Source organism: Cervus elaphus, chromosome 32 (genome assembly GCF_910594005.1).
Source record: "Cervus elaphus chromosome 32, mCerEla1.1, whole genome shotgun sequence".
NCBI lineage: Eukaryota > Metazoa > Chordata > Mammalia > Artiodactyla > Cervidae > Cervus > Cervus elaphus.
Window position 1 is genome coordinate 50,130,197 of NC_057846.1, and position 1,153,433 is coordinate 51,283,629.

At 42.1% G+C, this 1,153,433-nt stretch overlaps 3 protein-coding genes and 2 long non-coding RNA genes across 9 annotated transcripts; 3 read left to right on the forward strand and 2 right to left on the reverse strand.

Annotated features, from left to right (window-relative positions):
• The first annotated feature begins 7,862 nt into the window (after positions 1-7,862).
• ZNF385D (zinc finger protein 385D) lies at positions 7,863-938,980 on the forward strand. Of its 4 annotated transcripts, XM_043893476.1 has the most exons (10): positions 8,318-8,379; positions 69,261-69,300; positions 216,470-216,688; positions 684,408-684,550; positions 793,514-793,624; positions 840,687-840,849; positions 915,907-916,140; positions 931,753-931,931; positions 932,901-933,002; positions 935,993-938,980. In XM_043893476.1, the coding sequence occupies exons 3-10, from the start codon at positions 216,670-216,672 to the stop codon at positions 936,209-936,211; spliced, it is 1,170 nt and encodes a 389-aa protein (XP_043749411.1). In that variant the 5' UTR covers positions 8,318-8,379; positions 69,261-69,300; positions 216,470-216,669; the 3' UTR covers positions 936,212-938,980. The 4 variants fall into 4 exon arrangements, with proteins under 4 accessions (XP_043749410.1, XP_043749411.1, XP_043749413.1 ...); XM_043893475.1 differs by lacking the exon at positions 69,261-69,300 and having other exon boundaries at positions 7,863-8,379; XM_043893478.1 differs by lacking the exons at positions 8,318-8,379; positions 69,261-69,300; positions 216,470-216,688 and adding an exon at positions 596,195-596,344.
• Positions 290,330-312,959, forward strand: LOC122687820. The gene is made up of 3 exons (XR_006339239.1): positions 290,330-290,550; positions 304,611-304,680; positions 312,734-312,959. It is a non-coding gene; the product is annotated as an uncharacterized LOC122687820 (long non-coding RNA).
• Positions 938,981-993,895: 54,915 nt separating the features above from the next.
• On the reverse strand, positions 993,896-994,346 carry LOC122687856 (cytochrome c oxidase subunit 5B, mitochondrial). Its single transcript, XM_043893571.1, has one exon. It carries the CDS (start codon positions 994,317-994,319, stop codon positions 993,930-993,932), a length of 390 nt encoding a protein of 129 aa, XP_043749506.1. The 5' UTR covers positions 994,320-994,346; the 3' UTR covers positions 993,896-993,929.
• Positions 994,347-1,035,634: 41,288 nt separating this feature from the next.
• Positions 1,035,635-1,040,866, forward strand: LOC122687978. Its single transcript, XR_006339284.1, has 4 exons — positions 1,035,635-1,036,536; positions 1,037,423-1,037,596; positions 1,039,104-1,039,257; positions 1,039,412-1,040,866. It is a non-coding gene; the product is annotated as an uncharacterized LOC122687978 (long non-coding RNA).
• Positions 1,040,867-1,044,270: 3,404 nt separating this feature from the next.
• On the reverse strand, positions 1,044,271-1,147,075 carry LOC122688122. 2 transcript variants are annotated; one of them, XM_043893965.1, is made up of 3 exons: positions 1,146,907-1,147,075; positions 1,075,541-1,075,705; positions 1,044,271-1,044,858 (listed from the first exon to the last, which is right to left on the reverse strand). In XM_043893965.1, the coding sequence occupies exons 2-3, from the start codon at positions 1,075,586-1,075,588 to the stop codon at positions 1,044,292-1,044,294; spliced, it is 615 nt and encodes a 204-aa protein (XP_043749900.1). In that variant the 5' UTR covers positions 1,075,589-1,075,705; positions 1,146,907-1,147,075; the 3' UTR covers positions 1,044,271-1,044,291. The 2 variants fall into 2 exon arrangements, 1 of the variants encoding a protein (XP_043749900.1); XR_006339340.1 differs by lacking the exon at positions 1,044,271-1,044,858 and adding an exon at positions 1,061,738-1,061,791.
• Positions 1,147,076-1,153,433: the final 6,358 nt, after the last annotated feature.

Below are 1,153,433 nucleotides of genomic sequence, written 5' to 3' on the forward strand. Positions count from 1 at the left end.
AACACTCCCAGGAACTCACAGATACACTCTGTATGTATATGTATTACTTAACATGTATTCAGAAACAATTTCTGTTGGCCGTGGGTTCCTCCTCAATATCCAAGATCTAATTACTTGGAACCTTTGTTTTTTCTGCTATAATTTAATAAATATTTTCATTAGCCATTCCAGAGTTTTACTAGTAATGGAAAAGGACTTTGTTTCTTATCTTTAAAAAAATACACTAATAGTGACCCCTTTCTCATACCTTACGAGGTTTTCTCTGAGGATTTTTTTTTTTCTGATCGCCTGGTTCTATTAAAATAGACATTTTGGTGCCAAGGTATTTCACATCTGAATCAAATGGAAGGGAATTTGTATTAAAGATTTATCCTGAAAACCTGTTTAAAACCAACCTGATCCACATATCAGCCCTGCAGAGTTCAAGTGCTGAATCATTTGGTTAGAGACAGTCTGCAAGGATGTTAGGAGACAGCGGTCATGGTCTCTAGAGAGCTGGGAAAGAGACTTGCTCCAGGTTATTCCAGAGGACAATTGCTCCAGGAGAAGATGTTCTAGGAGCACTTGGGGCCTGGATTCTAAAATTTGAGCATGTGTCAGCATCACGTGGAGGGCTTGTTAAAGCAGACTGCTGGAACCCACGTGGAAAAGTCCTGCTTCGGTAGGTGGGGGTGAGGCCAGAGGTGATGAGTGCCCAGGTGATGCTGGCGCTGTGGTCCAGTGACAGCGCTTGGAAAACCACTGCTTAGAGAGAGAAACACCCTCCCGAAAAATGGGTTAGCGCTTGGAGAACCACCGCTTAGAGGGAGAAACACCCTCCCGAAAAATGGGTTAGCCTAGGGCAGGAACAAGAAGCAAGTATCTTGCCACTTTCTTCGATTTCAACCATGCATACCTTGATTCTCCTAAAACATGACTCTGTTTACACTCTCAATTTGCTCAAAAATTTCACTCTTCCTTCTCTTCTAATTACAGTCACAACAATTAACCAGAAATTGCAAACCATCCACAATGTCCCCCCGCCCTTTCCTTTGTGTTCTTGATGAGCCGGCCCATTTGCTGGCCCTCAAAAAATTCTAAGCCTCCGTCTCCTACACATTTGTTCACCCTGCTTGTACTCCCTGGAGTGCATTCTTACCCTCCTCATTCTTTTTGCCTTTCTAAGTCCAGCCTAGTGTTGAAGACTCAGTTAAATTCCTTCTCCTCCATTAAATATTTTTCAGATTAAATAACTTCTTACCCTAAACTTATCACAAACTTCTTTTTAAATAACTTTGTTATTTTTATTTTGCAAAACATTTCATTTCCACCTACTGTAGTTAGGAAAAGACCCTCAAATACTTTGATAGCATTTACTTTTCTGGTAGTCTTTTTAATCCTCAGATCTACCCTATAAGATAGACACTATCAATATATTCATTTTACAGACAATTTACCTATGTGTATGTAGTTCACTATACAGTTGACGCTTCAACAAATTAGGGCCTAGGGAAACCTCCTGTCTAGGAAGTAGAAAATCTAAATATAACCAATAACTGGCCCTCCACATACAGTTCCAGATCCAAAGATTCAACCAGCCACAGACAGTGTAGTCCTGCAGTATTTACTATTGAAAAATATCTGACTATAAGAGGACCAGGGCAGCTCAAATCTGTTGTTTATGGGTCAAGTGTGCTTCTAAATTCAAGTTATATGACACTGAATATGTGATTTAAGCACACTTGTGTTCTCCCAAAGTTCTTCACAGTACTTTGCAAATAATAGTTCATTAAAATAATTGCTGCACTCAAGACAGTCCTCTTTGGGTTGCTATAAAGCAGAGACGATTAAATATTAAAATACATAAGAAAGTTAGTTCTACAGGCTTCTGTGAACTAAATTCTGATTACCAGGAGTAACCAATTGGTTCAAGGGTACTTGGTTCTCTGTCCTCAGATCAGGATGATTCTGCAGGGCCATTGTGGTCCAGGGCTCCTGTAGAATTGACTGAGGCCTTTGTTGAGACTGCATTGATGTCAACTTCTCCCTTCAGACTTCCCATCTTCCTTTAGACTGTCTCAAGTCCTGATCTTAAGGAGACCCCCGTTAAACTTCCTGCACATGGATTTTCATGTCTCCAGAGTCTGCTTCCTGAAGAACCCAGCCTAAGACAGAAAGAGAAGGGTATGACGTCAGAGGGAAGGCGTTCAGTTCTTTACCACCGAAAATGATGTTTGTGGTGGGTTTGTCGTATAGAGCCTTTATCATGTGGATGTATGTTCCCTCTATGCCCGCTTTCTGGAGTTTTTTTTTTTTTTTTTTTAATCATAAATGGGTGTTGGATTTTTTTCAAAAGCTTTTTCTACAACTATTGAGATGATCATGTGGTTTTCATCTGTTAATTTGTTAATATGGTGTATCACATTGATTGATTTGTGTATATTGAAGAATCCTTGTATCCCTGAGATATCCCACTTGATCTTGGTGTATGATCCTTTCAATATGCTGTTGGATTCAGTTTTCTAGTATTTTGTTGAGTATTTTTGCATCTGTGTTCATCAGTGATATTAGCCTGTAAATATCTTTTCTGTAATATCTTTGTCTGGTTTTGGTATAAGGGTGATGGTGGCCTCACACAATGAATTTGGGAGTGTATATGTATAGAGTGGAAATCATATATGATTTATCATCATATTGGAGTTTATCACGTATCATCTCAGGGAACTGACTTAATCTCTTGGAGCCTATTTTCTCATCTCTGAAGAGTGATTTTATTCTGATTTTAAACAGCCCTACCACAGCATTGGACCCAATGCAGGAGACCGTGGGGCCTGGAGGCCTAGGACTGGTTGAATCAATGCAAGTGCTAATCTAACCCCTAATAAGATGTGCTTCTTATTCTTTATGTTGATACACTTGGTCTAGATTTGTGTTGAAGTTTCCTCTTAAAGAAGCCATATGGATTCCAAGTTACTCAGTGTTTCCTGGAGTGAGATTGCATGGCAGCCTGGGATTCGCAAATCTTCACCTTGGACAATGATGGTTATGTAACAGCCCTGGCCCCTGTGTCTGGGCAGCTTCCAAAGCCCAGAGACTCACTCTTAGTTCAGTCCCAGCACTGGCTCTAGCCTGCCCTGCTAACAGCCTCCCTGAGCCCAGCCTTCTCTTTCTAGGATCCGATTTAATTGTTATGGCACTTTATTATAAACCACCATTTTAGAAAGTGTTGGACTCAGTGGACATGAGTTTGAGCCAGCTGCGGGAATTGGTGATGGACAGGGAAGTCTGGCCTGCTGCCGTCCATGGGGTCACAAAGAGTCGGACACAACTGAGCGCCTGAACTGAACTGGACTAAATGGAATTTGATCTCCAAGATTCTGAACTCTTAGAAAAGCCTCCGATCCTGAATCTTTCCTAAAACTTGTGTGCATGCTCAGTCACTCAGCTGTGTCTGATTCTCTGCGACCCCATGGACCAAAACCCTCCAGTCTCCTCTGACCATGGAATTCCCCAGGCAAGAATACTGCAGTGGGTTGCCATTTCCATCTCCATTTCTTTAGCTTAACTCGCATTAAATAGGATCTTCATTTTGGTGACCTTAAATTCTCAGTGTCTCCCCCAAACCTCTATCCATCACTCACTTTTGTGCATTTATAGCATTTTCAGCTCAACCTCTATCTTCAGCTCCCATGCTGTGAGTTGACCCTAAACACTAGCTCCCTGGTATCTAGTACTTAAGTATGTCCCAGGCATCACACGCTTTACAACAGGAGTTTACAAAGAGTGGTTCTGCAGACCAGGAGCCACGGCATCACTGCAAAACTTGTTATTAGGAATACAAATTCCCAAAACCCACCCAAGATCTAACAGATCAATAACTCTCAGGGTGGGGATCAGCAAACTATGTTTTGAAAAATACTCAGGTGATTTGAGGGTACTTGCTTTAATCTGAAAACCACTGCTTTACCCACAGTAGCTTATTTTATTACAAAAGCCCAACACTAAAGGGTGTTGTTTAGTTGTTAAGTCATATCCGCCTCTTTGCGACCCCATGGACTATATAGCCTGTCAGGATCCTCTGACCATGGGATTCTCCAGGCAAGAATACTGGAGTGGGTCGCCGTTTCCTTCTCCAGGGAGTCTTCCTGACTCAGGGATAGAACTCACATCTCCTGCTTTGGCAGGTGCATTACTTACCACTGAGCCACCTGGGAAGCCTGAGACGAGGGTTACATAGCCTTGTTCCATTTTACGATGAAAAAGTAAATAAAGGCTGACAGGATAACCGTGCACAGTCTCACGCAGCGCCGGTGGCAGTGTGGCCAGTGAAGCCCAGGGCTGGAAGCTTTGAGAGTCCCTCCTCTCCAGATCTGCTCCGCGAAACCCCCACTTGGCTGACCCCCCCATCAGTCACTCTGCCGGTGACTAACTCAGGGAAACCATGCCGCTTGCTTTCTTTGGGCACTAAGGTCTTTGAATACTGCTGGGAGAGTAACCAATGAAAACGCTGATTGTATTTCACTATAATAAATGTATATTTTTACCCCAGAGTCTATACGCGTGTGGTGGGATCACTTCGTGGGTTTTCTTTACATCTCCTGGACTTACCACAATCTCTCTGCTACAACTTGTTCCAAATGCTTCCTCCGATGTCCTAGCTCACAGCATTATTTCTGGCCGATCACAGGGTCTCAGTAGAAGGCTCATCTCTGTTCTCTTGGACGACACAGGGGCAAGATAATGAAAGCCTTTCTCACTTCTTGCCGAGGCACTGTAAAATCTTGATACGTCTTGTTCCCACCTTCGTTCTTGTTTCTGAGGAACAGGTGACCCTTTTCTCTGCTGAGATTGCTCTCCTACACTCCTGGCTCACTCGAGGCTTCTCCTTCCAGCTATTGCTCAATCAGTTCTTCCTTTCTCTCCCCTGGAACTCCTCTCCCTCACCTGTGGTCCCTTAACCCCATCCACAGAGTTTGTTTGGACTTTCTTTTGCTACAGAGGAATAGCCTTTCTCAATTCTGTTACTAGCCCTCTACCCCCAATTTCTCTTTTTCATCTTCAGCTGATAGAGTATCCTTTAAAGAAATTGGACTAACATCCTTCTTTAATTCCTTTGCCACTCAGGATACCTTTCTAGTACAAAAATTCTCTTGAGTGTAATCAATGAACTCTTTTAAACCCCATCACTTCCTAAAACAAAATCAAAAGTTTTCCCAATGTGTATTAATATTTCCCCTTTAAGCTATCCGGGCCATCTGTTACCTGTATTCATCTCTGTCACAAAGCGTTGCCCTGACTTGGTGTCTACAACATTGGAATAGCAGAACCCACATAGCCATCTCTTCCCATATTTTGAGTTGCGATTTGGTTGTACTCTTCTTTTTCCCACTGAATTATTAATTTATTCATTCAATGAACATTTCTAGAGCCTGTTGTTGTTATTCTCTAAGTCGTGTCCGGCTCTTTGCGGCCCCATGGATTGCAGCACGCCAGGCTTCCCTGTCTTTCACCATTTCCTGGAGTTTGCTCAAGTTCATGTCCATTGAGTCAGTGATGCTATCTAACCATCTCATCCTCTGCCGCCCTCTTCTCCTCCTGCCTTCAATCTTTCCCAGCATCAGGGTTTTTCTAACGAGTCAGTTCTTCACATCAAGTGGCCAAAGTATTGGAGCTTCAGCTTTAGCATCAGTCCTTCCAAAGAATATTCAGGGCTGATGTTCTTTAGGATGGACTGGTTGGATCTCCTTGCAGCCCAAGGCTTCCTGTGTGCCAGAGAGTTAGGTGTTGGGGCTGTAACAGTGAGAGTGATGCGTATGCCCCTGCCCTCTCAGGCCCTACAGGAGAGAGCAAAAACTGTCAGTGAGAAAGCACAGAAGCGTCCTCCCCAGGCCTCACAAGTCCTCTATGCAGAGCTCGGCCCATCCCTTGTGAACCCACATTTTACAGGTGACGACCTGAGGGAACAGGGGAGGTCACAGAGCTCCAGGCTTCTCTCCTGAGCACTTTGATTCTTTCTCTCCTCCACCTCGGAAACTGCACTTCTCCCAATCATTTTCCGTCCTAGACACATCCCAGGTTTCTCAAACATGGGAGCCAGCACAAGCTCTTGTCCACAGCCTGTTTCCCCAGAGCAAGGCTTGAGTTTCTAACTGTGTGTAAGCACCCCTGCCTGAACATCTGCCTGAGGCTCTGACTAGAAGTGTCGGCAGAGTTCAGCTGATGGCGGTGGTGGTTTAGTCTCTCAGTCATGTCTGACTCTATGCGACCCCATGGACTGTAACCTGCCAGGCTTCTCTGTCCATGGGATTTCCCAGGCAAGAAGACTGGAGTGCGTTGCCATTTCCTTCTCCAGGGGAATCTTCCCAACCCAGGGATCGAACCCGGGTCTCCTGCACTGCAGACAGTTTCCTTAACTGATCGTTCATTGCCAAAAAAACAAAACATAAAAATAAAACCAAACAACTGGAGGTTCCCTTCTTGATGACTCAATTCTTTTTATTTTTTAAGATTTTTTTTCATGTGGATCATCTTAAAAGCCTTTATCGAATTTGTTACAGTATTGCTTCTGTTTCATGTGTTGGTTTCCTGGCTGCAAGTCACGTGTGTTCTGAGCTCCCCACCCGGCTTGGACCTGCAGTCTGTGCCCTGGAAGGGGTGGTGTTAACACTGGACTGCCAGGGAAGGCCCATTGACATCTCAGTTCAGTGTCCTGAATTTTTCAGTCCAGACGCAGAACCACAGAGAGCTCTTGAACAAATCACACAATGGCTGCAGCCTGGTAAGGCTGTCTCAGAAATGTCTCCTTTGAAACCAAACCTCTGTCTTTCACTTCCCGCCAGTGTTATCACCAGTCCTTCCTCAGGACCCCTTACCGATGGCTTCCACTGCCTCCTGTTCTTTCTACAGCTCTGCCATCGTCTGATTCTAGGTCTTATCAACTCGTTATATCAGATCAGTCTTCTAGACTAACCCTCGAAGGATGTTTCTTGGCATTTTCTTTCTAAGCGATGGTGTGTTTGTGGGGTGGTCACTGCTGGCTCTCCTGGTGGCGCAGACAGTGAAGAATCTGCCTGCAGTGTGGAGACCTGGGTTCGATCCCTGGGTTGGGAACATCCCCTGGAAGAGAGGATGGCAACCCACTCCAGCATTCTTGCCTGGAGAATCCCATGGACAGAGGAGCCAAAAACAGTCTGACGCGGCTGAGCAACTAAGCAGAAAACTGCTGGCTGGTTTTTAGAGCTTCTCTTGAGAAGAGAGAGTTGCAAGTTACAGTCTTCCTGGACACATTCACCAGTACTAGTAATTATTAAGGATAATAATGAGAGCCTCCACCTGTAGAGCGTTTCATCTTTTTGCACCATTTGGCTTCCACAGCATCCTAAAATCCCAGGGCAAACACTGCGTGCTTTAGCGACCTGTGATTCCAAGTCACCTTACAAACAGTGGCTCAGCTGAGATCAGAAAGCCGGTTCATTTTATTCCTCCCCGTTTTGTCACTTAAAACATGGCCCTTGGATCAGCAGCCTCTGCCTCATAATTAAACACGCAGAACCTCAAGCCCCATTCCAGTTCAGTGGGATCTGGATTTGGACTTTAGCAGGACTCCTGGGTGATTCCCCCGCACAGTGAAGTTTGGGAAGTACCCCTCTAGGTCCTGGACCTGGACAACCAAGGATGCGTTTTCACACTCTCTGCCTGGAGTGAGGGAGGGGAGGCAGGGGGCCAGGAGACTGGGAGCGGAGGAGAGTCTCGGGAGGACGTGTGCCCCTCAGAGGGATGAGCAGGCAGGATTTATGGAGACAGACGGGGTTCCCTGCGGATCTGCAGTAGCTTCACCCCGTCACTTCGTGTCTGCGCTGAGGGTGGAGGTTAACGACTGAGAGAGCGGGGGAGTGTGGCGGGCTGGGGAGAGGGGAGTGGTCCTCAGGTACCTGCAGGCCACCCGGAGGATAGAGGACCCGAGCGCGCGGGAGGAGAGGCGCGCTCGGCGCCGCGCGGGAGCTCGTCCCCACTGTCTCGTTCCTGGATGCGTCCCTCCGCCCCGCGCTCGCCTCCACTCCACGAGCCGCTCACTCGCTGACAGCCAGCCCCGGCCTCCCGCGCGTTCCTGGCTTCCCCGCGGCTCCCTCGCTCGCTCCCGGGCCCCGGGGCGCACCTGGGCCGGGCCGCGCCGGGGAGAGGCGCGCTGACCGCACCTGCCGCCCGCGCCCGGGGCCACTCGCCCGGCGCGCCGGGCCGTCCCCCGCCGCCGTGCGCCCGGGGGACCCCACCCCCGGCGGCCGCCCCCACCCCCGATGCCTGGGCCGGGGCGCAGGGCTGCGGCCGGCAGGAAGATGAAGGGTTCCGCGGGAGGAAGAAGAGAGAAGCCGCTGGGCTCGCCCCCGGCGCCGCCCGGCCCCGGTAAGTTGAGCGCCCGAGCGGCGGCTGGGGAGTTGGCGGGGGGCGAGGCCGGGCGCGGGGGTGCGAGGCCGCCCCCGCGGGGTGTATTTGCACGCGGTCGCCTGCCTGCCGGGGACCCCCGCCGCCACCCCGCCCCCGCGCCGGCAGTCCCCGCGGAGAGGCGACGCGAACGGGGAGTGCGGGGCTCCAGGGTCTCCGGACACAGAGGCTGCCGAGGACCAGGGCGTCGGGGGCAGCGGAGGGGCGCAGGGGCAGCCTGGCCCGGCCATCGGGCGCCGGCGGGCTCGCCGGGCTGGACGCCGCCGCCCGTCTCCAGCGGGGCGAGCGCGGGGCGCGCTCCCTCCTCGGGCAAGCGGCGAACTTGGTGGGATAAGAGAGCAGCAGGCTGGCTGCCCCTCCGCTGTCTGCCTTTCCCCGTAAGACGCTGTTGAGCTGCAGGAAGTCTCTCTCCAGGGGCAAGGTTTCGACTTTTAGAGGGGTTGGGGGCCGAGGTCATATGGGCGCCCCTGGATGGCATCCACCTCCGGGGCCCCCGGACCCGGTTAGAAGTGAGCGCGGGGGGTCGGCGGTACCCTGCGACTCCTTGCCTTTTGGGAGAAGTTTTCTTGCGCGTGCAAACTGGGGTCCAGAGGGAAAAGAGCTGCGCCCGGGAAGGAGTCCCCCGCGGTGAAAGCCCGGTTCCGGATCTGAGACCCTTAGGTTTAGACCTGGCCGCGTCGCGCGACTTTCTGGAGGAAAGGCCGTGTCCTCCTTCAGCCTGAGCTCGGCTGCATAGGGAGGGACGTGCCCTTCCTGCATGTTAGCCTCTCCAAGACCTGGAACCCTAAACCGACTTCCGAGACCGCCTTCTGTGTGCGGGTGTGACTGACGGACCCTCGAGCTGGCGCTTTTCTAGGACATTCCGTGCTGCTTTCTGGAAATGCGATGAGGAAATGTTTCTTCTTCTGAGGCAGTTTGCTAGTTGGTCTGTTAAACGTGACTTTCACTGTCCGCTTCAGTCTGGTTCGCCGTGTCCCCTGCGATCCTCTGAACAGTGTACGTCCCTCTGGGTTTTCGTGCCACCCCCTGCCTGGTCCTGGATAATTCAGGCCCTGGTCTCTGGCCTCCAAGCATGAAAGGCAAATGTGGGTCATTTCGAATTACGGAGATTGATGCAGCCCAGCATGGCTGGGTTCTGTTGCAGTTTCTTCTCCTCTCCTTGGTGTTCCTCAGAAATGAACTTGCACCCTTTTGGAATGCAGCTAAAATATAGACTGGGGGATGAACACATATCTTGAGTTAATGTATCATCTTAGATTTAAATAAATGAAGTTTGGAAACTCTCTGGCATAGGAGAAAGTGACTTGAGCCAGAAGTTAGGACTTCTGGACTATTTTGCTCTGTGACAAAGTGGCCGAAGGCCCTTTGGGGTCACTTAATAGTAATAGTGACATCAACTTTCGCAGCAGTAGTAATGACATCTAACATTATTCCTCACTCACTGTACACCAGGCTGTGTATTCAAGGCTTTATTGCGGCTGCAAATATCCCAAGAAGGCAGCACCTTTTCCATCTTCACTTTGTTGGGTAAGGAAAAGCAGGCTTCAGAGATAAATTTGGGAAAGGTCCAGAGTCAGTGTTTGGGAGCCGAAGACCACTGGACTCCAGAGTAGTTCCATTACCAGGACCTCTTTGAGACTCCTTTGAAAAGTGGGAGGACAACCTCTACATTCCAAGTCCCCTGAAAAGTTACTCAGGTGATGACAATATCAGGGACTGATTCATCCACAGCTATTTCAAATGTATTTTTATTGTAACAGGTGTGAAGCTTGTGACTTGAAATCACAGAGAGACAACTGCGTGGCATATATTTAATTGCACCTGCCAGCTCTAGAGAGAGCTAAATGACGTGCTCTTGGTATTTGCCGTGATGACAGTCCTTCCTTGAGCCCTGTTATTATCAATCAGTTATAGAGCTGTATTATAGCCCTTCTATTAGAAGTATGTGATTTAATACAACATCAAGCATATCTTTGAATGAATCTGTAGCATTATCCTGTGGTCTACCTGGACATTCTCATATTTCAGTCAGCTTATAATTAATGCTCAGATCCTAACAGGATGTTGAATTTAAGAGACACTAACAGCTTGTTTTAAAGTTTCGTCTTTATTTCCAGCAGTATTTCCAAAACAATTACACCCCCTGCTGTGATTTGCTATTTACTAGGTGTATCAAAAGTTTAATAATGAAACATGTTTGCAATTCAACAAAACACAGTGTTTCATCTATAATAACAACTCTGGCTAAAAGATTCACGTCTAATTTAGGGTTGTTTTATTTGAAATTTAATTAAGACGTTGAGTTTCTTATTGCACTGCAAAGCGTATGCAGGTAGCTGAGTACACATCTTAGTTATTTCTTGTCGTCTCCAGCTTTATAAACTCATTGCCTGTGACTTCTTCAGATCAGTTTTGTCAATGCCTGTCTAGAGATTTTGAGTTCTGTTTTGTTTTTTAAACTAAGAGCAAGAGCACCAAATAAGATGTGTTTGTCATGTTTCTTCACAAGCTGTTGTTATGCTTGTTTGGGGAATAGTGATAAATCACAGATCTGATTTGGCTGTACATATGCAATTTTCAAATAAAAGTGTATCAATCCGTTGGGACACTGTGCCATTAATATTTCAGAAGTGGGAGCGGCTTTGGGAAGGAGAGGATCTCTGGGGAAGATCTTTTACTGTGTTTCATTGCATTTGCATGGTATCTTAATCTTTTCAAGTAAACTGACATTGCAGTGTACCAGTAAACTAATGGTTATTGCCATAGCTTCTCTATTGTTTGAGAGTTAAATTGTATTTTCTAGTAGTAACTTAACATCACATGATATATACATTGTTGTCTTTTGATATAGTTGAAGTCTTAAACACATATTTTGCCTACTGAAAATAATACATTTCTGAATATGTAAGCATTTTATCAGGAGTATAAAAATAGAACTGTAATAACTTGCCTAGAGGTTTTGTTTGTTTTTGAAATAATGAGGTTGTTATAGAGGCTAGCATATTTAACCTTAGAAGTAAAATATTGAAACTAACTATAAACTTGAATTGTTGAATTGCAAAATATTTTATGACAGTGGGAGTCTTTCAAATGAGTTAACCTTATAATTGCATGAACATGTCCTCCTGTGTTTTTAAAAGTCAATATTTGCATAGTAAGACTAATCAGTTTTTATATTATCAGGCGATTTGAACAATCAGATATCTGAAAAGTGACTTAAACTCCATAAGCATCAGAGTCACACTGACATCACAGTTTGAAGAAACTAATATTGGGGAAGGATATGTAATTTTGAATGTTTCAAGAGCTGAGAACTCAAGGTGGATGACACTTCTTAGTTTTTTGACAAGGGCTCTAAAGTGAGAGTTTGAATAAAATGAAGTCTGTAGGTTGACAACCAAGCAAGCACTTAAATAACCTCTTAGGAAACCTAGATCAGCTCAAATCGAGTGCAGGCTGAGAATTCTTAAATATAATTAATCTTTTGAACCAGTGAATAACACATTGTAGATCAATTTAAAAATTCCAGTACATTAAAAATGTATTAATTTATATCTTCTAGGGCCTACTAAAATTAGCAATCACTCCCTTTCTGGAATAACCCAGCCTTAACTTTAAAAGAAAAATTGCAATGAGAAAGAAATTTGAGGATACTGAGAGGCTGAGGTGAATCAGATTCCTTCACCATCTTTATTCCATTTTAAATGCAATTTTTAATCCCACCTAGGTAATTCTAGACCACTTTTAGAATTCTGTCTAGGCTGAAGCCTCTCTTACTCCTAACCTGCTGATGGACAGGGAGAGGATGCTGGAACACAGTCCTAGATTGGAAGAGGGACATCTAGACAACTTAATGGCTTTATTGCATTACCTATAGTGTCATCCAAATAAGCAAGCAGGCAGCACTTCTATATCGGTATTTTAAGTGAGAAGTTTGCCGTGAAGGTGTCCTTGCTTTCCTTCCCTGCAGTTATGTAGCCCATCTTCAAGCAGTACTCATCTTGGAATATCCTGAGTTTAACCCAATCTGTCTCCTTGAGAAGAAAATATATTACAGTTTAGCATTAGAGAAGTCTATTTGAGGAGTTTCCTAAGAGTTCCTCATAACATGGGGTCAGATGTTCTCAATTTAGTTTTCGTGTGATCTTGTCATGTGTTCTTTTTTTTTATATCTAAAGAGGTATTCACCACTATTTTATAATGTATTATTAAAATTATTAGAGATTTCTTTCTCCTTTAATAATTTCTCATCTACCCTCAAGAAATGAAAGAAAAGTGAGTGAATGTTCTTATAATATCTTTATTTCCACTTAAACAGAGGGATACACACAAAACTCTAGAAGGCATCTTGAAAAATTGAGATTTTAAATTGCATTTTGTTGAGAACAACTTCTGAGAGTTTAGCCTGGGTACCAAATCTATCCAGATCAACAAGAATTTAAAGAACAGAGATTTAAGCTGCTGGATTGATTTTCAGGTGGTTACATATTTTACACTCATAGTAAAATGTGACATTAAACTCACAGAGACAAAATAGTCGATTAACAAGTAACATTTAAGGGCGTGAACTCAAGGAATAGAATGCCTGGGTTTATCTCCTTGTCTGTTCCTTAAAAGCTGTGGGAATTTAATGAGCTTTTTGTACAGCTCTTGGACTCCACGTCCTCATCTATAAAATGGTGATAATAAACAGTTTATCACACACACACAAAAAAAAACAAAAAAAACCCCAAAAACAAACAAAAAAACCAGTTTATCACATAGGTGGATTGAAGGCTTAATGAGATGTGTGTGTGTGTGTGTGTGTGTGTGTGTGTGTGTATACACACATATATGGTGCTTTAATATTTGAATTACATATAAAGTGCTTCAAATAGTGTCCAGTACAGAGTGAATTTCCCACTGATGTCAATTGTTTTGAATCATCTTCATATATGTTTCCTGTGACTCCTGAACCAAATGTCCACCAACTTGGTAGCTTAAAACATCAGAAATGTATTCTCTCCCAGTTCTGGAGGTCAGAAGCCAGGAATCTGTGTCTCTGGGTCCAGATCAAGGTGTCAGCAAGGCTGTCAGGATGCTCGGGGGGAAGCTGTACCTTGAGCCGCAGGCGCTCCGTGGTCTGCGGTCCCCTCGCCCCCCTCGGCCTCTGCCTTCCCACCACCTTCCCCTCTCTCTGCTTTTCTCTAAGGAAGCTCAAGGACTGCATGTAGGGCCTACGCTGATCCAGGATGATTCCCCATTTTAAGATCCTTAGCTTAATCACATCTGCAAAGACCCTTTTCCCCAAAAACGTGATATTTTCCAGTTTCAGGGATTATGGCTTGAAGTAACCGAGAGGAGTACACGGTATTTTGCCTACAACAGTCATCTTCCTCCTATTTTTTTATGGTGGTAGATGTATGATAAGACAGCAGAACTGACATAACTAAATTGTGGAAAGTGCAGAAAGGCCCGGAGATTTCATATTGTGACGGGCATGTACACACGGCTGTATTTGACTTGGATCACCAGCAAGGACCCAGTGAATAGCACAGGGAACTCTGCTCAGCGTCATGTGGCAGCCTGGATGGGAGGGGCGTTTGGGGGAGAACGGATACATGTATATGTCTGGCTGAGTCCCTTTGCTGTTCACTGAAACTACCACAACATTGTCAATGGGCTGTCAGTTCAGTTCAGTCACTCAGTTGTGTCCGACCCTTTCCGACCCCATGACTCGCAGCACGCCAGGCCTCCCTGTCCATCATCAACTCCTGGAGTCCACCCAAACCCATGTCCATCGAGGTGGTGATGCCATCCAACCATCTCATCCTCTGTCGTCCCCTTCTCCTCCCGCCCTCAATCTTTCCCAGCATCAGGGTCTTTTCAGATGAGTCAGTTCTTTGCATCGTCTGGCCAAAGTATTGGAGTTTCAGCTTCAGCACCAGTCCTTCCAATGAACACCCAGAACTTATCTCCTTCAGGATGGACTGGTTGGATCTCCTCACAGTCCAAGGGACTCTCAGGAGTCTTCTCCAACACCACAGTTCAAAGTCATCAACTATATATAATCAGCTATACACCAATACAAAATAAAAAGTTAAAAAAATTAAAGTATATTGTCTTAATTAATGTTTAAATTTAGACATTATTCTGGACCACAGAGTTCAAGGCGTTTGCTTCTCTTCTGTTTGTTGCGTTTTCACATAATGCAGTCAGTAGCTGTCTAACGAGTGATCACCATGTGTTTATAGAATGCCCGTGCTGGGGATATAGCCAACAGCGGCAGGAAAAGCGGGAGCCGGAGCTCCCGGGATGTCTGTAAGGAGCGGGTCCCCCTGGAGCCTTCCAGGCACAGACCCTCCCCGTAGCCTCTGCTGTTCTCCTCTGAAGTGCCCAGATGACGGTATCTCAATGACGTTTTCAGATGCTGAAAGCCACAACCGAATGGAAGAACTGAGCTACCTGATGATCTGGAGCGCATGGTCCCCACCCTGCTGGCACCTAAGGACTGATCGCCATCAATGAGAGAGCTGTGCTTGAGCCCATCATGAACCCTGGGATGCCCCCCTTTCACCTGGCTTTTAAAAGTCTTTGCCAAAATCCTCCGAGGAGTTCCGAGGGGATTTAGTGGGGCACAGCCCCCCGTTCTCCTTGCCTGGCCCTGCAGTAAATCTTTCTCTACTCCAGACTCCCACGTTTCCATTTGTTTTGTCTCAAAGTTCCTTGCACACAGGAACTTGCATTTGGTAGCGTGTCTAGTGTATAAATAACGCTATTCTACGCAACTGTTCAACTACACAACACTACACAACATTGTTCTACAAAATCAGTCCTGAATATTCATTGGAAGGACTGATGCTGAAGCTGAAGCTCCAATACTTTGGCCACCTGATGCAAAGAACTGACTCATTTGCAAAGACCCTGATGCTGGGGAAGATTGAGGGCAGGAGGAGAAGGGGACAACAGAGGATGAGATGGTTGGATGGCATCGCTGGCGTGATGGACATGCGTTTGAGCAAGCTCTGGGAGTTGGTGATGGGCAGGGAGGCCTGGCGTGCTGCAGTCCATGGGGTCACAAAGAGTCGGACACAACTGAGCGGCTGAACTGAACTGAACTGATTCTATACAACTGGGCTTCCCTGGTGGCTCAGATGGTAAAGAATCTGCCTGCCATGCGGGAGACCCAGGTTCAATCTCTGGGTCAGGATGATCCCCAGGAGAAGGGGATGGCATCCCACTCGAGTATTCTTTTCTTGCCTGGAGAATTCCATGGACAGAGGAGCCTGGAGGGTTACAGTCCATGGGTCACAAAGAGTCAAATGACTGAGCGACTTCACTTTTACTTCACGCTTTCTAGACAAATACTACCTTTTAGTGAGTACTTTTATTAAGTATAGTTGGCTCTTTGTGTTAGACCTTGAACTTTTGGGAGCAAAGAATTACTATTAAAGTCACTCTGGACATAAGCAGCTGAGCCAAGGACTAGCATACACACGGCCAGGAAGGGACAGCTTTTGCTCTCTGCTCCTCTGGTTGTGTTATATATGCCTTGAAATAAAATAGAGAATCAGGAGCCAATTTAACAAAAGAGATAAAAGTAAAAATTTAGAGAAAGAAACAGAATGTCATCAGTCACATAACATAATTAAGTAGAAATATCAATTACTAAAGTGTGGTGAATTGGACTTTTGGTTTAACTGAGAATTAAGAACTTTTCCTTGGAATTGTTTACTTCTAACAGGCATTAGTTTTAGGCCTTAGTGAACAGACACTTTATTATTGTTATTATTATTTTTTGGCTGTGTGTCACAGCCTGGGGGATTTTTGATCTTAGTTCCGTAACCAGAGATCACACATGTGCAGTGGAGGTGTGGAGTCTTATCCACCAGACCAGCAGGGAAGTCCTTTATTTATTCTTTACCTTTCCCCCACTTTTTTAGTGGTGAAATCCATGCAATGTGAAATTGACCATCGTAGCCATTTTTGAGCGTGCAGAGCTGCGGTGTTGAGTACATGCACATAGTTGTGCAATCCCCCCCCCAACCCCACATACATCTCCAGAGTTCTTCTCTTCTTGTGAAACGAGCGCTCTCTCTATACCCCTCAGCCAGCAGCTCCTCATTCCTATTCCCTCCTGCCCCCAGTCGCCTCCGTTCTGTCTGTGATTTCAGCCACTCTAAGTACTTCACAGGGGGTGGTGCCGGGTTTGTCTCTTTGTAGCCGGCTTATTTCACTTAGCATAGTGTCCTCCAGGCTCATCCAGGTGGTAGCATGTGTCAGAACTACCTTCCTTTTAAGGAAGCAAACATTCCATTGTGTGTGTAGACTGCCTTTCGCGGGGACTAGCCCTTTATTTCTCTGCGCTGCGTTTTGCTTACGTAGGCCTCTGTCGCTGGATGCTTGTGTGGCTTCCTTGCTTAACGTGCTGTGGGTGGTGCGCATACACAGGTGTGGAGACGTTGCTTTGAGACTGCGTTCAGGGCCTTTGGAGTATATCCTGAGGTGGGATTGCCGGGTCGTGTGGTCATCCTACTTTAAGTTTTTTGAGGACCCACCAGAACGTTTTCCTCGGTGGCGCTACCATTTTACATTCCGAGTACACACGGGTTCCAGTTTCTCCAAGCCCTGCCCACACGCCTGCTCTGTACCTGGCTTATCCAGAAGCCCGTATCAAAGCCTATTAAGGCATGAGGTGATGTCTCACAGTAGTCTGAATGTGCGTTTCTCTGATGACTCGTAGGTGGAACATCTTTTTATGTCCTTCCTGACCATTTACATATCTTCTTTGGAGCAATGTCTGTTCAAGTCATTTGCTTACATTTGAGTTGAGTCGTTTGGTTTTCTGGTTGGTGGCTCAGTGGTAAAGAATCTGCCTGCCAATGCCCGAGAAGTAGGTTCTATCCATGGGTCGGGAAGATCCCCTGGAGAAGGAAATGGCAGCCCACTCCAATATCCTTTTCTGGGAAGTCCCCATGGACAGAGGAGCCTGGTGGGCTACAGTCCATGGGGTCATAAAAAGTTGGACATGAGTAACAACATGAACAACAACAATGCATTCTGGAACTTATCTCCTGATTAGGCATAAAATTTGAAAACATTCCCCATTCTGTGTGTTGCCTTTTCACTCTGGTGATGTGTCTTTTGATGGACAAGTAAAAAAAATTCAGGAAGTCCAATTTGTCTGTTTTTTTCTTTTGCTTGTTGTCTGTGCCTTTGATGTCATATTGGAGAAACCATTGCCTTTTTTTTTTTAAACCTTTTTTGTTAAAGGGCTTAAGATGTTTTAAAAGCAATGTAAAATGTTGTTAAATTAAAAAGACACTAGGATGAGAATGAATAAACTGCAATTATAGACTAAAGTATGAGTGATCTACCAAACATGATGTTGACTAACAAAGGCCAGAAACCCTCCCAAAGCATGATTCCATTCTGTAACATTCAAAACGAAGCAAAACGAACTTAATGACACATCATAGTTATTGGTGAGGGAGGGGGTAAGGTGCTAAAGCGTTGTTTCCTGATCTGGGTGATGATTACATGGGTCTATTCACTTGTAAAAATTCATCAGTTTGAATATACAATTTATGCACGTCTCTGTATTTGAGTTACACTTCAAAGAATTTAGAAATCAATTAATCACTTGCAAGCTCCTGATAAGAAGAAATTTCCTTAAGACAAAAGATATAGAAGGATACTCCAACCCATGCTCAGAGTATCTGCTGGGAGGATGTGGTTCATAAATTTGACCCCTGTTTTTAAACAACCATCAGACCTACGGAAGCAGATATTGTCAGAATTCTGCCGTTCGGGAAAGACAGACCATTTCTCCTACTGAGGCCGAAGATGGTTTTTGCGGTGAGTCCCACTGGAGTGAAGTGAATGGTATGGTGAACTTCCTTGTTCTTTACCTAGGTGGGGCTTTCTTAGGAATCTTTCTTACAAAACACAGAGCAGTTTAGTGACTGGGATGCCTTCTGGTCTGGCTTAACTTCAGACTTTTCAATTTCCAGCAGGATGGCACAGCCTTGTACCCTTTAGACAATGCTTTATAAATTTTGCTCTTTGAATGACACTCTGACTGTGCTTGCTTGCCAGTGAGGTGAGCCCATTCCTTTGACAAATTCCCCATGCCGATATTCTTTGCTATGAGTTGAAAGTTGGAACCAGCTGGACTCTTTAGGGAACCTGAGTAAATGGATCCTTTTGAGGAATGGTAAGGGTATCTTTGGGGTAGGAATTGTGGGCAAGTCCATATTTGCCTAAAGAATTAGTAAGCCAGGTGCAGTGAGTGAACTTGGATTTCTCTTGATAATTCAGTTCTTTATAGATCACTCTGAGCATCAGAAATTGAGAGAATAATAAATATGATATATAATAAATATAATCCCATTATGGTGGAGGCTGTGTTTTATCAATCTTTCTACCTCAGGAAATGTTTGTCAGTGCCTTGAGTAAAGTAGGTGTCCCCAAACATTTGTTGAATGAATAAACAATTGCGTTCTACCATGTGATAGCTCTAGAGTTTGAAATGGAAACCCACTCCAGTAGTCTTGCCTGGAATCCGTGGACAGAGGTGCTTAGAGGGCTAGTCCATGTGGTCGCAGAGTTGATACGCCTGAGTGTGCACATACACACACACACACGCATACTCACACACATGGTAGACATAGAACTTGTAGAAAATTGAGCTAAACAGCCTAAAGATACACTAAAAATTGCCTTAACGACACCAGTGTGGTTTCCCAGATTTTTATGTTTTATCAATGTCTCTCTCTTAAATAAAGGAGTCAGAGCTCAGTTACTATGTAATTGATGACTTTTTAGTAGGTTGAGTGAAGTTTTTTAGCATTTCATAAAGAAGAGTTTGACCTGAGGAAATTGCTTTCAAAAGACCGTTTTTTCAGTTCCCATGAACTTTGTGAGCACTTCGTATTTATAAAAATTCCTTTTTAATTAGTGGCATGATTCTTAATTATTTATTAATTATAAATTATGTCTGATGCCACTGTGTCCTTCTTTGATTCTTCATAAATAAAAAAACCAGGACAAGTTAACCTGAAGAGATGATACTGGAAAAAAAATTTTTTCTCTTTTTGTATCATAAATTAGAACATGTCTTCTTAATTTAAATTTTCAAAGTTAAAGAGAAACTACTCAGAATTCTGAAGAAGTTAGGAGAAATAATACCTTTCTTAAAAGATGGCCTACTTTAACAAGAGTAAAATTTTCCTAATTAGGATATTTTAACATGCTTGAGAAAATTTAAGAAAAAGGAAATAATATTCAGGACAAGAAAGGTCATCGTTACAAATGATGAGGTTCACATTTCTATGTCCATTTAGAGCAAGTTTTTTCATCTTTTTTTCTCTTCTAATGCACATATTAAAATGTTACATTGAAATAATGTTTCACAAGGTACAAAGATGACATGTGAAATTTCTCATTGGTTTCTTCTCATAATTAGGTAAGTGTTACCGTTAGCCATATTTACCATTTTTTAAAAGATAAGAACATGAAAGAAAGGCCTTGTGGTTTTATGCAGGGCCAAATGACTCAGAGGTGGTAAGGCTGGGTCGTGAACTAGCCGGGTCTGCCTCCAAGCCTGAGCTTGCTGGTCCCAGTGGAAAGCTTCCTTCTCCGTCACATGCCCAGGGAAACCGCTTCGGAGGAGTCTGTCGTACCCTGGGACGATTGACTGGGGGACAGTCATCGTGTGTGAATGGAGTGGAGATGAGAACAATCGGTAAACGGCAGTACTAAAGGAGCACAACGGAACTTTAATTTGGAAATTGCTCCGAAATGTGCTCCACAATAGGCTTATGACCACACTCAGTTTCAATGCAGAGATAAACTCATTTTATGCAAATGCTAAAGAGACTTTGAGAGTCATTTGCTGCACCTTGATGTGGTCCTTAAGGAATATTGTCAGGTCCATTAATAAGTTTCTCAATTGATTAGGCTAATTTGGTACTCCAAAAGGCATCTCTCTATAAATTAATGCTGCCTGTTACATTCTGATTACAACAAGTTGCTAACTTGCCGTGCCCACGTGTGAAGGTTGTGTTTCTGCATTCTGCTTTCCCTGCCACTGGCTTTCCCCTTGGTCTTGCCATGTGAGAACGGTGAATCATCTTGTCCATTAGCTGAGTCTGGAAAGTCTGTGTTACTCAATGAATTTGTTTTAACCCCATCCCTGTGATAATTTGAAACCTGGCAATTTAACTACTTTCCCAAATGTGTTTGTAATAAAAAAATAAAACAAAACGAAAAACTAGTTTTGTTTAGAGCAGCAAAAGGCTGCAATTTGTTTTTATCTTTCTACATCAAATGCACTATTTTAATCATTGACATCATATGTTTCAGAATAATAAAAGATTTAAGGTAAGAAGAGCTAGTGATCTCTAGAGGGGTGGCATAATCAAATAATATTAGAAGGCTCTCAGTTTTTCTAACCTGAAGGAAACAGAAATGGGCCAAGTGAGTGATTGATCCCCCTGCTTAGCAGAGTCTCCTAGGAATGCATGGTTACTTGTTTCTCTTTCAGGAATTCCCACTCAAAGAGAGTCAGATGTTAAAGTGGAAGTGTTCTTTATTTCTAACAGTGAAAATGCTAAGTGAATAGAGGGACCTGGCGGCTATCTAGACCGTACCTCCCAATGCAGCATGCCTCCCACACGCCCTCCAGTAAACAGGGATGACTAGCGCATTGGTATCTGTTCCATTGTGAAATAAGTTTTGAGATTTCATGTCATTGCTTTGTCATTAGAATAAATAGCAGTAAATCTGGGGAGCTGGCTTTCACTTGAGGAGTCAATAAATAGAGTCTAGTAAATGAGGATGGTAAAGTTATAGAAATTTGGTGGATTGCTGTAACGAAGATAGAGAATGTGGGGAAGTGTGATCTGCGGGAGGCTGCCATGTGACGTGCTGTACTTCTTGTGTCTGAAACTAGACTTGTGGTACTGATTCCATGAATACGGCTGTGTGTGTGTGTGTGTGTGTGTGTGTGTGTGTGATGTGTGTCTACAAACTAAAGTAGTTTAGAAGTCATTGAAAGGTTAATTTGAGGATGGCTTGGCATTCCTTTATGGAAAATAGTAAAAAAGGTTTGGTCCAAAATAATAAAATCATCAGGCCTGGGTTTTGAAGAAAGAAATCATGCTTTTAAAATAGTCAGGCAAAGTCTGGGCTTCCCAAGTAACTCAGTGGTGGAGAATCTGCCTGCAATGCAGATAACCTGGGTTTGATCCCTGGGCTGGGAAGATGCCCTGGAGAAGGAAATGGCCACCCATTCCAGTATTCTTGCCTGGGAAATCCCGTGGACAGAGGGGCCTGGTGGGCTACAGTCCATGGGGTGGCAAAGAGTCAGACACGACAGCGACTCACACACACACAGAGCAAAGGTTGATTTGACTCTTGCTTTGTTGGTTCCCGGAATTTTTCAGAAAATGAAACAGGCTGTGGGAGTTCAGCTGTGAAGACTTGCCGGGATAACCCTGGGGATAGCCCCGCAAAGGAGACATTTCTGCAGGTGGTCAGGTGCTGGGACTTTAACAATCACGGTCATCCCAGACTCTCTTTTGTCATTCTGCTTGTCCTTCTTTTGCCTTCCATTCAAGTAAAAAAAAATGGTCCCATAAGCAATTTTGAGAACTGAAACCTACCTTAAAAATGCCCTTTTCTTGAAAACTATACTGCCTTTAATACATGCAGCTAATCATCTCTTATAACCCATGAAAACAAATAAGTCATATGGCCAAGCATCATCAATGATATGATACATTGGTTTGCTTACACATGACTCATGACTAATTTCCATAGCAGGGAGAGATTTGCTGTCTCTCTAGGGCATCATCTCCTGTCATTTCTCCTGGAATTCCCGCTGTCATCTCATACTGAGTTGATCGTTTCCTTCCAGAATTCAGCTTTGCTTTTTTCTGACCTGACTCTTTGAATACCAGTACTGGTTTCTCAGAGTTTAACTATTTCTGTGCATTTAAACAGCAGATACCAACCTTGACTTAGGCTGCTTTGCAATGATTTCTTTATTACTGTCATACGTTAAGGATCATGGGAACCAAGCAAAGGTCTTGAAGTTAATTAGTATTGTTACATTTATTTTTCATACCTCATGATTCCTAAGACAAAAACTAAATTCCATCAATATGCCCAGGGTAGCAGAATATCTGCAAATATTCAGGAAAATTTAGCTTTATTTTTGAGGAAAATACAAAAGCTGTCTATTTTATTTTTCCTTCCTTTAAAAGGCTAATACCAGCTCATTTTTAAGGATGTATTGGAAGAAAAAAATCTTGGAAGTTGCATGTTAACATTTCTGTGTATGTTTAAGTGAGTTGAATCAGTTGCAGTCTCTTTGTAGCATTGCCCAATGAGAGTAAACTAAAAATGACCACTTTGAGAAGTCATTCCACAATTATATTTTTATGTTGTTCCCAATTGCTAAGTCAAAATGGCCAACCATAGTTTTAGACTTTTCTCATCCAGGGAGCCAAAGCATCACATTTTTTTTTTGTTGAATGATAGAAAGGGGTCATCTGCTTGCATTTTTTTGGGTGTGGGCCTGAATTTTAACCAGCTGGCTTGGAGGGTGATGCCATCGAGTCATTCAGTCATATGGCTGATTCTAGTAACCGAAGAGATGAGTGTTTGCTTGGCCTTTTAAAATTTCACTGCAGCTGGACATCCGTCTCCGCTGCCGTTCGTCTATGCTCCCACCCCCCTTTCACGTAGTGCCTGCCTGACGTGGTCCTTCATGTCAAGTCTCCCGTCCAGTGCTGCTCCTGCATTCAGAATGTGATCTGGGTTCAGCTTCTCGGACGAAATAGAGACCCGTAGACAAGCGCATCTTCCAGCATTCTTTCTCTCATCTCCCACCACAGCTTGACTCGCAACCATCCAGATCACATCTCTATCACAGGAGGATTTCCACCCCGACCCTCGCTCACCTATTTCATGTCACACTTCCTCCCGGTGCCTCTGAGACCCTTCATCCATCCCCCACTCTCTCTCTTAAACCTTACTGTCTCTTTCCATCTGCCCTTCCTCCAGACCTGCTCACCTCTTCTTGTTATGAAGAATAGCTTCCTTTGAGCAGCTGTCCTAAATCTCCCTTTGGCATCATGGTCAGACTTCGAAAGGGCAGCCTCCATGCCTTCCCTTCATTTTCTCACCTTGATTTGTCATGCTTCTGAGACACTTTTCAATGATCACGCATGAACTTTGTGTCAAGTCCAAAGGTCTTCTTGGTATCATTTCTTCTTGAACATGCTGAAATATTTGATGCCACTGGCTGTCCCTGTTTTTCATTCAGCAGAGCTGATTGAGTACCCAATACTGTATAAGGTTACAGATTACAAATCTTAAAAATATAGATGAGATTCAACATTTTATTTCCAGGAACTCAAAGCTAACTGAAAGAGGAGGCAAGAAACCACTTAGAATATGGCATATCCAATGCAATCGTGGTTTAATCGATTTCCTAGTATTTTGTCTTTTCTTTCCAATTGTCTGGAAGGATTGCAGTTCTCCACCCCCTTGAAGTTAGGTTATGACATGTTACCTGCTGTGGCTGAGAACATGTGAATGGAAGTCATGTGTCCCTCTCTGGCAGAAGACATTAAAAGCTGGTAGGTGGTAGGTTAGGTTCATGGAGACCAAAGGTGTTTTGGATGGTAGAGGCTTTGGTAGCTGCGATCCTGAGCCAGGATACGTTGGAATGGAGGCTTGCTGACCTAGGATGAACACGTTTTATGAGCAAGAGGTCGGTCTTTGCCTCTTTGAGACACTGAGGTTTTGGGATTTTTGTTACTGCAGCGTAGCACGGCATATTCTAACTGATGCTGTGCTGTAGGTAATATAAGTACTATGAAAATGCAGCTTTACTCGGTGGCCCAAAGTCACCTTAAAACTGACCATATTAAAAAAAAGTTACTAAGAACATGAAAGTAATTTTTAGGCAGTAAGTGAATTTAGTTTGACTTGCATCTAAATAAAAGGTAATAGAGGGTCAGTGAGAAAATTAATCCATAACCAACTACATATATTTCTTCACATACTTGTTATTGTAATTCAGGGCTGCTCTGAAGTTGGTATTTCCTCCTTTATAAAACTTCTTGAAACTTATAAAACATTTCGAGTTCATTTAGCAATTTGGGGATAATGATATGCTTTGGTCTATTTTTCTTCCTATCTGAAGGCTTCATTGTGTTAAGACTGGAAAAGTACTGTGTAATTATGTGTGTGAACTTCTTGATAATCTCAATGATGGAATTTTCTTTTTATGTGCTAGTGCTTATTCCTGCACTTTTCATATAATTAATATTCTCACAATAATGTGGGTCCTATTCTGACTCGCTGTCTCACTCCTTGCACATACCAAAGAACGCATTGTCTGGAGAGTAAATGTTTTGCTCACCTAATGGTAGACTCTGATTTTATTACCCCTCTTGTCTCTTGTTCTTGATATTTTATATCATTTTTCCTCTCTTTTAAATATTTTACCAAAGACTTGCTTTGTAATATGTACAATTATATGTAATTGAAGATAACCTTGAACTGACTAGACTCAGAAATAATATCCCAATGGAATAGCCTTATCTTTGATTTGTGCCTGTAGATGTTATATATTCCTCTGTCCTTATATATTAAGGAATTAAGCTATAGCAATCCTCTGTCTGTCTGTCTGTCTATCCATCCAGCCAACTTTTTTGTCTGTATATCCACTCATCCATGTATCCATTCCAGAAAAGTTGGACATGACATAGTGAATAAACAACAATCTATTTATCCATCTATCTATCCACCTATTTGTCTAAACTTATTTTGATTCTTGCAACCATATCTTTACATTTTGCTGAGCTCTTAGCTTTATAATTGTCTGGGAAACAGAATTCTAGCATAGAAGGCCTTGTTGTTGTTGTTCTGACTCTGTGATCTCGTGGACGGCAGCACACCAGGCCTCCCTGTCCTTCACCATCTCCTGGAGCTTGTCAAACTCATGTCCATTGAGTTGGTGATGCCAATCAACCATCCAACCATCTCATCCTCTGTTGTCCTCTTCTCCTCCTGCCCTCAATCTTTCCCAGCATCAGGGTCTTTTCAAATGAGTTGGCTGTTCGCATCAGGTGCTCAAAGTATTGGAACTTTAGCATCCGTCCTTCCAATGAATGTTCAGAGTTGATTTCCTTTAGGATGGACTGATTGGATCTCCTTGCAGTCCAAGGGACTCTCAAGAGTCTTCTCCAACACCACAGTTTAAAGCATCAATTCTTTGGTGCTCAGCCTTCTTTATGGTCCTACTCTCACATCCATACTGGGTAAGTATTATGACAGGAGTCTCCGTGGCCACAAGGAAAGTACACTGTTGTGTTCGGCCTCTCTTATGTTCGTCTCCTCTGCCTTATCTATGTACTGCTCCACCTCCAAGTGCCCCGCATAAAGCTCTGTCTTTAAGAAATAAAGCGGATTCTGTAAATCACACAAAGATAACACTCAAAACAGCAATATATGTGATCTTTTGCGTACCATATTCATCAAACTATACCTCCTGTGCAGTGGCTATTTCACACGTAGACCATCTTACACGTGCTCAATAATCAAGAAAAACAGGATATCTGTGATGTATACCACAGACACTTCTGTTACACAGCATTTTCCCGATTCAATCTCTCAATTTCCACCTTCAGCTAGTTTTTGGAATGCAGAGTAATTCAATCTCAGACTGATTAGAACATGCACAAGCACTCTACACAGAACATATATATCCACAGATGAAAACTTATAATTTTTCCACTACATTTTTATTACATGTTTGTTTTTGGAAAAGAAGTAGCCTACAGGTAGAAAATATAAATAATATTGAAAGGATAATACTGAGCATTTATTGAGATATATGTCCATTTGTGGTAGTATAGTTTTTCATATGTCATAGCTTCTGTACTTTGTGATAGGAAATATATTTTTTAACAGGCTTTATGCTTAAATTTGTGATATATGGTCATATACAGAGGGTACTAAACATTTTTTGTTGTTGTTCCTTGGGTTGAGGACTAATGAATGATCTTTTCTCAAAATCTATAAATGATACAAAGTCCTTATACATTTTGTTCATTGTTCAGTCACAGTTGTATTCGACTCTTTGTGACCCCATGGCTGCAGCATGCCAGGCCTCCCTGTCCTTCACCATCTCCCGGAGCTTGCTCAAACTCATGTCCATTGAGTCAGTGATGCCATCCAACCATCTCATCCTCTGTCATCCCCTTCTCCTCCTGGCTTCAATCTTTCCCAGCTTCAGAGACTTTTGGGTCAGTTCTTCAAATCAGATGGCCAAAGTATTGGAGCTTCAGCATCAGTCCTTCCAATGTATATTCAGGACTGATTTCCTTCAAGATGCACTGGTTGGATCTCCTTGCAGTCCAAGGGACTCTCAAGAATCTTCTCCAACACCACAGTTCAAAAGCATCAATTCTTCAGTGCTCAGCCTCTGTTATGGTCCAACTCTCACATCCATAAATGACTACTGGTCAGTCAATCCATAGCTTTGACTACACAGACCTCTGTCAGCAAAGTAATATCTCTGCTTTTTAATATGCTTTCTAGGTTGGTCATAGCTTTTCTTCCAAGGAGCAAGCATCTTTTAATTTCATGGCTGCAGTCACTAACCACAGTGATTTCGGAGCCCAAGGAAATCAAGTCTCTCACTGTTTCCATTGTTTTCCTGTCTATATGCCATGAAGTGATGGGACCGGATGCCATGATCTTCATTATTTGAATGCTGAGTTTTAAGCCAGCTTTTTCACTTTCCACTTTCACTTTCATCAAGAGGTTCTTTAGTTCCTCTTACATTTTCTGCCATAAGGGTGGTGTCATCTGCATATCTGAGGTTATTGATATTTCTCCTGGCAATCTTGATTCCTACTTCTGCTTCATCCAGCCTGGCATTTCTCATGATGTACTCTGCATATAAGTTAGATAAGCAGGGTAACAATATACAGCCTTGATATACTCCTTTCCCGATTTGGAACCAGTCTGTTGTTCCATGTCCAGTTCTAACTGTTGCTTCTTGATCTGCATACATATTTCACAGGAGGCAGATCAGGTGGTCTGGTATTCCCATCTCTTTAAGAATTTTCCACAGTTTGCTGTGATTCACATAAAGGTTTTAGCATAGTCAATGAAGCAGATGTAGATGTTTTTCTGGAATTCTCTTGCCTTTTCTGTGATCCAACAGACATTGACAATTTGATGCCTTTTCTAAACCCAGCTTGAACATCTTTAAGTTCTTGGTTCACATACTCTTGAAGCCTAGCCTAGTGAATTTTGAGCATTACTTTGCTAGCATTTGAGATGAGTGCAATTGTGTGGTAGTTTGAACAATTGAGCATTGCCTTTCTTTGGGATTGGAATGAATACATAATACATTTTACCTTTCCTTGAGATTGAAATGAATACCTAATACGTTTTAGCTTGCTTTATATTTGGTTTTGACTTTCTTGAGGGTTTTGAAAATTTTTCCTGGAAATTTTTAAAATGAAGGATCTTTTTCTTCATCAGATTACTAATACTGTCTAGCGTTTTCCTAATTTCTTATAATCCATTTCCTAGTCCATCTGTGTTTTCATGAGACTCACTGACTTCTTGGTCTTAGTTGCTTTCTAGACCTCTTAAACTGCTGCCACTCTGAGATTTTATTTCTTTTTTGTACACTCTATTTTCTATTCCTTATATCCTGTATCATCATTTGCCTGCTCCTTACTATCATTTTATTGGAATATTTAACAACTTAGAAATGATGTATATGAAGTAAAATACACCTGAGTCTTTGCAAGCCTTGACAACATATATCTAAAATTTAAAACTGTGTTGTTAGAACTCTATTTCAGTTTTAAAACATGAAACAAAATATATATGTCATTAGAAATAACAAATGTATGTTTTTTTCTAAAATACATTCACTTAATGAAAATATTACAGTATACATACACATACTTAATCATAAATTCATAGATGCAACTTTTTTTGCAGGACAATTGGAGACTACATAAAGAACCTCAACATACAACATGATGGGGTTCATAAAGTAGCTAAAATATATCTGTTGACATTGAACTACACTGACTGTATTGTAAGGAAAGGAATCACCAATGAGTAGATTACAGCTTCCTTTCAATTTTATGCTTGTGTGTGTAATAAAAGGGGTATAGACCGTGCTGGTCAGCACAACTTTGTGTCAAGAGGGTGATGTTCTGTTTTCTGGGTTTTGTTCAGTTTGGTAGCCCTTAGTCACATGTGGCTACTGATCATCTGAAATGAGGTTAGTGTGACCCAGGGGCTTGATTTTTAACCTTGTTAATTTCAATGAGCACAATACCACATATAACTGCATAGCTATAGAAGACTATTATATTGCAAGATGTTAATGGTGATTGTTTCTTTCAGAAAATCATTGATTATAGGTTTTCCTTATTACTTTTATGTTCTCATCTATAGTTTTTAAGTGATATTTATAATGAAAACAATAAAGGTTTATTTTGACGAAAACGTGTCTGATGGATATCTAGATCATTAAGGTTTTAATAACATATTAAAAATGCCCATTTCCTTAATATCAACATTTCTGTTGTATTTCAGAAATAATTGAATTTTTCTAAATGATTTGCCTCTGCCTCTTGGGCCAAACAGTACAGAGATTGCGACTGTTACTGAGTCCAAGCCTGTACTGCTCGCTGCAGAATGATGAATGCAATTGTGTAGGAGTTTGAACATTCAAAAGGCCAATAAAATGAGCGATGAGCTGTTGGGGCAAAGAATAGTGACTTTATTTGGAAAGCAGGCAGACCTAGAAGATGGTGGGCTGGTGTCCCATAGAACCACCTTCCCCGAGTTAGAGTTCAGGTTTCTTGTGTAGTGAAAGGGTTGGTGGTGAGGTTGGTTATTGCAAACTTCTTGGTACAGGAATCCTTGTTCTTGCGGCTGCCCTTGTAGGTCAGGTGACCATGTTCCTGTAAATCTCCAACAAGACAAATGTTATTCTGTGTTCTACAACCCTTTATCTCTGTGTCAGTGTTCCCCAACTTTTTTGCCACCAGGCAGCAGTTTCTTGGAAGACCATTTTTTCACAGACCAGGGGGATGTGCGCGATGGGGAGCAGGTGTAAATACAGATGAAGCTTTGCTTGCTCTCTGGCCCTCAACGCCTTCTGCGCGGCCCAGTTCCCAACAGGCCATGGACCATGGCCCAGTGGGTGCGGACCCCTGCTCTGCATGAATGGAGTGTCCCCTTAAGGGTCAGAGCCTGGAGGATGGGCTTTCCCATACATTTCAGGCTATTGGCAACTCTCTTAACTTCAAGCAAAGACAATAGAATACAAGGGTTAAAGTAAAAGGAACGGGTTTGATATGAGTCAGCGTTGGTCTTCCCTGCTACACTGCAGTAAATCAGAGAAGAGTGATTGTGTCTCGTATGTGCGTGGCTGAGCCACTGACCTGGACTGATGCTGCTTGGGCGTGGGTATGGTCCAGGAGGCCGGTGGAGCTCAGCCCAGGGGTGTTGAGCAAAGAGCCTCTGTCTCCACCATCACTGCAGCACAGATGAGCGCATCTGCGTGGAGAGAGACCCCTGCACTGGGTGAGGAGACCCCAGCAGCAAGCGGCCTTGGCGGGACTGAAGGCTCGTGGGGTGGGTAAGACCAGACCTCCACGCTGGGGAAGAGCTGGAGATGGTGGGAGTGCGTGTAGCAAAGGCAGCCCCCATGGCTGCTCCCTGAACAGAGAAAATCACAGAGGAATCTATAAGCTCACTATTGATTTGTGAGATTTTTCAAATAAAGAACAATCGCAGGAGATGACAGCCAAGTCTCCAGGGGCTGGCACACACAGCAGGAAGCATCCTCCTTTTCTTTCTACCTCATCTTCAGTAGGATAAGAAGTTTTCTAGGGTGGGGGTGGGGGGCAAGAGTCGTGACATCAAATGAGTCTTCCTGTTAAAAGAGGAAAGCTTTTCACCAAATATGAGGCTGAAAATGGATATGAGAGACTCTTGATAACTAAAAAGGACTCACAGATTATAGAATTAGGCTGAAATGTTGTTAGGGAAGCCTGTTACCTTATGGAAAAGGAGACTTCAACAGCAAATATTTGGTAGCAGTTTTTAGAAAACCTTGTTTACCCCTGAACTTTTACTGACTGGATATCTGGACTGAATGAGTGGTTCAGATTTTATTACAGTTTGAAATTTCATCCTTAAGATCTGAGACATTGTTACATAACTTTTTAAAATATTTTTTTTATGTTGAACAATTTTTGTCCATATTGAATTTGTTACAACATTGCTTCTCTTTCATGTTTTGTTTTTTGGCTGCAAGGCAAGTGGGATCTTATGCCCCCAAGCAGGGATCGAATCTGCATCCCTGCATTGGAAGGCAAAGTCCTAACCACCGGACTGCCAGGGATGTCCCGATAAATATTTAGTGACAGAAAATTGTATAGAACTGGTTCATGGCTGTGTCCTCATCAAGTCAAGATGAAGCTACTCCTCTAAAAATTTGTTAGGAAGTAGTTATATTGCAGGAATCAAAGGTCCAAAGATGGTTTAATTTGGTATCCAAGGATCTTAAGACAGTGCTCCCATCTGGGCTGTGAATTACGCTTCTCGCCTTGGAAAACACAAGCCTTGGTGACACCATGTCACACGCAGAGGTAGGATCGCATGTCATTGTGAACACGGGGGCTCTGCCAACTTCAGTGGACACAAGCTGTCACCAACGCTTAGCAACACTTTGGTGAACTCTGGTCATCTACATGCATGCATGCTAAGTCGCTTCAGTTGTATCTGACTCTTTGTGACCCTAAGGACTGTAGCCTGCCAGCCTCCTCTGTGTATGGGATTCTCCAGGGAAAAAGACTGGAGTGGGTTGCCGTGCCCCCCTCCTGGGGATCTTCCCGACCCAGGGATTGAACCTGTGTCTCTTAGGTCTCCTGAATTGGCAGGCATGTTCTTACCACTAGTGGCACCTGGGAAGCCCCTAATCATCTATATAGTTAAATATTTTCATAAGCTTTTTTGATGAGGAATAAAAGGAAATTTCATCATGGATTTTTAAGCGGGAAACTGGTAACTTTTGTCCCATTTTTTTCTACTTCAGTTGTTATTTTATATATGCCAGGAAAAGTAGGGATCATAAATTTCCACCTATTTGAGGTTATTACATACAGATTTCTCAGCCTTGCAGGGAGAAAGCAAGTCTGTGATATCCATTGTGCTGTGAATGGTTTCTTTCTTGCTTCTGTGGAAAGGTCTGTGGCTGGATCAGAGAAGGAAACTCGCACAGATTCCTTTTCTTTGGCTGTGTGAATAATATGAGGTAATGATACAAAATATATGTAAAAGAAAGCCCCACGTAAGGATCAGAGAGAAGAGGACAAGCGATTCTTTCTCTTCCATTTGGCACCATTTTCATTCCATATTGGGAGGAAAACTAGCTTAAATTTCCCCCTCACACTTAACCTGATTTTTGAATAGCTTTTTTTTTTCCTTTGGTAGAGAGGGAAGCAGTTTAGATCTTTGGGTCATGAATTCTGTGAAGTCCATAATTTTACCCTTAGTTGGGATCTGTTTTGAAGCTATGAATTAATCTTAAATGGGCTTTGTGCGATGGCTATTTATTTCTTAGACTATTATCATTTCTCACTGTTGGCCTGGTCACATGGGATTGGATTTTCATCTTACTTTCATCCTCTGAAGTTCTTGGATGTATTTGTGTTTGAAGCAACTTAGATAAGGCAAGATAAAGCAAGCATAAAGCAGCTTGCTATGTAGACATCTAATTCAGAAATTTGAAATACAGCATCAAGTCAATGACCCTTACCATATTTTTCAGCCAGTTTGGCCAACTGATTTAGCAATTATGCTTGTTAACTTTCAGTAATTATATTTCTTGTGTCTAAGCATGTCTAGTCTTTGAACAAACTGCTCATTTATGAAACATGGAATCTTCTGGAAAGTTCTAAAAAAGAGAGCTCAAGAAGAGTCCAAGGATAAACCATAGGCGAGTGTGATAATGCTGTGCTTTGTAGGTGAGGAGTTTGGTAGACCCTCGGGGACTTTAGAGAGTAGTGTATTCATTTAACAAAAGTAAAGTTGCTGTTTTTGTGTCAGCTAAATAGGTCTGGATACTTTACATTCCTTTTATATAACCTGGGTGGTTATTTTATCAGGCTAATTACTTTTTTAATTAAACTTTTTTACTTTGAGATAATTGTAGCTACACGTGCACTTGGAAGAAATAATACTAATTACTTTTGCTGATGACAGCATGGCATTGTGGGTAAAGTAGGTGCTGAATCTGAGAGAAAGAGGTCTATTGAACCTGATCTGACACCTCCTGTTTATGGGTTCTTGTGCAGCCACACTGAGGATGAAACATGAGGGATAATTTAGAGCTCTCAGCACGATTTCAGATGCATGCGGGGTGTAGAGTGCATCAGCTACTCATTAAGCCATGGTTATTAATTATAGTATCTTTGAAATGTTGTGATGAATTACAGATTTTTGGTTTGGTTGTTCTTTTTTTTTTTTTTTTTTAACCATGGTAGAGCACATCTCCAGCATGGCAAAAAACAGTGGAAAATATCCAATAGTCATACATTTAAATGGGTGCTCTTTCAAGAAATGGATCCATTTCCATAAAGGAAGCTGTAATTACATATGGATGCTGAAGCTAAAGCTTCAGTACTTTGGTCACCTGATGCGAAAAGTTGACTTATTGAAAAAGACCCTGATGCTGGGAAAGATTGAAGGCAAGAGGAGAAGGGGATGACAGAGGATGAGATGGTGGGATGGCATCACCAACTCAATGGACTCAAAACTCATTTTGAGCAAACTCTGGGCAATAGTGAAGGACAGGGAAGCCTGGCATGCTGCAGTCCATGAGGTCACAGAGTCAGACACATCTTAGTGACTGAACAAAAATGATTACATATGGAAAAACTCAAAATGTTTTTCTTCTTTATAAGACATAGTATCTCTAAGAGATTACTCCTTGAGTATGTGGTTATCTTCTCCCCTAATTTACTAGTTCTGTGAAGATAATCACTAATGAGTATTTTACACAGTATATTCTCCACAAATATTAGTTGAATTGAGGTTTGCCAAGCCCTAAATCAATAGCTTATGCAAATAGATTTGTCTTGGTCTGGTGCTCTGAGTGCATATAGTTTGGACTTTGATTAATTATAAGGAGTATTTTTCTTGGTCAACATTTTATTAAGATTTTATCCACACTTGAGTTCAAGGGTGAGTACTTAAATACATGAGTAATGCTACCTAAAGTATTAGCTGCACATGTACATAAATTACCGAGATATTTCCCAACCACACATCTCTTTCTCTTTTAAAACACAAACAACGGAATTTTAAGTGAAAATATGTAAAATAATGTAAAGTAGAGACACAATTATAAATTAAAATGGACATAAATATGTTGAAATTGTGTGTGTGTGTGCAAGTACATGTGTGTGTTTCATAGTCTTAGCCATGAGTAAAAAAAATATAATTTGCAAGTTAACAGCTTGACTTCAAGTCACGGGTAACATGCCGCACTGGACATTCAGATCTTAAGCGCTGTGAATGCAGTGGATAAGAGAATTTTAGTAGATTCTACTGAACATTGTATGGTTTTACCCTACACAATTGAACTGAACTCAAGTGTATACACTTCTGACTAGTGTACAAGTTTTATTTCACATTTTACATAGTTGCGTTATTATTATTTTTGTCACTCATTTAGAAATCTTTTGTGTTTCATAATGTTATGGGTGGTTACATCTTATGAATTAGTTAGTGTCCTACTCTACAATTCAGAAAGTTAAAAGGAAAATATAGCCATGCCTAGAAAGTTACAGAAGTCAGTGGCTCTGAATACACGGTTGCCTTCATTTCATTATCACAGTGTGGTTAGACTCGACTGAAAATATTACTTTGGAAACTTCACGAGAACGCCAGTGTCCTCTCGATTTACAGTTTAGTGCACTTACTATCTTTCACCAACGCCTGATCATATGTGGGTTCCATTTTTTAAGATGAGGGATGCCAGAAACAGTAAAACATTGAGTTTGGTCCCAGAAATGTCAAACCTCATAAAAAGTGTTTTACAAAATGTGTTCAGTTGTGTTATCTTGTTTGTCTTTCACCTTTGAAGGGTTTCCCTTGTGGCTCAGCTGGTAAAGAATCCACCTGCAATGCGGGAGACCTGGGTTCGATCCCTGGGTTGGGAAGGTCCCCTGGAGAAGGGAAAGGCTACCCACTCCAGTGTTCTGGCCTGGAGAATTCCATGGACTATATAGTCCATGGGGTCACAAAAAGTTGGACACGACTGAGCGACCTTCACTTCACTTTGAAGGGCAAATGCTCAGGGTAAAGTTAGGTAATAATGGTAGATGTCACTGGCCTACTATGAATCACTCAGAGGATGGAAAGGCCACTGGGACCCCAACCTTCTGGCTCCACGCTGAGCAGTCTTTCTGATAAATCCGTTTTTCCAGACAGGGCCTCCTAGTAGCACTGTTTGTTCACACTGACAGTGAACATGGTGTCTGGGCAGCCCAGATTGTAATTACCCTGATCAGCGTGAGGTTCTTCTGTGGTTGCTGGTATTCAGTCCCAGAGCACTTGTCACTTCCTCCTGCGTGGACGCCCTGCATTCTTGAAGCCTTAAATGCATGTTAGACTCCATTCTAGTTCTCTGCCTACTAAAATTAGCAAATACCATTTGTATGCCCTTGAAAAGTTTACAGTCTGGAGGAGGAGTCACAACTTCTGAATTTTAAGCAAGAATTAATCTAAAAGAAGATGAACTAGATGAGGGAGATAGTGAGATCGACCAATTGCTTGAGTCGTACATGTGACAGTGAGCTCTAGTTGGCATCATTTGCTTTCTGAAAAATACCAGAGAAGATAATTTTATGCAGTGGTGCATGTGATAACTATATGAGACTTGCCTGCATTGGTTTGCTAGGGCTGCCATAACAAAGTACCACAGTCTGAGTGGCTTAAATAAAACGAGTAAATTTTCTCTTAGTTCTGTTATAGAAACCAGAAGTCCAGGGTCCAGGTGTTGGCGGGCGTGGTTTCTTCGAAGTCCTTTCCCCTGGCTTGCAGATGCCAGTGTTCTCCCCTTCTTCACACGGCCTTCCCTCTGTGTGCTAACGTCCTCTGCTTAGAAGGACACTAGTAACGTTGGATTAGGGCCCCCCCCGCAGGACCTCATTTTACCTTAATTACTTCCAAAAGTCTCTTTCTCCTAATATAATCCCTTTCTGAGGCAGTGGGGGTTAAATCTTCAACAGACGAAGGGGGCAGAGAGTAGCTTACCCCCTAATGATGTCTTTCTGACAGTGGGTTTCTATCAGTTTTTTAAACAGCCATTAAATAACTAGCTGCCTGTTTTCTCTCATTAATGTGGCTCCATAAAAATACCACTTGGTGAAGAACATGTTGTATTTTATTCATGCTCTCGGTGTAGACCTTGTTAGATTTTGTACATGCTGCAGTTGTCACAGAAATTCCAGAAGTGGAGGTACTGCAATTTCCTCTGGAACTTATTCCTACTTTAGGTGAAAGGAGACATAGCAATCATGTTATAGGCAAGCCCTCGATTTATATGTTCCATTTTATCCAATCTAGCTATTTGAGTGGTGGGTGAGTTTATAAAAATCAGAAGCTTAGAATATTCTTGACTTATGTGCACAATTTGAGTCTGTCATTTGAGAGACTATCTACTCTGATATGAATGTGGTTTTAGAAATATTTGTTTCTAAGATTTCATGGAGCTTCCTCCGTTTGCGTCCTTTTGTGAATTCTGTGTTGCTATGGCACATGTAAAATTCCATGGTCTTATTTTGTAGACTCACCGCTAGTTAACTTAACCTTGCCAATGACGTTACCGAATGGGAGGACCTCGTTTCACTTGGCTTCCGGCTCAGCTTTTCATTTTGTTGAACAGTGACAGTCTAAACTATGCTACGCCTGATCGTTTTGCAACTGTGTAATGTCAGTGACTCTTTCCCAAAGTCAGCTTAGCACCAGCTTTTCTGTTTCTCCTTTCAGGGCTACAGACCAAGTAGAGTTTATTATAATGATTTTAGAAGAGACGTTTTGACTTCAATTCAGAACTGCATGAATTAAAACTTGGGGTTATAAATAAGTCTTTCTTCCCTCTAGTGATTTGACCTAAAAATAGCTGTGTTTCAGTACTAACAATGATATATTTTCCTATATTATATTAATCGTTTTCCCTGATCTATTTTTTAATCTACAATTAGTTAAATGCATCATTCAAATATGAGTGTTTTTTAAAAAAGTATGTATTGGAGTACAATTAATGTGCAATATTGTGTTAGCTTCAGGTGTGAAGCTAAGTGATTGAGTTATATATATACACACACATATATATCTGCTCTTTTCTTTTCCTATGCAGGCCGTTACAGAACGCTGAACACGGCTCCCTGAGATCTACAGTAGGGCCTTGTTGGTTATCTATTTTATACACAATATTGTGCATACGTCAGCATCAAGCTTCTAGTTTATCTCTCATCGCCTTTCCCCCGACAACCATAAATTTGTTTTCTACATCTATGACTCCACTTCTGTTCTGTAAATAAGTTTATTTGTAGCATTGTTTAGATTCCACGTATAAGGACTATCATGTGATATTTATTGTTGTCTGGCTTACTTATTCGCAGTAGGACAGTGTATCTCTAGGGCCATCCACGCTGCTACAAACCGCGCGACTTCATTCTTTTTTACGGCCACATGTATACATATACACTCCGTATCTGCTTTACCCATTCATCTGTCGATGGACGTTGAGGCTCCGTCCATGTCCTGGCTGTTGTGGACGGTGCTGCAGTCGACCCTGGGGTGCGTGTATCCTTTTGAATTACGTTTTTCCTCAGATATTTGCTCAGAAGTGGGACTGCTGGATCGTATGATAGTTCTACTTTTAGGTTTTTAGGGAACCTCCATGATGTTCTCCATAATGGTTGTACCAATAATAATAATTTGTAACTCACACAAGTTTTCTCGGGGTAAAAGGAGATAATGAATATATTTGATGCCTAGAAAAGGCTCTATAAATGTAAAATGCTATGATTGGTATTAGTACCTTCAGAGTAGAGAGAAGGAAGCTATTTCTTAGTATAGTTCTTCAAATAAACTAGGTTCTGTCTTCTTCTGACAGTGAAGTCATTATTTCTATTTCAGACAAATATTTTTGGAGAAAGTAATGAGAATTTCTTTGAGGCAAAAATGGATCCTATTTTTTGAGCCAAGGAAAATGGCAGACGTGAATTTATAGAGAGCCCTGTCTTATAAATTAAGCCATTCTGTGAGTGAAAAGGCTAATGGGAGTGGGGAATACTGAAATGAATTCTGGTATGCACGAGAAGGCCAGGGAGGCCGGCAGGCGTTCCGTTTCCACTTCTAGCCCACGGCCACTGGGTTCCGTGGGAAGCAGACTCTGGGAGGAGGTTAGTTTGCAAGGGGTTTATTGGGGACCAGCATGTATGTGGAGGAGAAAAGGAGATACAGGCGTATAAAGGGTTCATCCACGCCACGGACTCTGGAACTGGGAGGGCCCCGTAGACGTGTCCCGACTAGTGCAAGAGTCCAACCTTTCTGTCCCCACACTGACCAGTCACTGGATACTGGCTGTCCCAGAGGGGGCATGGCCTTGGGCAAGGTGACCCTCTTTACCTGAGTAAGACAGCATGAGAGGTAGCACAGGTGTGTGTCAGCCAGTCGCCTTTCTAGAAGCTGAGAAACGAGTCTTTCAGTCCTGCAGGGAGATCTGGATGGAACAGCACAGGCCTCACAGCGTAGCTACTCTCCTAGGCCTAACTGGCTGATTTCCCCCATAGATAAGTTATATTAAGTGTCTATTTATATAGTTATAGTCTGTCTTTTCACAGACTGAAAACCCTACGACAGGAGAATAGGAATAAGCCTGTTTTGCATATCTTCATTGGCTGAAATGACGCTTGGAACATCGTTGTCACTAGAAGTCATTAAAAAGGAGTCCAAAATGTTTGTTTAATGAACAAATTTGAAGCCTTCATATTGTAAAAATAAGGATTTTACTTCATGTGTTATGAGCCTGGTAATTACATAGCTTGTAATCATTGGACATGTAGGTGCTTTTATGTTTGAAGTCCAGACAAAGAAATTCATTATTATAAGGCTAATGGAGGAGAGCTTTCTGCTCTGTATCTAGTATGATCTGTTAGTGAAAATATCTGGACAGTAAAATAATTGGGTTAATAGAGAACAACAGTTACAATAGCCACAGTAATGCCATCAGTCACTATTAACATAGTTTGCATTTATTACTATGATTGTTGTTGTTATTACCACTACAGTTAATAGCACATTATGTGGTCACTGTCTTCTGAATTACCACCTTTCGAACATGTTATACCAGGGCTTGTGGTGATTGTATTAATACACAATAATAACACCTTGCGGGAACTTAGAGCTACTGCTTTTTAAAACAAGGTCCCTGGATCACTATAACAGAATCACACGGAAACCAAAGCATCTCACAGCTACATTTTCCAAAATCTCCTTGATCACTCTAAAACACAGTAAAGTTTTAAATCAGCTGGTTGGTTGGTAAATTGACTGTTGTTATTCAGTCGCTCAGCTGTGTCTGCCTCTTTGCAGCCTCATGGGCTGCAGCATGCCAGGCTTCCCTGTCCTTCACTATCTCCCAGAGTTTGCTCAAACTCATATCCACTGAGTCGGTGATGCCATCCAACCATCTCATCCTCTGTTGTCCCCTTTTCCCACCTTCAATCTTTCCCAGCATCAGAGTCTTTTCCAGTGAGTTGACTCTTTGCATCGGGGGGCCAAAGTACTGGAGCTTCAGCTTAGGCATCAGTCCTTCCAAGGTAAATTGATACCTAGACCATAAATCTGAAAGAAGGGCAACATAACCGTCATTTATTCATCACCTGTTTTGTGCCAGGACCGTATTAAGTGCTGTTGCCTGTTGTTGTTTAGTTGCTAAGTCGTGTCTGACTCCTTGTGACCCCGTAGGCTGTAGCCTGCCAGGTTCTTCTGTTCATGGGCTCTCCCAGGCAAGAATATTGTATTGGGTTGCCATTTCCTTCTCCAGGGGATCTTCTGGACCCAGAGACTGAACCTGCGTCTCCTGCATTTGTGGGCTGTGCAACCCCATAGACGGCAGCCCACCAGGCTCCGCCGTCCCTGGGGTTCTCCAGGCAAGAACACTGGAGTGGGGTGCCATTGCCTTCTCCAACTTTGTATCAACCCAAACTGATAAAGGGTGAAGGGTAGACACTATTATCCTTGCTTCAGAAATGGGCCTGAGCTGGGAGGAGCTAGGAGGCCTGTTGTTAGGAGTGAGCGGAGATGACATCCAGTCCACCTCTGACTCCAAAGCTCCTTTTCATATAAACATTCAGCAAAACTCAGTAGACAAAATAGAGGACTTTGGTTTTCCTCTTCCCAAGAACAGACTATAGTCGGTGCAATAAGGTCACTGCAGAGACGAATCTCTCTAGGGAAGGCGTCATGAGGAAGGAGAGATCAGTTGGATCTCAAATGGGTAGGCAGTGTATAGCAGGAGAGAAATAGAAAGGATCTTCTCAGTTGTTCAACTTAAAAACAAAAAAAACAAAAAAAAACTAGAGGTGGTTAAATGTCATGCACACTCCATGTTCTTGCAACTCAAAGTGTGGTCCGTACACCTGCAATGTCTGCATCTGCCTGTGACTTGTTAGAAGAGCAGAGTCTCACACCCCACTCCCGGCCTGCTGACTCAGAATCTGCACCTCAGTCAGACCCCTGGGTGAGGTAATACAGCTTGGGAAGCGCGGCTCTGGAGGACACTATGGATTGGTATTGCTGGGACTGAAAGGGTAAGTGAATTGTCAGCAAATAGACATCTGAGCCAGATCATGGAGTCCCTCTTCTTCAAGACTGAAGTGCTGTAATTTTAACTGGCTAATTCCCTATCATTATCCCAAAAGACAGAAATTAAGTGAGTTAGGAGAGCAAATGTTCTTTATCGAGAAGATCATGTAAAGGACACAGCAAGAACAGGAATTACTAGGACTGTGGTTCTCAGACCAGCAGTGGCATCACAGAGAACTTGTTATGCACCTTCCTGGGCCCCGCCCACCCCTGCGGCTTCCCAAACTGGAGGAGTGGGGCCAGCGGTCTGGTGTCAGCAAGCTCACTAGATGATTTTGACATAGTGCATTCAACACCGCTCTACCAGGGGCATGAAATGGGACATTATTGCCTCATGAGAGGAACAATAGTAAAATGTCCTAAGTGTTCTGCTTAATATCCTTAGATGCAAACACAGGAGCTGACTTTGGTTTAGTTCAGTTGCTCAGTGGTGTTCGACTCTTTGTGACCCTGTGGACGGCAGCGCACCAGGCTTCCCAGTCCATCACCAACTCCTGCAGCTTGCTCAAACCCATGTCCATCGAGTCAGTGATGCCATCCAACCATCTCATCCTCTGTTGACCCCTTCTCCTCCCACCTTCAATCTTTCCCAGCATCAGGTCTTTTCAAACAAGTCAGCTCTTCACATCAGGTGGCCAAAGTATTGGAGTTTCAGCTTCAGCATCACTCCTTCCAATGAACACCCAGGACTGATTTCCTTTAGATGGACTGGTTGGATCTCCTTGCAGTCCAAGGGACTCTCAAGAGTCTTCTCCAACACCACAGTTCAAAAGTATCAATTCTTAAATGCTCAGCTTTCTTTATAGTCCAACTCTCACATCCATGCATGACTACTGGAAAAACCATAGCCTTGACTAGACGGACCTTTGGTGGCAAAGTAATGTCTCTGCTTTTTAATATGCTATCTAGGTTGGTCATAACTTTTCTTCCACGAAGCAAATGTCTTTGAATTTCATGGCTTCAGTCACCATCTGCAATGATTTTGGAGCCCAAGAAAATAAAGTCTCTCACTGTTTCCATTGTTTCCCTGTCTATTTGCCATGAAGTGGTGGGACTGGATGCCGTGATCTTAGTTTTCTGAATGTTGAGCTTTAAGCCAACTTTTTCACTCTCCTCTTTCACTTTCATCAAAGGGCTCTTTAGTTCTGCTTCACTTTGACTTTGGTTAGACTGGATCAGAATTTATTAAGGGGTAGAGTTTATTTGAATACCTGGGGAACTGTAGCCTCTCTGAACTGACACAAAAACAGGGAAAGAAACCATGTCCGCATAAAAGGGCTGCTATCTGTCATAACGTCCATCAGATTGAGATTATTTTATAAAATTGAGAAATTCTCTTTTCATACCTTTCAAGACGTCATAACTTTTCTCTTGGAAAAATAATATATATATATATATTATATTTCAAGCAACTGAGCAAAATGTCATTAAATATAAATGGTTTTTCAATTCAAGAAGAGATTGCATGTGCCTGGTTACCTCCATCCTCCCAAGTGGATTTAAAGTACAATAAAGGAATGCTTAAAAAAATAACTCCAAGTACCTGTTAGGAAATTAGAAACAACTCTAGGTATTTCAAGCACAGAGGGAATAAATACAGAATAAAACAGAAGTTTACAAAATAATTGGAAGGACTTGAAGAGAAAAATATCAGGAATACAAAGCGACTAGTTCTTTAGGTCAGGCTTCCCTGGTGGCTCGGTGGTGAAGAAGTTACCTGCCAATGCAGGAGACGGGGGTGGAACCGTGGGTTCGATCCCTGGGTTGGGGAGATTCCCTGAAAGAAAGAAATGATACCCACTGCAGTCTTCTTGCCTGGAAATTCCCGTGGACAGAGGAGCCGGGCGGCTCCAGTCTATGGGGTCACAGAGGAGTCAGACACGACTTAGCGACTAAACCACAGCAGTTCTTTAGGTCCCACAACAGTGAATGCGATGGAGAGGTCAGGAGAGCGCTGCACGGGGTCACGGCCACAGCTGCTCTCAACCCCCAAGCCAAAAAAAAAAAAAAGTATTAGAGAGATATTGGAGGGCTCAGAGAATTGAAGAGATCACCAGCAGTGAGGGGAAGGAAACAGCAGAAACGAGAGGTGTCGAGGAGCAGAGGCCCTGCCGGGGCAGGTGACAGGGACACTCAGGGTGCTCCGGGCCCCGCCCGGGCCCTGTGGTCAGCGTCTGCGTCCTGCTGCCCCAGCGGCTCCCCCCGTAACTTGTTAGTGCCTGGCGCGTCTGTGTGTCCCTGCAGTGCCCAAGTCCTGGGCAGCGATCGGACGGACAGAGCCGAAGTCACGGGCTCCGTTCTAGATCCAGAGAAGAAAGGATGCATCTGGGCGCCTTTGGTTTCCGCAGTGAGAAACTCCCGAGGAGTAGATAGTAGATACGCCAGAATAAGTGCTGGGTGTATTGTTGTTTTGTTTTACAGTTTAGTGAATGGTTTTAAAGATACTGATTTTCCCCCTCCACCTTTATTAAGTTCCAGTTGACAAATACAAATTCTGTATACATTAGGTGTACAGATTGATGTTTCAATATCCCTTGGGAAGTAATCATTGCAGTTGAGCTAATTAACATATGCTTTGCTTCCCATATTTACCATTTTCATTCTTTTTGTGTGTGTGTGATAAGGACTCTTGAGTTTTACCCTCTTAGCAAATATGAAGTGGAGGACCCAGTATTGTTAACTGTGTTCTCACTGCTCAAACAGGGAGATCTCTAGAGCTCTTCATCTTGTGTGAGTGAAACTTTGTATCCTTGATGGATGTCTCCCCATTTCCTCCTCCCTCCAGACAAACACTGACAAGTAAAAAGTGTCTGAGTCCCAAATGAAGACATAAAAGTATCTCTGTGTTTCAGCTGACTTGATCATAGGTATAGAAAACTCTAGAAGACTTAAGAAAATTATTTAAAGCCAATAAACAAATTCAGTAAACTTATAGTTTACGAGATTAGTATATGAAAATCCTTTGTTTCTATACACAATGGACTATTCAAAAAGGAAATACAGAAAAGAACAATCCCATTTGCAATAGCTAGAAAAATAAATTATAAAATACAAATAAAGAAGTGAAAGACTTGTACTGGTGATTTTATTGATAGGTCATTGAATTGCGTCTTTATACCAAATAGAAATACAAGGCAAGCCATGTGTATTTTAAAATTTCTATTAGCCACATTTAATAAAGAAATAAAAAGAGATGGTTAGTAATTCATTTAGCCAAATATGTCCAAAATGTATTATTGCAACATGTAATCAATATATAATTGTTAATGATATATATGATCTTTTGTTCTTATGATGTCTTTGAAATCAGATGTATATTTTGTACTGAACAGCATTTCTCAATTTGGACTAGTCATATTTCAAATTCTCAATAGGTATGTGGAGTTAGTTGTTACTATTAGACTGAAATTTTAGATTACTAGGCATCTTCAATTATGATTTGGAATATTCGGGAGACTTCAGACAGGTGTTTCTTAGACAAGTTCTTAAAAACGTTTAGAGCATATGACTCAATTATAACCCAATGAAGACATTTCTGCAAGGGTTAGGGTGTGATATGTTCTGTATTCTTTGTTTGTTATTGATCTAAATTAATTCATGGTAAATCATGTTGAACACTACAGAAAATGTGAGCACTGCTTTTCTTTTATCTTTCTTGCTTAAAAGTCTCCAGCACCTGTCTGTTATATATGGGTTAAAATCTGTCCCACTCCAGAGATTTACCTTTCAGGTAGATGTCATAGAAATCTGTCAAGAAGTAAGGCAGAAATTATGGGTTATATATGAGTTTCTAATGGATTTGTTCAGGCGGAAGGAAAGGCAGACAATTTTACATGCCGGAAGAGAAGTCTGGAGACTTGGATTTGTAAAATTTACCAGTAAATACTTCACAGGATTTGATTGTGGGTCTACTAAAGGAGATAGCAAAACCAAAGGCAGGACTGAGGTTTTAGCTGGAGAAACTGGTAAAACGAAATTATCATTAGTCATAATTTGTTTAATCCTTTAATTCATTCATTAATTAAATAAAGGTTTATGAAATCTTTACAATTCTAGAAGCTGGGGCCATTACCATAATTAGGAGTCATAGCTCAAATATATGGAGCACTTATTATGTGTCTGAAATCAATATATGTGCTTTACACAAAATAGTGTTGTTTTAAGGGTTATATGGTATTAGTACATTAGGACATAATGGCTGATAAGTGTAAGAGCTCAGAGTATAACTTAGGAAGTTTGCTTCCATCAGTAGCTGTGAGCTTGATACTTGTAATCACCATGCTTTATAGGCTTTAAAATATATGATTGTATTTCTGTATAATGTTGACTTTTGTTGCACTTACCTCTTAAAATAAATAATAATTGAGGAGGAAGAAAAATGCCACTTTGCCATCCAGATAGTGAACATATATTTTTGGTTTATTTTGGGTGTGTGGTGGTACTTTTTTAAATAGAATTTTCAATGGAGCCTTTGAAAATGGCTGATGAAGTAGAGAGGGAAGGAGCATTAGCACGTAACTGATGAATCAAACTTGGAAACTGTTCCTGGAACACAGAAGACAGCAACAGATGGTATGGAGAAGTGGTGAGAGAGCCGGGAGGAGACACTCAGAGAACCAGAGATTCATAGCCGAGAACTAACAAAGGGGAATATTGAACAGTGTTGAAAGCTGCAGAAATTTTTATTATAGTTGAGACCTAGCAGGTGGTTAGTGACCTTTTTAGTAATGTTTCAGTATGATGAGTCCAGAAACCAGAGTATAGATGTCTAGGTAGTGAGCAAATAGAGCAGATGAGCTTTCATTCCCGAAACCTTGGCACGGAAAATGGATCTTAGAAGGGCATCGTGTATTTAGCATCATTTTTGGAGAGAGACATTTATTTATATCTGACAATAAATGGAAAAGGTCAGTAGAAAAGTGACATATTCATACATGTATTGAGTATATTAAGATCTTACAACTCAAATTTCTATCCCCCATGCTTTATTGCATGTCTTTATTCTGCAGTAGCCCCTTGGGAGTAGAGACATCCTTAAATCGTCTTTGGCTGTTCAGCACACTGGGGGCTTTCCTGGTGGCTCAGTGGTAAAGAACCCACCTGTCAAAGCAGGAGATGTGGGTTTTATTCCTGAACTGGGAAGGTCCCCTGGAGAAGGAAATGGCAACCCACTCCAGTATTCTTGCCTGGGAAATCCCATGGTCAGAGGGGCCTGGCATGTTGCAGTCCCTGGGGTTGCAAAAGGGTCAGACACAACTCATGGACTAAACAACAACTCAACACCACCACATGGCACATACCGCAGTATTTGCTTGGCCAAAAAGTGATGTCTTGTGGAAAAATTCAAATGAACATTTTGGCCAGTGCAATATATGGCACAGAGTATATTTTTGATAAACATTAGTTAAACTAAAAACATCAGACCCTGTTTACAAAGAAATTCAGAGAATAATATAATCAAGAGTGAGCTAAGCCTATATAATCATGAGTAATTTCCAATATTCAAATATTCTAGCTCTGTGCATTGCCTACTTCAATGTCTTTGTTCTATGTTATCAAGCTTTTATAGTCCTTAGTTACTGGGCTTCAGCAAAAACTACTCAGCTTTATAAATGGCAGAAAAATAACAAAACAGGGAGTGGCAGTTAACAAGCAAGTGTGTGTAAGGAAAGTTATGACCAACCTAGACAGCATATTAAAAAGCAGAGACATTACTTTGCCAACAAAGGTCCTTCTAGTCAAGGCTATGGTTTTTCCAGGAGTCACATATGGATGTGAGACTTGGACTATAAAGAAAGCTGAGCACCGAAGAATTGATGCTTTTGAACTGTGGTGTTGGAGAAGACTCTTGAGAGTCCCTTGGAAAGCAAGGATACCCAACTAGTCCATCCGAAAGGAGATCAGTCCTGAATATTCATTGGAAGGACTGATGCTGAAGCTGAAACTCCAATACTTTGGCCACCTGATGCCAAGAGCTTACTCATTTGAAAAGACCCTGATGCTTGGAAAGATTGAAGGCGGGAGGAGAAGGGGACAACAGAGGATGAGATTGTTGGCTGGCATCACCGACTCAAAGGACATGAATTTGGGTAAACTCCAGAAGTTGTTGATGGACAGGGAGGCCTGACATGGTACAGGCCATGGGGTCAGAAAGAGTAGGACATGACTGAGCAACTGAACTGAACACAGATGTTGAATCACTAAGCAGTTATATAATTCTGTTATTAAAATTAAGATTTTCTCCCATTTGTTTTTCTCTCTTTAATTACTAAACTAGAAATTTCTACAGAAGAGCTTCCCTCATGGTCCAGTGTTAAGACTCCATGCTCATAATGCAGGGGCCATGGGTTCAATCCCTGGTTGGGAAGTAAGATCCCACATCACAGCCTGAAAAATTAATTTTTCTATAGAAACCATATATTCACCAAAGGTTTTTTTTTTTTTTTTTTTTTTGCAGAAAATAGGATGTTCAAACTGTCATTTGCTTTAATCATGTTTTATACTGTCTGTAAAATTAGGCATGCACTAAATGGTAATTAAGATAATTACTTAAAAAGAACCTGTGACATCCTCTTTGGTGTTAATAGTGAGCTTTTGCCTACCTTCTCCAGGTTTTCAACTTACTAGAAAACTATGTCAACCAAATTTTAATAAGAAGTTTCCAGGCTTTCAGCATTTTATTGGAGGCTCTGAGATAAACAATGTGTGGCTCATGCGGGGTCCTTCCTTACCCGCCCTTTGAAATGCTGTGGATCCCAACAGGTGTATCAGTAAAAGGAAAAGGGATGAAGGAGGCTGAGGAGAGAGACTCTCTTCATTATTCCTGCTGCTTAATTCCCGTCACCACATCAGTCTCACCTTAAAATCAATGAATTTTTTTTTTCTTTTTGTATGCATGGCTTGACTTGCAGGATCTTAAGTTCCCCAACCAGGAATCAAACCCTCTCACCCTGCAGCGTAAGCACAGAATGCTAACCACTGGACCGTCAGGGAAGTCTCCAAATGAACAAAAATTTTATGTCCACTTCAGGTCTGTCCGTTTTTCCGTAACCACTGAGTGAATTGGTCATTTGGTGGAGGTTTGTAACACCAAGCAAGCATCTTGACTCTATTTGTTCTGATCAACTGTGAAACTATCCATTCTTTCTATGGGCACACAGCCACATTAGAAAAAAAAGGTCACAGAAAAAGTTAAGCTTTATTTCCAAATGTTGAAGGGATTCAGAAAGCATCGTTAGAATGATTTATAAAGTGTTCGTAAATGTTTAATTCTTAATAACTTTCCACTCTTTAGCAGCAGGCAAATGAATGGGCTTTTAAGACTCTTTATTTGAATTATTATAGGCAAAGAAAGCTACTAGGGTTGTTCATTAAAGGTGCATAAAATATGCCCTCCCCACTCATGTTGAGGTTTTTCCCACAGGAAAGTAAAGCGCTGTTTGCACAATGGTTTCAAGGCTGCCACTCATCACCGTTACGTCCGTAATAAACCATTTCAGGCACACGTGGCCTTTCCCCTGAGCGCGTGGGTCTTACATATGCAACCTCAGTGTTTCAAGATTACAAACCATTTGTGTTAAGATTTGGGCTAAAACATGGCTCTGTTTTTAGGAATTCTGTAATAAAAGAGTTTCTTTTTCATAATAAGAATAAACACAGAAGCAATTTTAGTCTAGTTTGGAATTTAACCTTACCAGTTGTACACATGAACTTTGCTATGTAGTGGAATACTTGATGATATGCTGCGGAAAATAGCCATCTTACATGATGAGATAAAAATACCTAATTTCCTCTGTAGGACGCCACCTTAACTTTTGAAAATAGAAACTTAGAGATTTCCTCAGCAAAAGTCACGGCAAATATAAAAAGTTTGTGTGTAATTAAGACCCCCCAAAAATTTAAGTCACACACTGATTTGGAGTTACTGTTGAATAAGCCAGCACCGTAAAACTTGGATACAGTTGGGTGGCTTTTGACTTCCAACAGATAAAATCAGGTGGGGCGTTACGCAGCTTTCAGTACTGTTTCACTTGTTATGCTAGGAGGACAACTCCACTTCAAATAGTTTACTTAAAAGTCTGTATTATATTATAGTGGACTGTACCTTTTAAAAAATGTGTAGTTTCTGGATTTTATTCCTTATTGTAGCTTTGTAGTTCATGTTACCAATTTTACTGAGTAAACCTTATCTAGTGAGGAACTGCTTTGTCTGGGTTCCTGTGGAGATGAATATTAGTCATCTTCATTCATATGACTTAATTTAGACCAGTAATTTAGCATTTTTAATCCACAGCAATGCCAGATAGCTTTTAAAATAGAAGTGAATTGTTTTAGTTGACTCTGAATACTGAGTACATATGCATCGTAAAAAATTTTAAAAAGCCCAAAGTGAAAATATGCAGGAAACTTTTAACATTTATTGTTGCCCTTTCCAGTATCTAGAAATCTGCTTGAGTCATAGAAGCAGCCTAATATTTGCTGAATGGTTATTTAACAAAAATGTGTGGTCATTATAGAAAGTTTGATTGATTAATGCAGAAAATAATTATGAAGGAAATAAAATGTATGAAAATTCTAATTCCCATATGGTGGACTAGATAATTGAGATACATCTTCCTAGGACAAATATAAAACTGGAAGAAATCTGAGGGATTAAAAATTAATCAGAGAATGAAAGAATTATGAAACTAGAAGCTGACAGCACAGGGAAGGCAGGGGGGCAAGTCCAGCCCTGGGACCCCTTTTTCTCAAGAAACACCTGAAGACGCCCAAAGAGGAAGATAAAGAGAGGAGAGGTAAACACAGCTTTAAACAAAAAGACGTGGTTACGGTAACAAAAATTGGGGCCCCAGGACTTGATTTGAGTCCTCAGGACTGGTTCCTAGAAGTAAAGGCAAACCCCAAATTGACTAGTCCCTATATGTGCTAAGACCAGAGTTGAATCATCTCAGTCTCTGATGGGACTAAGTTGATCTAGGATGGTTAGTATTGTTGTCACTGGCCAGATATAAAAGTCAACTCTTTTTTTTTTCTTTTTTTCATTTATTTTTATTAGTTGGAGGCTAATTACTTTACAATATTGTAGTGGTTTTTGTCATACATTGACATGAGTCAGCCATGGATTTACATGTATTCCCCATCCCGATCCCCCCTCCCACCTCCCTCTCCACCTGATTCCTCTGGGTCTTCCCAGATGGTAACATCCTATTAGACTTCAAATAATGGTTATAATTTTCCATAACCTTCATCCATCCTAAAAGTAGCTGGATGTGTGAAATCACAGACAGTGTGATCAACAGCCCAAAGGAAGCAGAGCCAATGGAAGTCCAGATAAGTGTCATTCAGTACAGCCCTGAAACAATTCAGCCTGTTTCAGGACTTCTAAAAGGACACTTGGAACATTGTTTAGAATGTATCCAGAATGAAGCACAAGGAGAAAAAATAGATACTGAAGAGAAAAAAGAGAATAATAAGCCTGTGAACACAGAAAATGGATCTACAAATATCCCTGTAGTTGGAGGTCTCAGTGGGCTAGGTGTGACAGAATACAGCAGAAGCAGTACTTGAAGAAATATTGGCTCAGAATCTCCCCAAATGTATGAAATACATTAAGCTACAGATTTAAGCAGCACAATAAAACCTAACTAAGAAGCACAAAGGAAGACTTATGGATACACATTGTAATAAACCTGCTAAAAATTGAATAGAAGCAGAAATATCTTAAAATCAAGCAGTTAAAAGACTGTTTTTAAGGGAGCAATAATAAACATTCAGCTGACTTCTCAACAGTGAAATTGAAAGCAATGAAATGTCTTTAATGTAAAAAAAAACCCAACCTAGAATGACATTCCTGAGAAAATTTTTCCATTATTGTCAAATAATGACATTTTTAGATAAGCACGTTGAAAGATTTTATCACCAGAACACTCATACTTAAAAAAAATATGAGGGAGTGTTTTTCAGGCAGGAGTAAAATGATACTGGGTACAGAATTATTGGAGATACATGAGAAATACACATGAGATAAAGGAGAAATGGGCAGCAATAATAAAGTGTGAGTAAATTCAGTTGACTTTTTGAAGCAATAATGTATTCAGGATTTCAAAATATAACACATACTTTAAAGTATGATTCTCAAGAGAATGAAAACATCCAAAATATTTGCAAAAGACATGTCTGATAAAGGGCAAGTCTCCAAAACATGCAAAGAACTCTTAAAATTCAACAATAAAAACAAAAGCAAATCATTCTGTGAAAAAATGACTCAAAGCCCTGATCGACACCACACCAGTGAAGACATTTGTATGTTCAGTCGCTCAGTCATGTCCAACTCTTTTTGACCCTACAGACTCCTCTGTCCATGGGATTTTCCAGGCAAGAATACTGGAGTGGGTTGCCATTTCCTATTCCAGGGGATCTTCCCAACCCAGAGATAGAACCCAGGTCTCCTGATTCTCCTACATTGTAGGCAGATTGTTACCAGCTGAGCCATCGGGGAAGCCCCAGTTATTCTTAATAGCAAGCTCTTATCTAAAGGTCTTATCTTATTTGCATATTTTTTCCCTTTCTAGAAGGCATCTTCTGTTGTGGAAAGAACCGTGTCTGAAATTTTGTGATATGATTAAAATTCCCATGAGCACTAATGACAGGGCTGTATAGGTATATGTTATATAACTTAATTTCATGAAATAAGAGTAGTAAGCTCTTATTCATGTTATAATTGTGTGTTGTTATTAAAGTAAGTGACATTTTAAAAGGTTTTTTTGCTTCATTCACATTATATGCAGAACACTAGTTAGAATTTCAGTAAGCTGTTTAGAATAATTCCTAAAATAAACCTAGGTAATTATAAGAGCATTTGAGAAATAAATACTTCTTATAAATTATTCATTTTGATTAGTGAGTTTTCATGGACAGTCCTACATAGCCAGGACTTGAACGTCACCCATACTACATAACCAAGTGAGCCCTTTGATTTTAAAGGATGGCATGAAATAAAATCTAATAAACGGCCAGCATTACTGAAGTCTAGAATAAAGACACTGGATTATTTGTCACAGGAATACTTAATGAATAGTTTGCTCTTTAATCAGCTTCTAGTGAAGGTGGTACACAGAGTTTAAGCCTCAATAAACCTCGGATGCAAACACAAAGCAATGATAAACACAGTAAACCGAAGAAATGCTATAGAGAGAGATAAGACATAAATGTGACATGTGTAGCAACACAGTAAGGTAGTTATGGCTCCAGATCAGAGAAGAGACAGACATTGGACAAACATTGGGTTGTCTGGCCTCTGCATCTGAATATGAGAGGGGCTGTCTAGAGTTGAACCTTTGGGGTTTTAGGGACAAAAGGTGTGAAGTGGAGGCTTGCTATCCAAAGCAAGACCGTGGCTGGGGCTCTGCATTTATTTACTCAGTGATTCTTTCAGCGAAGACACAAGCCCCTGGCACGCATCAGGCGTCATTATCATGCGGGGTGTGTGTTTGTGCAGAGGCATCAAAGCGAAAAGATGCCCAGAGGCGAACTAGGAGAACCTGGGTGGGAGGGAGACGGAGAAGAGAGCCTCCCAAAGAACAGTTGAGACATTTCACCGGCTGATCTGCTGTATCGCAGCAGAAAGGAGTTGTGGCCAATGCTCTGGGACTAGGATTTCAGCTAAGCATCTCAGGGATGGAGACAAGGTCAAAAGTGTTAAAAGAATAAGAGTGAAGGGACATACCTACGGCTGATTCGTGTTGATGTTTGACAGAAAACAACACAGTTCCGTCAAGCAATTATCCTTCAAATAGAAAATGAATTTTAAAAAAGAATAACAGTGAAGTCAGGCAGAAGCAATATAAGAAGAGTTCCTATAAAAATGAATCAATAAGTTTGGGAAGTAAACCATACTGTCATTGGCAAAAAGCCCATAGGTGGAATAAACACTAGCCTACGTTTAATTTAAAGGAGAATCAGCCAATTTACCAGACAGACAGACAGGGGGACAGGCACAGAAAAGCGGTTAAGAGACACAGGGGCAGTTTATGGTTTATAATCCGTGCTGACCGACGCTGTGGCTGGTAGCCACTCCTGAGCATTTGGAGCGTGTCTAGTCCGTGAATACCGTGTGTTATCCCTTATTCTTGCGCTCAGTCCTCGGTCGTGTCCTCCTTGTGGCCCCTGGACTGTCGTGTCGGTCCGCCAGGCTCCTCTGTCCATGGAATTCTCCAGGCGAGGAGGCCAGGGTGGGTTGCCACTTTCTGCTCCTGGGCACCTCCCCGACCCAGGGATCAAACCCGTGTCTCTGCCGTCTCCTGAACTGGCCGGTGGATTCCTGACCACTAGCGCCCCCTAGCACGAATGAACCTATCTACAGAACGGGATCAGAGGCGCAGACGGACAGACAGGAACAGACGCGCAGACAGAACAGGGACAGACGCGCGGACGGACAGACAGTACAGGAACAGACGTGCAGAGGGACAGACAGAACAGGAACAGACGCGCGGACGAACAGACGCGCGGACGGACAGACAAACAGACGCGCAGACGGACAGAACAGGAACAGACGCGCGGACAGAACAGGAACAGACGCGCGGACGGACAGACAGGAACAGACGCGCGGATGGACAGACAGAAACAGATGCGTGGACGGACAGACAGGAACAGACGCGCGGACAGACAGGAACAGACGTGCATACAGACAGAACAGACTTGTTGCCAAGCGGTAGGGCAATCGGGGAGAGAAGAACTGGGAATCTGAGATGAGCCGATGGGAACTGTTGCATATGGGATGGAGAAAGAAGGAGGTCCCACTGTATAGCACTGGGAACCATATTCGATATCCTGTGATAAACCATCGTGGACAAGAATGTGAAATACAGAATGTATATATGTGTTTAATGAGTCACTTTTACAGCAGAGACCAGCACAACATTGTAAATCGACTATACTTCCATAAAAAAATGAAATGAATGTATCTAGTCCCAATTGTATTATAAAATACATACCATATTCCAAAACATATTGTTAATAACCTTTATATTGATTATATGTTGAAATTATAATATTTTGGGCATGCTGGCTTAAAGCATCCTATTAAAGTTAACACCATCTGTTTCTCTTTTACTATTTAACATTACCGCATGAGAAAAATATTAAATTCTGGCTTGCATTACATCTTTCATGCACAGTGTTGGTCGATATAATATTGAAACTCATGGCAACAGTTTCAGGAGATGATATCACAAGGAATGGTGGAGAAAATATTTGAAGAGCTGTTAGCAAATTATTTTTCTACAGTTGGAAAAAGATTGGGGTCGACACATCAAAATGCACCTCAGGCCATGCTCGGGATAAATGAAGCAAGGGCATATTCAGGGAGTCTGTGACACTGAAGAGCCTCGAGTACAGAAGAATAATCTGAAACCTGCTAACCGTGCACACAGGTTACCTAGGAAGAGACGGCTGGATCAACAGTACATTTCTCTGGAGGACACAGATGATGGAGTAACAAATTCATAAGCCAAAATAATATTGTCAATCTAAAAATGTTATACAAGACTTAACTATTATTCAGGGATAAGGGGAAAAGCATAAGGAAAAAAGATATTGTCAAATAAAGAACATGAAAACATCAAATTACTTTACCATCCAGAGATCCTCGCTAAGTGTTCTTGAGGGTTGTGTAGGCAGCATGGACAGTGGGCCAGAGGAAGACATGGTTCATGAGAAACATGGAGCATAGAAAGTGATAAAATATTAATGTCTTTAATTCATTTTAATTGAGATGTAATTGCCCAAATTTGGAAAACTCAGCAGTGGCCACAGGACTAGAAAGGGTCAGTTTTCATTCCAATCCCTAAGAAAGGCAATCCCAAAGAATGCTCAAAATACCGCACAACTGCACTCATCTCACACGCTAGTAAAGTAATGCTCAAAATTCTCCAGGCCAGGCTTCAGCAATACGTGAACTGTGAACTTCCAGATGTTCAAGCTGGTTTTAGAAAAGGCAGAGAAACCAGAGATCAAATTGCCAATATCCACTGGATCATCAAAAAAGCAAGAGAGTTCAAGAAAAACATCTATGTTTGCTTTATTGACTATGCCAAAGCCTTCTGTGTGGATCACAATAAACTGTGTAAAATTCTGAAAGAGATGGGAATACCAGACCACCTGACCTGCCTCTTGAGAAACCTGTATGCAGGTCAGGAAGCAACAGTTAGAACTGGACATGGAACAACAGACTGGTTCCAAATAGGAAAAGGAGTACGTCAAGGCTGTATATTGTCACCCTGCTTATTTAACTTATATGCAGAGTACATCATGAGAAACGCTGGGCTGGATGAAGAACAAGCTGGAATCAAGATTGCCAGGAGAAATATAAATAACCTCAGATATGCAGATAATACCACACTTATGGCAGAAAGTGAAGAGGAACTAAAAAGCCTCTTGATGAAAGTGAAGGAGGAGAGTGAAAAAGTTGGCTTAAAGCTTAACATTCAGAAAACTAAGATCATGGCATCTGGTCCCATTACCTCATGGAAAATAGATGGGGAGATAGTGGAAACAGTGTCAGACTTTATTTTTTGCGGGGGACTCCAAAATCACTGCAAATGGTGACTGCAGCCATGAAATTAAAAGACTCTTGTTCCTTGGAAGGAAAGTTATGACCAACCTAGACAGCATATTAAAAAGCAGAGACATTACTTTGCCAACAAAGGTCCGTCTGGTCAAGGCTATGGTTTTTACAGGGGTCATGTATGGATGTGAGAGTTGGACTGTGAAGAAAGCTGAGGGCCAAAGAATTGATGCTTTTGAACTGTGGTACTGGAGAAGACTCTTGAGAGTCCCTTGAACTGCAAGGAGATCCAACCAGTCCATCCTAAAGGAGATCAGTCCTGGGTGTTCATTGGAAGGACTGATGCTGAAACTGAAACTCCAATACTTTGGCTACCTGATGTGAAGAGTTGACTCATTGGAAAAGACCCTGATGCTGGGAGGGATTGGGGGCAGGAGGAGAAGGGGACGACAGAGGATGAGGTGGCTGGATGGCATCACCGACTCGATGGACATGAGTTTGAGTAAACTCCGGGAGTTGGTGATGGACAGGGAGGCCTGGGGTGCTGCGATTCACGGGGTCGCAAAGAGTCGGACACGACTGAGCGACTGAACTGAACTGAACTGAATTGACCTATGACATTATATTCATTTCATGATGATACAACATTTGTACATATTGTGAAATGATCACCATAATAACTCTAGGAAGGGCCTTCCCTGGCGGTCCAGTGGCTAAGGCTCTGAGCTCCCAGTGCAGGGGGACTGGGTTTGGTCAGGGAACCAGATACCGTGGGCTGCACCCAAGACCAAGCGCAGCCAAGTAAAAGTTTTAAAAAGTCTAGATAAGATCCGTCACTGCCCACAGTTACGCTTTTTCTTGCGATGGGAGTTTTCAGATCTACTCCCTCGGCACCTTTCAAGTATAAAACACAGTGTTGTCAGCGATCGTCACTGTGCCCCAAGGACGTTTCCTGGGCAGCTGTTTCCAAACTGAAGTTGCATTTCTTCTTTTCTATTCAATTAAAAAGAAAATTAAAGGCAGGTAAAGTTGAGTAAAAGTAATAATGTGAGTCAGAAAGATGTTCAATGTGTAGTTAGTGTACATGTGGGGTAACACCCAGAATATAGAAATACTGAATTATTTAACTGCATTGGACTCATTTATAACCAACAATATGAGTTATGAAATTAAGAATAATCCCTAAAAAATAGACATGTAGTAGAGTTTCCAAAGTAGAAAATAAGAAAAAAAGGATTCTACAGAAACGTATCAATCCAACAGAAGCATGAAGTGAGAGACGGAAAAAAAAAGGGAAAATCGATAGAGTTAGCAAGAAGCATGAAAAACATAATGCACATATTTTAAAGTCCAAGTGGATTGTTAATCACCTAGTATGTAAGTCTATTAAACACTTATTAAAAGTCAGAAATTATCAGATGAAAAGGAGTAAAAGACACAGATAATGGAAAACAAACGAAAAGGAAGAGAAAAGAAATAAATGGAGAACAGTGCTCACCACACACCAGCAATTCAATAAATGTTCCTTGTGTTTTCAGGGTTTTCTCCCAGATGATGGATGCTTTCATATTAAAATGATTAGGTTCTTTATTTTATCCCGTAACCTGCTGAAACAGAGACACCATGAAGAGAAATGCCTGAGGACAGCAATGTTCTTTTCTGTCCAAGGACAGCATTTACACAGCATGGGGGCAGAGGCGGCCCATCACTTGTGCACATCTTCACTGAACCAGCTCCTCTACCCCGGCCGAGAGCCCGGTTTAAACACGCAGCAACGTGGGTGGACCCAGACGTCGTCATGCCAAGTGAAGTAATTCAGACAGAGAAAGGCCAGTATCATGTGATACCACGCACACGTCAGATCTAATTTAAAGATGGATACAAAGGAACGTATGCGCAAAACAGAAACAGACGCGCAGATTTCAGAGACTAATCTGTGGTCACCAAAGGGGAAACGTGGAGGGTGGGGGGTAAATCAGGAGTGTGGGATGAACACAGACACACTACTATATATGAAATAATTAAGGAGAATTTACTGTATAGCAGAAGGAACTCCACTCAATATGCTCTCATAACCTCTATGGAGAAAGAATCTGAAGAGGAATGGGCAGATGTATGTGAGTAACTGAATCGCTCTGCTGTGCCCATGAAAGCAGCATGACGCTGTCCATCAGGCACTCTTCAATTAGCGCGGCAACATCCGTCAGCCTCTCCCCATCTGCCAGGCAGTGGGCAGTCCGCCTCGGGCGAGCAAGCGAAGGCGGCGTGGAGCACTCTGTGGAGGGAAGGACCTCTTCACTGGGTAGCTGGGTCTCTCTGCAGCTTCACTGGGTAGCTGGGTCTCTCTGCAGCTTCACTGGGTAGCTGTCTCTCTGCAGCTTCGTGTTAGGCTTGGGGGAATTCTTGGAGACGCTGGTCCGAAGCACAGACGTGTGTCTCTGTGTATTTGTCAACGTGCTGGCCCCTCACTGTCTCCGTGTTCTGGAAGGCCTCTGCCAGCACGCCAGGGCTGATGAACTCACGTGGACCTGTGGCGCTCCAAGAGAAAACCAAGAGGCAAGCTTTGATTTTTTTTTTTTTTTTGGTTTCCCCTACTGATAATTTCACTTTGGAAATTAGGTTTCTCTTCTTCCAAGTAATTGTCATCTGAAAGACTCTTCTCTCACCCAATCTCTTTGCTGGTGAAGCAGTCCTTACATTATTCAACTTGTGAGGTTTAACACTCTGACAACCAGTTTGCAAATTGACTTTTGCGGCCCATTGTCATTAGACTTGCAAATTAGGGTGGATGAGTGTTAAAAAGAAACTCTCAGATATTCTCCAAACCTCATTTAGCCAATGATTTCTGCACTTTCCTCATTCTTTTTTTTTTTTTTAAAACAAGAAGTTAAAATAGGTTTCAAAAATAAGCCATCTGGATCTCACTTCCATCTCCTGTCCCTCTAGGGAAGGTGTTAATGACCCAAAGCAAAGACCTGGAACCTTGTAAATGGCTCAGGAGTTTACCATGAGGTGATTTTCTATTTTCTGATACCCCAGCTGCTTTTTATCAATTGCTTTCAGTCTTATGATAAATTCAGACATAGGTGTGAATAAATGGTATAAAATACTTCATATGTATTGTTCTCTTTTTTCTCCCTCAGGCAAACTCTCCATAAAAGTTAAATAATAAAAACCCATGTGCAATGTTTCATTTAAATTTTATGATATTTTTATGCGATATGATAAAATCATATGACTGTGTGTGGCTGCTATTATAACAAGCCCAAACCTTGATTTCAGGTGGTCCTTTTGTGTTTAGTAACCAAGATGCCCTGGATATGGCTCTGGGACCAGCCCATCCTTAACACTGAGGAATAATTTCAGATTATGCTTCAGAGGCAGAGGATGAGACGGTTAGATAGCATCACTGACTCACTGGACATGAATCTGGGCAAACTCTGGGCGATACTGGAGGACGGAGGAGCCTGACTTGGCTGCAGTCCGTGGGGTTGCAAAGTCGGACACTACGTAACAACAGCAGCAGCAGCAAATGTTTTAGAGTAGGATGCCATTTGTTACAAGCAGAGTGTCTTTTAGTGAGGACTCTCAGAAGAGGCTAGCAACATTTGAATCTCAGTTCTACTACTCCTTGTAACTAGTGTGATTTGGGGCAATTGACTTGACTCTCCTCAACCTTAATTCTCCGTTTGCTGAAATGGACGGGAGCAGCATCATCCCCGTCATCAACATCATCATCGTTTCTAGAGTCACTGTGAGGACAAAATGAGGTAGTTCTTGTAGCACAGTTAACTCAGTAACTTGCCGCTTTTCAGGACAGGAATGTTTAATAAAAGGCATTTCCTCTCAAGTAGCCAAGTAACATCAGTCCTTCCTTTTTGCCACTTTATTGTAGCAAATGCAATACTTTGTCACTTTCCTCTTCCCAGTGTTCCTAAATGCTTCTGAGTATCCCTAAAGAATTTTTCTTGATCCTGTAAAGCAGCAAGCATGTGCCAAAGGTCTGTAGGAGCATGGTTGATTTCCAGCACTGTGTTACTCTGAAGTGTGCAGCAGAGATTCAGCTTCACATACGCACATGTTCCTTCTCTTTCAGATTCTTTCCCCGCACAGGTTATCACAGAATGTTGAGGAGAGTCCCGTGGTCTACACACTCAGTCCTTGTTGGTTATGTTATGTGTAGAGTGTGTGCATTTTAGTCCTAAGGGCCTGATGCTGTCTCTTGTTTGTAAAACCCCAGTCCACCTGGGTGGATCAGGACCACTTGGCACTCACGCCTCATTCTTGGCTTGTTGGCTTTTTTTCCTTGGCCCTATCCTCTGCTTCACCCTCTTCTATCTTGCCCTGCATGGAGATTCAGACCACTCTTTTTAGTGTCCAAAGCATAGAGGAGAACAGAATTTCAACTCCTCACGAGAAACAAGGAGGAGTGAAACCGCAGGCACAGAAGGCCTAGGAGAGGGCGGGAGCTGGGCCCTGGGCTGCAGGCGCTGCGGGGGGTTCTGGCCGCGGAGCGACCCCATCTGGGGCACGGAGCCCCCCTTCCCCGAGCACAGGTGTGTCTCCCACAGTGCTCGGCTCCTCCAGCCGTTTCTCCAGGGCTTGGGGGAGGGAGCGGCCCTCTCACCTCCCAGGTTCAAGGTGACCCCCCAATCAGCATTACCGATGCAGACAGGAGATGTGCCCGTGACAGACGTGCCCACTCGGGTAAGACAGAGATAGGACCCTTAGGGTCTGAGTGTCCGTGGCCTTTCCCCTTGTCACGTGATGAAGGGAGAGCCAAACTTGAGTCCAGACTCACCGAGGCGCATTTTCAGAACTAGGCGGGGAGGGGAGGGCAGGAGAGGAGGGGCGCGGGTGGGCCTTCCTTGGAGCTGGGCCGCCAGGGCCTGAGGGGAGGGGAACGCGACGGGTGGGCTGTTCCTGAGAAGGGAGGTCACAGGGCACTGGGAGGTGTGGAGCTTTGGGCAGAGAGATGGGTGAGGATGGTACTGGGAGCGGCGCCTTGGCCGGGTGGTGACTGCCTCTGGGCCGCCTCTCAGTGATGCCAAACGCTCCGTTTCTTTGTACCCCAGTGCTCAATCGAGTCTTGGAGATAAGAGTTTAGGGTGAAGCAAAAAAGGGTAGCTTTATTACTTTGCCAGGCAAAGGGGGACACCATGGGCTAATGCCCTCAAAACTGTGTCCCCACTTGGAGAGGAAACTGTAAAGGTTCAAAGAGGGCGTGGTCAGCTCATGGGCGTTCTTCTGATGGGGTGAGGGGGTCAGCATCGTCAGCCCTCTGGTCCCAGCCAGTCTGGGCTCTACACGCCTGTGGCCAGTGTGCCCTTAACGTGCCCCACTTGGAGGGGGTTTCAGCATCTGCAGAGCGGCTCAAAGGTGTGTGTGTCCTGTGATGGGGACCCGGGCCCCGCCCCACGGCTGCGCGCTTGTCTCTCTTGACTGTTTCTCCCTGGTGCTCTGTATCCCCTCCCTTCCCTAGTTAGCAACTGCTTGAATCTGCCGGTTGGAATCCAGGGAAGGTCATGGAGGCTGAATGAAGGCTGTTTCCTGTCCTCAGAAGAGTAAGGGACACAGAAATGCTTTGTGCCCAGGAGCCCCATAGCATCCTGATCTGTATCATCAACCGCATTTTCAGTTAAAAACTACTAGGCTTTAGAGGATGGGGTGGGGGAAGGGGGGATTCTTTTTTGATCCCTCATGATACCGAGACTGGCCTTAAGAGAGGGCAAGGTGGTCCAGTTTTATTAGACTACATGTATCACTCTATATATAAAGATTCTATTAGAGTACATGTATCGATCTATATAAAAAGATTCACAGTGCAATTTTCCAGAGCTTGTCATTTAGGAGAGATTTTTTTTTACTTTGTTGTTGTGTAGCTAAAGGATTCAAGGATTCAAGGGCCTATTCCACTTGCCCCCTTTCCCACTAAAAGTAGAACCAAAGTACGTTTGAGACCCCGACATCCTAACTGTATTTAAAAGTGCTCCAAGCTAGAGTTTCTAAACTGTTTATTTTTCATTCCAACCTTTAAAAAATTCTGGAAAAATTTTCTAGAAAAAGAAACCTCAAGGTCAGAAAACCTGGACTTTTTTCCCTTCAGAATTTATTATATATATATTTTATATATATATATAAATTATAAAATTATATATATAAATTATATACACATTTATTATAGTCGCAATCATAATTAGCAATTGTGAAGCTGTCTGTGGCATGCACAGAACCTTGCATTTTCGTTTAGTTAATCCTCACCACAAATCTACAACATGCTATCAGCGTTACAACTCTGATCTTCATTTTACTGTAGAAGGAGCTGGTGCACAGAGAGATTCAGTGACTTGCCCAGGGTCACACACCTGGTACGTGGCAGAGGTCAGATTCCAACCCAGGCAATGTGAGATGTCTGCTTTTACTCACTGTGTTTTACTGTCTGGATAAAGACCACTTTGTCAGTTGCATGCCCAGAATAGATAACAGTGATAAGCAATCAAAGGGGAGGCATTATTGAAGAGGAGGCACTTGGGATGAGTGGAGATTAAGGCGTGTAGAGGCCAGGAAGAGACCTCTGTGACAGAATGCTTCTGCTACAGCTCTGTAAAGCAGCTATGCCTTTCTTCTTCAGTCACTCACTCATGTCCACCTCTGTGACCCCAGGGATGGTAGCCCGCCAGGCTGCTCTGTCCATGGGACTTCCCAGGCAGGGATACTGGAGTGGGTTGACGTGCCCTTCTCTAGGGTATCTTCCCAACCCAGGGATCGAACTCACGCCTCTTGCTTGGCAGGCAGATTCTTTACCACTGAAACACCAGAGAAGCCCAAAAGCAACTATACTCTGATAAAAATTAATTTAAAAGAAGCAAAAAAACCCCCAAATGCTGTTTCCATATCTTATAATTCCTTTTCCAAATGAACTTTGGTGTTAGCGAGTCAAATTCCATTAAAACATGCTGTTGGGATTTTGATTGGGATTGTACTTAATATATAGATAATATGGGAGAACAGAAATCTTTAGAATGTTGAGACTACTCATTGGATCATAAAATGTTTTTCCATTTTACTTTCATCTTTGGTGTCAGCAGATTGGTGTATTTCTTCACCTAAGTTGGGCACGTTTCTGTTATTTATCCCTGGTTTTATTTGTGTTGCTACTATGAATGGACTTCCATTATGTTATAAATCCTATTCTTGGTATACAGAAGAGTCTTTGCATCAGGTGTATTTATTTCACAGATGGACACCTTACTGAAATATCTTATTAGCTCTAGATGGTTGGGGGCAATGATTTGTATTGATCACCTAGTGCGTTGCCTGACTCACTATATAAGGACACAGCGAAGGTTACCTGTTACACTTTTTATGATTAAGCAACAGATTCAGCTTATTATTTTGTGTATGATTTTGCATCTCTATCCATAAATGATATTTTTGTAGATGTTTGCCTTAGCATTTCTTTAAGAATCTGTTTTTCACCATCTTTAAGAATAAAGCACTACCTAGTGCTTCCTCCCTTGAAAAGAAGACATTAATTGTATTTATTAACAGCTAAATTCCACATTCAGTCACCCCCCCTATCCTGACCCCTCTCAGTTTTGTATCTTGAGGTTTCAGGTCTAGATGACGATTGTAGCTAAATGAGTGAGCATTTTCAGCGGTCAGGAAGTCAGCAGAAGCCAAGGGTGGTACTGGGGGCCTAGCAGATCCAGTTTGTCACCCACTTTCTGCTCTGTTCTCCACTCGGATCTTCTTGTTCTGTTGAATCTTGTGGGCCCTTGTGAGCATCCGAGATAATGGAAGAACTTTTCTCGGCTCTGAGCCTTGTAACCAGCAACAGAGAGCCCGAGCAAGGGGCAGAAACGGGTCCGTCCCAGGGACAGCATGACCCGCAGAAAATGAAGGCCCCGGGGTGGGGATGATTGGTACTGATGCCAGACGTTCGTGCCAGTTCTCCTGCAAGCCACATAGAGGTTGGGCAGCTTTCTCCTGCCCTAATAGCACAGGAGGACTTGGGGATCCAAAGGATTCCCCGGCCAAGGCCTCTTACACAGGTCCTGGCCCTGTGGGTAGAGACTGCAACTTCCACCATCCTCAGGAGGATTGTCCTGCAGGTCCCGTCAGAGAAGAAAGCCCATTTACGGTGCTCCAGCAATGAGGAGGGAAGAAGGGGCTGCTGGAGGAGGCAGGCGACACCCTGATTAAAAGGAATCAAAAGTGCTTCTGTGAAGACTGTCTGGAACTTAAAGCATATTTTCGAACTTAGTAATTCAGGAGAAATGCTGAAGAAGAAAACCACTGAATGATTGGAGAGATGGAATAGCCGAACACAAGATAGTATGTGAGGAAGTGTTTGTAAGAAACTTGGAGGGTCATGCAATAGGTGTTTTATGCAAAGAATAGTATTCTTTGTTTCCAGTGGGACAGAAAATAACATTGAAAGGGCTGCATTGGTGGAAAAGCTTGGGATAAGCTGTAAAGTGCCTCATGTCTGAAATTAAGGAAGAAAACTTATAAAATTCTGCAAAGTCCACTGAAGTTTCCCCCAAAGGTCACACTCACTGTGGTGCTTGTTTACAGTACTGAGATATAAAGAAGAGTGAAACAGTGTCCAGATTTCAGAGGGAAACCTCCTCCAGCGTAGCATGACTATATTCAGTCAAGGTTGTTTTTGTTATTTAGTTGCTAAGTCTTGTCTAACTCTTTTGTGACCTTATGGCCTGTAGCCCGCCAGGTCCTTCTGTCCATGGGATTTCCCAGGCAAGAATAATGGAGTGGGTTGCTATTTCCTTCTCCAAGCGATCTTCCCAACTCAGGGATCCAACCCAGAAATCCCACCCGGGTCTCCTGCATTGCAGTCAGATTCTTTACTACTGAGCCACCAGGGAACATATATGTATTTCTGAAAAACAGATCAAGTTATCAACAAAGATTATGGTTGCTTGGTTGGCTTTTGAGGGTTTTATTTGGGTTTTGCTTTTTTTTTAATACTATAATTTTTCTACCATGGACATTGTCTGAAAGTGAACCTGACAGTTGCTCAGTCCTGAGTCTTTGTGACCCCGTGGACTGTAGCCTGCCAGGCTCCTGTGTGCATAGAGTTCTCCAGGCAAGAATATTGGAAAGTGACCCTTCTCCAGGGGATCTTCCCAACCCAGGGATCAAACCCAGGTCTCCCGCCTTGCAGGCGGATTGTTTACCATGTGACCCACCAGGGAAGCCCAAGAATACTGGAGTGGGTAGCCTATCCCTTCTCCAGAGGATCTTCCCAACTCAGGACTTGAACCGGGGTCTCTTGCATTTCAGGCAGATTCTTTATCAGCTCAGCTACCAGGGAAGCTCTGGACGTTGTCTGCTTAACCAGGAAAGGATAACTTTTGGAAAAATAAGACAAAGATTAACTATCTTTCAAGTCCAATTTTCAGTTCAATTCAGTCGCTCAGTCGCGTCCGACTCTTTGCAACCCCATGAATCGCAGCACGCCAGGCCTCCCTGTCTATCACCAACTCCCGGAGTTTACTCAAACTCATATCCATTGAGTCGGTGATGCCATCCAACCATCTCATCCTCTGTCATCCCCTTCTCCTCCCACCTTCAATCTTTCCCAGCACTAGGGTCTTTTCCGATGAGTCAGTTCTTTGCATCAGGTGGCCAAAGTACTGGAGTTTCAGCTTCAACATCAGTCCTTCCAATGAATATTCAGGATTGACTTCCTTTAGGATGGACTGGTTGGATCTCCTTGCAGTCCAAGGGACTCTCAAGAGTCTTCTCCAACACCACAGTTCAAAAGCATCAGTTTTTCGGCGCTCAGCTTTCTTCACAGTCCAACTCTCACATCCATACATGACCACTGGAAAAACAATAGCCTTGACTAGACAGATCTTTGTTGGCTAAGTAATGTCTCTGCTTTTTAATATGCTGTCTAGATTGGTCATAACTTTCCTTCCAAGGAGTAAGTGTCTTCTAATTTCATGGCTTCAGTTACCATCTGCAGTGATTTTGGAGCCCCCTAACAATAAAGTCTGACACTGTTTCCACTGTTTCCCCATCTACTTCCCATGAAGTGATGGGACTGGATTCTATCATCTTAGTTTTCTGATTGTTGAGCTTTAAGCCAACTTTTTCACTCTCCTCTTTCACTTTCATCAAGAGACTCTTCAGTTCTTCTTCACTTTGCACCATAGAGGTGGTGTCATCTGCATATCTGAGGTTATTGATGTTTCCCCGGCAATCTTGATTCCAGCTTGTGTCTCATCCAGCCAAGTGTTTCTCATGGAAGCAACGTCTGATGCTGTAAAGAGCAATATTGCATAGGAACCTGGAATGTTAGGCCCATGAATCAAGGCAGATTGGAAGTGGTCAGACAGGAGATGGCAAGAGTGAATGTCGACATTTTAGAAATCAGTGAACTAAAAGGGAGTGGAATGGATGAATTTAACTCAGATGACCATTATATCTACTACTGTGGACAGGAATCCCTTAGAAGAAATGGAGTAGCCATCATGGTCAACAAAAGAATCTGAAATGCAGTACTTGGATGCAGTCTCAAAAATGACAGAATGATCTCTGTTCATTTCCGAGGGAAACCATTCAATATCATGGTAATCCAAGTTCATGTCCTGACCAGTAATGCTGAGAAAGCTGAAGTTGAATGGTTCTATAAAGACCTACAAGACCTTTTAGAATGAACACCCAAAACAGATGTCCTTTTCATTATAGGGGACTGGAATGGAAAAGTAGGAAGTCCAACTTTACTTGTACATTTTAATTTTCTCTTGCCTTAAAATATGAATTTTAATTCACGATGTGAAGTGGTGCTTAGAACTGACAGAGCAAAATAGCACATACACTCGACTCTGCAACTTTTAGCAGCTTCAGGCTTGTCCAGCACCCTCTAAGTATGGACCTACATACAACAGGAAAGACTACCTTTTTAAGTCATTATTGTTATTAATTTTTAAGAGTCCTCTTTAGCTTTTAGCACACAGGTTAGGAGATGGGCGGAGATGTTTTCCCCGGGATGTTGGTGTGTAGGCCGTTGGGTCCCACGTGAAGCACACACGTACTCTTCCAGAAAACAGTTGAGTGTATGTGCACTGAACTGTCAGAGTCCCCCACAACAGGACCCTGGGTGGGGGTTCCTTGGCCTTGTTAAAGGCAGTTTTAATGATAACATATCTTGAAATGATAAACAGTAAGGTAAATGTTTTCTGTTAAAATTCGTGGGACCAGCAAGAGAGGCACTCAAAGGAAAATGTATGAATAAAATACTATCATTTAAAAAATCTGCTAGAAATTTAAATCACTTTAAGGCCAGCTCCTTGATGACCGCATTAAGGAAAGCTGTCTGCAGTATCAGCCCTGTGCTTCTCATGGCCTTTTCATTCCCATTTTGTCCTTGTCCTTTTGAATTAGAGAATTTTGCAGAGGACGGCATCCCATGACTTATTGGGAGCACAGCTTTGCATAGGAGGAGATTGTGAGTCAGGGATTCAGAAACCAGAGCTATGAGCTCACTGAAATCTGGGCTTCCTTGATGTTGTAAGGAAAACATGTGCATTTGTGTTTAATTACTAATTTTCTTTCAGTGGAATTCTTGGGGCTTTTATCGTACTCCCAAAGAGATCTACAAAAGAAAATGCTACTTCCAGCCCCTGACTGCATCTGTTGAGGTGTTCCTTGTTCCTGCTGTTTGAAGTATCTCTTTCCTCTTGTCCACAATAGTCATTTGTCAGCTTCCCCACCTCCCAATGTTTTGGAATTGTTTTCTTTTATTAAAATCATTTATCTTAATTTTATCCAAAATTTAGGATTTCTAGCAAGTTCCTTTTATATAAACCTACTTTAATATTGCACATTATTCTCTAGATGTTATTTTTTTTTAATTTTGTTCATTTATTTAAGCCGAGTTGTGTCTTTACTGGCGTACAGGCTTTTTTTAGTTGCGGTGAGTGGGACCCCTCTCTAGTTGGGGGGCACGGACTTCTCCTTGCAGTGGCTTCTCGTTGTTGAGTAAGGGCTCTAGGGTGTGCGGGCTTCTTGGCTGTGGCTCCCAGGTTCTAGCACACAGGCTCAGTAGTTGCAGCTCTTGGGGGCTTAGTTGCTCTGCGTCCTGTGGGATCTTCCCGGCCCGGGGATCAAACCTGCGTCTCCTGCATTAGCAGGTGCATTCTTTACCACTGAGCCACCAGGGAAGCCTGTCAAGCTGTTATTTGCTGTGACCTTTTTAGATATGAACAACCATTCAAAAGAGCTTTCTGAATTTGTACTTATTTAATGGATGTTAATTTCACTGATGAATGTTCCAGATAAGTATTCAACAAAACTTTGTTCAGGTCTTTACGTCTAGTAAAGATGAGGTTAAAAGGTAGTTTGAGCCTTTTATATCATCCATATCACTTTCAGAAATGGTTTATCATCTCTTGTTCTCCATTGCATTTATAGAAGGCAGCTGCATGAAAGTTACAAATTTAGCTTTTTTCTTTGTGCTAATTTTTGACATATTTTCTGAAATGGAACAATTTCTAAAAGCCTGCAGTGTAGGCATTTTAGGTAACCTCTTCAGTCATTAATAGGGAAAATATTCATGCTTTTAAAAAGCAAAGTATTCTTTTCTGTAATAAAAATGTCTTCTAGAGGACTTAACCTCTGCATATTTCTTCTCTGACTACAGCTACCGAATTTCCATCCCCTTTTTCCTAACGATATTTCTCTTTCTCCTCACCGCAACCTCCAGTTCCTACTCGTCGTCTTTTTGCACAGTCCTTCTTCCGTTCACAGGCAGCACATGACTACTTCCATGATGTTCAGTCCAGAGGCTGTGATTCCTCTCTTTCAAAAATGTGGGATTTCCTGGAATCATTCCCTTTTAGTTTTGTGTTGTATAGGGCTTCCCAGATAACTCAGTGGTAAAGAACCTGCCTGCCAATGCCGGAGTCACAGGAGACGCAGGTTCGATCCTTGGGTCAGGAAGCTACCCTGGAGGAGAAAATGGCAACTCACTCCAGTATTCTTGCCTAAAAAATCCCATATTTGTGTTGCTGATACTCCATTTTGGATAATTCCCACCACTGAATATTTGTTTCTCTGCTTGCTGTCTCCAAAATTTTGCTGAAAATGTCAGGAAGAGGGCCAATTTATTCACCCACCTGCTCACTTAGTGCTAATTCACCCTGGCGCCTCTCTCCATCAGAAACACTTGCATTCAACTTGAATTCATCTCCTGGTTTCTTCTTCCCAGCTCTAGCTCCATCATTTTCCATTTACCTCAGGTTCCTGACCTAACTCTCTTTGCTCTGGAGACAACTTGTCTGACTCTTGATTAATTTATCAAGGTTATCCGAGGCTTGTGTTCTTCCTGGTTCTCCTTTCCACACCAAATTGTCCCTGCATCTTCACCCATTTTCTCAGTCTTGCCTCTTATATTTGATAGAGAATTTTTGTCCCACTTCGAGCTTGCTCTCCACTTGGGCACTCAGTCCAATCTTATCCGCTTCTTTTTGCCCCAGTCTTTACCTTTCTCATGATCATGGCTTTGTACATTTCCCTTTGTTACCCAGTCCTTCCAGCGCCTGTCTGATTATGTGGCGCTGACTCGATTCTTGCCTGGAGGAGAGCAGGTGATGCAGGCCTGGTCCATCATCAGATGGCTGTGACTGTTGGTTTAGAGTTGGAGCCACTCAGACTTAACTAGAGCAAGCCTTCTCCACGGGGGTGATAGCGCTCCCAGGGAGGGGAGAGTCGGTTATTGGGGGATGGGAAAGTCTTCACCGGGACCATGGTTTGTGGCCCTCCAGAGCTCAACCCTGTTGCAACATGACCTGACAGAGATCTTGGTCCTTATTTCCTGACAAGGGAGGATGCAGGAAAAAGTATTTTAAAAGTTTCTTTAGGGGGAGGGTCATGTAAGAAGCTTGAGAAACATAGTTACAGTGATTGAAAGAGAGACGCTCTTTGCTTTTCTGCAGGACTAGGATCTGAACAAAAGACCTAGGTTTGAATTTCTGCAGCCGACAGCAGAGCCAGGATGAGGACGCAGACCTGAGGACGAGTGGGACCGGCTGGGTCCTGACCGCATCCTATATGCTTCCAAATCCAGTTGTTGCTCCAGGAGAAACCAATGATAGGCTGCTGAGTTATGTGTGCAAATTGCTATTTTTGCTTAAGCCATTGGGTGGTTTTAACTTTATTTTCTCATTGAAGTTTAGTTGACTTACAATTGTACAGCAAAGTAATTCAGGTATGCACATATTTATATCTATTTTTATCAGCTTCTTTTCCCTTCTAGGTTATTACAAAATCCTCAGTAGAGCTCCCTGTGCTACACGGTAGGTCCTTGTTGCTTACTTTTGTATAATAATGTGTAGGTGTTACCCCAGCTTCCTCCTTTATCCCTCTTGCTTCCCTTCCGGTAACCATGAGTTTGCTTCCCATGTCTGTGTGTCTGTTATTTTAATTTTTAATCACTGTCCACTGTAACAACCCTTAACAATATTCTGACTCTGCCGGTACTTATACATACTCCTCCACTACCCATCTTCTCTCTCAATTTTATCATAAATTATACATTCATACCTTGTCATCTTTGCTTGAGTTTTTTTTCTTAGCCATAATGTTCTTGAGTTTCTACATTATAAACTTTTTTTAAGACATATTAAGTAGGGCATGTATACCATGGTCCTCAGTGAATCTCTCCTGCATCTTACTATAGTAGAAATTTATCCATAAGTTAATCTTAGTATTTCTATGCTATATTTTTGAAATGTTGACATGTTTATGTCTTAGTGAGATGGTGAGATTTTGGAGCATCAGTGAACACTTATTCAGTTTTGTATCTTGAGGTTCTCGTAGAGTGCTTTCAAAATAAGAACTGCTCAAGAAAATGGATTTGATTGCATTTTCACTAGCAAATTAATGTGCATACCTAATTTTTCCTCAACATTTCTGAAGAGAAGAGAGAAGCCGATGATCAGAATAATATCTATACAAATCTAAGAATTAAAACCTAGCCCAAAGGGAAGAGACCCAGGTTTCCAATCAGTGATGAATTAACTGGGTTCCTGCACACTTAGGCAGTTTTGCCACTCGAGTGAGTGGGGTGTGAGTGGGGTGGGAAGGCGCAGTGCTCCCAGACAGTGGTCGGTCCTGGGAAGAGGGTCTCCATCAAGCTCTGCAGTCCCCCAGGGATGCCCTGTTGCAAAATGCATCAATAGAGGCTAATTTGTGTCAGAGCTACTAACATCCTTCATCAGATGAAAGGCAAGTATGCCGCTTGACAGAATTGTAGGTGTGTATAGCAGAGCGGCCGGGAATACTGATTTCCTAGCCTGACTGGGATTATAATAGTAAAAACTGACATGTTTCATTGTAGCAAAGCTGATTTTCTGAAGCTTTAAAAAATACTAGATTTGTACCATATTACGAGACAGCGAAGCTTTGATATTGTCTTCTTCTCCTCCTCTCTTTTCATCGTATCTTCAACCAGACTGTTTTTCCAGCTTTATTAAGATTAATTGATATATAACATTATGTAGGTTTAAGGTGTAAGATGTAGTGATTTCGTATATGTATTTATTGCAGAATGCACCACAATAAGGATAGTTAACACATCTGTCACCTCACACAGTTAGCTTTTTCTGGTGTGGCAAGCACTGTATAAATCTACTCTTTTTCAATCAGAATTAATATTGCAAGTTTCTACATGCAGACTAAGTACAACATTCTGTGGAGTTTATACATTTAGGGTTTTTTCCCTTTGATCTTACTTCTATCTCTGCCTTTACCTAGGTTGGACTTAAAAGCAAAATTTAGGTGAAAGAAGAAATAGTTAGATATGTATTTACTATTCTTAAAAATAAAAACAAAAACAAAGGAAAACTTGTCTTGCCAGAAATAAAAACATATTATGAACTTATATTTACTCTTAAAGTGACAGAATATTAGAAATATTAACACAGACAGCAGCATAATACGGAGTTGTTTGAACACCTGATGTCAAGGAGAGGAAAAGCATTACACTCACACAAAAGCAAGTTGTCTTTTTGTTTTTCACTATGTGTAATTTCCTTCAAGTTGACCTGAATATTTAATATAAAATGAAAGCATTAATATTCATGTAATCACTTATATCTGGATACAGTAAGGGTTTGCTGAGCATGAAATCACTGTGTGATACTATAAAGACTGATAGTTTTGACTTCATGAAAGTTAACAACTCTTCAACATTAAAAGTTTCACAGATAAATAATTGTATTTAACTAGTATGAAAAATAGAATAAAAACCTTTAATATAAAAATGTACTTATAAATCAATAAGAAAGCTGTTAATTGAAGATGAACAACATTTACATTAGTACAAAATGGAAGTGAAACTATGAAAGAATTGTTGAAGTCCAACAATCTTAAAAGTGAAACAGAAGAAAACAGCATATATAATCCTCACTTGCAGATTTAAGAGCATTAGAAAAAATGTTCCTAATGGTGACATTAAAACGTAAATGACTGGTAGAAGCAGTCATGTTTCCTCTCAAGTAAGCAATTGATAATAAATATCAAAATATTTAAAGGTGTTTATTTTCACTTTCTTTGAGTCAGTGATTCAGCTTCTAGCAATTTGCTGTAAGCACTAATCATTGATGCGGCTATGGGTTAGTTGCAGTAATATATGTGTGTATATATATATATATATCAGTGAAACCATGGGATAGCACAGAAGTTCAAAAATTTGATAATGAATCAAACACATTACCGTGAAATATAAACACTAAATTATGCTTTCCAAAGTGTTAGTGTGGAACAGTGATGAGAGGTTAGCATGTAAACCACTTACCGTGTGCCAGGCCCTCTGCTAGGTTAGACTTTGGTGTAGTACCTCATAGCATTTTCACTGCCATCCAGGAAGGAATTTTTCTGTTTTAAGCACAGAAAAATAAAACTCATGTGTGCTAAGTCACTTCAGTCGTTTCTGACTCTCTGTGACCCCATGGACTGTCGCCCGCCAGGCTCCTCTGTCCTTGGGATTCTCCAGACAGGAATACTGGGGTGGGTTGCCATGTCCTCCTCCAGGGGATCTTCCCGACCCAGGGATTGAACTCGCGTCTCTAATGTCTCCTGCATTGGCAGGTGGGTTCTTTACCTCTAGCACCACCTTTGAAGCCCAAAACAAAGCTCAGAGAAGTTAAATTACTTGCCTTTTTTCACAAGCTTGTAATTATGAAGCTTGGATATAAATCCGGGAAGTTGTGTCTCGAGGCTACTTGCAGTGACTACTTTAACTTCTGTACCAGACTGTCACCAGAACGGTCAGTGAGCACAGTCCAAAAAGGTGAACGCACACGTGACACTATGCTTAATGCTGTGTGAAGTCCCAACGAGCTGGCGTGCTTGTTGGGGATCTTAGCTCTCCTCGGAGCGGCCTCTTCCCGTGCAAGTGAACCCTGACCTCTCAGGGAGGCACTGTCTCTTGACGGGATAGGGCTGCGAGCCCGCATGCCTTTACTGGGGATTGGCTGCTTTCTCCTACTTGTTTTGGGTCTTGTGACGTCTGTTGCTGCTGGGGATGTAAAATCCCACCCTTCGGACAATGGTACCTTCCCCCTGGGGATTTCCTGACTGGTTCAGAATAAGGTGCCAAGATGCGTGGCAGGGAGAATGGAAAATGGAAGTGTGGTAAGAGTCACTTTTGAAAGGCTAAAATAGATTAATTGATTACCATTAGGAGAGAGACGATAACTATTTCCGAAGACCGACTAACCTTGAGATTTACCGAAAGAAGGACGTTTAATTATGTCCCTTGACTTTGGTCAACACAGTTGTCAACTCTTGCCACTGACCTTTTCGTGATTTGAAAATGCAAGAAAGCTATCTGGATGCATTTTAGTTTATCTTATACCTTGCCGTGGTTTATCTGGGAGCCTGTTTTTTACGTTAAACATCACTTGTATATCTTAACTCTTAAATAAAACATACGTTTGCCCTCATGATTACATTAATACTCTCTCTGTAAAGAGCCTAGACCAAAATAGCTCCCTGTCCTTATCTTCACCTTTAGCAGTGAGAGACTGGGACAAGGTCACGCCCTCTCAAATCCAAGAAGTGTTTTATTTAGACTTGCTTTTCTCCTTCCTTGGGATGTGTTATTATAGGAAGGATTACCACATGAATAATTTAAAGTTTTAAATGTACAGGGCAGAGATAAGTAAATAATTACAAGCAAAAACTCATTTTTATTTAAAGTAAAAGCAGCTGCAGAAGAGAATTTAAGACGGTTCTGACTTTCTCAAGAAAGGACAGGCGCCCTGCTACATCTTAGCACACTTACTCAAAATGGTGAGTAGCCTGGGGATTCAACAAAAGGGCTGCTTTTCGTTTTTTGTTTCGAATCCATTAGTGGAATATTTTGGCACCCCTAGAGCTGCACAGTGTGGTTTTCTGGGTTATTATTTCCTTTCTGGCAGTATTTTAATACAAGTACAGAAAATGGAAAAATTATCTTTATAGCCTCCATTTTATTGCAGAAGCAGTGCAGGGATTAATCAATTTTCAGCTGGAAAAAATTCCCTAAATTATTAAGCAAACTTTTAAAATTTATTAATCTGCAGAAGGATTTTGGCTATCTTTGTTTTCTCTGTTGCTGAGAGAAAATCGGAAACTTACATGAAAAGTGGATTCACCCCAAGCTCATATTCTGCACGGTGGCATTTTTGCAAGCCCTGTTAAAATCCCCACTTTTTGATTTTCCAGCATGACCTCTTTTTGTCACTGCTTTGGTTTTTTAGAACATTTCTAGTCTGACCTAAGTTTTCCTCTTAATGAACTTCTGGGATCCATGCATTCCAGTCTCCGTGCCTTTTTCCATGCTACCTCTGTTGGGCTCCTGAGCTGTTTCCCTGCCCATCTGAACACTGCCCAGTGAGTAGTAATCGAAGGTCAGGGACCTTTCTACCTTGTCCATCACTAAGCTTCCTTCTTCCTTCACTAGAAATCATTTAATGGAATTCAAGGCAATGGTGCCGTCTTAGGCAAGTTGCAATTTTAAAATAACTTTTAATCATTTTTGTTTAAGGATGTAGTGTTTAAAAAGCAATTTATTTAGCAAGGATGGCAACTTAAGCTATGTTTGGGAATTTATATGAAGAAAACATGGCATTTACATGAAGAAAAGGAAAGCCGATCTCTTGTTTTTATTTCTTGAATTGTAAAATTTCATTCAGAGAGGTGACTAAATAACCTGAAATAGGGAATAAAAGACAATTTGGAATAAATTCCTTTCAATATAATAATTGTTTCAGAGCTTTTTTTATACCTAAAAGTAGATTTTCTTTGTTCTTTAAATAATGTGCAGTCTTTCGGAAGTTGCAGGAAGCCTTAAGATCACCAGAGAGCTCTTTAATTACTATCACAGAGCTTTAAACTATGTTCTCTCCTGTTCTGTTCCCCTGACCTAAGAGGAAATGAAGCTTTAATGAGGCCAGGGTATAGTATGGTATGGAATTTGATTATACATGGAAGAAAATCTGATTCAACTATTTAAAAAATTAAGGGTTATTTCAATTTTATTTGGCTTTAAAGAGCCTCATTTATCTTTCATAATTTTCCCCTTAGAAACACATTTCTAGTTTGTGATGTTATGAACCTTTCATGCAAAAAAGCTGTGTAACTTCTTTGCATGTGTCTTATGTATTTTCCTTAAGAATTGCCTAGTTTAAACTACCTTAAGCAAACAGTTTTTTTAAAAAAGCAAAGAGTAATTCTAGATATGCTGAGAACATGATTTTTAAGCAAACAAATAAGTACCTTACTTTTGACCTCTAGGTCAACACACACACACGCACGCACACACACACACACACACACACCTATTCCTTGAGAAGCTGAAGAGACTTTGTGTTATGATTTCTGTCAACATACTGCATGTGTTACACGCATGTGGTTGGAAGAAAGCTCATCTCCACATTCACGCAGATACACACATACACACAGTGCTTGCATATTCTGCAAATAATCACATCCTTTCCCATATCTTCAGTTCTCATCTCCAGATGATTGCCCTTCAGCCATTGCTGTCATGAAGGTTTCCCAAATCTAAATCTGCAGTCCAGTTGGGCTCCCCAGATTCAGTGCTGTGATCCAAAGCTCTTTATTAGCTACATCATTAAGTTTAATGTCTTTACTGTGGCATTGAAGCTTTTTCTGCATTGTAACTCCAATCCATCTTTATAGATTCATCTTCATTCTTCTTCAGCCTTATTGAATTAAACTGACTCTCAAGCACAACTTGCTGCCCCAGAAGGACTTTCTCAGGCACTTAATTTATCTCTCACTTACTTCCCTGTTCCCTTCTTCAGGGCTCAACTCCCATGCTCAGAAACCATAGGTCTATCCCTGTATTTTAAACCCTGGGCTCTGGAGGAATAAATGGGGTTGGTTCAGTTCCTTTATTTGACTTTCAGCCGCCAATGGGATTATCATCTTTCCTCCTTGGAGCTCTAATGCATATTTATACAGAACCTCTGAAGGCACTTCAAACAGACTTGTATTTATTTTTGGAGTTATGTTTTCCCCTGATCAAAGTGAACATACCTCGATTTCAGGGGTAGTTCTTCTGCAGTAAAATATCTAACATTTTGACTGTCATCTTTATGTGTTAACTTGCTCTTCTCTAGTTTTATAAATCCAGTAAGTCCATCCTAGAAAACAAGTCCATTCTTCCCACACCCCTACAAGCACTTACTAACAAATCTCATCTCTCTGATCATCTGAAATATTACAGGCCCAGTCAACTTACACGGCAGCCATAGCTGCCCAGGAACCTGCTGAGGTTAAAACGCTGTTCCCCCACCTCGGTGAAGATGCTGGTCCTCCGCCTGCTGAAGCAGCAGCATCCCAGTCAGCCCAGCATCAGTACCGTCCTTCTGCTCCCTCCACACAGACGGGCAGTTTCTTCTTTACTTGGTTCAGAGGGTAGTTATTTAATGCAGCTATAGTTTCTTCTCTGTTATCCCAGAGACCTTAGTGGAGAGATAAAACTGAAGATTTGAAGACAGATCAGTCTCGGTAAATAAGAATATCGACTTAATAATATGCCGTTCTCCTGGAGGAACTTTGATATATAGAATGTGTTCCAGTCCTGAAACAGGACAGCAGGCACTGAAGAAAGAAGGTTTTTTTTTTTTTTTTTAATCACAAGAAGGAGAAAAGTTGGCCGTACTTTATATCCATAAATAAAAGATTCAGACTTACCACTTGCCAGGAAACTGGGAAAGACGACTACTCTCTGCCAAATTCACATACATGAAAATTGCTTTAAAATTTTAGATACCATACCAAAGGCACAATTTTTGAAGAAATAATTGAGAAGCTGGACTTCATTAAAACTGAAAATGTGTATTTTGCAAGAGACAATGTCAAGAGAAAGTGAAGACAAAGCACAGACTGGGAGAAAACATTTGCAAAATACATGTCTGATCAAGAACCCTTATCCAAAGCATACAAATAATTCTAAAGACTCAGCAATAAGAAAATAATCCGATTAAAAAAATGGTCCAAAGACCTTAACAGACACCACACCAAAGAAGGTATACAGATGACAAACATATTAAAGGAAGCTCCTCATATTATGTCATCAGCCGCAATGAGATATCACTGCACATTGTTAGGATGGCTAGGACCCGGAACTCTTGCAGCATCAGATGCCGCTGAGGATGCCGAATAACAGGAGCTCTCCGTTGGTGGGAATGCAAAATGCTGCATCCTCTTTGGAAGACAAAGTTCGGCAGTTTTATATAAAACTAAGTGGATTCCTTATCAACTGAGCACCAGGGAAACCTGAAACGTGGAGAAACCTTAAATGCATGACAAGTGAAAGAGGCCATTCTGGAAAGTCTGTATTGTGTCTGACTCCAACTTATGACATTCTGGAAAACGGCGAAACTGTGGGGATAGTAAAAATCCAGTGGTTAGCATGGTTGGAGAAGGGCATGGAGAACAGGCAGACCAAAGAGGATTTTTAAGGTACCAAAAAAAAAAAAAAATACTTTGATACTGAGATGATGGATACGTGCCATAATGCCTTTGTCGAAATCCATAGATTATGCAACACCAAGAGGGAGCCCTAAGGTAAACTGTGGACCTTGGGTGATCATGTTGTCAGTGTGGGTTCGTCAGGTGCAACCAATGTCCCGCTCTGGTGAGGGATTTTGATACTAGGGGAAACTGTACATGTGTCAGGGCAGGGAGTGTAAGGAGAATTTTCGTACCTTCTCCTCAATTTTACTCTGAACCTAAAACTGCTTTTAAAAAAAATGATGTCTTAAAAAAGTCCTTAATGAAGTAACCACGGGCAATATATCCAAACTTCTACCTCATCCTCACCCTCCTCACTAAATAAGAATGACTCAGATTAAGAATGAGAAAATACGAAGGAGTCATGGGGAGCTCTGACTGTTATAGTTTCGTTACTCTGCTTTTACCAGGGAAAAGACTGCAGACTTTTTCAAAATATTTGGGACAGAATTGGTCTCCTCAAGTAAGAGAGCTAGCTAACAAGAATAAGTTTGAAATCTTTATTCATTCTAGCAGAACCATGCTAGAAAAATTACTGCTAGGTAGGAAATGAGTACTAAATATATTGTTTAGAAATTGTGTTTGGAAATTTCCCCTCCTTTTAAGAGTCAGGAAGAAGATTGTAACAGCAGAAAAAGGGACCGTGACAAAACCAAAGAGAGGACCCGTACCTACCTACTGGTGTGGCAGTTAGTCACTGGTTTTTCTTGGATATTTTCAGCTCTTTTTCCAAGCAGGTGGTGGAAATGTACTTCTAAGCCCACTTGAAGTTAGGTGTGGTCATGTGACTTGTTTTGTCCAATGACATATAAGCAACATACATGCATTGCTTCTGGTGTGTCCACTCACTGCAGTGTCTTCCCTGTGGGGTGATGCCTAGTGATGCTCCAGGGGGAAGAGGTTCTCTCCACCTGAGATTCCCTGTGAAGATGACAGGAGGCAGTTCAGTTCAGTTCAGTTCAGTCGCTCAGTCGTCGTCCGACTCTTTGAGACCCCATGAATCGCAGCACTCCAGGCCTCCCTGTCCATCACCAACTCCCAGAGTCCACCCAAACCCATGTCCATTGAGTCGGTGATGCCATCCAACCATCTCATCCTCTGTCGTCCCCTTCTCCTCCTGCCCTCAATCTTTCCCAGCATCAGGGTCTCTTCCAATGAGTCAGCTCTTCACATCAGGTGGCCAAAGTACTGGAGTTTCAGCTTCAGCATCAGTCCTTCCAATGAACACCCAGGACTGACCTCCTTTAGGATGGACTGGTTGGGTCTCCTTGCAGTCCAAGGGACTCTCAAGAGTCTTCTCCAACACCACAGTTCAAAAGCATCAATTCTTTGGTGCTCAGCTTTCTTTATAGTCCAACTCTTACATCTGTACATGACCACTGGAAAAACCATAGCCTTTACTAGATGGACCCTGTCGGCAGGACGTAGAGCCTGGTGCTAACTGTAATGTGAGCGCATGGTGTGAACAAAAGGCTTACAGTCAAAACCCGAGCCGGTGGGCAAACTAAGAACTGCTAAGTCCAATATTTAAGCAGAAATTGAATGTTTTTATAAAGGAGAAAATCATTGAGAGTATCAGTAGAGTGTATGAGACAGTATCTGAAACACCAGTGCAGAGAGTAGCACAATACTCTAGGAGCAGATAAATGATAACAGTTTAGGAGAAAAGAATCATATGCATATTTAGAAAACATATGGTTTTTTCTTAATAAAATCTAATAAACCCAGTAATTCATGAATAGAGAGGTTGCAAAGAATAAGTGGTTAAAAAAAGGTGAACAGAAGCTTCCAGAGAGGAGAGCTGAGATTAAAAGAGAGCTGGATGAGATTGGAAAAGACTATTTGGAGATTAAAAATGCAAACGTGAAATGGAAATCTTTATTGAATATACTAATGAACAATGCTGACACTATAGAAAAAGAGAAAGAATATTGAACTAATGATAATATTTTCGTTATAAAAATAAATAGCATAAATAAACTAATGATTTTACTGAAACAAAGATGACTTAAATTCGATGACTCTTGGGGCAGATTTTAATTGAAAAGCAGGGTAACACAGTAGCAGTGGAAACTAAAATACCTGGCTACTTAAAAATAAATCATAGTTCTTACATGTCTGATTATGTGAAGAGAGAGAATAGGAAATATTCAAAATAACAATAATCAAAATATTTTAGACATAAATATGAAAAATTTGAAAAGAAGACCTTAAATGTGGTTGGAAACCTCATCGTGGTAATCATTGCTCAAGAAAAGATACATTATCAAAATTGGTGCAGAAGTAATAAGCATGTTTGTACAATTAATCTTGAGAGGTACTAAAAATTCATCATAAGATTATCTCCATGAGAGTCCTGGCCTCAGATGGATTCAAAGGTTATTTCAAAAAATTTCTTGCACATAAACAGGAAAGTCTTTAGTGCATGTTAGAGTGTTCATACAGCATCGAAATTAATAGCAGAAAACTAACAAAAAAGAACGTTGCACATCAATGTCTGCTAAAATAAGTGTATTCAGGAATCTTAAATAAGATGCAAATAATTTGAATTCAGCAGGAAATAAATGAGGAACAAAGTGAATTTGACTTTTAAAATATTATATCTATTAAATCACAGAGTATAATGTTGTTTGCTACATTCAAAACACATTTCTGATAAAAAGTCATGCTTAGTAGAAAAATCCATGATAGAAACATTCATTTGAGAAGAAAAGCCTGCTCTTGGCAATGTTATTGGAAAGTATATTGGAAGATCTATGCAACAAAAAGGAAATAGAGGCCAGTGGCAAGAAAAAAAAAAAAAAGTTGTCAAAAAGGAAACGGGAGTTCCCTGGTGGTCCAGTGGTTAAGAATCCTCCTGCCAATGCAGGGGGCACAAGTTCGATCCCTGATCTGGGAAAAACCCACATGCTGCAGAGCAACCAAGCCCATGGGGGACAACTACTGATCCAGTGCGCTGGGGCCCAAGAACCCCAACTACTGAGTGGAAGCACTGCTGCTGCGAAGCCCACACGCTTAGAGCCGGCGCTCTGCGGCAGAAGCCACCGCAGTGAGGAGCCCACCCACCACGGCAGAGGGGCCCCCGCCGGCGCTCTGCGGCAGAAGCCACCGCAGTGAGGAGCCCACCCACCACGGCAGAGGGGCCCCCGCCCACCGCAGCCGGAGAAACCCGCACCAGTGAAGACCCAGCGCAGCCAGAAGGAGAATGAATAAATAGAGCTTTGAAAAAGGAGACAAACTGATTTTTAATTGAAGTTATGTAGTTTTCAACATTAAAAGTGCACCATTAAATTATATATAATCTAAAAAAAATAAAATCAATGGTGGAATTTAATGATAGCCCCATGGTTTAGTAGGTAAACTGTAAAACTCTTTTGTGACAGAACAGATAAAAACACCACATAAACTCTGCTTTTAAGATCACTCTATTGATCAAAGTCAAACCAAATCTTCATAAACTGTAAGGGATGAGTCAAGGATTGAAAGAGCCGGAGAGCCAGCAGCTGTCCTGGGTGCACCAGAAGATCTGTGGCGGTTAGAATCTTTGCATTTAATTGGTCGTATGTGTGAACAGGGAGCCGGGGCAGGGGACAAAACCCGATCATGTGCAAGGTGGTGACGCCCGAAACTTGGCCTCTGTGCCCTGGGGCAGAATCGAACCTCAGAGACAGAGCTTTGGGTGAAGTGGAAAAGAATAGCTCTATTGCTTTGTCCATCAAAGAGGCTTGTATCTGAAACCCTGTGTCCCAGCCGGGAAAGATCTGATGAGGAGTTTTAAGGCAGCGGTTCAGAGGCCGGGTTGCTGATGAGGATGAGGGTGTGCGCGCAGTCTGCACTCCTTTAACCTGGCCTTGCGTGCTCTCCTGAGAGCTAAGTGAGTCGCTCAGTCGTGTCCGGCTCTTTGTGACCCCGTGGACTGTTGCCCGCCAGGCTCCTCAGCCCGTGGAATTCTCCAGGCAAGAATACTGGAGTGGGGAGGCATTTATCAAACTGTGGCCTTCTTTGGAATCAAGAATGTGACATCTTCCATTTGTTGGCGGTTTTAGCTTCCCTGGTGTCTCAGACGGTAAAATCATCTGCTTGCAATTCTGGAGACCCGGGTTCAGTTCCTGGGTTGGAAAGATCCCCTGGAGAAGGAAATGGCAACCCACTCCAGTATTCTTGCCTGGAGAATTCTATGGATGGAGGAATCTCATAGGCTACAGTCCACGGGGTTGCAAAGAGTCAGAGACGACTGAGCGACTTTGCTTCTCTTTCACGTTTAGCTTTATAAAGAGCACCACATACTGTTAGGTGCGTCCGCATCCCTTGAGGTGGAACAGGAGCTGCCTCAAGGCTGCACGCCTGTTTCCTGGCCGCCCTTCCCTGGTCTTGGCCTCCTCTCCCCGCCCTGATTAGCTGCTGTGTGAAAGTCTTCCACGGAGCCCCACTGGCCCTGCTCGTCTCGCTGGGAGATGGGGAGATCCGGCGGGCAGTCCGCCTGCGCAGGCCGCCGAGGGAGTGCACTGAGCCGGCTGTGAGGGAGGGTGGGAGAGGGGTCTTTGCCCCGCACCCTGTGTGGGCCGTGATCTTATCACTGCTGCGGACGGGAGTGCGCGTGGCGGCTTTGGGCTGGTGGAGCAAATCCTGACAACTATCAAAGAACTATTAGTATGCACTAATCGTGTTCTCTTAGAATACAATTCAATTAACAATGTTAACGAAAAGGTTAACTGTCGCCTTTCACATTTGAAAATCAGAGAATTCATTAAAATTTTATGCCTTTTTGTGAAAACTCTTACAAAATCAGGAGTGGAAGAAAGCTTCCTATCATAGCTGCTACAAGACATTTAGCTAGTTCCCTTAACTAGAGAAATAAGATGAAAATGTAAATATTCCACTTAAAATAACACAAGTATTAAGTAAAAATAATTTAATGGAAGACATGTGAAGCCTTTGTGGACAAAATATTTGAACTTGTCTAGCTCAGATGGTAAAGAATCCGCCTGCAATGCAGGAGACCTGGTTTGATCCCTGGGTGGGGAAGATCCCCTGGAGACAGAAATGGCAGCCCCACTCTAGTATTCTTGCCTGGAAAATCCCATGGACAGAGGAGCCTGGTGGGCTACAGTCCATGGGGTTGCAAAGAGTCAGACATGTCCAACTAAGAGCTGGACATGAGCAGCTCAGCATAGAGCGCACACAGTACTTGATAAGATGTTGTGTGTGTGCTCAGCAGTGTCCAATGCTTGGCAACCATGGGTTTTTCCTGGCGAGAATACTGGAGTGGATTGCCATTTCTTCTTCTGGGGGATCTTTCCACCAAGGGATTCAGTCTGTGTCTCCTGTGTCTCCTGCACTGGCATGTGGATTCTTTACCACTGAGCGACCTGGGGAGATGTTAGAAAAACGTAAACCAGCAGGGATAGATCCATGAGCAAGGCTAAAATGATAACAGCTGTATAACTCTCCAAATTAATTTACACCCTCAATGGAATCCAATCAAAAGGCCAACAGAGATGTGCTGTCTGAATTGAAAATTTTATTCTGAATGTTAATGGGAGAGCAAAGGACAAAAAAATTTATCCAGAACCATTTAGAAATCCAAACTGTTATCATAAAGCTAGTGTTTACTCTGGGAACAGATCTAAGCACACATGTAAAGTGCACACATCACAAGGGAACATTCAGGGCAGTTAGTGTGAGCAGGGTGGTGCCAGAAGCCGGGAATGAGTGGGGTGTCCTAGAATTGTGCCCCCAAATGGTAGAAGCGCAAGTTAAAGTCATGCTGAGAAACCAATTCCCACACAGAAGTTGGAGTCGGGAATTGAAAACCTTTGACAGCATTAAGTGTTGGTGAGTACATGGACCTTTCCCCAGACACGTGGTGGTAGTGAAGATCAGTAAAGCACTTTGGGGGGTGAAAAATTTTGAAAAATTTAAAATTTAAAAAATTTTTTAAAAAATTTACTGTATCTTGAACTTGTCAAGATACAGTAAAATTGAAAATCTACATTCCCTATGTTCTGGGACTGTGAATTTATTGTACAGTTTATTAAAGCTCTCCTACTACACAGGTAAGGAGACAGGAGCAACGATGTTCATATCAGTGTTGTCTGTAAAATGTGAGCATGTGGACAGCATAAATGTCCACATGCAGGAGAATGAGTATTTAATAAAGTGTGCACTCTGGACAAATACTGGTGCATACAGTAGTGAAACAAACTGAAGAGTCTGCATGCATCCACACAGAAAGACTCTCAAAAGCACTATATAGAGCAAAGAAAAACGAATGGCAGAGAATACTTGCAGCGTGATACAATTATCTAAGTTTTAAAAACTGCAAGAAAATACATCTGCTAAATAAAGTACATTCCTTTATATACTGGCATAGAACACAATGCCAAGTTCATAGGCAGTGTCTTGAGATGATAAACCCTAAATTCATATTAATGGCAAGCTCTGGAAACAAGGATAAAGAGTGGCTTAGTGGAGAGGATTCAACTATATTTTCTGTATTTCACTTATTAAGCACACTGGTAAATGCATAGGTTTTTTCCTCTACTTTTGTATGTCTAAACTGTTTTATACAACAAATAATAATTTCTTTTTATTGGTATAATAGAATGCTTTCCTTGTGTTGTTTTTCAGAGTATGGTTTGTTCATACTCATAAGATCTATGCCACGTCTGGAGTAGAGTCCTTCTTTGGGTAGGAAATATTCCCATCATGTGAGTCCCTCAAGTCCTATAGTAAAATAGAGACCTAAAGAGTTTTTCAGGTATTAAAAAGAATGAAATCATGCCATGTGAAGCAAAATGGATGGACCCTGAGATGATCATACTAAGTCAGACAAAGACAAATATTATATGGTATCACGTGGTATCACTTACATGTGGAATCTAAAGTATGACACAAATTATTACATATGAAACAGAAAGAGACTTACAGATAGAAAACACACTTGTGGTTGCTGAGGGGGAGGGAGGGTAGGAGAGGGAAGGACTGACAGTTTGGGATTAACAGATGCAAACTCTGATATGAGGGATGGGCAACAAGGTCCTAATGTGTAGCACAGGGAGCTATGTGCAGTATCATGTGAGAAACCATAATGGGAGAGGATGTAAAAAAGTATTTGTGTATGTGTAACTGAATTACTTTGCCCACAGCAGAAAGTAACACAACATTGTAAATCAATTGAAGTCCACTGTCAAAATAGTTCTTTTTAAATTGAAATCAACTATATTTCAACCATACTTCAATTAAAAAAAAGAATGTTATTTTGGCAATGGAATTCTTCAATTTTGCTTTTTTGTTTTTTGTTAGTTATTATCGATACATAATAATCATCACATGAATTATAATCTTAAGAGAATGTATGGTCATTTCCACAGCAAATTGTGTAGGTGTTATTCATTTTATTGGTTATTAAATTCACCATCAGCCTGTTTAATTTCCACAGACCCAGTGAACCCTGAAAGCAATTTAAGAAGAGATGCCAGTTCATTATTGATAGAAGCATATTCTTCTCCTGACACAAGCTCACAAAATTTGAATTATGGTGGAAACTGCTCTATGATACATTTTAATCTTAAAAGGGCCTTGGCTCTGAGGTCTCTGTCCCCTCCACCAAATCATGTTGTCTTAAAATTAAATGGAGTTGAATGTATGTTGCTAGTCTTTATTTGAGAACAGTCTAACGTAATACAGTTTTAATTGCCGGAGTTTGGGAGAAAAATAAAATGAAAGATCCTGAGTCCATGCCCAAGAACTTTCAGGAAATTTTAAATAGAGTTTAAAATGGATTTCCTGTTTCTTGGAGCCTTGTGTTGTTTTGATGTTATGAAAATTGAATCCCCCAAATGGAAATGTAATCATTTATGATCTTTCATTTTGTTTTGCATTTAAAAAAAATTAGCACGGGTTCCAGAATTCCGCTGGAGACACACTGATATGACGCATTAGGAGGAGAGAGGGCTCCCTTCTCCCCACTCTGCACACACTGCTTTAAGTCCCGTCAGCTTCCCCCTCCAGAACTCGATTGAATGGCTCCTTGCATAGTGACCTTTAAGTCACCAAATCGGGTGACCTTTCCCAAGTCTTTATTCTCTTTGACTACTGTGTCTGAAATTCTGAACAACCTTTAAAAAAGTCCATCTTTAATAGCTTATATGTTCCTTAACTTGACATTATTTGACTTAATTTTTTTAAAGCATGGAAAAGTATACACCTATTTTAATAAATCCAGTGACAGAGACACAGCTGGGAAGAAGCTCAGAAATATCCTCCTTCCAATCCTGTACCTCCACCAACCCATCCCCCAAAAGTGGTCAATATGAATATGAACTTGTTAAATGTTCTCCGTGCTTAAAGCTATCGAAAGGTATTTGTAGCTGCACAGATCGATTTTTGGTTTGGTTTCACTATTTATAAATATCGGACAGAAACATACATTTTGCACATTTAAGCATGCTTTTGAAATGCAAAGGCAATTGTGTGTCATGTGCTTCTAGACGGATATGAAAACTCTTATAAAACTAAGAATAGAGGAAATCTTGCCATCATAGCTCCTATGAGACAAACTAGTTGCCTTAGCTAGAGAAATAAAAAAAAAGTGTAAATATTCCATTTAAAATAAAAAGAGAAATATTAAGTAACTAAGAGAAAGTTTAGTGAAAGACAAGTGAAGCTTTTATGGACAAAATATTTGAAGTGTTTGAAAAGATATCAGTAAAGATATAAACCAACAAGGATAGAACTGTATATATATATACTCATACATCCAGGGATAGATCTGTATTGATGTGTATGTATGTAATTGTATGTATGCATAGACATCCTTTTCAATTTTATACAGAACATGTCCACTTGTACATTCTCCTATGTGTGTTTCCTGTTTCAAAGAAGGATATGAGAAGGGGAAGGGAGCGTTAGGTCACCAAGTGCCCCAGTCCACTCGGCAACTCCAAGTTCATTGGCCCTTTGCAGAGCCCTCCTCTGGTTAGGAAGTTTGCAGATCAAGGACGTTGCCCTTTAGAGGCCATGTCTGTCCCTCTAGACTCTGCTCTGGGTCCGCAGGCTCCTGGGGTCCCTCCAGGGTCGCTTGTGCCCCAGACCGCCCTCCCAAACAGGGCAGCCAAGAGACAGCTTTCCTCACTAGCGGAGGGTGGAGGAGGCGAATGCTCAGGGCTGTGTCATCCTGGCGTCTAGACATGCGTGTAGCAGGCCTGACTCGAGGGGCTCAGGCTGGGAGTAAAGGTGGATGAGCCTGGACTGGGAGCCGGAGACCAGCTGTCTCCCCAGCCACCGTCTAGAGCAACCGCCGGACATGTGCAAAGAGTCTAAGTCTGAAGCTATCCCTTCAGGCCCTTAGCAGTTTCTATTTGTCAAGATGGGAGAATCCAAGCAGTTTAGTAGTTCACTAGTTCCCGATGGAACAGAAATACGATCTACGACATAAATAACTGGTGGTGGGGGGTGGGGGGTAAGGAGCCCCACTAATACCTGTCTCCCAGGCTCTGCCCGCGTGAGGATGCTGCTGTCTCTGCTTCCCTCTGCACGGGGACTCTGGAGACCCTCCACGGACTCTGCCCTGAGATTTCCGTTCCTGGATCACCTCCTCTCCTTCAACTCTGCCTTGCTTTCACGGATAGACCGTAGCACAGGCGGCCCTCGGGGCAGTCGGTCACCGTGACTGGGGCCCGCGTGTTGGCGGAGGTCACACGGGGGCTTCTGCGGCAGCGATGGAGGGGCCCCCCCGTTCGGAAGGCTCCGCACTCGGTCAGGAGTGTAGGGGGCTCCGCCTCCATGTTCAGGACGAGCCCGCGTTTCCATCCGCCGGCCTCCCTCCGGCCACGGCCAGCAGAGTTGGGAGGCCGCGTCTGGCCCCCCTGAGAATCTTACACCCAAACATGCTGGGGATGTTTTCAGAACAGTTTTGCTCTAATTTACCCAACCTCTGAAAAAGACTGCCAATTTTAGCCTAGGAATTTTTACAGCTCATAATTCAAGGGTAGAGAAGGAATTTATGGTTGTCTATGGCGTGTGAGTCCAAACACATGTTACTGTTATTACCAGCAGGATGATTTTTCCTTTAATAGGAACACCAGAGTTTCCCCACTAATAATAACAGAAATTAATGGGCCACAAGCAAACATTTTCAAACCAATTATTGCCCTATAGTGAAGATATATGTAAGTGTGTATATAAATATAATAGTTAGACAGAAATAGACAGTTATTCCTCTGGCCCGATAACTGAACCCAGCTATCTAATCTTCCCATTTCTTTTGTTTATTATGTTGAATGCTTCTTTTAAACACAAAAGATATCTAGCACTGCTAATAGACTAAGGATTTAGTATTAGTAACTTTGTAATAAAATAAAAAATGCACCAGATTCTTACTGTCTTGATATTTTAATTATTTATTTTGAATTCTTACAACAATCTAGAATTTCGCATCTTTTTTTTTTTTTTTTTCCCAGTTGGGAAACTGGAGGCTTAAAGATGTTCTATAGCACAGCCGTGGACACACAGCTGGAAATTGCCAGCACAAGTATTCAAACCCTACTCTCGCAGATCCTGACTTTCATGTTTTCTTTTATTTGATCTAGTTTAGCCTTGCAGTGTTAAATTAAATCAATGTATCCATTTAGCTAGCTTGTCAGGCTCATGAGGAAATGGAAATAGGGGCTTCCCTGGTGGTCCAGTGGTTGAGACTCTGCGCGTCCACTGCAGGGGACGTGGGTTCGCTCCCTGGCTGGGAAACTAACATCCTGCATGCCAGGCGGCACAGTCAAGGAAAGAAAAGGAAAAAGAAACCGAAGATAACATAGGCCTTATTTTTTAAAAAAGGAAGAAATGGAAATATATTCCTTAATAATAGAATAAGGAATAGATTCGCAGGCAAATTTTCCTAGCAGGAGAGATCCTGGTGGACCATGTAGAAATGTCACTTCATGCAGGAGGCTGCCTGAGGAGAGAAGAAATTGTACAGAGGCACCAACAGGAGGTAGTTGTGGGAAATGAAAACTGTTTCCACTTCTTAACAGAGCCACTTTTCTAGGGTATCCTGCCATGACATTCCTCTTCTTGGTCCAGGGGAAGTACGCAGTGAAGCATCAAGGTTATCTTGACGATGACCTCAAGGCATCCAGAGTATATATATATTTAATGCTTCTTCCAGATACACAAGAGAATATAATAAATTAGGGGAAAAAACTCTCAATAAGTATTATCGTCTAAGAAATGTCTGAAGAAAAATAATTACTGAAGAAAGATTTTTAAATAGGTAAAATGAACAAATATGTAAGGAACACAGCTGCACCCTTAGACCGGTGTTTGTAAACTTGAATTATCTGAAACAGGTCGCTGAGCCTCACCCCGAGCCTCCTTTTTTGTTTTGTTTTATTTTTTTTTAGTTTCTACTGGGGTGGTTTTGATTTACAACGTTGTGTGAATTTCAGATGTACAGCAAAGGGATTCAGTTCCGCATATACATACGTCCAGGCTGCCCTGATGACTCAGACGGTAAAGAGTCCGCCTGCCATGCAGGAGACTGGGGTTCAATCCCTGGGTAGGAAGGTCCCCTGGAGAAGGGAACAGCAACCCACTCCAGTAATCTGGCCTGGAGAATCCCATGGACAGAGGAGCCTGGTGGGCTACAGTCCCTGGGGTTGAAAAGAGTCAGAGGTGACTGAGCAAGCGACACTTTCACTTTTCATACCCACTCTTTTTCGGATTCTTTTTCCAGGTAGGTTATTCTGGAATATTGAGTAGACGTCTCTGTGCTCCACAGCAGGCTCTTGATGCCTGTCTATTTTATATATAGTGATGATGTATCCGTCAATCCCTAACTCCTAATTTGTCCTTCACTTCCCCTTCCCCTTTGGTAAATCATAAGTTTGTTTTTAAAATCTACGAGTCTCATCTTGTTCTGTAAATAAGTTCCTTTGTATGATTTTTTTGTATTGCACATTTAAGTGATATCATATGATACTTGTCTTTCTCTTTCTTCACTCAGTACGATCATCTCTAGGTCCATCCATGTTGCTGAAAATGGCTGTATTTCCTTCTTTCATTACGGTGGAATGATATTCTATTGTGTGTATATACCATATATACCACATCTTGTTTATCCACTGATCTGTTGATGGACATTTACGTTGCTTCATGTCCTGGCTACTGTAAATAGTGCTGAAATGAACATTGGGATGCATGCATCATTTTGAATTATGGTTTTCTCTGGATATATGCCTAGGAGTGGAATTGGATCATATAGTGGATCATATTGTAGTTCTGTTTTTAGTTTTTAAAGGAATCTCCATACTGTTCTCTGTAGTGGTTATTCCGTCTTACATTCCCACCAACGGTGGAGGAGGGTTCCCTTTTCTCGACACCTTGCCTAGCATTTGCTTTTTGTAGACTTTTTGATGATGGTCAAAAATTCAACACCCAAGGTTTCTGATTCAGTGGTTCTGAAGTGGTGCCTGTGCATTTTCTAGTGTAGAAAGATCCCAGGTGATACTGATGGTGAAGTGGATTCTGCTGGTTTGGGACCAGCCCTGAGAACCTTGGTCACCATGGAGAAATGAGGCTATGGAATGCCTGAGGGGAATCTCCAGACAAACATTCATTTTGTGGAAAAGATAATGTGTGGAATCAGAACTGTATCTGACCACGTCTACCACCATGGAGCGCATGTCCCGCTTATCCTGAGCCTAGATGTTATGCTAGGCATAACCCTGAACACTCCCACAATTCGTTTGTAAGAACGGTTACTGGGAGGGTGTCACTGAGCAAAGAGCAGTCTGTTGTGTTGGCTCAAGAAAAAGTATCAGGTTAGTTACTAGAAAGAGATTGTCTGAAGTTTCTACGTTAAAAGAAATATGTATAACATTAATATCTTATGGAGAGACAAGGAAAAAGACCAAATTAGGAACTCATGTTGACCTCCACGGAGGTGATCCATGGACACGGTTGGAATTTAATCAGAAATAGTAAAGCGCCCAGTGTATTTCTGCTCCCTGTTGCCCTAACAGTGACTCTGGCTTTCCAGGATAATGAAATTGTAATGACACATGCAATGAAGAATGTAATAACTAGAATCCTCTTTGGGAAATTTCTGTAGAGACTTGTTGGAGGGATTTATAATGGACAGATGATGATAAGATGGTATTTGAGTTGTACATTAAAGAGTAAAGTTTAGCATACACAGTTGAGAGAATTTCTTGATACAACTAACTGATCACTTCTCCAAGTAAATGTTCAAAGCAGTGGAGCTGATAAATCACATAGTTGCATTTATACATTATTCATATGTTGGGGACAAGTAACCAGGCTGGGGAAAACACAAAAACACATTCTCTTGGAGATTCAGAACTGAAAAATTACTGCAGATGCTACTTAGAATCATCTCTCGATTTCAGTGTTTCTGTAGACTTTTGGTTCTAGGGAACAAGGAAAGTAGAACAGGGAGTCAATAGCAAAAAATGTCAGGAATGGAATGTGTCTCTAGCATATCCTTCTTGATGTCTGGCCATCAAATACAGAAAAAGTTTTGCCATAGAAATTATGGCAATATTCTACTTGTATATGACCCCTTTCCTTATCTTTGAATTGGCCATGTAAAGCTATAATCAAATCCAAATTTTTCATTTGACATTTATTCAGGCAAGTTACTTTCAAGTAAAGGTCTACAGAATTTTCCAGGTAGTCCCCCTATGGGGCAGTTATCGTTAAGGATGAACTAACAAAAATATATCCAAATTAAAGCATACAACCTGTTCATTCATACATAGACATTAAGTACAACACTTAATTCCAGACTATAGTCAAAATATTTAAATAAATGTGAGATGAAAACATAAGAACTACAATATATATCATTTTGTTTTATATTTTAAAGTAATAATGACCAAAGTTTCTAAATGTGTGTTAGGGCTCAGAAGGTAAACTTTCCTTATTCCTTTCTTTAAAAACAAGAGCAACAAGAACAACAAAAAAAAAATTCAAAAGCATATTTTAATATAATTTTCATTTTATATTATAATTGATTTACAAAATTGTATTAGTTTCAGGTGTATAATAGAGTAATTCAGTTCATATATATATAATATGTGTATATATATATATAAATGTATGTATATATATGTATATATATACATATATCCATTCTTTTTCACTCTTTTTCCATATAGATTATTACAGAATGCTGCGTAGAGTTCTCTGCGCTATATAGTAGGTCCTTTTTGATTTTTTTATATTTAGTAGCATGTATATTGGAGAAGGCAATGGCACCCACTCCAGTACTCTTGCCTGGAAAATCCCATGGATGGAGGAGCCTGGTGGGCTGCAGTCCATGGGGTCGCTAAGAGTCGGACACGACTGAGCCACTTCACTTTCACTTTTCACTTTCCTGCATTGGAGAAGGAAATGGCAACCCACTCCAGTGTTCTTGCCTGGAGAATCCCAGGGACGGGGGAGCCTGGTGGGCTGCCGTCTATGGGGTCGCACAGAGTCAGACATGACTTAGCAGCAGCAGCAGCGTGTATATATTAATCACAAACTTCAGTTTATCCCATGTAAGAGATATCACATGATATTTGTCCTTGTCTGGCTTACTTCACCTAGTAGGACAGTCTCTAAGTCTGTCCACATTGCTGCAAGTGGCATTATCTTGTTCTTTTTAATGGCTGATTAATATTCCATTGCATATGTGTACCACATCTTTTATATCCATTCACAGCATATTGTAACTGTGCTGCAGAATTAGTCGATGACTTATTTTTTTGGCCCGCAGTGTGTTACCGCAGGCTGTTAGCTCCCTACCAGGGAGAACACCCCTGCCTCTGCATGGAGGTGCCGAATCTGAGTCATGGACTGCTAGGGAAGTCCCAGAATCAGTCAATTTGAAACTGTCTTAATCCATTGGGGCTGCTGTAACGAAAATAACATGAGCTGGGTGGTTTAATTAGCATTTATTTCTCACAGTTTCAGAGGCTGAGAGGTCTAGGCTCACAGCACTGCCAGACTGGGCATCTGATGAGAGCCTGCTTCCTTGTTCAGGAGAGGCTGGCTTCTCTCTGTAACCTCACATGGCAGAAGGGATGAGGAGCTTCTGAGTCTTCGCTCATCCCGATCATCGGGGCTCCACCCACATGACCTAATCCCCTCCCAAAGGTCCCACCCCCTGATACCATCATATTGGAGGCTAAGGTCTCAGTCTATGAATTTGGGGGGACACAAATATTCAATCTAAAGCAGAAACTGACATTATGAGTTCATCCAAAACTCGAGGAAAAATCCAATATCCAATATTCTCATGGAGATAATGGAACAAAGTATGATTATCTTATGTGAAGATTAACCAATCTTTAATCAATTTCATATCCATCATGGTTTATATACCAAAATATGAGAATGATAATGGAGGAAAATAAATTTCCTGATCAGTTTTACATGTGAAAGTTGAAATAAATATGTATGTAAACAAAATACTAAAATTTAATTTTCCATATTAAGATAACTGTATACAAGCAATAGGGTTTATTCTAAGAATGCAGAAAACTTTCAATATTATAAAATCTAATAAAGCATTCTATCATTCAGTAGAAAGTATTCCTAATAAAGTTAAAAAGAGCAAAGATCCCATTATCACAAACTCCCCAATATTTAAAACAGCTCAAAAGGTTCTTGATAAGGCAATAAGACAGTAAAAAAGTATAATCATTTTAGCTATTACAATGAATAACATAAAATCATCATTATTTGCAAATAACATATTAATCAACTAAAATCTGTAGGTAATAAAGTTCAGTAGTGTACTTAATTATAAAAGCTAGATAGAGATGGTAGGATATAAAATTGGATAGAAAATTATTCATTTAATATTTTACTATGAAATTAATGTACCTTGAAATAAGATTATCAAGAAATATGTAGGACCCAAATGATTTTAAAAACACACAAAGGGGTAGGTAATAAGCTTTGATGAAAATTTTATATAACAGTATAACATTTTTCTGCAAATCTACGTACATTTTTAGCAAATCACCGTATTTCAATTTGGGGGGATTCTTTTCAAAATTAACTTAAGTTTGTTTGAAAAAAGAAATCAGAATAGTGAAGACCATTCTGACGAAGCGTAGGGCGAGGGAAGGAGGGGCAAAAGTGAGGATTTATTAGCAAAACATGAAATAAAGTTAAAATCCTCAAAACACCGATGACTTGAATTCAACAACTGAATACTGAGTATGCATAAAGGTTAGATGTCAGACTGAATCCAGCTTGCCATGATCTGATATTTAATATGGATGGACCATTGCCACCAACAAACATAGCTGCGTCTTGTTTTTGCCCTTCCCCCTTCCAGATCGGTCACTGGGGATTGATTGGGGTTTCAGGTTGGTGTCAGGATCAGACATTGTTGATGCCGCAGCAAGGCTCCATGGGCTTTGCCCTGATCCGGACCACCAGAGGAATGCTAAGAATAGCACCCAGCGTCACCAGCAGATCCCTGAAGAAGCATAAGAAGAAGAGGAAAGCTAAAAGAAAGACAGGAGGAGGAGGTGCAAAACAGAATGAGAAGGGGAAAGAGAAAGGGAGAGGAGGAAAAAGACAGAGGAAGGAGCAAGAGAAAAAAAGGAGGGAGAAGAGATGGAGGGAAGGAAGGTGACAAAATTAACTGTCAATATGGAGAGAACTGTGCAGGTGAATAACAGAAAAAAAGACCCTAGAAACTACTAAAGTTAAGAATATGATACAGGTGTTATATGAGAAATTAATCAGCAAAGTCATCACTTTGCCTATAAAAGTCCATAGAGTCAAAGCTATGGTTTTTCCAGTAGTCATGCACAGATGTGAGAACTGGACTGTATAGAAGGCTGAGCACCAAAGAACTGATGCTTTTGAACTGTGGTGTCGGAGAAGAGCCTTGAGAGTCCCTTGGACTGCAAGGAGATCCAACCAGTCAATTCTAAAGGAAATCGACCATGAATATTCATTGGAACGACTGATGCTGAAGCTGAAGCTCTAATACTTTGGCCACCTGATGTGAAGAACTGACTCCTTGGAAAAGACCCTGATGTTGGGAAAGATTGAAGGCAGGAGGAGAAGGGGGACAGCAGGGGATGAGATGATTGGATGGCATCACCAACTCGATGGACATACGTTTGAGTAAACTCCAGGAGATTGTGAAGGACAGGGAAGCCTGGCGTGCTGCCATCCATAGAGTCTCAAAGAGTCGGACATGACTGAGTGATTGAATAACAACAAAAAATAATTAATACTTTGGAGGCAGCATTTGGTTACTATATCAAATTGCACAAAGTGTAAAACATTTGAAAGTTTGCAAAATAAATGACAAAAATCAGAAATTTTAGTATTTGAAGTCATCTTATAAATTAAAGGGAAATGATTAAAACTCCCAACAGAAAAAGTGGGCAAAGGACGATAGTATGTGACTTGTGAAATACAAATATAGTCAGTATCCACATACATGAAAAATATTTGCACTCAGTAGTAAAAAAGTAATACATAATGAAGCATACATGAGTGATCATTTGTTAAGTTAGATGTTAATAGGATGAATACATCCAGAAATACCAATTTTGGTAAGGATGCAAGGAAAAGGGCTTTCATGCACTCTTGCTATTGGTATCTTTCTGAAAGGCAGTTGGGAAGTATGTGTCTATGCTTCACTTTGATGTTATTTCCCTTTTAGGAATTTATCCAAAGGCCATAATTCCAAGGGCATGCAAATATATATATTATATATATATATATAGGTTAGTGGAAATGATTAAAAAAATCTTGACAAATCCATTCAATGTAATACTATGGAACCATTAAAAGCTCTCATCGTTTTCAAGACTTGAAATGCCCAGAATATATTTATAAAGAGTTTGGAAGTAAATTTAAAACTTTCACACAGCATATATGCTATAGTTTCACTTAGTATTCTGTACATTGCTATTTTTATTTAAGAATACACCTTAGAAGCTTTTTCACTGACAGAGCTTTAATTAACTTTGCTTCTTTTTTAGTCTGATGCATCTTTGACAAATCTTCTCGTAACTAATGCAGCCTCTTGTCCCGCTGGGGCGGTCACGATGGGCGTCTGGGGCTGGCCTGAGGCCGCTGGAAAGCCTGCTGGTGTCTGTCCGAGGCAAAGACGGGCTTAGACGTGTGTGTGTGCTGGTAATGGTACTGTTACTGACTGGGGCTCTTGGACTCCTTAACCAGTAGGAATTGAGAAGAAGCCAGAGGAGGAATCCAGGCAAGGCGTTGTGGGGGCCCCGCAGCAGCTGGGCAGGTAAGAACAGACAACAAGCTTCCGTGGCTGGGGGCAGGGGGCGAGCTGGCTCCTTGCCTGGGCTGAGGGTAGGGTGTGTCCAGGGGCCGCCGGAGGGGTATCTTAGGTGGTCCTCCCGCCCCTTTGGGTGTGGGGTGCCCCGGGTGTGCGTAGTACTCTGCTTTTGCTCCTGGCTCTTCAGAAATGTCAGCTGAGTTTTTTTCCATCTTTGCCCTATCTTGTCTATAATTTGTGCCAACTGTACGTAGTAATTTTCAGTCCCTGACGGTCTCTTTGCATTTTGTTGCTGGAGGAGACGTTGGTCCAGGTGCAAGCACTGCAGCAAATGGTCCCGGGTCCCGGGTCCCGGGTCGCAGCCCGCCTGGATATCATCTGTTATGACCGCACGATGACAACTTCACTGTGCTTACCTCTAAGGCTCCCGCTGCCTCTCAAAGGTGGTGATTCTCCCGTGTCCTGTCCTTGCCTCTCCGTCTCCGTTAGCTCTCCCTGCATTCCCTTCAGCCCTGGGGACGAGAGCGGAGCAGACCAGGAGTGGGCCACGTGCCCTCCAACCCGCAGGGACGAAGGGGCTTGGCTGTTGGCACGCGTTCTCCCCCCAGCATCAGATCAGCTGCTCCAACCAGGGAGCTAGTCCTCCACACGCACCTGGCTGTGACTCCTCCTCGCGTCCTTTGCTCACAGTCTATATGCCCTTAAAACTGTTTACTGAGAGCCTTCAGAAACAGTTCCAAACTTCGAAAGCCCCTGTGCGGGGGATTGGGGAAGCTGTGGAGTGAAGTCTCATGGCCGCTTAAGTATCTGACATTCAGCAGGAGCACTTTAAACAGGGATTTTAATAGATCCCTTAGAGAACTTTATTCAAAGTGTCCCAAAATAGAAGCAACGGATATTCACTTTTATTAAATTATTGAGAAGGAATGTTATTATTTTTAAAATTGCATGCTTTGTTGTCATAATACATTATGCATTGTAAGATAGATGATGAATATATTTTAAAAGATTTTTTTCTTTGGATTTTTGAATAGGCAATGCTGTCAGGAAAGAAAGAAAATGAAGGCCCCTCCCTTTTGAATCCCCTTTGATTATAACTTTTTTTGATGTACTGATCAGGTGATTTCAGTGCATCCAAAGTTGAAAACCTGAAAAAAGAGTTGCCTTTTAATTCTTCCTTCTAAGCCTCATGGCACTCCTGAAAATTCAGCTGTGTTCCCTAATGAAAGGACAGAGTGCTTGGAACCTTCCGTTAACAAGAATTTTTCTATTCTCCTCTTTTGTGACAGAGGTGAATCATGAGAAAATGAGTACATATTTAAACTCACACGCATGTATGCTTACAGTATGTATATGTGTATGTGTGTGTGAGACAGAGAGAGAGGGGGAGAGAATCAACTTTTCAGGGAACGTTCTGGAACAGCTTATTGATATTGAGTTTCTGTACCCATTAGATCCGCATTTTCGATGATCACTGATGTATACTTTTGTGATGAGGCAGGGGTACTGATAACAATACCAGCAAAAATACTTCATTTATAGGAAACATATTATTTGTGTGCATGAGACTCTGCTATTCAATTTTTAAATGATATTGATTGGGATGATTGAAACAAAATGAGTATTTCCAGATAATTTAAGAATTCAAACTCCTCTTACTATGAGTATTTTTTAGAAACAAGATTTTGTTGTTTTGTTCCTTATGTTTTGTACAAGAACACAGGTGTTATTATATTATATATCATAGAAGAGTCAGGGAAAAAATCAATTAACTGATCTTAAAGTTAGACCCAAAATGTGTTTCCCAGATTCTATATGCAAGTTGATAAATAATAATGCTGAAAGTGCCTTACACATCATAAAAAAAAATCAATACAGTGAATCAAGAAAGATTAGAATGTTACCTCTACACTCCTCTAGTTTTCTACGGTTTTCTATGTCATCAGTGTTTTATAGTTTTCTATGTGTAGTTTCTTATTTCAAACCTTCTCAGTTTGTCCTTACTTTATCTGTTTACAAAGAAATGAATTTAAAAAGAAATGCCTCCGGGAAGTATTAACACCTCTTTGATTTCTAGATGATCTGGTCACTTCAATTTCTGTGTAGCTTCTGTTTGCTGTGATATGATTTGAGATAAGATTTACAGTAAATACCTCTTCAAAGATTAAACGAGGCCAGTAACACTAGACGGGCTTCCCAGGTAGCTCAGTGGTAAGAAATCTGCCTGCCAATACCGGAGATGTGGGTTCCATCCCTGGGTTGGGAAGATCCCCTGGAGAGGGAAATGGCAACCCACTCCAGAATTCTTGCCTGGAGAATCCTATGGACAGAGGAGCCTGGTGGGCTACAGTCCATGGGGGTCTCACAAAAGAGTTGGACATGACTTAGCAACTAAACAACAAAAACACCACCCTGAATATGCATTTTAGGGATGCTTTGTCATTTGGATGAGAGCAAATTACCATATAAACTGACAACCAATCTTTGCATGAAAGCAAAGCAGATATCACTTTCCAATTAGAAAATCTCTCCCTTTTTTATTCTCAGTTTCTCTGTAGGGAAAACAATGATACAAAATAAACTATCAAATTTCAGATCTAGCCAGTATTTTTCCACCAGCTAAATGGAAAATAAATATCTTTCATTTGTGATAGTCAAGTGTCTCTGCTTAGCTATGTGAAACTGAATATAGAGAGGGGTGGGTTGGAGGATGAAGTCTGGCTGAGTCTCTTATCACCAAAAACATTTCTGCGTATTTAGAAGCACTCACAAGGAAGTCTTAAGAACTTGCTAGCCAATGCAGGGGACGTACAGGGTGCGAGTTGGATCCCTGGGTTGGGAAGATCCCCTGGAGGAGGGCATGGCAACCCACTCCAGTATTCTTGCCTGGAGAGTCCCAGGGACAGAGGAGCCTGGGGCTACAGTCCATGGGGTCGCACAGAGTTGGACACGACTGAGCGACTTAGCACACACAGCAGGCGCAGGTAGTCTATGGAAAGATACCTTCTCTAAAGACACTGATCTCACATTATCATCAAGCTGATGATTCAGTTGGTTTGCCAAGGACACACCACCTCTAATCACTGTTGAAAACTTACTTTTTGTATCTTTTGAGTTTGTGTGAGGCCGGTTTCCAATGGATTATTCAGCAACATTTAATTCATTATTCAGCAGTCTAAACATTTGTTCCACAACCTTTTCTCCTCTTTGCTTACTTTGCTCTGCGTCTTGTTCCTTCCACCTTTACTTCTTTGTCCCACTTTTTTCTCTCTGCCCTTTTAATGCAATAAAATATTCTTTTATTTAAACTGATTTTGCTCTGTCAAAATAGACTCTCTCAGAAAAAAGATTTTCTTTTTTAAGCCTGCCAGATTCATATGCTTCTCCTCAGCCCTGACATTCTTAAATTATGACTGAATCTTCTCTCATTTCTCTCCATAAGAATGGAAGATTCATGCATAGAGCAAGAATGTTCTCATGGGGAGTGGCTCTGTCTGCCCATTGTGGTTGGTTCTTACTTGCTTTTTTCTTATTTTGGTGGTGGTTTAGTCGATAAGTTTTGTCCGACTCTTTGCGACCCCATGAACTGTAGCCCACCAGGCTCCTCTGTCCTTGGGATTCTCCAGGAAAGAATACTGGAGTGCATTGCCGTTTCCTTCTCCAGGGGATCGTCCCAACCCAGGGGTCAAACCCGCGTCTCCTGCATTGCAGATTCTTAACTGACTGAGCCACCAGGGAAGTCCCTTTTCTTATTTTACATGTAATGAAAAGGCTTTTGGTTATGCCTGTGAGATTCAAATCAGTCAGAGTGTCTAGAGGCTCTGGAAGGGTCACTCTTCTTTGTGGTCTGCCATACAATTTAGAATCCACGCATGGCGTACAAAAGGTTTGGGACCCTTAAAAGATACCTGTGCCTATTGATAATCCTTAATAGGGAATATTCCTTTTTACTGATGGATGCTGTAGTATGTCAGTGTAAGAGGATGTCTGATGTTAGTTTTCCTGTTGTCTGGAAACGATAGCTAAGTATCCACCCATAATAGAGAGAGCAGACGCATCGTGAATGGACTCATTGAAGGGCATTAGACCCAGTGATAGGAGCCCGACCTTCTCTCCCTGCCCACTTCCCAAAGATCCAGATTAATTCAAGGGTCAGAAGTGACTGGAAATATATTATTCGTGTTAAGAGATTTCTCTTCCTTTTTTTTTTGTGGGGAGAAATGGATGGAAGATGGTACCTGCCCACCAAATCCAGGGACTGCAGGAGAATTTTGATAGCAGCTCACATTTATTGAATGTTTACACACTCCGTGCTGGGGGTGGAGTAAGTACTTCACACTTACTGCAAAGTCCTCCAAGGCAGAAACCGCGATTACCTCCTATTTATAGATGAGGAAGTTGAGGAACAGACACATATTTTGCTCAGCTGTATACACAGCTATCACTTGTCAGATTCTGGCTTCAACCCCGTCCTTCCTGGATCCAGATAATTTACATATGAGAAGTTACATGGCCCTTCACTCCTAGGGATTACGGTGAGAAAGAAAGACTAGGACTCTGTTCCCTGATTGGAATCTGCTTTTACATAGCACTTGTAGGTATGAGCTCTGTGCTTATTTACAGAGGAGTGAAAGAATTAGAAAGAAACTCAGAGTGGGTGGAGTGCATTTCCGCTCTTTGTTCCAGTGGCCTGCACAGCGTTCTTGGGCATTACATGGACACCGTGGTAAGTCCAAAGTCCAGGCTGGTGTTTCTAATAACCTACCCAGAAGCAGTGCCTCTTGGGCAAGGGGCCCACAGAGTCGTGGTCATGGCTGATGCCTGTGCAGGAGCAGGTGGAGGGAGGGTGTGCAAAAGTTCACACCCAGGCCATTGCCATGCCTGGCGTAGAAGGGCTTCCCAGAGAACCAGGACCTCGCAGGAAAGGGACCATTTAGTTTCCTGGCCAAAGGAGAGAATTGTGAACCAAGAGAAGATTATAATTGCATCTTCATTTAAAAATTTTTTAAGGTTAGTCTTATTTAAAAATTTTATTTTGCATTGGAGTATAGTCCATGGGATTGCAAGAGTCAGACGCAGCTCAGCCACTAAACAACAATAACAAAATAGTTGTTTTACGGTGCTGTGTTAGTTTCAGGGCACAGCAAAGTGATGATGTTATACATACACTCTGGCCACCTGATGTGAAGAGCTGACTCATTGGAAAAGACCCTGATGCTGGGAAAGATTGAAGGCGGGAGGAGAAGGGGATGGCAGAGGATGAGATGGTTGGATGGCATCACCGACTCGATGGGCATGAGTTTGAGTAAACTCTGGGAGTTGGTGATGGACAGGGAGGCCTGGCGTGCTGCAGTCCATGGGGTCACAAAGAGTCGGACACGACTGAGCAACTGAACTGAACTCTTCCATGTATTATTCTTCTTCAGATTCTTTTCCCGCTTAGGTTATTACAGAAGAGTGAGTAGGCGTCCCTGTGTTATACGGGAGGTCTTTGTTGATTCTCTCTTTTAAACACAGTAGTGTGTGTATGTCAATTTTAAACTTCTAATTTATCCCTCCCCTCTACTTTTCCCCTTTGGTAATGAATACATTTTTTTCTTTAAGTCTGTGAGTGTGTTTCTGTTTTGTTTTTTTTTTGGTTTGTTTGTATGTTTGTTTGTTTCTGTTTTTTAAATGATTCATTTGTATCATTTTTCTAGATTCTACATATAAGTGATATCATATGATATTTGTCTTTCTGTATCTAGCTTGCTTCACATAGTACGACAATCTCTAGGTGAACACATATTGCCACAAATGGCATTATTTCATTCATTTTAATGGCTGAGTAATGTCCTATTGTATATATATACCACATCTTCGTTGTCCATTCATCAGCTGATGAACGCTTAGGTTATTTTCACGTCCTGACTACTGTAAATAGTGCTGTAGTGAACTCTGGGATGCATGCATCTTTTTGAAGAATCGTTTTCTCCAGGTACATGCCCAGGAGTGGGATTGCTGGGTCATATCCCATTCTTCTCTGTGTCAATTTCTCTTTCTCCTCTGATGTTCCCGGATCCATAGCCCTGCCTTTGCTCTCGTCAGTCCTAGTTTTGCTACCTTCACATGCCCTTCTTCCCCCAGCTCTGTTTTCATTTTATTTTTTACTTCTGTTTTGGGCAGTTTTAAGATAGTTTTATTGTGGGAAAAAACCAAAATCTGGTGCCAAGAATTAGAATTTTGATCTGTCTCATGCTTTGTAAGAATAGAAAAAATAAGCACAGGTAATTGCAATGCAATGATATATGATATTATGTTTAAATAATTTGTGCTTATATTTTTTTCTTTTTCATGATCAACTATGTGAATGAAAGTGAACACATAGTTGAAATAACTGTGATCTCTTGTTACTTCTGATCATTGACTCATAGCATCTATTTTTGGGTCCGAAGTTGTAGAACAGGAAAAGAGCTGAGGTTTTACCCTTTATTTTATGATCCCATTCTATGTTTCTTGCCCTGACATAGTGATAATTTTTGGTTTCCATGAGAGTTCCCTCCATAATGAGCAAAGGCCAGTTATCTCATCTAATGAAGAAAGAATGAATGTGTCACCAATTGTAAAACACACAGTAAAGAGAAGATCACATATCTTTACTGTGATTTTTTTCCACAACATTTCCCAAGTGTATTTTCTTATTTAATCCATAAAATAACACTGACATAAGCAAGGGGTATGCCATCATCATTAGTTTTTAAAAATAATATTTGTCTTGGTATCTTTGAATGGTTCAGTTGAGCTTCCACGGCTGAAATGTTGGTAGAACTGGGTCTGAAATGTTGGTCTTATGATTCTTGGTTCAAGTAGGTGTCTGCTAAAATCTTCTATGTCTGTGTAGGATTCCAATGCCAAGAAGAGCATTGTCAAAGTGTTTACTGAGGTATAAATCGTAAGAGTGGTTGTCATAAATTATAGAGTCTAGGACAATTAAAGTACATACTTCTGGGAAGGTGACTCTTTCCTACTTAAATTCTGAACTGATGCAAAGCATTGACTCCTAACATTTCTCCCTGATATCCCAGAAGCATGGACATGCTCAGTATGAACAACGTTGGATTCATCCATGAAGAAACAAATTTCCATCTTTGTTTTGCCAGTGCCCATCAAAACTGTCACCATTTCCATTTCCCTAATTTTTAAAAAAAGTAATATGCAAATTCAGTGAATATTGTCCACGTTAGCATTCTGCTTGGAGGAACTTTTGATATCACATAAGGCTGTGAATTTTCTGTCAATTTTAAAGTTGATCAAAATATGATTATTGCCTTTTCCCAACTTCAAACATTCATACTATCCAAGGTGGAATAGGATATTTTCTTAGATAAGAGTATTCATCTGGCTTTCAAGTTTTTGAAGCAACAGAAGTCTCAGTCCTAGGATTGGTAGAGAGATGTTGTATTTTGAACCTCAGCACAAGGGAAATGTGTCTCTAAAACACCTCACTCTTACCTTGATAAATACAGTGCAAACCTCCAGGAACCATTGTGCTCTGCAATTACCTTGATTAAAGAAGAATAAAAAAGGTTCCACTGCAATCAGAGGGCTCCCAGACTGTGTCACCAGCCTATACCTCCCTGCACCTAGCCTGCAGGTGTGGGGTGAAGTAGGCGACGGGTTATGCCCTCCTGACAGTCTTTGATTAATATCTTTTTTTCATTCTGCAAGAGCTAATCAAATTTGTAATTTGCTAATCAGGGTGTTTTTTGTTTTTTTTTTTTGATTAATCCCGTAGTAATTATTTAAGGAAATAGAATACAATGTTAAATGTCCCTCACTGAAAGTACATTTTCACTACTATTGATGAAGTGTTTATCTTTTCTATATAGTCTCATTAGGTATTTGTGAGAAAGAATATTCTCAAGGAATTGAGAAATGACAATGGGATGATAATAAAACCCAACTGACAAATGTGGCTTATTTGATTTGATATTTAGGTTGTGGTGACCAAGGGTTCATGGGATTCGGGCTCAATTGAAGGACCTTTCAATAAGCAGGACTGGGTCTGTCTTGTTCTCTGATCAGTTGACCTCTGGTGTATACCCTTATCTGCTTCCTTACCCAGTCAAATCTGGTTGTAGTTTGTTTTGATGATCATAAATGTTTTCAATTCTTTTTAGATTTTCAGTAGCTTTGTCATTTTGAAGTCTGGTTAAAATATACTTGACTATTTCAGTATTTTAATGAAGGAGAATAAGAAAAAAAGCTTTAATACAGTTTTTATCTCTTATTGGAGTACAGTTGATTAGTAATGTTGTGTTAGTTTCAGGTGTATGGCAAGGTGATTCACTTATATATATACACATATCTATTCTCTTTCAAGTTCCTTTCCCATTTAGGCTATTACAAAATACTATAAAAAGACTTAAGAAAATTTGAAGGTAACTTTGTTGGAATCCGAGCAACATTTTTTCTTTCTACTAGATGATTAAGCTGAAAAGATTAAGTGCAGAGAGTTTCATTCATACAAACTTCACTTCCACATTTTTTTCAAATTAGAAAACCTTTGCTATCATTAACTGGAGATATTTTCATGTTCAGTCAGTCAAACTGTTAGAAAGCCAAAGGGACTTAACAACTTGATTGCAATGCACTCTTGGTCAACCTTGGTGAAACAGTTCACACATAAATGAAGTTAAGATGGTGAGGCATTAAAAATCATAAGTGATTTATAGGAGGTTGAATTATCCATGTTTCCTTAGGGGCCTATACTGGAAATTTGAAATGGTCTTTAATAAACTTATTGTCTCAATCATTATTTCCAGTCCTATGGTTTTCTATGAATCATTAATTTGTCCTCCATATAAAGTTTTATGAGATATTACATTGTCCTCGTGATTCTATTATGATGAAAAATGGTATCTTCTCCATAATATCCATTTAAAAAGACAAAAATGTTTGATTCTGATGTTGGTATCTGGGAAGACAAAGACAAGAATATCTTTATCATGTATTCTTTTTCTTTCTCCTATGTGCTGTAGCCTGATGGAGTGCACAAGTTTTGTTGAGAAGAAGAAGATAAAATTGAATAAAAAAATCTATTTTAGATATGCACATTCCAGGGTAAAGGGATAAATTTAAGGAGATTCTGAAGTTAGAATCAGTGAATTTGAAATGCTAGGTAATAGAAATATCATGAATATGCTAACTAAACTCATTCTCTAGGGAATATTATCCAAAAGCAAAGAATATACTTGGCCAATGGTAGCATTTGATGGTGACTAAGGTCTCTCTCTTTCCTTTCTGTAGGAAAAAAACATGTACTTAAGTGAAAAACTGCCCTGTCCACAACACATCCTTCCGGCTTACCTGATTCTGACTTGGTGGGAGCTATTCTCCAATTCTGTAACTTGTAGATAAGCTCTGCTGATACAAGAGAGGTTCGGGTAGTATGTTATTGGTGTTAGAAAAGATACAGATATTTAAGATGTGATCAAGATGTCATAGATGAGCTTACTCATCACAAAGCCAGATGAGTAAAAAGGTAATTCACCTGTGGTCCATAGAAAACAAATACACCAGGTCCTCAAAACAGTGAGTCTTTTGACAATTATCCAAGAAGGAAATATGAAGCAAAGTTTTGTGATTAGGGGATCATGGTGATGGCACTGTGGTAGATATCAGAATACCCTATCTAAATTCAATCACAGGCTTCAGAAGACTGCTTCTATCCATAAAAACTTTGGTCACTGCTTCCTGAGTACCCAGGAAAGACACTTAGGCAAGGATGGCCGTGAGAGTGGTGTGATCATGAAGTCTTGGTCAGTAGTGTGTATTTACTGAGTGCGTTTTGAGTACTGTCCTAGGAGATGAGGGATTTAGAATTAAACTCTAAGACAGATACTCTTCCCTCAAGGGCCTTACATCCCCAGGGGGAAGGAAAGAAAGAAAGATGAAAAATAAGATAACTTCAGCTTCTGAAAATATAAAATATGGTAAAATGGTTCAGCCTGACTGGCGGTTTGATGGGTAGGGTTGGGGAGGACAAACGTGTGAAAAAAAGCTTAAATGTTGAGGAGGAAGCAGACTGGGGAAGGTCTGAGGGAAAAGTGTTTGAAGATGAAAGGTTAAGTGCATGATTTTGAGGTGGGAATGAAGTTGTTATGTTTCAGGAAATGCAAACCTAGCATGTGGCCGGAAGGATCTCAAGGGCTTTGGGGGAAAGTGGTGATGGATTCAGAGATGCAGGCTGGGACCAGCGGAGTGGGGCCTTGAAAGGCATGGCTGGAAATTTTTGTTTTGTTGTAAGGATAATTTCTTTTTGTCTGTGCAATCAGCTATATTTTTCTTGTTTTTATCTTGAAATTGTCTGAGAAAGTCTATGAACATTTTAAAGGAAATGTTTGCATGACAGAAAGACATTTTTGAATAAAAGGAAATGGCCAGATAGAAGGATTGTTTGGAAAATGAACCCAAATTACTCTTCTCCAGTATCTTTAAAAATTTTACCTCTTCCTTTTCTTTCTCTCTTTCCTCCTCAATCATCCTTCCCTCTTGTAAAAGGAAACTGTTACTGTGGTTCCTTGACAATGATAGCCCAAAATACAACACTCAGTGTGTTACAAAGCGTGTTTCTAATACTTAATATCAGTGGATATAAATAAATGAATGAGCAGGAGACTGATTAGATGGATAGATGGCAGGATCTCTGGTTCTAGACAGAGAAGGTGTGCGGGGAAGAATGTCAAGGGGAGGTACTTCAGTAAAAAGACATCTAAGAGTATTCAGTTCAGTTCAGTTCAGTTGCTCAGTCGTGTCCAACTCTTTGCGACTCCATGGACTGCAGCACGCCAGGCCTCCCTGTCCATCACCAACTCCCAGAGCTTACTCAAACTCATGCCCATCGAGTCAGTGATGCCATTCAACCATCTCATCCTCTGTCATCCCCTTCTCCTTCTGCCCTCAATCTTTCCCAGTATCAGGGTCTTTTCCAATGAGTCAGTTCTTCGCTTCAGGTGGCCAAAGTATTGGAGTTTCAGCTTCAGCATCAGTCCTTCCAATGAATATTCAGGACTGATTTCCTGTAGGATCGACTGGTTGGATCTCTTTGAGGTCCAAGGGACTCTCAAGAGTCTTCTCCAACACCACAGTTCAGAACATCAATTCTTAACCATTTTATTAGGTTGGCCAAAACGTTCGTTCAGGTTTTCCCATAACATTGCAGGAAAACCTCAGCCAAGTATTGGCCAACCCAGCACATTTCAGTATCACCTGTACTGTTGGCCCTGTGGGTGGTCCATGCCAAATGTATTTTATGTTATACAATGAAATGTATCGGAACACAGTCCTGCCCATTTGTTTACATGTTGCCCACAATTTCTTCTGTGCTAAAATGGCATGGGGTGAGTCCTTACAACAGGGGCCTTCTGACCTGAAAAGCGTAAACTATTTCTTATTTAGCTCTTTGAAGTAAAATATGCCAGTGTCGGTTCAAACAAAGCACAGGCAGCCACACTAGCTTGCATATTACACACAGAGATGTGCGCAGTAATGCTTTCATGTACTGAGTATGACATTTGTAGTGAAACTGAATGGAAGAAAATAAATCAGTTATTTCAGTCACATAATTTTCAAACGGTCTCAGTCAGATCAGAAGGTAAATAATTCTTTATTTCGAGGAGCAAGGCTGCTTTGCACCGTTGCTGAGTGCCCTGGGGTGGGTTTGGTGGTCCTGGTGCTGGAAAGCTGAGGCTGCCATTCCTGAAGTCACACTGGTTACTATTTCTATTTTTTATTGTTTCATGTCCCCAAGCTGAATAATGCATTTTTGTTAGTAATTATTTAGCATACCCTGAAACGGCAAAATAAATTTACATGATAATTTGTCTCTTGTAGTGTATACCCCCACTATAATTGAAAAGGCGGAGAAATAATATTAGCTTTATTTCACTTATAGGGATTCCAAGACTCAAAAAAACAAAATATTAAGAAATCATGTTTGTTTTATTTTTTTACTACAAGTGGGTATACGTTCAATATTTATCCTGTTCCATCAATGCTTTTTACTGCCTTCTATTTTGTTTCACATAAAATATGAAAAGTATGCTTTGCACAAGTATTTTTTATCAGTTTAATTACTTAGAGCTTAATTTGTTTTTAATAATTTAATAGATGAAATCAAAATAGAGCATTTGATTGTACATGTTCCCTAATCTGGGAGTGCATTAGGGAAAGCAATTAATCATTTGCACAGAATCTTTTAAAGTGACAAATAAATTAAAGTGTAATTAAAATAAAAGTAATGGTGTTTTAATAAAGTTAAAAGGAATTTTTTCTTAATCTTCCTGTTATTGTTCATCTGGGGTTGTGAGCCTGTCTTTCCTACTGAGAGGTATTGGTTTGACTATTGATCTTGTTTTCAATGAAACTCTAATTTTTGAAAGTAGGAAAATCAAACCTTTTAAAATAAGACAGATTTATAATCACTGTTAACTTTGAAAATTCTTCTTGACCTTTTGTTTCTTAAAATAAAAATGGTATCTAAATACACAGTTTTGAAAATCATATTCTGTGGTAAAATATATTGAAAAACAGACTTCAGTTAGGATTAGGAATTAAGAGATTGATTCTTTTAGATTATGACAATGAATCTGAGGATATAAACATAAAGAACTTTTGCTTAAAGTGGTCCAGACCATGGGTTGCTACTTACCCTTTAAATTTTGAACCATTGAGTTAGTTGGGACACATGGTAGCTACTTCCCAAATACTTTTTCCATGGTCATTCATTGTAAGTTTGGCTCTCGTTTTGAGTCCTCTGGAGAAACCCATGACTTAGCTTAGTTCATTTATGGAAGTATTTGAATAAGAACATTATCTTCTTTATGTTTTACAAATTAAAACTCAGAAGTAGCTTATTGCTTTAAATGATGCATGTAAACTCTGGATGTTTAGAATATTGTGTCAAAGCATTGGCATTATAGTTGTTATTACATAACTTTGGTAGAAAAATGTGTGTGTTTTGTTTAGTTTTGTGAATAGGATGACACTGCCTTTCCCAGAAAAAATAAACCCACTCTGCTCAGGTATTTGTGCTTTGGCATGTACTCAAATGCTTACTCCTGAATAAAAATTGAACAGCCTTTATCACATTATGATAATGTTGAGAGCAGTGGCCAAGAAGAGTGTTCCTTTGGGACATGAAATATAAATACATATCAGATTATAGAAATAGCACTTTTGCAGCTGGACTAGAAAATTTCCATCTCATACCTCTGCTTCCCTATTCAGTTGAGTCCTTGACTGGCAAACTCTCCTAAGACTCTTACCATGACCTGTCTAATTTCTAATTGTGGTTTCTTGGGCTTCTCGGTTCTTTTCCCAGGTATTATTATTAATTAGAGTCACCCCAGTAGCCTCTTCAGTGCAATGGTTCAATGCAAGATGGCAGTCAGCAAGCCAATACTTGTGAACAATTCTAATCAACACACCTCTTCTTCTACCTCCTGATTTTGTTTAAGCTCTAGTTCCTAGGGGAAAAAGGAGTTGCTGTTATTAACAAATCATTCTAATTAAGAGGAGGACGTTAAGAAGTATGAGCTTGAGTGAAGATGAGTATCTTGCTTTTCTTATTTCCTGTAAGACGTGCCATTTTGGAGAGATGAGAATGATAAGTTTCATGACTGCTGTGAACTCCCAGATCCAGCTGTCTTCCAAATAAAACAGGCGGTGACAGGTATTAAGGACCAAGTGGACAGAGCACTTTTGTAAATTGCTGAATTCTGAGAATAACAAATGTGTGGAGGGAAACCTCAGGCATTGACAAAATCCAGAGCTATAAGATTTATTTGAGTGAATTTAAGCTAGCTCACTCATTTTACAGATGGAAAAACTGAGGCCAGGCTGGGCTGTAAAATTAGCTTTGTCCTGAAACAGAAGAGACAGCATATCAAGATCGAAAGAAACAAGTTTTGGAGCTGTGTAGATCTGGATTCAGATCATAACTTACTTATTAGTTATTTGATGCTGAGGCAAATGGCTTGACCTCTGTGTGACCTTCTTCTCCACCTGTCGAAGTGGTACCTACTACACAGAGGCTAAAATGAGAATGCACAGGTTGAAACAGTGAAGTGCCTAATACGCAGTAGGTATTGGCTCAGGGAAGTTTTCCCCTCTTGAAGAGGCCCAAGAATGTTGATGAACAAGTCATTTGTTTTTGATTGTGCCTTCTATTTATGCCCATAATTCTATCACTTGGTGAGTTTAGACTGCTGACTCACAGGCCTCATGCCATAATCCTTCCATGACAAAAATTGATTTGATGGTGATATGTTAGGTTGATGGTGACAAGGTCAGTTGAGTTCGATTTGCTTTCCTCTCTAATCAACTCTATTCCTCTGGTATGTGGAGACCTTAAGAAAACTGGAGAGTTTTAAATGCTTCACCTGTACAAATGTTTATTATTCAGATATAGAAAAGTTCATTAAGCTCATTTGCCAGTAATGTTTCACAAAAAGATTTTGTAATTTCATGATGAAAGCGTAAATGTTTTGATTCATTTAAAAGTGATCCTACCATTGGCTTTTTAATGCTTAAATGTTCTAAGCTTGGATAGCACCTCCTCCAACAAGTCTTTGCTAATCATCTTATCTAACTAGGTCAGCTTTGGCTGTGGTGTTTCTCTTTCTATGGTGAATACCACATTTTGTAGCTCCATTTGTCAACACTGGGTCTTCCCTCATAGCTCAGCTGATAAAGAACCCACCTGCAATGCAGGAGACACCGATTTGATTCCTGGGTTGGGAAGATCTCCTGGAGAAGGGATAGGCTACCCACTCCGGTATTCTTGGGTTTCCCTGGTGGCTCAGCTGATAAAGAGTCCTCCTGCAATGCGGGAGACCTGAGTTCAATCTCTGGGTTCGGAAGGTCCCCTGGAGAAGGGAAAGGCTCCCCCCTCCAGTATTCTGGCCTGGAGAATTCCATGGACTGTAGAGTCCAGGGGGTCGCAAAGAGTCGGACAGGACTGAATGGCTTTCACTTTCACTTGTCAACACCTTCTTCCTTCAATAGTCTGTAAAATTCCATGAGAATTGGGGTCAGGTCTGTTTCACTCCTCATTCTCTCCAAAGCACCTAGTTTTATTCATGGCATATAAAAATCCACGTTGAAAAAAAAAAAAACTGTCCATTTTCTGCGAAGTTTGGAATAGAAGGTGACAGGGACAACCTGAGGCAACTGCAGACCCTGGTCTGGAAGGAGCTCAGTGCAGTTGTTTGAATGCTTTTCCCTTCTCCTGGGATGGAGACTGGAATTTTGGAGAGCTGAATGTTCATTTCGGATAATGAAACTTCCCCCCCGCCCCTTGCGGTGCAATTCATTGCTGGGTGTACCTTCATTCACTAGGTCATCCAGCAAATATTCATCAAACAGATCAGTAGACCTAAGAAAGCAATGGGGAAGTGAACATCCATCAAGTAAACATATACATGAATATATTACTACACATGGTGATAAATCTAATGAAGAAAAGTGAAAAGTGAGTGTTAGTTGTTCAGTTGTGTCTGACTCTCTGTGACCCTGTGGACTGTAGCCCACCGGGCTCCTCTGTCCATGGGGTTCTCCAGGCAAGGATACTGGAGTGGGTTGCCATGCCCTTATCCTGGGTCTTCCTGACCCAGGGATCGAACCTGGGTCTCCTGCATTAGGCAGGAGGATTCTTTATCGTCTGAGCCACCAGGGAAGCCCCCATAATGAAGAAAGCAAACGGAAAACCTAATTCAAACAGTGGAGAGGCAAGTTTCTTGGAAGCTCCTTCTTAGGAAGAGACCTTCGGGCCTGAGCCCCGCCGTGTCCCCTGCAGTAGCTGCTCTGCTCCGATCCCGGGGGTCAGGACACGCTTGCACACACGTGTCGCTGGCCCCTGCTGCGTGAGCAGGGCTCTGTCAGTGACTTGCTGTGCTCCCCTCTCCCGGTGGGATGGCTGTCCTCCCTGACACCCGCTCCTCCTCCCTGAGGCCCGGCCGCCCTCCTCCCTGCGGATCCCTCAGCCAAGGGGAAGCAGAGTTTCCTGCTCAGCCGCTCCAGGTTCCCTGTCTGTCCCAGATTCACTGATGCACACGTTCACGCTCCTTCCCACTCCTGCTCTTGCACACTTCCTGGGTTCCTGTCGGGACGCGGCCTGCTTGTACCTTACACGTGACTTGACTTTTGACTGGAGTTGATTTCCCTGTCTCCAGCCTCCCCCTTTCTTTCTTTCTTTCCCTGGCTGGGCTGGGTCTTCACTGTAGGCTCCTCCTCAAGGCGTACAGGCTTCTTGAGTTGTGGTGCACAGATTTTGTTGCCGTGGGTCATTCGGGATCTTAGTTCCCCAGCCAGGGATTGAACCCACGTCCCCTTCATTGGAAGGTAGATTCTTTACCGCTGGACCATCAGGAGAGTCCCTTCTTCCCCTTGAGTCTGTCTCCTTTTCTGTCTCCCTTCTCATGCCATTCATGCCCGTCTGGGTTCCATGTTGCTGTATCCACCTTTCAGATGATTGATGATTGTGGAATATGGCAGCTAGACATACTTAGATTTTTTTTTTTTTTTTGGACTCTTCAGTCATAGTTTCTCAACTTCAGCATTTTTGACATTTGATGTCTGATCATTCTGTGTTATCGGGCTGCCCTGAGCACTGTTGGATATTACGCAGCATCCCTGGCCTGTACCCTAGGCTCCAGGGGTACCCCTCACCCAGCGGCAACAATCAAAAATGTGTCCACATGTTGTTGTCAAATGTCCTCTGGCCTCAGACATTTCCCGGTTGAGAACCAAGCAACCAAGCTTTCAAGTAGTCAAGGGTTATGTTACTTATGCCTGTACCCTTTCCTTCACTCATTCATATTTCCTGAGTACCGAATTGGTGTCAGAAGCTATTCATGGCAATGGGAATATGGCTGTAGTCAACTCAGACAAAACTTCTGCCTCAAGCTCACATTTTTTTTAAGTGGGAAAATAGAATCAGTATGAAAGTAATATGTACTTTTCATGAAGTGAAAGGTACAATAAAGTACAATAAAGCTAGGAGATAGAACACTATTTTAAAGAATGTGGTTGAAGACAGTCTCTGAAGAGAGAACTTTTGAGCAGATTGATTCCATGAAAAATATATTTAATATAATTATGAAGCAATAGCATGATAACATGAATGTAAATGAAGTAAAATACATAATAACGAAAATAACAGTTGAGCTATTTCAAATCCTGAAAGATGATACTGTGAAAGTGCTGCACTCGATATGTCAGCAAATTTGGAAAACTCAGCAGTGGCCACAGGAATGGAAAATATCAGTTTTCATTCCAATCCCTAAGAAAGGCAATCCCAAAGAATGCTCAAACTACTGCACAATTGCACTCATCTCACATGCTAGTAAAGTACTGCTCAAAATTCTCCAAGCCAGGCTTCAGCAATATGTGAACTGTGAACTTCCAGATGTTCAAGCTGGTTTTAGAAAAGGCAGAGAAACCAGAGATCAAATTGCCAACATCCGCTGGATCATCGAAAAAGCAAGAGAGTTCCAGAAAAACATCTATTTCTGCTTTACTGACTATGCCAAAGCCTTTGACTGTGTGGATCACAATAAACTGTGTAAAATTCTGAAAGAGATGGGAATACCAGACCACCTGACCTGTCTCTTGAGAAACCTGTATGCAGGTCAGGAAGCAACAGTTACAACTGGACGTGGAACAACAGAATGGTTCCAAATAGGAAAAGGAGTATGTCAAGCTGTAGATTGTCACCCTGCTTATTTAACTTATATGCAGAGTACATCATGAGAAACGCTGGGCTGGAGGAAGCACAAGCTGGAATCAAGATTGCCAGGAGAAATATCAAAAACCTCAGATATGCAGATGACACCACCCTTATGGCAGAAAGGGAAGAGGAACTAAAGAGCCTCTTGATGAAGGTGAAAGAGGAGAGTGAAAAAGTTGGCTTAACACTCAACATTCAGAAAACTAAGATCATGGCATCTGGTCCCATCACTTCATGGCAAATAGATGGGGAAACAGTGGAAACAGTGTCAGACTTTATTTTTTGGGGCTCCAAAATCACTGCAGATGGTGATTGCAGCCATGAAATTAAAAGACGCTTACTCCTTGGAAGGAAAGTTATGACCAACCTAGACAGCATATTAAAAAGCAGAGACATTACTTTGCCAACAAAGGTCCATCTAGTCAAGGCTATGGTTTTTCCAGTGGTCATGTATGGATGTGAGAGTTGGACTATAAAGAAAGCTGAGTGCTGAAGAATTTCTGCTTTTGAACTGTGGTGTTGGAGAAGACTCTTGAGAGTCCCTTGGACTGCAAGGAGATCCAACCAGTCCATCCTAAAGGAGATCAATCCTGGGTGTTCACTGGAAGGGCTGATGCTGAAGCTGAAACTCCAGTACTTTGGCCACGTGATGCGAAGAGTTGACTCATTTGAAAAGACCTGACGCTGGGAAAGATTGAAGGCAGGAGGAGAAGGGGATGACAGAGGATGAGATGGTTGGATGGCATCACTGACTTGATGTACATCGGTTTGGGTAAACTCCGGGAGTTGGTGATGGACAGGGAGGCCTGGCGTGCTGCGGTTCATGGGATTGCAAAGAGTCGGACACGACTGTGTGACTGAACTGAACTGAACTGAGCATAATAACTAGTTTTCTTAAACATATTGCCTGACTAAAACTTATTTTTATAGAAAAACCTATAAAAAACATTCTTCCAAATTGAAAATGTAGCTATAATGTTTGATTTTGATAAATTAAACATTCAGTGTTTAACATTAAAACCATAACCAAAAATTTATAGCTGGAGTAGCATTTTTATATGGGATAAAAGAGAAGATACTTCTTATGTTAGAGTAAAAATGCTTCCTTTTTGAGAACATACAGATTTATAACCATTTTATTAATGAAGCCATGTTCAGTATTAAGTAGAAACCTCAAAATACCTAACTACCCAATTCCTACCTGTTTTATTCATCTTAGAGGAGATTGCAAAGTGATTTACAGCCAATCAAAACCAATTCTACTGTAATTTTATTGAATACAATAATCACAGCTTTTTATTAGAATATATTGAATTTTTCTTAAATTTGGTATTAGCCCAGAAAGCCTGAGTCAAATGTGTTTGACTAACTTACAACTGAGAGGGAAACATATTCAAAATAATCCGATTAATTGGATTTTGACATCATTAATTGTACATACTCGGTACCTCTTTCATACATTGAATTTTTGTTTTCTTTATTACTGATTTCTATCCCAACAATCCTTTTCTCTTTTATGTCGATTTTGAAGTTCTTGAAAGTAGGGAAGCACCAAGTTGGTAATTCACTTTTCTAGAGCCTGAGAGAGGAAAACTTTTCCTAATAAAACTATGATTTTCATTTTTTTTTCGTGTTACTGTATTGACATTTCCAGGGATAGTCAACACAGCAAAGAGTGGTAAACATGTCAGGACTTACCACAGATCAAGGCCGTGGTACCAGTTCTACTAGTTGGGTTCTTGGATAACTAACCAATAACCAGTTGGTTATTGGATTCTTCATACCAAGTGCAAATAATTTTTTTATTATGACTTTTGTTTTAAGAGCAGTTTTAAGTTTACAGGAAAAATGAAGAGCAGATTCGGAGATTTCCCACATACCTCCTGCCAGCCTCCTTCATCATCAGCATCCCCGGCAGGCTGGGTGATGGGTTGTGACGAGGGAACCTCCGCTGACACATCACAATTACCCAAAGTCCGTAGTTTATGTCGTGGCTCATTCTTGGTTTTGGCCATGTATGGGTTCAGACAAATGTATAACGACATGTATGCATTACTGTGATACCATGTAGACTATTTCAGCGCTCTAAAATTCCTCTGATTCCACTTAAGAATTCCTCCTATGCAGCAGTAAAGCTTAGTACTTTTATTAAATCTCAAACCTTAAGTACATACATCTTTTTATTATCCTAGTGACAAAATAGGAAGTATGCATGCAGTACTTTTGCGCCTATGAATCCAGTAACCACCTTTGACAGAACAATTCTACTGCTAAAATTTTATCTTATGTTATTGAAAAGTTTACAAAGGGATATATCCAATAATATTTATTTATCCAAACAGTAGAAAAAAGAAATGCCCTAAATGCTAAAGTATTTAGACAGATTATATCATATCTAAAGGATGAAACACACCCAGAAGGAAAACAGTGATGTACCTTGCTATTTATTGATTTCCACATTACATGAAAGAAGGAGAAAGTATAAGTTTAAAAAAGCAGCATTTTAATATTCCATGTGTGGGTGAAAATCTTACATGAATATAAAATTAGCGTGAGCATTGACTTGCCTAATGGTGCTGGAGATTACGAAGTTTGTTTTTGATTATCAAATTTTTTTAAAGTTTATGCAATAAATGAAATGCACTTGTATATTCAGGAAGTAAAACATACTTTACAGTGAAATGTATAAGGAAATGGAAAAGTAAATAACCTTAATACAAGCCCAGAAGGGACTTGCTAGGTCAAGGAAAATGCGTAGATTAGATAGTCCTGTTGGAGATCATCAAACACTTCAGGAGACAGCTGTCAGTGGAAGGGGCAACCAGTCTGACATAAATGTCTCCTGTCTACACTGAGAAGTAAAATTAAATATGTGCATATAGATTGCCCAGTTTAATAAGCAGATTATTCATTTCTTTTTAATTTGCATAATTATGGTTGTTAGTAAGACTCAGAAGTTTTAAAATATTTATTACTCATTTTCATTCCTTTCCTAACAAATTGTTTAGGCATGTTTCACACTGCATTGACTCTATGAGAGATTCTCTCTCTGTAAGTGATCATAAGAGAAATGTTTATGGTAAGGTCCTCAAATGCTTTGTAGGTTATATGTGTTAATATTTACCCCAGTTATGTGATTTTGGTCTATGGTGTTTTTAAAAAACATACAGAAAAAATAGCTTTTAGGTAGCCATAACTACCAAAATTTCTTTTTTTTTTTTTTAACTTTAGGAAAAGATTTTTAAAAATTTGGTATATTAGGTAAGAGGGGAACTCATTTTACTTTAATTTCCTAGTCGTCAAAGCAGCACGGATTGAATACTGTTTTCTTTTCCTACCAACCTGCAACGCTTCCCTTACCAAGTTCGTGCTTTCTCTAGACTGTCTGTGTTTCTGCAGTTGGGTTTCCTTACGCCAGCACTGTGCTGTTTCAGTAATCACACTTCTAATGTGTCCTGATGCAGTATTTTCTTGGCTATTATTTTCCAGTTACTCTTTTAGACCAAACTTTGAATGAATGAGAAAAATCCCTAAGTAACTAACTTCACTTGAGATTTCAAATTAAGTTGCGTTAAACCTGTAAAATTTCATACCAGAAAATGAATTTTGTCACCAATGAGTATCTTTATATCTTGAGGAGGTGGTAAGTCTTACCTTTAGGCAGAACTTTATTTATCATCCTCACCATAAAGGAGATCTATTATTAATGCACTGATAGAAAACTCCTCAGGTTTTATAACTGAACGTATGCTGGATTATAAGAAAATGCTTTTAGAGTTTACAGTGGCTGTGATTTTGAAGTCAAAGCTGAAACTCAAACCTGGCAAACTTGCCAGCCTAGTTACTCTCCAGATTACCTGCAACCATGCAGTTTTAGTGACAATAAATTCTGTAAGAATTTACACAGCAGTGTCTTTGTCTTAATTCCTTCCTACTCCATCATCAAGATTCAACAATTATTTCCAACAGCTTAATAGACAGCCCTTCTCAGGCGTCTCCCCAGCACCAAAAGCTAACATTTCCCTCAAATGTGCTTTTGTGTGACGAGTGTTCTGTCTCAGTTATTGTCATCACAGTCTTTCCGTCCTCTCCTGGTTCGGGGATGGATATTTGTCCAGAAGGCCTTTCTTCTCTTTCTCTAACTTCCCACCAGTCTTCTTCCTCTTCAGTCCAGTTTCACACTGGGCCACCAACATCCTCTTAAGACTAAGAGTTTACGTGTTATGCTGGGATTTAAGACAGTCACTTGCTACTTCTGATGCCTAGAGATAAAGAGTAACCTCTTATTATTTGAGCTTGGGTGAGGATGAGATGATTGGGTGGTATCACTGACTCAAGGGACGTGAGTTTGAGCAAACTCCCTGGGATGGTGAAAGAGAGGGAAACCTGGCTTGCTGCAGTCCGTGGGGTCGCCAAGAGAGGACGCGACTGAGCGATTAAACAACAACAGTAATTAAAGCCTAGAGGAGGAGAACTTTGTACAATTTTGATCAATATCAGACTGATTTTGCTTAAAGGTGTTGGTGATTACAAAAATCTTTTTTTTTGCTTATCAATATTTTTAAGTTTATACAGTGAATGAACGCTGGTTCACTGTCATTGAAACTGCTCAGTTAGAGGTAATCAGGAGAGCAATTGGGCTGACTCGTTCACCGAGTTTGAATTTCAACTTTTACTTCAGCATCATAGCAATCGTAAATTATAAAAGCACTTTCTTTTTAGCCAGCCCAAACTCTTGGTTTTTATTTCTATGTTTTCAACTCAGAAACGCACCTGTGCTTCAGCCACACCAACTTGTTCAACTTAATCAAGCATGCCAAACATTTTACTGCCTACGTGCAAACGCTGTTTCTTTTTCCTGTGATGCCCTTCTTTAATTTTTCTATCTCTGTTGGATGCACATGAGTCATTCTTCAATATTGAGGGGCTAGCTTCTGCTGTCTTCCTCGGCTACCCAGACGGTGTTAGTTAAGTGAGGTGATGTGTAAAGTACTTATCACAGCGCTTAGTTCCTAATAATCACTAAATAAATGGCAATTACTTAAAATGTTTTTAAAAAGTAAAATATAATTGATTTTTGATTTACAATATTGTGTTAGTTTCAGGTGTATAGTTAAGTGATTCAGTTATATATATCATGTTGGATCCCTGGGTCAGGAATATCCTCTGGAGAAGGATATGGCTACCCACTCCAATATCCTTGCCTGGGAAACCCCATGGACAGAGGAGTCAGGTGGGTTATAGTACATGGGGTTGCAAAGAGTCAGATATGACTGAGCAACTGAACAAAACAGATACATATGTGTGTGTGTATACACACACACACACACACACACACACACTAGTAGTTAGTAGGTAGTTTAGCTGCTTAGTCGTGTCCAACTCCATGGACTGTTGCCTATCAGGCTCCTCTGTCCAAGGAATTCTCAAGGCAAGAATACTGTAGTGGGCTGCCATTTCCTTCTCCAATATATACACTTACATAGGGAGAGAGAGAGTGTGTGTCTTTTTTTACATTTTCTTCCATTACAGGTTATTACAAGATATTGAGTATAGTTCCCTGTGCGACAGAGTAGATCCTTGTTGGTTACCTGTTTTTTTATGTATGTGTTTTAATCCCGAGCTCCTGAGTTTTTCCCTTCTCCCTCCCTTTCCCTTTGGTAACCATAAGTTTATTTTCTGTTACTACTTTTGATAACATCGGTTTTCTTATCTCTGCCCCATGGATTCCGTTTACACCTGTATCATATCAGTTTGTGATACAATGAGACACGTAATCACATCTATCCCGCCTTAAGACTTGGATTTATAAGAGGGTACCATCTGCATCTTAAGTTTCTTCCCTTTGGGTTTATTTCCCCACAGCCTGGTGACTACTTACTCTTTTCTGATTAAATGAATGAATATCAAACAATTTCCAATTTGAGGAAAACTCATTTTGTTATGAAATCTAGTCATCAGTGTTCTTCCTTCCAATTTACCTTTACAAGGGTAGACTAAAACGTGTGCTTACAATTGCTTAAAACTTCCTCAATTTTTTTTTTTTTTTGATTCTGAAGCAAAGAATATCACAGTCTAAAGTTCACAGTCAAATCTCGGAAAACAAGCCTTTAGTTTTGGAAATGTATCAATCTCTCTTTTTCCTCCCTGAGTTCTTTATTCTTGTTTCATTGATTTGAATTAGGTTGCATTTCCATTGCAGTTTTTAAATAACGTTTATTGAATATTTAATAGGTGCCAAATACTAAGCTCAGCTCTTTGCAAGCATTATCCACTCAGCGTTGGCCACAGTCCGATGAAGTAAATCTCACAAACTCTATTTTGCAAGGAAGACATTGCACTTTAAAGTGGCCATGTGAATTTCCCAGGTTCATACCATATCCAAGTGACAGACGTGGATCTAAACATGGTACCCATGGAATCTCAGCCCAAACCCTGAGCCACTGTTCTGTTCACTTCCCTGTAGAAGGAGGCCCAAGGCCCTGGTTCTCAAAGGAGACAGCAGGCGATCTTGTCCTTGGCGGGACCTTTGGCAGGGTCTGGGCGTATTTTTGGTTCCTACAATGGAGAGCAGGGTGCTGCTTATAGCTCGTGGGCAGAGGCCAGGGGTCCTAATCAGGGACAGGACCCAGAGAGCCCTCCACAACCAAGTATCATCTCGTCCAAAGTATCATCTTGTCCAAAGACTTGTACCTAAGTCTAGAAACCTTGGTCTAAATTAAAGGCAGAGAAACTTCTATAAATGAGGCAGAGACTCACTCAGAGATTCCCAAATAAAGAAATGATTAGAGAAAGGTTTGCACACAATCAAGGCTTGATGTATCTAGTAGTTGCTTTCTTTTTGTGGAATACAGCTGTTTGTTTATCAGTTGCTGAGTTGCATTGAACTCTTTATGACCTCATGGACTGTAGCATGCCAGGCTCCCCTGTCTTTCACCATCTCCTGGAGTTTGCTCAGATTCATGTCCACTGAGTCACTGATGCCATCCAGCCATCTCATCCTCATCCTTCTCCTTTTGTCTTCCGTCTTTCCCAGCATCAGAATCTTTTCCAGTCAGTCGGATCTTCTTATCAGATGGCCAAAGTTTCGGGACTTCTACTTCAGCATCAGTCCTTCCAGTGAATATTCAGGGTTGATTTCCTTTAGGATGGACTGATTGGATCTCCTTGCAGTTCAAGGGACTCTCAAGAGTCTTCTTCAACACCACAGTTTGAAAGCAACAATTCTTCAGTGCTCAGCCTTCTTTATGGTCCAACTCTCACATCTATACATGACTACAGGAGAAACCATAGCTTTGACTGTATGGACTTCTTTGGCAAAGTGATGTCTCTGCTTTTTAATATGCTTGTCTAGATTGGTCAGGTCCGTACCAGTTCTGTCCTTTATTGTGCCCATCTTTGCATGAAATGTTCTCTTGCTTGCTAACAGAAGCAGAAGATATTAAGAAGAGGTGGCAAGAATATACAAAAGAACTAACAAAAGAGATCTTCATGACTCAGATAACCACGATGGTGTGATCACTCACCTAGAATCAGACATTGTGGAATGCAAAGTCAAGTAGGCCTTAGGAACCATCACTATAAATAAAGCTAGTGGAGGTGATGGGATTCCAGTTGAACTATTTCAAAACCTACAAGATGATGCTGTGAAAGTGCTGAACTCAATGTGCCAGCAAATTTGGAAAATTGAGTACTGGCCATAGGACTGGAAAATGTCAGTTTTCATTCCAGTCCTGAAGAAAGGCAATGTCAAAGAATGTTCAAACTACTGTACAATTGCACTCATCTCACATGCTAGTAAAGTAATGCCCAAAATTCTCCAAGCCAGGCTTCAACAGTACATGAACCGTGAACTTTCAGCTGTTCAAGCTGGATTTAGAAAAGGCAGAGGAACCAGAGATCAAATTGCCAGCATCTGTTAAATCATTGAAAAAGCAAGAGAGTTCCAGGAAAACATCTACTTCTGCTTTATTGACTATGACAAAGCCTTTGACTGTGTGGATCACAGCAAACTGTGGAAATTTCTTCAAGAGATGGGAATACCAGACCACATGACCTGCCTCCTGAGAAATCTGTATGCAGGTCAGGAAGCAACAGTTACAACTGGACATGAAACAACAGACTGGTTCCAAATCGGGAAAGGAGTATAACAGCTGTATATTGTCACCCTGCTTATTTAACTTATGTGCAGAGTACATCATGAGAAATGCTGGGCTGGAGGAAGCACAAGCTGGAATCAAGAGTGCCCGGAGAAATATCAATAACCTCAGATATGCAGATGACACCGCCCTTATGGCAGAAAGCTAAGAACTAAAAAGCCTCTTGATGAAAGTGAAAGAGGAGAGTGAAAAAGTTGGCTTAAAACTCAACATACAGGAAGCCAAGATCATGGCATCTGGTCCCATCACTTCATGGGAAATAGAAGGGGAGACAGTGGAAGCAGTAATGACTTTATTTTTTTGGGCTCCAAAATCACTGCAGATGGTGATTGCAGCCATGAAATTAAAAGATGCTTGCTTCTTGGAAGGAAAGTTATAACCAACCTAGACAGCATACTAAAAAGCAGAGACATTACTTTGCCAACAAATGTCCGTCTAGTCAAAGCTATGGTTTTTCCAGTAGTTATGTATGGATGTGAGAGTTGGACTCTAAAGAAAGCAGAACACTGAAGAATTGATGCTTTTGAACTGTGGTTTTGGAGAAGACTCTCGAGAGTTCCTTGGACTGCAAGGAGATCCAACCAGTCCATCCTAGAGGAGATCAGTCCTGGGTGTTCATTGGAAGGACGGATGCTGAAGCTGAAACTCCAATATTTTGGCCACCTGATTGGAAGAACTGACTCATTGGAAAAGACCCTGATGCTGGGAAAGATTGAAGGAAGGAGGAGAGGGGATGACAGAGGATGAGATGGTTGGCTGTCATCACTGACTAATTGGATATGAGTTGGAGTAGGCTTTGGGAGTTGGTGATGAACAGGGAAGCCTGGTGTGATTCGGTCCATGGAGTCGCAAAGAGTCCGACACGATTGAGTGACCAAACTGAACTGAACTGAGGTTGGTCATAACTTTTCTTCCAAAGAGCAAGTGTTTTCTAATTTCATGAGTGCAGTCACAATCTGCAGTGATTTTGCATACATCTAATAACAAGGGATTGTTGATGGTAGGGTTCTTATTTCTCTTATAAAACTTAAAACAAGAAATGCTCATCTTAAGTTACTCAGTGAAGAACAGTCTCAGTTGACACTTCTGTAAGGATGATATTTAAGCAGGGACACTAATTTTACATATCTACTTCATGCTCTCACACTTTCAGGGGTAATGAACTGTGGTCTTGATTATTTCAGCAAAATCTTTTATCTTTGGTGAATTTTTCTTCATTTGAATTAACATTGAAGTTGCAAGTAGTTCAGTAGTCTAATGCATTTTGTGGCTGAATATTTGCAGTTTGCCGAGACAAGAGTGATTACTTGGCCTTGCCCTCATCTCAAGGTTTATGCACTGAGGGTCTTCAGATAGCCAGATGAGAATGGAAATCCACTTTGCTTATGTGCTCGGTAGATTCTCAAACCCTAGTAAAGTTCTTGATGAGGTTTTGGATTCCACAGATGAAAGTTTTTTTGGCAAGAAGGATTTAATTAAAAAACCATTGACATACCCACAGGTTCAGTCTTACTCTGCACTGTCAGAATATTTTGCCTTATGCTCAGTCGGTCAGTGTTCATGCTGTATTTTTTTAGACTTTTTTGAACTATAGTTGATCTACAGTGTTGTGTTAATGACTGCTGGACAGCAACATGATTCATTTATACATACATATGCATCAGTTCAGTTTAGTCACTCAGTCATGTCTGACTCTTTGCGACCCCATGGACTGCAGCATACCAGGCCTCCCTGTCCGTCGCCAGCTCCCAGAGCTTACTCAAACTCATGCCCATCACACCATTGATGCCATCCAACCATTTCATCCTCTGCCATCCCCTTCTCCTCCCACCTTCAATCTTCCCAGCATCAGGGTCTTTTCCAATGAGTCAGTTCTTCACATCAGGTGGCCAAGGTATTGGAGTTTCAGCTTTAGCATCAGTCCTTCCAATGACTATTCATGACTGAGTTCTTTTAGGGTGGACTGGGTGGATCTCCTTGCACTCCAAGGGACTCTCAAGAGTCTTCTCCAACACCACCATTCAAAAGCATCAATTCTTCGGCACTCAGCTTTCTTTATAGTCCAACTCTCACATCCATACATGACTACTGGAAAAACCATAGCTTTGACTAGACAACAAACCATACCTTTGTTAGTAAAGTGATGCCTCTGCTTTTTAATATGCTATCTAGGTGGGTCATAGCTTTTCTTCCAAGGAGCAAGCGTCTTTTAATTTCATGGTTGCAGTCATCATCTGCAGTGATTTTGGAGCTCAAGAAAATAAAGTCTGTCACTGTTCCCATTGTTTCCACATCTATCTGCCATGAAGTGATGGGACCAGATATGCATCCTTTTTAAAAGTATCCCTTTGCATGATGGTTTATCACAGGATGTTGCATACAGTTCTCTGTGCTATCCAGTAGGACCTTGTTGCTGATGCATTCTCTATACAATAGGTTACAGCTATGCAATGGTCTTTATTTTGCAGCCAAGGCTGGTTTCATGCATGCATGACCTGTCCAGCAGCTCAGGCTCTCTGCTTTGTTTAAGCCTCTTCTCATAGTCTGGATGATCTTAACTTTGGAACCACAGGCCCATGTTTTCACTTTGCGCTCGGTCTCCAAATTAGATAGGCGATTCTTCTGCAGCAAATATAGTCTGTTTATATATTGTCTGGTTGAGCGAGCAGAGTATTAAGGGCCAGATTCAGTCTCCTAACGAATCAGTTAAAAGCAGAATCATTCCAATCTGAGAAAATGACACTTTTTTTTTCCAGAAAAAAATAAGAGAAGGGTAGCCTAGGGAGGGCAATGATCAGGAATATACCTGTGTGCAAAAGATCAGCATCTCATAATGTCATTTGCAGCAGTGTGGATGGCCCTGGAGATGATCATACTAGATGATAAGTCAGACAGAGGAAGACAAATACCCTGTGATACCACTTACATGTGGGATCTAAAATAAAAAGATGCAAATGCATTTGTTTCCAAAACAGAAAGATATACATAGATATACATAGACCAAACACAGTTACTGAAGGGGAAAAGCTGGGGAGAGGGATAAATTAGGAGGTTGGCATTAAATAGATACTGTATATATTGTATACACTACTATGTATAAAATAAATAACTGACAAGGACCCATTTTATAACAGGGAGCTATACTCAATATTTTGTAGCAATCTGTAAGGGAAGAGAATCTCTATGATATATACCTGAAACTAATACAATATTGAAAATCAACTAAACTTCAGTTAAAAAAATCATCACTCTGTTTGTTGAAATCTTTATTGATAAATCTGTTTTAACAACACTATTAAAACAAAAATAAAACATTTTCAAGGCTTTTTGCAGTTAAAAACAAAAACAAGGATACAGGCCACTCAGGGAATATTTGATCTTTCTCCATAAAGATATTTTTGATTTTTTCTTGTGTCTTATACGATTGGACAGCACTGTGATTTGCTATATATAAATAAAATTCAGGGAAATAACTTTATTGCATCCTTGCCTTGCTCCTTCCCAAATGACAAATTCAAGAGTGAGTAACTGTAAATACTTAGAAAATAGGCTTCATTTAACTGTGACAGAGTTTTGTTTCTTGGCAGAAGCAAGTTTCCATTTAATACACTTGTTTTGGGTAGTTTGGCTGATGTCTCCGTGAGAAGAAAATGTGGTGCCCAGTTACCCCAGGGGTGCTCGATAGCCCCGTCGACACGTGCTGGAGAGGCTTCTCTGCAGAAGGGAAGCGCTGACGTGGCATGTGCAGCCCTCTCACGTTTCAGGGGGACTCTTGTGGACCTAAATATAAATACAGGCAATGCTATTTTAGCTTCCAACATTGAAAAGTTTGAAGCTCAGCATAATCTCAGATAATGCACATTTGAACGTTTCTCGGAACTTTGAAAGTGTTTGTCAAAAATTATTGCTGTTGCTCTTCAGTTATTTATGAATTTATCAATCGTGTATCAGTCTCTCTCCCTAGTAATTCCCAGCACAAAAAATCAACCTGCTGACCTCAGCCTTCAGAAGGAGCACCGCATAATAAGGCGTGCGCTGTGTCCTTCTAGTCACACACTTTAAAAACAGTATTTCACATTATTAGATCCCTTAAAGACAGGTCGGAATTTCGATGGTGGAGTGTCCTGGGGGTAGAAAAGTACTAGCTCAATGCTTAGGAGACGCTCCCGCTGTCATGGTGATGGGACTCCTTTTGAGTTTCTGAGAAGTCACTCAATGAACATGTTTCCCTTTATTTAGCGCCTATTATTTTTCGGACACTGTACTAACTGCCTAAGCTTTGTTATCGCCGTTGCTCCTGTGGAGGATGGGACTCTGGGTTTTGCTATGTGACAGGCAGCCCCACACTTCCTGGCATGAGACAGCAGGCGCTGTATTCTACTTACAGGCTGGAAGGTGAGGGACTAAGATGGGGCTTCAGAAGGGACGTGGCTTGTCTGTTCCACACGTCTGGGGGCACGAGTGGGAGACTCAGATGGCTGGGGGCGCGCGGAATGTCTGGAGTAGGACGACCAGGGCTAGTGATCTTGAGACAGAAGAACGGAGCTGGAAGACTAACACTCCCGGATCTCACAGTGCGTCACAAAGCAGCCGTCAACGCAGCATGGTCCTGGCATAAAACCAGATACGTACATTCATGGAGCAAAACAGTGAGCCCTGCAATAAACCCACACATCTGTGGTAAGGGTATCCAGCATACACGATGGGGAAAGGATTGTTTCTTTAATAAAGAGCAGAAATGGAGACACAGATGTAGAGAACAAAGGCATGATTGCCAAGGGGGCAGGGGAGGGGGCGTGGGAGAGTGGGCTTGACAGATACACAACAGTACAAAAAAAAAAAAAAAATGTAAAGCTGAGAATATATTCAACAGAAAAAAAAAAAAACCCGTAACTGATGAGGACCCACTGTGCCCACAGGGGACGCTAGGCAGTGCCCTCTGGTGATCTACATAAGAAGGAAATCCAAAGAAGACGGAGATTTGTGTGTGTAATGGATCCACCTCGGAACAGCAGAAGCTGACCCAACACTCCAAAGCAAGTACACTCCAAAAAAGCAGAGACGAAAGGGTTCTTGGAAAACTGCATATCCAGATGCAAAGCAATGAAATAGGGCCCTTATCTTACCCTACAGGCAAAAATTAGGATGAATTAAAGAGTTAAATAAAAGGCTTGAAATCATCAAACCTCTAGGAGGAAACAAAGGAAGCAGCTTTTTAGCAATGATGTGTGTGTGGGGGGTGGTGGTGCAGGGATTATGACGGCAAAAGCCAGGTGACAAAAGCAAAAGTGAACAAGGGGGGTTACTTGAACTCAAAAGCTTCTGGAAGGTCTACTTCTAAGTGGCTTTACTGCTCACAGGAGGGCTAGCTGGGCTGGAACATCAGCCAGAGAACTTACAGACAACCTCCGCTCTAGGCGGAGGCTCTCTCTGGCTGATGGATCCCTTCCAAGAAGGGGCACCCAAGAGAGACAGGTGTGGCTTTGTGACTCTGCTGACATCTCCTGCAGAGACGGGTGTCACTTCTGGGGTGAAGGGCTCCCAGCACTCACAGCCTCGCTTCAGGTGAGGGGACCTCACTGCCCCTCTTCATGGGAGGTCTGGCGAGAGTCTGCTGTCTCCCTTGAAAGCCTCCAGAGCGAGGAATTCATTCCCGTTGAGGAGCTGAAGAAGGGGAGATTAAGGAGGTGGAATAATTTGCCCAGGTTCATTGTGCAAGTAAGTGAGAAAACCAGGATGTAAACCCCACAGGTTGGGTCTGCTGAAGCGTAACGCCAGCCAGTTTAGAGAGGCTTCTCTGTCACACAGAGGGAGATAAGTCAGAAAGAAAAAAATAGATCTTGTATATTAATGCAGGTGTGTGGAATCTGGGGTGTCCCAGGTGGCACTACTGGGAAAGAATCTGCCTGCCAGTGCAAGAGACGCACAGACACAGGTTCAAAACCTGGGTCAGGAAGATCCCAGGAGGAGGGCGTGGCAGCCCACGCCAGCATTCTCGCCTGGAGAATCCCAGGGACAGAGGAGCCTGGCGGGCTACAGTCCACGGAGTCGGCCGTGACTGAAGCCACTTACCCCCCGTGCATGTGGAATCTAGAAAAGCGGTACAGATGAACCTATTTGTAAAGCAGAAATAGGGACATAACCATAGTTGAGCACAAACACGTGGACACGAGAGGAGAAAGGAGGGTGGGGTGGACTGGTAAGCTGGGCTGGCGCATATACGTGTTAATACTACGTGTGAAATAGCGAACTAATGAGCACCCAAAAGGCTAGTGCTTGGGTGACCTCAGTGGGAGGGAGATGCAAAACAGAGGCCGTATGTGTGAATCACTGGTTCACTTGGCTGTCCACGGGAAGCTAACACAACAGTGTAAAGCAAATATACCCCAAGATTCTTGCTTAGTTAGGGACTTCTATTTCCATTATACATCCTAGTCCTAACTGTTTGCAATTATTCCTGTCATTTTAATTTTCTGCCTCCATCTTTGGCACTTCATGAAAGGCAAGGCCTGTGTTCTTTTTCTTCCTTATCTCCCCAAAGCTGAAATTAAGAGCTCAATAAATATTTATTGAACCCAGGAAGGAATGAAATTTTAATGTCATCAAGCTTGGTTGGAACTTACACTGATTGGTCCTGTAGAGGACGTGTGGTCATTATGCCTTTCGCAGGGGATTGGTGATTGTTAGATTTCTCTTCCATTAGCAAAGCGAATGATTGACTAGAGTCACCTTGATTACATTGGAATACTAAATGCTGAGACCTGCCTGATTCTGGAAAACAGTCTTCAGAGAACAAGTTTGTGTAGTTAATGAACCGTTGCATTAGCCTAATACAGGACTACCAAACTGTTGTCACATTTTTTGCAGACTTAAAACTTTATTATATGGTTTTGTTAACTTATTTATATAGAGAATAGAGTGAAATGTTTCTTTTGATGCATATACTCTTAAATACGGGGGAATTCTGCCTTACAATTTATCCTATCAGAACATAGTGAGAATTTTCATATACAAATGAAATTTGTATACAGATTTCATACAAATTGTACACAAACTGAATTTCAAATTGTATAAAAATTGAAAAACAAACAAGTCAGCTTAATTTGGGTGACTTTCAGGAGCAGCACTGGTTTCCAAAACATCTCTAACCAGTCTTCATCAAAATATGCGTTTTCAAGAGCTCATGTTTTTCATTGACACAGTTGTAGGTGAAGGTTGCATGGAGCTTAGATGAGTCACCAGCAGCAGTTTTTCATTTAATTAAAAATCTAGCTTAAGTTTTGTTGTATTTACGTTGAACGTACACACTTACGTGTTTAGACTTAATTTAGGAAAGATGTTTCTGGTTTTACTACTGACCAAAAATATATTTTTCCAGTAATCAGTCAGCTTAATATATTTAAAAAAATTAGCACTCTAAAGGACACAGTTAACAAACAAAACAGGAAATAGAGCTGTATTTTATGACCTGAGATAATTGAATGAAGTAACCAAAGGGTTCAACTTCCTGATATTTAGAAATTTAAAATCTAATAGAAAAGACAAATGAAATTCTGAGTGTGTATTAAATAAAACTTTAGGAATATAAGTATATAAATAAAATTGTGAGTGTATGTGCATGAAGTCGGATATGTTTAAAAATTGAACAATGAGTGTTGTGTATGTGCATGTAATTGACAGAAAACATCCGTGGTATATGCCCCAAACATATCTACTCAGATAATGTTAGTTCTGAAACAGTTTTGAGGAGTTAAGGCTAATAATTAGAATCCCAAGATTTCTAAAGAAGCGCAGACATTATGTATCAGAAAAAGTGAAAAAAGGCTGGGGAATAGGAGTGTTAAAACAAATTGAGTGAATTAATTCGTAGAGTATCTCTCAAAGTCATTTCTGAAAGGATGTCCGTTTTTCAGATCTTCGTGGTGGAACTAAAAACATGCGATTCTCTTCCCTGCCCCCCTTTCATCGGAGGCTAGGAAAAGAAAAACTCCTTGAAGTTTGAATGGTTTAGCCTTCATGTCAAGCTGTACAGATACTAACCTCAAACCTTAATATCATGAAGTTAACAGCAGTCCTGAGCTTTTCAATTAGTTTCATAACAAAATCAGTACTGGGATTTGGCTTTAAAGAAAACCTCTTTCAAGTTCATCAGTGTGGTTCAGAGTATGTGCTCAGCTATGAATTGTTTCCTTTGGCAAAACTGGTTGTGCAGTTTTGGATGGCCACCTACAAGTTAGTCATTTAATCCCTGTTTTCCAGTATTGAGAAAGGTGATTTTTTAACACCCAGGGTAGGCAACCATGCTTAGGAGTGGACAAAGGAAGGGAAAAAAAACATGACCCTTTTGTATGGAAACCAAGGACTGAAAAACAAGTTTGCTGTTACCTCTAGAAAGGCATAAATCCTATTGAGAGAGATTCTGGAGAAGGACAGAGACTTGAAAAGAAATATGTTTTGTTTTGTGTGAACCATTAAAATAATGGTCATCAGATGCATGGATAAAACTTTACATTTAAAACACTCTTTCATCATCCAGGGTTTCGTGGATCTGATCCCAGCATCTATTATGATGTTGAAATTCACTGCCCAAATACTGCATCAGAGAGTAAAAGCAGGGGTGGGCTGCCTCTGATACTGTCCCTGTCCCCGAGATTGGTTGGAATGGAGACTTCGCCCTTCATTGGGAGCCCAGATTGAGCCATGGCACTTATATCCAAACCACTTTGCAGATTTTCCTGGAAATGATTTAGAGTGATTATTAGTTGATTAGAGTGGTTCGTCATGACAACTTCAATCACATTTCCTTCCAATTTGTGGCAGACTTGGAAAATTTATCATCCTTCTGATAAGGCAGGTGCATCTAAATATTTTCCCCACAGACTGAAAAAAAAAGAAAAGATTAAGAAAGAGAAACTGATCAGTTTGTTAAACCACTGTCTTCTCTGCAGTTTTCTCTAAGCCCTTCAAAGTTTCTGTACAGTGCCTATCCAACTATTGTATACTGTGGACGGCTGCGGAATCTGAAACAAATTTGCCGTTTAAAAATTGAAATGCTTTCACCTGACTTTAAAATGCTGAGTAAGGAGGATAGAAGCAAACCTGCTCTCCAGCTCTCCGATTTTTTTCTGATTTTTTTTTTTTTTTGCTTATTCTGTCCTTGCAAAGTCAAAAAGCTGAGTCATATCACACTGCTTCTAAATCCGAGGGAACACACTGGTTTATGTGGAATTTGCTGCAATGAAACCAACAGTCTGCTTGCCTTGGAAAATAGAAATCACAGCTGGAGCAGCCCCAGGACACTTGTGTCATGTGGAAGGAATGCTGAAGCCAGGATGCTGGTGAAAAAAAAATCAAGATATAAAACCACCTCTCTTTTTACTGTGACACCTCTTTTAATCAAAACTTTTATGTTAAGAACAACCTAAAAAGAATAGCCTAAAAGTGACTAAAATTAATCTATTGATTGTTTTGCCTTCTTCGCAACCTCTGGAACCTCACAGTTTCTTGAATGCAGTATACAGGAGAGCTTTAGTCAGCTCAGCGGGTGAAAAAACAGATATTAACTTCTCACACTTTGAAGGCTGGCAAGGCCAAGGTCAAGGCGCTGGCATACGCGGTGTCTGTGCCGCCTGCTTCCTGGCTTGCGGACGCCGGCTTCTTCGCGTGTCCCACGTTTGGAGAGCAGATGAGGAAGTCATCATTGTCTGCTTCATCCCATCATGACAGCCCTGTCCTTATGACCTCACTGACTCCCCGAGGCCCCTCCTCCTCATACCCTCACTGTGGGGGTGAGGATCTCAGCAGGGGTGGGAACCTTTAGTCCATAGCACAGTATTTCTAGCTTGCCATTGAATTCAAACTTATAGAACATAGAACTATCCACTTGGAAATCATTTCCTCATTTCTTTGGCAATTTTGATGCAAGTGCAGACAACTTAAAAAAAATAATAAGGCAGACCATTTTGCATCTGGGATATGCCAAGGTCACAGTTCCTCAAGCATAAATTTTAGAAATCACAGCTGGTATTGAGACCTTGGAAGACTCAGTGATCTGATGTTTATTCATCTGGGTACATGCCAAGCCAAGTTGTATAGCAGAAGGGTGAAAACATTTATCCAAAAAAAATTTTTACCAAAAAAGAAGAAACAGCTGCAAGTAGAATGTTCCTAGTGCCTTCTATTATTTTTAAATATACCTGCGAGGCATGAAATACTTGCACTGGAAAGTTCCATGAAATATTAAATTCAGTGTATAGACTGTGAAGTTACAGAGTCAAGTCATTTGTATTTAAGGGATATTAAACACAGTTTGAAACCCTGTTTTAAACATATCAATTGTACTTTGAGAACTGATGTGCCTGGAGGGATGTGAAATATTAATCATTCTAAACCTCTCTTTTTAGATGTGATGATCCTGATTCAAGGTACTTAAGGGGTTCACTTTGATTGGAGTATTTGTTAAGAGGCAAAAGATGAAGAATTTCTACATCCTGGATTGATAATGAGAATATGCTTCATATTTATTACACTCTACTTTTCAGTTTTTTGTATTTTCAATGTCTTTTCATGTTCAGTTGTCTGGTATTACTTTGCTTCAAAGTTAAGTAAGAAATATCTCTTGAAACTCTCCAAATACTAACACAATTTCAAGATAAATGGCTTCACAAATCTTAGGCGGTTATAACAAAGTAACACATAGTGGCAAACTGCGGGTATTCTGAACCCTGGAGCAAAAAGTTTAATAATGGCTCACTTATTCAATTTTTTCCCTTAGGAAGGTGCTTGCACAGGGTACTAACACTTTTTGGAACCGTAGATTTTGTAGAGGTTCATTTGCTAAAGGAAAATGAAAAAATTCTCAAGAGATTTTTCAGTAACTTCCTTCTGGTGGAAGAGTGCTAAGTCAAGGAAGAGATTTACTAAATGAAAGACTGGCTATAGTCATGGACTGTAAATTTCTTGTTATCATTGTTAGAAATAAATAATGGATACATTCCAAATAGTGGATGGAGTGCTGGACTCCAGGCTTGCCAGGATTAAAGTTTGAACGTCTTCTGTTAAACCCAGACCATACTCTTCACCTGCCCCATTGTTATGCAATGCAAGTGTGTGTGCTGGACACACAGCGAGGACACGCAATAAGGATATGTCAAAGTTCGGAGCAGAGAAAAGTTTGTTGCAGGGCCATGCAAGAAGTTGGCTGGCTCATGCCCCAAAGAACCCCAAACTCCTCAAAGGGTGTCAGCAAAGCAGTTTTAAAGGCGAGGCGAGGAAGGGGCATGGTTGATGGCTGCAAATGTCTCAGTGTTGGAATCTTCTGTTCTTGCAGCTTTCCACACAGATCACATCACCACCTTCCTGTAAATCGCCAATGAAGCAAATGCTATTCTCTCTTCTACAACTTTTTATCTCTATGTGACTGGACTGTTAAAGATAGAGTCCTGAGAATATGCTATCCTGTATTTTCTGTGCTATAAGCTACTCTTTTACAAAAGATGCAAAGCTAGCATGACTAAGTGGAGAAAGGGACTAGATCTAATATGGAGTCAGGTTTGTTCTTTGCTGTTACATAATTATTTTGCCAGGCTCAAAACCTGACAGTTGCCGTTTCCTCTTCCCTTTCAAACTACCAAGTCAGCCACTGTGCTCAGGACTGTTCTCGCCTTTCAAGCCCCCTGGAACATTTTGTCTTTCATCCCCATGCCCCTAAATGGTGGCGGCAAGGATTCATGTCATTTCCAGTGTCATAGCAGTAGGCTGATTCCTCTCCCTGTTTACTGACTCAACCTACCGTTCAATACACACCTTTTAACACCTCATTCTTTAGCTCAGAAACCTTCAGGGACTCCCTATTGGTAAGGAGATAACTAGGTGTATTTTTAGTTTGGAATTCAGGGCCTTCTTATGGTTGCTTTCTTACCATAACATCAAAATATTCACATCTAACCCTTGACAACTCCCTGTTCCTCCCACTGAAATATTGAGCTTCAGGGCTTTGGTATTAGTGTGGCCATGGGGTTGAGAGCTACAGGCAGCATTTGGCATATTTGACCACGTTAACTGACTTCTTAATGCTTCTCTTTGATGGTCTAGGGAGGCGCAGGCCACCTCGATGAACCCAAACAGGGTGGCACACACCCCAATATTTCCAGTGACAAGGAACCCTTTGGATGATAATTTCCAAGACTGGATGATCGAAATGGATTGGATGATGCAGACTTGCAGAGTAGGCTGTTGCTTAGTCAGGTCTGAAGGAAGTCTTTTGTGTATTTCCACGCAGTAATGCTGTAAACCCAAGTTTATCCACTGAAGAAATTCAAGTCACAGATGCGGATCTTAAGACTGATGGAAGTGGACGGACACACCCATTGCTGCAGTTTTTCATTGCCCAGCAATTGACTATTGACTTTGCTATTGTAAGCGACTGGGGTTCTTGGCTTCCTTAATCAATAGGTATTGGTAAGAGGCCAGACAAAAATTTCAGCCAAGGCTTTCCTGGGGCTCCTGCTGCCCAGGGGGAGGAGAGCAAGTACCAGGCGATCTTGCTTTCTTGTCCCTCAAGGTGTGGAGGGCTGGGTCCTCACACGGAGCGCGTGCACGGCTGTGTCCGGGGTCAGGCAGAGGCGTGTGCCTTAGGTGATCTGCCCCTTTGGTGGTGCTGAGTTTAAGGGGCATTCATGATATCCTGCTTTTGCTCCTGACTTCTGTTTTTGCTCCCAGTTCTTCAGAAGTGGCTTATTGATCTTTTTGTATCTCGTTGTCCATCATTTGTCCCAACTGTGCATGCATGCAGTTTTGTTTAGTCCCTTATGGATTCTTTGAATTTTGCTGCTCAAGGAGCCATTTGTCTGCTGTAGTCACCACAGGCAAGGGTCTCAGGTCCCAGCCTGTCTCAGTATGAGCTGAGAATATATTGTCAGGTGGCAGAGACACTTGACTTTCACATGTTTTTTCTTAGTTCCTCTGATATTCTGGCCACCCTGTAGAGTGTTCTTTCTCTTCTTATACAATTACCAACTTTCTTCTATTTTTTTCTCCATCTCCAAGTTGGTTTCTTCTATGGAATCATTTTGGTAACTCAGACTGGAATAATTTGCTGAAGCTACACAGACATTATCATTTGTTTGTGGCAGGGTATTTCTGAGTATTAATTAATAAAAGGGAGGTCCTTCTTATCAGCTGAAAGTATTTTCTTTATTTGCAACCCCAGACACGCCCCGCCCCTGCACCCTGCTTAAAGAATTCAGCAAAAGTCTCCAAGTACTTGTCTGGTCAAAAATCACTGCGGAGGCACAGACTTTAAAACACTTAAGTATATTCTTAGCACTTAAGCATGAATGTTGATGGTTTGGGTGTAAGACAGAAAGAAATGGTAGACATTTGGAACCTAAACTTTCCTTTTTTCAGTCTGGCTGATAATCCACAGACTGGAGAAGGGGAGAGGGATCACATAGACAAGACTGTAATTGGAAACTCCGCTCGTTTTCCCTCGTGACTGACTCTCCTTTGAAGGTAGCTGGCTTGTTACCTTGTGCTCATAAGGACATGTGAGGCTGACGCGTGCCTTCAGATTTTTCTCAGCAGCCTTCTTTGGGGACAACTCTCTTCCAATGACCAAGTGCTTTAGTAGGATCTGTTTCAAACTGTCAGTAGCAAAGGACTGGTTATGTATGTTTTTAAAGTTTTTATTTCCAACTGGCTGCAGATTGATACTTTTACAAAACAGAATAAAAATGAATGGCTATAAAATGAAAGAAATAATACCAAAGTATTAAAAAGTTGAGTCCAATATCTTCCAAGAATCAGTAGTCATAATATTATCCCGTCAAATTACTAGAGAGGTCTTTATTTTATTTTTATGGTTTTTTAAAATATTTTTAACATTGTGGGAAAAGAGACATAATGTAAAACATACTATTTTATGGATACATGCATATGTATGACTGAGTCTCTTTGGTTTCCACCTGAAACCATCACAACATTGTTAATTGGCTATACTCCAATATAAAAATAAAAGGTTTTTTTTCTTTTTTTTTTTTTAAAGAAAGAGATCACAGTATAACCACTACTGCCGCTCTTTCTGAGCAGAAAGCAAAGTCACATAACGTGAAACTGTTTTAGGGTAATTCAGCGCGCCGTCCGGTGGCGCGGTGCGGCGCCCCATCACCGTCTCCTGCGTCGGTCACCTCCCTAAACTGAGACCTGCCCGCCGAACGCTGACTCCACGCCCCCTCCGCAGCCCCGCGCCGCGATGGAAGCTTCGGAGCAGTCACTTGCAGTGTCTGAACCGACTTCATCTTGACAAGCAGCGTCCAGACCAGCATGCTCCTGCGGACCACGCTGTTCCAGGGGGTCCCTGCGGTCCAGCGTGGAGCGGGGAGGCAGGAGCCAAAAGGCTGTCCTCTGCCGAGTCGTCCCTCCGCGGTGCGGGGGCCCGCAGGCTGGTGCTCACACTCCTGGGAGCAGTGAGCGATCCCGCAGGCGCTCTGCTCATTCATTCAACCCTTAATCATGAATTAATGGGCAGCCCAGTCAATACCTAATCGTGAATTAATGTCTTCCTAGGATATTTATCATATTATGGTCTTCAAAATTGCTTAAAGATATTAATCTTTATTCTTCTCTGTTTTTGCTTTATTCCACCCCCCAAGATCTTAAAATTCTTGCGGTTAAACAGTAAATTTTATTTTCCTTGCATTTCCCACATTTTCCAGTACCTCATCTTCCATAACTGCTAAGAATCATTTATTTGTTTTGATTAAGCAAAAAAGCCAATCAACTCTGAAGAACACGTAACACATTTGAAATTGTGCAGATAAAATATAACAGCCCTTTGGGTTATTTTTGGTATTCTGGATTGTTTCCTGCCCACCCAGGAGTAGAATATTTAGTTAGGCTGGTAGGGAAATGTGGAGTCAAGAGGGACCTTGACTTTTCTACACTTTAGCTTGTTTCCTCATCTGTAAAGTAAACCTAAGAACCCTGCTAGGCTGTCTTCAAGGTGAGATAAATTGCTAATTATATAGCACCTAAAACACAGTACACATTTTCAGCCAAGACGCATTAGTTGTCCTCTCTGAGCAGTATTGCTTTAAACGCTCTGCTCTTCCTGAAACCAGGAGGCGACATAGGACTGTTAGTAAAATTACTTTTCTAAACATTGATTGCATGCATACAAATATAGCTGCTTAATGGAATAAAATAGTTCTTAAACTCTAGATTCTAGCTTTAAGGGAGAGACAAAACTACTTAATGATACTGAGAATATACACTTTCTCCCTTTCTTTTTAGTGCCAGTTTTATGATACGTTCCATACATATATATTCCCCAAGGAATCTTGTGTCCCTAAAGAAACCATTTTCAGGAGATATAAGTATCAATTTTGCTGTTGGGGACACCAGGAATGTGGACCACCTTCCCCAGAGGATCACTTCAGAGGATCGTTAGTGGAGACTTGCATCGTTCACGTAGCCAAGATCTCCGTGTCTTACAGTGTGATTTTCCATTATGACTTGTTTTTTGTGAATAATGGAACTTGCTTGCCACTTGTGAGTTTGTAATTCTCTTTCAAGGCTGTAGTGGTGACAGGGAAATTGTGTTTGTGTTCATTTCTTAGCTTCAAATTTGCTCTCAGCGCAAACAGAACACAAGACCACGGACGGTGACTTCTTTCTGTCATTTTCCTCTATTTGCATTAGTTCTTGCTGTTCCGTTGTCAGCCCTGAGCTTGCTAATTCAGAGGTGTGTCTTGAAGGCTAGAAAGTATATATAAATGAGGCTTCTTAAGCAAGCCAGGTACTCATCTAGGTATAGCCTGGGATATTTTTCACTCCTTTTAAATTGCCTAGTCCCAGGGTAAGTGTCCCCTTGTCCATATTAGAACAGAGAGTCCAGTTACATACTGAGAGTTCCTTTTCCCTTGCAAACCTCTCACTGACTTCAGCAATGCAAGCCCATTGCTGTGACTCTACAACCCTATGGCTTCTCTCGTGTTTTTGAACTCTGACTTGTAAAATTTCCTACGCTGAAAATTGTTTCTTCCTCTGCTAATGACCCGTGATTTATCCCTTTGGCTGAGGGAGCAACTCATTTTTATAGGAGTTGGCAGAATCTGGAGGTTGGGGAAATTAGAATCTAAGTGTTTGTGTAATAGATTCGTATCATGGAAACACAAAATGTTTATTTTCTAAGCGGGAGCAGCCTGGTTCTCTCTCAGGGGACGAGCCCACAGCTTTAGGACATTTTATTACTCTATTTAGTGATTACTGCGTGGTCTGCATGATCACCTTATGACCTATACTTCAAAATACACTTATACAGTGTATAGCTAAACTTTCAATCAGCTACATGAATGATTTCCTGGCAGTATTGTTAACACACACAGCTTCTAGGAGAAATTCTGGATTTCTGCTCTTTTAAACAGAATTTTGAAATAAGTTTAGATTTGTAGAAGAGTTGTGTAGTCAAAACAGAAAGTTTCTATGTAGGCTCCACGCACCTGACAAAATGTGAACATTTTACATAATGATATGTTTTTCAAATCATATATTTCAAATCAAATGCTTTTGTAAGACATCAAAAATTAGTATAGTACTACTAACTAAATCATAGACTTGATTCAGATCTTACTTATCTTTTTTTCCCAATGGTATCCATTTATGTCCCAGGATCTGGTCCAAGATACTGTGTTGTATTTCATTGTGATGTCTCTTTAATCTCTTCCAATCTGCAAAAGTTCTTCTATCTTTTCTTATCCTCATGACCTTGACATTTTTCAAGAGGACTGGTCAGGAATTTTGTAGACTGTCCCTTGATTTGCATTTGGTGTTTTCTCCCGACCACACTGGCGTTATTGATTTGGGGGAAGAATGCTACAGAAGCCCAGTTGCCCTTTGTTCCCTTCAATGCAGGGTTTACATAAGGTCAGCACAGCTTGTTACTGGGGATGATTCTTGGTCGTCAGGTTAAGCTGCTGTCTGCCGGCTCTCTCCTCTAAGCTTCCCTCTCCCTCCCCGCTTCTCTGCTCGGTGGTTTGAGGGTGCATCACTAAGTCTAGCTTGCACTCTGGGGCAGGAATATTAACCCATACCTGCAGGGGAACAGCAAAGAATTAATAGACAAATGTTAAAGACACCATAGTACTTAATATACTTTAAGGATAAGCAAATATTTTGTTCCTTCTTCAAGTTTTGGCACTATTTTTATCACCTATGCATGGATTTTGCCTGCATCAATTACTCCTAAGATGTTCCAGTCATGTGATTTTTCTACTTCTCTCCTTCCTTTTACATGTTTCTTTTGAAAATTTTCTTTAGGAAAGATCCAGTCCTTCGGCGTTTACTTATGAATTCAATCACTTACTAAGATAAGTATGGGCCTTTGGCGGCTTCCCTGGTGACTCAGTGGTGAAGAAAACCACCTGCTAACACAGGAGACTTGGGTTCGATCCCTGGATCGGGAAGATCCCCTGGAGAAGGAAATGGCAACCCACTCCAGAATTATTGCCTGGAGAATCCTGTGGACAGAGGAGCCTGGCGGGCTACCGTCCACGGGGTCACAAAGAGCCGGACACGGCTGAGCGACTGAGCACATATACTAATGCCCACATGTGTGTAACATCACTATTTATCTGTTATAATAAGCACAGTTTTTATATTTATATATCCAAGTCAGTTGAGCAGCACAGGGTTCGTCCCAGGCTTCCTTCTTTGCTTACTTGTGAGTTTTCTTTCTGACTATGTGAAACATGGCTCCACTAACTACAATGTATGTATTTATTTAGCCCTAAACTATGTGAAAAGAAGTTTCAGGATTCTGAATCCATATAGTAATTACGTACAGTTCATTTTATGTTTAGCCTTGAAGTGTTTACTCAAAACGTCATTTCCCAGAATGACTTAGGTCTGCTCTTTCTTCCCCAGCCCCTGCTGGGCGGTCAGGTTAGAGGACTGCAGCACATCTAGATTCATTTTAACAACTTGCGTTCTGTCCTAGGATTGACTGCGGTCAGTTCATTTTGCTTTTTAAAATTGCATATCAGATTCACTCTTTGTGACATACAGTTGCGTGGGGTTTGGCGAATTGATAGTCATGTATCCACCACTGGGATCGCATATAGAACGTTTCCATCACCTTAAAACTTCCTTGCTGTGGCCATTATATTGTCAACACCCCTCTCCCAACTGCTGTGAGCTCCTGATCTGTTTCCACTGTAATTTTGCCTTTTTAGAATGCCCTGTAAATGATGGCATGCAGTACCCTTCTGGGTTTGGCTTCTTTTACTCAACAAAATGTATTTAATATGCACCCATGTTGTTAGATGAATAAATAAGAGTAGGATTGCTAGGGGACTCAGTGGTAAAGAATCTGCCTGCCAAATGTAGGAGACATCAGAGTTGTGGATTCGATCCCTGGATCAGGAAGAACCCCTGGAGTAGGAAATGGCAACCTACTCCAGTACTCTTGCCTGGAACACTCCATGGACAGAGGAGCCTGATGGGCTACAACCCATGGGGCTGCAAAGAACTGGACACCTTTGAGCAACTGAGCATGCACACACACATGGTAAATATATGTCTAACTTTATCGAAAATAAAAACAAAACACCAAGTTGGTTTGAAAGCAGTTGTACAGTGAGAGGTCTAGTCATTTGCAGCGTTGGCATCCAGTCCCATCACTTCATGGCAAATAGATGGGGAAACAGTGGAAACAGTGCCAGACTTTTATTTTCTTGGGCTCCAAAATCACTGCAGACGGTGACTGCAGCCATGAAACTAAAAGATGCTTGCTCCTTGGAAGAAAACACGATGACAGACCTAGACAACATATTAAAAAGCAAAAACTTAATTTTGCCAACAAAGGTCTGTATATAGTCAAAGCTATGGTTTTTCCAGTAGTCATGTATGGATGTGAGAGTTGGACCATAAAGAAGGCTGAACACTGAAGAATTGATGCTTTTGAATTGTGGTGTTGGAGAAGACTCTTGAGAGTCCCTTGAACTGCAAGGAGATCCAACCAGTCCATCCTAAAGGAAAGCAACCCTGAATATTTACTGGAAGAACTGATGCTAAAGCTGAAGCTCCAACACTTTGACCACCTGATGTGAAGAGCCAACTCATTGGAGAAGACCCGGATGCTGGGAATGATTGAAAGTAGGAGGGGAAGGGGACGACAGAGGCTGAGATGGTTCAGTGGCATCACCGACTCAATGGACATGGGTTTGAGCAAGCTCTGGGAGATGGTGAAGGACAGGGAAGCCTGGTGAGCTGCAGTCCGTGGGGTCACAAAGAGTCGGACACGACTGAGCAACCGAACAACAACAAAAGCAGGATGTTATGTTGTCAGCTTTACTTGGTTGTTTTTAGCCATTCTAACAGGTGTGTAATTGTATCTCATTGTAGTTTAAATTTGCATTTTTCTAAGAACTAATGACAGTGTTAATTTTATTCTAATTTGTCATTAATTTATCATCTTTGATTATGTGTCTGCTCAGATTGCATTTTTTTCAAATGTAAATGGTCTGTTTTGTTACTGAAAACCTACTGAATTTTAAATGTTCTTTATATATTCTGGATACCAATCCTTTACCTGTATATAATTTGCAAATGTTTTCTTGTAGTCTGTAGCTTATTTTCCATTCTCTTAACAGTATCACTCATAAGCTTTCACAAAAAGTGTTTAATTCTGACAGAGTCCAATTTATTATTTTTTATTATGGATCAGGCTTTTTTTGATGTCTTATCTAAAAGCTCAAGGTCACAAAGACTTATTTAGAATATTTGTCTCTCTCCTTAGAAGAAGCATTTTACAATAAATATTACTATGATAAGATAGAATAAGTCTTATATTCAGCATATTCAAGAGTTATCTGTCCATTGTGTCTGGGATTGCAAATGATGGGCATTGCCTTGTAAAATATGTAGCAACCACTATGTAGTTTTTCTTGAGAAAGAAGTTATCTTAAGTATTCCTCACTTCAGCCTCAATTAAGGTAAAACAATAGGAATGAATTTTTGCCTCCCTTCCGGGAAAGGATGGATGTTGAATGTAATATCCTTTCCTAAGCCAAAGAAATCAAGTGAATTTGTTAAGGGCCAAAGGGCTGCAGGCTTAGAGATAATAAATCCCAAACCTGCAGCTGGCATGTCCAAATGTATGCGAGTGTGTAAACATGCAAAATAAATCTTGTCCATGGTTTTGAAACTTTGTTGGGGATGGGCCAAAACTGAATCACTCAAACAACAAATAAGTCCAAGTAAAAAGATGAACAAAGAGACCACAGACAGAGTAGCTGAGACCAACGCCAAGAAAGAACAGACAAGGAGATGAGATATGAGAAAAAAAATTGGCTTCAGGAAGGATGAGTGAATGGGGACAGTGCCCTCTGGAACATGGAGAGTGGTGAAGCGTTAGCCTACTGATGCAGGAGACCCGAGAAACGCGGATTCCATCTTTGGGTCGGGAAGATCCCCTGCAGTAGGAAATGGCAGCCTACTCCAATATTCTCACCTGGAAAATCCCATGGTCAGAGGAGCCTGTTGGGCTACAGTCATGGGGTTGCAGAGTCGGACAGGACTGAGTACAGCACCCCCAGAACACCAAGGCCCTGCCAGCTTCCCCACCAGACCGAGCTCTCTTTCACTTTTCACGTTGTGGTTGATGTTCTGAATCCATTAGTTGGCACTTACTTTGAGGAATGAGCAGTTAGGCCAGTTGAGTGTCTCAGATGATAGCAATGTGAGTTTATTCATTTAATCATCCTCTAAACACATACTGCATATCTGCTACTTATAAACTCCTCATTGGGTGTTCGGGGTTCAAAGTGTATACATTTACTTAATTGAACAGGCATTCACAGATGACATAATCTATGTATAGAATTGGTGGAATGTATTTATAATCTAATAGAAACAGTGGTTGAGGAAGCAAACTAATTATGCTTAGCTTTGATATATGATGGAAGCATGCACTTAAAATGGAAGTATTACAGACAAGGAAATGACTAGATCCATGGAGGCCAAGTTGGGGGGTGGTGGTCAAGGAAGGTTTCTGGGAGGAGGTGGCAGGTATGCTGAAGTTGATAGAATTCTCCCTACAGCGCAGTCTGGAGATGGACAGTCTAGTATTTACTGCTTAGGTGTGGTTCAAACAGGATCCTCAGGAACTGAATGGAAATTCAGAAGGATAGGAGAAAGAAGGAAGAGAAGGAAGCGGGGAGGGAAAGAAAGGCAGAGAAAACAAAGGGAAAACAAGGGAACAAATGAAAAGAAAAGTGAAAGTCACTCACTTTGTCTGACTTTTTTTTTTTTTCCTTTTTTGGGGGGGACACTTAATCTGCAAACTGTCCAACTCTTTGCAACCCCGTAGACTCTACAGTTCATGGAATTCTCCAGGCCAGAATACTGGAGTGGGTAACTTTTCCCTTCTGCAGGGGATCTTTCCAACCCAGGGATTGAATCCAGGTCTCCCGCATTGCGGGCGGATTCTTTAGCAGCTGAGCAATCAGGGAAGCCCTAAATGGAAAGAAATACATTGCAATTTGAAGATTATTGGATTTGCCAGAAGTTCATTCTGGTTTGTCCATAAGAGGCTATGGAAAAACCTGAACGAACTTTTTGACCAACCTAACTCTGAGTTTCTGGAGTGTGGAAGATGTTAATCTCTTTTTCATACTTTTCTATATTTTTTTCCATTTTTCTGCCAATGTATATATTTATTTTTGAATTAGGAAAATACTAAAAGTAATTTCTTTAAAATTTCACCCATAAAAGTGAGAAAAGGCAGCTGAATCCTTTTAAGATAGCAGAGCAAAGGAGAATGCTTATTCTTAGGATGGAGATCATGGAGAATGTCTGGAGTCTAGCAGCACCCAGGCAGTTGGCACTGTTCCTCAAAAAATCATAGACCTACATGCAAGAACACTATGGCTACACATGCAGCCATGAACTTCACAGCTATGCCAACCCTCAAATTCATTTTCATGGTGAGGGAGACGATAGAATATTTTGATCTATTGAAATACTTACTAAATTAGAGACCATAATTTAAGAGAGTTAAAGATATATGAATGATGCAATATGATTTGAATGGCTATTAAAATTCCTCGCTAAAGGACTAGTGTTGACAGAGAAATTAAAAGGCAATAAACGTTTCCACTTTGGACTTCAAAGAGCCTGAAACTGGACAAAGTAAGTGGCATTCTGCAAATCACTTGGTACATTTGAAAATCAGGAAGTTTGCCAAATGCTTAATGCTGTATAATTTGGACCAGACATCACTGTTCAAGCTCCGTTCCCCCACCCCCGCCTTGGGTCAGTCTTCCCTGTACTTCTTGATGATAAATGTGTGTGTGTGGTGTGTCTGTGTGTATTTGATGCACAATCTACAATTTTTAAACAACAAAATTATGTAGTGAGCAAAACTTAAAGTGCCCTTAAAAATCTAGCAGTTGTGAATCAGGCTATTTTCTCTCGTTTGATACACTCTCCTGCTTCTTTCCTTTACTATATGTCAGTGTTGACGTTTGGTGCTTTTTTGTTGTATTTTTTCATCTCAGGGTATGGAAAGTAATGTTAGTAGCTTTTTTCTTTTTAATGCAGAGAAAAGTAAAGGCATGTGAAATGTATGTAAAATTGAATATAATAAACCATGACACTTTGAGCAGAAGAGATGATGACAACAGGAAAATCAAATTATTCAAATGGAATGACCAAGTGTACTTCTCAAATGACTTAAAGATGTTTGAGGTAACTGGTTGTAAACTGTTGTTGCTCTTTTGGGTCCAAGTGGTTTACCATTGGAAGTTGAATGCCTTTAGAAAAATATAGAGTTGTAATGTTGTGAAGATAAATATTAATTGTTTATCATTTCAAAAAACTGGAAATATAGAAATGTACTGAGAATAATGTGAAAATTTGCCATCATTCTAATACCATTATTAATGATACCACTAATAATTTATTGAGCACTTAAGACCACCAGACACTGTTTCACATATTCTCCATGGATTACCTTATTTAATTCTTCCAATAAACTCATGGGCATTAAGTAACTATTATATACCTCACTTATATGTTAGGAAACTGAAAAAAAAAAAAGTCAATTGCTTAAGATGGCTCAACTGAATTGATAAAGATAATTCAAATTCTAAAGAAATGAATTCCAGAATTACAGTTACTGGAACTTACCCTAGCCCCCTCCACTCTTATCATCTTTACATTCCCTTCTAAGATTCACTTTGCATACATATGTATATTTTTAAATGTGGCATAGTAATATATATATATATATATATAGTTGCTATTCAGTCACTAAGTCATGTCTGACTCTTTGCGACCCATGGATTGCAGCATACCAGGCTTCCCTGTCCTTCACCACCTCCCAGAATTTGCGCAAACTCATGTCCATTGAATCAGTGATACTGTCCAACCATCTCATCTTCTGTCACCCTCTTCTCCTTCTGCCTTCAGTCTTTCCCAGCATCAGGGTCTTTTCCAATTTGTCAGCTATTTGCATCAGGTAGCCAGAGTATTGGAGCTTCAGCTTCAGCATCAGTCCTTCCAGTGAATATTCAGGGTTGATGTCCTTTAGGATGGACTGGTTTGATCTCTTGCAGTCCAAGGGACTCTCAGGAGTCTTTTCCAGCACTGCAATTCAAAAGAATCAATTCTTTGGTGCTCAGCTTTCTTTATGGTCAAGCTCTTACAACTGTACATGACTACTGAAAAGACCATAGCCTTGACGATTAGGACCTTTGTTGACAAAGTGATGTCTCTGCTTTTAAAGACATTGTTTGGGTTTGTCATAACTTTCCTACCAAGAAGGAAGTGTCTTTTAATTCCATGGCTGCAGTCACCATCTTCAGTGATTTTAGAGGCCAAGAAGAGGAAATCTGTCACTGTTTCCATTGTTTCCCCATGTATTTGCCATGAAGTCATGGGACTGGATGCCATATCTTAGCTTTTTTAATATTGTTTTAAGCCCACTTTTTCACACTGCTCTTTCACCATCATCAAGAGGCTCTTTAATTCCTCTTTACTTTCTGCCATTAGAGTGGTATCATCTGCACTTCTGAGGTTGTTGATGTTTCTCCTGGCAATCTTGACTCCAGCTTGTAACTCACCCAGCCTGGCATTTCACGTGATGCACTCTGGGTACAAGTTAAATAAATGGGGTGACAAAAACAACTTTGTCATACTCCTTTCTTAATCCTGAACCAGTCAGTTGTTCTATACGAGGAGCATAGCTGTTGCTCCTTGACCTGCATACAGGTTTCTCAGGAGACAGGCAAGATCATCTGATATTCCCATCTCTTTAAGAATTTTCCACAATTTGTTATCATCCACACAGTCAAAGGTTTCAGTGTAGTCAGTGAAACAGAGGTAGATGCTTTTCTGAAATTCCCTTGGTTTCTCTGTGATCCAGAGAAATGTTGGCAATTTGATTTCTGGATCCCCTGCCTTTTCCAGCTCAGACATCTGGAAGCTCTCGATTCGTGGAATGGTGAAGCCTAGCAGGCAGGATCTCAAGCATATGTACAATATTATGTATCTATTCATCCCAAACTCCTAATTTATCCCCCCCCCAATCCATCCCCTTTGGTAATTATGAATTCTTTTCTATGTCAGTGAGTAGGTTTATATTTTGTAAATAAGTTGATTTGTATTAATTTTTTAGATTTCACAGACAAGTGGTATTGTATGATATTCGTCTTTCTCTTTCAGACTTAACTTCACTTAGTATGATAATCTCTAGGTCCATGCATGTTGCTGCAAGTGAAAATATTTCATTCAGTTTTTATGGCTGACTAGTTTCCCATTGTGTGTGTGGATATGTTCTTCATCCATTCTTCTGTTGATAGACATTTAGGTTGCTTCCATATTTTGGCTATTGTGAATAGTGCTTTAGTGAACACTGGGATGCAAGTATTTTTTCAAAGTAGAGTTTTCCTTTTTTCCAGATATATGCTTTGGAGTGGGATTGCTGAGTCATATGGTAAATAACTCTGTTTTTAGTTTTTAATGAACCTCCTGACTGCAACCCATTTAATTGCTTACAAATATCAGAATAAAAGTAAAAGAGAAAGATTTAGGGAAAGAGAGGTTCAAGAAATATTCCAGTAAGTAGGAAAGTAACTAAGCCATTTCACACTAAAAGTCAAAATAAGAGAAAATTTTAGGAAGGCCTCTGCCTCCTGAGGACTGTATGTGTGACATTCACTGGAACAGTTTCAGTGAAGTGAGTTGTGCAGAAGCCTTGGGGTTAAGAAACTAATTTTGAGGTTATGCACACAACATTTTAAAAATCAACTTTTTTGAAGTATGAATTGCATGCAGTCATATGCACCAATTCTATGTGCATCTCAATGAGTTTTGATGAGTTTATACGTACCACCATAATCAAGAGAGAGAATATTTTCATTACTCCAAAAAGTTCTCTTATGATCCTTCTCAATTCAATTCCCAAAAGTGTCGCCCCAGGCAACCACTTGCTTGCTTTCCTTCACTATGGATTACATCTGTCTTTTCCAGAATTTCTTCTAAGGATGGTCATATAGTGGTAAAGACAGTAATTTTTTGTGGCTGGCTTTCTGCACTCAGCATGATTTTGAGATTCGTTCATATTGTTGTGTGTGTCAGTAATCTGTTTTCTATTATTGCTGAGCATGTAGCATACGGGTTTGAGCAGGGTTGTTGGTGAGGTCAGATACAGGCCATAAAAGACAAATGCAAACACATTTCTTGCTTTTTTTTTTTTTTTTTGAGACAGCAGAAATCTCAGAGTGTTTACAAGCAGAAAAAAGGGCTCAGTAGGGAAACTAAGTAGTACTAAAAGGAAAGGATTTAAGTGTCCCCAGAAGATTAAAACAATTACTCAAGATTTAAATAAATAGAGAAATAGATAAGTAAAGAAAATATTCTCAAAGGGCCATGGGTTATTAAAGGGAAAAGACTATGAAATAAGAGTATAAATGGGAAATCTACTCTTAGAATTAGGCAAGCAAGCAATGCCCCCCCCCCAAAAAAAAAAAAGCCAGGAAAAACCATTTGTTGAACAAGACTGAAAAAGAACTTCTAGTTAAAGAAAAGTTTCAGGATGTCAATATGTTAGGAACTGTGGCAGAGAGGAGATCATGGAGAAAACGTACACCAATGGCCTGTGTGTTTTTCCAAATTTTGCTTCTGTATTAACGCGCTTTTGGCTGCGCTGGGTCTTTGTTGCTGCCTGGAGGCTCCTTCAGTTGCCACAAGCCGGGGCCGCTCTCCAGCTGCGGAGCTGGGACTTTTCATTGCAGTGGCTTCTCTCGTGGAGCGCAGGCTCGAGAATAGGGCTCGGTGGTTATCTTGCAGAGACTTCGTTCCTCTGTGGTGTGTGGAATCTTCCCAGACCAGGAATTGAACCTGTGTCCCCTGCATGCGCAGGCAGATTCTTAACCAGTGGACCACCAGGGAAGTCCCAATGCCCTGACTCTTTTAAGAAAGTGAAGGCACTCTCTGACTGTGAGAAATATAGGCTTGCAGTTGAAAATTTGAGGAAAAGGGATAATGCTATTTTATTAACACAGCACATAGAATTAGCGGGTGACTTCTTAGTATCATCAGCCCATTTCTTGTGTATGTGCCTAGCAACATTTGGAAAGTAGAGAGGCGATCATCATAGATGATCTTGTCTTTGAAAACTGTTCAAGGAATGGGGTATGAGATCGAGAAAATGAAGAATCTAATTGTGTCTTAGGAAGCATCATTTAAAACCTAATTTGGGGACCTACATTGATAAGGAAGAAAAGTCCAAGAAACTGATGAAAGCTGAGAATAAGAAGGGAAATGGAGTGAGGGGAAAAGGAAGAACCATGGAGAGTCAGAAAACATCCAGTTTGTCAAATGTTGAGTGACTTGAATGGTCCGTAAGTTAGACACCAGTATGTCCTCTTTGGGTCCTTAGACAGTTGATACTTTTCTCGGTTGGACTGGAAATTTCTGACAGCCCTCTGGGCTAAGTGATTGGAACCACACATAATTCCTCAGAAACTCGGGGCTTCCTCGCATTCAGTACCCTCCCTTTTCTTGGGGGCTCCCAGGATGCCCTGTCCATCCAGTGCTTCTCATGCCCTCTGTGAGGTCCGTGCAGTTCCCGCTTTACCACTTGACCTAAATCCAGTAATGAATACTCTTAAGATGAACATTTAAAATCATCAGAATGTCTACAAACAGTAAATGCTGGGGAGTGTGTGAGGAAAAGAGAGCCCTATTATACTTTGAGTGGGAATGTAAATGGCTGCAAACATTATGGAAAACAGTATGGAGGTTCCTTAATAAACTAAAATTAGAACTTCCATGTGACCCAGTCATCCCACTGCTGAGCACACGCTGGGAGAAAACCACAATTTGAAATGATACATGCACCCCTATGTTCATTGCAGCACTATTCCTGGCAGCCAAGATATGGAAAGGAGGACGTCAAGACTGTGTATTGTCACCTGCTCATTAACTTATATGCAGAGTACATCATGAGAAACGCTGGGCTGGATGAAACACAAGCTGGAATCAAGATTCCTGGGGGAAATATCAATAACCTCAGATATGCAGATGGCACCACCCTTATGGAAGAAAGCAAAGAAGAACTAAAGAGCCTCTTCATGAAAGTGAAAGAGGAGTGAAAAAGCTGGCTTAAAGCTCAACATTCAGAAAACTAAGATCATGGCATCCAGTCCCATCACTTTATGGCAAATAGATGGGGAAACAGTGGAAACATTGGCTGACTTTATTTTTCTGGGCTCCAAAATCACTGAAGATGGTGACTGCAGCCATGAAATTAAAATACACTTGCTCCTTGGAAGAAAAGCTATGACCAACCTAAACAGTATATTAAAAAGCAGAGATATTACTTTGCCAACAAAGGACCGTCTAGTCAAAACTGTGGTTTTTCCAGTAGTCATGTATGGATGTGAGAGTTGGACTATAAAGAAAGCTGAGTGCTAAAGAATTGATGCTTTTGAGCTGTGGTGTTGGAGAAGACTCTTGAGAGTCCCTTGGACTCCAAGGAGATCCAACTAGTCCATCCTAAAGGAAATCAATCCTGAGTGTTCATTGGAAGGGCTGATGCTGAAGCTGAAACTCCAGTACTTTGGCCACCTGATGTGAAGAACTGACTCACTGGAAAAGACTCTGATGCTGGGAAAGATTGAAGGTGGGAGAAGGGGACGACAGAGGACGAGATGGTTGGATGGCATCACCGACTCAATGGACATGAGTTTGTATAAACTCCTGGAGTTGGTGATGGACAGGGAGGCCTGGTGAGCTGCAGTCCATAGGGTCGGAAAGATCGGACACAACTGAGCAACTGAACTGAAGATATGGATAAAACCTAAATGACTATCAGCAGAGGAATTGATAAAGATGTGATACATATATACAATGGAATATTACTCAGGAATTCATAAAAAAGAATGAAATGGTGCTATTTGATGCAACATGGAGGGACCTAGAAAATATTTGACTAAATGAAGTAAGTCAGATGGAGAAAGACAAATGTTATATGGCATTTATGTATATAATTTAGAAAAATATATACAAATGAGCTTATTTAAAAAACAGAAAGACTCACAGACTTCTAAAAGAAATATATAGTTACCAAAGGGCAATCTTGGGGGAGAGATAAATTAGAAGTTTGGGATTAACATATACACACCACTGTATATAAAATAGATAACCAACAAGGCCCTACTGTAAAATGCAGGGAACTCTAGTCAATATTCTGTAATAACTTATATGGAAAGAAAATATGGAAAAGAATGAATGTATGTATATTCATTATACCTACATTAAGTATAAGGAGCAGAAAATGATGAATATTGAAAACAGCTATGAGCCCCATCCATTTCCTCATAAATTACCGGTGTTAAAGCTTCCGGAGCTTTCATGCACGTATATGTATTGAGTGCTGGTCTTATGCAAAGCACGTTCTGATCAGCGGGTCTGGGTGAGGGGCCCGAGGCTCTGCATTCCCAGCCAGCTGCCAGAATATGCTGATGCGTCACAGTCACACCTCAGATAGCAAGGATCTAGCCTGTGCTTCTTCATCTTGGCCTTCGCAAGCAGAGATATGTCAAGGGAGAATGTGCTCAAAGATATGATTAGACATGTGGGGAGATTGAATGGAGTTTATATTAAGGTCACTGGGCCTGTCAGCATCTCACTATTCAGAAGGAAAACCAACACAGATGCTAACTCATGCCATATAGGAAAATGACAGATGATGCGGAAGAGGGAAACGCAAGACAAGCGAAGAGGGTAAAAAACGTGATGAAACATAAAAAGATGACTGACACGTACGTGGACAGGAGGCTATAAATCGATGACCGAGACTGCAAGAGAGGCAGCTGTCGAAAGCTTGCTGTGGGGAATAAAGTCACAGCAAAACATCGTATACACAAATGAGATTCATGTTCTGCTCAGTAACTTTAATAACAAATTGCTAAACAAACATAAAGTAATTATGCCACGTGTTGCCAAGGATACTGTTTTCACAGTTTAACAATGTTTTCTCACCTGCAGATCAGAGAACAAAACAGCTGAGCTTTGCAAGGGAACTTTTGAAGGCTGGATAAAACGATCATCTTCTAGGAATCAGGGGATCCTCAGCTATTTTCTGCTGAGCTGTTTGCTCGCGCCTTGCAGCTTTCTCCGGTGATGTCCCTTTCCATTGTGTGTTTCTGAGTCGAAGATTTCGGTGGCCTGTCATGCTGAGGCTCCATGCTTCTACGCACCTTGATCCCTGCTGGCAGCTTGCTTATAATTTTCATGTCCAGCTGTGGTAAAAGCAAACACTCCTGAGAAACAAACTGAGGGTTTTTTCTTTTCTATAGGATAAAATTTGGAAAGGGGGCCATCCATATAAAATGAGCAGTACTTAGAAAATTTTTCACTTCTATTTCCTTTGGAGAGATAAGATTCTTTTCCACTTATGGTTTCATTTTACATTGGCTCCCGGTGGGGAGGTACAATACCAGTACATTTGGAAGTGGTTGGCAGGGTTTTAATTTCAGTGGGAGTCAGTGGTAGGTCAAGGCACTGGGCGTGGTTGGGAGAAGCCTCCCCTTGCTCTTTCAGATACAGAATCAGCTACAGAGAGGGGGTGTGTGTGTAAAAGTTGTTACAGCCACGCTGAGCACACCGAATGCGTTAGCATGACGGGCAAAGATCATCTGACTGATGTTAGCAAGATCACATTTGCATTAGTTTCACAAAGAGATGCTTTCTACATTTGAGATGCGTGTGAAAATTTGCTATTACTCTGTCTTAGGTGGGGTTCCCTCAGAGTTAGATCCGTGATAAGGATAAGTTAAACGGTTTCTTTGGGTGTTGAGCCCAGAAAGTACCAATGGAGAAATAGAAAAGGGGAGCAGGCAGGGAAAGGCAAGCCTTCAGGCTGTGGGATCCTGCGGCGCCATGGGGGGCAAATGCTGCCTGCAGCCCCTGAGGGGAACCGGGAAGCTCACATCTCACAGACCTCACGTCGCTCCCGTTTCTAACCCACACCGAGGGGCTGGGGGACGCGGCACTCACATGGCGGCTCCGTAAACGCGTGGCTGCAAGCTGATTCTGTCAGTGCTCACTCAGTCCTGTCCAACTCTGTGACTCCACGGGCCGCACCTGCCAGGCTCCTCTGCCCATGGAATTCTTCAGGCGAGAATCCTCGAGTGGGTTGCCGTGACCTCCTCCAGGGGAGCTTCTAGACCCAGGAATCGAACCCCTGTCTCCTTCGTCTCCTGCGGCGGCAGGCGGATTGCTCACCACTGAGCTACCAGGGGAACTTTGAGTGGAGAGGAGCGTCTACTTCTCTGGCACCACTGGCCATGTGGGTGCAGGATGGGCTTGGGGTGCAAGAGAGCCTCAGGCAGGAGCTTCCGCTGTGGTCCAGTGGCTAAGACTCTGTGCTCAAAATGCAGGGGGTCTGGGTTTGATCCCTGGTCAGGGAACAAGATGCCACAGCTAAGTCTGTAAGCTGCAGCTCAAGATCCCACATGTCGCAGCGGAGATGGATAGACCTTGCATGCCACAGCTAAGGCCTGGCATGGCCAAATAAATAAATACTAAAAAAAAAGCACTGACTACAAAGAGAAGCTCAAAGAAATGTACTTGTTGGTCCCTGGATACGGGGCTGGTACCCAGTGAAGGAGTAAGAAGGATAGGTAGGGCACCAACAGTGTCCGTATCTATTACATCCTGTAATATTGAATTCCAGTTTAGTGTCTTTTCCTCCAAGCATATGCTGCTTCACATGAATTAGTTTTGAATGTAAGAAGGCAAGTAAAGGGAGCAAATGATCACTATGTGAAGTCATGAGTTTAGGGATATGAAAGTGTGACAAAAATTTTCAAAACATAATTTTAGCTGTGATTGTAAGTCGGGGCTTCCCAGGTGATGCAGGGGTAAAGAATCCACCTGCCAATGCAGGAGACCCAAGAGACAACGGGTTCGGTCCCTGGGTCAGGAAGATGCCCTGGAGAAGGGAAATGGCAACCCACTCCAGTATTCTTGTGTGGAGAATCCCATGGACAGAGGAGCCTAGAGGGCTACAGTCCATGGGTCACAAAGAGTTGGACATGACTGAGTGACTGAACACACACATGCACACACATAATTGTAAATAGACATCCATCATCCATTAGACATCTACCAGACATTGTTTTCCTGGATAATAAGATATACTAAGGAACATGGTGTATTTTCAGGAATCAGATATCCTGACGATTCAATTTATTCTTTGAGAACAGAAGACAGAGAAATAGGTATTCCAATTTGGTGATGAACAGAGTTTAGAGTCAAAGTGTATGAACAGAGGTCACTGGTGGCTTCCAGGGTGGGTCTCTGGTGCCTTGCGGTGGGAGATGTGCTCAGTCGATGGGGTTGGGCTGGTGACTTGATAGGTCCTAAACCTACTGACCAGATTCTCCCAAGCTTCACATGTCTGTGGGCAGTAATGAGATCTTGTTACATGGAAGGCTTAACTTTGACTGGATCTTGCCATCACTTGTTTACGGTGGTCTGCCGCATCTGTTGGCCTCTGCTGCAGTGGTTTTGTTGTTATTTTTAAATTCCCAGCATGGGTATCGCTGTGTCTCCACTGTGTCTTCCGTAAGTCTGCGGCCATCTGATTTCCTCTGGCAGGCACTGAGCTGTGTTTAACTCACTTTGGAGGTTGGGTACCATGGATTCAGGCCCAAAGGGCTGACAACACATTTAAAGTGTCTCGATGATACACCAGTGTAGAGAGGTAGAATGGTGAACACATGCCTTGATTAAAGATACTTAAATTTAAATATTTTAAACACTCACTCAAATGAAATATATGCCTGGGATATGCTTAGCTGGTCAGTGGCAGGTTTGTGACCATGACTACACTGAAGAATAAAAAAATAAATAAATAAAATCTCCAGTTTAATGATGTCTTTTTTTATGGTTGAAATAGTAGTCCCCTCCTCTGAAATCTACCTAGGTTGAATTTATTTATTTTTTTGTCTTATTGTCTCAATATGAATGTCCTTTCTCCTCTATCTTCTGCTGAGGGTCAAATTCATAACCAGTTTATCTTTGATTGCTTCAAGATAAGTCAGTGCTTGCATATACTTCAAATGGGCAGGATTTTATTCAACTTTAAAATTCATACCTCCTTTGTATAGCTATTTGTGTGTTTATTCTATGAACCGAGTATCAGATGCTGGGGATAGTCAGTGTATAACAGTGAATAAAATAGGCAAGGTCTTTGAATTTATATGGTTTCACTCCAATAAAGCTGGCTTATGGTAACAAAACAAACAAGCAAACCCCACATAAACAAAAATCAGTCAGTTAAACTATTAAGATGCTTTGGTTTATAAGAAGCTATGTAGCGTCCCTGGGTTGGGAAGATCCCCTGGAGAAGGGAAAGGCTACCCACTCCAGGATTCTGGCCTGGAGAATGCCATGGACTGTATAGTCCATGGGGTCACAAAGAGTTGGACACGACTGAGCGGCTTTTACTTTTACTTTATTTAGCATCTCATAATTTTATAAACAATAATGATTTTTCCAAAATCATCAAGCTACACGTACTCAGTTTAACATTCAAAGTTTTCATTTGCCTTATTTTCTATTGAAACATTTTTAGATACCTTTGTTTCTTTGTCTTGTGCATTTGACTTGTTTAAGATTATTAAAGTATATTTAGAGTGTAGTCCAGGGGCTAGTAAGTAGTATGATTTCCATAAACAATATTTAATGTACTTGATGATAAATGTATTATGTTCTGCTAGTAGTCAGGGAACCTGCCACATCATTTCCCATCATCCCCATTTAACTTTCCTAAAATTCCTGTGATAAACTACTAATATCATCCCCAATTTACAGGTAAGGCACAGGAAAATTAAATAATGTACCCAAGGCCACACCATTCAGCAAGTAAGTGTATGTGCAGCAACACATAAAGAATTGTTTCATTTCAGAGCCTACATTCTTAAACACTATACCTAGTAGCACATTTTAGGTCACTTTGCCAAAAGCCATAATTACACTATGAAAATGACCAATAATTTCTACAGCAAAGAATCCCGATATAGAAAACATAGAGAAAAAAAGCAGAGCATATTAAATTTCTCATTAGTTGTCTTATCTGTTAAACATTTATAATTAAAGTCTAAATATTACTTCCTAAAATTGAAAAAAAAATAAAAGCACCTGCACCATCAAAAAATAAAGAATATTGAAGTAGGGCTAATGAGAAGCCAGAGAACTGAAATATAATGATCGTAAATCTCATATTCAAAAATTTAAGTGATATTATACTAGAAATTACAGATTAGTGAAAAGGAAGACAGGAAGTGAAGTCACTCAGTCATGTCCGACTCCTGTGATTTCTCTTTAAAAGTGGGAGAGATGGCACATCTATGCTACTGAACCAGACGTGGAGCTGCTTACTGTATGTGCAGCAAAGCCAGTCTCGTGACCTGCGTTGAAGTGAAGAAAGCAGTGTCTGTTGCAAGGCCAACCAAGGAGAATGGGCGGTTCAAGCTCAAAAGCCTCAAGCTCCGCAGTGGCTCTCGGGGAAAGATTTGTAAAGACAGTGTCAGGAGCAGGGTCGCAGGGTGTCCGAGCAGTTGGAACATGGTTCTCTGATGGCTGATGGTGAGGTTACGGGGTGATGTTTCCGGAACCTCCATCCCCAACCTGGTTCCAGCTAGTCTGAACTCTTCTATGCTGGTGGGCAGCACGCAGTTCACCTCTCCCTGGGTGGGGCTTTAGTATCTGCAGAATGACCCCTGGACGTGGGTTAGAATGTCATCTACTGCCCTTGAGAAGGAACTGAAGACCCTTGACTTTGTTTTATGGCTAAACTATCATTCCTTCCTCCTGCTTGACAGTTTTCCTTTGTGTCTGAATTTTCTCACTTCTCTGAATAAATTTGTTCTTTGGATCTTCGGGGAAAGTTTAGGAGGCTGAACGTTTTCTACAAACAAGAGCGGGGGATGCAGTGTGAGGGATTTCTACCCAGGAAGGTCCCTGCAGGGTCCTGCTTGGTTTCTGCAAGCTGAACTGAATTGGGGAAAAGGGTGATTGCATAAAAGATGACCTGAGGGATAATTATCAGATGATTAAAACAAAGCCACACAAAAAGGACAAAGTATGCTATATTAACTGAGTTATGTAATATTAACAGTGAGGACTTAGATGAGCACAATCTGGATCATAGAAAAGGCAAGGGAATTAAAAAAAATCTACTTCTGCTTCATTGACTATGCAAAAGCCTTTGGGTGGATCAAAACTGGAATATTCTAGAAGAGATGGGAATACCAGACCACCTTACCTGCCTCCTGAGACACCTGTATGCAAGACGAGAAGGAACAGTTAGAACTGGACATGGAGCAACAGACTGGTTCCAAATAGGAAAAGGAGTATGTCAAGGCTGTATACTGTCACCCTGCTTACTTAACTTATATGCAGAGTGCATCATATGTGGTGCTGGGCTGGGTGACTCAGAAGCTGGAATCAGAATTGCCAGGAGAAATATCAATATCCTTAGATATGCAGATGATACTACTTTAAGAGCTTCTTGATGAGGGTGAAAGAGGAGAGTGAAAAAGCTGGCTTAAAACTCAACATTGAAAAAACAAAGATCATGGCATCTGATCCCTTCACTTCACGGCAAATAGTTGGGAGGAAAGTGGAAACAGTGACTTGGGCTCTAAAATCACTGTGGACAGTGACTGCAGCCATGACATTAAAAGATGCTTGCTCCTTGGAAGGAAAGCTATGGCAAACCTAGACAGCATGTTAAAAAGCAGAGACATCACTTTGTCGACAAAGTTTCGCATAGTCAAAGCTATGGTTTTTCCAGTGGTCATGTATGGATATGAGAGTTGGACCATAAAGAAGGCTGAGAGCTGAAGAATTGATGCCTTTCCTTTGAAGTCTGGTGTTGGCAAAGACTCTTGAGAGTCCCTTGAACTTCAAGGAGATCAAACCAGTCCATCCTAAAGGAGATCAACCCTGAATATTCATTGGAAGGACTGATGCTGAAGCTGAAGCTCCAATATTTTGGCCCCCTGATGTGAAAAGCCAACTCATTTGAAAGAAAAAAAACAAAACCCTGATGCTGGAAAAGATTGAAGGCAAGAAAAGAGGGTGACAGAGGATGAGTTGGATAAATGGCATCACTGACTCAATGGACATGAGTCTGAGTAAACTTAGGGAGATAGTGAAGGACAGGGAAGCCTGCCATGCTGCAGTTCATGGGATCACAAAGAGTTGGACTCAACTTAGCAACTAAACAGCAATCAGCAGACGAGGCTTTACTAGTCTCAAGATCTTCCTTGTCATTGTAAAAGGTCTCTTTTTATTTTAGCAGCAATGCAGAGCAATTATCCCGTCCTCTAAAATTTCAAATACCTTGCCTGTGCTTAGTCGCTCAGTCATGCCCACCTCTTTGCGACCCCAGGGACTGCAGCCCCCCAGGCTCCTCTGTCCTTGGGGATTCTCCAGGCGAGAATACTGGAGTGGGTTGCCATGTCCTCCTCCAGGGGATCTTCCCAACCCAGGGATTGAACCCAGGTCTCCCGCGTTGCAGGCGGGTTCCTTACTTACTGAGCCACCAAGGAAGCCCTTCCCTTGCCTAGTAATAAATAAAACTCACATTTTATTAGTCATTTAATTTTCAAAAGCACTTTGACACCTATTCTTTCATTTGGTTTTTTTGCAGCAATGCATTGTTAATCCCGTTTTATAGATGGACATTCTAAGACTTAGAGCAGCAAGTGCTTTATCCAAGTACGTACAGCCAATCTCTGTGGTCTCTGATTATGCAAGCCCAGTACGATTCCAGCGAGACTAAAAACAAGTTCAAAATGAAACTGGCTGCTTCACTTCTTGCTGTCATTGTCTGTATTGACATGCATGAAGAAATGATCTTTACCTTTGAGGGCCCTTAATTTGAATACATTTGACCTCATAACTTTGAATATCTTTATGATATTTTTCTAAATAAGTGGACACACATCCTGTTCATTCATCAAGCTGTCATCCTTCTGACTTTTCTTTTAAATTTGAGGTTGGCTGGTGAAGACTGTATGGCTTTTATGGTCAGCAGAATTGAGGGTGGTTAATGAAAACTTTGGTATAAATAGTTCTGAAACAGTTCCTAGGAAGGCTATGGCTTCCCTGTGTGTTCACTGAGGGCGTTCACAACTATACTCAGCCATAGAGACATTTCTTTCATGGATGTCTTAGAGCCTTTCATGAATAAAGAAGACAAAGTTTAAACTGAATCAATCATTCAAAGATGAATTTAATTTATATGTAGAGTCAATTTGTTTCAAACTTTGCAGTACTTTTTGTTCATATATTTTGTAATTTAGTTCTTGTCAGCCATGCAGACTACACAGCATTCGGATGTCTCTATTGAGAAGTTAAAAAGAACGAATGAGTTGTCTTTTTTATTAAAAGGATCAAAACACACAGCTCCAAAGAAATCTTTTTTTTCTCAGAAGGCCTGAAGTGATTAGAAATCTCAACAAAATAAAGCAAAATGAAATTAAACCATCATTTATCAAAATTGCCTCTGTGAATTTGAAACTTTGTGAAAATTTTCAGCTTTAAGAACACTCAACACAATCCTTACCAAACTTTAATGTGCATGTTGATTACCATATTTATGAATGAAGTGCTGTGATGTTTGGGGTTTGCTTCAAAATACATGAGATTGGGAGTAAGGAACTGAATAGCAGTATAAATCCTACATGATTTTCCATGAATTTATAATTGCTAAAGCTGGACAAGGAATGCATAAAGTTTGTCATAATAATTTTACTACTTCTATTAAAAAAAGTAAAAATAAGAAAAATGTTTATCATTCCAATATTCTACTTATTAAGTGCATAAAAACTAGTCCATCCTAAAGGAGATCAGTCCTGGGTGTTCATTGGAAGGGCTGTGTTGAAGCTGAAACTCCAATACTTTGGCCACCTGATGTGAAGAGCTGACTCATTTGAAAAGACCCTGATGCTGGGAAAGATTGAGGGCAGGAGGAGAAGGGGACGACAGAGAATGAGATGGTTGGATGGCATCACCAACTCTATGGACTTGAGTTTGAGTGAACTCCAGGAGTTGGTGATGGACAGGGAGGCCTGCGGTTCATGGGGCCACAAAGAGTTGGACACGACTGAGTGACTGAACTGAAACTGAATATATATTTGTATATCTATATTTATACATTTGTGTATGCACGTGTCTGGGTATGCATGCATGTGTATGTTCCTCCGTCTGTGTGTTTGTATATATTATACACATACATGTTGCTTACAACTAGAAAGCATGACATAAATATTTTTGATCTGATTACATGATATTGCTGCAATGTTCTGGGAGAAATTGATCTACCATATGTAGAGATGAAAGAAGATTTTTATGTTTCTGTTCTCTGGAGATTATTTTAATTGTCTACATGAGAATCATTTTTTTTTTCTGAAGGAAAAATGGAAGATAATGCATTTTCCAAGTAATGTCTCTATGGATTATAAGTAAACCATACCTATGGTAGTGGGATAAACGTTAATAAAAATTAAATTCTATAAACAACAACAAAAAACATCCAAGTCACTATAATAGCATTGTAGAAATAATACTTAGTGAAAGTGTTGATGGTGGTGGTGGTTTGCGATGGGAATGGAATGGTTAAGGACTTCAGGGATCTAACAGTGAATGAGTCTGTAAGAGATCTCATGATTGAGAGATAAAATGGAATTCCTTACAGAGGCAACCACACACGGGAAGACCCAGAAGTATGAAAAGTAATCGTGCATTTGCAAAATTCTAAGATTAATATGACTTGGAACTAGCCTTTGTATTAAAAAAATTATTTTTACAAATCTAGAAAAGGGGAGAGATCCAGATGATCAAAGACTTTTTACCTACGGGAGATGGATTCCTTTGGTGGTTTTATGTTGAAAGGCAGTGTTTCCAGTTGAATTATTTGCAATTATTGCTATAAAATTTTGATTGAAATTGAGATTAGAATCAGAAATAACTGTTAGGAAATAATTATAACTGTTCATGTATCTGTTAAGGCAGTGACAGTAGTGAATACATTGAAAGATACTTAGAATATGGAACTAATGCATTGTATTGAATATAGTGAGAAAAGAAGAAAAAGGTATTTAAAAAATTGATCTTTGATTTCTAACTTGGGAAAAGTAATATAGAGTTCAGGCCCACAGTCGTTGATCTACAGTTTCAAAATCTATAGATCTCTGAAACCAAAGATTTCAGATTTTTTGTTTGTTACAAAAACTCTTTTAGTGGGAAGCCATTTCTTCAATTGATCCAAGACTATTAAAAAAATACTCATGTATTCCACTTAGTGTATTCATATGCTTGATGCAGAAATAGTAATGTGTTGAATTATGAGTTTCTGTGCTAGAGAGAGCTGAGAGTGTTGTATGTAACACATGATGTATCTACTTCATTATCACTTGTATATGTTACGTATCTGATGTATATTATCATTATAAAATCCAAAATACTCTGTATACCAAAATATATCTAGTCCTAAAGATTTCTAATAGGAGTTATGGATATGTAGTACTATTTAATAAGATGCCATTTGTTGATAAGATACCATCAAGTCTTTTAAAAGTTAAAATTGCTGTATAAAATTCAAGCATGACTTTCCTGGGCATTACTTGAAGAATAGGTTATAAAATGGATTATGTCAGGGCAAAATGATCAGTGATTGAGTCACATATGGACTATGAAGAATATACTTTGAATGTTCCTATTTCTAGATCTGTGGCTGACTTGTTTATATTGCCCTGGCTAGAATACAGATGAAAACACTGCCAGGAGCAGTGTAGACAGAGACAAAATGTTAGCGATGACTCGCAGAGCGTGAGAGAGCTCTCTCGTGAACCTCGTGTTTCAGATGCTTCTTTGTAGGAAATGTCCACCGAATTTACTGCAAGTGTCAAAGAAGTTTAAAAATTGATATTAAAATTAAAATTAAAAATTGAAGGATAGTTGCTTTACAATATTGTGTTGGTTTCTACTAGCAGTTCAGTTCAGTGGCTCAGTTGTGTCTGACTCTTTGCGACCCCATGGACTGCAGCATGCCAGGCCTCCCTGTCCATCACCAACTCCTGGAGCTTGCTCAGCCTCACGTCCATCGAGTTGGTTTCTGCTATACATCAACATGAATCAGCCATGTGTAAACACGTCTCTCTCTCTTGAACCTCCCTCCCCCCTCCTCCCATCCCACCCTTCGAGGTTACTACAGAGCCCAGTTTGAGTTCCCGGAGTCATTCAGCAGATTTCCGTTGACCATCTATTTGCACGTGGTCGTCTATGTTTCCATGCTACTCTCTCCATTCGTCCCACCCTCTCCCTCCCCTCCCCACCCTCATATCCACAAGGCTGTTCTCTAGGACTGGGTCTCCATTGCTACCCTGAAAATAGCTTCATCAGTACTATCTTTATAGATTCTGGGAGTGTTGTATATTAGTCCAGTTCATAACACCACAGACAAACATAACCTCAAATGGGTCAAAGTCCTAAATTTAAGATCAGAAGCTATGAAACTCTTAGAGGAAAATATAGGGAGAACACTGTATGACATCAGTCACAAGATCCTCTATGACCTGCTCCTCGAGTAATGGAAATAAAAATAAGAACGAACAAGTGGGGCCTAATTAAACTTAGCTTTTGCACAGCAAAGGAGACTATGCTGTTCTGTGCTTAGTCACTCAGTCGTGTCTGGCGCTTTACGACCCCATGGACTATACAGTCCATGGAATTCTCCAGGCTGAATACTGGAGTGGGTAGCCTTTCCCTTCTCCAGGGGATCTTCCCGACCCAGGAATCGAACCAAGGGCTCCTGCATTGCAGGTGGATTCTTTTCCAGCTGAGCTATCAGGGAAGCCCAACATACAGACGGCTAGTAAACACAAGAAACACATGAAAAGCTGAACAATGTTGCTCATTATTAGTTGGTACCTCTTAATCCCCTCCTGGAGAAGGCAATGGGAGCCCACTCCAGTATTCTTGCCTGGAGAATCCCATGGGCAGAGGACCCTGGAGGGCTGCAGTCCATGGGGTTGCAAGAGTTGGACACCATAGAGAGACTATCACAACACCCCCTACCCCTGTCTGACCCCCTCCCTCCCCTCTCCCCACTAGTTAGCACTAGTTTATTCTCTGTATCTGTGAGTCTGCTGCTTTTTTTGTTGTATTCACTACTTGGGTTAAAATTTTGGATTCCACAGATATGGCACTATCTTTCTTGATGATTGGATCCCCAAGGGGTGGCTCCCAGGTTCTTGAGAAATAGCTCTACCTGGGTTGTAAAACTGACCAGAGGCTGGAAGATTTACATTTCAAAGGAGACATGCTCTAAGGAAAGTGACCTTGGGGCCTATAGTCAGAAAGAAACTTGTCCGGAGTTCAGCTCAACTGAGGGGAACATTAGTCTTCTTGGTTATCAGGAATCATCTTCAAGATGAATTTTTTAGTGGAAAAAAGTGAGGCTTCTAGTACTGACTGACCAAATAATTCAGTTGAGTCCTTGCATTAAGGACAAACAAATTCTGGGCAAAAATCTACATTTAAAAAAATCTCGAAAGCAGTAAAGAACTAGCACATCAGTAAAATCTTAGAATGTTGAAAGTCAGCAACTATTATAGAAATATAAAATTTTAATCATTTGTTTCTAGTGAAAAAAGAAAGCAATGGAATGAATCCTGGGAGAAAATATGGGCAAATATTAAATTTTGAGGTGGAGAGCACTTTTTAACATTGAAGCAATAAATCATAATAATTTGATCACTTAAGGTTTGACTATATAAATACAAAATGTTTCTGAACCATAAAAGTATAAAAAAAAAAGGCAAATGACATCTCTGGGAAAATATTTTAATAAACAGGAAATTTAGATAACAACATTGCTGTTATCTGAAAAGCTCTTGGTTATGCATACAAGTAAAACATTCCAAGCAAAACACAGGCAAATAATGTGAACAGGCAGTTCAGAAAAGAAGAGCCATAAATGACAGAGAAGCAAGAAAAAAGCTAGCTTCCCTTTAAATCAAACCATTCCAAATTAAAGCAAAATCCCACTTATAAATGTGTTATAATGTGTTAAATGTGTTATAAATGTGTTCTCCATATACTCAACATGGAAGAAGCAGTGGTAATATTTTTGCATTCATGGGATAGCTCAGTATTGTAAATTGGTGCACGCTGTTAGTAAACAGATTGGCAATATGTTTGTGTTCTTGACCTAGTGTTTTTTCTAAGACTCTACCCTTGGGAAATAGCAATCATGGGTGTAGGTACTTGTGAAATAACCTAAACAACTAATAGTCAAGGAATTTTAAAATCAATAATTAAGCATTTATTTTGTTTGACCATTAAATAGTTAGAATTATGTTAAAACTATTTAACCTTACCTGGCGTGAACTTATGTATGAACTATAGCACATAAACCAAAATACGTTTATTTAAATTTTCTTCCCTATATAGTTTTAATGGTCTTAAATAAGCATCTTTAGACTTATTGTAAAAAATATTAAGAAAAAGCTGTTTCAAAACTTCAATATTTTTCCCTTCCTCAGGGAACTTTCTATAATCATTCGTTCCCAGGACATTTTCTTCTTTCGCTGAAAATTACCAGACATAATTATATATGAGTATAAACAAAATAATTCACCTGCCAATGCAGGAGACATGAAATGATATGGGTTCAGTCCCTGGGTCAGGAAGATCCCCTGGAGGAGGACATAGCAACCCACTCCACTATTCTTGCCTGGAGAATCCCTTGGGCAGAGCAGCCTGGAAGGCTGCAGTCTATAGGGTCTCAAAGAGTCAGATACGACTGAAGCAACTTAGTATACATACACACACATACAAATATAATGTATGTTATATGCACACATATATGTGTATTTATATTTGTGTATTTGTGTGTGTTTTGTTTCTCAGAGATATTGTTTCATTCCAGACTACCCCAATAAAAGAAGACCACCCCAATAAAAGAAGTCGCACAATTTTTTGGGGGGTTTCCCAGTCCATATAGAAGTTATGTTTACACTAAACTGTGGTCTATTAAGTATGCAAAGTATGTCTTAAGAAACACAGTGAAATCTCCTTAATTAAACAATACTTTATCACTAAAAATACTATCATATGAGCCTTCAGTGAATCAAGATCAGTCACAGATCTCTGATCCCAGATCACCATAGCAATTATAACAATAATGAAAAAGTTTGGAATATTGCAAGAATTACCAAGATGTGACAGAGACATGAAGTGAGCAAATGTTGTTGGAAAAGTATTGCTTGACTTGTTCGATGCACAGCTGCCACAAACCTTCAATTTGTTGAAAATGCAGTATCTATGAAGAACAGTAAAGTAAAACGCAATAAAATGAGGTATGTCTGTATATACACACAGAGAGACAGACATATATAGACAATCCCGGACATATGCCTTCATTTATATCAATACTGGTTGGATTACACTGCTTCCCGAATTAAGTCGTGATTTTATGGTGTAAACATAAGTAACCTGTAATTTATAACTTATTTTTTATTTACATTTGAATTTAGAATCAAGACTCAATAAATACTTGTTAATTGGTTCTTAGGAACATGAGTGAGTTGTTTGAATCCTTCCAAAGATTTATTCTCAAATGACAGAGCTCCAGTTCAACCAGCAAAGACAGTTGTCCCAGTTGTATGTCTATCTTATTCGTGTTTTCTTCACAGGATGAAAGAATCATGGGCTGTCTGGTTTCACAGCAGCAAAGCAGTGCTCCCCTGACCCTCCTCTCATCGGTCATCATCATGTACTTTAATCTCTAAAATTATGTCTTTCCGAAAGCATCGATAATTACTTACTGTCAGATTACAGTGGGAAGTTATTAAGCATTCCACAGTTTTTTTTTTTTAAGATATACAAAAGGAGGAAACAGACAGTCTCCAGGTACCACAAAACGTTTTCAAACAGCTTGGCTCATGGTTCTGTGGTAAACTACAGCATCTTCAGTGCTTTCCCTTTGGGGACGTGCGTCTGTTTTGTTTACACCTGACCTACTAGTACCTAGTAGAGTGTCTGGCAAACAATAGTCAATTCCTAAATAATGTTCTTCATTGAAAGAAATTTTGCAGACTGCAAATTTTATGCCTGGATGAAATGGGGTACAGGTTAACTTGTCACATAAGACCGTTTGAAATTCCTTGTGGTCTGGACACTACCTCCATCTCTTTTTCCGCCCTGGAGGCAGGGTTCCCCTCAGTTGCTGCTTTGTAGCTACCTTTAACCAAGATCAGGGCTTCCCTGGCGGCTCAGCGGGTAAAGCATCTGCCTGAATGCGGGAGGCCTGGGTTCCATCCCTGGGTTGGGAAGATCCCCTGGAGAAGGGAACAGCTACCCACTCCAGTATTCTGGCCTGGAGAATTCCATGGGGGTCACTAAGAGTTGGACACAACTGAGTGACTTTCACTTAATGCAAGATCACTTCCCAGCTGCCGTGGGTCACTGCCAACTGCCTTAACTTAAGCAGTGGTTCAAAGAAGGGCCTCTCCCTTTGGTGAAGTTTCTGGGAGTTATAGCTGCCTCCATAATGAGCCTAAAAGGAAAGCCTGTCCTCCACTTGAAATATGCATGCGTCTGTGTGGTCAGGTTTTGGTACTCCCCTTGGAAAATACATTTTCCCAGCTGTCGGATACTCAGATAATTGATTGATTGACCCAACATAACTGATCTACAAAGAAGGAACCCTGTCTGTAGGTCTGTTTCTGTTTTGTAAATAATTTCATGTGTATCATTCTTTTTTAGATTCCATATATGAGCAATGGACTTTGCTTTTGACTTTCAGAAAATGCCTTTCTCTGTCTGACTTACTTAGCAGGACAGTCTCTAGATTCATCCATGTTGCTGCACATGGCATTACTTCTTCCCAGGGAGGGAGTCCTGGGGGCGGATCGTTAGGGAGTCTGGCATCCTGTGTACACGCAGCAATGAGGTGGATAGCTAAGGGAGAACTCCTGTGTAGCTGGGGGACCTCTGCTTCGTCTTATTTAACAGCCTAAGTGGGAGACGAATCTGAAAAGGGATAGATGCGTGTGAGTGAGTGACTGAATCACTTTGCCATGCAACTGAAGGTCACACGGCGTTGTTGATCACCTGTGCGTGCACGCTAGGTCACTGACTCTCTGTCCGCCCTGGACTGTAGCCCGCCCGGCCCCTCTGTCATGGGCTTCTCCGGTCTAGAACTGAGGGGTGGGTGGCCATGCCCTCCTCCCAGGGATCTTCCCATCCCAGGGGTCGAACGCGCATCTCCTGCATCTCCCGCGTTGGCAGGCGGGTTCTTTACCCTAGTGCCGCCTGGGAAGCCCACCAATAATCCCCTGTAAAGCTATATAAAATAAAAGCTTAACGAAAGAAGAAACCCCGCCTGTACCGGTGTTCACGTCGTTTAAATGTCACGTCTCTGAGCGAGAATTCTTAGCTCAGATGATGGAGCGTGCCCACAGTTGGTGGAGGGTTCGCCGCGGTGGGTGAGGACTGCCGGGCGGTGCTCGGCTCTGTTCCTACGATCCCCGCGTTTCACCGTCGCAGCGGTCCTGGGCCCAGGTCTGCCTCCTCTGTCTGTAACATGAGAAGGGCCTGCAGGGCCCGCGGAGCTCCGGGGGGCCCACCCGGCGTCGCTGACTTCACACACGCAGCGCGCGGCGGGGTGTCCTCTCAGCCCCCCGCAGCCGGCGTGACCGAGCGCCTCACCCACGTCTCCGCACATCGGAGTTTCTTTGGCCCATTTTCCTGTAATTTGAAACTATCAGCTCTAGGAGTCCCAGAAACCGGAGAAGGAGCCAGTCATGTCTAATTATTCAGTGCTTAAATCAAATAGATAACTGTGACATAAGCAGGTGTTATGTACTGTACAGGTAAAATGCTCTCAAGAAAAACATGTCCAAAGATGTCTTTAACATATGTGACATTTAAAGTTAGATGGCTTATAAAAATTCAGCAGTGACTACACTGTCACTACAGTGGTTTTCAACAAATGTGCTAGAACTGACATTTCAGACAGGTGTCATATTATGGTACAGACATTCCTTTAGGTGGCCAAAATAAAAATGTCTAACATGAGCGGGACGTTTCCTAGACTTCAAAGCACTCTGATTCAATATCCTTGACTATAGTGAAATGGTAACATCAAAATCCCCCAAAATATTTAACGTACTTGACAACCAGTGCAAGAAGGGTCTCCTCACGTTTGGGTGAGGAAACTGAGGCTCACAAGTGTGAATTTACTTCTCAGAAGTCTCAGCGTTCACAGCACCAGACCTCGGGGTGCAGTCATCTTATCTGGGGTTCATGTGGTCACATGATTTCAGGGACATGGATGTTCTTAAAGGGATTTTTAAAGTTTAATTTTTGAAATTGTATTCACAAATAAAATTCCTCAAAAACAGGGCTTTGAACTTTTTATTGAAGTATGATTAATTTGCAATGTTAGGTTAATTTCAGCTGTGGAGCAAAGTGATTCAGATGTGTGTGTGTGTGACTTCCCTGGTGGTTGAGATGCTAAAGAACCCGCCTGCAGAGCAGGAGACCCGGGTTCAATCCCTGGGTCGGGAAGATCCCCTGGAGAAGGGAATGGCAACGCACTCCAGTATTCTCACCTGGGGAATTCCATGGACGGAGGAGCCTGGTGGGCTACAGTCTATGGGGTCACAGAGTCGGACACGACTGGGCGACCAAGCACACACACATGTATGTAGGTATGTATGTACGTGTATGTATGTGTGTGTGCATGTGTATGTATGTATGTATGTAATGAGGCTTCCTAGGCAGCTCAGTGATGAAGGAATGAATCTGCCTGCCAGCTCAGGAAACAGGAGGCATGGGTTCCATCCTTCTGTCAGGAACATCCCCTGGATCAGGAAACAGCCTCCCACTCCAGTGTTCTTGTCTGGAAAATTTCATGGATGGAGGAACCTGAGGGGCTGCCGTCCATGAGGTCGCCAAGAGTGGGACACCACTGAGCAGCGGGGCATGCACGCATTTATGTATGTTCACTTTCATGTTCTTTTCTCTTATAGACGATTAAAAACATTGACAGCTCCCTGGCTATACAGGTCTGTGCCGTTTATCTGCTTTATAGTAATGTATGTGTTAATTCCACATCCCTAACCTACCCCTCCCACTGCTTTCACTTTCAGTAACCACAAGTTGTTTTCTACACCTGTGAGTCTTTTTCTGTTTTGTTTATATGTTCATTTGTATCTCTCTTTTTAAAGCGTTGTCATATAAGTGTTATCAAATGCTGTTTATCTTTGTCTGACTTCTCTTAGTCTTAATCTCTAGGTCCGTCCCTGTTGCTGTAATGGTATTAGTTTATTCTTTTTTATGGCTGGGTAATTTCCAGCGTGTATTTGTACCACATCTTTATCCATTCATCAGCCTGTGGACATTTAGATTGCTTCCATAGGTTAGGTACTGTGAACAGTGTTGCTAGGAACACTGGGGTACCTGTATCTTTTCTTGGTTTTCTACTTTAATAGAAAAAAAAATTCCCTGTAGCAGTGGTTTTTTGCCTTCTAGTTTGGCCCTGTATTCTTCATCTCTCCTCTCCGATTGGAACATTCATGAGGACAGGAACGCTGTAGCCTATCTGCGTCTCCCACAGCACTGTCTCTGGGTGGAGTAGGGATGAAATAAACTTGTGTTGGATGGCAACTTCAGGTGAAGACATTAGAATTTGTGATTGATCATGAGAACTGGCCTAACAAAGTGTCTCAATTTGAGTGCTTAAATAACAGAAATGTATTGCTTCACGCTTCTGGAGGCTAGAGGTCTGGGCTTCAGACGTCAGCAAGGCCGCTTCCTGCTGAGAGCTGTGAGTAGGATGTGGGCCATGCCGCATGTGCAGGGTCTGGTGGGCTCGGGGACGATGTTTGCCATCCGGTGGCCTATGTAAGCATCAGCCAGGTCTCTGCCTTCATCTTCACGCTGTGTTTCCCTGACTGTGTGCCTCAGGCCACACTGCCTCTGTTACATTAGAGGCTGTGCTAATCATGCTTTTTTCTCTTCTCTATTTTGTGATGACACCTTGGGCCATTGCTAACCCTGGAGAGACCACCCCCGGCCCCTCACCTACACCCAGGGTTGCAGCCAGTAGCTGGCTGGCCTGCCAGCACATCTTGGATACACAGCAATGCAGCCCGAGGCCGTGCTCTGATCCACCCCCCTCCCTGGCTTTTCCCCACAGGAGGTGATATCCCTCTGTCCTAACCACAGCGGGGCAGGCGTCAGACATCTAGGGGGCCCTCTGCACCCTGGAGCCTGGAGCTACAGCATTCACACTAGCCAAGCCCACTCTTGGTCATCCTATGCCCTCCCTTGCTGCTCCTTCCCAGCAAAGCGCAGGGAAGGCTCTGGCCCCCCGTCACTGTCTGCCTCCTGACCTACACGGGACTTCTCCTGGGACTCTGTGTGGGTTGTAGCTCTTGCTTCTTCTGAGCTGTGAGTAGAAACTTTATCCCCCTTGGCAGTCATCCTCTGGTTCCGTTCCCTTCAGTCGCTCAGCCGTGTCTGACTCCTTATGACCCCATGGACTGCAGTACACCAGGCTTTCCTGTCCATCACCAACTCCCGGAGCTCACCCAAACTCATGGCCGTTGAGTCGGTGATGCCATCCAACCATCTCATCCTCTATCGTCCCCTTCTCCTCCTGCCTTCAGTCTTTCCCAGCATCAGGGTCTTTTCACATAAGTCAGCTCTTCCCATCAGGTGGCCAAGTATTGGAGTTTCAGCTTCAGCATCAGTCCTTCCAATGAACACCCAGGACTGATCTCCTTTAGGATGGACTGGTTGGATCTCCTTGCAGTCCAAGGGACTCTCAAGAGTCTTCTCCAACACAACAGTTCAAAAGCATCAATTCTTCGGTGCTCAGCTTTCTTCACAGTCCAACTCTCACATCCATACATGACCACTGGAAAAACCATAGCCTTGACTAGACAGACTTTTGTTGGCAAAGTAATGTCTCTGCTTTTTAATATGCTGTCTATGTTGGTCATAACTTTCCTTCCAAGGAGTAAGTGTCTTTTAATTTCATGGCTGCAATCGCCATCTGCAGTGATTTTGGAGCCCCCAAAAATGAAGTCAGCCACTGTTTCTACTGTTTCCCCATCTATTTGCCATGAAGTGATGGGAATAGGTGCCATGATCTTAGTTTTCAGAATGTTGAGTTTTAAGCCAACTTTTCACTCTCCTCTTTCACTTTCATCAAGAGGCTTTTTTTTAGCTCCTCTTCACTCTCTGCCAGAGGGTGGTGTCATCTGCATATCTGAGGTTATTGATATTTCTCCCTGCAATCTTGATTCCAGCTTGTGCTTCATCCATCCCAGCGTCTCTCATGATGTACTCTGCATATAAGTTAAATAAGCAGGGTGACAATATACAGCCTTGACGTACTCCTTTTCCTATTTGGAACCAGTCTGTTGTTCCATGTCCAGTTCTAACTGTTGCTTCCTGACCTGCATACAGGTTTCTCAGGAGGCAGGTCAGGTGGTCTGGTATTCCCATCTCTTGAAGAATCCTCTGGTTGACTGACCTCAAATCCCACCTGCAGTAGTTCAGATTCCTAGTCTATTGCAATGTGACTTCATCTTAATTACCTCTGCAATGACCTTATTCCAAACAAGGCCACACTCTGCCATCCAGAGAGTTAGGACTTCTAATTAGGAATGTTGGGGACACAGTTTAAGTCATACTAGAGGTCGGTTGCATGTATTTATTTGTAAATTTTTGTTTTAAAGAATTCTGAAAGCTTTTTAACATAACATTGTAGAATATAGCATGCTATGACAAGTATATAGAGTATGAATTGGGGAGAAAAATCCAGGATTGGAAAAGAGGAGCAGAGCGTAGCTTAAATGTGGCAGAGAGCTAGAGAGGTGACTGAAAACCAGTGTCTGGGCGGATACTGAAGAATTACCAGCAACACTGCCTGTGCAACATCTGGTGAATTTTCTCCACCCAGTTTCAGAATCTCTGCTCTAATTTGGGCTTCCCTGGTGGCTCAGTGGTAAAGAATCTGCCTGCAATGCAGGAGACCCGGGTTTGATCCCTGGGCTGGGAAGATCCCCTGGAGAAGGACATGGCAGCCCTTTCCGGTATTCTTGCCTGGAGAACTCCATGGACAGAGGAGCCTTGTGGGCTCCTTGCCAGGAGCTGGAAATGCCTGAGTCAGGAAGCAGTAGCAGAGAGTGGTGTGTACTCTTGCAAAATGTCTCGGCAGCAGGACTTCCCCACTGGCCCAGTGCTTAAGAATCTGCCTTGCAATGCAGGGGACACCCGTTTGATCCCTCGTCTGGAAAGATCCCACATGCTGCGGGGCTAAGCCTGCGAGCTGCAACTCCTGACCCCTGCAGCCTGGAGCCCAGGCTCTGCAACAAGAGAAGCCGCCACGGTGAGAAGCCCACACACCACAACCAGAGAGCAGTCCCTGCTCTCTGCAACTAGAGAAAGTCCCCGCAGCAATGAAGACCCTGCACAACCCGAAATAAATAAAAGATGGCAGTAACTCTCTAACTGGTCTCTCCTGCTCTTTACAATGCATTGTCTTTTAATTTTTGCCTTTCACTTCTAGATTCCTTGACCAGGGATTGAACCCATGCCCCATGCATTGAAAGCATGAAGTGTCAAGCCCTGGACCCGCAGGGAAGTCCCAGGGATGTTCCCACTTTTGAGGTTCCCATGGTCCTTGGTCCACAAAGGTGCTGGTGTGAACAAGACTGCATGGCAATCTGAGATCTAAATTGTAAACTGAGTGTTTATGGGACTATGGACATTACAATACTTTAAATCAAGTGGTTAAGCTGGGCACCTCAAAGTATTCTTTAAATGCAAGAAGACAGTGTGGCTAAAAGAGAGTGATCAAAGGTCGATTCAACTTAAATATCTAAACTCTTTCAGAAGAAAGGGTCTAACCTGAAGGGCTGAGCAGGGTAAATGAGTTATACGGGATGAACGGAGAGAAGAGAGGGCCACCAGAAGGAATGTATTTGCTCTGGGACAGAGAACATTGTGGGGCCGCAGAAGCGGAACGGGCAGCCTCGCCTTGGGCTGGAGAAAGGTCCTGTGACCTACAGAGCTTTGCAGTCGTCACCTGTGGCAGATGTAACCTGAGTTTGATGGATTAACCAATCCATCAGTAGTTGAAAAATCTGACTCAAAAATCTAATTCCTCTTGCTCTAATTCTGCCATAACTAAGCAGCATGTGCTTGATAAGTTGGCTTCCCATTGTGAATCTTCCTAGGAGAATACTCACTCAGGCCACAGAGATATAAGCTTTTGACATTTGGGATTTTAATCAGTCTCTTCTGATTTTACATCATGTAGTCTGAGATTTCTCAACTTTGGTGTGCTGGTGAGACCCCCCTTCTCACCAAGTACCAGAGTGTGGTCCATGGGAAATTTGTCTCCTGAAACTTTTGGAATCATAGCGACCTAATAAACAGTATGGCTCCAGCACCAGTGCCTCGACACTTTCTTGGAGCATTCATCCCTTTCTACCTTGTGTTAATATTTCGAGAGGTGTGGTGAAATAACTTTGCCTGCTAACTTTGAATGTTGAATCTAAGACTTGTTCATCCTGATGTCTGCAGTGCATACCCAGTGCTTTGTTAGTGGCAGGCCATTAATTAATTTGTTTTCCCAATTAGGAGCCAATATGAATGTGAAATGCGCACAATATTCTACTTCCAGAGGGAAATCCTATCTGGTCGTGGGACAACACAATCAACTTTTGCTTTAGAGCAACAGACTTCAGCCCAAGGAACATATGCTCTTTGGCTTGTTCTTGTCCTGCCCATGGCTTCCCTTGTGACCCAGCTGGTAAAGAATCCGCCTGCAGTGCAGGAGACCTGGGTTCAATCCCTGGGTTGGGAAGACCCCCTGGAGAAGGGCAAGGCTCCCCACTCCAGTATTCTTGGGCTTCCCTTGTGACCCAGCTGGTAAAGAATCTTCCTGCAGTGGAGACCTGGGTTCAATCCCTGGGTTGGGAAGACCCCCTGGAGAAGGGCAAGGCTCCCCACTCCAGTATTCTTGGGCTTCCCTTGTGACCCAGCTGGTAAAGAATCTTCCTGCAGTGGAGACCTGGGTTCAATCCCTGGGTTGGGAAGACCCCCTGGAGAAGGGAAAGGCTACCCACTCCAGTATTCTGACCTGAAGAATTCCACAGACTGTATAGTCCATGGGGTCACAAAGAATCAGACACAACTGAGAGACTTTCACTTTCGTGAGCTAAAGAAGGTTTTAACATTTTCAAAAGCTTGTAGATTCAAACAAACAAGTAAAAACAAGCAAGAGAGAGGAATATGAAACGGAAACTGCACGTGGCTCACGAAGCCTAAAGCATTTCCCATCTATGGCCTTTCATGGAAAACATTTGTCAGGTCCTGTGCTAGATCACCAAGACAAAGCTGTCACATTATTGTGGTTTATCAATAGAGTGTCATGTGACCAATTTCCTGTAATTATATTTGTTCCTTGAGAAATGTCCTTTCCATATGAAATAAATTTTCCGAAAAGATTGTGATTTGCAAACTTCTACTGATTACTTGCATTGAATTCAGTGGAGGCTAAAAAAAAAGGTATTTTAGTTAGCATCTTACTACCTCTAAATAAATGCAACCTAACCATTATGTTTACACAATCTTTCCTTGGTTCCAAATGAACAATTTTATGTTCTTTTCATTCTAGTTAATGTAATTAATTTGGATGTGCATCTTAGCCTAGTATCTTGCAATTAAGTATTACTTAGTTATTTGTTCTCAGAAAGTCTATAAATAAGAGAACAATTAAATACTTTTAGTATAAATAGTTCTAGGCTCATTATAGCTACGCTATTAGTTTTGCCCTAATTTTACTTTTATAATTATAAAAAACAAGCATGTACATTACTTAACCCTAAGATGAGCCCTTGTTTCTCTTTACATTTTATCACCTAAATCATTATTATATTGCCATTAGGAGTGGCCTTTTTGACTTATTTAGAATACTCATTCAAAAGGGGAAACATATTAAGGCTGATTTCTTTAATGATGAGGGAACCAGGTCTGACATTTTAGACACATATTAGTTCCGAGAAAAGAGAGTCTCTTAAGGGAAACATCACTAATGTGTTTCCAAAAGGTCAAGGATTTATTACCTTATAACAGATGGATTGGAGCCACTTGATCTGAGTTAATCCATTTCTTTTTTTCCCTCCGAACTTCTTGATTTAAAAATCGTTACAGGAAGATGTAAGCTCATGGGAACATAGTGAGATGGGATGGAGAAAGGGAGACAGAGACATTCCGTGTTGTTTTGTGGAGCGGAGACTGACAGGCGGGGAGCAGGGCGGAGGGGTGGCAGGCAAGGGGAGGGTGTGGTGTTCGACGGCCCAGCCGTCTCCTCTGTGCCCGTGTCCCCCTCTTCCCCTGCGCTTTGCTGCCCACTGGGCGTAACTGAACGCACGTCTGCTGGGCGCTTCTTAAATGTGCAGAAGAAAGTACAGGTTTATGGGGAAGGAAGGAAGCTGTAGGGATGCTGCAAAAACGTTACTTCTCTGTTGTCTCCACTTGTATAAAATTATCAGCTGTGGGGCTAATAATCACCTCACGTCTAAAGGGGATTTGCAGGAGAAGATTGCTGGATGAAATTCACATTTTTTGGATGGCTTAGCTATCTGCTGCTAGAGCCAGGGTTCATTTAGCTGAATTAGAAACATAGCAAACTAGATTTAGAAAGTAAGAGGGAGATGAAAGAATTTAGTGGAAGTACATAGAGTGACCCTGAAGACTCGGGTACAGGAAGCTGTGTAAAGTCTCAACAAAGTGTGCCCCCAACATATAAGTCACTCAGGGACCACTGGCAGCTTTCCCGCCCCGTTCCAGGCTCTGCCCCGGTCCTGCACCGTCCTCCTGTCTTCTTACCCTCCCCTGATCGTCCTGCCCCCAGGAAGCGTTCTACTCTCTTTGTGGATCTGATTTCTCAGTACTGTATCCAGCAAGATCACACACAGTTATTCCTCCTCCACAGTGCTTCCTAGGTCAGCCACCCGAATGAAACCCTAAGTCTTACCTCTGAGCCTGACTCCAGTCTTGTCTCTGAGCCTAACTCACCACTTTAGAGAACAAGGTTGCCCGTGTTTGGGTCAGCTGCTCACCTGTGACACAGAGGAATTGCAGTCTCTGGGGTAAAGTTACATTACCCACTGACCACGCGGCGGGTTCAGGGAACCATATGATCTGCAAAGGTGGAAGACCCAGGTGAGAAGAGTGACCACTGGCATTTATGTGTTCAGGACATGTATTTGGTTGTCCAATCATTGTGAACAGTGAGAAACATTCATTCATTCACTGGGTGCTCTACGGAACTCCTATTATGTTCTAGAAATAGAATGATGATTAAGACCTAATCCTTTCTTTTAAGGAATTTCTAATGCACTGGTACGGACAAACAACTCTGTAAACACTTTCCTTCTATTGAAATCAGTTCTTCATCTGGGTAAGCACAAAACACCCATAAGAGGAGTTTTGGGGGGACTTACCTATTTCCTGGAAAAGCAAGTAAGAGATAAACTATCTATTAAAGGATAGTAGAAGTTAGTCAGATGGATAAGTTGAGGAAAACCATAGAGGGTGGATATAAAATCCAGAGTCTGAGCCCATTAGTTTAAGATAAGTTGTCAAAAAGAACAATCTGTGAAAAAGCCAGTTCACCAAAAAAGCTTTCCAAACTTGCGTGTTATCAAAACTCGTTTTAAGAGATATCATCCTTTCAGCACCACTGATGTGAATGCATTATGGTTATGGGCTCCTATTTAGTGAGTTTTATAATTTGGCTGAATTGAGCATTTGATGAAGCTAATGTTTAGTAACTTTGTAATTCAGTGTATTGACCCTGGGTGTATTGGCCTGCTTCCAAGTAAATAGGTTCAGAGCGTGAAGGGACAAATGCTTGTTCCTTTTGGTCAGGGCAGTGCAGCTAGAACATCAAGTGTGAATTGAACAGAGGGAACTGCTTTGGGGAGTGCAGCGGTGGGGGGGGGGGGGAGAATTATCTCATAGTATTTATCTATATCCATTTCATCCCAATGGGATGGAGGCTTCTTGAGATTAAGATATGCTTTCTTAACCTAAATCAGCTTGTTTTTGGTGTGGTATTTTAGGATACACACATGTTCTTCTCATACAACTTTATGGGCTCTTTGGGTGTTAAGTAAGTATGTTTTAACTGGGTAAGCCCATATGCTCATTAATGTTAAGTATAATTAGACTTTTCTAAGTCCTCATTCACTTGTGGATGCCTCTCTCGCTTTAGAGATGTAAGTGTAGCGTTATTACATACATTTTATTATTTTTTCATGCTTTCTGAAATAGAACTACTCCTGTTAAAACAGTAGCTGCTGAAGATATTAATGTAAAAGCAGACGTGTTTAACATTTGGAGAGACAACTTACTGATTACTGAGGCAGCTCCTTGAGTGTTAAGCACAGTGGTGCAATGGCCACACCGTAACTCCTTCTACAGAAATGTTTCCTAGGGGTTGGCTGATAAAAACGGCTCAGCATTAGCTCTTCAGTTTTCTTTCACTCAAGACATCTGAGTAGAGGGCCAAATATGATCCAGAGTGTGACACTCTTAATTGAATATAACATGATGTAATCATGGATGAAGGAGCTGTCAAGGAATCTAGAGATTAAGATCAGAAATGACATATGTCCCATTTCCCTGGTAAACAGTTGACCTTCTGAATTGAATATCTGTGCTAATACCCTGTCACTGGTGAGGCTGAATATATAATTGCCTTATAATTTCCACGTGTATATCCTGAGTTGACTTTTATGTGTGTTATTTGTACTGTTGCTTAGTTAAGTGAAAAAAAAATTAGAGAGAGAGAAATGTTTGTTTTCTTAAAGACTGAACCACAAATGAACACCAAGTAAATCAGTTTACTTAAGGGGATGATGGTAGGTCCACTGGTAAGTTGATTTTTTGCCAGAGTTCTCAAAAAATAGAAAAAAGGAATAAGATTATTTTATGAATACTTATAATAAATAGTCATAGAAAAATATAAAAAATTGTCAGTACACAGGGAGGAAAATGGTTTGCTTATAGTTCATATTTTCCACCCCTAGCCAGCTTTATTATAAAACTGTACTAATACCAGTAACATAATACCAGACATAGAACAGAGGGATTTAGAAGCATTAACAATGTAATGCATGTAATGTTTTTACTAAATCTGAATTCCTCTGAGCATTGGTAAGCTCTAGAGTTGACTCATCTCCTATTGCATTCACCAGTCCCTTTATTTAGCTTCTACTAGTAAGTTTATTATAGCAGCTTATTTCGTTTTTATTTATAGGACAAAACTTGCGTGGGAGCATTTGTGGCATGTCTCTAAGAAGCTTTCTCTGTGGTAACTTGAAGCTTTCCGAGGGAGCGGATCGTATCTGCTCTTGTTTTGTAGCTCTCCCAAGATATATATAGCGCAAGGCTGTGTTCACACCATGCCTTCAGTGATATTATGGGCTGCCTGAAGGGACCTGAGCAGCGGGCGCTTTTACGGCCCGCACGTCTCCTCTGTAGCACCGCTGTCTATACTCCGGGTGGCCATCACAAAGACTGAGATGCAGGACATTGACAGTCTCATAAATTGGGGGTCACCTCGGAATCTGCAAGTGGAACTGTAAACTAGCCCCAGACATCATAGAACTGACAACAGAGAGTCCCTGAGATCCCATCCCAGCCCATCACTGACTCTCTAGGAGCCTTTTCAGCTTTAGGGACCATGGTCCAATTTTATTCTTTTGTGGGTTTTACCACCTTATAAATTATGGAGACTGTTGAGCACTTGTCATCTGATGGCTGACGATACCTGTCAGAAAGCTGTCCCACACAGGAGATAAACTCAAGGTCCCAGAATCCTGGCTGACCCAGACACTGCTTCCTGGGAGGGCCGAGGAGAGTATGTGACCCTTTTCTGTCATCGCTTTGAAAAGCCTTCCACCTCTTTCTGAGACAAAGGAGACGTGGCTGAATCGTTCCTAAAGATGACCCACCAACTTTTTCCAAAGACCTTTCACAAGATGACAGTATCAGAAGTCAGAACAGTGCTTCCAATAAAGTCTATTGATGGGCTTTCTTGTATGTTGGAATTTCTTATGTGTTGTATTTTCAGTGAGTGAATCTTTCCACCAGGACTTCTCTGATGGTGCAGAGGTGAAGAATCCATCTGCCAGTGCAAGAGATGCAGGTTCAATGTCTGAGTTTGGAAGATCCCCTGGAGGAGGAAATGGCAACCCACTCCAGTGTTTTTACCTGGGAAATCCCATGGACAGAGGAGCCTAGAGGACTATATCGTCCATGAGTTTGCAAAAGAGTCAGACACGACTTCACGACTTAACAACAACACTCCTTCTATACCCCAGTAAAGTGGTTAACTGTTGTTGTTTATATTACCTAACATAAAATAAAATCAGGAGAGAAGATGAGCATCAGTATGAAGTCTTTCTTGGTTCCCAGTTTCCTGACTCAAATAGGAAAGAAAGACTTATGGTGCAAATGCCATCAACAGAACATTTAGATAAATTTTGTAAAGCCTCATTTAGTATCCCAGGTTGTTTAACACACCCACTTGTTGTTGTTGTTTATTTGTGACGTTTTGTATTTGTTTTTTCTCCAGTTAGTAACTGATTTTCTTTACACGTAAGTGCAACAGGAAAATGTGAAAATAACTCTACTTTGTCAAAGTTAGCAAATTAGGATGACTTTTATATTTCTTTTATCGTGACAGCACTTACACCTTTTCCTTTTTCATGTATAGGTAAAGACTTTGATGGCTAGAAAAGTACAAAAAAAAACCCCGCACTATTTACATGTTATTTAAACTTTAAGAATTAAAACAGGAATGAAACAAGATGTGTTTTTCAAGCATCTTCCTGCTGTTGACTCTCTCATCTCACTGATTGAAATGGAAGGAAAAATGAGCCGATCTCATCCCGTCCCTTCTCTTGTCAAACTCCCGTGTGATGTCTCCAGGTTGCGAGCCCTAGGGTCACGGTGGTCAGACGTGAGTTCTGGCGCTTTCAGCTTCCTCTCTGACAACTTCTAGTTACATGATCTTGACCTTTCTGTGACCTCCTGGAACACAGTCTCCACCTATAAAATCAGAAAAACACTTGGTACCTGTTCCTTAGGGTTTTATTGATGATTAAATACACCAAGGCAGGGAAAATTTTTAGAGAGTTTTTAGTATATGATAAATACCCACAATGCAAAATACTCACTGTTATTGTGACTATGTGAGCCTCTTTCCATGAAACTTCCCATCTTGCCCTGCTTCCTATTGAAACTATGATTGGTAAATTCTGCTTGCACACCACATATCTGCATCTCTGTCATTACCTCTGTGTTCATCCTCTTTACTTCTTGGCCTTGCTGTCAGCCATGCCCATTTCAGTCAGAACTCTGGCTTTGAAATCTGCCTTACCAATATTTAATACGTATATGACTATGTATTTAATAATGCATATGTATTATGTATTACATACATATTGCAATATTTAATATCAATACTGTATATATGTCAATCCCAAAGACACAAGGTTGATCCCTGGGTCACGAAGATCCCCTGGAGAAGGAAATCGCAACCCACTCCAGTATTCTTGCCTAAAAAATCCCATGCACAGAAGAGCCGGTGGGCTGCAGTCCACAGGCTCACGAAGACTCAATGAGCACGACAGTGGGATGTGGTTTCTGGGAGGAGCACTGTCCCTCCCAGACGGTAAAAGTGTGGACGTGCTGACTCTCTCTGTTTCCTTTTCATTGCCCATCGTATGCTTGCACACCGACGCTAAACGTGCAGTCCACAATCTCATCCTTTGACTCGATGGAACGTGCCAACGGCCCCTTAAACTCCGGCTGCCTCGGTGCCTAGCATCTTCCTCCTTTGTGGAGACAAACACTCTTTCTTGGGTAGCTCTTGTGGTCAGCTGTGTTTTTGATCAGTGTTGTTACCGGTGCTGCTAGTTTAAGGAGGCACTGAATCAAACATTCAAATCGTGTTATTTAAAATGTCTGCATTTCCTTGCACACACTTCTCTAGTTTCGTAAGCTGTAATCTGCATTGAGTGGACAGTTAGAGCTCAGTGAAGCAAAGGGACGGAAGTGTGGAGGGATGTGAAAATAACACGGCAAAAAGAACGTGCAGATGGGGTTTGGAGACTGTGTCTTTTATGTTTTTGTTCCCCACACATCAGAACTAAGAAATTCTGGGAACTTAAGAAATTTCGGATGAGAAGAAAGGCATTTGAGATCTGGTCAAGAAAGAATGATGCATGTGATGGTCAATGATCAAGGGATGCATTAAAGAGCAGTAGGTGGTGTAGAATTCAGAATTTTGCAGACGGTAAAAAGTAGATTTAATGAGATTTACAGCAGCAACGAAGTTGCTACACTGTCTTTTCATCAATTAATATATAGCCTATGGACAATGCATTACATTTTAAAACCACTGTTTTCTATTTAAAAGAAACAGTGAAATCTAAATTAAGCAACTTAGTGATGGGGCAAGTTCTCTTATATGAAGACTGAGAAAAAGTTATTTGTTGAGTTGTTTACTTTTTCTATTACATGTGCTTGCCTGCCACGTACATATTTTAATAATAGTAATACTAATATGGGGCTATTTATTTTGTACTACCGTGAAATACAAGAGAGGAAAACAATGTAAATATTCTAAAAGGAGATTTTAAGAATGCTAACGCTGTGTTTTTGTTGAGAGAAGTTTTTAAAAAAACTTCCTAGCTTTACAAATACTTGCTACTCAATAATACAGCAAAACCTAACTTTTCTCTCCTTTTCAACACCTATTTTCTGGAAGTTTCTTCACACAAACAAGGACTCAACAGTTGTCTCCTGTGTTTACAAGACAGACCTGTCTTTTTCACAATAAGGTTAGCACCAGGTCATCAGTTATCCGGAAGCTGTCTCCCACTGAATGTACTTTCACAAATCAAGCTTCATATGTCTTTGCCGCAAATATCAACGGTCGCTTCAACACCACAAATTAAGAATACCATTCATTGCCCTCTTCTTTCTAAATGTGAAATTGGTAGACGTCCATCCTCTATTTTTTTTAATTTATTTTTTAATTTTTATTTTATTTTTAAACTTAAACTTAATATTACCTTTGAAATTTACCAGATGAACTTGTCAACTCCAGTTATTAGAGGACTTTTTTTCATTTTGGTTCCCTTTTCTGTATCATTGCTTAAATTTTCATATCTCTTTATGATTCTAAACACAATTTCTGCGTCTGTTCCCCAGCCTTTAATTTGGATTTTTTAAACATTTTACTTTCTTTGTACTTTGTGTGTGAGTAATTCATGAATACATCCTTGTCGAATAGCAACACCTACTATAGAGGGTAAAAAATAAAAGAGGATATTCATTTTCCAACATGACAGAGTGGTTTGCGTCAAGCCAACCCTCTCTTCAAACACAACTATGTAAAATGACATAAAATAACAGCAGATGGCTCTTCAAAATCTGAACACAAAAGGGAAGGCAAGATGCCAGAGAAGAGGAGACCAAAAAGAAGTGAGATCAGTATTTTAAGCAGCTTTTGTTCCCCAGCTTCCTTGTCGCTCCCCAGGCTTCTGTCTAATCCTACACTGTGGGGGTCGTGAGTCATAGAGGCTGAGCAGGATGAAAGGACAGCAAGCGTGCGGTTCTGAAGGAGCTCTGACAGAGGCACCGAGCTGGGGAGACCAACACGGACTTCGTGGTCTCGGGAGATCTCCCCAACTTCCATTGGAGACTCCGGAAGCCTCATACCCTAGGAGGAAGGGCCAAAAGCCCAGACGAAACATCCCACGCTCTGATTGAATCAAGAGGATCTGCCTCAGTTCTAGAAGAAGGTCAGAAGAAACACAGTCTTCCCTGATGGAAGGCAAATATCTTCTGCAATCCTTGAAAATTTTTTATACACATTTTTCCATCATTCAATAAAAATGTATTAAGCACATCAGGAAAATTTACCCAAATCCAAGAGAAAAAGTGGGTCTATAGACCAGAGATATTCAGGTATTAGAAATCTGAAATATAACTGAAATTAACATGTTGACAAAATAATGCTATGATGTAGAATTTCACCAGAGGACTGGAATCTATAAAAATAAGCCAAACTCAAATTTTAGAACTGAAATACATAATCTTTAATTAAGAGCTCATTAGGTAAATTGACCAATTAATCAAAGCTGAAGAGAGGTCTCTTGAACCATTATATATCTCAGGAGAGACATCTGGAATGAAACACTGGTAGGAAACAAAATTGTTAAAATGCAGGAATAAAAAAGATGAAGATAAGTGATTTGTTAAGAAAAGTTCCCACATTGGTGTAAGTATAGTCCCAGAAGAGGAGAGAGTCTCCAGTAGAAATAATATAGATGAAGAGCGTAAGTTGCTCATGTTTGGATTATAGATCTCTGAATGTGAAAAGCAGAACTGTAAACTTTTAGTAGAAAACATGAGAGTGTCTCTGCAAACTGGGTCAGCATAAGTGTTCTTGTGCATTCCACCAGAAGCATAATCCATTAAAGACACTGGTAAATTCCACTATATTAAGATTTAAAAGTTTCACTCTGCAACGGCCCTGTTAAGAGAATGAAAAGACACTAGACTTAAAGGGAGAGAGTATTTGCAGAACTCACAGCCAACATTTTTTTTTTTTTTTTTATTAGTTGGAGGCTAATTACTTCACAACATTTCAGTGGGTTTTGTCATACGCTGATATGAATCAGCCATAGAGTTACACGTATTCCACATCCCGATCCCCGCTCCCACCTCCCTCTCCACCCGATTCCTCTGGGTCTTCCCAGTGCACCAGGCCCGAGCACTTGTCTCATGCATCCCACCTGGGCTGGTGACCTGTTTCACCATAGATAGCATACATGCTGTTCTTTCGAAACATCCCACCCTCACCTTCTCCCACAGAGTTCAAAAGTCTGTTCTGTATTTCTGTGTCTCTTTTTCTGTTATGCATATAGGGTTATCGTTACCATCTTTCTAGATTCCATATATATGTGTTAGTATGCTGTAATGTTCTTTATCTTTCTGGCTTACTTCACTCTGTATAATGGGCTCCAGTTTCATCCATCTCATTAGGACTGATTCAAATGAATTCTTTTTAATGGCTGAGTAATATTCCATGGTGTATATGTACCACAGCTTCCTTATCCATTCGTCTGCTGATGGGCATCTAGGTTGCTTCCATGTCCTGGCTATTATAAACAGTGCTGTGATGAACATTGGGGTGCATGTGTCTCTTTCAGATCTGGTTTCCTCAGTGTGTATGCCCAGGAGTGGGATTGCTGGGTCATATGGCAGTTCTATTTCCAGTTTTTTAAGAAATCTCCACACTGTTCTCCATAGTGGCTGTACTAGTTTGCATTCCCACCAACAGTGTAAGAGGGTTCCCTTTTCTCCACACCCTCTCCAGCATTTCTTGCTTGTAGACTTTTGGATAGCAGCCATCCTGACTGGCGTGTAATGGTACCTCATTGTGGTTTTGATTTGCATTTCTCTAATAATGAGTGATGTTGAGCATCTTTTCATGTGTTTGTTAGCCATCTGTAAGTCTTCTTTGGAGAAATGTCTGTTTAGTTCTTTGGCCCATTTTTTGATTGGATTTTTTTGATTTACTTTTCTGGAATTGAGCTGCAGGAGTTGCTTGTATATTTTTGAGATTAATCCTTTGTCTGTTTCTTCATTTGCTATTATTTTCTCCCAATCTGAGGGCTGTCTTTTCACCTTGCTTATAGTTTCCTTTGTAGTGCAAAAGCAAAAGCTTTTGCACAGCCAACATTTTGGAGGCAGGAGATGAGGGCCCAGTGCAAGATAAAAATGCAAGGGCTCTTGTTCAAAAAACAGGAAAAATGGGTCATTTGGTTTGCTAAGACGGAAAATTTGTCCCTGTCTTTCATAGTTTCTTTCTCAGTCTTCACAGTATTTTTTTTTTATTTTTTTTTTAAAGACTTGGTTTTCAGAGCAGTTTTAGATTCCTAGCAAAATTGTGAGAGAGGTACGGAGACTTCTGTCTACTCCCTGCCTCCACAAAGGCAAGGCCTCCCCTGTTACCAGGACACCCCACCTGAGTGCTGCATTGTTATAATTGTGGACCAGCACTGATGCGTCATAATCACTGAAGTGCATGGTTTACCTTAGGGTGTACCTGGTGATGTACGGTCTTTGAGTCGGGGAAACATCTGAAGACGTGTATCCATCACACTTCATCACACAGAGTGTTTTCTGCGCCCCCAAAGCCTCCCTGTGATGCTCTGTCATTTCTCCACTCCTCCGCCAACTCCTGGCCATCACTGAGCTTTTTACCTGGCTCCAAAGTGTTGCCTTATAGCTGGGATCACACAGTATGTACCCTTCTCGGTTTAGTTTTTTTCACTTAGTAATCTGCATCAGAGTTTCTTCCGTGTATCTTCCTGGATTGAGAGTTCATTTCCTTTTATTGCTGAATAATATTTTGTTGTCTGCATGTACCACCATCTGTTTATTTATGCATTCACCCACTGAAGGACATATTGATTGCTTCCAAGTTTTAGAGATCATGAGTGAAGCTGCCGTAGACATCATTTGCAGATTTTTATGTGGATATAAGGTTTTGACTCCTTTGGGTGGATACTAAGGAGCTTGATTGTTGGATTATATGGTAAAAGTGAGTTTAATTAAGAAAAAAATCCAAAACAAAAATAAACACAAACACCTGTCAAATAATTTTTCAAAGGGGCTGCACAGTTTTGCGGTCCCCCAGCAATGAGTGAGAGCTCCCATGACCCCACAGCCTCTCCCGCGTTTGACGTCATCGGTACTCTAGACTGGCCATCCTGATAGGTAGGCGGTGATGTTTCACTGTTTGAATCTGCGTTGCTTGATGCCACTGATGGAGCTTCTTTTCATGTGCTTATTTGTCATCTGTCTTCTTCGGTGAGGTTTCTTTTAAAGACTTGGGACCATTTTTTAATCAGATTATGTTATTAACTTGGAATTTTAAGAGTTGTGCATGTGGATATATGTGCTTCCCTGGTGGTGCTAGTGGTAAAGAACCCACCTGCCAATGCAGGAGACAAGAGAGACACAGGTTCGATCCCTGGGTTGGGAAGATATCCTGGAAGAGGGCATGGCCACCCACTCCAGTGTTCTTGCCTGGAGAATCCCGTGGACAGAGGAGTCTGGTGGGCTGCCGTCCATAGGGTCTTAAAGGGTCACATATATATATGGCGTGTGTGTGTGTGTGTGTGTGTGTGTGTATGTATTTCTCTTTCATTACTTTTACTTATTTTAGCAATAATTGAAGGACTTGTATATAAACAGTGGGATTATTGGCAATGATTAACATTAGTCAGGCTTATCATTCAGAAGAGGATATTATGTTTCTGTGCATTTTGAATAATACTCCTTTCTCAGAAGCATTTCTTGCAAATATTTTTTTTTTCCCAGTCTGTGTCTTGTCTTTTCATTCTCCTGAATTTCACAGAACAGAAATTTTTAATTTTAATGAAGCCTTGCTTATCAACGCTTTCTTTCATAAATTGTGCCTTTGGCATTATAGCTGGAAGTCGTTTTCATGTATGTGGGTTTGACGGGGTGACGGAGAGAAGTCTTCTTTCCCAGTTTTCTGGCGAGTGACACTTTTGATGCTCTTCTTTATGGATGTAGGGTGTGGTAAACCTTCTCCTTCTTGAGGTTAAGAACAGCTCTTCCTCCCAGCACCTGTTGTCCTGTTTCAGCACCTGGACAACAGTCCATATTGAAAGTTCCTCCAGGAGAATGGCGTATTCTCGAGTTGGTATTCTTTTTTAAATTTTGTACTCTGTTTAGTTTTTGCGGCGCTGTGTCTTCGTGGCTTCCTGGGCTGCTCTCTAGTTGAAAGACACGGGCTTCTCGCTGCAGCGGCCTCTCTCGTCGCAGGGCGTGGGCTCTAGGCCTGTGGGCGCCCGTGACTGCAGCGCGCAGCGTCAGTAGCCGTGGCTCCGGCTCCAGGCCGCAGGCCCAGCAGCTGTGGCCCACAGGCCTAGTCGCTCCAAGGCATGTGGGATCTTCCCCAGCCAGGGATCAAACCCGTGTCTCCTGCATTACTGGCAGGCAGATTCTTTACCACTGAGCCTCTAAGGAAGCCCCAAGTTGATACTCTACTTTACCAAGACTGATCTGTCTTTCTATCTTCAGTTTTTTCTGTTTATCAGTATTTCTAAGACAATGGACAGGAAACTAGAGCTTCATTAAGTATGTTAGCTGCTCAGTTGTGTCCGACTCTGTGACCCCATGGACTGCAGCCCCCAGGCTCCTTGGTCCATGGGATTCTCCAGGCAAGAACACTGGAGTGGGTTGCCATGCCCTCCTCCAGGGGATTGTCCCAACCCAGAGATCGAACCCAGTCTCCTGCACTGAGGGTGGACGCCTTACTGTCTGAGCCACACGGGAACCTTCTGAACCCAGTAAGAAGAAACCGCGCATGTGCACCGAGGTAGGAGGAGGAGGCTACTGAGGGTGGGCGGATCAGGAGGCTCTGCTGCAGCGGGTGGGAAAGCAGCAGCTCGCCTGGGAGGAAAGCCCTGGAGTGCCCCGCGGGCTGCTGTGGCTGCCGTGAGTGGGGCGGGCGCTGTTGTCGCTCAGTCGCTCAGTTGTGTCCGACTCTCTGCGACCCCACGGGCTGCAGCACACCAGGCCTTCCTGTCCCTCACCATCTCCCGGAGCTTGCTCAAACTCATGTCCATTGAGTCAGTGATGCCATCCAACCACCTCATCTTCTGTTGCCCACGTTTCCTCCCACCCAACATCTTTCCCATCATCAGGGTCCTTTCCAGTGAGTCAGCTCTTCGAATCAGGAGGCCAAAGTATTGGAGTTTCAGCTTCAGCATCAGTCCTTCCAGTGAAAATTCAGAGCTAATTTCCTTTAGGATGGACTAAAGGACAATCCTAAAGGAAACCAACCACCCTTGCTGCCCAAGGGACTCTCAAGAGTCTTCACCACAATTTGAAAGCATCAATTCTTCAGCACTCAGCCTTCTTTATGGTCCAACTCTCACATCTGTACATGACATAAAAGCGGGATAAAAATCCTCTGAGCTCCACGTATCCTTCCCTTGACATCACAATGTTTTTATTTGTTATAATGTCTTGTGCCCTCAGGGACTGTTGAGTGGGTATAGGGGAGTCAGTTCCCACTTTCCCATGCCCACCACTCCAATCTGTGACAGTGGGGTGACATTCAACGGATGGTATTCTTGGCTGGGTACCCGGATCAGGGACCAGTGATAGTCAGAGAACACACAAGGGCCCTGGGAGACCAGAGCAGGGATGGCCCCACGGCCCCTGCCCAGGGCACACTGACCCCACGCCCAGCCCGGCCCTGCCATGCCCAGGCCCCCACCGGGGTATGAGGAAGCGTGCATCCCTCTCCTGCCAAAACGGTCCAGTGGCTGCTCTTGGCAGATGGTGGGTCAGCTGCAGGGTGGGGTCCAGGAGGAGCGTTGGGGAGGGCCTGGGAAGCCACAGAGAGAGGCATGGGCAGCCGGGGAGCCACCCTGGGGGGACATGAAGGCCCCCAACCCTGGACATCACGGTCCCCCTGGAGTTCACTTGCAAAACGTCGATTCTGAGATAGAATCTGTGTTATTAAGAATTTCAAGACAGGACATTAAACTCTAAAAACAGGGCCCTTCTGAGCATGAGGCTCCATGGGATTGTACAGGTCAAATGCCCTCGAGGCTAGACCTGCAAACAAAAGCCTTGCTTCTGGAGTATATATCTCTATCTATCTATTTATCTGTATCTCTCTATTTCTCTCTATCTCTCTACCTTCCTACCTACTTGTCATCAGTAAAATAGAGTTGAAATGAAAATGTGGTGAGTCTTGGTAATTACATCTGAACATTTGTCAAAGGTTAGCAGAGCTTGTCCTTGGTGCTGGTTTTCCCCTCCCAACAGTGGACTTATTTTGTTTTCGTGTTTAGAGACAGAATATATTGGTTGGTATGTAAGTTCCACCGTGCTTGACATGCTTGTTATGTCATCCACTGTTCCCCCATCCAGTCTTTCACTGAGGTGAGGCCTCAAACCTATAGAATTCATGATAAATGTAAATAAAGAGAGCATCTTCTATATTAAGATATATATTTTTATAGTAAATATAAAAAGAAACGCATAGAAAGATGCTCAACATCGTTAGCCATTAGGGAAATTTTAACTAAGATGATGTTGTGATTTCACTAAACATTTATCCAAATGGAAAAACAAAGCAAAGCAGACAATACCAGCTGCCGATGAAGATTTGGAGCAGTTGGAACTCTCATAAATTGCTGGTAGGAATTCAACACGGTGTAATTTCTTTAGCGACAATATGCAGTTTCTTATAAAGTTAAGCATACCTTTGCTGCAGTATTGCTCCTGGGTAATTAAAGACTTGGTGAAAACTTGTAGTCACACAAAAGCCTGTACATGAGTCTTTCTTAAAGCTCAATTTATAATCTCAAAACTTGGGAAAGCCCAAAGTCCTTCAAGAGGTAAGTAGATAAACAAACTGTGGACCCCTCATACCATGGAATACTTCTCAGTGATAAAAAGGAACAGTTATTGATACACGCAGGTGACTTGGAAGAATCTCGAAAGTAGTAACTGGAATTAAAAATTCAGTCTCAGAACACACATTTTTTTGTTGTTGTTCCTTTAATATTACATTCTTTAAAGAGAAAATCGGTGACAAAGACCAGATCAGTGGTTTCCAGCAATAAAAAGGGTGTGACTCAAAGAGCTTCACAAGGGAGTGTTTTAGGTGATGAAAGTGTTTTCTATGTGGATTATAGTGGTGGTTACAAAAATCTACATTGTTGGCCTAATTAATGAAATTTTACACAAATGAAATTCAACTTTACTGTATGTTAATTAAGATCTAAATGATATCAATGGATTAAAAACAAAGATATAAATGGAAAAGTAAGATATGTTCAGTAACTCTTTTTAGGATAACTGGCTAGCTATTTGAGGAAAAGTGTCAATTTAATCCCTAAAAATGTCAATTTAAGTCCTATTTTGCACTATTAATGCATTTCATATGAAATTAAATTACAACTCAAAAAAAACTTAGAGTAAAATATAGTTGCCTATTGCCTAAAATCTGGAGGGAATCATAAAAAAGTACCTTCATGTAGGACTACAGTAAAATAATATTTCAACCTTGTCAAATATAGCTCAAGCAAAATTGAAATTAAATTTCAAAATTGTCAACCATGTCCTAATAATTATAGTCATTGAGAAACAGATTATAAAATTGCTTTTTTAGAAAAATTAAGGCTCCCAAATTAATATGCATATGTGGTTAAAGTGGAGATATATGTATTTCACAAAGAGGAAGTTCTACTGTTAAAAAATGTATGCAGAAGTGCTACATCTCTTAATAAGACCAAAACAAAAATATTTATAGCTATGTGTTACCACTTTATACTCATTCCACTAGCGCTATTAAAGGCAAAATATGATATACAATGCTAACAGGAGTTCAATGAGACTGGCATTTTCATCCCTTCATACAGTGTAGTAATGGCTATAATAATTTTGAAAGCCATTTAACAACACAGGTGAAAACCTAAGTGGTTCATAATCTTTGCAACAATACTTCCATCTTTGAGTCTCTGATTTAAAAAAATTATTCAGAAAGTTTTAACAGAGACAATATAAATGCCTGAAAATTTTTTATCCCGGACTTATTTTAAAAAGTGAAAAAAATTGAAAGAGCCTAAATTTCTAACAGAATATTGCATGTGTGCATGCTAAATCACTTCAGTCATGTCCTACTCTTTGCAACCCTATAGACTACAGCCTGCCAGGTTCCTCTGTCCATTGCATCCTGGACAAGAATACTGGAGTGGGCTGCCATTCCCTTCTCCAAAAGACCTTCCCAAACTGGGAATTGAACCCACATCTCTTATGTCTCCTGCACTGGCAGGCGGGTTCTTCACCACTGGTGCCGCCTGGGTTCCATGGAGCCCCAGCGCAAAAATTTTGTGATGAAAGGGTCAAATAAGTTAAGAGATTCCTGTATGGCATATTTGTAAAGTCACGATAAAATTTCTGTACTAAGGATTATAAGATGTCTGTCCTGCAGGAAATAATTCTAAATATGTTTTAACTCAGATTTTTTTCAAATTGATTTTCTTTTAAATCTCATGTTTCCCATGTATAGTATCTGCTAATATCTTTAAAGAATTTCAGTAAAATACATGTTAGTATAATTGCATTAAGGTTTTAATGTTTTCCTTTGTTTCAACACTGATTTGAATGTATTGCTTTGTAATAAAAAAATACACAAGAAAAAATGAGTAAGTTCAAATTACTACCCTCAGAAAGTTTATAATCTACTGGAGAAAAAAGGTCATTTATAATTAATAAAGGCTACATTATGAAAGGGTTATGTTAGCTTTATGAATGAGCTTCTAAGTGAGCAAAGTGATGGGAAAATTAATTCTGCCTAGAGAGGAAGAGTTGGAAGAAGGCATTAAGTAAAGAACTTCCCCCAGCTGGTTGAGATACGACCTATTCATAAGAAATCATTATTAGTTTTCTAACAGTTTCAGTTTTAGCCATGATAGCTACTAATTTCCTGTGAAAATGGTGATATAAGCAGTTTCTACTACCTTACCTGAGATTAAACCTTTATTTTATTATTATTTTTTGCACTGTAAAATTATGACATTTATTCTCTTATTCATTATTTTTCCAAATCTTTGATTTTACAACACGAGGAATGAAATCCTGACTCATTTCCACAGATGTCCTTCTCCCAACTTTACTTAGTTCTGTTTAGATGAATGGAAATGTGAACTCTAGAGTCGTACTGAAATAAACTTGGGTTTTGGTCTTAAGCAGTGGTGATAGTGGTTTAGCTGCTATGTCGTGTCTGACTCTTTTGACCCCGTGGACTGCATGCAGCCTGCCAGGCTCTTCTGTCCATGGGATTTCCCAGGCAAGAAAACTGGAGTGGGTTGCCATTTTCCTCTCCTGGGGATCTTCCCAGGGATCAAACCTGTATCTCCCGCATTGCAGGCGGACTCTTCACCTCTGAGCCGCCAGGGAAGCCTAGTGTTAAGTAGAGCTCTGTCAAGAGCCTAGTTCTTTTTCTTGGTCAAATTAAACACTCAGTTGCAATTGGATCACAATGGTGACAACCTAGCAACATCTTTACAAGGTGTCCACTTCAGTGAGGCGTCAATGAATGAAAGCTATGCGCCGTACCATGGTCATCAAGAACCGTATTAATACTCTTTAAATTGCCAGTGACCTAAACCTATGTCAGTTACCTGAGCAGGAAGAAAAAGGGGGATTTATCAACACTTACAAATGGGAAGGTTCTGAGTCACTGGGTGGAGGGAAGTGTTAGGCAGGGCTTGAACTTCCTCCCTCTTTCTGTTTCTTATTTCCTCATGACTCTACTGAACTTCAGTGTTTATCAGTCTCGGGGCAACAAGTTCTTTCAAAACTTGGCACCATGAGCCAATAAACACTTAATATCACATGTTTTCTGCAGTTTGGAATTCGGAAGCAGCTTAGCTGGATGATTCTGGCTCAGGGTTTCTCATAGGCTTCAACCAAGATGTTGACCATGACATTGGTTGTCTCTTGATGGCCACTGGGACTGGAGAATCCACTGACAAGATGGTTCACTCACATGGCTGATGGGATGTGCTGGCTCTTGAGAGGAGGCCTCCGTTCTTTACCGCGGGCGTGTGCCGGCTAAGTCGCTTCAGTCCTGTCCTCTTTGTGGCCCACTGGGTCATAGCCCATCAGGCTCCTCTACCCATGGGGTTCCCCGGAAGAGCAGGTTGCCACACTCTGCTCCTGGGGATCTTCCAGACCCAGGGGTTGAACCCTTGTCTCTGACGTCTGCTGAGCTGACAGGCAGCTTCTTTACCACTAGCGCCACCTGGGAAGCCCAGACCTTTTCAAAAGGGGACTTGAGTGTCCCAAGGTGACAGCTGGAATGTCTCCAAATAGATGGGCCAGAGGGTGCAAAAGGCAGAAGCTTTATAATCTTACCTCTGGAGTGACACACCATTCTGTCTGCTTTATTTCCTTTTTGTGAAATGTGTTAGCTTATTCATTGTGAGAGGGGGCTATACAACCGCATGAACATCAAGAAGGAGGGACACTGGGAACCGTCTTGGGATCTGGCCGCACAGATTCATTTTCTCAGGCTACCAAGAATTTCTTCACTCAGAGGAGGTGATGGTGTTGATAGCCAACTCTGGCATCACAGCTTGCAAACTGGAATAAAGAAAAGAGCTCTCAGCATCTGAACATTCAGTATTGCAGAAGGTCTCTGATTGGCCCAGTGTTGGGTCACATGTCCTCCCATGGAAGAACTCACCATGAGCCTCTTGTCCTGGGGTCACCTCCTCACCCTGAGATCGGGGCAGGGTCTGTGATCGGTAGCTTCACCTGACTCATATAAGTCTGGGGAGAGGAGAGGAATAAGATCTATCTTTCTAGGGTTGCTGTGTAAAAAAATTTACATCTTCTTTATCATTATCATCCTACCCTTGTCTATATGGGATAAAGTTCTCTATGGGAAGAATCTTCCTTCGTTAATTGGATCTGGACACTGCCACTGATTTTTTTAGAGATTGGCACTTCAGGGTATTCTCTAGGTGTCAAAAGTAAGATATTGGGTATGTTTTCCTTGTGTTTCTCATAAAGTATAATTTTAAAAGGCTTGCATTACTAATGACTGGGTCATTTTACCTCTTCACTGAAATCTTTTAAATTCTACTCTTAAAAATTTCTTTAGACTGTGCACCCAAAGCATTTATTCATTAATTACTGTTTTGCAAGCACTACACATTTCATTAGTCTCTTGATTTTTTGGAAAGTGATTTTGTTTATCAGCTCAAAGGCTTAAACAATAAACAATAAAGAGCTGTATAAAAACAAAATGCTCACGTCTTTCCCAATAGTAGCACAGAACTATTTTGTGGTATATATGTGTGTGTGTGTGCACTGCTTATCAATATCACCCAAATTAATATTCTATTAACACAATCTAGGAAACACAGTTCTAGTTTCAGTTTCTTTATAGAGTTACTAGAGTAGTAGAAAGGATAATGAGCAGACCTATTATATTTCAATCTTTAGAGGGCATTTGAAAAAATTATTTTTTATTAAGATAAAAAAATTTCTAGATGAGTCATCTTTAAACATTTTTCTTGTATAATCTATGAAAAATTTTTGAAAAAATAATCCTCTCACAAATTTTTACCTTGATGTCAAATGTTTTTCATCATAACTTAAAATTTATTTTTTAAAAAGTTGAATCAGAGATTCACAGAACTGACTTCATTATAAATATTTTCCATGGCATACTCTACATTGGTCTCATACATATACTATTTTTAGTTATTCATTTAGTAAATCAGTATTTGTAATGTAATAGCATACACAAACCCAACACCCAGAAGGAAACAGGCTTGAATTGACATTTAACTATATATTTTCCTCCTGCTATTCCATTCCCCTGGGTCACCTACCCTGAATTCTGTGTTCATTGCTTTCTAACTTTCTGTTTTATTTAGTTTATTGCATTTGTATGTGTTCTGAAGATATATATCTTATATATTTGTTATATATATATAATTTTAAATGTTTTTGTTTTATAAAAAAAGGCTTAAGATTATATATAATTTTTTGGAATTTAATATTTCATTCAATGTTATTTTGGTAAGATTCATCCATATTTGTGAATGTCTTTTTATTATTTAGAGAGAAATATTTTATCAAAATCTATAACATATGTAAAATACATGTACCCCAAAAATGTGCAGATCATAGGTACAACTGGATGAATTGAAATAAACACACCTGCACAATTAAAAAAAAAAGCAAAATGCTGATATTCTGCCATAATATCTCCAGCTCTAGAATATGCTCAAGGGGCATCTCCAAGTGATTGTGTTAGGCAAGACAGTCCTCCATAGTCAATATAATACTCTATTTAAAATATACTTAACCAGACCAATAGTAATTATCTAGCCCAATTAACAGTATAGAAAGCAATTTCTGCTTTGCATTCCCTGAAGAAATAAAGACACCACTGCACTTAATTCCCTGTGATAAATCACAACTGAAATAATAAATGCTGCAATTTCATTAAAATTGGGCATATTTATTAGAGATGAATCACAAGGGTCTTGTAATCAGAGAAAAACACTTGTCTGAATAAGAATTTTAGGTATTTTTTGAGCATTTTAAAGTACATTTTAGAATTTCACAGAACATCCTTTGTAAACAGTAATTGTAAAGTGTTAGGTCATGCTATTGTTATTTTAAATTAGCTTGAATTACATTCCAAACTAAAAGAATGGAAAGCTCTCTCTGTGGAGAGGGAAAAGTGCTTATCTCTATCATATTTCTTAGTTTGTCTGGATAGGTATGCTTAAAGGGCAGCAAATTTATGGAGATATCGTAGAGGAGCATGAGGTAGTTGGTGGACATCAACTGCATCACTTCATTTTACCTCGATGTCAGGTTCTTCCGGCTAGTTCTAAAGGGCTTGTTCCACACTGCTGTGGTGCTGTTTATACCCTTGTCCCATTGGGGGTTGTGGAATTAACAGTGGCTTCCCGAATTTGTGACTGTTAGGCATTAAGTTCTGTGACCACAGCAAAACCCTTAACACATGTATTTGGAGAAATTCCCTCTAGATAATTGAAAAAGAGCTTTTCACTTCTTAAAAATGAAATGGAGTTTACCAACATATGAACTAAATAAAAAAATAAATTAGTAGCAGAAAAGATCTGTACTAGAAAAAATCTAACTCCTATGCCTTTGCCAACATAAGAAATACAGAGCATGAGAGTTGTGAGTTAGGTTGCATTCGGGGCAAAATGAAGAATATAACTGGGGAGATGGTGTCTTAGAAAGCTCTGAGAAACCACTCCAAAGAGGCGGGGTGAAGGTCAGTATATATGTGACTTTGGTGAAGGGGGAGTATGTGCAATCAGTGGGCCTTAGGGACCATCACTACAAACAAAGCTGGTGGAGGTGATAGAATTCCAGCTGAGCTATTTCAAATCCTAAAAGATGATGCTGTGAAAGTGCTGCACTCAATATGCCAGCAAATCTGGAAAACTCAGCACAAGACTGGAAAAGGTCAGTTTTCATTCCAGTCCCAAAGAAAGGCAATTCCAAAGAATGTTCAAACTACTGCACAACTTTACTCATCTCACACGCTAGCAAAGTATTGCTCAAAATTTTCTAAGCCAAGCTTCAACAGTACGTGAACCGTGAACTTCCAGATATTCAAGCTGGATTTAAAAAAGGCAGAGGAACCAGAGATCAAATTGCCAACATCTTTTGGGTCATCAAAAAAGCAAGAGAGTTCCAGAAAAATGTCAACTTTTGCATTCTTAACTATGCCAAAACCTTTGATTGTGTGGATCACAACAAACTGTGGAAAATTCTTAAAAAGATGGGAATACCAGACCACCTGACCTGCCTCCTGAGAAATCTATGTGAAGGTCAAGAAGCAACAGTTAGAACTGGACATGAAACAACAGACTGGTTCCAAATAGGAAAAGGAGTATGTCAAGGCTGTATATCGTCACCCTGCTTATTTAACTTATAGGCAGAGTACATCATGAGAAATGCTGGGATGGATGAAGCACAAGCTAGAATCAAGATTGCTGGGGGAAATATCAATAACCTCAGAGACGCAGATGACACCACCCATATAGCAAAAAGCAAAGAAGAACTAAAGAGCCTCATGATGAAAGTGAAAAAGGAGAGTGAAAAATTTGGCTCAAAAGTCAACGTTCAGAAAACTAAGATCATGGCATCTGGTCCCATCACTTCATGGCAAGTAGATGGGGAAACAGTGGCATACTTCTTTATTTTTTGGCTCCAAAATCACTGCAGATGGTGACTGTAGCCATGAAATTAAGAGACTCTTATTCCTTGGAATAGAAACTGTGACCAACCTAGACAGCATATTAAAAAGCAAAGACATTACTTTACCAACAAACGTCCGTCTAGTCAAGGCTATGGTTTTTCCAGTGGTCATGTATGGATGTGAGAGTTGGGCCATAAAGAAAGCTGAGCATTGAAGAATTGATGTTTTGAACTGTGTTGTTGGAGAAGACTCTTGAGAGTCCATTGGACTGCAAGGAGATCCACCCAGTCCATCCTAAAGGAAATCAGTCCTGAATATTCATTGGAAGGACTGATGCTGAAGCTGAAACTCCAACACTTTGGCCATCTAATGTGAAGATCTGACTCATTGGAAAAGACCCAGATGCTAGGAAAGATTGAAGGCACGAGGAGAAGAGGACGACAGAGGATGAGATGGTTGGATGGCATCACCGATTTGATAGGCATGAGTTTGAACAAGCTCCGGGAGTTAGTGAGGGACAGGGAGGCCTGGTGTGCTGCAGTCCATGGGGTCACAAAGAGTCGGACTCAACTGAGCGACTGAACTGAACTCTGCTAATCATGAGAAACAGTTGTCACACTGAAGGATTTTAGTGCTTTTCTAGATATGAGGAGATACAAGGATCAGGCTCATTAGATCAGCTTGAAAATATCTAACTCTCAAATACCTGTCCTGCGGTTTCTTTCCAGCGCGCAGAGTCCTCACTCCTGGTCTTTACCCCGAACTCCCTTCAGGGGATGTGGGAGGCCTCAGCTACAGCACTGTGTAGTTTAATCCTTACAGAGGTGGCGGGCAAGTGCCAATGGAAGCACCAATTTGTCGCTGACACCTGGTAAATGCAGCTACCATCACAGAGGGCACAATCAGAATAATACTAACACAGTCTGCAGCGGGTGGGCTGTTTTGTGGACAGAATGTCAGTCTGAGCTTCAAATGTCCCATCTTGTAGATTTGTTTTTCAGCTTTGATGTATTTTAATATTATTAATATATTTGCCCACAAGTAATTGTTTTAGAAATTACTCCTCAGCAGCAATATAAAATCTCAAACTGTGATGGTAACACTTACCAAGAATACTGTTTTTATTGCTTCATTATACCCACTGGGCCATTTTTATTGTTGAATTTAATGGGTAAGTGTTCATTTTCCAAACAATGCAAACATGTCAGGGCAAAAGCATGCTGGAATTAATAAAGAAGAACAGATGGCATTTAAGGGGCAACTTATACATGGCTCTGTAAGTAGAACTCACTTTCTGGGATAAACAAATATCATTTGGAAGGCAGTGTTTGTGCCTAATGAAAAAGGAGATACTTTCAACAGGACATAAGACATGTAAAATCATCCACTTAGGTCCCCTCTTTCCCTATTAAATCCTGCTTTTCTAAATGCTGCATGAAGCAACTTTGAGCTACTTAAATTTGGCTTATTATCATTATTTAAAGAGAGACACATGAGATAAGTCTAAAAATGTAAAATTTCTGACGGTGAGGAGGAGGCTAAAGACCTATTCCTCTGATGCCTTTCTTCACATTATGTGAATCAGTTTACTGAAGCGAATCTACAAACCCATCCAAATCTGCCCAGTGTTATCACAGCGCTGTCTCGCCTGCCTTCCCTCTGAGTTCCCCAGCTCCTGACACTGCTTCTTTCAGTACTAATCTCCCACTTCTCTACTGAAGTTAGTGGATTAACAGTGCTTTGTTAGTTTCTGGTCTTTAGCAAAGTGATTGATTCAAATAAGTTTTTATATACACAAATATATATATATATATACATATATATTTATATTAATATGTTTTCCAGATTCTTCTCCATTATAAGTTATTACCAGATATTGAATGCGTTTCCCTGTGTTATGGAGTAGGACCTTGTTGTTTATCTATTTTATATATAGTGCTGCATATATGGTAATCCCAAACTCCAAATGTATCCCCCTTCCCGTTTGGTGACCCTAAGTTTGTTTTCTGTGTGTGAACCTGTTTCTGCTTCGTACATAAGTTCATTGTATCTTGTTTTAGATTCCACATATAAAGGATGTGTATGGTATTCTCTTTCTCTGACTCCTTTCACTTGATATGGCAATTTCTAGGTTCATCCATGTTGCTACAAATAGCATTATTTCATTTTTTATGACCGAGTAATAATCCATTGTGCATATGTACTACATCTTCTTTATCCAGTCGTCTGTTGATGGACATTTATGTATAACTTCCCTCTTTAAACAAAATTTGAATATTATGAATTGGCCTGGGTCTAATAAATTGTTATTCAGAATATCTAAATATTCCTCATGATAGGAAATTTGTCCCCTCATATTTCATTCCTAATTCCATTTTCCCTACAAAATGAATTTAAAATGTCTGTAGAATTTAAAAAGTATGCCTACGTGTATGTATGTATGTCTCTGTGTGTGTGTATTTAGAAAGGGTGAAGAGGGAAAAATTAGTCACAGCAGGGAAGCTTTAATATTTAAAAAAATAGATTTTTGTAAATTAATTTTAGTCTTAAATGGGCTTCCCTTGTGGCTCAGCTGGTAAACAGTCCACCTGCAATGCAGAAAACCTGGGTTCAATCCCTGGGTTGGGAAGATCCCCTGGAGAGGAAAGACTACCCACTCCAGTATTCTGGCCTGGAGAATTCCATGGGCTGAGTCCATGGTAGAGTCCATGGGGTCACAAAGAGTTGGACACAACTGAGCGACTTTCACTTTTTATAATTTAAATAGTTCTAAACCACCAAAAATGTTCTATTAGTTAGTATGAGCTTGAAAAATAGATATGTGTTAACAGTAAACTGAAAAACATATGGTGTTGATTAGTGCCTGTCTTATTTTAATAGATCTCAATTAAATAAATGACTGCAGATAACAGTTAAAAGTTGTTGCTAGAGAAAGGTACTGAACCAAGGAATGAAGACATTTCAGAGGAAAATGAACATATATTTTCTTAAGAATTTACACATGTATTTTCACAAGTGAGGGGATTTTAGACTAGAATCTTCAGGTTTGTTACAGTCTAACTAGAAGATGGGACTCCCCAGGTGGCGCTAGTTGTAAAGAACCTGCCTCCCAATGTAGGAGACGTAAGAGACGTGAGTTGGATCCCTGGGTTGGGAAGATGCCCTGGAGGCGGGCATGGCATCCCCTTCCAGTATTCTTGCCTGGAGAATCCCATGGACAGAGGAACCTGCTGGGCTACCGTCCACAGGGTCACAAAGAGTCAGACACGACTGAAGTGACTTAGCATGTATGCATGCAACTAGAAGGTATCATTGGACTCTCATCCTAGGGCCAGGACCAGAGTTCCAAACCCAGCTCTGCCTCAACTTCTTCACCTGTAAGTCTGGGTTAATGATAGGATATGCCTCTTTGGTGACGTTTTGAGGATTCAATGAATGCATATTTGTAAACTGTTTCAACAGTGTATGACACCTAGTAAATGCTATAGTAAGTGCTTCTAAATTATTAGTTTATAAACCCTGACATTTTCATTAGTGGTATTCATTTTAAGAAAACATTAATTGTGAACACATTTCAAGCATGGTATTGTTGCTAATTACTCTGGGCACTTGTTGTGAACAGGGTGACTTTATGACTATGGGAGTGTAGTCCGTCCAGAAGCAGCATGAAATGGAGAGAGACGCCAGGATTTCAGCAGGAAATTAGTGCCTGAGATCAAAAGCATATCAAGTTTCTGTGACTAGCTCATCCTTCCCTTACAGACACATCTTCTGATGCAGCAAAGCCTGGTCAAAATCAAAAGGTCGCTTGCTGGTCATGTCCTCAGGACGGGGCCCTTATATGACCTAAGAGTTTTAGAATATCAAGACATTGAAGCCTGCAGCATCTCTCACCAGAGATGGTCATGCGTGCGTGCTCATTTGTGATGAACTCTTTGCAAACCCGTGGACCGTAGCCCACCAGGCTCCTCTGTCCATGGGATTCTCCAGGCAAAAATACTGGAGTGGGTTGCCATTTTCTGCTCCAGGGGATCTTCCCAACCCAGGGACTGAATCCACGTCTCCTGTGTCTCCTGCATTGGCAGGCAGATTCTTTACAACTAAGCCACCTGCGAAGCCCCAAAGATGGTCATGCCAAGGGCTAATTGTCATCCATAGGACTGGTATCCCCTGGATAGTGTTTTAATAAATCCAAGTAACAAGGCCTAGCGAACTCTTTCACCTGCTTTCCTGGTTGACCAATTCCTTGAAGTCAGTATTTCTTCAAAAGTCTGGTTATCTTTTCAAGCCACATTTGAAGTTTCCTCTGAACTTTCGTTGGCCCGGGAGCGTTCTTTCTCTCCACAGTAACTTTGCAAAGCTCTTTTCTGACCCATCATGTATTTATGTCAAAGCTTAAATTCTTCAGAGGCTTTTCCTATTTTCTAGTGCCTAAAAAAGAAGGCTCACTTTCTAAAGCCTGTTTGAGGTTGAGTAAACTTGCTTAGTTAAGCAATAGCAATGTGAAACCAAACTGAATTTTGAAATGTTTAAAAAGAATGTGAATATTTGACCAGGAAAGTCTCAAGTTATGCCTGTTTTCAACTTAGCAAAGTATCCTTATTAAAAGTTGCATTAAAGTAAGCCAGCGGGACTTTGGTACAAAATATATACTCTTTTGTGCCATTTTCTATCGTTGCCCTGCCTTTAGGCAATAAAGTTTGTTCTCAGAAGACGATCGCCAGTCATCATTCCTGAGCGTATTGCCAACACCGCAATGCTAACATCTCCCTTTCCGGTGGGACAGGGATCTTTTCTCCAAAAGATGGATCTCAGTGGTTTGCATCATATTTATATATATGTGAACTGTTTTGAGAAAAAGATTTCTGATATGCAAGCTTTTTGCACACAGAATTGTCTAGTTTGCACTAAAAGCCTGCAATAAAAGTTGTTTGACTGATAAGCATCATTGAGTTAGAAATGATTATGACGTTGAGAATACTCTATCTAAACATTTGTCGACAGTGCCATTTCATTTGGCTTAAATGCTCTCTTAGTATTCTCTTTCTCTTCTGATTCATCATTGATCTGTACATAATTCCTCCAAATTAATGATTTTAAAGCTTCTACAGTTTTTCCGTTTTCATTCTTGGCTCTTTGGATCAGAAGAAAAGTAGATCACGCTCATCTGGTGAATCATAAACATAATGACTGAAGGAGACAGTAAGTGATATTCAGTGTACAGCAGCACGTCACCTGATTTTGGAATTACTGGGTGGAAAGCCATGTTTTTTAAGACATTTTTGATTTAAACATACCTCAAAAATTAGAGCAAATCTGGGTAAAACTTTCTAAGTAGTCACATAGCAGTTAATGTTAAAACTGAAGATACGTAGAATGTATAGAATCACAAATCTATAAAATCTTGGGGTGTGAAGGAGCTTCATGGCAATATGGTATAGTTTCACATTTTTGATTTTGGGGCTTTCAAACTTTGCTTGAGAAGTTTAATTCTGAGATGTGTTAATAAAATACAACAGTCTTATCAATTAATATACACGTTGCTGAAGATTTGAGATCTGGCATCATTTTAAAGGAAAATTACATGGATGGTGTGATCACTCTCTTCGAGCCAGACATCCTGGAAGGCATTAGGAAGCATCACTCTGAACAAAGCTAGTGGAGGTGATGGAATTCCAGTTGAGCTATTTCAAATCCTAAAAGATGATGCTGTGAAAGTGCTGCACTCAATATGTCAGCAAATCTGGAAAACTCAAGAGTGGCCACAGGACTGGAAAAGGTCCATTTTCATTCCAATCCCAAAGAAAGGCAATGCCAAAGAATGCTCAAAGTACTTCACAATTGCACTCATCTCACATGATAGCAAAGTAATGCTCAAAATTCTCCAAGCCAGGTTGCAACAGTACATGAACTGTGAACTTCCAAATGTGCAAGCTGGTTTTAGAAAAGGCAGAGAAAACAGAGATCAAATTGCCAAGATCTGCTGGATCATTGAAAAAACAAGAGAGTTCCAGAAAAACATCTATTTCTGCTTTATTGACTATGCCAAAGCCTTTGATTGTGTGGATCACAACAAACTGTGGAAAATACTGAAGGAGATGGGAACAGCAGACCACCTTACCTGTCTCTTGAGAAACCTGTATGCGGTCAGGAAGCAACAGTTAGAACTGGACATGGAACAACAGACTGGTTCCAAATAGGAAAAGGAGCACGTCAAGTCTGTATATTGTCACCCTACTTATTTAACTTCTATGGAGAGTACATCATGAGAAATGCCGTGCTGGAGGAAGCACAAGCTGGAATCAAGATTGCCAGGGGAAATATCAATAACCTCAGATATGCAGATGACACCACCCTTAGGGCAGAAAGTGAAGAGGGACTAAAAAGCCTCTTGATGAAAGTGAAAGAGGAGAGTGAAAAAGTTGGCTTAAAACTCAACATTCAGAAAACTAAGATCATGGCATCTGGTCCCATCACTTCATGGCAAATAGATGGGGAAACAGTAGAAACTGTGGCTGACTTTATTTTTTGGGGCTCCAAAATCACTGCAGATGGTAACTGAAGCCATGAAATTAAAAGACCCTTGCTCCTTGGAAGGAAAGTTATGACCAACCTAGACAGTATATTAAAAAGCAAATACATTACTTTGCCACCAAAGGTCCATCTAAGTCTATGGTTTTTTCAGTGGTCATGTATGGATGACCATGTATGGAAAAAAAAAAAAAAAAAAGAAAGCTGAGCACAGAAGAATTGATGCTTTTGATCTGTGGTGTTGGAGAAGACTCTTGAGAGTCCCTTGGACTGCAAAGAGGTCCAACCAGTCCATCCTAAAGGAGATCAGTCCTGGGTGTTCATTGGAAGGATTGATGCTGAATCTGAAACTCCAATCCTTTGGCCACCTGATGTGAAGAACTGACTCATTGGAAAAGACCCTGATGCTGGAAAGATTGAAGGCAGAAAGAGAAGGGGACGACAGAGGATGAGATGGTTGGATGGCATCACCGACTCAATGGACATGAGTTTGAGCAAGCTCCGGGAGTTGGTGATGGACAGGGAGGCCTGGCGTGCTGCGATTCATGGGGTTGCAAAGAGTTGGACATGACTGAGGGACTGAACTGAACTGAAGCAAGAAAATGTCTTTAAAAATGGCTTACCGAGCCCTAAAATCCAAACAAATACTAGATTTTAAAAAAAATATCTTGAGGACAAAGCTCTGTGTTGCTTCCTGAGCAGTGGTAGCAGCATGCCAGGACAATGAAGAGTGGCCCCCCCGCCGCCCAAGCAGAGTGAAGCTTGTGTGTAGCACCTGAGACGCAGCGCCAGCAGAAATCAGTTAGCTAATTTAAAAATCCAGCCAAGGGCCTTCGTTTTTAAATGGGGAAATACGATATGTTGCCTACATTTTTCATACGGTAAAGTCATGTTTTATTGTTCTTTCATTGATAGAAATAGAAGCTGAATACCACCTTCTATTTAATGACATTATTTTATCTGTTTTAAGATTGTGATTAAGGTTCTTCCTAGTCTTCTTTTTGGATCTAAGAAACCAAATTTCTTCTAATTTAAATTTATAATCTACTGTCTACTATTTAATGATCTGTCACATTTCTTCTTAGACCTGTATTCATTTCTATTATGTATCTACTTAGAGTTTAAATATGAATATAATGCGTTTGAAAAACATGAGTATAAGGAAATTGTCACTAAACTCTTTAACATATAAAAAACTCTATCATATAGTCATTTTCTGTCTCAAATTTATCATCCTTTATTACCTTTTTGTTTATAGTTATTGTTATAATTCAACAATGTCATTTTCAGTTTGGATTGTTTCACAGGGTCTAGAATTAGTCTAGACTGATTTCAGTCTGTGAACTTAATGAACCATCCTCTCGCTTTCATTCAGATGATAAAAAAAATACGTTAAACGGTACTGTAGTGAAACATGGCTAGTGCACAGTTTATGTGTTTTTTTCAACAGGTTTCCACTGTTTTGTAAGTCAGATCTGATCTATTGATCAGTGTATCCAGTACATAAAATGAGTCTTTGTCTTATGTGGAAATATGCACAGCTCTTGGGTTGCTGCAGTGATGTGTTGAGCATGTAAAGCCAGATCCAGGGTCTGAAGGAACGGGTGCGTGATTGATTAGTGATGTCGGCCAGGGGTGTTCATCACGAGTTGTAGCTCTTCATGGGAGAAATAATTTTTTTTCTATCTGTTTTACCCTAATATGCTTTGTCTACTTGAAGTTAGGCGTACAGCTGGGATGTTTTAAACCATATCAGAAAACAAACAACCAGCAAAAACTTAAACTATTTTTGAAAAGCTTAGGTGATAAGTTGTCATGGAAATGTTCCTTGATGAACAAATACATTTCCTTGGAAATTTGGGTCAATCCTCAGTTTTACTATTAATACCAAAGAGTTCACTGGCGTATTAATTTTTTCTTGCTGCATGACATTATACATTATCACAGCAAAGTTAATGGGTAAAAACAACACACATTTATTATCTCACAGCTTCTAAATATCGAGAGTCCAGACATAGCTTATCTGGGTGGTCTGGATCGTCTGCCAGCTTGCAGCGGATGAGCAAAAAGTGAAAAGTTAAAGTGTCATCTGAGTAGACAGCTATAGCGCAGTGACTCAGAGTCAGATTACTCAGTAACATACCAGTTACTTTTTCGTGGGTTAGAAGTTTTGGAGCAAAATGGTTCTAAACAAAACACGTCCTCTGAGAGCATAGGGCAGTGGGTGTATGAAGTACTGGCTAAGAAACCTGATGAAGGGAAGCTGTGGCGGACCTTTCCGTTCCTTTCAGGCTTCTAGAATTTGGTACCAAGACATCTGCCTGTGCTGTGGTCACATCTAAGGTCTGGCTGGGGAGGGAACCCCTTTCTTACCCACACGGTGGTTGGTAACATTCAGCTGCTTATGATGGTCTCAGTTCTTTCTTGGCTCCTGGCCAGAGAATACCCTACCCTCCCTGTCTGGGGGGCCTCTGCATAGGGAAGCTCAGAACGTGTCAGCTTGCTCTTTTAAAGCCAGTGAGGGTGAGTCTGTCCCCACGAAGTAGGCATTAGAGCCTTTGTGGCTGTGGTTCAGTCGCTCAGTCATGTCTGACTCTTTGCGACCCCGTGGACCGCAGCACGCCAGGCCTCCCTGTCCATCACCAGCTCCCGGAGTTTACTCAAACTCATGTCCATCACGTCAGTGATGCCATCCAGCCATCTCCTCCTGTGTCATCCCCTTCCCCTCCTGCCTCCAATCTTTCCCAGCATCAGGGTCTTTTCCAGTGACTCGGCTCTTTGCATCAGGTGGCCAAAGTATTGGAGTTTCAGCTTCAGCATCAGTCCTTCCAATGAATATTCAGGACTGATTTCCTTTAGGATGGACTGGTTGGATCTCCTTGCAGTCCAAGGGATTCTCAAGAGTCTTATCCAGCATTACAATTCAAAAGCATCAATTGTTCAGCACTCAGCCTTCTTTTAAAATTTTTTTTAAGTGGAGGATAATTGCTTTACAATATTGTGTTGGCTTTTGCCTTCTTTGTGGTCCAATCTCACATCTGTACATGTCTTATGTAACACGCATAAGATGTGACATACATGTACAGTCTTAAATAACATAATCATACCTCTGTAAGCATGTCCATCTTTCCCATATTCTATTTATGGAAGCAAGTTACAGGTTCTCCAGGGGAGCCAGCTCTGCAAAGTTCTGATGACCATGAAGTGGAAATACTAGGGACAATCATACAGCGTGTCTGCCACAGCTGGAATGAATACATTTTTCAGGGAGCTTTCTCTTGATATGGGAAAATATTCTCAAGCAACCTGAAGGTACTCTGTATCATCAATAGTACCTACTCTACTCCTCTGCGACTGAGAGTGGGGAAAATGTGAAAGCAAACACAGAACTTAGAGTGATCATGCGTTCTTACGAATGCTTCTGGAAAAGTCTAGATACAGGGGCCATCAGGAGTAAATGTATCTGTTAGAGAAAGACTAGGCAGGGACAAAACTAAATCACTAAATATCACTAAAATATCACCGAAATCACTGAAATATCAAAATATATTTTGAGAAGTCAGAGTTCATGGGAAAAGTAGAGGAAATCTTGGGACTGTAAGCACCGAGGTTGAGAGAGAATGCAACACTGTTTCTTAAAATAAGGAAACAACTCAGTCATCCAGTACTCAATTGGCAATCCCAAATCTTAATCACAATAAACATCACAGTTCTGCTCTTCCTTGGCATGTGATCAACTATTGAAAGTCATCCCAAACTCAGTATAGCCCACACTGTCCCCCTCCTCACACTCCATGGAGAACTAGGGTATTTGCTTGTGGGATCTGCTAACATTTAAGTGCCTACAAGAGTGCTGGACACAGAGGAGATGCTTTCAAACTATGTCTTTTCAACCACTTTTCAGTGATTCTCAGGCTTCCCAGCTCCTTCTTTGACCTAACTTTTCACCAAAACAATAGAAGCCAAAACAATCTCTAATTTAGGTCTTGAGAAGTTTTTCTGGGGCAAGCCACTTTTAGGTTTTATATAAACTCTTTTAGTTGCAAAGTAGGGTACAGATGAAACCACAAAGAATTTGGGCACTTCCTCCAGAGAATGGGGCTAATATTTACAGTAGCTTTGTAAAAAATATGGCCTGAGCACTCAAGAGCGCGTGATTCATTCTCAAGCTCCCTGCTAGGGGAACAGGGACATTGCTGGCATAGATTCCAGGGGGCAGTGTTTTGTCAAGGAGGCCCTGAGGAGGTGACTGATTCAAGGAGAGATTCCCCAAAAGGAAAACAGATCAGAACACAGAAAACTGTTTGCAGCTTGTTTATAAAAATAATAATAATAATACTGCATTTTTTTCACAGGACTTTGAAATTTTGAGGGATAACAATAATTAAACTGAAATGTAAGATTTATCTGACCTACTATTGAATACATGTTCTAATTGAAGAATGCCTTTTGAAAAAAAGAATTGCCTTCATTTTTTTTTTTCTTTTGAAAGTTTAGATTATGAACTCCTGTTTCGTATCAGAGATATATTAGCCATGATTTTTTATGATGAGTCTCTTAAAGAGTAAGGTAAAATTTTCTTTATCTGAGGTTTGAAAATAGAAATTATGATTCTGAGTTTACAGTATTAAAAGTGTGCTGCTTAGATAAGGGAAGGGAATACAATTAAAAGTTTTATTCTGCATTTATTCCTGACACTCCTGATTTAAGTTTGTATGTGAATCTTGGACTATTTAGGAAGAGTTTTGTCATCTTTTGATGACATCTGACTGTCAGACATCTGACTGATGACATTGACAATAATCTGACTGAGACCAACAAATTTAGTTTGATACCACGCTATAATAAAAATTAGTTGAAATACCCCATTAATCTTGATTCGTCTCATGTCTTCTATTATTCTCCTATTATAAAAGTAAGATGGGCTTCCCTGGTGGCTCAGATGGTAAAGAATCTGCCTGAAATGCAGGAGACCCAGGTTTGATCCTGGGTCCAGAAGATCCCCTGGAGGAGGAAATGGCTACCCACTCCAGTATTCTTGCCTAGAGAATGTCATGAACAGGGGAGCCTGGTGGGCTACAGTCCATGGGGTCGCAAAGAGTCAGACATGACTGAGCCACTAACACTGCTACTACTATAAAAGTAGGATATTACTAATTTATATAAACTCGATTTTAAAGTTTCAAAGTGATATTTATATTTAAGTCAGAAGTTCACATAATAAACAATTGCTGCTTATCAATTAAAAAGAAAAAAACTTATGATAATATAGGGCTTCCCTGATGGTTCAGTTGGTAAAGAATCTGCCTGCAATGCCAGAGATCCCGGTTTGATTCCTGGGTCAGTAAGATCCACTGGAGAAAGGATAGGCTACTCACCCCAGTATTCTTGGGCTTTCTTTGTGGCTCAGCTGGTAGAGAATCCATCTGCAGTGCAGGAGACCTGGGCTCGATCCCTGAGGTGGGAAGATGCCCTGGAGAAGGGAAAGGCTACCCACTCCAGTATTCTGGCCTGGAGAATTCCATGGACTGTATAGTCCATGGGATCACAACAAGTCGGACACGACTGAGCGACTTTCACGTGATGCTATGTGGTGATGGATTTAGTTTGTCAGCTTTTCTGTGACTTTCCTCTAATTTATCTTAATTGTCTTACTTTTGTAGTTATATTTCAATCAATTAATGCAGAATTCATTAGATATACTATATATACATGCCACCAAAGCTGAACATTGTCTGTAAAAATGTTCTATGCATATAAAATACATATAATGTTCTGCAGACATAGAGAACAGACTTTTAGGCCCGGAGGGGAGGGGAGGAGGGAGATGTGTGGAGAGACTAACGTGGACCTTTACAAGCCCACATGTGAAACAGAGAGCCAATGGGAGTTTGCTCTATGACTCAGGAACTCAAACAGGGGCTCTGGGACAGTCTAGAGGGGTGGGGTGGGGAGGGAGATGGGAAGGAGTTTCAGGAGGGAGGGGACATTTCTGTACCTATGACTGATTCTTGTTGGTGTTTGACAGAAAGCAACAAAATTCTGTAAAGCAATTATCCTTCAATTAAATAAACTGGCCCAAAAAAAGCCCATTATATATATATATAAACATATACAAAGATATGTATGTATCACATATTTACAAAATTACAGTGAAATCGGCTCAGTCGTGTCCGACTTTTTGCGACCCTATGGACTGCAGCCCACCAGGCTCCTCTGTCCTTGGGGTTCTCCAGGCAGGAACACTGGGGTGGGTAGCCAGTCCCTCCTCCAGGGCATCTTCGGAACCCAAGGATCGAACCTGGGTCTCCTGCATTGCCAAGAGGATTCTTTACTGCTGAGCCAGCAGGGAAGCCCCAAAATTACAATAATGCTATTTTTATACCTAGTGTTATGGGAGTCTCCTAGCACTGTTAGTTTTAATTTTAAATTCACACTGCACTCTAGTGGGGAGTGAGATCAACGCAAAGTTTTTCTTATGTTGTTGCTTTTTAGCACTGATTATGGATTATTTATACTTTTAAAAGTGAAATGCAAAAGAGTGCTATGACCTATCATATTCTCAAAGGCGAGATAGTATAAATATAATTTATATATTCTATATAATATATATTTAATATTTAACTCTGGAGTTAAATATTTACTCCTAGAGTTTGAGCAAGCTCCACAAGATGGTGAAGGACAGGAAGGCCTGGTGTGCTGGCTGCAGCCCACGGGGTCGCAAAGAGTCGGACACAACTGAGCAACTGAACAACGACAACAGTATTTAACCACTATAATAAAATACGGTTTTTTCCTCTACGTTGCTCAAAAGTAATAGAGGAAAATTCACGAATGCAACATTTGATTTATCATGGTGTATTTGAGATATTTTATATATATATATATATATATATATATATATATATATATATATATATATATGTATAAACAGATATAATTTACACCGTAAAATCCTAATACAAGGAAATATGAAATAAAAGATAATCCCTCCTTTTTTTCTAACTAGAAGACAAAAGAATGGCCAATTTTCTTTCATGATTTTGAAAACTGACGGTTAGATTTTAAAATATTGGCTTGTAAATTTTCTTTTTTGATCTTAGTTTAATTCAGCATGTTTCTTTAAGCTCTGCAGAGGAAACTTTGGCAACAAGATCTTTGAAAGCACTAGAGCTAGAACCACTTTTCAAATATCTAGTAATTTTCTCATTTTTTCCTAAGTGATTTTAAATTAAATTAGTGCTCTTAAAATTCATTTTTGATGTTGTCTCCAGAAGTTTTATTCCAAGTAATTAGTATCCAATCACATAAGTGTAGTACATATTTTTTTTCTAACTATTTCAGTCCATAAATTCTTATTTGTGATCTCCACAAACTTTTTCTATTTTTTAAGATTACATTTGAAAGGTTTCTTGAAAATGTTACCCTACAGTTGTAGCTGTGAGATCGTATCCTCATGAACAATGACTAGATCTTTATTGTATTCTCTGCTTCTTTTCTGCGGAGCCAATAGAGAAAAGTTGCATAAAAACTAAACTCTGTAAGAAGTTTTACTACTCATACAAAGTACAGCTTTCCTTTAGTGAAATGGTCTGAATCGATGTGTCCTCCCCAGACATTATTTTTTTCATAATAAACTGAAAAAATTCCTCATAGTGGACTCTTTAAAGAGTTCAGTATCAGTAGATTCCTCTCTTCAGAGAGAGAGTTTTGAGAACACATTTTGTCTTGCATTTGGGCAACATTTAGACTCATTTAGACTTTGACTTTTATTTTCTCAGTGAAACTGACTTTGAAAGAAACAGCTAAAATGTATCACTTGCCACCCTCTGTGTAGAAACTATTAAAACTCAAAGGAATGAACTTATAATTTCTATTTTTTTTTTTACTAAATATTTGGCTGTCATCCACCTTAGCTAGTCTTTTTTCAACTGTATCACCATAAAATAGCTATAGTTCAAATGTTTATTTTGTTTTTATTAGATGAAAAATGATTGTTAGATATGCTGTCAGGTCAAGATTTATAAAGGAATTTTCTGTTTGTTTCTTTAGTATTGATTATGCCACTATTTATGGCACAATTTTGTGTTAAATATGTTCTACAATTATAAGTCCCTACCTACCTCATTAAATAATATTCTAAGGAAAGAGAAGCCCTTGCAAAAACAAGAATATTTTAGTTTATTTTATTGTGCTGCTTACATTTCTATGCCTTTATAGGTCATGGTTTATTGTGCTCTGAACTGCCTGTTGACCAATGCTTTTTATTGTCATTTGATTGTCAGTGCAAATTATTGTAGAATCTTAAGGTTCCTTGCTGTTTTGACAAGGGGGAAAATCCAAGAACAAAGGATAAATCCAATCTTGGGCAAAACAGCGGAACTTGACTTTTTAACTTTGAAGTAAGATATCAAAATTCTGTATAAGGAAAATTTTCCATTTGATAAAGTTAGGTTTAGTTTTAAGCCAATAGACATTCCTTTTATTTTGTATTAATGCTTGTTGATTGTTGTGGTAGAGTTAAATACGAAACAAAAATGAAGTTTATGAGACCAGTTGAATAACACTGTGTGTGTATGTGTGTGTGTGTGTGTGTGTGTGAGAGAGAGAGAAAGTGGCTCATCCTTCAATTTTATTGGAACCAATCATTATAAGATACAAGGGCTCAGTGGAGGTTTGTTAGATTTTTTGTTAATGGGTTGGCAGGTTAGTTATTTTGTCAGCAAATTTGATTGAGAGGAAATGGCTTGGAGCCATGGTGCATATTAGATTTCACTGTTCTCTGCACTGCATTTACCTCCAAGTCACATGCAGGGCACCTGGAGAAACCAGAGGTGGTAAGCCTTTCCACTTTATGTCTGTATATGGCGGCTGAGAAATAAGAGCATGTACTTTTAAGCCAGTTTGAAGCACAGAGTCAAGGGCCAGGCCCCCACCAGGCAGTGACCTTGCCGCTCATTCTCCCATCACACAGTTTACTGTTCCTGCTGCGGAGATGAATGAGCAAAGAATGAAGAGAAGGGAAGCTTCTGTCTTAGTTCTTTCCCTCCCAAGAAATGTCTGTTGTATTAGTCAAGAAGAGAAATAAAGAATAGTCCCAAACTAGTAGCTTTTCTTTTTTTTTCAATTTAAATAAACTTTTTATTTTAGAGTATCTTTAGATTAGCAGAAAAGTTATCAAGTTAGTTGAGTTCCATAAACCCCACCTACGTATTTTGCTCTACTGTTAACAGATAAGTCTGGTTCATTTGTCCCCAATAATAGAGTAGTAATATTGCTGACACTCTATACTTTATTTGGACTTTATTAGGGTTTTTTCTCTCTTCCCCCCACCCCAGATAAGGAAATGGCAACCCACTCCAGTACCAGTATTCTTCCCTGGAAAGTCCCGTGGACAAAGGAGCCTGGTGGGCCACAGTTCACGGGGTCGCAAAGAGGTGGACATGGCTGAGAAACTGAGCACAGAGTTTTTTTAAACAAATGTTTTTCTTTTTTCCAGCATCCCATCCAGGACGCCACTTTTTAAAATTTTCCTATTGTGTAGTCAATTGGTTTTGTAAAACTTTTGTTGAAATATATTTGATTCACGATGTGTTAATTTCAGGCGTACAGCAAAGTGATTCAATTATATATACATATACACGTGCATATATAGATATAGATTCTTTTCCATTATAGGTTATTACACGGTATTGAGTAGAGTTCCTTGTGCTATACAGTAGGTCCTTTCTTTATTATCTAATTTATATATTGTAGTATATTTATTTTAAACTCAATTCCTAATTTAGAATTATTTTAAGTGATTTATAAATAAAGAGTAGAATATGTATTCAATAGTTACTTTAATTACTATCTTAAGGTCAGAGATACTGCAATTGTCAGCTGATTTTTCTCTTAGACTTGAGTATACATGCCTTATATTTGCCCAAAAATAATGTATTCTGATATAATCCTTAGATCTGTCACACTTTTTTTTGCACCCTATGAAGCTATCTTAGATGTTCAGAACATCTTATGTAGTTGAGGTACAAACTGTACATCTTTAGATACTGAATCACTTTTAGCTTTTTTGTATATGTAAGATATGTCCATCCAAATGTAAGTGATTTTACTTACTTGACAAGGAATATTAAAATATGAGAATTTTATTTAGTTGTAGAAATCAAGAAGGAAATCTCCAATGCATTAATGGTATCCCCAAATCACTGTGGATGGTGACTGCAGCCTTGAAATTAAAAGATGCTTGCCCCATGGAAGAAAAGCTATGAAAAACCTAGACTGCCTATAAAAATGCAGAGACATCACTTTGCCGACAAGGGTCCAGATAGTCTTAGCTATGGTTTTACCAGTAGTCATTCATGGATGTGAGATTGGACCATAAAGAAAGCTGAGCACCAAAGAATTGATGCTTTCAAAATGTGGTGCTGGCAAAGACTCTTGAGCGTCCCTTGGACTGCAAGGAGATCAAACCAGTCAGTCCTAAAGGAAATCAACCCTGAATATTCATTGGAAGGACTGATGCCGAAGCTGAAGCTCCAATACTTTGGCTACCTGATGCGAAGAACTGACTCAATGGAAAAGACCCTGATGCTGGGAAAGACTGAAGGCAGGAGGAGAAGGGGACGACAGAAGATGACGGGATTGCATGGCATCATCAACTCAATGGGCCTGAGTTTGAGCCTGGGAGTTGGCGATGCACAGGGATGCCTGATATGCTGCAGTTTTGGGGTTACAAAAGTTCAGACAGGACTTAGCAATTGAACAACAGTGTATCCTTTAATGGAGCAAACAGTTCCTTTTCCCTATCATGCAAGCTCCCTTTTCTTTAATTCCCACCATAAATTTGAAAGGTAGGGAAGCTGAAACAGGTACCCTCTCTTTTGGAAAGTTTGCTTGCTTTTTATGACATTTCTTTTAGGAAGGCATACATTATTTTATTACTTGATTTTGGTTATTGAAAGAAATTTCAAGATGAATTTTGATTTTACGAAATAAAAGATGAAAAGTGAAAACAGCATTTATTATTTGTTTTCAGCAGCTGTGAAAGGTGAAACACCCCCTTTACCAAGTCCAAGCTCACTCTGTTCACCACAGGACAGGACGGTGAATCCTTGAGATGGAACGTTGAGGCAAAGAATGTAGCTTTACTGGAAAGCCTGCTGACTGAGAAGATGGCAGACTAACATCTCAAAATAACCATCTTGTCGGGGGCTGGATGCCAGATTCGTTTATGGATCAGAGATGAGGGAGGTGAGGGAGCAAAGTAAAAAAGACCATTTAACTCTTGCAAGCATTTCCTAGAATGGCAAGCCTCAGGCAGGTAGATGTGTTACTTTCTTTTTCTTACAGTCATTTCACAGGTGGTGTGAATGGAATGTCTACTGACATATCAATAAACAAGCATGTCATAGTTATCTTTGATTCCATCCCCCCAAACGTCAGTTTCTGAGCCATGCTGACAAACCACACTCCCTACACAAGGAATCAAGGATGGCACAGTCATCAGTGATTTCAGGCCTGTGAGCTAAACAAAGGCACTTCAGTTTAAGGATAAGGCCCAGGAGGCCCAGGAGGCAGGCCTTTATGTGTGATTATACTAACAAAAGCAGCAACCACAGGGGTTCAAGTCAAAGAAACAGATTCAGCACGAAATCAAAATTAACCCTTCCCGGTAACATTAGGATTTACTAAAGCACATGGTAAGTAAGAGCTTGTGATATGGAGATAAATAAAATTGAATAGTGATCCCAAAGGTACCCTTTTTAGGTGCGTGACCCCAGGTGAATTCTTCACGCATTGTAAACCTCAGCTTCCTCAGTTTGAAACAGGAAAGACTATAGTTCTTCATTGTTTCCTTTTCCGTTCTTATGATGTTTGTCATTTAAAGTGACATTTTACTTGGTATTTGGCCTGGCAAAAGCAAAGTGAAACCCTTGCCATTTTGATCTCCAGTGGCCTCCGCCTGCAGTGGCTTGGAGCGGGGCTTGGGTTCCCAGCCAGAGACTGGGCTGGTTCACAGCAGTGAAAAAGCACCAGGTCCGAGCTGCTAGACCTGTGGTCAGTGACAAGGGCCCTGGCCCTTCAGCTTTGCAGAGAAGGATTCCAGCAAAATTGGAAAGTAGTGAAGCAAGCACAGTATTTAGTAGCAGGAAAAGAGAACCATACATGTAGATACACTCACCGGTAGGAGTTGCGCCCTAATGGCAGCTTGAATTCCTTTTCCTTTTCGGGTTTCCGCTGGCCAATCGTTTTTATGTGCCCGGCTCACAGTCCGTGTTGGTGTGTCTCAGGAGCCAGGAGAAAAGGTGTCTGGGGGGGGGGGGGGGGGGGGGGGGGCGCGGAACAGCCCTTGGTGTAACTCCCCTTCGGCCTGCAAGGAGTCTTTTCTGCACATGTGTGGTCAGGGAAGACTCCTGACTTTGGAAATGAGGACTCCGTGGACTGCGCAGGGCCCGGCCTCCTCCCTTAGTTGTCTTGCTATTCTAGTCTTGGAGTTTCCGTCCACAGGGAATGAATCTCCAATTGCTTTACCCTGGTGGTGGGGTGGGGGGGTGCTCACCTACCCCCTACCTCAATTTGCATACCATGAAAGATATAAAGATATAATGTACAGTCTGAAAGCAACCTACTAAAATGGGAAGAAGTGGAAATTTTGAATTGTAAGTGTCTCTGTGTGTGTGTTAGTCACTCGGTCATGTCTGACTCTCCGTGACCCCATGAACTGTAGCCAACCAATCTCCTCTGTCCGTGGGATTCTCCAGGCAGGAATACTGCAGTGGGTTCCCGTTCCCTTCTCCAGGGGGCCTTCCCAACCCAGAGATCGAACCCTGGTCTCCCACATCACAGACGGATTTTTACCATCTGAGTCACCAGGGAAGTGTCCAAGACAATGCTTATTTGCTACTGAATTTAGTAATATAAGGGAATCGAAGAATTATTTTATTTTTAATATTTTATTGATTTTTAATTGAAGTACAGTTGATTTACAATGTTGTGTTAGTTTCAGTTGTACAGAAAAGTAATTTAGTTACATGATACACACACACACACGTATATGTGTCCTTTTTCAGGCTCCCTTTTGTTATAGATTATTACAAACATGGAATTTAGTGCCCTGCACTATACAGTAGGGCCTTGTGGTTTATCTATTTTATATGCAGTGGTGTGTATATCTGTGCATTCCAGTCTCCTAATTTACCCCTCTCATATTTCCCCTTTGATAACCATGAGATTGTTTTCTGTGTCTGTGAGTCCATTTCTATCTTGTAAATGAGTTTGTTTGTATCGTATTTTTTTTTAGCTTTCACATATAAGTTATATGATTTTTGTCTTTCTCACCTTCCTTTAGTTAGTACTGTCATCTCTGGGTCCATCCATGTTGCTGCAAACGGCAGCATTTCATTGCATTTTATGGCTAAGAAGTATATACAGTGGTACATCTATCTACATACATGTGTGTATTTATTCATTCGTTGATGGATATTTTCATTGTTTCCATGTCTTGGCAATTGTAAATAATGCTCCTACACTGTTGGAACTGTGAATTAATGCAGCCCTAGTGGGCTTCCCTGGTGGTTCAGAGGTTAAAGCGTCTGCCTGCAATACGGGAGACCCAGGTTCGATCCCTGGGTCGGGAAGATCCCCTGGAGAAGGAAATGGCAACCCACTCCAGTATTCTTGCCTGGAGAATCCCATGGATGGGGGAGCCTGCTAGGCTACAGTCCACGGGGTCGCAAAGAGTCGGACACGACTGAGAGACTTCACTTCACTCACTAGTGGAGAACAATATGGAAGTTTCTTTAATGGGAATTTTCTGTCTGGCTCAGGAAACGCAAGCAGGGGCTCTGTGTCAACCTAGAGGGGTGGGATGGGGAGGGAGATGGGAGGGAGCTCCAGAAGGGAGGGGATGCATGTACACCTATGGCTGATTCATGTTGAGGTTTGACAGAAAGCAGCAAAATTCTGTAAAGCAATTATCATTCAATAAAAAATAAATTAATTTTAAAAATAGAGTTATCATATGATCCAACAATCCTACTCCTGGACATATATCCAGAAAAGATGAAAACTCTAGTTAAAAAAAAAATACAAATAACCTAATGTTCATAGGAATCCAGGAACCTTTATTGGCTTGTTCATAGCTTTCTTTGTATCCTAGATTCCACATGTGTCCAAGATGGAGAGTGTGAGGCTGAGTTTTCAGCTGATGGCTTTGAAGAGAAACCAGAAAAAGAAAAGAAACAAACCAATTTCACTTTGTGCAACGTGTGTAACATTCAGCTGAATTCGACTGCTCAAGCCCAAATCCACTACAATGGCAAATCACATCAAAAGAGATTAAAGCAGCTCAGCAACGGGATGGTGAAAAACGACAATGGTAAGTGTTTCTGAAGCTATATTTTCAATTTTATATCATCAAGTTCTTTATGTACCTGCAGATGTGGAAAGAAAAGAATAGACTAAGCTCTATTTTTAAAACCAGGAAAACAGTAAATAAAAGTTTTATCAGCATAGTATGCTGAAAGAATTTCTCACAGCTCTTTGAAGGACAAGGGGAAATTCTGTTGTCTATGCGTAAATGTATTACAATTGGGATTGTGACCTACCAGGACATTTATGATAATTAGAAAAAGTTGACATTAGATTTTGTTGATATTTGGCTTTAATTATTTGAAAATTAACATTCTTCTATATTTTATATAAAACAATTGTTTTTATGTTTGTTTTATGCATGTTGGGGCCTCATTTGGTTAGTAAGATTGCGATTTGTTTTAAAAAATACATACTTTTCATGTCGAAGTTTTAACCAATAAAATGTGATCTTTTGGTATGTACAGATTCTTTAAATTTGCTGGTGAAAATTCATGGTTTGCTTAATCACTTTAGACTACTTTTAAAAGTATAAGCTGAATTTAGGAGTAAGCAGATTTTAGAAAGAGCGCATATGTATTCTTGAAACAAATGGAAGATTATTAATAAAAGCAGGGACAGGTGAGGGAAGGGAGGATAGAATCCTGCACCAGGACTTAGGGGGGCTAAACTAACAGTAACGCCAAAGAGTTAACAGTATTGCGGCCTGGTTGGAGGTTTCATTGATAAGATATGTTTTATCTCAGTTTTATTAACCTTTAAATACGAGACTGGATTTTGATCTGTTGTAATATTTGATATTGAAGGCAAATATAATTTTGTAGAGTTGACTTTAATTGCACAATGTGACAGTTGTGAGTTAAGTTTTATTTGGGGCAATATGAGGACTCAGCCCGAGAGACGGCAACTCAGTAGCTCCGAGAAACTGCTCCAGTGAGGTAGGGGAAAGATGGTGTGTACGTGATTTTGGTGAAGGGGGAGTATATGCAGTCAAATGCATACTTCTTTGCAGAACGTTTCCGCTTGTCTCATGAAGCTTCTGCAAGTCAGGAGAAACAGTCGTCACCATGAAAGGTTTTAGTGCGTTTCTAGATATAAGGAGATACAGTAACTGGGCTCCTAGAATCAGCTCCTGAGAATATCTAGATGCCTGAAGACCTGTCCTGCCGGTTTCCTAGGAGCACAGAGGGCCTCATCTCTGCGCTCCACCCTGAACGCCGTCCCGGGTGTTGGAGGTCAGCAGCTGCAGCACAGATTTCATCCTTGTAGAGGTAGGTGGCGGGCACCCATGGAAAATGCCAGCTTGTGGTTGACAGTAGTTTGCTTCAAGGCCACCGAAATGAGAAAAAAAAAAAAAAGTATATTTTTTAAATGGAAAGTATTTCTACCTTCCTTTGTATTTTTAGTATGAATGAGCTGGAATATTCTAATAGGAAGGACCGTGTGCTTCTCTTTCTTTTGTATGACAAAAGGTTAATTACGGATCTTACTGGTCAAAGAGATATAAAAAAAATAATCATCGCGAAGTAAATAAGAACTACTCAATTTCATAGCTCAAAGACGAGCTAGTGAGACCATGGACTTATTAAGTCATATTTAGAAATACAGATTTCATGACCTCCATTTTGAATCTCCTAAGGAAAATCTTTTCCCTATCATTACCATTAAGGTGAAATCATGTGAAGTGCAGCATGATTCCGTTTCAAGTTGCTTTTCGTTCAGTTGGTGTTGGTGTGAAGCCCAATCCAGGTTTGTGTCCATTGACATTGAGTTAAATTGCAGAGACAGAGTTTTGGGTGAAGTTAGAACAGCTTTATTGCTTTCCAGGCAGAGGGGACCACAGTGGGCTAATGACCTCAGAACTGTGTGTGGGACCTTGGAGGGGATAGTGGGGAGTTCACAGTACTGGTCCAGAGAGAGTGTGATGGGCTCGTGGACCTTCTTCTGATGGGTCAGTGGTGAGCTAAATGGGAATCGGCATCATCAACCCTCGTGTCCCAGCTGGTGTGAGGTCTGTGTGCTTCTGGGTTAACTTCTCCCCACTGCTGGGGGTTTCAGGATCTTCACAGCAGCTCAGAGATACTGTTATGTGTATCCCTCGAAGGAGAACAAGGACCCTGCCCCAAGGCTGCACTGTTATATCTTGAGGCTCCTCTTGTCTCTGCATCCCCTCCCTTCCCTAATTAGCAAATGTTTGGACCTGCCACTCTGGGAAGGTCTTGGAGGCTAAAAGAAGCCTGTTTCCTATAATCGAGAAATGCAAGCTTTTGTGCCCAGGAGACCCACAGGGGCCTGCTGGATTTCACTGGTGGGAATGGTGTCAGCTTCAGGGTTTTACCTCACTTACCTTGGAATTTACAATCCTCTTTGGAGAAGTAATAAGCTACATCATAGAAAGAAACTCAAGAGTTTAGAAACTCAAGTCATAGCTAATCTCAGATGAAATTTAGGATGGTCAACAACTTTCAAATCATAGGACTGAGTTATTTCCATTACCATCCTCTTACAGATGTGGAAATTGAGGATAATGTTAATTAAATCCTGTACTGAAGGTCGCCCAACTCTTAAATGGTCAAACTAGGAGTCAAATTCCAGTCTTATTTACTATGTAGCTGCATCCTATAGTATACTGTCTCCCCAGAATGAATATGCCATAGAAATGGTGACTTTATTTATTGAAGGAGAAAAATTATTTTAAGAGAATATAAAAAAATTAATTTTATGTTATGATTCTATCATATTCCCAACAATGCAATGATCAATATGGTGCTTAACAAATTTCATTGCTACATTTTCTTTGCATATTATTTTCCAAAGTTTCTTTTTTTAGCATCAAATTAGTAAAAGTTGTGAAAATGATTACGAATTAATGGGAGACCTTGGTTTGGGTTATCTTAGTTTGATTCAAAATCATACATCAGAGGAGCCCTCACCTCTGATGACAGGTGGATTTAACTACAGGTGGATCTAACTACAGGCAATCAACTCTCAAATTAAGTTGTTATTTTATGTTGCTATAGGAACATATTCTTTCTTTTATGTATCCCTCTGTCTTTGCACACTAGAAATGTACTTTTTTGACCTTTTGGGAATAAGGAGGGAGCCCAGTTCTGAGCGTCATGTGATTAATTGTCCTTACTTTACTCACACAGTGACCAAACTAGTATTAGGAATTCTCAGGAATAATGGATCATGTAAATTTTTAGTTGAGCATTATCATCTTTAGTTTATCCAGAGAAAGAAATGGGACTAGAAGGAAATAGCCTTCTCCTTGAAGATGCACACGCATGGAATGGCTGCTCATCATCTCATTTCAGATTTCAAACTTGAAATCAGTGTGGGAGTGCCAAAAAAGCAGGAAGACATTAGACATATTTGCCTGGATGCATCCAACCTTATCCATAGCTTACTTTTAGAGATGCAAATAAATAAGTAATAGTTGCGGCTGTTAAGTTGCTAAGTCATGTCTGACTCTCTGTGACCCCACGGACTGCAGCATGCCAGGCCCCTCTGTCTTCCACATTCTCCTGGAGTTTGCTCAAGTTAATGTCCACTGAGACATGGGCCTAGTTTTTATTATTTATTTGAGGTTGTCTAACTGGAAAAAATTAGTAACACTGGTCTGAATGACTGTAGAACATTGTATAGTTACATGCCTATAGGTGTATTCTAATATATCCTAGAATGAATAAGAGGGACATCACCCTATCTAAAATATGGTTTCTGTGTTTCTGAGCAAAATGTGACATTTCTCATGTCATCTGACTTATTACCTAAAATGGCCTTCTGAAGACTGCAGTGAAGAGATATACCACATGTGCTGGTTAGGTAGGAGCCCCTGGTCCCACAGGTGAGACCTGACTTCACTTTCTGACAGCTGCTGCCGTCTTGATGGGAGTTGCGTTATCAAGGACACGTGTCCACTCATGCCCGTATGTTGTCCTGAGTCCCCAGGTCCCTCCTGAGACACAGAGCGCTGCCTGCTGAGCTCCCCAAGCACCGCCTTCAGGTGAAGGGGGCTCTTCTGAATTTGTTCCTTCCTTGGAGCAAAACCTCCCAACTTCTTGGCCCAAAAGTCCATTCCAGCTTCAGCTTTACTGATAACATGGCTGCGATTCTAAGTCCAGCCCGCCTTCCCCAGGGCTGCTTCCCTCCTGCCTCTCACTTCCTGATCACTAATCCATGCTCGCCCACGAGGAGCCTGCCTCCTGGGAATTCACCTAAGACGTCACCAGTGCTTCCCATATATTCATAAGTAATATGCGTAATATGCTTCACTGTGCAGAAGCAACAGCGTTTAATACTTCCCCCCCATGTGTATTTTCCATTTAAGCCTGCATTTAAGCTTTGTTATCAGCAATGCCGAGGGAACAACAAAAAGTGAACTAGTATTTATTATTGTTCCACTTATTTTATACACATCATCTATTGCACCCAATCAGTCTTTCTGCAAAGCAATTGTTATTACATCTGTTTTACAAGTATGTTAGCCAGGGAGATCAAAGGGACAGAGAGACTTGCCAAATAGCTCTGTCTGTTAAGTCTGTCATATTTACATGATCACAATACTCTCATCTCCACAATGTAAGTAGACTTACATTCTACTGTCAACAAAATTATGCCAGATATCTGGTATTTTCTTATGGGATTGAGTTTATGTCATTTTTAAAGCACTTAACTTATTACAGGAAAACTGATGTTTCCTTAAATTTTCTTCACCAACATAACTACGGAGGACTTTTTGTGCAGTGTAATTTATTACTACTTACTTTCTGTTGTTCTAGGAGTACATTTATGTTTACGTTTGCACACTTTTTGAAGATGAGGTGAGATACAGAAGTGGCAGGAGGGTATTATGTAATTAAAAATTGCTTAAATATCTAGAGTTTAACTTATTTCAGAGATTGCATTCTTCACACTTTCATGAAAACTATAAACCAGAGAAATCCCAATACAAGCTGCATGCATGCCTTACTTTCTATTTGGAAAAGGTCTTTGATTTTATACTTATGAGCAATGTATGTTTTGCAAATAATGATTATTTTCTGATAATGTCCTGTCTGGGCTGTTCATAAATATACAAAAATAAAACAAAAATCATCAAGAATCCCACAAAGGTAATTACTTCTAATCTTTTTGTCACCATTCTACCAGGTATGCAAGTAGATATGAATAAGCAATATTATATGTACAATATTACATGCATTATAGTATTGTAGTGTTTATAGATGATCGCCTTTTTATGACTACATATTTTTAATTACCATAAAGAAATTAATTAGGTGGTTGAGATTTCTAATTTATGTTAAGGTTTTGCTCACATTTGTCATTTGGCTTTCCAACTCTGTGATATACTCTATAGTGGAAAAGCCTTAACATCATCATGAAGTATGAAATGAAAAGTTAAAATGAAGCATCCTGAGGAGTTTTATCAGAAGACAGGAATTTGAACATCAGCATAAAAATGCTTCTTTGATTCACAAGAGCATTTTGGAATACATATCGCAAAGGGCACAACTGTCAGGGTGTTCAAAGCATCTATGGCCAGCTAATGTCGTTCAGTCTCAGGGCTCACCATGGTTAAACCCTTGCTAATGCTCGTTGAAAGATTGAGTAATAAGTTGACCGATTGTGGCAGCTTTATTTTATAAACACTGTGTTTGTCATATTCGAGTTATTTTATTAAGCCTGGTTGTCTAGTTTTATTGGGCTGAAACTGCTATCGAATAATTCAGTTTTGTCTACAATGTTCTGGACCCTTCGGGGCTCATTGTTTTGTGGTACGTAAATTGTGAGCATCATCACCCTTATCTATCCCCTTAGCATTAAATTTTCTTTTATTTAACAAAGAGGCTAAATAAGATTGTACTTTCTAGCTTTCACTGATCTATTCTCTTTTCTCTTTCCATTGATTATCCTAGATGAGGTTTAAAGTGTCAGTAGATTTTCAGTTTACAAAGAGCTTCCCTCTCTTGAAACATTGGTAGTTAATTAAAATAGCTTCGTATAGTTTTCTGATACACCATGTCTTAAGAGATATATATATATACATGTTGCTGTGTGTTAAAGGTTTCATTTACATATAAGTTTGTCTCATCTTTTAATGTCCAAGTACCATTCACGCTTCTGTAGAATGTCAAATGTCAGTAAACGCATTAGAATTTGCCAGTACCTTTGTGGGCCCATAGTGTTCCCTTTCGTTTAATAATGAGCACTGCTTCATTAACGCCGCTGCGTCTACTTTGGTGTATGACATACCGCAACGTGGCAATAGGAACACTGCTTTGTTCACACGTCTCTCTTATCGACCATGTCCTTTAGAAGGTTCAGCCAAGGGGAGGCAGTAAAAAAATGCTGATGCTAAATTGACCAACGTTACGTGACAAATTATTTTGTTCTTACTTTAGTCGTCTAAGTTTCTTTTTATCTCTGAGGGATAAAAATATGGGAAAAAGTGACAAACGCTAACTGGACCATATCCAAATTTTGACTAGGTCTCTGGCTTTGGTTACTGATTTTTTGTCTCCCTAAAAATAGGGATACATTGTTAATTAATTCAATGGAAACATACCTCCTTGCTAATACTTTAATAGTTTAGATCAGACAGTTAATCCTCTTAGAAGCATTATTCTTTGTGTACTCTGTTGCTTTCTGTCTCATTATTTTAATTGAATATGAAGGGAATGTCGCATTTTAATCATAACTCTGCCAACATCTTTAATTACAGGCCTGTTGCCATTTTTTGTTTGGTTTTGAAATTTTTGTTGCCAAGAAAGGCACGGTTTTTTTCCTTCTCGATTGAGTTGGTGGTAGTGTATTCTTGGTTATCAAAATATTCATAGCTTTGGGACTTTGAAAAGGTGAATATTCATGATGTGTGATAAAGCATGATACATAACTGTGTGATCCTAATTATGTGGAAATGGATGCTTAGTTGTGTAAATACATAAACGAGACCCAGAAGGACGCATCAGAGGTAAACTGCTTGTTATGATGGCTAACGTTGCTTTTTGCTTCTTGTGTTTTTGGTTTCCTGTTAGGCACATGTTAACTTTTAAGAAATAAATGTTATTTAATGTTTTAGAACCTTTTTAAGGGTTTGTTCTAATAAAATATTCTAATAAAAATCTCTATTGAAAAACCTTAAAAAAGAGAGAAAAAACACATTGATTATTCCAAAAGGGGTAGATTTCTAGTAACAAGCTGCTTGCTTGACCTGGACTTGATAAGTCCATTGAAGGAAACCATCTTTTTCAATACAGAGATCTCTTTATCCAATCTGTGTCCTGAAGAAACCCTTCTTTACTGGGCTAGTGAGGACGTTTTACAAGCTGAGGTTAATAATCTAGGCTAACCCCTGTCTGGAGACCCTGGCACTGTGCCCAAGAAAGGTTACTCAAGCTCTTCATGACCTCTGTTTATATGAGAAAACAGATGAAATGACCACCAAGGGAAAGTTGAAGAGAGAAACGGATGAATTAAATGCACACCATTTAGCTTGAGAACAGGGTTTATTTGAGATAGAAGAGATTTCACTTGTGATTCTCTGTGTCTGTGTGGGGTGTATATTTGGGGATGTTAGAAGAATTGCAAGAATTGAGAGCTTGTAGCGGTGGTGGTATAAACTGGGGGTGCAGAGTAATTTTTGGCCCATCTGAACTTCACTGTTTAACAGGGGTACAGCCCCCTCTTCTGTCCTCACCTTTTGCCTCTTTCTGTCAATAACCACATCCAACAGCGACTTCTTCCCGTCACAGTGTTTCTCTACCCCCAATCTTTGAAAAAATAAGCATTTTCCTGCTTCTCTAGGTTTGAAAGCAAGTTTTGCCACTTTTGTTCTATTTCATTTATATTTCCTCTAAAAGCAGTTTGCCACACGGTAACAGTGTTAGTAGGTACTGGAGATGGGATGCTTTCAGGTATGAATTTCGCTTTCTTGAAAAAGTTGTCTTGCATTTGGAGGTCAACCCCATAACTGGCTTCATAGTTTCTAAAGCTCCACCCCAGGCTTCATCTGTTTGTCTGTGTTTCTTGAGAACACGCAGCAGTGGTGTGAGCAGGTGTGTGTGTGTTTGTGTGTGAAGGTACACTAGGGGTGGGGCAAATTGAGAGAGCAGCGCGTTACCATTTGTAAAACAGATCGCTAACGGGAAGCTGCCATACAACCCAGGGAGCTCAGCTCGGTGGGCTGCGGTGACCTGGAGGGACAGGGTGGGAATGGAGGGGAGGGAGACCCCGGAGGGAGGGGATCAATGCATACTTGTAGCTGATTCACGTCGTTTTACAGCAGAAACTAACGGGACACTGAAAAGCAATGGTACTCCAATTAAAAATGAATAAGTAATAAAAATAAAAATGAAGGTACAATAGATTAATCATTAAGTAGATCTTTAAAATATGAATTTTAAGTGTTTAAATAAGAGACTTTAATATAATTTTCATAAATAGAAGCTCAGATACATATATTTCTTCTCCTTGTTTTCAAAATTGCAATGATACAACACAAAAAATTTGGGAACAAATGTAAATATATCCATAGCAGCATTGCATACTTGAGAATGGTAAAACAGTGATGAATTTCTGGAAAGTATAAAGGAAATAATGGCTTCCCTAATAGCTCAGTTGGTGAAGAATCTGCTTGCAATGCAGGAGACTTTGGTCTGATTCCTGGGTTGGGAAGATCCCCTGGAGAAGGAAAAGGCTGCCCAGTCCAGTGTTCTGGCCTGGAGAATTCCATGGACTGTATGGGGTCACAAAGAGTCCATGGGGTTGCAAAGAATTTCTGGAAAATATAAAGGAACTAAGGTGAAAATGAGGCAAAACAATAAAACTAAATGCAAACCAGAAAATACAGAGGTAGGGGGAAAGGGTCCTATTTCGTAGTTTCCAGCAAAATTTCAGACTGTCTCTAATTTTGACCTGAGGTAGCCTTAGATGTAGGGCTCACCATTTGATGAACATCATGATGACTTTACGTACACTGATTTGCAGTTAGAAGCTGGGACATAACTGACCTGCCCAGCCTAATCCTGGAAAAGTGAACAGCAAATGAGTCTAGGGACTAGAAGCCAGAAAGGTCAGAAAGTGAATGATTTGCTGGAGAGCGTGGATGAGAGGGGTAGAGGAAATAGATGTGTCTGGTAAGAAGTTTTAATTTGTTGCCTTTGTAAGTGTGCTATAATATCTTCTGACATCTCACCTATAGAAGCTTCAGTAAAGGCAGCTTCACTTACTGACATTTAATGTAAGATTAGAATCCTTCCGGGGGTCTAAAATGTGTGCCAAGACTATATCCAAGTTGAGAAAGATACTATCTTGCAGATAGAAGGACAGAGGAAGTATAATGCATGCACTGCTCATTTGCAAACCCTTTTATCAGGTACAATGTTGAAATCAAAGATGTGAACAAGATATACTTACTGGTCACTTAAAATTTGCCAACTTTGAGAAAATGCATGAATTTCAAGTCAAGGTTTTACTTCAGAGAAGATAGGTAATGAAAAGACACATGTGCTTTTATTTCAAGATTTTCAGTGATTCAATAGCAGTATGTAATACAGAGGATTGTGTGAACTCATCGGTGAGTAAGAGGTGAAGGACTGTGGTTTCAAAAGTAGAAGAATAAAAGCAGAATTAATATAAGAGTATTTAACTTCCTTGATATGTCCCCTGTGGTAAGATTCTGCACTTCCAATGCAGAAGGCACAGGTTCAATCCCTGCTTGGGGGTCTAAGATCCCACATGCTCTGCAGTGCAGCTTAAACAAATAAATAAAGGTTCTTCTAGAAAACAATCATGGGGAAGTATAAAAAATTACAAAAAAAGAATGTTTAACTTCCTTAGCACATATTAAGCAAACACATGCATAGGTAATAGTAATTCTGATCAATAATTAATATTTTCAAATTCCAGAGAATATTAGTCTTCTAACAAAGACAATTGGCACAAAATATGTCATTCTCAGGAAGAATAAAATAGTGAATATAGCCTGCATGGGGAATTGGCAAGGTTCTCCGTTAGAACCCTGTTTGCATGCTATGTATTTGGAATAGAGTGGTTGATGTTAAGAAATTGAACAGAGGAACAACTGATCAGAGCTTAACAAAAATGGTAACTTCATCTACATACACATTCAATTTGTACTCCTACAACATGGGTTTTATCCTCACTGGTAGCATAGATAACAGTTGAGGGAATTATAAAATAGGCAAAAGAAAGAAGAAAGGGGGAAGCAAACTTAATGTTTAATTTTGGTAGGACGAAGAGAAAGAGTATCTTAAGGAAGTAATGAAGGTGTCAGAAATACAAACCGTGGGTTACCTTTGTTGTGCATTTAATAATATTTCCAGTATTATTTTCAGTGCAGTCCAAAGGACCAATGAGATTGCCAATTGTGCTAATGATGTATTGATATCCTCTTCATATTTTCCATAGTGAGGGCTAAACATTAAAAATAAAAAGACTTTATTTTATGTTTTCAATTCACAGCTTTTCTCCCTGAAAATAAGTCCATGTGGGCTGGGGCTTAGGCCAATCTGAGAACCAGTCTTCTCTTTAAAGACAACGTTACTGAGATACTTTTGACATATATAAGTTTTATATATTATGGTATACAATGTAATGCTTTTATATATCTGTATAAACTGTGAAAAGATTACCATGATCAAGCTAAATGACTTTTTCATCACTTCTACAGTTATCCTGGAGTGTGTGTGTCGAGAGGATTTAAGAGTTATTTTCTTAAGGGATTTCATGTGTATACTACAGTGTTGTCAGCTACAGTCACCGTGCTGTGTTAGACGTCCAGAATTTGCCATCCCAGATAACTAAATCTTTGTACCCTTTCACTGACGTCTCCCCACTCCCCCCACCACCACCCCCCAGCCCCTGGAAACCACATCCTGCTCTGTGCTCTCACGAGCTCTGCTGTTTCCATCCCACATGTAAGTGAAGTCTGCAGTAGCTACCTGTGTCTGGCTTATTCTACTTAGCACTGTATCCTCCAGCTTCATCCATTTTGTCTCAAATACCAGGGTTTTCTTCTTTTTGCAGACTGAATAATTTCAAAGTGTGTGTGTGTATGTATGTAAATATGTATAGACACACAGTTTATCCTTGAACCATGTGGCTGTTAGGGGTGCTGACTCCCAAGGTACTTGAAAATCCTGACTAGATAGCTAAAAAATAACTAATATCCTTGTATAATCCTACATATCTGTTATTCTACAGCTGTGGATTCAACCAACTGCAGATCCAGTAGAATCTATTTACTGAACAAAAAAAAATCCATGTATAAGTGGATCCACTCCAGTTCAAAACCATGTTATTCAAGGGTTAACTTGTACACACACATGCCACATTTTCTTTACCCATTCATATGTGCACAGACACTTAATATGTTTCCATTTCTCGCCTGTTATGAATAATGCTGCAGTGAACATGCAGTGAATTTGTTTGAGATACTGATTCCTTCCCTTTGGCTCTATACCCAGAGGTGAAACTGCTGGATCGTAGGATTGTTGTTGTTTAGTTGTTATGTCATGTTCAACTCTCTGTGACCCCATGGAGTGCAGCCCTCCACGCTCCTCTGTCCATGGGATTTCCCAGGCAAGAATACTGGAGTGGGTTGCCATTTCCTTCTCCAGGGGATCTTCCTGATTCAGGGATTGAACCTCAGTCTCCTGCATTACAGGTGGATTCCTTACCACTGAGCCACCTGGGAAGCCCGGATCATAGAGTCGATGATGGAGACCCATCGTGGAGACCTCCATGGAGATCCATTATAATCAAATCATTAAAAGTTAAAGAGACAATTTTGAAAGCAGAAAATGTGACTTGTTACATACAAGGTTTCAGCAGAAACCTTGAAGGCAAGAATGTTGTGAGAGGATATATGCAAAGTGCTTAAAGGGAAAAAAACATTGCCAACCAAGCCACTAAACCTGGAAAGAGTATCCTTCAAAAGTGGAGAGGAGACAAAGGTCTTCTCAGACAAATAAAAGCTGAGGGAGCTCATCACCACTAGAACTGCCTGACAAGAAATGCTAAATATAGCTCTTGAAGTTGGATCAAAAAGTATACTAACTCAGCGAGACAAGAGCATAAGCAAGCATGAAACTCATTGGCAACACTCATATATAGACAAAACCAGGTTAGACTCTACTACCTTAACAGGGGTGGGTAATCATTTTTAATCCTCATTTAAAAGTTGAAAGAGAAAAGTGTTCAAAATAACTGTCGTTACATACTGTTAGTGAATGCACAACATAAACAGATGTAAACTTCGAATGAGCTTTTCCCCTCAATGCTCCCAGAGGTTTGGCTTTAGTGCCCTGGAGATAAACCTTCCCAAGAGGCTCAGTGTTCAGTCAGATTGTCTCCCATGGGACCAGCCCCAGCTCACTTCTCACATGATCACATAGGCTGGCATTTTCACATGAGTGCCGCTCAGATGAAGGCTACTTTAGTTCTATTTATTTAGACTTTATTCTGGATGCTCCGCTTAGCATATTAAATATATTTTAAAAACTAATATGTGGGTTCAGAGCAAGCTTGGTAAGTCATGCCTTCACCACAGTCCCTATCCTTCTGTAATTAAATGTGTTATCAGATTAAGTCGGTTGGTGCCTTGAAGGAAGACATTAACAATATTTACATTTTACTTAATAATCAATGTTGAATACTGCAAAGTTTGTCTTCTATGGAAAGATTTCTTGTTCAGAACCTAGAGAGAAGAGAATTGAAGAGAATTCTCTTCAAAGAGGATTCATTGTTGACTTAAGAAAAAAATCCTTTGCCCATTTCATATTTCTAGGGAGGCTGTTCCAAGAATCTACCACTTAATTTCTATAAGTAAAATCTGGTATGAACATACTCTTTTTCACTGAGGCATATTTATGTAAATAAAGCAATAAAACTATGTATGTGTATGTTTGTCTATAATATACACACTCAAACACAAATAAGTAACAACTACTGTGTAGCTTGGAGACATGTGTAAGGCCCTGTTTGAACTTGTAAGGAAAGATAGAAATATGGCTGTTTTATAAGGAGGATATTCATAAACTAAGACTTATTTTTGCTGTCTCTACTATCTTTCCAGTTCCTTCTAATTATTTATGGCATTATTTTGTTAACTTTGCCTGTTCAATAAGCTTCTGGGAAGAAGGAAATGAGACAATGTAGGTGGAAGTATTCCAACAATATGGGCTTCCCTGGTAGCTCAGATGGTAAAGAATCTGCCTGCAGGAGACCTGGGATGAACCCCTGGGTGGGAAGATCTCCTAGAGAAAGGAATGGCAACCCACTCTAGTATTTTTGCCTGGAGCCTTCCGTGGACAGAGGAGTCTGAGCGGCTACAGTCTACGAGGTCGCAAAGAGTCGGACACAACTGAGCGACTTTCACTTTTTTCACTTTCATTCGAACAATCTCTTTTTCATCCAAAGATGTGAATTTTAATTCATTTTTTTCCTCCGAAGTGACTCTGAATTATTTGAACCTAGAGGGCTCCAAGAATTTAATAGGAATTTAACTCCATATTAAACCTAAGCTAAAAGTCGAGGGGATACACTGTGAGGATGTGAGGTTTCTGGAACGCTTCTTACACACGGGTTGCCTGACACTCTGCTGTGCTTTGCTCTGATACCATCAAAACCAAAAGATAGAAGACTTAGGGACAGCAAGAGGAGGAGCAGTCGGGCAAGCATATTTTTTTTTTTTATATGTGTCCTTAGATGGGAGGAGAAAGTGGGCAGTGATCACTGTGGGGAGGAGCGGGACAGAGACAGAACCCTAGAACTGGCTGGTAAAAGGTGTAAATGAGGTGAAGACTTCGCCTGCATCTGCGGTCCCGGCTCACGTAGCCAAATGGGCGGCGACTTGTATTTGGGGCACTGTCTCTTAGTGCGGCCAGTTAGCCACCTGAATACTTGGGAGAAGTGCAGTTCTTTGGAGCTTCCCCCAAGGTTCTTGAACCAGAAATACTGAGGATAGCCAAGGAATCTGTGTCTTAATGAGTTCTTTAGGCACTTCTGTTGCAGGCTGTTTAAGAATCACTACCCCGTGTAATACATATCATCTCAGAAGCAATAATTTTAAAATTCAATAATAATGTATGTCATGTATTTAGTACAAACGGGCAGTAAATTTTCAGTACAATAAGCTGTGGCTATAATGATGGTTAGTACTTGTTAAACACTGTAATTTGCTGGAAGGAAAGTCCAGGTTAGGAAACTAACATGTATAGTCACAGATTTTAGTGTTTATAGTGTCCTTAGAAAAATGGTCCTGGGACCCCTCAGCTGACCTGTACACAGATCCCATGGGAAGTGAGAAGGGCTTGTGTGCGTGTGTGATCCAGTTGTGTCCAACTATTTGCAACCCCATGGACTGTAGCCCGCCAGGCTCTTCTGTCCATGGGATTCTCCAGGGAATACTGGAGTGGGTTGCCATTTTCTTCTCTAGGGCTCATCCCGACCCAGGGATCGAACCAGGGTGTCCTGCATTGGCAGGGGGATTCTTTACCATGGAGCCACTGGGGAAGCCCTCGGAGGGCCTGAGTTTCAATAACTAAAGTCAGCTCTCAGCTGGTGATGTTGCAGTTGGTCCTCTGACCACAGTGTGAGTGGCTAGGCTCTGGCCCACGGCCCCTTTTACTTCTCTCCTTGGCAGTCCTGCACAGCCCCTGAAACCGTCTGAAGCAGGGGTTTGAGTGTTCGTGGAAAAGCCAATGACAGAAGCTGGGAGCAAGTCGGGGCTGTCTGAGTGCGTGGGCTCCCCTCCCTTGCATTGTGGCATCTGTCCGTCTGTCTTTAGGAAGCCATTCAGCGCTTCTCAGAAAAGAGGGTTTGGAAAGCAACCATACATTGCTAAAATGTTTATGGTCACTTTCTATTAATTTCACACCTTCAGAGGGAGACAGTGGTAACTTTGGATTAGACAAAGCGAGGCCATTGCACAGGACAAGCCGTACCTGTGGGATCTGCACACTCCTACCACACAGACTGTACTGTGCAGGGCCATCTAGAAGAGTCCGCACCCCTGCTCTGCTTCGTAAAGCTTTCACTTTGATTTTATTTTGAACATTAAAGCATTTTCTTTTCTGCAACTAAATTTAGTTTTAATCGCACACTTGTATACATAGATCTTGGTGTGTGACTACAAGGATGCTGCCAAGGGAGGTTTTTCAGTAACCTACATTGTTTCACTGGTCTGCCCAGGTGCTGCTAGTGGTCAAGGTCCTGCCTGCCAGTCATAAGAGATGCAGGTTTGATCCTGGGGTTGGGAAGATCCCCTGGGAAAGGGAACGGCTGCACACTCCAGTATCCTCGCCTGGAGAATCTCATGGACAGAGGAGCCTGGTGGGCTATATTGTCTGTAGGGTCGCAAAGAGGTGGACATGACTGAAGCAACTTAGCGTGCGCGCATCCTTCTGCAGTTTAGAGAGTTTTCCAAGAAATGATTGAAAATATGGTCTCCACTTTAATAAAGGAAGCTAGGTGGTGTTGAGTAAGTGGTTCTGTCCTTTAAGCAACACAGTTAAGTGCTTAAATGTGTGGCATGACAGAGCGGTAATAGTGCGGCTTGTTTAAGTGGAGCCCATTTAAGCGGAAGGCTTTTTACTGCTCTGACTCTGCTCTTCTAGGGCTGGTGAACTTGTCCCTAATTGGATTTGATCCCTCCATCATGCATGGCTGAAGACAAATTTTAAAAGCACACATTTTAACTCAGTAGAGTTTCCTTGAATTATGCAGTTTTATATTAAGGTCGTTACACAAATTTTACACACCTTGAATTCTGTGCAAGCACCTCAGTCTAAAACGTTATTGAATCAAAAGAATAAGCTATAGTAAAGCTATATTTTTATGATTAACAGTCCTAAAAACAGTAATTGCAGAGATGAAATATTTACCCTGTGTTGGCCTCAGAAACCTTGTTTTAAATACCCATTCCTGCAGTCAGCTTCTTCTGAGTTGAAGCAGGCATTGCCGACAGCTCTTGGCTTCCATTTTCCCAATCCTAAGCTCAGTAAAAGAGAACACCTTTTTTTAGTTACTACAGAAGAAAGCCTCACTTATCACTGAATTCTATGGTAAATGCAGGGAAAGTAGGTAGTAGGTTTTAGAGTCAGCCCTGACTCTCTTATTGAGGAAGAAATATTTCCTGGATGGAGGTACATGGAAAATTACAAAGTCCTTCTAAGGTATTACAGAAATTTCAAAGATAATAAATATTAACCAAGTTCTTGTATAGACCAAGAATAAAATCTTATTTTTTCCCAAAATTTTCTATGGAAAATCACATAATCTTTGCAAACTCAAAAGGGGCACTTTGGCCTGTAATAAATTTTAAAAGTGCTTCTAAGAAAAATAGAGTCATAGCATCAGTTTTATATATTTACCTTGTGGGCAGGGTTTGACTGATTATTGGGGTTTCAAAATAATTTGAGCTTACTCTAAGAAAAATTTTGAACTTGGAAACATTTTATTGCCTGTTGTTCTTTTATGAGTTTGTATCTTAATATTTAGCACTTAAAGTGATTTTTTTTTTTTTTTTAGTTATTAACAAACTCTTTACTGGTGGATAGCCTTGGTTTTCAATTTCATGTTATTCTTTTAAAAAGAAAAAAATTATTTTATCATGATCTATTTCATCTTAATCCCTTTGAAAATTCCATCCAAAGCTTTTTTTTTAAATTTTTAAAAGGTTTTTTTTTGTTTGTTTTTAATTTTTAATTGTGAGATAATTGCTTTACAATGCTGTTTTGGTTTCTGCCACATGGCAACACGAACCAGCCACAGGTGTTCATATTCCCCTCTCCTGAACCTCTGTCTCACCCATCCCACCCCTCCAGGCTGTCATAGAGCATCAGATTGAGCTCTTCTGTCATAAAGCAAATTCCCAGGTGGCACTAGTGGTAAAGAATCTGCCTGCCAATGCAGAAGATGCAAGGGATGTGGGTTCGATCCCTGGAGGAGGAAAAAGGCAACCCACTCCAGTATTCTTGCCTGAAAATTTCCACAGACAAAAGGAGCCCAGCAGGCTACAGTCCATGGGATCACAAATAGTTGGACACAACTGAGTGTGCATGCGCGCACACACACACAGACACACACACATGTATTTTACATATGGTCATGTGTGTGTTTCCATGCTATTCTCTCACATCTCCCACCCTCTCCTTCCCCCACTGTGCCAGCAAGTCTATTCTCTGTGTCTCTGTAACTGTACTGAAAATAGGTTCATCAATATCATTTTTCTAGATCCCACAAATATGCATTAATGGACAGCTATGAGTAAAAGAATGAAATTAGGACACTTTCTAATACCATACACAAAAATAAACTAAAAACTTAAAGACCTAAATGTAAGGCCAGAAACTATATATATACAATTTTTAGAGAAAATCATAGACAGAACACTCTTTGACATAAATTGCAGTAAGATCCTCTACGACCCACCTCCTAGAGTAATGGAAATAAAAAAAAACAAAAACAAAAACAAATGGGACCAATTAAAAGCTTTTGCACAGCAAATGAAACCATAAACAAGATGAAAAGACAACCCTCAGAATGGGAGGAAATAATTGCAAATGAATCAACTGACAAAGGATTAATCCCCAAAATACACAAGCAGCTTATGCAGCTCAATATCAGAAAAGCAAACAACCCAATCAAACAATGGACAAAAGACCTAGACGTTTCTCCAAAGAAGACATTGTGGTTGTTGTTCAGTTGCCAGTTGTGTTCAGCTCTTTGCAAACCCATGGACTGCAGCACACCAGGCCTCCCTGTCCCTCACCGTCTCCTAAAGTTTGCCCAAGTTCTTGTCCATTGCATCGGTGATGCCGTTCAGCCATCTCATCCTCTGACACCCTCTTCTCCTTCTGCCCTCAATCTTTCCCAGCATTAGGGACTTTTCCAATAAGTCAGTTCTTCACATCCGATGACCAAAATACTGGACTTGCAGCTTCATCATCAGTCCTTCCAATGAGTATCCTGGGTTAAGATTGTCTGGTTTGATCTCCTTGCTGTTCAAGGGACTCTCAGGAGTCTTCTCCAGCACCACAGTTTGAAGACATCAATTCTTTGGTGTTCTGCCTTCTTTATGGTCCAGCATGCACAACCAGTATGTGACGACTGTGAAGACCACACCCTTGACTATACAGACCTCTGTCAGCAGAGTAGTGTCTCTGCTTTTCAACACACTGCCTAGGTTTGTCGTAGCTTTCCTGCTAAAAGGCAAACATCTTCTGATTTCACGGCTGCTGTCACCGTCTGCAGTGATTCTGAGCCCAAGAAGAGGAGCTCTGTCACTGCTTCCACCTCTTCCCCTTCTACTTGCCATCAAGTGATGGGACTGATGCCATGATCTTTAGATTTTTTCCATATTTAGTCTTAAGCTGGCTCTTTCAATCTCCTCCTTCACCCTCATCAAGAGGCTCTTTAGTTCCTCTTTGCTTTCTGTCATTAGAGCAGTATCACCCTCATATCTGAGGTTGTTGATGTTTCTCCCGCCTATCTTGATTATGGCTTGTCACTCATCCAGCCCGGCATTTCTCACGATGTGCTCAGTGTATAGGTTAAACAGACAGGGTGACAGCAGACAGCCCTGCCGTACTCCTTTCTCAATCTTGAACCAATCAGTTGTTCCATACAGGGTTCTAACTGTTTCTTGACCCACATACAGGTTTTTCTGGAGACAGGTAAGATGGTCTGGTATTCCCATCTCTCTAAGAGCTTTCCATGGTTTATTATGATCCACACAGTCAAAGGCTTTGGCGTAGTCGATGAAACAGAGGTAGATGTTTTTCTGAAGTCCCCTGGCTTTCTCTATGATCCAGTGAATGTTGGCAATTTGATCTCTGGTTCCTCTTCCTTTTCTAAACCCAGCTTGGACATCTGGAAGTTCTTGGTTTGCCTAATGCTGAAGCCTAGCATGCAAGATTTTAAGCATGACCTTCCTAGCACGGGAGATGAGTGCAATTATCCCATGGTCAGCACATTCTTTAGTACTACCCTTCTTGGGAATTGGGATGAGGATTGACCTTTTCTAGTCCTGTGGCCACTGCTGGGTCTTCCAGATTTGCTGACATAATGAATGCAACACATTGATGGCATCATCCTTTAGGGTTTTGAATAGTTCTGCTGGAATTCCGTGACATTCAATAGCTTTTTAAACAGCAGTACTCCCTAAGGCCCACTTGACTTTGCACTCCAGAATGTCTGGTTCTGTGTGGCTGACCACACCATCACAGTCATCTGGTTCATCTGGATCTTTCTTATACAGTTCTGTGTATTCTTTCCATCTATTTTTGATCTCTTCTACGTCTACTAGCTCTCTCCTGTTTATATCCTTTATTGTGCCCATCTTTGGGCAAAATGTTCCCTTGATATCTCCAGTTTTCCTCAAGAAATCTCTAGTCTTTCCTCTTTATTGTTTTCTTCTAGCTCATTAAAGAAGGCTTTATTGTCTCTCCGTGCTATTTTTGGAAATCTGCATTTAGTTGGATATAGATTTCCCTTGACGCACAGATGACCAATAAGCACTTGAAAAAATGCTTAACATCACTTATTATTAGAAAAATGAAAATTAAACCTACAATGAGATGTCACTTCATACCAGTCCGAATGACCATCATCAAAAAATCTACAAACAATAAATTCTGGAGAGAGTGTGGAGGAGAGAGGACCCTTTTGCAGAGTTGGTGGGAATGTGAGCTGATTCAGCCACTATGGCGAACAACATGGAGATTAAAAAAAAACAAACAAACCTAGAAATAAAGCTACCATACAATCCAGCAAGCCCACTATGGGGCAGATACCCTGAGACAATCATAACTGAAAGAGACACATGTACCCCAGTGTTCACTGCAGGACTATTTACAATAGCTAGGACATGGAAGCGCCCTAGATGTTCATCAACAGAAGCATGGATAAAGAAGCTGTGATACAAAGGAACAGATTGGAGTCAGTTCTAATGAGGTGGATGAACCTGTTATACAGGTTTAAGTAAGTCAGAAAGAGAAAAACAAAACTTTTATTCAGAGTACTTGAAAAGCAAATTTGTTTGCTATTATTAATAGTATAAAATACTTTACTCTCAATAACAGCATTTTTGTTTGCCTTGTTATTGACCCGAGTTTCTCTTAGAATGGGAGCTTTTAAAAACCATGTATTTTAAGAAACTGTTAATTTTATGACGTATCCTAACAGTGGCATGGTAGCATTTTAAAGAATGTGTGTGTTCAGTTGCTCATTTGTTTCTGACTCCTTGGGACCCTGTGGACTATAGCCTGCCAGTCTCGTCTGTCCATGGAGTTATCCAGGCAAGAAAACTGGAGTGGGTTGCCTTTTCCTTCTATAAAGGGGATCTTCCCAACTCAGGGGCTCAACATGTGTCTCTTGAGTCTCTTGCATTGGCTGGCACATTTTTTACCACTGTGCCACCTGAGAAGCCCAATGTAAAGAGTAATTATATAAAAAATACTTTTTTAAAGACTTGGGAACATGTATACCAAATAAAATCACATTTCCCACGAGAGCAATCATTTTCTTTTTTTTGAAACACAAAGACACACACATACACAAAACACAAACACATGCATATCCTATGTTGACTTTGGGGAGAGGAGAAGGAGGGACATTTTTATAGTAGCCTCCTGCTACCGCAGTGTACTTGTTATTGTTCTTAATATGGGGCTGTGTTATCAGAAATTTTAGTGGCAAATGTAAAAAAAAAAAAAAAACCCTCAAATTGACAACTTAAAAATTGAGTTTATTGACTCACTAATGAAAAGTTGTGAGTGGAGATCAGAGAGGGGACTGTGGCTGGGTTGAAGCCTGGCTTCTGCTGTCAGACGTTCCTGGTTCCACTGCTTACTAACTCTGTGCAGTTTTGCTCACTTATTGCTAAATATTGTGAGCAGTATTTAGCAATAAGTATTAATAACACTGGGCTGGAAGAAGCAAAAGCTGGAATCAAGATTGCTGGGAGAAATGTCAATAACCTCAGATATGCAGATAACACCACGCTTATGGCAGAAAGTGAAGAGGAACTAAAAAGCCTCTTGATGAAAGTGAAAGAGGAGAGTGAAAAAGTTGGCTTAAAGCTTAACATTCAGAAAACTAAGATCATGGCATTCAGTCCCATCACTTCATGGGAAATAGATGGGGAAACAGTGGAAACAGTGTCAGACTTAATTTTTTTGGGCTCCAAAATCACTGCAGATGGTGACTGCAGCCATGAAATTAAAAGACGCTTACTCCTTGGAAGGAAAGTTATGACCAACCTAGATAGCATATTAAAAAGCAGAGATATTACTTTGCCAACAAAAGGTCCGTCTAGTCAAGGCTATGGTTTTTCCAGTAGTCATGTATGAATGTGAGAGTTGGACTATAAAGAAAGCTGAGTGCCGAAAAATTGATGCTTTTGAACTGTGGTGTTGGAGAAGACTCTTGAGAGTCCCTTGGACTGCAAGGAGATCCAACCAGTCCATCCTAAAGGATATCAGTCCTGGGTGTTCATTGGAAGGACTGATGCTGAAGCTGAAACTGCAATACTTTGGCCACCTCTTGCGAAGAGCTGACTCATTGGAAAAGACTCTGATGCTGGGAGGGATTGGGGGCAGGAGGAGAAGGGGATGACAGAGGATGAGATGGCTGGATGGCATCACCGACTCGATGGACATGAGTTTGAGTACACTCCGGGAGTTGGTGATGGACAGGGAGGCCTGGCGTGCTGCGATTCATGGGATCGCAAAGAGTCAGAAGAGACTGAGCGACTGAGCTGAACTGAACTGATTGCTAAGTAAGCAATACTTACTCAGCCTCAGTCTCACTGTGTGAAGTGTGCAGAGTGTCGTGTGAGCAGAATGAGACGTGATGCCTAGAGAGCATGCAGCGTTACCATACACTTTCCTTTTCTAAGTCCTTTCTCTGCCCTTTAACCAACGTTTTCCCATTTTCCCCAAATCCCAGCCCCTGGCATCCATCACTCTACTCTCTATTTCTGTGAGTGTGACTTTTTTAGGTTCTACATGTAAGTGAGACAATACCTAGAGTATTTGTCTATCTGTGACTTATTTCATTTGGCAGAATGCCTTCCCTGTCCACTCATATTTTCACAAAAGGCAGGATTCCCTTCTTTTTATGGCTGAATAATATTCCATTGGTTATAAATACAGTTGATCCTTGAACAGCATAGGAGTTAGGAGTGCCAACCCTCCATGTAATTGAAAATCCATAATTTCTTACAGATTGTATTTAATTGAGTCAATTTTTCTATCTAATAGTCTGTCTTTATTGGTTTGCTTAAACTATTTACATACACTTAATGAAATTATTGCTATGTTGGCATTGATAAATTTATCATCGGATTACGTGTTTTCTATTTGTTCTCTCTGATTTTTCTTTCTCTGTTTTCCCTGTCCTGCTTTCCTGTAAATTATTGAATGTTCTGTTCATTTTCTTATATGGGTCACTCATGGGTCTGCTCAGACGTTCACACCCAGAGTGAGGAATCCTTTCCACCAGCACTTTCATCTCGCGTCGTCCTCCTTTTATTCTGGAGTTGGGATGGGAGAGTTTTTGCTCTCCTTTATTTACTGCATTGTCGTGGTGAGGTTGATCACTTCCTCTACGCCCCACCTTCTCTGCAGCTGAGAAGGCTGGCTCAGCAGCATTACTGCGGGGTAGGGGCGGCCAGAAGGACCTTTCCTTGAGTGCTGAGGCCTCCAACCAGCCTGCCTCCTTTTCTCCTTCAGTCTTCTGGTGCCTGCTCTATGTCTTTCCTCAGGGGTTTTACTTGTACTGAGCAGGAGCGATGGGGTAGAATGTGCCCCTTCTTGCCTCAAACTGGAAATGTGATCTGTAGAAAACTCTTAATCATTTGTATTATTTTAATGTGACCATTGTACTGTACACACCCCACTAGAGTCTGTGATGAGCATTCAGCTTCACAGTCAGGTTGAACTGCTTTCGTAAATCCCAGTCTCCATGTTATAGAGTAGTATATTAAGGAAACTCTATTTATGGGGATGAAGAAAAGAAGATGTTGATGATATGAATTATGTCCCAAAGCCAAAATACTATTTAAAACTACCAACCTTTGTTCATTCCTGCCAGGAAAGGAGTATTTGAGGGCTTTTTATTTTTAAAAATCATTTATGTAAAACTAGCTAGTGTTTTATTAAAAGAGGAGTTAACTGCACTTTCAGCTAATAAGCCATTTAGGAGGTTTTATAAAGATCTAGAATTTTATTCCTTGGGGGAACAGTGATGGTTTTCTATTCTACTTCTTCATTTTAAAAAGGAATAATTTAAGACGACTTCACAGTATTTACACAGTCTGAATCTATTGTGTTATATTTTCATAAGATAACAGAATTTTCAGGAATGACTTGGACGAGTTAATCTCTTCCTTATGTGTTGAAATATTTTTAATATTTTATACAAAGTACATTTTCTGGAATGAGTAGGAAGAAATCACTACTAATATACTATAAATATACTTTTACTGACTTTTAGATCAGTTACTGTTAAAGACCTATGGCTACATTATTGTATTTTTTAAGTATTAATATCTCCAGGGTGCTCAATCCTTAGGCAATGAGTTTCTGCAATGTCAATAAGTTGAAGACCTTTCATTCCCATTCCTATTCAGTGATGTCTCTGCAACTCAACCACAGCAATGTGGTTTTTAATTAAAAAAAATTTTTTTTTTTTTTTAATTGCCTTGGCTGTGCCTCTCAGCATGCAGGGCGCTTAGTTCCCTGACCAGGGACCAGAGGTTGAGCCAGCGCCCCCTGCAGTGGCCGCCTGGAGTCCTAACCACGGGACCTGCAGGGTCATTTTGCAGCCCTGTTGTTACAGCATGTGTTTAATTGGACACTGGCTGCATATTGGACACTGTATATTGAGGTGCATTTAGAAATACTTTTGGGTTAAACAACCTCTTGCGTTGATCTACCGTCTACCCCCCGAAGCTCTCCCTCAGCTTGTTCTTAGTTCTTTCCTTGTCTGGCTTAAATCACACTATTCCCTTTCACCCCCTTGCATGTTCCCTGAAGCACGCCCCTCGGGTTTCCGTCTCTGCCGAGCCCCTCTCCGCTGCAGCCCTGCACCCCGGCGGGGGTACCCCGGACACAGAGACCCGGGCTGGCTTGCTTCCTGCTGAAGTCAGCATCAGTGACGCCCCGTGAGTTCTGCAAGCTCCCGGGAGTCCGACAGTGTTGCCCTGGTGTGTTTCTCCTGATCCACTCGATGCCTCCCCTACTTCCCCACACTCCTCAGACCTGCCCAGCGTTTGGCTCTCTGTCCATGAACTCGCTTCCTCTTTTGCCATGAAAACAGAAGCCACCAGCCAGAGCCCCCACGAGCTCCCCCAGGCGTCCTCCTGCCGCCCCCGCCCCGCCCATTCCCCCTTCTCTGGACGAACATCCTTTCTCTCGTCCCCCTCCATCCCTCTCCCTCATGCCATAGGTCCTGTTTCTCCTGGTCCATCCCGCAGTGGTTTACCCCAGTATCTCCCGACACGACCTTTTTCCTTCTCAGCTGGAGGTTCCGCATCACATCCCAACCTCCCATTTTTCTTCCATCTTAAAATTCTTCTCGTCACCTCGTTTTCCCCTCTACCTTACACCCCACTTCCCCTTTGTAGAAAAGCAGTTTGCATGAGCGATCTCCAATTTCTCTCCCACTTTTTTTTCTTTCCTTCACCTTGTCACCAAAACTGTGCTCTTGGAGGTCACCGGCGACGTCACGCTGGTGATGGTCAGCTCTAGTCCTCATTCATCTGGAGGCGGATTGCTGCCTTCTCAGTGAGAGGTGACCTGCGCTAGGCCTCTGCCCGTCTGCCCCTTCTCCTGCTAGAACTTTCTGGACACGTCTTCTCCGTCTATCTGCTGGCTCCTCTCCTCTCTGACCTTGGAATGTCAGAGGGACCATTGTTCCGTCCATTTGATTTCCTTGGTGATTTCATCCAGTGTCCCGACGTCAAGTTTTCTCTAAACATGAGTAACTCCCAACTTGTGTTTCTTCGCCTGGATTGCTCCCCTAAGCTCATATAGCTATGTGAGACTCGTCGGGACGATTGCTCCTTAACGCCTGTGTCAGTGTGTGATCAGCCCCACCAGTCAATCAGCCTCTCACCTGGAGCGTGGCCAGAGGAGCCCCTGTCGTCCCCTTTAAGACCTGCTCCCCTCAGCTTCACGGCCGTTTTCTGTTAGTTTTTATCCTCGCCTATCCTCCTGTTCTATCTTGTTTCATCCCATTGTAGCCATTCTATGCTATTCTAATAATCTGCAGCAGTCTACCCTCAACCAGTCAGACGGAATCTTGCTATCAAAGCAGAATTCAGATCGTGTTCCTCCTCTGCTCCGGATCCTCCAGTGCCTTTTAGCTGGGCTTGGGATAAAAGCGAAGTCCACATGGGGACCTTCAACATCCGTCTAACCTGACGCCCTCTGTCTTACGCGTCTCCTGTTCCTTCCCCTTCGGTTACAGCGAGCACCCCTCCCAGCCTGCTCTGCCTCAGATCACAGACTAAGCTGGATTTCACCCCAGGGCCTTTGCACTCACTGTTCCCTCTGTCTAAACCACTCTTACCTAGAAGCACATGACTCACATTCTTCCCAGATTAGCTCTTTACTGAAATGTCGTCATTTCACTCGACCTTTCTTCAGGCTTTCTGTGTCCATATGGAGGTGTTGTGACACCTCCATACACAAACCTTCTTTTCCTCTTCCCTCCATATGACCTGTTATTCAAAAAATCATTTATTGTACTTGTTGGTTTTATCTGTTTTCTATCTTCCCCACTTGAACCTAAGTTCCATGAAAGCAAGGAATTTTGTCAGTGTAGTTTACTGTTGTATCTTCAATACCTAGAAAAGACTCTGGCGTATACTGGATACTCAAGAATGTTTATAGAGTGGTTAGAGTGAATTAGAATGTTTATAGAATGGTTAGAATGAATTAATTTTTCAGGCAGGAAGAGAATCCATGTAATATAATTGTTACAACTTTATTTGGGAGAATACTATTTGGGAAATGAGATATACAACTAGTTAGTTACTCCATAAAATCCAGAATCAAGCATAGTAGAAAAAAGAAGATATTTCTCTAGGGTAACAATCAAGTCCTGGTAAGTCTTTAGGGATTATGTTTTGCAGGTCATTGATCTCTTCTTTCTTTATAAGTGCAGGTCACACCATTCGACAGCTTTCTCTAAGTCTTTGAGTCCGTGGACAGGTTGACCAGAGGTGTCTGCGGCTGGCTCTCCATCTGTGCACTGGAAATCCTCTGCGTGTGGTTCACACGCCTCCTCTTACCAGGCAGGCTCACCAGCTCAAAGCCTTTTCCTTTCTCATCTGAGCAGGTTCCCATTTTAAGATTCGTTAATCAATACTTTTTCCCATTTACATCGTATTAAGAGGCAATTTAAAAGTTTAATCAAAGACTTCAGCAATCGGTGCTGGTTACGCATGCCGAATTAAATCTGGGGGCTGCAGACTGCACACTGATTCATGGATGAGGTCCTCAGTGCTGGGAAGTGAAGGGAAGCAGGGTTTCTCTCTGTGCTGTGGGGGAGTATTGATCTATTTGCCTTTGTGCTTTAGTGCTCGCCTGGTCAATTATTTACAGATCGCCCAGACGGGGATGTTCAGGAGCCTCTGAAAGAGGCAGAGTGAATTTCCTGTGCTTAGAGGCTGTGTTAATGATGAGGTTATAATACGAAAGCATGTGGTTGTAAAGAAACAGATTCGCCCCAGTGGCTGATGACCAGGGGGCTTAACCAGGGTTTCTCTATTTTATTTTTAATTAATTTTTATTGGAGTGTAGTTGATTTACAAGGGTGTGTTAGTGTCTGCTACGCAGCAAAGTGAATCGGGTACACATACACATCTGTCCACTCTTAGTTTTAGATTCTTTCCCTTATAGGCCCTTACAGCGCGCTGAGTAGAATCCCCTGCGCCGCCCAGCCGGCCCCGGGGAGTTCTCTATTATACGTGCAGTGGGTGTATATGCCAGGCCCAATCCCAAACTCTCTCTCCCCCCACCCCGTACCCTCTGCATCATGTTTGCTTTCTACGTCTGTGACTCTGCTTCTGTTTTGCAAATAAGTTCATTTGTATCATTTTTTTAGATTCCACATATACGTGATGTTATATGGTATTTGTCCCTCTCTGTCATGACTTATTTCACTCAATATGACAGTCTCTAGGTTCATCCAATTTTTTATTTATTTTATATAGTTCCCTGTCATATACAAAAAAGGTCACTTTAAATAAAAACAATTTTGATATAAAGCATCTCTGCATCTCTGTGCTCTATTTTCAGTGGCCTTCCACATGTTGAACATGGCCCCATCAGAAGGAAAACACAAAGTTGGCGGTTCATTTTGCCCTGTGGGTGTAAAAATAGATGGTGTCAAAGCTCCCTTCTACCTTTAAGAGTCACTGCTGCTAATATGGCACTCATTTTGTAATACATATTTTTCAAGAGCCTGTTTGAGTCAAGTCCTATATAGTGTCCTAGGAATATAAAAAGTGAATAAGAAACCATTTTAAAACTTCTTTTTCTAAGGAATTAATTATGAGTATTATACGAGATAAATATTAGTGCTGTGAACTGGATTATAGTAATATTCACAAAATGTAGATGAAGAAGTTGACAGTTTAGCTTTCCTTTGAATGATGTATGCAGCATCATACCTCTGGAAAGAGGTGGAAATAGAATTCAAGCTATGCTGGCCTGCATTCAGAAATAGACCATCTGTGTGCTGTGCTGTAGGCTGGGAGCTGGGTCGTACCCCCACCGAATCCAGCCGCTGACACCCCACCCCCCAGTGTGACTGTGTGTGGAGACTTGGCCGGTACAGAGGTGGGTAAGGTTAAATGAGGTCATTGCAGGCAGGGCCCTCACCCAGCAGGACTGATGCCTTCTCAAGAGAAGGAAGAGGCCGCAGAGACACGGCACCCGAAGGCCATTTGAGGGCACGGTGACGACGCGGCCGCCTGCCAGGGGGACTGCCCAGGGGGAGCCAGCCCTCTGGCGGCCTGTCTTGGACTTCTGGCCTCCAGACCTGGAGAAACGCTGCTGAAGTCAAGCTGTCTGCGATCACTAGTTACGGCGGCCTGGGCGACTAAGATGTCATACCTTGTCCCAGGGGTCTGAAGCCTCTTTTGAAACTTGCCACAGGGCTCTGTGTACAATAGATACGGAATAAATACTGACTAATAGAGGCCCATCAAAGATACCCTAAACCAATTCAGCAGAGAGATCCCAACCAATCCTATGACAGCAAGCCCACTGGACTGATGACAAGCGGCCTACTGTAGAATCTAAGGCCCATCAAAAACACCCTAAACCAATTCAGCAGAGAGAGCCCGACCAATCCTATGACAGCAAACCCACTGGACTTATGATAAGCGGCCTACTGTCGAATCCATTGCGACAAGAGACGCCCGCCATCCAGACCTGCTTGGTGGCTGAAGGACTTCTAAGAGGTCTCTGGAAGCAGAGTGAATGACCAGAGGCTGTTGAAGGACTCCCAGTGGCTCGAAGGTGAGAAACGACTCTGAATATATAGAAGATAGGGAGCCTGCCGTGGGAGCAGAACTCATTTTAAAACAAGAGAAGCGATCAGTAAAATGTGATTAACACAAAATATTTGTGTGTGTACATTCACAAGCATACTCCACGCCCCTGAATAGTTTCTAAACAGACATATTTCCTGGCTTCCCTGGTGACTCAGTTGGTAAGAATCTGCCTGCCAATTCAGGAGACACGGGTTCGATCCCTGGTCTGGGAAGACCCCACGTGCCGCGGAGCAACCAAGCCCGAGCGCCACAGCTCCCGGGCCTGCGCCTTAGAGCCTGGGACCCGCGGCTGCGGAGCCCGCCCGCTCTGCAGCCTGCGCTCCGCGCCAAGGGAACGCCGCCGCTCCCCACGACTGGAGACAGCCCGCCCCGCAAGAAGGCCCAGCACAGCCGTAGATAAGTAAATAAATGATATTTTAAAAATATTAAAAAAAAAATGTTTTCGGATGAAAATGGAGGTCAGCTACTCTAGGATGAGTTCCAGTTCGGATGCCAGGAAGGACGATTTTTAATGCGGATTTATTCAAACTGGGGAAAGGCCAGTGCCTTCATTTTGTGTTTGTTTAGTATTTTCCCTGACAGTTTTACAGCAATGAAGATGTTGACTTGCATCCGTAATCCATGTTGAGTAGCTGACTAGGTATTCATCTTACGTTACGTTCCAAGCAAATCCTTTCTGAAGGCAGAGCCAGTGGCAGCCTTCATCTGACAGGTGGCGTTCTTGGCAGCCCACGTGGACAGCTCAGTGGTGGGCTCTGAAGCGCCTCTAGAACAGTTAATCTGGACTCGATTCTTCTCTTATGTAACAGAATTAATGTTCTGTTTTTTTTTTTTTTTTTTAGAATTAGATTATCTGTGAAGAAGTAATGCAAATAACAGGTGACAGTTTCCTGTACACGATGAACAACTAAAAGGAGTTTCCATTTGCTTGATGATGTTGTAAGATTTTAACTGTCCAAAAACTTTTATCCAAAAAGCTGCCGTGGACAGTGCACGCGGAGTGCTCATATTTCTACATTTGGAATGAACCAAGAAACTGTGTTAAGACAGTGCTCACGGCATGTTCTTAGACCTGTGAAATTCTAAACCTGGAACTGCGACTATTAGCTGAGGGTGTGCTAAGTCAGGTCAAGGATCTCAGGCTTCAGAGGTACTGTACCTGTCGGATCTTTGCTTGCCCTAACAGTTAGAGGCTGCACTTCTACTCCAGTACTGATGAATGTTTTAACCTCCCGATGACATCCTTGGAGAAAATGCTTCGTTTCTTAATTCAAAATACCAGCTGCTCCAATGGCATCATTTACATGTGTGCTATCATTTAGAGATGTTTTATGTATAAGACACCCTTTGGAGAGGCACAGTCTGTGCAACTGTATGTAGCAACCTTCCTCTGCCTCCCTCCACCCTCGTAACCACAGTCCTTTACTCCAAGCACCACGTCTGTATTTCTTCTTGTATTTCCCTTTCCTAAGATTTGTTGCCTCTTGCTCCATGAAGGAATTTATCAATTATAGCAAAACAATTTATTATTTGGAGGGATTACCTACCTGAGGTTCTTTACTCTCTGCTAGTCATTTGAGATTACTAAACTCAGGGAAAGAATAGCATTATAGTTTATAAGACCATAGTTCATAATACCATAAGTAATGTGTAGCACATTTATTTTGCTCTACAATGATTGAAAGTGTGTGTCTAAATATCTGGTGACATTTATTATAAATTTAATTTTCTTAATGAAGAAAACAACATTGCTTTTAATTTCATGGTGGTCCTGTTACTTGTCACAGCCTTTATTTAAAGAAAATTCTTTTTCAGTTCAGTTCAGTTCACTCGCTCAGTTGTGTCCGACTCTTTGCGACCCCATGGACTGCAGCATGCCAGGCCTCCCTGTCCATCACAGGCTTCGTTTAAGCAAAATTCATTTTGCTCATCTTTTTAAGGTGATGTATTTATTCTTCATGCTATTTATGTAATATCCATGAGAGGGCAGTAGAGGACCTGGTTCTGATGTTAAAAAATTGTGCCACATGAAATTTATGAAATTCTTTTCATAAAAGTCCCAGCCTTTGAGTTACTATTTAGATTGTATTAAAGCAGTTGCCAGCTTTGTCAGCTAAATGCTGTGGTATGGAAAAGTGAAGCTTTTTTAGTGTATTCTTTTATTGGCAGTAGTAGACATCATTTCAGGTAAATTTTATTCATTAATAATGCTCAATGTTTTTGTTACTATTTTGATCAAGTTAGAGGTTTATGGCCATTAAACTTATATATAAATAAATATCTAAAATATTCAATTTGGGTCTTTTTTTAACTGAGAAAGTATCAAGTGTTTGTAAAAAAAAAAAAAAATCCAGCTGGATAAATTAGTGCGAATTCAGATGCTTTTCTATTTGTCCTGTTGCTTTGTTGTTTGATACTGATTTTGGATGTGTGAGAAGCCTGTGCCTGCCGCCTTCCTCCTGAAGCCAGCAAGATAAGCATTTTCTTAATTTCAGAGTCATCATTCGTATAACCACCCCCCACATTTAAGTTGGCTCGTAGCTAATATCCCCACATATCAAGTTAACTCTGTCACAAGAAACCCAGTCTGCAAGCTGCTTATCTGGGCGGGACCATTGTGAAGCCGTATGACTCAAAGGATGGCTTATGAATGGTAACACGGTTCCGATTTAATCTCCGGGAGAGCACAGACCTCACAGCGTCAGAAGCATGTTTCTGCTTCTAATAACGTAAGCCATTGTCAGTGCCGTGTGGTAGGGTCTTCTGTTCATAACTGCTTAGATATCATGGCAGTGGACCTACCCAATGGGGGCTCCTAAAGTCTAGCTTCGGAGAGCCTGGGTTTGGAGTCATCAACTTGAAATTCGTCCATGCCAGAGATGGAGAGGGCTTCCCTGGTGGCTCAGATGGTAAGGAATCTGTCCCCAACGCGCGAGACCTGGGTTCCATCCCCGGGTTGGGAAGATCCCCTGGAGGAGAGCCTGGCAACCCACTCCAGTGTTCTTGCCTGGAGAATCCTATGGACAGAGGAGCCTGGTGGGCTGCAGTCCATGGGGTCAGACAGGACTGAGTCATGGAGAAGTGATTTGGGGCAATTTATGTCACTTTCCTGAGACATTTTCCTGAACTGTTTAAAAAGAACAATAATTTTGTCTATTATATAGGGATGAGTATGATGGGTAAATGGCCTAGTAATGTGACCAGCACTTAGGAACAACTCAGTAAATGCTTATATTTATTAGTTTTAGTGTTTCATATAGTTTATGTAAAAAGGTTATTAGAAATAGCTTTATTTTTGAAGGCAATAGTCACTATATTACGAGGCCCCATGGAAGGAATGTGTTTCTAAGTTTAGCACTATCATGCCTTATGTTATGTTGGCAATTAATTGGCTATACTAATGATCACTTTGAATCTACTTGCTGTCATGGTTTTGACTTTGCATTAGTTGTTAGAAAGCTTACATTCAAAAAACTCCCTTGTTTCTAGCAAATTTGATTTTGTACTCCTACTTTTTTTTTATATCTATTCCTTTCTGTACATTTCCACCTATTTTCTGTTTTCTTAATCCTCTTTTATTATTTTTTATTATGAATATTTTTTTGCAAGAGGCCTTAAATTTCTTCTTGGACTAGTTTTGAAATGCAATCATCATGCAGACAAATGAACAACATGGATTTGAGTGTTTCTTGAGGAGAAAGTGGTCCTCGAGGAGATCCATCTAGTCAAAGCTGTGGTTTTTGCAGTAGTCATGTATGGATGTGAGAGTTGGACCATAAAGAAAGCTGAGCGCTGAAGGATTGATGCTTTTGAACTGTGGTGTTAGAGAAGATTCTTGAGAGTCCCTTGGACTACAAGGAGATCAAACCAGTCCATCCTAAAGGAAATCAACCCCAAATATTCATTGGAAGGACTGATGCTGAAGCTGAAGCTCCAATACTTTGGCTACCTGATGTGAAGAACTGACTCAATGGAAAAGCCCTGATGCTGGGAAAGATTGAAGGCAGGAGGAGAAGGGGATGACAGAGGATGAGATGGTTGGGTGGCATCACCAACTCAATGGTCATGAGTTTAGTGAACTCCAGGAGGTGGTGATGGACAGGGAGGCCAAGTGTACTGCAGTCCTTGGGGTCTCAAAGAGTCAGAAACGACTAAGCAACTGAACTGACTGACTGACTGAGGAGCAAACTATAATTTATTGAAAGGAAGGTAGCATGTATCAACACTAATCATTGAATATTTCACTCTATGGGTTCTACTAACTTTGACCTCAGTAAAAGTATTATTTGACATTAAACACCAAACGTAGATATGAAAGAAGCCTATGTGTATATAACTCATGTAGGAGAAAATGCAAAGGAAAGTTTGTAATTTGAGAGAGTGGTTCTCCCAGCTCTCTCACTCTGAATATCAATTTATGATACAAACTCAGTAGTTCACAAGGATCATCATTCTATCCTGATGTGGTTGAAATCATATTTATGTGTAGATGCTAAATTCTCAATGTCCATCCTCTATATGGACACAGGAAAATACAGAAATTAATCCTGCTTCTGAGATGGGAAAGTTTACCCCAAAGAGACTCTTTTTAACTGTCTGGTGTTAGCCTGGAAGCAGTCAGGACTACAACATTGGAAAGCTTTAGACACGGACATCAACTTGCTTTTCAGTGTCATGAAGATTGTATGTTGTCAAACATCTGAGTTTTATAATTAGAAAAAATTAAATGTTAAGTTTTCTTGTCCAAACCAGTATATAAAAGTATGTGTAGTCTATAGAATTTTAATTACATTTTAAACATATAGAAATAGCACAAATAAAATAAAATACCAACATTGGGGGAAAAAAGATCATATGTTGTGAAGATAATTTTATTTTGAAAAGGCAAAGCCTTTTGCCTTCGGAGGGTGTAACCCTGCCCCTGGTGGTTTTTCCTTTTAATTACTCAAATCAGTCAAGTGCTTCAGAGGTGATATGGCTGATGCTGCAGTGCACCTATTTTTCCTTAAATTAGGAAACCTACGACCAGATTACACTACATGCTTGCAGCAAAGCTAATTAAGCTCTCCCAGTTCTCACTGTGGTTCAGTGGGAGCTGATGTTTCCAGAACGGGCCGAGTCTCCTTAGCTTTCTTGGAAGTTGTTGGCCACCAACCCCTTTCTCTCTGTCCTTGTTAGTGTGGCTGCCATGGCGCGGCGGCATCTCGTCCTTTGAAATATGTTGGAGATGGTTATTCTTCCTCCATTCATAGCAGAGTGAAAGATGAGAGGCAGCAACCATCTGGTACAAAATATCGCGGGCTCAGGTGTCAGAGAGGATATTTCAGGACATCTGAGGACACCTAGGCTCTGCTTTTGCTTTGTGCAGAAACATTTCTTCATGTTCATTTTTTCCTACATTGGAAATCACTTGATTTCCAAGTTTACCCGTTTTTTTAGAAACTCCATGAGGGTGGAGTCTGTGCTTCCCTCTCATCTCTGCAGTGTTTAGCATTCTCCCCTAGGTGTTACAAATATCGCTGATGCCCTGAACAGATCCATTAGGTTCTCAACTTCCACCAGTGACTTCCTGTCAGTGGCTTGTCTGATGGATTCCTCTGGCTGTGGGAGAATACACCCTAAGCAGTCTAGAGGTGCCAGCGAGTTAACACCCCAGGGTAACTGATGGGAGTTGGTAGGAAAATAGCCCAGTTTCTCAGCCCAGAGCTGGGAGCACTCGGATACATTCTGCACACTGACTGCTGGGCCTCCGGGGACCGAGCCCGGGGTCCTCACATGAGTGATCCACTCACGCATCCATCCTCTGGGGGCTTCCTGTCTTTACCTCTTCTTTTCCCCAGCCTCCTGGAGTTCCCTTATATCAAGTAAATTACTTGCACTCAAGTCTCTCTTTCAGAATCTGTTTTTGGGGAAACACAAAGTAACAGGTTGTGTACGCCAGGATCACCGTATGCACCTGGTGAGTGATGGCTGGATGGGCTGGTGCTTGGAGACGGGTGAACGGATGCCTGGGTGGGTGGCTAGATGTGCATAGCATCTGCCTTTCTCTTGGTTATCAAGTATTCTTATCTTAAAGAAAAATTTAGCTAGGTAATAGCCAATTAGCTGAGGTACCAATCTAAACATTTTATTTCTCTTTCCTCAAAGTTATCTGTTTGCTTTCATATGATATCAACATAAGATAACTTGATAGCTAGGTAAGATGTTCGTTGTCACAGTAACTGAGGTCAAACAGGCATTGTCCTTCATATGTAGACAGGCCAATGTTGTTATTTTGCATGGATGTCTATCGAGAACTGATACTGAACTTCCAGTTGAATTCAGCACAAAGTATCAATCTGTCAAGATGTCATGTTCAGTTTTAAGCATAACACCTGCAATGTTATTGCTGTGGTGAGCAGGTATTGATGAACAAAAGAAAGTGTCACTGTTATTTCCATACATACTGTGTTTTATTTTTGAACTTGAATGGCATCATTTCTGAAAGTTTTCTCTAATGAAAAATTGAAGGATTATTATATTGCAGACTTATTCTATAAGTCATATGCTCTGTAATCTATGAATCTTGGAAAGCACTACCATTATCAAGTTAATGTTTTCAGAAAACCCTATACAATAATTTTATATGTGGAAAAACTCCAGTTCTTATATGTTCACTGTGAGTAAAATTGAAACATAACATTTTAATGTAAAGTAAACAATACATGCCTTGTTATACATTAAAATAACCTTTTAGTGTTAAATTGTTGATCATCCTAGCTGCTGAATGGACTTGAACTTCAAGAACAACATATGAAAAGTGTGAGTTATTTTTCAGTGTTATAACAATACTACCTGTATTTCTAGATGAGCTTATCACAAAACATTTTTTGCAGAAACTTTCTTAATCTCTCCAATACTATGTCATAACTATAATATAGCCTTGCAACTTGATTCCAGAAATTTTGTAACTTTTATGATTTTATATTAACAATAGTGAAAGTGAAGTCATTCAGTCATGTCTGTCTCTTTGCAACCACATGGACTGTAGCCTACCAGGCTCCTCAGTCCATGTAATTTTCCAGGCGAGTACTGGAGTGGGTTGCCATTTCCTTCTCCAGAAGATCTTCCTGACCCAGGGATTGAACCCAGGTCTTCCACATTGCAGGCAGACGCTTTACTGTCTGAGCCACTGTAATTATTCTGAGAGTTATTATTGAAGTTTTTATTTCTTTAGATATTTCTTTAGTTCCCTTATGCTTTTTTCCCCATTTTATTGGAGTATAACTGCTTTCCAATGTTGTATTCGTTTCTGATGTACAACAGAGTGAATCAGCCACGTGTGTGCGTGTGAGCCCTCCAGGCCCCGCCCCTCAAGGCCCCGCCCCCATGTCACCCTCCATCCCCCCTTCAGGCCCCGCCCCTCAAGGCTCCTCCCCTCCAGGCTTTCCCCTCCAGTCCCTCCCCTCCAGGCCCTGCCCCCAGGCCCCGCCCCTCCAGGCCCCCGCCCCCTCCAGGCCCCTCCCACCAGGCCCCTCCCCTCCAGGCCCCTCCCCTTCAGGCCCCGCCCCTCCATGCCTCTCCCCTCCAGGCCCCACCCTCCCGGCCCCTCCCCTTCTGGCCCCACCCCCACGTCACCCTCCATCCCCCCTTCAGGCCCCTCCCCTCCAGGCTCCTCCCCTCCACCCCCTCCCCTCCAGGCCCCCTCCAGGTCCCTTCCTTCCAGGCCCCGCCCCTCCAGGCCATCACAGAGCACCGAGCTGGGCTCCTCGTGCTAACAGCAGCTTCCCCGAGCTGTCTGCTTACACATGCAGGATACACATGTCAGTGTTACTGGTAGTGATGTGGTTGTGGGTGAAACTAGAGTCTGTCATACAGAATGAAGTATTCCTTCATAGTTTTGACACTTTCTCAACTAACCATTTTTCACTCATCCTGGATCCAAGCATTAAAATATAATTTGAAAAATTGAAAATGTTTTTTCAGTCATGGTTATCCTTTAGCGTACCGCACAGAATAGGAATATCAAACACATGAAGTATTTACACGGCGCTGCTGTTCCTGCTATTGATATGTCTATTATTGATGGCAGACATCAATAATCAATCAGGAGTGTTCATTCCTGCTAAGAGAACATTCTTCAAATCCTTCTCCGTTAGTGCCTCCTGAAAGCAGCTACCAATGAGACCAAGTTCACAAAACAGATTAGTTATATTTGCTCTTTCAAATATACAAAGAATATAATTTATTACAACTCCATGTTTATATGCAACTCTGAAATTGTATATTCACATACATGCACATACATACATATTTGGCCTGTGTACCGCATACAACTACTTACATTTAATATTTGCAAATACTCATTTGAATTCATAAATATTTACCTTTCTATCAATATAAATATTTAACATATATAAATTTTTATCTATGGATAATGTTTTCTAGAGAGAAACAAATATGCAGCAAACAATCATTCTCACTTGGCCTTTAGCAGTGATTTGAAATTTGCACACTTTCCTTTCACTCAGTTGCTAACAAATTTAATTTGAAGTGCTTGTAAAGAATGCGATTCCTGTTTTCTCATTCCCCTTATTAAATATGCATCAATACTGTTAATAATTATAACATTGATATCATCATATTTATCACTCCTCAGTTGGAGCCTGTGAAGGGCGCATGAACAGTCTAACCAAGGCCTTGCCTGGGATTGGTCACTCTTGATATGAGGCGTGGACTCTAGTATTTCCATTTAATTCTTTTGACCTAGATTAGTCGAGTAGAACTACACACTTTAATCCTGAATAGTAGATATGATCTCTGTGGATATACTCATTCTTGGTTAACAACCCACTTTTTTACCTTGCGTCAGCAGAGCAGACTCCGGGTGACTCTGTAGCACCAGGCATCCTTCCGTTTGTCTCTGGCATCATGCGGTCAGCCTCCTGTCACCCCGCATCCCCGACCTGGAGACACACGCCTCGTATCTGGCAGTAAGACCAGACTTCTGACCCCCTGGTTCTTGGGTTGCTCACTGTCTGTGTCAGCCTCTCTACCCTTACTGACAGTAACGTCCCACACATTAGACCTTTTATTTTCTTTTTTACTTATATACACGTTTATCATAGACTTCATTTTTTCCAAGGTCTTCTATCATTATAAGTTAGCTATATCTATCAATTAATTTGAACGAAGGTGTTAATACAGTAAGTCCCCTACCTAAGAAACTCCAAGTTGCAAACTTTCAAAGACGTGAAAATGTGTTCACCTGCCCAGTCACCTAAGTTTGTTCACATGTCTGGTGTACATTGTCACGTGCGTGCATCCTCTATAAGCTATAAAGGCAGTTGTGTTAGTTGGGCACCTAGGCTAAGTTTGTGGAATGTATGAACAAATTGGACTTGGGAACACGCTGTCAGAATGGAACTAGTTTGTAGGGTAGGGTACGTTCTGTATTTCAGTCTGAATAGCTGCCTTTCTCACCTTATCCCAAGAGATCAACAACCAGAGAAATTTGACCAGCTGCATATAAAGGAATGCAAGTGAAAGTGATATTTGAAAACAGGGGTCCCCAACCCAGGACGTGGTCACGCAGCAGGAGGTGAGTCCCGGGCCAGCGAGCAAAGCGTCCTCTGACTTAGGGCTGCTCCCGTTGCTCGCATCCCCATGGTCCGTGGAAAAGCTGTTTTCCACGAAACTGGTCCCTGGTGCCAAAAAAGCTGGGGACTGCTATTCTGAAGTACTAGGACCTTTCCTGAAGCCTGTCAGAAGATTGGCTGCTTTCCTATGTGATCTTGATGCTGAATTGTAAAGACAGAGGTTTAGAAATAGCAATCATGCAGGATTAAACCAATTAGGCAGTAGCAAATAGGCAGCACTGGGAATGCCAAGCCCCTGCCCCACCCCATGCTTCCTAGCTGAGCGAAGACAGAGGCTCGCCGTCTGTCCAAGTTCAGAGCACCAAGTGGCTTCCTCCAGCCCAGGGTTACTGGCACTGATGGGAAAGTGACTTGTCCCTCTGGCCCTAAGGCTCCCGCATTCTTGCACGAGACAGAAATCAATGGGGCTGGCCGAGGCCGCACAGTGGGTTCGTTGGAGAAGAGAATGTAATTCCGCGCGTCCTCGGCATCTTCTCTTTCACTGCCGTGGGTGTTGGATCACGCCATCAGTGATTCATCTCTGGATGCACTCAGAAGGACTTGAACTTGGTAGAAAATTGCTTCTATATGTTTTCCCCAGGGGAAAAGTGACAGTCCAGCCCCTGAGTAAAACAAAGCCTTAGCCCAGAGTGGAGCCTACATTTCTTGATATTGCATCAAAGCTGTTGCCCTTTTTTAACAATGGGATTCATATCTCTTGATTCTCTCTGCATAGCCTTCTCAAAATACCACTTAGGTTCATTGTTCCGAGCTGCATCAACGTACTGTCCAACCCTCGTTATAAAGAGTAAAAATAAAGCTAAATCTGAAAGCATAATGTATTAATGAAGTAAAATATATGCATAGATGTTTTATGTAAATTGATAATATTTGAAAAATATAATTTTGTTTATCAGCAGGAAATCAATGAGTGTTTCTTTATTGTAGTAAAGTCCTTGGTCACCACTGCCATTCTGTTCGTGTTCTGTAAAATTTTGTGCTATATAGTGTTTTTCTGCATTATTTCTTCTGGTTCCTGATGGTGAGAGGAAAGTGATCAGTCTAAAATTATTGATTCCTGAAAAGATTTCTTATGGCTATCCATGAATTATTTTAATTTCCCAGGCAATAAAATTCAGAAGTCATTCTTCTTATAACTTATACAAAAAGAGAGACTTCATTCTGTAGCTGGAGCTCATCTGATGCAAGGGTAATAAATAGTACCCCATTGAACCCCACTAACCCTCGTTGTTGCTTTGTTGTTGTTAGTCACAAAGTCATATCTGCCTCTGTGTGACCCCATGGATGGCAGCCCACCAGGCTCCTCTGTCCATGGAATTCTCCAGACAAGAATACTGGAGTGGGTAGCCATTCCCTTCTACAAGGGGCCTTTCCAACTAGGCAGGGATTGAACCCAGGTCTCCTACATCACAGGCAGATTCTTAACTGTCTGAGCCACCAGGGAAACCCTAATAACACCCTGTCATTATGGTGTAATAAATAATATGCTTCCCATGGGGCAGTGGTAAAGATTCAGCCTACAATGCAGGAGACGTGGCAGGAGCTATGGGTTCAATCCCTGGGTGGAGAAGATCCCCTGAAGAAGGAAATGGCAACCCACCCCAGTCTTCTTGCCTGGAGATTTCCATGGACAGAGGAGCCTGGTGGGCTACAGTCCATGGGGTCACAAAAGAGTTGGATGTGACTGAGTGACTGAGCACACTTGCAAATAAGGCAGGAGGTCCTCACATGCTGCCCACCCAGGTCCTCTCTGATGGGCTGGGCAGAGCCTGGGACGTGCTAGCGTTTATTCCCTGCAGCTGCAGCCTGGACCACATCTCAGTTTCCTCATCTGTCAAGTGGGAACAGTGATTGCCCCTACCTCACATGAGTGTTGTGTGCAAGACACAATGTGTTGAGTGCTGGGTTTGTTACTTGGAAAATTTGGTTCTTTTTGATGATTATTTCTCTACTAAGCCAATGCTTTTACCAGTGGTTTTCAAGGCAGACTAGCTCATGGAGTATTTTGTAGCTGCAAAGACCTGGATCTTATTCCAGTCCTATTAAATTAGAATTTCTTGGAACAAAGTATGAGGATCTTTAATTTTCATAGAATTCCAGGGGTAGTTTATCCTATAAAGAATGACTAAGCATGTGACAGAGACACTATTTCATTTGCTAAAACTTATTTGATTATTAGACTGCAAGGATATCAAACCAGTCAATCCTAAAAGAAATCAATGCTAAATATTCATTGGAAGGACTGATGTTGGAGCTGAAGCTCCAATGCGTTGGCCACCTGATGCAAAGAGCCGATTCATTAGAAAAGGCCCTGATGCTGGGAAAGATTGAAGGCAGACGGAGAAGGGGATACAGAAGATGAGATGGTTGGATGGCATCACCGACTCGATGGACATGAGTTTGAGTAAACTCTGGGAGTTGGTGATGGACAGGGAAGCCTGGCGTGCTGCAATCTATCGGGTCTCGAGTTGGACATGAGTGAGCAACTGACCAACAAATTTGATTATGTACAGTAACACAAACATTATTGATGATTACTTAAAGCAACATAATAGCAACAGATTCATGTTGTTAGATCAGTTCTCATGTTTAGGACTGAAATAACTACTAGTCTCTGAGGAAACAAAAGAAGCAATACATAGTAATCACTGTGTTTCATCATCTTATATATGCTAAAATGCTGTTTGGTCCTTGTATTCACAACAGAAAAAGTGTCATTCTAATGATGCTGTTCCATGATTCTGATGTACAGAAGATCCTAATCTCTTCTGTCCACATTCCCCTAGCCCTGCCAGATGCAAATGAATGAATGAATGAGCATTACCTAAGAGTAGATAGTAAAACTGAATACTTACCCTAGTTAGCAAATCTCTTTATTAAGAGGGTTTCATTTCTTTTTACTGTGCAGAGTTCAGTGTTAAACAGGTCAGCAACTGTAATTTTCTGGATCCCTTTGATTCTCTGATAGTACTAGGTTGGTATACAGGTGTCATGGCAAGTATCATCAGACATTAGTAGAACATGGGCCATCCTTCAGAACTCTCTTTAGGTACCGCAGCCCTCACTGGGTTCCCTGGAGAAAATCTTTTAGTTAATGCACTCACGTTCATAGAACCTCTGCTTTTGATTTCAGACTTTATACTTTCAGGCAGTGTGCCTTGTGGCAGAGAATGTGATTCATACTTGCTAGAGGGTATAGTTTATCTCCCGTAACAATTCTTTATTTTCTAGTGCTTTTGATTGGAACCATTTTTCTTTCTAGTGTGGGTAGAAAGAGACTAACAACTTTGGGATCATTTTTATGCTGCTGTTTCATGTTGTAGATTTTATATAGTGTGCCCTAGAAATTCATAATTCTAAAAAATGAAGCAAGGGAAACACCACTAAGAAATGCACATCCCAACAGGAACTGCCTGCCAAACTCGGGGGGTTGTAAAGTACTGACTGAAACATTTACAGTCAGGGAAATAGAAGAAATCGCTGCGTTAAAAAAAAATGAGTCTGAGCATCATAATACTACCTGCAGAAGAACAGCATTATTCTTCCCCTAAAGCAGGGCAATGACAAGAATCAACAAAGTAGATTACAGTGAACAAATCATAAAACATCTCCTTTTCTCAAGCGCTCTTGGATGGCAGGAGGCACACTCGGTGAATTTTAGTGCACGTGAAAGCCGAGAGTGATCACCCACTACCGAGCATGCCGTGTGTAAGGAGAGGGACCGTTTCTGCCGTCCAGTCACCAGAATCCGTCATGGTAGTGATGACAGTTGCCTTGGCAGAAATGCATTTTCCACAAGAGCTGGACCAATTGGTTTCCAACTTGAAAAATGTATGGATACCTTTCAGACGAGAAAAAGAAAGACTCTCACAGGCTTCCACCCCTCTGCAAGGTAGGCAGATTATTTTTATAGTGTGATTTTTATATTTCACATATTCTTATATTTTTACACATTTTTATTTATACACATGTATTATATATATATATCTTAATATATAATTATAAATGAAAACTTTCCTAATGTTGCTAGATTTTATATAATTAAAGTAAAAATGGATTTACTGTTAAATTCAAATAAAATTTGAAAGCCATACAATTCAGGTTAATCATGCTCCTTTAATAGGATGGATGTTAGTGGTTTCTCAAAATGAGATTACCCCTTCATAAAGTGTGAAATTACCCCTCACAACTGCTCTAAGTTACAGCTTGCTGTTCTGACACGAGCCACACGAAGACTCAATCCTGCTCTTGGTTCCTGGCTGGGCTGCCATGAGATTTTTATCTCATCAATGGTGTTGCTTGATCTTACATAGGACCCACATGACCACAGGCATCGACCTAAACGTGGGTGCTGAAGTTGCAGAACAGCATCTGTTTTAATTTTCTGGGTCACTCAGATGATCCAAAATGCTGTGTTGGTTTCCCAGATCATCAAAATGAAGAAGTAAATTGTTGAAGAGAATGTCTCTGTACCCTGAGAACACGTCCTCAGACTCAATTTGGGAAACAAAGAAGTGAACTAAAAACGCAAGCAATCAAAATCTCCGAGTCGTCAACATCTCCTTTAGGGCAGCCCAGGGCAGTCTGGCAGAGTTGAGGGGTATGTGGGACAAGTATGTATTTTGTAACCATATGATGTAATCATATGCAGATGGTGATTGCAGCCATGAAATTAAATAATGCTTACTCCTTGGAAGGAAAGTTATGACCAACCTAGATAGCATATTAAAAAGCAGAGGCATTACTTTGCCAACAAAGGTCCGTCTAGTCAAGGCTATGGTTTTTCCAGTGGTCATGTATGGATGTGAGAGTTGAACTGTGAAGAAAGCTGAGAGCCAGAAAATTGATGCTTTTGAGCTGTGGTGCTGGAAAAGACTCTTGAGAGTCCCTTGGACTGCAAGGAGATCCAACCAGTCCATCCTAAAGGAGATGAGTCCTGGGTGTTCATTGGAAGGACTGATGTTGAAGCTGAAACGCCAGTACTTTGGCCACCTCATGCAAAGAGCTGACTCATTGGAAAAGACCCTGATGCTGGGAAAGATTGAGGGCAGGAGGAGAAGGGGACGACAGAGGATGAGATGGCTGGATGGCATCACCAACTCGAAGGACATGGGTTTAAGTAAACTCTGGGAGTTGGTGATGGACAGGGAGGCCTGGCGTGCTGTGGTTCATGGGGTCGCAAAGAGTCAGACACGACTGAGAGACTGAACTGAACTGAACCAGATGATTTAATTCTTACTTTTCCCTAAATATTTATTGAACACTTCCTGTCCTGTGCCAGGCAAAAGGGTAGACACTGGTGAGCTAATGATAACTTAGATGGGGCCCTTGTCCTCAGAAATCTCAGAGTTTATTGGGACGGACAGACATATATTTTGAAAAATAGCCCCGGTGCGATTCATCAGTCCTGTCACAATGACCCCAGAAGTATCGCTATGTACAAAGTGCTGTGAGCAAATGTAGAAAAGCACATGATTGGTTTTTATTTTTTTGTTTGTTTTTTAAATCTTAGAACTAGCAGGGCATTGGAGAGCAGTCAGAACACCCTCTTAGTTTAAAGATGAGTTAACATCGTTTTCCTTTTACCTCAGTTTTCCGTTCGTCAGTGTACATTTTCTCATCTCTGCCTGTACCTCAATGACCAGTGATACCCAAGAAGTCACCTACTTTCCTGGGAGGTTCTCAGTGTTCAAGAGCCATCCTCCTGGGGTTTTAAAATACATTTTGAGTAAACACATTGAAGCTCAGTAACATAGGAGATGAAGAGTTAGCTAAGCATCACCATTAAATAGAAAACTCTTGACTCAAACTGCCATGATCTGGATCTAACTTACTATCTGAGCGGACTTGGACACACGACTTCATTCTGTTTTGGTTTCTGCACCTTTCCAATAGGAATAAAAATAACTGGGCGATGTATAGTAACTAGAAGAATGAAATGGAATTGTAAATGTAAAGCACTTAGTGTAGTATCTGGCAAATACCAGGTGCTTCAGTAAAGAGTGGTCAAGAATCTGCCTGCCAATGCGGGACACACAGGGGATGAGGGTTCTATCCCTCCACTGGGAAGATTCCCTGGAGCAGGAAAGGCAACCCACTCCAGTATTCTTGCTGGGAAACCGCATGGATAGAGGAGCCTGGTGGGCTACAGTCCATGGGGTCGCAAAGAGTCAGACATGACTGAGATACTAAACAACAGGAAGTGCTGGCAGCCCTCAACATACAAAGGGGCCCCACAGGCTGCCATGTAAAGGTGCATATAAACATCTAAAGGTGCCCCACGGGCAAGAACGCAGACCTGGTCATCTTAACTACCGTCCTGGGGTATTTTGAGTTCTAAAGGAGAACTTATGGTGGATGATGCTTTTCTTTCATAGCAGGAGTACACCTTCCCATATAAACGCTTTTTAAATTTTATTCTATTTAGGGAAAAAAAAAACTGACATCGTACATTAAAAATAGGATACTAAATCCCATGAAACTTGATTTCCATAGAAGCTCAGCTCATCCACTAACTCATTCTGTTCCTTAGAGTAAATCATTTTGCCTCTCTAGGCTTTAGCTTGCTCATTTGTAAAATTTAGAAGTCTACAGTCACCAGATGATTTAAACTGTGTCCTTGGGTTCTTTCTAAGATTTCCAAGAAGTGGGCTTTTATTTATTTATTTATTTTTGATAATTGATTTCATCTTCTTTTGGAGCCACAATTTATGGGCATAAGAACACTGCTGACTTGGTGTTATTTGTTAGAGAATCCTTTCTGTGGTTTGTAATCGAACTGAAACTTTGCACTGAAACTTTGCAAAACTTACATATCCTGTTTTTTTTTTTTTATATAGAAGCTATAGTTGGAAAAATCAAATGTGTCAGTTTCTATTCTGAGGTTGCCAGTCTTTGCACATTATAAATAGAACTTAAAGGAAAATGGTTTCATGTGGGAGCAGTAATGTGCTATTTTTTCGTCGTTCAGATTAGATTTTAAACCCTGTCTCTGCTGCTTACTACCAGGCTGACAGTGGACATGCTATTTCACCTCTTTGAGGACAATTCACGCATAGACTGGCACATGGAACCTGCTCAGGAAACAGACATGTCTCTACTTTGCTTTTTTTTACCAGCATCTTTCATACACACTCACAGAAGTCTCTTCATATATCTTATTGTTTTGTTTATTGCTATAAATTAAGCCTCTTTATTCATTTACCAGCATCTTACATACACACTCACAGAAGTCCAGATAGATCTCTTCATATATCTTATTGTTTTGTGCATTGCTATAAATTAAGCCTCTTTATTCATTTACCAGCATCTTACATACACACTCACAGAAGTCCAGATAGATCTCTTCATATATCTTATTGTTTTGTGCATTGCTATAAATTAAGCCTTTTTTATTCATTTATTTTACTTTTTAACTCCTAAATGTATTTTGAGTACTGCTAAAAAACACAGCTGTTGTTCAGTCTCTCAGCTGGGTCTGACTCTGCAACCCAATGGACTGCAACACGCCAGGCTTCCTTGTTCATCACCACCTCTCAGAACTTGCTTAAACTCATGTCCATTGAGTCAGAGATGCCATCCAACCATCTCATCCTCTGTCGTCCCCTTCTCCTCCTGCCTTCAATCTTTCCTAGCATCAGCATCATGAGTCAGCTCTTCCATCAGGTGGTCAAAGTATTAGAGTTTCAGTTTCAACATCAGCCCTTCCAATGATCAGCCCTTCCAATGAATATTCAGGACTGACTTCCTTTAGGATGGACTGGTTGGATCTCCATGCACTTCAAGGGGCTCTCAAGAGTTTTCTCTACCACCACAGTCCAAAAGCACCAATCAAAAAAGACAGTAGATTATTGATGTTTCTACAAATTGTTGTCCAAATGAAACCTGATTATTTATGAGCAATAGGATTCAACAAAATTCTCATTTTCTCTAAGTTTCTATTAACATCAAGCTAATGCTCCTCAGAAACCATAGCATTAAAAGCTTTCGGGGTGGCCCATTTATAACAGGCCGTATGAATTGCACTGAGACTGGAGTATGTGAATTCAATACAAGGTTATGTGACATCACATTTAACAGTTTATTTTTTCCTAACATGTCTAGTTCAACACTCAGAGTCTTATCATTCCTGAAAATATCTTAAAAAACTGACATTTCATATTGGAACTTTTTGATAAAGGGCACTCTCGATTCTTTGACTTAGCATTTTAAGAATTCTACAACCAGACCCCGGTTTTTTAATTCATTTTGAGAATGTATTTATTCTACATGTTGGCGGTGCTGGGGCATTGTCGCTGTGCTGGCTTCTCATTGGCTGCGGTGAGTGAGGAATGCTCTAGTTGCGGTGTGCCGGCTTCTCATTGGCTGCGGTGAGTGAGGACTATGCTAGTTGCGATGTGCCGGCTTCTCATTGGCTGCGGTGAGTGAGGACTGCTCTAGTTGTGGTGTGCCGGCTTCTCATTGGCTGCGGTGAGTGAAGACTGCTCTAGTTGCGGGGTGCCGGCTTCTCACTGCAGTGGCTTCTCTTGTTGCAGACAAGGGCTCCAGAGCGTGGGCTCAGCGGTCTGTGCAGAGGTTTAATTGCCCTGCAGCTTGTGAGATCTTCCCGGACAAGAATCGAATCCGCACTTCCTGCACTGGCAGGCAACTGCTTTGCCACTGAGCCATGTTCATTCTAGTCCTTCCACTCATTGCGAGGTAAACCCGGGACCTCTGGCCTTTCCAGGGACCCGTTCAGGACACGCTGACCTTCACGAGTGTCTGGTCCTGGGTGTCCTTCCAGTCCAGCATCAGGTGGTATCCCTCCTATGCTTTAAGGTCTATCGCACGTTCAGTGTTTTGCATCAAGTCCAGGATCACTGCTCACCTTGCCATCTACTCTGGGCACACCTGAAAGATGATTGCCATTTCTGCTCTGGTAGGTCTATCCCTGAAATTATCTTGTCAGTCTTTTTAAGCACTTGTCCTCTACTCATACTTTCCCTATAAACCCCACTCTCTCTGGAAAAATCCACTCATCGCCAAGGAGTGAGAGCATAGGGCCTGCCTCTCAAAGGGAGGGGCGTCAGAGAGTCGTGGGCCCACCTGAGAAACTCCACGGACCTCAGCGTCAGGTTTTTCTTCTTCCGGGTCTCCCTCCTGTTCTGTGTCCCGGACAGCACGGGGGAGCTAGAAAATTCCGAAGAGATCGTGCCGGGCAAGGATGTCTTCTTTGTTTTAATTATTTTCATTTTATATTGGAGTATAGTTGAGTAACAGTGTTGTGTTAGCTTCCCTAGTACAGCAAACTGACTCAGTTATATGTATCCATGTAGCTTTTCTTTTCCATTATCTTCCCATTTAAGTGACGACAGGAGGTCTTCTCAGTTTCGCTTTAGGCAAAAAGCCTGCGGCTTTAATCTGAAGAGGGCAGGATAACGAGGAAAAGCAAAATTCCTCCTCGGCATTTTTGAGTAGTTAAATTCATCGTCTGTGTAGTTAGCATTGGTCAGCATTATTCTCTGATGGGAGTGTTTTTTTTTTTTTCTTTTTTCTTTTTTTAGAATCCTGTAGGTCTCTTCTTCTTCTTTTTTTAATTAGATTTTGGTTTTAATTGATCAGTTTTTGTTTTTCTATTTTTCTAAGAAAGCTTATGATAATTCAAGAACCCATGTTTCGTCCATCACAAGTCTCAAACATCCCTCAAATGTGTATTTTTTGGCTCTATATTATTTACCAGTTCTCAATTGATTTCTCCTTGAGGGATGGTTGAATCTTTTACCATCCACTCTATTTCCAATTCTCCACTTTCAAAACTAACCTCAAACTTTCAGTTTTTATTAGTAAAGTCATATTCTTTAATCACATAGGGAAGCAGCCTCAAAATGAATTCCACACAAAAAGTTCAATGTGGCATTAGTAGATATAATATGGTGAATACCAGCTCCATGATTTAAGAATTTTGAAATACACTATACAATGTTTGTGAAATCAACAATTGCCTATTTCCTAATTAATTAGTTTTAAAAATTTATTTATACTGAATTAATTTTTTGGATAGTAAAGATGTTAAGTAATGCCAAGTAATAGAATCTTTTTTTCTTTCCAAACCAGATAAAATGAAGAATAGTTTTTTTGTCATTTGTTTGTTTTAAAATTTTTGGCCACACCACATCGCAAATGGGATTTTGGTTCAATGACCAGGGGTTCAGGCTGTGCCCCTTCAGTAGAAGTGTGAGGTCTTAACCACTGTACCACCAGGGAAACTCCCAAAAGTTTTGTTTTTTTAAGTAGTTATTCAGCAATAGCAACAAAACTAAAATAAAGATGTTTCATTTCATGCCATAGATTTTCATATGCTACACTCTGGAAAAGTCAGAGAGTGTAGAAAATGCTGCGTATTAGAGAAGCATTTCTAAAGGGAGGAATTTTATCCCAGGCTCACAGCATGCTGAATTCCATACTAGTCAGGAGGCAGATGAATAACTCGAGAGCGTCACCCCCATAGAAGTGGGATATACTGTTGGGTATACTTGCCAGAACCAAACTAGGTAGAAAATATTTAAGAAAATTCTCAGAGAAAAGATCAGTACACATGCCATCTGATGGAAGAGGAAAAAAAATAAATAAAAAATGATGGCACACAAAATAATCCCTTGAATAAAGATTCAAATGGATGTGGAGAATTAAGACATGGAGTGGTCCAGAAAAAAATAAAGCAATAATATAAAATCATTTAATTTCAAGGATAAAGAAAGACTTTCCAAGCATCTGGAAAGAGATGATGCCTTGGCAGACTTGAAGGTGTGCCTTCAAGAAGAAATGTGCATGTCAGCCATGAGGAGTGTAGGAGCTGAGAACATACAGTTACACTGTCTTCAAGATCTGCTGTAGCATTTGATCTGAAAGCCCATATTTCCTGGTGTAGAAATAGAAACTGCTGAGCCTGTGGAGATGCTCGGTTCTAGCCCTTTCTCCCCAGCCCAGGACTCCTGGATGGGCGGTTGTAGGACCAGGGCTCCCCGCTGGGTGGCTGAAATTTCTGGGAACCTCACCTTATCTGAAGCTCTTCCATCCTTTCCTCACCTTTCATGGGTGTCAGATCTGTGTCTTCGTCTGGAAATTTTTCCTTGCCATATTTCTCTTTCTCTCTCACGAGAGTTATCTCCAATAAATGTCTGGCACTTCTAAGTCTGTCTCCTTATCCTTTTTTTGGAGGATTCATTTGATACAGGGCCTTTATATTTCTATTGAACAAAATTATAATACAGAGACAGTAGTGGAATATCTACACATTTATGAATTTTTTAAAAATGTAAAGCTTAAGGACAAAATACCTAGCCAAGTTATTGCCCAAGTGTAAAAGCAAGGTGCATGCATATTAAATATTCCACAGCCCAAAGAACCATGAGACTTTTTGGAAAAGCAATACTACTTGACAATGCAATACAAACAATCAAAATGTGAATGAGATAATTATTTGAAAGGAAAGTGATCAATAGAATCTTTCATGTCAAGACTTTACAGTAATAACTTCATATATAAAGATATATATTTAAATACAAAGGAACTTGGGTAACGCAAGAGCAATAAACATTTTATTTAAAAAACTGTTAACAAAATGCTCTCCTGTGATCCCAAATACTACACATCCAGGATTCAAAGATTACTTCCACTTTTTTAATCACTATCTACTGAAATCATACTTGTTCTTCAGGAGTTAGCACAAATAGAACCTGTTTTAAACCTTTTAAAAAGCAATCTGTACTTAATATTAGATATAATGATATTTGGAGAAAGAGGCAAATAGCAGAGTACTTTGAATTCATGCTTCTCTAGCTGGGCAGCAATCAAAGAACAAAGTACTATTATGTATTTTAATTCATATTTTTTATGTGCCTACAGATACAGATTTTCTCTAAGTTTCTAATGTTTGGCTTCTACATAACAAAGTCTCTGACAAATGTCCTTAAAAATCTATAATTGTGGTTTTGCTTCATTATTTTAGGCTAAGAATAAGGACAAACATTACTAATAGAATTTTGCAAATCCCTTATTTTCTTGAGATTCAGTGTAGAGATGCCTTCCAGAGGAGTCTTTGTGCTTTTTATCTGTTCTTTCTCCCTGAAGAATACATTTTAATAAACAGAAAGCTTCAAGCTAATTGAAAACAAAATTTAAAAGAAAGAAATCATGGAGTAGTTAAATCTCTTCCTTTAAAAAATACGTAGATTTTCTTTTTTCTTTTTCATGAGCAGATGTTAAGTTGGTAAGTTGGTTTTCACATGAGAAATTTTCTTGCTAAACTGTAAGTATCTTGAATACCAGGATTCTAAGATCATCTACTGAATTCTTGGACCTAGAATAGAATGGACCCTTGATGACTCCTGGATGACTGTGTACATAAGTGATTGAGCTTCCCCTAAGGTTTAAGAGGCAAAGCCAAAATTGTATTTCTGTTATGTAACATCTATTATGTTCATTCATATTAATATTTCCTAAAGAATTGCATATATAAAATATTTGCTCTTAATTTTAAGAAACCTTTCCAAGATTTTGGCTTCACTAAACCCACTTATTGATATTTTTATCAATAAAGAGGACCAAATTGTGTCTTCACATTTTTCTTATATTGGGTTTTTTGTAATACTAAATTTTAATATGTTTAATAATTTTAACTTTACTTAAGCATTAATAACATTCCAAATAATTATTTAATTACATCTAATTTTTAGATAATTTCAAGAATAGATGAATGATAAGAAACTTAGTTGTCATGATAAAGAACTTAAATGATTCCTGGGAGTTTTTGTGCTTTCTTTTTTCTCCCAGCTAATGCATCTTGTATCATCCATCCTTCAGGAGAAGATGAAAACACAGAGAAACATCAACATCAGAAATTATTAGGTATGACAGGGGACCAGCTAGCAATAAACACACAGAACTGCGGAGAGCATAGTAAAACCAGATATATGAATAGGATCACGGGGACTTAAGGCAGTAAGTCCCCTACATATGCACCTTGGACCTTCAAGCTGTGAACTTTCAAGGATGTGAGCGTTTATGCTTCCAGTCGTGTAAGTCAAAGTGTCGGGCACGTACTGTCCTGTGCGTGCACCCTCTACATGCGATTGTGCTTTTGTGTGCCTTCCTGGGTAGAGCGCACTAGTGCAGTATTGTCATCTCACGCCCGTGTTGTCTAGGAGCAAGCGGAAAGGCAGCAGTGATGTGGCTGGCACCGCTAACAAGGGCCAGCTTTTGTACAGTACTGGCATTTCAGGGCAATATACTGTAAGAGTAAAAATGTTTTCTGATTTTTATGTTTGTTTTTTATGTATTCTTTGTGCAAAATGTATTATAAATCTAGTTCAGTACAGTATTATAGCCGATTGTTAGTTGGGTGTGCACGCGTGCCTCCAACTCTTTGTAACCCCATAGACTGTAGTCCACCAGGCTCCTCTGTCCATGAATATCCCAGGCAAGAACACTGCAGTGGGTTGCCATTTCCTCCTGCTGGACTTATGAACAGATTGGACTTACGAACACGCTCTTGGAATGGGACTCCTGGCTGTGTAGGGGACTTACTGTAGTGCACGATGGATGGAAAAGGATCTAGAAGATTCCCCACACCATAGACTAAGACGCGCGCTTCCCTGGGGGGCGCGGCCACGACTGTCCTGGTGGCCCTCTTCTGAGGCCGCGGGGCTGCTCTAGAGGGTGGCAGCAGAACCAGCCACAGGAGGTGCGTGCCAATGCTGGTCTGTGCTGAGCTGGGCTGGCCCTGGAAAGCCGTGTGGTGGCAGGAACCGGACGTTGCATCAACGAGAGGAGCTTCCGGGCTCCTCCTGCAGGAGCAGCGCAGGACCAGAAGGGAAACCCATCCCTCCTCCGGCCTCCCTCAGTCCTGGAAAGCTGAGCACTGTGTGAACTAGCAAAGGAGATATGTTTACAGGGCCCCCCTCCACTGCAGGGCAGAAGGCAATGAAGTGTGGATTTGCAGTGGTTGCTGGCATTTGGCAACTCCCACAATTAAATAGTTTGGTTTTTAGCAACATCAGCCATCAGGTTACAGAAAATCAAATAACGTTTCCTGGTTCCCACTAGCTCCCTGCTCCTCAGGCTGTGACTTGAGCTGAGAGCTTGTTATTTTTATTCTGTAAGTGCTCAAGGGCTCGTAGAAACATCTGTCCTCCACCACAGTCCTCGCATCCTCATCACTGCCGCAGCGGTCACGTGCAGCAGCCACTGGGGCTCTCCAGGCACTCGTGGAAGTTGGCACTTTGTCACAATCCCCCCCAGGTGCCGCTTTGATTAACGGTGATGTGTCCACCTGCTCCGGGCTCCTAGAACTCCACGTGCTGTTAGAGGGGAGCTCAGCTCTGCAATCAAGCCCAAGGTTGCCACCGAACCTCCCGAAGCCCATCTTTGAAGATCTGTTACCTGCGACCACTCCCAGGGCAGAAAATCACATACTGATTTGAGCAGAAAAAGTATCAGTTAGTAATGATTAATGAGGGCTGACCCTGATGCTGGGAGGGATTGGGGGGCAGGAGGAGAAGGGGACGACAGAGGATGAGATGGCTGGATGGTATCACTGACTCGATGGACATGAGTTTGGGTAAACTCTGGGAGTTGGTGATGGACAGGGAGGCCTGGTGTTCATGGGGTCGCAAAGAGTCGGACACGGCTGAGCAACTGAACTGAACTGAAAAAAGGGGAAGAACATGTGCAGGGAACATCCCCTCCCCCTCGGGTTGAGTGCAGCCAAAGAATCATCAGGAAGGGGAAGGACCCCTTTCCCAGGACTGAAATCCAGACCGCATTGGAGACAGGGCACCTGAGATGCACTGGACAGTGAATGTTCCCGAGGTCGTGAGCCCCTTGGGGGAGCGGGGAGGGGAGCTGGCCCCAGACCGCTCCTACATGCCGAGGAGCTTGCGGGAGCTGCTAGGAGTGGACGTGGATGTTGTATCAGCCTCTCCTCCTGCAAGGGTCTCCCCCGCAGCGCACCAGACCCTGGCTTCCACTTCCGGGTCCCTTTCGCGCCCTGCTGGTGAAGCTTAACTTCATGCCAGGGGCAAAGCAGAGCAGGCCTGGGGATTCAGACGGTAAAGTGTCCGCCTGCGATGCAGGAGACCTGGGTTCAGCCCCTGGGAAGACCCCCCGGAGGAGGGCATGGCCACCCACTCCAGTGTTCATGCCTGAAGAATTCCACGGACAGAGGAGCCCGGCGGGCTACAGTCCATGGGGTCACAGAGAGTCAGACAGGACTGAGCGCCTAACACTTTCACTGACAGATGAGAAATATTCAGTGGGTCCATCAACAGTATTACAGAGCAGGCAATGAAGGGTGGGCTTAAAGTAGAAAGGTAAAAACTATAGGCCATCACAGAACACTGTGTGATTATAGGCCATCCTATAGCCATTAGGATTATATTTGTGGATAATTTTACTGACCAAGTTTGAACACATCCTCTAATATGGTATGGAGAATGGAGAATAGTCAGCTATGTTTTTTTTTTTTTAAATGAGCGAAGAAATTTATATATTAGTATTGAAGCCCTATAGGAGTAATATAGTAGTAATAATAACAGCAATAATTATAATAGAAACAAAAAAAGAGAATCTTTGACGAAAACTGAGCCTATTTAATGCACTGGTGGCCCACCCAACATGACATTATAACAGATATATACAGAATAAAAGGAAAACTGGATAATTCTAAAATTGATAAATTTGCCTCCGAAGCTACGTGAAGGAAGTTTCCATTATTTTGTGCAGTGTCATTCTCATGCTACATTTTGATTTAGCTGTTTTACTCCTTCCCACATCTCAGAAATAGTAAGAAATATACAAATGAATTGTTTTAATCATTTAAGAAAATCTGTTCAGAAGTTCTTTGCTACAATTAGAAGAAAGTGTTGTTTAGCATGGCTTTTCTTTGAAAATTGTAAATATAGTGATCTAGAAAATTAACTCATACCACAGTTAGTTGTATAAAAAGAATATGCATCTCTGTAGGTTCTTTTTACTGATCTAATCTTAAAGTAAAAAAAAAAATAGTACAATGTAAACTTTCAAATTTCACATTATAGTTCATTACAAGATATGGAACAGAGTTCCCTATGTTTTACATTATGACTTTGAGGCTTTATTTATTTTATACATAGTACTGTGTGTGTCTGTTAATCCCAAACTCCTAATCTATCCCTTCCTGCACTTCCTCTTTGGTAGCCATAATTTTGTTTTCTTTGTGAGTCTTTGTTTTTGTTTTGTACATAAGTTATATCTGTAATTTTTAATATTTCACATGTAAGTGATATCATATGATATCTTTTTCTGTCTGACTTCATCTCTATGTCCATCCATGTCACTGCAAATAGCGTTACTTCATTCTTTTCATGGCTGAGTGATATTCCACTCTGTGTGTATACATACATATATATAAATATACATACACACACACACACACACACACACACACCACATCTTCTCTATTCATGCCTTGGCTATTGTGAATTGCACTGCTATGAATACTGGGATACATGCATCTTTACAAATAAGAGGTTCTCCCCAGACATGTGCCCGGGAGTGGGATTGCTGGATCACATGCTAACTCTGTTTTCTTAGTTTTTTGAAGACCCTCCATACTGTTCTCCGTAGTGGCTACACCAGTTTACATTCCCACCAACAATGTAGGAAGGTTCCCTTTTCTCCACCATCTCCCCAGCATTTATTACTTGTAGACTTTTTGATAACCAACCCAACACATCATTTCATTATTGCATTCCTGCTGTAAGACCTTTTCAGTCAAATCCATGTTACTGGCAGACTAGCAGGAATGTTGATTAAAGGAAATAGGAGAGACAAGGGCCATTCATATCATTCAAAAATAGCATTCTTCTAAAGTTTTTAACTAATCACTCCTGTACTGTGTTATTTAGTTTTTCTTGTTTTAACATTGTCTCACTGTTCTAATTTCTCATTATCAATAAATCTTTAATTTCTGTTATAATAGAATAAATCATAACAGCACTCTGTTACCTATTTTATCAAATAGGATTAAGTGTGGTCTAAGTGACAAGACTCAAAATTAAAAGTTTTTTAAAATTGATGTTTATTTCTGACTCATGTGAGTAGGAGGACCTCATGCAGGTTGGTATAATGGCTCAGAAATCACCAGGGATTCTCTCTTGTTGAGCCATCATCCTCAACAACTAAATTTTTCCTCGAGGTCCAAGAACAACTCCCTAGCTCCAGCCATCGTGTTACATTTCAGCAAACAGAACAGAAGCCAAGGAAGGAGAAAGCATCCTCCTTACACTCCTGCAGTTCACACACCCAACTTCCACTTACTTCCTTGGGCCAGACCACAGGCAGGAGCATGGCTGTTTGCAAGGGAGACCGGGTAAGATCATCTTTTCAGTGTCTTCTCAGCAGCCATATGTTTAGCTGAAAAGATGAGGGGGTTGCAGGAAATGGGTACTGGCAGACATTTAGCAGCCTCTGTCACGTGTGTATTTTACAGACGGTGGCCATAGCAAGTGAGAAAATAATACATTGTTTAATTGTGCTATCTAAATTGAAATACAAAGACATTTTCAAGAGTAATCTGTGATACTGAAGTAACCATTGCCATCCAAAGAATATCTCAGAAGCATATGCTCTGTTGATAAACATCCTCCTAACATTATCGTTCCAAAACACTGATTTGGCTGGTTACATTAAAAATATGAAAGGAAGTAAAAAAGTAACCATAAAGCAAGTCACTGTCTTTGGGAGGAAACTAGGGCAAGAAACAGAGAGTAACTTGAAGGGAATGTAAGGTCCTGTCTTCGCTGTGGTAATACTATTTGCTGTAATATGTGAGTCTAACAATGTCAGTGTATCTGTAGAATGATAGTTTGCGCTAAAGTAGTGGATGGCAACTTTTCTGCAAAGGGCCAGATAGGAAAATATGTGAGGGTCTTCTGACCACATAGTCTATATGTCACAACTACTCAGCTTTGCTATTTTAGTTTGAAAGCAACCAAGGATAATTCATGCATGTTTATGGTCCAGTAAAGTTTTACTCACTAAGGCAGATAGCTGTCAGGAGTTGGCCCTGACTTAATGTGAGTGTTTCCAGCCAACAAGAAGCTAAGACACTCAGTCTTCTAGATCATCAGTCTGCTAGGAGCACGCAGGCTGGCTCTGTGCCTAGGGGCAAGAGAAACTGGTCTGGTGAATGGCTAGCTCATCTCTGCCTCAGTCATTATTATAGCAATGCTTAGCTTTTATGTTATTTCAAAGTTTTAAAAGCACATGTACTTATCTCTATATTTCACTAGAAAGCTGTGAATTATGTAATTTGAATATTAGATCAGTCTTTAGGAGGTAGAGGTTAAGTAGCTTGACCAAAGGAATGAGCTATGAACTGTGAGAATGAGTTAAACTCATGTTACCAAACCGGTTCTGCAGCATCTTAAATTAGAGAATGCACTTGAACTAAAGGAAGATAGGTTAATTTGCACACGTTTTTTGGACACAAACACTTTTCGAGAAACAATATAATTGTATTCAAATCTTTAGTCTTGAGGTTTTCCAGATTCAGCTTTGTGGATCTCATCCTTGCCTGTCTGTCCACATTATTTTGAAGCTGTACCCTACATAGGAAAGTTATTTCCTAAATCCTTCTTCCAATTTATTACATGTACTCCCACAGCCTGCCACTACTTATGATCCAGGTTCCTGACAGCTATGCCTGAGACGTAGCTGGAAAACACACTGATTGCCCTCTCCTGCCGCCACTAGAGATTTCCATCTTGAAGATTATGTCAGCAAGGTGACCGGGCATCCCTGCCGTCGCCGCACACTTCCTTGCCTTGCTAAACACTGTGGCTTCTGTGATTTTCTTTCCCAAGTGCTGCAACGCAGCCCCCGCCCCCCCATCTGTGAATGTGGAGACGAAACATCTCAATGCCAGATCCACACATCTTCTGACAGGAGCAAAAGTAATAAACAAATAAGGATTCATGTGTGCTTGATGGGAGCACTCACAGTTGGATCCTTTTCTCAGGTTTTGAGTCTTGTCAACATCATGATCGCCACATGATGACCCCCCTCCTGGTCCTGTTGCCAAATGTGTCTCCTTATTCAGGTTTTTGATTTGCCAACATTTTCCGAAAAATATAGACACCCAGCTGCTGGAAACTCTTCCTATGACATAACAGCCATGTCATTTACAACTTTTGATAGAGAGCTATGGCATGATTTCTTTGAAAGGGGGTTTGCTAAACATTCTGGGCCTTGTATAGCCAGCCGGACGTCTCAGATGATGAGCCTAGAAAATTCTCCCTTGATTGAAGCATTCATGAAAAGGAGTCCAGGGAAACTATAAACGAATGTTCTTAAATTTGAGGAGTAGTTAAGATGGTTCGTCCTCACTGTGGAGGTCTAACTAAAGGACTTGGTCTTATCTGGTCAGCCCTGTTTCATTCTTTGCCATCCTCTCTGTGTACACATCCATCCCTGCCCACCTCCACTCGCTGCCAGGACTCAGGCGTCATAACTGGAGTCAGTGAACATCTTCTGTGGAGAAAGTTATCTCACTAGGAAAACGGAGAAACAGTAACATTTTACTGACGCCTCCATGAACTGAGCGATGCTTCCGACGCATTCTAGTCCTTCCTTCTTTTGTCATTGTTGTTGTTTTTGGATTTGGTTCCTTAGATATTCTGTAGGTACTTAGAACTGCTCTTTGGAATATCTGCTGAGAATTACTTTATGAAAGGATTGCTCGTGGTAAAGAAGAGCAGATGTATGTCAGAAAACATAAAATGTCCGTTTGAGTCTTTGCACAGGGGGAGGAAGGGGTGAACGGAAAGTTTTGTGGTTTACGTGTGGGACCCTCGGTGAGGCTTTGCTCAATAGAAGACAGCCAACTTTTGGAGCAGTCTGTTAACAAGGAACCTTCCCTATTTCAGTCATGGCTGAACAGACAAATTCACTTTCAGCACAGATGGTGTATTCAGGTGAATACCAATATTGAACAATTTTATCTCCTCTGTTGAGTCTAGGATTGTTTGAAAATTGTTCCACTTCTAATACCAAAGATGCTCTTTTGAGGGTAGTCAGGGAAAAAGACAAACTTAAGAAAAAAGTTTCATGGGAAGAGAATCTACTCCAGGTGAACTTAAATTTTATCAGTGCAGCATACAATGATGAAGCAGAGAAACAGAAGTCTCATACAATTTTCACAGAAAGCAGACACTCATTCTAAACTATTGCATGTGAAGATGGTGATGTCAGTGAGAATTAAAAGAGAAAATGGGAAATGCAGTTTGAATCTAAAGCTCAGATAAAAATATGGGGTAGATAAGAGGTGTCTATGTAGATAATATTCAGATCCAAGGGAAGGGAACAAAACTTCCTTGGAAAGAGTGTGCCTGAAAGAAAGAGAACCCAGGATTAAGCCCTGGGCATGTCCAACCTACAGCAGTCTGAAAGAGAAAGACAGACTCACCAAAGAATGGTCATTCTGGAGGAGGAAACACAAGGGCATGGAGCATTACAAAATTTAAAAATATGTATTTGTTCAAGAGAGAGAGGAAAAGTGAAAGGGGATGATGAGGGCAGAGGAGCAACAGTTGGATTTGGCAACACCTGTCAGAGCGCTTTGCATGGTGACGAGAACAGAATTCCGGGACTTCCCTTGTGGTCCAGTGCTTACGACTCTGAGCCCCTGCTGCAGAGCGCAGAGGTTCAATCCCTGCTCAAGGAATGAAGGTCCCGCATGCTGTGTGGAGTGGCCAAAAAAAAAAGCAGAGTTCAGATTGGAGTGCACAGATGAGTGAGTGGGGTGAGGAAAGCGTGGTGATCCATGTGGTTTCAAATATATTGACTCTGGAGGGGGATCGTGAAAGAACCTGGAAAAGAGAAAAAGTGTAAGAGATCAGGGCGTGCATCTGCGTTGATGGGGATGATCCAGTGGTGGGCATGGGATCGACCATCCAGGAGAGAGAGCCTTCAATCTCCAGTGGTTTCAGCTCTAGTGTCATGCCAGAATCACTTTGGAATTTTAAAAAATTTTGATGGTTGGGCCAATCCCAGATCATGTTTATCAAAATCTCTGGGAGTGGGGTCTTGGAATTGGTATTTTAAAAATTCCCCACATAATTCAATGCATAGTTAGTGTTGAGGACCAGTAGACTCACTCAGTGGTTCCTCAAACTTGACCAGATTTCAGAAGGACCCTCAGCGCTTCTGATTCAGGTTCCTAAGTCATGCTGATGCTGCGGGTCTGAGGAACACATTTTGAGACCAGTAGAGCAACAGGACTGATGTGCCACATATAAGGTCGTGAAAGGGACATGGTCCAGAGGATAAGTGGGAAGAGGCGCCCTCGATGGTCAGAGGCACGCTCTTTCCTTTCTTTTCCTGTGTTCCTTTCTGCATTTTCTCAATTCTCTGATTAAATGTTTTCTTTGACTAAAGTTGTCCTACAAAAAAAGGCAGGTGGAGGACTTGGGGGTGGTCCCTCCTGGGGAGACCTCGTAAGGTCCTGCTCAATTGTAGTAGTAATACCAGGCAGTCCCTATTTAGGTTTGAATTGGGAATTTTAAAAGGGGAAACAGTCTGCTTGTATAATTTTCACTTATAGCACTCAGAAGTGACCAATATGTAAGATTCAACTACCATTTATTAGTAATCTTCCAGTATTAGGCAGTGGACCAAATCCTTTTTGTGTAGCTCCATCCATAGGAAAATGGAGAGCTGGCTTCTCTACTAAGAGCTGCTGCTGCTGCTAAGTCGCTTCAGTCGTGTCTGAATCTGTGCGAAACCGTAGATAGTAGCTCATCAGGCTCCACCATCCCCAGGATTCTCCGGGCAAGAACACTGGAGGGGGTTGCCATTTCCTTCTCCAATGCATGAAAGTGAAAAGTGAAAGAGCTAGATGATAGCAATGGATGAGATTACAGCTATTGAAACATTTCAAAGGCTGTTTATGGTGACTATGTATCTAATTATTCTTGCATTGACATAGTCAATGCCTTCACTCTCTCTGATCATTTTGGGATCAGCTTGTCTTTGCCTTTTCTCTTCAGAGCAAAGGAGCTGGAGCAGGCAGGCAAATCACACAGCTGTTGACACTTGTTTCTGTAAACCCTTTGGAAATTTCACTCGATGTCTTAATCTTGTAGGTACACAGAAACAGAAAGAAAATTATTCTAGGGAAATATTAATGTCTACCCAGAGTCACTTAGGCCACCAGAATACTCAGGAACTAAATTTGAAGATCCCTTGAAATGTATGTGTGTGCGTGCTGAGTCACTTCAATCATGTCTGACTCTTTGTGACCCCATGGACTGTCCTCCATCCATAGAATTTCCCAGGCAAGAATACTGGAGTGGGTTGCCATGCTCTCCTCCATGGGATCTTCCCTACCAGGGATTGAACCGACATCTCCTGTGTCTCCTGCATTGGCAGGTGGATTCTTTACCACTAAGCCACTTGGGAAGCCTTGGAAACATGCTGGGATCATTAAAAATCAATGTCTACGATAAGCAGAAAAAAATTAAGGTAATAGGTTTTAATAAGTATATTCCTTTCAACATACAATAAGCTGCCCCTTTAAAGGATGCAAAGCCATTTGTTAATTATATGAAATAATCTTGCTCATAAAAAGTTGCTTCTTGAAAAGATAAATGCTTCTTCTTCTAAAAAGGGGTGTATTGCCTTGGAGAAGTCTATGGGATTGGCATTTACCCTCTTTCTGCACTTTTTAATGACACTAAAACTGAGCTTCCAAATGTATCCCTTAATTCAGTGAGCACTTCCTTATCCCTACCGTGCAAGCTCCTCTTCCTGTAATTCCTCCTACAAACTTGAAATGGAGGGAAGTTAATACAGGCATCCCCCGCTTTTCAAAATGTGGCTGCTTTATACAACTTTGTTTCTAGGAAGGTTTACATTATTAGTTGGTTTTGCTAACTGAAAGACATTTGAAAAGGACTTTTGCTTTTACAAAAAAAAAAAAGAGCAAAAACTAGCATTCAGCATTTGTTTTGCCGCAGCTGTGATAGACGCAGCACCCCAGAGTCCAAGCTGGCTCTGCTCAGCAAGAGATAGGCCAGTGAATCCCAGAGGCGAGGTGTTAAAAGAAGGAATGCGGCTTTACTCAGAATGCCAGCTGCCCAAGAAGATGGCAGACTAACATCTCAAAATAGCCGTCTTGTTGGGGGTCTGGATGCCAGGTTCTTTTATGGATCAGAGATGTGGGGAGGTGAGGAGAAAAGGAAAAAGGCCATTTAATCCTGCAAGCACCTCCTAGAATGGCAAGCCTCAGGCAGGGGGGGGTGTTAATTTCTTCCTTCCTGCCCTCCGCAGGAGGACAGGGCTCTGAACAAAGGCTGTTTCCCTTAACAGGAAAAGGGGCAGGATTCTCCCGGGCAGGCCATTCTGTGTGATTGTAACAACAGAAGCGGCCAAAGAAACAGATCTATCGTGGGAGAGTCAAAATAGCCTCCTCCCGGTTACACCCCGCCCCTGAGCGTGGCACCACCTCCAAATCCTTCCCCGCCCTCCGGAACCACACTCAGCCCCGCAGCATCCGGTTCCGGGCTGCGAGCTGTGCCGGGCCGGGCCGTCTCTGCCTGACCTCAGGTTATGTCCTGCGTGTGTTAGCACGTGTGTTCTCGGGTCGTGCGTTTTCACTTTATCCCAATTTTCCACTTAGGAAAGCTCCCACGGGAACACTCTTCACTCAGATAGCAGGGAGACCTCTACTGCGCTCCTTTTACTGGTGAAGAAAAGTCAAAAGCCCAAACTCGGTAACTGTCTTATCATAGGTGCCACGCGTGGGACGAGGATCATGCTTTTCATTCTTTACCAGATTTTCTCCTCAAGAAAGGTCGCTGAGTTTGGCTTTTTATGCTTCTTAAAAATAAGGCAATTATCAAGTTCCAGGAAAGACTGCGTTTCTGGAAAGTGAAACGCCTATGCCCTGAGGAGTGAAGCGCTAACAAGGGGAAGTCTGGGCGGTTTGCTCCTGTCCCCGCAAGCTCCTCCAGAGGAGACAGGCTCCTTTCCCTGCCCTCACCCCCGTCTCCTCTTTATATGAAGCTAACTTTAAACAGAGGTCATTTAGAGGATGAGAAGCAGGGACCTGAAAGGGGGTGTGATGGGGTTTGTCTCCAAACTGTGATTTTAACGAATAAATTGGGACATGAAGGTGACCCAAGGTCTGGATTTTGACCAGAGCCTGCCTTTGTTTTCAGCAGTTGTATTCCCCGGGTGCTCAGCTTACCAAGCCCACTGTCTCTGCCCTGAGGGAAGCTGCTTTTTCTTAATGACTGGAGAGCCTTCTGGTTCAATGGTGATTTGAGGTGCTAGGAGCTAGAAGTCTGCACTTTTGAAAAGAAGGAAAGTGCCTGGAAACCAAAGGAGAAGCGAAACGGCTTCTCTGTGGACTGACAGCAGAAGTGTTTAACGTGGCCCACGTCTTCCAGGGAACCTCAGTTAGAGTCAAAACTGCACAGCCTTAGGCGGCTTCCTGATTCTAGGGCCCTCGGAATCAAATCCGGACCTTTCCTTTAGTCTCACTTTCCTTGGTTCCTCCATCCCACCCTTCCGCCAGTCTTTAGTCTTTTCATCACCACATCCAAGCTCGTACTGCTTGCTGCACAACCTGGACACAGGTGTTGGGCAAAGAAGAGAGACGATTGGAAAAGCCCTCAGACCAGGAGGATGGTGGCCCAGTGTCCCACAGAACCGTCTCGCTTGGGTTTGGCTGTAGTTTCTTTTACAGAATAAAGAAGAGGAGGTAAAGAGGTGAAGGTTTTTTTAAAAGCCAAGGTGTTGTTGAAGATTTTTCTGGGTTCTGGCCAGACTCGAGAGGGAATGTGTTAAATTCTTCCTCGCTGTGACCGTTCACAGGAGGGCCTGTTCAGGATGTTTCCTGTGAGCTAAACAAAGGTATTTTAGCTTAATGCTTATTACCTGGGAGGCAGAGTTGCCTGAAATGGGCCATTATGTATACTTGAAGCTATAGACAACACCCCTTTAGTGATTAACCCGTAGCAAATGCAATGGATTACAAAGATTAAAATAACAGAAATGGATCTAATATGGAGCCAGATTTGTTCTTCCTGTTACATTTTCTACTTGTCTGACTTTTCTCATATCTTTCTGTTTCCTTCCTTCCTTCTTTCATTCTAACTTCCATTCCTTTCCTTATTTTGTTCAATTTTGCATACTTTATATAACTATATCATAGATTTTAAAAGCATTTACTTAAAAATTTTTTTACTCTGCAACTGAACCAATAGAGGGCCATTTGAGAAGTATAAAGCTTAAGTACCAACTCCTCAGCAAGGAGCCGGGCTTCTTGAGTTCTAGTGATCTTTCAGGCATTCTTTAGAGGATACTTGATTCTGCTGGAAGGGACAGAGGACGCCTCTTATTTGAACAGAATCTTGAGTAGTTTATTAAAATGGTCATGTTCCTTTTTATTTTTCAATCCAGAAATAACTTCTGGGGAATATATACAGTTGGTCCTCTGTGTCCATGGCTTCACCTCCAACTAGCCACCACTGTCCAATCTGTGAATACAGAGGACTGACCGTACTGGACCATTTTCTACAGGGGACTTGAGTTTGTGTGGCTTTTGATATCTGGGGTGGGGGTGGGGTGTGTTGGAACTGGGATTACTCCTCTGTAGATAGTAAGCGATACATGTAATGCCAAAATATAGTCACTGTATTCTGTAATACATGGTTTTTCCCCATGTTAAGTTAAGGAATTTCCTCGTGCAATTAAGAAATGCTCCCCCTTTTCAGACCCCTTACCACAGGTAGCTTCAATCACTTTCTAGAACACTAAATTGAGATAAAAGTCTGATTTACACTCCCATGATTCAGTTTTCCCAATATTTCAATTTGTCATCATCACAAAGATGTAGAAATGAAAATAATAATATGACAACTTACCTCTAGTGTGTGTTACGGGTATAAATTATTATCCTTCTCAAGAAAAACACTTTACATCATATTTTTCCTCTGAATTTGATAGCTTCCTACAGCTTTGCAGGGCCCGGGCATTGCAGGTTACTTGTAAGGGGTCTGAGATGAGGCCGTCATTAAATGTGCCACCTGGGAATAGGAGTGGCAGAGGGAAAGCAACATGAGGCTGTGGATTCAGCATTTAACCGCCCAGCCAGAGGAAGAACGTAGATCTAGAGACTTTACTGACCTTCCTTGATTCCCTGGATAAAAGATAAGTTCCACGCTTCAGCTTCTGCATCTGCCTACCAAAGGGAATGTGAGCTCACTCAGAAATAGCCAGGGATATTTTTAAAATACATTGAAATCTTGAGCTAGTGTTTGTTCTCCGGAAAGTAAGAGACATATAGAGGAGCAAGTAAAATTAACCTGAAAGGTTGCTCCAGAGTACGGTGGGAGAATCATGATGGCAGGTTTGTGATAGGATTTAATAATTAAAGTTATGATTGGGAGACTAACTAAAGAGCCTCTTGATGAAAGTGAAAGAGGAGAGTGAAAAAGTTGGCTTAAATCTCAACATTCAGAAAACTAAGATTATGGCATCTGGTCCCATCACTTCATGGCAAATAGGTGGGGAAACAATGGAAACAGTGAGAGACTTTATTTTTGGGGGGCTCCAAAATCACTGCAGATGGTGGCTGCGGCCATGAAATAAGATGCTTGCTCCTTGGAAGAAGAGTTTGACCAAACTAGACAGCATATTAAAAAGCAGAGACATTACTTTGCCAACAAAGGTCCATCTGTTCAAAGCTATTGTTTTTTGAGTAGTCATGTATGGATGTGAGAGTTGGACTATAAAGAAAGCTGAGCACTGAAGAATTGATGCTTTTGAACTGTGGTGTTGGAGGAGACTCTTGAGAGTCCCATGGACTGCAGGGAGATCCAACCAGTCCATCCTAAAGGGAATCAGTCCTGAATATTCATTGGAAGCACTGATGCTGAAGCTGAAACTCCAATACTTTGGCCACCTGATGCAAAGAGCTGACTCATTGGAAAAGACCCTGCTGCTGGGAAAGATTGAAGGCAGGAGGAGAAGGGGACGACAGAGCATGAGATGGTTGGATGGCATCACTGACTCAATGGGCATGAGTTTGGGTGAACTCCGGGAGTTGGTGATGGACAAGGAGGCCTGGCGTGCTGCAGTCTATGGGGTTGCAAGTAGTCGGACAGCACTGAGCGACTGAACTGAACTGAACTGAGAGACTGATGCCAAAGGTCTTCCTAAGCCACTGTTTCCTCTAATGTGATGCTGGACAAACTGTTTCTCAGGTTTGTATCTAAACTATTGCTTCTTTGAGAAAAGAATGTGGCTGCCCACTGTTTAGGTAGGTGCCATATGCCTCAAATATTTCTGACATTCTACATTGGATAGGAGTTTGATTAAGCTGATGTAGAAATATGAAGAATGGCTTGGAAATGGAATATTATTTACCTGTCAAATATTATAGATTGAGTTATTTTAGTAAGAGAGGAAGGAAAGTTGCAAAGAAATATGCATTGTTTAACCCTGTGTGAGGCCAACATTTAGCATCCAGGGTTGAGCTACTTTATCAATGTCATACTGCCTTTCTCTTTCAGAGGGTTCATTCTGTGGACATTTGTTACTCTGTTAATACATTTGGTAAATAAATAGGTGGAATATTCTAAATTTTGCCCAACTATAAGGAGTGCTGAATTCATTTTTTTTTTCTCAAATAGGATAACTCTTATACTACTCATAAAACTATCTGTTAAGTGTGTCAATATACTAAATGCTTTCTGAAGACTTATGAAGAGAGAACTTAATTAAAGTGATTGAATTGAATCTAGTTGAAATTGTTGTTACAACATAATTTTATTAATTTCTTTAGTCTATATGTATTTTATTGAAGTAGAGTCATTTTGCAATATTATATTAGTTCCACGTGTGCAGCATGTTGCTTGAATATGTTTTTATAGATTATACTCCATTTAAAGTCATTAAAAAGTAGTGGCTATATCTCCCTGTGCTGCACCATATCTCCTTGTGGCTTATTTATTCCATCCATAATAGTTGTATCTCTTAATCCTACACCCCTGCCTTGCCTCTCCTCCTTCCTTCCCCCACTGCTTCCCACCAGTTCGTTTTCTGTATCTGTGAGTCTGTTTCCATTTTGTTATTTACATTTCTTTCTTTTATTCTTTAGATTTTACATATAGGTATATAGAGGATTTGTCTTTCTTCATGTGGCCAAGCATAATTCCCTCTAATTCCATCCACATTGTTTCAAGTCAAAGAATTTCATTCTTCTTATGACCAAGCATACTCCATTGTATATATATATGATATATGTATGTATATATATATCTTTATCCATTCATCTGTTGATCGACAGTTGGGTTGCTTTCATATCTTGGCTATGGTAAATGGTGCTTCTGTGAATATTGGGTGCATATATCATTTCAAATTAATGTTTTCCCTTTTTTCTTTCTTTTTGTATATATACCCAGGAGTGGAATCGCTGGATCATATGGTAGTTTTATTTTTAGTTTCTCCATAGGATATACTGCTTGTCCTGTTTCTTTAAAAAAAAATAATAATAATTTCAGCTGTACCATTTAAAAATAAGTGAACCCCTTTCTTTATTCAGGACATAAATTGTGCTTTAAATAGGTAAAACCACAGATTTTTTCTTTCAAAAAATGTGAATAGATAATGTTTATAAAATATAAGCTTACTTATCTTTAAAGTTCCAAGTGAGACATTTGTGGGAAGTCTATCACATCAGGAATGAAATATCTATGTTTGCAATTCTAGGAAAATGCCGTCAACGTGAGGACACAGTTCAGAACTCGGGCAATTCGTGGCACACAAACATAAAGCCGTCAGACCAGCAGAACAGTGAAGGTCGCACTTGCCCGAGCCGATCCTTCTATCTGGGTGCAGCCGGGAGCTTAGCACCCGCTGCATCAGATGGCAGCCACAGAAGCCTGCAGGGGCCCCGGGGGCAGAGCAAGCTGCCTGCCTTTAGTGGGGTTGCTGCGATTGCCGGCTTGTCCAGTGTCTCAGGGGACACGGCAGGAAGAGAGGGCCCTCTGGAGGAGTCCCAGTTTATCAACCCTGTGGTGTGTCTACTGCCCTTACACCTAGAAAGCTGGTCTGGAATCCTGGGGCTTCAACTTCGTGCCTCCTTAAGGGAAGATTATGGAAAGAGGGAGTTCTTGTGGAAACATTACATTTCTCCTTAGAGACCGAAACTTCGAGTAGATCACCATTCTGAAGCACTGCTTGTTTGTGCCATTCTTTGGTTCCAAACTCCTCAGTTTTCTAGACTTGAGACCCAGGTGTTCAGAACGCCATCTCTGTTGTTTCCCTTACCTTTGTATCCCCTGAGTACTGTATGATCTGGCCCCTTGGAGGTCTTGTCATTTCCTGAGTATGTTGTTTTTCCTCCTCCCACCTCAAAGCTGACACTGGTTCTTGCATACTCAATAAACATCCCTTTCCTTCATATATTCTTTCTTTACTATAGTAACCTTGATTTGTTGGCCAGCGACTAGAGATCCTATATTGTGAACATGTGTAGACCCTTATGCCATATTTAAGAAAGTATCCGTATTAGCGTGAGCCAGCCATTTTAATCTCATGTTTCTTTTGACTTAATACTGATCAATGAGATATAAGGAGAGGTCAGCTAGGGAGAATTTATTAAAACATTGCGTTTTCTAATACAAGACACCAGCCTCTAATCTTGCACTTTATACCTTCTTACTAGATGAACACAGATATAATTTCTGGAGACATGGCAGCCCTTTTGTGACAATGAAACACAAAATATAAAAACAAAATATTAAATTGAGGTTAACGGACAGTAGATTAGAGCCTGGGTATGTGATGATACAGGTACCAGTTCTGACATACCTTCTTTCTATATTTATTATTTTAGCTTTCCATGCCATTTTGACCTAAGCTACTATTAATAGACTCTGTTACTTGTAGTTGGAAGCATTTCTTCACATTGTGCATCTGCCAACACTTCTATAGTATCCTTCCTCACATACCAGCTTTAGAAATTCAATCATCTTTAGTATAAGAGTTCAATTAAAGTTCAACCAGGAGTACGTAGAATGAAAAATTTATTTTATAGATTAGATCTTAACCATATATGGAATGCAATGAGGAAAAGATTATGCAAAAGAAAAATCAAAGAAAAATCACCACACAGAACTGGTAGGAAAGTAGGTGCCTCCAGGGCTTCCCAGGTGGCGCTAGTGGTAAAGAATCCACCTGCCAATGCAGGAGATGTAAGAGACGCGGATTCGATCCTGGTTGGGGAAGATCCCCTGGAGGAGGGCATGGCAACCCACTCCAGGATTCTTGCCTGGAGAATCCCGGGGACAGAGGAGCCTTGTGGGCTACAGTCCGTGGGGTCGCAAAGAGTCAGACACGACTGAAGCGACTTAGCTGCTCACGGGTGCATCCAACTGGTGGAGCAGATCTTCCAAACAGCACAATGAAAGTTAGAGTTCCAGAGTGAGTAAGGAATGGGCGGGAGGGAGGAAGCAGAGAAATGCTTGGCTCTTGGACCGCCACGCACAGATACCAGGTCAGAGGATGCATTCTGGCTTTCTGTTTCGGTTTGCTTGTTTGCCATTCTGTGGGGCTTACAGGATTTCAGTTCCATGACCAGGGATCAGACCTGTGCCCTTGTCAGTGAAAGGGCAGAATCCTGACCACTGGGCTGCCAAGTGCCAAAGAGGGGACAGGATTTGAAGTTCCACTAAAGTATAGAGCTGGAACTAAACTGCCAAAGAGCACTGTACTTCCTGTGAAGACACAATGTCACTAGGTGCAAAAAAATGAGTGGAATTAGCTCTAAGATGTCTAGAAATTATAAAACTGTGTGAAAAACCCTCTAAAGCAGCTATGTTCAAATTGTTAAAGCAGAGGAGAGGAAGATAAGCCACAATTAAAGAATATAACCTTGTGCAATCAATGGATTTTATATTTTATTGCATTTCAATTAATTGTTATTTTTGTTTCTCAGTAGTCATAGGTGGCCAGTGGTTGTTACTGTATTAGAGATGTCTTGGATGATTTTGTATTCCTAAATAGTTGCAGAATAATCACTTCTTTGCTTCTTTCACTTTTGTCATTTGAAGTTCTGGGAGGAAGACATCTTTTCCCATTAAAAAGTTGATTTGTTTACATAATAATAGACATCATTTTGAAAATTGAAGTGCAGCATCTCTGATGTTGACTCTGGTATTATGAGTCATAAGAAAGAGAGAAAATGGAACCTGTACTTCTGTTTTGATATTGCTCAGAGGAAGATTTTCTAAGGCTTTTCCAAAGCTGTTGCCAACTCAGAAACTGCATTATACAAATCTGTACTGACTTCATTATCTGTTACCTGTTATTGCCCTGTTGAACTAAAATAAACTGTTGTGTTATATGACCTATAAAATGGTATTAAGCATTTTATTACTTGCTTGCTGTCAACTTGAATGTAAGACAGTTATTAAAGATTACGTGGAGAAGATTTAGAGGACTACAAATGTTATTTTACAGAGCTGACAGGTTGCTCTTAATGTTTCCAGTCATAAAAGACAAGAAACTGGATAAATCTGAAGCCAGTGATATAAACTCAACAGGCAATGTGATGAACAGATCACAGACAAGAGCAATCTTCTGTTCCATATTCTCTTTTATTTTTCTAATGCCTACGCCGTTACTTTAACAGCTTCTCACTGATGTAAATTGGAAAGCAGGAACATTAAAAGAGTAATTTCACAGAGAAGAAAGGATGCCTCTGTATAGTTGCATTCGATGCCTAAGTGTGGTCTAGACTTCCATCATCCACTGCTGAATTTATGGATGTTAGAAAGTAGAGAAACTAACAGAAACGCGGTGCCTCTGACTCTAGGCGTCACTGATTCTGTGGCACTTCCAGGAGAGGTGAAACGTATTTAGCAATCTGGCTTGGGTTTCCAAAGAGATGTTTGTTCAGTTTCCTGTTCCTCAAACACAGGTCCTGCATCCAACTAGAGAACGTGAGCTAAACATAAACAGGCAAGTGCACCTCACTTACCTTCTCAGGTGTCGCTAACTGAATTTCTTCTGATCTAGTTACTGCTTGAGGCAAAGCTGTCCCACCTTTCAGCGCCAATTGGCGCATAGGTACAAGATCATCACCCAGCATCTTTTCACCTTTTTCTTTTTCCCTTGGAAGTAACGAAGACTATATCATTTTAGTCTTTTCTTTCATCTTTGATTTGTTCAAAACTACAGTCATATAATAAATGGTCCATTTTTTCTCCTGCCTGGAAATATCATTTAACCCTAGCCCAGTTTCTTGAATGGGCTGAGGATTGTACACCAGGAAAACAGATTTTCTTCCCCCACCCCCCCACCCCCCGCATCACTCCTTTCAATCTTTCTCTGTTGGCTGTCCCTTCCCTGCACTGAAGGCATCTCAGCAAGATACAGTAGCTCTCTGGTCACTTTCAATTATAAAAACAATCTTTTATTTTTGGTAATCCTCACTTTCAGGGATAAACAATCCTTAGGTGATCTGATTTAGAAATTGAGCCTCAGATACTATTCACATTCCTTCAGTCCACTGAGCTTTGGCATTTTTGGCAAGACTGTGATCTGTCTTTTACTCTTTATCCCTTTCCCGTCTGACTTTTCCAGAATCAATGCACCAAGTATAGAGATTAAAAGCAAAAGGCCCAAACGTCTTTTATTCCTGGGACACCTTGTGGCTGCTGGTGCCCTTCATCGTGACAGGTGTTTTCCTGCTTGTTCTCTATGGCAGTGTGTTTTATGGTCTCTGGGAACACACCCGCTTTGCCCATCAGCACACGCCCAGGTTTCTGGTCTCGTGTATGTGCCTGCTTGGAGCAATACCTGCAGCAGCCTACCCTTTGGTTATGCTCACACCTACTCTTTTCCGCAACAAACTGATCTGTGTCCTTGGCCCAAGCAAGCAGCCCTGCTGGGCTGGGTCCCATCACGTTGGCTGACACCTGCATGCTGTCGTACACCCGCCTGGCATCCCTTCCACACCGACACAAGCATGCAGCCCATGATCTCTTGTTGCCCCTACTCTTTGCCTTTGGGGAATGTTCCAGATGCTTTTCGCCTTCAGAACTTTCTGCCGGGCCAGCTTCATCTTTCATTCTAGTAGAGACAAGCTCCCCCAAGCACTGTGTAGACATCTGTAGGTGGATGTCATTTGATTGTTCCTGCAGCTTTGCAGGCATCTGTCTAGCTGGGGTCTGGGTGTTTATTTTGCCTTCTAAAAGGTCCCACTTTCCTTTTAGTACGTCTCCCGGCAGATCTCTCCAAGTCTTATGAGGAGGGCAAGAGAAAAGCCAAACGATTTCCTTATGTACTGACCCTAGAACCCTAAATAAGTTCCTCTTCTGTATATATTCATCTTAACATTTAAATTTCCATTTACATCTTACTTTATATTCATATTATTCATGTGTGTATGATATCTGTACTAATTGAATAAAGATCAGATAAGGCCCGAAAGGCCAGTCTGCTCACCTCTTAGGGAACCTTGTGGGGTTTGTCTGGAGTTGGGAGGGACTTCTGTCTGTTTTTCTCACATTTGAGTGAGATACGGGGCAAAGCCACTGATATGCCTTTGTCAATTACATTTCTCCTTTTCCCTGCCTTTTAAGATGACCCACTGCAAACATTAGGAAAGCCCCTTTTAGTATTTTTGCGTTTTGTGTTTATAATAAAAATAGAAACAAGCATCAAGTGTTGAAGTTTTAAGACATGAAGCAAACAGTTGAATGTTTTACAGGTTTTATCTCCTTGTGATCACAATAATTTTAGGAGGTAGGTGTTAAGTTCCCTAATATATGTATATGAAAATCAAAGCTGGAGGAAAAAAAAATCAAAGCTGGGAAATGTGAACTAATTTATGGTAAGGATTTATAGGCAGTAAGTAGCTTAACCTGGATTTCAGCTCATATTTCTAAGATTCTAGAGGCCATGATCTTAATTCCAACACTATCCCATCAAAACATGATTGGTGCTTGCCTAGGAGAATTACCCTATTGATACACTTGCATTAAGGATACATAACACTATTAAAGAAATTCATATGATAATCAACAATGGCTCTACTTTTTAATAGCTCTTGAAATTGTCCTTGAGTTACCATGCAAATTGCCACAAAATCTCTGACCCTCTGTCCTCATCTAATTAAATCTCCTATTGCACTTGGCTTAGAGAAAAAATCTTTTCCCACTCCCCTCTGACAAGATTAACCCTGCCTTGTCTGAAGACCCTGAAATGACCTCCCGTAAGACTCGGTGCTGAGTGTCCTCACCAGCCCTCTCTCCGTCCAGACCCACAACTGGGCTCAGACCCCCAGAGCCCCCTGGGATGAGTGCAGAGTGGGGCACCGGGGAGGTGCACTGTGCTCTAACGTGTCACAGCTGGGGTCCCCAGGAAACCCATTCTGGGCTGGAGATTTGGTTACAGGAGGCTTCTTGGGGCCTGCCCTGAGGATGGCTAACTCTTGGGCAGAGGAAACGCTGGGTGGTTTTGCAGTCACAGCCAAGGCCTCAGCCTCCTGTGGGGCGCGTGGGAGCTGGGACGCTCTTCAGAAGTGTCCTGATCTGGAGTCAGGGAGCTGGACATCTAAGCGAAACATGATGCTGGCTGCCCCAGAAAGGGGGTGTGGGGTCAGGGAGGGCAGTTTTCTTCAGCTGAGCCTAATCCCAGGAGAAGGTCGAGCTCAGGGCTGTTGGCGGTGGCTGGCCCAGCAGCTGGACACAGTTCCTTCAGCCTTGAAAGGGCATCTGAACATAGACTTGCCTACAGATACATGATCCTTCCACTACTATTTTCAGTCTGACCACTTTGAGGGACTGTATAAATGTTCATGGGCTTTAGTGGGCTTTCCAAATATTATACCCTTTTTACCTAGAAGTAGAAAGAATGTACATATGATGCAGGTTTTTTTTTTTTTAATCATTGTGGACATATGATGTAAAATTTACATCATTGTGGACATATGATGGACTGTTTAATCTTCACAGTAAATTAGTGTGGGAGATAATATCATTCTCATTATGTAGGCGAAAAAATGGAGGTTCAGAGAGGTTAAATAAATTATCCATAACTGCGTATCAGTAACTGCTTCAAGAATACCATCTTTTAGTGAAAAAACAGGTATATGTCTGTGTTAGTTATACACTGTTGGGTAAGAAGTCACCCCCAAACTGTGGATAAATAAAGTCATCTTCTTATGTCATTTTGTGTGGGTCGTGGGAGTGGCTTAGTTGGGTGATCCTGGTTCAGGGTTCCTCCCTGGCTTGGTGCTGAGACATTCAGGGACAGCGTGGAGGCTATTAATAGCATCATGACAACGGGAAAGGAGTGATGATAAATGGAGGGCAGTCACTGACAGGCTCGACCAGGGCTGGAGGACCCGCTCTGACTGTTGGCTGGCGGCCGCGCTTACTTGCACATGGACGCCCCCGAAGCGCCCCTTGTGATCTCGCCATGTGGCAGCTGCGAGGAGCCGGAGGAGCTGCAGGGTTTCCAGGGACCTGGTCTTGCGGGTCGCACACAGCACGTTAGGGGCAGGGGGGACGGACTGTGCTTTGGGGTGGGAGGCAGGTGAGTAACGGAGAGCTTGTAGACATCTTTTAAAACCACCATGACGTTAAATATGTTAAAGTAAATGTATACTTTATTTTCAAAATTTTCACCGCAAATCGGGCCCCTTATAATTGAACCTATTTTCTTATTTTCTATTGAAGTGTAGTTGATTTACAATATTATGCTAGTTTCTGATGTACAACCAAGTGATCCAGCTATACATAGAGTCTTTTCATGGTCTTTTCCATCATGGTTTATTATAGGATATTAAATACAGTTCTTTGTGCTATCCAGTAGGACCTTGTTGATTATCTGTTTTATATATAATGGTTTGCATCACTGACTCAACGGACATGAGTTTGGGTAAACTCCAGGTGTTGGTGATGGACAGGGAGGCCTGGCATGCTGCGGTTTATGGACTCACAAAGAGTCGGACACAACTGAACTGAACTGAAGTGTATCTCCTAATCCCAAGCTCTTAATTTATCCCTCCTCTGCCCCCTTCCCTCTTTGGTAACTATAAATTTATTCTTTATGTCCATTGGGTTACAAAGAGTCAGACACGACAGAAGCAACTTAGCACACACACTATATAAGCCAAGGGAGACTTGAGAACAAGAGAATGATGTGGCCTAATGCAGCGGTCCCCAACCTTTTTGGCCCCAGGGACCAGTTTCATGGGAGGCCATTTTTCCATGGACCAGGAGGTGGAGGCGGGATGCTTTCAGGATGATTCCCTTAAGTGTGCACGACCCAGGTCTCTTGCATGCAGACTTCATGGTAGGGTTTGTGCCCCTCTGAGAGTCCAGGGCCCCCCCGATCTGACGGATGGAGCTCGGGTGGTACGTGAGCAACGGGAGCAGCTGTCAGCTCGGATGAAACGTCACTCACTCACCCACCGCCTGCTGCGCCTCCCCTTCCTAACTGGCGACAGACCAGCTCCAGTCTGTGGACCAGGGATTGGAGACCCTGGTTTCATGTGTATTGAAACCAGACTCTAGCTTCTCTTTGGAGAATGAACTCTAGCTGGGTAGGAGGTCTAGCAGGACTCCCAGCTGGAAGATGGCTGCAGGCTACAGAGATGACAGTGTCTCAGAATCAGTGGGATCATGACAGCAGGTTGAGTGGTCAGACTGAGGTTTGTACTGGAGAGAAATAAAGGGTGAAGGGTAACCCGAGGCTCTGACCTCATGACATCATTCAGTTAATACAGAAATGACTGCCATTCTCTATAGTTTATGCTCACGGCTGGAATGTTTTCAGACACCGTGGTCTCCTTGAAGAAATTTCAGAAAACAGCACAAAGAACTGTATTTAATATCCTATAATAAACCATGATGGAAAAGACCATGAAAAGACTCTATGTATAGCTGGATCACTTGGTTGTACATCAGAAACTAGCATAATATTGTAAATCAACTACACTTCAATAGAAAATAAAATAGGTTCAATTATTTTGAGAAACCATTCTTTACAACTATCAAATTATTAAACTAACTTTTCCCATTACCCAAGCCTTAGCCACATTAATACTGCACTCATTGAATGGAAATCAATAAAGCCATTAAATACCCATGATTTTAGTTCATATAAATTTATATAAAACTATTTAATAAATATATCACTACTTAATTCTAATATGGTATGAAGTGAAGTTTGTTATCAATGTTAAATTTCTTTTGATAGCTTTTTCTGTATTGTAGGAGCCAAAATAATGAAGCAATTAGAAGTGGACCTCAAAATGCTCTTCTTTAATTAATAGTCAGTCTTTTTGTAAACTTTCTCAAGTGGATAGCTTTTCTTACTAGATTTTCTCTTATTTTCTGATTGAACAGTACTAACCAAATACTAATCTACTGTGTTATGTTATGTATCTACCTTTAGTTTAAATATTCCAAACTTTATTTCATCATGCTCTAAGATCAGTAGTTTCCCTGGATGTTAAAATGTTTCAAATGAAAGTGAAATTCTTTGTTCAAATAAGTTTTCAAAATATAAATGAAGCTAAAACATGAAATTTCTTAGAATTTTCTAGAGCATGCAGCATATCACTGTGCATTTTCTCTGTCTGAGAGGAAATACAATTTACAAAATTAAAACTTATTGATCAAGTAATGGTTTAATTTTCCCTTTAGTAAAAGGCTTGCCTACCCTTTCCCCCTCAATAATATCACTCTATTTACTTAGTTATGGAATATAGAGTATATGTTAATAATAGAGTGAAGTTCTCTTTGAATTTAGTCAGTATCATTCACTTTTCCAATAAATATTTGTTGAACACTTATTATGGGTGTTTGTGGCCAGGGATATAGCAGTGAATGAACAACATTTACAACATCTATGATCTTGAGAATTTATAAATGGTCTCCAAATGGAGTCCCCATTCCTGTTGGAAGAGCAAAAGACCTTCCCAGAAACTGATCAGTGGTTTTTAGGGGCTGCAGCCCCAGATTGTCAGCTCTGTGCAAAACCATCTCTGAACTGACATCCCCGAGAAAAGGCTAGCAAATGGTTCTTGCCCAGCCCGCCCCCACAGCCCTCCCACAAAGGACATTTCTCTGGCTTTGCGCAAGAAAGGGACGCCATGACCTTTCTCTTACTTCAGTGCCTTGTTTGATGGAGGAAAGTCTTCCCAGCACCTACGGCAGGTTAATGCCCATGTTCAGAAAAAAAGCGCTTCTTTTTGGTGGCTCAGCTGGTAAAGAATCCACCTGCAATGCAGGAGACCTGCGTTCGATCCCTGGGTGGGGAAGATCCCCTGGAGGAGGGAGAGGCGACCCACTCGCGACCCACTCCAGTGTTCTGGCCTGGAGAATTCCCTGGACTGTATAGTCCACGGGGTCACAAAGAGTCGGACTTGACTGAGCAACTCTCACTTTCTCTTTCTTTTTAGAAAACAAACAGCCCTCAGCCCCTGGTTCCTGCTCACAGCCCCACTCGCACCTACACACCCCGTGTGTGTCTCATCTCCCTCTGTCCTTCCCTTCCTCCCGCCTTTCCCCTTCTCTTACGCACACGCATGCACGCACGCACACGCACACGCACGCACACGCACTCCTGTTACGTAAGTGAGACGTTCTGTTGTTGTTCATGAACGTTCAGTGCTGGCTGGCAGGGCGGTCACCTCCGAGGAGCGCAGAGCGCGCTTGGAGACTGACTTCTGAGGCGTTCGCTCCTGAGCCACGGCAGCGAGTGACGTCCTGGCAGCTTGCCTGTCCCCTCGGTGAGGGGTTACATGGGTGTTCTTTTCCTTCTCCTTGAATTAGAGCTAGCAGGAGGTTTAGGAGCGATTAAGCTGAAACTCCTGTGGGCTCAACGATATTCCTGCAGATCCGCATCCCTGAAAGAGATGTTCTAAGGCAAGGGCTGGCCTTCAGGGGAGACACCGAACTTCCTGCCCTGGAGGTGGGCAGTGGTCCAGTGGTCGCCTGGCAACAGTCACCAGGCAACCCACAGGGCCTCAACCCAACGCACAAAGGAAAGGAGGCATGAAGGTTACGATTTCAGGCTGGCTTTCGGAAGTTCATAAAACATACCATAGATGTGAAGGTCTGCAATGAAATATTTTAAAACAAAGTGTTTAGAAATGTAAAGAAAACACATGGAACAGTCCCATTTGCCGTGTGTCGTCACTCAAATTGTTTCATGATGAGAACTCTCGGACGAGCGTGCAGGCCTGAGATACTATGGCAGCGCTCACCTGCTTCCCCCAGAAGCTCTCTGCCTCGGGTGCCCCGGCCCGTCAGGGGTGGGACCACAGCCTCACTGCCTGGCACATCCATCATCCCACCCGGACAGGAGACCGCCGTAGGTCGTGTGGAGGGGAGGGAGCCAAACCGTTCTGCCAGGTCAGGAGTTCAGGAGAGTTGCTGCCTGAGTCTTGAGTCCTGAGGGCTCAGGTCACAGGGGACTGTTGATAATCCAAGGCAGCTGCTTGAAAGGAGCCTGTATCAGTTCTCCACCCATTTCTTATCCTTCAGTTAAGCCTCATGGACTCTTGTCTCTTTTTGAAATGAAAAGTGTGCAGTCTAATACAGTTTGTCTTGACTGACGAGAAAGTGGATGATACGGCGCCATAGGTTGAATTCTCAAAACATGGATTACAGGAATGTAAGAAAGCAGCTGTCTTTCAACCAAAGTACAGTTCTGTTCCGACTCCGTCAGCCCCTGTGGTGCTGTCTAAGGGTCCTGCATAATCCACGGTTGATTTTAGCTTGGTCTCCTCCCCTCCCCTGCCTTCCCTCTCTTCCTACCTTCCTTCGCCTTTTCATTCATTTTCAATTATACTGTTTGAGTGGAATAAACAAGAATATGGCCAAAATGCCAGGCTTGGCAGAGGGAAACCGTGAGGTTAATGCATTTTTTGTTCCACCAGTCTTAATTTCAGCTGATATAATGATTTGCCAATCTGGTGTTTCCAGGCTGTGGCGATTCGATAAGGTAAATTGGGTTTAAAAAATGCTTTGGAGCAATTTGCATTTGCTTTTAAGTAATGAAAGTGAAAGAGGAGAGTGAAAAAGTTGGCTTAAAGCTCAACATTCAGAAAACTAAGATCGTGGCATCTGGTCCCATCACTTCATGGGAAATAGATGGGGAAACAGTGGAAACAGTGTCAGTTTATTTTGGGGGGCTCCAAAATCACTGCAGATGGTGACTGCAGCCATGAAATTAAAAGATGCTTACTCCTTGGAAGCAAAGTTATGACCAACCTAGATAGCATATTAAAAAGCAGAGACATTACTTTGCCAACAAAGGTCTGTCTAGTCAAGGCTATGGTTTTTCCAGTGGTCATGTATGGATGTGAGAGTTGGACTGTGAAGAAAGCTGAGCACCGAAGAATTGATGCTTTTGAACTGTGGTGTTGGAGAAGACTCTTGAGAGTCCCTTGGACTGCAAGGAGATCCAACCCGTCCATCCTAAAGGAGATCAGTCTTGGGTGTTCATTGGGAGGACTGATGCTGAAGCTGAAACTCCAATACTTTGGCCACCTCATGCGAAGAGTTGACTTATTGGAAAAGACACTGATGCTGGGGGGGACTGGGGGCAGGAGGAGAAGGGGATGACAAAGGATGAGATGGTTGGTTGGCATCACCGACTTGATGGACATGAGTTTGAGTCAACTCCGGGAGTTGGTGATGGACAAGGAGGCCTGGCGTGCTGCGATTCATGGGGTCGCAAAGAGTCGGACACGACTGAGTGACTGAACTGAACTGAACTGAATGAGATGGTAGTATTAGTTGATATAATAAAAACAAAATACTGATTTTCCTATTCCAAGTCCTTTTCCAAAGCAGTTGATGATGTGGTCTAACATATCATTTTGAATGGTTTGCTGTGTCCCAGGAACAATGCTGGTCACTTGATTATGTGATTTACTGCATAGAAACTGTGAGATAGGTATTAATCCTATCTCATAAGCAGTAGGTGGGAAGAACATGTCTTTAAATGCTAAACACCGGGGGACATCCCTGGTGGTTCAGTGGTTGAGACGCCACACTTACTGCAGGAGGCCCAGTTTGGATCCCTGGTTGGATTACGATCCCTCATGCCATGCCGTGTGGCCAAAACAACCAACCAACCAAGCCATTTTAAGTATGAAATACACACTGGATTTCAAAGTCTTGGCACCAAAAAAAAGTAAGACATTTTATGACTATTTTATAAAGATTCCATGTTGAAATGATACTGTTTTTGACATGTTGGGTAAAATGAAATTTGTAACTCGAGTTTAAAAAAGAAAGAATGAGCTTCAGTTGAGAGAATTTAATGAACCCGCCTAGTGTCATGCAGCTGATGAATGGCTTGGCTGGAATTCAGCCAGGTCTGTGTATCTCTGGGACTTCCCAGGTGGTGCTAAGGGTAAAGGACTTGCCTGCTAATGCAGCAGACATGAGAGACTCAGGTTCAATCCCTGGGTCAGGAAGATCCCCTGGAGGAGGGCAAGGCAACCCACTCCAGTGTTCTTACCTGGAGAATCCCATGGACAGAGGAGCCTGCTGGGCTACAGTCGATAGGGTTGCCAGGAGTCGGACACGACTGAAGCAGCTTAGCCTGCATGCAGGCACACACACACTGTAAATGTCTAGAGCCTGAGATGTCACCGCAAATACCTTGCCCAGCATCACACACCAAATTCTCAGAGGTGGTTGGCTAAATTATTGGATTCAGTGCATCATTGCTCTGTGTTTTACTTCCCATCTCTGCCTCAGCTTCATGGTGAGTAGAGCAACCTTACTCGTTTGTCTTTCTGTCCTGAGTGGCTGTTTCCCACTCTGCCTGGGTCCCACCAGGAGACCCGTGGAGCTGGTCTGAATGGAGCCTGCAAGCTGTAGATGAGCCCAGCCAACCCACTGAGATGAGCTGATTCCCATCTATTCAAACGTGAGCTTGAGAAGGAAATGACAGCTATTGTACCCCCTGAGCTTGTGTGTGTGTGTGTGTGTGTGTGTGTGTGTGTGTATGTGTGTGTTGTGTAGTTGATTTAGAATGTTGTGTTAGTTGCAGGTATAAGCAAAGTGAGTCAGTTATGTCTATCAATCTAGCTATATGTATAATCTATCTATCCTTTTTCAGATCCTTTTCCCTTATAGGTTACTCCAAAATATAAGTCCTTGTTGTTTATCTATTTTATATATAGCAGTGTCCCAAACTCCTAATTTTTCCTCCACTGCCTCCCCTTTGATGTGTTTTCTATGTCAGTGGGTCTGTTTCTGATTTGTATATACATTGTTTTCTTTCATTTTTTCAGATCCACATATCAGCAATATCATATGATGTTTGTCTTTGCTTGCTTCACTTTGTATGATAATCTCTAGGTCCATCCATGTTATGGCAGCTGGCCTTATTTCATTCTTTTCACCAGCTGGATAATATTCCAATTGTATGTATATATCACATCTTCTTTTTAAAAAATGTTTATTCATTGAGTTATTTGGCTGAGTCAGGTCTTAGTTGCGGCTCGCAGGATCTTTCGTTGTAGCCCTCAGATGCCCTCGTTGCAGCAGGCAGATGCCCTAGTTGCAGCAGGTGGACTCTCTCGTCACAGCACGCAGGCTCAGTAATTGCATGGGTTTAGTTGCCACATTGCGTGTGGGATCTTAGTTCCCCAACCAGGGATTGAACCCACATCCCCTGCATTGCAAGGTAGATTCTTCACTACTGGAATGTCAGGGGAGTCTCCCATATCATCTTTATTCATTCAGTCCACTGAGTTTTCTTTGGTTTTGTACACAGCATTATCATGGCAAAACGTGACATGCTGTAGAACAGGAATTTGAATTAAGACTTTCAAAATGCACTGGCTAAATTTGGTCTGTAGATGTGAGCATTTGATTGTTTTGTTTTGGCCAGAATTTTTTAAACTTCATTCTAATCTGGATGGCCTCCAGAGGGCAGGTACCTTGCAGTGTACCATGGTTCCCAAAACTCAGACCAATTCTACCTGGGATGTATTTCCCCTACTTACGTTCTCATGTACGGGCCCTAGATGGAATTTCAGCTTGTGCTCTTTGCCATAGTCTGTAATGGAGAGCTCCTAAACTCACAACTCGTGTATTTTATCTCTCTTTATTGGAGTCAGAAAACTGGATACGCTGTGAAAGGAGGAAATAGTCACCATTTTGGGTTGTTTTTGTGTGGTTAATATAACAGTGTATTACATGATGGGCTTCGCTGATAGCTCAGTTGGTAAAGAATCCACCTGCAATGTAGGAGACTCTGGTGTGATTCCTGGGTCAGGAAGATATGCTGGAGAAGGGATGGCTTACCCACTCCAGTATTCTTTGGCTTTCCTTGTGGCTCAGCTGGTAAAGAATCTGCCTGCAATGTGGGAGACCTGGGTTTCATCCCCTGGAGATCCCTTGGAGAAGGGAAAGGCTACCCACTTCCATATTGTGGCCTGGAGAATTCCATGGACTGTATAGTCCATGGGGTTGCAAAGAGTTGGAGAAATGCTCACAAGTTTGGGTTGTTTTTATGTAGTTTATATAAATGTATGTTATATTATACTATATTATATTACATTGTAATGAACTAATAGAATTTCTGGATTTTATATAGACATAGTTTATTAAATATATAATATTCAATAGAATAATAGAATTTTAGAATTAGATTTGACCCGAGAATTTGTCATTAAAATTTGCTTAGTTACTTGGAAAAATTATGTGGCTTATATCTATCTAATGATTTAATCAAAAGTCAGAAGTCTTACTAATGGCATAGAGAAATCAGGTGAACTGTTAATTGTAGCCCAGTTATAACTTATACTTCAAATTCTTTAATTTTGTTTTCATGAGAATTAATATGAATTTTAGTAATTGTTCTTATCCCCCCAAAGTTTTATAATCTAATATGTACTTATATTTCCCAATTACCTGTTGGATCTCATATAATATCATCTATTGTAAAATTTTCCTTAGTTCAACATTTCCTTTGTTTTTATGAGATAAGCCTTAAAACTTTTCCATAAAATAAATTACTTATCCCAGTAAAATTTAATTTAGAAAAGTACCTGTTATTGACTCTTTTACAACTGCTCCAAATAAAATTCTGACTTGAGGACAACTCAACTCTACCCATAACAAGTGGAATATAACTTGTCTTGAATGAATTAATCAACAGATGATGGATTTCTTCAGTATTAAAAGTAACTAATTCAGTAAATCTCAAGGTATTTGCCATTGCTTATGTGAATGAAAATGAGAGAAGAAAGCGTCACTGGAAGAAGAGCAGGAAATTGCTTTCCTTCCTTGGTAGTTCTCTGAGCAATGCAGATGGAAAGGTAGGGGGAAATGGCTGGGGTCGTCCATGTTGATTAAATGCCAGCAAACTACCTTAAAAGGAATTTGATTCAATCCACAGCATCCTTTTTATATGAACATATGTAGTAACGGACTGTCAAGGCATTCTTTTTTTTTTAGAGAGTATCTCAATGGATTATTCTAGAACACAAAGATAGGAAAAGTAGTCCTGAAAATATATGGTTAATGAAATGGCAGCAAAAGTGAGCAGTTTTAGAAAAGTTTTATCTGGTCTGCAAAAATGTGTGTTGGTGCTTTGAGTTGCAACCCAAGTGGATATTTTCCTTTGACTTTTTCCTCTTGGTGGCCATTTGTTTATTCCACTTAGCAGGTCCCCTGCTGCCCGCCCCACTGTCGGTTTGGTTGGAACAGTTGTGCTGAGCTACTATCATCAATTTTCCTCCCAGTTGAATCTGCCAAGGCTGACAATTATTATCCTAACAAGTGCTTGTTCAGTAATGTTCAGTCATTCAGATTGCCTTCCTCATTATTTTTCTTCCCTGGAGGCAGTTGATATGAACAGTCTCCAACTCTTCACCTGGGGCTCAGAGATAGAGAAATTTGTTTAGATCTCAGTGATAATTCTATCTCTGATTAATGGCAAAGAGATTTGAGTGTCATTTCTCAAAAGCAGTTGGGGTCTCAAGTGGCCACATGCAGACAGCCTGGGTATGACTTCAGTGTCTCCAGGCTTCACTGGCTTGAGGGAAAGTTCTGGGAACCAAGATACAAGGGTAGGGGGAAATGGAGAAGCAGGATACTCTGAATAATTCTCAAAAGTGATTACAGCAGTTTCTATGTAAAAATCATTTTTAAATATCACCTCACCTCAGCAATAGAAATGATAATGAAACGTGTGGAGAACTTCCCACACTGTGTGCTGGCGTCTGAATGAGAAGTTTTTCGAAGAGTTCATCTCTGAATCTCTGAATAATTTTGCAGCAGCTAGAAATGGAGTGAAAATTGAAAAGGAGGTAGAAGCTTGTTGCATTCTCTTCCCAGGGTGACAGTGGAAGTGTTCCAAAAACCGGGGAAGATGACATTTGGTTCTGTGTTCTGAATTGCATCTCCATCCCCATTTCTCAATAATCTCTCTCCTTTAATTATCTCCTTTTTCTCTACTAAAAGAGGTGTGTGTGTGTGTGTGTGTCTATACAATGTATTAAATCACACAAAACCAACAGTCTCTTTCCTAGTATTTCTTTTTTTTTAAAAAAAGTGAAGCCTTCATTTTATTTATTTTTTCCATTTATTTTTATTAGTTGGAGGCTAATTACTTTACAATATTGTAGTGGTTTTTGTCATACATTGACATGAATCAGCCATGGATTTACATGTATTTCCTGTCCCGATCCCCCCTCCCACCTCCCTTTCCACCCGATCCCTCTGGGTCTTCCCAGTGCACCAGGCCCGAGCGCTTGTCTCATGCATCCAACCTGGGCTGGTGATCTGTTTCACCCTAGATAATGTACATGTTTCAATGCTGTTCTCTCGAAACATCCCACCCTCGCCTTCTCCCACAGAATCCAAAAGTCTGTTCTGTACATCTGTGTCTCTTTTTCTGTTTTGCATATAGGGTTATCGTTACCATCTTTCTAAATTCCATATATATGCGTTAGTATACTGTATTGGTCTTTATCTTTCTGGCTTACTTCACTCTGTATAATGGGCTCCAGTTTCATCCATCTCATTAGAACTGATTCTTTCCTAGTATTTCTTTCCTTCCCTCTCAACTCCCCTCTCCCCCACCCCCCGCCCAATTTGGCATCACAATTCTAATCCCCTTTACAGTAAATCATGACAAGGAGCTTTCCACACTCAGCATCTCTTTCCATCATCACAAGGACTAGTTCAATTCCTCTCTGACTCTCATTCCTCACAGTTGGCCAATGCCTCTGTGTTTTATATTTTTAAAGACTATTTTTATTAGAGCAACTATAGGTTCATAGCAAAATTGAGAGGAAGTTATAGAGTTCCCAAATACTTCCTGCTCCTAGTATGCATTTGGAATGTATAACCCAAAAAGCTTTCTGCTTTGTCCCTTCTAAAATGAATGGCAGTGACTTCTGTTCTCTGAATGGTAGTCAGCCACAGTGGACTCCTTGGTTTGAAGCCTTGTTCTGCTCTGGGACACTGCGGACTACAGCATGTTAATAGAGTTAGGAAACTGGAGAACCACAGCCAACCCAGTTGTGAGAATCAGGATTTTAATTTAGTTCCTTGATTTGATGATTGCAAGCTCACATCTCTTGCATGATGTGGTGTTTTAAAAAAAAATAGTGTTTGACCCAAGTCTGTGATCTTTCATAGACTCAGACAAGTCAAGTCTGAGACAGGAGAGTTCATTTTCATTCTGAAGCTATACAGATGTCTGGATGTTCCTTCTTAAATTGGGTCTTTATAGTAACTTCTAAGGATGCATATATTGACTTCTGGACAATGTCTTTTTTTAGTGAAAAGATTTAGACTTTTGATTCTTTACAAGAGTGAAGTTCTGGAAGACAAACTATGCCTCTTTATGGGCTTTTCCAGCAGAGAAATATTAACACATCACTGGGGTTTCATAGCAGTATTAAGAATTGGACCCGAATGACTCACGCTCAAGGAAATAGCTTGTTATGAAAGGATTACATAAACCTTTATAGTCTCTTTTCTGTAGAACAATAATTTAAGACCCTCAACTAACTCTATTTTAGTAACACAAAGAAAAACTTTTTTAAAAACTCTATCATGACTAGATAACAACCTTACTGTATTGCAAAGAAAGACACTCATGATGACCGCAGGTTAATAATAATGACAAATTTTTAACATAGATAGCATGGGAGACAGTAAGTACCCTGTGGACACTAACCATTTAATTCAGCAGCTCTAAAACGGATGGCCCATCCTCAGACAGAGAACTGAGGTTTGCAGTTGTTGTGTTGTTTAGTCGCCGAGTTGTGTCCAGCACTTTTTGTGGTCACATGGGCTGTAGCCTGCCAGGGTCCGTGGGGTTTCCCAGGCAAGAATACTGGAATAGGTTGTCATTGCCTTCTGCAGGGTATCTTGCTAACCCAGGGATAGAAACCACATTGCCTGCATTGGCAGGCGGATTATTTCCCACTGAACCGCTGGGGAAGCCCGAGGTTTTTAGCGAAGTAAATTGTCCACAGTCTCATGACCCTCAAACAGTGAAATATGAGTTTGGGTCCAGCCAGTGGGGTTCCTTATAGAATGCGCAAACTGGAAGTATCTAAGGCCAATTCTTGTTCAGTATTTTTACCCAATCCAATAAATCTTTTGCTAGTACCTCTGAGAGGTGGTGATCTAACCTCTACTTAACACCAGCAAATGTGGGAGACATGGAGTCATGTTTCTCCTATTTAAACATATTTCTATAAGAAACTGAAATACAGCTGAAAGTTTATATTTACTGCTTTTAGTTCTGCCAGCAAAGACTATATTTTGTTTCCCACAAGGAATTCTTCAGTATTGGAAGACAGACATTTTAACCTCAAGGAAATGTTAATTTTCCCAGCTGAATATCCTGTTTCTTCAACCTTCCCACAAAGGTTATGGCTTCTCATTTATAAGTCTGAATTCAGTGGACATCTCCTTTTCAGTACTCTCATAACATGCGTGTTGAGCCCCTAAAATGATATTCTGGTCTCCTACCAGGAACCCCCAGAGGCTAGATACAGTGAAGAGCCCAAGGACAAGGAAGCCAGCTGATGTGATCAGTGTGAATTAGTCTCCCAGTCTCAGAAAAGAGTGGGAAACTTGGAGGGAACTGGAGGAGCCAATGGAATATATCCAGCAAAAGCTCAATTCCTGAAACAGTATACTCTAGTAAATGCTTTTTAAAGCCAAAGTCATTTAGTAGTCTATTTAGTCTCCCTATGAATCTTGGAATATAATTACCTTAGATTTGAAGAAAAATTAGCATAAGTCCCCTTTTCATGTTGTGTGTTAGGTTGAACCACATGAAAGCATACAGCTTACTGCCTGTGCTTTCATGGGATTCACAGTTATATGCTAAGCCTGACTGATGGGACTGGGATTCAAGGTATACTTTGAATTATAAAGGGGGCAGAGGGGGGGCGATTGGTTCCCTGGTGGCTCAGATGTAAAGAATATGCCTGCAATGCAGGAGACCTGGGTTCAGTGCTTGGCTGGGGAAGATGCTCTGGAGAAGAGAATGGCTACCCACTCCAGTATTTTTGCCTGGAAAATCCCATGGACAGAGGAGCCTGGCACATTATATAGTCCACGGGGTTGCAAAGAGTTGGACATGACTGAGTGACTAACAGACTTTTGAACTAAAGGAGAATGATGGAAAATTTGCCTGGAATGGTAGACTGGAAACAGGTAGCTAAGGACAATGGATGCCATGATAAGAAGTTCTAAACTTAATATATACAAGTTAAAAAGCTTTTGGGGATGTTAAAACTAGGGTGTGATGCTATCAGGCCCAGTGTTAGGAAGGTGACATTTTCTGTGGTTAGCATTCCACCTGCCTCTGACAAAGTGAAAAGTGAAAGTAAAGTCGTTCAGTCGTGTCCGACTCTTTGCGACTCCATGGACTGTAGCCCACCAGGCTCCTCCATCCATGGGATTTTCCAGGCAAGAGTACTGGGGTGGGTTGCCATTTCCTTCTCCAGGGGATCTTCCCGACCCAAGGCTCGAACACAGGTTTCCCGCATTGCAGGCAGACGCTTTACCGTCTGAGCCACCAGGGAAGTTGCCTGCTTGTTACCTGTCTTATATTCTTTCTGTTGCTTGGGTTGTGGCCAAATAGAAAGCTTGTATTGTTATTAATCATTTTAGACAGCTCCATTCATGATTCACAGCAGTTGTATTGACATCCTTGGAGGTTTTTGGCTATGTTTGGCAATAGCTCTGCTCTTTGGTCCATTTCTGGCACATCTCCACGTTCTGCATAGGGATCTTCTATAATCATTTTGTTAGCATCATTGTGAGAGCCCAAAACCTCCATAGACCTCTACATAAATTGTGAGACATTGTTGAAATGAAAGATAAAATAATTTGATTATAATTTGGAGTCTTCATCCATAGGATCATGCCTGATCATATGTATTATAACTGTTGTTATGATAGAACCGATAATGATAATATCCGTCACTGCAGGGTACATTTAAGAAACATACTTAACTTTAGAGTCTTGGACATACATTTATTTGCTTAACGTGTTGGTATCTAATGACGCTTATCATTTATTAATAAGATATGAAGTTCTTGATGTCACAATATTAACTATTTCTTTTTCGGTTGCAGCCAAAAGAATTAGGATTAAATTCCCATGTATGGCTAGTTTCACCAAACTTTTGATTGATTAAGCTCTCAGGTAAGTAAATAAAAATGTGTTTGGAACCCTGCTTTAGTGGTATAAGATTCACTTCCGTCTCTAAATTATGATGATAATGACAACAATGACAACACTACTAACATCTGCTGATGTTAATTGTGCTCCCGGCTCCATTCCAGCTGATCTATGTGTCTTATCTCACTTAGTCCTTGAGAACAACTATGTGGAACAGGTGCTACCATTATCCCTGTTTCAATGATGAAGAAACTGAGGTGACGAGCAGTTGGGTAGCAAGTCCAAGGGCGGGCAGATAGGAAGGATTCGAAGGAAGGCTGTTAGATTCCAGGGATCATGAATGTAGCCAATAATTTATAAAGCCTCCCCAGTGATTCAAGAAGCCTACCACTGATGCAGTCTGTCTCATTTGGATGTTTGTATTCAGTTGAGAAAACATCTTTCGTGTGCATTAGTCATCCTGTTGTCTTTATACATCCCAGTTCAGCACTAGGCTATTGGTTGTTGTTTAGTAGCCAAGTCATGTCTGACTCTTTCATGACCCCATGAACTGTAGCGCACCAGGCTCCTCTGTCCTTGGGATTTCCCAGGCAAGAATACTGGAGCAGGTTGTCATTTCCTTCTTCAGGGAATCTTTCCAACCCAGGTATCAAACCCATATCTGCATTGGCAGGCAGATTCTTTACTGCTCAGCCAGTGGAGAAGTCCCTTGCTATTGGGTAGTGCTTAAGAAATCCAGGGAAATTCAACTCCCTATTCTATACACCCTGATGTTTGTAGCAGTACTACTTTTTTTTTTCTTTCTTATTCGAGTATTTCCCACTATTCCCTTCCCAGGGTTTGTGACTTTCTCACAATACTTGTGTCATCTGATATGATGTTCTTGCTTTTCCTCCTGGATCACTTCATATACAGAAGACTTGTTCCAGTGACTACTCTCATTGGACCCACACTTGGTGGTCTGAGTTTGCAGGATGCTTTAGAATGTAGTCTTTTGGTTGATTAACCATGCTCTGCTCTGGAGAAAAATGATTATTATCTGCATTCTTCTGTCGTTTATTCTTAAGAACAGTTGAGTACTTTCTCCTCCTACATCCATTCCCTTTTACTTCCGTGGTCCTCATTTGGTTCAGTTCCTAGGGTTTATCTGAATCCTTTTCTCTAACCCCTGAACACCACTGAATTTCATACGCGTTGTTTTACATGCTCAAGGTGGAGGCGAGGCTCGTGCCAGAATGTCCTTGTGGGCACCCTACATGGGCTGGCAGCATATCTTTTTACTCCTCGGTGTCAAAGACTGGGGAAGTGGATCCGTTTTATCGGACTCTTTCATTTCTGCTTCTGCTCTCGTGGATCTCCCATGCCTTTTCGCTGGAACAGTTTGTGGTCGCTGTCTCTAGTCACCCATCCTTGAGCCGCCGGGATACTGCTGTCTCCACTGCCTGGGGCTCCTGACCGCTGCCGCAGAGCTCCTGGGTGCGGATCCGCTTCCTTTAACTGCGAGGCGGCCTTCGTGTTGTTGCCTCCATTCTGAGCCTGAGCCACATAGATCAGTGGATCAGACTGATCCATGCAGATCCACGTAGATCCTAGACTGAGCCACAGTCTCTCGTTTCGCTCAGACGCCCATTGAGATACTCCTGGCGTACTGCTTCTTCACTGAAGACCCTTCGGTGAGGTGGGAGTTTGGAGGAATGCCTCCCTTAGGCTGATCCGGCCCCTTCTCTTCTTTCTCCTCTCCTTCTGCCACGTTTTCCCTTTTAGTGCAGCTTGTCAAAGACAGTGACTTCAGCAAATACTCGTGGCTTAGCCGGCAGTATTTCAAAACAAGGAAAACACTTTTAATACTTGTTTTAAAAATGCTGTTTTCCAGAAACCACTTTTTTATGCCTGTTTGGTCATGCTCTGGGTTTAAATGATAAGTAATCAGTTTTTCTCTTTAATTGAAAGGGTATTATGCTTGGCTTTAGTGCAGCATTTTGCTTAACAATCCAAATACCTTTTAAAAAATGAGGTAGAGAAATTTTGCTAGATGAGCGCTGGGAACAAAGCTAACAGTTCTGTGTCTCATGGGAATTTAAATGGCACTTCCTTGGCCCGATGAAGACCGGGTTGGGAAGTTTTGTCTGTTCTTCCAGTGTTTCTTCTTACTCTGCTAGTTGTTGTGAACCTGATAGCTTTTTAATGGAGACCAGGCTAAATGACATAAGTAACACACTTTATCCAGAGCACTTTCTGTTCACTATACAGTTCACTGATACCCAGATGTGGCTAACATTAAATTACTCAGTGTTCAGTGATTCTTCTTGCACATGCAGCAGTGTTATAAATCAGTAAATCTGCAGTGTTGACTTTACGTGCAAATCTTTTGGGTAACCTAAAAACAATGTAAAATGATTAAGTGGTACCATTTAAAAATCTTTCCTATGAAACATCTGTTTAAAAGTATTTGACACCTGAATCTTGAAATATTCTCATTCCAAAGAGTAAATTCAACACATCTCTGCACTTAGTCTAGATATGTTCATTCTATTATCATATAGTTTTCTTTCTGCCAAGAAAATCAAATAAAACTTTAAAATGTGCAATATTTTATTGTCCTGATTATCACTTTTACCACATTTCATGCTACTTTTAAAAATATTTATTGATTTATTTTTGAATGAAAACATTTATGATAATTATAGTATTATTGAAAATAACATGCCAGTAAGATAGATGGTGTGCATTAGCATTCTGTGATACCACTTATGAGATCATTTGATAGCTCCAACATGTATTCATTTTTGTTGCACAATGTGTTAAGTTCATGATATATATTCAATGTTTTTATAGTACACTGTATTCAGTACAGTACTGAATACAGTACTGACTTCTTTCTTCCTCATTTTAAATGTCTTTCTGTCAATAAATTTTAACCATGTAAATTCCCTTTTTTGAGATTCAATTCATGATAATTATGATAGGAATTTAATGTATTACCGTGATAAAATGACCAACCGCCTGGTTTGTCCAGGACTGTTAGGTTCTCTGGGAGCAGGACTTTCAGTTTTAAAACTGGGATTACCTGCCCTAGGAAAATCATTTCAGTTTGTTTGGACTCAAACGTTTCCTAGGATGTAGCATTTTGGGTTAAAATTATGAAAGTTCTAGGTGAACCAGGATGACCAACAGCCCTACATCCTGATTATTACTCTAGTTTTAAGCTAGAGCATTTTTCATCATGAGTTCTTTCTATCAAAGTAAATATCAAAGGTAACCTGGTGTAACCTAATACAAACTGCTCAAATAACTTTTTAGGGAAATTTTTTTTTTATGTTCTTAATTTTTGTTTTTAACTTCTGCTTGGTCACAAATTATTCAAGGATGTTATTCCTGGGTATAATCACTTAGCTTTCATGATGCTAGTCTTGTAGAGATTTCAGTTTGCCTTAGGCTGTCAGGGTGTGTTTCTCCCAGGGGAGTGACACTCTGAACTTTGACAGATAACATCACCTCTGCTTATCTGGGAAATGTGAAGTCTTAAAAAAAAAAACCAAACATAGTCCATCCATATTCCTCCCAGGATTTCAGTGCTTCCCTGTGTCTTCAACAGATCACACTGTTTTTCTCCCCCCCGGGACCTCACCATATGCAATTGCAGTATTTGGATTAGAACTAAATATTCTGGATTTCACCTCGGTTCTCGCCGCTTGGTGTGGGGGCTGAGAGCAAGCGTTTCAGGACTGGGTTGTGTAGCTCTAACGTTGCTCTTTTCTTTGCTAAACCACGGGACACTGAAAATGTTACCTCACCACTCCATGCCTCCGTGTTAGTGAGCACAAGTTCACGTGTCTGACACATGGTGAAGCCAAGCCAACCTAGATGCTGGCGTTTGGGGCAGAGAACGTTTATTACAGGGCCTGACGAGACTGAACTCCTCAACGGGTTTCAGCGAAGCACTTTTACAGGCATGATGAGGGAGGGCAGGGTGAGTTGTTGCAGACTCCTGGGTGTGGGAGTCCTTCGTTCTTGTAGCTATCCACAGAGGTCACGTCATGATGTTCCTGTGAATCTCCAATAAGATGACTATTATTATCTGTTCTACAACTTTTTATCTTAATATAAAAGGTGGGTGGTTAGTCACCCAGAACCAGACTTTCTGGAGTGCAAAGTCAAGTGGGCCTTAAGAAGCACTGCTATTAATAAAGCTAGTGGATGCAATGAAATGCCAGCAGAACTATTCAGATCCCTAAAGGATGATGCCATCAAGGTTTTTCATTCATCATGTCAGCAAATGTGGAAGACCCAGCAGGGGCCACAGGACTGGAAAAGGTCAGTCCTCATCCCAATTCCCAAGAAGGGTGATACCAAAGAATGTGCTGACCATGGGATAATTGCACTCATCTCCCATGCTAAGAAGGTCACACTATGTGCTAGGCTTCAACATTACGCAAACCAAGAACTTCCAGGTGTCCAAGCTGAGTTTAGAAAAGGAAGAGGAACTAGAGAGCAAATTGCCAACATTCACTGGATCATAGAGAAAGCTAGGGGATTTCAGAAAAACATCCATCTCTGTTTCATTGACTACACTAACGCCTTTGGCTGTGTGGATCATGGCAAGCCGTGGAAAGCTCTTAAAGAGATGGAAATACCAGACCATCTTACCTGTCTCCTGAGAAACCTGTATGCGAATCAAGAAGCAACACTTAGAACCCATTATGGAACAACTGATTGGTTCAAGATCCAGAAAGGGGTGTCAGGGCTGTCTGCTGCCACCCTGTCTGTTTAATCTATATGCTGAACACATCATGAGAAATGCTGGGCAAAATGCTGGATGAATGACAAGCTGGAATCAAGATAGGCAGGAGAAACATCAACAACCTCAGATATGCAGATGATACCACTCTAATGACAGGAAGCAAAGAGGAACTAAAGAGCCTCTTGATGAGAGTGAAGGAGGAGAGTGAAAGAGCCGGCTTAAGATGAAATATTAAAAAACTAAGACCATGGCATCAGCCCCCTTACTCATGGCAGATAGAAGGGAAAAGGTGGAAGCAGTGACAGAGCTCCTCTTCTTGGGCTCAGAATCACTGCAGACAGTGGGCAGCCATGAAACCAGGAGATGATTGCTTCTTGGTATGAAAGTGATGACAAACCTAGACAGAGTGTTGAAGACCAGAGACACTACTCTGCCGACCAAGGTCCATATAGTCAAAGCTGCAGTCTTCCCAGTGGTCACGTACGGTTATGAGAGCTGGACAGTAAAGAAGGCAGAGCGCTGAAGAACTGATGCCTTTGAATTGTGGTGCTGGAGAAGACTCCTGAGAGTCTCTTGAACTGCAAGGAGATCAAACCAGTCACTCTTAAGGGAGATCAACCCCAAATATTCACTGGAGGGACTGATGCTGAAGCTGATGCTTCAGTATTTTGATCATCTGATTTGAACAGACAGCTCATTGGAAAATTCCCTGATGCTGGAAAAGATTGAGGACAGAAGGAGAAGAGGGCATCAGAGGATGAGATGGCTGGATCGCATCACCAAGGCATTGAACATGAACTTGGGGCAAGCTTCGGGAGATGGTGAGGGACAGGGAGGCCTGGCATGCGAAAGTCCATGGGGTCGCAAAGAGCTGGACACAGCCAAGCAACTAGACAACAACAACAACATAAAAGGAAATGTGTTATACCTTTAAAGGTCAAGCCCTGAGAATAGGCTATCCTCTATATTTCAAGCTATAGGCAATATTATTTTGCAAAAGATGCCGGACCAGCGTGACTAAGCACAGGGAATAGAGCCCAAGAGTTAAAGTTCATGAAATAGGCCTAATGTGGAGTCAGGTTTCTTTTTCCCTGTTACATCTGGACTCTCAGATGCTTAACTAGTGTACTAATAGGATCTAAAATCATGGCATCCGGTCCCATGACTTCATGGCAAATAGATGGGGAAGCAATGGAAACAGTGGCAGACTTTCTTATCTTGGGCTCCAAAATCACTGCAGATGGTGACTGCAGCCATGAAATTAAAAGATGCTTGCTCCTTGGAAGAAAAGTTATGACCAACCTAGACAGCATATTAAAAAGCAGAGACAACTTTGTCAACAAAAGTCCGTCTAGTCAAGCCTATGGTTTTTCCAATAGTCATGTAATGATGTGAGAGTTGGACTATAAAGAAATCTGAGCACTGAAAAATTGATGCTTTTGAACTGTGGTGTTGAAGAAGACTCTTGAGAGTCCCTTGGACTGCAAGGAGATCCAACCAGTCCATCCTAAAGGAAATCAGTCCTGAATATTCATTGGAAGGATTGATGCTGAAACTGAAACTCAATACTTTGGCCACCTGATGCAAAGAGCTGACTCGTTCCTGTTAGAAAAACGCCGCAGGAGGAAAAAAGCCGCCTCTAAGGACTGGTGGTAAAGGCCTTTATTGAGCGGTCGCTCTCGGGCAGAACTCCCGGGGGCGGGTGAGTGAGGAGACAAAGGGAGTCTGCGAGGTATGAGGGGTGGGGAGGGGTTTTATAGCCAGGGCCGGCGTCCAAGCCAGGTCTTTTCATATAAGGAAGAAAGTGCGGGCTACAGTGGCGGTCAGTGTCCGAGGGCTCCTGGTCGGTACCTGATTGGGCCAGGCTGCAGGGGGTCGGTCCCCAGAAGTTTAGCCAGCCTCCGGAATTTGCCTTGTGGCACTTTCCCGGGGCATGCCCCGACCTTTCAGTTCCCTGATTCTGGGAAAGATTGAGGGCAGGAGGAGAAGGGGATGACAGAGAATGAGATGGTTAGATGGCATCACCGACTCAATGGACATGGGTTTGGGTGGACTCTGGGCATTGGTGATGGACATGGAAGCCTGGAATGCTGCAGTCCATGGGGTCATAAAGAGTTGGACATGACTGAGCGACTGAACTGAACTGAACTGAACTGAACCACTTACCTGAGTGCTCTTACCTTCACCCCTGATTTTACTGTACTGGTTAATTTGGTACATCTTTGTTAAAAATCTAAGCATCTAGATCTAGGAAAATAATCTCTTTAATCAATTCTGATGAGTGCTTGGACCTTCCATGTACTCAGCTGCATGATGTTCTTCCAAGTTCTTACATAGGATTTTTGTTAAATTGTTCCTTTCAGCACTATGGATTCATATGACTTGCAGAATGTTGGTATCTAAGATGGAATAAAGTAATTTCTACTGAAATTTGGGCTTCCCAGGTGGCGCTAGTGGTAAAGAACTCATCTGCCAATGCAAGAGATGCAGGTTCGATTCCTGGGTTCAGAAGATCCCCTGGAGGAGGGCATGGCAACCCACTCCAGTATTCTTGCCTGAATAATCCCAAGGGCAGAGGGACCTGGTAGCCTACAGTCTGTGGGTTGCAAAGAGTTGATACCACTGTACCCATTTAGCACTAAAGAAATTCACCAAATCTGTAAGATGCATTTCTTAACTTTCAAACCATTTTTAGAATGTCTTTTGTTTATTTCAATCAACTTCTCTTCATTTGCCTTTGGCCTGAATCAGCTTTGTAATTTATCTAAACACACAAAAGGAAGAAACATTGTCAAAATGACTCCATTTTATTCTCAGTGAAAATGTGTTTTGATGCAAAACTTTAATTTGAAAGGAGAAATCAGATGTCATTTCTCAGTGTGATCCTTTTTAGTGTCTTTTGCCGCTGGGTTTTCAAATGTTAATATAAAAGTGACAAGTGCATGATAGTAACATTGTGAGGAGGCTTCCTCCTGCCCTGATTTTGAGTTTAGAGCATATGGTCTGTAAGTCAGCCCCGCCACTCGGAGGCCCTGAGAGTCAGTGAGTCCAGGTGGTTCCTGCCCGGGCTCAGCTGCCACACTGGGTCCTCCTGTTCTCACTTTCCCCCATCCACACGGCCTCCTTCTGCTACTCCTCTGCCAGCGTTGTTCCAATTCAACCATGTGAACTGCAAGTTTCATGATAGCGTGTCCTAGACAAAGCATGGGTAGGGAAGATAAAAACAAGAAAAGCCTCAGTGAGGGGAACCACCCTTATAGAATGGACTGAAATGCATGCCTTTTTGAGGCATGGTGGACTGTGCACTTTTATTTTATCTTTGTTTCTCTCCTCCAGGTTCCCTGTTCTTATCTTCAGCTCTTTGTCTCTTCCCTGATCCTCACAGTATGATGCTTTGTTGCCTCCCATATGAAAGAAGCTCACAAACCAGCCACAGTGGCCTTCTGACCCTTAAAAGTCATTCCCTTTCTTTTCCTGGTAACTATTTGGCCTGTGTTATTTGAGAGAACAGATGCTATTTCTGAATAAAAGAGCATGAATACAATTTTAAATGTTTTTGTTGCTATTTTTATTTTCCAGTTAGTTTTCAATTACTTTTTCATTCTTAAAAATAATCTACTACATAATGTTGAGTGTGCTTAATACTTATTATTTTCTTTTTAGAACCATAGATTTCTGATAAGGTCCAAGGTATGCTGTCTTAGTGTGCGTGTTGTTTATTTATTGATCTTAAGAACTTTTGATGTGTCATTTCTTTTTTTTTTTAATTGAATTTTTTGAGGTGGTTGTAGGTACAAAGAGCTGAGTTAGTATCATAGAGTGATGTGTTAATTTTTGATAATATTAGTTTTCTCTGAAGTTCTGAGAAGCTGAAAGTAAAAAGTTCATGCTGTAACCCCAAGTTGAGAAAATCAGAATTGGGGGAGGGGCTAGTTATAAAACCAGTATTGAAGTCAATAAATCACTACAGAATTGGGAGTGCAAAACTCAATAATTAATGTGTGAAATGCTTATGAGTTAAAAACAGAGTTGATAATAATAATAGCTACCATTCTTTAGAAGATTAACCATGTGCTCATCTCTGTATTTATATATTTTATGTGGATTATCCTATATAGATACTGTATTAATAACCCTCTGAGTATTATAGTTCTACACACCTTATTTACAGGGGAGAAAACTGAAGTATGGAGGAATTAAGCTGCCTTAATTGCAGAACTAGTCAGTGACTAAAACCTTATTGACACTCAATTAGTTCTGCCTTTCAGTCTGGTGCTATTAACTGAACACAGAGTCCTTATTCTAGACCTGTCTCTGCCCCACACATGTCATGGAGAAACTGAGGCAAAGAGAGATTTCGTGCGTGTTTGTTCATTTGTTCACAGAACAAATTGGAGTGGGGTTCCCAGGCATATCTGTACATTAGAACCAGCTGAAAGAAAGTGAAATTTAAAGTGAAGTCGCTAAGTCTTTTCCGACTCTTTGCGACCCCGTGGACTGTAGCCTGACAGGTTCCTCTGTCCATGGGATTTCCCAGGCAAGAACACTGGAGTGGGTTGCCATTTCCTCCTCCAGGGGATCTTCCCAACCCAGGGATCGAACCCAGGTCTCCTGCAATGCAGGCAGACTCTTTACCCTCTGAGCCACAGGAAGCTAAGGAACCAGCTGAGGCTTCTTTTAAATATTCCAAGTTCAGTCTACACCCTAGTGTGTGTGCATGCATGCATGCCAGGTTGCGTCAGTCGTGTCCAGTTCTCTAAGACTCTACGGACTATGGCCCACCAGGCTCCTCCGTCCTTGCAATTCTCCAGGCAAGAATACTGGACTGGGTTGCCTTGTCCTCCTCCAGGAGATCTTCCCAACCCAGGGATCTACTGGGGTTAAATGACAATTTCAGGAGGACACAACATTGGTAATTTGGGGGATGAGATTTCAATTTGCATATGACTGAACTGAACTGAACTGATGGGAAGCATTTAGTTAGAGGAAGTGCTTGAAAGGGGCTCACTGTACTCATTCACAAGCCATTTTCCTTATTAGGCACTCCCCCCACCCCCCATTGGTTGGCGATTCCCAAAAGAATCTGCTTCAACTCATCACATGGAGAACTTGATTATGGACCTAGCCTTGAACTGAGAACGTAATTCACTGGATCCTCCCACAGAGTACATGAGAAAACTGAAGTGGAGAGAACGAAGGCAACCTGTTTAAAGTCACAGATTGGTTAGTGGTGGAGCCAGGATTCAAAGCGCAAGTCAGCTTGACTCAGAACTCAGGACAGTGGAATCTGGGTGTACTATTCTATTTTAAGGTCACTTGTTGTTTGCGTCCATCCTTAGAAGACCTGGGAGCCCGTCAGCATTGTGGGCTCCTGACATTTCAGTCTGCTGACGCTGCCTCTCCCTAAGCTTTGGGATTTGGAGCATCTGTATTTAGCGTGAGTCTGGTTGCTCCCATGTTGAGAGTCTTAACCATGCTAACTGCTATGCTTAGAGCCTTGTCTATATTTAGGTTCCAGCTGTTCCTGCTGATGAAACTGCTGGGGCACAGAAACTATCTCCATTTTGAGTTCCCCATTTTGAGTTTTTGTTTTTTTTTTCCAACTGAAAAAAAACCAAAGAGATCTTCCACCATCATCCTTGAAACCCACGCATCAGGCACTGCCCCTCCGACAGGGTCTGTTGTCAGGGGAGATCTCGCTGGGTGTCCTTTTGTGATATTCTTAGCTCCCAGTCATAGCTCTGTAACGCCACACCACTTTAAGAATTCCTTATCTTACATTGTGTGACAAATCATGGAATAGTTACATAGAATCTAGACTCTCCTAAGCACCCATGAATGGAGATTCTTAGTCATTGTTCAGTCACTCAGTTGTGTCTGATTCTTTGTGGCCCCATAGACTGCAGCACGCCAGGCCTCCCTGTCCATCACCAACTCCCAGAGTCCACCCAAACCCATGTCCATTGAGTCGGTGATGCCATCCAACCATCTCATTCTCTGTCGTCCCCTTCTCTTCCTGCCCTCAATCTTTCCCAGCATCAGGGTCTTTTCCAATAAGTCATTTCTTTGCATCAGGTGGCCAAAGTGTTGGAGCTTCAGCTTCAGCATCAGTCCTTCCAATGAATATTCAGGACTGATTTCCTTTAGGATGGACTGGTTGGATCTCCTTGCAGTCCAAGGGACTCTTGAGAGTCTTCTCCAACACCACAGTTCAAAAGCATCAATTCTTCGGCGCTCAGCTTTCTTTATAGTCAGTCCCACTCTCACATCTATTACATGACCACTGGAAAAACCATAGCCTCGACTATACAGGCCTTTGTTTGCAAAGTGATGTCTCTGCTTTTTAATACACTATCTAGGTTTGTCATAGCTTTTTTCCCCAAGGAGCAAGCGCCTTTTAATTTCATGGCTGCAGTCACCATCTGCAGTAATTTTGCAGCCCAAGAAAAGAAAGTCTGTCATTGTTTCCATTGTTTCCCCATCTATTTGCTGTGAAGTAATGGGACCAGATGCCATGATCTTCATTTTTTGAATGTTGAGTTTTAAGCCAGCTTTTTCACTCTCCTCTTTCACTTTCATCAAGAGGCTCTTTAGTTCCACTTCGCTTTCTGCCATAAAGGTGGTGTCATCTGCGTCTCTGAGGTTATTGATATTTCTCCCAGCAATCTTGATTCCAGCTTGTGCCTCATTCAGTCTGGCATTTAGCATGATGTACTCTGCATGTAAGTTAAATAAGCAGGGTGACAATATACAGCCTTGACATACTCCTTTCCTGATTTGGAACCAGTTTGTTGTTCCATGTCTAGTTCTAACTGTTACTTCTTGACCTGCATACAGGTTTCTCAGGAGGCAGGTCAGGTGGTCTGGTATTCCCATCTCTTGAAGACTTTTCCACAGTTTGTTGTGATCCACACAGTTAAAGGCTTTAATGTAGTCGATGAAGCAGATGTTTATCTGGAACTCTCTTGCTTTTTCGATGATCTAACAGATGTTGGCAATTTGAACTCTGGTTCCTCTGCCTTTTCTAAATTCAGCTTGTATATCTGTAAGTTTTCAGTTCATGTACCGTTGAAGCCTGGCTTGGAGGATTTTGCACTTGGCCTTGCCAGTATGTGAAATGAGTACAATTGTGCAGTAGTTTGAGCATTCTTTGGCATTGCCCTTCTTTCATGTTGGAATGGAAGCTGACTTTTTCCAATCCTATGGCTGCTGCTGAGTTTTCCAAATTTGCTGGCATATTGAGTACAGCACTTTCAGAGCATCTTTTAGGCTATGAAATAGCTCAGCTGGAATTCCATCACCTCCACTAGCTGTGTTTGTAATGATGCTTCCTAAGGCCCACTTAACTTCGCATTCCAGAATGTCTGGCTCTAGGTGAGTGATCACACCATCGTGGTTATCTGGGTCGTGAAGATCTTTTTTTAATACAGTTCTTCTGTGTGTTCCTGCCACCTTTTCTTAATATCTTCTGCTTCTGTTTGTTCTGTAACATTTCTGTCCTTTATTGTGTCCATCTTTGCATGAAATGTTCCCTTGGTATCTCTAAATTTCTTGAAGAGATCTCTAGTCTTTCCCATTCTATTTATTGTTTTCCCCTATATCTTGGGATTGTTCACTTAAGATTGCTTTCTTATCCCTCCTTAGATTCTTAGAGCAGAATATGAATTGAATATTATTTGTATTGCCTTTTGGTAATTTTATACATTTCATTTTAAAATCAACAGAGTTGCTAATTTTAACTTAATTAGTAGAACATTTATAAAATACTTATACAGTCATTTAATTGCAAATATTATTTTCTGGTTCATTTTCTGTCCTAGCACTTGAGACATGGAAAATTCATAAACACATTGAATGAACACGTGAATTTGGTTTACCAAGTCCAGAAGTAGTAGACAGAGAAGGCAGCCTGATGCTCTGCTTTGTGTCTTGAAATTCTTAATGCTTTGTAAAAAGGGCCTCCCATTTTCACTTTCCCTGGTCGCCACAGATTGTGTATAGGAGTGCAGGTTTGTGGAGCCAGTCCTGAATGGAGGGAGTGTATGAAAGCATAGCCTCAGGCACCGAAATCCTGGGTTTGCCAGAAAATGCCTTGGGTTTTTCCATGCCAGAGTATGGAAACCTGAATGAAATTTTTGGCCAACCCAATAAGTGGCACTGGTAGGGGGTGTGGGGAGTGGGATTCGTGGACTCCTGTGTAAATGTATTGGTCACAGAGACCTAAAAAAAATTTTTTTTTTTAATTCTATAGAATTTAAGACATACATAAAAGGATTTCCTATAGAATTAGGTTGAATAATTATGCTTTATATAACCCTGCCTACAGTTCTCATGTACATAATTGTGATTCATAAAACACAACTTCATTTAGTACCTCCATTTAATTTGTAAATGCTAAAAGTTTAGCCATTAATACGTGAGGGGGGTCAGACAGTCAAGTCATCAGTGACATAATTGAAGCCCTTTCCGGAACTTATCTGAATGAATTAAAATGAGCTTTCCTGTCCTTGTCCATAGGGGTAAAAACATGTGAAAATGTAACAGTAATTTTAAAAGAATACATATTTGAACTTAATTAAATTCTTATTCAAAAACAAGTTGCAAATGCCTCGCTCTGGAGAGTCTCAGATCAGATACAGGACCTGTGTCACAGGACCTCGGCTTGTTACCCACCTGTGGGCAGGAGATGAGAGACTGCAACAGAGGTTCCTGCATGAAGCCAGGCTCCTACAGGCGTGTCTCCTCAGTAAAAGAGGATTTAAATAGCTCTACCTGTGAAACTGCAAGTGGCAAGCAGTTTTTCTATCTATCAGGCCTGTAAGTGAACGTGTGGATAGAGAGAGGGCTGTGGAAGTTACACTTCAGACCTGGGCTCAGTAGGTAAAGGGTTCAAATTTACACAGCTTATGAATTATGAATGCAATTTCAAAAATGAACATTTTAAACACCACCGAATTCTGTGAAACAATGGATCACTCTGTAAAGGCAAAGATCAAATATCTTTAGGACACGCCCACAACCCAGGACACGCAGGATTCTAATGGCATCGAGACTAAGGATAAGACACGATGGACACTCGGGAATAGACCACAGGGAGGGAGAGCAAGCAAACACGGGGCGAGGAGGACTCACGCTTGAAAACTGGATAGAAGGGGATCTTCTCAAAGAAACCAAAAGACTGATTTCTAAAATCATTTGAGGGATAGAGAAGAACTAGCAAATGTCACAGAAGAGAAAGTGAAAATCAACTAGAGAATTATAAACTAATCAGATATAATTACAAGCAAAAATGTAGTACAGACAGTTAAAACTCAATAGGTACATTAATAGGCAGATTTCATCATTTAAAAATTATTTATTTATTTATTTTTGGCTGTGTTGGGTCTTTGTTGTTGCATAGGCTTATATATAAATATATATATCCTTCATTATGCATAATTATGCATAGTTTTAAATAGAGTGATTGATAGTGCAAAATATCTTAAAAAGAAAATCAAAATGAAGAGAGCATTTAAAAAGAAGCCAGCAGAAAAGACAGTTTTACCTCCAAAAAATTAATTTGATTACTTGAATTTATATCAAGCAGAAGTTAGTGAAATATCTTCAGAGTACTAATGGAAAATATATATCATAAAATTCTATACCCAGTTTAATAGCATTTAACAGGTAATTTGAAATGAAGACAGGATAAAATCTGAATTTTCCCTTCATAGACTCTGCTGAAAGAAATACCAAAGTTGTAGTTCAGAAAGAAATTGAATCTGTAACAAACAAGTTAGATGCAAAGAGAAATTCAGTTCAAACATATAGGTGAATGTATTAATAAATCCAAATATAGATGGTTAAAGAATAAAATCATATTAATTTTGATAGAGTAAGGCATGCTAAAATATCAGAAGGCCATAAGATGAAGAAGGGTGGAGAAATGTTATAACTTTAGACTTTGTTGCCAAGTGTGGAGCTTAATGTTTAAATGTAACTGCTAAAGGCATTAAAAATAGTGAATTAATTAACTACAAATGAGTATAGAAGGGAAAGGTGAATAAATTAAAATCTATAAATCTAATAGATTATCAGAAAGGGATAAAAGGGGAAAAGCAATGATTAACTTCAAACAAATGGTAAAAATAAACCTAAATCAATCAAACTAAATATGAACATACTACTTTTCCAGGTATAGTACAGAAATTATTGACAAAATTGGAAACAAAAATAGTAGAAATTTGAGTTCTTTACAAAGGATACAGTGAAAATGTAATGACAGAAAAATTGAAACAGAGCTGGAGAGAGATCTGCTAAAAGGAAGAACAGGTATGTTATCCTAATAGAAGACAAAATGGACTTTAACAAAAGTGTCACCCTAAAAAAGGAAAAGAGCTCCAGAAAAACATATACTTTTGCTTTATTGACTACACCAAAGCCTTTGACAGTGTGGATCACAACAAACTGTAGAAAGTTCTTAAAGAGGTGGGAGTACCAGAACGCCTGACCTGCCTCCTGAGAAATCTGTGTGCAGGTCAAGAAGCAACAGTTAGAACTGGACATGAAACAACAGAGTGGTTCCAAATCAGGAAAGGAGTACATCAAGGCTGTATATTGTCATCCTGCTTATTTAACTTATATGCAGAGTACATCATGAGAAGCGCTGGGCTGAAAGAAGCACAAGCTGGAATCAAGATTGCCGGGGGAAGTATCAATAACCTCAGATATGCAGATGACACCACTCCTATGGCAGAAAGTGAAGAGGAACTAAAGAGCCTCTTGATGAAGGTGAAAGAGGAGAGTGAAAAAGTTGGCTTAAAGCTCAACATTCAGAAAACTAAGATCATGGCATCTGGTCCCATCACTTCATGGGAGATAGATGGGGAGACAATGGAAACAGTGGCTGAGTATTTTTTGGGGGCTCCAAAATCACTGCAGATGGTGACTGCAGCCATGAAATGAAAAAAAAAAAAAAAATGTTTGCCCCTTGGAAGTAAATGTTAACCTGTATTAAATCTGAGTGGCAGTTTCACTGGATATTTTATATACATCTTTGCACTATTAAGTCTTTGAAATATTTTTTAGTAACATTTTAAAAAGTTCAGTGGCTTTTGCATGTTAAAAATTAGGAATCTATTGTTCCAATTAAGTCATTTGAGCTATGTTAGAGTTTTATTATGTGTGTGTATACATGTGTGTATGTATATATATAAATTTATGCATTCAGTAAATATTTGTTAAATGCCTACTGTTTTCCAGCTGTGAAGGCAGGTTAGGAGTTTAGCATGTGAGGATGAATGTCAGAAGACTGGGTTTGGTTATCCCACTGTTGTTTAGTTGCTCACTAGTTTCCGAGTCTTTTGTGATCCCATGCCCGCCAGGCTCCTCTGTCCATGGGATTTCCCAGGCAAGAACACTGGAGCAGGTTTATCATCTCTTCCTCCAGAGGATCTTCCCAACCCAGAGATCACGCTTGGGTCCTGCACTGGCAGGTGGATTCTTTACCACTGGGCCAGCAGGGAAGCCCAACTTATCCTGTAGAAATCTAAAAATCTCCAGCTTTTTAACACAAAAGGTTATTTTGAATTGATGCAAAGCTCATTGCAAAGTCATATGTTCTTAGTGTGATGTGGGCATAAGCAGCCTCTACAATTTCTGGAACACAAGCTTTTGGTCTTTGTGGAAGGAAAAATGAGAAGATGAAAAAATCATAGGCCAGTTCTTATATGTTTTTACCCCTGAAAATTCTCAGTCACCCTTGTCTTCCACTGATGAAAGAAATTCCAATGGCCCTGCCTAAGCTCAAATAGGCAGCAGGTGTCGAGAAGAACTAGAAAGATCTGCTTAGCTCGATGTGCAAGAAACACCATTTTTCTGCCATCATGGAACTAGCAGTCAAGTATAATACCTAGATCAGATTCCTTAATCTCGTTACTGTTGACATTTTGTATTAGATAATTCTTTGTTGTGGGGGTGGGGTGTCTTCTGCATTGTAGAATGTTTAGAGACAGTGACATCTCCCAGGTATGAAACCCCAAATATCTCCAGACATTGTCTTGCTCTCTGGATACTGGGGCAGGGGGCGGGGGTTGTTCCCAGTTGAGAAACACTGTTCTAAAAGAGATCAAAGAAATATTTTGTAGAACAGGTGGTAAATCTGTGAGATTTCATAAGAGGAAGTAGCAAGTGATGAAAATATAAGTAAATTTGTCTCCAAATGTATGTTGCTTCATTTATAGTCCTTCTTAACAATATGAGAAAATCTCCCTTATCTGTTTTATTTGTTCCCCGAAGGATGACAATCCTAGACTCCTATCATTTGGCCATTGTTTCCCATGTCAGTGGAAAAGATCCCTTTCGACAGGTATTTGGGCACATCAATCAAGGTGCCATCCAGAAATGGTGTTTCCTAGAGCCCTGGCAAAGGGGTACAAATATCAAAAGCGCAAGACTTGATAAGAACCACAACTTCTTTATCCATTCACCCGTCAGTGGGCATCCTGGCTGCTTCTTTGTCCTAGCTGTTGTGAATAATGGTGCAGTGAACACTGGGGCGCACGTGTCTCAATTATGGTTTCCTCAAGGTATATGTGCAGTATCGGGATTGCTGGGTCCTATGGTGGTCTTTATCCCTAGTTCTTAAAGGAATCTTCATACTGTTCTCCACAGTGGCTGGGGTGGGAGTTGGGGGTGGGGTTCAAGAGGGAGGGGCCGTATGTATACCGACGGCTGATTCATGCTGATGTATGGCAGACACCAACGCAATATTGTAAAGCAATTATCCTCCACTTAAAAATAAATGAAGTTAAAAAAGGCACAAGGCTGAATTCAAGAGGTAATCATGGGAAGCCAGGAAATGGTGGTCAGTTATTGGAGGTAATGCTGAAAGAACATACGAGGATGGTGAAAACAAGAAAAAGACGGAGAACCAGGGGCCAGATGGTCTCTGCAGTGAAGCCCTTGAAGGCAGAAACGGACGAGACGTATTGATGTCTGTATTCAGTCCTGGGCGAAGATGTGTACGTGCAAAGGCCCCTGATTGATGGATGGGCAGGAAAGGTACAGAGAGTCACCATTGATAAACACATTGGTAAAAACCAAATGGTTGGAGATGAATCCCAGGGAGGGGTTCGGCTATCTAAGGAGGGTGGAGACAAGGTTATTCAGCATGAGTGCTGCAGAGAAAGAGAGAAAGATAATCAGGCGAAAGTTGAGACAAGCCTAGGTGTTTTCTGTCAAGTTGCCTTAGGTGTCAATGATATGAAAGAGTTCATATCTTTTTACCTTATGGAGCAGGAAAATTACAGTGCAATGTGTGTGCTTGCAATTTATTCAGTTATTATCAATATTTATGTGCTAATTCATGGTATAATAAATTGAAGAAACTTTCCCATAAAATGAATCCACTGACATTTTGTGTAATGCTGGACACTAAACCTATTTGCTTTAAATTAAATCCTTTAATTAGCGAGTAATTCTTTAGCATCTTTCTCTATAAATTATTTTCCTAGATAAATTTAGCAAATAGATCCATCCTATGCCGACAGCTATGTTTAATGTTTACAAAAAAAGAATAATATATGCTTATTATAAATAATTCAAGCAATAAAGACATATATAAAATGAGCGTTCTCTCTTCTGCCACTAATTCAGTTCCCGAACTTTTGTAAGAACCACTTTAAACTGTAAACACTTCTCAGATTATTTTTTAGTCTTTACCTTTTTTTAAAATTTGTGTAAAGTTTGTTTCCAAAGAGTTACTTTTGTCAACCATTTACTAATTTCTATTTTTATTGCATTCTGTATTTGTTTTGTGAATATTTACATAGAAGCCCCATTATTAACAAATATACTGTTAATCACTATTCTCAGCAGCTTTGTCTGCTCTTTATTATTTCTTGTACATCTGTCTTCATTTTTCCCTTCAATTCATTTTTTGATTTGCATACACATGTCATATTTCTTATGCAAACTGGTAAGCCACTATGAAGAACAGTGTGGAGATTCCTTAAAAAACTGGGAGCAGAACTGCCATACAACCCAGTCATCCCACTGCTGGGCCTATAGCCTGAGAAAACCAGAATTGAAAGAGACACATGTTGCCCAGTGTTCACTGCAGCAGTGTTTGCAATAGCTAAGACGTGGAAGCAACCGGGATGTCCATCAGCAGAGGAATGGAGAAGGAAGTAGTGGTTTGTATACACAACAGAATATTACTCAGCCATAAAAAGGAGCAAGTGTGAGTCAGTTCTAAGCAGGTGAATGAACCTGTAGCCTATTATACAGAGTGAAGTAAGTCAGAAAGAGAAAGACACATACTGCATATTAACACACACACACATATATATATATAGAATTTAGAAAGATGGTACCAAGACCCTACATTCAGGGCAGCAAAGGAGACACAGATTTAAAGAACAGAATTTTGGACTCAGTGGGACGGGTGAGGGTGGGATGATTTGAGAGAATAGCATTGAAATATGTACATTACCACATGTGAAATAGATGACCTGTGTAAGCTAGATGCATGAAGCAGGGCACCCAAAGCCAGTGCTCTGGGACAACCAGAGGAATGGGGTGGGGAGGGAGGAGGGAGGGGATTCAGGATGGGGAGGGCGAATGTATACCTGTGGCTGAGACATGCTGGTGTGTGGCAGAAACCATCACAATACTGTAAAGTAATTATCCTCCTACTAAAAGTAATTGAGTTTTAAAAGTTCCAGGGATTGTAATTCTGAATATTTCGGAGAGTGGATGTATGTTTGCTATTCATTCGCCCACTCGAGTACCAATCTTTGCAACCCCCGTGGACTTCAGTACACCTAGCCCCCTGTCCCTCACCATCTCCCAAAGTTTGCCCAAGTTCATGTTTATTGCATTGGTGATGCTGTCCAGCCGTCTCATCCTCTGATGCCCTCTTCTTCTTCTGTCTATCCCAGAATCAGGGACTTTTCCAATGAGTCATCTGTTCCCATCAGATGACCAAAATACTGGAGCTTCAGCTTCAGCATCAGTCCTTCCAGGGAACATTCAGGTTTGATCTCCCTTAAGCTTGACTAGTTTGACCTCCTTGCTGTCCAAGGGACTTTCAGGAGTCTTCTCTAGCACCTCAGTTTGAAGGTATCAATTCTTTGGTGTTCTGCCTTCGTTATGGCCAAGTTCTCACAACCGTCTGTGACCACAGGTAATTTATCTTTTGTTTTGGTTTTGTTTTATTAGCATCTCTTGTTACAAACAAGTTTGGTTCATATTATTTCTAGGTAGCCTTTCTGCCTTCTCACTGGTGGCTCGTAGGAGTCCTTTTTTTATCCTTGGAGATCACACTGTTCAGAAGTGAGGGGTGTGGGGATGCACGGACACCTCTGTATTCTGGGTTTGAGTGTCTTTTCTTGCTTTAAACTTCTGAAAGTGAAAGTCTCAGTCACTCCGTCGTGTCTGACTCTTTGTGACCCCATGGACTGTAGCCCACCAGGCTCCTCTGTCCATGGAATTCTCCAGGCAAGGATACTGGAGTGGGTTGCCATTTTCTTTTCAAGGGGATCTTTCTGATCCAGGGATGGAACCTGCATCTCTTGCAGGCAGACTCTTTACCAGCTGAGCCACCTGGGAAGCCCTTCAAACTTCTAGAACTCTGGTTTAATCTGTTGCCAATGGTAATTTATACTTCTGTTGAGTTTTCTTCTCTTTCTTTCTCCTTCCCATTTGCCCTCCCCCAGCCTGCTTTAAATTTCAGCAGCCATGCTTTTAATTTCTGGGAAAAAGTAAACTGGGATTTTGGTTTTGGATTTGTCTTTTAAAGAACAGGTCTATTTTGGGTGCTATAGTAACATCTTGCAAACCTTTGAAGATACAAATCATACACTTGTTTTTCTCCAAGATTTCTTCTCACTCCTGATTTAGCCCCATTTTTCAGAGTTAGTCCTTGTTTTTAGTCTTTCCTGCCAGTGGTTTTCTGCCAGCATTTGTTGCTTTGGACAGTTTGCTTAGATATGTAACTAAGTGGTGACTGACCAGAGCTGCTGATGGAGGCTGTTAGCTCAGTGCTCTTGAACATCCTGTGGTTAGCTATAGGATGCTGCCGGAAACCTGAGTCCAATTGTCTTATGTGTTATGTGACTGTGGACCACCTGTGTTCTAAAGAAGGGGGTCTCTTCTGCTAGTCCAAATGCTCCCTGGAGTCTGACCCAGCTTCATCCTCCAGCCTCTTCATCCACTGTGTGTTTCCTAAGGAACTGCTCACTTTATTTAGCAACATGTACTTAACAGGCTTTGCAGGTGGATAAGTGGTAAAGAATCCACCTGCCAACGCAAGAGACACAAGAAATGTGGGTTTGATCCCTGAGTGGGAGAAGATCCCCTGGAGGAGGGCATGGCAACCCACTCCAGTATTCTTGCCTGGAGAATCCCATGGACAGAAGAGCCTGGCGGGCTGCAGTCCATAGGGTCTCAAAGAGTTGGACATGACTGAAGTGACTTGGCACACACACGTGCAACTGACTTAATACCATTTGCTCTGGTTTCTCAGTAATCATCATACTTGGAAATTCTTGCAAGGAAGACTATCTAAACTCATTAACAAATGTAGTAGAACTTTTGTATATGCTGTGTGTTATAACTAAGGCAGTTATTAAAACTTTAAGTTCAAAGACATTTAAGCAAGTGTTTTTTTGAGGTTTGTACTTCATGTATCTTGAAGCCTATATACTTTTTCAATAGTCAAGCATAATTGTAGCTCTTAAACACTGATCCTATTTTAACCTGTGCTGATTATACATTTCTTAGCTCTTTTGGGTTTTACTTTAGGTTTGAGCTTATATACTTTAAAACTTCCATAAATTCCTCAAATTTGTGTTCTGTTAATGCTCCTCCTCTACTTTTCATGGCTAATATTGATTTATGTTTAATTTACCATTTTTTTTCCTATTATTCTAATGAGATTTGGGGAGATAGAAAACACTCAATACCGTTGTCAAGTCAACAGTCTCTGACTAGGAGCCTGCAATCATTTTTGATTGAGAAAGTCTCAATTTTCTGTATGTGTTTTTAATAAATATAGTCTACTGCCAATACTTACATATAGACAGAACTGACCTGGAGAATGTTCTGAAGTCTGTGATCTAACGTGGTGGGTGGACACCCCTGGTGGAATCAAGATGCTTCAAAAGACAAGAATAAGCCGTTTACTTCCTTGCTGAGTGAGCGTGAAAGTGATGCCCACTCTGGAAACTGTCCCCCAAGCTGCCGTGTTATACAATATCCCCATCTCATGATAGCCATGTTCAATCCTGCTTTGATATGAGGCTGTTCTTATTAGATTGCAATCTAGGGGCCACAATTTATTCACTGTTATTCCCAACTGTGGGGCATTTTCTAAAGCACGTGCATTTACTGGAGGAAAGAGTGAGAGAGAATGTGGAAGCAGAGAGGGGGTGAGGGAGGCAGAGGGGGACAGAGAGAGAAAGGGATTGGATGAGGAAACTTTCATAACTGAATGCAAATAAGCTCTTAGTGTTAAAACACATTTGTAGAATATACTGTAACACAGGAGTAGCCAAATCTTTGATTGATTAATAGGATCAATACTTTGGATAAAGTTTAGAAAGTGCTGTGCATTTCAGTCTCACCCTATGAATGTTAAGAGTTCGGGCAGTAACTGGTTAAGATGACAGGGAGGAGGTGGACCATGTACCCTTCTAAGAACATGGTGTTGAAAAAAGGCGCTTCTTCTCCCCAGAAAAATGCAAGTGAAATGGTGTCAATCATTTCAGAAAGGGGGTGGGATCTCTGGATTCAAAATCCTTGTTGTAGAAAGTTTGACAATATCATGCACATGTATTGATTGTTTCATGTATCTTGAACTATTAATACCTGAAAGAAATAAAAGATACAAAGAGAGGGAGGAGGAAGAAAGCCACTACCTGCTGGGGTCCTTTTTAAAATGGTTTATTTATATGTGATGTAAAATACAAGGTTTTTTTGTGTAGCATAATCAGAAGTCTTGAAGACCTGAATTTCAGCTCTGCACCTTAGCAAAGATGTGATCTTGGGTAAAATTGCTGCATCCTTGCATGTCTCAATAGCTCCCTCCTTAAAATGGAATCAGGATCATTTCCTACCTTCTACAAGACATTATTGTCTGCATTAAATGACTGTTTTCTAGATTTGATTTTTGTATCAATTGATGTTTATAACCATATTTATTTACTTTCCTAATTTACTATTAGTTAGATTTCATCCAGGACTTTATTGTATGCATCAAAAATTTAAAATTTCTAAGAAATATCAAATTATAGTGTTTTGTGGATTAAATCTGATGGTAGAAAGGGATAGAGTCTTCTTGTCTTGAACTCATCAGTGTCAGTTGGGTAATAGTCCAGTATTGGGTCTATTCTTGGGCGGTTTGCTTCTATTTTAATGACAGACATATTTGGTAAGAGCCAATTAAACTCTGATGAAGTTTACACATGTGTGTTGTTTTCTAAGAATAAATATACTGTTCTTCAATATTTCAGGTGCTTTAAAATAGCCATCTTGTCATACTTTGTATTTATTTCCATGAAAAGCTTTCTACTAGGGACTTTTTTGCTTACATGTACTTAAATATTTTGGAAACAGTGAATGGTGGAATTTACTCGTAAATTATTGCAGTTATGTGCAAAAATAAATCAAGCTCTAAGTAATTATTTATTATGCTTCTGGGACCAATTTAGGGAAGATTCATTAACAAAACTTGTAGGAAGCCATGTATCATGTCTCCAATGAGTTATATTAGTAGTGAAACATTTTCAGTTATAATCTGGTGAAATATTCTGTCTAGGATTCTGCCGTGTACCTTTCATTCTTAATAGATAATATTTTCACTGGGGGTGGATACAGGAGAAAGGAAGGAGTGGAAAAAAAAATCAGACAAGATTTATTGAAATAGTTCTGCTTCCACTATTTTGCCTATTCCAAAGATAAACAATGTTTGTCCAAATAATTATTCTTATAGAAGCATAGACATTGTTCGGTTCTCATGAGGAGAGCGTGATGCACGTGGAAAAAAAGTCCAGCTGGTTTTCTTCTTCTTGTGCGATGCATGAATTCATAGAATCCAGTCTGGCTGCAAGATATTTTTGTGGTAATCGGTCAATGGGAGCCTCGTGTCAGTCTAGACCCCATCAGAGAGACTTAGACTGTGGATTTCTAGGCTTGAAATGTGTTTATCACAACTACCTCATATTGTACTCCCAGCCTCTAGACAGGCAGGGATGCAGATCTGAGTCTAAGCAGAGCAAACGCAGCAGATATCCTTTCTTTCCCCTCAGGAAACTCAAGGGCTGCTTTAGAAGTGAACTGATACTGGGAGTAAACACTCATGCCTGGTGTGAATGACCTCAGAGAGACAGCAGTGCGTGGCCCCGGAGAGTTCCTAGTTCACTGCCCAGGAGTGGAACCTGGGTGGCCTGGGTGAAAACCAGGGGCCCTAGCTGTTAGAACACCAGGGGCTAGAGGTTAGAAGAAAAGTTCCCCGGCTCTTGTTTCAAGCAGGCAGGAACTGCAGAGATAGGGCCAGAGTTTATTGTTAGAGACAGCACAGTACGTGGGAGAGCACAGCGAGAAACAGTTTGTGTATTTAAGACAGAAGTAAGGCAGAAATACACACCCAGAGAGAAAGGGTGCAGGCATTCTCTCTCATGGAGAGGAGCCCAGGAGAGAGGTGATTCAAAGCCCTCATATAGGACAGTTCTGCTGGATCTTTTTGGTTGCTGTTTTCCAGTCGTGTCCAAGCCTTTGTGACCTCATGGAATTAGCATGCCAAGCTCCTCTGTCCTCCACTATCTCCCCAAATTTTCTCAGATTCATGCCCTTTGAGCCACTGATGCTATCTAACCATCTCATCCTCTGCCAATGCCTTCTCCTTTTGCCTTCAGTCTTTCCCAGCATCAGGGTCTTTCCCAATATGTCGCCTCTTCACGTCAGGTGGCCAAAGTATTGAAGCTTCAGCTTCAACATCAGGTGAATATTCAGATTAAACTGGTTTGATCTCCTTGCTGTCCAAGGGACTCTCAAGAGTCTTCTCCAACACTACAATTTGAAAGCATCAATTCTTCAGCGCTCAGCCTTCTTTATGGTCCAACTCTCACATCTGTACATGACTACTGGAAAAGGGTCTTTTTTACCTTTGACTAATTATCTTGTTTCTTTTCTCACATCTGACCTGTTCTAGGATACCCCCCAACATGCATGCACAGAGTTTTGCTGCGATGGAGTCCACTGCAGAAGCCTGGGGGATATGTCCACACTTATTATGGGGTGGCGCCCCTTCCCTTTTGGACTCCCAAGAAGCCCTCTTGAGCCTGTGCAGAGAGGGACATTCTCCTTGACCTCAGGCGTAGTCATCTTATCCCTTTAGTTCCGCAGAGTTCAGCTTCTCCTCCAGCTTTGTCCTTGGCGTGCACGGGTGAGAACAAAGCTTCAGTCTCCCTCCCCTTGACAAAGACCAACTTCTGGCCCAGGAGCCCGTCTATCTCCTGCCTCACTGGCGTTTCTTTCCTCGCCAAGGCAGAGAGAATTATGTTGGCAAATTCTGTGTATGCAACTCTTGTGGATTTTGCTCTGTCCCAAAGCTAACTATGTAAATACTCTTTGTCTTGTGACATAGGGGGATTATGTGCATACGGCAAGAACAGCCAAAATGGCTCTGGGTCTTTCTTCCCTACCTTTTATTATTCTGATCTCCATGGGTACCCTACTTTTATCATACATACTACTTTTTAGAATGAGTAAATTTTCTTCACATTTTATTCACTGTCATCTTTTAATCTTGAAGTCTCTTAGAGGTTTTTTGTTTGTTCTCTTTTGCTCATTTGTCTTCATGCAATAGGCTACTAAGGGCAAATGCAATCAGGAAGATGACGAGACTCGTTGTAAGACTTCGATCCCACGTCAGAAGGGACGTTGTTCCTCCATTCTCCTGCTTCTCCTTGATTCTTTTTGTCTCCATTCTACTGTTTCTATTCCTACTGTTACTTCTATTTATATCCTATTCCCTTATAATTTTTATTTTGCTTGTTTTGTCATATTTTGATATTATACTATTTACAAAGCCATAGATTCAGTGGAATCAAAATCTACATATGTGCTGTCCTTAGTCACTCAGTCGTGTCTGACTCTTTGCGACCCCGTGGACTGTAGCCCACCCGGCTCCTCTGTCCTTGGGATTCTCCAGGCAAGAATACTGGAGGGGGTTGCCATGCCCTCCTCCAGGGGATCTTCCCCAGCCCAGGAATCGAACCCAGGTCTCCCGTATTGCAGGCGGATTCTTTACCATCTGAGCCACCAGGGAAGCCCCCAGAAATCTGTATACCCATTACCAAACTTAAGAAATAAAACATAACAATACAACCATTTGCAGAAGGAAGCAGACAGAGAAAGACAGATACATATGGTTTCACTTTTTGGTGGAAACTAAAAAATGATAAAAATTAACTGATTTACAGAACAGAAACAGGCTTACAGACATAGAAAACAAGCTTAGGGTCACCAAAGGGGAAAGGGCAGGGGGATGGGTAAACCAGAAGTCTGGGATGAGCAGGTACACACTACACATAGGAGAGGCGACAAAGAAGGACCTACTGTGTGGCCCAGGGAGCTATGCTCAATGCCTTGTCGGAGGATCCGGAAAAGGGCACGTGTAGAACTGACCCACTCTGCCCTGCACCGGGAGGTAACACAGCATCGTAAATCCACTCCACTCCGATCACAGAAGGGAAGAAGTGCCCGTGCAGTGGGTGACCCTCAGGGCCACTTTAAAATGCCCCTTCTCTTCTTTAGCCACAAGTAGCCACGATCTAGATTTTGGCATTTAAAAACCCCATATTTTACTATTTCATTTTATATTTAAACTTTCTGCAAATTGTATATTTGCCATAACCTTCTGCAACTTGGGCTTCCCTTGTGGCTCAGCTGGTAAAGAATCTGCCTGCAATATGGGAGACCTGGGTTTGATCCCTGGGTTGGGAAGATCCCCTGGAGAAGGGAACAGCTACCCACTCCAGTATTCCAGCCTGGAGAATTCCACGGACTATATAGTCCCTGGGGTCACAAAGAGTTGGACACGACTGAGGGACTTTCACTTTCACTTTCTGCAACTTAATTTCTCCTTGAAATTATTTTTTTAATGAATCATTTTTATTGTATTATTTTCTATTGTGTGGATAAACTACAATTTGTTTTTCATTCTCTAGTTAGTAGATATGGATATTTACAATTCTTCCTATTCCATACATTACTGGAATAAACATTTCACATATATTTTAACACACTGTACACACAATAAGAATTCTGAGGATTGTTTGACTTAGGGTAACTGGGTTTTTAACTTTTATTTTATATTTTTAGCTGATTTACAATGTTATATTAGTTTCAGGTGTACAACAAAGTGACTCAGTTATACATGTATCTATTTTTTTTCCATTCTTTTCCCATTCAGGTTATTACAGAATATTGAGCAGAGTTTCCTGTGCTACACAGTGAGTCCTTAAATAGATATTCCATAGTATTCTCCAAACCAGTCTGACCAAGTTCCCTCTTCTCAGTGTATGAGGATTTGATTCCTTCACATTTTCCCTTAGTATTAATATTTGTATAACTTTGTAATATTTTGATTTCTGTATTTTCTGTTGTTTATTATTTTCTTCCTTCTAACCTTTTAAAATGTATTGTGGCTTTAATTCTGTTCTATGCTAGGCATCTCTCTCAATTTTCAGACTTCTAACAAAAAAATTTAAATTTATAATTTTTATCATGCACACTGATGTAGCTCATCATTACTTGTCTTGATTTGCAGCAATTTTATAATTATTCAGTTTTAAGCAGTTCCTGATTTTCATTCTTGTTACTGAAAGTGTGTGCAAAAATTTCCACTCACCTTTTAGTCGTTTTTGTTGCATTTTTCTTTGTATGGAACCAAACGTGCTTTCCAGCTTGATTGCATTGTGGTTAGAAAAACAAAATCTGTATGAAAGTGATTCTATCTGTTGAGCTTTGGTTTGTGATCTAAAAAGTATTTTCCCCAAAACCCAGACCAATAAAAGCAAGTTTTCATGTCATCTCCCTTTGTGTCCAGGTGAATATTCTCCAGTCTACCTCATACTGAAAACAGTGCTCTGAAGGCCTGAATTTTATGAGGAGTCTCGGCTCCAATGCCTCTCTAAGTAAAGCTAGTTTTTGAAAAATAAATAATGATATGCAAACTACATATCCACAAAAAATGCAAAACGGAACCCTGCTTCTCACCAAACACCAGAATGAACTCCAGATTCATCAAAGATTCAACAGTAAAGAGAAAAACTCTACAATGAAGACTAGAAGAAAAGATGCTTCAGTTTCTTTATAATCCGGATGCAGGAAAGCCTACATAAGACTCAAAATTCAGATGTGATAAAAGATTGATAAATTTAACCCTATAAAATTATAAAAGGAAATATTTTGTGTGAACAAAAAGAAAACTCTGTAAACTAAGAACAGTGTAAATGACAAACTGGGAGAAAGTGTCATGAGTCTGTTATATATATGTGTATATATAAGGGTTCTCATTGCAGTTTATGTGTGATATTTTTATCTGATAAAGGGTGAACAGCCCCAACATGTAAACTCCTAAAGAAACAGAAGATTACTGAAAACCCAATAGAAGAGTAGATAAAATATCTGGGAGGTTCAGATTAAACTTATACATATAGTCTTACAAATACAAATGATGATTATTAAACTTTATTAGTAAATTTAAAATGTAGACTAAAACTACACTGAACTATCATTTCTCACCTTTCAGACTGGCAAGAATTCAAAAATCAAGAAGTGCATACCATTGATGAAACTATGAAGAATTTCTACCCTCATACATTGCTGATAGGCATACACAACCTCTCTGGAGAAGAATTTGTTCAGTTCAGTTCAGTTCAGTCGCTCAGTCATGTCCGACTCTTTGTGACCCCATGAATCGCAGCACACCAGGCCTCCCTGTCCATCACCAACTCCCAGAGTTTGCCCAAACTCATGTCCATCGAGTTGGTGATGCCATCCAGCCATCTCATCCTCTGTCGTCCCCTTCTCCTCCTGCCCCCAGTCCCTCCCAGCATCAGGGTCTTTTCCAATGAGTCAACTCTTCACATCAGGTGGCCGAAGTATTGGAGCTTCAGCTTCAGCATCAGTCCTTCCAATGAACACCCAGGACTGATTTCCTTTAGGATGGACTGGTTGGATCTCCTTGCAGTCCAAGGGACTCTCAAGAGTCTTCTCCAACACCATAGTTCAAAAGCATCAATTTTTATTTATCAAAACTACATAAACATTTCCCATTGAACTTGCAGTAGGTGCCATTTATGGCTATATACGCAGACAAGAAACCTCTACATAACCCAAATACCTTATGTACAAGGTGATTCATGCAGTGTTATTTGTAATAGCATAATTTTGAAAACAACCCAAATAAATATCTATAAAAGCCTGATTTGAATCAACTGTGGTAGACCTACACAAAAGGCTTATTTCTCAGATGTAAAATTGAAGTTGATCTCTATGAACATTTATGGAGTGATTTCTAGAATATATTGATTAGTGAAAAAAATCAAGATGTGGTATAATGTTGCTCATTCTGCATACAGAAGCATGGTCAAGATAAACAGAAAAGTCTGGACAACGGTTGTCAATAGGAGTGGGTGAAAGCAGGACAGAAGGGGTACGGATGAGAAGGAAACCTCGCTGGTATACCTTTGACACAGTGTTTTTATTAAACAGTCTACCCTTTCAAACCATTGTTAGTAAATGAGGATTTTTAAAGTTAAAATTGAGTCTAAATCTATGTCTAATTTTCAAAAGCAACTTCACACATCACCTGAGCCCAAGGTCTAGATGTCTTTCTTGTGGATTTTTTTAAAACCCAATCCACTGGGACTTCCCTGGTGGTCAGGTGTCTAGGCTCCGCATGTCCAATGCTGTGGGCCAGGGTTCGGTCCCTGGCCAGGGAACTGAATCCTACATGAGGCCGCTAAGGGTTCACAGGTCAGAATGAAGATCCTGCGTGCCTTGTTTAAGGCCCAGTGCAGTCAAAATAAATAAGCAGATGTTTAAAAGCCCCGTTCCCACCAGCTCTGTGAGTGCTGCCGCAGTCTCTAACGCTGCTCCGTCTTCCCCCTTGGTTTTTCTTGTTACTTTTGGTATTTTAACTTACTTAGTGAGTAAACAACAACAACAACTTACATTTACATAATTAAAAGGACGTTTGTCGTATTTTATCTGATATTTTTATGTTTTTGCAAAAGATAATTTTTAAGCAAACCAAGTTTGCTGTGGTGCCAGAAGTAAACGGCCTTTTTTCTTGATGCTCTATTTTCCTCTTCTTCTTCCCTCTGTCCCAGCTCTCTCTTCATTCTGTTAATATCTTTCTAATCTTATTGATGGGCTTCTCTGGTGGCTTAGTTGGTAAAGAATCTGCCTGCAATGCAGGAGACCCAAGTTGGATTCCTGGGTCGGGAAGATCTCCTGGAGAAGGAAGTGGCTGCCCACTCCAGTACTCTTGCCTGGAGAATCCCATGGATGGAGGAGCCTGGTGGGCTGCAGTCCATGGGGCCGCAAAGAGTCAGACATGGCTGAGTGTTTTATTTCTCATTTTCCATCTGAAATTTAATATCCTTCCTCTTGTATTTATCCCTATTCAACATTTGCTATAGTCAAAAAAGTATAATTATCCAGTCAATTTTATATAATCATAAAAGATCATGTTAAATTATCTCTGAAAATATCTGTATATTCCTAGAGCTGTGAATATGAAATAGTGTGCCACAAGCTTTTCATTAAGTAAAAAACATAGAGACACATCCTTGATTTCCTTGAGACTACAGAATACGGAAACCATTTGCAACGGACTTTTCTGAAATAGAGTCTGTCACAGAAGCACTGCTTAGCTCCTTTCCCTTCTCCTCTCAGAAGTTAACCTGGACATAAACGTTACTAAATTGTGTTACATTCTCCTCTGCTTAGAAAAATGGATCTCATTATCACCTCACACCAGTCAGAATGGCCATCATCAAAAAGTCTACAAACAATTAATGCTGGAGAGGGTGTGGAGTCAAGGGAACCCTCTCGCACTGTTGGTGGGAACGTAAACTGATGCAGCCACTATTGAAGATGGTATGGAGATTCCTTTAAAAACTAGGAATAGAACCACCATGTGGCCCAGCAGTCCCACTCCTAGGCGTACACCCTGAGGGAACCAGGCTTGAGAAGGACACGTGTGCCCCAGTGTTGCCTGCAGCACTACTCACAATAGCTAGGACCTGGAGGCAGCCCAGGTGCCCATCGGCAGATGGATGGACAAGGAAGCTGTGGTACATGTGAACAATGGAGTATTACTCAGCCGCAGAAAGGAATGCATCTGAGTCAGTTCTAATGAGGTGGATGAACCTAGAGCCTGTTATACAGAGTGATGTATGTCAGAAAGATAAATATCGTATACTAATGCACATATACGGACTCTAGAAAGATGGTACTGAGGGATTTATTTGCAAGGCAGCAGTGGAGAAACAGACTTAGAGACCAGACTTATGGACACGGGGAGAGGGGAGGAGAGGGTGAGATGTATGGAGGGAGTAACGTGGAAACTTACTTTACCATAGGTAAAATAGATGGCCAACGGGGATTTTCTGTACATCTCAGATAGCTCAGACAGGGGCTCTGTGACAATCTGGAAGGGTGGGGTGGGGAGGCAGATGGGAGGGACGTTCAAGAGGGAGGGGACATGTGTACTTATGACTGAATCATATTGAGGTTTGACAGAAAACAGCAAAATTCTGTAAAGCAATTATCCTTCAATTAAAAAATAAAAGAGTTTTTAAAAAAGTGTATCTAAAGATTTAGCATGATCCAAGCGCAGACCATCCTGGAATTAGAACCAGAAGGCGTGTCTCTTGGACTGTATTAATACATAAAAGGGCTATTCTTTTCTATACATTTACAGTCAGAGCTCAAAAAGGCACATTCAAGAGGGGGAAAAGCTTTGAAAACTTTAAATATCTGTGAATAGTCAGTTATTAGAGGAAGAGATAGACCCCAAAATAATAGTCTTTTGTGTATTTCCGTTTCTGCTTTTGCATACTCTAAGGCTCATTCCCATTTCTACAAATGTCTCTTGGAACAAAGGCTTGGACATTTTTGGTAAAATAGCAGCACTTTGATATTTCACATTTAGTGTTCTAAAAATTTTCTAATGGATCCTTCTTTATGTTAGATTTTCAGAGGGCTTTACAGAGGACTATTCCTTAAGTGGGGACATGGGGAGGGATGTTGAACTGCGAGTGTTGAAACTCATATTTTATGCAAATAATGTATTGTTTTCAAAGCTTCAGCAATTAGTTTAACGAGTGGACACTCACTAACACACCCTTACTTCCCAAGTGTATTTTTATCTCATTAATATAAATATGTATAACATACACTATCAATAATATCCCTGCAGAAGAAACAGTATGAAAAGAAAAGGGAATAGAGAGAATGAGACTCTGGCAGAAAAAAGGAAAAAATGGAAAAAAGAAAATAATATAATGTTTTTAAGTTTTTGACAGCAATGTTTTAAAATCTAAAACATCATACAAAGTAGCGCTAGCTTTTTGCACTGCTACTAGACCCCAGAGATCAGTGAAGAGTGACTATGTACTAAATAGCTTAGCTACTTCACTTCCAAACTTGGTGTTCAATTCCCACATGCACAAGCATGTTTCTTGTGTTTTAGTTATTTCTTCCAGTTTTACTGAGATATCATTGACATGCAGCATTGTGTGTTTAAGGTGTGCGGCGTGATGACTTGATTTACGTGTACCGTGCAGTGATTGCCACAATGGGTTAAGTGAACATCTGTCATCTTGAAAGCTGAAGGTGTTAGTCACTCAGTCATGTCCACCTCTTTGCAACCCCATGGACTGTAGCCAACCAGGCTCCTCTGTCCATGGGATTTTCCAGGCCAGAATACTGGAGTGCAGACATTCCCTTCTCCAGGGGATCTTTCAATCCAGGAATTGATCTTGGTCTCCCGCATTGCAGGACAGACTCTTTATCATCTGAGCCACTAAGGAAGCCAAAAAAAAAAGTGTTTTTCCTTGTGATGATGTATTTGCATTTCTTAGTTTTTCTCTCAGCTTTTCTCTCTTTCAAGTGATTAGAGTTTTGTTTGAAATCCCAATAGGATAGTTTAATTTGCTTTACCTTTTAAGGAAATGGGCAAATTATATCTTTGTATTGTATTTTGTATCTTTTGACACTTTGTGTATCAAAAGTAAAAACATATTGATAGGAATTCTTAATTTGGGGTCTTTGGGGAGACTCCAGTAGTTTTTTGTTGATGTTTTTGCTGTTGTTTGGTGTCTGTATGGGTGTGGATGTCTGTGTAGTAAGATTTTTTTTTAATTGCATCTTTATTTTTAGTGCCTCTAAGGGAAACACAGCATTTCTTTCAATTATGAGTGCAGACGACAAAGCGTAGTATATGCAATTCCTATGACTTTGCCACCAATAGACATAATAGAAACCTATTGTTGCAGATACCTTGATGTATTTTTATACATATCACCACCTTGAAATAATGATCCTTACTAGACCTTCCAAGACATCTGTTATTAATATTTAATGTGTTTAAAAATAAGAACATATATGGTCCTCTCACATTTAAAAATATTTTGATAATGGAATTTTATTCTTAAAAGCAGCATTATTAGCAATGCCAAAGGGGCCCATCGCGTGTGCTCATACACATACACACTCACACACACTCTGAAGAGTCCTTATGTTGATTTATACCATTATAGTAAAGCAGAAATTTCCTTTTGGATTGTGTGCTCCTTGAGAGAGAATAATACTGACTTCATTTCCTAGGTTCTCTGAGTTTAGGTTTTTAAAAGGCCTTGCCAGACTCCCTAGTCCTGCTGTTGATAAACATTCTCATTTTGAGTTTTATTTCAGCATTGCAGCCCGTACACATTAGTCAGGCTCCCTGAGAGGCAGAATTCCCCTTGCAGTCTCGTTGATGTTTTTATCTATAAAAAGCCAAGGGCATTAAACTGCATTAAAATACCACATAGAGAAAAAAATATTTTCCAAGAGTTTTACTGACAAACGATTTCTCTGAAATTAGCTTGGTGTCTTCACTATTGCTGCTTCCGCCTGAAAGGACACCGAAAGCAAAGCAGAGCTGTGTCCTCTCCTTCCCGCCGTGTCTGACCTTAACACTGCCTGCGAAGCGCTTCAGGCGTGGCCGGCTCTGCGACCCCGTGGACTGCAGCCGCCAGGCTCCTCTGTCCGTGGGCTTCTCCAGGCAAGAGCACTGCAGTGGGCTGCCATGCCCCCCCAGCGGGTCTTCCCAACCCCAGGAATCAAACTCTCGTCTCTCTCTATGTGTATCATCTTCTGCACTGGCAAGCGGGTTCATTACCACCAGCGCCACCTGGGAAGTCCTTACAGTGGGCAACTTTTAATACAGTCTAAGCCCAGGAAACTAGAAAATGTATATTGCTGGTTAATTTCAATAGTTCGTGAGGACAGTTCTTCAAAACGAATAGAAACAGCTCAACCATCATCAACATTCTCGGACCTCCTGTCTTCTATCAATATCCCTATCATAGTCTTTAACTTCATTGTATGATTGGAAGGCAGAAGCACAGTCTATAGAGTCAACCTGAGTAATATTCAAATCTGATACTACAGTTACTTTTAATCTTGAGCTTAACTAATATCTCTTACACATTGTTCTTGTTTATAAAATGAAAATTATAGCAGCTATATGACATGACTTTTTAAAAAGTCAATGAAATTATATACACGTGTGTGTATACATAATATGTGTGTGTGTGTGTTCAGTGTTTTATAAAGATCCTGGCATAGAGTAAGTGTACACAGTGAGTACAAGATAAAGGCCCGACATTGCTATTATCACTTCTAAATCCTTGACTTCAACCTAATTCTCTTTCAGGAGCTAGAATTCTACTTTTCCAGCTACCCATGAGGAGAAGAATGAGAGCATCTTAACATCATTGAAACTAGGTCTAACCCTGTACTGTTTTTCTCTCTAAGGCAGCTTTCTTGCCTCCTCATTTATGGTAAGAGCATGAGCATTTTGACAAGGGTTTCAAGCCTGCACGTTGGGAGTGATCTCCATTTATTAACCAAGTGTGTGACAGGACACACACACACCATGTGTGTAGATCTGTATGTAGGTAGTGACCTAACAAAACCAAGGTTCACCAGCCAGAGATGAGCCGAAATCATGTCCAGTCAAAGTAAGGTTTATCTAACGTGAAGTCAAGTGGGCCTTAGAAAGCATCATTACGAACAAAGCTAGTGAATGTGATGGAATTCCAGTTGAACTATTTCAAATCCTGAAAGATGATGGTGTGCTGCACTCAATATGCCAGCAAATTTGGAAAACTCAGCAGTGGCCACGGGACTGGAAAAGGTCGGTTTTCATTCCAATCCCTAAGAAAGGCAATCCCAAAGAATGCTCAAACTACCACACAATTGCATTCATCTCACACACTAATAAGGTAATGCTCAAAATTCTCCAAGCCAGGCTTCAGCAATATGTGAACCATGAACTTCCAGATGTTCAAGCTGGCTTTAGAAAAGGCAGAGGAACCAGAGATCAAATTGCCAATATCTGCTAGATCATCGAAAAAGCAAGAGAGTTCCAGAAAAACATCTATTTCTGCTTTATTGACTATGCCAAAGCCTTTGACTGTGTGGATCACAATAAACTGTGGAAAATTCTGAAAGAGATGGGAATACCAGACCACCTGACCTGCCTCTTGAGAAACCTGTATGCAGGTCAGGAAGCAACAGTTAGAACTGGGCATGGAACAACAGACTGTTTCCAAATAGGAAAAGGAGTACGTCAAGGCTGTATGTTGTCACCCTGCTTATTTAACTTATATGCAGAGTACATCATGAGAAACGCTGGGCTGGAAGAAGCACAAGCTGGAATCAAGACTGCCAGGAGAAATATCTATAACCTCAGATATGCAGATGACACCACCCTTATGGCAGAGAGTGAAAAGGAACTAAAAAGCCTCTTGATGAAAGTGAAAGAGGAGAGTGAAAAAGTTGGCTTAAAGCTTAACATTCAGAAAACTCAGATCATGGCATCTGGTCCCATCACCTCCTGGGAAATGGATGGGTAAACAGTGGAAACAGTGTCAGACTTTATTTTTTGGGCTCCAAAATCACTGCAGATGGTGACTGCAGCCATGAAATTAAAAGACACTTACTCCTTGGAAGGAAAGTTATGACCAACCTAGATAGCATATTAAAAAGCAGAGACATTACTTTGCCAACTAAGGTCCATCTAGTCAAGGCTATGGTTTTTCCAGTGGTCATGTATGGATGTGAGAGTTGGACTGTGAATTGCGCTGAAGAATTGATGCTTTTGAACTGTGGTGTTGGAGAAGACTCTTGAGAGTCCCTTGGACTGCAAGGAGATCCAACCAGTTCATCCTAAAGAAAATCAGTCCTGAGTGTTCATTGGAAGGACTGATGCTGACGCTGAAACTCCAGTACTTTGGCCACCTCATGCGAAGAGTTGACTCATTGGAAAAGACCCTGATGCTGGGAGGGATTGGGGGCAGGAGGAGAAGGGGACGACAGAGGATGAGATGGCTGGATGACATCACCGACTCAATGGGCATGAATTTGAGTAAACTCTGGGAGTTGGTGATGGACAGGGAGGCCTGGCGTGCTGTGGTCCATGGGGTCACAAAGACTCGGACACGACTGAGCGACTGAACTGAACTGAACATGGGAAACCGCACTCTGGGCCAACACCTGGAAGTCCCGGTAGGAGTGTACATGGAGGGGCTTTCACGGGTCTGGATTCTGGTGCATGGTTCTTAGCAGGACCTAGGAATAGCACCCAACTCCAGACTGACTTCAGGGAGGAGACAAGATGGGACAGGGCTGCCTCGGGCATTGGTGAAAAGCAGAAAATACACCAAAAGAGGCGTTGCTCGTCATCCTGCAGCAGTGATTAATCTTGGGATTAACAGGGAGCCGTTTTGCATGTGGTCCTATTAATGTCCCGCTGGAAACAATTGTTTTTGTTTCCGTAGAACTTCGCATTCTGATTACCAGCAGCACTGTTTTATTTTCTCTCACTACACTTCTTTTAGAGCAAAGTAATACCACTACAGGTCTTGATTCAGTTTTTAAAGTATTCCATAACACCTCACCAAGAGCATTATTGATTAATGATGAATAAATGTGCAATTTAGTCAAACACTGAAAAACTGATTGAAATCCAGAGTCACCATGTTTTTATGGGAAGTGCTAATTAACTTCATTGATGAGGCTTTTCACTATTTGGGGGATTCTGAAGGTCCATCAGACCATAAGAGGATCCATTCTCTAGGAGCTCATAATCTAAAGAGACAAGAGAGGTAAATAGTAATTCCACTATGATGGAATAGATGATGACATAATGTCACATGCCCAGACAAATGTTGTCTAAGCAAGTCAGGAAAAACTTCTCAAATATTGTAATAATTAAATTGGGACTTGGAGTTTTATTGAATTCTATTAAAGGAAAAGCAATGCTTAAGAAGACTGAGGGCTAGAGGTAGTTATGAATGTGAAAGTGTCGCCCACATGTTTTGTTTTCAATAAGTAATGGTTTTCTCCCAAAGCACCCCAGTGGAAATTGAAAAACAAATCAGTAACAGACTTTCAAAAAATCTGGCACATTGATAAGAAACTTTAAAAAGACATATTAGTAATTAGGATTGGCAACGATGCAGTGAAACAAGCAAGCTCAGAAATTGCAGAGAACAAATTGCTGTAACATTCCTGGTAGGTGATTGGACAGTTTGCATTATGGGCTTTAGAGACATTCAGATACTTTGGCGTGGTGACTTCACTTCTTGGAGTTTATAGAAGAAACCAATCAACCCTACATGCAAAGGCTTATACATGAAGATTTTATCACAAGTCATTTATATAGCTAAGAGACTAGGAACAATCTAAATATTTGTCAAGACAGATAAAAGGTAAATAAATACATTATGGCACAGCCATGAACTTGGACACTTTGCAGTCATTAGAAAACATGTTTGTGAAGAACACTTAATGATACAGGCAACGTGCTCATAATACCGTAAGACTTCAATAGACTATAATAGCATGCCCTTTAGCCTCAGAGAGACCCAAGTTCTTAGCATATCTTTGCTAACTATCCATATAGCTTGGGAAAAGTGGCTTAAGTTATCTGAGCTTTAGCCTCTTCATCTACAAAATGGGTAAAATAATAGTACTCCCTCCATCCAGCTGCTGTGAAGGTTGATTAGAATGACATTTAAAGAGTTTAGTGCCTGACACCGTAATAAGGGCTGAATAAATGACATGATGGATGATAATGATGATCTCTTTCTTCTGTCTCATAGAAACGGCGACACTGCCTTCTGCTGCAGTTGGCTGTCATTTGCATGTCTTCTATCACATTTAGTGTGAACTTGTTTGGGTCATAGCCCTAGTGTTCCTTGTATTTTCTGTGCAGAGCAAACAGGAAGGGCTTCAGATGCCCACAGTTATTAGAAAAGTTCTAGAGGCTTTTCTGATCTTTGACTTTTGCTGGACCTCTGACTTGTATAAAACTAGGTATTATGTTATTTATTAAGCAATATTTATAGCACTGCTGGGTTGGGGTGGAGTGAAAAATAATAGCCAATAACCTATATAATGATGAGTGCCGGGTGTTACATACTTGTACACAGAGTAACTGATTTAATTCTCATAGCAAATACATGAGACAGGACAGTTAATACTGTCATTCCACAGATGAGCATACTGGAGGGATGAGATCATTTGCCCAGTATCACACAGATAATTAGAGGATCAGTCAAGATGCAAGCCCATGTGTCCTGGCCCTGAAATCCATGATTCATCAACACACCAAAGTGAACCGTAAAAGCCACTCAGGCAGACACTGTATCAGACACATGACTAGCAAACCTCCGCGTCCTACCCTTGCGATTGGGACACAGTCAAATCAGTGAATCTTGCTGGAAGCTTGACTGGCCGAAGTAAAGAGGGTGGACCCTGCGCATCCAGATCCAGACGGTTGCCTGCAGCGTTTCTGTTAATCAGTCCACAGCTGGCCTTTACCCTCTGGGCTTTTAGGCCAAATACCTGTGTGGGGGCAGCGCTGTGATAGAGTTTGTCTTTGTAATAGATGTCGTGCTGGAGCATCCATGTTTCTGGGGGGAATGGTATCTGAGAGCCACGTGGCCCATCATTTCTAAATCTTGGAAACAATCCACCTAAAACGATAAGATGGCTTCCAAATTATTTTTCTTATTTTCGCTGTATAAATGCTACGGTTTTATCTCCCCTTGCTCCGAATGTTTGCTAACACAACAAATGTGGTTTTTGTCTCACTTCATACTTAGAAAATTCACGGCTTTGTGATGGCATGTGGCTGCAGATCTCGAAGCTGAGAGCGTGATTTTGGCTCTTGTTTTCTGTTGCTCGACTGAATAGTTTATTGCAAATACAATTTTAAAATCCCTTAGAAGCATGAAGCAGTTGTTGCCAGAAGTACAACCGCTTTCCAGTCTAAAACGCCAGTGTTTCACTGTGTCTTGCAACATTTTAATTACTTTGCTTATGGAAAGAAGCAGAGGCATAAAATACCGAAGGCAAAGGAAAAGTCTCCCTCACCATAATTACTTTTTGCAAAGGCTTACTTACATTTTCATAATTATCCAAATGTTTTTGTACAGGAAATTTTACATTTTAAATGGAAAATTATACCTCCATAAATGCCACTGCAAATTAGCAGCTTTAATGTAGCATTCGAATTCTTGGTACAGTGCACTGTTGATTCTATCGTCAGATCACCCACTGGCTGTTTAGAAAGACAGATTTGCGGCAGCAAACTTACATTTGAGTTATCGCCAGAAGATTTGTTGTCCTTTAATGTAGCAATCTGCTTTCAAAGCAAGTCCAAGCTGTACGAACTATTTGTCAATAGTTTTAAGGCGCTCAGAATTCCCCCATGTGGGTAGCAGTAGGTGTTTCAGCTCAAAATCTTTATTTCCATTGAGGATATAGAGATTGACTGAGTTCCATGAAAAGAAAAGAAGGAAAGTGTTCAATAAGATTCTTGGACACGGCCTCCCCGGGGGCTCAGCAGGAAAGAATCCACGCGCCAATGCAGGGGACGCAGGTTGGATCCCTGGGCTGGGAAGATGCCACATGCTGGGGGCAGCTCAGCCTGGGAACCACAAGGACGGAGGCCAAGTGCTGCAACGACTGAACCCCGTGTGCCCAGGGCCCATGCTCTGCAAGAAGGGAGCTCACCGCGGCGAGCAGCTCAGCTCAGCCTTGAAGGGCGGCCCCTGCGCCCACACCCAGAGAAGCCCCCGCACGGCCAAACACTGCAGTCAGTAAATGAAAGGAAGAAAGGTCCCTGGACCTACATTTGAGTCAGTTGGTAAATTGGTATATTACCCCTAGTATAGTATAGTATAGCACTCCAACTCTGTGACTCCACGGACTGTAACCCACCAGGCTCTTCTGTCCATGGGCTTTTCCAGGTGAGAATATGGAGTGGGCTGCCATTTCCTTCTCCAGGGGATCTTCCTGACCCAGGGATCGAACCTGCATCTCCTTCATTGCAGGCAGATTCTTTACCGCTGAGCTACCAGGGAAACCCTAAGTTTACACAAAAATATTAATAATTATACATTAATAAATAGAATAGAAATACATATTGGTTCCCAAAATTAATGTCAAGGAATAGAAATGATGAAAAATTAAAATAAAGATAAATTCTAATCTCAATACCAATAAAAAAGTACAGTTAACATTTTGAACTCTTACTTGGAATTAGGTAAGTTCATGCTCTGGTGATGTACCGAATGGAATGTGGTGTCTAATGTCAAATTTGTGAAGAATTCCTTTTAGCTTCTAATTAATCACTGGTGTTGACAAAACCTTTGTTGGATATAATTATGAGAAGTAAATACCACACTTGTTCCACTGGCAGTAGATTCCCTAAGATGACAGACTAATTTAAGTAGAAAATCAGGAATTTTAGATTAGGGATTCTTCAAAGAAAATAAGCACGCTATAACAGTTATTCAAAGGTGACACATCCCTGCAAATTCTTAAGGAAGATCATGGATGAAAATTATTTAAAATAATAGCAGAATGTTGCGTTTGGAGCCAGGATAAAATGTACCAAACTTTGCACCTTCCCATATAAGACTTGACTTCCCTTAAAGCTGAAAATGAAGAAAATGAGTGAGAAATTGTTGTGATGTGGTCCTAGAAATGTATACAGAAAGCTTTGCTGTAAATCAAGCACACACATGAAAGCTCCAGGGAGACTGGATGAAGAAATAAATTCCCACTCAACAACTTGACATATACCATCAGCAGAAATGAGAAAATGGCAAAGGTTGTGCCAAGAGAGATCCTAAGTTATCACGAGGCTGATTTGGGGTTATCTGAACCAATTAAAGCATTTAATGAGATTAAAATGAAGAGATCATTCAAAGGTAATTAGTTGCATACTTAGAGACTGGATAGTTTGTCTGTGTCTGTGTGTATGGATGTGGATGTATTTAATGCAAAGAAAATATGATCTCCTAAGAACATTCACCCAGTGCTTCTAAGGAACTGAAGAAACTAGCTTTCTGTATGTAGGATTGTGTAAAAAAAAATTGAAGCATATATCATCATTTATTCAAATATTAGTTCCAAATCCAAAATACCTTTGGAAAGACAGAACGATCATCATTTGCTAATAATTATCTTCTGCATGTCTAAACCAAAAGGTAATCCACAAGTAACTGGTTTCCAAGCATTGCATCAGAGCATTATGTCAGAAAACCATGATGTATTGCCATGTGATTATCATTTGGAAAGTGGCGAGCACGTTGAACAGATGCATTCTGGGAGACCTAAGCCTCATCTAAATCAGAAATGAAATACGTTGGGAGAGCTCCTGTATAGTCGGTTGAACCATATGGAATGACTGACTTGTGACCTACAGAAAGAGCAATTTTACATGGTTCAATCCAAGAGTGGTTTTGTGTTTTATGACACTACTCTTCTCTTCAGCATAACCGTATGAGTTATCTATTGCTGTGCATTAGATTATCCTGAAATTTAATAATTTAAAACCGAATATGTTTGCCATGCCCCAGTTTCTATGAGTCAGGAATACAAAAGTGGCTTCATTGAGAGCTTCTACTTCAAGACGTCCTGTGAGGTTACTGTCAGGATACTGGGCGTGGTTACAGTTGTCTGAAGGCTTGGCTGATGCTGGGAGATCCATTCCCAAGATGACTTACTCACATGCCGGATGCGTTAGTGTTGGCTTTGGTCAGGAGGTCTCAGCTCTTTGCCACGTGGCCTGTCTACAAGGCTGCTCTAGGAGTGGTGTTCCCAAAACACAGCGGCTGGCTTACCCAGAGCAAGATGGCCCAGGGAAAGAAAGGAAGTCACAGTGCTTCTTATGACTCAGTCTGGGAATTCAGGCACCAACGTTTCTGCCATATTTTATTCATTATAAGTGAATCACTAAGTCCAGCCAAAAATCAAGTAGGGGAGAATTAGGCTCTGCCTTTCAAAGAGAGAAATATTAAAGAATTTGTGGACAGATTTTTAAACCACCACAACAGCATAGGTTATTCTCCATGCAAACATATATGATTGATACTCAACGCTCTTTCCAAGTTCCTCTGTTCTAAGGCTTGACACGCATTTTCCACCCTAGTGTTCTTCATCTCCAATTACGTATCTCCTCTTCATCTGGAACCTTCTCTCTTCTTTCTTTCTCTTCTAAGCTCTTCAGCTGAGATGGAGTATCTGAAAAGTAGTAGTTGTTTCAAGGGCCTAAGAGAGACAATTTTTATTGAACTTTCTGGGTTAGAAAGTACATGTTTTATTGGAGTGGAACAAGAGTGTTATTCCTTCTCTATTTCAAACCTCAAAATCACACATTTTGAAAAGGGATGCGCCAACAGTCTGTTACAGGACAGCCTCCTTATTGTTGACCAGAGGTAACTCAGTTGTTCAGCTTAGTTACTAACTAAATGTCAAGTGTTGGGTAAGAGTTCAGTCTCCAGACCTCGGTGGGGGGTCCTTAATGCTATGGTAGAGTTGCCCTAAGGTGTTATTTAATTGTAAAAATATTGTATGGTCATGATTAATAGTGATCTGTGAAATTTAAAGTATATAGTGTGTATGCATGTGTGTGGAGTCACTTCAGTCCTGTCTGACTCTTTGTGACCCCGTGGACTGTAGCCCGCCAGGCTCTTCTGTCCAAGGGATTGTCTAGGCAAGAATACTGGAGTGGATTTCCATGCCCTCCTCCAGAGGATCTTTCCAACCCGGGGATCAAACCGATGTCTCTTATGTCTCCTGCATTGGCAGGCAGGTTCTTTACCACTAGCACCACCTGGGAAGCTCATGTATTTAATGGGCTCATGTATATAAAGAGGGGCTAATGTTTGTATCCAATTTTTATAATTTTTAAATTTATTTTTAATTGGAGGCTAATTGTTCTTTGGTAGGAAGTTATGACAAAGCTAGACAGCATATTAAATGGCAAAGACATAGCATTGTGACAAAGATCCATGCAGTCGAAGCTATGGTTTTTCCAGTAGCCATGTACTGCTACTACATGACATGATGTGAGGGTTGTACCATAAAGAAGGTTAAGTGCTGAAGAACTGATGCTTTTGAACTGTGGTTTTGGAGAAGACTCTTGAAAGTCTGTTGGACTGCAAAGAGATCAAACCAGTCCATCCTAAAGGAAATGAACCCTGACTATTCATTGGAAGGACTGATAATGAAGCTCCAACACCTTGGCCACCTGATGCAAAGAGCTGACTCATTGGAAAAGACCCTGATGCTGGGCAAGATTGAAGGCGGGAGGAGAAGGGGACGACAGAGGATGAGATGGTTGGATGGCATCACCGACTCAATGGGCATGAATTTGAGCAGTTCCGGAAGTGGGGTACAGAGGAGCCTGGTGCTCCTGTGGGGTCACCAAGGGTTGGACGTGACCGGTGGTCAGACAGCTGCCTTACAGCGCCGTGCGGGCCTCCGCGGCCCCGCGTGTGCATCCCTCCCTGGCGCACGCGAGGCCCCTCCCGCTGGGTCCTCCCCCCACCCACCCTAGCCGCCCTCCGAGGTTACACAGGCACCAGCTCCAGCTCCTGTGATGTCCAGCAACTTCCCATTAACCATCTATTCCATGTTCATAATTTCTGACCCTCGTTCAGAAACATTCTTCTGGCGAATGAATGATCGACTGTGTGTCATTTGGTCAAGGCGACCCCTGGGAGAGAAGCTTGGCGTGCGCTAGAGGCCGTGAGAGGTCTTGTCTGTGTTCCTCTGAGTCATCGTGTCCACGGCCGGCTCCTGGAGCGGGTCTACCTAGATTCTTGGAAGCTGGATCCAGAGCATATAAGCTCTTAAACCTAAAACTGTGATTTCGATGCTAATGTGAAGCGAATGTGCTTCTTTCTTCATAGATTGCATGTTCTCCTAGGCTGTGTTTGTGGAGAGGGCGGTTGTGTAGGATCCTTTTGTGGTGATGCTGAGCGCCTTTCGAGAGCTGTCACATGGCATCTAACCTTACTCCCCAGGAAGACTTTTAAAGCATCAACTTGCCAATTTGTGACTTTCTTACTGATTACATTCACAGGGAACCATTTAGAGGCATAATTAGTGGAAATGCCTTATACTCACAAAAGAGTAATCGGATAAAACGGTATATGGAAAGTTTTACCTAATATCCATCCTGGACTAGAGACAAAGGCAAAATCTGATTGTAAACATATGTGTCAGATCAGAGACAAACTCTCTAATCCCAGAAAAAGTTTAGCATGAGTTTTAGTCACACCAGGACAAACACATCATACTCTGTGTTTGCCAATGATGGCATAGTTCCTGGGTTATTTTCCTTTCTCTTTCCAGGAAAAAAAAAAAAAAAAAGCAAAGGCAAATTATGTACCATATATAGACTACGAGAAGATTAGCTCTAATTTAAATCCTGCTAGTAACAGAAAACACAGGTTTTTTTTAGTACTTACTCTGTGACAGGTACTTGATTAGGGAATGACGATGCACAGTGAAGAAGGGGACCTTGCTTTCCAGGATATTCATATCTAGAATCAAGAGACCCTAATCAGAAGAATATAAAGCAGTGAAAGAGGCTCTAAATGCATTTGGGACATCTTACTTGTGGAAATGATTAAAAACCAAGCAAGTCAGAAAACATAGAGGAAAACAAATAATTTGAGTCTTCATCTGGGAAAAAAGACTGGAAATACTTTTCTTTATTATTTGTTTATACATTCTATAGTGGTGACATTGTTAATATCTGGTATTTCAGACTCTTGTCTTTGCCTGCATTAACTGCTAAAGAAGGAAGAACTGGCAGACAGTTTGCCTGTTTGTCGGCAGCATCCATTGTGCTCATTGCTACAAAGATAAACAAGGCTAGGCAGAAAACAGGCAGCAGACCTAAACAGACGTTCCTCCGAGGAGCACAGATGACCAGTAAGCATGGGAAGATGCTCAACGTCGTGAGAGACACGTTAGAGAAATTGTCACAGAAATGCAAATCAGAACTACAGTGAGGTATCAGCTGGCACTGATCAGAATGGTCTATCATTTAAAAAAGAAAAAGAAAACTACAAACGATAGATTCCGGAGAGGATGTAGAGAAAGGGAACCCTACTGGCTACGCTGTCGGTGAGAATGTAAACGGATACAGCCATCATGCAGAGCAGTAGGGAGATTCCGTAACAAACTGGGAATAAAGCTATCACGTGGCAGGGCTCTCCCACTCCTGGGCGTGTACCCTGCTGCTGCTAAGTCGCCTCAGGCGTGTCCGACTCTGTGCGACCCCACAGACGGCAGCCCACCACGCTCCGCCGTCCCTGGGATTCTCCAGGCAAGAGTACTGGAGTGGGGTGCCGTTGCCTTCTCCAGATATACCCTGAGAAAACCACAATTCAAGAAGACATGCACCACAGTGTCCACCACAGCACTATTTACAAGAGCCAGGAGTCTCATCCTTGGCATATGCCAAGAGTGTCCCAAGGAGAAAGCCAATGTACAGAAAATTTAGTTTACCTTGATAAGATTTCCTTCTTTCTGAGAGCTGGACCTTCAAAACTGGCTACTTCAGCAGTTCTCACGTTGCTTCAAAATTTTACCTATTTTTTATTTTTAGCAGGATTACTGGTCTCTTAGAAAATACCCCAACATCGTTGGAAGTGGAAGTTCTGGGCTTGAAGTTTTCTTTTTCCTATAGTTTACAATAAATATTCACATGGTAATAAGGTAAAGCTGTTGCCAACATTTAAGTCAGTAAATTAGGGAGAAGCAATTTGTCTTTACATTATGGACTTTTAAGAAATTTGAGTAAAATAAACCAGATGTGATTTCCTTGCCCCACACTGAAGTAGATCAAAAGAGGCCAACAGTGAAAAATGAAAAACTGAAATGACTAACCATTACAGTAGTTTCAGGGCTGGACTTTCACAAAGACTCATTGCTCACAAGTCAAAGATAAAAATTTTCTTTGTAGAGCATGTGATGGGCAGTGCTTTCAACAAATAGTTGACCTTATTTTTTTCCCATTCTGTAAATATTTTTACCTGTTTATATGTGCTTTTAAGGTGTGTATCCATAGTTGTCTGCTCTGAAACACGCAGGCAGACTCATACATTCAGATACGTGTGCAAGCATGCTCATTCTAAAACATGGGAAGGAGACGTGCTCGTTGGCACCAGTGGGTTTGAGTGTGACACCATTCATTAGAGTAACGGGTGTAGTGAGGAGCCCCGATAATGCAGCGTGCGCTGCAGCCCTGACCCAGTCCGGAAGCGCCGGGAGACTGGGCCGGGAGCCGCAGGTGCGTCTTCACTGATGTGAAGTTCACTTTTCTGCCTTGTTATGGGAGATGAAGTTGAAGTCAGTTCCTTAAGTTTGAAACGTCAATATGCTTTTGAAATGTGCTGCTCATCGAGTTTGTTTTCCAAATAAAACTCCAGCTTTAGAAACTGTGCCAGGTGCTCAGGGATGCTCTGCAATTCATTCACGTCGGTGATATAATTCTACCTAAAGTCCTGTGCTATAAATTATTGACTCCATCAAATCCACCGAGGTAGAACTGTACTACTCAATGTGGGGCAAATAGGAAAGTGTGAGTCTCTATTCCTACTGCTGAAATTCTAAATGAGACTGCAAAATTTACTCTGGAAAGACAGATTCTAAAAGAAGGAAAAAAGGATGAACACTTGAATAACTCTCCACCTTCCCTCCATCAAAGTACCACTTGTTTTTATATAATTTGAAACGGACAGAAAATTGACAAGAGCAGTACAAGGACCTCACAGATAGACTTGACCCAGATTCATGAATGACTGGCGTTTTGCCCACTTGCTTTATTGTTAACCCTCCTCCTTGCCTCCTCCCTGCCTTCCTTCCACGTTTCCGAGCCTTTGGAGGGTTGCTGGAAACCTTCTGCTCCTTGACCCCTAAACACTTAGAGAAATGATACTCTTTTACAACAGAACAGTTATAAAAATCAGGAATATTGTTGTAATATTCAATATTTCACTCCTAAATACTTCAGTGCGTCTTTCCTAAGAGAAATGATATTCTCTTATGACAGAACAGTTATAAAAATCGGGAATATTGCTATAATATTCAGTATTACAAAATCCATGGTTCATATTCCAGCCTGTCAGTGAGTCCAGCAGTGTCCTCTGTAACTATTTATCCCCATCCAGGACCAAATCTAGGACCGTGCCCTGCATCCGTTTCTAGATTCTTTACACTTTTATTGTACATCTGCTCTGCAACCTTCATTAATCTTTCTTTCCTTGACATTTGTGGAGAATGCGAGCCAGTCGCTCTGAAGGACGCTCCTCAGCTTGTGTTTCTGACGTGAACCTTGGTTGCTCTATGAGCCCTGGTAGAATACGGCTAGAAAAAGGCATCAGTTAGGCACATTACTTCACTTTGAATCCTTGCCACAACTTTTCAATCTTATTGTCTTTAAACCCATTTTTCAGATAGGGAAACTTAGGATCAGAGATGAATAATCACCCACGTTGCCCAGGCTGTCAGCTTGCAGCCCTGTGGTGGGAAGTGACCTCTCTTTAGGTCAAAGACCTCTGCACATTGTCCACACTCTTCCTTTTTCTTCCTAACATTCCTACCAGTGTTTGTTGTTGCTGCTGTTTTTGTTTGTTTTTGTCACATCGCATGGCTGGCTTATAGGATCTGAGTTCCCCCACCGGGGACTGAACCCTGGCAACTGCGGTCAAAGCCCCGAATCCAAACCCCTGGACCCCTCATATTCTCCCTGCCTATGGTCCCTCTGAGCACAGATTGTTCCATCTTCTGAGAGTATTCCTTCCCGGTTCTAGTGTCGACTTTGGAATTCATTATACAGAAATCTATTAAGAGTAAACCATAGCTGAATGGAATGAAATAAGCCTAACCACTAACATTATTTTTATCTGCTTGATACATGAACATGTGAATCTTCCTAAATTCAGTAGCGTCTAAGGATGTTTCAGTCTCACATTGCTTGTCTCCAGGTATAGTCTGTAATAAGAGAAGAAATTACCTTTGAACATGAAACAAGGTATTTCATTGCTTCAGATTCTTTGAAATTGGCTTTTCTTCTAATTTTCTTTTTTTTGAGGGACCAACTGTAGAGCAAGTACTTGAGAAGAATTCTCAGAAGAAAGTGTTTATGAAGAGCCCCAGGGATTTTTTTTTTTTTTTCCCATTTGTGAAAATGTTTTCGTTTTTTTGCAGACTAAATTATACCAACTCCAGGTTTTGGTGAATGAAAGATACAAAAAGAGATAGAAAATTATGCTTCATATTTGAAAGAGTTTAAGCATGCTAATATTGCACATTGGTACTTTTGGTACCAATGGTACTTTTACCCTGGCTAATGATACTTGATTCATTCTTTACTCAAGATAACAAATTGACATGTGGGCCAACTAGACTAGCAAACAAAATTGATACATTGTACCTAGAATATTATATAACATCAATAGCAGTAACCATTCTAAAATTGCTCAGCTTGTCATATTTCTGTTCTGAATTTGTCCTTTTATTTTGATTAGCATCATCGCCAGAACTATCATTTTATTTATATTTTATTGCTTTTAGTGTATATCTTTGGCATCCTTGATATATGCACCTTTTCTAATTACCAAAAAGGAGAAATACATAGAATCACATAGAGTGATCTCTTTTATACACATTGTGTTATACCTCAAAGACAGATGAATGGAGACATTATTTGACCACCAGGGTCAGAGAATTATTAAAAAGAATTTCTAGAAGTGGAATTTTGGTTGGTATAGAGTTTCAGAATGTAGACTCAACTTAGAGAGTTTTATCCTATGTTCAGATGTTTAGGCAACAAGGATATTGATTTGGATACAGATGGAAGCAGTGACTGGAAACATTGATAGAACTCTTCCCCTCCCGATCCTTACTAGGGCTTCCAAGGTGGCGCAGTGTAAAGAGTCGCCTGCCAGTGCAGGAGATGCAAGAGATGGGGGTTCGATCCCTGGGTTGGGAAGATTTTCTGGAGGAGGAAATGGCAACCCACTCCAGCATTCTCGCCTGGAGAATCCAGGGACAGAAGAGCCAGGTGGGCCTTAGTCTATGGGCTCGCACGGAGCTGGACACGGCTGAGTGACTGACCACACACACCGTTAGCTACTTTTCCATAAACTGCAATGGCTCAATCACCGATTCTAGTCTGAGAGGCTGTCTTAAGTACTGCTCGCCCTCCTGGGCCAACATGGAGCCAACGCCATCCCAGGGATGAAGGTGACCTTCTGACCCCGTGATAAACATCTTCTTCCAGAGACTCATGGTAACAGAGTTGTGAGTGTCACCACCCAGCCTGCCCAAGCTTTAACAGCCAGAAAAGCAAGTGAACATCTTCAAGGATTTCTAGATCTGTCCTACTGAATCTCTTGGGAGAGGACTACTGTGGCTAGTTTTTTAACATATTATTTTATTAAAATATAATATTAGAGTTAACTTACAATGCTGTATTAGTTTCAGGTGTATAGCAAAGGATTCAGTTTTATATATACATATATCATATATAGACGCTATTTTTCACATTCTTTTCCATTACAAGATATTGAATATAGTTCCCTATGCTATATAGTAGGTCCTTGTTGTTTATCTATTTTAAAAAGCACTGGAGCATAGTTGATTTGCAATATTGTGGTCATTTTGTTTTTTTAACCTGGGATGGGACTACTGAATAAAATATACTTCCCTCCTGGGGAAAGAGACTACTTTTTAACAAAGAATTGCCTAAAATACAATTCATAGTTATAAGACATGATCACGGGGGAAAAAAAAGTTTTGTTTTCAAATAATTAAAAAAATGAATCATTATCCTATCCCCACACACATTAGACTAACAGTGACTCTAAGGCATCTTTGCAAAATCAAAATCAATTTAACTTTGTTTAATGAGATATTTCCCCAGTACATATTAATTTTTCTTCATCAGGAAACACACTTTTAGAACCACAAAACTATGAGAATATATGCAAAGCACAAAAGGTAGAACATCAAGAAACAAAATGATCATCAGACACAAAAAAATATACATTCCCACGGAGGGCCAGACATGTCACTGGCTAACGGGAAGGGCCAGTAACCAGCATCAATATTCTGCCAGATTTCCCATATGAGAGCTGAACTACTGGACTCTATCACAAAGAAACCAGTACTTCCAAGGTTTATGTTCTTAAGAAACAGCTAAGGAACCCAATTTTATGTACCATTTACTTAAAATCCAAACTCGATCTCTTTCTGGACACCGCCTTGCTTACCTTTGAAATCCCTGTTCATCTGCATCCCTTTTTGTCTGCCACCAGGATTTAATCAAATGCATGCCATCTCTTTCCGGCAATAGCCTCTTTTTTTTTTTTTGGTTTTATTTTCATGTTTGTTTTTTTTTTAATTTATTTTTTATTTATTTATTTATTTTTTATTAGTTGGAGGCTAATTACTTCACAACATTTCAGTGGGTTTTGTCATACACTGATATGAATCAGCCATAGATTTACATGTATTCCCCATCCCGATCCCCCCTCCCACCTCCCTCTCCACCCGATTCCTCTGGGTCTTCCCAGTGCACCAGGCCCGAGCACTTGTCTCATGCATCCCACCTGGGCTGGTGATCTGTTTCACCATAGATAATATACATGCTGTTCTTTTGAAACATCCCACCCTCACCTTCTCCCACAGAGTTCAAAAGTCTGTTCTGTATTTCTGTGTCTCTCTGTTTTGCATATAGGGTTATTGTTACCATCTTTCTAAATTCCATATATATGTGTTAGTATGCTGTAATGTTCTTTATCTTTCTGGCTTACTTCACTCTGTATAATGGGCTCCAGTTTCATCCATCTCATTAGGACTGATTCAAATGAATTCTTTTTAATGGCTGAGTAATATTCCATGGTGTATATGTACCACAGCTTCCTTATCCATTCATCTGCTGATGGGCATCTAGGTTGCTTCCATGTCCTGGCTATTATAAACAGTGCTGCGATGAATATTGGGGTGCACGTGTTTCTTTCAGGTCTGGTTTCCTCAGTGTGTATGCCCAGAAGTGGTATTGCTGGGTCATATGGCAGTTCTATTTCCAGTTTTTTAAGGAATCTCCACACTGTTTTCCATAGTGGCTGTACTAGTTTGCATTCCCACCAACAGTGTAAGAGGGTTCCCTTTTCTCCACAGCCTCTCCAGCATTTCTTGCTTGTAGACTTTTGGATAGCAGCCATCCTGACTGGTGTGTAATGGTACCTCATTGTGATTTTGATTTGCATTTCTCTAATAATGAGTGATGTTGAGCATCTTTTCATGTGTTTGTTACCCATCTGTATGTCTTCTTTGGAGAAATGTCTGTTTAGTTCTTTGGCCCATTTTTTGATTGGGTCATTTACTTTTCTGGAATTGAGCTGCAGGAGTTGCTTGTATATTTTTGAGATTAATCCTTTGTCTGTTTCTTCATTTGCTATCATTTTCTCCCAATCTGAGGGCTGTCTTTTCACCTTACTTATAGTTTCCTTTGTAGTGCAAAAGCTTTTAAGTTTCATTAGGTACCATTTGTTTAGTTTTGCTTTTATTTCCAATATTCTGGGAGATGGGTCATAGAGGATCTTGCTGTGATTCATGTCGGAGAGTGTTTTGCCTATGTTCTCCTCTAGGAGTTTTATAGTTTCTGGTCTTACATTTAGATCTTTAATCCATTTTGAGTTTATTTTTGTGTATGGTGTTAGAAAGTGTTCTAGTTTCATTCTTTTACAAGTGGTTGACCAGTTTTCCCAGCACCACTTGTTAAAGAGGTTGTCTTTTTTCCATTGTATATCCTTGCCTCCTTTGTCAAAGATAAGTTGTCCATAGGTTTGTGGATTTATCTCTGGGCTTTCTATTCTGTTCCATTGATCTATATTTCTGTCTTTATGCCAGTACCATACTGTCTTGATGACTGTGGCTTTGTAGTAGAGTCTGAAGTCAGGCAGGTTGATTCCTCCAGTTCCATTCTTCTTTCTCAAGATTACTTTGGCTATTCGAGGTTTTTTGTATTTCCATACAAATTGTGAAATTATTTGGTCTAGTTCTGTGAAAAATACCGTTGGTAGCTTGATAGGGATTGCATTGAATCTATAGATTGCTTTGGGTAGAATAGCCATTTTGACAATATTGATTCTTCCAATCCATGAACATGGTATGTTTCTCCATCTGTTTGTGTCCTCTTTGATTTCTTTCATCAGTGTTTTATAGTTTTCTATGTATAGGTCTTTTGTTTCTTTAGGTAGATATACTCCTAAGTATTTTATTCTTTTTGTTGCAATGGTGAATGGTATTGTTTCCTTAATTTCTCTTTCTGTTTTTTCATTGTTAGTATATAGCAATGCAAGGGATTTCTGTGTGTTAATTTTATATCCTGCAACTTTACTATATTCATTGATTAGCTCTAGTAATTTTCTGGTAGAGTCTTTAGGGTTTTCTATGTAGAGAGTCATGTCATCTGCAAACAGTGAGAGTTTCACTTCTTCTTTTCCTATCTGGATTCCTTTTACTTCTTTTTCTGCTCTGATTGCTGGGGCCAAAACTTCCAAAACTATGTTGAATAGTAGTGGTGAGAGTGGGCACCCTTGTCTTGTTCCTGATTTCAGGGGAAATGCTTTCAATTTTTCACCATTGAGGGTGATGCTTGCTGTGGGTTTGTCATATATAGCTTTTATTATGTTGAGGTATGTTCCTTCTATTCCTGCTTTCTGGAGAGTTTTAATCATAAATGAGTGTTGAATTTTGTCAAAGGCTTTCTCTGCATCTATTGAGATAATCATATGGTTTTTATCTTTCAATTTGTTAATGTGGTGTATTACATTGATTGCTTTGCAGATATTAAAGAATCCTTGCATTCCTGGGATAAAGCCCACTTGGTCATGGTGTATGATTTTTTTAATATGTTGTTGGATTCTGTTTGCTAGAATTTTGTTAAGGATTTTTGCATCTATGTTCATAGCCTCTTAAGCATTTGTACTTGATTTTACTTGCCCGTCATCTGTTCTCCCCACTTCAGTGAGAAGGATTTTGGGGGTTGTTTTTTTTGTTTGTTTGTTTTCTACTGAGCCTTTTGTTTTCATGTTCTTTTCCATTATGGTTTATTACACGATATTGAACAGAGTGCCCTGTGCTAAGCAGCAGGGCCTTGTTGTTCTCCTGCTCTACATGTAATAGTTTGCATTCGCTGACCCCCAACTCCCAGCTCTTCCCTCCCCACTTCTCCCTCGCCCTTGGGAACCACCAGTCAGTTCTCTATGTGAATCTACTTCTCCTTTATAGACAAGTTCACTTATGTCATATTTTAGATTCCACATATAAGTGATATCATATGGTATTTGTCTGATTCGCTTCTAATGTGATAATCTCTGGGTCCATCCACATAGCTGCAGACGACATTGTTTGATTCTTTTTAATGGCTAATTTGCCGTCGCGCATCTTCTTTGAGAAGGATCTTTGAAACAGTCCGTGGACCATGTCTCACCCTCATTCTTCCTTGTCTTCACTGACCTGGCCCCCAGGACCAGGATGACCTCCTGGCTTCCCAGCTCATCTCTCTGGGGGTGACCCCTCACTCTTACTCTCATCCTTTGGTCTCATTTGTCTCCTTTGAATTTCTCATAAGTGCAACGGTCCTTTTCATTTCCGAGTCCTGCAAATACTCCTCCTCTTTCAAAACTGTGCCCCCTTCAGTGCACAATGCTCTCCCATTAAATAATGGGTTTGTTGTATCCTTCAGAACTAATGACTCCAACAAAGACTTCGCTGCCCCCAAATAGCTTCAGAAACCCCTGCTAAAAAAGCAGTCACAGCCAACTGTTTCTATGCTGTAGTATCGGTCGCAATTTTCATCTAAGACTTAACTGGCTGATTCATTATGGAATGTTTGTCTCTCTAACAATTAAATAAAGACAGGGATACTGTTTTTCATCAGTAAATCCACGCAGCTTAAAACTGAGCAGCTCAATGCAGGAGCAAAAGTTTGGGTGAATGGATGGATGGGTGTTTGGTGGTTGGGTAAATGAATGAGTAAATTTTCTATTACTTTCGTTATTCAACAATAATTTCAAAGGTGAACTCTCTTTACCTCTCTTTATCCAAGTCAAGTTACTGCAGAAATATAACCTTTCTAGAGTCTGGAACTATAACCTGAAGCTGTCCTCTCTCTCACTATCTCCATTTGCATCTCTCCTGTATTCCAGTGTAAGGAGGACTTACTTTCTGCTGCTTTCACTGACTTTGATTTCCTATTCCACTTCTGAATTTGGAGTAATGTTTTGGGGGAGAAGTCATGTTTTCATTTATTACCCACTGTCTGGAAGCTGCAATCAACTCACTTCCAAAATACTAGGAAATGAATTATTCATCAATTTGAATATAACAGTGTAATGATACAGTGTCTGCAGCCCTACTTTAGAAATCTTACAGTTCTATTCAAATAAAAGACATTATAGTTCAAATGCAAAATAAACTCTTTTAATTTATATTTTAGTTTCTTCTAAGGAACTTCCCTGGTGGCTCAGATAGTAAAGCATCTGCCTGCAATGCAGGAGACCTGGGTTCAATCCACGGGTCGGGAAGATCCCCTGGAGAAGGGAATGGCACCCCACTCCAGTATTCTTGCCTGGAAAATCCCATGGATGGAGGAGCCTGGTAGGCTACAGTCCATGGGGTAGCAAAGAGTCGGACACGACTGAGGAACTTCACTCACTTTCTTCTAAGGAAGCTTTTGCAGCATTGCCATCATTTGTTTCATTGCATCTGAATCATTTCTACAGTTACTTAGTATTTATAATTAAACTGACTTCTTTTTTGAAAGGATTTTTGACAAAAAAAACCTATTGTAAACCAAAAAGAGGAGAAAAAAATGCTAACTTTAAATTTTATGAATTTTTGTATTCTGGAAATGTGATGTGAAACTGGCCTAACTGATGACGGGAAAAATCCCTTACGTAAGCTCATGTTCATGCATTCATTTAATAGCTAGGTACTAAGGCCTTTCAGAGAGGGCAATGGCACCCTACTCCAGTACTCTTGCCTGGAAAAATCCCATGGCTGGAGGAGCCTGGTAGGCTGCAGTCCATGGGGTTGCTAAGAGTTGGACACGACTGAGCGACTTCACTTTCACTTTTCACTTTCATGCATTGGAGAAGGAAATGGCAACCCACTCCAGTGTTCTTGCCTGGAGAATCCCAGGGACGGGGGAACCTGGTGGGCTGCCATCTGTGGGGTCACACAGAGTCAGACACGACTGAAGTGACTTAGCAGCAAGGCCTTTGCCTCGGGCCTGGGGTAGCTTCTCTCGGCTGCCACTGAAAATGGGCTCCAAAATCACTGCAGATGGTGACTGCAGCCATGAAATTAAAAGACACTTGCTCCTTGGAAGGAAAGTTACGACCAACCTGGACAGCATGTTAAAAAGCAGAGACATCACTTTGTCAACAAAGGTCCGTCTAGTTAAGGCTATGGTTTTTCCAGTGGTCATGTATGGATGTGAGAGTTGGCCAGTGAAGAAAGCTGAGCACCGAAGAACTGATGCTTTTGAACTGTGGTGTTGGAGAAGACTCTTGAGAGTCCCTTGGACTGCAAGGAGATACAACCAGTCCATCCTAAAGGAGATCAGTCCTGGGTGTTCATTGGAAGGACTGATGCTGAAGCTGAAGCTCCAATACTTTGGCCACCTGATGAGAAGAGTTGACTCATTGGAAAAGACCCTGATGCTGGGAGGGATTGGGGGCAGGAGGAGAAGGGGACGACAGAGGATGAGATGGCTGGATGGCATCACAGACTCCATGGACATGAGTTTGAGTAAACTTCAGGAGTTGGTGATGGACAGGGAGGCCTGGCGTGCTAAGGTTCGTGGGGTCGCAAAGAGTCGGACAGGACTGAGCAACTGAACTGAACTGAGACCTTTCCCATGTGGGCACAGCCCACCAGGGACTGGCAAACGTGAACGGCAAATGGCAGAGGACACTTGGACTCTCTGCAGAGACTTACACACAGACACTGTGTAAGTCGGGCGCCCCTTCTGGGTCAGAGCCTCTGCTTCATCCTAGAGTGAAGGAAGCAGCAGATAAGCTTCCTTTTCAGGGTCATCCTCCCCCGGGCTGTCGCACTGGCCCAAGTCTCCCTTTCCCAGTGCCCATCAGGGGCCAACCCCATCTTCTGTGGGGGGACACACAGACGCCGTGAGCAGCCCCGTCCTCCGCGGGGGGACGCGCCGTGAGCAGCCCCGTCCTCCGCGGGGGTCACACAGTGACCTGCCCCATCCTCCGCGGGGGGACACGCCGTGAGCAGCCCCGTCCTCCGCGGGGGTCACACAGTGACCTGCCCCGTCCTCCGCGGGGGGACACGCCGTGAGCCCCACACCAGCCTGCGGGGCTGAGGACTTCACCCCCCATGACTCAGCTCAGGGCAGGAACCTCGGATGGCTGTTTCCAGGGCCCTGAACACACCACACTGAAATGAGTCCCTTAATTGCCTGCGCTCTGAGCTGGAGGCGAAGAAGGGAGATTAAATTTTGACTCTCTCACTCTTTCATCAGCAACACTGTGATATTTATAACTTTATGAATTATTTTCTCTTATCATTTTGGCCTGACTGGTGGAGGAAAAAAAAAAAATCTTGAAGAGCAACTGCATTCCTTTAACTGGTTTTGGCGTGTTCATTTGTTTCTGACTATTCATTTTGTCCTATTTGGAATATGTTTTTCCTACCCATTGGAAGCACTAAGCTTAATTCTAATTTGAAATTTAAATAAATTTCTGAGTGATGAGAAGCACAGAAAGCCCACTTTGTTAAAACTAAATTTCCGACCTAGATATCATATGCTATTTGTGATCATGTAAGAGCAAACGCGTTTTTTTAACTGAACCGTTGGTGGCAAAAATCTCTTTAAAAGTGGTTTTATTATGCACATGAAATACAAACAGCAAATACCAGGAATCTGTATTTTATGCTGTAATCCCAGGAGGCGCTATCTTGTAATGTTGTTTTATGAAATCTCAAGGCTTTAAATGGAGAACATTATGGTTTCCATTTTTTTCCCCTTATAGGGAACATAGCACAGTGTTTCATTTACTTTCCATGGTTTCTTTTTCTTGGGTTATTTGTAATGAAAAAAAATACTGGCACATTGTTGTAGTAAGAGAGAAAAATAATATTATAAACATATATGTTTTATATTTATTGCATTTTCCAGTTGTTAAACCTCAAGTCATCTTTTCATGGCTTAATATTTACTTGGATTTTTATTTCAAATGTGAAACTTTTATAATAATTTAGAAATAAAGGTGATCAAGTTATTAGATAATTTGGTAACAGACTCAGCTTCTACCATGAGATTATATTAATATTACAGGTGAAAATGTTCATTTTCATTGACTAAGAGGAATTGATTTTTTATTAGATATACAGCTCCTTGTCACTGACAATAATGATAATAGCAATAAAAAAGAGCTGCCAAGGCGACACTATATAAATAATGTCCCATTTATTCTCAGAGCAAGTTTACTGAGAAAGCCTGTAATTCCCATTTTAGAGATGAAGGTATTGAGGATTTGAGACATGAAATTTACTCAAGTCCTGTAACTGCAAGGGCTTCTCTGGTGGCTCAGACGGTGAAGAATCCACCTACAACACAAGAGAGCCAGGCTCAATCCCTGGGTCGGAAGAGCCCCTGGAGAAGGGACTGGCTGCCACTCCAGTCTAATTGCTGGAGAATTCTATGGGCAGAGAAGCCTGTCAGGCTACAGTCAATGGGGTCACAGTCAGACACGGCTGAGCCACCAGCAGGCGGAGTCTTCACTTTCTTTCCCTTTGACTTCCACTGCAACTGGAAAGGAATGAAGTCTGAGCCAAGGTCTGTCTGACAGCAGAGCCCGTGGTCCCGACCTCCAGAGTCACTGCCCAGCCACAAAGTACAGGTCTTCTGATTGTGATCAGCTAACGGATGATTTTGCCAATCCTTTGCTTAAGTCGGTATTCTTAGGAAAGATGAAGCATGATCCAGAAGGCTTAGCTGCATTCAATCTGAAAACCGCTAGGGAGACACGGAGTTTTCAGAGAAGAGATGAGCTGTCTTCGTGTTCCTTGTGCATTTCAGTGACTTAGAACAGTTTTATTAAAAAAGGCCGCCCCCACGGCTACCGTGCTCCCCCCACCTCCTCACCCCTGCATGTGTGCGTCAGCCCGTTGCAAGCTCGTGGAGCAGCGCTCAGGCACCTCACTGGTGATCTGGCGAGTAAGTGCGGATTTAAACAGAGTTGTCTCTTCAAGCACTGTCTGCCCCCTGTATCCCCAAATTGGTGCTCAATTAATCCAGTGACTATTTATTTTGGGGGCCTTATTACCAGTGGAGTGACGGTCCGGAGAGCTGGTGTGTGGCTTCAGAATGGAGAGTTGGAGGGGAGAATGCCAAAGCAGAGTGCGGAGCGGGCAGACTAAGATGCGTCCTCTGTGAGCAGCATCTAGGCTGGGAGGGAAAATCCACGGGGGAGGAAACAGGATGGAAATGAGGGGAAGCCAGATGGTGATGTTCGGAGGCGGAGGGCTGGAGACAAAGCCTGCGGTGATCCCCTAAGGCAAGCAGCTCAGTTTCAGCAACCTCTTTATTTGGCCATGCCATGCTGCATGGACCATCTTAGTTTTCTGACCAGGGTCAGACTTGGTCCAGGCAGTGAAAGCGCTGCGTCCTAACCACTGGACCGCTGGAGAAGTCCCCGTGTCATCACCGTCTTAGCACATCCTCTGGACCTGGGTAGGCCAGGGCCATGTGAGATTATGGAGGCAGAAAAGAGCACAATTTTACCTGGACGACTGTTGAGTAGGAGTGTAGCAGAGAGCTTTTCCTCCTCCAGGAATGTCCTCCTCTTCAGACCTGGAGGAGAGCTATACTAACCCTCAAGGACACCGTTGTTCAGAAGATAGGAATGTTCAGGAAGCTTAGTAATGAGGCAGGCACTGGAGTGTTGGGATCAGGACAAAATAAACTTGTCTTGGGCTCATTTCGAGGACAAAGCTGTCAAATAGAAGCGGGTTTTCAGGGAAGAGCAGAGTTAGAAAGCACAGTTGCTGAGTTTAGGGTGCTTGCAGGCTGTAACGCAGGAAGCAATTAGAGTGTCACGGCTAAGAAATACGGGATTTCCAGAGAGGACGAACCTTGAGTCAAAGTGAAACTGGATCACAGTACAGAAGGCTTTCTGTTTGAGACCCGCTTACACTGGAGGGCTAGCACTGGCCCCCGCATCCATCTTTCGGAAAGCGGGCTCATGTCGCGATCATGTTGAGAGACCAAGCTTAGCATAGCACGCCCTCAGATGAGCAGAACCCTGAACCTCTCTTGCACGTGTTTATTACAAGTGGAAGTTGCCTCCATCACTGGAAACAGGTTCCTCAGACATGTTAGTTGTTTTAACCGTGTCACTCTCTTGATCAGAAACTCTGTCCTAACTACTAAAAAGCTAAGTAAAGTGGAAAGAGTTTAGTTATATCTGGGTAACTTAGTTGTCTCCCTTTTAAACGTTTATAGTTAGATCAATATAGAGGGTCCTTCTGTCTTTCCCATACCCGAACTTCGTCATTTTCGAAGTTGCTTCCATTTTCTTTTTGTTACTATAATACAATTTAAAAGTGGACAAGAATATCACGTTTGTAAAAATAACTCCAAATGATAGGGTCGGACAAAATCAATACTATTCTTAGGGTAAAAGTTCAAACAACTTTATAAAAATATAGAGGCAATTCCCCTCACCCTCCTAGTCCATTAATTATTAGGAAATTAAATAAATTCAATCAGCTTTTATCTTGAATCTATCACTATTTATATTTACTCTAAAAGCAATGGTTTCATGAAATCCAGATTGATAGGAATGTTTGGTAATTTTATGATGTGTTTAAGGTGACATACTATGTCAGCTCACACTTTCCTTCTGCATCTGGGAAATCAGGCTTTAGTAAGTCAGTCAAGCTGGATCATCACTGTGTATTTCAGTGTTTTAATAACCTTCTAGAAATATTATTGTGCTGTGGTTTACACACACCCTGTAACTTTTATATATGCAGTGATGATTATTAAAAGATCTAAATCTTTTGGACCCATTGATGTTTTCAGAGCTGCTATATTTTTCATGAGCCCTGGCAATCTGCTACCTATTTAACGATGACTTTAAACTGTTCCCACCATTTGCTTTAATTTATCTGTGACAAATTGGCCCTAATAAAGGCTATATCATTTAAATAAATGGGACACTTCATCACCGCCTTGAAACAGTTTCTGCCACCCATCATGTTATCAGCACAGATGACAAGTAACAAAATTAACCGAGTTGGTACTTAGCTGTCGTGTAATCCGCCCGCCATCTGGTAGGTTATCAGAGCTCTGATGTCTGTGTTTTGACCTGTTTGCTACTTGCTTTGATTTCAACAGATAAAAATGTTAGATAGTCTAATACTCTTTATTTGAAAAAACATTGCTGATTATTGACTTTTAAATTTTTCTCATTTACATAAAAGTTTCAATGGTTCAAATTAGACTTTTTGGCTGTAACTAGATGGCACTAGCTCATGAATTCCAATGCTAACTCTTAGAACAACAAAAAGGAATAAATATATCAACAAATATTGGTGAATGCCACATATTACTATTGCTTTGTTTGAATAAAGACAACAAAGCACTGTTAATAAAATTTGTTTCCTGCTTAAGTACACTTTTAAAAAAATAGAATGGAATGTACTTTAGTAAAAAATTAACCTGTTTTAGATATAGCCATGCTGACAAAAATTCTGCCTTTATATAACAGTACATGAAAGGAAAATATAAAATATATCAGTATCTATTGCATAATTTTTAAATAGGCACATGTGACCAGAAATATATTTAATAACACAATGCTGGAAGGGTAAGTCAGGAGTACTCTGGATTTGTTCACCATCAGTAATATCATCTAAAATTATTCTGAATGTTCTAGCCAATTCAACTAAAAAAAAGAGAGAAAAGAAGTATAAGTGTTACAAAAAGGAACATGCATTGAATAATAATATGATTACCAAAATACTACTAGGGATATTATAAATTCAAATAAGATGATTGGTTATAGAATAAATATCAAGAAATCCACAATACTCTCTGTAAGTACTCCAAACAGTTTCAATTATATTTTATAGAAAGAGAGTATGCTTCCTATTCTTAGTGGAGACCTGCCTTCTGGCATGACTGGGTGATTCCACCAGGCTTTCTTAGTTGTCCAATGTCCAGCCCTCTTGGAAGAACTTTGGATGCCTCATCTCTGAATCATGTTGGAGTTGGAGACCAGCATCTGGCTTGTGGCTAAGACTTGGGCTGAATAAACTTAGGTGCTTATCTATTTGTGAAGATCCTTTGAAGATATCCTCTTCTCTGAATTATGGAAGTGTTAATTTTCTGTATCATTCCCAGATCACCTAGTGTGTGCTAACACAGAACTGACTTGTAGTAGATTTCTATTAATGATAAAGTTAACCCTCCAACTAGCAAAACTGGAAGAGTGGATCCAGAATATTCAATTCTGTAAAATGTGACTTAACGAAATCACTAGTATGAGCCTGTTCTCAGGCTGACTGACTAGGAATTTTTGAATAGATGGAAAATTTTAGACGAATTTAAGTTCTTATTTGGTTGGCACCAATTAGTGATGCCTGCTTGTCTTGATGTAAGTATTGATAAAGGTGATTATAGATCAAGTGGACACCATCAGAGCCACAGGAATCAACTGTTTAGTTGATGCATGCTGGCTAGACTTGGGAAGGTGGGTATGGAAGAAAGTTGTGGGTGAGAATCTCTCTCTCCATCTCCCTCTCCCTTTTTCCATCCTCCTCGTTCTCCCCTTCATGTCCTATCCCACACCCACAACAAGAGAGAACCTTTAATCTGCTCTTGGTGGAGAGCCTCCTTTAGCACTGTTTCTCTACAGCTATTTTGAGAGCAGAGACGGGATAAGAAGTCAGCCATCCAAATGTGTGTTACTGTGCTGTGTGTTATTAGGAGAAGAAAGGATTTCATGTAGTCACTTTCCTCTGTTTGAGTAAAACCTGGGTATAGCTTTCCACTGTGACACTCCACTCAGTGGCATCGAACTCAGGTTTGGCTCTTAGCTCAAGAATTCAATATTGAGAGATAATGCTGAGTAAGAGGAAAGATAGCTGTCTTGAGGAAGCCAGCAATCCTGGGGAGAAGGTGGGCTTATGCTCCGAAGAACCAACTCTCCCTTGCCAATCAGGGGGCAGGGGCTTTTAAAGGGGAGGTTCAGGGGTTAATGTGGAGCTGAGGCTACATGCACAACAGAACAGACAGCTCTGACAATCATCTCAGAATTGGTCATGATTATCTGATCAGCGTCATCCTGATTGTTTTTGTACAGTTCATCTTTAATTCCAAGTTTGACCTATTTCCATTTCCTTGAGGCCATTCTTGGAATTGCATAAGATGGAGCCACATATGTCTGCTCATTATGTTGTTAACTTCTTCCACTTGCTGGGAGTTTCAGTATCTGCAAAACAGCTCTAAGGATATGACTCAGAGCACTTTCTATAGTGTTTGAGGAGGAAATAAAGGTCCTCTATTTTGTTTAATGACTAAACCATTATTATTTTGACTATTTCCCTTTATTTTTTTCATGTTCTTACTTCTTTTATTAACTTTATTCTTTGGCTAAAGTTTTTCAGCAGATAAGAAGTGGAGAGAGGACGTGAGGGTGTCTGTCCTGGGAGGGCCCCATAGGCCCTGCTCCATGACGGTAATAGGACACGAAACCCTCACCTGATGATAATAAACTAGCTTGAGTTTTCATGATAAAAATTTTTTAAGGTCATAGTTCCCAAATAGTGCACACAGGTGGTTCAGAGCACTTCAATAAGTTCACATGAGTGTCACCAGATAGAATCTAACTTTTTAAAAAAATCCACACAGCCTGATCAGACACTGTATACACCACTGGATAGAGGCTGCTCACAGTTACAACCCTAGATCACATAATCACTTTTCTGATGTCATAGTTTTGCAAAATTTAGTTTTTTGGCAGTTGCTGTGATTAAAAGCAACTACAATACAGAAGTCAGGGACAAACAGGAAATTATCATGGAGATGCTCTGTTGATCTTTTTTTCCAAAAGTTTGTGAAAATATTTCAGACAAATAGGCATGTGATCCCATTATTCAGTAATTATAGGAATTTAATAATGAAGTGATGGGACTGGATGCCATGATCTTAGTTTTCTGAATGTTGAGCTTTAAGCCAACATTTTCACTCTCCTCTTTCACTTTCATCAAGAGGCTCTTTAGTTCTTTTTCACTTTCTGCCATAAGGGTGGTGTCATCTGCATATCTGAGGTTATTCATATTTCTCCCAGCAGTCTTGATTCCAGCTTGTGCTTCACCCAGTCCATCATTTCTTATCAGGTACTCTGCATTTAAGTTAAATAAGCAGGGTGAAAATATACAGCCTTGATGTACTCCTTTCCTGATTTGGAAACAGTCTGTTGTTTCATGTCCAGTTATAACTGTTGCTTCCTGACCTGCATACAGGCTTCTCAAGAGGCAGATCAGGTGGTCTGGTATTCCCATCTCTTTCAGAATTTTCCAGTTTATTGTGATCCACACAGTCAAAGGCTTTGGCATAGTCAATAAAACAGAAATATATGTTTTTTTCTAGAAATCTCTTGCTTTTCCGATGATCCAGTGGATGTTGGCAATTTGATCTCTGGTTCCTCTGCCTTTCTAAATGCAGCTTGAACATCTGGAAGTTCACGGTTCACGTATTGCTGAAGCCTGGCTTGGAGAACTTCGAGCATTACTTTACTAGCGTGTGAGATGAGTGCAATTATGCAGTAGTTTGAGCATTCTTTGGCTTTGCCTTTCTTTGGGATTGGAATGAAAACTGACCTTTTCCAGTCCTGCAGCCACTGCTGAGTTTTCCAAATTTGCTGGCATATTGCGTGCAGCACTTTCAGAGCATCATCTTTCAGGATTTGAAATAGCTCAGCTGGAATCCCATCACCTCCACTAGCTTTGTTCATTGTGATGCTTCCTAAGGCCCACTTGACTTCACATTCCAGGATGTCTGGCTCCAGGTGAGTGATCACACCATCGTGATTATCTGGGTCATGAAGATCTTTTTTGTACAGTTCTGTGTATTCTTGCCACCTCTTCTTAATATCTTCTGCTTCTGTTAGGTTCATACCATTTCTGTCCTTTATTGAGCCCATCTTTGCATGACATGTTCCCTTGGTATTTCTAATTTTGTTGAAGAGATCTCTAGTCTTTCCCATTCTATTGTTTTCCTCTTTGCATTGATCATGGAGGAAGGTTTTCTTATCTCTCCTTTCTATTCTTTGGAACTCTGCATTCGAATGGGAATATCTTTCCTTTTCTCCTTTGCTTTTCACTTCTCTTCTTTTCACAGCTATTTGTAAGGCCTCCTCAGACAGCCATTTTGCCTTTTTGCATTTCTTTTTCTTTGGGATGCTCTTGATCTCTGCCTCCTGTACAATGTCACAAATCTCCATCCATAGTTCATCAGGTACTCTGCCTACCAGATCTAGTCCCTAAATCTATTTCTCACTTCCACTTTATAATCATAAGGGATTTGATGTATGTCATACCTGAATGATCTAGTGGTTTTCCCTACTTTTTTCCATTTAAGTCTGAATTTTGCAATAAGGAGTTCATGATCTGAGCCACAGTCAGCTCCCAGTCTTGTTTTTGCTGACTGTATAGAGCTTCTCCTGCTTTGGCTGCAAAGAATAAAATCATTCTGATTTTGGTATTGACCACCTGGTGATGTCCATCTGTAGAGTCTTCTCTTGTGTTGTTGGAACCATCACTTCATGGCAAATAGATGGGGAAAAAGTGGGAACAGTGGCAGACTTTGTTTTGGGGGGCTTCAAAATTGCTGCAGATGGTGACTGAAGCCATGATATTAAGAGACACTCCTTGGAAGAAAAGTTATGTCAAGCCTAGACAGCATATTAAAAAGCAGAGACATTACTTTGCCAACACAGGTCCATCTAGTTTAGGCTATGGTTTTTCCAGCAGTCATGTGTGGATGTGAGAGTTGGACTATAAAGAAAGCTGAGCGCCAAAGAATTGATGCTTTTGAACTATGGTGTTGAGAAGACTCTTGAGAGTCCCTTGGACTGCAAGGAGACCCACCAGTTAATCGTAAAGGAAATCCTGAATTTTCATTGAAAGTCTTGAATATTCATTGGAAGGACTGATGTTGAAGCTGAAATTCCAATATTTTGGCCACCTGATGCAAAGAACTGCCTCATTTGAAAAGACCCTGATGCTGGGAAAGACTGAAGGTGGGAGGAGAAGGGGACGACAGAGGATGAGATGGTTGGAGGGCATCACTGACTCAATGGACATGAGTTTGAGTAAACTCTGGGAGTTGGTGATGGACACGGAGGCCTGGCGTGCTGCAGTCCATGGGGTCACAAAGAGTCAGACATGACTAAGTGACTGAACTGAATAATGAAGTAAAAATAATGTTTCATTTTCCTTAGTATCTATTATTTAGCTATTGGCTATTAACTTGTTAGGACATATATGTTTATTAAGTTCTTTGGACCCAACTGCTTAGTATATAGGACTCACATATTTCTTTTGACGTGGGAATATCATGTAAAAATTAAAAAACACTAAAATTAGCACAAAATGAAAAAGTTTGGAAACGTCTGAGTGGAGGAGTTACTCTAATTGCTCTTTCGATCTCTGTGAGTCAGTGAAATAACTGAAAAACCTCCGTTATGAGAATGTATCAAAAACTGCAATTTTGAGCAAAGTGATCCCTATGTGGTTATTTGAAGCAAAAAAAAAAAAAAAAGAAGAAGAAGAAAAGAAAAAAGAAATGTATTACTTAAAGACAAATTGCAACTGCTATGGATCTTTCTGGGAGGAAGAAATATTTCTGTATCTTTCAAATTTTTCTACCTGGTCTAAAAATTAACATAACATAGGACAGATTAACCAGAAAAATCATATAAAAATGTAATAACTGATATCCATGGGTGAGACTCAGAAAAACTGGGTAACTTACCCAAATCCTTGAAACCATCACTTTTAATGCTATCTTCTACTTAAGACAAAGAAGGTGTCAAGGACAGTGTTTTGGGACTTCAAAGGGTAGGAAGGAATTGACATGAGATGGAAAAGCAGATGCTTGGTAAATAAATGTTTGCTGGATTAGCAGAGACAGTGGGATACAGGAGTTTTAACAAAGAGACTTTGGTAGGCTTCTCCCTGCACATCTGGTTCCTACTGCGGTTCCCCAGGGTGACAGCTCCCTTCCTGGAGTGGGGCCTCTGTTAACACTCTTGGGTATTTAGTAGGGGAAGGACAATGTTTCTTCATGAACTTTTGAGTCTTGAATGTTTTCTGCTCAAATGATCAGCATACAAAAAAGACCTTCAGAGTGGAAAGTTTTGTTCTTTTAAGGTCAAACATCAGCCAATAAACCATGTTAAATTTGAATATTCAGTCTTTGAAATTTTCATTATAATTTCAAGATCCTTGTCATAGCAAACAAACTAAAGAGAAGAGAATTTTATTTACACAGCAAAGCAACAAGAGCGTTGTGACTTGAGATTCTGGGTTTTGATGACACGGAGGCGTCCCAGGTGGCTCAGTGGTAAAGAACTTGCCTGCCAATCCAGGAGGCACAGGTTCCACCCCTGGGCGAGGAGGATCCTCTGGAGGGGGAAAGAGCATCCCCATCCAGTATTCTTTCCCGGGAAATCCCATGCATATTGGAGCCTGATGGGCTATAGTCCATGGAGTCACAAAGACGCGGACCTGAATGAGCACACACATGATATAAGTCGTGGCTTCATTACTTTCTAAATGAGGAGGGAGAGTGGCTCTTACCTTGTAATTACAGACGCAAAGCTCTCGTCTGATTTTACCTTCAGGAATTCAGTCACCATGCAGTGCTCAATCGCTCAGTCATGCCTGGCTCTTTGTGACCCCTCTGACTGTAGCCAGCCAGGCTGCTCTGCCGTGGGATTTTCCTAGCAAGAACAGTGGGGCCTCCTCCTAGAATAGAGGTAACTCAAGAGTACCCTTCTGCTCTCGTTTCCAGTTCAGGTGCAGCTCGTAGTTGTCCGTCGTATCACAAACGTAGCTCAGTAAAGCCAGTTGTAACGGCCTCGTTGCTTGTGAAGACTTATTTTGGTGTGTGCTGGTTCCCTGCTGCTGCGTGTGGGCCTCCTCTAGCTGTGCTGAGCAGGGTTTCTATGGGTTGGTGCGTGGGTTTCTGGTTGCAGCGTCTTCCTTTGCTGTGGAGCACGGTCTCTTGTTGTGGGCTTCAGTAGTTGCCGTGTGTGGGTTCAGTGGGTGCAGCCTCTGGGCTCTAGAATGCTGTCTCGGTAGTCGTGGGGCAGGGCTTAGTCGCCCTGTGGCCATGGGATCAGGAGTCGTGGGGCAGGGCTTAGTCGCCCTGTGGCCGTTCGGTCAGTAGTCGTGGGGAAGGGCTTAGTCGCCCTGGGGCTGTGGGGTCAGTAGTCGTGGGACAGGGCTTAGTCGCCCTGTGGCCATGGGATCAGTAGTCGTGGGGCAGGGCTTAGTCGCTCTGTGGCCATGCAGTCAGTAGTCGTGGGGCAGGGTTTAGTTGCTCTGGGGCTGTGGGGTCAGTAGTCGTGGGGCAGGGCTTAGTCATCCTGGGGCCGTGGGGTCAGTAGTCGTGGGGCAGGGCTTAGTTGACCTGGGGCCGTGGGGTCAGTAGTCATGGGGCAGGGCTTAGTCATCCTGGGGCCGTGGTGTCAGTAGTTGTGGGGCAGGGCTTAGTCACCCTGGGGCTGTGGGGTCAGTAGTCGTGGGGCAGGGCTTAGTCATCCTGGGGCCGTGGTGTCAGTAGTTGTGGGGCAGGGCTTAGTCACCCTGGGGCTGTGGGGTCAGTAGTCGTGGGGCAGGGCTTAGTCATCCTGGGGCCGTGGGGTCAGTAGTCGTGGGGCAGGGTTTAGTTGCTCTGTGGCAGTGGGGTCAGTAGTCGTGGGCAGGGCTTAGTCATCCTGGGGCCGTGGTGTCAGTAGTCGTGGGGCAGGGTTTAGTTGCTCTGTGGCAGTGGGGTCAGTAGTCGTGGGCAGGGCTTAGTCATCCTGGGGCCGTGGTGTCAGTAGTCGTGGGGCAGGGCTTAGTCACCCTGGGGCTGTGGGGTCAGTAGTCATGGGGCAGGGTTTAGTTGCTCTGTGGCAGTGGGGTCAGTAGTCGTGGGGCAGGGCTTAGTCATCCTGGGGCCGTGGGGTCAGTAGTCGTGGGGCAGGGTTTAGTTGCTCTGTGGCAGTGGGGTCAGTAGTCGTGGGCAGGGCTTAGTCATCCTGGGGCCGTGGTGTCAGTAGTCGTGGGGCAGGGCTTAGTCACCCTGGGGCTGTGGGGTCAGTAGTCGTGGGGCAGGGTTTAGTTGCTCTGTGGCAGTGGGGTCAGTAGTCGTGGGGCAGGGCTTAGTCATCCTGGGGCCGTGGGGTCAGTAGTCGTGGGGCAGGGTTTAGTTGCTCTGTGGCCGTGGGGTCAGTAGTCATGGGGCAGGGCTTAGTCATCCTGGGGCCGTGGGGTCAGTAGTCATGGGGCAGGGCTTAGTCGCCCTGGGGCCGTGGGGTCAGTAGTCATGGGGCAGGGCTTAGTCATCCTGGGGCCGTGGTGTCAGTAGTTGTGGGGCAGGGCTTAGTCACCCTGGGGCTGTGGGGTCAGTAGTCATGGGGCAGGGTTTAGTTGCTCTGTGGCAGTGGGGTCAGTAGTCATGGGGCAGGGCTTAGTCATTCTGGGGCCGTGGTGTCAGTAGTTGTGGGGCAAGGCTTAGTCACCCTGGGGCCGTGGTGTCAGTAGTTGTGGGGCAGGGCTTAGTCACCCTGGGGCTGTGGGGTCAGTAGTCGTGGGGCAGGGTTTAGTTGCTCTGTGGCAGTGGGGTCAGTAGTCATGGGGCAGGGCTTAGTCATTCTGGGGCCGTGGTGTCAGTAGTTGTGGGGCAAGGCTTAGTCACCCTGGGGCTGTGGGGTCAGTAGTCATGGGGCAGGGCTTAGTCATCCTGGGGCCGTGGTGTCAGTAGTTGTGGGGCAGGGCTTAGTCACCCTGGGGCTGTGGGGTCAGTAGTCATGGGGCAGGGCTTAGTCATCCTGGGGCCGTGGTGTCAGTAGTTGTGGGGCAGGGCTTAGTCACCCTGGGGCTGTGGGGTCAGTAGTTGTGGGGCAGGGCTTAGTCACCCTGGGGCTGTGGGGTCAGTAGTTGTGGGGCAGGGCTTAGTCGCCCTGGGGCCGTGGGGTCAGTAGTCATGGGGCAGGGCTTAGTCGCCCTGGGGCCATGGTGTCAGTAGTTGTGGGGCAGGGCTTAGTCGCCCTGGGGCCGTGGGGTCTTCCCAGGCTGGGGACTGAACCAGGGTCCCCTGCACTGCAGGTGGATTCTCAACCATCAGACCGCCAGTGAAGCCCCAAAGTTTCATTTTAAGACGAATCTCCGGCAGAGCTTTTTCTTGCAGACTACATGTGCCTTCATCATGTGTGTGTGTGTGTCTGTGCACATTCACTATTTTAATAGAAATCACAAGTTCTAATTGCCTTTAATATCAAAATACTGCAGAGATATCTTTGTGAAAGCCTAAATAAATTGCTTTCAGTCCTCATACTCATTTGAGTTAAGAGACAATTTAGAGGCAAGAATGACTGGGCATATTATTTGCTAAAATTAAATGAAATTGCAAAAAATTCTCTGTATCCCTTGGATATTTAGAAAATACAGGATTGTGGCAAAGCAAAAATATGAGTCCCTGTCATTTTCTTGGAACCTATATGGTTTGTAAAGATTCACTGATAACCAAAGCTATTTCATAGATTGCATTTTAGCCACTTGGTGAAATGTCTTAAAAAAAGGTTTTACTTGGAGGTTACTATTTAATCTTGCTGAAGCTATATTTATTCAGGAGGCTCCAAGTGTGAACATAGTCATGAAAGGTGAGTTACAGGATCATGATGTCAGAAAAAATTAGAACAGAACTCAGAGTCCCTCAATTTCAGTTTTTTTCCAGATGTTTTACCACCCCTAGAAAAGTAAATAATTACCCAGTGAGCTTCATGTGACTTCTGAGAGGAAAATAATGTAAATTCTGAGCCTCTCGTTGGTAACTGCTACTGCTTGAAATGTGCGTTTCCCACATGACCTTTACAGGCTTTTATTACATTTCATTAGACTGAGATGGAGGGAAGGAGACACTTGAGGGAAATTCAGACAGTAGCAGAGATAACATTGCAGGGTATTCAGGTTTGCTAATTGTGGTAGTTTGTAAGCTAATGAAGAACGTCTAAGTTAGAAAATACAGAAGTTGGCCACTTGTAGTCTTATTTTCATGCTGGCTGAATGTGTCCACTGGGTGCAGAGGAAGAGGATGTGTCTAACACAACATGGGGTATCTCTGGAGGCCTCAGAAATGAGCTCCTGAATCATGACATTTTTCATGTGTCCTAGCAGTCCTATCTCTGGCATCTAAATGTCTTTCCTTGACTTAGGCTGATCTATGAAAATGCAAGATAAATGGATATGCTTATTCTTAGAACTTTTTGGAAAACATCATAGAGGATAATAAGAATTGTTTCTGAACTCAAGTTTGGCTGCTTGTGGCTCAAAAAGTCAATACATAAGACACAAGTGTTAGTTGGAAAAGGAAATGCTACTTTAATTGGGAACACCTATCTGGGGAGAAGAAGGACTCATGTCCCCAAACCAACTCCAAAGAGTCTGTGTAGCCATGAAAGGTTTTATAGGGATAAAGGGGAAGCAGGCTCAGACAATCATTGAAGTAGTGGGTCACATTCTTCATCAACCCCCATTGCATACAGACCTGCTGACTTCTCCTGACCTTTCTTTGGATGCTTTATTGTCTGCATAGTCTGTCTGCAAATTTGCTAAGGAAGAAGCAGGGGATAGGGTTAGTCATTGTTTAACTACTTAATTATTCATTCTTACTCCTTTTAATCTGGGAAGGGAATCAACAGGATAGGCAAAGCATTATATACATTCAGGAAATAGGTTTAATGTTACCTAGTAATCTTATTTTTATGTTTGAAGTCTGAGGGAGAAACGGAGATGGATAAACAGAAAAAGGGCAAAAGAGCTGCTCACAGACTAGGTCCATCTTATTATACTATTATACTGCAAAACGTCGATACCTGAGATACCAAGGGAACATTTCATGCAAAGATGGGCACAATGAAGGACAGAAAAGGTATGGACCTAACAGAAGCAGAAGATATTAAGAAGACGTGGCAAGAATACATAGAAGAACTGTACAAAAAAGATCTTCATGACCCAGATAATGACAATGGTGTGATCAGTCACCTAGAGCTGGACATCCTGGAATGCGAAGTCAAGTGGGCCTTAGGAGGCATCATTATGAACACACCTAGTGGAGGTGATGGAATTGCAGTTGAGCTGTTTCAAATCCTAAAAGATGTTGCTGCTAAAGTGCTGCACTCAATATGCTAGCAACTTTGGAAAACTCAGCAGTGGCCACAGGACTGGAAAAGGTCAGTTTTCATTCCAATCCTAAAGAAAGGCAATGCCAAAGAATGTTCAAACTACTGTACAATTATACTCATCTCATACCCTAGCAAAGTAGTGCTCAAAATTCTCCAAGTTAGGTTTCAACAGTACGTAAATTGAGAACTTCCAGATGTTCAAGCTGGTTTTAGAAAAGACAGAGGAACCAGAGATCAAATTGCCAACATCTGTTGGCTCATAGAAAAAGCAAGAGAGTTCCAGAGAAACATCTATTTCTGCTATATTGACTAAGCCAAAGTTTTTGACTTTGTGGATCACAACAAACTGTGGAAAATTCTTAAAGAGATGGAAATACCAGACCACCTGACTTGCCTCCTAAGAAATCTGTATGCAGGCCAAGAAAAAACAGTTAGAACCGACATGGAACAGCAAGCTGGTTCCAAATCAGTCCAAGTTTGAGCAAACTCCAGGAGTTGGTGATGGACAGGGATGCCGGGCATGCTGCAGTCCATGGGGTAGCAAAAGTTGGACTCAAATGAATGACTGAACTGAACTGAGTTGCCCTCAAGAATTAATTTACACTTGTATTAATTATATCAGTAATTAATCAATGAGAAGGAAATGGCAACCCACTCCAGTATTCTTGCCTGGAGAATCCCATGGAGGGAGGAGCCTGGTAGGCTACAGTCCATGGGGTAACAAAGAGATGGTGAGCTACTTCACTCAATTAATCAATACATAACATCTATTGAGTGCTTCAGCCCAGTGTCTTGATTTGAATTATTTTGCTTGATCATCACAGTCACCTCTGATTTTTCCCACATTTCAGCATCTCGGAAATCAGATTGTATCTTAAAGTGAGTGTAAATGATTTTGCTTTATGGTGTACTTATGCTGTGTTTTTAATGCCATCCCCCAATAAAGCCTTTTATTAAGTCCATGATGTGTCTTAAAAATATGTGATATCTTAGACCAAAGAAATAGGATGTTAGAGAGTAAAGCAAGGAGCAGGAGGTCTTGGAGGTGGGGAGGCTGCCACGTAAGGGAACACACAGATCAGTGAAAAAAAAAGAACCCGCTGAGCATTTTGCTCAGGGGGTCACGTCATAAGTTTTAAGTCCTAGGAGGGGAGGAGGCACCACCACCCTCCTTTCCTATCCGAGGGCTGAAAGCAACTTTATGGGACAGGAAGCAAGGAAATCCCTGGTTGGTTAAAACAAGTCCCTTTCTTTGCTCAAAAAATTTTTAGGTTTAGCCCAAAGAGGGTCCAACTTATTGAGGCCCCTCAGAGTTCAAGGTTCTTCAACAGCCTCCATTGGTTAGAGCTAGCTTTAGGGAAGCGTAGCCTTCAGATTTTTCTTTCTTTGTTTTACTTTTGGCTGCGCTGCGTCTTCACTGCTGCCTGGCTTTCTCTAGCTGTGGCCAGCGGGGGCTGCTCTCTGCTTGGGGCACACAGGCCTGGCTTTCTCTAGCTGTGACCAGCGGGGGCTGATCTCTGCTTGGGGCACACAGGCCTGGCTTTCTCTAGCTGTGACCAGCGGGGGCTGATCTCTGCTTGGGGTGCACGGGCTTCTCGTGGTGGTTTCTGTTGGTGCAAAGCACCAGCTCCAGGGAGCGCGGGCTCCGGGTGCCGCGGTGCATGGGCTTGGCGACTGTGGGTCCCCGGAAGCAGGATCTTCCCAGACCAGGGTTCAGACCTGTGTCTCCTGCATCGGCAGATAGATTCTTAACCACTGGGCCACAAAGCAAGTCCTAGCATTCAGTATTGATGTCTCTGAGGCAAGCGCTACAGAAGTGAAGAGAAGGCAGTCATCTAGCATCATTGGAGATCAATAGCTTTCAGTTACAGTCACGCTGCAAAGGGCCACCCTGATAAATATGCTGATATAATTAAGAAATGAGAAGAGTCAACCCAATGAGCAAACAGACGAGCAGCGTGATGGGTTGAGTGATCATGTGCTACACAAAGCACTAGTAATTATCATAGTGTGATAATGACAAAATAAGTTAAATATTAATTAGTGGAATGCATTAGAAAGTTCAGAATCAGACACAAGTTTATATGAAAATTAATTATAATTTTGACAGCAAAATTTTAAATCAGTAGATAGAGTGCTTTTCTCAAATGGTATCAGAACAAAACCTAATTATATTGAAAATTAAAAAATAATGATTGGCTATGCGCTTCATACGAAACATGACTGAAACGCTGGTTCAAAAGCAACAAATAAAATAAGATTCTGAAATTAAATATTGACAAATATATAATCTGGCTTCGGAAAGGCATTTTTAAGCCAATGATTGAAGAGGCAAAGGAAAAGATTGTTAAATCATACAGTAGTAGAAACATAAGAGATAGATACATGATAGGTAAGTAGGTAGATCAATAAGTAGATAGTTGTAGAGATACATCATTACAACTGCCCCAAAATTCATGGAAATGGTGATTTGAAAATAATTTGAAACAATTTATAGTTGCTTTGAATATTATTTAAAAAATTACATTGCAACATTGTGTAAATATATCTCTTCACCATTATAAACACTGCTCTACAGGTTAAAAAAACTGTATGACAGAGCTCTAATGGCAAAAGAAGTAAATTTATTAAAGAGAGGTCAGTATAAGGCAAATTTGCCAACATTTATAAATAAGCAATTCAAAATTATTAAAGAGATGGGAATACCAGACCACCTTACCTGCCTCCTGAGAAACCTGTACGCAGGTCAGGAAGCAACAGTTAGAACTGGACATGGAATAACAGACTGGTTCCAAATCAGGAAAGGAGTACATCAAGGCTGTATATTGTCACCCTGCTTATTTAACTTATATGCAGAGCACATCATGAGAAATGCCAGGCTGGGTGAAGCACAAGCTGGAATCAAGATTGCCAGGAGAAATACCAATAACCTCAGATATGCAGATGACACCACCCTTATGGCAGAAAATGAAGAAGAACTAAAGAACCTCTTGATGAAAGTGAAAGAGGAGAGTGAAAATGTTGGCTTAAAGCTCAACATTCAGAAAACTAAGATCATGGCATCTGGTACCATCACTTCATGGCAAATAGATGGGGAAACAATGGAAACAGTGAGAGACTTTATTTTCTTGGACTCTAAAACCACTGCAGATGGTGACTGCAGCCATGAAATTAAAAGATGCTTGCTCCTTGGAAGAAAAGCTATGACCAACCTAGACAGCATATTAAAAAGCAGAGACATTACTTTGCCAACAAGGGTTCATCTAGTCAAAGGTATGGTTTTTCCAGTGGTCATGTATGGATGTGAGAGTTGAACTATAAAGAAAGCTGAACACTGAAGAATTGATGCTTTTGAACTGTGGTGTTGGAGAAGACTCTTGAGAGTCCCTTGGACTGTAAGGAGATCCAACCAGTCCATCCTAAAGGAGATCAGTCCTGGGTTTTCATTGGAAGGACTGATGCTGAAGCTGAAACTCCAACACTTTGGCCACCTGATGCAAAGAACTGACTCATTGGAAAAGACCCTGATGCTGGGAGGGATTGGGGGCAGGAGGAGAAGGGGACGACAGAGGATGAGATGGCTGGATGGCATCACCGACTCAATGGACATGAGTTTGAGTAAACTCCGGGATTTAGTGATGGACAGGGGGAGCTGGCGTGATGCAGTCCATGCGGCTGCAGAGTTGGACACAATGAGCAACTGAACTGAACTGAATTCTAAAATACATTTAAGTGCTAAACCTATTATTTTGTATCTGTCTACTTGACATGTGTAGAATTACAAAATTATAAAATTCTTTGTGGGCTATAGTCCATAGGTTGCAAAGAGTCCGACATGACTGAAGTGAGTGGGCACACAGCACATTTTGAAACAAGTGGAACATGAGCTGTTACAAAGTTTCATGAGGACATAGTGAAATAGTCACATCACCTTTGGCCCCCAAATTTGATTTTGAAAAATGTGTGCTAAGGATTGGATCGTAGAGATTTACAAAAATACTCCTCGGGAATACTCAAACATGTGTTGTCAGGAGGGTCAAATGGGCCTCAAATCACATATCCAAGACAGACAAGTGCTTAAAGAATCATAGTAGATCTACCTATTGCGATATTATTTGGCCTCTTTAAAAATTACTTTCATAGAAGACTCTTTACAAAGTTAAAATATCATTCTTAATATAGTTTAACAAAGCCAACTTTTAGGAAATTCTATTTAAAATATATGTAAGAGAAAATACAAAAAAAAAAAATCAAAGCAAATATCTTCAGATACAGATAAATTCAGTTTAAACTTTGAGATGCCTGGAATGCAATAGGTGAGTGAGTAGGCTGAATTCTATACTGGTTTTCTTGGTACCTGATACAAAAATTGATAAGTATAAAAATATTTATGTATACAAATAATGTTAAAAAATGAATAAACTATACATTATTCAGTTTCTCTAATTGTTTCATCTTAAGTAAAGAATGGAAATGGTTAAGTTAAAAGAGAAAAGTTGGAAAATCAAGGAACTGGTCAGTCCATCCTCAAAAGAAGTGATATTAATTTTGTGGTTCACCAGTGTATGACTTTGGAGAAATATATAAATACATTTGGTGAACCAATCCATGAACTGACCAGGGGTCAGCTCAATGAGCTAATTTGCCATGTGAATATACACACTGCATTAAGTAAAATTAGGAGGTGATTACTGGGTTCATCTTAAACTCATATGACTGTGAACTGATTTCTTAATTCTTGGGCAGCTATGAAATTTAGCAGCATAATGAATATTGGGAATTCATCCTTAGTAATATGAGTTCCTTAAAGAAGAAATGAAGCATAGTTCCTAGTGATTTGGGAATGAGCACAGAGTGCCTGGTCATAAATGTGATCAGTGCACATAGGTAAACATCTTTTCTTCTAAGATAGCTCACCAAGTTTAGCAAAGAGACGCTATAGGTTAATATGAGAATTCTAGTTAAGGATTTGATTAAGATGGTACATCCATTGGGCCTGGGATCATTGAGCAAACACACACGCTATTGCAAGTATAAAATATGTATTTGAAGATGCCTATTTGCTATCATGTAAAATTGTTCATTCAGGAAAACCAACATTTGTGCAACCTACTTTATGTCCTGTCTTTGACGGAAGCAGAATAATTTAATCTTGACAGCTTTCTAATTAGATGTCTATTTTATAGAAGTTGAAATTGAGTTTTTAAGTGAGTTGACAGTTCACACAGTTAATAAATAGAAGAACCAGGCTTAAAATTTCTACTCTTCAATGCAGAATTCCTAAAACAAATATGAATCTTACCATAAACATGCATTGACGTGCTTAAATGGCCACATTCATAGAATAGCCAGATTATAAAAATTCTTTTGAAGTCCCGACAACATTGAAGGATAGAAGTATAGTCATAAACTCTATTGAGTCAGATACCAGTTTTCTGTCCTAGCCAGTGCTTACCTAGCAGGAAAATCTCTCTCTTTCTCTCTGTACATTAGCCTGTGTACATGTGTACATTTGTATACAGAGTCAGTGAATGTATGCATTCAGTAGTTGGGAAATCTTAACATGATTATCTATATTTTCTAACAGTTTACCTATATATGAGTTAAAAATAAATAAGAATTTAATTCCTATGTATAGTACACTTGCTAATATTTTCTGTATACAAGAGCTTTCCCAAACTCACTGTGAATTAATAAACTCTACTTAGCTGTGAAATGAAGATGAGGATTTTGCTCTTCAAAGTACTTTCCATATGTATCTAAATTTCTAAAATTCTAGTTATCAGTGAGTTTACTCATTTACTCTGAAAATAAATGTGTTCAGAAGATATTATAAGATAATCATCTGAATGTGACTTTCAAATAATTTCCTAGAGGTAGCTTGGAGCCATGCCCCCCCACCACCCCATAAAGCTTAATGAGCATTTTCTCATCAATGATGGGAGTTGAGAAATTTCACATTTCTAAATGACTCTTTAAACCAGTTGTTCTCCCACTCTGCAGCTGAGCAGCTTTGAAAATACAATGCGCAAAGCTACAGATTAACAGTACTTAGATGTCCGGAGTTGATGTGATTTCAGGCTGCTTGAATTAACTCTCTCTGACAAGCCTTCCCTTGCAAACCGCCAACAGCAAAGTGCCGCTTTGTCTGCAGTTAGAAACCAGGCTCCGGTTCCTGGGAGTCTTCACATTGTTTCTCATATATTGGTGCTGGGACAAGTCGAACCAACCCCCATGAAAGCCTGCCTGCCCAAAGGGGATCTACCCAATTGCCAGTGGTTTATTCAGCTTTGACAGTTCTCAGTGTGATCCTAACAGCCTTTGGTAAAACAAGAAGACAGGGGAAAAGCTCCAGAGATTCCTCCTATTCATTTCTGTGATAGTTTTCTTGCCACAGGAGACTTAAGAAGATTTGTACAGCCTGCTCTCTTTTCATTAATAGCAAGTGCAATGCTGTTGGGTAAGTTAATGCATAAGACTATAAAAAAAGCAGGGTGCTATATATAAATTTTTCTTCCATTAAAAAAAAAGTCTTTTTACTTGAGTATGAAACAGCTGAAAACATAAAGAAATAGTAAATATACTTTTGTGTTTTCTAAATCATAGACTTGGTGTCTGACTTGGTTCTGTTTGTTGAATGCAATCCCACGGTTCACGGGGTTTTTGGTACGAACATGTGAAAATTATTGTTATTGAGCTGGCAAGGAAACCTGATTTTATTTTCAGCACAGTCATAGTTCTTGTCTTGGAATGTAACAATATTTAATGTTTTCTTTGTATCCATATGTGAGAAAATGCATCGGCATTTTCAAGCTTAGTTTGGCTATTGCATTCAACCGCCAGAACTCAATTACTGTTTGTGTAGCATCCTTCTTTCCTTCTTTGCTAGAAAAAGAATATCTGGTTGGTAAAATCTCTGACTCTAGTTAAGAAAAATATGTACATTTATCTTGGGTACAGCACAGTATACTAAACTATGAATGTGTTTACATATATATATATGTATATGTATGAAGAAGGTACTTTCCTTATAATTTCAACAGTGATATAATTTGTTGGATTGCATGCTACTCTTCATTTCTCTTTTAGAATTTGTCTACCTTTTATCATGTGGATTAATTTCTGAATTAAAGGATTGATGAAATACAAAATATATGTTATAAATAGTATATATATCATTTGCATACTTGTAGTTATTACTGCACAAGTTATTAACACTTTAAAGTTTAGCATTTGATAATTTGGAGCACAGAGAAAGAGATAAGGAAAAAGAATGAGTCACATAAAAAAGAGTTATTTATTTCAAGATAGAATAGACAGAACCAAAATGTGGAATGGGTAGACTAAACTAATTATTTCCTGATTTTTAGGTCTTGAGAAATAAAACACTAAATTCAGCCTAAAGTTAAGACTTTTTTCTGGCTTATCTGATACAATCTTTATTATTAGAAATGTATTTTTATGTGAAATATTGTGACAGATATGTGAGTATTACGTATTGAGAAGAGTCCAATATGAACTTCGAAGGGTTAAGTTGTAATGTCTCACGAGGAGAAATAAATGACGACTTTAAAATAAGACAGATGAACTTGACATTCAGCTTTGGGGGGAATCCTCGTGTTTTATAGAAGCGGCAGAACTGCATGTATTATATACCCATGATTAGAAGCATCTCAAATAATGACTTGATTAAAGAACTGCAGATAGAAGTGTTCTTTCCTTTCTCCGCATCCTTAAATTTTTTTCCCCTGACAGTTTGTGATGGTGCGTTGACATTTTGAAATATCAAAGCAGAGAATAACCATTGATACAGCTGTCTGACTTACCGTGGTTCCTTATTATAGCAATCATGTTACCACGGGCCATACTTCTGTCAACAGCACTTCATCACAGACGCCCCAATTGCCCATATATGCATGGAAGCTTGGAGCATTGCCTGCCAACGAGGTAATAAATCAAGAAGCAAATGATGTGGCTGCTTCTGCAGTGCTTAGATTTTCCTGTGTTCTCACGGCCATGTGCTCTGATCCAAAGTTAGTAAGTCCCCAAACAATGCACTTGCTGGCAGATGAGTCCCAGCATTCTGTTTGTATCATATTTTATAGCATAGGGGGATGACTCACTAGAAATTAGAAAGTGGAGCAAAATTTTTACGTGCCCTTTACTGGCACATGCTTTTAGGAAAGGAAACTGAAACAATTATTATTTGCTTATTCTCATTTGACTACTCACAGAAAGCATTATTTTATTTCAGATACAGGCTGCTAGAGTACCAAGTGGGTATGAATTCTCTGAAAATGATAATTTATTAGTGTATCAATATTTGTACATATATACATGTATGTTGTACACATTTTCTTAATTAACAAAAGAGAAGACTTAGTCGAGTAGAATTTCCCCAAATCAAAGACAGTAATTGTATATAACCTGATGGTATCTAATTATGCCACTTAGTAAAAGTACCTGAGTCTACAAAAGAGAAAGAAGCATAATATACATTTTTTATTTCATATTTCTTACCAATCATAGAGCTTATAGATTTAGTTGTAGAATGAAGTGGGCCATGATAAATAAAGGCAATTAAAAATAATAGCATTAAAAGTGAAAAAAGACTACAGAACTCATGCAGCCTAACCACTCTGTGTCTGTGTAGACCATTCTTTTCTTCTCTTCTTCTAGTCAAGCAGGAAGTTTTATTATCCTGACTCTTGATTTAGCTTTGTACATAATTCTACTTTATGTCCAAGGGCATCACCTTTTTGCCATAGAGTATATTGCTGTTTTCATAAAAATGAACTTTCAACAAAATTGGCATTATCAAGATGGTAACATGTAGGCCATATTAGCAAGCTCACATGGCTAAGAAAATCAGACCTTGAGGACCCAATATTTTGTTTCCTGAAGCTTCTCTTTTAATCACCAAACAACCGAGACAATAGTCAGGTCTTTTATTTAATAGTTTGTTCTTAAAATAGTAAAACATAGTATTTTCCTTAAAAGGAAATATGTTAATTTTCCACTGGCTGAAATTACACTTTTGAAGGCAATTTGCTTTTGTTTTCTTATTGATCATCATCAATTGTTTGTTTCAAGCCCCTTAGGTATCATATCCTTTGTCTTTCAGCCATTGATAAAATACTAATTATCTAAACGTGCTTGGATGGATCTCTTGTGATGGGTCTCTATTTGAAGTAAGTTCTTATAAAGTTGATAATGTTTTTGCAGTATTCAACTAAATAGAAGCTTTTCTATATCATCACAGTTTGTTTATGATTTCCCTTGCTGTGTCAAAACTTGTGATGTGATTAGGTCCCATTAATTTATTTTTGGTTTTTACTTGTTTTTACCTTGGGAGATTGACCTAAGTAAACATTGCAATGATTATGTCGGAGGATGTTTGTTGTCTTCTAGAAGTTTTATGATGCCATGTTATGTTTAAGCCTTTAATCTGTTTTGAGTTTATTTTTGTGCACGGTCTGAGGGAGTGTTCCAACTTCATTGGTTTACCTGAGGCTGTCCAGGTTTGCTGAAGAGACTCTCTTTTCTCCATTCCCGGCTCCTTTGTTGAGGATTAAAGGCTTCATTATTCTTACCCGCCAAATGCTCTTTAACAAGTTCCTTGCTCTAAAGCTGTCTTTCCTCACCTGTAATTCAGAGGCAGGCATACTTGTCTGATAGTGTTGTTACTCACTGGAGTTTCGGTTGGTAAATAGAAGGGTTTCCCCACTCTGCATCCCGGCGATGACAGCGCAGAGTGACTGCGCCTCTCTGGTTTTCCGAGTAGATTTCCACGTCTTGTTCAGCTGTCAGCCTGGAAAACCAGTGCAGTGCAAAGCCTGCCCCTTCGGAATGTCAGTCAGCACTGCTGGTAACCAAAGTACAGACGCCAGAAAGCTCAAAATACGGGCCCTGACCTCGGAGACCTCCCTTAGATGACGACCCGATGAGTTTGAAATAATTAAAAATAACACACACACGTATACATTTCAAAATGATGCCTCAAAATAGAATGAAAATAATTGAGAAGGGCTGACATTGGATAAGGAGTCATAAAAGAAGTGAACTTGATCTCGGTTGGAGGAACGGACTTTGTACTGCATCCAGGGGAAGGATGGACATTTCACACCAGGGTGTTGGGATGGGCGTTGATTTCGAGGCAAAGCGCACTTAGATCACAGTGAGGAAGAGGAAGCGCGGTCAGCAGTGGATGGGTTTAGTGTGTTACGGGTGAGGGGTAGCAGGTGTGACCGACGTGGCGGGGTCTGACACATGAGAGGGGAAGAACGTGGCCAAACCATAGACGTGCCTGCAGTGTGGCCGAGGGGTGCTGTGAGGCAGCAGGGCTGAAACTCACTCATCACCTGGGCGGTGATGGTGCAGGGCTGTCTCACAAAGGACCGGTTCCCGGGCGGGCAGGCCGGGGCCGACTGCGGACGTCCCCTGCTGCTTCCTGGGTCTCCGCTCTCCTCGCGGTCCGGGGGCCTCGAGCACATTCTTTCAGGCTCCTTCCTGACACACTCGGGTGGTAGCAGACCGCACAGACCCCAGGCACCTTCATCGGCACTTTGTTTTCAACTTAAATGAGTGCATTAAAAAGCACTCATTACATAAATAAAACTGCACTGGAAAATGAAGCTGTCTATAAGATTCTGTGCATTGGGGTTTTGTTATGCTGAGTATTCCCTGAAGCAAATTTTAAAACTTCGACCATTTTTACTTGGGGTTTTGGCACTGTGTTAATATTTTTGTAGATTAAGAGTCTGGCATACAGAAACATTTGGACACTTGTTGCAAAGAAAAGAGATTTCTTTTGATCATATCCTTTTCTATTTTTGCTTGAGATTTTGGTGATTTAAAAATGCTTTGTTAGAGAATACTTTGAGCTGTGTACATAGTCTATATTGAATGTATTTTAGGAGAATGCTGGGATGATAAGAACTTAATATATGTATGAAAAATGAAAATTACTGATGAATATTTCACCCATCAAAAGGAAAACACTAATTGCTTTCCTGTTGGCGTTAAACTGTGAGAACACTTTTAGGAAAAATTTTCCCTTTAATTCCAACAAAAAGAATGTAATAATAATAATAATAATAATGTCCTTTGTGGTTTTATTCCTCAACATAAATGTAAAGATAAATGCATCTTTGAAATTCAAACAATCATGAGAAATTCGATATAGTTGAAGATGCTCCATCATCAATAACACAAAACATCTTTTAAGTTTCTTGATTAGATTCTATAAAGACTTATTAGTGTGGCTAAAATTCCCCTCCATAAACAATTATTAATACAATGTCAAACAGGTTCTTAGGTGAACTCAATTACGATGGCACAATGGGACAAATAACTGTAAAAGTCATTGGCATTATTGTTCTCTGAAGGTCAAAGGCACTGGAGTGGAGAATGGTGAAATTAGATGACAGGGCAGAATAAGAGGCGGTGATTGAAGATGTTCTGGATCACAGACCTTTATTGTACTTTGATTTTTTTAAAGCTTACTTTATTTTGGGTCTTTCATCTGTGAAAAAAAATTAGTATATGCTGTACTACTTTGATTGAAGTATTTGAACTTTTATGAACACACATTTTTTCTCCCATTTGAAGAAGTATTTTTTCTTTCTTGTAGCACTCCAGCTGTGAGGCTAACTTCTATTAGTTATAATGTAAATCTCTCTGATCCAGAGTAGTGCTTTTCTCTCTGCTTATTACAATATTTCACTACAAACTTTTGTATTCATAAATATTTCACATCCAAGAACGTAAACAGTTGAAATGCTAATAGGGCTTAGGCACCTGGAAGGAGAATGTTTAAATCTGGCAATTCAACTATTCCTCATCTTTGATTTTTAAGCAAAGCCAAGAAAGTTTATAGATGTTGATTTCATTTTTTAACGTAGTAAAATGGGTTGCATATTTCAGGTATTACCTTAGTTTTTTAGTTTGTAAGAACTTGGCTTTTAGTGAGGAGAAGAGACCTGGATCATGGATTAATATTTATTTACCTTGTGTCCAAAACCATGCTGATACCTGAGCATACATTGCGTAAAATGAGATAAACTACGTGACTTCATGCTTTCAGTCGAGTGGAGGAAGCAGACCTTCAACAGGCACATGTGTAAGTGATCAAACCCGCACATCGTGGTCAGTGCCAGGAAGGGAGACATACTGGTTCCCCGGGAAAGCAGTGGGAGACAACACTTCAGACTGATCGCTTCCCAGACAGGGTCAGTCACAGGGAGGGAATTAGAGTCTTGGTCAAAAGCTTCTCCACCCGAACCAGGGCTGGTAGCCCCAAACGTTATACATCTCGACTCAGTTCTGCTTTTACAAAGTTCAGGATGTTTCGGCTCGTCATGCGGAGCGGTGATTGGAATAAGCCTTGATGTGTTATTCAGGAGTCACGTTCATCCTCTCTCCCAGCTTCATGCCGCCTTCTCTGGCCCTCTCTTCCTGGCCGAGCGTGCTCCGGGCTCCCGCACCTGAAGCCCGGGGTGACCGCGCCCCCTCTGTGTCTCGCCTTCTCTCTGGGCCTCCTCACTCAGGTTAGCTGACCCCCTGCTCTGTCCGGCCCTTCCTGTGTCCGCCGATTCCCCTGCCCCTTCCCACAGGCTAGTCCTCGTGCGTGGCTTGCAGCTACCGTTGGTCTCTCCAGGATCCCTCATCAGCCCCCTATTCTGCATTTAGACCCAACCCCTCAAACTCAGCCTTCGAGGTCCTTTCACACCTAATTCAACTCCGTCAGCCAGCTTCTGTGGACACTGTTGTGACACTTTCCGAAATATCACAGGGTGTGCGGTCAGGTCCCTTCATGTCGAGGACCAGCAAGAGCGCCGGCGAGGCGTGTCCAGCTCAAGAGGAGGCGGCAGAGCGGAGCTGACACTCAAGTCCCCTGCTCTTCAACCCACTCGAATTTTGCTTTCCTGGGGCTGATGATGCAGGGAACCTGAGTCAGCCCACACAGTCTTCAGTCGATGTGGTAAGACAGTGTTGATCACTCAGTCATTTCTGACTTTCTTACCCCATGGACTGTAGCCCACCAGGCTCCTCTGTCCACGGGATTCTCCAGGCAAGAGTACTGGAATGGGGTGCCATTTCCTCCTCCAGAGGATCTTCCTGACCCAGGGATCGAACTTGAGTCACCTGCACTGCAGGCAGATTCTTTAGTTCTGAGCCATCAGGAAAGCGCATTTGGTGCTAAGAAAAGTCATCACCGAATACACCAGCAGCGCTTAACCTGCCCGAGAAAGTAGGCCGATAGCAAATTGAACTGATCAACAAAATTCTCACATGGACCCACTGTGAAATGAACTCTCAGCAGACAGGGCTGGAAACACCAGCAGGCGTTAGAAGCCGAGTCCTGGGATGACGGCTGTGCTGTCTCAGCCGCTCAGTCGTGTCTGAGTCTTTGTGACCCCGTGGATGGTAGCCCGCCAGGCTCCTCTGTCCATGGGATTCTCCAGGCAGCAATACTGGAGGGGGTTGCCATGCCCTCCAATAGGGAAACTTCCCAACCCAGGAATCGAACCCAGATCTCCCACATTGCAGGTGGATTCTTTACCTTCTGAACCCCCTGTAATGACGACCTAAGTTCAAACCCACTTTCTGGCTTTGGGAACTCAGGGAAGTGCTTCATACGCAGGCCCTGGGTTCTTCATCATATGGGATTATTCCCTAATCCCAGGGTTATGTTGAGGAAGAAACGAGTTAATAAAATACTTCAAACAATATGCGTTGCTTAGTAAGTTTTATGTAAGTGTTCACTGTATAAAATAAATGAATCTGTGTTTTATGAAAGCAGTGTTCTCATGAAGATTACTTTAAGGCGTGTGTAGGGCTGAAAATCGACTTATTAATCACTAACACTGACATGTCTGCTTTCCATGATCAGAGGGCAGAGACTCCTCCCACACCTTTTCCTTCTGAACAATTTATTACTAGATAATTGCACATTTAACTACATAAATCATCTCTAAGGAGGACTTATTAGACAAATCAGGTAAATTAATTGTAGTGTAGGTTTAAGGACCATCCTTAATAATGACAATACAGCTAAGAACAAAACTGTACCAAATAGCATGGACAGTGAAGTAAAAGCAGTTTTTATTCAACTTCTTCCTCACGTCATTTATGCCGTAGTAATATTTGCACAATCGAGCTTCAGTATTTAAGTGGAGAAGAGAATTATTTGGTAAATTAAAAAAAAATGGAGAAACAATGTGTATAAACCAAATTAATTATATTTAACAGATTTGTTTACTCATTTGCTTGCAAACCAAGTTCATCTGTTAGTACAGTCAAGCTGCCAGCCAAAGCAGCCTTCCTCCGGGCTGAAATTGCTTAATTATCTCTTAACTGGGGCCGTTTGGTCCCCAAATCTGAACTGACTATATCACTAGGAGCCCCTCATGCTGTGTTATCAACCTGGAGCCAACTTGTGATCAAAATATTTTAATGTCATTACGATAGAGTCAGTAAATAGTTTAGGTCTTAGAAGTAAAAGCTACGTCTATTCCCTGAATATGTGATTACAAGAAGGGGGTATCTGGTAAAAAAAAGCTTTTTCCAGTTCTTTACTTGATGCTGAATATTTAAGAATGTGTTATAAATCTTAGTATAAATAATTGATGATGGATGCTAGTCATTTACAAAGTGGCAACATAGATTTTTTGGAACTCATTGTCAGGCTGGTCTATTTCTCTTTCTTGGTTCTTGTCTTGTCACAAGAAAAATTTGGAGTGATGGACTAAAGGGTGTAAAAGTTACAGCTCAGTTCACCTCAAGCAGGCAGACCTTTCATTAGATAGACACTCCCGAGACACGGGAGCAGCCGGAGCCCAAGGGAGTCCTCCTCATCCTTCCTGTTGATCTGTCTTGGCGTCCCCCTTTCATACTTCCAGTCTCCTCCTTTTGGTTATGACATGTGCAAAGTAATGCTTACACCCACCGCAAATCAATGGAAAGGAATGCAAATAGGCACATGCTCAAGGCCGATTGACAATTGTAAATTACATGACAGCAGGCTGTGTTGTTTGTGTATTCCCATAATTCAGCCTGTCGTAGTTAGAGGTAGATTATTCATGAGCCCTTAGGGTCTCCTAAATGCCTGAGGTTCCGTGGAGAAGACCCTGAGGTTATTTTGTGTCCACTGTGTGCCCAGGGCCTGTGTGGTTGTATCAGTGAGCCCTCCTGGGTGTGTCTGGGATGGGGTTTAGAGATCAGCCTGCATCCCGTTACACCAGGCCTCCCCTTGTTGCTCATGTCTAGCTTCCTACCTGGCATCATCATCAAATCATCTCTAACCAACTCCTTATTTGGAGGAGTTATACAAAGCAGAGAGAGTATTTCAACCAGACGCAGCCCCTGATAGTCTAGGTTTTGTAACTTTGGTGGTGGTGGTTTAGTCGCTAAGTTGTGTCCAACTCTTGTGACCCACGGTACTAGCAAGACAGAATATTCATTCTAGAAAGTCAGGCAGACTCTTTTTCCTCTTCAAATTTTTATTTTTTATCAGAATATAGTTAATTAACAATGTTGTATTCGTTTCAAGTGTATAGCAGAGTGATACAGTTATACACATGCTTGTATCTATTCTTTTTCAAATTCTTTTCTCATTTAGGTTGTTACGGAATGTTGAGCAGAGTTCTCTGTGATATGCAGTAGGTCCTTGTTGGTTATCTATTTTGAGTAGAGCCGTGTGTACATACGGATCCTGAAGTCCCTAAATATCCCTTCCCCCCACCCTTCCTACCCTAAGTTTGTTTCTGTTTTCTAAATAAGCTCGTTTGTATCATTTCTTTTTAGAGTCCACCTATATGTGATAAACGACCTTTCTCTTCTCTGTCTGAGTTACTTTGCTCACTGCGACAGTCTCTAGTCCATGGCGGGCAGATTCTTAGGGCCGTGTTATTGCCACGCTGGGAGCCCAGTGCCTCCAGAGCAGGCAGTGTGCTACGTCACTTCAGTCGTGTCTGACTCTGTGACCCCACGGACTATAGCCCTCCAGGCTCCTCCGTCCATGGGATTCTCCAGGCAAGAACACTGGAGTGGGTTGCCATTCCCTCCTCCAGGAGGGTCTTGCTGACCCAAGGATCAAAGGCGTGTCTCTTATTTCTCCTGCATTGGCAGCCAGGTTCTTTACCACTAGTGCCATATTCTGGTCCAAATCTGGTTCTGCAGATTCTCTTATAATTTTTAAGAGAATAACAGCATTTCTCAACAGTAGCTACATAATTAATCACTGACAGCTCTGTGGGTAAGGATGAGATTTGTTAGAAAATCAGTGTTTTTCAGGAAAGAGGAACCACTGGATCTGAGGATTCTGAGCTGATCGCAGGACGTTTGGGTGAAGAAGAGATGAGGGATCCGTACAGTGTCTTCAGGGAACCCCGCTTATGTATTCCTCCACAGTTTAGCTGGGAACAACAAGTGCTCACACTTGGGTGACATGGCAGCAAAGGTCTAAGGCCCCTGGAATCAGAGTACCGGTAGCCTTGGGACTGAATAATAAACAGTGCAATCAGACTGATGTTTGAAAACAGTTCATTCTTTCTCTTGTGCCAAAATGCAGATTAAGGACTATTTATCAGAGCCCAGCTAATTTCTTTTGCATCTTTATCAGGAAAATATCTATAGAAAAGTAGAGATTTTATATGTGTATTATCGTGGTAAAGAATACACCTGCCAATGCAGGAGATGTAAGAGACAGGGGTTCGATCCCTGGGTTGGGAAGATCCCCTGGAGAAGGAAATGACTACCCACTCGTCTTCTTGCCTGGAGAACCCCATGGACAGAGGAGCCTGGGGGCTAAGTCCTGGGGTCGAAAAGAGTCAGACACGATTGGAGTGACTCAGCGTGCACTCAACTCATTGTGTTATGTAGCTGAGAGTATTTTCCCAGGTGAATTTTCAATTGTATTTTTTAAGCACTAATGAACGTAACTTTGTTTCTGGGCCCCCTATGCTGTTCTACAGCTATTCTTTACAGTTTTGATTTTAATGTCTTTTTGGCTGGGCTGGGTCCTCATCGCTGTGCAGGCTTGTCTCTAGTTTCAGCGACAGGGGTATTCTCCAGGTTCGGCACAGGCTTCCCATTGCTGTGACTTCTTTGCTGTCAGAGGGCGTGGGCTCAGTACTTGTGGCTCGTGGGCTCAGGTGCCCTGCAGCACATGGGATCGAACCCCTGAACCCTGCACAGGCAGGCGGATTCTTAACCACTAGGCCACCAGGGAAGTCCCCGTTCCACCACTATTAATCTACCTCCTACTAGTGTCAATTCTATATACTCTAAATTACTGAACCGTTATAATAACACTTGTTATCAGATAGGGCAAATCTATTCATTTTGTTCATCTGCAAAATGGTCTTGAGTATTCTTTGCCCTTTTCTCTTCCACACAATTTTATCATCATCTCAAATTCCACACAGTACTTTCTGAGATTTAGATTAAATTTGAAGTAAATTTATAGTTTCATTGTAAGGGAATTCACGATTTATGACATAGAGTGCCCTTCCTTATTTAGGCCTCGTTTGATGTCTTTTAATACTCTTTTCCCTGAACAAGGTACTGCAGAGTTTTCATTATGGAGTTGTTGATAAGTTATTTATATTGAAGTTGCTCTTGTAATGCCATCTTTCGTAGTTTATTTTCAGCTCTTTACTGTTGCCATAGAGGAACAGACTGGTTTTTATGCTGATTGTGAGTCTAGCTGCACTGCTGAATGCTACTAGTATTTTTAATAATGTATAGATTCTTGTGGTTTTCTAAAGTTCATTTACAAGCAGTGAGCTTTATATATATATATTTTTTCTTTTGCAAACCTTTGAGCTTTTTAAGTTACTGTTCTCACCAGTGTTATTGCCCCAAATGCGATGTTCATGCCGACTACACATGGTGCAGATACTTAAATCATTGCTGGAAAGGTTTCCCCGCTAAATATGATGATGCCTCAATGTTACCTTCAGTGACTATATTAATGCCTAGCTCATCGTTGAGATTTAATAAATGTCTGTAAAGGAGTGAGCTTGAAATTGGTTACGTTTCTTAGGAGTATCATATTTCATTTTGAATTATTCTATTTCTGATTAGTTTGTTTGCCTATTTGTGTTACTTTAAGATGTGATAACTAAAATTTTTCCTCCTAAATTTTATGCTTCTGTAAGAACCTGTTGTCCTGTCTTGTATTTCCTTTGGTATCCCATTGATCAGCATTTATTCCTACATCCATGAACAAATGGAAATAATGTCTTAGACTGATTGTTACTACCTGATAATCCTTGCCTAGAATAATTGTGCATGTGAGCACAAAAGTGACATTCAAAAGGAAAAGAAGTTCTAAATATTAACACAGATTATATATACAGGTTCTCAAACTCACATTTGATTAGTCATTTTTTACTCTTATGCAGCTTAAAATTGTAGAAGGATTTGTAAAAGAAATAAAAATGGCTGGGGTACAGATTTTATTTTGACATGAGCATATCCTGAAAACACTTTGGACCACTCATCAATTAGCTTTGAGAACATGCACGTGTGTGCACGCTCAGTTGCTAAGTCATGGCCAACTTTTTGTGACCCTGTGGACTGCAGCCCACCAGGCTCCTCTGTCCCTGGGCTTCTCCAGGCAGGAACACTGGAGGGGGTTGCCGTTTCCTTTTCCCAGGGACCTTCCCGACCCAGGGGTGGAAAGCACATCTCCTGTATCTCCCGTACTCACAGGTGGATTTTACCACTGAATCACCAGGGGAGTTTGAGTACATAGACAAATATAACAGCTATGGTTCATAATTTTAAAGTTAACTTATGCTCAGTCTAAAAAAACCTGGAAGGAATAAAAAGTGCAGTCACTATCACGTAATAAAACCTGTAACACTGAGAATCAACTACTCTCAAGTTCTTGGTGATTTTTCTGTCTTTTCTTTATTCTTAGGATTATTCAGCAGGTGCATTTTGGTATACCATTAAGCATGCTCCTAAATCAGTGCAACATTTTAACTGATGCACAGCAGTTGACTATACAATTAAGTCCCCTGCAAACAAACCTTCAAGCCGCAAACTTTCGAAGATGCGAACGTGTGTTCCGCCGACGTCAAGCGCGAGTGACCCCGTAGCGGGCCCTGTGTCTCCGGTTGCCAAGGGTCCATCAGCGCTACTGCCTCCCGCGCCCATCCCTCCTCCAGGGAGTGAGGCTCCGTGCCTGCTCGCTGGATGCCTGCCCCTGGATGCCAGCGGGTGCCCTCTGCTACTGCACTTTTTGTACTATAAGATTAACAATGTTTTCTTTATTTTTTTGTATTTGTTGTTATGTCTTATGACTCAGCTGGTAAAGAATCCGCCTGCAATGCGGGAGACCCGAGTTCAATCCCTGGGTTGGGAAGATCCCCTGGAGAAGGGAAAGGCTCCCCTCTGCAGTATTCTGGCCTGGAGAATTCCATGGACTGTATAGTCCATGGGGTCGCAAAGAGTCGGACATGACTGAGTGACTTTGATTTCACTTTTTATTTGTAGGAACCGTATTAAAAATCCATTATTGCTCTATAGCCAATTGTGTTAGTTGGGTGCCTAGACTAACTTTGTTGGACTTAAGAACCAACTGGACTCACCCATGGAGAAGGAAATGGCAACCCACTCCAGTGTTCTTGCCTGGAGAATCCCAGGGACGGGGGAGCCTGCTGGGCTGCCGTCTATGGGGCCGCACAGAGTCGGACACGACTGAAGCGACTTAGCAGCAGCAGCAGCAGCAGGACTCACCGATGAGCTCTCAGAACAGCCCTGATTTGTAGGGACTCACTGTACACAGACTGACGACTGTGGGCCTGCAGCCGGAAGGGCCCACAGACTGTTCTTGCACAGTCCATCAGCAAAAAACGGAACTTAGATGTTTTTAAATATGTGCGAATATCAACATAATAGGAAGAACATAACGTGTTATAGCATGAACACTTATAGAACTCCACTTTGAGTTTCCGTAAGTAGCCTCTTCTTGGCGCACAGCCGTGCTTGGTGGTCTGCGTCCTGTCTGCAGGGGCCTTCCCGCCACCAGGACGGAGCTGGGGGGTCGTGACAGAGCCCTGCTGGACTCCCAGGGTGAAATCCCTATCAGTCATCCTTTACAGCAGAATTTGCCAACCCTGGATGCAGGCTCACAGGGCGTTATGTAAGCCGTCCCCATTGTGTTTAGCAGTGACTGGCTTCAGTCACTTTTTTCAATCTTATTTTATTGAGGTATAGTTGGCTTACAATGTTGTGTTAATTATTGTTGTACAGTACCATGCTTCGTTATGCATACATATATATGCATTATTATCCATATTCCTTTCCTTCTGGCTTGTCACAGGATATTGACTACAGTTCCCGTGCCATGCAGGAGGCCCTTGCTGTTTATCCGTTCGATACTAGCTCGCATCTGCTAATCTCAAACCCCCACTCCACCCCAGCCCCTCCCCGAGGACAGGTTCCTGCCATCCACTCTCACCCTCCCACGCTTCAGTTCTAGCTTTTCCCTCTGTCTGAAGCCCCCTCTCCCCTTGTCTCCTTCAAGGTGAACTCTTTATCCCTAAAGAGGATAAAGATGCCGTCCCCACATCAAGAGGCAATGTAAACCCCTCAAAGCCCAGTATTCCGAAGGCTATATATTTCATTCTGTCATCAGTGGTGGCCATGTTAGTATGATAATAATTTCTTTCTGTTGAGTGTTTACTGTATGCCCGAGTTTATGCTAAGCCCTTTACATCTATGTTGTTTAACTCTCTTGACAGCTCCGTAGGTTATGTCCAGGTTCCATTATCATTTTCTGTATTTGACCACAGGCTTAGGCAAATTAATCTGCCCCACATTACACAGCTAGGAAATAGAGGAGGAGCTTCCAAATGGCCACTTCAGGCTGCACCTTTCAGAACGCATTTTAATTGAAATCGCCGGTTCTGCAGCTAGGGTACCCACCTCCAGAGTGCCAGGCAGCATGGACATTGCAACTTTGGATTCCTGGTGCCAAGCCTGGTTCCTGAGAGTGGTTGACAGTCACCCACGCTTGCTGAATAATGAATGAATGAGGACTGACTCCTGACATTACTCCTCAACATTCTCTAAATCCCTTGGCAATTTTACAATGAAACAGAGACAAGATATGAGGGACAGCTATTCGAGCACATGTTATTATAAAAGACCATGTTCCTGATACCATTTAACACATTATGAAACCATCTGATAGCAGTGAAGAGATTTTTAAATTAAGGCTGTCTTTATTTGATAGAAGTAGGAAGGATGTGAATATTTCCTCTTAGATATTGGGATCTAGAGTAAGCATTTGAAATAACCTTGGAGCTAATAAATAGCAAAGGCTGGGCCTGATGATAATGACATTGATTAATATCACAAGATCTTCTGGTCAAGAGTCATTGCAAGCTGGCAATTTAGCTTAAATGATTAAAAATTAAAGGAAGATAAAATGACTTAACCATTACACTCTTTAGCCAATAAAAAGAAAAATATTGTAGAATTATAAAGTGATATTGGAATAAAGAGGAAGAGAGGGAAAATGTCAAAAGAAATGAATAGTTTTTTATCTATTGTATCAGGTATGCTGATGACTAAAGTTATTGACAGAACTGTCAAAATGACAATTATGAGTGTTTCACATGTATTCTCCAATTTGAGAAATAAAAATATTTCTGTCTTTCAGACAAACCACCTACAATTTCCTGAAATATCAAGGAAAAAACTTTTAGAATCACAAACTCTACTGAAAAAGTCACTGATTCTGATCACTACATTCTTAAATAAAAGTGCCAATATAATTGCAACATTAGTAATAATTTCTTCCAATATCCAAATATCACACAATGAAAGACTGAGTAGATAAATTTTTGTAGAACTTTTAATAATTATTGTGAATTAATTGAAGTTGCTTTTGCAGAAAATTTTTACTTGGAAAGACTAACAGTTGAGTGTTCAAATTAAAAATAAACTTAGCACTATACATCCTATATTGGAAAAACGTATGCCTAAATATATATGACTGAGTATATGCAAGCATATTATTGGTGGTTAAAAGTTACTTTTGGGTTTAGGCTTATATGTATTTTTTTGTTATTCTTTTGCTAATTCTAATCTGTAAAGTGTGAAATAGGTATTATTTGATTAAATGTAGTATTTTAAATATAAACATACAATTAAAACTATGATCAGGAGCAGCCAAGGACAGAATCAAAACCCAAAAGAACATTAAATAAATGATGTGGAAGATGAGTTTGAAGAGCTGACAAAAAATAAAGTGGGGTTGAATTCAAATACTACCAAAATGTGTACACAATATTTGTTACTTAAGTTGATGACCTCTAATCAGTAAAGCCTTTATTACTATCCAAATAGTCTACACTTTTAATTCTTTTATTACAGATTTAAATTTTTTTTTTCCTTCAAGGAGTGAAACATTACCTGACTACAGAGTTTTAACGTTTCAATGTATATTAAGCTTTGGTGTGGCCTAGAATAACCGAGATTCATGGACATTGAGAAAGAACCATTTCTGATAATAAAGTAAGAAATTTGAAAAAAAAAGCCCAGTATGTACTTGGTTATCTCTTTTGGTTTTAGGTTAGAATCTGACGGAACCAGGTTAGCTTTTAAGCTGCCACCAGCTGGTATAAGAAAAACATAGCCATGGTAGTTCAGCCAGAAAATCTCATCTTAAAATCATCCCTTGGTGTGTATATTAAAACTCATACCGGAGGGACACCATTTTTCCAAATAGCCCTGTTTACCAAGTCCCGTGAAGGTCAGGAAGTGTGAGCGGCGTCTTGCTTTGCGCGGCCTCAACACAGCCCGCGTTCCTCTGCCTTCCCAGAGCCCTCCTCAGCGGGCCCCTGGTCCTTCGTGTACAGGTGTGTGCGGCACGTTTGCTGTCTGTTTCCATCTTCTCCTTTTATTGTGTGTGTGTGTGTGTGTTCAGTCACTCAGTTGTGTCCGGCTCTTTGCGACCCCATGGCCTGCAGCCCGCCAGGCTCCTCTGTCCACGGGATTCTCCAGACAAGAGTACTGGAGTGGGTTGCCCTTTCTTCCTCCAGGGGAGCGTCCCAACCCAGGGATGGAAGTGACTTCTCCCGCGTCTCCTGCATTGCAGGCGGATTCCTTACCCCTGAGCCACTGTGCAAGGCCACTCATTCCTTGGAGGGGCGTTGATTTCAGTTCTCCTGAATGAACCAGTTGCTTTACTGTGACCACTCATGTAAACCACTGATTCAGACAGTGTGTAGGGAAAAACTCTGGCTTATTCATTTTACCTCTTAATAGAAAACGGAACACTTAAAACAAGAACGTGGAAAGAATGAAAAGGAGGGCAGTAGGCTGATGCTGAAGAGAAGCGTGACAAGTGGCTCAAGTTACAGAAAGCTGCTCCATGCTTGCGCTCAGAATATCCTTGCATTGTTTTCCCCTAGCAAATACCTGCAATAATGCTGACACCAATCTTAAAAAAAGAAATGGAACCTCAACCCGAGGTGCCTTTTGGGAAACGAAAAGCAGAGTGTCAACACTTCTAGAGTGGGTGGAATTTTAATGACCTATACACCCTTTCTCTGAGATTCTGAAAGTATTTATCTTATATTCAGATAACTAGAGTACTGTCAAGGCAACAACCTCAGGTTCCTGGGTGCTAAGAAAAATATGCTATATAAATGGAATGACAGAGATATACATAGGGTGTTGAGAAGCATACAATCATCTGTGTTTTTACCAATTCTTCAGGTAATTTTCACTCTGGTTTTCTATTGAGTTTGGTTGTGTTGATTCCCATGAACTGGGCCTCAAACTTCTCACCGTGTTTGTGATATATGCACACATACTAATTTGAAAATGCTTTTTATTGCCATTTTTTGCCATTCATTTTTTAATGTTCAAAGCTATTCATGCTAAGTCTCAGGATAATTTATCACAACATTGTTAGATTTGATAGAAACTCTTCATGAAAGGACTTTATCTTCCTTTGAATACAAGCGAACCAAAGGGCATCTAATATATTTTAAATAAACCTCTTTTGTTTTAAAGATGCTATAGAGTTATAATTTTATATCTCCTTTTCTTTTTAGCAAAAATACAGTTTTTATTGTAACTTCCAATACAATGGAATGATGTAATGTAAATAGATGCCTCTCATCAAAATCTTTGGTTTCTAGAAATATTCCTAATTTAAATAATTATGTATCTTGACTTCATGCCAATTAAGTTTGCTCATCTAGGGACTGAATTTTAATGAGGTCTTTGAATGAGTTTTCATTGATATGATCTTTTGGCCGGGACACAATCAAATGAGAAAAGGTTTAATCTCATATATTTTCGTTTCTTCAATATTTGAAAAAGACAGATAAGGCCCTTCTCCCTGCTCCCCGCCCCCCAGGAAACATCAAATAGAAGCAATGAGCAGAAGACGGGCTTAAGTACATTCAAAGATCATTTACTTCCTAACACTTGAAGTCAACAGGATTCATCTAAAAAATACAGTATAAAGTGTTCAGCTACCCTCTTTTAGAAAATTAAAGTAAGAAACACAGTGGCCAAACTTGGTCTTGCTTGAATTAGCTAGTTTTAGGGAGGCTGTCCACTAAAATCTGGAGCTGGCTTCATTAAAATCAACAATACCAAACCAGCAGATGCATCACTTGCAGTGTTAAACTGTAGGCTACATGTGTCTCCCTGTGACTAGACAAAGCATAGATCCCCGGAGGAAGAGGATTTTATTAACTAAATGCCTAACAGCTGCCTTGCAAGCCTGAGCCTAGATAAAGTAAACAGGCTGCATATCCCGTGCGCCCTGCATGAAAGGCCACACAATGCGGGCTGATCACTTCAGGGCTCCTGTTACCGTGCCTGTGAATAAGAGTAACCAACCAACAAATCCTCGCCTAATTTTAACAACTACTGACGAGGAAATCGAAACAGATGGATCGTTATGACGTGTGGGTTTATGATGAATTAGCATTGTGATCAAAGGCTGGGAGGAGGTGGAATTGCTAATCCCCACCAAGGAAGAGTTCTCATCTCTCTCTAGAAAGCCAAACATTTGGTCCTTTCATCCCAAATTGACAGAAACATGATAAACTTTATATGAGCAAAAAGAACAGCAAACAACTTTGGATTTACAATTTAATGAGGACAAGATTTTTGATGTAGAAGCTTCCTAAAGATAAACAAAATAAACAACTGATATGAGTAACTGGAGAAATCCACCTTTTTTGATAGGGATGAGAGGAACCATCACTTTAAGGATGGCAATAATGCCTGGAACATGGGTGTCATTTAGTAAATGCTTTGGAATGAATTAGCATTATGAAATGTAGAAATTCATGCAGTTGGCTCCTTCTAACATGAGGTTGGGTAAATGGAGTATGCTGACTTTGTCCAGTGTGTTTCATACAATAGTGGACATGGAAACCGAGGAGATAGTTATATGTGTAGAAGATAGAGGTGCAAGAATTGTACTGTGATGGTCAAGGTCAATACATACTGCAGCCCTGGGTGGTATTTTTCCTCCCCCAGGCCTTCCTCTCGCATAATTCTGGTCGATACTGTGTAATATAGTAAGCTGGATTTTTTCCTGTGTAAGTTCCAGAGGAGTGGGGAGAGTTCCATCAGTTTGTGTTTCCCACTGATGTACAGTTAGACACCTGTCTCTGGCTTTCGTTCACTAGCAGTGACCCCCGGGATCGCCTGGAATGGGACATGACTCCTGGATCAAAGCCTGACTGTTTCATTTCCCCTGCACATATTCAGACTTACCTGTCCACCAGTGGGAAGCCCACTTTACCCTTTAACATCAAGAGGACCTAAGATATCCATGTCTTGTCTCTCTAGACACCACGACGTGCTGAGAGTGTGAGCAACGTGCTCATGCCCAGTCATGTCCGACTCTGTGACCCCGTGGACTATGGCCTGCCAGGCTCCTCTGTCCCTGGGGTTCTCCAGGCAGGAACACTGGAGCAGGTTGCCGCTTCCTCCTCCAGGGGATCTTTCTGCCCCAGGGATCGAACCTGTGTCTCTGTGGCTCCTGCATTGCAGGCGGACTCTTTACCTGCTGAACCACTGGGGAAGCCCCTAGATACCATGAGCATTGTCTTCAGACTTGGCATCAACGCTCTAAAAGTCCACTAGAGAAATCTGTCAATGAGGCAAAGCTAAGTTTCTAAGACTTACTGCAGCCTGGGAGGACCTCACCGAGAGTTAATGATCTCTCAGAACAGGAAATGAGGCCAGGTATTTATGCTGTGGTGGGGACAGAATGTGTAATTTTGAAGGTCCCACAGAGGAGGTAAATGCTTTGGTGTGGCCAGCAATACCAGGCTCCTGAGGTGAGTGTCCGTAGGCAAGCTGAGTCTTGATGAACATGCTCTTCTGTTGACTTATAGCTTAGGTTCTAAGTGCACGTATTCCTTGGAGCAAGAAACTAGCTTAATTTTCTTTAATCCATGTCATGTATTAACACAGAAATAAGACCTTATTTTGGTTTCAGTTCTCACTAATTATATTTTCAAAGTCCTAAATCTCTCTCGTTTATTTTTAGTTTGATATATTGATAAACATCCATTTTACTATCTTCTATGATTTTGGAGAAAGTTAACAAAACTGATCATACTGTAATCTTTTTAGAAACCCCTTATAAAATACAATTTTCTCCAGACTTTGACATGATTTCCAAGTATAATAAATACCTACTTATAGAAACACAGTGAATCCTTCCTGTCTCTCCAATTTTAATAAAATAACTAGTTGACTGTTGGTTAAATAGAGGAATATTTAATGATTTTTAATGGAAATAAAAATTGTACAAGGGTAAAAATGTCTTAAATGTTCTTAACACACATAAAAAGGTATTCATGGAAGTGTTAGCTAACCTTTTTGTGGTTATCATTTCACAGTATGTGCTTGCATCAAATCATCACGTTGTATACCTTAAACTTACACAATGTTAGATGTCATGGTATCTCCATAGATCTGCAAAATAAAAAAAATTCAAAGTATTAAAAAATGGCAACAACAGCAAGAAGCTACAGCTGTGCAGTGTAGGTCTCATTTTTCAGCAAGAGCGCTGGACTCCTTTGAGCGTTTCTGGCGTGTCCTGTTGAATGATTTATAGTGGCATCTTAGATCCTGTGATTCTCAAAACAACATCAGGAGGTAGACAGGAGGGGTCTGTAGTATCACCAGTGCGAGACGTTAGGGACCGGCGTAACTCTCCGAGCCCCACGTGGCTGGTGGCTGGCAGAGTGTGAAGGTGAACGTGTGTCCAGCCCCCTACACGGCGACCACGTCACAGATTGTCACCATGAAACCACGGACTTCCAAGACATTTTACGTTTTCTTTGATTTCACTCAGCATCTTAACAATAAGCTTTACTAATATTTCTTATAGCTTGTATTACAAGTAAGAACGAGAGCTAGCAAGTGCACATAAAATCTTATATTTTTTCAGTTTATTTTAAAAAACAATTCTGTTCAAGTTGATCATTACCTAAATATTTCCAGTTTTAGGAGGCATGGTGGTGGTGGTTTAGTTGCTAAGTCACGTCTGATGGTTTGCGACCCCCTAAACTATAGTCTGCCAGGCTCCTCTGTCCCTGGGGCTATTCCAGGCAAGAATACTGGAGTGTGTTGCCACGCCCTCCTCCAAGGGATCTTCCCAACCCAGGGATCAAACCCAGATCTCCTGCCTTGCAGATAGGTTATTTACCAACTGAGCCACAGGGGAAGCCACTGAGGAGGCATAAGTATTTACAAATTCATTTGGAGTTTTAGAATATTTCCAATATTGTGTGTAGGAGATTGTTAAACTCCATTGTTTTAAAAACATGGAGTACACATGTGGACCCATGGCTGATTCATGTCAGTGTACGGCAAAAACCACTACAACATTGTGGGGTGGTCAGCCTCCAATTGAAATAAATAAATTAGAAAAAATTAAAATTAAAAAAGCATGGAGTATATCTATCTATTAATATATCTATCTACATAAATTGTTATGACTGATTCTCATTGTACAGCAGAAACCAACATCATATTGTAAAGCAATTACCCTCCAATTTAAAAAAAATTAATGAAAACAAGTTTTAAAAAGGGAGTCAAACTTTAAAAAAATAAAATATAAAATAAAAACATGGAGATACCACTTTCTCCTCCTCACTTAGCACAACGCGTACACACATTTCATTCTTAGGAATTTCAGAAAATATGAGGTAGTTCTCCAAACACTAATTAAAGACCACTATGTTTATTTTTTATTTCAAACAAATGTATGTAAACATTGAGTCGTCAAATATGATTAAATTCTACAACAAAACTGAATTTAAAGCCTGTTTGCTCTGCATTCTGCAATTATGAGTCGTATTTATTTTGTCCGTCGCATGCCATCCTCTTACGCTCAGGGCATGCATGCAGTGTCTGTGGGTTCCCTCCGGCGTTCCTCAGAAACACTTGCCTTGTTCCCCCTGCCCTCGCTGTGTCACTTCCCATATTTCCATATTCAAATTTTTACCTGTCAATCACGTCTGTACATGAATACTATTATCTGGGAGATGCTGTGATTTGGGGCTCTGTGTGGTGGAACTGCTGGTCGGACTTGAAAAGGATGTTAACTCACTGCACTAAGGTAGCTAGATATTATTTTTTAAATAAAAATTTTAATAATTTCCTGAAAGCAGTAAATTCCGTGTTTTTAGTATTTGTATTTTTAGCAGCAAGCAAAGGAATTTAAAGGAAGTGATAGTTCTGTGTATTTTGGCATTTTAAAAGATTGTTGAGCTGAGAAACTTAAAGATGCTTATTTTAACAGTTTTTAACAGAATCTTACTGATTTCAGAGATCTGGAAATAACATAGAGTAGATATAATGCCTGGCAAGTCTTATCATTCCCAACGGTGAACTAAATGGCTGAATGAAGCTATAGCCACATTAACACACTGCTGTTGCTGGCAGAGTGGTCCTGTTGGGGAGGGAAATAGGGTGATGATGGCTTAGGAAGGAGAAAGACAATTGGCAACGTGTGTGTGAGAGTGTGTGTGCGAGTGTGTTAAATGTGTGTTTAACCCGTAACTAGTAGGATCTATACGCATTTTGAAATGCAGCAGTTAGCTGCAGTTTAATACTTTTCTCCAGCCATGTTTAGTTTTGTTTGTTGTCAAAGGCTCAAAAGAAATTGTTTGTAAATTCTTATCCCATATAAAAATAATGATGTATTATTCATACATAATTCATAAAGGTGGGTTTCTAATACTTTATGATTTATGAAAGACTTGGCCTCTATCTAGTCTCATTTCCCCCTTTGTGCATAATATGGTCTCATTTGTGGTCCCATTTTGCATTCAAAGACATGGAAACCCATTCAATTTTAGCAATTAAAAAAAAATTCTCAGAATTAAGGGCCTGGAATATGCCTTCCTACTCCACACATAGTGCTCTTTCCAGCTGACAGTGACCGCCAGATCCCGTCATGTTTGCCCATGGAAATGGGGGAGAGAATTCTGGGCACTTCCTTCAAAGTCTTGGCCAGGAGGTTCCAAGGATGAAATAGAATTTGCATGCCCCCCTATCAACCTTGTCTCTCTTTAAAATTGACTCTGGAGTTCAGTGTTCAGCTATATTTAGAGATAAAATGATTGTTACAAAAATTCTATTACCAATAATGATTCCCACCTGCATGTAAGCCAAGAGGACAAACTTTTCTAATGTTGTTATCAGTAATATTTGGTCCCTTTTCATTCTCACATAATGGAAAATGAAATGGTGCCAAATTTGCAGAATGTCAGAGTTATTTTGTGTTGTTAAGCTGAATACTTGCTGCATACAAAAAAAAAAAAAAATTGGCGGCAGGGGGAAGGTTGCGTTCTGTCAAAACCTTCCAAAAATAGGATGTGATTGCCTCCATATGCAATCCATATTCTATCTGGATGATCTTATATCTCAGAGGACATGGCCATTCTGTAGGAAGTGAAGTTATTTAAAGAAATGGAACATCTGTGTTTTCTACACTTGAACTATCAATGAGCAATTAACTCTTTGTTCAGACCCTGAAACCTTTAGAGAAAAAGCAATTTAAATATTGGAAACTGCACTTCTGCTTTGTCTTAAAATATTTTTAAAAGATTACTAATTTGAGTTTTCTGTAACTTTTTAATAGGCTAAAAAAATTGAGATTATTTGCTATGTGAACTAGAGCTAGCCCATGGAAAAAAATAAGCCTTGTATCTTGTAGTAATACAATCCTTTTTTAACAGCTGTGATTGTCATAACATTGACTCACACGTGTGCGGGTTTCTCCAGCAAAGGTTATTTTAAGGAGCTAAAATGATCCCTCATGATGTTAATAACTGGTATACTAAGAATTTGCAAGTCTAGATGGAGATGAATTTGAGAGCTTTGCCCAGGCTCTTGTCATTCCTTGGTGTTTTTCCCATCCCTCTGCAGTCTGGCCAAATCTGCCTCATTCACAAGTTCTCATTCACCTTCCTGCAGGTTCCATCCTGCAGGAAGACCTCCTCACTCTGGATAGTTAATCCTTCTGTCCTTGTGTTCCAACAGCCCCGTACCAGTCTCAGGTTGGAAACAGCCTATCACAATGTTTCCAGTTATCATCCCCACTATAGGTAATTCCTTTAAAAACTGGAATTCCCAACATTTATCCTCAAGTGTTCATATTCATAGTAGGTATTCAGAGTTGTTTGCTAGATTAAATGAATTCAAAACATAAAAGCATTTTCAATAGAAAAGGTACCTGCAAATAAAAGTTTAAAAAAAGAAAATAAAAAGCTGCCTGCTTCCCAGGCAACATCAATAGAGCAGACTCTTTCCTTTTCCAAGGCACCTTTGCATCCTGTGATATCTTAATTTTCCTTATAGTCTTTCATTATTCACCCATCTAAATTTCAATGCATTTACTTGCATCTTGGTTTCATCTTTCCTTCTCTGTTTCTGAAAGTCCTTGTTTTCATAAAATGAATTAAAAAGTAAATGAACTATTTTCCTCAGTTTTTATCAGTAACGTTTTAAACGTATTTTTTCCTCTTCATGAGGAATATAATGTCTCTGTTCTTTAAATGTTTCACCCTTTCACAGCCCCTTTTGTTTTTTATCCTTGCATGAGAAGGTCTTTCTGGGCATGTTGTTCTGACAGGCACGTTCATGGACTACCCTGTCCTTGTGTCTTGTTAGGGTTCTCGGCTCAGAGCTTGAGCCAGAGGGCGCAGTGATGAGCCCAGCCTGTAGCAGCATCTTCTGTTCCTGGGGTGACAGTCCTTTCTTATATTTCTGTAAACTTTTTCTAACCTGACTAATGCACCTTTATGATCACAATTTTCATTGCAGTGCTGTTTGTAATTGTGAAAAAATGGAAATTGCCTAGATTCCAACCTTAAGGAATCTCTCATGTAAACATTGGTCATCTATACGGTGAAATGCAGTTATTTAAAAGTATGTATATTGACATGGAAATGGATTTTCTGATATGAAAAAAAGATTTCAAAGGGTAGTACAATGCCATTTTTCATACTCATGATTTATATTTATGTACTCTAGATGTAAAAGTATGAAGTATACGCAATGCGGTTAGCAGTATTTGACTCTGGATGGTACGGTTATGGCTACACTACTTTTTTTTTTTATCTTATTGAGTATATGCGTGTGTGTGTGTGTGTGTGTGTGTGTGCATGTATATATATATACACACACACACACACATCGGCTTGCTGAGTGGCATTAGTGGTTAAGTACCTGCCTGCCAGTGCAGAAGCTGTAAGGGGCACGGGTTTGATCCCTGGGCCACAAGATCCCTGGGAGGAGGAAATGACAGCCCGCTCCAGTATTCTTCCCTAGAGAATCCCATGGACAGAGGAGACTTGTGGGCTCCATAGAGTCATAAAGAGTCAGAAACGACTGAAGCAACTTAGCAACATGCACACGTTTCACTAAAGTGAAATTTATTGTATAATAAATGAAAAGTAAAAGAAAAGTTAAGATGAAGAGACCACAGTGTTGCCCAGGGAAGAAAAGTGAGTTCCAATAAGCATTCCTGATGGCAAGTGGAAGGTGTCTTTTCCTGTCCTCTGATGGATTACAGAACCATGTTGACTGGATGCTGGTACATGCAGTCTGATCTTACGGCCCTCTAACGAGAATGGCCACATCGCTAGCTCTTCAGCAGTGGGAAATAGAGTGGGGCAGAACCCTAGAATTAACACAGAGCTGAAATTGACCTACTGTTACTGAACTAAGGTCCAGCTGCCCACTTGAAAGCCAACACTCAAGAAGCAGGTGTTGGTAGAAAGGGAAGTTTGCTGGAGAGTTCTGAGGAAACGTGGTCCACTGGAGAAGGGAATGGTGGCCACTTCAGCATTCCTGCCTGGAGAACCCCATGAACAGCATGAAAAGGCAAGAAGATACGACACTGAGAGATGAACTCCCCAGGTCGGTAGGTGCCCAATATGCTACTGGAGGAGAGTGGAGAAATAACTCCAGAAAGAAAGAAGGGATGGAGCAAAAGTGAAAACAACACGCAGTTGTGGATGTGACTGGTGATGGAAGTAAGGTCCGATTCTGTAAAGAACAATTTTGCATAGGAATCAGGAATGTTAGGTCCATGAATTAAGGTAAACTGGAAGTGGTTAAACAGGAGACGGCAAAAGTGAGCATAGACATTTCAGGAATCAGTGAACTAAAATGGACTGGAAAGGGTGAATTTAATTCAGATAACCATACCTACTACTATGGGCAGGAAGGAATCCCTTAGAAGAAATGGAGTAGCTCTTGTAGTCTACAAGGTGCAAAATGCAGTACTTGGATGCAAACTCAAAAACGACAGAATGATCTCTGTTCGTTTCCAAGGCAAGCCATTCAATATCACTGTAATCCAAGCCTATGCCCCAACCACTAGGCCAAAGAAGCTGGAGTTGGATGGTTCTGTGAAGTCCTGCAAGACCTTCTTGAACTAATACCCAAAAAAGATGTCCTTTTCATCACAGGGGACTGGAATGCAAAAGTAGGAAGTCAAGAAACACCTGGAGTAACAGGTAAGTCTGGTCTTGGAGTACAGAATGAAGCAGGGCAAAGACTAACAGAGTTTTACCAAGAGAACATACTGGTCATAGCAAACACCCTCTTCCAACAACAAAGAGACAACTCTACACATGGTCATCACCAGATGATCAATACCAAAATCAGATTGATTATATTCTTTGTAGCCAAAGATGGAGAAGCTCTGTACAGTCAGCAAAAACAAGACTGACAGCTGACTGTGGCTCAGATCATGAACCCCTTATTGCCAAATTCAGATGTAAATTGAAGAAAGTAGGGAAAACCACTAGCCCATTCAATATGACCTAAATCAAAGCCTTTACAATTATACAGTGGAAGTAACAAATAAATTCAAGGAATTAGATCCCATAGACAGAGTGCATGAAGAACTATGGATGGAGGTTCATAACATTGTACAAGAGGTGGTGATCAAGACCATTCCCGAGAAAAAGAAATGAAAAAAGGCAAAACGGCCATCTGAGGAGGCCTTACACATAGCTGAGAAAAGAAGAGAAGAGAAAAGCAAGAGAGAAAGGAAAGATATTCCCATCTGAAAGCAGAGTTCCAAAGAATAGCAAGCAGAGATAAGAAAGCCTTCCTCAGTGATCAATGCAGAAAAATAGAGGACAACCATAGAATGGGAAAGACTAGAGATCTCTTCAAGAAAATTAGAGATACCAAGGGAACATTTCATGGAAAGATGGGCACAATAAAGGACAGAAACAGTATGGCCCTAACAGAAGCAGAAGAAATTAAGAAGAGGTGGCAAGAATACACAGAAAACTGTACAAAAAAGATCTTCATGACCCAGATAATCACAATGGTGTGATCACTCACCTAGAGCCAGACATCCTGGAATGTGAAGTCAAGTGGGCTTTAGGAAGCATCACTACAAACAAAGCTAGTGGAGGTGATGGAATTCCAGTTGAGCTATTTCAAATCCTGAAAGATGATGCTGTGAAAGTGCTGCACTCAATATGCCAGCAAATCTGGAAAACTTCAGCAGTGGCTGAAGGAAAAGGTCACTTTTCCTTCCAATCCCAAAGAAAGACGTCAAAGAATGTTCAAACTACCACACAATTGCACTCATCTCACAGGCTTACAAAGTAATGCTCAAAATTCTCCAATCCTGGCTTCAACAGTACATGAACCAAGAACTTCCAGATGTTCAAGCTGGATTTAGCAAAGGCAGAGGAACCAGGCATCAAGTTTCCAACATCTGCTGGATCATAGAAAAAACTACAGAGTTCCAGAAAAACATCTACTCTGCTTTACTGACTATGCTAAAGCCTTTGATTGTGTGGATCACAACAAACTGTGGAAAATTCTGAAATAGATGGGAATACCAGACCACCTGACCTGCCTCCTGAGAAATCTGTACGTAGGTCAAGAAGCAACAGTTAGAACTGGACATGGAACAACAGACTGGATCAAAATACGGAAAGGAGTATGTCAAGGCTGTATATTGTCACCCTGCTTATCTAACTTGTATGCAGAGTACATCATGAGAAATGCTGGGCTGGATGAAGCACAGCTGGATCAAGATTGCTGGGAGAAATGTCAATAACCTCAGATATGCAGCTGACACCACCTTAATGGCAGAAAGCCAAGAGAAACTAAAGAACCTTTTAATGAAGGTGAAAGAGAAAAGTTAAAAAGCTTATTTCCAGGGTTGGTTTGTTCCCATTTCCCTGAGCCCAGTCCTCAGAACTGTGTAAGACAGAACAGTTTATGTTGTGGCTACAGTATGCTCATCATGTTATTAACTTCTTCCACCTACTGGGGGGCTTCAGTATCTGCAAAACAGCTCATACAACATGGCTAAGAATATTATCTACAGCCCTGAGGAGGAACAAAGGTCCTTGCTTTTGTTTAATGACTAAAGTATTATTATTTTTTTCTATCGGACTGCTTTTCTTTGCTTCTGCATTTTTGCACTTCTCTGATTAAATTTATTCTTTGGCTAAAGTTTTTCTGCAGACAAAAGGCAGACAGGAGACACCTGTGTTGGGGGAAGATAGGCAGCCATTCCTATTCTAGGAAGACCCCATAGAATCCTGCTCCATTTCACTAGCAATGGATGTCGAAGGGTGTTTAGAGGCTGAAGACGGAAAACCATAAATGCCGGGACTTGCGTCCATCCTCTTTATGTATTTATTTTTAATTGGAGAATCGTCACTTTCCAGTGTTGTGTTGGGGTCTGCCATCCACCGACAGGGATCAGTCACAGGTGGACACATGTCCCCCGCCTCGAGAGCCCCCACCCCACCCCTCAGGGTCGTCCCGAGCCGGGCTGAGCCCCCTGTGTTTGCAGCAGCTTCCCACTACTGTCTGTTTCACACGTGCTGATGGGCATGTGTCCCCCCCGCTCAGTACCTCCCACCCTCCCCTGCCCCGCTGCGTGCACGGGTGCGTTGTCTTCAGCTGCATCTCCATTCCTCCCCTGCAAACAGCTTCATCAGTACCGTCTTTCTAGACTCCGTACACATGCATTGATATATAATGTTTTCCTCTTTGTGATTTGCTGCACTCTGTATAACAGGCTCTGGGTTCACCCACCTCACTAGCACTGACTCAAATTCCTTTCTTTCGTGGCTGAGTAATATTCCATTGTGTGTCTATGTATATATATGTATCACATCTTCTTTATCTGTTCATCTGCTGATGGACATCTAAGTTGCTTCCATGTCCTCGCTACTGTAATTGGTGCCACCATGAAGATTGGGGTGCATGTGTCTTTTTCAGTGGTGCATGTCTCAGGGTGTACGCACAGTAATTGGATTGCTTGGTCACACAGGAGTTCTAACTTTAGTTTTCTGAGGCATCTCCATACTGCTGTCCACAGCAGCTGTGTCAGTTTGCATTCCCATCAACTGTGCAAGAGGGTCCCCTTTCCTCCACACCCTCTCCAGCATTTATTGTTTGTAGGGTTTTATTTTTTTGATGATGGCCATTTGAACAGGGCAAGGTGATACGGGGTGCCTCCTCTTGATCCCGGGTCAGAAGTCCTTTCAGCTGTTCAGACTGGTGTCAGCTGAGCAGGGGACAAAGTCGTGTGGCAGATACACAGGGCCCGGGGGTGGGAGGAAGAGCAGTAGCCCGAAGCCAAACTCCCGAGTTAGCTACTGAGCACCCTGAGTCTCTGGGCAAACCTGTGGTCTGGGGGCCCAGCTGGGCACAGGAATAGAGTGGTGCTGTCCAGGCCTGTGGGGGAAAAGCCCACAGAAGCCAGAGAGAGCGAGTGAGGGCAAGGTCAGTGCAGAAATTAGAAGCGAAAGAAGAAAGCAGAGGCAAGATCCGCAGGCAGCCTGCAAATTCTCCCGTTAAGGTTCTCCAGGTCAGAGGTGGCAGAGAACCTGGGGGTGTCCTGGCATCATCATTTTTTTAGGGTTTTGTCCTTTGCCAACAAAGGTCCGTCTAGTCAAGGCTATGGTTTTTCCAGTGGTCTTGTATGGATGTGAGAGTTGGACTGTGAAGAAAGTTGAGCGCCAAAAAATTGATGCTTTCGAACTGTGGTGTTGGAGAAGACTCTTGAGAGTCCCTTGGACTGCAAGGAGATCCAGCCAGTCCATCCTGAAGGAGATCAGTCCTGGGTGTTCATTGGAAGGACTGATGCTGAAGCTGAAACTCCAGTACTTTGGCCACCTCATGCGAAGAGTTGACTCATTGGAAAAGACCCTGATGCTGGGAAAGATTGAAGGTGAGAGGAGAAGGGGACGACAGAGGATGAGATGGTTGGATGGCATCACCGACTCAATGGACATGAGTTTGAGCAAGCTTCGGGAGTTGGTGATGGGCGGAAAAGTCTGGAGTGTTGCAGTCCATGGGATTGCAAAGAGTCTGAAATGACTGAGCGACTGAACTGAACTGAACCTCCCTTGAGAGCGCAGGGTTAACGCTAGCCATGATAAAGCTCCGCTGGGATGTGACCAGCTAAGAATCTGCAAGTTAAGGAGCAAAACTGTTCGTCTTTTGGTGTTCACCTTCCATCCAGGCTGGGCCAGTCAGCTGCGGGCGTGTACAGGAGCTCAGAGGGGTCATGGGCCAAGACAGAGCCGGTGGTGACATGTGAGCAGGTTAATGAGGATACAGAAGGGCACGTGCTGTGAAGACTGAGGAACCAGATGCTCTGAAGGAAATCCCTGTCCTTGGGGGAATGCTGACACTCTTGCAAAGGCAGTGGTCATTTTCTGGATTGTGAGTGCTGAGCCTGGGGGGAGGGGGTGGGGCATGCTTTCCAGTAGGAGGAAATGCACCCTTCCATGGGGTAGACACTGATTTCATGACATTTCTTTGGCACCCGTGATTCATATAATCTCCAGTTACATGTCTCAGCCTTTCTTTAAAAAAAAAAAACAAAACAAAAAATGTTTGATTTCCATTTAACATCTTGATGTTCTTGTTAAAATTTAATCTTCAAAAAGTAAGATCATGAATGTCAGGCAGATATAGAATAAACATGTGGATTCTTTTATTTCACTTAATTCATTTGTTAGTGACACAAAAAGTAAGATGTTATGACTAATTTGGAGAGCCCTGGAAAAGTCAGGTATATAATCATTTAACAAATTTTAGCTTAAGATAATTAAGTTGTTTGTTTAAAATTATAGGTAAGGGTCCAAAAGGCCATACATTTTGGAGTTATCTGTTTCAGAAGAAAAAAATAGTTGCACTGCTATCAGACAAAAGTAATGAATGTACAGTTTTAAGGGCAGGAATAGAGACATAAATATGGAGGAGAGATTTATGGATAACGCAGAGGTGGAGGAGGAGAGGGTGAGATGAATGGAGAGAGGAACATTTCTGTATCCGTACCACCATGGGTAAATAGAGAGCTAGTGAGGACTTGATGTATAACACAGGGAGCTCAGCTTGGTTCTCTGCGATAGCCTGGAGGGGCGGGGTGTGTACACACACACACACACACACACACACGCACACAATATGGCTGATTCATGTTGTTGTAAGCAGAAAGTCGCACAACATTGCAAAGCAATTATATTCCACTTAGAATAATTAAAAAAATCATGAGTGTAACAAGTCAACAAGTAACTTTATCAAATTTCATTCTTTTAATCAGTAGTGAATAAGGCACTGAACTGAATATATTCCTAGAGACGATTCTTGAGTGGTCTTTGCCCCTGAATGACACTGGAGTGACAGGCCACCACCTTTGTACTCTGTATCCATGTTTTTGATAATTTTTCTGATGCTTTGTCCTTCTATCATTTGTTTTCCTTACTTTATGTTTTGTCCTCCAGCCTCCAAGGGTTTTAGATTCCCTGGGCAAATCTGTTATTCTATCAGCTCTTCTTAGGTTGAGAAGTGTGCTCAGGTTTGAAATTGAGAAAGATTGCCTGATGCTGACAAGTTAGAGTATGTGAATAAATGCAACCTTGGATAAAATTTAGCCTCTACGTGATGAGAGAAAGCCCTGCTGCTATCTGTGAATATTTACCTCTACAATAGTAATCACAGCCTGGCTTAAACATGCAGAGTAACCACTATGTGAAGCTGTTTTTTTGTTTGTTTGTTTGCTTTTTTGCCTTTGCCTCTACAAAAGTAACATAATCAAGGGAGGTTTAGTTATTTTTGTATTTTATATTAAGATACTGGACCATTCTGGGACTCTGAGTGGGGACACTATTATTGATGATCAAGTGCCTTTGTAAATCCGAAATTTCCTAATGTGATAATTTCTAAAATGTATGGTTATTTCCACAGAAGACAAAGACGGGTTCAACTTGTTTCAATGAAAGATATTTTAATCTAGTATAGATCTTCTGTTAAAATACTAATGAGATGAATCATGACTTCATTTCCATTATGTTTTTCCCTCCTCAATAGTTCTTTTTCTTCCTAATGTTTTTCTAAAAACTCCAACTTCTAGAACATTCCTTCTATCAAATCCAGTCTACTAGAAAGAAGCTAGTATCCTTTCAGTGTCTGCTTGGTGTCTTACTGAGACAGCTAAATTTTTTTCTTGTTGTCTCATTAGCGCCATAACTTTCTCCAAATCTAGAATAGCCAAAGAAAAGAAGGTATTGAAGGGGGCAACAGAAGATGAATTGGTCGGATGGCATCACTGACCCAGTGGACATGAGTTTGAGCAAATTCCGGGAGATAGTAAAGGACAGGGAAGCCTGGTGTGCTGCAGTCCGTGGGGTCACAAAGAGTTGGACACTACTTAGCGACTGAACAACAACAACAAAGGCGGTAATGAAAAGAGAACATTTTCAGTTAATAAGGATAGAGCTTCAAATCCATGAGATAAGAATGAGTTATGTTGTTTTATGTCATGGAGCATTATCTGGGCTAACCTCTTCATTACAGAAGCAAAATTAGAGACAGCGCCAGAGAAATGATAGTACTTTGTCAAGGTCAGAATCAAGGTGGTGTCTACGACTATCCGTTGCCTCTTAGTACATATAGTATTACATATTACATACTTAGGAAACCGACCTTCACAAGGAATACTTCTTAGATATATTTTCAATGTGTGTGTGTGTGTGTGTGTGTGTGTGTGCACGCGCGCGCATGCACGCTCAGTCCTATCTGACTCTGAGACTCCAACAGGCTATAGCCCTCCAGGCTCCTCTGTCAATGGCATTTTGCCGGCCAGACTACTGGAGTCAGTTGCCATTTCCTCTTCCAGGGGGTCTTCCCCCCCCAGGGATCAAACTCATATCTCTTGCATCTCCTGCATTAGCAGGTGGGTTCATTACCACTGAGCCACCTGGGAAGCTCTATCAATAATCTCAGAGAAATGTGCCACATTTTGTTTCCTTGAAATAACAAGAAGATGTTCGATTCCTAGTTAATATGCATGTACAGGATATAAATTTTAGAAACCACTGAGCATGCTAACACACTCTGATTGGTCTAAAAAGGGAAAAAGCAAATTCTAAAGGCTCATGTTGAGTCTAAGATGAAGTTCCTGATAGATCTTCAGTTACCATCCCCAATTTTGACGGCACGGGTCTTAAATGCCATCTTTAGTCTTTATTTGTGTACACCCAGAGCTGACTCCACGGCCTTTATTGCTTTTGCCAGAGAAGCATGTGTTCATGGTCAACATGGACAGCTGTCATTTTTTAAAATCAACTTTATTGAGGTATGATTTCCATACAATGAAACATACTCATTTTACATGTATGGTTCAATGAATTTTGAGAATATTTACAACCAAATAACCACTACCACAATCAAAATACAGAAAAATTTCATCAACTCATGAAGTTCTGAGACAGCCATCAGTTTTGATTTTCACAGAATGCCTGCTTAGACACTTGGCCTATTGCCTGCCTGAGATGGTGCTGTTAAGCCAGCCTTGCAGACTCCGAGGATCTTTTTAAAACAGCACAGTTGTGAATGTGATGCAACAGACAGTGGGTCCTGTTTTAAATGACTAAATCACTGCATCAGATATTGCATTTTGCCTGTGGCAGTGGTTTTTATTTGAAGTGAGCCTCCTCATACACACATATCTAATTCTGTGATGTTGTTTTTGAAAGAGGAAGAAATGCCTTTCCAAATCCTTCTAATGATCTGTGTCTGCCCAAAGGCTGAAGAGCTTGTGCACGTCAGTAGTTATTAAAATGGATCATCCCTTTTTAGAAGATGACGATGGTTTGGTTCATCAGATGGTCTCCAGACCTCATGTCGTGGTGTGACAGGTGCCATCATTTTTTGGGTATGGGCTTGCAAAGCTAGCACAGAGAGGTGGATTTGTACTTAAAAATCACCAGGCCAGAAACTCAGTTACTGTTCCACTAGGCCAGGGCTGAAGTTTGAATCATGGTCTCAAAAACTAAAGAAACAACTTGTATTGATGAAGCTGAATTAAAGGACAAAGACCATTATAATTCTATAAAAAAAAATAAAGCAGCTAATTATTCCTATTAAATAACCATATCACAAATCTTTTTTTTAAATGTCATTTTCTTTCAGATAGCATTGCCTTGCTTTCTAGAAATTAAGACTAAAATGTTAAAAATAAATACATATAGTAACCCAAGGAAAAATAAATTTCAATGATATCCTTTGATTGATTATTGAATAAGCTCCACTAATTCCTCCTTCCAAACTCCATTTAATACTGCTTCCTTTCATTTTGTTTTCATTATAAATGATTTTATTCTCTAAAATGAGGAAAGAACAGAACATAAAGTTAGATAACTGGATCTATTCCGATCAGATTAAGAGCTATTTCTCTTTGAGTGATCAAAAGTTTGAAGACCTTATCAGCTGCTGTGACCTGTACACAAAATTGTGTAGCCTTAAAGGTTGTGCACTAAATTTAAAATGAATGTGTGATGAATTAAGTTTTAAAGGCAAGTAGGTAGTGTGTCCTGCTACAAATATTTTGGCATGGATAAAAGTAGCTTTGAGTCTACTTACATAGGTCCAGCGTTGGACTTAACTTGGACACCCTTCTATTGAAAGGTGAAACTTGAAGTTTAGAATAAAGCCTGTTACCCAGTGGAGTGGGACACACATTGCCTATGACAGATACCTCTGAACACCCTGCCATTCTTGGAAGCTGACCATGGTGTGAGGAACTACACCTGGAAACTTTAACTCCAGGCTGTAGGCTCATCAGGGCCTTCCATCCTTTTGCAAAGACCTTTCATCTGTGATCAAAGTCGTCCTACCTTCGTTTCTACCCTAAAAATAACCTGCTGATCTGGGCCTTTCTCTGCTAACCTGTGCCCTGATGTTTTTCACGCTCACAACGTTCTACAAAGCTGCTACGTCGTTTAATACATTGGGTGAGCACACATGCTTTGCCGCTAAACAGGGAACAAAATCCTAACTGTCCCAGTCAGCAGGGTGCCTAACCATTCTCGACCATCCCACTGTGTGACCATCACTTAGACTGCCTCACCCATCACTTCCCTTGCCTGTGAGATGGAGACAACGGCGTGCCTTACACTCAGTGGCAATGGTTTTAAAGTGTGTAGCACAAAGCCTAGTGTCCGCACGCACACCTACGAGCCAGCCGTCGGCGCCAGCCTGTAAATCCTACGTGCGCCGTCAGCGCATCACCGCCTAGTATATATAGCGCCATCTATTTAGTGTACCTTTTTAAAGTTAAAGTTATTTTTAATTTTTTAAAATTAACTAATTGTGGAAACCTTGGCCTCCCCGGGTCCTCGTCGCTGCCTGCGCCTTCTCTGGTTGCAGCGGATGGGTGCGCTCTGCCGCAGAGCGCAGCTTTCCATCCGGTGGCCTCTCTCTGCGGAGCGCAGGCGCCGGGCACAGAGCTTCCGTAGGTGCCCATGCCCCGTGGCGTGGGGAATCCCCCTGGGCCAGGGATCGAACCCGTGTCCCCAGCATTGGCAGGCGGGTTCTAGAATTAACCACTGGACCCCAGGGAAGTGCTTAGTGTTCTCTTTTTGAGAGACTATTAAGGACAGTTGTGAGTATTCAGACGTGATTATCATTTGCTGTCTGTGTGCTTATTGCAGTGAGACAGTGAACAAATCATTATATTGGGGATTTGTTTTAATTTACAAGATCTAATGCAAAGTCACCAGTGACAACTTTTTAGATCTGTAGTATTGACTGTTTCATCTATTTCTTTTAAGGTTTAAAAGGGTTTTCTTATTCACTGTTAACTTTAGAGACTGTGTTTTTCTGATGGCTATTGGATGCTTGCTGGAATTCAAGAAATAACACCGACCTTATTCAAAGAAAGAAATATTTTAGTAGAAAAACCCATTTAAATTCCCACCTTTCACTCTCTTCCAAATTTTAGAGAGAGTAAACCGTTGATGGATTTAATAATGGATTGTAATTTAAACCAGAGTTTAGGGCTTGGCAATGAGGGTGGAAATTAAGAGCTAAATCAAGGTGGATAGGGTCTTCCAACAGGGGCCTTAATCTCTGACAAAGTGCCAAATCCCCCTTTCAGAGATGGTCATCATTAGAGAATTTGTTTCTCCCTCTGGACTTTTTGTCCCCTATTTCTGTTCTCCTATTAAAAAAAAAAAAAAAAAGTTATTTTAAAAAACAAAATAGGAGAAAGTGGCTCCTGTGCAGGCTTTGAAATTATGCCAACCTGGTTGTGGGAGTTCTGTGACCTTGAACATATCTTCCTGCCTTTATCTTCTACAAATGGAAGAGATAACAGGATTATATTGAGAAGTGAATGGGATAATGCAGACAGTTTGCTTAGCACAGCGCTTGCTACTCAATAAATGTTAGTCATTAATGGTATGAAGTTTATTATCACCATCCAAGGGCAACACCACAATCATAGTAGAAAGAGATACAGGAGAGAGGAAGATGGTAATGGAGAAGGACAGGGCATTCCGCTCCAGTATTCTTGCCTGGAGAATTCCAGGGACAGAGGAGCCTGGAATAGTAGAATGGCTCTGATGCCAGGCAAGGGTGGGCTGGTCAGTTCATCTCCCTGAACATTAGCGTCTTCTTCTGTAAAATGGAGATATGATGCTTTCCTGAGATGGTTGTGGTATGCCCTGAATTTGATGATATCCATAGTCACAGAAATTTAGTAATCACCAGCCCTTATTGCTGTTCAAAACAATTATTACAGACTTTTTACCAGGCCCACCTAGTGAACAAACAGTTTGTTTTTGTTTTTACATGTCTGTATTGTCAGCCAAAAAATTTAATCAGTTGATCTAAATAAGAAATAGAAGATTTCATTTGAGCCAAACTGAAAAATACAACCCAGGAAGTGTATCTCCAAAAGCTCTGAGAGCTGCTTACCCTCAGAAGTCAGGGCATGGTTACATAAGTTTTTTGAGACAGAGGGCTTTACCTTAAATGATGTATTATTGACAGCTTACACAATCCAGATCTAAGTGCCATCATGGCGCCTTAAAAGATCAAGAAAGAATATTATTTTTAAGGGGTCATCTTGTTGATGCTAGGAAAATGTTGCTTTTTATGGTTAAGCAAGTTTTTCTGCCAATGGGGGAGGTTTGATCCGTGTACAATGCAGATGGACCACATACGGCAGAGGATAAAGAAGAGATCAAAGGGCAGAGAAACAATTTTCTGTTCAAATTTTTTCTGGTCTTGCGATAAAATGTGAATTTTTTTTCACACCATGTATGTATGGAGATACATCAAGCACAAGGACCTGAGCCGGACTCCACTGTTCTCACTTTTTTACTCTACCTTTCTTGGCTTTTAGCTCCATAGTCTGGTTCATCTTGAGTGGCTTGCTGGTTCTTAGTTTTCTGTCTGTTGTCTTGTTATTTTTCCTGCACATCTGAATGAGCACTTCTAAAGTATGCTTATTGCTCCTTTCCTGGCAGATTTAAATGGATGTTTTTCTAGTATCTCTTCCTTTTCCGTTCAGTGTGTTAATGAACCAAGGTAGGTTATCATCACCATCAACATCACCATAATGAAGTAGCTAAATATTCTCCTGTTTTGAAGCTGGTTATCTTTCTTCCATAAATCTAATAGCCATCTCATTTTATTTCCTGTTTGGTTTTTTCACATAATTTGATCTGTCTTCTGATCCTGTCTTCCTTCCACAGTGAAATCTGTCAAATAGTGTCAGTCGTGGGTCCAGTATCGTCCCCCGATCACCACCAGCAGGGGTTTCCTTTTTGTCAAAACATAGAAAGTATATCTCTCGGTTCCTTTAATTGACATTTCTTTGTTAGTTAAGTTGAACATGTTCCCATCAGCAATGTGCATTTCTTGGTGTGTAAATAGCCCATTTAGACGCTTTGTGCTCTGTTTTTCCACATGCTGTATCTCACTAAAGGGCCGCGATAAGAACCTTAGCAGCTGTCCAACAGGGGAGTCCCGCGGTTTCACGTGGTGTTAAGGCTGTGACATTCACTTAGAAGAACTTCAACTGTTTTTTCTTTAATATGGTTCAAATTTTACTATATTTTGAACACAACCTTCCACTGTTTTGGTTTTCTATTGCACAGCACCAGTAACGCGGGTGTGGGGGGGGGGGGGGGCGGGATGAGTCATTTCGATGGGAAATCCAGTTACAGAAGAGTCTGTGTTCACCGAGTATAAAGCAGTGTGCCTTTAGTTAATGCCTCTTACCACTGAGAAAGCAATAACCTAGAGAGGTTAAGCTACTTGTCCAGTGTCACAGTCTAATGAATGCTTATTCCCAGTCTCCTGGAGCATAGTCTAACCCTGGTCCTCAACATGTAGTGTATCGGCCAAAAACTAAACATCACCTGGAAACTTGTTAGAAATGCAAATTTTTGAGTCTCGATCCCAGAACTACTGAATCACCATCTCTGGGAATGGGAACCAGCCATCTGACTTTAACAAGCCCTCCAGATAGCTCTGACGTTTTCTCAAGTTTGAGAACCACTTGAGAACCACTGTTTTATAGATTCTTTTCCCTTGTGGGAGAGACTATTGATTTATTGCTAATAGAACCTTCATTTTGTTCACTTAACAAAAGGCAAACCAACCATGGAAGGTGAATGAAATCCTGGGACAGGGTTTCTCAGCTTTATCACTACAGATATGCTGGGCGAGATAGTTTTTGGTTGTGACTGATTGCCCTGTACAGTGAAGGATTCATAACTGCCCTCTATTCCTAGACTCTAGTAACAACCCCTCACAACCCCACCGCTCCAAGTTGTGACAACCAGAAATGTCTCCAGGTAGTGGCTGTTATCACTTGGGGGTCAACCCCCTTGTCCTGGTGGGAATCACTGGAGGGAATCACTAAAGGAAGAGTCATATTTGTTCTAATCGGGGCATCCTCATCCTTTCCTGATTGTCTGTGTTGGGATTAGAGCCACAGGACTCCTTCAGGTCAGTGAGGCCTGAGGCGATGTCTTTTGAGAGGCCCTCAGATAGGCTTAAAGTTGGAGATTCACAGAGTTAGGTTTCCTTTCTGCCTCCTCTTTGGACCTTATCTTTCACATCTGGGATGCTTGGAGTTGTGGCCGTCCCCCAGCCTTAAGGGAAATGACTGAAAGATCAGAGGAAACTTGTCATAACTGAGCTTTTACATCAGTCAGTCTGGAAAACAGCGACCATTAGGACTCCTGTTGTTTGATAAAATCCCCTATCCTTTTTGCAGTTGTTATTTCGTGTTACTTGGCGCTAAAACGTTGAAACTGATGTATGCTCTACAATTGGAGATATTGCTATCACAAATGTTGAACTACATAAAAAAGAGAGTCTGGAAGTAGTTTATGCATGAACAACATTTTCTTATGTGTTTATGGATGAAGTTTGTCTTCCAACAACAATGAAAATGAAACTCTCCAGAAATTACATTCAAATAACTATATTAGGAAAATTCCATTACAGTGAGCTATTTGAGTAGAGAGTACTGCCATTAGGCTAGATCTCAGGGTTGGGGGGGGGGTGGGTTATTAGTGAAGACGCACCCAGGTGTCTTTTCTGCTCAGTGATAATGAAAATTTTCTGTGTGACTGAACATCTCAGAAATGTAATTTTATCTCTTTATTGTGCGTTGTTCCTTTTTTTAGTTTTAAAGTAATTGTCCTCAAAAGTAATGCTTAAATACTAGAGGAATTAAAAGTTGTACATTTTGAGGCATGTATTTCACAGTCTAACATTTCAATGAACTTAAATACAATTCCACTGCTTATGATGTAGTCGTCTGTGTTGTAAAACGAAACTTTAGGTGGGTAAAAATGAGGAAAGAATTTTGGTTGATACAAAGATAGAAGCTAGATGGTATAGCTTATTTAAAGCTAACAAACATTAGCAACAGAAACTAATTAATCCATTTTGGATTTGAATCAGAATTTAGCTCACTCCTTTCCTACATACCCGGTGATAAACTCAACTCTCAGATCTTGTTGAAGCATCATGATGTTCATAGATGAACTTGCTGTTGTTCAGTGGCTAAGTCATGTCTGACTCTTTTGTGACCCCATGGATTGGCCCGCCAGGCTCCCCTGTTCATGGCGTTTTCCAGGCAAGAATGCTGGAGTGGGTTGACATTTCCTTCTCCTGGGGCGTCTCCCTGACCCAGAGATCCTACCCGGGTCTCCTCACTGCAGCTGGATTCTCTACCGTCTGAGCCACGGGGGAAGCCCGTAGATGAAGCGGTGCACACGTAACTCCAGATCAAGAATCTCTGCTGGATATTCATTTCTCCTGCTCAGTCACTACCCCACCTCAGTATACTGAAATCTTAGTTACAGATTTGGCCACAACCAGCACAGCCTATGTACAATAGTAAGGGGAAGCCCGTTAGGAAAAGGGTAATGAACTAGCATATCTAAATGAATACGTGACACGGTAAGGAGGGAGGAACGTTAGGAGAGTTGCCACAGCCCTGACTTCTGAAAATGAGGCCACAAAAACTCAAAGGAATTACTTTGGATCTCCTGACTTCAATATATATTTTTCTTTCCTAAATGTACTAAAGCACTCTACTTTCACTTGATAATCAAGATCAGTCACCCAGGTAATGTATTAATCGCCTTTTGCCTGTTTTTTCAATAACGTGAGTACTCTGAAAAGGCCATATGGCCAAAGAGAACCACTGGTATACTCACTGGGCTAAGCATTCTTATCCAGGTATTTAAAAACCTCTAAACTAGCAAAGCCTGAAGTGGTAGACCTGCTGAAGCCTCTGCATAATCAAAGTCTTGCCTCCCATGGACTCTGCGTGTGTCCTTGGATGGCCATCGCAGTAGCTGTTTCATGACTACTTTTCATGAATTACCATTGTTCCATTCTCTGATGCTAACTCTTTCCTCACTGCCTATCAACCCAACCACCAGAACACTAGTCCCAGCATCTTGTTCCATCAAGAGTCTGCTGCTTTCGGGGACGCTTAGTACTCTGTGTTGGTCAACATTCTCGGTTGCAGACAACAGACTCACCTCGTGTCTAGGTTAAGCACAACGTTTTTAAGAATTCATGGGAGAAATAAAAGAAACAGACTCCAAGATGAGTGTCAAGACCATTTTCCTGTTCCAGGTCACTCCCCCTCCAACCCTCGCCACGCTCAGGAGGGAACTTCTGTCTCTGTCGCAATCTTGCCTCATTGACAGCCTCAGAAAACTGCCGCTCACTCGCTGGCTCTATACCAGCTCAATCTCTGCTCCAATCAGGGAGCTCCCAAAGGACAGCTGCTTCCATAACTCTTGGTTCCAAAGACATGCTGCCTCTTTATATCTCAGTTTAAAAACAGTCTTCCATGAATGTCATCTGATTGTAGAACCCACCTCACATATACATGACTTAGTATTAGGGGAAGCTGTGAAAAGTAAATATTGTTCACTCTACTTTGGGAAGATGTCGTGTACACTGTGGGGCCTATCAGATTATGAAATTTGGGAGGCAGGCATGAGTGACAGAGATCAAAACCTCAGCACTTCCCAAAGGTCAGCTATTGTCCACTCCAGTTTCACATGTTTGTAGAATACAGAATTCAGGTGCTGGACTTGCAGGCTTCCCAAGCTTCTCTTTTCCTGGTTTATATCAACATCCTTTCTAGTAGACGCACAGTGTCACAGAATTTATTTTATCGACAAGGGACCATTACTTATCCCCAATGTTAAAGAGAGGAATCCTTCAATCAGCCCCCAATGTAATTTTAATATGGTCCAGACAACTATTTTGCTTGTTAATGCAATTGTCATTGATGATATTACATAAATTTCCAGTGACATAATTCCTAATTTTAGACATTCTACAAGTTGGATATTAATTTGAATATAATGGAAACCAGGCTTCCAGGAGATATCACAGACACATTTTCCTTTCTCTGGCATAACCTCAGATCCTAACATTCCTTGACTCAGTCTGCTTATTTCCATTTTGCAGTCTCTGGCATTCACTTCCCTCTTATCATTTGTTTGTTTGTGTCTGTCTAAAAATGACCGGGCTAAATTCCCTGACTTGGTTTCAGTCCCTGTTCCAATCTGCTTCTCAGACCACCACTACACTTCTCTTTTTTCGCATGGAAATATGTCCGTCTCACTCCCTTTTTAGAAACACGTCAGTGTTCATCCACACCAGGAACACTCCAGCTATGTCATGGAAATTGCGTGTCCTTCACATTCTGACCCCCCATATTCCTGTAAATTCTAGCTATTACAAATTAGCAAGGGGCATCTATAAGCAGTCAAATGGAAATACTTAAATTTCCCTATATTCTCAACTAATGTACGAATTTGGGCCTTTGGCTATCCTGCTTTCTTTTCCCCGAATGTCCTGCCTTCCACACCACACGGCACTGAGAAGCCTTCCCCGGCCTCCCTGCCCAGGGGCCCTCGCTCACGCCCTGGGGTCCCGTCTCCACCCCGCGTCGCCAGCACGGGTGCGCTCACCTCCCTGCGTCTCCTTTGCTGGCGCTGGGCAGCGTTTACACACATCCGTGTCACCCCTTTAGACGGAGCTTCCAGACCGAGAGGAGCTTCCCTGCTGGCTTGGCGGTTAAAGAATCCACCTGCCAATGCAGGGGACATACAAGAGGCTGGTTCGATGCCTGGGTCGGGAAGCTCCCCTGGAGGAGGGCCTGGCAACCCTCTCCAGTGTTCTTCCCTGGAGAATCCCATGGACAGAGGAGCCAAGGACTACAGTCCTTGGGGTCACAAAGAGTCAGACACGGCTGAGCGACTAAGCATGGGATTGGGATTGACGCATGTACCCCATTGATGCTGTGTATAAAACGGATGATGAATGTACCCCCGTACATTCAAGCACAAGGAGCCTAGCCAGTGCTCAGTGGTGACCAAATGGGGAAAAATCCAAAAAGAGGGAATATATGTGTGTGTGTGTACATGCGGCTGATTCACCTTGGCGTGCCGCAGAAGCTAACACAACACTGCAAAGCAACTGTACTCCAGTAAGATCAATTAAAATGATTAAATAAATAAAAAGAGCTCCGAGAGACAGGTCGCCTCAGTCATCGAGTCTCCAGAGCTGGGCGTGGTGCCTAGCGTATGTTTTAAGCTCTGCCACTTTTTGTTAAACGAGCAAACAGATGAATAGTTTACGGCTACACGCTCACCTGATATTTACCGTTCCAAGATTTAAAGTCAGAGATGTTGCAACCATGGCTGATCGTTGCTTATATTAGCATAGTGATTTAAAATGACCATTTCAAGAGATTTGTGGATGCTAAATTAGCCACTGGAGGGAGCCCATATACCATGGATTTAGAGAATTATTACCATTTACAAGCTACATTATTTAAAAATAATTATAAAATAGACCTTTTCATTTAAAATAAAGTTAATTCGTCAGTTCTAAAGTAATAACTATTTTGTCATCCCAAAGGAAACCATATAAGCTTCTGAGTTTGTTTTTACCACAAAGACAAGTTATATTATAGAAAAGGGAGAGAATAAATGAGAAAGAGGATATCCAGAAACCATGGGTGTTTGGGGGCTTGAAACATTGGTTCAGCTATTTTGTTTTGTATTTATGATAGTATAATCTTCCAACTTATTTATGTCAGAACCATGTTTTCCAAGCCATGATATTAGATAAATAGATCAATTATGACTTATTAATTCTTAAGACAATATCAGTGATATTAGAATGTTTCATTAATAACTTAGTGCCCTGAATTTTTTCATTTCAGTTATTATTATGTATAAAGCTGCTGTCTTTCCTTTTAAATCGTTCAAAGGGAAATAAGTCAGAGATTTTCTCGAGTAAGGCATTTTTAAAATATGATTTGATATATAAGAATGTGCAAGTTCAAAAATTTTAGAGATTTTTAAGAAATGTGAAACACATGTCTTATTGTTTAAAAACATACATACAAATATTCTGTCATTGGATCTTTCAGAGCTAAGTCCACCAGAACTAAGTCTGGCAGAAAGCTTCAAATATATTAAAAAATTGCTTTTGTAAATTATCTAGGACAGTGATTATCTTTACATTGATCTACAGCCTGTACAATCAAAATAATTTTCTTTCTGGATGATAAAATCAAAAAAGAAATTCAGTATCAAATGATGTTCTTATTGAAAATCCACACAGAGTAGACATTGGTGTTTGCCTTAATGCAGGTACTAAAATTGGCAGCGGTGGCTTTGATAAAATGTAGAATGTCTCTTTACTGATTCTGTAAGTTCTGGCCCTAAGAACCAGACTTCTAATTATTGTCGCTCTGTGTCTGTTCTTTTTATAAAGCAACTTTCACCCTTCGGGACACCAGCGAGGCTTTCTCTCAGGGCACATTATAATTTCAGATGGACTTCCCAAGATAACTAATTTGAATGAGCTCAGTGGAAAAACTTTCAAGGAGCTAAATTATCTGAGGCCCCATTAAAACATTTAAAGGGTTTTATATTTCACATAAACGCTAAGTTATTTTTTTGTCTAGCCTTTTAAAATGTTATTCACAGAGATATGACTCATTGGTGTGTATCTCGTGAGCCAGCTCCCAGATGTGGTCCAGCGCAGGAAAACGGGTTGATGACTGGGTGCCATTTAAGAGTAGGTTGTCTGGCTGCCATGTGCAGGACACTTTTTTTGTTGTTGGTATTTTCACCAGTGTTTTCAATTTTGTGCCATATATCCCGTGCCTCCTTAAATCTGCAGTTCACAATCAGAATGAGGTATCTCAATGATAAAGCAGATATGAATGAGATGTGAGGTCAATCGAATTTGCTCTATCTCATGTTCAAGGTGGTTCTAAATCTACCGATATTTTTCCATTTCACCACTTGGAATTATCACTGTCATTTCAGATGAGAAATTTGAGGCTCCCAGAGGTTACTCAGTCAATGTCAAACAGGGGACGTTTGAGCCAGCTTCAGGCTGGGCCTGCTTGCCTCTCAGTTCCATGCTCGCTCCATCCCAGTGTTTTCCAAACTTTCGTGATTGGATCTCTTCTAAAAAGCACACTTTGCAGGAGACCATATGTAGATACACACCATCAAGACATTTTCCAAAAATCCTTATCTTTACAACATATGATTGACTCTGATCTTTTAAATTCTATTCTATTCTATTTCACTTTGTAAGACATGAAACACTAAATTGATTTACCGATCCAGAAATTGGTCTCAACCTGTGGCTAGAAAAACACTGATTTTCATGTCTGGACTTTGCTAGCTATGCAAATAAATAGTTTTTGGAAATTAACTTCAGAGGGTCATGGACCCAAAGAGGTAAAAGGACTGAACGTTGACGGAGAGAGTCAGTGTCTTTTCAATTATATTTTAATTTAAATTCCATTAAAACCCTGTGTCTAGCTCCTTTGAATATAAATAGCACTTGTCATGGAAGAAAACCACCACAGCTTAATCTTGATACTTATTCAAGTGTATTTTGAAAGAAGTCAGTGCTGAGAGTCCCAACAGCTTTACCAGAGTAAATCAGTGAGGATAACAGTAGTTTTAAATCTAATGAGAGCAGAGCCCAGACGGGTCAGCGCTGAGTGAAGGGTAAGAGTGCATGTTGAGAATGGGGTTTCTGAGTTGCTACATCCTGAGAGATTCCGTGAGGAATTTATGTGGGCAACCCTGAGGCAGTCAATCACTGTTGTTTTTTCCCCGAGAGGCTTTCATGCCAAACCAGCATATCCCTGACACCATAGGTTTTCAAGGCTGTAGACTGCAAGGTCTGAGAAATGTGGGCCACCATCTCTCTCCCTCCCTAAAACCTTAGCTTCTCCCATTTTCAGTATTAAGATAAAGTGCCATCCTGGGTGCTTTCCAGGTTTTAGTCCTGCTTTATTCAGACTAATTCCCACCCCGTGAAACAGGCATCCATACCTCACTCTTTAAAATTTGTGTTTGGTTTTGAGCTCCCTGGGGCTTTCTCTGCACACGGCATTCTCCTCATTGTGGTGACGGGGGCTCCTCTCTAGCTGTGGGGTGCGGGTTTCTCCTTGGGGCGCGGTTTCTCCTTGGGGTGCCTTCTCTCTTGCAGACCACAGGCTCTCGGGGCACAGCGTTCAGCAGTTGAGACCCATGGGCTTACTCGCTCCATGGCACGTGGAGTCTTCACGAACCAGGGTTTGAACCCATGTCCCCTGCATTAGCAGGCAGGTTTTTAACCACTGGAACACCAGGGAAGTCAGTACTTAATTTTTAAAGTAAATTGCAGTCACTCTTGAAATGAATAGATACCGTATATATTACAGTTGAATTAAAATAGATATTTTACCTGCCCATATGGAAACCAAAATCTTTGCTGCCGTTGATAGTATTATTTTGATTCAATATGTTAAGATCAGCTTAGATGTCTATTTCCAACCTCTGTTAAGCCCACAGAGTGGACCTTTGTTAAATCACATCAATGACAGATAATCCTTCTATGGGATACTGAATTTGGGAAATTAGTATAGATTTAAAGTTAACAGAAAGTTACTGTCTTTAGAATTTTACACATATACCACTTCTTAATGTTGATAATAGAATATCACCTCGTTGCAATATGTCACTCAGATAATTAGGAAATTTCAAGGCCTCTCATCTTGATTTCAAACTTGATTAAGCCACTTAGGTAGAATACTAGCTGGATATTCGCTGTTGCTCTGAAGTCAGAGCATTCACGTCCTCAGCGAACATTTATGTTTCCTGTGTGCTGGATTCTGTTCAAAGCACTAGATACATACAAGTGAAACAGATGAAACCTGTGCTTGCCTCGTTTACCTTCCTGTTAAAAAGAAAGATGATAAATAACCACATAAGACAGTGTCCTGTGTGATAAGGACTTTCGGGAAAAAACAGACAGGGTGAGGGGCTTGAAACATGAAAGAAGGGGGGAAGTATTTTAATCAGCTTGGTGGGGAGACCCTTCTGACGAAAGGATGTTTGAACAGTCCACACCCTTTTCTTGTATTTGTGCTTCAAGATGTACAGATGGACTCTTCTTTTCCTTTCCCACCTCTGTGTCCACATCACTGCCCCATGCTTTCCGGGCAGCAGAGTTAGAACAGCATGCACCCAGGCCTTCCCCTGGAATTCCCAGGAATTCCCTACTTGGGGAATTCCAGTTAATGTTCATCGTTGCCTATAAACAGTGCAGAAGAACTGCCTCTAGAAACTGCAGGGTTAAATAAGGGAACACTAATATTTGGTGGGCTTTCTATTTTATATGCATAGTGGCCTCATTGATGCCTAATTTTTATCCTCTGAATGCAATTAAGTTTTTGTTCAAAATGGGTTTTTATGACTTACAAGCTTACCGTGATTGACCATTCTGCTTGGTTGCTTTTGTTGGGGGTTCTCTCCTTAACAAGCCTTTTGCGTGATTTGACTCGGCTTTTTGCTGCGTCTTCACTGCTGCACGCACGGGCTTTCTCCAGCTGCCGCAGGGCCGCTCTCTCGCGCGGGGCTCGGGGCTCTCCCGCGGAGCTGCTCCCGAGGCAGAGCGCGGGCCCGCGGACCCACGGCACGTGGGACCGTCCCAGACCAGGGGTCGGACCCGCGCCTCCCGCATTGGCAGGCATGTGCCTCACCGCTGGGCCAGCAGCGACGCCCTGGCTTTGTCTTTGGGAGGTTCGCAGCAAGTGCCGTTCATGTTGTGTTTCTCCTGCCCACCTGATCAGTACGGCTAACATGACTGTGGATAGCAGTCAGTGGCGGTGTTGACTCACATTTATTAGAGACAAACGAGGGAAGACAGACAGTCAGTCAGGGTGTGGACCACTCACTGGCTGAGGACTCCCTGCTGCAGCTGCGGTGGGTGAGCCCTAACGTAACCTCCTCCAGTCCTGCCGCCTGCTGTCCTCACTGTGTGCTCACCCCTGGACGGCAGCCCAGCGGGCTCCTCTGTCCACGGGAATCTCCAGGCAAGGATGCTGGAGCGGGCCATCATGCCCTCCTTCAGGGGATCGTCCCAACCTGGCGATCACACTTGGGTCTCCGAGTCTCCTGCGTTGGCAGGCAGGTTCTGTGCCTCTAGTGCCACCTGGGAAGCGGCATATGTGCGTGTGTGTATATCTGTGTGTGTGTACATATATGTACATGTACATATAAACTAATCACTTTGTTGTACACCTGAAACTAACACATTGTAAATTGACTATATTTCAATAACAATTTTTAGAAAATAAAACAAAAATAAAAAAAGGTGGGCAGAGCCTCAGACAGACACGCACAGAGTTGCCCGTGAAGACTTAGACTGCCACACACCAGAGGACCCCAGAGAGCAGGACCGAGGCTGGACAGGCCCTCCCCTGGGACCCTCCGAGGACACCCCCATCACAGACTTCTGGCCTCCAGAACTGAGACGATCACTTCTGGTCTTTCAGCCACTCAGCTTATGGCCGTGTGTCACGCCAGCTCTAGGGAACGGCACGGACGACCTGAGAATCAACACAAGGTGACAGGAGAAAAAAAAAAAAAAGGCTCCCTGCTGCTCCGCACCGCTGCTTGATTTTTGCATGTTTCTGCCTGGAATCTCTCCAGTTCTCTCCCAGGAATGTGCCTTCCCTGTAGAGGAAAGTTAAGAAGCCTCCAAGTTCTCTCTGATCACCACCATTGAAAACTGCATTTCGTGTGGCCTGGCAGACATGGAAAAATGATTTTTTTGTCATTTCAGCCAACCTTCCTGAAAAAAAGGAGCTGGACACATTGTTTTCATTGGTCTCCATTCACTCCTCAGTCCTCAGTTCTACCTTCTTTTGCTACAGTCACATTGAAAAGTCTTTGAAGAAATTACTGCTAAGTTTGTGACTGCATCACCCAATGTTCAGATCTCAGAACCGAGCACTCCTTGGCATATTTGGATCTCACTGGACCACTGGGAACACCCCCTCCTTCTTAAAATGTGCCCCCTCCCGCATTCTCTATCTTCATCTCTTCTTTTTTTCTCTTACCTTCTCCATCTCCTCCCAAAGATTCCCCTTCCTCTGTCCTTCATTAAATGTTCGTGGTTCACATCTTTCTTCCTTGACACTTTCTTCCCTCTCGCTCTTGGCCATATAGCCCAATATAAAATGTTCTCTAATCACTTGCAAATCTAAAGGTCCATACTAGCTAACTTTCCTCAATTCCAGATCTTTATTTTACTACCTAATGAACATTTTTCAAGTTAGACAATTTTTTACCTGTTATTCTTGATGCAATTTTTTTTACATCTTCCTCCATTGTAAGGAAGAAGAATTACCTGGAGGAAGAATTACCTGGGATGAAAGATGTTGAGGAGATGATCACTCCAAAAACAGAAGGAGTAATTACTGAGTCTGAATAAGAGGGGAAAAAAAGGAAGGGGAGTTAATTTTTAATCATTTCATCACTTTATGTTAAAAGTAATTTTATTCATTGTGATGTAATTTTCTTCACTAAATGCTTGTTATTTTATAATATATTAATAATATGCTTTCACTTGAAATATGTCATCCATCTGGAAACATTCTGTTATAATTTTTAAAAGCAACATTTCAAGTCATTTTAGCAATTTATTCATTATACTTTTTTCTGTCTCTTCAATTTCCTATATTATATTGTTCTGAGTGATAAAGAAAAAGATAGCCATTTTAGAAGTATCTTTTCTATACATTTTCTATCTAGAAATCATCAGAGCCTATACCAAACTTTAACCATTTTGTTAGCTGTTTTAAAATGTTCCTGCTCCCCTTGCTGAATGATTGTTATTCATTACTTATTTTATTTTTGCTTTTATCACACTGTTTTGCCCCTAAACAACTTGCAGGAGAGCAAATGCCATCTGTGTTGTCAATTTTTGTCTCCCTCCCACGCAGCAGCTGATATATAACTGTTATAAAAATGTTTCTTAAAAACTAGAATTTCTTTTTTATGTTTATTTCTAAAGCATTTGTCAATCTGCTCAACTTCTAAGACTTTAAGATTTTAGCTGTTGCTGTTGTTTTTTGCTCTCCTAAATTCTCAGCCACAAGTATTGTCTCTTCATTCCACAAAATCACTTTTGTAAACTGTGTCATCAAACAGTGCAGTTATGGTTCCTTGAATGATTTCCAACACGTCAGAAATATTGGTAGTAGACAGCTGAAGGGCACACTCAGAAACAAGCTTGGTATTTAAGATTACATCCACAAAATTAAACATATTTCATCACATTTCAATACATGAAATAGATTGTCATGCTACAATTGAGAATCTACAAACTACAACAACCCGAATTAAAATCTTGTCCTCATAAAAGTTTCCCCCAAATGCAATCTTTATCTGAGCCCCACTCCCCCCCCACCCCGCCCCCTGCACAGAGGGTGGGGACCATTTCTTTCCTCCAGTGGGGAGTGCTGTGGAGCAACATGAAACATCCATAGAAATAAATCAATAAATGCTGCTTCCAGAGGGACATCCTTGGAGAGGTGAGGAGAGGAAAGAGGCCTTGCCAAGTCTTTTGAAAAAGTCTGGCATCAAATGGGGTGACAGACGTTCTAGCCAGGTGGCCCACACATACAAATGAAAGAATATGCTGGAAGGGGCCCGTAGGGACACTGTGGCTCCAATCATGACCACAGCTCAAGATTAAGTTAATACCATTATGTAGGAAGAACTGTTGAAAAATACAGACGCAACTCATCGTTAGATGCGCTTATTCAGAGCCAAGGCTAATCATGCATTTGAACTCAGGTCTCATCAATTTATGGTTCTTGCCAAAGGTAAACCAGAGGGAGTTCCCTCAATAGGTATGTATCAACTGTCCATGTTTCCATTTCTTTGTATAGAGTCACTCCAGACAAGGAAGCATTCTACAATTTAACAACACTAAGCTCAAAAGTGTAAACATTGCTGGGGTTTTCTGAGCCATCGATCATACTTCAACCAAAGGCCCTATCTCTTCAGAAAGAATACAGGATAGAGCTAGTCTCAGGGAGGTTGTGAGAGAGGGTGACGGTCAGAGAGGAGGTTGGAGGGATGTTAGATGCAGTCAGCTCACCTCAGAAGGTCACTCAGTTCTGCAGAAAGTTCCTCCCCTCTTTCTTTGGTCCATGTATCAGTTCCACCCAGACCCAGCTACTGCATCCACAGTCACAGTGCAGTGAATTAAGTACCCTGGGACAAGTGGGGCTAGTGGTAAAGAACTCACCAACCAATGCAGGAGGCTCAAGAGATGTGGGTTTGATCCCTGGGTGGGGAAGATCGCCTGGAGGAGGAGATGGCAACCCACTCCAGCATTCTTGCCTGGAGAATCTCATGGACAGAGGAGCCCGGAGGGCTACCGTCCACGGGGTTGCAGAGTCAGACACAACCGCAGTATCTTAGCACACGTGCAACACAGGGAGGCACCTCATCCACCCTCCAGCTGCGCCTCTGAAGCAGCAGTGGGAAGCTGAGCAGCTTGATGAAACAGACAGACAGCCGGGAGTGTGGGCCCCAGCCATGCACTCCGGTGATGTTTAAGCGGCACTTCAAGGAAAAGACGTGTGTGTGTGTTATGCATGTAGTTAACTTAATATGTCAACTTGTGTGGGCCATGACAGTCAGATAGTTGATCAACTTTATTCTGGATATTTCTTTTTATTACTTATCTACGTGTTTCTTCATTTTTGGTTGGCTGGGTCTCGGTCACTGTACCCAGGCTTTCTCTGGTTGTGGCAAGCCGGCTGCCCTTCCCCGCCGTGCGCGCGCCTCCCCGCCGTGCGCGCGCCCGCCCCCGCCGCGTGCGCGCCCCCGCCCCCGCCGTGCGCGCGCCCTCCGCCGCGGTGGCCTCTCTCGGTGCTGCCCCGGCTCTCCGCGCCCGGGCTTCGGTCCTTGCGACACGCGGGCTCGGTACTTGCAGCACGCGGGTTTCGTTGCCCTGCAGCCTGTGAAAACTTCCCAGTCCACGGATTGAACCCACGTCCTCAGCATCGGCCAGTGAGTTCTCCACTGTACCACCAGGGAAGTCTTTATTCTGGATATTTCTATGAAGATTTTTTTTGGGGGGGGGATGAGATTATCATTTAAATCGGTGGACTTTGCGTAAAAGATCACCCTCTGTACTGTGCGTGGGTCTCATCTTATTAGTTAAAGTCCTTAATAGAAACAAAAACGGACCTTCTCGAGAAAGGAGGGATTCTGCCAGGCTGCATCTTGTGGACCTGTCCTCGGGTCTCCAGACTGCCCACCTCCAGTGTAGATTTTGGTCTTACCAAGCCTCTACAAGGGTGTCAGCTGAGTCTTTAAAATCAACCTGTGTCAGGCTTCTGGGGTGGCTCAGTGGTGCACAGTCCCCCTGCCAATGCAGGAGAGAGGGGTCCGATCTCAGGCCTGGGAAGATCCCATGCGGTGCGGAGCCGCCGGGCCCAGGCACCACAGCTACTTCTGAAGCCTGTGCGCCCTGGATCCCGCCTCGCTCCACAGGAGAAGCCTCCGCAGTGAGAAGCGCACGTACCGCTATAGAGTAGCCCTGCTCGCCGCAAGTAAGAAAGACCGAGCCCAGCAATGAAGACCCAGCACAGACAAAAACAAAGAAATATTTAAAACAAAATCAACCTCTCTCAAAGTCTCTCTCTCCCCTCTCTCTCTCTCTCAAAGTCTCTCTCTCTCTCTCTCTCAAAGTCTCTCTCTCTCTCTCTCAAAGTCTCTCTCTCTCTCTCTCTCTTTCTCTCTCTCTCTCTCTCTCTCTCTCTCTCTCTCTCTCTCTCTCTCTCTCTCGCCTACCAATCAACAATCAAAGAAACCAATCCTTGATTCGTAGTGTTTTCTGATGATCCCAGTGTACATTTCCCTATCAGTGTTGATTTCAAGCTCCCAACACGTGTGACTGTCCCTGGAGTTGCAGAGGTTGGTGGAGGACCACACCACTGTATGATGTTTCCACTATGCAGGCAACAGTACACCAACAGCCTCAAGAGAATAGGTCCTAGTAAAATATAGTAAAATAATGAAGAGCTAGTGAGTTCCAACCATTTATTATCTTTATTTTTAATATCACTTAATTGTAAGCACTTTTTATTTAATATCATTTAATTGGAAGGACTGATGCCGAAGCTGAAACTCCAATACTTTGGCCACCTGATGCAAAGAGCTGACTCATTTGAAAAGACCCTGAGACTGGAAAACATTGAAGGCAGGAGAAGAAGGGGATGACAGAGGATGAGATGGTTGGATGGCCTCACTGACTCAATGGACATTAGTTTGGGTGAGCTCCAGGAGTTGGTGATGGACAGGGAGGCCTGATGTGCTGCAGTCCATGGGGTCCTCAAGAGTCAGACATGACTGAACAACTAAACTGAACTGAATTGTAAGCATAGATAATTAATATTTAATGTTGGCTATGTAAAGCAACTGGAATGCAAAAATTCCTGAATATTTAAAAATTAGCTTTTATGAACTGGTACAAACTGGCTCCAATACATCACAAACCAGGGTCAGGAACCAACTTAATATCTGGGTCAAGGCCATGAAACTATTCCAGAGGGTAGCTATGGGTTAGAAGCAAAGATAAAAAATATAGACTTTAGAAGGGAAACTCAGATAGTAATAGCAATAAAGGATACTTTTCTTTGGCGATAGGGCTTCTCTGGTAGCTCAGATGGTAAAGAATCTGCCTGCAATGCAGGAGACTCAGATTTGATCCCTGGGTCAGGAAGGGACCCACTCCAGTATTCTCACCTGGAGAATCCCATGGACAGAGGAGCCTGGTGGGCTACAGTCCATGGGGTTGCAAAGAGTCAGACACCACTGAGTGACTAACACTTTCACACTTTTTTTTTTTTTTTTTGCTTTGGCAAAGCTACTTTCAGAGTTGTCTTCTGATTTTCAAGGCACACTCTGTACCAAATGCTTGATAATTTCAGTTTAGCAACATGCTGGGTTGAAAAGGATTTTCAGATTTGACCAGAGAATATAATTATCATGTAAAACACTATTTCTATGGGAAAATATATCTCAGGATCCAAACAACCAACTTCAAAAGGACAGTTTTAGAACACTGTGTTCATAACTTATAGACTGTGTGCGCATTTACAAATGACAGGGTCAGCTTTGCATGGGTAAAGTGTGTTCTTCTCAAATAGTATTAGATAGAATTCATGGTAATGGTTGTACCAAGTCTTTAATTTAGCAATCTGAGTTTGTTTGTTTGTTTTTTTTCTTGCAAGATGATAACGAGCAGTCAGGTAACCAGCCTCAGTCTTCCTAGCCTGGTGTGGACCCACTGCGTCATGACTGAGCCTTGTGCTGCAGACCAACACTCAAGGCGAGCGTTCCTCCATTAGCATGCACTTAGGATGCCATAAAATGCTGCGTGAATTGATTCCCTTTGAAAGACAAGAAATTTGACTTTATGGCTATGATTTCCTGCTGAGGACAGGAAAATGGATGAGATGGGATAACATGTCTCTATCTGAGACCAACTGTTCTTACCTGGGTTCAGCCGACATTAGCTGCTGAGAATACCTCAGCGATGGTGCTAGAGATGCCTTGCTGCAACAGACAACCGTGTTTTCCACATATATAAATCCTGCTCTTATAGGTGCAACAATTTGATGCAACACAATCAAAATGAAATGACCTTCATTTTGTAGTCAATATGCTTTATTTTGCTCTGCAGAAAGTATCCATTTTCACTGAAAGCCGTTTCTCATCATTTCCAGTAAATTTATTTACATCCTGCATCATTTCAGATTTTAGGAATCTTGGCAAAGTCTGCTAAACTGTAGGTGTCCCTTCATATCATGAAAGAGCATGAGTGAAGACAAATGGTAGAATTGTATCATCATATTTTTTTATCTGAAAGTATATTATAAAACCTCATCTCAGGTAAAACCTTCTCATTTTATAGATGTAAAAACAAAGACTTGGAATATGTAAGTGACATGATCAATTTGGCTAGATACTGTCTCATTAGAAAAATTCTTTTCCTTTTTATGAAGGAACAAGGAGTTTGCTAGTATATTTTTAAGCATACAAAGGTTATTTTAAATGATAGTAATACATGTTTCTAACTTTAAAATAAATTTGACATTTCCCTCATGGATTAATTCTTGTAGAACAAATAGTTGTAAAATAAAAAATAGAGGTCTTGATGGGGAGACAGACTGCCAAGACTTTGTCATAAATCTGGACAAAGGGGTGAGATAATCATCTTTTATACATACAAGCTAACCCGTCAATGATGTATGGCGTTTTCTCGTGGCATTTTTTTCTTAATGGGTAGGAGACAAAGTATAAATCTGTCACCTTCAAATAACCGTAAATAGCATTTTTTCAGAAGAAACTTCAAATGAGGATTTTGTTAAATGGCAAGAACTGGTCAGTTGTACTCCATTCTCCAGAGTAAATATTCTGAATGTAAACACTATAAGCATAATGTTCCTTAATCACTTTTTACTTTCATCTAGAAGTTCCTACACACCTATTGGAGGTCAAAACAGAAAAACTGGGAAGTTTCCAAAAAGGCTGTGCTTTGTACAAAAAAGTCCACGTAATTAGCTAAACAAAACACCATGTTGCAACTGCTCATGTACTTGGTCTAATAAAAATTAAAAACAAAATTAGTACTGACTCCATGATATAGAGCAATGCTTCTCAAACCATGATATATGAGAATCAGGGGATCTTGTTAAAGTGCAGACCCTGATTTATGAATTCTGGGATGGGGCCAGGGCTTCTGGAGTTCTAACAAGCTCACAGGTGAGACTGTGCTGATTCAGACCACATTCGAGGAGCAGAATCCTGGCCTGAGAGCCATTTTTATACTTCTGGAGCCTTGGATGAAGGCTGGGGTGGAAAGCCACATGCACATTGGAGACACTTCCCAAGGCCTTATTTACATGTCATTTGCATACCATTCATATTGTTATATTTTTATAGATTAACTAATTAGTTTTTTTATTTTTGACTGTGCACTCAGCTTGCAGGATCTTAGTTCCCCGATTCAGTATTAAACATGGGACCTGGCAGTGAGTGTGGGGAGTTCTAACCCCTGGACAACCAGGGAATTCCCTGCTTATTACTTCTATTACCACCGGTTTGGCCAAACCGAAGTAGGCTGATCTAAGGGTCCAGTGGAGTCTAGGGGAGGGATTTGCTTGCTTGCTGCCACTTTGTTTCCCCTGAAAGGTGCAAACATTCAGGGGAAGGAAAGATTGTCAGCTCGCATCCCCTCGACCTTCGTGCGAGCCCAGGGAAAGTCTGAGGCCAGCTAACAGCCCGCATGCTCACGCATTCTTGGGTGCTGACGTGTGTAAGCCGCTTCCCGAATGAGGGCCCGCTGCGGCCCTTTAAAGGCAGCCCCCAGCGGCCCAGAGACAACTATCTGTGCCATGTCAGTGCTTCCCGAGCCGCGGGACTGCGGTCTCACTGAAGTGCTGCGGTCACAGCAGCGGCGAGCCGAGCGCTGGAGTTAGGGAGCGCGTGAAGGACCTGGTACTTCAGTTAATAAAGTCACCTCAATAGCTTCCTGCCTTTGAAGAAGCTTTGGCTTGGAGCCCATCACCTAATACACACAGGCCTGCTCCATTTCAGGATTACAGCCCTGCTCCTCGTGTGAGGTGTTATCATGGCATAGCTGTGCTTGATGCTGAACAACTGCGTTAAAAACAGGGCGAGCGTTCCGACCCCAGAGATGCCAATAAACGGGGTACTGCGCGCCCATTCCTGAGCACGCGATCTGTCCTTCAGATGACACTGCTTTTAGGCAGGGATCATTCCTGAAAACAAACACTTTGGAGTCGAAAGGACTAACCTCCCTGTGCTGAAAGATTATGGAAACCAAGATTTTTCCCCATTTGTGATCTTGTTGATTCAATAAGAGATAAATCATCATATCATTTGACTTCTTGTTAGTGTCACTTGTAACAAGAAAGTATTGCTGTCTTGCCTCGTCTTACAAATTTGAGAGGACTTTGAGTGATGAGAAGTCACGGGGCATCTGCTTTGATTCTCGTAGTCTGTCGCAAGAGAACTACTCTTGGCAGTAAGTCTTGTTCCAGCCCTCTGCTCTCCAAGTCAACAGAGTTCTTATTACAAAATATCTTTAGGGTATGTATGAACCTAAGTAAATATGGTAGTCTGAAGCAGGGATTCCCCAACCTCCAGAATCTAATGCCTGATGATCTGGAGTAGAGCTAATGCAATAATAATAGACATAAAATGCACAATAAACATAATGCTCTTGAATCATCCCCAAACCATCATCACCCTCATCTGCGGAAAGCTGTTTTCCAAAAAACTGACCCCTGATGCCAAAAGGGTTGAGACTGCGGTAAAGGACTCTGCACAGAGAATCCGTTCAAAGGAGTTTAAGAAATAATGAGTTTAATAGAGAGTTAATCTTAGGAACAAAATGCTATACAACAGATTTGGTACATTACAGCTAAAATATTTAAATCCTCTTAAAAGCGAATAGAAGGGTATCCATGATCCAGTAATTACAATTCTTGGTGTATATTTAAACAATAATTTGTTTAAATGACAACATTGAAATGTTTCATTACATGGCTCTTTATAACAGTGTAAACATGAAAATCACTCATATGTCCATTTATGTAATGGAATCCTTTTCAGCAGTTAAGAAAGAAGTTACCAAGTTAAAAGGATCCCATGCAAAAATTATTATTGAATGATGAAAGGAAAACAGAAATATTTGCACAGTGTGACCACATTCTTCTGTAAAAGCACACAGAATACCCTGTACTTTCTATTTTACACACATAAATGCCATCTTCACACTGATGGGGTCAACATCAAACCGACAGTGGTTTCTTATGAAACCGTCTTGTGCAAGTGGCTCTTGAATCATATCTACATGAGTCCACGAGACAACATCTCATAGGAATGAAGAAGTTGAATCTGGAGCCAGATTGCTTACATTTAAATCAGAGCTCTGCTATTTACTAAATATACCACATGAAAAGTTACTTAAGAGCTCCTTGTGCTTCAGTTTCCTCCAATATGAGGTGGGGCTAAAAGTACTTCCTTTAGAGAGTTTCTTAGAAAAGGACATCGGTCGCCCTGCTGCATTGAACCTAAGAGGTCACTGGGTTTCCCAGGTGGTCCTGGTGGTAAAGAACCTAGCTGCCAGCAGAAGACAGAATTCTGAGTTGTGGCTTTGATCCTTAAATTGAGAAGATTCCCTGGAGGAGAACATGGCAACCCACTCCAGTATTCTTGCCTGGAAAATCCCATGGACAGAGGACCCTGGCTATGGTCCATAAGGCTGCAAAGAGTCAGACATGACCGAAGTGACTTAGCACACACGCACGCAGGAGGTCATCAATTCTAAGATACGCTATTAAGACACATCGTTAACTTCAAAGATGCCAAAATGGGGAAAGATGATCATCATAAAGTGGAAAGATATATGTAAAGCATTTATAAGGAGTACTTTATATATGTTGTTTAACATTGTGTTTTGAAATTGTCCTTTATTGCTGTTATAGTTTCAATGAGTGAAATATTATGCATAAAATAAAGTGAGATAGACTGTAATAATCCATCTATGCCTACAAAAGTAGGTTTATTTTGGGAAGCCAAGAAACAGGCTACAACCACCTCCATGAATTATCTCCACAAGCAGGCAAAACCAATGCCTCAGCTCCAAACATCAAGCAGCATTAGCAGAGTTAATTTTCTTAGGTTCATCCATTGCAAATCCCAATTCCAACAGCATCTGACACGCCAGCTCATGCATTCTACTGCAGGCCCCTTAAGAAAATCAGCTTTATTAACTAAGTACTAAAAATAGTTTATAATCCAGAGCAAACAAGAACTGTTACACAACACAGCTGTGTTTTCCTTGAGCCATTTCGGAGGCTCTCCAGAATCAATTACCACTAGTAGTCTGTTGTGCCTTACAGTTCCAGGGAAAGGTCAAGTTAAATTAATTAACTTTCAATAACTACCAAGTCTGTACAACGCCACTGCCATCCTTCTAATCTAACATGTTTCTGGGAATGTGCGTGCTACCTAGAATCACTGGCTCAGAGGATGGGTCGTAGATTGAGGGCGTCTGCTCTTGAATTGATTTCCTTCGCGGATCAAAATTCCCAGCCACTGTGCTTTTGAGACTTGACTGCAGGCTGCAGTAGGTATTTGGGCATAGTGTTTGCTGGGCTGATTCTCAGCTTCAGAGAGAGAGGAAGCAGGGTAGCTGTTATAAGGCTTATTCCCATGCAAACAGAACATCCAAAACGACCTTGCTCATGGGATCTGAGTGCTTTGCTGTCCTCCATGGGAAGCCTTGCCTTCTTTCTGCACGGGTCACACAGGACAGAGCAAACCTGATCCCGTGACACAGAAAACCCTCCAGGACCCACAGTCGTGGTGTTTTATTGCAAATGCAAATGGAACGTAGAAATTAAACTGAGCTTTAATTGTGTTAACAGTTCCTCTGAATTTTCCTCAGAGTGGGGAAAGGGTGGGAAAAAAATGCTCCTCTGGTTAATGGGCAAAGGCATAATGTAAACAGTGATTCTTTGGAAGATTAGCAATCCTGAAGAAAGCAATTAGAGGAAGAAACACCGTTTAGGCAGAAGGTAATGCTTAGTAGCTTGCAGCATGCTGTGGCTCTGCAGAATTTTATTTCCACATTAGATGGAATCCTTTCAAAGCTTTTTTTTTTTAAACTACAAAATAGGAAAATTGAGTTTCCAATGATTTCAAATGATACCTAAAATTACATGAAATATGAGGAAACTTAACAAAACTCCTGGGTTATTTTCCACCTGTGACTCATTGTAGAAGAGCTATTTTGTTCTTCATGTATACCCAGCTGGGCACAATCCCTGGGATATAGTAGGTGTTCAATAAATGGAATAAGCGATAGTTACTTGAAAGGATAAATAAATGGAAAGAGTAACCCTCACTAGAGACAACATATATTGTTTTCTTTCATTGTCTTGAAGACAGATGCTTGATTAATTTGTATTAATAACTGAATGAAACATTTAAGTGGCCGGAAGCTCTTCAGTGGTTCATAGTGAATTGCTTTGTCTATCCCATTTCATCCAGGCAGAAGGAGACAATCACTGTGAAGCTCCCCTGGAAATAAGTGATAGGACAGAGAGGAGGGATCCCCAGATTTGAAATAAAAACTTTTGCCACTATCAAAATACATGTTTTCGTAAATCATATACATTTTCCGTCCCTTATTTTTTTTTTGCTTTTATTTTTACATTTATAAAATGAAAACAATATGTATTCATGATATCTCAGCATAAACTGAATACTTTATGTGTGAATATTTTTTGAAATACTATAAAGCAAGACTTCTCAAACCATGTATGATGAAGGATCTGCTTTTTATCTCTTGGTTTTTAACTTCCAATCCGTTGAAAATGGAGACTTTTAAATCTGCACATGTTCATGTGACCCTAATGTTAAGTTGATGTCAAGGATTTAAACACTTCTTTCTGTTTCTGCCTTATCTTAATGCAGAGCAGTAGGAAATGGTTAACTAATCATCCAGGGTGTCCCACAGTTGACTCTTTGAGTTGTTGTTATTGAGTTGAGCTATTAAGTCATGTCTGACTCTTTTGCAGCCCCGTGGACTGTAGCCCACCAGGCTCCTCTGTCCATGAGATTTCCCAGGCAAGAATACAGGAGAGGGTTGCCATTTCTTTCTCCAGGAGGTCTTTCTGGCCCAGGGATCAAGTCCGAGTCTGCTGCAGTGGCAGCTGGATTCTTTACCCCTGAGCCACCAGGGAAGCTGCTCTATGAGCAGCAGTGCTGTGATCGTCTGCACAGATGGAACGGGGATGACGATGACGACAAGGTGATGGGACAGTGAAAACGACAGTGCCGCTGTTACTCAGACTGGACCCGTAGTTGGTGATCAAAGGCTGGACCAGTTTGCGCGGGTTGAGGGGGAAGGGAGAGGCTTTGCACGTGTGAGGGAGCCTGAGCACAGATGAGCTGAGAGCCGCAGGCGCCGTGAAGACCATCTCACAGTGGAGCAGGTCGGATGCCTGTGGAAATGACTGCAGAGTGAGATCTTGGAGGACATGTTGACCTTACGGGTAAGCAATAGACTTGAACGGGTATTGAGAGATGCCACACATGGCAACTTCAGAAGCGATATATTGAAGGTGGAATTCAGTTTAATATCCAAGCCATGAAGTGAAAAGGGTCTAAACTAGAGTGACTAAGGTGGGATCCAAAAGGAATGAATGGATGCGAGAAATGCAATGAAGGATGCACTGAAGGGAGCTGTGACCTGTTGGGAGGATGAGGACAACGAATGAGTGAACGGCTTTGCAACCATGAAAACATGGCTTATTTCATAAGTAGAAGTAAGTAATTAATGTGTAATACTTCATAAGTAGAAATGTATGGAACTTTGTGTGGATTGTAACAAACTGTGGAAATTTCTTCATGAGATGGGGATATCAAAGTGCTTTACCTGTTTCCTGAGAAACCTGTATGCAGGTCAAGAAGCAACAGTTAGAACTGGACATGGAACAATGGACTGGTTCAGAATTTGGAGAGGAGTGTGCCAAAGCTGTATATTGTCACTCTAATTATTTAACATATATGCAGAATACATTGTGTGAAATGCTAGGCTAGATGAATCATAAGCTGGAACCAAGATTGCTGGGAGAAATATCAATAACCCGATATCAATAACCTCAGATATGCAGATGACAGTGCCCTAGTGGCGGAGAGTGAAGAGACACTAAAGAGCCTCTTGATGAAGGTGAAAGAGAAGAGTGAAAAAAACTGGCTTAAAACTCAACATTCAAAAAACAAAGATCTTGGCATCTGGTCCCATCCCTTCATGGCAAATAGATGGGGAAACAATGGAAATAGTGACAGACTGTATTTTCTTTGTCTTCAAAATCACTGAGGACAGTGACTGAAGCCATGAAATTAAAGGACGCTTGCTCCTTGGGTGGGGTGGGGAAGAAAAGCTATGACCAACCTAGACAGCATATTAAAAAGCAGAGACATCCCTTTGTCAAGAAAGGTTCATATAGTCAAAGGTATGGTTTTTTCAGTAGTCATGTATGGATGTGAGATTTCGACCATAAAGAATGCTGAATGCAAAAGAATTGATGCTTTTGAACTGTGGTGTTAGAGAAGATTCTTGAGAGTCCCTTGGACAGCAAGAAGATCACACCAGTCAATCCTAAAGGAAATCAACCCTGAATGAAGATTCATTGGAAAGACTGATGCTAAAGCTCTAATACTTTGGCCACCCGATTCAAAGAGCCAACTCATTGGAAAAGACCCTGATGCTGGGAAAGATTGAGGATGTGAGGATAAGGGGGCGACAGAGGATGAGATGATTGAATGGCATCACCAACCAGATGGGCATGAGTTTGAGAGACTCTGGGAGATGGTGAAGGACAGGGAGGCCTGGTGTGCTGCAGTCCGTACTGTTGCAAAGAGTTGGACACGACCAAGCGACTGAACAACAGAGAAATACACAGAACAGCCTTGACTTGCACGAGTCCATTTATATGTGATTTTTTTTTTTTCCAATAAACGAGTACCACGCTACTACAGGGCCCCCCAGTGGCACTAGTGGTAAAGAACCTGCCCGCCAATGCAGGAGACATGAGAGACATGGATTTGCTCTCTGGGGAGAGAAGATCCCCTGGAAGTGGGCATGGCAGCCCACTCCAGTATTCTTGCCTGGAGAGTCCCTCAGACAGAGGAGCCTGGTGGGCTACAGTCCACGGGGTCACGCAGAGGCAGACATGACCGTGTAGCTTAGCCTTCACACACGCTAGCACATGTTCCATAGCTGGTTGACCCCGTGGATGTGGAACCACAGATGTGGAGGGCCACCTGTCCAGTTATAATGGGGATTTTGGACAGTTTGGAGGGTAGACACCCTTAATCCCCTGTGCTGTCCATGGGTCAGTGGTATAACAGTGTATGTGTGTGTATGTGTAAAGCTAAAAGATTTTTCATTTGGATTATTGATAGCCATTTTTAATTTTAAGTTGAGAGTAATAAGTATTTTTTTTAATTAGTAAACTTTACTTTCCAGAAGTTTTAGATTTGAAGAACCATTGAGCAGATTTGTTGTTGTTATTGTTTAGTCACTAAATCGTGTCCAGCTCTTTTGCAGACCCCATGGACGGTAGTCCACCAGGGTCCTCTGTCCATAGGATTCTCCAGGCAAGAATACTGGAGAGGGTTGCCATTTCCTTCTCCAGGAGATCTTCCTGACCCAGGGATCAAACCCTGGTCTCCTGCATTGGAAGGCAGATTCTCTACCACTGAGCTACCAGGGAAGTCCAGCAAGCAGATAGTGTAGCAGATTCCCAGATTTCCCCCCTCTACAGGGATACAGTTTTCCCTATATTAACCTGTTGCACCAACATAATACGTGGTTGCAGTTAATGAACCAAAGGCGATACTTTAACTGAAGTCCGCAGCGTACATTAAGTTTCACTGTGTGACCCACAGAGTGTGGAGCAATGCATGACGTGTATTCATCATTACAATATCACACAGATGGTTTTACCACGTTAAAAATTCCCTGTTCCTCACTTATTCATCTGTTTTCACGTGCCTGAGAATTCCCAGTAACCTATTGCTTGTGCCTTTATTTTAAAGAATGCCATAAAGTTAGTATCACACAAAATGTAGTGTGTTGTTTAGTTTCTTTCACTTAGCAATATGCATGTAAGTTTCCTCTATGTTTCTAATGACTGAATGGCTCATTTCTTTTATTCACTGAATAATATTCCATTGTATGGATATACCACAGTTTGCTTATTAATTCAGTTCCAGAAGGGCATCTTGGTCACTTATAGATTTTTGGAGTTATTAATAAAGCTCTGTGCAGGTTTTTGTATGGACATAAGTTTTCAGTGAACTGAGTAAATATATAAGAATGTGATCACTGGATCATATGATAAAGACTATATTTAACTCTTGAGAGTCCCTTGGACAGCAAGGAAATCAAACCCATAAATTCTAAGGGAAACCAACCATGAGTATTCATTGGAAGGACTGATGTTGAAGCTGAAGGTCCAATAAGTTGGCCACTTGATGCGAAGTGATGAGTTATTCCAGTAAGACCGTGATGCTGGGAAAGACTGCAGGCAAAAGGAGCAGGGGGTGGCAGAGGATGAGGAGGTTAGGTAGCATCACTGAGTCAGTGGACATGAATCTGAGTAACTCTGGAAGTTAGTGAAGGACTGAGGAGCGACATGCTGCAGTCCATGGGGTCACAGTGAGTCTGACATGACTGAGTGACTGAACAACAAGAATGCATTTAACTTTGTAAGAAACTACCACACTTTATGAAAATGTGACTGTACTATTTTACAGCCCCACCAGCAATGAATTCTTGTTGCTCTACTTTCTCACCAGAAGTTGCTATTGTCAGATTTGGGGATTTTTAGCCATGATAATAGGTGTGTAGGTGTAACTCACTGTGGTTTTACTTTGCAATTTCCTAATGACTTGATATTCAGTGCTTTGCATACACTTATTAAACATCTAGATCCCTTCTCTATTGAGATGTCTGTTCATCTCCTTTGTCCATTTGTAATCAGGTTGTTTGTTTTCTTATTGTTGAATTTTAAATTTTGTGTATTTGGATACAAATCCTTTAACGGATATGTGTTCTGTAAATATCTTCTCCAGTTTGTGGCTTGTCTTTTAATTCTTTGAACAGTGTATTTGAAATAGCAGACATTTTTAAAATTTTGACAAAGTCCAATTTATTTTTTCTTTCATGAACATGAATCACCCTTTTGCTACCTAAAATTTAGTCCTCAAATCTATAGTCCCTACATGATCTGTTATGTTATCTTCTAGTTTTATAGTTTTGCATTTTACCTTTATGTCTAGGATCCATTTTGAAATGACTTTTGTAAAAGTGGTATGGTTAGAGTCTCGATTCATGCTTTTTTGCATGTTGCTTTTCAGCTGCATCAGTTGCATTTGCCACAGGACTCTGTTCTCCACTGAATCGCCTTCACCCCTCCATCAAAGATTAACTGTGTGTGTGTGTGTGTCTGTTTCTGGGGTCTGTTTATTGCATGTCATTTATCTATGTGTCTATTTTTTCACCCAGTCCAAGCTGCCGTGATTGCATAGACTTTATTATATATCTTGGATTTAGTATGTCAGTATGGTGGACAGGGAGGCCTGGTGTGCTGCGATTCATGGGGTCACAAAGCGTCGGACATGACCGAGCAACTGAACTGAACTGAACTGATATACATGTATGAATCAGTATATATGTCTGTCCTTCAACTTTGTTCTTCTTGAGTATCCTATTGACCCCTGTGGGTCTTTTTTCTCTCCATGTAAACTTTCAAAGCAGTTTGACGGTATCGGACAAATGAGTTGCTGGGATTTTAATTGAGGTGGTGCCATAGTTCTAGTTCAGGTTGGGAAGAAATGACATCTCAGTAGTATTGCGTCTCGCTGTCCATATTGCTCCTTTTATGCAGTTAGACTTTTCTGTCATGGGAGAGTGTGGTCTTCCACATATAGATCTTGCACACAGAGCTAGCTTTATCCTTATGTATATCTTTGTTGTTACCCTTGTTATTAATATAAAGGGCACTGTGTTTTAATTTAGAAGTCCAACTGTTTCCCACTGGTGGATAGGAAAGCAAATAACTTTTGTATATTACCCTTGTATCCTGTAATCTTATCGTAATAGTTGATTTACTCCTAAGAGTTTGTCTTTGCTTTCTTTTGTTTCATTTCGGTCAGTTCCTTGGGATTTTCTGCATATACAACCACGTCATCTGAACTTAAAGACATAAACATAAAGCTTTATTTTTTCTCTGCCAATGTGTATGTTTTATTTCCTTTTCTTGTCTCATTGTGTGAGGTAGGTGTCCCAGGATTTACTAACTGAATAGAACTGGGAAAAACGGAACTTGTCTTGTTCCTGACCCTAGTGGAAAAGCTACCCCTTAAGCTCATTATCTTTTCTCACCGTTAAGTCTGGTGTTAACTATTGGGTTTCTTGTAGATTTTATCAATTTGATGAAATTCTTCCCTATTTTCAGTTTTCTTACAGTTTTTATTGATGGATGTGTATATTTTCAAATGCTTTTCTGCATTTTTTGATATGATCATCTGATTTTTTTCTTCTATGGCCTGTTGATGCAATAGATTATATACATTGATTTTGAATGCCTAACCTTGCATACCTGAACCAAATCTCATTTGCTTGTGATGTATAATTCTTTTGTATATGCTGTTGGATTTAATTTGATAAGTTTTTTGAGAATTTTTGCAGCTAATTTTATGAGACATTCGTCTATAGTTTTTCTTTCTTATAATGTCTTTGTCCAGTTTTAGTGTTAGGGAGATCTTTATCACATGGGATGAGTTACAGACTTTCTTGTTTCTGTTCTCCAGAAGAAATTTTAGAGAACAGGAATCATGTTTTCATAAATGTTTGGTATACTTCACCAGTGAACCCAGCAAGCATGGTGCTTTCTTTTGGAAAGGTAATGCTTTATTCAATTTCACTAATTTTTATAGGCTTGGTTAGCGGTCCTTTTTTCTTTGGGGGACTTTTGGCCATGTATGTGTTTCAGTAAAGTGGCAATTTCATCTAAATTATCAAATTTGTGGGCATAGAGTTGTTCATCATACTCTTTTATTTTCATTTTTATCCCTGTAGGAGATAATATTTCTGATAATAATAATTTGTGTCTTCTCTTTTTTTTCCTAGATAGCCTGACTAGAGAGTAACCAATGTTAATGATGTTTTCAAAGAATGAAGTTTCAATTTTGTTGATTTTATTCTTTTGACTTCCTGTTTTCAATGCCAGTAACTTCTAATTTTTATTATTTCTTCTCTCTGTTTGCTTTTGGGTTGCATTGACACTGCTTCCTAGTTTTCTAAAGTGGAAGATTCAGATTCAGTTGCTCAGTCGTGTCTGACTCTTTCTGACCACAGGGACCACAGCACGCCAGGCCTCCCTGTCCATCACCAACTCCCAGAGCTTGCTCAAACTCATGTCCATGGAGTTGGTGATGCCATCCCACCATCTCATCCTCTGTCGTCTCCTTCTCCTCCCACCTTCAATCTTTCCCAGCATCGGGATCTTTTCCAATAAATCAGTTCTTCACATCAGTTGGCCAAAGTATTGGAGTTTCAGCTTCAGCATCAGTCCTTTCAATGAATTTTCAGGACTGATTTCCTTTACGACTGACTGATTGGATCCCATTGCAGTCCAAGGGACTCTCAAGAGTCTTCTCCAACACCACAGTTCAAAAGCATCGATTCTCCAGGGCTCTGTTGTCTTTGTAGCCCAACTCTCACAACCATACATGACCACTGGAAAAACCATAGCCTTGACTAGACGGACTTTTGTCAGCAAAGTAATGTCTCTGCTTTTTAATATGTTGACTAGGTTGGTCATAGTTTTCTTCCAAGGAGCAAGCCTCTTTTAATTTCATGGCTACAGTCACCATCTGCAGTGATTTTGGAGCCCCCCAAAGATAAAGTCTTTCACTGTTTCCATTGTTTCCCCATCTATTTGCCATGAAGTGATGGGACCGGATGCATGATCTTAGTGTTCTGAATGTTGAGCTTTACACCAACTTTTTCACTCTCCTCTTTCACTTTCATCAAGAGTCTCTTTAGTTCTTCTTCACTTTCTGCCATAAGTGTGGTATTATCTGCATATCTGAGGTTATTGATATTTCTCCTGGCAATCTTGATTCCAGCGTGTGCTTCATCCAGCCCAGCATTTCTCATGATGTGCTCTACATATAGGTTAAATAAGCAGGGTGACAATATACAGCCTTGACATACTCCTTTCTATATTTGGAACCAGTCTGTTGTTCCATGTCCAGTTCTAATTGTTGCTTCTTGACATGCATACAGATTTCTCAGGGGGCAGGTCAGGTGGTCTGCTATTCCCATCTCTTTAAGAATTTTCGAGATTAATCCTTTGTCTGTTGCTTCATTTGCTATTATTTTCTCCCATTCTGAGGGCTCTCTTTTCACCTTGCTTATAGTTTCCTTTGTTGTGCAAAAGCTTTTAAGTTTCATTAGGTCTCATTTGTTTATTTTTGCTTTTATTTCCAATATTCTGGGAGGTGGGTCATAGAGGATCCTGCTGTGATTCATGTCGGAGAGTGTTTTGCCTATGTTCTCCTCTAGGAGTTTTATAGTTTCTGGTCTTACATTTAGATCTTTAATCCATTTTGAGTTTATTTTTGTGTATGGTGTTAGAAAGTGTTCTAGTTTCATTCTTTTACAAGTGGTTGACCAGTTTTCCCAGCACCACTTGTTAAAGAGGTTGTCTTTTTTCCATTGTATATCCTTGCCTCCTTTGTCAAAGATAAGTTGTCCATAGGTTTGTGGATTTATCTCTGGGCTTTCTATTCTGTTCCATTGATCTATATTTCTGTCTTTGTGCCAGTACCATACTGTCTTGATGACTGTGGCTTTGTAGTAGAGTCTGAAGTCAGGCAGGTTGATTCCTCCAGTTCCATTCTTCTTTCTCAAGATTACTTTGGCTATTCAAGGTTTTTTGTATTTCCATACAAATTGTGAAATTATTTGGTCTAGTTCTGTGAAAAATACCGTTGGTAGCTTGATAGGGATTGCATTGAATCTATAGATTGCTTTGGGTAGAATGGCCATTTTGACAATATTGATTCTTCCAATCCATGAACACGGTATGTTTCTCCATCTGCTTGTGTCCTCTTTGATTTCTTTCATCAGTGTTTTATAGTTTTCTATGTATAGGTCTTTTGTTTCTTTAGGTAGATATACTCCAAAGTATTTTATTCTTTTTGTTGCAATGGTGAATGGTATTGTTTCCTTAATTTCTCTTTCTGTTTTTTCATTGTTAGTATATAGCAATGCAAGGGATTTGTGTGTTAATTTTATATCCTGCAACTTTACTATCTTCATTGATTAGCTCTAGTAATTTTCTGGTAGAGTCTTTAGGGTTTTCTATGTAGAGAGTCATGTCATCTGCAAACAGTGAGAGTTTCACTTCTTCTTTTCCTATCTGGATTCCTTTTACTTCTTTTTCTGCTCTGATTGCTGGGGCCAAAACTTCCAACACTATGTTGAATAGTAGTGGTGAGAGTGGGCACCCTTGTCTTGTTCCTGATTTTAGGGGGAATGCTTTCAATTTTTCACCATTGAGGGTAATGCTTGCTGTGGGTTTGTCATATATAGCTTTTATTATGTTGAGGTATGTTCCTTCTATTCCTGCTTTCTGGAGAGTTTTAATCATAAATGGGTATTGAATTTTGTCAAAGGCTTTCTCTGCATCTATTGAGATAATCATATGGTTTTTATCTTTCAATTTGTTAATGTGGTGTATTACATTGATTGCTTTGTGGATATTAAAGAATCCTTGCATTCCTGGGATAAAGCCCACTTGGTCATGGTGTATGATTTTTTTAATATGTTGTTGGATTCTGTCTGCTAGAATTTTGTTAAGGATTTTTGCATCTATGTTCATCAGTGATATTGGCCTGTAGTTTTCTTTTTTGTGGCATCTTTGTCTGGTTTTGGAATTAGGGTGTGATCCATACAGTCAAAGGCTTTGGCATAGTCCATAAAGCAGAAGTAGATGTTTTTCTGTAACTCTCTTGCTTTTTCGATGATCCAACGGATGTTGGCAATTTGATCTCTGGTTCCTCTGCCTTTTCCAAACCCAGTTTGAACATCTGGAAGTTCACAGTTCATGTACAGTTGAAGCCTGGTTCAGAGAATTTTGAGCATTACTTTGCTAGCATGTGAGATGAGTGAAATTGTGCAGTAGTTTGAGCACTCTTTGGCATTGCCTTTCTTTGGGATTGGAATGACAACGGACCTTTTCCAGTCCTGTGGCCACTGCTGAGTTTTCCAAATTTGCTGGCATATTGAGTGCAGCACTTTCACTGCATCATCTTTTAGGATTTGAAATAGCTCAGCTGGAATTCCATCACCCTCACTAGCTTTGTTCATAGTGATACTTCCTACAGCCCACTTGACTTCGCATTCCAGGATGTCTGGCTCTAGGTGAGTGATCACACCATCGTGATTATCTGGGTCATGAAGATCTTTATTGTACAGTTCTTCTGTGTATTCTTGACACCTCTTCTTAATATCTTCTGCTTCTGTTAGGTCCCTACCATTTCTGTCCTTTATTGTGCCTTTCTTTGCATGAAATGTTCCCTTAGTGTCTAATTTTCTTGAAGAGATCTCCAGTCTTTCCCATTCTATTGTTTTCCTCTATTTCTTTGCATTGATCACTATGGTGGGTTAATTGACGACCTCCTCCAAGAGGACTTATGCCATACCCTGGTCTGCTGCACCCAGAACCCCCCTCCACACCCCTGAAGCAGACCACTGCTGACCCACACCTCCTCAGGAGACACCCAAACACAGTCTGTCTCAGTCTCTGTGGGGTCTCTGGGTCCTGGTGCACAAGGCTTGTTTGAGCCCTCTGAGTGTCTCTGGTGGGTCTGGAGTTTGGTTCTAAGTGAGATTTTGCCCCTCCTACCATCTTGCTGGAGCTTCTCCTTTGCCCTTGGACGTGGGTTATCTCCTCAAAGTCGCTCCAGCACTGAGCAGCAGATGTGGGGTTCTAAATTTAATATAAATAATCTAAATTAAATTAATCTAAATAAATTTAGGTTAATTATCAACTAATCTAATTAATTAAGTTGATCTAACAAATAATTTAAATTAATTTAGATTAATTATTTACATTATTAATAAAACAATGGAAATAATCTTTGATTATTAATTTTATAATTAGAAATTCTAAATTAGATTATTAATTAAAATTTAATTAATTAATTTAATTGATTTTATTTAATAATGAATAAATAATAATAACAATTATAAATATATTTATATATAAATAATAATAAACAAATAAATATATTTATGTATAAATAATAAATGAATAATTAATTTAATTTAATAAAATTAATTAAAATTAATAATCTAATATCTTTTAGTGGAAGATTAGATTTTCAAATTAAAATTTTTTTCTTTCCTATTATAGGCCCTCACTGCTATAGAATTGGAGTAAAAAGTTCAACAGAGTCCAAATGTTAGTTGAGCAAAGTCAGGATGGTCAAAATCATCATTCCATCCTCCACCTGGGTGGGGACCTTTCTTCCTGAAGAGCTCTAAGATGTGCTGTTGGATCTATTTCTTGAGGATTGAAGGCTGTGCCCCAAAGCTGCACTACTGTCTCTTGCCTGCTACTTCCTTGCTTCTTCATTCCCTCCCTTAAGATCTTTAATTACTGAGAGTTATTCAAGGGCAAGCCTTGTAGTCAGGCTTAAATTACAAAGTGGCTTAGGCCAAAACAGGTTCTCTTATGTCAAGAAAGCCAATCCTGGTTTACTTTCTCTGGGAAACCCCTAACCTATCTGCTTACGCTACTTTTTACATGAATCACACATATGTATGCTTTGAAGTTTTATTCAGCTTTGCTACCAGTAAGAATGTATTTGTTTAATGGTAAATTAATTTATTTACCCTGTAGAAATGCACCCATATCTTGAATCCAGTCTTTGATTACCATGATGAAACCACAGCTAGGGTTGTCCTTTTTTAAGGGCTAACATCTAAATAAAAATAAATAGCACGGAGGAATTAGTTTCTGTATAGCCTGCCCAGCACGCATGGGCATTTTAAATTACAGCTGATAAAAAGGGTCAACGTGCTGAGCCATACTTATGAAACCTGTGATCTTGGTCAGGAATGATGTTGAAAGCTCAGCCTGTGTGCACCAGGACTGAATCAAGTTTCAAAGACAGAGTTTTGGGTGAAGTAGAAAACAAGAGCTTTACTGCATTGCCAGGCAAAGGGGGACACAGCAGGCCCCTGTCTTCAAAACTCTGTGTTGCAACCCGAGATGATCTGATGAGGGGCTTTGTACCCAGGGGACTTCCCGGGGTAGCTCAAAGAGTAAAGCATCTGCCTGCAATGCGCGAGACCTGGGTTCCATCTGTGATTGGGAAGATCCCCTGGAGAAGGACATGGCAACCCACTCCAGTGTTCTCGCCTGGAGAATCCCATGGACAGAGGAGCCTGGTGGGCTGCCATCCACTGGGTCCCAAAGAGAGGGACTGACACTTTGTAGCGGTGGTTCGGGGTGGGGTTGCTGATAAGCTTAGGGTGTGAGCAGGGCCTCCACTCCTCTAGTATGGTCTGGGAGTATTCTTGATGAGCTGCTTATTTGCTTTAAAGTAGCCTCAAGTGGCCTTCTTCTGGCATGAAGAACACTAACGTCTATGTGCATCCCTTGGGGTGGACCCAGGACCCGCCCCGAGGCTACACAGCTGATTCCTGTCTGCTCCTCCCTATTCTTGGCATTCCCTTCTCCAGGGGATCTTCCCAACCCAGGGATCGAACCCAGGGCTCCCACATCACAGGCGGATTCTTTACCATCTGAGCCATCAAGGAAACCCTCTTCCCTTCCCAGATTGTTTCAAATCTGCCCTTTGGGACTTAGGGAAGGTGATGGAGGCTGGAGTCATGAAACATGAGCCTGAAAGTCTCCCATGGCCAGGAGCTCCACAGGGTCCTGTTTGATTTTAGAAAGAATATAAACTTCCTATGTGGAGGAATTATCGCAAAAATATTGAACTCTCTACCACTGACATGTTCTTTAAATTTGCAGCTGTAAATTATCTAGGGAATATTTTGGGGTTGACTATTCAGATTTAAAATTGGGAATGTGTATTCTGTACATTTGATTTTGTTTTAATTCCACAATGGCATATATAATCAGTGTCTTTTTTGTTTTATTGCTTTTACTTACAAACCTTCTTTTACCAATTTTGACCGTATCTGTTTTCATCTAAGGTACAGGGAAATTTGCCCTAATCCTAAATTGCAATTCTTTTTTTAAGAAACCCACATCTGTTTCATTGAACAGCTTTTGATACTCTGCTCTGGGAACAAAGTACTGAAATAATATCTTAGATTGCTTCTGATGCTGACAACTTGGCCCCTGTGCACCAGTGCCAAATTGAGTCTCAGAAACAGAACTCTGGGTGAAGTAGAAAAGAGAGTTTATCACTTTGCCAGATGAAGAGGGACGTAGCAGTCTCCTGCCCTCAACTGTGCGCCCCAACCTGGGGAGGGCATTTATAAGGAGATTTGTAACAGTGGTTCCAAGGTGGAGTTACTGATAAGATGAGGTTGGGTACAGGGTTTGCACTTTGTTAATCTCATCAGGAGCATAACTGAAGGCTGAGGGCTGAAGAATTGATGCTTTTTTTTTTTTCATTTATTTTTATTAGTTGGAGGCTAATTACTTTACAATATTGTAGTGGCTTTTGTCATACATTGACATAAATCAGCTATGGATTTACATGTATTCCCCATCCCCATCCCCCCTCCCACCTCCCTTTCCACCCGACTCCTCTGGGTCTTCCCAGTGCACCAGCCCCAAGCACTTGTCTCATGCATCCAACCTGGGCTGGTGATCTGTTTCACCCTAGATAATGTACATGTTTCAATGCTGTTCTCTAGAAACATCCCACCCTCACCTTCTCCCACAGAGTCCAAAAGTCTGTTCTGTACATCTGTGTCTCTTTTTCTGTTTTGCATATAGGGTTATCGTTACCATCTTTCTAAATTCCATATATGTGTGTTAGTATACTGTATTGGTCTTTATCTTTCTGGCTTACTTCACTCTGCACTGTTTATAACAGCCAGGACATGGAAGCAACCTAGATGCCCATCAGCAGAAGAATGGATAAGGAAGCTGTGGTATATATACACCATGGAATATTACTCAGCCATTAAAAAGAATTCATTTGAATCAGTTCTAATGAGATGGATGAAACTGGAGCCCATTATACAGAGTGAAGTAAGCCAGAAAGATAAAGACCATTACAGAATTGATGCTTTTGAACTGTGGTGTTGGAGAAGACTCTTGAGAGTCCCTTGGACTGCAAGGAGATCCAACCAGTCCATACTAAAGGAGATCAGTCCTGGGTGTTCATTGGAAGGACTGATGCTGAAGCTGAAACTCCAATACTTTGGCCACCTGATGTGAAAAGCTGATTCATTGGAAAAGACCCTGATGCTGGCAAAGACTGAAGACAGGAGGAGAGGGGGCGACAGAGGATGAGATGGTTGGATGGCATCACGTGAGCTTGAGCAAGCTCCGGGAGTTGGTGATGGACAGGGAGGCCTGGCATGCTGCAGTCCGTGGGGTCACAGAGAGTCGGACACGACTGAGTGACTAAGCAGCAACCCCCTCTCAGGCCTCGGTCTCCTAGTCTTGATGCCTTCTCTGCTTTTCTGGCCCCTTTAATCTTGGCCGCTCTTCCCCTGATTACTCCCTGTTCACATCTGCCCTTTGGAGCTCAGGGAAGGTCAGGGAGACTTGAGTCTTGCAAAAGGTTTCTTGAGTCTACCAAAAGGCTTCTGTGCCCAGTAATCCAACAGGGTCCTCTTAGCTTTCACTAAATGGCTTAACTTTCTGGTTTATAGTATAAGAATCTAATCTGGATTTAAAATAGGGGACTTTAACAAATTACTATAATACATACAAAATTTCTTTTTCTCTTTATATAGCATCAAACGCTAAGAATATTATGCAATCTTTCTCCCTTAAGAGTACATCTGAAATGTATCATTAAGAACATGCATTACTTCTTAAGCCTGTATTTAGCTTGTCAGTTGTTCTTTATTAATCCCCCGGACTGTAGCTTAATGATGCTTGTTCAAGTTAGTAGATTTGGCTGAACTGCAAACCTGACGATAACAGGGTTGCTCTCGAAATGTGGTATATACTCCTGCTTTAGGACAGGTACCTTTGTGGGGGGTAGAGACGTCCCCTGTTGAAGAGAGATTTAATATGAAGGTTTGTGATAGTTTCTATGGGCATTATAACTAATAACAATGACTGTAATAATAATAAAAAACATGAGTTGATGACTTCGTGTTCGGGAAGTTGACAATAGAATGCATGTATATCGCCTCTGAAGAGGGTTTCAAGTCTCATCCAACTCTTACACTGTTTAACATTGCACCCCTGCCTTGTCAAAATGCACCTACCCATTAGCACAGAATGGTAGTCTTTAAATGAGACGATAAAGTAATCTCTTTCTGTTACCGTAATCTATGTGCTAATGAGTTTTATAACGTCATTTCTGGTCCCTCAAACCATTGTTATGCAGCACACAGCTTTCGTAGGAGGGAAAACAAGCCCTTTAAATGTAAAATAATAATAATAAACTCCAACTGAAATAGAGGTAAAATGAATCTTGTTATTTTTCATAATGCTTGTGTGCTGATGTTGTGATCTTTTAATGTTCCGTATTTTAGGCAATCTATAGACTATGAAAGAACCTAAAACTTCACCTCTGAAAATAAAGTTTTATTTAGGAATGCATGGTTTGCCTTGAGCATCTATGTAACAGATGGATAACATGTCCACAAGGAACTAAGAATGCAGTTAAAGAAAGTATTACTGTAATTGAGAACACCCATTGTTCAGGTAAAAATATACCATCTTCTGTTAAGCTATTCAGAGGCTGAGAAAATAGTTTTACTTAGCATCTGATTTACATGTGCGGAGTAAAGAGCTTTACCTGACCGTGGTTTGTTAAATAAACATTTTGGACTAATGACAGCATATTTAGAATTAACTTAAATGGCAAAGAAAAAAAAATGTCTAATCAGGTTACCAAGCAATACCTGAAAATGGCAAAATGGCTCATTTAAAAGGAACGGTAAGAAGAAAAACGCAGTGGAGGAAGAGAAACAAGTATATTGTTAGTATACTGAATTTACAAAAATACACTGAAGGCCATGTCTTACTGTGGATGAAAGATTAGTGTGTGTATGATAGGCTTTTAATTGTCATTATTGTGTCTTTCCTGTTAATTGATTGCTCCTGCTGTGTTGAATTCTAAGTGCCTTGGAGCAGGTATGTACCAGATTGTCTTGTGTCCAGTCCAAGTTACCACGGAAGTCTTCACCTGATGCATCATGCAGTTCTACCTTGACTTCTAACATATCTGTGTTGACTCTACACATTTTGGCATGGTTATAGATTCTACAATATCAAAATTTGAGGGTCTTTGATCCTATTGATTGCTAGGAGATAGTTACACTCCTTTGACCTAATAGGCTCTTCCTATTAGGTGGCCAAAGCATTGGAGCTTCAGCATCCAGCCCTTCCAATGAACATTCAGGACTGATTTCCTTTACGAATCCAGGATTGGCTGGATCTCCTTGCAGTCCAAGGGACTCCCAAGAGTCTTCTCCAGCCTTCAGGCCTTCAGTGTATTTTTGTAAATTCAGTATATTAACAATATACTTGTTTCTCTTCCTCCACTGCGTTTTTCTTCTTACCATTCCTTTTAAATGAGCCACATTGCCATTTTCAGGCATTGTTTGGTAACCTTATTAGACTTTTTTTTTCTTTGCCATTTAAGTTAATTCTAAATGAATGACAATTTGGAGAAGACTGGAGAATAAAGAACAATTTGAAAGCATCAGTTCTTCAGCGCTCAACCCTCTTTATGATCCAACTCTCACATCCATACATGACTACTGGGAAAACCATTACTTTGGCTATATGGACCTGTGTTGGCAAAGTGATGTCTCTGCTTTTTAATACACTGTCTAGATTTGTCTTTGGGCTTCCCTGGTGGCTCAGGTGGTAAAGAATCTGCCTGCAATGCAGGAGACCTGAGTTCAATCCCTGGGTCAGGAAGATCCCATAGAGAAGGAAATGGCAGCCCACTCCAGTCTACTTGCCTGGAGAATCCCATGGACAGAGGAGCCTGGTGGGCCGCAGTCCATGGGGTCGCACAGAGTCGGACACAGCAGAGCCACAAGTTGGTCATAACTTTCCTTCCAAGGAGCACGTGTCTTTCATTTTCATGGCTGCAGTCACCATCTGCAGTGATTTTGGAGCCCAAGAGATTAGACCCCGTCACTGCTTCCACTTTCTGTTCCGTAGAGAATACTTCTGAAGCTAGGCCCTTGGGACGTCCTTCGGTGGTTTGAACAGTGTGTTCATGCGTTTCCTCCTTAATATCCTAAAGTAACAAAAGAAAGTATCTTTGGTTTTTTTTGTTGTTGTTGTATTCTGTCAGAAGCCTCGCATAATTCTCAGCAAAGTTAGTAGCCTGGCGACAGTTAGTATTCGGGGAGCATTAATTGAATTGAAGTGAATTGAATTTTAGTGAAAACTGATCTCTAGCTTCTCCAAAATATTAATACATAGGACCCAATTCTGTTAAATCAACTTACAATAATTTATGAACATTACATTTCCCTGCTGAAGCTCTGTGTTTCCTGTAAAGATTCATACCACATTCTTCTGTATGTCAAAACAGTATATGCACAGGACCTTAAAAATAACAGGCGTTTAATTTCTGTTAAATAAATTCATAAACATATATGGCAGATGAGCATTTTGTAGTTGGATTTAACAATAATATACATGTACTCGCATAAAGTTTTAACGACTGTGTCGTAACCCTCCCTTCTGGCCAGTAGCTAGAACAAAGCTGCGGTATGAAGTCCCAGCTGACAAAAATCTTACAACAGTGGGCCTAATAATAATATACGGATATTTGTCTCTGAACAGATAACCAGGAGAGAATGTGTGGGAAGGAGTTCTTTATTATGGATGATACGTATCAAGAAATAGGTTCTTTAGGTTCCAGTAAAATGATAATTAGGGAGGAGAAAACTGAAGTGCATGTGGTAGAAATAAAACCCTTGTTTGGAGTGGCCATGTACTCACTTTCTGCTTAATTCTCTAGGTGTAAAATTATATAATTATCATGAACAGGGGACTACAAATTATGCCCCACGGGCCAAAGCTCACCTGCTGCTTATTTTATAAATAAAATGAACTGCTGCACGGCCATACTCACTTATATATAAACTGTCTAGGTATGCTTTTAGTGAAGCAGCAGAGTTGGAAATCTGCAACAGAGATTGCAGGACTCAAGTGCTTAAAATATTCTCTGGCTCTACAGTAAAAAGTACCGACTGCTCATCATGAAAATCAAATGAAATAATAGGTGTTCATTCCTTAACAGAGTCTAGTGCATAGCAACTCTTCAAAAATATTATATCTACCTATCCGTATGTCTTGGAGCAGGAAATGGCAGCCCACTCCAGTATTATTGCCTGGGAAATCCCATGGTCAGAGGAGCCTGGCGGGCTACAGTCCATGGGGTCGCAAAGAGTAGGACACTGCTGATGACTAAGCCCAGCAGGGCATACATATATATACACTTAAGAATTTTAGTGCATGTATGTAATATAGAAAGTTTAGCAAATATTTCCTACTATTCGTTATACTCTGGTTTTGTGGGAGATTAAGTTTATTGTTTAAGGCTGTGCTGTCCAATACAGTGGCTAAAAGCCACAGGGAAAGCCGCTCAGTCGTGTCCGATTCTTTACAACTCCATGGACTGTATAGAACTCTCCAGGCCAGAACACTGGAGTGGGAAGCCTTTCCCTTCTCCAGGGGATCGTCCCAACCCAGGGATCGAACCAGGCTCTCCTGCATTGCAGGTAGATTCTTTCCCAGCTGAGCTACCAGGGAAGCCCACAGGGGATTATTTAAATTTAAATTACTTAAACAAACATAAAATCCAGTTCCTTAGGTGCAATAATCAAACTTTAAAAGTACAAAAACCACATATGACTACTTATTATACAGAACAGATATAGAAAATTTCTATCAACCCAGAAATTTCTATTGGTCCAACTGTTCTAAGCTCTCAAAAAACACTAAAAATAAGTATATTGAGGTTTTTTCCTATTAAAATGTATATCCTCTTGGCATTAAGTGAGAAATTTACACATATTGCAATAAGCTAATGAAATAGCATAACATTTTAAAAATAGATATTGATCTATATGCCTTTCTAGTAGAGCGTTGATAAATACCTAAAAACTAGAGATTTAAATCCTAAAAGATGATGCTGTGAAAGTGTTGCACTCAATATGCCAGAAAATTTGGAAAACTCAGCAGTGCCCAGAGGACTGGAAAAACTCAGCTTTCATTCCAATCTCAAGGAAAGGAACTGCCAAAGAACGTTCAATCTACTGCACAATTCCACTCATCTCACACGCTAGGAAAGTAATGCTCAAAATTCTCCAAGTCAGGCTTCTAAAGTACGTGAACCAAGAACTTCCAGATGTTCAAGCTGGATTTAGAAAAGGCAGAGGAACCAGAGATCAAATTGCCAACATCCGTTGGATCATCAAAAAATCAAGAGACTTCCAGAAAAACATCTACTTCTGCTTTATTGACTACGCCAAAGCCTTTGACTGCATGGATCACAACAAACTGTGGAAAATTCTTTAAGAGATGTGAGTACCAGACCACCTTACCTGCCTCCTGAGAAACCTGTTTACTGATCAAGAAGCAACAGTTAGAACCAGACATGGAACAACAGACTGATTCCAAATAGGAAAAGGAGTACGTCAAGGCTGTATATTGTCACGCTGCTTATTTAACTCATATGCAGATTACATCATGTGAAATGCTGGGCTGGATGAAGCACAAGCTGGAATCAAGATTGCAGAGAGAAATATCAATAGCCTCAGATACGCAGATGACACCACACTTATGGCAGAAAGCAAAGAGGAACTACAGAGCGTCTTGATGAAAGTGAAAGAGGAAAGTGAAAAAGTTGACTTAAAACTCAGCATTCAAAAACCAAGATCATGGCATATGGTCCCTTCACTTCATGGCAAATAGATAGGGAAACAATGGAAACACTGACAGACTTTTCTTGGGCTCCAAAACCACTGCAGATGGTGACTGCAGCCATGAAATTAAAAGACGCTTGCTCCTTGGAAGAAAACTATGATGAACCTAGTCAGCATATTAAAAAGCAGAGACATTACTTTGCCAACAAAGGTCCATCTAGTCAAAGCTATAGTTTTTCCGGTAGTCCTGTATGGATGTGAGAGTTGGACCATAAAGAAAACTGAGTACCAAAGAACTGATGCTTTTGAACTGTGGCACTAGAGAAGACTCTTGAGAGTCCCTTGGGCTGCAAGGAGATCCAACCAGTCAGTCATAAAGGAAATCAGTCCTGAATATTCATTGGAAGGACTGATGCTGAAGCTGAAACTCCAATACTTTGGCCACGTGATGCAAAGAACTGACTCATTGGAAAAGATCCTGATTCTGGAAAGATTGAAGGCAGGAAGATAAGGGATGACAGAGGATGAGATGGCTGGATGGCATCACCGACTCAATGGACATGAGTTTGAGCAAGCTCCTGGAGTTGGTGATGGACAGGGAGGCCTGGCGTGCTGCAGCCCATGGGGTCACAAAGAGTCAGACACGACTGAGCGACTGAGCTGAACTGAACTGAGAGATTTAAGTGTAAACAGAGAAAATACAAATATGTGATCCAGTCCAGTTGGTCTCTTAAAAGAGACAGCTTGGTTTGCACGATGACTATAATCCTCCTGCGCAGAGCACCGTGGAGCGGGCTTTGGCACTCGGGCCCTGACTCAGCAGTTCTCACGGGTAATGCTTAGTCTCAGCTTCGGCCACACCTTGGAATCACCTTGAGATGTAGCAAGACCGGAGTCCTAACCCCAGAGATTCTGACTTCACTGGCTCAGTAGACAGTCTGGGCATCAGAACTTTTCATAAACTTCAGGTTGTTTCTAACAGCCAGCAAGGTTTAGAACCACCAACGGAAAGTCACTTGCCCCAACTTTAAGCTAAAAATTGGAGGCCCAGGTATTCATAATTTTTTTTTTAAATAAGCAGACGACTCTGGTGATTGATTTAAAGAATATGATGATAACAACATGATAAATTCTATAAATCTTTGTCGCAATGAAGAAAAATAAGACTCAAGAGAGAACCTCTGGCTACTTTATAGTCCAAATAAAAAGGAGGTATTCTTGAGCAGTGGGCCTCAGAGCGTGGCTCCCAGGCCCAGCAGCAGGCCCAGCAGCAGTAGCATTAGCTACGTTACTTGTTAGAAACCCCAGGCCTTGGGTTTCAGGGTCCTCCTTCATCAGCAGTTCTCTTGACAAGGCTGCCTGCCATGGGGTCTGAGGCCGACTCCAGTTTGAAAACCATCACCCCAAGAGCAGAGTGCTGTATTCAGCAAGCCTGAGCAGTACTTTTTTTTTTTAATTCCAAATTATAAAATCAAAATAAAGCTGTTTTCTATAATTGTGGTTGTTCAGTAACTCAGTCGTTTCCGACTCTTTGCAACCCCATGAACTACAGAACTCCAGGCTTCCCTGTCCTTCACCATCTCCTGGAGCTTGCTCAAACTCATGTCCACTGAGTCGGTGATGCCATCCAGCCATCTTATTTTCTGCACATACTAATATGCACTAATATTACACAGTCTATTATAGGCTTACCCGGTGACTCAGACAGCAGAGAAACCGCCTGCACTGCAGGAGACCGAGGTTCCGTCGCTGGGTTGGGAAGATCCCCTGGAGAAGGGAATGGCAACCCACTCCAGTGTTCTTGCCTGGAGAATTCTATGGACAGAGGAGGCTGGTGGGCGACAGTCCATGCGGTTGCAGAGAGTCTGGACACAACTGATTGACTAACACTTTCACTTTCAGTGTGTTATAATTTTACATGATGATAAAATCTAGTATCATTTTCTAAACTAGGGTTTGGTCACTTGAAACCCAATGATGTAAATTTTGTGAACGTCCTTTGCACCGTCATAGCATCTGGTAGCTCACACGGGATACATTATAGCTCCAAGCTGCAAATGAAGTATTTATTGTTGCATTTAAAAGTCTCTTGGTAGCATTGAAGTAGTAAGGTGGACACATTTGGGTAAAATGACAAGATCAAATATGCAATATTTGAATTTCATGGATCTTGGCATTGAGCAAAGTCGTTTTAAAGGGAAAGAAATTCCTTGTAAGTAAAAGCTCAAGTTCTTCACCAAAGTAAGTTCCTCAAGGTGTGAGTTTCCCATTTAACAGCATACCCAGCAGTGTTCAGCTCTCTTCCCTATGTTAGCAAGTTCTCAATAAAAACATTCTGAGTGACTTCTAAAGATTTATTTTGTCATATGCAAGGTTGTAAATACACAATCTTGTCAAGGAAGACATGCAGATTCTGCTTTAATGAACTGAAAGCAAAGCCGGTATTTGTCACACTGAATCCTCTGAGATCCATTAACATACCTTAATAATAATAATCTTCTTTGAGAAAGGTAAATGGCCTTGTTAAATCACTTAGCAAAGTTTTTGTTTCCTCCTTCCACAGATGATGTAAAAGCACATTCTGTCAGACCTATATCCCATAAATCACAGACTCTAAACTATCATGGGATGAGTGTGTGAGGTTTCATTGTGTGTTGATTCCATCCCTTTATAAGTTTGGGTGGCAGATTCATGGTGTTTCTTCAGGGCTCCGGAAGCCCACACTTTGCAGCAAACGCTCTAATTACTTGCAGTTCTCTCACAGGCAGCTCTCATACATAATGACTTGGAAAAAACAACAGTATCATACCATGTGAAGCTAGATATAGCAGGGGTAGGCTCTTCTGAAAGTGAAAAATGCCTCCCCCCACCCGGAGTACTTTCTGCAAAAGAGCAGTAAGGCATCGTTCTGCCAAGGTAAGACGGCGCCTCTAGGCCGTGAGAATCCACTAACGATGTTTGACTACTTGGTCAGAAGCACTGCTAGCTCTGAACTATTAGCTTCATTTCACACACCGCCTGTATTTACTTGACCTACATTTCTGAGTTATTGGCATAATAAAAGGTGATACTTTACGAGGACATTTTTTAGCCTCGAAAACCAAGCTATTCAGTAAGAAGATACAATCGAGAGAATTAAACTATGTGACAGAAGAGAATAAATAATAGAATGGAAAACTTTATAGTTTTCTTCAGACACACCCACAGCTGAAAAGCTAATTTTAGAGCCGTAAAAGAAATAATAAGCCTGCATAGACCTATATAAAATGGATAATAATAATGGATTATCTTACTAGTATTTATGACAGTCATTTATGAGCATTCATGATGTGCCATTCATGATGTTCACTTTAAACACATTAGCCTGTTTGATCTACAGAAGTACACATATTATCCATCATTGAAAAATAGTGGAAGTGAGGCTTGTAAGGATGAAGCAACTTTTCCAGCCATTCAGCTAGAGCTAGAGGAGAAGGACTCAGAAAGCCAAGGCAAACAGCCCGAATCACAGTTGACCTAGTTGATACTCAGAGGATATGTAAATTTCCTAAACCCTCTTCATCCAATGCAGTTTGTTTTTATCATAAATGGGGTTCATATAGAGGAAGCTTACCTGCCCAGCTCATCAGACTTCATGATAAAAATCAAATATCATGGTCAGTTCGGTTCAGTCGCTCAGTCATGTCCGACTCTTTGTGATCCTATGGACTGCAGCACGCCAGGCCTCCATGTCCATCACCAACTCGCGGAGTTTATTCAAACTCATGTCCATTGAGTCGGTGATGCCAGCGAACCATCTCATCCTCTGTCGTCTCCTTCTCCTCCCACCTTCAATCTTTCCCAGCATCAGAGTCTTTTCCAATGAGTCAGTTCTTCACATCAGTTGGCCAAAGTATTGGAGTTTCAGCTTCAGCATCAGTCCTTCCAATGAATATTCAGGACTGATTTCCTTTACGACTGACTGGTTGGATCTCCTTGCAGTCCAAGGGACTCTCAAGAGTCTTCTCCAATGCCACAGTTCAAAAGCATCAATTCTTTGGTACTCAGCTTTCTTTATGGTCCAACTCTCACATCCATACATGACTACCGGAAAGACCATAGCTTTGACTAGACAGACCGTTGTTGGCAAAGTAGTGTCTCTGCTTTTTAATATGCTGTCTAGGTTGGTCATAGCTTTTCTTCCAAGGAGCAAGTATCTTTTAATTTCTGCAGTCACCATCTGCAGTGATTTTGGACCAAGAAAATGAAGTCTTTCACTGTTTCTATTGTTTCCCCATCTATTTGCCATGAAGTGATGGGACCAGATGCCATAATCTTAGTTTTCTGAATGTTGAGTTTTAAGCCAACTTTTCCACTCTCCTCTTTCACTTTCCTCAAGAGGCTCTTTAGTTCTTCTTCACTTTCTGCCATAAAGGAGGTGTCATCTGTATATCTGAGGTTATCCCAGCAATCTTGATTCCAGCTTGTGCTTCATCCAGCCCAGCATTTCACATGATGTATTCTGCATATGAGTTAAATAAGCAGGGTGACAATATACAGCCTTGACATACTCCTTTGTTGATTTGGAAGCAGTCTGTTGTTCCATGTCCAGTTCTAACCATTGTGTTTTGACCTGCATACAGATTTCTCAGAAGGCAGGTCAGGTGGTCTGATATTCCCATCTCTTTAAGAATTATACACAGTTTGTTGTGATCCACACAGGCTTATTGTTGGTGAATACCAATTCTTTTTCACGATGGATAGGACATCTGCATGGAGAGCTAAGAAAGGCGTGAAGTACAGTGGTTCACTCTAAGGAGTAGAAGGACACGTGCTCTTCTTCTCCTGTGAGAACTCCAAAACTACAACTTGCTGCTGAATGACAGTTGACTGGAGAATGTTGGATCCCACCAAAAAAAGATACCCCGCATCCAAGGGCAAAGGAGAGGCCCCAGTAAGATGGTAGGAGGGGTGAAATCACATTTAGAATCAAACCCCTTACCCACTAGAGATACTCAGAGCACTCAAACAGACCTTGTGCACACCAGGGCGCAGACACCCCCACAGAGACTGAGACAGGACTGTGTTTGAGTGTCTCCTGCGAAGGTCCAGGTCAGCAGCGGCCAGCCGCAGGGGCAGGGGCTCTGGGGGCAGCAGCCCTGGGCGTGGCATCAGCCCCCTTGTAGGAAGTCGCCACTAACCCACAGTAGAGCTGCCAGGACGTATACAGGACTGGGGAAACGGACTCTTTGAGGGTACAAACAGAAACTTGTGTGCACCAGGACCCAGGAGATAGGAGCAGTGACCCCAAGGAGACTGACCCAGGCTTGCCAGGGAATGTCCAGGTGTCTCCAGCAGAGGTGTGATCAGTGGTGGCCTGCTGCAGTGTCGGGGATGCTGAGTGTAGGAATGCATGCATGGGAACTTTGGATGGAGGTTGCTGTTCTCTTCATTACCACCACCAGAGTTTGGCCTCAGGTCAAACAACAGGGAGGGAAGACAGCCTGGCCCATCAACAGAAAATTGGATTAAATATTTACTGAGCATGGCCCTGCCACCCAGTTTACCCTTCAGCCAGTCTCTCCCATCAGGAAGTTTCCATAAGCTTCTTATCCTTCTCCATCAGAGGGCAGACAGAATGAAAACCACAGTCACAGAAAACTAACCAATCTGATCACATGGACCACAGCCTTGTCTAACTCAATGGAACTATGAGCCATGCTGTGTAGGGCCACCCAAGACAGATGGGTCATGGTGGAGAGTTCCAACAAAATGTGGTCCACTGGAGAAGGGAATGGCAAACCACTTCAGTATTCTTGCCTGGAGAACCCCATGAACAGCATGAAAAGGCAAAAAGATAGGACACTGAAAGAGAAACTCCCTAGGTTGGTAGGTACCCAATATGCTACTGGAGATTAGTGGAGAAATAACTCCAGAAAGAATGAAGGGATGGAGCCAAAGCAAAAACAATACCCAGTTGTGGATGTGACTGGTGATGGAAGTAAAGTCCAATGTTGTAAAGAGCAATATTGCATAGGAACCTGGAACGTTAGGTCCATGAATCAAGACAAATTGAAAGTGATCAAACAGGAGATGGCAAGGGTGAACATTGACATTTTAGGAACCGGTGAACTAAAATGGACTGGAATGGGTGAATTTAACTCAGATGACCATTTTATATACTACTGTGGGCAGGAATTCCTTGGAAGAAATGGAGTAGCCATCTGCAGTACTTGGATGCAGTCTCTAAAAAGAAAGAATGATCTCTGTTCATTTCCAAGGCAAACCATTCAATATCACGGTAACCCAAGTCTATGCCCCGACCAGTAACGCTGAAGAAGCTGAATTTGAATGGTTCTATGAAGACCTACAAGACCTTTTATAACTCACACCCCAAAAAGATGTCCTTTTCATTATAGGGGACTGGAATGCAAAAGGAGGAAGCCAAGAAATACCTGAAATAACAGGCAAATTTGGCCTTGGAGTACAGAATGAAGCAGGACAAAGGCTAACAGAGTTTTGCCAAGAGAACGCACTGGTCACAGTAAACACCCTCTTCCAACAACACAAGAGATGACACTACACAGGGGCATCACCAGATGGCCAACACCGAAATCAGATTGATTATATTCTTTGCAGCCAAAGATGGAGAAGCTCTGTACAGTCAGCAAAAACAAGACCGGGAGCTGACTGTGGCTCAGATCACGAACTCTTTATTGCAAAATTCAGGCATAAATTGAAGAAAGTAGGGAAAACCACTAGACCATTCAGGAATGACTTAAATCATATCCCTTATGATTATTCAGTAGAAGTGACAAATAGATTCAAGTGATTAGATCTGAAAGACAGAGTGCCTGAAGAACTATGGACAAAGGTTCATAACATTGTACAGAGGCAGTGATTAAAGCCATCCCCAAGAAAAAGAAACACAAAAAGACAAAATGGTTGTCTGAGGAGGCCTTAAAGTAGCTGAGAAAAGAAGAGAAACTAAAGGCAAAAGAGAAATGGAAAGACATACCCATTTGAATGCAGAGTACCAAAGAGTAGCAAGGAGAGATAAGAAAGCCTTCCTCAGTGATCAGTGCAAATAAATAGAGGAAAATAGTAGAATGGGAAAGACTAGAGATCTTTTCAGGAAAATTAGAGATACCAAGGGAACATTTCATGCAAAGACAGGCACAATAAAGGACAGAAATGGTATGAAGCTAACAGAAGCAGAAGATATTAAGAAGAGGTGGCAAGAATACACAGAAGAACTATACAAAAGAGATCTTCAGGACCCAGATAACCACAAATATATGATCACTCACCTAGAGCCAGACATCCTGGAATGCGAAGTCAAGTGGGCCTTAGGAAGTATCACTACAAACAAAGCTAGTGGCAGTGATGGAATTCCAGCTGAGCTATTTCAAATCCTAAAAGATGATGCTGTGAAAGTGCTGCACTCAATATGCTAGCAAATTTGGAAAACTCAGCAGTGGCCACAGGACTGGAAAAGGTCCATTTTCATCCCAATCCCAAAGAAAGGCAATGCCAAAGAATGCTCAAACTACCACACAATTGCACTCATCTCACACGCTAGCAAAGTAATCCTCAAAATTCTCCAAGCCAGGCTTCAACAGTACATGAACCATGAACTTCCAGATGTTCAAGCTGGATTTTGAAAAGGCAGAAGAACCAGAGATCAAATTGCCAATATCCATTGGATCATCGAAAAAAATATCATGGTACCCTTTCTTTAAAGATCTTGGTTGTTGGACTCTAGGTTTTCAAAATGGGAACAAAAGAACTAGTTGAGAACTAAACTATGAAATAAATGCCCTCTGTGTTGTTGTATGCATGCGTGCACACACACATGCACAAGCAAGTCTTATATACAACATTTATATCATTGAGGCATAGTCATTATCTGGAACTCTTGTATTCATTGTGAGAGTCCCGTTTCTTTGCTACGAAATCTAAGGTCCATGACCCAGCAGCATGGACTTTTTTTGGTAGCTCCTTGGAAATGTAGAATCTCCCCTATACACTGTGAATCAGAATCTGCATTTTGAGTAAGACTTCCCGATGATTCACGTGTACATTAGAGTTTGAGAATCACTGTTAACTCAGTATGTTCACGTCATGCTGATGTCTGGGTCCGGCTGTCCACTTCCTTGGATCTGCACAGATACACTTCATTTCTTTCTCAGCTGGCAACATGAGTCCTGTCTTCAAATTCTGGACTTTCTGCATCAATCATCCTGACATATATTTACTGTGTTCCTTTGCAAGGCCTTTTTGTTTTCTGAGTTACATCCTTGTTGAACTGCTGTCTCCTAGGCTTTAGTAGAACCTCCTTAGCTGCTTACCTTATCTGCACCATTAAATTTCCCCAACTCCAGAGTTACATCCTATTTGGTTAAACAGTGGTTTGTTCTGGGAAATATAGGTTTAAAGACTATGATTTGATGGCCATTCTTTGTGTGTTGAATGTGAATACTCTTTATCGATAATTATTTATACTTCAATGTGAATATCTTTATCAATATTTCTCATCGCCAAGAGGGAATTCTCAAAAAATGCTGCAGATGTTTAAGGTGAGCATTTTGACATTTATTCACTTATTCGTTCATCTAAACACTTAGCAAGTAATGAGCATCTACAATGGTAGAAAATAAAAGGTATGTTATGCAATATAATCAAATGCTGAGATTTATTTTAAAAAAGAATGGTAATTATTTTCAACATTTAGTTTGATGACATTGAAAGACATGAGACAAGTGATGACATATATCACCTCCTTCTTGAGTGTTCCTCCCCTCCCCCTCCCACCCCCTAGATCAGCACAGAAAAGGCACCTTTTAAATGATACTTTCTAATCCACTGTGAGTAAGTTATTCTGCTCTAATGTGGGTTCCCGGCATGATTTTATGATACAGGCATCTAGGATTTTGAGAACGGTAGACTCTGAATATTTATGTGTGTGTTTTTAAACATGGACACCCCTTTGCAGCCATATTATTTGCATATATTTCACGTATTTGTACACAAAGTGAGGGAAAGTCAGAGAAGTTAGAGTCAGTTAAGTGGAGTGGGAGGTAGGGTGATATTCCTCCGCATCCATTAGGCTCCAGAAATTCTGGAAACAACCAAGGCCAGCGGTAACGGAGCTAGCACTCAGTCTGAATTGAAGTTAGGTGTGTCTTAGGCCAGGAGAGCTGTCGGTTCAACACGGTCTGATTTGTAGTGACGGATGTTACAGGGCCCTTGGAAATAGGAAAAGGCCCTTTAGAAGGAAACACAGCTGCTTGCCTGGACGCAAGATGGGCTGTCGGAGGACACACAGCACAAGGAGGATGGGGAGAGAACGCGTCCTTCAAACGCGCCGAGGCTAGAGTCAGGGGCAGAAGGTGCCTGCATCCTCCTTGTCAGAGTGTTGGCACGTCTTGGGTCGGCAGCGATGGTGAAGGAAAACACTTCCTCCTGTGTCTCTTGTCCACTTTCTGTTCTTACGATCCTAGTGTTAGATCAGGATATCAAATTGGCCCAAATTTTGTACTGATTTGTGTCACTTTGATCATGTTTTCAGTATCAAATCTGTTGTATTTACTGCATTTTTAAGACTTTGAACCTCCCCAGTTTGCTCATAGAGATACCCTGCCTCTAGGACTCAGAATTCATAAATATTTCTTTCCCTGGTGGTACTATTTCTAATTATTTGAATGCCCAACTATGAGTTAAGACATTCTACAACAATTTCAACTCTTTTTCAAAAGGGATTAGCTATCAGTATAGAAAAGTATTAACATTTCCTAATATAACTTGGATGTTTGTCCTAGTATTCAGTCTACTTTTTTGTATATTTGAAATACTTTATACATTAAAGATATAAACCACACTTATAAAGCAGTAAAATGGTTATTTAGTTCGTGTGTTTGGATGGTCTAGTTTCAGGGTTGGTTTAAGTTAACTTTGCAGTTCTGTCTTCCAGGTATGGTATGGCTTTCCTCTTTTTCATAGAGTTGCTGGACCTTTTCCTGCCTCACTCGCCTGACTGTGTGTGAGGCACCCAGGGAGTGCTGCGTGGAGGTCAGAACGGCTTACCCCAGCCCACCACTGTAGCAAGGTGACGAGCTCACCTTGATAGGGGTAGACATAAAGATTCTACCCCAAATGCACCCATTCCGTACAGCAGAGAAGGGAAGGCTCTTGAGGAGGCAACACACGTTCGCTACATTCTCTACTGAAGCCACATCCACCCAGGACTGTTGGGTGGGTCCCCCCACCGTGTTCCATCTCACTTTCCCAGCTAGACTTTGGGGAGCAACGCTGCCTGGACAGTGATTTTGGTGCTAAACTCTTTCCAATCAATTCTAATTGGTCCAATTCTCCCCACACTCATTTTAATTAATTGCACTTACCTAAATTTCCACTCTTCACATGAGCATTTACCTGTTTTCCAGGTCATATTAGAAATATCATCAAATTACAGCACATTGAGTGCTGTGCATGAAGGCAATTAGATAAATGTATTTTCATGAGCAGTGACCAATGCCCCTAAATGAAAATCTTTCCTTATTTCTGAACACAGAAAAATGGTAATTATTCTAAATTTTCCAGTTTATGATGAAAGAGTGTGTTGATAAGGTTCAAACATCTGTACTATGGTGTGATTAAAAAATAAAATAGAGCTTGCTTTGAAAGCAGTCTGTTTCCTTGGGTTTTCCAGATGTACCAAAGCTGCTTCTGTGAACAGACTAGTGAGCTGCTCCACCTTATTGGTTTGGCGCAATGAACTCAACTAGTTTAGTTTGACCTTGAACTGACAGTTCAAGCTCTGCTCTTTGCCTGCTCCATGCTGCATATTTTAAGCATTGTATGATATGGAGGTGTCTTAATCAAACCTTTACCATAAATCAGCCATAAAAATAAGCACTGGCAGATGTGCCTAGCGACTAAAAGAAATCAAGTCAACTAAATGAGAATCAAGCAGTGAATCGAAAGGGATGTTATTACATTCTGCCCCTTTTCATTTGGTTTGACAGGAATATCCGAATAGAGACTCTGACTAAAGTTGCTACAGGCAGATGTTCAAATTCCCTTAGCCTAGCCTTCCCTGGAGCAGCATAAAGCTGTTACAGTGGAATTGCCCTGGGTACCAGTGGCTGAAATTAATATGTGATTTTTGAGGCAAAAGTTAGAGAAAATATTTGTGAGCCTGGCATTGAAAACTATTAAGATTTTATTAAACCTGATGATGAAAATGTTAAATCTAATACAGAGAGGTTGCTTGATCTGTTCCCAGGAGCGGTTTGATGCTAGCCGTGTAAATGTCTCCCTTCTTGATGCTGATGGGGGTGAATCTGTACTCATCCAGTTGATGAAAGCAGGCAGGGATTTCTTAGGGGAATAATCAGCTTACAAAAGTAGACAATATTGTATGTTTTTAAAAATTGAACTTGCCTGGTAAAAATTTTAACTGATCTGTAAAACTATATTTTACATCAAGGGGTTGTCAAGCCACAGCCTGCAGGCCAACTCTGTTTGACACCTGTCCTTGTAAATACAGTTTAACTGGGACAGGGCCCCGACCCTTTGTCCACACATGGCGGATTTTGCAAGGACAGAGTTGGGTATTTGTGATGGGGATCATGTCACCACAAAGCCTAAAATATTTAGTGTCTGGCCCTTGACAGAAAAAATGCATTGAACCTTGATCAATATCAACTTTTTTCAGAAAGACAAATACCATGTGATATCACTTACATGTGGAATGTAAAATATGACACAAATGTATTTATCTATGAGACAGAAGCAGATCGCAGACATGGACAACAGAATTGTAGTTGACAGGGGGGTGGGCGGGAGGGATGGACAGGGAGCTTGTGATTAGCAGATGCAAACTATTAAGTATGCTTGCGTGCTGAGCTTAGTCAGTCGTGTCCGACTTTTTGTGACCACATGGAACGTAGCCCACCAGGCTCCTCTGTCCGTGGGATTCTCCAGGCAGGAATACTGAAGTGAGTTGCCATGCTCTCCTCCAGGGGATCTTCCCAATCCAGGGAGCAAACCCAGGTCTCCTGCATTGCAGGTGGATTCTTTACCATCTGAGCCACCATAAATGACAAGGTTCTACTGTGTAGCACAAGGGATTTATATTCAATATCCTGTGATAAGCCATAATAGAAAAGAATATGAAAAAGAATATATGTTTACATATAACTGAATCACTTCGCTGTACAGCAGAAATTAATACAACATTGTAAACCAACTACACTTCAACAAAATAAATTTTAAAAAATAGCCTCTTTCAGAAATACCTCTTTCTTTGCAGAAAAGAATGTCTGTCTGCAGTGGTCAGTGTGCTATTTCAGCATTCATAATTATTAATATTAATTTCATATTTTTTTACCCAGAAGAGAGCCTCACTATTACTAAAAGTTTCTGAGTCCCAAAAGTGGGTCCCAAGTTTTGTTTTGTTTTTTTCCTCTTCTTTTTTGAGTTTTGATACTTTGTCAAGTCAAACTCTGTCTTAAATGATTTCCCCATTTCAGCAGGATGCAGAGCGTGACATCCGCCGTGTCCCGGGGAAGCGCGGCATACATAATGTATGAATCTTCAGCAAGATCTGAGCCCTTGAATACGCAATTACACTTTGGGCTTAAAATGGAAAGCGCCACGTTTGGAAGCAACTCGAAGTTTCCCAAAATATTTGTTTGCAGTTCTAATTTCAATAATTAACATACGGATTAAAACGTTTTTCTTATCTTCCAATTCCAGCAGTGAGGTCAACACCTCATAGCTACAGGGGAAGAAAATGCGTTTAGAACTTCTAGAATTAGAGCCAGCAATAAAGTTTCAGTGCAGGCCGTGTGCAAAAAGGCCTCAGCCGCTGAGCCGTGGGCCCGCACCCTGACATGGCCTGAGACATGCTGTTTTCTTTCTTTTTTTCTTGAGTGTCCTATTCAGCGGACCTCTGACAAGAGCTACGGGAGGAAAAGCCGAATGTTCTTTTCATCCCCAGGACCATGAAATGGGCAACTCTATTCCTCCCTTTATTGTTTATCCATCTTTTTCTGTTCCTTTCTTCCCAAACCCAACTACTGAAGAGGAGCGTTCTGGCCACATGTGCGTAGCCCCCGACTCTCCGACTCATGGGCTTTCCAGCGGTTGTGTCTGCCCCTTGCTTTCTTCCTGAAGCAAAAGTAAATCAACGGACAGAGGGTAAAGGGCACTTTTGCTGAGAGAACTTCTGTGAGGTTCTGGGCTCCCTGGCGGCAGAAAGGCTCAGTTGCTGCTTTGCCGTTTTCATCTCCTCCCTGTGTTTCCTTACTATTAATATTGACAGGAAGCATCAATGCCACTTCCAGGCAGTCTTGCTACTGAAAAGAATCCCTTCCCCCAATCTCAGATATGAAAGTTGAGGTTTGCTTTTTTCTTGTGCCATAGGCAGGGTTGATGGCTGTGATGTTGGCTATTCTGACATCACATCAGTTCCCGAATCTCTTGACATAAAGCAGTGCCCACCACGAGTGGGGCCGACCATCCGGGAAAGCAGGCGCCACGTGGCGTTGCCAGCGTGGTCCTGTGGCTGGATCAGCAGTCACTGTGACAGCCTCTGCTTTGCCTGTGTGCTAGATGGTCACGACGGCAGGCAGCTGATTAATAACCCAACTCATGGACACCAGCCAGTTTAACAGAGCACTTAGAACCGTGAAGCTGGAGGACATGGAAATATACCTACCTATTTTAATTCGATCAAAGGCTCCACTGTATAAATAACCCTTCCTCAGTGGCTCCTGCTAGAACCTGTGAATCTGCCTCTTTACCTTAACCCTTCTCAGACTTGCCTCTTCTGAGTTTTATTTGGATTTTATACCCTTGGCATTTAAACAAATATTATTTGGGTATAGTTGATTTACAATATTTCTAGTATACAGCAAAGTGATTTAGTTTTACATGTATATATATTCTTTTTCAGATTCTTTTCCATTATAGTCTGTTACAAGATATTGAATATAGTTCCCTGTGCTATATACTAGGTCCTCATTTTTTTTCTCCTCGTTTGTTTTATATATAGTAGTGTATATCTCTTATTCCCAAATACCTAATTTATTCCTCCTCCCTTCCCCCTTTCATAAGCGTAAGTTTGTTTTCTATGTATGTGGGTATATTTCTGTTTTGTAAATAAGTTCATTTGTATTATTTTATAGTTTCCACATATAAGAGAGATCTCTGGCTTCATTTGGGTTTCCCAGGTGTCGCTAGAGGTAAAGAACTCACCTCCCAATGCAGGAGACATAAGAGATGCAGGTTCGATCCCTGGGAAGATCTCCTGGAGAAGGGAATGGCAACCCACTCCAGTGTTCTTGCCTGGAGAATCCCATGGACAGAGGAGCCTGGCGGGCTGCAGGACTGAGCGACTTAGCGCGCACACTTGCGTCCGACTTCACTTAATATGATAATCTCTAGATCCACCCATGCTTCTGCAAATGATATTATTTAATTCTTTTCATGACTGAATAGTATTCCATTGCGTCTGTGCTTTTATATATGTCTATCTCACATCTTTACCCATTTACCTGTTGATGGACATTTAGATTGCCTCCATGTTTTTGCAATTATAAATAGTCCTGTAATGAACATAGGGGTGCATGTATCTTTTTGAATTAGAGTTTTTTATCTTTTCCATATATATGCCCAGGAGTGGGATTCCTGGATCTTATAGTAACTCTGTTTTTAATTATGTAAGGAAACTCTGCACCCTTGGCAATTTTGAAGGTCTTTGAGATTAAAACAATCACTGGGACTTATTTCTAGGTTTCTTTTACACCACATTTTGAGGAAATTGCTGTGCTTTCTTCCATGGCTATTTGCTAAGCTCCTCTGCGCTGGTGTTTTCCGCTTGCCCCTCCGATCCGTTCCTGTTCTTCTCCCCAGTGCTTGCCCTGGGGGGCTGCCCTCTGGCCTGAGTTGCTGGGCTCCCTTGACCTTGGCTTTCCACGGCTTGGCCAGGGGATGACTGCAGCAGGAGACGCAAAGCAGGAGAGGATGGCGGGCAGGGCATGTTGCCCCTGCCCGCTCCTGTTGCCGGCTCTGTGCCCGGGCTGTTCCTTTCCCTCCTGGATCGCAGCTCCTGGGGGGCAGCTCCCCGCTGGGGCCTCAGCCCTCCTTGGCCGGGGACCTCTGCGTGCTCCCATGTCCTTCTGGGGCCTCAGCACTGTTGGTTCTGGTTTCCAATGTGCTGTTGGTTTCCTGTCTCCATACGGAGTCTGCACAAAAAATAGAAGAAGAAAAGGAACAACCCCCACCCCACCCTCCAAAACAACCCTGCTCTTTGAGTCGAATTCTATTTTCTGCTGGGACCGGAACCATAAACCTTACTGTGTGCTAGGAATTGTAATAGCTGAGAACACAGTGAGTAACAACATCAGAAAACCCCGACCTTGTCTCATCAGTCTTTTATAGGGGAAAATGACAATAAAAATATAGAAATACATCAATGAATAATATGTCAATGATGCTATCAGGTGATGTAAAGAAGACCAAATGGAGAGTTAGCGAAGGCTGAGATCAGGTTATCAGAGTTTTAAGCATAGCAATGAGGGGAGGTCTAGGTGGGAAATGGACATGTTTGTATTTCTGTTTTACATACTCTTCTTACGTGGAATCAGGTAGACTGTTCAAAGGGCTCCCACTTCCCTTAGCTCCACCTAGAATTTCTCCCTTGAGATGTATTTTGATTTTATGTCTGTGAGTTTTGTTTTTAAGATTTCTGATGTGATCCCTTGGAATCAATGTCTAAATTTCTTTTGAAACCATCATTTAAGAATATTGCCTTGCATTTGCTCAAAATGCGTCTGTGAGCAGGTTGTTCCTCATCTGTCTTCTCAGGGGCACAGAGGCAAGAGGAAAAATGGGTCAACTTGTTAGAATCTCGGCAAAACGTGATGGTGGCTTGCAGAGGGTGGCAAATGGTATAAGAGAGGAGACGTAGTCAGATCCTGAATTTATTTTGAGCTTGAAATGATGGGTTATACGTGGTGTGTGAAAAAAAATTGGGAAAAAAATGCAAACGTCTGAGACTTTGTACCTGGGCAGTTGATAGGATGAAAAGTGAAGTTAGAACAGGTTCTGAAGAGAAGAGCTGGTGTTTCGGCCTGTGCGGGCTGACTTGGCTAGTTACATGAGATGCCTCGGGTGTACTTGAGTTTGAAGTTCACAGAAGGGGTGCAGAAAGAAGAGAAAAAATAGAGAGTGTCACGTAAAACCAAGGAGCTAGATGACAGGGGGTGGAGAAGTAGAGAGGTCCGTGGAGATAACCAACAGCTGCACTTCTGTTGTTGAAATACAGTCAATAAAAATGCCTGCAAAGAAGTGGTCAGAAAGAAAGACAGGCAACTATGAGAGTCTGGTGTCAACCAGGCTGTCAACCGCTTCACATGACTGACTGCCATTGGAGGGCTTGTCAAGAAAAAGTTACCCACGAGGAGCATTTTGTAATGTCTACTCTTCCAATTATACTTGGAGTAGAAAGACCCTGAAAAGCAGATGAAATACACACATACTATGTACATATGTGTGTATACACATGGGCTTTCCAGGTGGCTCCGTGGTAAAGAATCTGCCTGCCAATGCAGGAGACACAGGGGACGAGGGTTCTGTCCTCCATTGGGAAGATCCCCTGGAGGAGGCAACGGCAACCCACTCCAGTATACTTGCTGGGAAATCCCATGGACAGGAGAGTCTGGCAGGCTACAGTCCATGGGGTCACAAAGAGTCAAACATGACTTATTGACTGAGCACACACTCACATATACACATATATACATTAGTATGTGTATATATCCATAATATATATAAATAAGCATAAACACACATGTGCACTATTTATATGTACATACATAAACATATATATACACAGTATACACATGAATGTTACATGCATTATATATGTACATACATAAACATAGATGTATATACACACATGCTCTATAACTCACAGAATAAATATATTTTATGTATGTCTGTGTGAAGAAAGATTGATTTCATCCAGTCCTGTGTTTGGTACTATGTTTTTATTAGCTACCTCTTCTCAAAACCTTTAACAAAATGTAAGTAAACAGAATTAACATCAGTGTATATTAGAGTTATCACCACAGCTCATTCACATGATCTAGATTGGTCCATAGCCCTTCAATTATATTTACATTTAACAGAAGTTTACATGTCATCATGTCAAGTTGACCCTGAAAACAAGTCCTCATTCTCTACACCTTGCACAAACAGTAAAGAAAAAGTCTGCGTGAATAGACAGTTTCTGTAAGTAGGAGGGCTCCAGTTCCGTACTGGCCTATAACTCACGTGGATGACTTTTCCTGAAATGTGCAGGAAGGAGGGATCTAGAAAAGCTGCTTTCATTGGACTGTGATTAATGCAGTGATCGTAATTTCCTGTGAAAATAGGAGAGAAATGAAATGCAGACTCACAGAGTTAAAACGCTAGAAATGGCAGGGAAAGCCTTAGTTGCGCAGAGTGCGGGTAACCTGGGCTCAAGTGCCTTTACCTTCAGAAGAAGTCCCGCCTCTGAGAGGACGTGGCCCTGAGCATCTCGCCGTGTGCCAAGCTGTGATTAATCCCCTGGGGGTGCAGATGCAATCTTGGCTAGAGCTAGGCGGGGTGCGATGCCCAAGTGCAATTTTTCTTCAACGGAAGCCTTTAAGGGAGGAAAACAAGTCATTCTGAGCCCTGTGAGGACTAGATTATAAACAAATCCTAGAGTAACGATATGCTAAATTACTTTCCAGGATGGATATGGGAATGGGCTTGGGGACTGGTAATGTGGCTTTTGGCAACAGTATGACTCATTTATTAAAAGACCTAGACTACTCAGCACTCTGTAATGGCCTCTGCGGGTAAAGAGTCTAAGAAGAGAGTGGATGTATTTCTGTGTATGACGGAGTCACTCTGCTGCTCACCTGAAATGAAACAGCACTGTGAGTCAGCTATGCTCCAGTAAAAGTTAAAAAAAATGTAAAATGCAAATTAAATAAAAAGATCTAGAAGCCACTGAGAAAAGCTCAGTGAGCACTCTGGTGGAGTTTGGGCATGACAAAAGCCACGGTGTCTCCAGCAGTTGCGTCATAGAGGGTTTTCCTCTGAAGCAACATGGTTATTGCAAAGTATCCAACACCACTTCCCCAGCCATGTTCTCCGGTTCGCTGACTCTCACTCCACTGACAAGGACTCAGTTGCCAAATGAGTTGCTGAGGAATGGTTTTATGAGGTTACACGATAAATAGTGTTGAAAGGAAAATTAGAAAGCATGAAAACTACGCGGCAGTGTGCCTAAAACGTGTTTACTCTGCCCAGCTTCACCTGCAGTTCCTGCCGTGGTCTGTAGGGACAGATGAGATGCAGAGAGACAGCCGTCTCTCTTGTTTTGGTCCAGAAATATGGGAGGAGAACAGTCAGATCAGACTGTCAAGGAGGGGGAATGCCAGCTGGGATTGCCAGCTAATCGAGTCTTCTGGCAGAGAGTGGGCACCTAGTGTTTGTTGATGAAATTATAGATCTGATCGATGAATGATTACAGTGCTGCATTTACTCCTCCACTCTTAACATTTCTTAGCTTGCCCATATCACTCCCTTGCCCAATAACATTAATTAATTCACTCTGATTTTAGTTCATTCATCCAGTTAGTGGGTCAGTTAGTCTGTCAATCAACACATTCTCATTAACTGCCTATTAAATGCTAAGAGTTAGACTAAGTTCTTGGAATAGGAATGGAAAAGCCATAGTCACAATTTAAGGGATTCTTGCTAAAACAAAGACTCAGAGAAATAAATAGTAATTCTCAATGACAACAAAAAGATGCTGATACAGGCACAGCAAAAGGCAGAAGAGCAGGACTGGGTACGTGATTCCAGGACCTAGGGCAAAATGAAAATGCATGCTCTTCTGTTGAAAAATTAAAAATTTCAGGTTGGCCATAGCAGTGTTGACCAAGTACTTTCTCGGCAGGAGACACTGTACTGCCTCTGAGGTAGCAGGCCACAGTGCCAGCCCTGGCAAGAGAGGACTGGTTATCTCTGAATATTTCCCGAAGAGTTTTGGAGTAAGTGTCATAGGAGGTCTGTTTTCAAGAAGATGCAGTGTTTGCTTGGCGAGTTTGGGATAGGATATAAATAACTAAAGAAGTGAAACTCTTGCATTTCTTTTCAACTGTAAAAAGGCAAATATTGTGGCCAGAAAATGGTTCAAAAGGAGATTAAAAACAGAATGGAGAGGCCACACTTGAACGTAGAAAAGTAGATAAAAACAAGTCATGACTGTCTGTGCAGCCGTGCCAAGGAACACAGACGTCTCTCTTCTGTTTATTTTATTGAGGGGTGCGTGCATGTGTGTGTGTGTGTGTGTGCACGCTCAGTCACTCATAATTGCCCGAGTCTTTGTGTCTCCATGGACTGTATCCCGCCAGGCTCCTCTGTCCATGGGATTCTCCAGGCAAGAACACTGGAGTGGGTTGCCATTTCCTACACCAGGGATCTTCCCAACCCAAGAATTGAACCCACATCTCTCGTGTCCCCTGCGTTGGCAACTAGATTCTTTACCACTGTGCACATTATTGTGATTTTTTTATATTGCCTATAACAGTTTTGCCACTACCAGCATACATGTATAGAGTATTTTGTCCACCTAGAATGTTCCTGAATATTCCTTTCCAGTCAGTAGCCTAATCTGTCATAATCACTATTCTGATTTTTATCACTTTTGTTTGGCCTTTCTTAAGTTCATATAAATGGAATTATACAATACACACTCTTCCTTTGGTTTTTAACCTTTATATTTGAATGAATGACTTCACACCAATTTTTCAGTTAATCCTCACAGCAATACTGTGAAGAAATTATTTTTAGTCCTCCTTTTAACAGAGGGAGGATTAACACTCAGAGTTACAAAATCACACATTAGGTCATGTGGTCAGCAAGTATTAAAATCAAGGCTCAAAATCCATTCTTGCAACTCTAGGCTAAATTTCCCTTCCATTTTTTCCTACAACTGCTGATCTGGACATTTATAACTGATAAAGTAACAGAACAGAACTTAAAAGGAATAAGACTGCATATTTTGAAAAATTATGTTTTAAAATACTTGAAAATTTTAGCATTTTCATCACCAAGGATAATATTAGATTTTGACCATCATTATCCTATAGATATGAAGGTGAAATGACTTACCAAACATGATTCCTAAGCTAATAGAGATGGCTAGATTTTTTTTTAAATAATGTTTTTAAAACTTCAAAAAGGAAAGAGATAGTTAAAAAAAAAAGTAAGTCTTGTGGATCATTTTTTAAACCCTTTTTTTTTCCCACTGAAAAGAGCTTAAGACTTTCTTACCCATAATGAGAAAAAAATTCATCTCCTTAAGTAGGTACGGCTATATAACTTTAATGACACTTAGTTTTAACATATTTTCTGTGTTTTAAAAACAGTACTCTGGTTATATTTTCTCGTTTGTTTAGCTTTATCACGAACTGCTTTAAATTTCTTTGGACATCTGATTTTTAAAATGCATGCAAAACTTTAGTTGGCTTTGGCCACTGGAAAGGAAATTTAGAAATAATTACAAGCAGATTTTGCATTAGTTTGTGGAGGGAACAAATACACAAAATTAAAACTGAATTCAGGGGTCCCACAATATTTCTGAACATGGATATTTAATTTATTTTCCTCATGGGATTATCCCTTTGTATTTTGTGATGACTTTATCAGGGATTTGAGGGGGTCACATTTTCTCTTTGGATACAATTTCCTTCAGGTCTTATCTTTCAACATCCTAACCCCTGCTCTATTTTCATTAAGGTTTGATTATTTCACACTGACCTTGATCCCTTGAAATAGTCCTTCAGTTTATAACTTCTCATCTTATCCACTATTTGATTCTTAGTCATTCCTAGTAATTACAGCACCATCCAGTCCTAAATACCTGTGTAGAAATAATAGAACCTACTGCTCAGCTCAAGACAGTAATTACCACCTAATCGTACTCTATTCAGAATCACAACGTTTCTTGAGAATTCTTCTGAGAAAATAATCCCTTTATGATCAACCATTTAGTATGATAGTCATTTTGTTTCTGACTTTGATGCCCCCAAAGTAAAAGCCGTGTGGAAATCAATAAAGTCACAAGTCTAGAAGTGACAGTTTTCAAAGGAATACTGTCTATTGCAGTCACTTAGGGAGGCTCTTTTATGAATCAGATCTAGGAGCAGTGTTGGAAATGTGCTGAGAGAAAGTACTATGCAATTAACTAAACTCGCTGAAATGCCTACCTTCTCTAAATTGTCCTACAGCCAACGTTTCCTTAGAGATGAACAACCAAATGAGCGATATACAGCACACATGCTATAGGTTTAGGAAACAATCATTCATGTTGGAAAACTGAGCAATTTTTTGGTGATTGCAAAAGGTCTTTTAAACAGGAATGCTTACAAAAAGAACTTTGTATTCATTCACTGACTCATCCACCAATTTAAAAAATACGTTTTGAGAATCTGTCAGGCACAGTTCTAGGTAATGGAGAGAAAGATAAAAGGCAAGAGATGTTTTGATTGTGCTGTCATGAAACATCAGAAGAGGGAACAGGGCAACAGTAGCAGACAGAGACAGATGGCGGGGAGTGAAGCAGAGCAATAAGACACGGAATGTCTACGGGGGTTGCTTAAGGTCCTGTGAATCACCAGGGGGCAAAGACGTATGCCGAAATGAGTGTGACCGGTTTCAGAAACAGGAGGGCGTCTGTATCTGGAACCCAGGAATGGAGAAGGGTAGAAGTGCCAGGCCAACGAGGAGACAGTGACGACCTTCATAGCTGAGGAGCCTGCACTTTATTCCAATCGACACTTAGGAGGGTTTTTAAAAAATCGTTAACTTTTTTTGACTAAATTTATTTATTTTGACTTGAAAGATGATTCCTTTACATTATTTTGTTGGCTTCCACCGAACATCCACGTGAGTCAGCCATAGGTGTCCTATGCCCCCGCCCTCTTGACCATCCCTCCAGCTCCCTCCCCATCCTGCCCCTCTAGGTTGTCACAAAGCCGGGGTTGACTTTCCTGAGTCATACGGCAAATCCCGTTGGCTGTCTAGTTTACATATGGTAATGCATGGTGGGTTTTGAAGGCATAGCAATGGTGAATTCAGCTTAAATCTGATGCTCATTGCCAAAACTGTCACTAACATTTGCTGTGGTCAGGACAACAGACGACAGGAGGCAAGAGGTACTGAAGAAATGCTCTTTGAGCACTGGTCTTCCGGCCCGGGAGGCTACTCCCAGGGGACAGTCATTCCAAAGGTACCTGCGGCAAGAATTGTGATAAAGGAATCAGTTTACAACTCTTCGAGTTTCAGATGTGCTTTTTTTTCTAGAATTGGCCTTCCTGAATATGCATGTTCTATTTTGTCCCTTCACCTTTCATAATTTATAAAGGAAAGTCTCACCTCTTACCCATCCAAAATCTACTATGATGCCTAGTCCTGGTAAAACCCTTTGGGACACCAAACTGTGGGGAAGATTAGAATTACTGGTTTTGCAAATCTGTATCACTTTTCTAGTTTTCACATACAAGCATAAATACACAAAATTTGTTTTTCACTTTCTGACTTCACTTTTTAAGAAAAGGGCTTCCCAGGTAGCATTAGCAGTAAAGTACTTGCCTGCCACAGAGACTCAAGAGATGTGGGTTTGATCCCTGGATTGGGAAGATCCCCTGGAGGAGAGCATGGCAACCCGCTCCAGTGTTCTTGCCTGGAGAACCCCATGGACAGAGGAGCCTGGTAGGCTACAGTCCATGGAGTCACAACTGAAGTGACTTAGCATGCAGCATGCACAGTGTATTAAAAAGCAGAGACATCATTTTACCAACAAAGATCTATGTAGTGAAAGCTACGGCTTTTCCAGTAGTCATGTATGAATGTGAGAGCTGGACTGTAAAGAAGGCTGAGTGCTGAAGAACTGATACTTCTGGTTTGTGGTGCTTGAGAAGACTCTTGAGAGTCCCTTGGACTGCAAGGAGATCAAATCAGTCAATCCTAAAAGAAGTCAATCCCGAATATTCATTGGAAGGACTGACGCTGAAACTCCAATATTTTGGTCACCTGATGTGAAGAGCTGACTTACTGAAAAAGACCCTGATGATGGGAAAGATTGAGAGCAAGAGAAGGGGGCAACAGAGGATGAGATATTTGGATGGCATCACCGACTCAACGGGCATGAGTTTGAGCAAACTCTGGGAGATGGTGAAGGACAGGGAGAGCTGGTGTGCTGCAGTCCATGGGGTCACAAAGATTTGGACACGACTTAGTGAGTGAACAACAACGAACACATAAAATGGATAACTAATTAGAACCTACTATATAGCACAGAGAGCTTTACTCAGTGCTCTGTGGTGACCCAAATGGGAAAGAAATCCAAAGAAGAGGAGATATATGTGTACATACAGCTGACTCACTTTGTTGGCCAGCAGGAAGTAACAACATTGTGAGCAAATATGCTTCAATAAAAATATATTTTAAAAAAGAAATATTGATTTTAGTACTGAAAAAGTGAATGATCTAGTCATGAAATCCTTTTGCATTTAATCAGGTGATTTCCAATTCTTCATTTTAGCAAGACTGTTGAAAGTATTTTTGACAGATCACCATGTGTCTGATGGCATAACAAAAAACTCCAGGATGTCAGTACTATTGCCATTACAAAACTCCCATTGTTCGTCTACTTATGCACATGAATAGAATACTCAGCTCTAACATCTATAAACACATTAAAATGTAGAAAGAGAATTTATGATGAACCTTGTATTATACTTAAACTTCATAAATGTGTTATTTTTGTTCTTTCCACCATCTATTAACAATAATCACAAGAGATTTTTAACACATGGAGTTTTATATCGTAAGACTGTCTTTGTTGCTTTTTATGCTGCTTACTTACATGATCCATTGGAGGAGGGAATGGCAAACCGCTTCGGTATTCCCGCCTTGAGAATCCCACGAACTGCTACTGCTGCTGCTAAGTCGCTTCAGTCGTGTCCGACTCTGTGTGACCCCGTAGACGGCAGCTCACCAGGCTCCGCCATCCCTGGGATTCTCCAGGCAAGAACACTGGAGTGGGTTGCCATTTCCTTCTCCAATGCAGGAAAGTGAAAAGTGAAAGTGAAGTCGCTCAGTCGTGTCCAACTCTTAGCGACCGCATGGACTGCAGCCTACCAGGCTCCTCCGTCCATGGGATTTTTCAGGCAAGAGTACTGGAGTGGGGTGCCATTGCCTTCTCCAAACCCCATGAATAGTATAAGACAAAAATATATGACACTGAAAGATGAACTCCCAGGTCGTTAGGTGCTCAGTATGCTACTGGAAATGAGTGGAGAAATAACTCCAGAAGGAATGAAGAGGCTGAACCAAAGTGGAAACAACACCCAGTTGTATATGTCTGGTGGGAAAGTAAAGTCCGATTCTGTAAAGAATAATACTGCATAGGAACCTAGAATGTTAGGTCCATGAATCAAGGTAAACTGGAAGTGGTCAAACAGGAAATGGCAAGAGTGAACATTGACATCATAGGAATCAGTGAACTAAAATGGACTGGAATGGGTGAATTTAATTTAATCTCTTAGCAGAGATGACCGTTATCTCTGCTACTGTGGGCAAGAATCCCTTAGAAGAAATGGAGTAGCCATCATAGTCAACAAAAGAGTCTGAAATGCAGTACTTGGATGCAATCTCAAAAACCACAAAATGATGTTGACTCATTTCCAAGGCAAATCATTCAGCGTCACAGTAATCCAAGTCTATGCCCCAAGCACTAATGCCAAAGAAGCTGAAGTTGAAGAGTTCTATGAAGACCTACAAGACCTTCTAGAACTAACACCAAAAAAAGATATCCTTTTCATCATAGGGGACTGGAATGCAAAAGTAGGAAGTCATGAGATACCTGGAGTAACAGGCAAGTTTGGCCTTGGAATACAGAATGAAGCAGGGTGAAGGCTAATAGAATTTTGCCAAGAGAATCCACTGGTCATAGCAAACACCCTTTCCCAAAAGCATAAGAGACGACTCTGCATATGGACATCGCCAGGTGTTCAATACCAAAATCAGTGATCATATTCTTTGCAGCAGAAGATGGAGCAGCTCTATACAGCCAGAAAAAAGAAGACTGGGAGCTGACTGTGGCTCAGATCATAAACTCCTCATTGAGAAAATCAGACTTTAATTGAAGTAAGTATGGGAAACCATTCAGTTAGACCATTAGACCATTAGACTCACTAGACCATTCAGGTATGGCCTAAATCAAATTCTTTAAGATTATACAGTATAAGTGACAAATAGATTCAAGGGATTAGATCTGATAGACAGAGTGACTGAAGAACTATGGACAGAGGTTCATAACGTACATGAGGGAATGATCAAAACCATCCCCAAGAAAAAGAAAGGCAAAATGGTTGTCTGATGAGGCCTTACAAATAGATGAGAAAAGAAGAGAAGTGAAAGGCAAAGGAGAAAAGGAAATATATCCATCTGAATGCAGAGTTCCAAAGAATAGCAGGGAGAGATAAGAAAGCCTTCCTCAGTGATCAAGATGAAGAAATAGAGGGAAACAATAGAATGGGAAAGACTAGACATCTCTTCAAGAATATTAGAGATGCCAAGGGAATATTTCATGCAAAGAGGGGCTCAATAAAGGACAGAAATGGTAGGGACCTAACAGAAGCAGAAGACATTAAGAAGTGGCAAGGATACACAGAAGAACTGTGCAAAAAAAGCTCTTAATCACCTGGATAAGCACTGTGGTGGGAACACTCACCTAGAGCCAGACATCCTGGAGTGTGTGCCTGGAGTCAGGTGGGCCTTAGGAGTCATCACCACAAACAAACCTGGCAGAGGGGATGGAATTCCAGCTGAGCTATTTTAAATCTTAAAAGATAATGTTGTTAAAATTGCCACACTCAAAAAATAAAAATAAAGTGCTGCACTCAGTACACTAAAAACTTTAGAAAACTCAGGAGTGGCCACAGGACTGGTAAAGGTCAGTTTTCATTCCAGTCCCAAAGAAGAAGAGAGCTATGACTAATCTAGACAGCATATTAAAAGCAGAGACATTACTTTGCTGACAAAGGTCCGTATAGTCAAAGTTATGAATTTTCCAGCAGTCATGTATGGATGTGAGAGTTGGATCATAAAGAAGGCTGAGCACCAAAGAATCGATGCTTTTGAACTGTGGTGTTGGAGAAGACTCTTGAGAGTCCCCTGGGCTGCAAGGAGATCCAACCAGTCCATCCTAAAGGAAACCAACCCTGAATGAATATTTATTAGAAGGACCGATACTGAATCTGAAGCTCCAGTACTTTGGCCACCTGATGCAAAGATCTGACTCATCAGAAAAGGCCCTGATGCTGCAAAAGATTGAAGGCGGGAGGAGAAGGGACGACAGAGGGTGAGATGGTTGGATATCATCACCGACTCGATGGACATGAGTTTGAGCAAGCTCTGGGAGATGGTGAAGGACAAGGAAGCCTGGCGTGCTGCAGTCCGTGGGGTCGCAGAGAGTCAGACGTGACCGAGCGATTCAACAGCAGCAATGCTGCTTTCTATTCCTTCAGGTGAACGTAACACGAGTTGTTTATCCATTAGCCATTTAAGGATTCTTGGAAGTTTCTAGTTTTTAGTAATTTAAATGAAGTTTTTATGTCTGTTTTTGCAGAAATAGATTTTCATTTCTCTTGTGTTACTTATAATTGGAATTGCTATGTCATATGTTAAATGTATATTTAACTGTAAAAGAAACTGCCAAACCAAAGTGGTTGTACATTTTACACTTCTTACCAGCAAAGTGTTACAATTCTGACTGATTTGCATCTAGTTACATTATTAATAGATGTTTTTTCACAACTTTAAATTTTAGCCATTCTAGTAGAATGATGCTGGGGTCTCATTACAGTTTTAATATGTATTCTCGTGATTCTTAATTATATTGATATCTCTTCATGGAGCTATCTGTGGGCTTTCTTTTGTATATGTTAAAATATTTTACCATTTTAAAAAATGGATTGTTTTTCTTTTACTACTGAATATTTTTTTAACAAATTTTGGATAAAAGATTTTTGTTAGGTATGTACATTGGAACTATTTTCTTTCAGTCTGTGGCTTGCTTTTCATTTTCTTAAGGAGAAATTTTGAAACCAGACAATTTTAAAATTAAATAAAACCCAATTATTTTGTATTCTTTTATGATTAATGCCTTTCATGATCTAAGGAATCTTTACCTCACCAAAAGACACAAAATTATCTCCACTGATTTCTTCTAGAAATTTTGTGAAAAATGTTTTTCATGCATAGCTCTTTGACATATTTGAGTTTTGTGTATTGTGCAAAGAGTCAGACATGGCTGAAGGGACTTAGCTCACACACACAGTGAAAAGTAAGCATCAAGGCTCATTTTTTCCCATATCTTTTCCCATTAAATAGCATCGACATATTGAAATTTATTGACCATTTATGTGGTGATCTCTTTCTGCAGTCTCTACTTCATTCTATTAACATTTATATCTTCATTTTTGGTCCAAATGCCACATTTTCTTCATCAATGTTGCTTTATAATATGTGTAAGTCCCTCACATTTGTTCTGACTTTTCCAAAAAATTTTCATTAATCTATGTTTCTGCATTTCTACATTATGTTTAGAAATAGATGGTCAATTTCTACAAGGAAGCATGCATTGATTTTGAATTGGGTAGTTTTGAACATGTAGATCCCTTTGAAGACAATTTTATTTAACAATATTGAGTCTTCTAATCCATGAACATGATATTTCTTCCTACTTATTTTGGCTTCTTTAGTATTTATGAGCAGTACTTCGTTATTTTCAACATGTAGATTTATTAAATTTATGCCTTTGTATTTTAAGCTTGTTTATACCTTAAAATTATGTTTTAAAATATAATTGTTGATCATATATAGAAATATAGTTCCTCTTATATTGATCTTACAGCCTATAACATTGCTACAATGCCTATTTCTTGTGTTTTCTGTGTACTTGAAATGAGCATATATTCTGCACTTGTTGTTAGGGTTCTACAAATGTCTTTAATGAAGTAGAGTTATTTAATTGTAATGTTTATCATGAATATTCATATTTGTCTCTGATAGTATATTTATAAAAAATACTTTATCTGAAATTAATATAGTCGCCTCAACTTTCATGTTTAGTACCTTTATGATACACCTTTTCCATCATATGCCTTTTATCTTCTTCAGTCTTTAAGGTGCTTCTTTTTAGTACTATTATAGTATCCGCATTTACGTGGTATATTCAGACAATTTGCATTTAATCTAAGATCTGAGTTTAAGTCTTCCACCTTGCTATTGGTTTTCTCTTTGTTTCATTCACTCTTTTTTCCTTTCATACTATTTTTATTTTTACATTTTTTGGAGTGAGTATTTTTTCAATATTCCACTTTATATCCTTTAAATTGGCTTAAAGGCTAAACTTCTATGTTTAATTTTGTGAGTTTCACTCTAGGGTTTACATTTTTTACTTTTGAATTGTTACAACCTATTTTCAAATCCCATACCATTTTCTATGTAGAGGAAAAACTTATTAACTGTACATTTTAATTTTTATCCATCTTACTCTTTAGTCAGATATTTTATTTTTATATTTGATGTAAACCTCACAAATATCTTTAAAGAAATGTAGTAATGAGAGAAACCTGTATTTTTCTTCATGTATACTATTTATTATACTGTTCATTACTTTAGATTGATCCAAATTTCCATTTGGCATAATATTCCTCCAAGTTAAAAAGCATTATCTAACATTTCTCTTACTGAAGCTCTGTTGGGGACAAAATATCCCAGCCTTTGTTTCTCTGAAAATATTTTTCTTTCTTTATTTTTTAAGAATAACTTTTCTGGTAGTGAAATTTTAAATTTGCAGGTTTGTTTTTTTTCCTTCAATTACATTACTTTTGTCATTTTATTGTCATGTGGCTTGCACTTGATGTGATGAAAAACTTGGTGATATTATCTGTTTCTTTATATTTAATAAACTTTTCATAATTGTTTAGCATTCTTTTGATTATCTGTTTTCAACAATTTTCTTATAATGAGCTTTAGAATTCCCTTTGGTTTATTTACTTTTTTGCAGGTTCTTTGAGCTTCTTGGGTATGTGGGTTGATGTTTCTCATCAAATTTCAAACATCTTTGGCCCACTCTTTTCGTAAATTACGTCTCTTTCTTCTAAGATTCCAGTTAAATGTGTTTTGGGCATTTTGATATTGTCCCACATGTTGCTGAGTTGTTTTTTTTTTTTTTTAATTATTTCAACTTTTTTCACCTCTCTCTTTTTCTGTTCAAATAGCTCATAAGGCCCGCTCATCAAGTCCACAAATATTTTCTTCAGTAGTTCCTAACTGACTCCCAGGCCCAGCCAGTGAAATTTCCATTTCAGACATTGTATTTTTCATTACACCAGTTTCATTTATTTCAGTTTTTACAGTTTCTATTTATCTTTCTGTTTGTTCATATTTTCATTTAAATCTTTCAACATGGTAATAAGAAAAACTGCTTTAAAATCCTTACCCTCTTTTTTATTTTTTAGTTTGTTTCTGTTGATTAATTATATATTGGGTTTTTTTCTTCTTCTTTACATGTTAATTATTTTTGACTGGTTCTTAGATATTTGAGTGATGCATTGTTGTCTATGGATTTTGTTGTTTTCCTCTAAAAAGTGTTACATTTTGTTCTGGCAAAAGGAATCCCATTAGTTTTGGTCAGTGTTCTCCTCTTTAGCATGTCTTAATTTTTTTTTTTTTTTTAGGACAGTTAAAGAGTAGCTTTTATTGTAGGGCTAGTTTATTCTTCCTTTTAAAGAATGGCCTTTCTGGAATCTCAACTGAATATCTCAAGTGTTCAGCAACACTTGGCTGGTGAGAACTTTTAATTTTTCCAGTAAACATTGGAATGAAATTTAGTTTTCTAAATTTTAGCTTCCTGAAACATGTTGTATCTCCTAGTTGTCATTTGCCTCTTTTTGTGAATTTTTACCCTAATTCTATCTTTCTTTGTGTACAGTATTAGAAAATAATTGTTTTAAAATAATTTCTCAGTTCTCTAGGCTCTTATAAAAGAGTCTGGAGTAAGTTACTCTATCATGCGCAGAATCTTGATACTGTTAATATCATACTTTTATATTTATCACCCATTGGACCTTTGAAGGAAGGATATAATAGCTTTTATAGCTTTTACAAGATATAATATTTTTACAAGTCATTGTTGATGAGCACTTACAGATCACCATCCTTTGCAACTGTTTAATTCCTAATAAAAAAGTTTAGATCTTCACTTAATATTATGCAAAGAGAACAACCCAGTTTCTCAAATGTTTGAGGCAGTATGTAAGCAATAAATTCAGAATACATCTGCATCAAGAGAAATCAGAGAGGTTCAGGCAAAAAGTGGTGGTGTGTAGGGTGATGCTGGTGGTGAAAATGGAGAAGGGGGTGTGTTTAGCATATAGTTTAGGAATATAGCTTCCATTTAGAGCATAACTGGAAGAAAATAATTAGGAAAACTATTCTTTCATTATTTTAAAGTCCATTTTAGGATCTGTGCTGTATATTCTATGCTTTCAAAAAAAAAGTTTGTGGTATTGGAGAAAGAGCAGCTTGAGCATTTAAATTTCATATTCTCTTGTGTTTAAAAAGAAACATAAAAGTAAGCTATTAGCAATTAATAAATATTTAAATATATAATTCAGAAAATATAAAATAATACTTACGTATTAGCTCACTGTTTAGCATTAGTTTACACTTCTCTTTCTTACCATACAAGAAGTTACACTATTTTATTGAATATGTAAGATGCATACAGTTAGACATTCTAAAATAAATTACTTTGATGTTTTTAAGAGTTATAGTGTGTAAAAACAGTAAAATACCTTGAACAAAAAAATGCAGATGTACCAGATACATGTATAGGTATTATTCCCAAATGCCAATAACACAGGCAACAACTGACGTCATGTAGATAGAGTTTGAGTCTGTTATAAAATGCAGACATGATGAGAGTGATTATAGAGAAGTGTTTTTACACTGTTAATAATACCTTAAGTATGTTGAAAAAGTTTATAATGAAAATTTTCATGGGAGATAATGTTTACATCTCTAAAATGATGTTTATATTCTGAAATAGAAAACCATGATCTCTATTCACCAAGAATATGTGATGTCTGTTGGCATTTTTAGAGTCCTTTTCAGGCCAGAGAAAATGATCATAAGTTTCATAAATGCAATATGATTAGTTATGTTCTGTTTTGTGATGGAAAAGAGAATCTCCATCATGATAAAGAGAGCTTTGACATTTCTGGGCTAACCACCTGGGTTTTCACGGTTTCTCACTCATTTAGTGATTAAGTGTTTGTGACTTCGGAACATTTCTATCCAACTACTCTACAACTTGATTAAAATACAATGCACTAGGTACCCAGATGCTTAAAATAAGACAGCAACATCCTGTTAGTACTTTAAATGCTAATCCCTATTGATAAGTCCATAGAAATCCACTTTAGCATGACTTCAATTCTTTAAAAAAATGTCATTTTTTTTTTCCCAATGAGATTTATGGACACTGTCTAGAATTCAAGAAAGAAAAAGCATTTAAAATAGTACTTTAAAAAGTATTTGAAAGGTCCTTTCATCTTTTAAATGTCAAATAATTATTTTCAAATTTATTTTCATGTGACATCAGATCACAGAGAAAAGTAGCCAAAAAGAAAACAAAAGCTTTTTTCAATTTATATTTGTTTGTTGTTCAGTGAGATGAATCTGGGTTAGAACCACCCGTGACTGTAATAATCTGTCCATGCCTCTGATACTCACTTTGACGGCAGGGGTCGTGAAAGCCCGGGGCATGAGTAGCTCTTGGAGGGCACGATCAAATGTCGTCTAGTTCAAGACTCCTACTTCACACATGGCAGGCATTTCCCCCTAGAATCCACACACGATGCCTGAGCAATGTGGTTTTGCTTTTGCTGCAGGATTCTACTAGCTGTCACAAATGTATGGGAAAACAGTCGAAGGGAGAGAGAAGTCATGGGAAAATGGCTTATTATGTGGGATCACAAGATTAATCAAGCCATCTAGCAACTTTCAAGAATCAGATTCAAACTTTAGTAGGATTTCCCCAAATTTCACCAGCCAGCGTTCCTTTACTTCACCCTTCCCACTATTGATACAAACCGACATTTTTAAAAACATATTCTTTGCTTTTTCATTGTTTTAATTATTCCTTTTGAAAAACAAGCTTTTAACTGTAATGAAGTTCAGTGCATTCAGTTTCTCTATACTTGGTGTTTTCTATAGTCTATTTTTAAAATCTTTGCTTAAAAAATAAAATAAAAAAATAAAAATCTGTGCTTAACTTTAGGTCACTATATCTTCCCCTTTTGAATATTAGAGAAGTTTTATAATTTTGTCTCTCACATTTAAACCAGTAATACTTTGTCAGTATTTGTGTGTGGTGTGATGTAAGGATCAAGTTTCATTTACCTAATTTTCTTTTGCATATTGATATCCAGATATTATAGCACTATTAGTTGAAATGATTATCTTTTGTCCATTGAGTTGTCATGGCACCTTGACAAAAATCACTTGGCCATTCATGTATGGCTGTATTTTTGAACTGTTTATAATGTTCCATTCATCCATTTGTCCATTTCAACCTAGTATCACATTGTCTTGATTACTATAACTTTAACTGTAAAGTTATAATCCATGAAACCATGAAACATGAGTCCTACAATATTGTTCTTTTTTACCAGTTGTATTGCCCATTCTAGGTCCTTTGTACTTATGTATGATATATATTTTCAATTTATACATTATATACTGATATGTATACATATATTTTATATGTCTATAAAAGGCCTACTGGGATATTAATTTGAGCTGCTTTGAATCTATAGGTCATTGTGAAGAGAATTGAGATCTTAACTTGTCTTAGATCCATAGGCAAGCATCAGTTCAGTTCAGTCACTCAGTTGTGTCCGACTCTTTGCGACCACATGAACCACAGCACGCCAGGCCTCCCTGTCCATCACCAGCTCCTGTAGCTTACTCAAACTCATGACCATTGAGTCAGTGATGCCATCCAACCATCTCATCCTCTGTCTTCCCCTTCTCCTCCTGCCCTCATTCCCTCCCAGCATCAGGGTCTTTTCCAATGAATCAGCTTTTCACATCAGGTGGCCAAAGTATTGGAGTTTCAGCTTCAACATCCGTCCTTCCAATGAACACCCAGGACTGATCTCCTTTAGGATGGACTGGTTGGATCTCCTTGCAGTCCAAGGGACCCTCAAGAGTCTTCTCCAACACCACAGTTCAAAAGCATCAATTGATAGGCAAGCATATCTCTTTATCAATGTGTCTTAAGAATGTTCTTTCAGCAATATTTGTAGCTTTCAATGTATGGATATTGTATACAAGTATAAATTTTGCTAATTTATATGTAAGTTATTTTAAATTTTATAATTTAGTAAATGATGGGTGTGTGCATTATGACCAATTTATTTGTTCATTTCATATACAGAAATATAATTGATTGTTGTATATTGACAAAAACCCTACAATTTTGCTAAATTCTCTTATTAGTTCTAGTAGTTTAAAAAAGTCTTTAGTATTTTCTACATAGGTGATCAATTTATCTTAGAATAAAAACAGTTTTACTTATTTCCTCCCAATCCATATGGTATGAAAGGTGCCTTTTATATCTTTATAAGAAAAAGACAAACAACATACTTAAAAAATGAGCAAAGTATTTCAGCAGACACTTTAGCAGATATATGGATGGCAAATAATTAAATAAATAAAAATAAAAATGTTCAACATTATTAATCACTAGATATAAAAAATTAAAATAAGAATCAAATTCCATTATCCATACTCTAGAATTCTTAAAATTAAGAAAGTGATAATACAAAGCATTGGTAAATATGTAAAGTGACAAGAACTCTCATATATTGCTTCCGGAATTGTAAAATTGTATAGTCACTTCATTTTATTAGTTTCTACTAAATTTAAACATAAACTTACTATATGGCACAACAATATCACTTTGTCATTTAAGATAAATAAATACATGTGTCTATGCAAAAATTTGCATATATAAATATTCATAAGAGATTTGTTTATAATAATATTAAACTGGAAACAATGCAAGTAGCTAATGGATAAACAAGTTTGATAAATTCTTTCAGTGGACTACTACTCAGTCCTAAAAAGTACAAACAATGGCTATTTGCAACAATATGAGTGAATATCAAAAGCATTATGCTGAATGAAAGAAGTCAGACTCAATAAAAGTATACCTTGTATTATTCCATCCATAATGAAATTATAGAGAGAAATAAATAGTAAAATTGGAGTCACAGAAAGCAAATCATTTGCCTATATTTGCTTTAGTTGCTTGTGCTCTTGGTATTATATTCATGAAATCTTTGTCAAGACCAGCATCATGAAGGATTTTGCCCACGATTATTTTCCTAAGTAATTTTATAGTTTCAAGTCTTATGTGTTAGTCTTTAAACTACTTTTGAGTTGGTTTTTGTGTATGATGTTACGATAAGGGCCCACTGTCATTATTTTGAGATTGGATTTTCAGTTTTCCCAACACCATCCACTGAAGGATTATCTTTCCTAGTTGTGTTTACTTGACATCCTTGTTGAAGATCGGTTGACTGTGCATTCACAGATTTATTTCTGGACTCTCTACTTTGTTCCATTTGACTATATATATGAATTTCATTCAGCTTCTCTGGTGGCTCAGATGTTAAAGAATCTGCCTGCAATGGGCAAGACCCGGGTTCAGCCCCTGGATTGGGAAGATTCCCTGGAGAAGGGAATGGCAACCCATTCCAGTATTCTTGCCTGGAGAATTCCATAGACAGAGGAGCCTGGTGGGATGTAGTCCATGGGGTTGCAAAGAGTTGGACGTGATTGGGTGACTAACACACACACACACAAGACACACACAAATATAAATACTCCATTCATATATGTTTTTATGTATCTTTCAATGGATATACATGTATCTTTCAATGGATATACATATATCTTTGTGCCATTATCATAATGTTTAGATACTGTAGTTTTGTAGTAGGTTTTGAAGTCCTAAAGTACAAGGTCTTTATCTCTGTTCTTTCTCAAGATTGTTTTCACTATTCAGGATTTTTCATAAGTCCACAGGAATTTTAGGATTGCTTTTTCCTAACCCTGTATAAAATGCCAATGACATTTTTGATAAAAATTAAATTGAATCTGTGGATAACTTTGAGTAGTGTGGACAGTTTAACAGTATTCAGTATATTGTTTTCCAGTCCATGAACACAGCATGTATTTCCATTTGCTTGCATCTTTAAATCCTTTCATCAGTGTTTTATAATTTTTCAATGCACAAGTGTTAGCTTTAGTTAAATTTATTTCTAAGTATCTTATTTTTTGTATGATATTGTATATGAAATTTTCTGAATCTCTTTTTCAGATTGTTTTTAGTGTACTGAACTCAAATGACTTTTGTATGTTGATTTTGTATCCTGCAATTTTACTGAATTCTTTTATTATTCTAGCAGAAATTTTGTAAGTTTGTCTATGATTATGGAGTCCTTAGGGTTTTCTCTTTATAAGAGCATGCTATATGCAAAAAGTAACAATTTTCTTTCTCTCTTTTTTTGCCTAATTGCTCTGGCTAGGACTTCTACTACTGTGTTTAATAGAAGTGCCAACAGTGAACATCCTTGCATTGTCCCTCATCTTAGAGGAAAATTTTCAGGTTTTGACTATTGAGTATGATATTAGCTTTTTATATATGACCCATATTATATTGAAATAATTTCCCTTTATTCCTGACTTGTTATGAGGTTTTAACATAAAAGTATGTTGAATTATATCCAGTGATTTTTTTCTGCACCCATTAAGATGATCATGTGGCTTTCTCTTCTCTATTTATTTTATCTCTAATCCTTATTGTTTTCTACCAAATGCTCTAAAAATCCCACTTCTATGTATTTATCCAAAAAATTGTTAACTAGGATCTCAAAGAGGTATTAGCACTCCCATGTTCACCTAGCACTATTCACAACAGCCAAGATGGATAAGCAATCTAAATGCCTGTCAGGAGATGAACAGATCAAGAAAATGTGGTACATACATGCAATACAATATAATTTAGCCTTAAGGAAAAAGAACCCTTGCAATATGGAAAGCATGGATGAACCTTGAAGACATTATTCTCAATGAAATACGCCAGTCACAGAAAGATTGCAAGACTTCACACATGTGAGATATCCAAAATAGTCAAACTCATGGAAGCAGAGAATATAATGGTTGCCAAGGAGTGAGCAGAGAGGAAATGGAGAGTTAGGAATCAATAGGCATGAAGTTCTAGTGAAGCAAGACGAATAGATTGTAGAGATCTGCTTTCATTATTCTAACAGAGATTTTTGTTAGATTTTGTATTAATTCTCTACAATGAATAAATTGTAGAGATCTGTACAACGTTGTGCTTCAGTTTGTACTATACACATAAAACCTAATAAGAGAAAGTGTCTCATGTTAAGTGTTCCTATCAAAATAAAATGAAAAGAAAGAAAAGAAAAATAATCAGTGGGTCTCAAGGTCAAGGGTAAGGAGAAAGATTGATTGCAAAGTAGAAGTAGGCAACTTACTGTGGATGATACAAATGTTCTACATCATGACTGGAGTGGTACTTAAAAGACTTCATGCACTAAACAAAATTCATGACTTATACACTTAACATGAGTGTGAATTTTACCCTCTGTAAATAATACTTCAGTAAAATTGACACACATACCTGAATGAGGGGAAAAACTGCAAAAGCATTATTATATTCAACAAATAATATTCATTGTGTAGCAATTTAATGCTTTTATTTCTAGTTATCTGCAATATATGAAGGACTTAAGAATGATGCTAGTTGTTATAAAACAATTGAATTATTAAAGTATTTTGCTATTATTCCTGTCAGAAGCAAGAAATATGCCACCTTTTACTTGATTCAGCATTATCGATGGATACCTTTATAATTTTATCTTCTTTTTGGAATTATGATTGTAAGTCATATATGCCTTCTTACCTGATTCTCAATCCTCTCAAAGCTAAAGAACCCATCACCAACTGTTTTGAATAGATAATGGGATGCTTCCAAACAACTAAGAAAATCTTCTCATGTATAGCTTTATTATTATTATTCTTTCAGGGTCTCTGGGAAATGAATCATAAAAAGTATTAATTCCTCCATATTTCCACCAGTGAAAACTTTAGCAGCAGCTGGATTTCCAGAGGTTAAATCTTTGACAGCCAGTGTGAGATTAGAATTTACAATAAGCTTCATCTGAAAAGCTAAGGTTGGAGCCTATAACAGGAAGGAATCTGGGTGGGGCTTGAGAAGACCTGGATTCTTGCTTTTGCTCTTTGTTCAACTTGTCATATGATCTTCAAGTCATAAATCCACAATGTTGTGAAAACCAACGACAGCAGTAATAAGCCAGCAGTATATGGGTTTCTGCGGGGACAGTCACTCTCTGGGGGTGCAGGGCCCTCTCAGCCCCTACTTTGTGTCTGGCTTTTGGATGTGATTAGGGTACCACTAATTAGGGTACCACTTCCTGGAGCACCAAAGAATTGATGCTTTTGAACTGTGGTGTTGGAAAAGACTCTTGAGAGTCCTTTGGACTCAAGGAGATCAAACCAGTCAATTCTAAAGAAAATCAGTCCTGAATATTCATTGGGAGGACTGTTGCTGAAGCTGAAGCTCCAATATTGGTCACCTGATACCAAGAACTGACTCGCTGGAAATGACCCTGATGTTGGGAAAGATGGAAGGCAGGAGGAGAAGGGAATGACAGAGGATGAGATGGTTCAGTGGCATCACGGACTCAATGGACATGAGTTTGAGCACACTCCGGGAGTTGGTGATGGACAGGGAAGCTTGGCATGTGGCATTCCATGTGGGAGCAGAGAGCTGGACACGACTGAGCAACTGAACTCATACTGAGGGTACCACTTGGGCCTTCCCAGGTGGCGTCAGTGGTAAAGAAACTTCCTGCCAAACAGGAGACATAAGAGACACAGATTTGATCCCTGGGTCGGGAAGATCCCATAGAGAAGGGAGTGGCAACTCACTCCAGTATTCTTCCTTGGAGAATTCCTTGGACAGAGGAGCCTGGCTGGCTACTGCTCATCACGTCGCAGAGCTGGACATGACTGTAGCGACTTAGCATGCACTCAGAGTACCACTCAGCCACCCTTGGTGCCCTTCCCATTCTCACTGTCCCAGCCTGAGGTGTGTGTCGGGGATGGGCAAGGCTTGGGGGCCAGACCCAGGGAGCAGAGAAGTCCCGGTCACTCTCCACTCTCCAAGATCTCTCCCACATCACTGGGGTACTCTGCTGCTTCCTGATCTTCCAGAAACGTGCCCTGAATTTCTCAGTGATTTCCTGCAAGGAAAAGGCTGCTTTATCTCTCCACCATGGCAGAAAGTCCTAAAGCAATACACTGCTAACTCATGCCACCTTCTAGAATTCAAAGATAAAAGAAAAAAGGCAGAGGATACACAGTTCAGTATCTGTAGCTTTCTTTCTATAGTGATTGATAGGAAAGTACTTTTTAAATTTAGAAAACCCTAGCCCAACATTGCGTATCTGCATGTTAGTCGCTCAGTCATGTCTCACTCTTTGTGACCACATGGACTGTAGCCCACCAGGCTCCTCTGTCCATGGAGTTCTCCAGTGAAGAATATGGAGTGGGTTGCCATTTCCTTCTCCAGGGGATCTTCCTGACACAGGGATTGAACCTGGGGCTCCTGCATTGCTGATAAGATTCTTTACAGTCTGAGCTACCAGGGACACTCAATCCCAACATTGAGATACTTGTGAATAATTTGGGTCATTCCTGTTCCAGGATTGGGAAAAAATGTGGGTAAAAAGCTGTAAGATGTATTAGTTAAATTTAAGCCTTCAGAACTGAGAATCACTTCTTGATTTTCCCACATTCTACATCCCACCGCCCTTGGCCTCAGTTACCTTTAGCTATACAGTTATAATTAGGAAACCATTCACAAGCAAAGGTTAATGTGAGGTTTTTCTCCCAACTCCCATTGTTATTGTTGTTCAGTTGCTAAGTCGTGTCTCGCTCTTTGTGGCCCCATGGACTGCAGCACGCCAGGCTTACCCGTCCTTCACCATCTTCCGGAGCTTGCTCAAACTCAAGTCCATTGAGTCAGTGATGCCATCCAACCATCTCATCCTCTGTCATCCCCTTTTCCTCCCGCCTTCAATCTTTCCCAGCATAAGGATCTTTTCCAATAGGTCAGATCTTCCCATCAGGTGGCCAAAGTATTGGAGCTTAAACTTCAGGATCAGTCCTTTCAATGAATATTCAGGGTTGATTTCCTTTAGGATGGACTGGTTGGATCTTCTTACAGTCCAAGGGACTCTCAAGAGTTTTCTCTAGCACTGTAATAAGAAAACATCAATTCTTTGTCATTCAGCCTTCTTTAGGATCCAACTCTCACATCTGTATGACTACTTGAAAAACCGTAGAGGTGACTATGTGGATCTTTGTCAGTAAAAGTTTGTCTCTGTTTTTTAATATGCAGTCTAGGTTTGTCATAACTTTTCTTCCAAAGAGCAAGCGTCTTTTAATTTCATGGCTGTAGTCACCATCCACAGTGATTTTGGAGCCCAGGAAATTAAGGTCTGTGGCCGCTTACATTGTTTCCGCATCTACTTAGGATGAAGCGCTGGGACCGCCTGCCATGATCTTAGTTTCTGAATGCTGAGTTTTAAACCAGCCTTCTCACTCTCCTCTTTCACTTTCATCAGAAGGCGCTTTAGTTCCTCTTTGCTTTCTCCCGTTAGTGTGGTGTCATCTACATATCTGAGGTTATTGAGATTTCTTCTGGAAATCTTGATTCTACCTTGTGATTCATTTGGCCTGGCGTTTCTCATGACGTGCTCTGCATATAAGTTAAATGAGCAGGGTGACAATATACAGCCTTGATGTACTCCTTTCCCGATTTTGAACTGGTCCGTTGTTCCACATAAGGTTCTAAATGTTGCTTCTTGACCCACATACAGGTTTCTCAGGAGCCCGGTGAGATGGTCTGGTATTCCCATCTCTAATTTCCACAGTGTGTTGTGATCCACACAGTCAAAGGCTTTAGCATGGTCAGTGAAACGCCCATGGCCTAGGTGAAATGACCTGCTGTCCATTCTGACTTTGGAGAAGAATTTCTCTGTTGCTAGTGGGCTCCCCAGAATCAGAACTGCAGTGGGGTTGTCAAATCTGACAGGCTTTGGCTGCCTCATGCATTGCATAGAGCTACTTCCTGATCATTATCAATACAATTAATTAATTTTTGCTCCGATGGTCTGCTTTTGCGTGAATCTTCAGATATTTTCCTGTATTCAGGTGCGTTTTCTTGACCTGGCAGTGATGGCGAAGTTGCACTCAAGCTCTTCAGACATGTTGATTCTTAGGGGCATTCTGTAACCACAGAAATCCTGTCTGTGATAATCAAGTCTTTTAAGCCCTCTCACCGAACATCCTGGTGCTATAGTAATATGGCAAAAGCAGCTGAGGTTATTCAGGTATCTTTTCAGAGGGTATATTTATCCATCAGAAAGCACTTACAGGGCTGTAAAAACGCCCTTTCTTGGGAGAGACTGTAATGCTGATAGGTTTTCTGAATTAATGGAAACTGGCTTGGTTTGTCCATTTCATCTTTCTAAAATTTAACACTGCACAAAGTTACTCTCTGAACTGCATTTCAGTTCAGAGAGTAGATTTCCTAACTTAATAGGGATTTAAAGAAGAAAGAGAAGAGGATGAAGGAGAAATAAAGACCATGTCAGCGCCGGCTGTAGGAGCCGCTCTGTACCTGGTTCTTTTATGCATGAATTCAGGCCACAACCAAAGTTATCATCCCTATTACATTTCTGCTACACGGGAAGTCACATTCGTGCAAAAAATAATATCTCCACTAAGCAAATTTAAGTCTCCACACTCTTTCCCCCCTTGATTTTTAATTGTAGGAAGTCTATTCTGTTACAGATAGCAAAGGCACAGTAGATGTGTAACGCCTGATCTGACATTCATAGAACGAGATGAGAGAGTAAATAACTGAAATGACTCCAGCCGTGTTAACTCTAAGTCATTCTCTGGGAGACAGGAGTTGCAAAGTAACGTAAAAGCCTGTGTCAGAGATTAGCAAAGTCTGTTTCTCTTCCCTCGTTGTCGTCGTTTGCCCCTGTTCATAGTTTAGCAGGACAGCAACACATTTTAAACTGTCAGAAGTATAATCATGCTGTAGGTGAAGCCGGTGTCTGTAAAACCAATCTGAAAGTCCATCAGGATCTCTTGAATAATCTCACGATCGTCACCAGGATGCTGTACACCGATGTTTGGGCATGAATTTGAATAAGGCGGCTTTGTAAAATTACAGTAAAATTGATCTTATTTGCCTTTCTTTCTTTTTATTTTATTTTATTTTATTTTATTTTATTTTTTTTTTTTTAGGATTCTCTAGACTACATTTTTTTTTTCCTTTTTTAATTTTTTTATTAGTTGGAGGCTAATTACTTCACAACATTTCAGTGGGTTTTGTCATACATTGATATGAATCAGCCATAGATTTACACTTATTCCCCATCCCGATCCCCCCTCCCACCTCCCTCTCCACCCGATTCCTCTGGGTCTTCCCAGTGTACCAGGCCCGATTATTTGCCTTTCTTTCAAGCTCAGTGAAAATGCCAGCTCCAAGTAAAAGAGGAATAATTTAGTGAATAATTTTGCTCACTGTGCCAAATTTCTCCTAGATCTCGATATTTCAGAATTTTAGCGTCTCTCACCGAGGTGAGTTGCAAAATGGAGAGATGACACTGAAAATGTGGACTCTAGGCTCACATGCAAACCTAACGCCCTATGTCAGTAGGTGAGCTTTGTTAGCCACTCCCCCACCTCAGACACATTCAGCAGCCAGGCCGCCAATGAAAAATTCCAAAAAGGCCAAGAAAGCATCACCCATCAGGCCCTATCACCTGATGAAGTAGCTTAAAGTAAGTCCCAGCTTGAGATGAATTCCCTTCCGCGAGAGTGAAACTACTTCGACTCTTCAGAAAAATACACGTTGAGAAGTGAAACAAAACCACAACGAAAGATAGCAAAACATCCTCGTATTAAAAAACAATGCTATAGTTGGTTAACGATGCTGTGGTGGCATCAGCAAAATGATGGGCTTATACACATGCACTTGTGCTAAGTTGCTCAGTTACGTCTGACTCTGTGTGACCCCACGGACTGTAGCCCGCCAGGCTCCTCTGTCCACGGGACTCCCCAGGCAGGGATACTGGAGTGGGGTTGCCATTTCCTCCCCTGGGGTTTCTTCCCAACCCGGGTATCGAACCTGCATCTCCTGCATAAGGAATCCATTTGGAGGATTCCTTATCACTGAGCCACCTGGGAAACCCACTTATACACATACTTTTTTTTTTTTCAGATTCTTTTCCCACTTAGGTTGAAAGTGAAAGCCTCTCAGTCATGTCCGACTCTTTGCGACCCTGTGGACTATACAGTCCATGGGATTCTCCAGCCTAGAATACTGGAGTGGGTAGCCTTTCCCTTCTCCAGGGGATCTTCCCAACCCAGGGATTGAACTGAGGTCTTCGCATTGCAGGCGGATTCTTTAGCAGCTGAGCCCCCCAGGGAAGCCCTGGGTTTTTTGAAATGACCAAAACCACACAATGGACAGAGATGCTGACACAGACGTGGCTCTGAGACCTTGCTAATTTAGTTTCTACTTCCTTATCCGGCCCCGTTTTCACTTAAAGAACATACATGAAGGGCGGTTGGGTGGGACTTTTCTTCTGTTTGTGCCTCTGAAATATACTGGGCCCATGCGTCTGAACCCCATATGCTTTTGTAGCTCTGTGTATCCAGCAGGCACGCCGAGTTCAGCGGACCTGTGGTTTAGTTCTAGGTATGCAACCTGGGCAGATATGTTCAACCCTCCCCATCTGCAGTTTCCTCATTGGTAAAATGAGAATTGTATCATTTGGCTCATAGAAAGTGAGAGTTGCTCAGTCGTGTCAGACCCTTTGCAACCCCATGGTCTATAGAGTCCACGGAATTCTCCAGGCCAGAACACTGGAGTGGGTAGCCCTTCCCTTCTCCAGGGGATCTTCCCAACCCAGGTCTCCCGCATTGCAGGCGGGTTCTTCACCAGCTGAGCCCCAGGGAAGCCCTTACAGGTTATCATGAGCAGAGTCCCCGAGCTCCACAGTAGGTCCTTGCTGGTTCCCTATTTCGTCCTTAGTAGTGTGTGTATGTCAGTCCCAAACAAAACCCTCCTCTCTCGACCCAGATTTTCTCACCTGCAAAATGGGGATAATAAGTCTTTGCCTGACTTGTATTCTCTACCTCTCATGATGCTTTTCAGATTACAGTTAGATGACACAGTAGAAATGCTGTCAGATGTACCCATTTCCCCCAATCCCTGGTCTCTGGCTTCCTTGTATGCTGAACACTGTAAAGCACTATACCCCTCGCCGCCCAAAAGATAAAAAGAAGTAAAAAGAACTTAAAAAGAATTCACCATCTGTTGGGATTTATTTTCTTTTAAAACTTGGTGGGGCTTCCCTGGTGGTCTAGTGGTTAAGAATCCACCTGCCAATGCAAGGGATACAGGACAATCCCTGGTCCTGGAAGATGCCACACACCGTGAGGCAGCTCGGGCCGCGCGCCACCGCAGTGGAGCCTGCACCCTGGAGCCCATGATCCTCGACAGGAGAGGCCCCTGCAGGGAGCAGCCCAGTCCCGCAGCTGGAGGACAGCCCCTGCTCCCCCGGCAGGGGAAAAGGCCGAGCAGAGCAAGGAGGACCCGTGCAGACAAAAATAAAAACAAACACATAGAATTTTAAAAATGAACACATGCAATTTAAAAAAAAAACAGATACAATTTTAAAAAAGAGCTCAGGGAATAAAATATATTTATCTAAAAACTGGTGATTCCTTGGTTACTCCTCTGTGCCGCACTCTGACTGTAACCTGCACGCACCATTCGGGAACTCTGGGCCTTCCTGCTGAGCTCAGTCCAATGCCCTGCATGTTTAAGGGTTCAATCAATTTTAGTTGAACTGACAAATTGATATTTTCAATTGTTGCCTCTTTCAAATCAGACTCGACCTCTGGCTTGCTTGGACCACAAAGAGTAATAAACATAAATGGTTTTGTGTCCCAGAGCTCAGTTTCCCACAATAATAGGCTTGCGTTTCTCCCGCGCTGAAACATAGCCGCGGGGGTAACTCAGAGGGCCAACAGAACCCCTGAGCCGCCAATGGTACCAGGAGACGAGGTGCATTTCAAGGACCCGGCAAAAGGCAAAGTGCAAGAGGAAGTAAGACTGGCCTTTGAGCGCTTCTGCCTGCACGTTCTGAAACCTCCCACACCGAGAGCTGGCCTCCTGACAGCGTCTTCTAATGGTTCCTAGCCCTCTACACAGGGGAGGGCCTGTTCATCTTGTTCTGAAACAGAACCACGATCATCCCCTAGCAATTATCCGGGAACTACTTTCTAGGGTAAGCCACGGTTTTCAATAAGAACCAACCCAACTTCTAAAGAAACTGTTCTTAAAAGCTTTCTACTCTAAACTATTTCAAACAAGAACCAAGCATTCTTCAGAAAATAGAATGCAGTGCAATTTGAAAGAGAACAGATTTTTAGAAGTGCCCCAACCGTGTCTGGCAGAATACCATTTATTTGACATTAATGGGGAAGACCATAATGTTCTTGTTTTGAATTCTGTCTTTAGTAATGGCCTTATCAAAATAATCCTCCTGCATCAGCTTAACTGCTATTTGACAGGAAATCAAATGTGGAAGCAACCAAAGCTGAAAAGTATTGCATTTCTGCACCATTTTGGCATTCAAAATGTGATGGATTGACTATGGGGCTGAATTAAGCAAGAAAAGGCTTTCATTCCACTTTCAGTGTTTTACAACTGTAAAACAATCCTTTGGATATAAATTCACATCCTCTGACTCATATATAAGCAACCATTTCAAAGCTCTAATTACAGCATTAATATAAAAAAGCATCACCATAATCATCCACCAGGGCTCCAAAGAGGTTGATCAAATTGAGTTTGAACTTGTCTTTTGTGCCTACCAACTACTGCCTGGCTTTTCAAAAATGGATCAAATTCAATTCAAAGTGTTGAAATAAGGTAGGGGAAAATGATTCCCAGGTAGCTCAGTGGTAAAGACTCTTTCTGCCAATACAAGAGATGCCGGTTGATCCCTGGGTCAGGAAGATCACCTGGAGAAAGAAATGGTAACCCACTCCAGAATTCTTGCCTGGGAAATCCCATGGACAGAGGAGCCTGGCCGGCTATAGTCCATGGGGTCACCAAGAGTCGGACATGACTTAGCACCTAAACCGCACCAAGATGAATCAGATTTGATAGGGGTCAGAATTTGAGCAGAATTTGAGATAAAATCCATTCTTCCTGTCTTACTCCATCTCCCAATCCTTTATTAGCATATCCATCCAAAAGGAGTGATATTCCAGATTTCAGTCATACTATTCTATGTCTAGGCTCTTAGCATGGACCCCAGAGCAAAGTAGACTGGAGTCCCAGCTGAGCTATAGTGGAGAGAAAGATTACTTATTTATTATTTGTATCAAAGCCAGTCACATCTCTGTGGGGTTTTTTTTTTTTTTTTTTGGTTTTTAATCTGAAAGATTATATATATATATATATATATATATATATATATATATTTAAGGTGCAAAAAAGATCTAAATTTTAGAAATAGTGAAAGCATTAGAATAAATTTTCAATTCTTATTTGAAAGGAAGGAAAGGAAGGAAACTTGCTTGAGGAAGATCAGAGACTTAAAAATGTATAAAGTCTAGAAAAACGCAGAGGAATTTACAAAAATTAAAACCGACGTGTGTGCTGCTGACCCTGTCGCGGCGCTGCCTGTCTCGCCGTTCGCCCTGCTCGCGGAGCCCAGAGGCGGCCGGAGACGAGGAGCCTGCGGGCTGCGGGCTGCGGGCGCGTCTCCTCTCTCCTGGCTGCACCGCAGCCTCTCCCCAGGCTGACGTCGCGGGCGCCGCAGCAGCCACGGCAGAACCGTGCCGGAGCCGTGACGCAGCCTCGGGGGTCACAGACAAGACGCCGCTCAGCGCAGCCCCAGGGCGGCAGCAGCCGGGGCTCCACGGTGCGGCGCGTCCAGGCGGGCCGCTCGCGGGAGCCACCGCCAGGCAGGTACCTCGTGAAGTGCCCGCGCGGCCTGCAGCGATCTCAGCTGTAACACGGGCATTGTTTGCAAAGCCGCAAGTGAGACAGTCCGGACGCACCGTCTCGGCTAACGAGCTCTCTCCCCAGTGTTTAACGAAATGCATCATAGGTGACGTCAAGAGAGTCAAGGTCATTATACAAAAGTCAGCATACAACCTGGAGGGAAAGTTCTTGTAATTAAAAAAAAATAATAAATGGTTAATAATCTAAGTATTCAAAAGAACCCCTAAAGACGACAAGGAAAAGACAATGTGGAACATGTCCAATGAAGGTAAACAGGATAATCCCAGAAAAGGAAACATTTTCAACCTTTTCAGTGGCCAGAATGGTACAAATTACAGTGAAGACTGATTATTCTGCGTATTGTTTTTGTTGTTCCACTGCTAAGTCATGTCCCACTCTTTGTGACCCCATGGACTGCAGCACGCCAGGCTTTCTGGTCCTTCACTATCTCCCTGAGTTTGCTCAAACTCAAGCCCATTGCTTATGAAATTAGCCAAAATCATTACGATTTGTAACCTACATGGCTAGGTGAGAAGATAATCTGATACAGTAGTCTGGCATTTTAAAAAAATTAATGTGATAGCCTTTGATTCAACAATGTCAGATCTGGGAACTGATCTTGGGAGAAATCAAAGTATCTAAGCCTGCAGTTATACATAAATGATTGTTTATGACCACATTGTCTGTAGTAGCAAAACCCTGGAGGTAACCTGAAGGTCCAGCAGTGGGGGAACAGGTTGAATATGTAGGATTCCCATGGGGCTGTTGGAAAGGGTGAGCTAGGGCTGTTAACCCTGGTTGGCAGGCTGTGCATTGATGTGTGGTGGGAAACACACGCGCAGGGTAACATGGAGAGTTGGCACCTTCCTTCCTCTTGAATAGTCTCGCCTCTTTGCCTTTCACTTGCTCTACTCCTCTTCCCCAGAAGCCATTTCTCACCATCTATCTTGTCTAATTCTTGCATTTTTGAAATATTCAGCAGGAGCCTCAGCTCACCAGGAAAGCTAAATCGGTCAGCCCAGGTGAGCTATGTGTTAATCACCTTTGTTACCAAGTCATCCTGAGCAGACCTCAGTCACAATCATTTATTCAACCATTGGTTTCTTCGAGACTACTAACTCCGTGAAATGAGGGAATGATCTCCGCATCCCCAGCATGGTATGTGATATAAGGGGTGATCCATCAAACTTTGTTGAATTGATGAAAAAGTAATGGGTCCAATTACATTCCCCAGATTAGTATCTAAATAAGTAATGGTAGAATGTAAGAATTAGATGGAACATCACCGAATACTGGACAGTGTTCTCTGCTAGGAACTTTCTTGCTTAAGCAGTCTTACCCCTTTGAGCGATGAAATCCCCAATACATTGTGACTGACAGCGACTGAAGACGAAGCCTTTCTTGAAAGTGCCCAAAGTTGCTCATCAAGGACAGAACTTTCAGGATTTCAAATACAGTCATCCATATGCTTGCTAACATTTGAGCACTATTCACTGGAGGATGATGCACAGATTTTAGCAACCATAAGAAGGGGAAAAGGAATGAATGAAGATGTCTGGGACTAGCGAGCACACTGCCTTCTATGTAATGATCAAAAATTATTTACCCTGCCCTCTGAGAGACAGAAAAGTTAGAGTGTTCCCACTGGCCTGTGGATTTTCTCCATTCTGTTTTGATCTTCAGTCTTTGAAGTCTTTCTTTGCTCTGTTTGTTTTTATGAGAGTTAACTGAGTGATATCTTGCTACACGTCCATGACCAATATGCAGAAAAAGTCAGAGAGCATGCTGATCAACAGACCAGGTTTTGGTCTTATAAAGACCAAGGACAGAGTCTTGGCTTTGCATTTATTGACCATCTGACCTTGAATGGGCTTCCCTGGTGGCTCAGATGGTCAAGAATCTGCCTGCAATGCAGAGACCTGGGTTCAGTCCTGGGCCAGGAAGATCCCCTGTATTTTGGCCTTGACCTTGAATAAATGACCAAATCTTTTGAGCCTCTTGTTGCCAGATCTCTTGTTGCCTTGTTCACACACTAGGAATTAGAGTAATAGAAAGTCTCTCATAGACTGTTAGGCATTGAGAGAGGAAAAAAAACCCAAACATGAAAAATACTTAGCAGTCTCCTGTGCTCATCATTTAGTCTGTGCTTTAGTTATTACTATGAGTAATAATAATAATTCCATCAGCTCTAAAAAGCATGTTTACTCCCAACTTACCTCTGAAATCAGTCAGGATGCATCTTGTAATCTGGGGCATCTTATGGTACGGCATGTAAATCAGGATGCAACTTCCAGTAGATGGAACTTAGGTGTGAGGAAAGAGATTATCACTAGTACCATTGACAATTTCAGAATCGGGTCTCGATGGCTGGGGTCAGTTTGCCATCCTGGAGCAGTGCTATTCCTGACTGCATTTCTCCTCCCCATCAATGGAACTGTGGGAACTCAGAGCCCCAGTGGTTTCCCAGTGATCTTCGAAAATATGTTTTCCAGTGTCACAAAAGATGGTGTGATATTCTCAACAAAGTGTCAAACCTGAACTAAAAAGACTCTAACAAGGAAGCTGGTCACTTAACTGTGACTCACGCCCAGGTTCACCAGGACAGCGTCTAGGCACTCTTCCTGACCCGGCTCTGGCTGTGTCCATGACCAAAGCCATCCCACACTCTCTGTTTCTACAGTCTTCACGGTACACGGCTTCCTTTCTCCGAAACCCTGCAGGTGCCTGTCCCCAAGCCTTTCCTGACCCAGATGGGGCTCCCACAAGGCTTCCTGGGTGGGCACCATCTGCACTTTCCCCACCGGCAGTCTTTCTGAGCTGTCCTTATTACCAAAATGACGAGGGCCAGGACAAACCAATTTTATGACTAAGTCTAGTCTTATAAATGGTATTCATCTGTGTTCTTCTTGAAATCTCATCACGAAGCTTAGTAACCATGTCATTAGAGTGATTTCTCTTAATATTCAGTTACGAAAGCTGGAACAATTCAATATAAAAGGTATAATTTGCACCCATAGCTTCACAAGCCCTGAGATAAGTGTGGTATGATAATTGTTCAGTGGCCACAAATTCCCTGTTGAATCTAGGCTGGTATTCTGACCTGCTCGGAACAATAGAATTTGCAGAAAATGATGGCATGTCATGGAATTTCGGGAGCCTGAGCTTCAAGACACTTTGCGTCTTCTACCTGTGCTCATGTCAGAGGCTGCCCCAAGCTTCCATCCACGAGGACGTCTGGAAAAGTGAGTGAGAGAGACCCATCACCCACCCACCCCCCCGGAGAACCCAGGGATTCACAGCTGAACCCAGCTTCATGAAGGAGCCTCAGGAGAGACCAGCCAAGGAACCCACGGCCAGCCACCATGCTGCAAACATCACAGACGCTTGTTCTTTGAAGACGTTGCATTTAGAGTGGATTTTACACACCGTAGGTAGGACTGAAAGTAGTTAAAACACATGTCACTGAATGAGAGACTGAGAGAAGAAGGCCTGTGGGGAGAAATCTGACGATAAAACATGAGAAAAACATCTTTGCTTTTTGCTGAACTTTTGTCCCTGCCACCCCAGTGTTTGTGAAAGACTTTAGGCTTGACAGAGCTGTGACGGTGAATGCTTTGACTGTTTTATGCGTTGTTCATAAGACCATGATCATGGGCTTGTTAGACAAGCTTCATGTCCCCATTTAAGATTTCTCATTCTGTGACGTACAAAATTGACCCGATCGGCTCAAGAAGCAGAAAGCATCCTAGAATAAGGTGTGATGCTTCCTGGTTTTTCCCATTTTAAGACATTTAAAAAGAGGGTGATCTAGAACAGGGTCAGAAACTATGGCCCAGGGGCCAAGACTACCTGTCATATGTTTTGTACACCTGTAAGCAAATAGTGATTCTTACAGTTTTTAAATGGCTGACAGACAAAATCAAAAGAATCAGAATATTTCATGATATATGGAAATTATATGTAATTCCCAGTTCAGCACCCATAAATCATTATGGGGACCCAGTAATGCCCCTTCATGTCTATTGTCTAAGGCTACTTGTTTACTGAACAACAAGTCTGAGTAGTTGTGAAGGTTGCATGCAAAATCTAAAAGGCTTGCTACCAGGGTTTTTATAGAAAAAGTTTGCTAACTCTTGGTCTAGCATGCAGATCTGAGCATTTTCTTTTTAAATTGCGGTCGTGTGTTATATCCCAAGGCAGTATTTGTGAATCCATAAATAAACACACCCAGCTGATTTCTCCCTTCATCCTCACAGGCCTCACAGCTTGCTGGCCTAACGTGGAGAAGTATAAAGGTGTGAAGGTCCTCCACTAGGGGAAACGCTGAGGGTGGGAGAGACAGACCGACAGAGGGGTGAAACACAGAAGAAGTGCTTGATGATAAAATAGAAGGAGTGACTTGGAAAAAACCTTCTATATGTTTCTTCTTGATACTTCTTTTAAATATAGTTTTTGTTTATAGATCAGAGCGGTTTTTGAAGGGTGGAAATACCAAGCCACTAAGAGCATTACCCCAAAGAATGACTTTTTCTTTCATATTTGCTTCCATCATCAACAAGTAAAAGTCTTCAACAGATCGTCTTGTGACAATGTCATTGACAATTGATAAATAAATACCTAAGTAAAAAGCTGAGACACATCTTGCCTGCCTGGCCTTCCCAGACTGCAAACTCCTTCCCAACCTAATGTACAGGTGCTCCCAAATCATCCTGTGCATTATTTTAAAGTCATATTCAGGTTCATTCATATACTTGGCTTCTTCTACAACAGTTTGAAGCATTATGGGATGTAACCTCAGAATACCAAAGAGATCCCGAGGGACACACTTGGTTAGAGGAACAATCATTGTTAGACATGGAAGAACTTTTCATTGCTTTCTGGGAGTGACACACCATTGCGTGGAATGGAAGAGAAGAAAACGAGTGAGTGTTCTCTCCGCAGCACTGCATAGTTGCAAGCATGATTTCTTGTTACCAAGGAACTTCCTAAATAACACATAAAAGCTTCCCTTTTCTGGGCTACATGTCTCTTTCCCCATTTCTTTTTATCTTTTCCTATTAGATCATATGCTCGTATTTATTACTTGTGTATTTTACCTTTATGAACCTATGTATTGGTTTAGGTAGTTTTTGAAAGTAATTTCCCTTTGATCCACCTCCCAAATTACAGTGTGTTTACCACATTCTTGAATAGGCTAAGAGTAGTTCAGCAGGAAGCATTATCCGATGAGAAAATTTTGGAAGAAACATACATTATTATAGCAACTTTCTAGAGTGAAAAGTGTTCAAATTTTACAATGGAAGGAATAGGAACAATTTGCTATGTAGTCATGTAGATCTATTAAGTACTAAGAACTACATATTTTTTTGCTTTATTTCCCCCAAACCAAAAGAAATCCGAAAGTTATAGATATGCTCACTACATTTTATCTTTACTTCTTAGCTATTGAGATTTTTTGTTTTTTGGTCAGGTCTCACATATAGAACTACTTCTGTTAGATTTTAATTTAAATAATAACTGAATTGCAGTAAAGGAATGTTTATTTAAAGCCATGACTGTGAGTGAACAAGTGGATTTATGTAGGGCCATTTACTGAGCATTTCTCAGGTCAGTCTATCACTTAGGATATATACAGGTAATAGAAAGTATAATACAAAGTTGCCTAAGGAAAAAAAAATGAACTGTTTTGTTGGCTTTCTTAGCTGAAAATGCACATGCAGGGTGAAGCTCAGTGTTGGCTGATTCCAAAGATCAGTGCTGGAATCATTAATCCTGTCTCCATTCTATAGTCCAAAGTGCCACCTTCTTCCTAAAATGTCATAGGATGACAAAAGGGTCACTGCTTCTTACTATAGAAGAAAGAGAACTCCACCTCTCCGAGGTAAACGAGGAGGCACTTACTAAGAAGACCTCAACAGACAGGTCTTTTGTGGCCTGTTGGTCATACTGTGACATTTACCCATTCCCGGGCTGATCCTTTGTACAGGGATGGAGTTTTGGTACCCATTCCTGGGCCAATTCTTTGCACAGGGATGGAGTTTTGGTAGTTACTCCCGGGCTGATCCATTACACAGGGATGGAGTTTCGATGCTTAGACTCGAGGCTCAGGATGGGAAGAGGTCAGCTGTGAGTCTCATGGGCTGTGTGCTTGTTTGAACATAACTAAGATACTTCAGGAAGAAAGAGAAGGAAATAGGTGTCCAGTATCCGCTTGACCCAGCCCTATGTGTATGACATATAGTAACACTACTATTACAGAACAACTGCATCCTTTTTCCTTTTTTGGCTTGTTTTTATACTGTTGTTGTAACCAACAAAGGTGACAGATAAAATATTTTGTAGGTATTAAGTTCATTATCACCACTCAAGTAATTCTAAAATGACTTTTCCTTATTTTCAGTTGAACTCTAAAGTAACTGTCTTATATAATTTTTAAAATGACTGCTGGCTAGATTGTGCAACCTTGACCACGACCAATTTTAGAACATTTTCTTTATCCCACACCCATTAGGAATCACTTCCCATTTGCCCCAAACCACTAATCCATTTTTTTGTCTCTATAGAGTTGCCTGTTCTGGACATTTCATATAAATGGACTCATGCAATTTGTCTTTTGGGGTCTTTTTATCCCATTTAAAAACTTTGCTAAAATCTGTATAATGTGAAATTTACCATTTTTAATTTTACAGGTCAATGGCATTAAGTACATTCAAATATGCAGTCATCACCACCGTCCATCTCCACATCGTTTTCATCTTCCCAAACAGAAACTCTGTACCCGCTCAACAACAACTCCCTTTCCCCTCCAAGCGCCCTTCTCAAATCCCATCCTGCTTCTGTCTCTATGATGTCTCATCTAAGAGGAAGTGGCCTAACTTTTTCCTTTGTGTCTGGATAATTTCACCTGGCACAACGTCTTTAAGGTTCATCCGTATTGTAGCACGTATTTGAGATTCATTCCTTTCTCTTTCTGTGTGTGTGTGTGTGTGTGTGTGTGTGTGTGTGTGAGTTGTTCAGTTGTGTCCGACTGTTTGCAATCCCATGGACTATAGCCCGCCAGGCTCCTCCATCCATGCAATTCCTCAGGCAAGAATACTGGAGAGGGTTGCCATTTCCTTCTCCAGGGGATCTTCCCCACCCAGGGGCAGAACCCCAGCCTCCTGTGCTGCGGGCAGACTCTTTACTGTCTGAGCCCCGGGAGGCCCCCTCTCCGTTTGCCCATTCTAAAGGACAGCTCCTTGCAGTAGAGGCTCAGCGCATTCTGGACTTGGTGAGCGCAGTGGGCAGGAGCCTTGGGGAACACTGGGGAGTGTTTCTCCAGGTTTGGAATTTTGTAATCCCCTCCTTTGTTTAATTGACGTGTAGTTGACATAAAATAGCATGTGAACCTAGTTAAGACCACCGAATTGTACCCTTACCTGGGTGAATCTCATGGTATCTGAATTCTACCTCAATAAAGGTGTTGAAGAAAAGGGGGAAAGCTACACATGTTCAATATAACATGATTAAACATTCTTTAAACTTTTCAAAGAGGAGGTAAAAAGTTATGGCTAAGTAAACTATGGTAATTTTATGGTAACTCAATTAAATAGTATATATGCATTAGAAGCAATCATGAGTATTCTTTCCTGGAGAACCCCGTGGATAGAGGAGCCTGGCGGGCTACAGCCCACGGGGGTCTCAGTTGCAGAGTCGGCATGGCTGAGTGACTAAGCCCATGCTCACTGACCACACAGAGGCATTTTGTAAAGTGTCAAAACATAAGACAGCGAAGTGGTAAAAAAACAAAGAGAAAGTGTATGGATAATGACCGAAGAGAAATGGGAAAAAAGTAACAATCAATGTGTTGAAGTACTTGGCTCAGAGGCAAATCTTTAAACATTTTTTCTATTGTTTTTGTTTAATAAAGAAGGGGAGGGGACATCGCAGTGACTGCAGAAGACTAGGAAATGAAATGGCAGGTTCATAACTCGGAAGAAAGCCCGCCGGCTCTAATATCCAAACGCATGAATCACTGCGTGCATCTTATGTCTAGGCTCACCGCTCAGACACATGCTCATTTTTAAGTCAGCGATGGAATAGAAAGTAGGCAGTGTCTTCCCAGCACGTCAGTCAGTCACCCGCGAGCCGGGGAGAGGAGGTGGTCTGCAAGGACCCTGCACGTTACTAGGCCGCTCAGCTCCGAGCATCGAAGGCTTAGGCGCCTCGGTTTTGACTTTCTGTGCTGTTTTGTTTAGGGGGAGCTGTTGTAACAAGTGACTGTAAACTGGGGAGTTAAGGCACTAGAAAGCACTCTTCCCCCGTTCTGGAGGCCAGGTATCCACCGTCGAGGCGTCCACACGGCCACCCTCCCTCTCGCCTCTCCTGGGCCTGGCGGGTGCGGCGTTCCTGACTTGTGAGCGTCTCGCTGCCTCTGCTCCAACTCCACATCGTCCCTCCACTGAGTGGAGCTGACCCTCCTCTCGTCTCTGTTAGAAGGATGCGGGTGACTGCACTTAGCACTCACCTGGAAGATCCAGGAAAACTCCTCTCCCCAAGACCCCTGGCACCTTTTGCCACATGAGGTGATATTCACTCTTTTGATGTAGAAGACAATAATCAAGGGTTCCAGAAACTCGGATTCGGACCTGTCTTTGGGACCACCTTTCAGCCAACTAAACATTCCAGGCTAGAAGCCTGATTAAAAGGAAATTCTGGTCTCTCTCGATCTCTGATGAGTTCCTAGTATCTAACACCAGACACTGTTTGATAGAAAGTGAAAGTGTTAGTCGCTGTGTCCTGTCTGAGTCCTTGTGACCCCATGGGCTATAGCCCACCAGGCTTCCTGTCCATGGGGTTCTCCAGGCAAGTGCACCAGAGTGGACTGCCCTGCCCTCCTGCAGGGAATCTTCCCCAGCCAGGGATCAAACCTGGTCTCCTGCATCACAGGCAGACTCTTTACCATCTCAGCCACCAGGTAACATTTGTTGAATGAATAAATGAATACGTACTTCAGTCTATGGGAGTGGAAAGTGTCCTGATACTGGTAGGAGGTGCCCTACTGTGGAAAAGAAGCTATGGGTGAAAGGATAGCTGAGGATGTGGGAGCTATTTTCTATAAGAATTGATAGTCTCATAAAAAGTTCTGACCACAAGAATGCCCCAAGTGAAGTCAGGGACATGACAGAATAGCTGCCGTGTGAATCTTCTCCCTGTGACGGCTGAGAAATAAAAGAAAGCATAAAAGGAGCAGAGGACCTCATAAAATCAGATCATCTTCAAGTTTGGAAGGACCTGAAATACCGTCTAGCCCAGTTTCACACCCAGTGACAAATAACCACAGTTGGGAAACGGAGAGCTTCCGTTTAAATGCCCCAGAGCTGAGGATCACACCGCCCGACTGCTCAGCCCAGGTTACACTGGACTCGTCCGGGAGGGTGAAGACGAACTAATGGAAACGAGTATATGCGCTGACTTACACAGGTGTTGCCTGGGGCAGCTACAAGCGCAGTCCTTTTATTTTTTAAGAACATAGTTGCTTGTCTGTTTTTTAAATGAGGCTGAGCTACCCTTAGACGCGGCATGCAGGCTCTCCGCAGTCCTTTTATTTTTAAGAACACATTTGCTTGTCTGTTTTTTAGATGAGGCTGAGCTGGCCCTTAGACGGGCATGCAGACTCTCCGCCGGTCATGCGCCGTCGCTCACCGCGGCGCGCGCGCTCCCCAGCCGCGGCGCACAGACTCAGTCGTTGTGATCTGCGGGCCTGGTTGCCCCTCTGGGTACGGGATCTTAGTTCCCGACCCAGGATCGAACCCACCTCCCCTGTATTGCAAGGCAGAGTCTTAACCCCTGGACCACCAGGGACGTTCCTGTAAGTTCAGTCTTTGGAGTGTTTCCTAGCAGAGAAGACCAGCTTCCCATTTTGTCAATTTCTATGAGCATATGAGGTTACTTGCTTTCCCAATTCATGAGAATGCTGGGCCCTCTATGAAATGTTAGGTAATTTCTACTCAGAAGAAAGGACCAGCACCAGTGATTTTCAAATTATTGATTGAAAACAATGTTTATTTTTTATCCTAAAACCCTGACAGCATGTGGATGAGCCTGACGTAGAAAATGCTAGAAGGCAGGAACATTATAGGGATGAGGTGATCTGCTGCAAGAGTTATTACATTAAAGAAAAGCACTGTAATTATTTTTCATATTTTATTGAATCATTTTTAAAATGAAAGTAGATGTGAAGGAAAAAGAATCAAACAAGACATGTGGTTTATTAACACATGCAGCATTGCAAAATTTAATAAAAGAAAAAAAATGCAGATATATAGGCTTGAAGGAGGAGACAAGACAGTGACAGACAAAAGATAAATTATTTAACAACACTGTCTAGAAAATTGATTGGATTGATTTGTAACATTTTTATAAGGAAATCTGGAACATCAGTATCCAGGCTAGTTCAAGGGATAGTGCCTTTTAATGTCAAAATGTTTATAATTTAAGAGCACATTTCTCACCCCATTTCTCCTAAGATGATGTTTAAGCATAAAGACATGCATTTACGCTTCTTTGAATATTTTCAAACTATAGGTTATTTTGGCATGAGCACAAAGTTTTTCAATATCAAACACATTATGAAGATAAGATAGCTGAAATCCTTCATGGCAAAACCCAGCAGAAAAATCCAGACTTGATCGGATTCAGTTGTCTGACTGCGGTGTTAGAACGTGGAGGAATGGTGTGCACATTTACGCCCCTCAGATGGAAAGTCATCCTTCTGTGTGGTTAGAGCAGTGTTTCAGTTCTTCTGGGCCTGTGTTCCCAAAGGTTGCGTTTATGAACTGAATCAGGTTGATCTGAACCAGATTGAATCTCCGTCAATATTTTCTGACTAAATGAGTAGGGAAGTGGGTGGGTGACCTCTGAATTGAGTGTGGAAAGGTCTGGGTTTACATTCAAACAACTGCCGCTAGCTGGGAACAAAGCTGAATTTTCTTATTTCCAGTCTTGGGTTCTTTCGTCAAGAACAATTTGTCAATGAATCAATTAACTATAAAAGGGCTGAAGCAATATTGAAAAAATATGAATGCATAATACGTTTGCGTGCCTCTGTGTCTGCCACATAATGGTATATATTTTCTTTCGCATATAATATCCTGTGAGGTGTGATTTCCGTCCCTCCCTGCCACAAGTGAGGTTAAATCAAGAAGGGTCCTGGAACAGTTAAATTTTAAAACTAACGAAACATAAGAGAGAGGGCATTCCAGGTTGCATGGGAGAGGAAATTTTTAAGAAAACTGTTTTTACACAGTTATTGAATTGTGCCTCGAAAAACAACCTCGAGTGTTGATTTGTTTTGAAAAAGAAATGTCAAGAAAACATTTCCCTTCCTGCTCAGATCTGGTCTGCAGCCTCATTGTGTGCATAAATTCTGAAGTCCTGGAATCTGCTTCCTTTAGTTTTATAAAACTTTACTCTTAAAACCCAAATACTAGGCTTTTTTTGACAGAACATTTCATGTATCAGCTTTTAATGCCAGTTTTGACACAGTACCCTCTGATGAACTTGGGCAAATAAATGAGATCAAACTGCATGAGTCTTGTCCTCCAGATGCATTCCAGGGTTTCTGTCTATCCCAAGGAAACAGCAAATATGGACGTGCTTTTTTTCCCCCCTTCAAGCATACAAGGTTTCTTTGTGCCCCAAGCGAAATTTCCAGACACAAATATTTGCTGAGGAAAAGAACTCACAAACAGGGAACACCCACTTAACACTGGACAGTCGCATCCAGAACTGCTGACAAAGCCGCTGTGAGCAGGATGTTGGCTGGAGCCCGCCCCGATCATGGACGGAGGGGCAGGGATGTGAGGAAGGGCAAGCAAACGAACTTCTGCCTTGTTTGAGTAAGACTGGTTCTGCAAACAGGGTTTTGGCTACAGAGTCAACTTGACATCAAAGGACCATCACGAAAAGATATATGTAGAGGCACTTCCCCAAGTGTAGGCAAGAAAATATCAACCGAGATGCTTACAAGTAGCTTTGTATCAAAGGAGTGTGAGGTCAGAGCCCAGGATACCCCAGAGATGGTGACAGCCTTCTCAGCATCACTAAAACAGCAGATCAATCCAATCCATTCAGTCAAACAGATGGTCAACTCGGTTAAACAAATATCAGTCAAATCGACTGCCAGACTGAGTTAACCAGGAAGCCATCCGCCAATACTCATGCCTGTTGTGTATCTACATAGGAGACACAGTGGCCATTTGGTGCATGGGAAGATTGTGTTTTTGCTAGAGTAATTGGAGGCATAAATGCAAATTGTTTAGAGGGTATTCCATATATTTCAGGGCTTCCCTGGTGGCTCAGCAGCAGAGAATCCGCTAGCATTTCAGCAAATCAAGAGACACAGGTTGGATCCCTGAGTCTGGAAGATCCCCTGGAGGAGGGCCTGGCTACCCCCTCCAGTATTCTTGCCTGGAGAATCCCATGGATAGAGGAGTCTGGTGGGCTATAGTCCGCAGGGTTGCAAAGTCAGACACCACTACAGTGACTTAGCACTATATATGTCAGTAACTTCTCAGCATCTTCCCCGAGACACCCTGGTATCCTTCCTGGATGCTGAAACTTCTCTTCCCAGCCAGCCCCTCACCACTACTAGCTTCACCCTCTATAGTCCACACTTTTAAGTAACAGCCAAATTGGTCTTCTCAAAGGATAAACTATATCATTCCTTCCCCTTGATTAACATTCCCCTTTGCTTTTTCTTCTAATATGGATAAAATTCAAGCTTTTCAGTATGACCTGCAGAGGTCTATCTGGTCAGGGCAGAGCCTTCCTCCAGCCCCAAGGCCTCTCTTCTGTCCTGAAACACCCGAGCGTGTTCCTAGTGCTGGGCCTTGCACTTGCTGTCTCTTACACCTGGAAAGCTCTTTCCCGCCCTTCTTATCACTTAGCTCTGAGGTCTCCTGTCTCAGAGGCTTCCTCTGACTGGCTCAGCTAAAACACCTACTTCCTCCATGCCAGTTACTCACTTTCCTATCACCATTTCCAACTTTCCATAGTACACATTCATTCTGAAATTATGCAGTTTCTTGACTTGGTTTCATAGTTGTTGGCTTCGTCTTAGAAGGTAAGCTGCTTTAGAGCAGGTACCTGGTATAGGAGACAGAATAATGTCCCAAAGACGTCAGCATCCTTGTCCTCAGCAACATAAATATGTTCCCTTACCTGGCAAAGGAGCCTTTAAAGTCATGATTAAGTTAGCATCTTGAGATGGGAACAGTTCTCTGGGTTATCCAGATGAACCCGGTGTAATTACAAGGGCCCGTGCAAGAGGGAGGCAGGAAGTCAGAGTCAGAAAGAGAAAGTGGAAGAGAGAACAGGTGGTTGGGGTGACATGCTTTGCAAATGAGGAAGATACAAAGAGCTGATCCCCTGAGCAGGTAGCCCCTGGGAGCCCCCAAAGGCAGGGAAACTAAGCCCCCTCCTGTCTCCAGAAAGAGCTCACCTTGAGAGCACCTTGAGTTTAGTCCAGTGAGACTAACTTCAGACTGCTGACTTTTGTGACTGTAAGATAACAAATATGTATCATTGTGCTTATTTTCTAGGGCAGCAATGTGAAACTAATGCACATGTTTGCTTTGCCCCATGCTGAATCTATCCTGCACATACCTGCCTAACACATAGCAAACAGTCAATAAATATTTGTGAAACAAACAAGTGGTAGACCACATGCTGAAATTTCCTGTGGGAAGATGTGAGTGCCAAAGCGATTAGACTGTGTACACGCAAGACTATCGTTTCAGGCTCCAGTTGTTTTAAAAAGCTGCAACTTTCCCCCTCCCAATTCTCTCTTGGTTATTTCTCTTGGTGGGCAACAGAGCACAGAGAGCCACGTGTTGATTGTATCATTCAGAAGACATTTAAAATATGACCCCTGACAACTTCAAGTTCTCCTATGAGTTGCTTATGAACACTTACCTGACTGCTTGGAACTGACCCTCAGAGATTAGCATGTACAGGATGAATATATGTGAGTCTAAGGGAACAGACTTTCAGCACAGGTGAACATACCGACAAAGGGAGCAGCTGTGTTGGAATATGGCTCTGGTTTTTAAAATTTATGACCAACACTGGCATGCATGGAGTTGTCTCTTTGGAAAATACATGGTGTCCGTTACGTTTCTGATTCGTTTCTTGACGTGATATTCCCATGGGCTTATTTCCAAGTACAGGGAAGGAGAAATGCAATCAGAAGAAAATGTATAAACAGTAAGTCAGGTTACTCTTAATATCCAATATGACTGACACATAATGGCATTTATCCAGGTAAATAAGCTGAAGATTAATGTTGAGCCCTTTACCAATGCTCTTTGAATATTAGAGAAACACATACTGCAATTGCAGTCTGTTTTCTTGCTGCACTATATATTCAACTAGGGAAAGGCAAACTTCAAAAGGGTCAGAGATTGCATTTGAATGAAGAGCCAAATGCCATGCACATTTCAAAGACTTCTTTTTGAGAGTTGTAACTCCTGAGAGAATTCATCTTTTTGTAATCTGTTCTCCTTCTGAATCCAAAAAAATACTTATAATGCTTCAAAACAGAGGCACTCTAATATAGTAATATAAAGAGGCTGTGGGTGTGATCACGAATCTCCTTCCTCTATGAACTCTGAATGAAATATAAGCTGTTTACATGGATTCAGTTCAACAAGTGATTTTACTGATCTAATGTAGCATGTGGCATCTTGAGACATAAAATGAAAGTGAAATTTGCTCAGTCGTGTCCGACTCTTTGTGACCCCATGGACTATACAGTCCATGGACTTCTCCAGGCCAGAATACTGGAGTGGGGAGCCTTTCCCGTCTCCAGGGGATCTTCCCAACACAGGCATCAAACCCAGGTCTCTAGCAATGCAGGTGTATTCTTTACCAGCTGAACCACAGGGGAAGCCCTCTTGAGACATAAGCAAACTTTTATAAAAATTATTTAGCCACAGGGCCTGGCATGTAGGATCTTAGTTCTCCCACTGAGGATCAAACCCACACCCTCTACATTGCATTGGATCACCTTACCTGCCTCCTGAGAAAGCTGTATGCAGGTCAAGAAGCAACAGTTAGAACCAGACATGGAAAAATGGACTGGTTCAAACTTGGGAAAGGAGTACGTCAAGGCTGTATATCATCACCCTGCTTATTTAACTTATATGCAGAGTACATCATGCGAATTGCCAGGCTGGATGAAGCCCAAGTTGGAATCAAGATTGCTGGGAGAAATATCAGTAACCTCAGATATGCAGATGGCACCACCGTTATGGCAGAAAATGAAGAGGAACTAAAGAGCCTCTTTGTGAAGGTGAAAGAGGAGAGTGAAAAAAACTGGCTTAAAACTGAACTGATCTTAAAACTAAGATCATGGTATGTGGTCCTATCACTTCATGACAAATAGATGGGGAAACAATGGAAACAGTGACAGACTATTTTCTTGAGCTCCAAAATCACTGCGGACACGAAACTAAAAGCTTGCTCCTTGGAAGAAAAGCTATAACAAAACTAGACATTGTATGAAAAAGCAGAGACATTACTTTGCCAACAATGGTCTGTATAGCCAAAGCTATGGTTTTTCCCGTAGTCATGTATGGATATGAGAGTTGGACTATAAAGAAAGCTGAATGCTGAGGAATTGATGCTTTCAAACTGTGGTGTTGGAGAAGACTCTTGAGGGTCCCTTGGACTGCAAGGAGATCCAACCAGTCCATCCTAAAGGAGATCAGTCCTGAATATTAATTGGAAGGACTGATTCTGAAGCTGAAACTCCAATACTTCGGCCACCTGATGCGAAGAGCTGACTCATTTGAAAAGACCCTGATGCTGGGAAAGATTGAAGGTGGGAGGAGAAGGGGACGGCAGAGGATGAGATGGTTGGATGGCATCACCGACTCAGTGGACATGAGTTTGAGTAAACTCTGGGAGTTGGTGATGGACAGGGACACCTGGCAGTCCAACGAGTCACAAAGAGTTGGACACGACTGAGCGATCAAACAACAACAAAGATAGCGCTAATGAACTGGGGAATGCACAGGGAAATCAAGAATCCGGATGTTTCATGAGGTTGGTAAGCCAACGAGAGAACCCTGGGACAACCTAACCGCTATACCTTTCAAGCAATATAAAATGTTTAACCAAATTTAGTTTCACAAAAGCAATTTGAGTGATATAGGGAGACAAACCAGAAATACTAGAAATAATTTGAGAAGAATACAAAGTAGTGTGTATTCAGGTGGCAAACTAGTTCTGGCAACACATGCTGTAGGTAAGAAAGGAGTTTGATGTAGGCTTCATGGAGCTCTGTGGAGTTTCCCTTAAGTTTCTTTTGACATTCTAGTTAAAAGAAATCGTCTTGTTCTTTTTCTTGTTTGCATTGATGTATGCATTTATCATAAAGAACAGGGAAGACGTGTTGCAGTCCATGTGAGTCAGACATGCCTGAGTGGCTGGCTGAACAACAACAAACTGTATTCGTCAAATATTAGCAGGGGGAAAAGGTGTAAATATTAGAAGAAAAATGTGTCTTTATGAATGACCCAGGTGGTACTGTTAATTACAAAGTTTGAAAAAGATTTCATATAGACAGTTGAATCAATATTTAAATGATATAGGAAAGTCTGTTAGCACCATAAAAATATGAATATATTAATTTCCTAAGAAGAACTTACACATAACACTGTCAGTGGCAGTAATTTGGTTTGAAATGCCACATTACCATATTATAGTTACCATCAGCATTATGGGGCAGAAGGCTCACTTCCCTGCCACTTCCTTAGAGTGGAAAAACCCTCACCAAGTCTCACTTGTCAATTTTAGAAAATTTCTAGTTTTTCCTTAAATTCTCTAAATTATCTCTTAAGATATTAAATTGCTCCATTTTCACCCATTGCTAATATTTTTCACGTATTGGAGCGTCTACGTTGGCGACAGCCACTGAGGGGGATCATTTCTGGTTCATTTTAGTTCTGATTCAGTCTTACTGCTGCTCCGTATCAAGTTGCTTGTTTTTGTTTTTCTAATTGGAGGATAATTGCTTTACAATGTGGTGTTGGTTTCGGCCGTAGGACAACGCCAAGCAGTCATACATGTACTACCTGGATCAAGTTCCTAAGGGACGACCCAGGAGATATATATATATATATATATAATCTACATGACTATCCATATACGTAGTTACACAGATGGAGTATAGAGCTATAGGTAGTTATATGGGGTTGGCCGAAAGTTCATTTGGATGTTCATAACCTGTTACACACACACACACACACACACACACACACACACTATACACACACATATGTATGTATATGATCTAGGACCAGGTGAGGCACATATATATACATGTGTGTATATGAAGGTGTGTTTATGTGCATGTCCACCTGCCAGTGAAGGAGATGTGGGTTCGATCCCAGGCTCAAGAAGATCCCCTGGAGGAGGAAATGGCAACCCACTCCAGTGTTTTTCCCTGGAGAATCCCATGGACATGGACAGAGGAGCCTGGTGGGATATAGTCCATGGGGTTGCAAAGAGTCAGACGTGACTTAGCCACTTAACAATAATAGCAACAGCACATGCATATATACACATACAGAGATATGTGTGTGAGCTTTGGCTTAAAGAGCACAATTTTGTTTTTTCTTGATTTTGTGTACTAAGAATTTTCATAGCTATATGTATTCTTACTCATGCATGTAAACAAATGCATGTTTTTTTCCCATAAAACACCACTGATCTATAGTCATTTTAATAAAATTCTCATATATATTTTGTTTGAAATATGAAGTTAATTCAAACCATGTGAGGGGTGAGCCCTTGCTGTTCTGCTCAGAAGTTCCAGGGCCTCAGGTGATGCTCTGTACTGTGATAAAATGAATCTTGAAACAATCCGTGTTTTAATTAGCCACCTTCTGTCCTCTCCCTTAGCTTTGGGTTTGCAGAGATGGCTGTTCTGTATGTGGGGAGCAGGCGGAAATGCACCGTTTTGCATGCCTGACTCAGTCTGTTACCCAACATGCTTTTCTTCACAACTGCGTCTTGCTTTCATGCATCATTCTGTGACATAACAATTGAGTGGGTTCTCAATAAAGTGACCACTTCAGGCTTGATGTACAGGTCTGTGGGATCCATGATGATAAACTAAGTTTTTAAAACTTAAGAAGAGACCCCTTGGGAGTTACAGAGGCAGAATGATTTTTTTGTTTCCTATTGCAAACTTACCTGATAAATGCGGCCCCATCAGCTTGGATCTTGGGCTGCTTTTCTGTGCCCTGTTTGCCTTCACCGGCGTGTTCTTTAGGAAGCATGCCCTCTGTGGTTACGGGTTTTTCTGCTCTGATATTGCTATTGAATTTTGTTTCACTCGTTCAGTTTTCTGGTTCACTTCTGGGATATTGCTATTGACTGTGTGCAAAATTATCTCCTTGGGCCAGAAAATTCATCTGAACATAGAAACGCTTGACTGCATCCCAGGAGAGGGCCTGTAACGTCTGACGAAAAGAGAAGTGAATTAAAACAAAATGTGTTTATATGCTACATACACATGGTGTGTGCGTTTCGGGGGGTGCAGGTGGTGAACAGGTCATGAATGCAAGTTGAATACATCAATGATTGGGGTAAAAATAAGAGTTCCCATTACCCAAAGAAATGTCATGGTGAAAATTTGGCTACAACGATTGCAGTCTGAAGTTGCCCCAGGTGGTATGTTACTCATTTGTATAACATCAGGTTTGGCATGAATAAGCAACCACATAAATTGGAATGTTTGAATTTTTCCTGCTCCCTAGTTATACAGTGTTGGAAGGTTTTTATGCAAGATACCGTTAATGCCCCCAAAATACACATCATGTATGGATGCAGTGTGACAATGGAAAGCACACCTGTGTATCCACTCTGCAGCTTGGAAAGGAGGAAAATCACAGTCCCTTTGAAGTCTCCTGAGTCACCCTCTTTGACTGCAAACTCCTCCTCTTGCTCGCTCCCCAGGTAACTGCAAGCATGAACTGTCGTGACCCACTTCTTCTCCTTTCTCTGTATCTTTATAACATGGGCACGCATCTCTAAACAGCACTTCCTGCAGGTTTTGCCTGCTTTTGGTCTCTCTGCACACGCAGGATTCCACGAGCATTCTTCTGTCACTGCCTTTTTCCCTCACTGCTGTTTTTGAGACTCACCCAGGTCGATGCAGGGCGCCGTGGCTTCCTGCCTTTCTTGCCTCTTTCGGATCTATGCGTGCACTGCAGTCCGTTAAGCCATTTTACACACCTTTGACTTGTTTCCAGAGTTTGCTCTGTTGATAAAGCCCCTGTCAATTTTCTTATGCTAGTCATCCTTCGTACCTTCACACAAGTTTCTGTGGATGGCATACCTAGGAATAGCATCGCTGGGCATAGGATACACGCGTCTTTCACTTTTCTAGGTAATGACACATTGTTTTGAAAAAATGACTGTATAAATGTACATGCCCACCAGCGAAGCATGAGGGTGATCCCCAATTCACCAACACTTTTGTTTAGCCAACTTTTAAATTTTGGCCACCTGGTGAGCATGTAGTGGCATCTCTTTATAACTTTACCTGCATTTTCCTGCTTACCAAGGGCTTCCCTGGTGGCTAAGACAGTCAAGAATCCACCTGCAATGCAGGAGACTGGGGTTTGATCCCTGGGTCGGGAAGATCCCCTGGAGGAGGGCATGGCAACCCACTCCAGTGTTCTTGCCTTCAGAATCCCATGGACAGAGGAGCCTGGCGGGCTACAGTCTATGGAGTTGCAAAGAACCAGACAGGACTGAGCAACTGACACTTTCACTTTCCTTTTTCTCTCACTGATTACCCATGAAGATGAACAGCTTTGCACACAACCTGGTGACAATTTTTTATTCTTCTCTGGGATGCTCGTTTAAACCTTCTGCCAAATTTTCCATTGGGCTTGTTAGCATTATTATTTCTGTTTTTAAAGTGAATGTGTTTTGCATTTTGTTACTAAGTATGATGTTTGATGTTGGAGAAGGAAATGGCAACCCACTCCAGTGTTCTTGCCTGGAGAATCCCGTGGACAGGGGAGCCTGGTGGGCTGCTGTCCATGGGGTCGCACAGAGTCGGACGTGACTGAAGCAACTTAGCATGATGTTTGATGTAGAGTTTTAAATACTTTTTATTGTTAGAAAGAGCTTCCTTCAGATTTTAGTAGGTTGAACATTTTTTTCATGTAAGTGTAGTTAAAAATTGTCAAATGCTTAATAATTTTTCAATATTAGAATGAACATATGAATTTTTCATTTGAAATAATCTTGCTTTTCTGAGATAAAACCAACTTATTTATGATAGTTTACATTTTTAAGTACACTCCTTGTTGAAGATTTTTTTCATCTAACATGACTGACTGTCCTGTAATACAAACGTCTTCTACTAGCCTTGTCTCATAAAATTACTTAGAATTGTTCCCTGTAAAATATTATGTAAAAGTAGAATTTATATAAGATAGCAATTATCTACTTATTGAAGTCTGTTAAACATTTTTAAGAAACCATCTGTGCCTGTTTAAATATTTTAAATGACTGTTTCAATTTTGTTCATTGTTGTCAGTTTATTGAGGTTTTTAATTTTTGAGTCATCCCTAATACTGTTTGTTTATACTGTGGTTGGAAAGAATGCATATGCTACAGTTTGTAAATAAAGTGTTTTATATATATCCATTTCATAAAGCATATTAAATATGTTATTCACATATTCTATTTTTACCAGTAAAAGAGAATCTGTTTTATATATTTAATATTAGACATATTAAAAGTTTTGATATCTTTATATTTATGTTTTATATTAAACATATAAAATTTTATATGTAAAAATTTTTATATGTTTAACCTACTATTACTAAAAGGTACATTTATATAACATAGTTCTGTGTTATGGTGATTGGTTGGTCTCTTCTTGTATTTGTTTCAAATTTTGATTTCTAACTCTAATTTGACATTTTATGTTGTCTGAGTTGTTTCTTCCTGGGAAATTGTCTGCATTTGTGTAGTATGTTTTACTGTCTATTAATATTTTTGTGTAGCATAATTTTTCTTATATTTTTATAAGAGCAGCAGATTTTCTTTATATTTAGTATTTGGCTGGTATTTATTTTACCATCATTTTACTCTCAGACTGATCGTATTATCTTGTCTTAGGTTTAAGTTTCTGTTAAAAAGCATGTAACTATTTCGCTTTCCAGTCTTGTCTGACAATCTTTGTCTTTTAATTCTAGAATTTAGTCTATCTTCATTGATTGTAGTTATTGATACGTTTGAATTCATTTCTAACATCACATCTGTGTCCTTTTTATTTATTCTGCTTCTTTTATGTTTCTGTTCTCTTTGCCTTTTTCTGACTCTTTTCTCTATTTTATTTCTACTTTTTTAGTGGTTACTTGAAAACAGTTTAACAGCATGTTTACCACGTGCCTGCTGGGTGCTCACTTGGGTCAGTCGTGTCTGACTCCCTCCGACCCCGTGGACTGTAGCCGCCAGGCTCCTCTGTCCATGGGATTCTCCAGGCAAGAATACTGGAGTGAGTTGCCATGTCTTCCTCCAGGGGATGTTCCCAACACAGGGATCGAACCTGCATCTTCTGCGTTTCCTGCATTGCAGGCAGATTCTTTACCCCTGAGCCACTGGGGAAGCTACATTTATTATAACCAAGTATACACTTATATTATTTCCATTCCAGACAAACATAAGCCCCTTAGAATTTATCAATGACAGTCACCTTCTAATAGCTTATGTGCAGTTCTCTGCCATGACTTCAGTTCTCTTTTGTTTTATTTTAATGTGAAAAATTAAATATTTTTATCACTTAATGTAATGTTGGTTTAGCTCCATCCCCTTGTTCTCAGTTTCTTTGTCCATTATTCCGTCTTTAATCTCCCTCCTTCCTTCTGGCATCTTCTTCAACCTGGCGTGGCTTTTTCTATTAATATAGAATCTTAAAAAATATACCCAGAAAAGAAGAGATAATATAAAAAATGCTCTTTACCCAGCTGCCCCAATATGATCCTGTGTCCTAATAGAGGTCATATCACTATCCCATATGCCCTAAAGAATTGTTTCAAGCAGCTACTATGTATTACATTTTTAGTCTAGAAAAATTGCAAAATATAACTAAATGATAATGGCTCTTTATTTAAAAAGTGATGCCTTATCATGATCACACTTAAATATAAAAATAATCCCTTAATGCCATCAAATATCCAGTTAGTGTTCAAATTTCCTCCAGTTATCCCATTAATATATTTTGACAATTGATTATTTAAATGAAATTTCAAACAAGACCAAAACATAGCATTTGGTTAATAGGTCTCTTTTATCTATAAGAGTTTCTTTTTTTTAATTAAAGGAATCAGGTTATTTCTGTGTGTACAGATTGAGTGATTCCATTCCTTTGGTGGCTTTTGATTTGTTCCTCTGTGCTCTGTGTATCTTTTAAGCTAGTACTTATGTCTATAGAGTTGATGAGGTTTAGGACTGATTTTTATTTTTATTTTTTGGCCAAAATATTTTGTAGGTGCTTCTGTGTACTTTCTACTGTATTCTATTAGAAGGTATAAAATATTTCATCATCTCTTTTTCTGTCATATTAAAATCAACCAATGGGTTTAGTTTTTTTTTTCTTTCATTCTAATCCATTCATTATACAATTCATCATCAGTCAATCTTTTTCTAGATAATTTGGGAAAAATTGATCATTGTCTATGTATATAATTTCATTAGAGTTTGCAGAAAGGTAATGTTCTTTCTTTCTGCATTAATTAGCTGGAATTCCTTGATTAAGAGGTACCGTTCCTCATCAATTGCTTGGTTTCCTGAAATACAGTTTACACACAAAGGCAGGATAGACACATACCTCGTCTTGTTTGAATTTCCTTCCCATTTGGGTCACCAAAGAGCTCAGAGTAAGTTCCCTGAGCTGTGCGGCAGGTTCCCATCAGCTGCCTGTTACATGTGTGTGGTTCTCATCTGTTACACGTGTGCGCAGGTTCTCATCTGCTACATGTGTGTGCAGGTTCTCATCTGTTATATGTGTGTGCAGGTTCTCATGAGCTGTCTGTTATATGTGTGTGCAGGTTCTAATGATCTGTCTGTTACATGTGTGTGCAGGTTCTCATCTGTTACATGTGTGCACAGATTCACATCTGTTACATGCGTGTGCGGGTTCTCATCTGTTACACGTGTGCGCAGGTTCTCATCTGCTACATGTGTGTGCAGGTTCTTATCTGTTACACGTGTGTGCAGGTTCCCATCTGTTACATGTGTGTGCAGGTTCTCATCTGTTATATGTGTGTGCGGGTCCTCATGAGCTGTCTGTTATATGTGCATGCAGGTTCTCATCTGTTACACGTGTGTGCAGGTTCTCATCTGTTATATGTGTGTGCAGGTTCTCATCTGTTACATGCGTGTGCAGGTTCTCATCTGTTACACGTGTGTGCAGGTTCTCATCTGTTACACGTGTGTGCAGGTTCTCATCTGCTACATGTGTGTGCAGGTTCTCATCTGTTACATGTGTGTGCAGGTTCTCATCTGTTACATGTGTGTGCAGGTTCTCATCTGTTATACATGTGGGTCTGTGTGTGTCTTTGTTAGTCACTCAGTCCTGTCTGACTCTTTGCGATCACATGGAATATAGCCCACCAGGTTCCTCCATCCATGGGATTCTCCAGGCAAGAATACTGGAGTGGGTAGCCATTCCCTTCTCCAGGGGATCGACCTGACCCAGGGATTGAAGGCAGGCCTCCTCACTGCAGGCAGATTATTTACCAACTGAGCCACCAGGGAAGCCCTATCTGTTAATACATAGTATCAGTACTGTGCATATGTCAATTCCAATCTCCCTTCCTTTATCAGTGTTCGGAGTAATTAATTAGTGCCATATATTAGCAATCTGTGGAAGTAGTGACAGATTTTATTTCTTGGGCCCCAGCATCACTGTGGACAGTGACTGCAGTCATGAAATTCAGGAAGCTTGCTCCTTGGAAGGAAAGCTATGACAAATTTAGGCAACATATTAAAAAGAAGAGACTTCACTTTGCCAACAAATGTCGTTATAGTCAAAGCTATTAGTTTTCCATTATCGTATATGAATGTAAGAGTTGAACCATAAGAAAGGGTGAGCACCAAAGAACTGATGCTTCTGAACTGTGTTGCTGGAGAAGACTCCCTTGGATGGCAAGGAGATCTAACCATTCAGTGGTAAAGGAGATCAACCTAGAATATTCGTTGGAAGGACTGATGCTGAAGCTAAAGCTTCAATACTTTGGCCACCTGATGTGAAGAACCAACTCATTGGAAAAGACCCTGATGCTGGGAAAGATTGAAGGTGGGAGGAGAAGAGGATGACAGAAATGAGATGGAACCCATGGACTGCAGCACGCCAGACTTCCCTGTCCTTCACCGTCTCCCGGAGTTTGCTCAAACTCATGTCCATGGAGTTGATGATGCCTTCCAACCATCTCATCCTCTGTCTCTCACTTCTCCTAACTTCTTCAATCTAATGAGTTGACTTCACATCAGGTGGCCAAAGTATTGGAGCTTAAGCTTCAGCGTCAGTCCTTCCAATGAATATTCAGAGTTTATTTCCTTTAGGATTGACTGGTTTGATCTTGCATTCCAAGGGACCCTCAAGAGTCTTCTTCAGCACCACAATTTGAAAGCATCAATTCTTCATCACTCAGGTTCTTTATGGTCCAACCTTCAGTCTCTCCCACCAGAGAGCTTGCACAAGCCTCTTATCCTCATCCATCAGAGGGCCCAGAGAATGAAAACCACAATCACAGAAAACTAACCAAAATGATCATATGGACCACAGTCTTGTCTAACTCAATGAAACTATGAGCCATGCTCTGTAAGGGTCACCCAAGATGGATGGGTCATGGTGGAGAGTTGTGACAAAACGTGGTCCACTGGAGAAAGTGAAAGTGAAGTCACTCAGTCATGTCCGACTCTTTGTGACCCCATGGACTGTAGCCTACCAGGCTCCTCTGTCCATGAGATTCTCCAGGCAAGAATACTGAAGTGGGTTGCCATTTCCTTCTCCAGGGGATCTTCCCAACCCAGGGATTAAACCCGGGTCTCCCGCATTGGAGGCAGATGCTTTAACCTCTGAGCCATCAGGGAAGGTCCACTGGAGAAGAGAATGGCAAACCGCTTCAGCATTCTTGCCTTGAGAACCCCATGAGCAGTATGAAAAGGCAAAAAGATAAGACACTGAAAGATGAACACTCAGGTCAGTAGATGTGCTGTACACTACTGGAGAAGAGCAGAGAAATAGCTCCAGAAAAAATGAAAAGGTTGAGCCAAAGCAGAAATGATACCAAGTTGTGGATGTGTCTGGTGATGTCACTAAAGTCCCATTCTGTAAAGAACACTGTTGCATAGGAAACTGAAATGTTAGGTCCATGAATCAAGGCAAATTGGAAGTGGTTAAAGAGATGGCAAGAGTGAGCATCGACATTTTAGGAATCAGTGAACTAACATGGATGGGAATGGTAAAATTTAATTCAGATGAACATCACAACTACTACTGTGGTCTAGAATCCCTTAGAAGAAATGGTATAACCCTCATAGTCAACAAAAGAGTCAGAAATGCAGTACTTGGTTGCAATCTCAAAAATGACAGAATGATCTTGGTTCCTTTCCAAGGCAAACCATTCACTATCACAGTAATCCAAGTCTATGCCCAAACCATTCATGCTGAAGAAGCTTAAGTTGAATGATATATGAAGACCTACAAGACCTCCTAGAAGTAACACCAAAAAAAGACATCCTTTTCATCATAGGGGAATAGAATGCAGAAGGAGGAAGTCAAGAGGTACCTGGAAAAACAGGCCAGCTTGACCTTGGAATACAAAATGAAGCAGGGTAAAGGCTAACAGAGTTTTGCCAAGAGAACGCACTGGTCACAGCAAATGCCTTCTTTCAACAACACAGAGATGACTCTACACATGGACATCACCAGATGGTCAATACCAAAATCAGATTGTTTATATTCTTTGCAGCCGAAGATGGTGAAGCTCCGTACAGTCAGAAAAAACAAGACCTGGAGCTGATTGTGGCTCAGATCATCAGCTCCTTTTTGCAAAATTCAGGCTCAAATTGAAGAAAGTAGGGAAAATCCCTAGGCTATTCAGGTGTAACCTAAATATAACCCCTTATGATTATACAGCAGAAGTGGCAAATAGATCCTTTGACTATATTCACCAGATATGTGTACTCAAAGCCCTTTGTTTAAACTCACTGAAATAAATCTTATTAGCATAGGTGAGTGTCCAGCTTGACATACAGCTAGTTTCCTTCGAGTCATTTTGTTTAATGAATATGTAGAACATTTATATGGATGCAAAACCAAATTTGTAAACAAGGATAATTCATATAATCCAGCTTTAATCTCTGTTCTCTCTACTGTGTTCCATTTCTTCCCCATAGGTAAACAGTTTTAGTTCTCATATACATTTTCATTATTTAATATAAATACATATTTGTGTGAGTATAGTATGTATATATTTATACATATAGATATATAGGCTTTTAAAAAATAAAAGCAGCATCTTTCTTTTCATCATGAATAACAGTCCTTTTTCCACATCAATTGATACAATTGTGTCATTTTCATCTTCAGATTAAGTGATATGTAAATATTGTTCCTGCCTTGCATTCCTGCTATAAATTCTTCTTTATCATGGTATATTTTTATTTGCATATATTGCTGAATTTGCCAGTTTTTTATTGATGATTTTTCTTTCATGTTCATGGAGGATATCAGTCAGTTTTTTTTTTTTGTATTGTCTTTGTCAGTTTGGTATCAGGGCCATGCTGGTCTCATAAAATGAATTGAGAAACATTCCCTTCTCTTCTATTTGTTGGTAGAGATTGCGTAAAATGGAGTTATTTCTTCCTGAAATGTTTGGGAGAATCCTCCAGTGAATAATGTATGAATCTGTGCCTAGATATTTTGTTTCAGAAAGCTTTGTTTTTCACTGTAGGTTAATTTCCTTCCTGCTTGTAGCTCTGTTCTGGCCATCTATTGGTTTCCTGTTTATTCCCCGTGTGTTTTATGCTCTGTCCTTGTTGCCTCCTTGTTAATATTTTCGTATTCAGTCTTAACTTGTCTTCAGTGTTTTTGAGTGTATATCGGCACAGTGGTTTTAATGGTTGCTCTAGAGGTTACATACATTTCCCCGTTATCAAAATGTATGATCTTGTTTCAATAAGTTATCACATCAAGGTGAATGTAACCCACCTTACCCGTCTTGAGGCCTCTCTCCCACTTCCACCTTTATAACAAAATTGCCTTAAATATTACTTGTACATGCAGTGAAAATCACATCAGACAGTATTATAATCTTTAATTTTAATCATCAAAAGTAATTTTTAAATTTAAAGTGAGAACAGCTTTTGTGTTTACCGCCTCTGCTGCTCTTTGTTTATTGTCGACATGTTCCTGAATTTCAATTACTTTTCCTTTGCTGGGACCTTTTATTTTTCCTCTCCTTGAGCATTTGTAATAGCTTGCTGGAGCATTTTAGGATAGCTGCTTTAAGGTCTTCATCAGAGAATTCCAGCGTGTGAGTCATCATGGCACTTGGCCTCTTTTGATGATCATTCCTCATCCCAGTTGAGATTTTCCTAGTTCTAGAGATGATGAGCAATTTCTCATTGTATCCCGGACAGTTTAGGTTATGAGACTCTGGTTTCTATTTAAGTCATCTATTGCAGCATGCCAACAGCCCCTTGAAGTTTAGAATACGTGTCTTTGTGGGCTGTGGTTCAAACAGCTATCTCATTTTAAAAGCCTTTGAAGCACTGTTTGTTTTAGCCTGCGGACTCGTCCGCTCAGCAGCGGCTGGCCCGAGCTGGGCAGTGTTCAGGCCTCCAGGCTTCTGCTGGCTTGGTTCTGCTTGGCTCCACGCAGGAGCGGCGCCACGCTGTGCCCTGGGACTTCTCACGCTGACTTAAAGCCTCGCTTCACCCAGATCCTCCCGATGCATCATCCTCGCCCGCTGTCTAGCTGGGAGAGTCGGCGACTTGCCCCCTCGCTGCCCTTAGTGTCGGCCGGGGAGGAACAGTGGGCCGAGCCCCCAGGACGGTGTGTGTCGCCCCAGCGCTGACAAAGGGCCGGGAAGTGTCTGCTTCTGTTACTGCAGGGCGGAGGCGGCCAGCCAGGAAGCTCTCCTAACAGCCTCTGCCGGGGGGCGAACGGGGTGTGTGCGTGTGTGTGCGCGCGGGGGTGTGTGCGTGTGTGTGCGCGCACGCACGGGGCTCGGGGTGTGTGTGTGTGTGCGTGCGTGCGTGTGCGTGTGTGTGATGGATGCCCGTCTCTAGCACAGGGCAGGGATGGTTCCGCACAACTGCCCACCTTCCCGGAGGCCCCAGCGCAGAGCAGGGAGCAGGAGTCCCAGCCTGCGGGGCTTGCCCAAGGAGGGCAGGCAAGGTCGTGGGCTTTGAACACTCAGGACCTCCTGTAAAGAGACTGTGATTTTATGGGACATCTTTTTTTTTTTTTTTTTTAAACACAAGTTTGCCTGTATTTATTTAATTCAATCCTTCAAGTTTGTTTTTTATTTCATGCATTTGAAATAATTCCAATACACCTTTGTTGATACTGTGTCACTTTTATTTCACATGCAAGCAGAGTGAGTAGATGGGCATTTTATTTTTCTAAGTTAAAAAACTAAGCTCCTTAATAAATAAGCTAAGCTCTTTAACTTTTTCTTGCTTTTATCTTTAACATTGAAGTTACTTGAGAAAAATCATCATGGTTTTCATGGTTTATAGCATTTTGCTATTGTATACATATTTTTAAAAGATTAATACTCACAATTGCATATATATGTGTAACATATATATATATGTATATATGTGTGTATATGTTCTCAGTCTCTCAGTTGTGTCTGACTCTTTAGAGCCTCATGAACTGTAGCCCACTAGGTTCCTCTGCCCATGGAATTTTCCAGGCAAGAATACAGAAGTAGGTTGTCATTTCCTACTCCATATATATGTGTATATACATATATGTAAAATATAGCTCACATTACTATTAATCTAGTCACATAAATAGATGTATTAAAATATTCAGCCACTAGCTTATCTTTGATTTCTAGCATGTTCATGTTTTCATAAATTATATATGTTTGCATATATCATATACCATTTTATTAATACATATGATAATAGGCTCAATTACATAATTTTTTATGTTTCCCTAACATGTTTACTGTATTTCTTAATTATTTATTTGTTCTTTATCTCTAAAACTTTTGGTTTTCTACAAATATTTTCCTTCCCTTATAAAAATTATCTAGATGAATTATTTCCTTTGGAAAGAGACCTAGTGGGTTGTAGCAAAACACACTTCAGAAAATGTATATGGACATCAATGACTGACGGCAGCTTCCGTCTTCGTGGCCCCCAGCATCTGATAAAGCTTCTGCGTCTGAAGCAGATGGGCAGTCATGTGTTTTCTTAGAAGTCAAGGGGAGGCAAACCTGTGTGCGTGGCGTGCGCTGGCCATCACGATTGACTTTCTGGGCAATGAGAGTATCAGGCTGAGCTCAGGAACAGACAATTTGGAAAGAGCAGATTTAAAAATCAATTTAAAGAGTTTATATATTATATGTAAGAAATTACTTTCTATTCCTTATCAGCACAATGCAGCTTCTGTCTGCGGACAGTGCCAGAAGTTTCTGACAGCGTTTGGAGACATCCTGAGTCAAAGCGAACTGCTTGCTGGTATTCTCGACTCCGAACTTTGCAAAGTCAAGATGACCCTGTTAGCAGCTTTAGTCTCTGTGGTCAAACCTTCCAAGAATTTTTCCTAATCATGGATTCCTACCCATAATTTCATCATGCCCTATCTTAATAAGACACTAGCCAATGTCCATAACAAGTGACAAGAAAATGCAGGAGACCAGAAGACCTGTTTTTGACTAAATGCAGAAGGCTGTCATACAGGAGATAATTTTATCAGTGAGCTCCCTGTTACTTCTGAAAACAATGCTAATATTTCTCATATGTTCAGAACAGTTCTTCAGTGTGTGCCAAGACTGTCTGAGATTTTCGGGGCAAGTCACTAAACGGACCAGTATCAGCTTTAGTGATGGAAGACTGAAATGGGAACGGTGATGCATGATGCCAGCAGGCTCTCAGATTGTCTTGACTTTGTGCATCCCCATCCTTGGGGCCAGCTGCCCTCCGCAGACATTTGATCCAACAATCAAGAGCTGTTAATACTTTATCTCCAGGCATCAACTAAACAGTCTCAGCAACAAAAGAAACGTGAAGTGCGGTGAAAAAGTCACAAACCAAGTCGCTGTTTTGTATGGTAAGGGCCTTAACTAAATGCCCCAACCAGAAACTTCTGCTTACACTAACTGATTGTCACCACATCACACAGGCAGCCCTAACTTCAAGGTGGGCTGAGAAACATCTGATACCCCACCTCACTGTGTTTCCATTTGCAGAGGGAGCTGGAGGGCTGGAGCTTGGAAAGTTAGTCCAAACATGTGCCCCTGTGTTTGATATCACTACTTAAATTTCCTTCATGTGAGGACCTCAGGAGATGTGTGACTATCTTTCCTTACTATTACAGGTGTGTTTGTATATGAGTGTGTGTGTGACATATAAGAAAAAGTAGGAAATACAATGGGAAAGACTAGAGATCTCTTCAACAAAATTAGAGATACCAACGGAACATTTCATGCAAAGATGGGCTCAATAAAGAACAGAAATGGTATGGACCTAACAGAAGCAGAAGCTATTAAGAAGAGGTGGCAAGAATACACAGAACTGTACAAAAAAGATCTTCACGACCCAGATAATCACAATGGTGATCTAGGTTTTCACTCACCTAGAGCCAGACATCCTGGAATGTGAAGTCAAGTGGGCCTTAGGAAGCATCACTACGAACAAAGCTAGTGGAGGTGATGGAATTCCAGTTGAGCTATTTCAAATCCTGAAAGATGAAGCTGTGAAAGTGCTGCACTCAATATGCCAGCAAATATGGAAAACTCAGGAGTGGCCACAGGACTGGAAAAGGTCAGTATTCATTCTAATCACAAGAAAGGCAATGCCAAAGAATGCTCAAACTACTGAACAATTGCACTCATCTCACACACAAGTAAAGTAATGCTCAAAATTCTCCAAGCCAGGCTTCAGCAATACGTGAACCGTGAACTTCCAGTTGTTCAAGCTGGTTTTAGAAAAGGCAGAGGAACCAGAGATCAAATTGCCAACATCCAATGGGTCATCAAAAAAGCAAGAGACTTCCAGAAAACATCTATTTCTGCTTTATTGACTATGCCAAAGCCTTTGACTGTGTGGATCACAATAAACTGTGGAAAATTCTGAAGGAGATGGGAATACCAGACCACCTGACCTGCCTCTTGAGAAACCTGTATGCAGGTCAGGAAGCAACAGTTAGAACTGGACATGGAACAACAGACTGGTTCCAAATAAGAAAAGGAATGTGTCAAGGCTGTGTATTGTCACCCTGTTTATTTAACTTATATGCAGAGTACATCATGAGAAACGCTGGACTGAAGGAAGCACAAGCTGGAATCAAGATTGCCAGGAGAAATATCAATAACCTCAGATATACAGATGACACCACCCTTATGGCAGAGAGTGAAGAGGAAATAAGACCCTCTTGATGAAAGTGAAAGAGGAGAGTGAAAATGTTGGCTTAAAGCTCAACATTCAGAAAACTATGATCATGGCATCTGGTCCCATCACTTCATGGCAGATAGATGGGGAAACAGTGGAAACAGTGGCTGACTTTATTTTTCTGGGCTCCAAAATCACTGCAGATGGTGACTGCAGCCATGAAATTAAAAGACGCTTTCTCCTTGGAAGGAAAGTTATGACTGACCTAGATAGCATATTAAAAAGCAGAGACAAAAAAAATTAAAATAAATAAATAAAAAGCAGAGACATTACTTTGCCAACAAAGGTCCATCTAGTCAAGGTTAGGGTGTTTCCAGTGGTCATGTATGGATGTGAGATGGACTATAATGAAAGCTAAGTGCTGAAGAATTGATGCTTTTGAACTGTGGTGTTGGAGAAGACTCTTGAGAGTCCCTTGGACTGCAAGGAGATCCAACCAGTCCATCCTAAAGGAGGTCAGTCCTGGGTGTTCATTGGAAGGACTGATGCTGAAGCTGAAACTCCAATACTTTGGCCACTTCATACAAAGAGTTGACTCATTGGAAAAGACCCTGATGCTGGGAGGGATTGGGGGCAGGAGGAGAAGGGGACGACAGAGGATGAGATGGCTGGATGGCACCACCAACTCGATGGACATGGGTTTGGGTAAACTCTGGGAGTTGATGATGGACAGGGAGGCCCGGCGTGCTGCGGTTCAGGGGGTTGCAAGAGTCGGGCACGACTGAGAGACTGAAGTGAACTGAGGAAACACACATATGCAACAACAAGGAAACTGTTACACTGTAGCTTCTGCGGAGAGATGTTTGATTGCCAGACCCCTTTTGTTCTTTTCTTCCTAACCCAACTTCTGTCATCCTATCTCATGATCGCGTCACTGTAATATCAGGGAGAAGAGGTAAAAATAAAATCAATACTGACCTACTCTCTTCTGAAACACATTTGGCTATACATGAGGTTAGATTTAATGTGAAAATAGGATTTGAACATTTGGCACATTACAAATGTCGAGGAAATAATTTTCTTCTGTAAGTTTAGCTTATATCCGAAAAATAGGGTAAGAAACAAGATACCTGTGACCAGCTCATGCTTATTTTGACTTTGTCTACCTCAAGGAGCAGGGCTTCCCAGTGGAGAAGAATCCTTCTGCCAATGCAGGAGACCAACGAAATGGGGGTTCCATGTGTGGGTCGGGAGGGTCCCCTGGAGGAGGAAACGGCAACCCACTGCAGGATTCTTGCCTGGAGAACCCCGTGGACAGAGGAGCCTGGCGGCTGCAGTCCGTGGGGTCACAAGGAATCGGACACAACTGAGCAGGGACACGCACGCATACCTCGGGGAGCAAATTTGTCTCCACGTATTATCAGGGAAAGGCATTGACTGGAATCCAGGTGCTGACGCTTTCCCTGGGTCTGCACTCTTACTTCATCTTAATAAAATAATTATGGGAAATTGCACTGGGCCTCATTTTTAGGATCGCATATGAGGACTGAGTAAGTAGCTGTTGTAAAAACTGTGACAGCATCTCAGACTTTCCGCAAACCCTCTCAGAAGCGGGCCTTGTCAGAAGTCAGCGTGTTTAGAGATGACATCAAAAAACAGATGCTAGCATTCTGAAAAACTTAAGAAAAATATAACCAGAGCTAATATTTTGTTAAACATATAATAAAGGAAGAAAGTGAAATATGCTAAGGAACATTTTCCCCGTGGTTCCATCCCACAGATACTGAATAATTATTTAAGTATATTCTAAGTGTGATGCGTTATTGGTGGGCTTCCCAGGTGGTGCTAGTGGTGAAGAATCAGACTGCCGGGGCAGGAGACGTGGGCTCCATTCCTAGCTCAGGAAGGCCCCCTGGAGGAGAGAAGGGCAGCCCACTCCCGTGTTCTCGCCGGAGAATCCCGTGGACAGAGGAGCCTGGTGGGCTACAGTCCACGGGTCACAAAGAGTCAGACACGACTGAGTGACTTAGCACGCACATGTTATTGACATGGTAAGAATGAATACCCAATACCTGATAATTAAAGTTAGAATGTATTCTCATTATATGCATTAACTGAGCATAGATTTTTAAGTGATGACAATGAAATACTATCTGTAAGAAACTCTAAAGCTAGACCATGTGGTTTCCGTTATCTGTTCCTTGTTTTCTTTCTATTTCTAAACTTAGCGAGTCAAATCATCATTAGAATGCCCACAGATTGCTGTGATTTTTTCCAAGGTCAATGAGTGGGATAAATACGGATTATTGTTTGCTTCCATCATGTCATAAACCTATATATTCTGAATCACCACTGAACACAGTGACCATCGGATACTTAAAAAATGGGAAGTCCAAGTAGAACTAGGCGCCAGGTGTAAATTAGACTTTAAGACTTTGTTCTAAACAGGAATGCAAAGCATTTCAATATTTTTCTATTATTTACATCTTAAAACAGCAGTGCTTTGGATATGTTGAGTTATATGAACCATCCTGTTGAAATTAATTTCAACTATTTCCTCAGTTTTTAAAATATGGCTTCTGCAAATTTGAAAATTACACATGTGGTTGGCATCATGTTTTTATTGGACAATACTATGCTAACTCCTCAATTTTCTCTTCCTTCTGATTTCCCACAACCGTGTGGACCAGGGAAAGGGTTAAATTCACATCAGGAAAGCAGGAGGAAGAATGGCATTGATTTCAGAAAAAGCACACATGGGCAGGGACATTTCCATTCTGGAGATAAATGAATGATCTCCAAACTTGGCTCTTCTTATAAGAATAACTGCTGATGTTCTGAGCAGGCAGAGTCTAAGCTTTCTGTCCTTGAGAGTCTTATTTCAGGTCAAGGGAAAGATTGCAAGGTTTGCATTTTTAAAAACAAGCCTCAGGTAAGTTTTCTGACCACGAGGGTGGGGAGGCCACTAATATAGGGAGATAAAAACACAAATTTTTCTGAGTCAATTGGAAAATTAGTTGTCATTACTGTGAGATGACACAGATTTTGCACTGACAACAAAATCTATAAAAAATTAAGCATGTGTGGTTTAGAGGAAGAAATTCTGGAATGACAGCTCTATTCTCCTATAAAAATAGCACTAGCTTCACATATACTTTTATTATGACTGCAATGAACCATAAAATAACCTCTTTCTGGCCCATATAATTTCTTCCAGTTCTAATTAACGTGTAAAATGGTGGTATTATATTTAATGGAGGAAGAGAATTCTGGTAAATTGGAATTCTTGGAGGGGCTTGCCAGGGATTCTCATCCTACTTTAGCAAGAGCGAGCAAGGCTCTGATGAAGCCGTATTGGATCCGTAACAGCAAGAGTGTTCCTGGCACCTGTGTGCTAACATCCCTTTTCAGGTAGGAAAGGCAAAAGGAGTCTAGATTGGTAACAAACTAAAGAAAAAAGGAAGGATGGCGGAAACAGAAGGGGAGAAGGAAGGAAGGCAGGAAGGCAAGCCCCACTTGGGTAACAGACAAATAAGCTTTGCCGTGCGGCTGATACATCAGTTTCTCTGGGCAAATGAGAACAGGGGCAAATGCAAGGTTGTATATTCAATGCTATTGATTTATAGGCATTGTATTTTATGATTTCCAAAACATACTGAAAGTGACGTCTCTCAGATTCCCATCTCGAGGTCTAGGGGAGGTAAACAGTAGCAGCACGCAGCAGGCATTTCCGCCGCATGCTAATTATGCAGGGAAAGTGCTTCATGCTCGGTGAGATCCCACGCTCTGAGCCGCTGCCTGCTTCTCCCTTCGTCCGTCTGATGGGCCATTTCCCTGCTCAACAGCACCTCCCCTTGACAGATGCGCGAGGCTAAGGAGGAAGCCAGTCTTGTCAACACTGCTGGACACAGGGCAGCTCTGCAGAAATCTGTGGCAGGGAGGAATCCAAACGTCAGAGGTGGGGTGGCCCAGGACGGCTCAGCTTATTCATTTTATAAACGACAGTGGCCTCCAGGGAGCCAGCGGGCTAGGTCACATGGGCAGAGACAAGTCTCTGAACCATGGGGTGTTCTTTTGTGATTTCTCCTAATTGCAGTGAGTCGGCTGTTTGACTTGGGTTGAATGGACACTGTTAAGCTGTGGGTTTTATATCTATAAACACGAATCACTGAGAATCAGCAGTACTGCGTTTCAGAGTCTGGTTTGTGTTTGAGTCCACACAGGGACCAGATTGCATGCCTAAACACCCGCATTTACACCCACGCTGATAATGGATTTACACACACCACTTACACAAGCACATAATCTTGCTGTCTCTCGCCCCTCCTGTGAGCATGCACATGCATGGGGCGTGCACACACACACACACACACACAATCTAATTTGAATAATCACCTAATTTTTCACCACCACCCAACAGACTCCCTGCTCCTCTGTTATCGGCACGTGGTACTGCTCTCCCACATGACTGATGTCGAAGGGGAAGAGGTGGTCCAATGAAGGCTGGGGAGGAGAGTCTCCTCTGAACAGCTTGAAAATTCAAACCCCTTAGAGACACAAGCCACCTTCATGAGCATCAGATACCTCCATCACTCTACCTCCAGGGCTCAATAGGAAACAAATGTTTGCTTCTGTCCAAAGTGGCACTTGCTTTGCCTACACATTTCTCCCTTTGTATAAAAAAAGAAGCAACAGGTGGGAAAAGCTCGTAATTATTGTCTTAATATCTGGTGTCTTATTTTCTTGTATTCTTGTCTGTAGAAGACTCTAAGCAGCTTCTTGCCTGGAGTTTGCATTTTAGCAAGTCTTCCAGGCTTCTCAAATAATGAGAGAAAATGTCTGTGTTTCCAAACCACTAGGCTTATTTGTTATTTTGCAAAGTTGTTTCTATGTTGCTGCATATGTGACAAAATGCTTAAAGATGAGCACTGTCATCTACGGTTATGAGAGTAAGCTAAAATGCCATGCCTAGGAGTAACACACCACACAGAGATAAAACTAGTGACTATAAAATACAGTGGTGCAAGCCTTGACTCTAGACTCTAGCCTGCAATGTCCAATGGAAACTTCTGTGATGAGGAAAATGTTCTTTATTCCTGCTCTCCAATATGGTAGCCAGGAGTCATATGTGGCTCTTGAGCACTTGAAATATGACTCTTGCAAGTGAGGAGTTTCTTGTTTTAAAAAAAGGAATTTATTTGCATTAAAATAGCCATGTGTGACTGGTGGCTGCCATAGTGGATGACATCACTCTATCTAGAATTTTCCAGAGAGTCTTGTTGTGTTTTGAACTTTAATATCTCAAAGAAGAAATTATGATAATTATTAAATATTCAGCCTTAAGAGTGACTTTCCAAGCCACATTCTTTTTAATAATCGAGTGATAGAAGTAAATAGGATAAGACAGTGGAAACAGCTGACATAAAATCTTGTTGAAACAGGATCCACCTTCATCATTTACCATCTTGGACCAAGTACTTAGTGTCTCTGATCCTCGGTTTCCTCATCTGTATAAATAAGTGATGTAAATAAAAATTAAAAGTTTACGTTAGGTAGATTAGGAAGAATCTGAAGACAAGAGATGCTGACATGAATTGTGCCAGGATGAACAGCTCAGAAGGGGAAGCTGGAATTCACACCTTTCTTCTGATGGGGCACGTGAGCTTTTCACAGGCTGGGCCAGACTTGAAGAATGAAAAGAGACTCATCACTCCCTCTGTTTTTGAACCATCTCTCTCAGTCATTCTGCACACCCTGGGGAAACTTAAGTACTTCCTTATGATCGGTTTACTTAATGTTTCACCTGATTGGCTCCTTAAACGCTTTCCTCTCCACTGGTAACTGCCATCACCACACGCATGCTCATTTTAATTGCAGCTTGCAAACAGAGGTCGATTTAGCCTTTTCCAATCAAGGTGGCAGTTCCATATCATCCTGTAAGAAAGCAAATGAAAAACTCATGGAGGACAATAATTGTCGGCATTAGGCATGTGGCATAAAAACGTCCTACTCTGTCATATGTTTTCCTATTCAAATTAATTTCTGTCGGAGCACAGGTGTTTTACAATGGTGTGTTAGCTGCCACTGTACAGGAAAATGAGCCAGCCGTCCACACGCACACCTCCCTCTGTTGGCCCCTTCCCGTTCCGTCACCGCGGAGCCCAGAGGGCCCCGAGCCCCGCAGCAGGTTCCCCTCCGCTGTCCGTTTCACCCGTGGTGCGTCACGTCATCGATCCCCGGCTCCCGGTAACTCCCATCCCCCGTGGTATCCATGTCTGCTCTCTACGTCTGTGTCTCTATTTCTGCTCTGCAAACAAGACCACCTATAAAATGGCATAAACATTTCAGTTTAGTCATCATTATACCCCAGCCATTTTATTCCGGGTAAGAATGTGCAGGGCTTTTCATTTGTCCTGTGACAGTCCTAGTTTTTCAATGGAAATAGTTTATATCTTTGTAAAATTCCCTACCTTTGATTTTTGATGGGTTGAGATACTTCTAGCAAAAACTCCGTCGTCGTCTACACCTGAAATGAAATTCCACAGAACTTGACAACATCCGCACTGAGGTTGAAGAATACTGAATTTCTCATCCTCAAATGACACTGCCACAGACGCTGAGCGTACTTCCAAAATGAGTGATGATTAATTACCCCGCAGGGACCCAGTAAAGCATTTCCCCCATCCACTAGCTCATTTCCCAAGACTCTTGGGATAAATGATTCCCTTCAAACTCTATCTCATATGGAGACACTAAAAAACTTCTTGAAAGTGTCCAATTTCAGGAAGCCTAAAAAATGGTTAAGCTTGAAAAGCATGCTTTTTTTCCTTGATGTGCTTCTCTGGACAAGTTACATTTTACTTGAATTATGACAGGGATGGTACATGTATCTTTCATGTACTAGAGCATACCTGGACATTGTCTAAATTGTTTTCACATCTGTCTGATATAGTTTTAAAGAAAAATATTTTTTCCTTATTGCAAACTTAGGCCAAAAATGGAAACATTTTGAAAGGCTATTTTGTTATGGAATCTTTAAGCTTTATGCTGAGTTTTGGAACCATAATTGGTTTGCAGTTATTAAAGCATCTTGATTTTAAATAGCAGACTGTATCTACAGGATAAAACAACACTGTCTAGACAATTTTCTGGAAGACTGTTAAAAAATGGAAGTCTGGGAAGGAGAGGGAATGCTGGGAAAGGCGGTTATGGTGGACATTCTAGGCAGATCAGTTTTACTGTTTGGAGCAACTGCCCTCCCTGCCTCAGGTTGGGTGGCTTGTCTCTAAGGCGCCACCTGCATCTAGGGCTCTCTGGAGGACTTTTCCTGGTGCCTGGTGTTTCTTGGTGCCCAGTAAACTGGAGCACCTACGGGGTTGACAGCCCGTGGCAGGGACCTTGGCAAGGACCGTCTGCCGTCTTGCCTGAGACGAGAGGCGTCCTGACCTAAGGAACGCTCTCCAGCTCCCCCAGAGTCAGCCTCGCCTAAAGCTTCCCCGCCTCTGCCCTACTCCCTTCCTTGTCTCTTAGGGGACGGAGCGCTTCCTCACCCATCACTGCATATAAATCCTCTCAGGCTTGACTTTGCTTATGTCCGTGGCTTTCGAAGCATTTTGTCAACCTCATGTTTTTCATCTGCCGAATGAGCGGGTGAGCATTTTTGCCCTAATATGAGCGGCTCAGAAGTTAAGTGAGTTGACTGGGGTCCACACCGAGCGAGACGACCCTGCCGGGACCACACTCTTAGTGAGTGTTTCAGCCTCCAGAGTAGGAAAGTCATCGTGATGCAGCTGGTCTGCGTGGACAGCCCTGCCATCACCCGAGCACGTGCAGTTCAGGTTGTACCCGCTACCCTTTGTCCACCAGAATGGATCCAGTGTGCAGATAAACTTATTTTTCTGCAAGACAAGATGCTGGTTCAAGTGTTTTATTTGAAGATATCTATTACATAAACATTGCTTTGACTCTGTGCTTTTGAGAGGACTCAGAACCTTCTGCTTAAGGAGTCTTAGGCAAAGAAAAAGAAAAGTTGTTTTGGAAACAGCAACGTGAAATCATTTCCAATGGACTGAGTCTATTTCCCTATGGAAACAGAGATTGGATTTGTCACAGAAATGACTCCATCTCCATGATGGAAGTGCAAGCCCTTTCTTACTGTCTACTCTTGTTTGAAAAAAAAAAAAAAAAAAGATTTAATATAAGCTGACTCCTTCAAAAGTTTAATAAGCTCCTGAAAAATATTGTAATTTTGCAAATTTGAATTGTAATTTATGTTGGATAGTAGGTATCATTTTCATGAGCCATAAGTTAGATTTTTATTCACAATTACGTTGTTTTTAAGGAAATGTATCTATTAGATATTTCTGTAGCTGACTGCCTAGTGGATGACCTAGTTTGAGAAAGCGATCCAGTCTCTTGGAGAAGTTGAAATTTATATTCCTTCCCTTTTATGGAGAGAGGTACATTTTCTTAATTGTTTGTCTTCCTTTTAGTGTTTATGAGACAACCATTAATTCCTTATAGTTGCTCTCTCTTCTAGATCACGCAAGCTTTGATACCTCTAAGACGATAATAGTAACAGTGTTCTGTAGCTCCCAGTTTCAAGCTGGCAAGTTCTCTGCTCTCTGGCTCCAAGCAGCAGCTGCTGCATGACCTCCTGGAACCCACTGCGCTCTGATGCGGTCTTCCCACTAAACAAAATGATGACTTTGCCTCAGTGGATTCTGATGCCAGTGTTTTGGCCAAAGAGAGAAAGGAAACAGTGTCTCAGTTAAGTTCCAAGGACATTAGCTAGACATTGACCATTAAAAATAGATAAATGCAAAGGTAATGAGAGTGAACTGCTATTGTAAAGCAGAAACAAAAACCTCTCAGCGAAGAAACGTGCAGGGCCAGATTGTTCCACAGTGAACTTCACCAAACATTTTACATGAATTAACACCAATCCTTCTACTAATAAAACTGCAGGAAATCAAGGATGGAGGCACACTTCCTAACTCATTCTGTGAGGCCAGCATTACCCTGATAATAAATGAAGCCCAAAAAGACATGTTAGAAGAAAATTATAGATGAATAACCATTTTTAATATTGATGCAAAAATCATCAAGAAAAGGCTAACAAGCTGAAGCCAGTAGCCTTTAAGAGTACTAAACATCAGGATCACATGGAATTTATCCCAACAAAGGAAAAGCAATTCAACTCAATAAAATTCAATTCAATAACATCAATCTCTGTAATACACCACATTAATAGAACGAAAGGAAACACATGTACATGATCATCTCAACTGATGAAGAAAAATCATTTGACAAAATCCAATACCATTTCATGACTAAAAACAAAAACAGAACAATCAAAGTAGGAATAGGCTCCAACTTCCTCAATGTGGTAAAGGGCATTATGAAAAACCCACAGCTAATAATATAGTCATCAGTGAAATAAAAAGCTTTCTCCCTGTGATCAAGTATAAGACAAAGATGCTAATACTGGAAGTTCTAGAGAGCAATCCAGCAAGAAAGGGAAATAAAAGTCATACAAATTAGAAACAAAGAAGTAAAACTATCTCTATTTGCAGATGACATGATCTTATTCATAGAAAATCCTAAGGAATCCAAAAGAATCTACAAAACAAACAATTGATCAGGTGAGCCTTTCCCAAAGACAAGCTGCTGTGGCAGGCGCTCTCCTGCTGGCCGTGTAGACAGAAGCTGCCGTGCTGAGCAGGGAGGAGGCTGGGCGGTAGGTCTCTGAGGGCGGCCTGGAAGGGCGACCATGGCTCCTGGTCTAGAACCAGCAACAAAACGTGAACCTCAGTGTCCAGACTAAGAAGTGAATTCTGCCCACGACCTGTAGGCTTAGAAGAGGATCCTGAACCTGGGCACTGCCTCAGTTTCAGCCTGGGGTCCTCTAGTGGAGGGAACAGCCAAGCTGTGCCCAAGCTCCTGTCTGTAACTAAGAGATGATGACTTTGTGCTGTTTTTAAGCTGCTTCATTTGTGGTCCTTCATCACCAGAGAAAGAAACTTAAGATGTTAAAAAGCAGAGACGTTACTTTGCCAACAAAGGTCCATCTAGTCAAGCCTATGGTTTTTCCAGTAGTCATGTATGGATGTGAGAGTTGGACTGTAAACAAAGCTGAGCGCCGAAGAATTGATGCTTTTGAACTGCGGTGTTGGAGGACTCTTGAGAGTCCCTTGGGCTGCAAGGAGAACCAACCAGTCCATCCTAAAGGAAATTAGTCCTGAATACTCATTGGAAGGATCAAAGCTGAAGCTGAAACCCAATAGTTTGGCCACCTGATGCAAAGAGCTGACTCATTTGAAAAGACCCTGATGCTGGGGAAGATTGAAGGCGGGAGGAGAAGGGGACGACAGAGGATGAAATGGTTGGATGGCATCACTGACTTGATGGACCTGAGTTTGAGTAAACTCCGCGAGTTGGTGATGGACAGGGAGGCCTGACGTGCTGCAGTCCATGGGGTCGCAAAGAGTCGGACACGGCTGAGCGACTAAACTGGACTGAGAGTGAAGTTCTGTACGGCATTCTGACTCGGGGAAAGTGCCAGAGGACTAGGGAAACCTCCCACACCTTGACTAGGACAACCACAGCCCTGCTGGCCCGGTGCACGCGTCAGACGCCGAGAGAGGGCGTGCTGTCTGGGCTTTGCTGCGATGCTGCTGCTCTGAATCTGCTTCTGTTTGAGTGGCTGACAATAGACTCCTAGATCTTTCGAATATAATACTTTTATTGGTCTCTGTGGCTAACTACCTGGAACACAAAAGCATTGCAGGTCTTAAATATGAATATTCTTAGACTTTCGGTTCTGTTAAAAAAAAATTTGTATTTGCCGCTGAGCATACTTTCCTGCGGCATGTTGTGTGATGGTTGTCCCTTCCCCAGATTTGAGCACCTATAATCTGAACAGGTGAAAGATGGGGACATGGGTTTTGGGTTGTGCTTGTTCTAAACATGCTTGCCAAGGAGCCAGGGCCAGTTCTTCTCCTCTGTTCAGCGAGTCTTGGCGCCTGTGGACGTCGTGTTCCACGTTCCCAGCTTTGCCTTCTCCCCGCTGGGAAAGACCTTCCTCTTCCAGGGAGATACTGCAGTGATTTGGGCTTCAGGAGTCAAGGGAACTTCTCTTTCTTTAATTCCTTCCGGCTTGTGCTTTCCCTGGGTGATGTCAAAAGGGCATTGTCTCCCTTGCTGTCAATTATTTTCAGACCCAGATTTCCGTGCGCACACAGCTGCTTCTCCACCACAGGGGGACAGACGCTAATGACCACGTGCTCCTCCGGAGCCAAGGGTCTGGCAGCGGCCGCTCATAAAACCATCTGTCACCGGGGAGAGGCCGCAGCCCGCCATGGCTGCAGCTTGGGGAGGCACAGACTTTCCAAGCTCCTCTTTCATTAGAGTGACATCGGGGCCCATGAGGTCCACGGCAACTGTGCCCGTAGTTACACACGCGGCTCTGATGACTTTTCCATCCGCCCTGGGTGAGCTTCGAGCAGGCTTGGATCACCAGGCTCGGAGGGTGAGCTGAGGACAAGCAGGACTGGGACACCCACCCTGGAGCAGTAGACTCTTGATTTATTGTACACTTGCGTTGTGTTTTAATGAAGGATGCTGAATGAATCTTGAATGCCCCTGTCAACACGCAGTGGGCACCGGGTCAGCAAACTGCGCCTTCAGGGGAAGGAGGAGACGGGACGGATGTGAGGCAGGCACTCTCAGCGCCCGTGCGCGCGGTGCTTCTTCCACGGCATTGTCAGAGTAATGTCGTGTGACGTGTGTGTGCCTGCCTGCTAAGTCGCTTCAGTTGTGTCCGACTCTTGTGACCCCATGGACTGTAGCCCACCAGGCTCCTCTGTCCATGGGATTCTCCAGGCAGGAATACTGGAGTGGGTGGCCATGCCCTCCTCCAGGGGGTCTTCCCCACCCAGGGATCAAACCTGGGTCTCTTAACTCTTCTGCATTGGCAGGTGAATTCTTTAGCACTAGCACCGCCTGGGAAGCCCCAGTGTGACGTGTATCTGACACGGATGCGTGGTCTGTAGGTTAGCTCAGAGAGGTCGATGGGGCTTGCATAAAACCACACGGCCGTGGCAATGAGCAGAACTGGGACTCAAGCCCAGGCTTCTTTTAATCAAGACGCTCTGCCTTTTCTCTTACACCCCAAAGTGAGCAGCGGCAGCAGTTCCAAAGCTTATCATTCTTTGTTTCTTTCTCTCTTTTCTATCTTTTGGCCCAGCACGCAGGATCTTAGTTTCCCAACCAGGAATCAAACCTGTGTTGCCTGCCGTGGAAGTGTGGAGTCTTAACCCCTGAACCGCCAAGGAAGTCTGCAAAGGTTACAGTGCTTTAAATGCATTCAGCTTGAGTCCTTCTCCCTTCCATTCTCATCTGCCACGCTCAGTGTTCTGAAACAGTTTAAGGAAAACGCTTCCTCCCGACTTGTGGGACCTGCTCTGAATCCCGGTTTCTCCCTCGCCTCAGTGGTCTGAGCTGGACAACCTAGGAGCTGCCTTTCCTTCAAACTTGAGCCGGAGCCTCTCAGCCCACTGTCCGTTTTCATCTCCTGGAGCAGCTCCCCTAGCTCTGAAGAGGAGAGATGGCTCAGAACCTAGGAACCCTCAGGAAGGTCCAGAGGTTCCCAGTTGGCTCAGCCCCCACCCATCTCACCGATCAGGGGAAGTTCTCTCCGGTTAAGACTTTCCATCTCTCCCCACTTCCGTCCGCTCCCCGTGGCCCTGAATGCGGAGCCTGCCAAGCTGCAGCTGGGGCAGAGGATGGAAGGGAAGGCGCCTTCCTCTGCCACCCAGGCAAACGCGGCTCCCCATCCAGTCTCTCTCAATCACTTTCTTGATTTTACTGTCAGCAGCAACGTTTGTTTGTTTGTCTCAACAACCCAGTCATTCTCTGCTCCTCTCTTTGCACCCTGTTCCACGTCCTGTCCTGATCTTGCTGATTTCTAGGACATCTGCCTTTCGAGGAAGAAGTGATGTGTGGCAGGGGAAGTTGCCGGTAAAGCCTACACGGTTCCCCCTTCTGCTTTTACTCCATCTCAATGAGGTATCACAGGGAAACAGACAGGCCACTTCCCAAATGACAACTTTGCAGATAAAGAGAGATCATCTAGAAATCTCCAGCTTGCCTTGACAACAGTTCCATGACCACATAATAATAAATGGCAACTCTCTGCAGATTTCCGCATCTTGATCAACTGTTTCTAAACTTCCCATAGGATGTTATGTTTGTTTTATGTCTATCTTGCCTAGGCAGTGAACTCTGTGAGCACAGAATTTTTTTTTTTAATTTTTATTTTATCTTGGATTATATTTGACCAGGTGACTCAGTGGTAAAGAATCTGCCTGCCAAGCAGGAGATGTGGGTTCCATCCCTGGGTCGGGAAGATCCCCTGGAGAAGGAAATGGCAACCCACTCCAGTATTCTTACCTGGGAAATCCCGTGAACAGAGGAGCCTGGCAGGCTACAGTCCATTGGGCAGCAGAGTCAGACACAACTGAGTGACATCACGCACAGTAAATGGATGGATCCAAAGCCAAGAGTTCCTCAGTGGTCTGCCCTGTCTCATTACTAGCAGAGACATGGCATAAACCTGCTTTTTTGGGCTCCTCATCTGATATTCTTTCTGCTATATCACATTGGCATTCAATCCTATATAGTAGTATGTTTACCTTTGGAATATTATACAGAGGACCACATTTAGAAGCAGTGGTAGCCATGTGTTCTGAAGTCTTAGGCTAATGTGAACCACCCCCCTCCCAGGATATTGAGTATAAGATTTTGTGTGAATTATGCAAGCACATTTTCCTGTGGGAGGGTCCATTGCTTTAATCAGATTTTCTAACAGGTCAGTGACCAACCAGAAAGTTTGAGTCCTGGTCAGAGATTGCTAAAATATAAAAAGGGAGGCTAACTTAGAGCATTTTTGAAAGATAACATCATTTGGCATCAAATAGCAATATGTTTGGGCTTCCCTCCCTGGTGCCTTAGACAGTAAGGAATCTGCCTGCAATACAGGAGACCCAGGTTCAGTCCCTGGGTGGGGAAGATATTCTGGAGAAGGGAATGGCTAGCCACTCCAGTACTCTTGCCTGGAGAATGCCATGGACAGAGGAGCCTGACAGGCTACAGTGCTTGAGGTTGCAGAGAGTTGAACGCACCTGACTTAATAAACACACAATTATGTTCCTGATGGTGGTGGTGGTTTAGTCGCTGAGTTGTGTCCAACTCTTGCAACCCCATGGACTGTAGCCCGCCAGGTTCCTCTGTCCATGGGATTCTCCAGGCAAGAATACTGGAGTGGCTTGCAATTTCCTTCTCCAGGGGATCTTCCCAACACAGGAATCGAACCCAGATCTCCTGCACTGCAGGCAGATTCTTTACCGACTGAGCCTTGAGGGAAGCCCCTGTGGGGGAAGCGTCCCCTATGAGGGAAGCTATGAGGGAAGCCCCATGTTTCTGATGACAACTTGTCTTTTAATCTAAAGATTCTGGGCACCTCCTAGGTCCCACCATTCCAAGGGGCCAAGAGAGACCCTAGCAGTTTAGGAAGCTTCTAGACCAGGGGTTGGCTGACTCCTCCTGGAAAAGGCCAGGTAGTGAACATCTTAGGCTTTGCGTGCCAGGCGGTGTTGGTGTGGGTTCTCAAGCTGCCAGTGTAGCCTGAACGCAGCCATGCACTACAAGCCAGCCAAACAGGTCTGTGTTCAGATGACCAGCTGGATTTGACAGAGGGCTGAAACATGCCAACCCCTTGCCCCTTTACAAAGGTTTGTGAAGACAAACGTTTACTTTCCTAGAGGCAGAGAGTGGTTGTCATGACTTTATAAATTCTTAATGTCTTTCTTTTAATAGAGGGGGAAAGAGCTCTACAAAGAAAAAAAAAAAATCCAAGTCCTCCTCATTCAATGTCAAAGTCTGGAGGGAAATCAGAATTTATTTGACCCATCACTTGGCACTCATGATAAAGAACCTGCCTGCCAATGCAGGAGACATAGAGATACGGGTTCGATCCCTGGGTTGGGAAGATCCCCTGGAGAAGGAAATGCAACCCACTCCAGTATTCTTGCCTGGAGAATCCCATGGACAGAGGAGCCTGGCAGGCTACAGTCAGTCCATGGGGTTGCAAAGAGTTGAACACAACTGAAGTGACTTAGCATGCATGCATCACTTATTCTGTAGATTGGAAAGTTAAGGCCCAGAGAAGCAAATGGTTCAAACCAATGCACCTTGTGAAAGAAGCTTACAGTTTTGAGTCCCTGTCTTTTGATTTTGTCATTGTTGTTTAGTCACTAAGTCATGTCTGACTTTTTGCAACCCCCTGGACTATAGCCCACCAGGCTCCTCTGTCCATGAGATCCTCCAGGCAAGAATACTGGAGTGGATTGCCATTTCCTTCTCCAGGGGATCTTCCCGACCCAGGGATCAAAGGCGCATCTCCTTCTTTGACAGGTGGATTCTCTACCACTGAGCTACCAGGGAAGCCCAATCTTTTGATTACCAAATATCTGTTGCAGAAAAGGCCAAAGGGAATCATGAAAGTGATTGAGCTCAGGCCCAATATATAGACTGTGAGTTATCAAAGCCTAAAACTTTCTAAACTTTGCTTTAGTTATCATTCAGTTCCAGCCTGATAGATAGAAATCAGTAAATAATGGAAACCATTAGCATCGCTAATGTTTTGTGAAATAATCCCTGGGGACACCACAAGCATTAGCAGAGTTCCAGATTTTTGTCTCCAAAGCAGAAGGGGAAATTGAAGGAGCCTGATTTCTACTTTGGGAAAAGTGGCATCTCTTAAAACTTTCAGCTGAAAACCCTAAACTTAAATGGCCAATTTTCTGTGGTGCAGACACTGCTGCGACCCCTCCCATCTGGCGCTGTTGCTCCTGGGTAAATGCTTCTCATTCCCTGCCTGCATTTAAGCCACTAAAGGGAAGCTTGTGTGTTGTTAACAATGAACCTGCTTGAGGGACATCCCTGGGGTCCAGGGGTCAAGACTTCATCTTCCAGTGTAGGGGGTGTGAGTGAGTTTGATCTGTGGACTGGGGCCTAAGATCCCACATGCCTCATGACTGAAAGACCAAACATAAAACAGAAGCAATATTGTAACGAATTCAATAAAGACTTTAAAACAGTCCACATAAAAAAGTCTTTTTTAAAATCATGGATTTACCGGAGATTAAAACAATGTGCTAAGTAGAAGCAAAGTAGTTTAACCTCCTTGTGTTATAGAAAAGACGTTAAAAAAACAACTTTCTATCGTGTTCCTTTTACATACATAAGAAAAAGACAGAAAACATGCAATAAACCTGTTAAATTCTGTGTTGACCTTTATAATGGCATTTACTTCCCGTGAAAAGTACTTGTGCGTCTTAGAGCTATCACCCGTGGTAGATAGAGAATGAAACTTCTTGTCACTCTGCAATGGTACCACGCATGCCTGACTGGAGGACCGCTGGTCGTGTGAATGTCTTCATCGTGGCTTTTACTGTGCTGTGGGTGTTGTTTTGGGTCCTTAGCCCTTGTTTTCACATATCTGGCAACTCAGGGAGCAGAGAGAAAAAATAAAGAGGCCTAAAGGACAAGTGAAAAAATTATGCTCCCCACCCCCACCCATGTAAGCTCTTACATTTTCCTAGTCTATAATTTACAGTCTTTACAAAGAAAAAAAAGGAAAAATTAATTTTAAGTGCTTTAAATTAATCTATGCAATTGGTATTGGACTAATCTTTATATACATATAGCAACATCTTTTATATATATTAACAACATTGCTAATCTGCTATATATATAGCTATCAATCTATCTATCTATCTATCTGTATGTATGTATACACAACTGATTAACAATGTGTGATAATTTCAGGTGCACGGTGAAGGGACTCAACCACACAAACACATGCACCATTCTCCCCCAAACTCCCTTCCCATCCAGGCTGCCACGTGACATCGAGCAGGGCTCCCTCGCCATAGAGCACCCTGCAGTCCTTGTTGGTGATCCGTTTTAAATACAGCACTGTGGACACGTCCATCCCAAACTCCACAACCATCCCTTTCCCCTGGCAACCATAAGTTTGTTCTCTGTGCTTCAGCTTTGTAAATAAGTTCATTTTATTTCTTTTTATATTCTGCATATGAAGGATGTCATGTGATATTTCTCCTTCTCTGACTCACTTCACTCAGTGTGACAATCCAGCTCCATTCACGCTGCTGAAAATGGCGTTTTTCATGTACCTTAGATCTGCTTAATCTACGCAACTTGGATTGGGCCAATCTTTTTTCAAATTTTTAAAATTGGTATAGCTGATCAACAATGCTGCATCCATTTGAGGTGGACAGCAAAGGGACAGAAACTGATTTCAGTAGTGAGGGAACTCCTTAAGAAAAACCTAAGCAGATGCTGAAATCACATATGGAAAGAGCAAAGTCAAGCATAAGAAGAGCCGAGTCTGCCAAGGTTTAAATAGCAACTGGTGCTTCCGCAGCAACAATTTTCTTTGAGAAAATCTACCATATGCTTTGTGTGAAGTCCATCTGCAAATGTAACACCCAGGTGCATACTCTTCCTCCCAGAAATGCTACACTATGGCTGAATGTCATCTGCAACCTAGAGAACTGATACAGGGATGCCATCTTCTCCTCTTTCTTCTTTTTTTTCATTTTAAAAGCAATAGAAAGATAACCGTAGAAATTGTAAACTTTAAAAAAATAAACATGAAATAAGAAACAACACTCATTTCAAATCTCACCCCCCAACAACAGGGTGTTACCTTTACATAAAAATGATCATATTCTTCCCCCCCACCCCACTTTGTATAACTTGATAGATCATTCCATTTCCATTCTTCTTCAAAACCATCTATTTTGGTGGTGGTATTGGTAAGCATTGGCATTTTATTTTCCTTTGTGAAAATAAAGGTTAAGGTTAAAAAATCAGGCTATTCAAGAGTTTGGGATAAAAATACGAATTTTCCCCGTGAAAGGTGGACACTTTAACAGTATGATAAGGATCCTGTTCTCCCCAATTAGCCTGTGCATCCTCAAACACAAATACGTGTGTGTACAAATACGTGTGTGTATAAATACGTGCGTGCACAAAGGGAATCACAGAATACGTTCTCTACATCCGGATCCTTATTACTTAATATATTTAAGTAATAAATATGGAAATCTCTACATACTGGAGATCTTTACAGATAGATGTGTCTCAACCCAGTAACAGCTGCAAAATGTTTCATTTTAAGGCCTGAGCATACCTTCAATTTCCCATTGAAGATTTCTGAGTCCCTTTAGTTTATTGCCATATTCTGACAAAACTGAAAATCTGAAAGAAGCCAAGAAATCTTACACATGAAGGGCATAGAATATTCATTAATTGCATCAAAAAATCTGTCACAGGAGATGTGATAAACACAATAAACATGCAATAATCTTACTAAATACTCTTAAGTGTGTTGGATCTTTGTTTAGTATTTAACTGAATTTCTCGTTTTGCATTATGTAGTTATTTTTAACATAAACATACAAATCCAGAATTTTCTAATGGCAGACTATAAATAAGGCTGTTTTCTGACTTTGTATGTCAGTGATTTCTACCTTCATTCCTCACAGAGAGCCATTTGCAGGAATGCAGGTCAAAGGCATCTATTAACTTTTGAAAAATTGTTATTAATTTATATGTTTAACAAATGAACACATGCTCATACTTTGAGAGTCTCACCAATCTTTAAGATTTACAGCAACATCCAAACCAATATTTTGTCATAACTCTTCCCCTTCCTAAGTTCTGCTCAACAGAACCTACCACTTTCAGTCCTCCTATGTGTCTCTTCTTTTTAAAATTTCTTTTCTATACATCTGTGTTTCTTTTTCTGTCTTGCATGTAGGGTTATCATTACCATCTTTTAAAATTCCATATATATGCATTAGTATACTGTATTGGTGTTTATCTTTCTGGCTAAAAAAAAATAAATAAAATAAAATTTCTTTTAACCAATAACAGGGAGTATATTGGTTTGGGCTGATTTATAATTTTAGACAGTGTGTCCTGTATTTTTCAATTCTAGTGTGTGACGCACACCACCCCCCATCCTCCAATGATAATTGTATTATGGATTTAATTAATTCAGTATTTTGTGTTTTCTTTATTGTGCCTGTTGGCATAGAGTTCGTGGGGAAGGGACTATAAGGGACTATAATTACTTTTACTTTATTGTCTAATTTCTTCTTGTATTTCCTGGAGTTAAACATGGTTTGAATTTTTTCAGTTGCTCAGGGCTTTAGGGATACTGCACCGTTGCCCACACTTTTCAAGAGCACGTGGCCCAGACTGTCAGATTCTCTGTATGATCCCTTCTCCTTTAATTCCTCCTTCCTAATGCCCTCTGACTTCCCACCTCAATCCAGGACAGCAGCCCTCGAGTCTTCTGCGTGACTGTGTTTTCACAACATTGGTCATCACCTTGGAAATTTCCAGACTTCTAGCAGGTGTGGGAACCCCTGATTCCTATTCCCTGGGTCCCATGCTTTCTCTGGAATGAGTGTGGCCTCCTTACAATGTAGCGCCTCCTGCTTGAAGAGAGGGAGAAGAGGTCATTCGCTGGAAACCTTAGTGTCTTAAAGATGGTTTTAGTCTGCCCTCGCACTGCATGATGTGTTACAAGTGAGGATCCTGTTTCCCATTTTTTAAAAATTTAATTTGGGCCCTCTCTCTGGACACACGTTCTTCTGTGTAGGATATGTGTGTGTGTGTGTGTGTGTGTGCGCGCTTAATCACTTCAGTCGTGTCTGATTCTTTGCAACCCCACGGACTGTAGCCCGCCAGGCTTCTCTGTCCATGGGATTCTCCAGGGAAGAATACTGGAGTGGGTAGCCATGCCCTCCTCCAGGGGGTCTTCCTGGAAATCCAGGAAACACACCTGCATCTCTTAAGTCTCCTGCATTGGCAAGCAGGTTCTTTACCGCTAGTGCCACTGGGAAGCCCATGTGTGTATGTTTGTGTGTGTTTATATGTGTGTGTTTATATGTATACTATACGTGTGTATGTATGTATATATAATTTATTCTCCTTAACTTTATTTCTGGATTTACTATTATGCAAATAGAAACTTGTGTGTGTGTAATATATATATATATATGTGTCTATATATATAGTCTCTAATTTTGTTACCATTTCTCTCTTACTTTCCATCTTTTTTATTTCTATTCCTTGCAAGACATCTTAACTTTCCCTTCTAATGCTTCTATTGAATATGTGATCACTCCTTTCATAGTTTAATTTCCTAATGCTCTTCTCATCTGATTGCCTCCTTTCAAGGCATTCTTTTTCTTTCTTTTTTTTTTTTCTTTTGGTATAGTGCAATATTAACATGCACACCTTTGAAGTTATTAACCGTGGTTTTTCTTTTTTGAAAAAGGTATCCTCAGCCTCTGGGTCTCTGCGTTTCATGATGGAGAGTCTCCTCAGATATGTGCTGGTCTTTCTGCTCATTCATGTTAAAGAATGACGCGTTCCAAAGATGATAGTGTGGCTGGGGGGCTGGGGAGCTTCGCTGCGGTGATCAGGTGGAAAGCTGGCTTTTTCTTGGCAGCTTCCAAAGTGCCAGTCTCTGAAGGGCGTTTTTCGGGGGTCTTTCTGCTTCTCCTGAGAAGGAGCGTCCGGCGCCCGGCGGGGCAGGGGTGGGGTGGGGTGCTGGCCCCTGGCGTCTGGACGCGGAGCCGGAGCAGAGGCCTCGGGCGGAGGGCGCTGTTCCCGTGACTGCACCCGCACATTTCTATTTTACTTTCTCCCTCTGCCTCTGTGCCTCACATCCCCATGTGGTCTTTGAAGTCTCCTTTCCTCTGCAAAAGCAGAGGAAGAACGCCCGCTTCTCCTACCCTCCTTTGGAGGAAGCTCACAGCTCCAGTTCCCAAGTCTTTCGAAGAACCTGGAGCCCGGCGCACTGACCTCCCCTCAGCATCTCCCGTGGACCCTTGGTGTCAGCTTCCGTTGCTTTGCTTGATCACATATTTTCCTCCATTCCCTCTTTATCTCCCCAAATTGAGTTGACATCGTTTACTGTTGTTTCCTCTCATTTCTCTACCTGTATGGATTTATACTTTTCTTTTTTTCTTGCTGTCATTTGAGTGTGGTTTCAGGCAAGAATGAAGATAAACACATGTGTTCAATCCATTATGTTTTGTCATGAGGTTTAAATAAATATACTTTTTTCTTTCTCCTTTATTTTGGTAGTGTAAGTCCTGAAATAACATAATGGGCTACTTCACATGGGGCTCAGGGAAATATATTTGGAGGTTTAGGTTTGAGAATTTGTTTCTGGTTTAAAAGATAAGGTTCATTTATATAGAAAAAAAATCTGTTCATTTCATTCATTAGCATATGTCCACAGACATTGCAAAGCAGAATGCTAAAAAAAAAAAGAAAGAAAAAATGGCTTCAATGGAACTTGGTTCCATCAAACAGAAAAGTATAAATGGCTCTGTTACCACTGAGGCTATTCTGTTCCAGATCATAGTTTTTGCAAAAAGGGAGGCATTTGAGAGTTGTTTTTCCTCCCTGACGGCCCAGCATAGATTGATTCAGAGATAATGTACAGGTTATGTGGTTTCAGGGCGCTGGGAATGCGAGCAAAATTTCTGATGAAAGCTTTTTGAATAATTCTTGCTGCAGGCGCTATATTCCATTTACTTGCATTGTGTGTATTTAACATCTGAAATACACCAAAGCAAACACTGAAGATTAAAAATAAACAAATAAGTAAAATGACTTCCCCAGAGAAGTAGTGTGTTTTCAAGCCCTGCTTCACTTTCTTGGAATGAGACTGTCAGAAGCATCTCTGGTCGGATGTTAGCTGGTACGCGGTGCCTGGGATGCGGCGGCCTGTCCTTGCCTGGTACAGACACCAGGATCTCACTTGGCATTTGGAACAGCTTGTAAATTTCTGCCTGAGGAGCACTGGAAAAGGAGAGTCAGAAAGATCTGAACGTGAGGCCCGTTTATGGCTGTGATGTTGAGAGGTTAGGAACCTCAGTGACCCTCTTTGAATAATAAAGGTGTGGATGCTGTAGAAGGATTTCATAAAGGTGAAAAGAGGTTGTGTGTGTGTGTTAGAGAGAGAATATTTGAAGGACTTCCCTGGTGGCCCAGTGGTTAAGATGCTGCACCCCCAATGCAGAGGCTGTGGGCTCGATTTCTGGTTGAGGAACTAAGATCCCTCATGCCTCAGGGTGTGGTAAAAAAAAAAAGTTTAAGCAAGTAGACTGTTTGGCATTTCTTTATAGCATCCACTAATTTGAAATAACCATCTTGAAACCAGGTAGATGGAACAGAAGTGCCATCCCCTTAGAGACTCTCAGGCTGACATTACGGTGCGTGTGATTGTGTTGGTATTTGTGGAGTGTGACACCCAAAGATAGATCTCTAGGGAAGTAAATAGCCTACACTGATAGTCTGTTAGGAAGGGAGGTTTCCATTTTTAAGAATACCCATCCAAAGGCTGATTCTAGTTTCCTTTTAAATATTTGGATTTTGAAGCCATAATGAAATTCTTCCTCTCTATAGGCTGATTCTGAAAGGTTTCTTCTTGGCAGAATTCGCTCCCACTAGCCTGGTCCTAATACCCGTAGTGCACGAAACGCCAGACTTCTTCCAGGAGACGGATAAGCCCGCGCCTGCGAGGCCTGGCTGCCCGGAACGAGTCTGGCAATGCTGATAACGGCACTGCTGTCTCTGAGGTCTGATGGAAAAGGAGGGGAAAAAAAGAAAAAAAAAATCACTGCCACAACTTTCTTTCTGGAAGACTTGACTACATGCTGTATTTTTAGTTTTGTCAGAGGAAGTGGGTGTCGATCAAGATATTTCAGGAAAGGCTTAACTTTCCCCAGCTATATTGTGAGCTTTTGAATGTGCCCTGATTCACAGAAATATCCGCACATTCGTGAGGGAAAAGATCAGTAGGCTTTGTCCGGGGGCTGCTATTTTATTTCCTTATTTATTTTTGCAGAGAGCATCTTTCAGCTGGCGCCTGTGTGCAGAAAGGCCAGGGAAGGGGCCGGCGCTGTGGGAACAAGGCTGGAGAGCCTGCCGGCTCAGATGAATGCGGGGAGAGGCGCGCCTCCCCAGCGCGGTGCTTGCGTGCGTGTGCAGAAACCTGTGCTGGGCGCGTTGTTTTAGACCCTGCTCGAGACGGGCCGAAGAGGCACAGTGAGGCCTCTCTGGAAATGCTTTTGCCAAACGGCCACTTGTGGTGACACTTCCCAGGTGGCTCAGAGGTAGACAATCCGCCTGCCAATGCAAGAGCCACAGTTTCGATCCCTGGGTCGGGAAGATCCCCTGGAGAAGGAACTGTCAACCCACTCCAGGGTTCCTGCCTAGGAAATCCTGTGGACAGAGGAGCCTGGCGGGCTGCAGTCCATGGGGTCACAAAGAGTCAGGCATGACTGAGCCACTTCACTCACTTGGGAGTCTCTGGGAGAGCTTAATTTTGAATATGATTTAATAAAAACCCTGATTGAACAAAACCCTTTACGCATAGAACTGTGAGTCAGTGGCTCTTTTTCACCTCTTCAGGTCTTTCCTATGCCAGGTTATTTCCCACGTCCACCTATTTACACCACCAGAAAATTGCTAGGTGTGAGGGCTCCCAGATAAGGTTTTTCAGTGGAATGTGGTATTCTCCTCCTAGGATGATCTTGAAATATTGAACTAAAGATCAGGAGAATTAGCGACCACTTACTCCGCAGGGAGACCAGGAGTGTGAGCAGCAGTGCGGGTGAGGCATGCGTGTTGCCGTGAGGTCTTGCTTCGCTGAGTCTGGATGCGATTTGAGCCTCCGAGCAGGTTTTCCGGTAGGGGGACCTAAGTATCCAGGATGCAAAGTTAAATCAAGTCCCTGTCCACTCTCCTCCTTACCCTGTGTTCAAGCACACCTTAACTCTCATATTCGTTATTTCAATGCATTTTATCACCCTCCTTCACCCATAGAGTAATGGCAGGGAACTCATATTCATCATATTCTCATTGCATTAAATATAATATGTAATAGACCATGTTTTGTACAAGTGTTGTCTTCTTTCATTGTCTCAACAATCCTAAGAATATTGATCTTAGTTATACTAGTTTATATTAGTCAGGTGTCTTATGATTCATGTTTTATTTATAAGGAAATAACTTCAGAGAGGTTAAGTAACCTGCTCAAAGTCACATAGCAAATCTTTAGAGGCTTAAAGTTTGAAAAAAAGGTTGAAAAAGATACAAATTAATTTTATCATCTACCCATAGTATGAAAATTAAAATGATGAGTCTAGATAAATAGGTCCTGAATTAGACACTCATTTGTCCTGAGTCACAGGTGGTGACCTTGAAAAGACTGCTCCATCTCTCCCATCCTCAGTTCCTGCATCCCCTCCAGGTGACATATACGTTCTCTCCACTCCATGATGCTCTCCAGCTGGCCGGCATCACCGAGGGTTGCCCAGATATGAACACACACACACACACACACACACACACGGCTCTCGCAGGAGCTGTGGACCGGCGTGAGAGCAGAGCACTGTCTTCTCAGGAAGAGCGTTGCCAGGGATGCATTAGATGAGATGATGAGAGAGCTTCAGTCTTTGCTTCAGGTCCTGAAATGAGTTGCTTTTCATTAAAGAGAAGCATCAGAGAGCAGAGGGTAAACCGTGTGCGTGAGTCTTCTGTCTGGTGGAGATGAGAAAAAGCTGAGGTGCCTGTTTTATTGATAGAGGCAATTTTCATCAGTTTGCGCACGACTAAAGTTGCTGGTCATTCCATCCGCAGTTAGCCTTTTCAGCTCTCACTAAGGGTTTTTTTTTTTTTTCCCCTGGGTCAAATGCCATTTCTGGGATGTCAAGTATTTGATTCATTTTGACCTGTGGGCTGGTGATCTACTTGAAAGAAATTTTCCTGAATAAACAACAAGATCCTATTGTAGAGCACAGAGAAGTATATTAAGTATCTCCTGATAAACCATACTATAAAATAATATTTAAAAAGAATATATATGTGTGTGTATAAATATATATGCTGTATATGCTTCCCAGGTGGTGCTAGTGGTAAAGAACCCACCTGCCAATGCAGAAGACTTAAGAGACATGGGTTCGATCCCTGGGTCAGGAAGATCCTCTGGAGGAGGGCATGGCAACCCACTCCAGTATTCTTGCCTGGAGAATCCCATGGACAGAGGATTCTCACAGGCTACAGTCTATGGGGTCACAAGAGTCAGACACGACTGAGTGACTAAGAGCACATACACACATATATACGTGTGTGTGTGTGTGTGCGTGTAACTGAGTCACATTGTACAGTGGAAATGAACACAACATTGAGAATCAACTATGCTTAACTTTTTAAAAAAAATTTGTCTGCCAGTCTGGTAAAAGAGGGAGTCTCAAAAGCCAATGTTGCTTCAAGTCTGTAACCTTCCACACTCGGAGCTTAGGAGTCATAATAATAAGACTGCAGTGTTTGTCCAAGGTGTTTGGCTCATGTCGTCAAGAACAGCAAGGAATTCTTGGTCATTCTCCGGCCTGAATTTAGACGAAGAATTATTAGAGCTGTGGCTCATGAAACACTTGTCCCAAACCACTTGTAAAGGAATCATTACTCAAAAAGATTTCTATAAAGAATTCCTAATTTTCTCAAAATATTTTATATCTCATGGACACTCAAGACCTTGACAGTCCTTGGCACAGCCTTTGATACATTGAATATTTGCTGTTCATGATTTGTTTCCAGAGGAGGTCTAGAGAGAGTTGAAATAAATTAGGAATTTGTGGCGTATTTCAGGCACTGTATCTATTTTAGTTGTAGAGAGGCTGATCATCTATTAAGGTAAGCGAGGATTCAATTTCTACCTCTTATTCCAACTAACATTTTCTTTGAAAGTGCAATTTTTTTCTCTTGCTGAAGTCCATTTTCCCATGTTTATCTTTCAAAGGAGGAACAATTATCCTATTCCTAGACTTCATATCTATCTTGTACCCTTTTCTTTCATTTTCTGAAAGATTAGTATAGCTGACTTTACCTTCTCGTCTTCTCTCTCTGTTACAATCTCTCAACTGCTCCATCCAACTTGAGGCAACCCATTAGAAGCATTACCTCAAAATTTCTCCAATAGAGGGCATCTGAAGCTGATTGCTTCAAATGTTCGTCTTATGTAACTGCTGTGACCGCTTTAGAAGTACCCAACCAGCAGGCATGCTGAATGGATCTCCCAAAAAGCCCTTGGTTTTGTGGTTGTTGTTAATATCTGGATATTCTTATTAGTCACCTGATGGAGAAGGTCCTAGAAAATGATTCTTCTGGGGTAAGCTGGAGAAAAGCAGTTTGGGGACAAGGCAGGAGGTCCCGGGAAGTCCTGTGAATCACTCTGCCAAAGTGTGATTCCCCACTGCTCCTGTGGACACTCAGACGTCTGTGTGTCTGCGTCCCCGTGAGAACTGCCTCCGTCCGTCACGTATGACATCTTGAGAATTCAGAGAAAGGAAAAGTAAGCATTCGGCCAAATCACTCTTAAGATTTAAAAAGAGAACATATTCATGTTTTCCATAAACAGCACCAATAAATAGTGTAGACACACGTTTTATCCGTGTATAAAAGAGACAGACGAGGACGCAGGCTGGGCCGCAGGGACAACGCGGGGAGGAAGAGAGTGAGGTTGAAGGGAAACTCGGGCAACAGCGACTTGACGCCCCTGGTAGATGTGCGCTGGGCGATGCTGGAGGCTCAGCTTCCTACACACGGATGCCGAATCGAATCTCAGAGACAGGGTTCTGGGAGAGGTCGACAAGGGGAGCGTTATTACTCCGCCGGGCAAAGGGGGACACGGCGGCCTCCAGCCTCAAAACACCGTGTGTCCCCGCTCGGAGAGGATGGCACAGTGAGAAGGTTACAGTCAGGGTCCAACGAGGCCGCGATCAGCTCCTGGACGTTCTTCTGATGGGCCGGTGGCGAGGTCAGCGGGGGCAGCGCCGTCAGCCTGCAGGCCCGGCTGGCCTGCACCCGGCACGCGGGGGGCAGCTCAGCGCCGGCTCCTCGGCAGCGCCCCCGCCTGGAGGGGTCAGTGACTGCAGAACCGCCCGAGGCGCAGCGTGCGGCCCCTGCTGCGGAACCCGCGCCCCGAGGCGGCGCTGCGCCTTCTCTCGGCTGTTTCTCTCGGGTCCTCGTCCCTGCTCCCTTGAATTGCCCACTGGAGCTTGGGGAAGGTCGTGGAGGCGGACCGAGGCCGCTGCCTATCGTCAGAGGACCAGCAGGGCACACGGCAAGGCGTGGCGCCCCGGCGCCCCGCAGCGCCCCGCTTGGCATCCGCAATGGGCCCTGTGTCTAGGAGCCTCTGGACAGAAGCACCCTGCCAAGCTGCTGCCGTGCTTTGAAATGAGTGCAATCCATCTCATAGGACTTTTAGGGAGATTAAAATAGTTAATAGAAGTGACGTACTCAGAATAGCGCCTGGCACACGGTAAGCGCTGTGTGGCTTTGTTATTCGTGGTGGTGGTGGCGCTCCAGAAGAATTTCTCTCCTATCCAGATGGTTTTGTACGTGTATGAACGTACTCAATATTGCAAGCCACTTTCACATAAAATAAGTAAGTGCACTCTTCTTTGTTCTTCTCGGTTATCAGGTCAGCCTTGTAAGACAGGTGTGGAAATGACATATGGAATGATGGTTTCTCCTGAGTCTTTTTTTTTTTTTAATGTACAATTAATTTTCGGGCTAACTCTAAGTAAATATTTAGTAACTACAAAAAGGAGAACAAAGCATTATTTTGAGTAATTGTTAGTAGATACTTATACTTCTCAACAGAAGTAGTAGATGCGTCTACCAACTCAACAGAATACAGAATCTGCTCAATCCAAGGCCATGCTTAAGATTACCATAAACATATCTAGATATGTGAGACTGTGTGGTTCTAAATAGGTCTGTATTTCATATTCTATTTGCTCTTTTGTCATGGATGTCTTGACTGGACCACGCTGAATGACCATGCACACATGTCACCTGGGTGTTGCTAAGAAAGTGCTCAGTCAATGTGAGTGCCTGCCCCTTTCTTTTCCTCCAAGGTAGAAATTAAAGTCAGGAAAATCATTCTTTTTTTTTAGGTAGCTCTTTGTTCAGAAAGAGCTATTGTATAAATTCAACGTGCTAAGTTCGCTAATTATAATAGATGTTTAACTGCCTCTTTATCATATTCACAATATAATTAAATATTATGCTTCAGGCTATGCAATTTATAGAAAGGCAATAATCACCCATTTTTAAATTTTTTCCTCACATTTTTGAAAAGCTTTTAGAAATATGAATCTATTTCTCCATATGGACTGTGTAGATGCATTTCTGAATGTGAACCTTTAAACCATTTGGAGCTTATGATCATAGAGATGGAAAGTAGTTTTGTGTGCATAACCTCCTTTTTCTAACTGAAGTATAGTTGGTACACAATGTTAGTTTCGGGCGTATAGGAGAGTGATTCAAATGTACATATATGTGTATAATTTTTCAGATTATTTTCTCTTACAAGCTTCCCTGGTGGCTCAGACGGTAAAAAAATCTGCCTATAATGCAGAAGACCGGGGTTCGATCCCTGGGTCGGGAAGTTTCCCTTATAGGTCATTACAGAATATTGAGTAGAGTTGCCTGTGCTACACAGCAGGGCTTGGTTGACTATTTTGTATCAGTATATACTGACATGTTTGTGTTAACCCCACACTCCTAATGCATCCCTGTCTCCCGCTTTCCCCTTGGTAACTGTGAGCTTGTTCTCTATGTCTGTGGGTTGGCTTCTGTTTTTATATAGCTCATTTGTATCATCCTTTTTGGATCCCACATACAAGCTGTATCATATGGTATTTGTTTTTGTCTGGCTTACTGCGCTTAGCACGGTCATCTCTAGGTTTGTCCATCTTGCCGCAAAAGGCATTATCTCATGGTCTTTTACAGCTAAGTGATAGTCCACTGTGTCTTTTTTATCCATTCATCTGTCGATGCACATTTATGCTGCTTCCGAGTCTTGGCTGTTGTAGATAGTGCTGTTACGAACAATGGGGTGTGTGTATCCTTTCAACGATTTTCTCTGGATGTTTGTCCAGCGGGTAGTTCTTAGTCTCACAGAAAATCGAGTGTTTTGAATGTTTCTGTCCTAAAACACGCAGTGGTCCTTAATGACACTGATGCTGGTGGCTTTGTCACTGGTGCTGAGAAAGGCATGTTTAATCCCCAGGCCTCTGTCCATCTCTCAGTCATAACTATGGCTGATCTTTTTCTGCTCCAGGCAAAATGGTTTATACCTCTGTCCGCATATGCCATCAGAGGCCCTCTTCTTGAGTAGTGCTGAAAGAATCTTCTCTTCCAACCTGGTTCTGTGTGGGGAAAACTGAGTTCTGCCTGAAGAAATAAGCCAGGTTTGTTGTCCTTAGAAAAGCAGGGATATTAATAGGACCTTGTCCACATATAGTAATGTTCCAGACCATGAGCCAGACAGTCGTTCTGTTTTACTAAAATAGTCTTTTCATCACAGTGTTTTTCCTTGAGTTTGCTGACTCTTTATAAAATGTTTAGCCACAAGTGGCTTACTGATTCTGGTAAAAATTGATTCATACCATGGACAAAAGAGAGTTTGGACTTGATTTTTAAAATTTTATTTTGAATTAAATCATAAAAATGTTCCTCTCTTTATTGCAAGAAGTCAGTAATGAAGACAAGGGATGTGATTTTTCTGCCTCATTTGAGACATGTGTACATATATTTTTTTCATGATTGTAGATTTCCTTGTCATGAGCCATGCCCTGAATCACAATTGTTTCTCTGCATCTTTCAAGAGCTGTCACTGGGAGCTTGCCTGATTGACTATGGAGAGCTTCAGTGTTTAGGTTACCCTGCAAGATGAAAAGGAAATGGAAAGGCTGGCTTGATTTCTGAACTCAACCATCACTCCACCTAGCTCAGATTCTCTGCATCTCTGTGGGTAGGGAAAGAGTGAAATAGTTGGGAGATTTGAAGAGCAATGACTAGGTGTGTTGAGGGGAAAAAAAGTTTGTAGTGAGAAATGCTTCTTAAAAAGCCAATAAATAGAAATGCTTCCAGCACATAATTACTCAGCCATCAAAAAGAATGAAGTGATGGCATTTACAGCAACATGAAGGAAGCTGCAGATTATCATACTTAATGAAATAAGTCAGACAGAGAAAGGCAAACTCTATATGGTATCACTTACACGTGGGTCTAACATATGCTGCAGATCAACATATCTATGAAACAAAAACAGACTCACTGGTACAGAGAACAGACTCGTGGTTTCCAGAGACGGGGAGGTAGGCGAGGGATGGAGGGACAGTCTGGGTGTCAGCAGATGCAAACGGTCACAGCACAGAGAATGGATGAGCAGCGGGGTCCTGGAGTGTAGTGGAGGGAACCACATTCAGCATCCTGTGGTGAGCCACAATATGAGAAAGGATACATGTTTGTGTATAACCCGCAGCAGAAATTAGCACTACATTGTAAATCAACTATACTTCAATAAAGTTTTTAAAGAAGTGCTTCCAGTAAGAGGCGCATCTCAGGAGCCATGAGCCAGAGCCTGAGAAGCGTGGACAGCACCATCCCGAGTTGGGGGCACTGACGGACGGAACTGAGGGGCCTCTACTTTTCTTAAGTGTTGTGCAGAGTGTGGAAGTGGCACTTTCCAAAGTTTCTAAAGGCTTTTTGAAAGTGAAAAGCGAAAGTGTTAGTCTCTCAGTCGTGTCCGACTCTTTGCGATCCCATGGACCATAGCCCACCAGGCTCCTCTGTCCGTGGAATTCTCTAGGTGAGAATGCCGGAGTGGGTTGCCATTTCCTCCTCCAGGGGACCTTGCCAACCCAGGGATTGAACCTGCATCTCTTATGTCTCCTACAGTGGCAGGTGGGTTCTTTACCACTAGCATCACCTGGGAAGTCCAAAGATATTTTATCACTTTATTTTTTTGTTTGTTTTTTTAATTGAAAGAGAATTGCTTTACAATACCGTGCTGGCTTCTGCCATACATCAACAAGAATCAGCCATAGGTTCACACATGTCCCCTCCCTCTCGAACATTCCTCCATCTCCCGCCCCACCTACCCCTCTAGGTTGTCACGGAGCATGAGGTGGAGCTCCCCCATCAACAGCAAATTCCCATGGCTGTCTCTTTTGCATACGGTCATGTGTATGTTTCCATGCTACCCTCTCGATTCATCCCCCCCTCCTTCCCTGACTGTGTCCACCAGTTTGTCCTCTGTCTGAGTCTCCATTGCTAAAGAACCACCTTGTTGGCTTAAAACAACCGTGATTTGCTGTTTTTCCTCTTGGACATACTGAGTCACATCTGTTCCACATGCCTTGCATTCTCCTTGGAGCAGCAGGCTCGCCACAGGAGGATTTCCTCATAGCGATTCCAGAAGTGCAAGAGAGCTAGGCTCAAACACGCCACACTCCAGCCTGTGAGTTGAAATTGATCGTGCAACCAAGCCCAGTAGAAGGCATTGGTTGAAATCTAATAGATCTGAAAGAGACACGTGCACCCCAATGTTCATCGCAGCACTGTTTATAATAGCCAGGACATGGAAGCAACCTAGATGCCCATCAGCTGATGAATGGATAAGGAAGCTGTGGTACATATACACCATGGAATATTACTCAGCCATTAAAAAGAATTCATTTGAATCAGTCCTAATGAGATGGATGAAGCTGGAGCCCATTATACAGAGTGAAGTAAGCCAGAAAGATAAAGAACATTACAGCATACTAACACATATATATGGAATTTAGAAAGATGGTAACGACAACCCTATATGCAAAACAGAAAAAGAGACACAGAAGTACAGAACAGACTTTCGAACTCTGTGGGAGAAGGTGAGGGTGGGATGTTTCGAAAGAACAGCATGTATATTATCTATGGTGAAACAGATCACCAGCCCAGGTGGGATGCATGAGACAAGTGCTCGGGCCTGGTGCACTGGGAAGACCCAGAGGAATCGGGTGGAGAGGGAGGTGGGAGGGGGGATCGGGATGGGGAATACATGTAACTCTATGGCTGATTCATATCAATGTATGACAAAACCCACTGAAATGTTGTGAAGTAATTAGCCTCCAACTAATAAAAAATAAATAAAAAGAAGAAATCTAATATATCCATTAGAGGGAGGGACAACATAGTTACACGGCAAAGGGTGTGGATATGGGGAGGGGTAAGAACTGGGGGCCCATGATGCGATGTGGGGGATTCGTACGGGCACCTTCACAGACGTCATGATGAACCTGTGTGGAGTCCGTGAAAGGTCTCAGATGAGTCTTCTTTCCTTGTTTGATTGTTCTGAGAGCCTCTCTTCCCTGCACTCAGAATACTTTCTATTCAGAAGTTGATTGATACATGCCCACTTCCACAGTGCTGGGGTGTGTGTGTGTGTGTGTGTGTGTGTGTGTGTGAGTCGCTCAGTCGTGTCCGACTCTTTGAGACCCCATGGACTGTAGACCACTGGGCTCCTCTGTCCATGGAATTCTCCAGGCAAGATCACTGTGGTGGGTTGCCACTCCCTGCTCTGATAACCCATGAAAAAGACACTTTGCCCACCTCCTCTCACCATCCTGCTCCAACCTGGGTAAAGAGAGAGGTGACTGGGGAGGAGGTGGACTAGAGGGAAGGAACTTATGCAAATTTTGCAAATATTTATTAAATGAAGGAAGTAAATCCAGACTGATGTTATGAAAATGAGTTCTTGACAAAGATCAAAACCTGGTTTGGAGTCAGAGTGGATTTATCAAAATGCAAATATTTCAAACAAAACAGGATGTTGCCATTGCATCCGGGAGCGGTTCCCTCAAAGCCTACTGGGGACATTTTCTAGTTTACATAATGTAATTAAAGTCAAGCCTGATGAATTCAAATTTATCCCAAAGACGTTATTGGCAACATGATCCCTTGTGGTGAAAAGACTGAGGAAATAGCATGTTTGGGGGCCGAGGGAGAGCCCGAGTCGTATCTGAAGCTCAGAGCGATCGTTCGCAAGGACTCCTCTGCAGCTCCGCTTAGCAGTGATGGGGAGGGAACTGGAGAGCCTTCTGAGCCTCATCTTTGCTCCAGAATCCACACGCATGCACGGACCGAGGGTGAGACCTTCCGTCTCTGACCAGAAGTGTAGCAAATAAGCTTCTCACAGAGAGTTCTCATAGCTGTGAGGGTAACGTGTCTTTTAGCTCTCTTTAATTATGATTTGTAATTATCATTTTCCCAATTTAGCTTCATTTTCCCTTTTATGGTAATTTCTGATGCCCCATTTAGAAATTACATTTCCAAAAGTTCAAATAAAGCTTGTTCTTTCAGTTACCTATAAATTATATCAAATTCCTTAGGGAAGGTAAAATGCTAAATGCCAATTAAACGATGAGCAAAGGATGAGAAGAGAAATCCATACACACACACATTTTCCCATAAAAACATTAACTTACTTTATTAAAAAAATACAAGAAATAATAATTGATGTTTATTTGATGGGATACATGCACACACATACACAGGACTGTTTGTGACCCCATGGACTATAGCCCACCAGGCCTCTCTGTCCATGGGATTCTCCAGGCAAGAGTACTGGAGTGGGTTGCCATGCCCTCCTCCAGGAATCTTCCCAACCCACAGGGATCAAACCTGCATCTCTTACGTCTTCTGCATTGGCGGACAGGTTCTTTACCACTAGTGCCATCTGGGAAGCCCAATTTAAAAAAATACAAGTAATTAACAATAATCAGTGTTTATCTGATGGGATACACACACACGTGTACACAGGCAGACACACATCCATGTGCATTCCCTTTCTTAACGGTAATAAACAACCAGTGCTGGCTATGGTACAGTGAAAATAGACACACACAATGCTGATTGTAAGTCAGGACATGCACCCATTGTAAGTCAGTACAGACCTTTTGTGAACACAACTGAACTCTGTGTACCAAACTTCTGTTCAGAGATTTTGCCTTTTAGCCTAATAGTTACATTTCTAGGACTTTATTTAAGGAAACAAAGAGTAACAAGCACAAAAACCAATGGAAGGGGAGGTCCATTGCCATACAGTTTATAGTAGTGAAAACTTGGAAACCAATTAACTGTCCAAAAGTAGGGGAATATTTAAGTACACATGCACAATCATGACAGAAGATATTGTTCAGCAACTAAGATTGTATTTTGCAGAATCTAATGACATGGGGAAGATGTTGATTAGTATAATATTAAACAAAATTTTAGAATACAAAGAAATACTATAATAAATATTTAATATGTATATTATACATGCTATTATGAATGTTAGTTATCAAGTTGACTATCTGATAGGAAATAGTACTATTAATAATATTTGTGTAAAGGATTATGAATACTTATTTTCTTCTTTAATTTTTTTTTCTGAATTTTGCAAATTCTTTAACAAGAGCATGTCAAAATTGCATAATTAGCGAAAAACGTCACTTTTGAAAAAATGAGCTCTATTTAAAAAGGTATACTATTTTTAGCTTAGACAATCCAAAAATATTCTCAGGAATCACATTCTTGTATCAATAAGAAAATGATTCATTAATCCCCTCTCATTAAGAAACCCCTGTAGTACTTCAACATAAAAATTTAATTTCTGGAGATACCAAAAGGGCAAATATGTAGGGAGGAAGAAAAGATGTACATATAACCAAAATAGTCATGACAAAATTGTAGATTTAAACTTGGAAATCAAGAGAACATACAAGGTACTTTGCTGAAGGCCATAAGCAGAGGAACAAACTTCAGATAGGTACGAATAGGGTCACAGAGAGTCTAGAATATACGAGATAAAATAGAACCGTGACATCAGTTTGCGGGCCCTCCTCACCCCTTCTCTTTCAGTAACAAGAAGCAATCTTCTCTACTCCAGGCTTCAGATGACCTTGGGCAGTAGTGGGTGTTGCAGGTGCCAACAGTGAACATTCTATGCTGATTTAAGGAACCAATGCCAAGTCTTCCTGCAAATACTAAGCAACTGGGCACGAAAGAGTTACAGTAATATAGAAGGAAGCACAAGTGAAACAGAAGCAAATGATATGTGAAGCCATCCCTCAGCCAGAGAAATGAATTCAACCTTTGATGACGACTTCATGCCTCTGACTATTTCCTCTTTCTTGAGTCAGCCTTCATGTGATGAAACTGGTTTGCACCTCTTTGCAAGAGCCAAGCATGCATGTCTCTTCCGAAGCTCTATTGGTTGTATTGATGCCATGAAATTGGTGTCTTGATGAGAGTGTTTAACATGGAGATCAGCTAAAGCTACAAATCAGGGCTTTGTCTCACTGGAGAACCAGCTGTTAAACATTTCCCAGAGTATCTCTGGCCTCCATCCGTCCCCTGTTTCAGACCCTTTTCTCAACTGTCTAGGTCATTTTTATTTCCTTGTGTCAAAGGTACCACAAAGATCTTAACCAACTCTTGTTAACTCTCTGCCTACACTGGGCATCTTCAGGGTTCCCCCCAGGTGCCTATATCAATAATAATTCCTGAACTGGAAACAGCCTACATTATTCCTAATCATATCCTCATCATCAGCCCTACCAGCACCATCATCCTTTATCCAGCCAGTCCACAAAATCCCTTCAATGTTTCCACATTAATCCACTCCACTCAATCTCTGTGCCTATCAGAATGTCCTTTCTGTGGACTGCCGTTTGGGCTTTAGGAGACCACGAAATTGAGTTACATCTTTCTTGGTTCCCCTTTTCCCTTCCATCAAGGGCTTTTTTATTTCAAGGTGTCAGTTCTTGTTGACCCTCATTTTTAACAGAGAAAACTCATCTGAGGGAGGAGAAGACTAGAGAAGCCTGAGGTGGCCAGGCATGAAAGCATAACAGAGTAAATTTCTCTTTCATATTCATATAACTCTTTTAAATGTACAGAAAGCAGCATGATGTTATTAAGGCCATGGATAATACCTGTGCACGCTTTGTGCTTGCTGTCCGACCCTTTGCAGCCTTTCGGACTGTAGCCGCCCAGCCCCTCCGTCTATGGGACTTTTAGGCAAGAATATACTGGAGTGGGTTGCCCTTTCCTCCTGCTGAGGGTCTTCCCGACTCAGGGATCCAGTCTGTGGCTCCTGCATTGGCAGGTGCCGTGTTACCCGTGCGCCACCTGGGAAGCCCCGATAAGGATGAAAGCTGCTATTTGTTATGTGCCTACCTGAGCCAACTGTCCAACACGACAAAGCAAAGGAGGGATTGTCTTCCCATCTTACAGATGAGGAAATGGAATCTCCGAAGGTTAAGGAGCTTTCCTGGGGTCATACAGCTGTTGAGAGGCAACGCTTGGACTGACTGAGTCCTTGGGCAGGACGGCTCCAAAGCTGCGTTCTTTCTGCTGTAACATCCTGTCTTGCCAAAGCCCTTGGGCCCCATTGTCCCTGGTTTTCATAACAATCTTGCCTCGAGTCCATTAGAAATTAAAGATTCATTCTGATTTTTTATTTTCTAACCATCTCATATAACTAAACTCCAACTTTCAACCCCAAGTTTACCCAATCCAGTTCTTTTGTGTGTGTGTGCTTAGCATTTTTTTCCATTTCTTTTTTCTTTGGAATGTGATTTAAAAAGACAATTCTTAAGTCTAAAATTGATTTAGTTTGGCAAATGTACTCATGTGACTACCACCTAAACTAAGATATGTGGAATTTCTACACCTGAACACTGTAAAACCAGATTTGGGAATAAAGTGATTTATAGGATGTTGTAGTTAAATAGTAATAAATAAGGGACTCAAATTTGGCGATATTTGTCCAGCACTGTCCAGACGAGTGGGACTCTAAACTTCAATGGTGTTAAGTGTCAAAGACATGGGATGGGCGTTCTGCCGAAACCTTCCCAGTGACCTGGATAAACTTTTAAGTCTTTCCATCTTCCTCTGATCTGATGTTGTGTTTCCTAAGAACAATGAATTATCTAACTAATATTTCTCTTCTGCAGACTAAATAGTGTGAGGAACTGGAGAAGATCTTAGATGGGAAACAGCGGCATATCACTTGCTGGCAAAAGGGTCTCCTACCTTAAGATGGTATATTACTATTTTGGCAGAAACAAAGCGAAACATCACAACAGCTTCTCATGGCAAAATCCCACGCCCCAACATTCCTTTACCATCTTTGCCAGAGATTCACCCAAGAAAATGTACAGACGCCCAGCCACATGGCCAGTGATGACTCTTCCTCCTCTGGAGTTTGTTCATTCACTCCCTCCCACATACATCCATCCGCTCACCTGACGGACATCTATCGCCAAGTCAGTGTGGACAGCTCAGTGGAATCCAGGGGCACAGACACGGGCAAGGTGAAGACAGGGGCAACGCTCTGCCCCGGGGAAGCGCCGTCCAGGGAAGGGGGGCATGCAGGCGCACGTCAATGACACCGTGCGGGCAGAGCCGCTGGAAAGCTGTCTTTAGGTCAACATTGGTGGAGAAAGATGCAGGCCTTGCATCTTCCTTGGGGAAAGGGTAGTGGAGGAAGACTCTTTTTAGAGTTTTATTCCATAAGATGACCTTGCCCGGTATGGGCAGACCTGTTAATTGTACCTTGATTCTGCTTCCTTAAATAGCGATAAAGAGGAAATAGAAGGTAACAAGGAAAAAATTAGTACTTTGGCTTTAAGAATAAGTTCTTATTAATTGTCAGCTCCCTTTTTGTGTATTTAATCATAGTATAGCACTCTTTTCTCAATGCTCGGCTCTGCTGATGAAATGGGTCATGACTCTCTCTACCTTCTGGAAGATCCTTAGTCTTTGCCCGTCACCAGAAGGCAGGCTTACGTCACATGGCAAGAAGGGTCCTGGGGATTCTCTCGTTAGCCCCCTAAAGGAGCTTCATAGACCACTAAGATATCTCCCTCTAAGACCCTTTATTACCTAGAGCAGGACTGGAAATGGAGACGAGCGTGTTCACGTTATCCTCTTGTGTTTAGAATGTGCTTATGTGGATAGTTGGACAAATTGTCACCATGTAAGAATTCAAGTATCTTTTCCTTGTTGGCTAGAATTTATGCTAAAGGGCTAGTCCATTGGATATGCAATGGGGGTTCACAGTGATATAAAACTATCATTTTACTTTTGTGCTTTACCCCAGCATTATAAAGAGAGTTCTCGTCTTTCATTACTAAAATGTTCCGAAAGAAAGGTCATATTTGTCTGTTATCCAAATATCTATTGATGCGACTCTCAGATCATATGCTTAATCATGGTGTGTAATCCTTCCTTCCTCCTCTCTGTAAGTCTCTCTTCCCGGTTCCCCACGCTCCACCCTAACTCTCTGCATTCACCATCCATCCATCCGCTTAACAGGTATGTGTCGGGTACTTACCGTAAACCACATACTAGACCCTGGAGGTGCTGGGGCCGGCTCACGGGGGCATCCGCCTTCGGGAGGAGCCTTGCAGTCCTGCGGAAGCACCTGCCCAGACAGTTACTACAGCTGCATCACCACCAAGGAGAGTGTGCTGAGGGAGCACCGGGAGGGGTCTCTGCAGAGCCATGAGACGCTATGGAAGAAGTGACTTGAGCTTGGAGGTCACATGTGTGATATTTGTCAGAAACAGGAGCGACTTGAGTGAGAAAGGTATATGTATTTTGTAAGATAGCTATACAAACCTAAGATGCATGTGTAGATTCAGCCTTGTTTAAAGGTGGCTATCTCCAGAAAGACAGGTATCATATGATATTGCTTATATGTGGAATCTAAAAAAAGGAGGGGGTACAAATGAATTTACTTATCAAGCAGAAGTAGAGTGAGGGATGTAGAAAGCAAACTTAGAATTACCAGGGAGTGGTGGGGAGCGGTGAATTGGGAGATTGGGACTGACATATACATATCGCTGTATATAAAAGAGATAACTGATAATAACCTGCTATATAGCACAGGGGATTCTACTCGATGCTCTGTGATGGCTTATATGGGAAAAGAATCTAAAAAAGGCTGGATATATGTACATGTTTAACTGATTCCCTTTGATGTATCTGAAACTGATACCTTGTGGATCAACTATACTCCAATAGAAATTTAAATGAAACAAAATGCTGAACTTTGAGTTCAAGAAAAGGGCAGGGGATGGCTCCCTCACCTCGTCTTGGTATTCCCCAAGACCTGTGATTTCTGTGAGACTCCCAGCTGGTTATATTTGCCACCAAAGTCCACGCCAATCCAGAAGTCGCTGGGGTGTGCCTGTGTGTGTGCTGGGAAGTGTTTGTACAATCTCTTTAGCCACATTTCATGAACAACAACAAAAAAGACTGGATTTGAAAAGTCTGATTTCTTTTTTTTATGTCTGATGGCTGCATTAAATGTGGTCACTGAGCCCAGAGCTTGAGTCAAGCATCGGATTAGGGAAGGATTATATTAATAGAACCACATCTGGCTGTGTTCTTTACCCACAGCCACAAGTCCTTTCAAGTACTCTGGTTCAACTCCAAACAATTTTTCTGGTAAATATTATTTGAACTACATGTTTTTTATTTCATGGATCTCCAATACTTTATCCTGCCTTCCAACTCGTTATGGCCTTTTGTTCCACCTTTGGCTCCATTTGATATACGTTCTTTCAAATTCCACCTTTTCTAACTTACTTGTCTTGACCTTACTATTTATTTATCTGTTATGCTTCATCCTCTCATGGACTTTCCAGAGTGGTTTAATAAGACTTTCTCTGTCCTCTTGCAAGATTTCCTCTGAGATTTGCATCATACCGCAAATCTGGTAGATCTGTTGTGAATGATCAGAAATACAGATAAAGGAGAATATCAGTGAATCCATGTTACTCCTGGCCAATTATGGGTCACACCCTTACTTCTGTGAAAACACAAACTCGTCTCTAGAGAGGGTGCTGAGCATGCCTCAATACAGGGGCCAAAGTCACGATTTGGGTCCTAACACAGGAAGCATGTCACTCATCCACAACAGACAGGAAATCATTTAGCTGAGAAAGTTCAATGCTCTTTGTCATTCTAGTAATTAAAGATGTTCGATTATCAGGAAAACACTACATAAAAGCAGAAGGAAAACAAGCTACGTTATCAATTCTCAGAGTCAAAAGCCTTTACTTCTATTCTTCACAATCACATCTTCACAAAGCATTAGTGGAAAATAAAGGTTGAAGGAGAACAGCTCTTTGATCTGGAGACTTAGACACTGCTGTTATCCCTTCTAGAAACCGTTACCATCAGCCCACGCCTGCTCTTAGTCAGCCCCTGAGTACCCTGGGGTCCCACAGCATGACTTCTTCCTTCTTCCCTGGACCACTGTCTTCCCCCCTTCACCAAGCTGCCGTATCACGCTCTCTTCTTCAGGAGAAATGGTCACAAGACCCTCCCCAAGAACAGAACGTCACCGTGACGCCTCTGATTGTCACTCTATGGAATTTCCTCCAATTAACTGAGGGCATAATAAGAGCTATTACTGCTGAAGGAACAGAGACTTATCCAAGTTGCCCTGGGGCAAGAAATGGAATTATTTGAAAGGTGCACATGAGGAGAAGCCGTGGAACAGCCAAAGGCTGCCCTGGAAGGACGAGCCTCTCTTTCCATCCAGCATACAGCAGCTGTTCTCTTTCCGCCTCTGCCTCTCCCTCTCTTTTCCGCCTTTCTGCCTCATCCATTGTGCACAGGCACCCACAGGACTGGGGTTTATATCACCTCCCACTCCCAGGGTCCATCACCTAATGAAAAGTTCTTCTCCATTTCTTTGTTTACGTTTTCAAGAACAAACATGATTCTTTCAGTTCATCTTTTCAAGCCAGGCGATACCAGTCATATGTCTCAGAAAATCCTACTCAAAGGGCACTGTAATCAAATCAGTCATGTCCAGGGGTGAGTGAACCCTGAATATTTCATATGGAAAAAGAATTTCCCCAGAGAGGAAGATGACTTGGCAGCTACCTTGAAATACGTCCAAGTCCCCTGTGTTTCTATCAAGATTGAGGCCTTGCTTATATTTCTAGGAAAGTAAGACAGTGAAAACTCATACATGCATGTGTGTGTGTATGTGTGTGTATGTGTGTGCATGTATATGTGTGTGTATATTTGTGTGCATTTATATATATGTGTGTATGTGTGTGTGCATGTATATATGTGTGTGTGCGCATATATATTATATATTATATATATAGTTGTGTTGTTCATATATATATGTTGTGTTGTTCAGTTGCTAATTCATGCCCCATTCTTTGCAACCCCATGGACTGGAGCATGCCAGGCTCCCCTGTCCTTCACCATCTTCAGGAGCTTGCTCAAATTAATGTCCATCACGTCGGTGATGCCATCCAACCATCTCATCCTCTGCCATCTCCTTCTCCTCCTGCCCTCAATCTTTCCCAGCAACAGAATCTTTTCCAGTAGGTCAGATCTTCCCATCAGGTGGCCAAGTATTGGAGCTTCAGCTTCAAGATCAGTCCTTCCAACAAATATTCAGGGTTGATCTCCCTTAGGATTGACTGGTTTGATCTCCTTGCTGTCCAAGGGACCCTCAAGCATCTTCTGCAGCACTACCGATTTGCAAGCATCGATTCTCCAGCACTTGGCCTTCTTTGTGTGTGTGTGAGTGTGTGCGCGCGTGTAGCTGGCTCACATACATAACATTTAGGAAGTGGCTGCCTTTATTTCTCAGAAATAAATGCAATAACCAGCTTATCTTTTGAAAATATTGCTGTGATTAGAAAGACACTCATTTTTGAAATTTACAGAAGAAACAAAACATTCCCGGCCACTGCGGATATGTACGACTTCATCTCCTCGAGGCCACCATAGTCAGGACGGTCTCCCAATACTCTTCAGTACTTGAGTTCAGTGCTTCAAAAACAAGGCTGCCCATAATGTGAGAGATGTTACTTATAAAATTTGCAGGCCCAAGAGAAGTAAACAATTTAAAAACTCGGGCTTGTGAGCCAGAAATGTAGAAGTATGCTAAAACTGGTGCATGAACATAAACACTCACGACGCTCAAAGTGTCACTGCGCCCATTTTTTCTATGAATTGTACATACACTATGCATTACATATGTATAATGTATATACACAGTTACCTACATATAATATGTACATGTATAATACTACAGGCTCCCATCTAGCCAACACACTGACTCCATCATTTGAAGGCTAATCTGGGTCAACTGTCAAACAGTCAGCTCTTCAGTTTTCATCCTTGTGTTCAATGCTCAGCTCCCATGACAGCTGAAAAAGCTGTCTTACCCTGAAACTGGTTGAATTAGTGATTCCAGACTAGACAAGGCCAGCCATGCAAAACACCCCTTTTTTCTGCTGTGCTTCCCTGGATGACGTACAGACAGAAACCCTGAGCAAGGAGAAGCGGGCGTATTGTCGGAGATTCAGGGTCTTTCTGCATATGCTTCTCGAAGTCGTGTTATAAGAGTGCCTTGTTTCCACAGAGCGCGTGGTGGGTGGCTGTTGGCACCTGGAGAGTCAGCAGCCATGGCGCCTCCCTTTCCTGATGAGCCCTCTGTGGGAGGTCCCTGCATCCTTGCGGCAGGTTCCTGACGGCCCCCACGTTGCCGACTCACTCACTCTGGACCACTTTCCGCCTCTCTCAGCCCTGGCCTCATGCTTCATTTTTTTCATTTTTTTTTCCCCAGACTTTTCCCCATGCTGTTAACTATGCCTAGGACACTTGCTCTCTGTTCATATCAAATTTGAAATTATCCACACTCTTTTAGACGCCACATGCTCACGAGTCTTCTCTAACTGCCCTGCATGCCCACTTTCCCTCCCTTTCTGCCCATCAGAGGTTCAGAGGGTATTATTGTTGACAATTTCTTTAGACTTTCCACATATATTTATGCCTCACATTTTTTTTCAAGTAAAATATTTTTGTTGTTGTTTTTACCTCCAGAAAGAGTGATCTGGTTATTTAACTGATGCAATGTTATTTTCAACGATATGTGATGTGTATTTTAGCAACTAAAGGACGTGATAAATTACTCAATTTAAAAGGGTTTCCCCTCAAATTTTTATACTTCAAAATGATGCAAGTTCCTTAAAGCTATTTCTTCATGCTCCAATGAATTAGGGTCTCTCCTCTAGATTTTTTTTTTTAATTGAAGGTGAAGAGACAGCATGCCACTACGTAGAAACCCCTGTGAGACTTTCAATGTCTTTTCAAAGTAATGGCACCTTCTAGAAAAGATAAAATGCTGAGTGATTACCTTTGTTGAAAAGAAGGAGGAGAGCTTCGTGATCGAGCACCTCTTGGCAGGCCTGACAGCTCTGAGCCATCACTGTTACCCAGACAGAGCACGTGGACCAGGGCATTCATTTAAATTCTGGGCTTTCCTTTCTTCACACTGATTCCCAAATCAACAAGTCTCTGGAGAAAAGGTGGGTCTTCTTTCTCAATTATCTGGCAATTTCAAAGACTTCTTGGGGGGTCAGCCTGCTTTCTTCCTTGTGAAATTAGTCTTGTTTGACCTTAGGTACTTGGGACTTAGTTAAACCACCACATGTGTACTGAGTGCCTCCTCGTCGACAGTGTCAGGTGATGGGTTGTCCAGGAAACAGAGACGATGGTCCGCAGGCAGGGCGTTTCTCCAGGAACTCTCTGCATCCGCAATGTGCAAGGGAGAAGAGGAAAGGGACTGGGGAGAAAAGCAAGTCGAGCTGGGATGCAAGTCCAGAGGCAGCGTTGGACCCTCTGGCACTGAAATGGCCAAACGTGACCAGGTTGTTCCAAGTTGGTCTGAGGCGGCCAGACCTTTTATTTCCACCTTGATCACTGATCTGGGCCAACACACAGGGCAGAAAAACCTTAGCAATGCAGGACCTAGCAGCTGAGACAATATCTGAAGAGCCTTCTGTCTGAAGCACTCCTAGCAGCTGAGTAAGAACTCATCGTAGGGAGATCTGTGAGGTGCGTTCACCGGCAGACATTGCAAAAACACCCAGTGATGATAATTAAATAAATGAGACACGTTCATCCTCCCAAGCAAGGTCCCACACTCGGGGCAGGGAGGCACAGCCAGGAACTTTATAAAGGGATAAATAATGTTTCTTGAGGCATGAGAAACGTAGTCAGTAATCATGACCTTGGCGGTCATCCTGGAGGACGCGCGCCCTCGCTGGTCAGCCCCTGACTTAGGGATGAAGCGGTGCAGTGTTTCTGGATTTCGTGGCTCCTCTGTCCACGGGATTATCCCCGCAGGAACACTGGGGTGGGTTGCCATTTTCTACTTCAGGGGATCTTCCCAACCCAGGGATGGAACTCAAGTCTCTTGCGTATTCTGCATGGGCAGATGGGTTCTTTAGCACTGCCCCTCCTGGGAAGCCCCCATCGTGAGTTGCACGGAAGATGCTGCTCACAGCAGCAGGTGTGTGAAGGCTTGACCCAGGCTGACGAGTCCACTTCCAAGGTGGCTCACTCCCCGGCCTGGCACGCGGGTGATGGGTGCTGGCTGTGCCCCTCTTCACGGGCTCACAGAGTGTCCCCACGGCATGGCAGCGCCCCTCCCCCAGGGGACGCGGCCCCACAGAGCTGCTTCGCCTGTGCCGACCTCATCCGGCTTCCACGTGGGAAGAAGGGGGCCACGTGACTTGTACTTCTGCATCAGAGCCCCCACAGAGGAAAACCACTGCTGACTTCCTTTTCCAGTATTCCACGTCTAGCCCACAAGACTGAGCTGACATTCGTATGGTCAAAATGTGATGACATTTTACAAAATCATTCCAATTTCTTCTTCTTCTTCTTTTTGGCTATGCCATGAGGCATGTGGGATCTTAGTTCCCCGAGCAGGGATCAAACAAGCCCCTGTCCGCTGCCTTGGGAGTGTGGAGTCTGCCAGTGACGTTCCCTAGTTTCCTTTTAGTAAATTAAACTGTGGTCAGCATGGGGAAATAATGCAAAGCAATGCATCCAAGTAAAATTATACTTAGAATCTATACATTTTAAACTGATCTCTCAAAATTATGACTCAGAGAGAGCGATACTATCATTGAATATCCACTTGCTTCATTCCATCAATTAAGTCCAACTTTCATCCTCTTACCAATGTTCAGTGAAAATGTCTAGATTTCTTCTGCTTTTATATTCTATATTTCATTAGTACAGTTCATGATAATGCATTAAGCATGTCTGTTCATGAAAAGAATAGAAAGAAAAACATGACCTTTTATTTCAAATATATATTCTCTGTACAGACTTTTAATCAGTTTCTCAGCTGGGGACAGAATAGATATTTATGTTTTCTGTGACTTTATGATCTCAAATAGGAAACGTGAGGGTCACTTCCATATTAGAGTAGCAGCAATAATGTCTGTCTGCATAAGAACTCCCTACCACGAAGGTGAGTCTTTGTTTACCTTTTGAAAATGCTTTTCCAAGAGGCTGTGGGTAGCCCTTGCCAATACAGAGCAGGCCAGCTGATCAGATAGCAGCAAAACTAATGAAAAGCATCATGGAAGTGACAGCAAGATTAATTAAGTTCCTCCAGCCGTATTCACGTATGGCTGTGCGGAGTTCCTTTGGGTACTGCCGCAGTTAAATGGTATTCATGGTGACAAATACTGCAGATTTCCAGAACTGACACTTTTGAGTCAAGGGTAAAAATCACATTCGGTCATTTTATCCACCAAAAAAGATCAGAGATGAGCCCTTAGGATTGTTACTATGTTTGAGCCAAGTCAAGATGGAAATTGAGACATGATTAAAAGAACGTTGAAACTGTAATATTTTGTTTTCCATTTACACATTCCCTTTATGTGTTTTAGACATTTTGACAGAGGGAGCCAAACAAATTTCCATCTACAGTATTTGACTGGAGGCACAGAATTAAGCACACTTGGAAACACTTTCAATTACTTTGTGAATTCTTGCAATGTTGGGGCGCACTGCACTGTCTCTCTGCTAGCTCCATATAGTTATTATCACGTGTATATAAAAATGGAATGCCCGTGACCTAAAGCATCCAAATTTACTCGAGCTGTACTCAATTTATCTTGAAAGATCTTTTTTTTTGGAAAGCAGAAGGCGAAATTCAATATGATGTTGTTTTCTTCTTCCATTTGGTTTGCAAGCACATTTGTTGTGGGGCTGGGTGGGGAAAGGGCTGATCCTTAAATTGTTGCCCAGGAGCCATAAATGAATTTTATTTTAAGAAAAATTGGAAACCTCTGGAGTGTATAAGATCTTTCAACCTGCTATACAAGATGTATTAACTCATGTTAGGGTGTCACCAAACATCTTGGGAGGCACATTATTACATTTCTGTCCTTGGAAGCACTTTGAGTTTCCTTCACATATTCTTTCAGGAAACACTTCTTGCATCATGATTCGAATTAAACTCAAAAGCTTTCCTCTGGGACGTGAGATCACATCCAACAAGGACTCTGTTTCCTTCTTTGGCTTCACTTTGCATGAACACATTTCACGAGGCTTCCTCTTGAACACTTCTTTGTTCTCTGTCTCCCAGACACACCATTCACAGTTCCACTCTCGCATTATATCCTCTGCCAACTGTTTTTGCATTTCATCCATCCCGGCCACTAATAAAGACTGAGTTTAAGTGACTCCTCTTCTCTTCAGCTTTCCAGGTTTGCCTTGAAGCCTCTTTTATCAAAGCCTTACGTGTGTGTCCTAGAGTTTTCTTACCATTTACATAGTATTGCCTTTGTTTTTACTTTTTTTTTGTATGAAAGCATCATCATCTTAAATAAGACACCAAGGGCCTGGAGGAGCAGAGCAGTAGCTTAAAGATTTCAGTTCAGGGTCCTGTTATATAGAATCATCACTTATGTTTTTATCAGAAATGATAATAGTTATAATAATTTAACCTCCTATGAGAAAGGCACCAAACTAGGGGATGTCCATTGATTTTTGGAGAAAATATTTAGATAAATATAAAAAATGTGGATATATATAAACCTTATGGAAAAGTAGATAAAAATATGAACATGTCCCCGGAGGGCTTTAGAAGTGGGGAAAGAGAAAATACAAAGAAAGAGAGATGTGGCAGGGAGCCAGCCTGAGCGCCTTCAGGGAGGGAGCCTGTGATGCTCCTGCTACGAGGGAGTCAGGGCCCTGGATCCCTCGGGGGGATGCGCTGAGAAACGCCACCTGGACGAGCAGCGGGGTTTTGATCACTTCCCCAAGTCCCTCTGCCTAAACTCTGTGTCCCCGACTCTGGGGATCCTGGGCTCCCGATCGGGCTCCTGACCTGCTCCCCCACAGCTCTGGTCCGTCTCTTGCCTCCTGGCTGCCGAGTCTCTGGGTGCTGCCGGCCTTCCCTCTGTCTCTGCCACTCACTCTCCCTTCTGAGGTGGCTTGTGGGGTCGCCTCCTTGTCTGGGTAGTTCTGATACTCACCTCCAGTCTCAGCAAAGGCTGCAGCTTCCCAAGTCAGGGGTGTTAATGGCATGCTCCAGTTACTAACCCAAACTGCCAAATCCTTGGCATGCATTTCCGCTGTATTCTGAGATATGTTAAAATGCTGAGGGAATTAATATTTACCTATTTTTCCATGACTCCCAAATACCTTCATTCTACTTTAGGAATACTGATAACTGGACCAGTTACTGAAATGCGTGCATGCTGCGTGCTTAGTTGCTCGGATGTGTCCGACCCTCTGCGACCCTACGGACTGTAACCCACCAGGCTCCTCTGTCCATGGGATCTCCCAGGCAAGAATACTGGAGTGGGGTCCCATGCCCTCCTCCAGGGACTCCTCCCAACCCAGGGATCGAACCTTCATCTCCTGTGTCTCCTGCATTGCCAGTGGATTCTTTACCTGTTGAGCCATAAATACACTGTAGTAAAGTTACGCAAACAATGTTTGGAAATATCTTAGGGAAACATGAGTCAGAAATAAGCCCAGGGAAGACTTCTTAGAAAACAAAATATCTTAGCTGTCTTGGGTGATGAATGCAACTATCTTGACACTTAAAGGGGAATAGCAAAGGACATTCCTGGTAGAATACAACCATATTCTCAGCTTCCCAGGTGGCGCTAGTGGTAAAGAATCTTCCTGCCAATGCAGGAGACATAAGAGCTGCAGTTTCGATCCCTAGGTGGGGAAGACCCCCTGGAGGAGGGCATGGCCCCCCACTCCAGTATTCTCGCCTGGAGAATCCCACGGACAGAGGAGCCTGGTGGGCTACAGTCCACAGGGTCTCAAAGAGGTGGACATGGCTGAAGCGACTTAGCATGCACACGTGTATTCTCAGTAGAATCAGGATGGGGCATCATATGGAAGACTTTTGAGATATTCATTCATTCACATAAGTGATAAATTAATAAAATTAATATTTATTGCGTGCCTCCTATTGTTGAGACCCTTTTGAGGCGCTGGTGCAGCGTGAGCATGGTGGGTGTACCCTGCCCGCATGTCATTCTATCGGAGGTAAAGCGGCAATAAGCTGTAACCCGTGAATGAACGAGATGAAGGACGCTGTGAGTCTTCCCCTTCGTGAGACAAAGGCAGAAGAGGTTCCAAATCCTACCAGATAGACGAGGCTGTGGACATCCCAAGAATGCAAGCCCTGGACACTGCGTTTTCATCAGTTGTACCTCGGCACCTAGAACAGCATTTGGCACATGAGTACCCAGGAACTGTTTTTTTGAATGAGTAAATATGCCTAGGTCATAGCCACCTCCAAGGTTAAGGATTCTAAGAAGGTTCTTAATGCCAGTTAGTAAACCTTATTTTCTTAAAAAAAGCCCTGTTAACTGATCACACATAGAATGGATTTATTAGATGTGTTGGAAGTTAGGAAAATTCAGCTACTTAGAATTTTAGAATATTTTAGTATTTATAGAATTTTAAAATTTAAAGAATTTATTCTTATCACAATATCAATACTTCTTTTACTATAGGGTATTAATTTTCCATAGTAAGGTCCCTAAGCATTTAATTTCAATGGAAGCATCAAGTTGAAATCAAGGAATAAAAATGATTTATGAGTTTATAGTTGTATCTATACAATCTAAAAAAAAATCTGATCACTACACTACATGGATCCATTGAACTAGTCATTTGTTCATAAGTTACTTATTTCTTCATTTTTCAAACTGTTTTGACATTGGGTGGTGGTATGCTAGACAGAGGCAAACTCAAGCTTAAAATAAATAGCCTTCCATCAAATGTCATTTATATGTCAACAAATATCCATTCAACAGATTATTGTGCTTTCAAGAAATATTCCATCATCTGATATCCACACATAGGCCTCTTGCATGTATAATTCTCCAGGGTTCATTGTTGACCCTATTCTGCTTTTCCATCTATATTCCCTTGAAGGTTTCACCTGGGCTCATGGATTAATCACTATTTATAAGATTATGACTTTTTAATTGGAAAATACAACTTTATATTTTTATTGCTTTTATCTCCTCTCTTTTTTAAAAAAATTGAAGTATAGTTGATTTACAATGTGTTAGTTTCAGGTGCATAGCAAAATGATTCAGTTATACATACATATATACATAGCTGAATCATATATGCATGATTATATATATATATATATATATATATATATATATATTCATTTTCAGATTCTTTCCTGTTACAGGTTATCACAAAGTATTGATTATAGTTCCCTGTGCTATACAGTAGATCTTTGTTGGTTCTCTATTTTATATATAGTAGTGTGTATATATTAATCCCATACTCCTAACTTGGAAACCAGAGGTTTTTGTTTCTATGTTTGTGAGTCTATTTCTGTTTTGTAAATGAGTTCATTATAAATGTTGAAAAGCGTGTGGAGAAGAAGGCACCGTCCTACACTGCTGGTGGGAATGTGAAGGGGTGAGCCACTATGGAGGTCCCTTCAAAAGCTAAAATAGAGCTACCATATGGTCCGGCAGTCCCACTCCTGGGCACACGTCCAGAGAAAATCATAATCTGAAAAGACACACGCCCCCCGGTGTTCACCTCAGCACCACGTGCAGTAGCCGGGCCACGGAAGCAACCTCGGTGTCTGCGGACGGGAGTGGGCGGGGATGCGGTGTACATGCCTGACGGAACATTACCCATTAAAACAAGTGAAGCAACACCGTCTCTAGCAGGATGAATGGACCTAGGGGTTATCACACTAAATGAAGGAATCCAGACAGAAAAAGACAAAGATCACATGACATCACTCATACGTGGAATGTAAACAAATGATACAAATGACAAATTTAAATTTAAATATGAATCGCCCCTGAACTCCAGAGTCACATAAGCCAAACTCCCAGGGAGGGAACATTTTCACTTGAATACATAAGAGGACTCAAATTAAATATGCCCCACATTGCCTACCTTCTAACCCCACCCAGACGTGTTTCTCCAGTCTTCTTATCAGTTAGTGGAAATTTTATCTTCCAATTGCTCAGTCCCCAAACGTCAAATAATCTATTGCTGCTTCTTTTTTTTATTTTCCATCACTTTCCCAACTCATCAAGAAATCCTATTGACCCACGTTGTCATACGTATAGACTCGAATCACTTCTTACCATCTCCGCTGCTTCTTCCAGTCCAGATCACCATTTCTTCCTATATTATTACAAAGTCTTCCTACATTTCCCTCTGCTCCCTTTTATCTATTCTCTATACTGAGAGAATAGCTATACAGGTATAGCTCTCTATACAGGTAGCTATAGTGAACCTGTTAAAACATGTCAAATTATGTTGCTCCAAAGGCATTCTACGTAAGTCAGAATAAGTCTAAATCCCTATGATACGGCCTACCAGTGTTTTGCTGAATTGGGTTCCATGTGACCTGTTTGACTTCAGTTATTAGCATCCTCCTTATACCTCCTTCTGCACGAGCAGGTCTTTCTGCTCTTTCTTGCAGCCCCCAGGCATGTGCCCATGGCCCTGTGTACTTTCTTCAATGTTCTTTATCTATCGTCTAGTGAAACCTACGGCATGAAGCAGACCTTCAAAAGATAATGACTTTATTCAATAAATACAGAATGAATGCACAGATAAATAATCAATTCATTCATTAAATGCTGATCTGTACTAGGTCTTGGAGATTAAAATAAAGAAGATCACCCCCTTTCACTTAGGAGATGGAGAAGGGGAAATTCCCACACTGTTTTAGTGCTAATGCAGGAATTAGATAATAGGCTGAATGAAGAAGTATTAGCACCTCATTCAGTCTTGAGGTTATGAAAGGCTCTCAGCAGAAATAGTCGTTACCCAGAGACACATAGGTTGAATAAGAGCTGTCAGGGAAAGAGGAGGAAAGAGGAATAAAGTCTTCAGAAGACCTCTAGATGGGGTGGGCGGGAGCGAAACCTGTGGAGGGGAAAGCGTTCATGAGGGAGGCATTACCGGGGCTAGTTGTGAGAGGGCCTAGTGCCTGGGGAGGTGAAATAGACGGTGAGCAGTCTGGACCAGGGGGTGACTTGATCATGTTCATTTAGAAAGACACTAATGGATCTATTATGGAGAATGGGTTGGACACGGGCAAGCCTGAAATAGGGAACGCTGGATAAAAGTTTCTTGCTGGGATACAAATAAGAGATGAAAGTGGACAAAACGAAGGCTCCGGGGAAGGCAGTGGAAGACTCGGCCAGCCGTGCAGAGCCAGCGCTGCGTGGCTGCGCGCTCAGCTGTGAGAACCTGACAAGCTCCAGACTGGGGTCTGCAGGACCACCTGGCGTCTGCGCCGCTGGAATTTAAGAACAGCTGCTGCTAAGTATGGGCGCATAGGTGCTCCGCGCCTCAGCCGTGTCCGACTCTGCAGCCCCACGGACTGTAGCCCGCCAGGCTCCTCTGTCCATCGGATTCTCCAGGCAGGAACACTGGAGTGGGTGGCCATGCCCTCCCCCGGGGGATCCTCCCCACCCAGGGTTCGGATCCGCGTCTCCTGTGTCTCCAGCACAGCAGGCGGATTCTTTACCACGAGCCACCGGGAAGCCCTGATGCTAGGCGTGGACACACTCGGTTTGTGTAGATGCTTCGCACCAAACGCCATCTGTCTCAGAGAAATGACTGTAGGCACACGGAAAAGTACGATGTTTTACACACGATACGGGTGCACTCAGGTGTGTGCATTCCTTCATTCCCGGATGTTTCCCGAGAAGCAACAAGCGGGCGCACCCTTGGAAGGACGGTGGAGACAGCAGTGAACAGCGACCAAACGCCCTCCTTTAGATCACTTTCCAGTGAAGAGAGATCAAAATAAACAGATGCCGCAGTACTGGCCGGATGGTGAGAAGTGCTTCGGAGACTCAGAGCAGAGCAAGGTGGGGAAGAAGAGCCGGGATGGCCGGAGGCTGTCTGAAGGGACAAAGAGAGAGCAGGGAGACCGCACACAAACCTGGGATAAGACTTGGAGGAGACGGGCGGGCCGGGCGGGCAGCTCTCTGTACATCTGAGCAGAGAGAAAATCCACGTCTTCCCAGGTCTGCACTCCCGGTGTGCGCCCCGTCTCAGGGCGTCTTTGGTCTTACCGGCAGCGTATTTCTACCTGGCGAGCAGCGACCTAGCTCCTGCTAGGAACCTCTTGGCTCCTCAGAAGCTCCGAGAGACGAGAAGGCCGCGGCTGTGAGGGCGGACTCCCTGGGAGCCGCGGGCCGGCTCCCTGTCGGCTGGGAGGCTCACGACCCCACATCCAGCCAGCCTCAGCTGGGCCTTTATTTAGATGTCATTTTGTTTCCAAATAAAAACAGTTGCATTTTTTCTCTATAATCTATACACACAAAGTCACTTTAAAAGAAACGCTATTAAGTGTACAATGAAAATAAAAATCACTTGTTTTCCATCTAGAAATAAGCCACTCTGAGGTCTTGACATTCCAGATAGCCCTGAAATGCAGGTGGGTGGGGTGTGCATGTTTAAATAAAGCACACACCTCCTGTTTTTGGTTTGAACAGAATTCCACGGTATGAATGTAGCATTCAGTTGCTCCCGGATGCCATACTCCTTCGGAGGCTACACGCGGCTCTCTCTGACCCTCCAGAGGCTGGAATGTTCTCGTACCAAATACTCGCTGCCTCTCTCTTCACAGCACGACGACAGATGCACACACTTCTGAAACAGGCAGCGACGTAATGTGATTGGAGAAGGCGTTTACATGGGTCACTGTAAATGGGAAATTTAGAGCTTATATATTTGAATAAAGCGCTCTGCTAGGGGCTGGAACATAACTTCAGCATACAAATAGCAAGACAACTGTTCTGGGCAGACATTTACTGATGTCACTGAAAAAGTTGCCTAGATGTCTCTGAGTCTCAGGTAATCGTGATTATAACAGACATCTTTTGAGATCTCAGCTTGTTAGTAAGAAAGATGACATAAGTGAAAAGACCTTGTGACTGCAGAAGGCCATGCAAATTCAGGAGTGTTGTTAATGATTTAAAACAGCGCTTTGCTGTCTTAAATCTCCTGCTTTAGAGGCAACTCGCAACTCTCACACCTTCTACCTACAGAAAGTCAAAAGGACCAGGAACGCGAACGTTACCCCTGGGCGCCCCCTAGCGCGCGTGGGCCGTCAGGACAGCCGCCGAGCTTCATGAAGAAGCTCGACCACAGATGGTTCTCCTGCCTCAGGGAAAGGCCATTAATTGTACTTTTGGATGCCTTCCATCTGTCCAAAAGGAAAAACACTTATGTTTTCTTCAGGAATTTCTTGTAACATTCTTTTTAGTTTTAAATTAAAAATAGGAGAAAGAAAAGTAAATATTCTTTACTATTGACATTTTCTTCTTCCAAATTGCTTTAAATGAAGAATACTTCTGAAAGAGCACCAGATTTGTGCTGAGACTCACTCTAAAGTCTCTGATTTATGTATCATAACCTATTTGCATTCACCAAATCCATTGTCAGATTGCAGAGCAAGCTATTAGGAGCTTCAGCCCCCGCCTAATTCCAAGATGCATTAAATCCACCGACCATACAGAACTATGCAAGGAAAGACCGTGGAGAATTTCAATATCACAGTGTAGAAACATCCGCTCCCGTGGCTTATCTAAACGCCTGTAAAACATGGCAAGTGCCCCAGGCTACCGCCCTTCTTTCTTTATCTTCAGTTTTTTTTTCCACTTTCTCTTTGCGTTTTCTTTTTTACATTCGTTTCCATTATGGCTTATCAATAATATCTTCGATTCTTAGCTTAATGGATTTTTGTGAAAATGATTACGTTTAAATGGTCCAGTAGGTAAGCTGGGCCTCAAAGAGATGAGTGCTTATGAAACTAAACTCGTTCTACGGGTTTATTTTCTATGCAGAGCGTTTGAGTATTAATCAGTACACTGTTCAGGGATTTCTTTCAAACATCTTTTTTTTTTTTTTTTTTTTAGTGTAAGATAAGGACTGCAATTCATTAGACCATTGGAGGAGCCAGAGGCTTTGCTAAGCTTTGCCTCTCTTGACTGTTCCTCTCAGATTTAAGGGGAGAGTGTGTGTGTGCGTGTGTTACACTGGTGATCCGAGTTAAATTATGCCACAACCTTCGTTATTTTTCAGGCTGAAATGTCTGTCCCCTTTAGGGGTGAAGGGCCATTTCAGGCTCAGCGCCCTTCTGGTACCTGCTCAGGGAGACACAGCAAACGTGATCTGAACGTGCCAGGTGACTTTATCACCAGTGATTTTGCTGTACCTTTCTCTATCAACCCAGCTCAGCAAATACTCGAGAAATAAAGGTAACTCCTCTCCCGCTGCTGGGGTCTGTGACCTGATCACCGCTCCGTGGAGACCTCTATTACCCTAGCCGTGGCCCCCGGAGTCTTTAGGGTGAACGTCACCGCCCACCGCCAACCCTGAAGCCCCCGCCGCCGGGGTGCAGGCGCGGGGCACGGTCCTCCCCCGCGCGTTCAGCTCCGGAGGGGCGGCTGGCTGCGGCGAGGACGCTGCCTTTCGCGCGGGAGGGCGGGGCGCGCGGGGGTTGAATTTCGCGAGAGGGGCCGACCTCGCCCCCCGGACCCCCGGCTCCGGTGGGGGTCCCCCGCGCGCGCCTCCGCGGACGCGGGGCCCGTCCTCGCGCTCAGCCAGCCCCCCGCGCGCCCCCGGGGCTGCAGGCCGGTCCGGGCGGCGCGGGCGCGGGCCGGGGGCGGGGTGGGGGCGGCCGCCCGCCGCGCTCCGGGCCCTGATGTCACAGGCGCGGCGGGGACACCGCGAGGCGGAGCCGGCGGGCGGCGGGGATGGGCGGCGCGGGCGCTCGCTCCGGCCGCCGGGGACCGCGGGCCGCGGGGGAGGCGGCGGCCTGAGCGCCCAGGCCCCGCGCGCCGCCGGGGCTCCGGCCGGGCGCCGGGAGACGCAGCATGTATCTCGGTGAGTGCGCGCTCCCATGGCGCCCTTCTGGGGGGGCCCGGCGCGGGAAGCCCCGGGATCCGTGCCGGTGACCCCCCCCCCCCCCCGCCGGCGGGCACCGGGGAACCCGCGCGGCCCCCGAGCGCCTTTCTGCCGCGCCCGGGGCCGGGCGCAAGGCGTGGGGGAGTCGAAGTTGGACGAGAGGAGAGCCGGGCGTGGGGGGGCCCCAACTTCACCCGCCGCGTGTGCGCGGGGCGGACACCTCAGAGGGGAGGGCGGGGGGCGGCGTGGGAAAGTCCGGGGCGAACTTGCTGGGGTGCCAGGCGAAGTTGGTCCTGCAGATGCTCTGGGAGCCGGCCGTGCCCGCGGCTCAGAGGCGTGTCGGCGTGCCCCCGGTTCCGAGGAGGACGGGAGGACAGCCCTGGGTGCGCGCTGCCCGAGCCGCTCAGAACAGCCTTTCTCCCCATTCCCGGTTTTCCATCGAGCTCCGGCGCCTGGCACGGAATGCACAGTCTTTTAAACCTCTGGAGGGCTCGGAGCCGTTAAATGTGTGTGCAGTTGAGTTGCGTGCCGCGCTGGAAACCTCCCGTAGGTCTCCCCGGAGCCGCCTGCCTTTCGGGAGAGCGTGTTCAGGCTGACTTAGAGCTCGGCTCGCCGGGGAGCGATGTCAGTGGGCTGGGAGCCCAGCTTTTGCACCGGAACGCGGCGCCTGACGGCCGGGGGGACGGCGGAGCCCTGCCCTGAACTGCAAGCCCAGGGTTAGACGGACACCCAGTCCTCCTCCAGGAGCTATGCTTTCCTTCTGTAAGTGCCATCCCGCGTCAGCACCGAAGGGCATCTATGCGATATTAACAGATCTGTGAGAGCCGCTAAGAGGCCGGGAGGGAGTATTCCGAGGCGCTGATGCTCCGGGTGATTGGTTGACTTGCTTGAAATAATAAAGCTAGGGTCATTTTTCAGTTAAAGAGGTATTTGGATTAACTTGCGTTGGGGCAGTGTTAGTTTCTTGGGTGTTTATTTTCGGGGTGTACTTATATTGTTTGCTTGAGCCTTTGAAACATTTGTGAAAGTATGCAAAAGCTGACCGCTCATTTAATTGTCTTGATCACAGTTTTGATTTCCCTATAATTTGTGTCATATTAGAAAAGACGGCTTAAAAATAACTAACGATGATTTGAAGGAAAGGCTCATTGCATAGCCAGATTTAAGCAGAATCCAGTGTTAATGCTCCAGGCTATGATATTGATGGAGGTGGTAAGCGTCTTTATTGGCAGTTCATAAAATAGCAAGTGTTTACCGTGAATATGTTTTTAATACCTGCAAAAGCTTGTAAAGACAACCTGCCTTTTGAATAAAATAACATTTTATCACCGGTAATGGTATTTGAGGGATGGAAAGGGAGATTATAATGTTAAAGTTTTCAGTGTCTTGCAGTAATGCCTGAGGTGATGGTGGTAAGGATGTAGCGTTAACCGGAGCAGTAGTGTGGTCTTAAAGTCGTGGTCCAAAGGCCATCTGTGCTGTATTGGATTTTCCTGTGTCTCTTGGAGAAGTATTCACTGGGCTAGCACATATTGTTAACTGCATGATCATCCAGCCGTCTTGTAAAGCAGGGTGATTCACAGGGCAATTAGTTTCACTGTGCAATGCAAGTTTTTAATAGCTCACCCTGAAATGTGATGTCCTGCTTGAGATGAAATTGTATTCTTTTAAAGGAGAGGCTAAGGTTGTTCTCTGTGTCATGAGCACGGTTCGGGCTTACCACAATCCCGGCAGGAGATATGCTTTCTCTATTCTCAGAGAAAATCCTATGTATTTAGGAATGCTGTTTCTTTCAGGTTCTGCTGTGCACCCCCTCTCTCAGGCTGTTTGACATCCGGAACTTGGGGAGCACAGCTGTCTGTCATGACGTGTGTGGCCCATTATCTCGGGCCAGAATTGACATGCAAGCCAGGCGTGTTAAGATGCAATAGCATTTTAACGGTGCACCCCCCTGAGAGTATGAATGTGTGCATGCCGGCGCACACGTGCGTTTATGTGTATGCAGCTACTTCAGGGCATTTTTTCCAAAACAGCGCTTTCACTCTGCCGTTTGGCTGCCCGTGACCGTCTTCTTCACATTTCAGCTGTCAAGTGTTTCTCAAGCCGGGGAGGACAGGGACAAGGGAGAACAGGGCTGCGTTCTCGGGCCTTCCTGGTGATCTGTGGGAGTGGGGTCGCGGCGTCAGAAGTCTCCTCTTATGTCCCCAGCAGGGAGTGACCGAGAGCAGGGTGATGCTGAAACACCCAGGGAACTGATATGCAGGCAGGATATTTACTTCCCATGCAAACCATCTGATTCGTCAGTGGTGCTCCCCTGCCGCTGCCTTTCAGATATGACCGAGGACCCATCGCCTGGACGCACTGGCCCGCCCTCTGCCCCTCTGGAGACCCCCTTACCCTTAGGGGCGGGACGCCCAGACCCTGTCTTTCTCAGTCGGTCAGCTACGTGTGTGCATGTTGGTGGAATACGTACTATTCCCAGTTCTCCACAACAGCTCATGTTTTGCGTGTGTCTCAGACTCACGAGACTAATGGAGTCTTTTAATGACTTAAGCCTCACTCTTATCTCCTACTGAAATTTTAGTGCTGTGTTTTCAATAATTGCGTGTTTGCACTTACCACGCTGTGATTTAAGAGTTTGCTGTCAGTCGCCGTGGATACTTTTGTTCCTTATTCTATCGATCTTGCATTCATTACTTGGAGTTAAAAATCAAGTTCACCCACAAGAAAGGAGGGAGGAGAAATCCCAGTGAGTAGGCGGGTTGGGATTTACTGTAAAAGCAGGAGAAAAATCAGGAAGACTTCTGAAGTTACCCTCCTCACCCCCGGGAGTATTTGACATACTTAAAAGTGACGTGCGCCAAGGATGAAGAGCCACTGATATCTGATCCGGAAATAGGGAATTCTCTGGTGGTCCAGTGGTCAGGCACTTTGCCTGCCGAGGACACGGGTTCGATCCCCGGTCAGGGAACTAAGATCCCACGAGCTGTGTGGACAGATGACAAATGTTAGAACTGCGATCCTCAGTTTGCAAATGAGACCTCGCGACAGTGAATTAATTTAAAATAATAATAATAATAATAACGGATCCAGAAGTAAGAGCCAGCAGCTGAGAGGCTCCCCCAGAGGAGGGCAGAGTTCAGGGCTTTGTGGGTTCCGCAGGCCTGCCCTGTGCCAGCAGGTCACGGTGAGGTCTGGGCGGCGCATCTGCAGGAGGCCGAGGCCTTCCTGCCTGAGGCTCCCGGTCTGACTCATCATTGCTGCTTTCCATCTGCCCTGCGCCCTTCTCCTCGGCTGCAGCGATGCGCGGCCTCCCGGCCCTGCCAGCCTCACAAGTGGTCCCCAATTGGCCAGAGAGCTGTCGTGTCCCAAGGCTTTGCCATCCGCATAGAAAGCGGGAGACTTCTGACATCGAGGAGACTCCGTGTGGCTGGAGGCCAACCAGACGGAGACCCGGGGGAGGTCACCGCCAGGCAGGACCCGGGGCTTGCTCCCTGAGGCCCCTGCTGTGAGAAACAGAAAGGATGCGCCTTCCACAAGTGAGCAGAACTCAGGCAAACAGTGGAGCTCCCTCTGGATGCTGGTACTGATGACACAGCCATTAAGCCCAGAGAAAAAGGGCGGGCAAAATTTAGAAAGTGCCAACCAGCCATTCAAGTTCAGCAGAGGTGTTAACTGTGGATCAGCTGTCTCCCTTTAAATGCCCTAGAAAAACCAGAAAAAGACCTGCATGGTGTGCCTATCACTGATGGAGGAAGCTTTTGATATAACAGCTAGGAAAAAAAAATCTCCAGGAAAATTCTAGACCAGCAGCCTGTTCCCCTGCCTATGATAGACATGTTTGGACACTGTCATAGGAAGGACTCCGTGTTTCCCCTGGGATGTTTAAAACATTCTCTAGTCAGCATTTATACTTTTGGTTGCAGTTGGGCCATCAAGTTTCACCTCCAAAGCAGTATGTTAGAAAAACAGTTAAGCGGCAAGGTTAGGAGGAAGGGAATGAGCAGAAAACATCAGGCAGCGGAGAAAAGCATTCTTCTTTTGGCGTACGTTTTCAGTGGAAACATTTAACTCACCCTAATTAGTCTGCACTGGGTGACCTGTTATGGGGATTAGGTCCACCTGAGTCGCTCAAACACACACTGGATAGGTTTCTATTTTCCTAGGCTTCCAGGGGAGAGGATAATTCAGGAGGGAATTCGTGAGTCCAGGTTACCCTTTTTAAAGTTTGAAGTCATTACCACTGTGTGTTATTACAAATGCGTCTAAATGACACGCAGTCAGTTGCTGCATAACGGGGGGAGAGCCTGGCAGGTGAGGAGTGACTCGCCTGAGAGCTGAGTGACTTCTCTCCCAGAGTCTGTGACTTTCTCATTTCCAGGAGCCAAATTTCAAGTATGATCAGCATGTCAGTAACATGGATTCTTTATGAGGACCCTTACATTTCGAGCTAAGGTTTTCTCTGTTTTTTAGGACCTTCTTAGTGGCTGTAATTATATGGAGATGAGATGGGTTTATTTAAGGGATGTGTTCCAAATTCATGAGATAATGACGACTCGCAAAGTCACCCTTTTGTGGGTGGCATGATTGTTCCAAGAAACAAATGAAAAATTTAAATTAGCGGTTTCTGACTTCCATTGCAGAGTATTTGGTCACAGCTGCTTTTGACTGAAACCTCCCATGATACCACCAGAAGAGTTGGCTAGTGTGTTTGTGTGGGGGGGTGGTGGTGAGTGTGGATGTGTGCGTGTGGGGGTGTGTGTGACTGTGTGTGTGTTTATGTGTGTGTATGCGGGGTGTGTGTGTGTAACACTGGATCATCAAATAGTGCCTTGTTATATAAACACCCCGACATTTATTTCTCAGTCACATCTCTTGTGGATTCCTAAATCTTTTCACATCCTTTGCAATGCAAAACTTTAAGAATTGATTTAATAAGATGGATATGAAACTATATTTTGAGAACAGCTGGCTTTCAAGTTTATCAACCATTATATAGCTTAGAGGTTTTTAAAGTCAAGTCATAAGGATAATTTTTGCGGCCTCTCCTGCTTGAGAGAGAGTGATGGTTGTATAAGCAGAAAACTATTTCGACTTTGACCTTGAGAAGGAGCTGTTTCGATTTGTGCGACACTATGAGAAACATGTTGAAAAACAACGAAGGTCACGGTCACTGCCCTTTCTCTGAGTGCGTCTCTCTTTAAAGAAGTCATTACATATCATTTCCCACAAAGATTAGTTTTGCAACAGAATTTCACACATGATTGGTGGCATTAAGAGAAAATACAGCATAAGAGGTGACTGGAAATATCAAAGCTTAAAGTGGTTGAGATCATCATGTTTGAACCAAATTGCTAGGGTTGAAAATAGGAAGACGCGTTGCTCTGTCGCAGCATCAAAGTCCTTATAAAGCAGCTGGAGGTCGGCCTGCTTTGAATGTGAACCCCAGGCTTGCACAGCCTTTAAAACTGAAGGCTTTTCCGTGAAACCCTCTGGATTCTGACACCTGGAATGCACATGAACCTGCATCAGAGTGCTGAATGGCAGGCACTGAGCCTCTTCTTTTTCACTTTTAAGTTTCTCTTTCTGTTCTGCCCACTTGCAATAATCCCATTTCTGTAAGTCGGGAGGAAGGAGGAAAGTTACCTGGCCAAGGTCACAGAGGAACCTGCAGCAGCAGTCTGGGCTCCAGCGATGCCGTCCACCCCGAGCACCAGGGTGCCGGAGGGAGGTGCAGACCGCGGCCAGGGTCAGGCCTTGGGATTGCAAGATGGACCGGGCGCTGGAGATCAGAGAGGGAGGGAGTCTTCAGCGGATCCAGAAGGCTGATGTTCCCTAGCAGAGCTGGTGTCTGTGTGTTGACAAGAGAAACGCACCCCTTTGCTTCTGAAATGGTAGCTGCTTTTCTTCAATATGTCAAAGCCAGGACTCGTCCTTAGAAATTAGATCTTTAAATAAAGGTGTGGAATTCCACAGCCTCTTTTCTTTTTGCTTGCTTCTTTCTTCATGGGACTCTGCAGTGTAAAAAGGAGAGGGACAGAGCTTCAGAAGATTGAGGCTAATGTTCGAATGTGTTGGAAGAATGTGTGGAACCTTCAGATGAGATGATAGAATTGTTTCATTGTCAGTCTGCCGGGTCACAACGTCAGTTCTCAGCCACACCTGTCTCCTAGGTGCTTCCCCAGATGTTGGCATCCTCTGGCCTTTGGGCTGGGATAGGCAAGGAACCTCCTTATGCATAGGTAACCAGAAGTGCCCGGGGGGGCCACCAGTTTTTGAAAATTGCCATTTGTTAAGGCTGGGCAAAATGGAGATAATCTGCCTGCTGTTTGCAAGGCTTTCATAAAATTGTTCTTCACACTTAAAACCTTTTACTTACTCGTGCTTATGCTGATGAAGGAACCCACTTGTGGCAGATTGCTCTGAGGATAAAAACACAAGAGTGAATGTAAACGTGCTTTAATAAACAGGATCCTTGTAGAGAAATTTGTATTTTTTAAAATGCATCTACATTATGCTTTTTTATCCTCAAAATGACCCATTGCAGGAGGTAGACAAAATATAATTATTCCTATTTTTAGATGAGGAATCTGAGCCTCAGATGGCTGAAACAGCTTTCTCAAGGTCACACGTGTCAAGGCCAAGACTCCGATTCAGTTCTTTGGAGCTGATTTCAATGTCCTTTTCTCTTTACAGCAGAGCATGGAGCGGTATTTTTATGAATGGAAGACTATTTATAATAATAATGCTAGGGTGAGGGTTCCAGCTAATTGCTAAAGATATGAATACAAATGATTGAGGTCTAAGATATATTTGTGTTTTGACTTTGTGGAATCACAAAAACAGAAATCTGAATTTAATTCACACTTTTATTTATTCTGCCTTTTTTTTTTTCCACATTGAATAATCAGAAGAAATCAGTTGAGAGGCATGAATCGACTTCTGGCCCAGACTTCCCACTGCTACAGTGTTTCCAAAGTATTGTTGGATATTGAGGATTGCATTAATTATGTGTTACACATACCTGCTGTTTCACGATTTAACTCAATGCTTGCAGAAATGATGCAAGTCATTTGTGCTACACACTTTCATATCTACAACATTATCTCCAGTGTTTGTTCAAGATAGAGTCCCAGCCTGGTCATTTTCCACAACTGATAAAGAAGCAAAAATGACCCATGTTAGAATTTCAGCTGTTCCACTTACTGGCTCTGTATTCCTGGGCAAGTCACCTCACATTTTGGTATCCAGTTTGTTACTTTGTCTGTGTGTGTGTGTGTGTGAACAAATGGAGAATAATGCTAATATGCTTCCTACAGTTCTATTTTGAGGACTAAAATATATAGGCATATAAAAGTGCCAAGCCCCAGGAAGTCCGCGGTGATCCCTTGTCAGTAAAATTTGACTCTTTCTTGCTTTTTCCCTCTATGTCCAACCCACTATACAAATGTATAAACCTTGAATAAACTGATGAAATCTTTTAAGGTCAAACCAGAAAACAGGAACCGAGCCAGCTAGTGCACCAAGAAGGACTTTAGTGCCTATTGTTTGTTCTGTGGGTGAAGAAGCTGAGAAGCCTGTCCAGGAGGCAGGAGGCACCCAGGGCTTAGCGGCAGTGGGAAATGGGGGCGCTGGGAGATGGAGAGAGGGGAGAGGGGGCCTGGAGGCCAGGACCCTGGGCTCCTGCTCGGAGCTAGAATCCTGGCAGGCTGAAGGGAGACCCTGGAGATGGGGGATGGGGGTGGGGGTGGGGGTTCAGCCTCCTGCACAGAGTTGGGGGGATGTCCTGACCTCTCCCCTCACCCCCCTCCCTGACCCCTCCCCTCACCCCCCTCCCGAGCATCGCCTCTGCCTCCCACTGGCGGCTCAGAGGGCAATGCGTCCCCCTGCAAAGCAGGAGATCCAGGTTCCAACCCTGGTCGGGAAGACCCCTTGGAGAAGGGAATAGCAACCCACTCCAGGATTCTTGCCTGGAGAACCCCGTGGACAGAGGAGCCTGGCGGGCGCAGTCCATGGGGTAGAGTCGGACACCACTGAGCTTTTCTCTTTTCTCGCTGGTGGGGCCCAGACAGAGGCCAGCAGGCAAGGCCGCCTGTGCAGTGCATCCCGCACTGTCCGCGTCTGGGCGGTCCTGGGAGGGCTTGAGAGGCGGACCTCAGGGCAGACTGGCCGGGGGCCCGGAGGGGGATGTGAGCAGCACTTTATTTATTTGTTGTATCTGCCCTGGAGCGCAGTTGCTTCACAATGCTGCGTTCGTGTCTGCTGTTCGGCAAGGTGAACCTGCTGCGTGTGTACACGGATCCCCTCTTTTCTTGGATTTCCCTCCCACCTGGGTCAGTTCAGGGCACTGAGTCGGGTTCCCTGTGGTATACAGTAGGCGCCTGTTGTCTGCTTTGTGCAAACGTCAAAGTGCTGATCGCTCCATGGGGTCCGGCTCCTTGCAGCCCCGTGGACTCTGTACACAGTACCTCAGTCCCCTGCTCCCCACTCCTCCCCTGGCTCCTCCCCTTCCCCCTTGACATCTATGCTTTTCTTCTCTGCATCTGTGTCTCTGCAAAGATATCTCGGGTATCAGTGCGGTGTTCCTTGGGGGAGCTGCAGGTAGGTGGGAAGGGAACGTGGGTGCAGGGCGTTCAGCGACTCCTCACCGGTCCTCTGCGCTCAGGGCCCTCCTTTGTGACTTTCGGCTGGTGCAGCGTTGGACACACTAGTGGATCTCTCTCTGCCTCAGTTTTCCCCTCTATCCAGTGGGCTGAAGGCTCCATCTGACAGAGAGATTCAATCCGAGGTTGAAATAAACTTCATAATCTGCAAAGCACCATACGCGTGGGCCCTGGCATGACGGTAGGAAAGACAGATGGACCACAGAGACAAGAGTGGGAGCTGCCCTGGTGGCGCAGTGCTAAAGAGTCCGCCTGCCGGTGACCCCTGACCCGAGAAGATCCCACACGCCAGGAAGCAGCTGAGCCCCTGGGCCACCGCCGGGGACGCCCGACCACTGAGACCCCGGGCTGCAGCTGCTGAAGTCCTGCTCTGCAACGAGAAGCCCAGGTAACAAGGAAGGCCCGGCACAGCCAGAAATAAATAGATAAATAAAATTAGGGGAAGACAAGCGGATTTTGAAGAAATAACAGTTTGGAAATACATGCTGAGTGATGCTGGTGAGCTTCCCCTAGGAGTATCTGGGGTCACTGGGCAAGGGTGCGGGTGGTTACCCCTCAGGCAGCCGCTGGTCCTCTGGAGCTGAGATCCCACCCAGGCCACTGCTGATCTGCTGTCCGTCATTCTGTTCTGATGTAACAAAGGAAAATGTTAGGAGCAGAGGCAGGAGAGAGATGAGCAGGCCAGGAAATCTCTATTAGGGCTCCATGCCCCGTGTTCCTTCCTGCCCGAGACTCTAATGGGGACAGACACATTGAAAGCTGAGGGAGTTTATTAATAGTTGCTTGGGACGGGAAGAAGGATTTGGTATCGATTTTTATCTATCCTTCCCTGTGTTGCTTGACTTTTAAACACGGCTTTCTTGGGCTGACTGGCTGTGCTATTAGGAAAAAAGAAAAAAAAAAGGAAGGCCCAGCATTCTGCCCCTCTTGGATGGGACCCTTAGCATCGCTCTCAAAGCTGACTCCTGAAGCCTTGCAAGGGTTTGTAACGTTAGCTGCCCTTATGTGGTCACGAGAAGGTAACTGGCAGGAAGCGTGGCCTTGTGATGCCCAGCCCGGCGGGCACGTGGTCACCACACGTGTTTCCATTTGCAGCCCCAGGAAGCGTGGGCTGTATCTCACATCTGTGGGGGTTTTGGGGAGCCATGACCTAAGGAAGCTCTATCAGTTAAATGGTGCGTTAGAAGTAGATTGCTTAGAACATGTTCTTTTTCAGCCTCCAGCTAATAAAAATAAATGAAAAAAAAAATATGTTCTTTTTTGACACTGTTGCCTGGTTTTTCCTAACTTTAAAAGGCTTCATGGGACTTCCCTGATGGTCCAGTGGTTAAGACTCCCCACTCCCAATGTGGGAGACACAGGTTTGATCCCGCGTAGGGCTTCCCCTGTGACTCAGGGGTAAAGAATCTGCCTGCAATGCAGGAGACACAGGAGACAAGAGTTCGACCCCTGGGACGGGAAGATGCCCTGGAGAAGGAAATGGCAACCCACTCCAGTACTCTTGCCTGGAGAATTCCAGGGACAGAAGAGCCTGGCGGGCTCAAGTCCCTGGTGTCACAAAGAGTCAGACCGGACTGAAGTGGCTGAGCACGGGAAAACCAACGTTCTCCATGCTGCCTGCATGGCCTGGCCAAACAAATAGAAAGTAGATGCTTAATAAGGGCGTTTCCTGGTGGCCTGGGGCTAGGATTCTGGGCTCTCACGGCCATAGCCCAGGTTCAATCCCTGGCTGGGGAACTGAGATGTCACAAGCTGTGCAGTGCGGCCAAAATAAATAGCAACATAAAATATAACAAAATGCTTAATGAGTAAGGACATCACCATGAGAAGGCCAAGCCGTGGACCCTACGGAGCTCTTGGTGTCCTCGGGGGATTCCTCAGCCCCATTCGTGGCGAGCGGTGCCCCGGCTGACGGAGGAGGGGGCTTCCAGGAGCGCGGCTGCCGCCCTGGCGCCAGACGCTGGCGTGAGTCACTTCACGGCCCCTCAGCACCGTCCTTAGAGGCCGCCTGGGGGTCTGGGTGCTGGCTGCACCGAGGGGCCCCCTGGGGACTCTGGAACGGTGCTCCGGCCACGGCCCTGTGGATGAAGTCTGCTTCTCTGGGGCCGAGCACCTGCCTTTCTTCTGGAACGCCCCAGTTGAATCTGAAGGACAGCCAGCTTGAAGACAGCACCCCAGGAGTGCCCAGCCGGCTGGGTCACCCTGGTCAGGACCCCCAGCCAGGTCAGTCTGAGTCTAGAGCCTGTGTCCTTTGCCCCCAACACGCTGCCTTCATGGAAGGAAGTCTGCCCGTGGCGTGAGGTCTGCGCCCACTGCAAGCGGCTTTGTGCTGCCCCCTGCTTTCTAGACTGGTGGTCCCTAGGGATGAGCCCCCCTCCTGCCCTTGGGTCCCCTTGTAGAGCTGGTGCCCAGAGAGCTCCATGCTGGCTCGTTGAGTCAGGGTCACAGAGGTACGGTTCTGAAAAGGATTCTAGAAGCTGCTTCTCAAAATTTAATGTTCATACGAACACCCCAAGGATCCTATTAGAAAACAGGTCTCAATTCCGTAGGCCGGGGGGACCTGGAATCCCGCCTTTCAGCGAGCTCCTGGGAGATGTCAGCGCTGCTGCTTATCTGACCACACTCTCCGTAGGAGGTCTTCAGTGATCGTCCAGTGGACCTATGGCTTTCTGCCAATGTGAAAAATCAGGCCTGCATCCTTAACCTAAGTTCCTCTGTTTCTACTGCACCAGATAACGAAGGGTCCTTCATTAGAGCTCCAGGCGGGGGGACCAAACACCCTGCTTTTGCCTGAGACAAAAGAGCGGGGGGTCCTCGGGTGTGGGCCTTTCAGCAGTGCCGACATGAAGGGCATCTCACGCAGGCCGGGATGGATTTTTCCCCGTGGTCCCAGTAGCTTAGGTTTGAGTCCTAGCTCAAGTTCAGATCCTAGCTCAAGTTCGAATCCTAGCTTCAGCGTTCAAGACCCAGCTCCTCCCAGAGAACTTGAGCAAGTGACCTGCTTTCTTGGAGCCTCCACTTCCCTGTCTGTGAAACAAGAACAGTAAATGAAACTGCCTGTGACAAGGATAAGGATGGAATGAGCTGGTGTCTGCGGAGCCTGCTGTCCCCGTGCTCCTTCTGCTGAACATGGAGCTGGCTCGGCACTCCCGTCCATCACTGGGAAGAGGAAACACCCAAAGACCCAGTGTTAGAGGCCATGGATCACCTTTACTGCACCAGCTGTCCACAGCGAGGGCAGTTTGCGTGTTACCTTCTGCCCTCAGATACGGTGGGCAGGCTGGGTGAAGTCATTCTTCATTCCGTGTGCAGTCTGCCTACCCCGAATGTCGATCCTGGTGATCTTGTTTGTTGTTTAGGGGAAGAAAGGCCTGGCTGAGGCTTGGCCACCTCGGGACATGGTGAACTGGCTGCTCGTGTCCCCGTTGACCTTGTTTATCCATTAGTATTGCTCTGAGCCTCGTAACAGCTTATGAGGGCGGCTGCCGCTAATGACTGTTCCTCCATCTCCTGACCCATCCCGGTCGTAACAATCAATAGTCTTAAAACAACAGGCGCACAGACAGACAAAGCAGCGTCCGCTGAAATGCCCGCGCTCGGCTGGCTGGCCTCGGGTGAAAGCTGCAAGCCTTGCCCTCCCTTACCTGGGAAAGCCAGTTCACTCACCTGTCAATTGCCATCTGGTTATGGGAGCGCCTAGTCTGCCAGCCGTGTGACGATTGTGTGAGAAGCAGGGTGCGCTTTGTTTTTCTATGATGTGTGGTAAGTAGGTCTGCTCCAGGCAGCAGATTATTCCACGGTAGGGGTTGTCTGGCCTGGACTGCGGCCGACTGGCATTTCAGACAAGAAAACAAACGAGCAGCAAAGCAGAAGCTACTCCTGCTTTCCTCGGGCCTAAAATACGATCGTAGGGAAGTCTCAGCACAGTTGCACTTTCACTGGTGAGCATCTTGGAGGCAAAATCGGGAAATTTTATCTCCAGGCTCATCTCTGCTTGCTATAGTCAGAATGTCTTCCATTCTGGCATGTGCCCTGTGATGGGTGGAGTCAGAGTCTCCGTTTCGTAGACGTGCGCTTTGGGAAATGCAGGCGTCTGGTTAGTGCCCTTCTCCACGCAGAGATCTCAAGCCAAGCCTTGACCTAGTGGCGTGAATTTGGAAGAATGGCCGCAGCCTCAGCTTCCAAATCAGTAAAGTGAGAAGATGGTAACTCATCAGGCAGCCTTCTAACTACTAAAAATAGCCGAGGTGTATTAGTGCGGGGTGCCTGCCAACCGCTGTCCCCAGGGCTCAGCCTGGTTGGGAAGGCGATCAGTGAGCCTGGCTTGCAGACGAGGAACCAAGTTCAGAGAGGTGAGCAGGGAGGCCGCGGTGAGCGGGCAGGCTGGGCGGACCCCAGAGGCCCGGCGGCCTGGCCACACCGGTGTGACCTTGAGGAAGCTCAGCCTCTGAAAGCCAGAGCCCTGAGCAAACCTCGGTGCAGGGAGAAACAGGCCACCGGCAAACGCGCGGCCCGATGCGCCAGCAGAGTGCACCCCAGCTTGAGGGCCAAGCCACCCCCTGGGGTGGGGCCTGAGGCTGAGAGCAGGGGAATATTCCTGCTCCTTCCAGAAAGTCTGCACGAGGGTCGGGGATAGGAAGCCTTGTTCATGGGGCGTGCCGTGCTGCAAACCAGAGCTCACAGTAGCTCACGGCCCGGCTCTGGGTGCCTGACCCAGCGGCCGCCCCCCTCCAGGCAGAGCAGCCTGTCCGTGCTCCCAGGCGCCTTCCTGAGTCCACACAAAGCGCCCCATGCGGGCCAGGCTTCCTTATTGCATAATAATCGGGAGGCAGTCTATAGAGCACCAGGAACTGAGGGAGACTGTGGCATCTTTCTATACCTGTGATATAATATTTTCAATTTTTGAAAAGCTAATGCATGTGCCATTTTTGAAATAGAATGTTGTAAAAGGGCTTCAAATAGTGAAAACGAGATCTCCTCCCCCGACCCTGGTCGCTTTCGTTTATCTGGGAGACCGACTTCTCCAGAAGGGGAGGGTGGATGAGGCTGGCCCGGTTATAAGATAAAAGCCTCCCGGGGGTGTCATGTACCACGTGGCTGCTATAGTTAGCAGTGCTGTATTGGGTATTTAAGAGTTTGAGGAAAAGTACATCTTAAAAGTTCTCATCAGAAGGAAAAACTTGCAGCCATGAGAGGTGATAGATTGTAACTAGATGTATTGTAGTGATCATTTCTCAGGGTACACACACATCAGATCATTATGTTGTATGTCTTCAACGTATGCTACATGTCAATGATATTTGAATAAAACTGGAAAAGTAAGCTCTATGGAAGGGCATATGTATACACCCCCTCTTATTTTTACATGGAGTGGAAGCCTACCATGTCCCCTGTTTTTCATATTGCTTTATTTAGCATACACTGATCTTTCTTTTTTTTTTTTTAATTTTATGGCTAAATGATATTCTAATGTAGGAACATATTGTGATTGATTTCACTGGTCCTTTTAAAAGAAAAATAAATTTTCAACGTTTCTCTAATAAAAACAATGAATATCATTGTGCATACATAGTCCTTTGTATGCATGTTCACATATATCCATAGAGTAAGTTTATAGAAGTGGAATTTAGGGGGTATGGCATATTTAATTCTCACAGGTATTGCCAGAGTATCCCATGGGAATTTCTTATTGACTGATTTCTGCATATATTTCTCTTACAAAGGAGGGAATAGCTGCTTCCAAACTGGTGCATTGTTGATGTGAAAATGGTCTTGACACCTTCTCAGAGCATGAATTCTCAAAGTGGAACAAAATGAGTGACTTCCTGCGTTCCGGCCTTGCCTTCTCCTCCCGTCTGTTTCTCCACTTAACTCCATTGTGCTAATTCCATGTGGGTATGATTTCAATACTGAAGAAAGCAACGGTGCCGTGAAGTCAAAAGATGCCCTGTGCTTTCAGGACGGGGGTGTATGGGTCTTCTAAGTGAGGGGTGCCATCCCACCTCAAAACTAGAATGTTGATCCTCGAAAGAGCTCTGAATTAGTTAGATCTAAATTCAACTTCTATTGGAAGCTTCATTTTCTTGGGAGCCCGTGAGCCTTCAGAGGTAAAAGCACATTTGCATAATTCCATATTTCAAGGATTTTTTCCTTCTACATATTCCTAACTCCCATGTTCGTCTTCATATTTTTCAGCATCATGATTTAGAAAGCATTAGACCTAGAAATAGTCTGGACTGTCTATTGCATGTCTCTGTGATAAAAATGCCATGTTTATTGAAGCCCCCAAAGCTCTAAGCAATAATGATGATCACCATTTACTGAACCCTTGAGCTGTTTACAAACATACGTTCATTTATTCCCTAGAGCAGTGATCCTGTTTTAGTGAATGAGATATCATTCTATGTCATTCTCTCTACAAAAGAAGAAAGGTTCCCTCAAAGGTTCAATTTCTTGTCCAAAGTTGAGTAGATTGAAAATGGCAGGCACGGGATTCGAATCCAGGGCCTTGTGATGGGATGTCTTGGGTGCCAAGGGTTGCCGCCATTGTTTGGGATTTTCTGCTCGGCACAGGAGTCCTGGGGCCCTTCTGTAGAACCCTGATGGGGGGGCATTTCTGTGAAACGGAGGGTCTCACTTTCCCGGTCTGTGCCGTGGGGGGGGGGGGTCTGATGAACAGACACAGCCACCCCTGATGAAGTGTAACCAGGACCTAGGGCCCTTCGGAAGGGCTCCGAGGAGCGGGGAGACCAGCCGTCTCTTCTTCTTCCGTTGGAGAGACGGGCTCCTCTGTTCCCTGCTGTCTCTTTGAGCCATCCTAGCAGTTAATAAAGGAGATCAGTACATCCTGCGCGTTCTTATATGCCAGTTAGGAGTCCCAGGTAGAACGCACTCTCAAGTGTCCTGATTACGCTTCCTTCTGTTCCTGGAGCATCTAAGGTCCTCGCTCATCCTAGAAGTGAGGCAAGCCCTGTGGAATATGTATTAGCAGAACCTCCTAGTCTGGATAGCATCTTCTATCTCATCTGACCCCCACATCCTTATCCTGAGAGGTAGAAAATGGGAACTTAGTGGGTTTCATTGTGTAGCCCAAACGGGGAGTCAGTAGCGAGTGGGGAAGCTGGGCTGCCTAGAGTCCAGGTTACTCCTTCCTTGGACCAACCGACCCTCCCTCCTCAGTGCTGGAGAAGGAGGTGGCAGCCCACCCCAGTGTTCCCGCCTGGAGAATGCTGGACAGGGGAGCCTGGCGGGATCGCAAAGAGGGGTCGCAAGGGTCAGACAGGAGCGGCTCAGACACGCGGCTCAGGGTGAGGGGCGGTGGTTCTTCATGAAGCGCTCTCCCGCCTTACGGACGGAGGACTGACGCGCTCCTGGCTCTCTCTGCTTCCCAGGGGGGCTGCCCCGCTGCCCGAGCTGGGGTTTCTGGGTGGGACCATCTGCCCCTCTCGGCCTCTAAAGGACCTCAGAGGCCCCGCTCAGCCCTGCGACTCTCTGCTCCTACCGTGGCTGCAGGGTTAGAGGGCGGGTCTCCCCGGAGTAAGTCACCGCGGCCCAGGGCAGACCTGCTCCCACACCGCCCGCTGCGGTGCAGCGTCCTCCGCGGGCCGAGCGCGCCTGCGCCCGCCGGCCTGGCCTGGCTCGCCTCTGCTTCCGGCTCGGAGCTCAGCAGACCCGACAGCCCCGGCGCGCACACACGGACACACACGCACATCACACACACCACACACACACAGACAGACACACTCACACAGACAGACACGCACAGACACACACGCACACACACGCACAGACACACACGCACATCACACACACCACACACACACAAAAGACACACTCACACACAGACACGCACAGACACACACGCACAGACACACGCACACACACGCACATCACACACACCACACACACACACAGACACACATACACAGGCACAGACACACACACTCACACATCACACACACCACACACAGACAGACACACTCACACACAGACACACACGCACAGACACACACGCACACACACGCACAGACACACACGCACACACACCACACACACAGACACACATACACAGGCACAGACACACACACACACTCACACATCACACACACCACACACACACAGACACACACACTCACAGACACAGACACACACGCACACACACGCACATCACACACACCACACACACACAGACACACATACACAGGCACAGACACACACACACACACTCACACATCACACACACCACACACACACACAGACACACATACACAGGCACAGACACACACACTCACACATCACACACACCACACACAGACAGACACACTCACACACAGACACACACGCACAGACACACACGCACACACACGCACAGACACACACGCACACACACCACACACACACAGACACACATACACAGGCACAGACACACACACACACTCACACATCACACACACCACACACACACAGACACACACACTCACAGACACAGACACACACGCACACACACGCACATCACACACACCACACACACACAGACACACATACACAGGCACAGACACACACGCACACACTCACACATCACACACACCACACACACACTCACAGACACACACACAGACACAGACACACACGCACACCCCTCTGCTAGGGCAAGGCTTAGCTGCAGACCCGATAACCCCCAACACACACAAACACACACACACACCCCACATACACACCCCTCTCCTAGGCCAGGGCTTAGCTGCAGACCTGATAGCCCCAGACACACACACCACACACCCCCCAACACACACTCACACACCTCTGCTAGGCCAAGGCTTAGCCGCAGACCCGATAGCCACCTCCTCCCCACACACACACGGATGCCGATTCTAATTATTTCCTCATTCCAAGCTCCGGAACTTCGTCTCCAGGTGGTCAGGACAGCCCTCGCTGGGCCCGGTTTACCCTGCCGTTTCATTTTTACCGCAGTCCCCTCCTCCCACCCCAAGTCTGGCCCTGCAGAACCACTCCTAGTTTCCAGCCCTTCTGAGACTTTGCCCCAGGTTGTCCTTCTTGCCCGACTCATGGTTGTTTTTGCCTCTGTGTCTCTGAAACTTTAAGCATCCATTGTTTTTTCACTCATTTTTTTTCTTTAAAATGCCCTTTAAATGTTCTATGCATTAATAAAAACATAATCTTACTAATTCTTCATGAAAGTCTGTTGTCAATGTACCTCCTTTTCTTAAAGACCACCTAATCCTTCATAAAAGGAGTAACACTCTGTTCTGAATTTCCGTGTAGGGTGTTTCCCAAACTCGTCTGAGCAGACACCTGGAGAGTTTAGAGGCCTCTGTCCTCTGTTTCCCACTTTCCCACTCTGGATTTCCTGAGTCGGAAAAGCAGGGGAAGAAACCATGGATGTATTTTCAACTTTGCCCCAATTTAATACCATGAGAGTGTCGGCTCTGCAGAGAAACCCAGAAAAGTAATGCAGTAGCGCAGAAACTACTAATAGGATTTAATTGTGAACTAGACAGAATGATGCAATTTATTGGAAAGAAGAAACATAAGCAAATGCTTCTGGAAATTATGAAAAAGATTGATCTGACAGGAGAGACTTATCCTAAATCATGTCATCAACCCATAAAAATTAAATAATTTGGTTTTGAATAATAGGTATATTATAAATAAATAAAATACAGATAGAACTTTTAGAAGTAAACCTTAATACTTATGTATAAGGAAGTGTCAGTTATAATAAAAATGATATTAAAATTCATTGTAGAAAGCAGGAACTATTAAATCAGTGGTTTGGGTCCCGCAGGATATACATTTAGACAATAAAACAGATGCCTATTCTACTTTTTACACCAAAATAAATTATAGGTTGAACAAAGATTCAAACATAGAAGGTAAAACCATAAATTTATGGAAGGAAGCCTGGGTGAATAAATTTATACTCCTAATGGAAATGGCCTTTGTAATCAGGACACAAACCCGTACTATAAAGGAGAGAAAGGATAAATCTAACTGCATCAAATTAATAACTTGTGTTTGGGAAAAATAATTCGAGAGCTAAGTGAAAAATAAAAACAAATGACACATTTGGAAAATAGTATTTCAACATCATTGTCAGATAAATGGCTAATTTCTTTAGTTACTAAACAGAGCTTATAAGAATTAATAAGAAAAGATAACTAAAGAAAAATGAAGAATATGAACAGATACTTTACAAATAAAAATATATTGCCAGTGAAAATATAAAATTACATTAATTTTCAATCATCATAACAAACAGAAATGATGGGATATATATAATCATTACTTGGGAGATTAGTAAACTTTTAAAAGTCGGGTATGACAAAAGCCACTCTTACACACAGTTGTATGCAAAGGAAGTCATCTTTTCTGAACTCTGTACAAGATGCTCCAATAATACTTCTATATGCTTATTTTTTTATATCAAATACTCTTACCCTAACAAGCTTATTACTAGCAACATACTGCATATTCCCCAGAGCTCTCTCACCATATGACTCAGGAGGTTTAATGCAGGGTGGATTTTTAAAGCTCACACTGGAAACAACGGAAGTGAACATCAGTGCAGGATCTGCTGGAGCGTTTCCATCAGTTCGGGTCATTAGCAGTTGTCAGCTTTGGGTAGCACTTACGCTCCTTGAGTCACCTTGTGCAGCCAGAGTGTTCCGCTGGGCCAGGGAATAGATCGCTCGCCGCTCTGTGCCCAGGAATCAGAGGCGCCTCGTGGCTGGACGTGGAGTGACCGGCTTGCTTTGCTCTTCTCGTCGAAGGTCGTCTTTGTCCTACGAGCCACTTTTTCAGTTCTCTCCTCCTGTTCCTCTGCACTGACAGACATATTGCAGGAACCGTATTATTTTTTATTAGTTTTTTTGGACTATAGCTGCTTTACATGGTTACCTTAGCCTCTGCTGCATAGCAAATTGAATCAGCTGTGTGTATACCTATATCCCCTCTTTTTGGGATTAAGTAGAGTTCCCTGGGCTATAAGTAGGTTCTCATTATTTATTAGTTCATCTATTTTATACATAGTATCAATACTGTACATGGGCCAGTCCCAGTCTGCCCATTCACCTCACCCCTCTCCCCGCCTGGTATCCGTATGTGGGTTTCTTCTCTACTATTTCTGCTTTGCAAATGCAATCATCTTTACCATTTTCCTGAGCCCAGAAGAACTGATGCTTCTGAACTGTGGTGTTGGAGAAGACTCTTGAGAGTCCCATGGACAGCACGGAGATCCAACCAGTCCATCCTAAAGGAAATCAGTCCTGGGTGTTCTTTGGAAGGACTGGTGCTCAAGCTGAAACTCCAATACTCTGGCCACCTGATGTTAAGAGCTGACTCATTTGAAAAGACCCTGGTGCTGGGAAAGATGGAAGGTGGGAGGAGAAGGGGATGACAGAGGACGAGACGGTTGAATGGCATCACCGACTCAGTGGACATGAATCTAAGCAAGCTCCAGGAGACAGTGGGGGGCAGGGGAGCCTGGAGTGCTGCAGTCCGTGGTGTCGCCAAAAGTCAGACATGACTTGGTGACTGAACAACATACTGTTTTTCTAGATTCCACAGATATGCATTAATGCACGACATTTGTTTTTCTCTTTCTGAGAACTGTATCCATTTAAAAGGATTGTGAGGTTCATGTCAAAGCTCCCCAGGAGACGCTCTGCTCAGCCCGGGCCGGGGCGTGCTGCCTTTGCCATCTGTCCCGGGCAGCCATCCCTGCCCCACGGGAGGACTCTGTGCGGCCGGAGCCCTCTGTCCCGAGGCCTCTGGAAGTGGAGCTGGCGCTGGCGGAGTGCAGTAGCCCCACGTCCTGTTACCACGGCGCCTCTCGTGCCTGCTAACAGAGTGGCTCTGGCCAGACCTCCCTGTGTGCATCTCAGCTTCCTCTCCGGCGCTTCTTAAATGAGACGTGAGCGCGGCGTCCCAGGTGTCTCAGTGGTAAAGAATCGCCTGCCAAGCAGGAGATGCGGGTTCAATCCCTGGGTCTGGAAGATCCCCTTGGAGGGAGATATGGCAACCCGCTCCAGTGCTCTTGCCTGAGAAATCCTATGGACAGAGGAGCCGGGCGGCTGCAGTTCATGGGGTCAGAAAAGGGTCAGGTGTGACTTGGTGACTAAACACCACCACAGTGGTGCACAGCGCAGTCTTCTTAGTTGACGGCAGCTTCGCAGAGTCAGGGTCTGGGCGGATGCCCAGTGAGGGGAGAGGCAGCGAGTGGGCGCAGCACTCGGACGGGCCCCCGACTGTGTTGCACCCGCGCTGCTCTGGGGAAACCGCTGAGCGCTCACCTGCGGATTTACTCCAGACCCAGTAGCAGGCTGCTCCCTTTCTGCGACCAGCAGAGCTGGGGCTCGGTTCCTTCTTAGCCCCGTTCCCTGGTGCCCCGAAGGTCCCGGTCCTTGCAGGGGTCGGGAAGGTGTTTCCTCTCCCTCTGGGCTCCTTCCAGAACCCCCTGGGTTTTCACCGGATGCCAGAGTTCTCATCCTGTCGATTGCTAGCCCAGCTCAGGGCTGAGCTCTGAGAGATTGCGGAGCCCCGCCTGGGAAGGCGCTGGGAGAGCCCAGGACCTTATCTGTAAAAGCCTCCCAGGGAGACAGAAGCCTCCGTCCAGGGGGAGTGCTCGGCAGTGACAGGCTCTCAGGAGCCCCGCGTCACACCGCCTTCCACTGCTTATCTTCAAAGGCGGTGGAGTGGGGAGATAATCCACTTTCAGTCAGGGTTATAAAGCAAGCGTTGCCTCTTCTTCATCTTAAAATAGCTTGAATGAAGGCCTGTTAGCCAATGACTGGGAAACCGCCGTTTAAATAATTACACAAGCCCACGGTTACCGAGGGGGCAAGATGGAGGCGGATGGATGGGGAGTCTGGGATGGACTTGTCCACACTGCTGTGTGTAAAATGGATCACCATCAGGGACCTACGCACAGCACAGGGGCTCTGCTCAATACTCTGTAAGAACCTAAAAGGAAGAGAGTCTGGAAAAGAATGGATGTACATGCATAACGCGTATGTGCTATGCTGGGCTCAGCGGCTCAGTCGTGCCCAACTCTTGGTGACCCCACGGACTGTAGCCCGCCAGGCTCCTCTCCTGTCCATGGCATTCTCCAGGCCAGAATACTGGAGTGGCTTGCCATTTCCTTCTCCAGATGATGTGTATATGCATAACTAAATCGCTTTGCTGTATACTTGAAAATAACACAACATTATACATCAACTACGCTCTAATGAAAAACAAAAATTAAAAAAAAAAACGTTTAAAAAAATAGAAAAAAAAATTATGCCCTTGTGAGAGATTCATGTTTAGGTTTTTGTTGCTTTTAAAGTCTGATTGTTTATAAATCTTTACACCTCACTGTATGAGGCATACTTGAATGTTATTACTTGGATTTTTGCTGTTGGTGAGGCTGGAAGGTGAATCATTACTCAGAGGGTGACTCTGCATGGGAGGCAGGGATGGAATTTCTGAGTCTGCACATGGGCGGCGGTGGGGCAGGGGGGCAGAGGCAGGCATGGCAGGGGTGGCATCACCCCTTCATGAGAAGGTTCCTCCCCTCCATGCTGAGGGCGGCCAAGGCTTCTAGACACCATGGGTAAGTCAGTGAACAAAACAACCATCCTTGCCCTTGCAGAAGGTCCATTTTCTTGGGAAGAGACAGACATTAACTAATAAACATAATTGTGTTTTTCAATTGCTAAGTCGTGTTTGACTCTTTGCGATCCCATGAACTGCAGCATACAAGGCTTCTTTGTCCTTCACCATCTCCCCCAGAGTTTGATCAAACTCATGTCCTTTGAGTCAGTGATGCCATCCAGCCATCTCATCCTCTGTCATCCCCTTCTCCTCCTGCCCTCACTCTTTCTCAGGATCAGGGTCTATTCAAATGAGTCAGCTCTTCACATCAGGTGGCCAAAGTATTGGAGTTTCAGCTTCAGCATCAGTCCTTCCAATGAATATTCAGGACTGATTTCCTTTAGGATTGACAGGTTTGATCTCCTTGCTGTAAAAGGGACTCTCAAGAGTCTTCTCCAACACCACAGTTGAAAACATCAGTTCTTCGGTGCTCAGCTTTCTTTATGGTCCAACTCTCACATCCGTACATGACCACTGGAAAAACCATAGCTTTGACTATATGGATCTTTGTCGCAAAGTGATGTCTCTGCTTTTTAATACACTGTCGAGGTTTGTCATGGCTTTTTTTCCCCCAAGGCACAAGCATCTTTTAATTTTCATACAGTAAGGTAAACTATGGTAAACACTGGGTGGGAAGTGCAATTCAGGGGGGTTCTGGCAGAGCAGGGCAGGGGAGGGGTGGCCTGCGTGCAGGAGGGGGCCTTGTGGGGAAGGTCATGTCTGAGCTAAGTTTGGATGAGTTGGAATTCTTCTCTGCCACTGACTTGCTGAGTCAGCTGGACAGGACCCCTGACCACACTGAGGCTGTTTCCTCACCTGTGAAGTGGCAAGAATATTTAACTTACTGTCAACATTTAAAAGGGCAAACAAACTTTGACAAAGCAGCAGGCCTGTACTAGGTCCTCAGAAAGCTGTAGGGTTTTATGACTTGTTTTATTATGACCCATTCAGTTAGTCTCAATTTCTGTTTCAGAGAGATGAGTAACTTGTTTGCAAAGCAGAAATAGACACAGAGGTAGAGGACAAACATATCAATGCCAAAAGGGAGGTGGGGGAGGAGCTGGGAGGTTGGAATCGACACTCAGACACTGTCGGTAGTGTGTGCAGAGTGGGCAAGTGATGAGCGCTCCCGTGCCCCAAGGGGACGCCACCCCACCTCCGCGCTGATGGGGCCGGGAAGGGGATCCACACACAGGGCATGCAAACACACGGCTGACCCATCCGCTGAACAGGAAAAATTAACACCACGTTGTCAAGCAACCATACTCCAATAAAAATGAAAAAAAACGGTAGGTAAAAATGTTTAATCAAATGCATTTTTTAAGTGGATACATGTTCTGGGATGGTAACACACAGGCCTTGAGCTTCTGTGACCTGACAAAACCTTGGATTTTTTTTTTTTTTCCTGTTAAAGAACATGGGGAGAGAACATGCCAGGGTACCGCATGGGTGGGCACTGGATCTTGTCTTCCTTTCACCATACGGCATGTTTGGGACCCACCTGGGTCCTGACCTCCCCAGGCTGGGTAGGCCGAAGAATGAATCAAGACCACGTGGGCCCGGGAAGCTGACCCAGGACAGCCAGGTCAGGGCCTCTGTTCACAGGGACAGCAAGTCCACAGAGGTGTGCAGATGGTCCGCGGGGAGGATGGGAAAGTCTGACGAACGATAGTGTAGATTTGGAGGCAGTTAGGGTTCCTTACTGACGCTGACACGGAAGCGTGGCTCAGACGGTGAAGAATCTACCTGCAATGCAGAAGACCCAAGTTTGATCCCTGGGTTGGGAAGATACCCTGGAGAAGGGCCTGGCTTACTATAGGTTTTCAGACCGTTGTTCAGTGCCAGCAGGCTTCCAAATTGCTTTGAAACCTGGAGAAAAGGATCTAGTCCCCTGGATATGGAGCTTGGCCAGAGAATCTGGGTCACACCCGGCTACAGGAGGCGGAGAGGGGTTACAGTGTGAGACCTGGGCTCCCGCAGGGCCCAGCAGAGCGTGGAGAATCCAAGCTGCTTTCAGCGGCCACAGAGGCCCCAGGCCTCCCTGTAGGTTAGCTGGGAGCAGGACGAAATCCTAAATTCCTCCAGCGGGAGGGGCCCGGGGCTTCAGAATCTAGACTCTGGTAGGTCAGGGCCACCGAGTTTCCTGTTGGGGATAAACAAAGAAAGGCAAGACGGACAGAGAACCTAAGTACGGGACAACTGAAAGCTTTGTTTTTCTGGTTTTTTTTTTCTTTTTTAACCTATTTTTTTCAAGTTCAATTTTTTTTCGGCCACGCCCTGTGGCATAGGGCTTCCCTGGTGGTGCAGACAGTAAAGAATCTGCCTGCAGTGCAGGAGACCTGGGTTTGATCCCTGGGTCGGGAAGATCCCTTGGAGGTGCAATGGAAACCCACTGGCAGGATTCTTACCTGGAGAATCTCATGGACAGAGGAGCCTGGTCCTCTGGGCTACAGTCCTTGGGCTTGCAAAGAGTCAGATAGGACTGAGCGACTTTCACTCTCTCACTCCCTGGGGCAGAAGGATCTTAGTTCCTGCACTGGAAGCACAGAGTCTTAACCACTGGACCACCAGGGAAGTCCTTGAAAGCACTGTTTTTCAAGGGTAAATGGGAGAGGCAGAGAGAGGATATCCTCCAAAGTGCCTAACTGTACACACTGGTGTCTAAGGAGGGGTCTCTGTCCACAGGTCTCTGCCAGACCACAGGGGCTGCTGGAAGCATCACTTTGCTGGGGGTGGCCCTTAACTTATGGCTTGTCCCCCTGGGACCAGATACCCACCCCTCACCCTGTTATCTGGTGGCTAATCTCTCTAGGAGATGGGACTGAAAATGCCAGGCTGGCCTCCAGATCCCATGCTGATCTTTATAAAATGTAGCTCAGAGGCTTTGTGTACTTCTAAACACATTTTTTCTATAAAGTGTAACCGTTCTCTTGCGTAACCTAACATAGCCTGAATTAATATCGCTATAATTGCTAAGGGATTTAAGGATCAAAAGTATTTTCAAATAAATTAGGTACTTTCCAAAATAGGATTTTCTTGTCCTCGTTTTGATTATGAAACCTCAAAGAAACTCAAGGCCCAGGGAAATGATGGAGATTTTCTTGTTTTGTGGCGTCCTTTTAGGCTGTGCCAACATCTGATGCTCTCTTCTCTGGATGACTTCTTTTTATAACCATGGAAAGGATGCTTCAGACCACCAAGAGACTGTCTGCAAGCAGCGGCCCCCAACCCTTCTGGCACCCTGGAGCAGTTTGCTGGAAAACAATTTTCCATGGACCAGGGTGGGAGGGATGGTTTCGGGAGGATTCAAGCACGTTACATTTACTGTGCACTTTATTTCTGTTATTATTATATCAGCTCCATCTCAGATCATCAGACATTAAATCCTGGAGATGCAGGGCCCCTGGACTCTTAAAAGATTTCTCCCTGCTCTATGAATGTCCAGCTATGTTTAGATCTCACGCACCTGGCTTCAACTCTCTGGTTGATGGTGGGAGGGTTAAATCCTTTGACGATTGTGGGTCTTGGAACAGGCAGAGTGTGCCCACATCTGGGACTTACAGAGGACTTGAAAGCAGCCATCCAAGTAAGGAGGGAGAGGTGGATAGGCCCCTTTCCAGAAATAGAGGCCACGGGAGTTTATTTACATTAAGCCTGCTCATTAGAAAAGTTTCCGTTGTAGTTTCTCTTGAAAATGAAAGAGACGTTTAAAAGCAAAAGATAGACTTCTAAGCAAGTGTGTCCTTCAGCAGATGGGCATATGCTCTTCAGGCCCCCTCCATTGTGATGTTCACCTCACAGGAAAAAGGTGCAAGTAATTGCTGAGGAAGATCCATAGAGTCAAAGCTAAGGTCAGAGTAGTCATGCGTTGATGTGAGAATTGGACCATAACGAAGGCTGAGCCCCGAATAATTGATGCTTTCAAACTGTGGTGCTGGAGGAGGCTCTTGAGAGTCCCTTGAACTGCAAGGAGATCAAATTAATTCATCCTAAAGGAAATCAACCCTGAATATTCATTGAAAGGACTGATCCTGAAGCTCTAACACTTTGGCGCTGATGCAAAGACCCAACTCATTGAACTCATTTGAAAAGACCCTCGTGCTTGGAAAGACTGAAGGCAAAAGGAGAAGGGGATGACAGAGGATGAGATGGCTGGATGGCATCACTGACTCAATGGACGTAAATTTGTGAAAACTCTGGGGAGCCTGGCATGCTGCAGTCCAAAGGGTCTCAAAGGGTCGGACACGACTGAGTGACACTGCCTGGTTGCTGTCAGGGATCTTTCGTCCCCATTCGGAAATCTTACTGAAGATCTCTTCTTTCTTCCCCATCCCCCACCCCCAAATGGGAGGTCTTCCAGTGAGATGTCTTGGGCCTCATGGGGGAAACATACAGTTGACTTTTTCCCATCAGAAATATATGCCGATGTTACAGCTCTATAGAAGGAAGGGACTGTGATAATTCTCCAGAGCCGTGTTCTAGAACTGGGGTGTGCACAGGAGCCCGGAAGTCTCTGCAGACTCGCAGGTCTTGTGGACCACAGACCCCTGGGTTCCTTGCCCTGAGCCTCTCATCCAGCACATCTGAGGTAGAATCCAAGAATATACCTTTCTCACCAGTGGCCAAGTGCCACTGATGCTGCTGGCTTAGGCAGATGCTTTAAACCTCCATCCCAGACCAGTGATTCCCAACAATTGAGCCACTGGAGGTGTTGCAGGAAGGGAGACCTCTTCCAGGGCCTGAGGATGGGATCTTGTCTAACAAGGAGAAATGAGTTGTCCCAGGAGACCCGTGTGCTGACAAGCAAGAGACTTTGTTGGACAGGGGTGCTCGGGTGGAGAGCAATAGGGTAAGGGGACCCAGGAGAAGACCTCTGCCACGAGGCTCGCGGTCCTGGGTTCACGGTGATGGTTAGTTTCCGGGTCGTCTGTGGCCACTCATTCTCATGCAGGGTCCTTCCTGGTGGCGCACGCGTGGCTCAGCCAAGAGGGATTCCGGCAAGGAAGGCTCTGGGAGGACGCGTGGACTGGTGTCCCTTGTCTCATTTCGTCTCTTCCCGACTCTTCCAGTCGGTGGTGGCTCATTAGTTCCATGTTTCTTACCAGGATTTCCTGTTGTAAAATAACTCATGCAAATGGGTACTGTGGTGCCTGGCTGGGGTGAGCAGTTTCTGTCAGCGTCTCCCCTAACTGAGGGCATTTTTAAAATCCCAGTTCTCAAGCTGTGTGTGTGTGCACGTGCTAAGTCACTTCAGTTGTGCTTGACTCTGTGCAACACTCTGGACTCTAGCCCTCCAGGCTCCTCTGTCCATGGGATTCTCCAGGCAAGAACACTGGAATGGGTTGCTATGCCCTCCTCCAGGGGATCTTCCCGACCCAGGGATCCAACCTGCGTCTCGTACGTCTCCTGCATTGGCAGGCGGGTTCTTCACCACTAGTGCTACTTGGGAAGTCCACTCAAGCCAGAGCCCTGACCAATTAGATTCCCGAGAGCTGAGAACTAGACATCAATCTTTTTTTTTTTTTTTTCGAGATTCCCAGATGATCCCAGTGTGCAGCTAAGTTTGAAAACCACTCTTCCAGGTCCACCCTTCTCCTTATTTTTCTGGTGAAGACATGGAGGCTGAGAGCAGTGAAATCATTCAGGGTCATCCAGCCAGTTGTGTGCATTGGTTCTCTTGATGTCTGGACGAGGGTACTTTCACTGCATGACAGTTCTTTACTGATATATCTGGAATTGAAATTTAGCATCAAGTAAGTAAGAGTCTCCTGGGCTCTTGCTAAAAAGTGGATTCTGACTTAGCAGGTCTGGAGTGAAGTCTGTGATTCTGCATTTTTAAAGAGTCCCCAGGTTTGGTCCATATAGCTGGTTCCCAGATTGCACTTTGAGTAGCGAGGTTCTGCCTTGCTGGTGTCTGTAGCTGGCTGACCAATGTGGGCACCAGGGGTTCCCAGGACTGTCTTTTGACTCGGCTGTCAGAAAGGTCCCTGAAAAGGTCTCTCAGGAGACCACATAAGAACTGTATTTGAATCAACCGCAGGGATCCAACTGCAGAGTGGGGCTGTCTGGGGAGGAGTGTGGGAGGGACTGGCATCCCGGAAAGGCTCCCTGTGGAAGGGCCTGGATTGCCTAGTTCTGGAGGGTACTTTGTGGACCTCACAGGGTGAGCCGATGTGTTCATTTGCTGGCCCAGTGGTTCCAGAGCTGTGGTTTTAGCACCAGTAGTAACCAAGCCTCCTGAGAGGTCATTGGAAATGCAGATTTTTTGCTTCCACCTGAAAAGGACTGAATTTGAAATTCTGGTATGAGATTCAACAGTCTGCGGCTTAAGGAGTCCTCCAGGTACTTTTAATGCAAGTGAAAATTCGTGAAGCACTGCTGTGGGCATAGGCAGCCCTAAAGGATGTTAACCAGAGACATGATATAAGCGGGCTCTTATACTGTGGAATGATCATGTTGGCAGAAGAGTGAAGCGTTGGCTCTAATCTCTGCATTGGGGCTGCAGAGAAATCCCGGAAGTTATCACAAGGGGTGTGACAGTGTCACAAAGTTCTGCGTATCCTCTTCAAGTCTGAAAATCCCAGTGGCTCCAAATACTCTCTTGCACACATCCCTTCCACCCTCCTTTGAATGTACCAGATGATTTTGTGGTTAAAAAAGGCAAAATCTATTTAACGGCATAATTGCATTTGTAAGCGCTTGTTGCCATGTATTTCATCAATCAAATGAGAGCTGGAGGTAAAACATTTATTCATTCAATATTTAATGAAGATTTGCTCTGTGCTGGGAACTTTTCTAGGTACTGGAGGCAGAAGAGTGAGCAAAGTGATAAAATTCTCTCCCCTGATGGGGTTTACATCTTTGGTGGAGAGACAGAGATGGAATAAGTTAAATAAGTAAAATACTTCCTGTGCTGTATAGGAATGCGTTTTCAATTTATTTTATTGAAATATAATTGTTTTACAGTGTTGTGATAATTTCTGCTATATAGCAAAGTGACTGTGTGTACATATATATTTATATATATGTATACATATCTGTGCTATATATGTATTTTATATATATAATACATACATATATGCAATTAATTTGTAATTATTATATATAATTATATATAAAGTATATATATATATACACTTTTTCAGATTCTTATCAACTGCAGTTTATTCTAGCATATTGAATATGGATCTCTGCTATACAGTAGGACCTTGTTGACCCATTGTCTATATAATACATATAATACATACATATATACAATTAATATGTAGTTATTATATATAATTATATAATATATAAAGTATGTGTATATACACCTTTTCAGATTCTTTTCCTCTGTGGTTTATTCTGGAATGTTGAATATGGGTCTCTGTGCGGTACGGTAGGACCTTGTTGACCCACTCTCTCTATAACATCCTGCCCCTCTAACCCCAGACCCCCGTCCGTCCATCCCCTTTGGCAGTCACAAGTCTGTTCTGTCTGTCTGTGCATCTGTTTCTGTCTCATAGATCGTTTCTCTCATATTTTAGGTACCACATATAAGTGACCTCACAGGATACTTGTCCTTCTCTGACTGACTTTAGTTAACATGATCATTTCGAGTTCATGTTGCTGCACATGGCATGTGCATGCAATGAAATAATTTCATTCTATTTTAGGAATAAATTTGTAAGTAGAAGAATAAAGGAAGGAAGAATGAGGAGACCTGTTGGGGGGGAATCAGGGAAGATTTCAAGGAAAAAAATGAACTTTGAGCAACGTATTTTGGAAGCTGGGAAATCAAACCAGGCAGACACCTGGGCAAAAACCGTCCTAGGCACAGGGGCAGCAGAGGTCAGAGGCCTGAGGGAGAAGGGCCCCGACGTGTAAGAGGCCTGGCGTGGTGCCCAGTGTGGCTGGCATGTTGGCAGAGGAGAGAATTGCAGGAGGTGGATGCCCAGGGAGAAGGTGGTAGTGATGGGAATCATATAGGGAGATGACAGAGCGATTGTAGGTGACCTTCCGATATTATAAGACCCTTGATTTAACTCTGAGACGGGAAGGTATTGACCGTTTCCGAGGAGAGGTGCATTTTAAATAGGATCATTCTGGCTACTGTCCTGGGAGTAACTTGAACATGGGCAAGGATGGGAGCAAAGAAATCCATTAAGAAGCTCTCAGAATATTTCAGCTGAAGCATCACAGCCCACCTGAGAAGGGTGGTCATAGCAGAGGGGGTGGGGAATGGCTGCTTTCAAGCTGGAGTTGACAGAGTTTGCCGAGGGATTTGGTTTGGCATACTGAGGGTGATTCAAAGCTGGGGGCTTGAGTAACTGGAAGGATGAAGCTTGCATTTCATGAGATGGTCATTATGCTGAGAGAAGCAGATTGAAGGGCAAATAGCAAGGTGTTGGACGTGTAAGGCTTGACATGCCTGTGAGATACTCAGTGGAAACATGGAGAGGGCAGCTGGAGGTACTGAGTGCAAAGTCTAGCTTTAAGGTCTGGGTTAGAGAAATAAATATGGGAATTTTCAACATAAGTGTAAATGGTTAAAACATGAGATTGAAAAAGACTGCCAATAAATACCATATAAATGGAATTTCAGTAAATTATAAGGACCAGACTCTGAAGGTTTTCAACATTTAGAGGCCATGGAGATGAGGTAGAACCAACAAAAGGAGAATAAGGAAGGATAGTCAGAGCAGTGGGAAGGAAACCAGTACATTAAGTCCCCCAGGCTTCAGTGCTGTGTTAACCGAGACTTCCAGATGGACAAGCTGGATTTAGAAAAGGCAGAGGAACCAGAGATCAAATTGCCAACATCTGTTGGATCAAAGAAACAGCTAGAGAATTTCAGAAAAACATCTACTTCTGCTTCATTGACTACGCTAAAGACTTGGACTATGTAGATCACAGCAAACTGGAAAATTCTTAAAGAGATGGGAATACCAGACTATCTTAACTGCCTCCTGAGAAACCTGTATGCAGGCTAAGAAGCAACAGTTAGAACTGGACATGGAACAGTAGACTGGTTCAAAATTAGGAAAGGAGTACGTCAAGGCTGTATATTGTCACCCTGCTTATTTAGCTTATATGTAGAGTACATAATGCAAAACGTCGAACTGGATGAAACACAAGCTGGAATCAAGACTGGTGGGAGAAATAGCAATAACCTCAGATATGCAGATGACACCACCCTTATAGCAGAAAGTGAAGAAGAACTAAAGAGCCTGATTAAGGTAAAAGAGGAGAGTGAAAAAGCTGGCTTAAAGCTCAACACTCAGAAAACTAAGATCATGTCATCCAGTTCCATCACTTCATGGCAAATAGATGGGGAAACAATGGAAACAGTGACAGACTTTATTTTCTTGGGCTCCAAAATCACTGCAGATGGTGACTGTGTGCTATGCGCTTAGTCGCTCAGTCATGTCTGACTCTTTGGGACCCCATGGACTGTAGCCCACCAGGCTCCTCTGTCCATGGGATTCTCCGGGCAAGAAATACTGGAGAGGGTTGCCATGCCTTCCTCCAGGAAATCTTCCCAACCCAAGGACTGAATCCAGGCAGGTCTCTCGCATTGCAGGTGGATTCTTTACAGTCTGAGCCACCGGGGAAGCCCAGATGGTGACTGCAGCCATGACATTAGAAGATGCTTGCTCCTTGAAAGAAAAGCAGTGAAACAGGACAGCGTATTAAAAAGCAGAGATATCACATTGCTGACAAAGCTCTGTCTAGTCAAGGCTATGGTTTTTCCAGTAGTCATGTATGGATGTGAGAGTTGGACTATAAAGAAAGCTGAGTGCCGAAGAATTGATGCTTTCAAACTGTGGTGTTGGAGAAGACTCTTGAGAGTCCCTTGGACTGCAAGGAGATCCAACCAGTCCATCCTAAAGGAGATCAGTCCTGGGTGTTCATTGGAAGGACTGATGCTGAAGCTGAAACTCCAATACTTTGGCCACCTGATGCGAAAAGACCCTGATGCTGGGAAAGATTGAAGGCAGGAGGAGAAGGGGACGACACAGGATGAGACGGTTGGATGGCATCACCGACTCAATGGATGTGAGCTTGAACAAACCCCAGGAGATGGTGAAGGACAAGGAATCCTGGCATGTGCTGCAGTCCATGGGGTAAGAGTAGGTCATGACTGAGCGCCTGAAAAGCAACCTACATGTGAACAAGTCCTGTTCTAGGAGTGCTTTTGTAAATCCAGTTTGTTTGTAAGTCCAAGAAAGCTAGTCTAGGTACCCAGCTAACGCAATCAGCTACGCAGTACTGTACCGTAACACATTTATAATATTTTCCACACGAACAATACATAAAAAACAAGCACACAAAATAAAGACAACATTTTAACCTCACTGTGTAGTCTCTGGTGGCTCAGAAAGTAAAGAATCTGCCTGCAATGCTGGAGACCCGGGTTCAATTCCTGGGTTGGGAAGATCCCCTGGAGAAGGAAATGGCAACCCACTCCAGCATTCTCGCCTGGAGAGTCCCATGGACGGAGGAGCCTGGCGGGCTACAGTCCGTGGGTCACAGAGTCAGACACGACTGAGTGACTAACACACACTCATGGTACTTTGACAAGCACCGTAGGGCAGGAAAGCAGCCGGCACCCAGGGCTGGCATCGGGCGAACAGGCAGGAAGAGCCCCGACTGGGTCGGGGTGTGGGGCGGGAGGCTGCGGAGCCGAGGGGCCGCCGGCGCAGACGGAGGCGGGGCCGCAGCGGCGCCCGTGCTGACGTCGACGGCGCGGGCTCTGGTTCCTGCTGGAACCGGATGCACGTTCGCATCTTTCAAAGTTCCCGACTTGAAGCTTCGTGTGTAGGGGGCTTACTACTTGTTACTTCGTGTGTTTAGGGCTTACCTAAAACCCAAAGAGGAGGGTTCTGTAGGCCGAGCGACATGAGACCAGCGCACTGTCTTTAGTGGACGTAGTAAGAGTGTCTGTGATGAGATGTGCGCAGTGGCTTGGTTGAAGCGAAATTAAGGGAGAACAGGAACAGGGCTTTTGGTGACGGCGAACAGACAAATGTCTCAAGGAGCTTTGCTGCAGAGGGAAGGGGAGATTAGTGTTACCTGGAGAAGGGTGCCGGGCCAGGAAGTTTTTCTGCTTGCTTTTGTTTTTAAAGACAAGAGATCCTAACATGTAAAGAGCAACAGGACTGATGTAGGAGGGAGGGAGACTGATGATGTAGAAGAGAGGGATGAGGGATGTGTGTGCAGACCTCAGGGCAGGATCAAGAGGAGGGTCGGCCTTAGCTCGGAACAGTGTTCATTCTTAGAAGCAGGGGTGCTGGGATGTAGGCTCAGATGAGATTATGACAGTGTATGGTATTTATCCCTTCTTGCTTCTGTTTTCTCCGTGAAGTGTGAAGCAAGGCCATTTGCTCAGAGGTGGATTGGGGAAGAGGTACTGAAAGTTTCATGAGGAAGCAGAAAAAGATAAAATACTTGTCTAGGAGAGAAGGAGGGCGACTGTATGAAGTTGAGAAAGATTGTTTCCTGGGCAGAATGAGTGGCCCGCTTGCTGCCAAAATGGTCCTGGGTTTAAACTGAGAGCAGTCATTAAGGCACATTTAATTCCTCCTGTCCACTTCAGCTGCATGAACAGGTCCATCAGAGTATGCAAAGATTTAAATCTAAGCACTGTTTCATCCAGTCAAGGGGATGAACTAGAAAAGGGCGGGGCATTTGAGGATATAGCAGGAATGTTCCCGCAATTAAGCTGAGTAAGGACAGAAAAGCGTGACCTGGGTGAAGACTTGAACCCGTGGAAGCAGCAGATTCTGGGCCTCACGGGCTGGAGGGCTGCTGGGCTTGCTGTAGTCAGGTGGACCTGTCAGGACGGACGGGGGCATTTGCAGCCCAGAATGTTTGAACCTGAGATTATGGTGACCTTGCAGTTACTGAGAATGACACAGTCCAGCCTATGACCGTGAGAAGGATTGGTTAAGTTGAGTGGAAGATGAGATTGTTGGAGAAGGGGACGCCAAAGAGGGAACCTCCAGGGAACTGGAAATATTGGCGGTGGGTATCTTGAAATCATCCTAAGGTGCATCAAAAAATAGTTCCGGGGACGGTGGTAGAGAAACAAGTGCTGAAACCGTCAGGAACAGAAAAAGTGAAACGGAGAAGGCCCCTGCGTCCCCGTGGCTCCAGGCCACGGAAGCCTTTCTGAGTCCCCTGTTCTTTGTTTCCAGAGAAAAACTTCAGCCTCCATCTTCCCCGGATTCCAAAAAGCAGATGCAGACATCTGCTCCTCAGGGAAGGGAGGGGATATGGAAACAAGGGAGGAGCAGTCAGGGAGCCAGTGTGGCCACGGGACAGGGTCCTGGTTCCCCTCGGGAGATCCACATGACGGCATCTCTGAGCTCTTCTGTAGAAAGAAAACCCCACCAAATGGAAGGGGTTTCTGAGAAAGCCTTCTTCATTTCAGAGAGAAGGCCACAGTCTGGTAACCTCTGGCTGCCCTGGTGACTCAGATGGTAAAGAATCTGCTTTCAATGTGGGAGACTTGAGTTCGATCCCTGGGCTGGGAAGATTCCCCTGGAGAAAGGCATGGCAGCCCACTCCAGTATTCTTGCCTGGAGAATCCCATGGACAGAGGAGCCTGGGGGGCTACAGTCCATGGGGTCCCGAAGAGTTGGCCACGGCTGAGCGAGTAAGCGCAGCACAGCGCAGAAGGAGAGAAACTCATCAGGAGGCCATCTGAGTCCGGATTTAAGGAATCCAAGCCCAGCACACACCCTGATTCTTATCAGCAGCTCTGCCCTTGAACCTTGCTGTGAAACTCCTCACCAGATCCCCCCAGGCTGGGACACGCAGTTTTGCTGGCATGAGCTGCTGTGTCCCCCTTTGCCTGGCAAAGCAAGAACATTCTTTTTTCCTTCACCCAAAACTCTGTGCCTGAGGTTCAGCTTGGCACCGGCGCACAGAAGCTGCATTTCCAGTGTCAGAGGTAGGCCCTGGGGTCCGTGGTTGCTCCCAACGGTGACACTGAATCTGGGGTGCGGAGGGAGCGTGCCTGGGGTTGGCGGTAAGGAGAACAGGTCCCCCAGCTCCAGGCTCTGGGGGACAAGGAGATGGGAAGAGAAAACACCTTCCACATGTAAGGACCCAGGGTCCCCTCGGTGCAGAGAGCGTGGAGGGAGGCGTTACAGAGGAGGTCCTCAGGGGTGGCCCTCGCCCTGATGGGCCGGTGGCTAAACTCCTCGCTGCCAACGCAGGGGCCCTGGGTTCAGTCCCTGGGAAAGGAACTGGATCCTGCAATGCCACAGCTAAAGATCCTGAATGCCGCGGCCAAGACCTGGCGCAGCCAAATAAGTCAGTTAAGAAAGGCATATTAAAAAATGTACTTAGAAAAAGAGCCTTTCAGGAGCACATTGAGTTGGGAGGCTGCCTTGGGCTTCCCAGGTGGCGCTAGTGGTAAAGAACCTGCTTGACAACGCAGGGGGCGTAAGAGAGAGGGCTGGGGAAGATCCCTGGAGGAGGGCACGGCGACCTCTCCGGTGTTCTTGCCTGGAGAGTCCCCATGGACAGAGGAGCCTGGCGGGCTACAGTCCGTGGGGCCGCAGAGAGTCAGACAGGACTGGAGTGATGGAGCACGCACGCTAGACTGGGGTGTGGACACATGGGGGCCTGCAGAGCCACCAGCTTTTCTCTGGAAGGAGGCTGGCCTGCACTTTGCTAGGGGATTGGTCCTTGGGGCCTTTGGGAAGCGTTTATTCACATGTGTAGATTTGGTTTCTGGCAATAGAATTTGAAAAGACCCTGATGCTGGGAAAGATTGAAGGTGGGAGGAGAAGGGGATGACAAAGGATGAGATGGTTGGATGGTATCACTGACTCAATGGACGTGAGTTAGAGCAAACTCAGGGAATTGGTGATGGACAGGGAGGCCTAGTGTGCTGCAGTCCATGGGGTTGCAAAGAGTTGGACACAACTGAGCGACTGAACTGAAGTGAACAGGATACAAGCGCCATCTTACTTTATGTAACTGGGTACTCTCCTGGCTCTCTCCTTTGGAGGCCCCAAGGTTGGTCAAGTTAGCACAGTGGGGAAGGGAAAGGACATTCTTTTTACCATGAAAAGTGATCCTTATATGTAAGAAAGCTGCCACCACTGGTTAATGGAAAGCCAAGTGTGTGCACATGTGTTGGTGTGTGTAGTGTTGAGACTGAAAGCCTCAAAGCCACTTAGGGGTTCCTTGCAATATTTCAGGAGACAAATAGAGATCGGATTAATTCATTGGCAGTAGAGGCTGAGAGAATATGATGCATTCAAGAAATAAATTAATCCTGATTGAGTAAAGAAAGCTCTGTTTGCTCAGAGTAGATAAAGGCAGCTAACAGATTTTATGTATTTAGACAATAGTAAAATCCATGTTTTCAAGAGCTTATATATTTGCAAACCTGAATAATCTTCATATGCCGTCTTCTCATTTCCTTCTGCATGAAATCTTCCCGTCGGATTCCAATGTGCATAGTAATTTCTCCAAATCAAAGTTTTATTTAATAGGATTTTGCAAGTGTGTCCAAATTATTGAGAAATCTTTCCCTTTAATCTGTACTTTTCTATTATTTAAAGTAACATTATTTCCTGCTGGTTGAAGCCGAGCAAACAGGAAGAAGTGACAGACTGTAGACACTGTTGGTTGAAATATGGTGAGTGAGTTGCTCAGTCGTGTCCAACTCTCTGCGACCCCATGGACTGTAGCCCGCCAGGCTCCTCCGCCCATGGGATTCTCCAGGCAAGAATACTGCAGTGGGCTGCCATTTCCTTCTCCAGGGGAGAGGAATTTTCCGTGTAAAGAAGTAAGAAGAGATGGTGAACTCAGCTGGCCACAGGGCTGTGCCGGAGGGTGGGTGAGGCTCTCTCTGGAAGACCCCCGGCCTGGAGGGGCAGGGATCCTTCTCCTTACCTTAACATGGACACCCCGTCCCTGCAGTGTCGCCTTGGAAGCAAGCGTGGCCAAGGGCACGAGGGAAGGACTGCAGAGATTCATAGTGATTTGCAAGAGGAAGAGTATCTTAGGGCGGAACTGCATAGTGAACACAGGTGCAAAGATGTGAAAACACGTAGCAAGTGCAGGGGGAGGGTACTGGCCATTGTCATGGACAGGCGTGGCCATGTGGTAGGTTGGGACAGGCTGGCGATGGGACCTTTAAGAGGCCTCGAGTGCTCCATCAGTTAAAGGTTTGTGTATCATTGTCCTGATAGGCAATTGCAGAAGGCTTTTAATTACCAGAATGACATTCCTGTATGTCATTGTGGGTTTTTAAGATGGTTGTTATTTGGTCAGTAATTCTATATTTTTTCATGCCCAGTGATATGGGAAAGGTGGAAAAATGTTTTTTCCTAATGGAATTTCAGTCCCCTGGCTGTTGTCCTCCTCCCTGCTCAGAATTCTCTCTCCCAGCTCTTAGAGATCACTGTTTACTTTCCTTTTAAGCTCTTTGAAAATGCATATGTCCTTAAAGCTACATATGAATACCCAGATTACTTGGATGTGCTGAAAATCTGAAAAGACAGAACAACTGAGTTTTTTAGGGAAGATTTCTGTTCCTTTTCTCCCTATGACAGTTACAGAAGGAATAGCACTGGTGTAGGGACTCTGGAGTGTCAAAACTGGCTAGCTGATAGTAGAATTCTCCTATAATTACTCTTGTTAAAAAAAAAAAGTGTTGAAATTAGTTAAAGGTGAAGTCTTTCCAAATATCCTAACCGTTTCTCCTATCTTTCCAAGCTTATTAATAGAACATAAGTAATTCTGGGTTCATTACAGAAGGAGAGAATTATATATTTGATTTCTAGAAAATCTGGAGGGAAGGGGAAGTCAGGTCAGGAGTGTTCATTTTCCTGAGGACAGAGGTCACATAGCTATGGTAGAGGAAGGCATAAGGAAAAATTAGAGAGGCTTTCAATTAGCAAAATGATTTGAGTATTTTAGTTCATGAGAAATGAGTGAGGGTTATTAATGGAAGAATTTCTTAACATCAGACTGTGGAAGAATGAATCAGCCTCGCTCCTGGAGCAGTGAGCCCCCGGCCGCCCTCCCCCCATGAAGTCTCTCCTTGGAGCCCATAGAGGAGATGGCTGGACGTGATGGTTTGGGGACCTTCAGTGTCACTGCCCACACTGAGATCTGCGGAATTAGCGCATTCCTTTCCTGGCTTGAGCTGTCATTTAGCAAGTCCTGCCACAAACACGCCTGTGCTTAGTCACTCAGTCCTGTCCGGCTCTTTGCGACCCCATGGGCTGTAGCCCCCCAGGCTCCTCCGTCCGTGGGGTTCTCCAGGCAAGAGTACTGAAGTGAGTTGCCATTTCCTTCTTCAGGGGATCTTCCCAACCCAGGGATTGAACCCAGGTCTCCTACACTGCAGGTGGATTCTTTACCATCTGAGGCACCAGGGAATGAGGATCAAACTGGGAAAACATGTGGGTTGTTTAAAGCCAGCTCAGAAACGCAGATTGGGCCCTCCTTGCCTATTTGCGCTGTGGGGCTGGAGATCCAGTCATCAGAGGATGGAGGCGTAGGACGGAGAGTCAGGAGACAAGTGTCAGCACATCTCCAGGGAACTCAGACTAGGCCTTGCTGTTGGGCTGCACCCTGCAGGCAGGCAGACCCTGGACTGACAGGCCTTCTTGTTGTTCAGTCTCTCAGTCGTGTCCAACTCTTTGCGACCCCATGGACTGCAGCACGCCAGGCCTCCCTGTCCTTCACCATCTCCTGAAGTTTGCTCAAACTCATGTCCATTGAGTCGGTGATGCCATCCAACCATCTCATCCTCTGTCATCCCCTTCTCCTCCTGCCTTCAGTCCTTCCTATCGGGATCTTATCTAGTGAGTCAAAGTATCGGAGCTTCAGCTTCAGCATCAGTCCTTCCAATGAATATTCAGGGTTGATTTCCTTCAGGATGGGCTGGTTGGATCTCCTTGCAGTCCAAGGGACTCTCAAGAGTCTTCTCCAGCACCACAGTTCAAAAGTGTCAATTCTTGGGCCCTCAGCCTTCTTTATGGTCCAACTGTCATGTCCCTTCAGTCCTGAATATTCATTGGAAGCACTGATGCTGAAGCTGAAGCTCCAATATTTTGGCCACCTGATGTGAAGAGCTGACTCATTTGAAAAGACCCTGATGCTGGGAAAGATTGTAGGCGGGAGGAGAAGGGGATGACAGAGGATGAGATGGTTGGATGGCATCACCGACTCAATGGACGTGAGTTTGAGTAAACTCATGTTTGAGTTGGTGATGGACAGGGAAGCCTGGCGTGCTGCAGTCCATGGGGTCGCCAAGAGTCGGTCACAACTGAGTGACTGAACTGAACTGAACTCACATCCATACATGACTACTGGAAAAACCATAGCTTTGATTAGATGGATCTTTGTCAACAAAGTGGTATCTCTGATTTTTAATACGTTGTTTTTCATAGCTATTCTTCCAAAAAGCAAGCGTCTTTTAATTTCATACCTGCAGTCCATGTCCTCATTCATTGTTGCTAATAGTAGTCAAAACTAACCCAAAGCGCCTTGTTATTTTTTTTCCCCTTTTTTCCTTATAATCACTAACAATTTTAAGGGTGATTCTCAGGATCTTTGGCCTAATAATCGAAGTGGTCATGGAGTTTCGGTGCTTAGGAGAAGTGCAGCTGCTCCTTGGACAGATGTGGAAACTGAATCACAGAAGGGTTGTTACTTTCCAAGGTTCCACATGCATTTTGCACCAGAGCCAACGCTGAAACCCAGCTGTCTGTTCCCAGCCCAAAGCTCCTCCGCGTCACCATGGAATCAGTGACTTCAGGTCATTTAAGCGCACACACATATAATTCTACTCACTCATTTCTCATCTTTTAACATTTTAAAGAGCTGATCTGTCATCTTCAACAATTTGTGCTTTTTCCAGTCTCTGAGGGCTGATTAGGGAGCAGGTATTACTAATGGGAAACGTTAACCAAGCCACAAAGAGACCAGGGCATTCTCAGATGATCTCACCTTCAGAGGAAATTTATAGCTGTTCTCAGCTCAGCCTGCCCTTGCCAAATGCCTCTTGCCCAGGGGAGTCCATTGCAGGTTTTGCCCATATTAGCATGCACTTCCCTAATCTGAAGTTTTTCTTTTTTTTTCCCCTCCTCCTCAGAGCATTTAGGGAATTCAGTGTTTTCTGTGTGTATGATTTTAACAAAGAAACACTTGCAGTGGCGATAGGGTGGTATCGTGGTGGTGGTGGAGTCTTAAAGTAGATCCGCACTGACAGTTGTTTCATGTTTTTTAGACTCCTTGTAACGGTCCTAACAATAAAACTGCACTTACTGCACCATGAGATATAAATGAAAGCTTAACTTCCTTCTACACCAGAGGACTGCAAACAGTCCCACACCTGTGCACAGTTTATAATAAATCACACATTTGGAATCTCATTTCATGTTGAATATTTTAAGCGGCTTTAATAAAGATGATGTGACTTGTAAGCCACACAATGAGGCCAATCTAAATAGGAGTTATTAAAAAGAGTCATAACTATTTAACCAAGCATCTCTCTCCCCAGAGAGTGGGAGCCAGGTCATCAGCTGCTCTGTTTTTCTTTAATAACTAATACTCCTGGCAAGTGAGGCCCACTTGAGTTTGAATCACATTTGTGTTCTATTATAGGAAAGCTACTGAAAGCCTTTGAACTTAAACTTTAAAAACTTTTAAAATTATCTCTGGATATGTCTATGCATATTGAGGAACATAGGCTGAGGCAGCCACTTGAAAGAGGTGGGGAAAAAATAAACCATCAGCTCTCTAAACCTGATTTTGTCCCTGGTATTAGAATCTTTATGAATAGCTACCTATTATCTGTCTATTACTTATCTGTTTATCACCTCTCTAAATGCCCTTCCCCTAGGACTGGAATTTTGGAACTATGGCTCTGTTACCCTAGCAGCTGCCTTCATGGTAGGTGCAAAGCAATAGGTTTTTGGGTATTGGTCATAGTATGATTAACTATCTGACATCTGAAAAGTTTAGAGACTGGAATAAACCCTACTGGCTCACGATCACTTTTTAAATAATTATTTTTCTGTGTATTCATTTGTCTTTGGTCTGTGCCAGGTCTTCACTGCAGCACACTTTTCTCAGTTGCGGGCACAAGGGGGAGGGGCGGGGGGTGCTGCTCTCCATCGCGGGGGGCGGGGGGAGGCTGCTCCCCATCGCCGGGGGCTGCTCTCCTTCGTGGTGCCCGGGACACTCTGGTTACCAAGTGCCGGCTCTAGGGCGCCGGCTCAGTAGCTGTGATGCGCGGGCTTTGTTGCCCTGCCGAATGTGGAGTCTTCCTGGACCAGGGATCAAACCCACACCCCCTGCGTTGGCAGGCTGGTTCTCAGCCACCGGACCACCACGGACGTCCTCATGATCACTTCTGATGGTAAGATTTTAAAGCTAACACAGACATCAATTGGAAACCAAGTGCCTCAGAACCCAATTCCTGACTACTCAAGGTGCCAACAATAACTTAGAAAAGAGTCGTCGGATTTTCTTTTTTGTACCCTCAAATCATAAATATGTTGTGACTTATGCAAAGTCAGTCCCTGGCCTCCCTGTAATTTCTATGAGAAAATGCCCCCTTTTGTGGGGATATGTGGTCTTTCACTGCCTCCGGGGTGAGAAGTTATGCATGATCTATCAAAAGCTGGTTGTTTTTAAGGGATGGGTTGTATGGGGTGTGAACTCAATACCTCAATCAAACTGTTATGCAAAAGAAAAAAAGAAAAGCTGATCGCATGACAAGGAGCTCTGTGTAAATACAAGTGTGCTTGTGCAAGACTGTAAGGTCTTGCAGACCCCTGTTCTGTTTTTGTCCTGGGGGGAAGCGAGGAGATGTTTCAACACCGCTAGTTCTCTCCCCACTGAGGAACTGTTTTAAGGAGGACCAGTCACGTGGAAGTTAGACCCTTGCAGGCGCTCTGCAGCGCCTCCTCGGTTCCGCGCCTGCGCGATGGCACCTTTCCGTTTCCCACCCGCCTCCGACCTCACGGAGCCCATCTGGGCACAGGTCCCAGGCTGGGGCTTTGGCACCCCGGAGCTGGGGGTGCTGGTGGGGGGCAGACATGAACAATGAGGTCCTGCGGGGAGGGAAGCACCCAGCAGTTGGAGAAGCGCCCCCCCCCCCCCCCGCCCCGGGGGATGGGGGAGGGGGGAGGGGGAGGAAGAGAGGGCGGACCGCGGTGTGGGAGATGGGGCTGCACGCAGTGCGGGTGGATCCCAGAGCGGGGCCTGGTGGGTTCCCTTCCAGCTCTGCCCTTAAAAGTCCTCGGGCAAGTCTGAGGCTTCACCCGAGTTTCCTCAACTGCACTCAAGCCATGCAAAGACGAGATTGGCAGAGCAACATCTGACTCTTGTGGTCTGTGCCCTCCCCGCCCCGTGGAAAGAGATCCCGGGACAAACAGGTCATGGGACCCTGGAGATCCTTGAGTTTATATTACGGAAGATTCACTTTTGATTGTTTTAAATTAAGTTCTAATTAGTGGCATTTTGCTTCATACTCTTTGTGTCGTCTAAGGGAAAACTTGAACAAATACAGATATAGGAACATTTGTTGCTGTTTCTTAATCTACCTTAAGAAGTTGCTTTGGATGTCTTTAAAGGAGTTCCCAAGTCTGGGTAACCAGGTTCCATCCCAGGGTTGGGAAGGTCCCCTGGAGGAGGGCATGGCAACCCACTCCAGGATTCTTTCCTGGAGAATCCCTTGGGCAGAGGGGCCTGGTGGGCTATAGCCCATGGGGTCACAAAGTGTCGGACACACCTGAGTAACTGACACTTTCGCTTTCAAGTCTGGGTACTGGTGTTTGTTAAATTTTGTCCTATGTTATAGAGATATTCCACAGGGCAGGGGTGGGGCAGACTTCTATATGGTGTGTGCACGAAGTAGGGCTCTTAACCCAGGGTCCAGGGTTGAGGGGTGGCTTTTAGCAAGAAATTGCACCTGAGTACAATCTTGTAGAACAGAGAGGAACTCTGATGGGTGACTGAAGAGGCAAACGAACATAAGCTGAATTTAAAGAACAGTGCCACGTCACCACAAAACTAAGAGTTTGATCCCAGGGAACTTATGTGGGGTCCGAAGGCCTGGAAAACTCTGATTCCCAAATACAGACCTTTTGTCTTTCACAGGTGAGTTCTGTTTCTCTTAGCACTGCGCGTGGAGAAGGGCGCGCAGTTTCCTTTGGCGTCTGTGTCTGGTTAGGGAGCTGAGCGGGGCGAGCCGCAGGAGTGGTGGTGTGAGCCCAGGTGACGGCTGGTGCGGGCGCAGGGCACAGAGTCTGCAGGGAGCCGGGCGCGTGGGGTGAGCCAACGGTGCCCCTTTGCAGCTCAGGGGTGTGTGCTTTGGCGAAGGGAGCCGTGAGAGCCGGCCATGACGGGAGAGCGGGGAATTACTGTGCAAGCGGCTCAGATTAAACCGAAAGATCAGAAAGGGGAGGAATCACGGATAACGGATCTAGTCAGCTCATCAGCCTGGAGATGAGCCTCTTGGACCACAGGAGGAAAGCACCGTCTTCAGCGGCGTCTCTGAGCAGGAGGGTGGAGGTCCTGGATTTTTTCATGAGAGGAGGCACAGCATAAGTTACTTTTATGAGGTTTTGCAACGACTGCTTTCTCATTTAAATAGTTTATTTTACACATACTTTGTTATTGACAGTCAGGGATTCAGTAAGAAGCAGATGGCACACTCAAACTGTCACTGAGAAATAATTTAGTAAAAGGACTACTTACAAAGGGTGGGTAAGACCTCAGGAAACCAACAGAACTGCAGAGTCCAGGACAAGAAGAAAAGACATCTTTGAACTGTGTCCAGGGTGGTGCCTCACAGGAGGTTTTGTTGGCAGAGGTACCCATCAGGGAATAACACCCGTAAGTTTGAACTTATTCTGCATTCAGATCACTTGTGACTTGCCGTAGCTATCAGACACTATATGGCAAAGGAGCCCTGGATATAGTCCACATAGGTTAGCATCTCAGGGCATAGCAAAGTCTGAAAAATGCTAAAGAGGATGTGTGAGGGGCAGAGAGCAAATGTTCAGATCAGTTATTGAATTTTTTTTTCCTTTAAATCTGAAGGACATCCTTTTTGACAGAAGGCATTACAGGCAGTTGCCAATGGAGGTGAATGAGAACAGTTTTGAATTTCTCACCTGTGCATTTCAGTAATGAAATTAGCATGGGTATGTCATTTCAGGATTCCAATGTGATTTCTCTTGCATTATCTAATTTAAATAACTTTCTAAAGCTTCACATTATTTTTCTACGGAAGAGTCAAAATTCTTATTCATCTCTTTCCTCCATTTTAATGCTAGTGCATGAGGCTCAGAAACGCCAAGTAGGGGATGCAAATTGATACAGTCACTATGAACAGTGAAATCCTTCAAATGAAGCTCAGAAAGGCCAGATGGGGAATGCCACTATGGAGAACACCAAGGAGATTCCTTAAAAAACTGGAGGAAAAAAACTACCACGTGACCCAGGAATCCCGCCATTGGGCATATACCCTGAGAAAACCATAACTGAAAAAGACACATGCACCCCAGTGTCATGGCAGCACTGTTTACAATAACTCAGACATGGACACAACCTAGATGTCCACAGACAGGTGAATGGATAAAGAAGATATGGTATGTAGATTCCATGGAATATTACTCAGCTATAAGAAGGAATGCATTTTCAAATAAGGTGGACTAACCTAGGGGCTATTATACAGAGTGAAGTAAGTCAGAAGGAAAGACAAATATCATACATTAATGCATATATGTGGAATCTAGACAGATGGGCCTGGTGAACCTACTTGCAGGGTCAGCAGTGGAGATACAGCGAACAGGCTTGTGGACACCCTGGGGGCAGGAGAGGGTGGGATGATTCCAGAGAGTAGCGCTGACACATACACATGACCATCTGTAAAGGAGATAGCCGGAGGGAATTTGCTGCATGATGCAGGGAGCGCCAAGCTGTTGCTCTGTGACATCCTAGAGGGGTGGAGTGGGAGGGGGGAGGGAGGTGCACCAGCAAGGGGACACTTGTATGCTGATGGCTGATTCATGTTGATGTATGGCAGAAATCATCACAATATTGTAAAATAATTATCCTCCAATCAAAAATAAAATTAAGTTAAAAAGAAAGGCCAAGTGAGTTACTGAAGGTCAAAAGGTCACAAAGTTGTCAGAGCCAGAGTGTGCTCAGACCTTCTGTCAGTCCAGTTGCCTTTCTATAATCCCTAGAGTTAATCCTGGCTGTTCCTTCTTGGAAGAAGATTACTCAAAACTAATTTTTAAAATCAGTCCTATGGTGGGAGTCCCCTGGTGATCCAGTGATTAAGAAGCCAAGCTTCTGCTACTGGGGGCGCTGGCTTGATCCCTGGTTGGGGAGCTCAGATTCCACATGCTGCATGGCCAACAAAAAAAGATAATCATGTAGTATAAATGCAGAGCTGTAAATATCAGTCCAGGTTCCCGGAGCCCAGGTAATCATTAGAGCTGAACTTTGCTCCTCCTCTAGGCACCGCCTCTTCTTGTTGCTTGGCGTAGATCATCCCACTTCTCTCTGACTCTCCCTCAGCCTGAATGCTTCTTCCCTGGAACACACCCGGCCCCCTCCTTCACTTCCTTGCAGTCCTGCCCCAAGGGTACACTATTTAGAGAGGTTGCCCTGACTGCTTTATGCATCCTCAGCCCCAGGCCTGGCCCATGTCCCCCTTTAGCCCAGAAGACACAGAAGGATAACTTGAGCTACAGATGCAAGTCACGTAGGTGATTTAAAACTTTCTGGTAGTCACATTTTAAAAAAGCAAAAAGATACACGTATAATTCTTTTAATTTCCTATATCTCAGAAATTATCATTACAACATGCAGTCAATGTAAACGATTCATGAGTTATTTTATATTCCCCTTTCATATTAAGCATTCAAAACCTGGTGCTTAAATTTACGGTACATCTGGTAAATACATAGAATTGACAGTTAGACCACATTTCAAATTGGACCAGCCACATTTTAAAAGCTCAGTAAGCACATGGGGTTAGCATATTATATGTTCATTTATTAATTTACTGTCTTTCTTTATGTGATTATAGTAGGTATATATATAACATGGTGTGTGCTTAGCTGCTCAGTCATGTCCGACCCTTTGTGACCCCATGGACTGTAGCCTACCAGGCTCCTCTGTCCATGGGATTCTGAAGAATACTGGAGTGGGTTGCCGTGCCCTCTTCCAGGGGATCTTCCTGACCCAGGGGATGAACCCGTGTCTCCGGCATCTCCTGCGTTGGCAGGTGGATTCTTTACCACTGAGCCACTGGGAAGACATATATAAGGCATATATATGTGTGTGTGTGTATATAATATATACAACGTTTTAAGGGTGTGAACATATGCAGAGTGGTGCCTCTCCCCCAGTGAGCACTCAGATTTTTGTTGGATGGATAGCAGTCTGAGGCAGCAGGTTCAGCTTTGACCCCCCCCCCCCCCGATTTGCAAGAAGAGAAGGAGGAGCCAGCAACTCAGGAGATGTCCTCTCCTGGGACCACATGGCTAGTGAGTGGGTTTCTACCCAGGCGGGCAGCTTTTTGAGAGCACAAGCTTACTGTCAGCTTTTCTTCTGAACTGAAAACGTACACAAATATATTCATGAGAATGATACACTCTCACTTGCTAATGCTTTCCTGATAATTTTACTTAGGACATTATAATCAAATCATAATAAAAACAGAATTAAGAAGAATATTATCAAGACACAAGCTGAGTAATAAAATGATAATGTCTGGTTGTTTAGAGATATCTAGAGAGGACTGGTTCCCTTCCGGTTCAGGTAATTCACACTCTGCTCATTTCCGGGGAGATTGACTAAAGAGTAGATTTTTTCACACAATAAAGCATTGTTTGGCAGAAGCTAGGTTCCCATGATTTTGTGGAACAGTTCTCTGGAAATGCATTGCAATGAGCTTGATAGACAATCAGTTGTTTCTAGAGCTGTAGTTTGATGGATGTGGGCAGGTCATGTGGACATACACTTATGCTGATTAGATCAGAAAGCCTACTATTCATTGATACAGTGGTTTCAGAGGGAAATGTTTAAATGCTCTGAATGGTGGCTGGATTTGCCGTCTCAGTTTCATGACCATGGACCTGACCATAGGTAATGGCTAAGTGTTGTCACAACACAATGATACAACAGCCATCAGTACGGGTTATGTTTCCTGTGCAACGGGACCAGGGATGGTCTCAGGCATTAGCTCAGCATTAGCTCAGATCGGAGAGTTGACCATCCCCATTCCACAGATAAAGTAACTGAGGCTGGGAGACATCTCATGATGCCAAGGTCGCACCAGTCACCCATCAAAGCTCTGACTTGCAGGATCTGGATCCAGAGGCCACGTTCAGCCTCTCCCCCTGCTCCCCGTAGTGTTAAGCAGTCACCAGGGCCCTCTGCTCCTTCACAGGAGGTGCGCTCTTGTGGCCTTGGAGCCACAAAGAGCCAGGTCCATCCCCTATCAAGTCTGTTTTTGTTTGTTTTATTAGAGTCAGTGAAGTTAAATAACCAGCTTGACCCTGCACAATTAGTATGCTTTAGATCTCAAGTTGCTTCAGTGAGACACATCATAGGAAGCATTCCACGTCCCCTCTTTCATTGTCATATGTTCAAATACCCGAGTCCATCTTTTTCTAGATGTATGCAAATAAGCACTCGATTCTCCATAGTTGTGACTTCTCTCTCTCTCTCTTTTTTTTAAAAATTATCTCCCTCTGTTAAGTATGGGCTTTTCCAAGACCCAAGAATTCTCCCCTAGTGCCCAGATCTGGCTGTTAAGACCAGTTTCCCACTTATTACAGTAGGAAATTGGGTGAAATGATATATCCCATGAGAACCTCACTTTTCTCATTTGTAAAATGGTACTTTGATACCACTAGCACTATTATGATGAAAGGTTGTGTATCAAAGTTGCTTAGCCCAGGGTCTGGTGTTTATAAGACTCTGTAATGACAATCATCTCTCTGGTTACAAAGCATGGCATTTTGTACAGTACTTCAGGAGAATAAGATGCTATTTCTCTTTATACCACGTATTCCCATCCCAACAGGAGGTAGCAGCAATTAACATTGGAAGGGAGAGCATTTCCAAACAGTTTTTTATTGGAGTGTAGTTGCGTTAGAGTGCTGTGTTAGTTTCTGCTACCACAAGGTGAATCAGCTATACATACACGTATGTCCCCTCTTTTTTGGGTTTCCTTCCCATTTAGGTCACCGCAGAGTGTTGAGTAGATTTCACTGAGCTGTACAATTGTTTCTCTTTATTGTCTATTTTATGCAGAGTGTCAGTAGCCTGTATGTGTCAATCCCAGTCTCCCCATTCATCCCATCCCCCTGGCCCCCCATGTGTCCATGGGTTTGTTCTCTATGTCTGGAACAAGGGTATTTTAGAGGAATAAAGTGGAGTTTCCATGGACTCTCTATGTAGAATATATAGATAAAATAACATCTGCAGCTTGACTACAAGGAGGAAGTTATGAGTAGGGCTGTCAGACCTCATGCTTCTGAGCATGGCTCAATGACTAGCTGAGGTCAAAAAGAAATCCTCTCTTTGATGATGTAGAACGTGGTGAAGAATATTTGATGGCTTTTATATTTTCCATGGAAGCATCTGGCATTATTTGAGGAGGAGACCTGGCATTAGCTGGATGGGCCGTTGACAAGTTCTACTTAAGCTGTCACACACACTGTGTCCTGCAGAGATGCTTGCTTAAAATCACATGTGACTGCAACCTTGGAGCTAAAAGGAGCCACACAGGGTGTAGCTGATGACTCAGGGTATGGCTGTTGCTGATGACACACATTTTGCAAACCAGACTGTATCCCTTGGCTATTACCATATACCATGGATCAGCTTCACTTTCGATCAACTCTTGAGAATCACCCATCTCCAGAGGCACTGAAGATTAATTTAAAAGGGAAAAGAAAAGCAATTTCCAAAAGCTACTTCAGACGAGAAAAATAACTGCATTCCATTGCTCTTCTTTTGATGTTTTCTGGATGCCTGACTCTCAGCTTTAGCATCACACTTCTGTATTCTGGGAGGTGATATGATGCCAATAGTTGTAAAGATGGTGATGATGACAATGCTGATAGAAGAGGTTCACTTATATGTAACTACTATGTCCCAAACACTTTATATGCCCTGTATCTCATCTTCAAGATATGGTATTCATTTTATAGAAGAGTTAAATATTATGTTAAACAGTAAGCAATTCTTTGGTGAAGCTAGGATCCAAACCCAGGTCAGCCTAACTTTAAAAGCCAAGCTTCTCCTTCTACCCCTTTTCCTTTTTTTCTCTTCTTCCCTTTCTCCTCATTTTCTTTTCCTCCCCTTCTCTCTCTCTTTTTTAAAAGCCTTTTTATACTTGTTTTTAGTAGGCTCAATAGAGTTAAATAGCCAGCTTGACCCTGCACACTTAGTAAGTTAAATTACAAGGTAAGGTAGATTTCAAGTTACTTCATTGAGATCCGTCACAAGAAGCATTCTCAGTTACCATCTTTCATTGTCACATGTTTAAATACTCAAGTCCATTTTTTTTCTAGATGTACACAAGTGAGAACTCAACTTGCCATAGTTATGACTTCTCTCCCTTTTTGTTTCCAAATTGCTTCCTCTGTCAAGTGTGGGATGTTCTGAGACTCAGGAATTCTCCCCTCGTGTCCACATCTGGCTGTTAGGGCCTGTTAGTGTTCTGGGACTCAGGAATTCTCCCCTCGTGTCCACATCTGGCTGTTAGGGCCTGTTAGTGTTCTGGAAGGGCTCACACAAAGCAGATTCAGGCCACGTGGAGAAGTGACATCTCCTAATCAGAGCTCCTGCTACTTTGCTCTTGAGAATGTGTCTAAGTTTCATGGTTTCCCCCATGGACCCTTGTTCTATCAGAAGGTACTCCTTAACAGACTCTACTGAAAAGATGTCTTAAAGTTTTACAGTATCAATAATTTTAACTCTAAGTGTCTTCTCCTCTCTGGCTAGATGATGCATAGTTTTTACTCATTCATTCATTTTTGTTGCTGCACTTGGGCCTTCTCTAGTAGTGGCGCACTGGCTTCTCTTTGCGCTGGCTTCTCTTGTTGGGGACCTTGGGCTCTAGAGTGCATGGCTTCAGTAACTGTGGCTCCCGGGCTCTGGAGCCCATGCTGAGTAGTTGTAGCCCACAGGCTTAGTTGCTCCATGGCAAGTGGGATCTTCCCTGACCAGGGATCAAACCTGTGTCTCCTGCATTGGCAGGTGGAATCCTATCTGTTGCACCACCAGGGAAGGTTGGGGACATGGGGAAAGTCACAAAGTTGTAGACCAGCTGCTGTTGGTGGGAAGGAGGCAGACTGAGGAAGGATGAAAGAACTGCCAAGTTGCAGACAGCCAGCGGTTGAGGTTGGATAGAGTACATCTGTAGCAGAGCCAGGGAGCAGAGCTGTGCCACTTTTCTGAGCAGTTCTTGGCAACTTTGAAACAACCTGGAGAAACAGGGAGTTGGATTGATTTAAGGTATGGCATCAGCGAGACAGCTGTGGTCAAAAGTTAAAGAGGAGAGGGAATTGAGGATGCTTGTGAGAATGTAGTTTAATCGGTCAGCCTCGTGGTTCTAGCTGGAGAGGAGAGAAGATGCAGTTGGGAGGCTGAGAGGACTCCTGGAAGCATTTCAGGGATCAGAGGTTTTAAGCAAGAGGAAGTAACAAGGATTGTGATCACAGGTCAGAGTGCCAGGGTTCTAGAGTAGTTTCAGGTAGTGACTAGGTATTAACCTGAATGCAGCTGGGTGTGGTTCTCAAAAGTCAGGTCCATCAGAGTTACCTGAGGGTTGTTTTTTTTTTTAATTTCTAACTTTAATTAATTTTTATTGAAGTATGGCTGATTTACAATGTTGTGTTGGTTTCAGGTGTACAACTATGTCTATACACACACATACACATATTCTGTTTCAGGTTCTTTTCCCTTAGAGGTTATTACAAAATAATTGAGCATAGTTCCCTGTGCTATACAGTAGGTCATTGTTGATTTTATATATAGTAGTGTGTATATGTTAATCCCAAACTCCTAATTTATTCCTTTGTCCCCCTTTCATTTTGGTAATCATAAGTTTGTTTTCTGTGTCTGTGGGTCTATTTATAATTTGAAAAGGTATGTGTACCATAATGTTCATAGTGGAAGCAACCTAATATCCCTTAATAGATGTATGGATAAAGAATAGGTGGTACATATATACAATGGAATATTACTTAGCCATCAAAAAGGATGAAATAGTGCCATTCGCAGCCACATGGATGGACCTGGAGATTATCATATGAAGTGAAGTAAGTCAGACAGAGAAAGGCAAATGTCATATGATATAACTTATATGTGGAATCTAAAGAAAAAAATGATACAGATGAACTTAATTACCTGAGGTTCTTTAAACATGCCTTCTAGTTAGACTTTCTGATTCCAAGAATCTGGAGTGAGGCCAATGACTGCATTGCTGACAAGTTCCTGTTTGAGGGTGATCCTGCTGGCCTGGAGACCACACTTTGAGAACCACTGGAGGCTGGAGTAGAGCACAGAGGAGAACCTGTGGCTGGGGGCACCGGGGTCTTTCCGGTGTAGGTGGTATATGTGGCAAAGGGTGAAGGAGGGATGCTCTGTTTTGCTGCTGAAGTTTCCAAAGATCATGAGGAAATGGCCTGGGGCTCTGAAGGTGATGATAGGCAGAACAGAAAATTAAGAATATAAGAGGGTGAAGGCTAAGCTCACTGAGCCCAGAATTGCTAACAAGATCCGTCATTTAAGGTTTGGATGGGTGGCCCCTGTTCCCTGGAGATGTCAGTGACCCGGGGTGCGCTTTTCCATTTCCCCGGGCTACAGACAACTTTTCTGGTCTTCCTTGGACACCCTCGGTGCCTCATCTCCGCGACCCTCAGCTTCCCGCGCTGTGTCAGCTGCCGTCGGCGTCACGGGACTAGCTCTGACGGCCTGAGGGTAAACGGCTAGTGTGGCCAGGGCGAAGCTCTGGGTTTGGGGCCTTTCCTGAAGCGTCTAGCCTTGGGTTGAAACGCTGCAGCTCTTGAAACGTGGAACGTGCTTCTCCCTGGACTCAGACGATGTCGCTGTCCTGTTGGCGGAAGTAACGGCCACGGGCACACCGAGGACGGTAGAGGGAAGGAGAAAGAAGGCGGCCACGCTGCCTTTTATCCCCGCTCTGTCTCCCGGGCAGCTCCACTCGCGGTTCTTCCCAACAGCCTGTCAGGAGACATGCGCGCTTGTGGCTCCTCCTCCTGCCCGCGTCGTGAGGCGGCGGCCGCGCGCTTGTGGCCTCGTCGTGAGGCAGTGACCGCGCGCTTGTGGCTCGTCCTGCCCCCATCGTGAGGCGGCGGCCGCGCGCTTGTGGCCCCGTCGTGAGGCGGTGGCCGTGCTTGTGGCCCCATCGTGAGGCAGTGACCGCGCTCTTGTGGCCCCGTCGTGAGGCGGTGGCCACGCTGTGGCTTCGTCGTGAGGCAGTGACCGCGCGCTTGTGGCTCGTCCTGCTCCCATCCTGAGGCGGTGGCCGCGCGCTGCCCCAAATGGCTCGTCCTGCCCCCACCTTGTCGCTTCCCTCAGTCTCGGCGCCCTCCTCAGGCACCCCCCAAAGAAAGCCCCAGTTCTTGCCTCAGGCTCTGTTTCCTGAGGAACCAGGTCTGAAGCGTCACTCCAGCACTTACGTCGCCTCTGTGAAGACGTCTGTTTAGAATCCAGTGTGAGCTGCTGTCACCACAGAATCTGGAGAGATTTTCGGGTAGAGGCTCAAAAACTGAGGTCCCCAAATAAGTAGCACTGGAGTCACTTCAGAACATCTTGGAAATGCAGATCCTCAGATGATGGGGCCCTGACATTTCTGATTTTTAAGGCTTCCAGGTGAGTCTGGTCAGGTTTGAGAACCCCTGCTTTTGAGCTTCTTGTTGTTTGATGCTACCTGCCTGGCTTCTCCTTCATGAGAAACTGCAACAAGTCGCTGCAAGCTGGTTCTCAAAGTCTGACACGTATGAACTCAATGCGGGTGGAATCTAAACTATGCGTCTAATTGCTAATGTGTATTTTAGTCCCTTGGACAGCAAGGAGATCAAACCATTCAATCCTAAAGGAAATCAACCCTGAATATTCATTGGAAGGACTGATGCTGAAGCTGAAGCTTCAACACTTTGGCCACCTAATGCGAAGAGCTGACTCATTGGAAAAGACCCTGATGCTGGGAAAGATTGAAGGTGGGAGGAGAAGGGGACAACGGAGGATGAGATGGTTGGATGGCTTCACCAACTCAATGGGCAATGGATTTGAGCGAGCTCCGGGAGACAGTGGAGGACAGAGGAGCCTGGCGATCACTGTCTGTGGGGTCACAAAGAGGTGATCACGACTTAGCGACTGAGCAACACAACACTTGAGTCTACACTGAATTTCTGGTGACTGTTTTGTTTCTAGCTGCTTTTCAAGTCCACCCTTTCTAGGTTCTGAGAAGTAACAGTCGATGTGCAGGTGACTTGGTGAGTGTGGGAGAAAAAGGAAGCTGAGCACTCTGAATGAGAGGCCGTGGAGCCATTGTGAATTCTGGGGGGTTTCTGCTGTCCCGCAACAGAGCGCATGTCTCCAGCAACTAGAGGTGTGTTCAGTGTGGTGGTCATGTCCTCCGAACAGAGCTAAACAGCAGAAGTCTCTCTTGAGGCCTCTACTTTCATGGATAGTACGGTAATTAGAACACAGAGGGTTTGAGATTCAGTTGTTCACTTAAAATGTGATAGGATCTTTGTGCTTCAAGAAGGCAGGGCGGGCCAGGTCATTGTAAATATCTGGACACCCGAAATAGCTCCCCATTGGGGACTGTACAGCCTCAGCCATGGGAATATCTAAGATTTGTATGTGCGAGTTCTTTTCATTTGTCATGGAGCATATTTTTCGTAGTTTACTTGTTTAAGAAGACAACACTCTTCTTGGCTATGGACGTCTCTCCATAGGTAAAAGGGTGTTGTTGGGAAAACAAGCACATTACAATAACTTCACAGCGTCCGCATGCTGTTTTCAGCTATCCTGCTGTGCTCTTAATTGATCTTATAAACATATGGCTAGAGTATAAAGCTGTTGCGTGGGAACTGAGAAATTTCTCTTTGTCATCTTACAAATTATGTGACTTGGTATTTAGTTTTCCCATTGCATTTCTAGAGCTATTAATTGAATATTAGGACATTGAGATTGCACCCAAGTGTTGCATTTCGGACTCCTTTGTTGACTATGATGGTTACTCCATTTCTTCTAAGGGATTCCTGCCCACAATAGTAGATATAATGGTCATCTGAGTTAAATTCAACTATTCCAGTCCATTTTAGTTCTCTGATTCCTAGAATGTCAACATTCACTCTTGCCATTGTAACAATAATTATGGCAGAATTCGTGAATTTTAAAAACAGTTTATTGATACACATGCACTGTGGAAGTAGACACATTGCTTAAAGACTTTTAAAGCAACTGAGACTTAGAATGCAGTTAATGTCTAGCTGTGATAAAGACTCATTTTGCAAATTTTATTATATAAAGATAATTAATGAATAATGTTATTATGTGTTCCATGATATGCTTTGCCTCTTCCCCCCAATTTATTGATTGCTTTTTAATCTTATTTCATTTGAAATAACTTATTTATGATTGTAGAATTAGCTTATGTCATCTTTATTTATAATGACAAATATTGAAGATATATATAAATGCTCAAGATAAGGCCTTGGTTATCAGTCATGGTATAATCCTAAAAGAATGTGATTGTTAGAATTTCAACTGAGATTTTAGAAGCATATTTGCTAAGATGTATGGTTATTCTCAATAGAACAAAGGTAGTTTCAAATGATTTTGTTTTTGTAAGCTAAGGTGTAAACTGATGTGTATGACCTCCTTGAAGAAAATGTTTTAACAAGGATCAAAATAGTAGAGATGCCCAAATAAGAGAGGTAACTTCTGGTATTGAGATTATAGTGATTTTAAAAGAAAAATTCTATTTTATGCTTATTTATACTGTCCCATTTTTTTCCATTTGTTTGTTTGTTTGTTTTTTTGTTGGTGATGATATTGATGTTGCTGTTGGTGATGGACAGGGAAGCCTGGCATGCTGCAGTCCATGGGGTCTCAGAGTTGGACACGACTGAGTGACTGAACTGAACATGTTTTTCAATGAACATAAGGCTTCATTAAGCCATTTATCTAGTTCTCAATTGGAACAAATCAAAACTGTCTTGATTATCACTGATGAAACATTGTTTTGCCCTTTTGTGTTGATTCACTGTGAGTATAAAAGTACCTTTTGCTTTATTCAAGAAAACATATCACAGGTCATGGGTAATAGTTTTGCTATTTGTTGCTCCATAGCATGGAGAAGGCAATGGCACCCCACTCCAGTACTCTTGCCTGGAAAATCCCATGGATGGAGGAGCCTGGTAGGCTGTAGTCCATGGGGTCGCTAAGATTCAGACACAACTGAGCAACTTCACTTTCACTTTTCACTTTCATGCATTGGAGAAGGAAATGGCAACCCACTCCAGTGTTCTTGCCTGGAGAATCCCAGGGATGGCAGAGTCTGGTGGGCTGCCGTCTATGGGGTTGCACAGAGTTGGACATGACAGAAGCGACTTAGCAGCAACAGCTCCATAACAAACCAACTCCAAAACGAACTGGTTTACAACAGTAGCAGTGTTTCTCGTGATACTTTGGGTTTTGGCACCTCCTTTGTGTATTTTCTGAGTCATTTACCTGGCAGCCTTTATCTGGAGAGTCTCCTGGGCTGGAAGGTCCAAGATGACATCACCCCCGCTTCTGGACACTGGAGCTGGCTGTTGACCATGGACCCTCGTTCTCCTTTTCACGACCCCTCTTCCTTCATTAGAATAGACCCATGTCCTTTCCTGCTGGTCTTGGGTAGGCTTATCAGAGAAGCCAGGGGCAGCAGAGGAAGGCATCCTGAGGCTCAGACCCTGGATTGCACACAGCATCACGTCTGCCGTTTTCTGTCGGGAAGGCAGACCTCAGGCCGTGGGGGATTCACGGGACCAGGCCACATTCTCCTCTTATTTGTCAGAGGGATAACTGAAACACCAAAGGCAGAATCCCAGAGTCATTGATCAAACATCTTTTGCTGCTCTCACATCTTGAGACTATAAGTAGTTCCATTGTTATTTCAAAACATTACATCAATATTAAAGCTAAAACATATGAAATGTTTGGGTTCAGCGTCGTCAGTATTCACATTATTTTTTATGAATTATATTATTTAATCAGCAGAATAACTGTAAGGGGAGTGCTATGGCTTTTCCCATTTCACACAAAAGGGACATTAGGTTGAGAAATATTAACCAGGCTTCCCAGGTCACAGCTAGTTAACAGTGGGGATAAGGTTTAAGTCCAGAGTGTGATTCCAAAGCCTTGATTTCTTAACGTCTGTGCCCATGGTGCCAAATGTGGTCGTCATTAGCCCATATGGGTACTGAAAACTTAACGTGGACTGGTCTGAAATGAGGTGTGCTGTGAGTGCAGTGTATACCCTGGTTTACCAAGGCTCAGTAGAGAAAATGAGAGTGTAAACCAGCTCCTTTTTTAGATTGCTCTTACACTGAAATGCTCTTCTGTGTATAATAAATAATTAGTTTCACCTGTTAATTTTTACTTTTTCCATGTGGCTGCTAGGGAATTTAAAATCACACATGTGACTCATATCTGAGTTCACGTTATATTGCATCTCACCAGTGTTGGTATGTATAGCAATGCTTTTTTAAAAATTATTTCATATTGGAGCCTGTTTGTTTAACAATGTTGTGATAGTTTCAGCTGTACAGCACACTGATTCAGTTATACATACACAGGCATCTATTCTTCTCTCAGATTCCTTTCCCAGTAACGTTGTTACAGAGTATTTAGCAGAGTTCCCTATGCTATACAATAGTTCCTCATTGGTACACATTGACACTTTTCATAGTTTCTCATACCTCCTACCAATCCTGAGTTTTTTAGTTACATGGCTGGAAACTGTTCAGTTCAGTCACTCAGTCATGTCCGACTCTTTGCGACCCCAAGGACTGCAGCACGCAGGCCTCACTGTCCATCACCAACTCCCAGAGTTTACTCAAACTCATGTCCCTCGAGTCTGTGATGCCATCCAACCATCTCCTCCTCTGTCGTCCCCTTCTCCTCCCGCCTTCAATCTTTCTCAGCACCAGGGTGTTTTCCAATGAGTTAGTTCTTCGCATCAGGTGGCCAAAGTATTGGAGTTTCAGCTTCAGCACCAGTCTTTCCAATAAATACTCAGGACTGATCTCCTTTAGAATGGACTGGTTTGATCTCGTTGCAGTCCAAGGGACTCTCAAGAGTCTTCTCCAACACTACAGCTCAAAAGCATCAATTCTTCAGCTCAGCTTTCTTTATAGTTCAACTCTCACATCCATACATGACTACTGAATAAACCATAGCTTTGACTAGATGGACCTTTGGTGGCAAAGTAATGTCTCTGCTTTTGAATATGCTGTCTAGGTTGGTCATAGCTTTTCTTCCAAGGGGCAAGCGTCCTTCAATTTCATGGCTGCAGTCACCATCTGCAGTGATTTTGGAGCCCCCCTAAATAAAGTCTGTCACTGTTTCTACTGTTTCCCCATCTATTTGCCATGTAGTGATGGGACCGGATGCTGTGATCTTAGTTTTCTAAGATCTTAGTTCAACTTAGATCAATTTAGTTTTCTGAATGTTGAGTTTTAAGCCAAATTTTTCACCCTCTTCTTTCACTTATCAAGAGGCTCTTTAGTTCTTTTTCACTTTCTGCTATAAGGGTGGTGTCATCTGCATATCTGAGGTTATTGATATTTCTCCTGGCAGTCTTGATTCCAGCTTATGTTTCAGCCAGTCCAGCATTTCTCATGATGTACGCTGCATATAAGTTAAATAAGCAGGGTGACAATATACAGCCTTGACATACTCCTTTCCCAATTTGGAACTGGTCTGTTGTTCCATGTCCAATTCTAACTGTTGCTTCATGACCTGCATACAGGTTTCTCAAGAGGCAGATCAGGTGGTCTGGTATTCCCATCTCTGAGAATTTTCCACAGTTTATTGTGATCCACACAGTCAAATGCTTTGGCATGGTCAACAAAGCAGAAGTAGATGTTTTTCTGGGAGTCTCTTGCTTTTTCGATGATCCAGCAGATGCTGCCAATTTGGATCTCTGGTTCCTCTGCCTTTTATAAATCCAGATTGAACATCTGGAATTTCACTGTTCACATACTGTTGAAGCCTCACTTGGAGAATTTTGAGTTTTACTTTGCTAGCATGTGAAATTGGTGCAATTGTGTGATAGTTTGAGCATTCTTTGGCATTGCCTTTCTTTGGGATTGAAATGAAAACTGACCTTTTCCAGTCCTGTGGCCACTGCTGAGCTTTCCATATTTGCTGGCATATTGAGTGCAGCACTTTCCCAGCATCATCTTTCAGGATTTGAAATCCTAAACTGTACGTAGTTTCAAAGTTGTTGTTTAGTTGCTAAGTGGCGTCCAGCTCTTTTGCGACTCCATGAACCGTAGCCTGCCAGCTTCCTCTGTCCATGAGATTTCCCAGGCAAGAATACTGGAGTGGGCTGCCATTTCCTTCTCCAGGGGAATCTTCTTAACCCAAGGATTGAACCCGTGTCTCTTGCATTTCCTGCATTGGTAGATGGACTCTTTACTGCTGAGCCACCAGGGAAGCAAATTTCAAAATGCAATATTTAAACCTCTTACCAAAGTGTAACCTGCACTTGCAAGAAGCAATTAGAGCAGCCTTAAAAGCCAAGCACAACAATAATTTGGTTTTATGTCAGTGAAGAGACTTCGAAATAAAACTTACAAACTGTGTACAGTTTCTGCCAATGATAATATTTACCACTATCAAATTGTTTGGTGTTTTAAAAAGTTACTTTCTTCATTTTCCTTTGTTTCTGTTGCCTTATTCTGTGTGATTTATCTTTAATTATTCTTATGTGGGTCACAGGAAAGGCAAGAATGTTTCGATTTGCCTTTTTGTCCTTTGCTGGTGTAGAAATCCAAACTGGACATCTGTGCTGGTCTAGGTGTCTGCCTGCTAGTTTTCAGGGTCGTTCTCTCCCCACTTCTTGGCTGACCCATTCTCTGTGCTCTGATGGCCTCCGCTGAGGAATTATTGCCCCAGGAATCCACCTGTCTTGCTGCCACGTGTAGTTTTTGCTTCCCTGGTCCCTTGGCCTGACCTCAGGGTGGGTGATCATTTGTGCTCTAGCACTTCATTTGCTAAATTAAGAGAGGCGATGTGTGTTATTCTATGCAGGAAAGGTTTTCCAGAACTCTTCTATCATTAGTAATTCGGTGCTGCCCATGACTGATTTCATCATTTCCTGGGTTTCTACTTGGTCTTTTTCTCAGCCATGCTATTTGGAGCCCTGGAAATCTAACTGGAGTGTTTGGGTTAAACATCAGGTGATGCTTTGGAGCTGATGCTTCCTCTTTTTGAAGCAGAATTTTGTGTGCCAGCTCGTCTGTTGGGTTTGTCAAGTTCATCACACACAGGGTTAGAGACATTCAGCTGGAAAAACAGAAGAGATACAGAAATTTGAAAATTGGATGCTGTCTGCCACTTCTGCTGTCTTCTCTGAACTGCTAGTCTGAGCCATATTGTGTGTTTGTTTCTTTTTGTTAAGCTTAATATTGTGAAAGCATGCTTAGATTTCAAGGGTGGGTTGAATTCTTGTTACCAAGGCAAATAATGTTTCCAAATAGCCAGTAGGCACAGAATCTTCAGGGAGGCTCCTCTTCTTAGCATGTGTTGAATATTAAAGCAAAAGAAGTCTATTTTTTAAGCACTCAACAAGAAGGGAGCTATCTAATAATCTGTCTTGCTAAGACAAAACAGGAAGGTAATTGCATAAGAAAATAAAATTTTACATATTTTCATTTTGCAGTATTTCTCAGCATTCTTAAGAGATGTTCCATTCATCACATACTAATTGAAAAAAAAAAACAACAAAAAAAAAACCAAAAGCCTGTTGCCAGTATCCACTGGATTTTTTGTGAGGCTTACAGATGTGATTGGTTTCCTTGCTAACGAGCAATGTACCTGCCATTAAGCATGAGCTTAAAAATTATAATTTTGCAAATTGCCATGTAAATTTGCTGAACTAGCAGAAAGCATCCTGTCATTTATTTCCCAAGCTGCACTTCCCCTTCATTTAAAATGAAGACATCCCTTTGAACAAAATTAATCGTTAATTTTTTTTCCAAGTAGGCTCTTGAAAAATGTGACATTCTTAGGTAGCTAAGATGCTCAGAATAAAAAATAGGAAATTCTTTGGAAATCTGTTTGCAACCTAGCTTTGCTCTGATTAATAACCCTTGCAAATGTGTGTTTATTATACCATAAACATGACCTTTATAAGAACATTAGAAAAATCAAACTATGGATATGCCATGTCAGAAACTTTTTAAATGTCAGAAAATGTAATGCTTTTAAATTAATAGTATTTTATAATACTTAACTGTTGAGGGTATTTGAGCTTTTTGTGAATTTGGGGCTTATTAAAGATTTTTAAAGGGGCTCTGTCATTGAAATAGTTGAGGTTGGCTCAAATGAGATGCTAAAGAATGTGAATGTCCTTGGAAAGAAGAATCATTAACTATTTTTAGGTTTAGTATGGCTGTGCTTGCCAAACATAGAAGCTACTTCTTACCGTGATTTACTTGAGCCCCTGACCGGAAGCAGAAAGTGAGCTGAGTGGTCAGAGAGTGTTTTAATTCAAAGGGGGATGCTTTCGAAACCATGCTTTGGGAAGTGCGTGTGCGGAGCAGGCAGTGGGCAGGCAGAGTGCTGGGGACCGTGGGAAGTACTAGTGTTGGCCAGTGGATACGTAGCCTGTCCAGCCGAGGAGGTTTAGCTCTAGGGCGGGACACGTACCACATTCAGTAGTAGATTTCTATTCCTGTGAAATCAATTTACCAGAAACTCTCAGGGGCTGAAAACATGTATTTATTTCATCAGTTCACAGGTATTAGTTCACAGGTCTGTTGGTCTGAAGTCCACTACTGGTGTCACTGTGTCCTCCGCTCAGGGCGTTGTAAGACTGAAATCATGATGTTGACTGGACTGAGTTCTCATCTGGAGACTCTGGGGCGAAAATCAGTTTCCAAGTTCATTCTTGTTGGAAGAATTCAGATCCCGTGGTTGCAGGACGGAGGTCTCAATTTCCTTGTCACTGTCAGCCTAGGGTTGCCGTTACTTAGCTCCTCAACATCTGGCTTCCAACAGCACACTGAATCCTTTTGATGCTTTTGTGAGCAGAAGAAGGATATTTTTTGCTTTGAAAGTCCACATGTAATTAACTCAGGCACATTTTAATAATCGCCCCAATCTTGAGGTCATGTCATATAACGTAATCTAATTACAGGGGGAACAACCCCAGAATCCACAGTCTTGTATACACAGGGAGGCTGGGAATCTTAGGGAGCATCCTAGAATTCTGCCCACCTGGACCTTGGGCTTCTCATTTCTATTCTCTGGCTTCAGAGTTCTCAGTGTGTGGTCCTTGGACCAGGAGCATCAGCATGACCTGGCACATTGTCAGAAATGCAGATGAGCAGCCCTCAGTCAAGACTCAGTCAGAAACTCTAGGCAGAGGTAGGCCTCAGCAGTCTGTTTAACAAATCCTCTGGGTGTTTCTGATGCTCATTAAAATGAATGAGCATCAACACTTCAGACCAGGGTCAGCAAAGAGCTTGTGCCAGACAGCTAAATCTGGCTTCATGATTTGCTTTCATGAATAAAATTTTATTGGAACATAGCCATGCCCCTTTGTTTACATGTTATCTGTGGTTGCTTTCACACTACAGCGGCGGAATTGCAGTATAGACCGTAAGGCCCACAAAGCCTAAAATATTAGTTTGGCCACAAGTTCATTTGGGTTTTTCCATTACTGGAAATAACTGGACAAACTTATTGGCCAACTTGATGTTTATTCTTTGGCCCTTTCCTTAAAAAAAAAAAAAAAATTGCCTACCTTTGTTCAGGTGGTAGATAACCTGTGTGCTCAAGTCTTGTTTAGTTCTGACTTGTTCTGGTTTTGTACATCTTTCCGTATAAATTCACAAAATCACATGAGATTTAGGGACTCATTCTCCTAAAAAGAATTAACCCTTGACCTGTTTCCTGTTAAGGGCCTGAACCCCTAATTCCTATTAGGGGGCCTGAAAGTGGGTCATTTCCTCCAGACTTGATTGCAACTAAAATAATTCTTTTATCCTTCCTCTTTACTTTTAGTCGTCTGTCCGCTTTGCATGTCTCAAGTGAAACTGGAGACCATCTGTTCACCATCCTTCCTATATTCCTTTTCAAATAGTTGAAGGTTATTAAGTCACACTGAGTGTCTTCCCGTCAGGCAAACATCACCAATACCCTTCACTTTCCCCATCTCTTCCCTTTTCCTATTTGCCTACCTCTCAGTCATGTATGTTTCTCTACTTGGGATATTTACTAGACTGTGTATATCTTTCAGAAGTTATTAAAGTTTGAACATACTTTGCCACTCTTTCTGGCTTCTTTTAAAACAAAACAACTAAAACTCTCCAAGAGTCCAGGCTTCAGCTCTTTATTTTGTTAAGAGTTCTATGGAATTGTGTATCTTTTGACCTTACCTTTGCTTGAAGTTCATTAAAGGTGGCCTGCATCCCTTACTTACCCTTCTTTCCAAAATCAGTCCAACAATCAGAATAGAGTTAATCCTTACTTTCTGAGGCTGGACTCAATGATGTCAAACATATGACTTAATGGAGGTTTTCACAGGCGTGTGATTAATTGATCAACCTATCGGTTCCACATACTCCAAGTATGCAACTCATGTTATAATCCTTTTCTCATTTCCTTTTTAGAAAATCAATCATCAGTGAAATCTTTCTCTTTCTTTCCTTTAATCACCTTATGTTTGATCCTTCATCTTGATATTTTCTAATTTGTGATGCTATTAATATCCATGATTGTTTTTGTTTGGTTGCTTTGTTTTGACTTTTGTCATTCTTAGTTTGGATTCTTCCAGAATACATGTTTTTGTGTGTCTACCAAATATATGCAGAGCTGTTGTTCTATCCCCTTGAGTTTCTTTTCTACCCACTTTATCTGTGAAGTACATTTGTACTCTTGGTATTGTGAGTTTCTTTGAAGAACAGCCAGTTCTCCTAAGCTTGCCCCTAGAGGTAAATCCTGCCATTTCCTTTAGCAGATTAAAGCCTGCTTATTTGAAATATCTTATTACTGAAATAATCACTTTTAATTTACCAATTGTGCAGGCTTTACCTTTCCAGAAACATAATGAATAATATAATTTGCTCCATGCCAATCAAATTTGTATCCCATGTGCCAAAAATGTAGGATTTTACTCATAGAATATATTCACATAAGATTTCTGAACATATGGCTTATTTAATATAAAAATACCTAGCTTTGTGAGGAAATTTACCTTATCACATTTTTTTCTATATTTTCAGGGGAAAACTTTCGATATTTGTATAGTATAATACTGTGAAACATGATGGGAGAGTCTGCATTCTTTGCAAACAGTTCTACTATGCTTTATATATATATGGAATATATCAATCAGTTGAGACCCTGCCCAGACTAGCTAAGAGGAAATGTAACCAAGTGCAATGGAAAATGGAAGACAATTAAATTGTCTTTTATTAAAATTAAAAATTTTAATAATTTTTTATTAAAATTAAAAACAAACATTTTTTGTTTTTAATTAAAATTAAATTAAATTTAAACAAAAATTAGAATGAAATTAAAATTAAAAATGAAAATAGAAACTGTCTAAAGTATCTATGTGGTTTTGTGGCAATGGTCATTGAAGAAAGGCTGTGTATACAAATGTCTGTCAGTGGGGAACAGAGCACATAAGCTTATGGACTAGTGTTTAAGGATGGGGAAGAAAGGATATTTTTCTGTAGAATTGTGCAGCACTCATGATTTGGCTGGAGGGATTTGAAAAAAGAGCCAACTAAAATTTTGGCTGGACTAATTGAATTCTTCAGCTTCAGGCAAGACTGCCATAAACAATTTTTATCAAGTTGTCCCTTAGTGTCGATGTGCCATCTAAAACTTTGACGCCTGGAATAGTGGTAAAAGGAAAGAATGGATGAGAAAGTCACTCATAACATCAAGTGGCCTTTATTCTAGTCTATGTGAATACCAGAATAACATCACACATATCTCTTTATGAAAGAAAGTGAATTTCAAACTATGTGAAAAAATGGAGGAAAGGCCAAATTGAGGCTAATCAATGTCCAGTTAGAAGCTCATTTGCTTTTGTTAATGTATTTGCTAATATTGGGCTTCCCTAGTGTCTCAGATGGTAAAGAATCTGCCTGCAATGCCGGACACCCCAGTTTAATTCCTGGGTCAAGAAGATCCTCTGGAGAAGGGATAGGCTACCCACGCCAGTATTCTTCGGCTTCCCTGGTGGCTCAGCTGATAAAGAATCCGCCTGCAATACAGGAGACCTGGGTTCGATCCCTGGGTTGGGAAGGTCCCTGGAGAAGGGAAAGGCTACCCACTCCAGTATTCTGGCCTGGAGAATTCCATGGACTGTATAGACCATGGGGTTACAAAGAGTCAGACAAGACTGAGCAACTTTCACTTTCACGCTAATATTAACACATTGCACTTGTTTTTACTTCATAGTTCAGAAGACGATTTGATTTTGTTAAATAGGAGAAAACATCCCCAAAGGGGATGCCATAGAGACCAGGATGGAAAAAATATTGTGCTTATTCCCTTGCTATTGCTTTTGTTTTTGTTTACTTAAAGGGCTCGTTGTCTTTGCCAGTGCATTCAGGAGAGCGGGCCACTAATAAATACCCCATGGATGCTTGTGAGAGAGAATGGATGAGCTAAGTACATTGGAGTGGAAGAAGTGGGGAGAGTGAAGGAGGGGGTGACTGAAAGGGTGAGCTATTTGAGAACCGTGAAAAAGGGGTGGATAGGAGTTAGTGTGTGTCCATGTTCCCACTGACCAAAAATGGTATTAAATGCTTCCATCGCAGAGTCAGCTATTATGTTCCAAGTATCCACTCTGCATTAGACACTGAGCTAGTCTCCGTTCCATGCAGTGCTTTGTCAGATATTATCATGCACTTGATTGGTTACTTTCCAATTTAAAAGCTAGAAATGCTACTATGAGTTACCATGAGTTCTTTAAGAGTGGATATTTACATGTAGGATGTCTTTGGGAACAGTTTCCATGTTGTTCATGGGATGTTTCAGTAACAGTTCTGTCTAGGTCAAGTGAGTCACCTACATATCTGATTTGGATGTGGTCGTTTCCCCAGATCATTCCATTTCCTTCCTTATTACTTCCTTTTTATTTTTCTCTCTTTTGAGAATACTGTTTCCATTTCCTACCACCATGATACTCACACATTGAAAACAGGCGGCAATAAATGTTTCATGTTCTTAATAGGAATCAACCAAATGGTGTTAATGAAATTAAATATAGTTTGCCATTTCCACTTACTCTCTTTGGATTAACTTTCAAAGAAACAATGTCTTATTTACCCATTCATTTATTCATTCTTTGACTCAAGGCCACTTGAGTGCCTGTAATGTTCAAAGCACTTTAGGCATCATGGAAAAAAAATCAAGATCATGCTGACATGGAAAATCCCCTTTAAAAACTTTCAAGCCAAAACCAAATGTCTTTACTACTAAACAAAAAGTAAGACCCATGAGACATAGAATGATTAATGATTTAAATAATAATTTCAAAAAAATAAAAATTAATAAAATATCATACATTATTTCCTATCATTTTAATAAAATAATCCATGATGGTTCAGTGGTAAATAATCCTCCTGCCCATATAGGAGACATGGATTTGATCTCTGGGTCATGTAGATACTCTGGAGAAGGAAATGGCAACCCCCTCCAGTATTCTTGCTTGGAACATCCCATGGACAGAGGAGCATGGTGGGCTGCAGTCCATGGGGTCACAAATGAGTTGGACATGACTTAGTGACTTGTTGTTCAGTTGCTCAGTCATGTCCAGCTCTTTGCAACCCCTTCGACTGCAGCCCACCAGGCCTCCTTGTCCTTCACCATCTCCCAGAGCTTGCTTAAACTCATGTCCATTGAGTCTGTGATGCCATCCAACTATCTCATCCTCTGTCATCCCCTTCTCCTCCCACCTTCAATCTTTCCCAGCATCGGGGTCTTTTCTAATGTGTCAGCTCTTTGCATCTTGTGACCAAAGTATTGGAGCTTCAGCTTCAACATCAGTCCTTCCAATGAGTATTCAAGACTGATTTCCTTTAGGATGGACTGGTTGGATCTCCTTGCAGTCCAAGGGACTCTCAAGAGTCTTCTCCAACACCACAGTTCAGAAGCATCAGTTCTTCGGCACTCAGCTTAATTTATAGTCCAACTCTCACATCCATACATGACTACTGGAAAAACCATAGCTTAGTCTAGACCTTTGTCAGCAAAGTCATGTCTCTGCTTTTTAATATGCTGTCTAAGTTGGTCATAGCTTTTCTTCCAAGGAGCGAGTGTCTTTTAATTTCTTGGCTGCAGTCACCATCTGCAGGGATTTTGGAAGCCAAGAAAATAAAGTCTGTCACTGTTTCCATTGCTTCCCTGTCTATATGCCATGGAGCTATAGGACCAGATGCCATGGTCTTAGTTTACTGAATGTTCAGATTTAAACCAACTTTTTCACTCTCCTCTTTCACCTTCATCAAGAGGTTTTTTAGTTCCTCTTTGCTTTTTGCCATAAGTGTGGAGTCATCTGAATATCTGAGGTTGTTGATATTTCTGCCAGCAATCTTGATTCCAGCTTGTATTTCATCCAGCCCAGCATTTTTCATGATGTACTACTCTGCATATATGTTAAATAAGCTGGGTGACAATATACAGCCTTGACATACGCCTTCCCCAATTTTGAACCAGTCTCTGTTCCATTTTCGGTTCTGACTGTTGCTTCTTGACCGGCACACAGATTTCTTAGGAGGCAGGTAAGATGGTCTGGTATTCCCATCTCTTTCAGAATTTTCCACATTTTATTGTGATCCACACAGTCAAAGGCTTTGGTGTAGTCAGTGAAGCAGAAGTAGATATTTTTCTGGAAATCTCTAGCTTTTTCTATGATCCAACAAATGTTGGCAATTTGATCTTTGGCCCCTCTGCCTTTTCTAAATCCAACTTGAACATCTGGAAATTCTCAGTTCATGTACTGTTGAATCCTTGCTTGGAGAATTTTGAGTTTTACTTTGCTAGCATGTGAAATTACTGCAATTGTGTGGTAGTTTGAGCATTCTTTGGCATTGCCTTTCTTTGGGATTGAAATGAAAACTGACCTTTTCCAGTCCTGAGGCCACTGCTGAGTTTTCCAAATTTGCTGGCATATTGACTGTAGCACTCTCACAGCATCATCTTTTAGGGTTTGAAACAGCTCAGTTGGAATTCCATCACCTTCACTAGCTTTGTTCATAATGATGCTTCCTAAGGCCCGCTTGACTTTGCACTCCAAGATATCTGGCTCTAGATGAGTGATCACACCATCATGGTTATCTGGGTCATTATAGTTCTGTGTATTCTTGCCACCTCCTCTTAATATCTTCTGCTTCTTTTATGTCCATACCCTTTCTATCTGTTATTGAGCCCATCTTTGCATGAAATGTTCCCTTAGTATCTAATTTTCTTGAAGAGATCTCTAGTCTTTCCCATTCTATTGTTTTCCTCTATTTCTTTGCATTGATCACTTAGGAAGACTTTATCTCTCCTTGCTATTCTTTAGAACACAGCATTCAGATGGGCATATCTTTCCTTTTGTGCTTTGCCTTTAGCTTTTCTTCTTTTCTCAGCTATTTTTAAGGCTTCCTCAGACAACCACTTTGCCTTTTTGCATTTCTTTTTCATGGGATGGTTTTGATCACCAACTCCTATACAGTGTTCAAACCCTGTCCATAGTTTTTCAGGCACTCTATCAAATCTAACCCCTTGAATCTATTTGTCACTTCCACTGTATAATCATAAGGGATTTGATTTAGGTCATAGCTGAATGGCCTAGTTGTTTTCCCTCCTTTCCTCAATTTAAGTCTCAGTTTTTCAATAAGGAGTTCGTGATCTGAGTCACAGACAGCCCCTGGACTTGGTTTGGCTGACTTTATAGAGTTTCTCCATTTTCAGCTGCAAAGAATATAATCAGTCTGAATTTGGTACTGACCATCTGGTGATGTCCATGTGTAGAGTTGTCTCTTGTGTTGTTGGAAGAGGGTGTTTGCTATGACCAGTGTGTTCTCTTGGCAAAATTCTGTTAGCCTTCACTCTGCTTTATTTTGTACTCCACACCACACTTGCCTGTTACTCCAGGTATCTCTTGACTTCCTCTTTTTGCATTCCAGTCCCCTATGGTGCAAAGGACATCATTTTTTGATATTAGTTCTAGGAGGTCTTATAGGTTTTCATAGAACTGTTCAACTTCAGCTTCTTCCTCATTACTGGTCGGGGTATAGTTTGGATTTCTGTGATACTAAATGGTTTGCCTTGGAAATGAACAGAGATCATTCTGTCATTTTTGAGATTGCATCCAAGTATTGCATTTCGGACTCTTTTGTTGACTTTGTTGACTACTTAGCAACTAAACAACAACATATAGCAAAATAAGAAAGGCAGTAATGATAGTTACTGTAATTTAGTACTTCCTCTGTAAAAATATTCTCTGTATAATCTTACAGAAATTCTGAAATTTGGGCGCTATTTTCCTCAATTTATAGAAGAAGAAACAAAAAAACTTAAGTTCCTTAAGCTATGAAACTGTTGGAATTTGGATTCAGAATTCTAATAACAAAGTCTGTTCTCATAACCACTTAAAACCATTTTGTAGAAGTTTGGGAAAGAGAAAATTGATTATGGTGCTAAATGGACAGGGTTGGGGGAGAAGAAGGCTGGAAGGCTGGAAGAAGTGACATTTCCCCTAAACCTTGAAGGACTCAGAGGAGTTAAAGGAATGACAGACTTTAAAAAATTTGAAGTGTTTCCCTTAGCTTAGGTATATGAGGATGCTGCTACACTGTAGGAATAGACGAGACAAGGTCAGAATGACATTGATGACACAGAGATGGATAGTGAGTTCTTGGAAGGTGTAATGACTTTTGAAAAGTCAGGACAGATCAGAATCGTTCAGGAAAATGCAGGGCCAATTTCAGAAAAGCTGCTCCTTACAGACTTGCCTCTCTCAGCAGGCTTTCCTGCTCAAAGCAATTTGCCTCATTCTGTTTTGTTCTTCCTTTGGAATTAGTGTCCTTTCAAAATCACAAAAAATAATCTTTACAATTTAGGGCAAACCAGCCCATGAATTTGCAAGGCTCGCTCGAATTCCTTGTGTCTATGATCAGAGCCCCTTCCCGGGTGTCTTTTGAGGGTCAGTCATTTTCCATGTGACTTCTGGGGATTCCGTGGGCCCGTTCGGGCCTTGGCTTCTCGTCTGGGAGACAGATGGGTGGAGAAGGTTGGCGGTGAGGAGACCGTGTGTTCTCAGCAAGGCGGGGCACACCTGCTCATCACAGACGGGTCATGTGGGAATCTTGCATGGTGTGGGAAGTGTCAGTACTTACTGATTCAGAAAGGTAAAGGCAGATGTCTCCACTCACTGAGGGGCGAGTGCAGCTCTCCAGGTTTCCTCATCACCTGGGCACCCGTGGGCAGAGAAGCCCTCTCACCAGGTTCTACCCAAAAGGGGGCAGAGCACTTCCCCTGATGACTGGGCATAAGGAAAGCAGGTGGCGTGTTTCGCCTCCCATCTTCCAGGGTTTTCCATGCGTCTTCTGACCTCATCGATGAGCGTAAGAGCAGAGTTCAGGGTGCTCCAGTGGTACTGTGCGTAGATCATTTTGAGTGTATCTGTCGGGGATAGAAAACTCCAGCGAACTACCATAGATTCCAGTGGTAGGCTGTGTCGCAGAGGATTTTGAGACCCACTAGAAATATGGTTGCTGGGTAACATATGCCCTGAGTACTAGAAAGCAAAGCAATATCATAGACTTCTATCCTTGGCTTAAAAGGACAATGGATAGAAAATGATTTTTACAAAAAGCTGGAGTATTGAAATCAGTCAGCCTGTGCTTACATCCCTACTTTGCTGCTCTAAACTACTTAACCTTATACAACTTCAGTTTCCACTGTTAAAAAGCTAAATTATTAAGAACTAATAGAATTTTTGTGAAAATTAAAATCATATATTTATATGCATGTTCAATGTATACACCATATATACATATAAAATTAAAATCATATATACATATGTATGAAGTGCTCAAAAATTGACAGTGGTTATTATTAAGTATTATTTTAGTAGTTATCGTTATTATTTGAAATTAGAACTGTTTGAATAATTCCGTCTGCATGGTCCACTATACACCAGCAGTGTATAATTTAATTACTGGAATATTTTACTCTTATTTCTAAATTAGGTTTTCCTCTTAGAGATTTGTTTAGTCCTGTGCTATTCTGAATACCCCAGTTCTAAGGAACAAGGAGAGAATGAGCTTCCATTAAATTTGCAGTCAAAGGAAAATTGGAGACAATTTCTATAATGTCCTGCATCAGTCAGTGACTCTGGCTCACGGTAAGGGGAGTAAAATGGATGCGAATTAGTAGCACAAGTCAAGATGTGTGTGTGTGTGCCTCGTGGCAAGTCAGCAGCTCACATCACAGGCAGCGCTACACTGGAAAGTGCGAAGCTGGGCACGGCAGCCAGGAAGCTGCCTTCTCTGTGGCAGCGCGGCCTCTGAGCGGACCGCCGGTCAGTCCTGCTGCTCTCTGAGCGCAGGGCCCCTCCGGGAGGCCGGCTGGACATTTCGTTTTTAAATTGGGTATAGTTGCTCTTCAGAGTGGTGCTGGTTTCTGCTTTATGGCAAAGTGATGCAGTTGTGTGTGTGTGTGTGTGAGTCACTTGGTCCTGTCTGACGCATTGTGACCTCATAGACTGTACCCCACCCGGTTCCTCCGTCGGCCTCCCTGATGGCTCAGATGGTGAAGAATGCACCTGCAATGTGGACCTGGGCTCCATCCCTGGATTGGGAAGATCCCCTGCAGAAGGGAATGGCAACCCACTCCAGTATTCTTGCCTGGAGAATCCCCATGGACAGTCTGGCAGGTTCCATGGGATTACAAAGAGTCAGACGTGACAGAACAACTGAGCGCAGGCTCCTCTGTCCATGGAATTCTCCAGAGACTACTGGAGTGGGTCACCATTCCATTCTCCAGGGGATCTTCCCAACCCAGAGATTGAACCCGGGTCTCCTGCACTGCAGGCAGATTCTTTACTATCTGAGCCACCTGGGAAGCCTGATTCAATTATATCTACACACATATCCCTTCTTTTTTGGGCTTCCCTGGAGGCTCAGTGGTAAAGAATCTGCCTGTCAGTGCAGGAGACTCAGGAGACATGAGTTTGATCCCTGGGTTGGGAAGATCTCCTGGAGGAGGAATTGGCAACCTGCTCCAGTGTTCTTGTCAGGATCGTCCCATGGATAGAGGAGCCTGCTGGGCCACGGTCTATGGGGGCGTGGAGAGTCAGACACCACTGAGCGACTGAGCATGGACATTCCTTCTTTTTGGGATTTCCTTCCCACTTAGCTCACAGCAGAGCGTTGGGTAGAGTTCACTGTGTTCTACAGGAGGCTGCCATTAGTTCCCTCTGTTAGGCATTTGGTGGCGTGTTCTCAGTCGTTTTCGACTCTGTGACCCCGTGGACTGTAGCCCACCAGGCTCCTCTGTCCGTGGAATTCTCCAGGCAAGAAGACTGGAGTAGGCTGCCCTTTCCTCCTCTAGGGGATCTTCTGGATCCAGGGACTGAACCTGTGTCTCCTGTGTCTCCTGCACTGGCAGGCGGATTCTTTACCTGCTGAGCCACCAGGGACGCCTCCTTTTAGGCAGGGCAGTGTATCTCTGTTGATCCCAATCTCCCAGTTCATCCCTCCTCTCTTCCCACCTTGATATCCATAAGTGTGTTCCCTACATCTGTGTCTCTAGTTATGCTTTGCAAAAAGTTCATCTCTGCCGTGTTTCTAGATTCCACGTATATGTGTTCATATACAATATTTATTTTTCTTTTTCTGACTTACTTCACTCTGTATGATAGTCTTTAGGTCTACCCGCATCTCTGCAAATGGCACTATTTCAGTCCTTTGTGTGGTTGAGTAATATTCTGTTGTGTATATATACATCTTGTTCATTCACTCATCTTTCAATGGGCATTTAGATTGCTTCTAGGTCCTAGCTATTGTAAATAATGCTGCAATAAATATTGGGGTGCTGGTAGTTTTTTGAATGATGGTTTTCTCTGGGTATATGCCCAGGAGTGGGATTGCTGGCTCATATGGTAGCTCTATTTTTAGTTTTTTGAGGAACCTCCATACTGTTCTTCGTAGGAGCTGCACCCGTTTACATTCCCACCAGCAGTGTAAGAGGCTTCCCTTTTCTCCACACCTTTTCCAGCACTTAATGGTTCATAAATTTTTTGATGGTGGCCATTCTGACCCATGTGAGGTGGTACCTCATTGTGGTTTTGACTTGCATTTCTCTAACAGTTAGTGATGTTCAGCATCTTTTCATGTATTTGTTAGCTCAGGTTGCAGTCTGAAGGCCCGTCATCTCTACCGACATGACTCCTAGTGGGGCCAGCTTCCACCGATTGTTTGCTTCTCCGTTTTAGTTTCACTTTAATCTCTGTATTAACTGCAGTATTTTATAATGTCCCTTGTTTTATCACAATACTGATATCCCTTTTCATTATGTGTTACCGTTTGGGGATGGCACTGTAACATTGGTGTCTGACTTTCTTCTCCCTGAGATTGGAAGCAATTTCTGCTTCCTTTTTCTCCCCCCTGCATTTGTAAATCCTGTATCTACTGACTCCCAGCTATTTGAATGTGGAAATTTAAGTCCTTTCCTCAGAGGCAATTTTCACTTTCATCAATTCCTCTTTCAAATTAGTGGGACTGACAATGTGGTAGGTGTTTGAATGGGTCCAGGATGTAATATACTCAAAGAACATGAGCTTTGGAGTCAGACCTCTCTGGCTGCTAATTCTTCTTAGCTCTACTCCTTAAGAAGGCAGTTTATCTTCAGAAAAATGACCTCACTAAGCCTCCATTGCTTCACCTGTAAAATGAGAACAAGGATATCTTCATTGTTTACATAAATAATCTATGTAAAGCCGTTTAGCACAGAACACAGGCTATAATAAGTGCTCAAAGTGACAGAGCTCCTTATAAAAATAAAGTATGGTTGTATGTATCTTCTTGCTTGCAATCACTTATACGCGTTTTATTTCTCTGCCATTCTAAAGCCAGTCGTTTCCAGAATACCACAGTTACTACAGTTCTATTAGTAACTGATTTTACATCCTTTCCAAGGACCAAATGTTTGAGAATTAAAAGAAAATGTAAAGTTAGGTTTGTTTTACGCAAAACCTGCCAGAAGAAACAGTCACACCAGCTGAGACCAAACAGAGCCCGTGTCAGCTCCGCAGGGAGCGTTCCTGAGGAGACTGAGGTCAGAGTTTCTTTCTGCTTTACAGAGTTTGTGAGAATGTTCACCAAACTGATGGAGACCAGGACTCGCCTTGACTAAATCTCGGAAGTTAATGGATGGTACAAATGGAATGTGCTAAGTACAGGCCTCTTAAGATAGCAAAGATGGGATCTTCCTTGTTCTTGATACATTTCATTTAACTTGGTGATAGGACTGGTGGCATAGTCTCTTCTTATATGGTTATTTCTCAGTGGCACTCAGTGCCAACTCCAGGGGCGTTTCTTGGAATTTTGTATAATGGCTGTTGTAAAAGAAAATTCAATTGAAATATGGAAAAAAATCACAGTGAAGCAGTGAATGAAAATATTCACAATAAGTGAATTCTCTAGGATATATTGGGGGTTCCCTGATGGCTCCTAGACAGCTTATTCAAAAGCAGAGACATTATTTTGGCAACAAAGGTCCATCTAGTCAAGCCTATGGTTTTTCCAGTGGTCGTGAACAGATGTGAGAGTTGGACCATAAAGAAAGCTGAGCGCTGAAGAATTGATGCTTTGGAACTGTGGTGTTGGAGAAGACTCTTGAGAGTCCCTTGGACTGCAAGGAGATCCAACCAGTCCATCCCAAAGGAGATCAGTCCTGGGTATTCATTGGAAGGACTGATGTTGAAGCTGAAACTCCAATGCTTTGGCCACCTGATGCGAAGAGCTGACTCATTTGAAAAGACCCTGATGCTGGGAAAGATTGGGATCAGGAGGAGAAGGGGACGACAGAGGGTGAGATGGTTGGATGGCATCACCGACTCGATGGACATGGGTTTGGGTGAACTCCTGGAGTTGGTGATAGATAGGGAGACCTGGCATGCTGCGGTTCACGGGGTCGCAAAGAGTCGGACACGACTGAGTGACTGAATTGAACTGAACTGAACTGGTGGCTCAGTGGTAAAGAATCTGCCTGCAATGCAAGAGACCAGGGTTTGATCCCTGGGTTGGGAAGATCCCCTGGAGGAGGAAATGGCATCCAACTCCAGTATTCTTGCCTGGAGAATCCCACGGACAGAGGAGCCTGGCAAACTGATGTCTGTGGGATCGCAAAGAGCCAGATACGACTGAGCACACAGACTCAACATATGCATAATGTGTCTTATACTGGATTATAAGCCCCAGCAAAGGCAAGACACATGAGATTGTTGCTTAAATAATCTAGTGTCTTACAAATGAATGAATCTTAATGTAATTGATGTGATTGGCTGTGGCCTAGTTTGACTGAAACCACATTTTATTTATGAAATTTTGTTAATTTTGTTTTCTCTACCACAGGTCATCAAAAAAAAAAAAAAAAAGGAATCTCTGAATAAAATGTAAATGTAACAGCTTAGACTTTGGAAGTAGAATGTTGGGTTGCAAATTTCGTCTATAGCATTTTGATATCCAGTTAAGAATCTGCCTGCCAATGCAGGAGACGCAGGAGATGCAGGTTTGATCTTCTAGAATTTATTGTATGACCTTGAACAACTGTGTTAACTTCATCATGGCTCCATTTCCTTAAGCCAGTGCTTTGCTGTGCTTAGTCGCTCAGTCGTGTCTGACTCTTTGTGACCCCATTGACTGCAGCCCACCAGGCTCCTCTGTCCATGGAATTCTCCAGGCAAGAATACTGGAGTGGGTTGCCATGCCCTTCTCCAGGGGATCTTCCCAACCCAGAGATCAAACCCAGGTCTCCTGCATTGCAGGCACATTCTTTACCAGCTGAGCCACCAGGAAAGCCCAAGAATACGGGGGTGGGTAGCCTATCCTTTCTCCAGCGGATCTTCCCAACCCAGGAATCAAACCAGGGTCTCCCGCTTTACAGGTGGATTCTTTTACCAGCTAAGCTACCAGGGAAGTCCTTTCCTTAAGGCTGTGAGAGCACAAAGGAGATATACTCCAGGGAGTATCCAGCATTCAGAATGTTCCTGCCTTTATACCTGCAGAGGAAAGGAGGCCTGTTATAAGAGAGAATAAATTCATATCTAAAAATGAAACAGGTTTAAGAAATTTATGTCGTGCTGAGAAAATAATGTTATAAAATTATAGTCTAAGAAGATTAGAATTATGATTGACTACTTATTTATTTTAAAAAAAATCAACCATGGAAGCTGTATTGGCTTAAATGTCTGTGATAAACTGTTCCTCACCTTCAGCAATGAACTTCAGTAAACTCTCTGCTTTTCCCCTCGTCTTTAAGAAAGTTACTGGGGTTTGAAGTGGAGAAGATTGTGAGTTTGGGCACAGAGGAAGGAAGGGTGCAGTATCTAGTAGGCTGTGATTCAGTTTCCCTCAGTCATTTGTCTGCTCATCCTTCCGTATAGTCACCCATTCATTCCCAGAAAAAGACAGACACATAGGTACCAGGAACCCCCTCATGCACAGGACTCAAGAATGATTACACCAGATATTTTCCTAGACCCGGCATCCTCACGGGAGGAGGCAGACATGGAAGCATGGTGATGTATGTTCAGATGAAGGCACGGGGCCGGGGAGGGTCCCAAGCACAAGCTCCTTCTATACGGACAGCTGTGAGCGTCTCCCAGCATCGAGGAAGCCAGGCTTGAACTGTGTCCTGAACCAGGACAAGATGATTGGTTATTTGCCATACTTTGATGTGGGTTTAGAGTATATGTGGAGTGGGATGTGACTGAAATAAATACAAATTACAGTGCTTAATACACTGCCATGGCTTCACATTTTCTAGGCTTAATTGCTAGTTGAAACTTGCCTTTCAAAAATTGAGTTATATGAACTACTCTAGATTGAATCAGTTCCTTTCCATATCTTGGAAGAATATTTACCCATATCAGTAGTGCTCTGCTTTCCTTTTCCATCCCAGCCAAGGTGTTCAAATCATTTTCCCCCACTAGACTCCATTCTGAATCCCTCCTCCATCCCTGACCCTTCTCAAAAGGGTCAGACTTCACGTTTTTTCGGCACATATACATTTTAATTTTTATTTTGTGAATACCTAGGGGATTGCAGGGTCATATAGTAAGTGAATCTAACTTTGTAAGAAATTGCCAAATATTTCCAAAGTGGCACCTTATTTTGCATTTCAACCAACAAGTATGAAATTTCCAATTGACCTACATCCTTGCCAACACTTGGTATTGTGTTTCTTTTTAATTTTAGTCCTCCTAGTAGGTGATAGTAATATCTAATAGTTTTACTTTGCATTTCCCCACTGACACTAAGCAGATTTTTATTTGCATATTTGCTGTTTGTATTTCTTCTTTTGTGAAATGTCTGTTCAAAATTTTTGCATATCTTTGAGTTAATAGCTCATTATTGAACTATAAGAATATTTATATATTCCAAACATTTTTTGTGAAATATATGTGTTGCATGCTTGTTTTTCTTAGCAATAGCTGCCCCCCCTTTTTTACTTTCTGTTTTACATTTGTGCGTAGTTGGTCAGCTGTGTCGTGATGACTTCAGGTGTACAGCAGGGTGAGTCAGTTGTGCTCACACATGTATCTGTTCTCTTTCAAATTGTCTCCCTGTTTAGGTTATTACAGAACACTGAGTAACCCTAACCCCGTGAACCACAGCATGCCAGGCCTCCCTGTCCATCACCAGCTCCTGGAGTCCACCCAAACTCATGGCCATCGAGTCGGTGATGCCATCCAACCGTCTCATCCTCTGCCGTCCCCTTCTCCTCCTGCCCTCAATCTTCCCCAGCATCAGGGTCTTTTCAAATGAGTCAGCTCTTTGCATCAGGTGGCCAAAGTATTGGAGTTTCAGCTTCAACATCAGTCCTTCCAATGAACACTCAGGACTGATCTCCTTTAGGATGGACTGGTTGGATCTCCTTGCAGTCCAAGGGACTCTCAAGAGTCTTCTCCAACACCACAGTTCCAAAGCATCAATTCTTCAGCACTCAGCTTTCTTTATAGTCCAACTCTCACATCCATACATGACCACTGGAAAAACCATAGCCTTGACTAGACGGACCTTTCAAAGGTTGGAAGCTTTAATTTTGATACACATTCAGCTCTCTCTGTTCACAGATTCTGTATCAACATATCCAACCAACTGCAAGTGGAAAATATTTTTTAAAACTCCAGATGAATTTGCTGGGCTGGCACAGGCAACTATTTACATTACATTTACATTGTATTAAGCATTATAAGTGATCTAGAGATGATTTAAAATGTACAGGAGGATGTATGTAAGTTATATGCAAATCCTATGCTATTTTATATAAGGGACCTGAGTATCCTCAGATGTTGGTATCCAGGCAATCATGGAACAAATGCTTTGTGAGAAAATGACTTCTCTTTGAGGTTGCTCACTAAATAACACGAAGGTCCATAGCAGTCAAAGCTATGGTTTTTCCAGTAATCATGTACGGATGTGATAGTTGGACCTTGAAGGCTGAGCCCTGAAGAAGTTTGATACTTTCAAACTGTGGTGTTGGAGAAGACTCTTGAGAGTCTCTTGAACAGAAAGGAGATCAAATCAGTCCATCCTAAAGGAAATCAGTCCTGAATATTCATTGGAAGGATTGATGCTAAAGCTGAAACTGCAGTACTTTGGCCACCTGATGGGAAGAGCTGACTCATTGGAAAAGACCCTGATGCTGGGAAAGATTGAAGGTCGGGGGAGAAGGGGGCAATAGAGGATGAGTTGGTTGGTTGGCATCACCAACTCAATGGACATGAGTTTGAGTAAACCTTGGGAGATAGTGAAGAACAGGGAAGCCTGGTGTGCTGCAGTCCCTGCGGTCTCAAAGGTCAGACATGACTTAGTGAGTGAACAACAACAAGAACAAATAACTGATAAAGGTCACCAAAAACCTTGACGATGTTAAGTCTCTCAGAAGTCAGCATCTTAATTGATCCACGGCAGCCTTTGACAGTGCGGACCACTTACGGTTTCCTTTTGTAAACACACCCTCCCTCTGGCCTCTGGCGGTCATTCTCCCTATTCTTATCTTTTCTTCCAGTCCTTCTCAGTCTCCTTCCTTGGGCTAATGAGCCTCCAGGTTCAGGAGGCTGGTCTCTCTGTTCTACATTTTCTGAAGGAAATCTTTTTCACGTCCATAATTCCAGTTCCTGTGTGAGGACTCTCCACTGTTCCCTCAGCAGGAAGTCTGCCCAGAGCTGTCTTCTAAGTGCTAGGACGACTTACCCGATGGCTTCATTTCCACTCATACCTCAGCCTCAGGGTGTCAAACTCTCGACTTATCGTCTTCTCTTAGACGTGCTCTCCCTCACCATCTGTATCTTGAAGACACTTTAGGGAGATGAACAAAGGTGTTGTCTAGTTTGTGTGATGCTTACCTAGCTTACCTTCTTGGTACTGGGAAACCCACCTTACACCATTTAAGCTCAGGAGATGTTTCAGTAATATGCCACCTTGGACCTTGCAATCTTGGGTTGCACTGATGCCTACACAGATTGGCAAATGCTTGGAGAGGAAGCAAAGAATGTATTACAGTAATACCGAAAGGAAGAAACGTGGGGGCAGAAAGATATTTATCAGGGTGTGGGGAACAGCGAACTGTACGCCCAGCTGTGCTGGCGTAGACATGTTCACACGGGCAGAGCCCGACTGCCAGGCCCAGATCGTGCGAAAACAAGACCACGTCACAAGAGGACAGCATTTCTTTTTCTTTTTAGGGTCAGATGACTAAAGCCTCGTTATTATGAACAGAATTACTCCCCGGGGTGATTCAGAGGTATCTAGGGAAGTTTAACTGCCTGCATTAGCTAGCTTTGAACATTTGGCTATTAGTGACTCTAGTTTGTGACCCACTTTGGGGAAATACAGCTTCCTGGTAGTACTCTCAAGAAAGAACAGAATTTAAAAAAATACCATTTGCCCCAGGACTGGCCCTTTTTGTGTCTTTGGTTTGCAGATGTGGTGTCATTTTTATCCAAAGTACTCCTTACTCATTGATACTGATTTCAGCATTAAATTTTTTACATTAAGTTCTCCTTTGAGGATAATCGTCATTGATCACAAAAGATTCCTAGACCGGCCATTGTCTTCTCCAGGAATGGAGGACTAATTCTTGCTGACCCAGTCCTAGCAGGGTCTGCCTCCTGACAGTGGCTGCGCTGCCTCTGGGAAAGCTCTCCTAGCCATCTCCCAAAGAAGACGGACCCAGGGGAAAGCAAGGAGTTCTCCCCTGTCAGCAGTGCTTTCTGTAACAGACTGTATCAGGCATCTTGTCTGTAAATGACTCCTCACTGGTGATCGTTGGTTTTGCATTGAAGTTATGAAGTCTGATGGAACCCTCTGCAGTGATAGAAGTATTTTTTTCTTTTAATTAATTAACTTATTTTAATTAGAGGTTAATCACTTTACAATATTGTGTTGGTTTTTGCTCTACATCGATATGAATCGGCCATAGGCATGCATTTTCCCCTTCCATCCTGTACCCCCTCCCACATCCCTCCTCAGTCGTCCTTTTTTTTTAATTGCAGTATTCTGTTCATTGAGGTAGCCTCTGTCACATGTGGCTATCGAGCACTTGAAATGTGATTGAGAAACTGAACATTTAATTTTATTTAATTTGTGCGTAACCACACATAGCTAAAGATAACCATATGGGACATCTCAGCATTAGAGCATCTTTTTGATTAGTTACAAATGATTTTGTGAAATTAAATCTTGTGAGGTCTTGAGGAAAAATTTTACATTTTTACATTCACTGTTGCAGACTTGAAAGGAAGTTTCCAGGCAAAAATGTTTGATCACCTGAGAGAACTTCCTTGTCTTGGCTTATACATGGTCTAACAGAGGGGCTGAAGTGCAGAGGAATATGTAAGATTAAATGTCTAAAAATCCTTACTCTGGTACTCTTAGAATCATCATAGTGTTTTGCAGGCACCAGGAATTGTCATGAGAGTGGGGCAAATAAGTGAGAGAGTCTACTTTGCTTCTAGTGAAGACGTGGCAACTGGATGATAGCAATATTTTTATTTTGGTGCCAGTATTCAATGATGATGAGAGAGAAAGCATTATTTAGTCCTTTTTTCTTAGCTTTCTTCCAGAATGAGCTTTGACACAATTTACTGGAACATTTATTTAATCATATTCTTTTCCGTTATGACTTATAACGAACACAGCTCCCTGTGCTAGCGAGAGCTCGCCCATTCTCTGTTAGTTTGGGTCCCAGACTCCCGCTCCATGCCTCCCTTGCTGTTCTTCCCCTGTCGACCACAGGACTGTTCTCTATGTCTGTGAGCTGTTTCTTTTTGTACACAGGTGTATTTGTGTCATATTTTGGATTCCACGTGTAAGTGATATCATATGGTGTTTTTCTTTCTCTGACTTACTTTGCTTAGTATGATAATCTCTAGGTCCATCCGTGTAACTGCAAATGAAAAGGATTATTCCATCCTTTTTACGGCTGAGTTCTATTGCACTGGATGTCCTGAAATATTTAAATTCCATGACTTGAATAAATAAAGAATTTAAACAGGGGAAAACAGATCCCTCACCTGGGCTTTCTTTTATAGGTAAAGTGTGAGTCAGACAGCTAACCTGGGCAAATGTTTCTGCATCATGGTTTCCAGGTTAGTGTTAGAGTTGCCGTAACTCAGTCCCCTTCTTACCTCCTTCCCTCTGTGGTTACGGTGAGAATGGCTGGGGCAGCGGTCCCCAGCAGGAACAGCCTAGTGCTGCCCGCTGCCCCTGGGGACCAGATCCTGCTTTAATATCCAAACTGACCTGCCAAGGGCAGCTCACTTTACGTCCACAAGGAGCTTCGTCCTCAGGTAGAGGGTGCTGGGTCAATTAGTAGGTGAATCAACAATTCAGAACAGAGGGAAAGTGAAAGCGATAAAAGAAAAATTGTGACCGAGTCACACTAAATTCAGTTTTATCTCCAAATCCATTTCTAGTTGTATCTTTCAGTTGGGAACAACGTTTAAACAAAGATGGGAACTGAATGGGAGTTTGGATCGCCGGCGTTGAAGGGAATATGGTAAACGTACAGTTTTTCTAGCTAAGGAGTAAAAAATAACCTCAACAACAGACTGCCCATTGTAATCCCCAGCCAACAGCCTTAAGTATTTGGGAGGCAGCCACACAAGGGAATGTGACAAGCACGTAATTGTTTTCTGATTTGGCAAGTAGATGTTAAAGAATGTAAACTGCAGGGCTTTTGAAACATTTGATGTGAAGCCCATGTGTTTCTGGAGACTCTCTCAAAGATAGGGCAGGATCAGCATTTTCCCATGTAGACAAATATTGGTAATAAATACTGAACATTCCTTATCATCTTCTATACAAGGAATGAGTCTACTCCTATTTTTTTTGTTTGTTTGTTTGTTTTTCTTTTTCTTTGAGCAGTAATAAAATTTTCTCACAAGACCTCTGATTTAGTGCGTTCCATTCTGGCTGCAAGGGAGCTGGCGTGCCTTGTATGACAAAACTGACTTCACAGTGTTCTTTTTTGCTGTCATCTTGTTTGTGTTTGTTGTTTTAATTTAAAGCCTGTTAGTATCAGTGCATTGAAACCTGCCAAGATTACTCAGCGTCACATTGAATGCCATTTATTACCCGTGTGATTTTTAGATGCAATGTATTTTAGGTGATAGCTTTGACTTTTGAGTTTGTAAATTTCAGCATTATAATAGATTCCTGGCAGAATTATTGTGTATTTTAAAGGAACTAAGGGTATATACTAGAGTGGGTAGCCATTCCCTTCTCCAGGGAATCTTCCCAACCCAGAGATCAAACCCAGGTCTCCCGCATTGCAGGCAAATTCTTTCCCATCTGAGCCATCAGGGAGGCCCATAGCAGGACCTAATACATACCAACTACTTAATAGATTTGCAAAATTTAACTTTTTTCCCAGCATTCACTCCCTTCCACCCTGGCTGGTCTATTTTACCAGCAACAGCATTCGATGGCCACCGTTCTGTGTCAAATCAAGTTTTGCTTTTATGCCCCCAATCCATCACTTTTCTACTTCCTGTTTGTGGTATCAGATCTAATTCTTTATGTCCTTGATCATATAGACCCCAGAAACCCTGTCTTGCCCTTCCCTCCCTCAGCACACATGGCAAATTCAAACTGAAGTCGTTGGGATTGGACGTCAGTAATGTTCTACTTCTGTCAGATTAGTTGCAAGTAACGACTTCCGACTTGATGTATAAAGTGTTCTCAGTGTTTCCCTAATATTTGGAGCAGTTTAGCAGTTTACCTCTGGCTCACTGTTGACACTATTGAAACATGTGTGTATATTTCAGTATAGATAAGCATATATATGGGCTTCACAGGTAGCTCCGTGGGTAAAGATTCCACCTGCAAGGCAGGAGATGCAGGTTCAGTCCCTGGGTTGGGAAAATTTCCCGCAGGAGGGCATGGCAACCCACTCCAGTATTCTTGCCTGGAGAATCCCATGGACAGAGGAGCCTGAAGGTCACAGTCCATGGGGTCGCAAAGAACTGGACATGACTGAGCGACTTAGCGCAGCACACAAGCATATGTGCATATACAGATATAATCCAATTAATACTGAAAGGAAAAGATGCAATAGAAATTATTCCTCCCATCAAGAAATCAGGGATTTCTTCTGCTTTCTATAAATATAGATATTATATATGTATATATATATGATAATAATGTATTTTAACAATATACATAATATATTGTTTTTCAATGATTCACAGTTCTACAGCATACACAGCCATGAATATTCAACAGCAGCAACCCCTGGTCATTTTTAACTTTGGTTTTGCCATTTGGGGAAATGAGTGATTAAGTAGTAGGTTAAGCTATGAGACAGGACGTCTGACTGTTTTATGAACCATGAGTGGACCAAGTGCAGAAGGTCAAGGTTAGAAGTGTTATATTATGGAAAGAACACTATTTTACACTCAAGGAATATTTCAAAATGTTGATTTACAAGGCAGGCTCTTACTGTGAAGTCTCTCCTTCTGCGGGGGTCAGAATCCACCAAGTGAAGAACGGGCACGTGCCTGCAGAGTTGTCTTGATCGACCTCTTCCAGGGAGCCCAGATACGTGTCTGCACCAACCTGAACATTCCTTTGGGATTTATTGGGTTCATTAAAACCCCGCCTCACTTAGCACCGCCTGGTCAGTCTCTCTGCTAGGCACTTTACCTACATTTTCTCTAATATGATGCTTCAGCTGACAGCCAGTGGTTTAGAATTCCTATTTGTCTGTGTAAATTATTAAAACAAATATTTCCAAATTGGCATTTTAATTAGGTTTTCAAAAATGCAAATTTTTGAAGTGTATAATGTCTTATTTTCTCAGATAATCTCTATTAACAAATATTCTATAAACAAACAGGTTATTCCAGTATTTTTTAAATTCACAGATTTGCACTTCTGTGAATACAGAGGTAGCTGTCTTGTGAATAGACCAAAGTATGCTCTGTAGTATATCTTTGCTCTATAATTCAATTCTGAATTCTAAATATGAATCTAGGCTAGCAGAACCAAACCTCAAGAAGGGACAGAGAGGAGTTTTATGAGCTTAGATCACTTGCTTCATCATATTTACCTTATTTACCTTCATTATTCAATACCTTACTCAGTATAGGTCTAATAACTGATCTCTATTTAATGAATGTATTTTTAGTTTATTGAATATAATGAAATGTAAAGAAATTTGGAATAGAGAGATATTAACTGTTCTAAAATCTGAATATTCTGTTAAGGCTTAATTTTTAAAAGCTATGTAAGTTAAAATTGCATAGTGTATGAAATATGTGGTACTAGAAGTAGCACCATGGAGTTTTCCATACAAAGGGCGTGCATTTGTATTTTTTCTGTTCCCAACCCATGGAGGCTTCAGATGTTTTTCTCAAAGTAAGAGCATCAGCATTTCCAGAAGTGAAATTCTGATGCAAGAAGCAACACTGGGGTAAATGGTAACGACACAACTCTTTGTTACCCACAGTCCTGTCTACCCATTCAATATATATCTTGATGTTTATTAAAGTCAAGATAATTTTAAGATAAAGAAAATAATAGTAAACATACATTCATGCCCTAAGTGTAATAAATTCTTTTTTAAAAAAATGAAAGAGTGAAAAAGCTGTTTTCTCAAGGAGCACATTTTAGTCTGCTTTATAGGAAACATGTTAAGTTTGCCGGTTTTAACTTCATACTATTTTCCAATAGTATTCTTACTGCTGAGCATATACAGATTGGAACAAGCAAGATATTGTCAGAATGTTTCCTAATTTTAAAAGCAGAAATGGTCAGTTCAGTTCAGTTCAGTCGCTCAGACGTGTCCGACTCTTTGCGACCCCATGAATCGCAGCACGCCAGGCCTCCCTGTCCATCACCACTCCCGGAGTTCACTCAGACTCATGCCCACTGAGTCGGTGATGCCTTCCAGCCATCTTATCTTTTGTCATCCCCTTCTCCTCCTGCCCCCAATCCGTCCCAGCATCAGGGTCTTTTCCAATGAGTCAACTCGCAGAAATGTTAGTCATAAATACTTTTTAACAGACAGTCTTAATTTGGGGCCTCAATATTAATACTATAGTCAGTTCAGTCAGTCAGTTCAGTTGCTCAGTCATTTCCGACTGTTTGCGACCCCATGAACCGCAGCACGCCAGGCCTCCCTGTCCATCACCAACTCCTGGAGTCCACCCTAACTTATGTCCATTGAGTTGGTGATGCCATCCAACCATCTCATCCTCTGTTGTCCACCCCACCTGGGTTTGCATGGCAAGTGGCCAAAGAATGTATGGTCATACCATGTTCTATGGTTTCCAATGATCTTTCACTTTTCTCTCTTCAACTAGGTAGAAAGGGCTGAACTCACATAGCATCTACAGCTCCCCTCCAATGCCATGTCTCTTCCTTGATGTCTTCTTATCCCCTATGTAGGAAGCCCCAGTTGCAACCTTAAGAGAGGGCCCTTAACTGTATGTATAATAAAACTCAAATGAAACCCATATCTCAGAGGAAGAGAGGTATATATCTAGAAGAATTAACTTACCTTAGCAGTAGAATCAGTGTATATTTATTCTTTGTTCCTCTCAGCGTGGTGGATAAAAAAAGAAGCCTGAGTTTTTCCAGACTTTGGCTCTCCTGAACCAAAGGGGAACTTCTAAATGAAACAATTCCAGAATATGTTCCTGCTAAATTGCATTCTTATAATTAGAAGAATGAGATGTTTCTGTGGAAGCAGCATAAACAGCCAAAGAGTTGATCAACTTATTCTTTCTCTCCATGATATTATGCTGTCCGTTACCTGATTTCTAAGATTTTAGGGTCAAACAAGGTAATGGGTATACATGAATGAATACCTTTTGCAAAGCATGACTCTGACACAGATAATAGTAATTTAAAATGTATGTTTAAAGCTCACTATTATTTGCGGACATGTTAAACTGCACCTCAGATTTCAACCCAAACTTATTTTACTTCTGAGTTTTCTAAAGAGGCACCAACCAAAATTTTATTTTGGTTCTTTAACTTTTCATCAAAAGAGAAATTGGTAGCAATACTAAACTCTTGATAGGCCTATCACCAGAGTTTTACGAATGCCCTTTCTATACCACCAGGCGGATAATAAAGTAAGTTTATAGTATGCTCTGGTGAGTGTAACTTGTTTTATTTTGCTTTTATCTCCCTCTGTTTTAACATCAGCCCTCTATTTCCTGACTCCTTACTATTTTTCACTTTAATTGGTTTGTTGTTTCAAACTGGATGTCGTTGGCCTTGTTGTTGAAGAACGTTTCAAGAGGGAAGTAAGAAAGTGTGGGACAAATACTGGCTTTGTTAATTTGGCGCCAGCTGATTTTATACCTGTAGCCAGGAGGGCGAATGGTTCTCTTGGTATGGTTAATTAAATCCTGCACTGATGGCTTCTGCTGTGGATGTGAAGTCACCCACCTTGTTGGGAGATCCTCTGGTCCAATAGGGTTGATCTGGCATGGGGGAATCATTTTTTAAATGTTCACCTTTGTTCAGGTAGCTGATGGGGGGCAAGAGGCTGGTCTGTGTGCAGCTGACCTGGTAAGATCTGTAAGTATAATTTGGATGGGATCTCATTCTAGGTTGTTTTAAAAGCAAGGTGGCAGGTAAGGAAGTGGCACAAACAGGAGCCTTTCTTCTCTCTTCTGTCTGCTAGAATTCTTTTCCGTGAGAAAAAGGAAAAATCCCAGAGCGTTTTGTTTTCCTAATGCTTCTTTGGATTCTCACCAGTAGGTTTTTACAGTCTGTTGCTTGCCTCTCAGATTAGAAGGATGCTGGCATATTTTAACAGTTTCCTAGGACTCAAACAGCCTTTAATTAATGACAAATTGATGTTTTGGAACGTTACCAGAGTATGAGAGACGGAACAGGGAGGTGGGCTCCTTTCAGCTTCCGAATGCAGTGAAATCCTAGAACGGGGGGCAGAGGTGTGCGTCTCCTGCAAACAGCCTTGGCCCATTGGTGTGCGAAGGAGGTGTCTCTGTTGCCGTAACATTCCACTGCCTTCTCGTTGATGACCTTCTATATTCCACCTACTCGTGACTGGGAAGGAAGGGGGCAGGTAGTCTTGAATCTTTAAAGCCGCCGGGGTGCTGAGTAGCTCAGGGATCCGGTGATTTGTAGCTGGATTTGCTGGTTTTAAGCCTCTGGTCTCCAGGCCTGTCAGGTATGGCTGCCCGTGTTTGTAGTTAAGTTTCTTTCCCGTGCCAGCTTCATGGCATCTTGCTGCCAGAGTCTGGGACGTGGTGGAAAAGAGCAGTTCTGTGAAAGAATCACTCAGACTGGATGCATATTTTGAGCCAAAGTTCGTTTTCAAAGAGGGTCGAGGGAGCATCGGAAGGGTTTTCCCTTTGAATCAAGGGATCTTAGTTATAGGTTTGCTGGTTACTCAATCCAGAGCTCAAGGCAGAAAAGGAAGAATGGACTGTGGGCTATGAAATGTTTGAAATGTTAACAGTTACTTACGTAGGCAGATAGTCCTGATCCAAGAGGGACAGGAGCAGTGATGGTGCTCCCTCTGCTCACCGGCACATCTGCTGGGTGGCCGGCTTCGGGGTCGGTTCGCTCCCTGTCTTGCTTTCTCCAGTGACCCGGAAAGCTGGCATTTTGGTCTCAGAGAGGCCTGGGTGACTGTGTGCTGTGAGTTTCTGTGCTCTAGGACCCTGACCGTGCTCTCTCTTCTCCTCTGTGCAGGTGGCACATGCCAGAGCCCCGCTCTCCCAGCCCTGGTCCGGCCGCCAGCCCCACCTTTGCAACCGTCGCTGGACATTAAACCGTTTCTTCCATTTCCTCTCGACACGGCGGCCGCAGTCAACCTCTTCCCCAATTTTAATGCGGTAAGTCCTGCGCCGTCTGCCTGGGCCAGGGTGGTGGGCACTGGAAAGCGTTCAGGGCCAGGGGTGAGCTGGCCACGGCCTCCCTTCTACTTTGCGCTTTACTCCGTAGCTTGGCCGAAAGGATGACTAGGTTAGTTGTCTGCCTGGTTGTGTGAGGTCCCCAGAGCCAGCCTCCTTTGAGAAAGAGGAACAGAGATTGTATCTGATGGGGTGGGTCATGAATCTGTGCCTCCCTTTTAGTGTCTTTCTGGGCAACACTAGCCATTTTATTAGTTTCTTTTCTATGCCAAGTTCAGTTTAACTGAAAGGTAATGAATGTGTTAGAGAGCATTCGGATTCATGTCGATGTCTAAAAACTTAAATGTATGTTTCTTCTCTCTGGGCCTTCTACTTTAATTTTCAAATCTGTTACTTCTTTTCTAATTTAATAAAGAGGACCCTGATCATCACACCAGAGATAGATTCTATGCATAAAGCACATTCTCCCTCTAAATTTAAAAGCAATTAGGGTTCTTATGGTAGAAAGAATTTTTTTTTTCTTTCTTCCCAGACACAGTTCCTCAACTTAAGTCTTTCTTAAATAACCATGTTTTGGGAGCTTTGTCAACAGCCTTCTCAACACCAGCACAGTACTTACTTGCCTCTGTTTTCACTCTTGTTCATGTCTTTAAAAGTTAACAGATTCCTCATATGCATCATCATCCCTTTTTTTTTTTTTTGTACAAGCACTGAGAATATTCTTAGGATGAAAATAGAAATAAGGGTTGAAAAGGTTAGAAGCCAGTTAGTGACATTGTTTTCTAATATCTGATTCATCTTTCAATGATTGTTATAATGCAGGTCTGAGTTTATCAATGACAGAACTTGTCAACACAACCAAGGCCAAGGGGATTAAGATGTAAGGTCTCTGAAGGCCCAGTGAGCTAAATAATACAGGCTTCTTGTTGCAACATCTGACCTCCATGATGGATTAAAAAGAAAAAAGCAGTCTGTCCACATTTAGGTCATTCTCCTTGAGGAGACAGAAGTGGGTCTCTTTTGCTTTAATTATGCTTCATCACAGGACTTTGGCCCTGCCAAGGAGAGGGTACGGTTCTGTGCTCGCCTTTACTGAAGGACACTGGAGAATCACAGTGGTTGCTTTGCTTTGGGGAACATGAAGGATTTTCCATAGGAGTCTTATTTTGAAATGGATGAGCCATAAATAGAGCAGCATAAAGATCATATTTCCAAAGTAAAGGTTTCTAGTTCTAGGTATTTCAATAAAAGTAGAGGAAAACCTTGCTCAGAATCAGATTTGTTGGTCGTTGAGCGACCACACTAGAGTCCTGGGCTCCCGCTCTCTGAATGGCCTGCCTGCTCCACTGGTAAGTGGCTTCTTGGCACCATCTTCTTCCCAGACACTGGAGCCGATCCATCAGGTGCTTTACCAGGCCTCTGAGACCACTTGGCCTCCTGTCACTCACAGCTCTGGAGAAGCCGACGTACAATTCCTGCAAGGTTGCCAAAGACTTGGTTTTAAACTTTTGATTTGCCCTTTGGGAACCATGAAAAGTGAAATGACTAATTTGATTGACAGTGAGTGTTCTTTGTCATTAAATGAAGATGAGTGATATATTGAGTTATAAGACAGTGAGCAAATCTCTTTATCCTCTTTGCTGCTGTTTCCTCATCTTTATAAAATAAAGGGAATGGACCTGATGATCTCTTCCTTTGGGTTTATAATGTTCAAAATAGTTGTGCTTTTGTGGACAAAGACAGCATTGTGTGGTGGTCCACTTGGCTTCTGAGCTAGAGTGGCTGGGTTCAAGTCTTAGAACTGCTTCTCACCATCATCATGGCCTTGGCTAGGTCCTATAATCCCTATGTATCTCAGTGTCCTTGCTTGTAAAATGGGACGAATAACTAACCTATTTCCTAGGCATGTGGTCTTGATCATGTGGGTTAAATCATTTAGAACGGGGCTCATCCTATAACAAGCGCTGTTTGAGTGACAGGTATTATGTTCATAAGTAGCCTTCTTATTTTGAATGTGGAAGTTCATTGACTAATGGATTACCAGAGTTTTACTTGATTACTTTTCTTATGTGATTGATTTGGACTTGTGCTGGTGTTTTTTCCAGTTAAATCAAGAGACCCCATGTTGCTACACTTATTGGCTATTTCCTTCCAGTGCTGACTAAATCACAACCAGTCCAAAATTAAGTCAGTCTGTGTCTCCAAATGAGTGAAAAGTTGCAAAGCCCCATATCCTGTAATTCCCAGATGTACAGAGCATCTCTTTGAGTAACACCCTGAGTTCTTGCTTTTGTAGCAGGTATGAAAATCTCAATGCACAAATTCAGGGTATATTAACTATAACATTTTATTGCTGTAAGTTGATTTTATTTCTGGTTCAAAAGCTCATTCCATGAGTCTGTAGGGAAATGAAATTTAATTGTTTCAGAATGTGCTAAGGATCTGGAATCTAACAGGCTATCTACCCAGCTTTTGGGGGGAGAGTTCGTCTGCTCACCAAGGGATGGATCTACACAGGCGATTGTGGGATGATGAACCCCTGATGAACGTGGCTTTTTGGGCCCCAGTTCTCCACTGCGGGCACACAGACGTGTGAGGCTTCAGTGGCCCCGCCCACCCAGCTGTGCCCCAGTGCTGCTACCTCTCTGCTACCTCATGGCCCTCTTTCCTCTGACCTTTTGACAGAGTCCATGATGGTCAGAGACTGTCTTCTTGTTGTATTCCTTCTCTGGGGATGTGAGTACAGAATCGTCTGTCTATTTGGGGTATGCTCTGGCAGGATGGCAAAGGGAAAAAAAAAAGTAAGGATATGCAGGTAAAAAATACATAATTGGATATATCTGATTATTATCCTTAAATAGGGTTTAAACCATTGAGTTCAGATATGGGTCAGGAAGAATCATGAAACATCTGGGAAAAAAGAAGTGCAGTTAGGAGAGAAAGAAACAATGGCTGTAGGATGGGAGCTGAACTGTGGATACATAAAAGGACGTTGAACAAAGCCACTGGGATCCCTTAATCTACTTACAGCCAAATCATGAGGAGTAGCAACAGAAGCTGCTACCTTCACCTAGGATTGTTGTAGCCAGTAGCTTTCAGACAAGAGAAGTGTCCTTGACTTTTTCTCGTACCCCCACCCCGTACCTCCGTCTCTTTAGACAATGGAGTCTCAGTGCTTAGGACCACGCTTAGCTCAGTGATCCCTTTCTGCATGTGCATTTCTTGAAAGGAACCAATCCTGGAAATAGATTAATGCTATTTATTGATAGTAAAGAAATATTCATTTCCTAAGTAGCATGAATGTGGTCCATTTAGTCAACTGCTAGTTATCAGGCGTCTATTATATGCTAGGAATAGTGATAACAAAATTTATGTTGTGACCTCTGCCATGAAATAATTTATAAAGGAGAAGCTGGACAAATAAAGAAATATTTGTGAATGCAGTTTCTTTTATAGAGAATGATGTGTAATATAGAATGGCCACTCAAGGACAGGAGTGAAAGGTTGTCTTAGTGAAGGTTTGGTGAGAAAAATAGAAACTATTCTCGGCGTGCAAACAGGAAGGGAATTAATAGAAGGATTTAGATGCTTACAAAACATTTGGAGGTGCTGGGCAAACAAAGGCCAGAGAGGACTGGTGCTGGCTCTTGGTTTTTCAGCTTGTTTTCATGGAGTCAGGAAGTTGCAGAAATACAGGATGCCCAGTAATCCCAGTTACTTTCATCCAAATCCCATGCTTTTTGATTTTTCAAAAGATAACAAGAGATTATAACCCGTTGAAATAACTATGAATCTATTATTCCACACAGATATAACAAGAGAGAAGGTAAAGCCTTTACTTAAAATACAATGAATAAACATAGGAAAATGAAAATAAAAAATTACCATTCTGCAAACATTATTCAGCAAGAGACATCAATGGATGATAAGCATACTAGATGAAGGTGCAATAGGGAACATTGAATTTACATAGTCTCCAAATATTTCCACAAGCAAAAGGAATTTTATAGTGGAGACACCTAGCAGGCAACACTGATCTTGCTCAAGTGATCAATATTGTCATCCGTAATTTGACAAATACATATCATGTACCACACAGTAGGATGTGATGATGTGACAGCGTCATTAATGTGGTATCCCAAAGACATGTATCCCAAATCTTCAGTGACTCTTAGGCTGAACTTCGCGGGCAGAGCCCTGTGGGGACATAAACCTTGGGCTTCCTGTCCTTAGGATGTCAGGGGACCACCCAGAAGGAGGGGCAGTGAGGGGCTGTCAGCAGAAGACAGGGCGTAACAGCAGGATGAAAGGACTGTGGAATCCAAAATGCGAACGTTTCAGCAATTAGAGCAAGAGGCTAAGTGCCCTGGAGCCCCAGTGTCCTGTTCCATGAAAGAACAGTGACTCAGTATCGCTTAGGTTTGTTATCAGAGAGGTAGCTGGGCTTTAAAACGCTGGAGGTGGAAACCAGGAATGGACTTGAGTGAGTAAGACCTTGGGGTACCGTTTCGATTGGACCTAACCCATAAAAAATGACTGTTCCCAGACAAGTTTCTCCAAGGGTTTCAGAGCTGCCTTTCTGATTTTTGTTCCTCTAGCATACTTTCTCATATTCTGCTCAGCAGTCATGACAATAATGAGCATTCAGAGTGTCATTAAAAAGCTGTAGCACTTGGAGGATGTGTTGATGAGGGCCGACAGTGAACCTGGCTCCCTGCTCCCCTCCCATGACCGGGTTTCTAGTTGGCATACAGATTAAATGGGTAAGCTTGGCCTCATGCACCTGCAGATGCCAGATACTCAGCAAATACCGAGTCTCGTCTCTTCCAGAAGATGCACAGGGCAAGGTGAGGAGGTCGCGCAGAGGGCAGGAAGGCAGAAAGGTGTGCAAATGCGGGGGGAGACGCTTTTGCTTTGCAGGGTGCCCTGACTAACATGTTTTTGAACATTAAAAACGGAAATTAGCATGTAAATTTGACTCCGTGCTCTTCCTCTGTGTCATATTATTTCATTTCCAGAGAGGGAACACATGGGAAGGAAGGAAGGGGAAAAGAGAGAGGCCGAGAGAGAAAGAGATCAAATCCTAACGTCTGACATCATTTCTCAACAACAGCAGTAACCTTACAGACAGCTAGCCCTGTACACTTGAATGTGGTGTCACTTTCAGCTGGGAAGTTTTGTCCGTTGGGGGCAGACGAGTGAACGTGATGTGTTTTATAGGAATGCTCCCCATGTTTGGGGGTGCCTGCGAAGAATCAAGGGAACTGTGTCAAGTGCAGAGTCTGACTTAGCAGTCCAAGGACAGGGCCTGAACATTTATGTGGGCAGAGGGAGGGGGCGCCAGGAGAATGATGACACGCATTGGGCAGGCCTCTCTTTCCCGTCGTTTTGCTTGTTTGCTGGCTGGGCTGGACCTTCGTTGCTGCCTGGGCTTTTCCTAGTCACAGGGGGCGGGGGCTGCTCTCTAGCTGGGGCTTCCTCGTTGCAGAGCTCAGACTCTGGGGCATGCGGGCTTCAGAAGCTGGGGCCCCGGGCCCTGGAGCCCCGGCTCTATAGCTGTGGCACTCGGGCTTCGTTGCTGCGTGGCAGGTGGGATCTTCCCAGAGCAGGGGTCTAACCCAGCTCTCCTGCTCGGGCAGGTGGATTCTTTACCACTGAGGAGCCCCCTGAGACAGTTATCAGACACTCCCGCAGAGCGTGTCTTCACTCACTCAGCAAACAGTTATTGAGGCCTACTATGTGCCGCGCCCTCAGGATTCAACCGCAGAACTACGAGCCGAGTCTCTGCTACTGTGGAACTCCCTCCTTTGTGTTTGTCTGGTGGGGCTTTGGGGACCTTTGAAGGTATCAATGACCACAGCTCTACCTCACATGACCCTTGTATGGTTGGGTTTTAGCTCCCAGAAGAACTTGGAGCCTTACTTATTCATTGTTCAGGGTATTGGTTATAGCCGCCAGTAATGAAATACTGATTATGGACCAAGTATGTAAAATCATCACTTGCATCCCAACTGAATAAAAGCAAATCTATTTCCTATGAAATTTTTAAACTTTTATGTGCATTGCAATTTCAAAATTGTTGTCGAGAAAAATAGATGAGTGAGTTTTTCATTCATTTACTCACTGAATGATTTCTTCATTCTGTAAAACTTCAAGTCTCACTGGAATAATTCTATGGACTGAAAAATCAGCCTCTGCAAAGTAGCTCCATCAAAGCCTGTGTGGTGGGATATCCCGGGCGGTCCAGTGATTGAGAACCTGTGCTTCCGATGCAGGGTGTGCGGCTTCAGTCCCTGGTTGGGGAACTGAAATGCCACATGCCATGCTTCACCACCAAAAATAAATGAATCTTTAAAGAAGCATCTATGGAAAGGATAGTGCTAATAAGAACAACAGAGAGTACGAGGAGGGGTAAGAAGTAATTCATCTTACTCGCCGATTCACTCTCTGGGCATTTATTAAGCACTGAGGGTGTGTCTGACACCCTAGTAGACCTAGAAATATAAAAGCAAAGATAAGAAGAGGAAGAGGTGATGAGGGAGGGACGGTCTTTGTGACTATGGCATCAACCAAGTTGATTTGTCACTTTTTTAAAAGAGTAACACCTTTCTATCAGCAAGTGGTTAAACATCTGGATATAAGGCACTCCATTAGGCAATGAGCTCTATGCCAGCATTTTGTTGGGAAAGTGGGGTAGGGTAGGGGTAGTTAAAATGTTCTATAAAGGACTCAGTAACTAAATCAGCAATTAAAGTGCTACCTGAGGTCAAGGGAAAGAGAGGTCACTTGGAGGGGAGCAAAGAAAGCTGCATGGTATTGAGAGAATAGAACTGAAACAAACACTACACTACCATATGTCCAATAGTTGTCTAGTGTGAGTTCGATGTGTGAAGCGGGGCACCCAGAGCCGGTGCTCTGGGACGACCCAGAGGGATGGGGTGGGGGGGAGGCGGGAGGAGGTCAGGAAGGGGGGACGCATGTACACGCGTGGCCGACTCATGTTGCTATATGGCAGACACCATCACCATGTTCTACTTTAATCCTCCAATTAAAGTAAATAAATTGACTTTTTATAAAAAAGCTATATGGTAAAGGTTAAGGTTGAATTTAGGATCTGAGATCAGTTCCATATTTACCTTGTTCATTAAGGTACAGAGCTTGGAATATCACAAAGACTCAACGCACGTCTATTTTTAACTGAAGGGTGGTTGACTTACAGTGCTCTTTTAGTTTCAGGTGCAGAACACGGCGACTCAGTCATATGTATATAAATATATTCTTTTCCACTGTGGTTTATCCCGGGATGCTGACCGATTATGGTTCCTTATGCTATGCAGAAGGTCCTTGCTGCTTATATATTTCACACGTGGTGGTGTGTGCTCGTTACTCTCCAGCCCCTGGTTTATCCCTCCCCCAGCCCTCTTTCCCGTTTGGTAGCCATAAGTTTGTGTTCTGTATCCCTCAGCACACATTTCTTGAGTGAATGGGTGGAGGGTAGATGGATGCAGATAGACAGATAGGTAGGTAGACAGACAGAAAAATGCGTGACAGGTAACTGATAGAGGAGAAAAAGTCATCCCAGTTGTATAATAAGAAACATGAAACTTTAAAAAATCTTAGTACTCACTGCTTCATACATTAGATCATTTCTGTATAACAGAAGTTATCAATTTAAGCAATTATTAGGAAACATAGGAAGCATAGCATCAAACTATCCCCTTAATATACATTCGCAATCTTGTGTTGGGTCATATGTTTATTACTCCAGCTTTAGAAAAGGAGAGTGGTGTAAAAATCCCAGTACTGCCTACAGAGTATAATCTAAAATTAATCCTTTGTATTTCTCATCAACGACTTCATGTGAGTCCAGAAGGGCTGTCACCATAAAATGTTGGTGAGGCACTTTAGGACTTTAAAAGGACAGCTTTAAATGTGTTTTAATGTATAGAGATTACTCTACACCCTTAAACATGCATTTATAAATATTATGCAAATGCACAATATGCATTTATAATATATGCTTTAAATATGGTTAAATATACATTTATGCATTAAATATGCATTAAATATATGTTTAAATATGCATTTATAATATTATAAGTGAATGACACAAATACAGAACTCAAAATAGGAAATTTCAAGGTTTTTTTTTTAACCTTCGGATATAAACCCGTCAGGATCTTTATTTCCCACATTTAAAGTGGAAAGCCTGCCATGTTGACTGGCACGCTCTGTCTCCTTCCCTTTCACAAATCACTCTGACTTGTGCTCGCACCCCGCCTGTGCACTGCCCCCTGCTCCCGCTTTGGGGTCACCCCCCCTCTCCTGGCCGGTGTGGGACTTACAGAAACAGTGTTCATCACCCCTCTGTTTGTCTGGTCCAGAGAGCTATCAGTTAAATTCAGTTTACACATCAGTAACTGTTCCTATGAAGTTTTTGCAGCTGCTGCTCTCAGTAAGTTAGGTAGGGAGCCAAGGTGAGATTATGGGTAGAAAAATAAACCTACCTTTCTTAGTCACAACTGGTGGAAGGTGTGGAAATTTTGCAGATGAAAAATGCCATAGTAAATACGGTATTGATTACTGAGTTCCTTGCCCTTTGAAGACAAATGTAGCAGATTTCTAGCCAATTCTGTGCATTGTGTTTCATATTTGTATAGCAAAGGCATCTTAAAAAACATGTGGTTATTAAATCTTTCATTATATGTCTTCATGTTGAAGCAGGTATATAATATTCGCATGAGCCATACCTCTTCCTGTGAACCAAAAATTTTAAAAGTCGAGAATACTTACAAGGACCCTCAAACACAGAATGACTTAAACACGGAATATCTAGGCTTGAAAATAAAAGGCTAAACAATTGCAGACAACACAGATATTTTTCCGTTTTAACGCTTGTGCACACTTTGACCAAGAAGCCTATTTCCCTCTTACTCCAAACATGCTGTGATGAGAACGCATTCCCCTCTCTGGCCTCCCCTTGGCCTCATTCTCTTCTCAGGGGCGGTTAGTGGCTTCTGTGTCTGTCCTTCCAGTGATATTTGAGGTGTGAGCATGTTTTTCTCACTAAAGATTGAGGCATGATACACATTATACCTTTGTTTTCCTTTCTCAGCCCATCGAATCATAGGGATTTGAAGCTTTGCTGTTGCAAAAGTATATATTGGACCTGTTTGCTTAGTCTGAATTTCGTACTGTGGTCCCGGGCCACTATGAGGACCCAGATAAGAGACCATCTAAGCTCCTAGTTTATTGTGGGATCCAGAAACTCTCTGGGTGATTTCCTGCTCCACACGTATAGACACGTTAAAAAGGAAAGAAGCGTTTTAGAGTTAATTTGTGTCTGGTGCAAACCACTTATTTTACAGAGAAGCCTAGAGTGATGGAGACATTTCCAGTTTCATGGCACAGAAGTGGGAGAGCTAAGAGAAAACAGACTCCTGACCTCTCTCTCACTTGGGTGCTTCTCACCGAATCAGATCACTGTGGGTAGAATTGTGTGCCCGCAGCATTCATAACCCACGGTGCCTTAGAAATTCGATCATACTTGGAAATAGGGTCGTTAAGGATATACTTTGTGAAGATGAGGTCATTAGGGTGTGCCCTAATTTATCATGACTGGTATCCTTATGAAAGAGGACATTTGGACCCTGAGACAAGCAGAGAGGGCAGATGCCATAGAGACACAAGGAGAATGCTCTCTATAAGCCGAGAAGAGACCCAGAACCCACCCTGCCCTTGCGGCCCTCAGATGCACCCAACCCTGCTCACACTTCGATTTTGCACTTCTCACCTTCAGAACTGCGAGATAATACACTTCTGTTGTTGAAGAACACCCAGTTTGTGATACTTTGTGGTGTCCACCCAAGCCAGAAAGGATTCTTAGAGCCATCTGGTCTACCTACCTACACTGGCACTCCGCAGTGTTTCTGACAACTTGTCACCCAGCTTCTTACGTAACTGTCTCCTATGACAGTAAATAAGGCTACCCCTGGGAGAGAGGGACTCTCCACCACTGGTCACACATGCTGTAAAGAAGTTCTCTATTTGGAGCCACTGCAGGCTCCCTGTAACTGCTATAAACCAAGGAAGAAGATAAAGCACGATATATTGCTTTTATGAAAAAAAATTATTGATCACAAACTAAGCAATAAGGGCTATTAAGGAATGCAATTTTATACCCACCTTTAAAAAAATCCGATTTCATAAGGGCCTTACGTCTTAAAGGTGTTAGCTGGATGACATTGGTAAGGAAACCCAAAGGTTTGGGGTAACATAACTTGCCCCAATTTTATATATATGTATAGGCTTTCCTGGTGGCTCAGATGGTAGAGAATGCACCTGCAATGTGGGAGACCCAGGTTTGATCCCTGGGGTGGGAAGACCCCCTGGAGGAGGGCATGGCAACCCACTCCCGCATTCTTGTCTGGAGAATCCCCATGGACAGAGGAGTCTGGCGAGCTACAGTCCACTGGGTCACAAAGAGTAGGACACGACTGAGCGACTAAGCACAGCACATTACATATGTGTGTGTGTGTGTGTGTGTGTGTGTGTGATATATACACACACGCATGTATCTATTCTTTTGCAGATACTTTTCCCATATAGGTTATTACAGAATATTGAGCAGAGTTCCCTGTGCTTTATAAGTAGGGCCGTGTTGATTGTCTGTTCTATATATAATAGTGTGTGTGTGCTAATGCCAGCCTCCTAATTTATCCCCCATTTCCCCCTTTGGTAACCAGAGTTTGTCTTCCAAGTCTGTGAGTCTGCTTCTGTTTTGTGAATAAGTTCATTTGTATCATTTCTTAGTTGTACTATCTTTAATCAATTGTTAGAGCCTTAGTATGCATTACAAGCTAATTAACTAAATAATCTTTAATTCCTTAGAAGGCTTAGCTCTAAGATAATAAACTATTTCCTAATTAACATCCTGGCTGTGATTGGACAGTTATGAAAAAGAATATCTAGAGTTTCAGTCACGCTCACAAACATTGATGTTGAACATGGCCAGTCATTGTTAGGGGAATAAATTACTTAAAGTGATAATAAATTTAAAAAATCTTCCCATCCTAGTAACAATTTTAAGACTCAAGACCTATCTTCACACATAAGAAAAAATTACTAAATTTAGGTTCTAAAAGATCTGAACTCTAGATCTAATATGTTATCTTTGTCAGAACCCTGAGTCCTCATTATCTCATCTGTGAAATGAGAGTAATCATATTGATCACATAAGAGTGTCTAAAGATGTTAAAGATGAATATTACGTGTTTCTGTATAATAAGGACTTCTATTGAATTCTGAATTCTGGGCTCTGGTGTCGGGACCCTAATGAACATCTTTTACAACCTCCCGAATGTGATTCCTTTGCCCCTTAAAGGTTGAGAATCACTGAATTCCACTCTGTGGCCAAAATTGGTGGGAAAATCCATTTTCACAGCAGAGCACAGATGAACGAGCAGCCTTCTCAGACTGTCTTTTGAGGGACGCTCCACACCCTCCTAACGCGAATGCAAAGAACAATGTTAACGCTGTTTCTCATGGCTCTTCGTCAAAGGAATGAGAACGTTTTGCCAGCAGACTATTTGGTTTTATGACTCACTGCTTCTCAAAGTATGGTTCTCAGACCTGTATGTACTGGTCCAAGAACTGATTCCAGGTCTGCAATGAGATAAGTGCTGAGATGGGAGGGCGAGCAGCCTTTAGAAGATTACAGCAACTTAGGAGAGCAGACTGACATCTGTTGATGCTAATACAGAGTTATGACTTGTGTTTTGCATATCTTTGTCATTTTTTTTTTTTCTGGTCATTCACTTCCTGAATCTGGGGCTGTGACTGATGGGAATGCTGGCCCATCCGCAGAGGGCGTTGGGGAGCAATGCTCTGTTACTGTTACGGCTTCAGGGCTCCATCTACATGTTGCAAGTGAAGGGATTTTGAAGCTGTTATTAAATTTAGGTAAGTTGCACGGTGTATGGTTGAAGAAGCTGCAAATGCAATTTGACTCAAATTCTTTTACTCTACCCAATTTCCCTGATCCTGGTGAGGTGTGGCAATGGCGGGTGGCTCTCCCTGAGACGCATAAATCAAGACAGTAGTAGCAGCAAAAGGGGAATAATTCACACTGGGCTTTGTCTGAAGCACGCCCTTTATGCCACATTTTATCATGAGTTTTGGGGAATCATAAAGCGGTAAAATTAACAGTTAATTCCTGAACTGTCTTTTTGAACACTCTGAAATGAAATTTACTTCAAGGACCTCACTGAGGGATTTTAGAGAACTAAAGAAAAAAGGAAAATTTCAGTGACTCTACATGAGGGTAAGATATTTCATTATTTTGATTTCTAAATCCAAATCATTTTTTAAATAGAAAGTAGAATAAATAGTCCAGTACTACAGTAAGTTGGGAACATTTTTACACCAGTTTTTCAAAAACAATCCCACAGAAAAACAATTAGTTTTATGCAAACATCCTTGTGTTCTTCAGAGCATCTCTGTGTATCTACTGCTTTAGTGTTTCCATGACTTTTGTCACCTGCCTCATTGAAAAGCAAGTCTCTGCTCTTTTAGGAATTTGGGATAGGAGGAGGAGGCAATCAGCCCTCTCTGGCGCTTTGTACATTTACAGGTATATCTACTCACATAGATGCAGCTTGTGTGAGATGGGCCGTAGGGGAGAATGGCCTTGTTTTTCCAGATAATTCTGTTTTGTTTTGTTTTTTAACTAAAAAAAATTGGAAAGTACTAATTTGATTTTCAGAATCAACTTAATTAATTTTAACTGAATTCCCTCTTACACTACCTCTCAGATCCATTAACATGTCCTAGGTTGAGATCCTGCTTTGGAAAGCGGCAGCAAAATAAAGTAGAATGATTTTAAGCTCTGGGTTTGTTTTTATTTTGCTTACCTAAAACCATAGTAAAAAGTTAGAATTTGAAAAAAATACATAAACACGTATGTGGATATATAGTTTATGCATATACATATGCTTTTCACTGGGGGCCGTGGTGTGTTCATGAAGCTTAACTTGAAGATGTTCACTGCAGCATTTATTACACTTATTTTATTGAAGTATATAGTTGATTGATTGACAATGTCGTGCTAATTTCTGTTATACAGCAAAGTGATTCTGTTATAGACATATATATATATATGTGTATAACATATATATGTGTGTGTGTGTATGTGTGTGTATATGTATATATATATATGTGTGTGTGTGTGTGTGTGTATACATTCTTATTCATATTCTTTCTCATTATGGCTTATCCAGCAATGGTTTATTAGCCAAAAAACCCCCAAATACATAAAAGCTAATGTGGTTATCAAAGGCAAAATAGATGTATAGATATTGAGATCTTTTTTGAAAGGTACCTTTAGGGGCATTTGAAATGAAAGAATTGTTTTTATGTGGGAATACCATAAAAGCATAATGTTGGGTGGGGAAGAACACAGGTTGCAAGTTGCATACAGAATTATGGAAAGCTTACGTGTGCATTTTTAAATCGCGTGGCAGTGAGAGAGAGCCTGGTGTCAGTGATTGACAGCACAGGCTGGGAGGCCGCGCGTCAGGCCTTAGCTGCAGACGGCTCTGAGGAGGGCGGGACACACGAGTCCTGGTCAGGGAGGGGAACCTGTCTGTAGGGCTGCAGTGTCCAAGTTTTCTCATTTTAAAAAAGAGATATCTGGAAAAAATAGTTATCAACATAGCTTTTCATTCTAAGTAAGTGAAGTCAAGTCGCTCAGTCGTGTCTGACTCTTTGCGACCCCACAGACTGTAGCCCACCAGGCTCCTCTGTCCATAGGATTTTCCAGGCAAGAGTACTGGAGTGGGCTGCCATTTCCTGCTCCAGGGGATCTTCCTGACCCAGGGATCAAACCCGGGTCTCCAGCATTGCAGACAGACACTCTTACCATATGAGCCACCAGGGAAGCCCATATCTCTCACTCTAAGGAAGCAGTACATAATTATTATATATTCTACGTCTTTTATGTATTGGAAAAACTTCAAATTTTGTATGTTGCACACATCTTCAGCAAAACACTTCATTGCAACATGTACTACCTATAGTACATGATCTGCTAAGGGCTCAGCTGATATTAATACTTAGATGTGCCCCTCATTTGCATTTTCTGACCAGTGTGGCCCCAGCTCTGAGATTTCTGTGTCACACCTAGGACTTCACTTGCTGAAAGGCCAAAATTAGTATCTAGGTTAGGATCTAGGTAGAAAGGCTAATGCACTGACTCTTGTTACCTTCTACGCTAGGTGAGATTACAAAGTCACTCGGAGAACATGTTGGCCAAGCTTGGCAACTTATTACTAAAATAAAATTTCAAGTTTTATTAGTGTAGACATTATCCTTTAAACACCTGCACATTCGGTAAAGGCCAGTGAGGTTAGTAAATTGTCTGGATTTTATTATTAATACCGATTGTAATAAAATTTGATTGAGGTAGTCCTAGGCTCTATCAAGTTTTGAGCATAGCAGGGATGATATTTCAGAGTCATGGGCAAATTAATATCCACATTTAAACACTGCCCTTTGAATATTTCTGAGAAGTGGCCAACTTTATTTACACATCCTTTAAAGCAAGTTGCTGCAGACAGCAAATGTACAATGTTGAGTTAGCACTTGATTTTCTGCTGAAAAGTCTTTGCTTTCCAAGGAATTGCCATACTTTTTAGATAAGCATCACATTCTTTTTTTTTTCCCCCCGGGTGTTCACAGGCTTTATTTTTTATTTGATATACATGTTATTTATTTTGATTGGAGAAGGATTGCTCTGCGGTGTTGCGTTACTTTCTGTAGTCCCGCCGCCTGACCCAGCTACATTTGTGCGTATATCCCTCTCTCTGGAGCCGCCCTCCTTCCCACCCCATCCCTCTGGGTCGTCCCAGAGCCCTGAGCTCAGCGCCCACGCTCTGCAGCCGCTTCCCGCCAGCAGCTGCTTTATCCACGGGCGTGCGTCTGTCAGGGCTGCTCTCTCCACTGGCTGCCCATGTCCACACGTCTGTTCTTCACTTCTGTGTCTCTCTTCCTGCCCTACACGCAGGTTCATCAGTACCGTTTTTGTACATTCTATGTATATTGGGAATTTTTTTTTTTCCTTTTAGAAGCAAGGATTATTGAGTTTACTACACCATACCTGTCATACAACTTCTTAAAGAAGTTAAAGAGTCCAATTCAAAGTTCATTGACTGGACCTGTCTATACATCCTAACCATGTTTAGTAATAACTCAAAGAAGTCTCTCATCACCACTCAAACAAGAGGGAAAAAACTCCAGACTGCTGAGATTCCAAATACAAACAGAACCAAAGCACTGTTTCCTCCACGCAATAGAGTTTAGTGATTGCAAATGCACTTTATGGAATATGCTAAGTTTTAGTTGAATGAAAATATCATAAACCCGTACAGAAATGAGGTGATAAATTATAGGCTTTTAGCCTCGGAAATTTCCTTCACTTTTTTCTTTTCAAAAATGTCACGGAGAACAGACTGGTGGGTGCCAGGAGGGAGGAGGCTGGGGGAGGATGGAGTGTGAGGTGAGGTTAGCAGAGGTGAGCTTTTATGTACAGAATGGATAAGCTACCGTGTCCCATCACAGAGCACGGGGGTCTGTATTAAATATCCTGGGACAGACTGCAATGGGAAGGAATATGGATGTATAACTGAACCAGTTTGCTGTACATCAGTAATGAACACGAGACGGTATAGCAACTGTCAGAGAAGGCCATGGCAGCCCACTCCAGGACTCTCGCCTGGAAAATCCCATGGACGGAGGAGCCTGGTGGGCTGCAGTCCATGGAGTTGCTAGGAGTCGGACACGACTGAGTGACTTCACTTTCACTTTTCACTTTCATGAGCTGGAGAAGGAAATGGCAACCCACTCCAGTGTTCTTGCCTGGAGAATCCGAGGGACAGAGGAGCCTGGTGGGCTGCCGTCTATGGGGTCACACAGAGTCGGACACGACTGAAGCGACTTAGCAGCAGCAGCAGCAGTAGAGCAACTGTACTTCATAAGGGTGGCTGAAAACTATATCACTGGAAAAAGTAAAAATATAAAAGCTAGCATACACCTTAAAAAGGAAAACAGCCCGCATCGACTTCAGCAAACTTCGAATCTGCTGACGACTTCATCTGACGCCTCACAATGACTTTCCCTCTTTTCAAAGTCGTATGCACTGTTCCGAGAAGCTGTGGGTTTGTGCAGTGAGGAGGAAGCACTCTGCGCCTTGGGCGGCATTCCTTGGTGTCTAACTGCCCTGAAAAGTGTCAGGGATCTGACAGGAGAATGTGCAGAATGGGAAGCCTGAACAGCTCTCGGAATCCTTTTGAAAGCGTGATCCACTGTGCTCTTTATCCTAAATAGCTTGTCACTAGCAGATGCCGGTGAGCTATTGGAAGGAATTTTGAAAAGTGTATCCCTTAAGGACGTCCACGCCTAATATAGACAAATGCATGAATGTAAGCACTTCTTTCACCCCTGCTTACTGTGCTACCCATTCGACCTGGTTAATAAGGCTCCAGAGGTAGTTGGCAGCGAGAAGGGCATTAGCTTGACTCTTGGAGAGGGCCAAGTAAGCTTCAAAGAACATCCTGAAAAAACACTCACCACAAGAGCAAAGGAACGTGTTTCAAACTGAGTTTTGGCTCTTGGAGTCATTTCTGGGATTTAAAGTTGATGACACATGGGATCGGTTTACATTTAATATACAATGCTATAGGTGTCTGGAAGCATTGATTCCGTATGCCATGCCTCATTCCTGCTTTTATTTTGGCCATCCTTCCCACACGTTCAGTCTTTGAAATATCAGGATTCTGAATGCTTCCCTGCCTGTCGCATCTATGAATCTTCTTGCCAACTTCAATGTTTGACTGTAAATATCGTAATTAGTTCTGTGATCACTGTCTGATTCCATATTTAGGACATTGGCTTGCTTCAGTGGAGGTTTTCTATCTTTCTGTGGATGTATTGGCTGGTTGGTAGCCATTATTTTTAACTGATGTTGACAACTTGTGTTTTTCAGTAGAGGATGTAGAAGAATAAATCGCTCTAGTTCTCTCTCCTATCCTGGGCATATCTGTTCCAGTTTCTTCTTTTTCTTTCTTTTTAAGAAAAACAAAAGTGTTACAGATATGAAGTGGTCTACAAAGCACCATTATAATAAAAACCTGTATTTTATTTATACTGTTTAAGACAAATATGTCTTTAATGTGGAACACTGATCGCAAGGACTTGACCTAAGGAATTCTGCCTCAAAATCATTAGTTTCTGTTTCATAATTATGAGCTTTGCTCCCATAAATATTGGCTCTTGATAATGTGAGTATCAAGATGTGAGTATCAATAAAAGAAGCATATATATGAAATGTGAAAATGTGTTTATGAGCTTGATTGCTGGCAAATCATATAGAGCCACAAATCATATGAACTAGTAAGGGATAACTATAAACTAAAACTTCAATAATAACTAGTCTCATTTAGGGTTTTTAGAATGTAAAGATTCCATTGTTTATTTACATTTTAAAGTATAAGATATTCATACTATTGCCATTAGAGTAGGTATTACTTGCTTGTTGGCATTAACAGTCTTCATGGCCACTTCAAGAACAGGGCAACTTCCTACTTCTTTGCAAGCTTTGACTCATTCATTAAGTCAATAAATATTGTTACCATTAAAGTTATAGTCATGGGAGCTAGACAATGACCAAGAGTTTGTCTTTCTCTTTAAGATCTTAGATTCTTGATCTAGGGAAACTGGAAGAAATTATTTTGATATATGAATGATAGGCATTTATTATGTGACTAACATAACTCTCAGAGATGAAAATAGCAGAATTTATAAATATTTGTGGAATGTTTAGAAGAAATGAAGGATAAAGCTCATAATTTAGATGAGGAGGCAGGCAAAAGAAACCAAAACACTTCATGTAATTTTAGTAGTAAGTTCAATACTATTAATTTGACAGATTGATTCCTTTTAATGAATCAGTGGGCTTTTATTTGGACAATGTCAAAGAATTGGACAAAATATTCCATCCCATCTCATTCTCTTTTAGCTAGCTTGCACTTATGATAAAAGAGCTATATCCAATTTTACATTCAATATAAATTAATTAAACTTGGTCTTTGAGCTATTTCAAATATACAGTAACAGGACTGAAACTCTAAATATTTTCTAGTTCTGAAGAGCTGTTTTGCCAAGATTCCTCCTTGTATAAATGGAAACTCTTAGGGAATGGGTTTCTTTCAATATATCCTCAGAAAGGAAATAAGGGTGACTTTTGGTAAGAAAGCTTTTGATGTGGTTGGACAACCCTTCTGAGGCAAGTTCAGCAAAATTCCGTGATGTCAGCCCGCTAAGTAGTTTCTGTGGACATGAATTCACGACCACTCCCTTCACCATTCTCCAAGAGAACATAGTGTTCACGGTATGTTTATAAACTACAGTACCAAAACCCGCTGGCGCTATCCAAATAGAGTTCTTTTCTTCCAGAACATTCTTCTTGCTTGCCTTCTAAGCTTGTTTAGCCCACAGTTAAGCAGTCTATGTGCACACAGTTCTAAGCAATAAGGAAGTATCTGATGTAACACACACTGTTATTGACCACATTATTGTTATGTAGTATGGGGCCAGTGCGCAGCTAAAGCAGATCACCCACTTCTAACGGAGTCGGAGGCCAGGCTGGCGCTGCCTGGCTGTGAACCCCACGTCAGGGAGCACGGCTTAGAGCTGCAGGTGACGGGTGTGGGGTCAGAGTCTGAGGTCTGTGTTCTAGGTGCACTACAACTAAATATGCAGTGATGGGGAAGTTACGTGGTCTATTTATGCCTCAATTTCCTCATCTGTAATATGGAGCTGATGCTACTAATCGCCTTGTGGGTTATTTGTGAGTTAAATGAGATACCACATAGTTAAGTGAGCTAACACCGTGCTGGTTTGGAGTCGTCGTGAGAACGGCAATGACAGTCTCTTCTCTGTTATTTCTCGATAGGTCTTTTCCACTTCTTTTGTCACATCCTTAAATCTGCTGAACTCCTGTTTTGGGACATTTTGATTAAGTAATCATAAAAGATGGTAAGACTCTCACAGAGAGTAATTGGCAATCTTTGTTTGTATCGGTGTTTATAGCAAACGAAAACTGTAAGCAAGGTTGTGATTCCCTGCCTTCTCTTCCCACCTTGATTTGTGGGAGAAGCAATTTGCACAGCAGATCTGCAAGAAGTAACTGCCTGCAGGCCTCAGCAACTCCAGACCGCCCAAGTCTCTCTGGAGTCTCATAACCCTTCGAGTCCTTTGCATGCAAAACATTCTCATAAAGGAGATTAAATGAAGTGCTCTCCAGATTTGTCAAGTCTTAATGAGAAAAATCACTTTAAAATAAATTTTAATAAAGCATCTTAAGTAACAACTTAATCAGTTGAAGTTTACACCATTTTTCTTAATAGCATTCAGATGAGAAAGATCAATGATTATTTTATTCTGCTCAGCCTATAAAATTGGTAATGGATGACATATAATATTATAGCACATAAAATCTACAGTTAACTGTAGGCAGTTGTTAACTTGTTTTTTTTAAACTACATTTAAAATGAAAAGTGATGTACTTTAAGAAATTATTTTGTTCAACCAGTCAGGGATAAAAAAGAAGTAGCACTTTTTACTACCACAATTAATTCTGTGGGTAAAAGAAACAGACTTGGAACAAAATCATTGTTTTAGGGATTCAGCTGTGTTAATGGGTGTTATATAATTAGCTGTATTACCTGATAGTCTTCAGAACTTAGAACGCTCTTGAAAAACAAGCGTTTGTTGCGTCCATCCTGTTAGTCGCTCAGTCGTGTGCCATTCTTTGCGACTGCATGGACTGTAGCAGCCTGCTGGGCTCCTCTGCCCATGCGACTCTCCAGGCAAGAACACTGGAGTGGGTCGCCTTGCCCTTCTCCAGGGGATCTTCCCAACCCAGAGATCGAGCCCGGGTCTCCTGCATTGCAGGTGGATTCTTTTCTGTCTGAGCCACCAGGGAAGCCCCCAAAATGCTCTTGAAAAGTAAGCATTCATTGCATCTGTGGTGGTAATTAAATTGAAAGAAGGAGGGAAATAAGAAAGGAAGCAAGAAAGAAAAAAGGGAGGGAGGGAAGGAAAACAGGATTGATTCATCACTACCATTTAGCCTCTTCTGCCAAAGATGTGGAGGTCTGGAAATGATTTCCAGTAAGATCATAAGAAGACGTTCATGTTGAAGTTTTGTGTAGTTTTTATTACATGCTATTTAGGCAATCCGTTTAAAAGATTAGTACTGAGAAAATGACTGTAATTTGCTTAAGAGCCATATCAGGATTTTGATAATGAGAATTATTCTGGACATTTGGATTGGCTGTAAATATAATATTGAGATATTTAGATTTGGCTACACCTGCTGTTTTTCTTGACTATTCTGTTTTGCTTAGAAATTAGAAACTACATGTGTCATTGGGACGTTGATTGCCAATTGAAAAGATCTCAGTAACCTAGGATGAATGACAGCTCACAGAATCACTTTGGACTGGCCGTCACTCTGCCCAGCTCTGACTTCAGCAGGCCGAGGAGTCTGGCAGCGTGGGCCTGGGCAGTGCCGTCCTTATACACAGAAACCCAGAACTTTCCCCTGCCTCCTGTGTGCGATCCCTAAGCTGAGGCTGTTGGCTCCAAATGCTGGCTGAAGACATTCCCAGATGAAATATGGAAATGAAGCATCCTAAGTAGGCCTCTGAGGGTTGAAAAGTGAAGACGTTAATTTCATTCTTTGTCACTGCCTCTGAAGTAGGTGGAGGTATAGACTTGTCAGAGCGAGCAGATTTTCTCTAGATTTGACATGTTCTCCACATCCTCTATTTGACAAGTTTCCCACAGTCCTGGTGAACACACAGTAGACACCCACTTAGTATGGGCTGAACGAATCAGTCTTGGCATCTCTGGCTGTTAAGTTCTTTTGCAAATTTGCAGCTTACCTCTGAAAATGAAGATGTGGTTCAAACTGAAGCGTTGCCATTTAGCAGGTGTAGTCTTCAGTCCATTTATTTCAGCTCCCTTAGCAACTGATTCTTTACGTATAAAATAAGGATAAAAGTGCCTAAAATAGTAATAAGCAAAATTCCCAATCCAAGAATGGTTTATACTGTTGTGCTGAGCACAGTCCCAGGTAAGTAGGTGCTCACTGAATGGCATTTCCCTTCCTTTTCTTCCTCAAAACCGAACCCACGGTTGCCTTTCATTCCATGGTTTGTTTTCACATCCCACAAGTATATAGCACTCTTCCTCAATTTTTGAAAAGAAAAAGCCATTTAAAAATCTTCCCTAAACTTTTCCTTCTTAAAAAATCTAACATGGCCCTGTGGCCACGGGCAGCTGCTCTGCTTTTAGGCCTCTTCCCAATCTCTGTGCACTAGGGCCCTCTGAGTTTAAGGAGAAGCTTATGTCAACCCAATTCTTGCAATTAGCTGCCCTTTGACATAGAAGACAAATTTGAAATTCAAATGTATTGAACTGTAAACTAATCAAGTGCAAAAACTAAAAAACCTTGCTGGTGTAAGAGATGCTCGCTACATTTTTAATGCTTTATTTTATTTTATGAAAGTGTAGTTGACATAATGCTGTGTGAGTTTCAGGTGTCCAGCAAAATGATTCAGTTTTATGTATGTTCTCTTATAGATTATTTCCCATTATAGGTTATTACAAGATGTTGAGTAGAGTTCCCTGTGCAGGTCTTTGCTGATTATCCATTTACGTGTAGTAGCCTGTGTATGTTAATCCCAAACTTCTAATTCATCCCTCCTCCTCTCTTCCCCTTTGGTGATAACCATAAATTTGTTTTCTATGTCTGAGGGTCTATTTCAAATAAATTCATTTGTATCTTTTTTAAGGTTTGTTAATGTGCAGTTTCTGTCTGTACCTCATAATGAACATGGACCTGAAAAAGCTAACGGTGACCTGGGGCCCAGCTGCTGTGGCTTCAAGCCGAGCAGGGAAACCCAGGCCATTGAAATGAAGTCACTTTACCTTTGTCGAGCCCCCCCTTCTTTCTGTCTTTTCTCCCCCTGCACAGAGGCTGTTGGTGCTGGGAAGGGTGGTCCCTGCCTCGGAAGTAGATGGGGACCACAGGCAGCTTCAGCTTTTCCAGGAACTCGTGTGCCGCACCCCCTTCTGCAATTGACTAGCTGACCGGCTAATTAACCAGCGCTGTATTTCTGATTCCCAGTCCAGCTCGAAATCCCTCAACACAGCCTGCCAGTGAATTTGGAGGTTTATCATTCGTTTCTAAGTTCTGCTGTCATCCTCAAAATAGAGGCTGTATGGCAGGAACAAGCCCCCTGACTCTGACCTTTTATCTTCTCTCCTTTCTGTCAGTTCCAAGTGCCGCTGAGATCCTGCCTGAGGGGGAGGTTGGAGACGGAGGGCGGGTAGGTTGCTTATTCTGGAGTCCACCACCCCTTCCTTCCTGCGTCTCTTCATTCACGCCCAAGCCCCAGCTGCTGTGTGACCTCACCAGCCGGTACCATCTCCCTCCCAACAACTGTTTATTTTATCAGTGACAGCCTTGGCTGCAACTGGATTTGGACAACTGTTAACTGATGAGTGTGGCTTTGACGGCACAGCTGTTGCCAATTCTGTTTCTGCCCCGTGGAGGCAAGAACCTGGGAACTCTGTTTGGAATTCTCAGAATGTTCTCAGGCAGCATTGCCTGAGGGCCATGCTGAGCTTCCTGACTTAGAGGATGCCCAGGACTCTACTGTCCATGTAGTCTCAGAGGTCGTCTTGTCCTTTTTAGATCCTGAGGTTTTGGTTATGCTCAGATAGGTACACACTTTTATTTTGTGTTATTTTGTGTGTTTATGAGAAGATGTATGCTGGAAGTAGTCATCAGAGAAACTATTTTTGAGTTTCGTCCATAACCCAGACCCTAGCTGGGCATTTCATTTAGGGGAGGATCAAGACACAATTGTATCTTAAAAATGAGGTGCTGTGATCACTGTCACACAACAGGGAATTCTGTTCCGTCTCAGGGAAGTGTCATTTATCTTTTGTAATGCATAAGGCTATGTGTGCAGTAAACTTTACATTAAAAAACAAAAAACTGAACTTCGTGTCTGTAGGTATACTACACTACCATACACTATTGTTTCATTACACTTCTCAGATATTGTGGGGGCTTGTTTTTGTTCTTTTTACAAATTGGAGGTTTGTAGCATCCCCTTGTTGAGCAAGTCTCTGGGCACCATCTTTCCAAAAACATTTGCTCACTTCATGTCTCTGTGTCAGATTTTAGCAATTCTCACAGCTTTTCAAATCATCCACAGGCAAAAAAGATCATAACTTCACTGAAGACTCAGATGATGGCTAGCACTTATTTTTTGCAACAATGTATTTTTGATTTAAGGTATGTACTTTATCCTTCTAGGTAAAAGACTACTTACTGCACATTTCATAGGCTGTGGTATAGAGCACATGTCCAGTTGAACTTTGTGTCCCTATCGGCCCTAAGTGGGTAGCCAGGATCCATTTGTGACTGCTGAGAATTTGAAATGTGGTTATATGCAACTGAGGGCCTGAACATTTCATTGTATTTAATTTTAATTTATTTATACTTCAAGAGCTCCATGTGGCTAATGGCTACTGCATTGGACAGCACCATTCTAAAACATAGGGTCTCTGCAGGTTGCTTTGATTCCAGCAATGTCTACACACTGTGAAGGATCTTAAAAATAAATTCGGTCCTTTTCCCATAACTCGCTGGATCCTTGGAAGATCTCACCTTGAGGAAGGGCCCTGAAGGGGCCCGTGCGTTCCCTGCTGGCGTCAGTGCCCCCGGTGTGTGTGAGAACCCTTGCACGCACGGTGGTCATTGAGCACTCTGGTTCTCTGTGAGGCTGACTCACTCGCTTGTCCCCCTCCACCCCGCGTAGACGCGGCTTCTGCTCCCACCCCACAGCAGGCTCTGGGCACAAGGCTCTGGGCTCCCGCTGTTACTGGCCTTGCCTGGTGTTGGGGTGAGGGGTGAAGCTCGTCTCCTGTTCTCACCTTTCCCCCAAAAGCCCATGGTCATCCGGTCATCTTGCCACTTAGCCCGAGCTTTATTATTTACAGACCAACGCTAAGTTTTTGTCTCCTCCTCCTCTCTGCCGCCTGCCTCAGCCCAGAGAAGAGTCTTGTTTTTTGAAGTGAGAGAAAAGGCTGTTAACTTGAGCGTGCGTGTGTCTCCATCTGTCTTTGGGTGGCAGCTCCTCTGTACACTGTGGCCTTTAGAGCATATGCTTTTAAATTCAAGAGCCCGGCTCTTAGAATTCAAAAGCATTCGCTTTTAAAAAATCAATTGCCTTTTTGTGGCTTAATCTTTTTTTAACCATGTTAAAATATACATAATATAGAACTTCCTGTGTTAACCGTTCTAAGTGTATTAAGGGCATTAAGTACATTCACACTGTGCAATCCTACCACCGAACACCTCCAAAAATGTTTTATCTTCCAAATCTGAAACTCCGAAAGCCATTCAATAGCAGTTCCTCTCTCTCTCTTCCTCTCTCTCTCGCAGTCCAGGCAACCTGTTTCTATGCCTTTAAATACTTGGTACCTTTTGTGAAAGGACTCACACAGTGTTTGCCTGTTGTATCTGGCTTGTTCCACTTCGGATGTCTTCAGGGCTCATCTGTGTTGTAAGCATGTGTCAGATTTCTTTCCTTTTAAAGGAGGAATGAAGTTCCATTTTACGTGGATACCACCTTCTGTCCATCCATTCACGATCGATGGATGTGTGCTTTTTTCTGCCTTTGGCTCTTCTCATGGCAGAAAATGAAGAGGAACTAAAGAGTCTCTTGACGAGCGTGAAAGAGGAGAGTGAAAAAGCTGACTTGAAACTCAACATTAAAAAATACTAAGATCATGGCATCCCAGTACTGTCACTTCATGGCAAATGGATAAGGAGAAGGTGGAAGCAGTGGCTGACTTTATTTTTTGGGGCTCCAACATCACCATGGATGGTTCCTGCAAGCCATGAAATTAAAAGACACTTGCTCCTTGGAAGGAAAGCTATTACCAACCTAGACAGTGTATTAAAATGTAGATACTTCACTCTGTGGACAAAGGTCCATCTAGTCAAAGCTATGGATTTTCCAGTAGTCATGTACGGATGTGAAAGTTGGACCATGAAGAAGGCTGAGCACCAAAGATTTGATGCTTTCAAACTGTGGTGCTGGAGAAGACTCTTGAGAGTCCCTTGGACTGTAGGGAGATCCAACCAGTCCATTGTAAAGGAGGTCAGTCCTGACTATTCATTGGAAGGACTGATGATGAAGCTCCAATACTTTGGCCACCTGATGCAAAGAGCTGAATCACTGGGAAAGACCCTGATGCTGGGAAAGATGGAAGACACAAAGAGAAGGGGGAGACAGAGGATAAAAGGGTTAGAGAGCATCCCCGACTCAGTGGATATGAATTCCAGCAAACTCCCGGAGACAGTGGAGGCGGAGGGGCCTGGCGTGCTGCCGTCCGTGGCGTCGCAGAGTTGGACGTGACGGTGCCCCTGAGCGACAGCCCCGTCAGTCATGCCGCTGTGACCACAGGCGTGCAAACGTCTGCTCAGGCCCCTGCCTTCGGAGCTTTTGAGTGTGTGCCCAGAGGTTCCTGCTTTCTCCTGGCTGACAGATGCGGCTGATTAAATTGGGGTTAGAGTGAAAATATCTCAAAGTTCACCTTGACTTATAAGGAGACTTTAAGGAGATCTTAAAAGGGGGAGGATTTGTTCTGCATAGTAAAGTGAGGGAAAGTTTACGTTGTCTGATTGTAGAATGTGGGAGATACGTGGGGACAGAGAGAAGTGAGAGATGTGATGATGGGTTAGAAAGCAAGAGGAGTCTGAGAACGTGGTAGGAGGCCTAGCAATAGAGGGATGGGACTACGCACTTCCTAGTGATAGGGACTCATATAAATAATAGCAATAATAACATAGAATTATAAAAGAAATTACATAGTTTATAATGCAAATATTAAAAGAAAATAATTATGATTAATAATTATGATAGATGATACTAACATTATAAGTATAATTAATGATTATTATGATTACTTTTTCTCTTCCTCCTCTTTCTCCCCCTCCTGCTTGCCTTACGCTTCAGCTTGACTATTATCATGCGCCCTTCCTCATGCTGATCTATAGGTCTCTCTTAATTGTTCACAACACTCTTGTAAACACAAAAGCTCTAGGAAAACTGAAGATGAGGGGTCAACTCCAGAATATACCAAAACAGACCAGTGAGAAAGAATGCTAATTGCAGAAACTAGTGGGGAAGTCCTTACAGCAAAGGCAAGCACTGCATAGGAAAACTGTCACTTTCCTTCCAGCTGTTAGAGCTATTGATGAGAATTTGGGACATCGAACTGTCAAGAGTTTGTAAATAACAGAAGCAAAACCAATGAACCACTGAAATAGTCATTAGTAAAATTTTATGGTATACACTGAAAAGACAGTTTGCAAACCAGGAGTTCTCAAACCAAAACTGAAATGAGGCTTAAGGTCCTATGATCATAAAGCAGCTTATATAGTGAGAAAGCAGTGATTATTTATTCTTCACCATGGTTGGTTGTAGTGTTCAAATGTTCTTAAATTATAGGGAATTGGTTAGTACTTACCTGGTATCAGTTTCAGGAAAGGGTTAAGTTTTGCTTGTGATTTCCAGGGGCATAACCAAGAAATGCGGAGAAGGCAATGGCACCCCACTCCAGTACTCTTGCCTGGAAAATCCCATGGACGGACGGAGGAGCCTGGTGGGCTGCCGTCTATGGGGTCGCACAGAGCCAGACACGACTGAGCGACTTAGCAGCAGCAGCAGCAAGCAAGAAATGAGCCAGGCCAGGTCACCTTGTGAAATAAACCAAATGAAGCTTTCTTTGCATGGCTGAACTGGCTTGTCTGCTGCTCAGGGGATTTTCATGGTTGGTCTTTGTTTTTAAGTCACCACACTTAGATGGACACCAGGACACTCTTGCTTCTGAGAGAGTGGACTGAGAGACTGACTTGATGCCACGTAGATTTGAACATCTCTGTGACACATGTAGTTAGAATAATTTTGTGTAGTTAAGTAATCTCTACTTTAAAAAAGGGTATGAGACAGAAAGGTAATAACTAATTTATCCATGTTCATAAAGCTGGAGATTGACCCATGCTTCAGGCCACCTTTTTCCGTTCAGATGCTTAAAAGTTACCTTTGGAGTAGCTGAAGCAGAGACATCAAATATGGCATCTTATCAAATCCCCGTGCGTATGTGTGTTTATAACAAAAAACATTCAGAGATCTATGTGTGATTTTCTTATTCTGTGTGTTTGGACATACATGCCAGTATTCTTTAGCACATTAAGACTCTAGAATTCTATAAACCATTGTGCCCTACTCTTTGCGACCCCATGGACTGTAGCCCCCAGACTCCTCTGTCCTTGGGATTCTCCAGGCCAGATACTGGAGTGGGTACCCATTCCCTTCTCCAGGGGATCTTCTCGACCCAGGGATTGAACCCAGGCCTCCTGCATTGCAGGCGGATTCTTTAATGTCTGAGCCACCTGGGAATCCCATAAATGGTACAGATGGTGAATCTAAGGTCCTGAGTAATGAGGTGATTTTCCTGAGCTTAGTCACTGTGCCACAAGAACTGAGACCCTGAGACCAGAGCCTGTGAGTCAAATCCAGTGGGTCACTGATTTATAAATACAGTTTTATTGGCATACAGTCAATAAAACTTGTCTCTGACAGCTTTCACTCTGCAACAGCAGAGGTGAGTAGTTGAGAGATAGACAGAAACCTTCTGGCCTGCAAAGCCTAAAATATTTACTCTCTGGCTCTTTACAGAGAAAGTTAGTCAATCCTAATCTATAGGAACCCCACTTCAGTTCTCTCTGCATTATAATAGTGTATATTAGTGCACTATTATTAGTGCACTATAATAGCGCATATTAGTGCATTATCATAGTGCATATTAGTGCACTATAATAGTGCATATTCAGTTCAGTTTAGTCCAGTCGCTCAGTCGTGTCCGACTCTTTGTGACCCCATGAATCACAGCACACCAGGCCTCCCTGTCCATCACCAACTCCCGGAGTTGACTCAAACTCATGTCCATCGAGTCGGTGATGCCATCCAGCCATCTCATCCTCTGTGGTCCCCTTCTCCTCCTGCCCCCAATCCCTCCCAGCATCAGGGTCTTTTCCAATGAGTCAACTCTTCGCATCAGGTGGCCAAAGTACTGGAGTTTCAGCTTCAGCATCAGTCCTTCCAATGAACACCCAGGACTGATCTCCTTCAGGATGGACTTGTTGGATCTCCATATTAGTGCACTATAACAGTGTATATTGGTGCATTATCATAGTGTATATTAGTGCACTGTAATAGTGTATATTAGTGCACTATAACAGTGTATATTAGTGCACTGTAATAGTGTATATTAGTGCATTATCAGTGTATATTAGTGCATTATCATAGTGTATATTAGTGCACTGTAATAGTGTATATTAGATACTGCCCACACGGCTCTCAGCTCTCAGTGCAGCAAGTCCACAGACCACTGACTAGAGTTGGCTCTGGTGTGAAAGTCTTCTATTTAGTGTGTTGCGGTGACTTTGACCCTGTGGTCAAGAAAACAGAAGGGGCCAGCCTACCATGATCTTTGTCACAAAGAAGCTCTAACTTCCTGTCAGGGGTCTTCTCGGAGCTTGTAAGAAAGCAGTGAAATCCTTTAACTGTTGGACTTACGCTCCTTCCTCCGTATTTCCTGGCAGGTAAAGCTGTTGAGTCCTCAAATGTGCCATTACCCATACCAGAGAACTTCCTCACCGAGACTTCTGGAAGGTTGTTACAGGTGTTCAGTTGAGGGCCCCAGATTGCAAGAAGATTGCTTTCCCCTTTAAAAGCCATTGTACTTCTTAGTGTCTGGGAAAAAAAAAAAAAGTAATAGGTTTGGAAAATAGTAAGCATCTGAGTTCCAAGAGTGATGAATCTAAGATGGTTCATTATTTGAAGATAGATGGTAAGAGGGCTTCCCTTGTGGCTTAGATGGTAAAGACTCTGCCTGCAATGTGGGAGACCTGGGTGCCTTAGGAGCATGGTTTACATGAAGTGGAATCCGCTTTCACATTTTTATTTTTTATTTTTGCAAATACAGTGGCTCAATCTGAAAGTGGAAAAAAAAAACAGAGAGATGAAACTATGATGATGAATTACTGTAATAATCTGTGTGTGTGTGTGTGTGTGTGTGTGTGTGTGTGTGTATTTCAATTGTGAAGCCCACTTTCCACCTTGTTAATTGCAACGAATGTATGAATTAGAAACATTGGAAGGACCGGTATAAGATCTTCAGTAGTTCCATGGTACAGAGTGGCTTTCAAGCTTATTTTTTTCTCAGAGATCTAGAAAAAGAAAACAAGTTAAAACTTTAAGCAAGGAGAAAAAGAACTCCAGTTTTTAAAATCCAAGGTAATTTTGTGCTAACAATTAAATGTTCAATTACTTAAACTGTTGGGAAAGAGACATAATACAGAAACATCATTTGAAAGCTGTAAAGTATGGCTTTCATAGTTTCAAGAATACTTGGACAGCTAATGGTGTAATAAAACTATGAAATGTTTGGTCTCAATTCTTTTTCCTAAACTATAATAGTGTGCTGAAAAAATTCTCTTCAAGAAACTCATATGATGAACATTTTTTAAAAGAAAAAATATATTACTTATACAAATAATTACACTTTATCATTTTTTTTAAAAGGAGAGCAGGTCTGCCACGATATGTGCTCTTCATGTAGAACTGTATAATCGGGAGTTAACTGACATGACGATATCCTGCCCTGGAAGCGTTATGGTAGCCAGAGATTAATAGTCACTAGAATATACGGTAGGATCATCATTAATATCAAACACTGGGTTAAAAGCCAAGTGTCTACCCTCAGGAAATGTTATAGTAGATCAGTAAAATGGAATTTTATATTGCCATGAAAATAATGGCTTTAAAGAATATTTAGTAACATAGGGAAAGACTCATTTTTAATTTGTAAAGTATAATGCAAAATTATTTTTTCAGTATTTCCCTAATGTTATGAAAAAATCAATTAGCACATCTATTTGTTTATTTAATATACTTATTGATTCATTCATCACTGATTGGGTACCTACTAAGTATTATATTTTGTTATTGCTCTGGAGGTCATACTAGTTGCATTTTAGTGGGGAGAGAGAAATAGTAAGTAAATAAGTAATATACAAAGTATGGAAGAAGGTGCTAACTGATCTGGAAAAACATAAAGCAGAGATGTAGAGACTCCAGGAGTGGTGGGCTCTGTATTGGCGAAGGACTTAGCTATGAAAATGACATATATGATGATTACATGAATTACTCTTGAATAATTAGAAAAGTTGTGATTGATTCTATCTAAGTTTTGAAATTTTAATAAATCACAGAGTGGTAGTCAAACTAAGTGGAAATATGAGGTCTACTCTTTTTGAGGTTGGGATTTGTGTATATCTGTGTGTGGGGTGTGTGTCTTTATTTATTAAATTTAAGAACCTACCTCTTGTGATGTCTGTCAGAACTGCCGTTTCCTTGTCATTTCATACCAGTGAATACAGGCAGGTACTTCACCTGTGAGGACATTTCTCTAGGTTAAAGTTTGCTCTGTGATTGCCACTGGGTCATGTCTTGTCAAGTTCAAGTACAAGCTTCTGTTTCACTATGCATTCTTCCAGAAAGCCGAGGGTTATGAGAAGTAGATAAATATTTCAATGCAGGATAATTAAAGTATCTTGCCAGATACAAAGTACCTCTTACTGCATTGGACTGTGTTAGGAACAGGTCAGGACCTGAGATGTTACGTTCATTGCAAGGTAAGAAGCCCAGCACAGGTTTACAGATGACGGGAGGCCCCTAGGCCAGAGACACATGACTATGACTGACAGGTCCTCATGCACCGGGAGCTCCATGTTCCCTTTGGTTCCCTCTGCCCGCCGAGGCCACTGGTGAGGGCAGGGAGGTTCAGGTTGATGCCACGTGCAGTGGGTCTATGTCCCAGTTGAGGAACCCCAAGCTTAGCAAAACCATAATCTTCTAAAGGAGACTCCTAGCAAACCTTCCTAATGCTTGCCCCAGAGAGAGGCACCATATTGGTTGTAGTGTCAGGAAAAAAATATCCTCTGCCCAGCAGAAGACACTAATTTCCCAGGCTGCTTGCTATATAGACATTCACAAGAACATAGTCCAGAAAGCTGTCAAACCCCTTTGCTCAGAAGTGCAGAAACACAAAAACTCATGGAGAATTTTCTCCTGAATGAATATTGCATGTTGAGTTTTTGTGAGTTCTTTGTACTTGCTTAAAATTGTGTCTGCTTGCTTGAGTTCATTCATATTTGTTAGTATGCTTAAGAAAAATGCAGATGAAAATTTCTCTGTCAATGTGTATACAGAATAAACTAATGAGAATGTTAGTTTGTTTTTATTGCTGTGTTTCTTTTAATTTCTTCTGATGATTAGTATGGACTTTTGTGAATGCTGTGTTTAATAACAGATAAGGATAGGAAAGTACAGAACAAAGGCATTAGGACTAAATACCAGTTTCCATTTAGATCCAGAGTCAGTAGTAGAGATTTTGGATGTGTGGAAATAATCAGGAGGTCCTAAAAAGTTTATTTCCTCTTTTAACAAAGAAACTATTTCCTCTGAGGCTCATTGCTGAAATCATCCAAAATCTCGAATCTCGGTGTTGTGGGGAGAGATACTGGGAAGGAAAAGCAGGAGGGTGGAAGGGGAAAACTGGCCCTCTTACAGACAGTACTTTGTCTAAACTCCACACCGAAAGTTCTTTGGCAAATATGGACTGTGGGGGTGCACTCAGACTTGGGTACCAAAGGGCCACAACTGGAGACTGTGGACTCTGGAGCAAGACTGCCTGAGCCAGAATCCCATCCCAGCTGTGCTCATGGCTTGAGACAAGTCACTTCATTCTGCTGTGCCTCAACTTTCCCATCTATTAACACATAAAAGGCATATGAATATGCCTTGTAGGATTATTGTGATGATTAAAATAGTTAATATATATCAGTCACTTTCACCATAGTCAGGCATGTGGTGGGTACTTGATATATTTGAACTATTTTGGTATCATGTAATTGTTTATGTTTTTTTTTTTCTTAGATAACAATGACTGAATCCATTTAGCCTAGCTTGCTCATCATTATATTTTTAGGCAACCACAATGCCTCATACAAAGTAGGTGCTTGATCATATATTTATTGAAGAGATGAATAAGAGAAATTTCCAAGTTAAAATCCTGAAACAATCTATAGGGACACACAGAAAGGCCATGACATTGTTCTATACATACATGTGTGTCCACCTATAGGGACACACAAAAAGGCTGTGGCATTGTTCTATATGTACCTATGTGTCCATCTATAGAGACACATGGAAAGGCGGTGACATTGTTCTGTGCATACGTGTGTGTCCGTCTATAGAGGCACACGGAAAGGCCGTGACATTGTTCTATACATGAATGTGTGTCCGTCTAGAGACACATGGAAAGGCCGTGACATTGTTCTATATGTACGTGTGTGTCCGTCTGTGGAGACACACGGAAAGGCCGTGACATTGTTCTATACATGCATGTGTGTCCATGAGTCTCTGCTGGAATAAGGCTCTGCTTTGACTTTTGGGGAAGTGCCTTTTAATAGGACTATTAGACCTGAAGAACAAAACCATGGCTTACTCCCACTGAAATCCTAAGCTAATTAACAACAATTACCTTGATATGTATGGCTAAATTCATTTTTTTTACTCTCATTTTAAATTAAATGTCTTCTAAGTGACAGTTCTCTTCTCTCTGTAAAGTAAAATCTAAAAGAAAAAATTTGCAATAAAAAAAAAAAAAAAGTTAGCCTGAAATCATACTGAAGGAAAATCAGGTTCAAGAACATTGGTTAATTTGCATATAATTTGATTAGTTAGATACTTGTGTACTTTTAAGAAACCATCACAACCACATAACATACATGCAATTTACTGAAATATTATGTAATTGGAAAAACTAGAAGGATGTTACTTAGCCTTTATGTCCTTATGGACTAAGTATATCTCTTATTCCCCTTTTTATTGACTGACAAATGATAATTAAATTTTGATAAGTACCTCTCAGATTTAATACTAAAAATACATTACATGTTTTAAAATATAACAGAGATGTGTAGTATACAATGCTATTTAGAGCTTGAAGATCAGGAATTTCCTTCAGGGCTAATTTTATGGTTTATTTTTGCTATGAATAAAGAAAAGCCATCTTTTCCTTTTATTTGCTTTATTTACCCACCAGTACCCCTGGTTTAAAGCACTAGTAAAGTATATAAGATCATAGATTCATCAGGTCATTCAGTGTTATGAATAATGCAATGTATACATTAATGAGAAGCTAGAGATGGAAGAAATGCGCAGTTTTGTGAAATGTTAATACTTCATAGTAAATTTCCTGTTTACTAGAATCATTATCAGAACACAATTTTAAAACTTCCAGCTTTCAGAATCTTAATGAATTTATTAATGATATAGATCACTTCAGAAGTATTGTTGGTTCCTTAGTGAAGGCATGGCACCCAGAACTAATGATCAGTGCAGCTTGAATGTAGTAATCTGGCTCAGTAACCAAAAACAAATAAACATATGAAAGGCTTTTTCTGCCCCACCTCTTCACTTTTTGTTTTGCTTTTCTCCATATGCACATCTACTCCAGTTTAAAAATTAGTCATTCTGACACCCACATTCTTGCGACTTTATGTAATCCAAGTGCTATATATAGCCAGCTCTTATTCAAACTGAATAATCATGAAATAGAATAAAATAAAGATTAAAATAATAGAATAAAATAAAAACCGCTACAATTCTAATGATTTCACTTTAATTTCACTCCCATATGATATGGGGCCAAAATGAATTAATTTCTTTTTATCCCTCTGTCTTTAAAATCTAGCTTGTGATAGCTAGATAACTGATAATTTTCTGTTAAGTCTTACAAATATGCCAAATTTTAGATTTCTTTCTTCAGTGTGTTTCAATCCAACTAATGGTTAAAAATCCATTTTAATAGCATCATAGGTTTATTCAAAATAAATATACAGTCCATGGAATTCTCCAGGCCAGAATACTGCAGTGAGCAGCTGTTCCTTCCTCCAGGGGATCTCCCAACCCAGGGATCAAACCCAGGTTTCCCACATTGCAGGTGGATTCCTTACCAGCTGAGCTGCCAGGAAACTCTAATAATATCATAGATTAATTAAAAATAAATATACTGGAGAAAACATATAAGAATAACTCTCCAATAAATTAATTCATCAAATAAATAAGTAAAGGAGGTATAATGCAAATATCCCAGTTATTCAGATTATGATATGTGACTAAGATACATAAAAAGACAATTTCTTAGGACTTCAAATTGTTTGATGACTATGTAACTTGATTCCAATTTTCACACCAAATGATGGTTTCTATTTTGTTTCCCCTCAGTTTTGTCACATCCAATCCAACAGAGCATGATGTATGCTCCACTACAAATTAGGGGGAGGCAGCAGTCCGTGTCGACTGCGTCTGAAAATAAATGTGTTATGTCTCCTTTATCTGGTTTCCTTCATTAAAGAGTACACTCTGTGGTCCAATTCATATCATGCATTACTGTTCAATCTCCCAGAGCAAAACGCTATTACATTGCCTTTTTTCCCCCTTCACTACGTTCTTTTGGAAATTAACTTACTGCATTTCATGCAGAATTGTTTTGAATTGACAAAAATCAGCATGAGAAGTAAGTAAAATTTTCATATATTTCCCAAGGGTTTAAACTAATAGTATAAACTCAGTAAACAAATACATTAAGAAAGCCAGTCTCAAATTGGTTGCTTTTAATTAAAATTTACCAGCGTTCATTATCTCACCAGTGTGCCCGACCTCCTTTCCGGGATTGGTTTTCTGCGTGATACTTACCAAACTCTGATATGATAGTACATGTTTGTTTTGTTGATTAGATTTTAATCTAATTTTAATTAATTAATTAGATTTTAATCTAATCTATTAATAGGTACTCGATAGATTTTAGTGATGAAGGTTATAATGATGAAGAGGAAAGAATTCCACTTTTCTGACGAGAACAGTGATGAAAAACTCATCATACATCCAACCTCAAATGTACTTTTGAGTTTGTTCAGCTGTGTCTCCCTATTTAATAGATGAGCAAAGTGAGACCAAAGAAATGAAATCACTTGCCTCAGTGTACATACTGTTAGTGACACTGAGATATGGCTGGTGTTTCAGAAATGCAATTCAACTTTTGAAAATGAAGGTTATGGATTTGTAAAAAATCTTGATTTTGAATGCTGGTTGTACCGTTTACTAACTGAATAATTATAGGGAATTTCTTAAATCTTATAATATTCACTTTCCTCAACTGTCAAACGCTCATGATGATGATAATAAGCCCTACTTTATGGAATACTTAGGAGGGTTCATTGAAGAAAAATATACAGGGGACACTTTCTCCAAGGGTCCTTGCAGAGAAAACACCATAAATGTGATGAATACCGGATCGAATCCTGGCAGCAAAGGTCGGGATGGGTTTCCTCACCCTCTTTGTTGGAGACCAGTGAAATGTTCTCAAAACACAAGGCCATCCGAGCAATTCTAGGGTGAGTCAAGACAGTGTGTTCCAGGTTGGCTTCTTTCTGTTTGACCCATGAATAGACTTTCAAAAGCTAGGTGAGTTCATGTTATGAATTGCATTGTTGATTCTGGAAACTAATTGCCTGTAGAGCTTAAAATAGTCACCAAGCTGGGAATCCGGAACAGGCATGTCTTCTCAGGTTTTCTTCTGTTTTAAGAAAAGAACTTTCTTGCTTGGTGAGAGCAAAAGAGGTCTGGAGAAAAACAAGTGGAAATCAGAAGTCGATTTTCACAGGGTGCTATGTGGGGAGGAACCACCAGCTGAACACACATCTTGCTGAGACCCTCACCCCCCACCCTGGCCTACAGCAGCTGTTACCTGTAAACACAGTGTTCACTGGGGGATTTTCTTCAAAAAAGAGTTAGTGTCCTGCTCATAATAAATGTAATAAATATTTCCCAGGAAAACACCAGTGGCCAGCCACATGCAGGCATAAAACTGTGAGTTAGGAGGTCATGTGGGGACGGGGTGTGCTTCTGTAGAGTCTCAGGCAGGCGCCAAGGGCTGGGGCAGGTGAGCGGGTGTTGTTTATAGGTATCTAATAATGATGCCGCCTTTCTTGGTCGCGTGTTCAGATCCCACGGCGCCTCCTCAGACTTAGTGAGGGCGCTCTCAGCAGGTGAGAGTCCGTGCAGGAGATCTTGGTCGTGAGGAGCCCACGGAATCGCACCCTGGCAGCGCGTCCCCGGCTCTGGATGGAACTGACCAGCTGCTGACAAATGCTGCTGCCTTTCTCCAAAGACAGAGGCTTGGGGAAGCTAAACAACTTCCTTTTCTCATCTTGTTTCATCAACTTTCTTCTTTGATCTAGGCTGTTCCTAGAAGCCACGCCAAACCCTTTCTCTCCAAGAGAACCCAGACTTTAGGAAATGCGTAGGAACGCCTTGACCATGGTGACCAGCCGGTCGGTGGCAGATCTGGGAACCCAGCCTCCTTTTTTCTCGCTGCCAGTCCACACGTGCCCCCTCCGTGAATGCCACAGCCGTCCTTAGCTAATGCCCAGCAGCAGAGTTGTGGCGGCAAGCGATTAAACTGGGTCCATCTGCCCAGGAAACGCCGCTTGACGCCCTGGCGTCGGAGCGAGGGGCCTGGGGGAACCTCTGCTCAGCTCCGGGTCCTCGGGACGCACCGCCTCCCCGCACGCGGCCGGCAGTCAGCAGGAGCAACCTGTCCTGCCCAGGGCTCCTCCACAGCCTCAGGCTGAACCAGGAGAGGTTCCCAGGTGACAGGTGGCAGGGGGAGCCGAGTGTTCTTAAAGTGCTTGGCTGAGTTTTGTCTTGCAAATCACAGAGAAAAGGATTATTCACAGACGCCCCACCCCCTCCCCTTGTTGTGGAATAGATTTGCAGAGAAAACACGTGGCATGTTCGCCGCTCTGCTTGTTGTCTGCACAGCTACATGTAAAGTAAGCTCTTTAAAGCAGATGATGTTCCTGGTGTAAGTCAGAATCTCCCAGTTCAGGGGCTTGACTCAAAAGCACTTAGATGACTAGCAGACCTCCTTTTGCATAGCTGGCTGGAGCAGGGTTACATTAATAGATCTTTCCTTTCAGCTTCAAAGCTGCAGACACTTCAGGGGCGATGCTTGCTCCAGAGACGCGCGTTTTGATGTGTTGTTTCTGCCTTGGACTGCTGTGCATTGCCTGAGGCAGCTGTTTTTAACCTTTTTTTTTTTTTTTTTAAGTTTTTACTTTCTCTGTATCTACTCTGTTGTTTGTGATTTGCACAGCTAAGAAACCCTGATGAACAAAGAAGGTGTGAGGAATTTCGGTAATTGGGTGGGACAGTGAAAAGGAAAAAATAATTGATCTGTCACCTGATTCTCACAGTATTTCTTTGTCTTGTAAACCCTCAGCTTCCCTCATAAAATATGACATGCTGATTAAAAGTCATTTTTCAAAAGGTTTAGGACTCAGTGTAAATTGGAAGGTTGAGGAACTTTGGGGTACAGAGATGGGCTTAGCTTCTCAATAGCTGCCCCATAGCACAGGGGTTCCTAGACTTGACCTTCACAAGCCAGTGATAAATCACACACACACCTGCATCTTTTTGAGCAGGTGGCCAGTATTTAATTTCACTAAGTAAGGATATGAAAATGAACAAACCAGCAGTACTATCAGTTCAGTTCAGTTCAGTCGCTCAGTCGTGTCTGACTCTTTGCGACCCCATGGACTGCAGCACGCCAGGCCTCCCTGTCCATCACCAACTCCTGGAGTTTACTCAAATTCATGTCCATTGAGTTGGTGATGCCATTCAACCATCTCATCCTCTGGCGTCCTTCAATCTTTCTCAGCATCAGGGTCTTTTCAAATGAGTCAGTTCTTCACATGAGGTAGTCAAAATATGGAGTTTCAGCTTCAGCATCAGTCCTTCCAATGAATATTCAGGACTGATTTCCTTTAGAATGGACTGGTTGGATCTCCTTGCAGTCCAAGGGACTCTTAAGAGTCTTCTGCAACATCACAGTTCAAAAGCATCAATTCTTCGGCACTCAGCTTTCTTTATAGTTCAGCTCTCATATCCATACATGACCACTGGAAAAACCATAGCTTTGACTAGACAGACCTTTGTTGGAATATGCTGTTGAGGTTGGTCATAACTTTTCTTCCAAGGAGCAAGCAATATTATCAATGTCATTTAATTTTAAAACATATATTTCAAAGCCCAAAGACATAACCACAGAGGAAAAACCTATTCCTGTAATTGTAGTTATTTAGTTTTATGGGGGAAAAAAAGACTTCTCTAATATTTCATTTTACTGCAAAACACTGAAAAACTCATCCTTGATTGGTGCTAAATCCCTAGTGACATTTACTTTCCCCCCCAAGCCCCTCAATATCCTAATCTCTTAAACGGACCTGTCAGGACCACATCTGTCTGCCCTGAGGCCCCAGCCTTGCCCCTGGCTCTGATCCATTTGGATCAATGCCGGTTGACGTTCTAAAGCACGTGTTTGCCTCTCTTTCTCCCTAGCTCTTTCTCCCCATTCTGCCTCTGAGTATGTCCCCTGGGTTTCTCACGTTGGCATCTGGCCTGGACTCACTTTTCAGGCTCCTCTTGACACTTCCCCCTCACATTCAGGCCCTGGTACCCAAGGTGGGGAGTGCTTCCTACCTGCCCAGCCTTCCCAGCCGCAGAGGGGGTGCTGCAGTAACCAAGGTCACCACAAGGTGGGGGCAGCGATGCAGCACCTCAGGCTTTCTCTCCCCTGGTCCCCTGGGGACTGGACCCTCCAACAAGGGAGAGAGGGAAAGTCACAGGTCAGAACCAGCGTGGCCTCAGGAGATGATAGCTCATCCACTTAATTACTGAAGGTACTTAATTACTAAAGCAGACCCATATGCCTTGTCGAGGTTAAGTGCGTACATCATTTGGGCTTTTTGCTTAGCTGCTCCGTTGCTGTCTGTGACCCCATGGACTGTCGCCCGCCAGGCTCCTCTGTCCATGGGATTCCCCAGGCAAGAAGGCTGTAGTCGATTGCCAGGCCCTCCTCCAAGTGATCTTCCCAACCCAGGGATCGTCTCCTGCATTGCAGGTGGATTCTTTACCAGCTGAGCCACCCGGGAAGCCCAAGAATCCTGGAGTGGGTAGCCTTTCCCTTCTCCAGGGGATCTTCCCAACCGAGGAGTTGAACTGGGGTCTCCTGCATTGCAGGTGGATCTTCACCAGCTGAGCCACCAGGGAAACCCCTGGGCTCACAGGGCAGCTCTGAAAAGTAAACGGAGATGACCCATGGAGAGTGCCCGCCTGGAGTATGATTTAAGTAAAATGGAAGCTTGAAGAAATCTGAAAGGAGAGGGCTTGGTGACCTCAGAGTGCTTCAAACAGCTTGGCAACACTGCCCGTTAGAACTGGAGGTAATGATCAAAGCATCTTATTTTTATCCAGCGTGGTAGCCACTCCCCACCCCCCGTGACTGCTGGCCACAGAAATGTGACTAGTGAGGTCAAGCAGCTGGATTTGGGGTTTGAGTGAGTTGACGTGTAAGCAGGCGCATTTAGCCGGCCTCTGGGATTGGCAGCAGAAGGGTGAAGTCGTGTGACACCTCTTTTGCGTCTCAGCCACTCAGTCACCACAATGGACAGAAGTCAGGTCTTCCCTGCGCTCTTCACCAGGCGCTGAGTCTGGGGTCATGTCAAGACTGTCTCCCAGTGGTGTCAGGAGCACTGTTCTCCTACATGGCTCAGACGGAGTGAATACGTGTGTGTTTCTGCAGCCATCAGTGACGGAAGAGAACATGTTGGTAAGAACTCCCGTTGAAGAGGACTAGCTTCAGAAACGGATGCGGTGGCCGACCTTGTCCCTGAGACCCTGAAAGCTCTACCATAGCTGCTTTAGAAGCTCTCTGTCTGAACGTGCGCCACAGAATTCTGTCTCATGAAGGCCTTTCTGCTGTTCCCTTCCTCTTCTGACTGTCAGGAGAAAGTGCAAAAACATGTGATATGCCTGCATCTGCGGGAATCTGAACTTTGGGAAGACCAAGAAAATCTTTTATCCTGAATTTGGAATGATTAGCAAATGTTTTCTTTACTTCTTATTTAATAAAGTTAACTAGATGACAGCTTTGTAACTTTATTTGACTGTTGGGGTCTACCATCAAAATATTTTAGATCAACTTTTCTGTATAACTTTGACTATTGGGATCTACCATCACATTTTCTTTTAAATCAGTTTTGTTCTGTCTTGTTACATTATAATCTTACTTTATTCATCCTTATACTTGGATCAAAGGAAGTCTTCGAGAGACAGGCAAAAGGTACATCATAAAAATATTCATGAGTGAATGCTGCTGCTGCTGCTAAGTCGCTTCAGTTGTGTCCGACTCTGTGCAACCCCATCGACGGCAGCCCACCAGGCTTCTCTGTCCCTGGGATTCTCCGGGCAAGAGTACTGGAGAGAGTGAATACATACCTGCAAAGTCTGATTTCTACGGACTCTGAGTCCTTCCTTTCAAAGCCTACGTTTGGTGGTAGAGATCAGGTTGGTGGTACAGTTCACTCTAAGGAGAGGGAAACTTTCACCTCTGCCTTTTAATGGCTTCAAACTTGGCTTGAACTCAGAAATAGGAAATAGTCTGGAGCCTGCAGAGTGGATTCTGGTTGAAATAAGATCTTCTTTCCTCACTTTCCAGGATTCAGATCCCAGTTGGCTCATGATTTTCCTGGAATCCTGAGCAGCAGACCTGCAGGAGACCCGCGCTGGGTCTCCCGAGGCTGCGGGCGAGAGTGGGGAGAGACATTTCCCTTCCTGAGTCCCGGGTGGGACTCCAGGTTCCTCTGGCAGTTGCTGAGCCGATGTTTCCTTAGCGGCTTGGATTTCCACCAGTTTAGTTCTTGCCAGTAATCACTATGAGGCCTGGAGTGTGATTATTTCCCAGATTTCTGTTATTTCAAACAAGCCAAAGCTTTTCCAATTCTGGTAACTTGTCTTTCTCATCTCTTACAGGTATCTATCTGACTAGAAAGTAGCATGTTATTTTTATTCCAGCACTTTTCAAAAAAAAAAGAATTACTTCCTGTAATGCCAGTTTTTCCTATTCTGCTAATTTTGCAGGTCACCCAGAAAGCAGATATATGACAAGGTAATCCTTGGTACAAGGGAAAGCTGGGCTCCCTTGTAATGTTTGTTGGCCAACCTGGAAAGTTCCGAAAACAACCCAAACTTCTATTTCTGAAGCTGGGTTGTGATGGCAATAAAAAGCAACTTTAGGAACAGAGGCATCTCTTTAGATAGGACTGCTGGTTTTCATAATATAAATAATGTTCATTGGTTGCACGTGAAGTGGGACGAAGAAACAAACTGAGTCCTGGACCATCTTACCGTGTCTTGCTCCATCTCACAAGATGCATGGTTCAGTCCATTTGTGTCTCTGGAAAAAAAAATTGAAGAACAAACCACCATAAAGCATCATGGGGTTCTTTCTCACTTTTCTCAATGCATCCTGATGATTTTAACATATTTCAACTTTTCTCTGCAAATCCACCAGCATGCACAATCAAGTGCTAATTTTTGTCAAAGTTGTACTGCTTTACTTTCGCAAGAGCGAGAATGTGCAGCTCAGATCGTCGTGACACTTGGAATGGAGCAAAATGGCTTAAAATTAGGACCGTCAGGCCGTGTGTCATCTAAAGAGGCACAGCAGAACGGCTGTGGTTCTAGCCGTCCTCCCATCTACTGTCGTCATTTTAAGGCTCACATGCAAAGTCATTTTCTTCTTGAGATTTGTGATTAATGTGTAATAAAAGTGTTATGAAGGAAAAACACTACTTTACCATCTGTGATAAAGTAATAGGAACTTGTACTTATAAACATGTTCTAGGCCCTAGGTACCATGCACAAGTTCGTGACCTACATTGTTTGGACCCTTATAACCTGGTGACTCAGAAGGTAAAGAATCCGCCTGCAATGCAGGAGACCTGGGTTTGATCCCTGGGTCTGGAAGAGCCCCTGGAGGAGGGCATGGCTACACACTCCAGCATTCTTGCCTGAAGAATTTCTTGGACAGAGGAGCCTGGCGGGCTACAGTCCATGGGGCCGCAAAGATTCGGATAGGACTTTCACGTTTGCTTTACAACAATTATGCGTGTGCCGTGTCATCTTTGCATACAGATGAAGAAACTGGAGCCAAAAATCACACAGCCAGTGAAGACCAGAGCTCTGATGAGAAGGAACTGTGAGACCCAAGTCTCTGTTCCCAAGCACAGGCTATACTGCCTCTGATTATACAGCGTGGGAGTCCTAGTTAAGAACATTATTTGGACATTACTTTGTTTCAGTGACAAGTTGAAAAAGAAAGGCTAATAAACATTTTCATTTGGTGGCAAGACTTTCAAATCATGATTTTCCCTTGCCATTACATTTTGCTTGTAGCGTCCGCATAAATCATTCTGAAAGAACAGGTGAATTAGTTGGAAGACGTGAGTGTTAGTTAAAATGAGCCTTGATTATAGAAGTATCATAGCCATCGTCAAGTCAAATGAGAATTAGGCAAACTACAACATCCATTTTACATTAAAAAGCAAAATAATAATTATGTCCAAGAGAAATCTAAACTAAGACCTCTTGAGCTCTATAGGTGGATTTAATTCAGCATAGAATTGTTGACTGAGTATATTTTAAGCATATATATATATATACACACACACACACACATATACTTAATAAAATAAGAGCATAGAATTATTGACTGAATATATTGTAAACATATATATATATATATTTAATAAAAAAAGAGCAACAAGCGAAACAGGAATCCCCACAGAATTTCACTAGCATGTGCAGAGCATGGGCAAATTCTATTTGAAGGAGCTCTTGTCTGTAAAACACTTTGATTACAAAGTGTTACTAAATTCATGGGCCTGTATAGTGATCTATTGAAAAAAAATTAGAATAATGGGTGGAGAAGAGCTCCTTACGTATTTATAATATTTATCATCCACTCAGTGCAGATCAACGTTCTTTGTAGCATTCCCACACCATCAAGCCCTATTCTTTATCATCCAACGCACCATTCCTGCTGATTCCACATCTCCCACAGGAGAGGAGGGAACGGCTTTGCTATTGCAATGCCAGGGCTCTCCAGAGCAGGCTTGGCCTGAAGCAGAAGAGATCCTGTTTCTGCTTTTCCTAAACACTGTTCTTTTTTTTTTTGGCGGGGCCAGGGGACGGGGTGAGGGTGGGAGGGCTCTCGCCTTCACCTGGCGAGGCAGGTGAAGAATCTGCCTGCGATTCAGGAGACCCGCGTTTGATCCCTGGGTCGGGGAGATCCCATCAAGGAGGGCATGGCAGCCCACTCCAGGGACAGAGAATCCCGTGGACAGAGGAGTCTGGTGGGTTATAGTCCATGGGGTCACAAAGAGTCAGACACGACTAAACACAGGCACATTCATTTAAAAAAAATTGGAATATAGCTGATTTACAGTGTTGTGTTAGTTCTAGATATACAGCGAAGTGAATCAGTATACATACATACATACGTGTGTATATATATATACACACATATGTATATTTCCACTCTGTTTTTAGATTCTTTTCCCATTTAGATCACTGCAGGGTATTGAATAGGGTTCCCTGAGCAGACAGTGGGACAGTAGGCGCGTCTTAGTTACCTGCTTCATGTAGAGCAGTGTGTATATGTCAGCTCCAGTCTCCCAGTCTAACCCTCTCCCCCTTATCCCTGGTAGCCGTGAGTTTCTTTTCTGCCTCTGTGACTCCTGTTTCGTAGGTTAGTTCAGTCGCTCCGTTTGCTCAGATCCCCCGTTTGAGTGTGACGTGTGTTTGTGTCTGACTCACTCACTCAGTACGGTCATCCCTAGGACCGCTCGTGTTCCTGCAGATAGCATGATTTTATTTTTCATGGCTGACTCATACCGCGCTGTGTGTACACACCGCATCTGATCGACTCGTCTGTCAGTGGATATTTAGGTCCTTCCATGTCTTAGCTGTTGTAACCAGTGCTGCAGTGAACGTTGGGATGCATGTATCGAATTATGCTTTTCTCTGGATGTATGCCCAGAAGTGGGCTTGCTGGCCCATATGATAGTTCTTGCTTTAGTTTCCCAGCAGCAGTGTAGGAGGGCTCCCTTTTGTCCTCACCTTCTCCAACATTTGTTGACAAGCATCATTCATGTAAGGGCCGTTGCCCTGTTCCTGGTGAGTGCCTTCTCCATCCTGCTCCCAGTGGAGACTGGCCCCCAAAGCCCTCTTCAGGGTCCTTCCTACGCTTCCCCCTTGAAGAAGCACAGAATGCAGGTCTTGCCACGTCTGCAGGAAACTGAAGGGCCGTGCTTTGGGGTGAAGTTAAATGTGCTGTGTGTTTGGACTTTTCTGGCGCAACTGTAGAATGCCTTCCGCTGTGTTCTGAATGGTTTAGAGGGTGATCACGGCCTGTTAGAAGGTGGTCTCTCCTGTGGGGGCTCTGTGCCAGGGCTGCCAGTCCTGGGGGCCGAGCTGAGGGGAGAAGGGAGCAGGTGCCCCGTCAGACGGGGCAGGAGACTGTGGGCCCAGCCTGGGAAGTCCCGAGGAAGGAGGCAGAGGCTGCAATGGGGGGGCGGGGTCCTTCCTGGGCGATGGGGGTGCACAGGGCCGGGGTCGCTGCCCACCTCTGTCAGTGCTGGGGGCCTGGACGGTCAGAACAGTGGGGAGACCCAGGCAGGGCGCAGTGCCTTAAACATGCCCCTTGTTCCCTGTGAGCGGTGCCCCCAGATCAGATGTGAGCACCACAGGTACCTGACCTCCGGTGGGAGAAGCAATGCCTGGGGCAGCGGGAGGGACCCGGGCTGCCCTCCTGAACTGGCCGCAGGGGTCCTGGGGACCCCTGACCCCCCCACCCGGTCCTAGGGATGCAGTGACTCCCGTCCCGGCCCCGCGGCCGTGATCTGCTGGACCCGCACGGATCCCGCGTCTGTCTCTCACTAGCTCACGGAGGGACGGACTTCAACACAGAAAACTCATTCACGTTGATGAGCACTTTCCTGTCTTCTTGCAGGAAGCCTTGACCATCTCAGTACCTCCTTAGGAGAAAGGAAAAGTGTGTGCTGACGTGACATCCGTGGCGTGGGTGGAAGAGTCTAGCTTCAAGGTTTCTGTCTTAGTGACGGACAGACCCACGTTTCCAACCTTCACCTCTTACTCAGAATCGAGGACTCAGTTTCAGCGGTCACTTGACTTCTTCAAATCCTGCCTTTCCACATCTTTTTTATCCATTCCTCTGTTGATGGGCATATAGGCTGCCTCCAGTCTTGGCTACTGAACATAGAGCCTCTATAAACATCAGGGTGCAGGTATCTTTCAAATTACAGCTTTCATCTTTTCTCTGTGTGTATGCTCAGGAGTGAAAATGACAGATCATTTACTCTAAAGCACAGGAAACTATATTCAATATCTTATAATAAACTATAGTGGGAAAGAATTTTAAAAGAATATAGGTATATATATATATGTATATATGTGTGTATATAACTGAATCAGTTTGCTATACACCTGAAACTAACACAATATTCAGAATATTGCAAATTAACTATATTTCAGATTAAAAATGTCCTTTCCTCCACTTTGTGAGAGTCAGTATGAACCTGTCTGAAAAAAAGCAAGCCCTGAAAATCTGGGAAGTTTACAAGCAAATTATCTCTCAGACTAATGTTAACTCTTTGCTGTCAAGGCAGATTTGGGTTATTGAAAATTAGAGGGCAGATGCTCTTGACGTTGTTGTCTTTTGAAAGCATTCTTTACAAATGCCTTCCTCCTCAATCACTTCTCTCCTGTTAAAATGATTCATCTTTTTTTTTTTTCCTGTGAAAGTACCTAAGGGAGATTTTATTGCATCAGAGTCTCAATTTGTGAGTAATAAAAAATGAGTGGAAGCTCTCAGTGTCTCCTGTAAAAGCAACTGCATCCTTCATTAGCAAATTGAGTCTCTTCTGGACTGTAAAGCGACGTTGCATATGCTTCTGGCTAAGGAAATAAAAGCAAAAAAAAAAAAAAAAGAAAATAATTAAAAATCCAGAAGAGTAATAATTCCTCTCCCTTTGTATGCCAAACAAAACACACACATGAAAACAAAGCGCTGTAAAGTGTTGGAAGGGACACTTCAAAGTAATACACGGATGGAAGACAGTAGTATTAGTAACCAAACGGGAGCTCTCTGTGGGGAGAGCGGCAGGTGTGACAATGTGCCCATTCACCTCTCAGACTCAGCCAACCTAACTCTTCCTCCTGCAGCTCTCGGCTCTCTGTCCTTGCATTATTAGCTGGAGTTGACATTTCCCACTTAAAGGTCATCCTTAGTGATGATCATTTGCTGCTGTGTAAAACAAACAGTTCACACACACACACACACAGACACACACACACAGACACACACACTCTTCTTCTTTAACTGATGACAAGGCAAGCTGGCATTCCCGCACGGGCCACACCACCTGCCTCGTGAACACCTGGTGTGGTCATCTTCAGGAGCCACTGCTCAGCCTGCCTTTCATGACTCTCCTTAAGCTTTTACCATCGCTCCTGTCCAGGTATGTTTTATTTTTCCCCACCACCGACTATTCTTTACAGAAGAATGTTAATTAGTAACTGATAGATATAAAGATTGCCAGCGACAGTCCATTAATTCCATTTACTTTAATAGGACTTCGAACTGAGCTTGCAGTACAGCTGTATTCAGACTGGATTATAAATGTAATTCTTTGCATCATTACCTTCCTTGATTAATCTTAGACAGTCGATGCATAATTATCAGGGGGGGAAAGCCACCCAGTATGAGCAGGAGTTCTCTCCCAACCCAGTGTGAGCAGGAGGAGCCCCCCCACACCCAGTGTGAGCAGGAGGAGCCCCCCCACCCAGTGTGAGCAGGAGGAGTTCCCCCCCAACCCAGTGTGAGCAGGAGGAGTTCCCCCCCACCCAGTGTGAGCAGGAGGAGCCCCCCCCACCCAGTGTGAGCAGGAGGAGTTCCCTCCCACCCAGTGTGAGCAGGAGCCCCCTCCCACCCAGTGTGAGCAGGAGGAGTTCCCTCCCCACCCAGTGTGAGCAGGAGGAGCCCCTCCCCACCTAGTGTGAGCAGGAGGAGACCCCTCCCCACCCAGTGTGAGCAGGAGGAGTTCCCCACCACCCAGTGTGAGCAGGAGGAGTTCCCTCCCACCCAGTGTGAGCAGGAGCCCCCTCCCACCCAGTGTGAGCAGGAGGAGCCCCTCCCCACCCAGTGTGAGCAGGAGTTCCCTCCCCACCTAGTGTGAGCAGGAGGAGTTCCCTCCCCGCCCAGTGTGAGCAGGAGGAGCCCCTCCCCACCCAGTGTGAGCAGGAGGAGCCCCTCCCCACCCAGTGTGAGCAGGAGGAGTTCCCTCCCCACCCAGTGTGAGCAGGAGGAGCCCCCTCCCCACCCAGTGTGAGCAGGAGTTCCCTCCCCACCTAGTGTGAGCAGGAGGAGTTCCCTCCCGCCCCCAGTGTGAGCAGGAGTTCCCTCCCCACCTAGTGTGAGCAGGAGGAGTTCCCTCCCCCCCCCCAGTGTGAGCAGGAGGAGCCCCTCCCCACCCAGTGTGAGCAGGAGTTCCCTCCCCACCTAGTGTGAGCAGGAGGAGTTCCCTCCCCCCCCAGTGTGAGAAGGAGGAGCCCCTCCCCACCCAGTGTGAGCAGGAGTTCCCTCCCCACCTAGTGTGAGCAGGAGGAGTTCCCTCCCCCTCCCAGTGTGAGCAGGAGGAGCCCCTCCCCACCAAGTGTGAGCAGGAGGAGTTCCCTCCCCACCCAGTGTGAGCAGGAGGAGTTCCCTCCCCACCCAGTGTGAGCAGGAGGAGTTCCCTCCCCACCCAGTGTGAGCAGGAGGAGTTCCCTCCCCACCCAGTGTGAGCAGGAGGAGTTCCCTCCCCACCCAGTGTGAGCAGGAGGAGCCCCTCCCCCCCAGTGTGAGCAGGAGGAGTTCCCTCCCCACCCAGTGTGAGCAGGAGGAGCCCCTCCCCCCCAGTGTGAGCAGGAGGAGCCCCTCCCCACCAAGTGTGAGCAGGAGGAGTTCCCTCCCCACCCAGTGTGAGCAGGAGGAGTTCCCTCCCCACCCAGTGTGAGCAGGAGGAGTTCCCTCCCCACCCAGTGTGAGCAGGAGGAGTTCCCTCCCCACCCAGTATGAGCAGGAGGAGCCCCTCCCCACCAAGTGTGAGCAGGAGGAGTTCCCTCCCCACCCAGTGTGAGCAGGAGGAGTTCCCTCCCACCCAGTGTGAGCAGGAGGAGCCCCCTCCCCACCCAGTGTGAGCAGGAGGAGCCCCTCCCCACCCAGTGTGAGCAGGAGGAGCCCCTCCCCACCCAGTGTGAGCAGGAGGAGTTCCCTCCCCACCCAGTGTGAGCAGGAGTTCCCTCCCCACCTAGTGTGAGCAGGAGGAGTTCCCTCCCACCCAGTGTGAGCAGGAGGAGCCCCCTCCCCACCCAGTGTGAGCAGGAGGAGTTCCCTCCCCACCCAGTGTGAGCAGGAGGAGCCCCTCCCCCCCAGTGTGAGCAGGAGGAGTTCCCTCCCCACCCAGTGTGAGCAGGAGGAGCCCCTCCCCCCCAGTGTGAGCAGGAGGAGTTCCCTCCCACCCAGTGTGAGCAGGAGGAGCCCCCTCCCCACCCAGTGTGAGCAGGAGGAGTTCCCTCCCCCCCAGTGTGAGCAGGAGGAGTTCCCTCCCCACCCAGTGTGAGCAGGAGGAGCCCCCTCCCCACCCAGTGTGAGCAGGAGGAGTTCCCTCCCCACCTAGTGTGAGCAGGAGGAGTTCCCTCCCCCTCCCAGTGTGAGCAGGAGGAGCCCCTCCCCACCCAGTGTGAGCAGGAGGAGTTCCCTCCCCACCCAGTGTGAGCAGGAGGAGTTCCCTCCCTACCCAGTGTGAGCAGGAGGAGCCCCTCCCCCCCAGTGTGAGCAGGAGGAGTTCCCTCCCACCCAGTGTGAGCAGGAGGAGCCCCCTCCCCACCCAGTGTGAGCAGGAGGAGCCCCTCCCCCTCCCAGTGTGAGCAGGAGGAGCCCCTCCCCACCCAGTGTGAGCAGGAGGAGTTCCCTCCCCCTCCCAGTGTGAGCAGGAGGAGCCCCTCCCCCCCAGTGTGAGCAGGAGGAGTTCCCTCCCCACCCAGTGTGAGCAGGAGGAGTTCCCTCCCACCCAGTGGGAGCAGGAGGAGCCCCTCCCACCCAGTGTGAGCAGGAGGAGCCCCTCCCCACCCAGTGTGAGCAGGAGGAGCCCCTCCCCACCGAGTGTGAGCAGGAGGAGTTCCCTCCCCACCCAGTGTGAGCAGGAGGAGTTCCCTCCCCACCCAGTGTGAGCAGGAGGAGCCCCTCCCCCCCAGTGTGAGCAGGAGGAGCCCCTCCCCCCCAGTGTGGGCAGGAGGAGTTCCCTCCCCACCCAGTGTGAGCAGGAGGAGTTCCCTCCCACCCAGTGTGAGCAGGAGGAGCCCCTCCCACCCAGTGTGAGCAGGAGGAGCCCCTCCCCACCAAGTGTGAGCAGGAGGAGCCCCTCCCACCCAGTGTGAGCAGGAGGAGTTCCCTCCCCCCCAGTGTGAGCAGGAGCCCCTCCCCACCCAGTGTGAGCAGGAGGAGCCCCTCCCACCCAGTGTGAGCAGGAGGAGCCCCTCCCCCCCAGTGTGAGCAGGAGGAGCCCCTCCCCACCCAGTGTGAGCAGGAGGAGTTCCCTCCCCACCCAGTGTGAGCAGGAGGAGCCCCTCCCACCCAGTGTGAGCAGGAGGAGTTCCCTCCCCCCCAGTGTGAGCAGGAGGAGCCCCTCCCCCCCAGTGTGAGCAGGAGGAGCCCCTCCCCCCCAGTGTGAGCAGGAGGAGTTCCCTCCCCACCCAGTGTGAGCAGGAGGAGTTCCCTCCCACCCAGTGTGAGCAGGAGGAGCCCCTCCCCCCCAGTGTGAGCAGGAGGAGCCCCTCCCCACCCAGTGTGAGCAGGAGGAGTTCCCTCCCCACCCAGTGTGAGCAGGAGGAGTTCCCTCCCCACCCAGTGTGAGCAGGAGGAGTTCCCTCCCCACCCAGTGTGAGCAGGAGGAGCCCCTCCCCACCCAGTGTGAGCAGGAGGAGCCCCTCCCCCCCAGTGTGAGCAGGAGGAGTTCCCTCCCCACCCAGTGTGAGCAGGAGGAGTTCCCTCCCCCCCAGTGTGAGCAGGAGGAGCCCCTCCCCACCCAGTGTGAGCAGGAGGAGCCCCTCCCCACCAAGTGTGAGCAGGAGGAGCCCCTCCCACCCAGTGTGAGCAGGAGGAGTTCCCTCCCCCCCAGTGTGAGCAGGAGCCCCTCCCCACCCAGTGTGAGCAGGAGGAGCCCCTCCCACCCAGTGTGAGCAGGAGGAGCCCCCTCCCCACCCAGTGTGAGCAGGAGGAGCCCCTCCCCCCCAGTGTGAGCAGGAGGAGTTCCCTCCCCACCCAGTGTGAGCAGGAGGAGTTCCCTCCCCACCCAGTGTGAGCAGGAGGAGCCCCTCCCCCCCAGTGTGAGCAGGAGGAGCCCCTCCCCCCCAGTGTGAGCAGGAGGAGTTCCCTCCCACCCAGTGTGAGCAGGAGGAGTTCCCTCCCCACCCAGTGTGAGCAGGAGGAGTTCCCTCCCCCCCAGTGTGAGCAGGAGGAGTTCCCTCCCCACCCAGTGTGAGCAGGAGGAGTTCCCTCCCCCCCAGTGTGAGCAGCAGGAGCCCCCTTCCCAGGCTGTGCTTTCGCGGCCTCCTTGTTAACATCGTGGTAAGCAGTGCAGGTATTTAACAAGGAGACGATTGCTTTCTGTTGCTTAATGGTTAACCCATGCCAGGCATCCACTGCTTCAGAAAATAGGTGATGAGTGTGTGACTGTGTGTGTGTGCGTGCACAGGTGTGCGCGGCACAGGAGCACACAGGCTTGCTTACCTACTCTGTCTGGGGCTGGGTTCCACTAAGGGATTTGCGTAGTAACGACACCCGTTGGTAGTTTGCGTCTGTAGATCTCCAACGTGGCGCTCGGAGGCCCTGGCCAGTTCTGCCCCCTGAGCCCTCTGCGGACCACCGCCGCCACCCGTGACCTGGCGGGCGAGGGGCACGGGCAGGCCTGGCTTAGTGTGTGAATCGGGATCCGGCATACTGGGCCAAATGGAAACACGCGCTCGAGGAGGCTAAGGGCGTTCAACGAAAACCCCGCGGCCGGACATTAAAACGCTTTTGCCTGCCGTTCTCAGAGTCTGCTGCTGAAGGACAGTCCTGGGTGCTGAGAGAAAAGTGCCCTGGCATCACAGGAGCCTGAGTCCAGTCTGCGCCCAGCCGCTGCTTTGGGTCAGACTAATTACTGGCTTCTTAGGATGAAATGGCACTCTGTTCACACAGAGTTTCCTGCTAAGGAAAGTAGAATAGTCTCATCCCCCTCTCACGTCTGTTCACTGAAAAGAGCCAGGAGGAAGGACCCAGGAGGTGCGGGGAGGGAGGAGGAGGTTTCAGAAGCCGTCAGGAAGACCCTTCTGCAGAGATGCAGCTTCACCTGAAGGGCAGGCAGCCCCGTTTCGGCCACGCTCCTGTTTGGAACACAAGGCACAGGGCACCTAGTGCCTCGATCTCTCCGGGCCCCCGTTTGAAATACAAAGAAGTCAGAGATCTCTGAGGGCTTTTCTTTCCAAACGTGAATGTCCCCATGCTGTATTTCTGATGTACTCTGTTGTCTTCTAAGATAATTTTCCCTGGCACTGGATTATGTGCAAATGTTCTGCTAACAGGCCCTCGAATACTGACAGTGCTAACCCCACGGGGCTGTCAGTCAGGTTGCATGGACCTTGCATTTTATTTGTTAGTATGGTGCTCTGAAGACAGCTGCTGGGATGGCACCCGGAATAGGGGCTGACCCCACACAGGAAATGATCACCTTTCCTGTTCTTTCTCGGGCACATCACAGGCAAATCGCTGGGTCTGCACTCACAGGAGTCCCAATCTTCTCTTTATCCAGTGCAGTTTCCAGAGTCACCTGATCAACTAGCTTCAGAGCGTCCCGGGGCCAGCCCTGTCCCTCCTCCCCAGGTGGTCAGGGCTGAGAGCACCAAGGCTGCTGCAGAGTTCCCAGTTCCTACTGCTCGTTTCCAATGGACTCTCTGATACGACATAGACAATGTTAAGCGGGAGAATAATGTGATCATCAGAGTTGTGTTTTATCAGGGTTGTTTTGGTTCCGTAATTGAGTGTGAATTTAGAAGATCCCCTGGAGAAGGGAAAGACTACCCACTCCAGTATCTGGCCTGGAGAAATCCACGGACTGTATAGTCCATGGGGCCGCAAAGAGTCGGACACGACTGAGCGACTTTCACACAATAACATTAGAAAGGAAAGCTCCCAGGTGTTACCACACTGCATAGAATTCCTGTGCCCTGGCTCAGTGAAAAGACCAGATAGGGAGGCGATGGTCTTAGCAGAGAAAAATTGTTGCAGAGGCCAAGCTAGGAAGACAGGAAGCAAAGCTCAAATCTGTCTTCCCAACAGCAAGGCGAGGCTGTTCCCAAACCCGCACCTGGCTGCTCACCGCTCAGAGTGCAGTTCCCTAGAGGGAGGCCAGCGTTGGTAGAGAGGAAAGTTGCTCTAAGCAGAACGCCAGTGATCTGGGGAGACGGTGGACTCAGTGTTCCCCCAAAACCACGGCCGAAGATTCTGCTCAGCCATGAATGTTTTCAAAGGGAAAAGGGGACGTGAGCTCTGTTTATCCTGAGATGGGAGGTCGGATCATCACCCCCACTGTGCAGACCTTGCCTGAGATGCTGTTTGGTTCACAGTGTGTCCACAAGGCGATTTAAGGGGAAGCTGGGGGCTAGCTCTGGTCATCTCTTAATTACCTGTTTCTCCTTCTTCAGCCATATCTTTTTGGGGGCTTCCCTCGTGAGTCAGACGGTAAAGAATCTGCCAGCACTGCAGGAAACTCAAGTTTGATCCCTGGGTCGGGAAGTTCCCCTGGAGAAGGAAATGGCAACCCACTCCAATATTCTTGCCTGGGAAATCCCATGGACAGAGGAGCCTGGTGGGCTCCTTACAGTCCATGGGGTCGCACAGAGTCAGACACGACTGAACTACTAATGTATCTTTTGGGAAGCCACCATTCAACTCCCAGCATAGGCAAACATAAATCATTGTTCTGTGAATCTGGGGCTCCATTCACAACGAGAGATGTGTCACTTGTTAATTCAGCATTAAACTCCTACAGATGGAGAACTAGAAGGGACTTTAAGGATGTGTATAGCACAGACGATTGATGGGTATCCTTCCTGGCTACACACAGCCTCCTCAGGGGGCAGGGGGCAGAAAGCCAGTCGCTGGCCCCTGGCCCAGCTGCTGTTCCTTCCATCCCGTGACTCGTCTCAAAATCCTCAGCCAGGACACTGGATCTAGGTGTTTGGTGAGAGAGATGGATATAAATCAGAGCACAGCGGTGCTGGAAAACACCTTAGCAGCCAGCGGGGATGCCCAGGCTGAACCTGCTTCTTGCTCACTTGTTTTGGGCAAGATTATTATCTTTGCCATGCCTGGGGTTTCTGCATCTGTAGAGCAAAGGTTATTAAAGTACCTCTCTCTTGGGATTGTTCTGAGGATGAAGCAAACTAACACTCTGAAAGCACAGAAAGTATCTGGGTCATGTGGCCTCTCTGGATCATTAGCTGCCTTTAGCCAGTATCACATCAAATACCTTGCTCTGTAGACTTGTGCAAGGGGGCCTCTGATGTGTGCTGGGTCCTTCGTAATAGAGGTTGTTCCAAACCCAGCTCTCTGAAGCCTGGTTAGTTCAGTTCTGAGTCCCCATCTCCCATGTGTGTACCTTGAGTTCTTGCTGGAAAACTTTCATGAAAGGACTTAGCTTATTGGTTTCAGCAGATGAGCACTGAGACAACTTAACTCTCAACTTTATTAAGTAGAAATGAAAATTTGGTATCCTCAGGGGCTAGAGAAACCAGAATTCTCCATTACTCAACACATTTAGGCTTGTGAACGTAGAAATTGTTATTGATGACACACTTTCCAAGGACAGAGAAGATGTTGCTGAAATTCAGGCCCTTGCAAAGGAGGAAAATGTCAGGTTTGTGTTTGTAAAAGGTGCAGCAGGGGCAAAGTCAGCGTGTTCTAGTGTTTTAGTCACAGACGGTAACTTCTGACTCTTTTGAGGCTCTTCACAAAATAATCAGCAAAGAGGAATTTATAATTTGGGTATTGCTACAATAAAGAACTCTGCTGCAGATTCATAAGTCATGACAATGTACATATTCTTTTTATAACACATTGAAGTTCCAGCTTCAAAGTGACCTATGTTGGTAAATTGTCTTGTTTATCAGAAGCCTACAAATACCATGAAAAAAAATTGTTTTCGACACTTCTAGACACCAGATATGAGTGAGCCTTACACACACAGGCACACACACACACGCCTCTATTTTTCCAGAGCTTTTCACTGTTATTTGGAGATATTTAAACCATTGATTAAGCATAACAAGCACTAAAAATAAGCAGGAATACCTGAGTTGTTCTTTTTTTAAATTTTTTAAGTGGTAAAACTAATTAGACTTGAAGGATTTGTGGTTTGCAGGACTGAAGGTGCCCTGTTTTGTAGAGGTCATTTTAGGAATAAAAATGTGTTTTGCTGTGACTCGTTATTTAGCATAAGAGTAGAAGGGCCCCCAGCTTTCTTCAGAAACTCTTTTGCAAGGAAATTGATTTTCTGGCGGAAGGTACTGAAGGGTATCTTTAGCATCAGTGGAGAAGCAGCTAATTTAGCCCTATCAGTGAGTCAGATGTCTGTATATTCCCAGCAGTAAACAAGAATTAAGTCATTCCTTGCCTTACTTCTGTTACCCAGATTCCTTTGCAGCAAAAATAATAATAATATGAATTGTGCCCCTGCCCCAAGTCGCCTGAAGCGAAAGTTCTCAAATCGCCTGATACCCTGTGCCTTTACCCCTTCACGGACCTCTGTTATCGTCACATCCTGTGTGAGGTGATGCTCCTTGTGTGATTACTATTGTAGCTCCTTTTCTTTGTTGTCTTTCGCTCAGTTTTTAATATGAAAGGAGAAGGTGGTCTTAGGGTGATTTTTATTTTTAAAATTCTAATAGATTTCAGCTTATTTAAATAAAGCAAACTTGAACCCTGACTATAATTTTTCATTTCTTAATTTCCATGCATTAATTCTATTCCTTAATTTTTTTATTCACTAATTCTGATTAGCCTTTTGGAAACTTATCTATGCAAACATGAGGTAAATAAAGCTGCTCAGATTCCTGAAGGCGAGAGTTGAGATTAGCTTGTTAGGCTTTTTCCCCTCTTTCACTGAATAATGAGATCTTTTGAAATTGATCATTTTTTTTCCTACCACTCTCCCAACAAACACACACACATGCCCCATGTTCTAGACAGTTATTCTCTCCAGAGATTAGCTGGAGGAGGCTTTAATAAACTATAGTTTAGTCACCTGAAACCCTGCGTATACGAAGCTTTTTAAATAGAAGATGAAAGATAAAGCAAAAGGAAAACTGCAAAAACAATGAAACTTGAATGCTTTGAAGTTTGAATAAGAGGGTCGAGGACAGGGCTAGAGGGCGAGATCAGTAAGATGCAGGGCCGAGCGGGGACACGAACGCTGATAGAACACGGGCATGTCCGCTGACTCTCGCTGTGTAGGTTCCAGGCCGCGTTCCAACAAGGAGCCCACAGGTGTGAACACACAGCCACGGCGGAGGCGCCTCCCCGTCCAGCAGGAGCCCGTCCTGCCTTCCACGGTGTGAGCTGTGCTGGGCGGCGTCCACCCAGGGCACTAACTCGCCAGTTTTCTGGGTGTGAACTCAGCTGAAAGACCCAGACTCGATTTGATGACCCAGTACATTGGGTCAGACTGACAAAAAGTCACCCAGTATTACTTCTCTCCATACTTCACTGCACTTTGGTGTGACTGGGATCAAGAGAACCCTCAAGAAAACTGTTTTGCATTAAATTGTACCCCCCAATTCACATGCTGAAGCTCTAACCCCCAGACCCTGTATATTTCAAGAGAGAACCTTTAAAGAGGTGATTAGGCAGGACTTCCCTGGTTCATTTGGTTCAGTTCAGTCACTCAGTCGTGTCTGACTCTTTGTGACTCCATGAACTGCAGCACGCCAGGCCTCCCAGTTCATCACCAACTCCCGGAGTTTACTCAAACTCATGTCTGTAGAGTCGGTGATGCCATTCAACCATCTCATCCTCTGTTGCCCCCTTCTGTTCCTGCCCGCAATCCCTCCCAGCATCAGGGTCTTTTCCAATGAGTCAGTTATTTGCATCAGGTGGCCAAATATTGGAGTTTCAACTTCAGCATCAATCCTTCCAATGAATATTCAGGACTGATTTCCTTTAGGATGGACTGGTTGGATCTCCTTGCAGTCCAAGGGACTCTCAAGAGTCTTCTCCAACACCACTGTTCAAAAGCATCAATTCTTCGGTGCTTAGCTTTCTTTATGGTCCAACTCTCATATCCATACACAACTACTGGAAAAACCATAGCTTTGACTAGATGGACCTTTTGTTGGCAAAGTAATGTCTCTGCTTTTTAATATGCTGTCTAGGTTGGTCATAGCTTTTCTTCCAAGGAGCAAGCATCCTTTAATTTCATGGCTGCAGTCACCATCTGCAGTGATTTTGGAGCCCCAAAAAATAAAGTCAGCCACTGTTTCCACTGTTTCCCCATCTATTTGCCATGAAGTGATGGGACTGGATGCCATGATCTTTGTTTTTTGGAATGTTGATTTTAAGCCAGCTTTTTCACTCTACTCTTTCACCTTCATCAAAAGGCTTTTTAGTTTCTCTTTGCTTTCTGCCATAAGGGTGGTGTCATCTGCATATTTGAGGTTAGTGATATTTCTCCCGACAATCCTGATTCCAGCTTGTGCTTTCTCCAGCCCAGCATTTCTCATGATGTGCTCTGCACATAAGTTAAATAAGTAGGGTGACAATATACAGCCTTGACGTGCTCCTTTGTCTGTTTGGAACCAGTCTGTTGTTCCATGTCAAGTTCTAACTGTGGCTTCTTGACCTGCATACAGGTTTCTCAGGAGGCAGGTCAGGTGGTCTGATACTCCCATCTCTTTAAGAATTTTCCACAGTTTGTTGTGATACACACAGTCAAATGTTTTAGTGTAGTCAATTAAGCAGAAGTACATGTTTTTCTGGAACTCTCTTGCTTTTTCTATTATCCAACAGATGTTGGCATTTTGATCTCTGGTCCCTCTGCCTTTTCTAAATCCAGCTTGAACATCTGGAAGTTCACAGTTCATGTACTGTTGAAGCCTGGCTTGGAGAATGTTAAGCATTACTTTACTAGCGTGTGAGGTGAGTGCAATTGTGCAGTAGTTTGAGCATCCTTTGGGATTGCCTTTCTTTGGGATTGGAATGAAAACTGACCTTTTTCAGTCCTGTGGCCACTGTTGAGTTTTCCAAATTTGCTGGCATATTGAGTACAGCACTTCACAGCATCATCTTTTAGGATTTGAAATAGCTCAGCTGGAATTCCATCACCTCCACTAGCTTTGTTCATAGTGATGCTTCCCAAGGCCCACTTGACTTCACACCCCAGGATGTCTGGCTGTAGGTGAGTGAGCACACCATCGTGGTTTCTGGGTCATTAAGGTCTGGTTTCTATAGCTCTTCTGTGTATTCTTGCCACCTCGTCTTAGTATCTTCTGCTTCTGTTAGATCCCTGCTGTTTCTCTCCTTTATTGTGCGCATCTTTACATGAAATGTTCCACTGGTATCTCTAATTTTCTTGAAGAGATCTCTGGTCTTTCCTGTTCTCGGCGGTTAAGAATCTGCCTGTCAGTGTGGAGGACACAGGTTTGGTCCCCAGTCCGGGAAGGTCCCACGTGCCGTGGAGCAGCTCAGCCCGAGCACCACAGCCGCTGGGCCTGCACTCCCCAGAGCTTGCTCCACCGGAAGGGGCGTCTCCACGACGAGGAGCCTGTGCAGGGCAACTCGAGAGGAGCCCACTTGCCGGAACTAGAGAAAGCCCACACGCCCAGGCATGGAGGCACAGCACGGCCAGGAATAGAAAATAAAGATACACAGAAACAAATATTGCTTTAGCATCAACTTAACATGTTTAAAAGAAAAGGTAATCAAGCTAAAAGGAGGTCATTAGGAAGAGCCCTAATCCAGCCTATCTGGTGTCCTTCTGCAGAGAGGAAATTAGGGTAGACAGACATACAGACAGGCTGCACAGACAGACAGACAGATGGGCTGCACACACAGAGGAAATGCCGTGTGAGGACACGGCAAGAAGACAGCCATCTGCAAGCCAGGGAGAGAGACCCCAGGAGAAACCCAGCCTGCTGACATCTTAGTCTTGGACTTCCAGCCCCCGGAACTGTGAGAAATCAAATTTCTGTTGTTGAAGCCTGAAATCTGCAGTTTTTTTTTCCTCCTGGCAGCCTGAGCAGACTAGTAGCGTGGCCTTGAAGCCGCATGCTAGATCTGCTAGTATCTCTGTTTTCAGGGTCCACGAGTGACCATGTGGACGGGAGTCTCACTTCCGCCCTGCTCGCCCCCCAGCGATGTCTTGTGCTTTCCCTGTGTGTGAGTCATTCTTACACTTGGGGGCCAATTGTTAGAGCAGTTGACACCCCCCTACTTTGTAGAGGTGGTTTCTTCACGGGCAGGCTTCGGATAGAGGGGCAGGAACTGAAATAAACATGGGCCTGGCTGGAGGAGGAGCTGAGGACCAAGGGGGCCCCTTCCCTTCCCAGGGAGGTGTCTGGGCGTCAGCTTTGATTCTCTCTCTGCCTCCGGCTAGTAATACAAGTCTGCCTGCTTACTACTATTTCCAGAGTTCAAAGGACCACTTAATGAGTTTAAGAGCAGAAGTTTATGTCATCACAACAAAGGAGAGCTCATCAAAGGTCTTCTTACATACTTCCTGTGATGTTGGGATCTCTTCTGCATCATCAGTAACACACAGAAGAACCTAACAGAAATGTTTTGATCTCAATATGAACCAATTCTAAAAAGCCTGGCCCTGAAGTTGTGTCTGCCATAGAGGAAAAGAGAGGCATCAAATGGTGAAACCAGACACTAATTAATAGAAAATTATCTGTTACTGTTTTGTAAATAAATTATTTTGTTTTTATTTTTTTATTTTATTTTTTTTTATTTGTTTTTAAAAATCAGTCAGCCATACCAGAGGAGAAACTGATCTTTATCTTTAGTCTCTTCACTGAGTGTTATAAAGTCACTGACATATGTAGAGGCAATCAAAGAGTATGTAGCAAGAAGATGCAGAGGCGGGAAAAGTGTTAGTAAGTAGGCTAATTTTTTTTTCTGAATTTTATTATGTTTGTAGTGTCTGAAGTTTTTTTTTTTTTTTTTTTTGGACTTTGTTTTACATTTCCTCATTATAAAAATACTCTTTTTCTAATCTAATTATGCATTTGTAAGCATGTGTTCTTTTTCTTAAAAGTACTCACCAAAATGGTATCAATTTCCATGTGAGGCCTCAGAAAACCTGAATCTGCGCCAGTGATGAGCCTTGGCGTGAGCTCTGTGCAAACCTTCCCGCCCACCGGGGCTCTCCTTCCAGGGAGGGTCACCCACCCGGGACAGGGTCTGTTCTCTGCTGTTAACTGTTTCCTCCTTTGTTCCAAGTGTTCACTGCAGTGCAGAGTATGTGTTCTTAGGTTCTCTTGTGAAAGGAGATTCTGCGGGAGGATGTGTGTCTTCTGACCATTACTTTAAGCTACGTAGGTCCAAGATTGAATTTGTTTGTCCATGACTGTGATAACTCCTTACATTTATAGTGCTTTATTTTCACAGATATATTGAATAATTTGTTACCCAGAGCTGCTTTGTGAAAACAGAGCAGAGAGAATTAACACCATTTTTATAAGCCGTGGGCTACAGAGTCTAAATCAGTTGACTTGAACACATGACTGTCTAGCAATATAGCCAGATGTAGGATGGTGTCTTTTGAGTCCCAAGTCAATGGTTTCTCTTTAAAAAGCTTGTGACATTGAATCTGACTTATCATTGCTTTTATATGTCTGTGATTGATCCGTTCTAACAGGTCAATTACCCCGTGGTGATTTAATAACTGAATAAATGAATTCTACCATGACATATATATATATATATATATATATATATATATATATATATATATGTATATATATTTAAATGTATATTTCCTCTATTTATCCAACTTGAAGAAGTCTTGAGTTTTAATTCTATATTGAAAGTTACACAGCATTTCTGATTCTTAGTTTCTTAATCTGAAGTTAGAATTAGTGACTATTTCACAGAGTTTCTGAAGGTTGAATGAAGTAACATTCATGAACTGCCTAGAACAATGGTAAGTTATAGGGACGCTCTCTAGAGGTGAATTTCCTTTATTTTCCCATCCATTATTACCAAAGACCTCTCTAAGTCCAGCTGTGATAGAAGTATTGTGGTCCATGACAAGCAGAATATGGGTGAATTTGGACAAACCACCCATCCTTCTAGTCAGGGTTCTCAAGTCCAATCTTCTAGAAGCTTATGATGATTCCTTTATGTAGAAATATTCTTATGTCTATGCATACTTTCATATGTGTCTATTTTTATAGATATGACTACTGCCTAAATTGCCCCTATAATTTTGGGCTCTTTTAAATGAAGCAAGGCTTAACAATATTAAAGTAATCCTGGTGTGGTGACTTATTAATCAAGACATTTTGATTGTAAGTGACAGAAACCCAAGTTGGATTAGAAAAAGAAAAGTAAGAAAACTGGGAAATTTAGCAGCTTTGTAATTGGAAATGATAAAGCGAGGAGCAGATGGAAAGGAGGGTTCGATGCTGTCAGGGCCCCTTTTACGCTTCTTGGGCTCTCGTCCCTGTTTCCGCCTGTGGGTTTCATTTGTCTTTGTATGGCTTTGAAAATGGCTGCAAGCCAGTCTAGCTTATATGTTAATAATTCCCAAACCAGTATTTCCAGAACACATCCTCTCTTGGCTTCCTCTTGAAAAGAATCCCAGGGATGACTATCACTGCCTCCTCTTAGTTTCTGTTCGGCCACTTCACGCCAGTGAGTGTGAGCCCTGTGGGCCAAGGTGCCCTTAGAGAGGCTGGGAATAGTTCACATGGCTACTTCCATTCCTGAGTGGGGGCACTGTTCCCAAAATGAGGGCGAGAAGACGTGTTAACTGGACAAAACAGTGGTGTCTGCAGTTTATTTAGCAACATTTTCCTCAATTGCCTGGAATTTAAATATTTACTACTGGAAAACCTGATTTGGATGGCATCCTCCATAAATGAGCCATTTGGCTTGCTAATAGATGATTATGAAGCATAAACTGACTCTACACTTCTGAGCACTTTTTTCTTCTTTATTTTAATTAGGGATTCTGGAATGAAAGGCCCAGAGATTGAAATCTGAAAACAATTAATGGTAATTCTATCTATAGCTGACCCTAATTATTTAACTCAATTGGCTGGAGCTGTGTGTTAATGAGTCCAATGTTGGGGGCAAATCCCTGTGAGGACCAGAAGGTTTCACTCATTGTGGAGGATGAATTCTATTCTATTCTAAGCTCCTTCTGGAAACACCTTCTTTGGGATGTGGAACAAAGCGAATGAAATTATTTAGCACAATTCTCTTTAGCACAGCTGGGAAGACAACACTGTAGCCACTCCTCGTGAAAGGTATTTCCATTTAGGAAATGGCACCGTCATTTTCTTATCAGGTTCTTGAATACGTCCCAAGGCTGTCGGAAGTATCACAGACAAGATGTTTAGAAATATCGCCCCTCCTCCACCCCTGTTTCAGGGAAGTCTTATTGTGTCCCAAGCCATTCTTAGGAGAATGAATGAAACTTAACTGGAAAGCTAAACAGTGACAAAGGAATAAGGATGAATGTTAATCGGGTAACTGTGGCAGACCATAAGTTTATTTCACAACTGGATTTGAAACTCCTTTCATTTGTAGATGGAATTTTGACACTCCTGTGTGTGCGTGCGTGCATACTAAGTCACTTTTGTCGTGTCTGACAATTTGCGATCATATGGACTGTATCCTGCCTGGCTCCTCTGCCCATGTGATTCTCCAGGCAAGAATACTGGAGTGGGGTGCCATGCCCTCCTCCAGGGAATCTTCCTGACCCAGGCATGGAACCCGCATCTCTTATATTTCCTGCACTGGTCGGTCTTTACCAAGAGTACCACTTGGGAAGCCCTTTGATACTTCTACATGAAACAAAAAATGAAGCTTTTCTAGAGAGTAAAATAGGGAAAAGTAACTATAGGTGTGATCAGAGTGAAAATAAGAGGAAAAAAACTGACATTTTTTTAGTTATTTGGGTCGGTTACAGTGGTAACTGATTTCCACGTATTAATTTATTTTCATAACAAACTTTTCAGGTAAATTATTTTATTTTCTGTATTCAACAGAAGAAGAATATGTAAAAATAACTTGTTTTATGTTACACTTCTGCAGAGGTTTGAACCTAGGCATTCTGAGTCCAGAGGCCACAATTTTAACCACTATCTGTTAAGTCTACATTTTCAGTTATCTGACATTCACCTAGTGATTGCTTGTGATGTAATAACCAGCAACACCCTGAATTCATGCTCATAATGACATTCCTAAAAGGAGCACCCAATTGTCAGAAAAAAATTATAGTTTTGCATATGAGTTACTGGATTGCGAGTGACACAAGACTGTTCAAACTTGTTCATCTAAATTAAAGGAGAAGGCGATTTACTGGAAGAATAAAGAGACGTCTCATGAAACTCAAATGCAGGACCGACAATCAAGCCTCTTAAAGGGCCAGGACCAGACAGCCCTCCCTTTATAACCAAGCAGCCTCTCATGGGTCTCTCTCTAGAGATACGCACTCTCTCTGTCTCTGTAACCAGCCCTCTCTGGTCCTACACGAACATAACCTCCAGTTCATAGTCTCAAATGATGTTTCCGTTTGAGCACCCACAGAACTCAATCCAGTGTCTCCAAGACTGAAACGTTGATACCTAGACAGAATGGGATTTGACCAGAGGGGTGCTGTCTCTTTAAGGGCATCGGAGAGTTTTCCAAGAGGATGCAGGGACTGGAAAGATGTGATTAGCAGAGCGCATCCCTTGGCCTCATCAATACAGTTATCGTCTATGGATCAGTGTCATAAGGGGCACCAGGATCATAGAGTACCAGAAAAAATGGAAATGCTTTTCATATAAGAAGGCTTAGGTTCAAACTTCTGTTCTTTACTTACTAACTGTGCTAGTTTAGGCTGATTTTATTAACGTCAGTATGCTCCAACTTTGTCACCTATTAAACAGCAATAATAAACAATAATAAACAGCCACCTCTAGTTGTTGGAGAATTCCATAAGCTCATTAATGCAAAAGTTTCCTTACCTAATCAATATATAAATATTCATCATTCTTTATTGTAGATTAACCAATCTTATGTAAGTTTTAGGGAGTGTGTTTGTGTGTATATGTTGTGTTTGTGTGTATATGTTGGCATACACTTGTGTATATGCCTGCAAGCATTTGTGTGTGTGTGTTTTGCGTATTTAAGATGCTATTCATTACTGCATCTTTTTAAGAATAATTTTGGGGAGAACGAAACACAACTAGAAAGCTAATTTTGATTAATGCGAATGAATTACCTGCTCTGTAAGTGCATCAAGGTTGAGGACTGCATTCCTCAACTTTGCCTAATAATATCCAATTTGCTCTAAGTCTACAAGAGAGGATGAGAATTACCCGCCCCCCACCCCTGGCCCTGACACAAGAAGCAGATATAAGGACTTCGTCCATTTGCAGCACAATTGATCAGAAGAAAATAGTTTTGACCCTTAAGTAACATTTCTTTTTGAAAGCTAGCAGCCTTCTGCCTTGGACATGGAGGTTAAATCCTAATTATCTCCACAGAGAGAGATGGTAGGGATGTTCTGACAACGGGGTGGAAAGGGCTGAGAGGGGAGTTTATCTAGTAGAAGCCACAGTCGTTGTCTTGCAGCTGCTTCCGCTAATCAGAATCGCTTGTTTTCCAGCTCAGGTCCCCCTGGAGGGAGTCCGCATGCTGGGGCACATAGGGTCTGCGGTGTAAACTGGGAGCTCGGGCCCTGCTCTGGTTTGCGGGAGTCGCTTTGCAGCCTGGGAGCCAATTTCCTTCCCTAGCCCCGGTTTTCTTTCCTTATTCCAGAGGCATCCGAGAGTCACCTCTGGACCTCAGATATACTAGGGACTTTCCATTTTGCACATCAGATGTAATTCACATACACTCAGGGTAGCAACAGGAAAAACATCTATTCAAAAGAGTTTCATGGGAGACAATTTCATGGGGTTTCATTGGGAGACAGTTAATGAGAGGACGTTGCTCGGAAGCGAGGACACTGCCAGATGAACCCACGGGGAGATGACACCGGCCTGAGAACACAGGGCAATCATAGTCCACAGGCCAGGAGAGCCGGCCGGGCAGAGACCAGTGGGCCCCGCTGGGAGACAGAGAAGCAGCCCCCCCGGGGAGGGCCTTGCGGAGGAAGGGGGAGAAGGCCTCTGCTCTCACCTCCCGCCCCTGCTCCCTGCTGGTGCCTCCAAGGGCCGAACGTAACTGGACGTCAGGTGGAAGGGATACAGGTGAGGGAGTGACAGTCTGAGCTCCTCAGGGAAGAGAGGAGGCAAGAAAAACACAGTCAGGGGCTGGGTGGAGGTGGCAGAAAGAGTGACCCGTGTCGTCTGCACATTCTAAGGGGTGCGTCATGTGGTTTTCCCCTGTGGAGTGTACATGAGTCCTTTTGCATTTGATTCATCCAGTGTCAGTGTGGAGTATGCTGTTATTAGGACATGTTTATGTTCAGTTATGTTCAGTTCAGTTCAGTTCAGTTGCTCAGTCATGTCTGACTCTTTGCCACCCCATGAATCGCAGCACGCCAGGCCTCCCTGTCCATCACCAACTCCCGGAGTTTACTCAAACTCATGTCCATTGAGTTGGTGATGCCATCCAGGCATCTCATCCTCTGTCGTCTCCTTCTCCTCCTGCCCCCAATCCCTCCCAGCATCAGGGTCTTTTCCAATGAGTCAACTCTTTGCCTCAGGTGGCCAAAGTATTGGAGTTTCAGCTTCAGCATCAGTCCTTCCAATGAACACCCAGGACTGATCTCCCCTAGGATGGACTGGTTGGATCTCCTTGCAGTCCAAGGGACTCTCAAGAATCTTCTCCAACACCACAGTTCAAAAGCATCAATTCTTCCGTGCTAAGCTTTCTTTATAGTCCAACTCTCACATTCATACATGACTACTGGAAAAACCATAGCCTTGACTAGACAGGCCTTTCTGGCAGAATAATGTCTCTGCTTTTTAATGTGCTGTCTAGGTTTGTCATAGCTTTTCTTCCAAAGAACAAGTGTCTTTTAATTCCATGGCTGCAATCACCATCTGCAGTGATTTAAGAGCCCCCAAAAAATAGTCAGCCGCTGTTTCCATTGTTTCCCCATCTATTTGCCGTGAAGTGATGGGACTGGATGCCATGATCATAGTTTTCTGAATGTTGAGCTTTAAGCCAGCTTTTTCACTCGCCTCTTTCAGGTATGTTAACAAAATCATTAAAGGTCACAGTAAGACTCTTTCAATTTCTTTATAACTTGGCAATTCTTGATAATCCTTAACTTACCGGATACTAGTAATGATTGAGATAAAAACAAAAAATAGTCTTAACATGACCCCTACGGTGTTTGCTGTGATCATTTTACGGATGGAGAAACTGAGACATAGAGACTTGTGAACCCATTGGAGTGAGTTTGACAAAAATGGTGAAAGATGCCTGCAGAGGAAACGGGCTCTTTACTGTGATCAGTGGAAGCTTCATCGCCTAGGTTGTCTCTGGCTGCCGTAAACAGCCAGAAGGAAGAGGGATCTATATTGGGTCTATATATAGAAAGATTGTCTCCCTCCTGTTTATTTACACATCACCTGTGATCAGTGCCTTCATGACTCCTTCCCATTTGTGGCCAGGCATTTAGAAAACTCAGTGATGGCCTCACTCTTCTTGCTCAGTGTAAGCCCACAGAGACCCCGGTTCTGTCTTCTCCACTCCGCCCTCAGGCGGCAGTGCCCACCTGAAGATATGAGCAAGCATCAGTGTCGGGTCCAGTACACACCCTGCCTCTCTGCATCCGAACCCCCAAGGGGGCTCAGTAATCCTCGTGTTTCTTCCTTCTTACCTCCCTGTCCGTTTCTGGAAATTAAACGTCCCCAGTGCCCGCAGGACCTGTCCAGTGCTTCTCTCCCTTCTAAAGGACTTGCAGCCTCCACATTCCTATGAAAGGGACTCGCCTTTCGTTTCTGCTGGGAAGCGTTAGAATTAACCCTAATTTCTGTGTGAGTGTCTCTCTTCATTCAGAATCTTTCCGTGGCTTTACCCGTTTCCTCGAGCTTCTTGCTTGGGTCCTAGCTGCTCTCTTCGCCGTGGATTTGATTCTACCCATCACTAACAGGTGGGCGACGGTGGTCACCAGTCCCAGGCCGTACTCCTGTCATACCCAACAGGCCAGCACATCGACAGATGAGCTTCTGGGGGCAGGACCAGCCAACCGGCCGGGACGATGGACTACCAGCTCAAAGAACCACCCGACCTGAGGCAGAGTTTAGGTTTCTTTTTTACTGAATGGAGAGTGGGTGTTGTTGGTTGCTGCAAAGTTCTCTGATAGAATTCTTTGTTCTTGAAGCTTTTCACATAGGTCTAGTCACGATGCTGCTATAAACTTGCAATAACACCAATATTATTCTCTGTCCTGCAAATTTTTATCTCTGTATAAATGGAAAACTGTTATCCCCTTCAAGATCGGAGCCTTGAGAATGGGCTGTCTGTACATTGCAGGCCACAGGCAATATTTTTCCAGCAAAAGCAATGAAATACAAAGGTTAAAGTAAAAGAAACAGACCCAATATAGATCTTCCCTATTACCCCATGAGCCACGAATCACCACCCTCTGATGTCCTCTCTGTCTTCATAGTATATAGCTCCTCTATGTTCCCAAATATTTCATTATCTTCCCTGTCCTAAAAAATACGCAAGATCTTAAAAATTAAATAAACTTGCTTTAAATTTTAATTCATTTTCTTCAAGCTGTTCCCATCTCTCTCCTCTTCCTTCTGCACATTTCTTTAGGGTTTCCTACACCAAGTGACCCCATTTCCTTACCACCCACTCACTTTTCTAACTCTTACAACCTAGTTTCTTTCCACCTTATTCTACTAATTACTTTCTCCAAGTTTATCTGTTAATCACCAGCATCACTTTAATTCTCAAGCCTCCCTTTATTTCACCTTCTCGGTTCACACCATGAGCCACCCATTTCTTCTTTGTCCTTGGATTCTGGAACGCGAAACACTCCTGTTTATCTCTTTCTCTTTCCTCCTTTCTTTGCTGAACACCCAACTTCCATTTCCCAAACTAGATATCCTTTACAATGTAGCACCATCGGGCTAATTTTGCAAGTAATTGAAATCCCTAAACTGTGATCGTGTCGCTTCACACTTAAAGCAAAAACAAATCAACAATAAGAACAACAGCAGATGCCCAAGCAAACAGAAAAATTTCACAATATATTAATCCAAAGAAACGGAAGGCAGCTCTTCATTGTGGCGGCCAATCTCCTTTACTTTTCAACTCCAGGTCACCTCCTTAGCATCCGTCACTCTGTCCTTCCATGCACAGAGACGCTCAGTCTTAAAAACATCATCATTGCTGTTCAGTGTCTAAGTCCTGTCCACCTCTTGCGAGCCCGTGAACTGTAGCCCGCCAGGCTTCTCTGTCCATGGGATTTCCCAGGCAAGAATACTGGAGTGGATTGTCATTTCCTTCTCCAGGGGATCTTCCTGACCCAGGAACTGAACCCTCTTCTCCTGCTTGGCAGGTGGATTCTTTCCCACTGAGCCACCTGGAAGGCCCCCTTTTAAAACATAGGCTTCTATTTTTAAAACCTTTCTGTATATATAATTTATTTACTCTTCTGATGCCATCTGTATCATTCAGGCTAGGCTTAGCTCTAGTAACAAACACCCCACGATCTCAGTGGTTTTATACAGAGGAGGTTTATCTTTCATTCTTGAGGATCCGTGTGACACAGCAGAGCTGCTGTTCTCCTTGAAGGTATTCAGTGATGTTTTCCACCATCTCCTCTGTGATGGAATCAATTATACAGGCTTTCCCTGCTCCAGCCTGGAGATGAGCTGCACTTCTACCTGTATTTCATTGGCTGAAGTGACCTCAGCGGCCGTGTCTCGCGGCCGTGTGCTGGGAGCGTGGTCCGCTCTGCACAGAACCCTGTTGGCATGCTTGCCTACTGACGCGTTGTTTACCCTCCAAGGCCTCTGTCAAATAGCACTGTCTCATTCAATCTCTCCTCAACTAGGTAAACACCTGGAGACTTTAAAAACTTTATTTTAGTTATAAATAGTTATCAATATGACAGCTGTCTGTAGTATAAAATTCAAATATTAGAGAATAAATAGAGAAAAGTAAGGGCCAATCCTTACTTATATCCCCCATCCCACTTTCTAGAGAGAGCTGATCGCTACTTGTACTTTTAAATTATATTTTTATCATTTTAATGTATATAATAATGTATTTGTGTGGACTTTTTTTTAAACAAATGGAGTTATATTAGGCATGTTCTGTACTTTGCTGGGTTCAGTTTTTAGGTTTTGAGTTTTATGTTATGAGTTTTCTTCTACATTAGCTCAGAGAGGACTAGCTCATATCTATGTACTGTTATATAATAGGTGTGATAGAATAGCTATGATTTATGTTATGTCCTCCTATAAGTGAACACTTATTTTAGCAGTTTTAGAGTCTTACAAAAACTGCCATAGTCATTGTTAATGCATGAGAAATTCCTAGCAGCAAAGTTGCTGGTTCTCTGGGGACAGGTACTCTTAATGTGGAGAGAAGGTACCAAACTCTCTCCCTTCAGCAGGAAACAAAAATGCAGGACTGATTTGCATCCCTGCCAATTATGTATAAAAATGTTTTCCTCTTTCTCTCTTACCAACTCTAGACATTATCAACCTTTTCATCACTGGATTGAAGTGTATGCTTCTTGAAGAGAGGTTATTTACTATCCATCTTTTGGTCTCCTCTGTTGCTTGGTACCTGGAGAAGGGAATGGCAACCCACTCCAGTATCCTTGCCTGAAGAATCCCATGGACAGAGGAGCCTGGTGGGCCACGGTCCATGCAGTCACAAAGTCAGACAGGACTAGTGACTGAGCATGCATGTTGCTTGGTACATTGAAAGTTTTCAGTGTTTTATTTCTCTTTATTTTTTATAATTGAATGTGAAAACATTTAAGCTGGGCCCTGAGTAATAGTCAGTTTGAGGTGGTTAAAGATGAAGACAGGGGTTTCCTGGTAGCAACAGAGGGATCTTAAACAGGACCTGCAGGGGCAAGCTGGGTTTCTCTCAGCAGTGAGCAGATCTTGTGTTAGCAGGTGGAAGGGGAGTGGAGAATGAGCAGTGGAGAAGGAAGTTTCAGTCCTTTTTCTGTGGCCCTGGACTGTGTGCCAGGGAGCTCTGATCTCACACTTTGGGCAAAGCAGTAAACAAGGACGCTTGAGACCTCAGTTCTGCTCTGGTTTGGCTCCTGACTGCCCCTGGGCTGGCATCTGTGTCCCTAGAATTTCACTGCCTTGTATCTGAAATGAAGAGTTCCGTGTACCCATCCATTCTTTCCACTGATGGTTGTCCTCCTGCCAAGGTGCGCTGGACAGTTTGTTAGCTCCACCCACAGCAATGAATGAGGTAGCCTGGCTTCTGATTCCCTCTGAACATAGAGTATCAAGCAGGACAGGGACCAAAGGAAAAGATCGTGAACATTTCGAGGAAGTTCTCAAAATGGGAATGCATAGGACCTCTGGGCCCATGGACTGGAGCACCTCATGACCCAGGATGCACTGATCAGCTGAAGCTCTCTGGAGGAGAGGACGGCACAGTCATCTCAAGGACCAGATGCATTCAGCATCACTAATGACGGCAGTACCTGGTCTGGCAGGAAAGAGGCATCTTTGGATGCTTGTGAGCAAAAATGATGTTATTTAATATTCTGTAAATAATTAGCATTGAATATTGCCTTCTTTAACTGGTTTTGCTTTTAGAACCACTTTATAAAAGCAAAGCATTTGCTCTAATCCAGACTTGTCAGTACTGGTGTATGTTGCTTTATTAGAGATTTTCATTTGCCAAGGAGCCAGATGCTTCGCTTAACTCGCCAGACCTCATCCCCAGGGGTTTTCTCCATTCTGGAAGAGCAGCCTCCAAACTTATGCATTACTTTTTACTCTTGAGGTTTCCTTGTAACACTTTGTGCTAATCAACTGGAAGTATTCAGGCTAATGAATTTGCACAAATGGCCTCATTAGCTGAAGTTTTTATCTTTCTTGAGGTTTTGAGTGTTTTACTTTATTCATGCAAATGAGTCAGCAGGAAGAATTTAGATCTGTCTTGGTCCATGGTTCTTTTTTCTAAAATGAAAAATCTTCCTGGTTCACATTGAGGAACTGACCTCAAATATGCAATTTACAAGTGACTTATTGGCTATTCAGTCAGTGTAATATATTGATTCAACTTCATCTTGTAAAATTGTTTGTGGGTTTTCAAATAATTATTATTATTTTAGTTTTTATCAATATTAGTTGCATACATGGTAAAACTAATAATGATAAAATGCTCCCAAAGAATGACAACAGCAATACAAATAAGTATTCCTTCGACTTCTATTACAACTTCCTATACTCAGGAAAATCTCAGGATTTTCTTTTTTTTCTGAACTCAGACCTCGGCTCTGGAGATTCATCTTTCATTTTCTTAACTTTTGGTCTCTTGCTCATACCTTTGGCTCATTTTTTATTTTGATATTTTTTTAACTTTACCTTTAAAATTTTCTACTATATTTTGAATGTATATGTCCTTATTTATAATTTCTCAGAGCTTTTTTGCATTTGAATATTCTTTTACTTGCATGAACACATCGGAAATTAAACCTTCTTCTGTTCCCAGCACTGCTTCTGTTTCCTCTGCATTTCCTCTGTGTGTGTGTGCGTGTGTATGTGTGTGTGTGTGTGTGTGTGTGTGTATGTGTGTGTGTGTGCATGTATGTGTTTAGTTTTCGTTTTTGCGTAGGTCTCTATCTTCCATGTTGGAAGGTTTTCTCAAGTGTCTCGGAATCCTCAGCTTTGAATTTATTTTCAAGAGCAAATCACAAAAATGCCAATTTGATCGCCGGTGTGAATGGTGGCGGCAGGACCAGCCGTGTAGGGTTGGACGTCTGAGAATTATTTTTTGCTGCAAAGACCCAAAGGAAGCTCCTACCCCGGAGCTTTCAGGTTTAACTGTCTCTCTGGGGGCTGCAGAGTGGCCATTCCTGAAATGCCGTGCAGTAGAGCTGTCTGTTCTGTGACAGCAGGCACGGTAAAGACAGCTACTGCCATTAAGGAGATGGGTTTTTATTTATTTAATTCCCACAGCCACATCTGGCTGGTAGCTACCATCTTTGACAACATGGTTCCCATTGTTGGGAGGATGAAGCTCAGTAAATTTCAGTGATTTTCCTGACCTCTCCTAAACTCCAGTTTAGTCATTCCTCTCCAGATGACTGCGGGGTTTGATATCTTCTGGTCTTGAACATTTCCAGAAAATACACGTCTTAATCCCTGTGGTGGTCCATGGAGTCAGCATGAACCAGGAAGCATGGGTGGGCTGGGCAGCTAGCCGCCCGGATCAAGCATGCTCTGCTTCTGAGTGAGCCCCAGAGTCACCCTCACGGGGCCTGGCTTCCCCAACACTGATGCTCACTGTGACTCTGAGCCGTAAATTAGACTCATTTTTTTCGTTCTCACTCTTGAAGTCTAGACTTCATCTTTTATGCTTTTTTCCATATTTGTGGTTTAGGGCCATAAATACTACCTGCTGATTCTGGTTCTTGCGGTCCTTGAATTTTTTGAGGTGATAAATCAAAGAAGAAAGGAGTAAACATTTGTTTATCCCCCTGCTAGAATTGTTTCACCTTTCGTGTGAATTTGTTTTGATTTCATAAAATAATCCTTAGTTATTTGACTTTTGTCAAATATTCAGTTTAGAAATTGTGCCAACTACTTAAAAATTAAAATTTCTTAAAATTTTAATCTTTCTACTATTAAAGAACTTGATCATTTAGCAATATGTTGCATAGGAATTCATAGTTATCAGTGCAGACCTATCCAAGACAATAATACATATTGGGTTAGAAAGTCTTATTTAATGGTCATGTTTCATTTTTTTCTTTTAAAAACAATAAAATAAATAATTGATACATCTAGTGTATCTTATGAGTAACTGTAATTTAATTTACTATGAAATTTTATTTTAAATTTTTGCATTAAAAATAAAAATAAGGCCGAATGACTCCAATAGTTTATCCTTTTAAAAATCAGTATATTATATGAATGATTTTATACAAGTTGACTTTGCATAATTGGTATTAATCAATCCAACTGATTATATCATCTTAAAGAAAAAAAAATCAAAATCACGCTGGACATTTTTGAAACTGGAGAAAGGTATGAGTACATATCAAAATAGAAATGCTTGGCTGTTAGAAATCCAAAAATCTGAAGTCTATTATTTTCTTTCAAGTTATGTACTTTGGGGCAGACTTAGATATGTGCTGTGCATGCCCTGTGACTAGTAGACGCCTCTCTGAGCTCCTCTGCCCCGTCTGTAAGCCACCGGCAGTGACAGCAGCCTCTGCTCCTGCGGTGGTCAGCATTAGTCGGCAGAGGCTGGTGCAGGCGGATGCTCACACGTAGGAGCCGTTCCCGTTTACCTGGAGACGTTGTCTCCTACCTGGACCTCAGAGGGAATGCCTAGGCAACTTAGAAAACCTTTGGTTTTAAAAATGCAAACTTCGTGTTTAACGTTTCTGTTGGTTGATACCACCCATAACCCACCCATTCTGTATGTTCATACATTCAGCCCATGACTGTATCTTCAGTATTAGGTACTTGCCAGCCCCATACTTATCCCTTGGGGCTTCCCGGTGACTCAGCAGTAGAGAACCCACCTGCAATGCAGGAGCCACAGGAGACGTGGGTTCTGTCTCTGGGTGGGGAGGATCCCCTGGAGGAGGGCATGGCTACCCACTCCAGTATTCTTCCCTGGAAACTCCCATGGACAGAGGAGCCTGGTGGACTACCTCCTTTGGGGTCTCACAGAGTCGGACATGGCTGGAGCGACCTTGCACGCACATACTGAATCCCTTGCAGAACCTTCCCAGAGTCCTTTCTCAGTTTTCTCCTTATTCTAAGTGGTTTTTGTTGGGGCATCGCTGTTTTACAGTGTTGTTAGTGTCTACCACCGTATGGCAAAGTGCATCAGCGTCCCATGCACATACACCCCCTCTTCTGTGGGTCTCCCCCCCATTCAGGCCACCACAGGGCACTGAGGAGCGCTTCCTGGGTCAGTTCTCACAGTATCAGTGTCACACACCGTCTGATACACAGTATCATACACAATGTATGCATGCCGATCCCTGTCTCCCTCATTCTCTCGTATGCAGTTAACGTTTCAGCCAGGTCTGTAAAAAGGCTTGCCTTGCATTTGCTGTAAGAGGGACGGATGTCTGTCTGTAATGGGAACCAGCATTTATTTAGCAGTGACCTCCTGTAGAAAAGTGAATGTGTGACCCCGGAGTCAAGTTAAAAAACAGCTGATGTTCATTTAGAAATCACTGCCTTGCCTAGGGGAGTTCTCTTCAGCCACTTTTATAAACACAACATTGGAAATACTTTTGAACATGGTCGGTAGACTCAAGGACGCCTTGTTCCATTCAGGCCAGTCATGTAGAGGAAACCTATTTAAGATTTTTCTGAATATTAGACAACCTGGTGGATTTGTCTGGAATTATTAAGAAGTTGTATAAATAATACATAGTTTTGAGCTTGAACAGACATGTATTTGCCTGAGAAGTCAGAAGAAACTCTGCTGAAACTGGCTGTGTTACATCAGAAATTTGTATTCATATTTCAAGTCCCCAAATATTTATTTATGTTACCTAAGCCACAGTACCTAGTCTGTGCTTTAAACTAAGGCACACAAATTCATATAGTCATAAATAGATGCTTGAAGATTTTTTTTTTCTTCTCGGATCCAAGTCAATGGAAATTGAGACTCGAGTGTTTTGTCTATCAGGCAGAAATCCCACTTTTTCCAGTTTTGAGCAATGACATTGTCAGTAAATCCAATTATAGAATTTGGTCCACTTATATTGTTTATTCACATCTAACTGATCCAATTGGGAATATGTTACACAGTACCTGCCAGCTCCTTCTCCTAAATTTCCTTCTTAATGACCAAGCTTAAAATGTGTCTACATTTTCTAAAATGATTATTGTGGATTTTTCATCCATTAGCTAAAAGCTGAATGTCTGTGGTTCTCTACTATTGTCTCTCCTTACCTTCTGAAACATTATTTTCAATATAGAATTTAAAAATAATTTAGAAGTGAGATGTGTGTTTGTACAATTGTTTCTGTATAAAATATTAAGCTAAATATACCCTCATAGGTATTAAGTTTGAAAAGGATGAAAAAAGGTCAGCACTTATTTCCGAGCATGATTTCTCTAAGACTCTCATGATTATCTTCTATTATAAATAATTCAGCCCCTTACAAATTATTATAAATGTATTTGCTGAAAGGTGTTCTATAAAGTAGTAGTTTTTTTTTTTTTTTTTTTTAAGTGGCATATGAATCAGTAGACATGTTGCTAATCCCATTTACTTCTTCCATTCTTTGATCTCAGTCTTTCTTCCAGGTCACCTTTTTGTTTTCCATTGCACATTCAGTGATGCCTGGACCATTCCAGGCATATCTTAGTTTCATGTCTTCTCCATTCTTCCCTATTCAACCATTTTGCCACAGGAATGTTAGATTCAACTTTCTGAAGACTGTGTCTGGTGTTGTATCCCACCCATTAAAAAATGCATTAAGGGCATTTGGTGAGCTGATCTTATAAAAACAACTCTGGATAAATCACAGAATGCTCCACTGGTTGAGAAAGACTTGCCGCTTCCATCCCTCCCCACGCCTCCGCTTGCACACGCCTCCGCTTGCACACGCCGCTGAGCCGCCTGCGGTCTCTCTCGCCAGTCCCTCTTTACGGTCCTGTCCGGGCGCTCAGTCTCTCACTCGTGTCTGACTCTTTGCAACCCCATGAGCTGCAGCTCCTGCGTCCACGGGACTCTCCAGGCAAGAGTACTGGAGTGGGTTGCCATGCCCTCTTCCAGGGGATCTTCCCAGCCCAGGGATTGAACCCAGGGTGCCCCCATTGCAGGTGGGTTCTTTACCAGCGGAGCCAGCAGGAAGCCCAGTAATACTGGAGGGGGTAGCCTATCCCTTCTCCAGAGGATCCTCCTGATCAGGGAATAGAACCGGGGGTCTCCTGCATGGCAGGTGGGGTCTTCACCAGCGGAGCCACCAGGAAAGGCCCCCTCCACTCTGAAGTCTAAGCTTCAGAGCCGTTTCCCACTGAAACCTTCCCCCTTCACTCCAATCAGGAAGTGCTCTCACTTTCCCCCATCCAGTCTCCCACGCCATTTTATTTGTATGTTGTTTGCTACTCTGTTTGAAATCTGTTTATGTTTCATGGGAGTAGATATAATATCTCATTTTTCTTTAAATGCTTACTTTTAGTAACACGGTTTCTAGCTCACATAGGTTGAATACAGATGCAGGAATTTTGCTTCTTTTTTGTAGCTGACTCCAATTTTATTTACTTATTTTGTAATGAAGAATAGTTGGTTTACAACGTGTTAATTTCAGGTCCACAGTAAAGTGATTCAGTTAGACATACGTATGTAAATATATCTATTCTTTTTCAGAACCTTTTTCCTTATAGGTTATTACAAAATATTAAGTATAGTTGCCTGTGCTGTATACTAGGTCCTTGTTGGTTGTCTATTTTATGTGTGTGTGTGTGTACATGTGTGTGTATGTTAATCCCAAACTCTTAATTTACTCCTCACCTCCTTGCTATCCCCTTTGGTAACCATAAATTTGTCTTCTATGTCTGTGTATCTGTTCTGTTCTGTAAATGAGTTCATTTGTATCATTTTTTTTTTTAGATTCCACGTATAGGTGATATCATGGGACATTTGTCTTTCTTCTGTTTTATACACACCACTGTGGTACATGTTGCAGGAGTCCACAGGATAACACCAATTGAAAAATGATCGCTATGTGTGTTCCCAAAGAGAAGAAAACGAAGCCGCTCCTTAAGTAGGTTATACGTTACAACTAGTTGACTAAAAGTCTAACTGAAACATAGCTTTATTTTTAAAGCAAGTCCTAATTAATTAATTAAAATGTTTCAGTTTTAGGTCAGTTGTTAAAACCTTTTTCAAATCTCTGGGTGCACCAGCTGTTGGCTATCACATTGTATAGCATCAAGATCGCTGGTCTGGTGGTTGAGACTGTGCTCCCACTGCAGGGGGCACAGATTCGACCCCTGGTCAGGCAATTAAGACTCTGCATGCCACGTGGCCAAAAATAAATGAAAATAAAATTGACATCTATAATATCGAAAAAAAGCATTGCTGGCATAATCTGACACCCAGAAAAACAGAGAAAACTAGTGTCACTGGTATGAAAGTAAGACTTGTCATGCCCAGAGTGTATCAGGGAAGGGGTGCATTCTCAGACTGAATTAGTAGTTTTCAGATCAGGAAGTGGGGAGAAAGTAAAAAAATGTGTCACCAGGCTACACTCTGTTTTTCCATCATTAACCATGACTGTGCCTTTTCTACTTGAAAAGAGAAGGGGGGTGGTGGGGATTCCAATCCTCGTCCTCGAGAGCAGTTCTGATTGTATCTTACTCCTGGCTTCCCTTTCCTCATTCTATCACCTGAAAAAAATAGGATGTTTGACATATGAGAAGTCCATCTTCCACCTGTGTCATCCAGCGTGTGGACTGTTTGAAGAGGAGACGAAGCGTCTCCCCCCAGAAAGTAAAGTCCCCTCTTAGGAGATGTCCCAGTTCTGTAAACTGAATAGAGTGGTCTATGACTTTTAAATCTTATATGTGCTTTGTAATTTTCTTTATCCTTTTAATTTTGTTAGAAAATGACTGAAGTGTCTGTCTGTCAGTAAATTATTCTCCAACTCAATTTCCTACTCTCCCTCTTGCACCTGCTGAAATGGAACTCAGAACCACTTTCAACAGCTTTCTTTCTTGTGCCATCTTTTTGTTGTTTTTAATGAAAAGGTGATAGGGAGTTTTATGAACTTTTGCAGCTAAACATTGATTATATTTCAGTCAGAGATGCCAAATGGCTGGTTTTTATGAGTGGAAAAATAAAAATTCCTTCACATTGTGAAAGTACATTAATATCTATTCCTCTAGACTGATGTAGAAGACCCTCAAGGCACAGTTTAGTTAGTGAAAGTCGCTCAGTCGTGTCTGACTCTTAGCGACCCCACAGACTGCACAGTTCATGAAATTCTCCAGGCCAGAATCCTGGAGTGGGTAGCCTTTCCCTTCTCCAGGGGATCTTCCCAACCCAGGAATCTAAGCGGGGTCTCCCGCATTGTGGGCAGATTCTTCACCAGCTGAGCCCCCAGGGAAGCCTATAGTTAGGTTGCATGTGCGTTTTTAGTGGAAAACCACCTCAGAATGGACTGGAGGCTGTTGCTTCACGTATTCGTGGAGATCAGTTCACGCTGATCTTTACTTTATCTTTCTTGCTCTAGTAGACTTAGGTCTGAAGACAGGTTAGTCTGCTTCACCAAGAGGCTTTTATCATTATTTCTGCCTCTCAGGAGTCGCCTCAGTTGGGAAGGCAGCATCAGCTGAGGGCGAGCGCCCTCTGTGAAGGGGAGGCACTGCCTCAGTGAGTGGGGCGTATCTCAGGGAGCGTGGCGTCCTGGGACGGAAGAGGAAAACCTAGGCAACCGGAAGTTCCTGGGGGTGGTCTGGACGCCGATGTTGCTCGCGTAGGAGGTCCCCCATTTTCCTGTGTTGCTACCTGTGGGCTCCTGGCAGCAGCTGCGCCCGTGTGGAGACTCGTGCTCGGATCGTAGGGCTTGGCGGGTGAAGCAGAGAGCGGAGCAGAGGGGAGAAGTCGCATTGCTGAGATTGCTCGGAGAGCGCCAGAGACCAACCGCTGTGGGCGTCTGCTGGGCCTGGGACAGCCACGACCTGGGCTTGCGGGCGAGCTGTGTTCTTGCCCCGGGAGAAAAGGCAAGTGGGCTCGATGGGGGCCTGTCCGATGGTGCTGCCAAAGGCCCCGGCTCTGTGAGCTCCCTGAATCTGTTCCCCTTTCCCACGCTCCTAGTTCTGTTCAGACACAAGTACTCTTTGCAGGCCTAGATTAGAGTTTCAGGACCACCTAACTATTTCTTGCTGGTTATAAAAGAGTAGGACATTGAATTAACTGTCGGTTTCACTTGTAGTAACAAATGAGTAGTTTAACTGTGTACTGTATTGATTGACTATGTGATCCATAGATGTGTGTGTGTGTGTCCATGCATTTTTTTAAATGTGTCTGTAATCATCATTATGGCTCAGTAGCTGACTTTAAAGGGCAGTCATATCCTAGGTTGTGGGTTTATTTTGCCTCTTCTTTGTGGGTCATGGCTGGAGGAGCTGAATGACATTATAAATGAACATAGAATTAAACAAGGTGAATATTTTAAGATAATTTAGTGGGCCCAAGGCAAAGTGGAGGAAGTCTCCTGATTTAGGATTGGCTTCTGTTTTCTCCAGTTCTTACAAACACCACACTGAACGGTAAGCTTACGGCTTCCAGTGACTGTGTCAAGCTGCTGACGGGGCCTCCCGTGGAAACTGTTAGCCACCCAGATCCTCTCGAATCCCTGAGTGTATCTGCGTTTTTGCTTCCTACACTCTGAACTTCTGACTCTTGTTCATTAGAGAACTCTTGGGCTACTAAAGCCCAAACAGAGGACCAGAAACCTCTGGAAGGCGAAGATGCCCTTGAGAGGCCCTGAGCAGTGAGGGACAGAGGCGGGAACATGCACGCCCAGCTCCCTCACCTCGGGTCAGGCTGCGCTGCAGCGAGCCTGTAGCCTCCAGCCAGCTGTGCAGAATCAGGCTGAAACCATGCTCTGCACCGTCGTCTTCCCTTTGTCTGCCCTGCTTCCCCTGCAGGTTCACTGGTTTCTTTTAGGAGCCTGTCTTTGAAACTCACTTGTGCCATATAATCTTTATCTCAGAGTCTGCTTCTGGGAAAGCAAACCTCAGACAGGTCTTTTTGAAAACAGAGTTACGCAGTCTTTATCTGTTAGCTAGCTCTGTTCCTATTTGTCATTCTGTGCTTCGATGAGGAGGCTACAGTCACGGGAAAACCACACTGCAAAATACTTGAATGATCTCGACAGTTCTGGTGGGAGCATTACATAGAAGCCCATATGGTTTCCATTGATAAAGGAACAACTTTTGAGCATTGCTGAAATGAACCCGCCCGTCACGCGAAAGTCCTGTCTGCTTGTCTTGCTTCTTATCTTCCATTACCAATGTCCTTCTGGGACTGCAAGTCTAGCAGAAAGTTCTCTGTGTTCTGTCTCCTTGGAATGGTACTGCTTTAAGCATTTCATCTCCAACCCCCTGCATGTAAAGCGCTCCAATGGGAAGCCAGGGTTTAGATGGCGAGTGGCCGTGGGGTGTAGGTCTTCATGCAGGATAAGCTCATCAGAAAGGCTCTTGGCGCTGGCCAGTGCCCTGGGGCTTTTCTTTTGTTTTTTCCTTTTGAAACCGCCCTTTCCCCCTTTATGTCCCTACAGTTTTCTCCAACCAGCTTATCTTTTGGCCTCCCTCTTTTCATTGCCAATAGTGTCTGATCACATTTTCTTTCCTGTTTTCCATTGTGATTTTAAACAAAGCCTATAATATATTCCTCGGGACCAAGATACAAAAATAGGTTCTGTTCAAGCTTTTGAAATACGTTGTACATGTGCATGCTAAGTTGCTTTAATCATGCCTGACTCCTTTAGACCCTATGGGCTATAGCCCGCCAGGCTCCTCTGTCCATGGGATTCTCCCTGCAAAAATACTGGAGTGGGTTGCCTTGCCCTCCTCCAGGGGATCTTCCCAACCCTGGGGTTGACCTGTGTCTCTTATGTCTCCTGCATTGGCAGGAAGGTTCTTTACCTCTAGCACCACCTGGGAAGCTCTGTACGTGTGTATGTGTGCACGTATGTTTGGCATGTAGTGTGGATTGTTTTTAGGAGGAAGGATTGACTACGAGTACTACAAGCAAGGGATGGCAAAACGGTATTCTATTCTACTTAGGCAGAGTACCTACTTAGGTACCCTGTCCCCATTTTTTTCAGTTAAACTCTTTTAAAAAGACAGAATTGTGTTCACCAGGGATAGAGTAAGAGTCATTTACATTTCAAAAGTTGTTTTGGATGTTTCGACCCAGAGCTGGGTCTAGGCCAAGGGTGAAGAGAGCAGGACAAAAGATTTATCTGGGAAGTGAGGAGAGGGAAGGGGAGCTAGAATCATTGCCAAGATCACCGCTGTGGCTGCCAGAGGTGGGGGGAAGGACAGAGAAAAGGCAGGCCCTTGTCACCCCATCCCAGCACTAGTCCCTGGGTCCTTGTTTTAAAGGGAGGTAACCCGAGTCCTCATTTCGAAATGAGGAGTGCCCCTGGGTCAAGAGATCTGAAGCAGGCCTGGTTGGGAGTGACCAGAACAAACTGGAAACCTATGAGAAACACACTACCCCCCGGCCAGAGGACAAGGCATCGGTGACCAGGGCTGCCTCCCTTGGGGCTGCAGATGTGCGCGGGGGCGCCGTGCAGGACGCTCTGGGTCAGGTGTGGACCTGCAGCGCGGACGCGCTGGGTCAGGTGCGGGCCTTCCCTGCGGACGCGCTGGGTCAGGTGCGGGCCCGCCCTGCGGACGCCCTGGGTCAGGTGCAGGCCTGCCGTGCAGGGGGCCCTTCGCAGCCGGCCAGCAGCTGGCTGTGCCGCCTGTTTCAGCTCTCATTGTCCCTCAGCCACTGTGGGGCCCAGATTCAGGATAGGGCCTGCCTAAGAGAGCCACCTTTTCGTTTGATTTAGATCAGTGGACAGCTTTATGCTCTGGAAGGCTTTTCCCCTGTGGAAGTTTTGTCCTTTGATTGACAGATTCTAACTGCTTTCTGCTTAGAAGAAAATGGAATAGGTTTTATTCTTGAAAGGTACCTGTTGCTGGGATTTGAAATCTTAAAATAGAAGTTGCCATTCCTTTCACATCTAAAAGATCTGACTTCAGAGGAGGAATCTGAGCAAACTAAAGCTTTACTGCAGAGATTTTTTAAAAATCTTTTTCTTCCCAAAACAGAGAATTACACATGGTGCAATAATTGCATTTTTTTGTTTGTTTGTTTGTTTTGTTTTTGTGCCAAAGACAAAAGTGAAAAAGGAGGTTTTATGAGAAAATATAAATTCTATTATGGGGGACACAGTGAAAAGAGGGAAACACAAGACACATCGATATATGGCCGCTTACCGCAATCATCAACTTGCTTCTCTTGATGTTTATTTTTAATTTTAAAATTAGCGTCCTTTCAGCAAGGACACTAAATTGTAATAGATAAATGGTGGTTTAGGTGGTTTGCTAAGGTTTGCTTAGGTTTGCTAAGTCATATCCGACTCTTTGCCACCCTATGGACTGTAGCCCGCCAGGCTCCTCTGTCCATGGAATTTTCCAGGCCAGAATACTGGAGTGGGTTGCCATTCCCTTCTCCAGGGGATCTTCCCCACCCAGGGATGGAACCTGGGTCTCCTGCATTGCAGGTGGATTCTTTACCAACTGAGTTAAAAGGGAAGCCCCAATAGATAAATAAGTTATCAAATTGGAACACAGATGGAATAACGGAGAATGGTATTGTTTAAGAGCAGGGCAGAGGAGCAGGATTTTGTCATGGAATTTCTGGAGAAGCCCCAAGAGTGTGGAAACCAAGTAGGAGACCTACATGATGGTTTCATGTGTCTCAGATAAGTTAAGAAAACTACAAACAAGCATAAGTGGTTATTATGAAAATTTGTTGTATACTAGAACATACACTGAGTCCTTTGCAAATATAATCTCTCGTGATCTCCTGCAATATGCCAACGTGTCACCTGTCATCTTAATTATAAACAGTCAGGTTTAAAGGGTGAACTCACTTGTGTTGCGTCTCACTAATGGTTAGAGTTGGTGGCCTTGAGCAGCTGGTACAGATAAACAGCAGTAATCAGAAGAGCTAAGAATTCAAATGTTTGATCTATGATGGGAATTTTATATAAAGAAATGTAATGGCAGTGTAGTGGAACAAGGCAAGCAGGGGAACCATTGATACAAAAGATTTTAGGGTAGATATTGGAGAAGGTGTTACAATTAGTAAGAACTAGGGTTGTGAAGGAATATGTGGGAAAAAAGGAAGTAAACCCAAAGAAGCTCGTGGACAGAGTGAATGATGCATTTAAGACTTGACAGTGAAGTTCGTGGTAAACTAAGGTTTAAGATGTAACTCTAAGACTAGGGTGTGTGTGTGTGTGTGTGTGTGTGTGTGTGTGCATGCTCAGTCACTCAATCATCTCCAGCTCTTTGTGACCCCATGGACTGTAGCCCACCAGCTCCTCTGTCCTTGGGATTCTCCAGGCAAGAACACTGGAGTGGGTAGCCATTTCCTGCTTCAGGGGATCTTCCTGACTCAGGGATCGAAACTGCATCTCTTGCATCTCCTGCATTGTGCCACCTGGGAAGCCCCAAAACTAGGTTGATACTTACTAAGTTAATCCCCTGTGTGTTTTCTCTATAGGAGGACAGTGTAGTCCACACGTATGTGTAGTTAGAAAGCTAATTGATATTCATATTAGACTTCATATGGTTGACTTTTAAAGCTAAACATTGATTATCATAGTATATAATTGTATATTCAATTCATTGAAAGTATGTCTGGATAAATAATGATTTTAGAAATCTTTTAAATTTCTTTTACTTTATTCTGTTTCCTTAACCATTCAGTGATTCCTCCCTTGCCCCAAGAGGCATTTAGGAGCAAATAGACCCTTCCTTTCCATTTGGTGAAAGAGAACCTTGTCTCCCGGTGACTCTGCCTGCTCACTGTAGACAGTTACCATGTGGGATTTCAGCTCATTACAACCTGATTCAAAGAGAATGTGAAGACACTCAAGAAACATTTTTCATACTTATTTTCCTGAGTGGCCCTGACTAGCATGGGATGTGAAGATGCCAGATACATGCTTAAAATTTTCATTTACTTCTGAGAAGTGTCATCTAGTTGAGATTCGTTTGTGTATAGTGTGTGTAGTTTTCTCCTTGATTAGAGGAAGGTGTTGATAGCCGTTACAGAGTTTCGAGGGGGCCTCCAACACTCCCATCACGGCTGTGTCCCTTCTACTCTCTGCCCTTTTCCATCCCTAAGTGAAGAAACAGAAGTCGAGGAACCACTGCCTCCACTGAGTGAATTTAAATTCACTTAAATTCCTAGTAGTATGAGCCATTTTTCAGTGGTTCTCCAGCATAAAAATTCCGTAGAAAAAAAACAGTGTAATTCATTTTTTATGGTGCATTTTGAAGGTCCTTTGTAAGCATTCTTTCCTAAACTCTCTTTTTTTAATGAAATATTTGATGTCTGGGAATATTGGGTTGGCCAAAAAATTTGTTCAACAATTTTGGCCAACCCTATATACTATTTTAATACGGAAATTATAAAGCATAATTGAATGTAAACACCATGCCCTTCTGCTCCAGCTTAAGAAACTGAACATTTTAACTTTTAAAATAATTTGTTTTTTTCCCCTGCCTTCCAGTCAGAAGTTATCTGTATCCAGAATGTTTTATCCACCATTTCCATGTTTTAATTCATTGCTTCTGCCCCTAAGGGTATACCTTTAAATAAAGCATGATTTAATTCTGCTTGTTTTTTGGCATCATAGAAATGCCAGTGTATATAGGTAACTCCTCTGTTACTTATTTTTCCGATCAGAAGCATGTGTCTGAGCTTCGTGTCTGTTGGCACATTTAGCTGTATTTCCGTTCTTACCGTGCTGATAGACTTGCAGTTATGAATGGGTCAGAGGGCCGAGGCGGGTCTGCTTTCCTGCAGGTGAATGTCTGTATCCATGTTTCTGCTGCCGTGAAGTCCGCTCCCCATAACGTCCTTGCATGTGGCTGTTTGTGCACAGACAGCATGCCTCTCTCTAGAGTCCATTCCTAGGAATGGGAGGCTGGGTCAGACAGTTCTCTGTTCTCTTCTTCAGCAGAAGTTCTCCAGACATGGTACCAGCTTTTATTCCCACCTGTCACTGAAGGATTCTTTCTGTTCTACATTTTTTTCAAATGGTTGACGGTATTGAACATTTTTTTTTTTTAATTATGTCAATTTCTTATCTGAAAAATAGATTCTAAGGTAATTTTGTGTTTTCAAAATTGTCCCTGAATACTAACAGAGTTGGTCAATTTTCTCTATATTTATTGGCTGCTTATTTTTCTTTTTCTGTGAAATACCCATTAAAAATTTTTTTGATAGTATATTGGTGGTATTCCATGTAGGGCTTCATCTTTAATTTCGCTTGTTATTATTTTTATTCATTTTTAATTGGACGATAACTACTTTACAATGCTGTGTTGGTTTTTCTGTGCTACAGTGTGAGTCAGGAAGTGAAGTGAGATTCGCTCAGGCGTGTCCGACTCTGTGCGACCCCATGGACTGTGCGTGGGATTCTCCAGGCCAGAATACTGCAGTGGGGAGCCGTTCCCTTCTCCAGGGGATCTTCCCCACCCAGGGATCGAACCCAGGTCTCCCGCATTGTGGGCGGATTCTTTACCAGCTGAGCCACAAGGGAAGCCCAAGAACAACGGAGTGAGTAGCCTTTCCCATCTCCAGGGGATCTTCCCAACCCAGGAATCAAACCGGGTAGATTAAAGAATCTACCTGCCAATGCAGGGGTTGCAAGAGATGTGGGTTCGATCCCTGGGCTGGGAAGATCCCCTGGAGGAGCAAATGGCAATCCACTCCAATATTCTTGCCTGGAGAATCCCATGGACAGAGGAGCCTGGTGGGCTGTGGTCCACAGGGTTGCAGAGTAAGACAAGACTGAGCACATTTATATATAAAATGAGACACAAGGACCTACAGTACAGCACAGGTAACTACACTCGTTACTGTCCAATAACCTGAGTGGGAAAGAATGTGAAAATGAATAAATAGATGACGTGTAACTGAATCACTTTGCTATATGTGTGAAACTTATACATTGTAAATCAACTGTCCTCCAATATCAAATAAAAATTAAAAAACATTGTGCTAACAACAGGTTTTATATAAGATATGTAGCAGATACATAGGATATTAGCAATAAGACACAGCAGTTTAAACGTGCATGCAATGCAGTGTTGAAGTTCAGTTTTAGTAATTTTGGGTGTAATTGAAGATATGAGAATGGATGATGTGGAATAGGTTCTTGATAAAGTTACTCGAGATTTCTCCGGGAGTGCTGATCTTTCCGGGGAAGGGAGAGGGAAAAGATATTAAAAGGCAGCCAGAAGAGATGAGTCAGGGGAGAAATAGGAACACAACATCTGAAGGGAGAGAGGACCTGGAAGGGAGGGCTTCTCCCTGGCGTTTGAAGATGTCCCTCCGAGTATACTCTGTGGTCTCCTTTGGATGCCCAGTGTGAATGCCCAGAAGCTGATGGTGCCGTCAGCCCCTGGCAGGCTCTGTACCTGCTCATACAGAGGCCAGAGAGAGTCCCTGGTCTCCATCAATGCACCTCCAGCAAGGAAGAAAGATGAGTGTAGAGATAATCACAGCACAAGACAATATTATGATAATTGCTGTAAAACGCAAGGGAGAGCCTAGTGGATTTTGTTGTCGATGGGTCATATAAGCCTCCTTAGTGGGAGAAAAGTGCTAAGTTAGGAACAAAGTGTTTTTTTCTCTTAAAGATTTCTCTGTAATTTTAATTAGCTGCTTCTTTTCAGATTATCATCTCTTAGCTAAATGGAAAATTTCTGATGAATTACAATGACCAGCTTCTTTCAAAATTTTACTTTTATTCAAAAAAACCCATGGTGTTTTGTGATTTAATTTTTAGGAGGTATAGTGTCAATGTTTAGTTAAAGATAAGAGTGTCCTAGTTTAACTGAAGACTATATGAATAACTTTATGTCTGTAAGAATAGTAAGAATTTATCAAAGAGTGCAAGATGTTATAGAGACAATTGTTAAAAAAAATTATTAAAGGACATTACAGAATAACTAAATAAATAAGAGCTATATCACAGTTATGGACAGAAAGATCTGAAATAATAAAAATCTCTCTGTTCTTTCCAAATCAAACTACAGAGTCACTATACTGTGAATCAAATAGCTATGAGATTTTGTTCACGGACACAAATGGGTGATTCTAAAACTGCTGCTGCTAAGTCGCTTCAGTCGTGTCCAACTCTGTGTGACCCCATAGACGGCAGCCCATCAGGCTCCCCTGTCCCTGGGATTCTCCAGGCAAGAACACTGGAGTGGGTTGCCATTTCCTTCTCCAATGCACGAAAGTGAAAAGTGAAAGTGAAGTTGCTCAGTTGTGTCTGACTCTTTGCGACCCCATGGACTGCAGCCCACCAGGCTCCTTCATCCATGGGATTTTCCAGGCAAGAGTGCTGGAGTGGGGTGCCATTGCCTTCTCTGGATTCTAAAACTGGGGTGAATCTAAAATTGACATAGGAGAGGAAATTACCAAAAATAAATAAGTCACCCTTAAAGACGGAGAGCCTGGAGAGACCATGCCGTGTCAAACCTTACAGCAAACGACGCAAACACAGCGCACTGAGACGGTGATCCTCACCCGGAGAGAAAGAAGCAGACCAGCGACAGTCCGCGTGCCACGGACAGACCTGTCCTCAAGGCGCAGTGCGCTCATTTACCCTCTCAGCCAGCGTGCGTCGGGGTGCTGACGAATGCCCGGCATCTTCCAGGTGACGGGGTTCCCGCAGTGAACAAAACAGAAAGAGCCCTTCGTCTGCTCTGCGCTGAGTTATAATGGGGGGCGGGGTAACACCTTCAAACAGAGTGAGGGTGAGGGGGCACAGCGAACGGGGAGAGGGGTTGGATGGATTTGGGGAAGTGTCGATTTTTAAATGTGGATGGCTGTGGTCTCTCTGAATGAGAGCCTGAGGAGGTGAGAACAGTAAGGCATGGCCCCTGGAGGGCAAGCTTCAGGCAGCAGGTGGAGACTTTCCAGGGGGACCATCACTCCGGCAGGAGTGTCTGTCCTGAGCGGGAGAAACAGGGGCAAGGCAGGGACTGAGCCGGGCCCGCCACGGCCTTCTGTGTGAGAGGACGGAACTGGATTTCTCCCTCACACTAGACAGAGTCTGACCGCCTATAGATTCGAGACTTCACTGTGAACAGCAAAACTTCTTTAAGAAAACATTTATTTTACTTAAATCAAATAAGTTCAGATAACTTTGAAACTAAGAACATTTGTTCATCAAAAGTCCCTATAAAGACAGCAAAAAGACAGGTCACAAATCTGACAAAAGATTGTGTTAGTCGCTCAGTGGTGTCCAACTCTTTGGGACCCCGTGGACTGTAGCCCGCCAGGCTCCTCTGTCCGTGGGATTCTCCAGGAGAGCACACTGGAGTGGGCTGTCATTCCCTTCTCCAGGGATTGTGCAACCAGCATCTCCTACATTGCATAGCAGGCGGATTCTCTACCCTCTGAGCCACAAGGGAGGCCCATAGGAATCATAGCCTTAATAGATAAGGGGCTCTAACCGTTCAGGAGACAGACCGCTAGAGGGATGTTGCTCTGTAACAGGGGAGCTCAGCCTGGCACGCTGTGATGGCCTGGAGAGGGGAGGTCGGGGGGAGAGGCTCCAGGGGGAGGGCATTTATAGATCATTGTCACTGACCCCGTAGATCAGTTGGTAAAGAATCAGATATACCATTGTAACTGACCCCGAGAGCTCGCTTAGTGGAGGGTCTGCCTGCGGTGAGGGAGGCTGGGCCGCCCTGGAAGCTCCCTGCTTTATGTATGGAGTGATGTTAATCCCCACCTCCCAGTCTCTCCCTCCCCCACCACCTTCTGCCTCAGGTATCCGCAAGTCTGCCTTCTATGCCTGTGAGTCGGTTTCTGTTTTGTGAATAAGTTCATCTGTGTCATTATTTTAGACTCCACTTACAGTTTCGTATCTTCCCAATGGTGCACATTCCCTCACCCACAGGTGTATCTACACACACACCTTTCCTGTAGACATGGAATGCTTAGTGTCCTCACTGTCCATTCAGTCCCCAGATGAACAGCATCAGTCTTTGTCGGGCTTTATTTCAAACAGATGATGCTGACTCTAAAGCCTCTCTCCTCAAACCCTCCCCAGGCCTCCCCCCAATCTCCCAGTTGCTGCAGGCTGAATTACGACTGATACTGTTCTGATGGACTTCTGAAACAGGCCCTATTCTGTCTTCCTGACTCTAGACTGATTTTCTACCTTTAGGTTCTTGTCTAAATTATCTTTCTAAATATACAGATATAGTTACATATATTTTATAAAAATGAATACTTATTGGAGCATCATTGGTTTACAATATTGTGTTAGTTTCTGCTTACAACAAAGTGAACCAGTTATATATATATATATATATATATATATACACACACAGATATGCATATAGTCACTCTTTTTTAGATTCTTTTCCTATATAGGGCATTACGGAGTATTGAATAGAGTTCCCTGTGCTACCCAATAGGTTCTTAGTTATCTATTTTATATATTTTATATATAGTTATATATTTTATATATAGTTCAGTTCAATTCAGTCGCTCAGTCGTATCTGACTCTTTGTGACCCCATGAACTGCAGCACACCAGGCCTCCCTGTCCATCATCCACTCCCGGAGCTTACACAAACTCATGTCCATCGAGTCGGTGATGCCATCCAACCATCTCATCCTCGGTCATCCCCTTCTCCTCCTGCCTTCAATCTTTCCCAGCATCAGGGTCTTTTCCAATGAGTCAGTTCTTCGCATCAGGTGGCCAAAGTATTGGAGTTTCAGCTTCAGCATCAGTCCTTCCAATGAACACCCAGGGTTGATCTCCTTGAGGATGGACTGGTTGGATCTGCTTGCAGTCCAGGGGACTCTCAAGAGTCTTCTCCAACACCACTGTTCAAAAGCATCAATTCTTTGGCACTCAGGTTTCTTTATAGTCCAACTCTCACATCCATGCATGACTACTGGGAAAACCATAGCCTTGACTAGATAGATCTTGTTGGCAGAGTAATGTCTTTGCCTTTTAATATGCTATCTGGGTTGGTCATAGCTTTTCTTCTAAGGAGTAAGCGTCTTTTAATTTTATGGCTGCAGTCACCATCTGCAGTGATTTTGGAGACCAAGAAAATAAAGTCTGTCACTGTTTCTATTGTTTCCCCGTCTGTTTGCCATGAAATGATGGGATCGGATGCCATGGTGTTAGTTTGTTGAATGCTGACTTTTAAGCCAACTTTTTCACTCTCCTCTTTCACTTTCATCAAGAGGCTCTTTAGTTCTTCTTCACTTTCTGCCATAAGTGTGGTGTCATCTACAAATCTGAGGTTATTGATATTTCTCCTGGCAATCTTGATTCCAGCTTGTGCTTCATCCTGCCCAGCATTTTGCATGATGTACTCTGCATCTAAGTTAAATAAGCAGGGTGACAATATACAGCCTTGACATATTCCTTTCCCAATTTGGAATCAGTCTGTTGTTCCATGTCCAATTCTAACTGTTGCTTCTTGACCTGCATAAAGATTTCTTAGGAGGCAGGTAAGGTGGTCTGGTATTCCCATAGCTTGAAGAATTGTCCACAGTTTTTTCTGATCCACACAGTGGATCAAAGCTTTGGTGTGGTCAATGAATCAGAAGTAGATGTTTTTCTGAAACTCTCTTGCTTTTTTGATGATCCAGTGGATGTTGGCAATTTGATCTCCGGTTCCTCTGCCTTTTCTAACTCCAGCTTGAACATCTGGAAGTTCACGGTTCATGTACTGTTGAAGCCTGGCTTGGAGAATTCTGAGCATTGCTTTGCTAGTGTGTGTGATGCGTGCAGTTGTGCGATAGTGTGGTGTGAATGTAAATACCAGTCTCTCGGTTTGTCCTCCCCGCTTCCCGCTTGGTTACCGTCGCTTTGTTTTCTACATCTGTGACTCTATTTCTGTTTTGTAAATAGGTTCTGTGGTACCATTTTTTTTAAAGTCCATGTATAAATGTTCTCTTATGGTATTTCTCTTTCTCTGTCTGACTGATTTCACTTAGTATGACAATCTCTAGGTCCATCCATGTTGCTGAAAATGACACTATTTCATTTCATTTTATGGCTGAGTAAACCTGGACAGAGCTTCTCTGGTGGGTCTAAAGAATCTGCCTGCAATGCAGGAGACCCGGGTTCAAACCCTGGGTTGGGAAGTCCCCTGCAGAAGGAAATGGCAATGCACTCCAGTATTCTTGCCTAGAGAATTCCATGGACAGAGGAGCCGGCGGTTACCACCCGTGGGGTCACAGAGAGTTGGACACACGACTGATCAACTAGCACGTCATCATTTAGAGTTAGATGTTTTCTTGTAGCTAACATTGCTGCAAGGACGAAAGTACAGGCTCATCAGCCCGGCACACTTGGCGTGCATGTGCCCCAATTTCCCTCGCTCTTTTCACGTCTTCCACTCACACTGTTCTCCTTTCACACCTACATTTTAAATGTTTACTGACAGCATCACATTCTTTTATACCTTCACATGGGTTGTTTCTCTTATGCTTGTCATTTCCATCTAAATAATTCCTACTTGTTGAGCATACATGGGGTCGTTCATGTGAAGCCTTCCGGGATATTCCACACCAGTAAAGATCTCCTCTCCTCTGACACTTTGCTCAGGTGTTTATTTTCACACTTGCTGATTTGAGCTAAAATTTATGTATGTTTTTCTAACTATTCCAAGTTCCTTTCTGAAGGTTGGAGCTGTTTGTTTTGCACTGTGTTGCCTTCCTCTGGAGTTAGAGTACACATCTTTCTGACAAACATCTAGTGACGATCCAGAGACCATCTCTGGCCCCTTCCCAGGGCGTCCTTCCCTGTCCTTGACACCTTGCAAGCCTAAATGGTCAAGGTCTTGTCAAACTGAGGAACCTTCCCAATTTATCTTAAATTCTTTGCTTTCTGTTTGTTGTCATATTAACTAACATCTCAACAATCAATCCAGAATATTTTTAAATGATTCTGTGTTTCAACCATTACCTTATCATCCATGGAGAATGAGCATAGGAGTTATTATTTCTCCCATAAATATCTAGAGGATGAGAGTATCTGGAAACTACAAAATCACTATGGATCCTGAACATGTCTGCCTCTGGATCAAGTGCTTCACATATATCATCTCTTTTAATCCTCTTAGCGCTCTTTCCTAAGGCCAAAAGATGAGTAGGTGACCATCTAGAATGTGAATTCAATCCGCCCACTACAAGATCTGTATTCCAGGATACTTGTTGTTTCAGAACCATTCTCAGCCCCGTTTCCCAGGGCTCACCTCTCCCCTTCATCACCTGTTTGAACCCTGTGTTGTTTCTGCTGTATCCCCCCGTGGATTTGTACGAGAAAGAGCAAATGTTACAGGAACACTCGCCAGGCCCTGTTATGCGGTACCTGGTCTTTTCCTGTTCATTGTTTTGAAATTGCTTGAAATTCAGTTTAGGAGCCTGACACTTGATATGTGCTGGGGTTTTCTGAAGAGTTAACATTTCCATCCCAAACCACTCAGGCAGCCCTCCACCCCAGGTAATTAGGGGAGATCTTAAGCATTAGTACATTATCTTCATTGTGATTGCTCTTCTCATGTTTGCTTTTTTTTTTAGCCAAGAACTCTTTACTGAATGCAAATTGCTTTCAAGAAATATCTGGAGAACTAGTTTAGAAAGTTCACTTAAAATACAAATAAATTCAGCAACAGAGGAAGAATGAAAATGTCATTTTTTTTGCTGCCACATATTATTTTCATGATGAAAGAAATTACATAGTCTAAGAAGTGGAGGAAAGCATCTTCCTTTAAGATTTCCTGAAGATTTCATAGCAAGTGACATGATCCTAAATCAATATTCTTGATGTTAAAATATTATTTAGAAGGGTGGTTATTTTAAGTGGAATAGATTTTCTGATTAAATATGACCAAGAATAACCCTTTGCCTGCAAACTATAATTTATTGATATCAAATATCAGGATTTTTTGGACTACTGTATTTTTTTTTTAGGAGCCAAGTTTCCTTTTATTCAGATTTTTTTATTTAAAACACATTTGGGTAAAACCTCTAGTTTTTATTTCAAAATGAAGCAAACATGGTACAAATATGACTTCTTTTCTCTGAAGATATCCTTGAAACGAAGCTAAAGAAATAAAAAAAGAGGGAGAGAGAGAGCCACAAAAGAATAGAGGTGTTTTGGGTCAGTGTGGATAAAAAAGCATCTCTAGATGCCAGATGGTGGAAAGATAGTGCATAGAAAAAGAAAGAAGAGAAAAGTATGAAGTCAGAACCTTGGGGAAAGTCTGGAATTAGGGTTTGCCGATACCATGTTGATTGAATAAAGCAAAAAGCATCAGACAGGTGGGACTGAAAACATCAGGACTGATTGAAAAGAGGAAATTTTTAAATTAAGATAAATACACATTTTTATAGGGAAAGAAAGGCAGCAAAAAAACAATAAAAAAGTATATATATGTAGCAGTTGAAAATAATAATTTTAAGCAATTGGTAATAAGAAAGTAGAAGCTACTTTGCTTGAAGCTAAAGCATTCTCCTTTGAATGGGCCAAGTTTTATAATATTATTACTTGGAAAATGTATAACCTAATCCTATCATGTTACCTGATCAGTAGACAAAAATATTGATGATGTCAAAACAATGATAATGCTGTTTTTGAGCTTTTAAATTTTAGATTCATCCTTGAATAAAGCCTGGGAAAATGGGTAGTAGTTAGAGTACAAAATATTTCAGTTAGAAGAGTTTGAATGTCTAATAGTGTATGTGTAGTTGAGAGAATTTGGAAATTTGAAATCAAGGAAGAAAAGATGTACAAAAAAGAGTAACTTCAAGCAGGGGATTTGAAATACTGACTCAAGTTAATGGAACCATGCATAAATATGGAAACATATTATGCATAGTTGTAAAATAATAGTAGAATATTTAACATAATAAAATTTGAAAATGTTTGTGGAGGAGTATGAAAAGAAAGACAAGTATGATCTTTACTAGTGTCTATAAGTGCATTAGTATGTTATTTAGAGCTGTGCTATCAATTGGCATAAAATAATAATAATAAACATTTCATTTCAGGCATTTATTAATATCTCTGGGCTGAAGCTCTTTGTACTCCTTGGTTTGTTACCATGTGCGCATTATTTGATAACAATAAACGAAAATAGAAAAGAAATTATAGCACAGTATTCTGAGAGTCCCTCTGGAAGAAGACTTGAAGTGCATGGGAATTACAAAATGTACTAGTTAGCGTTCCAGCTAACAAAATAACTTCTTAAATCAGAGGTTCTCAACATGCTTGCTCCTGGGAATCCAGCTGAGATTTGCAAGCCCCTTCAAGCTGTGTAAAGAGAGGCATAAGTTTATATTTTACTTTTCATAGTTTATGTAGAAAGCCACCAGTCATCCAATGGCATTGTATTTGGGGTTTTTCAAAAGTATATATGAGCATTCTTTTTTTTTTTTTTTCATTGTTATTAGTTGGAGCTAATTACTTTACAATATTGTAGTGGTTTTTGCCATACATTGACATGAATCAGCCATGGATCTACATGTGTTCCCCATCCCGATCCCCCCTCCTGCCTCCCTCTCCATCCCGTCCCTCTGGGTCTTCCCAGTGCACCAGCCCCGAGCACTTGTCTCATGCATCCCACCTGGGCTGGTGATCTGTTTCACCCTTGATAGTGTACTTGTTTCAATGCTGTTCTCTCAGAACCTCCCACCCTCACCTTCTCCTACAGAGTCCCAAAGTCTGTTCTGTACATCTGTGTCTCTTTTTCTGTTTTGCATATTGGGTTATCATTACCATCTTTTTAAATTCCATATATATGCGTTAGTATACTGCATTGGTCTTTATCTTTCTGGCTTACTTCACTCTGTATAATGGGCTCCAGTTTCATCCATCTCATTAGAACTGACTCAAATGAATTCTTTTTAATGGCTGAGTAATATTCCATTGTGTATATGTACCATAGCTTCCTTATCCATTTGTCTGCTGCTGGGCATCTAGGTTGCTTCCATGTCCTGGCAATTATAAACACTGCTGTGATGAACACTGGGGTGCACGTGTCTCTTTCAGGTCTGATTTCCTCCGTGTGTATGCCCAGGAGTGGGATTGCTGGGTCATATGGCAGTTCTATTTCCAGTTTTTTAAGGAATCTCCACACTGTTCTCCATAGTGGCTGTACTAGTTTGCATTCCCACCAACAGTGTAAGAGGGTTCCCTTTTCTCCACACCCTCTCCAGCATTTATTGCTTATACAAGCATTTCTATATGGTAGATACCATTAAGTGTTTATTTATTTTATTTATTTATTTTTTATTTATTTTTTTATTAGTTGGAGGCTAATTACTTCACAACATTTCAGTGGGTTTTATCATACATTGACATGAATCAGCCATGGAGTTACATGTATTCCCCAAATACAACCAGACACAGCTATACCTTTAGTGTTAAAGAGGTCCTTAGGTACTGGGGTACTTTACTGGGGTACTTTACTGGGGTACCTTTACCTGGTTCAGATGGATTTGATCCAAAGGATTTCTGGGCAGACAGGACAGCTCAGCTTCATCATTCTGTGACTTGAACAATTGAGAACCTCTTTGCCAACCACTTAACTATCACCATACCTGATTCAAGCTTTTCACTACAGTTCAACTTGACAGCGGTTCCTTTAAGTCCTTAACAAAGGTCAGGAAGTGGAAAACAGGCAGGGTCCTGAAAGATGTAAAGAGAAGTGAAACAATACTTTAACAATACCCTGGGGATTAAAAATAGCCTACCATGTCATTTGTTAACAAGCAAGTCAATTGTTAGAAAGACTTTAAAATATCCTTTGTTTATTGTAGGTTGTTCTGGCTTACTTTTCTCTATCAGTTCTCCTTTTAAAAAAAAAAATAACGTGTGTGTATTTCTGGTGCCTTTTGCCAATTCCCTAGAACCCTAAATACAGACCCAGTTTTCAAGTTGATTTCGGAAGTTTGTTGAGCTCTGACGCATGTTTGAGAGTCAGTTTGATATGTAGGAGGAGCATCGGTTTTTAATAAACCGGAGTTTAAATCTTGGAGCTGCAAATCGTTTATCCTAGCTATTCCTTGGTTTTTCCTTCTGTAAAACAAGGATAATAGCACACCCTTTTTAGAATTCTTTTGACTAAAAATTATTTATTTCTGGGAAAGAAGACAGTGGTTTCCAGGAAACAACTGGTGAAATATTTTAATCATAGGAGGTTGCTTCTCTAATTTTATCTATTTATCTTTGGTGTGCTGGGTCTCCATTGCTGCACCTGGGCTTTGCTCTAGTTGCCATCAGGGCTCCTCCCTAATTGCCATCAGGGCTCCTCCCCAGTTGTGATCAAGGCTCCTCCCTGGGGCTCGTCGCTGGTTGTGATCGGGGTTCCTCCTCGGTTGTGCTCGGGGCTCCTCCCCAGTTGTGATCAGGGCTTCTCCCTGGGGCTCATCCCTGGTTGTGATCGGGGCTCCTTCCTGGTTGTGATCAGGGCTCCTCCTTAGTTGTGATTTGGGCTCCTCCCTGTGGCTCCTCCCTGGTTGTGATCAGGGCTCCTCCTTGGTTGTGATTGAGGCTCCTCCCCAGTTGTGATCGGGGCTCCTCCCTGGGGCTCCTTCCCAGTTGTGATCGGGGCTCCTCCTTAGTTGTGATTGGGGCTCCTCCCGAGTTGTGATCGGGGTTCCTCCCTGGGTCTCCTCCCCAGTTGTGGTCAGGGCTCCTCCCTGATTGTGATTGGGGCTCCACCTGGGTTGTGGTTGGGTCTCCTCCCCGGTTGTGATCAGAGCTCCTCCCAAATTGTGATTGGGGCTCCTCCCCAGTTGTGATCAGGGCTCCTCCCGGGTTGTGGTTGGGGCTCCTCCCTGGTTGTGATCGGGGTCCTTCCTGGGGCTCCTCCCCAGTTGTGGTCAGGGCTCCTCCCCAGTTGTGGTCAGGGCTCCTCCCTGGGGCTCCTCCCGGGTTGTGATCGGGGCTCCTCCCGGGTTGTGGTCGGGGCTCCTCCCTGGTTGTGATGCTTGGGTGCTCGTCATGATGCCTTCTGTTGTTGCAGAGCAGGGCTCTAGGGTGTGGGCTCCGTAGCTGTGGCACAGGGCTTAGTTGCCCTGCGGCGCATGGGATCTTCTGGATCAGGGATAGCGCCGCCACTTCTGCATTGACAGGCTGATTTTTACCCCCAACAGAGCCACCAGGGAAGCCGGGAAGTTGGTTCTGTTACCAAGGTTTTGACCAGTACTTCTTGGACATCCCCCATGGAGCCTTTTAAGCCTTGAACTAATTTGCCTTGTGTTGGGATCTCAATCTATACTTTTAACAAGCTCCCCAGATGATTCCTGCTGTATTGCCAGGGTTGAGAATGGTTGCCTTAAATATGTGTCATGCATTTTAAGAGCGATTATTATTTTTTATTCTTTCAACATGCAAGTTTATTTTGAATATCTACATCAAGACTCCCAAATGCAGTCAACTTCAGATGACAATGCAAATTTTCCATGCAATCGAACTGTGTGGCTTCAACCAAGAATCATGTCTTGGGGCACTTTTTTTCCTTAAAATGATTGACAGCAGCTGAGGTGGCTGCGTTTACTTATTTAATTACTTATTTCAACAATAAACCTTTTCTGAGCATTTTCTGTTTTCTGGTACTTGTTTTTCAAGGATGAGTAAAACTGACTACATCTTTTGCAGTCTTGGGAAGGGAGGACTGTAAGCAGAATATCTGGGAGGTGAATACTGTAGGACAGGATGTGGGGATGTGTGGCATGTTGTGAGAATGGGGAGGAGGGCTATTTGGCTCCGTCTGCTACGAGACCGGAGGGGCTTCTCTTGGAAAGAGAGCATTTTGGAGGAACGGGCAAGAATCACACATGTAACATGTAAGCAATAAAGATTGGAGGAAAGAAAGAACCCCACAGAAGATAAGGAGGCAATAAACCACGCCAGATTATGCAAGAACTTGCCAGTAAATCTGTATCACTGGAGCAGAATATCGGAGGCCAGAAGGAATGGGAATCAATCCAAAGACACGACCCGGGTTAGTTCGTGGAGGCAGTGCTTGCCAACACAAAATGCCTCTGATGGCGTGAGTTCCACATCGCTGGCTAATAAAAATAAGCATATGGGCCACCTATAGGGGATGGGGGAAACGTGTGTGTAAATTACTGAGGGAGCATTTCAGTGCAAGGAGCAGAATAATTCAAGGAAGTATCAAGTCTAGCCCAAACACAGAACAGAAGAAATTGAGGCCTGCCAAATTCAAAACAGTGAGAGATTTCATGTAGGGACTGTACCAACTGGTACATGAATTGGTGCATAAACAATATGTATGCTTGTGTATACACACACAAAACATATGCACAGACATATTTGCATTTTAAGCAAAAATAAAGAGAAGTAAGGATATTCTCATGTGCTTAATTCCATTTATAATGTGTTATCTTGGGATTTTCATGCTAGAAGAGATCATATAAATTACTTATGGAAATGGGATTTGTTTAAAAAGAACCACCCCACACACCATTATGCATTCTTAAAGTCATTAAAGATTGATTTACAAAAGGAAACAAGTAGAAAAGCAAGAAGAAAAGGGACATTGTAAAACATGTACCCCCAAATTTATGTCTTTTCTACTTTAACCAAACATTTAAAATCAGGATAGTTGCTCACATAGCTCATATCAATGTTCCATTGTTTAATTTTTCTATAGCCTTTATAACTTTCATTTTGTGACATTTTCAAATTACCTCATCTAAATCATTTGTAGTACATATAGTATAGTGAAAGTCGCTCAGTCTTGTCCAACTCTTTGCAACCCCATGGACTACATACAGTCCAGGGAATTCTCCAGGCCAGAATACTGGAGTGGGTAGCCTTTCCCGTCTCCAGGGGATCTTCCCGACCCAGGAATCGAACCCAGGTCTCCCGTGTTGTAGGCAGATTCTTCAGGAGTTGACCCACCAGGGAAGCCCAGGAATACTGGAGTGAGCGGCCTATCCCTTCTCCAGCGGATCTTCCCGACCCAGGAATCAGAGTCTCCTGTGTTGCAGGCGGATTCTTTGCAGCTGAGCTGTGGGGATGCCCTAAATCATTTGTAGGCCCCCTGGACATGCTTCTTTCAATTCTGTCAGCCTCGTCTCTATGTATATTTCAGTTTCTGAAATGTATTTCTTCTTTCTAGGTTCTTGGGGATCACAAGACTCTTTGAAGCTAAAATTGATCATAAACCATAGAAGGCAGACAAGAAATGGTCTCAGTGATCCATTGACTGTTCCAACTTTTCCTTTTAGACACTAGCCAAGAAAATAGATTTTGATTTTCCCTTTAATCAAGAAGTCGTAGAATTAGTGCCTGAGTAAAATTTCACAGTGGTTTGTAGATCTTTTAAATTGTGTTTTCCACCAAGTCCCTTTTTAAGATGGGTTTCTTTATTTTTGGCTGCACCGGATCTTCGTTGCTTTGAGCAGGCGCTCTCTCGGCGCGGTGGCTGGAGGGCAGGTCTCCAGTCGCGGTGCGCACGCGTCTCGCTGAGGCTTGTCTGCGGGGCGCAGGCTCTGGGGCGCAGGCTCAGTAGCTGGGGCGCCGGGGCTCAGTTGCTCCGTGGCAAGTGAAATCTGCCCGGAGCAGGGATGCAACCCACGTTGCCTGCATTGGCAGATGTGTTCTCACCCACCGTGCCACCAAGGATGTCCAGTTTGTGGACTTTTATGTTGCCTATTCAGTGTGTTTTGGGTTGACTCTTGTACCCCACCCCCCAAAGTTTGTTATAATCCTAACTCCCAGTACATTAGAGTGTGACCTTATTTGGAAATAGTCACTTTACAGAGATAATCAATTTCAAATGAGTTCACAAGAGTGGTCCCTAATCACATATGGCTGGTACTCTGATAATAAGGAGAAATTTGGACACAGAGACACACTCAGGAAGAATGGGATGTGAAGATGGAGAATTAGAGGGATGCGACTATAGGCTAAGGGTTGCCAAGGATTGCTGGCAAGACACCAGAAGCTAGGGAGAGCTGGGAGGAATTCTCCTTACAGACTTCAGAGGACGTAAGTATGGTTTGCCAGCATCTTGATTTTGAGCTTCTAACCTCCAAGACTATGAGGTAATGAATTTCTGTTGATGTAAGCTGCTGGTCCCTTTTTACAGCAACACTAGGAAATTAACGTATGGTTAAAATATTTGAAAGGAAGGATTAAAAGGTCAATCAATATCATGCCTTGTTGTTGTAATTGTTTCCATCCATCCATACTACATCTTTCCATCCATCCATCCAACCATCCTCCCATCCACCCATCTGTCCATCCACACAGCCATCTTTCCATCCATACCTACATCTGTCCATCCATCCATCCATCCATCCATCTGATAGCATTATGATTTTGAAAAGAATTTAACAAAAGTAGCAAGGACATAATTTCAGATTAAGAGGGGAAAACCTTTCATTCAGACACCCATGATTTGTATACAAAAATGTTCTGTCCTCTCTGTCTTTTCACTTCAGATTCCAACACCCGACCCGCATTTCAGTGACCTGCAGAGAAGCCAGATGTGATTGTGAACTTCTGGTGCAGCTGGTAGTTTAATGAATTTCTGAAATTTATCCTCCAGCCCAATCCACAACACTAACTCTCTGGGGTGTTCTTTGTAAATGGAGTCCCAGCTCTAGAGTTGTTAGATTTTATTACTTAGACCTTATTCAGAGACAGGCCTATTGAACCTTGGATAACGTGACTTCTGGCTCAGGCAGCCCCATAGGCATGCATTGTCTTCCAAAGAGGTTTTGCCATTTAAGTCCATCAGAAACAGGATTCCAATAAAAGCACTTGAGTCAGATTCTGTCCCTGTATTGCTGATAACAGGGTGTCTGAATTGTCCAAATTAAGGACTGGAGTCTTCCCCACAGGGTGATATTAGTGTGATCAGTCAGCAGTCTTCCCTTTTAAAGACACTTAATATTCTTTTGGTCTGACAAAAAATTTCCCATTGCAGAAAAAGCAGGCCCATCTATAGAAGGAAATCACTTTCTTTTCTTCCATTTTTTCCTCTGATTATTTTCTTCTCTCTTTATATACATTTTCTCATTATAGAGGAGATATGTCAATAAGATTTAAATATATATTAATCTCCACTGGGTTCCAGGAAAACAAATGAGAACCATAGGGGATGAGAACATGGGTGACACGTAGCCCTTACCCAACTCACTGAAAATACCACATACAGATGGTTTTTAAAGATGAACAGGTTTAAACTTCCATGACGAGACATGTGTCAGTAATACTGCCACAAACTCAATTAAAAATCAAGGAACTATACTCAATATCTTGTAATAATCTATAAAGTAAAATAATCTGTAAAATTATATATGTTACATACAATAATGAACTGATCTGCAAAACAGCAATAGACCCACAGACAAAGGGAACAAACTTGCTGTTCCCCAAGGGGAAGGAGGCTGGAGGGATAAACCGACGGATTCGGGATGAGCAGAGATACCCACTGCTAGACCTGGACTAGATGAACAGCAGACTACTCTACGGCACAGGGAATTAGACTCAGTGTTTCATCATAACCTGTAATGAGAGAGAATCTTAGTAAGAATATACGTATGTGTATGTGTGTGTGTGTGACTGACTCACTTTGCTGTATGCCTGAAACTAATAGTGTCATGAATCAAATATGTCAATATTTTTTTAATTAAAAAAAAGGAAAAAAATCTCAGAGTGCAGCTACCTGTGGGAATTGCACGACAGAGCCATGATACATTGGTTGATGCAATTTGCCGGAGCACATAAATGATTCCAAGAAAAATAATATCTTACGACCCCTTCAAGCTCATCATGCTTTACTTTGAACTCTCTATTTCACATTATTAGTCTGCTCGGAGAACATTAGGGAAAATAGCCATGGCAGAAAGCTACTGAAAGGTCTCTTCCATTTGGACATGTCCTGAGTACTTGGAGAGCATCCAAATGGCTTGGCACATTTAAGTTCAAGCACTGGTTTTCTGAGCAGAATCAGCTTCTCCTGAGCTGAGCAGAACTGTGTGTCTGTTAGCCTCTGCCTGGGAAGATCCCCGGTGGGGAAATGGCCTGACGTTGGCATGTAAAGTATGAAGAGAACCAGTGACCCATTGCTTCAGTGCTTAAATGAACCTGTGTCTAGAAACGAGTTCATAAGTGAATGTACTGAGTCCTGCGTGGCGGCTGCCAGCTGCAGACTCTGCTCGGAGCGTCTCTACCCCTGCTGTATGTATCACGGGGTCATTAATCCACATGCTTTCACCTCTGATAAACTCTCCTCACTCCTCATGCATAAGGTTCCCTTGTGAACCCAGGTTTTCTCACTGCTGCGGTTAACACCATTCCAAGACTGATGTTAAGTTTTGATATCAGGCTTCAATAATATTCAATTTGTGTTTCAGCAACTCAGCAGCCGTGTGGTGGGCCCGGGCCCAGGTGGGAGGCACCCCGTTAATTCCCAGGTGCAAAGAGCACAGGGATGCAGCCCGCCTTGGCTCTCCCCCTTTTGGGTGAGACACGAGATGAGAGAGGGCTTCAGATGGGGCAGTGGAGTGGCCTGAAGGATGAGTTGGGGACCTGGCCTCTCTGAAGGAGGTCCGCTGAGAATTCTGGTAGAAGAGATGGGTTCTATCTGGAGTCCCGAGAAGTAGGTGGGCATTAGTCAGGGGAAGATGAAGCAGAAGGTGTGGGGAAAGGGTTTTCAAGGCAGAGGAAGAGGCGTGTGCAGAAGACTCGAGGGTAAAAGAAAGCTGGGTGCATTGAAAAATTGATTGTGCCCTTGTGCCTGCTTAATGTATCCTTAATTTCCTACTTAAATGTATCAAATTAGCAGACTTGAGCTTGACCTGATTAGTGAGCACGACGGAAAAAGCTTACCTCTAGTTGAATGAATGCATCTGTGAAGTGAGCTCACACGTGTCCTTTGCTGTTGGGCAAAAGCAGAGAAACCAGGAGACTTCACAGGCAGCCTCCCTCCAGCCCTTCTCAGAGCTGTGTCTTGGTCTTGGGTGATTGGTGTTCCTGTCAAATTCCCTGCCTACCTAAACCTCAGAATAAGGGGGAATGCTGAAGTCCTTGATAGGAATGGGGATACCATGGGAGCAGGCACATGTTTGCAAAAAGGCAACTAATGATACATTTAAGACGCATGCACTTTTTGGGTATGGAAATTATGTGTCTGTTTTTACAAGAGGGCAAAAGTTGCAAGTTTTCTCAAATGGAAAAATTTGTTGAAGAGACGCAATTATTATAATTTTTAATAATGTGTAAGTCATATAATGGAGAAGGAAATGGCAACCCACTCCAGTATTCTTGCCTGGAGAATCTCATGGACAGAGGAGCCTGGTGGGCTAGAGTCCATAGGGTCACAGAGTCAGACACCACTAAGCAACGAACACACACACGTATGAGTCATATAAACACACAGTTCACTAGTTCATAGTCGACGGGATAAACTGTGTGTCACTTAATATTCAGTTTGGTTCAGTCGCTCAGTCGTGTCCAACTCGCTGCGACCCCGTGGGCTGCAGCACGCCAGGCCTCCCTGTCCATCACCACCTCCTGGAGCCTGCTCAAACTCACGTCCATCGAGTCGGTGGCGCCACTTTATGTTACAGGGTCACAGACTCCAGGACAGTGGATATCACAAAGCTTTATTGTGGTGCTGGATGGGGGGGCCAGAGTGGGAAGCTGTGCTTCTTACCACTTCTGTGATGTTAGGCCGTGGGCAATGAGAGCTCCTCGGTAGGGTGCTAGGCTAGAAGCAATGCTTACAAGCACAGATACGCCGTGAGGGCCAGCAAGTGTGACCTTAGCCTGAATGTCACAGGTCACTGTCACCTAGAAACACCAGCTGGAAGAGGCAGCCTTTGTATTTCTAGATTTCTAAACATCCTGGCATTTAAATTCTTACTCTTTGGTATGAAAACCAAAGCCACAGTACTGATAGGTACAGAGAGAGAGGAGGTCTCTTGGAGCAGGAAAGGTAAAGTTAGGTTTAAGCCCCATCCATCCTCTCTGAAAACGCAGCAGCACCCTAGAAAAGGGAATTGGGAAGGGAACCTCAGCTGACTTACCTGAGGCTGGCCCTAGTCACTCATCTACAAATCAATTTAGCAGAAAGCCCAGAGGGGAGACGAGGGAAAAGCAAGGCCTGGGAAAGAAATGCAAAGATCCTTAAACCTGAAATGAAGGAAAACATATTCATTTGGCTTTAAATAAGGCCTTAGGCTGAGTTTGAAATTGAATTTTACTCTAGAGTTGGGGTGAGCATATCAATAGCTGGTGTATCATTCTTCACTTTTGTGTGTTGGCTTGGGGAATGTTGGATAATGTATTTGGAAAATGTTAGCTTTCAAAATATCCCACTTTAGGTATTATATAAATATATCTTAAAATACCATGTAGCTTTTACCATTTCTTTTTAGTTTTTAACTCAGGGCTGCATGGGTTCAGTGAAATGTCCAACTGTGATTTCTGGGTATTACATTTTTAGTTTAATGACTTTACTTTTGCACAAAAGCTTACATTATATTCATATTCATATAAGTTTTATTTTACAGGATCACATTTTTTAAACTGTGTGTGTTGAACAAAGATGCTAAATTTAAAAACAAACAAAAGCTTTGGTTATATTATTTTAGAAATAGTTACTTAAAGCAGATAATTTGTTTTGTGGGACATCGCAGAGAATTTGTTAGATGTGCACTGTGAATGCCCAGGCTATGGTGCCCAGGTTTCCTGCAACGTATCTGACCTTTCTTATTTCTTATTCTTACTTCTCCTTTTTTCCTATTTCTTCTTTTTTCTCCCCTGCACACATTGCATTTCTTGAGACTGACTTTGTAGACAGATCCCTAGTGATGATACACATACACACAGTAAAGCATGATTGTTTTGACAGATCAGACCTGTTGGTTCAGAGAGAGAACCGGCACACGTGACTCTCTTGTTGCGCAGAGCGTTTGATTGCCGCGCGTCTGAGTTTGCATCCACAGCCTGTGTGCCGTCCTCAGCCTGTCTGACTCTGGATCCCGTGGACTGTAGCCCTCCAGACCCCTCTGTCCCTGGGATCCTCAGTGCTCAATGGTGGTGTGTTTGGGCAAAATGAACCAAGTGGCTGTACGCGTCCCCGAGTGGCCGCAGGCGCACGTTTAGTTATTCACCATGTGTTGCGCTCAGTCGCTGAGTCGAGTCTGACTCTCAGTGACCCACGGACGGTAGCCCGCCAGGCTCCTGTGTCCATGGGGTTCTCCAGGAAAGAATACTGGAGTGGGTTGCCATTTCCTTTGCCACCATAGACCACGTGGTATCACTTAGTTACCTGTTTAACAGCAGAAATTACTTAGATTTAGCCCTTTTAAATTCCTTGTTGTAAATGGTTTTCCATATATTTGTAGATGTATCTATTAAAGAGGTGAGTGTGACTTATGTTCATTACTGAAGGCATTAAACTTTTGTCATTTTGTTGTACTAGGTTCCTGAAATAATAATAGAGAATTACTCGTGGTGGTGTAACTATAGTTGTTGATTTCATCATTAAAGGATAATTCAGTGTTGTTTTTTTTTTAATCTATATTGGAAAATAAGGTTGCCTTTGAAGAAGAACACATTTTAAACTTTGCATTTTAAAGTTTGATTTTATAGCTATAGTGATCAGAACAATATTCAGTTCAAAAAAAAAAAAGAATTAAATCTAGAGAATATGCCACATTTGCCTAAAGTGTCTGCTTCTAAAATACCTCCTACGCTGATTTGGATTGAATGCAGTGAGCGAAAGTGACCAACATTACTGAAAGACAAAAATAAAAAGCTACTCTCAAAATATGATAAACTTAAAACTATGTATTTTCAGAGAGCATCTTTAATATAAATATGTCATTAATTTTTATTTCACAGTGTCATTATAAAGGGGCGTCAGTATTCCTGAATAGAGTATAGGTGTAATTCACCTGATCCCTAAGAGAAATGGACCCTGTTTGTGCAGATGGAACAGATGCAACAGAAATGGTGAGGCAGCTGCCTCTAAATTGGCACCTCTTTCAGCTTTTTACTTCTCCTTAGTTGTTGGGCAGAAAGGAAGCTGTCCCCAAAGCTCTCTGTTGTCACAGAAGCATTGTGATGGCAGTTGTGAGCGGTGTCAGAGGGACTCGGGGAGGCAGGAGGCGGACTCTGAAGTATCCTGCCCTCACTCAGCCCTGTGGCTGCTGGCTCTCAGGTTCTGCCCATGGTCCACTTCGGTTCTGAGGAAACAGGGGTGAGGTGGGTCTTAGGAAAGTTTTGACTTAACTGGGGTGGGAGACAGGGCGGTGTATGTAGAGAAGAATCCTGTACCATGCCCTATGACCTTTCAGATGAGTACTCTAGGTTCAAACTAAGAAAAGTAACCTGTAACTTTATGTTAATTTTTAATGTTTGGATTCAGATGCAGAACTGAAATTAGAAATGAGCTTGGGTCATGTATTAATATTTGAAAAACTTATAGAATTTACTGGAAACAATTCATTCATCAGCTAATGTGTGGATAAACACATTAGAGTGAAAGTGAAAGTCAGTCACTCAGTCATGTCCAACTCTGTGACCGCATGGACCAGAGCCTGCCAGGCTTCTCTGCCCATGGGATTCTCCAGGCGTGAATTCTGGAGTGGGTTGCCATTCCCTTCTCTAGAGGGATCTACCAGACCCAGGGATTGAACCTGGTCTCCTGCATGGCAGGCGAATTCTTTAAAGTCTGAGCCACCAGTGAAGCACACACTGGGTTCACCCATACAAAGTGCTGCTCAGTTCAGTTCCGTTCAGTCGCTCAGTCGTGTCCGACTCTTTGTGACCCCACGAACCGCAGCATGCCAGGCCTCCCTGTCTATCACCAACTCCCGGAGTCCACCCAAACCCATGTCCATTGAGTCGGTGATGCTATCCAACCATCTCATCCTCTGTCGTCCCTTTCTCCTCCCACCTTCAATCTTTCCCATCATCAGGATCTTTTCAAATGAGTCAGCTCTTCACATCAGGTGGCCAAAGTATTGGAGTTTCAGCTTCAACATCAGTCCTTCCAATGAACACCCAGGACTGATCTCCATTACTCAGCAGTAAAAAGGAATGTTACCAATGCATGCAACAACATGGGTGAATCTTAAAAACATCATGCTGACTGAAAGATGCCAGACACGGAAGATCATATGGTGTATGACTCTGTTTGTATGAACTTTGAGGAAAGGAAAAAATATAGTTAGAGAAGGCAGAGCAGTGATTTCACCAGGTGGGGTGGGAGGCATGAATTGATCTCAAAAGGAAACTTTATGGGTAATGGAAATGTTCTATGAGGTAATTATTAAGACTGTATCTATTTGTCAAATCTCATCAAACTGTAAATTTAACATTAGTGAGCTTTATTGTATTTAAATTAAAATTAAAACTCGTTGAAAAGAATGTATGGTATAATTCACTAGTTGGGGAGGGGATCCTAGAATTTGTTAAATCCTGGAAGTGACCAGAAAAATTGTGGGACAGCTGAGCTTCATCCAAAATCTGGGATGAACATCAGGAAAAATGTAAAGTGGTGATGGACGCTAAAAATGAGAACCCATGAGTTCTTCTTGATCACAGCTGTTTAATATAAAGACCATCCAGCCTAGTGCTTAGCACCTAGGGGCACTTAATAAAATACTGAGCACTGTCATTTCTTTGTTGGTGCTATTATTGTTATTATTTAGAACAGTGCATTATGAGTGTCTAGACAACATTATAGAAGTTGTGAATAGAGAAAACCTTTATCCTACCTACTGGTGGAAAGAGTCTATGAGTTAACTGGTACTGATGACTTGAAATACACAAAAGGAGGTAGAATTTATCAGTGACTGGTTTAGGCTAATTAGTGAACTGTGATGTATCACAGAAGCACATAGAGCATCTTTCACAGACTTATTCTGAGCTGTTGTGTGTATCAAATCTTGTCTGAACTGACTCAGACCATGGTGAAGACTCTCAGAAGAACTTTGTATCGAATGAGAGTTAACAGTTCCAAAGTCTGCAAGCATTCAGCAGAATCAGTGGCTGGTGTATGACATTGAAATCATTTTGGAATGTTTTTTGGATATGTGAGAGACAGAAAGTGCCAACAAGGACTGTAGGAATATGAGGCTCCTGTTACCCTAATCATCACATACATATACACAAAAGAGAAACTATAATAGCCAAGATTTATTGACTTTCAATGTGCCTGGCACTGTACTGCGCTAAGTGATTTCAAGAATTATTATGACTAAACTTCATCACAAGCTTAAGAGATACATGCAAAAGAGCACAGAGATTGCGCAAGTTTTAAGAAGACAATCAAAGTTTGATTCTAACATTTGGGAACCGTGGATGAGGACCCTGAAACAAACCTTGGTGACATTCCATTTTACCAGCGTTGGATTGCTACCATCATGCTTGGGTGTCCCGTGTCCTGTCCTGGGAGTGGGATGCAGAGAAAGAACTGACATCTGGACCAAACTCTCTGACCTCCAAGTATGAGCCCATAGGAGAGCAGTATGTGTTTGGTGATCAGTCAGTGATTGTGGAAAGAACCCATAGTTCCACATTTTTGAGTTCTTAGAAAGCAGAATTTGTGTGCAACTAACCCTTGATTTTTCAAAGTTTGTCTTTTATCACTTCGCTTTGACCAAAGACCTGTATTAGTACCTGTTTTCACTAACCAAAGCAAATCCGAAGAAGATTTACAAAAAAAAAAAAAGAAGGACAAATGGTGGAAATGGTGTCCAGCTTTGTTTTTGCAACAGCCCTTATTGAGGCGGCACAGACCCTGATCAGCAGGTTGGTGTTGCCAGCTCTTTCTCCAGGGAAGCACGCGCAGCGTCTCAGCGGCCAGCCACCAAGGCTTTGCGCTGTATCTCTGAACCTCTGTGCTTTATCTCCATTTGCATTTTGCAGCCGTTAGCAAGATGGGTGCTAAAGGTAGTGGCTTCTCCTTTCAGATAGCAGGGGAAACCCATGCTAGATTCTTTAGGCAGAAAAGATACCAAACATAGCAGAAGGTTAATTATCCATTTTCGTCTATTTTGAAGTCCATTTGAGGCAATGGTACAGACTCAATGCTGTGTAAGATTTCACACAGTCACGATAACTTGAGTTTTGATAAATCTTTAATTATATAGGAGGGTTATCAAACTGGGACCATTGTGGATCCTCAATGAGAGAAGCGGTTAGCATGCAGACTCTAATGGGTACATTTATCATTTCTTTATCACACTGTGCTTCCGACTCATTGTTGTCTATTTTCTAAGAAAGTGGAAATGCCGTTTCTTAGAATAAAAATGTTCTTTCTAGTGCAAGCAGTAGATTGAAGCTATCCAGATTGGTTCTTTAATGAAACAGGCAACATTCCAATGGAACTGACAAGCTTTATTTCCATTTGTTGTATTTTTTTTGTCATTACAGATGGACCCGATTCAGAAAGCTGTAATAAATCATACTTTCGGGGTTCCTCTTCCTCATCGAAGAAAGCAGATCATTTCGTGCAACATTTGCCAGTTGAGATTTAATTCTGATGTAAGTTTACCGTTTAGTATTCACTGAAAAAATGCAGTTTGCTGTTCTAACCTTGCAGAAGAGATTTCTGAAACATTTTTCTCCAGTGATTGATGTCAAAATTCAAGGATAACATTTTAACTCCTGATGTGCTTTAATTTTGGAGTTTGTTATATTATGTTTGGTCATTTTCTATAGAAAAATCACACCTAAGCAAACTGCACTTGTGCTTTAATGGTATTTTTTAGTCTCCCAGGAACGCCAAATTTAGATAACACACTTGTTTTTGGGGAACAGTCAAAATTTAGGACTAATGAGATTTTCAATGAATAACGTCTCTGAAATAAGGTAGGTCCCAGGTGATATTTCAAGGCCATGGTTTTGACGTTGTGAATTCTCTTCTCCTGCTTTGATGACGCTTAATTCCAGGTCGGCTCTGGTGCCTTTAACTGTTTTTGTGTTACAGATCTCCAGTCCCCGACCTAGAAGGACTAGCATTTTAACAGGCGATTCTAAAGACCTCAAAGGAGCCCAGCCCCTAATGAGTAGAAGTTAGGAGGAAACATGGCAGGAGGGAGATAATGCAGACCTGACCCTTCGCATGTTATTCACAGAGAGAGAGGTGCATCTTTTATACCTTTTCTAAGAGTCAAGGTTGACTCTGGATTCAACACAGAAGCTAATTTGGCTTGCAGCCCATATGGAAACTACTGCCACTCCTCAGCCTGCCCTGGTGTGGAGTTGGTCCTGAGATAACAGAAAAGAAAAGGAATGCAGGTTTGGAAGGAACAAAAATTGAACATTTGTGGGTGCGCTTGGCAAACAGAGGACCCCAGCCTGTCAGTGTGACCCCTCCAGGGTGCCATGAGCTGGCCCTAAATTGATGTGCTGTATGGAGATGACCAAACAAATCTGGGTTCTAGAGAATGTTAGGCCTTCTAGCATTTAGTCACCCTAGGCAAATAAGTCCCTTAGGTGATCTGATGATGAGGGTCGCATATGAGATAATCAGGCAGAGGAAATAGACGTGTCACAAAAAGAGTGGCTTTTTCCTTCTATGAGAATATTTCATTTTGTATAAATTTTGCTATTGTCTTATGATCTCATCCTTAAACTGGTACAATCACCAGGGTAATTTTATAACATTCCTTCTGCTGACTTCAAAACATGGAGAGGAGTCTGCCTGCATAGCACTCGAATGGGCTACTATTAATATTGAAAGAATACAGTAAGCATACAGCATTTTATTTGAAAGGTTGTCTTTTGTTTTTGTTTGTTTGTTTCATTGTTTGTTTTTTAATAATTAGCACCTTGATTTGAATTTTAAGAAAATTACTATAGTTTGACTTACAAGTATTTCAAGTGATTAGTATTATGTAATATTCTCTCCCAGCTGGTACACAAAAAGTTTCCCTGACATACAAACAAGAGTTCTGAACTTAGTAGTGCAGTCCTGATCATTTTTCGATACTCGGCAAGCAGTTGTACATTTCCATAATTGTTGAGTGTATCCTTCTTTATTCTGATATTTCACTTTGGAACTGATTGGATGATGTTGAGGAAGTCTTTCAGGAGCCACATTTGCACTCTTTACATCTAATGGGGCTCCTTCAAATATCAAGCTTTCTGCCAACAGTTTCACTGCTAATGTTTTTGTCCATGTTAAGGAAACTTCCTGTAAACTGAAGTCTTAGAGATTTCAAGCTTATTTAACCCAATCTCCCACATATTGAAAGAAAACCATTGGCCAGATCAAGACTAAGTCTGTGGGTTGACGACCTCCAGTAATGGGTAGCTCACCACTTCAAGACAGTTGATCCTTTTTTTTTTTTTAATATCTTTTTAAGTGTTTCTACTAACCTTCCAGATGGATATCAAAATCAGATTGAAAAAAAAAAAAAACTAGATATGCTTAGGAAACACTATATTATGATTATTAACATAAGCAACATAATAAAAATAAAGATTTGCATACTTCTTTTCTAAAACGTAAAGTTATTTTATTTCCATCATAAGAGAGGATAAAAAAAATGTATTTGTGTTCATTTGCTAATGAATTTTCAAGGTGATATAGGGACCAGGATGTATCTTTTAGGGAAATAGGTTCTCACTCTCACAACTTTGCTTTCAGATTCCTCTAAAAGGAAAAGTCCTGCGGTGTTTGGAGGTGTGACACGTATCAGTGTCACATACTGAGCAGTTGCAGGCTTGACTACTGGTTAGATGCTGCTGTGTTCATCTTTTTTTGCTGCCCTAACAGAGTGCCACACCTTTAGTGTCTTAAGGTGACTCTGCTGTGGGACCGCGTAGTTCTGGAGCTGAGAGTCAGAATGGGTCTCACAGGGCCGGAAGCAGGGTGTCAGCAGGGTGATGGCCCTGTGGGGGCCCTGGGGAGATTTCAATTCCTTGTCTTTCTTTTCTAGAAGCTGCCCTCTTTCCTTGGCCTGATACCCACTCCCACCCTCAAGACTACAAGGCTGATTGAGCTCATCTCATACGGAATCACTCTCTCTTCTGCCTTACCCTCCACATTTAAGGACCTTTGTGATCACAGTGGCCCCACCTAGATAATCCAGAATAACTTTTCTATTTTAAATTTAGCAACATATCCATCATTCCAGGGATTAGGACCTAAATATCCCTGTCATGCCTTCAGTAGACACTCATGTGGATGTTTGATTCAGCTTTGGCCTGAATAACTAACATGGCCACCTGAATGTGTCAAATATTCGCACAGTCCAGTTCTCTGATCTGTGCAAATGGGACGCATGCCTTCACTGCCCTTATTTACATTTTTCCTTGTCTTGAACCTTGAATATAAATTTACTATGCTGTGCACATTTTTTAAATTATATTTTTTTATGTAGGAAGTTCCAATATTATTGAGTTTATGAATGGCATAGCAACCTATTAACTATGATGTACAAGCAAAATATAATTATTGCAAAATTGAAATATAGGAGTGGAAACTCCTTTAGAGACCTTAAAAATGTCTCTATGGCATTATGATGTCAATAAAGGGAAACTAATGTGCTGAAAATATAAGATTTGTTTATTCATTGACTGGTCATATCTATAAATACCAATTTCATGAAATATTTAATACTGAATGCCACGATAAATTGGATTTATGATCCATTCATTCATATATAAATGTCTCAAAATAAAGAGAAAATACATATATATGTGCATATAGATCATTTTATTCTTCAAAAGCTTTAAATCCCAATAAAACTGCCTGTTTGCTCTTTCCACGTATATCAAGCATTTATCATCCTGTTTCCATTCTTAAACCTAGAATCTGGAAAAGTGACGCTGTAATTCACTTGTATGCTTGGTTGAATCCTCTGTCACATAGGAAAGTATTTTTGCCTTATGAACCTTTTTACATTTCAAAGCTTCTTCCTCTTCCAATGAAAATAATAGCTTGTAGTTCTTTTCATCTCTGCATCATGAAAATTCAATTTCCTTCCCCTCTAAGCTTTTATTTATTTTTTTAACCCTTCGTGTTATAAAGCCTGTAGTTTGGTGTTATACCATACATGTTTCCTGTGCGGTACATTTTCCATTTTTCACCCTGTGGATATTTTTCTAAGTAGCACATTATATTGTATGCATTTTAAATCAGATTACCTTCTCCTGGTGCAGGCATTCACTTTGGGGAAAAAATGAAACTCTTTTTGGCATTTATGTGGGACACACATGGAGTTATGCAAAAAGGCTTCCAATTAAAGAATGAAAAGTTGTCATTTGACCAATTATTTTATCAACATCTTAAAATAAGTGTAAATTACCATTGGCCTGGACCAGTTAGTAAGTGTGCCTTTGAAAGACAACTTACAGCAAGTCCAGCATGGCTGTGAGATTATTAAGTGAGGTAGAGAATGATTAATTACTCAATGACTGTTTACAGAATGGAAAATAAGATCTCAGGCTCCGAAACTGAGGGATCACAAACTTGTAGTATCTAAGCGTCACTCTGGTGGCCGTCCCCCAAACAGCACTTACTGGTATGTTAGAGACAGAAGAAAGCTTGCTAATTTCAAGGTGGAAACTAAGGCATGAAGCACGGAGAAGGCTTGTCCAAGGCTGCATGGCAGAGGCTGGCCACGCCGGGTTGGTGTGAGTGTCCAGGCCGTTTCTGCCTCACCTGCTCCAGGCAGGGCGGCACGTCCACCCAGAGAGCCAGCCTCCCCTTCAGAGATAGGGTGGCTGGTGTCCTGAGTGTCTCCTGCCCAGCCGTCCCAGAGAGAGGGTCCCAGGCCTCCTTGCCTGGTGGAATGACCTGGGCAGGCAGTCCACTGTGCTGGGCCGTCCTCCCCGTGGGCTCCGCTCCCTGCGGGCTCCGCTCCCTGCAAGGTCTGCAGAGCCTTCCCAATGCCCCTTCACTGCTCTTCACTCACACGGTTAGACATAAACACAAGGGAAATGCAAGTGTCTGTGTACACCCCCGAACTAGAATACAGCAGGAACAAATCCTGTGTGGCTCAAGACAGCCAAGCGGTAATGACTTCAGGGGACTGATGAACCAGAGGGGAGCAACCCCCTTAGAAGACATTCCTTACAGATTGCAAGCCCCTCCAGAGGGAACCCTCGGGAGCATCACCATTATAATTGATCCATTTCCCGATGGTATTATAAAATAGAAACCATCGTTGTTCTGCATTTTAGAACCCAGAAATGTAGTGGAACCAAACAATACATTTGAATATAGTTCCTATCTCTGTTGAAAACTTCCATAATCAAACGTGGCATCATAATGATGAAGATGCTAATGGGAGGATATTTTCTTACCAAATGACCAAACTTAGATAATTACACTGTCTTTAACATAAGATCTTAGGACACATCTTTTAAATATTTAAATCAATAATATGGGGGGGGGGTAGAATCCTGATATTTAAAGGAAACGCTGCTTAGATGGAGAGAAAAACAAAAACTCATACTTGTTTTGGAGTGGAAGAACTATTTATTCTTTTGTTTTTACTTATTTTCCAAATTTCCTTTATGAGTATGCTTCAGTTTTATAAAGGATGTTTGCCTCTACTATCCTGTTATGGTTTTCAAGCTACGTGTTTTATCCCAAATTGAAAATTTTATTTTGCAAGTCTCAGTTGCAATTTTCTAGATATTTCATGCCTGTTTATGGTCGTGTCTTCAGTCTCCGAGATGCCCAGGAAAGCTGAGTGATATTATTGTTATATCATTCAAATTTCAGTGTTTTATTGATATCTTAGGAGAAAGGTTAGTACAGACCTATGCCTGGGGGAAATCCATGTAACCTCAAACCTGAAGACACACAGCATCCAAAGAAGCTGAGTGAATTGGTAGAAAAAAAATTCTATCAGGAATTTGACAACCCATTATCTAGATGTGTTTTCTCTTAATAGCCTATCTTAATTGTGTTCCACAATCATCTCATTTAAAATGATGAGCCATTTCTTATAGCCATTTTGTAAGGATATAAAATGCAACATGTAGGCAATGGGATTATAAACTCTATAGTGAATGAAATGGAATGGTCATTTTAATTTTATGGGATAAATAACTAAGTTACAGATATTTCACTCTTCAAATGTTAAAGTACTTCTTAAGGAATATAGAAGTTTGAAAATATCTTCCTTAAAAAAAAAAAAGTACTTGCAGAGATCGACCCTGTTGAAAGCATCTTTGTGTATCTTTGTGTTAACATTGGAGACGCCCACTCCAGGTCAGTCTTTACCTTTTACCTTTAAAACCAGCAGGTACCACTTGTCCTTGGCACAGCTGCCTTTATAAAAAAAAAAAAACTCTCAACCTCTTTAAGTCTGTTGCTGCTGCTGCTGTGTCCCAAAGGATCTTCAGAGGAACCCAGTTATAAATTTAATTTTCAGGCAACTTTGAAGCATCTCTTTCAGAAGTGTGTGCTCTTTCTCTCCGGGACTCGCAGGCTATTTAGAGCGCTGGTCTGACCGTCGGGCCCTCCCCCTGGGCACTTTGCCCCTTCAGATGCGGTTCTAGGACAGGGCAGTCCAGTGTCGGTGCCTGAGGACACAATCGGGCCGGTAGGCTGGAGTCGCCCGGCCAGCCCATGGGAGGAGCTCCTTCGAGCGGTTCCTCGGAGGGTGCTTGGTTCACTCGACTCTGCATCTTGCATAGAGCCCGAGACCCTGCCAGGAATTCTCAGGAAACAAACCTTGAACAGTAAGACCGAACAAGAAATACTGGGCCTGGCTGTTCTAGATTTTGGGAGACAATGTGCCAGTTAAGAATATGGGAATCTACTGAAGAGTCGGTGGGTTTCTTTGTCAGGCTTTTAAAAATAAACCTTCAATATTGGGACCTTTTAGGACTCTGAATCGACTTGAACATTCTAGAGTTTCAACTGTGGGTGGAATGAAGGGTAAGGAACTAAGGATAAAAGAAAAATTCTTATAAAAGAGTCCATATTTCTCTGGGCTTGTTTTCTTGATAAACAAGGAAAAACAAATGAATAAAATTCACTTTTGTATCAACTTGCCCTAGACATGGAAAATTTGACTTTGAAAGTCTAGAAAGAGAAAGTTGATTTTAGATATGACAGGCAGATGTGTATGTAGCCTTCAGTGATCATGGAGATTTTCATATTTCTATGTAATACTGTGAGTCCCTCTGAGAATTGTTAAGTTAGAACTTAAGAGATGTCTAAGAAATCATTCTGTCCATTTTATAGATTGTATGGATGGAAAAGCCAAAGGCCAAGATAGTGAGTTTTTCAAGATCTCTAAGCTATTGAAACATCATACTAGGGCTGAAAACCAGGCTCCTAAGTCCCAGCTTTGTGTTTTACCTCTCTCTCTCTCTTTTATTTTTTTCTTTTTTCAGTTTTTTTTTTTTTATTTATTTATTTACTTTATAGTATTGTATTGGTTTTGCCATACATTGACATGAATCCACCATGGGTGTACGTGTGTTCCCCATCCTGAACCCTGCTCCCACCTCCCTCCCCACCCCATCCCTCTGGGTCATCCCAGTGCACCAGCCCCAAGTACCCTGTCTCATGCATCGAACCTGGACTGGCGATTCGCTTCATATATGATAATTTACGTATTTCAATGCCATTTTCCCATATCATCCCACCCTCGCCCTCTCCCACAGAGTCCAAAAGACTCTTCTATACATCTGTGTCTCTTTTGCTGTCTCACATACAGGGTTATCGTTACCATCTTTCTAAATTCCATATATATGCATTAGTATACTGTATCGTTGTTTTTCTTTCTGGCTTACTTCACTCTGTATAATAGGCTCCAGTTTCATCCACCTCATTAGAACTGACTCAAATGAATTCTTTTTAATGGCTGAGTAATATTCCATTGTGTATATGTACTACAGCTTCCTTATCCATTCATCTGCTGATGGGCATCTAGGTTGCTTCCATGTCCTGGCTATTATAAACAGTGCTGCAATGAACATTGGGGTGCACGTGTCTCTTTCAGATCTGGTTTCCTCAGTGTGTATGCCCAGAAGTGGGATTGCTGGGTCATATGGCAGTTCTATTTCCAGTTTTTTAAGAAATCTCCACACTGTTCTCCATAGCGGCTGTACTAGTTTACATTCCCACCCACAGTGTAAGAGGGTTCCCTTTTCTCCACATCCTCTCCAGCATTTATTGCTTGTAGACTTTTGGATAGCAGCCATCCTGACTGGTGTGTAATGGTACCTCATTGTGGTTTTGATTTGCATTTCTCTGACAATGAGTGATGTTGAGCATCTTTTCATGTGTTTGCTAGCCATCTGTATGTCTTCTTTGGAGAAATGTCTGTTTAGTTCTTTGGCCCACTTTTTGATTGGGTCGTTTATTTTTCTGGAATTGAGTTGCAGGAGTTGCTTGTATATTTTTGAGATTAATTCTTTGTCCATTGCTTCATTTGCTATTATTTTCTCCCATTCTGAGGGCTGTCTTTTCACCTGGCTTATAGTTTCCTTTGTTGTGCAGAAGCTTTTAACTTTAATTAGGTCCCATTTGTTTATTTTTGCTTTTATTTCCAATATTCTGGGAGGTGGGTCATAGAGGGTCCTGCTGTGGTTTATGTTGGAGAGTGTTTTGCCTATGTTTTCCTCTAGGAGTTTTATAGTTTCTGGTCTTACATTTAGATCTTTAATCCATTTTGAGTTTATTTTTGTATATGGTGTTAGAAAGTATTTTAGTTTCATTCTTTTACAAGTGGTTGACCAGTTTTCCCAGCACCACTTGTTAAAGAGGTTGTCTTTTTCCCATTGTATATTCTTGCCTCTTTTGTCAAAGATAAGGTGTCCATAGGTGCCTGGATTTATCTCTGGGCTTTCTATTTTGTTCCAGTGATCTATATTTCTGTCTTTGTGCCAGTACCATACTGTCTTGATGACTGTGGCTTTGTAGTAGAGTCTGAAGTCAGGCAGGTTGATTCCTCCAGTTCCATTCTTCTTTCTCAAGATTTCCTTGGCTATTTGAGGTTTTTTGTATTTCCATACAAATTGTGAAATTATTTGTTCTAGTTCTGTGAAGAATACCGTTGGTAGCTTGATAGGGAGTGCTTTGAATCTATAGATTGCTTTGGATAGTATAGTCATTTTCACAATATTGATTCTTCCAACCCATGAACACAGTATATTTCTCCATCTATCTGTGTCCTCTTTGATTTCTTTCACCAGTGTTTTATAGTTTTCTGTATATAGGTCTTTTGTTTCTTTAGGTAGATATATTCCTAAGTATTTTATTCTTTTCATTGTAATGGTGAATGGAATTATTTCCTCAATTTCTCTTTCTGTTTTCTCTTTGTTAGTGTATAGGAATGCAAGGGATTTCTGTGTGTTGATTTTATATCCTACAACTTTACTGTATTCATTGATTAGCTCTAGTAATTTTATGGTGGAGTCTTTATGGTTTTCTATGTAGAGGATCATGTCATCTGCAAACAGTGAGGGTTTTATTTCTTCTTTTCCAATCTGGATTCCTTTTATTTCTTTTTCTGCTCTGATTGCTGTGGCCAAAACTTCCAACACTATGTTGAATAGTAGTGGTGAGAGTGGACACCCTTGTCTTGTTCCTGACTTTAGGGGAAATGCTTTCAATTTTTCACCATTGAGGATAATGTTTGCTGTGGGTTTGTCATATATAGCTTTTATTATGTTGAGGTATGTTCCTTCTAGTCCTGCTTTCTGGAGGGTTTTTATCATAAATGGATGTTGAATGTGTCAAAGGCTTTCTCTGCATCTATTGAGATAATCGTATGGTTTTTATTTTTCAATTTGTTAATGTGGTGTATTACATTGATTGATTTGTGGATATTGAAGAATCCTTGTATCCCTGGGATAAAGTCCACTTGGTCATGATGTATGATCTTTTTAATGTGTTGTTGGATTCTGTTTGCTAGAATTTTGTTAAGGATTTTTGCATCTATGTTCATCAGTGATATTGGCCTGTAGTTTTCTTTTTTTTGTGGCATCTTTGTCAGGTTTTGGTATTAGGGTGATGGTGGCTTCATAGAATGAGTTTGGAAGTTTCCCTTCCTCTGCAATTTTCTGGAAGAGTTTGAGTAGGATAGGTGTTAGCTCTTCTCTAAATTTTTGGTCGAATTCAGCTGTGAAGCTGTCTAGTCCTGGGCTTTTGTTTCCTGGAAGATTTCTGATTACAGTTTCAATTTCCGTGCTTGTGATGGGTCTGTTAAGATTTTCTATTTCTTTCTGGTTCAGTTTTGGAAATTTTACTTTTCTAAGAATTTGTCCATTTCTTCTAAGTTGTCCATTTATTGGCATATAGTTAGTTGCTGATAATAATCTCTTATGATTCTTTGTATTTCTGTGTTGTCTGTTGTGATCTCTCTATTTTCATTTCTAATTTTGTTGATTTGATTTTTCTCCCTTTGTTTCTTGATGAGTCTGGCTAATGGTTTGTCAATTTTATTTAACTTCTCAAAGAACCAGCTTTTGGCTTTGTTGATTTTTGCTATGGTCTCTTTTATTTCTTTTGCTTTATTCTGCCCTAATTTTTCAGATATCTTTCCTTCTACTAACCCTGGGGTTCTTCATTTCTTCCTTTTCTAGTTGCTTTAGGTGTAGAGTTAGGTTATTTATTTGACTTTTTTCTTGTTTCTTGAGGTAAGCCTGTATTGCTGTGAACCTTCCCCTTGTTATTTATTTGGTTTTTTTCTTGTTTCTTGAGGTAAGCCTGTATTGCTGTGAACCTTCCCCTTAGCACTGCTTTTACAGTGTCCCATAGGTTTTGGGTTATTGTGTTTTCATTTTCATTCATTTCTATGCATATTTTGATTTCACTTTTTTATTTCTTCTGTGATTTGTTGTTTATTCAGCAGTGTATTGTTCAGCCTCCATATGTTGGAATTTTTAATAGTTTTTCTCCTGTAATTGACATCTAATCTTACTTCATTGTGGTCAGAAAAGATGCTTGGAATGATTTCAATTTTTTTGAACTTACCAAGGCTAAATTTATAGCCCCGGATGTGATCTATCCTGGAGAAGGTTCCATGTGCACTTGAGAAAAAGGTGAAATTCATTGTTTTGGGGTGAAATGTCCTATAGATATCAATTAGGTTTAACAGGTCTATTGTATCAAAGTTTGTGTTCCTTGTTTTACTTCTCTTATCAAGGGACCTTCCCTAAAGAAAATTTATTTCAAGACTTGTATTGGTGTTGGCTGAGTTTTCAGCCAAGACTAATCGGTCACTTCAGCTCCACAAATAACGAACTAGTTAGTCAAGGTTAATGCCAGTGGTAAGATTGCCACTAGTACAGATTGCTAGAACCTAGGAATGTATTTAAAAATTGAGAATTGCATCAAGGGCAAGCAACATTATTGTGGTAAGTTTTGACAGGTGGGGGAAATAGAGAATCTCTGCAAGTCTGTTTCATCAAATGCCACCTGTTGGATGCAAAGTATGAGAAGAGAGTTAGGCATGTGTAAACCATTCAAGGACAGGGTGTGATGGGGAGGGTTGAACGTGGTGAGCAAGAGGTATGATCCTGATTAAATATACTAAAATTCTTTCTTTGCCCCCAGAGATGAGGCAGGCAGCCTATTAATGTTGGGAGAGCTCTACCAATCTTAGGTATCACTCAATAAATGTTGAATAAATAAATGTCCAAAGTACTCAAGACCAGAAACATTTTTCTTTATTGCCATTTCAAGAAAATGAACATTGAAACAGGATTTTCTAAGACAGTGTCTATTGCAGCTTCACTAAGAACATTTAGAATAATTGCTGCATTTTGATAAAAAATGGAATTTTAGGTTGCCTCTTCCCCACCGCCTGCCTACAAAGCAGGATTCGTATCCTAAGTAACTGGTTCCCTGAAACCTGAGAAATGGAAATTCACATGACTTGAAAAAGAAATGAATAAGTGGAATTAGATTTGAGAACCGCCTCGAAGCTGGTTCTTGTGATGAGGAAAGCTTGCCTTGTAACAACCTCTGAATTTTCAGTTATTTGCAAAGAAATCAGTGTAGTCCAAATCCCCCAATTTTAACTTTATGATTACACCCTGAAGATTTCAGAGAACACCAGCCACCTCCTCACTTTCTGACTCATGAAGTCTTTATTAGCCATGGAATAAGATCCTTGATGTAGCCCCGTGGCTCAGAAATCGTTGATGTACATGTCTTCTATAAATGTCCTCAGTTGTTTTGTATCTCTTTCTATCACCATATGCATTTCTTATAATATCACTAGGCACTAATGAGCTTGTAGAAGCCAAAAGTAGCAACTGCATTAATGGTTGCCAATAATAAAAAGCCTCAAAATTTGAAAAATCAAGTTTGTTCAACCATTTGCGTTTATTGTAGTCACTGTTTATCAGGCTACTTGCAATTTTTTATTATATTTCACTGTAACTTATTTCAGCATTTCATATATTATCAGTCTCACCATAGCCCTGGAAACTTAGGACCGCATAGCGCAGAGGTGTGGGGGAGAGAGGTAGTTCATAAGACTGTTCTTAAGCCATTTTGGGTTTTATGGACTTTTCCTTTCCTTATAGCTGTGTTTGTTATTGTCTCTTTTCCTGAGTCCTGTTCTCTGTATTAATTGACTGTAGTGTGTGTGTGTGCTAAGTTGCTTTGGTCGTGTCTGACTCTTTGTGACCCCATGGACTGTAGCCCACCAGGCTCCTCTGTCCATGGGATTTTCCAGGCAAGAATACTGGAGTGGCTTGCCATTTCCTCCTCCAGGGGATCTTCCTGACTAGGGATTGAACCAGTGTCTCTTACCTCTCCTGCAGTGGCAAGTGGGTTCTTTACCACTAGCACCACTAGCCCTAATTAACTACAGTAATTGTGATGAAATATACTTACCTTTCTTGAGTGTCCCCATGACCAAAGATCTCTCTGGAGATGAGATGAACCTACCTTCCTCCCACTGCATATTTTAGGATGACTAGTTGAGGAATGGCTGTTTGGTTGTATCATGAATTGATGGAGAATGACACTGTACCAGGCTTGCTATAAATCACGCACTAAATTTAGGTTGCATTGATAGAATATGACGGTAGAACCAGAACCTGAAAAGAGGGGTGCCTATCTCCACAACCTGTGGATCTCTGGATAATCCAGCCACTGTTTCACAAACCTGTACATGCACCCTACGTTCTGGCCTGGATTCACCTTTCTCAAGCCTGCCAAACCTCATTTTCAATGCAAAATACTGCCTCCGGGATCTGTTGTCTCCATCCAAATCTCAGTTTTGATACAGATTGAATCTGATAGTAGTAAAGGTTGCAGTCCTTTGGGAGCCCATTCCTTGTGTGGAGGAGCAGTGAGGACACATGGAGGCGTGCTCTGCCGTCAAAGTTTAATATTCTGTGTCCGTGTGCAATTCTCAGTGATAATTTGAGACATGGAGAGAGAACTTTTAAGAATCACACACATAGCCTTGAGAGTACGTGGCTTCCATTTTATTGGGTCTACATGTATTTTTAAATCCTGTACCTAGCAGTCTCTGAAGATTGATGTATGGCAGATTTATTCTTATCAGGTTTATTGGGACATGAGGCCCCTCTGCACAACTTTAAGCCTTCTCTTAGATTCCATATAATAAGGTTTCAGGAGGTAGTCTCTGAACAGGTTTTATCCATTTCCCAAGCAGAGGCTTATTTTCTCTGCATCAGCGAACTTGTCATGATAATCAACTTTTTTGTCCCAACCATCAATCACTCTTGATTACAGCTGGGTAGATGTTCTGTTCTGTTGATCAGCTCATCAGTGAACATCATATTACACCTGGAAGGCCAGCGCAGATCGCCCCGGGAAGGGAAAAGCACTTTCCGTCAAGGCTTTTGTCCATGGCTTTATCATTTACATTTGGTCTCATTGAGTTGTCACGGCTATCGTTGCCTCAGTCTGCTCCCTCATACAAAAGATGCTCCCAAAATAGCACTCAAAATCTGGTTTGTCATTTCTACTGTATTGTTCTTATCATTGTGCTTTTGCCTTCTTCATTCCAAAGAGTAGCTTATAATCTATTTCTCCTTATTTTTGTGTTAACTTTTTCCCATTCTTAATGCAGTTATGGTAGAAATTAAAATCATATGAATGATAATTCAATGAATATTCAATGCTGCTGTAAGACAGTTTGGCATACGTTTTACTAGAATGTTTGCAAGTCTAATTTTGTGGATTTGAAAATGGTTTCCCAAGTTAGATTTTTTTTTTTTCTTTTATGTTTTGGCTTGGGCTCGGGAATATTTATCTTAAATTTTGAATTAATTTTAAGTAACACTAGCTCTCTTCGTGGTTTAAAAAGACATTGAGAAGTAAATGTTTTTAAATCAATTGCTCAGAGTCAGCATTACTCTTAGCTATGATGATAATGATATTTCTGTTAAAGTACTTTTGATTTACACTGTGTTAATTTCTGCTGTGCAGCAGAGTGATTCAGTTACCTGTGTGCATATCCTTTTCTATATTTTTCTCCGTGACGGTGAATCACAGGATACGGAGTGTAGCCCCCTGTGCTGTATCCATCCTGCATGTTTGCATCGGCTAATCTAAACCTCCCAGTCCTTCTCTCCTCCACCCCTCCTTTGCAGCCTCAAGTCTCTTCTCTATTGTAATATGTGTTCTGTGTGGGAAAAGGAATTCTTATTTCTCTAAGTCAACTCTGATTTCTTAAAACAGTGGCATTTTCAGAGTAGTACTGGAGCAATGATAGACATTTTCATGGAAAAATATTTATTGATTTTTCATAAAGTATTTAAAATAAACGTCCGTTTAAAGAAACATTTGATATGTCATTTGTGTACCCCACAAAGACATTTTTTCTTCCTTGTATTTCATTGGATTTGTATTACTTTATAAAATTTAGATCAGTAAGTTAGAGAAGGATGAAAGTTATTTTAACTTTAAGAGTACAGCATTATAAGAAAACCTGCGTAGAATATGGAAGTACAGAATAATATGGATTTAATTAGAAACTGTACCTTTTTATCAAAAGGTTGAATCAACAAAACCTACAGTTTCTTCTATGGATGGACTGCCTAGGATAATGATTTATTTCTGTTTTTTAATACATCATCTACTTTTTGGTTGCTGGGAATCATGAGTTTTAAATTTTTATTGAAATATAGTTGGTTTACAATGCTGTGTTAGTTTCAACTGCACAGCAAAATGATTAAGTTAGACATATATATTTCTTTTTTTATACTCTACTCCATTATAGGTTATTACAAAATATTATAAATTTCTATTTTTGAGTGAAATAGGACTACAAAGAGAGACTGCTGTTTTCATTTGATGCATTTAGCTATTATTAATTCTTACATTAATCTGTGAAACAAAACAAGGGTAAATGCGAAGAGCTGATTCATTGGAAAAGACCCTGATGCTGGGAAAGACTGAAGGCAGGAGGAGAAGGGGACGACAGAGGATGAGATGGTTGGATGGCATCACCAACTCAATGGACATGAGTTTGAGCAAGCTCCGGGAGCTGGTGATGGACAGGGAGGCCTGGCGTGCTGCAGTCCACAGGGTCGCAAAGAGTCGGACATGACTGAGCGACTGAACTGAACTGACCTGAACAGACTCAGATTGTCTGAGAAATGTGTTATCGTTTACTGGAGACGTATATGAAATGACAGATCTTTAATGCAGATGAATGACTCAGGGAACAGTCCCCTTTCTCCCCTCTCTTTCTCCTGTGTTCCCGCTGTGGAGGTGTTTAGTTACATTGTGATTCTGTTAGCACTTTACAGGTTGACAAGAAATGTGATGCAGATTTTGGGAAGTTACACATTTGTAACATCATTACTAACAGTTTGACCTTGTCATTTCCTCTGGCCTGAAACACGCTGCCAATCTTTAAATTGAAAAAAGCTGATGAATTGAAACTCAGTGGAAACTAACTTGACCGTAGGTACTTTATTGAGAATCCAGTTTCTTTTGTTTTTAAATAAACTCCTACGCCACTGGAGATGCTCAAAAGAGTGAAAGTTAACATACTGCTATCTCATGAAGAGATGTCTTCTCTGCACAAAAGCTTTTTCAATTCCAGTTCATGGGACAGTGGCTTCAGTATCTGGAGGTGAGAGAGGGGAATAAATTGTCTATACAGATTTCAAAATGTTAGTTACTCATATGTGTCTGACTCTTTGTGACCCCATGGACGATAGCCCTCCGTCCATTGATGTCTCAGGGCAAGAATACTGGAGTGGGTAGCCTCTCCTTTCTCCAGGGGATCTTCCCGACCCAGGGACTGAAGCCAGGTCTTCTGCATTGCAGACAGATTCTTTAGATTGGAGCCACCACGGACGCCCCATAGAGATTTCAAGGTGGTGTCAATATTGTATTTTTAGCTGAAATCTCTTCCTCCACTTCATGCTGTCATATCGACTGCTCATTCTGTGTGCTCACTTGATGAGCAAATCTGGGTACCGCAAACCCAAAACATTCAGAGCTGAAGGCCACGGTCCACTCTCCTAAACCTGCTCTCTGTTACAGCATCTCTCTGACAATGGCAAATCCATCCTTCTGGTTCACCTGATGATAATGTCCAGACCATCATTTCCTCCTATCTCACCCTCTCTGTCTAGTTCTACACACATCATGTTAGTTTACCTCCAAAATATATCCAGCCATAGAAAAATGAAATAATGTCATTTGCCACAACATGGATAGACCTAGAGATTGTCATACCAAGTGAAGTAATTCAGAGAAAGACAAGTATCATGTGATATTGCTTATATATGGAATCTAAAAAGATGATACAGCTGAACTTATTTACAAAACAGAAATAGACCCACAGACATAGAAAACAAGCTTATGATTACCAAGAAGAAAAGAGGGGAAGGGATAAATTAGGAGATTTGGACTAACATATATACACTATTATATATAAAAGCCCCTTCATGGATCATAGCCTTCTGGTTGTGTAACTCAATGAAGTTATGAGCCATGCCATTCAGGGTCACCCAAAACCAATGGGTCATAGTGAAGTGTTCTGATAAAATGGGGTCCATTGGAGGAGTAAATGGCAATCCACTCCAGTATTCCTGCTGAGACAGCCCCGTGGACAGTAAAGAAAGGCAAAAAGATATGACACTGGAAGATGAGCCCTCCAGATCAGAAGGTGTCCAAAACACTTCTGGGGAACAGTAGAAGGCAATTACTAATCGCTCCAGAAAGAAAGAAGTGGCTGGGCCAAAGCAGAAATGCCACTCAGTCATGGATGTATCTGGGGGTGAAAATGAAGTCCGTATTGCACGGGAACCTGGAATATGAGGTCTGTGAATCAAGGTAAGTTGGACGTGGTCAAGCAGGAGATGGCAAGAGTGAACACTGACATCTTAGGAATCAGTGGATGGGAATGGGCGAATTTAATTCAGATGACCGTTGTGGGCAAGAATCCCTTAGAAGAAATGAAGTAGCCCTCATAGTCAATAAAGAAGTCCAAAATGCAGTACTTGGGTGCAACCTCAAAAATGATAGAATGATCTCAGTTCATTTCCAAAGGGGCTGAGCACTGAAAAATTGATGCTTTTAAACTGTGGTGCTGGAGAATACTTTTGAAAGTCCCTTGGACTGCAAGAAGATCAAACCAGTCAATCCTAAAAGAAATCAACCCTGAATATTCATTGGAAGGACTGCTGATATAGCTGAAGCTCCAATACTTTGGCCACCTGATAGGAAGAGCCAACTCCCTGGAAAAGACACTGATGCTGAGAAGATTGAAGGGAGGAGGAGAAGGGGAAGACAGAGGAGGAGATGGTTGGATGGCATCACTGACTTGATGATCATTAAGTTGAGCAAACTCTATGAGATAGTGGAGAACAGAGGGTCCTGATGTGGTGCAGTCCATGAGGTCTCAACGAGTTGGACTCGACTTAGCAGCTGAACAACAGCAAATACATAAAATAGATGATTGACAAGGACCCTACTTTATAGCATGGAAACTCTGCTTGATATCTTATAATAACCTATGTGTGCGTGTGTGTGTGTGTGTACACATATATGTGTATAACAGAATCATTTTGCTGAATACCTGAAGTTTCACACACTACCACACAACACTGTAAGTCAAGTCTACTTCAACCAAAACAAACAATATGCCTCCAGAATCAGTACTTCTTCACCAGCTCCCGCTGATCCTCGACACGGTCATCTCTCTTCTCTTCTCGAATACCATGAACATCTTCTTAGTCATTCTCCCTGATTCTACTTTTACCCATCATTTTTACAAGACAAGTTGAGACTAGGTGGCTTTTCTGTTGAAAAACAAAAAACCCTCCAGGGGTGATGCATTTCATTTGGATCGAAAGGCGGAGTCTTTGGACCAGCCACAGGGCCTCGACACGTGGCCTCCAGCGGCCTTCCTGACCTCCCCTCCTCCCGCTGCCGCCTCTGCGGGCATGTGGCCCCTTCGCAGGCCAGGCCTAGGGCGAGGTGAGCGAGGCACATGCCGAGTTTAAGTCGGTGCGGGACAGCTCAGTCACCAGGGCAAATAACAAATGCAGCATGAAAAGAGTCAGACCTGGCCCGCTGTGGCCCACTGGCTGGCCGCCTGTTTTTGTGCATAAACTTTTATGGGAATGGGGTGAGTGAGGCTGGGCTGGGCGGTGTGAAGTCAGATTCTGTCCCGTATCAAGCGTTGCTGTTTTGTTCGCCTTGGACTTCTGAATTTCGCATGGACTTTGTGTGTTTCTCTGACTGGGCCGCACAGGCGTGTGGGGTCCCAGTTCCCCCTTCAGGGATGGAACTGGCACCCCAGCCATGGACGCGCAGAGGCTGAACCCTGGACTGCCAGGGAAGTCCCATTTTGGGTGGACTTTAATGTTTACAAAATACTGCATTAAAATAGTGTTCATCTTGATTATTGAGTCTTTTAGGATCCCCTTAAAATTTCCTCCTGAGTCAAGTATTGCACTCACCCCAAACTGGTCCCAGCCCGGAACTGTTGTTATTCTGTCGTTCACTCACTCAGCCGTGTCCGACTCTTTGTGACCCTGCGGCCTGCAGCACAACAGACCTCCCTGTCCTTCACCATCTCTTGGAGCTTGCTCAAACTCATGTCTGTTAAATCAGATGCCTTCCAACCATCTCATCCTCTGTCGTCCCCTTCTCCTCCTGCCTTCAATCTTTCCCAGTATCTGGGTCTTTTCCAATGAGTCAGTTCTTTGCATCAGGTGGCCAGAGTATTGGAGCTTCAGCTTCAGCCTCAGTCCTTCCAATGAATATTCAGGACTGATTTCATTTAGGATGGACTGGTTGGATCTCCTTGCAGTCCAAGGGACTCTCAAGAGTCTTCTCCAACACCGCAGTTCAAAAGCATCAGTTCTTCGGCGCTCAGCTTTCTTTATAATCCAACTCCCACATCCATACATGACTACTGGAAAAGCCACAGCTTTGACTAGACGACCTTTGTTGGCAAAGTAATGTCTCTGCTTTTTAGTATTCTGTGTAGGTTTGTCATAGCTTTTCTTCCTAGCGGCAAGCATCTTTTAATTTTGTGGCTTCAGTCACCATCTGAGGTGATTTTGGAGCCCAAGAAAATAAAGTCTGTCACTGTTTCCATTGGTTCCCCAGGTATTTGCCATGAAGTAATGGGACTGGATGCCATGATCTTAGTTTTCTGAATGTTGAGTTTTAAGCCAACTTTTTCACTCTCCTCTTTCAATTTCATCAAGAGGCTCTTTAGTTCTTCTTCACTTTCTGCCATAAGTGCGGTGTCATCTGTGTATCTGAGGTTACTGATATTTCTCCTGGCAGTCTTGATTCCAGCTTGTGCTTCATCCAGCCCAGCATTTTGCATGATGTACTCTGCAAATAAGTTAAACAAGCAGGGTGACAATAAACAGCCTTGACATACTCCTTTCCTGATTTGGAACCGCTCTGTTGTTCCATGTCCGTTTCTAACTGTCACTTCTTGACCTGCATACAGATTTCTCAGGAGGTAGGTCAGGTGGTCTGGTATTCCCATCTCTTGAAGAATTTCCCACCGTCCTGACTCTGTCTTAAATACTCCGGGCCTTCCCACCTCTAGGTCTTTGCATGGACTCTTACTTCTGCCTGGACACTCTTTCCTCATTTCTGCATGGTCTGTTTCTTCAAACTTTGCCCCCAGGTCACCACCAAGTGATGTTTACGCTGACCTGTGTGCTTGGGATCTGAACACTTGTCATCTCCTTCTCCTTACCTGGTGATTCTCATTCAGGAACTAATTACCTTACACTATGCTACATCATTTACTTACTTGTTAAGCTGATTGTCTGCTGTCAATCAGACTGTAAGCTCTATAGGGGCAAATATTTTTGCCTGTTTGGTTCACTGTTTTGTCCAGGTACTTAGAGCAGTACTTGATATATCTTGCTTAATACATATTTATTGGGTGCATAAATGAACAACTCAGTAAATACCATGATGCGTGCAGGTAGATATACCTGGACTTGGTTTCACCCGAGCTTGGAAGCATCTCAGCCCTCTCGCAGCTTGTCTTCCTTGATTTTCCTCGCCACACCATCAAAGCCCACACCCCATGCCAAGGAGTGCAGGTCTTCTTAGAAGACGTGAAGGGAGGCCCCTCTCCCCAGTGGACCCTCCATGAATGAAGAGTCGTCCTCTTGTGATCTGCCTTCCTTTTCTGATACCACAGTATTTGGTCCCTCCGCAGACAGTCAGTGTCCAGGATCTGTTTGGTATTCTTAACACCAGATGTGTTGCTGGGGTCCTCCATCCAGTACTGCCAAAGCAAACAGGATGAGTGCCCAGATACGTGATTTAGGGTGATCAGGGGCCTTGGCAGTGCCCTTGGGGAGCAAAGAGGGTATTTGTTAAGTGTGGTCGGTCCCGCTCACCCCGCTGTTGTTGGTGGGAATCCAGGCGAGTTTCCTGATCCCAGTTGAAGCCCCACCTCCCCTCCCACAGACGGGTGGGTCAGTAACACAGACGGCTGTGCGTCTGCGTCAGCGCGGGTAGCCGTGGCGGGATGGGCTGGGGAGAGGCAGGGCGCACAGCCGCGTGGGTCCTGCCCCGCTGTCCCTTTCCGCTCTGAGCACGCTGACTCCGGTGGAGCAGGGAGCCCGGGAGAGAGGGACGAGCGGGAAGCGTACCGCAGGCCCTGAGAGTTTCCGGTCGACTGCCCCGGCGGTGCAGAGCTCAGGTCCCGCCTGCCAGTGCGGGAGCTGCAAGACTCGCGGGCAGCCCCTGGCCAAGAGGTTCCCCTGGAGAAACCACTCCAGGGTTCCTGCCTGGAGAATCCTACGGACAGGGGAGCCTCGTGGGCTGCAGCCCATGGGATCACAGCCAGACACGACCGAGCACCTGAGCACACAAGATAAATCAGTCCAAGTTAAGTTACTTAGAGGACAAGTGCTTCTCCATCATGCACAAGCCAGACTGAAAGACTCATTAAAACCCAAAGTGGGTTTACCTCCACCTTTCTCACTCTTTCCTCCTTAGAGCAATCTCTCATTATTTATTTTGTTTTCTTCTAATTTTGTTGGTTATTAATATCAAGTCCTATTGCTTAACATGATATCATTTGTAAGCAAATGATATAATTTATAAGTATATATGCATATAACTATATTTTATATAGATGAAATATATTTATAAATGTTTTATTTTAAGAATTTTACATATAATATAAAATTTAAAATGATATAATATATAATAAATTTACATAAATATATAATGCATTGCATATATTTGTATCTATAAATATAAATATGTGATGTGTATAACATTTATTATAATATATTCATATATATTTATGAATTATATACTTTTAAGAATTTAATTTATAGCCTCATAGAACATACTTTTTCTGCTTAAAATATTGTCTTCTACAGTTTGTATTTCTCAAAGTAACATTGTTTACATGAATAAATTCCATCCCATTCTTATCCTAATGGTTCTTCGAATTGATTTAAAGCTCCGCCATCATCATTCTCATGCCTAATAAAACAGGAACAGGTAGAGACACACATTCGTCTCTTGGTCTCTTGCATTCTCTCTGACAGCCATCAGATGAGATCTGCATAGGTATTCCCCAGGTTCAGGTTCTTTTAGTCACTCAATGGAAAAATAAGAAACTTCCTCATACCCAGGACTGAGTATTTTCTGAGATTTTGGTGGATTGAAGGCCTGAGGATCAAAGCTGTGGAAAGATTCCGTGAACCCTTCACGCATTAGGTATTGTACAAGGTCACTGTTAGCTGGCAAGTAAGTGAATAAAGAGAAGAAACACTGTGTCAACTTAGATAATTCATAAGTGGAGTAACAGGATCCTATGAGCAGTGATAGGTACTAACTTTTCCATTTTCTTGACATTGCTAGGAATTCTAGACAAATTGTTACATCTGGGTGTCTTGTCCTTTAGATGATTTAGCCTAATGCAGTGAAGTCCTGCACACAAAGAAATCCTCTGAAGCTTAGCATCCACATCTGTCTTCTGATCTCTGTGTTACTTATGTGGAAGAGACAATTGAGGCCGATTTTAAACACCTGGACCCTTTTTCCCTGGGATTTCAAGCCCCTCCTAGAGGGCTTTGTTGCTCCAAAGCAAACAAATAAAAGCAAATGGCAGCTAAATATTTCTTCCTCTGTAATACTAGAGGGCATTAGAGATGTCTTTCATGAACTATTGCTTCAAAAGTCATCCATCATCGCAACAGTTTTTCTGTAGATTAAGGACCAGATTTGCATTCTAAATTAGTTCTTCCAACAGCTGCTGTAAGATAACTTGGCTGTAAGTTAGGAGTTTGCATTTGATCCTCTGCCAGGGAAGATCATAAAATTCAGCTTGGCAAGAGAATTTAGGAAAAGAGGTCTCCTCAGCCCAGCTGTGCTTCCTGGAGTGAACCGCGCGCAGAAACTCTGCCCCAGCTCACCCCCCGGTCAGAGCTTGAGGGACGGCTGCTGAGGACAGACGAGTTTCGTCCCAGCCTCTCTGTGACAGAGAGCTGAAGCACCTTTCTCTGGAGAACAGAGAGGGGATCATGTTAAGCCTGCTGTAGTAAACAGCTTTAGGTGTTGATGGAGCAAACTGTTTAAAATCGCCGGATGATCCCTTGAGAAATCACCAAGACCCAAGTGTCAGTTTTGCAGCTGCTCCATGGTGGGAGTCCAGGTGATAAAACAGTTATTTTCCAGGGTACCGTCTGCCCAAACTTCATGAATGTACAGTCTAAGGGACATGGACCCACCTATTCCTACCTTCGTGCTTTTTAGTTGTATAATTTTGTGCAAGACTCTTTTTTAATGTCTATGAATGTCAGATTTTCAACAGTACAGTAAAGATACCAGCACCACAATATAAGATGTCTCTGAGGATTAAAGAGAGTATTATAAGCAAGGTGTCAAATTCCCAGCAGTTATTTAGAGTGAATTGTTTTTTCCTTCTTATATCTGATAGTGACATAAAGGTAGTCATGTTATTCATACTCAGCGTCTTTTCAAAACCACACGTTGTGTCTGAGGCAAGTCTTGCTAAGTGTCCAGTACTTTGATCATTTTTCCTCAGTTAGATAATTGATGTCAATTAGGCTCTGCCAATGTAGAGTCTATCCTTTTGGTCGGTTCTGTCTTCCTCTGAAGCTTTGAACATGCATAGTCACTATGTTATTTTTTAAAATACAGATAAATGATTTCAGTTAATTCTGGGAGCAGTTTGTAGCTTGACTCAGAAACTGACAGGCTGATTCTGGCTTTTCTCTCACTTTCTAATCCTCAACCACAAGATCATGTGTAATAAATGGAGGTTTGACTTAACATTTTTCAAAATGTTATCCGGTGAATTGCTACTCAGGTATCAGACTGCTGGCATTTTGAGTCATAGAGGGAGGTAATAGATGCATAGTTATAAATAAATGTATATGCCATTGACAGATTCACGAGAAGCCTACCGCTAGAGGATTAGCGCAGCAAGCTAGAGTTTAAATGCTTAGTGCTCCAAAATGTACCACCGTAAGAACTGGTCTTTATTTTCATATATAAGGCAGCGTGGGTGAAAAAGCCAGGCATTTTCCAACTGACGAGCAATCTCCTGGTATTTGTGATTTTCTAAGTGGGGATAAGTTTCTTGTGTCAGCAATTCATACGACAGGCCAATGATGAAGTGAGTTCCTCCACTCATGTGAAATGGTGAAGCGCTTATTTCTGAACCCATTGGGAAGATTTAGAGCTGCACTGTCCCAGGCGAGGGCCACTTGTTCCCACTCACTGTAGGTTTGGTCGTGCGTCAGTAATTTCAGGGACCTGGCATGGCTTCTGGCCTTGTTTGTCACTGGAGCTTTATGCGTAACTGGCTAATTTATGGCAGTGATTATATCCATCTTCACGGAGTATAGACTCAGGTTTCGGGTCACAAGATCTTTACCCCTCAAATTTCTGTACCTGTGGAAACTGATTGCAGAAAGTTTTGGGAGTCAGACATTATGGATATTTTGGGGAGCCAGATAATAAATTACATAGGCTGTTTGTCTCTCTAAACACACTGTTGCAAGTGTGTTTTTGAATGCACAGTATCTAGAATGCTTTCTGGCCATCTTCGGCATTCAGTAAGCATGGGATGAACTCAGTATGTGCTGGAGTGAACTGGTGAAGGATAAAGAAGGAAATGTGAAGAAGAACATGATCAGGGAAGACGTTGAATGTGTTTCTACTTGAAATGTTTACTCAGGATATTTTATCACGGACCACTGACAGAGACTTTTGTGCAGTGCTGCCTACCTTTGTTTCAGATATGGGGTACAGATGATTCACTTCAAAGGTACTTTTCATTAGACTTGGAGAACTCACATTGGAGCTGAAACCAGAAGGAAGCCAAAATGTTCCACTCTGAAGAATATCTTAAAGTCTAATGATCAGAAATCTATATTTAGTCAAATGTGATGTTGAATAGACTGAAATTTTTGCAACATGTGCTATTCATCACTCTGCGTTCTCCTTCCCACGTATGTCTTTTGATGCCCACCTTCTCACTGGTGACATATTATGAGGGGCATATAAAATCACTGGTTTTATAGGTTGAAATGGCCAAATGCTAGCAATTCAGTATGATTCATGCATATGTGCATGCAAATTCACTTTGGTTTTTCTTATAGCAATCCAGTGTGGGAGAAACACTTCATCAGAAAGCAGATTGCTCTTTTTTGCTGATTTAAAAAAAATGGAAATCTAGAAATCCCCTAAAAACCTCATAACCTGAACGAAGGTTGGTCTGTGTGTTGTAATAGTTACAGTGTTCTGGGCAATAATAGATGTAATGATTATGTATTAAGAACTTAATGTTTTTTAAATTTAGTCTCCTTTAATCCTAACGATGCTAAGCTTACCAAGTACAAGGATTGAGTCCTTTCTTTCTTTTTTTTTTCAGCATTAGCCCTAGATCTAGCCCAGAATTGAGCCCATGGTATGGATTCTTATAACATTTGATGAATGAATGAACAAATAACCAAGCGTTGTTACTTCAGCTTCGCTAATGAGAAGCTCACGCTCTGGCTATGTCAATCAGTCCCCTGTGCCTTCAAGGGGTGAGGCTAGGCTTGGAGCCAGGTCTTCTGACCATAGAGTCCATGCGTTTCGTTCAACACAGTGATCCCTGCAGCCGTCACAAAAGGGAACATACGTCTTTCGGCAGTTTGCGCTCCAGTTTTGTTTCCTGTGTTCCTGAAAGATCTGGGGAATGTGACCCACCTCTGAGTTACAGAGAAAATGAGAGTGGAAATTGAAACTAACAATGATGTTAGTCAAGTCAATGTTTAAAAGAAACAACAATAACATCACCATTTTTCATTTTCCCACCATCTGTTATAAGAAAAAGTAAATCAGAATTTTGTCTTTTCATGTAACTTTAACCAGAGGTAGAATATTCGATGAAGAAGACAGAGGAATTCTCCTGAAACACTACATATCTTGCTTCCTGTTTTTTAAAAATATACTATGACAGTGACCGCTAAGGTGTTATATGAAAAGATATCTCTGACAGCATCCCTTTTCTGCACCCCTTCCCCTTGAGGGTCCCAGAGAAAGTTCTTCAGTTCCGTCTGTAGAGACATGAAGCAGCATCTGTGAGCAGGACAACCGAGCACCCAAGGGTTGTTCCCCCATCCTTCGACCCCTGGCTTGCAGCCCAGCAGCTCCTCTTTACGCTCTGTTACCTGCGAGGAGGAGGTGTAAGCTTTGCAAGCACGTGTAAGAGTGTAGCTACGCCCGTGATACTAACTTGGGGAGATCCAGCCTCCTGCCAGCAAGGAAGTCTCACGCCAGTTGGCTGTGCATAGTCACAGGTTTATTTATCTCTCCAATCTCGAATCTATCCATCCACTAAGTCATGCATCAGTCCCTTTGGATGGGACTTGGGAATTCCTTCCTCCGAATTTCCTTCTCCATCCATTCATTCGTTCATTTCCTTCATTCCCTCTGCTCCTGTGTTATCGGTCTTTCCCAGCCGTGGCAAGCTCTTCTCCTTGTGCCTCTGCGGGATGGACTGCTGGTCCTCTGGGCCTCCCCTTCCACCCTGCTTCCCCTTAGCGGGAGCTGCAGCAGAAGAGGACAGCTTCAGATTCCCGCATCCTCCGGGCTTGGCCGTTGGGGGGTGGGGGGCGGCGGCACTTAGATGTCTCAAGTTCCTTAGCGTGAAATGCCCATGAAACAGATTTTGTTTGTTCATGCCAAAGCTCTGTTTTAATATAACCTCTGTAAGTTATTATGAAAACATTCTTAACATCTCTGTTTCTACGTTACTAAGACTACTGATGTAATAAATCCTCCTCCCATTCTCGTAGCTGTGGGCCGTTCGTCAAGGTTCCCCAGGAGATGGGTCTGAGGACTGGATGGAGGAAAAGCAAACTCTTCCACGAAAGGGTTGTGATGTGATAAAGAGCTAATCAAGTGAAAGACGAGGTGGAGATTCCAGAAATCACACTCAAATTTAGTCTTTGTTTAAGGCGCTGAAAGTTTACTTATTTAACTTTGATTCCCACAAAGTAAAAAATAACCTTTCCTATAATAATTCTGTAAGTGAAAAACCTGAGGTTTGAAGCATAGCCACTTGCTTGAGGTCATACAGTTTATGAGTGGGAAGCCAGACTTTAAGTGAAAATTAGTTTCCATCTATTTTACTTAGAATAAGATTAATGCCTAGTGCTTAAGTAACCTGGGATCATGATCTTCTGGGCTGTATTAATTGTAAACTGATTTATATATATATGTATATATATGTTTTTGCATCTACGCACCAATTTTCAACCAATGTTTCTTATCTTCTTCACTTGAAGTTAGTGAAAAATGAATGATTTACAAAAGGCATTTAAAATAGATAGTTGAAATTCAGGTAAGATTGAAAAAAGAATAACAAGATTATATTTCTGTGTCTCCTGGAAATTTTTTTTTCAAAGACATGAGTAAATTATTTTAATTTTTTTTTCTCCTTTATTTATTTATTTATTTTTTTCAGAATTATTTTAATTTTTAAGCTTTCTTAGTGTGTGATGGGAACGGACAGCCAGGGAAAACAAAGGAACATAAAAGGCTGTATGTAGATTTGAAGGGTTCCTGGGAAAAGTAGTACTTAGTTTTGAAGTTCAAGATGTTAAAATCTTGGGGAATTTCATCAATCATGTGTGGGTCCCTTTAGGAAGGAGAGGGTGTTTTGATGTATTCTGTCAAAGTCAAATAGGATCTCAGAAACTCAAATCCTGTTGCCCGGTGGTAAGAAGCCGGGTAATGACCTGGCTTTGATGAAAAAGCCTTGAGTCCTGGTTTCAGGTAGAGAATTTGGGGAAAGTGGGTGTGCCCACCGAACCAGGAAAGCAGTGATCTAATAAGAACCAACAAGGGATTGTATGGAAGGCTCCTGGGTCTGTTCAGGTCTGAAACTCAGTGTCTCCCCTAGACATTTCTTTACTCCATGCTATCCAGAGAAATACTTTAAAAAAAGAAAGACACCTTACATTCTTATGTCTCTTAAAATCACAAAATGAGAGAATTGCAGAGCCCTTTGGTGCTTCGTTTAGGCAAATATTAGCTAAAAAATAAGCTTTGCAGGCTTCATTAATTGTACCTCTCTACTCACTTGCCCTTTCATCTTTACATTGGCCGGGAAGCCTCTCTTTCTCTGTTTATCAGGTTTAAAGCATAAGAAGAAGAATGTGGATGCATTCATTACATTAATGTAACCCTAGCTGTGGCATAAATCAATCAAAAGATGTCCACTGGCTCTAATTAATTGTTGCTTATGCAGCATCCAACAGTGTCCTTTTCCAAGTGGTAAGTTAGGAATCCCAGCCTTTCCCTCTTGTGGTTTTAACATCATTAACGTGGAGCTTCCAAACTGGCTATGCTTGTCTGCATCAAAGGGGCAGCAGTGGAAGGAGCCTGGAAGACCGTTTTCAGAGTCTGGTAAGCCCAGCTGGACATATTGCAGTTCACTTCCACTCTTCGTGTGTGTCACTCAGACACTCAGCCGCTGAAGTTTAAGTGGCTTTTTAATTATACTTCAGTGGCTGTGTATCTGAGTAGTTCAGCTATGGGCCAAAGAAGAAGAAATCTCCCAGACATTGTGACCCAGAAACTGGCTAGTGTATCGCAAAAATGATTCTGTCTAGTTTCTGTGTTAAAGATAGATCATAGAAGAAACTGGGAAATCTTCTCCATCAGAAAGATGCTTCTTTTTTAAATTTTCTCTCTCTCTCTTTTGTTTTTTTGCTAAATATTTGTATTAAAGGCAGAAATATTTGAAAAATTCTGTCTGGTGTCTGGAGAGATTGTGAGCCTTGGAGACAGAAATGCCTGGTCACATTCACATCTGTCCTTTGGAATGTACTCCCTACAGACCTTGGGCGAGTCACCTAAAAATTATGAACCTCACTGTCGTTATCTGTGAAATGGATACGATACAGTGCAGTTTTGAAGGAAACTACAAACCTTATATGAGTCCCTCCAACCACATGTAGACTATGTTAGTTGGCAGATATTCGATAGCTCTTTGAATGAGGCTCAAGAAGTAACAGAATGAGACATAGAGCAACTGACTGGTTCAGATTCGGGAAAGGAATGCGACCAGGCTTGCACACTGTCACCTGCTTATTTAACGTATGTGCAGAGCACATCATGCAAAACGCCAGGCCGGATGAATCACACGCTGGAATCAAGATTTCCGGGAGAAATGTTCATAGCTTCACCTATGCAGAGGATACCACTCGAATGGCAGAAAATGAAGAGGGACTAAAGAGCCTCTTGATGAAGGTGAAAGAGGGGAAAGACAAATCTGGCTTAAAACTCAGCACTCAAAAACCTTAACATCATCACTTAGCCCCATCACTTCATGGCACATAGAAAGGGAACAAATGGAAGCAGTGACAGATTTTTATTTTCTTGGCGTCCAAAATCACTGCAGATGGTGACTGCAGCCATGAAACTAAAAGACGCTTGCTCCTTGGAAGGATAGCTATGACAAACCCAGACAGCATATTAAAAAACAGACATATCGCTTTGCCAACAAATGTTCATATAGTCTAAACTATGGTTTTTCCAGTAGTCATGACGTATGGATGTGAGAGTTGGACCATAAAGAAGGCTGAGTGCCGAAGAATTGATGCTTTCAAACTGTGGTGCTAAGGAAGACTCTTAAGAGTCTGTTGGACAGCGAGGAGATTAAACCAGTCAATTCTAAAGGAAATCAGTCCTGAATACTCATAGGAAGGACTGACGCTGAAGCTCCAATACTTTGGTCACCTGATATGAAGAGCTGACTCATTAGAAAAGACCCTGATGCTGGGAAAGACTGAAGGCAAAAGGGGCGGCAGAGGATGAGATGGTTAAGTAGCATCACTGACTCAACGGACATGAATTTGAGCAAACTCTGGGAGATAGTGGAAGACAGATGAGCCTGTCACGCTACAGTCCATGGGGTCAAAAAGAGTCAGACAGGACGTAGCAACTGAACACGAGCAACATTTTTATCATTATCAGGGCCCTGTGTTCTTTGCTACTCACCTGAAAATCGATGCAGAGTATTTGTGTCAGTTAGATTAAGTCTAAGCTGTTGTGCCCAATGGACGTTAAACCAGACAGAACCAGAGATCCCTGAGGGCCGTTTCTCTTTTGTGTGATCTCTGCAGTGAGCATTTCTGGGTGCCACCAGCTCAGCTCCACGTGGCTTTGGTGATTTAGCCAGTCACAGCCATCCATTGCAGACACTGAAGACACTGAATATCAGGAGGTAGCCAATTTAAAATTTCAATCTGTGGAGGAAAACATGAAATTAATATCTCTCTGGGTAATTAAGATCAGACACGTTTTTAGTCTCTATCCATCTGTTTACTGTCACGGTAACTAAGAAATTCTTTCACTCGGTGACCTGATAATAACCTTTTGTGCCATCACTCTATTTTAGGGACAGGGAACATTTCACACTGGCAGTGGAATGATTTATGTCGGGAGTGTGAATAAAGTTAGGAGATGATTCAGGAGGCTCACTTTCACTTTTCTAGCTTTTTCCTACTGTACCAACTACATCATTTCTCCCTAAGAGTGACAAGCCTCATGAGGATGTAAACCCAAAAATCTTGATCAAATATAGAAATGTTGAAGATACACTAATAAGTGAATAAAGTGTGTTACTTAAAAGTAAAGAGTGTAATATCATCTTTTCGAATGACAATATATAATTGCTGGTGGTGGTTTAGTTGCTAAGTCGTATCCAGTTCTTATTACCCCATAGACTGTGGCCCACCAGATTCCTCTCTCCATGGGATTTTCCAGGAAAAAAAAAAACAAGACAAAACTGGAGTGGATTGCCATTTCCTTTTCCATAATATATAATTATCATTCATCTAATAGATATTATGCACCTCTGATATACTTAATGATAGAAAATAATTCCTGAAAGTCCATAAGTATCTTGTATCAGTAATACAAGATAATTTGTTTACAGGTAATTCTACATTATTCCTTCTCTTTATTTAAGATTGTTTCAGATTTTCTACTCCATGGAATATTTTTAAAAGTGAAGGTATTTTCAGACAACTATTATTAAAATAGTAAGTCATCATTGTGCTTTTACAAATGATGGAATCAAAATGCAGATCTGCTTCCAGATATACAGAAGCAGAAACATATTAATATACAGAAACATATAGTAGTCAAATTAAGTAAGACAGTAGTGCCCAGTTCAGAATGATAGTGTCAGGAGGATGCAGTTTGCATTTGGAGACCCCTGATTGGCAACTCCATGACTGAGCATTCCAATCCATCATTTATTCCAGACCTTTTCAAAATCCTTTGTTCCAATTAACCAAGCATCAAATTACCCTGTCCTGTATCACGATCACCAGCCTTATCCCAACATTATACCCAGTGAACACTTCTGTGCTTGCCTTTTCCTTGACAAGGTAGCAGCCAGTGGTGAAAACTGTTCCCTTCCAGAAGCTCTTGTCTCTCTTGACTTTCATGATACCAGATTCTTTAAGTTTTTGTCCTATTTCTGTCCATTGCTGGATCTTCGTCATCTTTTCTTGCTCCACCTCTGCAGTGCCTATCTGTGTGTTGGAATGCCCCACAGCATAAACATGTTGAATATGCAAATATTTAAATGAGTAGATAAATAAGCACATCACTAAGTCTCATCTTTAACCCAAAGGCGTGAGGCTCATGATGCAAGTTTCAGGAAGTGGGAGCTCAGTCAGCCGAGCAGCTCATCCCTTTGAAGTTTGTTTGCAGGATTCAACCTGCATAGGTGAAAACACTTCTTTGGATAAATGACCCCAATGAACAGGGACTCCACAATTTCTTGTTGAAAACTGAATTTTGGAAAACATTTGCAAACCCCATGTTTGATTTTTTTCTTGGTTTCCATGCAGCTTGAATCACTGAATCATTCTTGAAGTTCTTTTGTTGTTTTAACACATTAAATTAGCTCATTACAGCTGAATATGTAGTGGAAAATAGCATCTGTTTACACTGTAATAATATAAAAATTACTTACCAGTAACAGAATAAAGAGCAATTTGCAAAAGCTAATCATATTTGTGCACTTGTCTGCAAAAGTAAATTGTTAATATATGCCCAAGGGGGGGAATCACTTGCTGGTTTAAGCAGTAGAAGCAGTGATATTAACAAGCACCACTTAGACAACTCCTGTATTTAGGGTTGAATCCAAAATGTCCCAGCTTGTGTGAAAACATAGATGTTTGTTAATTTTGTTAACTTACTTGACCTTGGAAATTCAAGCAACCTAGAGATTCAGATCATATCATAGAAAATCCAGTGGTCTAGAAATTTCTCAAGCTTTGTCAAGTAAAAATTTCAATTACCCATATTTAGATAAAGCTTTCTTCTCTACTTTTTTTTAGTGCTAATCACAAGTATTATGGGGAAAACACCTGTCAAATGTAGTTCTTGTTTTGACCTTCTGCCCCAAACCATACAAATCAGAAGTCTGTTTAAAAATTTCAAACTAACATTAGTAAATCTTGAAAAAAAATGGTTTTAGTAATCTCAGTGTGTTGCAGTTTTTTGTTTGTTTCAATACATGTAGAAACCAGAGTGCAAAACATTTATAATTGTTGAGAATTTTAAATAACACATTTATAAAATTTTAATACATTTTAATATATAAAAATGAATATAGAACATATCTTGGCTCTTTTGATCATAATAGAGACAGAATATTTGAAATTAAGATTAGTTTTTTTTTTCCTTGTACTTATCAGGGGGAGAGAAAAAAATTTATATGAAATGTCTTTAACTTCTCTTTTTCTAGAAGCAGACAGAATGAAACCTATTTCAACTAACATAGTTTCACTTCAGACATGTTAATAATATTCATTAAGCACAGTCTTCTTCCACGTTTGGTCAGCCTTTGATTAGGACTCCCATCCTGCCTTCTTGCTTTTGACCTACCCTTTAATAAGGTCCCTGTAAATGGCTAATTCCTTCCACTGTAATTTTCACTTCCAGAGAAGGGCCAGGTTCTGCCAGGTTGGGAGGCTATTTCATGGTAACTGGCAGCAGCCAGACTTTATTAATCCTCATTTTACTGCTCTGCTGATACAACCTTTATCCCTATGAATCTGGTTTCTAGAGACCAGACACTGGGGGTATGACATCTTGTGTAACAGAGAGAAGTGTAGCCTCCTGAAGCCACAGAAATGCGTCTCAGGGGCTCTGAGGGCTGTGGTCGTGTGTGTCTCAGCGCAGAAAGAACTCGGCGAGAGGCAAATGATAGATAAGGAATAGCCCGTTAGAACAGGACTCTGTGAGTCTTAGCAGCAGGCGAGCAGGGGAGAGCCACACGGAGAGCTTCGTGGGCTACAGGTTTATAATGAAAGGAAAAGTGGGGGCGTGCAGAAGATCATCTTCTTTCTCATCCTGGAGGAAACATCAAGCTTGCATCATCAGTTCCTCCTCCACGTGGGTGGGGGAGTTTTCTTGTGCCTACCTGGTCACACTGGTGTGGTCATGGAGCGTTAGTCAAGAGGTGGTCACATGGACTGAAGAACAGTGAGTCCTCTTGGGTTTCAGTGTAAGGTTACCTTTTCCTTATATTTTTGTTTACAGAGCAGGCAGAGGAGCACGTCCTAGGAACCATTAAGTTACCAAGGCCACCAGGCAGGAGGTGGGTCTCATGCCACCCCTGTTTTATTGTTTGGGGGCGTGTCTCATTCTTCTGTGGCATGGTTGTTATTTTGTTTTTGTTTTTTTGCTAAGCAATCCTGCTTGGTATGTGGCTAAGCAAACCTACTTTTTCGAGTGATCATTAACTTACAGGGTCTCCTATACTTTTTTCTTTACTTATGATTCCTTTTCTCATGATTCTCAAAGAGTTGGACATGACTTAGCGACTGAACCACAACATGATTCTTTAGTGGAATTTAATCACCTACTTTGTTCCTTTACTCTGTTCCTATCACTTTCTTTCTAGTTAACTCACTGTAATGTGAGGATAAAAAGAGAATGATTCACTCTATGGCTGAAACTTGAAGATTTCAAGCACTTTAAGAAAAACACTTTTTAAGAAAAGCTGAGTGATGAAGTATACTCTAGCTCAATGGAGAATCTGAAAATCTGTTATTTGGAGTCTTAGTTCATTCATTCAAATGTTGCAGCTGATTAAGAATTGTGTTTCAGTGGTTAAACAGGAAAAAATCTTTTATTTGCCTTTCAAATAGCATTTCCCAACGGCCTCAGTTACCATCTGTTGCTGATAACTCCCCAAATTAGCTACAGCCCAGACTCCATCTCTAATCTCTAGACCATATAGCTAACTGCAGAGTGCTCATTTTATTTAGATGTTTTAAAGACTTCTTCAACCCCGCATTTCCCAACCCAGCTCACGCTCTTCCCCTAGACATCTGGGCCTCTTGGAATATCAGCAATTCTAGGAGATGGAACCTCTAATCATGCATTTACAAGCAGAAACCATTGAGGCATCTTTGTGGCCTCTCGTCAAAATTCACCATGAAGGCTTGACAGTTCTAGCTTACATACTAATCACACATGTGCACCCTTCCCTCCTCTCACTGTCATCACCCAGCTATTAGATGTGGGCATCTCTTCACGAACCTTCAGAAGAGAACCCTCTGCTCCTTACCCATCCTCGCCCTCCTTCTCCCATGCAGTCTCTTTGTTCCTGCCACAGTGAGCTCATGAAAATGCAAACGTGTTTATATGGTCTGTTTGTTAAGACCTCGGAGCAGCCTTCCACTTGAGCAGAGAGTAAAGAACGTAATCCTGAAGCACACCTATAGGTCCCTCTGCCAGAGCTGGTGCATGGCTGAAGATACCCCTGATGCCCCAAAGGCTTCGTATTTGGGGATATCATCTAACACTGTATTTAGCACATCAGCATTGATTTATTGGATCTGGCATTGAAAGGATTGAACTAGTGGACCCTCAGATAAAATGATACTAATAAGAGTGTCTAAAGCATTGACCTGCAACAAACCATGAGTGAAATGCTATGAATTAATGACACAGATATCAACAACTTTTATTAATAAGTTTAATATCTGTTTAGTCTCACACGAGGAGCCACGGTGAAGTCACGTAATAGGATTGCTTTCCATTGTCCACTCTCACTGGGATTGAGAAGAGTTACAGGTGAGGTTTCTGGAATACGAGCCCTTTCTATGGGGTTGAACTTCTCTAACATCCAGGATCTCAGTCGACTTGTCTATAAGATGCCATTGATAACCGTAATTGCCTTGTAGGTCTTTGTAAAATATCAGTGAGAAGGTTTGTGTATGACCTGTATAGCATACCACGTGGCCCAGAGAAGCACTCCATGCATGCCTTACTTTGCCACCCATGGCGTAAAGGACCAGTGACTCTCTGTATTCTGACACAGTGAACTCTTCTTCCAAGCATTGCCCTAGGGAAAGCGCTCCAGCGAGAACGCGCCCAGGAATGACTGAGTGAGCGTGAGGGGTACCGATACCATGCTATCTGCACCTGCCTGTGGACATTTTCCTTAAGCACTCAACTCTTGGGATTAGCACTCTTTCTTGCTGTCACAGCTCATCTACACCATGGGCAATCAGGAAACTTAAACATAACTGTGTTTATGTAATGAGAAGAAATTTTGCCATAACAAGAAATCAGGCATTTATACGTGTCCAGATAAATCAGTCTTCTGTAGTCGTTGCTCAAGCTTCTCTGACAGTTAATCCAGGACTAAAGCCATGTTTTCCTCTAACTTTGGTAAATGAAAATTGAAAGCAACAGTGAAAGCCTTTTTTCTGCCTCCCAGATATTTTCTAAATCCAGGAAGACACTATTATTTGAGACGTTAGGTACGTTTCCCTAGGTTTTGCCTGTGAAATGTCTTACTGCAGACCTCTTTGGTCAAAAGGATATCCTGAGGTCAGGTCAAGTTGGCCAAGCTTCTCTTTATTTAAAAGCACTTTCTTTTCATTTTTTCCTAGAACCACGACTTCCACAAAAATGCAGTTTTTTCACAATTTCCATCCATTTCCAGAGTTTTAACTCTGAGGCACCAAATTGACTTGTACAAATGAACATTAGTTTTCCCTTTCTTTTGACAAGAAAATTAGCATTTGTTCTCATTATTGAGTCCCTTTTCTATCCCAGGAAGCCATAGGTACTTTGCCATAATTTATTTCATTGAATTGGGTGAGCACTTTGCCAATTTTTCTAATGGTTATTACTTTTTCTTTCCTCGTGATTTTCTAGATACTTTTAATGGAACATAGAGCTTAACATCTTTGCAACAGCACTTGTTAATATGTTTTGTATTTTTTTCTAACCTCTTCAGTTTGCTATGGTATTTTGGGGTGCTAGTGATAAGAATCCACCTGCCAATGCAGGAGACACAAGAGATGTGGGTTCGATCCCTGGGTTGGGACAATCCCCTGGAGAAGGAAATGGCTCCCCACTCCAGTCTTCTTGCCTGGAAGAATCCCATGGACAGAGGAGCCTGGCAGGCAACAGTCCACAGGGCCACAAAGAGTCTGACATGACTGAGCGACTGACACTCTCATGGTATTTTCATAGAGAGTTATAAACGTAGCTGAATTTATCCCTCTTCCTTACACTCTGCTCTCTCTGCAAAGCTGCAGCAGCGTTTGCGCGCCTTTCAGTGAGTCTTCCGTGGATGAGTGCGCGATGAAAAGGCGAATACAGCTCTGCTCTGCCTCTCAGAGTCAAGGTGCTTGAGGTTATTTATGGCCTTAATATCATCTTTTCCCACTGCACTGAGTCCTTCAGAAAAATGCCATGGTACTTAACACTGACAAAACATCTGCTCAACTATATACCATTATTTTGTGGACTGGACAAATCTCATTAACAATTATATGTTTCAGAAGGGATCTTTGAAGCAAATTCATTAAAGGAACAATCAGAATAATTCTTAGATTCACGAATTGAGATGAGAAATGCAATAAAACTATAAAGGGAAGGCTTTCCTTGATTTATGGAAAAGTAGGGAATTTAACAATTTCCCCCTAATGGAAGATACTCTTTTTCAGCAAATACAGGGGTATAGATTATTATGTGGATTTGTAAGGAGGAAAATGGGTTAATGATATCATAGTTAATTTCTGTATATTGTTTTAGAGCATAAAATATTCCATTTGGAAACATTAATAATAGTGTTGATAGAGAAACAGCATTTTCCAAGTACTGAATATATCTCTATGCATATTTAAGAGAATTTGAACTTTTAGAAAAACCTTAAAATGCAAAATCATTACCAGAAACATTCATTGCACTTCCTAGATTAAAAAAAAGGAAAAACTTGTTCATAAAAATTTTTTTAAAGTGAAACAATCTCCATATTATTCCTTGCTGTATCCCATGCAAAGAGAGCTCCCATAAATAGCACAATTTGCAGTTGATGGTAAGCTTCTCTCAGAGAAAAAATAATAGTTTGTGTTTGTGCCAGATGCTTTTCCAGCATTAAGTGCTATAAAAATTCCCTGAAGTGTGTTCAACAGATAAGGCAGAGTGCCAAAGAATGGCAGAGAATTAAGTTGAACCCTGTTCACATACAGAATCCATTGAGACACCATATGCATATTTCCATTTTAAAATCAAAATGTGGAATTAATTCAACATGTGTTTAGTAGACACCTATTTAGAAATCTCTGCTAGGTCCAAGGGATAAAATGAGGTCTTTCTCCATTGAGGAATTTAGTCTCTATCAGAAGAAACAGACATTTAGCCTTCATGGGAAGAACTGGTGCTGAAGCTGAAGCTCCAATACTTTGGCCACCTGATGGGAAGAGCCGATTCACTGGAAAAGACCCTGATGCTGGGCAAGACTGAGGGCAGGAGGAGAAGGGGACAACAGAGGATGAGATGGTTGGGTGGCATCACCGACTCGATGGACAGGAGTTTGAGAAAACCCCGGGGAAGAGTGAAGGACGGAGGAGCCTGGCGTGCTGCAGTCCCTGGGGTCACAGAGAGTCGGACACGAGTGAGCGAATGAACGACAATGACAGTGATGTCAGTGCTACATGTGGGCAAAGCCAGGGCTCCTCGGAGGAGGCGACCTGTGATGAAACAGAATCCGTCAGGCAAGTGAAGGTGCGCCAGGCAGAGGGGGAAGGCTTTGAAAACGATTTCTTCTTGTAGCACTTTCCTTAAGAGAATAAAAGGAGGGAGCTATTCCTTATTGAGGGGCTTCCAGGTGGTGCAGTGGTAAAGAACTCACCTGCCAATGAAGGGAGACACAAGACGTAGGTCTGGTCCCTGGGTTGGGAAGATCCCCTGGAGGAGGAAATGACAGACCACTCCAGTATTCTTGCCTGGGAAATCCCATGGACAGTGGAGCCTGGTGGACTACAATCCGTGGGGTCGTAAAGAGTCAGACACGACTGAGCCCTCAACAAAACTAAGCAATCCCTGGTTGACCTACAGGCAGATATTCTCGTTAGAGAGCAGATGGTGACCGGGGTGGTCGGTAGGAGGTGCTTGGAGGAGGAGGAGGTTAGGGATTGCTTAGAGGAAGCATGTAAGTCACATCAGGGAATGAAGATTTTCTCCGCTTCTGATACCAACACCTTTGATAGTTTGACCCTCAGACATGACTGGATTCAAAGTTTCCCGTCCGCCTGGCTTTCAAACGGCACGTGGCAGTTACAGACTGAGTGAAGTGTCAACTGTCTGCTGGTTCAGTGTCAGACCTGGTGGGATTTTTTTTTTAATTTCACTTAATTTCATATGAAATTTTTGTCATATCACTAGAGTTAAAACTCATTTGACGTCTCTGGTTTACAAAAAGCTCCCCCAAAGACTGAGCAGACGTCATCAGGACCAAGTGACCCTTTAGGCTCAGTTGGATGTGAGACACGCTGGACCTGGGATCCTTGGCTGCAGTGCTCCACCTGGACAAACATCTCCAGCAATGAAATGCAAGGGGCCTATCAGGCAAAAAATAACCGCGTGCATATGCCGTTGGAGCACATTATGGACAACACGATACAGAAAGACTAAAATAGCAACAACCAAAACCTCACCAAATTCCACTTCTGAAGGGCTGGACGCAAAGCAGGGTACTGATCGTGGCCTCTGCACTCAACGCCACCGGGGGGAGGGGGCGGGGGGCAACACCCAGACGCCCCTCCCGCCTGATCCCCGCCCCGCCCCCGCCGCCCCCACTGTGGGGACCCCGCTCGGCGGCCTCCAGGAGTGAGCAAGGAAACCTGCCACGTGCTCTCACTGCCCCTGGGCAGCAGGGGCCCCAGGAAAGCCTGACGTTCCAGGTGGCGCAGCGGTAAAGAATTCGCCTGCTAATACAGCAGATGTAGGAGATGTGAGTTCGGTCTCCGGGTCGGGAAGATCCCCTGGAGTAGGACTTGGCAACCCACTCCAGTATTCTTGCCTGGAAAATTCCGCGGACAGAGGAGCCTGGAGGACTACAGTCCACGGGGTCGTAGAGTCAGACATGACTGAGCACTCGTGCATTAACAAAGCCTTGCCTCAGTTTCTTCTCTGGCCTCTTATTTCTAGTGATTGGGGAGGCCAAGAACCCTGGTCAGTTATCAGATCATGAGGCCCAGCTTCCAAAGCCCACCGTCAGCCAGTGTCCATTAATCCAGACCCCACCTCCCCACCCCCGCCATTAGAGGTCAGGGAGGCAGCTGTCTGTATTCCAGATAAACAAAAAGTGATTTCAGGACAGAAGCCAGGAAAAAACTCTCAAATTAGCCTCTTTTGCTCAAATAAGCGCTATCTTATCATCCACATTAGATACTTGAAAACATTAAGTACTTAATATTTAAAAAATCATCAAGTTTCTAGATGAGCTGAGAAGCTATGAAAAAGATAAGTTAGTCCATATAGATTATTTTTTCACAACCACACAGGGACAAGGTAAAATGAAAGTTTTGCGTCCTCAGTCACTTCAGTCCTGTCCGACTCTTTGTGACCCCATGGACTGTAGCCCACGAGGCTCCTCTGTCCACGGGATCCTCCAGGCAGGAACGCTGGAGTGGATTGCCATTTCCTCCTCCAGGGGATCTTCCTGACCTAGGAATCAAACCTGCATCTCTTGATCTCCTGCATTGGCAGTTGTTTACCACTAGTGCCACTTGGGAAATCTAAGTAAAAGTCAGATTTACCTAATGTATCTGAGAAATTTTTACATGTCTCTCTTTCTCCATGTTTATTTAGAATCTGGTTTTTTTTTTTTTTTTTATCCGGTGACTAGTGGTAGTGTATAAAAATGACTTTACTCCAGTGGTATTATCTTCTTTTCCTATTTTCCTCTTTCTGTGGCAGTTACTATTCATTTCTGTATTGAAGAGTACAGAAGACAGGAACACATTTAAACTAAGGCATCAATCATCTGAGCTCAAAAAGAACACTCTTAATTGAATCATGTTTTTCACTTTGAGACTTAAGCAAGTGAATTTTCATTTTTATTCATACTGTAGTCATCTGCCTCTGTGTTAACTGCACAATCACAAATTAAAATAAATACTCTTTATGGGATATGGAATTAAGGAATAAAACTATCTATCTCACATCATTTTCCCATTGAGTAAGAGAATTTGAAAAGTACATGTCTTCACATTAGGAAGGAAAATGTATAACAATGAACTATTCTATCTTCAAATTTCTTCTTCAAATATTTTGTTAAATATTTGAGTATTTGAGTGGAGTAATTGTGAAGTAAGTAAGCCACTCTTTTGGCTTACTAGAGTGGCCTTTATTTGCCTACTGGCTAGGAGTTTCCTTCAGTTAAAAAAGCCTTACGTAGATAAAGAAAAATTTTACTCATGGCTAACACTAAATCAGATAATGCCTAAATATAATAGTGAATTAGATACTTGTTATAGTGAAGTTTTAAGAGTTATGACACAGGGCTTTGCTTTTGTGGATTTTTTATTTATTATTATTAAGCTGGTGATTCCTCCAGCCCACACCAAATGGGTCATACCAAAACATCCAACACTGATACAAATATTGGGATCAGAGTTCATGCTACAACAAAAATCAGCTTGGAGAGAAAAGGTTAAATATACAGAGAGAACCACAAGGACTTGGAAATATAATAACTATTTATTATTATTATCTGCTAATAATAATTTTGCATTCATCCCTCTTGGATAGAAGTTCCCCGATGATGTACATTATCTGAGTTACTTTTTGCTTGTTTTATGGCTTGTTTTTTAAAAGCATTATTGGAGTGCGGTTGATTTAGAATGTCGTGCTGGTGCCAGGTGTACACAAAGTGAATCAGTTAAGCATATACATGTGCCCGCTCTCTTTTTAGATTTTTCCCCATAGGTCATTTCGGAGTACTGATTCGAGTTTCCCGAGCCATACAGCAGGTTATGGTCGTTCATTTTATACAGAGCAGTGTGTGTGCACCAGCCCCAAGCCCCCAGCTCATCCCCGCCCCAATTATCCCCTAGTAGCCAGAAGTCTGCTTTCTGTATCTGTGACTCCAGTTTTTTTGTAAATAAGTTCATTTGTACCCTTTTTGTTTTTTTTTTTTTTAGATTCCAGATATAAGTGATACATATGATGTTTGTCTTTCTTACTTCAGTTCATACTTCCTTCATTCAGTATGACAATCTCTGGGTCCATCTCTGTTGTTGCAAATCAAATTATTTAGTTCTTTTTATGGCTGAGTAATATTCTATCTATCTATCTATCTATCTACCACATCTTCTTTCTATATGCATTCATCTGTCAATGGACATTTAGGTAGCTTCCATATCCTGGCTATTGTAAATAGTGGTGCAGAAAACACTGAGGTGCATGTATATTTCTGAATGATGGTTTTCTTGGAGTATATGTCCAGGAGTAGGATTCCTAGGTCGTATGGTAGTTTTATTTTTAGTTTTTAAAGGGATGTCCACATTGTTCTTCATAGTGGTTGTACCAGATTACATTACCACCAACAGTGAGGGAGGGTTCCCCTCACTCCAGCATTTATTGTTTGCACGTTTTTTGATGGTGGCCATTATGACTTGTTTTTAAGGAAAGAAACTTCTGATTATTTTTCTTAGGTAACACACATCACTCACAGTTGGACATATGTAAAGATTCAATCTTTCAAATTACTCTATATTAATCTGTAAAAATCTAGATGTTGGCCACTTATACTGGATGGAGCCGTCTCTGGAGAAAATGCACTAATATTTAACGTGAGTGGTTCCAGGAAAACGTGGACAGCTTTTAAAACATGGATTGCTGAGCCTCGTATCCATAGTTTCTGATTCAGTGAGTTTGAGGTAGAAGTTGAGAATTTGCATTCCTTTTTTTTTTTTTTTCAAATTCACAGAATATCATCTTATTGCTTTTTTTTTTAATTGAAGTATAGTTTATTTACAATATTGTGTTGGTTTAAGTGCACAGCATGGTGATTCATTTTTTTTCCAGATTATATTCCATTATAGTTTTTTTTCCTTTTTTTTAATTTATTTTAATTGGAGGCTAATTGCTTTACAGCATTGTAGTGGTTTTTGCCATACGCTGACATGAATCGGCCGTGGGTGCACATGTAGATATTGGGTGCAATTCTCTGTGTTTCTGTCAAGCGCCCAGCTGCTGCTGCTGCTGCTGCTACCGGCCTGGGGACCACACTTTGAGAACTAATGCTTTATATGAATGCTAAATGAAACTGAGAGTTGATAATAAACAAATAGAATCATTATAAACCTTAAAAATCTTCTATTGGTATATATAAAAGTGATCTCTAAAATATTTACAAGCCACTGACCAGTGGGAATGCGTACTGATCTTAAGCCACCTGGCTGATCCTGTGCAGTTGCCCTGGATGTTAGATTTGAGTGAATGTATGTAACATAAGAAAAACTGTTCGGAGTAAAACACAGACTTTAAACTTATTTTCCCAGGTATAATTTGTCAACAGTTTTCAAAATAAAAATCTAAAGTAGGTGTTTTAGTTTTCAGGATACTATATTATTTTACCATTTCATGATTTTTGATCTACAAAACAGTCTAAAGTTTTGAAATCAGATAATTATCTTTAAAAAAGGGAAAAGGTTTCGCTGGTGACTCGGTGGTACGGAATCCGCCTGCCAGTCGGGAGACACAGGTTTGATCCTTGATCCAGGAAGATCCCCCATTCCCGCCCCCCCTCCATGCCACAGAGCTGCTCGGCCTCTGGGCAGAAACTGCTGGAGCCTGTGTTCCATAGAGCCCATGCTTTCCAGCGGGAGAAGCTCCCGCAAGGTGAAGCTCGGGCAGCTGAAGGGCAGCCCTCCCTGGCCACAGCCAGAGAAAAAGCCTTTGTAGTGGTGAAGGCCCAGCACAGCCAAAGATAAGTAAATAAATAAATACATTAAAAAAAAAAAAAAGATTTCCTGTCTTCAAGTAGTAAATCTCTTCTTCCCCCAAAGAGGTAACTTCTTTGATAATCACTCCTTATTTTTCTGATGTTACATTTTAATAGGATAATGTTCATTTTCTCTTAGTAAAAATTTAACGTGACCCAATTAAATGATGTCAGAAACTAGCAAAGTTTGTCTGTTCTTTTTGAAATCATATGTTTGTGAAAATTAATTCGTCACATAATCAGATATGTCTGATCATAGTAAACTTCCTATTTTTAAAAAAAAATCATGTTAAGACACTTTATGCAAAAGACAGGTAGAGTAAAACTGTATAAGGTGTTGGTGATAATGGACCAAAAGCATACATATACATTAAATCTGCAGTAAGCTTCACAGAAAATAGTGATTTATAACAAAACTTAAGTAAAATAAATGTGTGTGTGTGTACATTTTTTTCAAAATGTTGAAGCACCTCTTTCAAATGTTAGCCATTAAGCATTTATTTTTATCTACTCTGGAACTTCAGTTGCATTTAAACTGGAAGACTTCTTGAAATGCTAAAGACAAAACCTGAAGATTGAAAATTCTGACTGGCTGCTGATGACGGATATGGGAATGACATTTAAAGTGGCTGCACGCTTTTCGGCAGGAATGTGTGTACATTATCTTTAATGCCAGCACTTGCCTCTGGGATGACACTTGTTAGATTTCATGGTGTCATCTGCTAGTTCAAGGTCGGTAGTAGTGATTTTTATGGCGCAATACCTGAATATTCCACCTACGATCTAAAAGCATCTTTTTGAAGCCAAATTTGTTGGCAAATTTGAAGCCAGATTGTTGAAGCCAATTTTTCTTTAACTGCTCCCTTCTCTGGGTACTCTAATCCCTTAATTCTCTTTGAGTTTTAAAATGCAGAGTTCTGACATCTGTGATGAAGTCGTAGTCTTACTTAATCTTGAAATCGTTCCTGTGAAAAATAATTGTCTGCTTGTGTTGGACGGTTCCCGGGTTTCTGGGGATGAGTTGACTCAGAGACTGGCTGATAAATAATACGAGACAACCTTGGAGGGAAAGGTTACCCACACCCAGCACCCTTCTGCCCAAAGGGAAAGCAGATGAGCCCCTAAGAGACATCTCTGGCCTACTACTGCTTTTTTAAAAAATTCTCCCAGAAGGATTCCTTCCTAGGTTGAAGTTTTGTCTACAATCACAGAGAGATTAGATGTGGCTGAAAAATCTGTCCAGTCTAGTGAAATGGGGTAATGGGGTAAGGAGAGCTGGATGGACCTTCTTTCCTTACACAAGAACACACTTTTATGCAACACACCTGTATCAAGATGAGTCAAGAGTTAAGGGGCTGGCAGAAACCTGGACTGACCTAGATATCATCACAGGCTTCCCCTGTGGCTCAGTGGCAAAGAATCCACCTGCGGTGCGGGAGACGCAGGTTCAATCCCTGGGTCAGGAAGATGTCCTGGAGAAGGAAATGGCAACCCACTCCAGTCTTCTTGCCTGGAGAATCCCATGAGCAGCGGAGCCTGGCGGGCTACAGTCTGGGGTGGCAAAGGGTTGGACACACCTGAGTGACTAAACAGCAACAGAGATGATCATACTAAGCGAAGTAAGTCAGAAAGAGAAAGACGAGTACTGTGTGGCATCACTTTTATGTGGAATCTAAATATGACACAAATGAACCTATCTGTGAAACAGAAACAGGATCATGGTCGCAGAGAACAGACGGTGGTTGTGAAGGGGGCTGGGGGTGGGGGAGGAGCCGTGTGCGAGGGTGAGGTTCACAGATGCAGGCCGTTGTGTATGGGATGGATTCACAGCAAAGTCCTACTGTATAGCACAGGAGACTATGGTCAGTATCCTATGATAAACCGCAGTGTAAAAGAACATTTAAAAAGTTAGGGTGGCGATGCAGTTGTATATAGATATAGAAATTAATTCCAGTGTAATTAATGCAAGAGCAGTCCAATAAATTCTTCAAACATAAGGATCGATGACAAAGAACATTTGCAATATCCAGAGGGTTATATTTCTACACTGCATTTCCAACATGTAGACCCACATCCACACCCAACACACATATCCTCTGCAGCGTCACAGTCAGCCTCCACCCCGCTTCCTCATTTCCCGAAAGTCTACACGTCATGGTCTCTCCATAGCAATTTGGACTTTCATACCACTCAACCTTTTTCTTTTTTTTTTAATCTGTGGAAGGCTCAGTTGCTTTTTTAATAGGAGATTTTTTAAAAATTAAGATGATTATTATCCGAGTGCTTTGGGACTGTAGTTCAGTTAATGAGTGAGTATGCTTTTTGTCTTGTTTTGTTTTGCTGTTTCACATGTTGGGTCTTCACTGGGACCCACTGATGGCTGATAATTTGATCTCCTCCGTCTCCCCACAACACCCTGAGCTGTTTCACTTGCCAAAAGCATGGGTTCAGCTGTATCTGTGCAGAGAGTATTTATTTATTTTTTTTATGTAAGTACACTCTTAACTGGCAGTATTCCTTTGGAGTAACTTTCTTAATATTCAAAAGAGTGACAATCACTTGGTCCGATGGTGTATTAGTCTTATCTGATTGGAAATACCACTAAGAGTATAGGTTTGCAAGGTACCTTAAAATATGCATTAAATGTACATTTTGAAAGTACTTGTGGGGAGAGCACTGTCCATCTCACCTATATTTTAATATGTGTTGTATGTGCAGTGCTCACTTCTGCACCAGGAGAGGGAGATGAGCTTTGCTCTAAGGGAAAGTGCGTTCTGAGCTGTCTGGAGAAGATGACTGACTACATCGATCTAATTAAATATAGCATCATAAAAAAAAAAATAAATAAATAAATAAATAAATAAATATAGCATCATGCCCTCAAAAGACATATCGAAAGGATTTGATTTATTAAAAATAAGTCAGGCAAGAGGAAAAAGGGACACTGCTCCGTCCTTCAAAATAGCGTTCTCCATGTAGGCTCAAACCAATCCAATCTGTGTTCCTCAATGAACGATAACAAGTCTTAACTTCAGATTTTGACCCACACTCTGTCTTTTGATGTTATGTGTTGTTGGAAAACTGATGCATGAGTGTCCTTTCTGTTCAAACTGTTTCTAATATACAGTTTCCTTGTCCAGTGTTCTTTCAATAAGGGTACCTAGGCCTTTGAGGATACTTGTCAGAATGATGCAAATGAAGGTGTGGATTTTGTATTTCTCTATTTATAAAAAGAGATTGTACCACGACACCCTCCCTGTCACAGTCGCTGTGACAAAGAGCACAGTGTGACTATTATTTTCTGGCAAAATGGAACATTAAGATTGAATAAGTCATGGGAAGTGATGTCTGTATACTTAGTCCTCCTCTGCGATTTCTTCTTTGTGAGGTGGCAATTTTAAAGCTTTTGAACTGGAAAACCTTCCAATCTAAAATCTTCCTGACTGCTTCCACCTCACCTTAAGCCATGATAGGCCCCCCTCCATGGGGGGGGTGTAAATAAATTAATATTAATAAACACATTTTTAAGATGATGTTCTAACTCACCTAATGTCTCTCTGGTACCAAAAAATAATGTTAAGAAAATATAAATGTGGGAAAATGCATATTGCTATTTACAAGAATCTGAGAAAGCACAAACAAAAGAATTGCATTGGCCCCATGAAGTAGTCAAAACACAGTGGCTCTTCCTGGCAGTGGACCAGGGCACAAAAGACCCACGTGTTGTAAGAATGCCCCTGCCTTGGACTTCTCAGACTACCCTCTGTGAGAAGCAAGGAAAAGGAAGGAAGGGTAAAGCTGCCCGGCTTCCATGGCTCCATTTGGACCTCACAGGGCATTCACTTTTGAATTCCCATGCTTCAGTCCCGGTCTCTGGGGTGCCTACTTGTGTTGCTGTCGGTGAATCTTTCCTGATAGACACCTGTTGGGTCCTGTGTCAATAAGACCCATTGTAGAAGGAGAAAACACATTTCCTGAGCCAAGAAGGTGAGAGCTGCTCTTTGCCAGGGCCCTTGTTAATCTTGGGAGCCCAGCATCTTTGGTGACAGAACAAAAGCAATGCGGCTGTAAATTCTTATTTATCTCCCCCACTCCACAAAGAAAATGTTGTTGATATGTTAGTGTGCAGCTCCATTTCTCTGAAGAGAGGCAATAGAATATTTCTCCCTTCCATCCAGAGGGTTTAGAACCTGCTTCCCATTGCTTGGTAGCATCATTCTCAGTAGAATCCCCCTGCTTGACCACGGCCAGGATTAGCTTGAATGGTACCTGTTATTGAAAGGGAGTCTGTATTTGCAGGAATACAGAGAATGCCAGTTTAGAAATGAGCCTGATTGCATGGTTCATTTTGTTCTCCTTTGTAGAGCCAGGCTGCGGCCCACTACAAAGGCACGAAACATGCCAAGAAGCTCAAAGCACTGGAAGCCATGAAAAATAAGCAGAAATCTGTCACTGCCAAGGACAGCGCAAAGACTACCTTCACCTCCATCACTACCAATACCATCAATTCCAGCTCTGACAAAACAGGTTACGCGACGCTCTTTGTTGTCTTGTCCCCCTCATCCTTGTCGTGTGGGGGCTCCTTCCCTGGTCCGCTGCCGATGTCCCTGCCACCCTGATTCACGCCTGACCCATCTCTCTGTGTAATGGTAATGCCCCCCCCACCCCCGTTTTTCCAATACCCTTGAGAGACAGATGATCACTAGTAATATTGCAGATTTTGTACTGGAAACAGTCCAATGGCTGCTTTTGAGGAACACAAGAGTCAAAAGGGCGTTTGAAGCCCCAGCCCTTTTTGAGAAGCGAACCTTTCAGTGTGTGTCACTTGCATCTTGTATGCAGCATCCTCGCCCAGAACTGCATGGCAGATTTGCTTCACCTGTGAGTACACAGCAGACTATGCCAAACGAATCGCGAAGGCCCCCGTAAGGGCATTACTACTGACAGGGCTTATCCTCATAAATCCCAAATATTGCATTCTCTTAAGTAGTGGCTGTGTGAAGCTGGGCTTGTTATGGCTGGGTAACCTTCCCTCTGCATATACAGGTAAGTGTTATTGATGCCAATTATTCTTTTTAACAGTCCTCACTGTGAAATAATGGCTTATGAAGGGTCCCTTGACACAGCTCCTCAAACAACCAGTTTATTCATAACAAGGGAAGCCAGGGAGGTTTCTGTAAGCTGGCATTTTAAAATATAAGACCCTTGGTCCTCAGAACTTACATAAAAGGAAAGCAGTGTGATCCATAGATGCGCCTTGAATAAATCACTTTCTAAGAACACAAGGGCTGCTATGTATCAGTGGCTTCCCAGGCCCCACAGATAGCAGGAAGCATTGATGTTGTTGTCGATGGTAATGTCTTACCTGGAAGAGATCTGCTGGCCTTGGCTGATGAAAATATAAAAACAACAGTGAATGAACACAACAGATTAAAGCAGCTTTATTACACAAGGTACACCCGTGAGACATACACATCATCCTCAGAGGGTCTGCAGAGATGCTTGCTCCTGTGTGAGTCTGTAAGGGGTGATGGCATTCCCCTGAGTCCCCAGAATGCATTTTATATGCTTCACGTGAGCATCACTGTGGATGCAGTCTGCCTCCTCTGTGAGGACCCTGTGCCTTCTCTGAAGCTGGGACCTCTTGTTGCCTTTGAACCCGGGCCCCGGGTCTCACGGGGTGTGGGTGCTGAGTAAACTGTTGGCTGCCTTTTCTCTCACCCTTTTAATACTCTGATTCACCCAATTTTGTATCCCAACATATAAAAGGAAAAAAAATTGTCATGTTCATTTCTTTGAAGGTCTGAGTAAGAGCTGAATCATACCATCATATTAGTTCAGATGTAAGACCTTGTATGGAAAACATTACCCTTTTCTCTGTTAATTGAAAATTCACTGCCTTATTTTGGGGATTGTAGGAGAAGTCATGAAGCAAGTGAGTGTCATTTTTCTCCCAGATATTTGGGCACAAACTGGGATTCCCTAAAGCCATGCTCACCACAAAGATCTATATTTCATTTACAAAATAATGGTAGGTAGGAATAATAAAGATGTAAATTTGATGTAAAAGATTTGATATAAAAAGATGAGTTTGATGTCCAGAGTTTGATGTAAATTTTTGCTTGCTCTTTTCTATTCCTAGACATTTTTATCAAAGGCTGTTTGAGTTACTTTTGGCTTTTCTTTAAAATGCAAAAAAATCCCTCTACACTGAGAATGAGCTCCATTTAATATATATACATACATATATGTATACACACATGTATATATACGTACATATATGTATGTGTGTGTGTATATATATATACATACATACATACATGCTGAGTAGAGCTGCTCATTTAGGCTTAAGAAAGGCTCCCTGGTGAGTTCATCTCTGTTACATAAATGAGTTGTGAATGCATACCTCCATCCCTCACCTTAGGGCCTAGAATGGGAAGGATCACAGCCATCAGGGCTCTGTCTTCTAAGAGGATGAGTGAAAACTACTTGGGGTTGGGTAGTGGGAAATAGCCAACATAAAATAGACTCCCAGTGGAGATACCAGACTGACCTAGTGGTTGGAGTGGTGCTGAAGTGGTGAAGGGCCCTTTCTAGCTGGAGCTGAAGAAAATTTTAGAAGCCAGAGGGAAAATAAAGTCTGCAAAGTTAGTACCAATATCTTAAAGCCAAAAGAAGGAGGTGATGGACGTCTGGAACGGCACTGCCTTTCTGACCTATGGGGGCCTCTGCTTGCAAAGAGACAGATTATACAGGTGGAAAGACTGACAATCCCAGCACACTCACCGGATGTCTTAGGCCAAACGCTATCCTTCCCTGGGATTTCTGCAAAACTACCTGTGAAAAGTAGCCCAGAAAGCTCTTGGAATATTACAGACTCTCATCCCATTTTGTTGCAGTATGAATCCAAGGCACCTATGCTGGCAAACGGGAGTTTTCTTAAAGCTCTTAGCTGTCCTTTTATTACTGTCTGGGTGTTCATACTGATTAGAAAGGGGTACAGCTCTAAAAACACAATGGGTCTCTGAGCTAGTTTCTTAGAATACTTAAATACATGGAAGCAGGAGAGAGAGAGAGAAGAGTCAGAAATCAGGGACCCTGTATGTTTTAATAATAACAAATTGTAACTTGCTTAACGTACCGAGGTGTGTGATTTATGCATGCATAAAATGTATAGAAAGGTTAAATCACCTTCACTAATTATATATATATATATATATATATATATAAACCAATTGCCTTTAAAAAATGCTTGAGTGAACAGTGATTTGATAGACAAGAATCTTAAGAGAAGGTTGGGCAACAATAGTGAAAAACAAAACAAAGCAAAGCAAAAAACCAGAAAGAAGTGGCGTGGACTTGAATTTAAAAATTGCTTTGGATTCTCTGAAATACAGGAAATAGAATACTCATGAAAAACAAATTCTTATTCCAAATCTACTTATTAAAAAATAATTTAGACAAATAGTTCCTTTGAAATCCCTATATCATGTATTATGGGTTTTAATTGCTGTCTTAGGCTAACAAATATCTGACATGATCTGCTGGCTAAACTCTGAGTCCCTTGACTTCCTGATCTTGGAATTCTCTTCCGTCCCTTCAGTCTGCAGGCTGCAATGGTGAGCAGTAGACACCATCCGGTGATCAGCCCCCAGTGGCTCCCAGAAAGCCTTCTTCCCCTGCTGCTAGGCAAGAACACACTCCTTGAGAGCAATGCCTGATTTTAGTTCTTTCAATCTAATGAGGAGTGCTAGACTGGTGAATTTAACACAGAAAAATTTACAAGCAAAAATAAAATTTTAAAAAATATTTGGAATGCAGAATTGTTGGTATGGGAGGGTGATTACTGTTCATTACAGACTATTTCAAGAATATTTCAACTTTGTCTGATCTAGTAACTGTTTTAGGATTTTTAATTATTTATTTATTTTAAAATTGAAGTATAATTGATTTTACAATGTTGTATTAGTTTCAAGGGTACAGGTGTATATACGTGTGTGTATATATACATATATATATTCTTTCAGATTCTTTCCTTTATAGATAATTATAAGATATTGACTATAGTTGCCTGTGCTATACAGTAGGACCTTGCTATTTGTCTGTTTTATATACAGTAGTGTGTATCTGTTAACCCCAAACTCCTAATTTATCCTTTCCCTTATGTTGATGCAAATTCTTAATACAGAAAAAGTAATCCCAGTATTGAGAACTTACACTTAAAGTAAGTTGGGAAATGTAACTCCGCTGACTCTTTCTGTGAAATGACAGTTCACACTTGTTGGATTAAGTCTCGTCGGAAATCACCCCCGGGTCTTCCTTTACTTGCCCTTTCTGGACACTCTTATTTATTCCATAATCTATCCGTTAGTTAGGCTAGGTGATACTGCAGTAACACCCCACCGCTTACCCAGCCACTAGTGGGCGCTCTCCCACCCCACGTAGCAGCCGTGCTGTCCCTCTGATGGAGCCGTCACTACGTGGGCATCACCAGTTCTTTGGAAGAGGCGAGGAGAAGGGGCTGAACCAGTAGACGTTTACAGTTCTTTAGTGGAAGTGACACGTAACTCTTCTGTCGCTTTCACTGGTGAGTCGCATGGTCGAGCCTGGTTGTAAAGGGCGGGGAGAGACCTTCTCCTCCGGGAAGGGAGGCAGATAATAGTGAGCAAGGAAGCATCACTTCCCACCGTGGCTCCCACCGCCCCGTGCTCGAGTCTCAGCGGCCGCGTCTCAGCTTTGTCCTCCCAAGACCCGACCTGACCTCTGTGGCTTATGGGTCACTCACTTGGGTGGGCTGGCAGCACCTCTGTTTTACAGGTTCAAAAAAAGAAAAAAATCGGGTAGAGAGGGAGGTGGGAGGGAGGATCGGGATAGGGAATACATGTAAATCCATGGCTAATTCAAGTCAATGTATGACAAAAACCACTACAATATTGTAAAGTAATTAGCCTCCAACTAATAAAAATAAAAAATAGAAAAAGAAAAAAAAAGCCTAACTTTGACCACGCCCCACCCGCTTTCTCCCCCTCTGTCTTCCCAAGCCCCGCAGCCTGTAGATCTGAAATCTTAACGGCTGCCGTAGCCGCTCCCTCCGGCCCCAGTCTCTGCGTCTACTTGGTGGTTGGAACGCCCTCCCCTCACGTTCCGAGAAAGCGTCTTTCACCCTTTCGAGCATGATTTCTCCCCGTCTCCTGGCCGCATGGATCTCTGTTTTTACCCCTACACTTGCCTTCAAGTCAAAGTGTTAATCACTCAGTCGAGTCCGACTCTGTGCAACCCCTCGGGCTGCAGCCCACCAGGCTCCTCTGTCCATGGGATTCTCTCCCAGCAAGAATACTGCAGTGGGTGGCCATTCCCTTCTCCATGGAATCGCCCCCACCCAGGGGTCGATCCTGGGTCTCATTCATTGGCAGGCGGCTTCTTTACCATCTGAGCCAGCAGGGAAGCCCTACGGTTGCCTTAGCTACGTGCAAGTCCAGCTGCCTCCATCCGGGCCCTGACGACCGCACCCTTCACCCTCTGCCCACTTACAGGAGACAGTGTAAAGTCCGAGCGCCAACCCGCTCAGAAACCTGCAAGGAACCTTTGTGCTGGACCTCATGGTCCCCCGTGGTTTGACCACAACCTACCTTTTCAAATGTTTTTTCTGTTATTTCCCTGCAGTATTCTTCACTAGAGACACGATCCCCCTGCACCTTTGTTTCTTATACTGTTCTAAATTTCTCCCTGGAAAGTGGGTCACTTTTCTCTTCTTCCTCCTGCCTATGAAGTCCCATAAGAATCCATACCCCCTGGCTCCCCTATCCTATTCTTGCTCAAATATAATTCCTATGTCTTGTCTATTTCTGTTTCCAGATGACATGGTCATTTAGAGGACATACTTGCTATGATCCTTTTACTTATCCTTTTTTTCTTTGCAGAGCCCTTTTATATAACAGATAGCTTGAAAACTTGAAGCAATCAGTTCTTCTCTTTTGTTCTTGAATTAAAGCAACTCTTTGGATGTTCTTTGAATACCTGAATCCATGAAAGTACAATAATTCTCATTAATCCAAGGAATTCTAAGATATTGCTCAGAGAATTTCAGAGTTGCAGGTTTTCATAATGGTCAAGTCTCACTCCTTAAGTTTACTTCCTGTTTGTTGTTTTCTTTTGAGATTCTTCAGTTAACGCAAGTAAAGAAGATTTGACATTTCTACTGTCCCTTCAGTGACTATCAATCAGGAGTTAATTAGTTTGTTGAGATTTTAGATTTACATTAGCCATCTTGGCTTTCCAGGTGGCTCAGTGATAAAAGAACCCACCTGCCAATGCAGGAGATGCAGAAGACATGAGTTCAATCCCTGGGTCGGGAAGATCCCCTGGAGGAGGGCATGGCAACCCACTCCAGTATTCTTGCCTGGAGAATCCCATGGACCAAGGAGCCTGGTGGGCTTCAGTCCATGGGGTCGCAGAATCACACAGGACTGAAGCACCTGAGCCCAGCATACAGCACGTAGCACATCTACTTGGTACCCTCTGAGAACCTTTCTCCCTGGTTCTATCACATAATTCTCTCAAGTCTCAGAAAATTGCAAATATTTTTATTAGGTAAAGCTACTATGTTACAAGTTAAATTTGCCCTTTTCACTCTTACAATTCAATCTTCTTTGTATCAATTCCCGCTCCCCCCCCTTTCTTTTGGGAAATCCAAAATTATCATCCAGGATGTTGTATTCACCTGACTCAAAGGTCCCAAGAGTGAAATACTTCTGAATCTATTATTGAAAATGTCTGTGAATGCAAAGGAGTGTTTATTTACTCTGAACTAGTAATTGATTCCATGTATTTACTGGAATTCAAATTACTTACACTTAGAGTGTTGAATACTTTTCTAATGAAAAAGAAGATGTTTGATGTAAAATGCTAGCCAATGACTGTAAATAAATATATTAGGAAACAAAACTTCTATGGGAATGCCAGTCAGTTTTTTTTAGGTCACATAGTCTGAGCAGGACCCTCTCCAAGCCTGCTGTTTACATCAGGCCTAGTGGCAGGCAGAGTCAGGCACATGCTTTTTTTGCCTTTCCATTTAGGTTGAATCTAAATCATGAGAAGGCAGTGGCAACCCACTCCAGCACACTTGCCTGGAGAATTCCATGGATGGAGGAGCCTGGTAGGCTACAGTCCATGGGGTCACAAAGAGTTGGACAAGACTGAGCGACTTCACTCACTCACTCAAATCATGAGAATGGTGACCTGGAAATAAAAGGGGTAGCTGAGTAGTCTGTAAGGAAAAGCCAGTCTGATGTCATTTAGAAAAGAGACAGTTTTGGGCAAGGGACAAGTGGGACTTAGGTTTGTTTCTGTTTTCATAAGGATGATGGGAAGAGTTTGCCTTTCTTGACAAAGGCTTCAGACAAAGGTCCCAAATGTTGAAAGTTATAACAGAATACAGGCTGGGCTTGACATCAGAAAGCCATGCCTTTAAGAAACTGTGTTATACCTTTGTATATATAGTACAGTATGGAATATATTAGATGGTATGTTATTATATAAATGTCTTATACACATATTTGTGAATATGCAAGATTCTGTCTTTAATACATGTTCCTGAAATACCCCACTACACCAGGCCTTCATTATTAGTATTGCACATTTTCTTTAAGAAGAGAAGCGCAAGCTTTTGTGGCTTATGAAGCCATGGCTCTGTTGACCTTTCAGAGGCAATTTGCAGTTGTTTGTAAGCGGACACATTTCTGTCAGCACTTAAATCTAGTGGAGTGGTGTACACACGCCCCTCTTGGCAGAGTGGACGTTGTACTAGCTCCTGGGGTCTTTCTCTTCTGACCCATTCTCCCAAACAAAGACTCCCCGGGACAATCACTGCTGCAATAAAGGACCCCTTTGCAAGCATCTTGGCGAGGAGTTGAAGTACCATCGTGAGAACACTGATGCCTTAAGTGTTTTTTCTTTTCTTAGCCCTGGCTCATGACATGCTTCAGATTGGTCAAAGAAAGGGACTTTCTCGAGTGTTCCTTGATCAAGATGCATGATCAGTACCAGCAGAGTGTGCTGGGAGCAGATCTCTAGCGAGATTAAAACAAAAGGGGAATTCAGAAAGGAAACACACACACACAAACTCCTTATGCTTATATGAATACAGTGGTCCTGGGATCCTTGTGTGTGAATCAGTGATGACAGGTTCTGCATTAAAGGTGGTGTGGAAATCACAAACAATATTCCAGTCTGTCCCTTTTGTGCCTGGGGAAATCACAATGAATGGTATTTTGCAGATAAAAGCTTTGACCCAGATACATTACGGAAACCCACTCCTGGAATCAGAGAATTTCACAAAAAAAAATTCCTCTTCTAGACAGGAACACATTGTCTTCCCAAACATAATGAGTGAGTGGAGCTGTGTGTACCTGAATCTCCAAAGGACCTGCCATCTGCGGTCAGGGGCTGGGGTACGAGTGCCTGATAGGAAGGAGATTAAGACTAAATTGACAAGATAGACACAATTTCTGTTGTTTCGAAGAAACAGGGTGCTTGACTTCTTGTGTGTGAGTGTGCGTATCTTTCCACGCTCCACGCGGCTGCCTTTAGCAGAAATAGCAAATCTGTAAACTAAATAGAAAGTTGAGCACCTATCTTTTAACAGCGTCTATGAAATGCTGGACGTCTGGATGAATTTTACGAACAAATTATAACTCCCAGTGGTTTCATCTACAGCTGTCAGACTTCTGGAAACATCTGTGTCTACATGTGCACTTGTGCGTGTTTTTTAAATTAATGGAGGGATTTTTTTTCCCTATTTTTATGTTCCTCTTAGGAATTGAGTGGACATAAGCTTCCATAAGGACTTTCCAGGTGGTGCAATGGTAAAGAATCCACCTGCCAATGCAGGAGATGCAGGAGAAGTGGGTTCGATCTCTGGGTCAGGAAGATTCCCCTGGAGGAGGAAATGGCAATTCACTCCAGTATTCTTGCCTGGAAGGTTCCATGGACAGAGGGGCCTGGCAGGCTACAGTCCATGGGGTCACCAAAGAGTAGGACATGACTAAGTGGCTAAGCACATCTCACGTCACACAGAGCTCATATAATGATAAAATATTTCAACTGCAAACTAATAATTCTTAATGTAGACTCTTAACTCTAACAGAAAAGTTCAACAGTGATCAAATATGACAGAACACGAAATGAGCACGTGTAAAAAACACGTGGACCATTAGAGAACTTTGTCTCCAAAGTGGAAAAGTGAAGGGTTTGATATCTACTAGTAAGGGAAGTGAAACAAATGTGAAACAAAACATGCTCACAGCAGACTTCTTACAGGCGAGCAGCATAAAGCTTCCATTGAATTCTTAGTAAAACACAAACTGAAACAGATATTTAAATTAAAAATTTTATACTTGCATTTATGTTCTATGAATTCCAAACTCTTAGACATGGCATCAGATTTTTTTTTTTTTTTTTTACTGTGTTGTGTATTAGTTGTGGAACATCACTCTCTAGTTGCAGGCTTAGTTGCTTTGCAGAATGTGGAATCTTAGTCCCCAGACCAGGAATCAAACCCACGTCCTCTGCATTGCAAGGTGTATTCTTAACCACTGGACCACCAGGGAGTTCTCACATCAGGACATTTTATGGTCTGTCCCTTGCCTGGACCATTTCTGACAGTCCTTCACACCTCTCCTGCGCTCCACCCCACCAAAATCACTTGAGGATCCCAGGCAAGGCCTATACATTCTGGTGCTTGGAAAAGTGCTCCCTTGTACTTTACTCCACCCCATGCATCACCATGCACAGAGGATACATGTGTTACACGCCAATGATAACGTGCGTGGACAGACACACACCTGAGCAAAAAGATCCGGGCTTCTGTGTCAGCCCTGTCCCAGCACCTTTGGAAACTGGATCTGCCTACTTGTCAATCCCACCAAAATTTTACCTGCTTGGTGGACCATATGCCTTTATCCCATATGTCTTTATTCAGCCACTGAGAGTTTTACATTAAAACTGTCAATAAATAGGGCCTTCCCTAGTGGTCCAGTGACTTAAGACTCTGTGCTCCCAATGCCAGAGGCCTGGCTTTGACCCCTGGTCAGGGAACTGGATCCCACATGCTGCAGCTAAGACACGGTGAAGCCAAATATATGCATACATATGTAATTTAAAAATAAAACCATCGATAAACAGTGATGCACTAATTTTAATTTCAGCAATATCATCCTAGGAATTCCTTTAACAGTCAAAACTAACACACTCCCAAAATGTATAGTAACCATTTCCATGCCTAGAGTCAATACATTTTACTAATTGAACTCTATTACTTGTACTTTATAATGCAAATCAAAGATATTAACCAATTTAACTCAGAATTTGAATGCACAACCCGTGAGTTGAACATTTCCCAGAGACAGCATAAAATTAAGTCGCTATTCTAATTATCATAATTGCATTCAGATTCATCCCTAATTTCCCTGCTACTTCAGTTTCTCATGAGAGTTAAGAACATTTTTAAAAGCTCTATTGAGTTAGATCGACTCTGCACTAACTAAATTGTGTCCCTGGTATCAGGTTAAATTTGAGGGCAGGGAGCGTGTTTAACTGCATAGGGTGGAGTCCGGGCGATGCAGCCAGCGCCCAACATCCGCTTTGCTTTGGTTGTGACTGTCTGTAGACAGCCTTGCCAGTAGTTATGTGATTGCTCAAGTCATTCACCCTTAGATTATAACATTTGGTGCCTGGCCAAACTCCACCGTGAAGGTCAAGATGCAGTATGTGTAGCTGTCAGGATACTGACCCGTTTGGACCTTATCTTATTTTTTGCCCAGCTTTCTGTTTTCTTACCAAGTCTGTAGTATAATTCATGAAATTCAGATTTTAAAAAAATAATGCATTTCTTTCTTGCTGCCCAGGAAGTAGAAGAACATATGGAGAAGAAAATCTTTTCCATCCTTCTCTGAACTGGTCAGAGATTTGAGCTTGACCAGCTTGAACTCTAGGGTACTTATTAGTTCTTTGAATCGCCTATTCATTCATACCCACTCATTTGTATTCAAATATTTTTTCACTATTAAAGATAACTGCAGGGGTGGAAAGTAAGGTGCAGAGCAGGAGTGCTCCTTGCAAGATGTCTTCAGTCTGGCTCAGGAAAACAAGAAATAAACCCAAAGTATAATCCAGGGTAGGAAATGATTCATCAGGAGACAATAGCAAATATAGGGCCACGAGCATCCAGAGCAACTGGAATGAGCCTTTCATAGGAAGGGAGTAGACGGTTCAGAAATACTACTAAGTGCACATCAAGGGTATGCAATCCCTAAAAGAACTCCTTAACTATTTCACTTAAACCTTTTAGGGCATGCTCAATATTTGCTCCTGTCCTCTTGTGGTTTCACTTCAAAGAAGGATTGAGAACAAAAGGCTGCAACAAAGTGCTTTAGAAGTTCTACTTCAGATAGCCACAAAGTGGCCAGCGACTCTCAGAGCCAACAACGTGGCTTCTGAGCTGCCCAGAGAGGAGAAGCAATGAATCTGGCTTATGCATCCCAAGAAAGACTTCGCTTTGTATGTAGAGAGGAGGCTGTCCCGGATCTGTGGCAGAAAGGCTATGGAAGAATCTGACTCTTACTTTGCAGATAAAGAAACCAGGTTCAGTGTGAAATAACTTGACTGAGGTCCACACGTGTATAAGAGGCAGAGCTGGGATTTGAACCACATTCTGATTCCTTCAACCTGCGGTCTCCTCTTGGGCAGCTAACCCTTTAATCCCATCGTCCTTGTTAGCACTGCTCTGATTTGGGAGGCTACTGGACTACTAAATCACCCAGGAGAGTTCCTCTTATTTTGCAAAACCCTCTAATACCCCTAAGAGTACTGCTGAAATTATTTGCCTTTGCATATTAGATCTTGGATCTGTTAAAAGATTCTGACCTGTGTGTCTGCCCACATTTAAGCTCATCCCATCATTATTGTGATTTTTACCTGAGTGGAGGCTTCCAAGAGAAGATAAAGTTAAGGGCCAAAGCTTTTGGTTATTCTCAATTGTTTAATGAAACCATTCTGTTATTTTTATTATTCTGCCAGACAGGAAAAGCTTTGTGTGTATTGAAAAGAAGCATCTTTGATCCCTCTATGTAAAATTTATATTAGTTCATTTAGAAGCTGCATGTGAAACCATCTAAATCTTGCATTTTCTGTGTTTACTGATTTTGTAATGCTAGCTAGACAACACAGAATTTTCTGCAAGATCAAAACTCAGAACTTTAATACAAAAGGAAAAAAAAAAAGCAAGGTCTAGGGTTTTGGGGCCGTCAAATGTGAATTTTTTTGAATGAATATACAAAATTATAAGATACCAGAAGTCTGCCTTCAGTGGAAGGGACTGGAGTCTGGTAGGATATGTATTCAGTTCAGTTCAGTCTCTCAGTTGTGTCTGACTCTTTGCGACCCCATGGACTGCACCCACCAGGCCTCCCTGTCCATCACCAACTCCTGGAGCTTGCTCAAACTCATGTCCATCAAGTCGGTGATGCCATCCAACCATCTCATCCTTTGTCATCCCCTTCTCCTCCTGCCTTTAGTCTTTCCCAGCATCAGGGTCTTTTCCAATGAGTCAGTTCTTTGCATCAGGTGGCCAAAATATTGGAGTTTCAGCTTCAGCATCAGCCCTTCCAATCTATATTCAGGACTGCTTTCCTTTAGGATGGACTGGTTGGATCTCTTTGCAGTCCAAGGATATGTATTATCTTCTAGAAATTTTCACTTTGGAAAAGTGCGTTAATTATTTCAGTCAACTAAAGTGATATTTAGTGCAGTAATTTTGGTAATTGAAAACCCAGTCACTTAAAAAAGGATTGATTCAGGGTCCATAAATACACGCTTTTTCCTGTGTTACTAAGACATTTTAGATCAGTATACAATGATAGTTAAAAATAATGTAGTCTAAAGTTCATGGTCATAAATAGTTTGCTCCATAAAATTGACAATTTCCTAAACTGGAGAAACAATGTAGCTTTTATTTATATAGCTTTTAAAATTTTAATGTCATCATATAAATTTGTAAGTTATTGACATCCCCATAATAAGGAATTTACAGAAGGCTGTATGAGAAATGAGACAGAAATAATATTTACCTACCCATTAGTAGAAACATTTCATAAATCTCTCATTTGCCAGATATTTGGAAAAGCATGTTAGTGATGTTGTGCTTGTCTTTCAGTTATTTCCAGGTTCCAGTATGTGTTAACTTTTGTGGCCTAGGAAGGATCACCAGATAATCGTCACCCTGAAAGGTGAATTGATATCAGAAAGGGTTTTGAAACAGTAGGTGAAAACCAATTTCTTACTTAAGGGTAATTCAAGGTTTTTACCACAGTATGTGTTTGTGCTAAAAATCCACCAGTCTAATAGCTGTGGTTGGAGTAGCTGTAGAATGATTTACTTGTCGTGGCTGCAAAACTCATTGAGTATTTCTGCCCACTAATATCCCCTTGGCTTCCCCAGTGGCTCAGACGGTAAGGCGTCTGCCTGCAGTGCGGGAGACCCGGGTTTGATCCCTGGGTCGGGAAGATCCCCTGGAGAAGGAACTGGCAACCCACTCCAGTATTCTTGCCTGGAAAATCCCATGGACTGAGGTTCCTGGTAGGCTACAGTCCATGGGGTCGCAAAGAGTCGGACAAGACTGAGCAACTTCACTTTAATATCCTCTTTATTCAAAAGGGTAAAGGTGACATCTTCTATCAAACTTGCAATTAACAGGGGAGGGTAAGACAGTTTTTTTGAGTTGCATCTTGTGGAAATTAATTTTTTTCTTTTGTAATGCCAAGAGGAATTAAGGAAAGAAACCAAATGAGACTTCATAGACAAAGTAATTTTTTTTCAGGTACAACACATTTAGAATTATAAAGAAAACTCAGTATGTGGGTACTTTGTCATCAGATTAATTTAATTTAGATGTTGTTTTTTCTGAATATATTCTTTTACTTAAAAACCTGAAAAAGTCTTTGTTTTGTCTTCATCAGAATTCCACCCAATGTAAACTTCTGCACATCCAGGAATTTCAATTTTATCAGCTGTCTTCTGATTCCAGAAAGAAAAATAAAGCATGTATTATAATGTGCCCTACTCCCTGGGTTTTCTTCCCAACACTGGTGAATTTTGCTTTTTTAAAAAGATACTTACACAGATGAGTGTATATATGTGTGTGTGTGTGTGTGTACAAGCTTTTGTTAAAGAGACAATCTTTATTAGGTGCGCACCTCCATCCCAGTTCCTGTTAGAGGTGCAGTTTTTCTGTTAGCTGGGTTAAGGGTTAACCCTTTGTGAGTTTGGTAATAAAAGTATTGTTGAAATTTAAAAGCAGCAACAACAACAAAGCACTTAAAGCTTGACGTCATTTACCATCAGCACGGCTGTGAACTTTCAGAGATGAGAATGCACTGTGAACCTATTACGGTCTATTTAGCCAAGTGTGTTAGCTGGGTGTCTAGGCTCACTTTGGGCTTCCCTGGTGGCTCAGACCGTAAAGAATCAGCCTGCAGAGCAGGAGACCTGAATTCGATCCCTGGGTTGGGGAGATGCCCTGGAGGAGGAAATGGCAACTCACTCCAGTACTCTTGCCTGGAAGATTCCATGGACAGAGGAGCCTGGCGGGCCACAGTCCACGGGGTCGCAGAGTCGGACACAACTGAGCGACTAATCACAGCACCCAGCACAGGCTAACTTTGCTGCAAAGGTAAAAGTGAAAGTCGCTCAGTCGTGTCCGACTCTTTGTGACCCCATGGACTATACGGTCCATGGAATTCCCCAGGCCAGAATACTGGAGAGGGCAGCCTTTCCTTTTTCAGGGGATCTTCCCAACACAGAGATCGAACCCAGGTCTCCCTCACTGAGAGCAGATTCTTTACCAGCTGAGCCAACTTTGTTGGACTAATGACCAAATGGGACTCATGTGTGGGCTCTCAGAGCGGAACTTGCTCGGATGTAGGGGACGGTGTATCTCCCATGGTATTGGGTGTATTACTAGTATCGTATCAGTACTACGCTGTAGAACTTCTCATGATCCCGAGGCTCAGCATGCAGTTCTTGCTTGGGTGGAGGTGTGAGGGGGAGGTCTCCTGTGTTCTTACCATCAAATGGCAGCTTGCGGTGAGCCGTCCCTAGACCTGCTTCACCCCCAGCTCAGGCTGTTGGTGATGCCGCTTTTGGCTGGAGCCTCAGGGTGGGGGAGCTGTCTGCCGGAGGCCCTACCGGGGGCCTTTGCATGCCCTGAGTGCCTCGCACATCTTCATTTCAGAAAGACAGCCAGGCTGAAGTTCTGATTGCTTTTATGGCCCAGCCTCTGAGTTCCCAAGACCCTTTCACTGAACTTACTCTGCTGCGGAGGAGGACTTCAGGATGCTGCAGTGAGGCAGAGGCTCAGCACGAGCAGGTCGTCTGGAATGGGAGTTCTTACTCAGGCCGTCTTTTAAAAGGACACCGCCACAGTGGCGTTTTAATCTAGCCCGCCCTACTTTCGGCTATTTGAACAGCAGCCTTAGAAGAGGCAGGACAGGGTTTGGAGATGAAGGGAGAGGTTGGGACTGTAATAGGAAGAACACCTGGATCATGGAGACAACGGCAAGAAGGAGTGAAACCCAAGTTGTAGAAGCTCGAAGCACCAGACAGAGCTCTGTGTCAACGTCAGAGACTTTTAGGAATGTACCTAAAAGATAAACGCAGAGCCTCCCGTTTTCAGAGGAAGCTGTGGCTCCAGCCCAGGCCTACAGGGCAGGGCATCAGGAAGAGGCGTCCATGACCAGAAGCTGGAGATGCCCTTGACTTGGAGGTCACAGCCCATCCTGGCCGGGAGCTCCGCGGCCTTGTGGCCATCTGGAAGCTATTACAAAGCCCAGGACAGCCCATGGCACAGAGTGGGACAGACAGACAGATGTGTTTGCCTCAGTGGGAAGGGAGAAGCAGGTTTAGATGGTGAAGCTGACTCCTGGCAGGTGTCCCCAAAGCAAAAATCTCACCCAAACAACTGCGTCAGCTGGCTGCTTTGACGTCACGATTCCAAAAATAAATGCAACAGCCCATCTGGGAAGTTCAAGAAGGAGGCGAGGCTTCAGACTCCATCCCGCATTCTCTCCTTTTTGTGCTCAATTAGCCACTCTCTGCATCAGGGCCCCCAGAGGAGCCCTGTGAGCCTCGCCTTGGTATCAAGCCCTGGGACGTCTGCCGGGCCATTTTACAGCTCCTCCCCGCGCCAGGCCTCCTCTGTCTGCGTACCGCATCTGCCTCACTTTTGCTCTGTTGATTTAATAGACCCAGGAAAAGCTGATAATGCAAGCACGGAAGTTCTGAGTGGAAGGTCTCCAGGTTCATCTCCATCCTTCCTCTGGGGCTCCTTGGACCCTGTGGACTCGAGGTTCTGCTCCATTCCAGCTGCTTTAAATGTAGAGCCTGTTGAAATACATTTCTCAAGTGTGTATGTGTGAGCTACTGTCCCTCTATCAGCTGCAAGAAAAAAAAAAAACTGCCTTATTATTTAGCAGGTTTTAACAGGTTTCAGTCCATTAAAAGCAAAAGAGAGCATTGAATCGCATTCTTCAGCTTTTAACCAGGGAGCTTTCATCGGTTTATTAATAGTCTCTAACTGCAAATGTGTCTGTTCATGGTGGGGCTGGGCCCACTCTAGCAGCGATGGTCCTCTGGGACCACAAATCCAATTCCAAGTTCTACCTCCAGGTAATGCTTTCGGGCTGCTTTGGAGAGATTAAACAAATAAATGGCACTGCTTTCCTTCCAGAGAGCTGAAGCGGGCTGGATTTATTCATGCTCTAAAAACCCCGGCCTCAGAAAACAACCAGAACCGAAGGGGCACATGGCCCAGCGGGCACACGGCTCTTCCATGGCAGGCTCCGCATTGCCACTCTGTCCTGTTTCTAAAAGGCTGTGACGCTGGATGGACAGAAGAGTAAGAATCAGAAAAACGGAAGGGATGCATGTGAACTACAGCCATGAAATGAAAAGACACTCGCACCTGGGAGGAAAAGCTATGACCAACCTGGACAGCGTATTAAAAAACAGAGACATCACTTTGCGGACAAAGGTCCATCTAGTCAAAGCTATAATTTTTCCAGTAGTCATGCAGAGATGGGAGACTTGGACCATAGAAAAGGCTGAGCACCCAAGAATTGATGTTTTCAAACTGTGGTATTAGAGAAGACACTTGGGAGTCCCTTGGACAACAAGGAAATCAAACCAGTCAGTCCTAAAGGTAATCTATCCTGAATATTCATTGGAAACACTGATGCTGAAGCTGAAGCATCAATACTTCACCACCTGATGTGAAGAGCTGATTCATTGGAAAAGACCCAGAGGCTGGGAAAAATTGAAGGCAAGAGGAGAAGGGGGTGACACAGGATGAGATGGTTGGATGGCATCACTGACTCAATGGATGTGAGTTTGAGCAAGCTCCGGGAGATTGTGAAGGACAGAGGAGCCTGGCGTGCTGTGATCCATGGGGTCACAAAGAGTCAGACACAACTTAGCGCCTGAACAACAAGAGGCACTAGACCAAGACTGGGAGCTTTGCCTGGATGGGATAGGGCAGGAGATTCTGCTCCGAATTGGCAGGCACATGCAGGCAGGAGAGAAGCTCAGTCACGTTCGCTTCCTGCGGTGGTGGGACTCCTCCCTTGTCATAATGAGCTGTGTTTCCCTTTTTGCCTTGACTGCTAGGAAGATGAGAACAAATCTGATGAACGACTGTGATCTTCCTGAAGTTAGTGGAGGGGACGAGGAAGTGATCGATCAAGCGTGAGAAGAGAAAGAGATAAATTCTAACTGTGCAGAAGAACAGAGCCTGGCCCGCTGCAGTCGACAGGGTCGCAGAGGCCTGAGCGGCCGAACGGCACCAGAGAGATTTAAAAACCTTAGAGAGACTGGTCAACCAGCATCTTCAAATCCTGATTTCAAATTTTCAAATCAACCAGATAATCAGCCCAGGAGGGATTGTGATGATACAAATGTGTAAGTTCAGTGTTAAAATACATTTTCCCTCCCCTTTCTAACATAGCATGGTAAAAGTTTTTAAGGAAGACTGACTTGGTTTTATGGCTTCCCAGGTGGCTCAGTGGTAAAAGAATCTGCCTGCCAATGCAGGAGATACAGGAGAAGCCAGTTCCAATCCCTGGGTTGGGAAGATCCCCTGTGGAAGGAAATGGCAACCCACTCTAATATTCTTGCCTGGAGAATTCCATGGGCAGAGGAGACTGGTGCCCTACAATCCCTGGGATCACAGAGTCTGACATGACTGAGCATGCATGCACCACTTGGGCTTAGCAAAGAATAACATTGCATTTCCATGGCACATTTAATTGTAATAATAGAAATTATCATAGACAACTATGGCGCTTACTGTGAGTCAAGTACTCTAATATGTCACATAGATTGGCTTATTTAATTCACACAATAACTTGAGAAAGGTTGTGATTCTATTCTCATTTTTGTAAATGTCTATACTAAAGATCAGAGAGGTTAAGTATTTACCCAGAGTCACACAGCTGGTAATGAGAGAACCAGGACTGGAATCCAGCAAATCTTCCCCAGAGCCTTGGTCCTGAGCATGTTGCACCTGCAGTGTGAGGCTGTGATTCAGCTGTGTTTCAATAAGCATGATATTTGATAATGTTTCCTCTTTCAAATTTTCTCCACAGTATTAATATTAATAATATATTAATATTAATAATATTATCAATTATATTATTAATAATAATTAGTAATGCTAATATTATTCTGTGTGTGCATATTAGGTAGTGTATATGCATGTGTGTGATTATGCTTGGAAGTATCAGTAAAAGTATAGTATTAATAATGAGGAAGTTGATAATGTAGTTAGATCTTCCACTGTGATGTTAGGTGAAATTTGGAATTTGCGGTAGAGACACTGCTGCCTAAATACTCACATATTTTCCTCCACATTCGAGTCCCTCTTGTATTTATATTGGGGCCGTGTGATTCACTGGCGGTAATGTGATTATAAACAAAAGTATAGATTGTGAGTCATTCATTTACAGAGAAAGAAATGTAATATGTGGGCCCAGAGTGGTGTTTGAAGGGCCACACATTTTGTCAAAGGTGAAAGAGTCAAAAAGATCTCGGAGATATTTGTCCTAAAAAAGTTTGAGGGTAAGACGGTACCCGTCCTCGAGTGTCTGGTGTCACCATGCAGAAGAATGAAAACAGCCTTGTTCTGAGAGGCATGAAGGCACACGACCCAGGCTACTTGGTAAAAAAGTACAGAAGAGCTCAGTGGGTTCAGTTTTAGGGACTCTCCATCTCATTTGTCAGTAACTTATTTCTTGTGCCATTTTGTCTATTGTCTGCCATTTCCCATGGAAGGAATATTCCTTAACAGTGGAAATAAGTCTTGTCTTGTTTAAAGCTGCTTTCCTTGTATAGTCTTGGTCCATTGAGAAAAAGCAGTGTAAATACATAGTCATCCAATGAATGAATGGAGGAATGAATGAACAAAGGAGCTTTCTATCAAAGAAGGCATTCCTGGTATTTTACTGGCTGTTGAGGAACTCTGCTACAGGTCATGTGACTAGCTGTTAGGAATGTTCTGCATCAAGCTTTGTGTTGTGGTTCTACTAGACGTGAACACTATTTCAGTGCCCAGATTCTCTGATGTTTTTTCTTTACTTTTGAGCCTTCATGAGAGTTCAAAGCCTTTTGCTTTTTACTCCTCAGCCGATAGGGAATCCAGTCAAGATATTTGTTGTTGCAAAACCACAGAGGAATATTGCATGCATTTCTTTTAGCCCTACCTGTTTGTGAGGACATTTATCATCTTTTGATAACATGTCATCATCTTCAGAGAAACGGGCAGCCTGTACTTTATAATCAGGACAGCAGGCTGGGGCGTGACTGATGGGAGCCTTTATCAGGCATCATCGCTAACCAGGTGTCTCTGAAAAGAGTGTGTTTGAAAGGCAGTGCTCGAATTAATGACACTTGGGTCCATTTCTCCTCATGCAGCTATAAAGGAATGCATCTGTATCTATAAATTACTGCAACCTCATCTCAGGTTGGGTGCTCATATACATGCATAGCCGAACTCTGATCACCAGTCAGATTAGCCTCATTATTCAGCGAGTATCCCTTCTACTCAGCGGTCACTGACTGGATTTGTGACTCTCTAGATAAAGTCTTTTAATCTCTCTGCTAAGTCGGTTTCCAGAGAGGACAGCCTCTGTTTGGCAGCTGAGAGTCAGCAGTCACGCATCACCTTACACAAAGTGCTGGGTTGGGTCGGTGTTCTGGGACCTAAGAAAATTCACTGCCGGCAAGGAGACTTCAGTCTTACTTAGTGGATGAAACCAAAGTGGAAATACTATGATGTGTGCCTAAAGCTCCAGACAAAAAGAGCTGGTACAGACATATGCTAGAAGGAGTGAAGGTTAGGGGTGGATTGGGAAAGTAGGTGGCATTGGGAATCAGACTCTAGGTTTCTAAACTCTACTGATTGTACCATTTAGTTTTCTTCATCTGCCAAATAGTAAGTTGTAGTAAAGAAGATCAATGATGCCATTAAGACATCTATCATAATTCCAGGCACATCGTGAAGGTGAAAGTTTCTCAGTCATGTCCAGCTCTGTGACCCATGGGCTGTACAGTCCATGGAATTCTCCAGGCGGTTACTGTTTCCTGTTGCAGTCATTATCATTATTATCTTGTACCCACTCCTCTGTGAGTCTCACAAATGGGGGGAAAAAAATGGGAAGGGCCATTAAAAGCAAATCTCCTGGAGGAAGCTGATAACTAGCAGGATCAGAAACGTTGGTTTAGCCAATACAATGCGGAAGCACCCAAGCCTTTCCTGTGTCAGAAAGGCGAGTGCTCCACCAGCCGGAGTTCAGGACAGTTCAGGTTCTTTCCTCGAGTCAGCGCCACACTTTAGTTCAGTTTGCCCTTCACGGTAACACGGGTATCTGTTTAACCCCGTATTATGGCCCAGGTCCAGCTTTAGCAAATGAAGGGGTCTTGTAGATCAGGGTCCCTGTTTTCAGAAGGAACCTCCCAGAGCCAGCTGCTCACGGCAAGACCCCAGCTCAGGAACACCTACACGTGGAACAAGCCTGAAGAAATAATTGATTTAAACAGTTTCTGGTTCCAAAGAAGGAGGAGTAGGTGCATTCCATCCCATCTTCCTGCTGATTACAACCAGAAACCCTGGACAAAATACAGAGAATGGCCATCAGAAGACCGTGACAATGGAAAAGAGGAGAAGGGACCCAGGGATTGAGGGATGACCCGGTGGGACGTTCCCTGGTCTTTTGAGGATTGTTTCTTGTGTTTTTGGCTGTTTGCTTTTGCGCATGTTTGTGTTTTTGTTTGTTTCTTGTCCTTCTATGGATCCCGGCCTACACAGCAGCTGGCCACCTGGAACTGCGGCGGGTGCAGACCCAGCGCCCGAGGAACAGCGGCTCTTGGAGCCCTCTCGTGGACCCCTAATGCTCTTTCTAGCCTTGTGGGATGCAGCCCTTTCGACAACACGCATTCCACTCCAGGCACACAGGGCAAGGAGCGGGGCCTCTAACCGCCCCGCCCCGCTCACTGGGCCCTTCAGAAGCTGGGGGCCAGCGTCCCGCTGATGGTCTGTGCCCGTCGCTGAGGCCAGCGGACGCCGTGTTCCCTCCACCAGGCCCCGCGGGTCTGTGGACGGCCTCACCCTGCGAAGACGGTCCTCAAACACTCTCTCCACCAGCTGTGGGATGTTCCGCTTCGTCAGTAGAGGGCGCGAGAGAGACACGGCCGGAGGAGGGATCTGGCCTGGCCTTCCTGGCCAGTCTCCTGCCGTCCGCAAGGGCTGCAACGTCTCCCGGCGTAAAAAACGGCAGTTGCGTGGCTTTGCGTCTCCCGTTAGGTCTTCTCCGTGAATAGCTTGCTCTGATGCCTCCAGGGCGGGTGTCCAGCGAGCACCACCAGGGAGGCCCCGCAGCATCTTTGCGGCCTTTCAGTGAACATGGTCACAGCCTCCAGCAAGGCCTGGAACTCGGGCTTGGGGGGCTGGGGGAGACGCTTCTTTAGGCAAGGGACTCAGCTCTAGGGGTGGGGCTGCTCCTTAGATCTAGATCTCGTCACTTCTTACTAGGCAATCGTCATTAAGCAAGAGCTTAATACTGAATTACAGTAAATGTTTCATGTTCAAAACTCTGTGTAGTTTCTCTCGTGATTGGACTCCGAGTGATAAAGACTGACACCAAATGCATGATCCGTTGACACAAAAATGGAGACATTGGCTTTCATCAAAATTAAAACTCTTGTTCTGTGGCAGACAGACCTCCATCTGGGAGAAAATATTTTCAATTCATACATCTGACAAAGACCCTATATCCAGAATATACAAAGAACACGTTAAACTCAACAGTAAGAAGACAAACATCCCAATTAGACAGTGGGCAGAAGGCTTGAGCAGATACTTCAACAAAGACTGCAGAGATGGTAATAAGCACATGAGAAAATATTGAATACCCTTAGCTATTTGATGTTCGGTGTCTCAGTTGTGTCCAACCCTTCACAACCCCATGGACTGCAGCACGCCAGGCTTCCCTGTCTTTCACTATCTCTTGGAGCTTGCTCAAACTCATGTCCACTGAGTCAGTGATGCCATCCAACCATCTCATTCTCTGACATCCCCTTCTCCTACTGCCCTCAGTCTTTCCCAGAATCAGGGCCTGATGCTGTTCCCAATGAGACAGCTGTTCATATCAGGTGGCCTAAGTATTGGAGTTTCAGCTTCAGCATCAGTGTTTCCAATGAATATTCAGGGCTTATTTCCTTTAGGATGGACTGGCTTGATTCCGTGTCCGAGTGGCTCTCAAGAGTGCTCGGCACCGCGGTTTGAGAGCATCAGTTCTTTGGCACTCAGCTTTCTTTGTGGTCCAGCTCTCACATCTCTACCTGACTCCTGGAAAAACCATAGCTTTTACTCTAAGGACCTTTGTCAGCAAAGTGATGTCTCCTCTTTAATACAGTGTCTATGTTTGTCATAGTTTTTCTTCCGAACAGCAAGCATCTTTGAGTTTCATGGCTGCAGTCACCGTCTGCAGTGATCTTGGAGCCCAAGAAAATAAGTCCTGTCACTGTTTCTATCTTTTCCCCATCTATTTGCCGTGAAGCGATGGGAACGGATGCCATGATCTTTTGAGTTTTAAGCCAGCTTTTTCTTTAGCTATTAGGGAAACACAAATTAAAACCATGGGAAGATACCACTGCACACTAGAATGTGCTACATTACTAGAATGGCTACAATGAAATAAATAACAAAATTTAGTTGTTAAATTTGTTAAATAATCCAACATACTTAATGAAGATGCTAAGCAACAGGAATTCATTGCTGGGAGGAATGCAAACTGGCTCCGCCGATGGGGAGAGGGGTTGGTGGTTTCTTACACAGGTAGATACACACCAGCCACTTGACCCAGCAGTCCTGTTCCTGTGTGTTAACTCTCAGAACTGACAACTTCTGCTCAGAAGGAAAACTGGATATAAATCTCTATAGAAGATCAATTAACAATAACCCAATGTCCTTCACTGGGCAAATGGATTAGCCAGCTACGGCGCATGATACAATGGACTACAACTCCACAATGAGAAAGAATAAATTATGAATGCCTCTGAAGCTCGGGTAGATCTCAAGGACAGTATGATCAGTGAACAAAAACAACCTCAAAAGACTCCATACTTTACTGTTCTGTGAATGTAGCATTCTCCAAATTAGGCTCTGTAGTAGTTTTTAGGATTCAGAGCTGGAGAGAGTCTAACTGCAATGGGGGAACATGAGGAAGTCTCTTTGCAGTGATGTAACACTATTTCCTTACCAGAATATGTATATGCGATAAAATTTTAAAGAAATACGCACTGAAAAGGTCACCTGATAAAATGCTAACATCTGAATAAGTCTCTAGTTTAGTTAATGTGCTGAGTTGCTCAGTCGTGTCCAGCTCTTTGTCGCCCCGCGGACTGCAGCCCACCAGGCTCCACTGTCCATGGGGGCTCTCCAGGCAAGAGAACTGGAGTGGGTTGCCATGCCCTCCTCCAGGAGTTTAGTTAATAGTAGAATTCAAAGCCAGCTTTCTGATTTTGACACATTTGCTATTGTTGTTCAGTCACTCAGAGGTGTCCAACTCTGTGATCCCAGGGACTGCAGCACACCAGGCTTCCCCGTCCTTCATTATCTCTCAGAGTTTGCTCAAACACGTGTCCATTGAGTCGATGATACCATCCAACCATCTTGTTCTCTGTCGTCCCCTCATCCTCTATTGCATTTGTGATGGTTTTCAAAATGTTATCATATTATCCCTCGGGAGGAATACGGATGAGAACTATGAGGGAACTCTCTCTATACTAATTCTGCAGCTTCTCTGTTGGTCTAAAAATGTGTGAAAGTAAAAATGAAACCAAAAAGTGCTGACTTCAAGGCATTCTAAGGCGAAAGTTATCTTTGCCTAGGAGGGAGTAGCTTCCCTGGTTCCCTGGGTTTGTGGCATTGGGTGGCACTGCTTATGTTGGACTGAACTTTTTTTAGGTTTTTTAAAAATTGAAGTATAGTTGCTGTAGAATATTGTGTAAGTTATAGGTGTGCAGTATAGTGGGTCACAAAATTTAAAGGTTACAGTTAATATAAAATATAGGCTATATTCCTTATGTTGTTTAGTATGTCCTTATAGCTTATTTTGGGCTTCCCTGCTGACTGGGCAGTAAAGAACCTGCCTGCAAGGCAGGAGCCGCAAGAGACTCGGGTTGGACCCCTGGGTCGGGAAGATCCGCTGGAGGAAGGTGTGGCAACCCGCTGCAGTGTTCTTGCCTGGAGAATCCCGGGGACAGAGGAGCCTGCAGGGCCACGGTCCATAGTGTTTTAAAGAGTCAGACACGACGGAAGCAACTTAGCAGGTAGCCTGTGTTACACTAATCGTTTATGCCTCTCCCTCCCCGCCCGTGTATCTTCTCTCCCCTCTCCCCACTAGTAGCCACTCGTTTGTCCTCTGTATCAGTGAGCCTGCTTCTGTTTCATTTATTTAGATTCCATGTATAAATGATCTCATACAGTGAACTTTAATTGGCCCTAGGCAAGGATCCACAACCTTTTATATAAAGGATCAGATGGAAACATTTTAGAATTTGCAAGCCACGTGGTCCCTGTCATGGCTACCCAATTCTGCCATTGTCACTAAAGCAGTCATAGGTGATATTGGGTTGGCCAAAGAGTTCATTAACCCAATACATAGAAGAATGGTTGTGCCTGTGTTCCAATAAAGGTTTATTTATAAAAGCAGACAGTAGACCAGGGGTAGACAATGATGGAAAGGATCAAGTGACTGATGCGATTAGTAGATGTCAACCATGGGATGGTCCCAGCCCATGAGTTTTTACAATCCTGCTCAGAAATATGTCCAGAAGTGAAGGAGCCAATGGCTCCTGTCAAACCATACTTCATGTGTCACACTTAGCTTGGTCTTCTTGCTTTAAAGAAGGTGTATGAAGCTTTTCAAAGCCAGAAGAAATTATACAGGGTGGTGAAGGGCCTGGGAAGCATGCCGTGGGAGAAGGACTCAGAGCAAGCGGGCCAGGAGAAAGTGGGGCGCGTGTGTGCGGGTGGCCGACTCATTTCTCTGTGCCGCAGAAACTAACAGCGTTGTAAAGCAGGCATACGCCAATATAAGCTTTAAAAATTAGGCACATCAAGTGATTAACGACTAATAATAAAGTAGGACAATTATAATAGTGCAATGATAAATAATAATAATAATAATAAAAGTTGTGTGAATATTCTCTCTCTCAAAACATCTTATTGTAAAAGTTTCGTGCCTTTTCCTCCCTCACTAAGCACTCCTCACGCACTGTGCCGTAACTTTTGCTGTTTGAGGTACAATAGCAAAAGCTAGCAGGAATTTCTTTTTTCTTTCTTCCCAGTTTCACAGATAGAAGAATTTTTCTTATCTTAGACCTTAGGATTCTCAGAATACAATTTTTTTTCTTTTCTTATTAAATCAGGAACTTTCACCTCTTCACTTAAAGGAACCATTGTATCGCTTCTTGGTGTCATATCCAATTTCTAGCATCATTACTCCTGAGCTTTGGGGCTGTTACCAAGGAAAATAAGGGTGACTTGAGCACAAGCAGTGTGATACGTGACCGTCCATCTGATAACCGAGAAGCTGCTGAGTGACTAACACCGGAAAACCGGGACGGGTTCCCACGCTGGGAGGGGCGGAGTGGGATGGTCCATTGTATTATGCTACTCTGGGAGGTGCAGTTTAAAATTTGTTGTGTTTATTTATGGAATTTTCCATTTCATATTTTCAGACCCCGGTTGACTGTAGGTAACTGAAAGTGCAGACAGCAAAGCCCTGGGGCTGGGGGAACTACGGTACTAACCAAGCAGACGGGGAAAGGAAGCTGCAGGAAGGTGAATTTCAGTTCCATGAGACAGACGTCTCTGAAAATGTAGAGATCTGCAAGTGGACCCAGTTACTCTGGGTCACTTGTCTGACTTTACAGTCAAACAAAAGCAACCGCACAGAGAATAAGCTGGTCCGGGGCCTTTCAGTGGGGAGTTTATGTGGACCAGGGTTTGCAGTCTGCCCCGGGAACCCAGGACTCTCACTGGACTCCATGAAGCATCGGGGAAGGAGTTCAGAACTCTGGGTTCCTTATTCCAGCCTGAGTTACTGTGCCCATCTACTGACATCTACTTCGGCACAATCTTTTTCAGAAGAAAGAATCCCTTGGCAAAAAATAGATTTTAAAACCACTGAGATAATAATTGCTGTAAGTGTCCTGTGAGATAGGTCCCTTCAAACTATTTTATCAGAGTAGGCCATAGCAAGTGAAACCATTCAAAATTAGAATACATGGTCAGCAATCTGTAGATTTGAAGAGACAATTTATAGGAATCTGGAAGGTTACATTCTCTGTAAGAAATAGTATTTACTTTTGGAGTTTCAATAGTGCCTAAATTTACTTTTCCTTGGACCTTGCCTTCTAGTTCTATGTCAGTAGTTTATATTTTATCTCATTGATTGCATCCTTTTTCCGTAATCTTTTACAGTCTGTACCTTCTGATATATATTATGTGTGCTTCTACAATTCAACCAGCTTCTGCCTACCATAAAAACCAGGTCCCTGTTTTTATGGTAGTGGAAATCTGAATTGCATCCCTTCTCGATAAGCTCCATTACTCAGTGATGGGGCGGCCAATGTCTTGATAGCTTGGAGTTGCCCAGCCTGAAGCAGGCCTCAGTAAATCGACTCATAAACTTAGGGGATCTCAGAGATAAAATCAATATTTAAAGATTAACACATGTGATAATTAAACTAAAAATGTGCTTTCATGATTCTGTCATCATCTAAATGGAAAAGAACTTGAAAAATAGTAGACTTACCTACATGTGTAGCTGGGTCGCTGAGCTGTGCGCCTGAAGCTAATTCGATCTCGTGAGCCAGTCACGACCCAACATCAATAAAGATGGAAACATAGGTAATAACACAGCCAAACAATAAACGGCATCTGGTGACTTAGGTGACCGTCGTGAGTGACCGTCAGTGACACGGCCGGGGGGTTAGAATCATACAGAATATCAGATCCAGATATCCATCTGAAGGTATTTGGATCTTGGATAGGTTACGCTGCTTGAATCTCAGATAGGAAGTGATCTGTGACTCCGTTTACTGACGTGGCTTTTGGGGAGATGACTGTGTTCGTGGGCTGTGCTCACAAGATTGAACACATCAGACACTGCCAGTCAGACAACTTATTAGTGAATCAGGCCGTCTGTGTTATCCTTCTCACTGCTCCTTGAAGTGAAACCAGAAACCCCTGGTCACCTTCCGGGCCTTTCCTTGGTAGGAGCTGGTGTCTGGCTGCAGGCAGTGAGGGCCGGGCGGGCCGCAGAAGGGGCTTCCGGAGGGCTAACCGATAGTGAGCGCCGGGCTGCCCCTGCAGATTCCCGAGGAGCCGCCTGCAGTGTGGAGACTGGGTTTGATCCCTGGGTCTGGAAGTCCCCTGGAGGAGGGAGTGGTTACACCCCAGTGCTCCTGCCTGGAGAATTCCATGGACAGAGGAGCCTGGAGGCTACAGTCCATGGGGTTGCAAAGAGTCGGACATGACTAAGTGCCTTTCACTTTCACTATTAATGCTATTATGATGACAAATAACTTCTCTGCATGAGATCACCCTTTTCCTCATACAAATGTGGAGTTTATCCTTTCTTTAAATTTTCTTATTTTCTCTGAATAAATGTGAACCCACCATGTTTATCATCTGTACCACTTCTTTATGTGGCTCTTTTAATATGGGGAAATGATATTAATACAAAGTGTACTTAAAAAGCAGCTATTTCTAATCTCTTGTGACTGAAGATGTTATTTCCATTTTAAAATAAAAGGCCAAAAGAAATCATCTACGTGTTTAAATAGCGATAATTACTATAGGTTCTGCTTGCATTAATACTGTCTGAGTACATTATGAAGCATTTCTCATAGCTAATGCATTGCTGTCAAATCAAGTAATATTGGAAGGGGGCTTTTGTAATGAATATTAATGTGAGAGACAGCCGTAAGTGAAGCAGATTGTAGAGGCAGGCAAATGTAGAAAAGCTGCAACTGCGGAGTAGCCTTTCGTTACAAATTAAGTTCTTCTGATATTAATAAAAATGGAAGGTTTTACCTAGAGAACCTTCATCAGGAGCCTGCCGAACACTGATAGAGGTTCGGAGAAACTATTCTAGTCCTCTGAATTATAAATCAAAACCCTTAAATCAGCTCATCATGTAAAAGAATATGTCCATGGCTTAATTTTTAATTCTTGCCCTTTAAAAAATAATCTTTTACAGAAATCTACACTTTCATGGAGTTATTTTATTTTTAGTCCAAAGTTAGTTCCAGATGCATGTGTTTAGAGAATAAATTAAGTAAATAGAGTGCTCTGTGTTCACTGGAGCTACATGATGTATAAGTAAGAGATCATTAACACATCATTACATGTGTTAATTACACATGCTGAATTATGGATCAGATCTGAGCAGGAAAATTTTCACCAAAGTTACATAAAGCCGAGATAAATTTCTCAAGTGGTATCCTAGGTGAAATTATACAGAGATAGATGCATTTTCTGCCTGAATATTGAACTAAGTAAATTTACAACTCTAGAATCTTCTAAAGTTTTCCTGAGAGGGAATAATGCCAATATTTCTAGTCTACCAGTGTAAGTATAAAAATATTAACTAGATAATTTGTGTTTTGATCTGAAATAGTTAATTTCTTCACCCAGTGTTTAGAAGATATTTCTGGTTGTTGCTTTATCCTGTCGTATACTTTTTATCATTACTACTATTTTAATTATACATAGTACAATCTCATTGTACACATTTTATGAAATTTATATGACCTAAAAGTTAAAAAACTTCCTAGAATCCACTCTTTCTCAAATTTGTCCTCTTACCAAATTTTAACAAAGGTGAAGAGAACAGGTACGGTTTGTCTTTTTCTGTCCACTTAGTCAGTCTCTTTTCTGTTCTCCCTCGGGCAGTGTTTTTGTACTGACGATATTCACAAGCCTGAATCAAAGGGAATGCCCCTTTCTTTCTTTCAGAAACAATAGCCACTACCAAGAGAGAATAATTCTACTGAAAACATTTGGTTCTCTCAGTATCAGACAGCTGAGGCTAAGTTGGGAAGATCCCTCTGGAGAAGGAAATGGCAACCCACTCCAGTATTGCTGCCTGGAGAATCCCCTGGACAGAGGACCCTGACCGGCTACAGCCCATGGGGTCACACAGAGTCAGACACGACTGAGTGACTTAGCTCGCACAAGGCTATAGATGGCCTCAAAATCTGAAAGGCTTACAAAACAAAGATCTGTTCTTTGCTCTGATTCTGCTGAAGATGCCTTCATTTTGGACATAGCTTGACGTGGCAGGTGGGTCTGGGCATTGCTTGTCATATGTGGGGAAACTGAAAGAAATGGTAGGAAAACATAATCTTTTAAATGGTTTGCTCTGCATGGGTCAGTTTTGGGGGCGGGTGAAAGTCAGTCCCATGTGACTCCTAATGTCAGTGGACCACAGGCATGTCCAGCCCTCTGGCAGGGAAGGACACTTGGATATCTGAAGAAGACATGTGATTTTCCACAATAATGCTGATATCCATGCAGTAAATATTTGTCTATGAGATACATATTTTGGGGCATCTAATATGTGCTAAGATCTGTGTTACGGTTTAGGCTTGAATAACAAATAGCATAGACACACTTTTGTTCTTTTATTGATAGTACATTGCTTGATATTTTATGTTACTTTCCTAGAGACTACAGATGCTGCTTTCTGAAAGAAATTCTCGTCAGGGAGAGGGAGGAGGTAATGAGCCCAGGACACTTCGCTACACATCCCTGGAGACTCTGATCGATTTTGCAGGCTGCCTCCTCCAACTCCATTGTACTAGCAGAGAAAGTCACTGATACCCGTAAATGGGTGTCTCTTAAAAAGGTGGGGTCTTTGCGTATAGGGCTGGAAATGGGTGGCCATGAATTATATTGACTGGTTTTCATCTTTGAGCATGAGGCTCCATGAAATTTGCCTGGACACAGATTTTTTGGGGATGTCAGAGAAAAAGCCAGCCTGGTGAAAGTAACCACGAACAAAAACAGGGATGCAGAAATAGACGTTCTGCTGGTCAATAGGGAGTTAGAAAGCCAGGATTGGACGCGGAAGGTGGAATGCCAACAGGAAAGGGCCAACACAGTTGATTAAGGGCTCAGGGCCTCACCTTAGAGAAACCAACCTGACAATTGGTTGGATGTTTGGGAGCCAGCTGTGGCTTGACAGAGGAACGCTAGGGAGATGTTCGCGAAGCTGTAAATTACGATGCAGTCACTGCCCAGAACAGGAAAGGAAGCAGGACAGAAAGGAAGGGGCGAGCTGAAGGGGTGCTGCAGGCTCCTGGCTTGGTCTAGCAGACGTAGCACAGGACAGGCTGCCGCGCCCGAAAGACCAGCTTGGAGGACTTACAGACTGAGAGTGTGTGGTGTGATGGCTGACAGGGATCCGGAGATCACCCCGACTCTGGGATGGACCAGCGGAGGGGTGGGGGCCAGGCTGAGTCTCTGCCTACAGAAACCCTCACCCCCGAAACCTCTTCCCTGGAAGACAAAGAACGAAAGTGTCACGTGATTCCTGTTTGAGGGAGAACTAAGTTTTACCCAGCGGAGAAGGCAATGGCGCCCCACTCCAGGACTCTTGCCTGGAAAATTCCCTGGACAGAGGAGCCTGGTGGGCTGCAGTCCCTGGGGTCGCTACAAGTCAGATATGACTGAACGACTTCTCTTTCACTTTTCACTTTCATGCATTGGAGGAGGAAATGGCAACCCCCTCCAGTGTTCTTGCCTGGAGAATCCCAGGGACGGGGGAGCCTGGTGGGCTGCCGCCTATGGGGTCGCACAGAGGCGGACACGACTGAAGTGACTTAGCAGCAGCAGCAGCAGGTTTTACCCAGAGTGGAAAGATGAAAGGAGATAAGAAATAGAGTTTGGAAAATAACATTCTTTCTTTCATTGAGGAGACATGCTCTAGTTTAACTCTGATCTAAATTCAGGTTCTATAATCTGAAAAGGGTAGCCTCTTCTCCCGCAAAATAGTTACATTGTATGTGCAAGAAATGCACAATAAAAGGGAGTATGTAAAAATGCATGGATATGTACACGTGTAACGGAATCACTTTGCTACACACCTGAAATTAGCACATTTTAAATCAGCTATACTTCAATTTTTAAAAGAGCAATTTATTGTCCTTCACTTTCAAAAAAAGAAAAAGTGTACAGGCTTGCTTCCAACACACTCTGCACACACACATACACTGCCGCCCCCCCACCCCGAGCATGTTTTCTAAAAACATGATTCAAACAAACACACAGTGTCTTCTGCTGTTAAGAAGGGGAAAATTGAGTTCAATGTAACTAATAAAAAAAATTTTCAATCTGTCTATGAAAGGAGTGGAGGGTTTAATTTTTAAGCTCCTAAATGATAAGTTTAACAATAAATTTAACAACCCATTGAAAGCAGTCCCCTTTTATTATTTATTATTTACATATTATGTTGTCGCATCTCTTTGAGGGACTGAGTGAACATTGAAATGAGGAATGATCTTCCTTTATGGAGACAATGCTTAAATTGTGCCTGAGACCACAACTCAAGTAGATTTAATTTTGTGTTTAAGATCTGTGCTTAAAAAAGTAAAGCAGCTATGCACGCTATCATTGCTCGCAGCTTCTCTGCCCAAACAAATTTCAGTTGTTTAAATGTCTAACAGCAGTTCAGAGTTGAGGAATGTTTACAGAGCTGTGTTCAAATAATCACAGATATTTAACAGAGCTCTCTTAGTTCATATGACCAGCATTGCTGAGAAAGCAACAATGCTTAAATGTCTGTTGATGATTTACTGGGCCTGCAGAAAGCCTGTGCACAGAAGCTGTGTCTAAGCGATGAGATCTTTTTCATGCATAATACTCTGGAAATGATCTTACATCAAGCCATAGAGACCAAGAGAAAAGAAGTGGATTTTCCTAAGTGCGCCAGTGGAGGCTACTTTAAACCCAAAATATAAGTGTTTGTAAAATATGATCTTTTTTCCCGTCTCAAATTTTATTTACATAATAGAAGTTTGCATTGACTGTTTCCTTAGGAGACTGAAAAAGTCAATGAGGGCCCAACATTTTCAGAACAGCGCTCCCTGGCTCATGAGAAAGCTAGTGATGTTTTAATATTTGCCCAATGGTAGAATGCTGGAGTGGGAGGGAATTTCCTCCTGGTTCTTTTTAATATGTGAGCAGTCAGGCTAAGTAAGGGCATCAGGTTTTTTAAAAAGGAGAAGCCTTTGGTTTTAGTAGCTGAGAGAGTTAAAAATGTACATCAGATCTCTAATTTCTTCAAGAAAAAAGTTGAACAAAGGAGCTATAAGGTACTTTAAGCAAACTTATTTCATACGTGACATTATTTACCTAAACATCAAATACAAGAGTTGACTCCTTCATTATATGCCTTCAGACATGTTGTTATAGAACACCTATATAATATAATAAAAAGTCTAATATAAATCTCTAATATAAATATCTAATCTAACACCAATATCAATTCAGATATAATTGTCTAATATAAATATCAATTTAAGTACTAAGTAATAATAAATAGAATAACACAAAATAATGACTGCCTCCCTCAAACAAAAATTTTTTGATATTTTTTCTTTTGAATTTCTTACTGTCTCTGTAGCATTTTATCCCTCTGTAGACTCTGAAAAATGAATAACATGTCATGGATTTAGCTGTAAAACAAAATTTTTCCTTAATTCATTCTGTGTTTTCCACATAAGCAGCTAGAGGGAAAGGCCCTTATCATTTACATCAAATCTATCTTAGTCAAAATTAAAACATTAGACTATTTAAGAAATGTGCCAGGAGGAATGTGGTCATTAATATGAGAAATTTATCATTTATGTATAAGGTTTATAGTAAAGGCCTCGATCTGGGTTTCAAGCTGTCTAAAATCATTTTGGATTTTGGGGATAGCACAGCTTGTGGGAGAATTTTGATTAGAAAATATTCTATCATTTTAAAGTTTAAGCACCCAAAAGGTTATTACATTTGCCCTCTCAGGATTTAAAAAAGAATGAAATATATTTCTGACCTCAAAAATTAAATGAGAGAAATTTCAGAACTATAGACGTTTCAACTGTAAGAGAATGGTGTGAGGAAAAGGATAATTTCTGTGAATCTGATTATACCCAACTTAGAGTCCCCTCCAAACAGCACAATTGACCTTGGAGCACGTGCTAACTTTCCAGGACCGCAGTTACAGGTGGGAGGAGAGAGTGAGATCCATTCATTTACCGCACTGTCCTCCGCGAGCCCCTGCTCCACATGCAGAGACCTGCTAGGCCTTGGAGGATGGACGGGACCGTCCCCAGGCCCGGCCAGCCTGCCCCGGGCCCCCTACACCCCTGACAGAGCCCCCTGGCTCCCTCAGCGGTCGGGGGGCTCCCACAGCCCCTCTGGACAGAGGCCGCCCTCTTGGTTTCCACACTAGGTCATGGTCAAATGAACAGCCATGAAAGAAAAACGGGCTAGTTGAAAAGTCGGACAACTCCTAGGAGCAACAAAATTCACGTTTTAAATATCTGTGCTGGGCACTCTCCAAGGTATGTAGGTACATACACATTGAGGAGTAAGTGGCAGGACATACAAGTTAGTGGCTGAAGTTATGATTAAACAAGTTGTGTAGATATAGATCTATCTCATATATGGGATAGAAAGTATCTGGTGTTTTGTGATATGTTTATATTTTACGGCTTATGTTAAGTATGATTAAATTTAAAACCAGTGTTTTAAAGTGTTTGAGACGAAAACATTGAGGAGTATCTAAGTCCAGTTAACCAGTCAAAGACAGTATCTCTGAGGAGCTAAAATTTGTTTCAAGAGGCAAAACACATGGACCCCAAAGAAGGCAACCCAATCAAGCAAGAAACTATGTGCAGAGACGTTAAAACAAGAGAAACTTCGGCACATTAGACAAACTGATGATAAATACATCACTCAGGGTTGGAGGGCAGGATTTGGAATTCACCTTAGCTTGCTTTGGTAGAAGGGATAAAGTGGATTACAGGCTCATTAAGGAAGCTAGAGAAAGGAACAGGCTTGAGAACAAACTGTATCATGCTGGGGCTTTGAGAGCTGCAACCAGAGGTTGGGCATTTATGACCAACGGGAAGCCACTGGAAGGCTTTAAGTGGATTCATCTCTTTCCTACTTTTACCGTAGTGCGGGCAATGGGTTGGAAAGTCAGGAGCGAAATCTGCAAGACCGCATTGATTGAAAGTGACTGCGTCAGTCTGGGCAAAACGCGATGGTGACCTGGACAAGTGTGGGGGCAGATACGGCGCTGCACGCTTGGGGGCTCAGCCGTGTCCGACTCTCTGCGACCCCGTGGACTATAGCCCACCAGGCTCTTCTGTTCGTGGGATTCTCCAGGCAAGAGGACTAGAGTGGGTAACCATTCCCTTCTCCAGGGGATCTTCCCCACCCAGGGATCGAGCCCAGGTCTCCCTCATTGCAGGCAGATTCTGTGCTGTCTGAGGCACCAGGGTGGATGGACAAGAGGACTTGCTGATGGACTGGCGGCAAGAGGTGAGCCATGGTGGTGTCCTCTGGCTGAGGACCAGACTTCCTGCAGGGAGGCCTCCTTGCTCTTGGGTTTCCACACTTGCTCCTGTGCTGTGACCTTCCTCTTATGTCCCCTTGCACTGCAATGGGGTGAAATGCTTGTCTGCTTTTTTTCCTAGGTGTAAACTCTTCAAGGAGAGAGATCTCTTAGACTTTTTCAAAGTCAACTTTCTATCTCCCTAAAGTGCCTAGCAGAGTTCCTGTTTCAGCAAAGGTTAACATAGGATTAAATGTTCTGACCTTTGGGAACATGGTTGTATTATAAACATAAGGAATTATTGCTTTAGACGCTTTTGGAAATTTCAACTTGAGAACTCATCAAAGAGTGACAAAAGGTCACACTGTTTTGAACATATTTCAAGATGAAAATAGTGCCAACCCATCTTCATATAAATCCAAGATTTCTCCCTAAATTAAGCAATGTAATTTAGCAAACTTGAGCATTTTGTTTTCTGAACTTAACATGTAATGTAATGAAGTGGGAAGAAATAATTATGTTTCCCTCCAACAAGGAGGGGAAAAATATAGCCAGCCAATAACAATTGATTTCTTTTGTCTCTGAGATATTTATGCAGAAAGATATTCAGAAAGACCCTGTAAATATATTGGAAAGAAATCTTTTTCCCAACTGTATCACAACTAAAGAGTCTTAAGGGAAATGTTACATACTTCAGGCTATTTCAAATAAGACAAAACTGACTGTAATAAAATATCTTGATGTTTTAACTTGAGGGTGAGACGTGTTCTCTGTACTTCATCTAATGGTCATTTTTGATCGTTAGAAGGTTTCCTGTAGTGGATTAATTAACACAGAGGTATTCCCACCATCAATGTGAGAGGCTGACGTTGTGTTGCTAAGAAATGAGCTCGCTTGTTTGCGCTGGACTCTTCAGTGAACCTATCAGATGTTTTAGGGGCTATGTGTTAGCAGAACCTCTGCAGTATCAGAAGGCCATGGCTTTGGACTTTGTTCATAAAAATAACAGCCTTGTGTGAATAGATCCTTCCAACTAATGGTAAGAGAACAAGTCAGGGTCTAAGGGCACAGACCGTGACAGAGGGATGGCTATGAGACCCAGCATCCGATTCCAACCTTCAGTGATTTTATAGACCACTAGCCTCTCTTGTCTTTAACCAAGAATTGGATTTGGAATATGGATTTGGAGTTCCACTACACGCGCTAGCCCACTGTCAGTCTTTAATGGCGCATCATGTTGGAATATAACTGAAAACCTTCCCACAGCGTGTCTCCCACATGTAAAGGTATGTTGTTGTTCAGCCGCTAAGTTGTGTCCAGCTCTTTGTGACCTCATGGACTGCAGCACACCCTGCCTCCCTGCTGTCCACTGTCTCCTGAAGATTGCTCCATTTCATGTCCACTGAATTGGCGATGCCATCTGACCATCTCATTCTCTGCCGCCCTCTTCTCCTTTTGCCTTCAGTCATTCTCAGCATTAGGGTCTTTTCCAGTGCGTTCACTCTTTGCCTATATTTTAAGCTATGAAAGTGAAAGTTAATGGCCCACTCGTATTCTTGTGGACTGTAGCCCTCCAGGGTCCTCTGTCCATGGGATTCTCCAGGCAAGAATACTGGAGTGGTTGCCATTTCCTTCCTCAGGGGATCTTCCCCACCCTGGGATCGAATTTAGGTCTCCTGCATTGCAGGCAAATTCATTACTCTTTGCACCACCAGGGTATACTTTTACCTTTTAAAAAGTATACCTTTTTTACACCTTTTAAAAGGTATATGAAAGTGGAAGTCGCTCAGTTGTGTCTGACTCTTTGCAACCAATCCATGGAATTCTCCAGGCAAGAATACTGGAGTGGGTTGCCATTCCCTTCTCCAGGGGATCTTCTGACCCAGGGGTCAAAACCAGGTCTGCTGCATAGCAGGTGGATTCTTTTCTCTCTGAGCCACCAGGGAAGCCCTTAAAGGTGTGTACTTTCATATACCTATATATAGAGGTATACTTGAGCCCCGTGGTGGCTGTAGGTTGGGAGTGACCATGCAGAACAACAGTTGCCTCTCAATGATAGTTGACTCCAGGCCCTTCCTTTATTTTTTCACCTCCATAATCAATCCCAGAGGACACTTATTCCATCTGCAGCAATAGTTTCCAGATTGTAGGTCTGGCTCAGTTTAGATCTGTGTTACGAAAATAAAGAACATTCCCTGATAAAATGATAGGAAATCGTTTGTTTTTGTTCTCTCGGGAAAAAAAATTAAAGATAGAAATCATATTAGATACATATCACACATAATTTATCCTTTAAAATATATATGTTCATGCCACTAATTTATTTTGAATGATGTCTTTTGATACTACTTGTATAAAACAATATTTTAACATTTTAGAAAGATTTAATTGGAAATGTATATTGTGTTTTCTTAGTCATTTTATACTCTGCCAGTTTTATAGAAATCTGAGGATAGTGTAGGCAAGAAACACCCACTCCCATCACATTTCAAAGCAATGCTATTGACTTTGGGCTGAGAATTCTGAATCTGGGTAAATGCCTACTTTGTCCAAGCTACGTAGATAATTACTTCCTATCAAGCATGTTTTTAATGTAACGATCTTTAAAAATGTGCTCTTAATTCTTTAGTTCTATCAGCACTTGTTTTTGGAAAGTTTGCAACACTGTACTAGGCAAAGCAAGAAAACAGAAAACAAGTAGGTGATCTATCCCTCCCCGTGATTATGCAACAATTTGTATTTTCAAGGTGAGAGGACATGCTGTAATTGCCTAGCATGGCGCTCAGTAAGCAAAGTGCTGGGAGAAAAGCCGTTCTGCTACGTTGATATGACTTCCATTTTATCCAACTTTAAAGTCAGCACATCCATTAGAACCTCCATTCTTAGTCCTCTCACCCATCAATTATTTCTTAAGGCACCTGTTTTGTGGAGTGCTTTGCAAGAAACGCGAGATCGCTCTGGATCTCCACTCTTAAACTTCAAGACCACAAAACAATTACAGACTTTTTTTTTCCTCTTTAAGTTTTCTTTGTATGGTTGTTTCATACCTTGAGTTCCATTTTAATAATTCTTTCTTGAGCTTCAAGTGGCCATGCCTGTATCGAATGATTGGGTACACTGAAATACGGGAAGGAAAACTTTAAAACCTTCCTAGAGTAACTGACTCATGCCCATCCAGCCAGTTCCCTTCCCACTCACCGGTATTCTTTCTGTTACTGTGAACTGCCTCGCCTTTTCTAGAATGCGATATGGATGGAATCGTGTGCTCCTGCATCTAGTGTTTCTCTGCAACGCAGGGATTTGAATTCCATCCGTGTTGCTTTCGTATCAGCTAATCAGGTTTTATTGCTGAATTGCACCCTATTTATGAATTTACTACAGGCCTTCATTGACCCATTGACGGCTGCTTTGGTTGCTTAGCAGCAGTGTTTTTATGTAGACCTACTCTAAATATTTGTGTATACCTTCTTGTGTGGACATATTCTTATTTTCCTTGGTAAATACTTAAGATATAATTGCTGTATTCCAAGAAAAAACTGCATTTCAGTTTATAAGAAGTGTCATACTTTCCAATGAGATTGTATCATTTTAGAGCCCAAAGACACTGGACACTTGCCCCATATTCTTGCCGACAAATGGAAGTGATATTCTTTTATTTAAATTTTATTCTTTTCTAAGAGGATGTGACGGGATTTCCCACTGAGGTTAATACTCCCATGGTCTAGAAGCAGAAGCTGCGCTTAGTCAAACTCACACCGCACGGCAGGGGCAGGACCAGCATTTCCAGGGTGCTTTCCGCTACTATGCAAATGCCCGCAAGCAGAATTTCTGGATCCTGAAGAATGTAGCACCCAAATAAGCTTCAGATAATCACAGAGAGGAAGCCTGGATTTGCTGGGGCAGAGCCAGGGTGTGATGGATCCCACGAAAGATGTCTCTGAGGCCAAGACCAAGGCCTCTTGGGAGAAATGAACTGAAATCAGCAGGTTTCTTAGCATTACCCTTTCCCCGTCTGCACGTTAGACTCACTGGGAGATGCTTAATATCGGAAAAGAAAAATGCCTTATACTATTTTTGAAACTATTTTGTTCCCCTGACATTATAAAGTCTGTATATATTAGTAATAATGTCTTAAAGAAACTTACTGAGTTTTTCAACTTATGTGCACTTAGAACATGCCTTTGCAAATATATATATATATACTTAATATGCATGAAAGTAGGTAAACCTCAACCACGACAACTACAGCACCCACAAAAACAAACTAGTTCTTGATTTTCACACTTTGAAAAAGCTGCCAGGTTCATGCATCAAGAAAGTGCACGCAGATTCAAGTTTTGACACAGAATTTTACTGACAAGTTTCCTTCTTAGTTTTGCTTTGGTATGTTCTAATGAACACACTGATGAAGCAACAAGGATGAAATGAACCCCCTACCCCCCATCAATATCTGCCATCGATCAGGGTGTAAGTATTGACACCAGAACCTAGTTGGAGGGAGAACCTAGTTGAGAAATTCCTGGTCATTGGCGAGTAGCCTGGTGCCATCGAGAGAACTCGACCAGGACTTAGAAGCTCTGGGTCCAGGTCTAGAGCCTGCCCCGCCTCCCGCTGCCCCCGGTGTCCTGGGCAGTGTCCTCTCTGGACGAGTGTGCTCTCATTTATCAAACGGGGCGACAGTAATAGATACCCTGAGTTTCCAGTCTCCTGCAAGTCTCTGTACTTGCTCATCAAGGCCAATGACTCAACAGACCTGAGGCAGGGGGAGGCGGGCGGGGGGGGGGGGGGGGGGGGTTAGAGGAGATGGAACTGGCTTTCATTAATTTAACTCATTTCTGTGCCTAATAAATGCCTCGGGCAGGAATCACAAGACAAACTGGAGGAGAAGATGAATACGTTATCATTTCTTACGGAGCTTTCAGACTCCTGGGGGACACAGCTAACTGGTGGGCAGGAAATTGGGATACACGTGTTGAAATCCATGACTGTTGGTCACACATGCAGGAGGGGTTGATAGCCCATTCGGGGGGATCCCTGCAGGCTTCCTGGAAAATTAATTCTGTTAGCTGAGAGAGGAATATCACCTGGATGTGGAGGACTGATGTTAAAGGCAAAGGTGGCATCATGTTTGAGGCCTTGAGATAAGAATGATTTCCAAGGAAACACGACTTCAATATGACTGGAGCCAGGTGACTGTGGAGGGGGAGGCAAAGGGGGAGCTGAGTCCAGGACAGTCCGCAGGGACCGCACCTTTCAGGACCCCGCAAGTCTTGTCTAGGTCATTGGCTGTGGCCCGCCAAGTAGTGGGCAAACGAACTTATCATGAGGTATAAACTGAGAATAGATTTGCCTGTCAGAAAGGCTTGAGCTGGTGTCATGGAAGATATGCAGGCATCACTTATGGGGCTATGTCAGTGGTGTTGGTGGGAAATAACAGTGCTCTGAACTTGGCTATCGAAACAGATGGAGGTAATAAAATCAAACATGTTCCACACATCAGTGTACATTAAAAGTTATAAATAGTTTTTCGACTTAAAAATGCACAGTGTGAGAGCTGCAGGTTAAGTTTTATCGGGGACAGAACAAGGACCGCAGCCCAGGAGACGCCACCTCTGAGAACTCAGAAGGTGTCCCAGGGAGGCTGGGCGAGGTCAGCACACGTGTGAGATTGGGAGAAAGAGAGCACATGCAAGGCAGGAGACAGCAAAGCAATTAAAAAACAAAAATACATTTTTTAAAAACCCAGCACCTATTTTTCCAGAGGGTTTCCACTAGTCTTGTGAACCTTTGCTACTCAGAAGAACTAGTCATTGCTGTGAAGGATATCAGTGCTTTTCTGGAAATGAGGAAATACACAAATTGGGCTCATCAAGTCAACTCCTGGAAATGTCTAACTCTGCAGACCTGTCCTGCCGGCCCCCACCCCCTCCCCGTCCCCCAGCCTCACTCCTGCTCTGCCCAGAGCTCCTTTCAGGGGTGCTGGAAATCCACAGCTGCAGCCGCATGTGGTTCTGTCCTTAGAGAGGCAGGCGGCAAGTGTCCGTGGCAAGTGCCAGCTTGTAGTTGAAAAATTTCATAATAAAAAGGGAATAAGTTTGACAAAGCAAATGGAGATAACGACTTTTCAAGATCCTTGCAAACCCGAGGAGAGGTGACCACCAGGAACCGATGCAGGGAACCTCTCCCCTCACGCTCACGTCTCTGGAGCCTGAGTTGGGAGGCGCTACTGCAGCTCAGAGAAGGGTCAGCCTGCAGGCGGTGAGTCCGGTTTTGTGCTGGATCTGACCCCAGCCCCAGGCTTCAAAAGTGAAAAGTGAAGTCGCTCAGTCGTGTCCAACTCTTAGGGACCACATGGACTATAGCCTACCAGGCTCCTCTGTCCATGGGATTTCCCAGGGAAGAATCCTGGAGTGGGCTGCCATTTACAAGCGTACGATGGGTAATCAAAAAACGCTGTAGAAAGCCTATAGAAATCCACGCAGGTGGACTCTGCCTGGCTTCGTTTTCATAGAAAGGGAGAAGTAGAGTAGGACAGAAAACAAGATGCCCTGAGACTCACACAGATGTGAAACCTGAGTGCCAAGAAAAGTACGTAACTCCAGCACAATCTTGGAGGAACTGAGAACTTAGGCTTAAGCTCTGGTGATGCTGGCAAGCTTGGCTTCTGATTCATTCTTTCTTTTCTGACTTTTCCTGGATTTTGAGATGTTTTGTCTCATGTTAGCTGCCCATGCTGGGTGATGGGAGGTTGTGGCCCTCTTGGGAGCAGAGAGGCTTGCAAAAGCAGACAGGAAGGGAGAGGCCGATTAGATCTGTGCTCTGCATGAAATATTTCAATGCATGATTCTTCCCACCGAGAAAAGAGAAAGCATTTCCAACCAACAGATTACATATGATGTTGGTAGACCATTTCATAATGCCTAGCATCGCCATGGTTCTAAAAAATATTCAGTGAAGAGAGAATCTTTGAAAATTTATGTTTTTCATTCAACATTTGATGGGTTATATAAAAAAATATAACCTAAAAGCAAAAGAAATGGGGACGACTCTAGATGTAAATGTAGTTACCTACATGTAAATACAATTTAGGTTTTCCAGGTAGGCAAGGGGACCATGAAAACACATGTGCCTAAAATATTAAATGGAAAACGCCCCCTATAAAGAGACATGGCTGGAAATTGTTAAACGCAGGACGTGGTGTACTGGGCCGAAAGTCTTTCTGTGAAGATGACTAAGTATTTAATGAGAAGGAAATTTATAGCGTCTTACTTTGTAGCAGCCTTTGGCTGGCAGTGGGTCACATGACAGCCTCATAAATTAGCCTGGGCCCCCGCGCCGGCACACCACTGCAGCGGCCGCCTGGCTGAGTGATGGTTGGTAAGCGGGAGTGCTGTCTCATTTTCTCCTGGGTTACGTTTCTGCAGACATTGTAATGTGCTCCACATCTGCTGGAATCTTTTCTGTTAATCCAGAAATTATTGCAGAAGCACTGTTCATACAGAAACGGTAACGTGAGTGTCCGTGTGTTTCCTTCTGGGTGGCTGGCAATAATTGAGTATACGTGTCTGTGTTTTTCACAAACAAGGGTTTTTGGAGACTATGGGTTGCAATCATGGCATAAACATATTAACTTTGGACTGCTGTTTCTAACAGCTGTGGTTTTAACACTGCAATTCTAGAGCCTCTTCTATTTGGAGACTTAACTGCTGTTGTTTCTGAAGCCAATATAATGTTCCAGAGAGAAAGCAGCCACACGCACTTGAGTGTTTGAAGTTCCCTGGGCTCACATACATGCATATGTGTATGTGCCTGTGCCTCCACAGGGGGAACAGACAAACACAGAGGGAAACAGCATGAGAATGTGTGCTTTTGTTTTTTAATGTATATGTAATGCACTTCTTAGCTTTAAAAATTATTTGCTTCAGGTTAGCAGACCCGCCTAGAAGCAGACTTTTGGTGTTCCACTTGAGAATATAGGATTACATAGTTAACAAAAGCAGTATATGTGTATCATGCATTAGCCTACCTTAACCTTCCAATCATGGATTATAAAGTTATTTTGAAATCTCTGCAATTACCTTCTCAGAAGTCTGCTTTATGATTTGAAGTGTACTTTAATCAAATACTCTGAGAATATTGTAACCTCACCTTTGGCTTTAGGAAGAGATGTAAATGTGTTGAAGGCTGACTCTGGCTTAAGCCAGGAGTTGTATAGAGCGCTTACTTTGGCGGAACCCATCTCAGCGCATTGCTTAGTTTCTGTCAGTCCATTTACATGGGTACACAGGCCTCCTTTATGTAAGATCTGCTGTTGCCTTAGTCTCTCAGTAATGTCTGACTCTTCTGCGACTCATGGACTGTAGCCCGCCAGGCTCTTCTGTCCGTGGAATTTTCTAGGCAAGAATACTGAAATGGGCTGCCGTTTCCTTCTCCAAGGGATCTTCCCAACCCAGGGATCAACTCTGCATTGCCTACATTGTCAGGCGGGTTGTTTACTACTGAGCCACCAGGGAAGCCCATTATTACCCTCTGGCCTCCCTTTAAAAATATAGGATGCATTTTTTATAAAAATGAGATCCCAGTATATGTAATGTTTTTCAATCTTGGTAGATGATTGAACGGGCCTTCCCTAGTGACTCGGACAGTAAAGAATCTGTCTGCCACGCAGGAGACCCAAGTTCGATCCCTGGGTTGGAAAGATCCCCTGGAGAAGGGGATGGCCACCCCCTCCAGTATTCTTGCCTGGAGAATCCCATGAACAGAGGAGCCTGGCGGGCTACAGTGCATGGGGTCACACGAGTCAGACACGATTTATCGACTAAACCACATAGTTAAAATTAAAAGTGAAACTGTTGGTCGCTCAGTCATGTCCGATTCTTTGCAAATCCATAGACTGTAACCCACCAGGCTCCTCTGTCCATGGGATTCTCCAGGCAAGCATACTGGAGTGGCTAGCCATGCCCTCCTGCAGGGGATCTTCCTGACCCGGGGATTGAACTTGGGTCTCCTGCATTGCAGGTGGATCTTTACTGTCTGAGCCACCATACGGTTACACACATTTTAATGTCTACCTTTTACTCTTAAAACACTATTTCACTGTTTATCTGCTTACTGTTTACCTATCTTCTATGTTAGCTTTCCTCTTTTGACCTACTTAAGTGAGAGCAGCGTCAGAGGAGGTCAGGGTCAGCTGTGAAGTAAACCTCTTCCAGGTAGTTTCATGACAGCTTGTCCAGCAACTCTGCACATGTTTGCCTCTGCATACTGAATCCTGCTCACAAAATGATAGCCTAGGGGAAAAAAGAGATTAAACTCAAAGTATAAAGTTGTATTTAGATTTGAATACAACAATTCCCACCACCAAAACACTACAGGACATTCTAGAATTTCTAGTCCACAGGATTTGTTTTTGCATGTTGTCATTGTTGGGTTTGGGTTAGGGTTAGGGATAGAAATATTGTAAAGGACCAAACATTAACTCACTCATAAAGTATTTGTTAAGCAAGAACTACACCTGAGGTACCAACCTTTATCTGTTGTGCTTGAGCCAGCAGGGAGCCCAGAAAGTCACGGGGAGTCTCTAAGCCCAGTGGGAAGTGTTCTGAGGTTAAAAATACTTTAATAGGGCTGCGGATGAATTTCTCTTGCCGTGTGCACCAGCAAGGCACTTACTGGACATTTGCAACCGCCAAGGTAGCATGCTTTCAGAAGAGCATCCCATTTCTTTCCATGAGCATTTTCAGGTACAAGTCGATACTGTGTGGCTCCAAATAGCTACAGGCCTAATTAGTTGCTGTGCAAATTTGCAGGCAGTTAAGTTACTATTTAACATTTGGCCCAACATGAATATCTTAAATTTATACCTTTTTTTTTTTTTTACCAGAGTTACTATCTTACACTTTCTTCTTCAAAACTTAACAAAATTAAAACTTCAGAGAGAGGCTTAAATTTTAAGAATTCATATATTATTTAAAATGTGAAAACCAGAGAAAAAATTAAAACTTGAAAATGATTTTAAAAGATGTAAAGCAGAGAGACTCCTTCTATTTTACATCCTTCTTTCACCTCAGTTCCTTAAGACACCATACGTGATGGGAGAAGTCAGCCTTGGTCTTGGAGCTGCAGTTCAGAGCTTGTGTCTTTAGGTATGCTAGGACAAGTCTGTGAACTTTTGTCTCCACATTTTAAAAGAAGCAAAAATAGTGCTGCTCTGATTTAAAGTAATTTTGTGACAATGAATAGGCGTGAAGCATTTAGCAAATTGCATGGTGATAAACAAACCTTAAATATCACTAAGGCCATTAATTTAATGTATTTTTCACGGGAGAAGGATGAGTCTCAGATCTTTCAGGAGTCAGCTCACAAGTCCAGTTGCTTTTATTAACTGCTCTTTTCTCTAGAACATTCTACATCCTGACTCTGTGTCAAATAAGCAAACCATCCATTTTAGAGATGACAGCTGCTCTAACAGGTGCCTCTGTTGCATCTTCTTGCCTGAAAAATTTCGTACTTGATAGAAAATGATGTGAAATATTACTTCTTACACACATAACACAAAGATTGCACATGTGAACCCTTGTGTGTTTATTGAAGGACCCATTTGTTGCAACTTCCCTGCAAGATGATACACAAAGGTTTAATTTCAAAGTGGCATGCAGTGTCGCCTTCGCAGGAAGAACCAGCTGCTTCACTCTTTCTGTCCCCACTGAAGTGCGCAGTTTAAAGGCTTGCTGTTAAAGCTTCTACTGCATATAATCCGGTATAAGCCGACTCATATTTCAGACCCCCCATATCCACCAGCTGCTCCACACTCTCTCACGGGATCTGGTGTCTACAGAATAGTTACACAGAGCAGTAGGTGGGAGCATCCGAATCTCAGACTGATGGAAGCCAACCCCTCCAGATCTGCCTCAGTCATTCATGCAAGGTCGGACATGCGGCACTAAGCTACCCTTGAATTTTGTTTCATCCAGCGCCGGAAAGGACAAAAGACGGTGTTACCGACAGAGCACCTGCACGTGAGCCTGAGGCCAGGCCCGGGCTCTCGGGGACCTCTGAGTCAGCGTCGCAGAGACGTGGATGTGAAGAGCAAGCTTGACATGCCGAGTGAAGGGACTGGGGACTCAGAAGACCTGACAGGTGGTTCAGCAGCAGCCAGCAAGTCTAGGGGTGAGCTCTGCTTGCCGCAGCCTGGCTCATGAAGCCACACTGGAGGACGCTGTTAGTGTCAGACTGAGATCCGGAGCAGAAGCTTAAGTCTGCAGCCTTACAGAGTGACGCTCCCTCTGGATTCTAAATCCTTCATCCAAGGTGAAAATCAGGTATCATCAGACATCCCTTGAAATGGTGGCCATCTCTCTTGAATGTCCAACCAGTTCCATTTTCATAAAGCAGTACAATAGCCTTTGGTACGTTGGGTGACGACTAGATAGAGGGTTTGGGCTTAAGTGCTACATTGTCTAAAGTAATGTGAAGTCGCTCAGTTGTGTCCGACTCTTTGCGACCCCATGGACTATAGCCTACCAGGCTCCTCTGTCCATGGGATTTTCCAAGCAAGAATACTGGAATGGGTTGCCATTTCCTTCTCCAGGAGATCTTCCCAACCCAGGGTTTGAACCTGGGTCTTGAACATTGTAGGCAGATGCTTTACCGTCTAAGCCACCAGGGAAGTCCAAGTATTGTGTAAACATAAAATATACTCATTGTACCACAGAGGAATGCTCTCTGGATGGGCGTTGAGAACTCAATGAGAGGAAAACATATCCTAATCCGTAAATTTGTGCTTTTTCCATACCACTGTCCACTCATTGGTTTTGTGATGGCCTGCACAACCTCAGTAAGTTCAGTTGTCCATTTCATTTCTAAAGGATTCTGTCACTCCTCCTCTCCTTCCTTCCCTGCAGAGCAGAAATGTCAAGTAGATAGTTAAATGTAAAACTAGATTCCATCTTTCATCCAGCCAGCCAAATAAAAAGGATTTAATGTAAACACTCTTGTGCTCTTGAGAGACACAGTTTGGGGAAAAGATTAAAAGTTAAACAAAAAAAATTGGAATATAGTTGCTTTACAACGCTGTGTTAGTTTCTGTTGTTCAGTAAAGTGGGTCAGTTACACAAATACACATTGTTCTTTTTCAGTCGCTAACTTGCATACAGTTCTTTGCGACGCCATGGGCTGCACCATGCCAGGCATCCCTGCCCTTCACCATCTCCTAAAGTTTGCTCACATGTGTGTCCATTAAGTCAGTGATGCCATCAACCATCTCATCCTCTGTGTTCACCTTCTCTGCATGCCCTCAATCTTCCCCAGCATCAGGGTCTTTTCCAATGAGTCAGCTGTTTGCATCAGGTGGCCAAAATATTGGAGTTTCAGCATCCCTCAATTCAGTTTAGTTCAGTCACTCAGTTGTGTCCAACTCTTTGCAACCCCATGGACTGCAGCACGCCAGGCCTCCCTGTTCATCACCAACTCCTGGAGTTTACTCAAACTCATATCAATAGAGTCGGTGAAGCCATCCAACCATCCCATCCTCTGTCGTCCCCTTCTCCTCCTGCCTTCAGTCTTGCCCGACATCAGGATCTTTTCCAGTGAGTCAGTTCTTCGCATCAGGTGGCCAAACTATTGGAGTTTCAGCTTTAACATCAGGCCTCCCAATGAATATTCTGGACTGATTTCCTTTAGGATGGACTGGTTGGATATCCTTGCAGTCCCAGAGACTCTCAGAAGTCTTCTGCAACACCACAGTTCAAAAGCATCAGTTCTTTGGCACTCAGGTTTCTTTATAGTCCAACTCTCACATCCATACATGACTACTGGAAAAACCTAGCTTTGACTAGATGGACCTTTGTTGGCAAAGTAATGTCTCTGCTTTTTAATATGCTATCTAGGTTGGTCACAACTTATCTTCCAAGGCACAAGCGTCTTTTAATTTCATGCCTGTATTCACCATCAGCAGTTATTTTGGAGTCCAAGAAAATAAAGTTTCTCACTGTTAACATTGTTTCCCCATCTATTTGCCATGAAGTGATGGGACCAGATGCCATGATCTTAGTTTTTTGAATCTTGAGTTTAAAGCCAACTTTTTCACTCTCCTCTTTCATTTTCATCAAGAGGCTCTTTAGTTCTTCTTTGCTTTCTGACATAAGGGTGGTGTCATCTCTATATCTGAGGCCACTGATATTTCTCCCGGCAATCTTGATTCCAGCTTGTGCTTCCTCCAGCCCAGCATTTCTCATGATGTACTCTGCATATAAGTTAAATAAACAGGGTGACGATATACAGCCTTGACGTACTCCTTTCCTGATTTGAAAACAATCTGTTGTTCCATGTCCAGTTCTAACAGTTGCTTTTTTACCTGCATACAGATTTCTCAAGAGGCAGGTCAGGTGGTCTGGTATTCCCATCTCTTAAAGAATTTTCCACAGTTTGTGGTGATCCACACAGTCAAAGGCTTTGGCATAGTCAATAAAGCAGAAGTAGATGTTTTCCTGGAACTTTCTTGCTTTTTTAATGATCCAACAGATGTTGACAGTTTGATCTCTGGTTCTTCTGCCTTTTCTAAATCCAGCTTGAACATCTGGAAGTTCACGGTTCACGTATTGCTGAAGCCTGGCTTGGAGAATTTTAGCATTACTTTGCTAGCGTGTAAAATGAATGCAATTGTGCAGTAGTTTGAGCATTCTTTGCATCAGCATCAGTCAGTAATGTGTGTATGTCAATCGGAATCCCAATTTATCCTTTCCCCACATTTCCTCCCTGGTTACCAGGATTTAAGAAAATAATTATAATAACATGATTAGTACCAAAATAGGATTATGGACAAGATATTGAAAGGATATGGAGAAGGAATAATTTCTAAGGTGACATTTGTCCTAAGACTTAGACAAAGCGTGCCCACAAAGCTCAGAAACATCGTAGCACCCGGGGCCTAAGGATAGCTTGACAGGATCATCTGTGTGTGGGTGAGGATCAGCTGGAGTCACAGCTCAGAAGCTTTCAGGGGTCAGCCTGCCTTTTCTCTAGAATTTAGACTTTGTTCTACAAAGCTCTTAACAGAGGCATGATTTTCTTAACATTGACTTAGGAGGGTCTTTCTGGCTTGAGATATATGATGCTTTGCATCCTTTTTGCATGCTTTAATTTATAAGGCTCAGCATCGCCAAAATGCAGCCTGAAGGCAGAAGCAGCATGGGGTCCTGCCTCTCTTGGTGTATCTGAAATCCACCCCGTACCCACGGACGTGCTGGTGTACACGGCGCCCCACTCTTGTCGTCTCAGCTGACAGGAGTCAGCATTTGACCTTGCTTCCTCATAGTAAATCAGAAATGGAGCCAGAATTTTCACAGCATATTACTTTTTATATTTTTGGAGATAACTACTGGAATATAGTTGATTTAAGACTAATTAGCTTCTTCTGTACATCCATCCAGTCCGTTGTAGATTCTTTCCCCGTATAGGGCATTATAGAGTACTGAGCAGGATTCCCTGTGCTATACAGGAGGTCCTTACTAATTACCTATTTTTAAAAATTGGGCTTCCCTGGTAAAGAATCCGCCTGCAATGCAGGAGACCCCGGTTCAGTTCCTAGGTCGGGACATTCCTCTTGGGAAGGGACAGGCTACGCACTCCAGTATTCCTGGACTTCCCCGGTGGCTCAGATGGTAAAAGATCCGCCTGCAACGTGGGAGACCTCGGTTCGATCCCTGGGCATGGTAACTCCCTCCAGTATTCTTGCCTGAGAATTCCATGGACAGAGGAGCCTGGCAGGCTACAGTCCGTGGGGTCACAAAGAGTCAGACATGACTGAATGACTGAGGACAGCACAACACAGCATTTTAAAAACCAACAGCTTTATTGAGATGTAATTCACATCCCACACGATTCACCCACGTTTGAACAGTTGAAAGTGTACAGCTGGATGGTGTTTGGTATATTCACAGAGCTGTGCATGCATCATCACAATGATTTCAGGCCCCCGCCCGCCCCAAAGAAGCCACACACCCACTAGTGGTCAGTCTCTCTTACCCCGAAACCCCTCTCCCCTGGCAACCACTGAAAGACTTCCTGTCTAACATTTGCCTTTGCTGGGTGGTTGATGCAAATGGGGTCACATAATCCCTGGTGTTTTCTGACTGATTTCTGTCACCTAACTTAATGTCCTCAGGGTTCATTCATGATGTGACATGTATCCTGTGTTTATTCCTGTTTAACTAGAGTGATTATCCATCACATGCATAGATCACACTTTATTTTTCCTCTTTTTTGAGCGGGGGCAGGTGTTCATTATGAAATTGAATCATTTTCTTTCATTAGTATGGTGAATTAGTATAATTCCTTTTTTGTAATTAATTTCAATTTTCTTGCAGATTCATTTTTTTAAGCCTTTTATTTTGTATTGGGGTATAGCTGATTGACAATGTCGTGATAGTTCCAGGTGAAGAGCAAAGGGACTCAGCCATGCATATACATGCATCCGTTCTCCCCCGAAGCCCGGTCCCATCCAGGCCGCCCCATGACACAGCAGAGGCCCCTGTGCCGGACCGCAGGTCCTTGCTGGTGATCCGTTTCAGATCCCGCAGTGTGTGCACTGGTGATCCGTTTCAGATCCCCCAGTGTGTGCACTGGTGATCCATTTCAGATCCAGCAGTGTGTGCACTGGTGATCCGTTTCAGATCCCGCAGTGTGTGCACTGGTGATCCGTTTCAGATCCCGCAGTGTGTGCACTGGTGATCCGTTTCAGATCCCCCAGTGTGTGCACTGGTGATCCGTTTCAGATCCCGCAGTGTGTGCACTGGTGATCCGTTTCAGATCCCGCAGTGTGTGCACTGGTGATCCGTTTCAGATCCCGCAGTGTGTGCACTGGTGATCCGTTTCAGATCCCGCAGTGTGTGCACTGGTGATCCGTTTCAGATCCCCCAGTGTGTGCACTGGTGATCCGTTTCAGATCCCGCAGTGTGTGCACTGGTGATCCGTTTCAGATCCCGCAGTGTGTGCACTGGTGATCCGTTTCAGATCCCCCAGTGTGTGCACTGGTGATCCGTTTCAGATCCCGCAGTGTGTGCACTGGTGATCCGTTTCAGATCCCGCAGTGTGTGCACTGGTGATCCGTTTCAGATCCCGCAGTGTGTGCACTGGTGATCCGTTTCAGATCCCGCAGTGTGTGCACTGGTGATCCGTTTCAGATCCCGCAGTGTGTGCACGTCCATCCCAGACTCCCTGGCTGCCCCTTACCCCCTCCCAAGCATGATTCATTCTCTAACTTCCTGAGCCTATTCTGTTTATAAATGAGTTAATTTGTATCATTTCTTTTTAGATTCCACATATAAGGGGGCGGGGGAAGCTTACCTTTCTTTGTGAAAGGAAGTGTTAGTCACTCAGGCATGTCTGCCTCTGTGACCCCACGGACTGTAGCCCACCAGGCCCCTCTTCCATGGGATTCTCCAGGCAAGAATACTGGGGTGGGCTGCCATTTCCTCCTCCAGGGGATCTTCCCGACCCAGGGATCAAACCCAGGTCTGCTGCACGGAAGGCGGATTCTGTTCTGACTGAGCTCCGAGGGCCGCCGTCACATAAGGGATGTCGTACGGTATTTCTCCTCTGTCTTGACTTCACCCAGCACGACAGTCACTAGGCCCATCCTTGTTGCTGCTTTTCCTTTTGATGGCTGATGTGTTTGGCTTTTTCTGCTTTGGGGGTGTTGTCAGTATCACTACTATGAGTATTCATGCCCTGGTTTTGGTGTGGACACGTTTTCTTTTCTCCTGGTATGTGTGGAATCGGACAGGATGGGGAGGCTGAGTCACAGGCTATAACTCTGAGTTTAACCTTTTGAAAAACTGAATCAGAATATTTTCCAAAGTGGCTGCACCAACTTATTGGCTATTAGGTTTAAGACTATTTACTCTCAGTTACCAGGTAAAAAATTACTCATCAAGGATCCTTGGGTTGATACTCTTAGCAGATAGTCTTCTCATAGAATAAAGTAACTGGAAAAAAAAAAAAACCAGTATATGTTCTTACTCAATACTGGTGCTTGTGTGGAAAACAAAAATATGAAATAGACAAGCAAACAGTATGACTATTAACTCATCCTAATAATGTATGAAATTCATTTAGTTTTAGAACAAGATGTAAAGAACAATAATATTTAGTAATATTAAATTTTTTTCTTCCTATTTTTACTTGTGGTTTTAAAGAGAAAGCCTCAATCTGTTACTTAATGTTGAGTCACATTTCTTAGACTTTACACAAATAATTGATGATTGAGAGTTCAAATTTTCCCACAGTCTTTTTTCCTACATTACTAGCTTTTATCTTAATCTCTTTTTCAGCTGTTTAAAGTTTAGTTGTATTTTTTTTTTCCTCCCAAGAGTCTCAGAAATGTTTTTTTCTGGACCACATCTTCCCTTTCTTCCTGGCCTAGCAGGATGGGGGGAGGGGAGAGAAAGGTGTGGCAATGCTCTCATGATATGATTCCTGGTATAACTTTCCAAATACAGAAAATTATTTTCCTCATATACCCTATCTAATTTAGATGACAGGCTTTGGCAATGGAAGGGCTAGTGAGGAATTATCTGTGGGTAATTCTCAAATTATTAATCACTTCCTTAGAAACTGTGGGACTTACAACTAAAGTTTTATAAAAATGTTTCTCAAAACATCATTTTATTTTAGAGCTGAAATGGATTTCAGAAATCATGGAATGAGATACCTTATTAAAAATCATAACCACTTGCTTAAATTAATCACTTAGCTCACACTTGAACGAAAAAAAAATTAATGTCTCTAGAGAGTAAAAAAAAATTTTTTTTACATAAATGAGATCACACACTGACATTGGGTCTTTCTCTACCTGCTTTTATGATTAATTCTTCCTTTCTGAGCATCATTTTATTTCCTCAGTGGTCTCATTTGTTCATTCATTCATTCAAGAAATATTCAATATTTATTGGGAATCTGTCATGTTTCAAGTAAATTCCTAGATGCTGAGAATCAGCAGAGAACAGAACTACCAAAATCCCTTGCCTTGTAGAGTTTACATTCCACTGGGGTGAGAAGGATGATAATAAACAACAGTTAGGTTGTTTATGTTTTGTAGCATTTGAATGTGATAAATTCTATGGAGAAAAGGAAAGCAGGGAAGAGAAAGAGGCATTGCAGGCATGGGAGGGGGACACAGTTTCAGATAGAAAGACAGCACTTCACAGAGAAGGTGACACAGACTACAGATGGAGAGAAGATGCTCTCTGTGGCTATCTGGGGGAAGAGTATTCCAAACAGACAAACAGTAAACTGAAAGTCCTGACGTGTGATCATGCTCTGGGCTCTTGAAGAAGAACGAGAGGCCAGAGCAGCGTGGTTGCTGCAGGGAGAACAGAAGGGAAGACAGCAAAAGAAAAAGTCAAATAGGTGATGGGGAACCACACCAGGGAGTCTTCTGGCCGTTGCACAGACATCGATCATCATCAGCTTAAATTTTATACAGAGATAAAACTCACATGATGTAATGCACTGTTTTAAAGCGTACAGTGTGGAGGTTGTGCAGGGGCTGTGCAACCATCACAGCCCTCAAATCCCTTAGTATTTCCATCACCACTCAAAGAAGACCTATGCCTCTCAATTCCACTTTCCTCTATTCCCTGGCCACCTCTCATCAACCAACTTTCTGCCTCTGTGGAGTTGGCTGATGTGCTAAATGGAATCACACAACATGCGGTCTTTTGTAACTAACTTCTTTCACTTAGCATAATACTTTCAGGGTTTACCCATATTGTAACATTAACATGTGTCATTACTTCATTTCTTTATATCGCTGAATAATATTCCCTTGTAGGGACAAACTTGTATCCATTCATTAGTTGATGAATATTTGGGTTGTTTCCACCTTTTGGTCATTATGAAGTGTTGTTATGAACATTCATGTACATGTTTGTGTGTTAAAATATTTTCTCATTTATCATGGGTATGTACTTTTGAAGTGGAATTGCCGAGCTGTATGTTAACTCTATGTGTAACTATTTGAGAAGCTGCCAGTCTTTTTCACAGCACTGCACCATTTTATATTCTATCAGCAATGTATGAGGATCACAATCTCTCCAAAGCATTGCTAAAAATTGTTATTTTCTGTTTTTTTTTTAATTTTAACTTTTTATCATTATTATAGCCACAATGTGAAATGATATCTCATGTGGTTTTATCTGCATTTCTCTAATGACTTGTAAAGTAGGCCATCTTTTCAAGCATTGATTAGCCATTTGCATCTTAGTTGGAGACATTCTATTCAAATCACTTGTCCCCCTGTCTTTTATTGTTGAGTTCTAGGAGTTCTTTATATGTTCTCTGCTCCAGACTATTATCAGATAATTGATTTGACAATACTTTCTCCCATTTTGTGGGTTGTTGTCATCATTTTTGGGGATAGTGTCTTTGACATATAAAAGTTTTTTTTTTTTTAATGAAGTCCAACTTATTTATTTTTGATCCTTATGCTTTTGATATCATTTTAAAGAAAGCATTGCTTAATGCAAGGTCACAAGTCTTTGCAACTATGTTTCCTAATGGCATGGCAACCCACTCCAGTATTCTTGCCTAGAGGATCCCATGGACAGAGGAGCCTAACTGGCAATCGTCCATGGGGTTGCAAAGATTCAGACATGACTGAAGCCAGTTAGAGTGCTTGCATTCCTTATAGGAGACCATACATTTATGCTGTTGATCCATTTTGAGTGGCATGTGGTATGAAGCAGGGATCCAACTTTATTCTTTGGCATGTGACTATCTATTCTTCCCATAACCATTTGTTGAAGAGACTATTATTTATGCTTTGAATGATCTTTTCATCCTTGTCAAAATTACTTATCCATAGACATGTGGGTTTATTTCTCAGTTTTATTTCATGGATCTGTATATCTATCTTTATGCCACACCATTTTGATTATTGTGGCTTTTTAGTAAGTTTTCAGATCAGGAGGTATGAATACTCCACAACATTCTTCTTTTACAGTATTGAAAAGCATTATTAGGATCCCTTTATTTCTATATGAAATTTTGCTCAGCTTATCAATTCTGCAGGGGGGAGAGAAAAGGCTATTGGAATTTTGATAGATTTTGCATTTAAACTGTAAATCACTTCCAGGAGTAATCTTAGCAATATTAAGTCCTCCAATCCATTAATTTAGAAAATGTCTTTCCGTGTTTAGGTATTTTAAGATTTCCTTCAGCAATGCTTTTATAGTTGTCAGTGTACAAGTTTCACACTTCAGTGATTACATTTATTCCTCAGTATTTTATTCTTTTCATGCCTTTTCATTTTGCTTTCTGATTTTTCATTGCTAGAGTATAAAAAACACAACTGACTTTTGTACGTTGATCTTGTTTTCTGCAAATATGCTGAACTAGGCTATTAGATCTATTTTTGGAAGGTAGATTCTTTGGGGGTTTCTATATATAAGATGATGCCACCTGAAAAGAGAGATAGTTTTATTTCTTTCTTTAAAATCTGGCTTTTATTTCTTTTTCTTGTTTAATAGTCCTGGCTAGAACTTTTAGTAGTCCTGAATAGCAGTAGCAAGTGAGACATCATTGTCTTGTTCCTGATCTAGAGGAGAAAGCTTTCAGCTGGATGTTCGCTTTTATTTGGGGTGAAATAAGGAGCTGCTGTGGTCCGTTGAGAAGAGTGATGGTTTATAACTCTTATTTTAAGAGGATGTCTTTGTCTTTTTATGTTTTAAATGATTATAATTTATAAAAGTAATGCTAAAAACCTTTGTAACCATGTAAAGCTCATATTAAAATCTAATATGGTACATTAAGCAACATAGTAATGTTACCACACAAAAATGTTAATGTATGCCTCTATTCTAAATAAAATTTAGAATAAATTCCTAAAATCTCTATATTAAATTAAATTAGATTATAAAATTTAAATTATTTTAATTATAAATTTAAATTAAACTGAATTAAACTATAAAATGTCTAAATTAAATATATAGTGTGTCCTAGTCATACATATTGTCTTATCTGTAACATTTTATCGAAATAAACAATTGCTACTATATGATTCTGCAATGTCCTATTGAAATTATGTAATTGCACTTAGTTCTTGATGATAAAGACTTTTTTTTAATCAGGTGGCAATAATAAACTCTAAAAAAATTTTGGCACTGATAATGGCTTTCCTAATTAATCATTATGTGATTCTAGCATGTGATGTTATATCAGTAAGCCAGTTTTCTCTTTTATAAGATAAGAATTCCAATGTCTATCTCACAGTATTTTCCTGAGGATAACAAAGAAGAATCTATAAAGTATATTTGAAAACTAGTAAGGACCAAACAATTGTAGGATATCACTATTATCTCGTATCTCTGAAGGTTTCTTCACCACACATTTGTTTAATTTTGTAATTACTTAGGTTTACATTCAAGAAAGTGCACTGTTAGGCTAGATAGCTGATTCCTGTAACAGTGATGATATTTAGATTCAGGACCTATAAAACCAGATAGCTAAATTGTGGCCTAACTAGAGAGAGCTACTCTGTATCTTGCAAACTGCAAAACAGCAAAAAATAATGAGACATAAAAGGAATTGAAGAAATAGTCTTTGTCTCATTTTGAGTGATGCATTATCTATCATTCTGAGCTCATGATAGATCTTGTAAAACCATGTGCAGACTTCGTTGGCATTTACCATTCATCTGTGCGTTTCAGTGATACTCACATCAGAACTTGTAAGTCATCATACTTGGTGGCACGTTTTCTGTTAGCATCTCGGAAATCTTAACGGGATATATTCCTTCAGTAGAAATGGAACATCTGTGATGATGGGACCTTCAAAGATCGAAAGAGAAGAATTCCATCCAAATCCCATGAATCGGTTCATCATATTGATCCATCTGGACTGACTGATAAAAATATCTTTTAAGAGGAGACGCTCACAAAACTTCCTTCCTTATAAGATCTGTAGTTTCAAAGGGCAAACAAGATGTGGTCCCCTTGCTTTTCTCTCTCGTTTCTTTTGTTTCTAGCTCTCTCTTATCCCCCCCAAAAAAAGAGTTAATAAGAAAAATAAATAATTTCTATCTCATTCAGATATATTCACCTTAAGTTAATCAGTCTGAGGAGACATGTATCAACCCAGGGTGACAAGTCGAGCAGTGAAACTCCTCTCGGCTTTGGAATTGCGTTCTGAAGATTAGGTCACAGAGGTATTTTTCTGGAGTCTTAAGTAAAAAGTATGACTACTGATATCATGGCATGGCAATGCTAAAAGTCCATAAATCACATGCTGAGTAAAAATAAAGTTGTATGAAACTAAAATATATTGTCTTCGAAATCTAAGCACATTCTTCAAGAATTGCCTCAACACTTAGAATTGCCTGTCTGCTTAAAATACCTAGTCATATTTATTAGGGGCTTCAATTTTGATGAAAAAGCCTTGTATTTTTACAAAGGCAAGCCTGAGCTGTGATGTTCTCTGAATGAGCTTCTGAGAAAAGATGAGCCAGATCATATAACTTAACTCTGTGAGTCAGCCTGCCTAATCCTTGGCGGCTCCCCCCCCTCCCCACCCCACCTCCAGCTGACCTGGAAAGATTTTTAAAGTTTTTGCTTTCTCTAGAAATGCCTTCAGTGAGTGGTGGCTTACAGGAACAAATTAAAATCTCAGAGGGAGACATATATGCATCCAAGTGTTAAGTTTTTATACGGTTATTTAAAAAAAAATGTTTAAGTCTTTATTGACTTTGTTACAATATTGCCCCCGTGGTCTATGTTTTGGTTGCTGGCTGGAAGCATGTGGGATCCTAGTTCCCTAACCAGGGATTGAACCTGCCCACCACTGCGTTAGAAGGCAGAGTCTTCACCTCCGGACTCTGAGGGAGGTCCTTGCACTGCTACTTTTGATGCTGCTGGGAGTGGGTGCGTTGACTGAAGAGGAGGAAGCAAAGTCGTGTGCTTCCTGCCCGTTCCTCCCAGCGGGGCCCCGAGACCCGGGCCTGCGCAGTGGACAGACCCGCCCTCCGCTCCCCTCGGCCTCTCCTGGCCTCGCGGGTGCTGGCCCAGCACCCTTCCCCAGTACGACCACGACGGGCCGTCCAGGACGTGAGGCGGCCCGTCATGCTAAAATAGCCCGACAAGGTCACCAGCGCCCGTCGTGGACCAGGGCCGCGTCCTCAGATGCCCCAGGGCCGTTCCTTCCCAGCAGCTTGCCTCTGGCTCCAGCCTCTCTCTCCCGGGCCCTGTGAACTGGCTGTGGGACCTGGCTGGGATCTTGACCTCTTGGCACAGGCCTCCCAGCGCCAGGCGTCGATGTGGTGCCTGCCTGCACACTCTCCGTCCCCCCAGGCGTCTGACTCCCCACGCCCAGCCCTGGACGCGCGTTCTGGCCCGGCTTCCTCCGGAGCAAGCGGAGCTGCCAGGCAGGATGGGAGTGGAGCCAGTCACATGTGGCCACGGGCTTTTCCACGTCTAGAGAAACTTCAAAGGAACCCAGTGCTGATTTAAAACAGGTTTACTGAAAACAGGACACGTAAAAAAGAAGTTCTCAACAAAGTTAACTTTAAGAAAGTGATCTAGGAAACAAAGAGATTAAGAATTATATTTTAAAATTATTTTATCCAAATTAACAATGAACTTCAGAACTTCTATTCATATCAAATTGTCTTGAATATAGTGTTCTGATTTGCCTCATGAAATGAGATCCCAAGGCTGAGATGAAATAGAAATGCCATCATCCTTTGAGAGGTCAGGTCATCTGAGACCAGATTTCTATCCCTTTGTAGCTATAAAAATAGTTAGCATTCTGCAGGATCAAAATTACCATACAGACTGTCAAAGATAATAAAAATCTATTTTTAAATTAATTATCTAATAGTGTATTCTTTATTAACCACAGCTCTATCTTAAAATATATTTATCCTAGCATATTGAATTAAATCTTAGTTGATAGACCTAACCAAGAACAAGTGTTTTTTTCTTAATTATATACTCAAAATATTGAATAAATAGTTAGATTTGAAGCTGTTGAAATAATGTCAAAAAACGAGTATCTTCAATAAGGTCTAAGGAAATATCTAATTGGTTATTCTGCATTATTCAGACAAAAGAAAGGTTAACATTTTTTGTTTTTAGTGTTTCAGTTAGTGTTTTGGTGAAATTGCAATATGATTACAATCAAATATATTCTCAAAAACAAAAAGAAAATTTTATGGTATGGTGAATTTTAGTGCAAGAGGCAGTCTGCTGTAGCTTGGAATTTCTGAAACTGTGTGACAGTTTATGACATTATAATAAGAGAGACGATTTTATCTGGAATTTTGTGAAAATCTGGTTTATATGGTTTCTGTAGCTGAAAAGGGGAATATTGGAAATAGGTCTTTTGGCTTTGCTGTGAAGAGAGGCATTTGCTCCAGAATTTTATTATTTCCAAGCAGTTCTATTAATTTTTCAGCAGGCAACCTTTCAGTAAATAATGAGTAAAATTCTGATTTCTCCTATTCATTTTGATGTGCACATTCTCCCTAATTTTTATGTGTCCTCCAACTCTTAAAACTCTTCTTGGCTGAGGTATATTAACATTACATGGAAACAACTTTTTCAAGGAAAGAAATTCTATCAAAAAGTGATTGTATTATGTAATAACTTCCCCCTTTTTCCCCCTTTCCTGCAGTGGGCAAAATAATAATAAATTGCTGTTTTGGATGAAATAATTTGGGTAGTCTGAATCTTGAAACAATGCAGTTTATAGTTTAAATGGAATGCCTAGTCGTTGAAAATTTTTTATTAAAACTATATGTATTATTAATATGATTTCTTGATTTTTTTAAGGTCTTCTTTTTTTCTATATTTCTCATCTTTGCCAGTCATTCCCCATAATTTGTCCAGTAGAACTTACTCTCTGAAAACTTCTTTCCTGGTTCTGAAATTTGAAAAAAAGAATGTATATCAGTTTTATCATGGTATCTGTCTGATTAAACTGTTGTCTTCATAGTCAATTTATGAAACACTATTGGATTGAAAACTAGAACTCTTTGTGACCATAAAGATTGTAATCAGCCAGGCTCCTCTGTCCATGGGATTTTCCAGGCAAGAATACTGGAGTGGGTTTCCATTTTCTCCTCCAGGGGATCGTCCTGACCCGGGCATCCACTGAACCCATGACTCTCATGTCTCCTGCAATGGCAGGCAGAGTCTTTAACACAAGCGCCACCTGGGAAGCCAGGGAACTCTTACTTGCTAAGTCGCTTCAGTCATGTCTGACTCTTTGCAACCCCATGGATGGTAGCCCGCCAGCTTCCTCTGTCCATGGGATTCTCCAGGCAAGAAAACTGGAGTGGGTTGCCGTTTCCTCCTCCAGGGGTCTCCCGATGCAGGGATGGAGGTCCAGCATCTGAGGTCTCTTGTGTTGGCAGTTAGCTTCTTTACTAGTGACACCTGGAAAGCTTCCTAGCAGGGCTAGCGGTAAAGAACCACCTAATTCAGGTTGAAGTAAGAGAAGGGGGTTCAATTCCTGGGTGGGGAAGACCCCCTGGAGGAGGGCATGGCAACCCACTCCCGTATTCTCGCTGGAGAATCCGAAGGACACAAGAGCCAGTGGGCTACTGTTCATAAAGTTATATGTATATAGCACACAATGAATTACCTCAGACCAAATGGGTTAATGTTCTAAATCATTTCCCCACTAAATATTTTATCATTGTGCCATCCATTATGAGAGCTCATTTTCTTATCTTTGAGACAGTCTACAAAATTTGAAGAGCTGACAGTTATTTCTTCCCTTTAATTATATGGGCTGCCTAACAGGATTCTACAGCAAGAATTTGTGTCCTCGATGGCTTGACATGACTGTCTCCACCTTCTCAATTCACCACAGGCTCTAAATTCACTAGTCAGAAAGCAGGTTCTCCCTTGCTCTGTGTTCAATTTTAATTAGTAAAACTTTCAAAATTCATGATTTATCAAGCCCTAATTCTAAGTAGTTAGATATTATAGATTTAAGCACCCAAGGCAAAGCTTCACCTTTGCCTAAAGCACAGTCGGAAGGAAGATCATCGCCTTATAAACACAATAGATTACCAAAGGCAGTCGCTGAAAAGCTATACCTTGGCTTTTTGCCAAAATGGAAATTTTTCAATATACATGTCTCCTTGTTAATGAAGTGGGAAGTATCGCTGTGGCATGCAGTACTTTTTTTCTCTGCAGAAAATTCTTGAAAGAGGGGAACTACCATTCATAAATTTGGAAAGGTTTTTGTTCCTTCTCCTTTACTAGGGGAAAAAAAAAATCTGTTCCCCCCCCAAAAAAAGTTTCCTATGCCTTTTAGTAGCATGCAGGTCACTTAAAATAACTTTGGAGTAAATTGATTGTGTTTTTGTCCTCTTTCTTTCTCTTGTGTTATGTTTATCAGAAAGTTCATAGATTCTGACAAAACTCACCACTTCTTCAGTTCCGTTCAGTTCAGTGCTCAGTCGTGTCCGACTCTTTACGACCCCATGAATGGCATCACACCAGGCCTCCCTGTCCATCACCAACTCCCGGAGTTTACTCAAACTCATGCCCATCAAGTCGGGGATGCCATCCAGCCACCTCATCCTCTGTCGTCCCCTTCTCCTCCTGCCCCCAATCCCTCCCAGCATTAGGGTCTTTTCCAATGAGTCAACTCTTCGCATGAGGTGGCCAAAATATTGGAGTTTCAGCTTCAGCATCAGTCCTTCCAATGAATACCCAGGACTGATCTCCTTTAGGATGGCTTCTTGGTGCTCATCACTTGTATGGACAGTGGTGGAACCACTGAATCAACTCTCCCAAGGACTCATGGTCCTGCCTTCCAAGTAACTTAGTATTGTGTGTATGTGAATTTTATTTTTATCTATATGAGTGTGTAACTGATTTACAATGTTGTGTTAGTTTCAGGTGTATAGCAACGTGGTTGTTACACATATACATGTATCTATTCTTTTTTGGATTCTTTTCCATTACAGGTTATTAACAAATATTTCATATAGTTCCCTGTGTTGTGCAGTAGGTCCTTGATGGTTGTGTTTTGTATGTACTACTGTGTACATGTTAATCCTAAACCCCTTATTTACCCCTCCCCTGCCATCTTTCCCCTTCGGAAACCATAAGTTTGTTTTCCAAGTCTGTGGGTCTGTTTCTGTTTTGTAAATAAGCTCATTTGTACCAGTCTTATTTAGAGTCCACATATTAATATAAGTGATATCTTGTGATATTTGCTCTAGTAATTTAGTTTTGAACTAATTTACTTTGGATAATTTATGTTTGGAAGGAAGGGGATGACGCATATATTCTGTGAGTGCTGTAGGAAACAGATTGCCTTGAAAACACAGATTCTAGGTTGGGGAGAGGAGACTATCTTACGAAAAGAACCCCACGTTTCAAGGCCAACTGGCAGATTAGTTAAACCCCATAGTTAGTTTTCTCTGTTTTAAGCATTTGAATGTATCTACATTTTCCTTCATTTATAATTACATCGGTTTCCAAAAATGTATCTTTCAAAAGAAATACTCATTGCTTGCTTAGGTACCTAAAATATTTTCAAAAGTTTTCTTTAACTTTTTCCAAATTACTTCTTAGGGGGGGTCAACTTGTCCTGACTTGCTGGGGCTGTCCCCCAAAGTACTAAAAGTCTCATGTCTCAGAAGCTCCCTTAGTCACAGACAGAACAAGACCATGGTCCCCTGAGTCCTCTTCCCCTGTTTTACCTTCATGACTTTCTATTTATATGTTATTATAGCTCTAAAGCTAAGACCTGTTGCCAAACCAGAAACTAGTTGACAGGCATGTCAGTGGTGGTTCCGGAAGAATTGTCCTCAGCCCCACAGCAGCACTGGGCTATTTGTCAGAAATGCAGATATTCAGGCCCCGACCCAGACCTCGAGCCGTCAGCTCTAAGGGCAGACTCAACAGTCTGTGTCTGATTAAGCCTCCAGGTGGTTCCATGGATACTAAAGTCCTGGAACCTCTCCTTTACAGGAACAGGATGCCTCTCGGTTCACAGATGTTTCCAGCATCTTGGCTCTGTTCTTGCTGGATGTTGTGAGAGGGAAAGGAGTGCAGAGAAGAGAGGGGGAGGAAATTAGAAGGTGAAAATGGATGAGGATGAAAACTTAGATTATAAGGTCAAAGATTTGCTCTTTATCCTGCTGTACCAGTGGGCAGTCTAGTACCTTATGCGGGTAGGACCTCAACTTTTGAAAGAAGGGCAAATACCTGACAGAACAGATTTGCTGACAGCAGCCTGTGTGTTTATCAGTTACCACATAGCTCTCAGGCTTTGCCGTAGTTGTGTGTGGAATATATTAAATACGAGCTAAGGTGCAGGAGTAGGGAACACAGTCCGCGCTGACTTAGAGAAACCAAGGCTGCAACACGATGAGGCGGTGATAGAGCCATCACGCTGAGGTGACACCGAGGTATTCGGCCCTAATCCCTGAGGCCCGCGGACGCCTCGGCGCTGTCCTAGGGAGGCTCTCCCTTGAGAGGAAGGAGGGAGGGCAGGTTCTCCGGGGAAGAAGCTGAGACAACCCTCAGCAGCTTCCCTCCTTGGAGAGAGGCCTCGCCTTTGGCGGGAGAGCTGCAGGCCGGCCGTGAGCCGGTCCGGGGGCGCCGGGAGGGGGCGCGGCGCTCGGGGTCCACACGCCGTTCAGCATGGCGGCCCGCAGCCCCGCGGAGGCCGGCGTCCACACCGGCCTCTACACACCACGCAGGCTCACGCACACCACGCACGCTCACGCACACCACGCACATACCACACACACTCACGCACACCACACAACCTCACGCACACCACGCACACTCACACACCACACACGCTCACGCACACCACGCACACACACACCACACACGCTCACACACACCACGCACACTCACACACACCACACACACCACACACACTCACGCACACCACGCACATTCACGCACACCACGCATACTCACGCACACCACACACATCCACACCACTCACACACCATGCACACTCACACATGCCACGCACACACACACACCACGCACACTCACGCACACTCACCACACACGCACACCATGCACACTTGCACACCACGCACCCTCACACACCATGCACACTCACGCACACCACGCACACTCATGCACGCCATGCACACTCACGCATACCACGCACACACCACACACACCACTCACGCACACACACCACGCACACTCATGCACACCACACACACACCACGTGCACACCACGCACACTCACGCACACCATGCACACCACGCACACTCACTCATGCACACCATGCACACTCACTCACAGTTGCACACACGCCACACACACCACGCATACTCACACACACCATGCACACTCACGCACACCACACACACACCACGCACACCATGCACACTCACGCATACCACGCTCACTCATGCACAGTTGTACACACACCACACACACCACGCACACCATACACACACACTATGCATACTCACGCACACCACGCACACTCACGCACACACCACGCACACCATGCACACACACACACCACACACTCACACTATGCACACTCACGCACACTCACGCACACACCACGCACACCACACATACACCACGCACACTCACACACACCACGCACATGGCTCCTAACACAGAACACCCATAAATCTCACGTGAGACTTTCTAGCCTTCACCACAGTAAGAACCACAGCGACTGGTAAAACCGGGCACGCGTTTCTCAGGTGGCGGACCGGACGGCACGATGGACCGCCCCCTCTGTGCGGGGTTGTGTGCGCCCCAGGGAGCAACACTGTCAGTGTCAGTGTCACGCTCCTTTACACTTGCTGCCTCTGCCTGTTGGGCGTGTGTGCTCGGGGGCTGAGGTGGGGGTGGTGTGACTACTGCTGAGATGAGGCCTGCTTGTATATGGTGAAATTCGGCTTTAAGCTAATACTATAGAACAACCTGAATGAGCCACATGTATCAACATGTGTCTGTGTGACTGAATCACTTGGCTGCGGACCTGAAACTAACACAACACTGTTAATCAACTAGGAAAGTGTGAAGGTGCTAGTCACTCAGTCGTGTCCACTCTTTGTGACCCCATGGACTGTAGCCCTCCGGGCACCCCTGTCCATGGGATTCTCCAGGAAAGAATACTGGAGTGGGTTGCTGTGCCTCCCTCCAGGGGTTCTTTGCGACCCAGGGATCCCACACTGCAGGCAGATTCTTTACCAGATCTGAGCCACCAAGGAAGCCAACTATACTCCAATATACAATCTACTCTACACCAGTATAAAATTTAAATAAAAAACTAGAGACATGCATTTTGAAGTCAAGGACATTTGAGGTTGAGGATACGGAGTAGGTCTCTGCTGCTGGTGGCCAGCCGCTGGACCCTGCATCACTCCCTGGGGCCTGGGGGGCTCCTGCTCGGTCCCTTTGCTTCGGGAGCCTCTGGTCTCCCTTCTTCTTGGCCTGTTCCTCCTGCCACCGTCCTGCTCTCTGCTGCCTCTCCCAGCTCAAGCATCCTTTGGTCCAGTTCTGACCACCTCCTCCTCCTGAGAGCTTCTGCAATCATTCACTCATCTGGCAACCTGACTCTCTAGCCTTCTTCCTCCCAAATTGTTGTCAGTGATAAGAATAACCTGAATTCCTGATAAATTGTTCTGTGAAATCAGTCTAACAGTACCTTCTCAAATCACCTGATTCACATGCTGTCCAGTGCCCATGAAATCAAATGGTCCTGGCTTCAAGAGGGAAATTCGGAAGTTGAATAAGCTATTTCTTTTAACAGGCTCTCTCTCTCAAATACTTTTCAGCAGAACAATTGATGTTCTAATCTGTATCTGGTGTGCCTGACCCAAAGTGAGTTCAGCAGGTCAGTAACCAGGATCACTGAGTCTGAATCTACTGTTGATGTAATTGCCTCAAGCAGTCATAGATTAGGAAGCTTCAGGAAACATCTCAAAACTTGCAGTTAGATATTTTTGTTTTTAAGTTTTTTAAATTGCTTGCCTTTCTAGAATTTCTGATGTGCACAAGACTTGGGAACTCTAGTTCAAGTGATGTAAAGGTAGAAATAATTACTCACCTGATCCCTTGGGACATTAAGTGCTTTAATCAGGTCTTTATAGGACTTGATTTTAAAGGGACAGTGGATCATTTTTATGTATGATACTTCCAAGTAGCAGACCTTTGTAGGTGTGATAAAGTTAGAATTTGAAGTGCAAGTATTTCTCTAGTATTTTCTGGAGATGTCTCCTCGACCTCTTCAAAGACAGCAAATCCCTTGTTCCCTCCCCTCTTGTGGTATGCAGCCTGGCGCTCGGGTCCACAAATGATGTCGTTTTTTACCTATTAACCTCCAATGATTAACACGGGGTCTAACATAGGAGGATTCAATCAAGCCCACCCAAAAAGTTTCAGGACCAAGAGCTCAAATGGAGACCATACACCATACAGCTCAATGCTTACAAGCAAGCATCCCTGGCAGCCCTGTAGGCTGTATCCAAGGATTGCCCTTGTGACCTGATGGTCAGGGGCTCCTCCCGCCTGAGTCAGCTCAGCCCTGCTGAGTAACACAGATGCGCAGGGACAGGGCAGACACTATCCCCCAAGTCAGCCCATCGGGAGGCAACTGAAGGTGAAAGTTGCTCAGTCGTGTCCAACTCTTTGTGACCCCATGGACTTCACAGTCCGTGGAATTCTCCAGACCAGGACACTGGAGTGGGTAGCCATTCCCTTCTCCAGGGGACCTTCCCAACCCAGGGACTGAATCCAGCTCTCCCACATTGCAGGCGGATTCTCTACCTGCTGAGCCACCAGGAAAGCCCTTGGGTGGCGACTGGACCCACCCAAATCTGGGAGCCTGATGAGGAGGCACCCTTTCTCCCCAACCTCATTTTGTGGGCTTGGGATGTCCAGCCAATCTGAAGCATTTCCCCTTCAGGGAGGGAGGCAGTATCTTTGGGGGACTTTTCTGTGTAGATGCACATCTGGTGACTTGACGTCATTTGGTGTTTTGAAAACAAGCCTCTTTCTCTAGTTTCCAGAGAGAGGCTGTGATCTTTTACCTCTTAACACACATAACCACACGTGCACATAGACACACATAACTGCATATGCACGCGCACACAACATACATGTACACACATGCAGAGACACACATGTGCACACAAAACATACCTGCATAGACATACATGCACACACAAAACCTACATGTGCACACATAGATACAATGCACACACATAGACACACACTCATAAACCTCTACACACACGTGCTCACGCACATTCATGAATTCTCTGACTCTGTAGTCTGGCCTTTAGGGCACCCAGTCCAGTTCTCACTTCCCTTTCTAATTAACATTCCCATTTGCTTAGTTGGTTGTCAAACTCGAAGAAAGTATTTTTCATAAGATCAAAAAATATTAAATAGACTTTTGTCTCAGTGGCTTGTGGTATGTGGAGCCCCCAAAAGTATGGAGCCCAGTGTAGGGCCCATTCCTGCCCATGTCTACGAGGGCAGTGCTGCCCCGATGATGGTGGTTAAATGAGGTAAAACCCAGAAGAAAGAAACAACTGCCAGTAATAATTTCTAAAACTTGTGCGTGTGTGTGTGTGTTTTGTCACGAAACACCTTTTTATACTTCAGAATGTCAGCATATTTAAGAGGAAGCAGCTGTTCTCCTCACTTGCTTGCAAGCTTGGTTGAGACTTAAATTCTCACAAACAAGAAGGAAATAAATTGAATATCATTCTGAGTCTTCAGTGTACCAGAAAACATGATGAGCATCTTTGGGTCATAGTACTAATTTGTTAGGGCTTCCCAGGGGGCTCAGTGGTAAAGAGTCTGCTTGCCAACACGGGAGATACGCCTTTGATCCCTGGGTCGAGAATTTTCCCTGGAGGAGGAAATGGCAACCCACTCCAGTATTCCTGCCTGGAGAGTCCCATGGATGGAGGAGCCTGGCGGGCTACAGTCCGTGGGGTCGCAAAGAGTCAGACACGACTGAGCAACTGAGCATGCATTCATTTCTGTTACCCGGAAGGAATTTCCATAACTTGCCTCTGGTTCTCTCAGTTGGATCATGAGATCTGTAACTAGGAAGATACTTTTCGTACCCAGACCATGTAAGTTGGCCACTCTATTTTATTATCTAGAATTCAATTTATTATTTTCTGGAATCTTTTCTTATGCTTTATGAAATGTTTTAAAAGGTATTTCCAGGGTTTTTATACAAGAATGAGGGCCAAAATGGGCCACTCTGAATACTGACGCATTTCCTTTCATCCTCTGCTAGAGCACCGTTCCACAAAGTACTAGCAATATGTTCTGGTGCCAAAGCCAAACAGTGACAGTTACAATAATGAATATTTGCTTCAGGGCGCTGGCAGAGAAACAGCACAGAAATGCAAACCCGTTCCATCTCAAACCTTGCCTTCCCACCAAAACACACCCATTACTTTTGACTCCCTGTCACATATAACGTTCCTAGAGGATCATTGGTGCAACAGTGGAAAGAAATCTGAATCAGCCCCTGCGAAACATTAAAAAAAGTGAATCATTATTCTATTTTCACATCTTTTGGGGAAAAAGAAGAAAAGGAAAAATTTGCAATAAGGAAGGCCTGTGGGTTACTCTTATCACTTTGCAGAAGAGATTGTTTGAAAACTGTAGGTTTTTCTTCTCTCCCCTCCTCCTAAATGGACTCTAACAACTTAATATGTTAGCCTGAACAGAGGATTAGACATAAATGATTGACTCTAGCTCAGGCCATGTTTTGTTTCTTTTGAAGTCAAATTTTTAAGATGCTGTCTTCCAACAATCCTAATAAATCATGACCAATTGGAATAAACTGAAGGGATGTGATCAGTTCTTTTATGAAAAAAATTCAAAATTTTATCAAAAAAGAACATGTGCTTCTGAGCCAGGCTGAGTTCAAATCATTGCCATAGAGCTGGCAGCTTTGGCATTGGGCAAGTTCCCCAAACTCTCCACACCCCAGTTTCTTCTCTAAGGAGGGGAGAAAGAAGGTATGCCTATGTTATTCTTTTTTAATTGAAATATAGTTGATTTATAGTGGTGTTTTAGTTTCAGGTGTACATCAAAATGATTCATGTGTGTGTGTGTGTATCATTTTTCAGATTCTTTTCTCATAAGGTTATTAAAAAATATTGAGTATAATTCCCTGTGTTATACAGTAGGTCCTTGTTGGTTGTTTATTTTATACATAGCGATGTGTAAAGGTTAATCCCAAACTCCTAATATACCCTCTTAGTTTTTTATGATGATTGAGTGTGTTAGTATTTGTAAATGCTTTAAAATTGCTTGTACCTTATTTAGCTCTAATTGTCTCTTGTTCATTCATTTGTTCATTTATTCATTCATTCTTTTCTTTGGATAAATATTTATTGAATGCATTTTTACGTCAAGTATAAATGCAAGGATGTATGAACGGACAAAATGGATGGAAGAAGGGCTGGTGTATTTATCACTGTTATTTCAGATCATCATGGGATGTCTCATGAGCCATGTAATGAACATCTGTTATCCTTCCCATCTCCAGTGGCTTAGGTAGAGCCTAGTGCACAAGTGAAGTCGCTCAGTCGTGTCCGACTCTTTGCGACCCCATGGACTGTAGCCTACCAGGATCCTCAGTCCATGGGACTTTCCAGGCAAGAACACTGGAGTGGGTTTCCATTTCCTTCTCCAGGGGATCTTCCCGACCTAGGGTTTGAACACGGGTCTCCCGCATTGTAGGCAGACACATTACCATCTGAGCTACAGGAGCTCAATAAATGTTGATGGAGTGAAGTTTAAATACATGAGTCACTACAACATAGAATAACAATTTGGACCTGAAATAAGGATTTGGAAGTGGGAGATGCAATGTCAAGTCCCAGTTTTATGGAAATTTCCTCATCAAAAACCAAGAAAGCTGTAGCATGTAACCACCAAGATCACTGCTGTGATTCTGCAAAGCAGCTGAATGATGCACTGTGTGGTGACTGGTTCTAGTTCTTTTTTATCAATAAACTTTCAATTTTAGACTAGCTTTAAATCTACAAAAGAGGTACAAGAATACTACAGAGGGTTCCAGTATATGCTCTTAAGTTTTCCTTATTAGCATCTCACATTATTGTGGTGCATTTGTCAAAGCTAGAGAACCAGAACTGATACACTGTTTTTACCAAGATCCCATACTTCCTCTGAATTTCCTAAATATTTACCTAATGTTCCTTTTTTCTTTTTGCCCCAGGATTCCAATTGGAACACCAGATTATATTTAGACATCCTGAGTCCTTAGACTTGTCTGGACTATGACAGTTTGTCAGACTTTTCTTGTTTTGGTGACCTAGACATTTTTGAGGACCCTTGATTAAGGATTGTGTAGAATGTCATTGAATTTAGGCTTGTTTATGCTTTTATCATGGTTAGACAGGGGTTATGAGTTTTGGGAAGAAGATCACAGGGGTATGTCTCATCACATCCTAGCAAGAGTGTATGTTATTAACATGATCAATGATATAAAATTTTATTTTAATGAGTGGATAGGTATCATGCATAATTGGTAATTTAATGTTCCATACTAAAGAAAATAGCTTTGCTATATGTCATTTTCTATGCAACTACAGTCATCCGTTGATATCCATGGGGAACTGGTTCCAAAACCCCTGTAGATACCAAAATCTATGGATGCTCAAGTGCTTATATAAAATGATGTAGCAGTTGCACATAACCTATACACATCCTCCCATTTACTTCAAATCATCTCCGATTACTTCTAATACCTAAAACTATGAAACATTATGTAAATAGTTGCAAATACAATGTAAATGGTATGTAAATAATTGCCTTCCCACAGCAAAATTTTGTTTTCTGGAAGTTTCTGGAATTTTCTTTTTTAATATTTTTAAATGGATGCAGAAACCAAGGGCCATCTAAATAAAATAGTTGATTCCTTTATGGCTTAATCTTAAAATATATTTACCTTACTTGTTTAAAAAAAAGTCCTCTTTACTACTGGTAAATTAAAAGTAACTGAAAAATTCATATCTCATTATATATTAATAATACTCTTACCTTTGTGGACTCAAGATCTATATATTAAATTTAAAGTGAAAAACATAACTGTATTTCTCTCAAACTAACCTTAATCTTGAGAAAATATTAATATTAATAACAGATCTTTGTCCAGCTATGCGGCCTAAAAAATGCAACAAAGTTGAGTGAAAGCGTTAGTCATTCAGTTGAGTCTGACACTTTGCGACCCAGTGGACTGCATGGCTCCTCCGTCCATGGAATTCTCCTGGCAAAGATACTGGAGTAGTTGCCATTTCCTTCTCCAGGGGATCTTCGCAACCCAGGCATCACACTCGGGTCTCTTGCGTTGTAGGCATATCTTTACCGTGAGCCACCGGTGAATCAGTACCAGAAATTCAGTGTTTTGATCCTGATTTCCCTGAGCCTGTCTCATGCAAGGGACTTCCCTTAAGAAACATCAATATTGTACTAAGCCTGAGCCATAGACAGTCAGGAGTCTCTAACCTTTGACATTCTTGGTATAAATGTACTTTATCCTCTGGGGATAATGCCGTGCCATGTAGGGCCACCCAAGACAGACGTGTCACGGTAGAGAGTTCTGACAAAACATGGTCCACTAGAGAAGGGAACGGCAAAGCATATCAGCATTTCTGCCTTGAGAACCCCATGAACAGTTGTTCAGTCGCTCAGCCGTGTCCGACTCTTTGTGACCTCGTGGACTGCAGCACGCCAGGCTTCCCTGTCCTTCACCATCTCCCAAAGTTTGCTCAAACTCATGTCCATTGAGTCGGTGATGCCGTCCAACCGTTTCATTCTCAGTCGTCCCCTTCTCCTCCTGCCTTCAATCTTTCCCAGCATCAGGGTCTTTTCTAATGAGTCAGTTCTTTGCATCAGGTGGCCAAAGTATTGGAGCTTCAGCTTCAGCATCAGTCCTTCCAATTAATATTCAGGATTGATTTCCTTTAGGATTCACTGGTTTGAGCTCCTTGCAGTCCAAGGGACTCTCAAGAGTCTTCTCCAACACCACAGTTCAAAAGCATCAATTCTTCAGTGCTCAGCTTTCTTTATAGTCCAACTCTCACATCCATACATGACTACTGGGAAAAACCCAGTAGTTTTGACTAGACAAACCTTTGACTAGACAGACCTTTGTTGACAAAGAAATGTCTCTGCTTTTTCATATGCTGTCTAGGTTGGTCATAGCTTTTCCTCCAAGGAGCAAGCATCTTTTAATTTCATGGCTGCAGTCACCATCTGAGGTGATTTGGGGGCCCAAGAAAATGAAGTCTGTCACTGTTTCCATTGTTTCCCCATCTATTTGCCACACCGTGATGGGACTGGATGCCATGATCTTCATTTTTTGAATGTTGAGCTTTAAGCCAACTTTTTCACTCTTTCACTTTCATCAAGAGGCTCTTTAGTTCTTTGCTTTCTGCCCTAAGGGTGGTGCCATCTGCATATCTGAGGTTATTGATATTTCTTCTGGCAATCTTGATTCCAGCTTGTGCTTCATCCAGCCCGGCATTTCTCATGATGTACTCTGCATATAAGTTAAATAAGCAGGGTGACAATATACTACCTTGACGTACTCCTTTCCTGATTTGGAACCAGTCTGTTGTTCCATGTCCAGTTCTAACTGTTGCTTCTTGACTTGCATACACGTTTCTCAGGAGGCAGGTAAGGTGGTCTGATATTCCCATCTCTTTAAGAATTTTCCACAATTTGTGATCCACACAGTAAAAAGCTTTAGCATAGTCAATGAAGCAAAAGTAGATTTTTTATGGAATTCTCTTTTTCTATGATATAACGGATGTTGGCAATTTGATTTCTGGATCCTCTGCCTTTTCTAAATCCAGCTTGAACATCTGGAAGATCTCGGTTCATGTACTGTTGAAACCTAGCTTGGAGAATTTTGAGCATTACTTTGCTAGTTTGTGAGATGAGTGCAATTGTGTGGTAGTTTGAATTTTCTTTGGTACTGCCTTTCTTTGTGATTGGAATGAAACTGACCTTTTCCAGTCCTGTGGCCACTGCTGAATTTTCTAAATTTGCTGGCATATGGAGTGCAGCACTTTAACAGTGTCATCTTATAGGATTTGAAATTTTCTGGTATTACCTGATATTTTGATTTTGGTACCTTAGAAAATGAGTAAAAGCTAGTCAGGAAGTGGACCTTTCAGTGTTCAAGGTAATGCATTCTTGTGGCAAAAATTGGTGATAGTTAATTTTATTTATTTTTCTCTTGCCATGAGAAAAACTGGTGATGACACTATGACTATTTTTTCTAACATAGTTATAAGATGTTCTCCATGATACTGCAGGGGACCTTAGTGGTCTTATGGCTTAATAAGTGGTTAAAAATATATGAAGGGTCAAGCAAAGTGAAGCTCCAGATAAATTGCTCTATCCAATATCCCTCAGCATCCTCTATAATGGGAAAGAATCCAGAAAAGAATATATTCACATACACACATATATAGTATATATATAAGTACACACACACACATGTAGATATATAATAGCTAAATGTATATTGCAGAATCACTTTGTGTACACCTGAAACTTTGTAAATCAACTATAGTTCAAAAATTTTAGTAAAAATTAATTAATTAAAAACAAACAGCAAGGATCCATCTCTCTTCTGACTGACTAGTGTTTCTGGCCATATTTGGGAAAGAAGTCATAACCACCCTTACCCATATTCCCACCTCTCTCTCCAGATCAAAGTGAAAACCCAAGTTCAAAGGCTTGTTGGTAACAGAAATTAACAAGAACTGCATTTTTATGAGGACACCTTCACTGCAGGTAGACCACTGTCCTTTGTAGCCACTGCCCACTCCATTTACCGTGGACGTTTTAGGGCGGCATTGGATGGTGAGCACGGCAGCCTGTGGGAGGAGAAACAATTCCAAGCGCAGCTGTGGCTGGAAAGGCTGCCTGGGAATATTTTGAGTAGGAGGTTACGAGCTAGCCAGCCGGGAGGCAGTGAAAAGGGATATAAAAATAGAAAGCAGAGGGCATGGAGCTCATCTGCAATTCATGCTGGACTTGGCAGACGTTGCTAACACCATGTTAACTAGCCTATTTGGGTTGGGAGCTGTGTCTACCCAAGTGAAGCTAAGACAAGGTGGGCTCACTTTGGAGGTTGACCTCTCCAGATTTAGAATCAGAGTTCAGAGCCAGAAGGGTTGTAGGGTTACAGTGCATCAACACCTTCCTGGTCATCACACTCTTGAAAGCTGTGACATTAACAGGTGTGACCAGTCCGTGAATCGTATGAAGAGTAGACATTGGTGTTTGAATACTTTTGAGTCACACGCTCCCTGAACTCGTCCCGGTGCAGGTCATATGCTTAATAAATATGCCAGATTAGAATTAGTCTTATTTGCATATGGATGATTTTTTGTATTTGTTGAACATACAGCTCTTTGTAAATAAGGTAAGGATTTTATAAACCTTTGATCTTGACAAAGCAGTGTGATATCAGGGTTCTTTACTTACCATATATTTTGCACAAGCACGCACAGGATCACAACCAACTTTTCTAAAGGGTCTTGACCATGATTTTATTTCATTTTATTTGTTTTTGACTGCTCTGGGTCTTTGTCGCTGCACACGGGCTTTCTCCAGTTACGGGGAGCGGGGGCATCTCTCTAGTTGCAGTCTGTGTTCTTCTCATTGCGGTGGCGGCTCTTGTTCCGGAGCACGGCCTTAGGGTGTACAGACGACTCAGTCGTTGCAGGATGTGGGCTCAGCAGTCATGGCGCTCAGCAGGCTCGGGTGCCCCACGCATGTGGGATCTCCCCAGACCAGGGATCACACCAGCGTCCCCTGCGTTGCAAGGTGGTTCTTAACCATAGGACCACCCGGGAAGCCCTATTTTACCTATTTGGTTTTAAATTAAAGACAGAGATGTAGAGGAAAACAGAAAGACAAGTAGTAAAGAGAAATGAAAACACCTTAGAAGCATTTACTCTCCATTGTATTTTTTAAAGCCATCCTAGCAGACATATACAAAGCACAGTGCACTATAAAGAATATTTTAGTAAGGCCACATGTTAACAGGAGAAATTTGAGCATGTTTATTTACCTCAAGGAAGCACGTTAAAGCCTATTTGTATGTATTTTCAAGAATTGTCCAAATGTGTTCTATCAATAGACACAACTGTAAGTGTGCATCTGTGTCATTTCCTCAGGAGATGATTGCCACGTGGTTGACAGGGGGTCAGGGCTAGTAGCTCTTCTCATTATTACCAGAATGCAGTATCAGGGGTGCATTTTCAAATAGGGAAAGATAATGCCACTGTCTTTGCCTTCCTCCTGTGTATTCTGACTGCAGATAGTACCACAGGGACACCAGCAATATCAACGACGACGACTGTGGAGATTCGCAAGAGCAGTGTTATGACAGCTGAGATCACCTCTAAAGCGGAGAAGAGCCCCACCCCGGGCAGCGGCAACAGCTCCTGTCCCTCCGCGGAGACCGAGGAGGAAAAGGCCAAGAGGCTGCTCTACTGCTCCCTCTGCAAGGTCGCTGTCAACTCCGCCTCCCAGCTGGAGGCCCACAACAGTGGTGAGATGCAGCCGTTCCTTCTCTGTCTCAGCAGCTCTGCAATTATGCTCCTCTGAATAGATGAGGTCTTTTGCAGCAGGGGACAGAGGGGTGGCAGAAAACTGGCAATTATTACATGGAACTCATTAACCATTAAAAAGTAAAAATGACAAGCAAAGTGTCACTGGCATGAAGGCAGCGAAGGGTTTCCAGGGCTCACACACCGTGCTCTGTGTGTGTGTGTGTGGATGTGCGTGTGTGTTTTATAAACACGAGGAGAGACAGTAAAATATAATTCTAAAGCATCAGCTTTGTGTTTATATGATTTCTAGATTGCTGTGTTATTTCCATGCGTTTGCTTCTAAATGAAATTTTCTAAAGTTGCACCAATAATAGAGTTGCGAAATTGGGTTGCATTTTGGTTCAAACCTCCTCATTACGGTTTTCATGGTAAATAATGTTGTTTGGGCTAAATTTATTTGAACTGGATGACTAAACTTAAGAAAATGCTTCCTATAGACAGAAGTAAGATAAGACATCTTAACTTATCTTGAGGTAAGATATCTACATGAAAGATTTTACTTATTCTTTCTGACAACCTAAAGATACTATTCCCCTGCTTTGATTGAGGTTCAGAGAAGACACATGATTGGTTAGGTGACAAGCCATTATTCAAACCCAGATCTCTCTATCTTAAACAGTAAACTTTAATATAGCAGAACTGAAAATACTGATAAGCCAGTATGGAATGTTCTCTGGATATATTTTGATTCCATCTACTTGCTCTTTTTTTGATTCCATCTACTTACTTTCTCTATATCTATCTATATATATGTTTAAAGATGTTATATATCTATATATAAGCCTATCTAACTAGATATCTATCTATCTATCTAATATATATGGAGAGAGAGAATATATTTATTTTGACTTATATAAAGATTTTATTTATTTTTTCTTTATTTATTTATTTATGTCCTGCCTGAGATTTTAGCCAGCCCTTTGGCCCAAGATCAGCTTTTCTCTGAAAGACTGGGTTCATTGCCAGGTCTCTGTCAGCCGTTACGACAGGAAAAGAATCATTTGTGAATCATACCCTGAGTTAATAGTGCAGCTGTGCACGGATGGAGTCACTGACCAATCACTGCTGCCCAAGTGACATTCCAGTATTGACTTCAAGCCTCTAAGGGTGTAACTGCAGGTGGGGGACAATTCCTTCCGCACACACACGCCCCCCCCTGCAGGCAACCTGAGTCATAGTCAGGGAGAGTTCAGGAGGGCAGGGACTGGGACGCAGAGAAGAGCATCGGGCCCCAAGTCGGAATCCAGACCTTCAGATTCCCCCCTTCCTCCTGCGAAGACATGCTTCCTGGGTGCATGGTCATGGGAGAGAGTGGACAGCACTGGATGTCCATTCAGTGCTCAGGCATTCCTGGTCATTCCCCATCATGACAGAGAAACATTCATTTTGAGGGGAGGCCCATTTTGACAGATAAACCATACCCTTGGAGGCCGCAGTTAATTTATTAAGAATTTGGAAGTCTTTCCGAAATTCTGATCAGAGCTATCTGATTAAGAGCAAAGAAGGAATGACTTATTTGTTTTTATCACATCAGGTCAGCATTTTCCATATTCCAGTTCTATGGTCATCTATGGTTTGTGTGTCAGAATTGCATTTGGAGCCTTAAATATGTATATATTTTATATGTATAAATATATATTCATATATTTTGTATGGATATAAAAGTACATCCATATATTTATATATAAATAAATTTATATTCATTTAAGTATATTTAAATATATATGCATTTATGCTTATTTAAATATATTTCCATATGTATTAATATATATACATCCAGGGATTCTGATTTATTATATATATACCCTACTGCTGCTGCTGCTTTTTAGTCAGCCAGTCATGTCTTGACTCTTTGCAACCCTGAGGACTGGAGCTCGCCAGGCTGCTCTGTCCATGCAGTTCTCTAAGCAAGAATACTGGAGTGGGTTGCCATGCCCTCCTCCAGGGGATCTTCCTAATTCAGAGACTGAACATGTGATTCTTTACCACTTAACCACTTGGAAGGTCCATATATCCTGCATATATATCCTAAATATATTTCCTACAGTTCCTACATCCAGGGATTTTGATTTATTATATAGCCAGGGCCTGGGAAGCTATAGTGTTTGGGGGGAAAAAAAAAAAAGCAAAAATGTTGCGAAGTGTTTTGCAGGCAGAGCTGAGAAGTAGCCTAACCCATCTCACCTGGAGGCTTAGGAGGTGATGGGTTGTCACCCTGACCTGAGCCCCTTTCTAGGCATGTCTCCCCCGAGGTTTCAGCCTGGGGCCGGGGGGTACACTGCACCACACCCTCCTCTTCCCTCTAAGGTGTTTTTCTCTCCGCATCAGACATCTTCCCGTGGGTTACACCGAGCGGAAACCCGCGGGGGACTGTAGAGGGCGAGGTCCGACATACGCCCCTGTCCTGCCCAGGGTGGGAGTGGTCCTCGGCGGACTCACCATAAGATCGTTGAGCTGGGTTCCCGTTTGGGGACTTTTGGAAGCAGGTGTGGAGACAGGGGTTTGAGGGCCCGTGGGCTTTAGGGGGTTATCGGGGTGGGAGAAGGAGACGGGGACGCGAAGGCCCGGACAGGCCGCTGACGAGGGCCAGCGGAGCTCACCTGCACCCACAGACCGCCCGGCCCCATCCCTCACAGGCCAGGCCTGCCAGGGGCCGTGCAGAATAGCGGAGCCGAGCTTCCTCAGGCCCGGGGCACAGTGGCTTTACCGGGTCCCTTTCTGCGGCACGGCAAGGCGCATCAGCCGCCTGCATACACGTGTCCCCGCGCTCTGGCGCCTCCCCCACGCCCGCCAGGCCCCACCCCTGCAGGGCGTCGCGGAGCTCTGAGCTGCGCTCCTCTGCGGTGCCACGGCCTCCCACGGGCTGCGTGACACGCTAGCGTGCGTGTGAGCCCCGGTCCCCCGTTCACCCCTCCTCCCGCCTTCCCATGCGCACGTCCGCTCTCCGTCTGCACCTCTACTCCTTCGCTGCAGACTGGCTCGTCACCATCACCTTTCCAGGCGCCGCATATATGCGTCAATATACTGTTTGCTTTTTCCTCGTTCTGACTTCACTCTGTGACAGATTCTCGGTCCGTCCATCTTTACGATCGCATTGCTCTCCTTGTCCATTTACGATCTGTTGTTTACATTTAAAAAAAGGTCATTCTCCAGGCGCATGAAATGCAGCCTTTGTGCGCTCAGAGGATTTTGAACTACTCTGAAATGACTAGTGAAACTTAAAGCTTGTAGTAGCATTCTGTGTTTCTGGGGATGGCTGCATAATAGAGAGTTTGACAGATGGAGCAGATGGTTTGCTAATTTAATAAATATTAGATCTCATCAGTAACTACACCCATTGTTTAGAATATACACCAATAAAATAGTTTTCAGAGAGGAGTCCTCACACTGACAGCATTTAGCGTTGTCAGTCCATGATGCTACTGGAAAGCAGGACCCCTTTGGATAGCAGTCCACCCAATCCCTGGTTTCTAGTTCTCTTTAAGGACCACCTTGCAAGCTGCACTCAGAGCAGACCACAATCATACCCATCACTGCTTCCTCCACTCACTTCTACCCCATCAACAGATCTTTAAAAGACTTCTCCAGTTTCTTCTTAGATCCAGATTTTATTAACAGGAAAACACTGAAAAAGACTTGGCTGTGTTTTTCAGGGAACCAGGTTTGAATATCAGTTGGCATCAGAAGCAACCCAGCTGCAGAATGGGGATATGTGTCTTTTGCATTTACATTGTAATTCTAAGTGTTTTCTTGTTTATTCCTTTGGAAATACGTCATAGACATGAGCCAGAGAAGGCAATGGCACCCCACTCCAGTACTCTTGCCTGGAAAATCCCATGGACGGAGGAACCTGGTGGGCTGCAGTCCATGGGGTCACGAAGAGTCCGACACAACTGAGCGACTTCACTTTCACTTTTCACTCTCATGCATTGGAGAAGGAAATGGCAACCCGCTCCAGTGTTCTTGCCTGGAGAATCCCAGGGACGGGGGAGCCTGGTGGGCTGACATCTATGGGGTCGCACAGAGTCGGACACGACTGAAGTGACTTAGCAGCAGCAGCAGCATAGACGTGAGCTAAGGCCTGTGGCACTGAGTGGAGAGTTATGTACTTATGGGCGGTTCACGGGAAGCCAACTACCTTCAAGACACGTTTTAGTCTTAACCTTGGAAAACACATTCTTCTTTTTAAAATTTTATTGGAGAAGGTGATTTTCAATGTTGTGTTAGTTTCATATGTACGACAAAGTGATTCAGTTATACATATATTCATTCTTCTTCAGATTCTTTTCCCATATAGGTTATTATAGAATATTGAGTGGGCTTCCTTGGTGGCTCAGACAAAAGAATTTACCTGCAATGCAGGACACCTGGGTTCTCTCCCTGGGTTGGGAAGTTCCCCTGGAGAAGGAAATGGCTACCCACTCCAGTATTCTGGCCTGGAGAATTCCATAGACAGAGGAGGCTGGCAAACTACAGTCCATGGGGTCACAAAGAGTCAGACACGACTGAGTAACTAACACACACACACACAGAATATTGAGTAGAGTTCCTTGTGCTATAAAGTAGGTCTTTGTTGTTTATCTGCTTTAATCACAACCTCCTAATTTGTCCCTCCCCACTCCTTGTTTCCCCTTTGGTAATTGTAAATTTCTTTTTGAAGTCTGTGAATCTGTTTGTTTTGTAAATAAGTTCATCTGTGTTATTTTTTAAGATTCCACGCATAAATGATATCATATATTTCTTTATCTGTCTGACTTACATCACTTAGTATTGTAATTAATTTCTAGGGCCATCTATGTTGCTGCAAATGGTATTATTCCATTCTCTTTTATGGCTGAGTAGTACTCCGTTATATACATGTACCACATCACCTTTATCCACTCATCTGTTGATGGACATTTAGGCTGTTTCCACATTTTGACTTGAAAATGCATTCTTAATCATAAATATTGGGAAAACAATTTTCATCAAACACTGCCTTTGTTCCAGCTTAATGGAATAGACTAGAGTGAACTAGAAGAGATCAGATTTAATTTTTACCTCAAATCTGCAGAGAACTTTTCTGTGTGAACCTGGGCAAGGCACTTGTCTTTGGGCCCCTTTCTCTCTCCTCCCTCTGTTCATTGTCTCTCTCTCTTTCTCTCTCTCTGTCTCATGGAGTTAAGAGGCCATATGCACCTTGTGAGGATGAAATATTATGGTGTGATTATTAGCAGAATCACAGCAACTGCTGTCTGCTCAGTTGCTCAGTCGTGTCTGACTCTTTGTGGCCCCGTGGACTGTAGCCCTCCAGGCTCCTCTTTCCATGGAAGTTTCCAGGCAAGAACGGGGGGTGGGATGTCACTTCCTGTTCCAGGAGATGTGCCCATCCCAGGGGTGGAAGCTGCGTCTCTTGTGTCTTAGGCACGGCAGGCGGCTCTTTACAACTGAGTCGCCTGGGAGCCCCAGCTGGGTCACTGTGTTATTTCACGTGCTTGCTCTTTTTATTTGTCATTACAATATAACCATTCAAAGTTAGTTAATTTTTTGGAATAGCCCTGGAATATAGGATTTCTGTGTTTTTTTGTGTGGTTTTTTTTTTTGTTTTTTTTTTTTTAAATTTGGAAGGAAAAGCCATTCTCCTGAACTTGCTAGCATGATTCACAAAACTTTCTAAGAATGCTTGCAACACCTTAAGAGGACATACTCTTTCTAAGAGACCTTGAACTCTCCTTTTATTTTTATGTTATGGACACAGATACTATCAAAAGATATGTTTTGTCTCTTTCTTTACAGAAATTCCCCCCAAACATCCTGCTAAGTTAATGCTTTGCTTAGCCAATTTTAATGAGTTCCTGTATATAATTGGAAAAAAAAATCCTTTGAAATTTTATAAGCAGCCTCATTACTAATTTGGCAGATTTTTCTGGCGATAACTTAAAATGGTAACACTTGATCATTTTCACTAAGCACATTCCAGCTTTTCTGTACCTACACAGAGCTTATTCTCTTTCACTAAGTTTTAATATAGAGAAATGTAACATTATTGAAAGATGGACTTGGCTGGATTTTAAAATGGTTAGAGATTTCTAAATTTTTGCTTAAACATGAAAACAATGTTAAGAGGGAGAAAGAGAAGATTGACTAAAATTTCTTGAGTTTGCGGGCATGCCAAAATAATACCTTAAGATAAAAAAATGTACCTCCTGCAACAGTTCAGTAAATTGAAACCTCCTAATGGAGACAAACTGTGACTTATACCATCTTAGAACCTGAGCTCATAACTCTTTATGAATTTGTGTTTGTTGATCTTTATTAATATCCAATACTTTGCTAATCTTCACTGATTGACCACCATGCATTGGGCCCTGAGAATGAAAATTTGAACAAGACCCAGGAGTTGCCTTCAAGAAGCCCAGGTCCAGTGCGTGCCTCTGTTCAGGAAGGGACTGTGTAAAGATTCGTTTCCTCTAGAGATTTGTCATTTCATGTTTCAAGTGAAAAACTCATTTAAGCCAGTCAGCAGTAGTCCAAGTTCACAGCCCTGTTATTATTAAGGCCCAGAGATATCTATCACTTCTCTTCAACATCTTCTGGGATGACGATAAGACTTCAGTTGGATGGAAAAAACATAGAGACTCTTCTATCACAAGTCTGCTGTCCTGCCTTCTTTAAACTTTCTTTCAAATGATTAAAAAAAGACAGCTCAGCCACACAGCCTCTGCGTGACACGTGTTCACGCAGGACATGCTTGAGTACAAGAGCTGTACTATCTAATGTGGTAAACACTAGCCTCAGGTGGTGATTTAAATGGAAATCAATGGCCAGTTTAGTTGCAGGAGCCTCATATCAAGTGCTGAAGAGTGTCTCTGACTAAAGGCCACCATATTGGTGGGTACAGATCAAGACCATTTCCATCACCCCAGAAGTTTCTATCAGAGAGTGGACTGGAGCTACGATTTTTTTAAAATATTTTTTTGACCGATAGTAGGCGTACAACGCTGTGTCTGTTTCCAGTGTCCAGCAAAGTGAATCCATTACACGTGAACACACGTCTGCTCTTTTGTTGTTGTTGCTCAGTCACCTCGTTGTGTCCAGCTCTCTGCAACCCCATGGACTGTAGCACACCAGGCCTCCCTGTCCCTCACCATCTCCCGGAGTTTGCCCAAGTTCATGTTCATTGCGTTGGTGATGCTGTCCAGCCATCTCATCCTCTGACGCCCTCTTCTCCTTCTGCCCTCAATCTTTTCCAGCATCAGGGACTTTTCCAATGAGTCGTCTGTTTGCATCAGACGACCAAAATACTGGGGCTTCAGCTTCAGCATCAGTCCTTCCAGTGAATATTCAACGTGGATCTCCCTTAAGATTGACTGGTTTGATCTCCTTTCAGTTCAAGAGACTCTCAGGAGTCTTCTCCAGCACCACAGTTCAAAGGCATCAGTTCTTCGGTGCTCTGCCTTCTTTACAGTCCAGCTCTCACAACTGTATGTGACCACTGGGAAGACCACAGCCTTGACTATGTGGACCTTTGTTGGTAGAATAATGTCTGCTTTTCAACACACTTCTAGGTTTGTCATAGCTTTCCTGCTAAGAAGCAGTCATCTTCTGATTCCATGGCTGCCGTTACCGTCTGCAGTGATTCTGAGCCCAAGGAGAGGAGCTCTGTCACTGCTTCCACCTCTACCCCTTCTATTTGCCATGAAGTGATGGGGCCGATGCTGTGATCTTAGATGTTTCATTTAGTCTTAAGCCGGCTCTTTCACTCTCCTCCTTCACCCTCATCAAGAGGCTCTTGAGTTCCTCTTCATTTTCTGTCATTAGAGTGGTATCATCCACATATCTCAGGCTGTCCACGTTTCTCCTGTCTATCTTGATTCCGACTTGTCACTCATCCAGCCGGCATTTCTCACGATGTGCTCAGCGTACAGATTAAACAGACGGGGTGGCAGCAGACAGCCCTGCCGGCCCTGCCGCACTCCTTTCTGGATCTTGAACCAGTCAGCTGTTCCATACAGGGTTCTAACTGTTGCTTCTTGACCCGCATACAGGTTTCTCAGGAGACAGGTGAGATGGTCTGGTATTCCCATTTCTCTAAAAGCTTTCCACAGTTTGTCATGATCCACACAGTCAAAGGCTTTAGCATAATCAATGAAAGAGAGATACATGTTTTTCTAAAGTACCCTTGCTTTTTCTATCATCCAGCAGATGTTGACAATTGGTTCTCTGGTTCCTCATCCTTTTCTAAATCTAGCTTGGACATCTGGAAGTTCTTGGTTTTCATAATGCTGAAGCATAGCGTGCAAGATTATAAGTATGACCTTCCTAGCGTGGGAGATGAGTGCAGTTGTCTGATGCTTAGCACGTTCTTTAGCACCACCCTTCTTGGGAATTGGGATGAGGATTGACCTTTTCCAGTCCTGTGGCCACTGCTGGGTCTTCCACATTTGCTGACATAATGAAGGCAAAACCTTGATGGCATCATCCTTTAGGGATATGAATAGTTCTGCTGGAATTTTTTAGATTCCTGTAATTCTTAAATAATGTACTTTGGAAATTGAAATATGGGTGATTTGGAATATATTATCTAACCAAAGAATTTTATGTAGCTGTCACCATTCAGAGTTTAGTTATTTCAGGTTTAGTGACTTCTCATTGATGAACAACTAGAATGAGTGATTTCAGAGTTATGTCAAGATGCATTTTCTTACCATGTACTTTTATGTACCATTTCTTTTAAGAATGGTTTCATGCTCAAGACAAACAGAATGTTCAGTTCAGTTCAGTCACTCAGTCGTGTCCGACTCTTTGTGACCCCATGGACTGCAGCATGCCAGGCTTTCCTGTCCATCACCAACTCCCAGAGCTTACTCAAACTCATGTGCATCGAGTCGGTGATGCCATCCAACCATCTCATCTTCTGTCATTCCCTTCTCTTCCTGCCTCAATCTTTCCCAGCATCAAGGTCTTTTCTAATGAGTTGGCTCTTCACATCGGGTGGCCAAAGTATTGGAGCTTCAGCTTCAGCATCAGTACTTCCAACTAGCCATTTAGAGGAATAAAAACAGAGAGAGAACATGGAGGTTTTTGGTGCCAGTTACACAGGAGACAGGGATCAAGACCATCCCCAAGAAAAAGAAATGCAAAAAGGCAAAATGGCTGTCTGAAGAGGCCTTACAAATAGCTGAGAAGAGAAGAGAAGTGAAAAGCAAAGGAGAAAAGGAAAGATATACCCATTTGAATACAGAGTTCCAAAGAATAGTAAGGAGAGACAAGAAAACCTTCCTCAGTGATCAATGCAAAGAAATAGAGGAAAGCAATAGAATGAGAAAGACAAGAGATCTCTTCAAGATAATTATACCAAGGGAATATTTCATGCAAAAATGGGCTCAATAAAGGACAGAAATGGTATGGACCTAATAGAAGCAGAAGATATTAAGAAGAGGTGGCAAGAATACACAGAAGAACTGTACAAAAAAAGATCTTCATGACCCAGATAATCATGATGGTGTGATCACTCTACTAGAGCCAGGCATCCTGGAATGTGAAGTCAAGTGGGCATTAGGAAGAATCACTACTAACAAAGCTAGAGGAGGTGATGGAATTCCACTTCAGTTATTTCAAATCCTGAAAGATGATGCTGTGAAAGTGATGCACTCAATATGTCACCAAATATGGAAACCTCAGCAGTGGCCACAGGAGTGGAAAAGGTCAGTTTTCATTCTAATCCCAAAGAAAGGCAATGCCAAAGAATGCTCAAACTACTGCACAATTGCACTCATCTTACACGCTAGTAAAGTAATGCTCAAAATTCTGCAAGCCAGGCTTCAGCAATATGTGAACTGTGAACTTCCAGATGTTCAAGCTGGATTTAGAAAAGGCAGAGGAACCAGAGATCAAATTACCAACTGATCTGCTGGATCATCGGAAAAGCAAGAGAGTTCCAGAAAAACATCTATTTCTGCTTTATTGACTATACCGATCACAATAAACTGTGGAAAATTCTGAAAGAGATGGGAATACCAGACCACCTGACCTGCCTCTTGAGAAACCTGTATGTAGGTCATGAAGCAACAGTTAGAACTGGATACGGAACAATAGACTGGTTCCAAATAGGAAAAGGAGTGCGTCAAGGCTGCATATTGTCACCCTGCTTATTTAACTTATATGCAGAGTACATAATGAGAAATGCTGGCCTGGAAGAAGCACAAGCTGGAATCACGATTGCTGGGGGAAATATCAATAACCTCAGATATGCAGATGACACCACCCACTTCAGAAAGTGAAGAAGAACTAAAGAGCCTCTTGATGAAAGTGAAAGAGAAGAGTGAAAATGTTGGCTTAAAGCTCAACATTCAGAAAACTAAGATCATGGCATCCGGTCCCATCACTTCATGGCAAATAGATGGGGAAACAGTGGAAACAGTGGCTGACTTTAACAGGTCAAAGCTATGGTTTTTCCAGGAGTCATGTATGGTTGTGAGAGTTGGGCTATAAGGAAAGCTGAGTGCCGAAGAATTGATGCTTTTGAACTGTGGTGTTGGAGAAGACTCCTGAGAGTCCCTTGGACTGCAAGGAGATCCAACCAGTCCATCCTAAAGGAGATCAGTCCTGAATATTCATTGGAAGGATTGATGCTGAAGCTGAAACTCCAATACTTTGGCCACCTGATGCAAAGAGCTGATTCCTTGGAAAAGACCCTGATGTTCGGAAAGATTGAGGGCAGGAGGAGAAGGGGACGACAGAGGATGAGATGGTTGGATGGCATCACTGACTCAATGGACATGAGTTTGGGTGAAATCCGGGAGTTGGTGATGGACAGGAAGGCCTGGCGTGCTGCAGTCCATGGGGTCACAAAGAGTTGGACATGACTGAGTGATTGAACTGAACTGAATGCCTCTCCTTGGAGGAATTATATATATATTTTTCCATTTTAAAGAAATTTCCCCAGTTTCCCTGATGACCTAATGGATGATTGATTTGATTTAATTTTAGACAGCTATTTGCCAGTTTTCTTGCTCACCTCCCTTTTCTTTACACCAGTACATAACTTAAGTGCCATCTAGGGGCTTCCCTGGTGGTCCAGTGATTAAGAATCTGTCTTCCAATGCACGGGACATGGGTTCAATCCCTGGTCCACGAAATAAGATCCCACATGCTGAGGTGCAACTAGGCCCACGCTTCACAACTCCCGGCCTGTGCTCGAGAGCCTGGACCCCTGGTAAGAGAGGCCACCACGACGAGGAGCCTGCGGACCACGTGATTAGAGAGTGGCCCCCAGTCGCTGCAACTAGAGAAAGCCCCACGCACAGCAACTAAGACCCAGCGCAGCCATAAATGAATGCATGACATCCAAGTAGAGAAAGAGCCATCCAAAAAGTGGAATCTGTAAAGACGATGGGGGATTAAAGGGAAAGCCAGCCTCCATTCACTCCACACCACGTATTACTTTGATTTTTGCAGATAAAATACCTTGATCCAAGGCAATCAAAAGTAAACCAGTAAAAAACAAACAAACAAAATTAGTATTTCTAGGAGCATTGTGACTTGCTCGCTCTAAACTCTGGTTGGAGACGGTTTTGCATTGCAGCAAACATGGAAGTTTTAAATGAAGGTCATTGTCAGCGCCAGCCTTTTAGAAGTGGTGGGAAGGAAACAGCCCACTCAAAGTACAGAGGCAGCTTTGCGAGGCCCTGCTGTGCAGTCTCAAGGAAAGACACCAGCCTGGTGAGATATTTACACATGGATGAAACCAGAGGTGACCAAATCAGCCAGCACAAAACCACTGCCGTTCATGTAGCACCCTCGTTCCGGATCCTCTGCTGAGCAGAAAGGTGTCTTACAGGGGAAGAGTGAGAAGGGGGATCTGAAAGACTCAAATTAAAATCCGATTTTAGAAAAAAGACAGCATTAACAACATAGAGAAGTTAAAGGTGGTGTGAGAGATCCCTGTGGAACTGGAATTCAGCTAGCTCAGACATCCTTAGTGGATTTCTAGCTAAATCCCCATAGTTCTAGGAACTTAGTTAGAAATCCACCTTCTACCTGTCAGTAACTTCAAGTAGTGTTTGCTTTGTGAACCAGGCAAGTAACTTAACCTTTCTTAGTCCCAGTTTATCTCTCAAACGGGCATAATATTATCTCCGATCGCATAGTGCAGCTAGGAGCAGGTAGGTAATTTAGCACAATAGGTACAATGCTGAAAAAATAAAATAAGCACAAATCCTCCCAATAATCACTGTTTTTAGATTATCCATGCACATTTGAGCTCTCAAAAAGGTAAATGCTTGAGAATTAAGAGTACGTGTTTTCTTAATTGTAGCTGTACTTGGAGCAAATATAGCTACCCTGACAGGCTACTGAAGCTTTCAGCTCTTTTGAAACTAATAGCAATTTAATTATGACTGACAATCTGCTACTAGCGCAGGAGGTTGCACTGTACAAAAGTTCCACTGTGTTTGATGATGAATGGTAACCCCAGAGTCAAAGCTATTAGCTGGAGTTTTTCGCCCAATCTTAGCATGATTTTAAACATGTGTTTGGGGTGTGTGTGTGTGTGTGTGTGTGTGTATGTGTGTGCGTGCACGTGCTGGGCAAGGCATGCAGGACTGCATATACTTAATTTCCTATCTTTAGTAGCTTCTGGGGAGGGACTACACTGAAATAGCAATGCTCATGATGAAGTGATTTTTCTGAGAGGTTGGTATTTCTCCAGTGTTCACATACCTTCTGTTCACATCTCTTCTTCTAGGGTCAGACATAGGTGGGTCTGAAGATATTGAGGAGAACATGTTGTTTTCTGAATCTTTACCTACTGTTGCTAAGATCTTTACCTACCATTGCTCAGCCCCTACTACTGGGGCCAAATCTTGATTTCCTTCTCCTCTTCCTAATCCACCTGACACTCAATCTTGAGTCAGACTGCCCAAGCCAGACTTTCTCATCATCCTCCCAAGCAAGACAAAGTACTTCTATCTTCACACAGGTAGAAACAGCTTTTTGATTCATTTTGGTTGCAACTATCAAACACCAGCTCAAACCATAGGCGATATTAACCACAGTGAGTTGAGGGGCCTTCAGGAAAGTCAGGATGAGGATTGTTTCAATATTTACTGATTTGGCTGTGCCGGGTCTTGGTTGCAGCGCACAGGGTCCTCACTGCATCATGAGGGATCTTTCATTGTGGCCACGGACTCTCTGGTTGTGGCATGCAGGCCTAGTTGTTCTGTGCAGTTCCCCAACCAGGGATCAAACCCCCATCCCCTGCATTGGAAGGTGGATTCTTAATCACTAGACCACCAGATGCTTTTGAACTGTGGTGTTGGAGAAGACTCTTGAGAGTCCCTTGGACTGCAAGGGGATCCAATCAGTCCATCCTAAAGGAAATCAGTCCTGGGTGTTCATTGGAAGGACTGATGCTGAAGCTGAAACTCCAATACTTTGGCCACCTGATGTGAAGAACTAACTCTGGAAAAGACCCTGATGCTGGGAAAGATTGAAGGCGGGAGGAGAAGGGGATGACAGAGGATGAGATGGTTGGATGGCGTCACCAACTTGATGGACATGTGTTTGAGGCAAGCTCCAGCAGTTGGTGATGGACAGGGAGGCCTGTTGTGCTGCAGTCCATGGGGTTACAAAGAGTCGGACACGACTGAGCAACTGAACTGAACTGAACTGAACCAGGGAAGTGCCCAGGATGAGAATTTTCTCTTACTCTCTGCTGCTTAGACATTCCTAAGCCACATGGGCCCTGGGAATGCTTCATCAGTTTGACTGAATAAGCTGCATGGAAAAATTTTTTTTTGTAATAAAATCATCTGTTTGGATAGAGAATGTTGGATAATCATCTGCTCACATAGTGACATAAAAGCTTCTGGTCTGTATAAGGATCACACACGCAGAGTAATGCGTGTGTGTGTGTGTGCATACATAGGCGTGTTCTTTCATTCATTACGTGTGTGTACACGTGTGCATTGCTCCCCAGAACGTTGCTTGCCTTACTCTCATTTATGGCATCTTCTTACAAAGTAGGTCCAATTGGGTCATTAGACCACAGGGGGCAGGGTAAGAACGGACCCAGGACAGCCTCACCACCCCCACCACCATGGACAGGTGCCCTGGCACCATATTTCAGCTGTTCTGGTTTTTTTCCCAAGATGTTGACTCTTTTCTCTTTCCTTAATATGTTGATATATGAATATCTTCATTGCTGTGCCTAAGGATAGAGATTCAAAGTGAGGGATCTAAGTTGTTAAAATATGCATTTTTAAATATTGGACTCAGTAAAGTTATCATTTTGCAAGAGAGAAACATGGGTATAAACCTGTTCCATATATTCATTGCCTCTTATCGAAGACATTGGTGACTGGCTCCAAGCTGGAAAGCCCTCGACATCTTTCTTTATTGATGTTGAATGGTTCTGAGACTCTGGTTCAAGAACAAGAAGTTAAGAATCTCTTTTTTTTTCCTATGCTTCCAGAACTGATAAGTGAAAGTGAAAGTTGCTCAGTTGTGTCCGACTCTTGGCAACCCCATGGACTATATAGTCCATGGAATTCTCCAGGTTAGAATACTGGAGTGGGTAGCCTTTCTCTTCTCTAGGGGATTTTCCCAACCCAGGGATCAAACCCATCTCATAAACACAATTAAGATGATAAAACCTCTAAAACAGAATTAAAAAAAAAAACAGAATGGCAGGAAGAATATAAATGATGACACAAGTAAATTTCAGAGCAAAAACACATGGCTAAACAAGAAAAGTAAAGAATATTTATCAACTCCAAGAAGGAAATTGTGAAGAAAAATTTTGAGAGAACACTGCCATCCTGAATTTTAGTGTTAAAAAAAAATGTTGATGAGTAGAGTAACATCAGTTATGTGGGATGGGCAAAGATGTGGCTGGTATAATAAAAAAGAAGCATTTTTCAGAGTGTACCCTCCTAGCCAGTGAATCCCCCTTTTATAGTCGTTTTTATTTTTTTTAAACATTTGAAATTAAATAGCCAATCAATGTGAACTTTGCTGTTCAACAGGACCTTTTTTTTTTTTTCCCAGAGTCATTAAGATCTCTATACTGTTAGGTTCCTTCTTTGAGTCTAAACTACACAGCCAGGAAAGCGTGTTTGTATTCTGTTCAGAAAGTGGGTATTTAATTAGTGCCACTTCTGTAAACACACCCTATTTAAGCTGATTGCATTTGTTACAGCTCACCTCCAACTATATCTGTAGCAACTAAATCACCCTTCCTCATCAGGTATCATTCATGTCTTACCAGCATCAAGAGGAAAGGAAGTCACACCCATTTAACTTCATCTCAGGACTTCCGAGTTTACTCCTGTAGCTGGCGCTTGTTTGTTACAGGGGACGTGGAACCATGCGTGGTCAGTCATGTTACACGTGGCGGTCACAGCGCATGTTTGCAATTTTCTGTCATGAGCGTGCCTGAAGCAGAATCCCCGGGAGCAGTGCATGCAGACTCAGCATCGCATCACGCGGTGTTGCTGCATCGTGTCTTGGAGGCGATTACTAGAAGCCTTCTCTCCGCTTTTTTCTTTCTTTTTTCACATTTCTGGCAGGTACGAAGCACAAAACTATGCTAGAAGCTCGGAACGGAAGCGGGACGATCAAAGCCTTCCCTCGGGTGGGTGTGAAAGGCAAGGGCCCGGTTAACAGGGGAAACACAGGCCTGCAGAACAAGACGTTTCACTGTGAAATCTGCGATGTGCACGTCAACTCGGAGACACAGCTCAAACAGGTAGGCGGAACCCCCTCCGGACGTGGGGACGGGCGGGGTCCCCCGGGGCCGCGCGCCTGCGCTGCCCCCTCCCACCCCTCCATCCGCTCAGCTTCTGATTCACCCCCCTTTACCTGTGCGTGGGTTAGCTGCTTAAAGGAATACTGAACGGCTTCTAACATCCTTCCAAGCTTGTCGGGAGTGAGTGAGTCTGTGCGGGTCTTACAGATGAAGCGTGGGAGGCCAGGGGGCTACAGCAGGTCTCTTTACCAGGGCTCCCACTCCAAAGGGCTGCTTCTCGTTAAGGGTCAGAGTGCGGCATCCGTGTTTCCTCGTTGAGACATGCACATGCTGCCGCTAATTCTGCCCTGTGCTCTTCCCGCATGTGGCCGCCCTACCTCCTGGTCTGCGCTGCAGTTCTGAATCCCGCGGCCGCCTGCTAACCGGACGAGTCACTTTTACTCCAGCAGCCTTCCAGAGGGATCGCGTCTCCCGGGCTCCCTGAAGTACCAGCCCTCATACTGAATTGTGTTTTATATGCACACGCACCTTCTTGCGCTGATTTTTATGCACCCTCGTTATTTATCTTTAGAATTTAGGGGGTTGACATTTGGCTGTACAAATGTGAGGGTAAATATTAGCATGGAAATAAATCCGTGCCTGCCTGGCCACCTTGGTTTATTTGCACATAAAATTCCTTCAGACATTTCTTTCCTTTGTAAATGTCCCTAAACTGAGATCTGTGCTCTGATAAGGAGAGAAGCTGGGAAAAAGAAGACCCTGCTATGTGTTAAAAATAGACTAAAATGGCAGCATAAAACTCTCTCTCCCCAAGGCATCCACAACCAAGGACAAAAGGGCATGCTCTTTTATTTCTGTCTTTCTGCAACTTGCATTAAGTAATGAATACCCTTCCCCAGGTTAAAGCAACGTCTGTGAGGGGCGTGGAGGACGGTCTCTAACGCTGTCCCTTCTCGTTGCCTTCAATAGCACATTAGCAGCAGAAGGCACAAAGACAGAGCCGCCGGGAAGCCCCCGAAGCCCAAGTACAGTCCTTACAACAAGCTGCAGAAGGCAGCGCGTCCGCTGGGGGTGAGTGTTGCCTCGCTTCCAGGTAGAGTGCAGCCTTTCTCGGAGGACTTCATTTGTCAGTTACTACAGGAGATAAATGGCAGCCCACTCCAGTATTTTGGCCTGGAGAATCCCATGGGCAGAGGAGCCTGGCGGGCTACAGTCCATGGGGCCGCAAAGAGTCGGACACGACTGAGCCACTAACACTAAGGGAGATAAACGGAAGACGCCCAAGTAAAGACGGTTGATTTGAAAGTCCAGCCCCTGTGCCGCCAGCAGAATCACTGGTTCCCTGAGTTGGGTGGGCTCCTGTCGCTTTAGCTGAGGTCAGACATGTTTTCAGCTGGGCTCAGGTTTATAGAGAGCATGGGGACGGAAGGAAACCCACAGTCTCTTGCGTCAGGTAAGTAATCACGGGAAATCTGAACCCGAGGTTAGCGAGTACTGTTAAGAAAGGTTGGTGAGGAACAAATTCTTCCAGCTTCTTTTTTAAGATCTCCAAGAGATAAAGCATTGCTCTTGTTTCCCTCAACAGTTCTGGCTGTTAAATAACAGTCTGAAAGGCATGGCTCGTTTAAAAAAAGAAAAATCACCTAAGGACACTATTTAAGGCCTGGGAAATGCTTCCTGAGACATGCCCTCTTGTTTTTCACACGAGTACGCATATTAGTACTGATGTCCCGACCTAGAATTTGTATAGAATTTTAGGGGAAAACTGTAAACCTCCTGGCATTTAAGCTAATTATTTATAAGTGTAGGCTTCCCTGATAGCTCAGTTGGTAAAGAATCTGCCTGCAATGCAGGAGACCCTGGTTCCATTCCTCGGCTGGGAAGATCCCCTGGAGAAGGTATAGGCTACCCACTCCAGTATTCTTGGGCTTCCCTTGTGGCTCAGCTGGTAAAGAATCCGCCTGCAACGCATGAGACCTGGGTTCCATCCCTGGGTTGGGAAAAGACCCTGGAGAAGGGAAAGGCTACCCACTCTTTATAGGATTTTAGGGGATCTACCCACTTTTTATAGGATTTTAGGGGCAATCTGTAAGCCTCCTGACATCTTAAGCTAATTATTTATAAGCATAGGCTTTTTTTCTGGTTGAAGTGACCATAGCTTCCATCTGAGAGATGCAGGGTTCTGCACTGTTTAGCTATAATAAACCATAACTGTGTGTATAAAAAATTAAGATGGAGAACAATTGCTCTACAGTATGTGCTGAATTATGCATTTTGAAATCTGTTTTCTTCAAAATAGATCTTATTAATAATCAGTGCTATTGTGTGCTGCCGACACGTGAAAACACAGTTAAAGGAAAACTGCAATCATCTATTGTGAGACCTCAGAATGAGCTGACCCAATTAATTTAGTAGCATCACCCATTTTTATGCAAATGAAGTCCCTTTGCTCCTTTGCATAGAATGCATTTTAGCTGCTGTGAGAGACTGTGAATTCTGCTCAGAGTGGATGATTCAGCAGTACTAGCCACAACCTGAGTGCTATTTCTGACCGGTGGAGATGCCACTTTCAACAACCAAGTGAATAGTTCTTAAATAAACAGAGAAGTCAAATCGTGTTAATGTTAGCTTCCAAAGCCTCCTGCTTAACTAGCACTGTTACTGTTTCCATAAATGGGAACATTCCCTTCATGAGACCAGCCATCTTACTAACAGTACTAGTCAGAGAATAAACTGGTATTGCAGCGTACGTGTCCGAGAGCGGCAAAACATGGCAAAGTTTTGGGGGAGATCATTTTTTTCCCTTCTTTAGTGAAAGTGGAATTTTATTGTTTTTACATCTCTTGATTGGTACTCACACCTTCATTGCTACTCTCTTGTCACATCTGCATAGCCAGAGTAGCTGACAGCATTAATCAATTTCTCTTTAAAAATGTCTATTCCCTGGGACTTGGCTAGCCAGTTCAGTGGTTGAGATTCCACACTTTGACCACAGGGGGTGGGTTTGACTCCTGGTGGGGGAACTAAGATTCCAGATGCCGGCAGCCCACCCAGAAATAAATAAAATAAAATAAACATTTTAAAATGTCCATTCTCTGCTAGTTAAAATGTGTGTAAAGAGTGGAGTAAAAAAAAATCCTTATTTTTTCTCAAGATGAATAGTTTCCTCAGGAGGTATATTTATCATGAAAAATAAGATAGCAGAGTACTTTTCTGCACATCCATTCAACATCCTAGATCAAGCCATTTTCTGGGATCTTCCAGTTCCTCCAAAAGGAAAGATGTTCTACAGTTTCCATTATTCTTTTAAAATTTGTTTTATTGACATATAGTTGATGTACAATGCTGTGTTAGTTTCTGCTGTACAGAAAAGTGATTCAGTTATACATATATAGTATTTATACATATTCAGTTATACATATATATAATATATAATAACAGCATTGTATATATATATTATATATATATATATTGGGTTGGCTAAAATGTTCAGGCTTTCCATAGATGTTCTGTATATATATTATATATACATATAATATATAATATATATTGGGTTGGCTAAAAAATTTGATTAGGTTTTCTTTAAGATGTTTTGTATGTGTGTGTATATATATATATACATATATGTATATATATAATGTAAAGCTAAAATAATAAGCTAAAAAGTTTATTCAGATTTTCCATAAGATTATCTGTGAGTGCATATATATATATAATATATATATATTGGGTTGGCTAAAAAGTTTGTTCAGGCTTTCCATAAGATGCTCTCTGTGTGTGTATATATTATATATATAATATATACACTGGGTTGGCTAGGAAGCGTGTTCAGGCTTCCCATAAGATGCTCTGAATGTATCTCTTCCTTTTCGCGTTCTCTTCCATCAGGCTGGTCCCAGGACTCCGGGCGTGCATCCCCGTCTCCCAGGGTTCTGCTGCAGTTCCCTGGGTGTGACTTGACCCGGGTGGGGGACGCCCGCTCTGCTTTAGGAGCCAGCCCCTCTTCTGGACGCTCAGGGCAGACTTTTGCTCACCTGCTCTTCTTTCTCCCTCCCCCGCAGGTGAAGCTGGTCTTCTCCAAGGAGCCGTCCAAGCCGCTGGCGCCGCGCCTGCTGCCCGGGCCGCTGGCCGCCGCCGCGGCCGCCGTGGCCGTGAGCTCGCCGTTCGGGCTGCGGGCCGCGCCCCCCGCGCTGCTGCCCGCGCTGCCCCCCGCGCTGCTGCGGCCGGCGCCGGGGCCCATGCGCAGCGCGCACGCGCCGGTGCTCTTCGCGCCCTACTGAGCGCGCGGGCGGACTGCAATAACTCACAAGCCGCACGCCGAAAAGAGAACTATGCAGCGTTTATTTATAGTTTAAAGTATATCTGAAGAGCCAGGACTTTTGATAGTGAACTGAAAAGATTATTAAAAAGAAAAGATGAAGTAAAAAGAGGGCGGTCTGGGGCGGGCGGGAGGGGTGGTATTGTCTCCAAATTAAAGCATTCCTCTTGAACATTGAGTGTTTTAGAAGTGATCTCCAGCCTTGACTTGTGGTGGTACCTAGAACCTCTGAAGCCTTTGTGACACGCCTTTTGGGCACCTGTTCCCCCTGCATTGTCTTTCCTGCTTTATGAGACGACTATACATTGTCTGAGGGCATTAACTGGTTCCAGTGTGTATATAAATAATCATTTACTCTGTAGATTAAAATAATGCAAAAAAAAGGAAAAAAAAAAAAAACACACAAAAATCAAAAGCAACACTGTGAATAGTAGTACCCGTGGTCCTCTTGCTCTGACAGCAATTCCTGGGTATTCGTCCCAACTGAGGTAGATGCAGTAGACGTCTTGTGAAACAATAGTGCTGTGTCTCAGTCTACGCCACTAGGTTCTCAAGAATTGCGAAAGGTACAATGAACGACTGCTTCCTGCCGGTAAGCAGTCAGAAGATAAACGGCACCGTCTGCCGTGGTGAAGGCCCCCAGCCCACCCTCCCGTCCTGCCCACCGTGGAGAGGACTTTCAGTCCAGAGCAAAAGAACAGGGCTGACTCAGAACAGAGGAGGGAGAGACTTTAATAAAAAGAGCTGCTTGCAGAGTGCTTTCCCCCACACCAGGGCATTGCTGCCGGAAACAGGAAGTGTTTTTCAAGTGCTTCTATCCGAAAACAGGTAAACCCGTGCATCGTGGGGGTCCAGAAAGAAACCAGTACAACTATTCCGTTTCGAGGATGAGGGACAATCCTAACCTAGCATGATAATGCAAACTACAGATTTTTCATGTTAGTGCATATCCACTAAAAACAAAGAATATTACACCTCTGCAATATCCCCTTTATATCATACCAGTAGGGCTGTCTCTTAGGCAAAGTTTTCTGCTTTGACTATGATGGTAGATATTAGCTGTTGTTGGTGGTTTTTTTTTTTTTTAATTTCCTACTGACATGATATAAACAAGTAATATATATATATATTTAAATATTAGGGAAAAAAATCAAAGAAAAATGAATTTGCATTCATTTCAGACCAGGGGTATAGAGTTAAAAAATACTGTTAAGTTGCACTTGGCCATCATTTCTCTAGTGGAGTTGTGAAATACTAACAGCCTTCAATATTCACCATAAGGCTGAAAGGAGTTGATGTTTTACCTTTAAAACAAGATTTATCAGGGGTATATATAAATATATGTATATTGTATATATGTTAGAAAGATTAAGAGTATAAGTTATAAAAAGAAAATCTATATAAAATAATTATATATCCATCCCATGTTACATGTTATCATTAAGTTGGTAACAAATGGCATAAAAATAGCTGTGCCTTTAATTTGTGGTAAAGGCTATTTGCTTTTTCCCATAGAAAGCTAACATATACCTGTCACCTATGGTGGGGTTTGATGCAGCCGCTCTGTTGCATTAATAAGAATAATGACACTCAAACTTCAAACAATGGAAACATGTACAAATCCACTCTACCAGATTTAGGTTTAGAGAAAAAAAAAATATTTTTGAAAAGGTTTTGTAGAGAACTATTTAAAAATATACAGAAAGGCTGGGTATGGCCTTCCTGGAATTGCTCTTATCTAAAATGTAGTAGACTTTTGAGAGGTCTGAAGATGCAAAGTGAAACCATTAGAGAGATGGGTATTCATCATTTGTCATTTTGTATTTAAGAAACACCAGTAGCGTCCTTGGTGCTCAACATTAAACATGGTCTTTGGAGTTCTTCTCTGCCACCCAGCTGAAAACATTTGTCATGTAAACACATCTTTAAAGCAGTTGACTTTATATATCTTTTGTTAAACAACCGACCAAAAGCAAATAGGAAGAAAGGAGGGAAGGAAGGACAGAAGGGAAAGGAGAAAAGAGACAATGCTCCATCAGCCTTTGGTAAAAGGGATTTTGAACCATATCGCTTCTGCCTGAACGTGTTGACTAGGACTGGAGTCTGTTTTTGAGAGCGTCTGGTGATAATGCGTTTGCCAGTACCTCTACTTTCTGGTCTTAGCGAGCATTTGCTTTGTTCCACCCTCAGACCCCCCTGTTCAGCCAGGTAGAGAGTTAGCTCATGCGTTTTGTTCTTTGGGTCTGTCCGTATCTTGTGTGACCAGTTTTGGACAGTCTTGACCTTTAGATTCTGCTTTGTCAGATATTTTCACTGTTCACTCTGTCAGCCCGAATCCCTGCCCAGCAGCATTCACGCCTCTTAGAGCCTCTCCTTCTGCTGGGGAATGCAGTGTGATCGGTACAGTCTTGCTGCAGTGACCCCCGCTGTCCCCCCCCCTCCCCGGTCTCACCAAAGTGGGGGAGCCGGTCCCGCTGGGGTCAGGGCCTGTGCGATCGAGGAGCCCTGGATCACGAGACGTGACTAACTTTCATGATTTGCTGGGAGACAAATAAATCAGCCATATTTTCTCCATCAGCCATATGAGAAACCTCAGAAACACCTAAATCCCTTCAGCCTCACTTCACTATGGAACCATTTTTGTTTAAATGGTCTTTAAAGTTGGAGTTGTAATCATCCATTGTCTTTACTCACTACCTAATAAAGGATGAAGCCTAACCGTAGAACTTAACTCTGGATTCTCTGTGAATTGATTCCCCGCATGCCATGTATTTATCAACACCAGATCCGTATCTATTGTGGTTCAAGCTGCTATCAAGTTCTATCCTTTCCCTGAGGGAAATTCTTTTCATGAATACAGATCAATAATTCAGATTGGTCAGCAGTGGTGCTCTGAACATCCCAAGGGGGCTCTGACTTTAGTCTTATGCCCCCTCTCACGCCACATACCCATGGGCAAGGGAGTGATAGACGAGGCGTCTCCGACCTCATTTCAAACAAATATAAATGCATTGCAAGAGCCAAATGCTTCTGGAAAAAGCATTGTTGTGCCTCATCCAGATTACCCAGGCAAATGGAAACAGTCGTGGGGAAGGCAGTGTATTTCTCTTCTGAGAAAACAGGTGATTACAAGTGACAAATCACTCCTCTCCTTGGTCCTGAACTTTGAAGAGTGGTTGTTCTATACACATAACAAACACTATTGGCTTTTGGCCATTAATATCACTACCTCATCTCAGAGGACTGCGGTCTTCAGGTCCTCTTGGGTTTCCGTTCTTCACTTGCAATAATTCATTGCCATTATTAGAGATATAATTTGGTTTTTTTGAAAGGTGCTACATATTTTGTTGCCAAGGAGCTGTTTAGCCAAGAGAATGTTTATACTTACTTGGAAATTAAAAGGACAGGAAATCATAACACAAAGGAATAAAAATGAAAAGGCTTAAAACCAGGTTTATTCTGTGTTTATTGTGGATGTGCTCACATATGTTTCCAAGGGACAAAACCATTACACGGTGGTTATGGGCAGCAAGTTTCACTTACCATTAATACTTTAGATTAATATCTTTGTCTCCACACCATGGAATATTTCAACTTTCCTGAAGAAATCAGATCAAAAAGCTAAAAAAATGACTTGAATGGTTTAGAGAGAAAACTTCCTTCAAATCTCAGTTGACCTGTGGAACCACCTTCTTGTACACTAGCGTGGATGGCACTGGATCAGTCACTCTCTGTATACAGGTGGCTCTAGTGGTAAAGAACGCGCCTGCCAATGCAGAAGTTGGAAGAGATGCGGGTTCGATCCCCGGATCGGGAAGATCCCCTGGAGGAGGGCATGGCAACCCACTGCAGTGTTCCTGCCTGGAGAACCCCAGGGACAGAGGAGCCTGGCGGGCTGCAGTCCGTGAAGTGGCAAAGAGTCAGACACGACTGAGCGACTCCACAGCGCAAGAGAGTGTTCGTACAGGAGTGAGGGAAACAAAGGGAGCCTGAAAGAAGTCAAGCTTGTGGCCCCGCGGCGTGTGGGATCTTCCTGGACCAGGGATTGAACCGGCATCCCTTGCATTGCAAGTGAAAGTCGTTCTGTCGTGTCCGACTCTGCGACCCCATGGACTATCCAGTCCAGGGAATTCTCCAGGCCAGGACACCGGAATGGGGAGCCTTTCCCTTCTTCAGGGGATCTTCCCAACCCAGGGATCGAACCCAGGTCTCCCACATTGCAAGGCAGATTCTTAACCACTAGACCACCAAGGAAGCCCCTAGGAGTGAGGAAAACCAGGAGCCCGAAAGAATTCAGGGCTTATCGTGCACTTTGTTTCCGCCTAGCAGGTAACATTCCAATAGTCAACAAATGCTTTGGCATTCATTTCTCCATCAGCAATGCGAGTGAGACTGAGTAGAGACCGAACTGGTTAAATACGCCTGCATTCAAAAGGACACCTTTCTCATCCTCACTGCTTTCTTATAGCGAACCATACCATACCGCCACTCAAATATTTGCATTTGCTCAGAGAAGTGTTCTGTATTCCTTTCTTTCCCGAGGATACATCACACAGGAGTTCCATTCGTCTGACTAATCAGAATGTAGACTCATTGACAGCTATTGAAAGAAAGAAAGTTTAGTCACTCAGTCGTGTCCCACCCTTTGCAACCCCATGGACTGTAGCCCACCAGGCTCCTCCGTCCATGGGATTCTCCAGGCAAGAACACTGCAGTGGGTTGCCATTTCCTTTCTCTAGAGGATCTTCCCAACCCAGGGATCGAACCTGGGTCTCCCACATTGTAGGGAGACACTTTACCGTCTGAGCCACCAGGGAAGTCCTGACAAGTATTAGAGGACTTGCTAATCATTAGATTCATGCCAAAGTCATTTAGGATATACTGCGTCTGTTGTCTCAGTCTAAAGCATAGAAAAGTATGAATGAAACCAGCCCCAGTAACAGCGATAGAAAATCGGCAGTGTGCCTGCCAAGGCAGCCACAGATACTCACTTGCCTCATCCTTGTTCTCCTGGCCGTGCTGTCTCCTTTCACCAGGAAGGGGACCCCTCTGAGCCACCCCCAATCCTGTCCTGAGTTTGCCTGTGTTTTAGGTAAGAGCCACCTTATTTAGATCACTTCCTCCACCAACAAAGGATATCACTTGTGCCCTCTTGTTATTGACACAGCAAGAATTTTTTGGACTGAGTCCTGACAGTGAATGTTTTACAAAATGGTAGCTGTTGTTTTTCATTAAAATAGCCGATGTATTTCCAGAGCATCTTCTCTGGTCTTTTTACAGTATCCTCAGTCATGAGAGTGGTTACTATCAGGAAGCTAAGTAGATCGTGTCTTTGATTAAGTCTACATTGCCTACTTGTGCTGAGAGGGGTATCAGAGCTTCCAGGAAAAGACGGGTATGATGCTGTATCTTCCTCACGTGGTCTACAAGGTCATTACTTCCAGAAATGGGTTTATAGCTTACCAGAATTATGAATGGTGATGGAAGACAGGTTCTATACTGGGAAAACTTCCTCTGTGCTGCTTGATCAAAAGCCCAAGTAGGTTGCCAAGAGTCACGGAGTTTATGTTATCAAGGCACAGACGTGACAGGACCGAGAACTGCCTTCAGTCTGAGCATCTTCTTTCCCCGCTTCTCAGTGATGGAAGTCATTCTTCCCAGACGGTTGTCTCTAGAGACTGCCAAAATTTAAACTCAAATTTGATGATTAACACCAGTGACCAAGTTGAGAATAGGGGCAATAGAAAATGGGGTTATTCTCTTCATGACTGCCAAGTCACCTCTAAAAGTAATTTCCAAAAAGTAGAGCTGAAATGATTTGTGTGCGATGTTATAACAAAGCATAAGGACTTGTACATAGCCAGGTTGTAAGTCACTGCATCTAAATCTAAGCGTGTATGGACAGAGAGATACATGCATCTTTTTTAAGTGTAAGCCTCAATACCTCTTTTACCTGCTACCACTTTTCAATATCTTATTTTAAAATGATTAGGTTGATTTTACTTTAAGAAGAGGAGCTCTAATTTAGTCTTAACTTTAGGGCATTGGGGAGGTTGAAAAGCAGCTGTAATATCAAGGTGCTATGGCAACCCACTCCAGTGCTCCTGCCTGGAGAACCCCAGGGACGGGGGAGCCTGGCGGGCTGCTGTCTGTGGGGTCGCACAGAGTCGGACACGACTGAAGCGACTTAGCAGCAGCAGCAGCAGCATGCTCTCTAGCAAGGCTCTTTGCTGGCAGTTTGAGTTGGGTCATGCAACTGTATCATTGAATACAGTCTACTCGTTTTGACCATAGGGATTGAACGCTTATCCAATCTTCTTCCAATCCATGTAGTGTGCAGAACAAGGTAAAACAAGCCTATAGAAAACTGGCAAAGAGAGGATCCTTTACTGGGGGCCCAGATTACATTTTTTCCAGGAAAAACATTTTTTTTAAGCCACTCTGCTATTTGTCCAAACTTAGTGAGACATGAATCCGTTGAGAAACAATGTTACAGAGTTTTATAGTTTTTAAGCCATGGTGAGAGTATATAGAATTTTATTGGCTACAGATAGCAATATGCATATCCTTGGATATTTGTCAACTCAATTTAAAATATGTTATCATTCCAGCGCTCTGATGACCTGGGGAGGGGGATAATGAGGGGTACCACAGGAGGAAGGTCTCAGAGGGAGGGATGTGTGCATGTGCATGGCTGATTGACTTCATTCTACAACAGAAGCTAGCACAGCATTGTAAAGTAATTATATTCCAATAAAATAAAATACATTATCTTATAATTTCAACACACAACGCTAGGGCTAGAGGTGGCTAATCCTGGGTAGAGATCTTCCCCTAAATGCCTTCTGTCTCTTGTTGACTGTGAGCTATTACTACTAGATGGAGAAAAGTCCTTGAAATTCTAGAAAGTTTAGTTTTCATGAACTAGTCAAGAAGAATTTCATGGTATGCCATCTGTTTTTTAAGGGGATTATGGAAACATATGTGGAAGCGTTGGGCACTGGGGAAAAGCCTTGTGACCAAAGGGTTAGGACATAAGACTGACCGTCACAGAACGCTGAGTGTGGTTTCCAGTTTCAACACAAACCATCTCTGGGGAGACAGAAGCAACTCATTATTTTGATGATTCCCTTCTGGAAGAAACAAGAGTAATAATGGAATTACTTTATAGAGATGTGCTTTTAAAAAGGCTGAATGTAGTAAAAGCAAGTCATTTGCCTCTCAAAATTGGTTCCAAACCTGAGTCTAATTCCTCTAAATTTCAATAAATTAAAAAAAAAAATGAACCTTATAATTACAGGTTTCATATTCCTGTATATGGAACTGATCTGATTCCAAAACATCATATACAGCTATATTAGACACACAATTTTGTCCTGAAAAAAAAGAAACTTGATGGATTGTTTCAAAAAATACTGCCTTATACACACATGAAGCTATATGCTAAGAACATTGCTTTCCTTGGGAAATTTGTTAGTCTTATTTTTCTTTTTTCATTTATCAGTTTAAATCATGTCTGCTCAACTACAGTTTTGTTTTTTTTTTTTACATAATTGTAGGAAAATATAGTATTTAGCCAACATATGATGAGATATTCAACTATAACAAAAACTGGACATTTGGTTATTTTTATTTTTTAATTTTTTTTCAAATTTAGTTGATTTACAACATTCTGTTTGTTTCAGATGTACAGTAATGTGATTGAGTTATACATGCTTATATATTTTTTTCAGAGTCTTTTCCATTATAGGTTATCACAAAATCTTGAAGCAGTCCAGTGGTTAAGACTTCGGCTTCCAATTCAGGGGACCAGGTTCAATCCCTGGTCGGGAGCTAAGATCTCACATACTTTGGGGCCAGAAAACCAAAACATAAAAAGAAATATTGAGTATAGTTCCCTGTGTGACTATTTTTAAATGGTATGATTCTTAACAACAGAGCTACCAGACAGATCCTATCAAATGAATTGAGTGATGACCCCGGATATTTACTGACAGGAGCCAATTTGAGCCTTAGTCTCAAGATCTAAAAATAGCCTAATCCACAAGCATTTAGTGAATGAAAATGAAGGCTGTGTTTGTTTTTGACAACCTGACTTCTAATGGGAAACTCTGGTGTTAGCATTCTAAACATTTGAGTAGTATTTTCAAATTTTAAAAAATAGACTATGGTTTGTCCTACATTTGTGTAACCGAGGGCAGAGAGAACTACTTAAGGGGGGAAAGTATGTGATTTTTGTCCTCCTATATTCTCATAGCTTAGAGAATACAAGCAGGGCTTTGTCTAATATCAGCTGCCTTGCAAAAGGTTTCATAAGATTTTACCTGATAACAATAATACCTCATATTCAAAAGAGCATCACCAGAAATACTAAAGCTGTATAGGGAACATGACTAGCTTGATTTTTATGAAGAAAGGGGAAAAAATAAAAGAATGGAACCAAGGGTTAGAGAAATTGACATGCTAGGCACACAGACGGGGATCTCTGACCCATCACTCAGCCACACTGATGCCTCATGGGTTAGGGCTGCTCCAGCCGCTCTGGTGGGAACACGGCGGAGCTGCGGGATCAGAGGGGATGGAACCGGGGAATCAGAGGGGACACGGCGGAGCTGCGGGATCAGAGGGGACACAGGTGCTGGGGAATCAGAGCGGACACGGCGGAGCTGCGGGATCCGAGGGGACACGGGAGCTGCAGGATCAGAGGGGACACGGCGGAGCTGCGGTATCACAGGGGACATAGGTGCTGGGGAATCAGAGCAGACACGGTGGAGCTGCGGGATCAGAGGGAACACGGTGGAGCTGCAGGGATCCGAGCGCTCAGGCTGCAGACCTGTGCCGAGTCCTCAGCCCGCCCGTGCGGTGAACAGCTTTGCTCTTTTCATCTTGCCAAATCACGCTGAATAACCTTTCATCAAAGGTTCTGGATGTCCCCAGGTGGACTTGGGCAGTTGAGATGGAATTTTTTGCATGTTTCCCATTTTGATAGCTGCGTGATGACTCTTTGCATTGTTGATATTACTTCCTTTCACTGCTGACCCAAACAGTGTCCCCTGGTCTGCCAGTAAGGTCCTAAATTCAAAATAATAATAACAATCTGAACAGTTCACATCATTTGCATCATGCCATTCTTCTAAGTCCTGGAATAAAAATCCCCTCTATGCCAACTATTTCCACAGTATGAAATCAATCCATTTTATTGACTCAAATGTAAAATGTAACACATTCTATCCTGACTCTGGTCCTGTACTAAGTCAAAGTGAACAAATTAACCTCTTTTTTAAAAAATCAGGAATTCTTTAAAAAGAACCTTTCTATTTCAATTTTAAATAGAAGATACTAATGGCATTTTTATGTGATGAAGACTCCCTGGTTCCTTCAGCAGTTCTAGAAACATTGGTAGGCCCTGTCCTCTGTCTCTGACAATTTCAAAATTGTCCAAGTAAACAGACATTACTGCCGATTTCAGGAGATTGGTTTATTTAGGTCTTTATTATTCACTTAGTTCATGAAATAAAGATGGTTGCATATTATTCTCTCATCCATAAATAACCCATAGGCAATGTATCCAATTTAAGACACATTTTTATTCTTAGTTGAAGCTTTAAGGCTTTTGAGAACAAACAAGTTTGTAGACTGCATGTTCTACTCTACTTGTTTGCAACATCTTACAATTCCAAGAAGTACAGAAAAACTATATAACACAATTGTTCCAAGTGTCAACTAAGACATTTAGTGACAGGACATGCATCTCATGACTGTTTCTCCAAAGAAATGTGCTTTTTGATGGGGGGACAAAGTAAAATGTTATGTGTTTATTCATCTCTGAAGGACACTGTTCTATGGTCCTACTTTCTCTCTTTTTAGAAAGACACCAATTCTCATCTTTAATCATTTAGTACATTTCAATTAAGTGTTAGGCAGAACAATCATTTTATTTATAACTTTGAAACCTATTGGTTGGCCCTTGCTGAAATAAAAATTCACTTCAGACAAGATGTTGCAGGATAATATTCCATGTTTCCATAGGACATAAAAGGTCTTTTTTGCTTGTTTGCTTATTTTGCCTGAACAGTGCCTAAACAAATTTTAATTAGCTCCCAAATATTTTTTTAAGAAAAGAAAGAGGGTTTCCTTTGAAATTAGAAATTCCGATTTCTCTGAAAAATCAGAAAAACCTAAGAGCCCTAGTTGGTGTTGTTTAGTTGCCAAGTTGTGTCCAAGTTTGTGACCCTATGGACTGTATCCCACCAGGCTCCCCAGTTCCTGGGGTTTTCCAAGCGAGAATACTGGAGTGGGTTGCCATTTCTGTCTCCAGGGCATCTTCCCGAAGCAGGGGTCGAACCGGGTTCTCCTGTATTTCATGAGAATTCCTTCCTGAGCCGTCCGCATTCCTATCAGGCAACCACTGGCTGCTAACTGACCTGCCTCCCCTCTGGGGAACGGAGGGGCTGCTGTTTGCTGTGATCTGCGCGCTGCTTCCTGCCAGGCCACTGCTGTCCCTGGCCTCGCAAAGCGCAGAAGGGCTTACTGGCCCTCAGCTCTCCCAGGCTCTGTTGCAGCTATTCTTCAGGGCCTCATGCATCCCCGTACCTTCACCCCCGTCAAATCGTTGTTCCTAGATTCACCTTGCAAATGCTTTTGATTCTTGTTTTGGATAGGCAGCTTCCTGGGGAACCTTGTTTTGCCATCTATTTCAGTCAAGTTTCCCTTTACCAGAATATAACTTGTGAGAAATTAAGCAGTGGAGTGTGTGTGGGTTTCTTGGGGTTGAGACACAGGAGCTGTTTGATTCAGGTGGTGGGTAACTTTATTCAAAAAGGGATTCTGTCATGTTCTTTGCACTTTCCTTTAGGAGAGTCTGGCTTCAGCTAAGAGCAGAAATTAGATTTCAGAAACAAACACCAAGTATCTCACACACGAAGGAAAAAACATTTCTTCTTTCTTTGTTTCTTTCTTCAAGTTAAACATGATGAAAAATTCCGAAATAATAATGTTTCTGGACATAAGTTTGGGTTTTTTTTTTTTGGTGGGGGGGTGTGGGGAGGGGTGGAGAGGAGCCACATACAACTTTCCCAAAATACCTGGAAGCTGCCAGATTATTTGAAAAAAATCCACACAAAAGATTTTTATTATTAATGTTCAAAATAACCTCTGCTCATTCCCATATTTTGGAACATATTTCCCATAGAATTAGCCATACCATGCAAAATATCTATCCTTATTACCGGGCTGGGCAATAAACTGACACATTGACGCTAATTCACATCCGTGATTTTTAAATTGCTGATTATCTAACAGCAAAGGTCTCCTTCATGTTGTTTTGCTTAGAAATGGAGTGCCATGGCTGATCATAAGTTTCTGTTGAGTATTCCAAGCTAGGAGCCTGAGCCAAAGCTAGATTTGGAATCTTGACTAACATACAACTTCACATTTTTCAAAGTGTGTAACCCAGGCATTGCAAATAATTTCTGGCCAAGTCCTAGGAAACTGCTCATAGTCCTTCTAAACATAGCTGGGAATTGTTATGCTGAAGTTAAAACCAAATGTCAGCTAAGGTCTGATACTGGGGAAAACAATTAGCACAGCAGTGAATTACCCTCCTGAGGAAGAGTTCACCTTCAAGTGCTAATTATTAGCTGATCATGTTTTATTCATTCATCCAAATAGTTTTTGAGAGTGTCAGAGTGTTTCAGGTGGGTTGGGTTGTGATGGGAAAGGCTACGCAATCGTCCCCTCTGCACATCTGTGGTGTATTTAGCTAAGGATGCAGGACTCCATGGAAGCAGAATGCCTTAGAGGGCAGAAGGAAACAAGGCCTCTTTTGCCCAGTTTTTTCCTCTGGGTTAAGTTAGGTGAGACGTGGAGGAGGCCAGACAAGTTTGCTAGCAACCTCTAGTACAGAGATGGTCCTGCCAGATTTATGAACGAAAACCCAGGTTATAGTCACTGATGCTGAAGCTCCAATACTTTGGCCACCTGATGCAAAGAGCTGACTCATTGGAAAAGACCCTGATGCTGGGAAAGATTGAAGGCGGGAGGAGAAAGGGACGACAGAGGATGAGATGGCTGGATGGCATCACTGACGCGATGGACACCGGTTTGAGTAAGCTCCGGGAGTTGGTGATGGACAGGGAGGCCCTCCGTGGGGTCTCAGAGTCGGACCGACTGAGAGGTTGAACTGGAGGGACACTGACTTACTGCCATTGTGTAGTTAGACATATTCGTTCCTACGGCTATCCCAACAAATGACCACAAACTTTGATGGTTTAAAAACAGCAGACGTTCACTCAGTGTTCTGCGGTGGAAATGGAAAGGAAATCCAAAAAAAGAGCCAATGCATGTGAACATACAGCTGATTCACTTCGCTGTAAACAGAAGCTCACACACCACTGTAAAACAACCATGCGCTAATGCAATTAAAAAACAAATAAACAAAACCCAGCAGAAACCTACTCTCGCCCAGTTCTGGAATCTAGAGGTCCAAAGTCAAGGCGCTGACTGGGCGCGCTTCTCCTGCGGCCCCGAGGCGGCTCGCCCCACACCGTCTCCGGCTGCCTGGGTGACCTTCAGTCCGAGACCCCGCTCGGCGCACAGCCCGCCTCTGCGGTTTCCACCCGGGGTCTCCCTGGGCGTCTCCGCATCACCTTTATCCTGGAGGGCTGAGGACGCCGGTCACCCTGGGTTTAGGACCTCATCCGAACAGGCACATCTACCAAGATCCCATTTCCAAACAGGGCTACATTCTCGGGCGCCGGAGGGAGGGCCTCAGCAGGCCTGCTCGGAGGAGACAGATCAGCCCCTTCGGCCTCGGCTCGCGCTTCCCGGGACCTGGCGCTCACAGCCCGCGCGGCACCTTCCACGGGTTATTTCCACGCTGAGTCCAACCAGCACCGCGAAAGCTTCCGCCTTGATCGGTTTGAGGTGCAGGCAAGCAGAACAGGGTCTCCCAAACTATCTTTTCTCCAACTTGTTTCTTTTTTTTCCTCGAACATTCTGACACTTGTTGTCCACAGCCGGTCCTGTGGTCTTTGACTGGGTCTCCCAGAAGCAGAGGCTGAAATGGGCCTCTCCCGAGAGCTGATTTCTCAGAGGGGTGCTCTTGGGAGAAAAGGAACGAAGGAAGCAGGACAGAGCCAGAGAGGGAAGCTAAGGGCGAGCTTCGGGACTGCGTCGTGGGAAGCTCTGAATAGTTTTAATAATGCTTTAAAATATTATTTGATCAATAACAAAAAAGCTAATGTATTAAAGAGACTTCTCCCATGGCTCAGTGGTAAAGGACCGCCTGCCATTGTAGGGACATGGACTCAATCCCTGGGTCGGGAGCAGATCCCCTGGGGGAGGGCATGGCCACCCACCCCTGTATTCTCGCCTGGAGAATCCCAGGGACAGAGGAGCCTGGCGGGCTGCAGTCCGCGGGGTTGCAAAGAGTCGGGACACAGCTGAGTGCCTGAGCGCACATGACCAATCAAAAGAGACAGGGATGGTCAGAAAACGCTGAACTGAGGGAAAAAGGGGACGGGCATCAGTCTGCACCTCGTGGGTTGTCCTAGGTGAGCTGATGAGTCGTCCTCATCAGCCTGGAACACTTCCAGCTGACACCTGTTGAGCCGATGACATCGTCACTAGTGCCCCATTTCAAGCACAAAAGGTGTCCTGGTTGGGTTGATAAATTGTATGTAGAGTTTATTTTTGACTCTCCTTTATCCAGTTTATAATAGAATGGGTTGATATAGTTGACATATAAGGACTCTTCCAATAATAAAATTTTCGATATAGTACTTTCCATTAAATAAAACATGTTGCTTTTTGTGGGACTCTCCTAAAGAATAATTGGTATTTTGCCTTGTAAATCAAGTTTTATCATGTTTTCTATTTGACCGTTCTTCCCTCCCCCGTGCTTCCATTCACACATTCTTTATTAGTGGGCAGTTGCTACATACCCTCTACTATGTCAGATAAGTGAGGGGAATGTAACTGAAACACACTCAATCTCTATACCACAATCCTTTGCTTTTTAAAAAATTCCATCTGATCAATGATCACAGGGGTAAAATGTTACCGTCCACACGTAACAAATATAAAATAAATAAGACCAGAGGGTCAGAGCAGCTGCCCCAGGATAAACAGTAAGTGAGCTTTGGAGACAATACTTAGAACAAGAACAAAAATTTTAATCAGACTCTTCCATAGACTAACAGATCTTCACAGAAGCTAGCTAAAGAATAGATCATTGTTTGCAGCACAGGTGAGGGAAGCAGTTGTTCATCACATTGGCTGAGAAACAGTAGAGTTGACTATGATCGCAGCGATGGTGGTACGATGGGGCCGATGACTCAGCTTATTTTGGATTCAGAGCTCCTCACTGTCTACCATCTTTCCTTTTACAGCACAGGGATCTAAGACGTGCAGATCAAAGTGCAAAATCTATGCCCTGCCATCAACCCTTCCACTGTTCTTGGTAATACCTGCTGTATTCAGATCACAGATTGCTTTTGTCTAGTCTTCATTGTGTTGTAGTTGCTTTAATACCATGACAAGATTGATATTAGAAGGGCCATCAGTTACTCAGCACCAAGGAGAGGCCCTGCTGAATTAATGAATTCTTTTTTAAAGTTAATATTTATTTATGTTTTGAACTGCAGTATTATTAATTTACAAAGTTACATTAATTTCTGCTGTGCAACAGAGTGATTCAGTTATACATGTTTATTCCCTTCCATATTCCTTTCTGTTATGGCTTATCATAGGATACTGAATATACTTCCCTGTGCTATACCATAAGACTGTGTTGTTTTTCTATATATAATAGTTTGCACCTGCTAATCCCAAACTCCCAGTCCAGCCCTCTTCCACCCGCCTCCCCAGCAACCACGTCTGTTCTCTGCGTTTGTGAGTCTGTTTCTGTCTCATGGACACGGTTCATTCATGTCATATTTTGGATCCCACATATAAGTTATATCCTGCGGTACTTGTCTTTCTCTGTCTGACTGAATTCACTTAGTTTGATCATGTCTAGGTCCATCCACATTGCTACAAATGGCATTATTTTGAGTCCTACTCCTGGGCATCTATCCAGACAAAATTCTAATGAATTCTTTTTCAGCAGTTGGCAAGCATAAAACCCTGGGCTTCTGGGCAAGGGATTTCTCTGCCTCTACTGTCTTTGGCCACCTGATGGGAAGAACTGACTCATTGGAAAAGACCTTGATGCTGGGAAAGATTGAAGGCAGGAGGGAAAGGGGACAACAGAGGATGAGATGGTTGGATGGCATCATAGACTCAATGGACATGAGTTTGAGTAAACTCTGGGAGGTGGTGATGGACAGGGAGGTCTGGCGTGCTGGAGTCCATGGGGTCGCAGAGAGTTGGACACGACTGAGAGACTGAACTGAACTGAACTGTCTGTAGACAAGGGCTCCAACCAACGAAGGTGAAATGGATGACAGGGGAGGGGCATCTTAACTGGGAGAAAAATCCACAAGGCCACATTTGCCTTCTGATTTTCTGTACAAAAGTAACTGCACATCTTGGGATCTAATGACATAAGGGTCAAGAGATCATGTCTGTAATTCTTTACAGGCTTTAAAGCATTTAAAACAAATAGTATCAACAGTTAAATAGCTGAAGATGCCCTTGAGCACTGTTTTTCCAAGTATGGTACCCCGGCCACCCCCACCAGAATCACCAGGAAAGCTCCTGACCTGTGCCTAAGAGAGAGAGTCAGAGGCAGTGTCTTTGCTTTTCCAGCTCTCTCGGTGATTCTGTCATGCATTAACACTGACTGACTGACGGCTTAGTCGTGTCTGACTCTTTGTGACCCCTTGGACTGTAGCCCACCAGGCTCCTCTGTCCGTGGAATTTTCCAGATGAGAGTACTGGAGTGCGTTGCCACTTCCTTCTCCGGGGCACCTTCCCAAACCAGAAACCACACCTGTGTCTCTTATGACACTGGCAATCCAACTCTTTACCATTAGCACTACCAATCCTGGCTAAAAGAGCTTCCTGGGACTTCCCTAATGTTCCAGTGACTAAGATGGCTTGCGCCCAATGTAGGGGGCCCGGGTTTGATCCCTGGTCAGGGAACCAGATCCCACATGTTGCAACTAAGAGTTCACACGCGCTGCAGTGAAGACCCTGTGTGCCACCACAAAGACCCGGCACGGCCAAATGAATTAAATATTTTTCCAAATGTAAATAAGTAAATAAAAGAACTACTAGTTCTGGCACCCTGCAGTAGCCTTTCTCCACCTCTTTGGCATAATGCGCAATACTGGAATGCTGTCACCACTACGGTTGGGCTTTTTACATAAAAGGGATTTTTCCACTTTGATATAAATCTTCTGTCCTGGAAAATACACTATGTAGGTGAAAGATGCTTGATTTGGAGATTTGCTATTCATTTATACTACTCCACTTCCATAGATAAAACAACTGGGAATACATATATGTATGTTTCATTTTGTGTGATGACTCCATTTTTCACTGTAATAAAGAGCAGGTATGCAGATCAACCAGAATAAGGGGGAGGGCTTAAATACCAGCTGATGTGATTGCATAGCTGAGGGAACTTCCAGAAAGTTTACATGTCCCAGCTATGGCTTCAAAGACAAATCACACACAGTATTTCGAGCTCCAAATCCAAGTGGCTCCCTGGGTATCTACACTGAGGACCCCTGCCTGCCACCCATCATGCCTGAAGGTCTTGCACCTTGAGGTCCCAGAAGATACAGACAGTCAAGGAACAGCATTCACAGGGTGAGAATCTGAAGCTTTCTGATCCAACAACCACGTGTATTTTGGACTTGCACACATTTCTGTAAGTCCTTTGCATGATGTTTAGCTTGATAAGATTGGGTGTATTCTGATCTGGGAACATGGGCTAGTTCCTGCCAGTCATCTATTTCACAATGAGGTAACTTTGTATCATAACTTGGTAGCAGTCAGTGACTGCAGCCATGAAATTAAAAGAACACTTGCTCCTTGGAAGAAAATCTGTGACAAACCTAGACAGCATATCAAAAAGCAGAGATACCACTTTGCTGATAAACGTCTGTGTAGTCAAAACTATGGTTTTTCCAGCAGTCGTGTACAGATGTGAGAGTTGGTCCATAAAGAAAGCTGAGTGCTGAAGAATTGATGCTTTTGAACTGGTGTTGGAGAAGACTCTTGAGAGTCACTTGGGCTACAAGAAGATCAAACGAGTCCATCCTAAAGGAAATCAACCTTGAATATTCATTGGAAGGACTGATGCTGAAGCTGAAGCTCCAATCCTTTGGCTACCTGATGGGAAGAACTGACTCATTGGAAAAGACCCTGATTCTGGGAAAGATTGAAGGCAGGAGGAGAAGGGGACGAGAGGATGAGATGGTTGGATGGCATCACCGACTCAATGGACGTGAGTTTGAGAAAACTCTGGGAGATAGTGAAGGATAAGGAAGCCTGGCATGCTGCAGTCCATGGGGTTGCAAAGAATTGGACACAACTTAGTGACTGAGCAACAACAGTTTGGTATGAATGCTACCTTAATGAACTTGCTTGACAGCCACGTTATTTACTAACTGCATGAACTTGAATCAATTACTGAATTTCTCTGTGTTGTTTCCCTGCCTGTAAAATTGGCTTAAGAATCATTCACTCACATTAATGTATTCTTATTTTAGTAGCTAACATAATGTAGTAAAGTGCTTGATCCAGCACCTGACACACATGCTCTACATAAATATTGTTATTATTATTATTATCCCTTAAGATGACTTGTGCAAACAAGTAAGAGTTCTTTGGCCAAACTGGTGTTTTCAGGGAGCAATATCCATTTTATACTCCTGATTGTATATGTTTGTGTGTGTGTATGTGTGTGTGTGTGTGTGTGCATGCATGAATATATGATAAATCATCTATTGGTTTGAATTTTAGTGCTAAGGAAAATATGTCTATACATGCATTTGTGTATTCTGGGATATCTTCGATTATTTTACTTTAGAAACAGAAATATATTTTAGAGTATAGATAGGTTCTTAGGTTTAGAAATAATGATAACTTCCATTTATTGGGCACTTAGATTTGACCAAACCCTTTCTATTCATAATCTTGTTTCATTTTTATAAAAATCCTTTGAGTCAAGCTTTAATAGGCCCAGCTTATAAAAGAGATAGTTCATGGTCTCAGAAGTTAAGCAATCAGACCAAATAGCAAGTAAGTAATATAGTAGATATTTAAGCCAAGGACTTTTTTCTTTTCTTTTGCCAATGATTTTTCATTTATTTTCAGAAATGTACAACATTTACTATAACCTAATTTTAGAACATTGCTTACCATCCCAAGTGTTTTTTTCTTTAAAACCAATTGCTTTTTTCACTCTATTTAATCATCCCCCAAATTAATGAGTATTTAATTAGTGAGCTTTAAAGGTAGTGATGCCAAGATTTCTGTTAGGTCTTACTATTTAGTTTGGTCATCTACCCATTCATCCATCCAACAAACAGTTCTTGAAAAGACAATTTGCAATTGGGATTTTTAAAAAAGCTTAAGACCTAGCATCTGCCTTTAGAAGTTCACACTTTAGAAAGCAAATGGATGTGCACATGAATAAATATAAATTTGCTAGGCTGCCCTGGTGGCTCAGACAGTAAAGTAATCCTCCTGCAATGCAGGAGACCGGGGTTCGATCCCTGGGTTGGGAGGATCCCCTGGAGGAGGTCATGGCGACTCACTCCAGTAGTCTTGCTTGGAGAATCTCATGGATGGAGGAGACTGGTGGATACAGTCCACAGAGTCGCAAAGAGTCAGACGCAATGGAGAGGCTGAGCACACACCCCACGCTAGGAAAGCGTACAGAGTGTGGTGAGACCCCAAGAGGGGCCTGACTTCCAGGGGAAGAGGACACAGGAAGTCAGTGAGGCTTCCAGATGAGACGAGGAGCTGAAATTAGTCTAGAGCCAAGCAGGAAGGGATGCTACGATCTTTCCAAAGGATGAAGTGCTGGTCTACAGAGGCTGGGCAAGTTTTTTTTTTCAGACAGCTAGAGACATTTGATAAGAGGATTCTTTGGCTTGTGTTAAATCCCCTCACCATAGACCGTGGGGGGCAGCGGTGGGAGGGGATGAAGGATGAATAAAAGTGGAATTGCTGACATTTCAACAGAGGTTACTTGGAACTGATTTCGTTGGTTCAGTTGCCTAATTCCTCAGGCAATTATGTGTGTAAAAATTATTTGATGTTCTACCTTGTATTTTTTTTTCTTTTTTCCATCCCGCCATCCCCTGTTCTGAGCAAACTGCAAGATTCTTGAGAGGAGCACAGTGTGAAATGACTGGAAATGAAATCAGAACAACTCCTCAGCCAAGTCACTGTTCTAGTGGTGAATTCGGAAATGACATCCGACAGAGATTCATCCTTTTAAATCAAACTCTCATCCCTGACATTGTTTCTCCCGTAACTCCAGAGAATTTTGAAACATGGTGTTTTACCATCCCCTGAAAACCAAAGCACTTTCCACTTGTGAGAATAATTTACAGAGAGGGAAGGGGGTTTGTGTGGTTTTTTAGATTCAACACAGGAAGGACTGAACATCAATTGCTATTCAGATGCAGCAGCAAGATCCGGAAATCTCTCCTCAGTGAATAAAGTTATTTGGAGAACCATTTATTTATTAAAAATGTGCATGTTGCTATGATACAAATCTGCAACAGGCCCAGGGCTTTGCTCAAGCTGCTGGCTCCTGGAGGGTGGAGCACTGTGGGTGCAAGCTACCCTCTGCGGCCAAGCCGGAGCCCACTGTCCCTTCCTGGGTAGTGGAACCTGGACTTCGTGCCCCTGTCCTGGGGGCCAAGAGGGTACAGAACCGACTCCTCTTTGAAAATTGGCAGACAAATCCCCAGATTCAATGGTTTGCCTCTTATTTTAATTTTCCATCATAAGAAAAACCCCTTGAACCCTGTGTAAATTTTATACAGAATTTTGGTCAAACACATTGTGAACTATCTGTCTTCTTGCCTTAAGTTGCCTGTATTGGTTTTGCACCTTTTCCCCAGAGTAGCTTTAGCAAATGGCTCGTGATGTAAAGTTAGTGAAGCAGGAACATTGGGGTGGGTAATGAGCGACGTGGAACCTTAGACGGAAGGAAAAAGGACATTCTCGTGGTTCACTGATGTGTGCAAAGTATTGGTAACAAAAGCTAAGACCAAGGGGTTAAAATTTCACATAAAGAGTTTGGCTTCACATAGAAGCACACTTTGGAACTGATAATGTCATCTGGCAATCAAGCCAGGGTGCCTGATGCTGAGAAAGCCGGCTTCCGAGACGTCATGCCTGGCTTAGAACTCTGGCTCAGTCACTCCCCACCGTGTGTCCTCAGAAAACGTGTCTCACCCCTCTGTGCCTCATCTGTGTTATCTGTAAAATAAGGATAATCGTAGTGCAGAAAGCACAGAATTACTAAGAGGATCAAGAGAAAGACGTGAATGGCTTAGCACATTGCCCCGTAAACAGGAACAGTAAGAATAACTCGCAGTCTAGTTAACATTTACTGAATGCCTCATCTGTGCAGTCACAGTCCCAAGAGTTATATATATGATCTCATCCTATTTTCACAATTTGGGCATGCTGTTGCTTTAGCCGTGTCTGACTCTTCGTAACGCCATGGACTGTAGCCCACCAGGCTCCTCTGTGCCTGGGATTCACCAGGCTAGAGTACTGGAGTGGGTTGACATGCCCTTCTCCAATTTTCTCAGTAACCATACTTTATAGGAAATCTTATGACTTTCCACGTTAGAAATGAAAAATACAAAGGTGTTAAGTGAGGTACAGAGGCCCAAGCTCTCACAAGCCTAGGATAAAGGCTCTAACTCATGCAATGATTTCAGAGTCCGTGGTTAAAACCGCAGATCCTGTTCTGGATTTTAGAATATGCCTGGCACATTGTAAGTATTACATAAATATTAGCTATTCTTTCTCTTATTATTAACTATCAGTAGATGCCTCGGAAGGCAGGGTCCTGGAACTATTCAGAATTTGGTTCATCACTCTCAAAGAATTCTGGATGAAGGATGACTGTAGTTTGTAGAAAATTATTAATTGGCCTTAGATGACCCTTTCAACTCTGCATTGGCTTTGGAAGCAAGCTGATGTGGATTAAAATTTTGATTTCTGCCACTTGCTGGGCTTCCCCAGTGGCTCAACAGTAAAGAATTCGCCTGCAATGCAGGAGCCACAGGAGACGCGGGTTGGATCCGTGAGTCGGGAAGATCCCCTGGAGGAGGGCATGGCAACCCACTCCAGTATTCTTGCCTGGAGATCCCACGGACAGAGGAGCCTGTCCATAGGGTCGCACAGAGTTAGACACGGCTGAACAACTAGCAGGCAAGCTCTGCCACTTTCTCCTTCTGTGGACAGAACTAGTTCTGGACTGATGTTTGACATCCGCGAAAATGTCAGCTGCCTAAAAACTCCCAACAGCAGGATCCATATTATAAGGGTTGAGTGGAAATCGCGTGTATAGAATCTCATACACGGATTGACACATGGTCCTTGGCGGGTGATAGCAATGATTCTAATATTATCCTATTATTTATATTGATTGGGTTCTTGCTTCTTCAGTCAGTTCCATTCTCTAGTCTCATCTTTCCATGTTGTTGGACTGCTTAGTGTCTGAGAACAGAAACATTTTGCAGATGGTTCTGCTCCTCTATCAAAGAAAAAGACAGAACTGGGGACCTGAGGCTACAGGAAGATGGAGAAGACCAGAAGGAACCGTTGAAAGTGGAGGCGGCGGTGTAGAAAACCGGGAGGGAGGAGACTGGAGATCCGAGCGGCTGGCCCCTCACGGTCGCCCACATCTGGTGCCACTGCCGGGGACAGTGATGCGAAGAGGTGTGAAACCGTGGGCGCCCGCGGGCCCCTCCCGAGCTGAGGCGTCCCCGGCAGCGGTGACGAGAGGCCTGGCCCCGCGCCATCCAGCGGGCTCGCGGCCCTGGCCTCCCCTCCAGAGCCAGAGGCAGCAAGCGCGCCCAGTCGCCCGGCCTCCGCGTGAGAACCGCGCTGAGTTCCGCCCCGCCTCCACGGCCGAAGGGTGCTTAGCCAGAGGAAGAGAGGGCGTCCCAGCAGGGCCGAACGACCCCGACGGGGCGGAATCGAGGTGAATACCCCCGAAGGCAACACATTTAGGTAAACTTACTGGGTTCGGATTACACATTTGACTCTTCAAGGATGGCCTCAAGCTCCTATTTTTTTTTATAAAAATATTTCCCCGGATCCCAAACAATTGAAAGTCCTTTTTTTATGAGAGGAAAACAGAAATTACTAACAGGTTTATTTTATTGTGAAAGGTTTGTATTCCTTTGCAGGTTTCAGGCTATGAAAAGGGAGGGGGAGTGGGAGGATGGAGTATCACAGAGAGAACGAAGCGGAAGCAGAAAATTCAGACTCCACGCGCTTCTCACACTGTAGTTAGCCTGTCACTAATGTAGCTATTAACTTTTCATGTTCAGATTTATTATGCTGTCATTATAGCACTTTTCTTTGCTGATGTATCAAACCACTATTACATATTTGTTGGCATCGCATCTATTTAAGGGGAACAAGTGATTACCCGTTGCCAAGGAGACTAATAAGGAGTGTGCAAGCAAAGACTGCGGAGTTCTTGTTGGAAGATAACAAGTTGCTGGTATTTTATTTTCGATTAAATCGTAAACTACCTCATTGTTTGAAGAAAAATCATCTTCTTTCTCCCATTAAAAAAAAAAAACAGTCTAGAGCACTTATTCAAAAGGTAAGTCTAAAGACGTCTGAAAAATGAAATAGATGAACATGATTGACCAAAAATATTTTGGAAAATAATAACATCTGATAAGTTTCTCTAGAAAGGAAATTAATTTGGGAGATTTTGAAAAGTTTTTTTCTTCATCAGAGAAACATGCAACAAAAATATGGCCCAATTGTTTCTTTAAAAAAATTAAATAGGACACGAGGCTATGGATATGAACTGTAGATTTTCACAGACTCTGTGACACATGTTTCAAGGAAGTCACATGGGCTTTAAATAAAATTAGGATGATCTGGGTATTCTTTCTCAGCCTCAATGGGCTGGCTGTCAACCTTGCCCAAATGCTTGTCTTCTTGCATTCCTTCCTTTGCTTATAAAACAGAGAAAATGACATTTCCCACAAGCATGGTTGCAAAAGTTAAATGAGATAGCATTTATTAATCATCTACAATATGTAGTTTTCATGTACCTCTCAATACTCTGTCATCATTCATTGAATTCAAGCTTTCATTGAATGTCTGTATTTACTTATGGTTAACAAATATGAATGAGACACCTCACAGTCTCTAAACTCAGAATTGTTACAGCAGTCTAATAAGTGACTCTGATAAATAAAATATAATTTTAATACTGAGTTTTCAGTATGATTACAGAGTGCATATGTTGCGGTAAGGCTAGCTACTCTAACGGATCAGTCTCTAAGTCTTAGCAGTTTAACACTTTAATGACTTCAACATATGTGTTTCTAATGGTTAAGCTGATGGGCTTCCCATGTTTATGTAGGACTCAGGATCCTTTCAGCCTCCTCTGAAAACATTTGCTTCATCTTCAGTGTAGCAGGCAGAGAAGACGGAGGATTATCTTAGAGAGGTTCTCTAAGGCAGACCTGGAAGAATTACACATCACTTCTGCTTGAATCCCATTGTAACTGATTGGCTAGAAATCCCTTACGAAGCCACAGCTACCTGCAGGGGAGACTGGAAAAGAGCTGCTGGCTTTGAGCCCAGGAGGAAGGAAGTGGTTTATGAGCATGTGGATCATCTCTGCAACCCAGAATCAAGCACACATACTAAGGAAAAGCAAAACAGGACTACAAACTTCAGTCTAAGGTGGGTAGTCAAGAGGGAGTAAGGAAAGACTTCCTGGAAGAAACCATCATTGGGTTTGGCTGAAAAATAAATACGCCTTATCTAGGCAACACTGGATATAAGAGGGTGCTCGAGAAGGCTGAAACAACAGAAGTAGAGATTTATAGTATGAGGGGCTTCCCTGGAGGCGCTGCAGCAAAGAATCCGCCTGCCTGGGCCAGAGGCATGGGTACCCCCGACCCAGAAAGACACCACGTGCACAAAGCAGCTCCCCCCAGACGCAGAGCCCGCGCTGGGCCTGCACGCCGACTTCCCCAGCGCGCCGGGCTCCCCACAAGGAAGCCTCCGCAGCAGCAAGTAGCCTTCTTGCAGCAACTAGAGCAAAGCTCGCACAGCAACGGAGACCTAACACACCAAAAATCATTATAACTTTAAAAAAGGTTCAGAAAAATTCAGACTGTGTAAAGTGATAGAATAAACAGCATAATACATAGAGGGTACCAGGGTGGTTCAGTATTACTGGAGCGAAGCAACATGTGATGGAGTGTGATATTAGCTAATGAGGAAAGGGTGGAAGAAAAATAATAAATCATTTTTTAATTTAATATTTATTGTGGTGGTGGCTCAGTCGCTCAGTCATGCCGGGCCTTTCAGACCCCACGGACTGCAGCACGCCGGGCTTCCCTGTCCTGACTACCTCCTGGCATTTGCTCAAACTCATGTCCATTTTTCACAGCCCAGACTCCGCACCGCTAATCATTGTTTCCCCTTCGGCCCGGCTGCTTCATTCTCTCCGGAGCTCTCAGTGACTGCCCTCTGCTCTTCCCTCATAGCATACTGGACACCTTCCGACTTGGGGGGTTCATCTTCTGGTGTCATAATTTTTGCCTTTTCTATTGTTCATAGGGTTCTCGAGGTAAGAATACTGGAATGGGTTGCCATTCCCTCCTCCAGTGGGCCATGTTCTGTCAGACTCTTCACTCTGACCCGCCGTCTTGGGGGGCCCTACATGGCAAGGCTCATGGCTTCGCTGAGTTACACAAGCCCGTTTGCCACGACAAGGCACTGATCTCTGAAGGGGAACATTTACTGACTTCTTATTAAACACCGTATAAAATGTTCTAACATTTTATGTGTATTAACTAATTTGATCCTCAGCAATCCTGGGTGGGGAAGATCCCCTGAAGGAGGGCATGGCAACCCACTCCAGTATTCTTGTCTGGAGAATCCCATGGACTGAGGAGCCTGTCGGGTCACAGTCCGTGGGGTCATGAATTGTTGGACACGACTGAGGAGACTTAGCACACAGGACGGTGATGCTATGAGGTAGGCATGGGATTATCCTATGACAAGGGGGAGGAAATTACACAGTTTGTCCATGAACACAGATTAAGTGAGAGCCTGGGATTCAGACCTAGGCTATGAACTCCAAATCATAACCATAAACATTTGAACACCTCTAGTTTAAATTCCTAACAGAAGATCATATTGGCTATGGGTGACTTATTCCATCAGAGTGAGCAGGGGAGAGGAGCTACAGGATGAAACCTGCATTCTGAGTCTGTAGTTCGCTCTGGTGATTGGTGGGGGTGAATTGGGCTTCCCAGGTGGCGCTAGTGGCAATGAACCCTCCGGCCAGTGCAGGAGACATCAGAGACGTGGGTTGGATCCCTGGGTCGGGAAGATCCCCTGGGGGAGGGCATGGCAACCCACTCCAGTATTCTTGCCTGGAGAATCCCATGGACAGAGGAGATCGGTGGGCTGCAGTCCATGGGGTCGTATTGAGTTGGACCTGACTGCAGGGACTTAACACGTGCACATGCACGGAGATGAATTATTAGAATGTTTATCAACCTGAGTGTGCACTGAACTCCCCTGAGTTTATTAACTCAAATAAACAGCTCAAATAAACTCAAGAAAACTCAAATAAATAAACTCCACAAACAGCTGGGCTGAACCAGCAGAGTTTCTGGTTTGGTTGCTTTGGAGTGAGGTCCAAGATGTGTATTTCTAACAAGTTCCCAGGAGATGCCGTGCCCACATTTTTAGAATTACTGATGGGAAAGGGTAAGATTGAAATAAGCGTATTTGAGTTGGCAGTAGTTAACACTTGGAGTTAATAAAGAGTGGGTATGTAATATACTCCCTGCTCCATTGTTAGAATACCATCATTTTTGTTCTATCTTCTGAATTATAAAATGTCTATGAGATGTTTTTTTGATTGATACTGTGAGCTTGGTCGCTCGGTCAAGTTTGACTCTTTGTGACCCCACAGACTGCAGCCCACCAGGCTCCTCCGTCCGTGGGATTTCCCAGGCAAGGTTACTGGAGTGGGTTGCCATTTCCTCCTGCAGGGAATCGTCCTGACCCAGGGACTCAAACTGCATCTCCTGTGTCTCCTGCATTGCCAGAGGATTCTTTACCCGCTGAGCCATCAGAAGCCCCGTTTTGACTGGTGGTTACTACCAACAGGAACAATAGGCTTAAGTAATGACGCCACAGTAAATGCACTGTGTTAGCTTGTTAGCGTTGCCGTGACACAATGTCAGAGTCTGTAGCTTAAACAACAGAAACTTACACTCCCTGTTCTGGAGGCCAAAACTCCAAGACCAGAGTGTTGACAGATTTGTTCTCTTCTGACGCCTTTCTCCCTGGCTTGTGGATGTCAGCTTCTTGCTGTGGCCTCACATGACCTTAATCTGTGTGTTTGCAGCCCTGGAGTTTCTTTGTCTTTTTGTAAGAACACTGGTCATACTAAATTAGGTCCCATTGGATTAGGGCCCCATTTTATGGGCCTCATTTTAATCTAAATACCTCTTTGAAGGTTTTATTTCCAAATACAGTTGTATTGATTAGAATTCACCCATACAGCTGATTTTGACTCAGTTATCTCTTTAAAGACTCTATCTCCAAATACAGTTATATTCTGAAGTACTAGGTTTTGAGACCTCATTGTATGAATTCTGGAGAGATATAATTCTGTTCATAAATCTGCTAATTTAAATCTACTATGAAGTGTTAAGTTTTTGATGTATGACAGCAGTGATACAGGGGTACTCGATTCCCCAAAATGCCCACTTACTGACACTAGCATCTTATTATTTAGCCAAATCGCTAAAGCAAACTGTTTCATCTTTCAGATACAGACAAAGATCCAATGTTACTCTGCCATTCAGCCTGTATAGTCAGGACAAGATACTCTGCTGAATACAGGTAACTCACACATTACTAGAGGGCATATTAAATGGTACAACCCCAAGGAAGGAGAATTTGGTAATCTCTAGCAAACTTATATTGCATTTTTTTCACCGATGAATATCAGTTGTAAGAATATATACCATAAATACACTATCAAAAGTATGAAAAGAATGTCAAGATCATCCATTGCACCAGTATATTATTATTTTACTAAAACCCAAATACTGAAAATAATGTCCAACATTAATGTGTAGCAGTTAAACTATGATATATTCACACATTGGAGAATTATGCAGTTGAATAAAGGGATGAGGAATGTATCCATATACTACCCTATCTCAGGATATATAATTATATGAAAAAGCGAGGAGGAGTAAATTCTATATGGAATGCTACTATTTATTTAATAAATAATATAAATTATGCAAGCAATTTGAATGTCTGTAGAGGAAGGGGAGATAGGGTAGAAGAAATGGAAACAACACTATTTATAAAAGTATATTTTCTGTAGTTTAAAAAATGTGTTATTGAGGTATAATGATATCCAATAAATGGTATATATTTAAAGATAACATTTACTAAGTTTTGACATGTATACATCCATTAAATTAACATCATAATTGTGAGAATAATCACCCATCATTCTCAAAAATTTCATTTGTGATCTCTTTCCTCTCCAAATACCCTTCACATCTCCATAGGACCATCTCTAATATTCCTTCTGTCATTAGAGATTTTTAAACTTTTTCTAGAACGTTATCTAAATGGATTCACACAGGATGCACTCTTTTTTGTATAACATTTCCTACTCAGAATAATTATTTTGAGGTTCATCTGTATTGCTGCATGGATCAATAAGTCATTCCTTTTCATTTTTAGATGGTATTCCATTGCACTGGCATTGGCATGCCAGTTTTTTATTGATACTATTGATATTTGGATTGCTCTAAGTTTTTGGCTACTGCAAATTAAATTATTAAGAAGAGTTGGGTACATTGTACTGATCTATGGTTTCATATCTCTTGGTTAAATACCTCCAAGTGAAATGGCTGGGTCTTATGGAATGTATATGTTTTGCTTTTTAAAGAGATTGCCAAGCTGTTTTTGCAAAGTAATTATAACAACCAACAGTTTATGAGAGCTTCCAATTTCTCCACATTCTTTCCACATAGTATGCTGACACACAGTATGGTCAGTTCTTTTACTTTTAGCCATTCTAACAGATGTGTAGAAAGGGCTTCCAAGGTGGTAGAGTGGTTAAGAATCTATCTGCCAACGTACGAGATGCGGGAGGCGTGGACTAAATCCCTGGGTTGGGAAGATCCCCTGAAGGAGGAAATGGCAACCCACCCCAGTGTGCTGCCGACTGAAAAAGATGCACAGGGTGAGCCTTGTGAGGTAAGCTTTATTTAGGGCAAAAGGAGGACTCAGCCCGGGAGACAGCTCCTCAGAGAGCTCTGAGGAACTGTTCCAAAGGTGTAGTGGGGAAAGTCGATGTATAGGATCTTGGTGAAGTGGGAGTTCAATGCAATCATGAGCTTACTTTACAAAAAAAGGTTTTCTGCTAGTCACGAGGAGCTGATGTCACCACGAAGGGATTTAGTGCTTTTCTAGACGTGAAGAGATGCAAGGATTGGGATCATGAAATCAGTTCCTGAAAATATCTAAGATGTAAAGACCTGTCCCACCAGTTTCCCTGGGGCACAGGGCGCCTCACTCTCCACCCTGAGTTCCCCTCGGGGGTGTCGGAGGTCAGCAGCTGCAGCAGCTTCAGGGTTCAATCTCAGCAGAGCCAGACGGCAAATGCCCTTGTTGTGGTTCAGTCACTGATAAATGCTCTTGGCAAGTGCCAATTTGTGGTTGACAGTGCTTGCCTGGACAGTCCCGATCCCAGAGGAGCCAGGTGGGCTGCAGTCCCTGGGGTTGCAAAGAGTCAGAAACAATTGAGCTACTGAGCATGCAATAGATGTGTGGTAGTATCTCATCGTGGTTCTAATTAGATGAAGGTCCCTCTAGTCAAAGCTATTGTTTTTCCAGTGGTCATGTATGGATGTGAGAGTTGAACTATAAAGAAACGTGAGCGCTGAAGAATTGATGCTTTCACACTGTGGTGTTGGAGAAGACTCTTGAGAGTCCCTTGGACTGCAACGAGATCCAACCAGTCCATCCTAGAGAAGATCAGTCCTGAGTGTTCATTGGAAGGACTGATGCTGAAGCTGAAACTCCAATACTTTGGCCACCTGATGTGAAGAACTGACTCCTTGGAAAAGACCCTGATGCTGGGAAAGATTGAAGGCAGGAGGAGAAGGAGACGACAGAGGATGAGATGGTTGGATGGCATCACCGACTCAATGGGCATGAGTTTGAGTAAACTCCAGGAGTTGGTGACGGACAGGGAGGCCTGGTGTACTGCAGTCCATGGGGTTGCAAAGAGTCGGACAGGAATGAGCGACTGAACTAAACTGAACTGAAGTATCTTATTGTGATATTAATTAGCTTGTTCTAAAGACTGATGTAAAAAAAAAAACATTGTCACCTGTATATCTTCATGGTAAAATGTGTCTTCAAAGCTCTTTGCAATCTTTTAATTTATAAGAAAAATATAATTTTGGTCCTTCTGAAGGCCAAAATACATTTCTGATATGTATGTGGTCTTCCTTCACAGTTCCAGGCTCACAGCTCCCCAGACTCTTGGAATTTCCTAAGTGTTCAAAGTGACCAAAGGTGTCTTTTGTTATGTTAATGAGGAGACTTTTGGAAAGTCCCTGAGGATGGGGCTGGTTGCCAGTAAAGCATACGTCTGATTAGGGAGCCCCACTCCTAACCTCCTGGGAGAGGAGAGGGGCTCAAGGTTCAGTCAGTTGCCGATGGCCAGTGCTTTAAGCAGCCACGCCTAGGTAATGCTGCTGCTGCTGCTACGTCGCTTCAGTCGTGTCCGACTCTGTGCGACCCCACAGATGGCAGCCCACCAGGCTCCCCCGTCCCTGGGATTCTCCAGGCTAGAACACTGGCGTGGGGTGCCATTTCCCTCTCCGATGCATGCATGCATGCTAAGTCGCTTCAGTCATGACCGACTCTGTGGGACCCCATGGACAGCAGCCCACCAGGCTCCTCTGTCCACGGGATTCTCCAGGCAAGAACATGGGCATGGGCTGCCATTTCCTCTCCAGCCTATGTAATGAAGCCTCCACACATACCCGAAAGGATGGGGCCCAGGGCATTTCTGGCTTGGTGGCCGTCTGGAGTGGGGGACATGGCGCTGTCTAGTGCATGGAAGCTCCATGCACTCTCCCTGTAGCATCTGGCTGCTCCCAACTTACATCCTTTATAATAAACAGGTGATCAAGCAGGTATAATGTTTCTCCGGTTCAGTGAGCTGCTCTAGCAAATTAATCAAACCTAAGAAGGGGATCATGGGAGCCAGTGGATCAGAAGGACAGATAACAGCTTGGACTTGTGACTGGCATCTGAAACCCAAGGTGGTCACTGGAGTTTCCAATCTCTAGCCGGTGGGGTCAGAAGCTCCAATCTCTAGCCGGTGGGGTCAGAAGCATTTGGACTTGTAACTGGCCTCTGAAGTAGGGGCAAGTGAGCAGTCTTGTGGGATTTAGCTCTCTACTGATGAAATCTAATGCTGTCTCCAGGTATATAGTGTTAGAATTGAGCTGAATTTTCAGACACTTAGCAGTATCCAAGGATTGCTTGTTGGAAGGTGTGGGAAATCCCACACTCTCGTGTTGAAATTGGGTCCAGGAACCTTGAGTCTCACCTCTTGCCCCTTTCAACTAAGCTGTTTATTTTCTTATTGTTGAAGTCTAAAGAATATTTGCATATTCTGGAGTCAAATCCTTTATCAGATATTTGCTTTGCAAAGATTGTTTTTTCCCCAACCTATGGCTTTTCTTTTCATGGTCTTAACAATGTCATTCAAAAGGCAGAAGCTCTTACATTTAATGATTTCCAAGTTATGTTTTTTTCTTATATGTTTCATGTTCTTGGTGTCAAATCTAAGTAACCTTTGACTATGCATGGTTACAAAAGCTTTCTCTTATATTTCTTCCAGAAGTATTATAACTTTAAGTTTTACATTTGGATCTTTGAACTAATTGCATAAATTTTTGTATATGGTGCAAGGCATGACTCCAAAGTGGGTTTTTTGTTAGTTTGTTTGCTGCATATTTCAGCTGAATGTTTCAGGAGTATTTGTTGAAAATACTGTCATTTCCCCTATATAATTTTCCTTGCACATTTACTGAGGATTCACTGACTATATAAGTGTGGGTCTATTTCTGGACTGTATGTCTATGTTTCATTGCTCTATTCATCTGTCTTGAAGTAAATATCATACTATTTTCAATACTGTAGTTTTACATTCCCTTAAAATCGGGTAGTTTTAGTCTTCCAACATTGATTGTTTTAGAAGGCTTTTTGGCATTACCATATGGATTTTAAATTCAGCTTGCTAATTTCTACAAAACATTCTACTGGAGTTGATTGAAATTATGCTGAATCTATAAATAAATTGCAGAATTGGTCGGAAGCCAGGGTATCACTCATTTGTTTTGGTTTTCTTTCATTTCTCTCAGCAATGTTTGGAAGTTTTCAGCTACAGTTTTTCACATTTTTGTCAAAATTTTCTCCATGCAAGTATTTCATATTTTGTTTTTCTAAGTGGAATCTTTGATATTTAAATATCTGATTATTTGTTGTCAGTGTAAATAGAATTGATTTTTGTATACTCATATCTTAAGATCTTGATAATGTCACTTCTTAACTGTAATACTTTTTCTTAGATGCTAACAGATTTTCTACAAAGATCATCATGCCATCGGAGAATATTGATCATTCTGCCTCTTTCCTACCTGACTGAACTTTTTTTGTTTTTGTTTGCATCATTGCACTAGCAATCACTCTAATACAATGCTTAACAAAAGGATTGCTTCAGTTTGGGGCTATTACAAATAAAATTTCCTTACTTCTTATTTTAGAGGGAAATTATTTAGCATTTCATGATTAAGTATAATACTAACTGGAAGTTTTTGTAGATACTTTTTATTATGTTGAGAAAGTTCTCTTTTTTTCACTTTGTGCAGAATTTTTCTCATGAACAGATACTGAATTTTGTCAAATGTTTTTTTCTGAATCTATTGAAATGATACTAGTTTTTCTTTTTTAGTATGTCAATATGGTGAATTATGTTTAATGATTTTTAAATGTAAATCAACTTTGCATTCCTAAGATAAACCATACTTGGGAATGATGCATCATCTTTTTTATATATTGGGTGATTTCCTAAAATTTTGTGAAGAATTTTTGTGTCCAATTTAATGTGTAATTCAGATCTATAGTTTACTTTTTTGGTAATATCTATGGTTTCTGTTTGTTTGGATTGTTTTTAGTATCAGACTCATCCCTTCCTCATAGAATGAAGTGGAAAGTATACTTTCCTCTTGAATTACTTGGAAACTTTGTGTAAAATGAGTATTATTTATTGCTTAAGCATTTAGTGAAATTCTCAAGGAAAGCCATCTGAACTTGAAGTTTTCTTTTTGGGAAGAATTTTCACTGCAAGTCCAATTTTATTAATAGATCTGGGACTATTAATGTTACCTAATTCTTTTTCAATGAGCTTTAGCAGTTTATGTCTTTAAAGAATTTGCTCATTTTATCAGGTTATAAAATATACTGGCGTGAAATGGTTTCTATTATTCATTTATTCTCTTTTTAATATCCACACAATCTGTTTTGATGTCATGTCACATTTTACATTTACAGTTGACCTCTTTTATCATGATCAATTTGGCCAACACTTATCGGGTTGCATGGATCTCAAGTGATTTAATTGATTTTTCCCTTTTATTTCCTTAATTTATATTTATTTCTATTCTGACCTTTTTTATTTCCCTCTTTTGTTTTTCTCCTTAAGTTGGAAGCTGAGTTCTTTGAGACCTTTTATCTTGCTTTTTTGTTTGTTTATTTCTAATGTGAGCATTTAGTGCTATTCATCCCTCAGTAGTCTATCAACTGTATGCCATACGTTGTGATGGAGGAGAAGGGGACGACAGAGGATGAGGTGGTTGGATGGCATCACCAGCTCAACGGACACGAGTCTGAGCAAACCCCGGGAGAGAGTGAAGGTCAGGGAAGCCTGGCGTGCAGCAGGCTTGAAAAGATTATGTATGCTGCTGGTTTTAGCTGGAGTGTTCAATAAATGTCAATTTAGGGCAAGCTGATTGATAGTCTTGTTCAACTACTCTGTATCTTTACTGAGTTTCTGTTTCCTTATATTAATTATGGAAAGAGACTTGCTAAAATCTCTGATGATAATGATGATGTGCTTATTTCTTTTCTCAGTTCTATTAGTTTTTACTTTATCTATTTTTAAGATCTGTTGTAAAGTGAAAAAACATTTAGGATTGTTACATTCACTTGAAGAACTGACCCTCTGCTCTTGAAATTACTCTTTATCCATGGTAATGTCCTTTGCTCTAAGATCTTCTTTGCTTGATATTAATAGGGTGACTCACTTTATTATTATTATTATTGTGCAATTACCATCTCTTACTTTTAGTTTATTTGTGTTTTTATTTTTAAAGTGAGTCTTTAATAGGCAGCATACTTACGTGCATGCTAAGTCACTTCAGTTGTGTCCAATTCTTTGAGACCCCATGGACTGTAGCCCGCCATGCTCCTCTGTCCATGGGATTCTCCAGGCAAGAATACTGGAATCGGTTGCCACGCCCTCCTCCAGGGGATCATCCAACCCAGGGGTCGAACCTGTGTCTCCAGCGTCTCCTGCACTGGTGGGCAGATTCTTCACCAGTAGTGCCGCCTGGGAAGTCCAGGGAGCATGTACTTGAGTATTATTCTATTTTTATTTTCAAGAGCCTGGCTGTTTATTTAAAGAAGACTGAAGAATTATTCACAAAATGGACTTGAAATTAAACATCACTTCTTACATGTGTTCTATGAAGTCTTCATATTTTGGTTATAAACAGCAAACACATCCCTCTTGGCTGTAGTTTTTTCAGTTTCCTGTGTGCTCAATCACTAAGGCATGTCCCACTGACTCTTTGTGACCCTGTGGACTGGGGACCACCAGGCTCCACTGTCCATGGAATTTTCCAGGCAGTGATACTGGAGTTGGCTGGCATTTTCTCCCCCAGGGGATCTTCCTGACCCAGGGATGGAGCCCATCTCCTACACTGGCAGGCAGATTCTTTACCACTGAGCCACCTGGGAAGCCCCTCAAAACAGCCTGTCGCCCACCTCTCCCTCCAGGCCATTGCAGCCCTGCAGCCCTGTGTCATCCCAGGCCCTCCAGTGGGGGGAGCATGCAGGGAAATGGGGCAGTGAACAAGGCATCACTTCCGGGAGCGTTAGTGGCCTGCACCCCATTTTTCTCTCAACCTTTGAGTCCGTGCTCAGCTGCAGGGCGTATCAAGCACGTTAATAGCAGAGTTTGCTAGGAGTCATGTATGGATGTGAGAGTTGGGCTATAAAGAAAGCTGAGCACTGAAGAATCGATGCTTTTGAACTGTGGTGTTGGAAAAGACTCTTGAGAGCCCCTTGGACTGCAAGGAGATCCAGCCAGTCCATCCTAAAGGAGATCAGTCCTGGGTGTTCATTGGAAGGACTGATGCTGAAGCTGAAACTCCAATACTTTGGCCACCTGATGCGAAGAGCTGACTCATTTGAAAAGACCCTGATGCTGGGGAAGATTGAGGGCAGGAGAAGGGGACGACAGAGGATGAGATGGCTGGATGGTATCACCGACTCAATGGACATGAGTTTGAGTAAACTCCGAGAGTTGGTGATGGACAGGGAGGCCTGGCGTGCTGCAGTCCATGGGGTCGCAAAGAGTCTGACACAACTGTGCGACTTCACTTTGCTGGGATGGGAAATCCAGATCTTCACGGAGCTGTGCTGCATATCCTGTCTGTAGGCAGACAGACCTGAACCAGCGGCTCTCATGGGGCCCCTTCTCCACGGGAATCAGCTTAAAATTCAAGAGCCTATCTGGCCTCATGATTCATTTCTCACCAACCCCACTCATCCTCCCACACTCCATTTTATTTTCTTTTTTAAAACCTTTTATTTTATATTGACATATAGTTGATTAACAATGTTGTGTTAGTTTCAGGAGTAACAGCAAAGTGATTCACTCATATGTCTACATACATCTGTTCTTCTTCAGAATCTTTTCCCATATAGGTTATTACAGAATATTGTTCTATGCTACACAGTAGGTCCTTATTGGTTATCTATTTTGTATATAGCAGTGAATATTATTCTTTTACCCAAGGCTACATTCTCTGCTTTTTTTGAGTGTTTGGACTATTTACATTTAAAGTGATTATAATATTCTGTTTAATTGATTATTTCTTACTTATTTTCTATTACTTTCTATTTTTTTCTTCCCTTTTGTCTTCCACATCTGTCTTGAAAAATATGGATATTTGTTGAAGGGATATTCATGATATTAAAACATTACAAATAACCTGCTATCAAGACCAGCAGTACAATTGTGATTATATTATTAATGTAAACAACATTTTTTATTTTTTAGATATACTCAGTAAAAATTTGCGACTGAAATGATAGGATAGTTGAGATTTTCTTCAAAATAATGTGAGAGGTTTAAGTATGTGGGTATATGGATGAAAAAAATATTGGTTATAAGTTAATAAAAGCGATGAATTCCGGAGAATTTATTATACTGTTCTATCTTGTTTGCATTTGACACTTTCCATAATCAAAGATTTTTAAATAAGAAAATCCAAATCAGATTTTAAGATGTACCTGGTAGAGTCGTGTTTAGGATAAACTCTTGGTGCAAATCCCACAGCAAATAACTGGCCCATAAATGGGAACTTGATGTATCTCAGTTATTGTTGTCAACCTCACTAACAGATGTAAACTCCTGCAACAGGGATTTCTACAACGCATGCTTCACTGACTTATAAAGCTTTGGGAAGGTCTCAGCCCTACCTGAATCCACCAGTTAGTAGAAGTTAAAAAGTTGTGACTTCTTTCTTTAGGGCACAGCCTTCAATAAGTTGCTATGGCGATGTGTTAAATAAACTCTCAGGCATTCATTTCATGGCAAATAGATGGGGAAACAATGGAAACAGTGTCAGACTTTATTTTTCTGGGCTCCAAAATCACTGCAGATGGTGGCTGCAGCCATGAAAGTAAAAGACACTTACCCCTTGGAAGGAAAGTTATGACCAACCTAGATAAAATATTAAAAAGCAGAGACATTACTTTGCCAACAAAGGTCCGTCTAGACAAGGCTATGGGTTTCCAGTGGTCATGTATGGATGTGAGAGTTGGACTATAAAGAAAGCTGAGTGCCGAATAATTGATGCTTTTGAACTGTGGTGTTGGAGAAGACTCTTGGACTGCAAGGAATCCAACCAGTCCATCCTAAAGGAGATCAGTCTTGGGTGTTCACTGGAAGGACTGATGCTGAAGCTGAAACTCCAATACTTTGGCCACCTCATGCTAAGAGCTGACTCATTGGAAAAGACCCTGATGCTGGGAGGGATTGGGGGTCAGGAGGAGAAGGGGACGACAGAGGATGAGATGGCTGGATGGCATCACTGACTCGATGGACATGAGTTTGGGTGAACTCCGGGAGCTGGTGATGGACAGGGAGGCCTGGCGTGCTGCGATTCATGGGGTCGCAAAGAGTCTGACACGACTGAGTGACTGAACTGAACAGTCATTCAGTTCTGGAGTTTTCTGTGTCCTTAAAAGTACAGGACTTAAAAACTTAAAAGAAAACTAAGTATAAAATTTTAATATTTTCCTACCTGTTTTTCTGTTTTGTTTTTGTTTTTTCCCACCAAGTCCTTCCCCCATTCTTGGCCAAACGCCTTTGTTGTGCCACCCAGTAGTATTACAAAGAAGTAATTTACGTTCTCATAGCTGACTGTCAAATATTTTTAACATCCCAAAGCAAATAGGATATCCCAGGGAATATGCTTCCCAAAACAACAATATGCTTTCTTTGACATAATCAATTTTACTAATTATGATTTTATTTACATTAAAAAGCTAGAGATGCATAGCAATAAATATTTAGTTGTATAATTAAATTTTCTTTAAAAATCATAATTACATTTATTTTTGGTGTATTAGAGACTTTTATATAGGTTTTATAGATATTTCTAATTCTCAGAGCTATAATAGAGATTCTTATATGAATTTTATACGTGAAAAATAATCCCTGAAATCCTAAAGAAGTTTTTTAGCATGCCCATAGTCTCAAAACCACATGAGTGGAAGATCCACAAACTTTTCTGAAGTCTATCACATTGAAAACCACAGTTCTTCAGTGAGGAAAGCAAAATCATCATATACTAAATTACATTCTAATACCTAATATGTATATATTAAAATTGTTTAGAAAATATTTAGGATCTTCATATAATGAAGGCTGAATTTTGCTGTCAGATAGAAATATGTATTTTATACATAATGAAACATATTTATATGCTTCACATCAAAAGAACTAATAACAAAAAGCAATTTTTAAAATTGAATTATTTCTTTCCTTCTAACAACATCTGCACAGATGTTTGATTAGTGGATGCGGATTATTACTTTGTTTAGTTGCTGAGTTGTGTCCTACTCTTTGTCAACCCCATGGGCTTTCCATGGGATTCTCCAGGCAAAAGTCCTGGAGTGGGTTGCCATTTTCTTCTCCATGGGATATTCCCAACGCAGGAAAGCCATGTCTCCTGCGTTGCAGGCAGGTTCTTTACTGCTGAGCCACCAGAGATTTAGTTTATTGCCAGGTTTCATATTTACATGGTGTGAGGAAATACCTTCCTGTTAAGTCACAGTACCCTCAACATCACCAAGTGAATGCTCACAGCTCTAGAATGTTCATACAACATCCTATTATTGAAAAGAATATATTATGACTCCTGGGAAAACTGGTGGGATAAAAGTGGGTTCCTAATCTCTCCCCCTGAGCCCCCGCACTTTATGGCAACTGGTCAAAAGAATTTTAAAGAAAAAAAAAAGTTTGGGAAAATTCATTTAATCATTACTCTACCTAAAGAATGGTCCAAACCTCTTAATACAAGTCCAGAGGAATTTCAGCTCTATATAGCATCACTGACTCAATGGGCATGGGTTTGGGTGGACTCCGGGAGTTGGTGATGGACAGGGAGGCCTGACATGCTGTGGTTCATGGGGCCACAAAGAGTTGGACATGACTGAGCAACTGAACTGAACTGAATAGAACCGATTAGATTGTTTTGAAAGTAAACCTCAAAGGCCAAAACATGACTTTTCGTCCAAAAGAATGATAAGTTATTTCCACAATCACGTATTTTGAGCAAAATGTAATAAATCAAATATATTGCAACACATGCGCTGAAAGGTTCTAGAGGAGCAAAAAGGGGTTTTGAATCCCCTTTCTGGCCACATTCTGACAAATACTTAGTGACTCTTCTGAGTTGGGTACTGTTTGCAGGCACCGATGACATCATGGGGAACAAGGCAGACAGATCCCAGCCTCCAGCAGATCTTATATTTTAGACGGGGGCAGGAAAAGGGGAAATAAGCCAACAGATTGATAAGCTAGAATGCCAGGTAGTGATCATTGTAAACCCACCTAACGTGGTTCAAAATGGAATAACGCCTGTCAATAGCCACTCAGAACTGGAACTTTCTGAGGTCAGTAAGTCTATTCTCAGAAAAACAACACCTTACAGAGATGCACCCACCAGATACTGCTGGGGGCCAGAGCAGACCTCAGCTCACCCCGCTGTCCCCTGCAACTCACCTGTTAGGGCTTAACAGAAGGCTCAACCAGCCACCCTCGGGGCCCACGCCACTCCTTGCATCTGGCCCCTTTCCCCTCTCGAAAAGGGAATAAAAACTCTCTTCTCTTCTCTGGTTAACATTTCTGTGAATTCTTTCACAGCCTGGGTCGGTTCACCTAACAATCATACAATGAAGACAGATGACATAGTCCGTGTATGTGTATGATTGCTTCCCTTCACAGCTCACCTGAAGCTATCACAACATTGTTAATTGGGCTATACTCCAATACAAAATGTTTCGGTGTTAAAAAAAAACGACATAGTCCAAGAGAGTAGAAGGGGGTGGGAATCTTACAGAGAAATATTGAGGAAGGAATCTGAGGAAGTGACACTTCTGCATGGCCATGAATTAAATGAGAGTCAGTGTGTAAATAATAAAAGGGAGAAGCTCCCAGGAACCACACGTGCCAAGGCCCTGAGACACATCAAGCTTGTCCTGAGGTGGGCAAAAGTTCACCCGGGTTTTTCTACAACATCTTACAGGAAAACCCGGGTGAGCTTTTTTTAGCCAACCAATGCTTACAGAGGTAGAAGAGAAACCATAACTGCATTTTTCTATGGTTTATATTCTTGGTAACAAGTTATATCCGTTTCCTCTAACATTAGGAGTATCTTCTTCTAAATCTGAGCCAACATGTTCTAGGAGTTGGAAGAAATCAGAGGGAAATAAGGACCAAGCAAAGAAATATTAGGCTTCCCAGGTGGCGCTAGTGGTAAAGACCCACTGCCAATGCATGTTGGACACGAGACATGGAAGAGACTTCCCTGGGTTGGGAAGATCCCTTGGAGAAGGGCACAGCCATCCACTCCAGCTTGCTTGCCTGGAGAATCCCCGTGGACAGAGGAGGCTGGCGGGCCACAGTCCAAAGAGTCAGACATGGCTGAAGTGACTTAGCATGCACGGATGCAAAGGAGTATCATTTCATGCTTCCAACTAATAGCTGTGAGACTATCTTCATAGGAGGAAATGAGTGTTTGTCCTTACCAAACCTAATGCTGATAAATCACAAAAGTGACTTTGAAACCAACATCTCACCAACTTAGCTGGTCTGTCATGGTGATGAGGACATTTCCAGAAAAGGAAAAACAATCTCCTAATATATTTAGAAGATGACATGGGCCAACCATATGCTGTCTATAAGAAACTCACCTCAACCAGAGGTAAGTTAAAAATAAAATGCTGGAAGATAGTATATCAGATGCCAAGATTTTTCAAAGGAAAGAAGGAGTGACTATATTAATATTAAATTCTGTAGTCTTTACAGCAAAGAAAATAACCAGAGAAATAGAATATTATTATTCAATGATAAAAGGCAAGTCCATCATGCTGCAATAGAGATCCTAAATGTGTATGTAGCAAACAACTGAACTGTCAAATGTGTGAAGCAGGAACTGATAAAAGCAGAAAGGAAAATAGAAAAATCTCAAAATTTAAGTACAGATTTAGCACCATTCTTACAACAGTTGACAGAACAGCTAAAGAGGTAATCAGCTAGGTACTAAAGAACTGAAAACCAACAACCAAAAGGATCTCAGTTACATTTGCTAAAAGATTCTACCCAACAACAGAATATACGTTCTTTCCAAGTGCCCATGGGACATGACCTAAGACAGGCTGTATCGTGCATCAAAACACAGATTGAAAAGACTTATACAAATTATGTTCATTGAGCACACTGGGCTCAGACCAGAAAGTAATAACAGAAGTATAAATGGGATATCTCTGAATAGTTGGAATCCAACCAAAACATTTCTAAATGACTCGAGTTAAAGAGGAAGCTTCAAGAGAAATTAAAGATAAATTGAACTTGGATAAAAACAAAACTATAGCATGAAATCTGTGGCTACAACTGTAGCAGTTTTGAGAGGGAAATTTCCAGTGTTAAATATTACATTATAGAAGAGGAGAAGCATCCAATTGGTAATATATCTCAGATATCAAGGACTTAGAAAAAAGGGGCACAGTAATTCCAAAGTGATTATAAGGAAGAAAATAATAAAGATAACAGATAAAATCAATGAAATTAAAATAAATAATTTGAAATACCCTACAACTATTTAGTAAATTAAATTTATAATTAATAAAGTCCCTAAAAATGTCCCAAAGTCCAGATGGTTTCATTGGAGAATTCTATCTAATGCTTAAAGAATTAACAATTCATAATCTCTTCCAGAAGAATACTAATATGAAGAGAAAATTTCCAAGTTTATTTTGTGAATTTAGTTACCCTGATAACAAAAACAAAGATAGTACTGAAAAAAAAAAAAAAAGATAAGTTGAAATACAACCCAATATCCCTCTTGAATAAAGAAGTAAAAAGTCTTAACAAAATAATACCAAGTAAAATTCAATATTCAGCAATTTATAAATAATTCCTATCATGGCCAAGTGGGACGAGAAACTAGAACAAGAGGATAAGAATAAGACAGTAAGTAGGTCATGAAATAACTGAAAATGGAACCAATGTAATCAATAACTGCAAGCATACACAATACTAGTTTATATTATAAAACAAGATTCAATCTTGAGCTGTTTATGAGACTAATGAAAAATCTATTTAACAAGGCATACAAAAAAGATGAACAAAATTAGAACATTAAAATGTAAAAAAAAAAAAAAAAGTTCTCTGGATTCCAATTAATAGTGGGTAAAATGTTTCACTTTAAAAATTTAAAGAACACCTAGCAGGAAGCTTATGTGGAAGATGTTATAATGACAAAGCTTTAGGCACCATACAATCAAACCCATAAAGCAAAAAATGTTTAAGCATAGTGGTAAGTTAAAACTGGACAGCTGCATGTAAACAAGGAAACTAGAACACCTCTTAACGTGATATACAAAAATACACTCAAAATGGGTTAAAGACTTAAACATAAGGCCAGAAAATGTAAAGCTCCTAGAGGATAGTATAGGCGGTACACTCCTTGACATAAATCACAGCAAGATCCGCTGTGACCCACCTCCTGGAATAATGGAAATGAAAGCAAAAATAAATAAGTGGGACTTGATTAACCTTAAAAGTTTTGACACAGCAAAGAAAATATAAATTAGGTGAAATAACAACCCTCAGAATGGGAGAAAATAATACCAAATGAATCAACTGACAAAGGATTGATTTCCAAAATATACAAGCAGCTTATGCAGCTCAATATCAGAAAAACAAACAATCCAATCAAAAAGTAGGCAGAAGGCCTAAACAGACACTTCTCCAAAGAAGACATACAGATGACTAATAAACAGATGGAAAGATGGTCAACATCACTCAATATTCTGTTCAGTTCAGTCACTCAGTCGTGTCTGACTCTTTGCGACCCCATGAACTATAGCATGCCAGGCCTCCCTGTCCATCACCAACTCTCGGAGTTTACCCAAACTCATCCATTGACTCAGTGATGCCATCCAACCATCTCATCCTCTGCCATCCCCTTCTCCTCCTGCCCTCAATCTTTCCCAGCATCACGATCTTTTCAAATGAGTCAGCTCTTTGCATCAGGTGGCCAAAGTATTGGAGTTTCAGCTTCAGCATCAGTCCTTCCAGTGAACACCCAGGACTGATCTCCTTTAGGATGGACTGGTTGGATCTCCTTGCTGTCCAAGGGACTCTCAAGAGTCTTCTCCAACACCACAGTTCAAAAGCATCAATTCTTTGGTGCTCAGCTTTCTTTATAGTCTAACTCTCGCATCCATACATGACCACTGGAAAAACCATAGCCTTGACTAGACGGACCTTTGGTGGCAAAGTAATGTCTCTGCTTTTTAATATGCTATCTAGGTTGGTCATAACAAGAAATCTGAGCACCAAAGAGTTGATGTTTTTGAACTGTGGTGTTGAAGAAGATTCTTGAGAGTCCCTTGGACTGCAAGGAGATCCAACCAGTCCATCCTAAAGGAAATCAGTCTTGAATATTCATTGGAAGGACTGATGCTGAAGCTGAAACTCCAGTACTTTGGCCACCTGATGGGAAGAACTGATTCATTGGAAAAGACCCTGATGCTGGAAAAATTTGAAGGCAGGAGGAGAAGGTGATAACAGAGGATGAGATGGTTGAATGGCATCACCGACTCAATGGACATGAGTTTGAGTAAGCCCCGGGAGTTGGTGATGGACAGGTAAGCCTGGCATGCTGCAGTCCATGAGGTTGCAAAGAGTTGGACACGACTGAGTGACTGATTTGAACTGAACTGAACTGTGTTGGCCTTTATGAGTCAGCTGCCCCGTGACGGTCTCTGTGACCAGACACTGGATGCTGTGATCACCTGTACTTCATCACATGTTGACCCCTGCACCCCAGCATGTTCTGTCTTACTCAGACCATGTGGATAGGGTGATTCACATAGGAAGATGAAGGCATTAGTTTCCAAAAAGAAAAAGAATGCTAGGGAGGAAGAGGCAATATTTTTCCACTATAAGGATTTGAATGATACAATTAACAAGGGTAGCCTTACAGATACAGACACCTGAATGTCACCAAGCTTCCTCCTCCTTATGTGCAAATAAGGTCAGATTAATACAAGCATCATTGCTAGCTTGCAGCCTACCATCTTTATAGCAATGTATTCTCTGTCATTATACCTTGCCCCCATCTATGCAAGTCCTTCAAGCTTTCTTATTTCTTCCAACAGTTCTAGGTGTCTGTAGAGGTCTTCCATGCTCACAGGTAGTTTTTAAACTATTGGTGTTTCCGCCACCCTAGCTACGTAGAAGCCCTCCTCTGTGGTTCGCGCTGGGTGATGGTCTCGACACTGTGCCTCACCTTTGATCAACTTCATGGTCAGCACCAAGATTTCACATATTTCTTGTACATTTTCATCCTGGAGCCCTGCTGGTGTGTAGATTTTATATTTTCCTGTCCACCCATTTTCAATCTTGTGTATAAATCCCTTCCCTCTCTTCCCTGTGGTCTTGCAGAAGGCTGGCAATATTGGATGGGTTTTATTAAAGAATGAGTGGCAGATGCTTTGTGGGCTTGGATAGGTCTTGGCATTTCATCATGGCGTCTGTTATACCTGCTTCCTTGCTGGCTCCTCGGCCATTGCCTCGAGTGCCCATGTTTCCATGAGAAAGCCTATACTTCTTAGCATGAAGGTTAAACAGGGTGACCGAACTTTAGAAAGGCAGTCAGGACAAAGCCATATCAGAAAAAAGTATTATAATAATAGAACATATGAAATAATTGTTCACATTTAAATTATGAGTTACTACTTTAACACGAAAGTATGAAAAACAGATGCTTGAAATTCTGTATTCTTTTTTGTTATCTAATATTTTTTTTATTGTTGTTATTCTCTTTTGTGTCCGACTCTTTGTGACCATATGGACTATAGCCCACAAGGTTCCTCTGTCTGTGGGATTCTCCAGGCAAGAATATTGGAGTGGGTAGCCATGCCCTCCTGCAGGGTATTTCCTGACCCAGGAATCAAACCCACATCTCCTGCATTGGCAAGCAGGTTTTTTATCACTGGCTCCACCTGGGAATCTTCTGTTACATACAGCTATTATTTAAGCACAGCAACAATCGGACTAGTAACAGTGACAATTAATAGTAATTAACAGTAAGACTAATAAAAGGCAATATGTGTGGAAAATATAGCAGTAATTTTATGTTCCTTTCTGTCCTTTGATTCTGCGGTTAAACTTTAAAAATTCTTTATTTCGCAGGTCGCGTTATTGTATATTCTAGAGGTACATAAATTTAAGAATTTTTAAAGGAGAACATCAACATAATGGACAGAGTTAAACAAGTATTACCTAAATTTTATTTAAAAATAACAGTGGTGTGTGTTTTTTTTTTCCATTCCACAATAGAATAAGATACTTTTAATCTCTCTGTTTCTTTTCAATAATACTTCTCTGAACTTCATTTTGCCTTTAGGATATCTTTTTATTCTTTTATGTAGTGGCAAAGTTGAACATAGTTAAAGGTAAAATTCACTTTGACTTGAAATTTTGTCCTTATCAAAGCTATACTACATTGATTCCTGGTGCTAGTCTAATATGGCAGCATCAGACTAAATAGGCTCCAACAGAAGTATGAGAGCTCAGAAGACTTAGGGTTTTACTTACCAGCAATGGCAGTCCTGTTCAATTTGTAGGAATTAATTTTCAATTTTCCAATAATGTCACCCAGAGACTCCTGGCTTCCGGTCTGACATGTAAAGAGGTTGGAAGCTAAGAGTCCTGTCCATGAAATAGGAAAAAAGGCAAACAAACTAAAAATCATCAGCTATTCTTTGATCTATCAAAGAATTGAGGTTCTAGATCAAGACCCTACCCTGGCATTGAAGAGACAGTTGACTAAAGGGATTCACAGCTTACCTGGAGCAAAAGCACATGATTGAACTGAGTACCAGGAGGAATACTCAAGTAATGGTTTTGCCAGAGGTTCGGTGCTGACCGGCTTACGAGTTATACGCTCCTGGAGTGTTTGCAGATATAACACCAAAAGCACAGTCAATCAAGAAAAAGTGATGAGTGGAATATGGCTGAAATTAAAAACGCTATGAAGGCACTATTAAGAGAATGAAAAGATAAGTTACTGATTAAGACGTTTGTGAAAATCACGTCAGACAAAGGACTTGCATGAAAAATATACGAAGAAGTCAAAAGTCAACAGTAAAGAAACACACTCAACAAGGTGGGTGCAGAGAGAACATATCTCAACATAATAAAGGCCGCATAAGACAACCAACAACCAACATCATACTCAATGGTGGAAAGTGTAAAGATTTTCCTCTAAGACCAGGAAAAAGACAAGGGCGCCCATGCTGCCTCAGCAATGTAGATTATTTGGTAGATAAGAAGGATGTATATGAATGAAATATCAGACTCTGTTTCTTCACTAAGAGAAAACTTGGAAGATGCTGGCGAGTGTCTGGAAGTAAGAATGCCTTTCTGCATCACTGCGGACTTTGAGAGTTAACTCTGTTCAGACTTATATTTAAGTTGTCTTAAGTGCTTTAAAAATTAATCTATAAAACCAAAACCAAAATACTTCAATAAAAAAGAAACAAAAAGCCCAATTATAAAATGTAAAAAATATTTGAAACTCAACAAAGAAAATGCACAGATGGCAAATAAACATATGAGAAAGATGCTAACATCATATATCATTAATGAACTGCAAATTAAAAGAAGAAGGAGATGCAACTGCATGCCTTTTATAGTGACTAAAATAAAAAGCACAATAAAGTCATCCACTTTGTATCATGCTTGTTTTGGCAGATGAACAGCTTGCCATTCAGGTCATTTTCATCTATAAAGTTTTTATATAGATTAGCCATGTCTCAAATACCCATCATTTTTAAGCATTCAGAAGTTCAATGGATTTCATCATAAGTTACATTTCCACAGGAAAATGGTTTTAATATCCAGAGATAATTTGAACTTGTAAAATCAAAATTGGATTCCAAATTTTAAATTATAGTTTTTGTAAAGATATTGAGAAAGTCCTATTAAACTTGGCTTCCCTTTTCTGTAGACATACTTTTGAATTTCCAGTAAATGTGTCATGTATTTCATTATATGAATTTTTGTTGCAGCCCACACATAGTATCAAATAATTCATGAGCAGTCAGTTCATCCTTTTCTTGACTCATTATGGCCCTTTTAAGATCATTAAACAGTTTAAAAGAAACAGCACAGAAGTTTCTGTTTTATTGTAATTCCTTTCCCATTTTTTATCCTCCATGTAAGTATTTCTAAATTGGAGAATGTTTTTCTTGTCCCAAACTTTTGAAATGTGATTTTACAATAGGCCAACACTTTAATATCTCTCTTGTGACTCAGCAGTTAAGAATCCGCCTGCAATGCAGTAGACACAGGAGACCAACCCCTGGTCAGGAAGATCCCCTGGAGGAGAGCATGGTAATCCACTCCAGTGTTCATGCCTGGAGAATCTCATGGACAGAGGAGCCTGGTGGGCTACAGTCCATGGAGTCACAAAGAGTCAGACACGACTGAGCAACTAAACATCACAGAGTCATCCTCTAGACATGTAAAAGGCTATCACCTTTTATTTCAGTAAAGTCTAAGACACCATAAATGTTCCTCTACACATTTCAAGGAAACTGAAAAGTGGTTTAAAAAGAATTCTCACTACAAAATCCTCACTCTCACAGATAAGCAAATCATACACTTTAGCACTGTTGTGTAAAGGTTTGCAGAAAATTCAACAAGGTAAAATCTTTTTGTTTTCTTTTGTAAGACATTTATAAACTGAATGGAATTTTTCAAAATTTACTTTTGCTTTATTGGCCAAATCAACAGTTTGATGAGCAGAGTTCAGAGGGTATTTGGACAGGATATCAACATTCTTTAACATGTACTCATGTTTCGTTAAAATCTTCATAGAAATTTAGAAAGTAATTTCAAACTACCTTCTTCAAACAAAGTACCTGATAGCTAGGGATAACATTTGCATTTGTTTGCTTTTTCTATGATTCAGCTCATCATTTGAGATACTATAAAATGCATGATTGTTAATAAGATACGACAAAAAGGGCTATACACTCCAAGGAACCAAGATATTTTCAAAATTTCTCCTTTTGTTTACTCATAAGACATTTTACTTTGCATCTCTGAACTAGGAAATGCAGAAACACATTTTCATAGAATAAGAAATAGAGTCATACAATATTGTCCAGAGTGTAGGTCACTTACTGGAGGTACCATCTTGGCCTCCACTTTGTTCTGCCAGGGTGGGGCCCTCTCTTGCAAGTACCCTTGTCAATCTAGGTAAAGAGGTAAACTAGGCAAGCTTAAATTGCATGGACCCCGTGCAGTGTTCATTGAAGCAATATTTAAAATCGAGGTCACAGAAGCAACCTAGAGGTCCATTGACAGATGAATGGAGAAAGAAGTTGTGGTACATTTGTACAACGGAATATTACTCAGCCATAAAAAAGGAATGATTTGAGCCAGTTGTGAAGTGGGTGAACCTAGGGCCTGTTACACAGAATGAAGTAAGTAGAAAGAGGAAAACAAGTGTCACATATTAACACATATACATGGAGTCTAGAAAAATGATACTGAAGGACCTAGTAGAGAACAGACTTGCCAACACAGAGGAGGAAGGTGAGAGTGGGGTGAATTGAGAAAAGACCACGGACATACACACTAACATGTGTAACATAGATTGTGGGAAGTTGCTAAATAACACAGGGAGCCCAGCCTGGTGGTAACCTAGAGGGGAGGGGTGGGACAAGAGGAAGGGAAGGAGGCTCAGAAGGGAAGGAATATACACATAATTATGACAGATTCATGCTGTGGGACAGCAGAAACCAACACAAAATTGTAAAGCAATTTCCCACCAATTAAAAAATTATTAAAAAAGTAAAAAGGACCTGCTGTGTAGTATGGGGAACTCTGCTCAATATTCTGAAATGGCCTATATGGGAAAATAATCTTCAGTTCACTTCAGTTCAGTTGTTCAGTTGTTCTGACCCTTTGTAACCCCATGGACTGCAGCATGCCAGGCCTCCCTGTCCATCACCAACTCCTGGAGTTTATTCAAACTCATGTCCATTAAGTCAGTGGTGCTATCCAGCCATTTCATCCTATGCCTTCCCCTTCTCCTCCTGCCCTCAATCTTTTCCAGCATCAGGGTCTTTTCAAATGAGTCAGCTCTTCACATCAGGTGGCCAAAGTATTGGAGTTTCAGCTTCAGCATCAGTCCTTCCAATGAACACCCAGGACTGATCTCCTTTAGGATGGACTGGTGGGATCTCTTTGCAGTCCAAGGGACTCTCAAGAGTCTTCTCCAACACCACAGTTCAAAAGCATCAATTCTTCTGTGCTCAGCTTTCTTTATAGTCCAATTCTCACACCCATACATGACCACTGGAAAAACCATAGCTTTGACTAGATGGACCTTCGTTGGCAAAGTAATGTCTCTGCTTTTTAATATGCTGTCAAAGTTGGTCATAACTTTCCTTCCAAGGAATAAGCGTCTTTTAATTTCATGGCTGCAATCACCATCTGCAGTGATTTTGGAGCTCAAAAAATGAAGACTGTCACTGTTTCCATTGTTTCCCCATCTATTTGCCATGAAGTGATGGGACCAGATGCCATGATCTTTGTTTTCAGAATGTTGAGCTTTGAGGGTAGAAAAAAAAAAAAGAAAGTGGATTAAAAAAATAAAATAATTTGGGAAACGCAAATTGCAGCAAACTATGAACAGGTCTGGTGAAAGTTTGGGATGGGTTGTATTTACAGGCAGGGAATGCAAAGACTGCCTGAGGGTGGGATGTCGGGAATAGAGTCCATGTGATAAATTAATTGGTTTAAGGAGGGGGAGGGATTCTTGGCAGATATTCATTGATCAGGAGATCAATTACAGTTCTCTGTAGATCAGGCAGGGGAAATGAGTCTCCCTGTTCTTGAGATTCTCCCCTTTGCCCACCTCACCCCCCGCCGCCTTAAATGTGTGGGATTCTCCATTTCATTGAAATCCTTTCACATTCTAGACAGTAGCCGGCAGAGTCACAGGCAAATGCAAGTCTCGGATGTGGCCTTGCCGGCAGCCCTTTTGGTCCAGTCTCCCTCCTCCTGGGCCCTCCCTTGCATGCTTCTTAGATGAGAATCCCATGGAGCTTTTGAAAGATCCACGGTTTTGGTTTGAATTGACTCACCCAGCCTTAGCTTCGCTACCCAAAAGCACCCCATGCACTAACCCTGATGAAGAGACAGTCCCAAGCCCTGCAGCTGTCTCTGCCTGAGCCCTGCGTTGACTTCCCCATGTGGACCCTTGAGGCATGTCGCATACTTCTTTAAAGATCTGTCTTAAGCTTCTCTATTTCACTTTTCCTCATAGTCTTTTGTTGAATCCAGGCTCACTATCCAACAGTAGATCCAGGCTTCTACTTTTTGAAAAAGCCAAAACAGACATGTGCTTGCTAAGTTGCTTCAGCTGCATCCAACTCTTTGCAACCTTATGGACTGCAACCCACCGAGATTGTCCAGGGATTCTGTCCCTGGGATTCTCCAGGCAAGAATACTGGAGTGTGCTACCATTTCCTTCTCCAGGGCATCTTCCTGACCCGGGGATAGAACTCCCATCTCTTAGATATGCTGCATTGGCAGGACGGGTTCTTCACCACTAGGACACCTGGGAAGCCTGTCAGATTAGTGAAGTGAAGAATGTCAAGTTGATTCAGTGGTTGCTTTTTATTGAGCATCAATATCTTCAGGGGAGATCAAAAAGCTTTTACTTGGTTTAGAAGGACTTGCGTATCTAATCCCAAACTTGTGAGATTGTCTACTTCTCCACCCAGTTCACTTCCAAATTCTTTTCTGCATGTTGTTTAACACGCTCCCTTTTGATCATTTGCCTTCCTCATCCAGTTGTATTTCCGCCTGTTATTAACACAGGCACTTAGCCTTCTCTTTTGGTGTTGTCTGGGTCATGCTAGTAATGGAATTGGGATCATTCTCATTTTCATTATTTAAACTCTTAGAATACATGATCGCAATGTTTACAATGTTAAAAATTAAATTTTCATTATCTTGATAAGAAAGTATAGCAGTTCATCCCCAGGAAAAGGCAACTAATAAACTCATGTTTACAATATATTTAATTTTTATATTTATATTATTGCATTGATTAGGCCTTACAGTCACAAATACCCCAATATTTGGTTTTCTGTTATGGATTTTGCTTTATATTAGCATAAATAGATGGCTCATTCAGGTGGTTTTGTACATCTGATAACTTATATGCCCTAAGTTGTCCTCAAATATTATAAAATCAGCTCACATCTTTTTCTTAAAAATAATCGTTAGTGGAATGTAGTTGCCTTACAGTGCCGTGTTAGTTCCGCAGCGCAGCGGTGAATCGGCTGTGTGCACACATAACCCCTCTGCTCTGGATCCCTTCCCACTTAGAGCCCCACCGCGCCGGCGGAGGGCTCCCCGCGCTGTGCCGCAGACTCGCGTTAGCCATCCGTTCTGTCCTGAGCATCAATAGTACACATGTGCATATCTCCACTCTCCAGGCTTCCGAGTCCCGGTCACCGTCCCCCGTTCCCTGTTTCCATACACATGTTCTCTAGGTCTGTGCTTCCACTGCTGCCTTGCCCATAGGCTCATCTACACCTTTCCCCTAGATCTCACATACATACTCACATCTTCGAATGCCTGTTCTTTCAGGCTCTACTGTTGCAATGAATAGTTCCAACTTTTAGTCAGGATGATGACTGAGGTTCCCAATTCTTTATTTACTCTGCAACCTGAAAATACATCTGGAAATTCTGTAGGTGGCTAACTATTAGAGACAGTGTAGGTGATTGACTTGATCCTACCTAATGCATTTTTACTCAAATGATGTCACAACAAAAATAGAAATACAGGACCCAAAGTTATTAACGAAACATATTAACCATGGGATAATTTCATGCCAATCAATCAGATGGAAGGAATGAAAAGAGACATATGACAGTCAGGTTCAGATTAAACAATTAAATAGCAGAGGACCTCAGACAACTCTCTCTGAGTTTGTATGAGCAAGAATGAGTTTTTAAGTTTCCCCCATGGAATAGTAATGACAGTTTCAAAGACTCCTCTTGGCTACACGTATTTTACATAAATACATAATGCAAAAGCTGAAGTCAAAAGCAGGTACACTCTGGTGATATTCAAAGGCCAATTTAAGTGACAGAAGTTGAAAATCTATACAAGGCAACTCCCCTCTCTTTCTTCCTGTTTTTCTCATTTTATCTTTCACGCTCTCCCTGTCTTTCATCCTTCCTCTTTTTAGGGCTCAGATGAAAACTTTGTGTGTATCTGGCAGCAAGGAAAAGCTCTCTGACTTTTTTCACTCAACAGCTTTGGAACCGAATCCAGTCTGTGAAAGTCAAGTTGGGTTTCCTTTACTGACCCACACTGGACAGTCCTGAGCCTGTTGGCTGTGCTTCCATCACCACCGCCTAATGTTCACAGGTCCTCCAGGCTGGGCGGCAGGCAAAGAGTCATTTTCAGAATCTGCAGGACAGGAGCATGAGAATTCCTGAGGGTAAGGAGAGGGGAACCTCAGGCCACCTTGTGAGGTCCCTGGGAGCTGTGTCTCTTGTTTATATCTACAGCCCTGGCCACCCCTGTGCCTGCCACAGCAGTCCCTCAGCAAAAACGTGTCAAGTCAGAATAAATCCCAGTGCAGGGACTTCCTTGTGGACCAGTGGTTAGGAAGCCACCTTCCAAGGGGAGGCAGGTTTGATCCCTGGTGGGGGAACTAGGATCCCACATACCATGAGGCAAATAAGCTTGCGTGGTACAACTACTGAATCCACTGCTCCACAGTGAACGCTCCTGTGGGCCACAACTAAGACCCAATGCAACCAAATAAATACTTAAAAAAATCCCATTATGAGAAAAAAGGCCTCAAGACCTCAAGTACATAGTAGGATTCAATAACGTATGTTTACTCCAAAGGAGGATAAAAAACACGGGTTTTGCTAAAAGCCAGGTAGACTTTGGTCAATTATTCCCTGGTGTGTTACCCCAGGAGTCTACAGGTTACTTCTTTTGGAGACCCATACATGAAATATAGTTCAGTCATCTCAAAAGTCCAAAAGAGTCAGGAAGTTCTTAGCTTTAAATGATATATCCTTAAAAACTCCTCTTGAGGAGCACTTAAGTACACTCTGAACACTGGTTCAAATAGAACATGTATATGCTACTCAGCTTAATGCAGACATTTGGTTGGTACCAGGAATTGGTTCCCCATTATCTGAAGGTAGATTGTATTTATTTCAGAAAGACAGTAATATCTGTGTGATAAAGTTATCATTACCATTGCATATGCGGGAAAATGGGGGTTCCAATTTCTCCCCTGTGATCTCAGCCTTATGGAGAGAACTAGACGTAGAACACAACACCGTTTTCTCCTGCTCGTGTACTCTTAGCATGATACAGCCCTCTTAAATTTTTTTTTTTTGTTTGGTCTGAATTCAGCTTTATCTGGCTACCAGAATTGCAATCAACACTCTCATATAATTCTCCTTTGCCTCTGTCCGTGTCTTTATTTTCGGCCTTTTTGAATCCCTTTCTTAGGTATTCTCTTGCATACACATTGAGGTAGATTTTGCTTCCTGATCGAATTTTTTAAAAAGATTTTTTTTGATGTGGACCATTTTTAAGTTTTTATTGAATTTCTTATGATATTGCGCCTGTTTTGTTTTGGTTTTCTGAGCGTGGAGCATGGGGGCACTCAGCCCCCGCACCGGGGTCAAACTCACGCCCCGTGCCCTGGAGGGCAAAGTGCTAACACTGGCGTGCCAGGGAGGCCCGCTCACCCCACTTGGGAACGCTTCCTTCCGAATGTAAGCGAGGCCCACAGGCTCCCGCTGGGACTGGTATATTTGGGCTCAACTGCACTATCGTTTCCTGTTTACTGTGCATATTATATTTGCTGTGTTTCTTTCTGTGTTTGGCGTGTCTTCTCTGCTTTAAAATTTTACTTTGGTAGATATGAAGATTTGTTTTTGCTTGTGCTGTTTGTTCTAGAAATAACTTTACTTTTACACTTTTTAAAGTGCTCTCAGTCCTCCTTTCTCGTGCTTTTTACCCACCTCTTACCTGGCCAGTATTCCTTGGCATCTCTACACAATAACCTGTGACTTGTTCCCTTTTTCCTCTCTCTCATGCTCCCGCTCTTCCATCACATTCTTTATTTTACCAGAGCATATAACATGTGCATATTCTTCTTTCACTTTTTGTTTTAGACAAAGTTGTAAAATTAAATATATAAAACACTCACCATTGCTCTGTTGGTCTAAGTTTGTCCAGGCACCTTGGTTGGGTCAAGTTCATTTCTAGTAGACCCCACAGAGAGAAGACAGGAGTGCAGGCTTCTCTGAGTGCCTGCGTGTTTAAAATTATTTTTCAACAAACTTGGTACTTAATAAAGAAAGCTTTCATCGACTCTTTGTTTTTAGGGAATGCTGCTCCATTGTGCCTGGATGTGTAAGTTGTTTTGAAATGACTCTGATGCCTGTGCAGTTATCTTATCCTTCTGAGTTATTTCATTCTTTTGCCTGGAAACACTGAGGATGTATTCTTTCCCTTTGAATTCCGATCATTTTAGTAACATATACCTCAAAGCTGATTCTTGCCCATCCACATTTAGAGCAAGTTGGTGGAACCATTCATGTTTTGTACTATGTCTAGAAATTTTTCTTGGGTCATAATTTTGCACATCTATTCTGTTCAAATGTTTTCCTCTTCTTTTCTAGCACATATCATAGTGTCTTTCCTTCTTTTTCATTTCAACCATTTTTTCTCTTTTAACGTTGTCATCTCATTTTCATTCTCTTGTCTGTTTATATAATAGTGAAGTTGCTCAGTCATGTCTGATTCTTTGCAATCCCATGGACTGTAGACTGCCAGGCTCCTCCATCCATGGGATTTTCCAAGCAAGAATGCTAGATTGGGTTGCCATTTCCTTCTTCAGGGGATCTTCCTGATCCAAGGATTGAACCCTGGTCCCCTGTGTCTCCTCCATTGTCTGTTTATAATGTGTCTTATTTACTTTTCTTTTACATTTATCCTTCCTTGAGTACATTATAATTTTATCTTCTTTTCAGACATCATTTTGTATTTTCCTTCTATATCTTTTAAAATCCAGTCAATGTGTTTGCTTGCTTCCTGCTTTTGTACTTTTCTGTCTTTAAGTTTCAAATGACAGATTCAAATTTCTTTGCATATTCCACAGGCATGCAATAGGATATTTAATTTAGCCTAGTGAGTGACTGTGGTAAGGTAAGATACACATATCCTAATCCCTGGAACTTGATAATGTTACTCTATATCATGAAAGGAACCTTGCAGATGCGATTATAGTATGGCTCTTGAGATGGGAAGACTATCCTGGACTCTCTGGATTGACTCTGAATTAATTATTATTGCTGTAGTTTAGTTCCTCAGTCATGTCTGATTCTATGCAACCCCGTAGAATGTAGACCGCCAGGCTCCTCTGTCCGTGGAATTTCTCAGGCAAGAGTACGGAGTGGGTTGCCATTTCCTACATCAAGGGATCTTCTCGACCAAGGGATTGAACTTGGGTCTCCTGCACTGCAAGCAGACTCTTTGCCATCTGAGCCACCAGGGAAGCCCGTTGAATATATTCAATATACACCTAAATGTATTTTGTGTATGACCTAGAAATATTTACTATCTCACCCATTTCATCTTATTTTCTGTGACTCTTGTACAGCGTGAAACTAAAGGTCCATTTACAAAATTGCAGTTTAAAGGTGTGTATTCAGCTTTACCATAAAATTAAAATATAGAGTATAAAGCTTAGAGAGACAGACATATGTATACCAACTGCATGGTGTCAGCGTGTTTGGGTTTCAGGGATGAAAATTAGGAACTGTGACCTTTTTTCCTTGTTGCAGTGATATCTGACTGGTGACTTTCTTGGAAGTCACTCTTGAGATCCACAGAGTAAAGCATTTTTCTCTGTTTTCAGTATTCACAACAACCTTGGGCTGAAGAAAGATTAAGTGGCTTCCACCAAAGCTCCTCGTAGAAGTGGGAGAGAACCTGTGCTTTGAGACTTGGTCCAGGGCATTTTCTGTCACCCTGTGGGATTCATGGCTGGAGGTTACCTTGTCTTTTCAGGAGCCTTGAAGGTTCTGCTAATCAGGGGCCTCCCTAACATACGACAGTTGTATCTAAAGATTCACATTCAGGGAAGTTACTGTGTACAGCCAAAAGACAAACAGAAATAGTGCAAAGCAGTAGGTTGGGAAGGGGTTAAAACTGTGAGGTGATCGCAGAACAGTATTAGTGAAATTGACATAAGCCTGGAAGGAAATTCCTCATTTACTTCCTGCCTCATCATCATGTTCCTTCCTTCTCTTCCTCATTCCTCTCCTGCAGGCTCCCACCTCCTTCTTCTAACACTGCCCTGGCTCTTCATTTAAATTGGAAATGGTGTGGTGGTTCCCAGCTTCTCAGTTTAAGATTCTCCATGGTAGCCTGCAAGTATGGCTCCATTTCTCCATTTATGCTTTCCTCTTCTACAACCTCAGAAATATCTGAAATGTGATAACCTCTGATTGGAATAGGTCACGGTTGAAGAATCAGGGAAGTAGGTTTACAGAACTAGTGTGGAATTGAAAATAAAACACAAGAAATTCTCTTTCAAATTTATTCTGCAAAAGCATTACTGGCATACCATGGAGATATTGGGTGTTTGGTTCTGGACCACCTCAATAAAGTGAATCCTTTGATCAAGGGAGGCACATAAATTTTTTGTTTTCCCAGTGCATACAACAGTCATGTTTGCATTATACTATAGTTTATTAAGTGTGCAATAGTATTATGTCTAAAAAGGTAAATACTATAATTAAAAAGCCCTTATTGATAAAAATTGCAAACTATCATCTGAGCTTTCAATGAGTTATAATCTTTGCTGCTGGAGGGTCTTGCTTCAATGTTGACTGCTGACTGATCAAGGTGGTAGTTGCTGAAGTTTGGAGTGGCCATGGTAATTTCTTATAATAAGACAGAAATGAAGTTTTCCACATCAATTGAATCTTTAATTTATGAACAATTTCTCTGTGCATGCCGTGCTGTTTGATAGCATTTTAACCCATAATAAAACTTGTTTCAAAATTGGAGTCAGCCCTTTCAAACCCTGCTGCCGCTTTATCACATGCGTGCATGATAAGTCGTTTCAGTTGTGTCCAATTTTTTGTGACTCTATGAACTGTAGTCTGCCAGACTCCTCTGCCCTTGGGATTCTCCCAGCAAGAATATCTGAGTGGGCTGCCATTTCCTCCTCCAGGGGATCTTCCTGACCCAGGGATTGAACCCATGTCTCTTATGTCTCCTGCATTGGCAGGAGGGTTCTTTACCACTAGCACCACCTGGTAAGGTTTATCAAATAGGATTATGTAATATTCTAAGGACTTCTCAGGTGACACTAGTTATAAAGAATCTGTTTGCCAATACAGGAGATGTAAGAGATGCAGGTTTGGTCCCTGGGTTGGGAACATGCTTTTGAATTGTGGTGCTGGAGAAGACTCTTGAGATCCATTGGACTGCAAGGAGATCAAACCAGCCAATTCTAAAGGAAATCAACCCTGCATATTCATTAGAAGACTGATCCTGAAGCTGAAGCTCCAATACTTTGGCCACCTAATGCAAAGAACTGACTCAGTTGAAAAGACCCTGATGCTGGGAAAGATTGAAGGTGGGAGGAGAAGGGGATCATAGTGGATGCAATGGTTGGATGGCATCATGGACTCAATGGACATGAATTTGAGCATACTCAGGGAGATAGTGAAGGGCAAGGAAGTGTGGTACACTGTAATCCATGGGGTTACAAACAGTTGGACAGGACTTAGTGACTATACAACAAGAATATTTTAAATCCTTTGTTGTCATTTCAATCATCTTCACGGCACATTTATCAGGAGCAGATTTCATTGCAAGAAACCCCTTTCTCTGCTCTTCCACGAGAAGCAACTCCTTATCCTTTAGAGTTTTATTCTGAGATTTTCCCAATTCAGCCACATCTTCAGGCTCCACTTGTAACTTTAGTTCTCTTGCGATTTCTACCACATTTGCAGGTATTTCCTCAACTCACACCTTGAGCACCATAACGTCATCTATGAGGATTGGAATCGGTGTCTTCAGGACTCCTATTAATGTAGATATTTTGACTTACTGTGAGTCACAAATGTTTTTTTTTTTTTTTTTATGGGAGGAGAAGCCAATGTAATGACTAGTCTTTACTGGAAAGAAGAAATTCCATATCACATTCTGAGTGCGTTACTGTAATTGCTCAGTGGGCCAGCTGGTGTGGCACCAGCTTGTAATGGGTTCCACAGCTGGGGCAACGCTGGGCCTCGCCTTTGTGCAGCCAGAACCAGATGACAGTACTGTTGTCTTCTTCACAGATGCAGCCCACTATCCGCTTGTTGGTTATGGAAGGGACTAAATTAGGGTCTTCCTTGGTACCTGAGGTTGCCTTTGGGGCAAGTATATTGTATGGGTCCTGTCCCTTGCGTGCAGCCAGCATGACCTCCCTCTCCAGCCCAGTCGCCTGCTCTTCATCAGTAGGAACACCACCTCCAGACGCCATAGAGCGCACCACGGAGACTCCATTTGGACCCCGGGCCCTCAGGGCCTGGGAGGCCAAAGCTCCAGCTCGGCGGAGTAACCTTGACGCCATCACGCCCGCTACAAACACCAGCACTCCACAAATGTTTTAAGATGACATCTAGACCAGAGACTTCTTGGGACTTCCTTGGTGGTCCAGTGGCTAAGACTCCACACTCCCAACGTAGGGAGCCTGGGTTTGATCTTTGGTCAGGTTAGATCCCACATGCCACAACTAAGAATCTGTATGCTACAACTAAAGATCCCACATGCTGCAGCGAAGATGGAAGGTCCGTTGTGCTGCAACTAAGACAGAGCAGCCAACCAAATAAACAAATATTAAAAAAAAAAAAAATAGAACGATGAATCCTTTTCAGAAGGTTTTTGATTTGCTTTACTCAGCTGCATTAAAGAATCACAGTTATAGCATTACAAAAGGTATTTCTTAAAAAAAAAAAAAAGACTCGAAAATCTAAATGTCTCCTTAATACATGAGCTGCAGAATGGATGTTGTGTTAACAGGCATGAAAGCATTAATCTTCTTGTACCTGTTCATCACTCCATCAGACCTCTTGGGTGACCAGGTGCATTGTTAATGAGCAGTAATATTTTGAAAGGAATCTGTTTTCTCCAAGCAGTAGGTCTCAAGAATGAGCTTAAGATAATCCGTAAACCATGTTTTAAATAGATGTGTTATCATCCATTCTTTGTTGTTGCATCTAGAGAGCACAGACAGAGTAAATGTAGCACAATTCTTAGGGGCCCTAGGGTTTTGAAATGGTGAGTGATCATTACCTTCAACTTAAAGTCACCAGCTGCATTACTCCCTAACTAGAGAGTCTTCCTGTCCTTTGAAGTTTTGAAGCATTGACTTCTCCTCTCTCGCTATGAAAGTCCTCGATGGCATCTTCTAATGTAAAGCTGTTTCATCTACATTGTAGAGCTGCTTTCCAGTGTAGCCAGCTGTGTTAATTGTCTTAGCCTGATCTTCTGGAAAATTTGCTGCTGCTTCATTTTTAAACATCTATTTATTTGGCTGCTTCGGGCCACAGCTGCAGCATGTGAGATCCCTCGCCGAGGCACGGAGGCTCCAGCCGTCACTGGGCTCACTAGCTGCGGTGCACGAGCTTAGTTGCTCTGAGGTCTGTGGGATCCTAGTGCTCAATCAGGGATGGAACCCACGTTTCCTGCATCGCAAAGTGGATTGATTCTTAACCACAAGACGACCAGGAAAGTCCCTCACCTTGCAGTTTTATGTTATGGAGATTGACTTCCTTTCTTCTTCCCTTCGCTCTTCGTGAACTAACTTCTGCTACCTTCGAACATTCCTTCGGCAGCTTCCTCATCTTTCTCAGCCTTCACAGACTTGACGAGAGCTAAGGACCAGCTCTGAACTAAGTTTTGGCTTAAAAAAAAAAAATTGTGGCAGGTTTGACCTTCTATACAGACAACTAAAACTTTCTGCATGTCAGCAATAAGTCTGATTTGCTTTCTTATCATTCTTGTCTTCATTGGAGTCACACTTCAAGAACTTTCCCTTTGCATTTACAACTTGGCTAATTGTTTGGTTCAAAGGGCCTAGTTTTTGGCCAATCTGGGCTGTTGACATGCCTTCCTCAATGAGCTTAATTATTTCTAGCTGTTGATGGGAGATGAGAGGTGTGTGACTCTGTCACTTGGACACTTAGGGACATTATAGGGACATTATAGTCTAGTTTCAGTGTCATTGTGTCTCATGGAATAGGGATGCAGAGGAGAGGGAGAGAGGTGGGGGCGTGACCCATCCATGGAGCAGTCAGAATACACAAAATATTTGATTAAGTTCACTGCCTTACTTGGGTGCAGTTCGTGGCACCTGAAAACAATGACAAGAGTAACAGCAAAGATCACTGGTCACAGATGACCATAATAAATATAGTAATGAGCAAGTTTGAAATATTGTGAGACAGAAACAAAATATGATACAGAAACACAAAGTCAGAAAATATCACTGGAAAAATGATACCAAGCGGCTTGCTTGACACAGAGATGCCAGTAAACTTAAATGCCTAAAATCTGCAATATCTGTAAAGCATGATAAAGAAAAACACAACAGAAAGAGGCATGCCTGCATGAGAGAATATGGCTAAAGTAACCGCTCCAGCTTATGCTTTTGAGATATAGCCATTTGTATACATTTTGATTTGCCTTAGAAAATAATTTTATTGTAAGGAAAATAAAACAATGTAAACTTCAATTTAAATTTTTTCTTGTCAAAACAATTGGGGAATCCACCTAATACAAACATATCAGGAAAGGTGATGGTGTGGTTCTTCGTGGAAATCCTGGGGTGTCTTTACCAAGTGGCTCTGCATTTAGGGACAGCAAGTCCTTTCAAGACCATAGCAGGGCAAAGCAAGATTTTCCACACAACTACCCATTTGTGCCAGGTTTTTCAGTGGAACAGTTATTCACTAAGGGTGGAGTAGGGGATGATGTAATTATAGCCAGGATAGGGAAGAGGGGTGGCCTTCCAGGCATCTTACAGATCTTAAACTGTAGACACTCAAATTTTGCCCAAACAGAATGTTGATGGAAGAATTAAAATATCACAGTCCTCATGCTCCACTGCAAGCAAAAACACATTCCACAGTACGTGGATCTAAGTTTTAGAATTAAAAAGAAACAAATAGTTAAATATTTCTAAGTTGCAGTACATGCATGTTACGGTCAATTTACATGGTATTCTGTATACTAGTAAGAGTATATTAATGATATTACTGTGCAAATGCAGTGAGTTGTAGCCTGCCAATCCTACTCTCTAAATTGAAAAACAAATTTTTCATTTGGTGAATATTCATTTTTACAAAGAGCCAAACTTCCAATTTTCCACCCCATTTTCTGTTCTTGAGAATTTCCACTGACCCTGTAGAAATGGCATGATGCTGACATTTAAAACTAACAAATAGGAAATAACTTAATCCATGTCATGCCCAAACCCTCATATGATTTTGTATTGGAAAATGCTACTTAGTATATCCAGAGATACTTTGAATTTTGATCTGGAAAGCAGAAGCAGGGACTTTAGCCAGCATTTCTACAGAAAAATAGTGAAGCACATCAGCTTTGCTTTCCCACGTGCAGCAGCCTTGGCTGAGGGTTATAAAGGCTCCCTGCTTCCCTTATCTTCTGCCTCTTGGTGATTGAAAACCACCACCATTTTGTTTTTGTTGCTCACCCTTCTGAAAGTCAGGAATTGAGACAGGGCAAAAGATGGGTTGTGTCTCCCCGCGGTGTCCAGGGCTCCCACAGATCAAGTCCCACTCGCCAAGGGCTGCCCGTGACTGCTTTGGAGTTATGTGCTCAGGACCTCGATTCTATCTCTGGGCTATTTTCTTTCACTGTGTTCAGTTTGGCCCCTGTCAACTACAAGTCGGCCCTTGCCAAGAGCACTTGCCAGCGACCGAACGACAAGAACAAGGGCATTTGCCGTCTGCCTCTGTGAGACTGAGCCCTCTGCCTGAGCCTCAACACCCACTGAGGACGGCAGGGTGGAGTGAGGCGCTCCGTGCCCCAGGGAAGCTGGTGGGACGGGCCTTTAGATGGTCGGATGTTTCTAGGAATAGATTTTATATGAGCTCAATCCTTGCACCTCCTCATATCTAGAGAAGCACTAAATCCCTTCATGATGACATCAGACCCTTGTGACGAGCAGAAAACCTCTTGCAAAGTAAGCCCTTCATTGCACTGAACTATCCCTTCACCAAAATTGTATATACCTTCTCAGCAGTCTCTCAGACTAACTGAGGTGCTGCCTCCCGGGCTGCAGTCCTCATGTTGCCCCAGATAAAACTTAACTCACAGCTCTCAAGTTGTGCATCTTTTTTAGTTGACATCCCCGCTTTGTGGTTAGATGAGCTCCCTCATAGTATGAGTGGCCTTCCCCGGCAGCTCAGCTGAGAATCCACCTTCAGTGCCAGAGGCCTGGGTTCAATCCCCGGATTGGGAAAAAACCCTGGGGAAGGAAATGGCTACCCACTCCAGTATTCTTGTCTGGAGCACTCCATGGACAGAGGAGCCTGGTGGGCTACAGTCCATTGGGTCACAAAGAGTTGGCCGTGACTGAGTGACTAAGAACATGATAAGAGCATCTCAAAAGGGAACACATAGTGTGCAAATGCTTATTGATTCTCTGCTTGCATCATACTAGCTGATGCTTCGTTGACCAAAGCAAGTCACTCGGCCAAGTCCGGAGTCCATGTGGGAGGGGGTAAATAAGACATGAGTGCGTGAGGCAAGGCTCACTGAGTGCCCCCCATGGAACAGTCCATTTCAACCTCATGGCCTGTGGTCTGGATGTCTGTGCCCCCAACCCCACTCATACGTCGAATCCTATTTTCCAGTGTGGTGTTATTAGGAGGTGAGAACTTCCATAGGTGCTTTGATCGCAAAAGCGGAGCTTTCATGGACAGGGTTAGTGCTCTTATGAGAGAAACCCCACAGAGCCCCCTAGCTCCTTCTGTCATGTGAGGCCACAGAAAGAAGGCTTGCAACCTGGAAGAAAGCCTTCACCAGAACTTGACTGTGCTGGCATCCTGACCTTGAACTTCCAGCCTCCAACACTGTGAAACATTAATTTATGTTATTGATAAGTCCCCCAGACTGTGGTATTTTGTTATAGCATCCCAAATGAGCTAAGACAGAATAAGAAGTTAACCTAGCTTTGGGTTAGAACAGGATCTTTTGATCTATAAGAGCAACAGCATTAAAAAAAAAAAAAAAAAAGATAATCTACTTGTTGTTTAAGTTCCAAAGTTGTGTCTGACTCTTTGTGACCCCATGGACTGTGGCCCACCAGGCTCCACCGTCAGTGGGGTTTCCCAGACAAGAATTCTGTGGTGGGTTTCCATTTTCTTTTCCAGGGGATCTTCCTGGACCAGAGATTGAACCTGCATCTCCTGCATTGGCAGGTGGATCCTTTACCACTGAGCCCGGAGGGAAGCCCAGTATACTTTTTAGCTCAAATGTATACATTTGGACACTGAAGAACTGTTGTTATGGATGAAGAGATGCATTCATAACAATAAGAAGTGGATTATCTTTTCTTTTTTAAATGCCGTGGCTTTTATAGATCAAAAGACATGGTTCTAACCCAAAGCTAGAGTTAACTTCTTCTGTTTTAGTTCATTTGGGATGTTACAACAGAATACCACAGTCTGGGGGGCTTATCAGACTTGAAGGGACCTATAGGTAGGGCCCATCCTTAGAAGCTGAGATACTTTGATAAATGCATTACCCAGTGCATCTTGATGAAATGCCTAGGGCTGGGGAGAGGGCTAGATGATCCCTACTTTGTGCAATGTTAACTATTTAAACACAGCTCAATATATCAGTTGTTTACCCTTGACCCTTGACTTATGGTCACTATCTTCTCCTTAAAGGGGCCTACACCTGAACTTTTATACTCTGATTTTTCCCTCACAATATTGGAATCCTTTAGAGTACCCAGAAGGTGTTTAACACTCCATTAATTTTTTCTTTTAATCTTTGGCTTTGGGCATTGTTCCCCAATTCCCAGAAATCCTTATTTTGCCCTCCTCCTCCCTCATCAGACAAACTCCACCTTGTTGGATCTGTCAGGCCTGTCAGCCTAGCAGGACCTTAGACAACGTGCATCTATTTTATGTCATTTCAGTATAAAAATCCAAAGAATCCTCCCTGATTGTTTAAGGGTGTCTTTTGAGGCTTCCAGTTTTCACAATATTGATTCTAACCCTTTATATCAATAGCAATGCCCTTGGAATCTAATGAGAGACCTCTACACATCCAGTGTCCAGGACCAAAAGACATCATATAATTCAGTTAACCAGGAGTGCAGACCATGGGCCCCACCGCCTTCTTTTGATAACAGGTACTTTGTAATGCTTCTCTAGCATCCTGAAATGATAATCATATTTACTGAACTGTCTATACACATCAAAATTAATAAAAACTTATGAATTCTAAAGTAAATAATACAAAAGGAAAGTAAATGATAATGAAATAATAGTTTTGATACACAAATCCTAAAGGATAAATTAAGTAGCCAGATGTTTCCATCTAACTGTAGAATTCCTGGAATGCAACAACTACAAATACTGATGAATATAGGAGTGTGTAATGAAGTCCCAAATATCATGAAAGCATTGCTGTTGGCATGTAGCTTTCTGAAGTAACAAACAATTCCACTTAAAATTCCTTACAAAACAAAGGAAGATCTTTATACACACAATAGTTCTACTTCCTGGAGCCTTCAGCATACATTAAAACAGTGTCATGGAATTCCCCGGTGGTCCAGTGGTGAGGGCTCCATGCTTTCACTGCTGACGACCAGGGTTCAATCTCTGATTGGGCAAGTAAGATCCCACAAACCACATGACACATCCAAAAATAAATAAAATAAAACTGCTAAAATACTTTAAATTTTATGAAAACTTGCTGTGTGTGGGTTCAGATAAATACAGTCAGCTTTTCGTTTATTTGACTGCCTTGTGGCTATTTTTTGAAAATTGTGTATAATAAAGATCATTTCTTGCTTGTGCCAGATGGTCTCAAGAATTGCAAGATGTCTTAACAGATGGCCAGTAGGTACATGAAAAGATGCTCAACATCACTAATGATTAGAGAAATGCAAATCAAAACTACAATGAGGTACCACCTCACACAGGTCAGAATGGCCATCATCAAAAAGTCTACGAATAACAAATACTAGAGAGGGTGTGAAGAAAAGGGAACCCTCCTACACTGTTGGTAGGAAAGTAAGCTGGCGCTGCCACTATAGAAAGTGGTGTGGAGGTTCCCCAGGAAACTAAAAATAGAGCTAACACACGATCCTGCAGGCACACTCCTGGACCAAGCCCTAGTGAAGCTAATTCAGAAAGACGCTTGCACCTCTGTGTTCATAGCGCCACTGCTCATAGTAGCCAAGACATGAAGGCCACCTCCACGGCCACCAACAGGGAATAAGGAACACGGCGAGCACCCTTACCACTGATCTGGGACGTCACCTCTTTCTTTCGACTAATGCCAGTGTGGCTTAGTGGTAAAGAATCCGCCTGCCAACGCAGGAGACACAGGTTCAATCCCTGGATGGGGAAGATCCTCTGGAGAAGGAAATGGCAACCCACTCCAGTATTCTTGCCTGGGAATTCCCAAGGATAGAGGAGCCTAATACAGTCCGTGGGGTTGGAAAGAGTTGGACATGACTTGTGACTAAACAACAATCCTAATGCTGTATATCAATAACATATTTTGGCATTTCCATTTTGTTTCATTGGTCTTACTGTCAGTTAAGACACAGGTACCACACTCTTTAAGGAAAAAAAAAAAGATGTGGTAATACATAGATACAATGGAATACCACTCAGCCATAAAGTGAATGAAATAACAGAGATGCAATTACAGATTATCATACTAAGTGAAGTAAGTAAGAAAAAGACAGACACCATATGATATCACTTATACGCGGAATCTAAAATATGACACAAATGATCCTGTCTATGAAACGGACATAAAATCACAGACAAGAAAAATTCCTAAAGAATTACCTATATTCTTTTTAGACCTGGTTTCCTCATCTGCAGAATGCAAGTTCGGATCTCCATGATTCTCCCACTTCTCTCTGTGACCCCATGGCTGTTGCTTTCTCTCTTTTCGTTCTTTTTTTTTTTTAATCTTTCAGCCACATAGCAGGTGAGATCTTATCTTCCTAACCAGGGATTGAACCTGAGTCCCCAGCATTGAAAGTGAGGATTCTTAACCACTGGACCACCAGGCAAGTGCCTTTTTCCCTCTTCTTGACTGCAGAGTAAAAGACTGCACACTTTTATAATTGCATTTATTCTATAATCAGGGAAGTAACTTGAAGGGTCATCAGTAATTCTCAACTTTCCTATAAAGACAGATCACAAAGACATCCAGCTATTATTTCTTTTCTGGTCTCAGGAAGAATTTGGGTAAGTTCCGAGGCAGTGCATGTACTTGGAATGTCTTTGCACCTTTCATCATGATGGTGACAATGGATCCCTCTCCTTTGCCTACTTAATTATCACATCATTCAAAACGCCAGTATTTCCCCTCATTCATCACACTGAAGGCCATAAACGTCATGTAGAGGCTGGTGTGTATTAATTATTATTTCCTTTATTTGTGTTAATTGGGTTAACCATCAGGGCTTAAAACAAACACAAACAATATTTTGGAAATGTTCTGCATGTTGTGACTAGGTTGAAATAATAAATCCTTTATACCTAAAGTCAGAAACAAAATTATTTATTACCTATTTCCACTACATACTTTTACATTTATTTGTCAATTTACTTATTTAATAACTATTGTTGAATGTATATCCACTTATTTCTAAAAAGCATTTCAGGCAGTTTCAAAGAGATACACATAGTTGAGGTGTACTTGAAATGATTAAATAAAATTAAACTAAAAACTTGCACAGAACTTGCATTTGGTTTGAATAAAGCAATGTCAACAATATTTGTTTACAATGTTTGGCTTTTTCATAGGAGATTTTCTTACCTTTCAGTTTTCACAGTAGTAGGATGTACATCCTATATTTTGTTGATAATTTTTTAAATGGCTTCCTCTGTGAATGCCAACATGCCATGTATATGACATAAATCTTTCTCATTGGTATTTTCCTCTTTCAGCAACTCATAAATTGTAAAGTTAAAAAAAATTATAGAGTTCAAAACGCACAAATCCTTATGTTTGGCACCAAATAGTTGATCCCTCAGTGTTACTGCTTTTGGACATTTCTGCTGAATTTCTTATTTAAATCCTATTATGATTTCAGCTTTTTATAAATAATCTCTTTATATGAGGAGCTAATTTTCATAACACATTCTGGCATGGTGTTCAAAACCAGGTCAGCCCCTTGTGAGACATATATTCTGACCAATCAAAACCAAGCGCACCGTCATCAAGCAGTTAGGACTACTTCAGAGTATTCCAAGCCCAGGGAATATCTGCTATGCCTCCCCTAGATGCTGGCTGTTTTATAAACATTTAACCTTTTAGTTGAAAATTAAACAGTCAACATTAAAAAAAAAAAAAAGCAAAACATGAGAGTTATGAAGTACGTTTCTCTGGGGTCAAATGAGGACTCTCACCAGGAAACAGCCCTCCGGGAGCTCTGAGGCACTCTCAGAAGAAGCAGGGACCAGGGCAGTCTGGATGTGATTTTACTTAAGGGGCAGGCATGACATGAAGCACACATTTTGGCAGAGGGTTGCTGCTAGTCACAAGAAAGTTGCTGCTACTCACGAGGAGCAGATCTCTCTGCTAACGATTTTAGTGGTTTTCTAGATGTAAAAAGATGCAACATCTGGGCTCATCAGATGTTCTACTGAAAATATCTATTTGAAGTCTGTTCTGGCAGTTTTTGCCAGAGCACCGAGGGCCTCGTTCCTGATCTCCACCCTGAAATCTTTTCAGGGGTTGTGGAAGGTCAGCAGCTGCAGTGGCTAATGATTTGATTATTCTAGAGCCAAATGGTGAGTGACAATTTTTAGTTGGCACTATAAAACTGGTATTATTTTAAAGCTGAAGGGAAGAAGGTTCAGAGAGAAGAGGAGACTTACCATGACGATGTCCTTTATCAGTTACTAATTTTTGTTCAGTTCAATTCAGTTCAGTCGCTCAGGCATCCCCAACTCTTTGCGACCCCATGGACTGCAGCACGCCAGGCCTCCCTGTCCATCACCAACTCCCGGAGCTTGCTCAAACTCATGTCCATTGAGTCAGTGATGCCATCCAACCATCTCATCCTCTGTCGTCCCCTTCTCCTCCTGCCTTCAATCTTTCCCAGCATCAGGGTCTTTTCCAGTGAGTTAGCTCTTCACATCAGTTGGCTAAAGTACTGGAGTTACAGCTTCAGTATCAGTCCTTCCAGTGAACACCCAGGACTGATCTCCTTTAGGATGGACTGGTGGGATCTCCTTGCAGTTCAAGGGACTCTCAAGAGTCTTCTCCAACACCACAATTCAAAAGCATCAATTCTTTGGTACTCAGCTTTCTTTATAGACCAACTCTCACATCCATACATGACCACTGGAAAAACCATAGCCTTGACTAGATGGACCTTTGTTGACAAAGTAATATCTCTGCTTTTTAATGTGCTGTCTAGGTTAGTCATAGCTTTTCTTCCAAGGAGCAAGTGTCTTTTAATTTCATGGCTGCAATCACCATCTGCAGTGATTTTGGAGCCCCCCAAAAATAAAGTCTGACACTGTTTCCATTGTTTCCCCATCTATTTCCCATGAAGTGATGGGACCAGATGCCATGATCTTAGTTTTCTGAATGTTGAGTTTTTAGCCAACTTTTTCACTCTCCTCTTTCACTTTCATCAAGAGGCTCTTTAGTTCTTCTTCACTTTCTTGTCATCCGCATATCCAAGGTTATTGATATTTCTCCCGGTAATCTTGATTTCACCTTGTGCTTCACCCAGCCTGGCATTTCTCATGATGTACTCTGCATATAAGTTACATAAGCAGGGTGACAATATACAGTCTTGACATACACCTATCCCAATTTGGAACCAGTCTGTTGTTCCATGTCCAGTTCTGTTACTTCTTGACCTGCATACAGAGTTCTCAGGAGGCAGGTAAGGTGGTCTGATATTTCTATCTCTTCAAGAATTTTAATTTTCCACAGCTGGTTGTGATCCACACAGTCAAAGGCTATTCTGTAGTCAATAAAGCTGAAGAAGATCTTTTTCTGGAACTCTCTTGCTTTTTTGATGATCCAGTGGATGTTGACAATTTGATCTCTGGTTCCTCTGCCTTTTCTAAATACAGCTTGAATGTCTTGAAGTTCACAGTTCATGTACTCTTGAAGCCTGGCTTGGAGACTTTTAAGCATTATTTTGCTGGTGTGTGAGATGAGTGCAATCGTGTGGTAGTTTGACCATTCTTTGTCATTGCCTTTCTTTGGGATTGGAATGAAAACTGACTTTTTCCAGTCCTGTGGCCACTGCTGAGTTTTCCAATTTTTTTGCATATCAAGTGCAGCACTTTCACAGCATCATCTTTTAGGATTTGAAACAGCTCAACTGGAATTTCATCATCTCCACTAGCTTTGCTCAGAGTGATGCTTCATAAGGCCCACTTGACTTAGCATTCCAGGATGTCTGACTCTAGGTGAGTTATCACACCATCGTGATTATCTCGTCATGAAAATCTTTTTTGTATAGTTCTTCTGTGCATTATTGCCATCTCTTCTTAATAATATCTTCTGCTTTTGTTAGGTCCACACCATTTCTGTCCTTTATTGTGCCCATCTTTGCATGAAATGTTCCCTTGGTATCTCTAATTTTCTTGAAGAGATCTCTAGTCTTTCCCATTCTGTTGTTTTCTTGTATTTCTTTGCATGGATCACTGAAGAAGGCTTTCTTATTTCTTCTTGCTATCCTTTGGAACTCTGCATTCAAATGGCTATATCTCTCCTTTTCTCCTTTGCCTATAGCTTCTTTTCTTTTCTCAGCTATTTGTAAGGCCTCCTCAGACAACCATTTTGCTTTTTTGCATTTCTTTTTCTTGGGGATGGTCATGATCACTGTCTCCTATACAATATCATGAACCTCCAACCATCATTCTTCAGGCACTCTGTTTAACACACTTAATCCCTTGAATCTATTTGTCACGTCCACTGTATAATTGTAAGGTTATTTGATTTAGGTCATAACTGAATGGTCTGACCAAGGCAAGCCATTCAATATCACAGTAATCCAAGTTTATGTCCTGACCAGTGATGCTAAAGAAGCTGAAGTTGAATGGTTCTATGAAGACTTACAAGACCTTCTAGAATAACACCCCCCAAAAAGATGTCCTTTTCATTATGGAGGACTGGAATGCACAAGGAGGAAGTCAAGAAACACCTGGAGTAACAGGCAAATTTGGCCCTGGAATACAGAATGAAGCAGGTCAAAGGTTAATAGGGTTTTGCCAAGAGAGCACACTGGTCATAGCAAACACCCTCTTCCAACAACACAAGAGAAGACACTACACATGTTGACCAGATGGTCAACACCAACATCAGATTGATGATATTCTTTGCAGCCAAAGATGGAGAAGCTCTATACAGTCAGCAAAAACAAGACTGGGAGCTGACTGTGGCTCAGATCATGAACTCCGTATTGACAAATTCAGACTGAAATTGAGATTCCACCCAAGAACTGCATTTCAGACTCTTGTTGACTATGAAGGCTACTCCATTTCTTCTAAGGGATTCTTGACCACAGTAGTAGAGATAATGATCATCTGAGTTAAATTCACCCATTCCAGTCCATTTCAGTTCACTGATTCCTAAAATGTCAATGTTCACTCTTGCCATCTCCTGTTTGACCACTTGCAATTTACCTTGATTCATAGACCTAACATTCCAGATTCGTATTCAATATTGCTCTTTACAGCATCAAATCTTGCTTCTATCACCAGTCACATCCACAGCTGGGTGTTGTTTTTGCTTTGGTTCCATCCCTTCATTCTTTCTGGAGTTATTTTTCCACTGATCTCCAGTAGCATATTGGGTACCTACAAACCCAGGGAGTTCATCTTTCAGTGTCCTATCTTTTTGCCTTTTCATACTGTTCAAGGGGTTCTCAAGGCAAGAATACTGGAGACAATTTTTGTTAGTTAACTGTTAACATAAACTTAATACAAATTAACTTCACTCACGGGTTAAGCACGTTCTGAAGTAGGCACTCTGTGATTCATCTGGAGCTTCCAATAAGTCTTCATAGACCCATGGTATTTCTCCTCCTGCTCTGCCAAACTATGTACTTCACATTCATCTTCAAGTTTGCCTCATTACCCAAAGTGGCTGCTGGAATTCTGGAAATCACATTTATAGTTCACTGAGGAAGCAGAAGGAGTCACAAGGGAGATAGAACTGGTGCAGTGCAGATTTGTGTCCCCCTCTTGAGGACTTTTCTTGGAAGCCATCCACATCGAACACCTCTATATTAAGTGCCACTGGCCAATCATAGCAACATACAAATGAGAGCGATGCTGCTGCTGGGGTTGTGGGATGGAAGAAAATATTTCTATTTCTAAATCAAAGTCAAGGATGGATTTGGGACAGACGACTAATAATCTCTACCATGATAGTGGCAGAGTCAGGCTCTTAACCCAGATGTCACAGGTTTCAGCTTCTCCATATATAGTATAGCCACCAGAGTTAAGAAACCAAACATTACGTCTATTTCTTTTTGTGTATACCACAATTTCAGCATAGTGTAGAGAGTTATATGTGTTTGTTAAATTGATAGATGAACGGATGCATGAGTCAAAGAAATGAGTGAAGGATGGATGAGTAGTGTTATACTCTTTGGTCAGTCAGGGGTGCATATTCCTATATACTCTGTTTTTACTAGTGTTTTTACTTTATAAATATAAATATACTAGTGTTTTTACTTTATAAATAATGGAGGTAGAGCTTAGGATGGATTGGTATTCATGGTGAGAAATGAAACAAATTAAATTCTCAAATTTAAATTCTGTGTGTTACTGTTTACAATTAGCAGTTAAAGTACATGTGTTAAATAGCCAAGATTGAAAATGATCTACAAATCCATCAACAGAATAGATAAATCAGATGTGGTATATATGTACAACATACAATTGTATATACAATAAAATAGTACTCAGCTCTAAAAATGCATGAAATAATGCCACTGGCAGCAACCTGGAAAGGCCTAGATATTATCACACTAAGTGAAATAAGTCAGATAAAGACAAATATCATTGTTGTTCAGTTGCTAAGTCATGTCCAACTCTATGACTGCATGCAGCATGCTAGGCTCCTCTATCCTCCATTATCTCCTAGAGTTTTCTCAAATTAATGTCCATTGAGTCAGTGAGGCTATCTATCCATCTCATCCTCTGCTGCCCTCTTCTCATTTTGCCTACAATCTTTCCCAGTGTCAGGGACTTTTCCAATGAGTTGGTTCCTTGCATCAGGTGGCCAAAGTATTGGAGCTTCAGCTTCAATATCAGTACTTTCAATGACTATCCAAGGTTGACTTCCTTTAGGATTGACTGGTTTTATCTCCCTGTAACCCAAACGGCTCTCAAGAGTCTTCTCTAGTACCACAATTAAAAAGCATCAATATTTTGCACTTTGCCTTCTTGATGGTCCAACTCACAAATCCATACATGACTACTGGAAAAGCCATAGCTCTGACTATACAAAGCTTTGTTGGCAAAGTGATGTCAATACACTGTCTAGGTTGGTCATAGCTTTTCCTCCAAGGAGCAAGCATCTTTTAATTTCATGGCTGCAGTCACCATTTGCAGTGATTTTGGAGCCTAAGAAAATAAAGTCTTTCACTGTTTCCATTGTTTCCCCATCTATTTGCCATGAAGTGATGCCATGATCTTAGTTTTCTGAATGTTGAGTTTTAAGCCAGCTTTTCCACTCTCCTCTTTCACTTTCATCAAGAGGCTCTTTAGTTCCTCTTCACTTCACTTTCTGCCATTAGAGTAGTGTCATCTGCATGTCTGAGGTTGCTGATATTTCTCCTGACAATCTTGATTCCAGCTTGGGCTTCATCCAGCCCGGCATTTTGATTGATGTAATCTGTATGGAAGTTAAATATGCAGAACTACAATATCAACCTTGACATATTCCTTTCCCAATCTTGAAACAGTCTGTTGTTTCAGTTCTAGCTGTTTCTTCTTGAGCTGCATATAGGTTTCTTAGGAGACAGGTAAGGTGGTCTGGTATTTCCACCTCCTAAAGAATTTTCCACAGTTTGTTGTGAACCACACAGTCAAAGGCTTAGCACAGCCAATGAAGCAGAAGCAGATTTTATTTTATTTTTTTAAATTCCCTTGCTTTCTCTGGTTCCTGTGCCTCTTCAAAACCCAGTTTATACATCTGAAAGTTCTTGGTTCATGTACTCCTGTAGCTTAGCTTCAAGGATACTGAGCATAACCTTGCTAGCATGAGAAATGAAAGCATTTGTATGGTATATTGAACATTCTTTGGCATTGCTCTTCTTTGGGACTGGAATGAAAACTGACTTTTTCCGGTCCTGTGACCACTGCTGAGTTTTCCAAATTTGCTGACAGACTGAGTGTAGTACTTTGACAGAATCATCTTTTAAGACTTTAAATAGCTCAGCTGGGATTCCATCACATCCACTAGCTTTGCTCAGAGTAAAGCTTCCTAAAGCCCACCTGACTTCACACCCCAGGATGTCTGGCTCTAGGTCAGTGACCACACCATGTGACATCACTTACATGTGGAATCTAAAATGTGAAAAAATGAATTTACTTACAAAACAGAAACAGACTCACAGATGTAGAGAACAGACTTGTGGCTGCCAAGGGGCAGATACCATGAGGGAGGGAAGGATCGGGAGTTTGGGATGAACAAATGCAAGCTGTTACACACAGGATAGATAAACAAGGTCCTACCGAAGAGCACAGAGAACTCTGTTCAATACCCTGTGATAAGCTGAAGTGGAAAAATGTTAAAAGAAATTTTATCACTTTGCTGTACAGCAGAAATGAACACAACCTTGCAAACAAACTCTACTTCAATAAAACAAATTAAAAATAAATAAACGTGCAAAAATCTTTGAAACACAGAAGGGGCTAAATAGCTATCAGCTTCATTCACTCACATTCATTCCTTTTATCAAAAATTAATCTCACTTATATGCATAAATATATTTCTCCTTTTAATGACTGTATTTGACAAGTTTCTGATCATCAATGTCTCAAAAAATCTGTATTTTGAAGTAAAAAATGGATGAGTAAAACAATTATCTGAATATTTCAGGAAGCTTTTTGTCTCAATTGCTGTAAAAACAATTATCAAGATATTTCCCCTGATTTCCATTTCAAACACTGTGTTTGTCAATGAAATTAAATCAACCATTCAGCTCTTGCTTATTTTGTATTCTCTTTTTAAGTTAAACACACACACTGCTAAGTAGTTAACCTACTCTGATTATTTTATGCACTTTTCATTGTCTAGTGAGCTCAATTACTCTTAATGAAGATGCCAGATTTGGCCTCTTTGGCAAGTAATAATTAAATGTGTAGTGAATCTGTTAGTTCTTATTTGGGCAAATTGCTTATGCGTGACAGTACACCTAAATTTGGCACATAGGGGAGAAAGCAATAGACTATTTCAAGGATAGTCAGTTCTAAATTGCTTGCACTTGAAGCAGAGATTCCAGAATAAACCAAACCTTCTTCACTTAGCTAAACCCATCAGAGCAGGAATGCCGTAAGACTGCCCACAGGCCTTTGATGCAGTAATATCATGCTGTGTCAAATATCACTTAAAATAGATGGGCTGCCGATTAGGCCTTGGAAAGAATTTTACAACGTGGAGCCTCAGGTTTTACTGACATTTGTTGGATAATCGTCTGCCTTCTTAACTTGTTGGTAGCTTTGTCCGAAGATTCAGGTTTCTTTAGTAGCTATATATACTCCACACAAGTTGTTAGGCCAGTTTTCAAGGTTCAGTGTGTTTCAAAATAATAACCGAAACTAAATGTGGAAAAACAGAGGTAGAAATGAATTATCAAAAGTAGGGCAAGTGTATTTTCATTTCTGATAACAAATGTCACATACTTCATTTTTTATTTGCTAGAAAAAAATTGATTTTGCTGGGAGAGAATATTAAAAGGAAAATGAACACAAGGAAGAGACTGCTTGTAGCCGCCTCAGGATAGCTTGAGACCTGCAGAAACCAGGAGCGTTTCAGGGAATCCGCGGGAGGAGTGAGATTCGGCTCCGCAGACAGGGCTCAGCTGGAAGTGCTAACGAGAAGGAAAGCTGGTGAAGGCCTTCTCCCCGCCCCGCCGCGGCAGCGCTGCTGCCTTTCATTCTCGGACCACAGGTGGAGGGTGTTTTCCTCCTCTTTTTCGTTGCTTCAGTTAACAGCAGCTGGCAGTAGATGCCTATTTCAGTTACCTGGGCCTGTCAGCCTGGATCAGTCACCGGCGCCAGCACTCAGAAGGCAATCACTTAACCGGACATCGCATCAGCCAGTCGTGCAAGATAAAGGATCTTTCCAATTTAGAAGATCAGCTCTCGAGGAAATGGGCTGTTAAAAAAGCACCGTGCTCCTGACACACACACGCGTGTGCGCGCGCACACACACACACCTTTTCAGCTGCCTCTATTGCTCTTGGGCCCAAGGTTAAACAGCAGTATTGGAAGAGGGAGAGAAGAGAGAAATTAATCAGATGAGAGGCGACTTGTGAGAAGGCTGCATGCAGTACTGATGGCTTACGGCGAACCCTGTCGGATCTGTGATCTCCAAAGAAGATTTAGCCTCAGGACCAGGGACCAGCCTTGATCACTCAAGAGCTTTATTAAAGTAGAGTTTATTTATTAAGAAAGCAGAGTTTTATTAAAGTATGAAAAGGGGCAGAGAAAGCTTCTGACATAGACATCAGAAGGGGGCAGAGAGTGTCCCCTTGCTTGTCTAAGCAAGGGAGGTAGACACTTTTCTAATTAGTTATAATAAACCAGAAGACTGTCTCAAGGTGGTAAAAATTTTTACCAGACCCATTCCCACAATTTACATTTTAAGGGGACAGAATTAGAACTTAACAATAGAAAGATCTTACCAGACCTACTCCCATAATATACATTTTAAGATAACAGGATTAGTCAGAAGGTTTTCAGGAAGGAGAAACTGTCCTCAAGCAGGATACATTCTTGTTATATAATCCTAAATTGAGTTGTTTGTTGAGTAATCATCAGTTTCAGACTTAAAGAAAAAAACATTTTATGTGACTGAGACTAAGGAATATAGAAGGAATATAGAAGGAAGGAGAATTCCAGACCCCCATCTCCTCCTTGGGGATCCTGGACGTCTTTTCAACCTGCCTAGGAATTGGCTCTCTCAGGATTAAGGGGTGGGGTTGAAACTGAGAGCTGACTGCAGCCCTGGTGACACCTGCAGAAAGCCTGGGTCCTGATGACCGGAGCGCCGGCGCCGGGGCTGAGACGCATCGCCGCAGTCCCAGAACGGCAGCCTGCACAAGCGCCCATTCCTGGCATCGGAGGAAGCGGAAAGGGCAAGGTGCACACCTAGGTCTCTTGTCCTAAAGGCAGACCAGTCAGAAATTAGCCTTGGAGGCACTCACTGGAGGGGTGGACATTTGAAAATAATATTTATTATTTCATCTCACTTGGAGACAGAAAATGCACCTCAATCATCAAAAATTACTATATTGGCTAAAATGAAGAAACTCATAACTCCTTTAATATGATAAACATGAAAAACTCATCATAGCTATGGGTGAAAATCATACTGACATTAAAATTTACTAAAATGCACTGTGTTGGCAGAGCCATCTTTACAATATTAATTAAAATACAGTTGACCCCTGGACAGCAGAGATCTGAATTACATGGGTCTACTTAGAAGAGGATTTAAAAAAAATAAATGGACAATCACCCCCCATATCTGTGGGTTCCACATGAGACCTCCTGCTCCTGCCTGCGTGAATCCTCCAAGGCAGAGTCGGAGAGGATGCAGAATTCACTGGCATGGAGGACCACAGGGTGAGAGCACTGTGGATACCCATCTATCTGGGCAGGTCCTGGGACTGACCGCCCTGAAGGTACGCCGGCCAATTATAGTGCTTTCTCATTAAAAACCAATACATATTAATTAATTATGAAGTGCCGAGAAACACAGGAGAGCACAAAGAAAGCAATCACAGTTTTTGTAGAGTCTAGAAAGCCCATTTAAACATCTTGGGGCATTTTCACTTTATATATATATATATATATATATATATATAATTTTATTTACTTATCTATTTCTTGACTGTGATGGGTCCTTGTTGCTCTGCAGGCTTTTCTCTAGTTTTGGGGAGCAGGGGCTGCTCTCCGGTTGCGGGGTGCAGGCTTCTCGTTGTGGAGCATGGGCTCTAGGGAGCCTGGGCTTCGGTAGCTGCAGCTCCCATGCTCTAGAGCACCGGCTCAAAAGTTGAGGCACTGGCCGAGTTGCTCTGCGGCATGTGTGATCTCCTAGGAGCAGAAACTGAAAGTGAAGTCGCTCAGTCTTGTCCAAATCTTTGTGACCCCATGGACGCTGGGCTCCTCGGTCCATGGGATTCTCCAGGCAAGAGTACCGAGAGAGTTGCCATTTCCTTCCCCTTCTAGGAGCAGGAATTGAACCTATGTTTCCTGCATTGGCAGGTGAACCTTTCACCACTGAGCCACCGGGGGAGCCCTCGCGGCATTTCGTTTTGGATCTCTTTCTCTTTCTCTTTGCCTCTCTCGCATCTCTTCGTAATCAAATTCTATGCACGCTAAGTCATTTCGGTAATGTCCAACTTTTTGTGACCTCGTGGACTGTAGCCCACCAGGCTCCTCTGTCCATGGGATTCTCCAGGCAAGAATACTGGAGTGGGTTGCCATGCCCTCCTCCAGGGGATCTTCCCAGCCCAGGGATTGAACCTGCGTCTCTTTACATCTCCTGCTTTGGCAGGCGGGTTCTTTACCACTAGTACCACCTGGGAAGCCCCATCAAATTCTACACCTTCCTTCTTTTTCACTCAACATTACCTTATGAAATTTTATATACCTTACCAAGCATTCTTGGAAATCATGATAGTAGGTGGTGGTGGTCATTCTATCTTGAAGGATAGAAGCCACTCAATTAATTATTTCTCATCTTTGGATAGTATTGAAGATTAAATTACCCAAGATTAAATCAACCTTGATGCAGAGACTGTCATCCAGGAAGTTAATTAGGGAACACTGTGTATTCGAGTTAGTGTGGGAAGGACTCAACACAGAACTGGGCAGAGAGAGAAGCTGGTCCATGATGCAACCATAGCAAAGACCCTGGATGACCCCACAGAGTACTGGGAAGTTGGGATTCTACCTTCATAGTTATCCCAAGGTTAGCCAGAAGGGCCAGGCCTTTATACACTATTTCATCAGATACAGGCTGCCCACAAGATTGGTGCAATTCTGGTGAGGCAGCCCTCTTCAGTTTTGGGCAATTAGATAACATCTGTTATAGTCAACTTCAGAAAGCTCATGTTATGTCCAGATGGTTAATGCATGTTGATTAGATGGTTTGCTGTAGACCAAACTCAATCTGTTAGCCAGCAGCACTCCTGGCACCTGGGGAAAGAAGGGGCATCTGAATGACTGACCCAACTTTGAAGCCCATCCCTTGCTTTGCTTAAATACATTTCTGTGTTTAAGTTCTGAAAGTCACTCTTTTGGGATTATGTTGGTCTCATCTTCCTGGAGTGAGTTTATAACACAAAGATTAGGAGAAAGAATGGTAGTTTCTGCCATTGAAGCTGGTGTCCCCAAATTTATATTCACTGTTTCCCTCCTCTGCAAACCATCCCAACCTTCTCCCACCCTTTCCAGTCCTCTCTGCTGGTCTGACTCAGATCCTCCTTCCTAGCATACCTAGGTCTCTTGTCACCGTGCCCGTCTCAGGCCTACACTGTTGCCCTTGACCACTTCCTATTAAAACTGGGCCAGGGAGTGCCCAGAGTTGCCTAAGGGGATCGTCTGGGTGCTGAACACACACCAGCCCTGGCCCCATTGTGTAAGAGCAGCCTTTACTTCCTCTTGTTACTTCCTACTGGTCCCTTTGCACCTAAGGAGTCTGAAATGTGTGGTGGCAGCCATACGCTAAAGTTCCACGACATTCTCTGTGTCCCTTGGTAGAAGAAGAACCATTTGGGAACTAAGATTTGAGTCTGGATTTCTGGGGATGGGGAGGAACGGATTTTTGAGGTGGGTTACTCAAAGTGATGGTTAGAGGAGCTGCCCCTATTTTCACCCTTTGGTTTAAGGACCCTGCATTCTACTTTGGGGAGCAAAGCATGATATAGTACATAGGAATTTAGAGTTTATTCTGAATGCAATATCATGCTGACAAGGTATTGTCTTTAAAATGTTGCCTCAAGCCTACCTTCTGCATGAGGTTAGGGAAGGAGGAATTTATGGGGAAAAGTAAAGAAGCAAGGTTGCACAGGAAGATGTGATTGGCTCCGATATCACCACAACAAAGTCTTAACAAAGACGGTAGAGGAGCCCAGAGGGAAACTCCAAAGCTGAGAGTCTTTCAGTTTGATTTGAAGAGTGGCAGAGGTTGGACCTTCACATTGACAGCCAGCGGATGTAGCTGCGTGAGAAGAGGTCCTGGGCAAAGACTCTGTTTGGATGAGGACACTTCTTGGAGGGAGCTGACATCTGAGGGCTGGAGGCTGGCAGCACTCTAAGCAACTGTCCTTGTCCTACGTAGATTGTCCCGGTGACATGGCACGGTGTCCACAGCATGCAACTACGCCATGTCCAACTTGAATAAATATGTTGTTAAATGTTCACAGATAGATAACCTAGTGTTACGAACTTTATGTGGCTTTTCTTCACTAGATTTCATTTGTCATTAAAAGAAAACCTCTGTTACCCCTTTATAAATGAAATATTGCTTTCAAAAGACATTCTTATTTTTAGACTTTTTCAATTAAGTGTTGAATGATCAGATTCCACATGTGTTCAATCCATTTCTGTTTGGAAGGGCTATGCATTTTTGATTGGTTCCAACTCTCAAAGAAAACACATTCCTGAGTATGTAAGAAATGAATTATTTCCAAAGTACTGCTTCTAGTGCCTGTGTTTGGTTTGAGACTGTTACCCTGGCTCTTGGTTTACCAGTTGCCGACCAAAGCATGTGGTTGGTTATCAGCCCCTACTCACATGAGCTTGCCCGTTGTCTCACCTTGATGTCAGACATCTGTAGACTTGTTAATTTTGTACTTTTAACATTGGTTCTTACCGTATTCAATTCCAACCTTGTATTAGCCAGGGTTCCCCAGAGATATGGAACAGTAGGATATATGTGTATGTGCCCTAAAAAGTGATGGGGAGACAACATCCAGTTTCTTCTTTGAGGGTAATTCTCAGCTTTCTGCTCTCTCTGCTTTTTCAGATATTTCAGTGGCTACCATAGAGCTAAATTGTTGGGTAATCCCCAGCTGAGATTCATCATTTCATGTCAGTCCTTATGTGCTTTTTATGTTAAAAAAAAAAAAAAGACATGTACATAAACTCACTTTTTGCAAATAACCCATGAAACTAAAATGTGTCTAAATTATATATAAGTTGAAATGCAACTGAAATAAGTTTAAAAATGAGTATAAAACAAATGTCATCAATAAAAAATATATACATAGAAAGGATATAGATAGACATAAAAATATAAATTAGGTTGATATAAGAATGGATTTATATATATTATATATTATATACATACATATATATATATATATATATAAATTATAAGGAATTAACCAACGTGATTATGGAGGCTGAGAAATCCCAAGTCTCATCTGCAGTCTATAAGGCAGAGACCCAGGAAAATTAATAACACAGTTCTAGTCTGGCTTTGAGTCTGAAGTCAAGGAAGATCAATGTCCCAGCTCAAAACAGTTAGTCGGAGAGAAGTTCCCTCTTATCCAACATTTTTGATCTAGTCTTTAGCTGACTGGATAGGCCACCCACGTTACAGAGAGGGCCATCTGCTTTGCTTAGTCTAATAATTCAAATGTTAGTCTTATCCAAATTGCCCTCACAGATATATCCAGAAAACGTTTAACCAAATGTCTGGGCACTCCATAGATCAGTCAAGCAGACAGATAAAATTAACTATTACAGACCTATATCTTTCAGGTTTTTCTCTGATAAATGTTGCTATCCTAAGTTTAAAATGACCTGAAGAAAAGAACTCTATCATGGTGGATTCATTGCTTTACTCAGAATAAGTAATCTCTCCCCCTATTTTCCGGAGAAGGCAATGGCACCTCACTCCAGTACTCTTGCCTGGAAAATCCCATGGACGGAGACTCCTGGTGGGCTGCAGTCCATGGGGTCGCTAAGAGTCGGACACGACTGAACGACTTCACTTTCACTTTCCTGCATTGGAGAAGGACATGGCAACCCACTCCAGTATTCTTGCCTGGAGAATCCCAGGGACGGCGGAGCCTGGTGGGCTGCTGTCTATGGGGTCGCACAGAGTCGGACACGACTGAAGTGACTTAGCAGCCCCCTATTTTCAGAATACTTCTAGACTCAATCAAAAACTGGAGCATAAACTGCTAGATCAATGCAAAAAGCAACTCTTATGTTTTATCTATTCATGCTTTCTTCACAATGAAACCAGGGAAACCAAAACCATGAATTGTCCAGCAGAGAAACTCTTTTATCAATTTTTTTAAATCTAATTTGATTTTTTTAATAGTCTATGGATTCTGAAATCACCTTTTGTATGATGGACACATTTATTATTATATGTTGTATTAATTATAAATGTAATCACTTTGATTTCTAAATTCCAGAAAGATCATATATAAGAAATATGTGTATATTATATTTACATATTCTATATAATACATACTACGTATTTTTGCAGTCCAAGCCTGCATATGTGCCCATTTACTCAATCTCTCACTGGTTATCAGGGAACCACAAACTGAGCACATTCTAACTTGAAGGAATGTTGCTCTGCATACAGGTTTTCTCTAAAACTGACCTTAGTGTTTTTATCACTTAGTTCTAATCTCACTCTGAATTAGTAGATCCCAGGATCTACTGAGCTATTTTGATCTGCATATTCAATAATTTTCTTCTAATGTTTTCTGTTTTACTTAGTTCTGATCTTCAGGGATTTAACTTTCCTTGGTCTTCTATATTTATAATTTTAATTGTAATAACTTTTACATTTTAGTTCACTAACATTTTGTTTTGAAATATTTCCCTTGATCTGCCCAACAAATCACTGATTGTACTTTAATTTGTATTTATTTTTTCACCTTCCGTATTGTAACTTGCCTTTTCATACTGTTCATGGAGTTCTTGAGGCAAGAATACTGAAGTGGTTTAACTTATATGCAGAGTACATTATGTGAAATGCCAGGCTGTATGAATCAAGCTGGAATCAAAATTGCCAGGAGAAATATCAACAACCTCAGATATGTAAATGATACCACCCTAATGGCAGAAAGAGAAGAGGAAATATAGAGCATCGTGAAAGGGGAGAGTGAAAAAGTTGGATTAAAACTCAACATTCAGAAAACAAAGATCATGGCATCTGGTCCCCTTATTTCATGGTAAATAGATGGGGAAAAGTGGAAATAGTGACAGATTTTATTTTCTTGGGCTCCAAAATCATTGTGGATGGTGACTGCAGACTTGAAATTCAAAGATGCTTGTTCCTTAGAAGAAAAGCTGTAATAAATCTAGAGAGCGTATTAGAAAGCAAAAACATCACTTTCCCGGCAAAGGTTCCTCTAGATTTAGACCATAAAGAAGGCTGAGCACAAAAGAATTTATGGTTTCGAATTGTGGTGTTGGAGAAGACTCTTGAGAGTCCTTTGGACTCTCAGTCCAAGGAGATCAAACCAGTCCATCCTAAAGGAAATCAGTCCTGAATATTCATTGGAAGGACTGATGCTGAAGCTGAAGTTCCAATACTTTGGCCACCTGATGTGGAGAACTGACTCATTGGAAAATACCCTGATGCTGGGAAAGATTGAGGAAAGCAGGAGAATTGGGTAACAGTGGATGAGATGGTTGGATGGCATCGTCCTCAATGACATGAGTTTGGGCAAACTCCAGGAGACAGTGAAGGATAGGGAGGCCCGGCGTGCTGCAGTCCATGGGGTCACAAAAGAGCTGGGACATGGCTGAGCGACTGAACAACGGTTTCAACTTGCAGCTCTGTCATGTTTAGATTTTTTTTTCACATTTTTTATACCATTTTATCTTGAAATATCTTCTTCGACTATTTCCATCTTTTTCTTGAGACATTTTTCTAGAAAGATTATATTTTCAGAATTTCTTTTGAGAAGTGAATATTTATTTGAGTGTCTTCTCATCTCCCTGGCTAAGTCTCCTTGAGGAGTATAGTTTTTATTTATATCTTGCATATGTTCCTTTCTTCCCTCACCCTGCATCTTTTTCTTCCACATTTCTGTAGCCAGAAACTCTGCGTGACTTAACATTCCATGTAATTCACAATGTAAAATAGAATTTCACTTAATAAATGTTTTACCCACTTCTATCATTTTAAATTTTTTCATCTCTTGTCCATATTGAAATAAACTTCTTAAAAAATTACTCTGAGAGTTTGAGATACAGAATGACGAAAATCTCTGTCAGCAATGAATATTAATTATCCTCAGTTATCTTAGTTAAAAAGATTAATCTATCTCTTTTGCAGAAGCAGCCTTGAAGCTGGAACATGGAATGGAAGATATTCCTTCACATCATAACTCTAAAATAGTCCCATAACTGCAATCATGGTTATAGCAAGAGAACTCACTGTGTCAGTGAAGGCCATGATTCCCAGCAGTCTGACGGCGCCCGCAAAATGTGAGCTCAGATCTCTTTGGAGCATATAATGTACTGTGAGCTTGGTGTGTAACTGCAGGTGTAAATAGCAATCTGGACTTGCAGTTTGGCATCTGAACGCGCAATCTGCCGTTTTATGATTCTGCCTGAGCCCGTGTTCAGGTGCAGTGGTAAACATGCCATAAGGGGCAGGCACTCGAGGCCTGATCACGTTCTGATAACCCAACAGCAGACTCAAAGTCAGAGAATGTGGAAAATCAGCTTGGCAGGTGAGTCTTTATTATCAAGGTTACCTCTGTTAATTATTTACAGATCAAACAGGATGCAACTGTAGAGTAAAGCTATTCATAGGCCAGTTTCAGTAACTTATTTTTCAGGGTGTTGTTCAGTTCAGTTCAGTTGCTCAGTCGTGTCTGACTCTTTGCGACCCCATGAATCTAAGCATGCTAGGCCTAGCGGTCCATCACCAACTCCTGGAGTTTACTCAAACTCATGTCCATAGAGTTGGTGATGCCATCCAACCATCTCATCCTCTGTCATCCCCTTTTCCTTCTGCCCCCAGTCCCTCCCAGCATCAGGGTCTTTCCCAATGAGTCAGCTCTTCGCATGAGGTGGCCAAAGTATTGGAGTTTCAGCTTCAGTGTCAGTCCTTCCAATGAACACCCAGGACTGATCTCCTTCAGGATGGACTGGTTGGATCTCCTTGCAGTCCAAGGGACTCTCAAGAGTCTTCTCCAACACCACAGTTCAAAAGCAGCAATTCTTCTGTGCTCAGCTTTCTTCACAGTCCAACTCTCACATCCATACATGACCACTGGAAAAACCATAGCCTTGACTAGACGGACCTTTGTTGGCAAAGTAATGTCTCTGCTTTGTAATATGCTATCTAGGTTGGTCATAACTTTCCTTCCAAGGAGTAAGGGTCTTTTAATTTCATGGCTGCAGTCACCATCCGCAGTGATTTTGGAGACCCAAAAAATAAAGTCTGACATTGTTTCCACTGTTTCCCCGTCTATTTCCCATGAAATGATGGGACCAGATGCCATGATCTTAGTTTTCTGAATGTTGAGCTTTAAGCCAACTTTTTCACTCTCCTCTTTGATCAAGAGGCTCTTCAATTCCTCTTTGCTTTCTGCCATAAGGGTGGTGTCATCTGCATATCTGGGGTTATTGATATTTCTCCCAGCAATCTTGAGTCCAGCTTGTGCTTCCTCCAGCCCAGTGTTTCTCATGATGTACTCTGCAAATAAGTTAAATAAGCAGGGTGACAATATACAGACTTGACGTACTCCTTTTCCTATTTGGAACCAGTCTGTTGTTCCATGCCCAGTTCTAACTGTTGCTTCCTGACCTGCATACAGGTTTCTCAAGAGGCAGGTGAGGTGGTCTGGTATTCCCATCTCTTTCAGAATTTTCCACAGTTTATTGTGATCCACACTGTCAAAGGCTTTGGCATAGTCAATAAAGCAGAAATAGATGTTTTTCTGGAACTCTCTTGCTTTTTCGATGATCCAGCAGATGTTGGCAATTTGATCTCTGGTTCCTCTGAGTGTTGTTACAAGTTCATATGGAGGTTCCTGTGAAAACTGAAAGTAAAGCTACCATAGGATCCTTCTGCTTTATTGACTCCGCCAAAGCCTTTGACTGTGTGGATCACAACAAACTGTGGAAAATTCTTCAAGAGATGGGAATATCAGACCACCTGACCTGCCTCTTGAGAAACCTGTATGCAGGTCAAGAAGCAACAGTTAGAGCTGGACACGGAACAACAGACTGGTTCCAAATGGGGAAAGGAGTACGTCAAGGCTGTATATTGTCACCCAGCTTATTTAACTTACATGCAGAGCACATCATGTGAAATGCCTGGCTGGAGGAAGCACAAGCTGGACTCAAGATTGCTGGGAGAAAAATCAATAACCCCAGATATGCAGATGACACCACCCTTATGGCAGAAAGTGAAGAGGAATTGAAGAGCCTCTTGATGAAAGTGAAAGAGGAGTGAAAAAGTTGGCTTAAAGCTCAATATTCAGAAAACTAAGATCATGGCATCTGGTCCCATCACTTCATGGGAAATAGATGGGGAAACAGTGGAAACAGTGAGATGCTTTGTTTTCTTGGGCTCCAAAATCACTGCAGATGGTGATTGCAGCCATGAAATTAAAAGACGCTTGCTCCTTGGAAGAAAAGCTATGACCAACCTAGACAGCATATTAAAGAGCAGAGACATTACTTTGCCAACAAAGGTCCGTCTAGTCAAAGCTATGGTTTTCCCAGTAATCATGTATGGATGTGAGAGTTGGGCTATAAAGAAAGCTGAGCACCAAAGAGCTGATGCTTTTGAAATGTGGTGCTGGAGAAGACTCTTGAGAGTCCCTTGGACTGCAGGGAGATCCAACCAGTCCATCCTAAAGGAGATCAGTCCTGGGTGTTCATTGGAAGGACTGATGCTGAAGCTGAAGCTCCAATACTTTGGCCACCTGATGCGAAGAGCTGACTCATTGGAAAAGACCCTAAATCTGGGAAAGATTAAGGCAGGAGGAGGTGGGGACGACAGAGGATGAGATGGTTGGATGGCATCACTGACTCAATGGGCATGAGTTTGAGTAAACTACTGGAGCTGGTGATGGACAGGGAGCCTGGCGTGCTGCGGTCCACGGGGTCAGAGGTGACTGAGCAGCTGAGGTAAGCATCCTGCAATCCCACTCCTGGGCATATTTCCAGAGAAAACCGTAATTTGAAAAGATACATGCACCCCTATGTCATAGCAGCACTATTCACAGTAGCCAAGACATGGAAGAAACCTGAATGTCTATCACCAAATGAATGGATAAAGAAGATGTAGTATATCCATCCATCTATCTATGAATTTAATTCCATTATATAGAATGGAATAGTACTCAGCCATCAAAAAATGAATAATGCCATTTCCAGCAACATGGATGGACCTAAGATTGTCATACTAAATGAAGTAAGTCAGATAAAGAAAGATGTCATATGATATCACTTATGTGTGTAATTCAAAAAATGTAGATAAACACATATACAAAAAAGAAATAAACCCACTCACATAGAAAACAAGCATGGTTACTAAAGGAGAAAGGGGGGGGAATAAATCAGGAGTTTGGAATAAACACAGACTGTATATAAAATAGAAAACTAGCAAGGACCTCCTGTACACACAGGGAACTATACTCAAATGTTTTGGAATAACCTCCTTATAACTGAACCATTTCGCTGTATGCCTGAAACTAACACAGCACTGTAAATCAACTATGTTTCCGTTTAAAATATATTGGTCAACACAAAAGTTAATCTGTTGAATTTAAACTGGTCCTTTTTGACAGAATGCAGTTGGAGTTTAGCCCACATTTGTCAGAACAAAAAATGTAGATTTTTTTCACAAAAAAGAGAGTGAGAAGCAAAACAGTGTACATCCATCTAAATATATGTCAGGGAGCAAAGAAAAATGGGAAATAACTGTTTTATGTGATAATAGAGGTCTCTATAAGATTTATATTGTGAATAAAGTAAATTATATATATATATATATATATATACACATATATACAGAAACTGATAGAGAAAAACAGAATATAGAGAGTAAGTGGAAAGTAAATCTTTTTGTAGATATAACATTCTAACAAGGCAAAGTTAATACCCTTGAGACATGAGTTTGACAAATGATAAACATTATGTAAGTTTAAAATCAAGTTTTTACTTTAGAATAGTTTTAGATCTATCGGAGAATGCAATGGAGCCCCACTCTAGTACTCTTGACTGGAAAATCCCATGGACAGAGGAGCCTGGTAGGCTCCAGTCCATGGGGTCGCTAACAGTAGGATAAGACTGAGCGACTTCACTTTCACTTTTCACTTTCATGTGCTGGAGAAGGAAATGGCAACCCACTCCAGTGTTCTTGCCTGGAGAATCCCAGGGACGGGAGCCTGGTGGGCTGCCGCCCATGGGGTCGCACAGAGTCGGACACGACTGAAGTGACTTAGCAGCAGCAGCAGTTTTAGATCTATAGAAAAATGACAAAGAAAGTACACAGTTGTCATATGCCGTGCATCCAATTTCTTCTATTATTAACATCTTGTAAAAAGATGGTCTTTTTCCACAATTAATGAACCAATGTTGATATAATAATATTCACTAAAGTGTATACTTGTGTTTTCTTAGTTTTCACATGATGCCATTTCCTGTTCCAGGCTCCCATCCACAGTATATTTATTGTCTGTATATATATATATTTATTGTCTGACATATATATATGTCTCCTTAGGCTTCTCTTGGCTGTGACAGCTTCTCAGACTTATTTCGCTTTTGATAACCTTGAAAGTTTTGAAGAGTGCTGGTCAAGTTTTTTCAAATGTTCCTCAATTGGAATTTGTCTGGTATTTTCTCATGTTTAAACTGCACTGATGGGTTTTTGGAAGAAAGATCACAGAGGCTGTCCATTCTAATCACATCATGCCAAGGGTACCACAGTTTACGTGACTCTCACTGCTGATACTGACCATGGTCCCCTGACAGAGGCAGCGCCCGCTGGTTCTGCCCTGCACCAAATTCGTAGTCGGAATGCTATGATGATGAGCCCTCTTTCTAGAAATAACTTCTATAGCTTTTATTCATTTCTCAAAGAGGCCTGGGAAGCAATAACACTTAATCATTATGTAAACTTAAACTTTGCAGTCTTAATTTATGAATCACGATCTTATAAACGCATCAGGGACAAAATATATCTCTCAGGATCCTAACATGCTTGTGACAGATTTATCAACATATTTTCAAACTTTCAGAAGTGGGCTTTAAACATAATCTTTAAAAACCACCGAATTATTACCTACAAAGGTATTACTTTCTAACTGGTAACTCTTACTCTTTGGGGCCGTGCTGGGTCTTCGCTGCTGCGGGCTTCCTCCGGCTGCGGTGAGCGGACTCACCGCGGAGGCTTCTCTGGTCGGGAGCGGGGCTCTGGGTGCACCCCCTGCAGCAGCTGGGCTCCCGGCTGTCTCCCGTCGCAGCAATGGGGCTCACGGGCTTATTTGCTCCTTGGCGTGTGAGATCTTTCTGGACCAGGGACTGAACCAGTATATCCTGCGATGGCAGGTGGATTCTTTACCACTGAGGCACCAGGGAAGCCTCATGAATAGTATTTCTGCAACCTTTCATATACCACCACCAAAAGGGAAAGAAGTTCTTGCTCTATTTCTCTTGATATATTTCTAATTAATTACAAGTCAGTTCCTACACAAGGCAGTTACCAAGCACCATATTTCAAACACTCATTGATGTCCAGCCATGCATGTTCTCATTTCCTCAAACTCGGTTTGTATTTAGACGTGTTTCCTCCTATCACTTTGCTACTGGCTCTGATTTTAAGTAAAGGAAAATTTTCAAATTTTAATTAACTTCTCCTCAGGAAAGCTAAGACTCTGAGACACTTCATGGTATATCTCTCTCACAGAGAAAGGGTATCTTAGTTTGGAATGAGGAAGCAAATATTTTGATTCTGTTCCATTGCTTTGGAAATGAGCAGCCTTGAGCAAGTCATTTCATATTGTAAAAGCTTATTTTCTTCATTTGCAAAGTGGGGGTGGTTTTCCTTTCCATTTTTTGAATTATTGTGAATAGAACAAATATACAAGCTTACTTATGCATATATGGAATATATACATATATATATTTAATACACATTACATATTATGAGTGAATACACTATATATATATTTAATACACATTATATATTATGAGTGAAAGAGTTAGTTGTGTCTGACTCTTTGTAACTCCATGGACTATATAGTCCACGGAATTCTCCAGGCCAGAATACTGGAGTGGGTAACCACTCCCTTCTCCAGGGCATCTTCCCAACCCAGGGATTGAACCCAGGTCTCTCGCATTGCAGGCAGATTCTCTGCCAGCTGAGCCACATATCTATGTAAATATCATCTTCCAGATAAAGAAGTGCTAGTTATTACAATAAACTTTATTCCACTGATTTAGATTACAGTTTACATAAATAAATGCTTTTTTAGAAAGGAACACTACACATCAACACTTAAACTTTATCAATGTTTCTTCATTTTTTCCCAACTTTATTGCTATATAACAGCTATAACAGATATATGACATTGTGTAAATTTAAGGTACACAGTGTGAAGATAGACACAGGTATATATGGTAAAACATTTTCCACAATAAAAGTTAACACATCCTTTCCTTCATATAGTCAATTATTTTAAATTGTTGCTGTTATGATTGGAACCGTTAAGATCTATTCTCTTAGCAACTTTCAAATACACAATATAAATATTAACTATAGTGACCATGTTGCATTAGGCCTCTTAACTGTTTCCCTCTTATAACTAGAAGTTTATACCCTTAAAACTTCATGGTTTGAATTTTCTTACCTCAATCAAATTTCTGTGAGAGATGGATTATAAGCTAAAGAATACCTTGCTACCAATATTTGGAATTTATTGAATTTTAGCAAGCCATTCCAATGTTTCAAGTGATTCCCAGTTGAGCTTTTGTTTCTGATAAAAATGTGACTTCAGTGGTGTTTGAAGATATTAACACCATGACATCAAAAGACAAGCTTTGGATCCTTGTTTTGTGGTCACAGGGATTTCCTAAAACCCAGACCAATTTGAGTTCAAATGGCTGCATTGACGAGTTAGTTGGAAATGATAGGGACCTCATTTCTGAGAATTAGGGTTCTGAATTTTGGTTGCCTATTGAAATTTTTGGGGAGCTTTTAGAAGTCTTGATAACCAGGTCAAAACCCAAAAATTTGGGGGAAGATTTTAGACGTCTTGATAACCAGATCAAAAGCCAGAAAGTTTAACAGATCTCTGCCAGTGGTACACAGGCATCAGGGTATTTTAGAACTCCAAGGTCATCCCAGTGTGAAGCGGCATTTCAGAACCATTGTGCTTTACCAGAGATGTAGTGGTCATCACCTAAGCAACTGGGAGCCCTGCTGCAAGTCTTTTTCTAACCACATCCTGCTCCTTGTGACCAGCATAAAACAGTCAGCGTAGACTACTCCTACCCAAGGAACAACTATCCTACAAAACATACCTGACTCTCCTTGTTCTTAACTTTCACTTCTGATATTATAATGTATTCTGGGGAGAATTTGCTTATTTCTTTTTAAGCTCATTTTGGCAGAACAGCTTTGAACAAAGAGCTTATGTTGCATGCTTGAGTAACTATATTTGGTATTGAGCACTGAATTTTCTTTAACTTTCTTTACCTTGGTTTAACATCCACTCTATAGGATGACATATGTACTGTTAATCAATGACATCTCTTTCTAGCTAATGTGCTGTAAACAGCAAAAGTTACATTAAGACAGATAGTAGTAGCGGTGCCAACTCCTGAACAACCCTCCCACTGTCTTACTGTCACATGATCGATTATCTTCAGGCGTTGAGCAATGACAGACGCTGAGAGGTGTCTCTTCCTCTTTTAAGCTGGTCTAGCTCTTGGAAGCTGCTGTAGATAAGCGCAGAGCAGGAACTCACTCGCACAGAGACCACGTGTGCATGTTGGCGATGGGGCCGTGCATCTCCCATCATCCCATCACGGGGTCAGATGCAGAGACTGACGAGGAACACCTTGTATTAGGCTCACTTACCCCACACCGAGAGCAAAGGTGTGCTTCTATCCATTGGAAGGGAGAGATGAAAAACCACACCATTTTCTTCTCTTTGTAAATCCAGAATGATATAATGGCTACAACAGAATCAATTGCTTTGAAAGTAATTGGGTGATGCTTTGAAAGTAATGGGGTGATACTTTCAGCTCTGGTTTCTTGCCAAGTCCATCCGACAGACACTGCAGCTGAGTTCAGTGGCATGCACATTTTGTGTCTGTAAATTTAGAGTTTGGGGATTCTTCCCCCTTCACTCCCAATGCATACACACAAACACACTCCAGGGGAGTAAGGGCTGAATTTCAGCAGTTTCCAGGAGGAAATTCCTTTCAGAGCTTATGAGTGTTAGTTCTGATATCACACAGCCTTTGTGCCTTTGCTGAAAAATTCTAATTTCACAAACAGTGTCCTTTTAGACAGGCTGGATGAGAACTCTTTTTTGGGGAAATGGCTTTCCTATGGTGCCGGTGGGTCACTCATCATGACTGAGACTTAATTGCCACTTCACAAAAAATGCCATCAATAGAAAGGGAAAAAAAAACACCCTACTAGCTTAATTTAATCAGGGATGGGTCTGAAGAATGCAAATAAGGATGATAGCATCTAATTATTTTTCCATTTTTAACTCCATTAAAGTGCATTAATTCTAAAAATTCTTTTCAGTGATGAACTCTGATTTTCATATTGGGATCTGGAATATGCCTGGGCTTTTTCTTCCTCAGGAACATATCTTGAAGGGAGTTGTCATATGTGGGAAGACAGGGGTTCATGCTTTTATCTAATTAAACATATCTAGATCTAATTCTCTAAATATTTGAAAAGCAAATATAATATGACAAGGTAAAATCCTTATAGTCATTTATCCACTTAGAGAAAAAATCTTCCATGTGACAAACTTTTCAGAGATGGAAGACATTTGAAGTTAAATCTGGCCTCTGTACTCTAATGCTGAATTAAATCTCTGAGAGAGTTTTGGTTGAAGTAGAAAAGCATAGCTTTATTGCTTTGCAATAAAGCAAAAGGCAAAGGAGGCCACAGAGGGCTAATTCCCTCAAAACTGCAAGTCCTGATCTGGAGGGGGTAGTGAAGAGTTTTGTAGTAAGTGTTCACAGAGGGCGTGGTCAGCTCGTGGGCATTCTCCTGATTGGCTGGTGGTGAGGGAGGCGGGGTCAGCATCCTCAACCTGCTGGTTCCAACTAGTCCGGAAAATACATGCTCTTGGGGAGCAGAGAGTCGACTCCTCCCATCTGGTCGGGGCCTCAGTATCTGCCAACCACTCCAAGATACCGTCGTGTGTGTCCCTGCCCCCAGGATGCACTGTGGTTTCTTGACTGGTCTCCACATTCACCCCTTCCCTGGTCAGCACCTGTTTGGACCTTTGGAATTCGGGGAATGTCATGGAGAATGAATGAAGCCCATTTCCTGTAATCAAGAAATGAGGGACACAGAAAGGCCTTTGTACCCAGGAGACACACAGGGTCCCGCTTGGTTTCACTATCATAGAGTGACAGACAGCCTCGATCTAGGAAGGATATGGAAAGCCATGTCCCGCACTCCTAGTCGTTTCTGATTGGCCAGATATGGAAGGGAAAATTTTGCAGGAGAAAGAGAGGAAATGTTGATTGCCCCAAAGCTTATTCCAGAGTGACTTGAAAACTTACTTAGGTCCTTTCAGTGGAAATTCATAAACAGTTACTACACTATTTTGACTTATTTTAAATTCCTCAATACTTAAAAGTTTTTCTTTCATATTTGCATATACTTTAAAAGCTCCTAGGAGATAATCTTTGGAACAATCAGCATTTCTTTCCCTTTCTTCTAGTTCTAAGACTATCTTATAAAAAATAAGCAAATAAAAAATATAAATAAATAAATAAATAAAAGGTGAGAGAAGCAAGGGGGAAGTGGCTCTCAGGAAGTATCAGATAAAAACAGATTTTTATCACTCTGAGTCCAGGGGACAGAAATAGAGGACCTTTCAAAAGTTACTTAAAAGGTTAGGAGAAAACCTTAATACTTCCAAACCACTCAGCAAACAAACTTAGCTGAGTCAGGATATTTCTCCTTCCATGGATTTGGGAAAGACCTCAAAAAAACTTCTTCATCTATAGTATTCAAACTTTTCATCACCTGGAATTCATATTTTGAAAGAATTGATTGACCAAATTGCATTCAACATGAGTAATAATTCATTGTGATGACTAATTTTATGTGCCAAATTGGCTAGCCTGTGACAACCAGATATTTGGTCAAACACTAGTCTAGAGAAGCCCAACTAATGCTTTCTTATTATTTTTGTTTGGCAAATGACATAGAGCATTATTATTCATCAAAGTAACATGTGTTAGGGAGTGGAAAGAATGTATTTCAACAACTGCAATATTATTTTGAAAAGGTAAAAATAAGCAAGAAAGTTATGTAGAGAGGAAAATGAGAACTCAAGGACAGAATAAGGTTTCAAAAAGTAAAGCTCGATGGTTTTAAATAGTACATATCTTGCTCCAGGACAGAATCAGAGAGGAGGAGGGAAGAGAGAAGAGGTGGTACAAGCTTAGCCACATGTGGTCATCGTCCACAGACTGCTTGGTGCGGAGGGTTGATGGACTGGGAGTCACCCCACGGTTAATGTCGGGCAGGTGGTGCAGGTACGGGATTGTGGGGCACCAGCAAGGGGGGTCCGTTTCTTACAGGTCTCAGTGAGTCAGAGGGATTTAAGCTGATCTTTGCCTTCTGACCAGTGTAGAATGATCACTCTTACTTTTTGTAGGAAATGGCAACTCACTCCAGTGTTCTTGCCTGGGAAATCCCAGAGACACAGGAGCCTGGTGGGATAGCATCTGTTGACTAAAAAGCATGCACAACTGGAGAGTTGTGAGGTAAGTTTTATTTGGAGAAAAATGAGGACCGCAGCCTGGGAGGCAGCACGTCAGACAGCTCTGAGAGACTGCTCCCAAGCGGCAGTGGGGGAGGTCAATATATAAGGTTCTGGTGCAGGGGGAGTTCAATGCCATGACACACTCATTTTACAAAAGGTTTTCTGCTGGTCACAAGGGTCTGATGACACCATGAAGGGATTTAGTGCTTCTCTAGATATGAGGAGATGCAAGGACTGAGATCATAGCATCTGCTCCTAAAGACATCCAGCTATCTAAAGACCTGTCCCACCAGATTCCCTGGAGCACAGAGCGCCTCACTCCACCCTGCACGCCCCAGGGGGTGTTGAGGGTCAACAGCACAGGATTCCATCTCCATAGAGGCAGATGGCAAACACCCCCACTGATCAGTCTTTGGCAATGCTCTTGGCAAGTGCCAATTTGTAGTTGACAAGTCCATAGGGACGCAGAATCGGACATGGCTGAGAACATACACTTACTTACTTATCTATTTAGAATAGATTTAAATCCAGCCAAAGCAAAAAGGATGATTAGCTAGATGGGCATTTTTATTTTATGTATTGAAGCGAAGTGAAACCCCATGGGACCCCCAGACATGAAAGCCCTGTAACCCCCACTTCTTCTAGGCAAGACTCCAGCCTCCATGACTTGCCCTGAGTTCCAAAGGGCAGATTTGAACAGCTGTTAATCAAATGATTTTAGGGGCTCCAAAATCACTGCAGATGGTGATTGCAGCCATGAAATTAAAAGACGCTTGCTCCTTGGAAGAAAAGCTATGATCAACCTAGACAGCATATTAAAAAGCAGACATTACTTTGCCAACAAAGGTCCATCTAGTCAAGGCTATGGTTTTTCCAGTGGTCGTGTATGGATGTGAGAGTTGGACTATAAAGAAAGCTGAGTGCCAAAAAATTGATGCTTTTGAACTGTGGTGTTGGAGAAGACTCTTGAGAGTCCTTTGGACTGCAAGGAGATCCAGCCAGTCCATGCTAAAGGAGATGAGTCCTGGGTGTTCATTGGAAGGACTGATGCTGAAGCTGAAACTCCAATACTTTGGCCACCTGATGTGAAGAGCTGACTCATTTGAAAAGACCCTGATGCTGGGAAAGATATAGTCAGGAGGAGAAGGGGACAACAGAGGGTGAGATGGATGGCATCACTGACGTGATGGACATGAGTTTGAGTAAACTCTGGGAGGTATTGATGGACAGGGAAGCCTGGTGTGCTGCAGTCCATGGGGTCGCAAACAGTCGGACTAAGTGACTGAACTGAACTGAACTGAATTGAATCAAGGGTGGAGAAGCCAGGAAACCACCTGAGGCAGGATTAAAGGGACCAGAGAAGTTCATCAGGACAAGGAGGTAGGCCACCTGAGACCTAATCTTCTCAGCAAACTTGGCCTTGGACCACTGTTATGAAATCTCTCATCACATCCTTCCAGGTTAAGACACATAGATTTTCAAGAAGGCCAGGGTGTCCTCCTTTGCCTGGCAAACTAATAAAGCTATCCATTTCTACTCTACCCAAAACTGTCTCCAAGATTTGATTTGGCACTGTTGTACAAAGAAGGCGAGCTTTCAGCAACAACATAAAGACCACATCCATTGGCTTCTGAAGCAGGGCATGGCTCTAGAAATTCAGCAAGAACAGACTGGGGACCGTTGTCCTCTCCTGCATCTCTTGTTTTACTGATGAGGGAACAGAGGCCCTGCAGAAGGTTAATGTCTTTCTAGACTGAATCACGAAGTCCCTGAACAATACTGAGATTGATTACCAGCTTTCAATCTGATTTTAGGATTTATGATTTTTTTTTAACTTTATAGAATTCTAAAACTCTTTCCTGGGTGATATTTCAGTTTCTGAGAAGTAGATGTGGGTTTACAAGCTTCAGATTTCACTTATCCCCAACATCTGCATTCACTTAACTGTTTGGGAAATGTTTAAAATGGAAGGTATATTTTGTTGGAGTTTTTGTTTTGCTTTGTTTTGGTGGGGGACAGCTCTTTGGCCATTCCACGTGGCTTGCCACTGATCTTAGTTCCCCGACCAGGGGTTGAACCCATTCCCCCTGCAGTTGAATCATGGAGTTCTAGCCATTGGGCATCCAGAGAAGTCTTTGTATTCTGGTTTAAAGGAAGCCCCTAACAGTGCGTGAGTCAAATCATGTCTGTGGCTAACACAGCACCCCACTACTGCCATAGGCCACATTAGCCAGGAAGGTGGTTTACCTCCGTCTTTCTGACTTTCTGGTGCCCATGGGAATCACTAACCATGAAACAACTCCTTGGTAGGGGGCTAAGAGGGGGCTTGTAAATTGAACCTTGTGGCTGAAAGGAGCTGGCAACCCCAGTGTGTGCTGTGTGTCTCTGAGATCAAAAGTGAAACGCTTAATTAAAGTTCTTTCTCATCTCCTCTTGAAAAACAACACTAGGGCAATGCACACATTTGGGAATTGGAGGCCAGCAATGTCACTAAGACAATGGTTGAATCATTCAAGGAAGGAGAACCAGGACATTGGCTTGTGTTCAGTTCAGGGGCTGAGACAATTTTACCCCTCTTTCTAGATCTCCCAGAAAAAAAAAAAAAAGATCTTTTTAGGACCATTCAAAAATGGAACGCCTTGAAGAGTCACCTTTTATTTTAAGGACCTGCAAGGAATGTTTGAGTCATTCTAATTTCACAGAGATTTTCCTGAAAGGGGAGGAAAGTATCTCTTTGCTGTGTGTGTCCTTGGCCTTAAATGTACTGAGTGGATGGGGGAATTTGACAGCCTTTGTTCTAAAGTTAGCCCTCATTCTCTATTTCAGACTCCACAGGGGGAGGACTGAACTTTGTAATTAATACTCAGGAAATTAGCAATCAGCCATGGCAGAGAGACAAGGCAGGCGTGTGGACGCATCCCAGCGGCCCCAACAGGCAAAGACCAGGGGGCTCACAGCGGCAGAGGCCCCAGCTGGCAGCACCTCCTCATTTCAGCTGGTTCTGAGGCTTTCAAACACACTTTATTCAGTGGCCCAGAAGTGTAAAAGCGGCTCTTGTTTTTGCCACTGTGCCTCTGGCTATTTACCTTGGAATCTTTCTTTTTCTTTTTTTTTTTAAGAGGATGGCTGTTTCTGCTGCATTTAGATGTACTTGGATAAAACAAAGGTAGGCTCTTCACCAGAATTCAATAATATTTTTCCTTCTCCTCTTGCATAAAAATAAGAGTAGTATCTGAGAAACAGGTTTTGATCCAGCAGGCTTTGAGAGGGCAAGCTGTTTTTATTTCCATAATAAGGGAACATTAAAACATGAAAATTGAACATTTCTCAAAAGGGCAAGCTGTTTTTTGAAAGGGTCAGGAACAAGAGTCAGCAGGAACCCCGGGGACTGATTTTGGAGAACTTACATCTGTTGGGGAGAACAATAAACTCTTGATTGACTCCATTATCTGCAGAAGTGACAAAGCATGTTCATGGAATTATCAATTCTAAAGGAATTTTTTCTGCATAATCGCAGTTATGAAGGCTTCTATTAGTCTAAGCGTGTATGTTTGTGTGTGTGTGTGAGTGTGTGTGTGCATGTGTGTGCATACTTAGGACAAACGAGTCTGTGTGTCATTTGCTCAGTTTTAGCCACTTTTTGGAGACCTTGGAATTTGATTTTTCTTACCCAATCCTACCTTTTATTCAATAAACATTCAGCAAACATTCTTGCCTGCAAGTACAGTGTGAAGCACTGAAATCATCTTTGAACCAAAGCAATGGTTGACTTCCACAGATCTTTTATTTCTCTATCATTCTGTAATCTTTTTTAGAATTTTTATATTAGGACTTAGTGGATTGACAGTGTTTGTGTCAGTTTCATGTCTACAGCAAATCAATTCAGCTATAAATATATGTGTATCTGTTATTTTTCAAGCTATTTCCCCATTCAGGTTATTAGAGTATTGAGCCGCACTCCCCATGCTGTGTGGTAGTCCTTGTCGGCCACGGAATTTAAACACAGCAGCGTGGACGTGTCCGTGCGGACTCCCAGCCTGTCCCCTCCGCCCTTCCTCTCCGGGAACTATGTTAGTCCTCCATGCCCAGAGTCTGTTTCCGTTTTGTGACCTTTTTTCTGTAGTGGCCGTGGGTTTTGTGCTATTTTCCAGGTGAAGTGTTCCGAGTCCTGAATGGGATCTCACGTGCCCCTGGGTCTGTGCTCAGCCAGACTGTTCGGGGTTTATAGCTCCGCCCGTTCCCGTTTCCTGCTGTTGTTTCGGCATGTTTGTGACTGCCCTGCACAGCTTGTGAGGCCTTACTGTCCCCACCGAGGGTCAAACTTTTGCCCCCTGCACTGGAATGCAGTCTTTTTAAAATTAATTAATTAATTTTAATTGGAGGCTAATTACTTTACAATATTGTAGTGGTTTTTGCCATGTACCGACATGAATCAGCCATGGGTATCCATGTGTTCCCCATCCTGAAACCCCCTCCCATCTCCCTCCCCATCCCATCCCTCTGGGTCATCCCAGTGCACCAGCCCCGAGCACTTGTCTCATGCATCCAACCTGGGCTGGCGATCTGTTTCACATATGGTAATATACATGTGTCAGTGCTATTCTCTCAAATCATCCCGCCCTTGCCTTCTCCCACAGAGTCCAAAAATCTGTTCTTTATCTGTCTCTTTTGCTGTCTTGCATATAGGGTCATCATTACCATCTTTCTAAATTCAATATATATGTGTTAATATACTGTATTGGTGTTTTTCTTTCTGACTTACTTTACTCTGTATAAAAGGCTCCAGTTTCATCCATCTCATTAGAACTGACACAAATACATTCTTTTTTATAGCTGAGTAATATTCCATTGTGTATATGTACCACAGCTTTCCTGTCCATTCATCTGCCAATGGGCATCTAGGTTGCTTCCATGCCCTGGCTATTGTAAACAGTGCTGTGATGAACACTGGGTTACACGTGTCTCTTTCAATTCTGGTTTCCTCGGTATGTATGCCCAGCAGTGGGATTGGTGGGTCATATAGAAGTCTATTTCCAGTCTTTTAAGGAATCTCCACACTGTTCTCCATAGTTACTGTACTAGTTTGCATTCCCACCAACAGTGTAAGAGGGTTCCCTTTTCTCTGCACCCTCTCCAGCATTTATTGTTTGTAGACTTTTTGATAGCAGCCATTCTGGCTGGCGTGAGTTGGTACCTCACTGTGGTTTTGATTTGCATTTCTCTGATAATGAGTAATGCTGAGCATCTTCTCATGTGTTCGTTAACCATCTGTATGTCTTCTTTGGAGAAATGTCTGTTTAGCTCCTTGGCCCATTTTTTGATCGGGTCGTTTGTTTTTCTGGTATTGAGCTGCATGAGCTGCTTGTATATTTTTCAGATGAATTCTTTGTCAGTTGCTTCATTTGCAGTCTTAACCACTGGACTGCCAGGGAAGTCCCTAGTTTCCTGTTTTATCTTATTTTATGTTACTATCTGGTCTGACACCATCATTTCTACCATCTCCTCACCCCTGTAGGCGTTTGAGTTTGCAATTCTCTTCCCTGGGCTTAATATTTTTTTTATCTTTATGACAAATATCACAAAAGACCTTGTTTTTAATGCAGATATAGACATACCTCACTACTGCATCACACTGCTTTGAAGACACTGTCTTTTTTACAGATTGAAGCTGTGTGGCAGCCCTGCGTTGTTAGACGGTGGTTAGCAACTGTAGCAATACTTTTAAATTAAGGTGCACACATTGTCTTTTTAGACATAATGCTGTTGCATAGTTAATAGAATACAGCATTGTATACATAACTTTATATGCACTGGGAAACCACAAATGCTTGTGTGACTCACTTTTTCGAGATATTCAATTTATTGCATTGTTTGTGATATTTGTTTATTCCTCTGAACCAAACCCATGATATCTCTGAGGTAAACCTATAATTCAACAGTAACACACTCCTCAAGAGAGGCTGTATATTTAACTCTGTATTCTTGGGAAAGTCATTTAACTTCTCTAGTTCTTATTTTCTTGTTCTCTCAAGTGAGAAAGTTTGGCTGGATAAGCGATGCTCAAATTTTACGCTGCAAAAACCTCACCCAAATAATTTGTTAAAAATGTATATTCCTGGGACTGAAAATTAAAGTTTTAAGTTATATATTTCTCAGCATGAACATATGACATTATTTGAGCATGTCCGCCAGGTAGTTTTTGTTGAGATGGTATAAGGACCATACTTTGAGAGATAACACTCTAGATTATTTGTTTTTTAAAGATGACTCCATCATGTTCCATCTAACCTGTTCTCTTTATGATGTGCTGTTGGTGTACCTCCCACCGAGAGAGGAATTCATAACCTCCCCTGGAATCCAGGTGAGCTGTGACTATACTATGTAACTTTTGGTTTATAGATTATAAAAGATGATGTAGCTTCTTCCCGGTACTATTGGGAGGCTTACTTTTGGGATTTAATTGCTATACAAATGAAGAAAGTACAGCTAACCTATGCCAAAAGCTCCATGAAGTCCTCAAAAAATCCCCGCAATGCGCTTGGCTGACAGCTGGAACCAATTTGTCAGCCAGGTAAGTGACTCTCCTTAGAAGTGGATCGTCAGAACCACCCATGTGATGCCCTGCTGAGCCCTACCCAGAGAGCAGAGGTGTGAGCTGAGTAAGAAATTGTTGCTATTGTAGATCACTAACTTTGAGGGTAGTTTGTTACACAGTAACAGATAATTCAGATCCTTTCTAAAATTTGTCATTGGGGTCAGCCAAGTGTAAAGATCAGATCCCGTACCTTAACACCAGAGGGACCTGGGCTTACTCAGGGTCTCCAGAATTAGTTTACGGGGCTACTGGGGTCGAGTCCTGGGCACTCTCTGACGCTCAGAGACTTTCCTTTATAAAAATGGCGGTAGAATATTATCAGCTATTCCTTGGGGGCAGTTTGGAGAATCACATGGGCTTCAGAGCCAGGCAGGTAAAGGGTGTGTCCCGGGCTTCGCCTGCGGAACCTGAGGCACCAGTCTGTCCAGAGACTCGCACCGCGGGGCGCGGGGAAGGAGAACCGAGGCGGGGACAGACGGCGACGGCAGCTGGAGGACCGCTTCCTCCGGGCTGCCATGGAGCGGGGAGCGCATCCCATCCCGGAGAGGAGCTCGTCAGACCCCAGCCTCTCAGCGACCCGAGGGCCAGGGGCTTTCCGTGTGTGTGCGCGTGCTTTGCTTATTATTATTTTTTAATCTTTATTTGAATATAGTCGATTTACAGTGCTGTGTTAGTTTCTGCTATACAACAGAGTGAATCAGTGGTGAGGTTTATGGCAAGACAGCCCCCGTCCGTCCGGCTGGCCTCACAGCGGGCCTCTGCTTCTGTGCTGACCGAGACGAGCCGCTCAGCGGGCGTGCAGGTCCTTTTTGGAGGAGACCACTCAGTAAGTGGCTGTGGGTTCGGTGTGTCCTCGGGAGGAGTCGAGCTCAGAATCTTACTGTGTTGCCATCTTGGAGGCCCACAATACTTTGTTTTCTCTATCTTCCTTTTCCTGCCTTCTTTTGGATCAACTGATTTTTTAAAAATGACTTTCATTAATCCCCTTTGTGGGCCTTTTAGCTGGAATTCTTTATATTGTTTTAATAGACACATTAGGATTCATAGTGTGCATTTTTATTGTAAACTGCTTTCAAGTGATAATATATTACTATACAAATAGCAAAGCAAGCTTATACAATACTGATACAGTTCACTCCTTTCCTTCTTGACCTGTGTGCTCTGATTGCTATAAAATTTTCTTTTATGTATATGATCAAACCCAAAGTGTACTGTGATATGACTGAGATATGTGGCAGAAATTTTAAAATTTCAGAATCATCATTTTACAGCTACAATGTAATACAGTTGACCCTTGAATAGCATGGGTTTGAACTCTAAGGATCCATATATATATATGCAGACATCTTTCACTAAATACCACAGTACTGCATGCAGTTACTTGAATCCGCTGATGGAGATACAGAAGTCAGACAAACATACGTGGATTTTCAGCTGTGTGATGGGTTTGCACCCCCAACCTCTCATTGTTCAAATGTCAGCCCTATTGGATTCTAGCAGGGAGCATGCAATAAATATTTAAATCTTTGGGTGAAAGGTTATTGAAAAGCAGAATCTTTGTCTTTTAGTGCCATATACATGTAGACTCTTGAGTACTTATAAAAGGGAAAAAAAATCCTTTATTAGGAAGAGATAAGATATCTAAAGTCAGATACAAAACTTAGAATCACCATTTATGGAGCAAATAGATATTATGTGCTCCCAGTGGAATGCAATGGAAAATAAGTCATCTCATCTTTGTGACATTCGTGCCAAAAGTGTTTCTCTTGAATCTAACCATGAGGAAATAGTCATATAACCCTAGTTGCAGGGTCTTTTAGAAGATAGCTGAGCAAGGGGGAGCCGTGAGAAAGAGAGGTGAACGGATAGGGAGGTGATAAAGCAAATGTGCCTAAGTGATGCTGACAGTTGTTGAATCTAAATGAATGGGAAATGAGTGTCTAATGTATGCCTGTTCCCTCAACTTCTCTGAGTTTGAGATTCTTTTCAAAATTTAGGGGGCTTTTAGAGGGGGAAGAGGTTAGTTTTGACTATATCCTTGGAAGAATGTCCTTAACTCTGAACATTACCTAGCATGTTATATCTTGTAGTAGGTAATGAGCTGAGATTACCTGTAATAGCTGTGTTCCAACTAATTTCTCTACACGCTTTGGCTCTATGAAGCTGCCATAAGCAACATAATGCCACATGGAATTCAAACACAGCTTTATCTTTCTGAGCAGAGGGGAAAGTCCTGAGCACCTTTAGCCCCGGTCTTCAGTTTTGAGATGGATGTGGAAAAAGCAGCAGTGCCTAAGGGCTTTTTTTTGGTTTTGTTTTGTTCCTGTTACTAGTACAAGGTCAAAAGTAGTAGCAATGAAAAAACCAACTAATCCCAAGTTGCCAGTGTGGGAATAAGAGTGCCAAGGACAGCCTTCACCGACTGCCGACGGGAACACCAAGCTTGACTCACAGTTGCAGCCCACCCAGGGTTCAGAGCTGAACCAGGTAAGGTCAATACCCTGATGTATTGACTTAGTGACAGAAACTTTAGTAGGAGGAATCTGTGCCTGATGAGAGTTAGTAGCAGCAAATTTTAATGTCCTTCAATGGATCTGGGTTATCAGTTCAATCTCACCACTCTTTTTTTTTTTGGAAATAGGTTATCGTCTTCAGCAGAGGAATTGAGGGGTCAGCGGTGTCCACAGTCACCTTCAGAGTCTGCCTCGTCTGCAGCCTGCCGCCTAAGATTTCTCAAACAGACACTGCTGCTCGATTTTTCTTTCTCTGGGTAAAATGCAAATACCCTTGGAAGCAAATAATGTTCTAAGGAATTTGAGTAGCTTTTATTGAGTGTGAATGTGCTTGAGATGACTTTTGATAGAATAGAGAAGATATTGACAGACATAAATATATTTGGGAGTTAGGAATTAAGGAAACAAGATAAAGAGTGGTAGAAAATGCCAGGACGTTGAGGAAGTAAGAGGACACACAGTCCATGTCATGATTTTTCCAACATTTGCCTCTGTTTTCTAAAACTGATTCTGATTCTTGGTTCAATATGTAGCATGGAAATCACCAAGTATTTATTCTCTGCCTTCATTAAAATTAGATATTTTTCTTAAAAGTCTTTACTCCCAAAGAAGAGCTTTCTAGATCAACCTAAGTCCATTGACACCCTATGTGTGTGTGGGCTAAGTTGCTCAGTCGTGTCTGACTCTTTGTGACCCTAAGGACGAGAGCCCATCGGGCTCCTGTGTCCATGCGACTCTTTACGAAGCAATACTGGGGTGGGCTGCCATTTCCTCCTCCAAGATTGACGCCTTGTGGGCTAGGATTTAGTCTGCACCACTTTTCATTCCCAGGGAACACAGGGCTCAGTAATGCTTGGTGGAATGAATGCGCAGACCTCAACCAACTGCCGTTTGCCCACAGGTTTCACTGCTACTTCCCTGTATCCACATTTCCTAGAGTTTTCTCCCATTGCGTGTCAATTGCCAGGGCAGACTCTTCTTACTTGAACTCACTTTGGGGTGGCAGCCTCCCCTCCCAATGTGAATGAGGGCGTGATCCACAGTGCTTACAGACTGATTTCTGGCAGCTATTCAGGGGTATTCCATCAAAGAAAAACCACTCTATGGCTAAGAGGAGTCCTATCTAGTGCTTGCTATTTTGCACCCCCAACTTATAAAATTTAACTAGCTTTAATTTATGAGTAAATAATTGTCTGATGCTTATGAATATTTCATGCAGAAGTCCCTTTTCATGTCTTACCAAATATTGAGTTTTTGTACTTTAACATGAAGTTTTCCTGAGATTCAGCTTGTGAATGTAAATCTGGAATTGATGTGAGCTGTGAGAAGAAGCCAAGGAAAATAAGCTGTCATCTTGCAAAAAAAATCCTTCAATGATTTATGTGTTTGGATTCGACTTTGGGTTATCATTACTAAAATATTTGAGCTACGAGATAGCTGAGCTGTAGTCTTTATCAGAGACCTTTAAATTATTAACCAGACTTCTAGCTAATTTGCCAAATCATGAAATATTATCTGGGAAAAGTGGGCAAAGGTGGTGGAGGGATCTTTGAATCATGAAATCATGTTTTAATAAAAGGCGATGGTACAAATATATTGATTGAAGAAGTTAATTTTGTAAACTTAACTTGAAATTTGGGAATATAGTTATCCTCTGGTCCCTGTGTATAGGTCTTTCCTGGTGGCTCAGAGGGTAAAGAATCCACCTGCAACGAAGGAGACTCAGGTTCCGATCCCTGGGTTGGAACGATCCCCTGGAGAAGGGAACGGCTGCCCACCCCAGTATTCTGGCCTGGAGAATTTCATGGACAGATGAACTTGGTGGGAGACAGTCCATGGGGTCACAAAGAGTCAGACATGACTGAATGATTCACACACACAGACACGCACACACACACACACGCACACACACACACATTGTGTATAAAGCTGAATGGTCGTCTGGAAATCTGTCAAGTATATTCAAGAGCAGTAACAATCATGTTTTTAAAAAGAGAATTACCTCAAAGACATTGTTTTCTAAATGTTTCTTGGATCATGTTCTAATGACATGTATTACTATATTCCCCATTTCACTGTGTGTATCATTATGACTGTACAGTGTTTGAACATGGATATTTTAAAATATGTCCAACTATTTGACTAAGGAAAGACACTGAATATGAACTGTAACAGTAAGAAATACTGTGATCGAGAACAACCACACACACTTATGCAGTTGTCACTTTTTAAGGGCAGACTTTTAGCTCTGGAAAACAGCCTATATAGTGGGGTCTGTTCATCCCCTATATTTCTTTATGAAATTGTAAAAGGTGACTTGGAGACTTTGGTGATACAGAACTCTGTAGATAAAACTTCCAAAAATTCAGAGAACAGATGTATGAGCAAGTTCATCCTAAAGAATATGCAGTTTGAGAATAGCCAAAGTTGTCACTAATGTATCTTCCCATTCATTTGCTCATCTTATACAGATATATCAGGGATAAGAAAAATGGTCCTACCCTTATATAGTAGAAAAGTGGAACCTTCTCCTGGGGAGAAAAAATGCATACATAAGAGGCTAGCGAAAGAAGAAAGCACAGGTACCAAGTTAATATTGTGAAAGTAGCACGGGATTCTGTAATGGATGGGTGGTGAGGAGAAATGGAAAGTAAGAACAGGAAGAAGTACTTCAAAGAAGAACTTGAGCTAAGTTCTTAGAGAGTAGTTGCTTTCATAAAAGTAGAGAGAACGAGAGAACAGAGAAATATTATAATGGGGTAACTAGTTCAGAGATAAGGGTGTGGATGACATTCTTTAATTAAAAAAAGTCAGGCTAGCTTGAAAATATGTGCAAAAGGAGAGTTGTGCAAGTTACAAACAGAATTTTGAAATAAAGTTTTGTGTAAACATGCAAATGGATTTAGACACAAAATAGATCAAACGTGCAATTTCCTTACTGATTCTCTGTCTGAATGACCTAGCCCTTATTGAGAGTGAGGTACTGAAGCCCCCGACTATAAATGAACTGCTGTTTCTTTCCACTTTTAGCTCTTTTAGGGTTTGCTTTATGTATTTAGGTGTGCCACTATTGGAAGCATAAGTATTTGCAACCATTGTGTCTTCTTGATGGGTTGATCAATTTATTATTGTATAAAGACTTTATTTGTCTCTTTTTAAAGTCTATTTTGTCTAACGTAAGTGTAGCTACCCCTGCTTTTGTTTTGCTATCATTTGCTTAAAATATCTTTTTCCATTCTTCACTCTCGGTTTATATATTTCTTTAAAGTGAGTCTCTGTAGGCAGCATATCCTCAGATCCTGTTGTTTAACCTGTAGTCGTTTCATGCCCTTGATTAGAGAATTTAACCTGTTTATTTATTGTGAACTGTTGTCTGATAAATACTTACTAGGGCTTCCCAGGTGGCTCAGTGATAAGAGTCTGCCTGACAATGCAGGAGATGCAAGACTCGGGTTCAGTCGCTGGGTCGGGAAGATCCCCTGGAGGGCATGGCAACCCACTCCAGTGTTCTTGTCAGAGGAGTCTGGCAGGCTACAATCCATGGAGCTGTAAAGACTCCATGTCTTTACATGACTAAGCATGTACGCAAAGATTCACTATTGCCGTTTTGTTCATTGCTTTGTTGTTTTTTTTTTGGGGGGGGGGGTAGATTCATTGTTTTTTATCCTGCTGTCTTCTTTCTTTTAACATCAGTGCTTTAAGTTCTTTATCAAGTTCTTTCGTGTAATTGCTACAGTTCCCTTGTGGCTGCCATGAGGTTTATGTAATCTCAAAATCATAGCACTTTAAGTTGTTAACAACTTAACTTTAATAGAATTCCTAAACTTTGCATTTTTATTTCTCCTCCCCCTCACATTTTTGTTATTACTATTACAATTTACATGTTTTAATATTGTGTAACTAATAGGAGATTGTTGTATTTATTGTTATTATTGCTATATTCATTTTTTCAACTTTCAAATTACAGTGGTTAGTGAATTATGCACCACCACGACCATATGCAAAGCCTAACTTTGTGTATTTAGCATTCCCAGTGAATGTTATGTTCTCTTTCTCAGGTTTTTCTGATGTTAATTAGTGTCATTGTTTTCCCCGGAAGAACTCCCTTCAGAGATTCCTGCAAGGCAGGTACAGAGGCAGTGAGCTTCCTCAGCCTTTGATTTTCAGAAAAGTCTTTCTCTTTCCTCTATTTCTGAAGGATGACTCTGCCAGGTGTAGAATTTTCGATAGACTGATTTTGTTTGTTTGTTTGTTTTTTGCTTTCAATATTTGTATATGTCCTTTTTTTCTTTCCCGATTTGGAAAGTTTCTGTTGAGAAATCCACCTTGGATTCCCTTGTATGCAACTTTTCTCTTTAGTCTGACTGCTTTTTAAAATTATTTTCCTTTGACTTTTGATCATGTAATTATAATACGTCTAAGTGTAGACTTGTTTGGGGTCCTTCAGGCATCCTAGTCTGGAGGTCAGTTTCTCTTCCTAGGTTTGAGAGGTTTTCAGCCATTATTGATCTAAGTATATGTTCTGTCTCTTGCTCTCTCTCTCCTTCTGGAATTAACAAAATGTAAATTTTGTTTCTTTTCATTGTGCCCTGTAAATCCTGTAGATGTTCTTCACCCCATTTTATTCTTTACTCTTTTTGTAGTTCTGACTATGTAATTTTGAATATCTTTCAGGTCAATGGTACATTTACTGCATTATTGAGTTTAGTTCTGAAAAAAAGTCTCTATTGAATTATTCAGTTTGAATATTTTTTCAACTGTAGGTTGCTGTTTCTTAAAAAAAAAAAAAGTTTCCATTCCTTTGTGGAACTTCTCAATTTGTTCATGCATTGCTTCCCTAATTTTAATTTGTTGTCTATCTGTGTGCTTTTTTTTAATTCACTAAGCTTCCTTAAAACTATTATTCTGAATTACTTGTCTGAAAGTCGATACATCTCCATTTCTTTAGGATTAGTGACTGGAAATTTATTGGTGTCCTTTGGTACCATTGTATTTACCTGATTTTTCATTACCCATGATTCCTTTCCTTGTGTCTGCTCATTTGAGTGATCAGACTCTTCCAGATGTCACAGGTCTGCTTTGGCAGAGACCTTCCTTCAGCCCTTGGCTCAGACTGGGGGTCTTGCTGTGCCTGTTGGTGACGTCCTTGGGCAGTTACCCACTGTGATCTGCAGAAAAGCGAGGCCTCCCATGGGGATACTGCTTGAGCGGTGGTGGCCGGCACGAGCCCTCTCCCCGTCTCTCCGATCAGGTGTCCAGTGGCTGGGCCTTGCAGATGCCTCTGCAGTCCCGGGGGTGCGGAGGGGAGGTCGGAACAGAAGCAGGGGTTCTGCCAGGTGACCCACCTTCCCGTGTGGCTGCTGGTCCTTGCTGGGCCCCGGTTTCCCACTGGAGGAGCACAGACTCGGGGAGACCTCTCTTGGGGGAGGGCGGCGCGGTCAAGTTGAACCAGTTTCCTTGTCTTCCAGTGCAGTCTTTCTTGGTCTCTGCATGCATGGGGCTCTTCAGCCTCAACACCAGGCTCCAGGATTCTCTCAGTGATGTCTTCTTCATCAGTAGCTGTTAGTTGTTCTTCCTGTGAGGGGAGCAAAGTCCAGAATGACTTATCTTGCCACTCTGGGTGTTTGCTATTAAGAACAGATGTCCAAGATGAGAAAGGAATTGCCTAGGAAATTAGACCTAATTTCATGGAGATCAATGTCCTTAGCAGTTTTCTTACAAACGATTATATCCTGTCTGAATGTGTGATCAGAGATCCTTCCGTCTCTTCCATGAGTGAGATGGAAGAACTCAACTCCATCTTTATGAGAATCTCTGGGGTTAAATATCCAGGCCATGGGAGAGGCTAGTTACCCATGGGACGCCCCTCCGATACCCCCCCATACTTCGCATGTGCATCTCATCCTAATAATTTAGGAGTTCTATATAAAAAAAAAAATGACTGTAAAAAAACAGATAAAGAGAGCAAACGAGTGGTTCCCAGTTGGGAGAGGGATGTGGGGAAGGGCAAGTTAGGGAAACGGGCTGAAGAAGCACAAGGTGCTATAAAATAAGCAAGTTTTCTAATAACTCAGAAATATATATTATAATTATAATAATAAATAATATGAATAAACAATTCTACTACACCACAGGGAATACAGCTAACATTTCATAACAATCTTAAATGGAGTATAATCTATGAAAAAAGTTGAATCATTGTTGGATACTTGGAAATAATATAGATCAACTATACCTTAATAATATATCTATCTGCTCAAAAAGAATAAAAATATCTGGATGAAATTCATTCATTCAGCCAATACTTCCTGAGGCCCTGTTGCTTGCCTAATCCCAGATTGGACACTGAAAATAAAGTGGTGAAGAAAGTGGATACGCTCTGAGCCCCAGGAATTTATAGACCAGTAGTGATCTCAAGTGGCCTTGTCCTGCAATGACTTGGAGCAGGGCTTGGGTTCCCAGCCAGAGATGGGCTGGATCGTGGTGGCGAAAGCTCCAGATCCTAGCCCCAAGACCAGGGTCCTGGCCCTTCAGTTGGGCAGAAAAGAATTTTCACACAGATGGAAAGTGATGAGACAGTGAAGTATTTATTAGGAGGGGGAAAATGTACAGTATGTGCAGATAGACACACGGGCAGACTCACAGAGAGACAGTCTCTGAGTCAGGCCCTGGCGGCAGTCTGAATTACTTTCACGGGGCATTCCTTCCGGTTTTCCTTTGGCCAATCATTTTGATTTGCCTCGTTCAGAGCCCATATCTGATGACTCTCAGGACCCTCCCATGTGGGCGCACACATCTCTTAGTCAAGATGGATTTTACCGAAAAGGCATCCAGGTAGAACATCCCTTGTCGTAATTCCTCTTTGACCCCAAGGAGCCTTTCTGCGCATGTGGAATCAGGGAAGTCTCCTGACTTCAAGAAAGAGAAACACATGGTCTTTGCAGGGCCCAGCCTCCTGTCTTAATTGTCCTGCTATTCTCGTCTTGGAGTTTTGATCCACAGGGAATGAATTTCCAATAGCTTTACCCTGGGGGGTGGGGAGCATCTGTCTCCTGCCTCAGTAGGATTTGAAACCTTCTTTATTGGTAAAATTTCTCTTAATGCTTCTCATGCTATTTGACTTGTTGTTGCCTCTTGCTTCATCACACTACAATTTGTCCTAAATAGTGCTTCTGGCTTAAATTTCATAAAGCATAGGTTTGAGCACCTATTTTTCATAATTAAAAGTCCTCAGTAGCTACCTATAACTTGCTTTTTAAATTAAAAAAACAAATATTCATTTGTCTGCACCGGGTTTTAGTTGCAGGACATGGGGTCTTCAGTCTTAGCTGAGGCTTGGGTGAGCTCTCAGTTCTGGCACGTGGGGCCCAGTTCCCTGAGCAGAGCTTGAACCTGGGCCCCCTGCATTGTGAGCATGGACTCAGCCACTGAACCACCGGGAAAATCCTTCCCTATATCTTGTTAACTGAAGAATCATCTCAGCCTGGTCTCAACATCATATTCCTAATGTGCCTTTCTAGGCATCTCTCTCTAGATAGTGAATTTCCAGGCATATCTCATTAGCCTGTGGGTTCCATGAGGAAAGTAATTAAATCACACACGTTTTCATTTTTGTCATCCTATTCATTTGGTGACTGTTTTCTATTTTCTCCTTGTACTCTGGCTTCTAATCTAATTCTGGTTCTTCTGATTGGAATACCTCCTTCGCCAAGTAGTCAAGTTGTGTTTCAAATACCAACATCTTTAAAAAATATGTGTTAATTCCTATCTCCGACCCAAAGTACTAGTTCCCTCATTTAAAATCCCAGAACAGTTCTGTGTATTGCTATGTACTTCAGCTTCAGTTTCAAATCTTTGCCTTTGGAGGATTTATGAAATAATTAATAACAGTGATAAGTGTAATAGGGCAAGGCAAATAATTATAACCTTGTTAGGCAGAGATTGGCAGCAAGAAAACAAACTCTGTAAATGCTTTCAGACGTGCTTGATAAAAATTTTAATTTCCTGATCTTTTAGCTATCTACAGTTGAAACAGAATAAAAATTAATGGTTGTTCTGGTGTAGTAAAAATGAAAATTGCTCAGCTGTGCCTGACTCTTTGTGACCCCATGGACTATAACCCACCAGGCCCCTCTGTCCATGGAATTCACCAGGCAAGAATACTGGAGTGGGTTGCCATTCCCTTCTCCAGGGAATCTTCCTGACACAGTGATCGAACCCAGGTCCCCTGCTTTGCAGGCAGATTCTTTACCATCTGACCACCAGGGAAGCCCAGTGAGCCTAATTCTGAGGGACATGGTCAGATTAAAAGCCCCATGGGCTTAGAGGTAGATTAGCATGCGTAAGAGCTCCAGAATCAGTCAACTGGAATGACTGATTAGAAATATTATGTAGAAACACTCCTTTACAACATTCCAGAGAAACACACTGTTAATATGTAAATATGCCATCTATTATCTACATTAGAGCTTCTATTGAAAAGGACAAAATAAAACCAATCTCCTTCCTTCCTTCAACATTAGTAACTTTTGGTCCTTGTCATGAAACATGAGGAAACTGTGATCCTCAATCCAGTGAGGAAAATGGGGAATTATAGTAAAAGGCCATCCTTCCTCCTGAAGACTTTTTATTCCTTTCCATAAGTTTCATCCTCCCCAGTATAAGCCATCTCTCTGCTCCTATAGGATAGGAATGTACATAATTTTCAGAAGAAATTGTGATGTGCTTTCATGAACATCACCATCACTAGTACATGAACATGTTCATTTTCTTTCATGTCTTTATCCTCAGTATTTAGCACAAAGTTGGTCCAGGTAAATGGTAAACATTTGTTGAACACATAAACTTACAAAAAATGAAGATATGTTTTTCTAGAAAGAGTTACAAATTTCCAGCTACAGAATGACTAAGTCCTGGGGATATAATGTAATGCACAGAGGAAGTATAGTCAATAATATTGTAACAACTTTGCATGGTGACTGATGGTAACTGGTTTCACTGCTATGATCATTTCATAATTCATAAAAATATTGAATCACTATGTCATACACCTTAAGCTAATAAATTATTGTATGTTAATTATAACTCAGTTAAGGAAAAAAAAAGTGATATTTGGGTTAATGCAAAAGTCCTGGGGGAGGGGTGGGGAGGATCACATCCCATGACAGATAACTCTGTCTCTTCAGGGCCTGAAAAGCATTTCGCTTGTAGCTGGCCCTTGGAATAGAATTGGAACTTTGGGAAGACTATCAAGTAACATGTTTTAAATCTAGTCCTACCATTATGTTACCAGATTATCAGATTAAAACCTCTGGGTTTTTCTACCTACAAACTCCTCTAAAGTTTGTATTTAGTTTATACAGCTGAGTAAGTTTACATAGATAAAGGTACTTTCTTGGTAAAATTACTGCTGGAATGAATACATTCATGAAATGCTACAAGTCACATTGTGTTTCTAAGAGATTTAGCTGTTGATAAATTGGAGACTATGGTAACAGCTTATTAGGCTGAAGAAAGTCACTGGATGTCTGAACTGGCTGGATGAGTTGTTTCTTTCCTTGGCTTCTATTATGCACCTGGCTTTGAGTCATAGTTAAATACAGTTTCTCAAATAATTGAAACCCATTTGACCTGAAAGAAATCTCCTTCCCAAGCTGAAGGTATTTTAGAATGCATTATAGAGCAAGGAATTTGTTCTTTTAAAAATGACAGGAGAATATATATTTTGAAAGAGTTCTTACATTCTTGAAGAAGGAAAATGTTGCCTTATCATTTAATTAAGAGTGCAGAGATTATTTATCCCTTGATGGTTCTTAGCTAAATGCCCTCACTTAGCTGAAAAGACATTGCCTCAAAAAGTCTCTCAAATAAAATGAGTAAATTCTCGTTGGTGTAAAAAATTTTGTAATGAAGATTTGTTTTTTTGTTTATTTTTTACTTTTTATTTTATGATATTTTTAGAATTGCAGAAGAGTTGCAAAACTAGTACAAAGAATTCCCTTTATCCCTTCCAACCTGGCTCTCTTTAAAAAAATATGTAATTTTTGTGGAGTTGATTTTCAATGTTGTGTTAGTTACTGGTGTACAGCCAGTGACTCTGGCCCTTTTAGTGTTAGCATTTTACGCAGCTCCAATATAATTATCCTCTAAGGAGTCAACATTGTTTGATTCCACAGACTTTTTCCTAAACCACAGACCTTTTTCATTTTGCACCCTGTTTCAGGATCTAATCCAGGTTCTCACATTGCGTTTATTTTCATGTTACCTTGGTCTCCTCCAACCATGAGAGTCCCTCAGCTTTTCCTTGGCTTTCATGACCTTGAGACTTTCGAAGAGTACTGAATGGCTATTCCGTACAATGTCCATTGTTGGTTCATCGTATGTTTTGTCATGACTGCACTGGATTTATGCAATGACGTGCTTTTCTGTGTGTTGGATCAAGGGTGCATTATACCAAAATGTTTTGTTGCTGATAATGTTAACCTTTATCCTTAAAGTGGTATCTTCTAGTTTCTTCCCTGTCAAGTTACTATTTTTACCTTTGCAATTTATAAATAATTCTTTTAGAGTAGATGCTTTGAGGCTATGCAAATACCTGTTCTCCTTAAACTCTGTACACTAATTTCAACATCTATCAGTGGTTCCTGCCTGCAGTAAATTTTACTGAGTATTCTAACGAGAACTTTCTATTTTCACCATTGCTTCTACGTTTGTTTATTTATTTTGTTTTTATCAGAATGGACTCAAGGATATTTATTTTAGTCTTTGGGTTGTATTACAATATTATCATTCATTTGCTAAACTTGTTCCAGCTAAAGCCACTAGGCACTTTGATTTTTGTTTTCCTTGTTTTAAAAATGCATCCTTTAGAATAGCTTTAGAGTTACAGAAAAATGAATAAAATAACATATGGAGTTCCCATATACTCCCAGCTTCTGCTATTATTAACATCCTACATTAGTGTAATACCTTTGTTACAATTAATGAATTATATCAATTCATACTGATGCCCAATATCGATGTCTTATCCTTAAATTCAGATTTCTTTAGTTTTTACCTAATGTTCCTTTTCTGTTCCCAGACTCCACAGGATACCATAGTACATATTTACATGTTGTCTTCTTACGCTCCTTGTGGCCGTGACAGTTCTTAGACTTTCCTCAGTTTTGATGACCTTGATGATTTTTGAGAAGTACTTGTCAGGCATTTTCTAGGATACCCTTCTATTGATATTTGCCTTAAGATATTTTTCATAATTAAAATATAGTTATGAGACCCATTTTTATCATATCACATAGAGAATATGTATCAATACAACACTATTTATCAATGTTGATGTTAATCTTGTTTAAAAATCTACCTCCTTTTAAAAAATTTATAATTTTTTTTTTATTTTTTAAGCTTCTTCTTATTTTGTATTGGGGTATAGCCGATGAACAGTGTTGTGATGGTTTCAGGTGAATGGTGAAAGGACGCAGTCACACGTATTCACGTATGCTTTCTCCCCCAAACCTCCCTCCCGTCCAGGCTGCCACGTGATGCTGAGCTGAGACCCCTGTGTCATACGGTAGGTCCCCCTTTTTTTTCTGCCTTTCCGTCATTCACTTTTTGGATGGAAGCTGCTATGCATGGCACATACTTAAGGAGGGGGAAGTGAACCCTTTCTATTGACAGCAGAGTATTTATGTAAGTTATTTGGAATTCTGTGTGGGAGACTTGCTTATTGTTCCACATTTATGTATTTATTCATATATGCATATCATTATAGAACTGTGTGTATTTACTTTATATTTCATATATATATGTGACTTCCCTGGTGGCTCAGAGGGTAAAGCGTCTGCCTACAATGTGGAAGACCTGGGTTCGATCCCTGAGTCGGGAAGATCCCCTGAAGAAGGAAATGGCGGCCCACTCCAGTGTTCTTGCCTGGAGAATCCCATGGACGGAGGAGCCTGGTGGGCTACAGTCTGTGGGATTGCAAAGAGTCGGACACGACTGAGCGACTTCACTTCTTTCCCTTTCATATAAGTATTACAATACTGTATTACTGTGTTCAGACTGTTTTGGCTTTGGCCACTGGAGCTGGGGAAGAAGTGAAAGTAGGACGGGCTCCTGCGTTCCTTCGACGTGTCCTCTCAGTGTGGTTTATTTGCTCACTGTTGGACCTTCCTGACTTCTGGCGTGGTGGGCTGCTCTTATCATCTTGTGCATCTCCTGCCTCCGTTCTAGAGTCAGGCATTTCTCCAAGGAGCAATGCTGATTCCTTTTAGAAGAGACCACGATCTGGTTTAGATGTGCTCATTGCTGCTAGGATGCCATTGCTTTTAGGCCCTTCCATCGAACAGAGTGAGAACAGATATTTCTATAGTAAGCCAGGTTTATGCACATAAAACTGGGTTGGCCCACAAATTCATTCAGGTTTTTTCCATAAGATGGTACAGAAAAGCCTGAATGAACTTTCTGGCCAACCCAGTATTTCCATATGCAGTGGTCTGTGGCTTCCCTGGTGGTGCAAACGGTAAAGAATCTGCTTGCAGGGCACAAGACCCAGGTTCGAGCCCTGGGTTGGGGAGATCCCCTGGAGAAGGGAATGGCAACCCACTCCAATATTCTTGCCTGGAGAATCCCATGGACGGAGGAGCCTGGCAGCTTCAGTCCATGGGGTCACAATGAGTCGGACACGACTGAGCAACTTCACTAGCTAGCTAGTGATCTGTACCAACTGCAAACTAAACATAAATGCATAGGAATGTCTTCAACTCTAATCCCTTACTGCATGGACCACTTAACTTCCTCCACTTGCTGATCTGAACCTCACACTCTTATAGGGAGAAATCTGGCTCCCATGATCCCCTATCCACTTACTTAGCTATTTAATTCCAGATGATGTCAGACTTGTTAATCCACATGCCAAATGGAAACAACTGTATCATGAGCATGCAGTGCTAATATATAGGACTTTTGCCTTTATTTTATAGATTTCCCTAGTGTCCGAAAGTGCTTGGGTACTTTTCCCCATTAGGGCTTTCCTGGTGGCTCATTGGTAAAGAATTTGTCTGAAATGCAGGAGACCCAGGCTCAATCCCTGGGTCAGGAAGCTCCCCTAGAGAAGGAAATGGCAACCCACTCTGGTATTTTTGCCTGGGAAATCCCATGGACAAAGGAGCCTGGTGGGCTACAAGTCCATGGGGTTGCAAAGAGTCAGACATGAGTTAGCAACTAAACAACAACAATTCACCCCCCACACACACACCTTTCAGTAAGGTCGTTTCACGTATTTTTAAAGTTGAGGTATGTGCCTGCCTGCGTGGTCAGTCGCTTCAGTTGTGTCCAACTCTTTGAGAGCCTGTGGACTGAGCCTTTACCGCTGAGCCACTGGGGAAGCCCACATTGAGGTATACTTGGCATGTGAGAATGTATTAGTTTCAGGTGTACAATATAGTGAGTCCAGTTAACATCTGTTACTATTTCCTTAACGTACATTTTAAATATAGTTAGATTCTTTTGTCCCAGTCATCACTTCTTCCTGGAGCTCCTGAACTTCTAAACCATTTCAAAAAATTGTTGAATACATTAATATTTGCTTTTTAGGTATAAAGTTCTCTGGGTTTTGACCAATGCATAATGCCATGGAAACAGCATTCCACACCATATACAGTATCCTCGCTGCTTGGAACGTTCCCACAGCTCCGGCGTCACCCACTCCTGTCCCAGCACCCATCCATCTCCATACCGTCTCCACGGTTTCACCATCGCTATGCTTTTGTCTTTCCTAGAAGGTCATGTAAGTGAAAGTATGTCGCTTTTTAAAGGTTGGCCTGTTTTGTTTAGCAATATATGTTTAGGTTTCTTCCATATCTCTTTTGGCTTGACAGATAATTTGTTTTTATCACTGAATAATATTCCATTGTACTTAAGTACCAACTCATTATCATTAGTTTATCAAAAAGACATCTGGGCTGCTTACAGTTTTGGTGATGGTTAGTAAAACTGCTATGAACATTCACATCAAGATTTTTGTGTGGACATAAATTTTTTAATTGGTTGGATAAATGCAGCCATAGGGTCCCCTTGTTTGTGGGGCGTATGTTGCAAGACCTCCAGTGGGTGCCTGAAACTTCACATAGTACAGAACTGTATATATACTTTGTTTTTTCCTGTATCAGCATACAAACTTATGATAAAGTTTAACTTATAAGTCAGTAAGAGAATATTTGAATTGCCAGTATCACTACTCTTGCACTTTGGGGCCATTATTAAGTGAAATAAGACTTACTCTCAAACACTGCAATACCATGACAGCTGATCTGATAACCAGTAGGCCACTAAGTGACTAATGGTGGGTAACATATACAGATTGCCGTGCTGGATAAAGGAATAGTTCACATCCTGGGCAAGATGGGGCACAGTGCGGCAAGGTTTTCGTATACTACTTAGAACAGGGTACCATTTAAAACTTATGAATTGCTTATTTCCGGAATCCTGATCTAACATTTTTGGACCACAGTTGTCTGCAGATAACTGAAACTGTAGACATTGAAACCCAGGGGCCCAGGGGTGGGGAGCTGCCATACTTGGAGTGGGATTAACACGTTGCCCAGTGGGATTGTGTTCACTTTGTAGGAAACTGCCGGGCTGCCTTGTGGTGCGGCTGCGCTGCTTGTGTATCGCCCTGGCAACGAGCACCCACTCCTGCTGACCCCATGCCCACCAGTGTTTCGCACTCTCAGTCTTTGTTTTGTTTTGTTTTACCCTTCCTGGTTGGTGTGCAAGATCTCATTATTGCTTTACTTTGCAATTCCCTAGTGACAAATAATGTGGACAGCTTTCCACATGCATATTTCCCATATGTTGATTTCCTGTTCAGATTATTTGACATTTTTTAAATTGCATTCTGTTTTATTATCTCATTGTGAGAGTGCTTTGTAGATTTTGGACCCAATGTTTTATAGGATACATATTTTTCAAATATTTTTGCTAAGTTTCTGTGGCTTATCTTTATTTTTTTGATAGTATCATAAGAGAATACAAGTTTTTAATTTTAATGAAGTCCAATTTATTGATTTTTTTGTCATTTATTGTTCTTTAGGTGTTGTATCTCAAGACTCACTGCCAAAGACAAGGTCACTTAGATTTTCTTCTATATATTTATGTATGTAATTTGTTTTGAGTTAATTTTTGTGAAAGATGTAAGATTTGTGTCTTGATTCACATTTTTGCTTATGAAGATTCAATTATTCCAGCACTATTTGTTGAAAAAGACTATACTGTCTCCATTTAACTGTCTTGTTCCTTTGTAAAAGATCAGTTAATGATATTTGTGGGTTTATTCCTGTGTCATTTTGTTCCAGTGATCCACATGTTTGTATTTCCACCAGTACTAGACTGTCTTAATTACTCTAGCTTAAAAGCAAGTCTTGAAGTCAATTAATGTCAGTCTTCTAACCTTATTCTTCTTCAGTATTACATTGATTATTCTGATTCCTTTTCCTTTCCTTATAAGCATTTGATCAGTTTGCTGACATCTACAAAATAACTTGCTGGGATTTTGATAGAGATTACATTGAATCCACAGGTCAAATTGGGGAAAACTGACATCTTACAATTGTTTAGCTTGCCAATCAATGAACACAGAATATCTCTTAATTTATGTAGGTATTCTTTTAATTTTTTATCAGAGTTCTGCAGTTTTATACATGATTATCTGGTACATATCTGTTAGGTTTATAGTTATAGTATTTTTAATGCTATTGTAAATAGTATTGTGGTTTTATATTTCAAATTTCAATTGTTAGTTGCTAGTATATAGGAAAAGAACTGATGTTTGCATCTTTATCTTGTGTCCTGAAACCTTTTTATCATTGCTTATTAGTTCCAGGAGCATGTCTGTTGATTCTTTGGGCTTTTCTACATAGGCGATCATGTCAACTGTGAAAAAGAGTTTTATATCTTCCTTCCCAGTCTTTATGGTTATTATTTCCTTTTCTTATTTTATTGCACTAGCTAGAACTTCTAGTTCAATACTGAATAGTTGTGGTGTTTCCACTATCTTGTTCCCAAGCTTAACCAGAAATGATCTAGTTCTCACCAGTAAGTACAATATTAGCGCTAGGTTTTTAGGTAGACGTTCTTTATCAAATTGAAGTTTTTCTTTAGGTGCTTGTGGGATTTTATTTTTTTAATAGTAGGTAAAATGTCATCCCTGAAAAAAAATCTACAAAGTTTCTCAAAAGAATATTAGTTGAAAGTTACTCCATTCTTATGATAAAAAGAAAAAAGTTCCAAAAATTGTATCTTTTAAAACTTAGTTCCGTGACATCTTTTCTTCATAAACCTCTTTATGAAATGATTGGCTGACTTGTTGAAGCTCTTCCAATTTTGCTTAGGTCACACCTCAATTATACCCATCATAGGCAAGTTTTTTCATGGAGATAATTGGAAGAGACCCTGAAATCTCTGTCCAAGGAGAGTTGTTCAACACATGGATATATTCTGTGACTTCCTGTTGTGCAGAGGATGAGTCTAGATGAGCTGACATGGTGAGTTCATGAGCTGGCATGGAACGGATGCTTATGCTAACACTCAGTTCTAATCTCACACTGTGTAGGCCACCATCTAATCAGAAGCTGGCTCCCCAGGTAATCTGCATACAGGGATAACTTGTGTCGAATTGAGAGATGAATAAGTTTCCTTCAAAGGGGAAAAATAAAGAGGTTTTTGGCATTCAAAATTTATTCATTAGCATTATGAGTAGTCTCATATGAATCTGCTCTTAAGGGGTAAAGATGGTCTTGAAATGCCAAGAAACAAAACTTTTAATCTCTCAAAGTCTAGGAATTGTTTATCAAAATTCACTGAAAGTTTTAGATTCTTGAAAATTTTGAAATTTTGAGTGAGAGATGTGATTCTTGGGACCACCAAAGTCTACCATATGACCAGTCCTCTGGTTTGGAAAGAAATCTGTTGCCAGAATAGAGAATGTACTCTGAGAATGGGGTACCCATTAAAAAACAAGTGGCATAGGTGGGAATCTGCATAAACATTTTAAGTCTGCACTGATGACTATAGTTCTCAGAGAATCTTAAGAGATGAAGAAAGCAGTAATTGGAGTGCATTTCTTTAGACCCATAGTAACCAAGTATCTCCCCTTTTCTGTCCCTTAGAAGGCAATCAGAGTTCCAAAGAGAGCTGGATAAAATGGAATAATACATTTTGTACAAGGAATCTTAGAATATTTCCAAAATATGTTGGCTTTCTTTGCTTCACCCTTGCCACAGTTTTGTTTCTCTTCATAGTCTAACTCCATAGTTGTCCTCCTCACTCCCACCTGAGTCAGAAGAGTACTTATTGATCTCGAGCCTGAGAAATTCTTTAAAGGTAGACAGGAGGTGTGAAGAATGATCCCAATGGTATTTTCTTCAACACTTTCACAGCCAATGTTATCTGTGAATCTTCTTAAGTAATCAATCACTACCTTAGGTGAAAGAAATTTACAGTCCTCTAAAAAGCTTTACATAAAATTTCTCTTAAGTCATATGAATAAGTAGTGCACAAGATTTAACAAATTCAAACCCATTTCTGGTGATTCAATTCAAGCTCACCAAACCAAGCACTTTGGTGATTTGTAGTCAGTTACTGAACTTCTTTGGCTAAGTAGTAGCTCTCTAGTCACCTAACGAATGCACTGGACTTGGTGATATTTCAGATCTCTTCCAACTCTTATATTATATCTTTTATAAGCACTGACACTCCTTGGAAACTTAAATAATATCTTTCCCATATGTTCATTTCATGCATTTTGATTCATTTTCCTTCTAAAATAAGGTACTTGTCTTGGTAAAGAATAAACAAAATCCAGATTTCACAGGCTAACCGAGCCAGAAACCAGAAAGCCGGAAGAAATGAAAATCTCGTAAGATGCTCAGATTAATGTTAAAGATGTTGTGGTTAGCCACAATCAGACAAGGTTTTAGATGAACACCCAAGGGGCCAGTGCTTTCAGCATTTGGAATTCCTGCTAATATTTCAAAACAATTTTCCATAATAAATCTGTTGTGTTAAAGGATGTTAACACTCTGTGTTTTATCATCTCTTATACTTTACAGATGTTACTTGCTTTAAGAGTTTTAAATTTATCTTACTGGTATTTACACATTTAGGAAAAACAGTAAGAGGAGATTTTAAGACAGGTGTTGGTAGAATCAAGTTTTGACATGGATGAAACACAAGGTGTGACAAGGAATTTTTGTATTCATGTATCCATTCTTTTATTCATCACATTTTTTTGAATGCTTACTATGTGCCGGGTGATATGAGAATTGCAGTGAATAGAAAGAGTTAAGTTTCTGCCTTCACAGCATTTACGTTTTAGGAGAAGGCAAAGCAATTAGAATGTAACATGATAAGTGTAACAGGTATCATGGGGCATGTAGAGAGAGAATGCCTAACTGGGACATGATATGTTAAGAGAGCTTCCTGGAGAAGCAAGGTACTAGCTGAGGCTAATTGTGGGTCACAGAGCATCCAAGCAGAGGGCTATTCATGCAGAACATCAGAGACCAGGGAGATGATGCTAGGGAGCTGAACAGATTTCAACCTCAGCTGAGTATAGAGAACAAGGTGGGAAGTGATAGAGAATTAGACTGGAGGCGTCAGCAAAGGAGACTCTGAAGAATATGGTTAGCCATGAGTAGCACATCTAATTTTATTCTAAAGGCAATGAAAAGCCATTGGACATATTTAGATAGTCATTGACATGATTTAGAACATTTACTGTGGCTGAAGTAGAGAGTATAGAATGGAAATGAGACATTACTTTAAAAGTCACAGGCACCATACTTAGGATGTGATATAACAAGTTGAGGTGGCTGAACAGGGTTGTGACAAGGGGCATTTAAGACAAGTGAAAGAATTTGAGTCAAGAGTCAACGTGACTTGTTGATGGATTTCAGGTGGATCAAAATAGAAAATTGCCAGATTTGACGCCTAATTTCCCATCTTACGTACCGTTTGGTGGTAGTTGGGCAAGGTATGGCTCCCAGAAAAAGGAGCAAACTGGGAATGAGAGATAAAAAGAGGGATCTGTTTTAGAGGCAACTTCTCTTTAGAGTTCCTGTGACCTCTGAGTGGAAATGTCAAGGAGTCAGTTGGATGTGTTGTTTCAGGACTCAGGAGAGAGATTTGAACTGAAGGACTAAAGCAGTCCTCAGTATTCCTCATTTGAAAAGACCCTGATGCTGGGAAAGATTGAAGGCGGGAGGAGAAGGGGACAACAGAGGATGGGATGGTTGGATGGCATCACTGACTCAGTGGACATGAGTTTGAGTAAGCTCCGGGAGCTGGTGATGGACAGGGAGGCCTGACGTGCTGCAGTCCATGGGGTCAGTCGGACACAACTGAACAGTAGTAAGTCACCAACAGAAAGACAATAATGGTGAGGACTTTCTATGCTTCAGTGACTGATGATGATTATTCAATTACTTGAGGTACTTTATTCATATTAATTCCTTAAATCTTCAAAATAACAGTTTGATGTAGGTATTTGAGGGAACACAGACAAGGAGAGTGACAGATCCAGAATTGAATCCTGAAAACCTGGTCCACGAGTCCATGGCCTTAATCACTGAGGTCACTGGAGCCACTGTAGCGTGGACACGTGACCAAGGAAAGCATGTAGAGTGGCAGCAGCGTCCGCAGAGAGGGCCCGATAGCACCAGTATTTCAGAGATTGGAAGAAAAGAAAAATATGCAAAAGAGATTTAAGGAGAAGAAGGTGACAGAGGGCAAGGTCGCAGGTGGCGCGGTGGTGAAAAGCCTGCCTGCTAATGCAGGTAATGCAGGAGATGCGGATTCGATCCCTGGGTTGGGGAGATCCCTTGGAGGTGGGCATGGCAGACCGCTCCAGTATTCTTGCCTGGAGAATTGCATAGACATAGGAGCTCGGTAGGCTACAGTCCATGGGGTTGCAGAGGGTCGGACACAACTGAGCAGCTGAGCACACAGCAATGTAAAAGGAAACGCATATCCAGAGTCACAAGAAATAGCGCTTTCAAATGCCACTGAGAAGTCTGAAGATTGGCCCTGAAATATGCACCTTGGGCCTGGCAGGTCATGAGCCCAAGTGGAATGGGCTTGTATGTCATCCCGAAGTCTGGCTCTTGTTCCGCGGTCTCGAGATTGTCTGTCTGGGTTTTGTGCAGCAGAGTCCCCTGGATCCTGTGTCTCCAACCCAGATCCAAAGATCCAGACACTTTTGAAGTTGAGAGGAGCATACAGGCACTTTGAAAGCTCTGCAGGAGATGTTGATGCCCATCCAAAATTCATAGTCAGCGCTCTTAGTCACCGGAGAGTCCCTGATCACGCGGGGGCGGTGACACTGATCCATTCATGTTGTAGAAAGATTTCTTTGATGGCTGTGCACCAGCGTGGGGTGGGGCTGGCAGGGAGAATAGGGGCCAAACAACAGCTGAGAGAGCTAGGCAGGCCAGTATTCTGGATAAACTCCTAAACCTGGACTGAAAGTTATAGCTACTCCTTGAATTTCTCATACTTTTTACTTTCTTAAGGCAGAATCTATTAATATCATGGATGCCTCATCTCTGAAACCCTGTGGTCTTTGCACACGAAAAAGCTTTTCATGGTGAGTTTCAATGACTTAGTTCGGCAGATGTGAAGTTCAATCAGAAACTAGCAAGTCTGAGATATAGTTGGAAACAAAGGGCTTCCCTACATTGTGTTGTTTGTTAGAAACATGCAATTTTTTTTTCCCCATTGCTTAGAAACAAAGCTTTAATACGTCTATAATTCTAAAAGCATGGGAGGGGGTTCCAGTGGAAAGCATTGAGTTTATTTATTTATTTCAAAGAATTACAAAGAAGAGAGAAAAGGCACTGTTTTCCTTCCTGTCTGCTGCTTTTCAAAAAGCCTTAATTGAGCACAGCTGTGATATAGCACAGACCTAAAACAGGAAATGAGTATTTCGATAATTCTACATTTGCAAAGTACTTCTTAAATGCCGTGGTGAAAATACCAACAACAGTGTCTTTTGAGATTAACTGTGAAGGGATTGGGTTTAACTCACCCAATTATTTCAGAACACCCCACTTTCAAAAAGATTCTGAAAAAGATCCCTTTTCTCTAAGCTGTCAGGGTGCAGCAAACATAAAAATAAAAAGCAAGAGAAAAGAAGAAAAGTGAGTGTACAGACTAGAGCAAAAGGCTGTTGTTCCAAGCGAATCTTTCTTCCCTGCACTGTGGCTGCCAAGTACAATCTCACATTTTTTGACCTAGGAGCAGTCTTCGCTAGATCATTTCTTCAGCGGGAATGTGACTGCTGATGAAGCACTTGGGCTCTTGGACCAAGTCCTTAAGTACTTTGCAATGATGTGCTTCAGGAAGAGATTTTCTTTTTTTTTATAAAGACTTTCAATGTCAACACATTTTAAAGTTAATAGCAGCCCTGAGTCACACACAGCCATCCCCACTGCCACCCCAAGTTCCTTTCATTTCGATTACTGACAGATAACGCTGACCTCTGGCCTTGCTGCTGGCAGTGTAGGAGGACGCTGGCTTTGGGTCATTTGACTACAGTGTTCTTGGTCATAGGTTGCTGGGTTTGGGTGAGCTGCAAAGTGTGCTCAAGACAGCAAACATTTTGTGTCCTATTTTGAAAAGCCAGCTTCCTTGAGAAAGCAAAAGGAAATTGTGCCCATTCTCATCTTGATTTTTCTCAGGAAATTCACCAGTCGTTTAGTTCAGTTTGACAAGCACTGAGTATATAGAGTTCCAGGCACTGTGCTGTATGTTGGAAACACAGAGTTCTACTGCAAGTAAGTAATGGTTCAATGCAGGGATATGCAGACTTTTCTATATAAGGTGAAGAAGTCAAGATTTTAGGCTTTGTGGGGCAACATACAGTCTCCACCACATGCTCTTCTTGTTCTTTTTCATGTTCACATGTTCTCTCTTTTACAACCATTTAGATTTAAAATCCATGCAAAAGTAAATAGCTGATTTAACAGATAAATAAATAATACAGAAAAGACAGCCCCACACATGGAGAAACAGTAGTTTGGGCCATAGGAAATTGCTAATAGTTGACCATTTTTTGATGGCAATTTTGTATGATTCTACCTATGTGTTTAGTCCAAACTCAGTTCAGTTCAGTTCATGTCTGACTCTGTGACCCCATGAATCACAGCACGCCAGGCCTCCCTGTCCATCACAAACTCCCGGAGTTTACTCTAACTCATGTCCATAGAGTCGGTGATGCCATCCAGCCATCTCATCCTCTGTCATCCCCTTCTCCTCCTGCCCCCAATCCCTCCCAGCATCAGGGTCTTTTCCAATAAGTCGACTCTCCGCATGAGGTGGCCAAAGTATTGGAGTTTCAGCTTCAGCATCAGTCCTTCCAATGAACACCCAGGACTGATCTCCTTAAGGATGGACTGGTTGGATCTCCTTGCAGTCCAAGGGACTCTCAAGAGTCTTCTCCAACACCACAGTTCAACCTAAAACATAGTTAATTAAATTCCAGACAATTTTACAGTCTATATATACATTATATATATATAAATTTGTATAAATATAAATGTATAGGTGAAGGAATTAATAAATAGTACCTGGGAGTACCTTATCAGGAAGATAAATTTTGACTCATATTTTGATAAGCAGGTAGAAAATCGGCGGGAGGAGTTGGAGAGAGTCCAAGCAGATAAAAAAGACACAGCTGTGACCCCAAGCCCTCACAGTGGCTCTGAAGCACAAAGTGAGTATGAAAGATATACTTGGATAAACTTGGGCCAGGGTGTCCAGAGCTTCGTACAACTTGCTAAGGAGCTTAGACTGTATCCTTCAAGTGTCAAGAATTGAAGACTTAACCAGAGAAATGCTGCAATTCTATGTTCTAGAAAGTTAACTTCTTTCAGTGTCAACTATTTCATATGACACCTGTGTGCAAGAGATATAAGACATTCCTTTCTTAAATCACTTTTCTTCCATACATTGGGAACATTATCAAGTATATTGATTTTGTTACAACAGAGTACTTTATCATCTGATTGAAATCCGCCATAATAAAATGTTAAAATCTATGGTGTCTGCCTTGTAAATAGTTTTTCTAATTTGTAATTTGTTTTTTGTTTTTTTTTAAATGAATTATAATATGGCAGCTATGCCACTGGAAGCAGAATAAAGTTACTAGTAGACAGGAGAAGAGTAACCCTGAAGTAAGTTAGGAAACTCAAAATAATCCAGGTTCAGGCAAGCGTTGCTGAAGCACTATGCAGTGGAGGCCCTGGATGTCACCAACACAGAAGCTCCAAGAGACGCCATGTGTAGAGATTAATAAAGAGAAGGGTTTACACGTGACTGTGAATCACGCTTATCTGAGACAACTGGCCAAACGGCTTCACCTTTAACTGTGAAAGGAAATGCATGAGCTGCGATGAGCTTACAGAGAATTTGGAAAGTTAAATTTTGGAGATGCCTAGTGTAATGTAAGTGTGAAACACAGACATTTCCAGGGTTTGTTTGGATCTCAAGAGAGGGGCTAATAGCATGCAGAGGATTCCTCAGAGTGTAAAGATAGGGGAAAATTGTAATGTAAAGAGAAGACTCTGGATAAGGAACAGAAATCAGCTGAGAACACAACATACAAAGTTTGAAGGAAAATTTCAAAGGAAAACCAGATACAAGTGTTATCATGGATTCAGAAAGGAGCAGAAACATTTCCAAAGGTGTGGCCATCAAAACCATACCCCATCCTTCCATGCAGGTCTGAGGGTCACAAGGCTAGGAGGGCAGCAGTTACCTTGGTTAAGAGTGGTTTGAATAGTGTGGCCAAGAAAGAACTCAGATTTCCGGATGCTGAGGCGAGATGAAAGTGAAGACTGGGAGACAATGAGTGAGTATCAAATACCCTGTCATCACCGTTTCCAAAAGTCTGACTGTAGAGTCAAGGTTAGGTAAACGAAACTCACTGTGGAAAGCTTTTGGGGGGTTTTAGGGCAGGAGGGAAATAACAATAAAAGAAGATTGCATATTCAGTAATTACGTGTATGAATAATGTATGAAGGACAAGTCACAAAGAAAAAACACAGCAAATGAACTTCCAAGTGTAAAGATCAACAGAAACGCCTGTAACGGCAGCAGGACGTGACCGACTGTCCAGCCTGCAGCTTGGACCAGATGTGTTGTGAATTTGGGTGTTACCAGTGTTTCCTCCCTTTCTCCACCTGAGTGCCTTTTGCATTTTTACCAGGCTTGTGGGGGTTTGGAAATGAGAGAAAAGGGTGATAGATAACATTGTTTCTAGGGTTTGAAGATATTTGGAGGAGATATTTGAAGATATCCGAATGAATGGAAGGCCACCTGCAGTTTGACTTTTCTAAGCTCCCTGCTTAAGAGAGAAAACAACAGCTCTGCTTCTCTGCGACTACCCTGTCTTGGGTCTGAGGATGAAAGACAAACCTAGAGATAAAGTCACTCATCCTAAATGGAAAAGCTCTTTCTCCACATGTGAATTCTGGAGCCCAGTGTATAAAAAGTACTGTCTTCTTAAAATTTATTGTTGTTATTCCTCTCCTATACTTCTCCCCGTCACTGCTGTTACCACTATAGCCACAGGACAGATCGAGCTGGTGTGTTTATTTTTTATTTTTTAATTTTGTTGGAGTATAGTTGCTTTACAGTGTTGTGTGAGTTCCAGGTGGATAGCAAAGTGAGTCAGTTATACACGTACATGTATGCAGCCTTTTTCAGATCCTTCCCCATGTGAGTTATTACAGAGTATGGAGCGGAGTCCCTGTGCTTATCTATTTTGTACACAGTAGTGTGTGTGTGTTCATCCCAAGCTCCTAATTTACCCACACCCTGCCCTGTCCCCAACCAGTCCATCCTGAAGGAGATCAGTCCTGGGTGTTCATTGGAAGGACTGATGCTGAAGCTGAAACTCTAATACTTTGGCCACCTCATGCGAAGAGAGTTGACTCATTGGAAAAGACCCTGATGCTGGAAGGGATTGGGGGCAGGAGGAGAAGGGGACGACAGAGGATGAGATGGCTGGATGGCATCACCAACTCGATGGGCATGAGTTTGAGTAAACTCCGGGAGTTTGTGATGGACAGGGAGGCCTGGCGTGCTGCAGTTCATGGGGTCGCAAAGAGTCGGACACGACTGAGTGACTGAACTGAACTGAACTGCCCTGTCCCCTAGTTTTGGTATGTTTAGACTTTCCAAAGCCATGAACTTGTCCTGAGGACAGGTTTGTGAGCAAATTTCCCTTCCGTGATTAAATGAAACCAGCGTTTCTTCTGACACCAAATAACACAAGCTCTCTTCTTCCGAGATGGATCGATAAAAATCATCCTCTGCCTTGAGTGGCACTCCTGGCGACTGCTCATTTGTGCACAGACAACATTCTCCCTCTGAATCTCAAAGTGGACGACTCCATACATTATTCCCGGAAAACAGAGAGAGCTGAATCCCTTAGCGTTCACCTGGGCCCTGATCAGACACGATGATACATTCAGGAGGAGCACGCCAGAAGCCAGCAGCATAGATCATCACACGCCTATTGAGCACACCTTAAGAGCTAAACAGTGTAGTCTGTGAATCTTCCTAGACCATCGAAAAGCTCTTTGCCCTTCCCTGCTGCTCAGGGGCCTGGCAGGAATGTAGAGAATTTAAGGTATCTAGGATGGATGCTCCTAAAATTCAATCAGATCAGCAGGGTGGGAGAGGGGCTTCATTTTGGTAAAGAGATATGTGGGGCTGAAACTGCAGCTTGAAATTTCTGAAATCTACCTACCTGTCTGAAGGTTGGGGCTGAGGTTCACTGGGTTTCAGATTATCTATCTTTAAGGTCATGAACAAGGAAACTAGGAGAGTTATTCATACGTAACTATGGCATGATCTCAAAAAATATTGAACATACAATTGAGTAGCATTAAGAATTAAGCTGCAAATTGCTCAAGAGGTTTGAGGGACATATGATGATGGGCTTGTTGATTTCAGCCTATATGGTGTCTTGTCTTAGGAGTTATTCAGTTTCTCACAAAGATAAATACTTTGCAAACTTCTTACAAGTGAAGTGTATCCAGTATTCCAATATTGAAAAAAGTACCTGCATGTCTGTCTGCTCAGAAGGAATTGAAGTTGCCCCTGCCTGTAAAGGTCCGGCCTTGTCCTTTAAAAGGTGGCTCAGTTGTAAAGAATCTGCCTGTCAAGCAGGAGACACAGGAGATGTGGGTTCGATCCCTGACTTGGGAAGATCCCCTGGAGAAGGAAATGGCAGCCCACTCAAGTATTCTTGCCTGGAGAGTCCTATGGACAGAGGAGCCTGGCGGGCTCCAGTCCATGGGGTCGCAGAGAGCTAGGCATGACTGAGCGACTATGCGCCACCCAGCACCGAGGGAAGCTGCTGTCTGACAGAGGGAGCCGGGTCTGGTGCTCTGTGACCTAGAGGGGTGGGATGGAGGGGGAGGGAGACCCCAGAGGGAGCGGATGTATGTACGCACATAGGACTGATCTGCACTGTTGTATGGCAGACACCAATGCAACTCTGGACAGCGAAGTCTCAACCCCTGGACTGCAGGGAATTCCAGGATGGTATTCTTGCTCTAGTTTTTTTCTTAACCTACTGTAAATATTCCCAAGTTTAAAAATTTACAATAGGCCAGATGGTACGTGTGTGCTAAGTCACTTCAGTTGTGTCCAATTCTTTGCAATCCTGTGGACTATAGCCTCCAAGCTCTTCTCTCCATGGAAAGAATACTGGAGTGGGTTACCATGCCCTTCTCCAGAGGGTCTTCCTGACCCAAAGATCTAACCCAAGTCTCTTACGTCTACCCGCACCGGCAGGTGGTTTCTTTACCACTAGCGCCACCTGGGAAGCCTGCTATTTTAGAAATTTACAATAGGTCCAGATGGTACAGACGTACTAATAAACCTTCCTACTGCCTCTGATTCCTCTTTTACCTATGACTCTTCAAGTCCTGAGGGTGTCTGTGGATGTGTGCAAGGGCTAATAGACTATTTTGCTTTGACAGTTTCAGATTTCGAGAGAGCAGCTCTTCTCTTTGGAAATTCCCGAGGCTGTCGCAAGCCCTTCCTCCTCTCTGTCTTGGCTTCAGTTAAACTGTTCAGTTGCATTCCTACAAGAAGCACAGAAGAAGGAGAAAAGTACAAATGGACTGATTTACAGAAAGAGACTCACAGATGTAGAAAACAAGCTTATGGGTACCAAAGGGGAAAGGCAGAAGGAGAGATAAATTTGGAGTCTGGGATTAACAGATACACACTATTGTATATAAAATAGAGAAAAACAAGGGCTTTCTGTATAGCATAGGGAACTATACTTAATATCTTATAATAAATTACAACAGAACAGAATATGAGAAAGAATATACATGTATATATGCATAGATAAATCACTTTGCCATACACTTGAAACTAACACAATATAAATCGACTATGCCTAAATTAAGAGGAAAAAAAAAAGAAAAAGGAGATAAAATTCTCCTTGAGCTGCATGAGGTCAGATCTGGAACAAGCTTGGGCAAGGGTAGGATTTGACAAGCATCCATTAAGTTGAGCACCAATGCTCACAGGTGGATTTCCCTTCTTATCATGTGAGATGAACAGACTGACTCTTTTAGAGATACTAGGGACAGATTTGAACAAGGATTTTTATGAATACCCATGAACAGGTAAATGGTGTTACGTTGTGGCTGGAGATGACTCCATTAAGTCATCTCCCAAAAGCTGTGTGATCCAGTTGCTAGTAGATGTCAGGGAAACAAAGAAGAAAACTAATGTATCAAGAATTGTGGGGCTTCCCTGGTAGTCCACTGGCTAGGAATCTGCCTGCTAATGCAGGGGACATGGGCTTGATCGCTGCTCCACAAAGACCCCGCCTGCCAGAGGGCAGCTAAGCCCGCGTCCTGTAAGTACCGAGCCAGCGCTCTGAGCCCGTGCCCTGCAGCCAGGGCACTGCCGAGAGAAGGCTGAGCGCCGCAGCTCGAGAGCAGACCAGACCCCTGCAACCAGAGAGCGGCTGTGTGCAAGGCCAACGACTGAATGCATAAATAAATCTATGAAAAAAACTATGAGGACTTCCCTGGTGGTTCACGGGTTGGGACTTTGCTTTCCTACGCATGGGGTGCAGGTTTGATCCTGGTTGGGGAACTAAGATCCCACACGCCGTGAGAGGGAAAAACAAACAACAAAGAAAGCATAAAACAGAAGGAACATTTTAACAAATTCAATAAAGACTTTAAAAATGGTCCACAGTAAAAAACAAATGTAAGTTTTGACCAGGCCAAATTCACTGATAGGATTCTTGGAGGAGCAACACGGAAAGACCACACCTAACTCCATTGCTAACACTAGCAAAGGGGTACTCTTTTGCCCCCTTCTGATGCCTATGTCAGAAGCTTTCTCTATCTCCTTTATACTTTAATAAAACTTTATTACACACACACACACACAAAAGAAAGAAAATGGCTTACGTGGTTGCAGGGGCTGCTCTCTGCAAAGAGGTTCTAAAATATTGTCACTGGAAAAAAAAGAAAATGCATTAATGGAACTGCAGCGGAGATGCAATCTCAGCAATGAATGCTGATATCCCCCACTGACTTAAAAGTGACTGTGCCAAATGAGTCATGCTCGGGAATTAATGTAAATTATTCATTGAAATTCTCCTGCCTCTCCTTCAGCCACCCCTTGCCAGAGGAGGATGGATCCCCGTAGAACTCTACCCTGACTTTCTGTCAGGAACATTTTCAATTCCTCACTGGATGACGCCCATGCTTCTGGTAGGGGCAGCTGGCCGCCGCATGTGGATAATTGCCGTGTGAGCGCCCGCTCCTCTGACAGGCATTGCCTCGGGTGGACACAGGTCCTCGGAGACGAGGAGGCAGGGAGGGCTGTGTCTGGGACGGAGGTACACGCTTCTCACTGTTTAGAGTTCAGCTCAATTTCCTTTTCACTCGTTCTCTCTCTTGTTCTAGCTCTCCTTCAGCCTAGAGTTCCATGTCAGAGCTGGACACTACGACCAATGGATCTTCTCAGCGTGTCTCTGTTGTGGATGTCTTAGGCAAACTGTGAAACTCTAATTTTTTATTCCTTATTATCAGCGTCCACCAGATGATGGCCCTGACTGGTGTAACACAGAGGACTTTCTGCACTGACAGCTTAAAGAAAGTAAATCAAGAAATACCAACATATATGCTTTAAAATTACTTAGTTTTTTTAAATATAAATGTTCATATTTTAAATGATAAAAATAACCTGTGAAACTTAAGAAAAAGATCTGTAATATGAAATCCGAACAAAGCCAAGAACAAAAAGAGCAATGACCACACACATTTTCAAATATAATAGTAAAGTGATACTCCTATTAGTTCAGTAAATCCTACTCTAGTTGAAAGTAAACACTCTTTCATTCAAAGTACCAGCCCATTGATCAGTTTGTTCTAGGATCTTCAATCGTCAATCTCAGTTTTGATGGCCGTATTAAAATATTTTTTGCTAGTACATTGCTAAAAGAAACATCACACTTGTTATTGAACATTTACGTGGTTTGAGTGTTGTCTCCTGTAAGGTCACTTAGCTTCTGCATCTCCCAAACAAAAGTCTCAATATAGCCCAAGGCAAGCTTAACCCTGAGTTTCCTCTTCCTCCTGTAAAGGGAGTGGACAATTGCACTGTGTATGTTCCCAAAGCTTCTCCTCACTTCCTGCTGACTTTCTGTGAGCCGAAGGCTCGGCTTGACTCAGCAAGAGGACTTTTCAACCAGTCACGTGTAACTGTGAGACATTTCTCTATAATCATAGTATTTTATAAGCACAGGTTTCTTTTCTGAGGAAGTACAGCCAAACGGAATAGACACATTAAGGGAAGCTGGCTCTCTCTCGTTTTTCCTTCCACATCTATCAATATTAGAAGTAATGGGTACAGAACAAGGAAGCTGTTCTTAGCAAGGAGGCAGCATGAAGAATATTATTTTCTTCATAGTTATTTGGGATTAAAGAGTGAGGATAACCACAAATTAAATTTACTGGAGGTGTATATTAAATGCACTGATGCGCTGTATATATAATATACAACTATATATATATATATATACACACACATGGAGTTGAAGAAACATTTCTGTATAGTAGAAAGAAACTGGACAAAACTTTGAGTCAGATAACAAGTGTTAAACTTTCTAGTGTTAAGTAGTTTCACAACCTTGAAAGATACTTTGCTTCTCTGAGTTTCAATATGTTTATAGTTAAAAAAAGAGATTAAACGTAACCTCAGAGGGACTTCCCTGGCGATCCAGCGATTAAGACTCTGTGCTCCACTTCAAGGGTGCAGGATCGATCCCTGGGGGGAGAACTAAGGTCTGGCATGCCATACAGTGTGACCAAGAGAAAAAAAAAAATCACAAAACGAGCCCCTAAATCTGGACAGGACCTGGCTGAGGGTGTTTAGGTGGAAGCTGACACCATAGATAAATGTCCTTCAAACATGGATCCGTCTTTTGCTGTGGCCTGGAGACTCCCCGAGACGATTCTCACAGAGAGGCTGGACATTCCTGTCTAGAGATTTCATCCTTTGCAGCAACAGTTGCAGAAGGCTTCCATGTCTTCTTGAGAGTATAAGCATACACTGTTAAATATTTACCCAAAGGTATATAGCACATTTTAAAAATTATCTGTGAGATAAGCAGTTTTTTAATACATAGATAAACATCAAATTCTTGTCTAAGTAATGACAAATATGTAGGTTAGTTCCCTCAGTCCAGTGAAAGCAGAACTGGGTTGAGGAGTGGCAAGTAAAACGTCAGAAAGGCTCTCACCTCTCACCAATCTCTAGGGTGGAGTCAATGAATTCAAACGCTGGAATCTCAGCTGTCTGTTTTGTTATCAGTCTACATGGAGAGTTCCTGTTTCCAGGCTGGAGGAGCCATTGTTGTTCAGCCACTCAGTCGTGACTCTTTGCGACCCCACGGGCTGCAGCACGCCAGGCCTCCCTGTCCTTCACCATCTCCCGGAGCTTGCTCAAACTCATGTCCGTTGAGTTGGTGATACCAGCAAACCATCTGGCCCTCTGTCATTAAATCCTCCTCCCTAATCACCTCATGCTGTTGCTCTTTCTTCTAAAGGAAGCAGGGCAGCCAGCTCTTAGATGACAAGAGGCTTCCAAGAAGCCTGGTCACGGGCAAAGTAGGACTCCATCCGCGGCCTCTTGCGGGAAAAGGCAATTACTTCTGAAGATTCCCAAACAATAATGCAGAGGAAGAGAGGGGGGAAGCAAGTAGGTTGATTTTTAAATTAGTATAAATAGATATAAACCTGAACAGCTCCTGTGAGCCTCCTACACTCCTGCTGTCTCCAAGGTAGGGAGTGGAAAGGTGCAACATCTAATGTTCTCAGGTAAGATATTTGCAAGCAACCTATACTAGAAAAGAGGCTGGTGGTTGCTGAGGGGGAGAGTGTGTGGGGAGGGATGGACTGGGACTCTGGGATTAGAGAGGCAAGCTGTTACATGTTGGATGGATAAAAAAGGTCCTGCTGTGCAGTACAGGGAATTATACTCAATATCCTGTGACAAACCACAATGGAGAGGAATATGAAAAAAAAAATATATATATATATATATATCTCTCACAATAATTTTGTTATACAGGAGGAATTAAGGCAACACTGCAAATCAACTATGCTTCAATAAAATAAATTAAAAAGCAGATGAGAAAACAGTCTATAGAAGTTTGGGGTCACACGTCCTTGAAGGGATGCTATCTCCTTTAATTTGGAAAAAAAAATGGATTGACATAATATCTCTTTGTCCAGTGTTTTTTGTTGGACTATGGTTTCTTAATTATAATAATAGAGGCCTAAGCACATTTGCATAATTGTGAGGTACAATATTTTAAAAAGCAACAAAAAGATGTTCCCTGTAATACCAACAGGAAAAAAAAAGTAATTAAGCCGTGTGAAGCACAGTTGCAGCCCTGCTGAATGGGGGAAGATCCCAGGAGACCAGGCTGACTCCAACTGGCCACTGCCTCACTGTGAGCACCTGGGCAAGTCATTTAACCTAGACCAGTGCTGGCCAACCGACTAAAAGTCAAGCAGCAAACACACGCCTTATATGTATTCTTGAATATTCTAGTAACCACATTAAAATTTTTTTAAAAGAAATATGTGAAGTTAGGGGCTTCCCAGGTGGTGGTAGTGGTAAAGAACCCACCAGCCAATGCAGGAGACATAAGAACCACGAGTTTGATCCCTGGGTTGGAAAGACCCCCTGGAGGAGGGCATGGCAACCCACTCCAGCATTCTTGCCTGGAGAATCCCATGGACAGAGGAGCCGGGCAGGCTGCAGTCCATGGGGTCACAAAGAGTCAGACATGACTGAAGTGCCTTAGCATGCACACATGCATGTGAAGTTAATTTTAAATTCATTTTACTTGACCAAATATATAAAATATTATCATATAAACATGAAATCAATTTCAGGATTATTGAGATATTTTATATTTTTTTCATTATAAATCTGTAAAATACAGTATTTTATATTTCCAGCACATTTCCATTCAGACCAACTCCATTGCAAGTGTTTACTAGCCATATGTGGCTCATAGCCACTGGAAAATGCAGTTTTAAACTGTCAGGGTTTTCATTTGTAAAATAAAGAAGATGACCATCTCATCCATGCCTAACAACATTTAATTCTTTGGTGCTGCCTTTCGCAAAAAAAAAAAAAAAAAAAAAAAAGGCCTTGTATGCAATAACTTCAAGCATGGACTAGATGTTTCTTTCTAAAATCAAACATGTTACTTAAAATGTTGAGAGCAAGATTCCTTGTGAAAACTGGAAAAATTTAATACCTTCCTCGAAACTTTTTTGTAGGAATTCGATTGTGTATATCAAATGACCTAACATGATATAATGCTCAATATATATCTTTTTACATTTGGAATTAAAATATACTAAAAAGATGGAAGAGGAAATGGCAATCCACTCCAGTACTCTTGCCTGGAAAATCCCATGGACTGAGGAGCCTAGCAGGCTACAGTCCATGGGGTCACAGAGACTCGGAAATGACTGAGCATGTACACATACTGAATATGAAGGCTGAGAGAATGGAGAAGCGTTTGGCGTGGGGCAAATCTGAAACCACGGAGTGTGGCGTGTATTGAATATTACACTTTCCAGTTCCTGAAAGCTGACGTCTATTATTGATCGCCCTTTCCATTTGGGGGGCTTCCCTGGTGGCTCAGCTGGTGAAGAATCCGTCTGCAATACGTAAGGCCTGGGTTTGACCCCTGGACTGGGAAGGTCCCCTGGAGGAGGGCATGGCAACCCATTCCAGTATTCCTGCCTGGGGAATCCTCATGGACAGAGGAGCTGGTGGGCTGCAGTCCATGGGGTCAGAAAGAGTCAGACAGGACTGAGCAATGAAGGACTTGCACCCTCTTTTTTCTGGATTTTTCTTTCAGGACAGTTAATGAATCAACTCTCAGTCTAGATGCCTGACTGTCCCTGAAAAAAGAACACTGTAGGATCCAAACCAGCCCAATCCGACCACCTGTGCCTGGAGTTTGAATTTGGGGAAGAAACTCCAGGAAGGAACATGGTTGGAGGACTCCCATCCCAGTGGGACATTCCAGGAGAGACTGTCCGTGTCCTCCTCCTGCTCATTTCTCTGGACCATCACTGGACGCTGTCCCCTGTCTGGTTACTTAGCCTTTCCTTTCATTCTGGAGCATTCCCTACAGCTTTCACAGAAATCCCCCCTCTTTGATCAATACAGATAGTTTCTGCCAAACACCCTAATTGGGCTAGATCAAAAAATTATACTTTTAAACTCCATGAACCCTTCTCATTTGAACACCCCTCCAGTTGAAATATCAGTTTCAACACTTTGGACAGATTCTTTCAATTGACATGAAATCAACAATCACTCACACTCGCTAAATTTCTGCTGGTAAGTTTTCTGGTCTTCCAGGCTACAATGTCCAAGATTGTAGCCACTAGTTAGCTACATGTGGTTATTTAAATTTAAGTTAATTCAAATTTAACTCAAATTTAAATTCAGGTTCTCATTCACACCAGCCAACCAAGTGCTCATTTAGCAGCAACATGTGACTAGTGGTCACTGTCCTGGGCAGCACAGAAGCAGTCCTCCTCATCTCAGAACACTCTACTAGCAGCACTGGTCTAAGGACTTTCCAGAACATTTGTTCGAAAAAATTCAGTAAAGGTTGAGATACGTCCTATTGAAGGCTATTGAGTAGAAACAAAATTAAGTATACGGTAGGAAAAAAGAATCATTTGGAAAAAATGGAGATTAAACAAATAAAAGAAATAATGACGAAAAATAACAGTGTTTTTATAATTCCAGTTACTCCTTGTTTGTTGCTAGTACATAGAAATACAGTTGATTTCTGGATGGGGATCTTGTATCGTGTAATCTTGGTAAATCATTTGTCAGTTCTAGTAACTCTTTAGAGATTTTATTGGATTAACTAAATAGGTGATCAGTTTGTCTGTGAATAAAGAGAATTTTATTTATTTCTTCCCCTCCAAAGAAAGTTAAACGAATGTGGAAGACTAGTTTAATAGTTTTAGTGCTTTGAAAAAGAGTCACTGTGGAGATGAACACCAAATCAATATCTTAATTTTTCCTTTAAGGGTAAGGAGATCTTTTTTAAAGTCCTCCTCGTTTCAGGACATTGAATTATTAAATTGCAGAGTATTCATTTCCTAGTTATAGTTAGTGAGTGTCAAGTAATTCTCACTCACTTTCAAGCTACTGGGTTAGTCCAGAGAGCACATGTTACTTTCTGGGTCAGCCTGCTCACTCACCTGCAGAAATGACATCTCCTCAAGTCCCAATCTAAACAACTGGCATCTGCTGGACAAGGTATATTCAGGACATCTTCCTAAGAGTCATTTATCTTGACTACAGACAGTCAAATCAGAGCCAACCAGAACATAACCTTCCCGGTCTCCTATGGAGCGGGAGGTTGTGCTGTGGCCATTCTACAGGCCAGCATTATGGCTGGATGTATCTTTGTTTCTCTGAGGACCAGGGAACGGGAAGTAAGCCCTCTGGTGTCATGTAACCAAACCTGAATTGTCTAAATTTTATCCCCTGAAGTTTGCAAGTCTCCATCGACTTTCTCAAGCAACTTGGGAAATTAAGTCATTGTTGGCAGGTGCATTTTGTTTAGATAAGGGTCTTTGTAGCTAAAATAATGTGTTTAATAAAAAGGAAAAAAAAAACCACAAAAAACATTTGTAGGATTCTTTGCGATGAGTCCTGCACGCCAGAACCAGAGAGAGCACTTCCTGTTACTAAATGAAATGCTTTATACAAGGAAGAGAAAACTGTCAAACATATAAACCTGCTTTAAATTAGGTCAGTTTCCAAAGAGTCATATTCATGCAAATGTAAGTGAAAAATATACTTTTGTCCTTGGGGCCTAAATCTGCCAGGTCTTGAGTTCCGGGACTTACTCTGGACATTCTTAAGTTTTACATTTCCTTAAGTGGTTTAGTGTTGGCTTGGCTAAAGTTTCCCTGCCTGCCTGCCAAATCTCCCTGTCTGTTACACATTTGATGGCTTCCTTCTGGGGCTGCTAACTTTTGCTGTCTGACAAATGAATTCACAATAGGACATCATCAAAGTGGATCCTAGATAATTAATGTACATTTGACATTTCAGTGCATTTCTACATTGAAAGACATTTGATTTTAATGTATACTCTTATTCCCAACTTTACTTGGGATTTTTTTCAGCTCCTCTTTACAACCTTTTTGCAATTATAATCATGTTTCTTCTCCCAGGCTAAAGCAACTTCCATGTATTTTGCTTAACTTCTTTCATGATTCTTTGTCTCCTTTGCTGAAGATCTCTTTGATTCTAAACCGGATCATCACTTTAAGGCCCACTGGCTGATTCAATTTAACACATGTTTTTACTTTCTCCTGAGTAGGTTAAGCTGGCCCTCTGCATTGGAAATGGTCTGTAATGCCACTTAACAGGAGTCAGCCCTTCCAGGAGGCTGGAGATCTGAACACTAAGAGAAAAATCATCTTAGAGGGGTGACTTACTTTCTGAGGAATGGAAGAACAAAACTGAAAACTATTCTTTTATTGAGGTTTTCAGATTCTCTTCATCACCTCTTTGGAGCAGAAGCCAAGTAAAATGACCCCAACACAAACAAATAGAAACACACCCACCCCCTTTTAACTCACCAATAAACGTGTTGGTTTCGGGTACCAGAGCGATTCAGCTGTGCGCATGCGTGTGCTCACTCTTTCTCCGATCCTTTTCTGGGCAGGTTATCACAGAGTGGAGCGGAGTTCCGTGTGCTCTGCGGTCGGCCCTTGCTGCTTGTCTATTTGATGGTGACGATGACCCTGTGTGCAGGACAGAAAGAGAGACACAGATGTACAGAACAGACTTTGGGACGCTGCGGGAGAAGGCGAGGGCGGGATGATCCGAGAGAACAGCATTGAAACATGTATATTATCAAGGGTGAAACAGATCACAGCCCAGGTTGGATGCATGAGACAAGTGCTCGGGGCTGGTGCACTGGGAAGACCCAGAGGGATGGGATGGGGAGGGAGGTGGGAGGGGGGATCAGGATGGGGAATAACACCCATGGCTGATTCATGTCAATGTATGGCAAAAACCACTACAGTATTGTAAAGTAATTAGCCTCCAACTAGTGAAAATAATGAAAAAAAAAAAGCATAAAAAAATAAAATGAAATAAGCAGACTAGTGTGTCTCTGTCAGTCCCAGTCTCCTAATTCACCATCCCCCACACAAAGGAATTCCTTTGCAAAGCAGAAATAGATTGCTTGGATTCTAATCCCAGATGTTATTTACCTCTCTGCTTCAGTTTCCTCATCTGTAAAACAGGAATAGTAATAGCATATACTTTATAAGGTATTAGGATTGAAAAAGAAAATATAAAGAAAGCCTTAGAAACATTAGTTTATCATTACGCAACTTATTTTGGTAGTAGTTTATTATGATAAGTTGGGAATCTATCCCTGGTAGCCTCAAGTAATGGCTGCACGCCTTTTTTATCTTCCTAGGTTCAAAGAAGCCGGAAGGAAGCAGACACCTGCTGGTATTGGGTCTGGGAAACCTAGAGAACTAAATTCTATTTGCAACTGATACTTCCTTAGTTAGAGGTAAGAAGGTGAGTCATGTGTTAGTGTAAGTTCAAACTCAGGAGTGCATGCACATTTATTCTTATTCCTTAGGACACTAGCTAAGCAGCCAAATCAAGAGCCCAGGTAAACGTGGCTCAAAACGACAGATTCATTCTCTCTCCTGTCACGTAAGTCATCCAGGTCTGATATGGTCATGCTCCTTGGCTCTCGCTATCACAGCGTATTCAAGCCGTAAAAAGAAGAGAAAAGGACAGAGGAAGACATAGCCTTTTTACTGAGGGCATCAGCTGAAAGTCAAACTCACGATTTCTATTTATATACTCTTGGTCAGAACCTCTGCGCTTGACCTGTCTGCACAGGGTCTGGGAAATGTCTTTAGGTGGGAGACCAAACTACACCCACACCCCGTTTAGGGTGAGAGGTTCTGTTACCCTAGAGAGTAGGGTAGGAGGACGGAAGTAGGAGGACGGAAGAAGGACAGATATGGATGGAGAACTAGAACCAGCTTCTGCGAGCTTCTTTGGGAATGCAATCACTAGCTCCTACCCAAAGGAGTCAGAGTCCCATAGAGTTGTTCCCTTTGACCCCAGGTTTAAGATCTTTGGGTTTGTGAGTTTTCTGTTCTTAGCGTGTCCTTTCATTGCTCTGCTACCTGAAAACTAGAATACAAGGAGTTTGCCGCAGTCTTAATCCCTACTCTGCCCAATTTGGAATGATGGAGAATGAAGCGGGCAGAGAACGTCTGTAATAAAAACATTTCCTTGCAAACGGTGTGGAAAGGGCAACACTCGGTGGTTGCTCTTCAGAACAGTTGTGTCTTCTGGGCCAGGACTCTGACCACCCCTGGTCCCGGCCCACAGGTGAGTTCCTGGCCCACAGCACATTTAGTAGTTGTCCGTTTGCTTGGAGACCGTTCTCTTCAGCAGTTTGGGGTGTTTGCTCTGGGAGTCTTTCCTTCTGTTTTGTACGCCGTGGCCCCCTCTGAAACGGGCACTGGGGAGAGTTTTCTTCCTGCAGCCATGGGAGTCCTCAGGCGGCTTCATGTGTCAAACAGCCGCGGGCTTTGAAGGTCATGCTGATAGTTTCTTAAATAGCAAAGTGCATTCAACAACCTAGTCTGCTTGCCTTTGATCAATTCCGTGTGCCAGAAACACGGCGAAAGAGATAACGTATATGCATTTATATTTGATAATTTTGCTCCTTTATTTCCTAGCCTCAGTGGTTTGCACAGCTCCATGATTTTCAGTTTAATAGGGGGCCAGTGGAATGCTGTTGAAATAATAGATGATGTCTCTGGATTCCCAAGAAGTACAGCCTCAGACGAGCAGTCATGTGACAATGACTCATTAGTGAGTGTGATCAAGGAGAAGCAACAAGGGAGGCGGAAGGGTGAGTGGGATGTGAAGGATGCAGGCAAGGCGGGGAGGGCCCCCCACCTCCGCTGTCCAGGGGGCTCTGGGGATGGCAGAGTGATGGAGCTCACGCCTTCAGATTCATCCTAATCAGGTACCACGGGAGTGAGAGGATTCACATTTCTGCACCCGGTGGTCATCATTCTGGGGGCTGCCCCAGGTTAATTAGGGGAACTCCTGGCTCTCTCCCAGTTTGAGCCAACGTAGTTCCAGCAGCAGCAGGGCGGCCTGCCGACAAGGAGATGCTGGCTGCAGGGAGAGGAGGCGGTCGTGGAGCCCCTGTACGCACTGCTCAGTGTGAAGGGGTCACCGTGCGTATCGGCAGAGGACTGGCCCAGTCTCCTGAGGATGTGGAGGCAGAACCCTTAATTAGGTACTTAATGCAACGAGCTGACTCACAGCCTCACATGCTCCTTCACAGGTTCTGTGAAGGGGCCTCGTGTAAGCATCAACCGTGTGCTATGATGAGATCCTGGAAAGCTGGCAGAAGCTGGCAAAGGGTGAGAATTCTTACCAAAGTCAGGTCTCCTAGACGAGAGGGATTTAAAAACGACTTATAGAGATAATCCTGCAAAAATGCTTGCCGCAGTATTGTTTACAGTAGCATCAAATTGGTAAATAACCACGGGCTTCATTTCATTAGGTAAACGTCTCAGCATATTATGCAAACATTAAAGTTTTTCAGAGAGCTATTTTAAATTTACAAAATACATATTTATGTTTATATAGTCCCTCAGATATAAAAATATAATACAGATAAGTCTCTCACATGCCCCATTCTCTATCAGCTGAAATCCCAAGTGTCCAACCCACAAAACACCACAGATAGACTTGTTTATCTTCCAGAGTTTTTAAAATGCCCATTCAATCATACAAACATAGATTTTTCTTTTTTTTTCATACACAATATGTGGCAGGCCAGTTTTGTCATTTTACAGTATGTTTTTATCACTTAATGATGTCTTTATGTTCTTTCCATATAAATACAGGGAAGGATTCCTGATTTTTTATTAATTTACAGATCATAATTCCATTGTGTATTTAACCAGACTCCAGTTCATAAACCTTTGGGTTATTTTTATCTTTTGCTGTTACATCAAGCACTGCATAAATCAACTTGTACGTTCATTACATACATAATTTTGCACCTGTGTAAATACATCTGTAGAATAATTCTCTAAAAATATGATTGTTGGGTTGAGGGGAATAAGCTTTTGAAATGTCAGTAGGTATTGCCAAATTGCCTTCTACAAAGGAGTATATGAATTTTCTATTCCACCAGCAGTGTATGAGAGTTCACTTTTCCCCATAGCTTATACTAAAGTGAATTGTGAAAGTTAAGGATTTTTCTCAATTCTGTACCTGAAAATGGCATTTCAGGATGTGGATGATCTATTTCTACGTGACAACCCCTGCCCCCAAGCTTACCTGGTGGCTCAGACGGTAAAGAATCCACCTGCAATGCAGGAGACCTGGGTTCACTCCCTGGGTCGGGAAGATCCCCTGGAGAAGGGAATGGCTACCCTCTCCAGTATTCCTGCCTGGGAAATCCCATGGACAGAGGAGCCCAGTGGGCTACAGTCCACGGGGTCATGAAGAGTCAGACATAACTGAGTGACTAACTTTCTCACTGCCCCCAAGAAGCACTGACTTGAAATAACCGTGCGTCAGTGTGGTGCATCACTCTGGGAGGTGGCTGGGCAGTTCTGCTGGTTTTTCCTAGGTTTACTCATGTAACTACATTCAGCTGGAGGTTTCCTGGGACTGGGTCTGCTGGATCTCCTTGGAAAATGGATTGTGTCTCTCCATGTGGTCTATCATTCCCAAAAAAGCCACACTGAACATTTTTACAGGGTGGCAGCAACCTTCCGGGAGGTGATCCCAAATATGCATCACATTTTCTGATGTCCTAATGGCTAGGCGATTCCCAGGACTCAGGCCAAAGTCCCAGTGCAGGGAACCTCACAAAAGCACTACCATCTGGAGGCATGATTCACTGAAGGGGCAGTTGCAGTAAGTCCACCAAATTTAGTGTGGTTAGTTTGCATTTCTCTTGTTGTAAATGAATTTGAGGAATCTGAACATCTTTTCACATGTTTAGCAGCATTTTTTTCATTTTCTACTAAATATAGAATATATTATATATTCTAATATTATAATATGTCTAATATATCTTCAGCCAGTCTTATTTCTCCATAGTTTTATTGTGTTTTTTTCCTCTAAAGTTTTAGGAATTTTCCGTATAATAGGGAGATTGTTCACTTTTCTATGGTGTGAGCTAGAGATCTTTTTCAAAAACACAGTGGCTTTGAAAAATGGCCTATGGTGACATTGCACTGGTGGATCTTCTGCATTTTATGTAGGCATTACTACTTTTTCAGATATTTTTGAGGAATTTTGCATGATGCTACATCAGAACCCCCCCCCCTTTTAAAATTACCAATTGCTGCATTAATTGGACTTTTCCAAACTAATCTTTTTAGACTTTTCTGTGGTATTTAGTTTTAATTGATATACTCTAATATTTTTCTGGTTAATAGTCTTTATGTTAACATGGTAAGTAAGTCCCCAAGCTCTGTTCTGAGGTGTGTTCATTCTTAAGTTCAATCTGTCCATAAGCCCAACAAAGTTAGCCTAGGTACTCAACTAACACAATCAGGTATATGTGCTGCTGCTTTTACCATTGGCTTCTGAACACCCTTGGTTTGAAATAAAGATACTGCACCACTGTACTCTACACAGTACTGTGAAGTACACAAAAGTGCAACTGCTTGTCGAGAATGCGTTCACATCACAGGGATCCAGACACAGGAACCAGCTTGTGTGACTGGACATGACAACGCACAGAAGCATCTTTGGAAGTTTCCAACTTGACGGTTCCTATGTAGGGGACTCACTGTGGTCTTTTCTGCATTTTTATAAAGCATCTTTCTGCTGTGCCAATACTCTCTTAATTGCTAGCTGTTAAATTAGGTGGATTTGCGTGTAGTAGCTTTTGTTTGACTTTCCTGGAGTGCGGAGAGACAGCAGAGAGAAATAGCCATCCTGACAACATCACTGATTCAGATGATTTCCTGCATGTATGGCTTTTATGTGTGACTCACTGAATCCTTTTGGCAAATGAAAAATATACCATGTGTATTTCAAAACAATCTTTCTCCAAAATGAAATATTAATTTTGATACTTTCCACGATCTATTGCTGTTGGTCCTTTCACCACTGCTGGGCTCTCTCTTCACCTCTTCCTGCATAACTGGCTGTTTCCTCAGTGGTCTGAGAAAACATAGTGGTCATACACATTAACTATGCTCCCAGTTTAACTGAAATGGAGTTTATGGGGATTTTTCTTTCATTCCCCTTTTTACATGTATTAAGTTTTGGTATGATGTTTATGGCTATAAACAAAATATATAGTAGAAGTTTTAGATTTATTGAAATAATTTTGGGAAAATTCTTATTGTACAAGTAAGGAGCAACTTCCACTATATAACCATAAGGGATTTGAATTAGTTCATACCTGAATGGCCTAGTGGTTTTCCCTACTTTCTTCAGTTTAAGTCTGAATTTTGCAATAAGGAGTTCAGGATCTGAGTCAGCTCCCAGACTTGTTTTTGCTGACTGTATAGAGCTTCTCCATCTTTGGCTGCACAGAATATAATCAATCTGATTTTGGTGTCGACCATCTGGCGATGTCCATGTGCAGTCTTCTCTTGTGTTGTTGGAAGAGGGTGTTTGCTGTGACCAGTGCATTCTCTTGGCAGAACTCTATTAGCCTTTGCCCTGCTTCATTCTGTACTCCAGGGCCAGACTTGCCTGTTACTCCAGGTATCTCTTACTTCCTACTTTTGCATTACAGTCCCCTATGATGAAAATAATTTTCTTCTTTTTTTTGGTGTTAGTTCTAGAAGGTCTTGTAGGTTTTCATAGAACTGTTCAACTTAAGCTTCTTCAGCATTAGTGGTTGGGGCAGAGACTTGAATTACTGTGATATTGAATGGTTTGCCTTGGAAATGAACCAAGATTGCTCTGTCTTTTTTGAGATTGCACCTAAGTACTAAGTATATTTAGTACTTAACACATTAGTAATGTACCAAGTACATTTCAGACTCTTTTGTTGACTATGAGGATTACTCCATTTATTCTAAGGGATTCTTGCCCACAATAGTGGATAAAAAGGATGAATTAAATTCACCCATTCCCATTCATTTTAGTTCACTGAGGAAAAGCTGTGACAAATCTAAACAGCATATTAAAAGTAGAGATATCACTTTGCTGACCAAGGCCTATATGGTCAAAACTATGGTTTTTCCTGTAGTCCTATGTGGATGTGAGAATTGGACCACAAATCAGACTGAGTGCCAAAGAGCTGATGCTTTCAAACTGTGAAGCTGGAGAAGACTCTTGAGAGTTCCCTGGACTGCAAGGAAAGCAAACCAGTCAATCCTAAAGGAAATTAGTCCTGAATATTCACTGGAAGGACAGATGCTGAAGCTGAAGCTGATACTTTGGCCACTTGATGTGAATAACTGACTCCTTGGAAAAGACCCTGATGCTGGGAAAGACTGAAGGAAGGAGATGAAGGGGATGACAGAGGATGAGATGGTTGGATGGCATCACCGACTCGATGGGCATGAGTTTGAGCAAGCTCCGGGAGATAGTGAAGTTCAAGGAAGCCTGGCGTGCTGCCGTCCATTGGGTCATAAAAGTAAGACACAATCGAGCAACTGAACAACAACAACAAAAGGAACAACTACATTTCTGCAAAATTAAATAGGGAAAAGTCCCAAAGATAGTTCTGAAAGAGTAGGAATTTTAAAAGTCTGGAAAGAAAAGAGTTTTGGAATTCAACAGGCTTGGGTTCATAAGGACCCTCATCTAATTGCTAAGTGATTTTTATCAGATGCAAATTACTACAAAATTCTCAGATTCAGTTTCCTCATTTGTAGTTTATACTAATAATGTCTCTTCCATGTGTTTTTAGAAGGATTGAGTACAATATATTTTAAGTGATACAGCCATAGTTGTCTTTTCTATCACATATTAAAAACAATTATTTGATATAGGCAGAGTAACAGAACAATGGCTGGGTATAAATAGTTTAAAATCACCAAATATGTAGAAAAATTGACATACTGTGGAACTTTTTAAAATTGGTAGAATAAATGGCTTTTATCTAAAGTTGTAAAATGCTTATTAATGTTGAAAAATGTTGAGCTTTACCTCCCACTTAAAGGCAAAATATGTCATAGTACTAATGGTTCATTTTATGTGTCATCTTGGCTAGGCTAGGTGAACAGCTAATTGGTCCCACATCCATCAAGATGTTGTTATGAAGGTATTTTTAGATGTGATTGACACTTTATTTTCCTTCCCCTTCCCCCAGTTTAATTGAGAAATAAATCGACATATATCAGTATAAGTTGTGCAGCATGATGGCCTGTCAGCTGATGATCACAATGGGTTTCAGTAACACCCATAGTCTCATGGAGAGACAATGAAGAAAAGAAAGCAAATTCCCCTTGTGATGACAGCACTTAGACTCTGTTCCCTTAATAACTTTCAGTATATCATAACAGCAGCAATAACTACTCATCACGCTATATGTTGTATCCCTAGAGCTTTTTATCTTCTAACTGGAACTTTCTAACTTCTGACCAGCTTTCTCCAATCTTCCCACCTCCTTTCTCCTATCTCTGAGGACCATAGATCTGACCTCCTTTTCTTTAAGTTTGGTGTTCTTTATTTTTGTTTTTTTTTTGAGTCCATATAAGTGAGATCATAAAGTATTTGTCTTTCTCTGTCTGATTTTTTTTCACATAGCATCACGCCCTCAAGATCCATCTTCAGTTCAGTCAGTTCAGTCATGTCTGACTCTTTGCGACCCTGTGGCCTGCAGCACGCCAGGCCTCCCTGTCCATCACCAGCTCCCCAAGCTTACTCAAACTCATGTCCATCAAGTCATGATGCCATCCAACCATCTCATCCTCTGTCGTCCTCTTCTCCTCCTGCCTTCAATCTTTCCCAGCATCAGGGTCTTTTCCAGTGAGTCAGTTCTTCACACTAGGTGGCCAAAGTATTGGAGTTTCAGCTTCAGATCAGTCCTTCCAATGAACACCCAGGACTGATTTCCTTTAGCATGGACTGGTTGGATCTCCTTGAAGTCCAAGGGACTCTCCAGAGTCTTCTCCAACATCACAGTTCAAAAGCATCAGTTCTTTGGTGCTCAGCTTTCTTCACAGTCCAACTCTCACATCCATACATGACCACTGGTAAAACCATAGCCTTGACTAGACGGACCTTTGTTGGCAAAGTAATGTCTCTGCTTTTTAACATGCTGTCTAAGTTGGTCATAACTTTTCTTCCAAGGAGTAAGCATCTTTTAATTTCATGGCAGCAATCACCATCTGCTGTGATTTTGGAAGCCAAGAAAATAAAGTCTGTCACTGTTTCCATTGTTTCCCCATATATTTGCCATGAAGTGATGGGACCAGATGTCATGATCTTAGTTTTCTGAATGTTGAGTTTTAAGTCAACTTTTTCACTCTTCTCTTTCACTTTCATCAAGAGGCTCTTTAGTTCTTCTCCGCTTGCGCTCAAGATTCCTGGGAACAAGATCCATCTATCTTGTCACAAATAGTACAGCTTCCTCATCTGTTTTTTATGGTGGAGTAGTATTCCATTGTGTGTGTATGCCTAGCTTCTTTATTCATTCATCTATTAATAGACACCTATGTGGTTGCCCTGTCTTGGTTATAAAAATAATGCTGCTGTGGGCATTGGGCAGCAGAAGTCTTTTCAAGTTTGAATTTTCATTTCCTTTGTATATGTTCCCAGAAGTGGAATTGCTGGATCTTATGGTAGTTCTATTTTTAATTTTTTGAGGAATCTACGTACCATTTTCCGTAGCGGCTGCACCAATTTACATTCCCATGCACTCTGCAAATGAGGCAAGCAGTGGGCTTTCTATGAGCAGCGCTGTTGGATGGGTGAGCAGCTTCCTGCCTGCTTGGGTTAGGTTCCCTGTGTGTGTAGGCTGAAGGCTGCATTCAGCATCGAGTGAGGATATGGATTAGTTTCCCACTCCAGGCACACGGGAGATGCAGCTCTTAACCTAGTAAAACCCTCTGTTGTCTGAACTCAAGCTGGCCCGCACCCTACGCTCGCTGCCCGAGTAGGACCGCGGGCTGCGCTCTGCAGACTGGCAGCTCTGCCCGCCCCCTCTTGGCTGGAGCATTGTCATCTTATCCAGCGTCCTGGTCAGAGGGGGCCAGGAGACGCTCTCCAAAGCAGGTGGCGCTGTTTCTCAGTTACCTGGCTGGGATGAGGAAAGGACACTCCAGGCTGCGCCCAGCGGCATTCATCCCAGTTTAGGACCTCATCTCGAGTGCGTGCTCCTGACTTAGCCATGCACCCTCATCCCAGCTCACCGCCAGGAGCCCTCTGCTCCGAGGGGTCAGCAAAGCAGAGAGCTGTGATTATAATCGGGGATGGAAAGCCAGTGCAAAGGCGGGTGTCAAGAGCCGCTGCCCCAGGCGGAAGGGCACTTACATGTGAGGAATCAGCGCCTCTTTGGCAGCAGCTAGAGTCTCCTGGCTCTGCCTGCTTCAGGTGTCGGCTCTGACACCTCTCCAGCTCTGGCGGAAAGCCTTAGGGGCCCGAGGATTCTCAGACCTTTTGCGGAGGTGACTGCTCTTCCCTGTTCCTTTTGCTAGGTATAGATATTAAAGGTGAAAGAAGTAGGAGAGCCAGTTAGGAGAGTAGGGCCAACAAGACGTATTTGGTTGTTCCTTCCTGACAATAAGAATGAAATAATGCCACATGCAGCCGCATGGATGGACCAAGATTGTCAAACTGAGTGAAGGAAGTCAAACAGGGCAGAGAAATATGGTGGGGAATCTAAACGGTAAACAGACTCTCGGACCTAGAGAATGAATTTATGGTCACAGGGGGAAGGGCTGGAGAAGGAAATGGCAACCCACTCCAGTATTCTTGCCTGGAGAGCCCCAGGGACGGCGGAGCCTGGTGGGCTGCCGCCTATGGGGTCGCAGAGTCGGACACGCCTGAAGCCACTCAGCAGCGGCAGCGGCAGGGGGAAGGGGGAAGGGGGAGGACGGAGTCTGGGATGGACATGTACACGCTGCCCTGTTTAGGGTGGATAACCACGCAGGACCTCCTGTAGGGCGCAGGGAGCTCCGCTCGGTATTATGTAATAACCCAGTTGGGAAAGAAATTTGAAAAAGAATAGATACAGGTGTGTGGATAACTGAATCCCCTTGCGATACACCTGAGAATAACACAATGCTGTTAATCAACTCTACTCCACTATGAAATTTTAAAAGTTAAAAAAAATAAGCAAGGACTTCTTGAACAAGTAGAGACTAAGTCAGAAGTGCTGTTATCACAGTAGTTTAGAGTGAGGATTAATCTCACATCAGTGTCTACAGAGTTTGAAGTCGCAGGAGAAGACTGGAGACAGGAAAATGAGTTTCTAAAACCGGAAAGAAAAAAAAAAAACCCCGAGCAGTCACTAAGTCGAAAAGAGATAGCATCCAGCGTCACCGAGGCTCAAAGTATCTGTCATCAAGAGATTGCTTTTCTGCAGTTAACCCCCCAAGACCAGAAAGTCTGGATATCTAATTTCTTTTTTTTAACTTCCTTATATTTGTCTTTTTAAAAACCTTTCACTGTTATCACTCTAATTCAGAAATGAGACTCATTTTGCAGGAGATGTCTGATTTTTCCAGTTATCTCGACCAATGATTCTCAAAGTGGGTTCCCCCAAATGCAGGACCGGCAGCTCCTGAGGATAATGGGAAATGCAGTGTTTCCAATTCTGCTGGAGATATTCTGAATCAGGACTCTGGGGATGGGAGCCAGCAAGCCATGCTTTAACAAGCGTGGGGATGTCAATGCCTGCTTGAGTTGAGAACCACTGAACTGGTTAATTGGGCCCCCGTGGTGGTTCAGATGGTAAAGAATCCGCCTGTCATGCAGGAGACCTGGGTTCAATCACTGGGTTAGGAAGACCCCCTGGAGGAGGGCATGGCAACCCACTCCAGTCTTCTTGCCTGGAGAATCCCATGGACAGAGGAGCCTGGTGGGCTACATTCCATGGGGTCGCAAAGAGTTGGACACAACTGAGTTACTACCACGTCACTTCAATAACCCCCTAAATTTCAGAGACATAACATATCGTATGCATTTTTATCACTCATACAAAGTGTTAGAGTGACCTTCAGTGCAGTATTTTTCCAAATGGTGATTCAGAAACAAACAATTTCTATCCTGTGGCTTCTGACATCTCAACACGAGCCCTCCAGGATCACAGAGACAAAGGGAGACAGAGCTGGGAAGTTAGTCTATTAGCTTTTAAATATTTTATTTATTTATTTTTACTGAAGTATAGTTGATTTACAGTGTTGTGTTAATTTCTGCTATATGGCAAAGGGACTCAGTTACACACACATATACATTACCTTTTCATATTCTTTTCCTTTATAGTTTATCCCAGAAATTTGGACATTGTTCCCTGTGCTGTAGAGTAGACCTCGTTGGTTATCCATCGTGTATGTAATAGTTTGCATCTGCTGATTCCAAACTCCCGGTCTGTCCGTCTCCCTCCCCCCGCCCTTTGGAGGGGTCTGTTCTGTGTGACATTTGTGATCACAGCTCATCTGTCAGAACTATCCTATGGCCTCTCACACTCAGGGAAGATGGAGAAGAACAAGGGCCCTGAGGGAGCCTGACCCACCACAAACGGCGTTAGAGCCAGCATTTTCCTTGATCAGGCTAGTCTATGGGAAGACAAGAGAATCGTTCTTCTAACCTAAGTTTTCTCTCTGATTTTCCCTCCTTCAGAAGGATCAGTTTCCATTGTCTACGATTCAGTGGACAGGTGTAAATCACAGCCATGGTATTCAGTGATTTTCACAATCTAGCTCCTTCCTACTTTTCTGATTACTGCCCTTAAACACAAATTTGCAGCGTTAGCTTTGATTACTGTGCTCTGTCTTCCTTTCACGTCCCCACAATCGCTGCCCAGGAAATGTGCCCCTTCTCACTTCATAATGCTTTCCTTGTTTACTTTCTCCCTATCCACGTATTTCTTGTCTTGCAAGACCGCAGTCAGCAGCTCTTGGCAAGCATGCCACTAGTAGAGAGACTCCTGTACTAGGAACGACCCTCTGGTGCCCAGGATCCATGTCTACACTGTTCCACTCTGCTCCGGTGGTCACGGTCGATGGAACCAGGGGCAGACATGTCCCCATCCGAGCCGCTCAGACTTTGTGACAAATAGGCAGCTGTGTACTGTGAGTAACACTGCACGGTGTCTAACGATGGTGGGCTTGGCTCTAGGCCATCGACCACTCCCTTCTGAGAGACCGTTGTAACCAGTAGCTTTCTTAACAATGTGGTAATAGACATAGGGTGGGCAGCAGGTTCCGTGTGCGAGGTCAGATGTTGAAAGGGCTACATGCAGACCTGGCTCTGGTTCTACATCATCCAGGTACTTTGTATTCTGTCTGGAAAAATTCGAGTTTTGTGGACTTTAGTTTTATTTCTGTATAAACTAGTTAGTTTAATCCTAGAGTTCATGGATCACTGACACTACCTTGAATAATCCTTTGAATAGAGATTATTAAGGAACCTTTATTTAACCAAATATGCATATCTGTAAGGCTTCTTGGGTGGTGCTGGCAGTAAAGAACCCACCTGCCAATGCAGGAGACATTAGAGACACGAGTTCAACCCCTGAGTCAGGAAGATCCCTGGAGGAGGGCATGGCAATCCACTCCAGTATTCTTGCCTGGAGAATCCCATGGACAGAGGAGCCTAGTGGGCTATAATCCATAGGGTCACAAAGACTTGGACACAACTGAAATGACTCAGCATGCAAGTGTATATAAATTTATATATATGTGCATAAAATTATATTGAAGTTTTAGTTTAATATAGTGCCTGAATAAGAAGTACTATAGAGTTCATTTCTTTGTAAGCCCATCAGTTTCACAAAGGAAAGGTCTGTTTTGATCCTAGCATCCACTCCTGTTAGAGACATTGGAAACCTCCCAGAACATTATCTGCTAGTCCCCAAGTTCGGAGAAGGAAAAGCACTTTACCGCCTTGTGCTTAAGGAGACCAGGCAGCTTCAAAATCAGTTCTCCAGCTCCCATCATAGAAACAAGTCCTTTAATGGAGGTCTGCCATTTTACAGCTTCTGCTCGTTAGTCCGTTATTTCCAGCCTAAGTTTTAGAGGAGAGACTAATCCAGTAGGTCTTTTAATGAGTTTCCAGAATTATCTGAGAGAGAGATAATTCTCTGAGGTTAAATAACTGAAAGGGTGATTGACCTTGGTCTTCTTCTTCAATTCAGGTATAATTAATTCCTCAGCTGCTTACACGTTAGTTGCACGATGGAAATTCACATATTCCTGACCTTGGTCCAGACTTTATCTCTTTTGCATTAATTGCCTACGAATGTTGCCCACAAAGGGAACACCATCACCTCAAGTGAGGTTGATTAGTATATGCTTACATTGCAAACTTTCCCAAAATAGATTGGAATAAATTCAAGGTTGTATGCAGGAAGGAAATTACCTTTGCTATCTATAGAGTTGATCATATATTATATTTTTCATTAACTTTCTGAATGCATGATTTAATTGTTTGAAACACTCTACTAGTTTTTCATTTATACTTTATCTATAGCTACAGTTTTTGAGTTTTCCAGTGTTCCTTTTTAAGTAGCTTGATTATGGCCCTGTGTACTAAAAAGTAGACATAAACTATAGAAGTATTTTTCATTGAAAACAAGATAATCATTTTTATATAATTTCCACAAATAGAGCACTCAATTAAAACAGCTGGACATTAACAAACTGTTGAAGAAAGATATGTTGAAATAAAATTGCTTATGTTTATAGCTGAATTATGATTTTGAAAAGAAAAATAACATATGTGTAATCCCTGTACAGAAAATTTAAAACAGGACTTCCCTGGTGTCCAGTGGTTAAGACTCCACACTCCCAACGCAGGGGTCACAGTTTCAATTTCTGGTCTGGGAAGATTCCACATGCTGCGTGTCATGGCCCAAAAAAAGGAAAGAAAAAGAGAAAACTAAAAGGTTTAAGAGTGTCAATGGAAAGAATGAAATTATTTTTAAAAAAAGGAAAAAAATTGAAACATAGTGATAAAAGCAAAGTTATCCAAACTCTTCTGAATGTCTTCCCACCAATAAGATAATTGGTTCAAAATGATTTTCCCCAGTATTTCATCACATGTGTATGCTCTTTATAAATGGCAATAAGGCCATATGTTAAAGTTTACCTCTTTATTATTTCTAATCTAAAAATTTGATATTCTTGACTTATGTGTCTTCATAGTCATAACTTTAATTTCTATACTATATCTCAATAGATGTTGGTGCCATAATTAATTAATTAACTATTCTGCCATAATTAAGCATTTATATTTTTTCACTGTTACAACACTAAAATCAAGTTTTTGTGTACTGAGAGTTTTCTATACATTGCATTATTTTCTTAGAAGAGAGTCCAGCATGTTTACTATGGGAATAGAAGTTATAAATAATTTTGTAACACTTGCTATATATTGTCAAATTGCTCAAGATAAAAAGCTATATATCATTATAATACTATATGAAAAATGTCATCCCAATTTTCAGTTGCTACCATAATTCCTATATCACATACACACTAATATGAACAATATTATCATTGTTATCTTTATTTAACACATAAAAATGTCAAATTGTTTTCATTTGTTCCTTTATCATTAGATTTTCCATTTTTTAATACAATGTTATTAGTACTTACTCTTTAACATTTATCTAGTCAGGCTCTTAACTTCCACTGTTTAAGAGCCTAAAGGTTTTCTTATAAATATTGCAAATATTACACTTATAAAAGACTGTCTTTTGTTTTCATTTTTACAGTAATTATGTTTCAATGTGATTTTGCATTTTTACTTATTTGTTGGGAAGATTAAAGGAATTACAGATGCTTTATACTTTTAAGGAGTCAAATGTATGTCTATGTATGTTTAAAATTTATATATAATTTTTATGAATAGTCATCCCACTTTTCCTTTATGTACCTATTCCCTACACTGTATCTTTTTCAATGATGAAGTTACTTCTGTGGACTGATTTTTTTAATATTTGAAGTTCCATCTGTTTTAAGTAATGAGAATTTTCCAGAGAGAATATAGATGTGGAGAGAGAGAAAGTGGGGTGGGTTTTAAGGATTTGGCTCTTGCTATTGTGGGTAAATTTGAAATTCTCAGTACATTAGGCAGGTTTGAAATTTTGGCAAGAGTTGATATTGAAAGGGTGCAGAAAATATCACCCAAAATATGCTTCGTTGGCACAGTAATTATTTTGAGCTGGTTGTTTTTAAGAAGCCAGCACAGGAAAGGTTCTGAAAACCAGGCAGAAGTGACCCTTCTGTAAGGGACAAGAACATTTATAAGGGAAATCTTTTTACGGACATCTCCCTCCCTAAACCAGGAAAAGGAGGATGACAAATCTCTAGAAACTTATCGACAGAGGAGGCACAGAATTATGTCTCCCGAACAGCCATATCCTTTTACTGTACTTTGCCTGATAAACTCTCACACCGCCCCCCGCCGCCCCCCACTCCAGCTCTCCTCTCTTTAGCTGAAGATGGTGTTTAACGTGGTGGCTTGGACCATTTGGGAGAGTTACTCAGTTTGCTAGATGTCTCCCACGTATAAAAAATATACATGTGTTATTAACCTTTTTCTTGTTTCCCTCCTATGAATTTATCTGCCTATTATTACAGGGATCTCTGTAATAATAGAAACTAGAATGGTAGACGGAAAATTATTGTTCCTCCTCTACAATTTGGCGACCCATGATGTGACTTGCTAAAGCAACATATTCCCTCAGAGCCTGCAGACCGAATCCTGGAAAACATGGAAGCTGGCAAAGGGGAACGTTTTTTACCAAAGTCAGTTCTCCTGGCTCTCACGCTGTAGTGCTCAGTTGGGAGAGGAAGGTAACAATTTAATCTTGCCTTTTCCTTTCCAAATGCAGATTGGAAGGGGAAAATATTAGTGTCTAGTCTTCTATTGATCCTTCTTCCTCCCAAAGCTGGTCTTTGTTTTTCCCCTTGTCTTTTGTGTTGTTCATCGTAAGGACGAGACCCACAAGCCAGATGTGTTTTCCTTTCCTCTTATTCTTGTCTTGAGAGCTTGGCTTCCTGGCCAGGATGCTATTCTCCGGTTGCTGCCCATCAGAAGATGCCTGTCGCTGGCATGCATCTGGCAGACAGCCACGTGGGCTGTGGCTCTGGGAAGTAGTGTTCTCTTCGTCCCAGCGTGCAAGCTCTCAGGAGGGTTTGTTGTGAGGGGTTTCAGTCCACAGGGGTCTTTGTTGTCTCGTAAGTGCTGCAAAAGTTCCATTCCAGTAGCACCCGCCTGCTGCCACAGATTACTGGTACGTAATTGGAGGTGCCTCATCTTCTTGTGGGAAACCGGAATCACTGATTTCTCATGTTCTCATGGGAACCCGAGGGCACTGTCTCCATGACGCCACTCACCCTGCCTGTGACAGCGAAGGTTTTTGCTCTTACAGGCTAAGTTCATGAGTGAACGTTCTGGATCTAGTGTGGGCTGTGTCTTCGGGGATATCTCTTATAGCCACGGTTGTAGCCATAGAAAGGCTTGGTGGTTTGAGTCACTACTTTGATTAATATAAGATCCTACTCATCAATGGCCAGATGATGGCTCTTTTGAATTGAAAACACTTCTATATTAAAAAAATACAGGCTACTCATTCTGAACAATTGCCTTATTGGTACCAATGGAAAGATTAAATAGAAAAGAAGACTTAAAGGAGCATGGCAGCTGGCCTCAGGGACTTCCCTAACAGGATGAAATCAGAAAGCCCTTCTTGCCTCCACTATAGTCTCTACATGCAGAGAGGAGCTAGATCAATGGCCGCTCACAGTTGACATGGACCCCATGGACAGAGGTCCTGCTTGCTTCTAAGCGATGTTCTTCCTGCCCGTGATTGTACTGTAATTATCAGACAAGCCACACAGCCCCTGGGATTTTCCCTCAAAGAAGAAAAAAATGACTATAATTTCCTCCAGGCCCTCCTGCAAATGATCAGAAAATGGATCCCCTTAAAACCAAGGTTCAGGTCTGATTGAAGAAACAGTAGAGACCTTTCCCCCTAAGATGGATTGATCTGGGTTTGAACTGTACAGTCAGAAAGAGGAGAGCGTTCAAAGGCTGCTGTTGAATGCTTTACACAGATCTTATAAAGCCATACCTCATTAAACCCTAAAGCTCTAGAACAGGAATCTTTTGATTTCCACTTTAGTTGAAAGTCTTCTCCTTGACATAAAGAAGCAAATTGAAGATAATGTACTTGGATGCGCAAGTCAGCCCCATGACATCATTAAGGCTGCAATCCAATTACTAGAGGAATTAAAAACAACTATATTTCCTTACAAATCTTTACAAATTAAGAAATGTGGCTGGAGAAGCAAAGCCTGACTCTCCTTTTACCAACCCCAAACCCTGAACTGTTTCTCTCAATGTTCCTACGAGTTTCAGGATGTTGGAAACAGAATGATCTCACACTTAAGAAAGGGAAGGAAACATTTAAATAGCAATTATTCTAGACATCTGATTATTTGCAAATATACCCTGAAAACTCCTAGGAGAAAGTTTGTATACTATTTTTGTGCCTTTGTGATATAGATTTTTCTATGCCATCTTCTTTGGGATCTAAGAGCCACTTCTTTCAAATGTAAACTTTAGGGAAGTGATTTTCATGAGAAAAACAAAAGAGCTTTTGGGGAACTCAGCTAATGAAAAACTAGTTTCTCCTTAACAATCATTAAGAAAAAACTTTGGCCATCTGTAAGGGTAAAACGCCAGAAACACAATTTGAATCTGACTGTTATATATAATATAAAATAGTGAGTTTTGTATTAAAGTTCAAGGCTTTAGCGTAGTCAACGAAGCAGAAGTAGATGTTTTTCTGGAATTCTCTTGTTTTTTTCTATGATTCAATGGATGTTGACAATTTGACCTCTGGTTCCTCTGCCTTTTTTTTTTTTTTTATTAGTTGGAGGCTAATTACTTCACAACATTTCAGTGGGTTTTGTCATACACTGATATGAATCAGCCATAGATTTACACGTATTCCCCATCCCGATCCCCCCTCCCACCTCCCTCTCCACTCGATTCCTCTGGGTCTTCCCAGTGCACCAGGCCCGAGCACTTGTCTCATGCATCCCACCTGGGCTGGTGATCTGTTTCACCATAGATAGTATACATGCTGTTCTTTTGAAATATCCCACCCTCACATTCTCCCACAGAGTTCAAAAGTCTGTTCTGTATTTCTGTGTCTAAATCCAGCTTGTACATCTGAAAGTTCTTTGTTCATGTGCCACTGAAACTCAGCTTGAAGGATTTTGAGTATTACCTTGCTAGCATGTGAAATGAGCACAATTGTGCAGTAGTTTGAATATTTTTTGGCATTGCTCTTCTTTGGGACTGGAATGAAAAGTGACTTTTTCCAGTCCTATGGCCACTGCAGAGTGGATCACAAGAAACTGATTTTAAAGAGATGGGAATACCAGACCACCTTACCTGTCTCCAGAGAAACCTGTCTGTGGGTCAAGAACCACAGTTAGAACCTTACATGGAACAACTGACTGCTTCAAATTTGGGAAAGGAATAAGACAAGGCTGTACATTACATACCTGTTCATTATTTATTTTATACCTGGAAGTTTGTACCTCTTAATTCCCTTCATCTATTTGTCCTATAGGTTAGTAATTCTAATTAATATGTATAATTCAAACTACTGGAAATAATAAGTGAAGCAGCTCTGTATATAAAGAAAGTAGAATATGTTTTAGAGTAGGAAAACCTATGAGATATGGAAATGTATTTTTGTTAAGTGAAATGGAAGTAATTTTGTCCTACAATAAAAGAAGCTGTTTCTGAGTAGGAAAGGGGTAATAAAGGACAGAGTCAGTATATTGGGGGCTGGGGAGAAAGAGAGAGGAGAGGGAGAGAATTTCTCCTGTGTGACCAAGCTGGCAAAAACTTAATGAGTGTATTATAAGTTTTTAAAGGAAACTTTAGTATAAACACTACTTTCGTAAAACTAAAGCTTAATTTTTTTATACATGCTAAAATAACAAAGTTTTGTTGGACTATTGCTCTACTCTTGAAAAGGAGTTATAAAACCTTTTTCTTTAGCTTTGAAGTAATCTATATAGAAAGCAAAATATTTCTGTTTTATCAAAATAATTTCCTGCACTTTATCAGATTTGACTATTCAGGAAAACTGAGTCTTAATATTAACAGCTAAATTTTGCTCACAGCTATTAATCTTTTGTGTTTTCCTTTGAAAACTTACTGTCATTAAATATTATTTTTAAATGATGTGTGATCCTTTTTAGTCAATGCCTAAAACTATTGCTATTTTTGATAAACCTCCAAAATCAAATTTTAAATGAATTCTGGTTGACATTGAATTAATTTTGGGATTTTCCACAGGGTCCCTAAAACATCTCAAAAGATTTGTTCTCTCTTCTTATTAAAAAAGAAGAGAGGTATATTAACTAATTAGGCTTATTTACTGTGTTAAATTATACGGAAATCATTGTCAAAGAAGAAGTAATACTAAGCCTTCTTTAAGTTGTATTTTTATTGGTATATATTATGTATTCCATAAATTGTTATATGTAACACATAAAATTAATATATGTCCTGGTATAAAGTTATCAGTCATAATTCTGTTTATTATCTTAAAATATGTGTCACGGGCATAAGCAAATTTCTTTGTCAACTGCATTGTAATAAACTCTAATCAGATTTTAACCATGAGCATTTTTAAGTATTTTTGTCATTCATAGACATGTTTTTTTTTTTTTTTAATTCAGATGCTTTTGTGAAAGTGTTTCATCTTCAGAGAGATTCATAGAAAGGACTCGAAAAAGTACTCTAGATACAGGTTTCTGAAAATCTTTAAATCATAAAATTGAACTGAGTAAGAAATTTATAAGACTTTTATGAAAAAACTGGATTCATAAAATTGCTAACAAAAGATAAGAATCAACAAGAATTAATTTCATGGGGTTGAATAAACTGATAAGGGTGACTATAATGTACATGAGTTTCAGTTGAAGCTATTGCTGCTTCTTTAATATTGTGTTTTTCCAGATTTAAGAAAACTTTCTCTTAAGCTATATTTTACAGCAATCTGGTAAATTTTATCTTTGCGAACTAAGATAAAACATTTAATTTTTCTCCCTGCCTATTCCCTCCAGAATTTGAAGACTTCTCGTGAGCATTTACATAAGTTATTTACGTAAATCCCATAAGAATTTGCCCTCTTGTAACAGGACACAGTTGGAAATGTTGGTTATATTTCCAAGACTTTGACTGGAATGTTGTATTTGAGAATGATGTACATAGACTTAGATATAACCAGGCAGCTTTAAGGGACTCAAGTTGACTTTACAGAGCCAATAAAGCCTCTTGGGAAAACATCCTGATATCTTGCTTACAGGGTTCATGGTAGCCTTACCAGTTGACTAAAAAGCTCACTTCCTGGCAGCCCAGGAATTTTGAGATGTTTTGTGGACCTAAATAAGAGAGGAATTTACCCAAATCTTTAAATATTATAGGCAAAATCAGAGGGCGAGACTTGCCTTGTCTTGGCTTCCTAGCCTTTAGCACTTTCAAATGTTCAGTCTGAGATTCCTTATTCAAAGTTTCATCAAGGCTCATTTAAAAGAGTCTATACGGTTGATATATTCTATATGGACTTCCTAGGTGGTACTAGTGTAAAGAACCCACCTACAATGCAGGAGATGTAAGAGATACGTGTTCTATCCCTGGGCCGGGAAGATCCCCTGGAGAAGGAAATGCAACGCACTCCAGTATTCTTGCCTGGAGAATTCCATGGACAGAGGAGCCTGCTGGACTACAGTCCATGGGGTCGTAAAGAGTCGGACATAGCATAACTGAAGCCACTTAGCACATATGGTCAACAGTTATTCTTGCTGCACTTACATAAATAACCAGGTCAAGTTTATTGAAACTAGACATAATTTGCAAACAAATTAGTTTTTACCATGATTATCTTTGGTAGAAATGTGGGTGATTTGAGAGAGAGAGAGAAAACACAGTATGTTTGTTCCTTGATAGATATTAAATTCTAGTGCTGTTACCATCTTTGAAGTTTTGTTTTCTACCCATAAACTGGACTGGATCCTAAATTCTAATTTCCTTAAACATCTATGGATCTTCAAACTAACACCTCCTATTTTCTCCCCAACTTTGGACTTGGAGTCACTAAGAACAAAAACTGTCCTTTTCCTTGAAGCCTTGAAAATTGAATGAGAATGACTTAATATAAATTTCAGAGATGTTAGCTTATTTTTAGAAAATCCTCATGCCTGTTGCTATGCGGCCCACTCAGAAAGTTCACCTGAGCATATGATGACACCATCAGAAGCATTAAAAGATGCTCTGATCACATCTGGAGATCGTTTGGACTAGCAGTTCCCAAGACTCAGATTTCACATATAGCCTTTCCTGACAATTAACCTTTCTCTGAGTTGTATTTCCATGGAAAGGCCTCTTATGAAATCCCCACTGCTCACACCAGACAGGCCTAAGTTGAAAAGCTCACCTGCAAGTCTGCCTCCTGAAATGAGAGACACAGCTGCCTAGCTGGGATGACTGACTCTCAGGACTGGGAGACCGGTTCAGTGAGATGTGCTGCATCTCGCTGTTTGGTTCTGGACTGCGAAACACTTTACTGAAAATTTCACAGGTGAGAACTGAAAAGGAGCTGAACATACCACCTTAGAACATGCCTTTGGGGCATAGTGTTTATTTTGAGCTGGTTATTTTAAAGAAACTATAAGCATAGAAAAGGCCATGAAAATTGAGAACTTACTCTTCTTTTAGAGACATTTATATATTTAATGGGAACCTCTCTTTTTAAGGGTGTCTCCCTCTATCAGGAATGGTCATTTGGTCTGTCAGGAAGGGAGAATGACCAAATCCCTAGAATTCTTATCAATAGAGAAGGCGCTATGTTAAGTCTGCGTGATAACCACACCCTCATTTGCTGTGCTTTACCAAATATCTCCCATAACTGGCTACCCCCTTTTCAACATCTTTTGTCTTCAGCTGAAGATGGTATTCAAGGTGGTGGCGTGGGCCATTTTAAAGAGTTCTTCAGTTTTCTTATGCTATCTGTCGTACATGCAAGAGGAATGCATGTTACTAACCTCTGCTTGTTTTTCTCCTGTTTATCTGTCTTTTTTTACAGGGGCCTTTTAGCCAAGAATCTGGAATGGTACAGGGAAAATTATTTTTCCTTCCCCACAGTATTGTAGTTTTGAGTCTGAAAGCTAGAAAATTAGGTAGAATTTTTAGGTTACAGTCTGGAGGAAGAATTACTTCCTTTTGGGGGACCCTCGGGGTTCGCTCGTGAGGCCTGATTGGATGAAGCCTGTGGGCATCATGGAGGAGAATCTGCTTTACTCAAAGGATGGACATAAATATTCTCAGAGAGATGACGTTCCCAGGACGGCCCCACAGGTTGCCGCCGATCTCCCCCCTTTGCAAGGAGAAGGCCTCACAGCCACCCTGAGTCACGGAGCGACCCCGGGACACAGCGGAGGGGGAGGCCGGCCCCTGCCCCACGGACACGGAGCGCACCGCCTCCGAGGGAGGGAAGCAAGGGCGCCTGACAACACAGCCCGTCCCAGGATGCGCCTCCTCCCTGAGACTCCCCCCGCGAGGGCCTAACATCTCCAGTGGGAAAACACAGCCCCGGGGAGACACAGGCGCCGCAGCATCGCGAGTCTCTTCATGCAAGGCCTGGCCTGGTCTTGCTCAGCATAGCGGCAGGGCGATCTGGGCTCAGCTGCGGGGATGACCGTGGTGCGCCGGGGCAGCGGCATGTATCAGCACGCGGGTCCTGGCCGGCTGAATCCATCCCGGCAGGGCTCCAGTGCAGTGACCACCGGCGGCTTTGTCCATCTGGACAACCGAGTGGGTGGCGCATCCTGCCCGGGGGACTCACGGAGGCGCAGGGCTGCCTGACGGTGGTCCTCGAATAGTTCCGCGGGCCCCAGAGCCTGGCTTGCCGGTGCCGTAGTCCCACCCACTGTGGAGAGAGGCCTGCCCCCCACATGGCCAGAGCCGCGGCCAGGATGCCAGGAAGCTCTGAAGTCCAGCAACATTCAAGCTGAGATGCTGGCAGGTGAAGCTGAGCCCCCGGAACGCAAAGGCAATGCCGGGTGTGGGTGGTCCCCCCACTACGCTCAGGAGGAATGATTCATAGCCAAGGCTTAAGGTAGCTCCCGGCCTCTTCCAAAGAGAAAGCCTGCTTGAGGACAATCGGCTTTTCCCTATTCTGCCTAGGCACATGAGCTGAAACTAACACCACCCATTCTGACTGTGGGGACCCCATTGGACTCAAAGGACTGGTAAGAGTTTCTGGAAGCTGTGTAACCAGCAATGTTCAAGCTGAGAGGTGGCCAGGTGGAGCTTGTCACTCCAGAATAGATCCAGGACAGGGTTCCCTTGCTATGTCCCAGCAAGGAGGTTGATAGCTCAGACCGAGGGTATCTGCAACTCCTCCAGCCAGAAACTTGTTTGGGAGAGCTTGGCAGAAACCTGGTGCGCCCCCTCCCCATCCAGCCAAGGCAAGGGAACCAAGACAGCTCAAACTGTTGCAAGTGCCTCCAAGCTCCATCTGGCCAGAAGGGGTAGGAAAAAACCCAAACCTGGAAGTTATGTTTAACAGCAGTACTGAAGCAGTAGGCAGGCAGAGCCGACGGTCTGAAGAGCAAAGCCAGCGGTCCTGATCAGCCAAGGAACGCGGGGTGCGACTCAGCCTGAGTCAGGACAACACCCAAGGCTTTTCCTGGCTTGGAGCTGCTTCCACCGCTGCGCACACACACACGGGGACTCGAAGCTGTTCTCCTGCTCGACCGGGATGCATGTAGCCTGTGAGAAGGGGTGAGTCCGCCCCACAGCCCCGTTTAAAGTGACACTTGGGAGGGGAGCTTAGCCCGCGGCTTCCCCGCTTGCAGAGCAGAACCAGCGACTTTGCCTGACCAGGGAGCTCAGCGCACACTCTTGCCTGATTGAGCGGCTCAAATGCAAGCCGTATAGGCCCCAGATCCCACTCTTCTGCCCAGCCAAGGCAGGGAAACTAGTTCATGGCCCTAGCTCATGAATGAGGGAAACCAGTTCATGTACTCAGTAGAGTACACAGCCCCAGCCACCCGAAACACCGACCAGGGAGCGAGCCCATCTTACAGCGTCACTCGTCGAGGGAGTCAAGCCGGCGGTCCTGGGCGGCTGTCCTCAGCCAGAACACTGGCCAGCCCAGGCCTCCGCTCAGACAGCTGCCTCACCCCAGAGAGGCCATAATGAGAGCCCCCGCTTGCCCAGAAACCCAAACTGAACTGAACTTTACTAATCAACCCAAGGAATCAGAGTCAAAAAAATCAGATCAATACGACATCACTGAAGAAAACTAGCAAAGGGCCAATAACTGACTCTAAAGTTAAAAAAAAAAAATCTATATACCATCAGGCAAAGAATTCAGAATAATCCTCGTAAGAAAGTTTAGCAAACTGCAAGAACACAGATACAGTCCTCTAGATGACATTGGGAATATGATGCATGAACAAGAAATGAGAAGTTCAAGAAAGAAATGAAAACCATTGAAATGACCCAAAGAGAAATTCTAGAGTTGAAAAGCACAGTAACTGAATTGAAGAATTCAACAGAAACTTTCAAAGCAGACTACTTCACTATGCAGAAGAAACGGGGACCTGGGCGGCAGGACGTGGGAATTATGTAGTCAGAAGAGCAAAGGTTAAGTGAGGAAAGCTTGCAGAACTCCATGAGAAGAAATGATACCTGCATTCTGGGAATTCCAAAAGGAGAGAAAGATAAAGTATACTTAAAGTAACAATGGCTGAAAACTTCCAAACCTGGGGAGAGACATGGGCATTCAGACCTATGCAGCTCAAATGATAGCACATAGATTTAATCAAAATAAGTCTGCACTGAGACACATCATAATTAAGTTGTCAAAAGTCTAAGACAAAGTAAGAAATATCTTTTTCCATTCCATCACTCTCAGTCAATATGTGCGTTTAAGACCAAAGTGAGTCTTCTGTAGGCAGCATATCATTGATTATTTTTTTTATCCCTTCAGCCATCTGTGTCTTTTGATTAGAAAATTTTATCCATTTATGTGAAAATAATTATTTATAGGTAAAAATTTAGTATTGTTATTCACCTGTTTGTGAATTCTAAAAAAGAAGCAAACAAAAACCCCACTTCAAATTAATAGAAAAAGAGATCAGATTGCAGGCAAGATTTGGGGAAAGAGGGATTTGAAGGTAATTATTTAAAAGGTACAGACTTTCAGTTATAAGATAAATAAGTACTAGGGATATAATGTACAACACTGAATATAGTTAACATTGCTGTATGATATGTAAGAAAAACCTTAATATTTTATCTATATGAGATGACGAAAGTGAAAGTGTTAGTCACTCAATGTGTTCAACTCTTTGTGTCCCCCTTGATTGTAGCCAGCCAGGCTCCTCTGTCCATGGAATTCTCCAGGCGAGAATACTGGAGTGGGTTGCCATTCCCTTCTCCAGTTCTGACCCAGATATTGAGCCCAGGTCTCAATTCCTCTGAAGGCAGATTCTTCACCTCCTGGGCCACCAGGGAAGCCCACCTACTGTGGTCATCATTTTACAGCATGTGTAAATCGAACCTTTAAGTGTTATACCGTAAGCTATGTGATAATGTGCAGTAATCATTTCTTAATAAAACTGCAAAAAGTGTGTTAAATATTAACCTACTGACGTTTCCATCTGTATATACAACAGCCTGCCGATTGCAGTGTTTCTGGTGGAAGATGTTCCCTTATAACCGTGGTCTGGGACGGAGCTCTGCCAAACTGGCAAAGGGAGGCCCATCCATCTACATCCAGTGGATTTCACAGAAGAGTCTGCTGTAACCAAGGCAACTGCCAGTGGTGGTGTGTGGCTGGATGGCTGGCACTCTGAAGAAAGTAAAGAAGACTAACTTTCGCATTTAATCTAGAACCCTCCAGGTATGCATGCAGCAACAGAAAAACATTTCCTTTCCCATGGCTTTACCCCTCAGTGGGCAACCTCTCTAGTTAAAGCCCTATCATCCCATCTTAGATTGTGGAGGCAAAACGTGGATGATCATTAGAAATGCTTGAGCAACGTTTCTGAAACTATATGCTATTGATAACCACCATGAGAAATTCTTATTCACAATCTATGGTGGAGGTTGACAACACACACACACACAGTTTAAAAAAAATGTTCCCCCTATGACTCTGATCATCAGCCAGATTTTAGCAGCACTGATGTAGGAGCTACAGGAAGCAAGTGATCAGACAAATAATACCAGAAAAATAATACCAGACATCTAACTTGGGAAGGCTCACGGCCTTGCAAATGCTCCCTGCTACCCAAGGGCCTCTGCTGGCTCCTCCTGCTGCCACCAACCTTCCAGATTGTCAGACTGGACGGGGAGAGACCCATGCCTAATTACTCCTTGACTGCCTTCCAAAGCAGATGACCACAATCCCAGCTGACCCCAGCAGCTTATTTGTTCACTTCATCCATCCAGTATGTGAGTAAGACTTAAGCATTTCCGTGGGGGACCTGTGGGCAAGGAGAAAATTGGCAGCAAACTACAAAATTAATTCTCCTTGAGCTGCACAGCTCCCTGCCTGGGACGTTTCAACCTTTGTCAGCCAGCTGAAATGATATTGATATTCCCCCTTTCTTTTGTTGGCAATGAAAATCTAGAAGGAAGGGAAGTTTTTCCTTTCCTTTTGCAAGATCCTCCCCTTTGCATGATTTTGTCCTCCCAAGTGAGGGTGGGCTGTCCTGACCTTGTACGGAAACTCCCAACATCCTGCCAGCTGCATGTACTTTTAGGACCTTTCAATTACTAAAAATGTAGCATTTACAGGTTCCACTGGCATAGACAGTCCTCTGTGATGTTCAGGATGGATGTTTGCATGCAGCCACTGCAGCTGGACCTAACCAGATGTAAGAAAGAATATACCCTCCGCTTGTGGTGCAGAGTGGAGCCTCAGCGTGAGGTCAAACATGCAACTAGGAATAACTTTCTTTGGGTGTCCCTGCTCTACTGCCCTATATACGCAGGATTCCGTGTTGTAAGGTCGTATCCACCACTCCTCTAATTCCTTCTGGGCTAATCACATCTTGGCAGGAGACCTTTTGTAAATCTCAGACCTCAAGTCCTGTTCTCTGAAGCGGATGCTCAACTGTGCACCATGATGGCGGATGTGATCAAAGGTAAAAGCTAGGTGTTCGGTACTGTTAGTTGCCAGTGGGCATGTGATTTAGCCCTTCTGGCATAGTGCAAGGCTCAGAGAAGCACTCAATAAGTGTTTCCTGAATGAAGGAACATGTTTGCATCCAGACCAAGTCCTCTGGAAATGATGCTTCCATTACAGAGAATAACTGGTTATTCTGGATATTTTCATCTGGCTCTAATTCAAGTATGACTTCTCATCCTGCTTATGCTTGAGGTAGCCTCAAGAATCGGACTTGGAACAGAAACAGTGAATTTTCAGTAAAGGAGCAGGATTGAGCCAAATTTAATCTCCATGGGCTACAGCCTTCCTGAGAAGAAACCACCCCTGGAATAAAAATAGGGGTTGAAAAAGGTCAAGAAAGGACAGCAGAATAAGTCCAAAAAGATCAGAATTGGGGTGATTTTTCAGCATAACTTTGGAGAACTTTCCACACATTTCAACCTCAAGAAGGTACTGAGAGAACCCAGGAGGAAAATGTGTTTAGTGGCTTAAAAACAGTTTCAAAGAAATTCTAGACTTTTTTTTTCCCCAAAATAATAGTTTTCAAACACTCAGCCACATAAGAACTCATTTTTGCCTCCCTGTGATCAGGCTCACAGAAACGACCCAGCTCTGTCTCCACGGCTTACTAACAAAGGAATATTCTCTGCAGACCACTCTTCCTTACCCTGTGTGCTGTGCTGTCCTTAGTCACTCAGTCGTGTCTGACTGTTGGCAACCCATGGACTGCAGCCCACTAGGCTCCTCTGTCCATGGGATTCTCCAGGCAAGAATACTGGGGGTTGTCGTGCCCTCATCTGGGGACTCTTCCCAACCCAGGGATTGAACCCAAATCTCCTGCATGGTAGGCAGATTCTTTACAGTCTGAGCCACCAGGGAAGCCCGAGAATGCTGCAGTGTGTAGCCTACCCCTTCTCCAGGGGGTCTTCCCGACCCAGAAACCAACCCAGGGTCTCCTGCATTGCAGGTGGACTCTACCAGCTGAGCCAACAGGAAGCCCCTTCTTTAATCAAGTAGGCCCATTTATTTAGCAAACTCTCCTTCATCACCGATTCTGTCTCTCCAGAATCTGTGTCTCTTGAATAAGTGTCTCTCGAATAAGTGTCTCTCCACTTATTCAAAGTTCATTGACCCTTCAAAATCCCAGGCTTATTCTTTTTGTTTTAAACTATTTAAGATTTATTTTTGATTGTGCCACAGGGCATGTGGGATCTTAGTTCCCCAACCAAAATTTAAACCTGCGCCCCTGCATTGGAAGCACGGAATCGTAGCCACTGGACCATAGGGAAGTCCCTCTCTTCTGTTTTAAAATAGCCATTCTAATGACTCTGGCCCTTTCTTTATTATTTTTTTCACCTCTTGTCTTTTTGTACTTTCTGTCTTCACCACTTAAGACTATGCCCTGTTGTTTGACAACTATTTTAAATGCATTGAAAATTATCAAGGAAGTTAAGAAGCTATTTGAGGGCAGGATTCCCGTCTTAAATATTATCATAGATAATAAGGAACAGAATCAGATTTCTTGAATTGGGTAGCACCAAACTGGTCATTGCAACTCCTAAACCTCACCGTCAGTCAAAACCACTACAAACCCACAAGCAAGGGTCACTCAGGGAGCAGGGCGGAGGATCACCTTCTGTTCTCCACATCTCTGCTTTTGAATCGTGTTAGCAGATGTTTCTCTGAGATCCCACAGACCCCAGGGGACAATCATGCATGAGTCAAGTTTCCAGTTTCAAGTCTGTGTAGTTTGCATTTGTTGTAATGCTAAGCCAAGCTATTTACTTTGTTTTATATTGATGAGGGGAAATTTCTATATTTTGAACACTCAGAAGTTCCCTGAGAAGTCTTGTGTGAACAAATAAAAGTGTGTCTAATTATTCAATCTATATGGCCAAATGTTACCCACTGGCCTATTTTTCCTAGAAGATATGATCTCTATCAAGTGAACAACACACATCCTTTTAACTATTAGTGTTAGTGTTACTTGCTCAGTAATGTCCGACTCTCTGTGACCCCATGGACTGTAGCCTGCCAGGCTCCTCTGTCCTCGGGATTTCCCAGGCAAGAATATTGAAGTGGATTGCTATTTGCTTCTCCAAGGGATCTTCCCCACCCAGGGATCAAACCTGCGTCTCTCGCATCTCCAGCATTGGCAGTTGGGTTCTTTACCACTAGTGCCGCCTGGGAAGCCCTACCACATGCTAAACCTTACAGAAAAATTGGATAGAAATAAAAATAGCTGGTACACATAACCACTTTATTAGACATTATCTTACATTTACACCCATCTGCAACTTTACTATCCTACGTTACCTTTTTCACACTGTTTCGAGTCTTCTTCCAAAGCAACTGCCTGATCTCAAGGTTCCCGTGAATTCTGCCCCCTCTGCCCGCCCCTCCCCCGCCCAGCACACACGCAGTGAAAAGGCTGAATAGAGCTGTCGTGAAATGCGTCACTATAACTCGGGTTCTAAGGATAAGGCGTCAGAGGAACTCTAGCAGTTTGCTTTTAACACTGTCTTTAGTTTACCCTTTTCACTTCAATCTAACAGCTGCATGAAATGCTTATCATCTACCTGGTGTATGCCAAGACATCTTGGCAGAAATTTAGGTTTAATTCTGTCTTTGTCTGAATGATTGTTGAAAGGATACCCAAATGCTAGAATGTTCAGTGACTTCCAAATACAGAGTAAGTTATTAGTGTAGGGCAGTTATTGCTCTTATTTTATTCATGGAAATTGAAGTGGGAGTCCCTGTGAAGTCACAAGGACTGTGTTGCTCTGAGAAAGGTACTGGCTTTTCTGGGCACCAATTTACTTATCCATAATATAAAGCCATGATGTTGGAGGGTGGATTGAACAAGAGTGTTAGAGGGTAGATTGAAAAATAGAATTTTCAAGGTCCCTTCTGAATTTCACATTTATGCTTTCATAGGAAGAAAGGCATCTTAAGAAATGTCTGTGTCTTTTTACATCAAGTTGGAAAAAAATAGAAAAAATATTAGGAAGAGAACTCTTATAGAGAGTATATTTTCCTTGTTGATTCAAATTCAGATTGTTGATTTAATTGCTTGGTTTAAGCACTCAAGCTGTGAGAAGCAAGAATTTGATGAATTCATCAACATTTGCAAAGAGCTGTTGGTTTTTCAGGGCAATTGCATAAACCTAGAGCTCTTGCACTTTCAGGAGCAATTGCAATAACTTCCAAACCCAATGACCTGCTTTATCAGATTGAAATTGATCCTGTTTCCTTTAAAACATGACTACTGAATGAAATTTACACCAAGTCTTATTTCTTAGAACACGCTTTTTTCATTCATTATGCATTAACTTATTATTTTATTCACCAACAGTAGTGGGCCACCAAGTCCCGCGTGCTAAGAGAACTGCAAAAGTGAATAAAATCTCCTTTTAATCATCTGCAATATTAATGAAGCCATGAACCCCACGTCGGGAGACACAATTATGCAGAAAGTTACGAATCCCCTATTGGCCTTTTATACTCTCTACGTGATTGCTCAGAAGAGGAATGCTGAAAATAGCATGAATTGAACATGCTTTTTATTTTTTGTAACAATCCCTGTATTATATCCAAGAATGTAGAGTGGACTAAAACATAATCAGCAATCTGTGTTAAAGCAATGTGTCAGAGTGAAAAGAACAAAGACCTTAAAGGTTGTTATGGAAATCACCCATGTGTCATCTAGCCACATCTCCATTCAACCATTTCTCCATTTACTTATTCAAAAATACTTATTGAACACCTATTATGTGCCAAATACTGTGTTCAGGAAGAAAACTGACAAGAGCTCACATTTTCGTGTGGGATGATGGAGCATTAAGATAGAGAAGCCTTCTCTTATGATGACAGATTGAAATGTATGGGTACCAGAAGTCAAGGATGTTGTCTCGGATGAAGGAACATTTCTGAGATCTGTAGTATGAGTCAGAATATTCAGGTAAAGAGCAGAGTGAGCAGAGAAGCAAACAAGGATTGTGCCCCTCAAAACAAACAGCAAGAACCAAGGTCAAGAGCAAAGAGGAAACAGGAAATGGAATTAATTTGGTTTTACAGAAATGGTGACCTGCAAAAGGGGAAGGAAATGTTAGGAAATAGGCCTGTAAATGGAAGCAGAGAAAATCGTACAGGGTCCAGCAGGGGCTGTAGGAAGAAAAATGATGTGATTGGATTTGCATGTTAAGGCAATCACCCCAACTGCAGCACAGAAAAGATAATGAACCCAATGAGAAGACAAACTCAGAGCCTGTGGCAGGAAACCAAACATGAGATGATGAAAATCTGCAGCAGGAAAACATCTGCAGTTTCCGGAAAGAGGCAGTTTTGAGAGTTTCTCAGTAAGCAGAGTGGACATGACTTGCTGCCTGAATTCTGGGATAAGAGGGAGCTCTGGTGAGTTTCTTCCTGGATTATGGTGCCACTCGTTGGTCAAGATGGAATAAGTGTTGGGGATGAAGAGAGTTATGGAGGGGGGATAGGATGGCTTCTGTGTTCAGAATTCTGAATTTCTTGTGCATGCGATATATCCACCTAAGGTTCTCCACTGGGCAGTTTGTTTGGTTTGGTTCCAAAGTTTAGGGAAGACAGAGGAAGTGATATATGAGAAGCATTGTTATAAAGATAATAATTGATGACAGGGAGATGCAGGGAGGGTATGAAATCATCCTTAAGGATGATCATGGACCTCGGAGCGGGAAGGGACTGAGCAAGGACTTTGAGTGATGCTAATATTTAATAACATTTCGGAGGAAGAAGAGCCTAGGAAGGAGACCGAGCGTGTGGTCAGAGATGGAGAAGATGCTTCTGCATTGAACGTTGCTGGAAGGTTCAGCTTGCCCCTCACCTGTTTGCCCGCAGCTCTTTCCTCTGCTGTGCTCAGCTGTGTGCTGCAGGGAAGGGGGGCACGCAAAGCCACCTCCCCAGACTGGCTTCCTCCTTGATTTGAGCCACGAGAGATGCTCACTGGAAACTGGAAGGTGTGACGAAGGGAGAAGCTACTGCTCCTCTGCCTCTCCTCCCGTCTCCACCAGTAGCAAACACGCCTGTCTGCGGGGCGGGCGGGCTCTCCCAATGCTGAAGATTCCCAGGCAGTGACTTTTTTTTTTTTTTTTGACTGCTCCAGGCATCTTAGTTCCCCGCCCAAGGATCGATCCCTCAACCCCTGCAGTGGAAGCACAGAGTCTTCACCGCTGGACCAGCAGGAAAGTCCCTCCCAGACAGTGACTCTACCGGCAGCAGGGTTCACAGCCACTGGTGTCAGCTGCCAGCGGGCCCCTGAACTGCTTCCTGTTTATCACACACTCTCGGGACGGGTAAAGTTTCTGGAGTTGCGTCCTACGCTAAGGTGCCTCCCGTTCTTGCTCCCTTGCCTCCTCAGACACACACACTCCTGTACGTAGCCTGCAAGCCTCTCCATCACCTGTCTCTGAATAATTTCCTGGCTTCACCTTGTGCCATTCTAGTCCCCCTTTTAAAAGTAATACTCCAGGCGGATTTGAGGCTATGTTAATTCTTCCACTTTTGCAATGGTTCGCTTGTACTGAATCCCCTCGGTTTGAAACGCCTTGCATGGTTCTTGTGTTTCTGGTTGGACCTTAGTTGACTCAGAGCTGCTTCTGAAAGGAGAAGACTGCTATTGCAGGTGGCAACAAGGAACTTGCTGGGGACTTTGGCAAGAATCATTTCAGTATAAGAGCCAGACTGTGACTGAAGATGCTGAATCATGATTCACTCCAGAAAACAAGGATAGTCATTTCCTAGAAATTTGGTCAAGACAGAGGTAAGAGAAAGCAAGTAGAACAAAAAGTCCTAGACTTGTGTTATCAGATATGACGGCCGAGTCGTGTGTAGCTATTGGTCACTTGAATTGTAATTAGTCTAAGTTGATACGTGTTGTAAGTATGAAAAAAAAAGAAGCATTGGATTTTAGATACTTAGTAATAACAAAGGAAATATCTCATTAATATTTTTCTGTGGATTATATGTTGACATAGAAATGTAATAGGTTCAATAAAAGTACTATTAAATTAATTTAATCTATTTCTTTTAAATTTTGCTGAAGGTAGTTATCAGAACATTTAAAATTATCCATGTGGCTTGGACAGTGCTAAGACTAACACTGAAATAGCCAATAGCATCATAAGCCCTCTTATGTATTACATGTATTACAGCTTACATGGTACCTGGCTTAAAGAATTAGGACAAAAAAAAAAATGTAATATGTACATGATGTAATCTTGCATCAAAAGACACAGAGGTAAGTCAGAAAAATGATGATTATTCCTGTAGTCATATTTTAAAAGTATATAATACTCTATGCTCAGAAGACTCTTATGAACAAATGGGATGTGTAGGCTGTATTCAAGGCAGAATTGAGAAAGAAGAGAAAGAAAGCATGATCAGTTGGAGGACTTCACCAGGATTCCTGGGAAGTGGGGATGGGTGTCTGAATTAGGGCTGTGTAGGTGGGACAGAGTGGGGTATAAAGAACATTACGAAAATAGAGTTGCCGGGATTTGAATAATGATTAAGTATAGAGGTTCAGGGAGAAGCCACACTGTGTATCAGACGTGAAGTGTGCTGTGCACTTAGATTGAGCACCCAGGTTTCAGAAAGGAAACATTATTCCCTTTCAGAAGGTGTTTGCTTATACTGCTGGTTTGCTCAGGACCAGAGACCACACTGAATGTTCTGACGGGGCAGCCAAGTCTCCTGACACCAGACATTCTCCCGAAATCCACAACTGGCAAGCCTAATTGCAATCAAGTACGATGCAACCATCTCAGCTTTCCCCCACAGCCGAGTGTCTAATCTGCCATCACCCAGTTTTGAACATGCCATCGCTCTCAAAGGAGGCTGAACAGCTGTCCGCAGCAGAAACTGCCCTGGAGGTGGAGGTGGCAGATAAGGGCTCAAGGCCTGGCTCCATCAACACCAGCTATGAAAGTGGCATTACCCAGTGGAGCATCGATTTCTTCACCTGTAAAATAAAGATGAAAATACCTGCCACCTGGGTGCTCTGAAACTATACAAGGCCATACAAGTGAATGTACTTTATAAAAAGGGAAGCTGTACCTAAGTATACATAGAGGGCATTTTTCATTGCTTCTGTCTCAAATTTACATACAGGCTTTATTTGGCGGAAATATGAGTATTTCCAGAAGTGAACTTTAAATGATTAACCTTCTGTACTATGGGAAAAAGAAACTGAGCGAAAGGACCTATTAACAGGGCTTCCAACACTCACCCCCATCCCCACAGTAAATACGCGTCACTGTGTGTGTGCTAGGGTGGCAGGGGTGAGTGGGTGTGTGTTTCAGAGTGGAGGTGTAGACAGGAAGCATCACAGCTTAAAAAAGCTACACTTGACTGCTTTGCAAAAATGGTTTCTACGATTAACCCTACTCATCTGTTTCTAGACCCAAAATAGTACAAGCACACAGTGGCATTCATTAATTTTTGATAAGCAAAAAGACTCACAAACATTTCATTTCCAAGCATATGTTATCTGCATTTGGCTTCAGTGGCAGGCATATGCTTTGACATATGAAATTCCATCTTGCACCAAACACGTACGACTCAAGTCTCAAACAGTAACTGAACCACACGTGGGCATCTCATTGGCAAAGAGTTGGGCTCATTTGTATCTGGAGTTCTTTGAATAAGACTTTAAGCAGGGGAACCACAAAAATCCCTAAATCTGGGGCACTGATTTTATGAATGTATGCTACCTATCCATTCTGAAAACAGTAATGGAAAGAGCTGATTGGCTGTCTATAAGCATCATCTGTTTGTGAATTTCTTTTCCCAAGGACTCTTATTTGTCCTCAACCCCACATTTGTCCTCAAATAATCTGATACACTAGGCTTTTTCTGGAAACATAACAGATAGACTCATTGTTTTGTTTTAAGCAATCCAAGCAAATCAAATACATTTTATGCGTTTAGCACAACTCTTGGTACAGTGTTTTTTTTAAAGTAGCAAAAGATGCAAATAGCAACTTGGCAGTTGGAAAGTCAAGATTTATACATAAAACAATTAACAAGCCTGTATTGTCTCTGTATACAAAATTCTATACTATTCAGTGAAAGCTAGTAGGTTTACCATCAATCACTGCAGGCTGTGACTCCTAGAATACTTGAGGAGTTAAAGGAGGTGATAGGAGCTGATCACCAAACTGAGTACAAAGCATGGGCAAGCTAAGAACTTCCGAAGAGAGGGGAAAGGCGTGCTGGTTGCAGATCACATCACAAGCCAGCATGTGACGGCTGGGTCAGCACTTGGGCCAGCTGCAAGGAGACTGATATCACCAGGGCAGAAGCACCTGGGGAGGGATTGGTCTGAGTTAAAGTTATCTAGAGACCTGCTGCTAAGGAATATAAGTGATAGGAAGAAGTGATAAAAATTGATGGGTAAACATTGGAGCACAGTGCAGGCTCGTCATCAGGGCCCAGCGGGAACAGAACTGGATTAGCATCTTAAAGGCAGAGAATGACGTCATCCACATGGCATCCACGTGGCAGCTGGGGTTCTCCTTGTTAGCATCCCTTTTACAAGAACAACAACCAACAGCAATTCATGGATAAGGTGATTCTCCATGGAGAGGAGGAGGGAGTGAGGCTGAACCACCGCTCACACCACACAGACCAAGACAGACCGTTAGACAGTAAGAGAAATGGCCACTTGCCCACTGTGTTGCCCCTGCCCCAGGCTGCCCCAGCATCACACTTGGAGGGTTCCCTGAGCCTCCAGTTCCTCTGAAACAGAAGGGAAGCGGGCAGGGAACCTTTAAAAGGACAACATAGTCTGAGGACACGACATGAACTGATTGGAACAAAATGGATCCGAGACGACAGACAGTTGACTTCCACTAGACCCCGAGTCCTGGTGTTGGCTCAGTGTAACTCAGCAGCAAGCCAGGGGGCATGTCCATCAGCACCATGACCGCCCCAAGGTCAACCCTGAAGGTCAAAATGGGTGGTGACCCAATTCCTGGAAATCCTCACCCAGTCCCCAAAATAGCTGGAATATTTCCCCCAATCCTTAGCCTCTGAAATTACCTACCCTAGAAAAACAGACAAGGCATACCCTGGGGCTGTTCCAGCCCTCTGAGAGGACCCACATTCTGTGCAGTGTGTGGCTCTCTGAGCAAATCCACTTCTGACCTATCACTTTGTCTCTCACTGGATTCCTTCTGCAATAAAACATCAAGAATCTCAGTGTCATTACATCCCAAGATCAGGTGGAATCTCAGTTAAAGGACCATGGGTTCAAGTCCCAATCTGAATTTTGGCTAAGTTTGAGTCCCAGCCCTTGGGTTCAATCCCAATTTGAATGGCACAGTTTCACCTCCAGTGGGAAAGGAGAACCCAGGGTGACATCCAGCCCCCCGGCACGGAGGGCTGGTTAGCACCCAGCCCCCCGGCACCGAGGGCTCATTAGCACCCAGCCCCCCGGCACCGAGGGCTGGTTAGCACCCAGTCCCCCGGCACGGAGGGCTGGTTCGTGGGAGCACCTACCCTGGTTTGTTTTCACAGGGATATCAGGAGAGCAGGGGTGCCGAATCCCTAGGAAACTGACTGTGACAAAGAAGAGGGGAGGCCTGCTGACACTGCGCTTGGCAGACAGGAGTCCTTCCGGCAGAGCTCAGGCAGCCGTCCCGACCTGCAGCTCTGCTCATCTGTAGAACCATCAATGGCCCAGTCTAACGGGAGTCCAGTGGGAAACAGGGCTTCCTCTCAGGTCACCCGATAAGGGATTGTGCCCAGCCTGGAGCCTGGTCTAGCATACTTCAGGCAGAAGTTCTGAGTCCCAACCCTGCCTGCTTTGGACTGTGGCTCCCAGTCCCTCCAGACCAGAAATTATATTCAGGAAGATTGAGGCGTTGCCTGAAGTGGACCCTGTCAGTTCCACCCAGGCAGGAAGCCGAGTCGCAGCCCCACTGGCTGTGGAGCCTGGCCCCCAGTCCCATCTGGCAGGAAGGACTGGCAAGAACACTTGGAAGTGGCACAACCCAGCAACTCTAGACCCAACAGGTGGGCAGGCAGAGATGGTCACATCTGAGCAAAGCCAGTGGCCTTATCCAGCCAGGGAATGGAGTCATAGGTTGACTTGGATCAAGATCACAAATAAAGAGCATTACTGGTTTTGGGGCCCTTCTCCTTCTGCACCTGGGTGGGAAACTAATTTGTAACCCACTTATTGCTGACCACAGCCTCCAGGCTGCCCAGGCAGTGACCCTTAACACAGGAAGCCGCGTAGCCCACGGAACAGCCCTGCTTGCAGCGATGCTTAAGCAGAGAGCAGGCTTTCCCCCATCTGGAAACTGAGTGGGATCCTGGGGGGGCTCCTAGGAACAGAAGCTTTCAAACAAGATTGCTGATCAGGGCAGGGAGGGGGTGCAGAAACAAGGGAGGGGCAGACAGGAGACAATAGTGCAATCTTGGGGCAGGGTCCTTGTTCTGCCTAAGGGATGTACATAGATATCCTGACAGGGTCCGCTTCAGTTCTTCTGCAGAAGTAAAACCCACAACAAAGGAAGATGTCAGCATTCTTCATTCCAGAGTAGATCATAGTTGGATAACCAGAGAAGACCATCAGGAGACCGTATCAGGCCAGGAGTGCAGGCCCTGTGCTCACCCTGATCCTTATCAGCAGCCCTGCCCGAACCACTGCTATAAAAAGTAAAAGTGCTAGTCACTCAGTCGTGTCTGACTCTGTGACCCCATGGACTGTAGCCCACCAGGCTCCTCTGTCCATGGGATTCTCTGGGCAAGAATACTGGAACAAGTAGTCATTCCATTCTCCAGGGGATCTTCCCAACATGGGGCCTGAACCTGGATCTTCTGCATTGCACCATAAAACTCCTCACCAAATCCTTCCTGGTTGGGGCACATAGTTCAGAGAGCCATTAGCCCACTATGCCCCCCTTTGTCTGGCAAAACAATAAAGCCATTCTTTTCTACTTCACCCAAAACTCTGTCTCTGAGATTTACTTTGGCACTGGTGCACGCAGGCCAAGTTTTCGGCATCCATTTGCAGAACAGTACTGGTGACCTCACATAACTAGCAAGTTCGGTGCACACTCTTGTCAACTTCAGGCCCCAAACAATGAGTTCTTCAGGCCCTGGGTCCTGTCCTCTGCCCTGCCGGGACAGGGAAGCCAACTCATAACCCCATCTGCTGTTCGGTATATACCCAGTAGACACCTCCTTCACTCCAGTAATTGAGCACTCTGCACATGCCAGGTGCTCTGTTAAATCCTTTGCAGGTACTATCTCTTGATTCATATATTAGTTTAGGAGTTCGTTTTTCTGCCTGTTGTTTAGATGAGTAAAGTGAAGCTTGGGGGAAGGGCCTGGCCCAGGTCCTCCAAGAGGGAGTCAGGATTCCAATTCAGGTCCACTTGACACTGAAACCCAAATGTATAACTGAAAACTCATCGTCAGCTCCAACACCTGTATTAACATGAGGTGTGCAGTCACTCCTTGATTATTCTTATCTCCAGTTTCTCTTTATTTTTAAATCTTGGTGTACATATAATAGTAAAATATGCTCATTAAACAAAACACACACACACACACACACACACGAACTCAAATACGGAGGAAGTAAACCTAGGACAAGGCAAACATTCTATTCCTTACTGTGTTTCCCCTGCAGCTGATTTCTATCCCCTCCCTGGAGGCAACTGATAATAGCAGACTCAAGTGTGGCTTTCCGTATCTTTTTCGGCACTGAAAGCAATCTTTGCTCCCTGAAGAATTCACCCTACTTTGAATTTGTCTTGATACGTAATTCAGATCCTGTCTTCTCATCGTCTCATTCCCTTTGGTATGGTTAGAGGAGCTGTGGGAGGGAACAGGACACTCATAAAATGACGGCCTATGTGGCAGCTTAAATCTGTTGACAAAGTTTTCTTTTTTCGTCTCACCTACTTTGATAAATATAAACAAAAATTCACACTGTACGTGGACTTAAATTCAACAAATACCTATTGAAAGTCTACAATTCAAGCACTGATGTTACAAACACCTATAAAACAGGACCCCAGTCTTCAAGATGTTCATAGTCTAGTAAAGGAGACAATCACAAAAAGAAATAAATACAATAAATGGAGTTTAGCATGCAAGAATAAAGAGCCTTTGAAATCAGATAAATTGCATTTAGTTATTTACTGCAACATAACAAACCACCTCAAAACTCAGTGACTTTAAACACTTCACCATTGTCTCTCTCCTAGTTTTGTGGATTGACTGGGCTCAGCGGGTAGTTCTTGCTTGGAGCCTAAAATTTGATTGCAGTTAGATAATGCGTGCAGTTGGGATCATCTGATGACTCAGCGAGGCTATATATCAAAGCAGTGCCTGACTTTTTCACTCAACACCTGGCACCCAGTGCCCTTCTTGGCTATTGTTCTGTCCATTAGCAGAGCCTGGAGTTTACCTGGGGGTTCAATTCTGCCAGAAGAAGAGGGAGGAAGTTGAATTTCCTTAGGCCACTTAGGGTTGTGCCTATAGGAATTACGCATCATTTTCTGTCATGGGCTAGTGGTCAGAGCTGTCACGGGGCCTGTCCAGGTTCAAGGGCTTGGAGAACTAGATCCTACCCCTTGGTGGGGAACTACTAACGGCAGTGTCCAAACATAAAATTGCATATGGTGGTGGAGACTGTTACAGTCATCTTTGGAAAATGCATTCTGCCACAAAGAGTACAAGGAATGTGATAATTAATGTTTTGAGAAGAGAAAGTTTCCTGAAAAAGGCAAAAATTGACTTAAGTTTTGAAGAATAAATCAAATTTCAATGTTAAGAAAGATGAGAAGCAGGGTAAATGGAGCATATTCCAGACAAAGTATAGATATTGTCCAAATACACTTCGTGCTGAATGTTGGGGAAAGCATAGAGGCATATGTTTGCACAGGATTGTAAAGTACAAGGCCAGAGTTTGGTAAATGGGAGAGGATAGTTAGACATGGGAAAATAGTGAAGAATCCTGTCAACTATATTCAAGCAATGGAGAGTGTCTGAAGGATTTAAAGCATATGACCAGTGGGGTTATGTTACTTTTAAGAAAGCTCAGACTAGTAGTAATTCAAATAAAAAACAAACAGAAAAAATGAGGGCAAGATAAGAGACAAGTAGCAGAGTGCTTCTCGACCAAGAGACAGAGTGCTTCCACTGCACCTGAAGTCAGTCTGCCTGGGTGTGACCCAGCATGGACACTCGCTGACTGCGTGAGTTTGTGCAGGTCACTCGGTCCCTCTGTGTTTGTCTCTTTTTCTTCATCTGAAAAATAGATGATGCTTCTGAACTGTGGTGTTGGAAAAGACTCTTGAGAGTCCTTGGACTGCAAGGAGATACAACCAGTCCATCCTAAAGGAAATCAGTCCTGAATATTCATTGAAGGACTGATGCTGAAGCTGAAACTCCAATATTTGTGGCCACCTGATGCGAAGAGCTGACTCATTGGTAAAGACCCTGATGCTGGGAAAGATTGAAGGCAGGAGGAGTAGGGGATGACAGAGTATGACATGGTTTGATGGCATCACCAACTCAATGGAGATGAGTTTGGGTAAACTCCTGAAATTGGTGATGGACAGGGAGGCCTGGTGTGCTGCAGTCCATGGGGTTACAAAGAGTTGGACATGACTAAGTGACTGAACTGAACATACACCGGGTTGTTAGAATGATTACATGAGCTGATCTCTATGAGGCATTCAGAACAGTGTCTGTCATATGGAAAGGTAATGTTTTCTGGATTTATTTAAACCTGGGAATCACCAGGCTGGTGCAACAAGAGCTTACCACACACCTGCCTCACTTAATACCTTTAACAACCAGTGAAGCAGGTACATTATCAGCTCCTTTGACAAATGAGGACAGTGAGAAATTGAGACTCATGTAAATTTCCCAAAGTCAGCCATTTACAATAGAGAACAAATTTGGCAAAGAGAGAATGACAACAGAAACATGTAGAACCAGAATCAGTTTTCCATTCTAAACCCTTTATTTTCCAAACAGAGAATCTATGTATTTCTATTTAGACAGCCAAACCATTTCTTTGCAGCGATGATGATTGTTATTTTTTTTAAACATTATCTCTCAACCACATTATTAAATTTTCTCTGAGTATATGAGTATAAAGCTTACCAGTTGCTAAAAGTTAAATTTATTCAGAACCACAAATCACCATTTGCTTAGACAGAAAGACAAATTAGACTTCTTATCTGTCCAAAGGAAAATAGCTGACAAATCAATTTTGCATAAAGCTTCAGAGCTTGCGTTTGGCTTTTCTTCATTAGCAGCACCACAGAATACTTCCAAGATTTGGCCTGGTGGTTTCTCCTATCCAACTAACATACCCATCATAGAAGACTCAGCCTGGAATAAATGAATCAGAATTTGTAGACCTGAGTATGGAAGTGACAGGTGACTGGGGAGTGTGACTTCCTTCAAGGGGATGTGCTAGTAGGTTTCATTCGCTCTTTCTTCAGCTGTTGTTCTATATCCTGCCATGATGCAGAAGACACTTCGGTGGGATCAGGAATAAAACTTTAGGATACATCTCTACTGAAAAGAAGGAAGGAAGGAAGAGAAAGAAAGGGGGGAAGGAATAGGAAGGAAGGAAAGAAATAAGGAAGAAAAAAGAAAGAAAGGGAAAGAGAAAGACATTAAAAAGTAAAAATAAAAATAGATCTATGCTGAGAACTAGTCTTTGTGAAGTAGATACTTCTATTTCTCTCTCTGAGACAAGCTTTGCAGGACTGCGCAATGATCTGATCAGAAACCCTCCACGCTCACATCCTGGCATGCCGGCTGGTGGGCGGCTGTGAAGTCCACGCCCCAAAGGCGCTGAGTCCCCCAACCACCCCACCCTGCTGCTGCTCCTGCCCTCACACCCCTTATCCTCTGGAGAAGGAATCTGTGGGAAATGTGTCATCCTCCTTTCACTCGGCCTCCAACCAACTGTTTCACAAGCTCTTTTATTTGATCAATATTGCACCCATAAGACTTAGCTGGAAGGTTGGTTTTCATTCAAAACAGTTTACAAATCATGGGAATCAAATGGGCTAAAAATTCTTCACTTGACTAAAAGGAAAAAATAAAAAAACACAAAACTTCTTTTCTCATTCTTTCTCTGTTCCTCTGATTTTATTCTAACCAGATGGATTCAGTGACCAGAGCCCCACAAAACACACACACACACACACACACACACACACACACACAAACCAACAACTCTAACGTGAAATTCTACCTTTTCTATGATGGGAACCTGTCACAGAGCTGGGGAGGAGAGGTGTTTCTCTGCTCTAACGTGGGGTTCCACCGAGCCCCGGGGAGACAGCAGCCTGTCCTCATCGGTGCTCCCTCCTGAACCACGCAGAGGGCAAGACACAGGATGAAATGCCAGGGGCTTTCTGTGACCACATTCCCTTTGTTTAAAGAGCTTGCTTTTGTATATATGACTCACATTGGCCAAACAAAGAAAACAAAATCCCCCTCCTTCCCTGAAGTCAGGAAAATTCAATTACTTTAGGATTACTCAGAACTATTATCGTCACTTCTGGGGCCACTCACGCCAGGAACCTGGGTTCTTAGCAATGGAACTGAATTCCCAGCTTTACTCTTTTTGATACTGTGTCCCAGGGCTTCCCAGGTGGTGCCAGAGGTAAAGAAGCTGCCTGCCAGTGCAGGAGATGCCAGAGACATGGGTTCCATCCCTGGGTCTGGAAGATGCCTCAGTAGGAAATGGCACCCCAGGCTAGTGGCACCCCACTCCGGTATTCTTGCCCGGGAAATCCCATGGGCAGAGGAAGCTGGCAGGCTCTAATCCATGGGGCCGCAAAGAGTTGGAGGTGACTGAGCACCCACACTGTGTCCTAAACAATGTAGACCATTGGGATCTGTTTCTCAGAGCTTGGGGCAGAGCAGATGGAGCGGCCAGGAACCAACAAAGCCACAGAAAAGATGGCATAACTGACGTGAATGCAATTCAGGGGCATGGTTTCAGCAGTGCTGGATGTACTGGCTGTGTTTCATAAGGTTGGGAGTCAAGGTTTAATAAGAGAGAGATATCTGTGCTGAGCTTCCCAGGTGGTGCTAAAGGTAAAGAACCCGCCTGCCAATGCAAGAGATGCAAGAGACCCAAGTTCAGTCCCTGGGTCAGGAATATCCCCTGGAGGAGGGCATGGCAACCCACTCCAGTATTCTTGCCTGGAGAATCCCATGGACAGAGGAGCCTGGCGGGCTATGGTCCTTAGGGTCACAAAGGGTCAGACACAACTGAAGCGACTTGGCACACATGTAGTTGTCTGTATTGATGCAGGAGTTACCAAAACGTGCTCTAGGCCCAAGGCCAGAGGGAGGAACTGGCAGGAAAAGAAAGGGGGAGAGACAGATGGGGGAGAGGAGATCTGTGTGACTGCTTGAGGTCAGACGTGGCCCTGACGGTAACTTGCAGAGAGCACTGGAAACAGGGCAGGGGCCAGCTCACCCACACCAGGAGGGCTTTAAACGAGGGGACTGCACACCTCTGTTTACCCTCCACTCAGGAGTGTGTGTCCTCTCTTAGCACACGCTGTGTGGAGACCACAGACGTCCAGAGCCCTGACCCGGGTAGGAAAGTTCCACCGGATACCTTATCACACGTTTGGTGGCTAAACATGTCACTCACTAGCCCGTACAGGCAAGAAGAGGCAGACACAGACATTTAGATTCATTTCCCCACAAATTTTTAACGAAAGCTCTGGCAGAGTACTGGGTTGGCCAAAAATTTCGTTCGGACTTTCCCATGACATCTTATAGAAAAACCCAAGTAAAGTTTTGGCCAACCCAGTGGTAGACTGCTATCAACCCCCAGTTTGAGTGTTGGTACATGCATCTGGAGTGTGACACCTGTTTCAGAGTCAAAAGCATGCCTGCATTCGCTCTTCTGACAAGTCCCAGTTTCACACTACATTGAGCAGAAACCTAGAGGAGAAGCCTATTGATCCTTCTGCCTAGGTTTCCTGGTCAGCAGTCAGTTTTTATTGCTGGCTTTAAGAGGCCCACCCTCAAAACAAACTTCGAGAACTCAGTTGGAGGTCATCTGACTAATTCCGGAAAGTCAGGAGGAAGAAGGGGGAAACGTCACTTCCGACGGTCAGTGTGGAGAGCTTCCTGCTCAGGGCGCTGTCTGCTCGAGCGGAGGAGCTGGAGCGCCGCGCGGCCAGGCGGAGGCCCCGCCGGGGGTGGGGTCCCTGCAGGGCGCTCGGACCCTCGCCAGCTGCTCTCACGACCGCTCTCGTGGCGGCTGAGCTCTGTCTGCGGCGGGCGAGCCTCCTGGGGCTGGGGGTGGCCATGGCGGACGGAAGGCAGAGCCTCCTCAGAGAGAGCGCGGGGAGGAAGGCGCCATGGGCTCGGGGAGCAGCGGAAACGCGTCTTTCTTCGGTGGGAAGCCGGCAATGGAGGCTTGAAAAACAGCAGCTTCCTGCTGAGCAGCCTGAGGCCCAGCTCCTGGAAATGGGCAGGTTGTCTGGTAGCGGGGGCTTCAGAAAGAAGGTGAAGACGACCACCGACGTGATCAGGGAAGGCACATGGCCTTCGTCACAAGGGACTAAGTTCTTGGCAACTGTCCACACGTGTCTCTGAGGGAACGTGGAGCTGACATAGATCCTTCCTGAACACATTTATTCAAAGGATATTCATTTGGTGCTTATCATGAGCCTGGTTAAGAGATGGAAAACTGAATGACATGGCACAGTCAAGATCAAAACCAGACACAAAAATCCTTTTTCTAGTGTTTGATGGAGACGCCCAGCCTGTGCCTTGAATTTACTCTTTTAAGTGGATTATAAATAAAATTTAAACTTGGCTAGAACGAATTTTAGGTTTTGAATTATGTCTTTTTGCACAAAAAGTTCTCATTACTTCAGTTACTCCAAGGAATGTTCAGATATCCTCCCCAAAGTTAGCTACAGTCTGGACAATTTAAATATGTGAATTATTTTTTCAATAAGAAAGAAAAATTTTCTGATTTTTTTCTGACCCTGAACACAGTTTTTCACAAAAATTTTCAAGTACTTCGTATATGCCTGGTTAAAATAGTGAAAACTTTGTAACAGAGTCATCTACACTCTATGCCAACAAGAAGACATTGGATTTTCAAGGACTTGATTCTTTCTCCTTTATATTTGTAAAGAATTCCACAGCTAACATGAGGACTTAGTATGTATCAGACCGTGTCTTAATTCATTTATGCACATTATTTCTCTAAACCCACACAACCACTCCTTGAGTAGTTACTACTATATCCCCAATTTTCAGATGAAAATAAAAGTCTCGGATCCAGGAAAGGCTTAAATGAGAATGAGATATGCAGTCAGAGGAGTACATCCAGTCCTCTTTTCAACCTGATACACGTTCCAGAAAATTACTGATGCATTTAGTCAGTAAAGATAAATCATGAAATTGATAGTTGCTCACTTGGGAACTTTTCCAGCCCTAAAGAGCTAAAGGAAATCCCATCTGGCTAAGAGTAAGCTTCTATCCATATAAAAACAGGTATTGAAGAAGAAAACTACTGCTTAACTATCCTTGTTTCCTGCCATTGGTTTCCGGAGCTTACCGAGGACATATTATTTCAATCACCCATCTAATGCTGGATTACTTATTTCTTTATACAGATAGCTCATATAATCACATGTATTAAAGCCATAATCTTTGTGAGGTCAGAGAGTATGTCAGCTTTCAGCTAGACAGATATCAGGGGCTACAGTCATGTTTCATGTCTATATATGATTCACAACAACCGCCAAAATCTGCCCACTCCTTTAATATATATTGATTTTTTTGTTTTGCACCAGAAAATCTCCTATATGTTAGGGATTTAGTGGTTTAAGAAAAAAAAAAAAAAAAGACAAAATTCTTATTCAAAAAGAAGAGAAATCCAGACAAGGGAAATAGCAAAGTCAAAACCGATGAGGTTAGAAATAAGCTTTGTGTGGAACAAAGCAAAAAAGAATTGAGTGTGGAAGCAGGAAATAGCCCAGAGGTCGTTGCAGGTATTACAGAGCGATAGTTGCTGTCTTCCATTATGGCAAGAGAGACGGTGAGATGTGGGCACAAGTTTCAGATCTAAACTCAAGGTGTCTGTCTGATAATGTGAGTGCAAAAGTGGCTTCTAACGTCTGTTTGCTAACAGGAGGAGCAGGTTTCCTGTGAAGGAGACCAGCGGTTCTCTGTGGACCGTGGTGAGCAGGAGATGACTATTACATTAGAAATGTCATCCAGGCCATTGGATGTGTATGTCTGGTACCCAGCCCTGAAATTGCAAACATGCATAAGCACAGTCTCTGAGCCCAGTGGCCTCACAATCAAATGTGCTTTGTTGGAAGTGATTTTGGCTGCTGGAAACAGAGCTCTTGTTTCTTTCTGGACTAGTCAGTTATATTTATGAGGGAAGGAATATTATTTTGTCCATCTCTGAAGTTCCATTCTTTAACTGGATGCACACCATACCTTTGTAAAGTTGAGCTGAATGTCATCAGTCCAAGCAGAGACATACTGGACCAACACATCAATAAATACATGGTCAGAACAAAGATCATATAAGGTGTATCTTCTGTTTTCCAGGGGCATAAACCTTAGATGAGGCATATAGTACATTCTTAAAATCTAAAATTTGAGAAAGCATATGCTTGCATGCTAAGTCACTTCAGTCATGTCCAACTCCTTACAGCCCCACGGTCTGTAGGCCACCAGGCTCCTCTGTCCACAGGATTCTCCAGGCAAGAATGTTGGAGTGGGTTGCCATGCCCTCCTCCAGGAAATCTTCCTGACCCAGGGATCGAATCTGAGTGTCTTAATTGCCTGTATTGGCAGCCAAGTTCTTTACCACTAGTTCCATCTGGGAAGCCTGAGAAAGCATATACTATGTGCCAAAGCGTGTATAGATGAAAGACTTGTAGGGAATGAGGTACTTGTCAGGTACCTGAGGGTTGAAGTGGTCAGGGAGAGTGTCCAGGAGGCATATATCCAGGCCTGAGCCTTGCAAGGTAGGTAGGATTCAGAGTCTTGATGATAAGCTGCATGATCACATGTACTATATCATATTTTTATAAACTAAGCCAGTATAGGATATCAATTTGAACAAAAAGATGGAACCTATTTAAGCATGTCTTTAAATACTGGATAAAAACCTGGAATTTATCATGTATACAGACCACTGAAGAGGAGACTCTCTCTAGGGTTTATGCAACTAGAGCTTAAGAGTCTCTCAGTATTTTTAAGGAAAAAAAATTCTAATGATGCACCAGTGGAGTGGACACCATGCTAGCATGTGAGGACTTAAGAGGCCATGGGAAAATCCCCCGCACAAAGAACCCCTCTATCACTTCTCTCACCTGCCTCAACAAGAAATGCCCTCATTAAAGGACCACTTCTTTAAGTCCAGACAGCTCACTGGTTTTCTGTTTGGAGTCTATAGGCGTATGCATTTGGTTTTAATGCTTTAAGGGACATAAGTGGATGGTAAAAAAACATCCGACCTTAGAAGAGTAAGTGGGGCTCCCAAAGTTGAAAGAGGCAGGAAGAGAGCTTAGGAGCTCCAGTTTATCTGGGATGGATATCTTCTTCCTTCCCCCTCTCTCTGTGTATTATTTGTTTATTTATTTGACTGTGATAGGTCTTAGTAGCAGCACATTGGGGCTTCCCCAGCACGTTGGGGCACAGTAGTAAAGAACCTGCCTGCCAATGCAGGAGACGCAGGTTCGATCCCTGGGTTGGCAAGATCCCCTGGAGGAGAGTATGGCAACCCACTCTAGTATTCTCGCCTGGAGAATCCCATGGACAGGAGCCTGGAAGAGTCCGTAGTGTTGCAATGAGCAGGACATGACTGAAATGACTTTGCATGCACACACGTGGGATCCAGTTCCTTGACCAAGGACCCAACCTGTGCCTCCTGCATTGGCAGCATGGTGTCTTGGCCACTGGACTGCAAGGGAAATCCTCTTGTTCTTTCTTGAGTTTTGTAAACACATTCTCTCACAATCAGAGAAGAAATCCCTCTTTAAAAAGAAAAGACAACCACTGTATCATTTTGTTTGTTTTGAAAGCATCTGGGAAAAGAACAAGAAGCAACGAATAGCTTCCTTCCTCTGCTAGACAAATGCCCAAGAGTCACAGACAGTGGCTCCTTGTATCACAGTCTGGACTCTTTTAATATTCGCTAAGGGAGCTTGCTGATTCTGCTCTCCACGACAAAACATCAGAAGGAAAGTGGGGGGGCTTTTGAATATGAAAGCAGACATACATGACAAATGGAATGCGAGCCACCTCTCGTCCCCTACAGCTATCCACTGTGAGTGCCCCACGGTTGCCACACTATGGATCAGGCTCTCCTGGTTCTGCCCTGATGTCAAAGCATCTAGCTAGATAAAGGAGAGCTACGCCCAAAAAGGATGAGAATTTGGGGAATTGGGGAGCTAAATAGAGAACTCCCTCTAATGAGGATATTGCTAGACATACCAATTTTTGCCGGTTACCCTTCTTGAGACTTGGCACATTTGTGGAATATTTGAGCTATGCTAGATTACTTTATTTGAAAGCTGACCAACTTTGGAAAAGAATATGAGTACCATCTCTGATAGGGGAATTAAGATTCCACAAGCTGTGTGGTACAACCAAACAAATAAATAAAAATAATAACAAAAGTAACAGACATTGCCTGCTCTAAAGTCCTGCTAAAATGAAGTAGCCTTATTCTTCTAAAGTCATCCTTCTTATATCTAAAATTAGGGGGCATGATATAGCAAACAAGCCTAAGAAGACTCTGAAAGTTGGAAAGAAGTCAGTAGATGGACTAGGGGTGGTGGAACTTGAGGACCAACATGATATTGAAACTGGTACAGATGAAAAAATCTCCATGGAAAGCCTGTTCTTTTCTCTATTTTTTAAATCATTGTCTCACCCTACTCTATTCAAAATAGGGATTGAAAAAACTCACCACAACTATAGCCCCTGAAGTTTCAGCAGACCCAGCTGAGATTTGGCTTTCACTCCCCAACCTCATCATGGAAGCGTGGAAGCAGGTGGCAGGCTCTGATCCCACCCCCCCCCCCCCCAACGCGGTGTCAGCAGGACTGGGGGCAGAGACCTTCCAGTTCCTGTCAGACAGAACCAGGAGGTGCTGACTGCCCCACCTGGGCACCGCTGACCGTGGTCAATCTTTCACTTCCTGTCTGCCTGAAGCAGGCTGTATATTCCAGTCCTCGCCTCAGGACAGTGTCCATAGAGTCCAGTAGCTGACTGAGCCTTCACCCGGATTCAGTAGACTTAACCAGGTGGGACAAGGCAGGGCTAGTCACCACTGGGTTTCACCAGTCACCACATCCATTCCCATCTGGCACCGAGACTGAACACGGTGAGGAATTCAGGACTAGTGATCACTCCACTATCTCTGCTTCCCAGGTGGTGCTAATGGTAAAGAACCTGCCTTCCAATGCAGGATACACAAGAGACAGAATTCTATCCCTGGGTTGGAAAGACCCCCTGGAGGAGGGCATGCCAACCCAGTGTTCTTACCCGGAGAATCCCATGGACCTGCCACGGCACTGCATAGGGTTACAGTCCATAGGGTTGCACAGAGTCGGACACCACTGAAGTGAGTCAGCATGCATGCTGTGTCAGCAAGGTCCAGTGGGTGGCTGAATCCCCACACGCACTCAGGAGCACGGAATCTTAAGGAAGCAGCATTAACAAGGGCTAGCCAGCCCTTCTGCTCCCTTCTTCTGGTGTTTCCGGGGCCGGATAGGGAGTTGAGACATAATACTCTCCAGCATCAGTAAGGCATCAATGAGGCAGAATGAAGTAACCTGAGGTGCCCTGCTTCCTCTGGGAAGCTGTCAGGGGGGTGATGAGAGAGGTGAAGTTGCACTCCACCATTCTTCAGTGAGACTCTAAGAGCAAATGCTCCACTTTTGCTGGCAGGACCCAGTGGAAAGTTACACATACACATTCCTCTGGTACTTGCCTGCACATCAATAAGACGGCCACCTACTAAAAGAGAAGACTAAATAGGTGCCGAAGCCTCATGATATAATATCCAAAAATGTCCAGGATACGTTCAAAACTCACTTATATCCAGAACCAGGAAAATCACTATATGAACAAGAAAAGTCAGTCAACAGATGCTAACATTAATGTGAATTAGGGTTAGAATTGGAGAAGGAAGTGGCAACTCACTCCAGGGTTCTTGCCTGGGAAATCCAATGGAGAGAAGAGGCTGGCAGGCTATAGTCCATGGAGTCACAGAGTCAGACAGCATCTAGGCACATCAGGGTTAGAATTATCTGACAAGGATTTTAAAGAAGTTATAAATTGCTTCAACAATCAATTACCGATTCTCTTGAAATGAATGAAAAACAGAAAAATCTTGTAAAAGAAATAGAAGTTATAAAAAAAGAACCAAATAGAAATTATAGGACTGGCATAGGTAATCAATCACCATAATAAAAATGCATTAGATAAAGGTGATAGAAGATAGAATCAGTGAACATGAGGACAGATGATAGAATTTATCCAATCTGAACAACAGAGCAACTGGAAATATAAATGAGCAGCACCTCAAGGATCTTGAGACCAACAAAAGCATTCATTTTTCTCATCTTTGGATATCTCAGAAGGAGGGAGAGAGAGTGTATCAAAGTGTTCTCCAAGAAATAATGGCAGTGCATCTCTTAGATTTGGCATAAGGTATAGACTGCCAGGTTTAAGAGACTGAGTAAACTTCAGACATGATAGTCCAAAGAAACACAAGCCAGACTGCATTGCAATCAAGTTTATGAAAATTTATAACAAACAAATGTTTTGAAAGTAGCTAGAGAAAAATAACAACCCCTCACTTGTAGAGGAATATCAATTCTCATCTGAAACCATGGTGGTCACAAAGAAGTAGCCTAACCTGTTTCTAAAGTACCGAAAGAAGAAAACTGTCACCTGTGAATTCTGTATCTGGTGAAAATATATCTCAGGAATGAAGGAAAATAAGGATATCCTCAGATAAAGTAAAACTAAGAAGATATATTGTTAGCAATCTTACCCCTAATGAATAACTAAAGGAAATTCTTAAACAGAAGGAAATGATACAGAAGAAAGCTTGGACTATATTACTTATTTATTCAATTGGCTGCATTGCATGTGAGATCTTAGTTCCCTAGCCAGGGATCGAACCCATGCCCCCTGAATTGCGGGGAGGTGTCTTAACTACTGGACCACCAGGGAAGTCCCAGAAAAAGGCCTGGACTTTGGGAAGAAAGAAAGATCATCAGAGTGAGTAAATATGAGTGGTAAAAATAATAGACTGTCTGATTTATCATGAGTTTCCTAAATCATGTTTGATGGTTGAGCAAAATTATAAAGGGACCTTTATGAAAATGTTTCTACATTTTATGTGAATGTATTCACATATTTATATATTTTATTCACATAAAATGTAGAAACATTTTCATAAAGGTCCCTTTATAATTTTGAAATGACTACTATAAATTACATTTGTACATTTTAATATCCAGAGCAATCAATAGGAAAAGTATACAAGGTGATATATAAAAAAACATAGATAATCTGAACACCATAATCAAACAGTAGAATCTGACATTGGCATACATATATATACAGAATAATTAATCTATCAACAGCAGAATATGCCTATATACAGACAATATATATTTAGTGACCACAGACTATTCAACAAGATAAAATACATTCTGAGTCATAAAGTAGGCCTCAAATTTAAATTAATTGAAGTCATACAAACTGTGTTCTCTGACCATAAGAGTATTAAAATAAATCAGTGAGAGAAAGTCTAGAGGAAGATCTGTAACCACATGAGAATTGAAAAACAGCACACTGCTCTTCCAAATAATCTGTGAGGCAAGAATGAAGGCTTGAACCCTCATATTAAGATCAAATTATATCTAGCCCTTAGCATGTGGACCAAAACACAGGCAAGTGGCTTGACAGAAGGCCCTCACTTCTGTGGACTGGGAGAAGGAACCACCCCCGGAGATGTGCCAGGTGAATCATAGGCTGCCAAAGGGGGAGGGTGCACGGGGAGCCACCGTTTATCCCCAGGTCTGCTGTCACAGGCACAGTGCTGGACTGCTTCTGGGAAGCATCCCATTTCCCCCTCACTATAGGTTAGCTGAGTCCTAACTTGCCTTCTGCATGATTCCGGAAGACTTTCTACGCCCTCTGATCAGTGACAAAGGCTGCACTGTCCTAACTTGCTGTGTAGAGTGATTGAGGCAAGCAGCCAAAGTTTGGGGTTGACATGTGCAGAGTTGTTGTTGTTGCTATTGTTCAGTTACTAAGCAGTGTCTAGCTCTTTGTGACCTCATGAGCTGCAGCACACCAGGCTCCCCTGCCCTCCACTGTCTCCCAGAGTTTGCTCAGATTGTCACGTCCATTGAGTCGGTGATGCTATCTAACTATCTTATCCTCTGACATCCCTTTCTCCACATTACTATATATAAAATAGATAAACAACAAGGACCTACTATATAGCACAGGGAACTATTCAAAATCTTGTAATAACCTATATGGGAAAAGAATCTGAAAAAAGAATCTGAAGAAAGAATGTGTATATGTGTATATATATATAACAATCACTCTGCTTACCCATGAAACTAACACGACTTTGTAAATCAACTAGACTCTAATATAAAATAAAGGTTAAATTAATTTTCTTTAAGAAAATAGACTTTATATCAGAACACATCTTAATAAATTCCCAGCTAAGCAAATTTTTCTCAGACCTAAGTATAGAAGAAAGCTTTTTAAAGACAGAAGTTCTTAAGAATATTTAAGTGTTTATCCTAAAGGATCCTCCCAACACAGCTTGAGAAACATTTAACTTGAACAGAGAAAATCTAATTCTATGAAAGGATCTTTCAATGGTGCTTCCCAGGTGGCTCAGGGGTAAAGAATCCTCCTGCCAGTGCAGGTGAATGGAGCTCAACCCCTGGGTCAGGAAGCTCCCCTAGAGAGGAAAATGGCAGCCCACTCCAGTATTCTTGCCTGGAAAATCCCATGGCGAGAGGAGCCTGGCCGGCTACAGTCCATGGGATTGCAAGGAGTCAGACATGATTTAGCGACTAAATCACCACCACCATCTTTCAACTTCAAATCAGTTCTGCAAAGAAAGTGTATCTTTATAACTGGTAAGATATTTCCAAAGAGTAGGGTACTCCTAAAAATATATAAAATAAATTTATATTTTAATTAACTTAAAGTTTAAAATATGAAAATCCTCATAAATTTCACAAGCATCCAAGTACTTTTAGATTGTGGTTCTACATATTTTCCAGGTTAAAAGATAGCTTACTAGAAAATGTCAGACCCCCATATTACACTTACATTGTTTTTTGAGGGAGTCAACTTCTAAGAAGGCAATTGACTATATTTTCCCTTTTGTCAGAACTGATGTTGGTACCACTCCAGTCCTTCTTTACACAGGAGAATCTGAAGTGTTTTGCTCGCTTTCAGGTTATGAGGGATAGCTGTCCAATTCTGGATCCACTACTTATTTTTCTAATTAGTTCCTAATTGCGGATGCTATTGTGTTTCTCCTTAAAATGCAGAGAACTATGCTGCAGCTATAAAGGTCTGTGCTCACCATTCAAAACCTATCTGGCCTGAAAGGATGATAAACTCTTTAGTGCTTTCCCAGAAGAGGGCAATTGGTTTTCTGTTTGTAGTCTATTGTGCTGTTGGTAAATCCTAGGTTTTTCTCTTATGCACATAAGTCAGAGGAGGAGGAATTTGCTTCTGGTTCAATCAGTATTTCTCCTGGAAGGCAGGAGGGAGCCCAGGAGAGCTGTTAATCCAGTCTGCTGGGGTAGTATGCAGCAGAGTGCAGAGGCAGGCTACTAAAGCACTGACATGAGTGGTGGGGCTTGATGATATATAGACTTCACCTGCTCCACAACCAGAGCCTATAATAAAGTTTACAGTTTATAAAACACCATCCTAAAGTATTTATGTGGCTCTGTAGGTGAATTGGATCTGTTTTTCAACTCTGTATGCAATCATGCTGTTCAAAAGGCACTGACCTTTATGAAGGAAAATATGGAGCTTCTCCTAAGCTGCTCAGTGAATTTAATGTTCTAAATTTAATGCTCTACTTGAGTGGGGGTTTCATGTTCTGGGGATAGTTGAGGGAGAGTAGGGGAATGGTTTAAAAAAAAAAAAAAGGTTGGCTCCCTTAATATGTAGAGAGCAATTCTCCTTTTGCACTTCCTTAAAATGTTGATGATTCTCTAAAGTAGCACTGTCTAATGGAAAATATTTTCATCATCACAGGAAGTTTTATCTGTACTGTCCAATATGGTAGCCACATGTGGCTCCTGAGCACCTGAAATGCGATCAAACTAAGAAACTGAATTTTAAATCTTAAATTTAAACTTAATTTAGATTTAAGCAGTTACACATGGCCAGTAGATTTTCAAGCATTAATTTTAATGTTTGTGGTTATAGGATTCTTTATAAACATTTTGAAAACTACAGCCTGTTTCTACCTAGAAAACTGTTTAATGCAAATACACTTTCCAAGTGTTCACAGATCATCTGATTCACAACTATAGATCCATAGATGTCTGTGCACCCTGAGGACTTATATTCTGCAGTGAGATATATAAGGTTTGAATTATGATCACAACAAGCTGTGTGAATTGAGTTAGATAATATTCTTAAAATGTGTTCTTTCGTCTGTAAATTGAGCCTATTAATAATACCTACTTCATAGACTTGCTGAGAGGGTTAAATGAAAACATTAATCATCACTCTTAGGTTAATGGTTGAATCTATGAAAGAAATTATAGAACCATTTCATGTCTTAATTAAAAGGGACTTTATGAATTTTGGTCTGTACCACCCAGTTTCTGTCAGAAGACATGGTATACGTAACAGGAATTATGCAAATATGGGAGCGGATGAAGAAAGGAGGGTCTACAAGGAGGAAGTGGAAGTTCAAACAAGAGTGAACCGTTTCCGCCTTAACGCCAAGAACACCCGTGTGCTCCAGTGCCAAGCTGAATCTCAGGCAGGGTTCTGGGTGGAGTAGCAAAGACCAGCTGTATTGCTTTGTGAGGCAAAGGGGGACACAGCAGTTCATGCCCTCAGAAACCGTGTGTCCCAGCCTGGGAGAATTTGGTGAGGCGTTTTATAGCAATGTTCAAGAGCAGGCTTCCTGATAAGGATCAGGGTGTGTGACGGCCTGTAGTCTGGCCTCACATGATCCTGGAGAGCTCCTCTGATTCTTGAGGTCATCGAACCATGACTTAAACTCTGGAATGAGGAATGGTTCCTCAAGCACTAAAACCCCCATGTGTTGTGGGTTTCCTTTCTGTAAAGATCCCCTTCATGGAATACAGCCTTGCCCTGATGAAAGGACTTGCATAACTCAATGAAGTTATGAGCCATTCTCTGCAGGGCCACCCATGACAGATGGGTCATAGTGGAGACTTCTGACAAAACATGGTCCACTGACAGAGGGAATGGCGAACCACTCCAATATTCTTGCCTCGAGAATCCCATGAACAGTATGGAAAGACAAAAAGATATGGCACTGGAAGAAGAGCCTCCCAGGTCAGAAGGTATCCAATACGCCACTGGGGAAGAGCAGAGGGCAGCTACAAATAGCTCCAGAAAGCCAGCTGGCAGTTAGCTCGGTTGGTTAGAGCATGGTGCAAATAGCAAATAGCTCCAGAAGAATGAAGTGTCTGGGCCAAAGCAGAAATGATGCTCAGTTGTGGATATGTCTGGTGGTGAAAGTAAGTCCAATTCTGTAAAGAACATTATTCATAGGAACCTAGAATGTTAGGTCCACAAATCAAGGTAAATTGCACATGATTAAGCAGGAGATGGCAAGATTGAACATCAACATCTTAGAAATCAGTAAACTAAAATGGATGGGAATAGATGAAGTTAATTCAGGTAACCATTGTATCTACTACTGTGTACAAGAATCCCTTATAAGAAATGGAGCAGCCTTCATAGTTTATAAGAGTCCTGAATGCAGTGCTTGGGTCAGGCCTCAAAAACGACAGAATGATCTCCATTTGTTCATTCTACACAGTCAGCAAAAACAAAACCTGGAGCTGACTGTGGCTCATATCATGTGCTTCTTTTTGTAAAATTCAGCCTTAAATGGAAGAAAGTAGAGAAAACCACTAGGTTATTCACGTATGACCTAAATCAAATTCCTTATGATTATACAGTGGAGGTGACAAATAGATTCAAGGGATTAGATCTGGTAGATAGAGTGCCTAAAGAACTATGGACCCATGTTTGTAACACTGTACAGGAGTCAGTGACCAAAACATCTCAAAGAAAAAGAAATTCAATCAAGCAAAGTGGTTGTCTCAGGAGGTTTTACAAATAGCCAAGGAAAGAATATAAGTGCAAGACAAAGGAGAAATGGAAAAATATACCCCAATGAATGCAGGGTTCCAGAGAATAGCAAGGAGAAATAAGGCAGCCTTTTTAAATGAACAATACAAAGAGGTAGAGGAAAACAATAGAATGGGAAAGACTAGAGAGCTCTTCAAGAGAATTGGAGATATGGAGGGAACATTTCAGGCAAGAATAGGTAGGATAAAGGACATAAACAGTAAGGATCTAACAGAGGCAGGAGACATTAAGAAGAGGTGGCAAGTATACACAGAAGAACTATACAAAAACGTTTTAATGACTTGGCTATACACAATGGTGTGGTCACATACCTAGAGCCAGAAATCCTGGAATATGAAATCAAGTGGGCATTAGGAAGTATTACTACAAATAAAGCTAGTGGATGTGATGGTATTCCAGCTGATCTATTTCAAATCATAAAAGATGATGCTGTGAAAGTGCTACACTCAATATGCCAGAAAATTTGGAAAACTCAGCAATGGCCACAGGACTGGAAAAGGTCAGTTTTCATTCCTCTCTCCAAGAAAATCAATGCCAAAGAGTGTTCAAACTAAAGTACAATTGTAGGTACTAAAGTACAACTCTGCAAAGTACAGTTTATTACTAAAGTATAAAACTGCTCATTTCTCATGCTGGCAAGGTAATGCTCAAAATCCTTCAAGCTAGTTTCAGTACTTTAACTAACAACTCCCAGATGTACAAGCTAGGTTTCAAAGAGGCAAAGGAACCAAAGATCAAATTGCCAACCTTGTTTGGATCATGGACAAAGCAAGATAGTTTGAAAAAAAATCTGTTTTTGTTTCATAGGCTATGGTAAAGCCTTTTACTGTGTGAATCACAACAAACTGTGGAAAATTCTTAAAGTGATGAGGCTATCAGACCACCTTACCTGCCTCCTGAGAAACCTGTATGCAGGTCAAGAAGACACAGTTAGAACCAGATATGGAACAACTGACTCGTTCAAAATTGGGAAAGGAGTATGACAAGGCTGTATATTGTTCCTCTGCTTATTTAACTTATATGCAGAGTAGATCATTTGAAATGCAGGGCTGGATGAATCACAAGCTGGAATCAAGATTGTCAGGAGAAATTTCAACAACCTTACATATGCAGATCGCACCCCTCTAATGCAGAAGGCAAAGAGGAACTAAAGAGCTTCTTGATGAGGGTGAAAGAGGAGAGTGAAAAAGCTGGTTTGAAACTCAACATTCAAAAATCTAAGATCATGGCATCAGGTCCCATCAATTCATGGCAAATAGAAGGGGAAAAATTGGAAGCAGTGACAGATGTTATTTTTTTGGGCTCCAAAATCAGTGTGGACAGTGCCTGCACAATAAATCAAAAAATGTTTGCTCCTTGGAAGGAAAGCTATGACAAGCCTAGACAGTGTATTAAAAAGTAGAAACATCACTCTGCTGAAAAAGGTCCATATAGTCAAGAAAGCTGTGATTTTTCCAGTAGTTGTGTACAGATCAGAGATTTGGACCATAAAGAAGGCTGAGTGGTGAAGAATTGATGCTGTTGAATTGTAGTGCTGGAAAGTATCTTGAGAGTCCTATGGACTGCAAGGTTGTCAAGTCAGTCAATCCTAAAGGAATCCAACCCTGCATATTCACTGGGAGGACTGATGCTGAAGCTGAGGCTCCAATACTTTGGCCACCTGATGTGAAAAGCCAACTCACTGGAAAAGACCTTGATGCTGGGAAAGATTAAGGGCAAGAGGAAAAATGGGTGGCAGAGGATGAGATGGTTAGATGGCATTGCCAACTCAGTGGACATGAATTTGAGCAGATTCTGGGAGGTACATGAGGACAGAGAAACCTGGAGTTCTGCAGTTCATGGGGTCACAGAAAGTTGGACAGGTCTTAGCAGCTGAACACCACAACAATATAGCTCAATGATATTGCTATCTGCATCCCTAGGGAGAATCTGCATCCCTTAGGGAGAATCTGCATCCCTAGGGAGAATCTGCATCCCTTAGGCAGAATCTGCATCCCTTAGGCAGAATCTGCATCCCTAGGGAGAATCTGCATCCCTTAGGGAGAATCTGCATCCCTAGGGAGAATCTGCATCCCTTAGGGAGAATCTGCATCCCTAGGGAGAATCTGCATCCCTTAGGGAGAATCTGCATCCTTAGGGAGAATCTGCATCCCTTAGGGAGAATCTGCATCCCTAGGGAGAATCTGCATCCTTAGGGAGAATCTGCATCCCTTAGGGAGAATCTGCATCCCTTAGGGAGAATCTGCATCCTTAGGGAGAATCTGCGTCCCTTAGGGAGAATCTGCATCCTTAGGGAGAATCTGCATCCCTTAGGGAGAATCTGCATCCTTAGGGAGAATCTGCATCCCTTAGGGAGAATCTGCATCCCTTAGGCAGAATCTGCATCCTTAGGGAGAATCTGCATCCCTTAGGGAGAATCTGCATCCCTTAGGGAGAATCTGCATTCCTTAGGCAGAATCTGCATCCCTTAGGGAGAATCTGCATCCTTAGGGAGAATCTGCATCCTTAGGGAGAATCTGCATCCCTTAGAGAGAATCTGCATCCTTAGGAAGAATCTGCATCCTTAGGGAGAATCTGCATCCCTTAGAGAGAATGAGGGCCCTGCCTCAAGGCTGCACTGTTGTTTTTGGCTGCTTTTCCTTTGTCTTTGCATCTTCCTCCTTCCTTGATCAGCAATGGTTTGAACTTGCCCTGTGTAACTCAGGGAAGGTCATGAAGGCTGCAGACTATTTCCTCAGAAACAAGAAATGTAAGGCAGAGAATGCCTTCCATGTCTAGGAGCCCCACAATGTCTTGCTCAGTTTCAGTCTGAAATGCTGGAGCACATGGACAAGTCAGAGTTTGCAGGAAAATTCAAGAAGCAAAGTATCTAGACATCAACTGGGCCATGAAGGGAAAACCAGCTGGAGTCCTGTAGTAAGCACCTCTTCTGAGGAAGCTGGGGTCTCTTCGGGCTTGTGCCTGGTGGTGGGCAATGGGTCAGTGCTGGCTGACAGGACCAGCAATTATGGTGACAAGATTTACTCAGATTGTGAGGAGAAGGAAGACAACTGTTGTTCATGGGCCACTTCTGGCCTGCAGTCCCAGGATCTGATTGTCAAGTTCCTTCAAAGAGTAATGGCCTCATCTTTATTTCTACCTTCCAATCTTGAACAAGTTTCTTTCTTGGCCAACTCGATTCTGAAACCACACAGGAAAGGTGTTCTGATGTGGACAAAAAAATATTGCCTGCCCTTTTAGCAAACAAAAATGTTGCCTGCCATCAAGAGAGGAGACACTGTAAAGGTCATCTGCCCCTGACACTGTGCCCTGAGAGGGATTCAGGATGGAGAAAAATAGGATGCTGGTTCTAGATAATTAAGATGCTTATGAAAGGAATAATTTCAATGATCTCAGACTCTTGCATTTTCCCATACATAGAACAGTATTAAGATCTTTAACTTGAGATGTCTGTTTTTCGGGATTAGCTTTAATTTTTCAGTGTTTGACTCATTCTTTTTTTCAGCAAAAACTCCTATAATGTTAGCCAAGTTGATAAAACACATTCAAGCGCATAGCTCAACACCCTATTTTAGAAATTATTTTGATTTTATTATTTGCAAATTATAATGATTTTAGAATCATTTATATATGATTTTATAATAGACATAGACTCCTTAATTTGCAAATGATTTTCAGAATACTCAGTGATTGGCACAAGAATGTCTAATGGGGGCTGTGATTAGAACACTGGTTTCTTGATCCTCAGTACCTGGAGGACTGTGTGTACACAGCTGGAGAGCATGCCCTGGAGCAATTCAACTGCTCTTTCTCTTATGCTGCGGAGGGAGGATAAAGGGCAGAGTAAGTCCAAGGACAGTTCACGTTTCCATTCAAAGCCAGTGACGCCAGTGGAACCAGCCAAATGATCACTGGCATACACAGAAACAGCTCAAAGCTAAATTACTCCTAGAGCTTTCTATGTCCCTGTGGATTATTAGCCTTTGGCTGAATTCAGGTATATCTTTATAAAATAAAAGATTAGTATCACCTTCTCAGCAAAAAAGACTGAGGCAAACTATTGTGCTCACATTTACCCATTGTGCCTCCCACCCCCAAGAATATAAATCAATCCGCATTTTCTTTGTGACAAGCTTGTAGAAATAATGTTGTATAAGCAAAAGAAATGCGAGGGAATTATTTATGTAATGGAGATATTTTTTCTCATAAATTGTCAAATTATAAATAGTTGCCAACCTGTTGGATTTTCCTAAGGCTGTGCTCTTTGCTTTTATCAACTTTATATATGATTTATGAAGGCAGATGCACCAGATTGAAAAACGATAAAGAAAATGTGACTTGCCTGAAAACTGAATCCAGAGATAAGCGTGTGAGTTTTAAAGCACTGCATCAGAATACAAAATTTCATTGTAATAATGATATAAAATTTATCTATTTTTCACCCAAAAATTGCCATGTAAAATGCTGTATATTTAAATTAATCACCAAAACTTTGTGATGTTGATATTACACTGTTCGTTTCACATAGAAAATACTTAAGCCTCAAAGAAATACAGAAACTATTTTACATTGTTGTTCAAGCTAGTGGTGAAGATGGATGTGTCTACAAAGAAATGCAGAAAGCTATGAATAAGAAGAGTTTATCAGGGACCTTAAGAATTGCAACTCAGGAGGCACTGCTTCAAATAACAATTCAAATCTGTTCCAAGGGAAATAGAAAATGGCAGGGGTTATAAGACAAGATACAATGCCATTCCAGAGAAACTGTGCAGGTTATTTTTACATAACTATGATCGGTACCAGTGAAATAGAAGGGAAGGGGGCAGGGCACAGCTTTGAAAGAAAGACATAGCCTGAGGGCACAACACAACTGATCAGAATCAAATGAGTCCAAGATGGCAGAGAAGTCACCTTGACTAGACCTTGATGCTCAGTATAAGCTCCTTATAATACTTCAGCACGTGAGCAAGCTAACTGACACAACCAGAGGTGCCCTGACAGTTCCCAGGTTGACGAAAGACCAAAAAGGGGGAGGTCGCTCAATGCCTGGAAACCTCTGCCCCTTCCCAAAATGGTTGGAGTAATCCTACTCATTAGCCAATGAAATTACTCAGCCCATAAAAGATAACCACTTCATATTTCCAGGCCACACCCACGCTCAGTGATGGCCCACACTGTTTGTGCAGTACATTTTTCACTGAATGAAATCTACTTCTTACCTACCACTTAGTCTCTCAGTGAATTCTTTCTGCAATGAGACACAAAGAACATGAACCTCAGTCAGTCAGTTCAGTTGATCAATAGTGTCCAACTCTGAGACCCCCAAGGGCTGTAGCACACCAGGCTTCTCTGTCCATCACCAACTCCCAGAGCTTATTCAAACTCATGTCCATTCAGTCGGTGATCCACCCAACCATCTCATCCCCTGTTGTCCCCTTCTCCTCCCACCTTCAATCTTTCCCAGCATCAGGGTCTTTTCCAATGAGTCAGTTATTTGCATCAGGTGGCCAAGTACTGGAGTTTCAGCTTCAGCATCAGTCCTTCCAATGAACACCCAGGACTGATCTCCTTTAGGGTGGACTGGTTGGATCTCCTTGCAGTCCAAGGGACTCTCAAGAGTCTTCTCCAACACCACAGTTAAAAAGCATCAATTCTTTGGCACTCAGCTTTTTTTATAGTCCAATTTTCACATACATACATGACTACTGGAAAAACCATAGCTTTGACTAGACAGACCTTTGTCACCAAAGTGATGTCTCTGCTTTTTAATATGCTGTCTAGGTTGGTCATAGCTTTTCTTCCAAGGAGCAAGTGTCTTTTATTTTCATGGGTGCCGTCACCATCGGAGGTGATTTTGGAGCCCCAAAATATAAAGTCTCTCATGATTTCCATTGTTTCCCCATCTATTTGTCATGAAGTGATGGGACCAGATGCCATGATCTTAGTTTTCTGAATGTTGAGCTTTCAGCTAACTTTATCACTCTCCTCTCTCACTTTCATCAAGAGGCTCTTTAGTTCGTATTTGCTTTCTGCCATAAGGGTGGTGTCATTGGCATATCTGAGGTTATTGATATTTCTCCCAGCAATCTTGATTCCAGCTTTTGCTTCATCCAGCCCAGCATTTTACATGATGTACATATAAGTTAAATAAGCAGGGTGACAATATACAGTTTTGACATACTCCTTTCCTGAATTGGAACCAGCCTGTTTCTCCATGTCCAGTTCTAACTGTTGCTCCTTAACCTGCATAGAGATTTCTCAGGAGACAGGTCAGGTGGACTGGTATTCCCATCTCTAGAAGAATTTTCCAGTTTGTTGTGATCCACACAGTCAAAGGTGTTGGCATAGTCAAAAAAGCAGAGTAGATATTTTTCTGGAACTCTCTTGCATTTTTGATGATCCAGTAGATGTTGGCAATTTGACCTCTGGTTCCTCTGCCTTTTTTAAATCCAGCTTGAACATCTGGAAGTTCAGGGTTCATGTACTGTTGTAGCCTGGTTTGGAGAATTTTGAGCATTACTTTGCTAGCGTGTGAGATGAGTGCAATTGTGCGGTAGTTTGAGCATTCTTTGGCATTGCATTTCTTTGGGATTGGGATGAAAACGGACCTTTTCCAGTCCTGTGGCCACTGCTGAGTTTTCCAAATTTGCTGGCATATTGTGTGCAGCACTTTCACAGTATCATCTTTCAGGATTTGAAATATCTCAGCTGAAATTCCATCACTTCCACTAGCTTTGTTTGTAGTGATGCTTCCTAAGGCCCTCATGACTTCACATTCCAGGATGTCTGGCTCTAGGTGAGTGATCACACCATCGTGATTATCTGGGTCATGAAGATCTTTTTTTGTACAGTTCTTCTGTGTATTCTTGCCACCTCTTCTTAATATCTTCTGCTTCTGTTATGTCCATACCATTTCTGTCCTTTATTGAGCCCATCTTTGCATGAAATGTTCCCTTGGTATCTCTAATTTTCTTGAAGAGATCTCTAGTCTTTCCCATTCTATTGTTTTCCTCTATTTCTTTGCACTGATCACTGAGGAAGGCTTTCTTATCTCTCCTTGCTATTCTTTGGAACTCTGCCTTCAAATCAGTATATCTTTCCTTTTCTCCTTCGCTTTTCACTTCTTTTCACAACTATTTGTAAGGCCTCCTTAGACAGCCATTTTGCTTTTTTGCATCTTTTTCTTGGGGATGGTCTTGATCCCTGTCTCCTATACAGTGTCATGAACCTCTGTCCATAGTTCATCAGACATTCGGTCTATCAGATCTAGTCCTTCAAATCTATTTCTCACTTCCACTGTATAAATGTTAGGGACTTGATTTAGGTCATACCTGAATGGTCTAGTGGTTGTCCCCACTTTCTTCAATTTCAGTTTGAATTTTGCAACTAAGAGTTCATGATCTGAGCCACAGTTAGCTCCTGGTTTTGTTCTTTGCTGACTGTATAGAGCTTCTCCATCTTTGGCTACAAAGAATATAATCAATCTGATTTTGGTATTGACCACCTGCTGATGGCCATGTATAAAGTCTTCTCTTCTATTGTTGGAAGAGGGTGTTTGCTATGACCAGTATGTTCTTTTGGTAAAACTCTATTAGCCTTTGCCCTATTAGCCTTTGCCCTGCTTCATTTTGTACTCCAAAGCCAAACTTGCCTGTTACTCCACGTATCTCTTGACTTCCTCCTTTTGCATTCCAGTCCCCTATAATGAAAAGGGCCACTTTGCAGGGTGCTAGTTCTAGGAGGTCTTGTAGGTCTTCATAGAACTGTTCAACTTCAGCTTCTTCAGCATTACTGGTCAGGGCAGAGACTTGGATTACCATGATATTGAATGGTTTGCCTTGGAAATGAACAGGCATCACTCTGTCATTTTAGAGATGACATCCAAGTACTGCATTTTGGACTCTTTTGTTGACTATGATGGCTACTTCATTTCTTCTAAGGGATTCTTGCCCACAGTAGTAGATATAATGATCATCTGCGTTAAATTCACTCATTCTAGTCCATTTTAGTTCACTGGTTCCTAAAATGTAGATATTCACTCTTGCCATCTTCTGTTTGACCAGTTCCAATTTACCTTGATTCATGGACCTGACATTCCAGGTTCTTATGCAATATTGTTCTTTATAGCATCAGATTTTACTTCCCTCACCAGTCACATTCACAACTGGGTGTTGTTTTTGCTTTGGATCCATCCCTTCATTCTTTCTGGAGTTATTTCTCCACTGTTCCCCTGAGGCTCAGTAAGTCCAGACATCGGGTGAGTGATTCTAATTAAAAGACCATGCATTCAAGTCCCAGGCAGGCTTTTGGCTGGTTTCTAGTGCTAGCCTCTTGGGTTCAAGTTCCAAACTGGGTTTTGGCTGGGTTCATGTCCTGGTGGATGGGTTCAAGCCCCAATATGAGGTGAACAGTTTCACCAGCAAGCATTCAATCACTTGCCAGCAGTAGAGTGATTGCTTAGCTGTGATCTCTAGGAAGTAAAGAAAACAAGTTCCAGGTGGCTTTGGATGGCTTTTGGATGTCAAAAGTTTACACTGCTCTTGGGGATGAACAAGTTTATAGTTCAAATTTCCTCCCTTTGATGACTCCTTGTTTGGAAAGCATTGATGATAAATCACCTTGTGTGCCAGTACTCACTTGTTAAGATCATTAAACAAAAGTCCCCCAGAGCCGAGAAGTCTCATTGTTTGTACATCAAGTCCCACAGAAGAGGAAAAGAGACTAAGAGTCATGATCTTCAGAAAATAGTCACATTCAAGAACAAGGAGATTTTCAGGAAGAAAGACTAGGCATCGCCCACACCTGCAATCATGACATACTTAGTCCATTTTTTATCTGTGGTATAAATTGTGGGACATGTCTAGCTGAATAATTCAAGACTTTGTGCAATCATAATTTTAATACCCTGAGTAGCTGAGCAACAGCAAGAAATACAGAGCATCATTAATTTAAGAAGGACAAAGAGAGAACATATGGGGTATCTGAATGACATCCAAGACCCTTTAACATGTGATGAAATTTACTTTTATTGACTATTTCATCCCAACCAAGAATCAGAACCATCTATATTCACACAGCTTACTGCCTATATTAACATGACTTTAAAAGTTGCAGATAACTGCATTTCATTCCAGGCAGCTCCTGAAAGATCCATCAACTCTTCAACTGAAAGGATCAAATGATAGTTTGTACTTTAAGACTTTCTTAACCTCTTGCTTCAAAATATTTGCCTTGCTGCTGTGTACAAATCCAAGATTATATGTAATTACAACTCTCTTATTTAAATACCTTAAACTTGACTTTAAAATCTCAATAAATAATCCAAATTTGCTCTTCACTTTGTCCATCACTACTATTGGGGAAGAATACCTCTTCCTGAGGTAAGCAATAAACTCGCCTTTTTTTTATTGGCTAGTCATTTTTCTGTTTTGGGAACTTTGCCTCTGGCTCAATGCAGCCAATATTAGAAAAGTCACAGCTCATTGAATGTTCCACTCTCAATCACACCCTGCTTTTCCCACATAGCTGTTTCTACCCACGTGCCTGAAACGCCTCATTCCACATCCTTTCTTTATCTGACAAGCTTCAAGCTAAAATTTAAGATCAATTTGATTGTTATGTGAAGCCTCCTTCAACAATTATAGTTGGAGATAATTATTTCTCACTTGGTTGCTACCAAATAAAATTGCCCGTAACTCAGTTATTATAACCCCACTCTATATTATAAATATATGCATATTTTTCATGCATATATCTGGTATATGCATAGTAGTATACATATATTTGGTATATACATTGGTAGTATGTAAGCTCCCTGAAAGCAAATAATGTTAACATTTCTTTTACCTCAGTCTCCTAAACAACAGATTTATTGACTGACATGTTATAGCTATGCATTTGTTCTTTTTTGAGGAAATGAATAGTCAGCATGTGCCTTTTTAATATTAGGTACTCAAAAATTAAGTTATATTTTGTTTTAAGATATTGAACAACTGGAGTCAATAATTCAGCAAGGTAGTGATGAAAGAAAATGTGGAAAATGGCTCCCTACTGTTTTTTCCCTATAAATACACCTATGAGACAGTTTAGCTTATAATTAAGCACAGTCAGAGAATAACAAGAGATAGGAATAAATAGAACAATTATAACATATGCTGTAATAAAAGCTATGTGAATGTGGTCTCTTTTTCTCAAAATATCCTATTGTACCGTTTGCCCCACCTTCTTATGATGATGGTGTACCCACTTGGTGAGATGAAGTGAAATGAATGATGGAGGCATTTTGATCACTATATTAGGCTATTACTGACCTTCTGATGATTTGTCAGAAGGGGGATCACTTGCTTTGGGTGATCCTGGACCACTGAACTGTGACAAAGTTGATGGCTGGATGTCAGGAGTGGATGATGTCAATGGTTGGAGAACTCAGGTGAGACAGAGCAGAATGGCAGGAGGTTTCATCACAGTACTCAGAACAGCATGCAGTTTAAAATGTATTATTTATTTCTGGAACTTTCCATTTAGTATTTCTGGGCCTTGGATGAACCCAGGTAATAGAAACCAGAGAAAGTGAAACCATGGATAAAAAGGGACTAGTCTGTGGTCTAAGTCTCATGGTGTTTGGCAAAGTTCCTTTCCCTCTCAATTTGTAGAACTACACTCTGCTTATTTTCCAATACATTGTTAGTTCACTATCATTTTTTTTAAGTCAGGTATTTCAGAGCTGATTTTCAGATCCAGAGAGTGGATGCTGTGGAAAATGGGAATGGATTTTACAGAAAGCTCAGGTTGAACATTATTCACTAAAGAAGATATATTCTTCTACCTTCCCTATTCATTATACATTTTAGCTCTTATTTCTCCTCCATTCAGTAAGGAAAATTTGTATATAAGTTAAAGATAGAAGCTTCTCAGATCAGAAAGGAAAAGATAGCCAAAGGACCTATATTTTAGCACTGCATATACTATTTTCTAAATACAATTCTGAATAATTTACTGTTGCTAACCTAAGACTTAAAATGGAGATAGAATTAACACCCAATTCAAAGCACTGTGCATAAAGTGTAATGTGATAATGTAAACAACAAGTGTTCTATGAATGATTAAGTGAAAGTGAAATCACTCAGTCGTGTCTGACTCTCCAGGCAAGAATACTGGAGTGGGTAGCCTTTCCCTTCTCCAGAGGATCTTCCCAATCCAGGGATTAGAACCCAGGTCTCCTGCATTGCAGGTGGATTCTTTACCAGCTGAGCCACGAGGGAAGCCTGAGTTCTAAGCAAGTTCAAATAGTTGCTAGTCAGAACAGGAAGGGATGTGGGGACAGGGAGCGGGAATCAAGGAACAGCAGTGCAGTCTTGGGGCAGGGTCCTGATTCCCCCTCAAGCGATACACACACCGTATCTTTGAGACATAGTGTAGATATCAAAACCCCCACCAAGTGGGAGAAGTGAACTGTTTGCTGTCCACATGCATGTAGACCCCAGCCTCCTTAGAACCAGGAGGTTGATGATTCTGAGTCCTACTCACCTCACCACCGAATCATCAGGAGAATGTCCACGAGCTGATCACACCTGCTCCCTGACACTGTAAGACCCCCCACCGCTGTCTCCGGGGCACGACACACAGTTTTGAGAGCACTAGCCTGCTGTGCTCCCCTTTGCCTGGCAAAACAATAAAACTTTTCTACTTTATCAAAATTCTGTCCCAGGAATTAATTCAGTCTTGGGCTCTAGAGGCCCAATTTGGCTTCAGTTGGGTATGAGGGGAACAGTGAAATGATAAGATGGTAAAAAGCAGAGGTTTTATATCTCTCAGAGTGTGGGATTTGGGGTGAGGACAGAGAGTGCCGATCCGGGAAGGCCTCTTGAACTCCTGGGGCTTTTGGTGGTTCTTTCAGCCGTGTGCTTTCCTCTCCACAGAACTTCCTCTGTGTTGTGTCTGTGTATCTTTCAGGAACCAGCTGGAAATACCAGATGGGTTTCAAGAATGTGGAAGCTCCAAGAAGTTTTGCCCCAATGCTACTATCTCCCATGTACTGGAAAACTCCTCCTGAAGGATTCTTGTCTTTCCCGTCCTTCATGTCCCTGGAGTTTCCTCCTGAGCAAAGTGTGAGGAATTAATAAGAGCCCTGGGTCTCCCTGGCTCTGAGCCATGACACTGGCATTTACTAGTGGTCATGACGTAAGGAGAAGTGATCACATTTGAGATATGGAATGACTCAGGAATACACTTGCTTTCCTGATTTGTTGGAAAGAACACAATAATGGTGTATGAGAACTTTTAATCCACAAACCGACATGTAACTTTCAAAAGAATTAACACTTTCCCTTACCAATGTGTCAATAAATTCTTGACATCCTTGATACAGGCTGATGTTTATTTATAGAAGCTGCAAATGCAAACATACATAAATGTACTCTATCATGCACACAGAGACACATCTACTGCTAGGCAGGCTGTGGGGAAGAGCACACTCGTCCTGGGTTTTTCCTCTATAATCACACTCACAACACGTCTGACACTAGATCTGCACAGCAATCCAGAAATTGTCTACTTTGGGGATTTTTATGGAGGCATGATTTAAAATGAAGTCAATTTCTAGGCCCTCTCCTCCCTCTGGGGAATGGGGCCTAGGGCTGAAAATCAAAGCTTCTAGTCATGGCTTGGTTTCTCTGGTGACCAGATCCCCTCCTGGAGCCCAGCTCGTGCCACCTCATCAGAGGCACAGACACTCCGAGCACCCGGGGGACTGACTTCAAGGGGCGCAGAAGCTCTGTCAGAAATCAGGGCCAAAGACCACATGCTAGAACAGATGACGCCCACTGTGCTCTTCACACTTAGGGAGATCCTCAGGCTCTAGGAGCTTTGTTCCGGGAACTGGGGTCAGATTTTACACACCACACGCACACACATGCATATATTATAGAGAGAAAGAAAAAGGATATGCATTCTTTTATTTCACACGGGCAAACAAAGGCAACACAGGAGCCTCAGCTTTAGGATAAGGACGCACACTCACAGTAGGTCTAGCAGCAAATTAGATGAATAGATCTGGAGTCAGTTTGATCTAGTGGCACAGACACTTATTATTTAGCTTTCAAGGAGAAAAGTGCACTAGTATTATCTTTCGAGATCCTTGGTTTTCTACCTATTCAGCCTGTGCTGGACTCACTATGTCACCAAAATATCTATCAGACATTACTCTGTATGCCCTAATCATTTCAGTTTATTTTGGAGGGCATTGTTCTTTTGAGCTGATTAACTCTCCACTCCCATCCCACACCTGCCCTTGGTCTTTTTCCTACTAATGTGGCTCAATCTAAGGCCCAGAAACAATCTTCTTTTCTGGGAAATGCCTCTTGTATTTCTAGTGACCATTAATTCATAATCAGTTAGATCTGTTAAAATATAGAAAACAGATGGCAACATCTGGACTACAGCAAAAATAGATGTCTCACATCTAGGTATACCCAAAGCCAAGTTATCACTGATGGATTTTCTTTTTTTTGTATTTACCTTTCAAAGAAAGTACTAGACTCAAAAATGATATTTGAAGCTGATTTTGACAACTTCATCATGCAGAAATGATTTATAACTTGACTGATAAAAGAGTTTTTCTCTCTCATAGTTATAAACATGTTTCAAGATCAGCATTTACTCTAATGTATAATATTTGTATATAATGTATGTTCTTTTTGTAAATATCAGTTGTTAAAAAATATTTGCAGTCAATTTGCAGTTTGAATTATAAGTGTGTCCAATTCAGCAAGCCAGACCACTTATTTACTCAGTGGTTGCTCCGATGCCAAAGAATATACTAGTTTACTCAAGTTATTTTTGCACTTCTATCAAAGTGTGCTCTGTTCAAACGGTGTTCAATAGCGTGATCACGAAAGGAAAATCAATACCCATAAGACAATCACTGAAAAAGTAAAACCCAGTAAAGTTCATTTGTGTGGCACCATACAAGAGAATTGCTAAGTGAAAAAGAAATCCATGAATATAAGAAAAAGATTTGGTACTCCAGACCTGGCACAAATGTGGGTGTATTTATTTAAATGAAAAAGTAGGCCTTTCAGAGCTGCTTACCTGGGAATCTGACTGCGGTTCTTGCGTTAGTTTTCTCTAGCTCCTGTAACAAACGACAGTAAATTGGTTGGCTTCCGACAACAGAAATACTTGCTTTCATGGTTCTGGAGGGCAGAATCACGGTGTTGGCAGGGCCAAGCTCCCTCCAAAGGCTCTAGGAGGAATCCGAGTCCTTGCCCCGCCAGGCCTCCAGCCGCAGGCATTCAAGGACTCCTGGCTGCATCATTTCCGTTTGCATCATTTCCGTTTCTGCCTTTGCGTTCACTTCCGCTTTCCTTCCTGTTTCTCCCTCCATCTCGCTCTTATAAGGATGCACGCGATGGCATTAAGGGCCCAGCGGGATGCGCTTGGCTGTTTCCTCAAGTTTCTTCCTCCCTTCCTCCCCTTCTCTTTCTCGCTCTTTCTTCTATAGCCACTATGGACAACTTAAAAAATTAAAAGCCGAGCTACCGCATGATCCCACAACCCACTGCTGGGCGTCCCTTACGGCTTGCACCTAGGGCGGAGTACTTCTCCCACCCAACATTTTCACATGAATTAATGACTGATTCTGTTCAATGAAACATAAATTTTAATGGTTTTTCACTAAAATGCCGTGAAAAATTCTCTGATCTATTTGAAAATGGAGCAAAACAAAAACAACTTTTTCAACTGCAGGATTTCTCAGCTCTTTAGCTGCAAAAATGCACTATAAGTCTTTAATGATAATGCCAGGTTTAAACAGTGAAGAGCAGTTTTATTTAAGAAGATAGATGAGTTTGGGGAATAGCAGAGGGATTTCGCTGGGGACAAGCAAGTATGGTGAACCATAGGCAAATCATGAGAACAAGTGATACCAGTTGTTCTACAGAGGAAAGGAGGAATTTGGAAAGAGAGGTTCTGAACAAAAGCTCATTGGAGGAACGTGAGTTTGAAGTGGTGGTGGCTTCTCACCCGCTGCACACGAGAGGGCAGCTTGCTGCTGTCGGCAGAGAGGAAACCACCCTTCTTCCTGCTGGATTTCTTCAAGCTGCCCTGAAGTGTGTGCATGCTCCCCAACTTCAGTGCTGTGTTTTCTTAAAACAATTTCTTAAACATTTTTACAAGAAACTTTACAGACTTAAAGAAAAAAAAAAAAAAAGGAATTCTTTTCTCCCAATGCATCTGGAGAGCTAACATTCAAAGGATGATACTTGAAAACATGCAGCTGAAGTGGCACACCATCTAAATTCTAAATAACAAAATGTGTTATCATAGCTGCCATTACTATTAAACAGTTTTCTGGAGGTTCTAGTCAAAGGCAAAAAGAAGAGAGAGAGAAAAAAGAACTTATAACAAGAAATAAACGAGTCCATCCTAAAGGAAACCAGTCCTGAATATTCATTGGAAAGACTGATGTTGAAGCTGAAACTCCAATACTTTGGCCAGCTCATGTGAAGAAATGACTTATTGGAAAAGACCCTGATGTTGGGAAAGATTGAAGGTGAAAGGAGAAGGGGACAGCAGAGGATGAGATGACTGGATGGCATCACTGACTCAATGGACGTGAGTTTGAGTAAACGCCAGGAATTGGTGATGGAGAGGGAGGCCTGGTGTGTTGCAGTCCATGGGTTGTAAAGAGTTGGACACAACTGAGCAACTGAACTGACTATCTGAAACCTATGGGAAAGAATGAAACAGGAGGCTTGATGTCATCATATTCATTTTTTGAAAAGTATCTAGAGAATTCACTGTAATAGATTAATTACAATAATTTAATAAAAAGATCCAACAAAAAAACTAAATGAAGAAGCAAGAGAGTACCTAAATGTTTGTTTGTAAGGCCAGTTTGAACGTATAATATAGTGAAGTTTTCTTTAAAAAAAGAATAGGAATAGGTAAAATGTGTATAAATAATCAATTCTAATGAGAAATGACAAAGCTATAACACTTTCTAAGTACTATGAAAAATTAATACACACAGGTTTTCCTGGATGGAAAGATTGAGTTTTGAAAAGGTATTATTTATGTTTAAAAATACATCCTATATTTATTGAACCTCATTAAAAATCTCAATGGAAAACTATTTGAAATTGGACAAAATAATTTTAAGTTATTCAGAAACTTTTGAAGAAACTATTTTGAAAAAGGGAAATAAGACACTTCCATGATCAGATAAATATAAAATATTAATACATCTATTATAAAAGTCTGAAAATTCAACGAATGATTTATTGGTATAGCATGGGATATACAGACCTGTGAACTAACACAAGTAGTTCTGAACTGGATCAGAAAATGTGTAATATATGATATTATATATGCTATGTGACACATCAACACAGTGAAGGGATAGAGATATTCCAATAAATGCTAGAATATTCCTTTTCCTATAAATTTTGACCAGCAGATATATGTTTGTATATCTGTGTAGTTATATTTACATACTTATATATGTATGTTTTAACATCCACATTATCCAAAAGGGTGCCCCATCCAAGACCTAAGCAGGCCCAAGTCTGTTTAGCTTGCCAGGTCAGATGAGATTGGTGCAGTCAGGGTGGTTGTTATGCTTAGTGAAATAAGTCAGACAGAGAAAGATAAATACTCCATGTTATTATTTATATGTGGGAACATAAAAAGTAAAAGCAAATATGGCAAAACAAATAGACTCACAGATACTGAGAAGAAACTAGTGGTTATCAGTGGGGAGAAGGCGGCAGGGAGGGTAAGAGGGTGGCATGGGGCTCGGAAATACACACTGCTGTTTAGTCGCTAAGCCGTGTCTGACTCTTGTGACTCCATGGACTGTAGTCACCAGGCTCCTCTGTCCATGGGGTTTCCCAGGCAAGAATATTGGAGTGGTTGCTATTTCCTCCTCCAGGGGATCTTCCCAACCGAGGAATCAAACCTGGGTCTCCTGCATTGCAGGCAGACACTTTCCCCTCTGAGCAAAAGGGGAAGCCCTGTAAAATAAATAATCTACATGGACGATAGTACAGCATGAGGAATACAGACAACACTTTACAGGCAATATAATGCAACCAATACGTTATAATTTCATGGCTGAGTGACTGAACAATAACAGTTTTACAATAACTTTAAATGGAGTGGTGGTGTTCAGTCCCTAAGTCATGTCTGATTCTTTGTGACTCCATGGACTGCAGCACGCCAGGCTTCCCTCCCCTTTACTGTCTCCCGGAGTTTGCTCACATTCATTGAGTCGGAGATGCCATCTAATCGTCTCATTCTCTGTTGCACATTTCTCCTTTGCCTTCAATCTTCTCAGTATCAGAGGCTTTTCCATTGAGCTTGCAGTTTGCATCAGGTGGCCACAGTGTTGGAGCTTCAGCTTCAGCATCAGTCCTTCCAGGGAATATTCAGCGTTGATTTCCTTCAGGATGGACTGGGTGGATCTCCTTTCAGTCCAAGGGACTCTAAAGAGTCTTCTCCAGCACCACGACTTGAAAGCGTCAATTCTTTGGTGCTCCACTTTCTTCATGATCTAACTCTCACATCTGTACAAGACCACTGCAGAAACCATAGCATGGGACCGCTATGGTGTGTTCCTGAAACTAATAAGATGTTAAATCAGTCATACTCCAATACAGAAAATATGGTCTAATGCTTACGACTGTCAATGTCTTATTGAGAAAGCAGTAAAATAAAGTGTTTATTTAATTTATTAAAGCATATATAATCAGTTTATAGACTAAAAGTTATTTTATAAACTCTCCCTCTCCAACAACCTTTGAAAGTACAACACAACTTAAATGTTGATCAAATAAAATACATCAGAATAAATTCAGAAATTACAGAATTAACTATAAAAATAATTTAAAAATTCAAAATAATTGGAGGTAAGCTTTTAAATGATTACATCGTTGCTAAAAATTTTTTTAGCAAAGTATAAGTTCAAGAATTGGAGGCAAGCTTTTAAGTTCAAGAATTTATATATGTCTACAGAATAATTATAAGATATATAGACAAAAGTAGTAAAGATTAACAAGAAAAGGTGTTAGAATATTTATTTCTAAAAACATATTACTTTAAATCAGTATCTTAAGAACAATGCTATGCAAAAGTTTAGAAAGGCAATCCATGAAAGGAAGAATTTAAATCCAAATTAGTAAATGAACAGAAAGTCATTCCCCTTTGTAGATAGGAAAGTGAAAATGACATGATACATATAATAAGACCCCATTTTTTTTGCCTCTCAACTTGATACAGGGTAGCAACAGCAACGATAACCAGAGCTGGGCTGGCCGAGATAACCATGGTCCCGGACAGGAGTGTGACTGGTGCAGGAACCTGGAGGCGATCTAGTTACATGAATCAAGAGCCTTCCATAGGGTCTGCACACACTGGTATGGAAACTTCATTTCTAGGAGTCTTTGGTAAGAAGATAACATACACATGTATCTATTTGTCTATCTGTCGTTTTTTAGTCTCTCAGTCATGTCCAACTCTTTGCCATCCCATGGACTGTAGCCTGCCAGGCTCCTCTGTCCATGGGATTTCCAAGGCAAGAATGCTGGAGTGCATTGCCATTTCCTTCTCCAGGGGGTCTTCCCGACCCAGGGATCGAACCTGTGTCTCTTGCATTGGCATGCAGATTCTTTACTGCTGAGCAACCTGCGAAGCATATATTACTTAGAAATAAAAACTATATCTTATGAGAAGGATTTTTCAAGTGAAGTCTTTCCTCTTCTGTGTGTGTGTGTGTTTTGGAATAGCACAATTTTGAGGACATTTTACATGTTCAGAAAAAAGGATCATTAAAAAATATATGATGCATCTATGTGATGGGTCATCATATAACCATTAAAATTTTGTTGTCAAAGAACATTTTTGACATAGTGCCATATAATATAGCATTGCAGGAAAAAGCACAACAAACTTATCTATGCATAGAAGTAGAAAAAGAATAAAAAAGAAGACAACTAAATTTTAAAATATTTTAATGTTTTATACTTTTCTCATATTTAAATTTTATAGACGGAACACATAGTAAATTTATAATCAGAAAAGCAAATATTATTTTTAGAATAAGTGAAAATATTACTGTAATCATATAAAGAAATTTGAAAACTCAAATTCTGAAACAATTCTCTGAATGCTACACTATATTTTCTATCACTGGCTTCACTGTCAACAGTGGAATAACAAAGGACAAAAATTCCCCTTCCCACAAAAGTAAAAAACAAACAACTAATAACCATCATGAAATCAAAAAATAAACAAAAATGTTATTATATTAAAGTGTGGTTTGAAAAAATAGGTTAATCAATTTATGTATGAATCCTTTAAAGGAGCAATACACTAGTTTAGTGATGCAAACCTCCCCCTCAGAAACCCAATGTCTCATTCAGGGATTATTTTACAAATAGAAACTTCCAGTTTTGGCCATCTGAAAATGTCATCTTCATTAGCATCACCTAAAAATGTGTCATTTATCCCTGCCAAGGTTGGTAATGATATGCTAAATACTGATTGAGAAATATGATTGATGTCTTTTTTATTGTTTTAATTCAAAACCAGTTCAAGGCAGCTAGGTGTGTGTATAAGCCTCTTTTCATATTTTGGCAGTTACCATATTTTTTTTCTATGTATCTTACAATAGGAAGATACTTCCTGAAGAGAGCATTAGATTACATGGAAATCAAAAAGGCAAGAACTTGACAAATTCCAAGAGGCACACTGTTTCCTTGCTTCAAACGGGCTTCTGATTTATTTGCATTGCAAGAGCTAAACCCTTCTTGGCTTGTAGCCTTAATTATCCCCATCATTCGTTCTACAATGCCTCTTGTTTCCTTGACTTCCTCTCTCCTTCCAGACTCCAATCTGTAATGTCCGCTCTGTAAGGATTCATGATCTGGCATCCTATACCCTGGCAGAGGGAACATCTCTCTTCAAGCTACACTCTGTGTGCATTTGTAAGTCTCTGGGCTCTCCTCCTTGAAATATATCATAGCAGTCTTGTCTTTATGAGATGGCTAACATCCATGTGAAGAAAGAGCCACTTTCTGTGAAGGAGAGTTAACCAAAAGTATTCCTTTTTATGATGAGATACAGATTTCCCATTAAAAATAGAATCCTTCATTTCAAATACTGCAATATTTGAATAGTTAAGTAATATTTACAGTTGCTTCTAGTCATCATATTTGGGTTCTTCAAATCTAATATGCATGTTTACTGTACCACAAATTTCATTGTTAAAGGGATATTTTTGTATTATGTTTTTAACAACTTGCCCCTCGTATTTTAAAACTTGGGACCAACTAGACATCATTTACTGAAGCTAGGAGAAATTCTTACAGGATGATTCATCCAAATGTTGCCCAATCCTGTAATCTTCTTTAGCTATAAAAGTTCTGATACAAGTCCTACCTTCCAGTGGCTTATTGCAATTTCCCAGCACGTGACCTTCGAGGCCACACAATGCATCTTCTCTTTTCAAAAATATACACTGATCATATCACACCTATCCTTGCATTAATTAGGGTAAAACAAGCTGCAGTGATAAAATTGAAAATGCCCATTGCATGTTAGAGTAAAACCTGATTTTT

What these genes read in the sequence shown, in the direction of transcription:
- ZNF385D (XM_043893475.1), top strand. Translation starts at nt 8,274, where the DNA reads ATGCCTGGGCCGGGGCGCAGGGCTGCGGCCGGCAGGAAGATGAAGGGT. An exon ending in CCCGGCGCCGCCCGGCCCCG is followed by an intron (nt 8,380 to 216,469) that starts GTAAGTTGAGCG and finishes TTTGTATCCTAG; the next exon opens with ATTCCACATGTGTCCAAGAT. An exon ending in TCTTCCCCAATTTTAATGCG is followed by an intron (nt 684,551 to 793,513) that starts GTAAGTCCTGCG and finishes TTGTCATTACAG; the next exon opens with ATGGACCCGATTCAGAAAGC.
- LOC122687856 (XM_043893571.1), bottom strand. Translation starts at nt 994,319, where the DNA reads ATGGCGTCAAGGTTACTCCGCCGAGCTGGAGCTTTGGCCTCCCAGGCC.
- LOC122688122 (XM_043893965.1), bottom strand. Translation starts at nt 1,075,588, where the DNA reads ATGCGCACAGCTGAATCGCTCTGGTACCCGAAACCAACACGTTTATTG. An exon ending in CGAAACCAACACGTTTATTG is followed by an intron (nt 1,044,859 to 1,075,540) that starts GTGAGTTAAAAG and finishes CTCCCCTCACAG; the next exon opens with GAAGAACAACTAACAGCTAC.